The 1,153,433-nt window shown below is 44.0% G+C and overlaps 28 protein-coding genes, 1 long non-coding RNA gene, 1 other non-coding gene and 4 pseudogenes across 84 annotated transcripts; 17 read left to right on the forward strand and 17 right to left on the reverse strand.

The window, feature by feature from the left end:
• Positions 1-24,872: 24,872 nt before the first annotated feature.
• On the reverse strand, positions 24,873-25,826 carry LOC103012752 (olfactory receptor 51H1-like). The gene has a single exon (XM_007173627.2). The coding sequence runs from the start codon at positions 25,824-25,826 to the stop codon at positions 24,873-24,875; it is 954 nt and encodes a 317-aa protein (XP_007173689.2).
• A 14,568-nt stretch (positions 25,827-40,394) lies between these two features.
• TRIM21 (tripartite motif containing 21) lies at positions 40,395-48,918 on the forward strand. The gene is made up of 7 exons (XM_007173628.2): positions 40,395-40,465; positions 41,576-42,030; positions 42,531-42,626; positions 43,706-43,936; positions 46,985-47,007; positions 47,690-47,790; positions 48,086-48,918. Exons 2-7 carry the CDS (start codon positions 41,623-41,625, stop codon positions 48,634-48,636), a joined length of 1,410 nt encoding a protein of 469 aa, XP_007173690.1. The 5' UTR covers positions 40,395-40,465; positions 41,576-41,622; the 3' UTR covers positions 48,637-48,918.
• A 2,772-nt stretch (positions 48,919-51,690) lies between these two features.
• Positions 51,691-53,404, reverse strand: LOC103013520 (olfactory receptor 52B4-like; annotated as a pseudogene).
• An 18,821-nt stretch (positions 53,405-72,225) lies between these two features.
• LOC103019630 (olfactory receptor 52B4-like) lies at positions 72,226-75,304 on the reverse strand. The gene is made up of 3 exons (XM_007173750.2): positions 75,198-75,304; positions 74,997-75,019; positions 72,226-73,199 (listed from the first exon to the last, which is right to left on the reverse strand). Exons 1-3 carry the CDS (start codon positions 75,302-75,304, stop codon positions 72,226-72,228), a joined length of 1,104 nt encoding a protein of 367 aa, XP_007173812.2.
• Positions 75,305-79,018: 3,714 nt separating this feature from the next.
• LOC103013790 (RNA polymerase II subunit A C-terminal domain phosphatase SSU72 like protein 6-like) lies at positions 79,019-80,594 on the reverse strand (annotated as a pseudogene).
• Positions 80,590-82,737, reverse strand: LOC103014062 (RNA polymerase II subunit A C-terminal domain phosphatase SSU72 like protein 3-like). The gene is made up of 2 exons (XM_057553125.1): positions 81,934-82,737; positions 80,590-81,831 (listed from the first exon to the last, which is right to left on the reverse strand). Exon 1 carries the CDS (start codon positions 82,546-82,548, stop codon positions 81,964-81,966), a length of 585 nt encoding a protein of 194 aa, XP_057409108.1. The 5' UTR covers positions 82,549-82,737; the 3' UTR covers positions 80,590-81,831; positions 81,934-81,963.
• Positions 82,738-134,097: 51,360 nt separating this feature from the next.
• On the forward strand, positions 134,098-135,117 carry LOC103019915 (olfactory receptor 52L1-like; annotated as a pseudogene).
• A 4,742-nt stretch (positions 135,118-139,859) lies between these two features.
• Positions 139,860-182,261, reverse strand: RRM1 (ribonucleotide reductase catalytic subunit M1). 3 transcript variants are annotated; one of them, XM_057552929.1, is made up of 19 exons: positions 182,034-182,261; positions 176,687-176,775; positions 173,126-173,303; positions 164,600-164,700; positions 162,795-162,854; positions 161,901-161,940; positions 161,477-161,639; positions 156,872-157,013; positions 154,413-154,496; positions 152,843-153,004; positions 152,386-152,465; positions 151,522-151,723; positions 148,912-149,061; positions 148,484-148,705; positions 146,673-146,749; positions 144,166-144,301; positions 143,237-143,332; positions 141,930-142,118; positions 139,860-140,902 (listed from the first exon to the last, which is right to left on the reverse strand). In XM_057552929.1, the coding sequence occupies exons 1-19, from the start codon at positions 182,050-182,052 to the stop codon at positions 140,717-140,719; spliced, it is 2,376 nt and encodes a 791-aa protein (XP_057408912.1). In that variant the 5' UTR covers positions 182,053-182,261; the 3' UTR covers positions 139,860-140,716. The 3 variants fall into 3 exon arrangements, with proteins under 3 accessions (XP_057408912.1, XP_057408913.1, XP_057408914.1); XM_057552930.1 differs by lacking the exon at positions 182,034-182,261 and adding an exon at positions 178,737-178,816; XM_057552931.1 differs by lacking the exon at positions 154,413-154,496.
• A 1,827-nt stretch (positions 182,262-184,088) lies between these two features.
• On the reverse strand, positions 184,089-381,575 carry STIM1 (stromal interaction molecule 1). 8 transcript variants are annotated; one of them, XR_003622552.2, is made up of 15 exons: positions 380,833-381,571; positions 271,538-271,668; positions 238,565-238,679; positions 218,875-218,986; positions 215,487-215,602; positions 205,149-205,326; positions 199,638-199,815; positions 194,802-194,969; positions 194,189-194,289; positions 193,679-193,914; positions 192,388-192,480; positions 190,497-190,566; positions 188,311-188,347; positions 186,774-186,899; positions 185,891-186,009 (listed from the first exon to the last, which is right to left on the reverse strand). XR_003622552.2 is itself a non-coding variant. In XM_028164370.2 (15 exons), the coding sequence occupies exons 1-14, from the start codon at positions 380,969-380,971 to the stop codon at positions 188,056-188,058; spliced, it is 1,794 nt and encodes a 597-aa protein (XP_028020171.1). In that variant the 5' UTR covers positions 380,972-381,572; the 3' UTR covers positions 185,952-186,009; positions 188,013-188,055. The 8 variants fall into 8 exon arrangements, 7 of the variants coding, with proteins under 7 accessions (XP_007173696.1, XP_007173695.1, XP_007173697.1 ...); XM_028164370.2 differs by lacking the exon at positions 186,774-186,899 and adding an exon at positions 188,013-188,175 and having other exon boundaries at positions 185,952-186,009; positions 380,833-381,572; XM_028164372.2 differs by lacking the exon at positions 186,774-186,899 and having other exon boundaries at positions 185,814-186,009; positions 380,833-381,570.
• Positions 319,139-319,268, forward strand: LOC114236682 (small nucleolar RNA SNORA11). The gene has a single exon (XR_003622556.1). It is a non-coding gene; the product is annotated as a small nucleolar RNA SNORA11 (small nucleolar RNA).
• Positions 381,576-390,721: 9,146 nt separating the features above from the next.
• RHOG (ras homolog family member G) lies at positions 390,722-403,329 on the forward strand. 3 transcript variants are annotated; one of them, XM_057553869.1, is made up of 3 exons: positions 390,725-391,054; positions 391,418-391,470; positions 402,098-403,329. In XM_057553869.1, exon 3 carries the CDS (start codon positions 402,166-402,168, stop codon positions 402,739-402,741), a length of 576 nt encoding a protein of 191 aa, XP_057409852.1. In that variant the 5' UTR covers positions 390,725-391,054; positions 391,418-391,470; positions 402,098-402,165; the 3' UTR covers positions 402,742-403,329. The 3 variants fall into 3 exon arrangements, with proteins under 3 accessions (XP_057409853.1, XP_057409852.1, XP_007173706.1); XM_057553870.1 differs by lacking the exon at positions 391,418-391,470 and having other exon boundaries at positions 390,722-391,054; XM_007173644.2 differs by lacking the exons at positions 390,725-391,054; positions 391,418-391,470 and adding an exon at positions 401,125-401,272.
• Positions 391,047-396,425, reverse strand: LOC130708960 (uncharacterized). The gene is made up of 3 exons (XR_009009363.1): positions 396,299-396,425; positions 395,751-395,875; positions 391,047-392,121 (listed from the first exon to the last, which is right to left on the reverse strand). It is a non-coding gene; the product is annotated as an uncharacterized LOC130708960 (long non-coding RNA).
• Positions 403,330-403,989: 660 nt separating the features above from the next.
• On the reverse strand, positions 403,990-425,120 carry PGAP2 (post-GPI attachment to proteins 2). 6 transcript variants are annotated; one of them, XM_028164402.2, is made up of 7 exons: positions 425,060-425,120; positions 417,886-417,906; positions 414,788-414,962; positions 406,188-406,440; positions 405,935-406,041; positions 405,212-405,320; positions 403,990-404,998 (listed from the first exon to the last, which is right to left on the reverse strand). In XM_028164402.2, exons 3-7 carry the CDS (start codon positions 414,950-414,952, stop codon positions 404,868-404,870), a joined length of 765 nt encoding a protein of 254 aa, XP_028020203.1. In that variant the 5' UTR covers positions 414,953-414,962; positions 417,886-417,906; positions 425,060-425,120; the 3' UTR covers positions 403,990-404,867. The 6 variants fall into 6 exon arrangements, with proteins under 6 accessions (XP_028020203.1, XP_057409952.1, XP_028020204.1 ...); XM_057553969.1 differs by lacking the exons at positions 417,886-417,906; positions 425,060-425,120 and adding an exon at positions 417,980-418,120; XM_028164403.2 differs by lacking the exon at positions 425,060-425,120 and having other exon boundaries at positions 405,947-406,041; positions 417,886-417,904.
• Positions 425,121-425,472: 352 nt separating this feature from the next.
• On the forward strand, positions 425,473-526,410 carry NUP98 (nucleoporin 98 and 96 precursor). Of its 9 annotated transcripts, none has more exons than XM_007173645.2 (33): positions 425,473-425,650; positions 439,528-439,622; positions 442,355-442,456; positions 442,564-442,740; positions 444,289-444,428; positions 445,871-445,978; positions 447,025-447,205; positions 449,296-449,459; positions 452,363-452,500; positions 454,430-454,568; positions 460,783-460,875; positions 464,995-465,135; positions 471,944-472,077; positions 474,818-475,005; positions 488,433-488,549; positions 489,775-490,073; positions 492,128-492,241; positions 492,962-493,100; positions 498,495-498,672; positions 499,455-499,619; positions 505,288-505,470; positions 506,204-506,360; positions 507,938-508,367; positions 510,034-510,263; positions 511,603-511,869; positions 513,241-513,398; positions 514,188-514,331; positions 515,109-515,251; positions 520,221-520,442; positions 522,719-522,960; positions 523,424-523,578; positions 524,746-524,857; positions 524,970-526,410. In XM_007173645.2, exons 2-33 carry the CDS (start codon positions 439,547-439,549, stop codon positions 525,185-525,187), a joined length of 5,454 nt encoding a protein of 1,817 aa, XP_007173707.2. In that variant the 5' UTR covers positions 425,473-425,650; positions 439,528-439,546; the 3' UTR covers positions 525,188-526,410. The 9 variants fall into 9 exon arrangements, with proteins under 9 accessions (XP_007173707.2, XP_057408365.1, XP_007173709.2 ...); XM_057552382.1 differs by having other exon boundaries at positions 507,941-508,367; XM_007173647.2 differs by having other exon boundaries at positions 507,989-508,367.
• An 8,343-nt stretch (positions 526,411-534,753) lies between these two features.
• On the forward strand, positions 534,754-539,907 carry CHRNA10 (cholinergic receptor nicotinic alpha 10 subunit). The gene is made up of 5 exons (XM_057553265.1): positions 534,754-534,835; positions 536,565-536,710; positions 537,129-537,283; positions 538,075-538,607; positions 539,294-539,907. The coding sequence occupies exons 1-5, from the start codon at positions 534,754-534,756 to the stop codon at positions 539,749-539,751; spliced, it is 1,374 nt and encodes a 457-aa protein (XP_057409248.1). The 3' UTR covers positions 539,752-539,907.
• A 205-nt stretch (positions 539,908-540,112) lies between these two features.
• ART1 (ADP-ribosyltransferase 1) lies at positions 540,113-551,013 on the reverse strand. Of its 5 annotated transcripts, none has more exons than XM_007173652.3 (6): positions 550,961-551,013; positions 549,712-549,815; positions 544,840-544,966; positions 543,796-544,573; positions 542,675-542,716; positions 540,113-541,135 (listed from the first exon to the last, which is right to left on the reverse strand). In XM_007173652.3, the coding sequence occupies exons 3-6, from the start codon at positions 544,900-544,902 to the stop codon at positions 541,038-541,040; spliced, it is 981 nt and encodes a 326-aa protein (XP_007173714.1). In that variant the 5' UTR covers positions 544,903-544,966; positions 549,712-549,815; positions 550,961-551,013; the 3' UTR covers positions 540,113-541,037. The 5 variants fall into 5 exon arrangements, with proteins under 5 accessions (XP_007173714.1, XP_007173713.1, XP_007173712.1 ...); XM_007173651.3 differs by having other exon boundaries at positions 544,840-544,951; positions 549,704-549,815; XM_007173650.3 differs by having other exon boundaries at positions 549,704-549,815.
• Positions 551,014-552,476: 1,463 nt separating this feature from the next.
• ART5 (ADP-ribosyltransferase 5) lies at positions 552,477-555,522 on the forward strand. 3 transcript variants are annotated; one of them, XM_028164384.2, is made up of 4 exons: positions 552,478-552,744; positions 553,720-554,449; positions 555,037-555,069; positions 555,158-555,522. In XM_028164384.2, exons 1-4 carry the CDS (start codon positions 552,664-552,666, stop codon positions 555,229-555,231), a joined length of 918 nt encoding a protein of 305 aa, XP_028020185.1. In that variant the 5' UTR covers positions 552,478-552,663; the 3' UTR covers positions 555,232-555,522. The 3 variants fall into 3 exon arrangements, with proteins under 3 accessions (XP_028020186.1, XP_028020185.1, XP_028020184.1); XM_028164383.2 differs by having other exon boundaries at positions 552,480-552,744; positions 555,155-555,522; XM_028164385.2 differs by lacking the exon at positions 555,037-555,069 and having other exon boundaries at positions 552,477-552,744; positions 555,155-555,522.
• A 614-nt stretch (positions 555,523-556,136) lies between these two features.
• Positions 556,137-593,741, reverse strand: XNDC1N (XRCC1 N-terminal domain containing 1, N-terminal like). The gene is given in 28 exon segments (XM_057552486.1): positions 556,137-556,528; positions 557,430-557,559; positions 560,106-560,184; positions 560,307-560,434; positions 560,997-561,186; positions 564,344-564,436; positions 565,462-565,552; positions 565,555-565,605; positions 565,698-565,889; positions 568,490-568,664; positions 569,826-569,894; positions 569,896-569,991; positions 570,956-571,168; positions 572,850-573,188; positions 573,191-573,491; positions 573,493-573,560; positions 575,523-575,549; positions 575,551-575,592; positions 576,480-576,592; positions 577,298-577,425; positions 578,880-578,952; positions 580,749-580,921; positions 581,164-581,249; positions 584,771-584,949; positions 586,041-586,196; positions 587,138-587,279; positions 589,723-589,896; positions 593,681-593,741. Coding segments are annotated over 27 exon segments (3,771 nt in total). The 5' UTR covers positions 589,768-589,896; positions 593,681-593,741.
• Positions 593,742-594,304: 563 nt separating this feature from the next.
• On the forward strand, positions 594,305-679,113 carry RNF121 (ring finger protein 121). Of its 3 annotated transcripts, XM_057552488.1 has the most exons (10): positions 594,404-594,420; positions 595,334-595,509; positions 628,878-628,915; positions 631,794-631,935; positions 656,162-656,316; positions 659,400-659,507; positions 662,307-662,427; positions 676,323-676,456; positions 677,094-677,195; positions 678,768-679,113. In XM_057552488.1, the coding sequence occupies exons 3-10, from the start codon at positions 628,884-628,886 to the stop codon at positions 678,886-678,888; spliced, it is 915 nt and encodes a 304-aa protein (XP_057408471.1). In that variant the 5' UTR covers positions 594,404-594,420; positions 595,334-595,509; positions 628,878-628,883; the 3' UTR covers positions 678,889-679,113. The 3 variants fall into 3 exon arrangements, with proteins under 3 accessions (XP_057408470.1, XP_057408472.1, XP_057408471.1); XM_057552487.1 differs by lacking the exon at positions 595,334-595,509 and having other exon boundaries at positions 594,305-594,420; XM_057552489.1 differs by lacking the exons at positions 595,334-595,509; positions 628,878-628,915 and having other exon boundaries at positions 594,368-594,420.
• On the reverse strand, positions 603,920-604,482 carry LOC130708818 (eukaryotic translation initiation factor 1-like). Its single transcript, XM_057552490.1, has one exon. The coding sequence runs from the start codon at positions 604,448-604,450 to the stop codon at positions 604,109-604,111; it is 342 nt and encodes a 113-aa protein (XP_057408473.1). The 5' UTR covers positions 604,451-604,482; the 3' UTR covers positions 603,920-604,108.
• Positions 679,114-680,270: 1,157 nt separating the features above from the next.
• IL18BP (interleukin 18 binding protein) lies at positions 680,271-684,601 on the forward strand. 2 transcript variants are annotated; one of them, XM_007173657.3, is made up of 7 exons: positions 680,271-681,640; positions 681,972-682,017; positions 682,381-682,466; positions 682,842-683,048; positions 683,712-683,835; positions 683,919-684,066; positions 684,299-684,601. In XM_007173657.3, exons 3-7 carry the CDS (start codon positions 682,445-682,447, stop codon positions 684,374-684,376), a joined length of 579 nt encoding a protein of 192 aa, XP_007173719.1. In that variant the 5' UTR covers positions 680,271-681,640; positions 681,972-682,017; positions 682,381-682,444; the 3' UTR covers positions 684,377-684,601. The 2 variants fall into 2 exon arrangements, with proteins under 2 accessions (XP_007173719.1, XP_007173720.1); XM_007173658.2 differs by having other exon boundaries at positions 680,271-682,466; positions 683,746-683,835.
• Positions 684,602-684,944: 343 nt separating this feature from the next.
• Positions 684,945-760,770, reverse strand: NUMA1 (nuclear mitotic apparatus protein 1). Of its 8 annotated transcripts, XM_057552171.1 has the most exons (27): positions 760,564-760,770; positions 750,135-750,199; positions 716,333-716,406; positions 710,998-711,083; positions 705,969-706,048; positions 704,605-704,687; positions 703,934-704,014; positions 702,522-702,609; positions 701,132-701,252; positions 700,432-700,589; positions 700,024-700,141; positions 699,827-699,944; positions 699,385-699,525; positions 698,297-698,419; positions 694,745-698,143; positions 694,234-694,275; positions 692,678-692,746; positions 691,197-691,307; positions 690,902-691,120; positions 690,626-690,783; positions 689,093-689,339; positions 687,976-688,204; positions 687,162-687,298; positions 686,638-686,850; positions 686,365-686,481; positions 686,006-686,251; positions 684,945-685,669 (listed from the first exon to the last, which is right to left on the reverse strand). In XM_057552171.1, the coding sequence occupies exons 3-27, from the start codon at positions 716,372-716,374 to the stop codon at positions 685,658-685,660; spliced, it is 6,438 nt and encodes a 2,145-aa protein (XP_057408154.1). In that variant the 5' UTR covers positions 716,375-716,406; positions 750,135-750,199; positions 760,564-760,770; the 3' UTR covers positions 684,945-685,657. The 8 variants fall into 8 exon arrangements, with proteins under 8 accessions (XP_057408154.1, XP_028020198.2, XP_028020199.2 ...); XM_028164397.2 differs by lacking the exon at positions 750,135-750,199; XM_028164398.2 differs by lacking the exons at positions 750,135-750,199; positions 760,564-760,770 and adding an exon at positions 722,646-722,759.
• LOC114236676 (myelin protein zero-like protein 2) lies at positions 722,170-732,073 on the forward strand (annotated as a pseudogene).
• Positions 760,771-760,849: 79 nt separating the features above from the next.
• Positions 760,850-779,531, forward strand: LRRC51 (leucine rich repeat containing 51). Of its 7 annotated transcripts, none has more exons than XM_057552182.1 (6): positions 760,850-761,022; positions 769,360-769,443; positions 770,051-770,188; positions 774,629-774,834; positions 775,765-775,913; positions 779,237-779,531. In XM_057552182.1, exons 3-6 carry the CDS (start codon positions 770,107-770,109, stop codon positions 779,334-779,336), a joined length of 537 nt encoding a protein of 178 aa, XP_057408165.1. In that variant the 5' UTR covers positions 760,850-761,022; positions 769,360-769,443; positions 770,051-770,106; the 3' UTR covers positions 779,337-779,531. The 7 variants fall into 7 exon arrangements, with proteins under 7 accessions (XP_057408165.1, XP_057408166.1, XP_057408162.1 ...); XM_057552179.1 differs by lacking the exon at positions 779,237-779,531 and adding an exon at positions 776,196-776,783 and having other exon boundaries at positions 760,852-761,022; XM_057552180.1 differs by lacking the exons at positions 760,850-761,022; positions 779,237-779,531 and adding exons at positions 761,091-761,146; positions 776,196-776,783.
• LAMTOR1 (late endosomal/lysosomal adaptor, MAPK and MTOR activator 1) lies at positions 777,194-784,022 on the reverse strand. Of its 2 annotated transcripts, none has more exons than XM_007173660.3 (5): positions 783,832-784,022; positions 778,975-779,120; positions 778,646-778,723; positions 778,165-778,291; positions 777,194-777,822 (listed from the first exon to the last, which is right to left on the reverse strand). In XM_007173660.3, exons 1-5 carry the CDS (start codon positions 783,871-783,873, stop codon positions 777,730-777,732), a joined length of 486 nt encoding a protein of 161 aa, XP_007173722.1. In that variant the 5' UTR covers positions 783,874-784,022; the 3' UTR covers positions 777,194-777,729. The 2 variants fall into 2 exon arrangements, with proteins under 2 accessions (XP_007173722.1, XP_007173723.1); XM_007173661.3 differs by lacking the exon at positions 783,832-784,022 and adding an exon at positions 783,453-783,565.
• Positions 784,023-786,217: 2,195 nt separating this feature from the next.
• TOMT (transmembrane O-methyltransferase) lies at positions 786,218-788,661 on the forward strand. Its single transcript, XM_057552186.1, has 3 exons — positions 786,218-786,485; positions 787,611-787,807; positions 788,301-788,661. Exons 1-3 carry the CDS (start codon positions 786,227-786,229, stop codon positions 788,619-788,621), a joined length of 777 nt encoding a protein of 258 aa, XP_057408169.1. The 5' UTR covers positions 786,218-786,226; the 3' UTR covers positions 788,622-788,661.
• Positions 788,662-789,282: 621 nt separating this feature from the next.
• On the reverse strand, positions 789,283-861,747 carry ANAPC15 (anaphase promoting complex subunit 15). Of its 3 annotated transcripts, none has more exons than XM_028164378.2 (7): positions 861,340-861,747; positions 844,638-844,808; positions 792,703-792,775; positions 790,848-790,977; positions 790,270-790,329; positions 789,813-789,950; positions 789,283-789,658 (listed from the first exon to the last, which is right to left on the reverse strand). In XM_028164378.2, the coding sequence occupies exons 2-7, from the start codon at positions 844,735-844,737 to the stop codon at positions 789,599-789,601; spliced, it is 561 nt and encodes a 186-aa protein (XP_028020179.1). In that variant the 5' UTR covers positions 844,738-844,808; positions 861,340-861,747; the 3' UTR covers positions 789,283-789,598. The 3 variants fall into 3 exon arrangements, with proteins under 3 accessions (XP_028020179.1, XP_028020180.1, XP_028020181.1); XM_028164379.2 differs by having other exon boundaries at positions 789,283-789,646; positions 861,340-861,737; XM_028164380.2 differs by lacking the exons at positions 792,703-792,775; positions 844,638-844,808; positions 861,340-861,747 and adding an exon at positions 791,115-791,131 and having other exon boundaries at positions 789,283-789,646.
• LOC102997580 (folate receptor alpha) lies at positions 826,487-830,820 on the forward strand. The gene is made up of 5 exons (XM_007173664.2): positions 826,487-826,583; positions 826,670-826,843; positions 829,685-829,873; positions 830,074-830,209; positions 830,361-830,820. Exons 1-5 carry the CDS (start codon positions 826,521-826,523, stop codon positions 830,645-830,647), a joined length of 849 nt encoding a protein of 282 aa, XP_007173726.2. The 5' UTR covers positions 826,487-826,520; the 3' UTR covers positions 830,648-830,820.
• On the forward strand, positions 834,272-841,076 carry LOC114236675 (folate receptor alpha-like). The gene is made up of 5 exons (XM_028164377.2): positions 834,272-834,846; positions 837,838-837,995; positions 839,458-839,646; positions 840,404-840,539; positions 840,691-841,076. The coding sequence occupies exons 2-5, from the start codon at positions 837,846-837,848 to the stop codon at positions 840,969-840,971; spliced, it is 756 nt and encodes a 251-aa protein (XP_028020178.2). The 5' UTR covers positions 834,272-834,846; positions 837,838-837,845; the 3' UTR covers positions 840,972-841,076.
• Positions 856,335-860,480, forward strand: LOC102997287 (folate receptor beta). Its single transcript, XM_007173663.2, has 5 exons — positions 856,335-856,455; positions 858,206-858,367; positions 859,423-859,611; positions 859,725-859,860; positions 860,014-860,480. The coding sequence occupies exons 2-5, from the start codon at positions 858,218-858,220 to the stop codon at positions 860,298-860,300; spliced, it is 762 nt and encodes a 253-aa protein (XP_007173725.2). The 5' UTR covers positions 856,335-856,455; positions 858,206-858,217; the 3' UTR covers positions 860,301-860,480.
• A 642-nt stretch (positions 861,748-862,389) lies between the features above and the next one.
• Positions 862,390-877,735, forward strand: INPPL1 (inositol polyphosphate phosphatase like 1). Of its 4 annotated transcripts, none has more exons than XM_057552178.1 (29): positions 862,390-862,494; positions 863,328-863,742; positions 866,573-866,636; positions 866,729-866,879; positions 867,110-867,230; positions 867,475-867,615; positions 867,858-867,951; positions 868,059-868,148; positions 868,329-868,427; positions 868,541-868,691; positions 868,781-868,887; positions 869,222-869,324; positions 869,408-869,604; positions 869,908-870,025; positions 870,660-870,756; positions 871,058-871,196; positions 871,314-871,413; positions 871,511-871,599; positions 871,835-871,916; positions 872,048-872,137; positions 872,694-872,807; positions 872,942-873,030; positions 873,470-873,557; positions 873,650-873,805; positions 874,051-874,129; positions 874,224-874,364; positions 875,693-876,365; positions 876,618-876,751; positions 876,864-877,735. In XM_057552178.1, the coding sequence occupies exons 2-29, from the start codon at positions 863,546-863,548 to the stop codon at positions 876,952-876,954; spliced, it is 3,795 nt and encodes a 1,264-aa protein (XP_057408161.1). In that variant the 5' UTR covers positions 862,390-862,494; positions 863,328-863,545; the 3' UTR covers positions 876,955-877,735. The 4 variants fall into 4 exon arrangements, with proteins under 4 accessions (XP_057408161.1, XP_057408158.1, XP_057408159.1 ...); XM_057552175.1 differs by having other exon boundaries at positions 862,488-862,628; XM_057552176.1 differs by lacking the exon at positions 876,618-876,751 and having other exon boundaries at positions 862,488-862,628.
• A 51-nt stretch (positions 877,736-877,786) lies between these two features.
• PHOX2A (paired like homeobox 2A) lies at positions 877,787-882,490 on the reverse strand. The gene is made up of 3 exons (XM_057553488.1): positions 882,136-882,490; positions 879,783-879,970; positions 877,787-878,824 (listed from the first exon to the last, which is right to left on the reverse strand). Exons 1-3 carry the CDS (start codon positions 882,350-882,352, stop codon positions 878,372-878,374), a joined length of 858 nt encoding a protein of 285 aa, XP_057409471.1. The 5' UTR covers positions 882,353-882,490; the 3' UTR covers positions 877,787-878,371.
• A 34,256-nt stretch (positions 882,491-916,746) lies between these two features.
• On the reverse strand, positions 916,747-1,063,903 carry CLPB (ClpB family mitochondrial disaggregase). Of its 2 annotated transcripts, none has more exons than XM_007173674.2 (16): positions 1,063,433-1,063,903; positions 1,059,945-1,059,996; positions 1,027,401-1,027,487; positions 1,007,006-1,007,109; positions 986,098-986,226; positions 956,865-956,962; positions 943,593-943,707; positions 932,896-932,973; positions 931,588-931,643; positions 925,285-925,329; positions 924,748-924,909; positions 918,929-919,085; positions 918,072-918,145; positions 917,781-917,900; positions 917,458-917,562; positions 916,747-917,066 (listed from the first exon to the last, which is right to left on the reverse strand). In XM_007173674.2, the coding sequence occupies exons 1-16, from the start codon at positions 1,063,836-1,063,838 to the stop codon at positions 916,818-916,820; spliced, it is 2,037 nt and encodes a 678-aa protein (XP_007173736.1). In that variant the 5' UTR covers positions 1,063,839-1,063,903; the 3' UTR covers positions 916,747-916,817. The 2 variants fall into 2 exon arrangements, with proteins under 2 accessions (XP_007173736.1, XP_057409305.1); XM_057553322.1 differs by having other exon boundaries at positions 917,042-917,179.
• An 81,217-nt stretch (positions 1,063,904-1,145,120) lies between these two features.
• Positions 1,145,121-1,152,753, forward strand: LOC103000152 (T-cell ecto-ADP-ribosyltransferase 1-like). Of its 2 annotated transcripts, none has more exons than XM_007173676.1 (4): positions 1,145,121-1,145,317; positions 1,147,641-1,147,739; positions 1,148,596-1,149,334; positions 1,152,050-1,152,753. In XM_007173676.1, exons 2-4 carry the CDS (start codon positions 1,147,677-1,147,679, stop codon positions 1,152,124-1,152,126), a joined length of 879 nt encoding a protein of 292 aa, XP_007173738.1. In that variant the 5' UTR covers positions 1,145,121-1,145,317; positions 1,147,641-1,147,676; the 3' UTR covers positions 1,152,127-1,152,753. The 2 variants fall into 2 exon arrangements, with proteins under 2 accessions (XP_007173738.1, XP_007173737.1); XM_007173675.1 differs by having other exon boundaries at positions 1,147,659-1,147,739.
• Positions 1,152,754-1,153,433: the final 680 nt, after the last annotated feature.

The raw sequence follows: 1,153,433 nt of genomic DNA on the forward strand, positions 1-1,153,433 counted from the left end.
GGCCAAAATAGATGGGCAGCCAGCAAGGCTTTGCTTACAATATATGAGAACAAGGCAAGAGATTGGAACCAAGATGGCGGAGTAGAAGGACGTGCTCCCACTCCCTCTTGCAAGAACACCAGAATCACAACTAGCTGCTGGACAATCATCGAGAGGGGGACACTGGAACTCACCAAGAAGGATACCCCACATTCAAAGACAAAGGAGAAGCCACAATGAGATGGTAGGAGGGGCGCAATCACAGTAAAATCAAATCCCATAACTGATGGGTGGGTGACTCACAGACTGGAGAACACTTATACCGCAGAAGTCCACTCACTGGAGTGAAGGTTCTGAGCCCCACATGAGGCTCCCCAACCTGAGCTTCCAGCAATGGGAGGAGGAATTCCTGGAGAATCAGACTTTGAAGGCTAGTGGGATTTGATTGCAGGACTTTGACAGGACTGGGGGAAACAGAGACTCCACATTTGGAGGGCACACACAAAGTAGTGTGTGCATCGGGACCCAGGGGAAGGAGCAGTGACCCCAAGGGAGACTGAGCCAGACCTACCTGCTAGTGTTCGAGGGTCTCCTGCAGAGGCAGGGGGTGGCTGTGGCTCACCGTGAGGACAAGGACACTGGCAGCAGAAGTTCCAGGAAGTACTCCTTGGCGTGAGCCCTCCCAGAGTCTGCCATTAGCCCCACCAAAGAGACCAGGTAGGCTCCAGTGTTGGGTTACCTCAGGCCAAACAACCAACAGGGAGGGAACCCAGTCCCACCCATGAGCAGTCAACAAGATTAAAGTTTTACTGAGCTCTGCCCACCAGATAACAGTCAGCTCTACCCACCACCAGTCCCTTCCATCAGGAAACTTGCACAAGCCTCTAGGATAGCCACGTCCACCAGAGCGCAGACAGCAGAAGCAAGAAGAACTACAATCCTGCAGTCTGTGGAACAAAAAACACATTCACAGAAAGATAGACAAGATGAAAAGGCAGAGGGCTATATACCAGATGAAGGAACAAGATAAAACCCCAGAAAAACAACTAAATGAAGTGGAGATAGGCAACCTTCCAGAAAAAGGATTCAGAATAATGATAGTGAAGATGATCCAGGACCTCGGAAAAAGAATGGAGGCAAAGATCGAGAAGATGCAAGAAATGTTTAACAAAGACCTAGAAGAATTAAAGAACAAACAAACAGAAATGAACAATACAATAACTGAAATGAAAACTACACTAGAAGGAATCCATAGCAGAATAACTGAGGCAGAAGAACAGATAAGTGACCTGGAAGACAGAATGGTGGAATTCACTGCCATGGAACAGAATAAAGAAAAAAGAATGAAAAGAAATGAAGACAGCCTAAGAGACCTCTGGGACAACATTAAACGCAACAACATTCGCATTATAGGGGTCCCAGAAGGAGAAGAGAGAGAGAAAGGACCAGAGAAAATATTTGAAGAGATTATAGTCGAAAACTTCCTTACCATGGGAAAGGAAATAGCCACCCAAGTCCAGGAAGTGCAGAGAGTCCCATACAGGATGAACCCAAGGAGAAACACGCCAAGACACATAGTAATCAAACTGGCAAAATTTAAAGGCAAGGGAAAAACGACAAATAACATACAAGGGATCTCCCATAAGGTTAACAGCTGATTTCTTAGCAGAAACTCTACAAGCTAGAAGGGAGTGGCATGATATACTTAAAGTGATGAAAGGGAAGAACCTGCAACCAAGATTACTCTACCCGGCAAGGATCTCATTCAGATTCAATGGAGAAATCAAAAGCTTTACAGACAAGCAAAAGCTAAGAGAATTCAGCACCACCAAACCAGCTCTACAACAAATGCTAAAGGAACTTCTCTAAGTGGGAAACACAAGAGAAGAAAAGGACCTACAAAAACAAATCCAAAACAATTAAGAAAATGGTCATAGGAACATACATATCGATAATTACCTTAAACGTGAATGGATTAAATGCTCCAACCAAAAGACACAGGCTTGCTCAATGGATACAAAAACGAGACCCATATATATGCTGTCTACAAAGACCCACTTCAGACCTAGGGACACATACAGACTGAAAGTGAGGGGATGGAAAAAGATATTCCATGCAAATGGAAATCAAAAGAAAGCTGGAGTAGCAATACTCATATCAGACAAAATAGAAATTAAAATAAAGAATGTTACAAGAGACAAGGAAGGACACTACATAATGATGAAGGGATCAATCCAAGAAGAAGATATAACAATTATGAATATATGTGCACCCAACATAGGAGCACCTCAATACATAAGGCAACTGCTAATAGCTCTAAAAGAGGAAATCGACAGTAACACAATAATAGTGGGGGACTTTAACACCTCACTTACACCAATGGACAGATCATCCAGACAGAAAATTAATAAGGAAACACAAGCTTTAAATGACACAATAGACCAGATAGTTTTAATTGATATTTATAGGACATTCAATCCAAAAACAGCAGATTACACTTTCTTCTCAAGTGTGCATGGAACATTCTCTGGGATAGATCACATCTTGGGTCACAAATCAAGCCTCAGTAAATTTAAGAAAATTGAAATCATATCAAGCATCTTTTCTGACCGGAACACTATGAGATTAGAAATGAATTACAGGGGAAAAAAAATCAAAACCACAAACACATGGAGGCTGAACAATACGTTTCTAAATAATCAAGAAATCACTGAAGAAATCACAGAGGAAACCAAAAAATACCTAGAGACAAATGACAATGAAAACACGACAATCCAAAACCTATCGGATGCAGCAAAAGCAATTCTAAAAGGGAAGATTATAGCTATACAAGCCTACCTCAAGAAAAAAGAAAAATCTCAAATAAACAATCTAACCTTACACCTGAAGGAACTAGAGAAAGAAGAATAAACAAAATCCAAAGTTAGCAGAAGGAAAGATATCATAAACATCAGAGCAGAATAAGTGAAATAGAAACAAAGAAAACAATAACAAAGATCAATAAAACTAAAAGCTGGTTCTTTAAGAAGATAAACAAAATTGATAAACCATTAGCCAGACTCATCAAGAAAAAGAGGGAGAGGACTCAAATCAATAAAATTGGAAATGAAAAAGGAGAAGTTACAACAGACACCGCAGAAATACAAAGCATCCTAAGAGACTACTACAAGCAACTCTATGCCAATAAAATGGACAAACTGGAAGAAATGGACAAATTCTTAAAAAGTTATAACCTTCCAAGACTGACCCAGGAAGAAATATAAAATATGAACAGACCAATCGCAAGCACTGAAATTGAAACTGTGATTAAAAATCTTCCAACAAACAAAAGTCCAGGACCAGATGGCTTCACAGATGAATTCTATCAAACATTTAGAGAAGAGCCAACACGCATCCTTCTCAAACTCTTCCAAAAATTGCAGAGGAAAGAACACTCCCCAACTCATTCTATGAGGCCACCATCACCCTGATACCAAAACCAGACAAAGATACTACAAAAAAAGAAAATTACAGACCAATATCACTGATGAATATAGATGCAAAAATCCTCAACAAAATACTAGCAAACAGAATCCAACAACACATTAAAAGGATCATACACCACGATCAAGTGGGATTTATCCCAGGGATGCAAGGATTCTTCAATATATGCAAATCAATCAATGTGATACACCATATTAACAAATTGAAGAATAAAAACCATATGATCATCTCAATAGATGCAGAAAAAACTTTTGACAAAATTCAACACCTATTTATGATAAAAACTCTCCAGAATGTGGGCACAGAGGGAACCTACCTCAACATAATAAAGGCCATATATGACAAACCCACAGCAAACATCATTCTCAATGGTGAAAAACAGAAAGCATTTCTTCTAAGATCAGGAACAAGACAAGGATGTCCACTCTCACCACTATCATTCAACATAGTTTTGGAAGTCCTAGCCACGGTAATCAGAGAAGAAAAAGAAATAAAAGGAATCCAAATTGGAAAAGAAGTAAAACTGTCACTGTTTGCAGATGACATGATACTATACATAGAGAATCCTAAAGATGCCACCAGAAAACTACTAGAGTTAATCAATGAATTTGGTAAAGTTGCAGGATACAAAATTAATGAGCAGAAATCTCTTGCATTCCTATACAATAATGATGAAAAATCTGAAAGAGAAAGTAAGGAAACACTCCCATTTACCACTGCAACAAAAAGAATAAAATACTTAGGAATAAACCTACCTAGGGAGACAAAAGACCTGTATGCAGAAAACTATAAGACACTGATGAAAGAAATTACAGATGATATCAACAGATGGAGAGATATACCATGTTCTTGGATTGGAAGAATCAATATTGTGAAAATGACTATACTACCCAAAGCAATCTACAGATTCAATGCAATCCCTATCAAATTACCAATGGCATTTTTTACAGAACTATAACAAAAAAAATCTTAAAATGTGTATGGAGACACAAAAAAACCCGAAGAGCCAAAGCTATCTTGAGGGAAAAAAACGGAGCTGGAGGAAACAGACTCCCTGACTACAGACTATACTACAAAGCTTCAGTATTCAAGACAATATGATACTGGCACAAAAACAGAAATATAGATCAATGGAACAAGATAGAAAGCCCAGAGATATACCCATGCACCTATGGTCAACTAATCTATGACAAAGGAGGCAAGGATATACAATGGAGAAAAGACAGTCTCTTCAATAAGTGGTGCTGGGAAAACTGGACAGCTACATGTAAAAGAATGAAATTAGAACACTCCCTAACACCATACACAAAAATAAACTCAACATGGATTAGAGCCCTAAATGTAAGACCGGACACTATAAAACTCTTAGAGGAAAACATAGGAAGAACACTCTTTGACATAAATCACAGCAAGATCTTTTTGATCCACCTCATAGAATAATGGAAACAAAAACAAAAATAAACAAATGAGATCTAATGAAATTTCAAAGCTTTTGCACAGCAAAGGAAACCATAAACAAGATGAAAAGACAACCCTCAGAATGGGAGAAAATATTTGCAAATGAAGCAACTGACAAAGGATGAATCTCCAAAATATATAAACAGCTCATGCAGCTCAATATTAAAGAAACAAACAACCCAATCCAAAAATGGGCAGAGGACCTAAATAGACATTTCTCCAAAGAAGACATACAGATGGCCAAGAAGCACATGAAAAGCTGCTCAACATCACTAATTATTAGAGAAATGCAAATCAAAACTACAATGAGGTATCACCTCACACCAGTTAGAATGGGCGTCATCAGAAAATCTACAAACAAATGATGGAGAGGGTGTAGAGAAAAGGGAACCCTCTTGCACTGCTGGTGGGAATGTAAATTGATACAGCCACTATGGAGAACAATATGGAGGTTCCTTAAAGAACTAAAAATAAAATTACTATATGATCCAACAATCCCACTACTGGGCATATACCCAGAGAAAATCATAATTCAAAAAGACATATGCACCCCAATGTTCATTGCAGCACTATTTACAATAGTCAGGTCATGGAAGCAACCTAAAGGCCCATCAACAGACGAATGGATAAAGAAGATGTGGTCCATATATACAATGGAATATTACTCAGCCATAAAAAGGAACGAAATTGAGTCATTTGTTGAGACGTGGATGGATCTAGCGACTGTCACACAGAGTGAAGTAAGTCAGAAAGAGAAAAACAAATATCGTATATTAACGCATATATGTGGAACCTAGAAAAGTGGTACAGATGAACCGGTTTGCAGGGCAGAAATTGAGACACAGATGTAGAGAACAAAGGTATGGACACCAAGGGGAGAAAGCGGCAGGGGGGTGGGGGTGGGGAGGTGTGATGAATTGGGCGATTGGGATTGACATGTATACACTGATGTGTATAAAATTGATGACTAATAAGAACCTGCTGTACAAAAAAATAAATAAAATTAAATTTAAAAAAAATTTTTAATTAAAAACTTTTAAAAAAAGAACAAGGCAAGAATGGAGTGTTAGAAAGCTGAGGATGTTCACTCCAGTAAAGTCAGTCTCTTGCTCATTTCCCAGACCTGTGTCAATGTTCAGGTCCTGGACTCATTACCTAAAGAGGTACCTGATCCCTAAGTGGAAGAATTACAAAAAGAACAAAAAAAAAAGTATATTATATATCCTGAAGATTTCCTGAGATCTTCCTTAAAGGTACTGGCTACATAGGCAATTTTATACTAAAGAAGAGGGGAATACCAAGACATTGAAGGTTAACAAACAGAGTTTGAGTTGACATTGTTACTCAGAAATCAAAAGCATGGTTATGGTCCCCTCGGTTAGAGCTGGGGCTCTACTCTAGGTAGCAGAGGCCAGTTAGTAAATGGAGTCCTGGAGAAAGCCAGTGCTCAGTCACTTAATGCATATTTAGAATGACTATTCTTGGTAGTTGAAGTAACTACCTGTGTTCCTGGCCTGTGAAGTAAGAGCCAAAGAGTGGGGAAGGCAAAATAGCCTCTAACACTTCTCTCAACCAAGAGAGCAAAAAATGCTTCCCAGGTGCATGGTACAGAATTTGGCAAGTGTGTTGTTTTCCACTCTAGTTATAAAAGATCAGAAGCTGTTTCCATTAACAGGGGATGGGCAATAGTTTTCATACATGGTTTGCCTCAGGGGATGGGCAATAGTTTTCATACATGGTTTGCCTCAGGGGCATGTTAACTCTTTTTTTATGTGCCATAATATAGTTCTAAGAGATGACTGGGCATCCTATGGACCACCACCTTGATCCACCAATGGCATCATGTTGACTGGGCAAAATGAGCTAGAGGTGTTTAGTACAATAGAGGCCTTAGTAAGACACATATGCTCCAGAGGGTAGGAGACAGATCCTAAGAATATTCAGGAACCTAGAACTTAAGTGAATGTTAGGGGTCCAATGGTAAAGAAACATTATCAAGGTAAAAGATCGTCATCTTTTATCTTCTACCAGAAAGAAAGCACAATGCATACCACATTGGATTCTGAAGAGAATGTATTCCTCACTTAGGAATCTTGCTTTAGTCCATATACAAAAAGATATGGAAGTATAGCTTTGAGTGGGCCCAAAGCAAGAATAGACTGTTTCAGGTCCAGACTACGGTCCAAGCATCACTGCTTGTGATGCACTAGCAACAGTAGCAGCAAAGGAGACTATGTGTGGGCCCAGCCATATAGATGCCCAATGACCAAGGTTGACTGCTGCCTTTGAATGCCTGTCAGCAACAGACATCAATGCTGAAACCCAGATACAATAAGATTATTCTTCAAGGAGGCCACTTGGTGGCAAGTCAACCACTCTGGGTCTCTTGCATCCTAGGAAGTACGGTGGTTTGCACTGCCAATGATACATACTTGTTCTTGGTGTAGATTTGCCTTTCTTGCTCACAGAGCCTTGGCCAGCACTTCTCTTTAAGGGCTTCCTGAATGCCGGATTTATAGACAGGACATCCCACATGACATGGTACTCAAAGAAAAGACATTATTCAGGGAAAGATAGGGCTCATGACCATCGGACCCACTGGTAGTATTACATGTCCTCACCAACCAGAAGCAGTTGGCCTCACAGAATGCCAGAGCCATCTTCTAAAACACAGCTAAAAAGCAGTTCAGAAGGCAGCAGTTCACAGAAGTGGAGTGTTGTCCTTTAGGATGCAGTCTATGAACTAAACCAGATCTCTATATGGTGCTAGCTCCCCAACAGGAAGAATACAAGAGGCCAGGATCAAAGGGGTAGAGGGAGGAATATTCCATCTCTCATTCCCAATGATCCACTAGGGGATTTCTGCTTCCTTTCCCTGCAAATGTTAGTCTTGCAGGATTGGAAGTCCTGGTCCTGAAAGGGGGTTCACTCTTGCCAAGGGACACAGCAAGGGTCCAGTTGAGCTACAAGTTACAGCTACCATCAGGCTCCTCCGGACCCCTATGCCCAGGAACAAACAGGTGAGAAGAGGAGTTAACATACTGACAGGAGTAGTAGACCCTGAACTGAGGAGACAGGGCTGCTCTTATACAATAAATGCAGGGAAGAATTTGTAAATAGTGGAGAACTCAGGTGATCCACTGGAGTGATTAATGGTATTCCCTTGCTTCATTGTAACCATGGGTGTACAAATGCAACCATCTTGAAGAGTATGATTATTAAGTTTTCAACCCCCTCAGAAATGAAGGTTTGGGTCACTCCACAGGTAAGCCACCTAGATTCATGGGGTTGAGAGCTGAGGGTGAAGGGAATTCCAAATAGAAGGAGAGGATGAGTAACAGTTGTGGCTCTACGAGGAATTTCAGAAACTGGGGCTGTAGAGCTCATCCTTCCCTCCTTTCAATTTTTCCCTTAGCAAGACAGGCCCATGGGAACTATGGAGGAACTGTTCCTAAAATCCGAAGGAGACCTCTGCAATGCAAGAATGCATTGTGGTGGCCATAAACAATATTCTCTTCAGATCTGACTGCAGGGAGCATATTTGACTGATAGCCTCAGTCATTGTGCTATGGAGTTTATGGCATTGCCTAAGCCCTAGTTATGGGTTGTTTCCAACCAATGGGTGAGCACAGCACTAATAAGATAGGTCTATTGCAGTGCAATACTAATTTCTTCATGAGTTCCATTGACTCAAGACGTACCTGTAGCTTTGCCAAAGTGGTCTTAGAGATACACTAAAGTCTAAGACCTTCCTTCTCTTCTTTCCTCCCTCCCTCCCAGATCAGATTTGCATTGTGATTTCATGGCTCTTCCAGCCTCAGGATCCCTCTTTGTCTTACTTCATGAGCATTTCCTTCATGAGCATTTCCCCTCTGTATACCTCTGACACATCTAATTTAATGTTGGCACCTGCTCCTCAGACGGCCCATTCTAATGCAACTATGGTAACTCCCACTGAAAAATCTTCAACTTGTGTTCACAAGGCAGTCCTGTGGGGAAAGCTAATACTTCTATGACTATAAACCTGATGGAGAAAATGTTCACATATTGAGGTATGGGAAAGTCTTTTTGGCTTATACATGGTTCAGCTTGAATACTGTGTGAACTAAGACACCCTTATTCATGGCCTATTAAACACACAGCACATGCTTTTTAACCATTAAGGTAAAAAACGTCCATTTCAAAGATAAGGATAAATAACTCCCTTCCTATGGTGTTCATGTTAACACTCCTTCAAAGATAAGGTTCCCTTCCCAGACACGAGGGTTCTGCTGTCTCACTGTATAGATACTCAGTCTGTCTCTTTTGAAACTTTGAAGGAATATCCCCCTGTCATGTTGATACCTTATCAGAACAAGGAACATAAGACTATGCGGAAACATGCATCAACTGAGCAGCTTCTCGAAGCTGAGAGGCTGTCTCCTGGGCTACAGTCCTCAGTTTGGCTCAAGAAAGTCTTTCCTATTATAGGTTGTTTATTGGTTATCTCTTTCAACAAGCCCCTTATGAGATCTCTTTTCAAAGACTGCTCTCAGACCTTTGAGAATGAAAGCCATGTAACTGTCACAACCCTCAATACATAGCTTAGCGATGCTCTCTTTTCCTAACCCTGGAACAGAATACATGAGGGTCGTTCTAGTGTAGATAAATCTGAAGGACCTCGTGTCAGAAGTGTCGTCAAGCAATTGAGCTCAAGGTGTAGCCTGAAGGCAGAGCTGGCTTGAAGTTAACAGGCTTTCTCACAATTCATGATGCCTGGTTGAGGGAGATACAGGTACAAGAATAGCCTGAGACTGGTGTATCCTAGCAGATTGAGGAAACTGGGGTGCAATGTCAGTTTTGCCCTGTAGCAGCTTATTTTTAAGTGTTTGGTTATGACTATTGACTTACCACTTAAGTTTTCATTCTAATTTGTCCCTCCCTCTCCCTCCCAACTGTTGTACTCAGAACAGATGGGAAAAGAGTATAAAGGATATATTACCAACTGCTTGGCCCTTGTGAGGACAAAACTTCTAAATAGCTCTGGGTTTTTAAAGGAAGCAGACTAAAATACTCCTGGAGGTACCTCAGCATCTCAGCCACTGGGCTGAATTTTTAGTGGTGTTGACTACCAATCTGAGTTGTTTGGACTTTCTTCCTATGTGGAGGTCCCTTTCTCCATCTGTTCCCTGAGGTTACCCTATCCTCATCTCTACTGAGCCCACTCTTAGAAAATGTCTCTTACTGATTTAATAGTTATTACCTAAAGGGACTTTCTCAGCCCCAAACTATAGCTTTGATATTAGAATATTCATAGCACATAGAATGGTCTTTGCCCACTTTGGTTCACAACTAACCTCAGATAATAGTGTCCCCAACCTTCTAAAGCTCTCAGGACTGACACATTACCCAAGGACATTTCTATTCCCAAATCTGCTTCTCCCTAGTGGACATAGGTTTTTTATTTTGTTTCGTGGGGAGGGGGAAGATTTACTATCTGTATTTGGTGCCTTGGGCTCTTCATCCAAGGACCTCACACACCCTTTCATTGATGCTGGGGATTTCGCAGCACATGCTCATTGTCCTACAGTAGCCAATGTCTCCAGGGGAGGTGAACTCACAGAACAGAACAAATATGTCTGAAAAACAACTGTTTAAGAAAAAAAGACCTCACTGAATTAGAGTCCATCAGAAGGAGAATTATTAGAACAGACAGCTCACTAGCAGCACTGGTCATGTGTTTGGATTATGTGCATAAGACACAATAGGCTTTAATTTGGCATAAAATTGGCTTAGCTTTGTAGAAGTACAGGGGACAGGAAATAGAGCAGTCCTCCATCTTCAGTCCCATTGTGAGGTCCTACAACTATGCAGCCTCTTGGACTCCTCATCCCTGCAGGGATGTGAATGTTTGAGGATAAGAAAGAATGAAAGGATGAGGCTAAAATGAGTTACGTTCCACCTTACACAGAGATCCCTGCATTGATATCCCATTGGAGTCTTGCCTTTTCAATTATATATGTCTAAGACCTATGCCACAGACCCCTAGGTACAGGTACAGTCTCACAGACCAGAAGATCACAGTAAACAGGACAATCATCTCTTTGTAAACAGCATTCCACCTTTATCTTAACTCAGTAAGAACTTATTGAAAGGAAGCCCTGTTCAATTAGTGTAGCTGGAAAAAAATCACTATCCACATGGAAGATCATTAGATCCCAACCTCACTCCATATACAAAAATGAACTCCAGATGAATTCAGAATTTAAACATGAAAGTAACTTTAATTCTTGGTATAGCAATATGGGTGAATATGTTAGGTCTTAGGGTAGGTGAGGATTTAGACATATGTTTCTTCCAAGAAAGCTAGAAAGTTTGACTGAATTTTCAAAAGTGCCTTAAATCAAGACATTCCAAATGGAAAGATTCACATTTATATCTTTATAAATTTTTTGTTTTAACTATCAGAAGTCCTAACACTAAGAGAAAAATTGGATGAGAAAACAATTTCAAATAAAGTCTTTAAACACTCAAGAAGAGGGGGGACCTTCAAGATGGCAGAGGAGTAAGACATGGAGATCACCTTCTTCCCCACAAATACATCAAAAATACATCTACATGTGGAACAACTCCAGAGAACACCTACTGAACACTGGCAGAAGACTTCAGACTTCCCAAAAGGCAAGAAACTCCCCCACGTACCTGGGTAGGGCAAAAGAAAAAAGGAAAAACAGAGACAAAAGAATAGGGACGGGTTCTTTTTTCTTTCTTTTTTTTTTTTTTTTTTTTTTTTTGCTGCACGACATGTGATATCTTAGTTCCCCCACCAGGATCGAACCCACGTCCCCTGTACTGGGAGCGCAGTCTTAACCACTGGACCGCCAGGGGAGTCCTTAATTAGTTTCTTAACAATGTGCCTGGTTTGAATTTCAGCTTTGTACAAGCTATTTAACTTCTCTAGACACCATTTTTCTAACCTGTAAAACTGTAAAACTTGATAAGATAATAGTATCTTCCTCATGGAGTAGTTATGATCATCAAAAAAAAAAAAAAAAAGAATAAGGACGGGACCTGCACCACTGGGAGGGAGCTGTGAAAGAGAAAAGGTTTCCACACGCTAGGAAGCCCCTTCACTGGCGGAGACGGTGGGGAGCTTCGGAGCCACAGAGGAGAGCGCAGCAACAGGGGTGCAGAGGACAAAGCGAAGAGATTCCCACACACAGGATCAGTGCTGACCAGCATTCACCAGCCTAAGAGGCTTGGCTGCTCACCCGCCAGGGTGGGTGGGGGCTGTGAGCTGAGGCTTGGGCTTCGGAGGTCAGATCCCAGGGATAGGACTGGGGTTGGCTGCATGAACACAGCCTGAAAGGGGCTAGTGCACCACAGCTAGCCAGGAGGGGGTCCGGGAAAAACTCTGGACCTGCCTAAGAGGCAACAGACCATTGTTTTGGGGTGCACGAGGAGAGGGGATTCCTTCCCTGTCTGCCCACAGAAGGCAGAGGACCACCTAAACAAGCTCCAGAGACAGGCATGAGCCATGGCTATCAGCTCAGACACCAGAGATGGGCATGAAACCCTAAGGCTGCTGCTGCAGCCACCAAGAAACCTGTGTGCAAGCACAGGTCACTATCCACACTCCCCCCCAGGAGCCTGTGCAGCATGACACTGCCAGGGTCCCATGATCCAGGGACAACTTCCCCGGGAGAACACATGGCGTGCCTCAAGATGTTGCAATATCACGCTGGCCTCTGCCACCGCAGGCTCGCCCCACATTCCAATTATAACTACCGTACCCCTCCCTCCCCCTGGCATGAGTGAGGCAGAGCCCCCTAACCAGCCGCTGCTTTAACCCTATCCTGTCTAAGCGGGAACAGAAGCCTGAGGACAACCTACACGCAGATGTGAGGTCAAAACCAAAACTGAACACCAGGAGCTGTGCGAACAAAGAAGAGAAAGGGAAATTTCTCCAAGCAGCCTCAGGAGCAGCAGATTAAATCCCCACAATCAACTTGAGGTATGCTGCATCTGTGGAATACCTGAATAGACAAAAAATCAGCCCAAAATTGAGATGGTGGACCTTGGGAGCAACTCTAGACTTGGGGTTTGCTGTATGTGACTGACTTGTTTCTGATTTTTATGTTTATCTTAGTATAGTTAGTAGTGCTTGTTATCATTGGTGGATTTGTTTATTGGTCTCCTTGCTCTCTTCTGTTTTTTTAATACTTTTTTTTTATTCAATAATTTCTCATTTTTTATTTTAATTATTTTATATTCTTTCTTTAATTTTTTTTTCATTTTTCTCCCTTTTCTTCTGAGCCGTGTGGCTAACAGGGTCTTGGTGCTCCAGCCTGGTGTCAGACCTGAGCCTCTGAGGTGGGAGAGCTGAGTTCAGGACACTGGACCACCAGAGGCATCCAGGCCCCAAGTAATATCAATCAGTGAGAGCTCTCCCAGAGATCTCCGTCTCAACACTAAGACCCAGCTCCACCCAACGGCCAGCAAGCTCCATTGCTGAATGTCCCATGCCGAACAACTAGCAAGATGAGAACACAACCCCACCCATTAGCAGAGAAGCTGCCTAAAATCATAATAAGTTCACAGATACCCCAAAAAACACCATCAGATGCAACCCTGCCCACCAGAAAGACAAGATCCAGCCCCACCCACCAGAACACAGGCACCAGTCCCCTCCACCAGGAAGCCTACACAAGACTGAACCAACCTCATCCACTGGGGGCAGACACGAAAAACAATGGGAACAACGAACCTGCAGCCTGCAAAAAGGAGACCCCCAAAACAGTAGGTTAAGCAAAATGAGAAGACAGAGAAATATGCAGCAGATGAAGGAGCAAGGTAAAAACCCACCAGACCAAACAAATAAAGAGGAAATGGGCAGTAACCTGAAAAACAATTCAGAGTAATAACAGTAAAGATGATCCAAATCTTGTAAATAGAATGGAGAAAATACAAGAAACATTTAACAAGGACCTAGAAGAAAAAAAGAGCAAACAAACAATGATGAACAACACAAAAAAATGAAATTAAAAATTCCCTAGAAGTAAGCAATAGCAGAATAACTGAAGCAGAACAATGGATAAGTGACCAGGAAGATAAAATACTGGAAATAACTACCACAGAGCAGAATAAAGAAAAAAGAATGAAAGGAATTGAGGACAGTCTCAGAGACCTCTGGGACATTAAACACACCAATATTCAAATTATAGGGTTCCCAAAAGAAGAAGAGAAAAAGAAAGGTTTTGAGAAAATATTTGAAGAGATTATAGTTGAAAACATCCCTAATATGGGAAAGAGAATAGTTAATCAAGTCCAGGAAGCACAGAGAGTCCCATACAGGAAAAATCCAAGGAGAAACACGCCAAGACACATATTCATCAAACTATCAAAAATTAATTACAAAGAAAAAATATTAAAAGCAGCAAGGGAAAAGCAACAAATAACATACAAGGGAATCCCCATAAGGTTAACAGCTGATCTGTCAGCAGAAACTCTGCAAGCCAGAAGGGAGTGGCAGGACGTATTTAAAGTGATGAAGGAGAAAAACCTACAGCCAAGATTACTCTAATCAACAAGGATATCACTCAGATTCGACAGAGAAATTAAAATATTTACAGACAAGAAAAGTTAAGAGAATTCAGCACCACCAAACCAGCTTTACAACAAACGCCAAAGGAAATTCTCTAGGCAAGAAACACAAGAAAAGGAAAACACCTACAATAACAAACCCAAAACAATTAAGAAAATGGGAATAGGAGCATACATATCGATAATTACCTTAAATGTAAATGGAATAAATGCTCCAACCAAAAGACATAGACTGGCTGAATGAACACAATTACAAGACCTGAATATATGCTGTCTACAAGAGACCCACTTCAGACCTAGGGACACATACAGACTGAAAGTGAGGGGATGGAAAAAGGTATTCCATGCAAATGGAAATCAAAAGAAAGCCGGAGTAGCAATTCTCATATCACACAAAATAGACTTTAAAACAAAGACTATTACAAGAGACAAAGTGGGACACTACATAATGATCAAGGGACCAATCCAAGAAGAAGATATAACAATTATGAATATATGTGCACCCAACATAGGAGAACCTCAATACATAAGGCAAACACTAACAGCAATAAAAGGGGAAATCGACAGTAACACAATCATAGTAGGGGACTTTAACACCCCAGTTTCACCAATGGACAGTTCATCCATAATGAAAATAAGGAAACACAAGCTTTAAATGACACAACAGACCAGACAGATTTAATTGATATTTAAATGACATTCCATCCAAAAACAACAGAATACACTTTCTTCTCAAGCGCTCATGGAACATTCTCCAGGATAGATCACATCTTGGGTCACAAATCAAGCCTTGGTAAATTTAAGAAAATTGAAATCATATCAAGTAGATTTTCTGACCACAATGCTATGAGACTAGATATCAATGACAGGAAAAAAAAAACTATAAAAAATACAAACACATGGAGGCTAAACAATATGCGACTAAATAACCAAGAGATCACTGAAGAAATCGAAGAGGAAATCAAAAAATACCTAGAAACAAATGGCAATGAAAACACGATGACCCAAAGCCTATGGGATGCAGCAAAAGCAGTTCTAAGAGGGAAGTTTATAGCAATACAATTCTACCTCAAAAAACAAGAAACATCTCAAATAAACAACCTAACCTTACACCTAAAGCAGTAGAGAAAGAAGAACAAAAAAAACCCATAGTTAGCAAAAGGAAAGAAATCATAAAGATCAGATAAGAAATAAATGAAAAAGAAATGAAGGAAACAATAGCAAAGATCAATAAAACTAGAAGGTGGTTCTTTGAGAAGATAAACAAAATTGGTAAACCATTAGCCAGACTCATCAAGAAAAAACAGAGAAGACTCAAATCAATAGAATTAGAAATGAAACAGGAGAAGTAACAACTGATACTGTAGAAATACAAAGGATCATGAGAGATTATTAGAAGCAACTCTATGCCAATAAAATTTACAACCTGGAAGAAATGGACAAATTCTTAGAAAAGCACAACCTTCCAAGACTGAACCAGGAAAAAATAAAAATATAATCAGACCAATCACAAACACTGAAATTGAAATTGTGATTAAAAATCTTCCAACAAACAAAAGCCCAGGACCAGAGAGCTTCACAGGCGAATTCTATCAATATTTAGAGAAGAGCTAACACCTATCCTTCTCAAACTCTTCCAAAATATAGCAGAGGGAGGAACACTCCCAAACTCATTCTACGAGGCCACCATCACCCTGATACCAAAACCAGACAAAGATGTCACAAAAAAAGAAAACTACAGACCAATATCACTGATGAACATAGATGCAAAAATCCTCAACAAAATATTAGCAAACAGAATCCAACAGCACAGTAAAAGGATCATACACCATGATCAAGTGGGGATAATCCCATGAATGCAAGGATTCTTCAATATATGCAAATCAATCAATGTGATACACTATATTAACAAAGTGAAGGAGAAAAACCATACGATCATCTCTACAGAAAAGGCTGTAGACAAAATTCAACACCCATTTATGATAAAAAAAAAAAACCTCCAGAAAGTAGGCATAGAGGGAACTTACCTCAACATAATAATGGCCATATATGACAAACCCATAGCCAACATCGTTCTCAATGGTGAAAAACTGAAACCATTTCCACTAATATCAGGAACAAGAAAAGGATGCCCACTCTCACCACTATTATGCAACATCGTTTTGGAAGTGTTAGCCACAGCAATCAGAGAATAAAAAGAAATAAAAGGAATCCAAATTGAAAAAGAAGAAGTAAAGCTGTCACTGTTTACAGATGACATGATACTATACATAGAGAATCCTAAACATGTCACCAGAAAACTACTAGAGTTAATCAATGAATTTGGTAAAGTTGCAGGATACAAAATTAATGCACAGAAATCTCTTGCATTCCTATACACTAATGATTAAAAATCTGAAAGAGAAATTAAGGAAACACTCCCATTTACCATTGCAACAAAATGAATAAAATACCTAGGAATAAACCTACCTAAGGAGACAAAAGACCTATATGCAGTAAACTATAAGACACTAATGAAAGAAATTAAAGATGATACAAACAGATGGAGAGATATACCATGTTCTTGGATTGGAAAAATCAACATTATGAAAATGACTCTACTACTCAAAGCAATCTACAGATTCAATGCAATCCCTATCAAACTACCACTGGCATTTTTCACAGAACTAGAACAAAAAATTTCACAATTTGTATGGAAACATAAAAGACCCTGAATAGCCAAAGCAATCTTGAGAAAGAAAAATGGAGCTGGAGGAATCAGGCTCCCAGACTTCAGACTATACTACAAAGTTACAATAATCAAGACAGTACGGTACTGGCACAAAAACAGAAATATAGATCAGTGGAACAAGACAGAAAGCCCAGATATAAACCCATGCACATATGGTCACCTTATCTTTGATAAAGGAGGCAAGAGTATACAGTGGAGAAAAGGCAACCTCTTCAATAAGTGGTCCTGGGAAAACTGGACAGCTACATGTAAAAGAATGAAATTAGAACACTCCCTAACACCATACACAAAAATTAACTCAAAATGGATTAAAGACCTAAATGTAAGGCCAGACACTATCAAACTCTTAGAGAAAAACATAGGCAGAACACTCTATGACATAAATCACAGCACGATCCTTTTTAACCCACCTCCTAGAGAAAGGGAAATAAAAACAAAAATAAACAAATAGGACCTAATGAAACGTAAAAGCTTTTGCACAACAAAGGAAACCATAAGCAAGACAAAAAGACAACCCTCAGAATGGGTGAAAATATTTGCAAATGAAGCAACTGACAAAGGATTAATCCCCAAAATATACAAGCAGCTCATGCAGCTCAATATCAAAAAAGCAAACAACCCAATCGAAAAATGGGCAGAAGACCTAAATAGACATTTCTCCAAAGAAGATATACTGATTGGCAAGAAACACATGAAAGGATGCTCAACATCACTAATCATTAGAGAAATGCAAATCAAAACCACGATGAGGTATCACCTCACACCAGTCAGAATGGCCATCATCAAAATGTCTACACACAGTAAATGCTGGAAAGGGTGTGGAGAAAAGGGAACTCTCTTGCACTGTTGGTGGGAATGTAAATTGATACAGCTACTATGGAGAACAGTATGGAGGTTCCTTAAAAAACTAAAAATGGAATTACCATACAACCCAGCAATCCCACTCCTGGGCATATACCCTGAGAAAACCATAATTCAAAAAGAGTCATGTACCACAATGTTCACTGCAGCATTATTTACAATAGCCAGGACATGGAAGCAACATAAGTGTCCATTGACAGATGGATGGAAAAAGAAGATGTAGCACATATATACAATGGAATATTACTCAGCCATAAAAAGAAACTGAGTTGTTTGTAGTGAGGTAGATGGACCTAGAGACTGTCATACAGAGTGAAGTAAGTCAGAAAGCGAAAAACAAATACCGTATGCTAACACATATATATGGAATCTAAAAATAATAATAATGGTTCTTAAGAACCTAGGGACAGGACAGGAATAAAGACACAGACATAGACAATGGACTTGAGGACATGGGGAGGGGGAAGGGTAAGCTGGGATGAAGTGAGAGAGTGGCATGGACATATATACACTACCAAATGTAAAATAGATAGCTAGTGGGAAGCAGCCGCATAGCACAGGGAGATCAGCTCAGTGCTTTGTGTCCACCTAAAGGGGTGGGATAGGGAGGGTGGGAGGGAGATGCGAGAGGGAGGAGATATGGGGATGTATGTATATGTATAGCTGATTCACTTTGTTATACAGCAGAAACTAACACACCATTGTAAAGCAATTATACTCCAGTAAATATGTTTAAAAATAAATCTTTGATAAAGGAGGCAAGAATATAAAATGGGAAAAAGACAGTCTCTTCAGTAAGTGGTGCTGGGAAAGTTGGACAGCTGCATGTAAATCAGTGAATTTAGAACACATCCTCACATCATATACAAAAATAAACTCAAACTGGCTTAAAGATTTAAAAAAGGTATGCCACCATAAACTCCTAGGAGACAACATAGGCAAAATATTCTCTGACATAAATCATACCAATGTTTTCTTAGGTCAGTCCCCCAAGGCAAGAGAAATAAAAGCAAAAATAAACAAATGGGACCTAATCAAACTTACAAGATTTGCACAGCAAAGGAAACCATAAACAAAATGAAAAGACAACCTATGGAATGGGAGAAAATATTTTCAAACAGTGCCTCTGACAAGGGCTTAATTTCCAAAATATACAAACAGCTCTTATAACTCAACAACAACAAAACAAACAACCCAAACAACAAAATGGGCAGAAGACCTAAATAGACATTTCTCCAAAGAAGACATACAGATGGTCAATAGGTACATGAAAAGATGCTCATCATCACTAATTATTAGAGAAATGCAAATCAAAACTACAATGAGGTACCACCTCACACCAGTCAGAATGGCCATCATCAAAAATTCTACAAATAACAAATGCTGGAGAGGGTTTGGAGAAAAGGGAACCCTCTTACACTGTTGGCAGGAATGTAAATTGGTGCAGCCACTATGGAAAACAGTATGGAGGTTCCTCAAAAAACTAAAAATAGTGTTGCCAATGACCCAGCAATCCCACTCCTGGACATATACCCAGAGAAAAGTATAATTCGAAAGGGCACATTTACCCCTATGTTCATAGTAGCACTATTTACAATAGCCAAGATATGGAAACAATCTAAATGTCCATCAACAGATGAATGGATAAAGATGATGTGGTATATATACAATGGAATATTACTCAGCCATCAAAAAGAATGAAATAATGCCATTTGCAGCAACATGGATGGACCTAGAGCTTATCATACTAAGTGAAGTAAGTCAGAAAGAGAAAGACAAATATCATATGATATCACTTATATGTGGAATCTAAAATACAATACAAATCAACACGTCTATGAAACAAAAAAAGATTCACAGATATAGAGAACAGACTTGTGGTTGCCGAGGGAGGTGGGGGGGAGGGGAGGGAAGGAATGGGAGTTTGGGATTATCAGAGGCAAACTGTTATATACAGGATGGATAAACAACAAGGTCATACTGTATAGCACAGGGAACTATAGTCAATATTCTCTGACGAACCATAATGGAAAAGAATATGAAAAAGAATATATATATACACACACATATATATATGTATGTATATATGTATGTGTATACATACATATATATGTGTGTGTATAACTGAGCCACTTTACTGTAAAGAAGAAATTAATGCAACATTGTAAATCAACTATACTTCAATAAAAATTTTTTTAAAATGAAAATAAATAAAAACAAAGATTTTAGACCAAAAAATAGAAAAAAATAATCAAACCAAGAGCTGGTTTCTTGAAAGGATAAAGATCAACAAACCTCTGGCCAGGCTCACCAAGAAGAAAAGACAGAGGACCCAAATAAACAAAATAAGAAATGAAAGAGGAGAAATAACAACCACTACCACAGAACTACAAAAAATTATAAGAGAACACCATGAACAATTATATGCCAACAAACCGGACAACCTAGAAGAAATGGACAAGTTTCTAGAAACATGTAGCCCACCAAAACTGAATCAAGAAGAAACAGATAATTTGAAGAGACCAATTGCTAGAGGTAAAATTGAATCTGTAATTTTAGAAGGAAAAAAAAATTCCCTGCAAACAAAAGCCTAAGACTGGATGGTTTCACTGGGGAATTCTACCAAATATACAAAGAAGAACTTAAACCGATCCTGCTCAAACTCTTCCAAAAGACTGAAGAGGAGAGAACACTCCCAAAGTCATTCTATGAAGCCACCATGACCAAAACCAAACAAAGACACTACCAAAAAAAAAGGCCAATATCTTTGATGAATATAGATGCAAAAATTCTCAATAAAATATTAGCAAACTGAGTCCAACAACACATAAAAAGGATCATACACCACAACCAAGTTGGATTCATCCCAGGGTGACAAGGATGGTTCAACATATGCAAATCAATCAATGGGATACATACCACACCAACAAAAGAAAAGACAAAAACCACATGATCATCTCAATTAGATACAGAAAAAGCATTTCATAAAATTTAACATCCATTCATGATAAAAACTCTCACCAAAGTGGGTATAGAAGGAATATACTGCAGCATAACAAAAGCTACTTATAACAAATCCACCACCAACATAATACTCAATGGTGAAATACTGAAAGCCTTCCTTCTAAAATCTGGAACAAGACAAGGATGCCCACTCTCACCACTGTTATTCAACATAGTACTGGAAGACCTAGCCACATCAATCAGACAAGGAAAAGAAGTAAAAGGGATCCAAACTGGAAGGGAAGAGGTGAAATTGTCATTATATGCAGATGACATGATACTATATATAGAAAACCCTGAAGACTCCACACAAAAACTACTAGAACTGACAAACGAATTCAGCAAGGTAGCAGGATGCAAGATTAACAAACAGAAATCTGTCACATTTCTTTACACTAACAATGAAATATCAAAAAGGGAAAGTAAAAAAAATCCCTTTTACAATCACACCAAAAAAAAAATATGTAGGAATAAACCTGACCAAGGAGGTTAAAGATTTGTATGCTAGGAACTAAAAAACATTGATAAAAGAAATTGAAGGTGATTTTTTAAATGGAAAGATATCCCATGTTCTTGTATTGGAAGAATTAATATTGTTAAAATGGCCCTACTACCCAAAGCAATCTATAGATTTAATGTGATCCCCATCAAATTACCCATGACATTTTTCACCAAACTAGAGCAAATAATCCTAAAATTTATGTGAAACCATAAAAGACCCAGACTTACCAAAGCAATCCTGAGGGAAAAGAACAAAGCTGGAGGCATAACCCTCTCAGACTTCAGACAATACCACAAAGCAACAGTAAACAAAACAGTGTGGTACTGGCACAAAAATAGACATATGGATCAATGGAACAGAACAGAGAGCCAACACACCTATGGTCAATTAATCTTCAACAAAGGAGCAAGAATATACAGTGGAGAAAAGATAGTCTCTTCTGCAAGTGGTGTTGGGAAAGCTGGACAGCTACATGCAAATCAATGCAGTTCAGAACACTAACTCACACCATACACAAAAATAAACTCAAAATGACTTAAAGACTTAAATATAAGACATGACACCATAAAACTCCTAGAAGAGAATATAGGCAAAACTTTCTCTGAAATAAATTGTAGCAATGTTTTCTTCAGTCAGTCTCCCAAGGCAATAGAAATAAAAGTAAAAATAAACAAATGAAACCTAATCAAATTTATGAGCTTTTGCACAGCAAAGGAAACCATAAAGAAAACAGAAAGACAGTCTATGGAATGGGAGAAGGTATATGCAAACAATGTGACGAAAAATGGCTTAATTTCCAAAATAAACAAATAGCTCATACAGCTCAATATCAAAAAAAACCCAAACAACCCAATCAAAAAAATGGGCAGAAGACATAAACAGACATCTCTCCAAAGAATATGTGTGGCCAATAATAGGCACATGAAAAAATGCTCAACATAGCTAATTATTAGAGAAATGAAATCAAAACTACAATGAGGTGTCACCTCACACCAGTCAGAATGGCCATCACCAAAAAGTCTACAAATGTTATATGCTGGAGAGGATGTAGAGAAAAAGGAACCCTCCTACACTGTTGGTGGGAATATAAATTGGTATAACCACTATGGGGAATGGTACAAACATTCCTTAAAAATCTAAAAATTTGCGATATGATCCAGCAATCCCACTCCTGGGCATATACCCAGACAAAAGTATAATTCAAAAAGGTATACGTACCCCTATGCTCATAGTAGCACTATTTACAATAGCCAAGATATAGAATCAACCTAAATGTCCATTGACAGATGAATGAATAAAGATGTAATATACAGATACACACACACACACACACACACACACACACACAATGGAATACTATTCAGCCATTAAAAGGAATGAAATAATGTCATTTGCAGCAATATGAATGGACCTAGAAATTATCATACTAAGTGAAGTAATTCAAACAAAGATAAATATCATATGATATCACTTATATGTGTAACCTAAAAATATGATACAAATGAACTTATTTACAAAAGAGAAACAGACTCACAGACATAGCAAACAAGCTTATGGCTACCAAAGGGGAATGGGAGGAGGGATAAATTAGGAGTTTGGGATTAGCAGATACAAACTACTATATATAAAATAGATTTTTTTTAAAGTCCTACTATATAGAACATGGAACTATATTCAATATCTTGTGATAAACTTTAATGGAAAAGAATATGAAATAGAATATGTATGTGTGTGTGTGTATAACTGAATCACTTTGCTGTACACAAGAAACAAACACAACATTGTAAATCAACTATATTTCAATTTAATAAATAAATAAAGGCAAATGGCTAAAGTGCACATTGCTGCAAACCTACCCAGCCTCCTGTGATATAAGTGTTCAGTCAGAATGATAGGGTTCACATCTCAAAAATATCAAGTGGATGACACCAATAAAATTAAGGGCTCTGTGAAACTATCACCCCAATCTATGCCATAAACATATCCATCATCTCCAAAAGTTTCCTCTTGCCTTTTTTATTTATTATTATTTTTTTATTTGATAGGAACACAAGATCTACCCTCTTAGAAAATTTTTAAGATACAATACAGTATTGTTAACAACAGGGACTATGCTATACAGTAGACCTCTTCTCTCCAAACCCATCAAGTTGTACACACTAAATATGCACAGCTTTTAATATGCCAATCATACCTCAATAAACTGGCTTTTTTAAAAAAATGAATCAATAAAAAGAACTTCCCTCAGGAAGGAAGAAAAAATAATAATAAAGACCTGAAAAATAGGAGCTGTTAAGGCTGAAGGAATTCTTTTCATTGTCTCATGCATGGGAACGGCTCACCCATCATGCAGTTACTAAGTAGTGACATCAGAATGTGAAAATTAATATTTAAATCCTTACTAATCATACCTGATAGGGTTGGCAGTTTTAGAGATAGACATTTTGTAATGTCTAGGTGAAATGCTTTCTCAAAAAAACGATGGAATCTAGCCACAAATGTGGACTTTTTCCTCATGTGGGCTCTAATGCAGGCTCAGAAAGTGGACCTAACCATAATTTCAAATATCAATACTTAATCATAAGAAAATCTAAATGGACGGTGAGCAGCTTTCCTGGGCTTGGCAACACCAAACTTTCTCTCTAGCTCAAAGCAGAGACACACATGAAGACAACCAAGAGAAAACTGCCACTCCCTAAGGTGTAAATAGGTGATACATGAACTCAGCAGGTACAGTATTATCCTACGTGTGTCCCACCAACCACTCCCCTTTTCTATTTCTTGGTATATGAGCTGGTTAACATTAAATGTGGGAGAAGAGGGCTAGTATTAAGGTGAATATAGCTTACTTACACATAATATTCTTATTATACATAATAGAACAGAAATATAGTTCTTCCTTAGGTTTGAAATAAAATGGGTCGGGGGTAGAATCCAGTGGGGAAAAGGATAGAAGTGCCTGCACGAATAGACATGCACACACATCATCTCAGTGAGTCCCCTAGGCAAGGAGATGTTACAGTATATATGAGTATGAAATAGTTCAACTCTGATCAGAGCAACAAGAGGATTACCAAGATGATACTTCTATATGCTTTCCAATGATCTCAGTCCCCCAAAACTGTAATTATAGAAGCTGGTGCTGCCTCACAAAAGGCTCAGTGGTAAGATCTGAAACATTCAGAAACCTCAAAAGTTAACTCCACCACTAATCGTCCCCCAAGATCCAGGTTGACCCACAGGGGTTGTGTGCCACTGTGTCCTTCAATTGCTCTACAAGACATCAACCCTTTTCTGCTGGAAGCGCTTTAGGAGGCCCTGAAGGATCTGCTTAGACTTGGTGCAGTAGACAATGGGGTTCATGAAGGGCGGAACCAAGAAGCGCAGGTTGGCCGTAAGCACTGCCAGAGCAGGGTAGCTGTGCTTCTCTACTCGGTGCAACTCAGACAGCCCCAGTTTGGGCAAGTAAAAGATGAGAACAATGCAGAGGTGTGAGACACACGTGTTGAGTGCCTTTAGTCGTTTCCCAGGTGATGCAATGCTCAGCACGGTCCATAGGATTAGGGCATAGGAGAGTATGATGAGGGAAGAGTCAAAGCCCAAAGAGAGGAGGATGGAGACCAGGCACACCAGGCTGTTGACCTGAGTTTCTGAGCAGGCCAAACCCACAGGGTCACAGTGCAGGCAGTAACAGTGAGAGAGTACACTGATCTGGAGAAAGAGCAGACACCACAGGAGGATGGGTCCTGGGAGATTGAGCAGGACGGCCCTCACCAGGATGGCAGGCCCCACTTTGGCCATGGCTGAGTGGGTAAGAACTGAGGCATAGTGCAGAGGGTCCCGGATGGCAACAAAGTGATCAAAGGCCATGGCCAGCAGCACACCAGATTCCACATAGGTGAAGGCGTGGATGAAGAACATCTGTGCCGCACAAAGATTGAAGGGCAGCTCACAAACACCCAGCCAGAAGAGCTGCACCATGGTGGGGAAGGTGGAGGCACAGAGGCCCAGATCAGAGGCTGCCAGCGTGGACAGGAAGATGTACATGGGTTCGTGTAAGGCTGGATCTGTGCGGATCAGAAAGAGGATGATACCCTTACCCAGGACGGAAACCACACAGATGAGGTTGATGGGGATGGAAACCCAATGATGAGAAGCTCCCAGACCTGGAAAGCCAGTGAGGAGGAAGGTAGAATGACCAGAAGTGCTGGTGTTGCAGGAAAACATAGTGATTCCAGGAGGGAGCTGTCCACCCTATATGTAAGAAGCATTCATTCATTTGATCATCACTTATAAAGTCCCTACCAAGTACTAAGGGCTGGAAAGGAAGAGCTGCCCCATCACACTTTCTCAGGCCATGAGAGAAAACTCATTCCTCTGAGGAGCTCCATTCCCTCCATTTTCTGTATAATTTAATCTTCTCCTTGAATAAAGTGATATTGAATAAATTTTATGAGCTAATCTCTGCTTATTGCTTTAGACTCTCAGCATCTATTCTCTCTTTGGCCTAAACAACCTCCTTTCTCACTTAAGCTATACACAAAAGCCTCTCTCCAGACAGTATTCTCAAAATAAACAATGAAGAAGGGAGAATAATTTTCTATTTAAATTTAGTATGATGTTAGGAACAAGCAGTTTAGACTCCATTTCTATTTATTCTTAGAGAAAGGTTTTCCATAGTGTGACCTACCTGTTAACAAAAGAGACACATTCAAACAAATGATGTATTTTCAAAACCACCCTCTGAGGAGGCTGGTAATTTTTTCCTCTGGTGCTGTTAAAGAACCAACATTTTCTGTGTTTCTTTTCTGGAAATGCCTTTGGAGCGCAAAGGTTCTTTCCAATGTGCTCAACAGTGACAAATTTCTCTCCCGTGAAGGTGGGTTGGCCTAGAGGAAGTATTCAAGAGTTCTTTGAAGCTAAATCTGGTAAACAAGACGGGAACTGAGATGAATTCACTTTTGTTAAACTCCTTCTTACCCAATCCCACCTCCACCTCACTGGCTGCTTAAACTTGTACATTTTCTTCTGACCTTGACTTTGAGACAGTCCTATGGCCATGGGCTTAATTAGAAGGCACTTTTCTCTTAAATATCTTTTTTTTCATCCCTCTTATCATAAAAGCTGTTACGACAGCACCAAGTGCTTTGAAGCTCTCCAGAGCTGAGGGCTGGAGGGTGAGGCTGACAGGTCTTGAGGGGCAGCACCTACAGAGCCAGGCAGAGAATCAGGAGATTCCAGAACCCCAGGGTTAATAACATTTAGCAAGGAGCCCAGAGTGTAGTGTGCAAGCTCATATATTCCCATTACTTCACATAACACTTTTGGGCTGCAAAGCCTCCCCCACTTCTTTCCTCTGCAATGGGAAAGTTTGTCTCCATTTGTCTATTAAGCACCTTCACACTGGTGTGCATTGGTGTACATTGTAAATTGAACGTCCAGCAGAACCACAAATTATAATTCCCCTTTCCCCCGAGTTCACCCTCTAAGACCTGTTGGGCCTTCCTCCCTTTCCTGTTATCCATGAAAACTCCAGGAAAAAAAAAAAAAACCAAACTAGAATCTCTTTTCACTCTGTAATACGTTCCCCAAGTCAACTTTGAACTATCCCCTCCTTTCAGATCCCAATGAAAATAATCTAGCCAACATCACCATCATTTCCCCTGATATTATAACAGCCTCCTAACTATCCCACTTTCTTCAGTCTTTCTGTATTCTGATTCACCTTCTAAATTTCCATTCTAATCATGATCAGAACACTGAAGAAAAGGCAAGCGTGGACATTGAAATGAGTATGCGCCTGGGGAGGAAACACAGTGATCATATTTGTTTCAGGAATATATCTCCTACCATGACTTTATTTAATGATCCTCAATGGTCCCTGATGCTGCAGGATCAGGTCTAAGCAAGATCTTTATACTGGGTCCAGAAGGGGAAGGACCTTGTTCATCTGTCATCTGTAGCCTATACAGTCAACCTCTCCCCTAAGCCTTATAAATGCTACTCATAAGCTATCATTCTACTCATCAAACTTATCATATTTGATAATTCTTAAAATGTCTTTTTTGTTGAAATATAAAATACACATAGAAAAGCCTACATCTCCTAAATGTAAAACTTGATGAATTTCCTCAAAGTGAGCACACCCGTGTAACAAGCACCCAGATCAAGAAACAGAATATTGTCAGCCTCCCAGAATTCCCTTGTTACCCCTTCCAGTCACTCCATCCTCTCAATGATAACCACTATCCTGATTTTGCCTGTACATATCTTGCAGTATCTATATATATACTCTTTTCTGTCTGCCTCCCTCCACTCAACTTTATGTCTATTTATTGAAGGAATGAATAGATGGTTTGATTTATGTTTTACAATCACCGTCTTACTAAACTGACTTCCCATTATGTGTCAAGAACTGTGCCAGGAAACAGCATATAGCAATGAAAGCTCACGTAAAGCAGGAGTCCACTAAAGGAATGTGTTTATTGGTTCCAATATGAGCATGTGCGATTCCACCAACTGGTTTCTGATAATGATTATTCACAATGATAGTAAGAGTAATTGCTATCATCTATTGACTATGTTCAGACACTGAGTAAGGATGTTCCCTACCATCTTCTCAGTAAGGAGCCAAGTCTCAGGCTGAATAACTTGCTGTAAGGCAAAGTGAATGATCCTGATCTCAGCTCAGCCCTGATTCTCAAGGCCACGTGCCATCAGAAAGCTCTGAAACATTTCCCAAACTGTCAGGCAAGACATACATTATCTGATAGGCCAGAGCCCAAACGGAAAGGCTTTTTCTCCAGATGCAACTTAACCCATACAAAAATAGCAGCTTGAGGCCCACCTGAGAGCAATGTTTTCATGGACTGTCATTCCATATGGCATCATATAGTTTTGCACAAAGCTTCTGTCCACAGCAGAGTAAAATAACAACCAAGTGCCCACAATCCCACCTGAAAAACAGAATGGCCTTCTCAAGCATTTGGACCTTCTCAAGCAACTTGGACATGCTCTTTCTCTGTGGTCCCTAGAGATCCCTGCATTACTGTGCTGGAGTTAAATCCACCTTGCCTTACCCTATTTTTTCCCCTTTTTGCCAGGTCCCTTGGTTTCTGACACTTCTTCAGGGTCCTAAGTTTATCTTTTTTTACTAAATAATAGTAAGAGTCAGAAAACAACACATTTGTCTTTTATAAATGCTCTCTACACATATGCTTACTTAATCCTCTGACCCTGTGGGATATTTTCCCATTTTCTGATGAAGAAATTGGGTCTCAGAGAGGCTAAGTAACTTTCCCAAGGTCATGATGTTAGGTGATAGATCCAGGATTTAAATCCAAGCTGGCCTAAAAACAAAGGCTATTTGCTTAACTGCTTCATATAAGAAAAAGCAATTCTGGCACTTTGTGGCCTTTGTCCTCCGGGTAATTTAAAGGCCAGTTTTTCTGTCCCCTCCCTCCAACCCCATCTCCCTTTAAAGCAGATGCAGAGGTTTGAGACCAGAGTGAAGTCATAAGCTAAGAGAAGTGGCCTTCAAACCAGTCCAGCCAGGCCTCTCTGCTTCCATCACTCCCAGTTCTTCCAACTTTTCCACACAGGTTGTGGCTCATCGTCTGAATGCAATGACCAATTTACCTTGCACAGCCCACCTGCACCCAAGAATTCGGCAGTGTGTGATACAAGGGAGGCTGCATCCTCCTCCCCCGTTCTAATGCTGCAGGGTGACAAGGAGTCCACCAAAAAGTTGTGCCCTCATCATGTAAAAAAAAAAAAAAAAAGAACAATAACACTGACTTCACAGAGTGGTCATGAACGTGGGAAAGACTATAAACTGTTTAGCACACGGTAGGCATTTATTAAAATGTAACAATAAGCAGAGACACCTAGGATTTTCACACCCCTTATCTCATGATGTCCACCTCCTTCCAAAGCCTGTGAGTGGCATCATCCCCTTTCCGTAGATGAGGAAATAGAGCCTCAGAGATGAGGAAACCTGGCAGTGACCCCATTAAGAGGAAGCAGAAGAGACTGGCTTCAAGAACATCCCATTTGACTCCAAAGCTCATGCATCTGTCCATCCCTCAGCACTCTCCTCTCTAAAATCTTTGAAAATAATATTTGTCTCTTGAAATCAATATAGAGATTGAGAATACATGCAAAGCACTTAGCATAGTGCCTGGCACATAATAAGCACTTAAAAATAATAATGCTTGATATTTATCAAGTATTTACTGCCTTATGAGGTAGGAATCATTTCCATTCCCATTCTGCATATAGGAAAACTGAGGCACCAAGTGGCTGAATAACTTGCCTAAGATCATGAAGTAAGAAAGTGGATGAGCCAGGGTTTAAATCTAAGCAGTCAGATTCCAGATCCCACATTCTTTTTTTTCCCTCTAATTTCTATTTATTTTAATTTTTATTTTATATTGGAATGTAGTTGATTTACAATGCTGTGTTAGTTTCAGGTGTACAGCAAAGTGATTCAGTTATACATGTACATATACTATTCCTTTTCAAATTCTTTTCCCATTTAGGTTATTACAGGATATTGAGTCAAGTTCCCTGTGCTGTATTTCCAAGCCTACATTCTTAAGCACTGTGTTATGCTGCCTGTCTGCTAGCTATGATGGTTATTAATATTATGAAAGCTGCAAATTCTCATCCCCAAAGAAGAAGAAATAGGATTACAGATTTATAAGATCTCATTTACCACTCCTACCTCCTCCCTGACTGCTTATATGCATCAATCCTTGAAGTTCTAAGACTATAAGGGGCCCACGTGCTTATTGACAATTTCTGTATTGCACACTGCATGAGTTTAGTTATGGGCTTATGGCTTAGGAAGAAGAATATTCTCCTCAAAGAAGTAATCTCCTGAGAGAGCAAAAGAAAAACGTGATAAAACTATATGCGGAAGGAAACAATGAAAGAAAGAAAGAGATGGAGAGAGAGAATCAATGCTTAGCAGAGCCTTTCAAGGATGAGTGAAAAAAATTAAACTACACTCTCTGCCCCTCCACCATTTTACTCATCCAGGTTCCAGAAGACCAGGAATAGTGCAAAGATTATATTTATCTAATCAAGGAAGTCTGTCCCCAGATGGCTCAAGGCCAAATTATGAGCCACCAAAAAGAAATGACCCAGCTTAGAGAAAGTTAGAGACCCTCTTCCCACAAGAAGATTCCTATGGCAACTAATGCCCAAGGGGATGTAAGGCTTTAAGCCTCTGGATTTGCCAGCTGAGTCCTGGGACTGAAGAAGCCCCAGGCCTAGGGCCAAAAGGGAGGTTACAGAAAAATAGGCCCTGACACTGCAGTCCTAGCCTAGCAAAAACTATCGGGAGATGGGGATCCAAGTTTTCCCCAAGCCCTTGATTCTGTTGTGCTTTAGCCAAAATTAGCTCTAATACTTCTCTGCTCGGCAATAAGCTTAGCACAAACCTGTCTAGGTCGGGTACCTGTAACTGGGAAGCCACTACCTGTCTGCAGGGGTTCCAGCTCCTCAGAAACAACTCAGACCCCCTCCATCTCCTGCTGCTTTCTAGAAGTTTGAAGCTTTATTATGTTCTAGGGCTGAAGAAGGAATGTGTGGAGAGATGTCCACCCCACACTACATATAAACTAAGAGATGCTCAGAGGCCACTACTTTAATACAAGACTTAAATCCTGAAAGCTATCAATGAAATTACTGTGAAATCTGAGTAAAGGAATAAAATTGGAATTCCTCTAAAAGTCTTAGTTTGTTTATAGATTTGGGATCCATATAGAAAAAAAATCATGATTATTAAATAAATCTGATCCCATCAGTCTTTTAAAAATTCTTTTCTTTACTTGATCTCTTTAAATGTTTTTAAACAGGAGACCCCCTTCAAATCTGACTATATAAGTGTTGCCTCATTTCAAAAGCTGTCAACCAAAATCCTTGATTAGACTTAACTGGTGAAGCCTGGTTATTTAGGAAGAGATGCCAGGGTCTGGAATGGACCAAGAATGTCTCTAGTACTGAATAATATTTAAGTTAAAATGATAGCTAGGTAGATAGGTAAGTAGGTAGACAGGTAGAATCAATCTGGTTTAGAGGCCTGTTTGTGTAAATCACCAGTACCTGTGAAGACGCTGTAACACAGCCTTCTATGATTCTCCCTCCAGGATTAACAAAGATAAATCTGCTAAGGATGTCTGATATGTCTGTAAATGTGATATTTCTTTAACTTCCTTGAATGTCTTAAATAGCATGAATAATGGATGTTCTATTAAAATCGTGAGTCTCCTCACATTAGCATTTCAGAGGTTGGGATAGGTTGGCATCTTACATATATCTTATCCAGGGTAGGCAGTACAGAGTAGAAGTATGTGCTCCAGACCCAGACTGCCTGAGTTTAAATCCTGGCTTTACTACTGATTAACTATATGACCATGGGCAAATTTCTTAACACTTCTCTGTCCTAACGTTCTCACCTGTAAAAGGGAAATTTCTCGCACTGAGTCGCGCTGAGGTTAAATAAGGTCACCAAGAATTCCTAATCCCTTAATGAGCGTTAACTCTGATCAGCTGTTACAGAGCTACCAGCCTTCTCACCCTGAGTTAGCTGAGGATGAGCTAGAAAGTGAGCCTTCTATGCCTGCCACAACTTGTCAGAATATGCTGCCTAAGGGGAGGTTTGCTCACGCAGCTGGACCCCAAATTAAGGCAGAGTCTATCCTTTATGACTGTCTTTGCCCCATAGTCAGAAGCCCCACAGTAGGCTGCAGGAAACCTGCCAGTTTCAGCCTGTGCAAGGAGCAACCCCTGCAGGGGAATCTGGGGAATCTGGAGCTTGTTGTGTCAGTTTGGCTAGTTGGTTGAAGACTGAGAAGGGTCAGTGTTTCCTTTTATCATGAGGTGACCATGTTTCTCAGCAAGGAACTGTCAAGCTCAGAAAGGACGTTGATGTGATAAGAACTCATTACTGATGCCCACCCCAGCCCATTATGTTATAAGAAGGAGGATCGGCAAAGGCCTTGAGGTAACTCTCACCTCTCAGGTTATGGGAAGACCTGGAGGGTAGTTGCCTGCCCTGAGCAGAGACCATTTAGTGCTGCCCAGAGGCAGAAATGCTGGTGTAGGGCAGTGGTGCAAGGCCTCCAGGCTCAGTGCCCTCACCCCAGGCCCCAGCTCTGACACCCCAGTCCCCAGCTCTGACACCCCGGTCCCGGCACTCACCATGGCTCCAGAGCGTGCGTCTCCTCTCATCTGAACCGGTGTTTGTGAAAAGCATTTTCTGCTGTGTCAATAAAGACCAGTACTTTATAATCCTCCTGATGGAGGGAGGGAAATAACAGGTCTGCTGAGATCTGCGTGCAAATCCAAGAGATTTTCATAGTTGAACTTCCTGAACCCCCTGAGTGCTGGGCCAGGCAGCCATGGGACTTGGAAGGAAGTAGCAAGCACTACCTCCTGATGATTTCTCCCAGGGGCCGCCAGAAGGAGACTAAAGTGCGCCTGCTCCTTCCCAAAGAGCCAGCCCCTGAATAGCCCAGCGATAAACGGAGGCAGGTGAGGACTAAGCGGATGGTTCAGAGACAGGCTGGAACCTGGGGCCCTTTGCTGCAGTGCTGCAGTGCTTGCACCTGGACACACCTCTCCTCAAGCAACAAAATACAAAGAAACTGTACGGGACTAAAAATAACTGCGTGCATGCCCAGATGGGGCAAATTCTGGACCCAAAAGTTACAAAGAGACCAAAAAAACCCAATTGCCACTTTTGAAGAGCCTGGAGCAAAAACAGGGGGTCGGGAGCAAAAGCAGGGTACTGAGCATGCCCCCTGCACACACCACCTAAGCAGTGGGCAAAACACCTAAGCCACCCCTCTGGCGTGACCCCTGGACACACCCCTACCCTCACCCCATATAAGGAACAAACGTGCCCCCCCCTTCAGGGAGCAAGCAAGGGAACCTGTTGTTTGTTCTCACTCCCCCCTGCTGCAGCAGGGGCCCCAGTAAAGCCTTGCTTGAATTTCTTGTCTGGCTTCTAGTCAATTTCTATTGATTGGGGAAGGCCAAGAACCCTGGTCGGTAATAGTTAGAGACTGGGATGTAGTCTGTCCTCCTGGGGCAACAGAGGCTGCAAGGAATTTCCATTTCTAGAGAGAATGAGAAATCAGGCATGTAACCAAAGAGACATGTGTAAGTGCTTTAAACATGGAGAGTGTGTTGGAAAGGAGAAAAGTTTTCTATCTAACTTTATGCCTGTACCTAGGGAATGAAGGTGGTTGAAAACAGTTATAATGATGAAACAATACCTCTCACCTGTTAATACCCTCAGGGATCATACATCAAGCATGATGTAGAAAAGCTGTGATCTATTTCTGGCTCTGTCACTCATCAGCTGTGTGATAATGAGCAAATGACTTTAACTCCTTGAACCTTTCATGGTTCACTTGTAAACCGGGAATAATGATTATTTCATGGGATCGTGGTTAGAATTATATTACAATAGAAAGGCACTCAGAAAGGAACTTGACACATCATATAAGCTCCATACATACTCCCTTTTCCTTTCCAATAGGAAATTGAGAACAGGCTTCAGTAATCTGCTTGGACTCTTCTGCATTGTCCATCCATATGCCACACTTCCTCCACCACTCAGAGTCAGAGTTTTGGCTCTTTTAAAATAAACTTTTTCTTGGGATAAATTTAGATTTATGGAAAAGTTAAAAAGATAGTGTAGAGAATTTCTGTATACCCTTCACCCAGTGTTCTTAATGTTAACATAATACATAAACATGGTACATTTGTCAAAACTAAGGGACTAATATTGGTACATTACTATCAACTAAAGTTCAGATTTTATTTGGATTTCACCAGTTTTCTCACTAGTGTCTGTTTTCTGTCTGTTCCAGGATTCAATGTAGGTACTATATCCCAATTAGTCATCATGTCTCCTTAGTCTCTTCTGGTCTGTGATGGTTTCTCAATTTTTCCTTGGTTTTCATGACCTTGAGAGTCTTGAGAAAGTTGGTCAGTTATTTTGTAGAAAAGCCATCCTCTCTTCCTTTCTCTCTAGCATGAAAAGAAGACAATGTAGAGATGTCAGGCTACACTGCAGGATGTCCTGACGCCTCTTTTTTTTAATTTATTTTCATTTTTATTTCTTATACAATTTTTAAAGGTGACTTTCCATTTACAGTTATTACGAAATATTGTCTATATTCCCTGTGTTGTACAATACATTCTTGAGGCTGTCTTACACCCGATAGTTTGCAAGCTCCACCCCCCCACCCCTATATTTCCCCTCCATGCCCACTGGTAACCACTGTTTGTTCTCTATATCTGTGAGTCCTAACTCCTCTTTATTCCACTCCAGATTCCAGTGTTTCCTGCAGATTAGGGAACAGGATATTTCCAGGTTCTGTCTGCTTGAGGCTATTAGCAGTTCCTGGGGTTTTCCAGGTGGTTCTTTCGACCAGGAGACCAATCTCTCTGTCCTCCATGGGCCACACCCCAATATAAGCCTTCCTATACCTATTACACACCATTTTTTCATTCATTGAAATTTTAGAAATTTTGGAGTTTCTTATATTTCAGTTTCTAGGGATAAAGAGATCATTTTTTAATGAATTCTTAACTGTTTGTTGAAGTACTGACATCTCTCTGATGCAATATTTTCTTTAGCTTTTCCAGCACCTAATTCTAGGATGTTTTCTTTGCCTTACAAGTAATAAATATGGCTAATGCAAGGGTCAGCTCTCAAATCAGGGATGGGATAAAGAATGATAAATGGAAGTAGGCAGGTGAAACTTAAGTGTAATTCTATCTTCTTATGAGAGACTGCTCCCCATTCTACTCATTCTAAAATCTAAATTATCCAATATTATTTGAAATGGTTCACAAATTTGGGGTCCCTTTATTCACTGTGCTTTACCCAGAGATTAGAAAGGCATCAATCCTATCCTCTAGTAGCTTATGCCTCAAAAAAAGAGTAAATGTGTGTAAAAACTAAACTGGTATATTACTTTCTCCTTTAGTAGACAAGGAGGAATAGGGAAGGTTTTATATAAAAGAGGATGGTGTCTGAGTTGAGACTTTAAGGATACGTTTGCCTTAAATACATAAAAACAAAAGACTTGCCTGGATTATAGTTAAGATCATTGTATATTGCATCAAGCAGAACTTAAACTCCTGACTTTTAAACTAGGTACCCTGTGCCAGGTACCTAGACTCTAAATGCATCAGCATCCACTCTATAAAACTGAGATGATAAGACTATCTAGAGAGTTATAAATAAGATGATATGTATAAAACACCGAGCCAGTCATTTGCATGTTTGCTCTCAAATATATCCCTTCTCCCTCTTTATTGCAAGAGGTTAATTCCTGAATGCTGGGTTTCCCAGGCTCCTTTGTGATCTGGTTTCTAACTGGGTTTAGGCATTGCAAATATTGGAGGAAGATTGACCAGATCCTCTAGATGAACCTGAGGTATGATTAAACTAGTGACCTTTATTCAGCAGGCAGTGAGGGTAAGAAAAAAGAGAACCAGGACAATCAGCCTTGGGGGAAAGGGAAGTGAGGCAAGGAAAAAATGCAAAACAATGCAATTCAATGCATTATCGCACTGGATAATGATTCATAATGAGTTTCAAAAAAGACCTGACAAGCTCCTTGGCCAGTGGGTTTGCTCATCAGAACGGCAACAAGGAGCCTCATCTAGAAGTAGTCCACGGGAGAGAAAGGAAGGGAATTTATCAGTCCCACTCTCTCTATCTCTCCTATCAACGTTCACCTCATGGAGAACTAACTCCCTGCACTTTTTGCTTGTGGCATTTGCCTATAACCGCTGCTCAGAAATCTGGATCCCATGCCCTGCAGCGTGATGTCTCATCCAAATCCGAAAGTGTGTGTATGGAGTGGTAACCCAGCACTGGTAGGGTGCTAAGAGAATAAGAGGGGGTTCAAGAGAATCTGATATGGTGCACAAGATTAGTGTCCAATACATATCATCCTGCAAGACAATGGTGAAGGAAAATCTTCCCAATGGACAGAACTTGAAGCAGGGGGTTGTCTGCTTTGCTTGAAAAAAAAAAAGATGAATTGATGTAGATGATGTATATATACCACCTTGACTGTGTCTTACAGGTTGGCCTGTGGTCCAGGGCTGAAAAAGAAAAAGATTCAAAGATTGATAACAAAGAGTTATGGATAGAAGTATGCATTGAACGTCTAGGAAAGGGTCCAGAGAGAAAATATTTTTGTCCCATGTGAATACACACCAGAGGACATACAACACAGAGAAGGCACTCAATAATCAGGTAAATAAGATGACCCATCCTGTGGATGTTGATCAGCCTCTTCCCAGTCACATGTTGCTTATTCAGTGGGCTCTTATACAAGTGTCTTTATCAGTAGTGGTAAACAGATAGCTTGAGGAGAAACCCATGCTCAGGCAGAGATTATATCCCTGCTGCTACCGACACTTGCACCTAAAAGGCCAACTCTGAAGCCTGATTTTTCCCTATTTCTAAGAGAATCTAGACAGTCTTCTAGTGGAATGTTAATTACATTGAACCGACAGCAATTTGTCCTCACAAAGTAGGTACTGTTCCAGAGACAGATTCATTTTCCATCTTACATTGCTTCTGCCAGCACCACCATTTTTAGACTTACACCATCTGTGTATCCAACAATATCACCTGCAACCAAGGAACTGATTTTACAGTCCAAGAATTCTGATAATGGGATTGCCCTGTGGAATGCAGTGGTCTGACAATGTACACCATCAGCCAGAAAAAGTTGGCCCAATAAAACTCTGGGATGTACTGCTGAAGGCTCAGGTATGGCAGCAATTTGGAAACCCCACCCTATGATATAGGAAGATTGTCCCATAAATTCTGGTACATGCTTAAAATCAACAACTAATATGTGATGGCATTTTTTTATATCCATTATAAACACACTCTTCAGAGAATCAAGAAGGGAGGTGGATGTGGCCCCTATTACCATCAAACTAGTAATATTTACAGAACATTTTCTCTCCACACCCCGCCCCACCAACATAGGGCTCAGCACTGTTCGAAGGGTCTAGTAAAGAAAGGAGAAGCTCTTCCACCAGAGTAAGAAAATCTGTTCTAATAACTAGGAATTTGCCACTATCCCCTGGCTCTTTGGGGCTTCTTCAGCCACTGAAGAAATAGAGGGTGGGGTTTCTATACTAGCTGGAATGACTCATCCCTATTACCAAGACAACTTGAGTTGCTGGTACATAATGGGGGCAAGGAGGACTATGCCTAAAACCTAAAATATGCATTGGAGAGATTCCTAGTTACCATTGTCCAGTAACAACGGCCAATGCCTTAAAGACAGGAGCATTGATATTGAACCTTCGGGAATGAAGGTTTGGGTCACCTTACTAGGAAAAGAACACTGAAGTACTAAAGTGCTGGCAGTGAATAAGGAGAATTTGGAATGAGTGGCAACTTTGGTCTTATAGCCAATTGCCAAGGTGGGAACTGCTGCAGCTATGTATGCATTATGTTAATTGATCCGTGTGCATAGTATTGAACATTTGCCAAAGCAACCCTGTGGCGTATGTATTAACATCCTCATATAATAGATGAGGAAACTGATGCTGAGAGAAATGGCATGTCACTAGTAAATAGCAAGGCTAGCACTGAAGCCAGTCTGCCCTATCATGAGACCTGTGCTCTTTTCTACAGTTCTCCCCCCAACAGTTACTTATACTTCGTGCCTGCTGGAAACCACAAAGGGTCTGCAGTGATGTGAAGCAGAGTCATTTTCTGAGTGTTTTCAAACTCACATACAAGTCTCTTCTTCCTTTCTTTTTTTTTTTTTTTTGTTTGTTTGTTTGTTGTTTAACTCTGTTTCCAACTTTGCTTTCTGGGACTATGTTCCTGGAATTAAGTCTGGGTACAGTGGCACAATTTGGACATTGGATATCACCTGAGAGCCTTTCACTGAGCAAATTCTCTTAAAAACAGAATTGGAAATTTCAAAGAAGCATGAACTGTCTTTAGGTTTCCAAAATCTATAGAAAATATTAAGTGAAGTTCAACGGATGCTTTTACCTTAAGTTATACAGGGACCAAAAAAAAAAAAAGAATGAGTAAGAAGGAATTGAGAATTCTTCTAGCCTTACCATCCTTCCTCTTTTCTCCTTCCTCCTCTACAGCCACATTTCTATCAGCTGCCCCTGCAGCCTCTGCCTGAACTATCAGGGCAGCCTGTTATCTCCTGGCTGTCCCTAAAATGAGGATTTTCCCTGGAACTTTAACTCTCATGCACCTATGCCTACTGCGTCACTTAAAGCAAGTCACCTCACTCCATTCAGCCTCTGTGTCCGTTCCTGTAATATGAGTAATAAACCCTGAATTGCTAAGTTGTTGTGTGACTTAAATAATATAACCTCACTTAGTAGTATTATTCACAATAGCCAAAAGATGGAATCCACCCAAGCATCCATTGACAGATGAATGGATAATCAAAATGTATACCCAGGGGCTTCCCTGGTGGCGCAGTGGTTGAGAATCTGCTTGCTGATGCAGGGGACACGGGTTCGAGCTCTGGTCTGGGAGGATCCCACATGCCACAGAGCAACTAGGCCCATGAGCCACAACTACTGAGCCTGTGCGTCTGGAGCCTGTGCTCCACAACAAGAGAGGCTGCGATAGTGAGAGGCCCGCACACCGCGATGAAGAGTGGCCCCCGCTTGCCGCAACTGGAGAAAGCCCTCGTACAGAAACGAAGACCCAACACAGCCAAAAATAAATTAATTAATTAATTAATAAAAAAATAGAGCTCCCTATTAAAAAAAACGAAAACAGATAATGAAAAAAAAAAACCAAACCCAAATATCAAACAAAGCCCAATTATTTAAAAAAAAAAAAAATGTATACCCAGACACTGGAATATTATTCAGCCTTAAAGAGGAAGGAAATCCTGTTACATGCTACAACATGGATGAACCTTGAGGACATTACGTTAAGTAAAAGAAACCAGTCACGAAGGGACAAATACTGTATGATTCCACTTACAATGAGGCACCTAAAATAGTCAAACTCACAGAAACAGAAAACAGAACAGTGGTTGCCAGGGTCTGAGGGGAGGGAATGGGAAATTATTGTTTGGCAAGATGAAGAAAGTTCTGTGCATGGGTGGTGGTAATGGTTGTACAACACTGTGAATGTACTGAATGCCACTGAACTATACACTTAAAATTGGTTAAGATGGTAAATGTTATGTGTATTTTCCCACAACTTTAATAATAATAATAATAAAAATAATAAAACAGCCAGAGAAAATCCCTAGCTCAGTGATTAGTGCACAGTTGCTGCTGAATAAATGTCAAGTCCCTTCTTACCACTCACTGATGTGATGCCACCTTGGGGTAATGCGAAAAAAATCTCTCTCCCCCTGATATTAAAAGAATATCAAGTCTCCTGAAAAGGAATTGTTTTGGGAAGTAGGAAACAGAAGGTGGTCTTTCCTGTCCATCCAAACCTCCTTAAGAGCCGCTCCTGCACGCGGGCACACCACGTAGGCGTGGGGTGACGACCAGTGTCAGATAAAGCAGCATGACTCCTCCACGTAGCAGACAACTATATTTTACTCTATTAGACAATGGGGACACGGGAGGGAGCTCAAAGCAAGGACTAAATGCTGCGGAGCTTTCACTCAGTCCCAGCCTCCAAAAAGCCCCAGCCCACGGCTCGCGTCTCAGGCCGCACCTCAACCCGTCCTCCTTCCTCCTCCCTTTGCCCCTCCCACTCTCCTCCTGCTCCGCCCCCTCCCTTTCAGACTGGCCTTTGACAGGAAATCGAAAGTGAAACAGGGAGCCGGCCAGTATCTGCTAAGTGCCTTGAAAAGGTGAGTGAATTTGGCTAGACCGAGGTACCCCAGCCCTGCCTTGGGGACCTCTCCCCCTTCCCCAGATCTGAAGAGCCCCTTCCTAAGCAGTCCCCACCCCTAGAGCCTTAGATCTCAGTTTTCCCTTCGCAACAGGTCTCCCTCAACCCTAACCCAGCAGTTCTTCCCCTGCTGCCTGGGTGGAGGCTGGGCTGTGAACCTGACTTCCAAGAAGGAGCTCGGGCTGCCCTGCTGCCGGCACCTGAGCTGGGATGAAGGACCCAGGGAAACTGGGAGAACTAGGATGGCAACCTAGCTCGGAGGGTGGTCCAGGGGAGCCCGGTGTGGGGTGGGTCTGCAATCCTTGAGACTCCCATCCCCAAAAGGCCCCCTCTGGAGGTGAGAGGGACAGGGTTGCTTCGAGTGTTAGAAACGTATGGGTCTATGCCCTGGAAGAAACGAAGACAGGTGCCAGGTTCAGAGTAGCTGAGAGAAGAGCCCAGGGAGTGCTCAATCAACCACACATTCGTGTGTATGTGTGTGTGTGTGTGTACACATATGTATATACATATACACATATACATACGTGCACATACAGATATACATATATACTTATGAGAATATATAAGAATAAATATTCTTATATATATTCATATTACAGATAGATAGATATAGATAGTTCCTGCCATTATTGCAAAAATTAATGAAGATCTACGTGAAGTATGTAGCACCTGGCACATGGAAGGTGCATGGTAAATGGTCGCTACTATTAGGATTAGCTCTCAACAGAGTCGAAGACCAGTGGCCTGAGATGGAAGATGGACAGGTAAAGCCTGAGCACTGAGAGCTTAAGAAGAGATGGACATGATGAAAGTTGAATTGTAAGCAGCTGTATCTCAGGTTCTCAACAATTTTTGCTCTCTCTTTTGGGGACTCAGTTTCCCCTTCTGTCTGACTGGATAAGTGAACCAGACCGTGGAGGAGAAGCTCTTGTTATTCAGGTTGAGTTCCTTTTCTTTTCTTGTTTTCACCCCCTCCAACTCACTCTCCCTGGTGGTTTCCTTTGAATTGTCTTGCTTTTCTCACACAGCTCTTCTCGTCTCCTCCTTTCCTCTTCTTCCCTCCCACTAGGCCACTGGAAGATCTCCCCAGTGCTGCTGAATAGGAACATTACCCCTATGGCCTCAGCAGTGCCCTTGGCAATGATGTGGGAGGAGGTCACGTGCGCTATCTGCCTGGATCCCATGGTGGAGCCCGTGAGCATCGAATGTGGTCACAGCTTCTGCCAGGAATGCATCTCTGAGGTTGGGAAAGATGGGGGCAGCGTCTGTCCTGTGTGCCGGCACCACTTCCTGCTCCGGAACCTCCGGCCCAATCGACAGGTGGCCAACATGGTGGAGAATCTCAGAAAAATCAGCCAGGATGCCAAGGAGGGCACACAAGGCGAGCTGTGTGTGGTGCACAGAGAGAAACTTCACCTATTTTGTAAGAAAGATGGGAAGGCGCTTTGCTGGGTGTGTTCGCAGTCCCAGAAACACCGTGACCACCCCATGGTCCCCATTGAGGAGGCTGCTCAGGAGTACCAGGTGAGGCCTTAGCATGGAGGCGCGAACAGGTAGAAAGGGGATAGGGCCTTGATGACTGCTTTGTTCCCCAGGGCTGGGAATGGGAGAGAGTCACCTGTGGAGTTGAGGGGATGGGGAAAGGATGGGGGTCTCCTGCCTTCTGTGTCTAATTTAAGGGGAGAATTGCAAGCTCAGCACAATTTTCTCATTCCCCAGGAGCAGGGTATATGCAGTGGGAAAATGCTGCATGGATCATGTTTCCTTGTGGCCTCCTGGTTAATTAAGAATGAGTAGTGCCCCCATCCCTACTACCCCAACAGTGTGGCTCTATTTTGTAAGAAACATCAGGCTTTTTCCAAAGTCTTCCCATCCACAGAATTCCTACCCCAAACAGACTCTAGTTCTTGCTCATCCTCTGCGCTCAGACTTTTTTAAGAACCAGTATGATCTTCCCCCACCTCATGCCACCGCATCTTACTTCTTGATCTGAGTGGACATTAACCTGCTATCTTTCTCTGCAGGAGAAGCTCCAGGTGGCACTACAGAAACTAAGGAACAAGCAGGAGTTGGCTGAGAAGTTGGAAGTGGATGTTGCAATGAAGAAAGCAGCCTGGAAGGCAAGAGTCATGTCCTGAAGGGAATCTTAGATCAGAAGCCTGGGGAGGGTCCAGGGTCCTGGACTCAAGAAAGCCCTAACCATAGCTACGCCAGTCCCTATATCTCACTCCCCAAGAACCAACTGTCCCCTAGGTCTCCTGATGGAGGGGAATAAAAAAGGGTGGAGCTCAAAGAGAGCTCCCAATCAGATGGAGAGTCTTAAGAGAAGGTGCTGAGGGACAAGACATACCCTGAAGCTCCTGCTGCTTGAGCCCAGTCTCTGGAGATGACAGCACAGAGCCTCAGTGTCTGGGACAGAGGAATCCCAGGAGAGATGCCAATGGCTTGGCCTGTCAGGAAACGACAAGGGCTGTGAGGAACAGACTTAAGGGAACCATCAAGGTCTAAGGTAGGAAAAACAGTCTGACCAGTTGGTTGCTTGACCATGTCCAGATCACTGGTCCAAAGTGTAATGGAGAGCTACAGCTTGTTCTGCACCAGGAATTAGGAGGTGGGGCATGTCAGGGACTAGGAGGGAGCGGAAGGAACTCATGGCCAAGAGATCCCAGAAGAGGAAGATCTGGGACCGGGGAAGGGTGAGTCAGGCTGTGGTGGCAAAAGGGGTCACCCTGTGTCATCGAGTGACCCTCCAGTTACAAGCAGGAGAGAGCAAGCCAAGAATATCCCAAAGACTCCTTTCCCCCAGAACTTAGGAACGGGGTTGTGAGCCTGTCTTTGCGAGGGTGTTGGCGGTGGGGCCAGGTGTTCCTCCCTCAGTTACTCACTGAGATATGAAGACCAAGGGGCATGTTTGGGTGGTGATTTGAAGGAGGTTGAGGAAATCTCCGATACCATAGGCAGATGCAGCTGTGGTTGGAGGGCAGCTGTGGTGCGCTCCCACCGGTCCCATTCCCCTCTTAGTCCCAGGAGCCTCAGCCCCCTACCTCCCCAGCAAAACTGTATACGTGTGTGTTTATCCCCAGACAGAGCCAGAGTGGTGAGTCTTCGAGGAATAGAAATAGATATGGGCACTTCCAGTCCCAAAGCTTAGGAGACTGTGATTAAAAAACCACCTCTTTTCTTTCCATTGACACCAAAGGGGAAGGTTGAGGCACACAAATTGAGGGTTCACGAAGAATTTGTAAGACAGAAAAACTTCCTGGCTGAAGAGGAGCAGAGGCAACTGCAGAAGCTGGAGGCGGATGAGAGGGAAGAGCTGAGAGTCCTGGGGGCCACAGAGGCCGGGCTGGCCCAGCAGAGCCAGGCCCTGCAGGAGCTGATCGCAGAGCTAGAGAGGAGGAGTCGGGGCTCAGCGCTGGAACTGCTGCAGGTGAGGCCTGAGGACGGGCTCCCCTCTGAGATGCAAGGAGTAATTGAAAAAAGCCAGAGCTCTTCGGGGCTACCTTCAGAGCACACAGAGACTTGGTCCCTGGAGTTTTCTTAAATAAAACAAACTGGAATTCAGACCCATGAGTGGTTTGCATTCAAGGCATGGAAAGGTACAAATTTAGGTGGGAATATTCCATGCAGCAATTAAAAGAAACGGACATCTCTGGTAAGTGCCTGCTCTAATACATACCAGATTCATGACCTTGAGAAAGTACCTTAATCTTTCTGAGGATTAGGTTTCTCATATGTTAAATGGATATTATAGTATTACATATCTCCAAGAGACAGTAGCCCAGCCCCAGCCCTGCCACCAGTTCTCTCTGTTACCCTAAGTTGTCATTTTCCTTTCCTAGACCTAATTTCTCCATTTGTGAAACAACGGGGAGGGAGTGGTCTAAATAACAGGGGTTCCCCAGGATTTATTCATAAGTTTATCGTCTTTACACATTCTGCTACTTCTGTGAACTACCCAAATGATTTGAGCATGTTACTTTTTTCTTTAAATTGTCTCACTCTTTTACCTGAATAAATTTAGTTTAAAAGGAAATTTGTCCTCACAGACAAATATCATGATATCACTTATATGTGGAATCTAAAAAAATAATACAAAAGAACTTATTTTACAAAGCAGAAACAGACTCACAGACATAAAAAACAGACTTATGGTTACCAAGGGGGAAAGGGGGTGGGAGATAAATTAGAGATTTGGGACTAACAGATATACACTACTGGATATAAAATAGATAAATAACAAGGACCTACTGAATAGCACAGGGAACTGTATTCAATATCTTGCAATAATCTATAATGGAAAAGAATCTGAAAAAGAATAGATATGTATATATATGTGTAACTGAATCACTTTGCCGTACACCTGAAACATTAACTGTACTTCAATTGAAATCAACTATACTTCAATTTAAAAAATAAGAAAAAAAGAGACAGGGGGCAAAAACAGGGTCCGCTCTTGGGAAAGCCGCACAGGGTCCTGCTCGGTTTCAGTACGTATAAAATGCTTAGAACAGTACCTGGAATACAGTATGTGGTTGCATAAATGTTAGTTAATTTTATTATCATTTATATTATGAAATACCTACTGAACATAAAAACAGTAGATTGGAAATGAGGAAATAAAGCTAAAAGTAAAATAACAGAAAATAAAATTAAACCCTGTGAGCATAATTTTGTCCTCCCAGGAAAATCAGGACCAGGAAATGAGAATTTTAGAGAAATATTAAAATGTAACTTTTTTTTTAACAAGTTATTTTTTAATTATTATTATTTATTTATTTTTATTTATTTATTTGGCTGTGTTGGGTCTTCGTTTTTTGGGTTTTTTTTTCTGTGCGAGGGCTTTCTCTAGTTGCAGCAAGCGGGGGCCACTCTTCATTGCGGTGCGCGGGCCTCTCACTGTCACGGCCTCTCGTTGGGGAGCACAGGCTCCAGACGCGCAGGCTCAGTAGTTGTGGCTCACGGGCCTAGTTGCTCCGCGGCATGTGGGATCCTCCCAGACCAGGGCTCGAACCCGCGTCCCCTGCATTGGCTGGCAGATTCTCAACCACTGCGCCACCAGGGAAGCCCTAAAATGTAACTTTGTTTCTCCCTTATTTGGCCTAAGCCAGTGTTCTCATTTGGTAATATAGCTTAGATGTATATGCTAATTGCATGAATTATTGAGTTATATGGCTATCCTTGTAACTTTGCTTGTTCTATGCCTGTTTCCTAATCTGTAAATGGAATATAAATAACAGTACTTACCTAATAGGAGTTTAGTAACAATTAAACAAGTTATACAAAAAAAAGAAAAAGAAATTTGTCCTAAGCAATAGTAGCCATGTGTTATGTTACTGATACCTTTTCTAATGTATTTCATAACAATAATATTAATAACTGCAAATTCTTAAATAGCACATAAAACATGCCAGGTGTTTAGTCCCTCATGACAATGCAATGAGGTGGATGCTACTGTTATCCCCATTTCATAGATGAGAAAACTAAGGTGCAGAGATGTGAAGAGATTTAGTGAGAGACTAAAGCTAAATAGCTTAACCAAGTTCACCTGAACAGTAAGAGGTATTAAGTAGAACACACATTAATGAATTTTTTAAACTATTTTTTATAAATTCATTGATGTGTGTTCTACTTAAAGTCATCTCTTATCCACCAATGATATGCTTGCCTCACTTTGGGAACCTTTGGACTAGATGGTCTCAAAAGTCCCTCTGCTGTAACATTCTATGGTTCCTCTTTTCCCCGCACCTTTTCACTGTCTCGGGGTCAGATATGGTCATGAAGCCATTTCTGGTTTGTGCAAAAAAGCCCACAGGATTGATTTGACTTGGCAGGCTGTCTTCTTCCCATTATCTAAGTCTTGCTTCTGCCCAGCATTGAGCAGAGCTTTCTAAGGCACTTTTGCCTGGGCCTAGGAGCCTGCCGGTTCCCAGGTAAGGACCCCAACCCCTGCCACAGAATATTCTCAGATGTTTTGGTTTCACATACGTGACAGGGGCTATGTTAACTACAGCAGAGGACAGAGCTCTAACTAGCCAGCCCTTCCTCCCCAAATAGTGCAAGCCCACAAATAAGAGCAGTTTCTGTGCATTCTGTGCATGCTGACTTGGCCATTCTTTCTCTGTGACTGTCTCTGGGCCTCAGCCAGGCTGGCTATTTGCCCCTTTTTTCTCTCCCACCCACCCCCACCAAGAATCTGGTCTTTTTAATTTGTTTTCTGAGTCAGAGTTTGTAAGCTGCTCTTCCTTCCCCTAACTGTAAGTCACACCCGTGCTTGGTTTCTGCTTCCCCCACAAGCACCCACACATGCCTTTTGTTCCAAGCTTGTCGGAAGCATCTTTTGGGCCTTGGCCCAGAGGGATGGGGCAGAGAGCAGTGTCCTGTGGACCTCAGGGTGGCATCGCGTCACCCACAGGACTGAAGTCTCAGTCCTAAACCAATGACTCCAGATCTTACTCTCTGTCTCTTTTCTCCTCAGGAGGTGAAAAGTGTCCTGGAAAGGTAAGGAGAGGTTTTCTTTGTTAGAGGATGGGGCAGCAGGAGGCATATATACCTGTGAAAAATGGTTTTGAGTTAGAAAATGTGCATTGAAGTTATCCCCATCTTCTTCCCTATTCTCAAAGACCCAATCCTCCATAAAATATTTTCTGGTCTCAGAAGGCTAATTAATGGGCATCTCAGTTGGTGAGTTGCCCAAAGTAATTGGACTGTGACGTCTTCACAAAGTGAAGTTATGACCAGCAGGGAAGTTCTGAGTCTACAGCCTGCTGGGACTCCTTCTTTAAAAAGAATCTAACCAGTTTCAAACCTCCCAGAAAGAGCCATGGGTAAGACCCACGATAGGGGTGGGACTCCTTAGGTTCCTCATGGAAGTGATTCAGCCTATATCAGACACCTTGATGTAAAATGAAACAGAATGTGCTTGCGTGGTGACCTCAGGCTCGGAGTGGAGATACAGACTGTCCAGGTGCTGCAGAGGCCCACTGTAGCCAGCAAGGCTTGGATAGAAACTAAATCCTACCTCCTTTTGCCCTTCACCCTCAGGAATCCTAACACAGGAGGTGTTTTTGCAAATTTGCATTATATTAAATTATCAGTCATCCCCAAAGGCGATTATAGCAACAGGATTTGGGAAGGGTGAGGTAGGAGTTGGAGTCAGGGTCTCTAACTCTTTTTCCCCCAGGAGTGAGTCCTGGAACCTGAAGGAGCTGGACATCACCTCCCCAGACCTGAGGAATGTGTGCTACGTGCCCGGGGTTAAGAAGATGCTGAGGACATGTGGAGGTGAGGCCAGTACCAGGGTTGTGGGGTTGGCCTGCAGGGAGTGAAAGGGGATAAGGAGGATGCACAGTGCATCCCAGGGTTGGGGAGAGATGGCAGGTCAGAGTAGGCGGGGCAGGGGCAGAAATAGGGAAGGTGGTTGCCTCAAAGGTCAGGGCAAGGGTCGGAGTTGGCTAGGGCGTCATTTCCTCACCCAGTGAGGCTCAGGGTCACCCTTTCATCCACATCCCCCCACCACAGGCACAGGGTCACTGACTCCCCACACTCTCCTGGCCTGACTGTGGTCTTCTCTCTGCAGTACACATCACTCTGGATCCACATACAGCCAATCCGTGGCTCATCCTTTCAAACAATCGGAGACAAGTGAGGCTTGGAAACACCCAGAAGGAAGTGCCTGAAAATGAGGAGAGATTTGATACCTACCCCATGGTCCTGGGTGCCCAGCGCTTTGACTCTGGAAAAGTTTACTGGGAGGTAGATGTGACGGAAAAGGAGGCCTGGGACCTGGGGGTTTGTAGAGACTCCGTGCAGAGGAAGGGGCAGTTTTTGCTCAGCCCCAACAATGGCTTCTGGACAATTTGGCTATGGAACAAACAAAACTACGAGGCTGGCACCTGCCCCCATACCCCCCTCCTCCTTCAGGTGCCTCCACGCCGAGTTGGGATCTTCCTAGACTATGAGGCCAGCACTGTTTCCTTCTACAACATCACTGACCATGGTTCCCTCATCTACACCTTCTCTGAATGTGCCTTCAATGGACCTCTGCGGCCCTTCTTCAATCCTGGTTTCAATGACGGAGGAAGAAATGCAGCCCCTCTGATCCTCTGTCCACTGACGATGGGCTGGTAGGGATCCAGATGGGTCTCTCTGGACACCAGCACCTCTCTGTCGGTTCCCCTTCTCAGCCACTGGCCCTGTCTCCTTTGCCCATGAACTCCAAACCACCTTTGTCTCTGCAGAGGTGTCAGGATGCCAGCAGGCAAACTTTGGCAAGGAGGTCACCAGAGGTCTATGTCAAATGACCTGCAACACCAATATTCCTGCCCTGCATTGCTTTGTGATTCCCTCCATGAAACAAGCTACTTGTATTTGGCCCCCAAACTCATCTGGATCAACTAAAACATGTTTCTGCCTTCCTTATGTGATTCGAGTTTTGTTTTCTCCTCTCCATCTCTAGGCCTTTGGTCAGATCCCTACTACGTATCTTGCAAAGGGCTTCCTAAATAAATTGGGCCCCAGTCTATCCCATCATTCCTGTCTCATACACATCTAGGATTATCTTTCCAACATACACGCATCAGATCATGAGTGGCTCCCCACTGCCTATAGAAAAACAGCCATTAGCAGCCACACTTTTAAAATAAAGGCTGAGGTAATTCCCTGGTGGCCCAGTGGTTAGGACTCCATGCTTTCACTGCTGAGGGTGAGGGTTCAATCCCTGGTCAGGGAACTAAGATCCGCAAGCCCCGTGGTGCAGCCAAAAAAAAAAAAAAGGTAAAATAAAGGCTGAATTTCATAGTATCTCAACTTTTATCTCCACCAATAACTACTAACAAGTGATGCAAGTACACACCTGCATGTCACACACAAGATTATCATAGTAAGCCAAAGACAAGTATCATATGATATCATTTATATGTGGACTCTTAAAAGAAAATGATACAAATGAACTCATATACAAAACAGAAACAGACCCACAGACATAGAAAATGAATTTATGCTTACCAAAGTTCAATTTTTTTGGATTGTACATATAAGAGAAATCATACTGTTTTTGTCTTTCTGTGTCTGGCTTATTTCATTTAGTATAAGGTACTCCAGGTTTATTCATGTTGTCACAAATAGCAGGATTTCCTTTTTTATGATTGAATAATATTCCATTGTGTATATGTACCACATTTGTCTTTTTTTCTCCCAGCTTTATTGAGATATAACATTTTGTAAGTTTAAGGTACTCAATGTAATGATTTAATATACATATATATGCAAAATAATTACAACAATAAGGTTAGTTAACACATCTGTCATCTCACATAGTTATATTTGTGTATGTGTGTGGTGAGAACTTTTAAGATCTACTCTCTTAGGAACTTTCAAATATACAATACAGTATTGTTAGCTATAGCCATCATGCTGTGCATTACATCCTTATAACATATTCATCTTACAACTGGAAGTTTGTACCCTTGACCACCTTTACCCATTTCTCCTACTCCCAACCCCTCACCTCTGGCAACTACCAATCTGTTCCCTGTTTCTATGAGATTGGTTTTTTTTTTTTAGATTCCACTTATAAATGAGATCATACAGTATTTATCTTTAACTTATTTCATTTAGTGTAATGTTTTCAAGGTTCATTCATGTTGTAACAAATGGCAAGATTTCCTTTCTATGTCTGAATAACATAAATGTATATATATGTGTATGTACATATATATATATATTTATATCACATTTTATTTATCCATTCATTTGTCAGTGGACACTTAGGTTGTTTCCATGTCTTGGTTATTGTAAATAATGCTGCAATGAACATGGGGGTGCATATAACTCTTTGAGATACTGATATCATTGTTTTCAGATATATACCCAGAAGTGGAATTTCTGAATCATATGATAGTTCTATTTTTACTTTTTTGAGGAACATCCATACTGTTTTTCATAATGGCTCCACAAATTTACATTCCCACCAACAGTGCACAAGTGTTCCCCTTTCTCCATATCCTTGTCGGCATTTGTTATCTCTTGTTTGTTTGTTTGTTTGTTTTTTTGATAATAGCCATTCTAACAGGTTTCAGGTGATATCTCATTGTGGTTTTTTTTTTTTTTTTTTTTTTTTTTTTGACTCACATTTCCCTGGTAATTAGTGATGTTGAGGATCTCTTCATGTTCCTATTGGTTATTTGTATGTCTTTGAAAAAGTTCTAATCAGGTCTTTTGCTCATTTTTTTAGTCATGTTATTTGTTTTTTGTTTTTTGTGGGGTTTTTGCTATTGAGTTTTGCTACTGAGTTTCATGGGTTCCTTATATATTTAGATATTAACCCCTTATCAGATGTACGATTTGCAAATATTTTCTCCCATTCCATAGCTGCCTTTTCATTTTACTGATTGTTTGCTTTGCTGTGCAGAAGCTTTTTAGTTTGATGTAGTCCCACATCTTTATTTTGCTTTTGTTGCCTGTACTTTTGGTGTGATATCAAGAAAATCATTGCCAAGACCAATATCAAGAAGTGTTTCTCTGTATTTTCTTCCAAGATTTTTACAGTTTCAGGATTTACATTTAAGTCTTTAATCCACTTCAAGTTAACTTTTGTGTATGGTGTAAGATAAGGGCCCAATTTCAATCTTTTGCATGTGAATATCCAGTTTTCCTAACATCATTTATTAAGAGACTGTCCTTTCCTCATTGAGAATTCTTGACACCCTTATCAAAGATTAATTGACCTTATATGCAAGTGTTTATTTCTGGGCTCTTTATTTTGTTCCATTGGTCCCTTTTCTAATTCAGAATAAAATTTTATAGATATAAATATAGATATCTCAAATGTATATATTATTAAATTAATATAATTCTGCCTATAGGTTTTAATTTCAATGTCCTAGACAAGTTCATTGTAGAAAATAATTCTCATTGTTTAATATGATTTAGTTTAGTTTTGATATTTCTATTTTTCTGGAACCCTATGCATGCGCTAAGAGTCTCTAAGAGAGTAAGTAACTTCCTCTAGGTCAAACACATCACCTTTGGTGAACCCAGGACTCAAAGCTACTTCTTTTTTTTTTTTTAAATATTTATTTATTTATTTATTTATTTATTTATTTATTTATTTATGGCTGTGTTGGGTCTTCGTTTCTGTGCGAGGGCTTTCTCTAGTTGTGGCAAGCGGGGGCCACTCTTCATCGCGGTGCGCGGGCCTCTCACTATCGTGGCCTCTCTTGTTGCGGAGCACAGGCTCCAGATGCGCAGGCTCAGTAATTGTGGCTCATGGGCCTAGTTGCTCCACGGCATGTGGGATCCTCCCAGACCAGGGCTCGAACCCGTGTCCCCTGCATTGGCAGGCGGATTCTCAACCACTGCGCCACCAGGGAAGCCCTCAAAGCTACTTCTGATCCGACAACTTGTGCTCTTTCCTAAACACCACCCTTATCAAGATAACATGGCATTCTGTCTTTAAAAGCCATGACAAATCACTTTGTTCACAGTCAGTACCACACTTTGTTCATAAATCTCTACAACGTAGGCAAAGGAAATGTGAGGTCCTATGTTGATAAACATATCACCTGTCACACAAACTCAGCAGTGTTCCCACTGTGAAGACAAAGTACTAACCACACACTCTCGAATCTGCCTGGTCTTGACCCCATAAATGATGGGGTTTAGCATAGGAGGGGCTAACATGCAGATGTTTGCCAGCAGAATGTGGGCATAAGGAGGAACATGACGCCCAAACTGCTGGGCAATTATGGTAAAAATGCCAGTCAGTAGAACATGGAAATGACCCCAAGATGGGAGCCACATGTGCCTAGGGCCTTTTGCCAAGCTCCTCAGGAAGGGAGGCGGAAGACTGCATTGAGGATGAAGGTATAGGAAACCAAGATGTGCAAGGCATCTATCACTACAGTCGAGAGCAGAGCAGACAAGCCATACCAGACAGTGACACGAATGTCAGCACAAGCAAATTTAGCAACAGCCGTGTGCTCACAGTAGGTATGTGGTAGCACATTGCTATGGCAGAAAGGTAGTCTCTTCACCAGGAGCACATCCGGGAGTATACAGAGAAGCCCCTCAGGAGCACAGCCAGACCAACCCTTATGATTACTTCACGACTGAGCGCTGTGGCATTGCACAGTGGGTCACAGATGGCCACATAGCAGTCAAATGCCATGGCCAACAGAATTCCTGATTCAGCAATAAAGGTGGCATGGATGAAGAAGATTTGGGTGACACAGCCATCAAGGGAAATCTCTCCAGCATGGAACCAGAATATGGCCAGGGTTTTGGGCACAGTGGTAGTGGACAAGATGAGGTCAGCCACAGCCAGCATGCAGAGGAAGAAGTACATGGGTTCATGGAGGCTGCATTCAGTGACAATGATGAAAACAAGGAGGCTATTCCCAAGGACAGCAACAAGGTAAGAAATAAAGAAGGGGCGAGAGATCCATATGTGCTGGTCTTCCGGGCCAGGGATCCCCAGCAGAATGAAGAGTGAATGGCTGGTACCAGTGTGGTTGGGGGTTGCCATGCCTGGGATGAGTCATTTGGATGTTGTATATGGGATTTGGCAGTCATCTCTTTTCTCTTTCCAAAAAGGTGAATGGGGATGGAGTGGGGGAGGTGGAAACAGATCATTTTTCACTGAATGAGAAGTAGAAAGGGACCTGGTCAGGAAATCAGGAAACATGGGTTAAAACTCCTTGCCATTCTATTCACCAGCTATGTGATCTCAGTAAAATTACTTCCCTGCTCTGGGATTCTCTTTTATCACTTTAAAACTAAAGTTGAACTAGATATCTGTAAGAGAGTTGTTCCAGCTCTAGAATGCCATAGGATCTTAGCATCAGATTGTTACAAACAGTTGAGAGCTGTGAATAACACTGCAGTTTCCACTTTGACCATCAGAATGGGATATGCATCTCAAAAGGCAAATCGTAACTGAGTTAATTGTCAATTTAACAAACCTTACTGAACACCCTGAGCAGGTACAATGGCTCCTGGAGGACCTACTTGAGGGGAGACAGACAATTAAACAAAATAGCTATACAATACAGATAGTGTAGAAGAATGTTAAACACAGGGGCTGTGGAAACATGGAAAGTTTTCTAGGAGTTCAGAAAAGTTTTTCTAAAGGTGCCACCCTGAGTTGAACCTTGAAAAATAAGTAAGAGTTTGCCAAGTAAAGTCATGAGGGGAGGGGAGAACACAAAGTCACAGAGATCTGAAAGGACATGCAGTTTGGAGGAAAATTATCATGATTCAGGGTTACCATAGCCTGGAGGACATGGCACGAAATGATAGGAAATAATGTCAGGCAGTGAAGTAGGGGCCACGTCACTGAGGACTCTTGGTACAAGTGTAAGGAGTTTAGGATTTATGTTGAAGCAGTTGGAGCCACTGAAGGGTTTGTAGTGAGAGAATGGCATGATGCAGTTTGCATTTTGGGTCGCTCTTTCTCTGGCAGTACTGTGTAAGAAGGGTGGGGAAGGGAAGAGGCAGGTTGGAGAACTGAGACTGAGATCGGTTAGGAGCAGCTCTGCACTAAGGGCTGCACATGCATTATCTCAATCACCACCATGTGAGATAACTGTACTCGTTTTCCCATTTTACCAATGGAGAGCAAAGAGAGCTTAGAGAGTTCATCATCCCCCCACCCAAGGTCACCTGGCTGGTAAATGGTGGAGCTAGAATTTGGCTACCCACACCATGCTTTGAATCACATCACGTCTACCTTACTCCACCTTGGTCCCCTTCATCAGGTGCTTGTGATTTCCTGACTCCTGAGCCAAGGGAAAAAACAAAAGTCACCTGTTGTTAATTCCCTTAACCACCTTCATTCTGCCACCTACAAATTTATATTTGAATTGTCTTTTCCCTCTCGCTCCCATTCAAGGCTCAGCCCTCCATTTGTGCACTGGACCCCAACCTTCTCTCCATTAATCTGTCACTCTGGTAATTTCAAACTCTCCCTCTCTGCTGGCCCCTTCTCCTTAGTGTGTCTCTTTCCCCGTTCACCTCGGTTTTACAAAAGGAGGGATGTGCACTCTCTTCATCTATCCTCTTACCACCCTTGTAATCTTTACCCAATGCCATTTGACTTATAACACCAATATGCCACTAAAGCTTCCTTTTCTGAAACAATCTATCATATCATAGTTGCCAAATCTAATATTACATTTCATTTCTGATTACTAGTAATCTCCAATTTCTATCATTAATACTTCTTTATTTGATGATAGCAACCATTAAATATCTACTGTTAGATATATGTATTATTTCTAATTATTGCACCAAATGTATGAAATTGAAAGTATCACTAGTTCGTGCGTGAAGAAACTAATCTCATATAGGCAACTGCCCAAAGTCAAACAACCTGTTAGAGGCTAAGCTGATATCTGAATCCGAGATTATTAGAGCCAAAGTTTCCATTAGTTTTGAAACGTCCACTTTTGTTTGCTGATTACCTAACCACCTTTCTTTGGCTTCCTCTCCACTCCCTTCTCATTCTTTTATTTTTCCAGAATGTCTGAGACATGTAAGACAATGTAATAGAGGAAAAATCATATGGGCTTTAGACCTACCTGAGTTCAATTCCAGCTCTGCCTGCTTCAAATCCACAAACACACAAACTTCCATTCATATTACCATATTATCATACACATTCATTTATACAGTCACAACACACATTTACTCACACAAATTTTGATGATTTACACACTAACACACATTTTCCCTATTCACACAAATGGCCCTTCCCCATGAACACGCGCACACACACACACACACACACAGTTTTAAACTTTCCTTCATGTAGATACCCACCGAAATTCGCACAGTCATTACCCAGTCAAACTCACTCTCACTTATCTAAGTCATAACTTTGCCTATCTCCATTCAGCACGCTGGCTTTCCTCCCATTAAATCAGTTTCCTCAGGGAGGTGGAGATTCCAAATGTTATTCAACTCTCACCTCTGTCTCCAGCCTGACAGTCCTCTAACATATGCCAGAACAAATAACTGTCTCTGGGAATGCAATTCACAAGACAACCCCCCACCCTGCTTCACCAGTTCCACCCTGGAATTGCCCAAACATGAATCAGAGATGTAAAATATCAATGCTGGTTGACACTTTATACCAGCGGTCGTCAAACAGCTGTCTGTGGGCCAAATCCTGCCCACCACCTTCTTTTATAAATAAAATCTTATTGGAACACAACCATGCCCAGTTATTTACGTATTGTCTATGACTGCTTTCGTGGGACAGATTGAATAGTTGCAGCAGAGACCACATTCGAAACAAAATATTTGCTGTTGCCCTTTACAAAAAACTTTTGGCAACCCCTGCTTTAGAATAATCTTGTTGTATGATTTATTATTTACAAAAGCCACAGAAGGAAAGGCAATTTTCCCAAAGCCACAGAGGAAGTGAGTTAAGATTTCTTGCCTATCATGTCACTGTTTCCACCATGCCACAAAGCTTCTGCAGACACATTTTGGTCTGTCCTCTCTAACTCTGCTCTCAGGGGATGGAGAATTCCAAATACAGCCTCTAGTGGGTGATCAAATGATGAAGACAATTCATTATTGTTTCTCACCTCCTTTATCCCCACCATTCCTGCCCATAGGCAGAAGGACCCAAAGAGGCACCAGCCCACCCTGGTCAGTACCAACCTACATCTCTCCTCACCCCAAACTGTCTATCACAGCCATCAGGAATCACAGACTGGAGCCATGCCCCTGCCTAGATGGCAGGGTATTCCGATAACCAGCAGACTGTGTTCAATGGCCAGGGGACCAAGCCGGAGGAGGAACTGCAGGGCAAATTATTTTTTCTCTGAGCATCTTTGGGGACCATGGGCTTACTCATGTGACTCTCTTCTCCCCTAGGATCTCCTCTACTGAGGATCTCCTTAGTGATGTAACTGTAAAGCCCTTATCCCTTCTTGTCTGAGTGCCAGAAGCCTCATGTGAAAAGAATGCCGGAGAGGTTATATGAGCTTAAGAGAGAAAAGGAGGTGGGAGAGAAGTTTTGGAATGAGAGGTCAGGGCAAAGGATGGGAATGTGGTTAGGGCCTTGGTCAAGTCCCCGGAACTTATTCCAGTGCATCTTCATCAACCCTGACTTCCAGAAGGCATAGAAACACTTCAGGAACTGGAGTCTTATAGAGCAGCGGTCCCCAACATTTTTGGCACCAGGGACCGGTTTCGTGGAAGACAATTTTTCCACAGACAGTGGGGGCGGAGGGGGGGGAGGGCAGGTTTCAGGATGATTCAAGTGCATTACATTTATTGTGCACTTTATTTCAATTATTATTACATTGTAATATATAATGAAATAATGATACAACTCACCATAATGCAGAATCACTGGGAGCCCTGAGCTTGTTCTCACTTGCCACTCACTGATAGGGTTTTGATATGAGTCTGCAAGCAATTGATTTACTATGGTCTCTGTGAAGTCAAACCTCTCTGCTAATGATAATCTGTATTTGCAGCCACTCCCCAGTGCTAGCATCACTGTCTCAGCTCCACCTCAGATCATCAGGCATTAGATTCTCATAAGGAGCTTCCAACCTAGATCCCTCGCATGCGCAGTTCACAGTAGGGTTCCCGCTCCTATGAGAATCTAATGCCTCAGCTGATCTGACAGGAGGCGGAGCTCAGGCAGTAATGCGAGCAATGGGAAGCAGCTGTAAATACAGCTCGCTTGCCCACCACTTATCTCCTGCTGTGCAGCCCGGTTCCTAACAGGCCATGGATCCCTGCTATAGAGTCTCTCAAACATTCATGTATTCATTAACCACTCATTCAAGCCAATGTGTATTAAGTGCTAACTATGTTAATGGCACCCTAATAAAATGTTGAATAAAATCAAATCCACTTAAAATTTAATTATATTGTTTTGTATTTAGACTAATGCTTTGATTCTTTCATTGAAGGATTTTCTTTTTTTAATTATTTATTTATTTTCATCGAAGTAGAGTTGATGTACAATACTATGTTACAAGTGTACAATATAGTAATTCACAATATTTAAAGGTTATATTCCATTTACAGTTATTATAAAATATTAGTTATGTTCCTTGTGTGTACAATATATCCCTGTAGCTTATTTTATACATAATAGTTTGTACCTCTGCAGCTTCTACATCAGCACTTGCTGCTTCATCTTGCACTTTTATGTTGTATGATGGCTTCTTTTCTTAAACCTCATGAACCAACCTCTGCTACATTCAAACTTTTCTTCTGCAACTTCCTCAGTTCTCTCAGTCTTCATAGAATTTAAGAGAGTTTGGGGCTTGCTCTGGATTAGACTTTGGCTTAAGGGAATGTTGTGGCTTGTTGGATCTTCTATCCAGACCACTAACTTTCTCCATATCAGTAATAAGGCTGTTTGACTTTCTCATAATTCACTGGAGTGGCACTTTTAATTTCCTTCAGGAACTTCCTTTGCATTTCCAACTTGGCTAACTGTTTAGCACAAGAGTCCTAGCTTTTGGGCTATCTTGGCTTTCAACATGTCTTCCCCAATAAGTTTAATCATTTTTAGCTTTTGATTTAAAGTGAGAAATGTGTGACTCTTCCCTCACTTGAACACAAGAAGGCCATTGTAGGGTTATTAATTGACCTAATTTCAATATTGTTGCATCTCAGGCAATAGAGAGGCTTAAGGAGAGGGAGAGAGATGAGCAGTCAAAACACACACATTTATCATCAAGTTTTCTCTATCTTACGTGCAAACAGTTCTTGCCACCCCAAAACAATTACAATAGTAAGATCAAAGATCACTGATCACAGTTCACTATAATAAATATAATAATAATGAAAAGGTTTGAAATACTGAGAGAAATATCAAAATGTGACAAAGAGGCACGAAGTGAACAAATGCTGCTGGAAAAATTGTGCTGATAGACTTGCTCGATGCAGGGTTGCCACAGACCTTCAATTTGTAAACAAAAATGCAATATCTGCAAAGTGCAATAAAGCAAAGCACAGTAAAATGATGTATGCCTGTACTCTGTAAGTATTTCTTGAAAAAATATGTAACTAAATATTCCACCTTGGTGATGTACTACAATATGTTTAACCTATCCACTAATATTAAATATTTATATAGCTTCCATTTTCCTCTGTTAAATATATTCTATGATAACTGATGAAAGAAATCAAAGATGATACAAACAGATGGAAAGATATACCATGTTCTTGGATTGGAAGAATCAACATTGTGAAAATGACTCTACTACCCAAAGCAATCTACAGATTCAGTGCAACCCCTATCAAATTACCAATGGCATTTTTCACAGAACTAGAACCAAAAAAATTTACAATTTGTATGGAAACATAGAAGACCCAGAATGGCCAAAGCAATCTTGAGAAAGAAAAATGGAGCTGGAGGAATCAGGCTCCCTGACTTCAGACTATACTACAAAGCAACAGTAATCAAGACAGTATGGTACTGGCACAAAAACAGAAATATAGATAAATGGAACAGGATAGAAAGCCCAGAGATAAACCCACCCACATATGGTCACCTTATCTTTGACAAAGGAGGCAAGAATATACAATGGAGAAAAGACAGTCTCTTCAATAAGTGGTGCTGGGAAAACTGGACAGCTACATGTAAAAGAATGAAATTAGAACACTTCCTAACACCATACACAAAAGTAAACTTAAAATGGATTAAAGACCTAAATGTAAGGCCAGACACTATAAAACTCCTAGAGGAAAACATAGGCAGAACACTCTGTGACATAAATCACAGCAAGATCCTTTTTCATCTACCTCCTAGAGAAATGGAAATAAAAACAAAAATAAACAAATGGGACCTAATGAAACTTAAAAGCTTTTGCACAGAAAAGGAAACCATAAACAAGAGGAAAAGACAACCCTCAGAATGGGTGAAAATATTTGCAAACGAAGCAACTGACAAAGGATTAATCTCCAAAATATACAAGCAGCTCATGCAGCTCAATATCAAAAAAACAAACAACCTAATCCCAAAATGGGCAGAAGACTGAAATAGACATTTCTCCAAAGAAGACATACAGATTGCCAACAAACACATGAAAAGATGTTCAACATCACTAATCATTAGAGAAATGCAAATCAAAACCACAATGAGGTATCAGCTCACACCGGTCAGAATGGCCATTATCAAAAAATCTACAAACAATAAATGCTGGAGAAGGTGTGGAAAAAAGGGAACCCTTCTGCACTGTTGGTGGGAATGTAAATTGATACAGTCACTATAGAGCACAGTATGGAGGTTCCTTAAAACCTAAAAATAGAACTACCATATGACCCAGCAATCCCATTACTGGGCATACACCCTGAGAAAACCATAATTCAAAAAGAGACATGGACATATATACACTACCAAATGTAAAATAGATAGCTAGTGCGAAGCAGCCGCATAGCACAGGGAGATCAGCTCGGTGCTTTGTGACCACCTAGAGGGGTGGGATGGAGAGGGTGGGAGGGAGGGAGATGCAAGAGGGAAGAGATATGGGAACATATGTATATGTATAACTGATTCACTTTGTTATAAAGCAGAAACTAACACACCATTGTAAAGCAATTATACTTCAATAAAGATGTTTATAAAAAAAAAAAAGAGAGACATGTACCACAATTTTCACTGTAGCACTATTTACAATAGCCAGGACATGGAAGCAACCTAAATGTCCATCGACAGATGAATGGATAAAGAAGATGTGGCAAATATATACAATGGAATATTACTCAGCCATAAAAAGAAATGAAATTGAGTAATTTGTAATGAGGTGGATGGACCTAGAGTCTGTCATACAGAGTGAAGTAAGTCAGAAAGAGAAAAACAAATACTGTATGCTAATGTACATATATGGAATCTAAAAAAAAACGGTACTGATGAACCTAGTGGCAGTGAAGGAATAAAGATGCAGATGTAGAGAATGGACTTGAGGACACGGTGGGGAAGGGGAAGCTGGAACGAAGTGAGAGAGTAGCACTGATATATATATATACTACCAGATGTAAAATGTATGGCTAGTGGGAAGCTGCTGCATAGCACAGGGAGATCAGCTTGATGCTTTGTGATGACCTAGAGGAGTGGGATAGGGAGGGTGGGAGGGAGGCTCAAGAGAGAGGGGATGTAGCAATACATATATACATATAGCTGATTCACTTTGTTGTACAGCAGAAACTAACACAACATTGTAAAGCAATTATACTCCAATAAAGACATTAAAAAAATATATTCTGTGACGAAACATAGAAAACAAACTTATGTATACCAAAAGGGAAAGAGGGGGGATAAATTAGGAGTATATACACACCATTATATATAAAATAGGTAAGCAACAGGATTTACTGTGTAACACAGGGGGAAATATTCAATATCTTGTAAAAACTTATAATGAAAAATTATCTGAAAAAATTATATATGTATATATATATAACTGAATCACTTTGAGGTACATCTGAAACTAACAGAATATTATAAACCAACTATACTTCACTAAAAAAATTCTGTGATGAGTATATTTATAGATAAACTTCCGTCTGTTTTCCAGATTATTTTATTTAAATATTCAATATTCAAAAGAAGGAAATTATTATGGCAATGTTCCTATTTCCATGTAGTTTTTATTGATGTAATTTTTTCATACTTTAATAATTATTTATAGTTCTTTTTTTGTGACGAAGTTAAATTTTTTCACTGGCAACCTACTCTGTGCCAGGCACTTTGCAATACAAGAGTGAACAACACAGGTGCCTTTGTGGAATTTATGGTACAGAGACAAAAAGCAAAATCCTCCAGTTAAGTATTTTTGTTCATTAGTACTTTGCTGCCATATATTTAGAACTTGTGGGAGCTCTTGATATTTTAAAGTTATAAACCGATTTGGGGGCCATTTTTACTTCCAAATATTTCCCAGGTTTTGTTCCAAAATAATGCTCATTCACTATCTTATAGACTAATGCTGCTTTGAGACTCATGCTATCTCCCTTCTACTCTTCAATGCTGTCTTAAGTTCTTTTCAATTCCCTCATAAACAAATGCATGCAAGTCATTACATTAGTATTAGAGTGACTTCGGTGTCCATGTGGAAAGCTAATTCTTCATCCTGTGCTCTTGATTCCATTTCCTCCTAATCTGAGTTGTCTTTCCCTTCACCCTACTGTAGTTATGCACTCCCATAACCACCTCCTTTCTCCTCTTCCAAATTCACTAATTCAAACATCCCACTGTCCAGCCACGAGTACTTAAGCCCAAGTATGTCTTAACTATGCCTGTTTTTTAAGCCTCACAAAAACTGCTAATCTATTAACACTACAATTTTCTTTCCAAACCACCAACCCACTCTGTGTGATTCTTAAGTTTAGATTCCATGCTCTTCATTATAGTAAATCTCTTCTAAGTATTCTCAAATCCTTTAAATCTTTTTCTCCATTCTTTCTGGCCCATCCCAAAATTATTATACACCGAATCAAGAACTAGATTTGGGTAGTCACCCAGAGAACAGAACAGTGCCATTAAATGATTACCAACCTAGACTACCAACAGAGCCCAGCAAGTCTACACACTTGCTCACGTCAGCTCATTCTCCCACTCCACCTAATTAATGCTTCGTGTATACACCCTATTCAAACCTCCAACCTTGATTCAAGAACCCACCTCTCTACTTTGGCAGAAAAGGTAGCCTACTAAATCAGAACTGATCAGTGAGAAACCCACACAAATTCAAGACACTAAATCTTAAAATACAACTACACCTGCTCCTACCCTCTCTTCGTTCCTTCTTGCTGGAGAACTGTCTCTCCTGTCAAGTAACAATCCCTCTATTTTTTTCTCTCGACACCAATAAGAAAGGTTAGCCTGAGCATTCATAGTCATGAACCTGCAAAGCATTATTTGGGCTAAAACAGTGATTGTATAGTCTGGGGAGGAAAATGTTGATAGCTGTCCTGGTAAGGAGGGTCCAATGAGATGTCAAATAAGCACATGAAAAAATACCCAATATCATCATACTTCATTAAGGAAATGCAAATTAAAACAACAATGAGATACCACTACACACCTATTAGAATGGCTAAAATCCAATACACTAACAATACCAAATGCTGGTAAGAATGTGGATCAATAGGACTCTTATTCATTGCTGGTAGAAATGCAAAATGGTAAAGACACTTTAGAAAACTGTTCTGCAGTTTCCTACAAAGCTAAACATACTCTTACCACATGATCCAGCAATCACACTTCTTAGTATTTACCCAAAGGAGCTGAAAATTTATGCCTACACAAAAACCTGCACACAGACATTTACAGAATCTTTATGCATAATTGCCAAATTTTGGAAGCAACCAAAATGCCTTTGAACAGGTGAATGGATGAACAAACTCAGGTACATCCGAACAATGGAAAATTATTCAGCAATATAAAGAAGTGAGATAAGACAAAAAGACATGGAGGAATTTTAAAAGCGTTATACTCAGCAAAATAAGGTGCTCTGTAAAGGTTACGTGCTGTATGATACCAACCTTATGACATTCTGGAAAAAGGCAAAACTATGGAGACAGTAAAAAAAAATCCATGGCTTTCAGGAATTTTGAGAGAGCAGGAGAGGGATAAATAGGGGCATACAGGGATTTTTAGGGCATTGAAAATATTCTGAATAGTACTATAATGGTGGATACATGTCATTATACATTTTTCAAAACCCATAAACTATACAACACAAAGAGTGTACCCTAATATAAGCTACAGTCTTTCATTAATAATAATGTATCAGTATTGGTTCATTAACTGTAACAAATGTGCCACACTAATGCAAGACGCTAAAAATAGGGGAAACTCTCTGATCAAAGGAGGAGGAAGGGGGTAGGGTGTATATGGGAACTCTCTCTACTTTCTACTCCATTTTTCTATAAACCTAAAACTACTCTTAAAAAATAATATCTATTAATTTTTTAATGCAATCCTTGAAATTAAAAAAATTAAAACAATGGATTGGTTAAACAGCTTATTAGATAGACCTAAGGAGATCATTAGAAACTTATAGATCAGAAAAATGTGTCCCAATGTGACACAAAGAATTAAAGAGTTACAAAATAATAAAGAGAGGTTAAATTACTTGTAGGATAAAGATGGACAATAGAACATTTAAAAAGAATATCTTTCCCATATTAGGGAAGTTTTCAACTATAATCTCTTCAAATATTTTCTCAGTCCCTTAATTTTTCTCTTCTTCTTCTGGTACCCCTATAATTCGAATGTTGGTGCATTTAGTGTTGTCCCAGAGGTCTCTGAGACTGTCCTCAGTTCTTTTCATTCTTTTATCTTTATTCTGCTCTGCAGCAGTTATTTCCACTATTTTATCTTCCAGGTCAGTTATCCGTTCTTCTGACTCAGTTATTCTGCTATTGATTCCTTCTAGAGAATTTTTAATTTCATTTCTTGTGTTGTTCATCACTGTTTGTTTGCTCTTTAGTTCTTCTAGGTCCTTGTTAAACGTTTCTTGTATTTTCTCCATTCTATTTCCAAGATTTTGGATCACCTTTACTATCATTAATCTGAATTCTTTTTCAGGTAGACCGCCTATTTCCTCTTCATTTGTTAGGTCTGGTGGGGTTTTGCCTTGCTCCTTCATCTGCTGTGTGTTTCTCTGTCTTCTCATTTTGCTTAACTTACTGTGTTTGGGGTCTCCTTTTCACAGGCTGCAGGTTCGTAGTTTCCGTTGTTTTGGGTGTCTGTCCCCAGTGGCTAAGTTTGGTTCAGTGGGTTGTGTAGGCTTCCTGGTGGAGGGGACCGTGCCTGTGTTCTGGTGGATGAGGCTGGATCTTGTCTTTCTGGTGGGCAAGTCCACGTCTTGTGGTGTGTTTTGGGGTGTCTGTGGCCTTATTATGATTTTAGGCAGCCTCTGTGCTAATGGATGGGGCTGTGTTCCTGTCTTGCTAATTGTTTGGCGTATGGTGTCCAGCACCGTAGCTTGCTGGTCGTTGAGTAGAGCTGGGTCTTGGCGTTGAGATGGAGATCTCTGGGAGATTTCCGCCGTTTGATATTACGTGGAGCTGGGAGGTCTCTTGTGGACCAGTGTCCTGAACTTGGCTCTCCCACCTCAGAGGCACAGCCCTGATGCCTGGCTGGAGCACCTAGAGCCTGTCATCCACACGGCTCAGAATAAAAAGGAGAAAGAAAAGGAAGAAAGAAAGAAAGAAGGAGATAAAATAAAATAAAATAAAGTTATTAAAATTAAAAATAATTATTAAGAAAATTTTTTTAAAGTAATTTTTAAAAAAAAGGACAGAACCCTAGGACAAATGGTAAAAGCAAAGCTATACAGACAAAATAACACACAGAAGCATATACATACACACTCACAAAAAGAGAAAAAGGGAAAAATATGTATATATCGTTGCTCCCAAAGTCCACCTCCTCAATTTGGGATGATTCGTTGTCTATTCAGGTATTCCACAGTTGCAGGGTACATAAGTTGATTGTGGAGGTTTAATCCGCTGCTCCTGAGGCTGCTGGGAGAAATTTCCCTTTCTCTTATTTGTTCGCACAGCTCCCGGGGTTCAGCTTTGGATTTGGACCCGCCTCTGCGTGTAGGTCGCCTGAGGGCGTCTGTTCCCCGCCCAGACAGAACAGGGTTAAAGGAGCAGCTGCTTCGGGGGCTCTGGCTCACTCAGGCGGCGGGGGGGGGGGGGGGGGGGTGTACGGAGTGCGGGGCGAGCCTGCGGCGGCTGAGGCCAGCGTGACGTTGCAGCAGCCTGAGGCGCGCTGTGCGTTCTCCCGGGAAAGTTGTCCCCGGATCACGGGACCCTGGCAATGGCGGGCTGCACAGGCTCCCGGGAGGGGCGGTGTGGAGAGTGACCTGTGCTCGCACACAGGCTTCTTGGTGGCGGCAGCAGCAGCCTTAGCGTCTCCTGCCCGTCTCTGGGGTCCGCGCTGATAGCCGCGGCTCGCGCCCGTGTCTGGAGCTCCTTTAAGCAGCGCTCTTAATCCCCTCTCCTAGCGCACTAGGAAACAAAGAGGCAAGAAAAAGTCTCTTGTCTCTTTGGCAGCTGCAGACTTTTTCCCGGACTCCCTCCCGGCTAGCTGTGGTGCACTAGCCCCTTCAGGCTGTGTTCACGCCGCCAGCCCCAGTCCTCTCCCTGGGATCCGACCGAAGCCCGAGCCTCAGCTCCCAGCCCCCGCCCGCCCCAGCGCCGAGCCTCTGTGCGGGAATCTCTCCGCTTTACCCTCCGCACCCCCGTTGCTGCGCTCTCCTCTGTGGCTCCGAAGCTTCCTCCCTCCGCCACCCGCAGTCTCCACCCGCAAAGGGGCTTCCTAGTGTGTGGAAACCTTTCCTCCTTCACAGCTCCCTCCCACTGGTGCGGGTCCCGTCCCTATTCTTTTGTCTCTGTTATTTCTTTTTTCTTTTGCCCTACCCAGGTACGTGGGGAGTTTCTTACCTTTTGGGAGGTCTGAGGTCTTCTGCCAGCATTCAGCAGGTGTTCTGTAGGAGTTGTTCCACACGCAGATGTATTTCTGATGTATTTGTGGGGAGGAAGGTGATCTCCGCGTCTTACTCTTCCGCCATCTTGAAGCTCCTCCCAAAACTGATACAACTATAAGGAAAAACAGACAAATCTACATTTATAATTGGGGATTTAATAGCCCATCCTCACTAGTTGATACAACTACTAGACAATAAATCTGCAAAGATAGAGAAGGCCTGAATAACACCACTAACAAATTCTAATGGACACGTATAAATCAGTCCATCCATCAACAGCAGAATATATTTTTTCAAGATTCTGGAGATCATGCAACAAAATAAACCACATCCTGGGTCACAAAACAAACATCAAAAATATTAAACATGCACAGCAAAGAAAGCCATCAATGAAATGAAAAGACAACCTACAGAATGGGAGAAAATACCTGCAAACAGTACAACCAACAGAAGCTTACTTTACGAAGTATACAAACAGCTCATATAACTCAATAACAAAAAAACAAACAACCCATCAAAAGATGGGCAGAAGACCTAAATAGACATTTCTCCAAAGAAGACATACAGATGGCCAATAAGCACATAAGAAGATGCTCAACATCACTAATTAGAGAAATATAAATCAAAACTACAATGAGGTATCACTTCACACCAGTCAGAATGGCCATCATTAAAATGTTTAAAAATAACAAATGCTGGAGAAGGTGGGCAGAAAAGGGAACCCTCCTACACTGTGGGTGGGAATGTAAATTGGTGCAGCAACTATGGAAAACCGTATGGAGGTTCCTCAAAAAAACTGAAAATAGAGTTGCCACATGATCCAGCAATTCCATTCCTGGGCCTATATTTGGAGGAAACTCTAATTTGAAAAGATACATGCACCCCCAATGTTCATTGTAGCTCTATTTATAATAGCCAGACATGGAAGCAACCTAAACGTCCATTGACAGAAGAATGGATTAGGAGGATGTGGTACTTATATGCAATGGAATATTACTCAACCATAAAAAGAACGAAATAATGACATTTGCAGCAACATGGATGGACCCAGAGATTATCATACTAAGTGAAGTAAGTCAGAAAGAGAGACAAATAACATATGATACCACTTATATGTGGAATCTAAAATATAACAAAAATTAACTCATTTACAAAACAGAAACAGTCTCACAGCCATAGAAAACAAGCTTATGGTTACCAAAGGGGAAAGGGGGTGGAGGAGGGATAAATTAGGAGTTTAGGATTAGCAGATACAAACTACTATATAGAAAATAGATAAACAACAGGGGACTACGTTCAATATCTTCTAATAATTTTGATGACAAATAAAATGAAAAGATTATATATGTGGTGTGTGTATATATATATACACACACACACATATATATATATATATCTGAATCACTATGCTGCACACCAGAAACTAACACAATATTGTAATTTCACTATACATCAGTTTTTTAAAATAATAATTTAAAAATAAAAAATAAAATAGATAAACAACAAAGTTCTACTTTATACCACAGGGAACTATATTCAATATCCTGTCATAAACCATAATGGAAATGAATATGAAAAAGAATATATATATACATATACACTTATAACTGAGTCACTTTGCTATGCACTGGAAACTAACCCATTGTAAATCAATAAAATAAATAAATAAATAAAACTTCAATGAAACAAAAAAGAATGAACATAATCATAATGACAGCAAATATATATATAAAACCTCTAAGTCTATAGATGCTTTTCCAAGTACTTTACGTATAATATCCCATGTAATCCTCACTCAGATTCTTTGTTGTTTAAATAATCTTTCATTTTTAAGTTTTAAAAACTAAAATATAGAAATTGATGTAAACAACATTCAAATCATAGCTTAAGAATTTTCAAACATTAAACAATGAAAAAGACAAAGTATATTTCACAAATATAGCTATTAATGTTTGTCTTTTTTTTAACTAATGGAGTATTACTTTGCCATTAAAGAGAATGAAATAATGCCATTTGCAGCAACATAGATGGACCTAGAGATTATCATACTAAGTGAAGCAAATCAGACAGAGAAAGAGAAATGTTGTATGATATCGCTTGTATGTGGAATCTAAAAAGAAATGATACAGATGAATTTATTTACAAAATGGAAACAGACTCACAGGTTTAGAGAACAAACTTATGGTTACTGGGGGGAAGGGTGGGGGAAGGGATAGTTAGGGAGTTCGTGATTGACATGTACACACTGCTATATTTAAAATGGATAACCAACAAGGACCTACTGTATAACACATGGAACTCTGCTCAATGTTATGTGGCAGCCTGGATGGGAGGGGAGTTTCTGGGAGAATGGATACATGTATATGTATGACTGAGTCGCTTTGCTGTGTACCTGAAATTATCAGAACTTTATTAATCAGCTATACTCCAATATAAAATAAAAAGTTTTAAAAAATACTGCACAAATAGTTAAACTAAATATAATAGAGAAAATATAATTATTGTTTTTTTTTTAAAAATGAAAATAGAAAAGAACAACATAGAGCTTTCAAGAGTTAAATGAGCAAAGACAGGAAGAGCCAGATCATTTACAAGTTAAAGGACCCAAGAGAACAGACTTTAAAAATAAAACAGAAGTTGGTTTGTCCCTACCTCTTCCATTGATCTTGGCAGAGTTTCAGTTTCCTTGGTATCATGCTTGTTGCATGGAGCTGCAATTTGCTAATCACTAAACAAATGATAGCTATCTTTAACTCACAAGAAGAAATAAGACTAACCAACAAATATTCAAACTCAGTAGTAATCAAAAAACTGTTAGCAAAAAAAACAAATTCAGCTAACTTGCAGGATACAAATCAATACACAAAAATCAGTTCTGTATCTATACACTAATGACAAACAATCCAAAAGAGAAATTAATACACAATTCCATTTACAATTGCATAAAATGAATAAACTACCTAGGAATAAATTTAACCAAAGAGACGAAAGACCTGTACCCTAAAAACTATAAAACATTGGTGGAAGAAATTGAAGAAGACACAAACAAATGGAAAACTATTTTGTGGTCATGGATTGGAAGAACTCATATTGTTGAAAGAACCATACTACCCAAAGCAATCTACAAATACAATGCAACCCCTATAAAAATTCCAATGGCATTTTTCAGAGATATAGAAAAACAATACTAAAATTTGTATGGCGCCACAAAAACCCCAAATAACCAAACCAATCTTGAGAAAGAACAAGCTAGAAGCATCACGCTTCCTGAGTTCACACTATATCACAAAGTCATGGTAATCAAACAGTATGGTATTGGCATAAACACAGACATATAGATCAATGGAACAGAAAAGAGAGCCAAGTAATCAACCCATCCATATAAAGTTACTTGATTTACAACAAAGAAGACAAGCATATACAATAGGGAAAGGACAGTCTCTTCAACAAATGGTCCTGGGAAAACTCAACAGCCACATGCAAAAGAGTGAAACTGGACCCCTCTCTTATACCATTCATAAAAATCAATTCAAAATGGATTAAAGACTTGAACAGAAGACCTGAAACTGTAAAACGCCTAGAAGGAAACATAGGCAGTAAGCCATGTGACATTGGTCTTGGTGATAATTTCTTGAAACTGACACCAAAAGCAAAAGTAAAATAAACAAGTGAGATTACATCAAACTAAAAAGCCTCTGAACAGCAAAGGAAACCATCAACAAAATGGAAAGGCAACCTACCAACTGGGAAAAAAAATATTTGCAAATCGTATATCTGTTAATGAAATAAAATGTATATTTTAAGGCAGGACAAGAACATTTAAACATAAGATTCTTCTCCCTGTCTGTCTGGGCTTCCTCCTTCCCTCCCTAATGTGCAATGTGCATCTGCCTTACACATTAAACAGATCTCCTCAAAGGGAGAAATGTTTCTCAGTCACAAAGAGCAATGTGTTTCTTCCTTTCTTCTGAAGCTAACACTGTAACTTCTTAAAATATCAGCCTTCTTTCCAACTCTGTAGGGGGTCATGGTGACTTGCTGTTCACTTTGTACCTGCTTACCTGGACTATGTATATTTGGTGAACTTTATGTAAAATGTCAGTGTGTCATTTGATGTATGATCCTTTGTCTCAAAAATGTACATGACTCTGCCTTCGACTTCTAAGAGACAGAACAGTTCTCAGAGATTCCGAGGGTCTGTCTCCTGGGTAATAATCCTCAATTTGGCTCGAAAAAAATTCTTTTTTTCTTCTCAATTTGATTGTTAATTGAATTTTTCAACAATGGTAAGGGCTTAATATCCAAAATATATGAAGAACTCATACAGCTCAATAGGAAAAACTGAAACAATCTAATTTTAAAATGAGCAGAGGGTCTGAATGAACATTTTTCCAAAGAAGACATACAGATGGCCAACAGGTACATGAAAAGGAGCTCAGCATCATTAATCATCAGAGAAATACAAATCAAAACCACAAGGAGATGTCATCTCACACCTTTGCAATGGATATTATCAAAAAGACAAGAAATAACAAGTGTCAGTGAGGATGTGAAGAAAAGGGAACCACTGTGCACTGTTGGGGGGAATGTAAATTGTTGCAGCACTACAGAAAAGAGTATGGAAGTTCCTCAAAAAATTAAAAATATAGCTACCATGTGATCCTCAAATTGCACTTCTGGGTATTTATCTGAAGGAAAAGAAAATACTGACTCAAAAATCATCTGCACCCCCAGGTTTATTATTGCAGCATTATTTACAATAGCTAAGGCATGGCAACAACCTAAGTGTACATGGATGCATGGATAGATAAAGAAAATGCAGCATATATATCATGAAATATTATTCCAGATTAAAAAAGAAATAAATCCTGCCATTTGTGATAACATAGATGGAACTTGACGGCATTATGTCAAGTGAAATAGGTTAGACAGAGAAAAAATAAATACTGTGTGATATCACTTGTATGTGGAATCTAAAAAAGTTGAGCTCAGAGAGATTGGTAATAGAATGGTGGTTGCCAGAGTCTGGGGGTAGGGGAAAGGAGGAGATGTTGGTCAAAGGGTACAAACTACCAGTTAGAAGAGGACTAAGTTCTCAGGATAATAACAGCATGGTGATTAGAGTGAACAACACTGTGTCATATACTTGAAAGTCGATAACACTGTACATCTTAGATGTTCTCACCACAAAAAAAGGAAATGATAGTTTTGTTCGATGATGTAGGCATTAACTAATGCTACTGTGGTAATCACGCTGTAAAAAACTAAGTGTGTAGGAACAACAAGATATACACCTTAAATTACACAATGTTGTCTGGCAATTATATCTCAATAAACCTGGGAGAAAATATTTTCTACAAGTCAAGAGATGTTATCCCAAGACAAAGCACGGATATATTTGGAGTATGGTATGAATTGGGAAAGGTAAAGATTTAATGAGCAGGTGGGTCAATGGAAGTGCAGATTCCTTGGAAATTGATCTAGGAAGTACTGCATTAAAGGAGGCCAAAAAAGAGTCCTTGACTGCCCAGCTGATGAGATCACTGAAGATCATGGTCTGATGTGAATATTGAGGGACTTCCCGTTCTTCAACATTCTCCTGGTACATAGCACCCATCAAATACCACATTAGCATTTTCCCATTACACAAGGGATCAGCCTCAGTCTCCCAAAGGGTTTTGAAAATGTGATTCAAGCAATTCATTTACATTCCTGTACTCTGACATATATGTGATAGGATATAAATTATAGTATAATAAAAATACCTGAAACCCTAAGAATCACTGATTCTAAGAAAGTCTCTTAGCTACATAGAAAGACATAAAGGAATTCAGGTTTATATGTGATAGTTCAGGGATGTCACAAGATGTCTCAATGGATGAGAAACTCAGTGACGAATAATTGAAAAAATGTGAAACCAGAGCATTGTTCTCATTTCTTCTGTTACCAAAGATCAGGTTAGTGATATGTAAGATGTAAGACTTCGGGAAGTCCTATTTCTAGCCATATACTCTGGGCAGGATGGAGCTTACTCAGTCAAACACGACACTGCTCACTGTACTGCTTTGACAGTAGAAACTGGAAGTTCAGTACCTACCTGGTGAACATTCTACAGAAACAATTCACTAAACTATTACCTAGTGTGTCAGTTTACCACGAGCATTTATATCCACCAGTTCCATAGTTCACATCATGGATAGCTAGAGATGCTGAAAACACTGTTCCTCCTCCAAAGTTATTTCTGCATTGGAAAAAATATGTGAGCTACCTGCTCTCGAATTTGCTTGCTCTTGATCCCATAAGTGATGGGATTCAGCATAGGTGGAGCCAGAATGCAAACATTATCCAACAAGATGTGGATATGAGGTGGAACCTGGCTTCCAAACTGCTGAGTAAGCGTTGTGATGATCGCAGCCCCATAAAAGAGGAGGATGATGCAGACATGAGAGCCACACGTGTTGAGAGCCTTGTGACAAGCATCTTGGGGAGGCACGTGGAAGACAGCATGGAGAATCAGCGTGTAGGAAACAAAAATTAATAGGACATCTAAGACCACTGTTGACATTATGACAAAGAGTCCATACCAGATGTTTACTCGTATGTCATTACAAGCATATTTGGCCAAGCCAATGTGTTCACAACAGGTGCGTGGAATTATATTACTTTGGCGGAAAGTCAATCTTTTCAGAAGAAATATCATGGGGAAAATCATACAATAACTTCTCAGAATGATGGTAACACCAATTTTCCCAATCAGTGTGTGTGTAAGAATAGTGGTGTATCTCAGTGGGTAGAAGCATATGGCAATGTAGCAGTCAAATGCCACCACTAGCAAGGTCCCTGACTCAGACATGAAAGTGCTGTGTGTAATGAAGAACTGTGTGATGCAACGATTCAAGGAGATCTCCCCAGCACAGAACCAGAAGATGGCCAAGGCCTGAGGTACTACACATGTGGAGAGGACAAAGTCTGCCCCAGCCAGCATGCAGAGGAAGAGGTACATGGGTTCGTGGAGGCTGTGCTTTGTCACAATAATGAAGATGAGAAGGCTGTTCCCAGATAGGGCAATGACATACGAAAAGAAGAAAGGGATGGAAATCCACATGTGCTGGTCCTCTAGGCCAGGGATGCCCAGCAAGTGGAAGACTGTGTAACTGACACCAGTGTGGTTTAAGGAAACATACCCATGGAGACCACCAGAGACATCACCTCATACTCACAGAGATGAAAATCCAGATTTTCCTGGAATATTCTTTTGGCATATCTCACACTCTCCATCTTCTTTGAACATGCAAATAATAAGAAACATAAAAAGTCAATAGAAAAAAAAAAAGTCAATAGGGTATGTTCTCTGCTTCAATGAGTGACAGTCTAATTAAAAGTTATGCATATCTCCAGATAATCAAACAAAACATATCATTGTATATATTTCTCCTACCAACAGAGGCTTATGAATATTCAAAGGAAATCATTATATGTACCTGTGAAGGCTGTAACAAGAGGTTTCTTGAATATAAACTTGAACTTCACCTTGTGGTGGATGGTTTATCATAAAGAGAATGAAAAGAGAACGAAGTAATATGGAAAACGTAGGTATTCAAATTGAAGTATACCATTTATGAACAGTGTTCGTTCAGATCCAGGCGGCTATGCACAGGGAATACTGAAGAAAGCAGCGTGTGGGGTCATACAGGCAGATTTGGCCTAACTGATGGAAATGAGATTTAAAATCTCTCTGAATTCACCACACACAATTTGCACACTTGTGAAGGGATTCAGTAGACAAAGGTTAAGGAATAACACTGACAGGGCCTGTGTGCCTGGGGTGACACACTGCTCATGCTCACATCTTAGGAACTACGTTTAGAAATGACTGAAATTGGAAAATAAGGTGTTAGTGCTGGGAGGGAATGGGGATGACATTTGGAAGATTTTTCTGCAGGCGGAAATATTGTCATTTGGTTCTTAGTGTACATTCATTCACTCATTAATCCAGATGCAGAAAAAAATGGGAAACTTCCAGGATCCTAGGGGCGTAAGTCTGAGAGTGAAGCAAACTTTAAGCAAGTGGTTTTAGAAAATTGGAGACAAATGTTGATTCTTTCTGTTGACGGGTATCTCAGAATATCTGTCTCAGTATAAGTTATGTCTTAGGCTCATTAACAGTTTATCTTCCATCCCAGGTTACCTCTCTCGGTGCCTCTGTTTTTTCTTTGAGGGGAGGAAAATCAGCTCCTATAACCATCCTCCCAGTGATGGAAGAAACTCTTCTACAATTAGAGTTACTGGTCAGGAGAGTCTAGTCACTGGCCTTGATACAGGGAACTGTCTCTGGAGAGCATAGGGCTGCTCTGTGAGAAGGAAAAAGCCAGAAAGACACAATTCAACACAGAGAGGGGCTTGAGAAGGGAGGAGATGATAGAAGCTGAGGATGGGTGTGTGTTTGGAGAAAAGGAGTAAAAGGGAAGTGCTGTTTGTTTTTTTGGTTTTGTTTCACTGAAAAATGGAAGCCAGGGAACTCAGGGGTATTTGCCTGTTTGGTCTCCTGATAGAGCAACTTTGGTGTAATACATGTTCATCCTAGAAATCCCCTTTCAAATGTCTCCTGTCTCATGTTTTCTTCTCACATCTGCCTAAGAGGGCCTGGAGGTCTCCTCTTTCCACACCCTGCTTTAGGAACCCCAGCACAGATCCCAGACATTCTCAGGGCTCCTCTCATATTTGCCAAGACATATCTGCAGTCTAAGTCAGTATCTCCATCTTCTAATGCCCGGTCCACTTATTGGGCACCAGTTATTTTTTGGATGATGACTCTTTATTTACTAACTTTCAGGAACATCAGATGGACCATGTATTCTCACCTCCCTCCCCAGACCTCACCCTCCACTTCTGCTAGAACCAACCAGATTTGTGTCTCTGGTCACTATCATTCCACACATATTAACAGCCTCCAAGTGTCCTGTACCCTCTGGCCTGTCTGGGACATAACACCTGCCCAGCACTTACCTTCGGCCTTGAACCAACCCCATCTGCAGGTGTATAATTCATTTATCAGCCTTAGACTGAGTCTTCAGGAACAGCTGTTCAATTGGAGATGAAATATACCTTGTTGCAGGATTTGGGCTCTTTATCCTCTGTCACGACAGCCCTTGAGGGAAAGCACTTACACCAGGGCTCCAGGGACAGAACTGTCTCCAAGAGCCTCACCTTCTTCTTAAATGGGCTGGGTCTCTACGACCACTCCACATCTTCCTCACTTCCTCCCGCTCCTTTTCTCTCTTTTTCATCTCCAGATAATCTGACACATAAATCATCTACCATGTAAACCAGCCTTGCTTCAGGCCTATTGTAATGCAACAGGAATATAAATACTTACAATTAATATGGACTCATGGTTTTTAAAGTTTTATCTTCATGAAAACAATTAATGAAATTCACATGAGTTTCAAATTCCAGAGTCATGAATACTGATGTTTACCTCTGTTGTCTAAGGGTATATAATTGTATGAGCTTAGCAGTTAGTAGGAGACGTGTGAGTCTTGATGCCTTGGACATGTCTATTTCATTTGCCTAACTAACTCCTTTAACTGCATTCAAGATTGTTCACTTTATCTTAATTTTCATTTTGATCTGCAGAGGCCTACACATAGCTTTCTTTGTTTTTAAAGTCCTTGAAATTCTCAGAGATTTTCGAATCTGTAAATTTATTGTTTTTACCACATTTTGATATATTCAGCAATTATTTCCTACAAGACATTTTTCTGCCCCCTTCTCTCATTTCATTTCGACATCCCAACAACAACACATATGTTAGACCTTTTGACATTGTTGCATCACTATTTGAAAGTCTCTTGATTTTTCTGTATTTTCTGTCTCTTCTCCAGTTGGATAATTCTATTGAAAGATCTGATGGTCTATTTCCACAAGTAGGGTTACCTTGGTCAATGGGTAAATGCATTTGTAGTTTTGTCCTATATGGATAGATTCCCTTTGAGAGGCTACACTATCTTTCATTACTAACAGCAATGTATGAAAGTAACTTTTTCCTCACAAACTTGCCTGTAGACTATATTGTCAAGTCATTGAACATTTGTCAATCTGATAGTGTGTCGAGTGGGACTATCTGCACAAATGGATGGCAATAATTCTTCCCTCTGCTGTCCACACAAGACAACTCCTCCATCATGAGCTACAGTCTATTATCCACTCCCTTGCATCTGTGATGGCATCATGACTTGCTTTGGCCAATGGAGTGAGTTGGAAGTATTATATCCTCTGCCCAGTGGATTTAGAGTGAAGTGAAAGCAGGAACAACAGTCAGAAGGTGAATATATAATCAAGAAGCAACATCGGGGTAGATTGGACTTGGGAAGTGAGGGATTTGAAATAAAATAATTACAAATGAAGCTACTGACACACTTATATTGTGAGGTTATTGCTTCTTGGATTATAAAGTATTTCTATCATTTTTGGACTTTTAAAAATTGTAATTGTAAACATACACACAAATACAGAAAACAAAACAAAACAAATGAATGGCCTAACAAATTCTTATAAGGCAAACATCACCCAGGTCAAGAAATAAAACTTGATCAGACACACCTGCAGCTATGTCCATGTGCCCAGTCCCAGTCACAAAGCCATTCTTGGCATACCTAACCTTTCTAGTTACATGTATATTCATATCTTACAGCAATTTGCATCTAAATGCTGCCATTTCATCTTCAACAACCTTCTAAATATTCCATTTGCCTCTGTGTCTTAACTGGAACCATGTCTGTCTACTCAAGAAACTGCTGTATTTCCAGCAGCACATCTAAATCTTTATTTCCCATTCCTCATGGTTAGACAGAACGATATTATTGTTAGCTACAATTACAACTTACAAACATAACTTCTCCCTTTAGCAAAACTACCAACACCAGTGGTGTTCAGACCACATGGCAACTATTCTCCCACCATATTTAACTAACACCTGATCTAGCCCCATCCTCCCCACCCAATGATTTTTTTTAATGTAGCACCCAGAGGACCACAGAGAATTTAGCAGCTTTCTGGTCCAAATTCTGACTCAATTTTGGTGGATCTGAAGCTGGAAAGAACTTGCCACAACGAAGAGCATCCTAAGATACTGGTAAAAGGACTGTCCAATGATGAAGATCAGGACTCGGCATCCTGGGACTGCACTCACCACGAGTAAGACCCGAAGATACCTTTGGAATGCTGCCAGCAGTTTGCAGTCCTGGCTAAACACTGTGGGTAACATCTACAGCTCCACGTAAATGATCTCTGGGTTCCAATCACCCCTTCTAATCTGTCTCCAACTCTCTGCACAAGGAAGCCCCAGGTGCTGCAGAGGTTTGGGAGGAAATATGGGCCCAGGCAGCCTCCCAGGTGACCTTTAACTCACCTTCTGCTCTCATTCTTAGCAACGCCAGCAACCAAAAGTTTACCCACTCGATGCCCGCGATGTTCAGGGTTTTGACGTCTTCCTCAACTGTATCTTTTTTTTAAAGATTTTTGTGATGTGGACCATTTTTTTAAAAGTCTTTACTGAATTGGTTACAATATTGTTTTTGTTTTATTTTTTGGCTTTTTTCCTGCAAGGCATGTGGGATCTTAGCTCCCTGGCCAGGGATCGAACCCCCACCCCCTACCTTGGAAGGTGAAGTCCCAACCACTGGACTACCTGGGAAGTCCCTCAACTGCATTTTTCTAACTCTACAAGAGACACCAACTTCTACAGTTCCATCAAGAACTCTACCACTAGATCAAAATCGAAACAGTAAATTCACCAACATTAAAGTTCTAACTTTCCAATCTCTTTTATATGTTTATGACCTATAAGGACTCTTAGACAATGTTCCACCATCTATTTAATCCAGTCCCATTCCTTTTCATTTATTTACATACACTTTATATTTTGTTTTTTAAGTAAATATATAATATTATTTTTAATTTTTATTAGACTATAGTTGATTTACAATGTTGTATTAGTTTCTACTGTACAGCAAAGTGAATCAGTTATACATATATATATCCACTCTTTTTTAGATTCTTTTCCCATATAGCTCATTACAGAGTTGAAAAGAGTTCCTTGTGCTATAGAGTAGGTCCTTATTAGTTATCTATTTTATATACACGTTATATTTTGTAATTCATCACTGTAATCACTCCATTTTAGCACCTGCAACATTTTACTCATCTGTCATATTTTCCTTGACTTGCCCAAACAGATAGGAACTCAATTAGCAACATATTAAATTTCCCTCAAAATGGATTTTCCAGCAAAAATAATATCAACTGGACAAAACATTTCTATCTTCAGAATACCCAAAACTACCGAAAAATCTACTTTAATTTGGTGTTCCCATCACATGAAATGATAGCCTCAATGGATTATCCCCTCCTGGCTCCACTCTTATCCTCAGGAATTACTGTACAAGCCAGTCCCAACAGGTCCAACCTTGCTCCAATCTGCCTACACTCTGTAAAGAAAGTCGACATCTACTTTGTGACATAGCAAGTAACCTAATTCAACCAACCCAACTACCTCTCCTTTATTTTCTCCTGCAAGTCACACAGGACTTGGTGCCACTGCTGATTAGAACCAAGAGTGTTTTACTTCCCAATAGTAAGGATCCACTTTCAGAGGAGCACAAAACTCAAAATGATGAATGTTTTAAGCATAAAGAAAATTCTCCTTAGGAAAGAAAGCTTTTCTCCATTGAATTCAAATGGCTTGAACAATAAGAAACCAAGGGGATCCGTTTGTAATATGCATCCCCTACCACAAATGAAAAGACACCTTTTCTTTAAATTAGAGGTTTTATTTCATTTAATGAGCTATTTAATTGAACAGATCATACCAGGATTTTAGTAATAAATGCCACCCATTATGTACCCTGAGTTTCTAATACAGTTGGCATTAGTAAAAGACATACAATCTAAAAATAAAAATATTTCAAAGTTCAAACATTTAATATAATCCTATCTCACGAAAAAAAAAAAATTAACATACACCTCGCCAAAAGGGCAAAAGGAAATTGATAAAAATGGATGGAATACACAATGTTTTTTTTTTTTTTTCCAGAGAATCCTTCAACACATCACTTGTCCAGCACTCGATTATAAGCCGTGGTTTGTTCATCGGGAAAACAGAGTCCTCGAGGTTAACTTCCTTGCAGAGCCGTGTGAGCACTGAATTCTTTCTTCTCAGTCAAGTACCCACACCATTGTCCCTCAAATTGGAAGGGTTTGGATGCCGACTGGCGGTCCATGTTCCATTTCCCATGAAATATATTCTCCTCCACTTCCTTCCCTGGGTTGAAAAAAAGAGTACCTGAAAGAAATCATAGAGACAGCCTTTAATGGAAAGGGTTTTGAGGACTCTTCTCACAGAAAATACCGGCTAGCCCAAAAGTCCAGGCACAAGTTCTTACCTGCAAAGGAGCTGAAATCAGCCAAGATCTTCAGTAGAAGCAGACCGTGTGAAGAAAGTTCCTTCCTGTTTTCTCCTTCTCTGCCTGGAGCAACACAGCCAGACTGCCTTCCATGTCTTCTGCCGTCTGGAGACCTTGGCAGAGCTCACAGATGCTCAGAGATCCAAGGATGGATAATTCCAGGGTGTCCTCTATGTCCACGTTGATCACGTGCACAGGCTGACAGGTCTCCTGATCTCTGGCACACATATCTGCCACCACCCTGTCATAGACGTTCTCCACACAGGTGAAGATGACATCGAAGGGATCTCTGCACTCTTGAAATCTTTCCGGGTGAGGCTTGATTCTCTCATTTCTTCCCAAGATGTGTAAGACTCCATTCCCTTTGTAGTATTTTCAGTCTTTACAGGAAAGGTCCTTGCGCATCATCTTATATGAAGTTGAAAAATCATAAGCCACTGGTTCCTTGGGTGCCAGTCTTGGGAACCTCACGAGGGATCCCATTCCAAAAGACCTGGTGCTGAAACTTTTCTTCCTGAGGATGCTGAGGGCTTCCATGCTCCTGTTCATGTTACTCATACAGACCACAGCCACCCTGAGCGGAGAGGAGGGCATGATGGCGGCTCCTTGGGACTCCCAGCCAGACGAGTGGACTTCAGGGGCCGAGGGGACTCTGAAGCCAGGAGGATGACTGGCTGGGTCCAGCTCTCCCAACCTGGGTTAGTGTCAAAGAACGGAAACCGGATTTATATGGAGTCACCTCCCCACAGTGGGAGGAGAATTCTTGATTGATGATTGGCTTAACTCTTGAGTGATTGGGTTTGGATAGTGGGCTCTGACCAGAGAACCCAATCCAGTCATCAGAACCATCCGGTCGTTAAATCACCTGAACGTCTAAATCTCCACAAGGGTATGGCTACCCCGTGGGCGTGTCTTGAAATCTCCACTTAGCCCTATTGGTGCACCTGTGGATGGGGCTACGATTGATATTAGGCAAATTACCTAGACTCCTCCAAAACGTGTCACCAGCCCCTCCAGTGACTTGAGAACATGCCTGTGAAAAACGTGTTTGAAACTTCCAAGCTCACACTTAAGTCAATTTTACATAAAATTACAAGGGTTGTTTCATATTCCTTTCATCAGCTGATACTCTAGAAGTGTAATTGTGTCAAATCTCAGGAGGATTCCTATAGTTTTGCCCATAAAGTAATAAAATGATTCACCAGTGTAAAAAGCGACTCCTGGAAAACATCCCTGCTGACAGTGTTTCAGTAGTTACAAGAACACTACACATCCTCTAATTGATTTTCTTGAATTCATGATGTTTCTCCAGGGACTGGAGCGGCCTCCACTGGCTCTCCCATGTCTTCAAGTACGGCTCTGTTGGACCATTCTATACTGAAATAGTCATTTTTAGCTCCATTCCTTTTGTTAGTTTGCACAGTTGACTGAGCAAAGGACATAGAGGTAAAACTCATGAACGGGACACCAAACAGGAAGGAGAGAGAGTCCTGTCACTTCAAAATGGTACAGGAGGAACATCCATTTAGAAAGCCACAGATTTTATGTCCCTGTGCCTCTGTCAATTATAGTGATTGTCACATTGCAAAGAGTCCTACCTCGGTAAACACACTCGGTCTTCTCAAAGCGTGAATCCAAGACCCAGGGCTTTAACATCAACCCGGAACGTGAGACAAAGGCAAATTTGGACCCCAGACCACCAAATTAGAAACTCTGGGAGTCGAGCCTGGAGATCTGGGATGTACGAAGCCCTTCAGATGATTGTGATGTGCACCAAAGCATGAGATCAGCTGTCTCAAAGCAGAGGGTCCTGAGCCTTGGCTGGACCTTGGAAGTCCCTGGGAATTCATTCCAAGCAGGGCTTCAAGAGCACAAGGGAAGCAGGATGTTCATAAGAGAAAAGTCATGGTAGGAAAAAACAGGCATAAATTAAAATGTACTCAGAACTTAGATATAGCGTGAAATTTTTTCTGTTAGCATCAGTGACCCAGACCTGAAACATTCTAACACACGTCGAAGAGCAAGATCTTGGGCTCAAACTATAATCAAGACCAGAGGGGAGCACCATGTTTCAGAAGAATTGAGAAATACTTCTTTAAGCCAACCCTTGAAGACTAGTACACAAACTGGTGCCATATTATGTGACGAAGGTGAAGGGGGGAGACTCGGAGGATCGGCCATGGTTTGCTCATCTGGAAGTGGAGTTCCTGGATGTTCACTTCCTCACGGAACAATGTGAGCACTGAATTGTCTCTTCCAAGGAAAGTACCTCGAATGCTGTCCCCAGTGTTGGAAGGGTTTTATGCCTAGTGGTAGTCCGTGTTCCATTTCCCATAAAATGCTTTTCTCCTCCACTTCCTTCCCTGGCTGGGGTGTCTCTGAAAAAAAGATCATACACATGTCTTTTAGCGGAAAGAGTTTTGAAGACGCTTCTCACAGAAAATACCGACTAGCCCAAAAGTCCAGGCACAAGTTCTTACCGACGAAGGGGTTCAAACCAGCCAAGATCTTCAGTAGAAGCAGACCGTGTGCAGAAAACTCCTTCCTGTTTTCCCCTCTGCTGCCAGGAGAAGCTCAGCCAGACTGCTTTCCATGTCATCCGCCTGCTGGAGACCTTGGCAGAGCTCACAGATGATCAGAGATCCAAGAGTGGCGTCCTCCAGGGTGTCGTCTATGTCCACGTTGATCACGTGCACAGGCTGACAGGTCTCCTGCTCTCGGGCGCACAGATCTGCCACCACCCTGTCATAGACGTTCTCCACACAGGTGAAGATGACATCAAAGGGATCCCTGCACTCTTGAAATCTTTCCGGGTGAGGCTTGATTCTCTCGTTTCTTCCCAAGATGTGTAAGACGCCATTGCTTCTATAACATTCTCCATCTTTGTGGAGAAGGTCCTTGCACATCTGCTCATACTTGGTGGAAAAATCATAAACCACGGGGAGGTTGCTTGCACGTCCTGGGAGCCTCACACAGGATCCGGCTCCAAAAGACTTGACACTGAACCCTTTCTTCATGAGGATGCTGTGGGCTTCCATGCTCCTGTTCATGTTACTCATACAGACCACAGCCACCCTGAGCGGAGAGGAGGGCATGATGGCGGCTCCTTGGGACTCCCAGCCAGACGAGTGGACTTCAGGGGCCGAGGGGACTCTGAAGCCAGGAGGATGACTGGCTGGGTCCAGCTCTCCCAACCTGGGTTAGTGTCAAAGAACGGAAACCGGATTTATATGGAGTCACCTCCCCACAGTGGGAGGAGAATTCTTGATTGATGATTGGCTTAACTCTTGAGTGATTGGGTTTGGATAGTGGGCTCTGACCAGAGAACCCAATCCAGTCATCAGAACCATCCGGTCGTTAAATCACCTGAACGTCTAAATCTCCACAAGGGTATGGCTACCCCGTGGGCGTGTCTTGAAATCTCCACTTAGCCCTATTGGTGCACCTGTGGATGGGGCTACGATTGATATTAGGCAAATTACCTAGACTCCTCCAAAACGTGTCACCAGCCCCTCCAGTGACTTGAGAACATGCCTGTGAAAAACGTGTTTGAAACTTCCAAGCTCACACTTAAGTCAATTTTACATAAAATTACAAGGGTTGTTTCATATTCCTTTCATCAGCTGATACTCTAGAAGTGTAATTGTGTCAAATCTCAGGAGGATTCCTATAGTTTTGCCCATAAAATAATAAAATGATTCGCCAGTGTAAAAAGCGACTCCTGGAAAACATCTCTTTTGACAGTGTTTCAGGAGTTACAAGAACACTACACATCCTCCGATTGATTTTCTTGAATTCATGATGTTTCTCCAGGGACTGGAGCGGCCTCCACCGGCTCTCCCATGTCTTCAAGTACGGCTCTGTTGGACCATTCTATACTGAAATAGTCAATTTTAGCTCCATTCCTTTTGTTAGTTTGCACAGTTGACTGAGCAAAGGACATAGAGGTTGCCTGTGGGTCCTGGGAGCCTCACATGGGATCCAGCTCTAAAACACTTGACACTGAACCCTTTCTTCATGAGGATGCTGTGGGCTTCCATGCTCCTGTTCATGTTACTCATACAGACCACAGCCACCCAGAGCAAGGAGGAGGGCATGGTGGTCGCCACTTGGGACTCCAGCCAGGCGGCTGGAGATTGAGGGGACTCTGAAGCCACGGAGAAGGCTGCCTCTGTACAGCTCTTCCAACTAGTGTACTGTCAAAGAACAGAGACCAGGCTTATATTAAGTCACCACCCACCCTTGGTGCCTGGAGAACTCTTGATTGATTGATTGATTGGGTTAACTCTTGACTGACTGGGTTTGGATAGTGGGCTCTGACCAGAGAACTCAATCCAGTCATCAGAACAATCCGGTGATTAAATCAACTGAAAATCTAATTCTTCGAAAGGGTATGGTTACCCACTGGGAGCGTTTTGAAATCTCTAGTTAGCCCTGTTTGTTCACCTGTGTATGGGGCTACTATTGATATTAGACAAAATACCTAGACTATTCCCAAGCTTGTCACTGGCCACTCCAGTGACCTGAGAACACGCATGTGGAAAATGTGTTTGAAATTTCCATGCTTACACTTAATTCACTTACACGTAAAATTAAAAGTGTTTTTGCGTATTTCTTTCATACAATTGATACTTTACAAATGTAACTGTGTTAAATCAGAGGAAGGCACACATAGTTTTGTCCATAAAATCATAAAATGATTCACCAGTGTAAAAAGTGACTTCTGGAAAACATCCCTGCTGATAGTGTTTCAGGAGTTACAAGAAAACCACACATCCTCCTTTTGATTTTCTTAAATTCATGATAATTCTCGAAAGACTCCAGTGGCCTCCACTGGCTTTCTGATGTCTTTGAGTACAGCTGTGTCTGAGCATTCTATATTGAAATATGATAATTTTAAGTACTTTGCTTTTATTAGCTTGCATAATTTATTAAGTAAATTATATATACTTAAAAATTGTGAACAGAATACCAAACAGTAAGAAGAGATAGTCATGTCACTTCTAAATGTTGCAGGAGAAATATCTGTTATAAAGCCACAGATTTTATGTCCCTGTGCCTCTGTCAGTTACAGTGGTTGTCACATTGCAAAGAGTATACGTCAGTAAATACACTCAGTCTCATAGTGGAATCCCCAAACCAGAAGTATCAACATCAACTGGGAATGTGTTAATGCAAATTTCACAAATTTTGACCCCAGATCACCCAATCAGTATCTCTGGGAGTGGAGCCCATAGATCTGTGTTTTTTAGAAACACTCATATGATTGTGTACTACACCAAGGCTTAAGAGCACCTGCCTCGAAGAAGAGGTTTCTGCAACTTGACTGGACCTTGGAAGTCCCTGGGAAGTTGTAAAAAGCACTGTTTCAAGAATAGAAGAGAAGCAGGAAGATCTTAAAAGTCCTGTTAGAGAAAAGGCATAAATGAAAATGTTGTCAGAGCTTACATAAGTTGTGAAAATTTTTTCTTAGAGTCAGTGACCGAGACGTAAAACATTTTTAAAAAATGAGACCTACTGTATAGCACAGGGAACTATTCTCATAATTTTGTAATAACCTATAAGGGAAAAGAATGTGAGAAAGAATATATATGTGTGTATATATATGTGTGTATATATATGTATGTGTATATATATACACACATATATACACCTGAATCACTGTGCTGTACAACTGAAACTAACACAACATCATAAATCAACTATACTTCAATTAAATATATATATATAAAGAGGCACAAACTACTAGGTATAAAATAGATAAGCAACAAGGATACAGCACAGGGAAATACAGCCATTATCTTTTTTTTTTTTTTTTTTTTTTTAATGAGGATCTTGAATCAGATGCGTATGTTTGATTGATTGATTGATTGATTGATTTTGGCTGTGTTGGGTCTTCGTTTCTGTGCGAGGGCTTTCTCCAGTTGTGGCAAGCGGGGGCCACTCTTCATCGCGATGCGCGGGCCTCTCTCGTTGCGGAGCACAGGCTCCAGACGCGCAGGCTCAGCAGTTGTGGCTCACGGGCCCAGCCGCTCTGCGGCATGTGGGATCTTCCCAGGCCAGGGCTCGAACCCGTGTCCCCTGCATTAGCAGGCAGATTCTCAACCACTGCGCCACCAGGGAAGCCCCAGCCATTATCTTGTAATAACTTTAAATGGAGTATAATCTATAAAATTTTGAATTACCTTGCTGTACCCCTTAAACTAATGTAATACTGTATATCAACTATACTTCAATTAAACAGTAAAGAATAGTGTAAAAAGATAAAATAAAATAAAATTTTTAAAGGAGAGAATTAAGGTCTCAGAGCCCAAATTATAATCACGACCCAAGGGGAGGACCATGTTTCAAAGGCATTGAGAAGCACTATGCTAAGCCAACCCTTGAAGGCCAGTTCACAAAATGGTGCTGTATAATTTGGACAGAGGTGAAGGAGGAGACTGGGAGGATCAGCCATGGTTTGCTCATCTGGAAAATGGAGTTCCTGGATGGTAACTTCATTGCAGAGTGATGTGATCCCTGAATTGTCTCTTCCAAGGTAAGTACCTTGAGAATCGTCTCCCACATAGGAAGGGATTTTATGACTACTGGTAGTCCATGTTCCAATTTCCATAAAACGCTTTTCCCATCCATTTTCTTCCCTGGGTAGGTGTACCTGAAAAAAATCATACAAAGATATTTTAATGGAAAGGGCATTAAAGACACCTCTCACAGAAAATACAGACTAGTTCAAAGTTCCAGGCACAAGTTCTGATGGCTGAAGAAGCCCAAGATCTTCAGTAGAAGCAGACCATGTGAAGAAAGCTCCTTCCAGTTTTCCCCTCCACTGCCAGGAGCAGCTGGGCCAGATGGTCTTCTAGGTCATCAGCATGCTGGAGGCGTTGGCAGAGCTCACAGATGATCAAAGCTCCAAGGGTGGTGTCCTCCAGGGTGTCATCCGTGTCCACATTGATCACGTGCACAGTCTGACAGGTCTCCTGCTCTCTGGCGCACAGATCTTCCAGAATTCTGTTGAAGATGCTCTCCTCACAGGTGGAATTGACATCAAAGGGATACTTGCAGTCTTGAATCTTCTAAATGGGGCTTGATTCTCTCATTTCTTCCCAAGGTGTGTAAGGTTCCATTCCTGCTCTAGCATTCTTTACCTTTCCTGTTAAGGTTGTGTACGTCTGCTTATATATCTTTGAGAAATGGTAAATCACTGCAAGATCTGCATTTTTGGAGAAAGAACAGTAGCTATAACCTCTGCAGTTTTTCACATACAATGTCTATTATGCAATCACACCCAGTCAAATATTACCAAGAATTTCAAGAAATATTATCAATAACAAAAATCAATGAGAAAAATGTAACAGGCACAGAACTACAAATGAATTAAATATTGGAATTATCAGACAGATATTTTTTAATAAAATGGTTATCTGGATCCTTTTAGAAAATATCAATTGTGTCTTCAAAGTTAAATCATCACCAAAAGAGAAGTCGCCATCTAGGATCTCCAGGACCATAAGTAGTTGCCTATTGCCATCACAGGCTCATCAAGAAGATGCACAGAAACATTTCTACTGAGTGTTGGTCCAACCTTAATTAATGTTATGAACTGAGCTACAAATGTGTGCTATGAGGACTCATCTGTATCTCAGACGTGATGCCTGTATTAAACAGACCTCTGTGACCCTATTCAGAGATTCTGGCCCAGCCTGAGAGACTCCTTTTCTTCCTAGATTAGTTCAAGGAACAGAGATAACCCTGTGACGAGCACACATATGATCCATTAAGACTGAGTGGAGCAGCGAATAATACCTCACCTGCTGAGCAGTTTACTGCAGAGCACTTTGCTTCCCAAAACCTCCCATCACATCACCACTTGACTCAATGACCTGACAAAGCTTTGGCCTTTGGAAGAATTCCCACTGTCTAGAAATCTTGGGCTTCTCTAAGGAGGGCAGGGAGAAGTACTTCTATAAATATTTCAAAGACAAGGACTAAGGCCTGAGAGCTTTGCAATTGACAAAAGACAACAAGATGTGCCTCAAACAGCAGATGAAGGAGAGGGTAGTCTTACCGAACCAAACTTGGGTCCGCTTGCCCAAGCTCAGTAAAGCCAATCTACTGACACCGGGTTTTGGGAAAGGAAAGTGCAGTGTTTATTGCAGGTGCCAAACAAGGAGTCCAGGTGGCAAACACTCAAAAGACCCAAACTCCCCATGGCTTCTAGTGAAAGGTTTTTAAAGACAGCGTGCATTAGAGGGTTGCAGGGTGAGTGATCACCTCATAGACTTTCTTCTGATTGATTGGTGGTGAGGTAATGGGGAGTCAGCATCATCAACCTTCTAGTTCCAACTGGTCTGGGGTCTACGTGCTTGTGATTAGCATGCAGTTAACTTCTTCCACCTGGTGGGGGTTGTAGCATCTGCAAAATCACTCAAAGGATATGGCTCAGCATGTCATCTTACAGCCCTTGAGAAGGAACTTAAGGTCCTTGACTTTGTTTAATGACAAAACTATTATTTTGTCTTATTAACTGTTTGCTTTTGTTTCTGAATTTTCTCACTTCTCTGATTAAATTTATTCTTTGGAACTCAGAGAAGGCCTAGGAGGATAAAGTTTTTCTACAAACAAGAGATAGGCAAAGAACAGGTGGGGGGAGGGTGGGTCAGTCCCCAGAAGGCCCATAGTATCCTGCTTGTTTACAGCAGGAACACACAGCCACTGCTCAGATCACAATCACCTCCTTTGTGCATTATCTCTCCAATTTACTCAGCTTAGGTGACCAGAGACCTAATATTTGAGTACCTGTGTTATCCGGCTACTAAGGGAATCTAAGTACAGAAAATCCTATTTGATAAAGTTGACTTTCAGATGTATGGACTAGATGTATCTGTTTTCTCCCATTTCTTGGATATAAATACGAATGTGTTTCAGAAAGATGGTGACTATGAAAATTGCTGTAGTTTCATCTACTTCAATGTTAGGTTGTTTTGCAGCCAATTTTTACTCCTTGAGAGAATATACAGGAATAGATGATATATCTCTTCCTTTGGAGGTATGAAAAATCTGCTTGAAAGCTTTGAAAGGCACCATCCAAGTTTTCAAACTCAACAATAATTTCTTGTTCAACCTCCTAAGTTGAAGGACAGCCAGAGAGTTGAAGGAGAAGCTCTCGTGTTAAGATGTCACCAGTATATAGCTGGAATACTGCAGTGAGTAGAAGTACAAGAAAATCAATGTTTTCATGCAATAAAAATATTTCCCTACTTGTTTGAGGCCCAAAATGAAAAATTTGTGAAACAAGCTATGGACGTACCGATGGATGCACCAGCGTACCTATATATTAATTTTTTTCTAAATTAAATTTACAGTTTTGCCTTCTATATTAAGTACTGTTATTTTGTACAGGGAATAAATCTAAATTTACAGTGAGTATTCAGAATTATTTTTTTCTCTCTGCTTCCTCCCCAGCTTCCTGGGCTCCAGCTGCTCTTATCCCTGGGAAGGTCCATGAGATGTTCAAGTGGGTTCTAGTCCATGGTTCATATTTCAACCTCAGAAATAAGTCCAGACCTGGCTGGAAGACAGTCTTGGAGTAGAAGAATGAGGAACAGTAGCCACAGTATGTTACTGTTCATGGTCCTTCAGACCTGAATAAGTGACCACCTAACTGAGAAAATAACATCCTTGGGCATGAGGAGGCTTGGGTTTCCCCTGCCTAAAGCTACAGTCCCCAAAGGGGAAAGGGAGGGGGGGGATAAATTAGGAGTATGAGATTAACAGATACAACTACTGTACATAAAATATATAAGCAACAAGGATTTATGGTATAGCACAGGGAACTATATTCAATATCTTATAATAACCCATAATGGAAAATAATCTGGAAATATATATAATATATATATATATACATATATATATATAATTGCATCACTTTGCTGTATACCTAAAAACTAACACAATATTGTAAATCAACCATACCTCAATTTTTTAAAAGATGGTTTTTCCTAGAGTCAGTATTTTTTGAATGTTTTAAATGTCTTTTTTATTATTGCTACTTTATTTCCATTTTTTTAAAGTCTATTCTGAAAAAAAATACCTTGCCCTCAAAGTTCTTATGTCTTTTTGTAATTACCTCTATGAGAAAGTCCACATTCTCCAGACACTTTTTTATGTGAAATCAGTGGACACTCAGTTGTATTTCTGTGGCTGAACACAGTTTGTTTATTTCCAAATTAGTTCAAGAACCCAGGCAACAATTTATGTTTCATGTACTTTAGGACATCAGTGAACTGAAACTTTTTAAAGCTACATTTGTTCATGTGAATTCTTTGAGTTTCTTACAGAAAGCTTTGCAGTGCAATTGTCTGACTTTTTAAAATCAATAGTCAACTCAAGATAAGGGTCCAGGGCTTCCCTGGTGGCGCAGTGGTTGAGAGTCTGCCTGCTAATGCAGGGGACACGGGTTCGAGCCCTGGCCTGGGAAGATCCCACATGCCGCGGAGCGGCTGGGCCCGTGAGCCACAACTGCTGAGCCTGCGCGTCTGGAGCCTGTGCTCCGCGGCGAGAGAGGCCGCGGCGGTGAGAGGCCCGCGCATCGCGATGAAGAGTGGCCCCCGCTTGCCACAACTAGAGAAAGCCCTCACACAGAAACGAAGACCCAACACAGCCAAAATCAATCAATCAATCAATCAATCAAACATACGCATCTGATTCAAGATCCTCATTAAAAAAAAAAAAAAAAAAAAAAAAGATAAGGGTCCAATTTTATTTTTTTGGATGTTGATATCCAGTTTTTCCAAAACTATTTATTGAAGAGAGACTATCCTTTCCCCATTGTGTGTTCTTGGCACACTTGTTAAAGATGAGTTGACAGTACCTGCCAGTTCCATACTGTAGCTTTGTAATATATTTTGAAATCAGGAAGTGTTATGTCTGCAACATCGTTCTTCTCATTCAAAATTGCCTTGGCTATTCAGGGTCTTTTCAGGTTTCATATGAACTTTAGGACTATTTTTTTCTATTTCTATTAAAAATGGCTTTGGAAAGAACTCAAACAAACATCCTAACAATACACCTAAAGCAACTAGAGAAAGAAGGACAAACAAAACCCAAAGTTATTAGAAGGAAAGAAATCATAAAGTTCAGGAGAATAAATAAATGAAAGAGATTAAAAATAAACAATAGAAAAGATCGATGAAACTAAAAGCTGGTTCTTTGAGAAGATAAACAAAACTGAGAAACCTTTAGCCAGACCCATCAAGAGAAAAAGGGAGAGGGCCCAAATCAATAAAATTAGAAACGAAAAAGGAGAAGTTACAACCGACACCACAGAAATACAAAGAAGCATAAGAGACTACTATAAGCAACTATATGCCAATAAAATGGACAACCTAGAAGAAATGGACAAATTCTTAGAAAGGTACAATCTCCCAAGACTGAACCGGGAAGAAATAGAAAATATGAACAGCCCAATTACAAGTACTGAAGTTGAATCTGCAGTTTAAAAACCCCCAACAAACAGAAGTCAAGGACCAGATGGCTTCACAGGCAAATTCTATCAAACACTTAAAGAAGAGTTAACATCTGTCCTTCTGAAACTATTCCAAAAAATTGCAGAGGAAGGAACACTTCCAAACTCATTCTATGAGGCCACCATCACCCTGATACCAAAACCAGACAAAGATACCACACAAAAAAAAAAAAGAAAAGAAAATTACAGGCCAATATCACTGATGAACATAGATGCAAAAATCCTCAACAAAATACTAGTAAATCAAATCCAACAATATATTAAAAGGATCATATACCATGATCAAGTGGGATTTATCCCAGGGAAAAACATAAGCAGAACACTCTTTGACATGAATCGCAGCAATATGTTTTTGGATCCACCTCCTAGAGTAATGAAAATGAAAACAAAAATAAACAAGTGGGGGGCTTCCTTGGTGGCGCAGTGGTCGAGAATCTGCCTGCCAGTGCAGGGGACACGGGTTTGAGCCCTGGTCTGGGAGGATCCCACATGCCACTGAGCAACTGGGCCCGTGAGCCACAATTACTGAGCCTGCGCGTCTGGAGCCTATGCTCCGCAACAAGAGAGGCCGCGATAGTGAGAGGCCCGCGCACTGCGATGAGGAGTGGCCCCCGCTTGCCACAACTAGAGAAAGCCCTCGCACAGAAACGAAGACCCAACACAGCCATAAATAAATAAATAAATAAAACAAAATTAATCACCCTGCTTTGCCTTCTAGAATGATCATTCTTTAAAAAAAATTTAAAAATAAGCAAGTGGGACCTAATTAAGCTTAAAAGCTTCTGCACAGCAAAGGAAACCATAAACAAAACGAAAAGACAACCCACAGAATGGGAGAATATATTTGCAAACGATGTGCCCCACAAGGGATTAATCTCCAAAATATACAAACAGCTCATGCAGCTCAATATCAAGAAAAGAAAACAACCCAATCAAAAAATGGGCAGAAGATCTAAATAGACATTTCTCCAAAGAAGACACACGGATGGCCAAAAGCACATGAAAAGATGCTCAACATCGCTAATTATTAGAGAAATGCAAATCAAAACTACAATGAGGTATCACCTTACATTGGTCAGAATAGCCATCATCAAAAAGTTTACAAACAATAAATGCTGGAGAGGGTGTGGAGAAAAGGGAACCCTCCTACACTGTTGTGTGGTTATGTAAATTGGTACAGCCAATATGGAGAACATTATAGAGGTTCTTTAAGAAACCAACCAAAAATAGAGCTACCTGGGCACATATCCAGAGAAAACTATAATTCAAAAAGATACATGCACCCCAATGTTCAAAGCAGCACTATTTACAACAGCCAAGACATGGAAGCAACCTAAGTGTCCATCAACAGAGGGATAAGTAAGATGTGGTACATATATACAATGGAATATTACCCAGCCATAAAAAAGAACAAAATAATGCCATTTGCAGCAAATGGATGGACCTAGAGATTATCATACTAAGTGAAGTAAGTCAGACAAAGACAAATATCATATGATATTGCTTGTATGTGGAATCTAAAAGAGGGAGGCAAATGAACTTATTTACAAAACAGAAATAGACTCACAGACATAGAAAACAAACTTATGATTACCAAAGTGGGGAGAGGGATAAATTAGGAGTTTGGGATTAAAATATACACACTACTATATATAAAATAGATAAACAACAAGGACTTACGGTATAGCACAGGGAATTATACTCAGTATCTTGTAATAACATATAATGGAAGAGAATGTAAAAAAAAAGGATATTTATATGTATATATATGTATAATTGAATCACTTTACTGTATACCTGAAACTAACACAACATTGTAAATCAATTATATTTCAATTAAAAAAAATTTAATGGCTTTGGGATTTTAATAGGTGTTGCATTGAATCTGTAGGTTTCTTTGAGTAGTATGGACATTTTAACAATATTAATTCTTCCAGTCCATGAACACAAGGTGTCTTTCCACTTATGTGTGTTACTTAACCCTTTCTTTCATTTTTTTTGGTAAGTTTTCAGTGTGTAATTCTTTACATACTAAGAAACCTCATTATTTCTGATATTTTTAAGTTCAATTTACAAAATGTTTCCTTCTATTTACAAGTCTAGATGATGTTAGTAATCATTTTTAAGGGACCAATACAACTTATTTAAATTTCTCTAAAAATTTTAAACTATGTTTATAAACTTCCAAGTTTTGATTTCCCCTTTTAAGTACATAAATTGCTTTTCAATCTGAGTGTCTTACCGAGTTCCTAATAAACAATTACAATCTAATAAAATAAATTTAGAACTATGGTAAATGTGAGGTTCTCTTAAAAATAAGTTTACTGGACTTCCCTGGTGGCACAGTGGTTAAGAATCTGCCTGCCAATGCAGGGGACACAGTTCGAGCCCTAGTCCAGGAAGATCCCACATGCCACACAGCAACTAAGCCAGTGCGCCACAACTACCGAGCCTGCGCTCTAGAGCCCGAGAGCCACAACTACTGAAGCCCGTGCACCTAGAGCCCGTGTTCCGCAACAAGAGAAACCACCACAATGAGAAGCCTGTGCACCGCAACGAAGGGTAGCCCCCTCTAGCCGCAACTAGAGAAAAGCCTGCACGCAGCAACGAAGACCCAACACAGCCATAAATAAATAAATTTTTCTTTTTAAAGTAAGTTTACTGGAATTTTATTATACATTTAAATTTAAAATTATGCTATAGCAGTTATTCATATAGACACTTAAAAGTTGGAATCTATTAAGTACTATGTCTGTCAGTACTCTAGTATGCCAAATTCTCTTACATATTGCAAGACATTAAGTAACAAACATACAGGATTATTCCCATGCTAACCCAAAAATATAAATACAGTGAGTTTGATTTACTTAATTATCTCTCCACTGAGCTTTAAATCTTCCCAGGGATATTTTTAAATGGAGAAGATGAAACACCCACAAAGGAAACAGTTTTATTATTCCAGGAAGTTGAGGTTCCTGGCCTGATGCACCAATAATCCTCATCCACCAGAGAGAGTCCTGGTTGGGATGCAGGATTAGATTCTTCTCTATGATCAAGTTGATGTTTTATTTGCAAAACCCTTGCAAGGAAAAAAAATCTAAATTTAAAAAAGAAAAAATTTTCTCACAAAAAATACAACATGCACGACTTATAGCTAGCCAGATTGATTTTAACAAGCTTAGAGTCATCATAATCAGTGCAAAAAATGTATAACTGAACAAGTTCCTTTCTCTAGTTTATTTTCTCTAACATGTATTTTTAATAAATGTAGTTTCCTACTACAAACATCCATATGAGCTTTGAATCCTGATATGAAGTGTTACATTTCACAACAGATGAGTTTTTTTAATTTAATAAAAATATTACGAGAAAACTTCTTGCAAAAGAATTAATCTGGGAGTCAATTTTATGATAACAAAATAGAGAATATGCATGTATCTAATATAAATAGGACCCTTGTCCCACCTCAATAATGTTGTAGTTGTTCTTATGATAAATAATCTGTAACTCTCTAATTGTCACATCAAAGGATAATCTTTGCCCAGAGGATTACATTTCAAAACTGCTTATGTCTACTACCTCTCCTTTTTAGGCTTCTCATGAAATGTTATTTTATTTTGTATTCTCCATCTTCAATTGAATTTTTGACCGAGGATGTATTAAAGTGCTTGAGGCTTATAAGTTTTCCAGCATCCAGTTGGTGCCTTGAAAGGGAGAAGCTTAAAAGGAATGAAAATAGGAACTGATGTGTGTTGATCTCCCTCTGCGGCCCCTGAAGTGAATGTGAACCTTCCAGACACTGGGAAAGGCTCTACATGCGGCAGGGCCTATGCTTTGGTGAGGCATTGACTGTCACAGCCACGGCACTGGGATCCAGTGCCCAGCAATGGAATAGAATAGGTCCAGAATAGGTCCATGGACGACCTATTCTTTCCAATTCTTCCCCCGCTTCAGGGTGTTCTCATAAACGTTCCTTTGAAGATCACACCCCACAACCACCTCCCTTCTGGGGCTAGAGGACTTCTTGGAGATAGGTCATTCCACGGGGGGCAACACAGGGGCTGCAGAAGTTATCGAAGAGAGGGCGCTAAGGGAAAGATGAAAAGAGCCCTTAGCTGGCGATGGCCTGCGTTAGTCTCTTGCTGTACATGCTCTCTTCACAGCCCAAAGTCCATTCATCTCTAAATCTGAACTGATTTGTGCCACCTAGATGATCTTTCCAAGAATAAGAGGTCCTTTCACCACATAAGATGGATACAGTTTCTAAGTGATATTTATTGGGCCTTTAAAACAGTGGCTTACAGGGACTTCCCTGGTGGTCCAGTGGTTAAGACTTTGCCTTCCAATGCACGGGGTGTGAGTTTGGTCCCTGGTCAGGGAGCTAAGATCCCACATGCCTCACAGCCAAAAAACCAAAGCATAAAACAGAAGCAATATTGTAACATTCACATCAAAAAAAATCTTTAAAAAAATAAAAATAAAACAGTGGCTTACATTGTTCTCATTTAATTTTCTCAATATTGCAATGGTGTATTAGTTCTATTATCCTCATTCTACAGAACAGGAGACTGAAGCTTTAAAAGGTGAGCTAAACTGCCTAAACTGGCCCGTATGGGACCCAGCCAGGTTTCCATACTTAAAATGTCTGTGCTGAAAGCTGATCTCTGGGTCATATTGCCACCTCTTGAGTACTTCATCTCCTCCAGCAGGAAAAGGTTCAGTGTGCCCAGGGGTAGGTCACCTCTTGGGTGAGAAATGTAAATTTTGGTTATAATTCATACTTCTCCTACTTCTGAAAGGTATTTGTGGGGACAGCCCACAAAAGGAAGGTATAGAACAAAAAAGTAACATATAGGCCTGACACCACATATAGGAAGGCAGGAATAGAGGAAATGATTGTTCCTTAACTTAGAAAAGTTGTCTGTCCTGACTTGCACAACATGGAACTCTGAGCTACCATGACAACAGTAGGAATATAAAATGAATCTAGTAGTTTTGCTGCTCGGGAGAAAGAACTTTACCATATAATTCATTCTAAGAGAGATTTGCCATGTGGGTCTATAAGTAAAGTTACGGGGAGAAAAAATGTACACTGTTACTCTCCTAGTGTATCTGATCTTGAGGAGCTAGGCGCACCTGCAGAGGGCTCAAGAGCCTGAGCTTAGAGGCCAAAAGGACAGTTTTCTTACACTATACATTGCATTTGTTTAAGAAACCATTTGATTTCTACCAGCAACTGTTCTAATCACTTTATAAAGGTAATTCATTCAACAAAAATTAATTCAGCCCATAGTATGATCCAAAGACTGCTCTAGGCATTTGGGAGGCATCAGTGAAAATGGGACATTTTGAACAAAGATTCTGCCTTTGTGATGCTTACAGTGTGGAGAGGGGAGAGAGACAATAAACCACATACGCAATAAATAATCAAATTGTGCCATGTGCTAGAAGACAATAAGAGTTATGGAAACAGGAAAACGTAGAGGGTAAGAGGATTGGGGGTGACAGGCAGTGACATTAAATAAGGGTCAGGATCAGTATCCTGAGAATATAAGACGTAAGATAAGACTACAGCGAAAGGAGGGAGCCAGCCAAGCTTGTCCCGGGGAATAGAGCTTCAGGAAGAAAGACCAGTTATAGCAACTGTCTTGGGGAGGGATCACCCCTGTATCATTCAAAAACCAGCAGGGAGGTAGGTATAGCTGTGAGAGTAAGCAAGGGTGAGTGTTACATAATCCTTCTAAATTGCATCTCCGGACCATCCATGGGTGAAACAGTGAAGAGTGCACCCACTGGCTCCATCCCCCATTGGTCAGAGGTTTACTCCACGAGGCATGAATCCGTTGCACCACAGGTTGCTTATGTACAAACACCAAGGGCAGTCCAGCAACAGCCTCGGTGGGGAGGCCCCAAGGTGGGAGCCCAGAGGCTCACAGCACAGGCTGGAGGAGAGGTGCTGTCAGGCTGCACGAAGCTGGACAGAGGTGCTGGCCACAGCAGCAACTGGAAAAAAGAGATGGACGAGGCCAAGAGGATCTGAAGTGGTGCATAAAAGATTTCTGGTTCGGGGGACTTCCCTGGTGGCGCAGAGGTTAGGAATCTGCCCGCCAAGGCAGGGGACATGGGCTCGAGCCCTGGTCTGGGAAGATCCCACATGCCTCAGAGCAACTAAGCCTGTGCGCAACAACTACTGAGCCTGCGCTCTAGAGAGAGCCCGCAAGCTGTAACTACTGAAGCCCGCGTGCCACAACTACTGAAGCCCACGTGCCTAGAGCCCATGCTCCACAACAAGAGAACCTACTGCAATGAGAAGCCCGTGCACCACAACAAAGAGTTGCTCCCACTTGCTGCAACTAGAAAAAGCCCACGCGCAGCAACAAAGACCCAATGCAGCCAAAAATAAAATAAATAAATAAATAAATAAATAAATTTATATTTAAAAAAAAAAGATTTCTGGTTCAGTACTCATGGGTATTGATTTACCCATTCATAAAATTAAATTTCTTGAATAACTACTAGGTAGCAGTCTTCCTAGTTCTTTTATATTTCATGTTGTATACTGACTGATCACTATAAAAGTAATATGTGAAAGTATGCTATTTTTTGAAAAATCAAATCATACAGAAGTAGAAAAATATATTGAAGTCCAAAATATATTGTTAAATTAAAAAAGCAAAGTGTGAAGGAAGTCCTAAAGGGATAGGGATATTTGTATATGTATGGCTGATTCATTTTGCTGTACAGTAGAAACTAATACAACATTGTAAAGCAACTATACTCCAATAAAAATTAATTTTTAAAAAAGCAAAATGTGAGAAAGAATATTTACAGTATGCCACCTTTTATGAAAGGAAGAAAGGTGGAAATAAGAAAATTTATATGTGATCTGCACAAGTGTAGGAAAAAAAAAAACTTAGGAAGGTAACCCAGAAACTAATGAGACTGATTACGTTCAGGGAATGGGTGGAAATGGGGTGAAAAGAATAAGATGGTGGCAACAGAGTAGGAAAGATGGGGGAGAGACACTTAGTAGAGTTTATTGTTTTATGTTTTTAGAGTTTGTGCTAATGTTTCACATACTCAATTTTTTAATGAATAAAAATCAAGGATAAAAGAGAGAAACCCTAACATAGAATACAAATGAAAGCGAGTGAACCTAACTATATTTCCAGTGAATGACATAACACACTGAAGGGGTGAAAAAGTAAGTTTTGAACCAGTATTTAGGCTCTAAACCTTCAGGTTCTAACAAATACTGGACTCCATGCAGTAGATTTGGTTTCCACCACAGAATGAGTTAGCAATTCTGAAACTACATTCTATGTACTCTAGGATTAAGCAAACATGTAAATATATTGTAGATAATGGAAGCCTGGTACTTCACTGTTAGAGGACTGACATATATGGAAAGAGAGGAAGTTCAAATAAATCTTAGCTGTTTGATTGGACCTGGAGGTATTGGGTGGGCCAAAAAGTGCCTTCGGTTTGTAAGTACAAATAAAAGACACATTTTTCATTTTCACCAAGAACTTTGTTGAGCAACGTATTCACTGTTTTGTTCCACTACCTTCTTCCATTTTTCAGGCAACTTCATTATTCCATCTTCCCAAAACTTTTTATCTTTTTGAACAAAGAACTGTTCCAGGTGTCTTTTATAGTCTTCCAGGGAATTGAAATTTTTTCCATTAGAAGAATTCTGTAAAGACTGAAATAAATGGAAATTGGAAGGTGCAATGTCTGATGAGTACAGTGGATGAATCAGAACTTCCCAGCCAATCTGTAACAGTTTTTACCTGGTGGTCAAAGAAACATGCAGTCTTTCGTTATCCTGATGGAAGATTATGCATTTTCTGTTGACTAATTTTGGATGCTTTTCACCAAGTGCAGCTTTCATTTGGTCTAATTGGGAGCAGTGCTTGTTGGAATTAATCGTTTGGTTTTCCAGGAGGTGCTCATAATAGAGGACTCCCTTCCAATCCCACCATGTACACAACATCCCCTTCTCTGGATGAAGAACGGCCTTTGGTGTGGTTGGTGGTGGTTCGTTTCGCTTGCCCCACGATCTCTTCCATTCCACATTGTTGTACAGTATGCACTTTTCATCACCCGTCACAATTTTTTTAAAAACAGAACGTTTTCATTACGTTTCAGTAGAGAATCACGTGCAGAAATAGGGTCAAGAAGGTTTTTTTCGATTAACTTAATGTGGAACCAAAACATCAAAGCGATTAACATAACCAAGCAAATGATTTTCAACGCTTGATTTGGATATTTTGAGTATGTCGGCTATCTCCTGCATGGCATAACACTGATTGTTCTCAATTAATGTCTCATTTTGATCGCTATCAACGTCAACTGGTCTACCTGACGGTGGAGCATCATCCAGCGAGAAATCTCCAGCACTAAACTTCGCAAACCACTTTTGATCAGTCACAGCACCTTCTCCATACACTGCACAAATATTTTTTTTGCATTTCAGTTGCATTTTTACCTTTCTTGAAATAATAAAGCATAATATGCTGAAAATGTTGCTTTTTTCTTCCATCTTCAATATTAAAATGCCTACACGAAAATTCACCAATTTTGATAAGTCTTTTTTTAAGTGCATGCTGATACGACAGCTGTCACAATCCAATCTAACAGAATTGTTTCAAAGGAAGTTAAAGACAACTAAGCACTACTAGAGCCATCTTACGGAAAAACCAAATGAACCTTTTGGCCAACCCATATCAGTACGAAATCCTGGTTGTTAAGATGGATAGATAAGAGATACATAGGGAAAGAGATAAGAAGATGATAGATCAATATGGGTGATTGTGTTTGTGTGTGTATATTTAACTATATATTTGTGGATAGATATAGATATAGATATCGATAGATCACATATACACACATGTATGTATACACACATATGTGTGTGTTTAAAGCATACACATGTATCTTAGCTCAGTCCCCTGACAGAGCCTGGCAACAATGACACCCCAGCGATGAACACACCTATTCCAGGTCTTGGTTTGTTTGTAAACACCATTTTCTACTAAAAAGAAACAGTGTTTCTTAGAAAAACCCCATTACAGAGCTTGGGCAGAGAAAACACAAGATGAGCCTGGAATATCTTGCTGTGCCATAAGATAAGGAAGTGCTTAGAGAAGGAGGGGACGTGACTAAAGGACACAGGAGTCAGCCTGGGGGGCCCTCAGACTCAGGGGTAAGAACTGGGCAGATGGAGAGGGAGGTGGTTCCCAGGAACCCCTTAGAAGGGGCCACAGACCATGACTAGTCAACTGTGACATTTTGAAAAAACAATTATCTTCCCCCATCTCACTTGCCCACTGTTGGGAGACAAACAAATGGAGCCCCGGAGTCCACAGATTGCTCCACTGGAACCCAGTCCCATCGTGGCGGGAGGCCCGGTGGAAGGGGAGGGCCCGAAGCCACAGGGCACACCAGGTTGCAGGGGGAGGACTCCCACCCCGCAAAGCTGTCCTCAGCCCTGGGGCCAGGCAGACCCACGGAAGGATGGGCAGGGCAAGGTCAGGGAGCCAAGGCCATCTCCGAATCGTCTGGTGGAAACGGCCTTGGCGGCAGCCTGCTACAAACCACCAAGAAGGATTAGCGAGTTCAGCAGCTCTTGCAAACTTCAGATTGCCTCCTTCAGTTTGGGGAAATAGCGTTTCCCCAAATTTTGGCACTCAAGATATTGTGCGGACCCAACTGACGGATAGTTAGTCCTTCCCAGCTCCACCCCCATACCCACATCTGTCCCTAGTGAGTGCCCCTCATCAGGTAGCTTCCTGAGCCCACTCCAAGCCCAGAAAGTCTCCATGAGGCCTAAGAACGCAGGAGACCAGCCCACCCACCCTTTCTCACGGCCCCTACAGATCAATCCCAAAGCAGTTGCTCTTGTAAGAGAGCTCCCCTCTTGGTTTCAGATCTGGCCACCACAGCAGCTCCAGACTCTCCTGGCCCCTCTGATGCCTCCCCCAGAAGAAGAGGCCACATGGCCACCTCCAAGAGATAGCCACACACATGCCCCAAGCAAACCCTCAGGACACAGTCTCCCACGAAGTCCTGGCCGAGGGCCCAAAGGCAGAGTTGGAGCAAATCGGTCAGGAAATCTGCCTCGTCCTGGGCCCTCAGCCTCAGGGCACCACTTCCTCTTTGAGGGGCTTCTGAGCATCTGATGAGATAAAATACGAACGTGCTTTGTGCACCGTTAAAACACCCTGCAAACACCAGGAGAGTTTAAGGGGGAATATCCAGGAAAGTGATTGTGTGCTGGACTAGCAAGAGAGGCACTCTGGAGGCTCCCAAGAGAATTCTACAGGGAATGGTGCGACCCAGGAAAGATTCCAGGGAAACGGGGCCAGTGCCAGCAACGGAGGCGGGCTTGCCTGGGAAAGACACCCCACGTGCAGCCTGGTCTGCCAGAGAGGGCTCACTGCCAGGAACGGGCCACGGGGAGATTAGCTGTGGCAGGGACTGGCCAAGGGAAGCAGGGACTCAGTCCTTCAACTGCTCTACCCACAGAGAGTAGAGGAAGAAATGGCCCCCAGCCTTCGGCAGGCACCAGCTCCCAGCAGGACTCAGCTCCCGGGAGCACAGCAGGGGCTCGTGCCAGGGATGGCTAGCAGGAAGGGCAGGTAACTGGGGCTGGGCTGCACCAAACGGATGGCCCTGCCTGTTGGGGGGAGATGCCAGGGTCTGTGGGAACCCCGATGGGCTGGATTGGGCACCCTCAACCCTCTTCACCACAGCTGAGGGAGACCACAAACCCGCCAGGTCTTGCCACCCTGTCCCCACAGTGGAGAGACCAGATGCCAGAACAAAATTCCTCACCCTGCTGTCCCCACCCCTATCCAGCAGTGACTGTCAAAATACTTAACAGTGCATGAAAAGATGCTCAACATCTCTAATCATTAGAGAAATGAAAATCAAAACTACAGTGAGATAGTACCTCACACTGGTCAGAATGGCCATCATCAAAAAATCTACAAACAATAAATGCAGAGAGGGTGTGGAGAAAAGGGAACCCTCTTGCACTGTTGGTGGGAATGTAAATTGATACTATGGAGGACAGTAAAAAACTAAAAGTAGAACTACCATATGACCCAGAAATCCCACTACTGGGCATATATCCGGAGAATACCATAATGCAAAAGGATGCATGCACCCCATTGTTCATTGCAGCACTATTTACAATAGCCAGGACATGGAAGCAACCTAAATGTCCATAAAAGAGGAATGGATAAAGAAGATGTGGTACATATATACAATGGAATATTACTCAGTCATAAAAAAGAATGAAATAGGGACTTCCCTGGCAGCCCAGTGGTTGGGATGCCACGTTTCCACAGCAGGGGGCACAGGTTGATCCCTGGTCAGGGAACTAAGATCCTACATGCTGTGCAGTTCAGCCAAAAAATAGGGAAAAAATTAAAAGAACAAAATAATTCCATTTGCAGCAACATGGATGGACCTGGAGATTATCATACTAAGTGAAGTAAGTCAAACAGAGAAAGACAAATATCATATGTTATCGCTTATATGTGGAATCTAAAAAAAGCGTACAAATGAATGTATCTACAAAACAAAAATAGAGTCACAGATGTAGAAAACAAACTTATGGTTACCAGGGGTTAAAGGCGGTGGGGGGCTAAACTGGGAGATTGGGACTGGCATACACACACCCTATATACAAAATAGATAACAAATAAGGACCTGCTGTATAGCACAGGGAACTCTACTCAGTACTCTGTAATGGCCTATATGGGAAAAGAACCTAAAAAAGAGTGGCTACGTGTATATGTATGACTGATTCACTTTGCTGTACACCTGACACTAACACAACATTGTAAATCAACTATGCTCCAATAAAAATTAAAAAGAAAAAAAAAAAGAATGAGTAGGAATTCTCCAAGGGTAAAATGTGTGCAGAGTAGCATCTTTTACAAACACACACACACACACACACACAACTTTAACAACAGATACACCTCACAGTGGAGGCAGGAGTCCCACAAGCTGCCAAGCAAGAGCGACTCAGGCACCATCCCGCAGCCACAGCCTCAGGGGCCCACGAGTGCATCTGGGAACTCCGGCACCATCCCTGGGGAACTGGTCTTCCCACCAGGGTCCAGGTGCACACCCTGGTCGGTGGACACACAGACACAGGGGTCAGCCCGAGGACAGCAGCACTGATGGTGTGTGAGCCAATGAGCACCAGGTCAACCCCTGACGGGGTCCACACAGGGTTTCTGGGGGCCAAGGTGGCTGGGGGTTCTCAGGGATCTTGCGGCCCCAGCCTTTTCCAAATAGTATCTAGTGTTTCAGTATGGAGGTTCCTTAAAAAACTAAAAATAGAACTACCATACGACCCAGCAATCCCACTACTGGGCATATACCCTGAGAAAACCATAATTCAAAAAGAGTCCTGTACCAAAATGTTAATTGCAGCTCTATTTACAATAGCCAGGACATGGAAGCAACCTAAGTGTCCATCAACAGTTGAATGGATAAGGAAGATGTGGCACATATATACAATGGAATATTACTCAGCCATAAAAAGGAATGAAACTGAGTTATTTGTAGTGAGGTGGATGGACCTAGAGTCTGTCATACAGAGTGAAGTAAGTCAGAAAGAGAAAAACAAATACCGTATGCTAACACATATATATGGAATCTAAAAAAAAAAAAAAAAGAAAAAAAATGGTCAGAAGAAACTAGGGGCAAGATGGGAATAAAGATGCAGACCTACTAGAGAATGGACTTGAGGATACGGGGAGGGGGAATGGTAAGCTGGGACAAGTGAGACAGTGGCATGGACATATATACACTACCAAACGTAAAATAGATAGCTAGTGGGAAGCAGCTGCATAGCACAGGGAGAGCAGCTCGGTGCTTTGTGACCACCTAGAGGGGTGGGATAGGGAGGGTGGGAGGGAGGGAGATGCAAGAGGGAAGGGATATGGGGACATATGTATACATACAACTGATTCACTTTGTTATAAAGCAGAAACTAACACACCATTGTAAAGCAATTATACTCCAATAAAGATGTTTAAAAATAAATAAATATAAAATAAAATGCTGAGATTGAAAAGAAAAAAACATAGTATCTAGTATTTCAAAATTGTAATAACTGGTACTGCCATACTTGGCACAGAGGCTGACTATCCAGCCTGCCCTTCCCCATTTCGAGCTCTTCCTGACACCCTACTACCCATCTCCCATGTGGGGAGCTCCCAGGGCAGAGGACTGGAGCATGAGTCATCCACCCACCCCTGCAACCCGCTTCCCTAGATCCCAAATATTAAAGACATCCTACTACTAGAGAATGGACTTGAGGATATGGGGAGGGGGAGGGGGAGGGGTAAGATGTGACAGGGTGAGAGAGTGGCATGGACATATACACACTACCAAATGTAAAATAGATAGCTAGTGGGAAGCAGCCGCATAGCACAGGGAGATCAGCTCGGTGCTTTGTGACCACCTAGAGGGGGGGGATAGGGAGGGTGGGAGGGAGGGAGATGCAAGAGGGAAGAGATATGGGGACATATGTATATGTATAACTGATTCACTTTGTTATAAAGCAGAAACTAACACACCATTGTAAAGCAATTATACTCCAATAAAGATGTAAAAAAAATAAAAATAAAATAAAAAATTTAAAAAAAAAAAAAAAAAGACATCCTAACCTTGCCCGTGACAAAGCAGGGCCCCGTCCTTGTATTTCTACTCCACTTTACACTTTTCATGGTCACAATTTAATGTGAGCCTTGTGACAAAGAGCCAAGTTTGGTGCCAGACAAGAAGTGAGGGATGGGAAAACTAAGCCCCGGCAAAGGAGGAGCGGCTGCAGCAAACCCCCAGCTCTCACTTCTGTGAAGCCTTAAGAGAACCTGAAGGTTACCTTCCAGCCCAAGAATCATTAACTGTTCATCTCACCCCCGGGTCTTACTCAGCCCTTCTTATCCAACTCCTCCCTCATGCAGGCCCTGCTGTGAAGTACACTATACAATCTGCACCAAGACTTCTTCCCTGTTCCCTCCTGCCTCACCTAGGCCTGGATGTGGAAGGAGACTCAAGAGTTGAAAGATCCCTCAAGGGCTATTCTGTGCAAGATGCTGGTAAGGACAAAGAATTGACTTGTGCAAGGCCCTGGTGAGTGAGAGACTGAGCAGAGAGGTAGAACCATATCTGACTCCTGTCCGGTGTGTTTTTCCTTGTAGCACAGGTGGGAATGTAGCCCTGCAGACCCAGGAGGGACCCTCTTCCCTCTGAGCAGGAAGGAAGTCTCTCTCCTCAGTTCCTGCCAAGACATGGGTCCTGACCAAGCGTTAGGCCAGCTAAAGCCCTTGGGAAACAATACAGGCTAAAGAGAGGATCATCCTGGGCAGAACTGAAAATACAACAGGCTACCTGCAGGGGTTTTGTTTGCTTGCTTTGTTTTATTTTGTTTGTGGGGATGGGGAGGAGTTGTGAGAACAGTACCACCGGGGTGGGTCTCCCCTAGCTTCCTTACAGCAGTCTGCCTCCAGTGCCACCTCTGTACCTTCAGGAACAGAGTAGCCGTGATTGCCACCCAATTTAATTTCATCACAACCAAGTCAAAAGTTACAATGCTGGGGGGCTTCCCTGGTGGTGCAGTAGTTGAGCATCCACCTGCCAATGCAGGGGACACGGGTTCGAGCCCTGGTCTGGGAAGATCCCACATGCCGTGGAGCAACTAAGCCCGTGCGCCACCACTACTTAGCCTGCGCTCTAGAGCCCGTGAGCCACAACTACTGAGCCCGCGCACCACAACTACTGAATCCCGTGCACCTAGAGCCCGTGCTCTGCAACAAGAGAAGCTACTGCAATGAGAAGCCTGCGCACCGCAACAGAGTAGCCCCCGCTCGCCGCAACTAGAGAAAACCCGCGTGCAGCAATGAAGACCCAACACAGCCATAAGTAAATCAATCAATCAATCAATCAATAAAAGTTACAATGCTGGCTGTAACCTTAGAAGCTAGGCCAAGGGCAGAGGGGAACTGAGGACATATAGAACTGCCTCCCCCACTATGCAAACCTCTGCCTGGGCGCCACAACAGTGCTGCCATCCACTTTAGCACACTGCACCCACTCCCTAATTCCAAAATGGCTAGCCTGCTCCCCAAGCCAGGCGTTTCCTAAGAACTGTCCCCTTCAGAGTTCTCACCCTAGTCGCAAGCTCAGAAGAGGTCCTCAAGCAGCCAACTTTGATCTTAGATGATGATGTGGGCATTTTAAAATGTGCTAAAGTTCCTTTGTAATCCATGTAACTCACACCTTAATGTATTTAAATATGTGAAAGGGAATATTTGAAAGGGAAATTTTTTTAATTTTATAAAATATAGCATTTTAAAGAGTCAGAGAGGTAACTTTTGACCAAATTTCATTTTTAGCCAAGACTTGGCTTCTTGACCTTTTCTACATAGCAGCCAAATCTTCCCTATCCCACTCCAGTCAAACATGACCCTAAGAGCAGAGGTCTGGGGGTGGGGAGGAAGAGCGGAGTAATGCATAGTGCGCTGGTTACTATTGTTAGAAAGCCATCTGCAAATAGACATCAGCACGTGCCACTGCAATGTAACAGTGCAGGCAGCAGGCAGCACGGCATAAAGAGTGAGGAGCTATTCGCAGAGGGACAGCATTATAGCTTTCTGGACCAAGGGGATAAGGATACAGCAAAAAGGGAAGACAGGCAGCACTAGGCCCCCACTCAGAACGCCTGAGGCCAAACAGAGCATCACAAGCACAGCCCTTGTCTGTTAAGCGATGGGCACAGGCTCCTGCAAGGCCACCCTGAAGCCCACAGGCTCTGTTCTCCAAGACAGGCTACTTGGAGAGTTGATACACATCCTGAGACCCGGGATACTCTCACCTGCGTGGCTAACAAGTGAAAGTATAGGCTTTAAGATGAGGCTTAGACATCCTGGATTGATTTTGTTATTTTTCCTTTGGTAAGGGGTGGAGAAAATTAACTGGGTTTAAGGCTAGAACAGAAAAAATAGTCGTTGAGAAAAACCAACTACTGCCAGGTAATAAGGTGGAAAAATTAAACTGAGGCATCTACAAATCTTAAAGCCAAGACCTTCTCCTACAGCTCTACCAGCCTCGGACCGTGGTTTCAAGCCTTCAGAGTTGCTCTTAAAATAGCCGAGTGAGCAAGCATAAGGATCGGTGCTGCATCTGGCAGGCAACCCTGTGCCCCAGGTCCCACCCTACTGGCTTCTGCCCACTAAACTGGAAGGTTAGCAAGCGCCTTCCCTGATGGCACCCGCCCCAAGCCCGCCCAGGCCACCGGCAACGGCCCGTCTGGGTCTGGGCGGCGGTGCCACCCTCGGCTCCGGCCGGCTGCCCCGCCCGCGTCATTCCGTGGACTCAGGCGCTTCCGCGCGGCCGCGGGCGGGCGGCGCACCTGCCTCGAGCGCCCTCGGTCCCGACGGCGGGTCCCCGAGGCCTAGTGCTCGCGGGCGCGCCGCCAGCCCGGCGGTTCAAGACGCCGCTAGTCTCCCCCGGGCTTCGTCAGCGCGCGGCGGGTCCGCTGTTTGCGAGGTGGCCTGGCTCCCCGGGGCCGGGGCGGCGGCGGCCGGCCGGGTAGAGCTAACGAGCCCCGCGGGAGCGCGGCAGCCAGAGAAGCTCGGCCTTGGCAACCTGGCTGGGCGAAGCCGCCAGAGGCCGTCTCCTAGCAACGCAGACGCCGGCTGCAGAGCTTCCGCAGCTTCCCACTAGGCGTGTCCATCGCTGCCCCCGGCTGTAGAGCGGGAGCCCTCCCATACCGCCCCCACCCCCGGCTCGGCTGCCACCGAGGACTAGGCTGGGGACCCCGGTGCACTCTCCCTCGCCCCACCAAAACCGATGACCCTAAAAGGGAAAGTCTGTAGCGCCCTCAGCCCTCAGCTGGAGCTGTGTGGGTGCTCTAGCCATACTCATGAAATTGAAGGGGCTCGGGAGCTACTTGCTAACCTCTCTGAGCTCTGCTTATTTGAATGGAGGTAATAGGGTTGCTGTATCGATAATGCGCATACTGCCCATTTACCATTAGCCAGGAATTATGCTGGGTGCATTGTTACGCCAGTTACCTCGTTTAGTCTTCATACCAACGCTGACGGGACCTGTCAGATGTGTACCGTTATTTCCATTTCACAGATAGGAACACTGAGGCCTAGGATCACAATGACTTGACCAGAAGGCACACAGCCAGGAAGTGACTCAAAGCCAAAGTTCTTTACTCCAGTGTTTTCATGTGTCTTCCAGGCCTCACAACCCACACAGATGCTCCTCAGAGCAAGGGATTCCATGGCCCAATAATTTGGAGAAACAATGGATACTGTATCCATCTCCCTCTGCTTTTGTGGAGGCTGACAATGCATTTTAGTGAATTAGAGCCTCTCAGAGAAGAAAACTGTTTGCCTTGGTTTAATTCAGTGTTTTCCAAACTAAGTTGAACAGAAAACCTCTTCTTTAAAAGACACTCTTGGCATCCTGTGGAACTGTGTTGCATGAAATACACTTTGGAACACACTTGCCTCCTTATTCGCCAATGAAAGGATAGATGTGGAAGTTCCTGGAAAGTGACACTGAAAAGTGCTTGTAGAGCTATCAGGGCACGGATTATTATTATTGTTATTGTTATCATCATCATGTGCTTCATTATTTTTTAGGGATCCTGTTCGTGGCCTTCTGGCCACTCTGTAGTGCTGGATAATAATAATAACTAACATTTACTGAGCACGTCCTATGTACCAAGCACTGCTCTAAGTGCTTTGTATGTATTAACTAACTTATACCTTACAATTACCCAGGTGTTATCCCCACCCGGCAGAAAAAAAAGGGGGGCGGGGCATGAGACCATGATGATTAAATAAGTAAGAGATGTAAAATTCTTAGAAGAAAGCACTCGGAATTACTACAAGCATTTGCTATTATCATTATTCCTATTTTACAGAGGAGGAAACTGAGGCACAGAAAAATTAAGTATCTTGCTCTAGGTCACACTGGTAGTGAGTGGATTGAAACCCAGGCAGCCTGGGGGCAGGGCCTATGCTGGTAACCACTATACAGTCTGCCTCTCTGCCAGAGGTGGAGGGGACACCCTGGATCTGGGCCCTCATCAGCAAAGCCAGCATTGCCTGTGACAGCATCTCTTCTCTATCTAGGGCCACATCCCCCATCCTCCCATCCCATCTGCCTGTCATAACCACCACCACAAGCTCCCTCATGGGAGAAGAAAGGGGACAAGACTTGGGGTTAGACAACACTGGATTGGACTCCAGCCTCACCGTTTACTGACTGGGATCTTAGACAAGTAACTTAACCATCAATTTTCTCTTCAGTGAAAAGAGAGCACCATCTGTCATTGCTTATTATTAGAGAAATGCAAATCAAAACTACAATGAGGTACCACCTCACACCAGTCAGAATGGCCATCATTTAAAAGTCTACAAAAAACAAATGCTGGAGAGGGTGTGGAGAAAAGGGTACCCTCCTACACTGTTGGTGGGAATGTAAATTGGTGCAGCCACTATGGAAAACAGTATGGAGGTTCCTCAAAAAACTAAAAACAGAGTTACCACATGACCCAGCAATCCCACTCCTAGGCATATACCCAGAGAAAACTATAATTCAAAAAGATACATGTACCCCAATATTCGTAGCAGCACTATTCATAATAGCCAAGACATGGAAACAACCTAAACGTCCATCAACAGAGGAATGGATAAAGAAGATGTGGTATATATATACAATGGAATACTACTCAGCCATAAAAAAGAATGAAATAATGCCATTTGCAGCAACATGGATGGACCAAGATATTATCATACTAAGTGAAGTAAGTCAGAAAGAGGAAGACAAATACCCTGTATCACTTATATGTGGAATCTAAAACATGACACAAATCAACCTATCTATGAAACAGAAACAGACTCACAGACATAGAGAACAGACTTGTGGTAGGGGAGTGGGGAGAGAATGGATTGGGAGTTTGGGATTAGCAGATACAAACTATTATATACAGAATGGATGAACAACAAGGTCCTACTGTATAGCACAGGGAACTATATTCAATATCCTGTAATAAACCATAATGGAAAAGAATATAAAAAAGAATATACATATATGTGTATAACTGAATCACTTTGCTGTACAGGAGAAATTAACACAACATTGTCAATAAAATAATTTTTTTAAAAAAGAGAGAGCACCATCTACCTCACAGGTTTGTGTGAGGATGGACTGAGATAATGGATATAAAGCACTTAGCACAGGGTCCGACCTAGTCTAAGCACTCAATAAATGATGGCCCCTTCACCTCTTCTGGGAAGACTTCCCTGACTGTGTGTGCCTCTCTCCACCCCCAGGCAGGTCAGGACCTCTCTGCTGTGTCCCTGGCTTATCCCCACCTCAGCCTGCCACACCTCCTGGTCTTGAAATTATGGTTTTATTTCACAAAATTGAGCCCCAAAGGTCAGTCTCATTCACAGCTATATCCCCAGGGCCTAGCACACCAAGCTCAGCACATAGTAGGAGCCCAATTTTTTTATTTTTTATTAATTTTTACTGGAGTATGGTTGCTTTACAATGTTGTGTTAGCCTCCACTGCACAACAAAATGCATCAGCCATACACGCACAGATATCCCCTCCCTTTTGGATTTCCCTCCCATTTAGGTCACCACAGTGCATTAGGTAGAGTTCCCTGTGCTGTACAGTATGTTCCCATCAGTTGTCTATTTTATACATAGTATCAATAATGTATATGTGTCAATCCCAGTCTCCCAATTCCTCCCTCCCCACCCCTTTCCCCCTTGGTATCCATGCATTTGTTCTCTACATCTATGTCTCTATTTCTGCTTTTCAAATAAGATCATATATACCATTTTTCTAGATTTCACATATATGTGTTATTATACGATATTTGCTTTTCTCTTTCTGACTTACTTCACTCTGTATAACACTCTCTAGGTCCATCCACGTCTCTACAAATGACCCAATTTCATTCCTTTTTATGGCTGAGTAATATTCCATTGTATATATGTACCACATCTTCTTTATCCATTCCTCTTTATGGACATTTAGGTTGCTTCCATGTCCTGGCCATTGTAAATAGTGCTGCTATGAACATAGGGGTGCATGTGGTTTTTTTAATTATGGTTTTCTCAGGGTATATGCCCAGTAGTGGGATTGTTGGGTCATATGGTAATTCTATTTTTAGTTTTTTAAGGAACCTCCATAATGTTTTCCATAGTAGCTGTATCAATTTACATTCCCACCAACAGCGTATGAGGTTTCCCTTTTCAGTAGGAACCCAATTAATGTTTGCTGACTTAATGATTGAATTATAACAAGAGATATAGCTAATATTAATTGAGAACCCACTGTGCACTAGGCCCCGTTCCAAATATTTTACAGATTCTAACTCATTTAATACAACAACCATTTGAAGTAAGCACTATTGTTTTCCCATTTGAGGAAACGGACACAGAGATGTGTCTGATAAATGTGGAGATAGAATCTGAACCCAGGACTTCCCTGGTGGCACAGTGGTTAAGAATCTGCCAGCCAATGCAGGGGACACGGGTTGGAGCCCTGGTCCGGGAAGACCCCACATGCCGCGGAGCAACTAAGCCTGTGCGCTACAACTACTGAGCCTGCGCGCCTAGAGCCCGCGCTCTGCAACAAGAGAAGCTACCACAATGAGAAGCCCGCGCACTGCAAGGAAGAGTAGCCCCCTTTGCTGCAACTAGAGAAAGCCCACGCGCAGCAACAAAGACCCAACACAGCCAAAAATAAATTAATTAATTAATTAATTAAAAAAGAAAAAAAAGAATCTGAACCCAGTCAGTCTGGCTTTAGAGCCTGTAAGCTAAACCACAATAAACAAGTGAACAGATGGATGCCTACCTACCCGCATGGTTGCTGAGAAGGCCAAAAGATACTAAAAGCCCTACATGTGCACAGAGGTTTATTGTTATGAGTTCCCAGAAAAGGAAGGAATCCCTGGTTCAAGGCCTGCTCCTCCCAGGCCTCGGTTTCCCCATCTATGAAATAAGGGTTGGACTTATTATATATCAAGGCTCTTACACTCATGATGTTGCTTGTCTGCAGGCCTAGAAGGCAGGGAAGGAGAGCGGGAAAGGGAGGTTGGGCCAAGAGAAACCTAGAAACAGCACAAGAGCTTGGTGGGCCCAGCCTGGAGCAGAGGGCAGGCCAGGGGCCAGCAGAGCAGGGAGGGGCCCCACTGCTGCCTCTGTGAGCACCCAGGTCAGAGGTGGCTTAATTCAGCTAGGAGTAGGGGTCAGGGTCAAGGTCCCAGCCAGGCTACTGTGACCATAATAACTAAGGGCAATAATGACCATTCACAGGTAGCCAGCACTTTACAGTTTCCATTATCTCACCTGGGTCTCAATGCCAACCCTGTGATTATTACCCCTGAGAACTAAGGCCTAGAGAGGACTAGGTCTTGCCCAGGGTCACACAGTGGCTCAGCATCTAGACCTCACATGACCCATCTTGTTGACTGATCAATTTAAACTGCAATAAGCCATATTCCAGAAATTGCTCTGGCTCTTTAAGGAGGGATTGAGCAGGACCCAGGTGGCATGGCTGGATCAGAGTCAAGTGAAAGAAGTAGCCTTTTCCACTCATTAAAAGTTTAGCCAGGCAAGCAAAGTGGGCACGTGTGGGCAGGCAGAGCTCCTTGGGGCTCAGGTCACCGCTGGACCCAGCATCAGGCTCAGGCTGCTGTAACTGGGCCCCACGTGTCCTGCTGAGCCTTTGTCCCACGGGGAGCCTCACAGGCCACCAAGGTCCAGCTCATTATGGCCTAATTGGTGGCAAATCACTCAGCCAACCTCAGGGATGCAGAGTGATGAGCTCAGAGTGAGAAAAGTTTGAGCCGCCAAAACTTTCTCCGCAGTGGCCCAAACCTTCCCAGCCCTTGGGGGCACCGAGGTCCCTGTTGGTGCCCAGGTTTCTCCAAGATGCGCAGGCCCAGGTGCACCACTGATACACTGCTGTCACGCTGGGGCTGGTATAACCCTCAGCTGTAGCCTGGTTGTCTGAGGCACCTCCTGGCTCCCCAGAGCCTCATGGATGCCCTCAGTCTGGGGAGGGTTGCCCTAGCTCTGGTCCTCCACTCGCCCACCCCATCCCAGGACACTTGGTGGGACAGCACACCCTCCACACCCAGGGAGCAAGGTCTGGGCCCTCCCCCGAGCCGAGAACTACATCCCTGACGGGGAAGAGATGTCTGGCAGTCAACATGACCATGGGCCTCCCAACCCCGAGGCAGTTCACAGAGGACCTCCCCCTGTTAGCCCATTTTTCCTCACACCAGCCTCAGGAGAGAGGCAGGAAGGGTGATGTAAAGATGATGACAGTGGCAAACAAAAGGTCACTATCTCAGAGCTAAACATCTTCTACGCATCAGCCCATGTACCCTTCAGATAAGCCCCATGAGGTGGGAATTAGTATCCCTATAACATAGATAAGTAAGCTGAGACTCAGAGATATTAAGTTCACCCACCTCATACAAGCTTTTCCTGTATGGACATACTAGCTTTGAAGTTGAGACTAATTTGGGCTCAAATCCCTGCCATTTAACCAGCTGTGTAAACTTATGTACGTTATCTAACTTCTCTGAGTCTTTGTTTCTTCATCTGTAAATTGGGGAGGTCATATCTGTTTCATGGGATTGTGAGGTTAAAGACAACGTACATAAACTGCCAATCACAGTCCTGGCCCAGGGTAAACATTCATTAAATCACTGATTGCTCGGTGGAATGAAAAATGCACAGGATTTGGAGCCAGCAATTCAAAAAATATGTTTGCCCCCTTGATCCGCGCCAGGCTCTGTCCCAGGCCCTAGAGTTTGCAGTGTCAGAGGCTCTCCCTGCCCTCCCTAAGCTTGATGAGACCAGGAAATAAGTGCACTGGGAGGGGAGGACAGCTCAGCAGTCAGTCTGAGATGTCACTTGGTCTCTCCAAGCCCAGCTTTATCATTTGTTAAATGACATACCTTCCCCGAAGGGTTATCATGAGAGCTGGGTGCCATGACGAAGGTGAGCATGGTCGGTAGATTCTAGAGCCGCATAGAAATATCCCTACTGTTCCACAGATGAGGAAGCTGAGGTCCGGGGACCTCCCATCATTACCCAAGGTCACCCAGCTGGTGGCGGCCAAGCCCAGAACGAATCCCAGGGTTTTTCTACCCAGACAATGCTCGACATCCCGGCAGGAATGGCAGCCTTCCTCAGCCTTCCACCTCCAGACTCCCTGGCCAGCAGGCGAGATGTGTGGGGCAGATCCTACCTCTTCCCAGGGGCTCACAGTTGCGGGTCAGTAAGACAAGCAGGAGATACTCAAAATACATGAGGAAAGTGAACACAGCCTGGGGGCATCCAGAGGGAGTGAGGGCTGACAGCTGCCTCCACTGTCTCTCTCTGCTCAGACATATACCTGTGAGCTCCAGGACCCTCCCTCCTCTGCTTCCTTTGCCCCCAGATAACCCCACAATTTATGCAGAAGCAGAGAGCCTGCTATAGACACACGATTTCAAAACGTGTCCCACAGCCCCCTTCCAATCAGATGGGGGCCCCACAGTCTCTCTGAGAGAGAAAATCTCACACACCCTCCACTCTCTTCCCCTTAGGAAAGGTCTGAGCTCAGTGTGATGGGTCATCACGATGGACCAGGGCTGGGCCTGAATAGCTCTGACCTCTGTTCCCCTGCAGGACTTGATCCTAGGTGAAAGCAGAAGGGAGCTGGGCTTGGGACTTTCTCAGGGCCCTGAATCATTGGTGGCCACAGACTTCCCCTTCCAGAAGAACCAAACCTGCAGGAGAAGTCGGAGACTATGGGGGAGGGAGGAGGCTGAGGATCTGGAAGGGAAGGCCTGAGGAGGTGACCCAGGTTGGTCCCAGGTCCCCTGGGGGAGATTTGGAGAGAGTTGAGGATGTGCGCATGCACGCGCGCGCGCGCACACACACACACACACACACACACACACACACTAAATGTGGAAACAAGCAGCAGTGGGGTTAGAGTCAGACAGCCCAAGTTCAGGTCCCAGCTCTGCCACTTACAGGTTGCATGGCTTTGGACAAGTGTGTGGCCTTTACCGGTTTCCTTCTCTATAAAATGTGGAGGCCAACCACACACGGGTTGTGAGGATTAGAGAGAAAGTCTTAGCCAATATTTATAGAGTCCACACTGTGTTAGTAACTGTGCTGAATAAGTTACAGACGTTACCTCACTTGATCCTTAGAACATCACTGCGAGGCTTTGCTTGTTCACAGCTCTACACTACACCTAGCCTACTGGGTGCTCAATAAATATGTATTGAATGAATGAGTGACTGAAGATGGGATTGGTGTTATTATTATACCCATTTTTCAGGAGAGCACACTGAGGCTCAAAAATAGAGCAGGCAACTTGCTAGGGCCACACAGAGCCAGGTCTCCTGTCCCAGGCCCTGACACCGGTGTGTTCTGACTGACTCAGGCTCACAGGGAGGGGGCTGTGTGCACCAGGAATGTCCAAGGATGAGGCATCTCTAACTAGCCCTGCCAGGCACAGAATACTCTTTCCCCCAGGCACAGACTCTGCAGCACAGGCCTGAAGCGAGGCAGCCTCTGCCTGACATGGTGCTTGGGTGCCACCTTGTGGCTATTGTGGGAAGTGCAGGCTGCACCTGGCCTGGCCAGAAGGCCTCACCGCGCAGAGGAAGGTCAGCCCTGCATGCAGAGAGCTGTCAGTCCACAGATCCTGGGCAAGGTCCCCAGCCCTGACATGGATAGGGAAGGACAGGCTGCTCCAAAAGCTTCTCTCAGAGACCAAAGGGCACCTAGAGCCAAATAATTTGTTTATGGCTAGGTCAGGCAGAGATGGGGGCAGGTGGTGCTCATGTGTCTAGCAGGGGCCTGTGGCCTCTGACTTTCTGGACCACCAACCCCAGATGGCCCCTCACTTGACCGTCTCACAAGCCACACACACAGGGGCCATATCAGGCCACTTGCCAGATTTCCCACTGGCAACAGGCCACAGCCTGAGGTCTTTGGGTCTACAGCCTGGTTTCTTAGGACTGGGGTGCTCAGCCCAAATGACCCTCAGAGTGGAGAGTTCCCTCTCCTTCCTTATGAATATGAGGCCCACAGGGGGATGGGCCCTGGCCAGGTAGGCCCAGAACCCAGGCCTCCAGACTGTCAAACCAGTGGATTCTCAATAAGGACCCCCTTTTCCTACAAATCAAACAGCAGAGCAAGTACTGAGATTCAGGCACACATTCATTCAATCTGAGACCTGCCCTCGTGGACTGACAGTCTACAGAGTGCCTCCTTCCCATTTCCCATTCTTGCAGGAGACGGGGGCTACCACCAGCCTGGGCCAGGTCAGGCACCTTATGGGTCTGGGGATCAGAACCAGTCTTGACTTCAAGTCCCAACTCTGCCACTTACTAATGCCGAGGCTTGGCCAATAGCAACCTCTCTGAGACTCAGTTTCTTCATCTGTAAAATGGGTTTAATGATTACCACCTTGCAAGGGGTTGTTTTAAATGAGATACGACATGTAACACCCCAGGTACGAGACCTGGCCAGGGCAGGAGCTAGTTGAATGAGCTACTCCTTCCCTCTAGCCCCCGGCCAGCCAGGGGAGGGGTCACTGAGAGAGCTTAGAGGAGGCTGAAGCACTCCAGCCACAACTGATTAAAGTAGCCAAAGACAGACCCCAGGCTTAGGCAAATCAGGTCTGACCCTTCAGAGTCAGGCAGCTGGTGTCACATCTTCCTCAGGCCCAGGCATTCTTCCTTTGGGCTCAAAGATGGACCCACAGGTGAGTCTGCTGACAAGGCTGTGCCGGGTATAGGGAACCATCCTGGCTGGAGGTCTGCCCCCACCCCCTGCTCTGCCCCCTACCCTTCTCCAGCCTGCTCCCTGCAGAGGAGAAGATTTAAGAGCTGCCCCATTGGGAAAGGAAGCCCTCTCTCCTAGGCCAAGGCCCACTGACCTGCCACCCTTGGAAGGTTTCCCCCGCCCCTTCCCAAGAGGAGGAGCTATGTGTGGAGAGGCCAGGGGTCTGCCTGAGGGGACAGAGAGCCATCTTCAAGACTGGACACAGCAAGGTGAGCAAGAGGAGGGAAACTGGGCTAGTCCTGGTCCATGCCCATCACACATGGAGAGAAGAAGCTTCCACAACATCCCCAGTACTGAGGGGACCTCCAGCTCCCCAGCAACCAGAGTGGGCTCAGGAGCCAGGAGGAGCCAGGGGACCAGCTCCAGGCCCCGTTCTGTTACCAAGCAGCTGCAAGACTGCTGGCTCCAAGCCTCAGCTCCCTCAGCCATAAAGTGGTGCCTCCTACCACCCAGGTGTGATGGGGAAATCAAATCAGTTGAGGAACATGAAAGAGGGTAGATCTTATGTTAGGTGTTAGGTTACATCACAAAAAATAAATATAAGTAAATAGATAGGCAGGAGGAAACTTTTGGAGGTGATGATATGTTTATGGCATAGATTGTGGTGATGGTGTCATGGGTATATACAATCAACCCTTGAACAACGCAGGCCTTAGAGGTACACACCCTCTGCACAGATGAAAATACATGAAAAACTTACAGTCGGCCCTCTGTACCCACGGTTCTACACCTGTGAGTTCAACTGCAGATTGTGTCATACTGTGGTATTTACTATTGAAAAAAAAAAAATCCACATATAAGCGGACCCATGCAGTTCAAACCTATGTTGTTCAAGGGTCAATTGTATTTATCACCAAATTCATCTGGTTAAATACATTAAATATGTACAGCTTTTTGTATGTCAATCATAACTCCATAAAGAGGTTTAAAAAAAAAAAACAGCTATCTCAATCCTGAGGAAAAAGAACAAATCAGGAGGCATAACCCTCCTGCTGGGGACTTCAGCCAATACTACAAAGATACACTAATCAGAACAGCATGGTATTGGCACAAAAACAGACATATGGATCAATGGAACAGATCAATGGAACAGAGAGCCCAGAAATAAACCCACACACCTATGGTCAATTAATCTTTGACAAAGGAGGCAAGAGCATACAATGAAGAAAAGACAGTCTCTTCAGCAAGTGGTATTGGGAAAGTTGGACAGTCACATATAAATCAATGAAGTTAGAACACACCCTCACACCATACACAAAAATAAACTCAAAATAGTTTAAAGAGGGAATTCCCTGGCGGTCCAGTGGTTAGGACTTGGTGCTTTCACTGCCGAGGGCCCAGGTTCAATCCCTGGTTGGGGAACTAACATCCCACAAGCCGCACAGTGCGGCCAAAAAAAAAAAAAAAAAAGGTTTAAAGACTTAAATATAAGACATGACATCATAAAACTCCTAGAAGAGAACATAGGAAAAACATTCTCTGACGTAAATCGTACCAATGTTTTCTTATGTCAATCTCCCATGGCAATAGAAATAAAAGCAAAAATAAACAAATGGGACCTAATCAAACTTATAAGCTTTCGTACAGCAAAGGAAACCATAAACAAAACGAAAAGACAACCCTCAGAATGGGAGGTAATATTTGCAAATGATGCGACCAACAAGGGCTTAATTTCCAAAAATATACAAACAGCTCAAAAAATTCAATAACAAAAAAACAAACAACCCAATTGAAAAATGAGCAGAAGAACTAAATAGACATTTCTCCAAAAACATACAGATGGCCAACAGACACGTGAAAAGGTGCTCAACATCGCTAATTATTAAAAAAATTCAAATCAAAACTACAATGAGGTACCAGCTCACATCGGTCAGAATGGCCATTATTTCAAAGTCTACAAATAACAAATGCTGGAGAGGGTGTGGAGAAAAGGGAACCCTCCTACACTGTTGGTGAGAATGTAAATTGATGCATCCATTATGGAAAACAGTATGGAGGTTCCCCAAAAAACTAAAAATAGAGTTACCATATGATCCAGCAATCCCACTCCTCGGCATATACCTGGAGAAAAACATGGTTCAAAAGGATACATGTAGGGACTTCCCTGGTGGCACAGTGGTTAAGAATCTGCCTGCCAACTCAGGGGACACGGGTTCAAGCCCTGGTCTGGGAAGACCCCACATGCCGTGGAGCATCTAAGCCCGGTCGCCACAACTACTGAGCCTGTGCTCTAGAGCCTGCATGTCACAACTACTGAAGCCCACATGCCTAGAGCCTATGCTCCACAACAAGAGAAGCCATCACAATGAGAAGCCCACGTACTGCAACAAAGAGTAGCCCCCACTCACTGCAACTAGAGAAAGCCCGCATGCAGCCAAAAAATAAATAAATAAATAAATAAATAAAAGGATACATGCACCCCAATGTTCATTGCAGTGCTGTTTACAATAGCCAAGACATGAAAGCAACCTAAATGTCCATCAACAGATGAATGAATAAAGAAGATGTGGTACATATATACAATAGAATATTAGCCATTAAAAAGAACGAAATAATGCCATTTGCAGCAAACATGGATGGACCTGCAGATTATCATACTAAGTGAAGTAAGTCAGACGGAGAAAGACAAATATCATATGATATCGCTTATATGCTGAATCTTTAAAAAAAAATGATACAAATGAACTTATTTACAAAACAGAAACAGACTCACAGACTTAGAGAGCGAACTTATGGTATCCAAGGGGAAGGGTGAGGGGAGGGATAGATTGGGAGTTTGGGATTGACATGTACACTCTGCTATATTTAAAATAGATAACCAACGAGGACCTACTGTATAGCACAGGGAACTCTGCTCAATATTCTGTAAAAACCTAAATGGGAAAAGAATTTGAAAAAGAATAGATATATGTATATGTATAACTGAATCACTTTGCTGTACACCTGAAACTAACACAACATTGTTAATCAACTATCTCCAATATAAAATAAAATAATTTTTTAATAAAATAATTTTTAATTAAAAAAATGAAAAATAAAATATGACAGGACTTCCCAGGTGGTTCAGTGGGTAAGACTCCACATTCCCAATGCAGGGGGCCCGGATTCGATCCCTGATTGGGGAACTAGATCCCACATGCATGCTGCAACTAAGAGTTCACATGCTGCGACTAAGACACAGAGCAGCGAAAATAAATATATAAATAAATAAATATCTTTAAAAAAAAGAATTCCTAGAAATGTTTATTAAGAAAAAAAAATGACACAAATGAACCTATCTACAAAACACTCACAGACATAGAAAACAGACTTGTGGTTGCCAAGTGGGAGGGGGTGGGGGAGAGTTGGATTGGGAGTTTTGGACTAGCAGATGCAAACCATTATATACAGGATGGATAAAAAACAAGGTCCTACCGTATAGCACAGGGAACTGTATTCAATATCCTGTGATAAACCACAATGGAAAAAATATGAAAAATAATATATATATACATATATATATATATAACTGAATCACTTTGCTGTACAGCAGAAATTAGCACAACATTGTTAATCAACTATACTTGAATAAAACAAATTTTTTTAAAAAAAGATTTCTTTTTTTAAGTAATTAATTTTTAATTGATTTTTTTTGAATTTTTGAATTTTATTTTATTTATTTTTTTATATAACGTGCTCTCCTCTTCACCAGGCCAACTTACATCCCAAGTTTTCCATCAGTTCTCTTTCAAAGTAACAACATGTAATGAGTATAGCAGATATTATTGATGGGGTTGGGGGGATATTTCTTGATTTTTCTTAGGAAGAACATGGGGTGGGGGACACATGAGGAGAATAAACAAGCATGTTTACAATGTCCCTGGGAACAGGAGAGTGCAATAGCACGGAAGTCATCCTTCCCAGGCTTTGAGTGTACAAGGAGAGAAGCACAAAGAGGGCAGCACCAGGGCTGATAGACGAGTTGTGGTCTTCCAAGGATTTTGGAGGGAGCATGTACTCCTCCCTATGGGAGGAAATAGCCCTCACCTTCAGGGCACTCTTGGTCTAAGTATATACTCGGTACTAGCACTCTGCTGTTCCACCACTCTCCTTCTCTAGCAGACAGAAACAGTCAAGTTTCCAAAGAAGCCCAATAGATGTTTCTTGATTAAATTCAGTGACATATCATAACCCTAGAGAAAATACTAGGGAGGCAGAAGCAATTCTCTCCATTCTAAGGTGGCTACTCATTTCTGAGTCAGCCACTGCTCTGTCCCATGACTGTCCAAAGCATCCAGATATGATTTCAAAATACAACAGAATGTCTCCTAATGCTCTCCATAGAGTCCCTCACGTCCTTGCCTTCATCTTCACCACTAGCACCTGAGGACACTGTTCAACATGGAGCAAAGAGCATGGGTGTTAGAGTCCATTAGGTGTCGGTTTAAAACCCAGCTATGCCTGAAGTTTGAGCTGCATGGTAGGCATGATGAACAAAGAACAAATGCAGACCTACAGAAGAAAATATTAGCACAGCAAGCCCTCTCTGAGCCCTGCTTGCAGCTTCACTGTTCTAAAGGTGAGGGGAAGTTTTCACAGAACTAGAAGCCACAAACCAAAATGATCACCTGGGATTTTATCTCACTCTCTCCTAGTTCCACCTTCAGAGTATCAGTTAAATTGCCCTAACATCTTCTCTAAAGAGAAAACCATTCTGAAGATATAAATGGTCCCCTAACAAGTTTTACCAGTCAGGGTCCAGTCAGGAAATCAGAAGCCACACTAGGTATTTCAACAGAGAATTTAATGTAAGGAATTAGACAGGAGGTAGAGACTTGAAAAGGCAAAAAGAAAACCCTGAGGTAACACATGGGTAGCAGGAGCAGCTACCACCCCCAGGGTTCAAGGAACAAAGGGAAGAGGTTGAGATGGTCAGGACCTAGAAACTTGGAGAAGAAGCATCACAGAGCTGAAACTCGGGCTTCTGAGCAGAAGGTGCTGCAAGGACGCTGCTGGTACCTTAGGAACTCATAGGAAGGGCTGTGTACAGCGGGGACACAGATTTATGAGAAGGAGGTGCTTTTTGGCTAGTGTTGTACCTTTGGAGCTCAGAGCCCCATGAGACGGGGATGCAGACCTCTTGGTGGGCTGGGGACTGCCCAGAAGGTGCTGGTACCTCTGAGGGGATACAATGAGGCTGGATCTGGGAGAGCCCAGAGAAGTTATAAACTGAAACCGATTGCAGTTGCCAGAGCAAAGGTCTGTTGGTGGTGATACTGACGGGAATAATAAGCAAACAGGAAGGAGCCAGTCCATTCTGCCTTCCTCCTTCTTTCCAATAACCCTCAAGTATCCATCGTTAGAGTAATACAAACTAATGCCTGCCCAAATAAGAAGTAATTTGCAGAGTCCTAACCCCACCATAACAAAGCTGAGTATAGAAGGTCGAGTTTGGGGTGAGACATGATAGCTTCACAACTTTGAAACTGTTGCAAAAATTTTTCACAGAAAATGAGAATATTGCGTGGGGTTGGCCTGACGTGACCATTTTGCAAGTGAGCCGAGAAGAACTCTGGTCTATTTCTTATATATTTTATACACATTGAAAGGGGACCATGAAAGGCCTCCTTTACATTTTGTTCAGCCAGGAAAATAGGCATACTGTCTAGGATATTCCCACAATAGCTCCTGTAACAGATATTGCAATGACAGCAAGTGACTTTGTTACCAAGGCTGTTGCCCCAGAATCATACCCCTGCCCCTCCCTTGAATGGAAACCAATTACTGTTATCTAAGTTTCGGGAGGAAGCTGCAAAGAGAAAAAACAAGAACGGGTTAGAACCAACTAGGCCCAAGATGGCGGAAGATTCGACTTCCAGGAGATCTTGAGCCTCTATACACTCATTGTAATGCATAAGCTTGCTGAATGACACACCCACCAGCGCTGTGACAGTTGACAATCTCCATGACAACAACAGAAAAAGCCCATACAAGGACGGAAAAGGAGAGTTGTCTCAGTTCCAGGTTCTCCCCTGTTCTCAGATAACTCATGAATATTCCTCCCACTCTTTGCAATTCCCTCCATTTTATCTCAACCTTCCTGTATATTTGGTGTTTCCACCGAATTAGGTTGAGCTGACTTGCAAATTAGGTTCCAGCTTCTCCATTCTTTGCCATTGAATAAAACTTGTGCTGCTCCAGTTAGTGGCTGTGCAAATCCAACTGGAAAAAGAACCTCCCTGGCCGAGACAAGGGGTCTCACATGAGCTAGGACTCCAGCACGGGTCAAGTCAACCAATTCGGTAACAACTTGTCTTGGTGAAAGGGAGATTAGCAGATCTTGACAAAGTGTCTGTTTCTTCTTGCCGTCTTGCACATCTGCCATCCCCAAGAGAACATTCTCAGGTTAATTTGCAAAGGATGAAAAATACATGGAGCAGAGCCGAGTCACCCCAGTTATCCCAGCCAAGGCCAGCCGACAGCCATAACGTGAGCAAGTCCAGTCAAAATCAACAGAGCAGGCTGGTCAACCAACAAGATGGGAGCAATAAATTCTTGCTGATGTCTGTGTGCCACTGAGGGTTCGCAATAGTTTGTTACATGGCAATTTTGTCGCAATAGACAAGTGAAACAGATAGTGGTAGCAGGAGCAGGGTGCTGTATAACGAAAATCTAAATATGTGGCATTGGCCTGAGACTGATCAGAGGACTAAGGCAAGAAAAGCAGAGAGGAAACTCTGATTCTGAGCTAAGCCATGGGATTTTCTTTGGCCACGGGGATGTTAGCAAAGCTGATACAGGCAAAGACTCAAAAAAGTGCCTGGGTATTGACAAAGAATCTTTGCTTGACCAAACTCTGGTCAGGCTCCTGAACCTTCTCCTAGGCCCATCTGTGCACTTCCTTGTAAAATCCAGTTTCAGCAAGAACCCTGCTAAGTCAGTTTAACTAGAATCCTTCACCCTCAATATCCGATCCAGTTCCTCAGTCTCTACCATCCCTCATGTAATGTCTGATCACCTGGCCTGTCCTCGAGCAAAGAATCCTGGTAGGTCACTTTAGCCCAAATCCCCTGACCCTTATTGTTTCCTCTTAGTAATTCTCTATCCATTGACACCCCCTCCTGCTTCTTGTCTATAAATTCCCACTTGACCATGTCGTGTTTATAATTGAGCCTGGTTCTAAACTGAGGTCTCTCTTCTACTGTTGACATAGTTTTGAAGAAAATCTGTTTTTACCTCTTTAACTACTATCCAGCTCTGGTTTTTCTTCTATAGTATTTCTACTTATGCTCTTGCATCTCTGCTGTAACTGTGAGAGCATGCTTGGGCTAGCCTGCTGGCGGAACAAAAGATGCATAGCTGAGTTGCCCCAAACATCCCACCCAATGCTAACCTAGATAAGCTTATAGCCAGCCAACCCCTAGACATGTGAGTAAGCCCAGCCAGTCGCCCGAGCCACCTAGCCGACCACCCCAAGTGTACGAACCATAAATGCTTACAGTAAATACATGCCATTGATTTTCTGTGACTGCTCGTTATGCAGCAATTTTGTGATAAGAGGTAACTGACAAAATGACTAAACAATGGTTTATACATATTATGTCTACAATAAATATTTGTCTTTTTCCCATATCCCACTATAGTAATATATGTTGGATAAATGTCTTTTTAACTGCTTAACAATGTGTTCTATAAAGGTAGAAACTGTATTTTAAAGATATCAGAGTAAGGTAGTAAGAAAACATTATTCTTTTAATAGGAAAGTCATTGTTTGTTAGAGAAAATACATTGACAGTTGCTTGAAGGTAGAAGGTGTTAACAGTGAGGGGATAGTGCCAATAAAAGGAATCAAGGATGCCTGGGGAAATGGTTGATTCAGTGTTGGGGTATGGAAAATAGAAGATGATCTAGATTCTCTTATAGTGCCAGAAAGCAATGGAGAAAACTGCAGTCTCTTAAACAAATGATAGATGTTAACATCACCAGTAATGGCACAAAGTGGTATCATATATCTTCTGAAATGATGTACTAAGAAGGGCACAATACCACTTTTGTGGTATTCTTGCAAAAATATATATATAACTTGAATTAAATCAAGAGGAAACATGAAACAGACCCAAAGTGAGGTATGCTGTACAAAACAACTGTCCAGTACTCTTCAAAAGTATTAAAATCATGAAAGAGAAGGAAAAACTGAAGAACTATTCTAAATAAAGGAGAATATGAAGACATGACAACTAAATGCAAACATGCAATGTTGGATTGGATCCTAGATCAGAAAAGGGACATTAGTGGGACATTTGGCAGAATTTGGATAATGTCTGTAAATTAGATAACAGTATTGTGTTGATATTAGTTTCCTGGTTTTGATAAGTGTACTGCGGTTATGGAAGATGCTAACATTGGTGAATCCGGGTGAAGGGTACACAGGAATTTTCTGTACTGTTGTTGCAACATTTTTTAAGTCTAAAATTATTTCAAAATTGAAAATTTTTTAAACATTTGTAAAAGTGGGTAGAACTATTCTCTGGGAAAAATGAGGGAAATGTTGAGCTCCTAGAGAGAAGGAAAATGAGAAAGAGAAAGGACAATCCAGGACACGACAAAAGTGTGCAGACTCTATAGTGTGATCCTCCTTTAAGCCCCCTCAGTGACGGCTACAAAATCACAAAGCCACACAGAAACCTAAGAGAACAGCAAACGTAAGAGCAAAGACAAAGTGGAAGTGATATGCTAAGCCACAGGAACTTGCTGAAATCATGGTGAGGGCTCTGTATTATCAGAACTCACAAGAGGCTATGCGCACGACATAATATCTATATACATTACACTTCATTATTTATCAGAAGTATTAAAGAAAGGTACATCTAAATGTTAAAGACCAAACCATAAAGCTTTTATAAGATAACAGAGGAATATATCTTCACGACATTGGGGTAATGAAAGTCTTTTTAAATAGGACACAACAAGCACTAACTTTTTTTTACAAAGGAAAGAAAAAGTGATATAAACTTGACTACATTAAAATTCAGAATTTTTGGTAATCAAAAGCAGACCTGCCACTTTTATGTAATACATTATATAGGTAATCTGCACAAAGGCGTCTGACAAAAGCAAGTGAAAGATGAAATTCAGCCCATACTGCACTTACCACACCACACTTACCAAGCCATCAGAAAGGGAGCCTTTTTATAATTTGTACAAGGGTATCTTATGTACTAGACACATCTTCAATCAAAAGATGTCATAAGTAAGTGAAAAAGCATGCCACAGATTTGGGGAAGATATTTACAATACATTTAACCAACAGAGAACTAGTATCCAGAATTTATAAAGAATAACTACAAATCAGGGCTTCCCTGGTGGCGCAGTGGTTGAGAATCTGCCTGCCAATGCAGGGGACACGGGTTCGAGCCCTGGTCTGGGAAGATCCCGCATGCCGCGGAGCAACTAAGCCCGTGAGCCACAACTACTGAGCCTGCGCTCCGCAACGGGAGAGGCCGCGACAGTGAGAGGCCTGCGCACTGCGATGAAGAGTGGCCCCCGCTCTCCGCAACTGGAGAAAGCCCTCGCACAGAAATGAAGACCCAATACAGCCAAAAATAAATAAATAAATAAATAAATAAATTTAAAAAAAAAAAAAAACACGGAAAAACTAAAAATTTAAAAAAAAAAAAAAAAAGAATAACTACAAATCAATAAGAAGACACATAACTTATTTTATAAATAGCTAAAATTGATAAAAGATTTGACAGTCACTTCAGAAAATAAGCATATGAAAAGGTATTTGTCTATACTATTTCAGAATTCAAATGTTAGTCATTTATGATTTAAAGCAGAATGAAATGTCTCACTCTAGCTCACATATTTAAAACAAACTAAATGTATTTCACAGTTTTTAAAAAATTTTAAAAGAAAAAACAAAAATATTTCAGTTAAAGAAACTTGATTTCTTAAGCTAAATTAGAGTCTCCACAGAGAAACTGCAAAAGGACCAAGATAATTTGGCTGAAATTGGCATGGTCGTTATATACCATGGGTGTCATCATTTTCAAAGGCACTAAAGTCACATCACACTGCATTAGATCGGGAACAAAATCATTTTTGTAGACTAAGAACTGTTTCATGTCCACAGCTAGACTTGGAATTTTCCATAGAAGCTGGATAAAAGTAAGCCAGTTGTCCTAGAAAATTAAGTACTTCTACAGCCTCCATCAATACAAGAGCTAATCATTTGCTATACTCCAGCTATTTCCAATGCATTTAATTCCTTCTCCTAATGGGAAAGAACAGTACAAAGTAGGACTAGCCAGTTAGATTGCAGCACAGCAGAGCAGATATGAACACAGGCTTCTGAAGTCAGATGAGTGTGGGGTTTTTTGTTTGTTTGTTAATTTATTTTTTTTAATAAGTAGTATATAGAAATAAATTAACAAAGCAATGTACCATTAGAAAAATAATGGACTAAAAACTTTGTAATGTAAGCTACTTATCTGTCATTCAAAAGCAGGCAAGAGGTCAAGTGTCCAGGAAATGAACATATCACAATTTGGGGAGATCCAGAGTTTCTGTGAAGAGTGACATGATTTTCAGTGGGTCTCAATTGCTTTTGTGTGAATATTGATAACTTTCTAATTATGATTATAAGACCTAGTGATGTGATCTTCTACCCAGTTCTCTCTAGTCTCACCCACAGTTAGATTCCCACATAAATTCTGTCAATCATAAGGTAATTTTTAAGCATCCAGAATATATTCATTATCTTTTTTTGCGCCTCTGGGAATCCTCATGTTCTGTTTCCTCTTTCTAATTTTCAGATTAGAAAATTCTAACCTAATCTAAATCTTTTCTAAATTTCAGATTTTCTCCAGCCTGAATCACTACCGTTTATTCTTATGACATCCTTCAACATTTACCCCCAATGCCACATCAGTGAAGCCCTCACTGATTAGCTTAGACCTTGAAAAGAGTTAATATTTTATCTTAGAGGTCATAGAACCTTATACTTGTTTCTTTTATTGTAGCCTAAGTACTTTTTTTTTCTTACTCCTGTTGTAATCTAACCAGAACTCTCTTGAAATAAGGGACAATTCTATGAGACTTGTGTAGACATTTTTTGTTGTTGTTGCTCTTCAATTCACTCATTCAACAGCTACTTACTGAGAGAGTTCTAGGTGCAAGAATTATTTTAGATGCTAAGAGGCATAATAGTGAACAAAACCAACAAAACTCATTGCCCTTATGGATTTCACATTTCAGTTGTTGCAAATACGTACATACCAAGGCAAACCAGTGCTAACACAAATTGGGGAATTCTAAAATGAAGGTGCTAAGTCACCAAAAGATCGGAGTGCAGCTTGACCTGAAGAAATTTCTGGAAATAACAAACAACTATAAAAATGACTAAGATTCTCTGTTTTCCTTTGCTCATCTATCCTCTAAGAGTGTGATTTATGTTTTCTACAATCTCTCTCTCTAAAAACTGGATTTTTGCGTGCCCTATATATAACCACCTACATGATACAAAAATTTAATCTCTTTATTCCTCATTCTGGGAGAAAGTTCTCTGATTACACTAGCTCGGTCAACATTTGACTTATGGTTTATCAACTGTGACTGGGGCTGGTGGCATGACTAAATTGTATAAAATGGTACAAAATGGTTGCCACTACTATAATCTCATGAATGGGAGAAGATTTAAAAAAAGTGGTGAAACTTCAGAGCTCAGATCTCTTGGTTGACCTCAGAATGTCCTTATGGATGTAGGTTTTTGGGTATAAGTATTATGTCTATTCTGGCTCCCACTGAAAAAAAAAGAAGAAAGAAAAAAAGAGAAAAGGTATTTGATCTCCAGCCTCTCATATACAGATGTTCAGGTTGTGCACTATACAACCTCACAACATCTATTGTGTAGACATAGTAGATTTGTATATGTATTCAAACAATTTCTCAGCAGATGGCAATGGAAATTCTCATGCACTACTACTGAGGTTATAGATTGGTACAACCACTTTGGAAGACAGTTTGCCATTTTCTAGTAAAATCGAAGATATATATGCATACCCTTCTATCCCGGAAATCTCCTCAGGCACGTGGGCATCAAAATACATGTACAAGAATATTCATATTGGCATTATTCTTAATTGTGGAAAACCAGAAACAACATAAATGTCCCTCAGCAATAGAATATGTAAAATAGATTATGGTACATTTATACACTGGATGCTAGCAATAAAGTAAGCTACAGTCACATAAAAACATGAATGAATTTTGCAAACAAATATTAATTTTTCCTTATTTTTGTAAATCTTTTTAGAATACAATAGACTGTATAAAGCCAAAAATATACAAATGTATTGTGGGGTTTATAATTTATGCATAAATAAAGCCTATGTCAACAATAACACAAACAATGGAAGAGGGGAAACAGAAGAATCCTGTTGTAAGGATCTCATATTCTTTGTTGGAGTGGCATAATATTACTTAAAAGTAGATTATGGTAAGTTAAAGATGTGTACTACAAATCCTAAAGCAACCACTAAGAGACACAGCTTATAAGCCAACAAAGAAGATAAAATGAAATCATGAAAATAGTTAACCCAAAGAAGGCAGAAAAAGAGGAAAAGAGTTTTTCAGTCCCACTGCTCTCAAATTCCAGAGGACAAACAAATGCCTCTCTGGAAGAGCCAGCCCCTGTCCCTGTGAGTCCTGGCTGTTCACAGTACAACCCACACCAAAGTCATCTCCTTCCCAAGCTCCTAAGCTGCCTATTCTGGGGAAGTAGATGCCTCATGAATCTCAGCGTGTGCATACATGATCAGGCACTCAGGCACATGCATGCGCACACACACACCACACCTGAATCATGTCCTTGTCTCCACCACAGGGCTCTCACTGTCACCCAAGTGCCCTTTCCTGCCTTTGGGTGACCCCAAATTGCAGGAGCCCCTTCCCCTCAGCTGAGCCCCAGGTCATCCCCAGCTTCTGCCTGCTAGTGCCCCTGAAATGGAAGCTGCCCTGAACCCTGACTTGCTCTCTCTAATGGCTCATCTGTAAAGTAGGGAAACCCCTCAGCAGATGTGACTGCTCTGTGAGAAAAAACAAGAGCCATAGAAATTAAAATGTTAGTATACTGTCATCTCCACCCAGCCTCTATCCCTGGGGTTCTCCCTAAGTTCTTCTGGATTTCTCATTGTTTCCTCCTTTGAGTCCCTGGAAATGCCTCCCCACTGGGTATCGCATCCTCCACTGGGAATCCCCTGGAGCCACAGGTCTACTTATCCATCCCTCCTCTCAGCCTCATAGAGCAGTGCCTTGGAGCTGGGCACTGACCTCAGGCCTTACCTTTTCAGAGGTGAAACCAAAGCCACAGAAGGCTACGATCCAGCGGGAGTCCTCTACAGGCTACCACGGTGAGGTTGGGGATGAAAAGACAAGAGATTTATGGGGGATTTGAGGTGGGTAAACATGAGATTGGAATTGAACTCCACATTTACCATTGACAAACCTACATTCACATCCCAGCTATCATTTAACATTTATGACACTTTAATTAGTTATCTTCTTTAAGCCTCAGTATTTTCATCTGTAAACTGGGTTAATAAATAGTATTCGTCTCTTAGGGTTCCTGTGAATATTAGAGATACTCTATGGAAAAACCTTTGGAACCATGCCTGGCATGTAGTAAGTACTCAATAAATGCTAACTTGTAGTACTGTTGCTGAGACTAAGACTGCTTGGAGCCTCTCCGATGCTGCCTTGTGTGTGGGGTGTGAGGGAGAAAACGGTGGTGTAGACAGAAGAGTCCAAGAAGACCTAGATTTGAGGCCAGGCTCTTCTTGCTAGGTGAGACTAAACAAGTCACTTAGACTCTCCTAGCCTTGATGGGGTTAGTTTTTCATTCATTCATTCATTCATTCAACTTCAAAGAGCTACTCTAAGTTAGCTGCAAATGAAAATGTTTATTAAAATCCCTTGGTGCATTCATGTATTCCTTCAACACAACACTTACTGAGCACGTACGTACTCTGCAGTGGGCTCTGTGCCGGGCACTGGGACAGAGATGAGTAAGACATGGTCTCCCCACCAGCAACACTTTCAGTCCAGCGGGGAGCTAGATCAGCAAGCCAGCAATTATGGCATGATAAAGACATGTCCAGGGCCTTGGCTTTAATGGTGAGGAGAAAGACTGGAAGCTTGAGGACTGAATGAAGTGAAGGATGAGTTTATTTTCACCAATGACAGACTAGAACTCCATATGCTGAGGGTAAGAGGGGAGAAGTGGAAGATATCCTGAGGACAAAAGAGAGGAAAGACATCTCTTTCACTGGGACTAGAAGGAAGAGAGAAAGATGAGCACAGTAGCCAGTTTGTGGGGATGGGGAAGTTAAAGGAGCTCTTGTCTGTGGTGCTGACATTTACAGGGGAGGAGCTGTGTCTCTTTCTGCAGAGAGCACATGACGTCTGGCCTCTTCATCTCAGCCCTCCTATCTGTCCCCCTCCTCTGCTACTCAGAACATTAAGCCTTGCAGGGTGATTTAGTTGTGTTGGTCTTTCGCCTCTACTAGTCTGTAAATTCTTTACCTTGAAGGCTCCAGAGCAGCAGAACCTCTCTTTCTCTGGTTTCCAGAATCCCATTTGCTCCTGGTTCTCATTCCACCCCTCTTCCCTCTTTTTCTGTCTCCTTCACTGACACCTGTTATGTTACTCTGTCGGCCCCTTAAGATTCTATCCATGCCCTCAATAACATTATAATCCCCATCTCCAGCTTTTATCCTTCATCTGAGCACTCCACCCTTATTTCCAGTTGTTGACTGGACATCTCTTCATTTGTGAGTTTTCACGACATACAAATGGGTTTATTAAGTGTACCTGCCAGCACTCCAAAACTGTTCCTCCTTCCTCAGGTTTTAGCAGTCATCATAGCTGAAAAACAAAAGCAAAAAAAAACCTTGAAGTTATTGTTGATTCCTCTGTCTCTCTCCACTTCCAGTTAGTTCTTAAGTCTGATTGATCTGTCTCTAGAAACATCTATTCATCTCTCTTGAGACCTTCCTTAGCCAGTAAACTGATCTCCTCATCTTTTACAGTCCTTTTCATTCCTTCTGCCCTGCCTTGAGGAGCTTATTATTCTACATTTCCTTTACTGACTGCTTTGGAGCCCAGTGTCAAAGAAGCTCCTTTAGGAGTTTACCTAAGTAACCCTAAGATACGAAACAGGAGAGCAAATTACAGTTCACGTGACGGAGACAGACCAACCTTGCCCAAGTTAAGAGGTTCGTGGGCAGCCCATGCCAGCTTTTTCTCCCCCTTAAGGATGACCACCCTGTGGTATTTGGGAAGGAGTGGGGGTCCCTAAATGTCTTCTTGGCCACTGCTCCTCCGTGTTGCATTTTCCTCCACGCCCCTTTATTCTATCACAGATCACCTCTCACCTCACTCACTCTCAGCTCCTCAATTCCACTCCCCCACCCCCGGAAAGTCTTCAACAGACCTCCCCTAAGAGTTCTTACCACCTCCCCGCAAGTGCTGTCTGGTCTTTGCCCAATCACAACGAAAGTACATTTCCCAAAATCTGAGTTATTCTGACTAAAATAATGCTCTAAGAGTTCCAGAAACACATTCCAGGGTGGTCTTTGGAATTCCAAATCCACTTCCTTTTGAGGTCTCTCTGTGAACTTAGAGATGTTCCTCTTTACTCTTCTGAGTATTCAGAGGGTGGCTATAGTAACACCAATATAGACATTGATTTTCAGAGACAATACATTTAAACCTATAAGAAGGAAGAATATTTCTTCCTAGTTGCTCCACAATTCATAAGGTTTCTCTAACCTTCAATGTAATTAGTAGTAATAGTAAAATGATCAACTGCCTCATTTGCCTGAAAGGTTTCCTGGGACACCAGATGTTCAGGTCTAACACCAGGTAAGTCTCAGGCAAGCCAGGACTAGTTGGCCATCCTGAAGTTAAGAGCATGCACTCTGGAGTCTGTCTGGGTTCAAATCCAGCTCCGCCATTTACCAGCTGTATGATCTTGAACTAGACTTAATCTCTCTGTGCCTCACTTTCTTCCTCAGTAAAATTAAGAAGATTTTAAAAAGTTAATACATGAAAGCATTTAGAACACTGCCTGACATATGGTAAATGTCCAATAGGCATCAGCTACTTTTATGCATATCAGTGTTAATTCCTCTAATCACCACACCTACCACCACCAAATGGTGCTCCCTAAGAATCTGGATAAGATGTGAGTCCAGTACTGAATCACACATCTTTAATCTTAATATCTGCTCTCTTAATTATACAAAAACCTGGCCAAAGCTTTGAAATTACTGCTCTCAGAGCCCAGTTAACTGTTCAGCTTCTTACCATCTTCTCCCTGTTCCTCATTCACCTTACCCGACAAGCAATGCTCGAGCACTTCCTGTGTGTTTATGGTGGCTCTGTGCTTGTTGCTTCAGAGAACACAATAGAAGTATGCTGTTACCCCTGTTCTCCTGGAACTCACATTCTGAAAGCAATGCAAGCATCATCCATGACACTGATGACAAGGCCAGGCAGGAGGCCCCACATCCAGTCTAGAGGGTCTTAGGAAGGGAGAAGTCTCTGTGGCCCATTGTTTGTGTCCAGGAAGACCAGAAGTACTCCTCAGCAACTTTCCTCTGCCCTTGCCACACAGTGTACCCGAGGCACAAAAGTGAGGCCATCATTCCTGACTTGTTCCTCTCTCCTGATAAGCCCCACTTGGTTCTTCCCAGGCTTCTTGGACCAAAGATTCCTCATATACTCTTTTTTCCTCCTAATCAAGGATCTTCTTCATCCTTTCTATTGCCTCTGGCCCATCACTCTTTTTTCTCTCCTATACCACACCTACTTTCCTCCTAATCTTTTACTCAGCAATCAAATACCTGGAGTATCACAGATAAACAGCATCTTGTAAGTTTACATTTCACATACAAAAGCCAAGAGCTCCCTAAGGACAAGGAATGTCTTGTTCATCTCTGTAGCTCCCATTACACCTGACATAGTACATGTCTGTGCCCCAAAAGAGTAGACATGCATACACGAAGAGGTGGATCTTCATCACAAACCCCTTCATCACAAACCCCTTCATCACAAAATAAAAATAGGTTTTCTTCCATTGACCATTTTGTTCTAACAGTCTCTGATCCCCACTCCTGGGGCCAGCTCAGGGCCAAAGCCAATGGGTAAGGATGGAAATAGCAGCACCTTCAACATCTCCTACACCAACTTCTTCCTGGGGGGCTTTCCTGGATTGCGAGAGTGGAGGCGCCTCCTGGTCCTGCCTCTTACTTTTCCCTATGTGACCATCGTCTCTGCCAATGCCCTCATCGTCCACACGGTGACAGCCCAGCAGAGCCTGCATCAGCCCATGTACATGCTCATTGCCCTGCTCCTGGCTGTCAACCTTTGTGCTGCTACAGCAGTGATACCCAAAATGCTGGAGGGCTTTGAGCATTATGTTAACCCCATATCACTGCATGGCTGCCTGGCCCAGATGTTCTTCATCTACTTCACTCTCCTTCTGGACTACAACCTCCTGCTGGCCATGGCCCTAGACTGCTTGGTGGCCATCTGCCACCCACACTGCTATAGCGACCTGATGACCTCCCATCTGCTAGGCGTGCTGGCCTTTTTTGCCCTGACACGGAGCCTGGGAGTGGCACTACCCTTGGTAGTGCTAACCTCACAAGCTTGATTCTGCCAGACAGCAGTGATCTGACACTTTCCCTGTGAGTACATAGCACTGCTGAGCATAGCTTGTGGAGACTTGACCTTCAACAACCGGTTGGGGCTGGCCATGCGGTTGGTCACTGTGACCTTTGATCTAGCCCTGCTGGGGACCTCCTACACCCGCATCATCTATGCTGCCTTCTGGATATCTCCTGGGGGAGCCCGAACCAAGGCCTTGCACACGTGTGGCTCCCACCTATTGGTCATCCTCACCATCTACCTCTCTAGTCTCTCCACTTCCATCGTTTTCTGAGTAGCCAAGACTGTGTCTCAGGATGTCCAGAACCTGCTCAGTGCCATCTATCTGCTGCTCCCAGGAGCCTTGAATCCTGTCATTTAGGGGGTGAGGATCAGAGAGATCAGGCAACGTGTAGAAAAGATGCTCTGTGGAAAGGAATTAGCCCAGGAGGTTAGGGAGAAGCCAGAGAGGCTGCAAAATATGAGAGTGAAGGAGAAACTGCCAGGGTGAGAGAACTTCATCAACTTGGGAAATTGGGGCTGTGACCTCTGGCAACAAGAGATAAGCAGGCAGTACTGAGGGACAGGCTGGAATTTTCTGAGATTATGGACTCAACAGCAGGTTCATTGTTGGTAAACTATTCCTTTTTGAATTCTTAGAATGCTGTTTTCACTCCAATAATAAAATTGCTTTTCCCTATTTATCCTTGTTAGTTTAGTTTCTCTGTCCTCTTCTCCCTGACTCCTGAGAAAGCCCCCAATTAATATCTGGATATATGGAGCTCCACTGGAAGTTGTGTAGAGCAAGTTGCACAGACCACGACTTGCCCTGAACACCCAGTCTGAAACAAATAAACAGGCCAGGCTCTTCTCTGGTGCCCAGTCTCTCCCAGATACAGAGTAAGACTTGACATGAAGCCCAGTCTCACCGAATATACAGGTCAGTCTTGATGCCACCAGTCTAATGCAAGCACACGTTAGCTTCTAGAGTCCAATCAGTTCCAAACACAGGTGAGGCTCTGCCTGATATTCCCAGTCTGATATCCCCAGGCACACAGATCAGGCCTACCCCAGGGGTCCAGTCTAGCCCAAACAGGTCAAGTCCAGCCAGGGAGCCCTCCAGTCTGACAGACACCCAAGCCAGGTCTTCTCCTTGGGACCCAAATTCATCCAAAGACCAGACTAGGCCCTTATCTGTACTTGAGCTTGACCCAAACCCATAGGTCATGCCACTCTTTCCCATGGTAGCCAGTGTGATTTATCTAAGTCACCCCTACTTGAAAGACCTCCATAGCTGTCATCTATAGAATGGAGTATCTATCCTTCAGGGATGTCCCAGAAAGAGGCTATGGTGTCCCATACTGTGCAGGACCATCTGTAAACCACCCAAGTTTTCTCTTCCTCTATCACTTGATCATATGGAATGTCCCATGAGGCCATGGGTGCAGGCTGGGAGAGAGGTGTAGCAGGAGTGAGAACCATGGGCATTTGGGCCAATTCTTCAGTAGATTAGTTGTGCTTTCAGGGCCTGCTTGAGCCCAGTCTTGTATATACCACTTCCATTTGATGATGGAATGCTACTATGCATGCCCAACTTTAGGCTTAGGGGGTCAGACAACACCCAGTTCATGACAGGCAGCTCAGGTTGCATGGTAACTTGGTGGTCTTTGGTTAGGCAGTCTCCAAGGCCCAGTAGCAGCCAAAAGCTGTCTCTCACAAGGTAAGTATTTATCAAGAGAGGATGGCAGGGCCTGCCAAAGGCTTCCAACAGCATCCCTATCTGCCACTGATACTTGAGCAGCTTGCATGGCAGACTGGACCTGTTGCAGAGCCAGGTTTGTTCTTTGTCCTGGGCCCCACTCAAAACTAGTAGCTTTTAGGGTCACATGGTAAATGGGCCAGAGTAGCACATCCAAGTGAGGAATATGTTGCCATGTCGCCTCCAAAATCCAAAGAGGCCCACTAGGCCTTATGCCCCTCTTTTGGTTGTAAGAGGAGCCAGATAGAAGAATTTATCCCTCATCATAGAAGGAATAGCCCAACATGCCTTATACCATTGGACCCCAAGAAATTTCACTGAGGTAGAAGGTCCCTGAATTTTTGTCCGATTTATTTCTCATTCTCTGACACACAAACGTCTTACCAGTAAGTCTAGAGTAGCTGCCACTTCCTGCTAGGTCCAATCCGCATCTCAACGTAATGGAGCACTGTGATGTACTGTGGAAAGGAAAAGTGATCAAGATGAACTAAATTATGACACTGGGCTAGAGAGCTGATAACTGATACACCCCTGAGGCAGAACATATACATGGTCACCCAGACCCTTGCCTCTTTGTTTGATTAGGAGTATCCAGTGATGGTATTCTGCATCTCTCTATTGCCACATCACCCCCATGGACTATCAGAGCTCTCTTTACTACTGAAAAGTCATGCTTAAATCTCATCAAATTAGAGAACCAACTCAGAAAACTCATCCTTAGGATTCCATTCCTCTAGAACCATTTCCAGTATCAGAACCTATATTAGTCAGTGTTCTCGTTCTCCAGAGAAACAGAACCAATAAGGTGTGTATACACACACACACACACATAAACACACAATCTTATCTATATATTCAGTTGACCCTTGAACAATGCAGGGATTAGTTGCAGGACACACAGAGGATACAAAAATCCACGGATGCTCAAGTTCCATACAGTGTCTATATCCACGGGTCCACATCCACAGATTCAACCAACCACAGACTGTGTAGTACTGTAGTACTTATTGAAAAATTCCAAGTGTAAGTGGACCCGTGCAGTTCAAACTCATGTTGTTCAAGGGTCAACCGTATACATCTCTCTCTCTCTCTCTCTCTCTCTATATATATATATATACACACACACACATATATATAAAGTAATGCGGGGGACTTCCCTGGTGGTACAGTGGTTAAGAATCCGCCTGCCAATGCAGGGGACACAGGTCCAAGCCCTGGTCCGGGAAGATCCCACATGCCGTGGAGCAACTAAGCCCGTGTGCTACAGCTACCCAGCCTGCACTCTACAGCCCGCGAACCACAACTACTGAGCCTGCATGCTGCAACTACTAAAGCCCACGCACCTAGAGCCCATGCTCCGCAACAAGCGAAGCCACAGCAATGAGAAGCCCGTTCACTGCAATGAAGAGTAGCCCCCGCTCACCACAACTAGAGAAAGCCCGTGCGCAGCAATGAAGACCCAATGCAGCCATCAATAAATAAATAAAGATAGATAGATAGATAGATAGATAGATAGATAGATAGATAGATAGATAAATAAATAAATAAAGTAATGGGCTCACAATTGTGGAACTGGCAAATCCAAAACTGGCAGAGTAGGCTTCCCGGATGGAAACCCACAGAACAGCTGATACTGCAGCTCACGTCCAATGGCAGTCTGTAGGCAGAAGTCCTTCTTTCTCAGAGGACCTCAGCATTTTTCCTCTTAAGGACTTCAACTGATTGGATGAGGTCACCCGCATTATGGAGGATAATCTGATTTACTCAAAGTATATGAATTTAAATGCTAATTTCATCTAAAAAAATACCTTCACAGCTCTATCCAGTGTTTGATCAAATATCTGGATACTATGGTCTAGCCAGTTGACACATAAAATTAACCATCACATTGCCTAGGCTTAGAGCAAGCCTAACCAAGTATGGGAGTGTCCTAGCACAGAGCCAATCTGCAAAGACCAAGGAAAGCTGTCAAAACATTAACTGAACATACTCTGCAGAAGAGACTTCACTGCAAAAACAGTTTAGTCTCAGAATATTTCAACAACAAAAAAATCACAGGCATTATAAAGAAACAGGAAAACAGACCATTCAAAGGAAAAAGATAAACTGACAGAAACCACCCCTGAGCAAGCTCAGCCGTCAGACTTTCTAGACAGACATTAAAACAATTGTCTTAAATATGATTGAAGAGCTAAAGGAAAACAAGTAAAGGAAATCAGGAAAACAATGTATTAACAAAATCAGACTATCAACAAAGATGTAGAAACAATTAAAAGGAACCAAACAGAAAGTCTAGAGCTGGAAAGAGCGATAACTGAAATGAAAATTTCACTAGAGGGGCTCGACAGCAAAGCTGAGCAAGAAGAAGAAAGAATAAATGAACTTGAAGATAAGGCAATTGAAACTACTGAGTCTAAGGAGCAGAAATAGGATGAAGAAAAGTGAACTAAGCCTAAGGGACCTGTTGTGACATTGATAAGTGGACCAATAGATGCAACATTGGACCTCCAGAAGGAAAAGAGGGAAAGGGCCAAAAGGGATTACCTGGGCTTCTCTGGTGGCACAGTGGTTAAGAATCCGCCTGCCAATGCAGGGGACACGGGTTCGAGCCCTGGTCCGGGAAGATCCCACATGCCACGGAGCAACTAAGCCCGTGCACCACAACTACTCAGCCTGTACTCTAGACCCCACAAGCCACAACTACTGAAGCCCACGTGCCTAGAGCCTGTGCTCCACAACAAGAGAGGCCAACACAATGAGAAGCCTGCGCAGCATAAGGAAGAGTTGCCCCTGCTCGCTGCAACTAGAGAAAGCCCGCACTCAGCAACGAAGACCTGACAGCCAAAAATTAATTAATTAATTAATGAAATTTTTTTAAAAAAGGGATTACCTGAAGAAATAATGGCTGAAAACTTCCCAAATTTAACAAAAGATGTGAATATATCAATCCAAGCAGCTCAACAAACCCCAATTAGGATAAATTCAGAGACCCACACCAAGATACATTATAATCAAACTGTCAAAAGCCATTAGGATGGTTATTATCAAAAATACAAAATATTAACAAGTATTGGCAAAGATGTGGAGTAACTGGAACTCTCGTGTACTGTTGGTAGAAATGTAAAATGGTGCACTTGCTGTAGAAGACAGTTCGGTAATTCCTCAAAAAGTTAAATACAAGATTACCATCTAGTCCAATAATTCCACTTCTAGGTACACACCCAAAAGAACGGAAAGCAGGAATTCAAACAGATACTTGTGCATCAATGTTCACAGCAGCATTATTCACAATAGCCAAAAGGTGGAAATAACCCAAATGTCTATATATATATCTATATATATGTATACATAGATATATATATATATATATATACACACACATATAAAGAGATATTACTCAGCCTTAAAAAAGGAATGAAATTCTGACACATGATACATAAATAAACCTTGAAAACATTATGCTAAGTGAAATAAGCCAGACAGAAAAGGACACATATTGTATGATCCCTTTTATTTGAGATACCTAGAATAAGCAAATTCAGAGTCAGAAAGTAGAACAGAGGTTACCAGGGAATAACGGGAGAAGGGAATGGGGAATTATTGTTTTATATATAGACTTTCTGTTTGGGATGATGAAAAAGTTCTGAAAATAGAGAGTGTTGATGGTTGTACATTGTACATGTACTTAATGCCACTAAATTGTATGCTTTAAAATGGGTAAAATGGTAACATTTATGTTATGTATATTTTACCACAATTTTTTTAAAAAGAGGAAAAAGACATACATTAAAATCAGAATTCTATATGGTGTCTAAGTAATTTGTCTTAAAATTTCTTCCCTGAACTCTCAAATAACAAAAAATGCTTTTTCAAATTTGACCTTTGTATGAAAATGAATGACAAAATTAGTCTCACACAATCATTTAGAAATGTTTATCTTTATTTCAGAATGACCTATTAGGACCTTATCCAGATAAAGGTCCTGTCAGCACTTCTCACGTGTTATGACTCAGTTTTGCTTCTATGGACACACCAGTCAAAGTCTCCTTACCAACACTGAAGTCACCAGAAAAGGGGTGCCAGATGGGTGATGAAACCCTACTTAATCACTCCCTATTTACGAGATGACTTCTTTTGCATTCCTAAAACATCTACTTTGATTCCCAATATATCAATTTTAAAAAATCATTACTTTCACACTTATATAGAAACAGTACTTTAAATCAATTGATCCTTTTGCTACAATAAGGTCCAGCAAAGCCTTATCACTTCAAACAAACCTACTACACCTATCTATGCTCAAGAAGTAGTTTGGCTAATAAAGAACGGTTGGCCTCTTTTAAGCCTTTCCTCAGGATCCACACATCAGACATTCATCTCTATTTTCCAAAGAGCACACCATGGCTGCTGTGTTCCTCTCCTTCTCTTCTTCTTTTGATACCTTTTCCTTATCTTTCAGCTTTTCTTTATTTAGAGTGAACTGGATCGGATTAGCTGCTGGTCTTGTCCTTAAATAATACATCCCAGTCTTCAAACCCTAAAAGGGAAGTAAATACAACTAATTAGGAGAAGCTGTGAGAACACTAGACATTCAAGACCAATGTTTAAAATACATTTCCACAAACCAGGTCAAATTGCTTTCTAAACTTAGAATTATATCTCCTCTAGGAAGCCCTCTCAAAAATGCTTAAAGAAAGAGATGGTCAGACAGTATGCTCTGTCCTTTTCACCCCTAAAACAAGCTTACCTCTTTGAAAATGTCAAAAATTTTTGTTCTCTAGTCTTTTTGTTTGTTTGTTTTTATGTGTATGACTTCCAAGTGTGCCTAAGAAAACATGTCTGCCTTAGATTATAACTATTTAGAGGTCTAGACTGTATCTCTGTATAAGAACAGATTATGACTACTTCAAGGATAAGAATCACCATCCTCTATTCAGTATCCCCAGTCCTGGAACACAGTATAAGTTCAATAAAAGTTTGTTAAATAAAAACATAAATTCATAATTCTACATAAACACCTAGAATATTGCTAGGGAATAAGAATACATTATAGACTCACAGGCCTTTACAGTTGGCAATGACTAGCTAAGTGACTGGCTTTTATCCTGTAGATAGATAAAGTGGGGAAACAATGGATATTTTTGAATAGTGGGTTGACATGTGTAAAGTTTTATTTTAGGAGTGGTAGCAGTACACAAGATGGCCTAGAGTAGAGATACCAGAAGAAAAGAGATCAGTTAAGAATAATAGCAGTGGAACAGAAAGTAAGACATTCAAGAAATAGTACAAAGGAACAACTGACACCACATGGTGAATGACTGCATGGAGAGTAAAGGAAGGATCATAGGTATCTCCAAGGTTTCAAGCTTAGAATAAAATAATACTACAAGAAATAAGAAAATCCAAAGTGAGAGCTTAATCTGGTATAAAACCCATCGGTTGGTTCTAACATACTGGACTTAAAGTGAAAGAACTTCCAGGTGGCATTACTTAATATGTAGCTAGAATATAAAACTCGGTTCCAATTCTAAAATATCCCAAGTTGGTTGACTTCCTCCACTAACCTGTTTCCAGCCGTAGAAGTGCATACTAGTGAGTTTGCCATAGTTAGGCTCAGCAATATGTATGTTCAAAGACTGGCTTTGATCAATGAAAGCTCCTCTCTCAGCTGCCATCTTGAGTACGGTTTTCTGAGAGATTTCCCACACAGTCTTATAAAGTTGCTTCAGGTCATCAGGAATTTCTGGTATGCTCTGAAGAAGGGAAATCAAATGTTTATTGCACTCTGGTTGAAGAAAGCAGTATGATTAACAGAATGGTGACCCCCAGGGTCTGGCCTTGGTTCTACTTCCAGCCAGATCTGACCCTACCAGTCCATTTAATACAGTATGATCCTTATTAAGTTTCCTAAGACTACTCACTTCTGGCTTACGAAGTCAAACAAAACCCCATCTAAACAACAAAATATCAATCTGGTGATAGTTATTTAAGATTCATCTTTAATTGGTTAATGGCCAAAACATTCACTGAAAAGTCAGAGCTAAGCAACAATAAATGACCCTTGAGTTTTGCAGAAAATACAAAAACTCAGGGCTGTAATTCACAGGGACATGACCCAAGGAAGCAATGAGGCAAAACCCTTTAAATAAGCTAGGACTCCACAAACTCCATTTGGAGTCAACAGAAATAAGGCTTTCCTATTTCTTAGGTCTAGGGTTAGCTTGCATCAAAACACAGACTGGCTAATGCTACAGTTTCCATCAGCAAATATAGAAATGTTACAAGAATCTTTATCTGTGTTGCCAAGCAGACAAATATTTAGCCAGAGACCTCTATCTACAAATAAATAAATGCTTCTTGATTCTCAGTTGCAAATATTTCACTGTTAAACACTATTTCTGGCTCTGTCTTTTGGACTATCAGTCTTCAATTCTCCATCATACTTTTTAATTAAGTTTGACTCTAATTTCAGGCTTTATATCACTGGTCCCCAAACTCTGACTCACTTGGCAATTATCTAGGGAGTCTTTAAAAAATACTGATGCCTGGCTCTCACTCCCAGACATTTAATTGGTATGGGGTACAACCTAAGCTTCAGGATTTTAAAAGCTCTTCAATGTGTTCTAATGTGCAGAGAAGTTGGGAACCACTACTTTATATTGCTGCACAAAAAACAGGGTAAGGCCTAGCTATGTGGAGATGTATTTAATCCTAGCACAGCAATGCAGAGTTGAACAGAGCTACAAAAGCCTATATGACCACAGTGAATAGCCATTCTTTCTCTACATTGCCTGGGATAAGTGAGAAGTTACCAGTGTAACTACCAACTTAGCAACTCCTGAAGAGAACACTTTTTTTTTTCATTCTGTACCTGGATAGAGCCATTGCATGCAATAATCTGATTTTTCATCTCTTCATTCCACAAGCCCCGCTCAGTAAGATCTTTCAGTAAGTGAGGATTTACAATCTGAAACGGAAAGGAGAAAGATGTGAAGGAATAAACAACAATGACAGGGCCTAAACAGGATCACAGACTAGGAGCTTAAAGTAAATAAGATCACTGAAGAACACTAGATTGCTTGGTAAATTCTATTTTTTATAAAACTGAGAGACCTATCCCACCACATGAAAGCTATATTCCTCTAAAATCTTGATATCTGTTATTCAAAACATAACATATGGTATTTGCAAAAGTGAAAAGAGCTAATGCTGCCTAAGCTGGGTATGTAGAATGATTCTTTTTTCTTTTTAAGTAAGGACACAATAAATACTTAAGAAAATTAGAAACATACCCACCCCAAACCTTACAGAAATTTATTTCAGAGTATCTGCAAATTCACAAATAAGTATCTTTTAAATTAGTGGTTCTCAACCTGCACATGAGAATTACCTGGGAACCTTAAAAAAAACACTGGTCCTGCCCATCAGAAATTCTAATTTGTAACCAAGGCTGAGAACCACCATCTTAAAGGATACTTCTATACACCTTGAGTATCATCAACTTAAGCATATGCGGTTATAGTATATGTCACTATGATTACAAAATGGTTAAACATAATGTGAACTCTAATATCAAGTTGCTTTCATACTCAACCCTCAATCCTTCATTCTTTTGACAGATATTTATTAAATGTCTATTATATGCTGAAATAACATAAACAATATTAGAGATGATAACTCACTTTATCAAAACTTTGCACCGACACTAAAATAAAGAGGCATACTAAATATGAGTAGAATTTACTCCCAGTATCAGGCTTTTAAAAGATTTTCCTGTAAGTCTGATTGTGATCTTCTCACCTGAAATTCTCCTGACAAGACTCTGCGAGTGTAGATGTTACTGGTATAAGGTTCAATTGACTCATTATTTCCCAATATCTGAGCAGTTGAAGCAGTAGGCATCGGGGCAATGAGTAAACTGTTTCTTATACCATACCTAAAGAAAAGGAGATTATTAGGTGCTGGTCCTGAAGCTACAATCTGTCAGGAAGACAGCTACTTTAAGTCATTGTAGTAAATGCAGTTGCTGCGAGTAATACCATACATCCATTAGACTCACATGTTGACTTCTGCATTTAACCCTTACAGGGATGCAACTCCACAGTATGGGTGGTATAACTTGGCCCTCTCCTAAAAGCCTGATTCCTAAACAGAATTAGCACCATTTTTACTGCTGGTAATCCTTATCGTGCCATGACTTATGCCAGTTAGGAATCACAGCACTTGGTACACTATCTTGCCCAAGGAAACACTCACATGGTTATTGGAGAGTCCCCACCTGTATCAGGGTACACTCATTCAACCCTTACTCTTTTCTAAGTGCCTATGTGATCACTGTGCTAGGCCCTTTAAGGAAACATAATGATGTGAAAGTGGTCAGAACCAGACCTCTATCACCACAATGCTCCATTATCCCGAATAGGATAATGAATAGAGAAAATTATGCTCCAAGTATATTCCTGACTTCCTCTATCACCTCTTTAATTAAATTTCCTAGAAGAATGCTAACATCTTTTGACTCTATTCAGTGCCAAAGAGAGTGCTTAAAAATATAGTATCTGAACTCTGAGAAATCTTCAAACTGTCCTAAGCACATCCTTCAAAGCTCAACCTAAGAGATACCTACTCTAGAACATCTTTCCTGACCAGGCAGACAACACTAAATACAACTATCAAATACAAATATTTGCATTGCAAATATTTTCTGTGACCTGTACCTTTACGTATATTTTATTTGTATTACATGTCTTACCTTACTTAGTTTTAAGTTTCTCAAGCACAAAGAGTCCATCTTTCCTACATTCCATACCTCTGGATTCATACAGCACTTAGCATAGAGCCTCACATCCTAATGGAGTCTGTACAACTGGACTTTCAACCTCTCTATGTCACTTTCTAGTTGTGAGGCATCAAGCAAATCACCAACTATCTCCATGTCTTTACTCCCTCAGTAGAGTGGACAGTGGTTTCCTGTCCAGAGACAGGAAAATGCTTTGAAAAGTCATATATATATGATATATCCAAGCTATGGAATTGTCTGTAATCACTAAAAACATTAGGTAAATCTGCATGTACTAAAAGAGAAACATCTCCAAAATAAATCACTAAATAAAGTCTCAGAACATGTCAAGTTTGATCTCATTTATATAATAAAACTGTGTGTGCGTATCTGCAAATGTACTGCAAAAGGTCTAGAAAAATATACACCATTCACAATGGTTATCGCTGAGAAAAGGAGTAAGTTGGTTTTTTTGTTTGTTTTGTGGGACAAAATGGTTGGCAGAAGAGGTATAAAGAAGGGCTTTTACTTTCTATTTTATTTCCATATTTGAACTTTATTAACAATGAATGTGTATTCATGTATTAATTTTGAAATTTAAAAAGTTATACATAAAAAATATTTAAACTACATTATTTTGAGAAAAAACAAAATAATAAATAGAGTACAGGTCCATTTTTGTAAAAATTGAATTTGCATGTAAATATACACATATACACACATTCAGAAGAAAGTCTGAGGATGACAGACAAAAAGATACAAACAGGTTTTTTTGGGGGGTGATGGTATTGGGATAATTTTCATTTTATTCCCTTTCCACATGTATGTTTTCTAAATTATCTAACATGTATTATTTGAGTAACAAAACAATTTTAAGGTAAATAGATATTTTAAAGAGCATTTTAAAGCTACTGCTTCCTTCTGCAAACATTAAACACTTTGTATATGCATTAACCTAGACATGACAAACATTCAGCAAAACATTCTGCCTGCACTCAAATCTCTTATGTTTATTAGTTGGAAAGGTCTACATTTTTCAATTTTTACATTTTTCTTTCACACAGTTTAACACATTAAACCCTCCAAAAGCTCTTCCAAAATCCGTAATGAAGTCCTATGACAATCAATTCATTGAAAGTCATTTATGTGCCCAATGTGGTTAAGCAATAAATAAAAGTGAAGAACATTTAAAAAGCAAACACACTTAGAAATATGAAGGTTTAAGGGAAAAAGAATTACCTAATCTTGGTAGTTAAGCCCCTAAAACAAGATCAACTAATAATAATAATACCTACCAGGTATTAAAATGCTTTCATTGTGCCAAGCAATTTGCAGGTTACTATACATATAAAATATATTGTCCTAGGAAGCATTTTTTAAAAAATAGTTCTATGGATAGGTCATTTTAGTCCCATTTAAAAGAGAAAAAATGAATTTCAGAAGCTAAAATAACATACCTAAGTTCAAAAGAGCCAGGCTGAAAACCCGAACCTTCCTCACTTCAAAGCCACTTTACATCTCTACTTACTTTGCAATCTTCTCCTTGAGAAGTTTCCAGTCCCACAGGTTTGTAGGAGTAACATTCCACATATCATACTGAAGAATCTAAGGAATAAACAACCCAAATTTATGATAAATCATTATATGACAATTTAAAACTATGACAAAAACCAAACAAATAACTAACTGCCATGCCCCTACATCCCAACAAATGCTGTCTTTTGGTAAAGCTGTGTAAGAAATACAAGGACCAGAGACTTTCCTGGACAAATTTCTATGTAGTCATATTGATTAGAAGCGGGCTAAGAAAACTGATTAAGGCTTACCTCTTCCCCATGTCCCTGCTGAGTCCTCTCAGAGGACCCCTATCATATCTACAAACCAGGAAATTCTAACATTTATGAAAGCATGTTGTTTTTGTACAGTAAAAGAATTACTCTAGCCTCATCTTTTTTAACTGCCTTGATCTACCTCTCAATCTATCTATTTAGCTAATAAACTTATTTTCAAATATAGAGTTCCTAAATATCAGCAGGAACTGTGAGAACTAAAAATAACATCTTATTTTACAGGGAGGAGAATCATACTACCCATGATGAAGGCAGTGTGGATGGCGGAATTCTAGGACAGCTCCCAGATTCCCACCCCCTCTAGGGTATAGGCCATTATATTCTCCTCCCCTTCAGTGTATACAGGACCTGGAAATATGATGGATGCTACTCACATAACTATGACAAATGTGAAGGGTTTCTGCAGGTGCAATTAAGGGTGAAAATCAGTTAATTTTTTAGTTAAAAGTGAGATTATCCTGGGTGGCCCTGACCTAACAAATGAAAACCCTCAAAAGGGCGACTGGACTGGGCTCTTCTTGAAATGAGGGACTCTCCCTCCTACTGGCTTTGAAGAAGCAAGATGCCAAGAGTTCTAGAGTTACAAGGAAATGAACAACCAGGTGAGCTTGGAGGAGGACCCTGAGCCTCAGATGAGACCACAGCCTCTACCAACATCCTGACTGTAGCTTTGAGAGATCCAGAGATTAAGACTCAGCTAACCCAAGTCTGCACTCATGACCCATGGAAACTGATACTGAATGTATGTTGTTTTAATCCACTAAGTTTAGTAATAGAAAACTAATACTTGGGAGTTCCCTGGTAGTCTAGTGGTTAGGATTCAATGCTTTCACTGCTGTGGGCCCTGGTTCGAACCCTGGTCGGAGAACTAAGATCCTGCAAGCTGCGCATGGTGCGGCCAAAAAAGAAAAAAAAAAACTAATACAGTTAGCATTCTTCTTACATCATTTTAGCAATGATTAGTTTTAAATAGAGTATCCTTTTTACTCCAGAGGACAAAAGGACCATATGAGTTTACTCTGTCTGGTGTAACAAATTACCACAAATTTAGTGGCTTAAAATAACAAAAATTTATTCTCTCATAGTTCTAGAGGCCAGAAGCCCGAACTCAATACGTTGGGAAGGCCTCACTCCCTCCACAGGCTGGAGGAGATTCTGTTCTTTGCCTCTCCAGCTTCCAGTGGCTCTCAGTAGTCCTGGGTTGCGGCTGCATCACTCCGATCTCTGCCTCCATGGTTGTGTTGCCTCCTCTTCTTCTCTGTGTCTCTTGTAAGGACAACTGTCACTGGATTTAGGGCCCACCTGGATAATCCAGGACAATCTCCTCACCTCAAAATCCTTAACTACATCTGCAAAGACCCTTTTTAAACCAAATAAGGTAACGGTCATAGGTTCCAGGCATTAGGATGTGAACATATCTTTTTGAAGGCTACCATTCAGCCTACCATAGGAACTCACAGGCAAAAAGAAACTTCATCCATATACTTACTCCTTTGCTGACTGGAGAGCCCTCATAGGTTTCATATGGGCCATACTCCTTGGCCAGTTCACAGCTGGCTTCCAAGGCTCCATAATAAATGGTTTCAAAGATCTGCTTATTCAATAACTGGGCCTCCGGACTCTCAAAAGGGTACCTCATCAGAATAAAAGCATCTGCCAGACCTTGTACCCCAATTCCAATGGGGCGATGGCATCTATTTGATACGCTTGCCTTCGTGCCAACAGATTTAGAGAAGAGATAACATTAATGAACAGTAAAAGCAACATTCTGTAACAAATGACACACTCTCTCTCTTTATCTCAGTTTTCTCACACCATTCCAATGATAACCATTTAGATGATGACTAGAAGACTGTGATAAACTCCTTCCACCTCGGATTTCAATAATTACCAATAAGCAGAGAAATCTATTCATACCTCTGGGACAGGGTAGTAGTTAATATCAATAATTTTATTCAGATTTCGGACAATGACTTTGGTGACTTCAGCCAACTTCATAAAGTCATATGTGTGTTCCGATGTGACATACATATTCAGGGCCAGGGAAGCCAAGTTACAAACTGCAACCTGGAATTCGAAGAAAAAGGGTCAAGAGTCACACGATTTTTATTTCTTCCACTGTGTCAATGACACTACTCTGTAAGCCTCTAACACTTGCTGACATTAAAATTTTAAATTTCTATCTTGACTCCTCTCTCTTCATCATTCACCAGTTCATTTCTAAATCCCAAAACCTATTCATATATGTGAACTGTAACATGCACCAGTGAAATAGGTAAGATGGGGAAAGAACCATATGCTTCATAGTACATGGCTCTACTATCAGACGTATGCCACATTGTGCTATAATTTTTTATATATATCTGTCAGTAGATGTGCACTGTCCAATACAGCAGCCACTAGATTAAAACTAAATGAAATTTAAAATTCAGTTTCTCAATTGCACTAGTCACATTTCATGTGCTCAGTAGCCACCCAACACAGAACATTTCTATCACTGCATAAAGTTCTTCCAAACTGCACATCTACTTCACCCTCACTGAGACTCTGACAGCCCTTAACTCCTCTCACCTAGACTCCCTCATGCCCTTCACACCTACTCAATTCTACACATGTTGCCAAAGTACCCATTTTTAAAACATAGCTTGAATCACATAAGCCTGATAAATGCTAGGGAGAAAAATAAGGCAGGAAAAGAAAACAGAGTCTTGGGGCTAAGGATGGAAGGAGTGCCATTTTTAAACAGAGTTGTCAAGGAAGACCTCACTGAGAATGGGATATATGAAGAAAGAACTGAAGAAGTTAGAAAGCAAGCCACGTGGCTACCTGGGGAGAAGAGCATTTTAACGGTCAAAAATCCTGAGACAGGAGTATGCTTGATATGTTTGAGAAATAGCAATAAAATTAGTAGAGCTGGAGCACAGTGAGGAAGGGGGAAAGTAAGAGCAGATGAGGTGGGATACTCAGTTGTGTAGGATCTCACAGGGCATTATAAGGACAGAAACGAGGTACTGATACATGCTACAGCATGGACAACTGACACAAAAGACCAAATATCATAGGATTCCATTTATATGGAATACCTACAATAGACAAATCCAGAGACAGAAAATAGGTTAGCGGTGCCAGGGCCTGGGTGAAGAGGGGAACAGGGAGTGACTGCTAAAGGGTACAAGGTTTCTTTCTGGGGTGATGAAAATGTTCTGGAATTAGTTATCAGTGATGGTTGCACAACCTTGTGAATGTACTAAAAAAACACTGAATTGTATACTTTAGAAGGGTGAAATTTATGGTATGTGAATTATATCTCAATTTAAAAAAAAGGATGAACGAACTCTGGATGGGTTGGAAAATCAAAGATGAGTATTGTGCAGAGGAATGATATGATCTGATTTTTGTTTTAAAAAGGGTCATTTTATTCTTTATAATATAATCTATCTTGAATAACAGTCATGAGTATATGTCAATTTCCTCCAACTAAATTGTAAGTTTCCAGAGGGCAGGGGCTGAGCCACATTCATTTATATCAGAGAGCACTTAGTATAGTGTCTTACACATGGCTGGTGCTCAGTAAACTTTGTTAAATTAAACTGCAACCTTAGCAGTATGTTCAACTCACTCACCATTTTCTTTCTGACTTTTCATTTGTCATGTTTTTTTTAGGTCCTAGAATTTGGGATCTGCTCCTTCTTCCTCATTTTCATAGTTTACATCTAATATCCAAGCTGCCTGTCATCTGACTAACGCAACAATCTCCTTAAACTAACCTCCAGCCTCTTCTCACACTAAGCCATTCTATAACCAGAAGCAAGAGCCATCCTTCCCATCCTAGGGATGCTATTTTCCTTTCAGAAATCTACAAGGGCTTTCCTGTGTCTGAGACATGCCATCTTTCACGTACTATCTCCCTTCCCCCAGTTGCAGCCATCTCTCCATACACCAAACCTTAATGTATTTGCTCCATCAAAACAAACTTACTTTTACACTCACTGCACAAAACCTATCCCTGTCTCTGATCTGTCATACAGGCAGTTCTTCCCGAATGGAAAGCTTTTCCATAAATTTCTTGTTAAAATATCCAAATCTATGTCTCATTTCTAGCCTTGCCTCTTCTGTGAATCACCTTAAAGATCTGAGATGAGAACTCCGTCTCACCATTCACTGAAAGGACTCTCTCATGCTTACATACTTTAAACTGAATGAGCACCCTAACACGTTACTGTGTTTGTCCTAACCCTAACCTAAATAACTATATATTGCCATTTTTCTCAAGTAAAGGTTATTACAACAATGTGTGTGAAATAAAAAATTGACAGTCTTTTCCACATGGCTCAGACTAAAAGATATTTAAGAGCACACATCACACCTCTTCCTTTATAATCTCTATTTTAGTGCCCTTCTGCTTACAGCAAGCTATGAAAACTCCCTTCACCCAACTCAAGGGAAAACATGTGAGGGATTCACAAATAATTCACAAACTCCTAAGATTCTTCTCTCAGTACCTGAGGCAGAAGTTTTTCTACCTACCTCATCTTTGCTGGTATACTCTACTATTTCTGTGCACAGGTTGCTGCATTTGATCGTTCCTAGGTTCTGCTGGTTGCTCTTCCGATTACAGGAATCTTTGTAGAGCATGTACGGGGTACCTGTCTCTGTCTGAGACTCAATGATGGCATACCAAAGCTGCTGAGCTTTTACAACTTTGCGGACACGACCCTCTTTCTCATAACTGAAAGGCAAAGCTAGTATTATTTTAATATTCCCTAAGGAAAATCTTTATTGCAGATAACATGAAGAGAAACACCAAAATATAAAATATTGAAAACTCTTATATTTCTTACTAAGTTTTGCTGAGAGAAAGAAATTAGGAATATGATATTTATTTTACTATGGCTCAAGCCAATCCCACTGAATCAACAAAACCTTCCATAATAAAAAGGAACAAAACCTGAAGTACTCAAATCGTGCTATTGTGCTAAAGCAGTACTGTTGTGCTATAATTTAATGAACTATTGACATGTGTGTCCCAGTTGCCCTTGATTCCTGTGTACTATACAAAGCATAACTTGTTCTGTCAAATGTACTTTATGACAAAGCAAATTAATAACCCTGCTAAATAACTCTTTGCATTAATTTTTTAAAGGATCAATTAAAAAAACCTGAACACCTATTTACATGTCCCAAAGTTTTAAGAAAGAAGACAAACCAAAATTTTGGTGAAGATTCAGGAAGAAAACATGACCAAAATAAAATTATTAGTCACATTCTCTTCCAGATGCTTCTCAAGATACCTAGAAACTGGCTAATGACTGACGTAGTTTTAAAATTTAGATCCTGTAAATAAAAGAAACACACGGTTAAAACATTATTATTCTCATATTTTTCCCATACCTTTCATATAGCTTCTCAAATTCTTCTCCCCAGACCTCATCCAGACCAGGACACTCATTTGGACACATCAAAGACCAGTCCTACAAAGGGAAGAAGAGTACCAACCATAAGAAACTTCAAATAACCAACCACACGTAGTCCATTAGGAACACTGCAAGGGATATTGTGGCTTCCATAGACTGTCTTAAAAATTTGCTTTAGAAATAATAATTTTAGGCTCAGGCCCAAACATCTAGTTTTGCATGTTTGTTCATGACCCTTCAACCATTTAGGTCAGATAGCATCTACTTTAGAGAATAAAAATCCAAGAAGGCAAGAATGACATCTCTTAACTTGTTCAGCATGCCTTTCCATTGCATAACATATAGGTGGACTCTTCCTAAGCATGATTTAAGATGACTGAGGAGAAAACTTATATGAATCCAGTTGTTATTACTAACAAGTACCTATCTCTCACCTGATTAGTCTCCACTCGTTTCATGAAGAGATCCGGAATCCAAAGGGCAAAGAAAAGGTCCCTGGCACGCTGCTCTTCCTTTCCTGTGTTCTTCTTTAAATCAAGGAACTCAAAGATGTCTAAATGCCAAGGCTCCAGGTAAATAGCAAATGCCCCAGGTCGCTAATGGTAAACAAATCATCATTCTTTTCAGAATCAGAATGAAACAAAGAAACTTCATATTTTCCAAAGCACTTCAATAATATCTCCTTGGATCTTCACTACAATTAATGAATTAAATGAGATAATACAAATACAAGTACTATAAAAATATAAAGTAGTAGTAGTTTTCTTACAATTCTAGCAGTAAAAAAGAACATTTAACATAAAGAAAGTGTGGAACAATAAAGACTAAATAGGACTTCCCTGGTGGCACAGTGGTTGAGAATCCACCTGCCAATGTAGGGAACAAGGGTTCAAGCCCTGGTCTGGGAAGATCCCACATGCCACAGAGCAACTAAGCCCGTGAGCCACAACTACTGAGGCTGCGCTCTAGAGCACGCGAGCCACAACTGCTGAAGCCTGCGTGCCTAGAGCCCGTGCTCCGCAACAAGAGAAGCCACCGCAATGAGAAGCCCGCGCACCTCAACAAAGAGTAGCCCCCACTCGCCACAACTAGAGAAAGCCCGCGTGCAGCAACAAAGACCCAACTCAGCCAAAAATAAATAAATAAATTTATTTTTAAAATACAAGAAAAATAAAAGAAAGACTAAATAATTTATCCAAAATGACACAGTGAACTAGGGATGGAGCTTCCACTTCAGCTGTCGTCCAGCTCACTTTACACTATGTGACATGTATGTAAAGCCCAAAGAAAATCACTTTAACTTTGACAATAATGTTGTGCTCAAAAGGTCAAAAAGGTGGTATGTCTTATCAAGGTCCCCATAGATTTTTTTTTAAGTGCATTAGAAGGAAATTCATAAACTAATAGGTGATTACTATGCCTACATATCCATAAGAGACAGGCTAGATAGTTGCAAACTACCCTGCTGATAACATTGGGTAAATGATCAAATACTCTCAACTTTACTTTTCCCTCTATAAAATAGACAGTTTTGTTTTCTGTTTTTGTTTTCTTTTTTTAAAGAAAAACCTAGAAAACATATTACAACCCTTTTTCAAGGTTAGGTATCAATATGAATCACAACTTTAGAAATTCCTTGCAAATAAACTGTCATGTAAGACAGCTGACTCAATCACTGGCTGCCTGGAGCCAGGGATAAAGTATGTATGGGTGGGAGTGATGGGTGATTAATACAAAGGTGCATGAGGAAACATGTTGGGGTTATGAAAATGTTCTATGTCTTGACTGGTGTGATTACACAAGTATATACATCTGTCAAAATCATCAAAATGTATACTTCAAGTGTATACACTTAGAAGTAAAAATTATACTCATTAAATTGATCATAAAAGTGGAAAAAAAGCAAAGTTGTTAGAAACATACACAATGAGCCATCTTATTATAAGCATATATGAGAAAAGATTTTCAGTTCTGGTTTCTAGGACTTTCAGTAACAGAGCATACCTTGTTTCCACCTTGATCCACATATCGAGCTGTGTTGTTATATACTCTCAACATTGGTACAAGACCATTGGAATTGCCATTAGTCTGAAAGAGAAACTGAGGATAAAGGCATCTGGAGGAGAAATAGGGGGCTCAGCAAGGAAAAGAACAAAATGGTTCAACAGTGGACAAATCACTCTCTCCCAGTCTACAGTTTCATCTGCTCCCCATCTCTTCCTCTGCTTTTAAAACATAATGCCCAACATAAAATAAAATTTTGCTGAATAAATCACAATTATGTACGAAGTTATTTCATGGCATCTCTAATTTACAATGAGAAATAACAACTACAAGTCAAAAGAATCCAAAATCAGGATAGCTAAATTTAAACCCCACACCTTCAAAAGGTCATTATATAAAGAAATACTTTGGGTAGAGTAAAAATGCTACTACAGTATCTTTTTCCCAAAAGAATTCAAGGCAATTTACAATAAGAATTATATGCAATGGATAAATCAAGACAATAAGGTAAATGGAGATTCTCAGCAATAAATGGATTCTAGAATGAAGATGAAAAAAAATACATAAACTCCTAAGACTAGAAGATACCTCATCAAATTTTTAAAATAATCCTTCTAACCTCAAGGCAAGCCTTTAAACAGCCTAGAAAGATAAGTGAGCAATGTCTCACCCTACTATTATATAATGAACACCACATAATGGAATGGTTTTCTTCTGGACTCTAACTTTATTCTATAGGGTTAGATATTTTCACCTTACAGAGGAGGAAATAAACTCAGAGATGTAAAATAACTTGCACTAGGCCACACTACTAGTAATTAGTGAAGATAGGATTTAAATCCAGGACTTACCCAAAACCACTACTTTTTCCTTTTTTTTTCCTAATTGAAGTATGGTTGATTTACAATAGTTAGTTTCAGGTGTACAGCACAGTGATTCAGCATTTTTGCATATTATACTCCATTATAGGTTATTACAATATAATGGGTATAATTCCCTGTGCTATACAGTAGATCCTGGTTGCTTATACATTTTACACTTTGTGTTTTTTTTTTTTTTTAATTTTATAGCTACTTTATTTATTTATTTATTTATTTTTGGCTGTGTTGGGTCTTCGGTTCGTGCGAGGGCTTTCTCTGGTTACGGCAAGTGGGGGCCACTCTTCATCGCGGTGCGGGGACCGCTCTTCATCGCGGTGCGCAGGCCTTTCACTATCGTGGCCCCTCCCGTTGCGGGGCACAGGCTCCAGACGCGCAGGCTCAGTAGTTGTGGCTCACGGGCCCAGCCGCCCCGCGGCATGTGGGATCTTCCCAGACCAGGGCTCGAACCCGTGTCCCCTGCACTAGCAGGCAGATTCTCAACCACTGCGCCACCAGGGAAGCCCCTATACATTTTAATATATAGCAGTTTGTATCTGTTAATCCCATGCCCCTAATTTGTCCCTCCCCCCTTCTTGCTCCCCTTCAGTAACCACAAGTTTGTTTTCTTTATCTGTGAGTCTGTTTCTGTTTTGCATATGCATCCATTTGTATTATTTTTTAGATTCAACTCGAAATCATGATCTTGACTCCCAGTGAACAGTGAACTAGAAGAGATGAAATTTACCTCATAAAGCGACAATGTTTAAAGCTTGAATCTTGGCTCTATCACATATTAAGTGACTAATCTCTGTAAGTAATTTAACTTTCTAAGCTTCAGCTTCCTCACTTATCAAATGAAGACTTTGTGGCTATACTCACAAAGTTACTGTAAGGAATAAAGTTTACTGTGTCTGTAATGATATCTATCTCATAAGGCTGCAGTAAGGGTTAAATGTGTAATTCACATAAAAATTTATAACAGATTCAGCATGTAGTGAGCAATGAATAATAATAATGCTATCATTATTGCTAAAATAAATCAGGATTCCAAAATCTGACCCTAGAGACCATCTAATCAACCTCTAATAAGACAGATGAAAATGAGACCAGAAGTAGTGAAATTACTCAGTCTAAGTCACACAGCCAGTAAGTAATTAACAGAAATCCAGGTCTCCCAAGCCCCAGCAAATGCCCTCTCAATCACAAGCCTGGTTGCTTATGGACTTGAATCTCTCTAAGCCTATACATTTTTATTTATTTTTTTTTAATTTATTTATCTATTTATTTATTTTTGGCTGTGTTGGGTCTTCGTTTCTGTGCGAGGGCTTTCTCTAGTTGCGGCAAGCGGCAAGCGGGGGCCACTCTTCATCGCGGTGCACGGGCCTCTCACTATCGCGGCCTCTCTTGCTGTGGAGCACAGGCTCCAGACGCGCAGGCTCAGTAGTTGTGGCACACGGGCTTCGTTGCTCCGCGGCATGTGGGATCTTCCCAGACCAGGGCTCGAACCCGTGTCCCCTGCATTGGCAGGCAGATTCTCAACCACTGCGCCACCAGGGAAGCCCAAGCCTATACATTTTTAGTCACACAACAGAGGCTTACCCCAGCAATGTAGCTGCCAGTAGCTCGAATACAACTCACAGCAACACCAATTCCCCCAGCCGACTTGGATATCAATGCACACTGCTTTAGAGTGTCATAAATGCCTTCAATGCTATCATCTTTCATACTCAGAAGGAAACAGCTACAGGGGGAAAAAGTCACAACTCAGCAAGGAACCGAAGCAAAGCAGAATCAAAAAATGACTATATAATCCAAAGACAGTAAGTTAGGCAAATAAACAATTTGAAGCTTACAAAATTCCTAGGGGTTTTTAGAAGGAAAAAAAACAAAACTTTTTACTGGATATGACACAATAAGATATATCAACATATATTGTTTTAAAATCACCTTGCTGCCTACCCTAGAAGCCTTCCTGGAAGGAAGGCTTAGAGATAAGTCTAAAAATATTAGCTTCCATGTTCACCAGACTGCAAATGTGCCATTATAACATTTTCTCATGTAAATTCCTAAGCATACGTAACACCTTTTCAACCTATTAGTAAACCAAGAAAAATTAAACATTTATGAAAAAAACCCCACCTATCCAATATTGAACCAAATTTGGTATGTCCATCAAAATTTAGCTTCCTTACAGTCTTTTTGAAGACAACTGTTGTACCTGTGCTTTGGATCTTATCCTCCTACCGCAGGAACCTTAGTCTTCCAATGATCCCTTCACTAACTTAAATATTCAACCAATCAGATGGACTCTGTTGACTTTTTCTATTAAATATTCAGATGTTCAGAAAGGTATAGAGAAAAATATAACATATACTTTGTATTTACCACCTACCTCAAGAAATAAGATACTACAAATATAACCTAATTACAATCATATACCATTTCCATGCCTTTCTACGTTCTTTTAGCATTGACATATGTTCCACATTTTTTTAAATTTCTGGTTCCATATTAATTTATCTTTCTGTAACCCGCTTTTATTTAACTCAATACTGTTAGAGATTCATTCCTACTGATACATATAGGACTAGTTTATTTTCACTGCTGTAAGGTATTCCATTGTATGAATATACCAATATATTTGTCCATTTGCCTGCTGGTGGACATTTGGATTATTTCCAATTTGTTTGCTATTCTAAACAATGCTGCTGTGAAAGTTCTTAAACATATCTCCTTGTGCTTATGTCTAAGGATTTCTATAGGGTATAAACCTAGGAGAGGAATTTCTGGGTCAAAAGATATGCATGTGTTCCCATTCTCCAAAGTGAATGGGTAAGTATACTCCATCTAGCAATGCATGAGAGTTCCCTATGTTCCACATTCTTACCAATACTTACTATTATCAGCCTTTTAATTTGTATCAATCTGTTGGGTATGAAATATCTCATTATGATGTTAACTTTCATTTTCTTAATCACCAGCAAAGTTTATCATCATCTCACGTGTTTATTAGCCAATCAGTTTCTTCCACAAATTAGCCCATGTTTCTATTTGGTTTTGTGTCTTTCTTATAATCCTTCAACAGTTAACATACATTGCAAATATCTTCTCCCAGTCTGAAACTTTTTTCACGGTATTTGGTTCACAGAAGTTTTAAATTTTAGTGTAGTCAAATTTTCCTTTATATTGTTTGCTTATTATATCTATTTTAAGAAATCCTTCACTACTCTGAGGTCATATATAATCTACCAAGATGTAAGTTGATAGTCATGTCTGCAGCTCACTTTCAAATGACTCAGCCAAAAAAAATTTTTTTTTAATTTTAAAGATAAAAAATACATATATATGGCAAAATGTTAGTTTTTTTTTTTTTATTTACTTATTTTTGACTGTGTTGGGTCTTCGTTTCTGTGCGAGGGCTTTCTCTAATTGCGGCAAGCGGGGGCCACTCTTCATCGCGGTGCGCGGGCCTCTCACTATCACGGCCTCTCTTGTTGCGGAGCACAGGCTCCAGACGCGCAGACTCAGTAGTTGTGGCTCACGGGCCCAGTTGCTCCATGGCATGTGGGATCTTCCCAGACCAGGGCTCGAACCCGTGTCCCCTGCATTGGCAGGCAGATTCTCAACCACTGCGCCACTAGGGAAGCCCCAGTAATTTTCTTTATCTAGGCAGAAGTGAGTGTATGGGTGGAGTTCACTGTCCTTTTCTTTAAATTTTCTGAATGTTTGAAATTCATATTAAAAAGTTGGGGAGGAAAATATTTATTTTCTCTATATGTTCTTCTAAAAGATTTTACTTTCACATTCTCTTGAATTTATTTCTATATGTGGCATGAAGAAGGGAAATCTAATTATACTTTTCCCCATAGGATAACCAATTTCCTTAGCATTGTTTTCCCAATGAAATGCAATGACACCCTGTTATTCATCAAGTTCCCATATAAGCCTGAATCTCTTTTTGAGCTCTCTGTTATGTTCCAGTGGCCAGAGCAAATACTACACTATCCCAGAGTAAATATCATAAAGTATGGTATTTACTCTGGGATAGACAAACCATGCGTTTATAGTGGTCTTGAAATCTGGTAGGACTTTTTCTTCAAAACTATCTTGCTATTTATATTAGTTTCCTGTAGCTGTCCTAACAAATACCACTAACTCAGTGGCTTAATATAGAAATTTATTCTCTCACAGTTCAGCAGGTCAGAAGTTCAACATCAGTTTCACTGGGTCAAAATCAAGGACATTCCTCCAGAGGCTCTAGGGGAGGATATATTCCTTGCCTCTTCCAGTTTCTGGTGGCTCCTTTGCTTGTAGCCCCATCACTCCAATTTCTGCCTCTATCTACACACTGTCTTCTTTTCTTCTGTATGTATCATATTTCCCTCAACCTCTCTCTTATAAGGATATTTTTACTGGATTCAGGGCCCACCTGAATAATTCAGGATAATCTCCCTATGTCAAGATCTTTCTTAATCATAACTGCAAAGACTGGTTTCCTTATAAAGTAACATTTACAGGTTCCAGGGATTAGGACCTGATATCTTTGAGCAGCACTAGATTATTCTTAGCCTTTTGCTCTTCCATATAAATTTTAGAATCAGCATGTTGAAATTGTGACTGGAATTACACTGAAACTATAGATTAACTTGGGAAAAACTGACATTGTTACAATATTAAATCCGTTTATGAATGTAAGATCACTCTCCATTTATTTGTTTTTTAACGTCCTTCAATTACATTTTAGAATTTTTTCCTTAAAAGCCTTACACACCTTTCATTAGATTTATTCTTGGGTACCTTCCAGTATTATGATATGTTTTAAACTTAAATCTTCTAACAGCTAAAGTACAGAAACTCAACTGATTAATTTATGTTGAATTTACATCCAGATATTCTGCTGAAATCTTTTTAATTCTAATAATTTGTCTGTAGATGCTCTTCAGGAATCATTACAGTTTCGTTCCCTCATTTCCAATCTTTTTTTTTCTTATCTTACAATGCTGGCTCAGGCCTCCACTACAATGCTGAAAACAGAGGTCCAATAGATCTAAGTTTTTAGTGGATTATCTTTTACCAAATAAAGGAAGTTATTTTCTATATCTATTTTGCTAGTTTTTTTTATTATGAAAGTATTAAATGATATAAAATGTTAGTGCAATGAATTACATTAATACACTTTTTTTTAAATATAAATTTATTTATTTTATTTATTTATTTTTGGCTGCATTGGGTCTTTGTTCCTGCACGCGGGCTTTCTCTAGTTGCAGCTAGCAGGGGCTACTCTTCATTGTGGTGCACGGGCTTCTCATTGCAGTGGCTTCTCTTGTTGCGGAGCACGGGCTCCGGTAGTTGTGGCGTGCAGGCTCAGTAGTTGTGGCACATGGACTCAGTAGTGGCAGCACATGGGCTTAGTTGCTCCACAGCATGTGGGATCTTCCCGGACCAGGGCTCGAACCCGTGTCCCCTGCATTGGCAGGCAGATTCTCAACCACTGCGCCACCAGGGAAGCCCTAATACACTTTTTGATGTTCACATATCCTTGAGTTTCTTGGATAAACAAACTTGCTTAGGGTGTATTAGTCTTTTTTTTTTTTTTTTTTTTTTTTTTACAAATTACCAGACTCCATTCCAGTGTTTCCTTTCTCAGAAAATGGCACCATAATAAATCCTGTTACTCTACCCATAAACTCAGGAACCACTCTTGACTCATCTCCAAATCATCAAATTCTATCAATTTTACCTCCCAAATCTCCTGAATTTGTCTATTTCTCTCAATCTCTACTTTCACCTCCCTAACCCAAAATACCATCATCTCTCATACAGACTACGATTAGAGTCTTCTAATTACTGTCAGTATCTACTTAAAAAAAAAAAAAAGCTTTATTGAGATATAATTCACACACCATGCAACTCCCCATTTAAAGTGTACAATTAATGGTTTTTAGTATATTCACAGAGTCGTACAACCATCACCACAATCATGTTTAAAATTTCATTATCGGCATTTGTCTCTCTTCAATTCATTTACCACATTGCAGTAAGAGAGCTTTCCAGAAAGTAAATCTCATTTAATCAGGACAGGAGTGATTAAATGTATATCAAATTAATTTTTATGTGAGGAACTGCCTAGTTTCTTCAGGTCAAGGTTTATTTCCCTAGCAAAAGCATTTCAGAACCTTAAAAGCGACTGTAGATGACGCGTACCTAGAAAGCTGTGGGCGGTTGGTGCCAGCATTGAAGAGAGTGGGAGAGGCATGGGTAAACCACTTCTCAGAAAGAAGGTTGTATGTTTCAATAGCAGCATCAATATCTTCTTTGTGAATGCCCACAGATACCCTCATCAACATATGCTGTGGTCTTTCAGCCACTAAAAACAAAAGAGGAATTTTCACATAATGGGACATGTCAGAAAAACTCGGCTGAGATATGTCCTTGAGTCAAAAAAAGGAACACCAAAAGGCAATTTTAAAAATTTTACACCAATAAGCAGCAAAATTATTCATAAACTAAACCTAAAGTTTAAAATGTTATTTAGAGTTTAAATAGAAGTGTTAAGGCTAATAGCTCAAAGCTCTATTTTCAATATAATGAATAGAAGATGTAACACACAAACACATTCACGTCTCACCTTTTCCACTGATCTTCAACAAATAGGATCGCTCCAGCGTCTAGAAAAAGCAAAACAACAAAAAACTTCCAGAGCATAGTTTTTAAAGACATAGTAGATATATCATTCACAATAAGGCAATCTATTTAAATCTTCTCCGTTTTTAATATAATCTTAAATGACAAGAATAGCATATTTCGTTTTACTAGCTTTAGCTTGGAACATTATCAATTGGCTATTTGTTTTGGAAAAGACTGCCTGAAAATTTCTGGAAAAAGCCAGCTCTATATTAATACGTATAATGTTAATAGCAGAAGTTGTAGTATTCATCACCACATCATAATGGTTAACATTTATGAAGTGCTTATAACAGGCTAGGCACTGATCAAAGCAACACACACACTCACTTACTCCTCAAGAGAATTTGCTGTTGAAATTTTATTATTATCCCCATTCTAAAGGTGAGGAAACTGAGGACAGAGAGATTAAGTATCTTGCTAATAAGAAATGGAGCAGAGATTTGAACCCAGGTGGTCTGACACCTACATTCATGTTCTCAATCACTACATAATACTGTTTATCAACACAAAAGTACCTAGAAAAGCACTTGGCACCTAGTAGGAATTCAATAAACAGTTGTTGCATAAACAGTAGAATATGGAATCATTCTGGTAAATTATCTGCATAACTCCAAAGGTATCCAGAAGTAATATTTGGAAAATTTGAAAATTGCAAATGAATAAGCTATCTTTCTGTAATTCAAACAACCACCACCAACCTAACCCCACTAATCCCACAGGTCCCCCAACTCCCAACAAATTACTACCTCTATAATTGTATCTCTAAAACATAAACAAAAACCTGTATTTCCCGATTCAAGGAGGAATTCCCACTTATTTGAAACCCATTATTTACCTTAAAGCCAAAGTAATTATAAGAGAAATCTCGGTCATAGATAATGGCAGAATTCAGGCGCTGGTGAAGGTAAAAAAAAAAAAAAACCCATAATTAAGATAATTAGACTTATTTTCACAAACTCTGGTATCTTTCAGCCCTGACTGCAGAACTAAAATTGACATAGAATATAAAAGAGATAACACTAAGTATTACTGTTGTAGAATAGAAATCCATACCTGATGTCAAGAAAAAAAAAATTATATAAATTGAGTATCCTAATTAGGTTTAAAAACATGTACATTAAAAGACCAGAAGAAAACATGTAAGTATAAGTTGTATATAAGTAAAAATATATATGTGACTTTCCAAACTTTCCCTATTATGTTTACAGTACATCTCTAAAGAGGGAAAGAACATGAGCATAAAAGGGACTATATTATCACCCTTAAACATGTTTTTAGATTAGCTATTACTCCAAAAGTATTGGAGCCATATAATTACTAATATGTATTTTTATCTTCCATTTTAAACTGCACATAACAATATATAAGATAAATAATTACATTAATTCTAAGGCTCATCAAATCCATGGTCCTTTAACAGGTTTTAAACAAACTACTGCTGTGACAGTAATATTTTAAAGCAGAACTGGCCATTGTTACAAGCTTTTGTAGGCTATAGAGCCATTTAAAGAAAACAAAAGCAATTAGGTACAAATAATCATCTTGGATGGAGAAATGTGGAGCCAGTCTTTCAAAATACTATCAGTGTTTCCATATAAGGATCCATGTCCAAGGACTTGAAAAATCTATACAAAACTCTTCCCTTCCTCTTAAATTTTTAAGGGCATCTTTGCTGCCAAAGACAGGTAGGGGCCTTACATGAATAATGGAGAACTGAAATACTTGATTATCAATATTTATTTTTTAGATACAGGTTTTTGCTGTTGTCGTTTTATTTTTGTTTTTCACCTGTCTTCAAGATTATACATATGAACAACACACAACTCAGTTTTCTCTCAGTCTCTTTAACATCAGATACCTATTTAGAGACAGCCGACTAATCATTCTATTACCTACAGTTAAAAGTGGTTTCTAATCTGTGCAGATATCGATGGTAAATAAATCCTGTGTGCAAAGGGGCTGGCTGGACCTACCCATCTTTTCCCTTCTGTTCTCTGGGTTGTAGTTAAGAAAGGGGTTGAAACACAAATAGATAATTTTTAAGCTGCTGAGCAAGAAGATCTTTCAAAATTTTACCTGAACCACCTTTTTGGATGTCAGTTTGGCAATGTCTACTAAAATTTTAAATGTACATACTCTTTGGCTCAGCAATTCCACTTAAGGGATTTACCTTACCGATACACTCATCTACGAGTAAAGCACTACCATACAAGGATATTCACTGCAGTGAAAAATGGAAAACAAATATTCATCACTAGAGCAATTCTTACATATATGTATAATGATGATACAGCTATAGAATGGAATTCTACGCAGGTAATTCATAAATGCTAATAAAGAACTATCTCTAAGATATACTTGCAAGTGAAAAAGTAACAGAAAGAATAGTATGCACAGTACACTACCACTAAAAGGAAAAATAAAGGTACACATACATGTATTATAGAACAGCTCTGGAAAAATACATTTTAAAATGACAAAATGTTGTTGTTTCTAGAGAGGAAAACAAGGATTCAGAGAAGCAGAAAGAATTACTTTTTATCTCTATCTCTTGTAGTGTTTAAATTTCTAAAAATGTCCTTATTGTCTTAAAAAAAAGAATCTATAAAAAATTTTTCACCAGAAAAGCATTATACATACATCTTTATTGGCCAAAACAATATCCACTGTTGACTTGGCCACCATGGGAGAGTGTTTGCCATTATGTGGATTTATGTAGCTGAAGAGGTCTTCCATTACATCTAAAAACAAAACAACAGAAAATTAAAATATCAAAATCACTTAACAGCTAATTCAATCTTCAGGTAACAGTTTAAAACAGTGGTTCTCAACCGTTTTTCATCCCAACCCACCTTAGTACCTAGCACAGAAAGTGCTCAATGAACATACACACGTTTAATAAACATATAAGGAAATTTATATATTTATAAGCTAAATAAGGAAACAATCTTCCAGAGTTAGAGTGAGCATAGGCTCCTGTAGTTTGAAAAAGACTGCCAAATGATTCTGACATATAACCCCATTGAGAATTACTGGTTGAAAATAAAGAAAAACAGAAATTATAACCTCTTCTCAAGTTTTTTTTTATCCTAACAAAACAGAAACTCAACTTAAAATTCAAAACCTGGGGGTCTGGGCAAGATGGCGGAAGAGTAAGACGCGGAGATCACCTTCCTTCCCACAGATAACATTAGAAATACATCTACACGTGGAACTGCTCCTACAGAACACCCACTGAACGCTGGCAGAAGACGGCAGACCTCCCAAAAGGCAAGAAACTCCCCACGTACCTGGGTAGGGCAAAAGAAAAAAGAAATAACAGAGACAAAAGAATAGGGACAGGACCTGCACCAGTGGGAGGGAGTGGTGAAGGAGGAAAGGTTTCCACACACTAGGAAGCCCCTTCGCGGGCGGAGACTGCTGGTGGCGGAGGGGGGAAACTTCGGAGCCACAGAGGAGAGCGCAGCCACAGGCGTGCGGAGGGCAAAGCGGAGAGATTCCCGCACAGAGGCTCGGCGCCGAGCAGCACTCACCAGCCCGAGAGGCTTGTCTGCTCCCCCGCCGGGGCGGGCGGGGGCTGGGAGCTGAGGCTCGGGCTTCGGTCGGATCCCAGGGAGAGGACTGGGGTTGGCGGTGTGAACACAGCCTGAAGGGGTTAGCGCACCACAGCTAGCCGGGAGGGAGTCCGGGAAAAAGTCTGCAGCTGCCAAGAGGAAAGAGACATTTTCCTGCCTCTTTGTTTCGAGGTGCGCAAGGAGAGGGGATTCAGAGCGCCGCCTAAACGAGCTCCACAGACAGGCGTGAGCCGCGGCTATCAGCACGGACCCCAGAGACGGGCATGAGACGCTAAGGCTGCTGCTGCTGCCACCAAGAAGCCTGTGTGCGAGCACAGGTCACTCTCCACACCTCCCCTCCCGGGAGCCTGTGCAGCCCGCCATGGCCAGGCTCCCGTGATCCAGGGACAACTTCCCTGGGAGAACGCAGAGCGCGCCTCAAGCTGCTGCAACGTCACGCCGGCCTCTGCTGCCGCAGGCACGCCCCGCCTCCGTACCCCTCCCTCCCCCCCGCCTGAGTGAGCCAGAGCCCCCGAAGCAGCTGCTCCTTTAACCCCGTTCTGTGTGAGCGAAGAACAGACGCCCTCAGGCGACCTACACGCAGAGGCGGGGCCAAATCCAAAGCTGAACCCCGGGAGCTGTATGAACAAAGAAGAGAAACGGAAATCTCTCCCAGCAGCCTCAGAAGCAGCGGATTAAAGCTTCACAAACAACTTGATGTACCTGCATCTGTGGAATACCTGAATAGACAACGAATCATCCCAAATTCAGGAGGTGGACTTTGGGAGCAGGATATATTAATTTTTCCCCTTTTCCTTTTTTTGTGAGTGTATATGTGTATGCTTCTGGGTGCGATTTTGTCTGCATAGCTTTGCTTTCACCATTTGTCCTAGGGTTCGGTCTGTCCATTTTTTTTTTTTTGTACTTAAAAAATTTTTTTTCTTAATAAATGTTTTCTTAATAATTTTTTCCTTATTTTCTATTTTTAAAAATTAAAAAAAATTTTTTTCGTAATAGGTTTTTCATATTTTTTATTTTAAAAAATTAAAAAATTTTTTTCTTCATAAATTTGTTACTTAATTTTTTTCTTATTTATTATAAAAATTAATATTTATTTTAAAAATTTAAAATAATTTTTTCTTAATAAATTTTTTCTTAATAATTTTTTTTCTTATTTTTTATTATAATAGCTTTATTTTATTTTATCCTCTTTCTTTCTTTCTTTCTATTTTTTCTCCCTTTTATTCTGAGCCATGTGGATGAAAGGCTCTTGGTGCTCCAGCCAGGCATCAGGGCTGTGCCTCTGAGGTGGGAGAGCCAAGTTCAGGACACTGGTCCACAAGAGACCTCCCAGCTCCACGTAATATCAAACGGCGGAAATCTCCCAGAGATCTCCATCTCAACGCCAAGACCCAGCTCTACTCAACGACCAGCAAGCTACAGTGCTGGACACCCTACGCCAAACAACTAGCAAGACAGGAACACAGCCCCATCCATTAGCACAGAGGCTGCCTAAAATCATAATAAGGCCACAGACACCCCAAAACACACCACCAGACGTGGACGTGCCCACCAGAAAGACAGGATCCAGCCTCATCCACCAGAACACAGGCACTAGTCCCCTCCACCAGGAAGCCTACACAACCCACTGAACCAACCTTAGCCACTGAGGACAAATATCAAAAACAACGGGAACTACAAACCTGCAGCCTGTGAAAAGGAGACCCCAAACACAGTAAGATAAGCAAAATGAGAAGACAGAAAAACACACAGCAGATGAAGGAGCAGGGTCAAAACACACCAGACCTAACAAATGAAGAGGAAATAGGCAGTCTACCTGAAAAAGAATTCAGAATAATGATAGTAAAGATGATCCAAAATCTTGGAAATAGAATAGACAAAATGCAAGAAACATTTAACAAGGACGTAGAAGAACTAAAGAGGAACCAAGAAACAATGAAAAACACAATAAATGAAATTAAAAATACTCTAGACGGGATCAATAGCAGAATAACTGAGGCAGAAGAACGGATAAGTGACCTGGAAGATAAAATAGTGGAAATAACTACTGCAGAGCAGAATAAAGAAAAAAGAATGAAAAGAACTGAGGACAGTCTCAGAGACCTCTGGGACAACATTAAATGCACCAACATTCGAATTATAGGGGTCCCAGAAGAAGAGAAAAATTAAGGGACTGAGAAAATATTTGAAGAGATTATAGTTGAAAACTTCCCTAATATGGGAAAGGAAATAGTTAATCAAGTCCTGGAAGCACAGAGTCCCATACAGGATAAACCCAAGGAGAAACATGCCAAGACACATATTAATCAAACTGTCAAAAATTAAATATAAAGAAAACATATTAAAAGCAGCAAGGGAAAAACAACAAATAACACACAAGGGAATCCCCATAAGGTTAACATCTGATCTTTCAGCAGAAACTCTGCAAGCCAGAAGGGAGTGGCAGGATATACTTAAAGTGATGAAGGAGAAAAACCTACAACCAAGATTACTCTACCCAGCAAGGATCTCATTCAGATGTGACGGAGAAATTAAAACCTTTACAGACAAGCAAAAACAGAGAGTTCAGCACCACCAAACCAGCTTTACAACAAATGCTAAAGGAACTTCTCTAGGCAAGAAACACAAGAGAAGGAAAACACCTACAATAACAAACCCAAAACATTTAAGAAAATGGGAATAGGAACATACATATCAATAATTACCTTAAATGTAAATGGATTAAATGCTCCCACCAAAAGACAGAGACTGGCTGAATGGATACAAAAACAAGACCCGTATATATGCTGTCTACAAGAGACTCACTTCAGACCTAAGGACACATACACACTGAAAGTGAGGGGATGGAAAAAAGATATTCCATGCAAATGGAAATCAAAAGAAAGCTGGAGTAGCAATTCTCATATCAGACAAAATAGAGTTTAAAATAAAGACTATTACAAGAGACAAAGAAGGACACTACATAATGATCAAGGGATTGATCCAAGAAGAAAATATAACAATTGTAAATATTTATGCACCCAACATAGGAGCAACTGAATACATAAGGCAAACACTAACAGACATAAAAGGGGAAATCAACAGGAACACAATCATAGTAGGGGACTTTAACACCCCACTTTCACCAATGGACAGATCATCCAAAATGAAAATAAATAAGGAAACACAGCTTTAAATGATACATTAAACAAGATGGACTTAATTGATATTTATAGGACATTCCACCCAAAAACAACAGAATACACATTTTTCTCAAGTGCTCATGGAACATTCTCCAGGATAGATCATATCTTGGGTCACAAATCAAGCCTTGGTAAATTTAAGAAAATTGAAATCGTATCAAGTATCTTTTCTGACCACAACGCTATGAGACTAGATATCAATTACAGGAAAAGATCTTTAAAAAATACAAACACATGGAGGCTACACAATACACTACTTAATAACGAAGTGATCACTGAAGAAATCAAAGGGGAAATCAAAAAATACCTAGAAACAAATGACAATGGAGACACGACGACTCAAAACCTATGGGATGCAGCAAAAGCAGTTCTAAGAGGGAAGTTTATAGCAATACAAGCCTACATCAAGAAACAGGGAACATCTCGAATAAACAACCTAACCTTGCACCTAAAGCAATTAGAGAAAGAAGAACAAAAAAACCCCAAAGCTAGCAGAAGGAAAGAAATCATAAAGATCAGATCAGAAATAAATGAAAAAGAAATGAAGGAAACAATAGCAAAGGTCAACAGAACTAAAAGCTGGTTCTTTGAGAAGATAAACAAAATTGACAAACCATTAGCCAGACTCATCCAGAGAAAAAGGGAGAAGACTCAAATCAATAGAATTAGAAATGAAAAAGGAGAAGTAACCACTGACACTGCAGAAATACGAACGATCATGAGAGATTACTACAAGCAACTCTATGCCAATAAAATGGACAACCTGGAAGAAATGGATTCTTAGAAATGCACAACCTGCCGAGACTGAACCAGGAATAAATAGAAAATATGAACAGACCAATCACAAGCACTGAAATTGAAACTGTGATTAATAATCTTCCAACAAACAAAAGCCCAGGACCAGATGGATTCACAGGCGAATTCTATCAAACATTTAGAGAAGAGCTAACACCTATCCTTCTCAAACTCTTCCACAATATTGCAGAGGGAGGAACACTCCCCAACTCATTCTATGAGGCCACCATCACCCTGATACCAAAACCAGACAAAGATGTCACAAAGAAAGAAAACTACAGGCCAATATCACTGATGAACATAGATGCAAAAATCCTCAACAAAATACTAGCAAACAGAATCCAACAGCACATTAAAAGGATCATACACCATGATCAAGTGGGGTTTATCCCAGGAATTCAAGGATTCTTCAATATACGCAAATCAATCAACGTGATACATCATATTAACAAATTGAAGGAGAAAAACCATATGATCATCTCAATAGATGCAGAGAAAGCTTTCGACAAAATTCAACACCCATTTATGATAAAAGCCCTGCAGAAAGTAGGCATAGAGGGAACTTTCCTCAACATCATAAAGGCCATACATGACAAACCCACAGCCAACATTGTCCTCAATGGTGAAAAACTGAAACCATTTCCACTAAGATCAGGAACAAGACAAGGTTGCCCACTCTCATCACTATTATTCAACATAGTTTTGGAAGTGTTAGCCACAGCAATCAGAGAAGAAAAAGAAATAAAAGGAATCCAAATCGGAAAAGAAGAAGTAAAGCTGTCACTGTTTGCAGATGACATGATACTATACATAGAGAATCCTAAAGATGCTACCAGAAAATTACTAGAGCTAATCAATGAACTTGGTAAAGTAGCAGGATACAAAATTAATGCACAGAAATCTCTTGCATTCCTATACACTAATGATGAAAAATCTGAAACTGAAATTAAGAAAACACTCCCGTTTACCATTGCAACAAAAAGAATAAAATATCTAGGAATAAACCTACCTAAGGAGACAAAAGACCTGTATGCAGAAAATTATAAGACACTGATGAAAGAAATCAAAGAGGATACAAATAGATGGAGAGATATACCATGTTCTTGGATTGGAAGAATCAACATTGTGAAAATGACTCTACTACCCAAAGCAATCTACAGATTCAATGCAATCCCTATCAAACTACCACTGGCATTTTTCACAGAACTAGAACAAAAAATTTCACAATTTGTATGGAAACACAAAAGACCCCGAATAGCCAAAGCAATCTTGAGAACGAAAAATGGAGCTGGAGGAATCAGGCTCCCTGACTTCAGACTATATTACAAAGCTACAGTAATCAAGACAGTTTGGTACTGGCACAAAAACAGAAACATAGATCAATGGAACAGGATAGAAAGCCCAGAGATAAACCCACGCACATATGGTCACCTTATCTTTGATAAAGGAGGCAAGCATATACAGTGGAGAAAAGACAGACTCTTCAATAAGTGGTGCTGGGAAAACTGGACAGGTACATGTAAAAGTATGAAATTAGAACACTCCCTGACACCATACACAAAAATAAACTCAAAATGGATTAAAGACCTAAGTGTAAGGCCAGACACTATCAAACTCTTAGAGGAAAACATAGGCAGAACACTCTATGACATAAATCACAGCAAGATCCTTTTTGACCCAGCTCCTAGAGAAATGGAAATAAAAACAAAAATAAACAAATGGGACCTAATGAAACTTAAAAGCTTTTGCACAGCAAGGGAAACCATGAACAAGATGAAAAGACAACCCTCAGAATGGGAGAAAATATTTGCAAATGAAGCAACTGACAAAGGATTAATCTCCAAGACTTACAAGCAGCTCATGCAGCTCAATAACAAAAAAACAAACAACCCAATCCAAAAATGGGCAGAAGACCTAAATAGACATTTCTCCAAAGAAGATATACAGATTGCCAACAGACACATGAAAGAATGCTCAACATCATTAATCGTTAGAGAAATGCAAATCAAAACTACAATGAGATATCATCTCACACCAGTCAGAATGGCCATCATCAAAAAATCTACAAACAATAAATGCTGGAGAGGGTGTGGAGAAAAGGGAACCCTCCTGCACTGTTGGTGGGAATGTAAATTGATACAGCCACTATGGAGAACAGTATGGAGGTTCCTTCAAAAACTAAAAACAGAACTACCATACGACCCAGCAATCCCACTACTGGACATATACCCTGAGAAATCCATAATTCAAAAAGAGTCACGTACCAAAATGTTCATTGCAGCTCTATTTACAATAGCCAGGACATGGAAGCAACCTAAGTGTCCATCATCGGATGAATGGATAAAGAAGATGTGGCACATATATACAATGGAATATTACTCAGCCATAAAAAGAAATGAAATGGAGGTATTTGTAGTGAGGTGGATGGAGTTAGAGTCTGTCATACAGAGTGAAGTAAGTCAGAAAGAGAAAAACAAATACAGTATGCTAACACATATATATGGAATCTAAGGAAAAAAAAAAAAAAAGGTCATGGAGAACCTAGTGGTAAGATGGGAATAAAGACACAGACCTACTAGAGAATGGACTTGGGGATATGGGGAGGGGGAAGGGTAAGATGCAACAGGGTGACAGAGTGGCATGGACATATATACACTACTAAATGTAAAATAGATAGCTAGTGGGAAGCAGCCGCATAGCACAGGGAGATCAGCTCGGTGCTTTGTGACCACCTAGAGGGGTGGGATAGGGAGGGTGGGAGGGAGGGACGCAAGAGGGAAGAGATATGGGAATTTATGTATATGTATAACTGATTCACTTTGTTATAAAGCAGAAACTAACACACCATTGTAAAGCAGTTATACTCCAATAAAGATGTTTTTAAAAAAATTTAAAAATTCAAAACCTATCATCCCAGGCATTTTACTTCTATAAATGCACATTTAGTAATAAGCCCTCTCTCTTCCAGACATCATAGCAGTACTTAGTCCTCTACATTTATACATATGATACACATACACGCAAAGCTGGCATTCTGACTGAATTTGACTCGAATCCATAGTCAATTTTGGAAGAACTGATATCTTTACAATAAATCTACTGAAGAGGGAGATAAAATGTTTAAGTCCCCATATAACAGATCTGGAATTGAAAGCTGAAAGATTTCTACTCTCAGTCTACCAGCTGACTTCTTATATACCACTTTTTATATACCTAACAAATTATTTAACCTTCCTTTGCCCACATTCCCTGAGCTATAAAATGGGAGTGCTAATGGTGACAAAAGACTGACTGTAACACTTTGTTTAACCCAGAAACTATCAATAAATATTATTCTTTTTTCCAACCACACCACCACCAAGCATCTAAAGATGGGCTTCAAAAAAAAAAGAAAAAAGAAACAAAAAGATAAAAGTATCCATTGACCCTTCCATGCAGCAGGTCAGCAGCATGGAGAAATAGGAAGTTCTAGTCTCCCTCTGCCACTAACCTGCACACTTTGCTTTTTTAAACAAGATGGAACTTCTCTTTTTGACACTCAAGGTTTCATTCTAGTACCCTTATAAATTTTCTGAGAATACTAAATTTTTTCTAACTTTTTCCTCTAGACTCACCACTGAATACTTTCTTTGTTTCTTTGTGCAAGTTAGAGACGGCGATCCTTGCTGCCAGGATGGCATAGTCAGGGTGCTTAGTAGTCAAGGTCGCAGCTGTTTCAGCAGCCAGAGTATCTAGTTCCACAGTAGTGACCCCACTGTATAAGCCTTGGATTACTTTCATGGTGATCTGAGCCTATAAAAGCAAAGCCAAGAATTACTTGTGCTTTCCCAAGAACCAACAGCTTCCTTAAGAGAGCAATGAAGAAAACAATCAATTTATATCAAAATAAATCTACTTTTTTTTAAATTTTTATTTATTTATTTATGGCTGTGTTGGGTCTTTGTTTCTGTGCGAGGGCTTTTCTCTACTTGCGGCAAGTGGGGGCCACTCTTCATCGTGGTGCGAGGGCCTCTCACTATCGCGGCCTCTCTTGTTGCAGAGCACAGGCTCCAGACGCGCAGGCTCAGTAATTGTGGCTCACGGGCCTAGTTGTTCCGCGGCATGTGGGATCTTCCCAGACCAGGGCTCGAACCCGTGTCCCCTGCATTGGCAGGCAGATTCTCAACCACTGCGCCACCAGGGAAGCCCCTATATCAAAATAAAAGACAACTTCCTTTTATGAAAAATTATCTTTCAGAATGGTGGGCTGTGGAAAATTTAGTAATGAGAATTCATAAGCCAATAGAGCTGCTAGAAAATGTATACTACATATACAATGAAGAAGTGTGGAAAGAAAGAAAGAGAGAAAGAGAAAGAAAGAAAGGGGGGAAGGGGGGGAGGAAGGGAGGAAGGAAGGAAGTTAGTTTTAAAATCTAAGTAGAGCTGTTACAAAGATTAACAGTCACACAGGGAAACAGCTGAAAACAGACCAATGATTCCATAATTATTTTCCCATCTTTCATTCAAATTCTCTCTATATAATCAGGGTTCACGCTACATACTTACCCATTTTGCCCCAATTCTACCTAAGGACAAGTACAGGAAAGCAAATGAATCAAACTTTAATCATTCCAATGAAAGGAGATGAAGATATAAGTTAGAGTTGGGGCTGAGTCATCAAATAATTTAATGGCTACTCTTTCTTTAACATTTCACAAATTACAAAATATCTCAACTTTCATGATCTTCTCTGACATTTCACAATTACCTGTGAGATGGGTATATAACTATCACCACTTTACATGAGGAACCAGGTTACTGGGACTTGCCCAAGCTTTACTGTCTAAGTCTTCTGGCTCCACATCCCATTCAACCTCAATGCATTTCACTGTTTTCAAGACCGTACTGTAAGAGATACCCCTCTTTAAAACACACAATGCTAACACATATATATGGAATCTAAAAAAAAAAAATGTTTATGAAGAACCTAGGGTCAGGACGGGAATAAAGACGCAGACCCACTAGAGAATGGACTTGAGGACATGGGGAGGGGGAAGGGTAAGCTGGGACAAAGTGAGAGAGTGGCATGGACATATATACACTACCAAATGTAAAGTCAATAACTAGTGGGAAGCAGCCCATAGCACAGGGAGATCAGCTTGGTGCTTTGTGACCACCTAGAGGGGTGGGATAGGGAGGGTGGGAGGGAGGGAGACACAAGAGGGAAGAGATATGGGGATATATGTATATGTATAGCTGATTCACTTTGTTATAAAGCAGAAACAAACACACCATTGTAAAGCAATTATACTCCAATAAAGATGTTAAAAAATAAATAAATAGATAGATAAATAAAACACACAATGCATAAGTCAAGAAAGACAAATTCTAAGTTGTATATATGTATGTGTTTACTGAATCTTTAAAAAAAAAAATAGATTAGGAAATTCCCCAGTGGTCCGGTGGCTGTGTCTCCAAGCTTCCACTGCAGGGGCCATGGGTTCAATCCCTGGTTGGGGAACTAAGATCCCACAAGCCATGCAGCCGAAAAAAAAAAAACAAAACAAAAAAAAGATTAATCCAACAGAAAATGAATGCCATTTCCCAGTTGACGAAAGCATGCCCCCTCAAAAAAAAGTGTGTAATTACTAGTTTAAAATCTATTCCAATTAAATTTCAGACCTAAGCTCAAGTTGCTCCTGATCATGTTCTTCTCAGATCCAACAATTAAGTCATGTTCAGTAAAAGAGTAGTGAAGTCTTCTAAATGATTTCTGGTGCTACATGGCAAGTAATCAGAACTCAGAATAAAATAACGTCTGTGTGCTAATAACCATGCCAGATCTAAAAACACGTCGACTTTTTCAACTAAATCTACCCTAGAAAGCTCGAGTCAGCTCTAGCACACCTGCACTCTGAAATGTGTGCATGAGGCAACAGAACATCTACGAGTCAAGATACCTAGGTTCTTCTTCCTACACTCCCTCTCACTTGAACAAGTCACTCCCCTTCACTTTGGACCTTCCTTATCTATAAAACAAGGAAGATGAAGTAAGATGATCTCTCAGGTTCGTTCCAACTCTAATATTCTACTATTCTAATTATTGTCTAGATTTCTAAATGTAAAAGGGAATTTATAATAGGTATATTCTAAAGCTGTATAAAATTATTTTCTTTTGACCATTTTGGTCAATTCAATATTTATCGAGCATCTAATTATATATGTGTTAAGCATTGTGGATATCACAAGAACAAGATACAGGCCTCCCCAGCAATTCTAGGGGAGGACAGAGACATATAATTTATTTCTATACTAGGTGGTTAATGCTATGAGGCCAGCACAAGTGCTAGAGTAGTACAGATAAAATACCTAAATAAGGATGGGGCAGTATGGGTTTAAAAAAAAGAAGGTTCTTAGAGACTCCACTTAGTAAGATCATTTTGAAAGCCATGTGGAAGATGTATTTGAAGACGGCAAGATGAGAGGAAGACCAGGAGAACACTTCAGAGACCACTACAGATAGCAGTCTAGATAAGGGATGCTGAGGGTCTAGAGTAGAGGAGTTATAGAAAGAGAAAAGCACAGCAACTTGCTTATGAACAGCTGGCTCTCCTTAATTTAAATGCCGGCCATGAAATCTATTTTATATTACTTTTATATTACTTTATATTACTTTAATGTATTCTTTCTACATAGATAACAAAAAAGCAAATTTCCAACCAGTTTCTACCCAAATGACCACAATTCCAAAACAAGTTTTTTCCACTTATGTATAAAATAATTTACTCAAAGAAGTCTCTAATATAAAATGTTAATGTCAAGTTTTCCTCTTTGCTCACTTTTATAGTTCTCTGAAAAGTCAGAACTCACAGCACAAACCAAGATTTAGAAAAAAAGTTTTGTTTTGTTTTGTTTGTCTGTTTGTTTTATTTTTTTTGCCACGCCACACGGCTTGCTGGAATCTTAGTTCCCCGACCAGGGATCAAACCCAGGCCATGGCAGTGAAAGCACCATGTCCTAACCACTGGACCACTAGGGAATTCCCAGGAAAAAAAAAGTTTTAAGCAATAAATTCACATTTTATATCCAAGGCCAAACCAAAATACAGAGCAAGTGAGTGAAGGGCCAGAGATAAGAGACAAGTAAAAAGAAGCACATGAAGCAGGGAACCCAAGATATAAAGCCTATTTACTTACAGGATCAACAAAGTCCATATTGAGTCCATAACAAAGCTTCTGGATTCGAGATGTAATTTTGTCAAACATAACTCGCTCTTGGCGGCCATCTAAAGAATCAAACCATAAATTCATGTTAACACTTATTAAGATAACAATGTCAAAGAATCAAATGTAATCAGCATGTAAACTTTTTAAACTGGCCAACACAAAATGCTATTTCATAGATAAAAGATTCAGACCCCCAACAGTTCAGAGAGATTATTTTTTCATCTTCAAAAAGTAGGGATTCTATACTGAGTTTTCCCTTACATTATACATCAGATGGATTCTTGCAATAAATTTCCCTACCCCACCTTGTCCAAATGACAGGCAGAATTATTCTTTAAAACTTAAGTCAAAATCATATCACTACCCACTGCCGCCCAACAGAGGTTTATCATCTCCTTCAGAATCAAGTCAAAATCATTACAACAGTCCACAGAATCTTACACAACCTGCCTTGTGTGCCCCCTTCCCCAACTTCATCTCCTACTCTCCCACCTTCCTCACTTACCATACCCTGGCAACCCTGGCTCCTTGCTATCTATACCTCTTTTAGGTCTTTGCTCAATGTCACCTTCTCAATAAGGCTTTCCCGGATCATTCTATTTTAAACTGCAATGCCCCAAACACAGCCTTGCTCCTCTTTATCCTCCTTCTATGCTTTATTTTTCTCTATAGCACTTATGGTTATCTGACATACTCTATATTTTACTTACGTATTTGTTTATTGTGTGGCTCTCCCCATCCACTAGAATACAATTTCCAAAAGGAAAAAGATTTTGTCACGGTTTATGTACCAATGTATTCCCCAGTGCCCAGACCAAAGACCAAGGCCTACCACATAGTAGGTACTCAAATATTTATTGAATGCTAAATGATTTATAAACCTGTCTCCATTCTAACAGCTTCATGATAAATTTGGCTTACACACTCTCCTAGAGTAATTAATGATTCTGAATTTACTTCACACCATGTAAAGAAGTACTTCTTTCTATTTGTAACTCAAAACAATCTTCCAGGGGCAACCTCTTCGTGTTTATTTTAGAGGTATGGAAGCATATACATATGGACCTCATCTAGTTAGTCCTTTTATGGTGTTGGACTTAGATCCTATTGCTCTTTGCTCTTCCTAACAAAAAGTCCTGGCTGGCCCAAGGACTTTCTCAAATGTTTGATGAAGAATAAATAAACAATAAGATACCACTAGTAACCCAGCATCAATAGAACAAGTTAGTTTTTCTTAAACACTGATATATTAACTAAGATAGCCCTTCTCTTTCTGATCACCAATGTGATCTCCTTTTCTAACCAGACTCACATATGCAGTGTTTAACTCTGGAATACAGTTAATTAGCTGGCCTACACTGGGACTGAGCCCTCAATGCTCTACCAGCTGATTAGGCAGACAGGTGACCACAAGGCAATATTAGCAAACTGAGAATCTGCAGCTGCCAAATTAATCAGGAAACTGACAGAAAGTACAATGGCAATTGTCTTAATTCACACTGGAAAGTGGAGGCACACTAAGGGGCTAAAGGACCAATGATCCACTGTTCTCTAGCTTATCATTCCTCTTGGTCATTTTTTTTCAACCCACATGTTGACTTTATCATATCACTAATCCCTGCTTACATTATTATCCTCTCAAACAAGGCCTTCCTTAATTTGGTACCACATCTCCTCTACTGTTCCTTGTGAAATAGCCTAAGTCCCAACAGGGCCTCCCATTCCCACATCCATATCACTGTTTATACCTAACTCTGCCTACAAGTCCCTCTTCCACCTTTCCATACGTCTAACTCCTACTCACTATTCAACTCTCACCACATCCATGAAACCTGCCCCAACAGCTGTAACCCACATTGACCTCTTCCTCCTGTGAAATCCTCTAGAACACTAATTGTCTGATTTCCTCTTGGGTGTAAGCTGTCTTTTTTAATTCCTCTCTCTTCAGGAAGACTTTGCTAATACTGTAAGACCAAGGATGTGTCTCTTTTACAAGATATGAACTTTTTATTCCCTCTACCTGCAACGTTCAGCCCACGGATCTTCACATAGCTGGCTCTTAGTATTATTCAGGGCTCAGCTCAAATGTCAGCTCCCTCCCTGAGGATACAAACCAAGATTACTTTCTCATTCATCTTCATCACATTACCCTGTTTTACTACCATCATCTCACTAACCACTATCTGGAATTAACTGGTTCTTACATGATTACTTGTTTCTTATATACACTTAACTACTGTCACTCACTGCAGAATGTAAACTCCAATGAGAAAAGGGATTTAGCTTGTTTTGTTCACTGCTGAATTCCCAGTACCGAAAACAGTTCCTGGCATAAAGAGGTGCTGAATATAGTCAGCCCTCTGTATCCATGTGTTCCACATGAACAGATTCAACCAACCATGGATCATGTACAATTTACGATCCGCAGTTGGTTGGAGCCCTGGATGGGGAACTGGAATTCACAGATGCAAAACCCACAGAGGCCGAGGGACTACTATGGGACTTGAGCATACACGGATTTTGGTATCCACAGCAGGTCCTGGAACCAAATGCCCGTGGATACTGAGGAATGACTGTAAGTATCTTCTGAATAATTGAATGAATGGGCTTCTATAGCCTATACTTTATCTATTAGAATATTGAACATATGTTATTATATTATTGTTCTTGTCTATCTTTCTCAATTGATTGTAAAGATCCTTGAAAACAAGAACTATGTCTGCCTACTCACCACGGTAACCTCAGTGCCCAGCACAGTATCCACACAGATCTGTAAAATATTGTAACACAGTGGGCTGTAAAGGGAATTAGAAAGGATGGGAGGGACGAAGGGAGAAGAGAGGGAGGGATAGACAAAGGATATGGAATAGAAGAGATTATCAGAGTGCAAACAGATGCTTTAAAAGGCATTATTTTGCAAACTTCTGTTTCAGCTTTATGTAGATACTTACATATACATGTGTGTGTACTCAGTCATGATGTAAAATGCAAAGTTTTGAAAACACTATACTAAATTCCAAAGCACACTTTACAACTCAGCTACACTGCATTTGTTCCATTGGTTCTCAACTTTTTTTTTTAACCTTAATCTCCTTGAGTAATACGATACTGTCCCACCAAGAAAAATAGCCCAAGACAGCAGATGAGAAAAACTCATCTACTATTCCCTTCTGTTATCTAACAATTTTCATATGGATTATTCCTGCATCCCTAACAGCCCTAAAATCATGGAAGATGGAGATGCCTTCTCCCTCTATTATTTCCCTCATGGTGCTTAGCAAGATATTAGCACATTCAGTAAGTAATACTTTAGGTAGACTGCTAGTTGACCTCCTGAATAATTACATTAAGATTAACAAAACCTACATGAGTTAGTCTGCTACTATATTATCATGCCAAAAATGGGGGGGGGAATACCCTAAGCAAATTAAAGATCAAAAATAAAATAAAGAAACAAATCTAAGTACAACGTTGTATACTAACAAGCCTTTACAGATGAACCAGTTTGCAAGGCAGAAATAGAGACACAGATATAGGGAATAAACGTATGGACACCAAGGGAGGAAAGTGCTGGGGGGCGGGGGGGGGGGGTGTGAATTGGGAGACTGGGACTGACATATATACATTAATATGTATAAAATAGATAACTAATAAAAATTTTAAAAAAAAGAAAAGAAAAAACAAGCCTGGGAGAGTCTAGCAGCAAACCATCTGGATCACATTATGTTCTCTGAAGGAATGAGAAAAAAAATAAGACCTGCCTTTTAGAGTTTGTTGTAGATAGTACTTTTTAAACCACAGTATTTGAAAGTGGACCCAAAAGGTTAAAAATGCAACACAGAGGTGTTACCCACTCCAGAGATCTATGTCCACAAGTTTTCAATTCATCTGTTACAGATTTATCATAAGGGCTCCTCATACTTACATACCTTTTTCTAAAGGTCTAAAAAACTGAATGCTCCTCTCTCACTCACAGGTATGGACCAATAAAAGTGCACTATGTATTTTGGTCTTTGGTCTCATCAGCTAAAATGGGAGACTAGGGAAATTCAGAGAATGATGTTCTAAAGATACTAATGACAGGAAGGGCCACCACTGTCCACCTCTCCATCTCTCAGCTCTACGCCACCTAGTTACAACCAAATCAACTACCTGCCTACTCACAACACTCATCATATCCTATATTTTAAAATAATTATTCTCATCCACTCATGAATGAGCATCTATTCATGGTAGGTCCTGTGCTAAGTGTGGGCATAAAGTCCCCATCTCTGAAACACTCACAGCCTAGTGGACAAAACAATCGTCAATCAGTGTTTACAAAGTGCCTGCAATTTTGAAATAACTTCTTTGCTTCAACAGAGGCAAGAAGAGTCGACTCAAAACGTGTTCGTACCTGTCCCATATGGTTCTCTGTTAAGAGTATGTTTTGCTCTTGTTTTTCCAACCTGATTAAACCTTTTCCGGAGTCTGTCTCCTCTTATAATTAATTTCACAGAATGAAGCAAAGGACTGACACAAAGGAAGGTACTCAGCAAGCCTAACGGGAAATAAGTGTTGAGGAAGAACACAAGTCCCTGGCTCTTCGCGGTCCCCCACCCTGCCAGAAGATGTCTTGGCCACCCTACTCTAATTCCATATCTCTTCCCATCAAGCGTAAGGCCAGCCAGTCCCGATCCCAAACTCCTCTGGGACCACTCCTGGGGCAAACGGCAACACATCCCTTACGAAGGGCAAACTCCGTGGAGATGTCTGTATCTGAGCCTGACGTTTTTCACCCCACAAAAGAGATCAGGAAGCTGGTAGGTGCCCGTGTAGGGTGCAGAGCCTCTGCTTTACTAGCTCCCCCCGCGCCTAGGACAGGTGACCAAGCCTTTCAAATAAAACTCTGTTGTTCGCTATGGGTTCGAAGCCTGGCCTCACCAGCATCTAACCGGGTGACCGGGCAGTCTCCGCACCTCTCTCTGCGCTTCAGTATCTTCACCCGCGAAGCGGACCCAATAACCCCTACCTCAGGGGCTCCCGGTGAGCAATCAAGCACCGCCTGCAAAGAGCTGTGCGCACACAGCTGCTATTCGCTAAAGGGAAGGTGTTAACTCTTTAGAAATGCGGCCGCAAGGCAGAGCCAAGGGGCGCAGACTAAAGGCCAGAGGGGGGTTGGGGACAGACAGACGAAAGGGCAGGAGGCCGAGCAGGTGACAGGGCGGGAAGCTGCCGCCGGCAGCGCGGGAAGCGGCGGAGGCGGGCGGGCGCGGCTAACTGCTAGGGCGGCGGCAGCCCGCGTACCTCACCCACGGCCTCCTCCCCGGCCTCTCACCTCGCTTGATAACGTGCATCGCAGCTAGTGGCTGAGGCGCCGAGGGATGCGAGACGCGGCTGCAGCTCTGAGGCGCCGGCGGGATCGAGAAGGTGGCAGAGCGCGAAGGGTCAGGCTCGAGGGGTTAGTCGGGTGCAGGACCTGGAGTTAGGGCCAGAGTGCACTTTCCCTCCACTGAGCAGAGCAAGGCAATCTGAATCCTCTTCCCGCGCGCACAGCTACTATTCGCTAAAGGGAAGGTGTTACTCTTTAGAAATGCGGCCGCATGGCAGAGCCAAGGGGCGCAGACTAAAGGCCAGAGGGGGGTTGGGGACAGACAGACGAAAGGGCAGGAGGCCGAGCAGGTGACAGGGCGGGAAGCTGCCGCCGGCAGCGCGGGAAGCGGCGGAGGCGGGCGGGCGCGGCTAACTGCTAGGGCGGCGGCAGCCCGCGTACCTCACCCACGGCCTCCTCCCCGGCCTCTCACCTCGCTTGATAACGTGCATCGCAGCTAGTGGCTGAGGCGCCGAGGGATGCGAGACGCGGCTGCAGCTCTGAGGCGCCGGCGGGATCGAGAAGGTGGCAGAGCGCGGAGGGTCAGGCTCGAGGGGTTACTCGGGTGCAGGGCCTGGAGTTAGGGCCAGAGTGCACTTTCCCTCCACTGAGCAGAGGAAGGCAATCTGAATCCTCTTCCCGCTCCCGCCAGCCGCAACGCAAAAACGGCGCGACAAAGCTCGCGGGATGTTACGCGAAGCTGCCAGCGCCGAGGCCGGTGGGCAGGCCTAGCGTAGCAGAGGGTTGACCTTGCCCCGCAGCCGCCATGTTGAGTGTGGGCAGGGCCCAGGAGATGGCGCCTCTCCCACGGCCGTGTTGGGTGTGGGCGCGCCGGCGTGAGCGCCGCTCTCCGGCCGCCATGTTGGGTGTGGGCAAAGCCCAATTTGGGGCCCCGCGGCCGGACGTAGCGCGCAGAGCCCGCCAGGCGTAGCCCCGCCTCTCTCGCCGGCAGGCTCCGCAGAAGTCAGGGCGGTTCGAGTACTTTTGAAAGAGCAAAATCCCAACCGTCCGCTTTTTCTTGTCTTGAAAACTGTTACATGATGATAACCCAAGACTGCCGTCAGAGCTGAGCTCTAGCTTGAGATCCGCAGCCGGAGGCTGGGAGCCCCAGGCCCTTAGGGCGGCCTGAAATCTCGCACTCAGGTTGGAAGAGAGCCTTGCTAGGCCAAGGGCCTTTGGAGTTTATCTTGACGGAAATGGGAACGAGCCCTGGCAGAGTTTTGAGCAGGGCAGGGCTATGATCCATTTGCTTTTAGAATTATCCAGTGGATGTGGCTCGTGGAGGTAGAATGAGAATGGACAGGACTTGGTTACCGAATGTGGGGAGTCAGAATAGGTGAGACATGACTTCACAAGGCTGGTGTAGAAGCTTCTGATTTGGGCTAGGCAGACTGATTTTTATGATATCTCACGTGGCATCCCCTCCCTAAAACCTTTCACTGGTTCCTTACTGCACTCAAGGTGGTTCCAAGGTTCCTGTGAAGTACAGTAATACCTCAAAGATATTGGTTCCAGACAACTGCAATATAGCGAGTATCACAATAAAGCAAGTCACACAAATTTTTTGGATTCCCGGTGCATATAAAAGTTATATTTACACTATACTGTAGTCTATTAAGTGTGCAATAGCATTATGTCTATTAAAAAAATGTACATACCTTAATAAAAAAAACTTTGTTGCTAAAAAATGTTAACCACCATCTGAGCCTTCAGCAAGTGGTAATCTTTTGGCTGGTGGAGGGTTTGAAATATTGCAAGAACTACCAAATGTGACACAGAGACGTGAAGTAAGCAAATGCTGTTAGAAAATTGGCGCTGATAAGACTTGCTTGCCACAAATCTTCAATCTGTAAAAAACGCAATACTCCTGTATTTCATCTGGTAACCCTACCCAGAGAGCTTTTGGGAATGTGTATGAGAGTTTCACTTTCCCTTGGCAGCAGAGAAATGTCTCTTCATCCTGTCTGCTATGCCACAAAGAGCACAGAGAACACAAGGAGAGTCAGTCAAAGCCAGCAGAGGTTAAAATCTCCTACATGCTTTATTGGACTTCAAAGAGTCTTATGAAATAACACAGAAAAACCCATGTGAGGGTGTCCAGGGGGTACAAGGCAGTCTGCAGCCTAGCACCCTCCCAAGACCAGCCCCAGGTGGCCCCACCCCAGGCCCAAAGTAGGATACCAGAGTAAAGACACGGCAGGGAGTGGGGCAGAGGGAAAATACCTTTACAGCCATTGCAAAAACAGGGAAGGGAGAGAGTTGTCTAGAGGGTGGGAAGGGCGGGGGAGTGGTCACACAGCCACCTTGACCTACACCATCTTCCTTAGCCACCCTCTTCCCTAAACCGGCTGTGTCCTTCGTGAGCCTCTGGCCCAGGCTATGCAGTAACATGAAAATGGGGTCTGACAGGGCAAGTATGCGGTGCAGGCACTTGGGAAATTCAGGAGATTTCATTTTTCAACTTTAAACTGCCTTTTGGTTCAAATGTGACAACATCCTGCCCAACAGCTCCAGGGTCCCATTAGAGCCCTGTATCATAGCTGAGGCTCCCACGGCCACGGGAGCCCACTGTCCTGAGCCTCAGGAGTAATGAGGCTTGGGGAGCATTTGGGCAGCACCTCTTATAGACAAACCCTCCTGCAGGGTGGGGGAGCAGGGATAAGAGAGAAGCAGGTGTGGGTGAGAGAAGAGAGAAAAGGTGACTGCCTTGTAGCCCACATCTCTGGCTTCCACTCATCCTCCAACTAGGAGAAGTCTCTTCCGATCCACCCCCTAGCCTAGCCTCTTTTCAGAACTCTAGTGGCTTGTTCTCTAGGAATTGGTTTCGCTCCCCCATGGACCCCTGGAGGCCTCAGTGAGCTCCAGGCCGAGGTTCCCTCTGGCCCACCACACTCCCAGAGAACAAACCGCAAATATTAGGTCCTAGGCCCCAGTGTGGGGCAAACAGAACCATCGTCGGCGGGGTGGAAGAGATCTGAGGCACAGCTGTCAGAAGTTACTCCCCCTCTCGTCCCCCCTAGCTGCTAGGGGAAGTTGGGGAGTGGTGGGAGGGAGGACCCCGAAAGCAGGAGACAGACAGAAACAAGAAACCAAACCTCAAAACTGGGACAGCAGAGACAGAAGCTGGAGCCCAGAGGCGGACCGGGAGCTGAGGGGACAGCAACTAAGACATGCACTGAAGTGGAGAGGAGTGACAGCAGCAGCCCATGGGTGGGAGGGAGGCAGGGCAGGCAGGCCATGGTGGTCAGTTAATAAATAATGTTGAAGGACCCAAGGATACGGGGGGCAAGTATGTACAGTGCCCAGGCCCCAGGGCCAGCCCCTCCCATGCCCCATGCTGGGGGCCAGATATCTTGGAAGGGAGGGAAGGGGAGGCAGAAGACCAGGTAAGGACAAGCTGTCCCACAACTGCCACCCTCATCCTGCCTACTTCTTAAGAGGCTTCTTAAAGATTTTGAGGGGAAACTTCTTCCGGCCTGGGCTGGAGTCTGTCTCCTCACCAATGGAGCCATTATCCTCCTCAGCCACGGCCTTCTTGCCGGCCAGGTGGGGAATACGTGTATTTCGGCTAGCCTGCAGGGCTCGGCTGTCCCCAGCTGGAGACGGCGTGTCTGGGTCTGGGGAACTGGGGCTGTGAGAACGGGAAGAATCCAAATGTGGAGAACCACTAGGTGGGGCTGGGGAGCTCAGCTCCATCAGGCTGTGGGCCTTGTCCAGCCCGTGGTTCAGTGCCAGCAGTGCCTTCTTGGCCAGGGCAGGGCTGTCAGGCAGTTTCTCCACCAGAGAGATGGGATGGACCCCCTCAATCAGCCGGTGGCTGCCGTTGGAAGTCATGGCACTGAGAGCCTCATCTGCAGCATGGACCGTCTGAGGAGGCTTGAGGACCAGACGCTGGCGGTCACTCATGTGGAGGGAGGACTCCGAATCGGAATGGGTCAAATCCCTGTAAGACAGGTCAGAGAGGAAGAAAGGGACACATAGAGGATGGGGGCAGGGGGGAATTTGAAGAGGAGAGAGGGACCAAGAGAGAAGACAATGGCAGGGTAGGAAAATGGAGATGGAGAGAGGGGCAGGAGAGAGAAAATAGGGTGAATAGCAGGTGGGAAAGAGGGAAGAATGAGAAACAGAGGGAAGTTGAGCAGGCCATAAGCACGGGATAAGAGAGAAGGAAGGAATAGGGAATAAGGATAGATTGGAGAAGAGATAAGGAGAAAAGAGTAAAATTGGGGAGGAAGAAAAGCAAAAGGAGAAGCAGGGAGAAATAAGGAGGACCAAGGGGAGAGAAAAAAAGAAAGAGGGAAAAGTGATGGAGAGAGAAGAGACAGACAAGAGGCAAAAACAAATGTCATTATACCATTATCTTTCTGGCAAAGGGCTTTCTAAGGCCTGCGCCCCACCCCTGATGAATGGCCAGGCCCTAAACCGGTGCAACCATTGGCTTCAATGCCACAGGCATCCTCCTCAATAAAACCTCTGCTTCCATAGCTGGCTAGATTTCTTAGGACTGAACCCTAAGCTAACACAGAACCCATATATTTCTCTGAGTCACCATTTTCCATGCCTTCCTCCCCCACTTATTCCTGTCACACCCTGGGACACATCCAGTCTGGGCCAGGCCCCAAGGAACAGGGCACATGCAATAAGTGAGCCTGACCCAGCCTGGGGAGAAAAAGGTTAGAACAGCCTTGCAAACAATCCCTTACCCACCCCAAAAGGCCAAGATGCTGCCTCTTCCAACCCTCTGTCAGGATTCAAAGGAGGTCACAGAGAAGTGTTTCAGAGTTCAAACCAAAGCTGGCTGACAGCAGGAAGGCTGGGGTCTTTTTCAGAGCTCTGCAGACAGGGAGAATGTAGGGAGGCATAGAAAGACAGGACATTGGCCTTTAAGGAGCAGTGGTTCAGAAGAGCTGCATGCTGGAAGTCCTAAGGTCTAATTCAATTTCCATCTCTGCCTGAGGCTTGCTGCGTGACCTTGGACAAGTCATCTAACCTTGCTGGTCCTCAATTTTGGCCAAATGAAGATAACACCAATTCAATTATCTTGCAAGACTGTTTGGAGGCCCAAATATGTTGGCAAAGCACTTGAAAATGTAGAAAGTATTGTGGGAATGAAGATGATGAGGCCAGTCAAGCAGGAAAACCCTTCCGTGGGCCAGTCACAAGAGGCTTCTTTGCAAGGCTGAGCTACGGGGACACGGCACTGCACACTGGACATGCACACACAGAGGCAGCCCAGGATAGTCGAGACCCTTTAAGGGGCTGGCTGTTCCTAAGAAGACCATGAACTAATTCTGGACGCCACACCTCCTGCCTCTATAGACAAAAGGGTAGATATGGGAGTCCCCTGACAATCCCTTAATCATCCTCCTCCTTTCCCAGAGGCCTGAGAGCCCATGGCAGAGGCAGAGGAGAGGGCTAAGGGAAATGTTTAAACATCCAAGTCAGGAAACCAAAGGGAAAGGGTCATGAGTGGGAGAGAAGAGCACAGCAGGACCCGGAAAGAAGGAGGCTGTGGGTGGAAAAATTAGGGAGGGCACCAGGCTCCAAAAACAGGCAAAAGCAGGAGTTTGGCTAATAGTTATTATAGGTTTAATTCTCAGCAGGAAACAATTAACTTAAGCAGCCATGCTGTGGGCCAGTACCTTCCTGAAGACAGGGGACAGCAGAGGACAATCCCAGCTCCAACTCCCATTCCAAATACTGTTTCAGCCACCTACTCTAGTGTTTTATGAACTGTCTCATATTTGCTTTCATATTTCTGATGGTGTCCTTGCTTCTGTCTAAATGTGTCCTTGTTTCTCTAAGTCCCAAGATGATCCTCTCCGTATCCTGCCTTTCCCACACAGATGTGAACCACTGAGCATGGTGCCAAGGAAATTCTGGGGAGCAGCCACACCGGGATGAGGGGCCCTCTAGGCTGAGGAGGTGAGGATCCTAGGAGCCTACCTTTCTAATGCCAAGGAAGGACGAGAGGTCAAGAGGTTGGGGTCTACCCAGACTCACTCCTCCTGGCCCACTGCCCCATTTGGTCATGATTCCCATCCCTCTGTGCCTCCATCATCAACGAAAGCTGAGACTTCCAAAGCAAGAAAAGCACCTGGGAGGAAGCCTGGGTGGATATAGGAGGGGAAAGGCCCATTGAGGCAAGCTCACCTTCCCTCCCTGAATCTTTGAGACAATTCAGGTCAGGGGTGTCCCTCCCCAAAGGCTGGGCTGCCTTGGGCTCCCACCCCAAGCTACTAACCTTACTAGAGAGCCTGTTTGCCTTTAGAGATGATCCTCTGATGCATGGTGCAAAAGAAAATTCAGTAGTGAACAGGCCAGGCAGACGCACGTACTTCCCACCCTCCCTCCCCGCTGCCCTCAGCCTGGGCCTTGGAGCGTGAGATTCACAGCATCCTCTAGTGCCCCCAACCCACTTCGGTCCTCTCCATCTGTATTGGGAAGGGCAGTCTCCCTGCCTAGGCTTTTGGATGAAAATGAGGATGAGGATGAAGATGAGCAGCTCTGCTTCTAGTAAAGGCTGTCCTTTTGTGAAAGAGAAAGGAACAGCCTTCAAGGATAATTATCCAGAGGTTCGAGGGGCAGAGCTAGAGAGATTGGTATCCAGGGTGAGGCAGGACCAAAAGGAAGCAACAGGGTAAGCCGGCTGCAACCCAGAGGCCAGGATTGAGCCGTGGTCACAGCTTCAGAGATGAGAGGTCCTTCCAGAGGAGAGGGACTTCCTGAGGGTCCTCTAAGCTTGTTCAGGCGAGGTCAAGGCTACTCTCTCTGACCCTAGCCTATCACCTTGAGCTATTAGCAGGGAAAGTCCCTGCAGCTGCCAGCCCAGGCTGTGGGAGAAAGCCTTTCACCAGTTCTTATACAGTTCACTTACTGAGACCTTGTGAAAGGACAAAAATATCCAACAGAGTGTCCTGGAATGGAAAGCCAAGTCCTAGTCTGTGTTCTGCTCCTAATTAGCTTTGGGGCCTGGGGAAAATTACTTAACCTTTCAGAACCTTAACTTCCTTCTCAGACATGAGTGTTTTAATGCCGGCCCGACCTATAAACCTCGCTGTCCAAAACCCCTAAATCTGTTTCCCCCCTTCTGAAGAGTAATTCCATGAAGGGTACTACATCCATTCAGTCACCCAAGCTAGAAACCTGGGCATCACCCTACACTCCTTCCTCTCCTCCACCCCTCAAAGCCAGTTACCAAATTAATCCTCTCGTTTCTATACCAAGACCTTGTTACCTCCCCTGATGGCCTACTGCAATGACTTCCAAATTCCTGTAGTCTCCCCATTCTTTCCTTTATACAGGCCACTAAAATGTTATTTCTAAAATGCAAATATGACCAATTCACTTTCTTCTAAAAACCCCTTTGCAGTTCTCTGTCTCCTAAAGGGTAATGGCCAAAGCCCGTGGCCTTTCGGAACCCCTCATCATTCTAGCCTCACCTACTACCCCTTCCCACCAACACATAGCCAATGTTCTAAACACATAGATCAGATTCTCTTGACACTCTATGCCTGTGCATGTGTTTCCTCTGCCTAGAATACACCTTCTCCTTTGCCTGCACACAGGGTGCCAGCACAAATGTCATCTCTCTTGTGAAGCATTCCACCCAGGTTCACACTGTTAGCCATTCCTTCTTCAACACCCCCTTAGCACTTATCAAACTGTTCCAGAATCATTTATGTACCTCTCCCAGACCAGACTGCAATTCTTGATGGCTGGGACTGTATCTTATCATCTACGAATCCCCATGCCCAGCAGAGCCTGGCAGAGTAGGTATCAATAAATGTTCGCTGAGGGAGTGAAGGAAGTGAGGGCTCCATTGAGATAACAGATGTGAAAGTTTAGGCCAAGGTGCTATAGGACCGTGAGGGAGGGGGGTTGTTACTCATTTTTAGAGTCAGCAAACCCCAAACAGAGAAGGGAAGAAAGGCTTAGGGAGTTAGGCTGACCTTAAGGAGGAGTCGCAGGCTGGGAAAGGATAGGACAAGGAGAAGGTGCCCCACCGCACACCCCCCGCAGCTGACCAAGCAGCAGCCGGCAGGCAAAGGCCAAGGTAAAGGCAGCAGAGAGGCAAGGAAGGGAGAAAGGAAAGAGAAGAGAGACAGCTGGTACCCCAAGCTCTCTGAATGCCAAGGCATCACAGCGGTGCTGTAAGAAGGGGGTGGGTCAGGGTAGGGCTTCATCTGGAGGAAATAGGAAGTGCTGTGGTGGTAATAAACAGGGTGGATGTGGACGGTGGTGGTGGTGGTGATGGTGCTGGAGGTGGTGGCAGTGGTGGTGGTGGTAGAGGAGCAGGAAGAAGCAGAGGCAGATGGAGCGCTGGTCCCGAGGCCTTCAGAACTGAAAGACTGTCCAGATGAAAGGCTGCGCATTCGCCGCAGAGAGACCCGGCTTGTCAAGAAGTGGCCAGCCTCGCCCTCTACCAACCTCTGAGATCCCAGGCCGTGCTGTGGTTCCGTCAGGCGCTGCCGGACGCTGCTGCTCTGCAGGCTGGGGGCTGCAAGGAGAGTGAGGAAAGCGTGAGGAAGGGCCAGCCTACTTTGGGCTGGTGGGAAGCAGGTTTGCCCATGGAGAAATGCTTACTGGAGACCACTCTGGGCCTTCAGTGGCCAGTCTGGAGAATGGGGCACCTCCTCCCCGAAACCTCCCACCAGGGGTCCTAAAAGGAAGGGGAAGTTGAAAAGGAGGTACCCAGGTCAGTTTTAATGGCAATTCCAAAGGAAGGAGACCTAGGGCCAACATTACTATGAAGGGAGACGGTAAGGCAGTTAGTGGGAGGGCACAGGCAGGACGGGGTAGGATAGGGGTTTGGGACAAGGTCCGGGAGGGCACTAAGAACCAGCCTTTTTAGAAAGCCAAACTCAGGAAATAATTCACAACTCAGACAAGGATTTATACACAAACATGTTCATCACATCATTATTAATAATTGTATGAAAGTAAAAATAAAGGTGGAACAACAGGAAAATGATAACACATCCAACTGCTGGAAGGTTACACAGCGATTAAAAATGATGCTTATGGGAATTCCCTGGTGGTCCAGTGGTTAGGACTCAGTGCTTTCACTGCCAGGGCCTGGGTTTGATCCCTGGTTGGGGAACTGAGATTCTGCAAGCCACGTTGCACAGCCAAATAAAAAAAGCTGCTTATGAGAAGATTTTTAAAACACAGAAAAATGTCTATTAAAATGCTCAGGGAAAACAAAAGGATACCAAATCTCATGTAAAAGGAATACCTTGAGCTATAGAATACACAAGACAGGAATTTGAAACAAGGCCTTTCTGTTTCTAGCTGTGACCTTGAGTAACTTACTTCCCTATTTTAATTCCTAATTTATAAAATCCTTCAGGGTTGTCATGCGGCTTCAAGATAATATTTTTAAAGTACCTGACACAGTTCATGGCACTCAGTAAATGGTAGTGGTTATCATTATCTTGACCACATAAAAAAATTATTTAAAATTCACAAACAAAAGACTGAAAGAGAAGGTACTCAAATATGATGGGATTACAGATGCCTTTTTATGCCCATATTTACTCTTTTTACTATCCAAATTTCTTCTAATAAGCATGTACACAACAAAGAACCAGCTCTTGGATCAATGCTGCAAATCAGGCTCTTGGAAGATGAGGGCCACCATGCCCAGAGAAGGGGTATGTGGGTACCAGATAACTTAGAGATGTGCTAGAACATCCCTCTTGGGCTCATTCCCAGCTCCAGTTGAAAACAGAATTCACACCCTTGTTTTTTTCTCCTCTACCCTGATATATGGGCATCCTTGCCTTCTCCCTAAAGATGGGAGAAAGGACACAGTTACATGGATGGCAGAAGCATTGGAAGGGCCACCAGGAAGAGAGCACAGTTCCATGGTGATGGAGAGCTAGGGAGGCAGGGCTTCTATGGCTGCTGGCTTTCGAGACATGAAAGGGAGGCTTAAGGGGAAGAGGAAGCATGGAATAGGGACGGGGAAAGAGAGACAGAAGGGGAAAACAGAAAGAGAAAAGAGGAAGAGGATCTTTCCTTCCCTCTTTCATCTCAGCCCAGCTAGCTGAAGGGCCACCAGGACATCTTTCTAGCTGGGCTGAAAGGAGAAGCCTAAGCCTTCCATCACCATGGCTGTTCTCTCTCAAGCCCTCAGCTGAGCAGGCTGATTCTTCTCACCTCCGAACCCTTCCCTGAAGTTAGTAGGGACTGTGGTGAGGGAATAGCAGGAGCAGGCAGGGGAGTGACGCAGGCAGGAGAAGGGGCCCGTGGGATAGGAGTGTTGGTTTAGTCCCAAAAGTTGGAAAAATAAAAGCCCCAAAGGGGCTCCTCAAACCCGGGTATTTCCAGAGGGACTGATCATCCGAGCCGGCGGATGTTGAGCAGAGAGAGCGGTCACTGAACCTACGCCCCATCAGCCAGGCAGCATCTAGGGTCCAACAGCCAGGCCAAAAGGAGAAGAGAATCTGATTTACAGAGGGCTTCACCCTGCCCCTCAATGGGATAAGGGAAGGGCCAGGGGGCAAGGGGTGGGTGGCTCAGAGCTAATGAAGGTCCCTCCCAACCCGGAGAACATGGGAGCCTTTAGATCAATACGTCAAGATCAAGCTCTACCTGTTAGTGATCCTAACCTTGCTGGGCCTTTGACTAAAGCCCTGCCAAGTTAACAGCCCAGGGAAAGAAGAGGCTTGCCCAGAGGCAAACTATCGTTGAAGAAACTTACAAATAAATCCTGTCTAGAGCTGGAATCCAGCCTGATTAAAGAATCTGACTTTCTGAAAGTGAGCCCCTAACCCAGCCCAGCTTTCTGCCATCCCCTCTGCACTCATGGGATAGTGGCCCAGCACAAGAGCTTTTCCATAAAAGTCTATTCTATTTATCTAAAATAGCCTCTGATCCAGAGAAAAATTCAACAGGGTCAGTAAGGGGTATGTCCCTTCCTTCACTGAAGAATTCCCACAGAGTGCTGCCTCCTTCAATTCTGCTCTACTCAGCTCTTACCCCTCGCAGGGGAGAAAAGGAAGAGGGAAGACCCAGGACAGAGGGTGGGGATGGCCGAGAGTTCAGGTGGAAAGACAGATATGCTTGTCCAGGAGATCCCTCCTGGACAAGAATGTCTTTCTGGCTTGGAGGATTTAGGGCTCTTTCACTGTAAGGGACTATTGCTTCCTGGGGCCTCACACGAAAAAACAAAAAGAAAGAGACATCATTCCATTCAACTACTTTAGCAATTAAAAGTAAGGAATATAAAATTAAAACAAATTAGAGGAATAAGTAGTCAAAATGAATGCCATTTTTATATTATGAACCACTAAAGGAGATTATTTTTATAAAGATAGGAGGGGGGGAAAAAGAGAATAAAGGGATTAAAAAAAAACACAAAGAGTGAAGGGAGACACACTTAACACAACAGACCCATAGGGCAAACAGAACATATAGCAAGGGAAAACCACCAAAAGGACAACTATAAAGGGGTATCTTGATGCGGATTGTGCTTTACTAACCAAGGTCATGAGTTAAACCATCTTGGTTTCTGCCCCATATGTTGCTTAAGCACAGCAGAGGCCAACTTCTCAATCTGCACATCAAAGGCTCCTTCCCTCATCCCCACCCAAGAGGTCACCTACACTGCATGGACAAGGGTGACACAATCTCCTCATCCATGTCATCCACGTCGTCAGTCATGATGAAGTGGGCAGGGTTGGGGCGTGTACTACCCATCCAGCTGGGATCTATGTTGAGGGCAGCCACCAGTGAGTGGATGCCAGGATTATTGACAATCTGGAAGCCACAGAGGATCTCAATCTGTTGCCAGCGGTGCAGGCGCTCCCGCAGTGCTGCCGTCACCTCGCTCAGAGCTTGCCTGAAGAGGGATGAAAGAAAATGGCAGGCATGGGCTGGGTGTGAGCCCCAATAGAAATGAGGTTTCTTCTCAGAGGAACAAGTTGGGGGGATATGTGTAAATAAGAAACACAATTAAATCAGAAACTTAAGAGCAAGGTGGGAAATAGCCAGGGGCTGGGGCAGGAGACCAGAGCTGTACCTCTACCAGTGAAGAAGCAGAGTTAGGGCTGGAGGCCCTGGACAACCTCAAACTCTGTGGACATCGCCAGAGCTGGGCAACAGGTGCTACTTACTTAGCTGTTAAGATTTTGTGATCCACATCATCCAGGGAAGAGCTGTGGGCCACGTGGAAGGTGCCAAAGAGTGTGTTTCTCTTCTTTTTTATCTTCTCAGCCTGCAAAGATGAGGTCCTCAGCTTAAAAAGAGCAGGGATAGAAGCTGGAGAAATGAGAAATGCTATCCTGTGGCTGGTTCCCCCTCCTCCTAGCACAGCTTAGGCTGCACAAGAAGAAGGAAGGCAAGAAGAGAAAGGAAAACAGAAGGCAACAGGAGAGAAAAGGGTAGGGGAAGAAAGAAAATAGAGGCAATGAGACAAGCCAAGGGATCCTGGCCCCAGGAGGATTCTGTCCCCATGTCAGTCTGGGGCCAGCAGAGACGTCCCTCTACCTGCCTCCACTTGCTTCATCTTTCCCAGAAGGCAGGTGGGAGTAGCCCCACACCCTCATTCCCTCCTCCAGAAGCCTGAAGACATTATTAGAAACTGTATTATCAGGAAAAGAAACAAAACCCAACACCAGGATGTCTCTTTGTCCAACAGGAGAGATATAGAGAGGCAGAGAGGAGGAAGAAGGGCAGGTGAAAGAGAGGTGGGGGAAGAGAAGAGGGCAGCAGGAGGGCAGGTCTCACCCCCTCCTTGGCCACCAGCAGCTGCTTCTCGGCATTTTGCTTCTTGATGTTGTAGTACTGTACCTCCACCTCGTGTGTCAGCTGCAGCCACTTCTGAAGGGCCTCTGGAGCATACCATGAGCTATGTGATTCCAGCTCCTTCTCTGCTTTCCTCAAGGCCTCCCGGACCTGTGTAGCCAAGAGGATGTGAGTCCTTACTACTACCAAGACCCTCTCCAATGCCTCTGTATGATATTTCAGAGTTCTTTCCTTCTATCTCACCTAAGCTTCACAACTCTCCCAAGAGGGAGAAAGGGCAAGGATTATTCTCTGTATTTTATGTACAAGAAACCAAGCTTGGAGAAGGAAAGTAACCTCCTCAAGGTCACACAGTCAGTAGTGTCAACCAGAACTCAAATGGAGATTTTTTTATTTTTTTGCTGCCAGACTAGAGCATTCTTTTCTCAAATACTTGTTGCCTCTCCTCGTCATATAGCCAATCTCAGCAATCTTCCCTGCTCTCATAAGGTACAGGTTATCTCAATAAATCCTCTTCTTTCTGACAGTTGGGTCTGTTCTTGGACTCAAGACATCACAATGTGGCAGGAAAGCATTTGGTTGGGAGTCTGGAAATATGATCTGGTCCCTGGTCTGTCATTCAACTGGCTGTGTGACCATGTGTTTCCTAAAGCAGATCTCAATCAGTGTAAGGCTTTCTGCCATGCAAATCCAAACTGTAAGCGAAGGGGTGATCTCAGGAGAGCATAAGCTCACCGTCATGAGAGGTATGTAAAGAGCTCATGTCAGAAAGACCTTCAAAATGATTGCTAATCCAGAAGGGGACTGGCCTGAATACTCTCCAAAGTCTCCTCCAGCCCAGAGACTTTGTCTGTGATTCTCCCATTGAGATGGGTGGGTAGGCTGTAATGGGCACTCTCTACAAGGCAAGAAAACAACAAGCAAGCTTACACCTAACATGGGCATTGCCAACAGAGGCCAAGATATGGAAGGACCAATGTGTAAGCAGACATCTCCTCACTGACTTCTCAGCAAGGAGCATAAAATGAAGCATATGGTCACAAAGCACTCAAGCATGAAAGGTCTGAAATTATATACAGAATCCATTATATTCACTGAATTCCTTCTATCTCACCCAGGCTACCAGTATAAATGACCCCCAACTCCCCCATCTGAACACTGACTTTTAGCTGGTCGGAATCCCAGCAGTCTCACGCCCAACTTCAGCCACTGGGGAAGTATCCCACAGCAGGCCTGAGGTCCTCCCCTGAGCCTAATATAGACCAGGAGGGCCTTAGCTAAGGACAGAACACCTTCATTCCTCTGAAAGCCAATGACAAGATCAAGCGTCATTTGGTTTTTGCTCCTTGAAAAGGAAACTATAAAATGGCCCACTCCTGGCTTTATAGATTTAAAATGAGGAACAGATACCTTAGAGGCTGATACACCGAGTCTGGAAATGTAGGATCAAGTTCTACATTAAAAGCAGTTTAACGTAGCTGCAAAACTTTGAAGCTCTGAGGAGCAGGAGGACAAAGAGATAACTTAAAAACCTCCAAGTGGCAGAAAGGAATCTCTCATCATCTTTCAGGGCTGAGGAGAAAGAAATCCACCAGATCTCAATCACAAGTCAGGAAGGGGCGTACCTGAGAAACTGGGACAAATGAGCCTTAGGCCAAGTCTTATTAAACTACAACCCAGTTCCAACATATGTCAGTCTCTCATTGGCTTGAGGTGATCAGAGCCTCACCCAACATACCTAACAGAACCCTATATCTGATGGAAGATAAAAATCACCTGCAGCCTCTATTATTCTTTATGCACACCGTCCAGTATTTAATAAAAATAAATTACTAGACATGAGAAGAGGCAGGAAAATATAAGCAATAATCAAGAGGAAAAATAAGCAGTCCCATAAATGATCCAGATGTTAAGAGTTACCAGTCAAGGACTTTAAAACAACTATGATTGAAATGTTAAAGAAAATATGGGAAAAGATGGACAGGAAACATGAAAACATGGAGATTCTGGACAGGGAATGAGAACCTATAAAAGAGCATTCTAGAAAATGCTCTATGAAAGGGCATTCTAGAAAAATACATTATCTGAGAGTAGGATTCCACTGGATGGGCTAAATAGCACAATTCTTGGCAGAATACAAGATTAGGGAACTCAAAGACAGATCAATATAAAATAACCAAACCAAAGCACAGAGAGAAATAAAGAACAGAACTAAGCATAATACACACTACAGAGAATGTGTATTCTGCAGTTGTTGGGTAAAATGCTCTATATACATCAATGAGGTGAAATTGATTAACCATGTTTAAATTTTTTATATCCTTACTGATATTTTTGGCTGCTTATTACTGAGAGATAGATGCTAAAATCTCTAACTTTTTTTTTTTTTAAATCTCTAACTTTGATTATGAATTTGTCCTTTTAGTTTTTTTAACTTTTGCTTTACATATGTATTTTAACTATATTATTAGGTATATCAAATTAAGGGTTGTTATATATATTACTGTCTAATTCACACATATCATAAGTGAAATGTCCATTTTTGTCTCTAGTAATACTTCTTTCTCTGAAGTCTACTTTGTCTGATATTAATATAGCTACCGCTGCTTTATTTTGCTTAGTGTTTATCCTAGTGTTCTCATCCTTTTACTTTTAACCATTTTGTATCCTTATTTCTAAAGCTTGCCTCTTGTAAACAGCATATAGTTGGGTTTTGTTTTTTATCCAGTCTGACACTTTGCCTTTCAATCGTTTTGTGTAGTCTGTTTACATCAACCAAGTCTCAACACATTTGAAAGGACTAAAACCCTACGGCACACACTATTTGACCACAGCAAAATTAAACTGGAAATCAATGAGAAAGATAAATAGGAAAGTACCCAAGTGTTTGAAAATTAGGCAACACACTTCTAAATAACCACAGGCCAAAAAAGAAATCACAATGGAAATTAGATAATATTTTGAGGTGAATGATAATGAAAATATGAAATATCAAAACTTAGTAAATGCAGCTAAAGCAGCGCAGAAATGGGAATTTATAGCTCTAAATGCATGTATTAGAAAAGATTAAAGGTTTAAAATCTATAACCTAATCTTCCATCTCAAGCAGCTAAAAAAATAAGAACAAGTTTAAAAAATTTTAAGTGCAAGACTTCTACACTGAAAACTACAAAACACTGTTGAGAGAAATTTTTAAAGACCTAAATAGGTGACAGGATAACCAATGCTCATGAATTAGAATAATTATTTGGTTAAAATGTCAGTTTTCCCCCACATTAATCTATAGATTCAATGTAAAAACAAATAACAATCCCAGCAGAGCACACTGTAACGGAATGACAAGCCAACATGGAAATGCAAAGTACCTAGAATAGCCAAGGCCATGTTGCAGGAGGACAAAGCTGGAGAACCTAACACTGCCAGATATCAAGACTTGTTGTAAGACAATGTGGGATAAGGATAGACATATAGACCACAGAACAGAGTATCTACCTGGGAAAAAACCTTGATCCCCTACCTCATCTTATACACAAAAATTAGTTTGAAATAAGCCATATCCCTAAATGTGAAAAGTAAAACAATAAAGCTTCTAGAGGAAAATATCTTGGAGTTAGGGAAAGATTTCTTAAACAGGCCACAAAAAGCATCAACCATTTAAAAAAACAAAGATTGAGTAATTGGTCTTCATTAAAGTCAGGAACATCTGTTCATTAAAAGACAATATTAAGAGAGCAAAAAAGCAAGCCACAGTCTGGGAGAAAATATTTGCAATATGTATGTATATATATAGACAAAAAGACTTACATCCAGAATATATTTTAAAACTCTTACAAATCAATTAAGAAAAAATACAACCCAATTTTTTAAATTAGAAGAGATTCCCAAATAAAATGGTCGATAAGCTTATGGAAAGGTATTCAATATTATTGGTCAATAGGAAAATAAAAATTAAAATCACAATGAGATACCATTACATCCATATCAGAATGTATAAAATGAAAATGCCTAAAAATACCAAGGTTGTAGCTCAACTAGAACTCTCACACTATTGCTGATGGCAGTATAGATTGGTACAACCATTTTGGAAAACTGTCAGTTTCTGATAAAGCTAAATATATAAATGCCCTACTGCATATCCAACAGAAATAATTGATGCCCACCAAGAAGGTTCATAAACAATGTTATTGATAAACTGCAAAAAAAAAAAAAATCTGCAAACAACCCAAAAGTCTATCAACAGGAGAATGGATAAATAATTTACAGTATATTCATACAATGGATTAATACTCAGCAATGGAAATAAATCAATTATCACTACATGCAACATGGATGACTCTCACAGACATAATGCTGAGTGAAAGAAACCGAGCACAAAAGAATACATACTGTATAATGCTATTTATATGATGTTCAAAAGCAGGTGAAACTAATCTGGTTTAGAGATTAAGACTGTAGTTACCTTTTGGGTGGAATATCGACAGGGAGAAAGGGGAGACAAAAGTGAGCCTTCTGAGTGCTTAAGAGAGTCTGTATCTTGATCTGGATGGTGGTTACACAAGTACATGCATATGTAAAAGTGTGCCAGCTGTATACTTATGATTTGTATACTTTATGTAAATACCTCAATTAAAAAGGAACAAAATAACTGTTACCACCTGTTATTCACTGTTCTTTGACAACCACAGTGACCACTTTTTGCAACTTTCCGACTACTCTTTTTTTTTTTTTTTTTTTTCGACTACTCTTAGCCAGACCTTTGGCCCCTGTCCTTTTACCCCACCCCCTTGGGGTGTCCAAGAATTTGCAGATTTCCCCTACCTGCTCCAACTCCTCCTCAGCATATTTTTGGCGGCTCCGTTCATTCTCAGTACCCTCCCGCAGCTCCTTCAGCCGCTGGGCTTCCTGCTTGGCAAGGCTGATCTCATCACGCAGCTTCTTCTCCAGGTGTACCTTCTCCACTTCCACTGTGCGGTGCTCCTCCTGGGCTTTGTGCAGCCTGGGGGGCGAAGCAGGGAGCTGGAGAAGGCCAGGCAAGCAGGCGCCAGCCAACACGCCATGAGGCATGGCATCCAAGAGGAAAATGAGGGCTCCAGCACTCTGAACATATTCTCCCTACTCTGCTGCCTGCCTGGCTCTGAGGTAGCTCAGGTCACAACAGAAACCACGGTCACTACCATAATTCTTATGTGGGCCATCATTTTGCTGCCAGTAATAAAGGCTGTGAAGCTACGTTCCCGGGTACCTGAATCCTTCCTTCTAAGGTGTCTCACATACTCAGATTGTAACAACTATTAATTTACAAGGTATTTCACATTTGTTCTCCCTGCAGATAATGATATATTGTATCATTATAAGCCTGGGACAGATATGGACATGAAGGCTTAGAGACGGGAATTAACTGCATGTAGAACTGAGACCAGAATTCCAATCTGTATGTCTTCAAATCCCACAGTTACTACCTTATACCAAGGCATCTGGAAGGTGCAATAAATGTAGAACACCCTGCAAGCTAGACCAAAGACCCAGAGAAAGCCTGATGGTGAGATGTGATGGGGGTGGTGGTAGTGGGGAGATTTAAGGAAGATGAGAGGGGAACTATTGAGCTGTACCTCTTGGACTCCTGAGTACCTGTTCCCAGAAGCACCGAAAAATGAAATTCATGCCAAAGGGGCTGGACAAGATTTGGGAGAGCCCCTGCTGCCCCCAGCCCTGAGTTCCCTTCCTAAGTATCTTCCATGGTGGGTAAGATCTCAAGGGCATCAGTTATAATGAAAATATGCCCTTGTACCCACCCACACATTCCCTCTGTTTACTGACAAAACCCTTCATCCATCCAACCAAGCTTCCTTCCTTCCTCCCTTCTTTCTGCCACATATCTATGTTCATTCCTTCATTCATTCATCCATCCATTCATTCACCAAGTACTTTAAGGCATCTACTAAATGCCAAGCCCTGTGCTGAGCCCTAGATATATTGAAATGAGTGAGAAAACTGTCTCTGCCACTGAGGTACTCATAATCTAGTCCAATATAAACAAGTAAACAGATAGGTGCACACAGGGTGATAAGTTCTATGATAGAGAGATATACAAGGTGTTGGGTAGGCGCCAAGGATGGGGTGATCAACTCTGCCTGAAAGGAGTCAGGGAAGGTGAGGCCTGGGGCTAGACCCAGAAGAAAGAGTAACAGTTGGCTAGTCCCTCTGGAAGAGGGAAAGGACTTGGCCACTGTCAGGTCTTCCGACCTTAGTAGGAACCACCAAGTTACCGGGGAACCAGGATAAGAGGGGGAAAGGATGAGGAAGAAGACAAGTGATATATGGCTTAGACTTGAGGTACAGAGAGGAAGGATAGGCTACAGAACAAGTAGGGCCCACAGAGAAGAGCACTGACCACTGAGTTTAATTAAGTAGGTGAAACAGAAGAGGCAGAAACAGAACTCAGCCTATAAATAATCCCAAGTCCAGATTTGTCAGTGACTGAAGCCTCAAAAGATGTGGTGACAAGTAAGGAGGGAAGAGGAAAAATGTCTAGGCTGCAAGCTTCCTGCTGACAAACTGTAGCCTTCTGTCTACTTTGTTCCTGGAGTAAAAGGGAGTTGAACCTCCTTAAGGTATACAGCAGGTGGCGCTATACGCACAGCTAAAAACAAATCAGAGGCGCCATTTCCAGCCCCATCCCCTTCCCCTTGCTGAATGTCCTCCTTTATTGTATTCTTCCATGACCCCACTGCTTGAAATTACACCACTAGGGATTCGATTCTTCACTGAAATATTATCCTCTCTGGAAGCAGCCTCTTCTGAAAAGCCTGTGATATGCCTGTCTTCTCTATACAATAGGGAGCTCCATTTAAAGTAGAATCAAAACTGACCCACTTTCATAGTCCTAACAGCATCTAATAGAGATGAAGATCAATAAATACCACTGGGTACAGAAATGAGAAAATAAATGTACAATCAAGCCTTGTCCCACTCCGTCTCCTCCACAGAAGACTGAGCATCTTGAAGGCAGCAATCAGTTACCATTACAAGCAAGAAAATTAGGCAGCCTGACTGCAAGCCCTGGCTCTAAGCAGCTGTATGACTATGGACAAGTCTGTTCCCTGGACTAGGCCTGTTTCTTCCTTTTTAAGTGGGAATCAAAATTCCTGCCTGCCTCAAAGAATTATCTTGAAACCCAATGAAATCCTAACTGGAATGCACATGTAGCATTACATTTATTCACCCAAAATATCAGGAACTCTGTAAAAAAGCTCTTTGGTGGCTGGCAGTGTAGGCCTGCCAAAGTGAGGAGGGACAAGGAGGCACATGGGCTCTGGACGCTGTCAGAGGAGGATATGTGTGTGCACAGGTGCAAGCCTGTCTTTGGGGACAGTGTGCATCCGTTTTTCCAAGGGCCGCAGTGGTCATTTAGCTCTGGAGGCCATGCGGAGCAGGGAGGGCTGGGAGCTTAGTTTTATCCCCAAACTTGGAATGTCTCCTGCCTAGATTCTTTGCCTTTGGAATGAAAACAGTACATGTTTTTCAGACAAATGAAGAATGGGGACTGCCCACATAGCAGCATTTCGCCCCCATTTGGAAAAGGGCCCAGGAACAAGGGGGTCCAGCAAAGTAGCCAGGAATCGGCTCAAAGATAAAACTCCTCTTGCCTCCTAAAAGTCCAGCCCATGGAAATGAATCTGCTAAGGCTGCCTTTATTGAGGCAGCACCCTGTGGGTGTCGAAATTCCTAGCTTACTACTTTCTGACACTCACCCTCTCTGAGGCTTCATTTCTTCAACTCGAAAATTGGGATAACAATACCTACCTAACAGGGTTGTGGTGATTAAAAACAATAATACATTTATGTACTTAACAATACCTAGCTCTTAAGAAACCCTTTCCCCATCCCTCCAAAGAAAATTATATCTATCATTTTAAAATAACAGAAAAGAGCCAGACTTCATTCCTTTTTACATGGATTCCTGCAAAGACTTCTCAACTGGAGCCCCTAGGCTGTTGGAATAATTTTCTAAAAGACAGTCCTGAAGTAGGCCTCTCCTTTTCTCAAAACCAAAACAAAGCAAAAAAGCCAAATACCTACGTTGACTCTCTATTGCCTTTTGCATCCTACTAAATTTCTCCATGTGAGTCTGTAGGTGCCAGGGATCTGGCCTCACTCTACACATTCAACCAGAACTACCAGGTTACATCTTTCCTACCCATCTTTCAAGGCCACCTCCTCAGACTCCACATCCACTCATCTCCTACCTCTGTGCCCTTCCAGTCCTTGGAGCTCTCGTCCCATAAGCTGGCACTGATTCACTGCTCCTTCTTAAGTGTGAGCTTTGTGGCCCCAGGAGCAGCGACTTCCTTACAATTCCCTGCACAGACCTGGTTCCTAGACTTCAGGAAGTATTGGGTTGGCCAAAAAGTTCGTTTGGTTTTTCTCTGTAAGATGGTTCCAGTAGCGATTAGTTGTCCTTAACTTCATTTGAAACAATTTTGTTAGATTGTATTGTGACAGCTGTCATATCAGCATGCATTTAAAAAAAAAAACTTATCAAAATTGGTGAATTTTTGTGTAGCCATTTTAATATTGAAGATGGAAGAAAAAAGCAACATTTTCAGCTTATTATGCTTTATTATTTCAAGAAAGATAAAAACACAAATGAAACACAAAAAAAAGACTTGTGCAGTGTATGGAGAAGGTGCTGTGACTGATTGAACAGGTCAAAAGTGGTTTGCGAAGTTTCGTGCTCGCTGGACGATGCTCCACGGTCAGGTAGATCAGTTGAAGTTGATAGCGATAAAATCAAGACATTAACTGAGAATAATCAACATTATACCACGCGGGAGATAGCCGACATACTCAAAATATCCAAATCAAACGTTGAAAATCATTTGTACCAGCTTGGTTCTGTGAATCGCTTTGATGTTTGCGTTTCACATAAGTTAAGCAAAAAAACCTTCTTGACCGTATTTCCACATGCGATTCTCTACTTAAATGTAACAAAAATGTTCTGTCTGTAAAACAAATTGTGACAGGCGATGAAAAGTGGATACTGTACAACAATGTGGAATGGAAGAGATCGCAGGGCAAGTGAAATAAACTACCACCAACCACACCAAACACCGGTCTTCATCCAAAGAAGGTGATGTTGTGTATATGGTAGGATTGGAAGGGAGTCCTCTATTACGAGCTTTTTCCGGAAAACTGAAAGATTAATTCCAACAAGTATTGCTCCCACTTAGACCAAATGAAAGCAGCACTCGAAGAAAAGCGTCTAGAATTAGTCAACAGAAAACGCGTAATCTTTGATCGGGACGACGCAAAACCGCATGTTTCTTTGATGACCAGGCAAAAACTGTTACAGCTTGGCTGGGAAGTTCTGATTCACCCGCCATATTCACCAGATATTGCACCTTCGGATTTCCATTTATTTCGGTCTTTACAAAATTCTCTTAATGGAAAAAATTTCAATTCCCTGGAAGACTGTAAAAGGCACCTAGAACAGTTCTTTGCTCAAAAAGATTAAAAGTTTTGGGAAGATGGAACTACGAAGCTGTCTGAAAAATGGCAGAAGGTAGTGGAACAAAACGGTGAATACACTGTTCAATAAAGTTCTTGGTGAAAATGAAAAATGTGTCTTTTACTTTTACTTTAAAAACCGAAGGAAACTTTTGGCCAACCCAGTACTTAGGTCGGCTGACTGACTGGCACCTTCTCTTCACAGCTAGATCTTCTACAATAGTTTCTAAGCCATGTTTTATTTAAACAGAATCCCAGACTATCAGAGCTAGAAGGCCCTGGTATTCTCCTAGTTCAATGCCTTTACATTACTGATGAGGAAATAAGTCCTAGAAAGGAAAGGGATTTACCCAAAGTCATACAACAAGTGAGTCTCATGAGATTTAGATGCTGTACAAGAAAGCATGAAAGGTATTAGGAAGACAGATTTGTGAGGTTTCTTTGGGAAACAGTGAAGAACAGTTAATTATGTGTACTTCTATGGGAAGGGAAGCAGTCCAGAGGTGGGACGGAGGATAGAATGACCCCTAACAAGTCATCCAACCAGGGAAGCTCAAGACCTCTGACAGCTCCACACTTCTCCCTCTGAAGCTCCGAGGGAGAAAAGATAGAAATAAGCTTCTGCCCTGGGGAGGAATACTTGCCTGTGCGAATGGAATGGCAGGAACCTAGGCTCTGATGCAGGTTTGGAAGGATGACACAGCCTGGGCCTCTATGTCGTCAGCAGGGTCTCAGGAGCCAGAAGGCCCACAACGCAGGTGGAAACTGGAGGCTCCCAAGAGATGGCAGCACCGGGGCCGTGGGGAAGGGACAGGGCCTTACCTTTCCTGAAGGTCATGCAGACTCTGCTCAGCTCGGTGTAAGCCCTCCAGATCCTTCATCATCTTCTTCATGTGCTCCTTGGAGTAACGGTTCTGGATATAAGCAAACCAGCAGCCGCCCACACCAATAACGATAGACACCACAAGCATGAAGTCCTTGAGGTGATTATGGCGGGTCACTGCCAGAGAAGAAGGGCACAGTGAGTCAGGGTGCCCACTACACACTTAGCCTTGCAGACTCTGCTGCACCCCCTCCTCCACAAAGCCTTCCCACTCAGGAGGAATTCGTTTCTCTTCTTAGACACACACTGGCCACACCCTGTGCCTATTTCTCTACTAAGTCAAGGCTTAGTTTGGAAAGCATGAGAGGCCTTAGAGCAATACAGGAAGCTTACTGGATCATACTCTCCTAATATGCAGTGAAGAGAACTAGTGCCTTCTGAATACATCCCAGCCATTCTGGGCTGCGATGAGCCCATGTGCCCAGAGGCAGTGGCTTCCACCCTACAGGGTAAGCAAGGCTACAGTGCTACAGTAGGTAGAAGGGGATGGCTGGTAAGGGTACAAAGCAATGTCACTAGAGCCTGAGGACTGGCTGTGGGACTGCGGTTACTGCAGGAGCTGGGTTTCCTGGACTACGAGGCTATTCTAGGTACAAGGTACAAAGCCCAGAGCAGGTAAAGGTCTGCAAGTCTCATCTACAGAGAGCATTTCTAGGCTGCGGCTCAGCCCAGAGACCAGGTAGAACAGGAGTAGCATCAAGAGATTGGTACACATTAAGACGTTACGTGTGCCAGGAAGAGAGAATACCTCCAGGGAAGGCCTGGCAGCAATTTGGTGAAGTGCGAGGGCCCTGGCCGCCAGCTGGGGTTCAAAGCAATGCTCAGTCTCCAGAGCAAAACTGAAAAGCTGGACAAGGAATAACATCAGAAGATAAGAGTAAAAACCATGTCCCAAGAACTGAGCCAGCCAGAAGAGGGGCAGTCCTGGAGCCTGAGATTGGTCCTGGTGTGTCAGACCTGGGCTCTCGGCCACAGCACAGGAGACTGAAAGAGACACCAGGAGGGAAAGAGGCTGCTCCTGTAGGCCCTGCCTGCATTGTACTCCACTTGAGATAGAGCAGCTATGGCCCAGAGGAGCCCCAGACGAGGGAAAAGAGGTAATGACATCCTGTGCACAGTGGGTCACCTGGTGCTGGGGAGGGGGGAGGCAGGACTGACGGGATTTCCGTGCCCAGTAAGGACAAGGGCCTGAGGGGAATCCAAAAGGATCCAGTGGAGCCACCAAGTTGAGGCAGGGTCTAGACAGCAGGAAAAGACACATGTAGCTGAAATCCCACTGCATGAAGCTGAGGCCCAGTTTGACAAAAAGGGTTACATTCATAGCTCCTCATTGAAAGGCTGAGCAATAGGACCTGGGGATGGTGTGGGATCAAGGACAGATTAGCACATTCTATTTCCATCCAAGGGAGGAGAGTTACTAGGTCCAGGGTGTAGCCGAGTCCTTTACGTGTTTATGCCAGACTCTAACAGAGAAAACTGAGGGTCCTCTAGCGGCCATTCTCTAGCTTCCTGGCAGGTCTATACTTCCAGCCATTCTCAAGTCCCCACTCTCCCGGCCTTCAGGTCCCAAGAAGGGATATTTCTGCAGCACAGTGAGCTGCCTTCCTTTCTGGAACACACCTGCCTCCTATCCAGCCTCTACCAAAGGCTGGGGTATTGTATGTCTCCCCTGTTTATTAAAGACTTTTCATCTTGGCTTCCCAGGGTTTCTCTCCATCAACATCCCCTTTACATTCCTACTAAAAGTCAAAGGTACTCTGTTCAAACAAGACTCTATGCGACCAGCACCCTCCCCCTATTATCTCCAACCCTTCAAAGTTCTTAAGGTGGGCATACAGATTGGGCGCCGATCTATTCTATTCAGTCCCTTATTCTACCTTCTCTAGATTGATTTGAAACAAGATCCTATTTTTTCCAGCTTCATATTCTCATCCAACTCATAAATAAAAATACTGAATGACCAGGGGCAAGGATAGGCTCCATCAGTCACCCCCTGGGTCTCTTCAGCCAGTTTTCACTCCACTTAAATATACAAGCATCCATCCCATATATCCCTCTGCCTTGTCAAATGCATAGCTGAAGCTCAAATATACTGCCTGTCACATCCCATGGGCTACCAAGCTTGGTGGGAAGAAAATAAGTCTAATCTGGCTGATTTACTCTGTGGCCCCTACTGATCATCACTTGTCTGTAGGCCAGTGCCCAGCACAGCACTGACCAGCACACAGCAGGTATTCAATAAATATTAGTGGGATTGAATCTTCACTGATAAGCCTCAAGTGTGATATCTCCCTCTCTTTAATCCACATAAGGAAAGAAGGGAAATAGAGAAAATATAAAATGGAGTAGGCATTTATATTCATTTCAAATTCTTACAACTATTCTATAAGGTAGAGTCTTCTCATTCTGTAGACCAGAAAACTGAGGCTCCAGAGAGGCACTGACTTGCCAGAGTCCATAAAAAGTGACAGAGCTTGGATTCAAATCCAGATTTGCCTGACTGCACGGTCTTTCTGCTACACCCCACTTTCTCATACTCATGCAGCAGGTATTGTTTCTGTTTTATTACATGCAAACATCTCTCACCATGGAGATGCCTATAAACCCTGATCTAGCCTGAGTTCAACTCTAAGGATTCCAAGGCCTGAGTTTTCCCCCGAAACAACATGCTGGGAGCTGACTGTGGCATTGCCATCAGGACAGTGAAGATCCAAAGGCTGAATGGCCAGGCCTTTGAGGTTACACATAAGGCCTCACGTAGAGAAATTTTTGTTTCATCAAAGGAAGCATCTTACACTGAGTATGAGGAAGTCTGGGTTCTACGCTTGCCTCTGCCCCAATTTGTCATGAAATTCATTTTCCCCACCTGGGTCTCAGCTTCCTCAACTGTAAGATGCATTATCACAGAATTACTAAAAGATCAAATGCATAGTTGTAAATGTAAGTGCTTTGAGGTGTTTGGAGACATTTAGATGGGCATATCCCATAGGTAATAAAGAATGTAGATGTGGGATTTGAGGAAGAGGTAGGAGTTGGAAAAGTAGATGTGAGAATTGTCAGTTCCCTTCAGTGGGGCCCCGGGCTGAACCCCACAGTCCTAAGGGAATCTGTGATGGTTAACTTTATGTGTCACCTTGACTGGGCTAAGGGATGTCCAAATAGCTGGTAAAGCATTATTTCTGGGTGTGTCTGTGGAGCTGTCTTCATAAGAGATTAGTATTTGCATCGGTAGACTAAGTAAAGAAGGTCATCTTCACTAATGCGACTGGACATCATCCAATCGTCCACATGCCACTAAGGGCCTGAACAGAACCAAAAGGCAGAGGTAGGGCCAATATGCTCTCTCCGCTTGAGCTGAGACATCCATCTTCCCCTGCCCTCTTACATCAGCTCCCCTGGCTCTCAATCTTCAGACTCAGACAAGGACTCACACCATCAGCTCCCCCGGTTCTCAGCCTTCAGACTCAGACTGCATTATACCACTGGCTTTCCTGGGGTCCCAGCTTGCAGATGGAAGATTGTGGAGCTTCTTGGCCTCCATAATAGCATGAATCAATTCTCATAATACATCTCCTCATATATATATACCTATATACATATCCTATTGGTTCTGTTTCTCTGGAGAACCCTGACAAATACAGAATCTATAAAATATTGTGGCAGGAAAAAAAAGAGGGGAAAATAGGGAATTTAAGAGTCTAGTCTGTGCCTTATTAGTGATGTACTTCTTCCTACCATAATCCCAGTCCCATTCTTCAATTCCTACCACCTTCCCAGCCTACCACAGTTCACAGAGACCTGCCCATTCCTTCTCCCCTGAACTAGGATTCCCTGACCAACCCACTCTTTGGACAGCTAAAAACATGTATTATCTCAAGGTTCTGCCCTGTGTGTTTTTCAGCTTTCATGGCAGTCACCTTCTGGTAGTCTGTGAGCTCCGCAGGACCTGGGCACAAGACTTACTTATCTCTGTAGCCTCATTCTTAGCATAGAGGCTGACCAGAGCAGGTACTCAGCAAAGGTGGAAAGGAGAGAAAAAGGGAAGAAGAAAGGGAGGTTTTAGCAGGAAAGGGGAGGTACACTATAAAGTGCATGTGGAAGGCAAATAAATACCAGTTCCTAGGATCAAAAAAAATATGGCAAGCTGCCGTCACAGCCCCGACAGGAGCTCAGCTCTCAGAATCCACCTCATACCAGGGAACACAGCCACAGAGAAACCATGGAGGTTTCATGAGAGCAGAGGTGGCTGGCTAGGTGAACAGAGCGAACCCAGGGAAGCTGGTTCGGACCTGGGGAGCCAGAGGGTGGCAGAATTCCCAGCCTGAGTGCTGCAAACAGATTTTAGCAAAATTAGGTCAACTGTTAACACAATCAGGCCTGAGGCAAGGGAGGAGGGTGTAAACAAATGAGATGCTTACATGTGAACACAGTCAGGGGTGATGGTGAGAATTTTCAGGGTGCCAGTTAGCACTGAGAACGTGAGCCTCCAATAATTATCACTTTCTGGAATCCCCTCTCCCAATCTATTCTCTCCACCGCTCTACTGCCCACAGTACCCCAGGCCTGGCAGATACAGATACTCACCCCTTACTGCTAAAGTATGTGCTAGGAATTTCTCTTGTCATTTACACAGGCTTCCATGCTGAGGTACCTGTTTAACCTGTAAGAACTATTTCTGGGCCCTCCTCCCTTCTGGTTGTAACCAAAAACTGCCTTAGCTGCCTCACCTATGCACAGACACTACATAGGGAGCGGTTCTCCCCTCAACTAAGCTGGGCCGGACTCTTCTCCCACCTCCCCCAGCCTCCTTCTGTGTAACTTCTAGCATTCATCTCCTGGCACTTCTTCCTTGCCGGGCCTTACACTGAGTGCTGATGACACATGAACAAGGCTGTATCTACCCTCAAGGAGTTTCCAGTTTAAAGAGTAACAGACAGGAAAACAGATTGTTATACAGAAAGCAGGTACAATTACTTTGCTGTGCACCTGAAACTAACACGATATTGTAAATCAACTATACTTCCAAAAAAAAAAGGCAAATCTGAAATAACAAACAAACAAACAAAAAAGCAGGTACAAAGGGCTGTGAATCCCCAGAGGAAAGTAAGAGGGAAGGGTTGAGCATGCCCGGGAAGAGGCTGGAAAGGCATCCTAAAGAAGGCTTGAAGGGTGAGTTAGAACATAACAAAAAGGAGAAAGAGGGTAAGAACAGAGCTGACAGAGACCAGAGCAAGCTGTGCCAGAGAGGCAGCTACTCCTGCTTACTGAGGACTTTTCCCTATTACCTGAGCCACTGAGGAAGGAAGACAAGGTGCAGTCTTGTCTTTTCCTCTTCACAACTCCCCCAGCCCTCGCAATTACTGGGCAGGCTTCTCTCTGCACCCTTCTCTTTGTGCTAAGAGCACAAAGGGCACACAAGCCCTTAGCCCAAGACCAACCACAGTAGGCATTACACTAAAAACAGTAGCTACCATTTCCTTAGGGGAAACTGGGACACAGAGAACCTTAGGAATGTGCCCAAGGTCACAAAGCGACTGAGTGATCGAGCCAGTTTGCTTGATTTCAAAGCTGAAACTCTTATATCTTGTTTCCTCTAACACAAGTAGAGGGTGGGATAATACAGTAGAAAAGAGCACTGAAATGTAAGTTAAAGACCTAGGTTTGAGTCATGGCTCTGCTATTTAAAAGCTGAACGAGCTCTAAAAACTCACCTCATCTGAGCCTCAATTTCTCCCTCAGTGAATCATTTGCTGCCCTAATGAGACATCAACTTAGGCCCCAAACTGAACATTGCCCTTGGGCCTCTATGTCTCAGGGCACACCTAACACCTGACCACCGGCACTGCCAGGAGAGCCCCAGACGGGCCAGCCGGGAGCCAACTCTGCAGGTGGAAAAGACGGGAGAGCACCTGCGCTGCTCTGTGGCCACAAGGGGAGGACTGAGCTGTCTGCCACTGTCAGGGCTCTGGGCTGAGCCAGTCTGATCCCTCTTCCCCCTTCCCAAGCTCTGAGGCTGCTGTGGGCAGACGGATCCCGCCCACTCAGCAGACACCCCCAGCTACCGTAAACAAAATTTTGATTTGCGATTTCTCAAACCTCAGACCGAAGGTGGGATTTTCGTTAAGACTGGGCGAGGTAGCCATGACTGGCAACTGAAGTCGGCCCAGGTGCTCTGGGGGTGTTTACTACAAGCCTGTGGTGAGGCCTGAGAACTACAGCCTTAAGAGCTCACCCTGGACGTAGAACCCAGGTCAGAGCCAGCACAGGCCATCACTCTTAAGTCCTACGTGAGTGCTGGACAGGGAAGAACACTGACCTAGGGATTTTAGTCCATGCGCAAATGGGAAAACAAGAGCTTAGAGGGACACAGATCAGGGGATTCTTTGCAGATACCCACCAGGCATGGCCCCGCCCTTGCAGAAGTCTCCTGGCAAAGAGCTTCCTAGTATCTTCCTCAGGTTCCAGCTGGCAATTTTCAAAATTTTTCTTTAAGAAGCATCAGCAGGAAAGTATAAAAACAATCTCTGCCATCAGGACAGCTGCTGGATTCCAAAATCTTAGCTCCCAGGAGTACACCAACTCTATCTGAGTCCTTGAATGAGAGAGCCAGTAAGAGCCTTAACGACCAAGCCCATTTTACAGATGAGGGAAGCTAAATCTAGGCAGGAGAACTAAATTGCCAAAGGTCACTTGATAAGGCAAGGGCCAAATACAGAAATCCTAAAAGTACAGGATACAGGATACAGGAGGAAAGAACAGACCTCCTCCTGTCTTTTACACAGAACCCTTATCAACCAAAGGGTTTTTCCCCAAAATCATGGAATGTACAGCTGAAAGGAATAAGGATCCTTTAGTTCAGTTTTTTCATGATCCAAATCAGCAAACACATACTGAGAAAAGTGACCTACACAAGGTCACACAGTGAGTGGCAATTCTGAAGAGACCAAGGTGCTTTCCTAAACTTTATAAGAAGTTCTCTAAATGGAAGTCCAGGAGTTATAAAACATCAAGTTGTATATAATGATGATGATGATGATGATGATGGAGATATAATCCACATACCCTAAAGTTCACTCTTTTAAATTGTACAATTCAGTGCTTTTAGCATATTCACAAGGTTGTGTAACCATCAGCACAATTAATGTTAGAACCTTATCATTACCTCAAAAAGAAATCCCATACCCATTACCAGTCACTTCCCATTTCCCACTCCCTCCAGCCCCTGCCAGCCACCAATCTGCATTTGGTCCCTATGGATTTATCTATTCTGAATATTTCATGTAAATGGAATCATACAATATGTGTCCTTTTTTATGTCTGGCTTCTTTCACTCCCTCAGTTCTTTCACTTCTTTCACTTTTTTAGGCCACTTTTTTCCAGGTTCATCCATGTTGTAGCATGTATCAGAACTTCATTCTTTTTTATGGCTGAGTAATATTTCATTGTATTTATATACCACAACTATTTATCCATTCATCCATTGATGGATATATGGGTTGCTTCCACTTTTCAGCTATTGTGAATAATGCTGCTATTTATATATACTTGTTTCAGTACTGTTTTCAGTTCTGTGGGTACATTCCTAGGCGTGGAATCGCTGAGTTATATGATAACTATGTTTAATTTTTTGAGGAACACTATTTTCTACAGTAGCTGAACCTTTTTACATAATCACTAGAAATGTACAAGGGTTCTAATTTCTCCACACCCCTGCCAACACTTACTTTCTGTTTTTTGTTTGTTTTCGCTTTTATTGTAGCTATCCTAGTGGGTGTGAAGTATCTTCTTGGCTCTAGTACCCCTGCTCTGCCAATCTCAGAAACAGTTTTCCGCTGACCTCTGACCTCCCTTAGATTAGGTCATATGCTACCTATAGGCTATATGAAATGAGTCTAGGAGAAGATACTCCTGTCCTGGTATCAGTCTAACCTGCTTCACCAAGGCTCCTCTTGCTGGCTCTGACCTCTGGGACCCAGTACCATGTATGTACCCAGGATTCTGGTTCCTATGCTCTCCAGCCCTAGATAATTTTTCCATATACAATCCTTGCTGACTTTAACCTGCAGTTTCTAATGTACCCTTTCAGATATGGTAAATCCTATTTTGATACAGAACATGTAACAGTCTGTTAATATGTCTCAGAAGACTAAGGAAGACTTTCAGGCTGCAGGAGGCCTCCCCTAACTTAGGTGTGACAGGGGAGAGCCTCTGCAAAGATAGCCTAGCTTTCACTGCTGGGTTTGATTCTTCTGGCAGAAGTGTTCTTGCTGGTGTATACAAAGAGAGGGGAATAGGCTGTTAACGGAGAGAGTTTAATAAAGCCACTTCCCATTTTTCAAGAGTCAACTCAAGAGGGATCCTCTCCATAAAGCTTCTTGGTCTGCAATTGAAAACTCCTCCCTACTTTGTGCTCCCACCTGAACTATGGAATGACTTACACGACAGTTATACCACTGTATTTGTTGACCATTTATTCAATTTGTTGACATGCCAATCTCCATTTAGACGGAAATTCTTGAGAGCAGGGACCCTGTCATGCATAGTGGTACACAGTAGGTGCTCAATAAATGTTAGTGAATGAATGAAAGGCCATTGCTCAGTACACAGGGTGGGCCTCATATAAAGAGTAGTGCCTTTGTTGTGTCATGTATTCAAAACTTATAAATGAATGACAAGAAAAAATGTGTCCTAGGGCCAAAAACAGGGCAACAAAGGAGATGGAAATGGTCTTCTCCCATGTTGCTCTGTTTCACGCTTTCAAAAGATATAGACCTTCTGGAAAAGGCAAAACTATGGAGAAGTAAAAAATCAGTGATTGCCAGGGGTTGAGGAGGAGAGCGGGATAAATAGGTGGAGCACAGAGGATCTTTAGGGCAGTGAAACCATTCTGTATGACACCACACAGATGGATACACATCATTACACATTTGTCGAAATCCACAGACTGCACAACACCAAGAGCGAACCTTAATGTAAACTACGGACTCTGGGTGATAACGCTGTGTCAGTGCAGGTTCAGCAGTTGTTACAGTGTACCACTGTGGTGAGGATGCTGATAATGGGGGAGGCTGGGCATGTATGCGGGCAGGAGGTATATGGAAAATCTCTGTAGCTTCCACTTAGTTCTGATGTAAACCTAAAGCTACTCTAAAAAATAAAGTCTAGGGACTTCCCTGGTGGTCTAGTGGTTAAGACTCCGCGCTTCCACTGCAGGGGGCACAGGTTCAATCCCTGGTCGGGGAACTAGGAGGCTGTGCAGTGTGGCTAAAAAAAAAAAATTTTTTTTAATTAAAAAAATGAAAATAGGGAATTCCCTGGTGGTCCGGTGGTTGGGACTCGGGCTTTCACTGCTGTGGGTCTGGGTTCGATCCCTGGTTGGGGAACTAAGATCCCACAAGCCGCGTGGCCAAATAAATAAAGTCTATTAAAATTTTTTTAAACCACAGAAAGTACAGACCCATCCACCTCTATTGAGACATCAGCTTGGGCACTTGTCAAGCCAAATGCACGGACAGGGAAATGTTATACTGCCCCTGACCCTGCCTGCCAGCTGCTTCTCTGGACTAGTTCTTGGCTGTATAGCATTCTGCTGCTGGCATCCTCAATTGATGTCAACAGCTCCCGAAGAGCAGGGAGTAGGCCCTAAGAGCCTGTTTGGTCAAGACTAATTTTCTAAGAAATCTTACTATTTCTGTGTTGAGTTCACTTAGAATAAAAAAGGTTGGCAAGGTTGGCCATTCCCACCTTGCAGATCTTCAGGAGTTGAAGCACCTAATACCCTCAACTAACCCTGGGTTGAAGGGACCAAACTTCCTTAGTCTGAGTGTGTCTCTATTGATTCAGTGGAAGCCTGCTTAATCCCGTTTGTTTGTCCAAGGACACAAAATGTTCAGCAATCAGTTCATACCCTCTGCATATCCACAGCGAGAGCAGGAACAGCTAATGGCACTCAGCCCCTTTTGGGTTACTTTGTATACCTGAGCATGCCATTCATATTTTAGTGTTTGTATCCTTGCTCAGGTTGTTTCCTCCACCTAGAATGCCCTCTCCTGCCACCTCCATGGAATAAAACCCTATCCATCTTTAAAGGCAGAGGTCACACGCCACCTCTTCTATAGGATGCCTTCTTTATCCCTCCCCTGGATCTCAGTAGCACTGTGTACCTCTCTAGAACATTCATTTTATCCCTTTAGGGCAGACCCAGGACCTCAACCCAGCCACTCCAACTGCCTTCGGGTCCATGGTACATCAGCAGCCCTTCTTGCCACAGGACTCACAGAGAGGAGGCCCAAAGAGCACTGTGTCCAGGGCCTTCAGCTGCAGCTTCTGCCGATGGCTCCGGTCTGTCATCTTTAGCACAGTCCCTGTCATGGTGGTGTTGGTTACCGCGAGCCTGTTGGGACAAAGAGTAGGGGCTCAGTTCCCTGTCGGCAAAGCAGGAAGGATCCTGGTAGGACTACCCACCTCGCCCAGGAACACTTCCATGACTTCTAGCTCCTGGTGATTGCTCCCCTCGGCACTCTAGTACACAGAGTCTGTACGAGTGGATCTCAGCAAGCAGTAAACGGGACACATAACATTCACCAAGAATTTGTTCACCCTTCTGCCCATGTCCACCATCTCCTGAATATCCTACTCTCAAAGGATTAACCATCCGTGACCATTCCCACACCCAACTGTACATTTTCTGTTGTACTTCTCCTTCCAGGGAGTATCCACTACATACCTGTCCCCATACTCCCACCATTTGTAAACACATTCGCCTGTCCAGCCCAGGTCAAAATGTTATGCCACGTGACCCAGTGATTCTAGGGACCTCTGAATTATCCTAATCCTAACACATTGTCATTAAATATAAATCTGCTGACAACAAGCATTGCCTTAGTCTTGTTATCTTGTATTTGAGTAACAGTAATTTACTCCCAGTCAGATTACTATAATTTCTTATGTTCTTTAATCATACTGTTAATAATAATTTAATAAGAGAGGACCTATAAACAAGGAAATGATGTAGGAAAAACGGGACTTTGTTTCTCTTTTGCTGGAACATAGTAGATTCAGAAGGAGAGGGGTATAAGATATGAAAGGTTGAAAAACCACTGATCTGGGTCCCACAAGTGAGCCTTACCTACTGTACTAAGGTTAGTGCTCTTTTCTGATTCATAGCTTTGTTTCCCTAGGTAGAAAAGAAGCTTCTGACATCAGTGTGTCATTTATACTCCTGCCTGGGCATGCAGGCGTAGCTACTTCTTTCTCTAGCCCTGGGAAGTGATCAAGCCCACCCACAAGAGAGGCAGTGAGACACTGTGATGGGGGTGGGGGTGGAGGTGGTCAGGAGAACGAGTTTCTGGTCCCAGCTCCATCAGTGACTCACTTGTCTGACCATAAGCAGCTTGGTCTCTCCCCTGGGGCCTCAATTTCCTTCTTTTACTTATGTAAATCACATGCTTCCTACAAAACTGGGAGTTCTTGGGGCTCCTGTTTAGAGCACTTCTACCAGGTGTACTGGCCCCTTCATCTAACTGATCAAAATAAGTGTCATCTTTTCTACATTCTGTTTGTCAAAGAAACCTATGAACTTCTAAGCAATGAGAAATGAGAAAGGAGCTAACATTTAATAAGCAGCTGTGTATATCTCATACTGTTCTGACACTTTACATACAATACCTCATTTAGTCCTCACACTTTAAGAACCCAGTTCTATTATTAGCTCCACTTTACAGATAAGAAAAACGAGACTTAGAGGTAAGTAGCTTGCCCAAAGTCACACAGCAAGTAAGTGGCAAAGGCAGGATACAATGCAAATCTGCTAGATCGGTCCCATTATACCACACTGCCTAAGGATGGGCCTAGAAGCGCCCACACTCTACCCCACACCCTATGCTCTGAATGCTCTATGCTTCCTGCTGTCACTAAGGTACCACAGCTTGTTTACCTCTACCCCTATGCCCAGCCTGGCTGGGTCTGGTCTTGGATCTAATCCTAGTCACAGAATGGCCAAGTGAGCGCACTGCCTGAGAACTAACTTCTTACCCTATATTTTACAGTTTTAATCGAAGCCATAGCCGTTCTTCAAGATGGAATAGGCCAGGGATCCACAAGGCAATACTGCTATTTCCATGGGAAAGAAACCTAAATCCTGGAGCTTCATGGTCAATCATCTGTTTAATTGTCTGTCTTTTCCACGGAACATGGAGTTCCTCAAGGCCAATGTGAGGTCTAATGCATTTCTTTGTCCTCAGGGCCCAGGAGAGAGCATGGCACATGGTAAGTGCTTGGTAAAGTTTTGTTAAATAGAACTAAACTGAGTATTTCCAGGAAGCCTGTTTTCAAACTACATGGGGCAAGAGGAAGATGCAGTGAAAAAAGCAGGGCACTTAGAACCAGGCAGACCTGAGTTCAAATCCCAGCTCTGCCACTTACCAGCTTTGAAAAATCATAAAATATTTGAAGTTCAGTTTGCTTGCCCAAAAGTTGGGATAATAATTCCTTCCTCCCAGAATTGTGAGAATCAACTGAAATAATAGGTAGGAAAGTACTCTATAAAGGGATGTACAAACATGAAGATTATTACGCTCTCCAGAGTAGGGAGAAGCTGTGAATAAGAGGTTGCAGGCAGCAGAGGAGGGACCAGCCAGCTCAGCTAGGCCCGGACAGCAGTGCCCGGTAGCCCTGCGGCTGGAGGCTGCAATGTGTGGGCATTCCAACAGCTTCACCTTCCCCTCTCCCCTTTGCTGAAGCTCATAACCAGATGCACCTACATAATAAGATGACAGATTATACATAATCAGAACTTACCAGACAGTAAGCCCTTTGAGGGCAAGGGCAGGTTGTTGTCATCTTTATCCCCAGCACCCAGCACAAGTGCTTGGCACAGAGCAGGTACCCAGTAAATACTGGGTGAATGAATAAGTGAATGGATTAATGACTGAATGACATATGGCGCTAGTTTGACATAACAAGAAGTCCAAGCAGTATTCCATCCCCTCCCCACACCCACCCCAAGTCCTAGTACATTGTGCCTGAAAGGGAGGCAGAGCTAGGGCATAACAGCTGTTGGAAGAGTCATTCCAGAGAGGAGACTGGGGCCAATGGTAGTCAGCCCCCACCTCTGCACTGGTTCTTTAGAGCAGATAAACTGCAGATGGATAGTTCCGAGGAGGTTAAAAGAGCCCTGAGTCCCCTGGGCAATGAAAGAGGCAACTGCTGGGGGGACAGCAAAAGAAAAGAGAAAAACACAGGCTTTGACGTCTACCCAGATCTAGGTTCAAATCGCAGTTTTGCCTCTAACTAGCCATGTGACCTTGGAAAAGTTACTAGGCCAGGTTCATCATCTAGATACAATAATACCTACCTTACAGGATTGATGTAAGAATTAAATGAGATACTGTACATAAAGTGTTGAGTAGAGTGGCTGGCATATACTAAGCACTCAATAAATGGTAGCTATTAGTACTAGTCCCAGGATTGATAGAAATGTTAAATAAGAGAATAGATGTGAAGTGTCCATATGCTTTCTAGCAAGTGCACAGTAAATGTGAGAAGTCTACAGATTCTGCCCTGAAAGGGGTGAAACTTCAGTTAACAGGTGAGAGCAACATGAGGGCAAGCCGACCCCAGCCCATTCCCCGCACCCCCAGTGAGAGAACCCAGTCCCTTCCTGACCTCGGCATGGCATGGCCACTGAGCTGCAGCTTCCGGAAGGTCTCCTCATACTGAGGCAGCTCCACATATGTGATCAGCCACTGCACCACCTCATCCACGGTCCAGTTGTATACTGCGGGAAGAGATAAGCAAAGCCATGACTCCAGAATGCAAGCACTGCTTGTTCTTACTGTCACAATCTCAACGACCTTAACATTCATCACATGTCTACGTGTTTAACAGATCTCTCTCCCATAAAATCCCAAGTATGAAAGGAATACATACAGTACTTTTTGTTTGACCTATAGGGGATGGACTTGTTCTTCCACTATTCAGGTATCTGGGATAAAATAATCCTTAATTATTATATAATACACTATATTATATATAGTATTATATTATATATTATTGTAATATAATAATAACAAATTATATTAATAGAAGCCATCATTTACATAGCACTTACTATATAACAGGTACTGTGCTAAGCACTTCACATATATTACCTCACTAATCTTTGCAACTACCATGTGAAGGATATGTTCCACTTTATCCCTATTTTACAGATGAAGAAACTGACGCACAAAAAGGTCATGTAACTTTCCCAAAATTATCCAGCCAGGAATTGGTAAAGCCAATTTTGGACTCAAGCAGTCTGGCGTCATAGCCCTTGCCCTAGCCATTATGTCATAAATATCATACGTATATAACATTTTAAAGTTTATATAAATAATATATATAAAGGATATATATATAGAGAGAGACACACACACACATACACACATACGTATATCCTCCCTGACACTGCTGGAAAGCTTCATACAAAGGCAAATCTGAGCCAAGTGATGGATCCAGATGACATCACTTAAGCCCTGAATGAGATCACACCTGTAGACAGCCTTATTCATACATTTTTCAGTTTTGTGCAAAAAGTAAATTTCCCCTTTTGCTTATATCAGATTGAAAAGATTTTCTGTCACAGCAGGAGCCAATTCTAACTGAAACAATTACTGAGTGATCATTCACAACATGGCAAATCATGTCATTACCATACATGGATCACTGTACCTAATCATTTCCTCAATACTATAAGACTGTGATTTTTTAAATGGACAACCATAAAAATAATCCTTGTAAAATAATTTTAATATTTGTGTGGTATTTAGCCACATATATAACAAAGTTATCTCCATACTTTATCAAGAATCAACAATAAAAGAACAGAAGAGGACTTAACATGCAAGGAATATGTTCAAGCCAAGTAAAAGTCAAATGATGTCATGATGTATTATATAAATCAAAGTTTCATAGGAGCTTGAATAGAGAAAAATGGTGGGAGGACTGAGTCACCACATAGCACCCAGTAATACAGCTATGCTGAACTTAAAGAGCCTTGGATGGGAGCAACTGGGTTCCAGCAAAAACGTGTCATTTCATTGGATTTGAAATTTGCTTTTATTTAATGTATCAGTGTGTTTTTGTTTATATTTGTACACAAATTTTATATAGCAACTTAAACCTCATTTTATGTTTCTACATATTTAAATACCATTAAATAAACCAGCTTTGCAGGCCCAAGATAAATGATTTCCCTTAAAAGGAATTTGTACATTCCTCAAGTTGAACACTACTGCTGTGAGCAGCAAGAAGCCAAAGAAGTTTTGAAGCAGAATAAAATGGTGAGATTTATCACCCTACTCTCTAAAGATACATACCTTTCCCCAAAACTGTACTTCATCAGAATGCTTTCTAATTTCCCCTTAATAGTCAGGAGACATTGAAGGCAGGGACCACATCCTATTCATTTTAGCTCACCCCTTTGTCGCTAAAATAGTGCCTCTTATACAGTGGCATCAGTAAGAATTTACTGAAAGAGTAACTACCCTAAATGAGAAGTTCCAGAAATGTTCTGAATGTGGGCCTCCAGACAGCAGCCACAATCTTCCTAGACAAATATACAGCTCAGGTGGAGGTTAACTTCTGAAATGCTTGCCCAAAAATCAGCATTCCTCTGGTAGGCACACCTCAGATCTTAGGTTGTTTCTGTCACTCTCATATAAACTAGAGAAGTTGGAAGGCTGGGCCCTGACCCTTCATCCTTCTACCTCCCATAGGGGAGCCCGGCACACGGTACAAAGCAGACACTCAGAAAGACATTCTGAATGAAACAATAGAAGACAAAAATGCTCTAATCTCTCCACGTCCCCAAGAAGCTGCTGGAGCTCAGGAGGAAAGTTCTGAAGCCAAGAGACTTTGAAGGTAGATTAGACCATTTGCAGAGGCACAGGAAAGGTTCCAGGAGAGGAAATGAGGCAGGTCTAGTGCACTCAGATTGATTGTGTCCTAGAAGACAAGATCCCGGAGGCTTAGGCGGTGAGTGCTTAGTCATTGCCTGGTTGAATATCTAATTTCCAGACTAGAATACATCGGAGGGAAGAGAAAGATTAATTTCCAAGAGATATGCTCAAATCCTAAGGCTTAGGAAAGGAGGGATGACAGAACTGGGGTTAAAGAAGTGTTGAGGAAAGTAGAATAGACAGGCCTTTTGTTCCTGAAAATGAATATATCTCCACATACATTATAAACATGATCACTTGCTACGGTCCAGAGTGTTAGGTAATGAAGGCCTAGCAGAGTGGCACAAGATGTGAGGCAGACAGACAAGTGCTAGCCTGCAAAGTGCAGAGAACACATTCCTGCCGCTACTGTCAAGGGAGCTCAGCCTCACCCAGCGTGGCATATGGAGTAGAAAGGCCACGTCACGTATTGTTGCTTGAAAGGCTTGAGGCCAGCGGTGCCACAAGGGTCTTTTGTCTACGGGGAAGACAACCTGATACAAGCCTGAGCATAAACGCTTGGCATGCAGGAACTCCTCCACTTGTGCCCTACACTGCAGTGGAGACAGTCAGGAGTCACTCTAGACTGGGGTTTCTCAGTCTCTGCAGCACTGACCTTTTGGACAGGTTAATTCTTTGTTGTTGGGGGCTGTCCTATGCATTGTAAGATGTTTAACAATAGCCCTGGCATCTACCCACCAGATGCCAGTAGCATGCTGCCAGTCATAACAATCAAAAATGTCTCCAGATACTGCCAAACGCTCCCTGGGGAACAAAACTGCCCCCCACTGAGAACTACTGCTCTAAACACTACACTAAGTGAGGCAGAGGATCTGTAAGGGGACCACTACACTCCAATAAGGATGGACTCTGAACATAGTCCCTACAGAACTAAGCTTTGCGGAAAAGGATGATGACTTTAGCATGTCAGGACAAACCTCAAGGCACTTGTTTTCTGGGTTTTGTGCTCCACATATTATTCTGTTACCTGGCAGAGGCCCTACCTAGGTAAGGCTTGGCAGTATGGTGTTGCCCGCTCAGAGTCACTGCAGTCTGAACAAAGTAAGCCAGGACGAGCTGCATCCTTGTCAGACAGCAATCCTGTGTCCCAGCATGAAGATCTCACTCAACAGTCAAGGTGAGATATTAGGGCCCCTTGTTCCTAAGGTTCAAGTACCTAAAAGTTAAAAATCTTGTTCTGCTTTCTCATTCCAAAAGAGAAAATGGGAAGAATCCCTGAGCCAAAGTAAGGAAGAAGGTAACAGCAAGTACAGAGAGCTGTGGCTGACAGTAAAAGGAGACAGAATTTGGCCAGGGGAGCTTAGTACAGATAGAGACTCCAAATGACTCACACGACCAAACCCCAGGAGGACATGCAAGCAAGAGAGAGTTTTCTAAGGTCATGATTCTCTCATCCCCCTAAGCCTGTCCATTTGGCTCCTAGAGACATCAAAGACTACATCTCTGGGCAAAATGACAAACAATACTACACAGAATCGGAGAGAGCCAACCTCTGGAGTTTTCCACAACAAATAGTCCTTTATAAAAGAAACGCACAAGGTGACTGACTATGTAGCCTCCAAGCTTTCTAATGACATAATCTACATGTAAAAAAAAATTTGAGGACACATTGCCAATATATGAATGTCTGTTTATAAATTAGATATATGTACTAACATTAGGTATATTGTAAAACATACATAAAAATTAAATGAGATAAAAATAAATGCAATATAAATACAAGCTACTATATTCTCTTGGGGCACCCCAGTTGATTGTCTTGTACAGTTGGAAACCATTGACCCAAACTTCACAGCTTTACCCTACATGATGCCTCTGTTATAGCTTTTAGCTTCTCAGTCTTCTTCTAGAATCAGTATCTTGCACTATTTACTTATTTATCCTTGAACATTGCTCTCAGACTTCTAGGTCTTGTTGTTTCTGGAAAAGCTCTCTTCCCTCTTCCTGGCCTGATAAACACCAGCTAACCCTTAAAAACCCAGCTCTACCTCTTCACTTATTGAAACTCTTTGGAGCCCATTTTAAAATCATGAGCAAAGACACAGAACTATAAAGTGTGGGGCCTGTTCAGAGAACTCTGACTCCCGTTTGCCAGGAGTCCAAGGGTTATACATAGGGACAAGGAGGGTGAGGCACTGCTGAGGCCAAATGATAAAAGGCCTTGAAAGCAGTTGGTCCAAAACTCCAAAATCATTTATTCATTGGGGGGAAATTTTTATTGAGTACCTACTACTTACCAGGCACCGCTCTAGAAGCTAGGAATGTAACAGTGCACAAAAGAGTCGCAGATTCCTAGTGTTTATATTCTGGTGGAGAGAGACAAACTAAAACACTATAACAAATAATTGTATGTTGGGTAGTGATAAATACAAGAAGAAAAATCAAGCAGGGAAAGAGGATAAAGAGTAGTGCTATATCAGACCAGATCAAGGAAGGCCTCTTTGACGAGATGACATTGGAGGAGAAAATAAAATGAAGTCATGAGCCATGTGGCTACTTGGGGGAAGGGCATTCCAGGCAGATGGAACAGTATTACTCCTAGCACATGCGCTATAGTGATACCTCCAGGGATATGCCAGAACAGATCCTTGGCCTTGGCCAATCCTTCTTCTTGTCAGAGAAAGAATAAGCAGTAAGAAATGGGCTCCTGAATCAGTAGGTCTTTCCCCTAATGGACCGGTGGTGCCTCCAAAAAAAGCCCTCACTTTTGTAGTTTCAAACTCACATCCCAAAAGAACTATGTCTGGCAGAAAAGTTACCAGTACCTTCTTTGCCTCTCTTTCACACAGCTGTTAGTCAATTAGTTGGTCACTTGGTCAGCCTTTGGTCAGTCTTTTGGTCAGCCAGTCAGATATAGCACAATGGTTAAGAATTTGGACTTTGGAACCAAGTGACTTGGATTGAATTCAAGAGTTGCTACTTACTAGATGTAAGATCATAGACAAGTTACCTAACCTTTCTGTGCCTCGTTCTGTCACCTAATGGTGAGAATCAGAGTTCTCACATCATAAGAGTGTAATGAAGATATGAGAAGTTCCTAGCATACAGTAAGTGCTAAACAAATATTATCCATTATTATCACCATTCATTCATTCCTTCATTCACTAAGCTTTCACTGGCTTCTACTCTAGTAGATCTTTGGTTGGTTACAGAGATCAATCTGGATGATCTCCATCATCAAGGGCTCTTTTCTAGAGAAGGAGACATATAGGAAATTAAATGAGTATAATACAGTGTGATAAGTGCTAGGTAAGAGGGATGTATGGGGTGATGTGAGGGCACAGAGAAACGAGTGACTGATTGCCAGAGTGAGTCAGAAAATGCATCACAAAGCCTAGCTTCTTATCTGACTACTATGGAGAGAGAGCATTCCAAGACACCTACAGAATCTTACCAAAGTGGCCCTCCCTAAAGATAGTTTGCAGCCTAGACCTGTGGTTTTTCTCTGAATGGTTTCCCTCTGGCTCTCACTAGCAGTTTGTCATCTGAGCCTAGAGTGAGGCAGATACTATGTTAGTTTTCTAACATAGTATCAATACCAAGCCCTAAACCATTACTGCAAAAAGAATCTGGCCCTTTTACTTAGGCCTCATGTGATAGGCCCACTAGGCTACCTGGCAAAAACCAAGTCTGCCAGAGCCCAAAAGGACATACTAGTGAACACCACCTATAAAGAAGCTACATGGCTAGCAGAGACCAGATTAGAGAAAGACTAGCATCATGGCTGCAGAGTAGTAAGGGAACCTAGACTTTGGAATGTTGAATGAGCCAAACAACTTGTATAACATCACACAATGGCAGACCCAAGGACAAACTCCTGTCTTCCACATCCCTGCTCTGGGCCAGGTCCTGGGCTATGTGTTAAGATATGGAATCATATAAGATAATGCCCTCAAGCAGTCTGGTGGGGAAATAAAAAGGCAGGGGAACAGATAGTTGCAATTAGTGTGCTAAGTGCTGTAATGAGATAAATGTAAAGAGGCTGTGGGAACACAGAAGGCACCTAACCTAGCCTGTAGTTTTCAGGGAAGATTTCCTAAAGAAGGGTATACTTAAATTGAGTCTTAATTATCAAGTAGGATTTAACCAGATCAACAAAGGAAAACAGAGGGTACAGTATATGAGAAAGCATCAAGGGATGAAAGAGAATGGCATATCGTAATAACTGCAGATAAATCAGTGCAGGTACAGAGAAGGAGGTGTGATAAACAGTGGTAGAAAATATGAAAATAAGTGGAGCACAGAAATGAGCCTGAGCCTGGTATGCTAAAGTAATCTGGCACAATGCCTGGTATGTAGAAAGTACTCAGTTAATTTTGTTTGTTTGTTTTTTGCAGGCATGTTTGCACAAATTGGAAGAGAGAAACAGTACCTACTGAGGCCAATACTACAGAGGTGAGTAAGGAATGGCACCATGAAAATATTAAGAAATTCTCAGAATATAAGAGAAGACAACCAGATTTTTACATATATGTACATATTGATCTTTTTTTCCTAATTGAGGTAATTCATTTTGAGATTACAAGTGGGCATTTAATGTCAATGCATCTGACTAACATCTCATAGATAAACATGAAAAAATCAGTGGCATTTTCTGTAATAATTAATCTTTTAAAATAAATTTATGTATTTTATTTTAGGCTGCGTTGGATCTTCGTTGCTGCGAGCGGGCTTTCTCTAGTTGTGGTAAGCAGGGGCTACTCTTCATTGCAGTGCGTGGGCTTCTTATTGCGATGGCTTCTCTTGTCACGGAGCACGGGCTCCTGGCACGCCGGCTTCAGCAGTTGCAGCACACGGGCTCAGCAGTTGCAGCACACGGGCTCAGCAGTTGTGGCTCACGGGCTCTAGAGCGCAGACTCAGTAGTTGTGGCTCACGGGCTTAGTTGCTCTGCGGCATGTGGGATCTTCCCGGACCAGGGCTTGAACCCGTGTCCCCTGCATTGGCAGGCGGATTCTTGACCACTGCGCCACCAGGGAAGCCCTGTAATAATTAATTTTGTCAACAACTACTGAGCTTTCAATATTTTATTGAGTTCCAAATGAGACAGCAGTTGTGATTTAAATTAAAAGCTAGTTCTATACAAATTGTTACCTGACCAATAGAAAAATCAATATTTATCTTTTCAAAATAATATATGGTTACTATATATGATTATGTAGGAATTTACTTGTAAAATTTTTAGCAATACCTTTATTTCTCCAGGTTCCATTTAGTAATATTTACTCCACACGGAAATTTGGTGTCTTAGCATGTTTGTTTCATTATTTAAAAAAAAGAAATGGGGAGCCACTGAAAAGCAGAGACCTGGTCAGATATTTATTTTAGAAAGATCTCTCTGGAACCAACTAAAGTACAAACTGCAGTAGATTTAGACTGGGCCAAGAAGAATAGTATGAAAACATTCAAGCAAAGCAAAAGATGATTAAACTAAGACTTCTGCTTCAGGCCAAGATGAAGTAACAGGGATGGAATTCACCTTGCCTCATGAAACAACCAAAAAAAAAAAAAGACAAAACATATGAAACAATGGTTTTCAAGACACTGGACATCAGCCTACAATGGACAGTGATCTTGAGAGCTGGTAAACAAATGAGGCAAATCATACAACTGCCCCAGCTTATGGCTGTGAGAAAATTTCCAGGCCACTGTGCAGAGAGTGAAATTAAGGTTGAGAGGGCAGAAATGGAAATACACTGTTGGGAGGTTCTTATACTATATGTGGCAAGAGGTACTATTATCTCTTGAAAATAGACTGTGATAAGTTAAAGATGTATATTTTATCTCCTAAAACAACCACTAAAATAACAAAGCAAAAAGTTAAGCCAACAAAGAAGATAAACTGGAATTATAAAAAATACTCATTAATCCAAAAGAGGGTAGAAAATAAGGAAGAGCGAACAAAGAACAGATGGGAAAAACAGGAAATGAACAGCAAGATAATGGACTCAGATCTAACCATATTAATAAACATATTCAATGTAAATGGTTTAAACACCCCAATTAAAAGGCAAAGACTGTCTTATTGCAAAAAAAAAAATCGGGCTCAACCATATGCTGTCTATAAGAAATGCACTTTAAATAGAAAAGCACAAATAGGTTAAAAATAAATAGATGGAAAAAGAAACACCAAACTAACAATTCTCAAAAGAAAGCTATATTAATATCAAAGTAGATTTCAAGGCAAAGAATATTACCAGGGATAAAGAAGGTCATTTCATAATAATAAAGAGGTCAGCTAATCAAGAAGACATAATAATCCTAAATCTGTATGCACCTAGTTAACAGACTTTCAAAAGACATGAAGCAAAAACTCACAGAATTAATTGCAAGGAGAAATAGGTAAATCCACAATTATAGTTGGAAATTTAAATACTCCTCTCTCGTTAATTGATAGAACAAGTAGGCAGAAAATCAGCAAAGATATAGTAGACTTGAACAACCATAAACCAACATGGCCAGACTGAATTTTATAGAACACTCTACCCAACAAATGCCAAAGGCACATGGAACATTTACCAAGATAGATCATGTTCAGGTATATTTTTTTAAAAATCTTAAAATATTTTTTAAATATTAAATATAAAGTATGTCCTCAGACCCCAATGGATTTGAAATGCAAATCAATAACAGAAAAATCTCTAAAAAAATCCCCAATATTTGAAAACTAAATAACTTGCTTCTCAATAATTCATGAATCAAAGAAGATATCAAAAAGGAAACAAAGTATTTTAAGCTGAATGAAAATAAAAACAAAACACATCATCTAAGATAGTGAAGAACCAATACTAAGATATAAGATAGATTTCAGAGGTATGCATTTCTAGGGCAAAAATAATCCCTCAAGTTGGAACACATTAAGGGATGCTAAGTTATTAAAGACTGTATCAGGCCCCCCAAAAAGGTGAAAATAAGCATTTACCATCAGTTGTGTTTTCATTTTAGATATTTTCACTCTGTCTATGCTATGAATAAATCAGTTGGAAAAAAGCAAAAAACCACAACACACTAGAATTTGTGAAATGCTGCTAAAGCAGGGTCTAGAGGAAATTTATAGCACTAAACGCCTATATTAGAAAAAAAAAGAAAGGTCTTGAATCAATATCCTTAGCTTCCACCTTAACGAAGTAGAAAAAAAGAGCAAATTAAACCCTAAGTAAGCAGAAGAAATAAAGTTCAAAGTAAAAGTCAATGAAATAAACAACAATAGAGAAAATCCTTGAAACCAAATACTGATTCTTTGAGAAGATCAATAAAATTAATAAAATCTAACAAGATTAGTAGAAAAAAGAGAGAAGACACAAATTACCAACATCAGGAATGAGACATCATTACAGATTTAAGGCATATTAAAAGAATAATAAGGGAATGTTATGAGCAAATGTATGCCAGTAAATTTGACAACTTAATGTAATGGACAAATTCCTTGAAGACACAAACTAGGAAAGCTCACTAGAGAAGAAGTAAATAACCTATACCTATTAAAGAAATTGATACTGTAGGAAAAAAAAAAAAAAAAAACCCCGTCCCACAAGGAAAACACCAGGCTCAAATGGCTTTACTGGTGAATTCTCCCAAATATTCAAGGAAAAATATAACAATTCTGTATGAAATCTTCTGAAAAAATTGAAGAGGAATACTTCCCAATGCATTCTATGAGGCCAGCATTATCCTGATACCAAAAACAAAGATATTTCAAGAAAAGAAAATGACAAACCAATATCCTTCACTAACAAAGGTGCACAAGTTTGAAACAAAGTTTTAGCAAATAGGAAATATAGAAAACAAACTAGTGGTTACCAAATGGAAGAGGGAAGGGGAGAAAGGGGAAAATTAGGGATGTGGGATTAAGAGATACAAACTACTATGTATAAAATAGATAAGCAACAAGGATATATTGTATAGCTCAGGGAATCATAGCCATTACCTTGTAATAACTTTTAATGGAGTACAATCTGTAAAAAACACTAAATCACTATGCTGTACACCTGAAACTAATATAATACTGTAAATCAACTATACTTCCATTTAAACATTTTAATAGAAAAATAAAAAATAAAATTTTTAAAAAGTAAAATCCAACCATATATTAAGAAGATGACAAAGTGGGGTTTATCCCAAGAATGCAGTTAGTTTAACATGGAAAAATCAGTCAATATAATTTATCACATTAGCAAACAAAAATATAAAAACCAGGCAATCATCTCAAAAGACACAGAAAACTCATTTGATAAAATCCAACATGCATTTCTGATCAAAGCGCTCAGAAAACTAGGAATAGAAGGTAGCTTCCTTGATCTAACAAAGACCTTTTACAAAAACAAACAAAAAAACCCCACAGCGAATGTTATATATATATATATATTTTTTTTTAATATTTATATATTTATTTGGCTGCACCGGGTCTTAGTTGCAGTATGCGAGCCCTTTAAGTTGTGGCATGTGGGATCTAGTTCCCTGACCATGGGTCGAACCCTGGCCCCCCCTGCACTGGGAGCGCAGAGTCTCATCCACTGGGCCACCAGGAAAGTCCCGCGAATGTTATATTTAATGGTGAAAGACTGAATGCTTTCCCTTTAATATCAGAAATAAGACGAAGATGTCTGCTCTTACCACTTCTCTTCAACACTGTACTGGTGATACTAACTAGGGCAATCAAATAAGAAAAAGATTTTTTAAAGGCATCCAGGTTGGAAAAGAAAAAGTTAAACTTTCTTTACCAGCAGACATGATTGTCTAATTTGAAAATCTGATGGCATCCTACTGATAAGTGAGTTTAGCAACGTTGCAGAATACAAGATCAATATATAAAATCAATTATATTTCTATATAAAGAAACAATCAGGAATTAAATTTTTAATACCATTTAATAGTAAAATTTATGTTATGCATATTTTACTACAATTTTAAAAATACTATTTACAATAGGAACAAAACCTATGAAATGCTTAGAAATAAATATGACAAAATATATGAAAGACCTGTATCCTGAAAACTACAAAACATTGCTGAGAGAAAGTGTTATCTCCTGAATAAATGGAGAGATATACTTTGTCCATAGGTCAGAAAACTAAATATTGTTAAGATGTCAGCTCTCTCAAACTAATCTATAGATCTGATGCAATCTCAGTCAAAATCCCAGTAGGGTTTTTTGTAGAAATTGACAAGCGGGTTCAAGGACAAACAGCCAAAAGAACTTTGAAAAGAAAAACAAAGTTGGAGGGCTAATACTATCTGACTGAAAGAATAACTATAAGGCTATTGTAATCAAAATAGCATGGCATTGACATAAAGACAGACAAATAGATCAGTAGATCAGAATAGAGAGTTCAGGGGGCTTCCCTGGTGGCGCAGTGGTTGAGAATCTGCCTGCCAATGCAGGGGACATGGGTTCGAGCCCTGGTCTGGGAAGATCCCACATGCCGCGGAACAATTAGGCCCGTGAGCCACAGTTACTGAGCCTGCGCGTCTGGAGCCTGTGCTCCGCAACAAGAGAGGCCGCGATAGTGAGAGGCCAGCGCACCGCGATGAAGAGTGGCCCCCACTTGCCGCAACTAGAGAAAGCCCTCGCACAGAAACGAAGACCCAACACAGCCATTAAAAAAAAAAAAAAAAGAATAGAGAGTTCATAAATAAACCCATGTTTATATGGACAACTGATTTTTGACAAAAGGTGCAAGGCAATGCAGTGGAGAAAGGATAGAATTTTCAACAAATGGTTCCAGAACAATTGGGACATCCACAAGCACAAAAAAGAACTAAAATCCATACTTAACACCATATACAAAAATTAATACAAAACAGATCATAGGCCTAAATGTAAAACCTAAAACTATAAAACTTCTAGAAGGAAAGGTAGGAGAAAATGTTTGTGTAAGCTTGGGTTAGGCAAAGATTCCTTATACATGATACCAAAAGCATGATCCATAAAAGAACAAATTGATAAACTGGACTTCAGAAAAATTAAAACTTTCTGTTCTTTAAAAGACACTGTAAAGAGGATGATAAGCCACAGACTGAGAGAAAATCTTTGCAAAGCATACATCTCATAAAGGATTTATATCCAGAATACATAAAGGACTCTCAAAACTCAACAATAAGAAAACAAACAACCCAATTTTTAAAAAGACATAAGATTTGGACAGATAATCCACCAAAAAAGATATATGAATGGCAATTAAAGCACATGAAAAGATGCCCAACATCATTAGTCATCAGGTAAATGCAAAATAAAACCACTATGTGATAACACTACACTATTAGAATAGCTAAAATTTAGAAGACTGACCATACCAAGTGCTGGTGAGGATGTGGAAGCACTGAAAGTCATACACTGCTGCTGGGAATGTAAAATGATACAACTACTTTGAAGACAGTCCAACAGTTTTTTAAAAATATATACCTACCATGTGATCTAGCCATTCCATTACTAGATATTTACCTAAGAGAAAAGAAAATATGTGCCCATAGAAAGACTTGTACATGAATGTTCATTGAAGCTTTATTTGTAATAACCAAAAACTGGAAATAACTCAAATGTCTATCAGCAGGTGATGGATAAACAAATTGTGGTATATTTAGACAATGGACTACTACTCAGCAATAAAAATAAATAAAATATTTATATATGCAACAATATGAATAAATCTCAAAATAATTATGCTAAGTGAAAGAAGCCAATTTTTTAAGTATATATTATATGATTCCATGTATATAAAATTCTACAAAATGCAAACACGCCTATAGCAGCTGAAAGATCAGTAGTTGTCTGAGAGGTAGGAGGGGAGAGATCACAAAAGGCTGTGAGAAAAATTGTAGGGGTGATGAATATATTCACTATCTTGATTGTAGTGGTGGTTTCACAGTTGTATACATGTGTCAGAACTTTGAAAATTGTACACTTTAAATATTTATACCTTATTTTATTGTCAATTACAACTCAATAAATATCTTTCAAAAGAGGAAGTTGAGGGCTTCCCCAGTGGTGCAGTGGTTGAGAATCCGCCTGCCAATGCAGGGGACACGGGTTCGATCCCTGGTCCGGGAAAATCCCACACGCCGCAGAGCAACTAAGCTCGTGTGCCACAACTACTGAGCCTGTGCTCTAGAGCCTGTGTGCCGCAACTACTGAAGCCCGTGCGCCTAGAGCCCGTGCTCCACAATAAGAGAAGCCACTGCAATGAGGAAGCCCACACACCGCAACGAAGAGTAGCCCCCGCTTGCCGCAACTAGAGAAAGCCCGCGTGCAGCAACGAAGACCCAACACAGCCAAAAATAAATAAATAAATAAATAAAAATTAAAAAAAAAAAAGAGGAAGTTGAGCTAAAACAGTATCATAGGAGATGCACATAAAATATATTAAAGAGGTAGAATCCTCAGGACTTGGGAACAGAAATAGGTAAGAGATGCTCAGTTTCCTTTATTAAATGTGGATACAAGTAAGACACTTTACCCTCAAATAGCTATGTACTATAAATAGAAAATGACTGTGATAAGTTCATTTTCTTCAGATAACAAAAAGCAACCAGCGTTGATGTAATGATTTAACACATCATGGTCATTTTGTATTTATACCTGAAAGAATGTAAGAGAAAGAAAAAGCCAGTTGTACCTTTTCCCCAAAAAATATAGCAACAAACAACTGTGGTTGAGGAATTTAACTAAATGACTTGATGATTCACTTAGCAAAGTAATTTTTAAATAGCTAAAGAACAGAATAAATAGATCTCTCGTCAGGTTTATGTAAAAGCAAAAAGGGGATGCCAACTCTTTTATATTGATCTGACTTTTGAAATGGTTTATGCAAAAGTCCAATGCCACCTGGTCCCCTGTGTTATGTCAACAGAGAGGACAGTTCTGCTGAGTTTTCTCCCTAAAACCCTCCTGGTTCTCCAGTACTGCTTTACTGCTCCTACGAAAAATCCTGTCCTACAAACGAACAGACAGGAGATCTGTCAGCTTATTTTCTTATTTCCAAAAGCCTAGTAGAAAACAAACATCTTCTCGGGAGTCCCCTGGTGATGCAGTGGTTAAGAACCCGCCTGCCAATGCAGGGGACACGGGTTCGATCCCTGGTCTGGGAAGGTCCCACATGCCGCGGAGCAACTAAGCCTGTGTGCCACAAGTACTGAGCCCATGTGCCTAGAGCCCATGCTCCACAACAAGAGAAGCCACTGCAGTGAGAAGCCTGCACACTGCAACGAAGAGTAGCCCCTGCTCACCGCAACTAGAGAAAGCCCGTGTGCAGCAACAAAGACCCAATGCAGCCAGAAATAAAGAAAGAAAGAAATTTATTTTTAAAAAAACCAAAAACATCTCAACACAAAGTTCAGAGTGACACTAGAATACCAGGTTATTTTGCTTTTAGCTGGAATCATACTCTTTAGTTAGAATCAAAATTGATGGTTAAGGTGCCTTTGATCCATAAAAATGGGTAAAGAAATTATTAAGAAATATGCTTTGTTTGGCAGACAACATCTTTTTAAATCTCATGTCCACGAAAAGGGAGAAGAAATAGTAATACTGCACTTTGTTTAGAAGAATGGAAGCCATGCTTTAGAAGGGAATCCTCTTAGGTCAATGCCTCCCACCACCCCTCACTACAAAGGGCATAGTTACCGTTTCCATTGGCTCAAACATACAAACAACAATTCTACTGCTCAAAGATTCTACAAAATTCACCTGGCATCTCTTCTGTTAAAGAACTGCTACTCTCCCTACCTCAAGGATCTTAGAGAGATTGGAATTTGCAGCACCCTCCAACTCTTCCCACACACACATACTCTCTTCTCTCACTGTTACTACCCTACATAAGTCTGTGATCCAAACTATGCCAATCTGATTCTCCCTCCACTGTATCTGACTCTTGAGCAAAGACACTTAGAGATGAAGAATGAATGTAGCCGAGACATATGAGAGTTACTAATTAGAAGAGGCCAATCCCCCAGTTCCTGCTGCTGGGATCCCCGGAGTTGCCCTTGTTCTCAACTCTTCCTCAGCTCTACTAGTTCAGCTCTTCCTTACTTAATGACTTAATTTTGTATAATAAAGAATTTGGCTGGTTTTGTCTTTAGGTGAATTTCCCTGATTATAGGAGTATCTTTGTTATTCTTGGTGGGCCCTTGGGTCACCCTTGAGTCCATGCTAATGAGATGATTCTGGATGGGGGCTGGTCACCAGAAAGATCAACCATGTGACTAGAGGACTGGGGCTTTGAGCCAGGTGATATCAGCCTGGCCTTTGGGGAGGAATAGAAGGCTGGCCATTGAGTTCAATCATGTGGTCAATCAATCATGCCTAAGTTATGGGAAACCCCAATAAAAACTCTGGACAATGAGGCTCAGTTGAACTTCATGGTTGCATTGATGACTGATGTGCCAGGAGGGCACTGTGTCCTGATTCCATGGGGAGAGGACACAGAAGCTCCACATTCAGGACCCTACAACACTTTGCCATATGGGTGTCTTCTTTTTGCTGGTCCTAATTTTTATCCTTTATAATGAAATTGTAATCATAAGCATAGCACTTCCCTGAATCCTGAGAGTTATTTAGTAAATTATTAAACCTGAGGGGATTGTGGGAACCCCTGATTTTGTAGCCAGTTGGTCAGAGCACAGGTGGTCTGGGAACACCCAGAGCTTATGGCTAGTTTGGTGTCTGAAGTGACAGTATTCTTGTTAGGTATTGTGCCTTTTTCTTATGAAGTCTGCACTAACCCTGGATAGTTAATGACAAAATTGCATTACATTATTTCACTTAATTACTCTATTTCTGCTTCATCTTCCTCATCTGTAAATGGAGACAATCGTAATATTTATACTTCATAAGCTTTTTGTAAGAAATAAGAGTTAATATTTGTAAAGCACTCAGAATACTGCCTAGCACATATTAAATACGATATAAACACTAGAGTAGTTTTGTAGTTGTTGTTGTTGTTTTTATTTTTATTTTTTTAATTTTATTTATTTATTTATTTATTTATGGCTGTGTTGGGTCTTCGTTTCTGTGTGAGGGCTTTCTCTAGTTGCAGCAAGTGGGGACCACTCTTCATCGCGGTGCGCGGGCCTCTCACTATCGTGGCCTCTCCCGTTGCGGAGCACAGGCTCCAGACGCACAGGCTCAGCAATTGTGGCTCACGGGTTTAGTCGCTCCGCGGCATGTGGGATCTTCCCAGACCAGGGCTCGAACCCGTGTCCCATGCATTGGCAGGCAGATTCTCAACCACTGCGCCACCAGGGAAGCCCTGTTTTTATTATTAAAGTCCAGAGCTGGCTAATGTAGAGATTATCAGGCTTTTCTGCTTAAATCTAAATAACACAGAGAAAAAACTGGCCCCAACATTAGTCAGACAATGTTAACAACATTAATCACATAGTGGTACTGGCATTAGTCAGCTAATGTTCTGAATACAAATGACCACTGCTGATATCTACATCATCTAGAAAAACTCAGGCCAGACAGTTTGAGCCAGTGACAGAATAGTACATGCTTTTTGTAGCTCTGGAGATCATAACTCCAGAGAGATTAGGGGCCTTACTTGGAATAATGAAACAAACTGTTGGGAGAAATAGTACACAAGAAGATTCTCACTTTTAGTATGTCAAACCATCAGGCATGACACATGGTGAGCAAATCCTAAAATGGTACATATATATCACTTCTAGCTTAGCTGTGAGCTACATCACTGTGCATTGAAATGTTTTTCTCTGCTCATCAGTAATGGGTACCAACTCTGCAAAACTCACTCCATTGTCTCCCATCTTCCTGTCATTTAGAACATGCTTGGAAATGTTCCAATTAGTTGCTGAGTCCAGAAATAAAGTTCTTACCAGAAAATTGTCTTGAGCTGTTTTCTAATACTATGATTTAATCCCTCTGTTTCTGCCCTCTCTTGGTCACTTTCCCTTCCCAGCTACTTCTCTTTGGCTTTCAGAGAAGGCCAGGAATGCTCTCCCTGCCATCTTTCATTCTAAGTTCCTACTTTTGACACCCACTCTTAAAACCCAGGCGCCATGGCCTCAAGTTATTACAGAAAAAGAAGAAAACTAAAATTAAATGGTACTGTTAGAAGATTTTTCCTGGCAGTGCTGGTATCATTCCAAAGATCATTTCTGTGCTTGATCTCTCATCAGTAGACAGCCTGAGTTGCTCAGGAGCTATTAAACAAAAGCCCCCACAAGGATAACAATTTCCAGAAAGCTATCTATATAGCTAAATTATGCTTCTTCTAAATTGACAAAAACAGAGTTAACAAGCATCAGCCTGTCCATCATACAACCAGGATTAGAATCCAGGTCTTCCTGGGACTTCCTTGGTGGTCCACTGATTAGGACTCCATGCTCCCAGTGCAGGGGGGACAGGTTCGATCCCTGGTCAGAGAACTAGATCCCGCATGCTGCAACTAAAAGATCCTGCATGCCTCAACTAAAGAGCCCATATGCCACAATGAAGATCCCACAAGCAGCAACAAAGATCCCGCATACCACAACAAGACCCAGAGCAGCCAAATAAATAAATAAAATATTAAAGAAAAAAAATCCAGGTCTTCCTGTTTAAATCTAATGTTCTCCATCTATATTATAGATGATCCCTTCCAGAAATGAAATTCCATAATCCTAGGTAAGAATTTTCTTTTAAAATTTATTTAATTTATTTATTTTTGGCTGCATTGGGTCTTCGTTCCTGCACGCGGGCTTTCTCTAGTTGCGGCAAGCAGGGGCTACTCTTCCTTGCGGGGTTCGGGCTTCTCATTGTGGTGGCTTCTCTTGTTGTGGAGCACGGGCTCTAGGCACACGGGCTTCAGTAGTTGTGGCACGCAGGCTCAGTAGTTGTGGCGCACAGGCTTAATTGCTCCGCAGCATGTGGGATCTTCCCGGACCAGGGCTCGAACCTGTGTCCCCTGCACTGGCAGGCAGATTCTTAACCACTATGCCACCAAGGAAGCCCCCTAGGTAAGAATTTAAACAAAAATAGAAACTGCCTCATTCCTACCAAAACTGGTCTTCTCTACAACCAGACCAGTGCTTTCAACCAAGGTGGTATGGAAAAGCATTGGCCTAGAGAGCAGAAGGTCCAGGTCTAAGTCCTGGCTCCACTATTTACTAAATACAATGACCAGGTAACTTTATAAATTTAGGCCTGAGGGAGGAGATATGGAGATATATGTATATGTATAGCTGATTCACTTTGTTATAAAGCAGAAACTAACACACCATTGTAAAGCAATTATACTCCAATAAAGATGTTAAAAAAAATTTTTTTAATAAAATAAATAAATAAATTTAGGCCTAAGGCTCCTCATCCGAAAAACCAGGAATGCTGGTGGTCACTTATTTTTAACTCTTCTTTTAGCATCAAGACATACCCTAAGAGACCCATGGGAGAGATTGCTTCCATTCTTATTGGTATCAAAGGAAGCTCTAGCCATAGACACAAATGGAAAGGAGGCTAAGGCACTGTTTTTTCCTTCCCTGTCAAGCCTCATACAATTAGACATGCTCTTTCACTCAGAATTCTGAAGCAAATGCTCTAGGAGAAAAAAAAAAGGTAATCATGGTTTAGCAGTCTCACACATGAAAAAGATCTAAAGAGCTAAAGTTTTAATTTAATAAGTTCAACATGAGTCAGCAGAGTGATTTGACTGCTGAAGGTACCAGTATCTAATCAGACTGCATTAACAGACACACAGAGTCCAGAACTGAGAAGCGGATGATCCTGCTCAGCTCTGTGCTGATCAAACCACACCTGGGGGTCTGCGTCCAACTGTAGGAGCCATGATCTAAGAAAGACATTAACGAAAGTGTCCACACACAGGAGACCAAGATGAAGAGGCGGCTGGAAAAAAATGTTTTCTTCAAAGAACCAGGGCTATTTAACCTGGAAGAGAAGACTTGGGAGAGAGTTCAACTGTACTTCGACCCAACCTTTGAATCATCTAGGACTCAGCAGAGCCAAGACCAAGTGGGGAGCTTCAGAAGAAAGGGGCTGCCTCAGAAGGCAAGCAAGCTCCCTGTCTCTGGAGATGAAGCAGCCAAAGCTGTGAGATTCCTTTGGGGGATGGGGGCAGCTGGTAAGGAGAGGTGTAGGGATAGGATAGAATTCAATAAGAATTCTAATGAGAACAACTCCAACTCTGTTTGGAGCATCTTCCCCCATTCTCAGCACAGTGACTCTCTTCAGTCTTATTCAGTCTCTATACAGTCTCTATTCAGTGACTGTATGTAGAACCATTTCAGTAATTTGCTCTTTACTAAGCATTGTATACTCATGTCCTTTAAAGGCCAAATTGCTACCCATCTTCTTCTCTCTTCTCTAAACCTTCCGGCAACTAGGATTGACAACCAGGCTGCCTATTACCTTCTGAAGACTTCCATGCCTTCCACAAGTCCTCTACGCTGATGAGCTTATCCTCACCATGGAAGGTGCTGTGTTTCACCGTTGGGTCGTGGTAATTGAGGTCTTCCCTCAGGAACTGCAAGGGAAAGCACACAAGTCACAAGAGATACCTGGGAGCCAGCCCACTAAGATCTCCTCACAGGTCACCTAGCTACCCACAGCACATCCCACCTGCCGGATGTACAAGTGTATCACATCATCCATGTATTCTTCCATGTGAATATGTCCGACTTACTAACTAGACTGCCTTTTCTTCTTTGTTATATGTTTGGCTTGAGAAAAAAATAAACGTAAGAAATTCCTTCCTCATATTTTTTTAATTATGGAAAAGGAAGAATTAACAACTTCTGAGCATTCATTTACACACTAAGCAACATTCCAAGAGCTTCTATTTTCTCATCTAATCTTCACAACTAATGAATTATCACACTTATTTTACAAATGAGAACAGTAACAGTCTTTATTTATTTATTTATTTAGGCTGCATTGGGTCTTCGCTGCTGCTCGCAGGCTTTTCTTTAGTTGCGGCGAGCAGGGGCTACTCTTTGTTGAGGTGTGCGGGTTTCTCATTGCGGTGGCTTCTCTTGTGGCGGAGCACGGGCTCTAGGCGTGAGGGCTTCAGTAGTTGTAGCACGCAAGCTCAGTAGTTGTGGCTCATGAGCTCTAGAGCAAGGCTCAGTAGTTGTGGTGCATGGGCTTAGTTGCTCTGCAGCATGTGGGATCTTCCTGGACCAGGGCTCGAACCCATGTCCCCTGCACTGGCAGGCAGATTCTTAACCACTGAGCCACCAGGGAAGTCCAAGAACAGTAATAGTCTTAAAGAACACAGTTTGCCCCAAATTCTCAAAACATTAAGTTTAAAGAGATTAAATTACTTGCTGTGACAATTTTAAAATATGTCCACAATTCTTTGACAATCCTTCCATAAAAGTTGAATTCCTCTGCCCTTGAATATAGGCTGACATTAATGACTCATCTTCTAACAAACAGAATGTGGCAGTAATGATGTCAAATGACTTCCCAGGCTAGGTTAGAAAAGGCAATATAGATTCCACCTGGCTCACTCCCTTTGGGGACACATGCCTTGGGAGCTCTGAGCCACCATGTAAGAAGCCTGGCTACCCTGAGGCTATCATTCTGGAGAGATCATGTGTAAAGACTATTTAGAGCTAGCAATGTCTGAGCAGCCCAAGCCATCTGAGTCTTCCAGCCCAGGAGTCAGACATGTGAGTGACTGCGACTTCAGGTGATTCTAGCCCCTAGATTTTGAGTTACTTCACCTGATGCCAAGTGGACACACAGGAGCTGTCCCTGATAAGCCAAGCCAAGATTGCAGAAACATGATAAAATAAATGTTTTTGTTGTTTGGAACCTCTACGTTTGGGGGAAGTTTGTTATGCAGCATTAGATAACTGAAACATCTGCCCAAAGTTACAGCTGATAAGTGATAGAGTTAGTATTCCAATCCAAGGTATCTGACTTTATAGTCTAAACTTTTCCCCTGTACTGCATATGCTGTCCTTTAGTTACGTGGATTTTTTTTCACACTACACTTTTACAAGAAAAAAGAAAAGCAAAAGAAATCAAAGCTTTTAGAAATTTAACTGGTAATTAATTTCACAGATACTCATTCAGCCCAATCCTTAACCACATTAGTATGTATAAGATTGAACAGTGATCACTGCTTTCCACAGAGTCTCAAACATCAAAGAAATATGCAACGCTGATCACTACTCTCACAAGAACACATTTTAGTAGAATTTTCAGGAAATGTCTCTTATCCACCTTTCATTATCCCCAGGGTCCAAGAAAGGAAAGGGTCTGACCCAGAGTAATGTCAGTAAATGTTGTTGACTAAATGAATAGATGATTGAAAGAATGGTCCCAGATTCCTTAAACCCATAATCAAGGGATGATTTTCTCCCCTGGGTTTTTCAGACATAAGACATCTGGGCTTAAAGACTCAGGAGAGAAGTTTGAAGAGAGACCACACTGGAGTACTCTCAACCTAGTCAGGGTATAGGCTGCTGAGCACAAGGAGCTTGACAATGTCCACAACTATAACGTAGCACTGTCCAATACAACTTTCTGCAATAATGGAAAGGTTCAATGTCTGTCCTGTCCAAACAACTGTCACTAGGCACAGGCAGCTATTGAGCACTCATAATGTGGCTAGTATGACTAAAGAACTGAAATTTTTTAAAAATTAATTTACATTTAAGTTTAAATGGCCACATATGGCTAATAGCTACATACTGGAGTGCAGCTCTAGAGCAGTCTACTACCTGGGGTATAGGTACGGCCTAGCTACATTCCCATGGAGGCTAGAATCCTGAAGGGAAGTCAAGACCTCCGGCGAGATGAGGAGTGAAGAGCAGTGCCTAAGTTTAACAGTTCTCTGTGTCCTCCGCCCACAACTAAACTCAGGTTCCTTCTGACATGTGTGGGTTAGGTTCTCCAGCTCCCCAATGTCTCATTTGAAATTGGCGAGAGAATCTACTTTTTAATAAGAATTAGGTAAGTGACATGGTGAAGGGCCCAGAGCAAGGAGATTTTGTCAATTCTTGGAAAGGTTAGCTGACTGAAGTATTTAACGTGTTTGGATTTTTTAATAGTCAGTCCTTTAGACCACCTAACATCCAATGTATTGTATGCAATAAATTGTGACTCTTTAACATTTTTTTCCCAAATTGCTACCAGTATCCCAACTCCATTTATTAAATTATCTGTCTTTCCATGGAAGCAACCTAAATGTCCATTGACAGATGAATGGATAAAGAAGATGTGGTATATATACACAATGGAATATTACTCAGCCATAAGAAAAGAATGAAATAATGCCATTTGCAGCAATGGATGGACCTAGAGATTATCATACTAAGTGAAGTAAGTCAGAGAAAGACAAATATCATATGATATCACCTATATGTGGAATCTAAAAAACTGATACAAACAAACTTATTTACAAAACAGAAACAGACTCACAGACATAGAAAACAAACTTACGGTTACCAAAGGAGAAATTGGGGTGGGGGGGATAAATTAGGAGTTTGGGATTAGCAGATAAAAACTACTATATATAAAATAGATAAAGAACAAGGTCCAACTGTATAGCACAGGGAACTATATTCAAAACCTTGTAAAAACCTATAATGGAAAAAACTATGAAAAAGAATATATATATATACACATATATACATATATATACACACACACATATATACACATAAATATATCAATATATAAAAAACTGAATCGGGCTTCCCTGGTGGCGCAGTGGTTAAGAATCTGCCTGCCAATGCAGGGGACACGGGTTCGAGCCCTGGTCTGGGAAGATCCCACATGCCGCGGAGCAACTGGGCCCGTGAGCCACAACTGCTGAGCCTGCGCGTCTGGAGCCTGTGCTCCGCAACAGGAGAGGCCGCGACAGTGAGAGGCCCGCGCACCGCGATGAGGAGTGGCCCCCGCTTGCCGCAACTAGAGAAAGCCCTCGCACAGAAACGAAGATCCAACACACCCAAAAAAATGAATAAATAAATAAATTTTAAAAAAAACTGAATCACTTTGCTGTATACCAGAAACTAGCACAACATTGTAAATCAACTATACTTCAATAAAATAAATAAATAAATAAATAAATGCCTTAGACCTTAAAAAAAATTATCTGTCTTTTATTCCTTTTTTGGAAAAATGCTATTTAATAAGAAGTAATTATAAAGTAATAACAACTACATATAGTTGGGTATATTTCTAGCCTCTCCATTCTTTTGCACTAAACCATATTTTCGTGCTAGCACTTGACTATTTTATTATACTTTTTATTTTAATTCAATTTAATTTTATTTTATGCTTTTAAAATTTTTCTAATGTCTTGACCCCCTCTTTCCATGGCTCTTTTATTTCAGAACATTTCTTATCAATCTCAGTTACTTATTTTTCAAAATGAATTTTAAAACAATTTTGTTAATTTTATTGAGAGTCTGATTACTCTCACTGGGGACCTAAGTGATGAGATCACTGGACCTTAAACACCAGACCCTAGGACATATCAGGGAAGACACAGTTACAAGCAGTCTGAGACAGTCAGTCTGGAGGCAGAAATTCATTCATTCATTTATTCAACAAATATAAGATTTCTATGTTCCGGGCACTAGAAATGCAGTAAATAGTAAACAAAACAGACAAAAATCTTTGTCCTCATTGAGCTAACAACCAATTTGGGTGAGAGAGACAATAATTTGTATAAAGCAGGGAAGGTCAAGAGGGAAGGCCAAGAGTAGTGGTATTAGTGATTTATCATCTTCACTAGAGGTGTCAAGGAAAGTCTCATTAAGAAAGTGACTTTTAAGCAAATATCTGAAGGAGATGTTGGAGAAAGGCAAGCAGGATAACTGCAAGAGTATCCCAAGAACAGAAAATGGCAAATGCAAAGGCCCTGAGCCAAGAACAAGTATGTTCAAGGAATAGCAAGGAGGTCAGTGTGGCCAAAGAGAAACAAGTGAGGTGGTAACTAGTAGGCGATGAACTCAGGGAAGCAACAGGGGTCCAGATCATAAAGACCTTTGTAGGTCATCATAAGGACTTTGACTTTTACTCTGAGATGGAAGCTGTTGGAGGAGTTTGAAGAGATATGTGACACAATCGCATTTACATTTTTAAAAGCATTTCTCTGAACGCTGTGTTGAGAAGCAGACTATAGGAGGACAAGGGCAGATGCGGGGAAACCAGGTGGCAATTGCAATAATCAAGATGTGAGCTAATGGTGGCTTGAAACAAAGTAGTAATGTGGATATAATGAGAAGTTGTCAGGTTTTGCATAAAATTCACAGAGATCAAATTTCTCATCTTCATAATTTTTCTTAGTTTTGATTCATCAGGCGTCCTTTAAGGTATACCCTACTTTAGTCCTCCTAGGCTCTAACCCAGACCCTCTTAATCTAAGACTAGAGAAACACTTGTCACATGCAGGCCTTAGGAGCAGAAATGCCAAAATCTCCAAGGAAGAGGATTTTCCACCATTAGCAGCTAACTTCAGGAAACCATGTGATGAGACATACCAGCTACTTTTAGGGAGCCAACAAGAAATAGACTGCTTTTTATAGCCAAGTCTGGTCATTGAGGTGTACGGAGAGCAGAGAAGCTCATGGGAAGAAAGTGCAAGGAGTATCTGCACAGGGGCTCACATCAGGCTCTGCTGGGGCCACAAAGCACGCAAAGAAAGAGTACGGTCAGAAAACAAGGCCAGCAAGAAGGTGGTGCCAAACGAGGAGTGTGGGCTGACAGAAGCTATACCTGAAGGAAGGGCCAGATGCCGGGTGGAACCTCTTTAGAGAACAAGGAAGTGCGGCTGCAACAAGCAGGCTTTTTTTCTTTTTTAACGTCTTTATTGGAGTATAATTGCTTTACAATGGTGTGTTAGTTTCTGCTGTATAACAAAGTGAATCAGCTATACGTATACATATATCCCCATATCTCCTCCCTCTTGCGTCTCCCTCCCACCCTCCCTATCCCACCCCTCTAGGTGGTCACAAAGCACCGAGCTGAGGCTTTAAGGGGAGGAAAGGTGGTGTACTGTAAATATAAAGAGTTCAGAACCTTTAGAAACAGACCACTTCCTATGTGACTTTTGGGCAAGCTACTTAGCATCTCTGAGCCTGTTATTCCCCTCAAAATAAGGGCTAATTATCCCTCTCATTTGAGTGTGATAAGGATTAAATGAGTCATGTTTGCACAAGTCATAAACTACCTTTGCACATGTCTTTTAATGGCCCACAGAGCATTTTATAAATTGAAACTATATTTAAAAATCAAATTTCAGGGACTTCCCTGGTGGTCCAGTGGTTAAGACTCCACACTCCCAACGCAGGGGGCCTGGGTTCGATCCCTGGTCAAGGAACTAGATCCCATGTCTCAACTAAAAAGATCCTGCATGCCGCAATGAAGATCCCGCGTGCCACAACTAAGACCCAGCGCAGCCAAATAAATAAATAAATAAATATTTTTTAAAAAAATCAAATTTCACCCCAAAAGTCCAGCTCTCTTTAAAAAAACAATTTAAAGGTCTAGGAACACTGAGCTCCAGTAACAACTCTGGAATTTTATTTGGGAGAGGCTTAAGGGCTACAATTTGATTGGAAGGGAGGGTGGTGGCTAAGGGACTTGTCATGAGGTTGTGTTTGCAAAGCAAGCACATTGTTTTTATGTAGATCGTTCATTACAAATTAATTTTATAATGCAACATTTTATGAAGATGTTTTTGTTTACATTTTACTTAAAATTAAGAAAAAATTAATTGCCCGTATCAAACAGTATTATACATATGTCGCAATCTGGGGCAGCTTAGAGGTGGGGCAGTTGGTCCTGAGGAAGATAATGAGGGCTTCTTTTTTTTTTTCTTAATTTTTTTAAAAATTTTAATCTTATTTATTTATTTTTGGCTGCATTGGGTCTTCATTGCTGTGCGCGGGCTTCCTCTAGTTGCGGCAAGCGGGGGCTACTCTTCGTTGCGGTGCGCGGGCTTCTCACTGCAGTGGCTTCCCTTGTTGCGGAACACGGGCTCTAGGCACATGGGCTTCAGCAGTTGCAGCACGCGGGCTCAGCAGTTGTGGCTCACAGGCTCTAGAGCGCAGGCTCAGTAGTTGTGGCGCATGGGCTTAGTTGCTCCGTGGCATATGGGATCTTCCCGGACCAGGGCTCGAACCCGTGTCCCCTGCATTGGCAGGCGGATTCTTAACCGCTGCGCCACCAGGGAAGCCCAACGAGGGCTTCTTGATCACAGATGATTATTCTGTGCTCCCATGGTCCCTGTGTATATCCTAATCAGTCTTGTTATGCGTCTATCTCCCCTACCAAACCATATACCCTCTGATAGACGGTCCCAGTTACCCCGCCATAAACATAGCATACAAGAAAGTTGTACAGAACTAGAACTTTGATGTCCAATATACTTGAGGTAGGCATTATCACATATTGCTCTGAACACTGTCCCACATCCAGCTAATGGCTAATGTCTGATTTAAGACAAAGTTTAAAAGCAACAAAAAGCAAAACCGAAACAAAACCAAAGAGGCAACTTTTGGCTCCCACAACAAGGATTTACTATTTCGGACTCAGAACAAGCAGCTCTTCTCTCAGGAAGGTCTAAGGAGGCTCCCTGAAAGTCCTGCCTTACCAGGGGGAATACAGCATTGGCTAGAGCTGCAGCTCAACAGCTCTCTGAAGAGCCAAGGGACCAGTTCTTACTAGGTATATTTAGTTCTATGAGCTCAGAAAAGTGATCTCCCTGGCAGTGGCACAAAGCATTCCACCCCATCCCAAGTGAAGCAGTAGTGAAGGGGTGTGGGTGAGAGCAGACAGGAGGGGAGACATCTGTCTAAAATTCCCAACAAAATAGGCCCAGCCAGCTTCATCAGGGAACAGAATTCACTGAGGTAAAGTTGGAAGAGGAGCAGCACATCTTTGGGTGCGGGAATCAGGCAGGTCTCCTGGGTTCTTCCCTGGAAGCAATTACTCCTCCTTCCCCTTTCCACCCTTGTTCCCCACTGCTCACGCTCCATGTCTCCCAAACCACACCACAACACCACCACTCCCACTTCCCCACACGTACAATGCTTAGAACCCACAACACACATGCCCCAGATCTGAGAAGCTTCCCAACTCTTGTTCACCACGTGAACATCTAGCAAGGACCCAGATTTTAGCTACAACAGCTCTGAATGTCATTGGTACAGAATGCTGGGACATGGATATCTCAGGGGTGAAAAATCTGCCCTCAGTGAGACCAGAAGCTATTGCTCAAGGTCAGGGAGAGGACAGTCATTTCTCACTCGCCTTTGTACATCTAGTCTCACTCCTGCCAGTCCATCTACCACACTAGTCACCAGAATGACCTTTGTAAAGTATAAATCTAACGATACCAACGTACCTACTTAAAATCTCATGACTCCCCATTACCAATAGGATAAAGCCCTAGCCTCTTGGCCTTACATTCAAGGCCTTTTACAATCTGGCCCATAGACTAACTTTCCAGTCAGCTTCCTGGCCATTCTCCCTCCCTATCAGACATCTACACTCCAGGCCAGGGGTCAGGAAACTACGGCCATGGGCCAAATCCAGCTTGCTGCTTGTTTTTGTAAATAAAGTTTTATTGGAACTCAGCCACATTCATTCATTTATGCACTGTCTATAGCTGCTTTCATGCTTCAAAGGCAGACTTGAGTCGTTGTGACAGAGACTGTGTGGCCAGAAAAGCCTAAAATATTGACTATCTGGCCCTTTATAGAAAAAGTTTGCCAACATTTGCTCTAGATACATCAAGCCACTTCAGGCTCCTTGAACAAATTAGACCATGCTCTTTTTCCTTTACACAAGGTGCTCCGTTTAAAATGTTTCTCCTTCTCTTTATCTGCTGAAGAAAAAGTCACTGCCTCTGTGAAGTTTTCCAGACCTCTCCCAAGCAAATTAATTGCTCTATCCTATTTGTTCTCTTAGTCCTCAGGGTGTATACCTATGACAGTATTTATCCCATTATACCATAATTCCTATTGAATTACCCCCTTTTACTCCCCTTAAGCAACTCAAATATAGAAACTGTGTTTTATTTGTGTTTTCTAGCTCTGTAAGCCAATCTCCAAGCATAGAGCCTGGCACAGAGCAAGGTATGTGGTTATTAAATAACTGAGTGAGTATCTCTCACTTGAGCTTGCCCTAGAACACACAGAAGAATGCTTAGCTTACAGTAGGTAGTCAATGCATATTATGTCTACTATACAGAAGAAAGAAAAAGGTCCCCACAATGCCAGCCAATCTAAAACAAAGATATCCAGCTAGGCGCCAGAGGGTTACACTCGCTTGGGTTCAGTGTAACATGATGGTTTAGAGCTTGATTCTAGAGCCAGGCTGCCTGGGTTTGAATCCTGGTTCTACCACTCACTTTCATTGTATTAGTCACATCATTTGTAAAATGGACATAATAGTACAAACTTCATAATACTCTTATATTGAGGGTATTATAAATGGATTAATTCACATAAAGGACTTAGAATAGTACCTGGCACAAAATAAGCTCTCCTATGTATGAATTGAGCTCTCCTAAATATTAATACATTTAATATACTATAAGAGGAATATAAAGATACTAAGAATGTGCAATCCCGGAGCCCACTATTACAATGATGCTGATCTCTCATATGTAAAGGAGACACACAGAGGAGGTAGAAGACAGATATTTCCTAAGTGCTTGCTACATGAAGACCATGTGCCAAGCGATCAGCAATAGACAAGGCACTGTAATCTACTGACCTCTAAGGCCCTTTCCATTCTACTCTATGATTCTTACTTTGAAAGCTTTAACTCCATTTAAAACAGAAATTTCACAACCTTGGCAAGACCCTCCCTGCCTTCTTTGCCACATCAACTGTCATTTCCTCCCAACCCCAATGATGATGAAATACTTGAAGTTCTCTGAAAGTACCAGGCTCTTGACCAGTCTCATGTCTTTGCACATACTGTTCCCTTAGCTAAAACACTCTCCTTCTCCCATCATCTCTTCGGACCCAAATGACGTATCAGCAACTCTGTACATGGGTAAAACTAACTTAGGTCTTCCTCTTCCGTGACTCCATCACAGTATCCACTTATCCTACTGCAGTATCCTCATCTGTTTACATGGCTATTTCCACAACTAGAGGAATTTCTTCTAAGGCAGCAACTTCACCTTTCCTTTTACTCCTATATATCTAGTACCCAGCACACATGCAGGTACAGAGAATCTCTCTGAGGTCAATGATAAAGCTTAGTCCTTGTCATGGAATCATCTTTGATGTCCTCAGGCCATGACATTGGTCACATGACACAGATCAAATCCTAGAGGCAGCATCTGAAGTTGCAACTTGCTAGGTACCTGGCCAGAATGGCAAAGACTAAGAAATTTTGACATCTCCAGTCTTGCAAACTATCGGGACCAAAGTATCCAAGCTAGCCAAGGACTACTGCCGGGGAAATCTTATGAAAGGGGGATAGAAATGGATCACTAATTTAAAAATATTTCCCCAAACAGAAAGGATTATCTTCTTGGGGTCAATACTGCTACATTTACATAGGATGAATACACAGCACTGGATAGAATGTGTTATGGGTAAAAATGTTTTTAAAAACTGATGAGTTAGAGGGGACTTCTGGCTTGACAGTGTGAGAAGCTCCATAGACCCACTCTCCAGTGAAAGTGGCAAAAGTTATTTTTTAAAAACAATCATTCATTATGTGACATATAACAAAAAGCTAAAGATCCTTAATATAAAAGCACCTAGAAACCAAACAAAAGATGAACAAAAGATATAAAAATATTTTTATAAAGAAGAAATATAAACAAACATGTATAAACTTTCAACTTCATAAGCAGTCAAAAATTAAAATGAATACCATTTTCCCATCCCTTGAAAAGGCAGCTATGAAAGGATTGGTAATAACTAGTGCTGGAGATAATGAGCACTCTGTCATTGTTGGAGAAAGTATAAATCCATGTAACTTTTCAGGTGGACAATTTGGCACTGTATATCAATACTTAAAAGGTGTCTATCCTCTGATGTAACAGCTCTGACTGTAGGCATCCAACCTGAAGAAATCTTCACGCAAGTCCTAGGAGTCAGGTATAAGTATGTGTATCGAAGCATTTTTTGAAATAACAAAAAATTTGAAGCAGCATGATTGTACATAAATGAAGAAATTGTTGAAGTAATACATACCAACTCCTACCAGGCAATACTCTGCAGCAGATAAAAAGAGCTCTATAGTGTGGACATGAAAATATTTCTAAGACATAGTGATATGAAAAACAAGTTGCACAATAATACTGAATCGCACACTCCTGTTTACGTTTATATGGTTATGGACCTGTTTACATATATATGGCATGTGTGTGTCTGTGCATGCCTAGAAAAAAGTCTGTAATAATGCATATCAAGACATTGATGGTTTCCTCTGCCCAAGGCACTAGGATTGGGAGAGGAAGAATGAAAGGGGGCTTTACGTAATTTACTTCATTTACTTCTAGGTTATTTGGGTTTTTTTAATAAGCATGTTTTTATGGATGACAAGTAATTTTCATTATCACAGAAAACTTGGAAAATGCAAATATATAATCTCTGATACCGTAAAAAAAAAAAAAAAGCAATCATTCAAAGTCTCTAGAAATTGTCCTAGGGCATACAGCAAATGAAGAAACATTTGCTCAAGAAGATCTACTAAAACTCAGTAAGAACAGTGAGAGTCTAGTGTTTTAATTAACACCTGCTCCCTCTCTCTCTCCTCACTTACAAATCAGTAAGACAGAAACTCCATTCCAGACTGATGCAGCCAAGAACACAGGGCTCCCTCGTCCCCAAGCTCCCAGTTGGAAGGCTATGTCTCCTCCTTCTTCCAGTTACCTGTTGCTAAAGCTAAGTTCTAGGTGAATCCAGCAAAGAAGTGGGCCTCCCTACTTCCACCCAGCCCCCACTCATGGGGCAGGGACTTCACCTTGGATGCAGAGCCACTGAGCATACTGGGGACCTGACTTCCATTTCCCTAGCTTAAAAGACAGCAATTATACTCTGGGAGAGGCAAGCCAAGAAGGCACGAGGCTACTGTCATCCCTCCACCAAGTGCTCAGCTCCTAAACTGGGGGTGTCACTCAAAGAGAAGAAGATCATCGTCCCCACCTCCAACTCCAGAACCATAGCTCAGAGTTCTTGCCTGGTAGGAGAAGCAGGCTTTAGAGAGTTTTGAACCTCTCCCCAAAGGAAATTATTTTATTTGCAACAGAATGTGAAGAAGTTTAAGACTAAGGGCTCTGTGAAAAACAGTGAAAGTTCTGGTGAAAGGCAATTGGGAGGAGAGGGGTGGATTTATTGGAGATATAGGCTAAACTGTAGGCTAAAGAATTTGCTGATGAGAACTGGGAACAGAGACAGCTGGGAGGAGCCCTCCTCTTGTAAGAACAAATCTCAAACACTGATCTCAGGAACTATCCTTTCAAAGGAGCCCTAATATGAGTGGATCAGTCTGTGGAGAAAATTTATGCCCCAGGGCATTGTTGAAAACAATAGAGTCATCAGATGGCAACTAACAGAGCTTAACAGCTGAGTGGGGCCAGGAAAAGACAGAGTCAAAGAGAGCCCTGCCAAAACCACTGTCATCCAAAGGTGACTGTGGGCATATCCAAAGCTGCACCCTCTGAGAAGCAACATCAGAGGCTTCACACTGTCAGGAGGTGGTGGGAACAGACCACTGAAATAATCTTTCCAGTCACCAAACAAACAAGTAAATAATAACAAGCCCCAGAGGGGTTGGACCAGGAGCCAGAATTGCTCCAGTATATGATCAAAAACATCCAGTTTCTAACAATACATATGTTGTTTCATATATATATATATGGCATGCAAATTAACAGGAGAGTATGATCCATACACCAGAAAAAAAGCAGGCAACAGAAACTGTCTGTGAGAGCAACCAAATTTCAAATTTAACAGAAAAAGGCTCCAAAGTAGCCATTATAAATATGTTCAAAGACTAAAGGAAACCATGATTAAAGAAGTAAGGGAATGTGTGATGACAATGTCACATCAAATAAAGGATATCAATACACAGAAATTACAAAAAAGAACCAAAGGTATGTTGTGGAGTTGAAAAGTACAGTAACTAAGAGAGGAGCTCAACAGCAGCTCTGAACCAGCAAAAGACAGAAATAGCAAACTTGAAGATAGGCTGAAGTAGATTACACAATCCAAAAAACAGAGAGAAAAAAAGAATGAGAAAAAATGAACAGTTTCAGAGAAATGTGGAACACCATTTTGCTCATATGCATAATGGAAGGATCAAAAGGCAAGGATGGGGAGTTCCTTGGTGGCCCAGTGGTCAGGATTCCGGGCTTTCATTGCCGTGGGCCGGGTTCAATCCCTGGTCGGGGAACTGAGATCCCACAAGTCACGTGGCATGGCCAAAAAAAATTAAAAATAAAAATAAATAAAAGGAGAAGATGAAGAGAAAGGAGCAGAAAAAATATATATAGAAAGAAATAATGTCTGGGAATTTCCCAAGTTTATTGAAAAGCATTAATCTACCCATCCAGAAAGTTCAACAAACTTCAAAGAGGATAGGATAAATGCAAAGAGATCCACAAACAGACACATCACAGAAAAAGCTAAAAGCCAAAGGCAAGGAGAAAATCTTAAAAGCAGCAAAAGAAAAATAATTCATTACACATAAAGGAAGCCAAATAAAAATAACAGCCTACTTCTCATCAAAAACAATGGATGTGGGACTTCCCTGGTGGTGCAGTGGTTAAGAATCCGCCTGCCGATGCAGGGGACATGGGTTCCAGCTCTGGTCCGAGAAGATCTCACATGCTGCGGAGCAACTAAGCCCGTGCGCCACAACTACTGAGCCTGCGCTCTAGAGCCTGCAAGCCACAACTACTGAAGCCCGCACACCTAGAACCCAGACACCACAATGAGAAGCCACCTCAATGAGAGGCCCAAGCACCACAATGAAGAGTAGCCCCCACTCGCCACAGCTAGAGAAAGCACTCGCGCAGCAACGATGACCCAGTGCAGCCAAAAATTAATTTAAAAATTAAAAAAAGTGAAGGCAAAGTAAACACTGAAAAAATTCTTTGCTAGCTGACACACCTGATACTGATAAAAAGCACTAAAGGACATTCTTAAGGTTAGTAAGGGACCCCAGATAGTAATTTGAATCCATGTAAAAAAATAAATCTGTTCCTTTTTAAATAAATTCATTCATTCACTTAACAATATTTATAGAGTATCAACACTGAGCACTATTCTAGGTACCAGGGATTTAGCAATGAACAAAACAGATCCCTTGCCCTTATGGATTAAATGATAGAATCCAGAAGGTGATTAAATCCTTAAAAATAAAAAACAAGCCAAAAAAACAAACAACAAAAAGAAGAAGTGATGTGTAATGAGGATGTAGGTGCCAGAAATGCAGTAGGCTTGCAGATTTCATTATTACATAGGGTAGTCTAGGAAGGTCTCATTGATAAGGAGAAGTATGAGAAAAGACAAAATATTTGGAAACATGAGGGAGTTATCAAAGTGGATATATGGGGGAAGAATATTCCAGACAGAGGTAAGAGCTAGAACAAAGGCCCTAAGACAGGAAAAACAAGGAGTGTTTGAGAAACAGCATGGAGTGTGGCTGAAGTGAAAGACCAAAGGAGATAGATGAAGAGGAGGAGATCCTAATGATAAGTGGAAGCCAGGTCACATAGGACCTTACTGACTTTTTTTTTTTTTTTGGCTGTGTTGGGTCTTCATTGCTGTGCGCGGGCTTTCTCTAGTTGCGGCGAGTGGGGGCTACTCTTCGCTGAGGTGCACAGGCTTCTCATTGCGGTGGCTTCTCTTGCTGTGGAGCACAGGCTCTAGGCGCATGGGCTTCAGTAGTTGCAGCATGCAGGCTCAGTAGTTGTGGCTCACGGGCTCCAGAGCACAGGCTCAGTAGTTGTGGCGCACGGGCTTAGTTGCTCTGCGGCATGTGGGATCTTCCCGGACCAGGGATCGAACCTGTGTCCCCTGTATTGGCAGGCGGATTCTCAACCACTGTGCCACTAGGGAAGCCCTGGACTTTGCTGACTCTAGTGTTAACTTTGGCTTTCACACTAAACGAGAAATGGAGCTAAAACAGGGTTTTGAGCAGAGGAGTGAAATGATCTGGTTTACATTTTTTAAAGCTCTCTGGTTGCTACACTGAGAATAGACTGTAGACATGGTGATCTGTTACAAGGCTGTTGAGTCTCAGTACCTGCAGTGGAGTAGGGGTGAGAAATGATTAAATTTTGGACATATTTTGAAGGTAGAACCCACTGGATTTACCAATGGATATGGGGCATGAGAGGAATTATGGATGATTCAGAGTATTTTTTGGTCCAGGCAATGGAAATAATGGAGTTGCCTTCAACTGAGATGACAAAGGCTGTGGAAGAGAAGGTTTTGGATGAGGTGACATTTAGAACCCAGTTTGGGTCATGGTAAGTTTCAGATCCCTTTCAAATTCTTAGAAGGGGACTTTGGGAGTTTGGGATGGACATGTATACACTGCTGTACTTAAAATAGATAACCAACAAGGACCTACTGTATAGCACAAGGAATGCTGCTCAATATTATATAATAACCTAAAGGGGAAAAGAATTTGAAAAAGAATAGATACATGTATATGTATAACTGAATCACTTTGCTGTATACCTGAAACTAACACAACATTGTTAATCAACTATGCTCCAATATAAAATAATTTTTTTTAAAATTTCTCAAAACAAGATATACAAATGATGAATAGGCACATGAAAAGATGTTTGGCAAAATTAATCAACAGGGAAATGCAAATCAAAACCATAATGAGATATTATTTCACATCCACTAAGATAGCTATAATTTTAAAAATTAGACAATAACAAGTGTTAGGATATGAAGAAATTAGAACCCATGCTCTGCTGACATGAATGTAAAATGGTTCAGCCACTTTGGAAAACAGTATGGCAGTTCCTCAAAGGGTAAACATAGTCACCGTATGACCCAGCAATTCCACTCCTAAGTATACACCCAAGAGAAATAAAAACATCTGTCCACTGGGAATCCCCTGACAGTCCAGTGGTTAGGACTCCGAGCTTTCACTGCCATGGCCCGGGTTCAATCTCTGGTTGGGAAACTAAGATCCCACAAGCCATGCAGTGTGGTCAGAATAATAACAATAAAAAATTTTTTTTAATTATTTAAATAAAAAATAAAATAAAATAAAAAAATCTATCCACAAAAACCTGTACCATAGCAGCATTATTCATAACAGCCAAAAGGTAGAAACAACCCAAATATCCATCAACTGATGGGTGAATAAGCAAAATGCAGAGTGTCCATACAATAGAATATTATTCAGCCATAAAAAGGAATGAAGTTCTGATACATGCTACAACATGGATGAACTTGGAAAACATTATATTAAGTGAAATAAGCCAGTCACAAAGGACCACATATTATATGATTCCAATATGAAATGTCTAGAATAAGCAAATCTTTAGAGACAGAAAGTAGATTAGGGCTAGGGGGAATAGGAAGACAGGGGGACAATAGCTAATGTGTATTGGTTTTCCCTCTGAGGTGACAAAAATGTTCTAAAACGGACTCCAGGGATGGTTGCACATATCTGTGAATATAGTAATAACCATTAAATTGTACATTTTAAATGGGTACATTATATGGTATGTGAATTATATCCCAATAAAGCTACTACAAAGCAGTGTAGAGTAGAGGTTAAGAACCCAGATGTTGGAACCAATAAAGCTATTTTTTAAAAACTGGTGGGTTCGACCAGGGCCAGGCAAACTTTTTCTGTAAAGGGCCAGACAGTAAATATTTTAGGCTTGGTGAGCCATACAGTCTGTTACAACTACTCGACTCAACTCTGCTCTTCTGTGAAAGCAGCCATGGACAAGATGTAGATGAATAAGAGTGGCTCTGTGCCAATGAATCTTTACTTATGGACACTGAAATTTGAATTTCATACAGATTTTGCATGTCACAAAATTCTTCTTTGGATTCTTCTCCCAGCTATTTAAAAATGTAAAAGCTATTCTTGGGAGATTGGGACTGACATATATACACTAATACGTATAAAATAGATAACTAATAAGAACCTGCTGTATAAAAAAATAAATAAAATTAAATTAAAAATAAAAAAAAATAAAATAAAAGCTATTCTTAGTTTTATGGACTCTATAAAAAACAGGAAGGGGGTCATATTTTGCTGACCCCGGACTAAATGCACCTAATCCTCCCTCCATTATGGCTTCAAGTACTAAGGAAATCTCTCTCCCTTACAATCCCCATGAACAAGAGTCAGTTTTGATTCCCCTTTCAGTTTTTCTCCCACACTCACTACCATTCCTATGCATGGCTTTCCAACACCCTGGGAAATACAAACCCAGCCAAGCACTCAACAGCAGGAAAACCTCCTGGACTCCATTTCCAAAATAGAACATCAACTTTATACCAACTTGGTAAGAGTTGAGGGCTCACCATGTGTTCCTTATAAATGCCACTCACCTTTGGGCACTGAGTGAATAGAGGAAAAGGCTTGGGAACAGAGAATATAAGAGAGTAAGGCAAACTCATGCCTCCTCTTTAAGAACATTCTGGCTCCTAATCAACTCTAAGAAGGAGAATTTAGGCTTATGTGTCAATGAGCAATATAAAAAAAAAAATCCTTAAGAACAAAATCTCATTTTAGAGCATGATGGTACCACAAGAGAAGGCAGAAGGGATGAGTGAAGACATGAAGCCTCTATTAAGAGGCATTTGTTCATTCATTTGCCCAACCAGCATCTTCTGAGTAGTGACTATGTGGCATGTCCTATGCTGGGATCTGAGGACACAGATTAATCAGACATATTGAAAACACCTGGGTGAGTCAGATATATGGAGGAAAGTCAGTCCTTGAAGGCAAGAACCACTGTCCTATGTGGAGGAAAGGGCTATGGCTCAATCCCAAAGACAGAGCCCAGAAACACTTTCTCCAATCCTCTCAACCCCACACTGCCTGAGACTTCACAGAGTTTTCCACTCTGAACTAATCAGGGAACTTGCTCACCACCCAGAGATATCAGAAGACTTGTGAAGGGACATACAGGAAAAAATCTCACCGATACAGACTCGGATCCCATCTCTGCCACTTACTCACCACATCTCCTTAAGCCTGTAAAATGCAGACTACCTCACAGTTAAAATGTGGAGACAATGAGATCATGTAAGGCACAGTCCCTCACAGTACCTGTATGTAGAAGGTGCTTCAGGAATGTTTGACTATTCTGAACCTGGGTCGCTTGGCAAGAGGGGTCACACTGTGGAAAATGATGTATCCTAAGTGAACCAGCTCTGAGTCCCAGCAGCTTCTAAGCCCCTCCTCCTCAAGATGCAGGGCTGCTAGGTGAAAGAGGGCCTGGTTCTTACCCGATCATGCCATGCTGCTGAGGTGCACGCCTACCTGACCTACACCCGGGAGGGCCTGATGCTGCTGGGCACTGAGGGCAGAAGAGGACAAGCTGGGTAACAGCTGCTACTATTGAAATGTTCACACAGCATTATGGTTTATAAAGGCTTCTTTACATCCATTATCTTATTTGAGCCTTACACCAGCCGTCAAAGGGATGTATTACCGGTATCGCTATCTCGTAGATGAAGAAACTATTCTCTAGACATCTCCCTACTTGATGTCTCCCAAACTTGCCCTTTTCTTTTTTTTGCCTCCTGCCTTTACTCATAAAGTTCATCTTTCCTGGAATGCTCCTCCTTCTTTCTTCATTGGTAAACCCTGCTCCCCTTTGAAAACCAAGTTCCAGTTTTACCTGCTTGGCAAGGCCTGCTCCTGACATACCTTGAGTCAGAACTAGAGCCATCTCTGTTTAAAATCCTTCTAGCTCATCATCTTTGGGATAAAATCCAAGTTTCTCAGTATGGCAAGAATCTGGCTTATGCCTGCCTCTCCAACCTCATTTCCAACCTCTCCCTCCCTGCCCCACCATTACCTTCTATGCTCAAAGTAAAACAACCACTGACTCACAGATCCCAAAGGGACATCATACTCATTCCTCCACTTGCTGTACCTTTCTCGTCCCAAGGTTAACTCCTATTCATCTCAGGCACCACCTCTTCTGTGTCATCTTTCCTGGCATCCTAGGATGGGTTAAATTCCCTCTTCTGTACTTACAGAGCATGCAATGCTCATCTCTCATCACAATACCTATTAGGATTGAACACGTGTGTCTTTCTGCCTCACTAATACGTGAGCTCTTTACAGGCAGAAAATTTGTCTTCCTTATTAGTCTTTGCATACCCAACATCCAGCACAGACCAGACACTAAATATGTTTAGAGAAGGAAGACAGAAATAAGGGGATGGGGAACACGAGGACAAATAAGGGGTGGTGGTGGTCATGGATCCTCAAGTGAATCAGACATTGCACTGGAAACCAATTGCTTCTAATGCCATTAAGTACACTGAAAGTGATGCACATGCAGATACAGACATGCACTGAGAGACTGGCATAAATATAGATACATACAGACAAACAAACACAAACACCAGTGAGGTCTGAAGACAAGCAGGACCTTGGGAGCCAGTGGCTGATTCTTCCTTAGACAGGAAGATCCAGAAGCTTACTTAATACCTGAAGCAGATCTTTTCTCTCTCTGCTGGCTTGACCATTTCTGGCCGTAGATGACCCTTGCATTCTGCCTACCACTTTGTAGGGCCCAGATCCTGCCTAGACTAACAGCAGCTTTGGATTCCTGATTATACTTCCTGGCTCTGTTTTTGCCCCCAGGTCCTGCACACTGTACTGCACTGTAACCTTTCGCTCCTAATCTTCTCCTCGATCTCTGACCTGGCTCATGGGCCTTCTCTCAGCTCCTACTTCCTTGGCTCAGTGTTCCTCCCCTCCTCTACTTCTTATGCGCACAGACACATCTAAATACAGAAAGGCACAAAATGATGTATACACACACACAAAGAAACAAACACAAAGGCACATATAGACATATACACATATATAGACACACACACACACAGAAGCCTTACAAGTACAACTAATCCCTGCCATTAACAGGATTGCCATCCAGAACAGACAAAGCAGACTCACCAACAAAGAGGGGAGGAAGGAAAACAACAGTCTGCTTAGTGAGAAAGAATTTCCCTATCTGTCAAAGCAAACCACCGTCTGGGTTTTCCTGGAAACATGAGTGGAACCATCTGGGGGAGCTGCTGCTTCACCCTGTATCTGGCTAAGGCACTAGGACAGATTGCAAACGATGCTTACTCCCTCTGACGTGTAGCTCAGTTTGTCTAGCAACCGGTACCCTTCCCTGAGTGCTGGCTGACAATGTGTCTTTTGCTACACCAGCACATGTTAGATTACCTCGCCCCTATTCCTCTTGAAACTCCCACAGTCTCCTGTGCACACCACTATTACAGCCCTGAAGATGGGCCGTTGTCATTGCCAGTTTACATATCTGCCTCTCTCACTAGCCTAAGGGCTTATGAATGCCAAAGTGTGTCTTATTTTCATCTCTATTCTATTCTACGGATAAGGAAAGTGAGCCTCCAAAATACTTGGCCTTATAGCTAGTACACTGCTGAGCTTGCATCTGAACTCAGGTCAGACTCCAAAGCTCATGCTTAGACTTTTTTTTTTATTTTATTTTTTTTTTAATTTTTAGCTGTGTTGGGTCTTCGTTTCTGTGCGAGGGCTTTCTCTAGTTGCGGCGAGCGGGGGCCACTCTTCATCGCGGTGCGCAGGCCTCTCACTATCGCGGCCTCTCTTGTTGAGGAGCACAGGCTCCAGATGCACAGGCTCAGTAGTTGTGGCTCACGGGCCTAGTTGCTCCGCAGCATGTGGGATCTTCCCAGACCAGGGCTCGAACCCGTGTCCCCTGCATTGGCAGGCAGACTCTCAACCACTGCGCCGCCAGGGAAGCCCCATGCTTAGACTTTTAAAAGTCAATTTCCAGATACTTTATTCTAAGAAACTCACAGAATGCCAGGAAGCCCTCCTAGAAGTTAGGGCTGAATGCCTGAGGAAGGCCACAGAACTTGGACTCACTGGGGTTGCAGCCTGGAAGCTGACTATGAGGCACCCCTGGTGAGTGAATGCTACAGCCATCCATAATTAAGTATTTACAAGGAAAAATGGGGATAGGTCATTTCCCTAGCCTACAGAGCACGTTTTACCTGAAGGATGATCTCTCATGGTATCAGTCATCTCTGTTCTGTCCAAAGGGTCTGAGCAGACTTCAATCTGTGTTTTGTCTGAATTAAGGGCAGGGGGTCAGAATGTTCCATAAGGCAGGAGATAAGATGGTGACTGCACCAGGAGATAGGCAGGGAGCTAGAAGGCCAAAAACAGCGGAGTGCCTCCAAACTGTAACAGTCCTTTCGGTCAAAGAAGAGTTACTGCAGCAGCAGAAATGTATACATCAAAACCCATGCTGAGGTTATTCGAATAATTGTGTGCAAGTTTTTTCTGCCCTACTTTTCATATAGTAAGCTTAAAAAAGCAAAACAAAACAAAGCAAAAAAAACTCTAGGCTGTCAAAGCTGTTCAAAGAGGAAACAAGGAAACTCTATGTTCAGGGACCAAGGGGAGAACTCTGCTTCTGAGGGGCCAGCATGGTAGCAGCACTAGATATCAGAGGAAGGCCCTGAGCACAAGGCAAACCCAGGAAAAATAAAACTGGGGCTAATCAGCCAGCTGCCTTTGATATCTCCCCTCATGGAGCTCCATATGACAAGGGTCAAGAATTGGATTCAGGTCCCTGGTGTGTGGGTGAGAGAGAATTACCACCTGGCTCTCCCTTAGCTTCCCCAGAAGTGACAACTATAAAAAAAGAGAAAGAAGGGAGGGAGGGAGGGGGGAAGAAAGGAAGGGAGGGAGGGAGGAAGGGAGGGAGGGAGGAAGGAAGGGAGGGAGGATGGAAGGGAGGGAGGGAGGAAGGAAGGGAGGGAGAGAGGGAGGAAGAAAGGAAGGAAGGGAGGGAGGGAGGGAGGGAGGGAGGGAGGGAGGAGAAAGAAATTCTCCCAAAGGCTGTTCCGTCTGGTGTCCTCAAAAGCCATCTACACCTGCCCAGAAACAGAGGGAACCTAGCTGTCAGCTAGCTAACCAGGGATCTCTGCTTCCAGAAACCATGGTAATTCAGACTTGGAAGCACCTCTTCATATCTGTCAAAGTAAGGAGTGGGGGAAATGGAGATAGAAGTCAATATGGTTTTCAATGTGTTTTCTACAAAGCACTAGGGATTCTTATGGATTGGGCTACAGAAAGGCAAGTGGAAGGTGATCACTACTCCAACCAATGTAGTGACACTTTTATTTTTTTAACATCTTCATTGAGATATAATGCACATACCATCTTAGTGTACAACTCAAGGGTTTTTAGCATAATCACAGAGGTGTACAATCACCACAAGTCTGAAACATTTTCATCAGCCTGAGGCAGATGTGAGTTGCAATAACCCAAAAAAATGGATAACTGTGAGCTAATTCAGTCTCAGTTTCCGTATCAGTTACATGGAAAAATTACTATGTACCCCACAGTAGACGTTTCTTGTAAAGATGACATGAGCGATTTTATGTAGAAGCACCCAGCACAGGCCTAGCACATTACAGGTGGGTAGGAGTAGAAGTAGTAAGTAATACTACTACTGGGAACTAAGCCACAGGCTGGGGACTCTCTATGCACAAGTTCATTTCATCTGTGCCATAACCTTTCAAGGTAAGGATTACTGTCCCCATTCGACAGTGAGGAAACAAAGCTCACAGAGTTTAACAAACTTCCCAAGGTCATACAACTATTAACTGTACACCTAAAACCCTCGTCTTTCTTACTCCAATGCCTGTGCATGCTTTGCTCAGTCACACAGCCTTTCAGCAGTCTCAGCGTCTTTTCCTTTCTTCAACACCCCTCTTGTATGTTTTTCTCTGTCTTTCCTAGTATTTTAACTATAGTGATTTTACCTCCATCCAGATTCTGTATATGATTCATAGCACAGGGCAGAGGGATAGGGAAGCGGTCACAGAGGAGGTCAGACACACACATCATACACAAACGTCTGGAGCCCAGACCCTAGCAACTTCTAGAAACAGCCCACCATTGACTCAGCTGCTATCCTGGCCAGGAACTCACAAGTCAAAAGCACCCTGTCCCCCATACCATTGACCAGCCAACTCTATACTCTTGCTCTGCCCTAGTGAAACAATTTAAGGAGCACACAGAGATAAGATAGGATCTTTGCTTTCAAATTCAAAAAAATGTAACACATCACCTTTGTGTGCAAGGCCCTGCAACAAGCACTGTGGGAGAAGCAGTGATGAATGAGACCTGGTTCCTGCTCCGGGGAGGCACTCACAGTCTGGTAGGACAGACAAGGATGAACCCAACTAATTACAATACGGAGCAAAGCAATATGCCAGATGAGGGCTTCATGCCAAGTACTCTGGAACATGGGAGAGGAAGGATTACTTCCCACTGTAGGGGAACAAACAAGATTTCTTGGAGGCAACATTTAATCTAGGGCCAGTAGTTCTCAACCAGGAGCAATTCTATTCCCCAGGGTGACTGACAATTGGCAATAAAAAATTTTTGGTTGTCACAGCTTGGGTGGGGTGGGGCGTGGGGTGGCTGCTATTAGCATCTAGTGTATAAAGGCTATAGGGATGGTGCTAAACATCCTACAATCTGGCCCAAAGCGTCAACAGTGCTGAGGTTGAGAATCCCTGATTAGGCCTTGGAGGACAAGCAGAATTTTTACAGGCAAAAATGGGAAACAGAGCGATGCCAGGATGAGTGTTTATCTGGAGCAAAGGCACAGTGATGAGATATTAAGAGCATGTTTGAGATGGCTGCAGCATAGAGTAAGGGAATGCAGGGTAACAAGAACTAGTCAGGTGAGCTAAAGTCAGACTGCAGGAACCCTGATGGGCAGGTCAGAGTTTAGATTAGTTTAGTTAGTGAAGGTAAGCCACTCTTACAGTTTCATCATCTCTAAAACAGAGTTAATAACACCGAGTTCATAGAGTGGTTGAGAAGTAAATGAAACTGCATATATACTCAGCTGGCACAGGACTTGTTACATGGTAGGAATGTTACTTTTCCACCGCACTCCCTTTACAAGGTAGGACTAACGATCAGAGTCGTGCTTTAGCAATTCCAGTATTAGTGCAAAAAGACAAACTTATAGGCAACAATACAATCAAAATCATTGGGGTACAAAGCAAGACATTCTAAGTGCTAAACAAGTGATGTAGACTGTGCTACAGGAGTTAGTACTGAGATGAGAGAGATCAGTGGGGGAAGAAAGCCAGGGAAGGTTCATGAAAAGTGAAGCTGGGGCATTCCAGAGGACACCTAAGACCGATACAGACAGAACCAGGGGTTGGAGGGAGGGATATAAAAAGTTAATTCCCAGAAAGGAGAACTATCTGAGCAAAGAAGGGCACCTGGAATAAACATGGAATGACTATGACCCAAAGAAGGACAAGAGTCAGATCAGAGTGGTAGGAGGTATGTCTAGAGAGACTTACAGGCTAAGGCCAGGGAATTCCCTGGTGGTCCAGTGGTTAGGACTTGGCACTTTCACTGCCATGGCCCGGCTTCAATCCCTGGTCAAGGAACTAAGATCCCACAGGTCGCACAGCATGGCCAAAGGGGAAAAAAAAAAAAAAAAAAGGCTAAGGCCAGATTTGAAGGGACGGCGTGCCAGGCACAGGAAGTCAGATGGAATAAGAAAAGGAAATTAAAATGTAACTTAGGAAGATCACTGGCAGCATGTACATGCACTGGTGAAGGAGAAACTAGAGGCAAGGGAATACTGAGGGGTGTCTACAGCTATCTGGATACAAAGAAATGAAGCCACAAGCCTCAGGAGGGAATAACAATCATTATTAGTCATGATGATAACTTCTGAGCATAATGCAGCTACTTATCTTCGTCCAAATTAACCCTTGCTGGCCACAGCACTGGCTAAGTGTGAGAAGCTCTTAGGGCCCTATATACTGCCCCTCCAGCCCAATTCCTACTGGCCCTCTGGCTATTGCAAGTGGAACTGCCGGCTACTCCCCTTAGGGTTGTTTCCCCAGCCCTGATTCCACCTGGTGCCAGAGTCCATGCTTCCTCAACCCTCACAGCCTCCCAGGACCTAGCATGCTTCTTGGTGGAACAATTTTAAAAAGGTAACAAACAAGTCAACTTTCACCATGCTAAAGTCAAGCACATCTGACAACACTACTACAGCATGGCCTTGTTCAAAACCCTCTAGCCTTCCAGATGGGTAGGGGAAAATCAGAAGCTTTCACCTAGACCTTTTTCAAAATAAAGGCATAGGCAGGAGGCTGAGTGAGCTAACAGAGAAGTTGTGGCCCCTAGAAACGTGTGACCCTGCTCTATCACGCGCCACTTCCCTTAACATCAGCTACTCGGGTGAAGACAGAACTACCTCCTGCAGGGTCCTGGCCCCAGCCGTGTCAGCCAAGCTGCTGGGGGTGGCTCCCAGAGCTGAACACTGTGGTGCCCTGGGATGATGAGAGAGCTGATTTGGAATTCTTGCGATACAAGCCAGCCCTCACTATCTGTACCATCACGCTGAGGAAGGAAAAAACATAAATTTAGAACCTATCATGTGCCAGCCCTTGTGCTTGGGGCTTTGAATACATTAAATTCTTACAACAACCCTGCAAAGAGTTACCCTCCTCAAACAGCTGAATAATTGAGGCTCAGAGAGGTGAAGTTATTTGCCTATATGTCACATAGCCAGTAAGTGGCAAAGCCAGGTTTTGAACACAGGCTTATCTCTATGAAAATGTAGGTTCTTTCTGATGATAACAATAATTACAACAAAAACTAACTTTTATTGAGCCTGTTCTATATGCCAGGCATTGTACTAAGTGCTTTATATGCATTACTTCATTTAATCTTCACAACAACTTCATGAGGTACCTACTATTATCACTCCACTTTTTTTTTTTTTAACATCTTTACTGGAGTATAACTGCTTTACAATGGTGTGTTAGTTTCTGCTGTATAACAAAGTGAGTCAGCTATATATATATATACATATATCCCCATATCCCCTCCCTCTTGTGTCTCCCTCCCACCCTCCCTATCCCACCCCTCTAGGTGGTCACAAAGCACAAGCTGATCTCCCTGTGCTATGCGGCTGCTTCCCACTAGCTATCTATTTTACATTAGGTAGTGTATATATGTCAATGCCACTCTCTCACTTCTTCCCAGCTTACACTTCCCCCTCCCCGTGTCCTCAAGTCCATTCTCTATGTCTGTGTCTTTATTCCTATCCTGCCTCTAGGTTCTTCAGAACCATGTTTTTCTTTTTTTAGATTCCATATATATGTGTTAGCATACGGTATTTGTTTTTCTCTTTCTGACTTACTTCACTCTGTATGACAGACTCTAGGTCCATCCACCTCACTACGAATAACTCAATTTCATTTCTTTTTATGGCTGAGTAATATTCCATTATATATATGTGCCACATCGTCTTTATCCATTCATCTGTCGATGGACACTTAGGTTGCTTCCATGACCTGGCTACTGTAAATAGAGCTACAATGAACATTGTGGTGCATGACTCTTTTTGAATTATGGTTTTCTCAGGGTATAGGCCCAGTAGTGGGATTGCTGGGTCACATGGTAGTTCTATTTTTAGTTTTTTAAGGAACCTCCATACTGTTCTCCATAGTGGCTGTATCAATTTACATTCCCACCAACAGTGCAAGAGGGTTCCCTTTTCTCCACACCCTCTCCAGCATTTAGTGTTTGTAGATTTTTTGATGATGGCCATTCTGACTGGTGTGAGGTGATACCTCATTGTAGTTTTGATGTGCATTTCTCTAATGATTAGTGATGTTGAGCATCCTTTCATGTGTTTCTTGGCAATCTGTATATCTTCTTTGGAGAAATGTCTATCTCAGTCTTCTGCCCATTTTTGGATTGGGTTGTTTGTTTTTTTGATATTGAGCTGCATGAGCTGCTTGTATATTTTGGAGATTAATCCTTTGTCAGTTGCTTCGTTTACAAATATTTTCTCCCATTCTGAGGGTTGTCTTTTCATCTTGTTTATGGTTTCCTTTGCTGTGCAAAAGATTTTAAGTTTCATTAGGTCCCATTTATTTATTTTTGTTTTTATTTCCATTTCTCTAGGAGGTGGGTCAAAATGGATCTTGCTGTGATTTATGTCATAGAGTGTTCTGCCTATGTTTTCCTCTAAGAGTTTGATAGTGTCTGGCCTTACATTTAGGTCTTTAATCCATTTTGAGTTTAATTTTGTGTATGGTATTAGGGAGTGTTCTAGTTTCATTCTTTTACATGTAGCTGCCCAGTTTTCCCAGCACCTCTTAGTGAAGAGGCTCTTTTCTCCATTGTATATTCTTGCCTCCTTTATCAAAAATAAGTTGACCATATGTGTGTGGGTTTATCTCTGGGCTTTCTATCCTGTTCCATTGATCTATATGTCTGTTTTTGTGCCAGTACCATACTGTCTTGATGACTGTAGCTTTGTACTATAGTCTGAAGTATAGTACATATAGAAGTATGTACTATAGTCTGATTCCTCCAGCCCCATTTTTCTTTCACAAGATTGCTTTGGCTATTCGGGGTCTTTTGTGTTTCCATACAAATTGTGAAATTTTTTGTTCTAGTTCTGTGAAAAATGCCAGTGGTAGTTTGATAGGGATTGCATTGAATCTGTAGATTGCTTTGGGTAGTATAGTCATTTTCACAATGTTGATTCTTCCAATCCTAGAACATGGTATAGCTCTCCATCTGTTTGTATCACCTTTAATTTATTTCATTAGTGTCTTACAGTTTTCTGCATACAGGTCTTATGTCTCCTTAGGTAGGTTTATTCCCAGGTATTTTATTCTTTTTGTTGCAATGGTAAATGGGTATCACTCCACTTCTAATGAGGAAACTGAGGCTTAAAGAGATTAAGTAACTTCTCAAAGTTTCCACAGCTGGTAAAGGGAGAGCCAGGTTTAAACCTGGGTCTGTGTGACTCTGCAGAACAAGCTTTTAACCCTGTGCTATATTCTACACCAGACACCACAGACACTAACAGAAGGTTAAGTATATTTTGCAGCTTCCCAGGCTCATACTAACGTACCCATCTCCACGCCGCAAAATGTGTGATCACACCCTTGCATAAGACTCCCATCTCAGCCTGACAACATGCTTGCTACAGTGATATTGGTCAGTCATTCCACACATGAACATTAAAATACAATTGTCAGGGACTTCCCTGGTGGCTCAGTGGTTAAGAATCTGCCTGCCAGCACAGGGTACATGGGTTCGAGCCCTGGTCCGGGAAGATCCCACAGACCGCGGAGCAGCTAAGTCCATATGCCACAACTACTGAGCCTGCACTCGAGAGCCCATGAGCCACAACTACTGAAGCCCGTGTGCCTACAGCCTGTGCTCTGCAACAAGAGAAGCCACCACAATGAGAAGCCCACGCACCACAACGAAGAGTAGCCCCCGCTTGCCACAACTAGAGAAAGCCCGTGTGCAGCAATGAAGACCCAATGCAGCCAAAAATAAATAAATTAATTAAAATATATATATACAATCATCAGATGTAGGTAGCTTTCCTGGAAATACAGAGGAAACAGAAAGGTGTCAATAATTAGCATTCACTGAGCCTGAACTGTGTGTCAATGCTATGCTGGGAACATTTTTCTTAATTAACATATGATGAAATTAACTGTGGTGGAGGGCACAGGGGGAATATGGGCCTATGAATTTTAGTACCTATGTAGATTCTTATAACTGCTCCACAATCCAGACATGGGACAGTTCCATTACCAAAAAAAACTCCCTCATGCTGCCCCTTTGTAATCAAACCCTCCCCACACCCCTAACCCCTGGTAACCACTGATCTGGCCTCCATCCCTATAGATTTGCCTTTCTTAGAATGTCATTAGATGTTATCATATAGTATGTAACTATCTGAGATGGTTTCCTTCACTCAGAATAACGCCTTTGAGATTCATCTATGCTGTGTACATCAATAGTTCATTCCTCTTATTGCTGAGTAGTTTTCCATAGTTTGTTTTATCCATTCACACACTGAAGGACATCTGATTTGTGTCCAGTTTTTGGTGACAATGAGTAAAGCTGCTATAAACATTTGTGTACAGGTTTTAGTACGAATATAAATTTTCATTTATCTATAGGGGTAAATACCTAGAAGTAGAACTGCTGAGATATGTATTAAATTGTGTTCAGCTTTATAAGAAACTCTGTAAGAGTTCTAGTGGCTCTTCCTCCTCACATGGTACTTGGTTTTGACTACTTTTTAATTTTACCCATCCAAATAGATGTATAGTGATATCTCATTGTGGGTTGGTTTTTTTTTGGCTACACCGGGTCTTAGTTGCAGCATGCGGGATCTTTAGTTGTGGCATGCAAACTTTTAGTTGAGGCATGCATGAGGGATCTAGTTCCCCAGCCAGGATCGAACCCAGGCCCCCTGCATTGGGAGCACAGAGTCTTACCCACTGGACCACCAAGGAAGTCCCTCAATGTGGTTTTAATTTGTACGTCCCTAATAGCTAATGATATTGAGCATTTTTTCATATGCTTATTTGCCATGCATATATCTTCTCTGATGAAGTGTCTGCTCAAATCTTGTCTCATTTTTTACTGAGTTGCTTGGTTTCTATTGATGAGTTTTGAGAGTTCTTTATTTGGACTGGGAACTTTTAACAGCACTTTTCTCACTTAATCCTGATAGCAACACTGCAAGGGTAGGAATCATTAACCACCATTTTACCCTGAGAAAACCAAAGGGAAATCACTAAACTACTATAACCTGATCACAGTTCTGCCTAATTTCCAAGTTTACTTTTCACTTAATCACCTATGACATACGTATTACTAGAATGCAAGCTCTATTAAAGCAGGGATCTTATCTGCTTTGTTCATCATGGAATCTACAGCCCTACAACAGTGCCTCACACGTAACAGGTATTCAACAAGAATTTGTTCAATGGCTGAACAAATGTCCTTTATTTTCCACGTAGGCTCCACAGAAGAAAATAAAACTGCTCTCAAACTGTCTCGTCCAGTCAAGGGGACAGTGGTTTTAGGAAGGCTCTTGTCTGCCCACCTCAGACTATCAGGACAGGCTGAAGTGCCATCCCACTGCTGCAAATCCTTTGCCCAGAGGCAGTATCCCTACCAGAGGTCTCAGCAGAACACAGGTCATGAATTCCCACACCGCCAGGCTGGTAGAACTCCCTGTCAGCTTTGCAAGGAGGACACCAGCACCAATAGTGCCACCTTGCTCATCTGAAGGGCCCACAATCCATAGCCTCTGCTACCTAGGACAAAAGCAAGCAAAGATGACACTTGAGAAGTCAAATTGGCTTCCCCCCACACAAATGACTATATATTTTCTATAAAATGGCTGCTGAGTCTCAGTTTACCAAAAGTCTAATTTCATAGCTTACAGCAGAGATAGAACTATCAGAAATGAGAATGAACCAAAGAAGAGACAGAAAACTATAAAGAGAAATCACAACAATGCATACAGGAATGTAGGCACTGGGGTAACAGTGCAAGAGGCCCTGAAGACATGCTTTGAATAATCCAAAGAAAATAACAGTCTGGTCACAGTAATCTGTAAGAAGGAAAACTTACTTCGAAAATGGCTAACATTTTAAAATATCTAGAAATGAGGTTATAGTTCAGTTATCTGAAAAACTTACTGATATGAGGCTGAATAAATGAGGCCTTAATAGCATATCCCAGCAGACTTCTACTAGGGTCCTTGGGTAATCAGCAGTTCTTTTAAGTGGGACATAAAAATCTCAGGTCCTTGATGGCCAGCACAACCAGGGTTTCATCTCTGGTGTCTCAGCATCCATAATCCAATATTCCAAGCTCTGAGCTGCCCACCCAATGGTCTAGTTAGATCATGAACTCCATATATGTTGAGACTGACTTAAACACACACACTTTGCTACCATGACTTTCTCTTTCAAAGAGAAAGTAGCTTGTGAATGATCGTGAGACCCCAGACTGGCAGGCCCCTCTGCCCAACAGAGGCCTGAGACTGTAGGGAGAGCAGCTGAAGCCAAGGCAGGCAGAAGCTACACTGAAAAAGAACATCTCACCACTGGCACAGGGAAAAGCAGGGTGACAGCTTTTGTGTTATTTTAGAACAGTTTGTGCTGATGAGCTTTTTGTTGTGGTACATTCCTCTAAAAAGAACATTTTCTTCCTCCCCTCATTGACAAAGTAATTCGGCAGAAAGTGAAAAAAGAAGGAGGAGCGGATGACAAAGATATCCAGGAATTTGTGGATCTTGGATCGTGTCACCTTCTTGACTGTGGTGGCACGCATCTCCCAGTCCTGTGGTCAGGAAACCTCTAGGCCTCCCTCGCCACCAGGAACATGGCTCTATTCCCAGCACAGACAAATAAACTGTGGGTCCTTTGAGGGCCAGTGACACATCCAGATGTGACCAAAAGTTCGGATACTTTCATCATGGCTGTTGGCCTTGCTTAAGAGCCTACAGCTGCCAGGTTCAGCAAGTATACATATCTCAGCCTGGTTGCCTGGGCCCCCTTTCCCTGCCAGGCTTTTGTCCTGCAGTTTTCTCCCACAGTCACTCTGTGCGACTAAACCTACCCTCCACGCTTCTTACTACCTCCACATCTTTGCTCACACTGCTTCCTGCTGCTCAGGCTGCCCCACCCCTTCCACTCTCTCCCAATTCTACATTTCCTCCAGGAAGTCTATTTTTCTCCTCTTATAAGTTCCTTAGACATTATCTAGTTCAACCTGATACAAGGATCCCCTCTGCTGACCAATCAGTGGAGTGCTGTGTTCTACCTTCCCATCTTCAGTGACAGGGAGTTCACTACCTACCTACCAAGGAAGCCTCTTCTATGAGGAGATAGCGCTGTGAGGTGATTCTTTATTCCAGAAGAATATGCCTATATTTTACTTTCCCCACAGTGGTCCTGGTTCTGCCCTTAGCATAAGAGAAACAATACTGCAGTACTTAACAGCATAGGCTTTGAAATCAGACCTGTTCTCCTACCCAGCGTGTCCTTGAACAAAATGCTTAACCTTTCCAAAGTTCCACTCCTCGATGGTAATACCAACTTCCTAAGGCTATTAACAAAGTTAAAAAAGTAACTATGCAAAGAGCTTAACACTGTGCCTGGCACAGAGTAAGGATTTCATTGTTATCATCATCATCATTTAAGTCTGATTCCTCTACTTCTGTTGCATTTGAAGACAGAAATTGTATTATCTGAATCTTTTCTTTTCCAGGCTAAAGTCTCTTCACTAGACTGTAAATTATATGAGGACAGATGTATCTCTATGTAATTATGTGTATTTGCTGCCACATCCCCACGTCTAGAACAGTGCCTGGCACACATATAATAGACAGTTATAAACACTGAATTGTATTGAATGCTGTCTGTTTCAGAGTTTCCATACCCTTCAACATTCATGTCACTCCTCTCTTTCACTGTTTCAAATGTTTTTGGCAACGTGAAATCCAAAGTTGAATTCACAACTTAAAGGTGGGCTAACCAGAGGAGGAGAGACTAGATTAGCCCCTCCCTCAGGATATACACCATATCGCTACTAAAGGCTGGCATAACTTGCCAGCTTCACCCCACTGCTGGCTCAAGTGGAGCTTGAAAACAACTGAAACTTTTCAATCTTTTCACACATGATGACTTTGTGCTCTGGGCTCTGTGGAATTGGAGCTGCAGTCATGCCAAACGGTGAAACAATAACAGAGCTTTTTCCATCTAGAGATTCCTCTCGCTCTTACTATCTGGACCACTCAACTGGCTCCCAGCAACTGCAGCCTGGAATTCAGAATGATCTTTCTAGGAACCTTTGTTTCTTCCTCACAAATAGAGTATACACTTCCAAAGGGCAAGATCTGACTGTCTTGCCTTCTCTTCCACATGCCAGCACAGGGCTGAGCACAGAGTAAGGACAGATGGATGCCCTCCATCTACAGCAGGATTACAGTAAGGATTCAGGGAAACTGTACAGACGAGCCTCAGGGCTCCCTCCCCTCTCAAACAGCACAGCTCGGTCGGTGTTGTGCTTCTAGCCGGTAGGCAAACAGGAGCCAGTCCAGGCACAGACACAGATGTAAGGCCTGCACTCTGGCAGGCCGGCTCCTAGAGGCTGCTCTGCTGAGAATCACCTTCCCTGATAGGGATGCACTCCTAGAGGACAAGCCAATATCAAGAACACCTCTCCTCAGGGAACAGCCTGTCCAGACAGCTTCAGGGACTGTTCTCACGGGAAGAGGAGAGAGCCACGCAGGGTGAGGGAGCTCACCTCATCACTTTCTTCCACATCCACGTCACCATTGGCATCATCATCCATCAGCTTGTGGATGCTGCGGACTGCATCAAAGCTGAGCTTCTCATCCTCACTGTGGCACAGGGGCTTGTCAATCCGGCAAAACTCTGTACAGGAAAAGCAAGAGACAACATTACGGGGGGCTGCCACCCAGCTCTATTACCTACCTGTCTCACAGTCCCTGGCTTCTAGCACCTGACTCCTCACGTAGCCACTCAACAGACTATTTGTACAGTGATAAAAGTATTTCATATTAACTGTCTTCCCTATTTAGGGTCAATGCTTTATTATCCTAATAGTTCCTTGGCAGGGAAGTCAAGCATAGGGCTAGGAATACACTGGGATCTGCACAAAGAACATGAATAAATAACTCACAAGGAAAAAAAATACAAGTGAGAGAAAATACGAATAGCTGATGAACACAGGAAAAGGTCTCACTAGTAATCAAAGAAATACATATTCAAATGAAACATCATTTGTAGTCAATAAATAAATGTGAATTAATACAATCTTTCTAGAAATAGGAAAACAGGCCATTTGTTCCAAGGCCAGAGTACTACGTAGTTTTCCTTTTTGTTCACTTTGTCACTGCCTGTACATATAATGCCAGCCACAGGCTAACTGAGGAAACCCTTCACATCTTATGCCTCCTCCAGGACAGCTACATTCAGCAAGTATCTGCTAGACATCTAAGGTCCTGAGCACATCTGACACAACAGCATGGAGGTCTGGAGTGAAACTTCCTCCACCCACCACCATACAGTCATACAGCAATAAAACCAGCACAAGAGCCTAGCCCACCCAGTCTCTTTCATGACACCTAATCCTCTCTTACGAACCTGGAAAACACCTAGCCTGATCGAGGCACATAGCAGAAAGAGCCTGGAATCTAGTCGTAGCTCTACTATGTGGCTCTAAGGAGGTCACTTCCCTTCTTCAGGCTTCAAGTTCACTATTTGAAAAAGACATTTTAACTAAAGTTTCTGGCATTTCTTCCAATTCCTAGAGTATAAAATTCCTCTTTCCTTTCGACTCTGATCTAGGCAAAATACTCTTCAGATCACCCCCAAAGAAGACAGAAGAAAAACCGTGACCTCCCAGATAACGGAAGCAGTCACAGAAGAGAAAGCAAGGACAGGGTGAAGAAGCTGTGGCTGTGAAGCCTTCTAGAAGGCCCTGATCAGAGACCGGAAACACTCTAATCCATCTAATCATTTACTTGTCTGCTGGTCAGAAACAGAGACAGGATTGGACAGGTCACCTCTCTATCGCTTGCTAGTTGCTCAAATCCTTTTCGAAATGAGGAGGGTTATAAATATTAAATTTTTTAAGTCCCAGATGTGACTCAATAAAAATATGTTGGATATTGAAGCTCACAGATGTTAACGGATGTGCCCAAAGTCAAAGGCCGCTGAAGAGGCACAGCAAGAGCCCAGGTCTGCTGACTCGCAGGCCAGCACTTCACCTGACTGCCTTTATGCCAAGGTAACCAGACAGCTTTAGTTTCATCTTCTGGAAGCCACGGACAGTAATGCTAGTAGGGAGCACACTGAAGAAATGGCTTTATAAAAGAAAAAAGTAGATAAATAGTATGCATACAAAAGAAATAAGTACCTCCATGGAACCTTATGTTCCTCTACCTTTGTCCTGGCAAGGTGGAGTGGAAAATGGAGGGTGGGGTAAAGGGGTGGTGGGTACTGAGGAAAAGAGTAGAAAATAGCCAAAAATTAAGGCATTGTTTCTCAGTTTCCTCACCAACGAGAGCTCTTGGCATGATTGCTTCATTCATGGACTCCTATCCACAAACTACCTATCCCCAAAAAATTGCAGTAACAACTAGTTCATAGATAAAGCACACAGCACTGAGATTAGCATAACCAACATAACACTTTCCTTCCCTTATTCCTGTGTTTATATTATTCAAAGGTATATATAATTGCCTATAAGAGCTTTTTGATCAGCATATGACATGCCCATTTAAACAACATTTATTGAGTACTCTTCAAATGTCAGGGTCTATAATCAGCACAGGGTATAAAGAGATGAATCAGACCTCATCTCTGCTCTCAAGGAGCTCAATTATAAAAGTGGGGGAGATAAGCAATTAAAACACTATGTTCTAAGTTCCATAATAGAAAGAATTGAGGTTATGCTAGGGGTCAGCAACTTCTGTAAAAAGCCAGACAGTAAACATTCAGGATTTATGGGCCATATAGTCTCTGTTGCAGCTACTTAACTATGTCATTGAGCACAAAAGCAGCCACAGACAAAACATGAGTGAGAGAACTGAGCTGTGTTCCAACAAAATTTTATTTACAAAAACAGGTGGTGGGTTGGATTTGGCCCTTGGACCATACTTTGCTGACCCCTTTTCTAGAGCTCCATAGGTAGCACACCTGAAGCACATCAGATCGACAGATTTCTGACCCAAAACAAAGAAACCTAATCTTTTCATTAGCCTGTATCCACCCACAGGATGAACCTAAGTAAAGTACTTCTATTAGGCTTTTAAAAAATAATGGGAATAGTTTACCACGCTCTAGGGACTGGGGTCTCCAGGCTGGGCACAATTGGCCTACAGCAGGTCCAAGAAATTTGGGCTTCAAGCATCAGGCTCTAGTTTGTAACCTGATCAGACAGACAGGTTACCTTTGCTGCTGGCATCATCTGGCACAGAGAAGGATTAAAGGGATTGAGGATAAGGGAAGGGAGTACAAAATCTTGATGTCCCATATGGCCATAGAATCCTGTCCAGAAAAATCATGTCAGCCAAAATTCACAAATAATTCCTTCAATGAAGCATTTTCTAGGCTGTCTCTCTCTCCTTCCTGAGACCTTTTCTACCTTCTCTTAATACATTCCAATCTGGCAAGGTTTCCCAGACCCATCCGGAAATTACCTTAAAAGATCCACCCATTTTAGCAACACATTATTACCACAATGAAAGAGCCCTGCACTTGAAGTCAGAACACATGTGTCAAAATCCCAGCTTCATCAGTTACAACCATATGATATTGGACAAGTTGTTTAACTTCTCTGAGCCTCCAATATCTCATTTGCAAAATAAGGATAATTAACTCTGCTGCATAGGGTTTTTGTGAGAGTTAAGCAAGACCACATTTGTTAAAACACCTAGCATAGGGCCTGCATGAAGCTGACATTTAATACATTTGTAGTCTCCTTTTTTCCTCCCAGAGCAGCAAGTGAACAGTTTCCATCTTTTGCTAACTTCAGCCACTTTCCCCCTAAGACCATAAAGAATCAAACACAGGCGGTACAGTCCAATCACATTGCTCAGACGAATGTTCTAGGTGAGCTGGCAAGCAACTCTGACAATAGCCTGTCTTCCCACAGCATTTATATGTCTATCACTGGTAACATTTATCATACTGTGTTGTAGTTGTCTATTTAATTTGTCTTCCCCATAAGGGCTTGGGACTATGTACCCAGCAACAAGAAAAGGCCAGGTTCTTGGTAGATGTTCAGTAAATGTTTTTTGAATGAATAACTAAATACCAGCTCTACAATTATGTATGGGATTTCTGTAGGCAGAAAAGAGAAGAATTTTAGGTAGAGAGAATAGCATAGGACCAAGTTTTAATTTTTTTGGTCTCAGGACTCCTTTTTACACTTAAAAATTGAAAATCCCAAAACTGTTTGATATTTACTATATTAGAAATCAAAACATAAATTCTAATATTTAGTAATTAATTCATTTTAAAATAATAAAATCTCACATACATTAATATAAACATGTTTTTATGAAAAATAATTGTTTTCTGCAAAAGAATTCATGAGGAGAGTGGTATTGTTACACATTTTTGTAAATCTCTTTAATGTCTGGCTTGATAGAAAACAGCTGTTACAGCCTTATATCTGTTTCCACATTCAAGGTGTTGTTTTGATTGAAGATCAAAACATAGATATGCAGTCGGAAAATGCAGGAGTATTTTAATAACCTTTCAGATAATTGTGGTCATTCTTCTCTGATACTTCACCAAAACTCAACAAGTAGTAAGTTTATTAAAGGTTAGTTACAATGTGAAATCTGAAACTATACAGATGAACTTTTTGTACTCTATTACAATAAAATCCATTGGTCTATCTTGCACTTTGAATGGATCTTTTAACCATAGGTGATTTTTCTTTTTTTTTTTTTGGTCGCACAGCACGCGGGATCAGATCTTAGTTCCCTGACAAGGGATTGAACCCACGCCCCCTGCAGTGGAAGCATGGAGTCTTAACCACTGGACTACCAGGTAAGTCCCTACCCATGGGTGATTTTGAAACATGATACACTAATCATTTGGAAACTAGTGATTCGATGAGTTAGGCAGAGCTTCCAAATTTGACACAGTTCATTTATACAATATCAAAATAATCACAATTATTGATATCATCACTGATTTCATCAGAAAAGCTGTAAATTTGGAGAAGCTGTCAAGCTCACAGGGACAGATACAAGTTTTCCCAAACTCTTATTTTCAATTAAAAGCTGGAATTTTATCATTGGCAACAAATACTATCAGTTTTTCTCCTTAAAGTAGCAGACTCACTTCATTCATTTTCAAGAAGATGTCTGCCAAAAACATAAGTCTGAGTAATTGCAATTTGTCAGTTATTCTTTCAAGTAAAACTAGTGTTCCCCGAGAAAAGGAGATAGTTCAGCTTGCAACTCAATCACAAAAATGCATTTCCTTGAGATAAACATCAGGCTTCTACATGCAGTAAAAGTGCTTTATGCATACTTCCTGTTTTATCACACAGAATACTAAAGAGACATGTATTCATGGGATACAATTTAATAAAATTAATAAATAAAGGCTTAAAAAAAACTGAGAGGGCATGGAGGTGAGGAATGCAATGATTACTGGCACAACTTTGTGCCACTCTTTTGACTCCTGTTAAGGTGCCAGCAGTTTTACCTACTAATTTCTTCTGCACCAACACTGCAAATGTACACACGATGGAAAAAGCAAATAGCATCTTAGTATTATTATTAAAATGGCTTTGACCTTCTGGATCCCCACAAAGATCTTGGTGACCTCCAGTGGTCTGCAGACCACACTTTGTTAACCACTGGCGGACAAAACCGCAAAGGCTTTTCCCTCATGTCCAAATCTCCTCTCCTTTCTCAAGGCAGAGCTAATCATTCACTGTTCTATGCTCCAAAGCACTGTGTACAACTCTGTTACATTAATTCTCATGCTCTGAGTTGTTTGCATGCCACATCCAGAAAAGGGCAAGGACTGAATCTGACTCACTCTATCCCCCAGGGCCCAGTATGGCACCATCACTAACATCCACCTTGTCAAGTATGAAATCAGTAAGTGCTGGCTGAACGAATGAATGCATGAGTGAACGGATTCATAACAAACCATCTCCCCAAAAGGCAACAGAATTCTTGAGTGCAACCCACCAATTCCCACCACCAATATCCACCACCCACCTAATGCCTCTCCTCTCCCAGCACTACCGTGCAGAGCCGCTACAGTTGAGCTGGACAATGGATTATGTGATGTGAGACACAAGCCCAGAGGGAAAGAAGTGAGAGAAGCAGCAGTCAAGGAAGAAGGTAGAGAGAAGGAGGAGAGAAGGGCACTGGTCAGACTGTTCCTCAGCGCTTGGCTGGAACCTGAGGGAAATCTGGATGGAAATGGCTAAATTTTACCAACAGGGGCCTCATCTCTGAAAATAATTTCTCCCCCTTCACCCTCCACCCCCCAGCCAGGACTGGCAGGCTTTGCAGTGACTCTGAGGGGATCAGAATCCACCCTTACCCTTAGAAAGGGCTCAAAAGACTGTAAGACTGAGAGCATGAGCCCTGGGAAGACTTTCAGATTTGACCAAGGACCATGAGGTCCCAGAGATAAAACAGCCTGGAACCTAGAATGAGGATGGGGCTGGGGAGGAGGGCAGGGGACCCTCTAGACAAAAATGTAAAGGCTGAGAAGGGGAACTGGCAAGAAAAGGTCCCCCCTGGAATACAGCACGTAGCAGGCCTAGCCACAGAGGAAAGAGAAGTCAGATTCCTGGGCTGTGTAAAATCCAGCCTACCTGAGGGATGTTCCCTCCCCTGTTAGAACATCACGTCCTCATATCCAAGAAGAGGCCCAGCTCTTCTCAGCAGGCGGCAGGAATTGAGAAGTGCTTTCCTTCTGGACAAAGCTGGCACTGGTTTCAGCTACCCAAGCAGCCCTGACCCAAAAGACTTCTGACCATGCTCACTTCTCCTCAGAGGGAGAATACATAAAAAATAACCCATAGAGTACCAAGAGAGAACCCTAAGGTAAACCATGGGCTTTGGGTGACTACGACGTGTCGATGTAAGTTCATCCTTGGTTAAAAAAAAGAAGCACCATTCTGGTGAGAAATGTTGATAACAGGGCTGGCTATGCACGGGTGGAGGCAGGACCTATATGGGAAATCTCTGTACCTGCCTCTCAATTCTGCTGTAATCATAAAACTGCTCTAAAAAATAAAGTCTTAAAAAAAAGCATAGCCTGTAATATGTGTGTGATTGGTAGAGATTTTGTTCAATTCTTGTTAGCCTGCTTTTAAAAATATTACATATGTTGATTATAATGTGAGATAATTATATTCTCACTCTAACCTGAGATCTGAATACTCCAGTAACAGTTATTTTATTTTTTTCATTTTCTTTTTTTTAATTAATTTTTATTGGAATATAGTTGCTTTACAATGTTGTGTTAGTTTCCACTGTACAGCAAAGTGAATCTGCTATACGTATACATATATCCCCTCTTTTTTGGATTTCATTCCCATTTAGGTCACCACAGAGCAGAGTAGAGTCCCCTGAGCTATGCAGTAGGTTCTCATTAGTTACCTATTTTATACATAGTATCAATAGTGTATATGTGTCAGTCCCAATCTCCCAATTCATCCCACCCCGCTCCTTTCCCCCCCTTGGTTTCCATATGTTTGTTCTCTACATCTGTGTCTCTATTTCTATTTTGCAAATAAGATCACGTACCATTTTTCTAGATTCCACATATATGCATTAATATACGATATTGGTTTTTCTCTTCCTGACTTACTTCACTCTGTATGACAGTCTCTAGGTCCATCCACGTCTCTACAAATGACCCAATTTCGTCCCTTGTTACGGCTGAGTAATATTACATTGTATATATGTACCACGTCTTCTTTAACAGTTGTTTAATTTATATTAAACATAATTAAAGAAAGTCATCAGTGGAAAAAAGATAATCCATAGCATCAGCTATGTATAAAGCTCCAATAAGCAACATAATGAGATATACCTCCGAGTTCCACCAGCATTTCTGACTTTGTACCTCATGTAGGCTTACCACAGTCAGCTTACAGCTGCAGTTATCTGAGGGTATCTGAGGGCAGAGCTATGTCTTTTTCATTTTTTCATAGCACCTACTACCACCTCACACATGATATATTTGTTCATTTATTTGTTTATTGTCTGTCTCCCTCCAACAGATGTAAGGTTCACAAGCAGGGACTTTTTTTGTTTACTGCAGTATCCCCAGGGACTCATACAGTGCCTGGCACATAGTAGGTATTCAATATAGATTTGTTGAATGAATGAATAAATCTTTGTCTTCCCTAATGTGCAGAGCAGACTTCTCCTCTCTACCTGACTTTTAAATGTTGGACTTTCAAAGAATTCGGGCTCAGTCCTAGGCTGTAATCTTACCTCTCCTCATAGCTTCAACTACCACTTAAAGAAACTACTAGCTATTACCAACTCCCAAAAAACAATATGATGTTTCTGGTTCAAGTTTCACTTTTGGCCTACAGAAATCCACAGACTCCAACTACCTACTAAACATCTCCATGTGGATGTGTAACAGGCACCTCAACTCATAATGTCTAAATCTAAACTCATCACCTTTCCCCCAAACTTCCTACTTCACCAGTTGTTTGTGTCAGAAACCTTGACATCTCACTCTCCCTCACTCCCCACATTTAATCAATCACCAATCCTAGTTCAAGACTCTTAACTGTTCCAGATCTCATTCTCCACACAGCATGTCACTCTCAGCAGAGATATTCTAAATACTTAATGAGCAATCAGCAGGAGTGCTGACTATAGGCAGTGCTGGTGCATACCACCTGCATATCTGTCCAAGGCCTCTCCCTTCTTAAAACCCTTCAAAAGTTTCTCATTATTCTCAAGATAAAGTTCAGGACTTCCCTGGTGGCCCAGTGGTTAAGAATCTGCCTGCCATGCAGTGGTTGAGAATCCGCCTGTCAATGCAGGGGACACGGGTTCGAGCCCTGGTCTGGGAAGATCCCACATGCCACGGAGCAACTGGGCCCGTGAGCCACTACTGAGCCTGCGCGTCTGGAGCCTGTGCTCCGCAACAAGAGAGGACGCAATAGTGAGAGGCCCACACACCGCGATGAAGAGTGGCCCCCGCTCGCCGCAACTAGAGAAAGCCCTCGCGCAGAAACAAAGACCCAACACAGCCAAAAATAAATAAATAAATTTATAAAAAAAAAAAAAAAAAGAATCTGCCTGCCTATGCAGGGGACACGGGTTCGAGCCCTGGCCCGGGAAGATCCCACATGCCGCGGAGCAACAAAGCCCATGCGCCACAACTACTGAGCCTGCTCTCTAGAGCCCGCAAGCCACAACTACTGAAGCCCACGTGCCTAGAGCCCATGCTCCGCAACAAGAGAAGCCACCGCAATGAGAAGCCTGCACACCACAACGAAGAGTAGCCCCCGCTCGCCGCAACTAGAGAAAGCCTGCACACAGCAACAAAGACCCAACGCAGCCAAAAATAAATAAATAAAATACATAAATTTATTTTTAAAAAAAAGTTCAAAGTCCCTACTGTGGCCTGCCAGGCCCAGAACGATCTGCCACCTGCCACCTTTCTGGTCTCATGTTCAGCAACTCCTCCTGCTTCGTGTGACCCTTCTTTGATGTGCCAAGTTTCTTCCCTCCTTTCCACACAGCGCAGTGGTTCTCGGCTCTGGCAGCACATTAGAATCACCTAAGGAGCTCTTAAGCTGCTGACACGCAGGCCCCAGTATCTCTATGGGTGAGACCTAGGTATGGGTTTGGGTTTCGGGTTTTTTTTTTTTTCTTTAATTGAGTAATAACACACATACAGTAAAGTACACAAATAAACACAAGGATCAATTAAAATATATATATTTATATATATAAATATATATATATATATATATATATATATATATATATATATATCCATGTAACTTTCACCAAAATCCAGATACAGAACATTCCTAACACTCCAGGAAGACTCCCTCCCCTTGCCCCTCTCCAATCACTACTACCACGACCCCACAGTGGTAACCACTATTCTGGCTTTCATCACCATAGATAAGTTTCGCCTTTTTTTCCGACATTTATTAAAATGGAGCATGGATATTTTTAGGGTACAGTTGCACACAATAAAATGCCCCCATTCTAAGTGTACAGTTCAATGTGTTTGACAAACATATGCATTCATGTGACCACCACCCTGATTAAGATCTAGAACACTTCCATGGTCTCAAAATGCTCCCACTTGGCTCTTCAGTGCCAACCTCATCCCCATCCCCACACAACCAATGATCTGATTTCTAGCATTAGAAATTAGTTTTGCCTCTTCTAGAACTTCAAATAAATACAATCATAGCTCTGTGCTCTTTTGTGTCTGGCTGCTTTTGTTCAGCATGATTTGAGATTCAACCATGCTGTCACATGAATCAGTAGTTTGCTCCAATTTATTGCTGAGTAGTATTCCATTGAATGGATATACAATTTGTTTATCCATTAACCAATTTCTAGCTGTTACAAATAAAGGTTATGAACGTTAGTGTATAAGTCTATATGTGGACACATGTTTTCATTTTTCTTGAGTGAAAATGAGTTTTTTATTCCTTGAGTTCCACTAGGGGTGGAACTGCTGGGTTATATGACAGGGGTATGCTTAACTTTTTAAGTAAATGCCAAACTGTTTTCCAAAGCAGTTGTATCACTTTATACTCCTACCAGTAAGCACCAGTATGAAGCACCAGTCCTGTTGCTTCATATACTCTCTTATACCTGGTGATGATGCTAATGTGAAGCCCAGGTTGAGAACCACCCAGAATTCCTTTTATATGAAAGGCTCTTCCCGTTCTTAACCTGCAACTCTGACTCATACTGCTGGTCTCAGCTTAAATACTTTTTCTCCAAAGAATCTTCTTTGATTCATCTTCTTTCCCAAACTAGTTTAAGCCCAAATTATATTTTCTCCAAAGTACCCTATATTTTTCATTTATAACACTTTTCACAATTGTAATTATTTGTGTGATACTTTGCTTAATATCTGTCTTCTCCACTAAACTGTAAGCTCCATAGCAGCAGGAATCATGGCTATCTTCTTCATGGCTGAATCCTAGCTTCTAGCCAAACTCTAGCACCTAGCAAAGTCCCTAGCACAACAGTTGGGCTTCAATAAACATTTGTTGAATAAACAAATGAATGCCCAAAAGAACCTGTTGCATGAAGGAGCAAATTCAGAGATGAACAAATACAGTCCTTGCTCACAAAAAGTACTAGGATGAGCATAGTACATGAGTTACAAAGACACAAAGTAGAATATGGTAAAGGGTCAAGAGACCAGAGCAACAGGAGACGGCACAGTCTGAACAACAGGTAGAAGGCAGTGGGGGCAGAAGGGAAGGCTACCTAAGCACAGCAGCCCAAGAGCAAGGAGCACAGCATCTCACACAGTTTGATTTATTAAAAGAGTCAAAGTCAGAACTTCCCTGGTGGTCCAGTGGTAAGACTCCACGCCCCCAATGCAGGGGGCCCGGCTTCGATCTCTGGTTGGGGAACTAGATCCCGCGTGCGTGCCGCAACTAAGAGTTCGCATGCTGTAACTAAGAAGTCTGCAGGCCACAACTAAAGATCCCGCATGCTGCAACTAAGATCTGGTGCAGCCTAAATAAATAAATAAATAAACAAATAGGCCAAAGTCAAAGGGTTCTTTTTGCCAATCTTGCAAAAGCTCCTGGCATAGAATGGGAGTAACGGATAGTGGGATCCCTCACCATACTCAAACTCTAAATGGCAGAGTTGGAGGAGCTTTGGAGGGCATTAAGGGCCACTGCTCACTTTACAACTAGAGAAGGAAACTGAGGCCATGAAATGGGGTTGTTTTGCTGTAGGTGGGCTGGCAAAATAGTGTTAGAACCAGATTAGAAGCCTCACTAACTTTTTTTAAATTTATTTTATTGAAGTATAGTTGATTTACAATGTTGTGTTGATTTCTACTGTGCAGCAAAGTAATTCAGTTATACATATATATAACATTTTTTCATATTCTTTTCCATTATGGTTTATCACAGGATACTGAATATGGTTCCCTGTGCTATACTGTAGGACCTTGTTGTTTATCCATTCTATATGTAATAGTTTGTATCTGCTAATCCCAAACTCCCAGTCCATCCCTCCCCCACCCCCCCCTCCTCCTTGGCACATACAAGTCTGTTCTCTATGTCTGTGAGTCTGTTTCTGTTTTATAGATAAGTTCACTTGTGTCATATTTTAGATTCCACATATAAGTGGTATCATATGGTATTTGTCTTTCTCTTTCTGACTTACTTCACTTAGTATGATAACCTCTAGGTCCATCCATGTTGCTGCAAATGGCATTATTTCATTTTTTTATGGCTGAGTAGTAGTCCATTGTACATGTACACCACATCTTCTTTATCCTTTCCTCTGTCAATGGACATCTAGGTTGTTTCCATGTCTTGGCTATTGTGAATAGTGCTGCTATGAACATAGGGGTGCATGTATCTTTTCATATTATAGCTTTTTTCTAGATATATGCCCAGGAGTGTGATTGCTGGATCACATGGTAGCTCTATTTTTAGTTTTTTGAGGACCCTCCGAACTGTTCTCCATAGTGGCTGCACCAACTTACATTCCCAACAACAGTGCAGGAGGGTTCCCTTTTCTCCACACCCTCTTCAGCATTTGTTATTTGTAGTCTTTTTTTTTTTTTTTTTTTTTTAAATTAATTTATTTATTTATTTATTTATTTTTTTTTTTGGCTGTGTTGGGTCTTCGTTTCTGTGCGAGGGCTTTCTCTAGTTGTGGCAAGCGGGGGCCGCTCTTCATCGCGGTGCGCGGGCCTCTCACTATCGTGGCCTCTCTTGTTGCGGAGCACAGGCTCCAGACGCGCAGGCTCAGTAGTTGTGGCTCACGGGCCTAGTTGCTTCGCGGCATGTGGGATCTTCCCAGACCAGGGCTCGAACCCGTGTCCCCTGCATCGGCAGGCAGACTCTCAACCACTGCGCCACCAGGGAAGCCCTGTAGTCTTTTTAATGATGGCCATTCTGACTGGTGAGAAGCCTCACCATCTTCTTATGCCATGTCTTGTGGCAAGACTATGGTTGGGAGATCCAGATGAGCCTGTGCAACAGGGCTTCTTAGAACTCCTAATTCTTACTCTCCAAGGCCAACAAACGGGGGTGGCGGGGAACGGGTTCCATTAGGTTCTATTTGTCTATTAAGGGCAAACACAGAAGCCCTAACTGAGCTTGTGCCATTCCCCAGGCAGGGTAAAACAGAACTTCCCGGTTTTGCCTTAACTTCTTCAGTGTCCAGCACTAGCCGAAGGCCCCTTCTTCACTAGGACTTAGAAACAAAGTTAAAAAGACACTAGAGGGGCACTCAGTCACCCCTTTGTGTCCCATTTCTACCATCTTCCTCCTCTCAGCATTCTTTTCTTCAAATTTTGATCTCACAAGAAGCCTCCTTCCAGAAGAAGATGGCTAATCCTTAAAGTTAGTCCCCACCAAGCAGGCCATGCCCTCAATAACTTGGGCTTCTGGTGCAGGGGCCTTCTGGCTGTTCTGACTCCTGGTGCCTACTTCTGGGTCTCCTGCAGGGCTTCGGACTCTTGCCCATCTGCTTAACAGCCTTTTGCCTGCCTTTTTTTTTTTTTTTTTAATAAATTTATTTATTTATTTTTGGCTGCGTTGGGTCTTCGTTTCTGTGCGAGGGCTTTCTCTAGTTGCGGCGAGCGGGGGCCACTCTTCATCGTGGTGCGCAGGCCTCTCACTATCGTGGCCTCTCTTGTTGCAGAGCACAGGCTCCAGACGCGCAGGCTCAGTAGTTGTGGCTCACGGGCCCAGTTGCTCCGCAGCATGTTTGATCTTCCCAGACCAGGGCTCGAACCCGTGTCCCCTGCATTGGCAGGCGGATTCTCAACCACTGCACCACCAGGGAAGCCCTGCCTGCCCTTTTAAACCTATAACCTTTCTGACTGAATTAGAAGTGTCTGACCCCGAGTTCAGTGTTCACATGCTGGCATTTTAACACTCATTTTTGACTTTCAAACAGCTATTTGATGAAATAGCTAGCTAAAGGCAGTGGCAGTACAAAGAGAAGTAAGACACACTTTTCTGGCCTCCAGGGTCCCCTCCATTCCTACCCCCCAATTATTAAAATATATACTGAATTACATAAGTGGTAGATGTAGGTCTTTGAATCTAACTTTCTTATACCCTGACTACTCCTAAGGATTAATTTTCTTATCTGAAAAATCAGTAAAGTTCTTTAAAAACAGTAAACCCCTATAAAAATGTCAGTCGTTCATTTGTCAGTTCTCTATTCTTTGCTTTACCTGTGAGTCTGATGCTCCCAACTACAGCAGGAGGAGTCTGATTTTTCCTGTATCCCTTGTGTCTGGCCCTGGGCTGGGCAACACAGTACCTGGTCTAGTGACAAATGAAAGGTGCGTACATGTTTGGAAGATTCACTTTCTCAGCTCTGGGGTCCCACACACCACAGGTCTTTACATTCTTTACATTCTAAAGGCGTCTGTGCCAAGAAGTGTGACTGTCCCAGAGAAATTCAACACACTCTCATTCAAAAGCCACCCCAAATTCTCTGATCTGGCGCTTGACCCAAACATTCCTGTGTCCTGGCCAGTACTTGTCAGGGTCTGAGATGGCCAAAAAAATAATTACCAACAACTCAAAACAGCTTTCTGCTAGGAAGAGTTTTCTAACAGTGCTGGGGTGGCCATCCAAGGACCAGCCCAGATAGGGACTTTGCACAATGCCCTGGGGAGATGTCCAACCTATTAGTGGACCCTCTAGGATTATACCCTCTGGGTTCAGAAGTGGGGCTGGCTCCCAATAATCAGTGCTTATCACAGCAGCCCCAAGAGCACAGTGATAAAGGCCTTGAAGATATAAACACTGAGGAGCCAGGCACACCACTGCATGGGGTAAAAACAATGTGGATTGCAGTTTCCATAGCAACAAAAGGTTTGTCCTCAAGCCTCCCAGGCCCACTGCTGGCTGGCTTACCAGAGAACACATTCCTAGGCTCCAAAAGAGACCAAGACTAGGACAGAACTTCTCACCATCTTTCTGCCCCATATAAGCCTCCACTCAAACAATACAAGGAAGCTTACTGGGCCCCCTTCTTATTTTCTGGAGAGAAGATAACCAAGAACACCTACTGAAAAACCTGGCAGTCAGGATGATCATTCTAAGAACTAGGTTCGCAGCCCTTCCTCACCCGACGCAGTTCTCAGTCAGCTATGGTAGCAGAGCAATTCCCCTGAACAGGGACTATTAGGAATGAAGTATGCCTGAGCCTCCTTACAGCCCAGGCTCCCTGACCCTGCTCCCTCATCTGCACAAGCCTGATGCGATTTCTGAGGAAAGGCCTCTCTGGCAAAGCACATTCCAGCTCACAGAGAACTGAGTTCAGGTCTCAGTGTCTCTTTTTTTTTTTTTTTTTTTTTAAATAATTATTTATTTATTTATTTATTTATTTTTGGCTGTGTTGGGTCTTCGTTTCTGTGCGAGGGCTTTCTTCAGTTGTGGCGAGCGGGGGCCACTCTTCATCACGGTGCGCGTGTCTCTCACTATCGCGGCCTCTCTTGTTGCGGAGCACAGGCTCCAGACGCGCAGGCTCAGTAATTGTGGCTCACTGGCCCAGCTGCTCTGCGGCATGTGGGATCTTCCCAGACCAGGGCTCGAACCCGTGTCCCCTGCATTGGCAGGCAGATTCTCAACCACTGCGCCACCCGGGAAGCCCCTCAATGTCTCTTGCCTGGGTTACTACAGTAGCTTCCTCACTGATCTCCCTGTCTCTGCTCTAGTCTCTCTTAAACTCATCCTCTACCAAAGCAGTCAGTATAATTTTTCTAAAATTCAAATCTGACTAGACCACGGTCCTGAATAAAATCCTTTCCAGGTTCCCATAAAAACCTGTACACAAATGTTCATAGAAGTTTTATGTGTAATAGCCAAAAAATGGAATCAGTCTATATGTCCTTCAACAGGTGAATGGTTACACTCTAGTACGTACATACTACTCAGCAATAAACAGGAATGAAGTAATGATTCACATACCTTCCCTGGGTGAAGTCCCAGGGAATTATGCTGCGCAAAAAAAGCCAATTCAAAAAGGTTACAAACTCCACAATTCTATTTATATAACATTTTTTAAAGGACAGAATTTTAGAAATGGAGGATAGAGGGGTTAGGGACACAGAAGGGCATGGGAGGGAAGGGTGTGATTACAGAAGGACAACATGAGGGAATTCCCTGGCGGTCCAGTGGTTAGGACTTGGCGCTTTCACTGCCAAGGGCCTGGGTCGATCCCTGGTCGGGGAACTAAGAACCCCACAAGCCACTCGGCCAGCTGAAAAAGAAAAAAAAAAAAATAGAAGGATAACATGAATGATCCTTACGGTGTTGGAACAGAACTTGGTACACACACACACACACACAAAGTACATGTAAAAGTGAGGAAATCTGAACAAGATCAGTGGATTGTGTTAATGTCAATATTCTGAATGTGATACTACAGTTTTTCAAAATGTTACTGTGGGGGAAACTACACAAAGTTTCCCAGTGATCTCTCTATATTATTTCTTAAAACTGCAGATAAATCTATATCTCAATAAAAATTCTAATTTAAAAACAAAATCCTTTGCAGGGCTCCCAAATTCCTACTACAGTGATTCCTAACTTTTTTCAATGAGTAATTCAAAAAAGCTCCATATAATAATGGTTGTACTTTTAGTATCCACCAACTGAAAAATGATTGTGGAAATAATATGGATTCATGAGACACCCCTCAAGGACTCTTTTCAGGGCTTCAGATCCCCAAGATTGGAAACCCCTGGCCCACATAATGAATATAAATTAACAAAGCATACAAGGCTTTTCAAGAGGTGGTCCCTTCTGAGTTCTCTAGCCTTACCCCATGCCACCCACTCACACATACCCCACGCTCCCACCGCACTAAACCACCTGCAATTTCATAAATACACAAGATTCACTTTGCGGCTTTGTACATGATGTACCCTCTGCCTGCAATATCCCTGCCCCATTCTATGCCTGACTAACTCCTACTCAAGTTTCAAGATTCTACTCAGGCTTTTTCTAATTCCTCCAAGAAGTCTTCTCTGCACCGAAACTCCTAGGGTTAGATTAGGAGCCCCTCTTCTGTGCTCTCATATTCCCTGTGCTTCCCTCTATCACACTTAGACCAATTACTTAACCTCTTGATGCCCCGATTCATTTTTTTTTTTTTTTTTTTTTTTATTTATTTATTTTTGGCCATGCCTCACAGCTTCTGGGATCCTAGTTCCCCAACCAGGGATCAAACCCAGGCCCCCTGGAAGCGCAGAGTCCTAACCACTGGACTGCCAGTGAAGTCCCCTCATTTCGTTATCTTAAAATAAATAGAAAATAGTATGTACCTATCTCATAAAGTTGTGCAAATTAAATGAGCTAATACATCTAAAGTACTTCAAATAGAGCATGGCACACAGTAAGCGTTCGATTACTACCAAGTTGTTTTTGTTCTAATTGTCTGTCTAACCGCTACAGTAAAAGATACAAGCAGGAATCAGTATTTGCGTCCATCTCTAGGTATATGGTAGGTGCCTGATCAATATTTGGGAAAAGAATTAAGGGATCTAAGTTTGAGGCAAGGAGGTAGAATTTAAGTCAATGGTAGCACGGGGGATCTAGAAAATTGGGAATTACTACTAAGAGCAAGAGGTAAGTATAGGGTGCAAGCAAGGAATAAGATAGCCATCTCAGAAAGATAAGCACCATTACACATTACTGAGAACTTGGGTGAATAAACACAACTGAGAACTGCTAAATTATACATATCTCCTAACCTGGCTTTGGCTGTACTCAATTATTATGAAGAACTCCTTTGATTTGTCATTGTAACTTGTTAACACTGAGCTGAAAAAGTTGCTTAACCTTTTGGAGGCACTGTTTCCTCATCTGTAAAATGTGGCATGATAACACAATTTTCTAAGTATTTAAGATTATGCAAGAAAACTACCTAGCCCATTGATTAAAGTAACACTAGTTTGGTCTGGATAAACGTTATGTCTTCCCCTTGACTCAAAATTTTTTTTCTCTTAAAAATTTGAAAATATATCCCTTGAATAATAACTACCTAGCTGATGGGAGAAGGAGGAGATGTATGTGGAACTGACCTATACAAAGTGCCAGCTTGACAAAGGGTGTAGATGGGTACCTAGAATTACTCTCCCCTCAGCTCCTCATGTTTAATTAAGACTTGCTGGCCCTTCAAGGCCCAGGGAAAGTCCATCTCCACCAGGAAACCTTCTTGAACCACTCCAGGCCCTATGAGTCTCCCCTTCTGAGGTCAGAGCACTGAACCCAGTCTGGTCCAGGCACCACCTCATAAGGTTTCTTCTAATCATAATTGAATTATGTCCCCCACGTGGCCTGTTAGCTCCTCTGGAGTGGGACTTGACTGTCTTGCTGCTATCTCCACAAGAACAGAATTAAGGACATTCTAACTGCCTAAGGGAGAAAGGGAGGATGAACGTGACAAGAACTATGCAGCAACTTCTACATACGGTGTCTCTTTACAACTCTGTAAAGTTGGTACCTTAATTATCCCCAATATAAGATGAGGAAACTGAGGCCCAGATATACTACATGACTTACTCAAGTCACATAAATGGTGAAAGTAGGGCTGGAACTGGGATACTATCTATCTCCAGAGTCTTGATAATAATAAATGCATATTGGCATCTGCCTGGTTACCAACCATACAGCTGATTTGTTAGGCAATTCGGTCACACCAGCCTCCCATCTCAACTCCTCTTTACTGCCAATTTGGGCCCGAGATAGTTGTTTGACTTTCTTTCTTCCTCTTATTTTGTCCCACATAGGAAATGGGAAGGGAGCTCCCCTGGGTCCCTTCCAGGTTGGAGTATGTGGAAGAAACAGGCTAAACAAAGGGCCCTTCAGGGGGAATAAAAAGGGAGGCAAATATTCATATCCTATAATATCAGAGCCAGAAAGACTCACTAGTTAAATTCTCTGGTTTTACAGATGAGGATATTGAACCCTAAAAGGCAAGGTCATTTGCCTAAGGTCACACAGCTGAATGGGGACTGAAACCCTGTCTCCCAACTCCCAAATTAGCGCTCATTTTGGTCTACCCTGCACCAGGCCATGGAGACAGAACTGGAGTATGAACTGTCAGGCCTGTCACTAAGCAAAAAACCCAAACACTGTAAACACAGGAAATGGGCTGGGGTGAGGTTCAGAGGGAGTAGCAACCTTTGCCAAGTTAGAAGTGTTCAAGGTTTTCCTGTCCACAGCTGTTAACTGTCACAGAAATGCTCCAGAAAGTAATACAAGGCAGAAAAAAAGAAAAAGACTGAGGCTTAGAATTGACTATAAATTATTCAGGCCAACCCACTTAGTTTTACAGATGAGGAAGCTAAGACCCCCCAAAAAAGAAAAATGACTTGTCCAAACTCACACCGTAGAATTTAAGGACCCTTAGAAACCACTTACGTGGTTCAAATCTTTCACTTTAATGATGAGCTGTCTGAGACCCAGAGAGGGAAAGAGGCTTGCCCAAGGTCACACAGCTAGACTGTGTCACAGCCAGCACTGGAACTCGGGTCTTCTACCTCACAGGCCAGTGTGCTTCCCACTAGTTAGAGTGAACAAGAGAAAGGGGTTTGCCTCAGATGATTTGAGTGCTGTTTTGGTCTTGGAAAAAATACAACATGTCAGGAAATGGAAAATAAGCAGAATATACTAACAGCTAATGAAGAATGACAAGGACCATACAGAGCAAGCTTAGAGGAGCCAAAACCGAAGTGGTCTGGTTGCTTAAGACACTTTGGGAAACTAAGAGGCAGAAAAATATTCCGGCTATTCTAGGAACTTAAAATCCAAATAAGAACAAGTAGGGAAGGCAGACAGAAAAGGCCGGAAACACTAAGGGAAATCCCAAGGTACTGCTCTCTTCTTCCGTCCTAGGCCAAAATATCCAGAAAACATCACCGCAGGAGCAACCCTGGGTTCAGCAGGCCACTATGGGGTACTATAGTAATCAGCAGATTCCCGGGCCCCACGTGCCACACAGCTGGCAGATGTGGTGGGGAACTACATTTACACAACTCCTGGCAGTTCATATATATTCAATCCTCACATCAGCCCTGCATGACAAGGATAATGATTGCCATTTTTTAAAATAAATTTATTTATTTATTTTTTGGCTGCGTTGGGTCTTCATTGCTGCGCGTGGGCTTTCTCTAGTTGTGGCGAGCGGGGGCTACTCTTCGTTGCGGTGCGCGGGCTTCTCATTGCAGTGGCTTCTTTTGCTGCGGAGCACGGGCTCTAGGCACGCAGGCTTCAGTAGTTGTGTTGCACAGGCTTCAGTAGTTGTGGTACAAGGGCTCAGTAGTTGTGGCACACAGGCTTAGTTGCTCCGCAGCATGTGGGATCTTTCCAGACCAGGGATTGAACCTGTGTCCCCTGCATTGGCAGGCGGATTCTTAACCACTGCTCCACCAGGGAAGTCCCATGATTGCCATTTAACAGATGTGGAAACTAGGGTTTAGAGAAGACAAGTCTCTCGTTCACAGTCATAAAGTTAGTATTGTATATGGCAAATCCAGTATTCAAACATAAACTCTCATTCCAGAAATTCTTAGCAAATGCTGTTCCAATCCTGTGGAACAGGGCTAGGGATACAGTGAGGAAATAGATATAGCCCCCGGCTTACAGGAGTTCCAATCAGGGATTAGAGAGTTAAGTAATAATTATTATAACAATACAGAACATTTTTGAATGCTTACCATATGCCAGGTGCTATTCTAAGCTCTCCACATATACTGCTGCATTTAATTCTCACAGTAATTTAGTGAGGTAGTTACTTTTCTTTTTTTTTTTTTTTTTTTTGGCTACACCACGTGGCTGGTAGGATTTTAGCTCCCCAACCAGGGATTACACCCAGGCCACAGTAGTGAAAGCGCCGAGTCCTAACCACCAGACCACCAGGGAATCCCAAGGTAGTTACTATTATTCTCCTCATGTACAGGTAGGAAACTAAGGCACAGAGAGATTAAGTAACTTGCTCAAGAGCACACAGCAGGTTATAAAAGTAAGGATTCAAACCCAGGCAGCTTGACTCTAGAGCCTATACTCTTTTCTTTTTTTTTTTTAATTTACACAGGTATAGTTTACTTACAATGTTGCATTAATTTTACTTTACAGCTAAGTGATTCAGTTATATATACATTCTTTTTCACATTCTTTTCAATTATGGTTTATCACAGGATATTGAATATAGTTCCCTGTGCTATACAGTAGGACCTTGTTGTTTATCCACATAATAGTTTGCATCTGCTAATCCCAAACTTCCAAGCCATCCCTCTCCCACACCCCCCACCGCTTGGCAACCACAAGTCTATTCTCTATGTCTGTGAGTCTGTTTTGTATATAAGTTCACTTGTGTCATATTTTAGATTCCACATATAAGTGATATCATATGATATTTGTCTTTCTCTTTCTGACTTACCTCACTTAGTATGATAATCTCTAGGTCCATCAATGTTGTCGTAAATGGCGTTATTTCATTCTTTTTTATGGCTGAGTAGTATTCCATTGTATATATGTACCACATCTTCTTTATCCATTCATCTTTTGATGGACATTTAGGTTGTTTCCATGTCTTGGCTATCGTGCATACTGCTGCTATGAACATAGGGGTGCGTGTATTTTTTGAATTATAGTTTTATCTGGATATATTCCCAGGAGTGAGATTGCTGGATCATATGGCAACTCTATTTTTAGTTTTTTAAGGAACCTCCATACTGTTTTTCATAGTGGCTGCACCAATTTACATTTCCACCAACAGTGTAGGAGGGTTCCCTCTTTAGAGCTTATACTTTTTAAAAAAATATTTTATTTATTTATTTATTTATCTATCTATTTATTTGGCTGTGTCGGGTCTTAGTTGCGGCACACGGGATCTTCATTGAGGCATGCGGGATCTTTCATTGCTACATGCGGGCTCTTCATTATGGTGTGCGGGCTTCTCTCTAGTTGTGGCGTGCGGGTTTTCTCTTCAGTTGTGGTGCGTGGGCTTAAGTGCGTGGGCTCTATAGTTTTGCGGCACGTGGGCTCTCTAGTTGAGGCCTGCAAGCTCAGTAATTGTGGCACGCGGGCTTAGTTGCCCCTCGGCATGTGGGATCTTAGTTCCCCGACCAGGGATCGAACCCGTGTCCCCTGCATTGGAAGGCGGATTCTTTACCACTGGACCACCAGGGAAGCCCCAGAGCCTATACTCTTAATAGCCACTTCCAAACAGGCAACAGCAAGACACCCTGGTGAGGGCTCTGATAGAGGGAGGCCAGAGGCAATGGAGGGCCTTGCTGGGACAACTGTAATGAAGAATGACTATCTAGAGGCTAGAAAGCACAGAAAGGTCAGAGGAACCTGAGCATCGAGGACTGGGCTACAATAGTTGATTCCTCCAGAGACAGGAAGTCTCTGGTGAGAAAAGATGGAATGGTGACCAGAGTCATTTTACTCTTCTCCTGCTCTGATCAGGGCACCATTACCTCTGTTCTGCAGAGCTTTCTCATCCAACGTTTCACCAATCCTCACTACAATCAAGGGAATCAGGCAGGGCAGAGATTCCCAATTCCCACTTGACAAATGAGAAAATGAGACCAACAGAGCAGCAGTGATTTGTCCTAGATATGAGGTGGCGGCAGAAGAAAGTCAAGTCTCTTGACTTCTGCTCTTTCTACTAACCTACTCTGACTCTAGATCACAAAAAGGAAAATTCAAAACATGGTATTTAGGAAGAGTTTAAAACTCTAGATTTCTCTGACCATTCTCTTTTCATTTTACCATCTCTCCCACCACTCCACCCCCTCCACCCTTCACCGTACATGCATGCACACAGAGTTCTTATACTCTGCTTACATATACCCATGCTCCCTCCCTTGATGCCTGAAAGTCAGTGATTCAATCAGTGAGTTAATGAACCACAAAGCCTTGGCTGCTATTAGACACCATGTCCTCAGGGAAACATTCCCCTCCACCAGCTCATCCTCAGCATACAGATCTTTAAATGGCAATTAAAGAAAAGAGAGGAATGCTGAAAAAGGAAAGGCCAGGGAGAAACACCCTATGAGGGGAGAACATTTCAAACGATTCTTAAGTCTGCACAGAGACATCATATTTAGCCCCAGCCTGAGGTCCACCCACAAAATCAACTCAGTTGGGATCTTGAATTTTTAATATGGAAAAGTACTAAAACTCCACCATTAAATCATTCATTCATTCTTCATGATTGACGTTTACCTTGCATACAACTTAGGTGCTAGAGCCACACACACTCACACACACACAACCTCTGCCTTCAAAAAGCTTAACTTTTAGTTTATGCTCCATTGTTGTAGATGAAGCCATTTTTTTACTAATTCATTTGCTTCTATCACTTATGTGAGTTTTATATATACAAATGATAATTTATGTTTTTCAAGTCTTAGTAATATGACTATGGGAGTTACACGGAGAGGAAGAATGAAGGAAAGGTGTGTTTGCTCTTTGATATATTTTTTCATCTATTCCGGAAGATTTTCTTTTTAGAAACTTGAGTTGGCCTGAGGCTCTTTTGGAAAGAGCTATGTTCAGCAGTAAATAATCTTTTTTTTTTAAATTAATTAATTAATTAATTATTTGGCTGCATTGGGTCTTCGTTGTTGCGAGCGGGCTTTCTCTAGTTGCGGCGAGCGGGGGCTACTCTTTGTTGCAGTGAGAGGGCTTCTCATTGCGGAGGCTTCTCTTGTTGCGGAGCACGGGCTCTATGCGCATGGGCTTCAGTAGTTGTGGCACGCGGGCTCAGTAGTTGTGGCTTGTGGGCTCTAGAGCACAGGCTCAGTAGTTGTGGTACACAGGCTTAGTTGCTCCATGGCATGTGGGATCTTCCCGGACCAGAGCTCAAACCCGTGTCCCCTGCATTGGCAGGCGGATTCTTAACCACTGCGCCACCAGGGAAGTCCCAATAATCTTTTTTTATTAAAAAAAAAAAAAAAATCAATAGCTTTACCAGAAAAACAAAAACAAAACCTTACCTTCTAGTGGAGAAGGCAGGCAATCAGGATACAAGGAAAGAGCTACAATCAAGGGATATACCACGTTCTGTGGAAGCAAGATGACTAATTCTCCTTTAAGGGTCAGGGAAAGACTTCCCAGAGAAGATTGGCTTGGCCACTGGCTTGGCCTTAGAGAATATGGAACATTTCGATGTTAGAATGCTGAGCCTGCACAGACAGGGCAGGAGAGGTCTCTAAGGGCAGACTAAACAGCCCTAGGTTGGGAATTTTCTGGCAGTGGTTAGGACTCTGCGCTTCCACTGCTGAGGGCCCGCATTCGATCCCCTGTCTGGGAACTAAGATCCCGCAAGCTGCTCGGCACGGCCATAAAAAAAAAAAAAGAGTAGTCCTAGGTTCCTAGCAGAGGAGTTGCCTTGGGATAAAAGAAATATGCCATAGCCCCGGTTGTTCCAAAAATTATATTACCCCTCTGGGGCATCTGCTCCAGGTCAAGTTCATCAAACTCTGTAATGGACCAAACTCTACCCTGCACTCAAACAGACCCAAAGCTCTGAGCATAAGCTTGAGACTCTACAAGAGACTTCTCTATCTTGCCCTCACACACTTCTTCCTGTCTTGCACACAGCCTCCCACAGCAACAAGAGCCACCTTATCTCACAAAGAGCTCTGCTGGTGGATACCACCATTAATGGTCTTAAGACTTAAAGCCAGCCAAAATGAGAAACAGTTCAGTTCAAATGCAACCATTAGTGGTTTAACCTTGAGCGAGCCAAAGATGAAGACAAAAGTCCTTTTAATGCACGAACACAGAGCAAAGTAAACAGCTCATACCAAACTACAGTCCATTCAGTGGAAGCTCCAAATTCGGTAGTCCCTGCCACCCGACCCACCTGTCACCAAACCCATGTTCCAGCTAGGCCCAGTCTAGGCACACAGCACAAGCAGCACTGGAAAGAAGGGGAGGGGGGCAGGTGCTCAGACCCTTACCTGAAACACTATCCAAATGGAAGAGAGCAGCTGCACCCTTCCCATGCCCCACCCCGACCCCACAGAATGCCAGCTCAGCCTGGCCCCTGTGGGACTTGAAAATCCGCAAAGAAGCTGGCAATGTGCCACCTGAGCACCACAGACCACACTTCTCAGGAAATGCGGGCTACTTTTGCAGCCCACATGACAAGACTGCCACACACAGTGTAGATACTAATGGCTATTTAAGGAGTGCTGCTCTGAAATAGAGAAACTGGGTTGAAGTTTGGTGACCAACTTGATCATATTCTACACCCATTCTCACCTCCATGCAGTCCCCAATAATCAAATCCTACCATACCTTCAAGCCCAATCCACATACTGCTTCCTCTGAGGACAGCTTCCAGCCTCCTGCAGTCCTCAATGATCACCCTATTTTATTCAGACAACATTTATTCACTCAGACAGTATGTAGCAATGCTTTTTTCTATGGCAGCACTCTTTGCTGTGGTACTGCTGCATTCCCCTCACCGGAACTCAAGTTCTTTGACAAGGCTGCCCAAGTCCTACACTTCTACTGCCTAACCCCACCAAGAATTGCCTCTGCATGCAACAAATCTATTATACTAGATGATTTAACGTGCACATATCCTACCTCAAGAGCCCACTGCCAATTCTCCTCCCTCTAATTCAGCCTGCAGCTCCCGATCAGATCTTGTTTACCACCACTTTATGCAGGCTCACCACGGTGATGACGCTTCACTACCTAGAGCAGAGGTCTTCAAAGTACAGATGACAATCCCTCAGTTAATAGATCAGCTTTTTTAAAAATTCATCAGAGTCCATCAGTAAGGGCATACACTGTTTTATGGAAGTTTTATTTCATTTAAAGAATAATAACAATAATTATAGCAGCTAACATTTATGTAGTACTATGTGTCAGGCACTATTCGAGCACTTTCTATTTGTTATCTCATTTGTCCTCACAACAACCTTACAAGGTATCATTATTATCATCTCCATTTTTCAGATCAAGAAACTAAGGCACAGAGAAATAAACTAAGTGGTGGCATTTAGAGACAGGTAGTCTGGCTCCAGAGTCCAAGCCCCTAGCTACTATACTACACAATAGAGTATCAAAAGGGCTTTTATATACATATATATACACCAGTATACAGAGCTCAAAAAAAACCTTCCCATGATAACATCTCTTTTATTCTTTTTATTTTTAAAAAATATTTATTTATTTATTTTGGCCGCGCCGGGTCTTAGTTGCGGCATGCGGATCTTTTTAGTTGCAGCATGCGGACTCTTAGTTGTGGCATGCACACGGGATCTAGTTCCCTGACCAGGGATCGAACCCGGGCCCCCTGAATTAGAAGCATGGAGTCTTACCCACTGGACCACCAGGGAAGTCCCCAACCTCTCTTTTAAATAAAGCCTAAACTTCCGTCTCTTTAGCTTTACTTCTCACTACTTCTTCCATGTGCCTTCCACTCCCACCAGACTGACATACTCATGGGACCTGAACCTTCCCATCCCCCCTCTTCCCATCACCCTTCTTCCACTCTTCCCTTCCCCCAAATCCTAATCAACCTTTCAGGTTTAGCTCCTCTAGGAAGGCTCCTGGAAAAGGGGAGGAGGGAATTACCACTGGTTTTATGCCCACCATGCATCAGACACTATGCGGGTGCCTTAGACGCATTACCCTCATTCGATCTTCACAACCCTGTAAGGCTGCTATCACTATGCCTGTTTCACAGAAAAGAAAAAAATAGTTCAGAGGGTTAACTTGTCAATGGCCCACAATACTAAAGCACACACTCTTTCCACTATACCTTCTAAGCCCCTTATGACTTTTTCCCCATGTTTAAATAATTACACGTATACTATTTGATTTTGCATTTTATTAAAAACTGTCTCATATTATTTTCCTATTTATATATGCGCCTTATCTCTCCAGCTGAACTCTGAGCCTCTCACCCCAAGGACTTCCCCTACTGCACCTAACACATAGCTAAGCACACAATGGCTACAGAATTTTACCAAACCAAAGCAACATGTCTGGCCTTAGCTAGAAGAGAGAACTCTTGTGCTCTGGGTAAAGCTGCTGAACACCTGTGCCTTAACCACACATAACTGTTAATTAATTTGTTCTAGAGCTAAGGAAAAAGTTCTCTTAACCAAGAAAATCACATAGTGAAGTCTATGAGTCACTCCTGTCAGCAATAACATGAAGATCCCAGAAAACAAGTAACAAAAAAAGAATTACAGTGGGTGGAGTGTTTTTTCCCTTCCCACTTTGTAGGGAACACAATTGGGATGATGCTCTCTAACGGGTGCACACAGCTTCAGCTATGGAATGAGGGAATCCCAAAGGAAAGGGCAGCAAAACCCAACCAATCCTCAAGTTGCTCACAGAAAGCCCCCAGAGGGCTCAGAAGAATATAGTAGCAAACTACTGGCCAAGGAAGCAGAGAATGCGGGCTCCAGTTCTGGTTCATTCATTTATTCAACAACACTTATTGAAAGTACTGAGGATACCAGTCAATCTAGTGTGTAATCCAGACAAGTAAGTTACTTAACTCTTCTGGACCTCTAAAAAGAGCTTAATAAGCACTTTCTTGCCCATTTCACAAGCTGCTGAGAGGGTCAAATGAGAAAAGGACAGATCAACATCATGGACAAAGTATAAGCCTGTGGGATTTTTTAAATCATGGTAAAGCACACATAACATAAGTGGCTCTATTTTATATCTGTATTTCTCTGGCCTAAGGGCAGAGCAGAGGTGGGCAGAAATGCAGAAATGAGATCAGCGGTAACCTCAACTTCGTCACAGTCACCCACTCTCCTGAGCCCTTGTTGGGCCTGTAAGATTTCCAGGAATCACTGCACAAAGTCAGTTCTAGAATTTTCAGGAATGGAAAGGCCTAGAAGACTCATAGAATCTCAGAGCTAGAAGGGCCTTTTGGATGAAACTCATCCTAACCCACATCCATGTCTCATCTTTCTACCAGCTTATCACCAGATAACTGTGATGGCACTGCCTATCTTCTGAGAGCCTCAGATATCAAACAGCATTTTATAAGCCAGGTTATCTAGTTTCTATATTTATTGTCCTATTGCCATGTCTGAGTCTTTAGAAAATTCTTGTCTAAACATTCTGTGTAGGGAGATTGGTTCAAGATGGCGGAGTAGAAGGACATACGCTCACTCCCTCTGTGAGAACACTAGAATCACAACCAACTGCTGAACTATCATCGACAGGAAGGCACTGGAACTCACCAAAAAAGATACCCCACATCCAAAGACAAAGGAGAAGCTGCAATGAGATGGTAGGAGGGTCGCAATCACAATAAAATCAAATCCCATAACTTCTGGGTGGGTAACTCACAAACTAGAGAACACTTATACCACAGAAGTCCACCCACTGGAAGGAAGGTTCTGAGCCCCACGTCAGGCTTCCCAACCTGGGGGTCTGGCAATGGGAGGAGGAATTCCCAGAGAATCAGACTTTGAAGGCTAGCAGGACTTGACTGCAGGACTTCGACAGGACAGGGGGAAACAGAGACTCCACTCTTGGAGGGCACACACAAAGTAGTGTGTGCATCAGGACCCAGGGGAAGGAGCAGTGACCCCATAGGAGACTGAACCAGACCTACCTGCTAGTATTGGAGGGTCTCCTGCAGAGGTGGGGGTGGCTGTGGCTCACCATGGGGACAAAGACACTGGCAGCAGAAGTTCTGGGAAGTACTCCTTGGCGTGAGTCCTCCCAGAGTCTGCCATCAGCCCCACCAAAGAGGCAGGTAGCCTCCAGTGCTGGGTCGCCTCAGGCCAAACAACCAACAGGGAGGGAACCCAGCCCCACCCATCAGCAGACAAGTGGATTAAAGTTTTATTGAGTTCTGCCCACCAGAGCAACACACAGCTCCACCCACCACCAGAGGCTTGCACAAGCCTCTTAGATATCCTCATCCACCAGAGGGCAGACAGAAGAAGCAAGAAGAACTACAATCCTGCAGCCTGTGGAAGGAAAACCACTTTCACAGAAAGATAGACAACATGAAAAGGCAGAGGACTTTGTACCAGATGAAGGAGCAAGATAAAACCCCAGAAAAACAACTAAATGAAGTAGAGATAGGCAACCTTCCAGAAAAAAAATTCAGAATAATAATGATAGTGAAGTTGATCCAGGACCTCAGACAAAGAATGGAGGCAAAGATCGAGAAGACACAAGAAATGTTTAACAAAGACCTAGAAGAATTAAAGAACAAACACCTAGAAGAATGAAAGAACAAACAAACAGAGAGGAACAATACAATAACTGAAATGAAAAATACACTAGAAGGAATCAGTAACAGAATAACTGAAGCAGAAGAATGGATAAGTGACCTGGAAGACAGAATGGTGGAATTCACTGCCATGGAACAGAATAAAGAAAAAAGAATGAAAAGAAATGAAGACCACCTAAGAGACCTCTGGAACAACATTAAACACACAACATTCGCATTATAGCAGTCCCAGAAGGAGAAGAGAGAGAGAAAGGACCCGAGAAAATATTTGAAGAGATTACAGTTGAAAACTTCCCTAACACGGGAAAGGGAATAGCCACCCAAGTCCAGGAAGCACAGAGAGTCCCAGGCAGGAGAAACACAAGGAGAAACACACCAAGACACATAGTAATCAAATTGACAAAAATTAAAGACAAAGAAAAACTATTGAAAGCAACAAGGGAAAAATGACAAATAACATACAAGGGAACTCCCATCAGGTTAACAGCTTATTTCTCAGCAGAAACTCTACAAGCCAGAAGGGAGTGGCATGACATATTTAAAGTGATGAAAGGGAAGAACCTACAACCAAGATTACTCTACCCGGCAAGGATCTCATTCAGATTCGATGGAGAAATCAAAAGCTTTACAGACAAGCAAAAGCTAAGAGAATTCAGCATCACCAAACCAGCTCTACAACAAATGCTAAAGGAACTTCTCTAAGTGGGAAACACAAGAGAAGAAAAGGACCTACAAAAACAAACCCATAACAATTTAGAAAATGTTAATAGGAACATACATATCAATAATTACCTTAAACGTGAATCGATTAAATACTCCAACCAAAAGACACAGGCTCGCTGAATGGATACAAAAACAAGACCCACATATATGCTGTCTACAAGAGACCCACTTCAGGGCTTCCCTGGTGGCGCAGTGGTTGAGAATCCGCCTGCCAATGCAGGGGACACGGGTTCGAGCCCTGGTCTGGGAAGATCCCACATGCCGCGGAGCAAGTGGGCCCATGAGCCACAACTACTGAGCCTGCGCCTGCGCGCCTGGAGCCTGTGCTCCGCAACAAGAGAGGCCGCGATAGTGAGAGGCCCACGCACCGCGATGAAGAGTGGCCCCCGCTCGCCGCAACTAGAGAAAGCCCTCGCACAGAAATGAAGATCCAACACAGCCAAAAATAAATAAATAAATAAATAAATAAATAAACTTAAAATTACCTTTCTCTTCTTTAAAAAAAAAAAAAAAAAAAAAAGAGACCCACTTCAGACCTAGGGACACATACAGACTGAAAGTGAGGGGATGGAAAAACATATTCCATCCAAATGGAAATAAAAAGAAAGCCAGAGTAGCAATTCTCATAATAGACAAAATCGACTTTAAAATAAAGACTACTACAAAAGACAAAGAAGGACACTATATAATGATCAAGGGATCAATCCAAGAAGAAGATATAACAATTATAAATATATATGCACCCAACATAGGAGCACCTCAATACATAAGGCAACTGTTAACAGCTATTAAAGAGGAATTCAACAGTAACACAATAATAGTGGGGGACTTTAACACCTCACTTACACCAATGGACAGATCATCCAGACAGAAAATTAAAAAGGAAACACAAGCTCTAAATGACACAATAGAACAGATAGATTTAATTGATATTAATAGGACATTCCTTCCAAAAAGGGCAGATTACACTTTCTTCTCAAGTGCACACGGAACATTCTCCAGGATAGATCACATCTTGGGTCACAAATCAAGCCTCAGTAAATTTAAGAAACTTGAAATCGTGTCAAGCATCTTTTCCGACCACAACGCTATGGAAATCAATTCCAGGGTAAAATACGTAAAAAAACACAAACACATGGAGGCTAAACAATACGTTACTAAATAACCAAGAGGTCACTGAAGAAATCAAAGAGGAAATCAAAAAATACCTAGAGACAAATGACAATGAAAACATGATGATCCAAAACCTATGGGATGCAGCAAAAGCAGTTCTAAGAGGGAAGTTTATAGCAATACAAGCCTACCTCAAGAAACAAGAAAAATCTCAAATAAACATTCTAACCTTACACCTAAAGGAACTAGAGGAAGAAGAACAAACAAAACCCAAAGTTAATAGAAGGAAAGAAATCATAAAAATCAGAGCAGAAATATATGAAATAGAAACAAAGAAAACAAAAGCAAAGATCAATAAAACTAAAAGCTGGTTCTTTGAGAAGATAAACAAAATTGATAAACCTTCAGCCAGATTCATCAAGAAAAAGAGGGAGAAGATTCAAATCAATAAATTTAGAAATGAAAAAGGAGAAGTTACAATGGACACCGCAGAAATACAAAGCATCATAAGAGACTACTACAAGCAACTCTATGCCAATAAAATGGACAACCTGGAAGAAATGGATAAATTCTTAGCAAGGCATAACCTTCCAAGATTGAAACAGGAAGAAATAGAAAATATGAACATACCAATCACAAGTAATGAAATTGAAACTGTGATTAAAAATCTTCCAACAAACAAAAGTCCAGGACCAGATGGCTTCACAGGTGAATTCTATCAAACATTTAGAGAAGACCTAACAGCCATCCTTCTCAAACTCTTCCAACAATTTGCAGAGGAAGGAACACTCCCAAACTCATTCTATGAGGCCACCATGACTTGGATACCAAAAGATACTTCAAAAAAAGAAAATTACGGGGCTTCCCTGGTGGCACAGTGGTTGAGTATCTGCCTGCCAATGCAGGGGACACGGGTTCGAGCCCTGGTCTGGGAAGATCCCACGTGCCGCGGAGTAGCTGGGCCCGTGAGCCACAGTTACTGAGCCTGCGCGTCTGGAGCCTGTGCTCTGCAACAAGAGAGGCCGCGATAGTGAGAGGCCCGCTCACCGCAATGAAGAGTGGCCCCTGCTTGCCACAACTAGAGAAAGCCCTCACACAGAAATGAAGACCCAAAACAGCCAAACATTAAATAAATAAATAAATAAATAAATAAATTTATTAAAAAGAAAATTACAGATCAATATCACTGATGAATATAGATGCAAAAATCCTCAACAAAATACCAGCAAACAGAACCCAACAACACATTAAAAGGATCATACACCATGATCAAGTGGCATTTATTTATCCCAGGGATGCAAGGATTCTTCAATATATGCAAATCAATCAATGTGATACACCATATTAACAAACTGAAGAAGAAAAACCATATGATCATTTCAATAGATGCAGAAAAAGCTTTTGACAAAATTCAACACCCATTTATGATAAAAACTCTCCAGAAAGTGGGCATAGAGGGAACCTACCTCAAGATAATAAAGGCCACATACAACAGACCCACAGCAAACATCATTCTCAATGGTGAAAAACTGAAACCATTTCCTCTAAGATCAGGAACAAGACAAGGTTGTCCACTCTCACCACTATTTTTCAACATAGTTTTGGCAGTCCTAGCCATGGCAGTCAGAGAAGAAAAAGAAATAAAAGGAATACAAATTGGAAAAGAAGAAGTAAAACTGTCACTGTTTGCAGATGACATGATACCATACATAGAGAATCCTAAAGATGCCACCAGAAAACTACTAGAGCTAATCAGTGAATTTGGTAAAGTTGTAGGATATACAATTAATGCACAGAAATCTCTTGCATTCCTATACACTAACAACGAAAGATCAGAAAGAGAAATTAAGGAAACAATCTCATTCACCATTGCAACAAAAAGAATAAAATACCTAGGAATAAGCCTACCTAAGGAGGTAAAAGACCTGTACTCGGAAAACTATAAGACACTGATGAAAGAAATCAAAGATGACACAAACAGATGGAGAGATATACCATATTCTTGGATTGGAAGAATCAACATTGTGAAAATGACTATATTACCCACAGCAATCTACAGATTCAATGCAATCCCTATCAAACTACCAATGGCATTTTTTACAGAACTAGAACAAAAAATCTTAAAATTTGTATGGCGACACAAAAGACCCCAAATAGCCAAAGCAGTCTTGAGGGAGAAAAATGGAGCTGGAGGAATCAGACTCCCTGACATCAGACTATACTACAAAGCTACAGTAATCAAGACAATATGGTACTGGCACAAAAACAGAAATACAGATCAATGAAACAGGATAGAAAGCCCAGAGATAAACCCACGCACCTATGTTCAACTAATCTATGACAAAGGAGGCAAGGATATACAATGGAGAAAAGACAGTCTCTTCAATAAGCAGTGCTGGGAAAACTGGACAGCTACATGTAAAAGAATGAAATTAGAAACCTCCCTAACACCATACACACACAAAAAAACTCAACATGGATTAGAGACCTAAATGTAACACCGGACACTATAAAACTCTTAGAGGAAAACATAGGCAGAACACTCTTTGACATAAATCACAGCAAGATTTTTTTGATCCCCCTCCAAGAGTAATGGAAATAAAAACAAAAATAAATAAATGGGACCTAATGAAACTTCAAAGCTTTTACAAAGCAAAGGAAACTACAAACAAGACGAAAAGACAACCCTCAGAATGGGAGAAAATATTTGCAAACGAATCAACGGACAAAGGATTAATCTCCAAAATATATAAACAGCTCATGCAGCTCAATATTAAGAAAACAAACAACCCAATCAGAAAATGGGCAGAAGACCTAAATAGACATTTCTGCAAAGAAGACATACAGATGGCCAAGAAGCACATGAAAGGATGCTCAACATCACTAATTATTAGAGAAATGCAAATCAAAACTACAATAAGGTATCACCTCTCACCAGTTAGAATGGGCATCATCAGAAAATCTACAAACAGTAAATGCTGGAAAGAGTGTGGAGAAAAGGGAACCCTCTTGCACTGTTGGTGGGAATGTAAATTGATACAGCCACTATGGAGAACAGTATGGAGAGTCCTTAAAAAACTAAAAATAGAACTACCATACGACCCAGCAATCCCACTACTGGGCATATACCCTGAGAAAACCATAATTCAAAAAGAGTCATGTACCAAAATGTTCATTGCAGCTCTATTTACAATAGCCAGGACATGGAAGCAACCTAAGTGTCCATCATCGGATGAATGGATAAAGAAGATGTGGCACATATAGACAATGGAATATTACTCAGCCATAAAAAGAAATGAAATGGAGGTATTTGTAGTGAGGTGGATGAAGTTAGAGTCTGTCATACAGAGTGAAGTAAGTCAGAAAGAGAAAAACAAATACAGTATGCTAACACATATATATGGAATCTAAGGAAAAAAAAAAGGTCATGAAGAACCTAGTGGCAAGATGGGAATAAAGACACAGACCTACTAGAGAATGGACTTGAGGATATGGGGAGGGGGAGGGGTAAGATGTGACAGGGTGAGAGAGTGGCATGGACATATATACACTACCAAACGTAAAATAGATAGCTAGTGGGAAGCAGCCGCATAGCACAGGGAGATCAGCTCGGTGCTTTGTGACCACCTAGAGGGGTGGGATGGGGAGGGTGGGAGGGAGGGAGATGCAAGAGGGAAGAGAAATGGGAACATATTGTATATGTATAACTGATTCACTTTGTTATAAAGCAGAAGCTAACACACTATTGTAAGGCAATTATACTTCAATAAAGATGTTTAAAAAAAAAAAAAGATAGAAAAAAAAAAAGACACAGACCTACTAGAGAATGGACTTGAGGATATGGGGAGGGGGAGGGGTAAGATGTGACAGGGTGAGAGAGTGGCATGGACATATATACACTACCAAATGTAAAATAGATAGCTAGTGGGAAGCAGCCGCATAGCACAGGGAGATCAGCTTGGTGCTTTGTGACCACCTAGAGGGGTGGGATAGGGAGGGTGGGAGGGAGGGAGATGTAAGAGGGAAGAGACATGGGAACATATGTATATGTATAACTGATTCAGTTTGTTATAAAGCAGAAACTAACACACCATTGTAAAGCAATTATACTCCAATAAAGATGTTTAAAAAAAAAAAAAAAGAACAATCACGTAACTTAAAAAAAAAAAAAAAAAAAAAGACACATGCACCCCAATGTTCATTGCAGCACTATTTACAATAGCCAGGTCATGGAAGCAACCTAAATGCCCATCGACAGACGAATGGATAAAGAAGACATGGTACATATATACAATGGAATATTAGCCATAAAACGGAACGAAATTGGGTCATTTGTAGAGATGTGGATGGACCTAGAGACTGTCATACAGAGAGAAGTAAGTCAGAAAGAGAAAAACAAATATCGTATATTAACGCATATATGTGGAACCTAGAAAAATGGTACAGATGAACCAGTTTGCAGGGCAGAAATAGAGACACAGATGTAGAGAACAAACGTATGGACACCAAGGGGGGAAAGTGGCAGGGGGTGGGGGTTGGGGGGAGTGGTGTGATGAATTGGGAGATTGGGATTGACATGTATACACTGATGTGTATAAAATAGATAACTAATAGGAACCTGCTGTATACAAAATAAATAAAATTCAAAAAAAAAGAAAAAGAAATAAAGGAAAATAGTCAAGCAAGACCAAACAACAACAACAACAACATTCTGTGTAGGACCCAGTTACATGACAGTGAAAAAAAAAGCTCCTGTACCCAACTTGGACCCAAACATAAAAGGAAAGCAGTACCTTCCAGAAGCTAGTATGGTGGTAGTACAGATATTTAGTAAGAATCAGTCCCTCAATGAAGGAAAGGGTTTCAAGATCCAGGTTCAGATGACATGGTCCAGTTGCCCCTTCTCACATCTTCTAATGCCAACCTTAGTCATCCTGGATGGTGGTCTTATTAAGAAATTCAGCATTTCCTCCCAGTGGCCCTAGGCAGCTAGTCTCTGTTTAACAGTTGTAAATTCAAAGCACTCCTATCTCTGCATGGCCCACTCCAATGACAGGGAATTACAGTAGTTTGGAAAATCTTCCTTGTTTATTAGCAGGGGACCAGATTAAACAACAATCCAAACTACTTTAGTTAGAGAAAAACTGCCATTTTAAAAGTTGTCAGCCCCGCTCTGTCTTAGAAACATCAAGTCATCTTGGTGCAGACTATTGTTCTTAAGGGGTTTTTTAACCCCCCTTTAATTATATAAATATAAAGCAAGCAGGCACACATTATCCCTGGGGAAAAGGATACAACATGATCTTCTGTGACTTGGCAAAGACTGTTCCCAATACTCCTTGGGATGTAAAGCTGGGAAAAATGAATACAAATATACACAGGGTCCAAAGCTCTCCCAGGACCAAAGACTGAAACCTTGACCACCTTTCTTTTGAGGTTCTATACTATTAGAATTTCTCGGACTGACTGAGATTTTAAGTCAAGTTAAAGGTAGGAAGGGACAGTAAGAGCCTACAGTAAGCACTCACACTGAGGAAAGAGAAAGTATGAATGGGTGTTCCAAGCTCAGTACCATAACCAAAATGATCATGGAAGAATGCTGGCTATGCAAACACTTCTAGACCCAGACAACTAGAGATTGAAGAGGTTCCCTTCTCCAGTGGATGAGCATATATAGACATGACTTGGAGAGGTCAAACACAGTAAAGCCTAGGCCAAGTGTGACATTCAAGGAGCACTATATCATCCTCCCTCAAAGAACCACTGTCAGTTGTGCAGAACCAAGTCCTCACAGCTACACTAAATAAGGAAACAACATACTGTGAGTAGTCCGTTTTTAAAAGCCACACTGTGTTATCATCAACAGAAGCTAAAATACGGGGCCCGCAACCAGACCAATAAGATTCTCTAGCCCTCTATTTGGAACTAAGCCTGACCCCTTAGAGTTCTTAATACTTCAGAAAGAGAAAGAGGGAGGAGGAAAAACCCCAAGAGAAACATACTAAATTTCCTGATAATTTTATAGTCATTCAAGAGATTAACCTTAATATTGGAAAGACATCTGACCTTATTTGTACTTCAAACAAATGACAAGCTAATGAGGCATTTCATATCCACTGCACTTTAATTTTTCCAAAATATGCTATACTGGCCCACCCATAGGGCTCTAATTATGCCTTCTGAAGCCACACAGAAAAACAAGTTGATTTTCTCTTCCAAAGAACAGCCTTTCAGGGATAGGAAGACAATGATTACATTTTCTCTTCAGGGCTTCCAAACCTGGCTCCTTCAACTCCTCTCCAAAGCACTAGGTTTCAAGGCCCCTCTCCATCTTGCCTCCTTTACATATGCTCTGGCCTGTCCATGTTGCCCTTATAGCGCCTAGCCCAGAACTGGCTGCAGCCTACCACAGAGAGCAGTCTCAGAGCATATGAGACTACCGTGTCCTATCATCCCTATTTCTATATCTTGTTCTGTGAGCCTAGGAGCCAGTCCCTTTTTCAGACACTACATTATACCCTGTTAGCAGGCTCCCTAGTCCACCCCATTCTTCACAGGCCTGGAGAGGCAAAGGCTGGGCATAAGGCAAGTAGTTCTGCCTACTTTGGTCCTGAGATTCTAGGGGTACTGATAGCTGTTTCATCCCTCTCCACCACCTACCTCTGGGCCTCTTGCTCCTCAAGACCCCTTTAGTGCTTAGACTTTTAAGCCTATGTCATCTTACTCTTTAATGCACTTGTCCACCAGGGCAAGACAGGCAATGGCTGGACCACAAAAGAAGAGATGGAAGGCAGAATAGCACAGTAGTTAAGAACATGGGCTCTGGAGTCAGACAGCCTGGGTTCAAATCCTGGTTCTATCACTTATTAGCCATGAGACCTTGAACAAATCACTTAATTCCTCTGTACCTCAGTGTTCTCCCTGTAGAATGAAGATAATAATAGTACCCACTGATGGAAATGTTCTATACCTTGATTGCAGGGGGAGATTGCAGGGGAGAGGTTACAGAGGTGTATATATTTGTCAAAACTCAAACTGAACACTTAAAATGAGTGCATTTTACTACATGTAAATTACATCTCAATAAAATCGATTTGAAAGGTTAAAAAGAATTATAGTAACTACTCATGGAGGATTGTGAGGATTAAAAGAATTTTGAAATACCTAAAATAGTTCCAGAAATCATAGTAAGCACTGAAGCAATGTTATCTATTTGTAATGGAGTTAGCAATGATGCGCCCAATCTCTATGTCCTGTGATTGCTGCTGGCGAGCAAGGGAGGGGTCTGAAAACCCAAAGGGATCTTCAGTTAGCTGAGATGTGGTATTTTCCCAGAACTTTCATTACAGACCTGGCTTTCACCAGATAAAACACCAGTATCACAAACCACACCTCGTCCATGCTCCAGCCAAGGTTGCGTTTAACACTAGCAAAGCCAAACCACAAGAATCATCACCAAAATCAAAGATGTTCCAGTGAAACTGGGAGGGATCTGTTTTCTTTAGTCTTCCTCTGGCTTAGCCCATGAGATCTTCCTGGGCCAACTTAGGTTTCTATTCAGTCCTTCACCAAGTCTTCCCTGAACGTCTTCTCTGCCTAGCCTAGGCAGGAGGAGGGGGTGACAGAAGGAAAAGATATCAAGTTTCCTGGCTCCCTCACCCTCACCAAGTTCACAACCTACAGGAATTACAAATAGAAAGAGGAAACTGATATCAGAGGCAACAAGGCAGAGTGAAGAGACCACTCTGCAGGGAGCTGGAAGACCGGTGTCTAGCCTCAGCTAGACCATGACCATGAGCTAGTCCCATGGCACTGTGAACTTCAGTTTCCTCCCCTATAAAAATGAAGGGAGAAGAATAAATGATCTCACAGTCTGTGGCCCGACAATGGTAGAAAAACAAGTGTAATAGGACTTGTTTCAGGATCTCAGTCCTGTGAGAAACTCAGAGTGAGCCAAGTGAGCTAATTTAGAAGAACTGATTGTCTTAGACCCAGAATACAGTAAGGGGAGTGCCTCGTGGCTATGGCTGCTGCAGCAACAGTGATGGCAGTCATAATTTGGAGGCGACCAGTTCAGCTGCTATTACAGGGAACAGGTTCATTTCCATTTTCTCACCTTGCACTGCCCCACAGGACCAAACCTGCAAATTAAGGATTCAGGATACCAAGCGTGGCTCATTTCTGGCATTTCCTCCCTATTCATTCCCTGGATCAGGCCCAGGGGCCCAGAAGAGCACTGTGAGGCGAAGGGCAAAGCAGGCAAAGATAACATCTGTAGAGCACGACACTGCTCTCTCTGGAAGTCAGCTACCGCCATGCATGTTTGAAGGACTATGGGACCTAGAAGATAACACAATACAGTGAATTATGCAAGAGAATCCTTTTTTAGTTTATGGAGGTACACAAGATAGTTGTACAGCCATCTAGTTCAGGCATCAGTGTAGTTCAGTTCAAATTTCTTGATACTCTAGTCTCCTTCAGGTCCTGTGCCTGCTAAAGAAAGATGAAACCGACTCAGTCTCTTGCTCTTAAGGGGCTCAAGATGTGGACAGCGAAGCAGAGAGTTAAGTGAGTAAACATGGTACAACAAAGGCCTGTACAGAGTGCCTACCTCCACAGAAAGAAGGGATCAAAGGCAATGTCACTAAAAAGGTAACATCTAAACTGAGTCTTGAAAGGATGAGGAGGTATCCAGGGGGCAGAGAAGATGGAAAGGACATCTTCCCTCTTCTCTAGGGATGGAAAGGACAGAGGGAACAGAATGTACAAAGACCTGAGATATGAAATAGCCTGTCATGCTTCAGGACCTGCAAGCAGTCTGGGGTAGCTGGAGCACAAGCTAGGTGAGTGCAGAGGCCTTCTGTTATTTAAATCCTACTTCTCAAATGGGACTGCAAAACTGTCAAGAGAAAGGAAGGGAAGAAAGAGTACTGAAAAGCAGGTGAGGCAGTGAATACACACCCCACCTCTCCTCTCGCCTTCCCCCAGACTCTGCCTGACACAGCCCTCTCCCATACCAAACACAGCCCTGACAACTCCAGGAAGGAAAAACCCTCCCCACTCTAAGGTCAGTAGCTCCAGAATCCCCAGTTGAAGAGGCAGGTCCTCTACTAAAAGGGAGAAACGAGAACCACAGGTCCCTGGAAAAGGAACATTAAGTACTAATTTGCAAAGATCCAACCAACCCTAGCAGCCATGCAACTTAGAAATGCTGAGGGAATCTCATCCCATCAGCCAAGCCCAGATCCAATGCCTTTTTCACCCAAACTCATCTCCAGTGAGCCATCCCCAGCTTCTATCCTACTGAGAACGCTGTGGGAGCTGCAGTAAGAAAGGCAGCCCAGCAAATCCAGAGCTGACTTACCCTTTAAAATGACTTTAGCTACAGTTATATTGTTGCCTCCTGCTAAACACAAAAATAATTTTAGATGGAAAAAAAAATGACTCTAGAGTATCTCCCAAGCAGGACACATTCCTGAGCCTCAGCCATGCTGAGAATCCTTAGGTTACTGACACAGGGCGGCCAGGCAGATAAGTCAAAATAGACAAGGCCAAGGAAGCCATGGAAACAAGATGACACACAAGACCTGAAGTCTGTGACCGCATTGGGAAACAGCTGGGAGTGGGAGAGAAGCATGAACTTCAATCAGACCCGAGCTCTAATCCCAAGGCACTACTCACTAGCTTCACCAAACCTTCAGTCTTCTCATCTGTAAATAAGCATAACAATAGTATTTACCTCAGAGCATTGTTCAGATTATTAAATGAAATAGAGAATATAAACCACTAGCCTGAGGCACACAGTCAGTGTTTAAATAACTTCCTTTCCCTTTAACCAGAGCCACAAGGATGCACTGTTGCACAGTTAGGGAGGGGTGGGTCCATTCACAACACAGTCTATGTGAACAGCGCACCCTGGAGTTAGGCAACTGCACAGTCCAAGGCAGCCAGCCACTGAGCCTTCTGTCTATTATAAGCGGTACCAGAACTCAGAAAAACAGAACTAAAATACCACCATAGGTGTATTCAAGACAATGGGTGGGTCTGAGACCACACAATCAATCCAACTAACAAATACGAGGCACCAGGGACACAGCTCTGACAACCATGGCAACTCCATCTTAGCCAGAAAGCCTCTTCTATGCTCCTGCTGAGGTAAAAGCCAATTTCTTGACCTCCATCAACCTCAAGTCTGTAGATGAACCCCATCAACCAAGGATCTGGCGAGTGTGAAGCCAGGGATGAAAGCAAATGCTACAAGTTTCCAGCTGTGGTCCACATCCTCTCTGCTTGACAGGTGGGCCAAATACTCAAGGGCAGGCAGTGTCTCTGAAGGTGTTAAGTCTTGTCACATGGGAGCCAGGAGATTGAATCCAAGACCTAGGATGACTTTAGCACCCTGGTTACCAAGCAGTAAAGCCACTGCTCCTAACTGAGCATCTCCAGGGCAGGTAGGGACCATGTCTGATTGTTTTGTATGTCCCCAGACCCTAGCACAGTGCATGACATAACCCACCAGCTGTAAATGGTTGCTTAATAAATTAACCAACATGGAAGTGGTCTTATCCCTATCACCTGGACTTTAGGCCTCTGCATATACTCTATCTGCTGCCTAGAATTTACCTTTCTTAACCCCATTTACTTAGTTATTTTTTCTCAATTCTCAGGTCTCAACTTAAACGTCATCTATTAAGGTAGTGTTGAGGTCTTTCCTAACACCCTAAACAATATTAAGTTTCTCAGCCATAAGTACCCTCTCATCACAACCCTTATTTCCACCTCATAAGTCATCAGACTTCATTGTGATTATCTGTTTTATTTTTGCCTTCCTTGCTACACTGTAAGCTCTAGGAGAGCAGGAACCATATCTGTCTTGCTCATTATACTGATTCCCAGGGCCTAGTACAGTACCTGGCACAGAGAGAGTGCCCAATATGTTAGAATAACTGAATACATGAGTGAAGGAATGAAGGAATGAGAAAGCTTCAGTCCAAAATGGCTCTGGAGTGACTGGGGATTCAAAACTGTCTGCTCAGCCCTAAGCTGTCAATGGTTACTTTTTTTTTTTTTTAATAAATTTATTTATTAATTTATTTTTATTTTTAGCTGTGTTGGGTCTTCGTTTCTGTGCGAGGGCTTTCTCCAGTTGCAGCAAGCGGGGGCCACTCTTCATCGCGGTGCGCGGGCCTCTCACTATAGCGGCCTCTCTTGTTGCGGAGCACAGGCTCCAGACGCGCAGGCTCAGCAGTTGTGGCTCACAGGCTCTAGAGCCCAGGCTCAGCAGTTGTGGCTCACGGGCCCAGTTGCTCTGCGGCATGTGGTATCCTCCCAGACCAGGGCTCGAACCCATGTCCCCCACATTGGCAGGCAGATTCTTAACCACTGCACCACCAGGGAAGCCCCAATAGTTACTTTTTGATTCAAATCTTAATAGAGCCTACAAATGCCCATGCATGGAAGATGACAGCAGATTTGATAAACAATAGAACAAAGAACAGTCTGTGTGACAGGAAGTAAGAAGAGACAGAATAGGAGTTATGAAGCAGAAACCCCACCTCTGAGTGCCTTGAATGCCATGCTAAGGAATATGGTTTATTAGCCTGCAGGACAGCCACTATCTGACCTGAGTTCACTAAGGGCACACAGGCCTATGAAAGGTACCATCCTGCTATAGCCATCCACTGAATTCCCTTTGATTGCCCACAGACTGATAGGCCTTCTTCCCCTCCCTTCAGGTTCACCCCCATTTCTCTGAGCTATGTGTAATCAATTCAATAACACAGGTGCCCCCAATGATAATTTGTCCAAATTACCCTAGCCCAATTTTACTAAAGAAAGTTGTAAACAGGGAAGCTGTCATTTAGGAAAAACAAGATCAGAGGGCCTGGATTCAAGTGTTGTTTAGCCGTGTAACAGTAGGTTACTTAGTCAATCTTTCTGAGTTTTAATAATCTCTATAAAATAAGAATAATACCTATCTCACAAGGTTGTAGAGAAGGTTGAGATAACACATTCAAAGGGCCTAGTTCAGTGTCTTTCAGATAGTGAGGGTCCAACATAGATTTATTAAAAAAAAAAAAAAATCCCACCTAGGGCACAGGGCTATTATTTCTTCCTAAATGCTAAGCGCTTTCATTTGACCTGATACAGCACAGAGACCCACAAGGCCAGAGGTTACTCATACAGACTTGGGCCTGTCTTACCTCCTAAAAGGGGATGGGCAGACTGCCCTGTTTCCATCCTCTGTCTAGCTATCTGAGCACTGAGGAAATTACCAGCAGGCAGGCTGCTGGGAGTGGGGAAGTGGGGGAAGAGCTGAGACTCTCCCAGAACTTCAGATCTATTAATAGCCTGGTCACGTGTCTACAGAGGCACAGGATTGTTGTCTGTAAACTTGGTAACCCATGGCCCAAGACAGGCAATTTAGGACTGGGCTGTGTTCCAGACCAAAGACTGCAGACTGGGATCCACTCTAAACAATGAAGCATGGTAGCAAACTAGAGCAACCAGAAGTAAGGTGTTGACTCTTCATAAGATGTAAGGAAGGAAACTACAGAATAAATCCCTCACCCTTCCCAGTCCTGCTAGCTTTATGTTGCAGGAGGCCTCAGATGGGGCTCAGTGTTTATAGGATTTCAGTTTGCCCTTGGAAATATATTTAGATACTCACTCTAGCCCTGACCAACTGCATCACTGTGGACAAGTCACTACCCTCTAGGCTTGTTTCTTTATCTGAAACTCAAGAAGGGAAGGCCAGATGATCCTACCTCTTGATGAGCTTGTTCACAAATCTTCATCTCAAAGTCCCAGCCCTGATTTATGAGAACAAGAAGTCTAAAACACTGTGTTCTAGAGATGGAGAGAGAGGGATCTCCGGTATACTGCCCTCTGCCCCCAGCCTCAGCCACTCCACCAGGAAGAGAGGCAAGGAACATAAGGAACTGGGAACAAGCCACCTCGACCTCTCAAATCCCAGCACCTCCAGCCTCAGAAGGCCATCATCCTATGGCACCCAGGAAGGGGCTCAGTAAATATAAGCAAATGACCAGAATATGGGTGTAAATTGCCAGTTCCCATATAGTTTCTTAAAGGGAAGACCTGGAACAGAGGAAAAAGAAAAGAGGAGATAAGGGGCCTGTATTTTCTGTCTTTCCCAATCTCAGCATCACCATCAGGGGAAAAGCAAGACATCTGTAGGAAACTTAACTACATAAAGTCATAAAGTTATTAGATTTCAATACAGTTCTCTGTGTGTGTGCGTGTGCATGCACATGCGTGTGCACGCGTGTATGGAACTGTCTGTGGGTGTATGGTCTTTTCTTTATTCCACCAACAAGCCTCATGAGGAAGACTCAAGAAGTGATGGCTTCCAGAATGCCAAGAAAGCTCTGACACCAGGAAGGGATTTAAGTCCTTGTCAGCACTCTGGGGCTCTGTGAAGTGCCCCTCTACACACACACACACACACACACACACAAAAATCACAGACAATCATACACCCCAGGGCTAAACTAAAACGCCCACAGAGCACAGATAAGCCAAATGAGTTTAAAAGACAAAACAGTTCCTAAACCAACAAAATGTAACTGTTATATAGGATTACATATGTATTAACACACCTAAAGAAAAAAATCTGTACTTCATCCGGAAGTTTTGGACAGCCCCAGAAGCTGAGAAAAAGCAATCACAGATACACATATTGGCAGACAAACAATTGGGTTCATTGGCAGAATGAACCCATCACTCATTCATTCTACAGAGGTTTACTGAGCACCTACTATATACCAGGCACAATTCTAGGCCCTGGGAATACAGTGACCCTAACACTCTCAAAAGAGAGGGAGCCAATGAACTTCAAACATTCCAGCTGAATTCCCATGACCTTTCCATCCCTACTGTGAGACGAATGCATCAGGCTACTGTAGCGTCCGTATCAGCCAGAGTCCTTAGTCGCAAGAACAACTTAGTTTGTAAGTTCAGCAACTAAAACTGATTATAGATAGTCTAAGCAGAAAAAAACAAACAAACAAAAAAAACCACCTTATTTTAAGAGCAGCTCAGACTCACCTGGAGAAGTGGAAAACCCAGGGATGGATGTCAAGAACAACACCTAAAATCTGGCAGTAGAACTAGTCTGGTCAGGACACCTCTGCTTCCACAGCCAACCTCCACTATCCCCAGCCACTGTGATCCAGCCACTGCAATACGACTACCACTGCTGCTCTGGACACTCAATGTTGCCACGTGCACCATCACCACTGCAGCCCCTGCTTGCCTGCATCACCAGCTCTTCAGAGTCAAAGTCCGTGAAAGCGGATCAGACCAAAAGAACCTACGGCAAGCTGCAACAGAGGCTGAAAGTAGATGTCTGGCATTTTAAGTGGAGAAATTCTTAAATACAGGAAAAGGTAATAAATATTCATTTTGGCTACTTTGGTATTATACACAAAACACTGGATTCATCTAACTAATGGCCCTAATTCAAATTTCATGTTCACCATAACCTTTCTGATTAGGATTTGGTGTTCCACATTGCCACCCAAAGGCAAAAAAGCACTGGTCATACCAACACAGTATTCTTGAGGTTTTTATATATCAGCTTCGTGAACTTGGTTAAGAGATTCTGCTTGAAGAGACAAATATTCTCAGTGTACCGACAAAATCTGAACCTTCAAAAAGTGAAATGCTAACAAACATTCACTGAGCACTTCATATGTGCCAGATACTATCCTAAGCACTGTATATGGATTAACTAATTTTTCGTAACAACCTTATAAATTGGATACCATTCTCCCCATTTAACATAAAAGGAAACTGTGACACAGAGAGTTTAAAGTAAACTTGCCTAAGAATACACAACTAATAAAGCGAGAAGTCCAGAATTTGAACCCAGGTAGTGTGACTCCATATTTTTGTCAACTCCCCAAAGTAAGTCCCCACCTAATGAAGCTTATTAGGTAGTGTCTTGCTCATTGCCGTGTTTCTGGTGGCTTACAGAATGGCAGGAAGACACTGTCCTGTACCCTCCATTCTAAGGTTCTATTCTTGATTTAATTAGCTGCAGATACAAAATCTTATTGGAAGAGAGATGGCTATCCACAGAGGACAAGAACAGATGAAGCACCTAAGTGAGGCTTTGTTTGGCCTCCAGATTCTCTAACCATAGTTGCTGATAGTACTATTCACACAAGAGAGTCTTTGCCGGACTTCGAGCTCAATTCTTATTATGCTACAACCTTTTATTTATATTCAGGGATTATGCTTACATTCAGAAAGAATTTACACAAACAGTATATATTAAGAGAGTCATCTCCTAACTGGAATGCACAAGACTTTCCAATGAAAGTACAGAAACATTAAAACTCTTATTTTATCCTGTTTTTAATCTTAAAATATAAGAATTACACTTAACCAGTATTAAATGTACGACTAACAATGATGCCCTCTCTGAATCTGTCAAATGTTTCCATATCATTTATTACATATAAGGTGTCCTGAGAATAGAATGGAAGTTCCACAGTGTTCGAGGGAGAACAACAGTGTCTGTCTGCAGTTACTCATGTGCTTTCAGGATACCATGACATACTGTACTGCAATTAATACATGTCTGACTAAATAAACTTACAAATTATGGTTTCTATTTTTTTCCCAACTAAACCAACCCCCACCACATAGATAAATGATTTTAAAGGATTCTTGCAAATAAGTAAACAAAAATAAAAAACAATCCCCATTGGTTGAAGATAATATTAAAATTACACACAAAAATAAATAACAAGAAAATGACAGAGCTGACCTTTCTATTCCTAATTCTATTCCTAAACTCTCTATCAGCTACATTACAGGGTAAAAACAATCTAACTGGTTCAAATAATAAGTTGGCTAAAAAGTTTGAAAACTATCAAAAAAACTTCTGGAAAGATGGATTTACATTTCTCATTAACAGTGAACTTCATCCTTAGTGTATACTGTGTCTTGATACGTTACACTAAATCAGGGGTCAGCAAACATTTTCTATAAAGGGCCAGACAGCAAATATTTCAGGCTCACAGGCCAAACATCCTCTATTCTATTGTAACTAAATAACTCTGCCATTAGTGCAAAGGTAGCCACAGATAATATACAAAAAAAAAAAATATGGATTTATTTGTAGAAGTAAGTGTAGTTTGCCAATCCTTGTATTTAATAATGATGAAATAAAGCTATCATGATTAAAAATACATCTAAAAATTAAATCTAAAGATAAAACTCTACAAATTTTCTGTGATGTTTAAAGTCTGAAGATATTCAATCTAGTTAAGAAGTCTCTTTATAGGTTTCCTGCTTAATAGTGAAAAATAAAAGGCACATATCAATGGTGAAACACTATTTCCTTCTTGCTGCAGTGAAAAATGGGATTAAATAGGACATGAAAAGCAATATTTTGTAAATTGCATTAATTTGCCAGCAAACGTGATTTGAACAATATATACAAAATATTTCTTCAGATTAAAAAGAATAGGGCTTCTCTGGTGGCACAGTGGTTAAGAATCCGCCTGCCAGTGCAGGCGACACAGGTTCGAGTCCTGGTCCAGGAAGATCCCACATGCCGCGGAGCAACTAAGCCCGTGCGCCACAACTACTAAGCCTGCGCACTACAGCCCGTAAGCCACAACTACTGAAGCCCGCGTGCCACAACTACAGAAGCCCGCACGCCTAGAGCCCGTGCTCTGCAACGAGAGAAGCCACCGCAATGAGAAGCCCACGCACCGCAACGAAGAGTAGCCCTTGCTCACCGCAACTAGAGAAAGCCCGCGTGCAGCAACAAAGACGCAATGCAGCCAAAAATTAATTAATTAATTAATTTTAAAATAATAATAATAAACTATAAAAAACGTAGATTTAAAACAAAAAATAAATAAAAATTACAAACTATGGAGCTCGGGAGATTGCTAGACTGTAGAATGTAAGTTTCCCTTCATGTGCCAGTTAAATGTATTTGCTACATTCTGTTAAATACTGAAATACAAAATGAACTGCTTTTTAAGGGCCACTAAAGGAAAAATGTACAAAAAAAGAAATATCCCCTATATGGGGTGTGCTCAGAGCAGGCGGCCTGAAGAAATGGTTCCTCTGTTTACAACACACCCAACAGGAATCTGGGTACATTGTGACAAGGGACACAAAACTTGTGGCCTTCCTATGAACAAATACCTGACACATGTCCCCCTGCACCTCCACGTGGCTGCTGGGTCAGAGCTCAATACTGGTAGAAAAGCTACAGTATTTATGTGGGGAGTTTGCCACCTAGAGCCTGTCCAGTCCACACGTGGGTGGGCCATGAGTGGTCCTATAGACATAAAGGCTTTGAACCTCTCTTTTCAAGGAAAAAAAAGAAAAAGAAAAATGGATTCCAATTCTGGAAAAGGCAAAACTATGGAGACAATAAAAAGATCAATGGTTGCCACGTGTGTGGGGGGAGAGAGGAGATGAATACACAGAGTACAGAAGTTTTTATGAGCAGTGGAAATACTTTGAATGACATTATAACGATGGATATATGTCATCATACTTTTGTGCAAACCCATAGAATGTGCAACACTCTTTACTTCATTAAAGTGAACCCTAAGGGTGAAATGAGAAGCCCACGCACCACAACGAAGAGTAGCCCCCACTCGCTGCAACTAGAGAAAGCCCGTGCGCAGCAACGAAGACCTAATGCAGCCAAAAATAAAAAAATTTATCCAAAAAAAAACCTATTGTAATAATAATTAAGACAGTGTTGTATCAATGCAAGGATACAAAAATAGCCAATAGAATAGAATGGAGTCCAGAAACACAGCCACACATAACAGTCACCTGACATAACAAAGGTGACACTACAGTACAGAAGGGAAAGAATGACCTTTTCAATAAATAGTATTAGATCAAATGGATATCCATATGGGGGGGAAATATACCTTGACTCACTACCTCACACCATCAAAAAAAAATTAATTTCAAATGGACAGCAGATCTAACATGAAAGGTAAAACAATAAAGCTTTTAAATGAGAAAATAGGAGAACATATTCATGATCTTGGAGTAGGCAAAGTTTTCTTGAACAGGACACCAAAAGGCCTAAACATGAAGGAAAAAGTTGATAAACTGAGAAAAGATATTCACAATACATATAAGACAAAGGACTTGGATCCAGAATACATGAACTCCTACAAACCAACTAGAAAATGGCAAGCAACCCAAAGAAAAGTTGGCAAAAAACTTGAACGCTTTACAAAATAATAAATCCAGACTATGTGTGTGTGTGTATATGTATGTGTGTATGTATGTATGTATGTATATACAGACAGTATTTGTATATATCTATATACCTGTATATAGATATATATGAATGAAAAGATGCTCTACTTCATAGTCATTGGGGAATCACAAATTAAAACCACAGCGTGAGAACACTATACACCAACCAGAATGGCTAAAATGACAAAAATAGGGAAATATTAGATGTTGAAAAGGATGTCAAAAAACTAGTACACACACACAGCTTGTGGGACTGTGTATTAGTATCGCTTGTTGTATAATAACTACCCTAAAACTAAGTTGCTTAAAACAATAAACATTTATTATCACACGCAGTTTCTGAGGGTCAGGGACAAAGAGTGGCTTAACTGGGGGGTTCTGGCTCAGATCTCACATAAGGTTCATAAAGGGCTAGGGCCACTAGAGACCTGACTGGGGCTGGAGGATCTGCTTCCAAGATGGTTCACTCACACTCCTAGCAAGTCAGTGCTGGGTGGGTCAGGAAGCCTCAGTTCTTCTCCATGTGGGCTGTTCCATAGCCTGCTTGAGTGTCCTCACAGTATGTAGGCGGGCTTCCAACAGAGTGAGTGATCCAAGAGACAGTGAGACAGACAAACAGTAGTACCTTTTATGACCTAGTTGCTGAAGTCATATACCATCACTTTCATTTTATTCTATTTGTTAGAATTGAGTTACTAGGGTCTAGCTGAGTCAAAGTGAGGGGAATTAGGTTCCACCTCTTGATGGGAGGGGTATCAAATAATTTGTGGACATATTTAAAAACAAATACACTTACTTTGGCAAAGAATGTGGCAGTACCCACTGTGGAGCACATGTATCTTACCAAGGCCTCCATGTGCTAACCTCCTCTTGTTCATGCTGTCTGATTAGCATGATGTCATCAATGTAACAGATCAAAGTGATGTTCTATGAGATGGCCAGATGGTCCAAGTCTCTTGTGACTATATTATGACAAAGAGTAGAAGAGTGGAAGTGTTTATATAGCCCTCGGCAAAACTATGGAGGTGTAATGATACCTGTTCCACAAGAATGCAAACTGTTTTTGGCCTTTTTTTCTGATTGAGATAGAAAGAACACATTCACCAAACCAATGCCCACATACCATATTAATTTGCTCTAGCAGAGATACCATATCCATCACAGTATCCATAATTGGGGCTACTAAATTAAACTTGCTGAGGTCTACGTTCTCCAGAATCCATCCAGTTTTGCAGAAGAGGGCAGACTAGTGAATTAAATGTAGACATAATAGGGACCACCACCCCTGCATTCTTAAGATACTTAAGGATAGCACTATTTCCACCATCCCTCACAGAATATGATATTAGTTTTGATTCACTATCTTGGCCAGAGGAAAATGCAACAGTTTCAAAAGCTTCCACTTGGCCTTCTCCACTATGATAGCTCTTATGTGACAGGTCAAGGATCTGATGTGGGTGCTACTCCAACTGTTGAGTATGTGCATCCCAATTATACATTTGAGGATAGGTCTGTGGGATAATTCTAAAAAGTATCATAAGAAAGTAATTAGATAAATACATGTTAACATTACACTAAGTTAAAGAAGCCAGACATGATTCCATTTATATGAAATGTCTAAAATAGGCAAATCCACACAGATGGAAAGTAGATTAGTGGTCGCCAAGGACTAGAGAATAGGGAGCGACTGCTTAATGGGTAACAAGGTTCCTTTTGGGGGTGATGAAAATTCTGCAATTAGATAGTGGAGATGTTGCACAAAATTGTTAGAAACCACTGAATTGTATATTTTTAAATGGCAAATTTTATGTTACGTGAATTTTATCACATTAAAAAAACAAAAATAGAAAAATAAAGACAGCTGTTGGCTGCCTTATGCAGCTGGCTGATGTATGAGGGCTGCTTTCACCCTCACTCAATTTACAATACAGAATCCAGTTCATGGCGCTATACATTCTAGCATACTGAGCCCTTGCAAAATGCTTAGGATACAAATATATTTCATCATTCACATCAACCAGTACATTGTAAAGTCATTTCTTCCTGTTCTCTAGGAGTCCCTATTTAAATTTGAAAGGCTCATGGCTTAAAAAAAAAAAAAGGCAGTTTGGTGTCCAGGCTAAGCAAGGTCCTTGGCATCTTCAACCCCAGGCAACAGCTGGCTCTGCTACTTACCTCACTGTCCCAGATTTGAAGGAAAATACAATCTCTTCTACATAAAGCCAGAAAGGCAGGAAGAAAGGATTCAGTGACTATCATATCGCAAACAAATATTTATTGGACAAACTGTCTAGCAGTTTTCAAATTATGCTCTGCAGATCTCTCCTCCCACTCAGGTTCCTTGGCAATATCTACTACTTCAAGCAGAGCAGCTCTACTTTGTTGAGTTTTAAATATTGGAAGCACACTTAAAAAAAAAAAAGAAATTAAAATGGCTCAATTATGTAGCAGACATCTATGAATTTTGCTGGTTTAACAATCTCCCCACCTCCCAAGCCCTCTTTAAGTACATGTACCTTGATCTTCCCTGAGGGAACCATCCCTCCCCTGCTCTCGGTCCACATGATTCCAGGGTAGCTGACCATGATCCCTGGGTTCCACGAGTAGAATATAACTGTTGGCCAATGAAAGTCCAGCATTCTTCCAGTCACAGTGATACTTTAGGGTGGGCAAATGACCCAAGCCAAAATCATACCCACGACTGCCAGCACCATCATGAAAGAGGTATTATCTTTCCAATAGTGGTTGCTTAGCTGGTAGATTACACACCCAAAGCTGACAACTACCTTTGCCACTACATGGGTGGAGGCTGCCTAACACCAAAACAAAGAAAAGCGGAGCCAAGAGGAGAGAGATTAGGTCCAAATGACATGATTCAAGTCCCTGGATCTTGCCGTGTCTAAAGGTAAATCTCCTTCTAGGCTTTTTAGTTACTTCAGTCATAAGTGCCTCTCATAAGTCAGTCTGACCTGTATTTCTGTCACTTGCAAAAGAGTCACAACAAATGTAAAATTATTTGGAAAAAAAATTGAAAAACATCCATCTGGTCAATAAACCTCAAATCTTTACTGTAAATCACAGTTGGGGAAAGAATATTAAAAAAAAAAAAAGAAAAAGAAAAAGAAAAAAGCTCCCAGGAGAATTAGTCTTCTCCTTGACTCCTCATTACATTCCCAAAAATTCATGGTATGGGCTTCCCTGGTGGCGCAGTGGTTAAGAATCCACCTGCCAGAGGGAGGAACACTCCCAAACTCATTCTACAAGACCACCATCACCCTGATACCAAAACCAGACAAAGATGTCACAAAGAAAGAAAACTACAGGCCAATATCACTGATGAACATAGACGCAAAAATCCTCAACAAAATACTAGCAAACAGAATCCAACAGCACATTAAAATGATCATATACCATGATCAAGTGGGGTTTATCCCAGAAATGCAAGGATTCCTCAATATACGCAAATCAATCAATGGGATACACCACATTAACAAATTGAAGGATAAAAACCATACAATCATCTCAATAGATGCAGAAAAAGCTTTTGACAAAATTCAACACCCATTTATGATAAAAACCCTTCAGAAAGTATTCATAGAGGGAACTTACCTCAACGTAATAAAGGCCATATATGACAAACCCACAGACAACATCGTTCTCAATGGTGAAAAACTGAAACCATGTCCACTAAGATAGGAACAAGACAAGGTTGTCCACTCTCACCACTATTATTCAACATAGTTTTGGAAGTTTTAGCCACAGCAATCAGAGAAGAAAAAGAAATAAAAGGAATCCAAATCAGAAAAGAAGAAGTAAAGCTGTCACTGTTTGCAGATGGCATGATACTACTATATATAGAGAATCCTAAAGATGCTACCAGAAAACTACTAGAACTAATCAATGAATGTGGTAAAGTTGCAGGATAAAAAATTACTGCACAGATATCTCTTGCATTCCTACAAACTAATGATGAAAAACCTGAAAGAGAAATTAAGGAAACACTCCCATTTACCATTGCAACAAAAAGAATAAAATACCTAGGAATAAACCTACCTAAGGAGACAAAAGACCTGTATGTATGCAGAAAACTAGAAGACACTGAGGAAAGAAATTAAAGATGATACAAACAGATGGAGAGATATACCATGTTCTTGGATTGGAAGAATCAACACTGTGAAAATGACTGTACTACCCAAAGCAATCTACAGATTCAATGCAATCCCTATCAAACTACCAATGGCATTTTTCACAGAAATAGAACAAAAAATTTCACAATTTGTATGGAAACACAAAAGACCCCGAATAGCTAAAGCAATCTTGAGAAAGAAAAACGGAGCTGGAGGAATCAGACTCCCTGACATCAGACTGTACTACAAAGCTACAGTCATCAAGACAGTATGGTACTGGCACAAAAACAGAAATATAGATCAATGGAACAGGATAGAAAGCCCAGAGATAAACCTACCCACATATGGTCACCTTATTTTTGAGAAAGGAGGCAAGAATATACATGGAGAAAAGACAGCCTCTTCAATAAGTGGTGCTGGGAAAACTGGACAGCTATATGTAAAAGAATGAAATTAGAACACTCCCTAACACCATACAAAAAATAAACTCAAAATGGATTAAAGGCCTAAATGTAAGGCCAGACACTATCAAACTCTTAGAGGAAAACATAGGCAGAACACTCTATGACATAAATCACAGCAAGATCCTTTTTAACCCACCTCCTAGAGAAATAGAAATAAAAACAAAAATAAACAAGTGGGACCTAATGAAACGTAAAAGCTTTTGCACAGCAAAGGAAACCATAAACAAGACGAAAAGACAACCCTCAGAATGGGAGAAAATATTAGCAAACGAAGCAACTGACAAAGGATTCATCTCCAAGATTTACAAGCAGCTCATGCAGCTCAATAACAAAAAAACAAACAACCTAATCCAAAAATGGGCAGAAGACCTAAATAGACATTTCTCCAAAGAAGATATACAGACTGCCAACAAACACGTGAAAGGATGCTCAACATCACTAATCATTAGAGAAATGCAAATCAAAACTACAATGAGGTATCACCTCACACCACTCAGAATGACCATCATCAAAAAATCTACAAACAATAAATGCTGGAGAGGGCGTGGAGAAAAGGGAACCTTCCTACACTGTTGGTGGGAATGTAAATTGATACAGCCACTATGGAGAACAATATGGAGGTTCCTTAAAAAACTAAAAATAGAAGTACCATACGACCCAGCAATCCCACTACTGGGCATATACCCTGAGAAAACCATAATTCAAGAAGAGTCATGTACCACAATGTTCATTGCAGCTCTATTTACAATAGCCAGGATACGGAACCAACCTAAGTGTCCAACGACAGATGAATGGTTAAAGAAGATGTAGCACATTTATACAGTGGAATATTACTCAGCCATAAAAAGAAATGAAATTGAGTTATTTGTAGTGAGGTGGATGGACCTAGAGTCTGTCATACAGAGTGAAGTAAGTCAGAAAGAGAAAAACAAATACCGTATGCTAACACATATATATGGAATCTAAAAAAAAAAAAAAAAAACATGGTTCTGAAGAACCTAGGGGCAGGACAGGAATAAAGACGCAGATGTAGAGAATGGACTTGAGGACAGTGGCAGTGGGAAGGGTAAGCTGGGACGAAGTGAGAGAGTGGCATGGACTTATATATACTACCAAATGTAAAACAGATAGCTAGTAGGAAGCAGCCGCATAGCACAGGGAGATCAACTCAGTGCTTTGTCACCACCTAGAGGGGTGGATTAGGGAGGGTGGGAGGGAGACACAAGAGGGAGGCGATATGGGGATATATGTATATGTATAGCTGACTCACTTTGTTATAAAGCAGAAACTAACACACCATTGTAAAGCAATTATACTCCAATAAACATGTTTAAAAAATAAATAAATAAATAATTTTTAAAATTAAAAACAATTAATTAATTAATTTTTTAAAAAAAGAATCTGCCTGCCAATGCAGGGAACACGGGTTCGAGCCCTGGTCCGGGAAGATCCCACATGCCATGGAGCGACTAAGCCCATGCGCCACAACTACTAAGCCTGCGCTCTAGAGCCCACAAGCCATAACTACTGAGCCCGTGCTCTGCAACAAGAGAAGCCGCCACAATGAGAAGCCCGCATGCCACAACAAAGAGTAGCCCCCGCTCACCACAACTAGAGAAAGCCCGCGCACAGCAACGAAGACCCAACGCAGCCAAAAATAAATTAAATAAAATAAATAATTTTTTTTAAAAAAAGAAAGAAAATGCATGGTATTTTACAGTTTCCATTGATAATCTCTCCTGATCTCCAAAAACAAAACAACCCTGTGAGGTCAGCATTCACACTGTATATTTGAAGACATTGAGGCTCAGAGAGAAGTGACTAACCTGAAGTCATCCAATTTGAAATCAAGGTTTCTGTCTCCAAATTATACCTTTTTACTATTCATTACTGCTTTGCATGGTTCTCAGCAAGCCATGCACAAGTCTGGGAACCTGCCTGGGCTCAGTACAGACTTGCTACCTGACAGCATTGTTCCCCTGACCCCTGGCAGCTTTGCCTTGTTTCAAACAGGCCTCGCCCTGCTCCCTTCCACATGGCTGGAGATAAAGACAAGCTCATAGCACAGCATCCCACTGCCTGCACATAAGGGTGTGTCACTCAACTGACTGGCAACACTGAAAGTCAGTAGCCTTACTCTCAAAGTAGCCCTAGAACTATCAAATGCACATCAATAGATAGGATCTGAGGAGGAAGAAATGACTTCTAAGATGCACCTATGATGAGAAGCTGCAAGTCAGCTAACAGAAACTAATACAACTTCTGTAACTATTGGAATCTGAAGATCCAAAAATCATTACTGACTGGAAAAACTCCAACAGCATACATTCAAGGGTTTAAAAATACATTAGGCTCATGCTATATACAAAAATTAACTGAAAATGGATCAACAACCCAAGAGCTAAAACCATAAAACTCTTAGAAGAAAACAAAGGGATAATCTTAACTACCTTAGATTTGGCAGTGGATTCTTAGATATGACACAAAAGGCATGAGTAACAAAAGAAAAAATAGATAAATGTGACTCCATAAAAATTAAAAACTACTGTGCATCAAAGAACATTATCAAGAAAGTGAAAAATCACCCTACAGAATGGGAAGGAATATTTGCAAACCATATATCTGATAAGGATCTGGTATCCAAAATATATAAAGAATTCTAACAATTCAACAACAAAAAGACAAACAACCTAATTTTAAACAAAAAAAGGACCTGAACAGACATTGCTCCAAAGAAGAAATATACATGGCCAACAAGTACATGGAAAGATACTCAACATCATTAGCATTAGGGAAATGCAAATCAAAACCACAATAAGAGGTCACTTCACACCCACGAGGATAGCTGTAATTAAAACAAACAAACCAAAAAATAACAAGTGTTGGCAAAGATGTAGAGAAATGGAACCCTTACATATTGCTGTTGGGAATGTAAAATGGTGCAGCTGCTGTGGAAAACAGTTTGGCAGTCCCTCAAAAAGTTAAACACAGGGCTTCCCTGGTGGCGCAGTGGTTGAGAATCTGCCTGCTAATGCAGGGGACACGGGTTCGAGCCCTGGTCTGGGAAGATCCCACATGCCACGGAGCAGCTGGGCCCGTGAGCCACAACTACTGAGCCTGCGCGTCTGGAGCCTGTGCCCCGCAACGGGAGGGGCCGCGATAGTGAAAGGCCCGCGCACCGCGATGAAGAGCGGTCCCCGCACCGCGATGAAGAGTGGCCCCCACTTGCCGCAACTAGAGAAAGCCCTCGCACGAACCGAAGACCCAACACAGCCAAAAATAAATAAATAAATAAATAAAGTAGCTATACAATTAAAAAAAAAAAAAAAAAAAAAAAAAAGTTAAACACAGAATTACCATATAACCCCACAATTCCACTCCTAGGTATACAGCCAAAAGAATTGAAAACTGGTACTCAAACAAGTACATGTACACACATGTCCATAGCAGCACTATTCACAATAGCCACAAAGTAGAAACAGCCAAAGCGTCTATAACCAGAAAACGGATAAACAAATAGTGGTATTTTCCAGCCATAAAAAGGAACGAAGTTTTCTGGTACATACTACAACATGGATGAACCTTATAAACATTATGCTTAGTGAAATAAGCCAGACTCAAAAGGACAAATATTGTATGACTCCACTTACATGAAATATCTAGAATAGACAAATTCATGGAGACAGAACAGATTAGAGTTTAACAGGATCTAGGAGGAAGGGGAAATGGGGAGTTATTGCTTAATGGGTAGAGAGTTTCTGTCAGGGATGATGAAAAAGTTTTGGAAATAGATAGTGGTAACGGTTGCACAATGGTGTGAATGTAATTATTGCCACAGAATTATACACTTAAAAATGGTTAAAATGGCTAATTTTATGCTATACGTTTTACCACAACAACAATTTAAAAAAAAAAAAACAGAATGATGTACTGACACATGCTACAAAATATTATGCTAAGTTAAAGAAGCCAGACACAAAAGGTCACATATTGTATGACTCCATTTATATAAAATATCCAGAACAGGTAAATCCACAGAGACAGAATGCAGATTGATGGCTGCCAGTGGGAGGGAGAAATGAGGAGAAACTGCTTAATCGGTAAATCGAAACTGTGGAGTAATGAAAATGTTTTGGAACTAGAGAGAGGTGATGGTTGTACAACATTGTAAATGTTTCAAATGCCACTGAATTGTTCAATTTAAAATGGTTGATTTTATGTTATGTGACTTTCACATTAATAAATGCTTTAAAAGTACATGAGAGAACTCAAGCAATCATCTGGGAAGCAGGAATTAGGGCTAAGTGGCAAGGCAAGGCAAAAATTGTCAGGAACCCAGTAAATAGTCTGACGTAAGAGATGTCTGGGAACAGCAGCAAGAAGCCACTTGATGCTGCAGCACCTGGAAGCCTCCCTACATTGGTGAGGGTACAGGCAAACCTGCTAAAACTAAGAGACCCCTGAGCAGAGTAGATTAAACCAAAGAGAAGTTTCTTTCTCTCTCGTATAATAGTTTGGTAGGGAGCAGTCTGGGGCTGAGTGGAAATTTGCCATCCTCACTCAACATTACGCTTCCATCTCTGGGACCAAAAAGAGTGCTGTACTCTCACAATCTCCCAGCTAGCAGGAAGGAGAAAGGGGGCAAGAGAAGTACTTACCCACTCTGTTCAAGCACCTGGCCCCAGAAGTGGTAGATGCACCACTTCCACTTTAGATCCCACTGGTTAGAACTTAGACATGTGGCCACACGTGGTTGCAAAAGAGGGTGGGGGACTATGTGCCTTGTTAAAACTCAGGCATTCTATCATTAAAAAAAGAATGAGAGGGAATTCCCTGGCGGTCCAGTGGTTAGGACTCCGAACTTCCACTGCAGGGGGCACAGGTTCAATCCCTGGTCGAGGAACTAATATCCTGCATGTCGAGCGGAGCAGCCAAAAAAAAAAAACGAATGAGAGAGTCAATATTGGCAAAGACAATTAACAGTCTCTGCCATACTCACTTCAAATATTCTTTATTTTTTTATTATTTGTCTGATTAAACAAAGAACTTATTCCAAAGCCCAGCTACCCGGAGGTCTGCAGTTATTATTCAGTGGAACCTCCTGGCTAGGGTGGAAAGACAAGAAAAGGAGTGCAAGGCAGTTATGGACTGATGTCCCCTGTTAGCCTCACTGCAATGACCAATGCCAACATAGCCTATTATTTGCCTTTTGTCACTGGAAACTTACAGTGTAGAAATAAACGCTTCTTAAAAAAAAAAAAGAAAGAAAGAAACAGTAAGAGCTGTCTATGTGCAATACTGGGGCAGGGGTACAGAAAAAAACCTGTAGGGCACCTGTCTTTGAAAAACTCCCAATCTGTGTGGCAACCACACACAAAGCGATCACAATGCAGTGAGTTAATTAACAGAGAGACAAATAAAATTGAATGGAAGAATAACATTGGAATGGACTGTCTGCCTATGGGCAGGGAGAACCAAGAAAGCTTCAAAAAAGTGGTAACACTGGAGCTGAGTATAGAAGGATGAGTTTACCAGATAGAAAAGGTAGGAAGATATTCAAGCAAGATGTAAAGCATGAATAAAAACATGCAAGATGTTTACTGAAAAGACAATATGCAGGAGCCAGATCATGGAATGCCATGAAACCAGATTCAATCAAAAGCTTGGATTTTACAATGTAGGGAATGGGAAAGCAACAGAGACTTCTTAGCAGGGAAGGGCCATGGTTAGATTGACCTGTTAGAAAGATGACTATGGCAGCCTATAGGAAGGATGGACAAAAAGAGAACATGCATTGGGCTCACGTCCCTGCTGCTACGCCTAGTCCCGTCCTTGACTCCCCAGTACCGCCACCGATAAGCCAAGTCCTTGCAGAAGAAAAGCAGTAACAGAACCCCAGGCCAAGTCCTACAAAGACCGAGGCAGGATGAGGTTCTTAGTTTTGTTTGCTTTGAAGTTTTTCTATTGAGGTGAAATTCACATAACACAGTATTAATCATTTTTAAATGAACAGTTCAGTGGCATTTAGTATATTCCCAATGTTGCGCAACCACCAAAGTTCTTAGTTTTTGACAAGGTCCAGGAAAGCCTCTGTGATTTCACTGAGGTCAGGCTCCACCCACTCCTCAGGTGTCTCTGCTCAGACAGATATGCCAGATGACTGTGGCTTTCAGCAAACATCTGTCTACAGTCCTGCGGCTGCCATCCTCTCTCCTAGCCTTTCCTGACCTCACCTCCCTTGGGAACACAGGGCATAGTGACCAGAAGCAAATTTGACCATGTCTATCTCTTATTTAAAATTTTTCAGTGGCTCTGCTTTGCCCAAAGAATGAAGTTTCAAATTCTTAACATGACATACAAGACTCTCTGCAACCTGGCATCTGCTTGTTCCCTACCCTCATCTCCTAAACATGTTGCCCTAAAATTCTTTCCTCTCATTATGTTTCCCTTGCTACTTGAGACTGCTCCAACATCTATTTTCTTTGTCTCACCCTGGGAATGGTGTTGTCACCCCCATACACTTTTCCCCCAGGCTTATCTTACCCTGGGGAAAGTTCTCATCCTATTTTCATTATTCCCTGGGAACAGCTCTGATCCCAGTCTCATTTTACCCTGGAGACCACTCTGATCCACGCTTCACTATTCACTGTTCTCTGGATACGTCACTGACCACATCATACCATAGAATGACTTTTTTCCACCTCCTCCTCTTCTACTTCTGTCATGTTACTGAGAAGAGCTTTACCCTGAATAATCAGCTTCTGCTCCCTCCTCTCTGGGCCTCCTATAAGCCCAGGGCTTCACCAGGTCTCCCAACCCAAAGTTGGTATGTGGGTTTTAGAGTACATAGTCAAAATCGTAGAGACAGAAAGCAGAATGGTGGCTGCCGGGGGCTGGGGAGAAGCGGGAATGGGGAATTACTGTTTAAATGCGTACAGAGTTTCTGTTTTACAAGATGAAAAGAGTTATGGAGATGGATGATGGCGGTGACTGCACATTAAGAATGTATTTAATACCTCTAAACTATACACTTTAAAAACGATTAAGATGGTAAATTTCATGTTATGTGTTATATTACCACAATTTTTTTTAATTTGGGAAAAAATTTATGGGTACCTGAGACCTAGGAGAGAGATATAACTATATCCCAGCCAGCTGAGGGACTGGCTCCTGGTCTCATTCTCCCTGACCTTCGTTTCTGAAAGATATACCTTTTTTCTCTAAAAAATTTATTTATTTTATTTTATTATTTATTTTTGGCTGTGTTGGGTCTTCGTTGCTGTGTGCGGGCTTTCTCTAGTTGCGACGAGCGGGGGCTACTCTTCGTTTCAGTGAGCGGGCTTCTCATTGCAGTGGCTTCTCTTGTTGCGGAGCACGGGCTCTAGGTGCACGGGCTTCAGTAGTTGTGGCACATGGACTCAGTAGTTGTGGCTCTCGGACTCTAGAGCATAGGCTCAGTAGTTGTGGCGCATGGGCTTAGTTGCTCCACGGCATGTTGGATCTTCCCGGACCAGGGCTCGAACCCGTGTCCCCTGCATTGGCAGGCGGATTCTTAACCACTGTGCCACCAGGGAAGCCCAAGAATGATGTACCTTTATTTGGATGGCATTTGAACCCAGCCCCATTTTACCCTGGAGATATCTCTGACTCCAGCCTCATCTTACTCTGGGAATAGCTCTGATCTAGGCCTTCCCAATCACCGCACCATAAAGAAAGTCATGCTACAGAATACTCTGAAGATGGTTTGCACTCTGACCTTGGGTGACATTAAACCTCAGGAAAGGAAAGAGATGTGAAGCAATTGGCCCAAAGTAACCTTAGTGTTATTCCAAAGTAGGGAAAGAAGGTTTTTCCTGGGGAGTGGGGGAGAAAATTTTTTCAAATTATCACATAACTCTTCTGACTTTCTGTATATACAAGCCAAAGTTGTGTCAAATGGTGCACAGGAAGATCTCACGCAAAGGCCTTTTTCCAGGTATTTTAGGCTTCTAACTGCAGCAGCGTCACAAATATCAGTGTGTTTCCATGCGAGTGAATGAACAATGCCCAATTTGGGCATTCGGACTTTGCCTTTCTTCTGGTTTCTAGGCCTGTGGTTTAAACACTCCATTCAGAAACAAAGAAATAATATTTAGACTCCATCCTTCTAAAATATTTTATTTGACTTTGGTAATGTTTTAAGTAGAACAGACCTAGGCTTTACAAACTTCTAGTCAAGCAATCCTAGGCACATAACTTTCCTCATTTGTAAAATGGGAATATCTTGCAGGGTTGTTGTGAAGAAAACTAAACAGATATATATATAAGGCATCTACCAGTGTACCTGGCCCAAAATATTTCACTCAACAAATATCTACTAAGCATATGTTATGTGCCAGTCAGTGTTCTAGGCACTGAGGATTCAGCAATGAACAAAAATCACTGCTCTTATGGAACTAACAGGGAGTAGGGGGCAAAGTAAAGGGCCGGACAAATAAATATGTCAGACGATGATAAATGCTATGGAGAAAAATTAAGTAGAGAACATGCTACCGGGGAGGGTTTGTTATTTTTAAATAGAATGATTGAAGAAGGCCTCACTGAGAATATGACATTTGAACAAAGGATCTGAAGGAAATGAGATAATAAGCCATGCAGAGGAGAAAGAGGGAAGAACAAATGCAAAGGAGGCAAGAGCATATTTACCTTGTTCAAAGGAGAGTGAGGAAGCCAATGGGGCAGGGTGAGCAGGTGGAGAGGAGATAAGGATAAGCCAGGTAGCTGGGAGCCAAGTCACTCTAAGGACTTTGCCTTGTTCTCTGAGGGATATGGGAAGCCACTAAAGGATTGTGATCTATATGACTGGATTAACGTTTTGAAAGGATTGCTCTGGCAGCTCTGTTTAGAACAATGGTAGGCAGGCAAGGGCAGAAGCAGGGAAACCAATCAAGAGGCTATTATTTCTCCAGGCAAGAAACAATGGTAGCTCGGATCAAGGTGGTAGGAGCAGAGGCAATGAAAAGTGTCTAAATTGTTGATGTGTTTTAAAGGTAGAACCAATAGGATCTGCTGACAGAGTGAATGGTAAGTGTGAACTTGTTTAAATTAAAATGCCAGTTAGACATCCAAAATGTCAATTAAGGGGTTGGATATACAAGGCTAAAGTTCAGAGGAGCCTCTGAGCTAGACACACAGATTGGAGAGTTGTCAATTAACAGATGATAATTAAAACCATTAAAGTGGCTTTTAAATGCTATTTATTTATTACTCAATAAATGAATTACCCAGTGAATAGTAACTGCTATTATAACCCCTTTGTTTTTGTTTTTTGGGTTTTTTTAAATTTATTTTTGGCTGCGTTGGGTCTTTGTTGCTGCACACAAGCTTTCTCTAGTTGCACTGAGCGAGGGCTACTCTTTGTTGCAGTGCACGGGCTTCTCATTGCGGTGGCTTCTCTTGTTGCGGAGCATGGGCTCTAGGCGCACGGGCTTCAGTAGTTGTGGCACACAGGTTCAGTAGTTGTGGCTCACGGGCTCTAGAACGCAGGCTCAGTAGTTGTGGTACACAGGCTTAGTTGCTCTGCGGCATGTGGGATCTTCCCGGACCAGGGCTCGAACCCATGTCCCCTGCATTGGCAGGCGGTTTCTTAACCACTGCGCCACCAGGAAAGCCCCCCTTTGTTTTCTTAAGGTGCTAGAAATACTTGCCAACTCTTACCATGAATACTTAAACTTCAGTGCCCAACCTCCAACCCCATCCCCAATCCCTCAACTCCCTTCCTTCCTTTCAAATTCTCAATTAAAACACTAGATAAGTGGAGGCATTGTGGTGTTAAGTGGTAAAGGCACCAATTTTAGAGTTAGACAGAATTGGGTTTGAATCCTCCATCTTAGCCACTTACTAGTTCTATGACCTTTGAACCTCAATTTTCTTATCTGTAAGATGGGGCTAATAGTACCTATGTTATAGGATTGTTGTAACAATAAGGTATCTATTCATTCATTTGTTCAATAAATATTTACTGAGTATTCATCACATGCCCAGGACTGTGTTTAGCACTAGAGTTACAGTAGTAAACAGGCACAGGGCTTCCCTGGTGGCGCAGTGGTTGAGAATCTGCCTGCTAATGCAGGAGACACGGGTTCGAGCCCTGGTCTGGGAAGATCCCACATGCCACGGAGCAGCTGGGCCCGTGAGCCACAGCTGCTGAGCCTGCGCGTCTGGAGCCTGTGCCCCGCAACGGGAGGGGCCGCGATAGTGAAAGGCCCGCGCACCGCGATGAAGAGCGGTCCCCGCACCGCGATGAAGAGTGGCCCCCACTTGCCGCAACTAGAGAAAGCCCTCGCACGAACCGAAGACCCAGCACAGCCAAAAATAAATAAATAAATAAATAAATAAAATAAATTTAAAAAAAAAAAACAGGCACAGATACTGTCCTCACGGAGCTTATTGCCCAAGGGACCATAATACTTCTAAAGGACCAGACGAAAGTTTCAACTTAAAAAAATCATCTAAATAAAATAAATATGTAAAGAGCCTCACACAGTGCCTGGGCAAAAAGTAGGTGCTAAATATATGACAGTACTTATTATTTTATAACTAAAGCATATAAATCTTCATAGAACAATACACTTAGAATTGGAATGACTTTTAGAAATCAAAAGGTCCAATTCCCTCATTTAACAGATAAGCAAATTAACTTACTCCATAATAAACTTACTCAGGACACCTCTTCAGTCAGGCCATGTGCCAGGTAGGTGGGATACAGGGATGAGTAAAACAGTCCCTACCTTATGTCAAGTAAATACACAAGGGGGAAGTGACTTGCCCAAGGTAACCTGAGCAATCACTTAGGCTGGAAATCATGTCTTCTAATTTTCAGTGTTTTGCTCCTTCCACGGATCCAAAATTATTCATTTCAAATAGAAATACTTATGAGGAAGAAGCCTACCATATGGCCTGTGCCAAAAAGAGTGCCATCCTACAGCTCAGCAATTCCTTGCAGGTAGCTTGTCAGAAGGGGTAAGCTCTTTGGGCTTAGAGGTGGATCCTTTTTTCTCTATAGGCCATCAATAACAGGCAGCAGCTAGGACCTCAGAGGCCCTGGTCAGAAGCTACAGAAAGATGGAGAAAAACAAAGTGAAAGCCTGCAGTCACCAAAGCCACTGGCTAAGCAGAGAGAAGGCTGGGCAAGGCCAGACCAAGACCTTTCTCCTTCATCCCAAAGATTAAGTCATGTTCCCTCCAGGCTAGGACCATCTTCAGAGCTCTACCTTTGTCCCTCTGGCCCATCCATCCCTACTCTCCCTTCCAGACCTCTTTATAGTCTCAAAATTGAGCTCCGAATGGAAAAGACAGCACGGTGGAGTAGAAAGAGCACACCTTGCAGTTTCACGGACCTGGGCTGAAACTTTGGCTCCACCACTAACTAGCTGTATGCTTCTTAACTTGTCTGTTTCCACATCCGGAAAATGGTGACAATACTTAATTCTGGGAGTTGTGGTGAGTGTTAGAATTGCATCTAACGTTTAGATGTATCTAGAAAAGTTCCTGGCATACAGAGGTTACTCAATACATGGTGCTGTCATTAATTATTATGAATGTCAAGGTCTCTCTTGTCTACCCCACACTCTTTCTAGTGACTGCAGGCTTCAGCACAGCACCACGGTTTAGGGCCCCCACATTAATATGGAGTATTCAGAAAGCCATGGCACCTTTACTTGGCCACCTTTCTCTATCTCTTGTCCCTCAACCTATACCAGCTCAGGTCTCCATTCCATTCCCCAACGTTGAAAAAACAAAATCTTTGAACCTGCATCCCCTGGTTCCTCTTCAAAATATTACCCTCTTTCCTTCCTTCCCGTAACACCATATTTCTCAAAAGAGAAGTCTGTACTTGCTGCCTCTAGGCCCTCACCTCACACTCACTCCCTAAGCCACAGCAGTCTAGCTTCTGTCTCCACCCCTCCACTGAAACTGCCTTCACCACATCACCAATGACTCAGTAGCCCCACTTCAGGGCTCACCCTACTTGTTCTCAGCTCCAACAAACATTTGCCTCCTTTTACAAACTCTTCTCATTCCTGACTTCCCAGACAGCACTTTCTCCTGCCTCTCCGATTGCTCCTCCTCAGATGCCTTCCCTAACTTTTCTGGCTACACATATCGGAGTTCATCTGAGCTCTATCCTCAGCCTCCTTCCGTTCCCCATTTTTTGGATTTTACTCAGGCAATTTCATCTATTCCTATGGTTTCCACTCTCACTTAGAAGTCATCATTCCTACATCTATGATCAATCCTACCTCTCTCAGGACTCCAAAACTCATATCTTCTCCCCCAAGTACCAGATATTTTCTCCTGAATGTCACCCATAAGCATCTCAAAACCAATATTAACTTCCCCAAACCAGCCTTTCCAGCCTGTATTCCATGTGTTAATAGCATCATAGTAATAGCCAGACACCTAACATTTCTTCCCTCTTCCTTTAGTCACACAATTTAAATCAACAACCATGATCACTGCCCTGGATCCAGCCTCATCATTTGCTACTGCAACAGTCTTCTGGCTGGCTTCCCTGCCTCTAGTTTACTCAATCCATTCCAATCCTCCTAAGCACAGGCATCAAAGAGATCTTCTAAAACACCACTCTGATAGGATTTAAGGTCTTCACCATTCAGAATCCCTCCCAAGCAGCCCAACAGTCCAGCACGATGAACAGCTCACCATCCCCTGAATATGCCATGCACTCCACACTCACAATGCCTGGAATGCATCCCAGGGCCCTCTCTGCCTGGCATACTTCTGGGCATCCTTAAAGATCCAGCTTGAACATCTCTGAAGCCTTCCTTGACTCTCTCTTGCTAAGCATTTAGACCCTCCTTCCTTTCTCTCTCAGTCTATTTTTCTATGTTCCTCTACTGTAGCACTTGTGACATTATATTGAGTGTACTTGCTTATGTGCTTATCTTCTCAGTAATTCGTGGATTGCTCAAAGACAAGGATCATATCACATCTCTATACCCCAGCCCACTTGCCCAGTCTCTCAAAGTGAGCAACCAGGTTCACTATCAGTTATGACAAGGGATACTCCCCCATATCAGGAGAGCAAACTCTAATGGCAACAGGAAGTCTTAATAGGTTCAGCTTCCCCTCTTTTTTTTTTTTTTAAATTTTATTTATTTATTTATTTATTTATTTATGGCTGTGTTGGGTCTTTGTTGCTGGGTGTGGGCTTTCTCTAGTTGCAGTGGGCGGGGGCTACTCTTCCTTGCGGTGCGCAGGCTTCTCACTGTGGTGGCTTCTCTTGTTGTGGAGCACAGGCTCTAGGCATGCGGGCTTCAGTAGTTGTGGCACTTGGGCTCAGTAGTTGTGGCTCGCGGGCTCTAGAGCACTGTGTCAGTAGTTGCGGTGTATGGGCTCAGTAGCTGTGGTGCACGGGCTTAGTTGCTCCGCAGCATGTGGGATCTTCCCGGACCAGGGCTCGAACCCATGTCCCCTGTGTTGGCAGGCGGATTCTTAACCACTGTGCCACGAGGGAAGCCCTCAGTTTCCCCTCTTGCAAATGCTTCCAGATGCTGCTTGGACTCTGACCCCACAGGAGGTATTCCTGACCTGATTCCTGGGGCCACTCTGCCTAGAACAGGCAGGGGATAGGAGAGTTTCCTATAGATTAAAATTCTTTGGAAAATGATTTCTAAAATGGGCCAAGAATACAGGTACGACTGGCAACTACCAGGGCCACCTCAGGAAGTCATTTGTGAAATAACTTCAAGATCTTTCTACACCTTCAAAAGCAACTGAGATGATTACTATGACAATCTGTGGCGAGTCTTCTTGCCTTCAATTCCACCACCCTGCCTTGGGAAATTGCCCTGTACCATGCTACTTGCGATAAGTTGATTCACTAGCCAGAAATCTATGGTGGCTTCTCACTGTATGATGTATGATGGCCTAAAACTACATAACATGGTGATTTAGAGCAAGGATTCTGGAAAAATATCACCCAGGCATGAATCCTGACTTCAACATTTATTAACCATACGAGTTTGAGCAAGTCTCTGTGCTTCAATTCTCTCACCTTTAAAATAGGAAAATAATAGTACCTACCCTCTTAGACCTGGTATAAAGATTAAATATACTAATAATAAGAAGTAAATAATGAAAAAAGAATTAAATAAGCTTAGCATTAAAAATGCTAACAACAGTGCCTAGCACATGGAAAGAACTTCGTATATTATACAAAACACATTCAGGTTTCAAGTCCTCTATCTTCATAGCCTGAGACATGAACTGTTACCTTGACCCATTTCACATTCTTCAACTCACCAGTTCCCATCCTTTTAACTTCTGACTTCATCACTTATGATTCTTTCCCCCTACCCATAATACCAATCCCCATCTGCCCAGCCCCTCCCTCTGTCCTTAGCTGCAAATTCTCTCTGGCAGTGCAACCTTCAACTGCCCTGGAAATAAGCCCCCTCAGCAGAGTGCCCATAGGAGATGCCATGGCTAAGAGCAGTGCAGGATACCACCTTCTTCTGAGCATTTGATATTCACTCCTACCTGCACTACAGTCATCTGCATAATCCAAATGCTTCCCTGAACTTCTGAAGTATAAAAACCTTACAGTTTTAGAGACTAAGTCACACCATCTCCAGGAAGCCTGCCAGACTACAGCGACTCATACAAATGTATGCCTTCCCTCAACTACTAAAATCTTAATCTATAACACACACTTCCATACTCACATAATCTAATCATCTCTACTAGATTAAGTTCCTGAGGCAGTGTCTGGTTTTCCATCACTATATTCCCGTTATCCTAGAACAGTGACTGGATCATAGTAAATGTTTAATAAATATTTATTGAATGTAATCAATCTAACACAACTTCTGCATCTTTAAATAAGAAAATCAAGGTTGAGAAAGTAGAAGTACCTAACTTAATGCAAAGTGAGACTGGAACCCAGAACTCCCTAAGACTGAAATATTGAATGCAATCCCCCCTACCCAACCCACTTCTTGGCCAGCTGCAAATAACAAGAGAGCAAATAGATAGTTCTCTGATTGAACTGAGTATTATTCCCTCAAAGCCAAACATTTACCTCCCCTTCCAGAAGTAGCAAACAAGGCCAACTATAGAGGCTCGATTAGCTAAATCTCCTACCATTGAGTCTGGGACATAACCGGGGACTGGTGGATTAACCAAGATCTCTACCTTTCTATAACAACCCCCCAGTCTGTGAAAAGAAGGGGAGTCCTGGAGGTACTTTGCCAACCAAAGGACAGTTTGCCATTCTACTTCTTCAAATCCAACTAACAGAAAATCAGGAGCCACTTTATGCTCATTTTACCTAATTGTGTCTCATGGAACACTGGTATTTTATGAAATATCAGTAGATGGGTTGTTGGTTTTTTGTTTTTTTTGGGGGGGGCGGAATTCCATGATCAAAATATGTAGAATCATCTATACTTCAATTTAAAAAAAAATGTAGGGACTTCCCTGGCAGTCCAGTGTCCAAGACTCCATGCTTCCAAGGCAGGGAGAGTGGGTTCGATCCCTGGTCAGGGAACTAAGATCCTACATGCCGTGCAGCGCAGCCAAAAAAATTTTTTAAATAATAATAATAAATTAAAAAAAATTTTTTTTGATGTAGAAAACCCTGCATATTTTTCCTTACCATATTAAAGACTCACAGCTTTTCCAAACTTGATCTCAAAGGTCTTTTACAGACTAATATCTATTATCTTTTCATATGATAGTGATGTTCTAAAGAACACTTATTTTAAAAGAGTGCACTGTAGAATATATAAAGGTACTGTTACTCCACGGTTACACAAAATGGACAGGACCCTAAAGTAGGAGAGAATGCCTGGACCACTTGGACTACTAAAATTACATTACTTTCTCCAACACAATAAACTTGTGGGAAGGTTAACCTAAATTCAGATCTAAGTCTGTTTGACTTTAAAGCCTGTGTCGTTCCATCATTATATTATATTCCCTGACAGTTGTTCATTCTAAAAAATCTTTATTGAGTTGCAGATGAAATACAGCAAGGGATACGAGGAAGCATAAGATTTAGTAATCTCTGCCTTCATGGAACTCATAATTTGCTGATGCTCACAGCTGTGATAGAGGGAATAGGGAAATAGGGATAGAGAGAGGGATGGGGGCAATGGGAGCTCAGGGGGGCCCCTAATCACTGTGGCAGGGGAAGTTGTTAGGAAAGGCTTCCCAGAGAAGTTGGTACCTCAGCTAGTCTAGTGATGAAGAACATCAGCTCTAAGGGAAAAGACCAGTTTCTACAGGAAGCCAGCTTCCAGACTATCCAGTGAAGAGACAGCAAAGAAAAGAGGGGTCTTTATCAGATATAGCATTTCTGGGGTCCAACCAGAGATGGCTTTAGGGAGCACAAACAGGTTGCGTTGCTGCCAGACACAAAGTTACTTGCCAGTTGCCCTCCTGGAAACAACCTGGCAGTTTTTACTTTGACAGAATCTTGGGCCTGAAAGGAATACTTTGAAATCACTTAAAGAAACCCCCACTTCACTTAAAGAAACCCCCACTTCACTGATGATAAGAGGTCCTAAGACAGCCTGGCTTCATCTGTCCCCACGAGCTGAATATGGGAGAACCACACATTAGACAATGATAATTATAATGGTTGACAATTAATGAGAGTTTATTATGTGTCAGGCAATCTGCTAAGTGCTTAAAATGGATTATCTCATCTTAATCTTCATAACAGCCCTATCAGGTGGATAAGATGATTATCTCCCTGTTAGAGATCAGGAAGTAGGCTCAGAGAGGTTAAGTAACTTGCCCAAAGTATTACTAGCAAGTGATGGCACCCAGGCAGGCCAACCCCAGGGCTCATGTCCTTCATCCTTAAACTAGCTAAGGTACCAACTTCTCCAGGAAGCCTCCCTTGACAACCTCCTCTCCTACCAAAAATTAGGGGGCCCCTGGCTCCCATCGCCCCCCCATTCCTCTCTCTACCCCTTTGTCCCCATTCCCCCTATCACAGCAGTGAGCATCACCAAATTATGAATTCCATGAAGGCAGAGATTACTAAATCTTATGCTTCCTTATATCCCTCATACCTAGCATTGCATTTGCAGCTCAGTAACGATTTTTTAGAATAAACAACTGTCAAGGAATATAGTTTAATGATAGAAATACACAGACTTCAAGGTCAAACAGACTTAGATCCTTCCAGGCACAGCCCTTCTTAGCTATATGATCTTAGCTGTCACTTAATCACTCTGGGACTCAGAGTGGTAACACTTTTTACCATGTAACTTTCTGAGAAAACTAAGCCAAGCACCTTATATAGCTCCTCGCACATAAAAGTCAGTCAATTTCATTTACCATCCTCCTCCTTTCCCCTTGTCCTACATATATTGGTAGAAAGAACACTAGTCTGGGAATCCAGAATCTAATTAGCTATAATCTTAGTTACTTCTCCTTTCTGGGCTTCAATTTCCTCATCCACAAAACACAGAACTGTTGGTTCGGAACAAATGAAATAAAATGTGCTTCAATGGTTAAAAAGCACTGCACAGATGGAAGGAATTTTTGTCATACCACCTATCTGGCTTTTAATCAGCCTTGAACCACACTGCATACGAGTGTCTTGAAGCTCACAGAAGAGTGATCTCTCAGAGACCAAAAACTAAAAAAGGAGGGTGTATTTGCACTGTCACTAGAGGAAGGAGCCTGTCCCACTGAGGAGCTGATGTAAGACACTGCCAAATGGCTTTGCCCCAGCAGTCCCTAACTAATTAAGGCTTCACTCCCCTGCCCTGTCTGCCTGTGACCTCTGCAAAGGCTACAGAACACCAAGTGCTCCACAGAAGCTCTTCTTTTGGCCAGAGTGACAAGGTATTGCTGGCTAAGGATTAGCCAAAGCTTTTGCTAAGAGGTTCTTGCCCTTGGCCTTCCTCAGAACAGAGCCAAAACAAGGAGCCCTCGGGCTGTCCTGAGGTTATCAGTTTAGGATTCCTAAGAGTCAGCCCTAAACACAGCTACCAGGACCCTGGGTCTGGAACATGTCAGATGTGACACAACTGAAGCCCAACCAGCCAGGCCCTCTGGACAGACTAGGGAGTCCCCTTAAGGGGTAAGGATAAGGGCTTGGTCTTCCCATTCTCAGCTAGTAGTATTTTGTCTTAGATGCTCCCAAGGCCATTTTTCAAGCTCGTCAGGCTGCATAGTCCCCAGGGACTTAACCACTTCCTTTGCTTGTTAAATCAGAACAGAACTCTCACTCTGCCCCTTAGGGTTCCCTCCCCCAAACCTAGATCTAGGGTTAAACTGTCAGTCTGTTCATCTCACCCTTCAAAAGTTAAAACGTATGGGCCCTTTCTGTTATAAGGGTTTAACTGTTGGGTTGGGAAAGACTATAGGCCAAAACAACACCCATGAGGAAGTAACGAAGTTTAAAAAGTCTTGCAAGTTAGCTTCAGCCACTGTCCCCACTTCACAGTTCCTGGTTCCTGTCATAACCGGTGCTCTTAGAGAACAGCTACAATCCAATAGTTTTCAAAGTTTATTTTTAAACAATGTAACCCTCTTTTTCAAACGCAGTTCAAATTAAACCTAATTAGTAGTCTCAATATCTAATTAGGTCTCTAATGAAATAATGGATCTAGGCAGTAAACATCAGTGGCTCCTAAAATCATTAGACAAAAAGCTGATGGGAAATATTTTAATGAATAGATCAAGTTAACAACATCTGAACCCATTCCTCGATGTTAACATTACAAAAAGACAGAAAGTCAGATGTGGTTAAACATATTTTCAAAAAAATGAAAGAGAGAGGAAGGAAGGGAGGAAGGGAGGAAGGAAAGGAAATGATTCTGTATCTGATTCTGTATCTGATCAAGCCTTAAGATCCAACTACCAATTTATAGAAAATACAGAGGACGTAGGAACATGTTAAATGCCATCACAGGGAGATAATCAGCAAAACCCAGAAATTGGGAAACTCTTCAGGACAAATGACCCAGCTTCTTCAATATAAAATTTCAAAGAAAAGAAAAGAAAGAAGGCGGAAGCTATGGATTAGATGAGACTCAAGATTTAGATGAATGAATGTGTAGACCTTCTTCGGATACTGATATGAATAAAGCAACTTAAAAAATTTTTTTGAGTCATTATGAGAAATTAAACACTAACTGTTGATGATATTAAGGGATTACTGTTATATTTTTAAGCATGATAATGATATTTCGGTTATGTTTTCAAATACAGTTCTTTTAGAAATATATACCAGGGGCTTCCCTGGTGGCGCAGTGGTTGAGAACCCGCCTGCCAATGAAGGGGACACGGGTTCGATCCCTGGTCTGGGAAGATCCCACATGCCACGGAGCAACTAAGCCCGTGCACCACAACTACTGAGCCCGCGTGCTGCAACTACTGAAGCCAGTGCGCCTAGAGCCCATGCTCCACTATGAGAGAAGCCACGGCAATGAGAAGCCCATGCACTGCAACGAAGAGTAGCCCCCGCTCGCCACAACTAGAGAAAGCCCACGTGCAGCAACGAAGACCCAACACAGCCAAAAATAAATAAATAAAATAAATAAATTTATTTTTTTAAAAAAGAAATATATACTAAAATGTTTGTGAATGAAATGATATGTCTGGAATTTGCTTCAAAATAATCCAAGGGGGTGGGAGGATAAAGATGAAACAAGATTGATAAAATTAGCCATGAGTATGTAATTGTATATGGGGAGTAATGGGCACATAGGGGTTCATTATACTGCCCTCTCTAGTTTTAAATATGTTTAAAATTTTCCATAATAGAAAAGGTTTTTTTGTGGCATGGACATATATACACTACCAAATGTAAAATAGATAGCTAGTGGGAAGCAGCCGCATAGCACAGAGAGATCAGCTCGGTGCTCTGTGTCCACCTAGAGGGGTGGGATAGGGAGGGGGGAGGGAGATGCAGGAGGGAGGAGATATGGGAACATATGTATATGTATAGCTGATTCACTTTGTTATACAGCAGAAACACACCATTGTAAAGGAATTATACTCCAATAAAGATGTTAAAATAATAATAATAAGCTGAGTGTACAGGAGTTACGGTTGTGACATATGAGAAAAGTCTAGAGCTCTTCCCATGACTCACCTCTCCCACGGCGATTCCTGAGGCACTCTGAGAAGCCCTAGGACACCTAGAAACAGTTTGAAAACCACTCCTGCATTACAAGGAACACAGATACCTGAGTAAGAGAACCTGGTTTCAAATCTTGGCTCTGCTGCCTTAATAGCAGCGTGACACCTTAAAGAAGGTACCCTCTGAGCTTCGTCTTACTCTTGTGCAAATAGGACTATCTCCCAGGATAGCAATGAGGGTCAAAGAAAATAAGGGATTGAAATTGTTATATTCTCTTTTTTTAAAAAAAATATTCACTTATCTATTATTTGGCTGCGTCGGGTCTTAGCTGCGGCACACGGGATCTTTCGTTCCGGTGCATGGGCTTCTCTCTAGCTGTGGCGTGGACCCCAGAGTGCATGGGCTCATTAGTTGCAGCATGCAGGCTCTCCGGTTGCAGCCTGCAGGCTCAGTAGTTGCGGCGCACAGGCTTAGTTGCCCTGTGGCATGTGGGATCTTAGTTCCCCGACCAGGGATCAAACCGGCATCCCCTGCATTGCAAGACCGATTCTTAACCACTGGACCACCAGGGAAGTCCCCCCTTTTTTTAAAAAAAGAGGCACCGCTGTAGTTCTTTTTTTTTTTTAATATTTATTTATCTATTTATTTATTTGGCTGCATCAGGTCTTAGTTGCAGCGTGCAGGCTCTTCATTGTGGCGCGTGGGTTTCTCTCTAGTTGCGGCGCACGGGCTTAGCTGCCCCACGGCACGTGCGATCTTAGTTCCCTGACCAGGGATCGGACTCACGTCCCCTGCATTGGAAGGTGGAAAATCCTTTATATTCTTATCTATATGTTCATTATTATTAGGACCATTAGGGAGAGAATTTGCCTTTTTTTCTTGACAGTAAAGTTACTCAACCCCCACCCCACCCTAATCTTCATGCCAATCCCTTCCAATCCTCAGCAAATATATGTAAATTCTGTTAAGACATGAGAGGAAGCAGGAAATAAGAGTCACTCAGTGGGCAACCCCTGTGTGCCTGGCCAGCTTTAGTGTGTATGTGTTTGGGGGGTGGGGGGAGGACACGTAGTGGGAAAGTGCCCTAGAGATTACTGAAAATTTACCCTCAGACTAGGATCTAGGTCTCTAAACTACAAGTCCCAAATGAAAAAAATAAGTAAAAAGTACTTGTGATGAAGGCCAACCATTAGGGGAAAAATTTTAGTGTTAATGACAGAGTTTAGCTGCCTATTTCTGACTCAGAAATAATAGGACCTATCCTTTTTATCAACTCTTTGATTATTTTCCTTTCACAGCTCCTCACTGTTTGAATGATTTTGTCTATAAACAAAGTACATTTATTGAGAAATAATTCAACATTCTCAGCTGTGTTTATTATCACGACTTTTTCTTTTCAAAATGCTGGTCCAGATTTTAACCAACCATATACAGTTATCAGAACTCCATAACCATATTGTGAAATCACACACCTCTCCATCCTGGCTTTGACGCTAAATGAGCGAGAAAGTGAAAGTAAACATGTAGACATTCAAGCACTGGGCCCTGCTACCAGTTGCTTATTTTGGCTCTGTACTTGTGTCCAAGGTCATTCACTCACTGGACAAGTTTATGTCCTATGATGCCATCAACTGCCAGTCAAATCACCAATCAGCATGAGCAAACTAGTATTACCACACAGCACTGGCATAATTGAAACCAGAAGCAAAGACACTTGAATTGTATGTAAATATACAATTTTCATTAGGCTTACTGAAATACTGAAAGCAACTTAAATTAATTTATTCATTCAAAAACAAATATTTACTAAGCATCTCTGTCTAAGACCTTACGCTAGCTAGGCGCTAAGCACAAAATGAATAAGACATAGTCCACGGCCTCAAGGGACTATGAGGGATTCACACAAATAAATTCCTTTAATCTCTAAATTTCCACACACCATAGGGCACCAAAATTGTGCTGGAAGGAATGACATTTTTATTCCCTTATAAATATGAACAACCTGTGAAAAGGCAACCTGCTTCAAGAAGTACCTCTCAATCTGCCTGCTAATGCAGGGGACACGGGTTCGAGCCCTGGTCTGGGAAGATCCCACATGCCACGGAGAAGCTGGGCCCGTGAGCCACAATTGCTGAGCCTGCGCGTCTGGAGCCTGTGCCCCGCGACGGGAGGGGCCGCGATAGAGAAAGGCCCGCGCACCGCGATGAAGAGCGGTCCCCGCACCGCGATGAAGAGTGGCCCCCACTTGCCGCAACTGGAGAAAGCCCTCGCACGAACCGAAGACCCAACACAGCCAAAAATAGATAAATAAATAAATAAATAAATAAATAAAAAAGAAAAAAAAAATCCTTTAAAAAAAAAAAAAAAAAGATATATAAAATGTTATAAAAAAAAAAAAAAAAAAAAAAAAAAAAGAAGTACCTCTCAAAAACACAGCCCTGCTCTGGAGATACAAGCTGGTCCACTACCGGAAAATCAAGAAAAGGGTTTCTGAGAGCAAGGTCTTTGTCTACAATTCAACAGATTTGTGCTAGATAAGAGATCAGCAACTTGGCCCTCAGGCCAAATCCAGCCCAACACCTGTTTTTGCAAATAAAATTGTACTGGAACACAGCCATGCATGATCATTTGCATATTGTCTATGACTGCTTTCCTGCAACAACTTGCCACTTCAACAAAAACCATATGGCCCTAAAATATTTGCTATCTGCTACTTTACAGAAAATGTTTGCCAACCTCTATGCTAAACTCTGAAGATGCAGAAGCGTATCTGTATCTTGATCTGGGTGGTAGTTACACGGGTATACACATATGTAAAAATTCATTTTATTGTATGTATGCCATAACTCACTTTTTTTTTTTTTAATTATTAGCACCTTTAATTATTATTTATTTATTTATTTATTTGGCTGTGTTGGGTCTTCGTTCCCATGCGAGGGCTTTCCCTAGCCGCGGCAAGTGGGGGCCACTCTTCATCGCGGTGCGCGGGCCTCTCACCATCGCGGCCTCTCCTGTTGCGGAGCACAGGCTCCAGACGCGCAGAATCAGCAGCTGTGGCCCACGGGCCCAGCCGCTCCCCGGCACGTGGGATCCTCCCAGACCAGGGCCCGAACCCGCGTCCTCCGCACTGGCAGGCAGACCCTCAACCACTGCGCCACCAGGGAAGCCCCATAACTCACTTTTTTTAATGAAATAAAGAATACTTGGTCCCTGCCCTCTAGCAACTCAAAATCTGGTATAGGCCATAAAAGTAAACAACTGCAGTACAATGGTGATAAGAATCATAATGAAGAACTATACTAATTACAATAATGGTACAAAAGAGAAAATGAAAACCTAGCCAGGAATGCAAGGCCAAGTCTTCGTAGGGAAGATAACTGAAGTATATCTTGAAGAATGAGTAGGCATATACCAGGAGGGCAGTGGTAGAGAAAGAAAAATGGAGGTGAAAGGGAGAGGTCATTCCAGGCAGAGGGGACAGCATATGCAAAGGCTCAGAACTGAAGAAAAAGGAAAAAAAAAAAAAAAAAAAGGCATGCCTTTCATAAATGACAAGTAACTCACAGAAACATTTAGATAAGGTGCTAGCAGAGCAATGTCAAAAGATGAGACTGGAGCAATATGAAGGGGTCAGATCATGGAAAGCCTCATATGAGGGGTGGCCACATAATTTATAGTCTAAACAGGGTCATTTCTGAGAGTAAAAGAGAGTCAGAAAAATAGTTGTAAACAAAGACTATCCCAGGAAAATATCATCACCCTATAATGTGCCATATTAAAGAACTTGGACTTTGACCTACAAGATAGGACAAGTTAATAAAGGGTTTTTTACAAAAGAATACCAAGATTTATGCTTTAAAAAGGATAAATGCATAAAAACATCTATTTATTTAATATATACACAGAGTACTCATGTGCCAAGCACTGCCCTAAGCACTTTGCAAATATTACTTATTAATCCTCATAACTACCTTGTGAGATAGATACTATTATTTTCCTCATTATTCAGGTAAAAGGCATAGGCTTATTAAGCAACTTGCCCAAAGTAGCACAGCTAATAAATGGCAGAGCCCGCATTTGAACGCAGGCAGTTAAGCCCCAGAGTTTGTGCCATTCCCCTACCTATGACTCAGAGAATCCTAAGCCCCAGGTCGTTGTTAAGACCCTCTATACAGAAACCCACCACACTCTACATTTCTCCATAGCACGCAGCATATTTCTAATCATAAGTTTAAAAATCTATCTTCCTCACTAGATTATAAACTCTTTAAGGACAGGGTTGAGATTATCTTGTTTACCACTGTATTCCCACAGCCTGGTACATTTATTAGCCCTCAATTTAGAAATCATATTAATAATAGCTAACATTTGGGCTTCCCTGGTGGCGCAGTGGTTGAGAATCTGCCTGCTAATGCAGGGGACACGGGTTCGAGCCCTGGTCTGGGAAGATCCCACATGCCGTGGAGCAACTAAGCCCGTGAGCCACAACTACTGAGCCTGTGCGTCTGGAGCCTGTGCTCCGCAACAAGAGAGGCCGCGATAGTGAGAGGCCCGCGCACCGCGATGAAGAGTGGCCCCCGCTGGCCACAACTAGAGAAAGCCCTCGCACAGAAACAAAGACCCAACACAGCCAAAAATAAATTAATTAATTTTAAAAAATAAATAATAATAATAATAGCTAACATTTATTGACCACTTACTCTGTGCCAGGCACTGTTTGAAGAGCTTTAAACATACTAATCAATTTAAAATAAGTTGAATAACTTGTCCAAGGTCACAAAGTTAGTAAGAAGTGGAGCCAGGATTCTGGATCTAGCTCAGTGCTCTTAACTTTATGCTATTATTACCTTTTTATTGAAAAAATATATGAATTAATAAACTTAGTACCCCTGGTATACAAACAGTGCCTGCCACTCAGCAGGCATTCCAAAAATAAATGACTCAGGTGCTAAGGAAGAGACAGCCTGTAACTACATCTCCTTCCTCCCAAAGAGGCAGCCTAGCCCATATTAGGTCGAGTCCCACTTCCACCAATTACTAGATATGTGACCTTAGACTCCTCATTTATAAAATGAGAATGACAACATCTATCTCATTGGCCGTTGTGTGGATTAAATAAGGTAAATGCAGAATTGTACCTAACACATACATACTCAATATACCTTTGTCTTTTATCATAACAATTAACAGGATTATTTTTATTATTATTATTTTATTTTATTTTTATTTTTACTAACTGTTTGATTAGTGGTGGGTGGACTTAGCTATCACTCAGAGTTCCTGTGACTTCTCCCTAAGTCCCTTGAGACCCCCTCCATGACCCTCCCCAAGTCTTACCAAAGTTGAGTATTTTACAAGCTTAGAGCTCACGTGGGTATTGTACACAGACAGAGTGTTTCAAGGAGCTTTAGACTTCTGGCCCTAAGCCTGGAGAGGTGAAAGTCCTAAGGGTGGGGTCCCAATCCCCATTGCCTAAGCCATGACTTCCAGAAGCAAAATCAGAAAACCACTACCTCTAGCTGACCTAGATGATAATGAAGGAAACCACACTAGAAAACACATTTAAATACAATATCCCCTTGAGCTTAAAACCTAAGTCAAATCTTAACTGCCGGGCTAGAAAGGTTGACTCAGTCCAAAAGAGAAGCCAAGAGCTTCTGCCAGTGCTGCTGAGTCTAACAGGAGAAAAGCTTTAGACTTTTGAGGTGCCATAGAACACTCTCAGCAATCTCTGTGACAAACTTAACTCAAAGCCTGCTGGATGCCCAGTCCTACATCAGGATCAGAAGGGTAAGATCACAGAAATCATAGCATTGGGAGAAGTAGGTGGATCTCCAGAGATTACCTCCTGGATCGGCCCCTGCTTTCAGACTGTAACACACCTATCTATCATTAGCCTCATTTTACAGAGAAGCAACTGAGGTCCAGAGACGGTAAGTGAGATAGCCCAAGTCAGATATCTAAGAAGCGGCAAGAAAAAAAAAAAAAAAAAAGCACCTAGTCTCAAGGACTGACAATCTTGATGACAAGGTAAGACTCATAAAACTGTTCAAACACATTATCAGGTGGTAAGGGAGATTCCTATGAGGAGCTACAGGTATGAAAAGGAAGAACAAGAAACCAGGTACAGAAGGCCTCAGAGTAGAAGTCCCTGCTCACCACATCCCTCACAAAGTAAAAGGGTCCCTCCTTGCTTTTACGGCTCCTTTAATACCTACTACCCTGTAATATCTGTTTACCTATCTCCCCCATTAGATGGTAGTTCCTCAAGGTTATACACATTTTATTATCTTTACCTATATTATCAACACCCAGCCTAAGCATATAGCTGCACCTCCTGCTGACTTAGAAAAGACTCAGACTAGCCCCACTCACCCCCACAATACTAAAAACAAGGCACATGTATCCTACTAGGCATCTGCCAGGGCAAGAGGCCAGACCCTCAAGAAAGAGGCTAAGAGAAAGTTAGTTTGGCCTAGTAATTTAACCTCTTAACTGTTCATCTGTAAGATACTAATAACAATAGTCATCTCAGAAGACTGTATGAAAAAGTAAGTGTCCGTGAAAGCACTTAACACAGTAGCTGAACATAGCAGTCACTCAATGACTGCTAGCTCCCTTAACACAGTACTCCTGAGGGTACTGTGTTAAGCCTCAGGAGTAAGACGATGATCTTATCTGAGGCTTCTCTGGTGGAACCTCAGCATCTAGCATAGTGCCCATCACAGCTGCCTGGACCCAGTAAGCACTCACTAAATAGGGAACTCCCGAGAAGACTACTGGACACGGACCACTGATGGGTCGCTTGCCAGTACAGCAAGACCAAGCCATCTGCTCTGCTAGCCCTGGAGACATGCAAACACGGAAGAGATCAAGTCCCTGGCCAGCAGCAGGTCTACACGTGTACAGAGCCCCTCCCATAGTAGAGCCTGGCCATTGAGGTGACCAGAAAAATACAAGAAGGATCCAGATGAGTTCCTCAAAACTGCCTGAGAGACCATATGGCAATGTTCCAAACTCCCTACATCTCCATTTAGGACCTGAGTTGGAATATTAAACTGCACACCCACCGTCACATTTCCTACACTCCCTACTGAGAAGGAAGGAAAGGCTCCTTCCTTTTAGCGCTGCTTGTTTAGAAAAGCTAATCTCCTGGGAAATGGCTGGGCCCATATCCTGGCAAATAGGATCTGGCAAAAGCTTGAACCCCACAAAAGCATCTCAGTCATTCCACCTTGCTGGGCTCCAGGGCTGAAAATAGCCCCAGATGAAAAACAAGTTGTGTGGACTACTTATCCAGTTTCATTGCAAAGGCAGGCCTTAAGCTGGCTGGAGAGGACAAGCCCCTTACTCCTGAGCTCAGGCAGGGCTGGAAGCCTCACCTGTTTCCGGCCCTATAGCAACTGGCATAGCTCTGGCACCTCTCAGGCTTCATGTTTCCAAAACAGCAATGGAACAAGTGCAGAACAGACAAGGGTCTTCTGCAGTCAGCCCAGCACTGCTTGAAGGGGTGGCAGGGAGAGAGAGCTATTCCTGGACACAGATCCGCTATTCTTTCATCAAATCTAAGGGCAAAAAGAAAGACACCCAAAGCAGCCCACACCCAAAAAAAAGAACCATTCTGTAACTCTGCTTCATCTTTTTGGCAATGACCGTAAGAGGCTTCTCTATCAAGGCCCTAACTCAATGCCTATTTAAGGGCAGATTTACCTAATCCCAAATCAGAGTCAATCAGTCTTCAGTCTTACACACCAAGTCCATCCCTGTCTATTACACACCCTGATCCACGCCATTAGAGTCAACTGTTTCCAGGTCTGTCTCCTCCAACACCCTAAGCACTTCTAGAGACAGGGCCCAGGTCTCATAATGTCTGTGTCTCCAGTTTTGCCCAGCACAGGGGCATGCTTAGATTAGGAGCACAAAGGCCTGTTTGTTGTAGAGTGAAAGTGAGCAGGTACAGAAACAGGACAGGAAGTGTAAGGACAAGAACGTATCTTGCCTTACTCCCCCTGGAGTCCCCACCCAATACATGCTGCCCGCTGGCCCTAGGCTCAGGCTCCCTCTCATCACCAAGCTCACAGCCATCTCTCCCTCCTTTGGCTGTGCACAATCCTATCTGAAGCATTACCTAGATGGTTCTTGACATATTAGATGTCTGTTTCATCTCCTGGGTGTGTTTGGGAACTCCTTGAGCACAAAGCCCATGGACCAGCCACAGGGTAATCCACCAATAATTGTTTACAGAGGAAGAAAAAGAAAATCAACTGCCCTTGAGCTTTCAATTGCTCATCTGTGAAAAGGTGAAAAGAATATCTGCACCAGCATCCCTCACCTGGTTTTACCTGGTTGCTCCCACAGGCTTAGATTATCTCTCTTTCTCCATGTCCTCAGCTGGTTCCCAGGGAATTCTCCATAAAGAATTCAGGCCAAATGGTTCAGCACCTATATTTGTCCTACAATTGTGTGATACTCAAGATGTCATCAGAACAGAGATGGCAGCTCATTCTCCACATCCCACATCCCTCACACTACAGGGGGTGACTCATCTATGCCGATCCCAGCCAAAGGCAGGAAAAGTTCCCTTGAACCAAAGCAGGACAATGCTGCATCCTCCACCTACCCACTAGTGAGCCCGTGCCAAAGATCATGTTCAGGCTCACGTCTCTAACTGGGAATGGGCCCCTAAGTCCTCACCTTTGTGGGCTGAAGTCCTGGGGGAAGACTTCCAATCAGAAAAGAAAATAAATTATAACTTCCTACAGCTGTGTTAAAACCAATAGTTTTTTGGGGGTTTTCTAATAAATTTATTTATTTATTTATTTATTTTTGGCTGTGTTGTGTCTTCGTTGCTGTGCGTGGGCTTTCTCTAGTTGCGGTGAGCGGGGGCTACTCTTCGTTGCGGTGCGCGGGCTTCTCATTGTCGTGGCTTCTCTTGTTGCGGAGCACGGGCTCTAGGCACACCGGCTTCAGTAGTTGTGGCATGTGGGCTCAGTAGTTGTGGCTTGCGGGCTCTAGAGCTCAGGCTCAGTAGTTGTGGTGCAGAGGATTAGTTGCTCCGTGGCATGTGGGATCTTCGCGGACCAGGGATCAAACCCGTGTCCCCTGCATTGGCAAGCGGATTCTTAACCACTGCGCCACCAGGGAAGCCCAAAACCAATAGTTTTTAGCAGACTCAAATTATCTTTGTTTTTATTTAGATACAATTCACCCATTTAAAGTACATAATTCAATGGTTTTCAGTATACTCACGAAGTTGTGCAGCCATCACCACAATCTAATTTCAGAACATTTTTATCACCCCAAAAAGAAACCCCATAACCATTAGCAGTCACTCCCCATTATGCCCACCCTCTAGCCCATGACAACCACTAATCTGCTTTCTTTCTCTATAGATTTGCCTATTCTGGGCATTTCATGTAAATGGAATCATATAATATGCGGCCTTTCCACCTAGAGTAATGTTTTCAAGGTTCATCCACGTTGTAGCACGTATCTGTACTTCATTCCATTTTATGGTTGAAAAATATTCAATTATATGGGTATATCACATTTTGTTTATTTATTCCTCAGTTGATGAACATCTGGGTTGTCTCCACTTTTTAGCTATTACGAATAATGCTACTGTGAACACTCGTGTACAAGTTTTTGTATGAAAGTGTTTTCAATTCTCACCAGTATATACCTATAAGGGGAATTGCTAGGTCACATAGTAACTCTATGTTTAACTTAGAGGTGAAATTACCTTTTAAAACACTTTAACTCATTCCTCTGCCTTCCTCTCTGTCAAGACTTTCCATGGTCAGCCCCACTCTCCAACACACCTAAAGAAGCCCAGTGGCGACCATATTAGCTAGTGGCTACTATATTGGACAGCACGGATATAGAACATTCCCATCATTAAAGAAAGTTCTATTGGACTGTGCTGATCTAGAAGGATAAGATAATTAGAACAATTATAGCTAACATTTAATGGATGTTTACAATGGGTCAGACACTGCACCAAGACCTGTACAGGGATTCTCTCTTTTAATCATCATAACAACCTCATGTAAGTATCATTCCCATTTTATAGATGGGAAAATCAAGGCTTTTAGGAGTTAAGTAACTTGCCTAAAGTCACACAGCTAGTAAATAGAGCCATGATTTAAACCCACAAAGTCTGACTCCAAAGTCTGTCTTTTTAACCACTATATTACACACAAATGATTATAATAAGGCAAGATGTGCTGATGGCACAAATGAAGTCCAGATAAAGAGCTAACGGACTTCAAAAGAGTAGAAGTCATATCAGGATATTAAAAAAAAAAAATGACTTCATTAAAGAAGCATGAAAAAGAACCACTAATCTAATCTATTCATCCTATACTCAAGGCCCCTTCAAGCACCATCTCCTTCAGAAAGTCTTCTTGGATTACTCCAGTCCACACTATTCTCTCCTTCTATGTTTTACATTTATTTAACCGCTCTCTAACTAGTTAAGAAATTACCTGATTTGTAAGTTCCCCAAAGACAAGAATAGAGACCATGTTTTAGTCTCTTCTACGGCCCACAGTGCAGCAAAAGCAGAACTCAGAGCAAGAGGTTAATCTAAATGTTTCTGGAGGATGGCTGACTATTATTACTCCCTTTTGTTGGATTCAGACATAGCAGGAAACAAGGCCAAAATGAGAGAGAGCAAGAGCAAGAGAGAGAGACAGAGAGAGAGAGAGAACGCGAGCACCGCACAGGAGAGTATAGTAATCACTTCTTCCTCTTGGAGGCTGAGCTAAATAGGCTCCAAATTCCCCAGGCTATTCCCTTTGGCCAATTTACATAGAGCCTCACTTGGAGCATGGGTTTCGCTCCCAGCCCCTGAATAAGGGCTGCATCAGTCAGTGTTCTGAATAAGGTGCCACAGCAGTTTATTCCCTTTTGCCAATTAACATAGAGCCCCACTTGGAGCATGGGTTTCACTCTTAGCCCCTGAATCAGGGCTGCATCAGTCAGTGTTCTGAATAAGGTGTCACGCAGTTTCTAGTGTAAACCAGTTCCTTGGTCTTCAAGGTGCTGAAAACATCTGGCTGGCTCCCACACTACTCACTCATCCTCTTGACTTCAGAAAGGAAGAGCCAAGCATCATGCTATCACCATTTAAGAAAGCACTTTCAATGTCCATTAACTCACTGAATCTTTACAATACTCCCTAGAATCTCAAGGCAAGGATTCCTGCCCACATTTTATACACAAAGAAACTCCAAACTTGAATTTAAGTAGCTTTGCTAAGTCACAAAGGTATAGAGACAGATGAAGATCTGTCTTCTGATTCTTGGTCAGGACCCTGGTGAGTTGACTTAAAGAGCCATCCAATGAGAGGTTTTCTCTGACCACCCTAAAACAGTACCCTCATCACTCTAACCCTCTGTCCTGATTTATTTTGTTTTCTAGAACTTATTACTACCTGAAATTATATTGTATGTCTACTTGTTTATTGCCTATCTTCCTACTTGAATATAAGACAACAGGGGCTATTATTATCTTATTATCTATTGTATATCAAGTGCCTAGCAGAGTTCCTGGCACACAGTAAGGCCTTAATATTTATTATATGAATGAATAAATCTCAAGCAGCCCCAAATGATCACCTCTACACCATTTCTGCCAAGTAAGCCTACAGTCTACACTCAAAATTCCAGTCTATGTTCATTTTGTTCAGCATTTATTAACATCTACTATATGCCAGGACATATGGTAGATGATAAGGACAGAAAGGAATAAGAATACAATCCCTGACTCTAGAAATACAACCTAATGGTTTGAGGCAGACAATGAAAAAGTGTAGCATTATAGCGATGTTCATAGAATGGGGCATCTAACTACTGGAAGAAGGAGAAAGGGGCTGAGAGAGCTTCGCAGGAGAGGTGACATTTGACCTGAGCCTGGAAGAACAAATCATTTCAGCCACCAGAGAAGAAGAGGGATATTCCAGGAAAAACACAAGTATAGGATGAAAGACATGAAAGATCAAGGAATACTGAAAGATCAGTGAGTGTTTTTGTTTTTTTTTTTACTGAAGTATAGTTGATTTACAATGTTTCAGGTGTACAACAAATTGATTCAGTTCCATATATATATATATATATATATATATTCTTTTTCAGATTCTTCTTCATTATAGGTTATTACAAGATACTGAATGTAGTTCCCTGTGCTATACAGTAGGTCCTTGTTATTTATCTCTTTTATGTATAGTAGTGTGTATCTGTTAATCCCAAATTCCCAATTTAACTTTCCCCCCTGCCTTTCCCCTTTGGTAACTATAAGTTTGTTTTCTATGTCTGTGATTAGTGAGTGATTTTTAAGTCAAGGAAGGTTTGCCCCAAAATTATGTTTTTATAAAAGATCTAGTAGGAAAATATATAAAGAACACTTAAAATTTTGTATTAGAGTTCTCCAGAGAAACAGAACCAATAGGATATGTATATAAGTAGATATATATAAAAGAGGAAATTTATTATGGGAATTAGCTCACACAATTATGGAGGCCAAAAAGTCCCACGATCTGCCATCTGCATGCAATCTTGAGAACCAGGAAAGCTGGTAGTGTAATTCAGACCAAGTCTAAAGGCCTGAGAGTGGGGGTGGGGCTGCGGGAGTGTGAGCAGTGATGGTATAAGTCCCAGTCTGAGTCCAAAAGCCCAAGAACCAGGGGCTCTGACGTATGAGCGCAGGAGAATATGGATGTCTCAGCTCAAACAGTGAGAACAAATTTGCCCTCCTCCCCTCTTTGTTCTATTCAGAACTGGATGATGCCCACCAGCATTGGTGAGGATGATCTTCTTTAATCAGTCTACTGATTCAAATGCTCATATCTTCCAAAGATACCCTCACAGATATACCCAGAAATAATGTTTTATCAGTTATCTAGGCATCCCTTAGCCCAATCAAGCTGACACATAAAATTAACCATCACACAATTCAATAACAAAACGACAAAACCCATTTTAAGAATGGACAAAAGACTTGAATAGATATTTCTCCATAGATGATATACAAATGGACAAAAAGTACTGGAAAAGATGCTCATCATCATTAGTCATCAGGGAAATGCAAATCAAACTCACAATGAGATAACATTTCATACCCACTAGGATGGCTATAATCAAAAAACCAGAAAATAACAAATGTCGGTGAGAATGCAGAAAAATCAGACCCCATGTATTTTGCTGATAGGAGTATAAAGTGGTTCAGCCACAATGGAAAATAGTTTGGCAGTTCCTCAAAAACTTAAACACAGAATTACCATACTACCATACCAGCAATTCTACTCCTAGTGTATACCCAAAAGAATTGAAAACAGGTACTCAAACAAGTACACGTACACACATGTTCACAGCAGCACTACTGCCAATAGCCGAAAGGCGGAAACAGCCCAAATGTCCATCAACGGATGAGTGAATAAATAAATGAAAAAAGATGAAATGAAAAAATGAAGCTACGAATATTAGCTTCATTCTACATGCTAGATGCTACAACATGGATGGACCTCCAAGATATTAGTGTAAGTAAAAGAAGCCAAACACAAAAAGTCACAAATATGATTCCATTCATATGAAATATCCAGAATAGGTAAATCCATAGAGACAGAATGCAGACTGGTGGCTGCAAGGGAAGGGGAGAGGGGGAAATGGGAGCAACTGCTTAATGGGTATGGGTTTCCTTTGGGGTAATGAACATGGTTCGGAACCAGATAGAGAGGGTGGTTATAAAACACTGTGAATGTACTAAATACCACTGAATTATGTATGTGAATGGTTAATTTTGTTACGTTATGTGAATTTCACCTCAATTTTAAGAAAACGATGAATGGCTCATGGCATCATATTCTAAAAGGAAAAACTCAGAAGCAACTGTTTCCGTATCCAACTGCTCCTTCCTGCCGTTTCAGGATGTTTGCCCTCCCATCCTACAGACATCCAAACCTGCCATTTTAGCAATGAGTTATGTTTCCCTTGTTCTCATTTTCTAGTCATTCCCTGTGTCAAGCCGTCTAAAGTCCCCAGTCAGAAAGCAAGCTTCCTTTTTTTTTTTTAATATAAATTTAATTTTTAACTGTGTTGGGTCTTTGTTGCTGCGCATGGGCTTTCTCTAGTTGCGGCGAGCGGGGGCTACTCTTCGCTGTCGTGCGTGGGCTTCTCATTGCGGAGGCTTCGCCTGTTGCGGAGCACAGGCTCTAGGCGCACGGGCTTCAGTAGCTGTGGCGCACGGGCTCAGTAGTGTGGCTCGCGGGCTCTAGAGGACAGGCTCAGTAGTTGTGGTGCACTGGCTTAGTTGCTCCGCAGCATGTGAGATCTTCCCGGACCAGGGATCAAACCCCTGTCCCCTGCATTGGCAGGTGGATTCTTAACCACTGCGCCACCAGGGAAGTCCCAAGCTTCCTTTTAAATAGGGTCCACGTGTACCTGTTCTGTTTCCCCTACAGCACAGACCAGGTCATGGGTGGAGAGCAGGGGAAAAGGGTCTGAATGACCTCTCTTGAAGCAGCAGTTTGGAGTGGTGCTGTCTCTGAGAAGGGAGCTAGAGGCTGGGTGGCCAGGGAGACCAAAGATACAATCATCACACAACGGCATGAATTTGGTTTATTTTCTTTGGCGTGGGGCGGGGTTCAAGAAGAATTGAGAAGTATTTAACAAACAACTTTGTAGCAATATCTGGTTTCAGAAATAACAAAAATCTCTCAGTTACAACTGGGTTCTTGACTTTTCCAAAGCAACAATTCTAATGCCAAAGTCTTTCAAAAAAGCAACAAAGATTTTACTCCCAAAGTTTGACCCTGAAGCCATCTCCCAGCTGTCCACAAGCTGTTTTCATTGCCCTCAGGAGGCATTGGAGACCCAGAGGCTGGAGACTTTGGGCACAGCATTCAAGCTCAGCCCTATCCGCCAAAAGGCTCCAGCGCAGCAGGCATGTCATCACTGAAGCCTGGAACTCAAGCCATAACGAGTAACCTACAAGGGTCACAGGCACATCTTCCCCAGGCTCCTCATGCTTTATATTTATAGTAACATTGACAATAAAAACCACCAACAAATACTTCCTTTTTTAAGGGCCATTATGTGGCCTTTAAATACATTCTCACAACAGCCCTAAGGCTCATACAGCTTAATGATTTGCCCAGGGTCATGAGGCTAATAAACAATGGCAAAGTCAGATTTCAAACTCTGGTCTGCATGCTTCCAAAGTTCATGCCATTGCCACAACACAAAACTGGCCAGCACCACACATCCTGCCCCAACTATTTCCTGGTTGTCCATGAGAAAATGCTCTGACCACTCAAAATATAAATGCTTCTCAGTTTAACATAATCCTAGTAGCTCAAGGACAGAACCTCTCTCAGGCAGTAGCAACCCAGAGCACTGACACCACTGAGAAGTACCTGAGATTGCTATCCGGGCTACTCCACCATTCCCCAGGTCACCAATCAAGCCTCCTGAAAACCCAAACACAGATGTTCTGCCTTGAAGGTAGGAGGAGAAATGCCAGAGAGAAACACAAATGTGGAAGGCATGGCAAAGAAAACACCAAGCCAGAAATCAGTAGACCTGAGACCTAGTCTCAGTTCTGCCCCAATTAGTTATATGACTTTGGGAAGTCACCTGCCTTCTTTGCACTTGTTTTTTCTGCTATAATATGGAAGTAACAGTTCCCTCCCATCATATTTCACAGGTTTACTATGGACATGACAAGCAAAAAGACAGGTCTTGAATAGAAGAGTGCTTTGAAAAGTGTGAAGCACAAATTAATCTGAGGGGTCATTATGATATGACTACCACAAGCTGGCTGGAGAGAAGATTAATGCCCATGAAACAATTAGAAGGTGAAACAGTAGTTAATTAGGTGCCGAATTATATGGCACAGACTGAGAAGATTATACTCTGGATAGGGGTATTCTCAGGGATTAGTCAGAGAAACTGCATAGAAAAGAACAGACAGGATTGAAGAGGGATGGAGAGCAATAGTGGCAGCAAAAGTATGTAGGCAGGGAAAAGAGTGGTGAAGAAGCAAGAGAGGAACAGAGCTGGATCATACGCTGTGTGTTGGGAGCTCTGGGAGGCCACAATGGGAGGTGGGGTAAGGCCAGACTGTGGAGAGAAGACAGTCAGGCCAAGGAGCTGGGGCAGGATGCAGTCAGCAACAGGGGACAATGGGGGAGAGCAGAGCTGGATTTCACAGCAAACATTTATTGAGCACTAATAATGCGGTAGGCGCTATCTCAGATTATAAGGATACAGAGATGGAATAAGACATGAACCTTGCGCTCGTGACTCTGTGTCTGAATCCTACTCTTCTACCTTCAGTGACATGTACATCAAAGAACAAGCTTCACAATCACAGAATTCTGGATTCAAGTCCTTTTGCCACCATTGCTAGATGAGTGACCTTCATCAAGTAACCAAAGCTCTCTAATTCCCAGTTTCCTTATTTGCAATGCAGAAGTAATAATAATCTTTCATAGGATGGTGGTGAGTACTAGATATAAAGCACTTAAAAAAAGAAACTTGGTATGTGCCTTCTCGACATACAACAAATGATAACTATTATTATCATTCACTAGCTTTGTGACCTTGGGAAAGTTGCTTAACTTCTCTGGGCTTCAGTTTCATCATCTGTAAACTTCACGAGGTTGTTGTAAATATTAAAGGAAATAATTGGTCTAAAGCACCTAGCATAACAACAGCTCAGCAAAATTCCTTTTCTTCCCTCTGTCTCCTTTCCTCAAGCCCATATTTGAGATCTCCCTTGTAGCAATGCTCAGCTCCCAAAGGAGGGCACTGAGGACACAGCCAGAGCACCTACTGTCTCTACTTCTAGAAGATACCAGGTCCACTTAACCCTTAAACTAACCCTAACTTACCCAGTGCCTGACTACCCCCATCCAGGAATATGTTCTTTAGCTGCTTCTGACCAAGTGGCTTCAATTCAATTGTCTGATGGCCAGACAATTCCTCCCTGCTTACTCATCCTCCAAGAAACTAAACCAGAAGAGAAAGCTCTGAAGTCTAAATGTTGATAAAAGAAAGGAGAGTGGTATGTCCAGTGTCTTAAGACCACAGGATAGAAAGGAGAGGCACTGAGCACCCCTGCTGAAGGGCAAATAGATCCCACTGGTCTTGTGCACATATGACAAGGGCAGGCAAACCTGCTGCAACTTCCAACAGTTCCAGGAATGTCTCAGAAAAAGGCCCTCAGCCTGCTGGAGTCACCCAGGCATGAGGGAAAATTAGGTTTTCACTAGCAAAGGTCAACTCATGAATACCTGATTAACTCATGCAAACACGCTCTGCTCCATGTGCTGTGAGAATTTACAACTGATCCGGAACAGAAGTCAAGCTGAGGACACCTTTCAAAGCTATAACTAACAATAATTGGCGTAAGGAGGGGCAGTGATGCCTGGCTATGAAAGCCTAATCCAAATCAGGTGAGTCCAGACTCTCCAGGGGAAGCTGCTCTTTCTGGGAACAACCTCTGCACAAACCTGCAGGGCAAACATTACCTTGCCTTGAAAGACAAGAGCCAGACCCTCCCACCAAGACCACGGCAAACACAGAGGCAAAGAAAGCATATATATTCCAACACTCCTGCTCGATCCCAGGGACTTCTGTTTGTGAGGAAATAATACCAATAATTCTAATCTCACACATTAGAAAGACGTGGTCAGATCAAACCTATGAAGCCATTGGCTAGGCTCCCCGAGCAGATCTGCTTCGTCCTCGACGCTTCCATCCCACTTTGCAAACCAGGAAGGGAAAACAGAAGGAACCATCTTTCATTGAGCACTTACTAGGACTTGTACAAAAGTTTTAAAACCTTTACGTTTTAAAAAAATCCCCCCAATAGTCCTCTGTAATAGCTAATCCTAGTCCCATTTTATAAATGACGTAACTGAGCATCAGAGAGATTAAGCAGCTTGCTCAGGAAAGGGGCTGGTGAAGGGCAGAGCCCAAATATGAACCCAGTCTGTCTGATTCCAAAACTTAGCCTTTCTTTCCACAAATATTTATCAAGAGCCTACCATGTGCCAAGTACCACTCTTGGGTGAAAACACAGCAGTGTAAAAGACAGACAAAAACTCCTGTCTTTATGGAGCTTTCATTCCTAAACCAAGAATCCTCCATACTTCGCATACCATACATTTAATAGGTAGACATCTGTATTTCTTTCTCCTCCACCCGACAGGACTCAACAGATACGGAATGAAGGGATGAATGTGGCTCTTTCCCTCACCTCACAGGAATTCCTCTCAGCTGCTGCCCAAACAGCATTCAAGGGTTTACTCATCAACTCAGCATTCTTCTTCCCACCCATGTCATAGGTTTAAGCCACATCTTTTTGTTGTTGCTGTTTTGGCTGCGCCAGGCAGCATGCAGGATCTTAGTTCCCCAACCACCAGGGATCAAACCTATACCCCCTGCATTGGGAGTGCAGGGTCTTAACCACTGGACCACCAGGGAAGTCCCTAAGGCATATCTTAAACCAAAAGCCTTCTGCAGTGCTAGCAAATTGGCTCCAGTCACCCACTGAGTATGACAATAGTACTTCAGAGTTTACAAAACACTTTACATACACTGTCTTATTTAATCCTCATAAAATTAAACAGGGTAGGTATTGCTTTCATTTAACATGGAAACAGACACCCAGAAAGGTAGTTACTAGTTACTTGTGTCCTTAAACACAAATGAGTAGTTGGAACTACACAGTTCTAGTCCCAGAATGCATTCTTCTCCCCTTCGCCTAAGGACATCTCCTAATCTATTGCTAATACTGGAGAAATCAAAACGGTGTCATGTCACTATCTAGATCATTCTGCTGATTATGCTATTCCAGATTTCCCATTGTATCCAAACAGAACAAACAAACAAAAAACACTGTGTTTCAGCCTACCTATTTTGGAATTTATTTTGATTGTCATTAATATTTTATTATTTTTCCTGTTAAAGGTGTTTTAACTGTATTTTGTTATGTTCTAATTTGCCATTTATTCCCAAAGGAACAAACTTTTGATGTTAAACACTAAGCATATATGCTATGCATAGAAAAAGGCATGAAAATACTTTTATAATTTTTTTCAAGTCAGTGAGAAAGATAATTCAACTTTTAAAAATGCCTTCACAGGCTTGCCTTCTTCAGGAAAGCCTTTATCCTGTGAAGTGAGGCACACCAGTAGGCAGAGGCTGCAGAAAACGTAAGACTCAAATGCAGGGTTAATAACTTAGCATGCTCTTTGCAAAAATAACCCAAGTACCCACAGTCAGCAGGAATATTCCAGCAACCAAGGCCAGGCCGAGGGCTTTGTCATAGTACTTTACTCCAGGTGGCACTGATCTAACTCTTTTTTTTTTTTTTTTAATTTTATTTATTTATTTATTTATTTATGGCTGTCTTGGGTCTTCGTTTCTGTGCGAGGGCCTTCTCCAATTGTGGCAAGTGGGGACCACTCTTCATCGCAGTGCGCAGGCCTCTCACTATCGCGGCCTCTCTTGTCGCAGAGCACAGGCTCCAGACGCGCAGGCTCAGTAACTGTGGCTCACGGGCCCAGCCGCTCCGCGGCACGTGGGATCTTCCCAGACCAGGGCTCGAACCCGTGTCCCCTGCATTGGCAGGCGGACTCTCAACCACTGCGCCACCAGGGAAGCCCTGATCTAACTCTTAATCAAAGGAAGACTACAAGAAAGAAACTGTAAAGCCAGATGCCAAGGAAAATGACCTGAGGGAAAAGATGCCTGCTCCTTGGGAACCCAAAAGGCATGCTGCCTAGAAGGCCCTACTGCCTCCAGAACAACACAGTACACTCCCGCAAACCAAGAAGACCCAGGCCTGGCTTCGTGCAGGGAACTAGCCGAGACTATGCCCAAAACCTCTCTCCTAACCAGTCTGTCATGATGCCTGAAATTTCAACACTACAGCTTCCTTTGGGTCTTCGGTGAACTACATCCTGAGTACCACAGCTTGCAGGAGTGGGAGCAGTCAAATGAGGGAGGTAGATCCATGCCTCACTGGATATCAGCCAGAATAGAGAGAAGGGCAGAGTGCTCTGGAAAGGCAGGTCAAGAAAATAATTCTGGCTGTAGGAATCGGAGGCAGGAAATTTGCTCAGCTTAGAAAGATAAGAGGATACGAAATTGTTTGTGCTGCCTTAGGAAGGTAACCAGAGGCTTTGGGAGAGACCTGGATTTGAATTCTGGTTCAGTTGCTTACAGGCTATAATGACTATCAGGCAAATTATTTTCCTTTTATGAGTATTTTCTCATCTATAAATTGGGCATTATGAAAAGATGTGGCCATATCTCAAAAGACAGCTGTGTGAAACACTAGCCCTGACCAGGCACATGGCAGGACTTAATAAATATCCCTTTTTCTGGAACAGGAACACACATCAAGGAAGGATACCCCAGGGCAATGGAAATTACTTGCCAGCTGACAGAGCAAAGCCCTTTGGGAGCTAACAGAACAGACAATCGACCTGAAAGGGCACCTCGGGAGTCTGGAGAGTACCAAATCCAGGCATATCTGGATCCAGGGCTCAGCCTACATCTCTCTCCACCATGAAATGTGTAGCCGCCCATTCTGGACAGAAATTATTACATCACCATGCATTTAGTTAGATGAGGAAATGGAAACCCACTCCTCAGTTCCCCGGGAGAGACAGCCCCATGCCAACTCCTGGTACTCCAGGAGTCTGGAGCAGGACCTAGTGCAAGGAAAGTATTGAGTCCAGCTGCCAACATTTTAATTAGTCCAACCTGAAAAGTCTATAACCACAGGAGATTACAAGGAGCCCCCAGGGAAAGCCTCTGCCCTTCACTCAGTTCAGCCAATTAGATCTGTTCAAGTGCCCTAATTTTTATCACTGAATTCCTGGGGGAATCAGGCTTCACCAAGCTCTGACTTCTGGCTGACAGTACAGGTACGTGCTCAGCTCAGGAAGAGAAGTTGGGTGTGGGCTACAAGAGAGGCAGCATCAAGTATGCCCTGAGGCCCTGACACCCTTCCTGCATCAGTAAACTAAGAATTGCCCTCTTGCCAGCCTCCATCCCCCACCCCAGTGTCCTACTGTGACCTATTCCCCCAGTGGCTATACCCTAACCTAATCCGCACTAGCAAAGGCTAGTTCTGATTCTCAGTTCAAGTGTGCCCTCAACCCAGTAATGCTTGTATTTCAAAGGAGAGTCTCCAGAATGAAAATGACTTCAAGGCTCACAAGAATCAAGCTGCGTGGTACACCGGGGGCAAATGTGAAAATTGAAGTGCAGAGCGGTAAAGAGTCTCGTTCAAGTTAATGACAAGATATTACACTCAAAAGCTAACAAACATCACTTTTCCTAAGGCTCAGCCCTCTGTCTTACAACTGTACCAGGTGTGGCCACACTTTTCCAGTTGTCATCAAGAGTTAAAAAGAAAGGTTACAAGGAAAAGTGAGAACCTAGGAGACATAAAGTAGTAAAAAGAGGGGAAGAACCAGGGAACAGTATAGATGATCAGACAATTCAGAAAAGGAGAACTAATAACAAATTACTCACATCTGTATAAGACTAAATACTTGTCACATTATCTCATAAAATCTGCATGCATCAACCTTGTGAGATAGGTTCAAAATACCTGGCATGGGGAAGCTCAGGCCCAGAAAAGTCAATAGTATCACAACCGCAGCTAATTCCTAGTCTACTGTTCTTTTTTATTAAACTAGATTTTTCATAAAGAAAGCTATGAAGACTCAAGAGAACCAGAGTCTCTTGACTCTAGCTAGAAAGAGGGAAGAAAAACAAAAAAGGGTTCAAGAGAAACAGTGGAAAAAAACACGCTTTAAGACAGAAGCTACAGGGACTTCCCTGGTGGCGCAGTGGGTAAGACTCCGTGCTCCCAGTGCAGGGGGCCCAGGTTTGATCCCTGGTCAGGGAACTAAATCCCACATGCATGCCACAACTAAGAGTCTGCATGCCACAACTAAGGGGCCCGCCTGCCACAACTAAGACCCAATGCAACTAAATAAATAAATAAATAAGTAAATAAAAAAGAATCAGGCCCTCTTTAAAAAAAAAATGGCTACAAAACAGTAAACAGCTATTTTATTAATCAGAAAATCTTCTTGCAATCCCCCTTCGGCCCTCTCAGCGGGTGTGTGACAAGACATCAGACAAGATGGCCAGTTTCAGGCCTGCTCCCATAACAATGAGCTGACACAACCACAGACCTGCTACCTGACAATACCTGAGCAGCCTCCTCCCCCTCTCAAGACGACACAGGAACATGTGTGCTAAACCAAACAGATGACTACAAGAGGACTCCAGGTACTAGTTTTGATCAGCAGCTGCACCCTGGCACCTCTGTCCCCAGCCAGGGCTTACTCTAGTCCAGCAGGAGCTTCCCCTCAAAGCATAGCCTAAATTCAGCTAGCATTCTGCCCTCCAACCTTGAGCCGGCTGAAGGTTGGTAGAAGACCCTGGGGAAAAGGGATAGTAATCATCTTCTCTCAGGCCAAGAACTCCTGACAGGGTATGATGGCTTAGTGTTCCTTCTGCAACTCCATTTCACGCTAGAAAATTAGAGATGTGTGACTGTGGAAAACTCAGCATGTTCCCATACCTGAAAGCCCCAACTGCAGGTGAGTGAGTAGCCTAGGAAGCCTAAAGTGAAAGAAGACCTTCCATGAGAAACTGTGAGTTTGTCTGCTCTCAATGGGCCAAAATACTCACTGTATATATGGCTCCAACCCATGCCAAAATCCTGGAATAACACCCTCACATAGCACTTGAAGGTTTCACGAAGTGCCTTATCTTCCATTGCCTCCATGAGGTAGAGATTAATATTCCTTTTATTGCAAATTTGGAAACTAAGGCTCAGAGAAGAAAATCAACCTGTTCAAGATGTCACAAATGGAAAATGGCAAAGCCTGGAGTTGAACCAGGTATTCCTATCTGCAAGAGTCTCTGATTTTCCTGCAGTGAAGGCCCAGCTTTGTTAGGAAGCTTAATAGCTAAAAACAAGAGACCTGTATTCTCAGACTTGGAATCCACCAAGCAGTTCCTGTATGACCTTTGGCAAATCCCTTCACATCTTTGGGCATCAGAAAACTCATCTGTAAAATGAAGTGATATAAAACAAGCATAGAGAGAAGACAATTCTTTGGTTCCTAGAGTACTGTGAAGTGTAGTCCTTGCCTAGCACTTCAAAAAAAGTCAACTACCCCCCTAGTCATCACAGTCTAGCACTGGCCCCCTCCTTCAGACTGCCATATATTTTCTGTTACTGGCACCACCAGGCACCTCATTACCCACATGCAAAACATGGCTACACCTTTGCCTCATTCCTTCCCTCCCTACACTTAAACGCTGAGTCCTACTGATTCTACCTCCACAGTGCACACCCTGATCTCTGCTCATGAACAACTGCAAAGTCTCCTATCTAGACTCCCTGCCTCCAACCTCATCCCACCAATGCATTGTGCGTGTTCTGTGAGATTAATCTGCCTAAAGCAAAACTCAGGTCATGTCTCTCCGCTGCTCAAAACCTGCATGGACTACTTACTGCCTACACCGTAAAGTCTGAACTCTTTAGCCAAACATTGAGGTCCTCCATTATCTTTCCTCAATTAATCTTTTTTTGCCTTATTTTATAGTACTCTCCTTCATAGATGCCACTCTCCAGCCAACCTGGACTAACCAATGTCCCCTAAAGACTCTTTACTTTTTCTCACTCCATGCCTTTATTCATGACATTTCCTTTGGCTGGAATGCTTCCCAGCCAGAGGAAACCTTACATTTCTGCCTGAAGTACCTGAAGACCTACTAAGCTGCTACCTCCTCCATAAAGCTTCCCTGATCTCTCCAGGCAGAGGTGATCCCATTTTCCAATAGAATCATAGGTATTATTCATAGGTCACTGAAACTAGATTGCCTTGCACAATAAACTGTAAAATGGGAAACCCATTGTGAGGATTAAACAAGATTACGTATGTGAAAGTATCTAACCCAGTCCTGGTATAGAATACGTGCTCAATAAATAGGAGCTCTTATTATGATAAAGAAAAATGTTCGTACACGTCTTAACTTCCCTATTATACTCAATCCTTTTACCGGGCAAAGTATAACATACATGTTGAATGTTAGCTGAAGAGGTAAACACTACATAGATACAGACCCTATCCCAAAGCTTATATCCACAAGAGCTCAACCATAATGCTGTTTTTGGAGGATACAAACTGAATACACAGCACTCTGTAGCTATACACTTCACCAGTGTGATACTCCCATTCAGAATTTATTAAGTGGATACACTTGCTCATTCCCTCCCCCATCCCCTACAAATTCTAATCCCAGTTTATTCCAGGCCACTTAGGTGATAGAACAAACTAATGCCACTAACAGTCTGATAAATTGTACACTTTTTAATCCAAACACACATCTCTACTTAAATTCATATAGCTGTTTCCTTCCCTTCCACAGTTATTAAACAAAAATAGAAACAGCACTGGCCTTTGGGTCAGATAAACCTAAATTCAAATCCTGGCTTAGTCACCTTGGGAAAATTACTTAAATTCTCAGAGTTACAGTTTCCCCATCTATAAAATGAGAAAAATATCCACCTTTAAGGGTTGTTATACCGCTGTAAAGTACCTAGCCCAGTGCCTAGAAGACAACAGGTGCTCAATAAATAGTAGCTATCATCATCATTCTTATCATTGAAGTTATTTGAGTTGTCTCAATTACATACTTATCTCTTTAGCAATACACAATATGAGTTTCAGTGAACTTTGCCCTTGTCGGCAAAAGTGTCTTGAAATAAGACCTCCACAAGTCTGAGTACCCAGGTACACACACAGACACAAGCTGCTTTCTAACCTGTGTATGTGTTACGCCTGAAGGGCACCCAGCTCCCCTGGTCCCTACATTCTAGATGCTGACTCTAGGAACTTGGAAAACACAAACACATTTGCTTTAATACACACACTGTAGTGATGAGAGTTCTGAGAGCTTCCTGAGAGCCCTGAGATAACCCAGAGAGGCCAATCAGGAGCAGAGCTACTGAATCTCACTGGAGAAAATTAGAGGCATATGAGACTTGGAAGCCTGCCTGCCTGCCTGCCTGCCAGTGAGATTTCTGGTCATTACTTAGGCCAGAATTCAACACAAGGCAGCCAGGAGCTCTGCAAAATGGCTAACAGGAAAAGGGACAGGTTTGGCCCAGCGGGGCCATGCTGACAGCACAGCTGACTCTCTTATGCCTTCGCCTCCTTTACCAAGTTTCCCTAAAGGCCCCTCCCCAATGCCTTGAAGGAAAGCTGGTGTGATGTCTGCTCAGGCTGGAGTCCTCTGAGGCCCAGGGAGTTCGCAGAATCAGAGATAACCTTTTAAAACACCAGTGATCTTCACTGGACTATCCTACCTCCCTGCTGCACAAGCCCAGCATGAAAGAAGGCTCCCTTCTCCATCCCACCAGCCAGGCTAAGGAAAGTAGTTCTGTTCCTTCAGCTGCCTCACATTTGCCCTGTGGTAAACCCATGTGGGCCATGGAGCCAAAGACAGGGAGCAGCAGGAGCCAAGGAAGCCCTGCCCACAAGACTCACATCAGGCCTCCAGGAGCACAGCCCCGCTCCACTCCTACCACAGCCACCTGCTCAGGGCAGCCAGCGCTGGGGCAAACGGAAAAGGCCAGCCAGAGTCAAGGGCCGAACCATCCCCCAGTGCGACTGATAACTGTCGCCTAGTGCAGCTTCAGGAGGTACTCAGTAAACAAGGATGAAGTACCAGGCAGCAGAAAAATAGTGAGTGCCCACAGAACACCTCAGAAATCCCCCACGTGAACTCTACCCCTAATCTCAGGGCACTCTTGTCGATGCCCTTCACTCGGCACTCTCCCTCCATGACTACTCAATCCACAGATCAACTCGTTATTATTTATCCATTTATTCAACAAATATCTATTGGGCACATACCCTATGACCTGTACTGTGATAGATACTAAGGATGGGTGCTATGGTCAGAAAAACTAGACACGGCTCTTGCCCTCAAGAGAGAGGAAAATATGCAAAAAAAAAAAAAAAAAAAAAAAAGGCTTTAAAAGCTATACAACTACTTCATACAAATTTTAATCCCATTTTCAAGTGAGGAAACTGCAGTTTGGGTCATACTGTCAGTAAGGACTCAAGTCAGTGCCCAGTGCTCTTGATTCCCACATCGGGCTATCTCTTGCTTTAAGAGGCATAAGCAGGGTGTGAAGGGCACAGAGAGTACTGTAGATAGCAAGTGCTACCGGAGTTTGGAAATGAGAGGGAGTTTGTGGCTAGCATTAATGTCAGGGATCACTTCACAGAGGACTCAGAGGTTAGGTAGGAAGGAAGGAGGAGAGGGGAGGACATTCTGGGAGGCAGTAAAATGGCATACATAAGTAAAGGCAAAAGAGAAGCAGTAAAAGGTGTGCTCTGCAGACCAGGACAAAGAAAAAAGCCTGGCTGGGCCAAAATGTAGAGAGGGGAACAGAGGAACGTGAAGTGGGCAAAGTGGTCTGGGGCCAGAACCCTGGGTCAGGAAGGAAACTACCACCCATAGAGGGATTTTAGAGCTTACACCATCTTTATTCCAAGCTCCCCATTAGAAAACAAAAGTACAGTGCTGTTGGCTCATTTCAGGTTTTTCCCTGCAGGTCTCTCACTGAAATAAATCTGCTCCACTCTGATCAACATGACAGGGCCATAGCCATCCCTACTCAAGTCTCGCCTGCCTTAGCAAGCTGTGCCAACACAGGCAAGGCTTTGTCAAATTCTCAGTGCCCAGAAAGCTCCCCCCTGGCACTTTCTAGGTGGCCACAAGTAACCCCACAGGGCTTTAGATACATTTACCCTGCCTGTGGAGGCCCCAAATCTATACATAAAGCAACCAGCTGAGCCAAACAATGGTGAGATATGCAGTACGACACTCTGACCCACCTCCTTCAGGAAATCTGCTCTGTACATCAAAACAAACAGATCTCTCCTTGCTTGAATTGAGATTGCCAGGGGAGTACAGAATGCAGATATTAGTCACCATATGCCACAGATATTACTGGGCTTCTTTTTCTGCGCATCATACAAAAGCTCCCTAGCTGGGCGGGGAAGCTCCTCAGAAGCAGCGCTGACCTTGCATGCCCCCAATTCTGCCCAGCACAATTTCTGTGAACACAATACAGTATTGTGAACTGCTTTCTGGTTTTCCTCTGTGTAGGTCTCAGACCCCCTAACAACCCAAACTGGCTGCGTTAGGGTAAAGAAGCTCCACAACAGAATGGGAACAGCATGTGAATAATAATCAGACAAAATTAGATTCTGGCCCCAACTGAGACCTTGGGCAAATTTGTTCCTGTCATATGTAGACTGAGGAGTTTAGTTGAGATGGTACTTAAAAGCCCTTCCAACTTTGACACACTAGGATGTGAAGTCCTAGCACCCCACATCAACAGCCCTAAAGGTCAGAGTAAGTTTTTCAGCTGTCAGTGTGTAAGTCCCAGTTCAATGCCACTTATAAGTCTAGCTCTCAGAAGCCAAGTTGGGGCAGTAAAGCCTCAAAGGTCAGTGGCTGTACAATGGGCTCCAGAACTAAAGGTACCAAACAAGGAGTTGGGAGGCATGACTAGAACCTAGGATAAAAATCTAGTTTAGAATTGGGTTTAAAACAGGGGAGGAATACAGGTGGAAGGGCCATGTCAACTCTACATGTCAAAGCAATGAAGTCATGCATGAATCAAAAGGACCAAAGGGAGTATAGAAAGACTCCACAAGACTCTAGGAGGCAATAATACCAAAGGGAGTATAGAAAGACTCCACAAGACTCTAGGAGGCAAGCAAAGGAAGTCAGAGAAAAACTAAGAGGACTCAGCACCCAGAAGCCATTGTTCCCAAGATCATGGCCCTAGAATGATGTCACAGGCATCCTCTATGGTGGCCCCCAGTGATCCCTACCCTCCTGGTATCCGTGCCATTGTATAACCCCTTCACCTTGACTTGTTTCTAACAAATAGAATATGGCAGGAGTTGTGGCACATCAATTGCAAGACGAGGCAATAAAAAGATTGCAGCTTCCATCCTGGGCGCTCCCTCTTGGATCACTTGTCCTGGGGGAAGCCAACTGTCAGGTCATGAGGCAGCCCAGTGCAGAGGCCCATGTGGCAAAGGACCAAGGCCTACCAACAACCACATAAATGAGCTTGAAAGTAAATACTCTCCCCCCAGTTGAGCCTTCAGCCCCAGCCCAACAGCTTGACTACAACCTTATGAGAGACCTTGAGCCAAGGCACCCAGCTAAGCAGCACCCAGATTCCTAACCCACAGAAACTGAAAATAATAAATGTTTACTATTTTAAGCCTCTGCATTTGAGGATAATTTGTTATGTACCAATACAGGTAGGGACTAGGCCCATCTGGTCAGCCATTTCAAGTCTGCAGGTAGGGCTAGGGAAGTGGTTACACCCAGTAAAAGGAAGGGGGTATAGGCCGGAAATCAAGTGAAATACTAGCACCCAGACTTTATCAACAGCTTCCCTATGCCCTAGAGTAAGCTTTGAGTAAAAGCCTAATTTGGCCACACCCAGGGTTCATATAAGTCTGGTGGGTACACCTGAAGTTAAACAATGGCACTACAGCAGGTTCAGAGAAGCAACTTCCATTAGGAGGCACCACCATAAGAAGACACTCAGATTCTGACTGAGGCTTTTCCAGGCCCATAAAAGCAGAGGTTGCGAGGACCCAACTATCCCGAATTGTGTAGTACTTTAGAGTTTATAAAGCCCTTTCACCACATAAGCTATCTCATTTGATCCTCACTACAAATCTATTCATTAAGGTTATGCTCTTTCTACAAATGAAAAAACTAAGGCTGAGAGAGGTGAAGTGACTTACCCTCTACAAGGCCCACAGACAGTAAGAAAAAAAGCTGGAACTCTGAAGCTCCCCTAAATCCAGATATTTATGTCTGTTGGCTGTGGCCAACTCAGACCCTTTTGCCAAGCCAATCATCTCATCTGAGCTTCTACCCAGCCCCACCCACTCATTTCCCAACTCTCTCCTCCCCGCTACACATAGGTCCTTTGTGGAACTAGACAGTTTCCCAGCTACTCCCAACCGCATTCTTGTAGTAAGGCCTGCAACAATAAGAGTCTGGTTTCTTTAAAATCCTAGACAAACTTCTTCCACACAAAATGAGGCCACTGGACTCAGACTGATCTGGATGACTTTTTTAACAAAAGCAAAAAACAAGAAATTCTGTTTTTTGTTTGTTTGTTTGTTTTGCCTCACCACATGGCTTGCAGGATCTTAGTTCCCCGACCAAGGATCGAACCCGGACCCCAGCAGTGAAAGCACAAGAGTCCTAATTACTGGACCACCAGGGAAGTCCCAAAAAATGAGAAATTCTAAAACAGTGAACTTTCTAAATAAGTGAAGCTTATTTCTTCGACTTTACCTAACCCTTTCAAAGTAAAACTTCTTCAACTTCCAACCTAGTAAACTATAGTTGAAACAGAACCAGACAATAAATCCCCTTCAATTCAGTTTTACAAACTCTACAGTATGTAAAGTATACCATGTGCCAAGGCTTGTGCTAGGAGCTTCCTGTCCTAACCCTTGAGGAGTTTTTATCAAGGAAAGCCGGCACATACACAGATAACTCCAACAGGGCAGCATGATTGATAAGATTATAGACTCCACCATCCTCCAGAGCAGCACTTTGTGATAGGTGACTAGACTATTCAAACACCTTTGTTAACACAGCTATGGCCAGACCATTGAGGCTAAGTCTCTGCATGCCAGATTTGCGAGGGACACACTGACAGGTAATGTGTTTTGATAAAAACAACAAGGGCTTGATACACAGATCCCCAGAGTTACGGTTCTGATCCTGCCACTTTTTAGTTATGTGACAAAGAACACAAATTTCTCAGCTATGAATTCTTCACCTTTAAAATGGGCATAATGGGAATTCCTAGTGGTCCAGTGGTTAGGACTCCATGCTTCCACTGCACGGCACAGGGGTTCAATCCCTGGTCGGGGAAGTAAGATCCTGCATGCCACGTGGCATGGCCAAAAAAAAATGGGCATAATGATAAAAACAGGTATACCTACTTCCAAAGTTGAGGATAAAATAAAATAATACATTGAAAAGGGATAAACAGATCTGAGCTTGGATGAAAATACAAAGTGCCCTGGGTGAGCAACACCATGAAGGGCTGCTGAAAAGCCCAGAATGTGTACTAAGATATATGAGAAGGTATGAAAGGAAGAGAGAAAATTTGATCCATTCAAACAGGCCCTGATTTCAGCTTTTCCAACAAACTTTAACAGAGGTTTTAGGCTGGGCACAATAAAAACAGAGATAAATAAAATACAACCCCTCCTCCTTTCTTCCACAAAGAGTTTACACTTGTAAGAGAGCAAATATATGTACAATGTGCTGTGTTAAATTAGAAGTTTATACAAAGTATCCAGGGGGTAATAAAGAAAGCTCTGTACTGTTATTACTTGATTTCTTATCTTACACTGTGTTATGGGCACAGGCATATTCAATGTATTATTCTTTATACTTAGTTGTATATCTTAATAGTTCATAATTTTTTTTTTTTTGATCAGCAGTAACAAAAAAAGAAAGCTCTGTTGGAGACCCAGTTTGGTATCTTTCTCTCTCCCAAAAAATTTGATAGCCAGAACTGCTGGGTTTCCTGGAGAATCATTTCTCACAAAAAGCAGTGTACCACAGCATGCCCATGAAGTCACTCAGCACTGTATCTCAAAGCCACTCAGCAGGAAATGAGGGGCCCCCTGGGGCTCAAACTCAAGTCCTGTGAAGACCTAGGAAACCCTCCCATCAAGACCTCATCCCTTCCTTGTCAGAGAACAGGAGTTCTTAGCATGAAGGCTCCACATTCCTAAGGAGCCCATGAGAAGAATTGGGGGGGGGGGGTGAATTTGTATGGAAAAGAAATTACATCTTTATTTTCAACCTTCTCTTATTGAAAGTTAGCATTTACTTCAATTATACGTAATAACCAACCATAATATTATTAGCACTACCTATGATTTTGTCACCAACAGAAAGTACAGACATTTTCATGTCACATTACATTGGTACAGATATCTCCAAATATTATTCATAATCATCATTACTTCAAAATTACAGTAGTTATCAGACCTGCCACAGACCACACGTGACTGCAATCTTCCTGTCTACCAGCCCTCGTGCGAGGTAGTTGGCCAACTATGAAGCAACTCTGCCCAGTTATTGTTCAGCCGCCAGTGAGACCCCATGTGCTCACACTGGTGATCCAGACCTTTACAATGTCCCCTTCCCTCCAACAATCCCCAAGTCAGACCACTCCCCACCCCATTCTCTTATGCCTCCACCCAACCCCTCCTTCCAGGAAGCCCTCCCCAGCCACCTTAGCCTAGCTCAGCCCACGCAGAGCTCTTGTAATCCTTAGCCTACACTGTCTACCCTGCTTGGTTTTGTGCTTCATTAAGCCTGTGCATTATGTTGTATTTAATATTCTCTAAATATATATCCCCACCCCCACCCCCAAACTAGACTTCTTTGGTGGCCCTAAGTTCCTTCCATAGTACAAAGCAAGCAGTAAGCACTCATTACAGACTTGTGGAGTGAATAACTGATTAAGCCAGGGTCCCTGACTCAAATGCCTTAGTCTGGTTCTACTAATAACCCATTGTGGAATTTCTATGTGACGCCGCTCTGGACATCAGTTTCCTCATATGTAAAAATAAATAAGTTGAACTAACTGATGTTTCCACCTCTTAACTTTTGAATTAGGCAACCACTTTTTATCTCCCCAAGATCTGAGAAAAATTATGGAGGAAACTGAGAAGCCTCCCCCAGCTCTCCCAGGCAGGGTTAGTCACTTGCTCCTCTGGGCTTCCCACAGCCTTTTGTATGTATATATCATACCTCTACTACAGCGCTTATCACAAAGTTCTGAAAGAGTGTATAACCTAGTGGCTGAGGCGGAGGTGGGGAGAAGAGTCAGACTGCCTGGGTTCAAATTCTGGCTCTATTCCCTACTATCCGTATAACCTTGGGTAAGTTACTTGACTTCTCTATGATTTCATTTCCTCACTTACAAAACAGGGATAATACCAAGCACACAGGATGGCTGTAAGAATTAAAAAGAATAAAATGTTTGGAATAGTGCCTGCCACACAGTAGGCACTAAAAAATGTCAGTTGCTATTATTGTTGATGTTACTGATGTTATTAATGTCTTGCTAGGCACTGGGTTCCTACTTCAGCTGGAGCTCTGTCCTCTTCCCGTTCTCCATCACAGCACTCTGTTTATGTTTTCTTCCACAAAAATTACCACAAGACACTATATTTATTTATGTATTTATTTTCTATCTCCCCACTAGACTGTAAACTCCATGAAGGCAGAGAACATGTCTGTTTTGTTCATCCTTAAATTCCCAACACCAAACACAGTGCCTGGCCCAGAGCAGGCACTCAAATATTAGCTGAATACACAGCACATGAGCTGACACTGTTCAATGTTTGCTGAATAAATTAACCTGGTTAAGGATGATTGTCAAAGCTGAGGCGTGGGTGCAGATGATGTCCTAGCTGCCCCAGGATTAGTGTGACCCTCTGCCCATCCCCCAATATTAGCCTCAGCCAAGCCGCACCCACCTGCCCTTGGCTCCAATCCAGTTCCGGGAGCCACCCTCAGCTAAAATTAGCATAGCCACCAAGATGGCCAGGCCATTTATAGCCTTGGAGGCAGCAGCAACTAGCTGGGTGGGCAGGCAGGACTCTGGCCTCCCACTCCATTAGGGGTTGATTGAGACGCCAACCTGCACTCCATAAACTGCCTAGATGCCTATCCTCCAAAGCCCAGTTCTAGTTATACTGAGTAGAACCACAGTTCCTGAGTAGAGGTCCTCAACCAACACTGGCAGTCACAACTCCAGACTCACGTGGGACCCCTCACACACATTCTGCAGGAAACATTTTGAGTTTCTGGAGGCAATGAGTCCAGAGTCTAAGGGAGGTTCCAAGCATCAATTCCAGGCAGTTTCAGAAGTGCAGGCTTCAGAGCAGCACAGTCAAGCACAGATCTTTAGCTGAGAAAGTAACTTAGCACAACTGGTATACAGGCATCAAAGAGCCAGAAGGTGACAGGAATGGCCTCTCCCAATGAGAAGGCCTTCTAGCAGAGCACCTGCCTTCCCTGGAGGGGCAGACCTTTAAGATAGCCGTGTACATCCAACAAGAGAAAAAATGCAATTTTCTGGCCCCTGCAGAAGACCCTCCAGAGGAGAAAAAGACAGCCCTTTTTTGGATCTCTGCTACAGAGTCACTAGGGGCTACCTAACTAACTCACCAAGAGGAAAGTAACATTCTCTTGGCCTTACCTAGTGCTCCTTTAAGAGGGCAGGGCCTGAGAAGACGGAAGAAGTCTAGGACTTAAGAATCAGAAAACTTGGGACTTCCCTGGTGGTCCAGTGGTTAAGACTTCGCCTTCCAATGCAGAGGGTGAGGGTTCAATCCCTGGTCGGGGAGCTAAGATCCCACATGCCTCGCAGCCAAAAAACCAAAACAGAAACAGAAGTAATATTGTAACAAATTCAATAAAGACTTTAAAAGTCCACATCAAAAAAAATCTTTAAAAAAAAATCAGAAAACTGAGCATAGGACTCAATTTCTTCAACAATAAAAATGGGGATAATACCACCTGCCCTGCATTCTAATAGAGCAATTGCGAGACTTTGTGGGAAAAACAGCTGTGTAAAATACAAACTTTAGAGAACATACAAATTGACTAGATATGTTGAATCTGATTTAGAAAAGTGGCAGCTTTAAGGGTAAGGAAAACTCCTGTGTTCTGAGGATACAGAGGGACTGGAAAGGCTACAAGAGCTCCTGGCTGTGTAGACAGCCCCGCACCAAATCCTTTAGAAGAGCCCAGTCCATGAGCCCAGTCCACCTCTTTGCAAAAATGATTTCCTATCTGAGTCAAAGTCCCAGACAGGCCCAAGGTGACAACCTACCAGAACAACAGTGCTGGGGCCTCCAGGTTACCACAAACCATAGCCATTCCCAGCACCTAGGGTCTCTGAGATTTCCTCCCTGGGCTTCAATATTACTGTGACAATAGAAACTGATTTCTGAACTGAGAGAAAGAAAAGACCAAAAGAGAAGCCTAAGTAGTATAATCAACACAGCCAAGCCTCTAAAATATGTTGTGTGGAGGGCTGTCTCCATAAGCTCAAGCCACGGGCTGGTTACAAGGGATGCTGGAATGCCTCTTACCTATGGCATGTACAAACACACAAATCTTCCTGACAGCTAGCTAATGCCTAAATTCAAAACTTCATCTCTTTTAGCACTGTGCCTAAAATAAAGAACACTTCCTTCCCCCCAAAAGAAAATTCATTTTACGTCAGGCACCCATATTTTAGGGTGAAAAAGGGACATATTATCAGTTACAAACAGGGATGTCACTGGGACAGCAGAGATGCTCCTCAGGTCTTCTGCACAGTTTGACCTACATCTGCCTTCATAGCCCAATGAGAACCAAGCTTTGAGCGAGGGTTCAGGGGCCAAGGAGACACTGTATGGAGAAACAGGATTAATATGCAAGAAGGACCTATCTTCAAAGCAACAGCCTAGGTGCCATGCTTGCACGTAGGGCAACCCTGGCCTCACTTGGAAGCCAACCCTTGGGGTATCTGCAGTCACACCCAGCCCAGTCAAAGAATTTAAAAGGGGGTTTCCTAAGAAAGGGTCTAGCACCAAAGCCAGCCTCTGGATCCATCCATGAAACTTCCTGGCCACCATGACTTACGCTTCCTTTTCTTCCTTGTATCAACAGGTATTCACTGAGGTGTCCCCTCACTTGAGCTTGCCCCGCCGTAGAAAGAACCCAGCTATAAACTCTCCTCACTCTGCATCTCACTGCTTTGGGCAGATCACAGTGACCGGGAGAGAGAAATGGGGATAAAAAACTGAATACCTTCTAAGCCTTGTGTAAAACAACTGAATTTTAAAAGTGGCTCTTTCTTCTGCAACAATACCAGGGCTCCTACTGTTTGACAAGGCTCCATAAGTGCACAGGAAAAACCAGGACAGATCAAAAATATTGTAGAATTCCCACCCTCATCAGTCAGAAAAAATAGAATAAGTCAACAAGTGGTCCCAGGAATTATATCATGCCCATGTCAACAAAAGGCCATTTAACTCCCTGGTGGTAAATAGGATTCCATCTAAGGAACTGCCTTGATATTTCAAATGGGCACAGCTAGAAGACAGCAGATTACCTAAGGGAAGGGAGAGAATAGGGTCCCCACGCTCACTGGAATAGAAAGGCACACCTCAACACTAAGTTAGAGAGTAATAGAGTTGGCCCAGTCCTGACTTTCCCTACCCAACCCAAGTAGCCTCAGCCTCCCCTGTGCTGCCAAGTGCTGAAACTGGCCAAGAGCAACAGACTTATCATCGCCCAGGGCATCAGTCCAGACAAGTAGTCATGAGAAGGGGTCTTGACTTGCGGATCTGAAAGGCCAAGGTGCCCCAAAAGCAAACCTCTTTTCACTGCCAACAAAAGACATCCTGAGGAGGGATGAGGAAAGTTGTTCAAGAGAGACAAAGACATTAGAAGGGAAAGAACTCTTTGGACTACTAAGAACAGGCAGTGCCATGTGTGGGTCTGCCATCAATCGCAGGTGTAGAAACCTAGGGTTCGACTTCCCCACTTGGGCAACTCAGTTCTTGTCCGTGGCCAAGGCCTTACCTGCTGCAGTGGACTCCTCAGAACTGGCCCCCGAGCCGGTTCCTGTCGTCTTCTCGCTGTGGCTTTGGCTGAGGCTCTGGCCGTGATGCAGGAGAAGCCCCCAGAGGAGCCACAGGGCAAGACGGGCGCACACATCCATGACTCCAGGTCTCAGTCAACATGCGCCTGATGTAGACACCTCAGGATCCCAGAGGCAAAGCCGGGAGCCTGGGAGTGCAGCTGACGGTCCTGGAACCTCAGGCAAGATGCCCTCGAGGTGCCGCAGCTGTCCAGCCACCCGCGAGTCTGCCTCCGACAGCCAAAGGTCAAGTGCTCCAAGTTTGGGCGCGGGAGGAGGGCCGGCGCCTCGGGTCCAACAGTGGGTCCGCCGGAGTTGCGACGGCCTGAGTACCCGGTCGGCTCGGGCCGCTTCCGGAGAGTTTGGACAGGGTGGCCGCGGAGCCGGTGTCAGCTCCGCAGCCGGCTACACCCCTACCGGAGAGGGCGGGCGGGCGGGCCCTCCAGCGGGCACCGGAGTGGGGGAGGGAAAGAAGGGAGGGGAAGAGGGGGGCACCTGGCCTCGCACCGCCGAGGATCGGCGAGGGGCACAGGTTCGGGAAGGGCGTGCGACTTCCAGGCCCCCGCGGGCGCGGGCGGCTCGGGGATCCCAGGCCTCCTAGGCCGAGGTCAGAGCTCCCGCCCAGTCCCGTGCCCAGGCGGCCGGCGGTGCCCGGGTTCAGCAGGCGGACGCGCACGGGCCAGGCCCGGGACAGAGGCTCCCCGGCGAGCGGGCGGGAGGCGCGGGGCGGGCCCGGGGCGGGCGGGGGCGTGCTCTCCCGCAGGCCCGCCCCGCGCCGCCCGGCCCCCAGCGAAGCCCGAGCCCGCCCCAGCGCCCGGCTTACCCCGGAATAACCTGTTAGAGGCAGCCGCCCGGCACCCCCAGACCCCGGCGGGCTCTCTCCGCTCTCGGCCCGCTCTAGTCTCCGCCAGGACCCCTCTCCCCAGCCAAGGGTCGGGTCCCGGCCTCCCTTTCCCCCACGAGAGCCTCTCTCGCACTAACCGCCCGCGAAAGAGCGGGCGTGCCCCTGACACGCAGTCGCTCAGGTAACCCAGGCCTGCGGCGGCAGCGGCAGCGATGACAGTAGCTGCCCTGCCCGGATCTCCGGGCCTCGGTGCTGCTCCACTCGCCCAAGCTCTAGAGCCGGCCAGGGCAAAGACCCTCGGCACCACGACTGCCGCCCGGGGCTGCCTGAGGCGACAACGGACCAGCCCGGTTCGGCCGGGGGGCCCGTTGCCAGCCCCCTACTCCAGGCCGGTACCCCAGGCTCCGCCCTCCCCGCCGCGCCTCGCAACCAATCCGCTTCCGCCTCTCTGCAGCTTAGGCACCCTCGCGCTTCGTCACCCGTGTGCAGCGGCCCCTGGCGGGCAAATCTGGGCGCTGCGAACAGGGCCCGAGCTCTTTGGGAAGCCCTGCCCCTTTGCAGAGGGTTGGGGAATAGAGCTAGGACCCGCCCCGGGGGAGGCCCATTAGGGCCTGCTAGTGGTTTCGGAGGAAATGATGCCAGGAAACACACGAAGCCTTCCAAACCACTGTAGGTAAAATTGCCCTACACATACCGTAAGTCTTAGCTAAATGGCCCCATCTGCCTTCCTGACGCCGCCTCCCCGCCTCATCCAAGCTAAGTCGGATGCCCTCCCTTAACTCTCACCGCCCATTTTCCTACCCACCCCCTCCAAATCCCCTCCCCTCTGAGGTTTTTGCGGGTAGGGCCTGTGGCTGGTTCCTCCCTGCATCTCACTCTCCCAGCTCTCTGTGTGGCTTGGGGGTGTTAGCGACTTGAGAATGAGTGCCCCCATAAAGAGGGAGTTGCGCCTGGGCCTCCTTCAACAGAGCCTGCACTTCCTGTTCTCAAGTGTGCTGTCAGCAAATCTTTACAGAAACCTGCTCTGTGCCCTACCCTGTCCTTGGCACCGGAGGCAGGGGAAGGGATTAGGCCCCGTCCCCCCTCTGACAGTGCTAAGCCAGCTACCTGTTCTGAGCAAGGCTTCTGAAGACCGGGAACACGGATTTGCCCAATAGCTGCCTGGCTTAAGGGTTAGGCTGTCGATATAAAAACACACGTCTGACGTCATCTACTACCACTCTTCCCACTCTCTTATTAAACTTCAGTCGCACTGGCCTTCTTTAAGTTCCTCAAACACATGGAACATCAGCCACCTCCCGGCCCTTGTATCTGCTGTTGCTTCTACCTGAAACACTCCCCCCTCCTGGCCTCCCCATCAACTCCCTCTTATGGCTGGCCTCTCATTCTTCCAGATACAGTTCAAGATCTTCTCAGAAACTCCTACTCTGACTGCCACCTCAGGTCCACAATTGGACCATACTCATATCTGCCTTCCCCCACCCCATAGGATTGTGGCTTTTCAGAGGTCAGGGGCTGTGCCTTATTCATCTCTGGGAAATGGCCATCCGGCCATAGGCTCTGTACATAGTAAGTGCTCAATGAAAGCTGGTTGACATGAGTTAATTCATTTGATCATGCACATATTTATTGAGTAACAACTGTGTGCTGGGAAATTGGCCCTAACAGAAGATGAGCCTCTGATCTGGGTTCTACTAGACCTACACTCGGAACCAGGAGTCTTAAACTCAAACGGAAAATGGGAAAATAGCTAATATTATTGAGAGAAGTAGGTGCGAGTAATAGGGAGTGGTAGGGACTGGGGCACACTGGTGAGCAGGCAGGAAGGTAAACTCAGTATTGCTGGATCATCTTTAAGAGAAGATGGGAATCTGGACTTTTAAATGATGTAGCCCCTTTATCAACATGAACCTACTGTATAGCACAGGGAACTCAATATTCTATAATAACCTATATGGGGAAAGAATCTGAAAAATAATGGATATATGTATATGTATAACTGAACCACTTTGCTGTACACCTGAAACTAACACAACATTGTAAATCAGCTATACCCTAATATAAAATAAAAATTAAATTAAATTTAAAAAATAAAAAATAAATTTTAAAAAATCAAAAAGGTAGGAAAAAAATGACATAGCCCTTTGAAAATGATATAGCCCTACATCTGTAGCATAAGTTGATCACTCAGACTACAAGTTTATAATTTCTGCCTAAGCCAACCCACCTGCCTGTGTACTCATTTGTCAAAGAGAACACACAAGAAAAAAGAAAAGTAAATCACGCTTAATACAACCTCCTTTAAACTCAAGTGCATCATTCTCTTAGCTACCACGTGAGTTCTTTGGGGGTATGGGTGCAAAACCCATGTGGTACAAAGAGCCTGGGTCTTGGAGGCAGGAAGCAAGGGTCTATTACCAATTCACACCAAGACCTTGAAACTCTCAGAGCCTGCTGCATTTCCTGTGAGGCTAAAATGGTGTCCAGGAATTAAAAACAGAATTACCATATGCTGCAACAATTCCACTTCTGGGCATATGCCCAAAAAAATTGAAAGCAGGGTCTCAAAGAGATATCTGTACACCCATGTTCAAAACAACACTATTCACAATAGCCAAAAGGGGGGAGCAACCCAATAAGTGTCCATGGATGGATGACTATATAAACAAACTGTGACAAATATATATATATATGCAATGGAATATTATTCGGCCTTTAAAAGGAAGGAAATTCTACATGCTACCATGAATGAACCTTAAGGACATTACGCTAAGTGAAATAAGCTGGTCACAAAAGGACAAATACTATATGATTCCACTTATATAAGGATCCTAGAGTAATGAAATTCATAGAGACAGAAAGCAGGATAGTGGTCACCAGGGGCTGAGGGGAGAGGAGGATAGGGAATTGTTTAGTGGATATGGTTTCCATTTCGCAAGATGAAAAGAGTTCTGGAAACTGGTTGCAAAACAATGTGAATGTACTTAATACACTTAAAATGTAAATTTTATGTTATGTGTATTTTACCACAGTTAAAAATAAAAGTAAAAATAAATGGTGTCTGGGAGCAAAAGCCATGGCCTGGACAATAGGAGAAACATTCTTGTCTCATCTCTGCCTCCAAGATCATGATGTGACATCAGAAAAGCCAGTGCCCCTCTGGATCTCAGTCTCCCCAACTATAGGATGGGTAGGGACCAGATTATTGATCCAGTTCAGCTTTAATATTCTATAAGGTAGGAAAATCCTGAGACCTCGTAGATCTTCCTGGATCAGAAGCTGTGACTCTCACCTCAGTAGACCCTAGGTTGGGTCCTCATGTAAGTGTAGCCTCTGCAAGAAACCCTCACCACATTGTGTCTCAGGAAGAAGTCGAGAGCTTGGTTTTGTTTTGTTTTTTTCATCTCTGTGTCTTTTTGAAACCTATACACCAAGCCTTTACCGTGTGCCAGGAATATCTCCCTTGCATCACTCTTAGGGCCTTGCTCTTAATAGATATTCTGCAGATGTTGGTTAAATCAAACTGGATTAACAATTCTTATGCCTCTATTCTACTATTTGCAAGAGTTTTCACATCTATTATCTTATCTCTCCCTCACAAAACCTGCTAGATAAGTAGAGACTATACTCATTTTACAGATGAGGAAACTGAGCCTAAGAAGATGAAGTGGCAACCACATCAAGTTCTCTTTCTCCTCTGGGATTTCCTCCCTATCCTTCAAGTCTCAGTTCAAGTGATATAAAGCAGCCATGCCTTGATCACTGATGACAGCATAGCATGAACCAAAAATTATGATTAGTCAAAAAAAAAAAAAAAAGAGCCAGCTCAAAAGTCACCTTCCTTCCTTTCCCACCTTCCCTGACTTACCCTGTCTCTCCAGTCTCCTGCTATACCTTAGAGTACTTATATAACTGAATTATGATTATCCAATAAGTATCTATCTTCCCCATTAGCTCCTAAGCTTATCAAGGACTTCATTTCTTTTTTTTCGGTTTTTTTAATTTTTTTTTATTTTTTGGCCCCATGGCACGGCATGTGGAATCTTAGTTCTCCAACCAGGGATCAAACCCACACCCCCTGCATTGGAAGCGTGGGGTCTTAACCGCTGGACCACCAGAGAAGTGCCAGGACTTCTTTTCATTTATCTTTGTATTCTCCCAAGCTAGGACTGTACCCAGTACAGAGCTGGTACTCAATAAAAGTAAACGAATGAACGATGTGTGTTCTGTACAGCAGCTTAGCTGTCCTTTCTCTACACCACAGGGTTTCTGATTACCAACAGCTTTCATTTGGAAAGTGAGAGAATCTTCAAGAGAATCTTCAGTAGAAGTGTACTAAAAGAGTCCAAAATCTCCTGCTCAGAAAAGTTTAGGAATCTGTGAGTTTAGGCTGTGTTATCAGTGGTGCTCCCTGGTGTCCAAAAATGGCAAGTACAGCTATCACTAAGAGTCTGGCTGTGTACAGAATGAGGAGAGAAATCTTGGCTTGTAACAACTCTTTCCAGGCTATCTTCACAAAGAGAATCATCTCCCTTTCCAGAATCAGTTCTAGAATCTTACTGCCAATGTTCGTTCATTCAACATCTACCAAGCCCCTGTTTGTAACAACCCAGTTCCTACCCTCAAAGAGCTCGGTTTTTCGGGGGAATATATAGATGAAGAGTAATTAGAACTTGTTGATAATGTCTTGAGAGAAATTGGTACAGGGACAAGTGAAGGAGCACAGAGGAGGAACAAGTAACTGCCTAAAGCAGTCAGAGAGGCTGTGCACACGGATTGGGGGAGGAGGAGGGGTTCTGAAATTATACTGCCTAGATTCACATCGTGGCTCTGCTGTGTGACTCTGGGCAAACCAAGTTGCTCCTGGAATGTGCCAGGGCTGAAGAAAGAGGAATTTCCCAGAGGGGAGTATGCCAGATGACCTGGGTACCACCCAGTTTGGAGAAGCTCAAAGAGGCAAAGGTGTCCTGGAGGCAAACAGGACAACTACTGTTCTGCCTGTCTGGGAGGAGGGACTCTCCAGAAGGATTGGGCATGTGCTTGGTCCCCCCTCCCCCCATCCAGTTATTTCCTCAGGGGGAATCAGGAACAATTGGTCTGAGGATGCGACTCTAGAACTTTGTTTCAGTTGTCACTTCTCCTGTTTGTTCTTTCTGCTATCTCCTGTATTACCCATCACCTCATTTCATGAAATGAGACATTGGGCTTATCTTTGGTGGTAGCAATAAGGGGAATAATGAGCAGGAGACTCGTATTTCCGCTCAGGCAGGCTGAAAGAGGGAAGACCAGGGAATCAAGAGGAGAACCAAGACAGCTGAGTCCCTGGAGCCACATGAGAGAAAAAGAAGAACTCAGATTTAGGGTTAGCTTGAAGAGGCTGGGACTGGGAGTGAGCAGAAAACCCTGCGGGCCACTGGTGAGCCATAGGAGCTGGAGCTCAGTGAGGACCAGGCTGGGAAGACCCATTTGGAAAACACCAGGGCAGGGGTAAGATCAGTTCAGGGCCTTTCTCCTCCCCACCTCTGTCTTCATCCTGCTGTTTTAGGGGAACTGAGTCAGCTTTAGCATTTGACTTTGAGAAAGAGGGAAGAATTATCAGGGAGAAAAACTTGAAAACAACATGAGTATATGCAGAAATTAATGTTTATTAATTGTACGCTGGGCAATCTGCTAGACACTCAGCTTGCTTACCTCACTGAATCCTCACAATCCCACAAAGCGCACAGTATTGTCATTCTGATTTTAATGAAACTAAATGCCTCTGTTGTATGCTCTTATAGCACTCTGTACTTTTGTATCATTACCTGTTTAAGACTTATCTCCCTTGCTAGTTACATCAGGATAGGGGCTTGTCTTTGTTTTCACCACTGCCTCATTGGCATGTGACACTATGCTTGGCCCAGAGGTTTTCAATAAACATGTGTTTAAGGAATGAATAAGAGAGGTCATGTGACTTGTCAAAAGCCACAGTGTAAGTGGTAGGACCAGGATTTGAATCCTGGACCATCTGGCTCCAGAACCTGTCTCTGATCTCTCTATTTTACCCCCACCAAGTGCTTTCATATATTCTCTCATTTCTAAATGTCCTAGCTCAGTGACCTTTTCTCTCAGCTGCTTGTGAACACAAATGTACACTGCCTACCAAGAACTCACCTATTCAGGGAAAACAAGTGAGAGAAACAGTCCATCTGGAGTTGTGCCCTCTTCCTACCCTCTTCATCTCACCATCTTCTTCCTCCAAGAAGCCTTTGCAGAAAGCCCCACCTGTCTACCTGTCTTCTTCTCCTCTGGCTTTATTGGCCCTTCCTATGTCTGTGCCATAAAAGTAGCTCCAAGTCACCTGGTCTCTGATGCTTCCATATATATTAGTGCTTTATTAAGGCCATTTTATTCTGCAAATATACTGAAGGCAAGTATATTCTGCAATATACTGAAGGCCTGCCTGTGCCAGGCCCAGTGGTTGGACACAGAGATGAATCAGACACAACCTCAAAGGACTTAACACTTAGTGGAGAAGGCAGACATTAGGCACAGATACAATTAACTGGAGCACAAAGCAAGATTACCTGAACGGTATTAAAGAACTATGAGCAATATGTTACATGCATAAACCTTAATTATTTAATGATTATTTTAAAGTGTGTATCATAGAAGGTCACAGCTCAAAAGTATCATCTGGTTCAACTCCTTGCTTTCCGGTGGAGGAGTCTGAGACCCAGAGAAAGGCAAGGCCTCGACTAAAGTCTCACAAGCCAGTCTGGCTGAGCCAAGACTAGACTTCAGGTCTTCTGAAGCCCAGCCCAGGGCCCTTTCCTCCTCTGCTAGTAGCTTCATATGCAGCAGTCCCATATCCCATCAGACCATGACATCCTCAAGGCCAAGTCAGGTTCTCCCACCTAAGCAAGCTGAACCAGGGTCAGGCATGCCCAAGACCAAGGCATCAGGAAATGCAGTCACCCCAGGCTGCCAATCCAGCCTTTTGGTCTACTGCACCTATTTTTACCACTATGCTTCTAAAAATGATTTTCAAATATTTTTGCAGAAAACTTTTTTTTTTTAATGAGCCCTTTACCCAGAACACTAGTATATAAATCAGATAAAAGTGAACCAATTCCAGTTGAAGGAAAGGAAGGCCAGAGCCCCACTATTTTCCCACCCTCAAGTCCTGGGAAGGGAACTTTAGGAACACAGTTCAAAAACCTTTGTTCTGAGACACAATTTTTTTTTTAACATCTTTATTGGAGTATAATTACTTTACAGTGGTGTGTTAGTTTCTGCTGTATAACAAAGTGAATCAGCTATACATATACATATATCCCCATATCTCCTCCCTCCTGCGTCTCCCTCCCCCCTCCCTATCCCACCCCTCTAGGTGGTCACAAAGCACTGAGCTGATCTCCCTGTGCCATGCGGCTGCTTCCCACTAGCTATCTATTTTACATTTGGTAGTGTATATATGTCCATGCCACTCTCTCACTTCGTGGGACACAATTTTTAATGGCTTCATAGAAGCCATTTTAGTATGTGGTCCTCCACTGAACCCTGTCTTTAATGGAAACTCACAATCCTTTCTTCATCATCAAATGGCAAACACCAGCCATGTGCTCCCACTAGAGTATGGAGGGGAATCAGATTTTCCCCTTGTCTTTCCTGGTTTCCTCTTCTCCACACAGAGGAGTATGTCCCAAGTGCTGTGGGGAGGGAGGAGAGAGACCCAAACTCTGCCTGGAGGATCTGGGGAAGCTTGAGCAGAAGGATCATGGAGAATGAATTCATCTACTCAATCATTTACCAGCCTGAATCTGATAGAGACTTTAATATTCTGTTCCATACCATACCCACTAGCTACATGAACCATCAAGCATTTGAAATGTGTCTAGTCAAAATTCAGATGTACTCTAAGTGTAAAACATACACCAGATTTCAGACTTAGTACAAAAAAAGAATGTAGACTATTCTATTCATTTTTATAATCAATAATTTTATACAGATTACATGCTGAAGTTGAATGATAATATTTTGCATATGTTGGGCTAAGTAAAATATATTATTAAATTTTACCTGTTTCTTTTTATTTATTTATTTATTTATTTATTCACTGCACGGCTGTGGGACCTTAGTTCCCCAACCAGTGATGGAACCCGTGGCCCCTGCAATGGAAGGGTGGAGTCCTAACCACTGGATCGCCAGGGAAATCCTTCGTTTTACTTAAAAAAAAAAAAAGTCATCACTAGAAAAATTTTAAGTTGCATATGTGGCTTACATTATATTTCCACTAGACAGCACTAGGAGACTACCAAGTGCATGGCAGAGGTGGTGTATGTGCATGCACGTGTGCGCGCGTGCGAGTGTCGTTGGAGGCAGTGGTCCATCACCGCCAGATTGTGAAAGACTGAGTCGATTTCGCCTGGCAGTCAATACAGGAAAGAGGCGGAAAGAATAGAATGCACAAAGACCCAAAGATGTGGGCTGGCACATTGTGTTTTGGGAACTCATTCTTATAGTAGTATGATTTTTAAAAAGAAGAGGAAAAGAAGCATTTGTTGAGTGTTTACTTTGAACCAGGCATTGGCAGCAGGCCTTTTACAGCCATTCTCATCTTCACAACTACAGGATGAAGGAGAAGTTATTCTATTTTGCCAGAGACAGAATGGAGGCTCAGAAAGGTTGGACTATTTATTCTTGGAGTTGTTCTTCCTCTTTATCTGGAAAGCCTCTTGGAGACAGGCAGCCTTTCGTTAATGCCTGTTCTCCTCCACAGCACCTAGCACGCAGCTCTGCACGTGGTAGGCACTCAGAAAGTTTGTGATGAACGAAGGATATTCTTTCTCAAGTCAGAGCTCCACGCGCAAGGTCAGGGAGCAGAAGCACCAGAGGGCGCCCACGAGTCCGCCCACCCGCCGGTCCCCAGAGCCCGGCAAGATTCAGGACTGGGTGCGGCCCTTCTGTCCCAAGCAGTTGAGCGCCCCAGCGAGAGGAGGGTGCGAGGGGAGCCCCACGCCCTGGCTCCGCCCCGCCCCCTCCCCAGAGCCCAGGCGCGCGGAGCCGCCGGGTGCGGAACGACGACACGACATCCTGTTTTTGGGGCCCGCGGCTCCGCCTGCGCCTCTGCTGATCTTGTCTTTCCCCGGGTGCTGACGCCAGCTCTCCTTCCCCCAGTCTCCGCACCCTTCCCAGGGGTCTGGGGCCTTCCCACTGCTGAATCACCACCACCCCGCACTCCCCCGGGGCTCGGGGCAGAGGTGGGGACTTCCCCAGCCGGACCTATTCTGGCCAACCCCCAGCCTGGGCCATCGCTCGATCCCTGGGCTTGACTGAAGGTACCAGGCCTAGGGGCGCCTGTTCACAGCATCTTACCGCGGGGGTTGGTGGGGGCGAGATACGGGGAGGGGGGACAAAAGCCAAGCGCCTAGGCTAGGGCCTCTGCTGGGGTGGAGGTGGCAAGAAGGGGACTGGGAGGACTGACCTTAAGGGCCTCAGAGGTGAAGGGCTGGGGTGGGGGAGCCCAGTACCCGACCGAGGACCCACCCGGTGGGGGCGACCAGGGCGGGGAGGGAACCGGCCGGCGGACTTCCTTGTCGAGCCCAGCCCCGCCCCGCCCCGCCCCCGCGCCCCGCCCCGCCCCGCCGGCCGGCCCGCCCCCCCCACTTCCTCCGGCCTCCAGCTCTCACTTCCTTCTCCAGCCCCGAGCCGCTGCCACCGCCCCCCAGCTCCCCCACGGCGGGGAGGGCACCAGGTGAGGCCTGGCTCCGGCCGGCAGGCTGGGGGTCCGTGGGAGGGGAGCCCGGCCGGCCCCGGACTGGACGCGGCCGCGGGCCCGGGAAGTTTGGCTGCGGGAGGCCGCGGCGGGAGGTGCTCGGCTCGCTTCAAGTTGGGCGGGCGCGGCCGGCCGGGCAGGGCGGGGACGGGCCACTGCGAGCCGGCGGCGGTTCGGGGACGGTGGGTTCCTGTACCAAGGGCGGCGGTAGCGGCCCCCGAGAGCCGCGAGGGACTCCTGGGGTCGGAGGGTCTCCCGCTCCGAGAGAAAAATTTCTGAGTGGAAGTGCTTAGGGCTGGGAGATGGGACTCAGAGGTAGGGTGCCCCCAGGAGTTGCAGGGGGCTGTTACGAAGTGTGTTGAGAGGAAGGGGCCTCTGGGCTAGAGAAGGCGCTCTCTCTGCTTTGGCAGTTGTGACACTTGTGAGGTAGAGAGAGAGGCTGTCTGTTGCCTCTGAAGCCCGAGGCTGCGGAGAAAGAGCTCCTTCCCTGGAAGATCGAGGCCGGTCCAGACCCACAGCCGCAGCCTGCAACCTAAGGGTCCTCTGCGCTCAGGCGGAGGGTGGGGGAGCCCCCCAACCCCAGTCCTTCTCCCTTTATGTCTGTTTTTCTGAGGCCCAACTTCTCCATCCCTGGAACAGAGCAACAGGTATTTTAGTGAGCAGACATCGGCTGTGCCTAGCTGCCTGGTGCCTGGCTTTGTCTTTGCTGGGTAAACTGAGGAAGGAAGGGACCTGGTCTTGCCCTGTGACTAGAGGTGAAAGGACTCTTATTCAGAGGTACTGGTAATCCTTGAGGAGATGGCATCAGGAGAGCAGGACTTGAGGAGAGCAGGACTGGTTTCAGGAGATGGAGAGAACAGGGCTTCTGGGAGGCAGCACGAGGCTCTAGCCTTGGAAGATGATCAGGAGCCATCTCCTGGTCTTCCCCCCGTCCCCTTTATTAGTCCCTGAATTCTCCATGTTCTCATTCTGTCTTCCTCCATTCCTTCTTCAGATTCCGTCAGACTTCAGACACGAACCCTCCGTCACCCTCTTCTTGCGTCCTCTTCAGTCCCTTTTCCCCCCCACAGTCATGCCTGGGCCCTGACCTCTCACCTACCCTGCTTCTCTGTCCACCTCGGTCCTCTCGCAGTGGCCTTCCCCCTCCCTTCCGTGCCCAGCTTCTGGCTCCTGCACACATATCCACCCTCTGTTTCTTCTATCTCCCCTCATTCCTCTGGATCCCTCTCTGTCTCCTTTCCTTTCTGCCACTTATCTCCAGCTTTGGGGAGCCTTTTCAGACCTCCCTAGTTCAGAGAGGCAGGTTGCAGCCTCCCCTTGATAGAGGTGATGAAAAGGCTGGAAAACCTCTGTATATGTGTATGTGCATGCAAGTGTCTTCATGTCCACATCTTTATCTTTTGGAGACAAAATAACTGCCCTCAGCCTAGTGAGGGCTCAGAGCAGGGGAAGCCAGCAGAATGAAGGGAACCTGCAGTGGGTGAGGTTGTGGTTAGGTAGGAGGAAGCAGTCTGTAGCAGTCAGGGTATCAGGGTAGAGTGACACAGGAATAGGACTGGTGAGAGAGGCCGTGGGAAATCAAAATCCCCCAGACCCTTGGGTGCTTGATCAAGAGGCCAGGCCTGGAGGCTGGGGGACAGCCTAAAGGTCCCTGACTCCAGTGCTCACTGGTTCCAGCACCACCTGGCGGGGACAATGGGACCAGGTCAGCTAGGTGTGATGGAAGGAAAGGGAGGAGTAAAGGCAGGATTCTGGAGGGAAGACTATAGCTGGTCTAACTTCAGTCTTAACTGTGGTACTTCCAATTCAGGAAAAAAAGAAGGGTATGAGGCAAAGGTGTCTGCCCCCTCTTTCCTGCTGCCTTCCAAGGCCTGCCCAGGCCAGGTTCCCACGTGCCCAGGGCTGCATCAAGGCCTCGGTGACCAGGAAGCTCTCTGGAGTTCTGCTCACCCCTCTGCCTTCACGCATCCTTAATATTCCCCCCTCACCTAGGACCCTATTCCCTCTCTTTCAGGAATTTCTTCCAAGGCTAACTGCAGTCCAGACTGGCTCTATAAGCTCTTGCTGTTCCCATTCTAGAGCTCCTTCTTTAAGCCTTTGGGATGCATGCTGAGAGATCCTGCTTCTCTCTACCTCCTCAAGTCTACTCTATTCATTTCTGTCCACTAGAAGAAAAGAGAAGTGGAGGGGAGCAAGTGCTATTTTTTATGGGATTCCCAAGCACAGCTAGATTTAAGGACTATCCCTGTTCCCCATTCTGTCCTCTTCCCTTCTCACCGTTGTCCCTCTCCCATGGATTGTCCCTTCCTCTACACTCCTGTCTCTGCTACTCTGATTCTGGGAGGTACAGGGGGGTTTGGTCCCAGCAGGAAATCCCAGGGACCTACATAAAAATCCCAGCTCAGGGAAGGATATGTATGCAAGGCACTTTCCCAGCATCAGGGCTCAGTAAAAAACCACCCAGGAGTCCTGACTCCCCACCTGCCAAACCAGTACTTATTTTAGATAACTGAGCAACCCATAGGACTCTAAGGGTGAAGACAGGATGGATGAGACAGGGGTTCTCCCAGGCAAGATCTGGCCCCACTGGAGGTTTGAGCTAATTGCATGAAATTCACTGCTGGAAAAATATAACCAGGGTGGGAGGAATCTAAGTGGGGAAATATTTTGTGGGGGGATGGGGGTGGGGGATATGTGCCTGCTCTATCCCTCAAGGGAGGCTGCCCTTGAGGTCTTGGCTAAAGAAATATGGTCAAGGTCTTGACATGAACAGAAGTGGCTGATACAAGATTGTCACAGATCCTGGTTGAGAATACGGAGAGTTGTTTCTGGCAAAATGTTAAGGCAGATGAGGTGGCTGGTGTGAGCTTTTAGGGGGTAGTAAGCAGGAAGATTTGAGAGGTTGTGGCTGTAGCGAGACAGTTGGGAAGATATAAGAATGAGGGTAGCTGGGCAACTGGGAAGAAGATGTGGTCCCAGACTGAAGACCTCTCTCCATACAGAGTATAGACCCATTAGTGGTGAGGCTTGTAGGGTTCTGTGAGGAGGGAAACCAAAGACAAAGCCTGGGCCGCCTCCCCAGAACAGATCGGTTTTCCTGTCCAGGGTCCAGCTTCCTCTTTTGTCCTCATGTCATGGGGGGAGGGCATCTCCCCAGGAGCTGAGCCTAGAGGAGGCTCTCCTCGGCTAGTTCAGGGTGGCTGTCTGTCCAGTAATGTCAGTTCTAAATCATGGATGCCCCGGCATGGGCTAGGCATGAGGCCCTGGAAGCAAAACGGGCTCAGACGCCAACCTGGCCCCTTTGGCCCATTTCCTGAAGGGATAAACCATGGTAGGGTCATCCTGAATGAGGTCAGAGAGATGGGCCCATTCCCAGGCTGGAGGTCAGGAGACCCAGGTCCTTGTCCTGGATTTGCTTGCAACCCTCTGTATAACCCTAGTCAGCTTTGTCTCTTGTGGCTCAGCTTCAAGATGAAGAAGTTGCCTATCAATACTTCCAAAGAGCATACAGAATACCGATAGCTCTGACTCTCTTTCCCTCAAGAGGCTACTCATAGCTGTGCCCCTGACTCTGGGCCCAGCCTTGAACAGGTCTAAGTATCTGTCTGGGACAAGTACTGTGGCCCCTTTCCCCAAAGCACAAGAGAAGAGGGCAGAGAGTGTCAAGGATTTTGCCAGGGCGCAGCAATGTGGGGGGGTACCCGGTGCTCTGCTCCAGCTCTGCCCCAACTGACAGTGGAAAATAGATGCCGGAGTTTCCTCCCTGATGTTTTTTTCCCTTGTGGAAACCCCCTCAGATCTGGGGCGGGGTTGAAGGGACTGGGCAGCCCTGGGTCTCTCTGTGGGTATTTTCAGGTGGGGGAGGCAGGATTGGGAGGATGGCACTTCTGCACAGCCTCGTGTGAAATGAGCTAAGGCAAAGGAAGTGCCACTTCACGGGCCTTTCATGGGGCCCCAGGACTGCTGAGCTGCTGTTAGGTGGCGAGGAGGAAGGCAGGAGGAAGCAAGTGTTCAGCCTTCCTCTGTGCTGCCTGGTGGGGGAGGGGCAGCCTCCTTAGCTCCCCCAGCCAGAGCTGCCCTAACCTTGGGACTTACTGTGTGTGGAGCATCCCAGGTGCTGGGATACCGAGAGAAGAAGGAAGGGAACTGGGACTGAGTGAAAGGGTCCCAGCCTCCCACAGCCCTCCCAGCTATAGCTGTCTTGTTTCCCCCTCCTCTCCAGTCCCTAGTGGGTAAAGTCAACTCTCTCCGTCTCTTACCCTATCCGTGGAGTGCAGGATCCTCTGCAGGGGCTGAAGGGTGGAGAATGGCAAGAGGTGGAGAATTCTCCAGTGTGAATTTTTTTTTAAGGCTGGGAACTAGGCTGTCTTGGGTTCTGTCCCTGCTGATGGGAGAAGGGGAAGAAAAAGACTCAGCCCTTGGCCTGGTCCCAGCCCCACACTGACCTCATGTGTCCCCCAGCTTCCTCCTCCTAGCCCAGCTGCAGCCCCTTTGAGCCTCTTCGTACCATCTCTCCTCCACTCCTCCCTTCAAAACAAACAGACGGACTGGCAGAGCTTCTGCAGCTGTTTCTAACACTGACCATGACCATGACCCTGACCCTGGCCTCATCCTTGACCAATCCTGGTCTTCAGATATTCCCAATCCTTAGCCTCATCAGGACCACTTTTCCTACGCATCTTCCTCATCACCACTGGGCTAGAGCTATGCCTGCTCCGCCCCTCTTACCCTTCCAGTTGAGGACAAGGCAATCTAGCATGTGTTCATTACTCTAAATTGTACTCCTCAGGGGGAGGAAGTTAGTTACCTTTGTCTGGTGTCTCCTGGGCATGGAGGCTCTTCCTTGTTCCCAGAATCAAAATCTGAATTGATGAGAGAGGAGATGTGTGTCAGTCTGCAGCTTTTGCTCAGCCCTCTGCTGGGCTTCTGGAAGTAAGCAGGACAGATTTCCCTCCTCATGAGGCATCCTGTTAAGTTCAGCACAGTGAACCATAATAACAGTGCTGGGGAAGGTAGGGCAGAAGAAGCGGTGGCTGTGGTGTCCTGGAGAAGCTGGGGTATGGAGCTGGGCCCTGAAGGACTGGGAGGCTGTGGGGTAGGGTGGGGGGTGCAGGAAGCAGAATTCCAGGAAGAGGAGCTCCCATGTGCAAAGACATGAAGGACAGATAGAGTTCATTCAGCTTTTTACTGACAGCCACTGTGTGCTGTGCTCAGCTTGGGGAGACAGATCAGCCAGGACCTTGCCCTCTAGGCCCTCCCAGTCTAGTGACAAGAGAGAAGATTCAGATCAGCTTCCACGTGACTAAGATAATGCACCTGTGAGAAAATGGGACCAGACCTTGGATGGGATAAGTCATTTGTGACTTGGGTGATTTACAAAACTTCCCTGAAGGAGGTGGCAATGGTGCTTGGCTCTGGAGGACCAATTGGCGGATCCTTTGAGGCAACTGGAGTCTTCTGAGCTGCTGGGTGGGGGGTTGAAGGAAGGAAATGGGGGAGAAATACTGGATTCCCACGGGGACAGTGAATATGGCTGCTTGATGTGTTTTGGGAAAGAGAATGTAGAGGCTGCTTGTAGAGAGGATCAGGGTGATGTGGCCAGAGCTTAGGATCAGAATACCCAGAGTAATGGATTATAGTCAGAATGAGTTTCAGGGAGGGCTGCAGAAGGGGATCCCCCATGTCAGGGAGGCAGATTAGAAGGCTGTAGTAAGTTCCCATTGCCTCCACACTCCCCCATCTCTTAGGGCCTATTCCTCCCCTCCTCCACTCCCAGTTGGGACACTTCCCCTGCTATTACGGCCACAGAGATCTGGCAATCAGGAGATCTGGCAATCAGGCAATCCGCTGCTTCCTTTTCCTCCCCCATTCTGGGCCTGCCTGGGCCACACCCCAAGACCAGGCCCCACTGGGTACAAGCTGGGCTCTGGGGACTACACTCAGACAGGGTGAGCCCCATGGGCTGTGCTCCCTGCGGGAGCCAGGTCCAGCTGCTACTGGGAGGAAAGATTTTCCTATCCCAGTCAAAGCTTTTGGCTGTCATTGCTGTGCAAAAAGATTCAGCATTGCAGTTTTGACTGGGGCGGTATCAGTCCATTTCTGGGCTTCTGACCTGTCTATCCACATCTCAGTAACACAGACAGAAGCAAGCAGGTCAGAAGCTCTCTACTCAGCTTTTCTGTGGGGGAGTCGAGAAGCTCAAGCTTCAGTATTGGTTGGGGGCGGGGGGAGCATCCACAAGCTAAGGAACTGATGTATGACTACTGGAGAAGGAGAGTCGCACAGAGCCAAAGAAGTGTTTAAAGGGTGGCCATACTGTGGAAGTCCAAAGAAAGGAGAATTCAGTAGCCTCGTGGGACCATGAGACTTAAGCTAGGCCTTGAGTCAGGAAGATTTGAGAGGGGAGAAGGAATGGCAGCAGAGAGAACAGCAAGAGTAAAAGTTCAGAGGCCAGAATGATCTGGCTTGTTTACATAGGACAATGTAGACCCCTCTGGAGCAGGGAACTCACATTGCCAAGTACCTGCTTTATATATATATACATTGTGCATTAACGTACTTCATCCGTATAACAACCTCATAAGGTTGGTACTATTACCTAGCTTATCGTGGCAGAACTAGGCTTTAAACCCAGGTCTGTCTGACTCCAAAACCCCTGCCAGATTATGAAGAATTCTGAATGCCAAGATGAAGGACCAGGTATGATCTGAATTAAGCTGGGAATAGAAAGCCAGAACAAATCATTGTAATATGGTTAATACTATACTAATCTGCAAATATTATTTATTTACTAAACAAAAGTTCTTTTCTTTAAAAAAAAAAAAAAAAAAGTGACTTGGTGAATAAGCCACAGTCGATCCCCAACCCCAGACAAGCCACTCTCCTTGTGTGGCCTCCTGCAGCATTGACCGTCCCTTTTTCCTACGTGGTACAGGCTAGACCCTACCTTTTAGCATGTGCCCTCCTTAAATGAGCTGTGGGAACTTACTTGACCCAGTTCAGGCCATAGTATTTCAGAGAAAAGAGTTGTCCTGGGAGAGAGGATAAGGGTCTGAACTAGACCTGAAGAGGGAGAATTGGGCTGCCGCCACCACTCAGACACCTGCATACTCAATGATTCCTGCCTCTTGATATGAAAGACTTTTCTTTTGCCACCTTCTCTGTGCACCCCACTTCCGAATTTATAAAGCACATTCATTCCTGTGCCCAGGATCCTCACTGCTGTCCTTTGAGACAGGGAGGGCGAGTTTTATCATGCCTGTTGTACAGATGAAGAAACTGAGGTTCCAGGAAGGGAAGTGACTTACTTGCTTAAGGTCACAAAGTCAGCCACTAAGGGGTAACTTGGAGGCTGTGTGACACATTGAGGAAAACATAGGACTTTGGATTGCAAAACTGGGGCCTGTGTTAAAAAACTGGCATCTGTGTTAGCTCCCGTGCTGACTAGCTGTGTGACGTTGGGTTATTTTAACTGCTCTGGGTTTGTTTCCTCACCTGTAAATAGGAATAGTACCAATGAGTTGTTATAAGGATCAAAAAAAAATGTAATATGATCTATATTGTGATCTATAAAGGATTGTACCGTGTGAGGGCTTTTAATCAAGGGGCAGAGTGGGCAGGTGAACCCAGGAGGTCAGATTCAGATGCCAGCGCTCTTGGCCCTATACTATACTGCCTCTGCCCTGCTTGTTTCTGGACACTACCTCACTCGTGATCCTTTTCCGGTGTCAGTCCCTGTTCCCTTGCCAGCCCGGAAGCTTCCCTCTCCCTCCTTGCTCCTTTGAGGGCTGATTTACTGATTGCTGGTTGATAACCCCTCCCTAGAAAGCTGCCTGGAGCCAGCTGTACTTTTAGTCTCTTGGGCCTTGTGACTGCCGGCCAGAGTCCCCTCCTTGCCTTCCTGCCTGCACCAGCCCAATGCTGGGCTTGAGGGGGAAGAGTTCCCAGTCACACTGCCATGCCCACTCCCCTGCTTTGTGTGGAACTGAGGATTTACAGGCCTAGGAGTTGTGCTTTCGAGATGCTGGGGTCTCCTAGAAAATCCAGTGGACACAAGTAATGGCACCAACACCCGCCACCCCAAGATGCTGTCTCTTCTCCCCCAAGGAAGAAGCCATAGAATCCTGAGATGAATGTGCCCTGACTTGCCCCCATGTGCCGAGGTCTTATGCATTTGCTGACTGATCAGCCCTCCCACCCCTATCCCATGCTCCTGGGGGCCTTTCCTATCCCCATCATCCTATCTCCTGCTCCCAGATTCCTTAATGTCTCATCTCATCCACTTAGTACCCTTGCACAGGCTTTTTTCTCTCCAGTTCATGGATTGGGAAACTGAGTCTCAGAGAGGGTAAGTGCCTCATGCTTGGTTACAGTGAGTCAGCAGCAGAGCAGAGCTGGGGCTAGGACTTAGGTTAGTTCTCTTGACTCCCAATCCCAAATTCTCTACTGCCCTAGAGGGTCCTTATTTTCTTCCTGGATCCATACCCCAAGGCTCTCTATCCTCTCTCCTGAGGTTGAACACACACACTTATTCATGCAAATGAGATGGAAGTATTTTTAATGTGAACCAGAGAGGCAACCTCATAGAATGAACTCATTTCCCTCCCAGCTGGTCCCAGGGGAAGCTGGGGCCTGGGAGGGAGCTGGGACCAAGCCCTGGATCCTATGCAGGTTCCACACCATGGAGTTCCTTTTCCACTTCCCAGTGGTGGATTCCCCCTCCCCCTCCCAATGTGATTTTTGAGGCTTTGGAACCAGTGGTTGAGAGGTCAGGCTGGGGGGTAAGGAGTTGTCAGACCAGGGTGCAGTCTTGCTGTGTATAAAGTGAAATGGAGAAAATGGGCCAGTGGTGAAGGTGCTTGGGTGGAGCGGGGGATACTTGAGAGATCTGGGTGTGTCTAAAACAGGACTGTCCCCTCCCAGGGAGCAGGGGCCTGGTCATGAGAGAGCAGCAGGGAAAGGAAGTCACATACTAGCTAGAAAAAGTCCCCCATGGCTGAGAGGAAGTAGCCAATTAGAGGAGGACCCTTGCCACAGCAGTATAAATAATCACAGGGTTTCCGGAAGCTCTGTTCTTTTCCAGAACTCAGAAGAGCAGTTCCTCACCTGAAGGCCCTGTGAGCTGCCCAGGTGACCAGGGTGATGGCTGGAGCTAGGATTCCTCTGAAACTCACCCCACTGATAATTACAGCAGCTTATTTATTTGGCACTTCCTGTGTGCCACGCCTCATGCCAAACACTTTCTACATGTTAGCTCATTTCATACTCTGACCGACTCTAACCCAATAGGCAAGATTATCCCCATCTTACAGATGAGAAAATTTGAGGCTCAGGAAACTTAAATATGTTGCCCGAGATCATACATGACTAGTTGGTGGAGCTGTGATTAGAATCCCTGACCAGTCTGATTCCAGCATGCCTTCTCAGTGATAGTGCTTTAATGGCACTGTGTTCTCTACCCAAGAGTCTGGAAGCCCCTCAAGTTCTTCAGAGGCACAGCCCATGGTCTCAGGAAAGGGACAGAAGATTAAGGGGAAAATCAAGTTTTTGTCTTACTCTTCTGTTCATCCCTTTTGGCCGGGCTTGGAGGATCTGCCTCACCCTACCTTGAGAGAAGATGCAGACGTCTGGGAGCCACAGCCTCTGCCTCATTCATCATTACACACACAGATTCCAGACCAAATTCCAGCCCTGGCTCGATCTCCAGTGTTCTCCTACACTGAGTTGCCAGCCTGTGTATGTGTGGCCAGATAGGGTTTCCCATGCTTCCAAGAATGATGGGGTAAGCTCTCCCTCCTTTTCCCCATCCCCAGGGCACCCTGGATTGAGACAGGGCAACTGTCTAGAGAATTGTGCCCCTACTCAGCAGGTTTCTCATTGCACCTTTTGGTTTGCGTTCAGTAGCCAAGATGTCCGGTTTGCAGTTGAAGCATCAGTGCACTAGGAAGGGTGGGCCCTGAGTTGGGAGAGGCTCCGCCCATGGCTGCATCTCAGAGTGACCTGGGACAGCTGCCTTGTGCCAGAAGCCCTCTCCAGTCTACTCGGTGGGAGGGGTCCATATCTGAGAGAGGATCTGGTAGATCCCTACACATGCGCACTCTCCTTTTGTGTCTCTACTTCCTGGAGGAAAAATAAAAGTAGCTAATACTTATTGAATGCTTATTATGACCAGGCACTGTTCTAAATGCTTTTCATGAGTTAACTCATATAATCCTCACAACAACCCAATGAAGTAGGTATTATTTTATCCCCATTTTACAGATTAGAAAAATGAGACATAGAGAGGTTAAGTAATTTGTCCAGGGTCATACATCTAGGAGATAGCAGAACCAGATTTTGACCTTTGTCAGTCTGGCATCAGAATGTATGTGCTTCACATAATATATTACACATTAGTGCCAGCCTCTTTATCCCTGAGCATCTTTGCATGGTCTCAGGGCCTCTCTCCCATTTCGTGTCTGTCTCTCTGAGGTCTGTCTTGATGGGATTGCAGGATGGTGTTCAGGTTAAAAGAACTGGAGCTGGTTTCCCTCTGTATGCCCCCATCCTTTCTTCCCAGTGCATACAGTCCTCCCTAACCAAGAGTATCCCTCTCATCCGTCCATAGGTCACTGCATCCAGAGGGGCCCAGAAGAGGAAGGAGGCATAGCCTCCACTGCAGCAGCTGCACCCGCCATGCAGAGCATCAAGTGTGTGGTGGTAGGCGATGGGGCTGTGGGCAAGACGTGCCTGCTCATCTGCTACACAACCAACGCCTTTCCCAAGGAGTACATCCCCACAGTGTTCGACAATTATAGCGCCCAGAGTGCAGTTGACGGGCGCACGGTGAACCTGAACCTGTGGGACACAGCGGGCCAGGAGGAGTACGACCGCCTCCGCACACTCTCCTACCCTCAGACCAACGTGTTTGTCATCTGTTTCTCCATTGCCAGTCCGCCCTCTTATGAGAATGTGCGGCACAAGTGGCATCCAGAGGTGTGCCACCACTGCCCCGACGTGCCCATCCTCCTGGTGGGCACCAAGAAGGACCTGAGAGCCCAGCCTGACACCCTACGGCGCCTGAAGGAGCAGGGCCAGGCACCCATCACACCGCAGCAGGGCCAGGCGCTGGCCAAGCAGATCCACGCTGTGCGCTACCTCGAGTGCTCAGCCCTGCAGCAGGACGGCGTCAAGGAAGTGTTTGCTGAGGCTGTCCGGGCCGTGCTCAACCCCACGCCCGTCAAACGTGGGCGGTCCTGCGTCCTCTTGTGACCCTGGCACTCAGCTTGGAGGCTGCCCCTGCCCTGCCACCAGTTGTGCCTTTGTGCCTTGGCGCCTTGTCTGCCCCCAGCTGTGCCTTAAGGACTAATTCTGGCACCCCTTGCCAAGGGGGCACCCGAATGCCTTTTTCTCCTTAAGGAGGCCCACGGGGAAAGGGGCTTTGGGCCCTGCCCCACTCTGCTTGGGAACACCAGGTATGCTCAAGAGCTCACCCAGGCCAAGGTTGGACCCCTCCCCAAGAAGCCAACCCAGTGCCTCCTCCCAACTTTCCCCTACTGACCAGTTGATCCAGCTTTCCACACAGATGTTGCTGCCTATTGTGGTGCCTTCTCTCAGGTTAGGAGCTCTCAGCCATCCCTAACCTCTCCCTCGCTGCTCTTCAAATTGCCCCCCCACCCCAAGATGCTCTCTCCCTTCCCCAGAGGAGGAGCCACAGACTCCTAAGAAGATGAATGTGCCCTAACCTACCCCCATGTGCCCAGGCCTTACGCATCTGCTGACTGACTCAGCCCCACCCCCACCCCCTCTGGGCTCCTGGGGGCCCCTCCTACCCCCATCAGCATCAATAAAACCTCCTGTCTCCAGTGGTGCTGGCTCCTCCCTGTGTGCTGGGCATGGGGGGTTGGGCCGGGCATGGGCTAGGGCTCCCCAGAGACTGGGAGCCTTTTGTTTCCTGTAAGAGGGGACAGGGGACAATAGGCTTCATTGTGGTCCCCCCACCCCCCAATTTCCCTAACAAAGCTCTGGGCTCCCTTGGAGGGGCCAGTCTTGTTCTGGGGCCCAGCCACATATTCTGTAGTAGACGGGATGCAAAGCATGAGGAAAAACTTCCTGATCTAGGACTCAGAAGAAAGGGAGAGGTTGAGAGCCATCAGCCTGCAGGTAGGTGCTCTCACAGTCATGCATCTGAGAGCTGTCCCCTTATACGCTCAAGGGGACAAATCTTTACTGACAGAGTTGGGGCTGGAACTCAGGCCATCGCCTCAACCCAAGACTCTCCCAGGTAGCCCAGCTTCCAGACCTGGAGTCATTACAGGGATAACTCAGTCACTCCTGCTCGTCAAATCAAGGCTTGGACCAGCCTTAGGAGACTCCAGGCCTAAGGGGGTGGGGGGGAATGCCACATGGAATCATACCCTACCATGGACTTATTCCCTCCATCCTGGAGCCTGTCCCTCCCCTCAGTTCCATTAAAGAGACAAGCCCCCGAACAAGCAAGCCTAGCCCAGACTGTTCGCAAAAAAAAAAAAAAAATTTATTTTCCTTTGAAATAAGATGTACAACCAAAAGAGCACAGGGCCTGAGGCAGTAGGGAGGATGCGGGGGACACCAGAGAGCCCGTTTTGGGGTAGGAATCTGTGCCTCTGTCCCCTCTACCTGGCACCTTTTGCCAAGGAGGAAGAGTCTAAACCAGAGATTCCAGAAGGGAAAGGAAATACATGCTGTGCCAGTGCTTTTTCTGTATCCTTTGGGTACAGAACACCACCTCCACAGGGAGAAGCACAGACTGGCAGAGCCCTTGGAAATCATATAGCCTCCTACCCCTCACCCCCATCATCCACACGGACACAAGGAGGCTCAGATAGGGAAGGTCACACACCAAATCAGAGGTGAAGTCAGGACTGGGACACCTGGGCAAACTCAGCAGGGGACCGTGGTCACAGGCCTAAATGTGCAGAGTAGATCATTAGACACATGAGTCAAGTGAATGACCCCATGGGGAAAAATGGCTGTGGTTTTCTGGTAGCAGCCACTGCTCAGTGGTCCCTGACCTCAGCGAGAGGTGGCTATGTAAAGGCCAAGAAGCAGATGGTGGTTATGAACCTCAGGACTTTTTTTAGCACCAGATGGTGGAGCTCTCCTGCCAGCTCAGCTTCTTGGGGCTTCTCAGGTACGGGTGGTGCTGCTTGAAGGAGCCTGTGCCTTCACGTGGGGTGGGGGGAAGGAGAAGCCAGTAGGGCTGGGTAAAGCCTTGTCCTGTGCCCTTCGTCCCTTCTTCCCCTCTAACCCAGCTTCAGTAGGGCTCAGAGAGGACGCAGGGGGTGAGGGAAGGCCAGAGTGGTATCTTGTTCCTAGTTTCTGGGCAGTGGGCCCCCTCCCCAGCAGGAGAGAAGGGTTTAGAACCGTTTTTCCTCAGGCTGGGTGGTAATGAGCAGCTCCTTGTTCCCGAAGTCCCACCAGGCCGTCATGTGGAACGCCATGTTGGTTAGGACAACAGTATACTCCAGGATGGCAAAAATGGTGTATACTGTGGTAAGGACACAAGGAACAGGGCGTGATAAGCCTCCTTCACTACCCCCCAGGGGCCTCTTGATAGATCACCACCACTGCATCACTACGCAAAGAACACAATGGCAGGCAGTCCCCAAGACCACAGCCACTGCCATATTGCACATTACAGAAAACATCACAACTGTCCCATAGCCACTGTGACCACCTACGGATCCTCGCCTGGCCTCACCTCCAGCCTCACAATACATGTTGTGCCGAAAGTACGCAGCCAGCGCCGTGAAGAAGGAGACGAAGTTGATGATGAAGAGCCGCTGTTTCCAGTTGTAGGACTTGCGATCCTAGGGGATGGGCTGTCTGATCACTCTGCAGTTTGTTAGATATGTGCGGACAGTCTCCCCTCTTGGCCCCAACTCATAAGAGCTGAGTCTTACCTCCTTTGGTCGTGGAAGGGGGCAGAGGCAGGGGCAGCAGGAATGATGGGCATTTCATACCCCTGCATTTAGTGTAATGAGGCCAAGGCACAGTGGGGTCACTGTCCCTCCCATTTCAGGGGGACAGAGTATGAAAGTTACTTGGAGTTACCCACCAACCCAACACCTCCAGATGCTGTGGGGAAAAGAAAAGTATGGGGGGCGGGGGGCAGGGCCGGGGGGAGGCACCAGAGTTATTACAGACCACAGACCCCTGACGCAGTGTTCCTGCTGCAGCCTGGGTGCTGCCCCTCATTCTACTCCCACTTGGAGGCACCACCTCTTCTATTCTCCATTTTCCCATGCTACCCAAACACAGCCCCAGATTCTGATCAATCACCCTCCACTTGTCCCCAAGCCCAGCCCCAGCCCCAGTTCGCAAAAAAATTCCATTTCCCACCTCACCGTTACCCGCATCCTGAGGACGAGTGTCCTTCATTTTCCTCTGGGCCACCTGGAGCCCCACTAGGCGTAGACCGTACCTCTTGACTTACTGTGTGCTTCTTGGTCAGCCGCCAGAGAATGCAGGTGAGGAGCATGTGACTGAGGGATGAGGCGATGAACACAATGAAAGCATTTTCATGGATGGCTGGAGGGAGACAGGAGGGTTGGGAGCATGCACCGCAGGGAGCACCCAAAGCCCTGCGCCATAAGGTCGGGGGGCGGGGGTGGGGGGCAGGGACATCCCCTCCCGGAACCCTTCCCCGCTCCTCCTTCCCTTGTCTGGGCACCCACTGAAGTCCTCGGAAGAGGAGACATAGGTGAGCACTAGCAGCGCAAGGTTCTCCACGATGTTGAGGCCGAAATTGAGGCGGCAAAGCTGGCGGTAGCCGGGACACGGGGAGGCACAGCTGAGGTAGTGGTTCCAGTAGGCGAAGGCCACCAAGAAGCGGGGTGCTGAGTGTAGGCCAATGCAGAAGCGCCATACGTAGCGCTGGGGCACCTCTCCGCCGATGGCCGAGCTCACTGACGGCAGGTAATTGGGCACCTAGAGAGTTGTGAACCATCTGGGCACCGGCCCCCTGCCGGCCCCACCCACCCTGAGATCTTTCTCTCTGTGTAATCACCTTGACACTCAGAAGGCTCTGCTCCAGTCCCCTCCCTCCAGGATGTCCTCCTTCAGAGCCCCAGAGCTCTCCAGGGAGACCTCCCCTTCCAGGTCCTGGGCCCCCAGTATGCCTGGTTCTCATTCCCTAGCCAGCCTGGGGTTTGTGCTGGGGCAGAGTGGAACCGCCTCCGTCTCCCTCCACGTGGCTGGGAAAGCTATAGGCAGGTTCAGATGCTCTCTGAGCCCACAGCACAGGGCTGTGACCTGGATAAGGTCCTGTGGGAGGGTCTATGAGCCCAGCAACCCAGATTCAGTCCTGAGGACAGAAACGAGTCACAGAGCATCTGAGCTTCCTCGGCACAGCGCTGGATTCACCGCCCAGCTAAGCTGTTCCTGACTGCTCCCAGCCTCACTTGTTCTTCTGGTCAGGCGTACCAAGGTAGTAGAGGGTGCTGTGAGATCCTAGGGGAGCTGGGTCAGAAGATACCTTCACTCTGGTCATGTTTAAGAAAACGGGTGCTCCTAACCTGGGGTAGTCTAAGAAAATGACCCTGTTCTTATGCATCTCTCTCATCCATCTTCCTCAAAGGCTGGAATTCCCTCATTCCTTAAGGAACTGGAGTGTCATTCTTTAAAGCTGAGGAAGGAGGAGATAATATCACACAGCTGCAAGGACTGGTGTGTTGCTTATTTTGGAGGGTGAGAGAATGGGGGATGGATGAACAGTAGTTTCGATGGGAACAGGAAGGCCAGGAATAGGAAGAGGATCTCTTAGACTCGGGGGCCTAGAGCAGTACGTCTCAAACTTTAATATGCATACGAGTCACCTGGAATTGTGCGGGAATGCAGAAGGTCTGGAATCTGAGAATCTGCATTTCTAAAAGATTCCATGACTGCGGAAGCTACCAGTCTGTTGCCCACACTTTCCGTGGACTTTTTCAGACCTTCAACAGGAGCCAGAGCAGTGCCAGAGCCCAGAAACCCGGAGAGGGAATGACCCTGCTGTGACTATGGCAGGACAAGTCTTCAGAGATGGAGTTCTGGAAGACCCCTTCCTTTCTCCCAGTGGGGATGCTGAATGGGTCTCCAGAGTGGCTGGGAAGGCAGGCAATGTTGGAGGCAGCTCACAGGGCAGGGGTGGGCCTGGGACAGGACCAGCCAGGGCCTTCACGAGCCTTCACAGAAACGGAGATGGATTCCCCCCAGCACTGTCAGAGGAAGCTAAGTGCAGAGCTCTCAGAGAGAGGGTGATGCTATCGAGGCCATGGCTTGAGATACCATAGCTTGAGACCAGGCTCAGATATTCACTCTGAGTAATCAGTGAAGGGCAACATGGAGGCTTTGGAGCCACACAAACCTGGGTCTACATCCCAGCTCTGCCTTTATTAGCTGGCTGACCTTGAGCAAGTCACTTCACCTCTCTGAGTTTTGACTTCCTCGTTGGCAAAATAGGGATGACATCACCTACCTTGCAGGGGATGGTAAATACTAAATATAATGTATGCAAGGCATCTGCAGTGTCTGGCACACAGTGAGTACAAGCGATGGCTTTCAGAAGGCAAACTTTCCTGAAAAGCCTGCAAACTGGCTGTGATCTATGTGGCTACTGAACACGGGAAGGCCGACTTATGAGTGAAAGGTGGGAATCATATCTTGACTGGACACTTCTGAGACCTCCAAGCCTCCTTACTTGACTTTTCTGCCTCTCTGGGTAGGTCCCCTGAGTAGGGTTAGTGGGAGTGTTGCCTCCACTTCCTAGAATATTCATTCTGAAAACTCCTGCCCCAATCTCAGCTACTTTAAGGGGAACAGTACCAACATCTAAGGCTTGGCTGGGAGAGCCCAGAGTATTCAAGGGCCCAGAGCCCTGACTGATGCTGGGAAAGAGGTAAAGGGTAGAGATGGCACGGAGTTAGGGGGATGCCTCAGGAGGAGGAGGATTAGGGCCCTGTGGCTGCTCGTCCCATCCTCACTAGCTCCTCTCAAATTAAGGGTGGGGGCAGGATTCTAAGAGCAGGGATTGCCTCCCTCATCACACACACACACACACACACACACACACACACACACACACACACACACACGCTTAATCAGGTATAGATACTCATATACTCCCCCGCCATTCCGAGTACACAAGTTCCCCACTCACCAACTATGCCAACAACAAGCAGCATGAGGAGCTATCAGAGCCCAGGTACACAGCTCACCGCACACCTCCCCAAAAGCCCAGAGCTAAGGGTACTGAGAAATGCGAACATAAGCTCTTTCTCCAAGAATAGAAACCCTTTGGCCTGGAAGATATGGCTCAGTGGATCTATGGCAGGGCAGTAGATCAGAAATTCACATGGTATAAAGGGAGAGGGTCCAAAAACTTCCTTATCATAGAACCTCATGTTTCACCATTAGAGGTTCATTCCTCTGGCCTCAGATAAAAGTCCCCTGAAATTATGGATGACTTTTCTTTATACCTTACCACCCTTCCCCCTCCCCACCAACTGGACAAAAACTCCCATTCCTGTCAATCCTACTTGCTACTCTTCTCTGGACTCCATCCCCTCTTCTCTAACCTCATAGTCCCCCATCTTAGCTCTGGAATCCCCTGTACCATGAGCTATTGCACTAGCTTCCTCACTGGTCTCCCTACTCTTGCCCCCTGCCCTTGAATCTGTTCTCCACTCAGGAGCCAGAATGGTCTTCTAAAGCTCAAATCTGATCGTGTCCCTTCCCTGCTTAAAATCTTTCCAAAGCTCCCCATTGCCCTCTGGATAAAATCAAAAGTTGTCCGCCTAGCACTCACAAAGGTCCTTCTTCACCCCACAGCAACAATTCCCCCGCCTCCAGGAAGGAAGTCTCCAACATCCAAGCCGGTTTAAGTGCTTCTCCTGGGCCCAGCATCCCTGTGCTCCCTTTTATCACAGAAGGGATCTCATCTCACAGTGTTGTGACTGTCTGTGCCTAGGTCTGTCTCTTGGAGGAAAAAGATGCTAAGGGCAAGTCCATGTTCAATTCCATGCCCCTGACACAGAACCTCCACCCCTGGGCCCTCAAGAAAGGCTTGATGGACTGCTCTTGGAGGCAGGAACTCCTTCTAGGTTTCTAGCTGGCAAAGCTCTGAGTGGATATAGGTTGTGGGGCCTGAGACTGCCAGAGGAGAAACAAAGCTAGAAGAAGCCAGGACAGGGGTGGGCGTCTTCTCAGGTCAGGCCCCTAGTCTGGGCTAAAGCCACCTGTTACTTCTCCTGGCTCCTGGCCTCATCTTACCTCCTCAGTCCTGGCTTCCTTTCCAGTCTGGTCTTTCTTCAGCCCCCTTCTCCCTCTCACAATCTCTCCGGCCTATTCCCACTCTCTTCCCTTCCCCCAGGCCCCCTCTGCTCCCCTGTACCCGCTACAATCCTCTTCTACTCTTGGAGGACTGTGACTCTACTTTCCCTGAGTCTCTCTCCCCAAATTCCCCCCACCTCTGACTTTCCCCCCACCATCCTTTTATCCCTCTCCCCTCTCTCTGTCCCTCCGCCTTCTCTCCTACTGTCTGACTCCACCCTTATCACCATCTCCTGACCTGGCCCTGACCCAGGTGCTGGGGAGCCTGGCACTCACCCCACAGTCAGTGGCCACTGTGTACTCAAAGTGGAACACCAGGGACCAGATGATGCAGAAGAAGAAGCCAAACACGGGGAAAGTGATGACCCACCAGACCATGGCCGTGAAGCGGAGTCGGAACACGGTCCCATCGGGGTCCAAGGGCTGGGAGGCCGCAGAGAACATCCTGTAGGGAGTGGTGCCCAGGCAGGGCAAGGGATACAACTTGGGGCCTGGTGGGGTTACCTGGGCCTAGGAAGGTGGGGCCTTTTCCAGAGCTGGCTTTTCAGAGTACAGGGAAGAGCCAGAGTATAAAGAGTAGGAAGGGCATAAACGAAAAAGGAAAGCAGTGCAGAAGAGGAGGTACAGAGGGAGATGGGGCAGGAACAGCAGAGAGACAGGGTCAGCTCACAGGAATCCCCTTGGCACACTGGTCCTATACGTTCACCTCTTGAAGAGTATGGAGAATAGAGGCTCCCAGTGGCCTGGACATGGGAGCTCTGATGGCCCACCTCATTCCCATGACCCTCATACCCACTCAGGAGAAGGGTCAGAGGTGGAAGGGTTATTATTCCCATTCCACAGAAGGGAAGACCAAGGCCCAGAACTATGCTAGGACCAAACATTAGGACTAAGGCCTCTTGCCACTTGATAGCTTAAGGCTCCAAGTCAAGGTTTTCTTCAGGCCAAGTAACCTAGATAAAGGACCTTGGCTCAGACTGGCCCAAGCCCTCCCACTGACCCTGTCTGACCACATTCCTGCTCTTCACCCAAGTTCAACTAGGAACAGTGGGAGGGCCCCATAACCTATTTCAATGGGACCACAGGCTACCAGCCAACCCACCCCCAGGCTCAGAATGATCCAAGCCTCAGGCCAGCAGCACCCTAACCCCGAGATACCAGAGTCCCTCCAGAGGCCCAGACCTCTATCTCCTTCCTCTCTGAGAAGACCATGTCACCCGATCCAAGATTTTCGGGAACTGAGGGTCATAGGAACCTTCTCCGCTCAGGTTGAGTCTCCTGTGCTGGGCCAGACCCAGGAAGGACAGACCCAGACTGAGGCGGCTGGGCTTCTTCTGCTCCCTCTCCCTCTGGGCAGAGAACTCCCTCCCCCACCCCCACTGCACCGACCACCATGACCCTTCACGCTGGGCTTCCTTCTGGAGGGCAGATTTGTATTAAAAGGCCTAGGACCAAATCTCCCCTGGGGACTCAGACCTCCCTCCATTAAGGGAACCCTAGTCTACTAGTCCAGCTCAGCATCAGGGAATCAGGGTGGGGGTAAGCACACTAAGCAACACTCACACTGGGTGCTGAAGGATCCGGGGCTTGGGTTGAGGGCTCTAGCCAGACTGAGACGGCTCTAAGACTGGAGGGTCCCACCCCCAGTTCCTGAGGGCCTGCCTCCCGCCCACAGAGCCCGGATCTCCACGCCTTCCCCGGGCACACAGCTTTGCCACGACCAACAAGGCCATGTCATAAATCCCAGAACACTCTGCAAAGGTAAGAATGATAGTGGCCAAGGTTGGCCCACAGCAGATCCCTTTGCCAGACACGGGGGTGGGGACCTTTCTGAGGGTTGGGTCCAGGCATGTAGGCAGGTTTCTGGGAAGGGAAAGGGAGAAAGCAGAATAGGATTTAGCCCCTTTCTGTTGGAGCAGGACTGAATATGTTTGTTGGGCCCCATCAGAGAGCTAGCTAATCTTAAACATTAGATTCGCGGTCCAAAAGAGATCTAGACAGGCCTGAATATGAGGTATCAGTGTCCAGCCTGTACCTGTGCAGAAACAGCTAGTGGCAGCTCAGGCTGCATTAACAGAGGTCTAACAGCCAGTAATAGGAATAGAACAGTCCTGATTTGGGCTGTACTTCCCAGGCCATATGAAGTCCTATGCCCAGATCAGGGCCTAGGAGAGAACAGTGATCAACTGGGCCAAGTCCAGGGGCACATGTCTTGTAAGGATTGCCTGAAGGAACTGGAGCTATGCTACCTGAGAAGAGTAAACTCAGGGGACCCTCCTCCCCCGCCATTACTGCCTTCCCATCTCTGCAGGGCTGGCTGGAAGCCAGGTGGAAAAAGTAGCTCCAAGGGGCTTCCCTGGTGGCGCAGTGGTTGAGAATCTGCCTGCCAAGGCAGGGGACACGGGTTCGAGCCCTGGTCTGGGAAGATCCCACATGCCGCGGAGCGACTAGGCCCGTGAGCCACAATTACTGAGCCTGCGCGTCTGGAGCCTGTGCTCCGCAACAAGAGAGGCCGCGATAGTGAGAGGCCCGCGCACCGCGATGAAGAGTGGCCCCCACTTGCCACAACTAGAGAAAGCCCTCACACAGAAACGAAGACCCAACACAGCCATAAATAAATAAGTAAATAAATAAAATTAAAAAAAAAAAAAAAAAAAAAAAAAAGTAGCTCCAAGGGTTCCAAAGCAGAGCCAAAGCCAGGACAGAGATTCACCAGAAAGAGGGTGTATGCTCACTATAAAAAAGAGCCTTCTAATTGTTAGTTACTAAGTCTCCTTGGAATCAGCTGCCTGGGAAGGAAAGAAGCTCCCCATCACTGGGGATGTGCAAGCAGAGGCAATGTCATCTATTGGTAATTATAGACTAAGGCTACTTCTTTCATTCCTCAGTTGGCCATTCCTGGGATACTCTGGGTGAGAAATTCAGAGTATACGTGAAAATTCCCAGGTGTATCCATCACAGTAGTCCCAGGGAGTAAGGACAAAATACCCCTGGGGTCACTAGGCCTAGTCTTGCCCCAGAGAGGCCAGGTACCCCTCCAGCAGCTACCTATGCCTTAGCTCCCTATCTAGTATGTTGAGAATGGGTTATAAGTATGCTGAGGTTATTGATCCCATTATCATTTGGAGCCAGCCACGAGGACCAGAGCAAACAGCCTACTCCGTCTAACTCCATATGCCATACAAATATTATAATTCTCTGTATGGACAATGACTGCATTATATCATGCCTTCCTTTTCCCAGGGCATTGAGCTGGTGTGTGTGTGTGTGTGTGTGTGTGTGTGTGTCGGGGGGTCCTATCCATTTATTCAACAAAAACTTTTTTTTTTCCTGGCCGCGCTGCGTGGCATGCGGGATCTTAGTTCCTCAACCAGGGATCAAACCCGTGCCCCCTGCAGTGGAAGTACAAAGTCTTAACCACTGGACCACCAGGGAAGTCCCTCAACAAACACTTTCTGATTCAGATGCAGTGCCCATCTTCAAGGAGCTCCCAGCCTAGTAGGGAAGAGAGACACAAATATAATGTGATAGAACTATATCAGAGAGAACACCTGGAACTATGGGCACCCAGAGGAGGGAGTGATTAAGCTTGCCCCATGGAGCCTGCAGAAAGCTTTTTGGAGGAGGAGACACATGAGAAGGGTTTTGCAGGATGAAGAGGAGTTGGCCAGGGTAATAGAACATTTGATGCATTATCTAAGGTGAGAACTAGGTCAGGAGAGGCTGTTGGATGGATCCTTTCTGATCTTCCCCCTCAGATCACCTGGTCACCCCCTTTTCTTCCAGTCCTGTTCTTTCTGATAGCTCCCAGCCCTGAGTCTCACCAGGCTGGTTGCCCACAACTCAAGGCCCACATCTACCCACTGACAAATCAAGAAGAGGGAAAACTTGAAGTCATATGAACAAAAGAAGTGGGCCCCAATGCCTGCCAGCCAGATCCCACTCCTGGTTGTACCCCTTTTTTCTCAAGAAAATGCTCTTTATAGGAAGGTGGAAGCTCAGCTGATTGGGGGCCTTCTGAGCTCTCTGTGAGGCTAGTTCAAGGGTCCATGTCCAGGCTCTGCCTCTTTCCCACCTAGAGACCCTTGGCTAACTTCCTCTCCTGCCCTGTCTTCCAACTTGACAATCTCCTTTCCCTCTTCCTCCTTCTGCTCCTCCCCCTTCACATTTCCCAAACCACTTTCCTATTTCCTCCACCTGGAGCTCTACACTAACCCTGAGAAGGAGGAGGACAGGAATTAGCAACCCTGATAGACATGGGGAAACTGAGGCTCAGTCTCTGAATTTCAGGTAATATACAGAGTCAGTGGATGAACTATGAGGATAACAAAGGTCCACACAGGTCTCACCCCATTTACACCCGTAACATACAGGGAAAGAACTCTCACAACTTTCTTCGTGGCCCAGCACCCTATATCCCTGTCCAAGAAGGTGTATGGCCACCTATGGAACCTCAGAGGTCATGGGACCTACCCCGGAAAACACATGTACACACACATAATCAGGTCCCCAACCAGACAGACACAGATATAGTCTCTCTCACACACATACCCCACTCAAAGCCATTATAGTCATGTCCCTCACAGTTAACACATGCACATATACATAATCACATTCCCGTAGAGACAGGCACAGCCCACAGTGCCACACTAAAAAGCCCCAAATGCCCTCTAGCCCAGTTTTTTTTCTCTGTCCCCCAGAAAACCCTGGGGCTGCTGAATCTGCCCCTCTATGAAGTAAGGATTGGGTTCGGGGTTCTGGGGCTGCCCAACTTCAGGGACCCTGGCCCCCAACGACCTCCGTGGAAGGTGGAGGGAGACTAGTCCTTGGGACCTCAATTTGCAGGCATCCCCCCAGCAGCCCAGTATGTTTGATGGCTAATCCTGTTACAATAGAATCAGGATCCAAAATAGATCTGATTGGGCCTGAATATGAGGTATCAGTGCGCCCCCCCCACAAGCCCTACCCCACAGTGTGTGGCCGTAGTCTCCTTGAAGTGGAAGAGCAGGGACCAGAGGACGCAGAAGAGGAAGGCGACAAGTGGACAGCAGACCGTGACCAGGGCCACCAGGGTGAAGCGGAGCCGGACCAGGGTCCCATCCCGGTCCAGCGGCAGTGGGACCTGGTACATCTTGTCAGACCTGGGGATGGAGTGGCGTGCTGTCAGGGCCCAAGGTAGTGAGGCTGGGACTCAGTGGTGAAGCTAGCCCTTGTGCTCAGTCCTCAGCTTAGCTATGCTGTGGGGTAGAGAGTCTGAGAAGGAAGCCACCTAGCCCCTAAACTTGGACAGCTACTGCCCTGGATAAGGAAGATGGACTCAGAATCCCATGAGAACATTCAGCCTCAATTTCAGAGGAAAGACAATGAATCAAATCTGTGCTAAGATGAAGCCTGAATAGATTGGGAAAACTCCTCCTCATCCCTATGCCTGGCTTGACAGGCCTAGTACTACAGGAGCTGGTTGAACTAGTCTCTCTTGTTTCAGGAACCAATCCTAAAACCTCCCAGTGAACAGAATGGCCCATCTCCTCCCTCAGGCCTTGGAACCTCCATGTTTCAGGGCTTCCTATCAGCTCTCACTGCTTCACCCACCGGCCCAGGGTGCTACTGGACTACCACCGCAGTCCACAGCAGCAAGGACTCCATGGAAGCCAGCAGAACCTCAACCCCCTGCCTGTCCCCACCCGCTGCCTCACGTGTTCTGAGGGTGAAAGGCTTTGCAGAATCAGGCCTGGTGCTAGCCTGGGCTTGCTGTTTGCTAGAGAGAGCTGCCTGGTCAGCTTCTGGAGGCTTCCCAGTGCCCAGGGGCCTATCTGCTCCCCTCTGGAGACTAGGTAAGGGCTCCTGAGGACTGGGCTCCTCCCCACCCCACTCCCCCACTCAGATGAAGATATCTAGGGTCATGCACCACTATACTACTAGCCAAGTATATACCAGCAATCCTAGCCCGGACCCCCTCAGTGTATAGAAGGGGAAGTTGAGGCCAAGAGAGGGGCAGGACCCTGCTCAGGGTCACATAGCAAATAGAAGGAAGAGCCAGCAGTGGGGAGATGTGGGGCTCACAGTGTCACAAACTGTAGCTCTGGCCTTCCTTGACCCTTTGCTCTCTGGGCCAGAGCTCTGGGCAGAGAGGTCAGGTTAGGTCAGGTTAGGAGGGAAAAGTGAAGGGGTACCTGTACATAGGAGGAAAAAAACTAAAAAACCAAATCTTATATAGATGAGTTCCCACATTAAAGACAGAGGAACCAAGACACAGAGAGAGGAAGGTCTTTCCTCAAAGCCATATGCTGAACCTGAGGGAAAGCCATCCTCAGAATTTAGGCTTCTAGTTGCCAAACTAGGGCTGGCTCCAGATACATAAAGAACCTGCTCTTCTGGACTCCAGGACCTTGCCTGGAGATCAAGTCCTAGCTCTTCCTGGCCCCGCCCTCAGGACTCTCTCCTAGTCCCGCCCTCAGGAAGAACCCTGACCTCCAGGAGGCTGGCCTCATGGCATCCGGAACAAGCCAGGTGGATACGCCTCTCATCCATCTTCCTCCACCCACCTCTCTGCCAGGCTCCATCAGGCAGCCTGCCCCAACTGCTCAACCTCCTTTCTCCTTCTGCGGGCCGGGGGTTTCCCAGGAGCGGTGGAAGTGGCTCTGGTGGCCCTCCCAAATCAAGCACATTCCTACAGTCCTTGGATCATCCCCAAAGACCTTCCCCACCCAGCCCAAACCCAGATTCTGTGGTTGTAATGGTACTAGTCCCCCCTTCCAACATCCCTTCCTGAAGCCAGCTGCTCTGGATCCCTCAGGAATCACTGGGACCCCCAAACCAAAGACCAGATCCTCAGGGAATGACTAGGCAGTGCCCAAGGCAGGGGTTGATAAGAAGGTTTGAGGAACAGTCTGTTCCACTTGTTGGAGGTATGCCTAACCTCCCTTTTAGCTGTGTGACCTTGGGCAAGTCACCTAACCACTCTGGGCCTGTTTTCACAGTTGTACAACATGGGGATCATGTGGTTTGGATGACTAATAAGGCCATACCAACTAGGTTATTCTACTCTCCCAGGCTTCAGGACAGGGAGCTCACTATCTGAAGGGCAGCTGTCCAGCCCCAGTCAACTCTAACTTCCACACAGGTGCCACTTAACTGAAAACTGCTTTCTTAGGAGTATCCCTACCTTATTTCCAAAGATCCTTAAAGATCTTCTCAGCCTCCAGGTCAAATCCACACTTACTGGGTGCCTTCTGAGCACTAGGCACCCTGCTTAGCACTAGATATACATTGTTTCTTTTAATCCTCACTACAACTCTATGAGGTAGGCGCTATAGCCTGTATATTCCATTTTACAGAAGAGGCAAGTGAGGCTCAGGGAGGTTAACATTTGCTCAAGGTCACAGGCTAATAGCTGGCAGAGTTGGGATTTGAAACTAATCTAAAGGGTTGCAAAGTCCCCCGCACCTCTCTCCTGGGGCACCTAAGGAAGAATCTGGACCAGGAGTGCCTGCGGGGTGAAGAAGGGAGGGCTCACTCTGGAACATCGGGCCCCTGTCAGGGAGCAGAGGGGAAAGGGGTCAGCTACCCCAGCGGACACAGCAGCAGTTCCTGGACAGACACCAGGATCCCCACAGCCTGGGGCCGGGCCCTGCGGAGGCCAGACCGTGGCCGAGCTCCCCCAAGTGGGGCTGCCCGGCAGTCCAGCACACCCATCTCCATACTCACCCAGGCACTGGCGGCGAGGAGGCCGCGCCGGCGCAGGCCGGGAGCAGGGAGCACCCGGGGGAAGCCCAGGCCGGGCCCGGGGGGCGAGCGGTGGGGGGCGGGCCGGAGCTGGAACGGCGGGGGCGGGGCCGGCGCGCTTGGGGCGGAACTTGGGGAGGAAACAGCACCCAGATCCTCTGCTGGCCCCTCCCCGCTTCTGCGGCCCGGGACCCCGGGCTGTCCCCCTTAATCTGGCGTCCCCTCATGCTATGCCGATCCAGCACTGGTCTGCCCCACTAATTCCGGCTGCATGGGGGCAGCCGGAAGAGCACTGGACACCTGGGTCTGACACGTTGGATCAGCCACCTTGTCACTTACCTCTCGGCTGCGTTCCATCACCTGTTGAAAGAACATAAAATTAACTCAACAGGACCTCGAATTCTCTCATTTCCTGACCCCAGTCTCTACTCACCTCCCACCCCAATCTAGACGAAATTATCCAGTTTCGCACTTCTGAAACATTAAACCAGTTTGGCCCCAGCGTCGGCACCCCTTCCCCAAACTTTGCTCCCCAGAGCCCAATCGGGGCATTTCAGCAAAGGGAAGAGCGCCTCACAGGGAGCGAGATCCCGTGGGTCCCACCCGAGAAACTCTGGGCCACAGCTATTCCCACCTTTTATCAGGAGAGGGCGCCCTGTCCCGCCTGTCGAAATGCAGAGAGCGGATCCCCTGCCCCCCAACCCCACCCCAGTCCTGGTCTCTCTTCACCATGAGAGGGCTGTTCCCCAGAAACCAGCCCCCAGCCAGGGTTCCTTCCCCACCCTGACTGACCCCCTACAGGAATCTGAGGGGGACTCTTGGCTACCTTTGTAAAGACCATCCTACCTCAACGGGGAAAAAGAATGAAGGGACGAGTAATCCCTCCTACAGTTACAATGTGGGATTGTCAGAGCACCTGCAGCAGGTGGAGGACATCTGACCTAGACACCGTTATCATCACATTTTTCCCATTTAAATCCCCACAGTAATAATTAGTGCACTTTGAGCACCCCCGGTGTCCCAAGCACTTTTCTACTTTTTTATGTTATCCCATTTAATCCTGATAAAAGCCCTATGAGGTAGATACTATTAATATCTCCATTTCACCAATGGAAAACAGAGAAGATAAGTTACCTACTCATACAGCTAGTAAGTGTCAGAAACCAGGATTCAAGTCTGGCACCTGAGGTCATTCCCTTAATCACTACATACTGTTAATTCCCGGAAACAAAGGCCCAAATTTGATTAACTTGCCAGAGCCCTTTTGCATGCATCCACTCTTGCTCATTTACTCAGCCTAGGCCCCTCTGTGACAGGCCCTGGGTTGGGCAATGGTGGGGGACCCAGAGATATCTTGCTCACTCCTGGGGGTCCAAGTCTACAGGGAAGGTGTCTTATTGTAAAAAAATAGTTTTCTTGACTTGAATTTTGCCACACCACCTCACCCCACCCCAGCTTTTAAAGTCCCAGGGCAAATGAACAATTAGTAAAATGTTACTGAAAGAACCACTCCCATTTAGTTTTGATAACTGGATTTAGGTTTTCTTCCTTGGGGCTTCACTCGATGCTCTTTGTCTAACTCCAGCCCACACATGCCTGCTCCTGGCCCTTGTTGCCGGTCTTAACCCCTTGTCTGTTCCTTTGGCTCTAAGTACCATTCCCTGAGGCTGGGTCTCTTCTCCCTGCCTCTAGGCTACGCCACAGTGCCTGAAACTTGAGGTACTCTAACTGGCCTTTAATTCTCTGGTGATTTGGGCACTTCCCCACCATACAGTCCTGAGTCTGTTTCCTCATCTGTAAAATGGTTTTAGGAATATCCACATTATAGTGTTGTTGTGAGAATTAGATGAGGTAATAGAGCAGTGCGCCAGGTTGATGACAACTAGATGTGTCAGCAACAGTCTGAATTTGTCCTGATTGAGCCTTTTCTGAACTGTCTGACCTCAGCTGTCACTGACCCTCTCTGAATCTGTTTCCTCCACTGTCAGTTTGAAAGACTATCACCTACTTGATTTATATGAGGAAAAGTGGAAGAAAAAGATGAGTTCTTACTACGTGCCAGGGACTATATATGCATTCTCTTATTTGATCCTCTTAATAATCTGATGAGGTAGGTTTGATGAAAGACATTTTACAGATAAAAAAATTGAACAAGCATCTAAGCATCTAGGCTCGACCTTATTCAGGACGCTCTCAGTGTTTGCTGAACTGGCATTTGTCCATTGTCCAAGTAGCTGCTGCTGCTATTGAAGCCTTTCAGTGTCTCCTCCCTCCTGGTTGGCTTGCCTGATGCCTGGACATACCCTAGAGAGGCCTGTGCCTGAAACAGCACCACCACCTTCAAGCTTTAGCCACGATCACTGCTCCACTTCCCTTTCCACATACACATACCAGATATCCCAAGCTGACTGAGCATTTGTTTTCAGGGATGTTCCAGCCCCCAGGAGCATAGGGCGGTATAGAAATGGGGGGCAGAAGAGGGGAAGTGAATGTGGGATATAGTTGTCAAGGAAAGCTTCCGGTAGGAGATCTCCACTCCTTCACTGCCCTCCTATCTCTCCATCATTCTCCCCATTAGCCACATTGGCTCTTCTTACGACACAGATCTGATCATGTCCCGCCCTTGTGGCAAAGTAGTAAATCTTCATGGCTTTTAGCATCAAGGGCAAATTCCTTAGTGTGGTGTTCAATATCTTTCATAATGTGGCCATCCTCCACTCCAGCAACCACTTGTTTTACTTCTAACTACACTCATCTCTTCCACGGAGCTTTGTTTAACTTCCTCCTTATCTCTCCCTACCCGCCATGATCTGCCCACCTCCCCACTCCGCAGGCAGCCTTGGATGGCCTTCCATCACACCCTTATTAGGGCTCTAACCACAATGAAGCAAAATAACCTGTTGCCTGTTTCCCCGACCTTCCTGGGAGCTCATTTAAGGACAGAACCTCCACCTGTTCCGTTTATTTCTCAATCTCTCAGTTTAGCCCAGGCATGGGCATACAGTAAGAGTCCAGAAAATATTTCCTAGATTGATTTAATTGAACTGGATTTTGAAGGATGGGTAGGATTTAGATATATCAAGAAGAGATTTAGGAACTGCAAGAAAGGCCTTTGAAGAATGACTGCTGGGAATAGAGGGTGGAGGCAGAGGGTGCATGGCTCGGGGTGGGGGTGGGAGGTAGGTAAAGTGACAGAGACAGAAACAGTGCTAAAAGCATCCAACTTCAGGCCAAACGCTGCCCTGCCTCCTGGGCAGCCTTAGGAAAGTCTTCCTGGGTTGAGGAGGAATGTTCTTTTTTTCTTCCCAGAGATCTTTTTCATGGCAAAGACATCCTTCTTGGATGGCTTTAAACTACTTACCCTAGGCTCGCCCATCTAGCTCTAGCTCCATTCTGCCTCAAATAGTAATTACATCTTCATTGTTCTATAGAACATTCTTTAGCTTCCCTATCACTTCATTTATTTATTTATTTATTTATTTATTTTTGGCCGTGTTGGGTCTTCGTTGCTGAGAGCGGGCTTTCTCTAGTTGCGGCGACTAGGCTTCTCAGTGCAGTGGCTTCTCTTGTTGCGGAGCACGGGCTCTAGGCGCGCGGGCTTCAGTAGTTGTGGCTCACGGGCTCTAGAGCGCAGGCTCGGTAGTGGTGGCACACGGGCTTAGTTGCTCTGTGGCACATGGGATCTTCCCGGACCAGGACTCGAACCCGTGTCCCCTGCATTGGCAGGCGGATTCTTAACTACTGCGCCACCAGTAAAGCCCCTCCCCTATCACTTCTAGGATGAAGTCCCAGTTTGCACCCATGGATACACTGAGTTCTTTCCTGGTCCCACATCTCTGTTCTGCCTGTTCATCTGGCATGGAATGCATCTTTTCCTTGTCTCAGCAAACTCTACCCTTCCTATAAAGGTATAGATTAGCATGACACTTTAGTAAGTTAGGCATGCATGTAGTAATTTCTACTAGGGCTATCACTAAAATAATAGAAAAAGAATTTAATTTCCAAACTGATGCAGGAATAAAAATGAAATAATCCAAAAGAATGCAAGAAAGGAGATTTAAATGGCCAATAAACATGTGAAAAGATGGTCAACATCATTAGTCACCGGGGAAACATATAAAAAAAAACCACAGTGAGATGCCACTTCACACCCCCTAGCATGGCTATAATTAAAAAAGAAAGAAAAAAGAAAATAACAAGTGTTGGCAAAGATGTGGCTGGCAGGAATGTAAAATGGTACAGCCACTTTGGAAAACAGTTTGGCAGTTCCTCAAGAAGTTAAATATAGAGTTACTATATGACCCTGCAAATCCACTCCTAGGTAAAAACACAAGAGAACTGAAAACACATGTCCACAAAAAACTTGTACATGAATGTCCATAGCAGTACTATTCATAGTGGAATAATGGAATAATCATTATTCATGACAAAACAACTCAAATGCCATCCAATTCATGACCGTATAAACAAAATATGGTATATTCATAAAATGGAATATTATTCTCCTATAAAAATGGGTGAAACTGAAACATTATGCTAAGTGAAAGAAGTCAGACACAAAGGCCACGTATTTTATGATTCCATTTATATGAAATGTCCAGAATAGGCAAAGCCGTTGAGACAGAAAGTGTAGTAGTAAATTGCCAGGAGCTGGGGGGAAGGGGGAGATGCGGAATGATTGCTAATGGGTCTGGGGTTTCTTTTGGGATTATGAAAATGTTCTGGAATTATATAGTGGTGGTAGTTGCACAACCTTGTGAATATACTAAAAACCTCTGAATTGTACACTTCAAATGGGTGAATGTTATATTATGCAAATTATATCTCAATTTTTTAAAAAAAATCTGGCAAAGAGCTGGGCCTCAATAAATGGCAGTTACTTTTACCAAAAAAAAAACAAAAATTTTTTTAAAAAGCACAGAAACAGAACATCTGGGGCAAATAGAAAGTCTAAAATGTTAGATAAAATCCTAAATATACCAGTAAACTCGTTAAATGCAATTGACTAAATGCTCTAGTTAAAAGTCAGATATTCACACAAGATTTATATAAATCTAATTATATGCCATTTATAAACATCACCCTTCCTTATCAAGTTATAGGAAAAAAAGAAGGAAATAAACATTTACTGCATGCTTATCATGTGCCAAACAGGGGCCCAGTCCTTTGCAAATTCCATGATCTTATTTGACCTTCACAAGCACCTTATGAAACAGAAATTATTGTGCCCACTTTATAGACAATGAAACTGGGGCACAGAACAATTAAATAATTTGTGCAAGGTCTAAAAAGTAGCAGATCTAGGACTTGAACTTAGATCTGTTTGAATCTAACTCTGCTGCTCTTTCCAATGTACCCTATAAGAAATTTAGAATCATCTCTCTGGAAGGAAGTCTCTTGTTCTTTTATAATTCTGCAGTCCTTACAGGTCTCTATCCTCCCTGGGCATCAATCCTTCAGAGCTGCATAGAGTGAGTTCTCAGGGAATGTGTGAGAGAGACTGGAAGCTTCCAGGACAGAAATGGACTTTACTTAGCTCTGTCTCTCTTGGCCAGGGCAGAGTGTTGAGCGGTGGACATCTCTGGGCTCCTGATGCCCAGGACAGAGCTTGGCTCAGCAAGCTTTTGAGAACATGCACCAAATTCCTTGGCTTTAGAGGGGAAGAAGGCAGATGATGACAATCAAAAGGGGTGTTATGAGAATTAGGCAGAGTAAGAGTATGTGGGCCTAGGAAGCCCTGGTCCACAAAGAAGTCCTTCCTGGGGCAAAAGTCCCTGGGAATGATGAGCTTGTAGGCCACATGCCTACCAGAGTACCTAACAAGAGGTCCTTCTACTTAGAAATCACCATGATCACAGGAAATTCCTCCCTGGAGCACTCCTTGTCCAGTGTCTCTCCCTCCAGTCTTCCAATAAGTATACACTACTTAAGGGACCCAGCTCCTGCACACCTGCTAGTACTCCGGACTGAATACACTCACTCACACAAGACATATTTCTGAGCTCCTTTTCTGTGTCAGAATCCATGTCTTAGAATATTTAGAATGGAATTCCTTAACATTTTTAAAGAATACAAATAATATCTATCATTTATTGAGGGTACCTGTGTAACAGTTACCATATGCCTCAGCTCACTTAATTCTCACAACTCTGTGAGGCAAGTACAATTATTATCCCCATTTTAAAGACAAGGAAACTCAGGTTCAGAGGGGTTAAGAAATTTGCCCAAAGTTCATACAGTTAATACATGGTTGGGCTCAGATTTAATCCCAGGGTTCTCTGACTCAAAACTCCCATACTTCTTTTCCATTTAAGAAAATAATTCACTCATTCATGCATCAAACATTTAATGTACACCTGTGCTGTGTGCCTGGCCTTAGGGACATCAGAATAAATAAGCAGAGGAGAGGCTTAAACAGAGCTGGGTTTGAGGATTGGAAGGTGAGAAATCAAAGGTTCAGGAGGGCAGTGAGGAAGCTACTGTAAGTCTCCAGGGAGACCTAATGACTTTCTGATGCTGAGCATAGGCAAGGGAGGGTGGAGGGAAAGGAGTGATGTTTGGATGGAGGAGTTGGGGAAAGGTGTCTGGAGTCAGATGTTTAGCTTTACTATTTGACCATCCATATATCTATTTTTTTCTTCCTTCAAGCATCTACTGAACATCTACAATGCACTAGGTTTCTTCCATCCATTATCTTATTTTACCTTTACTACCAGATCACTCCACTTTTTGACTAAGTATCTCTAATCCCTTGCCACCACTGAAAACCCAGAGCGATTTAAGTTTATCTATGTTTTGGGCAGGGCCCATTTCAATATTGTAGATATGTCCCAGGAGGAGGGGGTGGTGGAGCGGTAATCCTAATAGGTTTTGCTTTCTGAACACAGTCCCTGCTATTTTGTGTGGGACCCACAGTCACTAGATCTAGTTTCTAGAACATGCTCAACCCACCCCCTTGAGCTATCAGGCTTCTGCTCTGGGCTAGGCCTTGAGGGAAAGGAACACCAACTTGAAAATGAAGCTCTGGCCTCCAAGAGCCCGGCACAGAAGATAGGAAAGTAAATAACAGAATACAAAGTAACAAGGCTGTAACAGAGGCCTGCCCAAGCATTACTCCAACTAGCTGTGAGAGATCCCAGAGAAGCGGGAACATTTCAACTAGACTTTAAGAATAAGTAGGGGTTCCTGAAGTGCAGGTAGGAAAGAAGTTCCAAGAATTGTCATTTGTACCAAACTCTAAGCTGAGCCATTCCCTTAAGGCACCTCTAATGTTCCTAACGTCCATTCTAGGGATTCAGAGAGGGAAAGGTTGTGTCGGGGCTGGCATGGGTCAGGAGACAAGGAGGCCAGGTTTTGGGGCCTCGGAGCAGCTACAGGCGAGCTACGCAGATAGACCTCCTAGGAGGTCCCTCCAGCTCCGCACGTGGTCTGGCCAGGAAGTAAGGGCAAGACGACGGGGTAGCTTTCCCATCACAGCCCGCGGACTGGGGCAAAGGAAGGGTAGAATAGTTACCATGCCATCCTGGAGCCTTCACTCTGATTGGCCCGAGCATCAGCAACCCGAGTCTCTCCGCTCCAAAGAAGGGGGCGGAGCCTCAGCAAAGCGTCATTACTCTTCTCCCACCCCCGACCGATGTAGCCACTCACCAGCCTACCTCTAGGGGACATTGTGACGTCACGACTCTCTCCCAGCCAACCGCGGCGGCGAGGGGCGGTACTTCATGTCCCTCCCACTGCCCCTCCCGCTTCCTCCCCCTAATTCCTTCCGTCCCTCCTCTTCCCCCTCTCCCGTCTCCCAAAGACAGCCCTCACGTTCGGTTTCAAAAGACTCTAGGTCCAATGAATAACAGGGCGGGCCTAGAGTGGCGGCGGTGTTTGCCAATGCGCAGACAGCGAGGGCGGAGCGCCCGCAGCGAGCCTCTGACTGCAGGCGGCGTGTGACGCAGTCGGGCCCTCTGCGCGCTGCGCCCGAAGCGGCGGTCGGTAGCGGTGGTGGTGGAGGCGGCGACGGTTTCGTGGCGGCCGCGCGCTGCTCTCTGAGCGGCGGGTAGCGGACGGGCCTAGGCCCTCACTCTTGACACTTCCCGTCCCCCACCGCATCGCGGTAAGTCGGGAGCCGGGGTGGTGGCGGCCGGGGACCGGCAGGCTCCTCCTCCCCTCAGGGCGGGCGGGTTCGCGGGGAGTCCCAGGCCCTCTCCGCGCCCGAGTCCCGCGCCGGGGCGCGCACCTTCTGCCCTGAGGGAGGGGGCGGGGCCCGCGACCCTGCGGCCCCGAGGCCCAGCTCTTCGGGCTCTGGGAAGGAGTCGCTATCGGTGGGATCAGGGCCCGGGGGTCTCGCGTTGCAGCCTACGTTGAGGGGCGTCCCTCTAGCTGGTTGTACTCATTCATTTGCCCGGCGGTAGTTAGGTGGGCCGGCCCTTTGCGGGGGCAGCGCCCTGAGACCCTGAGTACGGTTTTCTCAGTACTTCTCTGACTGTCGTGCGGGATGGGCTTTATTTGCCTTCGTTTCTCCAAGGGGGAATTTGCAGCCCCAGGGGAGGGTGAGTGGGTCGGGAGTTTCTTACCTTTTTAAAACAGTATCTGAGAATTAAGGTCGGTTTAATGGAGTGAAAGCTTATTTTCTGTTCTCCCGCGTGTTCTACGTAAAGCTAGACGAGGTGAGGTTTTTGGATTACTGTCGCCATAAGGACCTTAGAAATTAAGCCAATCCTCCTACTCTACATTAAATGCAAGTTTTATAGGTGGAGAACCCGAGGCCCAGAGAAGAAACAGGATTAGCCAATGCTACATCTGACTCAGTGTAGAAATTTTTCTACTACACTGCCCTCCCTGGGTGTTCCAGCCTCCCATTACTGAGGATTCCCTTTGGAAGAGTGGAGGGGTTAAGGTAGGGACATTGGATAGTTAGGAGCAGACCTAGTCTTCAGTAGCGTTTCCGATTTAGTTACTACCAGCTCTGTTCGTGGTAAGGCAGACGCTTCATTAGTTCACCTAGACCTTGAGAACTAAACTTACAAGTTGGTTAAAGAATGTTAGTTATGTATTGGAAATGAATCGATAAAACTACATGTCATTGGCTAGTTTCCTGTCCCAGGTCTGAAATTTTTATTTGTGGCAGCTGCTGGGGACTCAGAAGAAAGAGTCCAGTTAATGAACTACAGCAATATTGGAATAGAAAACCAGAAATATGGACAAGACTTAGAAAGGTACACAGCAGTCATTTTGTATTTCTTGTACCTCGGAACTCATAGCTCCTCTCTTACTGAATTCGAACATTGTAGTAGAATGAAATGAGAAAATTAAACTATTTTGGGAGAAGAAGCTAACTGGAAGAAGGAAAGAAAAGAGCAGTGATCGTCCCCTGTGACACTCTTATAAATTCAGAAGGAAACACTTGTTGACTGAGTGACAGATGGTGTGTTTGGAACTTGGTCGAAGAAGTTAGGATATTTAAAAAACAAACCAGAAGTTGGACAGGAAGGAGGTACTGGGAAATACTTTGATAAGGTTATTTTTTGACTCTTCATTGAGATTTGATGAAGGCCACTTTGGTCTGTTCACATAAGTCAGATTGTCACTTTCCTCTTGTTTAGATGACGAAGCAAAAACTGAAAAATGTAGTGTGTAAGAGCAGAAGAGAACTGTAGTCTTAATACTAAGAGGTGAACAGGGTATGTTTTCTGTGACATGTTCTCTTCTGGGAAGCCTTTCCTGGCATTCTTTCCCCTGCAAGCTTCCATAACACTTATTTGATACTTCTATTTATAGCACAAATTATTTTGTATTTTAGCTGTGTCTTTTTATTAGACTGGTAAAAAAATTTTTGACTTTGTATTCAGTTTGCTTGGCACAGAGTAGGCCCGCAGTAAGTGTGCTTGCCTGAATGGATAAACAAATATGGAGGAGTTAAACCTAAAAATAGTCTATAAAGAGGCTGGGTATTTGTGTACTCCTGAAATACGGGGCCCAGATAAGAGGACCCATACCATTCGTGTGATACACGGTACTTTGGTACCTGACTTTATTCATGTCTACTTGCTCTTGGATAGCTAAGAACAAGCACAACTTTTAGGGAACCAAGTTCATAGTTTGGAAAAAATCAGTAATATTACTTTATTGTGATTTTTTTATAGTAGCAATTAACCTTAGGAAGAAAGGGGTGGTAGTACTGATATTTAATTTCCAGTAAATAAAGAGCACATCTGTAATTATGCAATTTGTCCAAAGCTTAGGAGATTAAGAAATTTAGAGATTTAACAGTAGGTATTAGAGACAGAGTATGTAAACAATGTTTCTTAAGAACTTGGTGCATTCTGTGTGTTTGGAATTGAACCTAAGTATTTGGCATTTGTGTATTGTAGTATTTTACCCATAAGGTACTCATAACACCCCCTCCCTAAGTTGTAACAACCAAGAATATCTCCAAACATTGTCACATGTTACCTGGGAGGCAAAACTGCCCCTGAGTGAGACCACTGCTCTAGAGAAAACGTTCCCAGTATTTCAGTATAAAAATCTTACCTTTATCGTGTCTGGTCTATGCTTGTAGAGTCAGCTAATAAATTGCATCTGGTTAAAATTGTTCTCAAAAATGCTTAAATTGTCAGAATCTGGTATGGGAAGCTGAAAAGCTAAGAGTCCTAGAGTCACTTTCTTTAGTTTCTCCTTTCATTTCTGTGGTAACTTCCTTTTCTCTGGGATAGGAGAAATCAAAGTCCTGTTTGAAAGGAGATAGGTCGTTGGGTAAATAGAGCAATATTTATTGGTTTTTGTGGAAGAGGGCAAAAAAGAACTTGTAGTTGAATTGATATAATTAAATGTGATGCTCTGTGATTCCATTATCTTTCCATTTCACTGATACACGACATGCCACATGAATCGGAGGTCTTGTCCCGTTGTACTGACTCTGAGAATTTAATAAACACTGAGAATTATTTGCCACATTTTAAGAGTTTGTACTTAATTCAGCGTAATGCGAAACAATTGTAATTTTTTAGTAGAGAAATAAAAATGATTTCTTAAAGTATAGGTCTGATTAGCTAAGTCTGGTACTAAGCGTTTAAGCTGGGAGGTAGTAGGGTAGATTGGAAGGTGTGAAACTGGAGTCAGACGATTAGAAGGAGGCTCTAGCAATGGTCTAGCAGTTCTCAAAGTTTGAGGTCTTGGGACTCCTTTATGCTTTTAAGAATCATTGCAGACTCCGAACAGCTAGAAACTGAAACTAATATTTAAAAGATTTATTGATTTAAAAAATACTCTTATGAAAAGTTACTAAAAAATTTAGTGACAACAGTGGCATTGTTTTACATTTTTGCAAATCTTTTTTTTTTAAATTATTTATTTATTATTTATTTATTATTTTAATTTTTGGCTGTGTTGGGGCTTTGTTTCTGTGTGAGGGCTTTCTCCAGTTGCGGCGAGTGGGGGCCACTCTTCATCGCGGTGCGCGGGCCTCTCACTATCGCGGCCTCTCTTGTTGAGGAGCAGAGGCTCCAGACGCTCAGGCTCAGTAGTTGTGGCTCACGGGCCCAGTTGCTCCGCGGCATGTGGGATCTTCCCAGACCAGGGCTCGAACCCGTGTCCCCTGCATTGGCAGGCAGATTCTCAACCACTGCGCCACCAGGGAAGCCCATTTTTGCAAATCTTTTTAATGTCTAGCTTAATAGAAGACCACTGAATTTGCGGATCTTTTGCATTCAGATGGTTGGTATGTTGTTTTAGTTGAAGTATGTGAAGAAAATCCAGCCTCATACAGATATATAGTATTTGGAAAAAGTGTTGTAATAACCTCTTCAAATAATTGTAGATTTCTCCTTTGACAGTACACTCAAACCTTTTTAAAGGTTTGTTGCAACATGGAATCTGAAACCATATCATTGAACTTTTGTACAATGTTACATTAAAATTCATTGGTCTGTCTTGCACTTTGAATGGGTGTTTGTTTACCTTCGCATGATTTTATGACATTATATACTGGTCACTAGGAATCATTGGTGCACTGAGTTACGCAGCTCTTCCAAATGTTGACAAATTTACAGTTGCTAATATTTCCACCCATTTCATCAGATAAATCTTTTAAGAATTGGGAAGTTGACAAGCTCATAGTGGTGTACACAAGTTTTCAAGATTCCAATTTTTGCTTCAAATCTAAGTAACCATAGTTTGTCATTTATTCTTTGAAATAAAAATGGTGTTCCATTAAAAAAAACAGTTGGTTCAGCTTTCTACCTCAAAAGTAATCACCCAAGTGTTTTTCCTTGGGACAGCCATTGTACTTCAATATGTAGACGTGCTTTTGAGTACTTCCCACTTCATCCCCCAAAATAATCACACAGAGTATTGAAAAGATGTGTACTGAAATGTCGAGAGTTAATACAATCAATAATTTTTACTGCTCCATCAAGGACATTTAAGTGAAAGTGGATTTTTGTGTGTGCTATAAGTGGGTGGCAGTGAAGAATCCAGTGACTATACAGTTTGGGGCCATTGTCTTGTTTCATGCTCAGGTTCTAGGTGTAGAGGTCAGCACTTTTTTTTAAAAAGGCAAATAATGTCTTAGGATTATTATGAAAATAGTTGACTTCTTGGGCCTTTGGACCACACTTTGAGAACCACTAATCTAGGGCAATGATTTTTCACACTGGTTCATACAGCTGTAAGCTTCTTTGAAAGGATCAGCTGATGGGGTTCTACTGTGCCCCCACCCCTCTTTACTTCAGCCAGGGCAGCTTTTGTGCTTATGTCTGTTTTATGGACTGGGTTCCATAGCTAACAATATTTGAAAACCACTGATAAAGGGAAAAATAATCGAATGCCTGAATTAATCTGTTCAGGAAGGGAACAGTTCATCCTCCTTGAATACGTGTTGGAGTCACTCATCATCACACCTTTGTTTAGACTTCCATGTGCTTCTTTTACACAAAGATTACTAGTATCTGCCCACCCCTAACCCTTCTTGCTGGAATAAGCTTCTTAAGAAATAGGCATATAGTTTTGTAAATTAAAAAGGTGAGTAGTTGGGAATGAGGCTAGAGATGTGAAATGAGCAGAAGTGAATGAATGATCCAGAGTGACAGTATATTGTGTGGGGAGGTAGTTGTTTTCATTGTTTGCAGTGGTGCTTTACAGTTGTGTTAAGTGGTCAGTAGATGACACTGAATTATTGGGAAATAAATCATATTATGTATGGAGTTCTAGCTAGGCATTGATCAATCAAGGTTTAGAGTGGGGGGAAATTATTACATTTTTCTAATTAAAAATATTGTAAAACTAAACACAAACCTGCTTTTGAGGAACTCTAGTTTGAGGCAACTTTGTCCTCCTAACAGTCCTTTGATGTAGGCTGTATAATCCCTATTGTTCAGATGTATCAACAGAAATTGAGGTCTGAGGTTGAATATCATGACTTAACTACAATTACACAGTAGCAAGTAGCAGCGGTTTTTTATTCCTCTTTTACCTTTTTATTTTGAATTTTAGATTTACAGAGAACTGCAAACATACTAAGTGGCAGAGAGTTTTTAATATAGATTTGTCTCTAAAGCTAACGTATTCTTCACTACTTCAGTTTGTAAAATGAGTGTTATGTTAAGGGGATGAAAAAATGCTACTCAGCACTATGAGGAAGGAGCTGTATTAGACACTGTGGATTATTTCAAGTTAATTTTACACACGAATGGGAGAAATGAAGCAAAATCAAGATGCTTTTTACCAGGGCAGCAAACAACTCATACACGCAAGTGGCAGGTATAACAACAAATATATTGCATAACTAAAAACAGCTGGGAGGCATTAGTTTATGTAATAGAGGTTGGAAAGGGGGAGGGGGAGGGGAAGGGGAAGTATTTTTATACTGATAAGAGTCTGAAGGGTCTAATCTGGGACAGTCATGTGAAGCAGGTGAGGCTTGAGCAGCAATTTTTAGAAAGAAAAGGGAACATAGTATTTAGAGAGAAGAATGAATGTTCTAACAAAGGGAATGGCTTGATCTGGGGATCAATCATAGGAAGGATATTGTAAAAACAAGTGGATAGTTTTGCTGGGCTATATTATTAGGTGATTAAGATTAGGCCAATCTCTTTTACCTGGAATTCTCCCCACTCCCATCCCTCCTCTCATCCAAGGCAAAAATTAGTATTTTTCTATTCAGTTTATCTGTGATGATAATTCCTGTCTTTTTAAGTACTTTTGTGATGATTAGATGAGAGACTATATGAAAAAGTACTTTGTAAACTGGAAAGTACTATACTAGTCCATTTGTCTAACAGATATTTAGTGTTTTTGCTCTTTACTGAGTTTGATACAAAGGAAGTCAGTGAAGTGGAAAGAAAAAATTACTGCCCATTTGTGTAACTTTCTGTTGTCAGAGAGCAGCACCCTTGCTTAGTCATTCAGATAGCACTTAAAGTTGGCAATTACAGTGGAGGATTACTGGACTGAATGTCAATATTATGACATAGTATGAGTGTGTTTCATGTTTGGTAATTGCAATCATTGTTGCTTTTGTTGTGGTCATCCATGTACAATGCTTGGTGTCAGTCTATTTATCTCTTGTAAAAATAAAATACAGTGTGTGTGTGTGGAAAAAAAATATTTCAGAGATAAATGAAGAGAAAGAAGATATCCATAAAGTTGTCTTTCTAGGCTATATAATAGCTATTCTTATATTTTTCCTAGGAGAAATTATTTAAAATCATATAATTGGGTTATTCTAATAGATGATACAGTTGTTTATTTCAATCATTCTTTTTTAAAAATTTACTTTTTTGAAGTATAGTTGATTTACAATGTTGTGTTTAAAAAAAAAAAAAAAAAGTTGGCAATTGACTGGGTGTTACCATGTTTCAGAGTTTGTCCACCACTTTTCTGGAAGAAAACAGTTTTGTCATTGTGCCCAGAGTTCACAAAGCTCACGAAAATTGGACGTCAGTTTATTGAGCTTTAGTTGGGACAGTGGGAGAATACTGGACTACTGTTAACCTGTTATTAAGGCTACCTCTTTCTTATATCTGACAGTCTGAATTATTAATTAGAAGATTGAGCATAGAGAACAGTAAATTTAAGGACATTGTCTCTTTCTGTATAGCACTATTTCATTCTTATTTTTTCTTTCTAAATATGTCTTTTTTTAATTTTAAGGGGAAATTGAATAAATTGAAATGGTTGAAAGACACTTTTTTGGGGCTTCATTGGGTCTTTGTTGCTGTGCGTGGGCTTTCTCTAGTTGCGGCGAGTGGGGGCTGCTCTTCGTTAAGGTGCACGGGCTTCTCATTGAGGTGGCCTCTCGTTGCAAAGCACGGGCTCTAGGTGTGTGGGCTTCAGTAGTTGTGGTGCGCAGGCTCAGTAGTTGTGGTACATGGGCTTAGTTGCTCCGCGGCATGCGGGGTCTTCCCAGACCAGGACTCGAACCTGTGTCCCCTGCATTGGCAGGTGGATTCTTAACTACTGCGCCACCAGGGACGTCCCTCTAAATATGTCTTATACCAAAAAAAAATTGCAACGAGTGTAAGTCAGTCCATCCGTAGAGGAAGTGGTTAATCTTTGTAGGAAAGTTCATAGAGGCCATGGTGATAACCTTATAAATTGTTAGTCCATAAGAGAGATTACCTTCCTGGTGACTAGAACTCCCATGTTTGCCAGAGAAGTGTCTCTTTCTCCTGATAGTGCTAGATCAATACTGCCAAATTTTGGTCGTATAGGTTTCCTATTTGTAATGAATGTAAAGTCATTTCCCTTTAGTTGTCAGTGTTCTTTCTTAAGGAGGACTGGACTCTAGACTCTAGGAGCATAGCTTCTGGAGTAAATAATAGCTCTGTGATCTTGGGCAAGTTATTTCTGTCTCAATTTTCCCCATTTTTAAAATAGGGATAAGAATAACTACACTGGATTTTTGGGAGGTTTATAAGAGAATTCATTAAAAAGCACTTAGGACTTCCCTGGTGGCGCAGTGATTAAGAATCCGCCTGCCAGAATAAAGACGCAGACATAGAGAATGAACTTGAGGACACTGGGAGAGGGAAGGGTAAGCGGGGACGAAGTGAGAGAGTGGCATGAACATATATACACTACCAAATGTAAAATAGATAGCTAGTGGGAAGCAGCCGCATAGCACAGGGAGATCAGCTTGGTGCTTTGTGTCCACCTAGAAGGGTGGGATAGGGAGGGTGGGAGGGAGACGCAAGAGGGAGGAGATATGGGGATATATGTATACGTATAGCTGATTCACTTTGTTATACAGCAGAAACTAACACACCATTGTAAAGCAGTTATATTCCAATAAAGATGTTAATTTAAAAAAGGGAAAAAAAGAATATGCCTGCCAATGCAGGGGGCAGGGGTTTAAGCCCTGGTCTGGGAAGATCCCACATGCCGCAGAGCAACTAAGCCCGTGCACACAACTACTGAGCCTGCACTCTAGAGCCTGCGAGCCCCAAGTACTGAGTCCGCGTGCCTAGAGCCTGTGCTCTGCAACAAGAGAAGCCACTGCAATGAGAAGCCCGTGCACCTCAACGAAGAGTAGCCCCTGCTCGCCACAGCTAGAGGAAGCCCGTACGCAGCAACGAAGACCCAACGCAGCCAAAAATAAATGAATAAAATTTTTTTAAAAAAGCACTTAGAACAGCGCTTGGGACACAGTAGGAACTCAAATGTTAGCTAGTATTACTCTAGGAGGGTTTCAGTTTGGGCCAGGTTAATGTATTTGAAAGGATAAAGACTTGAATATGTGCTATTCCTTTAAACTTGAATGAATTTAGAAGTTCCACACATTTCAGTCTCTAGGATTACTTTTTTCTCTGTTTTGAATAGATTTTTTAATGGAAATAGAGAGTTAGTGCAAATATCTGCATCCTCTAGATCTTTTGTTATTGTTAATAGAGAAAGTAAACATTACAGAAAAGTTTGGATCCTCTGGATCTCTGCCCTATGCCTCATTTCCCTTTGTCTCTCCAGAGTCAACCACCTTCATCTATTTTACTAACTAGTCTCCCTCTTTTACGTTTACTATGTATATATGTATCCATAAATAACAGTGTATTATCTTTTCTATTTTACAGAAAGAATCTGCCAAATGTATCTTTTTCAACTTCCTTTTTTTCATTAAACATCTTTTACTTGAAATAATTCTCATAGGGTAACTTTGTTCAAATGTTCTGGTGGTGCCTTACTCTTGATACACCGTATTCTGGGTACATACTTAGCAGAATGCTCTGATTCACTCCTTTAATTGGGTAATTTAATGTTGAGGACATCAGTACATAATAAACTGTTAAGTACAATTATTATATGTTTATCATATGAGGGAAACTGGGCTTGGTGTTGAGATACAAGGCCAGATAGGAGAGGTACACAAATAACCCATTCTTACCTGTGTACCTTTCTTATGCTTTCCCTCTCTTCTCTTTCTAATCCTTTAAGGCCTAGTTCACATTCTAAATCCTTAGGAATTTTTCCTCACATTTCTCGCCCGTTTTCCGACCTAATTTTGACTTCTTATTTCTTGGCACTTACATGCTCTTTGAGTTCTTAATTTTTATTTATTTGTTTATTTATTTATGGCTTGTGTTGGGTCTTCGTTTCTGTGCGAGGGCTTTCTCTAGTTGCGGCAAGCGGGGGCCACTCTTCATCGCGGTGCGCGGGCCTCTCACTATCGCCGCCTCTGTTGTTGCGGAGCACAGGCTCCAGACGCGCAGGCTCAGTAATTGTGGCTCATGGGCCTAGCTGCTCCGCGGCGTGTGGGATCTTCCCAGACCAGGGCTCGAACCCGTGTCCCCTGCATTGGCAGGCAGATTCTCAACCACTTCGCCACCAGGGAAGCCCGCTCTTTGAGTTCTTAATGTGTGGGTTCTTTCTCTGATTATATCAGAAGTTACAAACTCAAAACCTGTTGGGGCCAGGCAGCTGATGGAGATGAATGATACTGGGTGGGTATTGTGGCACCTTGGAGAGTATGGCTATGACCAAAAGAGACAGTTCCTACTAAGCTCCAGACTCTTAACTGCCATGAAGTGATTATAGTCCTAGTCTGCTTAATCATTTTTCTGACATATCCCTATTTTAAATGTTATCAGCTAGACTGACAATATATATATACATAAACATTTCAAAGTACATATGTATGTGTATATTATACCATATATATGTGTGTGTGTGTGTGTGTGTGTGTGTGTGTGTGTGTGTGTGTGTGTGTGTGTGTGTGTTTGTATGTATATATAACAGGCCAAAGAAGTGTCTGCTCTTTGTATCCAGCCATTTTGTGATCTCTTCCCTTTAGCAACCTCTGAATTAAATGATAAATTCTACCAAGAATCTTTCCTTTCATGGCTTCCTTTTGTTGTGAGAATTAATCTAGCATAATTTTAAGTTAGAAGGTACTTCTAAAGTAACTTGATCATGGGACTTCCCTGGTGGTCCAGCAGTTAAGACTCCACGCTCCCAGTGCAGGGGGTCCCCAGTTCGATCCCTAGTCAAAGAGCTAGATCCTGCATGCTGCAACTAAGACCCGGTGCAGCCAAATAAATAAATATTTTTTTAAAAAAATAAAGTAACTTGATCATTTAGACTGTGTTTTAAAGGCACATTCATGATGATTATCATTAATTTAGAAAATGAGTACATCTATGTTTCAGACCCATTGTTAGGTTTGGGGATAGTAAACAAACGGTACTATTCCTATCTTAGAGGAGTTCATTACGTATTGAGGGGATCGTTGGGGGAGGTTGAGAGGTTGACTTCCTTGGGAAGCAGACACTGACTTGGAGATATCCTTCATGAGTTTTATTAGAGAGTGAGCTTGGGATCACCACCTGTAGGAGAAAAGGAAGCAGAAATGAGCTGAGGAAGAAATTGAATTGTGATAGTATCTTAATGAAGGCCTCAGCCAATCCATGGAGAGTATGAAGCTAGGATCACCCTTCAGAGTTACCCTAAGGTGGAGCAAAGGTGCCTGGCTTTTGGATATGGTCTATCCTCCGGAGATGATCTGACCTTGGGTGAGGCAGCTCTCAGCAGGGACAGTTCTGAAGAGGGCCGACAGCTGAGGGCAATCTTTTGGTAGTACTTCTCAGCAGCTGGGACAACAAATCCTTGAGTCCCAAAGGGAGATCTGTGTAGTTGGTGTTATCACGGGTCCACTATAGAGTCAAGATAGATATGTGTAAACAAATCATAATGTGCCATGTAAGCCCAAAGGAATGACTAATTGCTAAAGGGAGTTCGAGAAGGCTTATAGAAGAGATGTCATTTGAACTAGGTTTTGAAGAATGAATTAGTACGTTGTTTGGTAGGGGCGGGGGGAGGCATTTTTCATGAGTCACTGACATTTCATAGCATATTCAGGAAATTGATTTGTTTGAAGAGCAAACAGTTTAATGTATTAGCCATTCTTTAATTTCTAACAATCATGATAAAAATAATGAGGCTGTTTCCAAATTCTTGGTTTGCTTCCATGGTGATAGTTTTTTAAAAAACACTTAGAATCCCAGTGTGATCAGGCTTGAGGCTAAACCAGGCTCATTCTTGCCAGAACCAAAAAGATAGGCTGAGCTTGAGTGAGAAGCTTTTTTTCCAGGAGTCTAAATTAGATTTGGTCCCTGTATTGTCCTTGTTCTTGGGTCTGGAACAGATGAATTTCCTTAACATACGGAACATGTTCTTGCTTGTTTCTTAGTATCTTCCATCCTAGGATTGAGGGTGTCCATGGGAGGTCAGAGGTTAAACTGGGAATCTACCACTTATCACTTCTTTGACCTTGGGGAAACTTGCTGAACACCTGATCCTGTTTCCTCAACTGTAAAATACAGGTGGTGATGCATAATACCATACTTTTAGGGTTGTTGAGATAAATAAGGGCTTGTAAACTGTGAAGTGTTTCTCAGGATATTTTATTACTACTTAAAATCCTTTGTGGAATATATGTGTGATACTAGGTTTTTATGTTAGGATAAGACTATTTAAAATCAATTTTTGATTGTTAGAAGTTGTGGATTTGGTCTGTAGAACCTAGTGCCACTGAAACCCTAATTAACACTAAAATCTTCTATATGAGGACAAATTTCATAGAGAAAAACTATTAACTAGGCTTTTGAATCCTGACATGTCAGCTGTATGGAAGATGTCAGATTTACACGAATAGATTGCTATTTGTGGGGTCGAATAAGAAAACAAATGGCAGATTTAGCATAACAATATTACAACTCAGTTTTTACCTTACTGGTGACGGGTCAAAAAATTTAGTCAGCAGATAAAGTGGACTTAGTAGGGGCTGTGACCCAAGACTGCAGTGTGAGAGAGAGTGCAATCAAAATGAGTTGGTCCAGACATCTGACCCGTAGCATAACTGTCAATTCTGAATGAACTGTTGAAAAGCAAAACTGTAGTACTTCCAAGAATATTTCCCCTGGAAGGGAGAGTCACCAGTTAATATGGTAAAGGTCCAATCTGTGACTTTTTGACACCTGATAAATTGGGAAGGCAGGAAACTTCAAGCAGATCTCGTTACTGAAAGAGAAATGATGATTACCTGAAATATAACCTCCAGTTCCAAGGGAATGCATTAGAGTCACTTGAGGAGCCTTTCAAAATGCAAATGTCTACATCCCAATCCTGGACATTTTGGTTTCTGACTTCTGGAATGGGGCCTAGAGGCTTGTACTTTGAAAAGCTTGCCATCTAATTCTGATGTGGCCCTCTTGAACCACTGGATTCAGTGAGCTTTGTTTAATTGAAGGAGTTATTAAATTCCTGGATGTTAAGATAAAGAACTAAGTGCTGGAATTTTTTTTCTAGAGGAACACAGGGGGCAGAATGTTGCTTTCTATAAAAAGCATTTCTTATTTCATCTTTTTCCCAGTGTTGCACAAAATGTTTTGGGTGTTAGAATACCAAAGTGCTAATGGGACCCTGGAACATTGTGGGGCACACCTCAACATGTTATTGATATGTTTAATTCTATTATATGAATGAGGCATCTGATTTTACTAGAAGAAAAAAACTACTTCATTATGTGTAAATAATAAAAAAGCTATCATGCCTGTTGTAAAATCCAAACAAGCATGATTGACTATTTTCTGAGTTTTCATTTTTAAAGTAGTTTACTCATTATTTTCTTGTCTGCTGGCAGGTAAGTGGTAGCAGATGTCCTAAGTTTAAGGAAAATTTATAGAGGGGGAAAGTGTTTACTTTTTTAGTAAACTATACCTTTGCCTTGTTTTCATTCAGATCTAGGTGGGGGAAATCAAACTTCATTTTTGTACTTGTTGGAACTTTGGTCCAATTCATTAAGTGTGACTGGGTGTATAGTTTGGATACTGGAGGGGACTCATTCATATGCAGTGGGGGTTTTGACCAAAGGTTTTCTGTAATATTCCCAGAAGAAGTAGAAGATAGATAAGCAGGGGACCATAGAGAGTACTGTTAAGAAGTAATCTCAAAAAGAATGTCAGGGCACCAGAATCTCTGGGATTTAGAGATGGGAGGAGGAGGTGTGTAGTTTGAAGAACAATATTACATCATTTTATATACAAACAAATGGGGGAAAAACTTTTTACAATGCAAACTGTTGAAACTAAAGCCTGGCAAAAATTTTAGCTTCTCAGGTGGTTGGGATAAGAGAATATCCTTGTACTTTTTAATGCGTATTCTGCATAACTTACTACGTGGGACATACCAAAATCTGGTACAGTAGACCTGAAATCTTTATTAAAGGGGGGCTTAGGTTTTTTTAAAAGGTCGAAAAACATTGTTTTAAAGGGATGGTTGTTGGTGGGATATGAAGTTTAACTTCACATTATGGTACTAATTCAATTCAGCTCAATTTTACGAAGTCTGTTTTATCATATAGAGTTTTAGGATATTGAATGAGAGTGAACGTTATGCTATAGTTTGAATAGGCCTAATAAATTTGTAGAATGATACATTTTTCTGAAAAAAATTCCATTGCACTCTGTGGTCTTTAAAAAGTGATAATTTTTTTCTTCTTTCCAGCTTTCTGAAGATTTCGAAGATGTTTAATAAGTCATTTGGAACACCCTTTGGGGGTGGCACTGGTGGCTTTGGCACAGCTTCAACATTTGGGCAGAGTAAGTTTTAAAAAATAACAAATGAGGGAGAAAAATCTTAAGCTATTATTAAGAATAAATCCACTCCAGTAGTTTTAGATAGGAATTAATTTATGCTTTGGTCTTTATAATAACTTTGAAAAATGACCAGGATACGATCTTGTTAAAATTTTCTAAAAAGAAATAAGTTCTGAGTTTTCATGGTTTTCTGATCATCAGTAGAAGGTATTTAAAGTATTGTTATTAATTGGCTTTGGCAGAAATTTATAATTTGTTACTAATTTTCAGACCAGGAAATCCTTTTTTAAATTTTGAAGTCTAAAATGCAATTATTGGGACATCCCTGGTGGCCCAGTGGTAAAGAATCCGCCTTACAATGCAGGGGACTCGGGTTCGATCCCTGGTCAAGGAACAAAGATCCCACATGCCGCGGGGCAACTAAGCCCGCGTGCCACAACTACTGAGCTTGCACGCCTCAACTAGAGAGACTGTGTGCCACAAGCTACAGAGCCCACATGCTCTGGAACCCACACGCCACAACTAGAGAGAAGTCCGTGCGCCGCAATGAAGAGCCCACGAGCTGCAGCGATGATCCCGCGTGCCGCAACTAAGACCCAACACAGCCAAAAATAAATAAATAAATAAATGAATCTTTAAAAAAATAAAAGGCAACCATTGAGGGACGTCCCTGGCAGTCCAGTGGTTAAGATGCCCTGCTTCCACTGCAAGGGGCCCGGGTTGGATCCCTGGTCGGGGAACTAAGATCCCTCATGCTGCGTGGCCAAAAAAATAAAATAAAATAAAATGCAGTTACTGAATAACTGCTCTGAGATTTGCTCTGTGAATAAGAAACAACGGTTAAAATGTCAAAGTCCCTAATTCCCACCAGCCCTCCTGAGATCCATTTCCCCTTCCACCCCACATGGCACTAGTTGCCTATAGCAACCCTTATTCACTCACTTATAAACTTTTTGTTAAAAATTTATACTTAAAAACAGAAGGAATGGTATAACGAACTCTCATGTACTTATTTCCCAGCTTCAGCTATCAGCATTTTCCCAATCTTGTTTTTATCCCTCTCTTTTTAAGTGGAGCATCTGAACAGTTTTTTAATGTAAATCCCAGGAACTTTAATTCATGAAGGTTTTTAAAAAGCATAACTACCAAACCTCAATCATTCCTAACAAAAATATTAGAGAAAATTTTTACAAGTGTCTCCTGACCTTTTCTTAAACTATTTTATATATCTAGGTCCTTGATTTTTAACCAAGAGTGCCCACTAGGCGGATTCTTAACCACTGGACCACCAGGGAAGTCCAGAATCACTATTTTTTTAAAAATTTATTTATTTAATTTATTTATTTTTGGCTAAGTTGGGTCTTCGTAGCTGCGCGTGGGCTTTCTCTAGTAGCGGTGAGCGGGGGCTACTCTTCGTTGCCGTGAGCGGGCTTCTCAATGCGGTGGCTTCTCTTGTTGCGGAGCACGGGCTCTAGGCGCGCGGGCTTCAGTAGTTGTGGCACACAGGCTCAGTAGTTGTGGCTCATGGGCTCTAGAGCGCAGCCTCCATAGTTGTGGCGCACGGGCTTAGTTGCTCTGCGGCATGTGGGATCTTCCCAGACCAGGGATTGAACCCGTGTCTCCTGAATTGGCAGGCGGATTCTCAACCATTGCGCCACCAGGGAATCCCCCAGAGTCACTTAAAAAAAAAATTTTTTTTTATTGAAATATACTCGATTTACAATGTTGTGTTAGTTTCTGGTGTACAGCAGCGTGATTCAGTTATACATACATATATTTTTTCAGATTCTTTTCCATTATAGTTTATTTTATAAGATATTGACTAAATTAATAGTTCCCTGTGCTATACAGTAGGACCTTGTTGTTTATCTCAGAGTCACTTTTGGAGGTTTTTTCCCAAAATACATATATCCCATCATAGAACTATGGAATTAGAATCTCTGGGATTGGAAGTTGAACATGTGTATTTTGAAAACTTCCCAGGTCATTCTGATGTGCTCCTCTAATTAAGGACCATTCATCCCAGAGACTGTGGAGTGTACAGTGTCTGGAGAAAATTTTAACAGTTTTTTGTTTCTTTTGTTTTTATTTTGTTTTTTGGCTGCGTTGGGTCTTCGTTGCTGTGCGTGGGCTTTCTCTAGTTGCGGTGAGCGGGAGCTACTCTTTGTTGCAGTGCGCAGGCTTCTCATTGCGGTGGCTTCTCTTGTTGCAGATCATGGGCTCTAGGCACATGGGCTTCCGTAGTTGTGACTCGCGGGCTCTAGAGTGCAGGCTCAGTAGTTGTAGCGCACGGGCTTAGTTGCTCGGCAGCATGTGGGATCTTCCTGGACCAGGGCTCGAACCTGTGTCCCCTGCATTGGCAGGCAGATTCTTAACCACTGTGCCACCAGGAAACCCAAATTTTGATTATTTTTGTCTGTAGTTGCTTTTTGTCTGTAGTTACTTTTGTCTGTAGTAGCTTGGCACTCTTTTTTTTTAAACCTATCAACATCTTTAACTTATTGAAAAGTTACAACCTTTTTAACTTTAAGTTTCCTTACTTTACCCAGGACAATGAATAAAGTGTAGCTTAATATCAGCTCTGTTATAAGTAGTCTGATGGAATTTTGAAAAAATAGTTTTGGGATTAGACCAGTGGTCCTGTTCAAATGCAGAATGTTAAGAAATATTAAAATCCTCTTTCATTGGGCCACCTGGTTTAGATTTTATTCTGACCCTGGATTTTGCTTTATCAGATACTGGTTTTGGCACTACTAGTGGAGGGGCATTTGGAACATCTGCATTTGGTTCTAGCACCAATACCGGAGGCCTGTTTGGAAATTCACAGACCAAACCAGGTAGGGGCTTTATTTGGAATACAGTTGGTTTATTCATAGCTGGTATAGGGCTTCACTTAGTGACTCCAGTCTGTTTAACCCTTTTTTTCCCCTCTCTATCTCTCCAGGAGGCTTATTTGGTACCAATTCATTTAGCCAGCCAGCTACCTCCACAAGCAGTGGCTTTGGGTTTGGCACATCGACAGGTACATCAAACAGCTTGTTTGGAACTGCAAGCACAGGGACCAGTCTCTTCTCATCCCAAAACAATGCCTTTGCACAAAATAAACCAACAGGCTTTGGGAGTAAGTAGTAAATCATTGGATTTCTGCATCTAACAATTTGATTTGCTTATTGAATGTGTTCTCTCTTCTCCTTTTCCCTGTGTTCACCCACCTCCTTTTCTCACCACATAGCAAAAACATGGGGAGAGGAAAACTTCAAAATGGTATTGAAAAGTTTAATAGGCTGGAAAGGAAGGGGTACATCTCTTCAAGAATGGAAGTCTGAGGGGCACTGGTATTTAAGGAATATGCAGAGGAAGAGGTACCTGATATAGAATGACCAGAGAATAAGATGAAAAGCCAGGTCAGAGTACTGTCATAGGTGTCAAGAAGGGAGAATTTCAAGGAGAAATATGTATAGTTAACTGTAGTATACTGCAGGGGCACCTTCCTGCCTTTGTTTCGCTTTTGGTTTGAAGAGACTAAAGCAGGAATGGTAAGTACTGGATGTGACATGGTTACTCCTCCAGTCCTTCGCCATAGCAGGTGTTTTTAATTGATGGCTTCTTTCTCTTTAAGTCTAAATGTGGCCCAGGGATACTTCACCACACAGTTTTTTGAGGCAGAAACACTGCTAGTTGCACAGGTGTGCCCTGTGAGTTGATGCCATTCCCAGCACTAGTATGGTAGAATAAGTAAGTTAGCCAGCTATCAGTATTTTACAAAGGGAAAGTTGTTTGAGGGGATGTTGAAATATTTAACCATGACAATATAAAATGCAATCTAAAATACTAATTCAAAAGAGAGATGCTTTTTTACTTTATATATTAGGACATGTTTTTAGAAAAGAAATAGTTTGACTGCCAGTGAGAAATCACATTCCTCTTAACTTGATATTAGGACGTCACTTAATATTAAATATTGGCAAATAACTTTGTATTGCTTACTGCTATTTCTGGTACCATATGTGTAATTTCTTTAGAAGTATCTTATATTTTGAAAAATACATACCTTAGATAACAGTTAAATTCTCTGTTATGTAATTTTTTTAAACTCAGCTATTTGGAAAAGTAGATTTATTTCTATAAATGACCAACATGCCTACTAATTTTTCTAAATTATTTTTCTGGGTGAAATTTTATATAACCTATGTGTGGTTACCCTAATGGGACCATTTGTTTGTTTTAAACTTTTTGGTTATATGTGGGTGTTTGTAATAATATATATAAATAAAATATACTGTGACTCTTGTTCAGGTCTGTTGTGGTAAGGCATTGTCAGAAAGACAAGTTCATTGAGCATCTGGTCTTACCGAGAGAAATAAGATAAAATATTTAATGAAACAGAATACTGTTTCTTCTAACTTGTTGTCTAAGTATGCCCAAGGACTTTACAGACACTTAGCTGACTAAAGATTCAGATTTTGTTTCACTTCAAAGTTGTGAGCCTAGAACTGTGTGTGTCTGTATGAAATATCTGTTTGAAGGTACTTGCTAGGGAGATTTGAAAGATAGAAAACTTGAGGATTTGGAAATAATGCTGCTCTAATGCCACAGGCCAATTCCAAGATAGCTTACAGATTCTTAAATTCCTTACTGTTACCATCCCATTTTTCTTTCTAATTTATAGATTTTGGAACAAGTACCAGCAGCGGGGGACTTTTTGGAACTACAAATACCACCTCTAATCCTTTTGGTAGCACATCTGGCTCCCTCTTTGGGCCAAGTAGTTTTACAGCTGCTCCTACTGGGACTACTATTAAGTTTAACGTAAGTATTGTCTTTCGATCTTTGTGGAATATTTTTGTCTCCTGTATGTTTTTTTGCAGGAGGAATCATAAAATTTCTTCTCTTTCCAGTTATGCATAGCTTAGTCTCACTCTTCCTGAAATATGTGTTAAGAACAATATCTGGGAATAGTTGTATAGTAGACAGGAAGAGTCATGAAACATAAATCTAGATTATAATTTATGTTTGAATTATGCTCAAACCAATTAAATTTGTATTCACAAGGTTGATTATAGTAGTAGTTGATTACAGTTCCCTTATGGCTTAGTGGTTAGGATTCCAGGCTTTCACTGTCGTGGCCCGGGTTCAGTCCCTGGTCAGGGAACTGAGATTCCACAAGCCTTGCGGTGCAGCCAGAAAAAAAGAAGTATCGGGTTGAGCTTGTATTTACTGTGTTCATAATTGGCCTCTGAATCGTCGACCATTCTTTACAGAAGTAAAGAAGGAATGATGGGGCAAACTGTAAAAATCATTGAAAATAGGGCCTCCTTAAGGAGCTGTATGGAATAACTCATCAGTTTTTGTGTGCCAGTTAGAAATAAAACTTTTGTTGGTGAAATGGCAAAATGAAGCAAATGAGTTTTGTGTTTTCTTCAGCTTTTTTGAGAGAAGTTGGATAGAGGGTTAGAATGAAAGATTTTGTTTATGAAAATACATGGAATACCACTTGATGTAAGATACTACTTGATGTGATTGTTTTGGAGATACTTAGGATAGGCTGGCAGTGCAGTTAGTCTAATGGAAATCTCTGGCAAAAATAGGGATTGGCAAAACTTGTTAAAATTCTTCCAGAAAATGAAGAATTTCTTAGGCAGGGTGGTGAATTCATAATACTGAATTTAGAATCCTGAATTTAAAATAAAGTTAAATATAAATGATAGAGAAAAATACTGTGTGTTGTCTCTTGGAAAGTACGGTAATTGAGAAAACTAACAATATAAGTAGGAATCTTTAGTTACTAGTGCCTTTTGTCTCATAAGCTTATAGGGGGAAAAACCAGGCTTCCATATTTCGTAAATGCAACAACAGTCACAAAGCAGACACTTCAGAGCAGAGTAGGAATTAGAACTCAGAAATAGAGGTTTAAATGTATATATTGGGTAAATTGGATAAAGCTTCCCTTATGCATATATTATTAAGTGTATTTTAGTAGATAATTGAATGGCTTGGTTATGGGATTAATCTCTGGGTTTTTGATAACTGTTACTGAGATTGACTTATGCAGATAACCTTGATACAGGGAGAGATCAGGATGCAATGTATTTAATCAAGCACTCTTAAAACTGTCTTGTTAAGTAAAGAACCTAGGGGACTAGTTATAGAGTTCAGTCGTTGAAGATTTGTGTCTGGGAGAGTAGGGTTACAAAGCTTGAACTTAAACGTTTTCTTTAGACTTTCAGATTTGCCTTTATCTTCCTTTGCAGCCTCCAACTGGTGCAGATACTATGGTTAAAGCTGGAGTTAGCACTAACATCAGTACCAAGCACCAGTGTATTACTGCTATGAAAGAATATGAAAGCAAGTCCCTAGAGGTCAGTAAAATGCATTACAGAGTATCACCCTAACCTTTTGATTCTATTGGGAAGCAGCTTTTTTAAATGTTTTTGATTATTTTTTAGGATTTATGTAAAAAAATTAAGATTAACCAAATTATTTTTTTTAATTAATATATTATTTATAGATATCTCTTGTTTTAGGCAAGGATGATATTCAGCTTGTATGTACGGGTATAGTTTTACTAATAGTCTATTCTGATTGGCTGTTGCTCATACTACACTGGACAGTGTGTGCACATGCATGTGTTTTTAGTAAACTCATGCAAAGTCATAAGTGTGCAACACAGTAAGTAAATTATTATCAGCATCCCTGATGTCCCCTTTGGGCCTTGCCCCCAAAGTCACAATCCTCCCCTTCCAAAGGTAACCACTATCCTGACTGCCCATGTTTTGCCCATTTTTGAATTTTACATAGATGGGATCTTATATTACGTACTCTTAAATCTGTCTTTCAACATTGTGATGTTTATCCATGTTGTGTGAAGTTATAGGTTGTTCATTATCATTGCTGTGTGATAGTTCATTGTACATTTTGACTGTCATCTCTGGTTGTTGCTGTTGCTTCTTTTACGTCCCAAACTGTGCTTGCTTCTTTGGAGTATACAGAAACACGCTTACTTGTGAGACAAAACTGTTAAACTTTATCTCTTTTCCTAAGTTTTCTGAATTCCTCAGACTCGTCCATCTTTTAATCAGCTAATCTTTACATTTGGGGTGGGAGTAGACAAGATTATTGTCTAAATGAAAGTATTATTGTCTATAGAAGAAAATTGAAATTAAGATGTGGTTGGTCCTTTGGCCTGTAGTTTTATGGTAATTATGGTATGGATTTTAATGTCCATTATACACTGTTGAAAATGTTTTTCTATAATGATAGTAAGTTAATCATTCCATAGTTTTCTGTTTTTTTAATCATGGTTCCTATGTGAACATAGAAATTGAATACTAAATTCAAGTATTTAGCCTCCTAAATAATTTTTTTGGCTGCATATTAATTTGGAATATGTTTTCACTTACTCTAGGAACTTCGTTTAGAGGATTATCAGGCCAACCGGAAAGGCCCGCAGAACCAGGTGGGAGCAGGTACCACGACTGGCTTGTTTGGGTCTTCTCCAGCCACCTCCAGTGCAACAGGACTCTTCAGTTCTTCCACTACGAATTCAGGCTTTGCCTATGGTCAGAACAAAACAGGCTTTGGAACTAGTAAGCACTTGACATCATATTGGGCCATATTGAGGAGGGACAGACAACTGAAAGTAAAACATAATTGTCATTTTTGTGCTTAAGTGCTATGGAGAAAAATGATTCAGGGCTGCTAGAGGAATAGGAAATGCCTGGTATGTTTGTGGGGGGTGGGGAGAAATATAGTATTAAGTGTAGATGATTAAGAAGGGCTTCAGTGATAGGTGGTGTTTGATCAGTGACCTATCTGAAGAAGGTGAAGCATAAAGCTATACAGATTTCTGGGGGGAGAATATTCCAGCTGGAGGAAACTAGAAGTCTAGAAATCCTGAGTTTTTGCCAAAGGGGAGAGGACAAGGGGAAGTACTGGAGGATATAGGGGAATATATTTTATAGGCCTTTGTGGGCCAGTGTCAAGATCTGAATTTTTATTTGAGTCAGGAAGCCATTAGAAGGTTTAGATAAGTCATGTGATTATGAATAAAGGATCATTCTGAAGGCTGCTGTATTAAGAGTAGATTGTAGGGCTTCCCTGGTGGCGCAGTGGTTGAGAATCTGCCTGCTAATGCAGGGGACACGGGTTCGAGCCCTGGTCTGGGAAGATCCCACATGCCACGGAGCAGCTGGGCCCGTGAGCCACGATTGCTGAGCCTGCGCGTCTGGAGCCTGTGCCCCGCAACGGGAGGGGCCGCGATAGTGAAAGGCCCGCGCACCGCGATGAAGAGCGGTCCCCGCACCGCGATGAAGAGTGGCCCCCACTTGCCGTAACCAGAGAAAGCCCTCGCACGAACCGAAGACCCAACACAGCCAAAAATAAATAAATAAATAAATAAAGTAGCTATAAAAAAAAAAAGATGATTCATTTAAAAAAAAAAAAAAAAAAAAAGAGTAGATTGTATGGGGGCAAGGGTGGAAACAAATCAGTTAGAAAAGCTGTTGCCCTATCCACATGAGAGATGATGTGGCTTGCAGAGAATGGTGCTATGGTATGGTAAAAATGTCAGATTCTGGAACCAGTTTGAATATAGAACCGATGGGATTTATTGATGGATTGATTTATGTGGGATGTGAAAGAGGGGAGTCTAGGATGATTACTAAATTACTTTATATAAGTGTTACTTTTGCAAAAGTAATATACATATATAATTTAAAGTTCATGAGATACAAAAACGTACATATCCAAAGGTCTTTTCTTCTCCCTCCCCCCCCCCCCCACCCCAGCCACCAGTTTGCTTCTGTAGAAACAAGCAAAAGTTACATTTTTGGGGGTAGCCTTCTGTAGAGTCACATACACAAATACACAAACGAATACACGTTTAAGTGGCATTTACATTCTTTTCAGTTTTGGTATTCTGTGATTTAGTTTAGCCATTATTATTTTTTTTTTTTTTTAGATTTATTTTTTTATTGATTAATTGATTGATTGATTGATTGCTATGTTGGGTCTTCGTTTCTGTGCTAGGGCTTTCTCTAGTTGTGGCAAGCGGGGGCCACTCTTCATCACGGTGCGCGGGCCTCTCACTGTCACGGCCTCTCTTGTTGCGGAGCACAGGCTCCAGACGCGCAGGCTCAGTAATTGTGGCTCACGGGCCCAGCCGCTCTGCGGCATGTGGGATCTTCCCAGACCAGGGCTCGAACCCGTGTCCCCTGCATTAGCAGGCAGATTCTCAACCACTGCGCCACCAGGGAAGCCCTAGCCATTATTAAGTATTGTTATTGTGTCACACCCTATGCTAGATATATTGCTATAAAGAGAAAGCCCCTGTTCTGAAGAAAAACTTAGTCCAACAAGGTTAAAAATACACACATAGACTTTAAGTGTAGTGTGTTATCTTGTAAAATAGACAAAAAGCTATGGGGTCACAAAGGAAGATTACTTAGCCCAGCCCAGGTTCTTGGGGTCAGAGTATTTTTGTAGAAAGTAGAGTCTGAACCAAATCTGGAGTTATGTGAAGAAAGGTGGAAAATGAAGTGGTTATCCAGTTTGAGTAATGAATGAATGTAGGGTAATTTAGATATATAATCAATAACATAGACTATTGAAGTAACTAGATAATGTGAGGTTTGGCATTTCCCCCCGCCGTTTATTTTTCCTTTTCTTTTCCTGAAAGGTACGACTGGATTTGGAACAAATCCAGGTGGTCTTTTTGGCCAACAGAATCAGCAGGCTACCAGCCTCTTCAGCAAACCATTTGCCCAGGCCATAACCACCCAGACCACTGGCTTTTCCTTTGGTAATACCAACACACTAGGACAGCCAAGCACCAACACCATGGTAAGGAAACAGGTCTTATTTGTAGAGCTAAGTAATGAGGCTTCTGATCATGTCAAATTAACAAGTTCTATCTCTGCTGCAGTTCTTAAGGGTTGACGGTATGTGTAGTAAAGGGAAGAGAGCAAAATCTTTGAGTAATTAAGACATAGATTCTAGTCCAGGCTCTACTCTGTATTTAATGAGAGGCTATTGAACAAGTCACTTATCCTTTCTGGGCATATTTTCTCATCACTAATCACTGCTTAGTGTGCTAGAATTGGCCGTCCTGAAGCTATACCTTAGGACATTGACTCCAGCCATTCTATAGAGTATAGGAGAAAATATTTATAAACTACTGGCTCTATTTCAGAAGGTTCTTTCAGCTCATTCCCTTAAGTGGAGTCAGGCAAAGAAGTTTAGTTCATTAAAATAAGTAAGAGAGAACTAAAACTTAGAGCCATGTTGGATAATTGCTACTTCTGTCCAGATAGTAGAAGAGAAAGTCCTCATAGTCATTAGCAGTTTATTTCTAGGGACTCTTTTATGGAAGTATAAAATTAAAGGTTAATTTGAGGTATGATTTACTGATTAGAATCCTTGGAATATACCTGGTTTTAAAATTAGAGATAACTTTGCCTGATTAAAAAAAAAAAAGTACAGGTAGACGTAAAAATCTTCAAAATACTGGCAAACTGAATTCAACAACATATAAAAAGGATTATACACTGTGACCAAGTGGGATTTATCCTAGGAAGGTTGGTTCAACATATTTTCATATTAATGTAATAAACCGTAAAGTAGAATAAAGTACAAAAGCCATATTGTCACCTCAGTAGGTAGAGAAAAGACATTTGACAACCTTTCATAATAAAAACACTCAAAAAGGAATAGAAGGGAACTCAGAATAGCCAAAACAGTCTTGAAAGAAAAGAAAGCTGGAGTGATGAAGTGATGAAGACAGTGTAATACTGGCATAAGGCTAGACGTATAAATCAGGGGACTAGAATTGAGAGTCCAGAAACAAGTCCTCATGGTTAATTGATTTTCAGCAATAGTACTAAAACAGTTCACTACAGAAAGAATCTTTAAACAAAGAGTGCTGGGATAATGATTTTCCACATGCAAAAGCACGAGGTTGGACCTTTTCTTTATACAGTTGTGGTAACTATAAAAGTTAGCTTAAAGTGGATCAAATGTAAGAGCTAAAACTATAAAACTCATAGGAGAAAGGGAGTTAGGCAATGATCTGTTAGATAGTACACCAAAAGCAAAAGCAGCAAAAGGGAAAAATAGATTGGGCTTCTTCAAAGTTAAAAACTTTGGTGGGTCAAAGGGGATACCATCAAGAAAGCAGAAGGAATACCTGCAAATGGGAGAAAATATTTTCAAGTCATGTATCTCACAAAGGACTTGTGTCCAAACAATTAAGAACTCTTATAATTCAATAATAAGACAGCCCATTAAAAAATGGACCAAAGACTTGAATAGACATTTTTCCAAAGAAGATAAATGACTAGTAAGCACATGAAAAGGTACTCAATATCAGTAGGCATCAGGGAAACTGCATTTCAAAACCACAGTGAGATATCACTTCATATCCACATAGGAAGGCTATAAACAAAAAGACAATGATAATGAATGTTTTCAAGAATTTGGAGAAATTGGAACCCTCATGCATTGCTGTTTGGAATATAAAATAGTGCAGCCACTTTGGAAAAATTTGGCGATGCCTCAAAATGTTAAATGTAGAGTTAGCATATGACCCAGCAGTTGCACACCTTGGTATTTCCCCCAAGAGAAATAAAAACACAAGAACTTGTATACAACTGATCATAATAACTAAAAGGTGGAAACAACCCAAATGTCCATCAGTGATGAAGGGATAAACAAATGTGGTATATACATACAGTGGACTATTATTCAGCCATTAAAATGGAATGAAGTACTGATACATGCTACAACATGGATGCACCTTTAAAACATGCTAAGTGAAAGAGCCATTCACAAAAGACCACGTTTTGTATGATTCCATTCATATGAAGTGTTCAGAATGGACAAATCTATGGAAACAGAAAGTAGATTAGTGGTTGGTTGCCTAGGAATGGAGAGTGACTGCTAATGGGTCCAGGGTTTCTTTTTAGAGTGTTCAAAATTTTCTGAATTTAGAGTGGGGGTGGTTGCATAGCACTGAACATAGAAAAAACCCACTGAATAGTCCACTTTAAATAGGTAAACTTTATGGTATGTGAATTATATCTCAGTAAAGCTGTTTAAAACACTACGTTGAGTTCTCAATTCAGCTATAGCCCATTAATGCAATATTCTTCTTTTGTTGACTAATGCATAAAAAAATCTTTAAACATTGGATGATACAAACTTTGCTTATTTGAAATTGTGTAGTTTCTCATAACAAATGAAGATTTAACATTACACTACTGCCTCTGTCCAGATTAATTTGATTATTTTCAGCTGATTATTTTCAGTTATTTGATTGAAAGTCCATTCTCCAGCTCAGTATCAATACGTTCTTTTGGCGTAAGTCTGAAAATGAAGCACCCTGTCATGGCATTTTCTTTTCAGTGTGGCAACCCAGTTATCTCTTAGAGCACAAGAGTTAGTATAAAGTCTTTATAGCTATCCAGGACTGTGGTGCTCATCAGGCTTAGATACAGATACGAATTTCTGGTCCTGCCACTTAGGGGCTGTGACATCTTGGGCAAGTTTTTAACTCCTCTGAGCCTTATTTTCTTTCGGAAAATGGCCCTGCTTTTCAGGGTTGTTGTGAAGAAAAGAAATGTTCTATGTATTTAGCATAATGTCTGTCACATAAACTTGAAAAAATGGCAACTATTATTAATAATCTAAGACTTTTAAAGACAATTGACTATCGTAGGTTTTCTTGTAATCTAGATTACCTTTTACAGGGTTTATTTGGAGTAACCCAAGCCTCACAGCCGGGAGGTCTTTTTGGGACAGCTACAAACACCAGCACTGGGACAGCATTTGGAACAGGAACAGGTCTCTTTGGGCAGACCAGTACTGGATTTGGTGCTGTTGGTTCGGTAGGTTTTTGCAGTTGACTATAACTTGAAGATGTGTATAAATCTGTTAAAGGAATTTCTAAGAAAAATCTGTCTTTTGGGAATTCCCTGGTGGTCCAGTGGTTAATACTCAGTGCTTTCAGTGCCATGGGCCTGGGTTCAATCCCTGGTCGAGGAACTAAGATCCTACAAGCCACGCAACACAGCCAAAAAAATAAATAAATTTTTTAAAAATGGAAAAAAAAGAATGCTGAATTTAAAAAAAAAAAAGAAAGAAAGAAAAGTCTGTCTTCAAGTATTTTTTTGGGTTATAGTGTATGATTTCATACTGATAGTAACTGAAAGCTATTTGGTAACTTATAATAGGTTTATTTTCAAAAAGTAAGTTCTTTTTAAAACTTGTTTGTTTCAATACTTGTGTGGAGTTTACTTCTGATAGTAAAATTTCACTCCCGTTGGTTAAATTGTTGAGTTTAAGTTGAGGTGCTTTTGCTCTTAAAATCAGGTTTGTTTTTTTTTTTTTTCTTTTTTAAATAAATAAATAAATAAATGAATGAATGTATGTATGTATGGCTGCGTTGGGTTTTCACCGCTGTGCGCGGGCTTTCTCTAGTTGCGAGGAGAGGGGGCTACTCTTTGTTGTGGTGCGCGAGCTTCTCATTGTGGTGGCTTCTCTTGTTGCGGAGCACGGGCTCTAGGCACGCGGGCTTCAGTAGTTGTGGCTCGTGGGGTCTAGAGCGCAGGCTCAGTAGTTGTGGCGCACGGGCTTTGTTGCTTCGCGGCATGTGGGATCTTCCCGGCCCAGGGCTCAAACCCAGGCCCCCTGCAATGGCAGGCAGATTCTTAACCACTGCGCCACCAGGGTAGCCCAAAATCAGGTAATTTTAAATTCCTATTTCCAATTTCTATTTTGGGTGATAAGTTGGTATCGTATTTGTTAATTAAATATTTTTGGTGGTGATCAAGTTGTTAAAATTGTTGGTATTCTCAAGGTCTTCATGCCACTGGAGGCTTAACTGAATTTTTTTCCTTGTTAAGTCATTTAAGTAAAAAATTACTATATAGGAATACACTTGACCTAAAAAACGATAGTAAATATCACTTAAAGAAACTACATGTCTGTATTATGTACCCATTGTAACAAGCTTTGAACTGCAGTTTTAAAAAAAAAAGTCCCCAAATCATGTGGTTGTTTTCATGGAGATTGAAATCTATTATTTCTTATTTGAGGTGAGAAATTGAGAAAATTATCTAATGCTTCAGAAAGTTATTTTTTAACAACTTTATTGGGATATAATCCATTTGCCATGCAATTCACCCTTTTAAAGTTTAAAATTCAGTGGTTTTTAGCATATTCACAGATTGTGCAGCTATCACCATAGTCAATTTTAGAACATATTTGTCACCCTAAAAAGAAACGTCATCTCCATTAGTAGTCACTTCTCATTTCCCCCCAAGTCACTTCAGGCCTGCTCTGGATTTACCTATTCTGGACATTTCATATAAATGGAGTCACATCGTTTGTGACTGACTTCTTTTACTTAGCATAATGTTTTGAAGTTTCATCCATGTTGTAGCATGTTTAAACTTTTTACTGTAACTCTTTCTACTGGCACATTTTAAATACATGATAACGTTTCTGTTACAAGGTAAAAAATATTTGATTGCCTTGTTGTTGTTTTTTTTTTCTTTGTCTCACTGAAGTATTATGTTTGATGAGGGGTTACCATTAACTTCTCAAGCCAGGAGCATTCTGTCTTGTTAATCTTGCTCAGATTAGTATGTTTTTCTGATAGTTATTCATCCTTCTTTATACCTTTTTTATAAAAATTATGACATCTTCTCTCCCTTACCACACACCCAATCCAGTGTACCTAAGGTAACCTCTGTTTCCTGTTTGGAGTGTATCTTTATACTACTTAATATTTTCCTGTGTTGTGTTCTTTTTAGACCCTGTTTGGCAATAACAAGCTTACTACATTTGGAACCAGCACAACCAGTGCTCCTTCGTTTGGTACAACCAGTGGCGGGCTCTTTGGTAACAAACCAACCCTGACTTTAGGAACCAATACAAACACTTCCAATTTTGGTACATATAAAAAGCAGGTTTGACTCTCTTAAAGTTATACTGACTATACCACACATTCTCCTGATTCATATTATTGGGAATATTTTAAAATTCTCAGGTAAGCTGTGGCTTGATATGAGGTACTAGAGGGAAAGGTTTAAAATCAAGGACTTGGGTTGAGATGCCTGGAAGAGATGTAAATTGCCTTAACTAATTTATATTCTCTGACTCCCTGCTTTGAATAAAATGGGGCATTCAGCACATGCAGTAGCAGTACTGTGCAGAATGTTGGTTCTCTAATGGAGGTAGATTTTTTTCAAAATAAGGAATCATTTTCTTTGGATTACCTCACCAATAATTGAGAAACAATAAGTGAAACACATTTGGTTGAGATAACACATTCTGTTAGGCCAGGTTTCAAGCAGGGAAGTAGTAAACAGATGAGATTAGATGATTCCTTTTTTTAACTTTCTGTTGTTGTTTTGTGTTTTGTTGTTTTTTTGAGATTTAATGATTCTCATTGGAAGTTGAAGCCTCTCTGATTTGGGGGATTGTTCAGTAGTTTTCCTATAGCTGTGTGTATTTTTGAATACATGTTCATTGGAAGAAATTTGGAAAATATATGTAAGATTGAATAACAGAAAAACAAACCTTATACTACTTTTCAGAGATATGCTGGAAAATTTTAAATTCGTTTAATAGAAACATTATTTCTATTATTTTAACTGTCTTTTATAACTACCTAATTAAGTTTTCAAACAAATTCAACATATTTTGAGATAAATCATATATGAAAAGTTCATTTCATTACCAAGGGAAATAGTGGTTGAAATATTTGTTTTAAGGATTTCATGTGCCAGGTGCAACATTAGGCTCTGGATATCTAGTGGGAGATGAGTACAAACATATGGTCATTTGCCATAAGTCAGCAGTTACAGTTTTTCAGTGAGTTTTTTAAAAAAAATGAATTTATTTATTTATTTAATTTATTTTTGGCTGAGTTGGGTCTTTGTTGCTGCACACGGGCTTTCTCTAGTTGTGGCGAGCAGGGGCTACTCTTCCTTGCGGTGCGTGGGCTTCTCGTTGTGGTGGGCTTCTCTTGTTGTGGAGCATGGTCTCTAGGCGTGCGGGCTTCAGTAGTTGAGGCTCACAGGCTCTAGGGCACAGACTCAGTAGTTGTGGCCCACGGGCTTAGTTGCTCCGTGGCATGTGGGATCTTCCTGGACCAGGGCTCGAACCCGTGTCCCCTGCATTGGCAGGCGGATTCTTAACTGCTGCGCCACCAGGGAAGCCCTTCAGTGAGTTTTTTAATGATTGTGTACTGGAGAAAGAGGCTACATTAAGCATCCATTGGAAAGTTATATGTGTTCATGGAAATATGAACTATGTGAAGGAGATAGATAGGTCCTTGTCAGGTACCAATTCCTAAATGTTTTGATTTGAGTTTTATAACCCCTTTTGTTGGGTTGTTCATTCACTCCTAGTAATGATTATCATTCTACCTATAATTCTTTTTGGTTGTACTCGATGAAAGAATTGTTTTGAGGCAGTGGACTTGGTTAACATGGATATCAAATTTTGTGTATTTGTTTCTTATCAATGAAGTAAGATGGGAAAGATACTTAAGGGTTAAATCAGTGTTTTTCAGACTTTTTTTTTTTTTTAAATCCCTGTCACTCCCTCTTCCCCAGAGAGACTTTGTAGACCTTTTTCCTCTTAAAAATTATCTTCTCACCCCATGAGATTTTAATACCACATATATACTGTGTTTGTTTATGTACTGTGGACCTTTGGAAGGCCATAAACCATCTTATATCTATTATTTCTGCCCCTTAAGAAGTAATTTTGCTCCCTTTGAAAATGCATGTTTTTTGATAGCATACTTCATGTTCAGAATTAAATATATTTTTTATCTGACAAGGTGTTTGTGTAGGCTATTGATTTGAAAATGAAAACTCTCATCTTTATTTGATATGCCTCACTACTTATGTGCTGAATTTGAATTGTCCTTTTTTTTTTTTTAAATCCTTAATGTTGACCTAGTACCTGGCATAGACTAGGTGCTCACTAAAAGTTTATTAATGAATAAGTGGGGCCCTGAGAGGAAAGATTCCCTATACAAGTAAGGGTTGCAGGGTGGCAAGTTTTGTTTTACTCCTGGGTGAACTTGTCATTCCATTACCACCCCAGAGGGATCCAGATCTAAGTAAGACTTTCTTTGATGTTCCTATTGTCTTGGGAAGCTATCAACTTTGGTGTTGTGGGCAGAGGTGAGCTTCTGATTTGGAAATAAGTCATATAACAAATCTGGAAATGGAATAAGGTTACACAAAGATTTGTCGTATCATATCATTGTTGGTTGCACGTTACCCAGTATGGGATTGTTTCATTATGATGGTGATTAATCCACAGAGTGAAAAGATTCATCTACAATTGATGTTGCCACATCCTTAAGTCATTCCTTAGAGTCATCAGTTCATTTTCTTAGTAATTATTCCTAACAGGGACTAGTTTAAGGTTAAGTGAATGAATAGAATTGTTTCAGGAGAGAAATTACAAGCAGGATGTCAACACTTGTGAGCAACAGTTTAAAGAGGCTGAAGATCTTTTGGGTATTGATAAGATGGTACTTGGTAATAAATTATTGGTTCCTCATGCTACATGGTTAAGGGGACAGTTGAGCTCTTTGTGTACATAGACATCTGATATTTTAAGCATTGGTTTTTTTAAAATTGAGATATAGTTGACATGTAACATTACATTTCAGATGTATTGGGTGGGCCAGAAAGCTCGTTTTTCGTAAGATGGCTCTAATAGCACTTAATTGTCTTTAACTTCATTTGAAACAATTTTGTTAGATTGTATGTGACAGCATGCATTTGAAAAAAGACTTATCAAAATTGGTGAATTTTTGTATAGCCATTTTAATATTGAAGATGGAAGAAAAAAGCAACATTTTCAGCATATTATGCTTTGTTATTTCAAGAAAGGTGAAAACACAACTGAAACGCACAAAAAGATTTGTGCAGTGTATGGAGAAGGTGCTGTGACTCATCAGATGTGTCAAAAGTGGTTCGCGAAGTTTCATGCTGGAGATTTCTCACTGGACAATGCTCCACAGTTGGGTAGACCAGTTGAAGTTGATAGCAATCAAATTGAAACAATAATTGAGAACAGTCATGAAGAACCTAGTGGCAAGACGGGAATAAAGACACAGACCTACTGGAGAATGGACTTGAGGATATGGGGAGGGGGAGGGGTAAGATGTGACAGGGTGAGAGAGTGGCATGGACATATATACACTACCAAATGTAAAATAGATAGCTAGTGGGAAGCAGCCACATAGCACAGGGAGATCCGCTCGGTGCTTTGTGACCACCTAGAGGGGTGGGATAGGGAGGGTGGGAGGGAGGGAGACACAAGAGGGAAGGGATATGGGAACATATGTATATGTATAACTGATTTACTTTGTTATAAAGCAGAAACTAACACACCATTGTAAAGCAATTATACTCCAATAAAGATGTTTTAAAAAAAAAAATTGAGAACAGTAAACGTTAAACCACGCGGGAGATAGCCGACATACTCAAAATACCCAAATCGAGCTTTGAAAATCACTTGCACCAGCTTGGTTATGTTCATCGCTTTGATGTTTGAGTTCCACATAAGTTAAACGAAAAAAACCTTCTTGACCGAATTTCCACATGCGATTCTCTACTGAAACGTAATGAAAACATTGCGTTTTTAAAACAAATTGTGACGGGCAATGAAAAGTGGATACTGTACAACAATGTGGAAGAGATTGTGGGGCAAGCGAAATGAAGCACCACCAGCCACACCAAAGGCCGGCCTTCATCCAGAGAAGGTGATGTTGTATATATGGTGGGATTGGAAGGGAGTTCTCTATTATGAGCTTCTTCCGGAAAACCAAACAATTAATTCCAATAAGCACAGCTCCCAGTTAGACCAACTGAAAGCGGCACTTGATGAAAAGCCTCCAGAATTAGTCAACAGAAAATGCATAATCTTCCATCAGGATAACGCGAGACCACATGTTTCTTTGATGACCAAGCAAAAACTGTTAAAGCTTGGCTGGGAAGTTTTGATTCATCCGCCGTATTCACCAGACATTGTACCTTCAGATTTCCATTTATTTCGGTCTTTACAAAATTCTCTTAATGGAAAAAAATTTCAATTCCCTGGAAGACTGTAAAAGGCACCTGGAACAGTTCTTTGCTCAAAAAGATAAAAAGTTTTGGGAAGATAGAATTATGAAGTTGGCTGAAAAATGTCAGAAGGCAGTGGAACAAAAGGGTGAATATGTTGTTCAGTAAAGTTGGTGGTAAAAATGAAAAATGTGTCTTTTATTTTTACTTAAAAAACTGAAGGCACTTTTTGGCCTACCCAATACAATGTAATTGTCCAATATTTGTATATATTGTGAAATGCTTACCACAATAAGTCTAGGTAACATCTGTCATCATATATAGATAGAAATTTTTTTTTCGCTTACCCCTATGTTTCCTTCTAGGAGTTTTATGATTTCAGATCTTATATTCAAGTCTTTAATCCATTTTGTTTATGTTGTAAGATAATGGTCCAGTTTTATTCTTTTACATGTGGTTGTCCAGTTTTCCCAACACCATTTATTGAAGAGACTGTCCATTCTCCATTGTATATTCTTGGCTCCTTTGTCATAAATTAATTGACTGTTAATCAATTAATTGTTCTTAATTTTACTTTAAAGTTGTTTTGAAATAACAGAGTTGATAAACTTCTGTCAGTAAGAATCTGTGGAAATGTGTGGTATAAACAGTGTAAGCTGGGACTTACTTCCCTCCTGTGGGTTTGAGGTAGTTCACTAGTATCTTGTTTTCTGCTGTTTATGGGGTTGGAAGATCCTTTTTGGTTAAACTTTAACTCAGAAAGACAACATCTCCAAGTACATTTTCTGGGTTTCTTGTTTTTTGGGTTTTTTTTCTTTAAAGAAAATTGATTGTGCTTGAGTGGGCAGTACTCCATTTTTGTGGCATAGCTGTTAGGAGAATTGAAGGAAAGACTTAATGAATGCATGAATTAAATGCATTGAAAGTAAGTCAGGTTACTTGCTTGGATTTTTAAATGATGTTAGAAATATGTTTTCAAACTGTTTAATTCTTTAACTTTTGTTCTTGATATTTTTCATTCAGATATAAATTCAAATATTGGCATGACAAAGTATAATCTTAGTTGGTGACACTGACATATATTCCAAGACACTTTCTTTATTCTGTTATGTTGAACTTGTTCACCTCCATGATAACTTTTAAAAAGACTTCAGGTGTACCACAAACAGGATTTGCTGACCAGTGATTGGTTTTTTTTTCCTCCTATCAAAAGAGATTAATGATATGTTCATTATTATTTGTTGATATTTAGCTCCAAAAGAAGTACAGAAACTGTGCACACATCTGAACAAAAGAGAAATAATAGCAGTAATGTGATGTGTAGGTGTCTTTGTGGGGAAACTTGTGGATTTTAGAGGGGAATCACAGGATTTTCTCTAAATGTTGGGTCATAGTGAAAGAGGATGGTTTGTTCAACTCTCCATCATCTCTGATAATGAAACAATTCAATTCAAGAAAGGTTATTCATAGATTATCTTCTCTTTTTAACGTCAGCTAGCTGAGTCCTCGAATGCTCCTATGAGCTGATTGAGTCTGACTCCATTAAAGCTCCTCATGTGTGATCAGCCACACGTTACTATTCATACAGGGTCCATCTGTTCAAAACAAAAGCTGCTGTAGAGATTTTTATAGGTAATCTTCTCTTAGCAAGAACCTTTAGGTTCAGTGAAGTGTCTTTGTTGACTCTTATTTTTTAGTGAAAGTTTGGGGGAATTAATTTTTCTTCTACTAATTAAACATGAAACATAGAATGGAGGCTTTGAGTCTTAAGAAGGGAATGTTCCCCAAGCTCAAGCACAATCACTTTGCTTTAATATTGGGTATTATCCTATATTGAATTGATATTTCAAGTCTAAAATGTAATTAAGTAAATAGGAAGACTGTGGGATCTGTTTATACTTACTTAAATTAAACTTAAAAATTAAATTAGCCTACCATTTAGGATTTCTAAATATCAAAAAATGAAGGGATGCAAAACTTAGGGTCAGACTGCTTTGTTTTAAACTCCCTTGTACAGGACATTGAGAGTTGTGTTAATGTACAGTCCACTCATTGTTTTGTCCTTCTAGGGTTTGGCACAAATACCAGTGGGAATAGTATTTTTGGAAGTAAACCAGGACCTGGAACTCTGGGAGCCGGGCTTGGTGCAGGATTTGGAACAGGTAAGGAACTGTACCATAAGATTTAGGAAGTGATACAACTAAATCTAATTGCTGGAACTTAAGATCTCTGTTTGATCATATACATGGAAATAAAAGGCCTAGATTTTCATTTGCACAAATGGATTTAGAAAACATTCCCATATGCTTTACCAGATTTTAAAACGCGGGCACATTTATCTTAGAGGCTGTCTGTTCCTTTTGTACAGAATGTTTGTCCTCTGATAGTCCTGGTCTACCTGGGATTTTCAGTACTTACTGTGTTATGTCAGAAGATACACATATTTTGAATTTTGGTCAGTCTTGCCAATTTTTAATTTGCCTTCCAAAAAGAATGCCAGTTTGCGTTTTTGCTCATATTTTATAAAAGTGCTCATTTTTTCATACCCTTTCCGTATTGTTGGGCTTCTTCATCTTTGTGTACCTGATAGTGGAAGTTGGTATGTTCTGATTTACACTTCGCTGATTACCAGTGAAGGATACCCTTGTGTATGTTTACCGGACATTTGAATCTTTGAGCTCTCTATTCATAATATTTGATCATTGTTTATTTTTGAGAATGCTTTATATATTGTGGATATTAACTCTTTTGGGTTGTATGGTAAACTTCTTGAGCTTTTGAGCTTACTCAACTTCTACTACATATATTTTGCAAGAAATAAAAACTAAAAAGCTGTAGTTTTTTGTACAATGTGATCCTTAAACTTAAGCAGAATATAACATCTGACATCACGTTCTCTTCTAATCCCAGAAGGAAAATTAACTTTGGTGTGGTCTTTTTCAAGGTAGTTTGATGCTAGACAGCTTATGAACCATAAACCTAAGCTGGGATAAGATGCTGCTCTAATGTCTGTTACCAGATATTTCCACTCAGTCTTTATCATTTAATTTTGTTTATGATACCTTAATGTACAAGTTTTATTTTTATGTGGTCAAAGTTGTTATTCTCTCCTCTTTGGCTTCTGGGTCTTGCAGATTATGATTAACAATGCTTTATTCTGTAGTGTAAGATTATAAAGTGGTCTATAACTTTTTTCCTGATGCTGTTGTCTTCTGTCCCACAATAATGTAATACCTCAACCTGTTTATTTATTTGAATATATTCGGTTTTCCTTGAACAGTTGTACCTCACAAATGATAAATCTCATTTTCACTGCTGTTATATAATCCTAATTCATGCTTTGCCCATATAAACTAAAAGCCAAATACAATTAATAAAGAATTTTACACCCCCAACCTTAGCAGCAATAGATCATGTAGAGAAACAAGAATTGTGAATCACTGAGTACACACTATTGAAATTCTTTGGCTAAAGCAGACTTTTGGCTCTGAGAGGAATGTGTCTGGAGACTATCAGATATAAATACCCACATTAATGAATTCTGCATTTCATGATATCACAATTAGGATAACATTGTAGCTTTGGACTGTGTTTTAGGGGCACATTAGGTAAGTGGGTATTCCTATGTAGATAGCTTCTTGTTTTGAATGATACAGATTCAAACTCATACCTCAACAGAAGTACATTTTCATGTAACATAGGCCTTTGGGTACTTCATGAGTAGTAGACTATAGAAACCTTAAGTGTACAAATACATAAATTTTTTGTACACCTAGATTTAAGTGACCAATCTTAGTGTAAAATGTTTTATATTATCCTTTGGTGTATGATTAAATCATGGGTGCATCAGTTTCTTGTTTCACACAGGTATTAACTATCATTAGCACTATCAGTAGTATGCCATTTTCTTGGTAGTTATTAGTAACAATACTAAGAAGTTTTAGTTCTTAAAATTTTCCATGAAGTCGTAAGTTTAAGGGTACATCTAGTAAAGTTTGTTACACTAAGATATACACAGAAAAATCTACCCAAAGCTAATAGGTACCATAGATAAAATTAAATTCTAACATTTATTAGAAAATCTCAATGAGGTATAACCATTTTTATTTATTCTTTGAGCATCCTTGGAGTTTTTAGGACCACTGTTACCATGGTGCCACCAGTATATCTTCCTTATGACTCCTACAACTACCTGTAAATATAACACAATTCATAGATTGACATTATTATACATCAGAATGTCCCTCAACTTGTGTAAGTCCTTTCACTAAGTATAAAAAGCCATTTGTGCATAATATAAGACTGATCTGGATAAAATACATATGTTATTATTTTGTAGGTTATTGAAATATAGTGATTTTTAGACTGTTTCATGATTCTTCCTTCAGGGCTAATGCAAATACACACCCATCCAGAACAAATTTTTATCCATTTTATATATTCAGGTTTCATCTAAACCTTTTGTTTAGGGGTAAGGAGGTTTTGTTCTCTAGGGGAAAAAAAAAGAATCCTGAAATTTTTACTGTAAACTATGTCCTTTAAGGGAGTAATATAGGGACTTCCCTGGGGGTCCAGTGGTTAAGAACCTGCCTGCCAACGCAGGGGACACGGGTTCGAGCCCTGGTCCGGGAAGATCCCACATGCCGCGGAGCAACTAAGCCCGTGCGCCACAACTGAGCCTGTGCTCTAAAGCCCACGAGCCACAACTACTGAGCCCGTGCGCCTAGAGCCTGTGCTCCACGACAAGAGGAGCCACTGCAATGAGAAGCCCGCGCACCACAACGAAGAGTAGCCCCCACTTGCCACAACTAGAGAAAGCCCGCATGCAGCAATGAAGACCCAACGCAGCCAAAAATAAATAAACAAATTTTTTTAAAAAGGGAGTAATATAACTTTAGTTTTTCTTGGAGTTTTCACCAGTTTCTAATGGGTTGGAACTTTAAAAGAAGTCTTATTCCCTGTTTCAAAGCTGGGTTTTTTAAGATGAAATAATCCCATTGCTATATTTTTATCTTATTATTATTAGTGAGAGTTGGACAGTTAAGGGATGTTTTGTTCATTTAGGAGTCACCCTCATTAATTTGTATTGTATGCATTCTCTGAGTGTAAACTTCCTATCCTTTTTTTGGGGTTGCAATCTCAAGACAGTTTCCATTCGATATTTTTGACCTCCAAGTATTATATGTTTGAAGTGATTTTCCTGGTAAACCGTATCTCTGTCAAGAAACATTGGTATGTTAAAAAGAACTTCAGATCTTCCAAATTGCCATTAACTTTTTCTTTGGGGTGGGGGGAGGGATGGAAAAATGTTTTTAACTTATGCCAATAACTTATCCTAAAAAAACTAAATTCTTCCCACTTTACACTTTAAAAATCATTGCCAACAACACGGTCCATAAGCAAGATTCCTTAAGCTTTAAAACATTACAGGTTTCTGCAGCGGCCTTCTCCCTGGTGAAAATAAGTTCTTATTCCATCCACAGATTTAGGCTGAAACTTGAATCTGTTTAGTAACCTCATCACAAGGCATTCAGCTTTTTATAAAACAAACAAAAAAATTGTCAGAAATAGTTTTCATGAGACGGCATACTTCAAAGTGTTACTTTTTGCTCTTCAAAGAAGATATATTGGATTTGGTTTTCTATAGCCTGCATGTTAGTCAAAAAGATGACGTTTTACTTGGTTCAGTTGAGTATTTTGATTTGCAGATATTGAAATTAAAGGAGAATTGACAATTTTAAAATTCTTTAGAAATGTGTTTTACTATAGAGTAGCAATTAAGAGCCCTGGTTGTATTGTCAGATGCATCGAGGTGTGAACTCTGGTTTCACCACTTACTACGTTTGTGACATTGAGCTAATTATTAAACCCTCCATTTTCTCTTCTGTGAAATAGGGACAGTAGTTCCTGCTTCAGGCTTGTGAAGGTTAAATGAGATGATAGTAGTTAATATTTAATGAATGTTAGTATCTACCAGACCTCTTCAGTGCTTAATATGTGTTTATTTTAATTGTAGGATAAATATCTAAGCTATGTATTATTATCTCATGTTATAGTTGAGGAAACTGAAGCACAGAGAGGTTAAGTATTTTGCCTATGATATATATGATGTACTCAACACAGTTCTTGGCATATAGTTAGCATTTACTGTATTAGATTTTTTGTTGAAATGAGTGGTTATTATGAAGTTTCCAAATGTATTACATTTTTAAGTAACTGACCTCTGGCGTAACATTCAAAGAATCTACTGTGGCGCTTTTTCTTTCCTCTTGTCTCCATAGCTCTTGGTGCTGGACAGGCATCTTTGTTTGGGAACAACCAACCTAAGATCGGAGGGCCTCTTGGTACAGGAGCCTTTGGGGCCCCTGGATTTAATACTACGACAGCCACTTTGGGCTTCGGAGCCCCCCAGGCCCCAGTAGGTAAGTGTCAGTTACTTTAGAAGCCTTTACTCAGTTTATTTCTTGCTAATACTTAATTTGCTGACTGGATTTTCCACCCCACCCTATCCCATCCCTACCGAAGCGGTATATACACACAGGTCATTAAACAATCATGTAGTGCAGAAGGGCTTATAATAGGTCCTGGCCTTCCCCGCTTCCCCACTCCTAGGTTTACTCCCCCAAAGAAACCACTTTTGTTACAGCTTTTAATTCATCTGGCGTATAAGTAAGTTTATATCTCTAAATGATGTGCTTATATTGCTGTGTTTTGCTTAAGTCTACATAGATCAATATTTAACTTGTTAATGGTAGATGAGAATTTAGCTCAGTTATCACCTCTGTTTTTTATTCACTTCTCCCAATATATCTGTTTACTAAATTCCCTAAGTTTAGGGTTTGTTGTTGTTGTTGTTGTAGCTGGATTTGAGACTTTTTTTAAAAATTAATTATTTATTTGGTTGTGCCAGGTCTTAGTTGTGGCTCGTGGGCTCTTTAGTTGCGTCTGCCAGCTCCTTAGTTGTGGCATGCAAACTCTTAGTTGCAGCATGCATGTGAGATCTAGTTCCCTGACCAGGGATCGAACCCGGACCCCCTGCATTGGGAGCGCAGAGTCTTATCCACTGCGCCACCAGGGAAGTCCCCCACAAGTTTAGTTTTATCTATTAAAGTGTTTTTCATACTTCATTCGTTTGAATACCCCTTCCTAGTTTTTGTGATATCTGCCTGCCACCTTTGTTATTATTTCTAATTTAAAATTAACTTACTTTGTAACTTAAATATCTTTTTTTTTAAAGAAAACTATGTTTTACCAAAAATAAAAAACTGATGTCACCTGGCAGATATAGAGTAACTGAGATGGATGGATGGATGGATGGATGGATGGATGGATGGATGGAAGGAGAGAAGGAAGGAGTGAGTCTCTGTACCATTAAATTCATCTCCTGTACTATCATGATCCATGTTTCACATTTTGAGAAGCCATGCAAATTTCCATGTCCTTACAAACTTTGCAAATTTAAGCCATGTCCTTACATACTTTTTCTTACTCTGTCAACTAGGAGATAGTATTTTTTGAGTCCCCTTGGTCAAGTAAGGCTAATAATGCTCTTCCTTACCCTTCTTTTTCTCTCATTTCTTTGCCCTTTTTATATTTTTGTGTTGATAAAGTACTCTCTCCTAATAATTACTGTCTTCTTTTCTTTGGGGAAAGAATAATTTAAAAGTTTCAAATGAACATAGCATTTTATTATAACTGAAAATATTGCTACTTACCCAAGTAATCTTTTCTCATACAGCGTTTTCTTTCTCCTGGAACTTCTAATTATTTTTTTCCCTTGCATTACATTACCTGCCCTTATCACCTTAACACTAGTCCAAATTCTTAAGGGTGGTATTAGAATTCTTTTACCCTGGATACCTCATTCTTTGATCTCTCTGTCCTCCTGCAGCAGTATGAACTCTGATTACTCCCTAGGCCTTCAGCATTGCTCTAGTATATTCCCTTCAAGTCTACTCAGTGGGGACTGCTGTGTCCTGGATATAGGGTTTTCCTCTTTATCTATTTCCTGAATTTTCTGGAATGTGTCTTCAAGTAACATGGATATGAAAGGTAAACTTTGACTACTTACAGTTCTGAAAACATCTTCATTTGTTCCACACACTTTAATGTTATGGAATTCTGGTCTGAAAATAATTCGCCCTCAGAACTTTGACGATACTTCTTGGATTAACCATTTCTGATAAGAAGTCTAATGCCTTTCTGATTCTTGAGACTTGTTCCCCCCAGGCCCACAGCCATTTAGGATTATCCCTTTGTTCTGAAATTTCAGTGATTTGCTTAGATCTTTTCTTTTTTCTTTTTTGGCCACGCCACGAGGCATGCGGCATCTTAGTTCCCCGACCAGGGATTGACCCTGGGCCCCAGCAGTGAGAGCACCAAGTCCTAACCGCTGGACCACCAGGGAATTCCTAGACCTTTTCTGTCTTAACATTTGATTTTTTTCACCCATGTTTCTACTTTCTAGAAGTTTTTTTTTAATTGTCTTCTGAATCATCCTTCTGGATTTTTTTTTATTGTCTTTCTCATTCTCTGGAAGTTCCTTTTTTTAAGCATCCAGTTCTTAGATGCAGTTTTTTTCTTGAAACTCTGAATTTAATTGGCATTAAAATTTTTTTTAGAATTCTTCTGTTCCTTAAATTTTCAGGATTATTTTTGTTTTGAGCCTATTCTTTAATACTCAGTGATGCTTTCCAGTCATATTTAAGAATAAAATAATAAAAATCTCACTGGCAACTTGTGTATCTGGGTAGAGCTTTTTCATCAGTAGATTTCATTTGATAAGTAGCCCAGGAACCAGCTATTAGCCAAGGGTCCTCTAAATGTTAGAATATCACATTCTTAGCTCTGGGATGATACAGGTCCCCTTGTTGCCCTTGTTAACTTGATTTCATCAGAGGAACTCTCTCTGATATTTTGACTTATCTGTTGAGCATCAGGGATTAGGAGGATGATAGGGTATAGTAGTTGTTCTGTATATATGCTTTGCATTGGGTCTTCTCTCCTTCCACAGTCTCCGTTCATCAAATTTAGTCTTCTTGAATCTCTCAGCTTTCTGTGCTTCAGGCAGATAGTCCCCCCTTTTGGCTGTAATCCCCTTTGAGTGTACTCCAAGGTATGGTTTACTCTCTCCTGCTTGTCCACTTCTTTCTTCTAGGCATTTGTTATATTTTCTCATCTGTTCATTTACTACCTTCCTATTCTTTGTCATTGTGGGCTGTGTAGATATTTTAATTTGTTTTTTCCATAGATTTTAATTAGGTCTTTGGAGCTAGCAGAGGTGAATTAGAACTCTAATTTCTCTGTGAAAATTAGAATCAGTTTTATCATAAAATTATATTCAAATTTTATTTGTTTTCCTTAGTTTTTTTTTTCTTTTTTTTTTTTCTTTTTTTTTCCCTTAGTTTTGATTTTAGTAGGAGGTAGCATAAATACCATAACCTGCTATTTACATAGATAGCTTTTGAATGGTTTTTAATAATCCATCTTTTCCCAAAGCCAATTAAAAGTTCCTGACATGAATTTGATATTACAGTTATATACAGTAGTGTTTCTGCTCATTTAAATATAGTTGTATTGATTTAGAATATACATCTTTGCATCACAGGGTCTTAGTTATAAGGTGCTTTAGAGCTTGTGGGAGTCCATTACTTAAAAGCCTCAGCTATGGTGGCTTCCTTACAGGTTCATCCAGTCCATTGTTTTGTTCAGGTTGTTTAGAAACCAAAACCTGCCTTTATAGAATTTCCACCTGATGGTTCTACTTCTACCTCCTAAAGCCAAGCAAAATCAGTCTCCTACAGTTTCTTTGTGGTAACCTATTGCCTTTCTTTCAGATAAAGTATCAATTTCTTCTGGTCTCAGAAGACTTGATTTTTATACCTTTTTTCTATCTGTTTAATCATTTGGTCATGATATGGTTTTTCAGTATGTTTTCAAATTATTATGACCAGAACTGAATATAACACCAGTAAATGATAGCTTAACTAACGCTTATGCTTGCTTATTCTCTTATTTTTGCTAACTTATCAGCACTCTTTTCTGTATTTTATTTGAAATAATTCAGTTAACAGAGAAGATTTCATATTTAAACATACAGAGATAAAGACATCCTCACACACTTTCCTAATTATGTATGTTTGAATTTGTTGAGGAAGTTTTTATTTGACATACCCAGGAGGGGTGACCTATACTTGTTAAATGGTGGGATCGGCTAGTGCCGGTCAGTGTTTTTTTTTTAATTAATTAATTTATTTTTAAACATTTATTTATTTATTTATTTATTTGGCTATGTTGGGTCTTAGTTGCAGCACACGGGATCTTTCGTTGCTGCGCGTGGGCTTCTCTCTAGTTGTGGGGTGCAGGTTTTTCTCTCTCGAGTTGTAGTGTGTGGGCTCCAGGGCACGTGGGCTCTGTGGTTTGCGGCACGCAGGCTCTCTCATTGAGGCACGCGAGCTCAGTAGTTGTGGCGCGCAGGCTTACTTGCCCTGCGGCATGTGGGATCTTGGTTCCCCGACCAGGGAGCGAACCTGCGTCCCCTGCATTAGAAGGTGGATTCTTTACCACTGGACCACCAGGGAAGTCCCTGATCAGTGTTTTTTTAATGTATAATTGGCTGTCAGGTAACAAACTGACTAGTGAATATTAGAGTTCATTAAAAATATCCAGGGTTTTTTTAGTCTTATTGAATAGTCCACAGAACAACATTATGTTATTGGGTGGCTACTTTTCTGTATTTTTTTCTCACCAGTAGTCTTAAATTGGATTTAGGAACTTTATGAATACAGATGATTTACTATATGATCATTAAATTGACATCTCCTCTGGGTTTCACAATCCTGAGCAAATTTGTACTCTCTCCTAAAATATCAACATACAGTGTTTTAGTATTTAGTGAATACATCCAGTTTTAAGAATGCTTAATTTGACTACGGTGGATCTACCCCTTTTCATTAATTTTATTTTAACTGTCTGTTTTGGGTTTGTTGTTGATGCTGCTATTGTCTCTCCACTCCCCCACCCACCACTCTGCTCCATTGTATTAAATTTTTCAAAATTTTTTGTTGGTGGCACTTCTTTTCTGTGGATTATCTTATTACATGTTGGCTTTAGCCTTATTTTAAATCTTTATAAAGGAAAAAGTATTTTTATTTCTGAAGTAACTTGTGTGATTTGATTTTTTTTTAAGTTTTTTTTTGTTTTGTTTTGTTTTTTTTTTGTCATTTCTACCTATCTATCCATCTATCTATTTATTTATTTATTTTATTATTTATGGCTGTGTTGGGTCTTCGTTTCTGTGCGAGGGCTTTCTCTAGTTGTGGCAAGTGGGGGCCACTCTTCATCGCGGTGCGCGGGCCTCTCACCATCGTGGCCTCTCTCGTTGCCGAGCACAGGCTCCGGATGCGCAAGCTCAGTAATTGTGGCTCACGGGCCCAGCCGCTCCGCGGCATGTGGGATCTTCCCAGACCAGGGCTCGAACCCGTGTCCCCTGCATTGGCAGGCAGACTCTCAACCACTGCGCCACCAGGGAAGCCCTGATTTTTTTATCAGTATTTTTTTTTGAAATATTTGTCTTGCGAAGAGGTTTCTTCATCAATCAGTGTACAGTGCAGATTTTTTTGTTACTGTTTTCTTTTTACTGTGTACAATTGTTCCTGTCTGATGACGTTTGTTCTTACACTTTTTTTTTCCTATTTCTTTATTTTATTTATTTATTTATTTTTTTGGCTGTGTTGGGTCTTTGTTGCTGTGCGCAGGCTTTCTCTGGTTGCAGCAAGCAGGGGCTACTCTTTGGTGCTGTGTGCGGGCTTCTCATTTTGCGGTGGCTTCTCTTGTTGCGGAGCACGGGCTCTAGGCGTGCAGGCTTCAGTAGTCGCAGCACACAGACTCAGTAGTTGTGGCTTGCGGGCTCTAGAGCGCAGGCTCAGCAGTTGTGGCGCACGGGCTCAGTTGCTCAGTGGCATGTGGGATCTTCCCAGACCAGGCCTCAAACCTGTGTCCCTTGCATTGACAGGCGGATTCTTAACCACTGCGCCACCAGGGAAGCCCTGTTCTTACACTTTGAAAGAAAATGGGGTGATCTTTTTTTCCTTTCAATTTGTACTTAAATGTAATATGAATATCAAATGCAAATAGTAAAATAAGGATGCCTTAACAGCCATTTTCATTTTCATTTGCTACCCTCTTCCTCTATATTCTCAGTATACTTAATATTTTTTATTCTGGAATTTTTTACTTATTAAATTAAATCAAAGATACTTTGTTATTTCCACATTGTCATTTTTAACAACTACTTAATCCACCATGTTGATGAATCATGCTTTTTACAACTGTTAATGTTGGACATAGGTTGTTTCCAAGTCTTGACCATTACAGATAACATTCAGTGAACACTTACAAATATGTCTTTATTTTCTTTCTAGTTTAATTAAGTCCTTGGGTTAGATTTTCATGATTAAAATCATTAGGTTAAAAAATATAAAAACAGTACTTGCTCTGTGTACTGTCATATTCTTTTTTTTTTTTTTTTTTTTAGTATATATGCTAGGTATTATTTTTTTTTAAATTTTGTTTATTTATGGCTGTGTTGGGTCTTCGTTTCTGTGCGAGGGCTTTCTCTAGTTGCGGCAAGCGGGGGCCACTCCTCATCGCGGTGCTCAGGCCTCTCACTATCGCGGCCTCTCTTGTTGCGGAGCACAGGCTCCAGACGCGCAGGCTCAGTAACTGTGGCTCACGGGCCTAGTTGCTCCGTGGCATGTGGAATCTTCCCAGACCAGGGCTCGAACCCGTGTCCCCTTCATTGGCAGGCAGATTCTCAACCACTGGGCCACCAGGGAAGCCCCATATTGTTTCTTTTAGACATTTTAAAACCAATTTGCAGTGTTTCTAGAAGTCAGACTGATCTCTTTTTATATAGCTATGCCGTTGATAGATAATGAGGTAGATATAAAATTTCTTCAAGGTTGTTTAGGTTTACGTTTCTTTGATTATTGGCAATAATGAACACCTAAGTAAAATTTTATGTGTGTTGTCTCTTATGAAATGTTCCACATATCTTTGACCTTTTAGATTATTTGATTGTTGATTTTCTTCACAGTTTGCTCCTTTGCTCTCAACCAGTAATGCCACTGAGTGAGTCTGAATATTTTGAAGAGAATCTCAAGTTCTCTTGATTTAAGGCACTGGATCCTTGGACTGACATCTTGCTTTTTCTTTTCTTTTTTTAAAAAGCTTTGACAGATCCAAATGCTTCTGCTGCCCAGCAGGCTGTTCTCCAACAGCACATCAATAGTCTGACATACTCACCTTTTGGAGACTCTCCTCTCTTCCGGAATCCCATGTCAGACCCTAAGAAGAAAGAAGAGGTAAGTTTAAGGATGTTTCTATAAAATCTGTTCTCAGAGTAGGAGAAACTTAGGTGTAATTAAGCTTTTAAGACACATTATTTATGCTTTTCACTAGGCCAGGGGGTAAATTATTTTTGTATCTGGAAGGCAGCATGACAGTGAAATAAGTGTTGAACTGGAAGTAAAGGCTGAGACTCTCCAACAGCCCTGATATGAGGCAGATATTATACTCATTTTATAGTTGAGCAAACTAAGGTTCACAGAGGCTGATTTCTCTAACATCATGATGTCTTAAGTGGCAAATCAAAATTTTTTTCTCCTGATTTCTACATAGCTTTGTCTTAATCTCTTAGGCTCTAGAAATAGTCTTCTGCTCACTGTGTTGTGGCATTAAAAGTAGTCTTTGGTTGGTTTAATCCTTTTTTACCACTTACAGTCTGTGAGATATTGGGCATCTCCTTTTGCCTCTCTGAATGTGTTTCATCTGTAAAATGGGAATAGCAGTTCTGTTCAGTGTTGAGAATTAGAGTAAGTTGCTCAGTATACAGAAATTATTTAGCCATTTATGTCTGACTAGTTATTGTGTTCAGCACTGAGGATACCTAATAAAAGTAAACAAGAATTTATTCTCTAAGAGCTTGCTATCTAGTGAGGAAGATCAGACCTGTACATGCTTAAATTTACTCAGCTTTAGTATAGTATATGCAGTAATAGAGAGATGAGCCCATCAACTGATGAATGGATAAACACAATGTTGTATGTCTATATAATGGAATATCATTCAGCCATAAAAAGGAATGAAGTGATGATACATGCTACAACATGGATGAATCTTGAAAACATGCTAAGTCAAAGAAGCCAAACGCAAAGGCCACATGATTCTATTTATATAAAATGTCTAGAATAGGCAAATCCATAGAGACAGAAAGTACATGCTTGCCAAGAGATAGAGGGGACTTCCCTGGTGGTCCAGCGGCTAAGACTCCGCACTCCCAATGCTGGGGGCCCGGGTTTGATCCCTGGTCAGGGAACTAGATTCCACATGCTGCAACTAAAAAAGTCCCACATGCCACAACTAGGATCCGACACAGCCAAATAAATAAATAATAAAATAAATGAATGTTAAAAAAAAAAAAAGAGAGATAAAGAGAGGAATTGGGAGGCACGGGATTTCTTTTTGTAATGAGGGAAATGTTCTGGAATTTAGTGGTTGGTGGTTGTACAGCCTTGTAAATATACTAAAACTCAACTGAATTATATGCATTAAAATGGTGAATTTTATGTTAGTGAATTTTATCTTAATAAAAATTTAAAAATATCACAGAGGGAAGAGCATAGATTCTTCGGTGAGTTTGATAAAGGTTTTCAGAAGAGGTAAGGTTTAACTTTTTTTGAGAACATATGTAGAAGTTGGTAGATCTAGGTCAAGACATTCCAAGCAAAGGCACAGAGTTGTGAAAGATCACAAAAGAGATTTGGGAAGGTTTGTTGTTACTGAAGTGTAAACAGTCTGCATTGTGAACAGAAGAATAAACTGTGACGGGTTTTATATTTTAGATATTGTTGTTTCAAGTGGTTATATAATCCCATGTATACTGTTTAGGAAAACAAATGTATAACATCCTGAAGATGCTATGGAGACATAGTAAAGGTGCCATCAAAACCAACCTGAAGACTAATTAATTTAGTTGTATGTCTCCTCAACTAAGTTGTAATACCCTCAAATATCAGGGAGAGTAATTGTATTATTATTATTATTTTAAATAAATTTATTTATTTATTTATTTTTGGCTGCATTGGGTCTTCGTTGCTGCACACCGGCTTTCTCTAGTTGCAGCGAGTGGGGGCTACTCTTCATTGTGGTGCGCGGGCTTCTCATTGCGGTGGCTTCTCCTGTTGCGAAGCATGGGCTCTAGGCACATGGGCTTCATTAGTTGTGGCATGTGGGCTCAGTAGTTGTGGCTCGCGGGCTCTAGAGCGCAGGCTCAGTAGTTGTGGCGCACGGGCTTAGTTGCTCTGCGGCATGTGGGATCTTCCTGGGCCAGGGCTCGAACCCATGTCCCCTGCATTGGCAGACGGATTTTTAACCATTACGCCACCAGGGAAGTCCCAATTGTATTATTTTTATTCTTAGTGTTTGACTCATGGTAATTATCAGCGTTTATTAAATGGTGGATAAATGCAAGCTAATATCTATCAATTTTTTCAGATTGATGTAGATTGCATAAAAGTTGAATATTTATGGCTGTGTCTCACTTTTTCTTGAAGGATAAGATTTTTGGTTTAATTGAAAAGTAATTAGGCTTAGAATTATTTTGGTATTATATTTTCTTAAAATTGAATGTAAATATTGTCGTCGTTGTTTTAGAAAGCAAAACAACTGCAGGCTATTCTCTTTTGTAAGATGAAGAGAAGTGCACATGGTATATTAATATATTCTGTTAGTACATTTCGATTTACAAAGCACTTCAGATGCAGTATCTCAATTACATTTTGAAACAAGTCAGACAAACCCATTGAAATGGGGGCTGGGGAGATGAATGAAAATCAATTATAGAGAAATAAAGACAGTTACATTAGCATTCACACTTACATACAAAGTTGGGTGGGAAATCCTTGTGTTTTGGGAGCCAAGACTCCAAGAGGGATCTAGCAGGTGAATGGCAGGGATGAGGTGTGAACTCTGGTCTTCCGATTTTTAAGGCCAATATCATATTTGAGTTAAACTAGAACTTTCCTTGATTTTTTTGTTTTTCAGAGATTGAAACCAACAAATCCAGCAGCCCAGAAGGCTCTCACAACACCTACACATTATAAACTGACACCCCGCCCTGCCACCAGAGTCCGACCGAAGGCTTTACAAACAACAGGCACAGCCAAGTCACATCTCTTTGATGGGCTAGATGACGATGAACCATCCTTAGCCAATGGAGCATTCATGCCCAAGTGAGTTTCTGTTAAATTAGATGTAAAATACTAATATAAACTAAGTGTAAAACTGTTTACTTAAATGTGCTACAAATGTTATACATTTTTTCCTTAATGTGATAAGTATAGAATGTCATGAAGAAGAATAAAAATAACTCGCTCACTCCCAGGGATAATCATAGTTAACATAAACATGTTTTGGTTAACATGCTTCAAGTTTTGCATATATCATGTTATTTGGTTTTGTTTTTGATAAGCTAGTGCTTACATTATTTTAAGCAGAAGACACTGTTTTCTTACAACTCAAATTGGCCAAACTAGTTAAGAAAAAATATATATACGTATACACACATTTGTTTTAATTCCTACACATATAGATATTAAATAATAAAATAATAATAAATAATTACATTGAAAATAAATTCAGGAAAGTATGTAGAAGAGTTGTTGGTAAACACTGAAAATTATACTTAAAGTATGCAAACATGCCTTATTAGAGTGTTAATATATATACATGGAAAAAACTGAAGAAAAATACATACCAAAGTGTCAATAGTAGTTAACTTCTGGAGATATAATTTCAGGGCATTTCATTTCTAAGTTGTTTATTTTTCTAGATGCATTGCTAAACACACACAGAGGCTTTTTTTAAATACCGAATACTTTTCTAATCAGAAAGGAAAGCTTTTTTTTTTTTTTTTTTAAGCTTTGGGGGGGAAAAGTAGGAATTCATCTCTTACAGTTCTTAGTCTATGAATGTTATAAAGTGTAAAAAATTATCACTCCTTTTTTTCTCTTAAAAGTATGGTGGGCAGCTGCTTAAGAAAAGATGGAAAGTCCGATTTTATGCATTTCTTTAGAACATCATTGGATTATTTTGAAGGCAGGGACTGTGTATTATTCATGTTTATGTCCCCAGCATTTAGCAAATTGTTCGGCACAGAGTAAATAAAAAGGGCTTAGAGTCACCCTTTTTAGTCCAGTCATCAGATCAACAACTTTCAGGGCAATTTCACCAGGTCTTAGGATCTACAAATATGATATACAAATAGAGAGGATTGGAGTGGGAAAGCACACGTTTTGCTGTTAATATGGTATCCCCTTCCTGGCTTCTACTTCTGTGGTGTTGCTCTCAACAGTCTTTACTTGATGTATCAGAAGTACACGGTTTACCTGTCACTTTTCCTTGATTTACTTTCCTGGAAATGTGGTTTCCAGGAACCCCTCACTTTCTAGTTTTGTTCCTACCTTACTGGTTGCTCCTTCTGTCTCCCTTGCTGGTTCCTCTTCTTCCTGGCCTCTTAAAATTGGAGTGCCCCTAGGCTCAGTTCTTGATCACATTATCTTTACTCACTCCCAAAGTGATTTAATTTCAAGACTTTTTGATCATCTGTAGTCTAATTCTCAAACGTTTATCTCCAGCCTGGCCCCCTCTCGCAAACTCCAGACTCTTATATCCAATATCCAGCCCTACTCAACATCTCCACTTGCATGTCTAATAGACATTTATTTCAAAATTAATCTGTCCAGAACTGAACTGATCTTCCACCTTAAAGCTATTCCACCCAAAGCCTTTCCTGTTGCAGATAATTTCATTTCTATCACTCTAGTTGTTCAGGCCAAAAATTTTGGAAGCATCATTAACTTTTTTCATACATCCCATATCTAAGCCATCAGCAAATCTTTGTTCTGCCTTTAAAAATTATCCAGAATCTGACCAGTTTTACCACCTTCACTGCTACTAATTACCTTGACCCAAGGCACCATCATCTCTTGACTGAATTACTGCAATATTCTCATAACTGATCTTTTTGCTTTTACCTTTGTTCCTTTGCATTCTGTTCAGAATACAGCTAACAGTGATTCTTTTGAAGTGTAAGTCAGACCGTGTCACTCTCTATCCAAAACTCAATTGTGGTTTGTACTTCACCCAGTAAAAGCTGAATTCCTTACAATGGCATATGAGGCCCTATAAGAACTGACGTTCCATTACCTCTGTAAACACATCTACTACTGTCTTCACTGTTTACTCCACTATAATCTCCTTGCTGCTGTTAGGACAAGAAAGGCATGCTATCGCCTTTGGATCGTTGCTCCAATTGTTCTCTTTGCCTAAAACACTTCTCCCCATAAATCCTAATAGCTAACTCTCTTACTCTTTACTCAAATGTCACATCGGTAAATACTACTCTGGCCACCCTATTTTAAATTTTACCCATCTTTTCTCTTGTCAGAACTCCACATGTTCTTTTATTTATTTATTTTTTCTGCCAGTTATGCCAGCATCATTTGTTAAACAAACTGCACCATTCCCAAGGGAATTTAAATGCTACCCTTGATATATTAAGTCAGATTCTCTATTCAAGTTATATGCTTGTTCGTTTGCATGTGTGTTTATTCTTTATTTTTTTTTAAGTTTTAAATAACTTATTGAAATACAGTTGATTACAGTGTTGTGGGGGTTTTTGTTTTTTTGGCTGCGTTGGGTCTTCATTGCTGCGCGTGGGCTTTTTCTAGTTGCGTCGAGCGGGGGCTACTCTTCGTTGTGGTGCATGGGCTTCTCATTGCGGTTGCTTCTCTTGTTGTGGAGCACAGGCTCTAGGCACGTGGGCTTCAGTAGTTGTGGCTCACGGGCTCAGTAGTTGTGGCACACGGGCTTAGTTGCTGTGAACAAGACACATTCCTCTGTCACAAACTATGGGGGAAGAGAGATGTTGACAAAATAATCACAAGTGAGACAAGTGACAGGAGAAGTAGAGATTGCCACTGTAGGAGAGACTAACAGAATGATGAAGGAAAGCTTCTCTGAGGATGTGTTGTTTAAACTGAAGAGGGATAGGGAGGACTGTCAGGCAGAGGGAGTATTTTGATGTTTCTGGTTTTAAATACACATATATATTTTTTCAAGTGGATATAATTTTATTTTCCAGTTTTTTTTTCAATGTTTGTTTCAAACATGACTTGACCAAATGGTATTCTGTCTTGTATTTACCAAGATAGTCTCTCCCCCCACCGCCCCATTTATATAAAATACTGGAAAGTGCAAGTTGTTGCCTGGACATGAGGGAGAGGTCTTGGAGGGATAGAAAGGAGAGATTACAAGGTGTATGAGGAGACTTCTGGGTGTTTATGGCTATGTTGTTTTTCTTGATTGTGATGATGGTTTCACTGGCGTATACACATGTCAAAACTTAATGAATTGTACAATTTAGTATGTGCTGTTTACTGTATGTCAATTCTGAACTAATAAATAAATTTAGCAAGGTTGTGGGAAACAAGTTCAATACAAGTTCAAACAAGTAACTCTTATTCCTATATCGCTGTATTCCTATAAGCCAAGTGAGGGCAGTGACGTAAATATGGCGAAATATACATGAATCTGTCACTTGTTTTTACTTATGAAATATTTCATTGTTGAAATAAATCTGGTGTTCAAAGTCACAGTTTTGCTTTCACAAATTGTGCAACAATTTTCTGTTCTTTGGCTTCTTGTGTCTGTTCCTTGTACCTGTCTCACCTTGATATTTCTGATTCCAGTCCTCTTCACATTTGCCTGACACTGTTTTTATGTTTCATATTTAGTTCCTTGTCTTTTAGTTGTACGTTCTTAATGTGAAACATTTAATTAAACCATCTTCTCTCCTCCCCCCCACCCCACCCCTGTTGCTGTGTTTCCATCCATTGCAGCTAGTATTTTCTGTGATCACCAGGTTGTTCGCTCTTTGGCCAGAAGGGACCCTTTCACGTTGGCTCCTAAGCCCTTTCCATAGGCCCTGATAGTGTTTGGTAACTTACTTTCTTGTAGAGTTCACCATGTCAAATTTTGTCCAGGATTTTTTTTGCCTTCTGTGTTCCTGATTTAGATTGGCTTGGATGTTCCTGTCTTATAATTTCCTTACCCAGTTTTGGTATAAAAATTAGGCTGACCTCACAAATTGTATCATTTCCTCTATTTTCTGGAAGACTTTGTGTAAGATAGGCCTTTTTCCCCCCCTTCCATTAGATGTTGGATACTGGTGAAGATACAAGTCTGAAGTATTATTTGTAGTAAGGTGTTTTGTTCTAATTATTGACTTTAAAGTTATAGGACATCAGCTTTTTCATTTTTTTGAGTCACTTTTGACAAGTTATGTTCTTATAATATTCATTTCAGCTCATTAAAATTCTAAACTTACTGGCATAAAGTTGTTTAAAAATATCCTTACTGTCTTTTTCATTTCTGTAGAATCTGTGGGGATGTCTGTGTTTTCATTCCTGACATGTGGGTATTTTGTGCCTTCTCATTTTAGCAATGTGGTCAGGGATCTACCAGTTTTATTGACCACTTCAAAGAACTAACTTCTGGCATTATTGTTGCTCTCGAGTCTGATTCCTATTTCATTAATTTTTAATTGTATTTATCATATTTTCACTAATATTTATTTTTAGTCCCTTCCCCCCTCTTTTTAAAAAAATTTTTTTTAATTTATTTTATTTTTGGCTGCATTGGGTCTTTGTTGCTGCACATGGGCTTTTCTCTAGTTGTGGCGAGCAGGGGGCTACTCTTCATTGCGATGCACAGGCTTCTCATTACGGTGGCTTCTCTTGTTGTGGAGCATGGGCTCTAGGTGTGCGGGCTCAGTAGTTGTGGCTCGCGGGCTCTAGAGCTGAGGCTAAGTAGTTGTGGTGCACAGGCTTAGTTGCTCCGCAGCATGTAGGATCTTCACGGACTGGGGCTCGAACCCGTGTCCCCTGCATTGGTGGTTTCTTAACCACTGTGCCACCAAGGAAGTCCATTCCCCCCTCTTTTTATGGTATTTAATTTTCTGTCCTTTGTCTAAATGGATGCTTAGCTTTTATTTTCAACTTTCCTTCTTTTCAAATATTAATATATGCATTTAGAGATGTAAATTTCCCTTTTAGTTCAGCTCTATTTGTACTCTACAAGTTTTGATATGGAGTACTCTTAATGTTCAAAAAATAATTATATGATAAATGTTTTCTGATTTTCATGGGGTTTTTTGAGCCTTGGGTTATTCAAGAATATAAATTCCTAACATGGAGATTTTTAAGTTATCTCTTTGTTACTGATTTCTAGCTTATGTGCAAAAGAAAAAAGTACTTCAGGTGATTTCAGTTCTTTGAAACTTGTGGCTTGCTTTAATAGTCCAACATACAGTTAGTTTTCATAAACATTCCATGTGTATTTGAAAAGAATATTTATTCCATAATTGTTGGGTATGGTGATATTAAATTAAACTAAGCTTGCTAATCATTTAGGTCTTCTACATACATAGTGATTTATTTGGTTTGGATATTTCAGTTACTTTATTTCCTTAACCTCCAGTATCACAAAAACGTATATGAACACATCTGCAGTTTTCCTAAATTTATCTATTTTAATATTTAACAGCTTTTACAAATGTGTGCCTGAATTACTTGTGTTTTTTTACTTACTAATTTTTATTGTGGTAAAATATACATGAAAATGGTTAAAATGGTAAAATTTATGTTATGTACAATTGCAATTCAGTTGTGTTAAGTATATTTACAATATTGTGTAACTATCACCACCAGTATCTCCAGAACTTCATCATCCCAAACAGAAACTCTGTACCTGCCATGCAATAATTCCCTATTTTCTTCTTCCCCCAGAAGAAACCTGTTAACCTGTTAACCTCTGTATTACTTTCTGTCTGTAAGAATTTGCCTATTTTAGATACCTCATATACAGAGAATCATACAGAATTTATTCTTTTTTTCATGTCTGGATTATTTTACTTGGCATAATGTTTTATTTTATTTGTTTAAATTACTTTTATTGGAGTATAGTTGCTTTACAATGTTGTGTTAGTTTCTGCTGTACAGCAAAATGAATCAGCCATACATATACACATATCCTCTCCCTTTTGGACTTCCTTCCCATTCATGTCACCACAGTGCATTAAGTAGAGTTCCCCGTGCTATACAGTATGTTCTCATTAGTTGGCATAATGTTTTAGAGGTTCATTAAGTTGTAGCATGTATCAAAACGTCATTTCTTTTTAAGGCTGAATAATATTCCACTGTATGGTTAACCCACATTTTGTTTATCCATTCCATCTATTGATGGACTTCTGGGTTGTTTCCACCTTTTAGCTATGTGAATAGTGCTGCTATAAATGTTGGTGTACAAGTATCAGAGTCCCGGTTTCAATTCCTTTGAGTATATATCCAGGACTGGAATTGTTTGGTCATACATTGATTCTATACTTAACCTTTTAAGAACTGCCAAACTGTTCGGGCTACCTGAAAAAGAATTCAGAGTAATGATATAGTAAAGGTGATCCAAAACCTTGGAAATAGAATGGAGAAAATACAAGAAACGTTTAACAAGGACGTAGAAGAACTAAAGAGCAAACAATGATGAACAACACAATAAATGAAATTAAAAATTCTCTAGAAGGAATCAGTAGCAGAATAAATGAGGCAGAAGAACAGATAAGTGACCTGGAAGATAAAATAGTGGAAATAACTACCTCAGAGCAAAATAAAGAAAAACGAATGAAAAGAATTGAGGACAGTCTCAGAGACCTCTGGGACAACATTAAACACACCAACGTTTGAATTATAGGGGTCCCAGAAGAGGAAGAGAAAAAGAAAGGGACTGAGAAAATATTTGAAGAGATTATAGTTGAAAACTTCCCTAATATGGGAAAGGAAATAGTTAATCAAGTCCAGGAAGCGCAGAGTCCCATACAGGATAAATCCAAGGAGAAACACGCCAAGACACATATTCATCAAACTATCTATCAAAAATTAAATACAAAGAAAACATACTAAAAGCAGCAAGGGAAAAACAACAAGTAACATACAAGGGAATCCCCATCAGGTTAACAGCTGATCTTTCAGCAGAAACTCTGCAAGCCAGAAGGGAGTGGCAGGACATATTTAAAGTGATGAACGGGAAAAACCTACAACCAAGAATACTCTACTCAGCAGGGATCTCATTCAGACTTGACGGAGAAATTAAAACCTTTACAGACAAGTGAAAGCTAAGAGAATTCAGCACCACCAAACCAGCTTTACAACAAATGCTAAAGGAACTTCTCTAGGCAGGAAACACAAGAGAAGGAAAAGACCTACAATAACAAACCCAAAACAATTAAGAAAATGGTAATAGGTACAAACATATCGATAACTACCTTAAACGTAAATAGATTAAATACTCCAACCAAAAGGCATAGATTGGCTGAATGGATACAAAGACAAGACCTGTATATATGCTGTCTACAAGAGACCCACTTCAGACCTAGGCACACATACAGACTGAAAGTGAGGGGATGGAAAAAGATATTGCATTCAAATGGAAATCAAAAGAAAGCTGGAGTAGCAATTCTCATATCAGACAAAATAGTCTTTAAGATAAAGACTATTACAAGAGACAAAGAAGGACACTACATTAATGATAAATGGATCAATCCAATAAGAAGATATAACATTTGTAAATATCTATGCCCCCAACAGAGAAGCACCTCAATACATAAGGCAAATGCTAACAGCCATAAAAGGGGAAATCAACAGTAACACAATCATAGTAGGGGACTTTAACACCCCACTTTCACCAATGGACAGATCATCCAAAATGAAAATAAATAAGGAAACACAGGCTTTAAATGATACATTAAACAAGATGGACTTAATTGGTATTTATAGGACATTCCATCCAAAAATAACAATATACTTTCTTCTCAAGTGCTCATGGAACATTCTCCAGGATAGATCATATCTTGGGTTACAAATCAAGCCTTGGTAAATTTAAGAAAATTGAAATTGTATCAAGTATCTTTTCCGACCACAACACTATGAGACTACATATCAATTACAGAAAAAAATCTGTAAAAAAAATACAAACACATGGAGGCTAAACAATACACTACTAAATAACCAAGAGATCACTGAAGAAATTAAAGAGGAAATCAAAAATACCTAGAAACAAATGACAATGAAGAAAACACAACAACCCAAAACCTATGAGATGCAGCAAAAGCAGTTCTTAAGATGGAAGTTTATAGCAATACAATCCTGCCTCAGGAAACAAGAAACATCTCAAATAAACAACAGAACCTTATACCTAAAGCAATTAGAGAAAGGAGAACAAAAAACCCCCAAAGTTAGCTGAAGGAAACAAATCATAAAGATCAGATCAGAAATAAATGAAAAAGAAATGAAGGAAACAGTAACAAAGATCAGTAAAACTAAAAGCTGGTTCTTTGAGAAGATAAACAAAATTGATAAACCATTAGCCAGACTCATCAAGAAAAGGAGAAGACTCAAATCAATAGAATTAGAAATGAAAAAGGAGAAATAACAACTAACACTGCAGAAATACAAAGGATCATGAGAGATTACTACAAGCAGTTATATGCCAATAAAATGGACAACCTGGAAGAAATGGACAAATTCTTAGAAAAGCACAACCTTCCGAGCCTGAACCAGGAAGAGAGAGAAAATATAAACAGACCAATGACAAGCACTGAAATTGAGACTGTGATTAAAAATCTTCCAACAAACAAAAGCCCAGGACCAGATGGCTTCACAGGCGAATTCCAGCAAACATTTAGAGAAGAGCTAACACCTGTCCTTCTCAAACTGTTCCAAAATATAGCAGAGGGAGGAACACTCCCAAACTCATTCTATGAGGCCACCATCACCCTGATACCAAAACCGGACAAAGATGTCACAAAGAAAGAAAACTACAGGCCAATATCACTGATGAACATAGATGCAAAATCCTCAACAAAATACTAGCAACCAGAATCCAACAGCACATTAAAAGGGTCATATACCATATCAAGTGGGGTTTATCCCAGGAATGCAGGGATTCTTCAATATATGCAAATCAATCAATGTGATACACCATATTAACAAATTGAAGGAAAAAAACCATATGATCATCTCAATAGATGCAGAAAAAGCTTTCGAAAAAATTCAACACCCATTTATGATTAAAAAAAACCTTCAGAAAGTAGGCATAGAGGGAACTTAACTCAACATAATAAAGGCCATATGTGACAAACCCACAGCCAACGTCGTCCTCAATGGTGAACAACTGAAACCATTTCCGCTAAGATCAGGAACAAGACAAGGTTGTCCACTCTCACCACTATTATTCAACATAGTTTTGGAAGTGTTAGCCACAGCAATCAGAAAAGAAAAAGAAATAAAAGGAATCCAAATCAGAAAAGAAGAAGTAAAGCTGTCACTGTTTGCAGATGACATGATACTATACATAGAGAATCCTAAAGATGCTACCAGAAAACTACTAAAGCTAATCAATGAATTTGGTAAAGTAGCAGTATATAAAATTAATGCACAGAAATCTCTTGCATTCTTATACACTAATGATGAAAAATCTGAAAGAGAAATTAAGGAAACATTCCCATTTACCACTGCAACAAAAAGAGTAAAATACCTAGGAATAAACCTACCTAAGGAGACAAAAGACCTGTATGTATGCAGAAAACTAGAAGACACTGATGAAGGAAATTAAAGATGATACAAACATGTGGAGAGATATACCATGTTCTTGGATTAGCAGAATCAACATTGTGAAAATGACTATGCTACCCAGAGCATCTACAGATTCAATGCAGTCCCTATCCAACTATCAATGGCATTTTTCACAGAACTAGAACAACAAATTTCACAATTTGTATGGAAACACAAAAGACCCCGAAGAGCCAAAGCAATCTTGAGAAAGAAAAATGGAGCTGGAGGAATCAGGCTCCTGGACTTCAGACTATACTACAAAGCTACAGTCATCAAGACAGTATGGTACTGGCACAAAAACAGACATATAGATCAATGGAACAGGATAGAAAGCCCAGAGATAAACCCACCCACATATGGTCACCTTATTTTTGATAAAGGAAGCAAGAATATACAATGGAGAAAAGACAGCCTCTTCAATAAGTGGTGCTGGGAAAACTGGACAGCTAGCTACATGTAAAAGAATGAAATTAGAACACTCCCTAACACCATATACAAAAATAAACTCAAAATGGATTAAAGACCTAAATGTAAGGCCAGACACTATCAAACTCTTAGAGGAAAACATAGGAAGAACACTCTTTGACATAAATCACAGCAAGATCCTTTTTGGCCCACCTCCTAGAGAAATGGAAATAAAAACAAAAACAGGGGGCTTCCCTGGTGGTGCAGTGGTTGAGAATCTGCCTGCCAATGCGGGGGACATGGGTTTGAGCCCTGGTCTGGGAAGATCCCACATGCCGCGGAGCAGGCTAGGCCCGTGAGCCACAATTACTGAGCCTGCGCGTCTGGAGCCTGTGCTCCGCAACAAGAGAGGCCGTGATAAGGAGAGGCCTGCACACCGCAATGAAGAGTGGCCCCCACTTGCCACAACTAGAGAAAGCCCTCGCAGAAACGAAGACCCAACACAGTCATAAATTAATTAATTAATTAATTAATTTAATTTAAAAAAACAAATGGGATCTAATGAAACGTAAAAGCTTTTGCACAGCAAAGGAAACCATAAACAAGCCTAAAAGACAACCCTCAGAATGGGAGAAAATATTTGCAAACAAAGCAACTGGCAAAGGATTAATCTCTAAAATTTACAAGCAGCTCATGCAGCTCAATATCCAAAAAACAAACAACCCAATCCAAAAATGGGCAGAAGACCTAAATAGACATTTCTCCAAAGAAGATATACAGATTGGCAACAAACACATGAAAGGATGCTCAACATCACTAATTATTAGAGAAATGCAAATCAAAACTACAATGAGGTATCACCTCACACTGGTCAGAATGGCCATCATCAAAAAAATCTACAAACAACACTGGAGAGGGTGTGGAGAAAAGGGAACCCTCTTGCACTGTTGGTGGGAATGTAAATTGATACAGCCACTATGGAGAACAGTACAGAGGTTCCTTAAAAAACTAAAAATAGAACTACCATATGACCCAGCAATCCCACTACTGGGCATATACCCTGAGAAAACCATAATTCAAAAAGAGTCATGTACCACAGTGTTCATTGCAGCTCTATTTACAATAGCCAGGACATAGAAGCAACCTAAGTGTCCATCGACAGATGAATGGATAAAGAAGATGTGGCACATATATACAATGGAATATGACTCAGCCATAAAAAGAAACGAAATTGAGTTATTTGTAGTGAGGTGGATGGACCCAGAGTCTGTCATACAGAGTGAAGTAAGTCAGAAAGAGAAAAACAAATACCATATGCTAACACATATATATATGGAATCTAAAAAAAAAAAAAATTGGTTCTGAAGAACCTAGGGGCAGGACAGGAATAAAGACAGATGTAGAGAATGGACTTGAGGACACAGGGAGGGGGCAGCGTAAGCTGGGATGAAGTGAGAGAGTGGCATGGACTACCAAATGTAAAATCGGTAGCTAGTGGGAAGCAGCCACACAGCACAGGGAGATCAGCTCAGTGCTTCATGACTACCTAGAGGGGTGGGATCGGGAGGGTGGGAGGGAGACGCAAGAGGGAGGAGGTGTGGGGATATATGTATATGTATGGCTGATTCACTTTGTTATAAAGCAGAAACTAACACCATTGTAGAGCAATTATACTCCAATAAAGATGTTAAAAAATAAAGGAAAAAAGAAAGAAAGAACTGCCGAACTGTTTTCCATAGCTGCTGCACCATTTTACATTCCCACCAGCAGTGCACAATGTTTTAATGTTCTCCATATCCTTGTCAGCTCTTGTTATTTTCTGGTTTGTCTGTTTGTTTATAACAGCCATTCTAGTGGGAGTGAAGTGGTACCTCTTGCTTGTAATTTGCATTCCCTTTATGACGTTGTGTATCTTATGTGCTTATTGGCCATTTATCTCCTTTGAAGAAAACTGTGGCAGTAACTGGAATTCAAGGATGATGATATTGACCTTCAGAGTTTTTTTTTTTTTTTTTTTTATGACAGTGCTTATTGAGATGAGTCATAGCTGAACTTAGGACCATGTGCTTTTTACTTTTAGTTCTTTCTTAACTCCAGGCGTAGAGACTTTTCAGGTCCCAACACAAAACGAGTGGCATTACTAGTGACCCACCCCCTTGGTGGCTCTAGACTCATCTCTGCCTCCCTGGTCCCACAAGACTGTCAAGTTCACCATCAGCCTCTCAGCCTTCCCTTTGGATCAGAAAGGTCTTCAGGAGAAAAGCAACCCAAAATATCGGACACCTCCCCATACCACTGTCCCCCCAGGTTGCTGGTACAGTCATTTTTTACTATCTTGTTGGCTCTTAATGCCTAGAAAGAGCTCTGAGTTTTCTGGTAATCCTTCCTAGGCGAATTAGTCTCCATTACCTAGTCTACCATTAATAGGAGGGCAAGTTTTATTTTTCATGGAAATAATAATTTTTTATTGTCAAGTGCCTATTTTATTGGCTTAATACTTATTTAATAACATCATTACTATAAGGAGTATAACTAGCATACATAGGTAAGGAACAAACACTAGATGTTTGTTACTATATAACCCAGTTGTTGAGACTAGAATAAATAAGAGAGTGGCCTAACTACTTAATGGTTGGTTTGGGGTGGCGGTGGGGGAGCGGGAAGGCGGGTTGGTTGGTGGGGTTTTTTTTGTTTTCCTTTGTTTTTGTTTTTTTTTGGCTGTACCGCACACCATGCGGGATCTTAGTTCCCCAACCAGGGATCAAACCCACGCAGTAGAAACATGCAGTCCTAACCACTGGACCTCCAGGGAATTCCCAATGGTTGGTTGTTTTAAAAGAGGGAATAGAGTGCATTAGGTAATCCAGTGACTTTTTAAGTGGAGGTTGATTAAGATCTCTTATATGGTTTTTCTACTTAAAGCCTGTATGCTGTAGACGTTGTTGCCTTAAATAAACCTATTGTACACAAACTTGAACTTTTTAGGTATTCATGGTCATTTCCATCATTGGATATCAGGGGATTTTACTCCTCTTTCTTGTCTTTTTTTTAAAGAAACCTATCTCATTTAATCAACAAACATCTATCCTATTTTCCCCTTCAAGGCAGCGTGCCAAGTTCTATGCAGGAGCAGTCATAAATCCTGACTGCCAAAAAAGAAAAAATATTTAATGAGAGAAAAGACATATAGAGAAGTAATTGAAATATATTACAGTGTGATTAGTAAACTAATGTCTGAACAAAATGCTCAGGGAGTTCAGAAAGGGAAGAGTATTTTCTAGGGGATTTCCTACTTGGTTTTTATGTGCTTAGCTTATTCTTCCAAACACCAGAGTGTAATATATTTGAGACCTTGTGTTCTGGTTATGTATTTATGGGATAAGTTGGTGAATTGAACTTGTTAGGTCAATTTTAGATATATATGAATTGAATAAGAGTGCCCCTTTCCACTTAAGGTTTTAAGATAGTCTTTGATGTAATTATGTGTGCCTGAGTTCTTTCTTTTTTTTTCTTTTGGTCTCTGCTTATAGGAAGAGCATTAAGAAGCTGGTTTTGAAAAACCTTAACAATAGCAATCTCTTCTCTCCTGTTAATCGTGATTCAGAAGATCTAGCTTCACCATCTGATTATCCAGAAAATGGAGAGAGGTAAACTGAATTCTCATTTGGGTTACTTCTGGTAGAGGGCCTTGTGCTCATTTAGAAAAGATTCTGAGCTTAGAATTTATTCGTTCTATGAAATTTTATGAAGTTAGAAGTATTGGGTTGGCCAAAAAGTTCGTTTGGATTTTTCCATAACAGCTTATGGAAAAATCCGAACGAACTTTTTGGCCAACCCAATATTACAGCATATGAGCATCTAGAAATTATGTTGTGTTGTTGCTTCTTGAGTACTTTAGACCTTAAAATTATTGTTTTTCTGATTCAGTTCTGCAAAACTATTTTGTTATCCATGTATGTCATTTTGGATGGGGTTGTTAAAGTGATACACAGTCACTGTAACCAAACCAAAAAAATAAAAAAGTATAGAAATATATAAAGGAGGAAGTACAAGTATATACACTAATTCTTAAGAGTTCAGTATGTATTCTTACAGTTTAAAAATTTATTTATAAATATATTCTTATATATTGTAGAGTTTATGCACGAAATAATATTCTGTAACCTGCTTATTTCCATTTACTGTAAACACCTTTCTGTATCAATATGAATAACCTGCCTCCTCTTTTTAAATGAGTCTGTAACCATTATTGTAAATGTAAGGTAATTCAATCAGTTCTCTATTAGAGGACATTTAGATTATTTTGGTATTCCTAAATTCAAAATAATGCTTCAATGAAAAATCCTTGCATATATGTCTTTGCACTCCTGTTTTTTTCTCTTTGGATAAAATTTTAGTTTGAGTTTTCATAAATGAATCATTATCTAATACCTTATTGATTATAATATTAAAAATTAAAAAATTTCAGGTTTTTATTTTGAAATTCACCACTGATTATTTGACCCCACATAGTAGACACCCCTTCCCCCTTTAAACTAAATATTGTGATGCTCAGATTCATTCATTCATGAAAATAGGTCAGTTAAAGCTGTGGAATCTACAGCCAGATTTCCTGGGTTACAGTCCCAACTCTAGCACTTACAGCTTTGTGACCTTGGCAAGTTATTTTTCTGTGTCCGAGTTTTCTGTAAAATACAGAGAATGATAGCTTATCTTACAGGTTTACCGTAAGTATTAAGTGAATTTTTAATGCATGGAATTACCTAGAACAGTGCCAGATGCTAGTAAAAGCCTAGCAATGGTTGATTGTTACCATTTTACTACTGTTTCTACTCAAGGGGCTAAGATAGTATTTATTTTCTCCCTTTTCAGATTCAGTTTTCTGAGCAAACCAGTCGATGAAAACCATCAGCAGGATGGAGATGAAGATTCTCTTGTGTCACATCTTTATACCAACCCTATTGCCAAACCTATTCCTCAAACCCCAGAGAGTGCTGGAAATAAACATAACAGCAGCAACAGTGTGGATGATACCATTGTTGCGTTAAACATGCGTGCTGCCTTGCGAAATGGGCTGGAAGGAAGCAGTGAAGGAACCTCTTTTCATGAGGAGTCACTGCAGGATGACCGAGAAGAAATAGAAAATAATGCTTACCATATGCATCCAGCAGGTCAGATTCAGATTGGCACTTGAGTAATCTCCTACCAGTCATATGAGACCTCTTGTTTGTCACTGATTTTCAACATAATAGAAGTCAGCTATTTGAACTTCTAAATGTTTTTTATTGCATTTAAACACTGCACACTGATGCTTTGGTTGATTTGGAATTCACTTTTTTTTGTACCTTTGGAGTAGTTAAAATTCATTTTATTAATTATCCTGGTATAGTTTAAATATCCCAAATTTTGTAGCCAGAGAGACTATCCTCATAATTTTTCCTAGCTTTATAAACTCACATATTGTTAATTGGTTTTTTAATTAAAATTATAGTAGTGTTATCATATGAGATTTTTGAGATTTGAGTTCGTTTAAGTGTATAGACCATAAATGCCTGACTAGAATAGGCATTCAAATGTTAGTGGTTGCTATGGTTATTATCACCTCAGTTCTGTGCTTTTCTTTTTTGTCCCCAACAATGAACTGATTAGTTTTTCCACACTAATCCATGAAACAGTATAAACTACAAGATTGAAGTATCTTGATGGGATGCTTAAAGTTTGCCTTTTTTCTCTGTTGACTTAACATCTCATTTGGGTTTTGACAAATGTCATTACATTCCCCCTGCCCCCCTTTTAACTGAGGTACAATTTGCATATAGTGAAGTGCACAGATCTTAAGTGTTCATTTCAATGAATTTTGACATATATATACTCAATCAAGAGATAGAACATTTCTTTCACCCTGGAAAGTTCTTTTGTGTCCCCATCTCAAGAAGTCAACCACAGTCTCGTTTCTGTCGCATAGATTAGTTTTGCCTAGTCTTTTTTTTTTTTTTTAATTTATTTTACAGTTTGTCTTGATGTGTCTGTAAACTTGTTCTATATCTAATTATCTTATTGCCTTCATATATATCTTTGGTCACTTGGTGCCCTAAGGAAACAACTTTATACTTTCACATTAAGAATCCTATGTTGTCTATATTTGTGTTTAGACATCTACATGAGTTCATTATAATACTGCATCTTAAATATCCAGTCTAGATTTTTTTTTATTGTTTCTAGTTTTCTCACTGACCTTTTTTGCCGCCTCCCAATTTAAAATTCCATTCTCAAGGACACTTTAACAACCCTCTAAAACTTGCCCATAGAGAAGCAAGTTAAGCATGTGAGTGGGCATTGCTGGAGGCTGGAATTTGATCTTATATTGGCCTTAAACTCTTTCCTCTCAGAGAGCAAGTTAGCCTGATCTCTTCCTATAAATGGAACAAGGAGTGACTAGAATAAGCATACCCATGCTATATTTTCTTTGATTTCTTCAGAAATCTGCCTAGTTAGCACTTTTTAAAATAACATCAATGTAGTCCTTTAAGTTTCCATTTGTCTATGGGACTTTCTCATGTAGGATTTTTCATCTTGATTTTAGCTCTCAATTTGAGGATGTAAATTTGAAAGATACAAGAGGTTTATAGAAGGCAATAACATGTAAAACTAAAAGCATTGGGTTTGGAGTTTTAGCTCCACCTCTAATCCACTGAATTACCGCATAAGCCAAAAACCTGGGTTTGGGCATCTTCCATGTGTAAAATAAAAGAAAAAAATAAGTCTTTCCCAGAATGTATTCTATGGAATGCCTTTCATAGTGCAGTATTAATAGGTGTCATATGAAAAGGAAGTTCTGTGGTTAAATAAGTCTTGGAAACACTGGATTAAGTAAATAGATTTCATTGTTTTGTGAGTTTTCAGAACCTGTAATATACTATCTTGTGCATGTTCTGCAAACTTACTTAACCATGAGGTTTTTTTAAAAAAAACTTGGTTTCTCTTAGGAATAGTGTTTCTTAGAAAAGCAGATTAAAAAAAAAAAAAGAAAGAAAACTAGCTTGGAAAAATGCTTTATTCCTATATATTTTCTCTTTTTATAATATTTACTGATTATTTCAGGTAATTTTTTAAATTATCCATTCTGTAGAAAACTTTTAAAAAGGAAAAAGTGAAATAAATATTACTGAAAATTCCTCTACCTGAGGTCAGTCACAACTAGTGTTTTCTGTTTCTTTTGTCATAGGTATCGTTCTCACTAAGGTTGGCTACTATACTATTCCATCCATGGATGACCTAGCTAAAGTTACCAGTGAAAAAGGAGAGTGCATTGTCTCTGACTTCACTATTGGTCGTAAAGGTGAGTGTGAATTTAAGAGTTAGTAGCGTATAAGCCAGAGATCTTCACTTTATTTTTGTAATTAAGTAAAGGAAGCTCTTGATAGCTAAATCTGTTTTTTGCCTACATTTGGACCCACCTTGGCCTGAATAGACACTTTGATTGAAAAGTAACAAAAAAGACTAGAACTTTGTAACAGTCTTTACAAAGACTGTAAGTATTTGGTAAGTATTTGGCTCATTGCAATTTTCTACAATTAAAATACTGTAAACAGCAAGAAATACTAAGTGAGAAAATTAATAGTTGACAAGAGATGGGTAATATTTAGGTTCAACTTCATATTATTATTACAGATAAAATTTTCTTGGGGAAAAATCTCATCTTGCTGTATTGTATTAAAAGAAGGGCTCAAGTATTTTAATTCATACTACAGGCTAGGTGTTAGGGGTGGTTTATGTAGCAGCCATACAGATATATGGGGAGAGACTTTACAAGGCTATTTTGAGGATAACGTTAAGTGCTGTAAAAACGTACATGTTAAATCAGATAAATGTATTTGATGTCACCTTCTAATACATATTATAGATGAAATAACCCATTCAAGGAATTGCTGGGTGATTTAGAATATTGATTAATGTTTAAAGCTGCTTGCTTCTTCTGATTATATAATCACTAGAAGTATGAAATGGGTATTTGCCCTCTATACAGGATGAGTTTTTAACTGTTTGTTCTGATTTATAGGTTATGGTTCAATCTATTTTGAAGGAGATGTGAATTTGACAAATCTAAATTTAGATGACATTGTGCATATCCGAAGGAAAGAAGTGATTGTCTACTTAGATGATAACCAAAAACCACCTGTGGGTGAAGGGCTAAATAGGTATGAATTTATTTCCATATTTTAAAAATAGTCAGCTAAATCACAATTTTTTTCTGTTAACACAAATGTATTCATATTATATACATTTTTTTGCAACTTGACTCTGACTTACTATAGTGTGTGTGATTATTGTTTCTCTACTTTCATTTAAAAGTATAAGTGATAAAGAAATGCTATAGTATGACTTTTTTGACTTCTTTTCCCTAATATCTTCAGGTCCAATTGGTTAGTTTCCAAAAACTTCTGGAAAACACTTTTTTTTTGGCCACACTGCATACCATGTGGCATCTTAGTTCCCCAACCAGGGATTGAACCCTTGCCCTCTGCAGTGGAAGCACAGATTCTTAACTACTGGACCACCAGGGAAGTCCCAGAAAATGCTTTTTAATAGTATTTTTCTCTTGTTTCTGCTGTGACTGTGCTTAACTCTTTCTCTGTATTTTAGTGTGAGATACTAGCTTCTAATGGTCCAGGTGAAAGGGCCATAATTAAAGTCATTTATGTTCACAACCCACTGAGATTGAATCATGAAGAAATAGAAGCTCTGGGGCTTCCCTGGTGGCGCAGCGGTTAAGAATCTGCCTGCCAGTGCAGGGGACACGGGTTCGAGCCCTGGTCTGGGAAGATCTCACGTGCTAAGCAACTAAGGCTGTGCACCACAACTACTGAGCCTGTGCTCTAGAGTCCGCGAGCCACAACTACCGAGCCTGAGTGCCACAACTACTGGAGCCCGCGTGCCTGGAACGCGTGCTCCACAACAGGAGAAGCCACCTTAATGAGAGGCCCACGCACCACAACGAGGAGTGGCCCCCGCTCGCCACAACTAGAGAAAGCCCACACGCAGCAACGAAGACCCAACACAACCAAAAAATAAATAAATAAATTTATAAATAATAATAAAAACAAAGAAATAGAAGCTCTGAACAGCCTTGTAATCAATAAGGAAATTGAATTAGTAATCAATACCCCCTGCCCTGGTGCCCGCTTCACCCAAGCCCTGGACCAGATGGATTCACGGGTGAATTATACCAAACATTTAAAGAAGAATTTACACCGTGCTCCTCAAACTCTTCCCAAAAATTGAGGAAGGAACACTTTTTAATTCTTTGAGGCAAGCATTACCCTGATTCCAAAGCTAAACAAAGATGCTACAAGAAAAGAAAACTACAGACCAATATCTTTAATAAATATTGATGTAAAGATCCTCAACAAAATACTAGCAGACAGAATTCAACACTGCATCGATTGGATTACACACCATGGCCAAATGGGATTTATTTCTGGAATGCACAGATGGCTTAACATACAAAAATTGATGAATGTAATGCATCACATTTACGAAGGACGAAGGAAGAAAACCACATGATCATCTCAGTGCAGAAAAAGCACTAGACAGAATTCAACACCTTTTCATTATAAAGACACTCAGCAAAATAAAGATAGAAGGAAACTACCTCAGCATAATAAGGCCATATTTGAAAAACCCACAGTGAACATAATACTCAGTAGTGAAAGACCGAGAACTTTTCTTCTAAGATCAGGAACAAGGCAAGGATGCTTGCTTTTGCCACTGCCGGAAGCCCGAGCCAAACCAATTAAACAAGAAAAAGAAATAAAAGGCATTCAAATTGAAAAGAAAGAAGTAACATTATCTCTGTTCACAGATGATGTGATCTTTTTTTAAAAATTTTTACTTACTTATTTTTTTGGCCATGCCGTGCAGCACGTGGGATCTTAGTTTCTTAACCAGGGATCAAACCCATGCCCCCTGCAGTGGAAGTGCGGAGTCTTAACCTCTGGGATGCCAGGGAAGTCCCAGATGATGTGATCTTATATGTAGAAAGCCTAAAGATTCCACAAAAAACTTTACAGCTAATAAACAAATTTAACAAGGTAGCAAGGTACAAAATCAACATGCAAAAAACAGTTGAGTTTCTGTACACTAACAATAATCTGAAAAGGAAGTTAAGACAGTTTCATTTACAGTAGCATCAAGAAGAATAAAATACTTAGGAATAAACTTAACCAAGGAGGCAAAAGACTTGTACACTGAAAACTACAAAACACTGGAGAGAAATTGAAGAAGACATATAAATGAATAGATATCCCATGTTCATGGACTGGAAGACTTAAAATTGTTAAGCTGTCCATACTACCCAAAGCTGTCTACTGATTTAATGCAATCCCTATCAAAATCCCAGCTGCATCTTTTGCAGAAATAGAAAAAATGATCCTAAAACTTACAGAATCTCAAGGGTACCATGAATAGCCAGACTAATCTTGAAAAATAACAGAGCTGGAGGACTCACACTTCCTGACTTGAAAAACAAAGCTACAGGAACCAAAACAGTGTGTTACTGGCATAAAGACAGACATATATAGAGTAATGGAACAGAATAGAGAGCCCACACATACATGGTTAAATGTTGACAGGGTTGCCAAGACCATGCAATGGAGAAAGAACAATCTCTTCAGCAAATGGTTTTGGGAAAACTGGATATCCACAACAGAAGAATGAAGTTGTACCCTTACCTTATGCCATAAATAAAAATGAACTCAAAATTGATCAAAGACCTAAAACATAAGACTTAAAACTATAAAACTCTTAGAATATATTTCACAACATATATGGCAAAGATTTCCTGGGTACGACACTGAATGCATAGGCAACAAATAGTAAAAATAAACAAACTGGACTACATCAAAATTTAAAACTTGTACATCAAAGGGCATAATCAACAGAAGGAAAAGCCAGCAAATCATGTATCTAATAAGGGGTTAATATCCAGAATATGAAGAACTTCTATAGCTCAACCATTTAAAAAAAAAATCTAATTAAAAATGGGCAAAGGACTTGAATACATGATTCTCCAAATATGATAAACAAGTGGCCAACAAGCATATGAAAAGATGCTCAACATTGATAATAATTAGCGAAATGCAAATCAAAACCACAGTGAGTTATCACACCCCTTAGGAGGTTACTTTAAAAGAAAAATAACATGTTTTTGCAAGAGTGTGGAGAAATTAGAACCTTTGTGTATTGGTGGGAATGTAAAATGTGGTGTAGCTGCTATGGGAAAGAGTATGTATGGTGGTTCCTCAAAAAATTAAAAATGAACCAGCAGTTCTACTTCTGAGTATATATCCAAAAGAATTGAAAAATAGTCTTGAAAAAATATGTACACACCCATATTCATAGCAGCACTGTTCATAATAGCCAAGAGGTAGAAGAAACCCAAGTGTCCGTGAATAAACAAAATGTATGTACACACAGTGGAATATTATTTAGCCTTAAAAAGGAAGGAAACTTTGACACACGCTACAGAACGGATGAACCTTCAGGACATTATACTAAGTGAAATAAGCCAGTTGCTTGCAGAAAGACAAATAATGTATGAGTCAACTTATTTGAGGCATGTAGAGAGTCAGATTCATAGAAACAGACAGTAGAATGGTGATGATAACTTTTGTTATACCTTTTTTTTTTTTTACAATTTATTTATTTACTTATTTATTTATTTATGGCTGTGTTGGGTCTTCGTTTCTGTGTGAGGGCTTTCTCTAGTTGTGGCAAGCGGGGGCCACTCTTCATCGCGGTGCGCTGGCCTTTCATTATTGCGGCCTCTCTTGTTGCGGAGCAGAGGCTCCAGACGCGCAGGCTCAGTAGTTGTGGCTCACGGGCCTAGTTGCTCCGCGGCATGTGGGATCTTCCCAGACCAGGGCTCGAACCCGTGTCCCCTGCATTGGCAGGCAGGTTCTCAACCACTGTGACACCAGGGAAGCCCTGTTATACCTTTTTAACCACAGTAAAAATTAATGTTAAAAAAAGTCATCTATTATTATGTGGTAATCACTGTACTAAATGCAAGGCATACTGGATGAATAGGACACAGTCCTTGATCTCAAATATTGCTATTAGAAGGATTACATTACCGTTATTATCATCAATTCACACTCATTATTTAATGGTTAATACTGTGATGTTCCTGATACCTCATTCTGCAGGCATTCGTTAATGGTAGTTGCTGCTATTATTACTGTTGTTGTTATGTATGATAGCACTTTAAGACCTTCACTAAGACTTAGGTCCTTGCACTGGACTATTAACACTGGACTTGGTCGAGGATGCATAGCTTAAGTGTTACTAAAATCAGATTGGGGACCCTGGTGGCGCAGTGGTTAAGAATCTGCCTGCCGCAGTGGTTAAGAATCCGCCTGCCAGTGCAAGGGACACGGGTTCGAGCCCTGGCCCAGGAAGATCCCACATGCCGCGGAGCAACTAAGCCCATGTGCCACAACTACTGAGCCTGCGCTCTAGAGCCCGCGTGCCACAACTACTGAGGCCCGCGCTCCACAGCAAGAGAAGTCACCGCAACGAGAAGCCTGCACACCGCAACGAGAAGCCTGCGCACCACAACAGAGTAGCCCCCACTCGCCGCAACTAGAGAAAGCCCGCGCACAGCAACGAAGACCCAACACAGACAAAAAATAAATTAATTAAATAATTAAATAATTAAAAATAAAAGAGAATCCGCCTGCCAATGTGGGTGACACGGGTTCAGTCCCTGGTCCAGGAACATCCCACATGCCACGGAGCAACTGAGCCCACATGCTGCAACTACTGAAGCCTGTGCGCCTAGAGCCTGTGCTCCGCAGCAGGAGAAGCCACCGCAGCGAAGAGTAGCCCCCACTCACCGCAACTAGAGAAAGCCCCAGCACAGCAACGAAGACCCAATGCAGGGTCCAACCCCTGCCCGCAAAAAAAAAAAAAAATCGGATTGGAGGGGCTTCCCTGGTGGCGCAATGGTTGAGAATCCGCCTGCCAATGCAGGGGACACGGGTTTGAGCTCTGGTCTGGGAAGAGCCCACATGCTGCGGAGCAGCTAAGCCCATGCACCACAACTACTGAACCTGCACTCCAGAGCCCGTGAGCCACAACTACTGAAGCCTGCATGTCTAGAGCCCGTGCTCCGCAACAAGAGAAGCCACCACAATGAGAAGCTCGCGCACCGCAACAAAGAGTAGCCCCCGCTCACCACAACTAGAGAAAAGCCCGTACGCAGCAATGAAGACCCAACGCAGCCCAAAATAAATAAATAAATAAATTTACTAAAAAAAAAAAAATCGGATTGGAAATAATTGATGTACCATGGTAGTTTGAAGTAAGTGGGGTTTGACACTCTTGAACCAGATATTTAGCTAGTTGATGTGGGGGTAATTCCTTACTCTTAAGCCCATCTACCTTAGGAGCCAGGACTCAAGTTTATGAAACACCTGCAGAATAATTCCACAGTAACACAGGTACCTACATGTGCTGTGTATATACATGTTACTTGGCTTTCTGGTCATAAAATATGAAACATTTACACTTTACTTGATTGTACATTACAGGAAGGCTGAAGTTACATTGGATGGAGTTTGGCCAACAGATAAAACATCTCGTTGTTTAATAAAGAGCCCAGATCGACTTGCTGATATCAACTATGAGGGAAGATTGGAAGCAGTTTCAAGGAAACAGGGAGCTCAGTTCAAAGAGTACCGTCCTGAAACTGGTTCTTGGGTATTTAAGGTATAGTCATTTAACCTAGTTCTTATAAACTGTGGTTATAAACTGTGTTAGAAGAGATCCTTTTTTAAATTCTATTTCTACAAATTAGGAAATAGATATAGAGATACATCATAATTTGCTTCAAATTACGCATCTCATTAAACCCCAGAGCAGTAAGGAGCTATTATAAACTTTTTGAGCACATGATTCAAGTTCTACACCCCATCTTATGACCATTTAGATATACTTCTATGGTGTGTTTTTCTAATTTGTGGCATCATTGGGGACATCAGGCAGAATTTTTGTCTCTTGATAGATCACCTCTTCCTAAATAATTTTTATTCTTTTAAAGATTTCTGGGTATGTAGAGGTTGACTTCCTCCCTTCCTTGATAGTTTAGTCCAGTGGATTCTTTCTCTTCTAGACCATTTGGATTATTTAGCTTGTTGAAGGCCCTTGTGTAGGTAGGGAACAACTAGGCAGTACATACACACGCGCACGCACGCGATATATACATATATACCGAAAATAGTAATGACTCTTCTGGATTTGGTTTCCTGTATTAATATAGAAAGTTAGTAATTATATGAGCAACTAGTACACGCACCAAACATCATCTAAATCTTAGAAAAAAACAGTAAAGTGTGATACGTGACATTTCATTGTGCTTTAAGTATTTTGATCTCTCCTTTTTTATTTTTTTTTGAAGCTAATTCTGTAAGATTGCAAGGGCAAGTATAATGGAAGCCCTTCTGAATATAACAGTGTTAAAACTGATTTTGTTGGATTCTTCTCTTCCTTAGGTCTCTCATTTTTCTAAGTATGGCCTTCAGGATTCTGATGAAGAGGAGGAGGAACGGCCATCCAAAACTAGTACAAAGAAGTTGAAGACTGCCCCTTTACCTCCTGCAGGCCAGGCCACCCCATTCCAGATGGCTCTTAATGGCAAACCAGCACCTCCACCCCAGGTAGAGACGGGACAATGAATTTGAATGGAGTCCATGATACAGACGTTGAAAGCAAGTCATTCAGCTAGTACAAAGCTGTTTTATGACCCCGGAACTTTGAAGAGTACAAATGTATTGGCAATCATGTTAAGACAATTACAAGGGAGGGCATGAGGTGGTACTGGCATCTGTTGTTTACTTGAGAGATTCAAAGAATTCTCTTGCTGTTTGGATCATTCCTTCTACAGATTGTCATTCTTAGACACCTCCCTCTCTCCATTTGGACTTGCTGAATTCTCTGCTCAGTGATCAACTTAAGATAGTATTTTGCTTGTGTGGGTTGATGCAAAGTAAACCCGACTTTTGTTGACTACCTGATGTGCAGTTTAATCTTATTCTTTACCTCCATGGTTTTTTTTAAAAGTTCAGTTAGCTTTCTGCAAGGGTTTTTAACTCCATTTTTCTCAAGTTGTTTGCTTATACTTCAGGTAATCTCTTGATATTTGTATTTTGACAATACATAATCTTTATGAAAATACATAAAGCTTTAGAATACAAATGAATTGTTGGCTTGGGGAGAGTAGGGGCTGCATCATTTATTGCAATTACCTGTACCACACTCTTTTTCAGTATTGTTAAGCCAGTATAAACCTTTTGTCCTTGTAAGGAAAGGTTTGTAATTTAAATATCAGGTAGTTTCTTTGCCAACTCAGAGTTTTACTTTCATTTGGATGTTGTTTATATTCAATCAGGTTATAACAATTTTTTTCTGTGCTGCCATACTCATCTCAAAGAAGAGAACTTGATATAAAATGTCTTTGTAAAGCATCCTCTACCTCTCAGCTGCTAAAAGCAGGACCTTTGGAATTTTCCATGCTACAATTCTTATGGCTGCTGAAATGTGCGATTTTTATGATTGATTAAATAATTTCTTGGGAGGCACTTTGGAGACTTTTGTGTATATATGTTCACGTTTGCGCGTACAGGGTAAGGGGGAGGGTATGATATAAGTGGGAAATGGGAAATATGTTGACTTTTATGTTTATAATTTTAGCCTTTAGAATACCCCTCTATTTAGAATACATCTCTTCTGAACTAAAGAAATGCTGTAAATGGACTTGGTTTTCCAGTTACCCACATTCATTTTGTCTGAATCATATGCTTTGTATAACCTCTCTTTCCAATCTTGCAGTATACTGTATATGTATTTCTTTGGATAAGAGTCAGATAGCCTTCTTTTCTGCCAATAAAAGTAATATGTAGGCTCCTTAAAGATACAGCTGAAAAAGAAAAGCTTCATCTTGTGGACAGATAGAGCAAATTTATGTAATGTTGACCATCAGTGGTTTTTAGGCTCTTTAATTTCCAGAATACAAATAGTAAGAGATAACAATAAATTCCTGTGATGGCACTACGGTAGGTGAGAGTTCTTTTGAAAAACTGAGCACCAAGAAATTTCAGGAGAAGGTTCTAGGAAAAGGAGAGGTGGTAAGGATCAAGATGGGCAAAGAGAATATAGTGAATAGTTATCTTATTCAGATATCTCCTTTGATTGAGGAAGTGGGTGGTCTTTGACCTTTTGGATGCAGAAGGGAGAAATGGGTAGACTTGTTTAGATATTTAGGCTAATATGTTAGAACAATAACAGGGGACTTTGGAGAACTCTTCTTTTGTAATGCCCAGTGACCTAAGTGAGGTTAGGGGAAATGCCAGTGGTTGCACAGTTTTTGAGTTATTAGCAGCAGGACCTACATTTTACTTGGCATGAGGAAAATACTTGAGCCATCTGAATAAACTGGAAACAGCACAGTCCTCTCATCCCAGTGTCAAGATGACTGTCTTCACATTGTCACCTGGCTCCCTGGAGGGGTTGATTTCCGTGATGCGGTGTTCCTTCAGTCTGCTGTAGCTTTCTTTCCTCCCCTGTACACAATCTCAGGTTCTCTGACTTTAGTGGGAGGGCGGGTGGGGGGGGTGTCCTTAAGGCATTAGGAAGATATATAGTTTTGTTTAATGGTTACATTTATTCTACTATCTTTTGTATAATATCCTCAGTCCCTTCTTTGCAGTTCGTTCTTAAACCTTGCTTTGCTCCTAAAAAAGCAAGTGAATCTAAGCAACCAGAAAACAGAAAGGTAACTATATTTTTATGTAATCTTCTCCTCTATGCCTTTTTTTTTGGCTGCGCTGCACGGCTTGTGGGATCACAGTTCCCCGACCAGGGATTGAACCCCGGCCACAGCAGTGCAAGCACCAAATCCTAACCACTAGGCCACCAAGGAACTCCCTCTCTGTGCCTTTTAAGTTAGAGAAAATGGTGGCAGAAAACCCTTCATCACAGGTGAATTAGGGCAGTTGCAGAAACATTTGTTTGGTAGTTAGAACATTTGTTCTAAAATGCTGATCTAAGACCCAGTTTTCAGCCAACTGCATCAATACCTTGGAGAGCTTTGATTCCATGTATCTGGCATTGGGGCTCAGGCATATTTATATTTTAAATGCTTTCCCCCAGGTGATTGAGATATGTAGCCTCGTTTCGAAACTGTCGAAAGACTTCAGACCTTTAGCAGTGAGGTAGAGAGACATGTAGCTTTTTCCTAAGCCTTATACTGAAATGTAACTTGTGTTCAGTACCATCAAGACACATTAGTTGACTTGCTCAGAAACTTAGCATTGTTTACTCGGTGAGTACATTCAAATAACTTTAAAAGTTTTTTAAAGGAAAAAAGTGATTAGAATTTAGAAGAAAATTCCATTTTATCTTGTGTTTACTTGTTTTAAAAAATAAAGTGGCAGGTATCTAAATTTAGCCAGTGAATCAATATATATTTTAATTTATATTTTATGTAATTTATACATATTATATATCAAATAATTCTATAGCCACAAGCCTTTTTCAGATATTCATGTTATTGAATCCTATGCCTCCTGCAGTAATATCCGTGAATGTATGTGTAGAAACATGCACACTTTGATGGGCCCTTGTAACCCTGACATGGGATTGCTCTTGAACACAGTATTGTTGACAGGGCTGATTTTCCAGCAAAATGAATATAAAACGTTCTTTGCTGTTAGAAAATGAGTTGTTTTGGAGGCAGGCAATAGTAGTAGTTATATATTGGATTAGGCTATTTGGCTGGGAGAACAATATGAATTATTTAAACATGGGTTTGACCTTGGATTGGATATTTACCCTTCGTTGAATAAAGGTATCTTGATTTAACTTCATTGCATTACTTTATCTATTGGATTAAGAGATGCTTTATCTTTACGGTATTGTTTGCATGAGGAAGATTCTTTTGAGCTGGAGAGTGGAGGTTTCTAAAAACATTAAAGGTTTCAGTCGTGAAACATCACCCTCCATATATCTAAAGAGAGTCATTTTGTAGATCTTGTCTGTTTACTTAGTATTTGATGGGCTTCTTTTTTTTTTACCCCCTTCTTTCCTTCTGTGTCACCAATTTTTTTTATTGTCTACTTTTCTTTCTAGTACTGGCTTTGAGGAAGCACCTGATCTCCCAAGATTTCTCTGAAAATAACATCTTTTGGGGTAGTTTGTTGCAATTACTTAGATATACTTAAATGAGATTCACACATGGGGTTTCTAGGAGTTTACCAGGTCCTCATAGTTTCAAATTCACTTCCCCCTGTCCACTTATTAGGTGACAGTAGCTTTGAAGTCTATGCATGAGGAGGAAGCAAATAGAACCTTGATCCTTAGCTTTCTTAAAGATAGGCTGAGTCCCTTAGGTCTCTAATCTAGTTACTTGATGAAATCCTGCCACTTTGCCTAAAAGTGTTCTAAGTGAGCATCTCTTGCGGTTACTGTTATTCCTTTGTTGAATAGTATAGTAAATTGAAACCCTCCTCCTCCTCCTCCCTTTCCTCGCACCTATACTCCTTATCTTTCATAGGTATTAGCTTTTTCTACCGTGTGGCAGGCACTGCATTAGCCAGTAGAAATAACAAAGTGTTTTGGTGAATTTAACAATGTGCTTGGTGTTAGATACAGAAAATAGTAGGCTATAATCTCTACTTTCAAGCCTTCACAATATGGTGGGTCAAATATATATGTGTGTGTGTGTGTGTGTGTGTGTGTGTGTGTGTGTGTGTGTGTATACACACACACAAGGAATTATACCATGATACAGTGTATAAAATAGGTATAGACAAGGTGTTATGGGAGCCCAGCAGAAAAGGGTATCCTGACAGGTTGACAGAGGATGGGGAATTTCAGAACTATTCCTAAAAGTGAATTGGTTAAAAGTTAACAGACCAGGGGGCATTGGAGTGTTCCCGTAATTCATGTAATTATAATGGGAGGATCACCATCAGGTCTGCTTTTAATTTTTTTTCCAGAATTTTAAAACGTAAAAGTAGTTAGACCTGCCTGTAGCCTCCCCAGTAGGTAAAAAATAGTATCATTTTTGTCTTTTAACCATTATCTAGCCTCCAGTTTGTTAGAGCAGTCCTTGGGGATTGTTCACAACTTAAGTGGCAATTCACCACGTTTCCAACACCTCAACTTTTCTACAGTTATAGGTGGAAATAGTCATTCTTTTAGTAAGGATATTTGTTAAAGGAATTCAGGGGAGTAATAGATAATATACCATTGAAAATAAAGTTTAAAGTTTAAAAAGATATGCTAATGGTTGTTTCTTGGTTCAAAGAAATCATGAAACTTTTTTTTTAGCCACCTATTATTGTACAATAGCATCCATTTGAAGTTTAGCATGAAATAGGCCACTCATGAAAGGTGAGCCAAAAATTGTGGAAGGTTATTAATCTACAGATGATATTATGGAAGAAAACTAATTGGAAGAACTTTTAGATTTGAGAATGTTTCATAAATTGGCTAGCCGCTTGTTAACATTTTACTAGGTCATATGCAAGTTTAGGACATATTTAATGAATTTGCACTGAGCCAATTTTACAGTGTGTTTCAGCTTTATGAATGTTTACCTTTTCAAACCATAGACTGTTAATCATGGCTATGTCTTTAAAACTGCTTAATAAATGTAAATCTAACTCTTGACACATTTAAACATAAAGGAATTATTCCCAGATAAAAATTGTTCCTAATAGAACTTTGTTTTTTCTTTTGGGAAATTAGAGTGCACGTTCGTCATCTGATATGATACTGCACAGGTAGAGCCCAGCTAATCTTAGGATTCAGTCTCCTGAAAGATAAATTCCAGGCCCAAAATTGTGTTTGTGATAACTAGAAATTTATATCTAAATGTTTTCTTTAAGAAAATGCAGAGTTACTGGAGACTTTGATATTTGTATCTTTTATTCTCTTTTCCCAATGGCTTCTGACTGCAAGGCAATGTGAGGGCAGGGTAACCCTGGTAAATCAATAGTTGCTAACTAAATCAAGTAAGGCATAATCTTTGTCTCAAGAAGACCATATGTTCAGTATGGGTGCTGGCTTAGGTTCCAGGCTCCAGACCATAATATTACAAAAGGGTGATTCCATGAATCCTCATTTGGATCCCAAGTACTAATAGAGGAATTTTGGGGTAATTTTTCAATCCTGTTTAGCAAATATGCTACCTCACATTATGATGGAACGGGCAGAATCTAATATTGTTGTATCATATTTTGAATAAAGTAAATATGGTCTAGAAGCTCTGTGTCTATTTGGTGTCGTTTAATGCTGCTTCCCTGATCTTTCTGCTGTCTACAGAGCCAGAGCCCAGAGGTGGAGCAGTTAGGGAGGGTTGTGGAACTGGACAGTGACATGGTAGATATCACCCAGGAGCCAGTTTTGGATTCCATGTTAGAAGAGAGCGTGCCTGAGGATCAGGAACCTGTGTCTGCCTCAACACACATTGCGTCTTCACTGGGAATTAATCCACATGTCTTACAGGTGAAGTGCTAACCCACCCTTACTACAACAGGAATCCAAACTAATATTTATCTTCCATTCATAACATCAGGCTTTTTCTTGCATTAATCACTTAAGAGCATTGAGTGGTCGCTGGAATGAGAAAAACCAGGAATATGGCCCATGTTTAGGCATCATTTTCCCATTCGTGGGAGGAAGGCTATAGTGAGATTCAGAAGACCTGGATTCTAACCCCAGTTTTGTAACTGTCACTGTGTGACTTTAGGCAAGTCATTTAACGTGAGCACTATAAAATATTAATTTCATTTACTTTACAGAGAGGTTTTGAAGCTCTGGAAAGTGCTCCACAGGAGTTTTGTTTGTTCGTTTGTTTATTTTTTGTTTTTTTTAAATTGTAGTTACAAGTTTCTTTAAGCTCTGTCTCAACTTCCCCCTGCCTGTGCCTTTTGTCATATTATGAATTTAGCCTTTGACTTATATTTGACTTTGAAATTAATTCATTCAGCAGACATGTGAGCAACTGCTGTGCGCCAGCCTCTGGTGAGACTGTATATACAAAGCAGAGGAGTTTTATATAACTTCTATCCTTCAGGCACATACAGTGGAACAGAGTCAGTCACACAAATATTATACTAGCTCTGGACACAGCCTGAGACAGAGCTTTTTAAAAAATTGGTTGTTGTAAACTGCATTTTTCTTTTATGGCCTTTGGATTTGGGGGAGCACATTCATTCTATAGATATTGCCTTTTTAGATCATGAAAGCATCACTGCTTGCTGATGAAGAAGATGTAGATATGGTCCTGGATCAACGCTTCAGTCGCCTTCCTTCTAAAGCAGATACTTCTCAAGAAATCTGTTCTCCCAGGCTCCCCATTTCAGCAACTCACTCATCAAAATCCCGTTCATTAGGTACTGTAAAAGATGCTCTTTTGCAAGAAAGCTGTAAAATCTGGCTTTTCACATATCTTCTTCTAAGCGGAGTCGACTTCTGTAGCAAACAACTCCCTAAAGGCATATGACATAATGATGCCAAGCAGAAATGTACTCTTATAAATGTACCTGTTAGGTGGGGCCAGTTTTTAAAAAACATGGTCATTGGTGCAGATGCAGAAGTTGTATGGAGAAAAAAAGCATTTGTTTTGTTGGGGGGCATGTTTTTATTTGCTTATGAATGTGGGTTAGACAGTAAGCTCAGATTTCCTCATTTTTATCATACCTTAGAGGAATCAGCAAGTTGTCTTGCTCTGTACTCTTTTTGTGCAGTTCTAACACTATCCTTATTGCTTTCTAGGGGCAAATGTTGCTTCTTATAATGTGCAAAACTTTTCAGATTTCTACCTTTCCCTAAACCTTCCCCAATTCCCAGGACAGCAGTTACCTGTTACATTTTATCTCTCCTAGTGGGCTTATCTCTCCTAGTGGGCTTGTAACTATCTCTCCTAGTGGGCTTATCTTATCCTAGTGGGCTTGTAACTATGTGGGATTGGAGGTAGAGTATTGATATCAACAAAGGAGTTCAGCAGGTGTAATTTCAAAACATTTTGAAAGCCAGAGGAACTACCAGGAAGAGATTTGTTATGTTGCCTTAAAAACTAAATGTTTATTTTTCAATTCTTTTGAGTACCCTAATTAACTTTCCTTTTTAAAAATACTTTAATAAATAAAGCATCAGTTAAACATTTATAGCAAGCTTTTCCGTAATGAACACTACATGAAAATCTCATACTTCAGTAACTAACTCCTTGCTTTAGACAGGAAATACATAAAATTGGAAAACAGGCAAAAATGACAAGAACTATCCTTCTGAAAGGCATATATGCAATCACAAGATGCCTCTGAAAGGCATATATGCAATCACAAGATGGGTTTCTGAAAGGCATATATGCAATCGCAAGATGGGTTTCTGTTTTCTTAAGTCTAACATTGAGCACTGGAGTGGTATGAATTTGAGTTTTGATCTTACCAACTTTTTATATTGACGGAGAAATGTTACATTTGGCATTCTGATAAGGGCATGAGCATTGGTGTCAGACTTAGCTGGGTTTGTCTCTCAGTCCTGCCACTTAGTAGCTTTGTGGATTTGGACAAGTCACTTAACTGAGCCCAGTTTTCCCATCTGTAAAGTGAGGACTGTAATGTTCTTCATTTAAAGTTATTGAAGGATGAAATGAAACAGTGTATATAAATGGCTTATATAGAGTCTGCTGCAGATAAGTGCTAGATAGTTTTTTTAAATAGTAGTAGTAGTAGTAGTAGTAGTTGTGTTATTAATGTTGTTATTGTTGGTGACATCATCATCATTAGAATTCCTGCCTTGATTTCCTGTGTGAAAGAGGAATTTCTGTAGAATCTGATATAAGCTGCTCCTGGTCATCTATATCTGATTTAAGTAGCTTAATAAAACTATAATTTCAGCCTTGATGGTTGTTGTTCAAGTATCAATAGACTGTATTTTCTAATAGTCTTTTTTTTTTCCCTTATTTTAGTAGGTGGGTTACTACAATCAAAATTTGCAAGTGGAACTTTTCTTTCACCAGGTGCCTCTTTACAAGAGTGTCGCACTCCCAGAACATCGTCATTCATGAATATTGCATCCACATCCCCTTGGTCTGTCCCTCCACCCCTGACCTCTGTGTTTACGGTGCCCAGCCCAGCCCCTGAGGTTCAGTTGAAAACAGTGGGTACACGCAGACAACCAGGCCTAGTCCCTCTTGAAAAGTCTGTCACCTATGGAAAGGGGAAACTCCTGATGGACCTGGCCCTATTTATGGGACGCTCATTTCGGGTTGGTTGGGGCCCCAACTGGACTCTTGCTAATAGTGGAGAACAGCTGAGTGGCCCTCAGGAACTGGAAAATCATCAGATTGCTGATTCTGTGGAATATGGATTCCTGCCTAATCCAGTAGCTGTTAAATCGTGAGTCACATATCCTTATGCTTTTTGAGAAGGGCAGCGTGGTAGGTGAGAAAAAGCTTTTCATCACCAAGAGACCCAAGGTCAGGGCCCTGCTTTGTGATCTTTCTAGATATATTCTTAGCACAATTTTATTTGTATAATTAAAAACTAAAATGATTAATAGCTCCATTTGTACCATCAAGGTATGAAGAGTATAGAATAGTTATCTAATGGTTAAACTTTAGTTGGAAAAGTAACAGACTCAAAGCTAATGCTGCAGCATTCCTTGAGTTTTCATCCTTTTTATTGCATTAGTCATTTTTCTATTTTCTCACTTAGATATTGGTAATTTCTTCATAAATAAGGTATATTCTCATTAAAGCACATTCCCTGTATCTTAGACTTAATAAGGTAAATGTATGAACTGTGGATAATCCATAACACAAGTATTTGGAAATAAGATGACATCTGATAATTATACATGTTATATATCTCTACACAGTTCCCACCATTAATATTTACATATGTGTGATTATAGTTCTGTATATACTTTATATACTATATATTGCTGTACTGATTTTATATATATATATATAAATATATATAGTGTTCTAGTAGTTATTACATAGTATGCATACAGTTTTTTGTAAAATTTGTAACCTTTCTCTATTTACTTTTCATAATTGTAACAAACTGCTATCTTTACTACAGATTAAGTGCCTATGATCACCTGTTATTACTAGTTTTTTTGTTTGTTTTTTTTTTTTTAATTATTTATTTATTTTATTTTTTTTGGCTGTGTTGGGTCTTCGTTTCTGTGCGAGGGCTTTCTCTAGTTGTGGCGAGCGGGGGCCACTCTTCATCGCGGTGCGCGGGCCTCTCACTGTCGCGGCCTCTCTTTTTGCGGAGCACAGGCTCCAGACGCGCAGGCTCAGTAATTGTGGCTCACGGGCTTAGTTGCTCCGCGGCATGTGGGATCTTCCCGGACCAGGGCTCGAACCCGTGTCCCCTGCATTGGCAGGCAGATTCTCAACCACTGTGCCACCACGGAAGCCCTATTACTAGTTTTTAAAGTTGATTTTGAAGAAATAAAAAAACAACAGCATCTCTTGTACCTCACAATTAGGAATATTGATCCTAAACCCAGGTTATCCATGATGTCGTGATATTTTAGAGGTTGTTAATGTCAGTCTTAAAAATTGGATCAAGGCTGGTCAACTGTATGCTCATCTTAATTGAGAGTCAGTTCTTTAGTATCTGTAAGCTTAGCCTCATGACTTTTGATACTGATAACTCATAACTTAATGAGTTAAGTATGGTTTGAGAAATGGGTGTCCCACAGTAGCTTTTGACCATTGGATTTCATAGTATCCATATACATGCAGAAGCCATTTCCAGGTCCAATTGTACTGACTTCCATGCTTATTATAATCTGGCCTAAGAAGGCTTGGGATTCTTTTTTTTTTTTTTTAAAGCCTTGGGATTCTGAATGCATGGGTCAGGGGTAATTTGCTCAATATATATCAAATAAGTTCATTATAGTTTGATACTAGGAAACAGATTTTCTTTAAAATCACAGTGGAATGTTTTGTGTCCTATTTTGTAATTATAAAAAGAAACAAAGGTTTCATTGTAGGAAAATTCTACCATCTGTCTTTTCTATCTTATTTGTTATTTTCCCTTGTAGCCTAACTGAATCTCCATTCAAAGTTCATTTGGAAAAACTCAGTTTGAGGCAAAAGAAGCTGGATGAAGACCTGCAATTATACCAGACATCTCTGGAGCTTAAATTAAAACATAGCACTGTCCATGTGGATGAGCTGTGTCCTCTCATTGTCCCCAATCCGGGAGTTGCTGTCATTCATGACTATGCAGATTGGGTTAAGGAAGCATCAGGAGACTTATTGGAACCACAAAGTGAGTATGGACTATACTTCTAACCCTTGATGCCCCAGGAACAGGAGTAGGAGCATATGTTCATAGGAGGACACAATTTCCTTGTGCCAGTGTAGTGGTGGATGCCTGAGCTTGCACTTATTTGTAGTTGAGTTGGGATGAGCAAAATCTCAAGCAGGAAGAAATCACATCATTGTTTATCATTACTCTTATGCCCCTGTTCAAAGGAACTGTAGCCAGTCACATCCCGTGGATTTATAAAATTAGATCCCTTACCCCACCCAGAGAACATAGGGAGAGAGAGATCCTACCTAAGTCCTACCCATTCTTCCATGTCCAACTCAAGTCCCACTTGTTCTTTCCAACAGCTTTGGTGGTTATAACTTCCTGACCTCTCTCACTATTACCTCTCTATAATGATTCTGACCATGTTTTTCTGAACCAATACTTCCATAAAGGGCTTTTCTAATTTGGGCACTTACTATTTCAAGTAGTAGAAAAATTACATGTTTCACACAACATTTCACATCACTTTTATTGAAAAATGGGGACTATTAGAATGTTCCATACCACACGTTTTGGGAATTGTTTGTTCATTTCTTTGTGTTTGCTGTAGTTGTCTTATCTCTTCAAATATATGAGTCATCTTCCCAATGCATACTTGTAAGTAGCTTAAGGTGGTAAACAGTGCTTCCTTTTTGTTTTCCTTTGTGAGGAGCAATATAGCATTAGTGGTTAAGAGTATAGAGTTGGACTCCAGTTACTTGAGTTTGAATCCTGGCTCTGTTACATCTTGCCTGTAACTTTGAGCAAGTCACTTAATGCTCTGTACCTCAGTTTCCTCACCTGTAAAATGAAGATGGTAACTATTGTATAGTTATATTGTGTAGATGAGAGTTGGTTTACTCCTAAGTGCTTTGAACAGTATCATTTAGGCTCACTAAAATGTTAGGCTGTGCCTATAGCAGATAATAATCCCTCACAAGTTTTCAGAGCACTTTATATTTCTTAAAGCATTTTTTTGAACAGAATTTGATCAAATTAGAGGATTTTTCTCTTATCATTTGAGACTATATGTAGCCATAATTAGGCTAGAGGAACCTGTATAAAGGAACCTGGAGTTATATTTGTTATGTAAGTACCATGGATACATGGAGTGAGCAGGCAGTCATACCACACACTTCTGGAGCTTGTAAGACACAGGTGAGTGAGGTAGAGACAGATTCAGGGAAATCAAGTTGAGTTGTTGTTTGGGGTATTTATTAACTTATGTATTTTTAATGCCACATTAAAGTGATCCCCTGTTTGTAGTTATTGTATGGCTTCATGTCATTGCATTATTTTCCTGTCCCTTCCTTAGTTGTGAAGCACTGGAGCCTAACATGGACATTATGTGAAGCTCTGTGGGGCCACCTGAAGGAGCTTGACAGCCAGCTGGATGAGCCCACTGAATACATTCAGATTCTGGAGCGAAGAAGAGCTTTCTCTCGCTGGCTGTCCCATACTGCTGCACCTCAAATTGAGGAGGAAGTCTCCTTAACCCGAAAAGACAACCCTGTGGAGGCTGTCTTCAGCTACCTCACGGGCAAGAGGATCAGTGAGGCCTGCTCCCTGGCCCAGCAGTCAGGTAGGGCATACCGTCCTTCTCTGCACCCCTGCCTACTTCCTACTCACTGTCCCTACCCCTTAATCGTGCGTTTGCCCTTGTCTTCTAACCCGAATATTAAGTATAAACTTCCCAGGAAGATTGCTGGTTCCTCCAGAATAGGTAGGGACTCTGTCTTCCAGTTTTCCTTTTATAACCTTAAACTTTAAATTTTATTTATCTCTCTATTTATTTATTTATTTATTTTGGCTGCGTTGGGTCTTCGTTGCTGTGCGTGGGCCTTCTCTAGTTGCTGTGAGCGGGGGCTACTCTTCGTTGCAGTGCATGGGCTTCTTATTGCGGTGCCTTCTCTTGTTGTGGAGCATGGGCTCTAGGCACGTGGGCTTCAGTAGTTGAGGCTCGTGGGCTCTAGAGCACAGGCTGAGTAGTTGAGGTGCACGGGCTTAGTTGCTCCGCAGCATGTGGGATCTTCCCGGACCAGGGCTCGAACCCACGTCCCCTGCATTGGCAGGCGGATTCTTAACCACTGCGCCACCAGGGAAGTCCCTAGAATTTTTTTATTGCCTCAAGCCTTTGTACTTAAAATTTTTTATTAAAAGAGATACTGGGGCTTCCCTGGTGGCGCAGTGGTTGAGAATCTGCCTGCCAATGCAGGGGACACGGGTTCGAGCCCTGGTCTGGGAAGATCCCACATGCCGCGGAGTAACTAGGCCCGTGAGCCACAGTTACTGAGCCTGCGCGTCTGGAGCCTGTGCTCCGCAACAAGAGAGGCCGCGATAGCGAGAGGCCCACGCACCGCGATGAAAAGTGGCCCCCACTTGCCACAACTAGAGAAAGACCTCGCACAGAAATGAAGACCCAACACAGCCATAAATAAATAAATAAATAAAATAAATAAACCCAAAAGTTTAAAAAAAAAAAAAAAGAGATACTGGACTCTAGAGAGTGAAAGACTCAGCCGTTTTCTTTATATCATACATTTGTTTTTCCTCTAGGTTTGAGTTTGCCATTTCTCAGTGTCATTATATACTGTTTGCTAGTTGGGCATGTTTACAGTTATGTCATCTCAGTTTTCACTATAGACCTTTGAATCAAATGATACTTCCCTCCATTTTACAGATGAGGTGCCTTGTGTAGGGTCACAGAAATAATAGTAGATCTGACACTGAACTCTGTGTACTATACAATCTATATGTAATTAGTTTAAGCTACAATACTTTGAAGATTTTCTACCCAAGCCAAAAACGGTAAGTTCTTGATCAGTATTTTAGCACTACTGCAGAGAGCAGTCAGAGGTGTTTCTTGAGGGCCAGAAGAAATAAAATAATGCCCCCAAGTGTTTTCTCAAGTCTATAAATTCTCAGTATCACCGGAGAACTGTTTCTCTTGTAGGTGATCATCGTCTTGCCCTTCTTTTATCCCAGTTGGTTGGCAGCCAGTCGGTCCGGGAGCTGCTTACTATGCAGCTGGTAGATTGGCATCAGCTCCAGGCTGACTGTTTCATCCAGGAGGAGAGACTGCGCATCTTTGCCCTCTTGGCTGGAAAACCGGTATTTTCCTCTTTTCTCATAAACTTACATAAATTTTCTCATAGATTCAGGATTGCTTGAGGTTAAGGCAAAGAGCTATCTTTGTAAATTGTACACTATTACATATAACTAAGCAACTTGTATTTAACTTTCAGCAGAAATATTTTCAAATTATAAACGTACAACATGTACATTGTGGGGAAGAAGTACTGGTTATATAGAAATTAAAATGTTAGAATTCACCATATCCCATATCATAGTGATAAACAACGTAATTCATTGTCTGTCTTTCTAGACGTATTTTAAGTCTATTTTGACATATATGTGTGCATATTTACACTTGTTATATATTCAAATAAAATGAATTATATATAGCAGTTCTGCAACCTTTTTTTTAACTTACTGAATATGATCATTTTTCATGTTGTGTGGCCTCTCTTTTAATAGCCACTTCTCTTCCATTTTATGAATGATGTATCATAATTACTTTAAGCCAATTTTCTTGCTGCCTACCCATTTTGCTTGCCATCTTAAAGTCAATTTCCAAAAATGAAATCACTGATCAGAATTTATTCACATCTTAAAGTTGGCAGCTGTGGGCAATGAGTGGTTCTCACCTCTTCTCAGCACTTACTGTCTAAGTCCACCCTATCACCTGCCACCAAGGGACTGTGTATTTTATATCTGGATCATTAACACTGCTATTTAAATCATTTAGAATCAACTTGAATAAGTGAGCAACATGCAGGCCTGGCCAGTAACAAGGTAATGTATAATGTAGAGCTGTGATGGTGATTTTGTCTCCTGTAGGTATGGCAGCTCTCAGAGCAGAAGCAAATCAATGTGTGCTCACAGTTGGATTGGAAACGGTCCCTGGCTGTCCATCTTTGGTATTTGCTCCCACCAACAGCCTCCATTTCCAAGGCACTCAGCATGTATGAAGAAGCATTTCAGGTATATGTATCCAGTATAGCCAAGCAAGAGTCCTGGTAGGATTTCTGTTTTTGCCAGAAAAGTACTACAGAGAAAAAAACATCAAATCACATTTCATAATACTTTTTCCTAACTGCTTTTTGAAAAGTACCATAGAATTGAAATGGACACAGGAAATCCGATGGGAAACTTCTTCAAGTTTCTGCTTCTATTTTGTTTAATACGATGAGTTTCCACAATTTATTTTCTTACTGCTGTTTTCCTGCCTCAACATTGGAGGGTTTTTCTTCATTCCTAATGCTGTCTTATTCCTTCAGGAATTCCCTGAGATACAGCCTGACCTCGTGTTTAGTATAGCCCCAAATTAGCAGGTCTGAAATTTGCCTCTAAATATCACTATATTTCATATTCCTTGTCCATTTGGAGGTTAAAGGATTATTAATGTTTTTAATGCCATTATTTGGTTCTTTTCTTACTGTTCATTTTTGTTGTCTTTGATATCATTTGCCAGAATTATCAATATTTGTCAGGAAAAAGAGAACACTAAAAAAAACTGAGTGTAATAAGAATTGTGGCAAGAAAGGTGGTGGGGTTAGTGAGAGCTGTCTGAGGTCTTTGCCAGTCCATTGCAGGCAGGTGGAATATGTCACTGATCAAAATAAGTTTAAAATCCTTGAGACACTCCTTTAGAGGATGTCACACCATTCTTAATACACATCTGAGTTAACTGAGACACAGTAGAATCTAGTGAAACATACTAGCAGCTGATGTATTGTTTTATCAAATTCTTAACTTCAGAATACCTCTGAGGGTGACAGATATGCCTGCTGCCCACTTCCCTCATACCTGGAGGACTCTGGCTTTGTGGTAGAGGAGGAGCAAGACTCACAGAGACCTCTTCAAGATGTCTGCTTTCACCTTCTAAAACTCTATAGTGACAGGTAAATCAGAGCCATATGTTACAGTCACTCGAGGGTTCCATGAGCCCTAGGGAGTCCTTTCCCTTTTATATGTGGTCAAATTGCCGTAAGTCTATATAAATTACCAAAATATAACTTACAGTAATTGAGTGCAAAGAGCATGGGAACTGGAATTAGAAATCTAAACATTCACATTTTAAATCAACTATACTTAAATGAAATTGTTTTTTAAAAATCTAAAAATTATTTTAATCAACTTTAATGAGATACAGTTTTACACATAATGAAGTGTGTGGTTTGATATGTTTTAATGTAATCTAACTACCATCACTATCAAGGTAACATTTACATTACCCTCAAAAAGTTACCTCATGTCCCTTTGCAATCAGTCCACACCACAGACAGCTACTGACTGACTTTTCATTACTGTAGATTAGTTTTGCTGTTATAGAATTTTATGTAATTGGGATCATTCTGTATGTTATCATTTGTGCCTGGCTTCTTTTTCTCAGCATAGTGATTTTGAGATTTATCCATGTTAATATGTATATCAGAAATGTATTTATTTATTCATTTGTTAATGGACAGTTTTCTTGTTTTGGGCTATTAAGAATAAAGCTGCTATGAACATTTGTATCTAAAAATGTTTGTATCATTTTGCATTCCCACCAAGATCTGTAATTAATTGCTCCATATCCTCTTCAAAACTTGGTATTGTCAGCTTTTAAAATTTTACCATTTTAGTGGGCACACAGTGGTGTGTCATTTTTGTGTGCTTAATAATAAATTAATATAATGTATTAACATGCTATTATATCTAATCAGATAATCAAAACTATCCCAGAGCTATCTTTTTACCTTATCAGAAACACTGAGTGGTTTTCTCCAGTCAAAAGTATTAGCTCACATCTCATTTCATTTCTTTAAATACTTTCTTTTAAATTAACTATATTAATTACAGAATAATACAGTCTTTTATTGTGGTAAAATACACATAATTAAAATTGTGTTTTAATTTGCATTTCCCTAATGCCTAATGGTGGCAGGCATTTTTTCATGTGCTTATTTACCATCTATCTATATAACTTCCTTGTTGAAATCTATTTGAAATCTTTTGCCCCCCTTTTTTTAATAGGGTCGCCTAATAATTCTTTATTGTGTTGTAATAGTTCTTTATATATTTAGGATGCAAGTCCTTTATTATAAATGTGTTTTTGCGATTATTATCTCCCAATACACAGGCACAGAAGTTTTACATTTTTATAAAGTCCAATTTATTGAAGTTTTTAAACTATAAAATCAGTTTCTTTAATAGATACAGAGCTGTCGAGGTTTTCTATTTATTCTTGAGTCAGTTTTGTTCATTTGTTTTTCCTAAGGAATTTGTCTGCTTCACCAAAGTCACCAAATTTATTAGCATAAAGTTCTTTATAACATTTCCATATTATTTTATTTATTCATTCATTCATTCATTCATTTTTGACTGCGTTGAGTCTTCGTTGCTGCACGCGGGCTTTCTCTAGTTGCGGCGAGCAGGGGCTATTCTTCGTTGTGGTGCGCGGGCTTCTCATTGTGGTGGCTTCTCTTGTTGCAGAGCCACGGGTTCTAGGCACGCGGGCTTCAGTAGTTGTGGCACACGGACTTAGTTGCTTCATGGCATGTGGGATCTTCCCAGACCAGGGGTCGAACCCGTGTCCGCTGCATTAGCAGGCAGATTCTAACCACTGAGCCACCAGGGAAGTCCCTCCTTATTCTTTTTTAATGTCTGTAGGATGTGTGGCTGTGTCTCTTTCTTCCCTGATATTGGTATTTGTGTCTTCTCTCTTTTTCTCCTGATTAGTCTATCTCCAGCTTTTGGTTTCATTGGTTATCTCTATTAGTCATCTAGCTCAAAATGAATCATAAACCTAAATGTCAAACTTAAAACAATAACCTCTTAGAAGAAAATCTTTGCAACTGTGGGTTAGGCAAAGATTTCTCAGATACCAAACACATAATCCATAAAACAAAAAATTGATAAATTGGACTTTAACAAAATTAAAAACTACTACTCATTAGACAGACTGTTAAGAGAATGAAAAGATGAGCCACAGATTAGGAGAAGATACTTGCAATTCATATATCTGATAAAGGACTTTTATCCAGAACATGTAAAGAACTCTCTGAGCTCAATAATAAGAAAACAAACAATCCAGTTTAAAAATTGGGAAAAATATTTAAAGGGATGCTTCACCAAAGAAGACCTACATATAAAGCCCATGAAAAGTTTTTATCAATAGACATCAGGGACATGCAAATTAAAGCCATCATGGGATGCCACTACCCATCTATTAGAATGGCTAAAAATTAAGACACCTGTACCAAATGTCATCATGGAAGCGGAGCAATTGGAATTCTCAACACTGCTGAGGAAAAATGTAAAATAATACTGGCACTTGGAAGAACAGTTTGGTGGCTTAAAAGTTAAACATACGGCTACATACATTCCACTCCTAGTATTTACCCAAGAGGAATGAAAACATATGTCTATTTATATGTTGATAGCAGCTTTATTTGTAAAGGTCCAAAATGGGAAACAACCCAAATTTCCATCAACAGGTGATTAGATAAGCAAATTGTGGTACATCCGTACAATGGAATACTATCTCAGCTGTAAGAAAGAATGAACTGTTGATAACGTGCAACAGCATGGTGAATCACAAAATACTTTTACTTATTTTTGAAGCGGTGAGAAAAAAAAAATACTCCCAAAAATGTACCTACTGGTTGATTCCAATTTATGTAAAACTCTGGAAAATGCAAACTAATCTATAATGATAGAAAGATCAGTGGTTGCCTGGGAAGGGTAGGTGTAGGGAGGGGCAGGAGAGAGGGATCACAGAGGGACTTAAGGAAACTTTTGGAGGTGATGGGTATGCTTGTTATCTTGACCTTGGTGGTAGTTTCACAGGTGTATATATATGTTTAAACTTATGAAAATTGTACATTCTAAATACGTAGTTTATTGTATGTCAGTTTTTTAATGTCAAAAAAAAGAAAAAAGGAAGAGGAAGAAAAGCATATATCTCAAAGTGCCAGAAATAGAGAAACCAAAGCCTGAATGAGATAATAAAGCGTTCTTCTCATGTAAGGTAGAACTGCTATGACTAAAACCCTTACATAAACTGTAAGGAACTGCACTGTATAATGGCCGCTATTCTCATAAGACTACTTTAAATTAATTTTTAAATTTAATTACTCATTCACACTAGCCATATTTCAAGTGTTTAATAGCCGTATGTGGCTAGTGGCTATCTTATTGGTCAAGGCAGATTATAGAACATTTCCATCATCACACAGAGTTCAGTTAGACAGCACCAGTCAAGAAAAACTACTCATTACTTGGGGAGGTGTTAGGAACTTGTAAAATGTCTGGGATCTTAGGTGAAAGGGAAAGGTTTTGGTTGGTAATCAAAGCCCAGATCTTTAAAACTTGTTGCTGCTGTGGGATCTTAGTTCTTACTGTTCTTATGGTCTGGGACTTGGAAGCTAAGAACATAACACATAAACTGGTCCAGAATCTTTGAAGTCCCTGGGCTCTCTCAGCAGAAAAAAAAGTGAAAGTCTGTAGGGAGACTTTCAAACCTGTATTTCTATATGAAGAATAATATCTGCTGTAGACAAAATCAAAAGTAAGATTTACAAGCCATAGAAGAAAATAACCATCATTAAGACTGGTTAGCTATTGGGACTTCCCTAATGGTACAGTGGTTAAGACTCCACACTCCTGACGCAGGGGGCCCGGGTTCAGTCCCTGGTCAGAGAACTAAGATCCCACCTGCCACTGGGCAACTAAGCCCGTGCGCCACAACGAAGACCCAGCGCAGCCAAAATAAATGAATAAATAAATCGGAATTTAAAAAATTAAAACAACAACAAAAAAGACTAGTTAACTGTTCAAACAAACAGGTGAAGTAGCATTCCAGCAACTTCAGATAGTAAAACAACCTAAAAGATACTAAATAACTTCTATATATATATTTTTTGATATATCTTTATTGGAGTCTAATGGCTTCACAATACTGTGTTAGTTTCTGTTGTACAACAAAGTGAATCAGCCATATGCATACATATGTCCCCATATCCCTTCCCTCTTGAGCCTCCCTCCCATCCTCCCTATCCCACACCTCTAGGTCATCGCAAAGCACCGAGCTGATCTCCCTGTGCTATGCGGCTGCTTCCCACTAGCTAACTATTTTACATTCAGTAGTATATATATGTCGATGCTACTCTCACTTCGCCCCAGCTTCCCCCTTCCACCCCGTGTCCTCAAGTCTGTTCTCTATGTCTGCATCTTTATTCTTGCCCTGCAACTAGGTTCATCAGTACCTTTTTTTTTTTTTTTTAGATTCCATATATATGCGTTAGCATATGGTATTTGTTTTTCTCTTTCTGACTTCCTTCACTCTGTATCACAGACGCTAGGTCCATCCACCTCACTACAAATAACTCAGTTTCATTTCTTTTTATGGCTGAGTCATATTCCATTGTATATATGTGCCACATCTTCTTTATCCATTCATCTGTTGATGGATACTTAGGTTGCTTCCATGTCCTGGCTATTTTAAATAGAGCTGCAATGAACATTGTGGTACATGACTCTTTTTGAATTAACGTGTATTTTTAAAATGGTTAAGAAAAGTAATTGATACTACAGTGAAAGAATGGAAGGGAGAGAGTTGTGAAGACTCCCTGTACCAGGATGGTAAAAATAGACCAAACAAATACCAGCAAACCTGGTAGAAGAGCCACTGAAGAGAAGGTGTCTTGGTTTTTGGTAGATCGGTAATGTGGCTGAACCTAGAGGAGGAAGACTATAAGGCTTATGATGCTTCTGCTCCCGGGTGCCTGCCTTTATTGTTTTGTAAGCTGTAGCTGAGACAGTTGACTCGTCCAGTACAGGTGGTCTGCTGGCTGGGTTTGGTAACTCTCAGCACATTCTCCTTTGCAGACATTATGATCTCAACCAGCTGCTGGAGCCTCGAAGCGTCACAGCAGATCCTTTGGACTACCGCCTAAGCTGGCACTTGTGGGAGGTGCTGCGGGCTCTTAACTACACCCATCTCTCAGAGCAGTGTGAGGGTGTGCTGCAGGCCAGTTATGCTGGCCAGCTGGAAAGTGAGGGGCTCTGGGAGTGGGCCATCTTTGTCCTCCTGCACATTGACAACTCAAGGTGAGTGAGAAGCCATCAAACACACTGGTTGCATCCAGCGCTACAGGGCAATGCCAAAGGAATCAGTCTCTTAGGGTTCAGTTCAGCAAGTAAGTGTTTAGAATGTATTTTTGGGTCCAGCCTTGTGATAAACCTTAAGACAGTTCAACCTGCAGCCCAGACTGTCTCTGTATTCATGTGGACACGTTAGAAAGAAGATTGCCTTTGATTAAGTGCCAAATTGTGCTATTTATCATAAGGCCTCCCAGTAGTCTGAGAAGGGAGAAGAGATCTCTGTGAACTGCAGAATCTCTGAGTCTCTCTAGAGGTAAGATTCAAAGTACGTGTAAAATTGGTATAGCAAATAATTAAGTGGGAAGGAAAGATATGCCTGGGTGGGGAAACCCCATTAACTAGGCACAAATTCCTTGAATGTGGCATGTTTAGAATTATGCAGAAATAGTGCTGTCTGAGTTGGATCTGTGGAGTAATGGTTGGCAGGGAGGGCCCCTGCTTTTTCTTTGCTGGCCCTTCCCTTTCCATCCACCCACCCCTATCCCTCAAGTTTGATAGTGTTGTATTTACCTATTTACCAATACAGTCTTGCTTAGATGTGTAATGTTTTGGTTCTTTGTCCTGAACAAAAACCAGAGAAACACCTTTGCTCCGTGCTTTGAATGAGGTGAAGTTGGAGGTTTTTTCTTAATGGTAGCAGCATGGCATAACACTAAGAACAAAAACATTTATATAATACTTTGTTATATAATGCTTTTATATATCTTTATACGCTGTTGCAAGTACTTTAAATATATTAACTCGTTGAATGCTCATAATGAACCTATGAGACACTCTTACTGTCTATTTTATAAATGAGCAACCCAAGGGATAGAGAGATGAGGTAACTTTTGTTCAAGGTCACATAGCTACTAAATGGCAGAGTGAGCCTTTCAACTCAAGACACCCAGAGTCTGTGCTCTTAATCGTTGTACTATACTATCTGTCATGTCGTAGGGCATGGAAAGAAGTTGTTTTGTAGTCAGAGCTTTCTAAATTCTGGCTCCACCATGTACTCACTTTGACCTAAGGTAGAGCTTACTTCACTTTTGACTTTGAGTAAAGACACTCTCTAGACCTCAGTTTTTAAAATATTAATCTCTATTCAAAGGTGACTGTGGAATTAAAAGTGTAAAGCATCCAGCACAACCTTACTTTTAAGGAATTTCTCTTTCCTCTTGCTCCTTACCAGGAAACAAAATGATCCCAGAATTTTCCTCTGAGTTTATTTAAACACACTCATGGAGAATTTCACGTGGTAAAAGGCTGGCTGATGGGATGATTGATGATTGGCTGTGGGAAAGCAGATCCTCTTTCCTAAAGGGGAGGAAAAAAGGAGGCAGTTGTCAGGAGATTGGGAGTCCTTTGAAAAACCTAGGAGTTGAGAAAAGAATCTAAGATGAGGAGAATAGCTTAGATCTGAAATTAAAATGACTGATCCTTTGGCCCAGACAAAGAAGGACTCTATTTAAGTGGCCTTGAGAGCAGAAAGATTGAGTTTAGCCTAAGTCTAGCAGTAAAGAGAAAATGAATTAGGAAGGCTGATGACTTCTAAGGGAAAAAACGACCTGAAAGAGACCTTACGTTTAAAAACTACTTTGTTTTCTTGCATTGACCACGTGAGAGAGAGGGCAGGGAGGAGGTTAGGAATAAACTGCAGAGTGCTCGGTGGATCTAGAATTCCCCTATCCCAGTCCTTCATCTCCTGTTAGAGAAAGGAAACAAAGAAATGAGCCTACTGGGATGAACACACCCACACTACTATGTATAAGATAGATAACCAACAAGGACCTGCTGTAGAGCACAGGGAACTCTACTCAATATTCTGTGATACCTATATGAGAAAAAAATCTAAAGAAGAATGAATATATGTACATGTATAACTGAATCACTTTGCTGTACACCTGAAACTAACACAACATTGTAAATCAACTATACTCCAATAAAATTTTTAAAAAGAAAAGAAATGAGCCGATTCAGGAGAAAACCTGTTCAGGGTAGTGGGCAACTTTCCCGAGTATTCGTTTTCAGACTTTTTTGACCATGAAAATATAATGTGCTTCTATTCTGTTTCATTTTAAAAATTCTGGTGTGATAGCTTTTTAAGTGAAGTTTGAGGTGATCCACTAAGGGTCAGGACCTGCAGTTTAAGAGACTGCCTCACGGGCCACTGTGAGCTGTCTGAGGCAGCCTTCTCCATCAATGAGAATGAGATTTATCCCAACTGACCTTTCCTCCTATAGCATGCGTGAGAAGGCTGTTCGAGAGCTGCTTACGCGGCACTGCCAACTGTTGGAGACCCCTGAATCTTGGGCTAAGGAGATTTTCCTGACCGAGAAGCTTTGTGTGCCTGCTGAGTGGATTCATGAGGCCAAAGCAGTGCGAGCACACATGGAATCCGACAGGCACTTGGAGGCCCTCTATTTATTTAAAGCGGGGCACTGGAACCGCTGCCACAAACTCGTCATCCGACACTTAGCTTCTGGTGAGTGCTTCAGACTAGGGCCTGTGTCTCCTGGAATTACCCCCAATTCTTCCAATCTCTGAGCCCATGATGAGTCAGGCCAGAAATGATGATCAGAACAGGATATGGCAGACTTGAATCAGATCACACTTTGTAAAAGCTCTCTGTGCAGAAGATGCTTGGTAAGGGTGAGGGGCGGGGGTCAACAGCAATATTGTTACATTCCCATTTGCCAGGAATATTCTTGATATTCACTAATTATGTTAAGCTCTTTGTTTATTTAGGGAGTTTTATTCAGCAACACCAGAAATATCTGTTTGGGAAACTGAAGCCAGAAATTCTTCACGGTTTTCTTAAGAGAATTTCAAAATATCTACTGTAATTCTCAAGTCTGACCCAACATAATTTTCCCTTTCTTCCTGTCTTAGATCTTTCTGCCATGTCCCTCCTCTGTGCACTTTTGGTCAATATTTTGTTTCTTCAGATGCCATTATTAACGAGAACTATGACTACCTGAAGGGGTTCTTGGAAGACCTGGCACCCCCGGAGCGCAGCAGCCTAATCCACGACTGGGAAACATCTGGGCTTGTTTACCTGGACTACATTCGGGTCATTGAAATGCTCCATCATATACAGCAGGTACCTGAGTTCCTTAAACCATGGCCTAGTTTCCCCTTTCCCTGGCCCACAGAGCCATAGCGACCTCCAAAGGCTTGAGCAACGACTTGAAAAACTCATTGGCAGAGATAGCACTGTCAGTGCACGAGGGATATTTTGATGAAGCTAATTTGATGTAGCTACTATGACAGCTCTATCAAAACTTTAAAACGGGGCTTCCCTGGTGGCGCAGTGGTTGAGAGTCTGCCTGCCAATGCAGGGGACACGGGTTCGAGCCCTGGTCTGGGAAGATCCCACATGCCGCGGAGCAACTGGGCCCGTGAGCCACAATTGCTGAGCCTGCGCGTCTGGAGCCTGTGCTCTGCAACAAGAGAGGCCGCGATAGTGAGAGGCCCGCGCACCACGATGAAGAGTGGCTCCCACTTGCCACAACTAGAGAAAGCCCTCGCACAGAAACGAAGACCCAAGACAGCCATAAATAAATTAATTAATTAATTTAAAAAAAATCTCCTAAAAAAAAAAAAAAAACTTTAAAACGTTTTTTGGTGCTTATTGCCAAGTAGTGTGTACGATGGACATTCCTAAGGCTTGTCCATAGTCAGTCTCCTCCCCTTGTTCTCCCCTTTTCCCCTAGTTTTAAATGAGAAGCTTAGGGTTGAGAGATAAAGTAAGGTCAGAGATTTGGTGAGGATGTTTCACATAACATTTGGCTTGAAAGTAATTGATTTCTGTTGATAACAAAGCCACAGTTCCTGTTAATATCTGCGTAATTAAATGCTGATTCTTAGTTGGAGTCAGGAGACTTAAATTAAGTGCAGGTTTGGGCTCCACCTCTCACTGTGTGCTCTTAAGAAGTCAATACCATGTTTGTGAACCCAGATTTATGTAGATTTTTGGTGCTGTGTTAAAGCTTGCTAGTTACGTGGTTCACGAATGGTGATTTCAAGACTTGCCCAATCCTAGGCCCTGTACACTATATTGCCTTCCTGTTGTGTATAATTGCTAAGGTCTTGTCTTATCCTCAGCGACTAGGCTGGATGGTGGTGACATGGCACTGCCGGCCAGCTTCTTGGGTTTTCCCCTTCCTCACCTCACTCTTGTTTCAGAGTGTTGCATAGTCGGTCTATGGGTAGGATTGGAGTGATGGGAGCTCCTCTTGGCCTAATTGGTTTCTCTGCTTCTTTGTAGGTGGATTGCTCAGGTTATGAGCTAGAGCAGTTACATACCAAAGTGACCTCACTGTGCAACCGGATAGAGCAGATCCAGTGTTACAATGCCAAGGATCGCCTGGCTCAGTCAGGTAAGCCTCTCGCCTCCTCCCCCTTCCTGCCTGCTCATTGCCTGTCTTTATGATTATTATACCCACACCTCACCCCCAGTCCTTTGGTGCTTACTCTGCTCTTTTTCTCCAGACATGGCCAAACGTGTAGCCAACCTGCTGCGGGTGGTACTGAGCCTTCAGCATGCCCCTGATGCAACCTCCGATTCAACGCCAGACCCTCAGCGAGTCCCTTTGCGCCTGTTGGCCCCCCACATTGGCCGGCTCCCCATGCCTGAGGACTATGCCTTGGAGGAACTGCGCAGTCTCACACAGTCCTACCTGAGGGAACTGACTGTTGGGAGCCAGTGAGCCCCAGGCTCCCCGCACCACACTCACATGCCGATTCACACTCACTACACAGAGGTCCCCTACATTGCGTTGATTGGCACCATTTGCCATTCTTTGGGTTGGCCATGGAATCCACCCTCCCTTCCTGCTGCCCAAGCAGCAACCTCCAGTTGTTCACGGCTTTCTTAATACTAAACACAGCATAAGGGCTTTTGGAACCCCCAAAAAAGGATCCAAGTCTCTTTTTTACCATCCTCAAGACTATTCTTTTTTTTTTTTTTCCTTTCTTTTTTTAAATGGTCAGTAAAGCATCGGTAAAGCACCTTTGGCAGAGTTCCCCCACCCCCTAAGAACCAGGGAATGCTTTTCCTCCCTCAGCCATTCTGGATCTTGTGACTCTCGATGCCAAACTGCTACCCTACTCCTACTCCTGCCCTTTTATACTAGGACTCTTTAGAAGGAGTGGGACAGGTGATGGGACAAATGCGTTGACCTAGGACTGTCCTCCCTTAACAAGTGAATTCTCCACAGAAGGAAGGAGAATCTGTCTCTGAAGTAGGTTGTTGATTAACACTGACTTTTGGAGTCAGAAGAGGGTTGGACTGAATTAGGAAGCAGAACAGGGTCTTTCTGACCCATTTAGGGTAGAAGTGAGTGCCTGCCATGGAGGGATGGGGCTTCAAGGCTTGATTGTTCTTCCTGCCTTGAATGTTCTGTGAACACCAAACCTTCCCTGTGCAGGAGCTCTTGGTCACAGATCACACATCTCTGGGAAACTCCCAGAACTCAGTTTGGTGCCTGGTTTTCAGTCATCTTGCTCGGCCTCCTGTCTGGATTTGCCTGAAGAGTTTGGATGAAACATGGCAGGTTGGGTAGCCCTCCCTGTCCCTCCCACTCTAGCCCAGAGCATTTCCCACCCTCCATTTTCAGTCCCAGAAGGTGAAACCATCACTGAGGCAGGCAAGGATCTGGGCTTCAGGGGGAGGCAGGGGGCTTTTGCTACACTGCTGCCAACAGCTGTGGGGAGCCCCAGGTAACGGTCTGAGACTGCTGGTGTGAGGGCTGCCACAGACAACATGGCCATGCCTCCCTGGGTCTTTATGCATGAAGATTATGGAAAGGGTTTTATTAAAAAGTATATATATATATACATATATATATATATATATATATAAAAACTAGATTATTTTCCTCTTTTTCTGAAGCTACTTTCTTAAAATAAATAAAATGAAATGTTTATAGCATTCCTGGTATTGGCTTTGCTTTTGTGGTTTTGAGCCTTCTTGTCCCAAGGAGCTTTATGGTGGCCTTGTTAAATTTGCAGTCTAAAGAGAGACTGGCCGTGGGTTAATGAGAGAATAGTTGCAGACTAGATCAAAGGCTAGGTTTATAAGGGTCAATTTTGGGGTGAGGGGGTTGAGATTATTGATGGATCCTGACTGCTGTACATTTATTTTTATGTGCTTAGATTCCTAGTGGGGAATGGGGCAGGGTCTCAAATTGCCCAGTGGTATATACTTAGTATTCAAAGCCTCTCTGCTCTGGGGTTTTTGTTTTTAATTTAATTTTATTTTTATTTTTGGCTGTGTTGGGTCTTCATTTCTGTGCGAGGGCTTTCTCCAGTTGCGGCAAGCGGGGGCCACTCTTCATCGCGGTGCGCGGGCCTCTCACTATCGAGGCCTCTCTTTGTTGCGGAGCACAGGCTCCAGACGCGCAGGCTCAGCAGCTGTGGCTCACGGGCCCAGTCGCTCCGCAGCATGTGGGATCCTCCCAGACCAGGGCCCGAACCCGCGTCCACCGCATTGGCAGGCAGACTCCCAACCACTGCGCCACCAGGGAAGCCCGGGGTTTTTGTTTTTAAACCTTGGCACTTCACCTTTCAGTTTCCATTGTGTAAAAGAGATAATGATGCCTGATGTTGCTGCTTCACAGAGCTGTACTTGAGAGGGATCAAATGAGGCTGATGAGTAGGTTGGTTGGTTGGTTGGTTGGTTGTGTTAAATTGAAGATAGCAATTTCCAATGAGGATTAGGCCAAAGATTTCTGGGACATCAATGAGATGAGCAAGCAGAGTGGGTCTTCCCAGTGGCTGGGGCTTCCCTTTAATTTGGGCCCCTAAGGATAAGGGTTACTCAGCTGGGAATCTCCCACCATTTCTGACTGACTGTGAACCTGAGCAAGTGAGTCACGGAGCATTTGCTGGACTTAGAGCAAAGAATTTGTTCTGCGTTCCTCACCAGAGGTGTTTTGTGAAAAGTGAGTGCTTCAGAAGTGGTTTGCCTTTAGAAATGTTAAGCACTGTGAATATGGGCAGTATTTCCTCTTAGGACAGGTATTTCCTTTAAAAACAAAAAACAAAAAACAAAACCTCTAAGTCAAATATTTATAACAGCAGTTATTTGCGTCACAGAGAATAGACTTCCAGTTAAAGTGAACAATAAAGATGATGAGCGGTCTCTTCTATATTTCAAAATCCCATTGAAACATATTTTTAAAAATTTAAGTTTCTCAAAAATATAAAAATAAGAACCAGTTGTCTCAAAACTCAACAGAGCTGTGGAATCCACAACCTCATACAATGTTCAAAGTAAGTATTTCCTCAGCAGAATGCTGGAATAATGCCAAAATCAAAGTTGATAGAGGTCTGGAGATTAAATGTTGGATTAGCAGAGCCAAGATCTGCAGGCGTAGCTGCTCTTTTTTTTAGATGTTTGACTCATTTTGTTACTTTGTATTTCCAGGAAATTATTTCAGAATTTTTTTATTTGTTGTCTTTCAAAGAACCAGCTCTCAGACTTAACAGTTTTATTGGAGTTTTGTATTGTAATATACTCATTTCTGCTTTAAACATTCATTTCTTATGCTTTCCTAAGGGTTTTTAAAAATCTTTTATTGGGCTTCCCTGGTGGCGCAGTGGTTAGGAATCCGCCTGCCAATGCAGGGGACACGGGTTCAAGCCCTGGTCTGGGAGGATCCCACATGCCGCGGAGCAACTAGGCCCGTGAGCCACAATTACTGAGCCTGCGCGTCTGGAGCCTGTGCTCCGCAACGGGAGAGGCCGCGACAGTGAGAGGCCCGCGCACTGCGATGAAGAGTGGCCCCTGCTCGCTGCAACTGGAGAAAGCCCTTGCACAGAAACGAAGACCCAACACAGCCAAAAATAAAAAGTAAAGATTGATGAGATAAAATTAAAGAAGTAAAGTTAGAATTAAAAAAAAAAAAAATCTTTTATTGTAGTTTTCACCCATGCAAAAATAAAATGTCTCAGTTTTTCAATCTTATTTAATCTTTACCCCCATTCTTATTCCTACCCACGCACCCACCATGGTATTTCTTTCTTTTTTTTTTTAATTTATTTTTGACTGCATTGGGTCTTCGTTGCTGTGCGTGGGCTTTCTCTAGTTGCAGCGAGCGGGGGCTACTCTTCATTGCGGTGTGTGGGCTTCTCATTGCGGTGGCTTTTCTTGCTGCGGAGCGCAGGCTCTAGGCACGTGGGCTGCAGTAGTTGTGGCGCACAGGCTTAGTTGTTCCACGGCATGTGGGATCTTCCTGGACCAGGGCTCGCACCCGTGTCCCCTGCATTGACAGGCAGATTCTTAACCACTGTGCCACCAGGGAAGTCCCTCACCATGGTATTTCTAAGGGAGATCATCATTTCATCAATACCTAAGCATTTCTAAGATAAATTTTTATAAATATAATCACAATACCATTGTCATACCTAACAAAATTAACAATAATTCCAAAATATTCACTAATAACTCTCTGCATTTTCGAATTCCCCAGTTGTCTCAAAAGTAAAATCTTACTACAGTTGATTTGTTTAAATTAAATCAGGATCTAAACAGGGTCCACACTTTGCATTTGGCTGATAAATCTCTTAAATCTCTTTTAATCTATTAACAGTTCTCCTTTTTTAAATGCCCTTTATTTGATGAAGTACCTGGGCCATTCGTCCTTTAGCATAGAGGGCCAGGGGCTTCTAGATTTGGCTGATTGTGCCTCTACCTCCCTTACTTGCTATATACCACTGGTTAGATCTAGACTAGATTAGATTCAGGGTCCTTCTCATAGGTGGTGCTGTGTTTCATCACTGCGGAAGACACTGTCTCACTGTTCCACTGTTAGTGATGTTAAGATTGTTGATTCAGGTGTTGTCAGCCTGATTCACCCTTTCTAAAGCTTCCATCAACCTTCCACCTAATAATAATCATGACCAAGATTCACTGTTTCATCATCGCACATTCCTTATCTTTTTATATGTGATGATTCAGTATTTTCAAAATAGAGACTTAAATCAGTTGTTGTTCAGGTACTTTTTTCTTTTTTTTTTTCCAAAATGGCTTTTTAAAAATAACCCACCAACTTTTAGAATTATTTTTTTCAAATTAACATTTTTACCCTAAAACACACTAAATACGTTATAAGAAATATTTCAACATTTTTTCAGGTAAACATACCAATTTTTCTGTAACTCTTCAGTCTGTTCTATGTATGTGCTATTTCCATGTGTTTCGAAGCACTCTTGAATTTAGCCTTTATTTTGGCCTAAAGGTATTTTGCAAAATGTTGCTTTTAAATGTAATTTGAGGGTAAGACAACCTTGTGCCCCCAAAAGATTGAATAACTGCTGAAGAAAATGGTACAGAAAGAAAAATGCATCTTTTACCCCGACACCCATCCGTACAACATCTGCCACTCACTTTTTTTTTTTTTTAATAAATTTATTTATTTTATTTTTGGCTGTGTTGGGTCTTTGTTGCTGCGCGTGGGCTTTCTCTAGTTGCAGGGGCGGGCACTCTTGGTTGCAGTGTGCAGGCTTCTCATTGTGGTGGCTTCTCGTTGCAGAGCATGGGCTCTAGGTGCGCGGGCTTCAGTAGTTGTGGCTCGCGGGCTCTAGAGCTCAGTCTCAGTAGTTGTGGCACACGGGCTTAGTTGCTCTGTGGCATGTGGGATCTTCCTGCACCAGGGCTCGAACCCGTGTCCCCTGCATTGGCAGGTGGATTCCCAACCACGGCACCACCAGGGAAGCCCTGCCACTCACTCTTAAGTCTTGTCTTCCTCCTTTGTTTTTGTTTTGTTTTTTTTGGTTTTGGTTTGGTTTTTTGGCTGCGCCGCGTGGCTTGCGGGATCTTTAGTTGCGGCATGAGAACTCTTAGTTGCAGCCTGTGGCATCTAGTTCACTGACCAGGGATCAAACCTGGCTGCCTGCACTGGGAGCGCAGAGACTTAGCCACTGGACCAGCAGGGAAAAGTCCCTACCTACTCATTCTTTTTTTTTTTTTTTTTTTTAATATTTATTTATTTATTTATTTATTTATTTATTTATTTATTTATTTATTTATTTATGGCTGTGTTGGGTCTTCCGTTTCTGTGCGAGGGCTTTCTCCAGTTGTGGCGAGCGGGGGCCACTCTTCATCGCGGTGCACGGGGCTCTCACCATCGCGGCCTCTCTTGTTGTGGAGCACAGGCTCCAGACGCGCAGGCTCAGCAGTTGTGGCTCACGGGCCTGGTCGCTCCGCGACATGTGGGATCCTCCCAGACCAGGGCTCGAACCCGTGTCCCCTGCATTGGCAGGCGGATTCTCAACCACTGCACCACCAGGGAAGCCCCCCTACCTACTCATTCTTGATAGTCCTCATGTTCTTTCATTTTTCAGTCCTTATTTATTTCTTAAATCATATTACATATACTTCTATGTTGTTTTTAAAAGAGGCAGTATAATTGTAGTATAGTGTAGTGTAGGGATGGACTCTTTACCCCAATTATGTTCAAATCCTGGGTCCACTGGAATATGCTATGGAATCTTGGCTAAGTTATTTCCTGTGCCTCAGTTACCTCATTTGTAAAATGGAATCAATAATAGTATTTACTTCATAGGGTGTTGTGAGAATTATGGATTAATATATGTTAAAGTGCTTAGAGCACTGCCCAAAATATATTAACTACTCAAATTATCATTATTATGTCCAATATCTGTGCTCTCTTGCTTGTTTCTATGAGTGTTTTTGTTTCGGCTAACTCATTCATGATGGATTATGATTTTTTTAATATTTATTAATTTATTTGGTTGTGCAGGGTCTTAGCTGAGGCACAAGGGATCCTTAGTTGCAGCATGTGGGATCCAGTTCCCCAACCAGGGATCAAACCCAGGCCCCCCGCACTGGGATCTCAGAGTCCTAACCACTGGACCATCAGGAAAGTCCCAATATTTTTGATAACAGCTTTATTGAGATAGAATTCACATACCATACAATTACCCATTTAATGCGTACAATTAGTTTAGCTATATTCACAGAGTTGTGCAGCCATCACCACACAATCAATTTTAGAACATTTTCATCCTCCCAAAAAGAAACCCCATAGCTTTCAGCCATCATTCCCCAACTTCCCCAGACCTACACAACCACTAATCTACTTCCTATCTCTATAGATTTGTCTAATCTGGACATTTCATATAAATGGAATCACACAATATGTGACCTTTTGTAACTGGATTCTTTCCCTTAGCATAATACTTTCAAGGTTCATCCATGTTGTAGCATACATCAGTACTTCATGCCATCTTATGGCCATATAATACTTGATTGTATGGACATACCACACCACCTTCTATTTATATATTTCATCAGAATCTAACACCATATACAAAAATTAAGTCAAAATAGATCAAAGACTTAAATGTAAGACCTAAAATTATAAAACTCTTAGGGACTCCCCTGGTGGTCCAGTGGTTAAGACTCCACACTCCCAATGCAGGGGGCCTGGTTTCAATCCCTGGTCAGGGAACTAGATTCCACATGCTGCAACTACAGGAGCCCACATACTGCAACTAGAGGAGCCCACAAACCGCAACTAAAAGATCCTGCATGCAGCAGCGAAGATCCCACATGCCACAACTAAGACCCGGCACAGCCAAATAAATAAATAAATATTTAAACAAATAAATAAAATTATAAAACTCTCAGAAGAAAATAGAGGATAAAATCTTAACAACATTGGATTTGGTAATGATTTCTTGGATATGACACCAAACGCACAGCAACAAAAGAAAAAAATAGACAAAATGAACTACATGAAGAATTTTTAATTTTGTTCATTCTAAAGACACTGAGTAAAAAGGCAACCTAGAGAATGGGAGAAACATTTGCAAATTATTTATCTGATAAGGGATTAATATCCAGAATATATAGAGGACTCATAGAACTCAACAACATAAAGAGAAAAAAAAAACAATTTAAAAATGAACAAAGGACTTGAACGCACATTTCTCCAACGAGGATATACAAGTGGCCAATAAGCACATAAAAAGATGCTCAACATCACTAATCATTAGGGAGATACAAATCAAAACTATGAACCAGATACCATCTCATATCCATTAGGATGGCCATTATCAAAATAACAAAGTAACAAATGTTGGTGAGGATGTGGAGAGATTGGAAGCCTTGTGCATTGTTGGTGGGAATGTATTCAATAAAAAGGTATGTCCGCTGTGGAAAACAGTATGGCAATTCTTCAAAAAATTAAAAACAATTACCATATGATCCAGCAATTCCACTTCTGGGTATATATCCAAAAGAACTGAAAGCAGAATCTTGAAAGGATATTTGTACATCCATGTTCATAGCAGTATTATTCACAATAAATGAAATGTGAAAGCAACCCAAGTGCCCATCAAGAGATGAATGGATAAGCAAAATGTGGTATATACATACAATAGAATGTTATTCAGCCTTAAAAAGGAAGGAAATTCTGACATATACTACAACATGGATGAAACTTTAGGACATTATATGAAGTGAAATAAGCCAGGCACAAAAAGACAAATACTGGGATTTCCCTGGCGGTCCAGTGGTTAGGACTCTGCGCTTCCACTGCAGTGGGCACGGGTTCAGTGATCCCTGGTCAGGGAACTAAGATCCCGCGGGCTGCGCGGCACAGCCAAAAAAAAAGACAAATACTGACATGACTTCATAGAGACAGAAAGAAGAATGGTATTTGCCAGGGGCTGGGGCTTATGAATCTAAGTGTGTGTTTCTGAAGATATCTTGACTAACTCACTAGGACCATAGTGCAAATAATGTTGATTGCTGTGCATTTGTCAATGTACTAGGTAGTTGCCTTGCATTATCAGGTACTTTCATTGTCTCATTTAATTCTTACAACTATTTAGGTGAGGACTGTTAATCCCACTAACCTGTTTGATAAAACTGAAACCCAGAGAGTTTCAGTATCTTACCCAGGTCAGACAGCTCATAGGACAGAGCTGAAAGTAACACTAAAGGCTGTGTTTTCAGGGAGATCAGCTCGGTGCTTTGTGACCACCTAGAGGGGTGGGATAGGGAGGGTGGGAGGGAGACGCAAGAGGGAAGAGATATGGGGATATATGTATATGTATAGCTGATTCACTTTGTTATAAAGCAGAAACTAACACACCATTGTAAAGCAATTATACTCCAATAAAGATGGTAAAAAATAAATAAATAAAGGCTGTGTTTTCTCTGCGGCCCAATACCACCCGTGATGTTTAAGCATAGGGAGAATACTGAGGCTCAGACTGGGATGGTTGTGGGATGGCGAGGATGTGGGCTGCATCTCCTGCTTTGTGGGGCCACCTGGAGCAGCCTGAGGCTTGGCACCCCTCTCACCAGGAGGGGAGCGCTTGCTTGGCACAAATCACCCAGCCTAGACAGATGTGTTCAGTCCCTAACTGAGGGCACAGCTGACAGACGAAAGGGAGCCTCAAGAATTCAGTAATGATGACAGAGCTGGGAGGACAGTTACCATCCACTGGCCCTGTCCCCTCACATCTTTAAGCCCCAGTCTCTTGCAGATCCTGACCTGGCATCTCTGTACCCTCCAATCCCCCAAGCTGGGCCTGACCTGAGCGTGGGTGCTACCTTACAGAATTTGAATAATTCAGGTCCCAGTGACCTGAGGTGTCAGTTTCAGTTGCTCTGTTCCCATGGACACAGGTGTCCCAACTCTGTAATTAAGCTAATGAAAGGAAAAGGGGGCGGGGCCTGCTGTCCTGTGCCTCAGAAGGCTCAGGGCTGATGGAGTCCCTGTCCCTGTCCTGCTGAGAATGCGCCAGGCTCCCCCAGAGTCAGGTGTGGGGAAGGCCTTGAGGAAGTCAACGGGGCTGAAATAGAGGCAGGAGAAAGGAAGAGAGAGTGGAAAGAGGAAGACCAGAGTCAGGGAGGCAGAGACCAAGAAAGAGTTACAGAGGGACAGATAGCAGGAAATCGAGACAGAGAGGCTGAGTGAGAGGTAAAGGGGGTGGGGGGCGAAGAACAGGGCAAAGACAGAGGCCAGAAGAGGCAAAGACCAGCAGAGAAGGAGAAACAGTAGATGCCAAGGCCCAAGTACTAAAATCCCAGGGCAGGTACACATAGCAGGGTCAGGTAACTGGTAGGGCTGCAGGACTCCCTGGAGGGTAGTTGGACTCAACAGAGATCCCAGTCTTCCTTCTGACGTGCAGGGATTGTCCACACCATCCTTGCCAGCAGGGCCTGACGCTGCCGTAGGTCAGGCCAGGAGGCTCATACCCAGAGACCCGCCCTTCCTCTGGCTGCGGCAAGGCCATGGGGCCCGGGAGCCACCGCCTCAGCCTCAGCTTCTCTGTCTCCAGTCTGGGCCTCCTGCTCCTGCTCCCACTCCTGCCAGGTATGAAGCTCAGTAGACCAGCCCTGGCCCCTCTGGGCGTTGCTACTGTTCCCATCCTCCCCAAACCTCTCTCCACGTGCTCTCTCTTCATTTCTGTGCTGGGAGCAAGTGCTATCTGCGGAGTGTGGAGGAGGGGGAGCTGAAGAGGGCAAGAGGGGGCTTGCCTGACTGGGGCGGGAGCAGTTGACGGGGCAGCTCCCAGGGATAGGGCTGGAAAAGCCAGGGGGACCAGATCACGAAGGGTGAGCTTGGGCTTTATCTAGCAGGCCTGGGGAGCCGTTGAACAGGTTTAAGCAGCTACTGGTCTAGTCAGATTCATTTGTTTAAAAGCTTGATCTCTCAGAAGTGTGGCAGGTAGTTAGAGAGGTGAGCCTGAGGTGGGAGAGCAGGAAGGAGGCTGTTGCTGCCGTGGTGGTCCGTATGCAGGGAGGATGGGCCCAAGCTGGAGAGGTGATGAAGCATTCAAGAGCATTCAGCAGTATGACTGACAGGATGCGGGCACAGAGTGGTTTGCAGAGAGAAGGGCCAGAAGGGAGAGACAAATTACCAGATTTCCAGCTGAGGGCACCGGGGAGTGCTGTTTGCTGAGACGGGGAACACAGGACAAGGAACAGGTTTCAGAACACGGAGGGAGGAGGGACTTCCCTGGTGGTCTAGCAGTTAAGACTCCACGCTCCCAATGCAGGGGGCCCGGGTTCAATCCCTGATCAGGGAACTAGATCCCACAGGCCGCAACTAAGAGCCCACATGCCACAACTAAGAGCCTGCATGCCGCAACTAAAGATTCCGCACGCCACAAGTGAAAAGATCCCGCACGCTACAACGAAGATCCCGTGTGCTGCAACTAAGACCCAGCACAGCCAAATAAATAATAAATTAAAAAAAAAAAAAACATGGTGGGAGGAAACAGGTTCATATTTGGCCCTACACAGTTTAAAGTGCCTACAGGACATTAAGGACATTCAGGTCTGGAGCGCAGGAGAAAAATCTGGGCTGAAGAAAAAAGGAGACGAGGGCAAAGGAAGGGATTCTGGGGAACAATACCTAAATCAAGGACTGAGAAAAAAAAAAGGACTGAGGACAATGGGATGTGTCACAAAACCCGGGGAAGAGTGTGTTTTCAGGAAGGAGGGGCCCATAGTGTCAGAAGCTTTGAAGACATCAACTGAAGTGCAGCTAGAGAAGCAGAGACAGGCTGGAGAGACTGGAAGGGGCAGGGCAAGAGGGTTTCGGATGCCTGGTTGAGAACTGGGACTCTTGCGGTCTGTTTGGGCCCCTCCAGCATTTGTTTTTTTGTTTGTTTTGTTTTGGCCACATCACGCACCATGCAGGATCTTAGTTCTCCAACCAGGGATCGAACCCATGCCCCCTGCAGTGGAAGCGCAGACTCTTAACCACTGGACTGCCAGGGAATTCCCAGCCCCTCCAGCATTTGTGGTGGGGCAAGCAGAATCCAGGTCCTTGGGAAGGGAATGGTGGGGAAGAAACCCATCAGCCTTGCTTCAGAAGATAGTACCTACTCACACTATGGCCTTCACCTCATCTATCCTTGAGGCAGGCCAGGGAGGAACTAGAGCCACAGGTAGAGAGACAGAGAACAGGGACAGTTAGACAGCTGTAAGACAGTGGAGCAGCTGACAGGGCCTCAGTCTTGTGGAGGGTACAGGTTGTGAGCCGAGGTCCCTGGACTAGGGTCTCAGATGGACACCCTTTCTTACTGGTCCCCCAGAGTGCTTCGGAGCCGAGGGCAGGCTGGCACACAAGCTGTTCCGAGACCTCTTTGCCAACTACACAAGTGCCCTGAGACCTGTGGCAGACACAGACCAGGCTCTGAACGTGACCCTGGAAGTGACGTTGTCCCAGATCATCGACATGGTGAGTTGGTTGTTGTACAGTCGTGGAGTGTGCTGGTGACAGTGTCAAGGAATGGGGGAATGGGAGACTGGGATTAATCTCCAATCAATTCTTTCCTGTAAACATTAGCATTAGCAACAGTAACAGCTACCAACTGTTGGATCCTAACTGTTGGGTGCTCACAGTGTGCCCAATACTTTGCACACTTGAATCCATGCCTAGCAGAGATTACCACCCATGTAACTTCTGAGGAAACTCAGGCCCAGAGAAGAGAAGGACCTGGTAAGGTCACATAGCAAGGTTGGGTGGGAACTGAACTGTGTGGGCAAGTCAGGTTTGCGGGTGCTGACCAGAGCTCTGTAGGTGAGTGTGCACACACAGGGCAGGGTATTGCGCAGACGTCTGTCCACACCTATGCCCACTCTCTGCCCCCAACTAGGATGAGCGGAACCAGGTGCTGACCCTGTACCTGTGGATCCGACAGGAGTGGACAGATGCCTACCTACGATGGGACCCTGACGCCTATGGTGGCCTGGATGCCATCCGCATCCCCAGCAGTCTCGTGTGGCGGCCGGACATCATACTCTATAACAAGTACTGCCTGCCTTGGCCCCTCCCTTCTCCTACCCCTCCCTAGAGATGCCCTTGGCTCTGGGGATGCACTTGTCCCCCATCCTCCACATCAAACCCGGCTGCTATGGTGCCCTGGAAGCTTTCCCCCAGGACCCTTCTAAGCTGCCAGGAAGGTGTTGGCAATTGTGGCTGCACGGTGCAGTAGGGCTTCCTGACCACACACACACACACACACAGCGGCTCATGGCAAGGGCCTACTGGAGGGACCTCACAGCCCCTTGATGGCACCTCCACTTTACGCTGTCTCAAGCCAACCCAGGCTGAATGTCTCCTAGGAATCCTCCGTGTGGTCCAGGGCCAATTCTGTATCTCTCGCAGAGAGGGTTCTGGGACACAAGTGCCTCTTTATGGCACTCTCCACCCTTTTCTCAGGGCACCCCAGGGCCTGCCTAGGGATTTCCTTCAGGGCTTAGCCCTCTGGAGTAGTCCTTTATGCCGCCTAAGCCAGTTCTGTGCTTCCCAGACAACACATAGCTCAGCATATTTTCCTCAGGGCCCCTCTAGGAGCTTTGCAGATGACACTCAAGGAAAGTCACCGTGCGCCCCGCGCCAACTTTTGAGCTAGGTCTGTGTCTCGTTCTGGGCCCTTCAGGCGCTGGCCCCGCTAGGCCTCCAAAGGCACAGAGGGCCCTCTCTACTGCTCCCTTTGCCCTCTGTGCCACCCCCAGCAAGCCCGATGCGCACCGCCTTCAAGGGGCAGCCCTGACCTCCAAGGCCGCGGCGCCTCAGGGAGCCCCACCCCCTGCCCGCAGGGCGGACGCGCAGGCGCCAGCCTCAGCCAGCACCAACGTGGTCCTGCGGCACGACGGCGCCGTGCGTTGGGACGCGCCGGCCATCACGCGCAGCTCGTGCCGCGTGGATGTGTCGGCCTTCCCATTCGACGCGCAGCGCTGCGGCCTGACGTTCGGCTCGTGGACGCACAGCGGGCACCAGCTGGACGTACAGCCGCGCGGCGCCGCTGCCAGCCTGGCCGACTTTGTGGAGAACGTGGAGTGGCGCGTGCTGGGCATGCCGGCCCGGCGGCGCGTGCTCACCTACGGCTGCTGCTCCGAGCCCTACCCGGACGTGACCTTCACGCTGCTGCTGCGCCGCCGCGCCGCCGCCTACGTGTGCAACCTGCTGCTGCCCTGCGTGCTCATTTCGCTGCTGGCGCCTCTGGCCTTCCACCTGCCCGCCGACTCGGGCGAGAAGGTGTCGCTCGGCGTCACCGTGCTGCTGGCGCTCACCGTCTTCCAGCTGCTCCTGGCCGAGAGCATGCCGCCGGCCGAGAGCGTGCCGCTCATCGGTGAGCTCTGAGGGCCCGGGGTGGCGGGGGAGGGGGCCGGGAGAGGACGCCCGCAACCCAGGGCTGAAGTGCGCGGGTGTCCGCAGGTGCAGGAGTGGGAGCCGGACCGGCCTGGGTCAGCGGAGGGGCCCCGCTGAGTGTCTTGGGGTCCGGCCTCGTTCTGAGATTGAGGGGGAAGAGGTCGGCCCCTTCCAGGGAGAAGGGGCAGAGGAAGGAGTCGGTCTTTCCTCAGGGACTTGATGGAGGAAGGTCGACATCCCCAGTGTTATAATCACAGGCAAAACATACTAAGTACTCACTGCGTGTCAGGCAGTCTCTTAAACACTTGACGTTTATTAACTCAAGGAAGCAGCACCACACACCTGTGAGGAAGGTTCTATTATAACTTGCTTCAGATCATGCTGGATCTATTTAAGAGCGTGACTTTCACGGGATTGTGGGTGAGTCCAGCCTCCAGCAGTGAGGGGAACAATTAGGGAGCAGGTAGCTTCTGAGAACCTGACGGGGGAATGCGGGAGAGGGAGCCCTTGGCCCTTACCTCCTTCCCGCTTCCATCCGTTGGGCTTGGAGGGTCCTGCGAGCCTTATGGGGGGATGAGCTCATTCCTCCTTGTGCTCAGGCAGTTGGGGAGCTCAGGCCCCCTGAGTTCTTGTTTGGGGCCTCAGTTCCCTTTCCCTCTCCTGCAGGAAAGTACTACATGGCCACCATGACCATGGTCACCTTCTCCACAGCGCTCACCATCCTTATCATGAACCTGCATTACTGTGGTCCCAGTGCCCGCCCAGTGCCAGCCTGGGCTCGGGCCCTCCTGCTGGGACGCCTGGCGCGGGGCCTGTGTGTGCGGGAACGAGGGGAGTCCTGTGGGCAGTCTAGACCTCCTGAGTCAGCCCCCAGCCCCCAGCCTCCTGACAGAGAAGCTGGCCCACCAGCAGGCCCTTGCCGTGAGCCTCGGTGTCTGTGCCACCAGGAAGCCCTGCTGCGCCATGTAGCCACCATCACCAACACCTTCCACAGACACAGGGCTGCCCAGCGCTGCCATGAGGACTGGAAGCGCCTGGCCCGTGTCATGGACCGTTTCTTCCTGGGCATCTTCTTCTCCATGGCCCTGGTGATGAGCCTTCTCGTGCTGGTGCAGGCCCTGTGAGTCCCAGGGGTCTGCTGCAGCCGCAGCACCTCCAGACGGGGATGGAATGGCCAGGCCAGGTGGTGGTTGGCCCTCAGGCCACTCAGTCTCTCTCCACTGGGCCTCAGAGCCTGGGACATCCTCTCTTCAGCGCTGCTGACTTCACACACCAGAGGGAGTACTCGTTGTCTCTGTACCCTAACCTCTAAGGGGAAATCCAGAGCTTGCCGCTCCCCTGATTCCTGCAGAGGAGGAACTCTAAGAAGGGTCAAGGTCAAAGGGCAGTCCTGGAGGGACAGAACTGAACTCCGGTGCTGAGTGTTCGTGCTTTCAGTGAGGAGAGTGCAGGTAGTACAAACAGAACGGCCACATTTCCTGTCTTCTCTTCCTTCCTCTGTGGCTGCTGTTACAGGGACTTGGTCTTGCCTGTCCCTACCTGGGGGCTCAGGGGAGGCAACTGGGAATTCAGAATTCCTGGTCCAGTTTCCAGAGCAGGAGGCCACACAAGGATTTGGCCCCAAAGCCCCGACTGATAATAAAGTGTGTGCCTATCACTTCCTCCATGTCCTCTCTTACCCTTAGGGCCCGTGGTGGTGGAACTTGGGGATCCAGCCTCTTAGGGACCTTAGGACTCATGGATCAGAGCAGAAATTACATCTTTGATGACAAGAAAATGAGAACCAGTCCACCCCGTTCCCACACAGTGACATCCGGAGAGCTTGAAGGTGCCCAAAGCAGGGGCAGTACAGGAACCAGCTACTCACAAGGTACTTGTTCCTTTCTGACTTCCACACATTTTCTGGCACCACCTCTGTGCCTCGGATGCAGTCCCTGCCTTCATAAGCTCACAGTTGGACGTGGAAGACCAGGGCCCTTTGGGAGCACAGAGGCAGGGCCCCTAACCCAGCAGGGTGGAGAGGCCAGAGAAGGCATCCTGGAGGAGCGAACAGGAGCAGTCCAGGTGTACATGGGAAGCATTTGAGTAATATCAGCAAGTACCATGGCCAAGTACTTTTCTCCCCAATCACCCCCCCTCCAAACTACTTTAATCTTCTATCTCCAAGTGAGTGGTTACCTGTCCTGCAGTCCCCCCACCTCTATTCACCGTCTTACTCCTAGACCCCTGGGTGAGGCCCAGTCCCTACATTTTCCTCTTCCTGCTAGCAAGCCTGGCAGCTGCCAGAGAAGATCCCAGAGTTCCCTACAGATGGAGTAACCACAGATCTTGGCCACACTTAAAGCATACATGTGGCTGACATCCTCATGTTGGGCAGAGGTGACGGCAGAGCTGTTCAGTGGCTGATGGATTAGAGGAGTCCTGGACTCTCTGGAAAGGCTTCTCCAACAAGGAACCAGAGCAGCAGTAGAAGGGACCAGACTGCAGAAAGGGGGCCCTGACCCACGGCTGCAGGGAAAACAGAGGCACAGAGATTTAAGGGCAACGTGAGATACACAAAGAAACAAGATGAAAAGAAATGAGCAGAGTGAGCTGACTGATATACAACATGCAATGGGAGTCAAAGATGAGGAGAAAGAATTTAGGGAGGAAGGTAGAGATGAGACCAAGGAGAGCCCCAATTCCCCTTCCAGAGGTCATTAGGTCTATCCCCCAGTCTCCTACTGACACAACTGAGGCACTGCAGGGTGGGATGAAAAGGTGTAGAGATCTGAGTGGGATCTGGTGAGGCTGATCTTTGCTCCTCTGGTCAAACACTGGTGGGAGAGTTGCTGGTGCACTGGGATGGGGAATGGGGAGGGGTGCGGGAATCCTAAACTTTCCCAGTGCTTGAAATTACATTATCAGACCTCAAAGAAGCCGAGTTGGCGTCTGGAGACCTGGCTGGTCTTGACTCTGCCACTCACTCACTCTCACCTGGAGCAAGTCACTTCTGTCTCTGAGTCTCACTTTACTGTATAATGAGGGTAATACTCCCTGTCCCACCTCCTTCCAGTCGATTATTGTGCAGTAAGGGTAAAATGAGATGGTGTCTGAGGAGGTGGGGGCCAGCCTGGTATGGTGGTTCCAAGTTCAGCTCTAGGACCAGGCTGTTTGGACCGAACACTTTTCTAGTTTTGTGTGTGGGGCTGGTTGCTTCATCTCTCTGTGCCTTCCTTCTCTCATCTGTGGAACAGGGGTGATGACATTACCTGCATCATTGCATCATGGTGAGGATTCATGGAACCCTGAGTGGTACTGTGTCATGGAGAAGGGTGGGAACAAAAAGGAGGCTGGGGCTCCTTCCTATCCGCTGTTCTCAGAGCCCTGAGGGAGGAGGCGGGACCCGAGGCGTAGGGGTGGCTGTGATTTCTTCCCTGAGAATGGCCTGTTCCCACCTAGAGAAGTGGCTGAGGCAGGACCTGGCACAGCAGGTGTTCAAGGGAAGAGAAGAGTCATAGCCAAAGGGAACCTGGGGACCATCTAGTCCGATATGCTTACTATGCAGATAGGGAAACTGAGGCCCAGAGAGGGATGTTTGGTCACAGAGAGAGTTAGGGCAGAGCCTGGGCTAGAGCCCAGGTCTCCAGCAGCCAAGACCTGACCTTGACCTTGGGAGGTGGTCTGAGAGAGCTCTGAAGGCAGTAACAGAGCGCTCTGCAGCAGAAGGAGGAGAAGGCCCAGGGGGACTTTGTGGAGCGGCCCTTCCCTCCGTCGCGTCAGTGCAGGCTGGAGCTCTCTGGGGTCTGGTCAGTGGGCTCCTGGGAAGGCGGGGACGGCCCCAGGCTGGGGGGGCAGGTGTGTCGGCTCGGCAGCCATCTCCCACATATACATTCAGTGGGGAAGGTTAGCAACCCCCCACAGGTGTCTGCTTAAGGGAGTCTACTTTTTTTGATTAGAAGGGGGTTGTTTTTATTTTATGGGGGGTATCCATCCAGGAGAGGGGCCCAGACCCAGGATAGCCAGCTCAGCCCCAAACGGAGCCCCACAGATGCCTGCAGCCCTCACCTGAGTTATCCAGACGGCAGGGCCCTGACTTGCACTGCTTGTCTGTAGGGAAGAAACAGTAAAGAATCAAAGGCTCAGTAGCTCTAAGTATGGAAAGGGACTCCAGAGCCCCGTGGTCCATCCCTGACTTGCTCTAGGAGAAGCTGGTGTGTTTTCTCCTAATTCTGCTTCCTTACAGTGGGACCTCCCTTGCCTGGGTTTGACTTGACCCGTGAATAGCAGGGCCAGAAAGGCGCCAGCCCTTGAAGCCAGGGTCATCTGGGCACTCCTCCTGCTCCCTTGGCCTGTAACTTTGCCTCCATGCCACACCCGCCTCTCCCTCTCCCATGTCTTGTCCCAGCCAAGGAGGGGCTAGTTTATGTTTTTTGTGTGTCTCCCTCACCTTCCATCAACTTGTGCACACTCGTGAAGCTGTCCCGGGTGGTAACTGAAGCCGCGCTGGACCTTATCCCACTTTAGATGTGGTCCACGGTTCCAGCCAACAGCCTGCCTCTAACTATTGATATGAAAAGTGGGCCTCACAGGCCCCTGGGCATCCCTCAACTAGGACCAGCAGCCCACAGCCCCTTCAGAGATTAAGGACCTGGGCCCATCGTCATGATTACTCCTGTGGATGGTCCAGGGAGGATGGACAGGAAAGCATCCGAGACCTGCCAGAGCCCAGACTGGAATTTAGGGGTTTGGCACCTGACGGCTGGCTCACCACCTCACCCCACACCCGCCAGCACACATGACTTCTGTTCAGTCAAATAAACGTGCTCTTCTCAGAAAACTGGGGTAGGCCACTTACTCACTTCTGGCAGCGGCTTCCAGCTGGGAGGAAAGCCTGACACCACGTCTGTTTGGCCCTGAGATGGCCAAAGACACCTGCGTTGGTCAGGAAACCCTCTTCAGCCTCCCCGCAGGCAAGTGGCCAGCTCTGGCTTAGACACCTCCAGGGTGGAGAAGCAAGTGTACTACTTAAGAAGGTTATGTCTCTCCTTGGATGGAAGGGGTGGAGGGGTTGGGGGACAGGACTCGGTCCTTCTCACTGTTTTTAATATCTCTGTATGTATCCTCTGAAAACGGGTCGGGCAAGGCCACCTTCCGCCCAGCTGCTGGCTGGCACATGCCCTGCTCACCTTTGATGTACTCGCAGTTGTATGTGCTGCGCTTGCCCAGGGCCCGGAGGTAGATGCGGGCGGGGCCCTGGGCTGGTCTGCTGGCATTGATCACCTGGAAGGTCTCGAAGGGAGGGATCAGCACCTCCTCCTCCCCAGGGAAGAAGGAGTAGCCCTTGATAGGGGCCCCGAGGCAGGTCCAGATGCCAAAGAAGGTGTCTTCCCCAAACTGCTGGGCTGCAACATTCTGCAGGGATGCAGAGGCAAAGCCCCCCAGCCTGACGGTGGCCCCGGGCCCTGCTGGCCGGAAGCGCAGGCCCTGCACCCCTCGGAACACCTGGCGGCACTGGGGTGGACGCTGGCCCTTGCCCAGCAGCTGCAGGGCCTCGGTCAGCAGAAAGTGGAGGGTCTTGAAGGAGAAGTGGTGGAGGTAGTGGGCCCGGGAGCGGCCAGCCTCGCGCACGGCCACGTTGAATTCTTTGTGCAGGGGGCTATTAGCTGTGTAGGCCAGGAGGGCCACCCCATGCTCTTCTCGGAAGCCCGTGGGCGGGGGCAGACGGGTAGGGCTGAGGCCCCACTTGAGCCCCCAGGCCTGGCGCTCCTGCCACTGGCTGCTTGCCTGAGCCCAGACATCGGCGTACACTTTGTTGGCCTGGAACTCCGTGCGGTTGAGATCCGGGAGAGCCGCCGCCATGGCTGCGGCACAGCCAGCATACTGGTCGTCAAAGGAGGCCAGGGCCATGTCCAGGGGCATTTCTCGAGAGAAGAGGTCTCGTCGTGTGATGGGGTGGCTCTGGGCCTGAGGCAGGGGGAGCAGCAAGGACTGAGAGGTTAGGCCCTAGGAGAATGGGAGCCCTGTTACCCAGCTTCCCCCTCCACTGAGCTGAGAAAGAGTAAGGGCCCCAAACACACCTGGAGGGGAAGGGGATTGGGAACTACTAGCTACAGATCCCCGAGACCAGGCTCTGGGGTGGTCCCCTCGGGCTGAGCGATCTCCAAGCAAAGCATCCAGCAGAGTTCAGAAGCCAGCAGCTGGGGGATGGGGTCAGCGGAGGATGACTGTACCTGAAGTGCTTCCATGAGGCCCATGGACACGAGCAGCAGAGACATCATGGCAGGGGTCTGCATGTTGGAGGTGACCCTGGGCAAGTTACTCTTTGGGTCTCAGTTTCCTCATCTGGAAAATGGGAATCTGCACAGTTTAATAAATTGTGATGAATTGACACCTAGTCTGGGCCCCTTCCGGTGCTTGACACAGAGTCACAACATAGAAACGGAGGCTCAGAAGAGAGAGGGGACCCTTCTTGCCGGAAGGAACATGGGAGACTTCCTGGAGGAGGTGACATGTGAACAGGGTCTTATGGGACAAATAGAATAAGGCTTCAGTCAGTGGAGGTAGGAGAGAAAATATTGGAGTTGAGGGTGGGAAAGGAGTTTGGGACAGCAGGAATGGGAAGAGCAGAGGTATTAGAGGTAGGAACTCTCAGGATGTAAAGATGAAAGACGTTCTGGCTAGTGTGGCAGTTGCAGTGTTGGAAAGCCTGGGGCCAGTCCTGAAGGTGCTTGACTGCCACAGTGAGAGGTCCAGGCTTCCCCTCAGGGGGACATGAGGCCGGAACAGGGCAGATCCAGGAGTCGTCAGCTGGTGGGGCCACAGCAGGACTCCAGGGTCAGGCTTAGAGCAGGGCTTGGGGATCCAGAGGGTCCTCCTGTGTCCCTGCAATCCTGCTGCCAACTGAACCCTCACCCTAAGCCCTCGGCTGATGCCAGGCAGGGACCCCCAGGTGGTGCGGGAAGAGGGGCTGGGTGGGGGAGAGTACAGAGGGTACTGCTTCCCCCAGGGAAGCCTCCTGCATCCTCTGGGTGGGCACGCTGAGGGCCCAAAGTGGCTCCAAGAAGGTGTCCCAGCTTTGGGTCAAGATTGGAACAGACAGTTTCTAAGTTGGTGCTGCTGCTTTTTTTGTTTATTTTATTACCAAGTAATGCATGCTTATTGTGTACGAATTAATCACAAAGCCCAAGTCCCCCTTTTCTTGCTTTCCCTCCATGTCCCCCTTCTCACTGTTACCCTTGCCTGCTGTTTCCATGGTAATGGTACCCTTCAGGACCTTTTTCGATGCACACACAATATATTTAAATATACATACACACATAGTTTTCTGTATACAGCCTATTTTGGGGTTTTTTATTGTCACTATTTTCAAAAAGAAAAACGAAGTGTGCTTACACGTACGTGTTCTACAACCTTTTCCCAGTTAACAATGTACCATGGACTTCCATGTCACACATGCATATCTACCTTGTTCATTATGATGGCAGCATGGAATTTCATATATAGTTAATCCATAATTTATTTAACCATTTCCTTATTGAGGGACACTTAGGGTTTTTTCCTAATTTTTTGTTATTACACGTGATATTGCAGTGAACATCCATGTATATAAATCCTTGTCCTCTTGTCTGCATATTTTTATAGGAAAGATATCAAGAAGGTGATATTTAAAGGATCTGAATAGTGTTCATTTAGATAGCCAGTGCGCCACTGCCAGGTTGCCATCCAAAAGGTCCCACTTCACCCTCCCACCAACAATGGACAAAAGTGCCCTTTTCTCCATGTCTTTGCCAACACTGGGCATTATTAATCTCTCTTAATTTTCATTTAACTGGTGGTACAAATGGTATCTAGTTTTTAATTTATGTCTCTGGTCACTTAACAGGATCAATCATAACTTTAATTTTTTTTTTTTTGGCTGCGATGCGTGGCAGGCGGCCTCTCGGTTCCCAGCCTGGGATCGAACCTGGGCCCTCAGCAGTGAAAGCTGGAGTCCTAACCACTGGATTGCCAGGAAATCCCCATAACTTTAATTTTTAATTTTTTAAAGTTTTAACTTAATAAAAGGTAGTACATTTTCATTATTCAAAATTTATAGTCCACGAAGCATGCAGTGAAACGTCTTTCTCTCACTGATCCCCCAACCCCAACCTGCTCTCCCCAGAGCTAACCAATGTTCCCATTTCCTGTATATCCTTCCAGAGATACTCTAGACGCATACCAGCAACTTCTCAGGTATTTCTCTTTTCCTTCTTTTATACAGACTGTAATACAGTTAGTGGTTTTTTATCTTTGGAAATCTGATGAAAGCTGAAACTGCTCCTCAGAAAATGGATATATGCGCCTTCACACAGACGTTACACAAATTTCAGGGTGGTTATGCATCTGCCCCAGTCTCACTCAGGTTAAGCATCCCTGCTCCCGAATCTCCTCTGGCTTCTGGTGGGGCCTAAGTTTTGATAGTTCAGTGACCCTAAGACGCTGGGATGTTATGTGGCTATAATTTTGTGAGTCTCCAAATCTAAGATCCTCTGATTGCCAGTATACAGTTTAAACTGAGGTGTGAGTTTCTCTGGGCAGTGGAGTTAACAGCCAGCAGAGTTTATCAAATTCAACGTGTCCCAAACTGAACTTATCTTCCCTCCCTCAAAACCTGCTTACTCATTTATTCAGAAAATTCTTGAGCATCTGTAATGTGTCAGGCACTGAGGATAAAATTATGAACAGAGACAACAAAACCCACATCCCTGCTTCTTTAAGCTCTTTTAAGGTGGAGATGGAGTTGGAGTGAGGAATTTCAAGTAGCATGTCACAAGAACCCAAAGAGCCTGATGGAAACACATTTGTACAAGGAGTGGGTTTAAGTGAGGGGCTGACCAGAGGAGATTCGGAGTAGGTAGAATTTAAAATGGCATCACAGTGGGGTGTAAACCTGAGATACCGCTCCCTAATTCCAGGATAGAATGCTAATGGGCAGAGAATGCAGCAGCAAAAAACTACTTGAACTCTTGTGGTCTCTTGGAATCCACCCAAAAAGCCTGAGCTTCTATAATAGATCTTCTCTTTGTGGAGAAACTAGTCCGTGGGTTCAAGTGGGGCTTTGCTCACTCTGTACCCCCATGAGGGGAATACATGACCCCAAACTGGTGCTCTAATGCCCTGGCCATTGTGATTGGCTCAAGGATGGACACATAACCCAAGTAAGACTACTCAGAGTCTTTCCTGAGATTTGATAGATGGGTGCTGCGTAAAAGAGAGTGTGCCAGACACTGTTGATTCCCCAACCCCTATCCCCTCAGCTCATCTTCAAGTTCAACACGGGTGCAATGGATAGTTCTCAAGCATCTGACAGCTTCCCACCCTTAGTGTTCTGTATATTTCTGTGTCCAAGGCTTTCTCCATCACCCTGGGAGCTTGCTCAGGGCAACCCCAAAGTGCAGGAGATTTAATGTTCCCAAGGACAGCTGTCACCCAGTAAGGGCAGTCAGATTCTCTATTCCACAGAGGGTCCCCAATGGGACATAGTTGACCACAGTGGTCGCACAGTTTTTGCGGGGGAGCTTTTCTCTCTTCTTCAACTCACTTTGCCACTCCTTCACTGGTACTTCCTGGGATCACCTTTCAAATAAGCTGACTACACCCAATCCTTGTCTCGGGGTTGGCTTTTGGGGGAACCCAAACCAAGAGAGAAGGTCTTCTCTTTGGGTCATAAACCATCAGAACATGGCCCAGAACTGTTCCTTCAGCCTGGACCCAGTGGAGCAGACCTGGGCCCAGCCCACAATAGGGAGGTGCCCAGCTGAGGCAGACTGACAGCCTGAAGCAGAGCTGCCCATCCAAGCTCACTTTAGCCAATCTACAGCCAACGTGAAGACCCAGGAGTATGAGAATAAATGTTTGCATGCCACTGAGATCTTGTGGCACACAGCAAAATGGTCATGCAGTGAAAACATGAGGCCAACTATGTCTCTCACTGCTTCTCCACTATCCTGTTTCTGTCCCCGTCTCTGCCCCGCAGAAACACAGCAATAAAAGGTACCAGAGGCTTGTGATAGGGCAGGAGAACTGTGACGTCAGACATTGAATCATGTGGCCAGACTAAGGTATTGGCAGTGAGGGTGGGCCCAGCATTACTAGGTAGAATTTACTAGACTTGGTGTCTGATGGGATTTAGGGGATGAGACGGGGGAAATCAAGGCTCACAACTCTGGTTCCCATGCTCTAGGTTGGAAATACAGAGGAGAAGCAGAGGAAACTTTAAAAGCTCATCCCAGCACATAGTAGGTGCTCAATAAAAAAAATGTATTGAATAAATGATCAGGTTAGGAGGGGAACTGGTGAGTTCAGTTTGGCACATGTGGACTCTCTAGGGGCAGATGTCCAAGATGGAGCAGAATGGACAATAAAAGACATTTGAGAGTCATAGGTGTATTGAGGTCAGGAAAGAGGTAAGATCCCCAGGGAAAGAGGCAGGGAGGGCTGAGGAAAAAAGAGAGCAGCTTGAAGCCAAGGCACAGGCAGAGCAAGACACTTCCTTGGGTTTCTAGGGACTCTTCACTTCTGGCCTTTGGGTCCCGTTAGATACCCTGGGATCCTTGTGATTAATTCCTCTTTGGGCTTCATCCAGCTCAGGGTGGTTCCCGTGAACTTGCCAGAAGAGTCTCGCGTAATCTACCATCCTTATTATTCATCCAGTCACCCAAGATGGTTACTTGGGTTTCCATTCATTCAGCCATTCATCAAACACTAAATTAGTTGCCAACTAATGCTGGGCACAGTATGGGTCCATCCTCGATGCTCCTTCCCTTTCCCCATCCCCACATGCCCTGCCATGGCTCCAGTCAGCCCCTGCCTTCTCCCTGATCTCCCTACCTCCGCTGTCACCCCTGCTAATCCACACTGCTGCTGCTCCACGGAGTAGGGAGAAAAATGTTTCTAAAGCACAGCTGGTCATGTTCCTTACCTGCTTGAAAACCCTCTGTGGCAAACCTGACTGGAAGAAATATCTCAAAATGCAGAGATGACAATTATGAGGCAAGGGATGAGAAGACATCCAGAAAGGGAAAAAAAACAACAAGAGATCAAAACAAAACTTACCTCCTTACCCTCAGGACAGAGTCCAGCCTCCAGGCACTGGCATCTGAAGCACTCTGTGACCTTGCCCGCCATAACCTCTTCAGCCTCGTGCCCCACCACCCCTGCTTGACTTCTACAGTACAGAACAAAGTTCCAGGTGAGGCGCTGCTGCTTCCCTCCATGTGCTGGGGATGCCCTTCTCCTGCTACCCACTCTTCAAGGCTTCGCTCAGGAGCCACCTCCTCCAGGAAGCCCTCTGACTCCTCTGGCTTCCTAAATCACCCTGTGCTTTCCCCTGTCACTGTCCTAATCATACTGTGCTGCCCTTCAGTGTCTGCCTCCCCCCTGGCCTGTGAATTCCCTGAGGGCAGGGACCAGGTATGACCCATTCTGTGTCCCCAGAGCTCAGCCCAAGGCCAGGCACAAGTGAGCCCTCCTGGAATGTTTGCTGCAAGTCTGAGAGGCTTTCTGGGTGCAGCTAGCAATGTAGAGCACTGCGGAACAGGTGCAGTGATGACTTAGTGACCAGTTTTGCAGGGAATGGTGTGGAGGCCAAAGTGGTGGGGAGGGCCTGAGAGGCCAGGAAGTGGAGGCACTGGGCAACCCCTTTTCCTATCCCAGCTGCCCTTCTGTCCTTCCTCTCATCCTGCTCAGGGCACTTCTCGTCAGTTTCCCCTCATCCAGACCCATGATGAACATTCCCTACTGGGGATGTGACTCCAAATCCCTCCCCAGAAATCCCCAAATTTCCCAATGGCCTCAAACCTCCCTAGGTATCCCAAACCTCTCCATCAGAGGTACAATGGTCTGAATATTTGTGTCTCCCCAAAATTCATATGTTGAAACCCTAATGCCTGATGTGATGGTATTAGAACGGGGGGGCTTTGGGAGATAATTAGTTCATTAGTTCATGAACCCTCATGACTGGGATTGCTGTTCTTATAAAAGAGACCCCACGGACTTCCCTAGCACCTTCAACCATGTGAGAACACAGTGGGAAGGTACTGGCTATGAACCAGGAAAAGGGCCCTCATCCGACCTGGCTGGCACGCTGATCTCAGACTTTCAGCCTCCAGAACTATGAGAAATGTTTGTTTGTTTTTGATAAGTTACCAGTCTGTGGTATTTTGTTATAGCAGTCTGAACAGACTAAGATATAAGGTTCGCTGAAACTCTTCCTAATGATTCCTGTAACTCTACCATTAATACCTCATATTTCCCCTTTAAAAAAACCGCTCTTCATGCCCAGTGCCCAGGAACAGGTGGTGTGCCCCTTACCTAGACTTTCTCCGGCATAGGGAAGCTGGTATTGGTCTCCAGCGATGGCCACCAGGGGAGGGGGAGGGCAGATTTCTCTTTTATACCGTCTGTCCCCCACCCCTTGTACCTCTCCCACACAGCTGCTCAGAAATGTGACACTCCCCTGTCTATTTCTGGACTAGCCTCTGCCCAGTCTGCTCTGGGCCAGAGCACGTCCCATGAAAAGGGAACCCCTGAAGCTAGAGGGAAATCAAGGATCCAGGCTAGAACAACTGCCTCCCCACTGGGTTTGGTCCTGCATTCAGCACCCCTGGCCTCAGGGAGTATCTCCTTATTGTTCCTTTCATGTGAGCATGGAGACTCACCTAAGGTGCAAGGCGAGATTCCCAAAAAGCCTGGGTCCCAACTCTAGCACTCATTGGCCATGTGATCTTGGAGGACTTTCTGCGTCACTCAAGACCACTGTTCAATGACTAGATTTGACTCCATCTCTTGGGGTCTTTCTTGAGGTTCCAGACCTCGGGATGGGAGAAGCAATTCCCCAAAGCCAGAGGGTAGAGAGAAGACAAAGCCATGATACCGGAGGTTCAGGCTGCCAGAAAGCTCTTCCCAGAGCTGCTGATTCCTCAGCTGGCCCCTTCTCCCATTACCTCCCAGTGGGCATCTAAGACTCAGAGCCAGGTTATTTATAGGCAAGCCCAGGGAGATGAGGGGAAAGGCTAGTGTTGATAAACATGGGGTCACCTGAGTCTGAGAGGTCAGGGGAGAGAGGGTCTAGGGAGGGGCGGGGCTGGACCCTGAGGATGTGAGAGAGCTCTGCATCTGGGCCAGGCTTGCTGAAGGGAAGGGGCATAAAGAGAAGGGAGTGGGGTGGGGGCCGCTAAGATGCTGGACCACACGTGACCAACGTGTTCGCCATATGCAAATTGTATGCAAATGAACGAGTGCACAAGTGGTGACCTCTCGGCTGTCTGGACCCTCTTGGTCTCTTCGGCCTAACAGTTGTCTGGAGCCCGGGCCGTGGCGGTCAGGGGCTGCCCGAGGGAGAGACCACGTCTCATAATTCCCCTCCTCTAGCACTGGTTTTGCTCGGAGAAAAGGGCCCTGGAGAAAGACCTCGCAGTCCTTGGGAAGAAGAGTTAAGTACGGCCCTCAGCCCCGCCCCCGAACCCCAGTGTTTGTCGTTGGGGAAGAGAGATGTCGGGTTACCGCCAGTGGGTCTATAATTAGCCGCGGGACTTCGTTGATCCGCGGGACTCCGGGGACAGGGGGCAGCGCGGCGCCCCCGCAGACTTCAGTCCCCGCCGCCCGGAACATTCAGTGCTCCTTCCCGCTCTCCGCCTCCGCCACCTCCAGGTGGGTCCCCGGCCCCCAGTCCCCTCCCTTCTCCAAGCGGAGCCAAATTACCGCTCTCCCTTTATCATTCCCGAGGAGAAGGCGCTGAGCACCCGGGCAGCTGGGAGGTGGGGGAGCTGAGACTGGGGTTGTGCTGGGGTGGAGGCGGGGATGGGGTGGAGGATAAAATCCAAGCCCCGCCCACACACTTAGGGCTGCTCTGGGCACCGCCCGCGCCCCGCCGGGCCAAGTCCTAGACCAGGGACTCCTCACACCGTAGAAGAAACTCTCCAACTCTCTGTCCCCCAGCCCATCGAAGCCAAGACTCCACCGTCGCTGGTCCCACCCTCATCGGGATCTCATTCTCCACGTCTCCCAGAGGAATAATGTTGGTGGCTCTGTTGATCGCCCTTAGCTGCCTTGGCATCCACACCCTCAGCGGCATGCGCATTTACGCCCCCTGGCAGGTAACTGGGGGGAACCATTTGCTGCCACAAAGGGAACAGTTGGGGTGGACCCGGGGCTTGACTCCTCAAAGAGCCTTCGCAGGGACGCTTCTCTAGGATGCCATTCCTTTTAATCCTCTTCCTCTCAGGAACCTCCATCCCTATAGGGAGCCCCAACTTCCCATTCCATCTCCCAGAACCCGACCTCCACCCACCGGTCCTGCTGTGATCCTCCTTCCTTCTATGGTCCTCCCTTGGGATTGCCTGCATCTTTCTCCCCTCACTTCCCATCTCCCACCACAGGCCCAGCCTAACAAACTCCTTTGGGCTACCTGTGTACTGCCCTCCCACAGCCCCTCCCAGACCAGGGCTTGACCTCCTCCCAATCCCCACCCCCAGGTTTGAGGATGAGGGCTTCTAGAGCAGGAGAGGACTCAGAGTCTCAGAGCTGACAGTGACTTGCTGTGGTGTCTAGCACCTGTGTGAGGGGGAAAGAGTCTGAGGATGGGGATGGGGTCAGGTAATTGGAGACTGGCCGTACGTTTGTATGTCACCTGCATACTGAGTCTTAGAGCCAGAACGGTGCTTGGAAGTCTTCCAGCCCCACGTCCCACTGAGTGCAGGAACCTCTCTAATGATAAATGACCCCTCTTAGTTAGTACACAAGTGAGGATCTATATGCTATCCTTACAATAACCCTGTGAGGTTGGAAGTATCCTCAGTTTATAGGTGGAGAACCTGAGGTCCAGAAAAGTTAAGAGACTCACCCAAGATCTCATAGCCTGTAGGTGGTGAAGCCAGGATTTGAACCCATGTCTGTCTGGCTCCAGTGCCTGTTATTTAAGCCCTTGAGCTCTTGCCAAATTTCACACCCCAGATATTTGGGCATAGAAATGAGATTCTGTGTTTCTGAACTGATCTGCCACCAGGATCTCTGCCCAGTACCCTGAACTTACACCCTTTCCTGTGTGGCTCCTCTCTTCCTTACCTCTATAGGCCCAGAATGTTTCCATCCAGAACCTGAGCCTGGCTCCAAACACCTTCGATGATGCCTATGTGGGCTGCTCGGAGGAGATGGAGGAGAAGGCAGTCCATCTGCTAGCGGAGGAGATGGCTAACCATACCAGGCTGCGGGAGTCCTGGGAGACAGCCCAGAAGGCCTGGGAGCAAAGGTGGCCAGGGCTCAGCCTGCCTCCTGGCTTCAAAACCCAGCACGGAATCGCCGTCATGGTCTACACCAACTCATCCAACCCTTTATACCGGGAGCTGAACCAGGCTGTGCGGACAGGCGGTGACTCCAGGGAGTTCTACATACAGCACTTCCCCTTCAAGGCCCTGCATTTCTACCTGACCCGGGCCCTGCAGCTGCTGCGGGGCAGTAGGGACTGCAGCAGGGAACCTGGGCAGGTGGTGTTCCGAGGCATGGGCGCCATTCGATTTGAACCCAAGGAGCTGGGGGGCTCTGTCCGCTTAGGCCAGTTTGCCTCCAGCTCCCTGGATGAGGCAGTGGCCCGCAGATTTGGTAATGCCACCTTCTTCTCTATAAGTACTTGCTTTGGGGTCCCGATCCAGGCCCTGTCTGTCTTTCCCAAGGAGCGTGAGGTGCTGATCCCCCCGCATGAAGTCTTCTTGGTCACCAGTTTCTCCCAGGATGGAGCCCGGAACCTGGTGACTCTCTCCAGCAATAATCAGATGTGCAGCCACTTTAACTGCGCCTATCTGGGTGGTGAGCCATGCATGAGGGAAGCAGGACTGGCAGGATGTCCCTGGTTTATTTCAGTCCCCAGGGCCTTCAGGAGGCCCACGTGATTAATGGGGAAGTTGAGGGCTAGAAGTTAGCTGGAGTTATTTTTCTCTGTGACTCAGGTTTTGCCAGCTCAGAGAAGGCCCTATAAGTGTTTTCTGGATCTGTGAATATTCTCAGATGATTCTATAAAGGTCCTTGAAAGTTTCCTTCTGCTGTACAGTCTAAAAGACCAAAAGAACCTGGTTAAGGGGGGCAATAAGCAGAGGAAAGTGACAAGAGTGCTGCTTCAGATCTCAGGAGGCCCTGGGCGTAATAGTGTAACACATGCACTATTCCCAAGTGCTGAGGCAGGGACAGAGTGGGGCCAGGATGGTAGCAGGGATGGAAAGGCAATCTGGGAAGATTTCCTGGAAGAAGAAGGAGGAAGGGAAGTCAGAAGTTTTGTATTTAGCACAAGGGAAAGCTAGATTGAGACTGGGAATGGCCGTGCCAGGGCCTGGTGAGAAGGGAAGTTTGGGGTGTGAGGGTCTGTCTGCATGGAGGCCTCACTGTGCTGTCTGTTGCAGCGAAGAAGAGGCCGAGCTGTGAGTCTGTGCCAAGTGAGTCACCCTCCTGCCCCTCCCTCAGCTGCTTTGACTCCCCCTGGCCCTGCTGACCCTTCACCACCTTTTCTTCTCTCTCCAGCAGGAGGACAGGCCGACTCACTCTCCAAGGGGGCCTTCTCTCTGCTCTCCTGGAAGACCCTGCCCTTGGCCTCTTAGGGGCTCCAGCTCTTAGGAGCTGGGCTCTGAAAGTTCAGTGCCTGCCACGTAGGAGTCCTGGGAAATGATGACATCCATATGAAGATGGGAGGCTTTGAAGAGCCTGGAGAAGCCAGAACATGGTTTCGGACCCAGACCTTGCAGCCATCTCCCCGGCCAGGATGTTGGAGGATCTGAGGCCATGGTAGGGTGGAGGGATCCCCGCTATGTGGTAGGGACTCCAGGGGACAAGCAAGGGTAGTGCTGTGACAGCCACTGGATTAAACAGTGTTGCAGTGTGGTGACCTCAAATTTCATGATTGGTTTGTTCCATGAGACTAGACCGTCTGCCCTGCTCTGGCCATATGGGACTCAGGGACTGAGGGGCTAAAAAGAATGACTTTTTGATCACTTTTAGACATGGTATCAGTGCAGACCCTTGTCACACACTGTAACCTGCAAACCCAGACGCTTTAATAGACAGAGGTTCCTCACAACAGCCCTGAAGGCAGGAAGGGGGACAGATGGCTTCCTAGGTCATTTGTCAGATGAGGAATGCAGAGCCAAGGAAGGAAGCAACTTGCTGAAGGTCAGAGAGGTAGTGCTGAAACCAGGACCCTTACCTCCTAGTCCAGAACCCTTTCCACCAAACATCTGAAGGAACTCAAAGTAGGATCCTAAGCCCCAGATATCTGGGACCCCAGAGCAAGCCATTTCTCTCTGCCCTGCTCCCACAAGGGTTCATTTTGGGCTTGGGGATCTCAAAACATCAAGAGACAGAGATTCTCACACACTCTGGAGGCATCTGACATCCAGAACAGAGGCTTTATTGAGGCAAGGAAAGCAGCACGGGCTCCTACTGAGCCCCACCCTCACCCATCTAGGCTGTTCTACTCAGCAACAGAAGACGGGACCCTCCCACTGCATCAGGACCCCTCCTTGGTTCCCAGGTCTTCCTCCTGGGGCACGTCCCCAGCGCCCTCTGATTCTTGCTCCCTGTGCCCTAGCACGTGAGCTGGGGAGGAGGGGCCAGACTCTCCAGATGCTGGAGTCCTGGCCCTGCCTACGTCCTGAAGCCCAGTTTCTGAAGACACCTGGGTCCCCACAATCCCTGGCACTGTCAGCTCTGGGGTCTCAGGGATGGGAGCGCCCAGGTTCTGGAAGCTGTTGCACACTCGGGTGATGGAGCGACGGAGGATGCTGGCACCTTCCGGTGGCCGGCGCCGCCTTCCCTTCACCAGAGTCCGCTGCACACCGGCTACCTCACTTTGCAGTCGAGATACTGTCTTGGTCAGCTCTGTCAGTCTGTTGCCCAGGTCTTGGGGAAGGGTGGGGCGTGGCAGTAGTGATGGGGAGGTAACTCAGAAGATGAGCCTGCCCTGGACCACTTCTACCCTCAGCACAACCCCAGGGGACATTTATGCCGGGGGTCCTAGGCAGGAGAACTGGAGGAAGTGAGGGACTGGCTTATGGCATGTGGGTCAGGTGGGCAGGCCGAGTCAGGCGCAGATGCATCAGCAGGGCTGGGGTGGTGGGGAGTTTAGAAGATACCAAGAAGGAAAGTCTTATGGACCAGAGAAGGGGTCAGGAGTCATAAGGATGGGAAATTTGCTAATGGGTAGAGATTTGTACATCTGCCCCCTCTGCCTTCTTCCCCATCTACACCTGTCCAGCTCATAACCACCCTCAGAGCCCAGTTCTGATTCCACCTCTTCTTTCTCCAGCTTCTGGTACTCTATCCTTCTACCTTCCCACGAGCCTCTCAAAATGATAGACTCTTTCTCTTCTTTGGGCTCCCACTGCAATTTGTGTCTCTTTTTCTAAGCACTTTCTGCCTAGTGAGATGGTTTCTCTTCCTCACCAGACTGAAAGCTTCCTATGTGTCCCTGCTGGGAACAGAGGGGACATAGGAATGAACCCTGGTTGAATGATGAATAAGGTGAATGAGTGAATGGGTAAGGGAGTGAATGAGAGAATAAATGAACACAAGAATGAAGGCGGGAATGAAGGATTAAATCAAGTGAGTGTAATAAATGTCTGAACAGGTACGAGGGTAATTGAGTGCAAGGGCCCACACAATCTGGGCAGGTTGTGGCTTCCAAGGGTGGGTTGGAGGGGGGCCACATAGAGAACTGCAGGCTGGTTGGAGGGGTGTGAGGCTGGGTGTTCCAGCTGAGCAAGGGACAGGAATGGGGAAGGCCTGGAGGGGAGCAACTAACCTTTCCGACGGGTCTCCTCAAACTCCCGCCGCGCAGTCTCTATGTAGTGCTGTACCAGAGCCTTGATGACATGAAGCCAGTAGGATCCACGCTCTTCCTCCCCAGGCCCTGCCCCTGCCCCAGGATTGGCCTGGGATGGGAAGACAGGAGGGCGAGAGTCTTCACCCCCAGCTTTTCTCTAGTCACTGCATCCTCCCCCAGGCAATAAAGGTGGAGGCAAAGTCTGTGCAGACTTTTCTATCCCTGAAGGCCACACATCTAGACCCTCATGCAGACCTGGAAGGTAGTCTGGATGGAGGCCAGAAGGGGTGGAATGGCTGAGTGCAAGAGAACCAGGGTGGGAGGTGGGTGAGGGTTAGGAGGAGAAGCAGAGTGTGGGTGGAGAGAAATGCTGAGCAAGGCAGAGTTGAGCTGTCTCCTGCCACCAACCCAACCTTGGTTTTCTTGAGTTGAGTTAGTGCAGGTTAACACTGTCCTTCAAATTCCGCAGAGGGGAGACTAGGGGATGTGGGGAGGCATCTCCTTGGACCAGCTCATGCATATGAGATGGAAATCATCATGCAAATTAGAATGATTAGTTCTGGGTCCAGTTTTAGGCCTCAGGACAGTACCAGGATGGCAAGTCGGGCATCTGGGGCAGATAAAGGACAGAGAGAGCAGAGGTGAAGTAGGCAAAGTGCTGGACTCAGAAGACAGGCTCAAATCCCAGCTCGGTCACTTCGCCACTGTGTGCCTCGAGCAAGCTACTCAACTTCTTCAGGCTGAAGGTCTCCAGATTTAAAGTGGAGATGGTGATAACGCCTACTTCCCAGGCTGGTACTTCCCTGGCATGGAGTAGAGGATCTCTAAATGCTTAGGAAATAATTATTTTTATTTATCTGTATTTATTTAGCTCTCTAAATATTTTATGGTTAGCCTATTTACTTTTTTTTTTTTTCTTCTTCTATTTTTTGGCCTCACCGTGTGGCCTGCGGGATCTTACTTCCCTGGCCAGGGATCAAAACGACATCCTCTGCAGTGGAAGTGCAGAGTCTTAACCACTGGACCACCAGGGAAGTCCCTAGCCTATTTACTTTTATAATGTAAAAAAGCAAAGCCTTTTCTTAAATATTTTAAAAGGAGAGACAGGATTGACAGAGATGGTACAGCAGAATCATGAGAGAGAATGATGGGTCCTTTCAGCTGCAGAGTATATAAAGCATGTTTCTTGTATGAAATAAGGAATAAGAGCTTTGGAGAAGCCATTTCCTAAGGTGCAGGGTAGGTGGGAGGAGACACCTGATGGAGTCACCAAAGAGCAGGCTACTGAGGTGGGGGGCAGCTGGAGGAGGGGTGGGACCTCATTGGGGGTTCAGTGGAGGGTGGGGGAGACCCCCAGCTGGCTGGTACAGTGGGATCCATCAGGACTCAGTGACTCCCAGCACAGGCCCAGAGAATTGAATACAACTTCAGGTGAAGATGCTGAGTTGCGCCCTAGAGGGGAAGCAGCCCTGACGTGGGGTCTGCAAATATACATCACCTGGCAGCCTGGACAGGGCCAGGAAGTGGTCAGGGGGAAAGGGTGATAATTCCAGAATGTGGAGTTTGAGATCCATTAGGGTGTAAGAGGTACCATGCAGGATAGCCTGGAGCCAGGATGGTGGGAACTGGGAACCTTTGGCATTTAGTTTCTTGTAAATGTCATGTTTTCTCCATGCTTTTGCACATGCTATTTCCTGTGCCTAGAACTCCCTTCTCCACCGTACCTGCCCATCAACCTCCTGTTTATCCTTCAGGATTCTACTCTGCCCTCAAGGTCTCTGGGAAGCTCCCTGACTCCTGAGGCTGGGTCTGGGGCCTCTCCTCTCTGCTCCAATAGCCCCCTGTGCTTCTTTCTATCATAAGTTTGTCATCATGCACAATTACAGTCCATTTCCTTCTGATGCTCTAGACTGTCAGCACCTCAAAGGACCACCGTTCTGCATATCTTTATTTCCAGAATTGGTGTGCTTTGATAAGTGTTTGTTAAACAAACTGTTGACCAATCAGATAAGGGAAGGCCTTCCTCACCTGGGGATCCAGGGGCCTCAGAGCTTCAGAGTTGGCCTGTGGCCTCGCAGAGCTGACCTGGAGGGCCTGTCTTAGAGAGACCCTCAGGTAACATGTTTTAAGGGGAACAGATAGGACCCCCTACAGACCTGGCAGTAATGCTATCTGAATTAGCAGGGGGTCCCATGCCAAGCCAGACTGAGTTAGGGAGCAGATAATGAGAGGTAAGTTAGTGCCTTGGAGGCCTGCCCTCCTCTCTCAGGCCTCAGCCACCTTCTAATTTCCAGTTTGTGGGGCATTCTTCCCTTGGCTTAACACGTTACTTTGAAAAACGTTCAACAATATCTTGACCCTGTTTAGGGCAAAAAGTTTTGCCTAAAGCTTATGGGGTATTGGCGGCTTGGGAGGAGGGTGGCATGAACTTCTGTTCGAGCTGGGTGACACAGGATTGGAAATTTAGGAAATGGCCAGAGCCAGGAAGAGGGAAAGGCAAGCCATACGAGAGAGCAGGAATTGGGAGCAGGCTTTCTGGGAGACATACCAGGAAAGACAGACAAGCCAGGGGTGTTCAGACAAATGGATGGTATAGGCAATACAGCTGAAGACCCGGTGTGAGGAAGACCCACAGCAGGCAGAGGAGATACTCACAAAGGTGGGGGTTGGGGGAGAGTCTGGCTTCTTGGTTTTGCAGCAGGAGCAGCAACAGCAAATGAAAAGGAAAATTCTCCTGAGAAATTGAGATGGAGGGAAGGGGTTAGTTAGAGGACAGGGTCTAGGCTAATGGGGCAGGAGCTGGGGTAGGGGTGCTGAGTGCTGGGGGGTTGGGAGTGAGAGCTCTGAGGTTATCACCTGAGAAGATAGAAGGCAGCCTTGGGGGAGGGCAGGATGTTGAAGGGCACGGGCAGCGTCAGGCCTTCTCGGAAGTAGGACAGGTAGAGCTTGGAGCAAGCAAACTTCCACTCCACGTCAGCAGTGTCCTGGGGCCCAGGAGGCAGGGGCTCTACAAGGACCACTTTGGTGCATAGCCCTCCTGCCCACTCAGTCTGCCCCATTTCCCCCCAGCCCTCATGTCTCTTCTTCTCCAACCTCTTTCTTCTCCCCATTCTTATCTGCACCTCCACCTATCACCCACATTTCCCCTGCCTGTACGCCCCTTCCCCTCTTCCTCCCCACCATCTTTCATGCTTCTGACATCCAGTTCCATCCAGCCTATTCTCCAGCCACAAACCCTAATCCATCCATCTCCTTCCCTCTCCCTTCTCACGTTCCCACCTACGTTTCCACAACACATCCTTCCTCCCCAGCATAAGGTGGAAAGAGCACTAGACTTGTATCTGGAGAAAATAATAACATCATTAAGACCGTCAATCTACAGATGAGGAAAATGAGGCCTAGAGAGGAAAACTTGTCCCCAGTCACAAAACAAGGCAGTAGTGGAGGCAGAGCAGGAACCCAAATGTCTCCACTCCTTGCATCCTATTCCTCTCCATTCCTTTCTCTCTTCTTCCCTCTGGCCTGAGCCACCCTCAGTTCACGCACAATCTTCTGGAAGGAGTTGGCGATCATGGCAATGAGCATGTTGAGCAGCACAATGACCGTGACGATGGTAAAGATACCGTAGAGGGCCCGGCCCACAAATTCTGGCGCCAGAAACTGGGGCATGTCAACCACACTGTGCTCCTCTATGCCAAACATGGTCCAGAACAGAAACTGGAAGGTCTCGTTGAAACTGGCATGGGGGGGCCGAAGAGTAGGATGTGAGGGGTGGGAGATGAGCCAGAACGCCACCCAGACCCACTCCTCCTCACCCTCAGGACCCAGGCAAAGGCGCTGTGCTTCCACGAAGCCCGTTGGACCACTTGTCATTTCTGATCTCCCGCCAGAATTTACTGAGCATATAGCAGTGCCAGGAACAGGTGCTAAGGATACAGCCGTGAACAAGACAAGCCCAGTCCGTGTCTTCAAGGACAGTATGTTCTGGGTGGGGATCGGGGGCGAGATGGACACTAACTCTACAAACATTCCTAAATTGTGGCAAGTGCTATGACGCGGCAGCACAGGATGTTATGGCCTAGTCTGGGAGCTGGGGAAAACTTGCTTGAAAAACATTCAGGCTGAGCTCTGAAGGTTGTGGGAATCAACCAGGGGGAAGGGAAGGAGATGTGAAGTGTGCCCAAGGTAGCGGAGTCTGGGGGGCATTTGAGGAACTGAGAGATGGCCAGCATAGCTCGTCTCAGAGGGCAAAGGAGAGAGAGGCTCATGAGAGGGAAGCAGGGACCAACCAGGTCATGCAGGGCCCTGTAGGATAAAAACAAAGATCCTCACTATGGCCTAGGAGCCTTAGGAAGCTATGAAGAATTCTAAGCAGAGGGGTGACCCCTGAATTACTTTTGATAAGATCACACTGGCTGCTGTGAGGAGAGTGGAAGAGAAGCAGATGAGAGAGTGGGGGCACGGAGACCAGTCAAGAAGCTGTTGCCATGGTCTGGGTGAGAGAGGATGGTGGTTGGACCACAGAAGCAGCCACCCATGCTGCTCCAGTTCAAGCCTAGATGACTGCAACAGTCTCCACAGCGGGTCTCTGGCCCCAGTCCCTCTCTTGTCCTTCCATCCTCCACACTGCACTGAAGGTGTTCTTTCTAAATGCTGATCTGATGTGCGGTACTTCTGCTTGTCAAACTTTAAGTGCTCCTAACTACTCTCAGTCCAAATGCCCACCATGCAACGTACCTGAGGTTTTTAGCAAAAATACTTTTGACTTAATTAGCTGTCTCCCATAAATGAGAAGGAGGGCTCAGCCTGCCTGTGCTACTGTGGAATGACACCAGGACCCATGAAGCAGGCTGGAAGAACTAGTTCCTGTCCCTGGCACTAAGATTCATGATTTAAACTGTGTCAGCAGACTTCCTCAATATCTTGAAGCCAGGATGTGAACAAGGATTCTTGGTAAGAGGATTGGTCTGAATAAAGCCTCCATTTACTTTGGAACCATGAGAAAGACTTGACCAACATCCACAGGCCCAACCATGGGTCCTTCAGGTTCAACAATAAAACCATCATGTAGTTGCACTCAGGAAGAATTCATGATTGAACGATTGCTTGGGAGGCCATCCGGAGCTCCCTGGTCTGCTGGGCAAGCCAGGCTTCTCAGCAGGACCTTCATGAGCTCTGTGACCTGGCCCCTCTACCCTCTCCAGCCTCTCCTCTCAAAATCCCCTCCATGCACCAACCATGGAGGAAGTCTTGCTATTCTCCAAACATATCTCCTTGCCTTGGTATGTGCCCCCTTCTGCCCAGAATGCCCTGTACCTTCTCTGAAGTTCACAACCTTTGTAGGTGGAATCCAGAGTTCCCTTCTCTATGAAGTCTTCCCTGATCATCAAGACAGAGGAAGGGGCTTTCCCTTCTGGTTACCCTCAACATAAGCCCTCCTTCCTCACAGCACTCATCATCTCAAACTGAGCTTATTTGTGCACGTGGCTATCTTCTCCAGGAGACTGGGTCTGGTTCACTTCTGTCTGTGCTTCCAGTGCCAGGGACAGGACCTACTACAAAGAAGGTGTCATAAATGGGTGTGAACTCAAACAGCAATGAATGAATGACTAAGAAAGTGAATGAATTTAAAAAGTGAGTGAATGAATGAATGAATGAACAATGAATGAGTGAGTGAATGAACAAGGAATTAGTTATTGGCCATATTTAGGGAAAATTGAGTATCAAAAAGAATAATGGGGCTTCCCTGGTGGCGCAGTGGTTAAGAATCCGCCTGCCAACGCAGGGGACATGGGTTCGAACCCTGGCCTGGGAAGATCCCACATGCCGCGGAGCAACTAAGCCCATGCACCACAACTACTGAGCCTGTGCTCCAGAGCCCGTGAGCCACAACTACTGAGCCTGCATGCCACAACTATTGAAGCCCACACTCCTAGAGCCTGTGCTCTGCAACAAGAGAAGCCACGACAATGAGAGGTCCACACACTGCAACAAAGAGTAGCCCCCAGTCACCGCAACTAGGGAAAGTCCACGCACAGCAATGAAGACCCAACACAGCCAAATATAAAACCAAATAAATTAATTAATTTCAAAAAAAGAATAATGACTGTAATGGATTATTATATTTTTTAAAAATCTTTGAATCCATAGTGATATTCAAAAAGAGTGGAGAAGGAAGCACTTCTTTATGGAACAATGCCAACAAAGAAATGTACGGGGAATGGCAGCAATAGAAAATCAGCATCTTGAAGCCACTGTTATAATAACTGATGCAGGTAAAAATCATCTGTAGAGGAACTTCCCTGGTGGCACAGTGGTTAAGAGTCCGTCTGCCAGTGCAGGGCACATGGGTTCGATTCCTGGTCCAGGAAGATCCCACATGCCGCAGAGCAACTAAGCCTGTGTGCCACAACTACTGAGCCTGCGCTTTAGAGCCTGCGAGCCACAACTACTGAAGCCCGCGTGCCTAGAGCCTGAGCCCTGCAACAAGAGAAGCCACCGCAATGAGAAGCCTGCGCGCCACAATGAAGACCCAACGCAGGCAAAAATTAATTAATTAATTAAACAAAAATCACCTGTGGATGCTAAATCTACTCAGAGCAAAGTTGCAAGAAAGTGGTCTAGTCACACAGTCTCAATATCTCTCTTCGTTACCACAAGGGTATCTCCTTTTCAATGGAGAGGTTTGCTAGACCAATGGGCCTCACCAATGGGCTAAACTGACATTGTGAGCCTCCTGATGGGATATGATGGAAAGTACACATCATCAATTAGGTTGCGTTCTTGCCAAAATTGCTTAAGTTGAATCTGATCATGAGGAAGAGGTGATTACTAAGCTCCAAGTTCACGGTCCCAGAATCCCACCTGCCCATCCTGTCTCTGCCCCTGAGTACTTGCCCAGCCGCTCTGTCTCCTGGTAAGGCACGTAGACGTTGTTGAGGCCGCAGAGGAAGGCGGTCAGGATAATCGTGAGGATGAACATGAACCTGGCAGGGGGTGGGATGGGGGAGGGTCAGAGCAGGTCTCTTCCCTGGGAGAAGTCAGGCTCTGGGAAGAGAGATGGGGGTGATGGCTCCCAGTCTCAGCCTCTACTTGACAAGGATTCAGTGTGGTTATTATTAAGAAGAGAGAAATTAGGGGGTGGGAAATGAGAAGAGATTTAAAGGGTGCTGAAGCAGAAGCTCTGCCTCCAGAATAAAGGATTCTGGGTTGAAACAGTCAAAGCTGGGGATGGGCCAGGCTCCCAGGGAGGGACCGAGATGCTGAGATGTGGTACAGGGATGAGGGAGAGCCACAGAGTCCTACTGGACAGGATTTATCACCAGTGGAGTTAAAGCCACATGTGAGTTGAGCTGGCTGGCAACACGGAAGGCTAGCAGAGTCTCAGGGGTGGGATGGCAAGTTCTCCAGGCTGAGCTGAGCTGAAGACGTTCACAGATGTAACCAGGGCTTTTCCCATCAAGGGCACCCACACCCATCCCACCTCAGGCAGGGCTTTCCCAGGGAAGCGGGCACGAACAATGAGCTCTGATTAGGGTGAAAGGCCAGGTAGGCTGTAAATGATTAGATGATAATTACCAGGAAGACCAGATAATTCCATGAGTTCCAAGAGGAGTTGTACAGTGGAAACCATCCAAAGGGACCCCTGAGTCCAGTGCCTCACCACAAAGATGGGAAAACGGAGCCCCAGAGAGAGGGCCATGGAGACAGCAAAGGAACTGGGACTGGAATGCCAGCCAAGGGCTCTTTCTGCTATTGGTGGTTCCTGATCTTTGGAGTCATGGGCCTCTTTGAGAATTAGATGAAAGTTATAGACCCTCTCTGCAGAGAAATGTACCTTTACATTTACAGCTGAAAATTTGCCTGTAGTTTCAGGGTTTCCGAGGTCTCTGGAGCCTGTACAAGCAACCCAGGATAGAATCCCTGTGCTAACTAGAGCTGGGGAGCTTCAGAAGGAGGTCAGGTGGGGTCCATCGGAGGGGAGGATGCTCTGAGCAGGGGCAGTACGCACCGGATCATGTCATCGATCATCCTGCCAATGGAAATCTACAGGGTGCCCAGCGACTCGTGGGCCGGCAGGATGTAGGCCAGGCGGGTGAAGCAAAGAGCACCTCAGCGAGGAACTGGTGGTCCTGCGTGCGCCACTCGCTCCGCTCTGTGCAGGTGGAACGGGGTTGGGGGGCTGAGGCTGAGAACCAAGGAAGAGAGGGTACTGGGGGACTCAGGGCTGAGCTGGGAGGCACTCACCAGCCGAGGTGAAGTAGCGGCAGGCAGCCCCGTCTGGGGCATCCTGGCAGTGCCTGTGGGCCAGCCCGGCCAGGAGCGCGAAGGCCGCCAGGTACAGGGACAAGGCGACCGTGTCCAGGATGTTCCACCAGTCCGGGAGGTAACTGCACAGGCCCTCGATCCACACTTCCTTACACTCAAACCACAGGAAGCCTGAAGGAGGTGGTAGGGAGCCAGGACAGGGTGAGGCACCTCCTCCGTCCAGGTCAGAGCTGGGCTGCAGGTATTGTTGGTGGGGGGAAACTATCCATGGGGTGGGAGAACTGAAATATCAAAGGCATGAAATGGATAAAATGTAGACGTTTAGTCTGCTTAAGTACAGAGATCTTACGTGAAAATAAAAAGAACTCCTGGCTGATGCAGACTCAGCTGCCACGGAGCCTGTGCCACTGATCCCAGTTGGCTGATAAACTCAGAAAGTGAGTAACACCTTAAGAAGCTGGTTATTGGGAGGGAATGATTGAAATCTGCTTCTCCCTTCCCTCCACCAAATATATATTGGACAACTATTTAAAGAATATTGATTTGAAGGGGCTCCAAATTATCAACCTGCTCATTATCAGCCCAGGGCCCAGGGCCTGACCTGGGGATGGAGGGTCTTGGGAGCTGGACCCCATTAGCCAGGTGACCCTGCCACGTCGTACCCTTCTCCGTTCCCTGGGTACAAGCAAGTGCTTTCTCACTCATGGTTCTGTCCACCTAGAAAGCCCTTCCACACCCTTTTGAAGGCAAGCTCACCTTCTGGCCCAGGACAAATCTTACCTCCTCTGTGAAGCCTTCCCTAACCGGGGGAGTGAGTTCTCACAGCTCTCTTCAGACCTCTGTGATACCATCGCCATGGGGCATGGCAGGATATCTCTTCCTGGGTCTGCCCCCGTCCCCTCCCCTGAACTTTGAACCCCTCAAGGGCAGGGACCATGGCCTATTCACCTCCTTGCCCCCGGTGCCCAGAACAAGGCCCAGTAGTTACTACTGAATAAAAACTGATTAAGCTCCTACCATGTGCCAGTGGGATCCTGTGGTGAATAAGACAAATACAGTCCCTGGTCTCCCCGGGTTCATAATCTAGTGAGGGAGGCGGGCACGTAGCCAAGTCGTTACAAGCCAGTGCGGTAACTGCTAAGGTGGAAAACGGGGGAACAGAGGCTGTTGTGAGAATGTTTAGGAACAGATCCTCACCCTGATTTGGGGACCAGGGAAAGCTTCACTTCTCCCAGAAAGTGACGATTGAGCTGAGACCTGACGGAGGAGTAGGAGCCCGCCAGGTGAAGGGGCAGCATGGACGGGGAGAGGGCTGTGGGGAAAGAGAACGTGCGCGGGCCTGGAGACAAGCAGTGCAGGGCGAAGTGAGAACTGCATCCGTTCCCATGGCAGCAGAGGGTGGATGTTTATTTATATACGTTGAATGTGTAGAAAGAACCCTATTTAGTTTATCTGTGTGTTCTCAGGGCTTCACTCACAGTAGGGCAGCAGCAAGTGTTTATTGCATGAAGAAACGAGGAGTGTTGTTTCTTAAGACTTCCTCCCCCGTGGGCAGGAACTGTATTGGTTTCATCTGCACCCAATACAGGTCAATAATGTTTAGTAAATAACTGGATGAGAAACTTTTCCTCTTACATGGCTCTTGTTTTCTTCCCCAGAATTTCTTGGCCAAATATTCTTTCAGGCCTTACCGACTGCCTTGGTACAGGGTGGAGTAGTGGACTTAGTCTACTGGTGTCTTGGGAGTTTGCTAACCAAGCTAGAGATAAGTAAAGGGAAGACAGATGAGGAAGGGACCTCCAGTCCAGCTGCTGAGCTGACCAGCCAAATGCTCGGTAGAGCTCTGGAGGTTACTGTCAACTGCATTTGCTGAATTGTTTGAGAATATTCAATTCTGCTATAGAAGCAAAGAACACCAATGGAATGGCTGGAACTTATGCATTACGCATATATAAGTTAGTTTTCCGGGTGACATGTTGGACAAATAAAGCAAGTAGAGCATATGTGTGTGAACATATGTAGAATATTTAGGGTAGACACTAAATATTAATGATACACTGAATATACACGAGGCAGATGAGGCCCTTAGGATTCATCAGATCTTAAATCAGCTACCCACTGGTGATACCCATTCTGGCCTCACATGTCCTCTGCCCAAAAATTGCGAAGAAAAGTCACAGCTGTTCACCAGGATGGTTAGTAAGCTACAGCTGTGGTCAGACATACTTGCCCCTGTGTTTCTCCTACCAATCAAGTGTTGGGGCCAGGCTGCTTCCGGCTGTTGTATCCTCTGCTCAAACCTCAACTCTGGTCCTCGAAACACCACCATCATAAGTACACCATTTATGGGTTTAATAAACTGTATGATTCAAGCATCTTAATTTGGTCTGTGAGCCTTTCTGTTCCATGACCTTCGGGATAGATTGCCTGGTGGTGTACTTGCTGGCTACCATTACACCAAGGTAATCTCCCACCGGACACAGTGGACCAGTGTCTTATTTGTGAGAGGATATGAACATCCAGAATGGGTAGCGACTGGTGCCAGGGTAGGGGAAGAATGGGGTCCTTGCTCAGGGGGTCTATCACAGGGCTAGGTCCCCTGATTAGAGATGAAGGGGAAACCCTTGGTGGACTAGAGCCCGGAGGGGTCTGGTTATATGTTCAGGGGGCATCTACAGGGGCAGCCCCCCTCCATGGGGGTGCTTACTGTGAAGAAAAGTGAGGGGGCCCCCAAGGGGGTCTGCCACAAATAAAAGGCCCCACACATGTACCTGCAACCCAAACCATGTGTAGTGAAGTCTCTCAGACACTCTGGCTGCGGCCTCGGAAGGTACTCAGCTGCGTCTCCATGACCAGGGACTCTCCCAGCAGGAAGATGCGGAACCACAGATAGGAGGCCGAGTGCAGCAGGAACTTCAGCACCGGGATCTTCATCAGGCGGCCCAGCTCGGGGGAAGGAAGGAGAACAGGGCTCTCAGAGCCCTGTTCAAATCTCTCCCCACCCTGGATAACTTCCAGGATGCTCAGCCCCCACGTGTCTCCTCCTCTCATTCACTCACTGATTCAGACATTTATCAAGAATGTACTGTATATTAGGCCTTCCCCTTTCATATCTATTTTTTCCCTCACAACCGTATGAGGTGGGTATCGTTATTCCCATTTTTTAGCTAAGGAACTGAGGATCACAGAGAGAAAGTAACTTTCCCTGGAGGGTTCCACAGGCTCTTCAATCACAACCATGTTAAAAATAAATCCATCACTTTTGATCCCAAACTTGTTCCTTCTCCTCTTCCTCCTGTTTCCCCATCTTAGAAAACGTCCCGGCCACCCAGACCAGGAAGCTTAAAGGAATCTCTACATCCTCTCTCTCATACACTCTGACAGTCTCCCTAACTCCCGCCCCTCCCCCAATCCATCCTTTACACCACTAGGAGAGAGAGCTTTCTAAAACACAAAACTAATAGGATCTCTCACCTCATTACAGTCTTCCAGTGGCTCCCATCATTGCATAAGGCTCTGTGGGACCCGGGCCCCTGCTTACTTCCCACCACTCGCCATTTGCACTTAATGCTTTAGCTGCACAGAATTCCTCTCAGTCTCTCTAATAGTTTGCATTCTCCCTCCCTGGGCCGTTGATGGACATGCTGTTCCTGCTTCCTGGAGCACTGCTCACCCTATTCCTCACTTGATTTACAGGTACCTGGCTTGCTCTTTATTATATCCCCAGCACCAAGCACGATGCCTGGTTCATAGTAGGGTCTCAAGGAAATATTTGTTGGGTGAAGGAATAGAAATATCTGGGTCCACAAGGGCTCCCAAAGAATTTGTAGGTTGGGGCAGAGTCTCTTTAGGAGATTATAGGGCTGTATATAGGACTCAGGCTTTGGAGGCAGAGAGACCTCAGTTTTAATCCTGACTCTGCTATTTACTGTGGACAAAAGAGCATTCTGTTCCTTGTGTCTCCACTGTAAAATCCAGGTGCAATGCCTACCTTCCAGGACCACCTCAAATTACCTAATGGGAACATTCCCAAAGTGCCCGGCCCAGGGCCTGGCATAAAACAAGTGCTCAATAAGTGACAGTTATCATTACTTCTATTCTTAGTACCCGGGACTTGGGCGCCAGCCAGTGGCCAAGGCAGAGGAAGGGCGTGGTGAGGAAGATGAGGAAGGCGACCAAAGAGCTTCCAGGTAGTGGTGCTTCCACGCCAGCCAGCCAGGTTCCCACGCCAGATGGAGGACAGGACCTGCTGGCAGGTGGGGGGTGCTACGAACTAAGCAGAGATGGGAGTGAGGAGAGGGGGTGGCCACCAGCCAGGGAGGAGGAAGGGGAGCCAGTTGGGTGCACTGACTTCCCTGCCATAGAGATTGAACCATGTTTTATTTCTTCCCAGGCCAGTCAGCTCAGAAGAGAGGCAACCCACTTGCCACGTGACCTTGGGAAGACCCCCCACCCCTCTTTGGGACTTGGTTTCCTAGTCTATGAAGAAGTTGAATTCAAAGATTTTCCTGGACTCTCCAGATCCTGCATTCTTGAATCTAAGTCAGGCAGTGGTGGGTGCAACTGGGTACACAGTCCCAGAACCCTCAGGATTCCTTGTCTTCTTAGAGATGTGAGGCACCAGCCTGCATGGTCTTGAGGAGGGAGGAGCAGGGAAAGTGGGCTTTGGTGTCTTGGGGAGCCATTGTGAAGGAAGGTTTTTGGTTAAGCTCCTGGTGGGTTAGGATATCTAGGGTAGGTGAGAGGGAGGAGTAAGGGGTGGGGGAGGCTAGAAGAAGAGCATGTCTTAGGCTTAGGGGGCAGGCATCTAATGCAATGGGGAACCATGGAATCACTTGACACTTAAGCCCTGAGAGATGTAGTCTAATCTTGCTGAATAGAGTGAGATACTGAAGTCTAACAACAGAAAAAGACCACACCAAACCTACTCAGCAGGCCAGAGGCTGAGCTGAGGGTAAGACCCAGAAGTCTGTTCTGAAGGTGGGGTCTGGGTGGGTAATGGGACTTCCAAGGGCTGGGGAGAGGTTAGGGACTTAGACTGAAGGTAAGAAGGGCGGGTGGGAGACCCACAGGATCAAGGGCCTAGATAGAAGGGTGCTCAGAGTGAAGATCTAAGAGGGGTCCTGAGGGCAGGGAAAGGACTTGCTTAGGGTTGGAGCAGGGACTACGCAGAGGTGGCGGGGCAAGGGGGTCAGGGCAGGGCGGGGGGAGGAGGGGGTGGGTAGGGCCCAGCTGACCCGCTTCTGGTTGTAGGTGATGGCCAGTCGCAGCCTCGCCAGGTCGGGGATGCCTTCCTCAAAGGCCTGGCCCAGACCCTCGGCCTCGGGCTCAGTCTTGCTGTCCTTGCCCAGGTCATTGAGCACCGCAGTGACCTCGCTCTGGTGCCGGCACATGCCCAGCAGTTCAAAGCTGTAGTCCTGGCTCAGCGACTCCAGGGCAATGTACTCGGGCTGTAGGGAGAAGTCCGTGTGTGCTTGCCACCCTGGGGGCCCAGCCCCATTAGGTCAGCCCCCACCCTCCCAAAAGTGGGTCCAGGACTCTGTCCTACCTCGGCCGTCACTTCCCCACAGCTGGTGTCACCCTGAGTCTTCTATTCCTTTCTTCCCTTCCACCCCACCTGTCCTCTTGGCTATAACAAGGCACTTCTTGGGTCAACTTTGCTTCTCTGTTGCTGCATCTACCTCATTGCTGAGTCATTTCAACTCAGACCCCTCCGTCACCTTTGTCCACCCCTTGTACTTCCTCTTCCCTATTCCTTTCCCACTTCTGCTCCTATTCTTCATGCCTTCTTGGGTTCATTGAATTACTTTTGTTGAGCACCTACCTTATATGAGAGCCCGTGCTGGCAGTTTTAGGAGCTGCAGACACGAGTGGGCAGTTCTTGTTTCCACTTTACCTGTCCTAGCCTCAGTTTTACTTGGGGCCCTAACGCCAGAGAGAATCCAGGCTAGGATTTTAGGAGGCTAGGTCTGAGGCCCAGCATGGTCCCTCAGGTGGTGTCACACTGGGTAAGGTATTTCCCGTATCCAAGCCGCAGCCCCCTTGCCTGGAAAGTGGGGATGATCATTCCTGCTGCCTCCTTCTGTGGGCTGCTACGAGGATGAGGGACGGTCCTTTGGAAAGGGCTGCTCTTCCCTGCTACCCGTGAAGTGGAGGCTCTTCATTCCCTGATCCTTCTACGACTCTGGAGAAGCAGCATGCTCTTCCCTGAGCTCGTCTGGCACAGGTCACATCCTGCCCTAGGACTCTGTTAATATCCTTGTTTGTTTCCCCACCTAATGGTAATCTTGACCATGGGGACCAAGTCTGCCTGGCACAGAGGGGATGTCAGTGGATGAGTGATGGATGGAACTGGACTGGTGAATTCAAAGCCCCTGACCAGTCCCTGCCTCCAGGCCTCCCTGGCTCCTCTTCACGCATTCTGTCTGCACAGGGTTCCTGCACTCATCCCACGTCTACTTTTACTAGCCGAGAGTCTTTGCTTGGACTGAATTCCTACCTCAAATATCCTCCCTACTCCTCTTCACTTGTGCTAAACCACCTGGTTGTGTAGCCAAGATTAATCCCACTTCTTCCAAGGAGTCTGCCCTGCACACAACATCTGTAGCTTCCTGACCTCTTTTCTGCTCCTTAGAAGCCCTCTGGTACCATCCACAGAGACCCTGAATGAAGCTGAGCATCCTGGGAGTCTTGTCCACCTCTCTCTGCCCTCTCTCTCCCTGCTGTGATCACAAGCATGAGGCCCCAGCACACAATGCTCTAGGGGGGACCACACAGTAGGTATTCAGAAAGGACAGGTTCTACTGAATGTCATCTCTAAGTCTGTCCAGCTGCCTTCCAATCTATGTTCTCTCTTCTCCCTCAGACAGACCCAGGAGACACCTAGGATAGGGTCTGTTCCACCCCCATGAGACTAGGTGCCCCTAGAGTGACATCCAGTCTGCAATTAGAATGAGATCCCCCTCAGGGCGGAATTCTGCAGCTCCCCATCAGAATGGAGGTTTCCTGAGAACATCTTTCTGTTGTTTCCCTCTTCCCAGAACACCCACCACAGGCCCGACCATGCCCCGGTGGAAGGACAGAAGGACAGATACGGGGCACTGAGGGCAGGGGAAGGGAGCAGAAACTAACCTTAAACTCAGGCTCCTTGTGGGCAAGGCGCCTGAGCTTGCAGCTGAGCTGGAAGGCAGCCAGCATGGCGTCCTCGCTGGCCAGTGAGAGGTGGGCGCAGCTGGCAATGCCACGGCAGGTGTTGATGCGGGACAGGGAGAACTGGAGCAGATCATAGCAGCATGTGTTGCTGCACTCGAGGCAGGCACAGGAGACGGGGTGGGGCCGGGCGATGGTGTGGCCCTGGTCCATGAGCAGCCGGGCGATCTCATACAGGTCCTTCTGGCAGGCCAGGGTGAGGGGGGTGACACCAGGGGCAAAGTGGGGGCCATCGATTTATGAGTCAAAGAAGGCCAGTGAGAAAGACCAGACCTGGTGTCCACCTTGCGGCCCTTCTCCCGTTCCAGCCAGGCCAGCAGGCGGCGCACCACTGCCAGCTGGTTTGTGTCCACAGCCACCAGCAGGGCCTCGTGGATCTGCCGGAAGTCGAACTTGACACTGGCCAACAGCACATCAGTGATGGCCTCGTGGCCCAGGCGGATGGCCAGATTGAGGGCCCCCCTCCAGGAGCGGTCCTCAGCCTCCTCCACATTCTGCAGGGGCCCGCCTGGCCCGCTGTCTGTGGCCTCAACCCGCAACTCCAGCAGCTGCTACACCAGGTCCAATGGCACCCAGCAGCGGAGGTGGGAACTTCAGCTTTCTGTTCATGATCTTGGTCCACTTAGGCTGAGGCTGGATGAAGGAGTAGAGGGTGGGACCCCGAGTCTCCAACCTCCTTTGCTTTGGGGCCTCCCTCACCCTTCCACCTTCAAGCCCTTAACCCTCTATACCCAGGCAACATTATAGCCTTCCTATCCCAAACACACAATAACACAAATTTCCATTTTTGTTTTAGGTAACACTTATGTAGTGCTTAAGTACAGGTAGTTTTCAAAACCCTTCCTAGGTAAGTAACTCATTCAATTCTTAAATATCCCTGTAAGGTAGGAGCTGTCATTCCCTCTTTAACAGGAGAAGAAGCTGACGTACAGACATGCCAAACCACTTAGACGAGGTGGGCAGCCAGGCAGTCTGGCTGAGGAGGTGGTATTGCTAATTACTCTTCCATGCTACTTCTCAACTCAAAGAGGAATTATTAGTAGTAGCTTTGGGATTTCTGGAATCTCTACTTCTTCAAAAGCCCCCAAATGTGGGATATGAGAATGTAGGTAAGTAAATACTTTCCCTCCTTTAAGGAAAATAACAATGCTACCACTTTTATCTGTTTTACTCTGAAATTAAATTCCACATTAAATGTTATATACTCTAGTATATATGGTTTATATAATGTGATCATCTTGTATAATGACAATACAAATGTCCCCCCACCCCAATTATGTCTGTATAGGGAATACATCTCATTTCCGTATTTTCCAGGAATCAATCATTTTAGAAATACCCTTTCATACCGTAATAATAGCTTCTTGTATATTTTTGTTAAGCTGTTAGTAAATAATATCCTATTTACTGGTATGAAATGTTGATGATAATATTTAGAAAATTGGTCTTGGTTGAAAAATGCATTTTTTTCTTTTTAAAAAAAATTTAGTGGCTTAAAACCACAAACATTTATTCTCTTATGGTTCTAGAAGTCAGAACTAAATCATATCATTGGGCTAATGTCAAGGTTAGCAGGGCAGGGCAGGGTTGGCAGGGCAGGGTGGCTCTAGGGGAGTATTCTTTTTCGGCTTCTAGAGCTATACTCCCTGCATTCCTTAGTTTATGGCCACTTCCTCCATCTTTAAAAGCCCGCGGCATAGACTCTCCACACCTCCTGAAGATTTGAAGATCAAAGATTAAAAGAATTTTTTTAGTCACCATTTTATTGTGTGGATTCTCATTTTAGGAGAGTGCCAGAGCTGGGTCTGACTGGGGGCCCCTCCCTCAGAACAACTTCCATCCTCACAGGAACCCACACACACAGTGGGTTCCAAACATGGGCAGCCCGAGGAGGAGTAGGCTGAAGCAGGACAGGGCTGTGCTGGGAGCCTAACCCCGTGCAGGCACACAGATCTGCCCAGGACCAGCTTCCATCTTGTTGACATCCTCTCCCAACTGCTCCTCCCTCGGGAAGTCCTAGAGCTCCCGAAGGACAGGTCCAGACACGTCTACACAGGAGGGTCTTTGAACTGGGCTCTTCCCAAGCCCCTAGGCTCTGATCAGGCCTCGTAGCAGGATCCTACCAGGCTCTCCTCCACCAACCTGCCAGCTCTGCCCTTTCCTGCTTTGGGTGGCATTTCTCCCCCCACCCCAGTGCTGCCTTGTCCCTCTCTCCCACCAGGCCCCAGCCCATCCTCACTGCTCTTCTCTTCTGGGCCCAGGCTTGAGCCTCCAATGGCTCTCCTCCCACCTGCGGTGTGATGTCCACCGCCTGCATGGCAGCTAGCATGTCCCTCCCGCCCTTCTGGGTCAATCTATTGTTTTAATCACAGCCAGAAATGGGACCAGGATAGGGGAAGGCAGGGGAGCTGAAGGCCTCTTACCATGAGGTGGTCCAAGGCTGCATCCACCTACACTGGCAGGGATGGAAGGATGGATCTCCTGCTCCTCTGTCTGCTCCCCTGACTGTGCCCAACTTCCTCTTTCCTACCCTTTCAAAACCCCGCCTGGGGCCCTCTCTCTGCCAGGACCAGCTGCTCCCCCTCTGCCCTGTACCCTGGAGACCAAGGGAACTGGTGTTAAGTGCCACACAATGAAATCTGGGAAAGGGGAGAGGACATAGTTGCTCAAAGAAGGTGGGAATACAATTTAGAAAAACATAGGTGGAAGGGAGCTTAGTGACCCCCTGGTCCAAATGCCCCATTGTACTGATGGGGACTGGGATTTGCCCAAGGTTCCACAGCCAAGCTGAGACCTATTCCTTAGTCATTAGCCCATCTGATTCCCATAAAACTCTGAACAGGAGGATGGGATTTTTTCTCTGTTACTGAGGGTTGACTCTGGGCCCAAGATAAATAACGTGCTTAAAGTCACACAGCAACACTGTTACCTGATTATCCTAGAGAGAGAAGCCCCAAAGGATTCTGAGAGTTCAGCTCAGGGGACGCTGGAGGTCAGTCTCATGCTCAAAAATCACTCTCACCTTCCCAGGACACCACAGGATTTTATCTGTCGGGCAGTGCTTTTCTTCTCACGGGGCCTCAGTTTTCCTCTCAGGAAAATGGGCACGAGGATGCACACCACTCACTGAGGGGAAGACGTTCTGGACTGTGTCCCAAAGCCCTCGAGAGATCACCAATTCTACCCCAGAAGTCCAAAGAAGAGAAAGACGGAGCTGTCCTTGGGAGAGTAGGGTGCCATGGTGACAGAAGCCTTGACAACTGGGAGTGGGGAGCTCAGAGGTGACCTCAGGTAGAGTCCTAAGGGAATGAGTGGAGGGGAGGAGAGAGGGTGGCTTGGCCTCATCAGCCCCTCTCAGCTGTCAAGAGACCCACTGCCCAGTTTCAGTCACAGAGGGCGGCAGGGGCCAAAACCACAGGACTTCATGGCTCATGCCTGAAGGACCTCCCCACACATGCTGGCATGTTCTTCTATTTCTCCTGCTGAGAATAGCAACTGGCAGATAGGGCACTGGACCCAGGAAATGGGTGGTGAGCTCTCAGGGGAGGACACCCATAGTACAGACGGTGATGAAGATGGTGACGAGGAGGGAGAGGCCTGGGGAGGCGGGGAGGTCTCTCCACAAGTGGCAGCATGCTGGGGAAGCATCACAATGCTGAAGGAGCCTGAGGGGGAGAGGAGAGAAGGAGGTGAGAAAACTGGGCCTCCTCCCAGGCAGGAGGCCACCCCAAGTGGCCTGAAGGGAACGTCTGCTGTCAAAATGCAGCTGTTTTTGCAGGAAATTTACTGGGGTTGAGTATTTTATGCCTGAGAGATACTATCCAGTCATGAATCCACCACACATTTGTTGAGTGTCTACTATGTGCCTGACACTGTGTTAGGAGCTGAGGGGCGTAAGCCCAGGCCTATCCTCATGGCCTATGACGTCTAGGGGACCACAAATAACTGTGACACAAAGCAGAGGGTGAGAAGTGCTAAGCCCAAGGGAACCAGAATGCTGCAGGAGCTCAGCTGGGAGACATTCTCTGAGATCAGAGAAGACTTGGCAAATAAGTACCATTTGAACTGAGACTTAGAGAGGAAGCAGAATGTGGTCATGGAGGAAGAAGTTATGAATGAAATTCCAGGCCCTCTCTGATAGTGTTTTATTTTGCTGTGTTTCATGTTTCTCCGAGGACAGGGCCGATGTCCCTTCCTCGGCTTGGTGGACACAGTGTGAATAGGTATTCAATACAGATTTGTACATAACTGCAGATGACAGAGGCCAGGTGTCCAAGTTCACGTTTCCTGGCAGCATTCCCAGATCTCCCATTCCTCCCTCAAGGGATGCCTAGTGCTCCCCCAACCAGCCCTGTGCCCGAGCAGCTTACCTGCACAAATGGGGCACTGTCTGCTATCCTGGACACCACTGCTTCGGGCCTGGGGTTGCTGGTGTTCTCTTTGGCCTGCCTTTGCTAGCCCCCTCTGTTTTGGCCGAGAGTTTGAGTTGAATACAGGCCTGTGAGAAAGAATAGTTAAAGACCAGCTGTTAGCAAGAGGCCCTCAGGGCTGAAGGAGCCTCAAACCAGGGTGAAAATGTAGATTAGTTGATGTGGAGCCAGCAGCCCTGGGTTGGGGTCCTGGTTTGCTCACTTGATGTGTCAGACTTGAGGGAAGTCATTTAACCTTTGAACATCTGAGAAGAGAGCTTCTATCACTGTCCTCAGGTTTCTTGTTATTATTTTTTTATCAAGACATAATGCATATCCCATAAAATTCATCCTTTTAAAATATATTATTCAATGGTTTTAGGATATTCACAATGTAACCACTACAACTATCTAATTCCAGAACATTTTTTATCACCCCAAAAAGAGACCCTGAACCCATTCGTAGTCACTCCCCACTCCTCTATCCCCACATACTCTGGCAACCACTAATCTACGTTCTGTCTCTGTGGATTTGTCTATTCTGGAATCATATAACATGTGGTCTTTTGTGACTAACTTATTTCACTTAGCATATTTTCAAGGTTCATCCATGTTGTACCATCAGTACTTCATTCCTTTTTCATGGCTGAATAATATTCCACCACAGATGTACACACATTTTGTTTATTCATCAGTTGATAGACATTTGGGTGGTTTCCACTTTTTGGCTATTATGAATAATGCTGCTATGAGCATTTGTCTATACATTTTTGTGTGAAGATCTGTTAGCAATTATTTGGGGGTATATTCCTAGGAGTGGGATTGCTGGGTTATATGGTAACTCTATGTTTAGCTTTTTGAGGAACTGCCGAACTGTTTGCCAAGATGGCTGCACCATTTTACATTCTCAGCAGCAACATATGGGGGTTCCAATTTCTCCCATCTTTGCCAATGCTTGTTATTGTCTTTTTTGATTACAGCCATCCCAGTGGGTGTGAAGTGATCACTGTGGTTTTGGTTTGCATTTCTCTGATGGTTAATGATAGGGAGCATCTTTTCATGTGCTTATGGGCCATGTGTATATCTTCTTTGGAGAAGTCTATTCAGATCCTTTGTTCATTTAAAAAATTAGGTTATCTTTTTATGATTGAGTTCTAAGGGATCCTTATATATTCTAGATAGAAGCCCCTTGTTGAATATATGATATGCAAATATTTTCTCCCATATTCTGTGAGTTGTCTTTTTATTTTCTCAATGCTGTCCTTTGAAGCAGAAAACGATTTAAATTTTAATGAAGCCCATGAGATACAGTGTACTTGTCTTTAGATCCTGGTTCACTCCAGGACCACGCCTAGCTCCATGCCTGACACCATGTGGGCAAGGACATCTTTTCTCTGCTACCTTCTAGGTCCAGACCATGAGATCAACACCCAGGCACCAGGGTGCTCTCTGGTATAACTGAAACATGAGTGGGGGAAGGACAGGTGCAGAAGGGCAGTAGGTTGGGGGAGGTGATCTGGGTCTTTCAGGTTGACCTATTTACCTTTGGGCTTGCACTTTAGGCCTCTTCGTCCTGCCCACATCTTTCTCTGTGTTTTGTTCGTCTGTTCTGGGCTCTGTGTTAGAAATGCTCATTAAATCTAGCTCACTAACAAAAGGACCTTCACATATGATATTCCTTATTTTGAGAATATTCTTTCTATCCCCCTTCCCTGGTCAATTCTTTCTTGTTCTTCAAGTCTTAGATGAAAAATTCCCATGAGGCAGGATTCTCTCATCTACATCTTGTCATCCTGTTATGCTTTGCCTTTGAAGTGCTTACCACAGTTTTAAGTTTTAGATTTCCTTGTGTGACATGGACGAGTATCTCTCCATTAGGGTAGGAGCATTGAAATTTTATTTACTGTGGTATCCCTGGCACCTAGCCCAGGGCCTTGCACATAGAGACGTGCAATTAATATCTGTCAAATGAACGGTAACAAAAGCTAGCAACAACCATCTGTCTAGTTATTCAGAACTTATAAAGCACTATGTATAGCATTTACTATATTTTAAAGTGCTTTTGTAGCTCCAGCACCCAGCCTGTAGGGTGCCCCCTACAGGTTTAGTTAGTTCCCTCCCCAGTCTCTGTCTTTTAAAATGATAACCTACATCCTTCCTTATGTGGTAGGTAGCTTCCAAAATGACTCCCATTGGTTCCTGCCTCCTGATATTCATGCTTCTCCCTTAAGTGTGGACAGGACTTAGTAATTTGCTTCTAATGAACAGAATATGGCAAAAGTGATGGGATGTCACTTCTGTGATTAGGTTACTGACCCCTTTCTTGCTAGCACTCTCTCTCTGGCCCTCTAGCTGGCACACTCTGATGAAGCAAGCTGCCATGTTATGAGATGCTCTATGGAGAGGCTCTCACGGCAAAGGAACTGAGGAAAGCCTCAATCCAACAGCTCTCGAGGAACTGAATCCTACCAACAACCATGGGAGTGAGCTAGGGAGCAGATCCTTCCCAGTTGAGCCTTGAGATGACTGCAGCCTGTGACAGATCCAGAGCCAGAGGACCCAGTTAAGTCACACCTGGATTCCTAACCATGAGAAACTGTGAGATAATATTGTTTTCAGCCACTAAGTTTTGGGGTAGTTTGTTATACAACAATAGATAACAAATGTACCTTATTTCTGCAATGAAATAATACACTCATGATTTCACTAATTCGTTCAGTTCTTTGAAATGACAAATAAACTACTCCTTTTAAAAAAATTATCCCAATGAAGCAATGAGTGAAACCAAGGGTTTTCACTGAGATTGCTACTTGTTTCCTCTCTCTTGTTGTCTAGAATAATGAAAAGGACAAGAACTCTGGGGTTCAAATCCTGGCTCTGCCACTTATTAGCTGTGTGACTCAGTATGTAACCTCTCTGAACCTCAGATTCTTTTGTAAAATGAGTTTGTTGTGAACATTAAATAGATAAAGTTAGTAAAAGTGCCTGGCAATGTCTGGTGCAAAGTAGGAACTCCAAAATGTTTAATCCTTTCTTCCTCTGTGATGAAACCACATTACTCTCCTACTTTATTTCTCCAATAAGCTCCACATAACACTGCTCCAACTTAATTGCCCTTCTGAGGTGATCACAGAACATTGATACTGCAAGAGGCCTAAATACTATTTGGTTTAATTCTTTCACTTTGAAGATGAGAGATTTGAGGCCCAAAGAGATAAGGACTCTTGGTTCCTTGCTCTTTCAATTACTATACAGTATTTGATTTTTCTTCTGGTAACAAGACACTGACAACTGTCTTTTCTCCCATTTGAATTCCCATTTGTGAGCCGTCCTTGTGTAGCAACGATGGATTCAGGGAGGAAGCAGGGTGCTGGGGGAAGTAAGGAGCCAGAGGTAGGTCATGGGGCCTCGCCTGTGCTGTCCCGATGACCGGGACCTGGTTCTGCATGGTTGTGTTTTGGGCTTACCACACGGGCTGGAGGTGCCTTGGGGGCAGCTGAAAGCACCATGCAGGCTGAACACCCCGAAGTCCCTGGCTGCAGCTGCTTTAGGATATTCCTGAGCTCTGAAATTTCCTTGGTGGTCCTGCAGGGAAACAGGGAGTACTTGGCTTCATTCAGAACACAGACTCCATTCTGCTCACCCAGGTCAGTGGCATCTAACCAAGAAAGCCAGTTTGATATACAGATGGGGTTAGGCCTAGAATATGTAATTAATTGGAGAACCCAGGCAGGGCCTGTATGCCTGTGAGTGACTTGGAAGCCTTTCTCTTCCAGGAGAAAGAACTGAGAAGTGGCAGAGAGATCTCCATTCTGGCAGCTACGTACGTTTGGGGATCTGGGAAGAATGTCCTCCAGGTGGAAGGATTAGCCAGCCAGGGGTTGGGACCAGACTTCTGAGCATCAGAAGAGCCCTGAGGAGAAGAAAATGGAGAAATATGAAGTACAGACATTCACCACCAGGGGACACTGCCTCCTAGTGCCAGGGATACTCCCAAAGTCAGGACTTCAGCTTAGTTAATGAGTAGTGTATCTGCTATAACTTGTACGAGGCACCTTGGCTTGTGTGTGTACACTCTCTTCCAGCTCTAAGATGTGAGAGTTGGTGATTTTGTGTACTTAGTTCCCCAATGCTAAGGGTTTTGTCGTGATCCTGAAAGACCCCGAGACAAAAGAACACAAGCTATTGGGAAAAACAGGGCTATGGGACTGATATCATGTGCAAATTTTTGAAAGCATATATATATATATATATATATATATATATATATATATATATATATATATATACTGACACACACATACACATATTTTTAAAAATTTGTACATATGTAAATTGTACATGTATAAAATTGATTCACATAGGTACGAAACTCAAATCACTCATCCTTATACACCTTAGTGAGAGAAGCAAATTATACACACATACATATTTCTTTATGTTTAAAAATAGTTCTATTTTGAACTTTTGGGGATATTTTAGTCATTTTTCTCTTTTCATATTGTTTAAATTCCAGTAGGATTTATTTTGTGAACAATTTTGTCCACCTGCAACTAAAATCCTACCAATTTTAGCCACCACTTCTAGCCATCTATAAAAAGATGTGCATATAGATATCACGTCTCTTTCTAGCATCAGTCACTTTATCTATCACAGGCATTTTTATAAACTTTCTGCTTCTAACTCCAGAAATGTCTGTGAGCAATAATCATGCACTAGATCATTTCTACATAGATTTTATTCATGTGGTATGCTACAGTTTCTTAATTCTTTGTCAAAATTCAATTTATCTGTGTCAGTTCATCAGTGGCTTTTTCCTTTTTTATTTTTCCAAATTTCCTTTTTTCCCTTGAATTCAAAAAATTAAAATTTTTTCCTTTATTTTTCAGCTCTGCTTCTATCACAGATTCTTTTATTTATTTTATTATTACTATTATTATTTTTGGCCGCACCGCGCAGCTTGCGGGATCTTAGTTCCCAACCAGGGATCGAACCCGGGCTTTGGCAGTGAAACTGCAGAGTCCTAACCACTGGACCCCCAGGGAATTCCCTCACATATTCTTTTATAGGTAAATGTTTTTCTTGTAAAGCATGACTTTGATCTCATTTTGCAAGTTTGAGAAGTAGTATTTTTATTCACATTCACAGTTTACAATTTTCTAATATACCATTACAATCTCATCTTGGGCTTAACATTAATTTTAAAATATTTTATTTAATTTTCCAGGGTTTTTTTTTTTTTTTTTTTACCTAGTCTCATAAATTTCAGAGTGAATACTAATAGAAAGGATAACTAGATGGGTGTGTAAAGATGGTTTATTTAATCTTAACTATAAATGAGACTAAGCATCAGGAATTGAGCTTCTGAGCACAGGCTAAGTGGAGTCAGGTGGCCTGGGTTCAAATCCAGTCCAAGACTTATTTGGCAGTGACATGGGACACCCACTACATTTCTCTGTGCTTCTGTTTCCTAACTGAAAAATCAATGATCATGAAAGACCTTACCTCACAGGGTTATAAGCCTTATGTTATGCTTTCACTATAATATACCATTAGAATGACACATTAGAAAAAAGCCTATGGCATTTTATACATCTTAAATTATAAAACTGAGTGCCATCAATTCACTTCCATGTATGAATCCTCTCTTGTAGAAATGTTTCAGGATCTCCTCTCCCTGTGGTTTCAGTGAGGTACCTGCAATGTGTGTCATTCTGCTCTTGCTGTTCAATGCCTGACATTATGGCTCTGGAGTTGCTGACTTCCTTCCTGCTTGATCCCACCATGGTCCTAAAGGTGCAGGGTAATTTAGATGGCCAGAATGGAAAGACTCTAGGAAGCCTTTATTTAGCCTATAATTAAGGAGACTAATGTCCTAGTTTGCCCAGGACATCCTGCTTTAGGTCTGTTGTCTTGGTATAATTATTAATAGCACTCTTTTTTGCTCTCGAAGTATCTCAGTTTGGATGATAAATTTTATGGTGACCCTATCTACCACTCCCCTCTAAAGGTCATTTATATAATAAACATTTATATTAGAAAGCCTACTTGTTCTAAGCACTGTCCTAGCTGCCAGGAATGCCTATGGAACAAGACAAACAGGTCCCTAATCTCACAGAGTTTCCACTTTACTGAACAGCCAGGGCCACAAAGCTCCGGAACACACTGGGACAGTATCAGAACCTGGCAGAGCACGAAGAACTGCCTCCTTTGATCCTTTTGCATTTTCAGCCCTTCCCATGACGGAAGAGTGAATCTCAGACTAAGAGTAAATCTCAGGCTTTACTTTGTCTCGGCGCTCTGGGTCTCTCCCACGGCTGTGCTACGAAAGCATCTCCTCCTCCTCTGCTCCAACTCCATTTTCTCTTCCCAAAGCTCGGTCTCTTGTTTGTTTCAGTAACCTCAACAGAAGTGACACCTGTGAGGTTCACTCTTGGGAATCAAAATTCTTTTGGTTCTGTCAAGTGTTTGAAGCTTCTGAAAAATGTACTGTGTGCACAGGAAGCGCTGTGGTGTAATGGCAGGAGGGCAGGAGGGCTGGTTCCAGTCCTTACGCTGCTCTGACTCACTGACTCACTGCTCAGTCCTTACGCTGCTCTGACTCACTGTGTCAATTAAAATATGTACATTTCCCTATCTGAGATATAAAATGAGGTGCTTGGGGCTTGATGATCTCTAAGTATTTTTTCATCTCTAGAACTCTATGACTCTAGCCTTGTGTGACTACATCTTCAGATTTGTTTGTGAGTGAATTATGGTGGAGCGTACTGGCTTGGAAAGATGAATGGAGACATAAGTGACAAGAAAGCAGGAGGAGTCAGAATAGGCTTAGGAAGAAGAAAAAATAACTAGAAAACTGGCTAAGAAAAGAGGAGGCCAATTCACCAGATACCTATCCATCTATACCTATACACAGTCAGAAACCCACACATCTTCTCTTAGGAGGATATGTGTATTGTACAGGGAGAGAAAGCAGGGGAACAAATGAAATTGCAGAGCACATATCTAAGAATGCAGCCGGCTGTGCTAGCCAGGTGGGCCAGGGGACAACAATGACAGAGGGACTGTAAGTGAGCCCTGGGGCTTTCAGGTGCTGGAAGGAAAAGTCTGATGAAAGCTATAGTCCCCAGGAACCTAGAAATAAAGTAGGAGATGACGTTTGAATCCCAAAAGAATTTCATTAGGGCTACAGAACAAATGGTCCAACAGCTTTGTGTACACGGTATCGAAGGCTCACTTACTTGACTCTTCCATGTGTGAAAGAGAAGAAGAGTTCACGCCTACCTGTAAGAAAGGGCAGCAAGCCCATTTATGTTCGTATTTGAATGTATGTGTGTGGATGTGTGTCTATCCCTCAATCAAGCACCAGCTTCCTAACCAGAAACTGAAAAGGGTGGGAAAATGTTAAGTCCTTGCTCCACCAATGGTACATACCTGGCTCAGCCCCAAGCTCACAGGGGCTGAGGGACCCACCACAGGGTCATCTAAGGTGTCCAGAGAGGAACACACCCACAGGAAGGCCAGGCCAAAGGACTGATGATGTGTGAAGGGTTGGGAGCAGGTCAGGTGAAGTTGATCCCATGACTCACCTGAGGCTGGAGCCAGGACGTCATCTCAAGGAGAAAAGAGAAAGAAAATGAGGGAGAAAGGAAACACATGAATGGGAAGGAGAGATGACGAGGTCAATACTGAGGAGAGGAAAGAAAGGACTGGGACTACATAGAGTAAACTCCACCCCAAGGAAGAATGGAGGCCATTCCTCCCCCAGGCCTGGGTGCTCAGGGTTTGGCAGTGCCACGCAGGCCAGTCAGGGCCCTCTCAGACCCAGTGCCTTGCCTTCCTACCATCACTCCTCTGTCAGGGTTCCACACTGTTCCCAGCGTGAGTGCTTCCTCAGTCTACACCTCGCCAGGGACCTTATCAATATCTTGTTTTAACAGGGGGTATCTGTAGGTTGGGGTTTGGGGTGACCACTTGCCCAGTGGATTAGCTGAGCTACATCTACCCTTCCTGGACCAAGAGACCTCAACCTCCCTCACAGCACTACACGCCCTACACAATGGCTCACAGGATCACATACTGGTACTACAAACCCTTCTCATCTTCAATTCCCAGCACTCTCTAGTAGTACCTCATCTCTCCCACCTCGTATCCCACATCACTCCTCTTTCACAACACTACAAATGCCTCCAATTTAAACTCAGACAAATCTTTACTAGACTCTAGTCCCTAGAGGCCAGGAATCAGATCTTATGTTTCTTGTACTATGCCCAGTGAACACAGAGATCTGCATAGAACAGGACTCAAGAAACACTGTACGCTACATAACTATAACCATCATATAGCCTTCCCACTTACAGAAACATTTATCCTTCTCTCACACTTATACACATTTATACAAACACAGTAACCACAAATGTGGGTTCTACATCTGGCTTCATTGAATCACATGTTATGTGTAAATATAAATCATAGCTCATAAATGTCACCAACTGTCATGTATTGTCATCACAGGGAACTCACACACAGACATACCACACAGTGGTTCACTCATTCACTACACTATCCCTCCCACAGATGTAAGTAAGCCCCTGCATAGGCTCTCTCCCACAATATACACCTTCCAGCTTGTACAGCCCCCTATAGTGCTGCATCTCTCTTTCTCATCATCACTCTCTCCCCTTCCTGCTTTTGCCCTCCTTACCATCTTTAAACATGCGGTTCCCTGAGCAGTTTTTTCCCTGCTTTGAATCAGCCAGGGACATTAGCATGGCTGCAGGGAGCAGGGTAATGAAAGGTCTGTCCAGGGACCAGGAAGAACGACCCACATCAATTTGCGGGAAAGCACGGCCACAGTTACCTGGGGACAAAAGGTTGTGAGAAAATTAAGGGTGATGGGATGACAGGGGATCCCCTGACTGCACACAAGGGAATTGGTGGGAAGAGGACACTCCTCCATTCTAGAGCTAGATGGAAGCCCAGAGAGGTCGAGCAACACGGTGAGCCAGTAACTGAAGTGGGACGAGACCTCAGCCCAAGTGAAGGCTCACCGTGTTCCTCCCAGCCAGAAACCTTCCCCTGACCCAAGAGACTCGCTGCTTCCCTGTCCTCTGGCTCTGGTGGGCAGTGCTAAACTCTGTCTCTCTTAAATCCTTGCTAGGGAGCCTGACATGTCTCTGTCCTAATGGAGCTGAGACCAATGGTCTTTGTCAGTTCTCTATTCCAGAGAATTCTAAGGCCAACCTTCTCAACACATAAACTCCTATGGAGCCTTCCTGGATGAGCCTGCACAGTTCATCCCCAAGCAGCCTCCTGACACTGATATCTATTTATTTATTTTAAATTTAATTTTATCTTTTTACTGGCTGTGCCACAAGGCATGTGGGATCTCAGTTCCCCGACCAGGGATCGAACCCATGCCCCCTGCAGTGGAAGCATGGGGTCTTAACCACTGGACTGCCAGGGAAGTCCCCTGACACTGATAGTTAAAGGTATATACAGATTCTATTTGTTGACATTTTAATTTATGTTTGTTAATGTTCTAAGGCTTCACCAAGACCACTCAGATCAAAGCAAGGCAGGTATGTTGTGTAATTAAAGGAGTGGCATTCATAGGGTTCGCCAACACCACATACCTGCCCCAAGGGCAAGGGCCACACCTCCCCTTCACACCAGGTAGGGCTTGTTCCATGAAGGCTGCTCAACAAGACTGAATTGAGACACGTTGCTGTAGCATTTGGAAGGGAATGGTACTCCTGTGTTCTCCCACAGAGATTCCTAGGCCCTGGAGAACTCACTCGCCCACATCAACGTAGCCAATGGGCACTGCCCTCTCCACCTGTAGCTCTACTTTCAGTTGCCCACTCTTGTCCTGAGGGCAGCTGAGCCAAGGTCGCCTCTGACTGGCTGCGTTCAGCAAGTTCTCCACTGGATATTTGGGATCCTAAGTCAGAGAGAGGAGAAAATCAAGAACCTCACTGAGCCCAAGGAAAAAAGGATGCCCATGAATGAGGGATCCCTACACTCCTAAACCTTTCCAGGATCCTAATGTGATAGAAAAGGCACTAGACAGGAGTCCATCTATCACATACCAAGGGATTTACAGACATTGTTTACTTCTCCTTCAATTTCTACACTACCTCATTTAATCCTCATAACAACTTTAGGTGGTTACTATTATTGCTTCTTAGTTAACAGATCAACAAACAGAAGCTTAGGTTCAGAAACTTACCCAAGGCCACAAGACCAAATAACCAACCAAAGTCGGAACTCCCAGGTGTCTGAATTCAGAGCTCTTAAGCACCACTGGTTGGTTCCAGACTGGTTCCAGAACCCCCCTGTATGTCAAGATCCGTGGATGCTCAAGTCTCTTACATAAAATGGCTTAGTATTTGCATAAAACCTATGCACATCTTCCCATATACTTTAATCATCTCTAGATTACTTATAATACCTACTACAACGTAAATGCTATGTTGTAAATATAGCATAGTTGTAAATACGGTATAAACACTATGTAAATAGTTGCCAACATGCGGTAAATTCAAGTTTTGCTTTTTGGAACTTTCTGGAATTTTTTTTTCCCTTGAATATTTTTGATTTGTGGTTGGTTGAATCTGGGGATTTGGAACCCATACATTTGGAGGGCTGACTGTATTTCTTTTCATTTATAAGGTGCTTTCGCAGATATTTATCTTCAAAGTAACCCTATGAGATAAGAAAGGCAAAGATTTTTTACAACTGATGGTTAGAAAGTAATTTGTTCAAAGACAACAATATCGAAACTGAGATAAAAATTCCCAGTTCCAACCCAAAGTCAGGTGTTGTTTGGTGGAAAGCCCTGAGCAAACTACTTTCTCACTCTGGATCTAAATTTCTTCATAATTAAAGGGGGGAGACTAGACTCATGGTTTTCAATCTTATTTTTTGTTTTAGCAGTAAAACCCTTCCTTTTAACTGAAATCTTACACTAAAGATTGTTTATTTTTTCAAAAATAAATATTTTCAATAATATTTTGAAAATAATTATTGACATTATTATTATCAAATAATTTAAAAATTTTTCAAAAATAAAAGCAGAGGGCTTCCCTGGTGGCGCAGTGGTTAAGAATCCACCTGCCAATGCAGGGGACACAGGTTCAAGCCCTGGTCCGGGAAGATCCTACATGCTGCAGAGCAATGAAGCCCGTGCACCACAACTACTGAGCCTGCACTCTAGAGCCCAAGAGCCACAACTACTGAAGCCCGTGCGCCTAGAGCCTGTGCTCTGCAACAAGAGAAGCCGCTGCAATGAGAAGCCCGCACACCCCAACGAAGAGTAGCCCCCGCTCGCCACAACTAGAGAAAGCCCACGCACAGCAACGAAGATCCGACGCAGCCAAAAATAAATAAATTAAATAAAAGCAGAGCTCTGGTTAAAGCACAGGTTGGGAGGCCTGGAGACATAACTGTGACCCCTCCCTTCAACTTCTGGAAATGGATCCCCGAGAGTATAGTTTGAAAACCACAATCTTAGAAGATAGCTAATGTCCTCTAGCATTTTATAAGGCCGAGTCCATGAAGAAAACCATTTAGGCTGACCATGTAGGTAAGGAGGATAACAATAATTTTTATTTTACTTCACTTAGGAGTTGACATAGTAGTTCCTAAAGACTCTCTAAGGGTCTTTCTGAGATGTGTGGGGATGTTTTTGACGGTCATAATGACTAGGAAGCATTGTTGCCATTAGGGTCTGCAGGCCATGGATGCTAAATATCCCACCATGCATATGATATTGCTATAAAATGCAGACTTCTACCCAAAATGTCAACGGCACCCCTTGAGAAAGACTAGGGTAACAGAAGAGGAAGTGTGGGGAGAAGGGGGAGATGGATAGAGAGATGACAGTGGAGGAAAGGGTGGGATCAGTCCTGGGCCCAGGGCCCAGCATCTAGCACTAACCAGGATAATCGAGATTTCCTGAAAGTGGACTTTTAGGGAGGAGGCCGAGATCACCTTTGATGGTGGTGATGTTACTCTCATAGGTCACGGATGACCTTGAGTATCCTCCTCTCAATGACAGAGTGACTAAATTGCCCTTCTGGGGTCCCTGGTATAGACTTTGGGCCAATAGCTTTGCCAGCTGCCTCCAAACAAGGGTGGAATCCTGAGGTTGTTTCCTTCTTTACCTTTAATTCCTGGGAACACTTCTTTTATGCATCCTGCATTGCTCTGGGAACAACCTAAAGGCAAGAGCTGTGTTTCACTCCTTTGACTTTGAACTCCCAAAGAAGGGACAATGTCTCTTCTGTTGGATTGGGAGTTTTCTGAAAGTGGAGCCAGGTCTCCTATTTTTTTTCAATCTTTTCAGTCACCAAGAAGAAAATCATGCCTGCTAATTAATATACCCGAGAGGAAAATGATACCACATGGCTAATCGTCACAGGAGCCATGGTGGACCCAGCAGCTGTCCAAGTACAAGGCAAAATGCTTTCTCCTGAGATTTCTTCTGTCACCACTTTGGCGCTGCCTATGTTTTGGTCCCGTCAGCTTCCAGAAGAGAAGGAATCCTCATGTTACTCCTAAAGAAGAGAACAAAAGGAAAATAAACAAGCCGTGGCTCTTTCTCTGGTAATAGGAGTTATTTACATCAGTCAGTCACTATTTCTGATGACCATGATGGGGCTAGTGGGGTGGGGATCAGGGAGCAGATCTGGACCAGCTGATGAGATTCCAACAAACGTGAAACAACTGGAAGGTGATAGAGCAGCAAGTACAAGAAAAAAATATATTAACATGTTGATGTTGGATTTATATGTAGATGAGCTCCCAAGAGCATGAACTGTGCCTTAAATCATTCATCTTTATATCCCTAGAGTCCAGCACATAGTAAAGATGTGCAACACGTGTTCAACTAAATATGGGACACAAGTCTCTTGGTTTTTTTCTTCTCATAAAATGAATCTTCCTAAACTAGCTTTTCATTAAGTTACTCCTCTACTACAAATCTTCAATGGCTTGCTGACATATGAAAATCCCTTGCTACATGGCAGGTACTTAATAAATATTAATTCAGCTTGGCCCCTCAAAGCAACTACAACATAGATCTGTCCATTTCCTGCTTCATCTCGTATTATTCCTTTCATCAGAGGATGTGTTTTACCCATCACTGTTTTGTTTATTTATTTAATCTTAAAAGTTCATGTGGGAATTTGTATTTTGTCTTTTGCTAAACTTTTTATGGAAAATTTAAAATATATGCAAAAACATATATATATTAGTATAATGAGCTCTCATGCATCCATCACCTAGCTTCAACAATTCCTTGGGGTTTTAAAGCCGTCTGAATGTCTTTAGGTGGGATCTCTCTCCAAACATTTATACTGTGCCCTTTTCACTCATGTTTATTACTCACTTGGTCCCTGAAAATGAGTCCATGACCCCCGATATACTCCTGGCCATAATGGTCTTGTCTCCTTCCTGCCAAAAAAATTTTTTCCCACCTCCAAGACATTGTTCATGCCATTGCCTCTGCTTGGCATACTCTTTCCCTCTCCCACTGTCAAATCTAATGCATCTTTGATGCTCAAATGTCACCTCTACTCTGCTCAGCGCTCAAAGTGATAGCTCCATCCTCTCAATTCTGTATTACAATGATTTGCGTCTTTTGTCCCTTTACCAACTGTAAGCTCTTTGAGGACAGGTTTCATGTTTGATTTATTTCTGTATCCTCAGTGTAAGAGGGAGAAACATAGAATTCCAGATTAACAAATGTCCATAAATGACATTTATGAACATGAATGAATGACCATAAAAATTAAGCTCCAAAAGGTCAGCCATCTTGGAATGCTCAGAGTGAGGTAGACTGCTGTGACAGCAGTAACCAAAATCTGAGTGAACACCATCTAAAGGTCACAGGTTATATTCAAGATGGTGCCAAGGCTTCAAAGAGAGAAGATGGCAGGGTGAGTCCTGAGTCACCTCCTAGGCCTCTAGATGAATTAGAGCTGATTATTCCCACTATAGGAACTCACTGAACATTCAACAATTTTTCCTACTCTCTCCCAGATATTGGAGATACTCCACAATCTCTCATAACTAACGTACAGATGTCTGACTTAGCCAGCCCCAAAACTACACTCTAGGCTTGGGGACCCTGAAGCTGTCAATCTTGGATATTTCATTTAGTTAATATTTGGAGGAGGGGTGTCTAGTAGGTACCAGGCACTGTACTAAGTTACATAGTGGTGAATAAGACATACACAATCTTTTTCATGAAGATGACTTCATGAAACTGCTTGTTGTTCTCCAAGGATTAAGTGCTTTCTGACCTCCCTGCCCTTGTATATGCTGTTGTTCTTGTGTTTTTTGGCAATAGCTTATTTACCCTGTGTGTCTCCCCGCTAAGTAGTGAGCTCTTTGAGGATATGGATTTTTGTCATGCTCATCATCTCCCACACCTCGGAGAGATGCTGGAACACAGTAGGCATAAATAAATAGCCATTGAAAAGAGTAGTTTAGGGGCTTCCCTGGCTCAGTGGTTAAGAATCCGCCTGCCAATGCAGAGGACACGGGTTCGAGCCCTGGTCCGGGAAGATCCCACATGCCACGGAGCAACTAAGCCCATGCACCACAACTACTGAGCCTGCGCTCTAGAGCCCACGAGCCACAACTACTGAGCCTGTGTGCCACAACTACTGAAGCCCGCGCGCCTAGAGCCCGTGCTCCACAACAAGAGAAGCCACCGCAGTGAGAAGCCTGCGCACAGCAACGAAGAGTAGCCCCCGCTCGCTGCAACTAGAGAAAGCCCACGCAGCAACGAAGACCCAATGCAGCCAAAAATAAATAAAATAAATTAAAAAGAAAAAAGAAAAGAGTAGTTTATTAAGTCAACATAATTCTAATCAGAATTCCAGCAGAAGTTGCTGGCAATCACGACAAAGTCATCAACCAATAAAGGGCCACGAATTGCTAAGACAATTCTAAAAAGACAGATCAAAGAGGTGGAGACCAACTATGAAAAGAATTACAAAATCACAGTATTTCAACATATGGCCTATAGAAACAAGCAAATAGATTCCAGAAACAGACTCATATAAATGGGAATTTACAACCTGTTAAGTTGATTGTAAGATAGAGCACGATTTTGCCAGAAAAAGATGAAGTAATAAATGGTGTTCAGAAAACTGGTTCACACCTAGAGGGATGGGATAGGGAGGGTAGGAGGGAGCCTCAAGAGGGAGGGGATATGGGGATATATGTATACATATAGCTGATTCACTTTGCTATACAGCAGAAACTAACACAACATTGCAAAGCAGTTATACACCAATAAAGATGTAAAAAAAAAAAGAAAAAAAGAAAACCGGTTCACAATGTGAAGAAAAGTAAAAGCAGATCCCTACCTCATAACATATTTTTAAAATTTTACTCAAATGGATCAAAGATGGAAATATGAAAAATAAGGTAACACAAACAAGGTTAAAATACAAACGAATGACTGAAAGATATTTGTAACACATATAAACTTGGATAGTATTCAGAAGTACTTTTATTTTATTTTATTTTTGTAAAGAGGATTTGGGGACTTCCCTGGTGGCACAGTGGTTAAGAATCTGCCTTCCAATGCAGGGGACACGGGTTCCATCCCTGGTCAGGGAACTAGATCCCACACACATGCTGCAACTAAGAGTTCACATGCCACAACTAAGGAGTCCGTGAGCTGCAAACAAGGAGCCTGCCTGCTGCAACTAAGACCCAGAGCAACCTAAGAAAATAAAAAATTTTTTAAATTAAAAAAAGATGAAAATAAAGAGGATTCAATAAAATAATTTATGTAAATACAAAGGACAGTGCCTGACACTTAGTAAGCTCTACTAAATATCTGTGACTAACCTTACCTTATAGATAATATTATTAGGAATGCTTTGATAATATGGAATTAGCTGAGTTGAACTGGGGAAAGGAGTTGTGAGAATGTTCCCTGAAGCTCAAAAGTTGACAGTCCTGGTTAGGAGGCAGCGGGTTGGAAATGAGTTAGGAAGCTGTAAGTCGGGCTGCAGCACAGTGAATAAGGTGTACAGGACGAGGGTAAAGGTAGGAGCTGGGGACGCAGAGTGTGGGCATAGGAAAGAGTACGGAGCTGTGTGAAGTGGATGCTGAGGCGTGAGAGCCTAAGAAGCAGTTTGGGGGCCGTGCAAGTCCCGCAAGGCTCTTCAGCTCTCAGCTTCGGGAGCCTAAGCCGCTACTTCCACGGCTCCTCGGAATGCGCTGTTCTGTCCACTTCCTTGATGGTCACCCTTCCTCCCTTTCGTCCATTCCCCGCCCCATCGACAACCCCAACGACCCTCATCCGGGATAATGGACCTCGAAGAGCCACCGCTGCCTCAAATCCTGGGCCACAAACCCATTCTCCCGCCAATTCTGCTCTCTGACCTCCGCCTTCTGACCCGAAGCGCCACTCTTCCGCCTCCCGAAGTCCGTGAATTCGTTTTGGGGCCTCAAGAAGCCGCTGTTTCCGGAAAATGACTCCCACCGAGGTAAGAAGGTATGTGCTATTGCCAGGAAAATACATTCGGGTGGTTTATGTATATTTCACTCGTTCCAATCTCCTCTAGAGAGAACGGAATTTAAACTTCCGGGTCAGCTTCCATGCGTTCTAGGAAATGTAGTTCTTAGTCTCCACGCTGCACTCCTGTTGCCCAGAGTGAGGGAGCGTCGCGAAAGTAGACGGTTTAGGGACCCTTCTCTTTGGCTCTCCAAAGGGGGAAATTGGTGAAATATTTGCACTGAAAATAATACAAGGCCGATTTCTCATTTTCCAAAACGCTCCCCCGCGGAATGTTAGAAGTGTACGGAATCCGTCCCTCCTTGACCTTTAAGTGAGTAGCAGGTAGATGGTCTCTTAGTTCGCCTCAGGTCTCCGCCTATCTTGGTGTCCCGCCCCCTCTGCCGGAGCCCGCACCGCCGATTGGCTAGGAGCACTTGAGCGGCGGAAGCAGCTGGCTCGCGCGGGGCCTGCGGGGAGGGGGAGAACTGTGAAGATGGCGGCGGTGGTGGAGGTGGAGGTTGGAGCAGGTGCTGCCGGGGAACGGGAGTTGGATGAGGTAAGAAGAGTTGAGAGTCGAGGAGAGGAGAGACCCAACCTGAAACTGAAGGGAAGGGAGGGGAGGTATCGGAAGTGGGGGTCCTAGGAGAGATGGAATCCTGAGAGGGAAGGAGCCAACGGGGGACGGGTGCGGGGAGGGGGAAATCTGAGGCACCCTGGACTCCAGGACTCAGGGACTCGGAGGCGGTCGTGGGGCAGAAGACTTGCAGTAACCTCAAGGGTGGAGATGGAGGACAGGGAGAGAAGCCAGAGGGGTTGGGGTGTTAAGATTTGGGATTATTAGGTGGGGGTCCTGGGAGGATTAGAGGGCCGCCAGGTAGCTTGAGTTGGAGGGGCGTGGGCTCCTGCAAGGGAAAGCCGGGTTTTGCTGAGGGAAGAGACTGTCTAGGTTTGCAGTGGGGCTGGGGACGCGGACCGCGGAAGAGTGCTATCTACTAGTATTAGAGCTTCGGGTTATGTTTACGTAAGAGCTCTTTACATTCTAGAACTTTGTACATAATGTGGGCTCAGTAAAGTTTTGGTCATCGAATGATAGAACGAATGGATGAATGGACAACTGTATACCGGAATTCATCCATTCACTCACTTAACAAACATCAAGTATCCCCTTTGTGCCGAGTCCTGGGCTAAGTGCTAGGGACCTTCCCATTGAAGAGCCCACAGTATGGTGGTGGGAGACGCACAAGAAGACTAGTCATTGCATCAGAGGTATAATGGTGGCACTGAGAAGAGGGGACCAATTCAGTTTGGGCTAGGGAAGGCTTCCCAGAGGAGATGAGTCTTAACGGATAAGTGATTCTCTCTCCCTCTCTCTCTCTCTCTCTCTTTCTCTCTTTCTCCCTCTCTCCCCCCCTCCTTCAACCTCTCCCTCCCCTCTCCTCCCACCCTCCTCCCTCCTTCCCTCCTTCTAGACTTAGAAGTTCTTTGAGAGTGAGCTCTTGAGGGTATATGTCCCCTTTACCTACATAACAGGCATTTAACAACTGGTGTATTCAATTACCAGTGGTCCTTGAAGGAAATCACTAGGAGGAAGGAGACATTGAGTTTGAAGGAATGAAGGGACAGCGCTGAGAAGCAGAGAGAGAAGGTGAGAAAGGAAAGGGAAAAGATTCTGAGGCCAAAGGTACATTCATGGCTAGGGGTGCTTGTGGTTTTGCCCATGACAGCATGTGGACAGCAGGGAGAAATAGGAGAAAGGAGATTGATTGTTGCGGATGGAACCAGTGGGATCTCTGAGGGATCAGAATCTTAGAGGCCCTGGCTGTGTGTTGGGGGTGAGGATTGGGGATGAGGCCCAGAGAAAGGGAGTAGAAGTGGACTTGAGAAGCAAAGACTGTTGTTTGGTGGTGGGATGACTTGGAGGTTTTGGTTTACCTGTTTGGGAACATTAAGGTGGAGGGGAGGAGACTGAGAAACTGGCAGGTGGTCAGAGCAGGGAGAGATTTTTAAAGAAACATTTTAGACCCCTATCTTTCAGTCACTAAAGACTAGGGATGTTTGGATACCACTCGGTTGGTGAGGTGGGGTAGTCGTGGAAATGACTTCCAAGACCCCTTTCAGCTTTAAGTTTCTGTGATTATGGTTGGTTGTAGTTCAATGAGATATATTTGAAAGTGCCTTGAAAAAGTAAGTACTGTATTTAAGTTATTATACATGGTTTGTTAGTCATGGGCTCTCCTTTGAGGGGGGCCAGATTTCAGTTACATATATCAGGGTTCATTGAGATAAAGAGCAAAAGTTTTGGCAAAGGAGAAAAGAACTGAAAGTTTTGATGTTAGACATTTTTGATTTTTGCTTCTTAGCTTTTCTCCCCTTATTGTTTTAAGAACTTAAGAGCTTCTAGTATCTTAATTATACTTCCAGAGAGTCATGTCTAGAGGTCAATTTTATATGTAACCACTAGCATTCATCCCAGAAACTTCTGTTCCTTGTTTCATTTACTGAGAAATAATATAATCTGTTGTCTGGAAATTCTGTGTGGATGGTTCTATCCTTTTCCTTGTGTGTTTAAAAAAGTAACTCTGAGAAGCAGGAACAGACATCCCTTCAAGCTCAAAAAAAAGGAGGGGCGGGCAGGGGTATGGTCTGGCAGACCTTAGTTTGTGAGTTTCTTTTGATACTTGTATCTCCCCAGCTGTTTCTTAGTAGCCTTAACTAGTGAAGGAGAAGATGAAATCCATCCTTTAATTTGTAATTATGGGGGTCTACTGTGTTTTATGCACTGGGAATCCAAAGATGAGTAGGACAGGATCTTTACCAATTTATAGTGTAGAGAAGAGACATGCAAATGGCCCACTGCAATACTAGATAATTGCTGTAATGGAAGTGTGTAACAGATTCAGTGGGGCACAGGAGACAAGCACTCAAGTCTGCTGGGGGATTCAGTGAAGTCTTTATGATGGAGATGGGTTTGAGCTGAAAAATTAAAGGTTAGGTTTATAAAGAAGCATATGGCATCAGAGTTGCTCTCCTACAGTACCTTCTGCTTGGTAGAGAGACTACTGTGGAGCTCAGATTATAAAAGAGTAATGGATAGCCTAGCTAAGATGCAGTAGGTACTCCTTGCCACTTCTTTGGAAAGATTGCATGCTCTGATCTGTTCTTTAGGATATCGGGGCCTATGTTTTCCAATATCAGATGCCGTTAGCATGATAAGTAGTCTGGAATAGCAGCCATCAGTTTATTTATGTTCCTTTCCTTTTCTTTTGTCCGTTTCATTATTACTTTCTATAGTATTTAGTTAAGGTAATTTAGGCTTTGCTCACTGCTTCTCCTGTTTTTGAGAGGTGAATAGAAAAGAGGGCTTAGGAAAAGAGCTACCAATAGAAAAGGCTGCTGTTTATTGAGCCCTTACCATAAACCAGCCCCTGTTTAAAGCCTGCATTATCTCATTACTAACAGCAGCCCTGTGAATTAGTTGGTGTTTACCACATTTTATAAATGAGACTGAGGCAAGAGAGGTTAAGTAGCATTCCTCGGATTCCACAGTTTGTGAGGGGAAGTGCAGATTCCATCCCAGGTCTGTCTGTGCTATACTGAACTAAGTTTTACACTGCCATGCTATACTGAACGCCTCGGTTCCATTTCTCACGCCAGACTCATCTTACCAAAGTAAACTACCCTTTTCTTAATATACAAAAGTCGCATCTCCAAAATGTGAAGCAGCATTTCATTCCTGAGAGATTCAAAGTGGAGGTTAACTAAAGGAATATTGGTTTTTCTATACAGGTCCTTTAATTTACCTATAACTTGATTCTGCTGAACCCCTGGTCATGGGGAGTGATGAGCCCAGTGGCAATTAGGGAGATGAGAGATGGGTCTAGCCAGCTCAGGCTAGGGCTAGGTATTAAACGCTATGATGACTGGCTAAGTTTTTCAACTTGCTAAACCACAGGGTGCTTGAGAATGTTAGGGAGGATAAAGCATGGGTACCAGCTTGGAGGCCCAGAAGCAGACCTATTCCTGGAGCCAGTGAGTTCCTTCTTGAAGTGGGAGCTGGCCAACCATGAGAAGAATTGGAGGCATCATCTTGGCACAGAGAGCTGGTTTGGGACCTAAAGTGAAAAAGCACTTCTACATCCAGTCAGGGCCAGCCTGCCTGCCTGGCTAGTGCCTATGAATTCCAAATGTGTCTACTCCCAGTAGTTGTTCATCTGCCAAAATGATGTGATATCATGCAGATTAGTGAGTAGTTTCCAGCTCAAGTTCAAAGCAGGTATCTCACCCGACAGCTAACTTGAGCTGTTATTGCCTTTAGTGCGTAATTTGCCTCTTCTGGGCCTTGTTTTATTCTTGTTAAAAGAGGAGATTGGACTAGATTGGTGGTTTTTAAACCTTTAGTTGTGAAACCCTTTATTCAAAAAAAAAAATCTCACTTTGAAGACTTGTGGTCCTTGAAGGGACTCAGAACCCCTTGAGTATCTCAAGCCACACTTTGAAAATCAGGGAGCTTTCTCTTACTGCCAACTGATTGGGTGACCCTACTTTATGTTCCTTCAGCCCCCCTGTACTTCCTCTAACCCAGCTGTAGCAAACATTATTTTAACTGTCTGTCTTCCCCACTAGACTCTTAGCTACATGAGAGCGGAGTCCAAGTCTGTCTTGCTCATTGTTGCAGTCCCTTCACTCAGTATGGTGCCTGGCATAAAGGTGATTATTATTTTTGAGTAGTGGTAATAAGCTCCTCTCCTTAGTAGTATGTGCTTTTTTTTTTTTTTTTTAACTTTATTTCCCTTTTTTTTTGGGTTTTTAAATTATTTATTTATTTATTTCTGGCTGTGTTGGGTCCCTGCCTCTGCGCGAGGGCTCTCTCTAGTTGTGGCAAGCGGGGGCCACTCCTCATTGCGGTGCGCTGGCCTCTCACTACTGCGGCCTCTCCCGTTGCGGAGAACAGGCTCCAGACGCGCAGGCTCAGCAATTGTGGCTCATGGGTCCAGTTGCTCCGCGGCATGTGGGATCCTCCCAGACCAGGGCTCGAACCCATGTCCCCTGCATTGGCAGGCGGACTCTCAACCACTGCGCCACCATGGAAGCCCAGTATGTGCTTTTTTATTGAATGTTTACAGCATCCCTATGAGATTTGAACTATTGGACTAAGTCATGACTAAAGCTCTAACATACTGTGTACCATGTTTCTGATTACCGCCAGGTCTTTGTTCATGCTGTCCTGTCTTCCTAGAGTACCTTTCCTTTCCTCCGTGTCTTTCCAAATCCCACCTGTACTTTAAGGTTCTAGCCCAAGGCTCTCTTGCTTTGTAGAACTATTCTGATTTACAATGATATCTTCTTTCCTTGTGTTTCATAATTTTCTCTGTGTTCATTTATCAGTTCATCAAACTTTTTGGAAGCACCTTCTGTGTGCTAGGTACTGTGCTATGCTTGATCATACCAAGATGGATAATGTGTGATAACTGCCTTCAAGGAGTTCACAGACTAGCCTGGGTGGAGAGAAAGTGATAAATAAGTACAAAAATGTGTCAGGTGCTGTGTCAGTGGAATATGTGTGGTGGGTACATCAAGGAGGAAGTAGCAGTCTATGTTATATCTTCTCTTCCCAGGGAGGCTGTAGAAGTTCCCATCCCTTGCTTCTTCAAAGTAGTAATCTTGGACTGTTTTGTTTTGTTTTTTGTTTTTCCTCCTGTGGGTCTCTCCCTGTAGACATTTGATAAATGTTCCTTGTTTCCAGGGATTTTTTTCTCTATGAATTCTTGGTTAAAGCCAAGATCTTATTGAGGGATTGACGCATGTGTGACTGAAGTTTAATCTTGGACATCTGACCATATATCTTTGGATTTTTTTTTTAAGACGTGTAAAATGAGTAGTAGCATAATGTAGTGGGGGAAAAAACTAGAGTAGTAAACAATAGACCTAGATTCTAGACTAGAAATAGCAGATTTTGTTTTATCGCAGAGACAGCCAAATGATAACAGATGCTTAGAAGGTTGTATTGAGAAGGATTCTGAGGCCAGGGCTCAGCAGGAAAGTGCTAAAGGTGAAATGATATAGAGTACTTACTCTGTGCCAGGTCCTGGTGCCAAGTATTTTATATGCATTATCTAATTTCATACCACAACCTTACAAGGTAGGTATTATTATGGTTTTCTTCATTCTGCAGATATGGAAACTGAGGCATAGAGAGTTTAAGTAACTTGCCCACTGTCACATAGCTAGGTAAGTGACAGAGGTAGGGTTCAAATCCAAGATGACTCCTACATCTGTGCTTTTAACCACTCTGGGCAGTGTGAGTACTATATGCTTCCCATACTGTCTTATGTTAGACATTTCTACTATGTAAGTGTAGGACTTCATTTACAGAGGTGATTTGACTGGGGTAACGCTATTTGTCAGTCTCTCCCATGAGACTGAGTTCTCCTTGAAAGCCCTATCCATCCTTATATCCCTGGTGCCTGGCATAGAGTATGATTCAATAAATGTTTGAAGATGCCAACTCATGAAAGATTCCATACCTTAATTCTTCATCTGTGAAATGATAGATTTGGACTAGATGACCTTCTAGAGGTTTCCCGCAGCTTTGAAAGTCTTGGATCCCAGGATTTTACTGTGCCTAGTGTTTCCTACAATTTCTGTTGGGTACTCGGTAGATACTAGGGAATGACCAAATGAGGGTATAATTATTATTAATAATCTGTGCAAATAATCTTGGGATGAGAGAAGAAAAAAATGGTGATAGGGAAGTTATACACAAAAAGGCCTACATGTAACCTCCAATTCCGTAACCTTTGTCTTTTTGTGCAGTCAGAGTCTCATACTCTGGCAGACACCCTATTTACAGACAGTCTTTCCTTCCCATTTGGCTTCCCATTATAAACCTCCCATCCCCAGCTCTTTTTTTTTGGCTGTGCCACAGAGCATATGGGATCTTAGTTCCCCGGACCAGGGATCGAACCCACATCCCCTGCATTGGAAGCTTGGAGTCTTAACTACCGGACCGCCAGAGGAGTCCCTCACTCTTACTTTTTGCAGTCATTTGTTTGGTTAACCCGTTACTTAATAACTCATCTACTTCCAGAAGGAAATTAAGGTGTCCTCCGGTCAATAAAGGAGGGTAGGAGAGAGGAAGAAAAAATGAAGAGGAATGTTCTAACTTCTTGAGTGCAGGGACTATCTTTCTCATCTCTCTACAGTCCTCAGTTCTTGGCGCATAGCAGACATTTGTTGAATAAATGAGAATGTTTGTAGATATGGATTCTACTCAGGTTTAAGGAAGTGTTGACTAAATTGCAAAGGTTAACTGATGAACTCTGTTCCAGCAATAACACAGTAGTGCCTGACAGTACTGTTTGCTTATAAACTGCTTATGAAGCATTTTTGTTTTTAATTAGTGCCATATTGCTCCTTACCAGTGAGTCATAGGCACAGTATCTGAGGACCTGCTTTCCGCCCCAACAGCACTCTGTATAGACATCTATCAACACTTACCATGTTGTTTTGTTTGTCTCCCCCACCGCACAATGAACTCCTTGAGGGGACAGAACCATACCATTTTTCATCTCTGTGTTCCCAGCACCTAATCTCTCTCAGTGGCTAGCACAGAGTAGATATTCAGATGCTTATTGAACTTGAATCTTTTTTTTTAAAATAAATTTGTTTTATTTAATTATTTTTTGGCTGCGTTGGGTCTTCGTTGCTGCGCGTGGGTTTTCTCTAGTTGTGACGAGCGGGGACTGCTCTTTGTTGCCATGCGCAGGCTTCTCATTGCAGTGGCTTCTCTTGTTGCAGAGCATGAGCTCTAGGCGCGTGGGCTTCAGTAATTGTGGCACTCAGGCTCCGTAGTTGTGGCTTGCAGGCTCTAGAGCACAGGCTGAGTAGTTGTGGCACACGGGCTTAGTTGCTCCATGGCATGTGGGATCTTCCCAGACCAGGGATCGAACCCGTGTCCCCTGCCTTGGCAGGCGGATTCTTAAGCACTGCACCACCAGGGAAGCCCTGAACTTGAATCTTAAATCTAGTCCATCCACGCATGTTGAACACTCCCAGCAAGTGATCACCTCATCTGTGTTTAAATCCCTCTAATGATAGGGAGCTTATCATTCTATCGTCAGCCTGTTCCCTCTTTGAATTCCCCTGTTGCAATGTTCTTCATACTGGGCTAGAATTCTTATTTCTATAGCTTCATCTTTTTAGCCCTTCTTTTCCAGATCCTGCTTCTTTGCATCTTTGACCCATGGAGGCACATGCACTGACAGAGAATGCCTCTGAGGAGTTTAGTCTCAGTCCACTTGGGGCTATTTGGCCTAAAAGCTTACTCCGTGAAAGCCAACCCAGGATAATCCATCCAGCGTCATTCCTCTTCTCTATTTTATTTTTGTGTTTTCCCTTCTTGAAGTCATTTGTTATCTCTCTGCTCCTCAGAGGAAAATCTGTAGGTAAACATAAACTCATTAGTTCCCTCTAAAGTGCAACTTTCCCAGGAGGATGCTGAGTTATGACCATGGGGCTTTTGGCCCTGAGCAACTAGGGAGAACCAGTGGGGAAAGGGGAAGCTGGAGGCAGAGAGCGTAGCCCTGCCAAGGTTTGTGTTCCCTCTGCCCTCCTTCCCCCTTCCCAATAGGATATTCTCAATAACTGAATGTGTCTGTTACTAAGGAGATCTCCAGTGGCATTTTATTCCCCATTGCCCATAGGATTGAACCTAACCTCTTCTTGAGCCTGTCATTTAGCACCTTGCAGAAGCAGACTTTTCTCCTTCTATTCTAATGATAACAAATAATAGCTAACTTTTTTAGTGCATACTGGTATAATGCCAGGCATTATACCAAGCATTTTACATACATTAACTCTTTTAATTATATTTTAATACTATTATTGTCTTCACCTTCCGGATGAGTGAAAACTGAGGCACTGCCAAGTAATTTATTAAGGTTGGATAGCTTGTAAGTAGACTTGGGATTTGAACCTGGTGATGTGACTCCATGATATCTATTGCTGGTGTACTCTATAACATGGATTTACTGTTTTCAAAATTCACCATATATTTATTGGGCATTTAATTTTGCCAGATACTTTATTTGGTCTTGGTAATTCATAAATGGTTAAAGAGACTATCTGTGCTCCAAAAGAGTTTATGGTCTAGTGGGGAGAGGGACCCATCAAGTGATAATGACGATGTAGTGTGATGAGTAGAGCTATATACAGGTATCACAGGTGCATGGGAGGAGTGTGAAAGTGTATTTGGGAGAGTTAGAGGAGACTTCAGAGATGATATGTCATTGGGCTGATTCTTAAAGGAGGGGTAAAGTTTATCATATGGCTAGGAGGCCAGTTTACGCCAAGCTAAAAGCACATACATGAAGGAGTGGAAGCATGATATCTTTAAGCATACTATTAAACGTACTATTCTCCACTAATAAAACATTTAGTGATACCTGCTTGCTTTGTGCAAGCTACCATGTTAGGTACTTAGGTTGAGAGGAAAGATGCTAATTCATGTTTCATACCTTCAAGGAGCTTACACAGTTCAGTTAGAAAAATAGTACATGTAGTCCAGTTGGAAAGGCTATAATTATAAAATAAGCTCTAAATACCTTATCAATTGAAAAAAATAGTGCTATTTGGGAAGTAAATCTCATTGGAGGGGTTAGGGAAGACTTCATGGAGAAGGAGCCACCCGATGATTTAAATTTCACTATAGAGAGCATCAGGAATAAAGGCCCCAAGTAAATGTGAGAAAGAAGGATGCATTTGGGGAATCAGCAAGTAAGAGAGGATTAAGTACTAAATCTAGAAACATGGGTTGGAGCCAATATGAGGTTGACTTTATTTTATTTTAAATATTTATTTATTTATTTTATTTTTTTGGCTGCTTTGGGTCTTAGTTGCGGCACGAGGGATCTTTCGTTGCGGCGCGTGGGCTCCAGAGCATGTGGGCTCTGTAGTTGCGGCACGTGGGCTCTCAAGTTATGCTGCATCCTGCAGCACGTGGGATCTTAGTTCCCTGACCAGGGATGGAACTGGCGTCCCCTGCATTACAAGATGGATTCTTTTTTTTTTTTTTGGTTCTTTTCAGTTTATTGCATGAAGGAGTTACACTAGTCCAAGTTAAAAGCAGACCCCAAATGGTTACATTACACAAGCTGTGAGGTTTTTAAACTTGTGACAAGGGACAGAAGGAAAATTCTACTCATTGCAAGGAAATCCTCACTTAAGCTTCAGTGAGCCAGAAGCACTTAAAACCTATGAACCTTCAGCTGATCGTCCTTAGCCAGTCCAATCTCTACGAGGAACTGGCATATGTTCTTGCGCTGGTCACCCTGTAGCTGAATTACTTCTCCATATTCTGGATGCTCAATTACAGTACCATTGCAGGCAAATTTCTTCTTAAATGCCTTCACTAGTTTCTTTTTATCGTAATCATCAGCGATCCCTTGGACAGTAGTAAGGCTCTTCCTGCCGTTTCTCTGTTGAATTCTTATATGGATATAATCCTCAGTGCCAGCAGGAAGCAGATCGTCACCCTTACTTGCATCAGCAAAGGGGTCGAAAGAGTGGAGGTTCTGGATAGCGGACATACGATACCATTCCTTTTCCTCGGTGGAAACGGCCTTCGGAAGGCCTTCGGAAGGCGGTGGCTGGAGAAGGCGGGTGGGGGGGGGGCGGAGCGTCAGGAAGCGAGGGGGCTCGAGGGGGAGGCTGCTGAGTCCTCGGCGGCGGCTCAGTGACTGGGCAACAAGACGGATTCTTAATCACTGGACCACCAGGGAAGTCCCGAGGTTGACTTTAAACACCAGGTTGAGGAGTTAAGATCTATCCATTCATTCCTTCAGTCAGCAATTATTGAGTGCTTGAATATGCCAGATACGGTGCTGGGGACACAAACATGGAGACATGGCTCCTGCTTTCAGGGGGCTAATAGTCACATAGGGAAAGACGGACATGGAAACAAATGATGGTAGTATATTATAAGTATGTGTTATGTACTGTGGTGACAAAGGAGGGAGTGATTAACTCTGCTTGGGGGAATCATTAAAGAAAGACTTAACAGAGAAGATGCTTGAGATGGTTCTTGAGGAGTAAGTTTGAGTTCAGTAGGTAGTCAAAAGTCTTTGAGGTATGGAAGAGTGGTCCAGCAAAATGAAAAGATATGCAAAGGCTTGGAGGCATTAAACAGCCTGGAATATTCTGGGAACTGTAAGAATGCCTGCATTACTGGAGTATAGGTTAAATGTAGGGGGGTAGCAGTGAGTGATAAGGTTGGTGAGGCCTTTCTAACAACATAATAAGAAGCTTGGGCTTATAACATGTTCAGATCTATGTCTCAGAATGATTAAGTCTGGTAGAAGTGTGGAAGTTATTTTTGGAGGGCTCAGCTTGGGGAAAGGAGAAGAAATTAGTTGGGAGTACTGCAGTTGTCTAAGAGATGGTGGGGATCTGAGCAAGAGCAAAGGCAGTGAGGGTGGAGAAAAGTGAGTGGCTATAAAAATATTAAATAACAGTGCTTCCACTTTTTTTTTCCCTTTCCATTCCACTCCGTAATTCATTCACTCACACATTCATCAAGCATTTATTAAGTATGTAATCTGTATTGTTTATTCATTCTTCCCTTCTTCAAATACTTGTGACTTCAGGATATCAGGAATATTCCTAGGTCCAGTAATTCAGCAGTGAACAGGACAACCAAGGTCCTTGCTCTTGTGAAGTTTACTTTCTAATGGGGGAAACGCAAGTAATGAATAAGTAACAAGCACGATAACTCCAAATGGTGATAGGTGCTCTGAGAAAAGTAGGGTGATGGGATAGAGAACGACTAGAGGAGAGGTGCTACTTTCAATACGGTGGTTTATGGAATGCCTCTGAGGAGGTGATATTTGAACTAAGACCTGAATGAAGAAGACTTAGCAATTTGAAGATTTGGAAGCATACGTGTGTCAAGTGGAGGGAGAAGCAAGTATAAATCGGTGGGAACGAGTTAGGCATGTCTTGGGACCAAAAAAGAAGGCCAATGGGACTGAATTATAGTGAGCAAGAGAAAAATAGTACCATATGAAGTCAAGGAGTTTAGCAGAGTCAGATCTGTAAGACCTTGTAGGTACTGCTAAATTTGTTTAATTTTTTTGAGAGTACAGTGAAGATTTTGGATGGTGTTAAAAATAGGAGTGAGGTGAGCTGATTTGCATTTTTCAAAAAGATCTTTCTGGCTGCTTTGAGGAGAACGGATTGTAGGGAGGCTTTCGAGGAGGGCAGTTAAGAGACTATTGCAGTAGTCTGGGTGAGAAATGATAGTTTTGGAGTTGGGGGCGGGGCGGGTAGGGTGGCAGAGATGGAGAAAAGTGGATGAAATTAGAATATGTTTTGAAGTAGAGCCTACAAGACTTGCTGGTGGATTGGATATGGGACGTAAGGGAAAGAAATAATCAAGCTTGACTTTCAGGTTTTATGAATTTGTTTTGCTTTGACTTGAGTAGTTGGCAACACCATGGCTGATGTTATTGTGTAGTGAAACAGGACGGACTGGGAGAAATTTTTGTTGGGCGGTGGGGAGGAAATGCAGAAAAATTTTGGCCATGTTAAGTTTGAGATGGCTATGTAAACATCTAAGTGGTGGTGTTAATTAGGCAGTTGGAAATATGAGCTTAGAGTCAGGGGAGAGGTCTGGACATTGGTCTGGGTCTCTGAAGATCTGGCTTTTTATACTAGCTCTACCACACAGTTGTTACGTGAGACAAGTCAGTACGACACTCTGAGTTGCAATGTTGTCGGCTTAAAGTAATAATAAAGTTATTTGTTATGCCAGCTTTATGTATATGGTGGGAAAATCCTTTTCATTCATTTATCCATTCATCAAGTATACCCTGAGCATTTACAAAGGCACTGTCTTAGCTGTGAAGGATAATGAAGACATAGGCCCTACTCTCAGGCTGCTCATAGTCCAGTGGAACAGTTAGTGAAATAAGCAGATGTAATAACTGCTGTAATACAGAGAAGCACAGAGCTCTCTGGGAGCACAGAAAATGGTGGGAAAGGGATCAGGAGAGGCTCCCCAGAGAAGTGGCACTTTAGCTGATGTGGAAAATGACTAGAAATTAACCAGCCAAGGAGAGAGGCGGAGGGCCCTCTAAGCAGGAGGAGCAACATGTGCAAGGTGGGAGGTGAGAGGGAGAGAACAGCACTGACAGGTCACTGTATAAGGTATAGTATTATTGGAGCATCCAAGTAGAAGGTGGGGCGTAATGAGGAAGTAGGAAGACTGGAAAGGGAAGCAGGTGTGAGATCATGTAAGGCCTTATATGCTATGCTAAGGAGTTTGGATTTTATGTGTAGTGGCTGATTAACTGTGGAAGAACTTTAAGCACTTAGGTGAGTGACTGGATCAGATTTGAATTCTAGAAAGATCACTCGGGGGACAGAAATGGAGAAGGGATTAAAGAGGCAGGGAATGGTGGCTCAGTGGTTAAGAATCCGCCTGCTAATGCAGGGGACACGGGTTCGAACCCTGGTCAGGGAAGATCCCACATGCTGCGGAGCAGCTAAGCCCGTGCACCACAACTACTGAGCCTGCACTCTAGAGCCCACGAGCCACAACTACTGAGCCTGTGTGCTGCAACTACTGAAGCCCACACTCCTAGAGCCCGTACTCTACAACAAGAGAAGCCACCGCAATGAGAAGCCTGTGCACTGCAACAAAGAGTAGCCCCCACTTGCTGCAACTAGAGAAAGCCTGTGCGCAGCAACAAAGATCCAACGCAGCAAATAAATAAATAAATAAATAAATAAACAAACAAATAAATAAATAAAAATAATAATAAAGAGGCAGGGAAGACATACCTTAATCCAGGCAAGTAGGGCTTCCAGACTTATCTAATTCCAAAGTGCATGTGCTTTCCGGTGTATTATACATAGTGCAGGGGAGCATATGTTAAGTGCCAGGCAGACTGGAGTCAGATCATGGCCTTGTGTGGTTACAGGAGAGGTTACTCTCAATGCTGTCATGGAGGGCACTGTGTGGCCTACTGAGGAGTTCTTCCTTTCTCTTATAGGCAGCATTGGCAAACCAGAAGATTTTGAATTTGAGTGACACAGTGACTAGCAGGAAGGGCATGAAGTTGAAGGGCCTAGATTATGTTTGTAGCTTGAATAATATTATAGAAAGGAAGAGATGTTAGAGACATTTCCTGCCCCACTGACCTAGGCCTTCTGGTGCAACAAGCCATGTTCTTCAGTTTTTCCTTCTCCCCAAAGCTTCCTTCAGTCCTATTTGTATTCTGTGTTAAGTTTGGAAAGTATTTACTGTTGGCTATTAATGATCACGAAGGATTTCATGTTAGTGCTTAAGAGGAAGAGTCACTTTCTAACTTAGAAACCACAAAGGATGGAGCACCTTTGCCAGCTCTACATCTCTGATGTGGTCCAGATACCAGCCTGTCTCTTTAGATCAAGTTTGAGCTCCTTAAGGAGAAGAAAGGGCACTTCAGGCAAAGCCAGCATGTCAGTTAGTGCTGTCATGTGCTTAATATCTCCCACTGGCTAAGGGAATGGAGGGAGGGGACCAGTTTTCTAAGTAATAGAGCATTTTGATGACTACTTCTGAGTGTGGGCCACTGCAAGAATGGCTTATATAGAAGTTGCTTCTTATTCTCAGAGAGCAGCAGCTGTCTCAGGGGTAACTGGTAGTAGCCAATATAAACAGGTAAGTTCTGTTGGTTTCAGATGGCTTTCCAAGTTCCCTGGATTCTTTTGCAACATCATCCCCACTGTCTGTTCAAGTGAGAGTTACTCAGTCTCTGTGTATTTCCAAGGTGTGTGCTTTGTGTCTAGTGCTAGGTGTGAAGTGTGAGGGAGATGCTGAATGAGTAAGGCATTATTCTTTTTTTAAAATATAAATTTATTTATTTATTTTTGGCTGTGTTGGGTCTTCGTTGCTGTGCGCAGGCTTTCTCTAGTTGCGGAGAGCCGGGGCTGCTCTTCGTTGCAGTGCGCGTGCTTCTCAGTGCAGTGGCTTCTCTTGTTGCGGTGGCCTCTCGTTGTGGAGCATGGGCTCTAGGCGCGCGGGCTTCAGTAGTTGCGGCTCGTGGGCTCAGTAGTAAGAGCTTTCTTACCCTGCTTTCTTTTCTTCATAACACTGCTACCAGAAATTATTTCATATATATAAATATATGCTTATTTTGTATATTGATTGTCTGTCTTCTTCATTAGATGGTAAGTTTTATAAGGGAAGAGGCTTTGTTTTATGCCTGTCTTGTGATCGAATGAACAGATACTGTGCCAGAAACTGTGGCTCACAGGCTCTAGAACGCAGGCTCAGTAGTTGTGGCACATGGGCTTAGTTGCTCCACGGCATGTGGGATCTTCCCAGACCAGGGCTCGAACCCGTGTTCCCTGCATTGGCAGGCGGATTCTTAACCACTGCACCACCAGGGAAGTCCCTAAGGCATTATTCTTGTCTTCAAAGCAGTTAATGTTATGTAACATCCATTTAACATTTATTGAACACATACAGTGTGCCAGATTACGTGCTAGTTCTTTGAAATGCAAAAATTAGTAAGAATCAGATGATCCTCAGACCACTTAGGATTGCTAAATGGGAGAAAATATTTGCAAACCATATATCTGATGAGGGACTTGTGTTTGGGATATGTAATGAACTCTTAAACTCAACAAGAAAAAGATAAATAATCCAATAAAAAATGAACAAACGATCTGAATAGACCTGTCTCCAAAGAAAATATATAAATGGCCAATAAGCACATGAAAAGATGTTGAACATCATTAGCCATCTGAGAAATGCAAATCAAAACTACAGTGAGATACCACTTCATACCCACTATGATGCTATAATCAAAAAGACATAATAACAAGTGTTGTGGATGTGGAAAAATTGGAATCCTCATGCACTGCTAGTGGAAATGTAAAGTGGTGCAGCTGCTGTGGAAAACAGTTTGGCAATTCCTCAAAAGGTTAAGCGTAGAGTTACCATATGACCCAGTAATTCCACTCCAGATATTTACTTGAGAAATAAAAACATATGTCCCCATAAAAGCTTATACACAAATGTTCATAGCAGTATTATAATAGCCAAAAAGTAGAAACAACTCAAGTGTGTATCAGCTGGTAAATGGATAAATAAAATGTATATCCATACAGTGGAAGATTACTTGTCAAGAAAAAGGAGTGAACTGCTGATACATGCTGTAATATGGATGATCTTTGAAGAACATTATGCTACATGAAAGAAGCCAGTCAAGGGACTTCCCTGGTGGCGCAATGGTTAAGAATCTGCCTGCCAGTGCAGGGGACACAGTTTCGATCCCTGGTCCAGGAAGATCCCACATGCCACAGAGCAACTAAGTCCTGCACTCTAGAGCCTGTGAACCACAACTGCTGAGCCCGCGTGCCACAACTACTGAAGCCCACGCACCTAGAGCCCGTGCTCCGCAACAAGAGAAGCCACAGCAATGAGAAGCCCACGCATCGCAACTAAGAGTAGCCCCTGCTCACCACAACTAGAGAAAGTCTGCGTGGAGCAATGAAGACCGAACACAGCCAATCAATCAATCAATCAATAAACAAACAAATAAAAATAAATTTATTTTTTTAAAAAAAGAAGCCAGTCAAAAAAGACAGCATATTGTATGACTTCATTTACATGAAAGGTCCAGAATAGACAGATCTATAGAGATATAAAGTAGATTAGTGGTTGCTTAGGTCTAGGGATAGGAATAGGGAGTTGGCCAGTGGGCTTGAGCTTTCTTTTTAGTGTGATGGAAATGATTTAAAATAAGATGGCTGTACAACTCTATAAATATATGAACAGTCATTGAACTGTCCACCTGATATGGATGCTATACCTCAACAAAGCCTTAAAAATAAGAAAAGATCCTTGGCCTCAAGATGATTAGAGTCTAGTGAGGGAAACAGAAACAAGTATAAAAAGTAATAAATGTGAGCTTAGAGGTTTGTGCAAATTGTAAATTTCTGCAGGAGACCAGAGGAGGAAAGGAATTACTCCACCTGAGGAGATCTACTAGACTCTAAGCTCCATGAGAGTGAGAGCTGTTATTTATTGTATCCCCTGTCTAGAGCTTAACATATGATCAGTTAACAGTTGTTGAATGGGTGTGTGAATGAATAAAGTTGGAGAATGTGTCACAAAGGAGGTGATATTTGAGCTACATCTTAAAGAAGGAATAGAAATGAACTAGACAGTGAAGGTGAGGAAAGAATTCTAAGGAGAGAAGACAGCAGCAGCCAAAGCACTGAGGGCTAAAAGGGAAGAGCACCTTAGAGTGGTAGGTGGTTTAGTGTGGCTGGAGTAAAAGCCGTTTGTTGGAGGTGGTGAGATAAGTAGCTGGTTATATACCACATTATGAAACACCTTGTGTGTCATACAAAGGAGTTTGGACTTTAATCCAAAGGCAGTAGAAAGTTATTAAAGTTTGTCAAAGTAGGGGGCTGATGCAGTCAGATGTGTGTCTAATAAAGATTACTGTGGCTGCTCCTGTTATGAATCTGTACTGGCAAGATTTGCATCAGGGAGATCACTTGGAAGTCACTGCAGGTCTAGGAGAGAGCACGAGATAAAGTCTGAACCACGAAGGTGTGGCAATGAAAAATTGGAGGGAGATTTCATAGGTGGGTAGATGTGATCAGCACATGGATAGTCCAGATTTAGGGCTTTAGGAGTTTCATAGAAAGCTGTAGAAAGTTCTGTTCTGGAAGGGCTCTGTAAGAGGTGACATCTGGGTTGGATCTTTAAGGATGGGTAGAAAAGTATAGAGTGTATTAGAGGCTGGAGTGCATATGGGAAAGAGTAAGAGAGGAGGGTCAGGTGGGGAGGAAGCCAGTCTGAGAAATATGAATTTTATGGGGTAGGAATTGAAGAACCAAAGAAGTGTACATTAGGTGCCCCCAAATTTGATAATTGTTGAATGGGAGAGAGGTCATTAAACTATTCCTTCCACTTTTGTATAAATTTTAAGAGTTTCTTTAAAAAAGCTTTCCAATTCAGCTGGCCTGGAGGATGTGCTTTTCTGGTGATGGTAGGAGGGGTAGGAGTGGAGGGCAGACAGCAGCCATAGCAGTTATTTTCAGCCAGCATCTACTCTGACTCCACTGCCTACAGTGTGCTGTCCATGTCAGGCTTTTCAGTTAGGTTAAGCATAACCAATGTCTGCATGATCCCCAGCTGACTTATGAGGTCTGAAAAGTGAGGTAGTTCCACTTTAATTTATTGGCCTGGAATTCTTGCCAGGGCTAAGGGGTTGGAGAAGAATGTGAGTGAGAGGGGAATAAGGAGTTACAAATAGGGGTAGCCTGTGAAACTTTGGACTTCACTTGTAATCCTAATCACTCAGCACACCATAGTATCTGTCCCCACGAGATAGAGGCAGCCAGCCTGGTGGTTTTGCTGTACCAGGTTCAGGAACTAACTAATCTCTCCTTTCTCTGGGCTTACACAGCATTTTGTTTATATGTCAGTGGTTATCCTTATCATATTATGTTTAACCTGTCTCACCCCTACCCCCTGGACTGTGACTACCTCAAGGGCAAAGGTTGGGCTTATTCATCTCTAATGTTTTGTGAAAGAGTGAAGTCTCTAGCTGCATGATTGATCATTCTGTAACTTGACAGGATCAGCTGAGACCTTTGAAGTTCCTGGTTACCCTGGTAGATGGGGTTCCAGAGTTTAGGGCCCTTTGCAGTTAGAAGGTACTTGAAGCCAAGGCAAGAGGCCATCCCCCAAATGATGGATATTCCTGATGCATGCTTATGGTAGTCACTTGGTAAATTTTCATTGATTTAATTTGGTAGCATCCTGTTAAATCACACCTCACTACACTAAAGGCATTTTGCTTTCACTTCTGTGGTAACTAAGGTAACTGTGGCAGTTTGGAAAGCCAAAGTATTATAGCTGACTCCAGAGCTTTGGAGTTAGACAGATTTGGCAGATTTGGTATGAATTATTATAGCATTTTAGCTTTAAGGGACCTTGAAAGTCACTTAAGCCAATTTCCTCATTTTATATATGGGGAAATAGGCATAGAGAGAAGTGCCCTGTTCATTGACATATAGCAAGTAAATAGCTATGCCAGATTAGGACCTACAACTCTTTTTCTTGTCACTGAGAAAGGTGGTTGTTGCCCTGAAGCCATTTCTTGGGGTGAAAAGTGGGAATGAGATAAAACCCAAGGAAATAAGACATACTACATGGGCTAGTTTCACTATTCAGCCTGCCCAGCAAGTTCTCCTGTTATTGGAAGTCTTTTTGGGGAAACCAAACCAGAGTGTCTACATGTAGCCACATAATGCACTCCTTTTTCATTCTTTCTGCTCTTACCCTGCTTTCTTTTTCTTCATAACACTACCAGAAATTATTTCATATATATAAATATATGTTTATTTTGTATATTTATTGTTTTCTTCATTAGATGGTAAGTTTTATAAGGAAGAGACTTTGTTTTATGCCTGTCTTGTGATTGAATGAACAGATATTTATTGGCTGTCTTCAAGATGCCAGGCACATGCTTCCTATGACTGGTGTTTGTAGGTCATGACATGTCTGTTTCTTTGGGTTTGATCATTCATGAATGTATCTAAACCTTCCTTGAACACAGAATACACATTATTGGCAAATGATTGCCCAATAACTGTATAGTCCTTATAGGAGTAGAGTGAGGTTACCTTTTCTGTGTGGATTTAGGCAGTGTGAGATTTAATGTGAACCTAAACCTCATGCCACTTGATCAGGCCCGGTAGAGAACAGAATCTCAGAAGCAGCAGAGCTATGTGATTTGGCAGCTGGGGAGAGAATTCTTGGTGCATAGCTGTGGGGAGACAGCAGGACTCAGGGCTGACTTATCCAACAGGCACAGTACCCAGGGGCCCATAAAAATGTCTTAATTTCTTTTAATCAGAAGAAAACATGAATATAATTCATCTTGGATTATATTATATCAATGCAGTCATAAAATATATTTTTAAATATTTTTCTAATAGAGAAAGGGTTCCACAAAGGCAAAAGTACCTAGGGCCCATGAAAGTCATAATGTGGCACTAGCAGGACCTTGTGACTAGTCATTGGCCTGGCCATTTGTGGCCCTAAGCCCTGACTCTGATTCCTCCCTTAAGGTCTGTGATCCTCTCCCCATCACTCCTATCCCTATGCCCCATAACGGTGATCTTCAGTGAGTCATTTTTCTCCTTTATATCTCATTTGTGCCTTCTGTAAAATGGAAACAATTGTGCTCCCTCTGCTGAGTAAATTCATGCTTTTAAAACAACCTAATTATTTTATTTTTAAATCTGTCTTCTCAAGGGCAGGAAAAAAAGTCTGGTTCATCTTTGTATCTCCATGCCTAGCCCAGAACCTACACATTTAGAACAGAAGTACCTTAAATGAGAGTTGAGTAAATGAATAAATGTATCAAACCTCACAGATAGCTTCAGAGGCTTTCTTTAGGCTTTTTCTTTCTCTATGGTATGATTTACATATGTTGTTTATGGTATTGGATATATGGTATTATATATCTCCAGCTACCTTTTTAGTCTTTCTGAGGTTCTGTCAGCAAAATTTATAGAGCTATGTGGACACTTAAGAAAATGATGTGGAAAACAAGAGTGTTGCACCATCTTAGAGAGTTAAGAGCCAATGTGAACAATCAGGTACACATGGGGAATGAATAGTCTTTTCAACAAATGACGCTGAAACAACTAGATAGCCACATGCTAGTAGGACTCCTGCCTCACACCATATACAAACATTGACTCAAAACAGACCAATGACCTAAATGTAATAACTAAAACTATAAAACTCTTAGAAGAAAACAGTTATAAATCACTACCAAATTAGGTAACGGTTTCTTAGATATGACACCAAAAACACAAGCAATAAAAGAAAAAGTAAATTGGGTTTCATCACAATGAAAAACTTTTGTATTGCAAAGGATACCACCAAGAAAGTAAAAAGACAACCCACAGAATGGGAGACTTGCAAGTCATATATCAGATAAGGGATTTTGTATCCAGAATATATAAAAAACTTTTACAACTCAGTAATAAAAATATAAATAACTTAATTTTAAAAATGGGCAAAAGAGTTCCAATAGGCATGTAAGAAGCTTGGAAATCACCATTCTGTCCTAAGAACAAGTAAAAAGCTGAACAAACTGAAAAATTAACAATTCTTAGATTTTTAAGAGAAGTAAGGTCATAGGGCAAAGGCAAATTGCTGCCCCCCAAATTGGAGAGACAAACAGGTGAATATAGAGAATCACAACTTACAGAAGCAGAAACCTCTGTGGGAACCAGTGCTGGAGAAGGGAAACATGGATTGTAATTGATGAATTGCTGGAGGCTCAGTGTGGACAACTCAGAGTTAAAAAACTCCAGGGGGACTCAGTCATTGAGGGCCCCCCACAATGACTTCTTGGATATCTATCAGGTTCTTACACTGAGTATTGAGAAAAACCCTTTTGTGCTTTGGCAGGGGTGGGGGAAAGGAGCCATTTAAAAATACTACAGAAAAAAAAAATACTACAGAGAATTCTGTTCTTCTTAAGGTCTGCCATCAGGGGAAACTTTAACCAGAGCCTAACCTGTTGGGGTTTTATCAGAGCCTAACTGACCCAGGGGAAAGGAAATACCCATCTCTAGTCAGCTCTAGCCTTTCATCTTGGAGAAGGGAAATACCCAACTCCAGTCCACTCACACCATCATGTCCCACCTAAGAGGGGTGGGTGAGGCACTGAGAAGCACTTGTGAAGTTCACATTCCAGAGGCACAGACTCACTAAAAGACTGAAACCCAATCATAGGACTATTGAATGCTTCCCCTCCCTCAACATACCACCACATTACTAAAGGTCTATTTATAGCAGTTCCTTTTACCTGGTATATCATGCCCAGCTATCAAGAAAAAATTACAAGGTATACTAAAAAGCAAAAAACATACTTTGAAGAGACATACCAGGTATCAGAATTAGACCCATCTATGGCAGGGATCTTGGAATTATTAGACAGGGAATTTAAAATAAGTATGATTACCATGCTAAGGCTCGAATGGGTAAAGTAGATGACATGCAAGAACAACTGGGCATTGTAAACAGAGAGATGGAAATTCTAAGAAAGAACCCAAAAGAAGTGTTTAGAGATCAAAAACACTATAACAGAAATGAAGAATACCTTTAATGGGCTTATCAGTAGACTAGACATGGCTGAGGAAAGAATCTCTGAGCTTGAGGATATTTGAGTAGAAACCTATAAAAGGAAAAAGAAAAAAGACTAGAAAAAACAAAATAACCAAGAACTGTGGGACAACTACAAAAGTAATGTATGCTGCTGTGGTCTGAATGTTTGTGTTCCCCCCAAATTCATATGTTAAACTCCTAATCCTCAAGGTGATGGTATTAGGAGGTGGGGCCTTTGGGAGGTGGTTAGGTCATGGGGGCAGAGCCCTCATAATTGGGATTTGTGCACTTATAAAAGAGGCCCCACAGAGTTTCCTAGCCCCTTGCACCATGTGAGGACATAGCAAAAAGTCAGCTGTCTATGAACCAGGAAGCCCTCACCAGACACAGAATCTGCTTATGCTGTGATCCCGGACTTCCCACACTCCAGAAATGTGAGAAGTAAATGTTTGTTGTTTATAAGCCACCCGGTCAATGGTATTTTATTATAGCAGCCTGAACAGACTAAGACAGATGCATCATGAGAATACCAGGAGAAGAAGGAGAGAAACAGAATATTTGAAACCATAATGACTGAGAATTTTCCCAAATTAATGTCAGACACCAAACCACTGATCCAGGAAGTTCAGAAAACACCAAGCAGGATAAATGCCAGAAACCCCCAGTAAATCTAGGCATATCATTTTTCAAATGATAGAAAATCAAAGACAAAGAATCCTGAAAGAAGCCAGAGGAGACAACACCTTAACCTACAGAGGAGCAAAGATAAGAATTACATCCAGTTTATCCTCAGAAACCAGGCAAGCAAGAAGAGAGTAGAATGAAATGTTTATAGTGTTGAAAAAAACAAAAACCCCACCAGCCTAGAATTCGGTATCCCATGAAATTAGCCTTCAAAAGAGGAGAAATAAAGACAGACAAAAATAGAGCAAATTTATTGCCAGTAGGTCTGCCTTGCAAGAAGTGTTAAAAGAAGTTCTTTAGAGAGAGGAAAATAATAGAAGTCAGAGCCTCAGATCTACATAAAGAAAGGAAGAGCATTGGAGAGGGAATAAGTGAAGGTAGAATAAAAACATTTATTTTACTAATTCTTTTTTTAATGAGCGATTGTAAGTTTTATTGTATCTTAAATGTCATTTTCCATATGTTCATTGCTAATATATAGAAATACAATTTTTGTGTGTATGTTTATATTGTATTCTGCCACCTCATTGAACTCACTTATAAGTTCTAGCCTTTTTTTTTTTTTTTTTTTTGGTAGATTCTTTGGGATATTCTATGTAGGCCATGATGTCATCTGCAAATAAGGGGCAGTTTTATTTCTTTCTAATCTGTACCTTTTATTGCCTTATTTTGCTGGCTAGAAACTTCAGTATTATGTTGAATAGTAGTGGTGAGGGTGGACATCCTGACATTTCTGATCTTAGGGGGAAAGCATTCAATCTTTCACCATTAAATATAATGTAAGCTATAGGATATTTGTAGATGCTCTTTTATTTTATATATATATATATATATTTTTTTTTTTTTTTTTTTTTTTTGCTGCACCACACAGCTTATAGGATTTTTTTTTTTTTTTATAAATTTATTTATTTATTTATTTATTTTTGGCTGTGTTGGGTCTTTGTTTCTGTGCGAGGGCTTTCTCCAGCTGTGGCGAGCGGGGGCCACTCTTCATTGCAGTGCGCGGGCCTCTCACTGTCGCGGCCTCTCCCGTTGCAGAGCACAGGCTCCAGATGCGCAGGCTCAGTAGTTGTGGCTCACGGGCTTAGTTGCTCCGCGGCATGTGGGATCTTCCCAGACCAGGGCTCGAACCCGTGTCCCCTGCATTGGCAGGCAGATTCTTAAACACTGCGCCACCAGGGAAGCCCAGCTTATAGGATTTTAGTTTCTCGACCAGGGATCGAACCTGGGCCCTTGGCAGTGAGAGCATGGAGTCCTAACCACTGGACCACCAGAGAATTCCCTATTTTACATATTGTTGATTGATCTAACAGAATAGTTTTTTCAAAGTAATAATACCAACACTATATTTGACTATGTATGTTTGTGTGTGTGTATTTATGGATAAGTGAAATGAGTGACAGCAATGATACAAGGGATGAAAGGGAGGAATTAGGATTATTTTGTTGTTATAAGGTACTCAAACTATCTGTAAGGTGGTATAGTATTATTTGAAAGTGGGTTTTATTATTTGTAAATGTATACTACAAACTCTAGAGCAACTACTAAAAGAAGTAAAAATAAAAGCATAGGGAATTCCCTGGCAGTCCAGTACACTTTCACTGCCGAGGGCCTGGTTTCCATCCCTGGTCTGGGAACTAAGATCCCACAAGCTGCACAGTTAGGCCAAAAAATATTAATAATAATAAATTTTTTAAAAAAGTATAACTGATAAGCTAAGAAAGGAAAGAGAATGTAATCATATAATATTCTCAGTTAAAGCTACAAAAGGCAGAAAAAGATTGGAAGACAAAAATAGAAACAAAGAATAAGGGCAACAAATAGAAAACAGTAACAAATGTAGTAGATGCTAATCCAACTATATTAATAATCACTTTGAACATTAATGATCTAAATGCATCAGTTAAAAAACAGAGATTGTCAGAGTGGATAAAAAATACAAGACCCAACTATATATCTAAAAGAACCCCATTTTAAATAAAAGGACACATATAGATTAAAAGTAAAGGAATGGGGAAAGATATATCAGGCTGACAATCAAAAGAAAGCAGGAGTAGCTATATTAATTTCAGATAGAGCAGACTTCAGAGCACAGAAAGTTATCAGGGATCAAGAGGAGCATTACAGGGCTTCCCTGGTGGTGCAGTGGTTAAGAATCTGCCTGCCAGTGCAGGGGACACGGGTTCGAGCCCTGGTCCAGGAAGATCCCACATGCTGCGGAGTAACCAAGCCCGTGTGCCACAACTACTGAAGTCCGCATGCCTAGAGCCTGTGCTCCGCAACAAGAGAAGCCACCACAATGAGAAGCCTGTGCATCGCAATGAAGAGTAGCCCCCGCTCGCTGCAACTAGAGAAAGCCTGCGTGCAACAACGAAGACCCAACGCAGCCAAAAATAAATAAATAAATAAATAAATAAATTTTAAAAAAGAGGGGCATTACATAATGATAAAGGAGTCAGTTCTCCAAGAAGACATAACAGTGTCTTAATGTGTGTATACCTAACAATAGGGTGTGAAAATACATAAGGCAAAAAATGATAGTACTGCAAGGAGAAATAGATGAATCCACTGTTATAGTTGGAGAATTCAACACTCCTGTGTCACAAAGGGGCAGATCTAGCAAGCAGAAAATTCATGAAGGCAAGGCTGAACTCAATGACACCATCAATTAACTGAATATAATGGATATTTATAGACTACTTCATCCAGCAACAGCAGAATAGACTAGACAGTCTTCTCAAGTTCTCATGGAGCATTCACCAGGATAGACCACATTGTGGGCCATAAAATATACCTTAACAAATTTAAAAGAATAAAAATCATATATTTTCTGCTCTCAGTGTACAATGGAATTAAATCAGAAATCAGTAACAGGAAGATAGCTGGAAAAATCCACAAATACTTGGGAGATTAAACAACATGCTGCTTAAATAACACATGGATCAAAAAAGAAATCTCAAGAGAAATTTAAATATGTTTGAACTAAATGAATATGAAAACGTATCAAAATTTGTGGATACAGCAAAAGCAGAGCTTAGAGGGAAATGTATAGCACTGAATGCACATATTAGAAAAAAAGGAAAGATCTAAAATCAGTCATCCAAACTTCCACCTTTGGAAACCATAAAAAGAGCAAATTAAATCCAAGATAAGCAGAAGAAAAGAAATAATAAAAATTAGAGCAGAAATCAATGAAATTGAAAACAGGAAATCTAGAAAAAATCAACAAAATCAAAAGTTGGTTCTTTGAAAAGATTAATAAAGTTGATAAACCTGTAGCCAGGCTAACTAAGAAAAAATAGAGGATACAAATTCCTAACATCAGAAATGAAAGAGGGGACATCACTACAGAGCCAATGGACACTAAAAGGATAATAAAGGAATACTATGAACAACTCTATGACCACAAATTTGATAACCTAGATGAAATGGACCAATTCCTTCAAAGACACAGTCGGTCAGAACTCACACAAGAAGACAGACAATCAGAATTGGCCTATGTCTATTAAAGAAATTCATTGAATAATTAATAACCTTCCAAAGCAGAAAGTACCAGGCCCAGATGGGTTCACTGGTGAATTCTACCAAACATTTAAGGAAGAAATTATAGCAATTCTCTACAGTCTCTTTCAGAAGATAGAAGCAGAGTGAATACTTCCTAACTCATTCTATGAGGTCAGCATTACCCTAATACCAAAACCAGACAAAGATATTATAAGACAACTATAGACCAATGTCTCTCATGAACATAGATGTAAAAATCATTAACAAAACATTAACAAATTGAATCCAGCAGTGTATAAAAAGGATCATACACCATGACCAGGTGGAATTTATCCTAGGTATGCAAACCTGGTTCAATATTTGAAAAATTAATTAATGTAATCTATCACATCAACAGATTAAAGAAGAAAAATTACATGAACATATCTATATATGCAGAAAAATCATTTGACAAAATCTAACACCCATTCAAGATAAAAATTTCTCATTAAACTAGGAATATAGGGGAACTTCCTCAACTTGATAAAGAATATCTACCCAAAACTTACAGCTAACATACTTACCTGGTGAGAAGCATGAAGTTTTCCACTAAGATCAGGAACAAGGCAAGGTTGTTCCCTCTGACCACTGCTTTTCAGCATCATACTGGAAGTCCTAGCTAACACAATAAGGCAAGAAAAGGAAATAAAATGAATATAGATGTGAAAGGAAGAAATAAAACCATCTTTGTTCACAGATGAAATGGTCATCTATAGAAAGGATCAACCAAAAACCTCCTAGTACTAATAAGCTATTATAGCAGGGTTGCAGGATATGCAGTTAATATACCAAAGTCAACTGCTTTCCTGTGTACCAAGAATGAACAAATGGAATTTGCAATTAAAAGCACAATACCAGGGACTTCCCTGGTGTTACAGTCGTTAGAATTCACCTTCCAGTGCAGCGGGTGTGGGTTCGATCCCTGGTTGGGGAGCTGAGATCCTACGTGACTCGCAGCCAAAAAACCAAAACATAAAACAGAAGCAGTATGGCAACAAATTCAGTAAAGACTTTAAAAATGGTCCACATGAAAAAAAATCTTTTAAGAAACCCCACAATACCATTTACTTTAGCACAAATAAAAATAACATATGTAGATATAAATATAGCAAAATATGTACAAGACCTATATGAGGAAAACTGTAAAACTGATGAAAGATATCAAAGAACTAAATGGAGAGATATTCCATGTCCATGTAAAGGAAGACTCAATGTTGTCAGGATGTCAGTTCTTCCCAACTTGATCTATAGATTCATTGCAATCCCAATCAAAATCCCAGCAAGGTATTTTATAGCTATCAATAAACTGATTCTAAAGTTTATATGGAGAAGCAAAATACCTAGAATACCCAATACAGTATTGAAGGAGAAGAACAAAATTGGAGGACTACTTACCCAACTTCAAAACTTACTATAAAGTTATAGTAATCAAGACACTGTGGTACTGGTACTGGTGAAAGAATAGACAAATAGATCAGTGGAACAGAATGGAGAGCTCAGAGATAGACCTACGTAAATTTATTCAATTGATCTTTGACAAAGGGGTAAAGGCAATACAATGGAGCAAAGAGAGTCTGTCAACAAATGGTGCTAGAGCAATCAAGACATCCACAAGTAAAAAAAAAAAAGGTTCTAGACACAGGCTTTATATCCATCACAAAAGGTAACTTAAAATGGACCACAAACCTCAATGAGATCATAAAGCAAAACTATAAAACTCTTAGAAGATAACATAGGAGAAAATCTAGGTGACCTTGGATTTGGCAATGACTTCTTAGATACAACATCAGGCATGATCCCTGAAAGAAAGAACTGATAAGCTAGACTTAATTAAAATTAAAAGGTCTGCTCTGCAAAAGAAACTGTCAGGAGAATGAAAGCACAAGCCACAAACTGGGAGAATATATTTGCAAAAGACCTATCAGATAAAGGATTGTTATCCAAAATATACAAAGAACTCTTTAAACTCACTAATAAGAAAACAACCTGATTAAAAGTGGGCTAGAGGGCTTCCCTGGTGGCGCAGTGGTTGAGAATCTGCCTGCCAATGCAGGGGACACGGGTTCAAGCCCTGGTCTGGGAAGATCCCACATGCCGTGGAGCAACTGGGCCCGTGAGCCACAATTACTGAGCCTGCGCGTCTGGAGCCTGTGCTCTGCAACAAGAGAGGCTGCGATAGTGAGAGGCCCGTGCACCACGATGAAGAGTGGCCCCTGCTTGCCACAACTAGAGAAAGCCCTCGCACAGAAACGAAGACCCAACACAGCCATAAATAAATAAATTAATTATTTTTTTTTAAAAAGTGGGCTAGAGGGACTTGCCTGGTGGCGCAATGGTTAAGAATCCACGTGCCAGTGCAGGGGACATGGGTTTGATCCCTGGTCTGGGAAGATCTCACATGCCGTGGAGGAACTAAGCCCAAGCACCACAGCTACTGAGCCTGTCCTCTAGAGCCCAAGAGCCACAACTACTGAAGCCTGTGCACCTAGAGCCCGTGGTCCACAACACGAGAAGCCACTGCAGTGAGAAGCCCACACACTGCAACGAAGAGTAGCCCCTGCTCGCCGCAACTAGAGAAAGCCCGCACACAGCAACGAAGACCCGACAAATAAATAAATAAATAAATACGGGAAAAAAAGTGGGCTAGAGACCTTAACATATAGCCCACCAAAGAAGATATATAGATGGCATATAAGTATATGGAAAGATGCCCCACATCATACGTAGTCAGGGAAATTCAAATTAAAATGAGATACCACTACACACCTATTAGAATGATCAAAATCTGAGACACTGACAATACCAAATGCTAGCAAGGATGTGGAGCAACAAGAACTCTCATTCATTGCTGGTGGGAATGCAAAATAATACAGCCACTTTGGAAGATAGTTTGGTGGTTTCTTGCAAAACTAAATATACTGTTACCAAATCCAGCAATTGTGCTCCTTAATATTTCCCCAAAGGAGCTGAAAACTTATGTCTACACAGAAACCTGCACACAGATGTTTATAGCAGCTTTATTCATAATTGCCAAAATTTGGAAGCCACCAAGATGCCTTTCAGTAGGTGAATGGATAAATAAACTGTGGTACATCCAGAGAATGGAATATTATTCAGTACTAAAAAGAAGTGAGCTATCAAGCCATAAAAAGAGATGGAGGAATATTAAATGCATATTACTAAGTGAAAGAAGCCAATGTGGAAAGGCTACATACTATATGATTTCAACTATATGACGTTCTGGAAGAGGCAATACTATGGAGACAGTAAAAAGATCAGTGGTTGCTAGGGATTGGGGGGATGGAGAGATGAATAAGCAGGGCACAGAGAATTCTTAAGTCAGTGAAACTACTCTGTATGATACTCTAATGATGGATATGTGTCCATGAGGACATTGTATGTTTGTCCAAATCCATAGAATGTACATCAATAGTGAACTCTCAGGTAAACTATGGACTTTGGGTGATGGTATGTCAATGTAGTTTCTTCAGTTGGAACAAAGGTACTGCTCTGATGGGGATGTCAGTAATGAGGGAGGCTATGCATATTTGGGAGCAGGGTGCATATGGGAAATCTCTGTGCTTTCCACTCAATTTTGTTGTGAATCTAAAACTGCTGTAAAAAACAAAAAAGTCTATTTTTTAAAAGTGAACAAAAAGGACAAAGGATCTGAATAAACTTTTCTCCAAAGAAGATATGTGAATGGCTAATAAGCATATGAAAAGGTGTTCAACATCATTATGCATCAGGGAAATTCAAAATCATATTGATCTGCCATTTCACACCCATTAGGATGCTTTTTACCAAAAAGACAATAAGTGTTGTTGAAGATGTGGAGAAATTGGAACTCTCATACACTGCTGGTGGGAATGTAAAATGGTGCAGCTGCTGTGGAAAACAGTTTGGCAGTTCCTCAAAAGGTTAAGCATAGAATTACATATGACTAGACAGTTCCACTACTAGATACATGCTCAAGAGAAATGAAAGCATGTCTACATGAAAACTTGTAAATGAATGTTCATAACAGCATTATTTGTAATAGCTCAAAACTCTAAAACAACCCAATTGTCCATCAACTGATGGATGGACAAAGAAAATGTCGTATATCCATACAATACAATATTATTTGGTAATAGAAAGGAATGAACTACAATACCTGCTGCAACACTGAAAACATGCTAAGTGAAAGAAGCCATTCACAAAAGACCACATATTGTATGATCTCGTTTATATGAAATGTCAAGAATAGGCAAATCTATAGATAGAGATCAAAAGTAAATCAGTGGTTCCTTGGGCTGGGGGGAGATTGGAGAGTGATGGCTGACTGGTATGTGGTTTCTTTTTGGGGTGGTAAAAATGTTCTAAATTTAAATAGTGGTGATGGTGGCACAACTCTGAATATACTAAAAGCACTGAATAGTACATTTTAAGTGGGTGAATTTTACGGTATGTGAATTAGATCTCAGTAAAGCTGTTGTTAAAAACAATTCAGGTGTATAGAGGTATATGACTGTAGGACAAATTGTGAATGTGAGTGCTGGGATGCAATAGCAATTTTTTTTATGATAATCCTTTTATTTTATTTTATTTTTTAATATTTTATTTATTTATTTATTTATTTATGGCTGTGTTGGGTCTTCGTTTCTGTGCGAGGGCTTTCTCCAGTTGTGGCAAGTGGGGGCCATTCTTCATCGCAGTGCGCGGGCCTCTCACTATCGCGGCCTCTCTTGTTGCAGAGCACAGGCTCCAGACGCGCAGGCTCAGCAATTGTGGCTCACGGGCCCAGTCGCTCCGCGGCATGTGGGATCCTCCCAGACCAGGGCTCGAACCCGTGTCCCCTGCATTGGCAGGCAGATTCTCAACCACTGCGCCACCAGGGTAGCCCTATTTTATTTTTTTAACTTTTTATTTTATATTGGAGTATAGGTGATTACCAGTGTTGTATTTCAGGTGTACAGCAAGGTGATTGCAATAGCAATGCTTTTATGTGCATATGAATTACCTAGGTATCTTATTAAATGCAGATTCTGATTCAGGAGGTCTGGGATGGATTCTGAAGCATCTATTTCTTAAGCTCTCAGGGTGCTGATGCTTCTGGGCTGTGGATCATGCTCATCCAGGCAGTAAAGGATTTTTTTGTTTTTTTTTTTCCAGTGAATGGGGTCAGTCTAAAGAGCCTTTCTGGATCCAGGAGGATTTGTCTAGCATTTTGCATGAAAGCAGAATGTGGTTTGGTGGAAGAGAGGGGCTGAGGGGACAAAGTAACCAGCCTGTGTAATGACTCAGAGACCACAGAGTATCAGTATTTGTGGGGGATAGGAGGCCTGTTTGTGGTATTACACTGGTGGACCATGAGTCTTTCACACCTGAGAAAATATCAGTCAACCGCAGATCATTTTCCATTTTTGTAAAGTTTTCCCTTGCCCTCTGCCTGACATTTTTGGTCTAACTTCTTTCAAATCTGGATCTAGGTAGATTGACATGACTAGAGACCTTGCAACATCCTAGGAGGGGAGTGATTGGTTGGCAAAAAGACATTCTGTGTATGGGTCTTATGAGTGGGAAATGGGCCCATCAATCAGTAATCTTGCCCTGAGAGCCTACCTAATTAGCTACCTGAGTTCTGGACAGGTCACGTTTGGACTGACTGGCTTCTTGGCCCCAGATGAATAAACTCATTAATGAGGGAGCAAATAAAGATGTATTTCCAGATGGTACAGGTTAATTATAGGTATAGCTTATAGCTTTCCTTGTTTTTCCATCTGAGCTATGGATGTAATTTTAAAAATCTTTTCGTTCAGCATGCAAATATTAAAGCCAAATCATGTCTTTACTCAGCATTACTCCACTCTGGTGCTCGTACTACTCCACGAAGTGCTAAATGGTCCTCTAAGCACCAGGTCTAGTCTCAGCCTTAGTGCTTGCCCTTCTGAGCTGTTCCCTGAGCTCTGAAAGCATTACTGCCCTGTGCTTCACCAACATTCAGTTCCCTGGCCTCTCTGAGTACTTTTTAAAGTACACTCACTCTCCTAGGAAGAAAGGCAATGAAATCACTTGGTCACTTGGAATATACTTACCCTCACAGCGCCACAATGAAGTCAGAAGACTTATTCTCTATTTTCCAGCGGGAGAAACAAAGGCACAGACAGTAGCATGCTTGACCACTATCTCATGGAGAGGCGTCCCCATGCCTGGTCCGGTTCTCTGGATCTTCCTTGTTTTCTCTTCAATGGACTTACCTTGCTTCTTTGAACATATAGTTGTGTTGTTTTGTTTTGTTTTGACGTGTAGTTTTTTAAACATGATTTTCTGGGTGCCTCCAGAAAATGAATACTTCTTTCTCAGATGCTTATTAGGTATTTTTCAAGTGTTTGTTTACACTCCCACTTAAGCATCTCCAGGTGGGGTGCTGGTTTGTCAGCATACTTATTACCCTGTTGGAGGGAATTCTGTTCAAATTCACAAGTACTCATTGAGTGCTTAACATACACTCAGCTCTGCTATTCTCCTTGAAAGACGAAAAAGCAGTGTATTCTCCTCGGCTCTGTGGGATCTTCTAGGATGGGAGCAACATAGACATAAGCAGGACTTGGACTAGGGTGAAGCAAACAAGGCGCTGGGCGCAAACTTGAAGGAGGCACTCACTCTCAAGGTCATGCAAGTGCAGTGTCAGTACCTGAAAATGTGTGCCTTCTTAAATTTTGAGCTCTAGGTCCCTTGCTTGCACCACCCTGGTCCTGGCCCTGGATTTAAGAAGCAGTTAGGTCACTTGGAAAACATGTCTAAGATAACATAAGATTGTGGTCCTTAATTGTCTGCTCAGGTACCACCCAGCTGGGCCTTTCCATTTCCTGCATCTACTTGTCTCCTCTTGGAGGGGACCTCTGTCCTTCTGGGGAGATGAAGGACTGAGTCAGGTCACATGAATAAATTCTGTGAGGCAGTGTGAAGTAGGACAAGGAGGGTGGTTGACTTCATTACCCTGATTGGCTGGGGGAAGCCTTGGGATATTGTTTCTTCCCTCCCCTCCCCTGCCCTCTGTCTTCCCCTCTCCTTCCCTCTCCTCTCTTTGCCTCTTCTCCCCTCCCCTCTTTTCCTCCTCTACCCTCCTCTTTTCCTTCCCTCCCTCCCTCCCTCCTTCTCTCTCTCTTTCTTTCCCTCCCTCCCTCCCTCCCTTCCTTCCTTCCTTCCTTCCTTCCTTCCTTCCTTCCTTTCCTTTCCTTCCTTCCTCAGCTGGGACATGTAGAAACCAGAAAGCCCTCTCTAAGCAATGGTGGACATTCCCAGTACACACACATAAAGGATGCATGGTAAATATGTACTGATTTTACTCAGTAGTAGTATGGAGTTCTGCCCATTTTACTTCAAACATCCCACTTAAGGTACTTTTCTGAAGTTATCAGAGGAACAGTGGGAAACTGGGCCTTGAACTTCATAAGTACTAAAGGAATATTTGTTGATTGATTCCTTTGTGTGATTATGAGGGCCTTTCTTCTGTATATCAAGGAGCATTTTCAGCTCAGTTCAGTATAAGAATGTATCGAGTGACTTATGTACTGAGGCTTTGGGTATGCTTCTGTATGGCTACAAGGAAGTAGAAGACTTGAGCTGTGATCTCAAAGAACTTAGTAGTATTCTAGAGCAGTGGTTTTTCAGCTGGGACAATTTTTGTCCCCCAAGGGACATTTGATAATGTCTGTAGACTTTTTTGGTTTTATCTGTGGAGATGCTGCTGGCATCTAGTGGGTAGAGGCTAGGGATGTTGCTAAACATCCTACAGTGTACAGATCCCCACCCCCCCGAAAAAAACAACCCAGAGAATCAGCCAACCCAGAATATCACTAGTGCCAAGGTTTAAGAAATCCTGCTCTAAAAGGATAAGACTAACAAATAGAACTGGAACTTTGAGGTTGGAAGGCCACACTGCTACTATTTTTTTTTTTTAACATCTTTATTGGAGTATAATTGCTTTACAATGGTGTGTTAGTTTCTGGTTTATAACAAAGTGAATCAGCTATACATATACATATATCTCCATATCTCTGCCCTCTTGCGTCTCCCTCCCATCCTCCCTATCCCACCCCTCTAGGTGGTCACAAAGAACTGAGCTGATCTCCCTGTACTAGGCGGCTGCTTCCCACTAGCTATCTGTTTTACATTTGGTAGTGTATATATGTCCATGCCACTCTCTCACTTCTTCCCAGCTTACCCTTCCCCCTCCCCGTGTCCTCAAGTCCATTCTCTACGTCTGCGTCTTTATTCCTGTCCTGTCCCTAGGTTCTTCAGAACCATTTTTGTTTGTTTGTGTGTTTTTAGATTCCATATATATTACACTGCTACTTAATAGCAGAGCAAGGACTTGGACTAGGGTGAAGCAAACAAGGCGCTGGGCGCAAGCTTAAGCTTAGTTCACCCTAGTCCAATGGGGCCATTTAGAGTCAAATGGTATTATATGACAGAATATTTTATCTAGCTTCATGTCCCACAAATCCTAATTCATACTTTTAGCTCTAGCAGTGTGTGATCCTTGTATGTTGGGCAGGGACAGTTCTAAGACAGTAATGGATTTTTACGGTGGTGTCTTTCTACAGGTTGATATGTCAGACCTCTCTCCAGAGGAGCAATGGAGGTAAGTGTGACAGTGTGGGCCCCTCATGGTGGGAACTATAGATTAATCCTACTAATAGAGTTGTATATCTACCCTTTTTGCTTCCTTTTCTGTGGCAGGCAGTGACCTATGACCAGCAGGACAGGTCATTTGAGATCTTTCCCAGTACTTGGGTCACTCCTGGGTAGCTCCCTCAGTCCTTGGGAATAAATAGATTATTGCACCAAACCATCCATCTGGGTTTTGAATACTAGTTCTGCCATTTCCTAGCGTTGTGATCTTGGGCAAGTTACTTAACTTCACACTACCTTAGTTTTCCCAATTTGTAAAATGAGGATCATAACAGTTGTTGTGAAGATTAACAACACATTGTGTTGTGAAATTCTTAGAACAGTACCTGGCATGTGGTAAACTTCCAGTAAGTGTTACCTGCTTTAAGGATGATTATCATCATTAACATCATCATTATCCATGAAACAGGGCAGAGAGCTCTGTTTGAGAAAATGGGAGATGTGTCTTCTGATCTCAACTCTGCTACTAACTTGCTATGTAACCAGAGTGAGTCAACAAATATTTTATTGTCATTATTTCTCATTGGTAGAGGAGTTTCAAAAGTGCTTGCCCCACAAACTTTATAAGGTAGCTGACCAGTGAGCTGAAATCAACCAAGTAAAGTTTAATAGTGAGAAAAAAACACCTCGTTTAGATTAAAACTATTGATTATAAAAAATGTAGAATGGCAAAGATATCGACTCATACGACAGGCCCAGCAAGATTTTAGGTGACTTTCAGCTTAATATGCATCAGTTGTGTACCTGAGCTACCAAAATATTCTACAGTTTGAGAAGATGTTCATTGAAAATATACTACCTGCCTTAAGGGAAGTGACAGTGCTACTGTGTTCTGCTTTGCTGAGTCCACATTGATTTTGTTGTAAACACTGCGTATGAAGAAGATCTTTAGCTAGATATGTCTAGAAGAAAGCAATCAGGATTAATGGTCTTCACATTATGTTATATGCATCTTGTATAAAGATCTAGAACTGTTAACCTAAAAGGGCCCAGAAAAATGATGGTAGAAACAGGATTGGTTTTGTTTTTTTAAATAATATTATGATAAATATTTGAAGGGGCAGCGTTGGGAAAGAGAGAGTGGATATGTTCCAGAGTGTAGGATTAGGTCCAAAGGATTGAAGCTGTAGTAAGATAATTTTGTCTCATTATCAGAAACATTGTTAATAATCGTGGTATATTGTGAGGCACAGAGCTTCCTGCTTCTTAAAGCTTTGGAATTTTATTCCTTCATAAGCACATATGAGTTCCTACAATGTGTCAGACACTGCTGGTTCTAGAATAGATTATTTTAAGAGGCATGTATTCTCAGCCAGTGGAGGTATTCAAACAAAGGATTGCAAAAATAATTTTTGCGTTGAGTGGTAACTTGAGCTAGGTGACTTCTGGTTTTTTCTCAGTCCTTTCTTTGATTTGTTGTTGTACACATCTATTCAGTTATATACTGTCTGAGAACAAGAAACTTATCTCTTATTACCTTTATAACTCCCCACAATCCTTGGGATTTTAAAATATCCTTTGCCCTTTTAGTTTAGCTTATCCTCACAACCCTATGAGGGAGGCAGAAAAGATAAGGACTCTTTTTGATGGATGAAGAAATTGTGATGTAGAGATGTAAATTTTCTTGGCTAAGACCACATAGGTTGTGTCTGAACCTAAGTTTCTGACTCCTACCCCTATTATATTTTGTCAGATTCTGTCACCTAGGATAAAGTTTTATGTAAGATGAACCCTTAGGTGCTGTGACTGCCAGGCTGACTGACATTTGGCTGCCCACCAAGTTTCCTCCCTCCTAACATTTTATTATGAAAAATCTCAAATATACAGAAAAGTTGAAAGAATTGTGCAGTGAACACCCTTGTACCCACCACCTAGATTCTACAACTAAGTTTTTGCTATATTTTATGATTTATCTATCCATAATGCATCCCACTGGGTTCTTCTTGCTTAGTCTCTCATTGCCCTTGGGAATTCCATGAAGATACCATTTATGTTGTCCTTTCCCTTTCTCCCTAATACCCCTGGGTATGGAGAACTTGCACAAAAGCTCCTGACTACGGGTTACATTTGTATTTAGTTTCCTAATTCCTTCTTTATTCCTCTCCCTTGGCTGTAGGAGTGACTTTTCTTTCCTGTTCTCAGAGGAAGCTTTTTGCCTGTACTGGCCAAGGGAATCACTTGCTGCCAATCCTCAGGACCAGAGAATGCCAGCATTTAAACTCTTAGATTAAATAAGAGTTTCCAGTTGTACTCTCCTTGAGCCCTTGAAGAGTCTATTTACCTGGGGATACTGATAATGAAGTCACTGTTGGAATAGTGTAAAATTGAAGCACTACTGAAGTTCAGATTTTTCAGGCTTTAGTCTTTAGGATCTCTGGTCCTGGCAGAGGTGGGTAGGACAAATAAAGCAAGACTTTAACCCTGGAATTAGCACATATTTGCAGTATTACTCCTTTATTGGTGTCATAAATATCATTGAATAAGAGTATGAGCCTTTATGGCTGTGACCTCTCTGGGTTACTTTCTTCTTCCAGTGACAGGTTGAAATAGGACTGAAATGGAAAGGTATCAGCTGTTTTTAACATTGGGGGTGGGCAGCAGACCACCCACCTTTAACCCCAATACCTAACCTTGGAGACTAGGGCCCATAGAACCCCTGTTCTATCCCAAAATGCCTGTCCTCTAGGGCATGTGTGTTTCTAGCCCCTATTTCGTACAGTACAAGAGTGTGTTCTACGCTATGGACCAGTGAGATATCCCTGGAAAGCACTGCTCCTTTACCGCCACACCATCCCTGACCTAGCTCACCCCATCTGTTTGGCTTTCAGGGTCGAGCACGCACGCATGCATGCCAAGCACCGCGGCCACGAAGCCATGCACGCTGAAATGGTCCTCATCCTCATCGCTACCTTGGTGGTGGCCCAGCTGCTCCTGGTACAGTGGAAACAGAGGCACCCCCGCTCCTACAATGTAAGCCACTTTGCTCATTTTTTTGTTTGCCAGTCATCAAGAGACCCTTCTTAAGTATTCTAGGGTCCAGCCTAACCCAGGCCACATGTAGGCAAGGAATAGATAATAATACTAAACTGTATGTGTGAATGGTGAATAGTGTATGTTGGGTGTGTGTTTAAGGGACAGGCGATTCAGATTGTGAAAACTGGGAAAGAACCTGAACGTACTTTCATGGCCAGAAAAGGTAGATCCTTCCTTTTAACATTTTGGGATAGATTCATGAAGGAGCTGTTCATTAGGAACTATTCAGATAGAGGGAGAGATGATCACTTGATTGGGAAGACCAAGCCTCCAATGAATCTTTAGATTAATATTTTGAAAATGCAGTAATAAAGAGGAGGCAATGTAGCAGGTGGTAAGAAGGCAGGGTCAGAGTTAGAGAGACCTAAAAAGGCAGTTATAGAGGAAATAAGGAACAAAAACATATAAAATGTACAGAAAACATACAGCTAAATGGCAGAAGTAAATCCTTCCTTATTAGTAATTATTTAAATGTAAATGGATTAAATTCTCCTATTAAAAAGCAGAGATTGTTAGATTGTTTTAAAAAACCACATTATCCATGTTTATTCTGTCTATAAGATACTCACTTTAGATATAAAGAAACAAGAGATAAAAGTAAAAGGATGGGGCTTCGCTGGTGGCGCAGTGGTTAAGAATCTGCCTGCCAATGCAGGGGACGTGGGTTTGATCCCTGGTCTGGGAAGATCCCACTAAGCCCATGCGCCCCAACTACTGAGCCTGCGCTCTGGAGCCCGTGAGCCAACTACTGAGCCTGCGATCCACAACTACTGAAGCCCGCACGCCTAGAGCCCATGCTCCGCAACAAGAGAAGCCACCACAACGAAGAGTAGCCCCGCTCGCTGCAAATAGAGAAAGCCCGCAAACAGCAACAAAGACCCAATGCAACCAAAGATAGATAAATAAATAAATATTAAAAAAAAAAAAAAAAGTAAAAGGATGGAAAAAGATATTTCAGGCAAATGATAACCAAGAAAGAGCTGGTGGCTCTTAAATGTCAGACAAAATAGCCTTTAAATCAAAAAAGGTTACAAGAGATAAAGAAGGACATTACATATTGATAAAAGGTTCACTGCAGCCAGAAGATATAACAGTTATAAACATATATGTACCTAACAAAGGAACCCCCAAATCTGTGAAGCAAAAATTGACAAAATTGAAGGAAGAAACAGATGGTTCTACAATAATAGTTGGAGAGTTCAGTACCCCACTTTCAATAATGGATAGAATAACCAGGTAGATCAACAGGTAAAAGAGGACTTGAACAACATTATAAACCAATTAGACGTAACAGATATATACAGCATACTCCACCCAACAACAGCAGAATACATGTTCTTCTCAAGTGTACATGGCCCATTCTCCAGGATAGACTATATGTTGGACCACAAAATAATCTTCAGTAAATTAAAAAACATTGAAATCATAGATGCAACTACTCTGGCTTAGGACACGGCAGGTAGTATACTGGATTCTTTTACAACTGTTATCTTAGAAGTATTTAACCTTTTCAAGTATAACCGTTCTTTAACATAAAAAACTTGGCAAACATCCATGTGATAATAGTTGTACTTTGAAAGAATACATAAACACATATAGTAGTAACAATAGCTAACATTTATTGAATTTTTACTATGCCAGTCACTGTTCTAAGCACTTTACATATATAACTCATTTAATCCTCACAGTAACCCAGTAAATACTGTTTTCTCCAATTATACATGAGGAACTGAGGCAGAAAGGCTAAGTAACTTGCTCCACTGGTAAAATCATTATTTGAACCAAGACAATTTTACTCCAGGGCTTTTAGTCTTAATCCCTAAATGATTCTTTTTCTCTAGTATGTGCTTCTTCAGACCTCTTGTAATAGGGCCAAAGATGCCCAGAGGTCTGTAGCCCACAGGATGGGAACTGCTACACTATCTCATTTAACCCTCCTAATAGCCCATGAGGTAAGTACTATGAACAAACTGAGGCCCAGAGAGTTCAGGCATGAAGGGGATACTAATAGAGCCAGGATTTGAACCCAAGTCTTCTGTTTCATATTTCATAATTTCTACTATACCATATGGTGCTTCTGGAAAGGATTTTCCATCAAGGGAACCAAGGGATAATATGGAGCATAGGCAGAAGAGAGACTAATCTTTGCCCTTGAGCTGGCACTTGTTCCAGACATTACTGGCCTATAGCCACCTCATGTGTTGTCATGCACCGCAAGTAGAGACATCTGTACCTTCAGGTCATAGTGCATGGAATGACCACATGGCACCAAGGCTTTTTGAACTAGGCACCATCCAGCAGGCTGAGCCATCTGGGGTGGGGCTTCATATCTGGACCCTGCTCGTGCTTCACCCTGCCATCTGAGATAAGTCACTTGTTTTTCAGTGTATGCTTATAGTACCTGTTCTATAAAATGGGGATTTATCAGGATGGTTTAATTGAGCATGGAGAATACAAAAAATCATAAACCAAATGTAGAGAGCCCCCTTGGAATTTCTGTGCTTGAATTTAGAAGTAATTATATGTTGTTGGCTAATCTGCAGAGATTTCTGAAAACCTCTGAAGAAGTGAGGATGCATAATGTACTGCAGTGGTTTTCAGTATGTACTTTTTAAAAAGGCTGTGGAGTCCTTTCTTCAAACAGTATCTTAAGGAAAAACCCAGTGTAGAAAATAAGAGGATGCTCTTCTTGGGCTGGTAACCCTGACCCCTCCGCTTTCTCAGGAACATCTATAGGACACAACAGAGTGTTAGAAAACCACTGATGTGTCATTCATTCATTAAACTTTAATAGGAATGTGATTGTGACTTAATGAGGCCAGTTGTTGTAAGGAACACACACAGTCGTCTCATTACTTTATTGCCACACCCTGTAAACATTATGCTGAACTACATTGGTGAGAGGACATGCTAACATTATAGCATATCTTACACTGAGAAACTTAAACTCATATCTTTAGAAAATTGGAAGAAGAAATCTGTAGTGTCCTGCTTTATGCTGCTCTTATACAATAATGATCTATATTGCTTTTGTTAAAACTTTTATTAACTTGGGTACAATGAATGTTTTTACTGCTTTGATTAAAGTACTAACTTTGGAGGAAGAAAAATTGCCCAAGATGCCTGTACATAATGGCATCTCCTGTCCTTTTTCAAGCTTATCAGAGTTGGAGCTGTTTGCCTTGCAGCAGTAAATACAGTGGAGTTAGACCATCTGGCTTGATTAGCCTGCTCTCATGCTTCCTGGCTATATGACTTTATACCTCTCTGAGCCTCAGTTCTTCTTATCTCTAAATTGGGGTGATAATATCTATCTCCTGTTGTGAAGATTATATAAAATTGCATGACAGAGTGTTTTGTAAACTCTAAAATTAACGTTAGTGACTTTGTTGCTCCTACTCCTAAGAGAAAAGTCTCAAGACATAAAAATATCTTCACGTACTATTTTATGTGGAAGTGGAATAGATTTTATTTTTATTGAGGACAATTTCACATAACAAAATTCACAGTTTTAACTGTTTTAAAGTGTATAATTCACTGGCTTTTAGCACATCCACGTTGTTGTGCAACCATGGCCACTATTTAGTTCTAGAATGTTTTTGTTACGCCAAAGGAAACCCCATACCCATTAAGCAATCACTTCCCATTTCCCCCTCCCAGCACACCCTGGCAACCACTAATCTGCTTTCTGTGTATTTGCCTATTCTGTATATTCATATAAATAGAATTATATAATATGTGGCCTTTTGTGCTTGGCTTCTTTCACTTAGCATAATGTTTCCAAAGTTCTTTCATATTGTATCTACCAGTATTTCATTCCTTTTATGGTTGTATAATATTCCATTGTGTGGATATGCTACATTTTGTTTATCCATTCATTAGTTGATGGACACTTGAGTTGTTTCCACCTTTGGGCTGTTTTGTTTTGTTTTTTACTTATTAATTAATTTTATTTATTTTTGGCTGCATTGGGTCTTCGTTGCTACGCACGGGCTTTCTCTAGTTGCGGTGAGCGAGGGCTGCTCTTCGTTGTGGTGTACAGGCTTCTCATTGCAGTGGCTTCTCTCGTTGCAGAGCACGGGCTCCAGGGCGCGTGGGCTTCAGTAGTTGTGGCACATGGGCTCAGTAGTTGTGGCTCGCGGGCCCTAGAGCGCAGGCTCAGTAGTTGTGGCGCACGGGCTTAGTTGCTCCGCGGCATGTGGGATCTTCCCGGACCAGGGATAGAACCCGTGTCCCCTGCATTGGCAGGTGGATTCTTAACCACTGTGCCACCAGGGAAACCCTGGGCTATTTTGAATAGTGTTGCTATGAACATTCATTGTAAGTTTTTATTTGAACACCTACTTTCAGTTCTTGGGTATATCCTGGAGTGGATTTGCTGAGTCATATGTAACTCTGTGTTTAACTTTTTTGAGGAACTGCCAAATGATTTTCTATAGCAGCTGCAGGATTTTACATTCTAACTCACAATATACTGGGTTCCAATTTCTCCACATTCTCACCAACACTTGTTATTTTTCTTTTTCTTTTCCTTCCTTCCTTCCTTCCTTCCTTTTTTTTTTTTTTTTTTGTATGGTAGCCACCCTAGTGGGCATAAAAGTGGGATTTCATTGTGGTTTGATTTGTATTTCCCTAATGGTGTTGAGCATCTTTTGATGTTTTGAGGGTTTTTTTGTTGGTGGTGATTTGTTGTTGTTGTTGTTATTGTTGTTATTGTTGTTGTTGTTGTTGTTGTTTTTGGCCACACTGCAGCATGTGGGATCTTAGCTCCCTGACCAGGGATTGAACCTATACCCCCTGCAGTGGAACCACGGAGTCTTACCACTGGACTGTCAGGAAGTCCTCTTTTGATGTTTTTATTGGCTATGTGTATATCTTTTTTGGAGAAATGTCTATTCAAGTTCTTTACCCATTTTTTAATTGGATTTTTGTCTTTTTTTTGAATGTTCTGTGCAGCTTTCGGGATCTTAGTTCCCTGACTAGGGATTGAACCGGGGCCACGACAGTGAAAGTGCCAAATCCTAACCACTGGATCACCAGGGAACTCCCAGATTTTTGACTTTTTGTTGTTGAATTGTAGAAGTTCTTTATATAGTCTGGATACTACACCATCATTAGATAATGATTTATGAATATTTTCTCCCATTCTGTGGGTTGCCTTTTCACTTTCTTGATAGTATCCTTTCATGCATAAACATTTTTAAGTTTGATGAATCCAATTTTTTTTTAATATATTTGACATATAACGTGTAAATTTAAGGTGTGTAACGTTAATTTGCTACATTTATATATTATAGCATGATTGCCATTGTAGTGATATTTAGCACCTCTATCACATTACATAATTATTCTTTCTTTTTAGTGTGGTTGGAATAACTAAGTTCTAGTCTTTTAGCAAGTTTGATCATTAAAGTTCAATATCATTGTCCATATTCATTATTCTGTGCATTAGATCTCTATGGCTTATTTACTACTATGGCTTATTTACTACTAGTTGCAAGTTTGTACCCTTAAACCTATTTTTTTCTTTTGTTGCTTATGCTTTTAATGTCATGTCTAAGAATCCATTGACAAATCCAAGATTATTAAGATTTACCCCTGTGTTTTCTTTGAAGAGTTTTATACTTTTAGCTCTTAGGATTTAGGTCTTTGATCCATTTTGAGTTAATTTTTTGTAAGTGGTGTGAGATAAGGATCTAACTTTATTTTTTTGCGTGTGGATATCCAGTTGTCCTAGCACCATTTATTGAAGAGACTTCTTCCTCCATTTAATGGTCTTATTAGCACTTTTGTCAAAAATCAATTGACCATAGATGTATGCACTTATTTTTGTACTTTCAGTTATATTCCATTGAACTATAGATCTATACTAATGCCAATATCACACTTTTGATTACCATAGCAATGTAGTAAGTTCTGAAATTAGGAAGCATAAGTCTTCCATACTTGTTCCTTTTCAAGATTGCTTTGGCTATTCTAGATCCCTTGCAATTCCATATTAATTTTAAGATCAGTTTTTCCATTTCTGCAAAAAAAGGCAGTTGTGATTTTGATAAGGATTGCTCTGAATCTGTAGATCATTTGAGGGAGTATTACCATGTTAGCAATATCAATCTTCCCATTCCATGAACTTTCATGAGCATTAATTGTCTTTCCATTTATTTCAGTCTTCTTTAATTTCTTTCATTAATGTTTTGTAGTTTCCAATGTACAAGTCCCATACCTCCTTGGTCAAATTTATTCCTCAGTATTTTATTCTTTTTGATGTTATTGTGAATGGAATTATTTTCTTAATTTCCTTTTTGGATTGTTCATTGTTAATATACAGAAATAAAACTGATTTTTGTGTATTGATTTTGTGTTTTGCAACTTTGCTGAATTTGTTTATTAACCAATAGTTTTTTTGTGTGGATTCTTTAGGATTTAACTTTATATAAGTCATGTCCTCTGTTTTGCTTCTTTTTTTCCGATTGGATGCCTTTTATTTCCTTTTCTTGCATAATTGCTCTGGCTAAAACTTCCAGTACAATGTTAAATAATAGTAATGAGATTGGGCATCCTTGTCTTTTTCCTGATCTTAGGGGAGAAGCTTTCAGTCTTTAATCTTTAAGTATGTTAGCTGTGGATATTTCATAAATGCCCTTTATCATGTTGAGGAAATTCCCTTCTATTCCTAGTTTCTGTGTTTATCATTGAATGGGTGTTGGATTTCTCAAATGCTTTTTCTACATCAATTGAGGTGATCATGTGGTGCATCCCTGGGATAAATCTCACTTGGTCGCAGTGTGTAATCCTTTTAATATGCTGCTAGATTCGGTTTGCTAGTATTTTGTTGAGGATTTTTGCCTCTGCATTCATAACAGGGATTGGTTTGTACTTTTCTCGTCATGTATTTGTCTTGCTTTGGTATCAGGATAATGGGGCCTCATAGATGAGTTAGGAAGTGTTACCTTCTTTTCTGTTTTTTGAGGAATGGAATTTTGGTGTAGTATAAAAAGGCTTGAAGAGGGAGTCACTTGATCTAAGATCTATTTCTAGCATCACTGCTAATTAGCAACGGACCTTGGGCAAATTACTTATTCCCTCTTAGCCTCGCCTCATTCTCATGTTTCATCTTTAAAGTGAGGGTTTAAGACTAGATGATTGCTAATGTCTCTTCAAACTTTAAAATAGTTTTTCATTACTGTTATTCTGTTTAACTCCAAAGGCCCAAATTAAAGCTAAGGAATGAGAGTTTTAAGAATGTAGATTTTGGCTAAGTATTATATAGAAATTTTCAACAGTGAGGGCTGTTCCACAGTGGAATGAACTGTCTTAGAAGGGAATGCTCTTCCCATTACAACTATGTTTTATTAGGGGCTAGACAACCCCGTCAGGGATGCTGTGGAGCAGATTTTTGTGAGTTTTACGGAATGGTTGGCTGGACTTCTTCTAAGTACTCCCTCTAAGCTCTAAAATCTGTATCATCGAATTACCAAGAGAGGCGAAGGCCTGTCTCATTCTTAGAGGACAAAGCTGACCTGTCGAGAGACAGGATGAGGCTTCGTTCTGTTTTTGTTTTGTTTTTGTTCTCATTACAAATGTTATACATGTTTGTTATAAAAAATTCAGAAGTGCCCAGAGAGAATCACTGTTAAACATTTGTTAACATTTGCAGATTTTTTTCTATGAATATGTTAATATTTATAAAAATTTAGATATTTATGACATCCATTAGGCTCTGCAACATTTTCCACCTAATATAGGCATACCTCAGAGATACCATGGGTTTGGTTCCAGACCATTGCAATTAAGTGAATATGCAATAAAGTAAGTCACACAAAATTTTTGGTTTCTCAGGGCATATAAAAGTTATATTTACACTGTACTGTAGTCTGTTAAGTATGCAGTAGTGTTATGTCTAAAAAAACAATGTGCATACCTTAATTTAAAAATACTTTATTGCTGAAAAATGCTATCATCTGAGCCTTCATTGAGTCAATCTTTTTGTTGGTGGAGGGTCTTGCCTAGATGCTGATGGCTGCTGACTGATCAGGCTGGTGGTTGCTGAAGTTTGGAATAGCTGTGGCAATTTCTTAAAATAAGACAACAGTGAAGTTTGTTTCAATCGTCCTTTTACAAATGATTTCTCTGTAGCACCCAGTGCTGTTTGATAGCATTTTGCTCACAGTAGAACTTCTTTCAAAATTGGAGTCAATCCTCTCAAACCCTGCCTTAGCAACTTAAGTTTATGTATTATTCTAAATCCTTTGTTGTCATTTCAACAGTATTCACAGCATCTTTACCAGGAGTAGATTCCATCTCAGGAAACTACTTTCTTTGCTCATGTGTAAGAAGCAGCTCTTAAGCTGTTAAAGTTTTATCATGAGATTGTAGCAATTCAGTCACATATTCAGACTCTACTTCTAATTCTAGTTCTCTTGCTATTTCTACCACTTCTGCAGTTACTTCCTCCACTAAAGTCTTTAACCCCTCAAATTCATCCACAAGGGTTGGAATACATTTCTTCCAAATTCCTGTTCATGTTGCTATTCTGACTTCTTTCCAATGAATTGTAAATGTTCTTAATAGCATCTAGTATGGTGAATCCTTTCCAGAAGGTTTTCAGTTTTCTTTGCCCATATCCAAACAAGGAATCAATATCTATGGCAGCTGTAGTTTTACAAAATGTATTTCTTAAATAACAGGACTTGAAAGTTGAAGTTACTTCTTGATGCATGGGCTGCAGAATGGATGTTCTGTTAGCTGGCATGAAAACAACATTAATCTCATTGTACATTTCCACCAGAGCTCTTGGTTGATCAGGTGCATTGTCAGTGAGCAGTAATATTTTGAAAGGACTCTTTTTTTTTTTTTCTGAGCAGTAGGACTCAATAGTGGGCTTAAAATATTCAGTAAACCATGTTGTAAACTGATGGGCTGTCATCCAGGCTTTGTTGTTCCACTTATAGAGCACAGGCAGAGTAGATTTAAAATAATTTTTAAGGGCCCTAGGATTTTGGGAATGGTAAATGAGCATTGGCGTCAACTTAAAGTCACCAGGTGCATTATCCCCTAAAGAGAGAGCCAGTTTGTCCTTTGAAGCTTTGAAGCCAGACACTGACTTCTCCTGTCTGTGAAAGTCATAGATGGCATCTGCTTGAAAATCTGTTGTTTAGTGTAGCTACTTTCATTCATCATCTTAGCTAGATCTTCTGGGTAACTTGCTGCAGCTTCTTCATCCTCATTTGTTGCTTCACCTTGCAATTTTATGTTGTGGAGATGGCTTCTTTCCTTAAACCTTATGAACCAACTTCTGCTAGCTTTAAACTTTTCTTCTGCAGCTTCCTCACCTCTCTCAGCCTTCAGAGAATTGCTCTGGATTAGGTTTTGGCTTAAGGGAAAGTTGTGGCTGGTTTGATCTTTTATCTAACCGCTGAAACTTTCTTCATATCAGCAGTCAGGCTGTTTTGCTTTCTTATCATTCATGTGTTCACTGGAGTAACACTTTTAATTTCCTTCAAGAACTTTTCCTTTGCATTCACAACATGGGTTAACTGGCACAAGACGCCTAGCTTTTGGCCTGTCTCAGCTTTCAGCATGCCTACTCACTGAGCTTAATCATTTCTAGCTTTTGATTTAAAATGAGAGATGTGTGACTCTTCCTTTAACTTGAACACTTAGAGGTCATTGTAGGGTTATTAATTGGTCTAATTTCAATATTGTGTGTCACAGGGAATAGGGAAGCCCAGGGAAAGGGAGAGAGATAGGGAACAGCTGGTCAGTGGAGCAGTCAGAACATACACAACGTTTGTTAGGTTTGTTGTCTTATATGGCCTAGTTTGTGGTGCCCCAAAACAATTACAATAGTGACATCAAAGATCACTGATCACCGATCACCATAACAAATATAATAATAATGAAAAAGTTTGAAATATTGTGAGAATTACCAAAATGTGACACAGAGACATGAACTGTTGGAAAAATGGCGCTGATAGACATGTTCAACTCAGGGTTGCCACAAGCCTTCAGTATGTAAAAAACTGCAGTATCTGCAAAGCGCAATAAAGCAAAATATAATAAAACAAGGTATGCCTGTACTGGCTCTCAGATATACAAGCCATATTAGTTTGTATGTCTATCCGTATTAGTATGTGTGCCATCCTTTTAAACTACTAAAGCATAGTATTCTTTTAAATTGTTTTTTTTAATTTAACTTATGTCTATTAATAGATGTGTTAATTAACAGTTTATCTCAGTTGCAACAATGGTTCAGTAAACTTTTCACATATGTAATTTGCATAGCTGGGCCGGCGTTTCTGGAGAATGAATTCCTAGAAATGGAATTGCCTGGTCAAGTGGAATTGCCATTTAATCATTAATGGATCTTGTCAAATTGCCCTTCAAAAAAGTTATAGCAGTTTATAATCCCACCAAGAGATGTTAAACAGTGCTATTACCCAGTGTTAAAGAGAGTATAGAGAATCCTCAGTATTTTTAATCTTTGTCAATCTAATAGGGTGAAAATACCTAATTTAAAAATCAAGTAGGGCTTCCCTGGTGGCGCAGTGGTTGGGAGTCCACCTACCAATGCAGGGGACACGGGTTCGAGCCCTGGTCCAGGAGGATCCCACATGCAGCGGAGCAGCTGGGCCTATGCGCCATAGCTGCTGAGCCTGCGCTCTAGAGCCCGCGAGCCATAACTGCTGAGGCCTGTGTGCCTGGAGCCCGTGCTCCGCATTGGGAGAAGCCATCTCAGTGAGAGGCCTGGGCACCGCAACAAAGAGTAGTCCCCCTCGCTGCAACTAGAGAAAGCCCGTGCACAGTGGGGAAGACTCAACGCAGCCAAACCAAAAATAATAAATAAATTAAATAAATAAATAATTTTAAAAATAATAAAAAAAAGTCAAGTAGTTCTGGCACTTTCCTGGCAGTCCAGTGGTTAGGACCCACACTTCCACTGCGGGGGGCACGGATTCGATCTCTGGTTGGGGAACTAAGGTCCCACAAGCTGCAGCATGGCCAAAACAAACAAACAAAACAAAACAAAAAAGTCAAGAAGTTCTGTAAGGTTTAAAAAGCAGAACACATCAGTCCTCTGCCTATCTCTATCCATCCCTGATTATTATTTCAGTGGCAACCACTTTAAACATTTTTAGTTGTTTTCTGATCCTGACCTCTATATTTTTAAATAACATGATTACACATATACTCACACACACATACATATATACACACACACATATATATATATAATTTTCCTTTTGACTTTCTACCATGGAAGGTGGTAATTATCTTATACTGCTACACTATACCCATCACATACACACTTTTCCTCCCAGTTTTTAGTTAAATAAATATTCCCTATTTACATTATTGTGACATATAAATGTTATTCACAGTTGAACCACTTGGTGTATTTGGTCATATTTTCTTTCCTTGCTTAAGATTCTTTTGGAATGTTTCTTACTGATTTATAACAGCTCTTTGTGTATTATGAATAAACCTTTTGTCATACATGTTGCAGGTATCTTTCCTCAGATTGCTATCTGATTTTATTTGTAGAATTGGTACAGAAATTTTTGTAGACTAGATTTATGAACCGCCCTGTGGGCTGAGGATTCTGTTATTTGCTGTTCTGTTTGGATGGCCCATTTGGTATTCCTTGTTTTCCATCCTGGTGCATCTGAAGGTCTTCTCCCTGCCTAAACAGATTTTAGGTACTTGCTGTAACTGCAAGTTTGTAGTTCTTTTTTTTTTATAGTTCTTGAGGGACCCCCTCACCTTGAAATTCAGATCTGCTCTAGGCTGAAGATGGGCTTCAGGGAGGAGAAGCAGAGCAGAAATATAGTTGGGCCATCACTAAAGTATGAACTTCACTATTACATAAACATAATTAATAACACCAGCTACCGTTTATTGAGTACTTCATAATGTGCCAAGTATTTTGCTCTGCGGTGGGTAATTTTATTTTTTGCCATTGTATGGATCTAGAAACTAAAGCTCAAAGAGATTACTGAGCTCCACTCAACCAACGATTAGCAGAGTCAGGATTCACGTCCAGTCCCTCTGACTCCTATGCTCTCCTTCACTCTTCCCTGATGTCTGTCTGTTTGTTTGTTCAATTAGCAAATATTCTTTGATCCTTTTTAGCCCCGTGCTAGGGCAGTAGTCAGTTAATATTGTTTCATGGAGAAATCACTTTGAAAAAGAGTTTATAAAGTTGGATATTCATATTCCCTATGATCCAAGAGTTTAATTCCTCGATATATGCCAAGAGAAGAGTTTGCACATGCATCCCAGGAGGGAGGATGTACCAGAATTTTCCTATCAGCGCTATTTGTAATAGTAAAAACTTGAAAATGACCTGATACCCATATATAGGTGAGTGGATAGGTTAGTTGTGATATATTTTCACAATGGATATAACTTATAAAATAATACATATATAAATATATGGAATAACACAAAAATAATTAACTGTAGTTACAAATCATGGTAAGGATGAATCTTAACAATATAATATTGAGTGAAAAAAGTCCCAGAAGAGTACTTATAACTTTATACCTTTTATAGAAAGCTAAAAACAATGAAAACTAAACAATGTTTTAGAAATATGTGAGTGATAAGATCATATTTTAAAAAGCAAGGGAATGATAAAATCAAGATTCAGGATAAGGCTGATGTTGGATGGAGAACTGGAGGATAGGCTAGAGAAGAAGAGGACGTAGCTAAATATAAGTAAATTTAGGTGTTCCAGTTCTTATGTTGGATGGTGGGTTCAGTATTTGTTATATTATTAAAAAATAATTAACTTGAAACGGAAAGAAATCCTGTCACTGCTTCACATAAATGAACCTTTGGGACATTATGCTAAGTGAAATAAGCCAGTCATAAAAACACAAATACTTCCACTTATATGAGGTACCTAGAGTAGTCAGATTCATACAGAGAGAACGTAGAATGGTGGTTGCCAAGGGCTGGGGGTGGGTGGGATTGGGAAGTTGTTGTTTAATGGGTACAGAGTTTCAGATTTGGCAAGATGAAAAAGTTCTGGAGATCTGTTGCACAGCAGTGTGAATGTACTTACCGCTACTGAACTCTACACTTTTAAAAATGGTTAAGATGGTAAATTTTATGTGGTTTTTTTTTAACCATAATTAAATTTTTTTTGGCCATGTTGCACAGCTTGTGGGATCTTAGTTCCCCAACCAGGGATTGAACCCAGGCCACGGCAGTTAAAGCGCTGAGTCCTAACCACTGGACCACCAGGGAACTCCCAAAAATAATTTTTAAAAATTAAAACAGGGGGCTTCCCTGGTGGCGCAGTGGTTGAGAATCTGCCTGCCAATGCAGGGGACACGGGTTTGAGCCCTGGTCTGGGAAGATCCCACATGCCGCGGAGCAGCTAGGCCCGTGAGCCACAATTACTGAGCCTGCGCGTCTGGAGCCTGTGCTCCGCAACAAGAGAGGCCGCGATAGTGAGAGGCCCGCGCACCGCGATGAAGAGTGGCCCCCACTTGCCGCAACTAGAAAAAGCCCTCGCACAGATACGAAGACCCATCACAGCCATAAAGAAAGAATACTGGGGCTTCCCTGGTGGCGCAGTGGTTGAGAATCTGCCTGCTAATGCAGGGAACACGGGTTCGAGCCCTGGTCTGGGAAGATCCCACATGCCACGGAGCAGCTGGGCCCGTGAGCCGCAATTGCTGAGCCTGCGCGTCTGGAGCCTGTGCCCCGCGACGGGAGGGGCCGCGATAGAGAAAGGCCCGCGCACCGCGATGAAGAGCGGTCCCCGCACCGCGATGAAGAGTGGCCCCCGCTTGCCGCAACTGGAGAAAGCCCTCGCACGAACCGAAGACCCAACACAGCCAAAAATAAATAAATAAATAAATAAATAAGAAAATCCTTTAAAAAAAAAATAAATAAAAAGTTTCTATTTAAAAAGAAAGAAAGAATACTGGTCCAAAAAAAAAAAAAACTCATTAAAAAAAAAATTAAAACAAAAGTGATCTATGAATAGACTAACAAGAATATTCATTAACCAGAGATTCTGATTAATCTTTTTTCTCTACTAGAAGTTCAAAAATAAAGGCAAGAAAGAAAGCAGTTCCCAAGACAGGGATTTACCTTACCAGATATTAAGACATACTATAAAGAATAGACAAATAGGGCTTCCCTGGTGGCGCAGTGGTTAAGAGTCTGCCTGCCAATGCAGGGGACACGGGTTTGAGCCCTGGTCTGGGAGGATCCCACATGCCGCGGAGCAACTGGGCCCGTGAGCCACAATTACTGAGCCTGCGCGTCTGGAGCCTGTGCTCCGCAACAAGAGAGGTGGCGATAGAGGCCCGCGCACCGCGATGAAGAGTGGCCCCCGCTTGCCGCAACTAGAGAAAGCCCTCGCACAGAAACGAAGACCCAACACAGCCATAAGTAAATAAATAAATAAATTAAAAAAAAAAAAAAAAGAATAGACAAATAGACCAATGGAAGAGAGTGAAGATCTCAGAGATAAATCCTTGTATAATGGGAACTTAATATACACTAAAGATGTAATCACCAATCAGTGAAGAAAATAATCATTGTTAAGTAGATTGTGTTGAGAAAACTGGCTCACCATATGGAGAAAAATTAAAACTAAATTCCTATATAACACTGCATACAAAAAGGAACTAAAGATAGATTAAAGATCTAATTATGAAAGGCAAAATTATGAAGTTAATGAAAAGTGTATAAGATAATAAGATAAAGATTTGAGGGACTTCCCTGGTGGCGCAGTGGTTAAGAATCTGCCTGCCAATGCGGGGAACACAGGTTCAAGCCCTGGTCCGGGAAGATCCCACATGCCGCGGAGCAACTAAGCCCGTGAGCCACAACTACTGAAGCCCGCGTGCCTGGAGCCCATGCACCACAAGAGAAACCACTGCAATGAGAGGCCCAAGCACCACAACGAAGAGTAGCCCCCGCTCACCGCAACTAGAGAAAGCCCGCGCCCAGCAACAAAGACCCAATGCAGCCAAAAATAAATAAATAAATTTATAAAAAAAAAAAAAAAAGATTTGATAAATTTGATTATATTAAGATTAAGGATTTTTGTTGGATAAAGGATACTATAGGCAAAGTTAGCTGATAATAGAATGAGAGATTAATAATGATTAAAAGTGACAATAGATTAGTATCTAGACTATATGAAGTAACTCCTACAAATCAACAAAGGAAAGACAGAAGCTCCAATAGAAAAATGAGCAAAGAATATGAACGGGCAGTTTACAGGAGAGGAAATCCAAAAGTCCATCAAGCCTGAGAAGGGATGCTCAAAGTCATTAGTAGTTAGAGAAATGAACATTGAAACAGCAATGAATTATCAATTTATTCGATTGGCTAGAAACTAGAAAGCCAGATATTTCCAAGTATTGGCATGGATCAGAGGCTGTAGGAACCCCCATGCATTCTTTGTGGGTGTGAAGCCTGTTGCAGGCATTGTGGAGAGCAGCATGGCACTATTCAATCAGATGGAATATATACATGTCTTGTGGCATATCCTAACAGGATATATGAGAGGGTGTTCATTTAAATGTTAAGTTTGGCAGTTAATTGAAGAGTTGCAGGCAATCTAGATACCTATCTCTGGGTAAATAGGCAAAATGTGGTGGATGCATATCATGACACTGTGTACCTATAACAACTTGTGGACCTTAAAAGCATAGTACGGAGTGGAAAAAGTAACAAACTGAAAGATACACAACACAGTGCCGATTAATAAATCAAAAATATACATATTAAACATATTTAAAATATACATATTAAACACACTCCACTCTGTGGAGTGAGGAATGGGAATAAAAAAGAACCAAAACAAAACAACTCCCACAAGAATGTTGTGTAAAGGAGAGGCACTGGGTTTGTTGTTGAGTAGTAGAAATATGAGCTGTTTGAGATTAGCTGTCAGAGCTTTCCAAAAAATGCTTCTTATGGCATGCCAAGGAATGATGGAATTAATTGATAAGGCTCTGTTTCTCTCAAACTGAATGAGATTTTCTGTTCTTCACTAGTGCTGGTTGGTGGCCCAGCTTTCCATTGGGCACCCATGACCACTAAGTAGAAAAACACTAGCTCTGTTCTCCTAGACCAGGTTTCTCAGTAGGGAGACTATTAACATATTGGCCAAATGATTCTTTATTTTTTCGGGGGTCTATCCTGTACATTGTAGGACGTTTAGCAGTAGCCGCAGCCCTGGCCTCTACCCACCAGATGACTGGTAACACCCCTCCCCCAATTGTGACAAGCAAAAATGTCCCCAGACATTGCCAGATGTCCCCTGGGGAGAAAATTCACTCCCAGTGAGAAACACTGTCCTAGACTCTAGGACCTAGAGCAGCATGGATGTTGCCGGCCATGAGATTGATTATGAGCAAGTATGCCAACCTACTGGTTTCACTGTGAAAAGTATCAAACTTCTCTCTGTAATTTAGGAGTTCAAAGAAAAGAAACTTCACTTTAAAAGAAGAGAAACTTAGTCTAAATTAACTGCTGTTGGGAACAAGCGATCTTACGGTTTTGTGTATTTAAATTTCAGGTACTGTTCTTTTCAGCAACAATAGTAATAATACCTTAAACTGCTTAGAGTTTTGAATTTGTTGATTTAAAAAAAAACACTTTTCTCATCTGTTCTCTCTTTGGAACCTCACAACAAATAGCTTTATAAGATAGGATAGGGATTTGTCTCAATTTTTCAGATGAGTAAACCAAAGTGCAGAATCCTGAAGTGATTTATCAGGAGCACATGACCTTTAAATTTACATCTGGAGAGCCAGATGTAAAATCTGGTTCTTGGTTAAGTGCCCTTTTCCATACCGTACTCAACCATTTTTTGAGGTTTCCAAAAGCTTCAGGAAATTATTGTCAGTTCTGCCATGGTGATATCTGTTTTTAACTCCCCTGATTTTTCCTTTAATAATTTTTGCCCAAGTCCTTTTCTTGGATTTCAGGTAGTTTCACAACCACCTCCCTTTGCTCTACATTGTCTTGCCTCCTCAGGGTTTCCCCCCAGCTTAGTGACTGATGCTGGGAGGCAGAACTTGGGAGACAGAAGATCTGGATTGGCAGCCTAGCCCAGGCCACACTTGCTGTTTGGCTTCTCTGTAGCTCATTTTTCATCATCTATTCAGAGAATCTAATCTTACTTGCTCCTTAGCTCCCTCAGGGATGTTAGGGGAAGGAGTAAGTTTATGCCTGGAAAGTATCCTATTTTTAAAGATCTCCAAGGAGAAGCTTTCATCATGTCTGTCTGTTACCAAATATAGTATCTTTTCAGACTCCTATCCCCTGAACTGCTGTTTCCTCCTGGAATGGATGAGTGGCAAAATCTCCTACCTGGAAATCTTTAAAGTTCTATAGATTTTTCTCAGACCAAGACATTAAGAGGGTTACTAGAATGTGGCTAGAGAATGCTAGGATGGTAAAGGGTTGTAATCCACTTCTTATGAGAAAGAAAAACTTTTCTCCTCAGAATATAATAAAAACTCCTAAGTGTGATCAGCCTCCTCTGAGCCTTGCCTACCTCTTTAGGCTCATTTCTCACACCTCCCTCGGGTACTAGTTGTACTCTCTCAGGTATACCATGTCCCTGCATCATGATACCTTTCTCCACCTGCACCTATTGGACCATCAGGACAGAGATGGTAGGTTGCCTTCTTCAGGAAGCCTTCCTTGATTCCTCCACGTTGAGTGAAGCACCTCTACTCTACTTTCTTGGCCACCAGGGCCTACTCCATTATAGCACTTATCATTCTGGATTATAGTTATTTGTTTCTCCTCAGTAGACTTCTCCTTCTTGAGGCGGTTTTGTATTTTATCTTTGAATTCCCCAGTCCTTAGCCTGGTGTCCAGTAAATGTTTATTAAATGACTGCTTGAGTGACTCTTTTGCCTGGAGAGGAGAAGACCTGGGAAAAAAAGACATAAAATTAGGAGAGTAAGCATAAGAAATAGGGAGTAAATTTACTCTGTGCTTCTCTGAAGGACAAGAGTTTGACCCAGAGGCAGAAGGGGGAGGCAAAGGCAGATTTTTTTCAGGTCAGCATCAGGAAAGAACAATCTAGCGCATTTGTTATCATTGGAATGCCTGCTTCATGTGGTAAGGTTGACCATTAGCCAGGGGTGTGGTAGGAGGTAATTGCCAACCAAGTTTCTGCCCTGTAGAATATTCCAGCAATACGTGGGGTCTTACCAGGTCACAGAAACTGTGCTACTACATCTGCTTGCTCAGCCTCTGGATGATCTTCAGATAATAACCATGGCTTCCTGTAGTTTTGTCCAGGCCTCATACGCCAGTGCCTTCAGCTCTTCCTTACGTGATTTGGTTTCCAGACCCTTTGTAATCCTGGCTGCTCCGTTGTGGTCATGCTTATTCATCACTGTTCTTTCTACATTGTGGTCCTAAGACCTGATCTCAGGGCCCAAGTTTGCTTCGACAGCAGAGAGTGGTAGAGCTGCTGCCTCCTTCATTCTGGGTTTATTCTTAGTTAAACAGCGTAGTGTTGCCTTGGCTTTTTTGGTAATGGCCCTGTTGGCGTATATTCTCTGGCAGTTTGTGGTCAGGTGAAACCCCTAGATCTGTTTCACATGAGCTGCTGTTAAGCCACTCCTTCCCCAACCTATACTTGGGTAGTTGGTGAGGTTTCATCGTAAGGTTTTGGTTCTTCATTTCAGCTTATCAGGTCACAGCATGTTAGAGCTAGAAGAACTCTAGGAATGAGCTTTATTCATTTTGGATCTTGTTTCTGTTTCCCATGTTCACTGCCTTGCTCCTCTCTCCTTCCCAAGCTTTGTACTATTCACAGTGTGGTAAGCAGATCCTTTGTATTTTCATCCAAATCATTCATGAAAATATTGACCAGAGCTGTAGAGCATATCCCAGACACCTTCTTCCAATTGATCTCTGTCCATTTATCAGCATTTTTTTCATGCTGATTCAAGCTGTGAGTCTCTGACTTTGTTCAGCTACCTGGGCTTGTCGTTTTCATTTCACCCTCAGTATTCCTCTTCAGCCAAGCACGGCGGGTGGCCCTGCCCCCATAATGTAGGAAGATACAGAAGTGATGAGAATGGCAGAAGTCGGAAGTGCCAAGCATCAGCACACTAACAGGGGAGCTGGTGCCCAGAGAAGGATGTGATCTGGGAGCTCTTTTTTTTGACTTTTCGTGAATTACCATTTCTGAGATGAAAGAAATCTAAAACAAAGACAGTCCATTTAAATTGGGCTAGCTCTTACTGTTAGCATCTAACATCATCAACTCAACTGTGTAGCCTTGTGGAGAGAGAAGTGGGATGTTGTTATTCTTATCTTCCAGATCAGAGAAGCTGGGATTGTTCCTCAGCAAATGTTTGCTGAATGAATCAGTGAGTGAGTTTCAGGCTAGTCTTCACTTCAGCTTCATATTTTCAGATTCAGGGAGAGAAGGATGAATGGCTTTCACACACACACGCACGCGCACATGCACGCGCACACGCCATAATGAAGCCTCCTTCAGAACCAGAGCTCTGCCATTTCCAGTCAGTCTCGCCTTGACAGCTCCTGACCACACTGCTACATCTCTCCTCTGAACTCCCATAGCAGTGCTTGATGCTTTGCATGGCTGCCCAATTCATGAATTTATGTCTCATCACCCCAAATTCTGGAAGAGAAGTTAGGGCCACGGCTTCCCATTATTTTGTGCCTTTCACAGCATCAAGTACAGGCACTTGGTTGAGCAAACTATCAAACCACATGTGTCGCCACCAGATGGCACCAGAGTCCCTGCTATTGTTCTGAGACTCTTGAGTAACTTTCAGCCATTTATTGCCAAGCTAGCCATTAAAAATGCCTTCCCTAATGAGGAAGCTTCAATTTATTTAGTAAGCAAAATGCCAATAATACTACAGTAGACACAAGTAAATTAACCAGGCAAAATTGTAACTTACCATTTTCCCCATGGTAGACTGTTGTGTTCACCCAGCCCCTCTGCCTGCTGCTTGTCAGGCACTGAGCTCTCACCCCAGCAGCTGCTTTCCAGGCCTTGAAGAGAATCTGGCTTTCAAGCCTCCCTGGCACAGAGTGTCTCAATACCTGAAAGTGGCTTCAAATCCTTGGTTTGGGTTTTTGGATCATTTATTTTTCCTGGAAAGGACAAATTAAACATTATAAAGAAATTGCTATAACCTCACCCCCTTTAATATGTTGATTATTTTGGTTATCTCATTGCAGTCTTTGCTCCCTTATATATGTGGCTTTATTAATTTTTGATCATGTGAAGCCATAATAAGAGCTCTCATTTACTTAATGCTTACTATGCAACTATGCTTGTTGTTTTATATACATTGCTGCCATTGAAATATAAGAGCTATTATATTGAATCCTTACATTATATTTATTACATTACTTACATTGAATGCTTGCCTTGTTGGGTACTGTTCTAAAAGTTTTCCATGCATTAACTCACATGACCTATACAGCCTGATGAGAGTAGGTACTGTTTACCTCATTTACAGTTCAGAAAACAGGCTGTCAGAGTTAAGTGACTTGCCTAAGGTAACACAGTAAATAGCCATATTGGGATTCATATCTAGAACTCTTTAATTCTAAAATCACTGTTCATTTCACTATATTATAGCATTCTGCTTTGTTCATTTGCTCTTTAATGATTTCTATTTGTACTTCTTCTTTAGAAAGGGTGTAAGGATTTGTAGAATCGTTAAAATATGGGTTTGATCTATGTTATTCTCCTGCTGCTAGACTGTTAGCTCCTTGAGGACAGGGACTAGAGGTCATGTTTATTTATTTCTGCATTCCTCTTCTCATGAAATGCAAAGTTAGTACTTGGATGAATGAGTGAATTCTGCCTTCACTCTCCCAGGGAGTCTGAGATACAAGGCTGCCTAACAGAACCTTAGCGTGCTAGAGCTTGAAGGAGTTTGAAAATCAAGTCAAACCCTTCCTTTAAGGAGGAAGGCCCTCCTTAGGGTGACCTACTGAGTTGGAGGCAGAACAGAACTAGAATCCAGGTTTGCTGGGCTTCTACTGGGCCATCTGGTTTCAAAAAGCCGAATCCTGTCCCTAAATCTCCTTCCTTCCTTCCTTTTCCTACCCACCCCCGCTCCTCTCTTATCTTTCATGATGTGTAAGTAGAGTAGCTTTACACCCTTAAAGTTTCAAGCCTGAACATTACAAAATGAGGCAAGATTTTCCATTCCTTTTACACCAATGTGGCTTACTCTTAATTATGTCTTTGTTCAATGCAGAATAGAATCCAGGTCCTCTGCCTCTCACACCCAAAATATGCAGAGCTGCAGCTCACGTAGGGAAAATTATCTCTACTGGATTCCCCCACAAGAACATGCTGTTGGTGACTGATGGGGAGTGGGAAAGAGGCTATTAGGGCAGGCTGGTGGTTTTTATGTAACAGCCAAGTTTTTGGAAAAGCTCAAAGGAGATAGGAATTCCTGTTCTTTCTCAGAGCGGACACATGTGACCAGGCCACGTGATTTAATTCTTCTCTAGTTTCTGGGCCTACTGTTTTGTAAACACCCCCATGAGCCTGTTAAAGCAAACAATGTGAAGGCTAAAGACCCTGTAGCCCTTCTTTCCACAACCACCTTCATCCACCCCCCTTTTAGTGTCACGATTCTGGTTGCCTTATCCCCTAGTTTAAATAATCTGCAGTTGTTTGTTGTGATGTATTTTCCTGGTCTCCAAGTATCTCCTAGAATGTCACCTGGAACATTATTTGGGTAGCCGTTTGTTAGTACATCCTGGTGCTTTTCACACTTTTTTTTGTAAGGCCGGAATACTTTAGAATGCTTCATTCAGAGTCAACTGCACGTTCCTATACAGTGGAATTGGTACTGAGGCTACATTGTTCACTGACCAGTGGGCACACAGGGCTGGAAGCTCTAAAGCAAAGTGGCTGCTCACCATTCTCTTCCACTGTCTCTCTTTTTTTTTTTAATATGTAAAATCACGCTAACAAACTAACGCTTTTTCTTGCCACAGAGCAGTCTATGAGAGAGTAGTAGCTACAGACAGCTTAACACTAAAAAGATGCTTTAAGCTGCACTATCCAGTGTTGTAACCACAGTCCCATGTGGCAGCTGAACACTTGAAATGTGACTGGTCTCTTTTGAGATACACTGTAAATATAAAATAAACATCGGATTTTAAAGCCGTAGTACAAGAAAAAGTAAAATATTTCATAGATAGTTTTATATTGACTACATGTTGAAACGGTAATATTTTAGATATATTGGGTTAAATAAAATGTATTTTAAAATTAAGATCATCTTTCTTTTTACTTTTTTTTTTAACATAGCTACTAGAAAACTTACTTATTTTTTTTTATAGTGGCTTTACCAGTTTATATTCCCACCAACAGTGTAGGAGGGTTCTCTTTTCTCCACACCCTCTCCATCATTTATTTCTTTTTTAACTTTATTTATTTATTTATTTTTATACAGCAGGTTCTTATTAGTTATCTATTTTATACATATTAGTGTATATATGTCAACCTCCCAATTCATCCCACCATGACCCCCAGCCCCCTCCCTGCTTTCCCCCCTAGAAAACTTAAACTTACATATGAGACTCACATTATATTTGGACTGGGCAGCGCTAGTCTAGAAATTCCCAAGAGTAAATAGTTTCTCAAAAGTTTTCTCTTCTATGGAACTTTAGGAAACTAGCTAATATTTTCCTCTCTATAGCCACCCCCCTTTTTTTAAAAAAAATATTCTTTCATTTCATTTAATGATACCAAGAAGAAAGCCTCTATTAAGTGCTAATTATCTGTTTTTACACCTGCTACTCACCTGAGAAGAGTAAAAATTGGGTGGTTGGGGGAGGGAGTTAGGAGACATTGGGGAGCAGGAGACTCATGATTGGTCCAAACTTCTGACTTAGAATTGTTTTATACATTTGGAACTCTGTAGCTGACAAGTCTGAGGTAAAGATATGAAGGAGGGAAAGTAAAATAGATACTCTTTTTTTTTTAAATTAATAAATTAATTTATTTATTTATGGCTGTGTTGGGTCTTCGTTTCTGTGCGAGGGCTTTCTCCAGTTGCGGCAAGCAGGGGCCACTCTTCATCGCGGTGCGCGGGCCTCTCACTGTCGCGGCCTCGTTGCGGAGCACAAGCTCCAGACGCGCAGGCTCAGTGATTGTGGCTCACGGGCCCAGTTGCTCCGTGGCATGTGGGATCTTCCCAGACCAGGGCTCGAACCCGTGTCCCCTGCATTGGCAGGCAGATTCTCAACCACTGCGCCGCCAGGGAAGCCCCAAAATAGATACTCTTTAAAACAAATGTGCTTCCCTCTTAGGGTTCTAGTCTTGCTTTCCCCTCATTTGTCTAAATTCACTGAGGATCTGTCATGGGCCAGCCAGTTTCCTGGCACAGAGGAATCAGATGAGTATGGCCTTGTCACTGCTCTCAAGGAGGTTACAGTAAGCTAGAGAACGAATTTGAATCCAGTCTCATACTCTAGGTAAGCACTGTAATGATGGTAGAAAAGAAAATGCGTTTGGAGCAGTAGGAAGTCATGACTTATTCTGCCTAGAAGGGAGACTGAAGGCTTTGTGTGTCTTGGATGTGATACTCTCAGGCCGAAAGGCAGGTGGGAAGGATGTTTTAGCCTGAGGGGAACAACCTGACTACAGGCATGGGGAATGGTAGAAGGTGGTCCTTGAAATAGTAGTTTGGGGCTCCATTGTGGGGGATTTGACTGCCTGTCTAAGGATGTTGGGTCTAAGGATGTTGAATCTTATCCTGTAGACTGGGGACCCTTAGAGGGTTCCAAGCAGGGGGATGACATACTTCAAGACTGTGTGCTCCTGGGAAGGATAAATTGGAGGGGAGACACTAAATGCAAGGAGACTTAACAAAGAGGTCATAGTCAGCCAGGTAAGGGGTAGCAAGGGCTCAAATGTAAAGGAAAGAATATGTACAATAAACAGTCGGATGTGGGGGGGGTAAAAGGTTGGTGTCAAGCACGGTCCCAGATTTCTAACTTGGGTCACTAGGAGGTGCCTTTATCCAAAATTGGAAATGTAGGAGAGGATCAGGCTAAAATGGAACACACAAGATGCGCTCTGGATTTGCAGATAGAGCTGCAGAGGGAGCTGGCTAGAGCTGAAGTGCTTGTGTTTGTGTTTCAGATGGTGACCCTCTTTCAGATGTGGGTTGTTCCCCTCTATTTCACAGTGAAGCTGCACTGGTGGAGGTTCCTAGTGATCTGGATCTTGTTCTCTGCCGTCACAGCCTTTGTCACCTTCCGAGCCACCCGAAAACCACTAGTACAGACAACCCCAAGGTGAGAATTTAGGTAGTGGGTAGTGGGAAGGAGCTAGGCTTCCTGAACTAACGGGTTGGGATGCATGAGAGGTAGGTGGGTTAGACTGAAAAAATCGCAGTTTTTGTCTGCCAAGATTACTTGGCACAAAGCCCCACCAAAACGAGCTGATTGGGAGACCTCCTGCCCCATTCACAGGATAAAAACCTCCAAGTCTTTCCCTATAGCTTACCTTACAGTTTACATCAAGGTCTGTTTATATTAAAAGCTAACAAAGTAAGTAAGCAAATCCTGGTCATTGTGGTCTCATTATAACTGTCATTTTCTTCTGTAACCTCTTCTCTGATCTCTAAATTAGATTTTCTGTCACATTCTCTCCTAGTGCCCTGTAGTTTTCCTTCATAGAACTTATCGTAGTTTATAACTAAATATTATTTTGAGTGTCTGTCTCCCCCACTAAACTAACTATGAGATCAGGAATCACATCCATGTTGTTTGTCACTGTATACCCAGGCCCTACCACAGGATCTGGCACATAGTAGCCTATTCTCTGAATTTTTGTTGAATGAATGAATCTCAGCAAATTTACAATTTTCCAGCAAACAATACTTCCTTCTTTGGTCACAAAGCAGCCCCTGCCTGTATACATCTTTTTTCTTTTTTAATTAATTAATTAATTTATTTATTTATTTTTGGCTGCATTGGGTCTTCGCTGCTGCACGCAGGCTTTCTCTGGTTGCAGCGAGCGGGGGCTACTCTTCGTTGCGGTGCACAGGCTTCTCATTGCGTTGGCTTCTCTTGTTGCAGAGCACGGGCTCTAGGCACGCGGGCTTCAGTAGTTGTGGCGCGCGGGCTCTAAGGCGCAAGCTCAGTAGTTGTGACGCACGGGCTTAGTTGCTCAGCGGCATGTGGGATCTTCCCGGACCAGGGCTGAAACGCATGTCCCCTGCATTGGCAGGCAGATGCTTAACCACTGCGCCACCAGGGAAGTCCCCTGTATAATTCTTTGTATTTCCAAATGCATTTCTCATTTGATCCTCCCAACCAGCTTGAGAGGTCATTTAATATCTATACTTGACAGGAAAAAAAAGAGATTTTCTCATTTTTTCATTCATTCATTCAACAAGTACGTGCTATGTGTCAGGCCCTGTGCTGAGCACTGGGGATACAGAGCTGGAAGAGACATGGTCCCTGCCCTCAAGGAGTACTTGGTTTAATGGAGGAAATGGGCAAGAAAGCAGCTGTTTTAGTGCAGTTGGTAAGTACTGTGAGACACGTGTGTACAGGTTCAGGAGAGCCTAAGAGAAGAACCGGCCAGCCTCAAGAGTTGTGACTATCCGATCCGATCCAAAGTTTTCCAAGTTGCAACTTGCTCTTTTTCCCACGCCTCTTATGTTCCACTTTACTACAAGCCTTTCTTTGGCCTTCTGAGTTTAATTCTACAAAGTAAAATTTATCTGCAAGGTGAGGTCAGTGATCCAGAAGCCCCTCTCTGGCTGTGGTAGTTTACGTTAAAAGCCAGTATAGAATATACAGGCTCTGGAGCCAGATGGATATGGATTGGAAACCCCAGCCCTGCCAGTTGTTAATTATATGACCCCTATGACTGCACATTTCTCAGCGTTGAATTCTTTATCCCTAAAAATGTGATAATAGTTGTTACCTCTGATAATAATTGCTACCTCATACAGGGTAATATGAAGAAAAATTGTAATAAAGCATGTTAAGAGTCATCAAGTAACATTTTCAACATCTAGCTAAAATGACTGAAAATGTGTCTATAACATGGGAGGTTTTTGATAACGGTAACAACTAGCATTCGATAGTGCTTTACAATTTCAAAGTACTTTCATAAACACCCACATTTATTCATGCAGCATTTATTGAGCATATATTATATACACCAGGAAATTATATACACTGTGTAGAATCCAGTGAGAAAGGTAGCAGGGGGTTCCTGTTTTAGAAATAAGTAAACTTGTCTCAGGTTGATATGACTTACCTGGGGTTACCCAGCTACTAAACCTCACTTAATCCAGGTTCAACCTAAAATGCCACATCCTTTCCACTGTGTCTCAGTCCCATCTGATCAGTACAAACCCTGGATAATGGAGCTGTCTGTGGTCTTTGAGGGCAGACACTGCAAGGTGTTTGGGTCCCTCCGCCAGCCTGAGAAGCCATTGCCCCTGGTTTAGCCACAGCAGGGAGGCCCAGGCAGGGACCTTGAGCATTCTCCCTGAGGCCCAGCAGGGTTGGCAGTAACCTACTCAGCTCTCAGGAGCCAGGCAGATTGCTAAGTTACTCCTTAGCTCTCCTCACAGGTAGAACAGTGGCCCCTGATATCAGGGACCTACTTCCATAGCATTTAAAAGGCTCTGGTACATTCTGGGAACTATCTTACCTCTCTGATCCTAGTTGCAGTCAATCAACCAGATTCCACACTGCTTTTCATTGGATCCTAGGGAGCATGGCTCCTCCTTCAGGAGCATCACACAGCCCCATTCTACTGCACCCCACCCCCATCACGCACACACATCCAATTCAAGGGTATTCGTTGAGTGCCTCCTTCCTTATCCCTTCTCCTCCAGGAAAAAAAATAAATTCAGAAACAAACTCATTAGATATAATTCATTTTGTTATTAGCCTATGGGTAGGAGTGAAGCAGTATTCACATTAACCATGCGCAGTTACAAAAGCCTGTAGCTAATTCTACCTCTTATTCATCTTCCCTTGAATCCTCTTTCCTGATAAGAATACCTGTTTCCTTCTGAGCATAGCTATAGTTACTAATTTTCACTTCCTCATCCAACTAACCTGAATTTGAGATGACATACTCGTCTGAGGTCAGCTGTGTACTTTCTTTGTTTGAGGTTGAAACTTCTCTTTTCTTCCCTTGGTCTGAGACCAGGAAAATACAAAGCACTAGCTCCCTGGTATGTGGAGGTGTTTCTGCAATTGAGGGAGTGACCAGCCTTGCTCAGTAAAAGTCCTAAGCAAAGAGCCTGATGTCCCCATTGATGTGAGAGTAAGGGATTCTGGTGGTCCAGAGGCTCTTAGGCCAGTGTTTCTGTGTCAGCTGTACTAATTTTTTCTCCTTTCTCCAGGTTGGTTTATAAGTGGTTCCTGCTGATCTATAAAATCAGCTATGCCACTGGCATCATTGGCTACATGGCTGTCATGTTTACCCTCTTTGGTCTTAACTTGTTATTCAAGTGAGTACCCTTTGCTTTTGTTTTTGCTAGTGTTTGGGGAGGAGGGACTGGTGAGATGTACCTTTGTTCCTGGGACAGGTCCTGAGTATGAACAAGGGGAACGTGGTGCCTAGGATAGGAGACTTGGGCTTTGGAGGATAGGAGGATGGGTGGGCCTTCCATGATTTGTGCTGGCAAAGAGAAAGGAATGTCTGGATGATACAGAGTTAGAGTCTCAAATCATTGGTTGTACTTTCCAAGAATTTATATTTTAGTGGAAAAGTATAATAACAAAAGTAAGCATAATAATGATTATAGCCAGTTACTCATAACTCCATCACCCCAACAGAACCATTTTCCTTTTCCATGTGTGTATTGTTTACTGTAACATCCACTCTACCTGAGTGGTCTTATGTTCAAGGAGAGTAGGAGTTGGCAAACTACATCCTGTGGGCCAAGTTGGCCTACCTTCTGTTTTTATAAAATAAAAATATTTTACTGGAACACTCATATTCATTTGTTTACGCATTGTCTATGGCTGTTTTTGCAGTAAAACAGCAGAGTTGGATAATTGTGGCAGCGACTATATGGGCCACAAAACCTAAAATACTTACAATCTGGACCTTTACAGAAAAAGTTTGCTGACCCCAGACTAGACAGTTGAGCTCATGGGACACAGCTGGCCACACCTGGCAACAGATCCACCTAGAAAGATACAAAACAGGAAATAGGTCAGCGTCTGCAGGAGTCCTCACAATAGTCCCAGGGCTGAGATATGAGGGAATGAGACCACACAGATGAGTGTGGGAGCCAGCCAGGCCCAGAAGCCCCACTTCTCCAAGGAACACATCAGGTTTAAAACTCTCCCAGTCCAGATGCAGTGTTCTAATCGCAGGTCAGGTTTAACATATAAGCATTGCTGCTTTGTGACACAGCTGACATTCCACCTTTAAGAGATTTCTCAGGAAACAGTTAACCTGTGGACTTTTAAGTCCTGCTCCATTGTTGGTCACGTAGGTTGTTTTTTCAGTGCAGCGCTGTCACAGATAACATTGCTGAGTGGCTTCCTAAGGGTACATGACCAGGAGTGGGATTCTGGCTGTTGCTTCATATTGTCATAAGCTTTCCAAAATATCTGTATCAGCATACAGGTTTCCTCCACCTCCCGTTAAGGCAGAAGCCAAGTAATCCTGGACTCTGGGACTGGAGGGTACAGTGAGTAAGCAGGGCAGAAAAGGGTAGAAATGTGGTTTCCACAGCTGCAGGCTGTGGATTGTGAGGAATCTTAAGCCTGGGACAGTGCATTGAAGCTAGAGATTTAGGATTCAAATTTCAATTCATGACCACTGGCCTCTTCCCCAAACCAAGTATACTGTAGGCAGGAGTCTCTGAAACTGAAAGGAATAAGTCCTGCTTTATATAGTGAGAGGACACCCATGGAATTCTTTCTTCCAGGGGTAGTACAGGCTGAAAGAATAAACAGGCTCCACAAATATTTACAGGAATTTATCAGAGTCAACACATCTCATCAAAGAAAACCAGGGTACTTCCAGATATCTTCCTAACCCGTATGGTTAAAAAAAGTAAAAACCAAGATTCTCCATTATGTTTTAAATGTATTTATTCTAGAGTTATAGTTTCTTTTTACTTTGATAAACTGTATAAGGAGGGAAACATAATTGAGAATCTTGACCAATTTTATGCTACTAATCAGGTTAATTGGTGTAAGATCATGATGTCTAGTTAGTAGGTTAAATATTATAAGATTGGTGGGCAAATTCAACTTTCTAAGCTACGTGTAATTTACAACTTTAAGTGAACACGTACAGTTCTTGGTACAAATGTTTTAACAAAGGTAGTTTTCTATAATAAACATTTAAAGACTCAAGATTGCAAACTGTTGGTCCCTGGGATTACTAAAACAAACTTCCTAATATTATAGGTCTATTGTCCTTAGTAAGGAGACTTGGACCAAAATTTAACTTTGATGACATGATACAGAATATGTATAGATGCAAGTTAAAATTTTATGGTAACTGGTATGTGTATATTTACTAACTTTATCTTTCTTTTCTAAAGCTGTGGTTGGCAAACTTTTTTGTAAAGGGCCAAATAATAAATATTTTAGGCTTTGTGGGACAAAAGGCAAACTCTAGGATGGTGTATAGGTACTTATATAACAAGAGAGAAAACTCCTCCCTTGCTCCACCCTGTTTGCCTGGGTGGCCTGTCTCAGATGGTGGACATACTTTGTGCCCACTTGCCATCATATGAAACGTTCTCAGAAGGAGGGGCCTGATGGGGGCGGGTGACCCCTGGGATCATTTTCACTCTCTGCTCCAGTGACACCCAGATCCTGCTGTGCCCTTCCCTCCTTTTGGAGGGCTCAGCCATTTCAACTTGGGCAACTGGCTGGAGGTGAGGCAATTCAGTAGTGAGTTGCTAACTTCCGGACTGAAAATTCCACTGCTTAGTGTGTAGCAGTTGCCAGTAGTGGAGTCCCCAACGTATAGGTGCCAACTAGGCAGCTGCAAGCATGGTCATCAGTCAGAGGAGGCAGGCACTGGAAACAGAGTGGGGAGGTGAGCAGAAAGGGATACCCTGGCTTGGTCTTCACAGCTCCCAGTCCTAGGCTGTTCAGGTGGTGCCCACAGGTCATATACAGACAGGCAACAGGCTGGATTTGGTTTTAGTTTGCCAACACTTGCTCCAGCTATTAAAGCTTCTAGCTTTAGATGCTGCCATATGTGTCCCAGAGTAGTAATCCAAAGCAGTTGCATCTCAGGGCAGGCCTTACAGGCCATGCTGCTTCCCTTACAGGATCAAACCAGAAGACGCCATGGACTTTGGCATTTCTCTCCTCTTCTATGGCCTCTACTATGGTGTTCTTGAGCGGGACTTTGCAGAAATGTGTGCAGACTACATGGCGTCTACCATAGGGGTGAGTTCACTTGGGCTCTTTAATACTGCCTCCTGCCACCTCCAAAGAGTTCAGGATAGCGTCACTTGTTTGATGGAAGAGATAAGCCATACAAAATCCTTCAGGATGTGAGTGGTATGTATGGAGATTCCTTCCTTAAAATTTGGAAAACCGATCTTAGATGCACCCTGGAATTTTTAACTATAAGCCATTATAAGAATCACTTTACCCCTCAGGAAGTTAACAGTCACTCAACAGATACTTATTTAATGCCTCTGTCTAGTGACAGAGATGGGTATTAAAGTAATAAAAACACAAATAAATTATATATGATACTTTATGATATTATATTATTAAAATTATAAGTTTAATAAATATTATGAAGGGGAGGTTCGTGATACTATGAACAAATATAGTCGTGGCATTTGACCTAGTCTTGGGGCTCAAAGATGGCTTCCCTGAAGATGTAACTATTGAGCTGACCTGAACAATGAGTAGAGTTAACCAGATGAAGTGAAAAGTGAAATGTATACCAGGTAGAGGAAATAGCATGTGTAAGAGGCCTGTAGTGGGAGAAAGGGTGAGCATTTTAAGGAACTAGGCTAATGTGGTTGTAGGGCTGAATTATAGTAGAAGTGTCTGGAGAAATAATCAAAGGCTAGGCTAGAAAAAGCCGTAGAGGCCAAATGAAAGATTGTGATTTTTATACTAAAAACACTAGGGGGCTAAGATAGAAAATGACATCATCAGATTTGCACTTTGAAAAGATCATTCTGGCTGCTTGGGTAGAGAACAGATTGGAGAGGGGTCCACAGATCAGAGTGACCCACTTAGTCTTTAAGAGACAATTGCAGTAGTCTGGGCAAGATGAAGGTAGCTTGGATTAGGGTAGAGATGGTGAAAAGTGAGAGAAACGGACTATTGGAGAGGTATTTTGGAGGTAAGGTTGACAGGACTTGGATATAGATTGGTTCTGGAGACTGAAGGAAAAAACATGAAGGAAAGAAAGGTAGGTATTGGGCTTCCCTGGTGGCGCAGTGGTTGAGAATCTGCCTGCTAATGCAGGGGACACGGGTTCGAGCCCTGGTCTGGGAAGATCCCACATGCCGCGGAGCAACTAGGCCCGTGAGCCACAACTACTGAGCCTGCGCGTTTGGAGCCTGCGCGTTTGGAGCCCGTGCTCCACAACAACAGAGGCCGTGATAGTGAGAGGCCCGCGCACCGTGATGAAGAGTGGCCCCCACTTGCCACAACTAGAGAAAGCCCTTGCACAGAAACGAAGACCCAACACAGCCAAAAAATAAAAATAAATAAATAAATAAATAAATAAATAAATAAATAAATAAATAAAAAAGAAAGGTAGGTATCAAAGCTGACATTTCTAACTCAAGCAACTCCTTGGATCCTTCACTGAGATAGGAAATGCTGCAAGAGGACCAAGTGGAGACCATGCAGAGATTCTTCAAGCTTAAAATATAGGTAAAGTAACAGCCAGTCTAAGAAACCCAACTCAATATCCTTATTTCTTTTTTTTCAAAATGTCTGTTGTTTTGCTGTTCGTAAAAGTAATACATTCTTTTTGTAATTGTGTGAACAACACAGAAGTGCTTCCCATCTGAGTATCATCCTATTAGACCGCGCCACAAGAAGGAATATTTCCAAGTTTAATAGACATTTCTCCAGTTCTGTGCTGAAATAAGCATGGTTCTGTCTGATGAGTGGGGACTGAAAGGCATTCAGAAGTTCTTGCTACTTCTGAGGTAGCAAGAGGTTTGGCAGGTTGGAGAGAAACCCTAGGAGAATATCAGGGAAGCAGGTTCTCTTGGAGCGTCCAGATACCAGTCCTAGCTTTTAGGCAGCAGATATCAGTGGAGACCAGTTGAGAAGTACAAGAAAGCTTGGCACTGACTTCATATGAGGCACCTCAGGGACTCTTGCTGAGTTTGAGGCAGTTTTGCAGGTGGGGGCCTATTGGCTGTACAAATTTGTATGTCACTGCTACTGTGATCTCATTTGTGCCACGGGCTGGTAGGCTTAGGGCAATTCACGTTAAGCAGAAGACTCAGCTATTATCTTGGGTAACATTAATCAAGTACAGTTTTAGGTCTAGGACTTTGTTTCTCAGTATCCTGGGACTATTTTTATTTTTCCTGTAATGGATCAAATTGAAAACAAAGTGTATTGGGTCACTTTATAGACAGCCTATTAGATTCTTTTCTGAACAGCTGTCTTACGTTTTAGCAACATTTCACTGTCTCATCTATTTGTGTAGACTTCAGCTCTTCCTTTAACCAGTTCACTCCCCGAAGAGATTTCCAGACCCTAGATTGTCTAATTACTAACTTCGCTCTCAACAGCAGAGATTGTCTAATTACTAACATCACTTTCAACAGCAGAGATTGTCTAATTACTAACTTCACTTTCAACAGCAGCTGTTCTCTGAGACTGCTTCTTTGGCACAGCCAGCTTTTCAGAGAATCCTGTCCTTTACCCTCTAGTGATTTCTTTTTCTTCTCATTCTATTTTTACAGGACCAATTCTCTGATTTTCCCAGGTTGTTGCCAACTTTATCTCAAGGTTATTATCAGCTGCCAGTTTAAGCATAGCCTTTATTCCCTCAGGTGGGTCCCTAATAACCAATCTACAGAATCCCTTTTCTGTCCAAATGGAACTGAGCTCAGAATTGATCCACAAGTTAGCTTCTCCTCTGGGAGATAGAATTATTAAATTGGCCTCCCTAAGATGCAGTTTGAGCTGGGCCACTTTCTGTGCTCTTGGGAAGAATTATTGGGTGCTGCAGTGATTATAAGTGATAATCCCTTATAAGATAATTCCCTAATAATGATAAATTCCAGCTTCACCAAGAGACCTGGTGGGAGAATTTCTCGTTAGGGTGAAGAGTGCCTCAAACACCAGCTCCTGACCCCTCATACTCTCCTTCCTTTTATGGGATCTCACTAGTTACCCCCACCACTCCATGGTAACAGTCTGTCCCAAGGATAAACCCACATACCTCCCTGTACCTCTTAGCACAGAACGTAAGAATCAAACAGTCACATCGGACTTTATTAAAGGGTTGAGGATGAATAACAGGAAAATAAACTGTGAGTATTTGAATGAGGTTGATCTGAGTTATCAGGCTGCCTGCTTTCCAGGGTTTTCAGACCTGCTTCATCTAACTCTCAGCCTACCTCTGTATACTGGGTGTCATCTTAGCACCCACCACCTAGAATCCACATCTGGACAACTATAATCCTCCAGAGGCCTAGACCTAGAGCCTGTGTTCCTGACAAAAATAATGCTGCCCCTCCCCTATACCACAGGGTATCTTACATGAGGATCTACCTCTTCCGTAGGTAATTGACATTGAGAATGGCTTTCCTTTTCAGAGGAGCCACTCTATCCAACTGTCTCTTTCAGAGGAGTCACTCTGAAAACTGTCCAACAGAATGTGACCTTGCTGATCCTGACTATAGACAAGCAGTTTGCAGTTTCCCCAGGTTCCCGTCTTGGGGGGTCATAGGAAGACTAGGATGGCTTGTGATAGTACTGGGTGAGTCACCAGGAGTTAACGCATTTGTTGTTTTCTAATACGCTTAGCAAATATTGCTGAGACTTAGTGACAGGCCTTCTGCTAGGACTCAGGATGCCAAGAGATTAGACCAGGCAGGAATATGGGAGAAGAGACTCCAACATGGGATAAAGGGATAGATTGCACTACCTTGGAGTGCTTTCCAACCCTGAGAAATCCAAGACTCTGTTATTTCTGCCCATGTCTTTGGTCAAGTGGGCCTTGGTTTGCTCAGGAACACCTGGGCCCCTGAGCCACAACAACCTGAATTTAAAGAATATTGCTGGCCTAGAAGCCAAAATCTGATCAGTGCTTTGGGGATGGCAATTTGAGGAAGCCAGGAGACTCCAGCTTTCCACGCATTCATTGGCCAACTCATTCATTTATTTATTAAAGCAACAGTTATTTATCAACCATCTACAATGTACAGAGTGTGACTGAGTGCAGCCCTTACTAGCACCACAGCCCACTTCCAGTAGCAGCCCTAGTTGTTTTTTTTTTTTTTTGTGGTAAAATACACATAACATACCATCTTAACCATTTTAAAGTGTACAGTTCAGTAGCGTTAATACATTTACATTGTTCTTCAACTGTCACCATCATCCATCCATAGAACTCTTCATTTTGCAAAACTGAAGCTTTATACCCATTAAACAATAATTCCCCAATCCCCGCTCTCCCAGCCCTGGCAACAGTCATTCTACTTTCTGTCTCTATGAATTTGACCACTCTAGATGCCTCATATAAGTGGACTCATATGCAGTATTTGTCTTTTGTAACTGGCTTATTTCACTTAGCGTAATGTCTTCAGGGTTTACCTATGTGTCATGTGTCAGAATTTCCTTCCTTTTTAAGGCTAAATAATATTCCATTGTGTGTATATACCACATTTTCAGTCCTGGTTATTTTTCCTAGTCTTTTGTATGTTCTGTGATCACAGCTTCTATCCCAGAGAGTCAAAGTTGATTTTGGAGCTGTTACCAGGTCAGGAACTAGGTCTGATTCATCTCTTGGTCCACCTCTGGGAGTAGTTTGACCTAAAAAGATCTGTAATTAATTAATTTCACAATTCCTAGAAATAAAACCATGATGTTTTATAATTGTATTAACAAGCATTCTCAATTCCTTTTAGACTATTCTGCACTACTCTTTTTAGAGTAGAATAGCTGTTTGTTTTGCCTCACTTGGAGAAATTTGTAACTGTTTTGTTGAGTCAGGTCGATTCAAGGGAATCACGGATGGTGTGTGTGTTTTCCAGCTGGTTACTCTGAGGTCATAAGCTTGTGACAGCCAGTCAGTCTAGTTTCCATTCACACCCAAAAGTCATGTTGGGGTGGGGTTGGGTGGGGTAGAGGTGGTGGAGTGGGGGATTGTGAAATAAGCTTATTTCTGGGGCTTCCTCCTCTGCGAGAGTGATTGGGCAGGCAGGGTGGTAACACATTGTTTGTGTTGCATTGGGCCAGGTGTCCTGCCTCACATTTCTATCTCCTGAGCAAATTGCTGTGCCCCAGATTTACTGCTTCCTGGATCCTCAGCAGCCCCAGATAATGTGAGGACAGGACTATCTCCTCATTCATCTGACTTGAAGTAGTAGAAAGATCCAGGAGGTTAGAATCAGACAGACCTGGTTTCAAATTCTCCTCCACTTCTAATTATCTGTATACTCTTGAGCAAGTTGCTTTACCACTCTGATCTTGTTTTCTTAGCTGTAATAATATTGCCAGCCTTATAGAATTGTGGTAAGGAACAAATGGGTTAATGTCAAGCACTTTGCAGAATAGCCTGGCCCATGGCAAACACTCACATGATGATGATGATGATGATGATGATGATGATGATGATGATGATGATAGCTACCATTTATTAAGTACCTACTATACAGTCCTGCTGTGCTGTACGACCACGTATTTTATGTCTGTAATCACCTGGAGCACAGGGTCCTTGTAGAATTTGTCTTTGTATCTTCATCATACTCAACACACAAAGCAAGACATAGACAAATCATCAACCATTAGTAATTGCCAGTTCTCTCTTAACACCATCTATTGTCTGAAGCCATCTTAGACCACTCTGTGATATGGAATCTCCTCCACTATAATCCTGGAAATGGGTATTTTATTCAGTTTTTCAACAGGTATTTCTGAAATCATCTACTTGAACTGACTGGGAGCCAGCTCAGCCCTGCCACCAGCTCTCTCTGGCCTCAAGTGAGGCTTTCCTCCTTGGGCATTAGTCTCCTTACTAGTCAAGGGGGTGGCCCAGAAGAGCCCACTAGGCTTTCATGGCACACATTTCCTGTGATGGTCAGTGGTGTGGATTAGAACTCACACATCCTGAGCACCTACTACATGCAAGCTCCTGTGCTGGGGTTTTGTGTGTTTTCTCAGTGTGTCTTCCTAATACCATGTGAGGCCGGGGGTAGTGTTCCTGTCCTACAAAGGAGAAATCTGACTCTGTTCATCTGAAGAGCTTATTACTCTCCCACTTTGAGTAACCTGTTTCAAACCTTCTCCACTCTCAAACCTCTCACACCCCTTCCTTCTGTCGCTTCATTCTCAGCAGATGACCTCGCCTCCTGAGCAACTAGAAACCAAACAGGAATCCCCACAATTCCTGACACCGTATCTACAGATCTACTCCTGTTTGCACCCATCTTCTCCTTCCCTCCAGTAACAGTGGAATAAGTGTTCTTTCTCCCATCAGAGGCCAGCCCTCCCTGTGCTCTGGATTCCACACCTCCTGCCTGCTCAGGGACCCGATATGCTGTTGACTTCCTTTCTCACCCATGACTTCACCTTCTCCCTCTACTGGGCTCTTCCCATTAACCTTTTAAGTGTTCTTTTTCAAAAATACCCTTTTTTTGACCCACTTTCACTTCTAGCTACTGAGCCATTTCCTGTCACTCACAGCTAAAGTTGTAGAAAGTTCCTGTTTCCTTTTTTATCACCTTTCACTTATCCTTGGCCCATTCTAACTGGCCTCGGCTCATGCCCTTCTTCTGAAGTGACTCTTACTCAGGTCACCGGTGACTCTGTGTCACTCATTCTGGTGGATTGATTCTGATCTCAGCAGTCATCAGCACAGTTGACTCAGCACTGCTTCCTTCTTAAAAAGGTTTTCCCCCCTTGGATTTTGTGACATTACACTGTCCTGGTTTTCTTTCTGTCTCTCTGGTATTTTCTGTCTCCTCTGCTAACTTTCCATCCCCTTAAATGTTATTGTTCCTCTGAGCTCAAGGCTAAACCATCTCTGCTCTTCGCCTAGGTATTTCCCTTTTCTTCTTCCACGGCTTCCAGATCTCAAATCCAAAACTCTCTTCTGAACTCCAGACCTTTACTATTCAGCTGTCTCTTTGGTATCAACAGTCTGTCCACTTCTCTCAATTTTTACTGCCATCAAATTAGCCCAAGACATCACCTTAGCTCGGACCCCCATACAGCATTTAAAGAATTGTAACTGTCTCTTAGCTGGTCTCTCTGAATCCATTTTGGCCTCATCTCCAATCCATTTTTCACACAGAAGACAGAGTGCTCTTTTAAAATATGAGTCTGATCATGTTACTCCATACTTAAATAAAGCCTTTAGATGACTTCTCATTTCAAGTCCAAGATCCTCCATGCAGCCATAAGAGTATTAGGTTCCTTTCAGTTTCTCAAGTGCACCAGGTCCTTCCTGCCCCAGGGCCTCCTCTTGTCACTTCTGCCTCTCTTCATCTTACTAACTCCCACCTGTCCTTTACCTCTCAGCCTAAAATGCCACTCCCTTGAGGAAGCCTCCTCAGATGACCTAGGTTTAGTTAGGAAACCCCTTCATTGCAGTGTTCTTTGATAGCCCTTTTAATGCCTTTTAAATAATTCTTATTTTAGCCTTTTAAATAATTAGTTCTCATTTTATATAAATTAAAAAAATTTTTTTGAAGTATAGTTGACTTACAATGTTGTGTTAATTTCTTCTGTACAGCAAAGTGACTCAGTTTTTTCATATTCTTTTCCACTGTGGTTTGTCACAGGAAATTGAATATAGTTCCCCGTGCTATACGTAGGACCTTGTTGTTTATCCTTGTTTTTTATCCATCCTATATATAATATTTTGCCTCTTCTAATCCCAAACTCCCGTTCCTTCCTTCCCCTATCCCCCCTACCCCTTGGCAACCACAAGTTTGTTCTCTATACCTGTGAGTGAGTCTGTTTTTGTTTCATAGATACATTGATTTGTATTGTATTTTAGATTCCACATATAAGTGATACCACGTGGTGTTTGTCTTTCTCTTTCTGACTTATTTTGCTTAGTATGATAATCTCTAGATCCATCCATGTTGCTGCAAATGGCATTATTTCATTCTTTTTGATGGCCGAGTAATAGTCCATTGTATATGTATGTACCACATCTTCTTTGTCCATTCATCGGTTGATGGACATTTAGGTTGTTTCCATGTCTTGGCTGTTGTAAATAGTGCTGCTGTGGACATAAGGGGTGCATGTATCTTTTCGAATTATAGTTTTGTCTGGATATATGCCCAGGAGTGGGATTGCTGGATCATGTGACAACTCTAATTTTAGTTTTTTGAGGAACCTCCATACTGTTTTCCATAGTGGCTGCACCAATTTACATTCCCACAACAGTGGAAGAGGGTTCCCTTTTCTCCACACCAGCACTTATTGTTTGTAGATTTTTTGATGATGACCATTCTGACCAATGTGAGGTGGTACCTCATTGTAGTTTTTGTTTGTTTTGTTTTGTTTTTTGTTTTTTTTATAAAGAAGAATCACACAGGAAGAGGCACTGGAGATGTTTCTTTTTTTTTTAAATTAATTTGTTTATTTATTTTTGGCTGCTCTGGGTCTTTGTTGCTGCACGTGGGCTTTCCCTAGTTGTGGCGAGCGGTGGCTACTCTTCGTTGTGGTGTGCAGGCTTCTCATTGCGGTGGCTTCTCTTGTTGCGGAGCACGGGCTCTAGGGCACACAGGCTTCAGTAGTTGTGGCGCACGGGTTTAGTTGTTCCGTGGCATGTGGGATCTTCCTGGACCAGGGCTCAAAGCCATGTCCCCTGCATTGGCAGGCAGATTCTTAACCACTGCACCACCAGGGAAGCCCACCTCATTGTATTTTTGATTTGCATTTCTCTAAGAATTAACAATGTTGAGCACCTTTTCATGTACCTATTGGCCATCTGTATATCTTTTTTTTTAAATAAATTTATTTATTTTATTTATTTATTTTTGGCTGCGTTGGGTCTTTGTTGCTGCACGTGGGCTTTCCCTAGTTGCAGCGAGCGGTGACTACTCTTCGTTGCGGTGCGTGGGTTTCTCATTGCGGTGGCTCCTCTTGTTGTGGAGCACAGGCTTCAGTAGTTGTGGCACATGGGCTCAGTAGTTGTGGAGCATGGGCTTAGTTGCTCCGTGGCATGTAGGATCCTCCCGGATCAGGGATCGAACCTGTGTCCCCTGCATTGGCAAGCGGATTCTTAACCACTGTGCCACCAAGGAAGTCCTGATCTGTATGTCTTCTTTGGAGAAATGTCTATTTAGGTCTTCTGCCCATTTTTCCATTGGGTTGTTTGTTTTTTTGTTGTTGAGTTGTACAAGCTGTTTGTATTTTTTGGAAATCAAGCCCTTGTCGGTTGCATTGTTTGCAAATATTTTCTCCCATTCTGTAGGTTGTCTTTTTGGGTTTTTTTAAATGGTTTCCTTTGCTGTGCAAAAGCTCGTAAGTTTGATTAGGTTGCATTTGTTTATTTTTGTTTTTATTTCTATTGCCTTGGGAGACTGACCTAAGAAAAACATTGGTATGATTTATGTCAGAGAATATTTTGCCTATGATCTCTTCTAGGAGTTTTATGGTGTCATATCTTATGTTTAAGTCTTTAAGCCATTTTGAGTTTATTTTTGTGCATGGTGTGAGGGAGTGTTCTAACTTCATTGATTTACATGCAGCTGTCCAACTTTCCCAGCACCAATTGCTGAAGAGATTGACTTTTTCCCATTTTATATTATTGCCTCCTTTGTCGAAGATTAATTGACCATAGGTATGTGGGTTTTTTCTGGGCTCTCTATTCTGTTTCACTAATCTGTATGTCTGTTTTTGTGCTAGTACCACACTGTTTTGATTATGTAGCTTTGTAGTATTGTCTGAAGTCTGAGAGGGTTATGATTCCTGCTTTGTTCTTTTTCCTCTTTTTCCTCAAATACTTATTTTTTTTAATGTCAGTCTCCCCTAGCTGTAGGTTTCATGAGGACAGAGGCCAAGTCTGTGTTTTTCTAGCATTCTAGCCCAAGGACCCAGTCCAGTGGCTGGTACTTAGTAGGTGCCCAATATATTCTGATGGAAGGAAAGAAGAGTTTGGGTGGCTTGCTCAAGGTCATCAAGATAGTAAGTGACAGAGGATGGAAATGCAGTGTGTCTAATCCTGACAAATTATGTGGCCCCTTGAGCCCTTTCCACACTGAGGCATCTTGAGGTTAAACTGAAATCTGCCTCCCTGTACTTTACCCTACTCAGCCTCAGTGCCTCCTGATACAGTCTCTGTGGGGTTGCTGGGCCCTTCCTGACTTGACAGGTTTACCTGATAACTTTGTTGAAACTTTGTGGGATTTGACCCTGCCAGGCTGTTGCCACATTAGCTTGCGGGGAGAACTCCAGAAGCTAGGGGCCTAATAGACATTTTCCTGGGCGTCCCTCCTACTCTCATTACCTCATCCAAGTTCTCTTGCACCTGTATCCCTTGCCCCAGTGTCTTGGGGCAGAACTCAGGGATGATTTGAGGTAAAGCTCTTCCTCAGAACTCTCACCCATCCCCTGAGTTGAGGCGTTCCCACTTATTTCACTGCCAACGCTGTGGGCCAGAGTGAGTGGCCATGTTCCTGTGCTGCATGATTGTGCAGGGACTCAGTGCCAGAGCTGGACCCAGACTTCTTGGCCTCTTTTCTCTCTGTTCAGTTGATGTGCCTAGAAATTCTAAGCCAGACATATTTCAGAGCCATAAGCCTCTTGAGCACTGGAGAAGTGTTTCTCAGAGGTCCCCTCAACACTTACATTCAGATTCCAGCTTTGGAGAGTTGCAGTTAGTGGGCTCCCACAGGTTTGGCTCTGCCCTAACTCTTGCTTATCCTTTTGCACTCTCGATAAACATATCAGAACCTTTTGAGTTACTGGCCCTCAGTGAGCTAAGTAGCTGATCTTTCTGCAGCGTTCAGCAGATGTTAATGGACATCTTGGGTAGAACTTGGGTTAGGAGTCAGAGGGGCTGGGTTCTCGTCACAGCTAGTTTCTTTCCTTTCTGGGCTTTGGTTTCCCCAGGGACGGTGCTGCTCTGGTGTTCTGTGATAGTAACGAGCTCACCTTGAGCCACTTCAGACAGTTTTGTAAGACGGTGAGGTGGGGGTGAAGGCAGGAAGCTCTCTATTCATGGATTCTTGGGGTGGTGTGGCTCTACCTTCTACACTTGAGGACTCTTGGGAGTCAAGAGAGGCCATTTCTCTCTTGGAGAAGGGCAGCTTGGAGTCAGAGATGCCCCCATGTTGAGCAGAGGTTCTGGCAGGTGTAGCTGTGTCTGATCTGGCTGTCACCGTCCTCCCTACTCCCTATCCCAGCACCTGTATGCCCACCCCTCCTCCACTGCTATCCCTCACCCAGCTTCAGGGCTGTGGCTTTTTCAGAAGACAGTTGCTTGGAAATAAAAAACAGAGCAAACTCAAGTTAAGAAAATACAGAAAGGCTAAGTATAATCTACTTCCCTTATAGGTACAGATAAAATTGTAATAATAAATGCAGACTCCTTTCTAAAAATTCATTTTACAGTTTTGCAAGATGTGAAAGTTCTGGAGATTAGCTGCACAGCAATGTGAATATACTTATTAACATTACCGAACTGTATATTTTAAAATAGTTAAGATGGTATATTCTGTGTTATGTGTGTTTTACCATAATTTTTAGGACAGTGCAAAGAAAAAAACACAATAGGTCTTAGACTATTTCAACAAATAAAATTCAAGTCTTTTCTCCTTGGGGTGAAGGGGAAATGCTCTGTAGCTATTTAACAATAAACCACAAGGAAAGTATGCAAAATTTGGAATTTCTTTTTGGAGCATGGAATTGGTTATCCATTGTGATTAACCATGGTAATACATAATCTTTTAAAGTATGGGCATACCTCGTTTTATTGTGCTTTCCTTTATTGCGCTTCGCAGATAATTGTGTTTGTTTTGTTTTGTTTACAAATTGAGGGTTTGTGACAGCCCTGCATCAAGCAAGTCTATCAGCACCATTTTCCAACAGCATTTGCTCACTTTGTGTCTCTGTGTCACATTGTGGTGATTCTTACAATATTTTGAACTTTTTCATTATTATTATATTTGTATGATGACCTGTGATCTTTGATGTTATTATTGTAATTGGTTTTTTAGACATAATGCTGTTGCACACTTAATAGACTACAGTAAGTATAAACATAACGTTTAAATACACTGGGAAACCAAAAAAATCTACGTGACTTGCTTTGTTGTGGTGTTCTGGAACCGAGCCCTCAATATCTCTGAGGTTTGCCTGTAATATATGTTCATTAAGGAAAATTTGAGTACAGAAAAATAAGCAAAAGAAAAAAAAATCACATATAATCCTACTACCAAGACATCACTGGTGTGAATATTCTCATACATTTCCTTCTGATCTTTTGATAGGTTTGGATTGTCTTTACATATATATGTACCAATAATACTGTGCCTCCAATTTTGTACCCTGCTTTCGACACTCAGTGTTATATCTCAAGCTTCAGTTGACCCACCACCTCTCTAGTCCCTTGAGTATAATTTATTGAGGCATTCTTCTATTGTTGGTCATTTATGGTTATTTCCATTTCTTTGCTTGTTTTTGTTTTTGTTTTTTTACTATTTTTTAAATAAAATATATGTAATGTAAAATTCACCATTTTAGCCATCCTTAAGTGTACTGTCTACTTCCAAAATTTTTCATCACTCCAAACAGAAACTGTGCCCATTAAGCAGTAACTCCCCATTTCCTCCTCCCACCGCTGGTTACCTCTAATCTATTTTCTGTCTATGAATTTGCCTATTGTAGATATTTTATATAAATGGAATCACATACAATGTTTATCCTTTTGTGTCTGACTTATTTTACTTAGTGTAATATTTCCAAGGTGCCTGCACGTTGTAGCATGTATCAGAACTTCATTACTCTTATGACTGAATAACATTTCATTGGAGGGATAGACCCCATTTTGTTTATCCATGCTTCTGTTTCCGGACACTTGGGTTGTTTACACCTTTTGGCTATTTGTGAATAATGCTGCTATGAGCATTGGTATACAAGTGTGTGGTTAGTCTCTGTTTTTATTCTTTAGGAGTATGTACCTAAGAATGGAATTGCTGTGTCATATGGTAATTCCACATTTAACTTTTTGAGGGATTGCCAAACTCTTTGCTTCTTTAATTATAAATAACACTTAAATGAGTGTCTGTATGCATGAAGCTTTTTTTTTTTTTAACTTTGGGTTTATTTATTTATTTATTTATTTATTTTTATTTATGGCTGTGTTGGGTCTTCGTTTTTGTACGAGGGCTTTCTCTAGTTGCGGCAAGTGGGGGCCACTCTTCATCGCGGTGCGCGGGCCTCTCATTATCGCGGTCTCTCTTGTTGCGGAGCACAGGCTCCAGATGCGCAGGCTCAGTAATTGTGGCTCACGGGCCTAGTTGCTCCGCGGCATGTGGGATCTTCCCAGACCAGGGCTCGAACCCGTGTCCCCTGCATTGGCAGGCAGATTCTCAACCACTGCGCCACCAGGGAAGCCCTGCATGAAGCTTTTTTGATATTTTTACTCCTTCTTTAAATTCCTTAAGGTGAAATTAATGGGTTAAATTGTGTGACAGTTAGAGACATCATGCCAAATGCTGTCCAGAAGGGTTGAACCTCTTTTGCTGCTGCCACAAGTGTCTGAGAATGCCCTTGTCACCAAACCAGCATTGCACCAGATGTTTCACTGTTTTGAATCTTGGAGAAGAGATGTTTCCCATCTCTGATGGAACCATAATCTGGCTGCAGAGTGGCTTCGCTGATGTAGCTCCCAGTCACCAGCCCTGAGCCCTTCTTTTTCCCATTCTCCTTGTCCCTGATGCCGACCCTCCCAGTATTCAGGTCCTATCAGATCTGACTTCCTTTCACCCCATCTGCCCAGCAAAGATGAGGGCTATCTGGTGTATGAGATATTCTCTAGCTCTGGGACTCACCCTGCCATGTCGCCTCCTCTATAGAAGACCTAAGGCCTCTGTGGTACCTTCCCACTTTGGCTGATTCTCACGTCTTTTCTGTCTTTTCCTCCTGCTCTTCTCTCCCAGTTCTACAGTGAGTCGGGCATGCCCACCAAACACCTGTCGGACAGTGTGTGTGCCGTGTGTGGGCAGCAGATCTTTGTGGATGTCAGTGAAGAGGGCATCATCGAGAACACGTATAGGCTGTCTTGCAATCATGTGTATCCTGCCTGGAGCTCCTGGGCCACGTCTCTCTTGCCACGTGCACACTCCAGTCAGGGAGGGAAGGGGGTGGTCATGACCCTGGGCGTGCTGTCCAGAACTTTGAGGGTAGGGGAGTCACAAGAAGCAGACATTTGGGTGATGTCCTCTGCTAGGGAAGCCGACCCCCAGGAGTAGAAACGGCTGCCTCCTTTGCTCCTTCTCACAGACGGGAGCCACTCTTACACGTAGCCTGGCTGGATCAGAAAGGAGCCTGCAGCTGCACTAGCTGCCCCGAGACTGGGTCAGTCACAGGGGAGGAACATCCTCTAACTGGCTCCCTCAGTTTCAGAATCAAATCTGCCTGAATAGCACTTGTGACGTTTACCATGTCCTTACTCAGCTCCCATTCAATGCCATGTGTTATCTCCGTTTTGCCCCATAACAGCCCTGTAAGGCAGAGTTCATTATCCTCACTTCACGTATGACGAAGCAGGGTCAGAGAGAAGGGACTTGCCCAAGAGTATACAACTGATAAGAGGTGAAGCCAGGATTTGAACCTTCTTCCAGAGCTAGGGCCTGGGCACCTTGAAGACTGGCATGGGGCTGGAGTGCCATCCTGGCCGCCCACCGTTTCCCTTGACCAGTGGTGCTCAGATTCCACGAGTTCTGCATCCGCGGCTGGTGCATTGTAGGAAAGAAGCAGACGTGTCCCTACTGCAAAGAGAAGGTAGACCTCAAGAGGATGTTCAGCAACCCGTATCCTTTGTTTGGGTTCTTTTTGGGAGTGGGCAGTGGTAAGAAAGTACTGGCCTGCAGTTGGGTGGGTCTTGGGGCCCTCTGTCCTGCCCCCAGCCTGGCTGCTGCCCACCAGTCCATGCGGCTTGTGGTCTCGGGAAGTGGGTGGGATGTGGGGCAGGACCAGCAGCTCAGCTTCTCCTCTTGGTTCAGGATTCCTCAAGGGTAAATCGGTGGTGATAGCAGCTACCATTTACTGCTTGCTTACTATGTGCCTGGCACTGTGCTAAGTGCTTTACTTGTATTAGCTCACTTGATTCTCTAGAGCTTTATGACCTGGGTAATATTATCCTCATTTTACCAGTGAAACCGTTTAAAGATTGAATAATTTGTTCAAGGTGATATAGCTAATGGGTAGTGCCTTACCTGTGACAGGCAGGGCTGGAGACCAGCTCTGTGCCTGTGCAGGGCCTGCAAGGTACAGGGATGGCAGGGGCCCCTGTCCCCATCCACCTGAACACAGGACCTGTGCTCCTCTGAGCTGCCCCTCCCTACCTGACCAGCCCTCCCCACTTTGCCTTCAGCCCCCGCTTCCTCCCCGCAGCCTGTCTGTCAGAAAGTGCCCAGCCACTTCTTCGGCCACCCCCACCCACCGCCCCCATTTCCCCTGGGATCCAGAGACTTCTCCCAGCTGCCCTTCCTCTCTGCGCCAGGGTTCCCTGTCCCCTGGACACTAGCTGGGCCGTGCGGGGCCACTGTGTTCCCCTTTAAGGTTCCTTGCTTGGTTCTTCCAGGGTCTAGTTCAGGAACAGTTTAGTAACTCCATGGTCAAGCTGAGGGTTGGGGCTTCCCTTAGTTCTCAGGACTGGGCCCGGCTGTGCTTTCTGATGCCTTCAGAGGGATTCCCCATAGTCTCATGAGGTCCAACCTGTGCTTTCCCGGAGCTGGTTTCCCAGGCTCCCTCTCCATGTCTTGCCCGGCAGCTAGCTGTCAAGTGAAAGGAAGGGACTTATCTCCAGGGGCCGCTTGGCCTCAGTAGGGCCTGGTGCTCAGTGCCCTTGGGTGGGGATGCCTTAGAGCCTTTGCCTGGGGTTATCCCCTATGACCAGCCTCTTGCTCTGCCCCCTCATGCCTCTGTCCCGAGACTCAATCCCTTCCTTGACCTAGAAAACCTCCCATTTTGGACATTGCAAGAACCTTTGGGTTACCTTATCCCACTCCTCGCCTCCCTGAAGCCATCATCACCCATAATCTACAGCAGTCTCGGGCATACTGGCGGTCCAATCTTAGAAGGTTGTGCGGAGCCCTGTCTGCATGTTGGTCATGGAGAGCTTAGTTTCACCCCTCCACCCTCTCCCGCATCTGTCCGATCTTCTGCACTGGTCCCCTCTGCCCTCCTGCCCCCATTCTCTGGGTTTAACCCTGCATTCCAACATAGAGGGGCTGGGTGGGGCTTTCTAGAAAGCAGCTTCCTTTCTTTGTAGGCCCATTTCTGTGGAGCATCTGGAAAGTGTAGGCAGACCCTCTCACCCATCCCCTAGACCAACCTTAGCAACTCGAACACGTAACCTCTTTTCTTTGACGCCATGACAGCTGGGAGAGGCCTCATGTCATGTACGGGCAACTGCTGGACTGGCTTCGATACTTGGTAGCCTGGCAGCCTGTCATCATTGGCCTGGTGCAAGGCATCAACTATATCCTGGGCCTGGAATAGTCAGGAAGAAGAGCATCCACCCACCATGGACCTCAGGGCACTCTCCTCCCTGCCCTCCAAGACCTCCTGGGTGGGAAAGACTCAAAGGGGCACTCGGGCCACTCAGGACCCTTCCGGCTGTGTCCGGGCTGGGGAGGGATATGATGGAGAGCCAGCAGGTGGGGTTGTCAGCAGTGGGGGGCTTTTTAAAAGAAAACTATTTTGATGAATATATTTAAAAACCTTTTTTATTGTGGAGCATAGGAATTGCCCCAATTCCTCCAGGCCTCAGCCTCCCTGCTTGAGCAGGGCAGGAGCAGAGCCACAACATTTTTGATGTAAAGGAGCCACCTCTTCTCTGGCTGAGAGCCCCAGCCCACCTCCTTCCATATGTGGGGCTTGAGCCTGGTACACTCAGTGTGGAAGAGCCAGGGAGCTCCGGCCAGTGCCACTGATGAGCACTGAGGGGTGAGGTGCCCTCCGTCCTCCCTGGCTAAGGCCACAGGTGGGCGTTGTCTGACTCCATCTTCCCTGTTGGGGGCCGTAGGCTGGTGGAGACAAGTGGAACCTTGTCATAACTTTTGCAGCAAGGGAAGCTCTAGGACCTCGGAATTCACCGGGGATTTGTGTGGGGGTGACCAGAGCTGTAGCAGCTTGGGGAACCTGCCACTAAACGGGGCTGTACTCAGCCAAGAACAGAGACCATCTATACATAGTTGGGCCACAGGAGTTACTGCTGGCAGCGGTGATTGAGGGCCGCTTGTGCAAGCTGATCCTCTGCCCAGAAGTGGTGACACGCGCTGAAGGCCACTGCCACATTACTTCCTTCCCTGAAAGCCGGAGTGAGAGCGTGCGCGTGTGTGTGTGCGTGCGTGCATGTGTGTGTGCGGTAGAAGAACTATGACAGATGTGAGACTTCTTCCTGTGGTCAGACATTGTTCCCTTGAAGCTGCCAGGGGATTCCCAGCCCAAGGAATATCCTCATGTCAGCCTTGTCATCCATGAGTCCTGCCTGGGCCTGGCAACACTAGTGGTGAGGTTGGGTGGGAAGAGGGTCAGGCCCAGGTAAGTATGGGTTCTGAAAAGGGGTTCCAGGTAGGCCCCAGCTCTGGTCCTAGGAGTTTTGAAGGAAGTGGGAGGGCAAACGTGGGCCTTCCATGCTGGGTTCCTAGGGAATATGGCCCTTCAAGTGCAGTAAGAACCAAGCAGGATCTTGTCATCCATTCTGAATAAAGCTCCGTGAGCTGGGTTGGAAAGCTGAACATCCATCTTGCTTTTCTTCATCCCACCTCTTTCCCTGCAGTCCCCAGGGGTGCCTGGCCCTTGCTGCCTCTTGCTCTTCCCTTTTGAGAGCCGTGGCCTGGGGGTGGTTGGCCCTGCCCAACATCCCTGAGCAAGGTGGAATGCCAGGCTTTCTTCCTGTAGCAGAAGGTGCCCTGCGCCATCGCTGGGTGACTGTCCTCACCACCTGAGGTCAGTGCCCTGCCACCACCACCCCTCTCGCGGGTCACTCTCAGCTTTGGCTTCTCTTACCCAGCTGTGGCTTCCGAGGTCCCCATGCCAGTGGGCTCATCCTCAGAGAGTGAAATGGCGACAGGGAGCATCCTTTCACTTTTGTTCCCCCTACCCCTGCATCAGGCTCATGTGAGAACCGAGGCCAGGCTGTCCAAGGCTGTCTCTTCATACTTCAACAGTCCTGAGTCCCATGACCTCCCAGCAGCCCGCCTCTGGCCTTGGTTACACTCACAGGTAGAGTCCTGCCTCCTCTCCCTCGCATCCCCACCCCCTTCCCCAAAGGACTGTGTCTCTGAAGTCCTGGGCAGCCTTGCCTCCTGACCTAACTGCTGGAGACACTGGTGTTCCTAAGGAGGAGTTTCTCTGCATCTAACAGCACAGAAGCTCCTGGAGCAGGCGGTGGGGGAGGAACTGAGAAGATGAAAATGTCAGCTAGAGCCCTGGAGAAGAGGAGTTGACTTTTAGTCTCCACGTCTAATTGGGAATGAGTCTGGTTTTTATACATACACAGGTACACGCACACGACACGCACACAAAACCCTTGGGATTACAGCAGTGTTCTGACACATCTTCCAAACCTAATTTCACCTCCTGGCCTCCCTGGCTCTGTCCCTAGCCTCCCATCCTCCTGATCCCAGACACTTAGGTCTGGTCCTTCACAGTTGCTCGAGCCAGTGCTGGGTACGCTCCCTCTTACCCTGGGAAGTGCGCTCTCCTCCCCTTAGGTCCAGCACTCCAGCTTGTGTTCCAAGTGCTCGGCTTGTCTGAGAGGTTCCTGCCCACGAGGCCTGGAGGTGCTCTCAGTGTAGCTCCCATGGTGTGGCTCACGTGGGGCCAGACGCAGCTGAGCTGAGCTGTGGAGCTCCGAAAAGGGGGGATTCCGGAAAGGAGGGTTTTTCAGGGCTTCCTGCGAGCCAGGTAGGGGGAATCTAGACTTCCTGGTGAACTTAGATCTGTAGCTCTGGCCAAGGGGCTGGGAGGACAGAAGTGAGAAGGATTCATGGGAGTGATGGGTGGTTGTTGGGTTGGTGGTTGAAGGGAGGTGGGGAGCCTGAGAACGGCCAGGATGTGGATGGGCTGGTGTGACATTGAGTCTGAAATAGTCAGAGCGATCCAGCTTGGGGTCTCCAGTGACTAGGAGAGTTGTCCTTTTGAATATGGTGTGGCTGTGAAGGAAGAAGCAGGAAGCGTGTTCACGTAGAAGAGCGAAGGTGGACACCAAAGTCCTGACCGTTGGCTGGGATGGAAGAATTCATGTGTGAGAGACTCCTTCGTTGGTTCATGCCCTGTGTGCCCCTGGGAGGGTGGGCCTGAGGAAGGTTAAAGACCCCAGGCTGATACCATCTGGAGAGCGGGGGGCCTGGGAGCTAGCAAGAAGGTTCCTGGCCACTGTGAACTCCAGCTCAGGAAGAGGCGCAGTGTGCAGGAACCTTAAGGACTGGGCTCAGACTGCTGTCATGTATGTGTGCCTTCTCTTGGTAGCCAGAGCCTGCTCTAGATTTCCTGGTTAAATAAAAATGAAAGTGAAGTAGAAGGGAGAGGGCAGTGCTTTCCCAGAAGGATTTCATTATATGTCCTGCCCTTCCCAGAACCAGCTCTGGCAGAGGAGAGAACTTTACCTCCCTTTGTGACTAGGTAAGTCCCTGGTCCTCTTTGGGCGTCAGTTTCCATGCCTGTAATGAAGGGGTTAGATTGGACTAGTAACCAGTATAATGTTGATGGTAATAAGAGCTGGGGTGGGGATCCCCGGCTTTGTTTCTAGGGGCTGGAAGAGCTGTATCCTATGCCCGATGCCAGTCCTCCAGTAGTTGTCAGTTGGGACAGGTGGACAGGACAGAGTAAATAGCAGTGCCTGGCAGCCCACTGAAAAATCAGAGGTAGGGAGGGGCTGTGCAGTCCACAGGAAGAAGGCCACACGTATGCCTGGGATCTAAGCAAGCCACTCAGAAGACGTGGGAGAAGCAGTTTTCACCATCTCCTCCCCCGCCTCCCCCACAGAGGAGGAAGTTGTCACAGATATATAGATCCAGGCGCGCCAGCTCCTGACACACGCATCACGACCATGAGACAGAACTGGATTCCAGGTGGGACCTGGGGCTGTGCATGTGCGGGTGGAGGGGTGGGGTGCAGCCTGAGACCAGAGTGGAGCCATGTGGCTGGCCCTGAGCCTTACCCCCAGGTGGGCTCCCCTCAGCTGCTGTGCTGTTGCTTTCGGCCTCTGCCCGGATGCTGTGGCTCTGGCTCCAGTCCAAGGTCTCCCTGTGCTCCATTCAAAAAGGGCTAAGAGGTGGGGCTTGAGGGGTCCTTCTGCCTCTCCCGTTCCCTGGGCAGAGCCCAAGAATCTCTGCCAGACTTACATCCTGGCAGCAACTCCCTCTCTAGCCAAGATCCGAGCTAGGATGCTGAGCAATCCCCAGAGGTCAGACAGCTGCTGACCTCTGTGACTGTCCTTTCTTCAGACCCCAGCCCTCTTTGGGCCCTGCTCCTCTGTGCGCACATCGTCTCCCACCTGGCCAGAGCCACACCTGTGCCTCAGGCCACTACAGCTGCCACTGCCTCAGCTGGGATCGTAAAGGACACCTGCCCCTCCCGGCCCCCAGCACTCCCGACAGCTAAGCAGTGCCCAGCATTGGAGGTGACCTGGCCGGAAGTGGAAGTCTCACTGAGTAAGGAGCCATTCTGATGGGAGCCCAGGAGGGCACGGTGGTCAGAGGGCGGGCTGAGGGCACGGAGGCACCAAGGGTGGGGCTGGCTTCTGAGCACCTGTCCCCCAACCTTCTGTCATGTAGCCCACCACCAACCAGGTCAGCTTGGCTGAGCACTGACTTCTCCCTCTTCCCGTCAGCATCACCAGTGTGGCGTGGCACAGGGCTCAGTTCGCAGCTCCCATGATGCTCCCTGTCAAAGGGGGCGGAGAGGATTCAGACAGAAGAAACAGTCAGTGGACTCCCAGAGCCTTGACTGCAGTGGCTGCAAGCCCAGCCTCTCCTCCCAGAGCCCACTTGCCCTCTGGCCTCCTCAGAGGAGCGGTGGCCTACTGGTGCTGTCTCCTCAGCCAGGGCTTCTAGAGTCACTGGAGCTGGGTGCTAGAAAGGGTCATTCTGAAGAAGAAAGCTCAGGAGTCAAGGACCTAGACCAAGGACCCGTCCCCAAATTCCTCTTACTCAGCCGGGGTCCCCTGGTAGATGACCACACTTCGCCTTAACAGATTCTCCACTCCAGGTTCCTGAATCATGGCAGCTGGGAAGCTGGGCAGGGTGGGCAGGCCACAGCATGGCAGAGGGGAGGGTCTGCTGTACAGATGGGTTAACAGCCACACGTGTCCCTAGATGGAACGCTGACCTTGTCCTGTACCGCCTGCAGCCGCTTCCCCCACTTCAGCATCCTTTACTGGCTGGGCAACAGCTCCTTCATCGAGCACCTCCCGGGCCGGCTGCGGGAGGGCAGCACCAGGTGAGGGGTGCGGCAGTGAGGCCGGCGGGAGGGAGGCCTCCTCCTACGGTCCTCTCATGGCGGTTCCTTCTCTTCTGCTCCAGGCGGGAGCACAGGGGCACGAGGACCCAGCTGTGGAGGGCCTTGGTGCTGGAGGAGCTCAGCCCAGCCCTGCGAGACACCAACTTCTCCTGTGTTTTCTCGGATCCTGGGCAGACTGCCCAGCGTCACCTCGTCCTGGCCCAGCTCTGGGTGAGGAACCCGAGGGAGGGACTCCAGGGACAGGAGGAGCTCTGCTCTGGCATGGGGAGGAAAGGGTGGGCTCTGTCCACAGCAGCCTCCAGCTAATGCCCACCAATTTCCCGAGCCTGAGGCGGAAACTAAAAGGAACAGGATTCAGGCAGGGGAGGCATGGCCTGGAGGAAAGTGACAAGGGATGTCACTCCCACCTTGGCCCTGATCCTTGTTTGCTTCATTCCCCCAGGCTGGGCTGAAGATAAGCGTTTCCCCCGACACAAGAAGCCCCATCCTCCAGCAAGTCCCCTCAGCCTCGCCAACCTGATAATGAACCCCAAGCTCCAAAGCCTGGTTGAAATGCCACCTCTTCATTGAGGTATACATGCTCTCAGCCCAGGCCACATTCTGCATCGACTTGTATTTGTTTCCTTTAATGGACTGTCCCAGGGAAGGTATGCGGGGAGAGGCTGCTTCTGACCCATAGCTGTATCTCTGTCACCCCAGCAAGACCCACAACGGGTGCTCATAAATGATCTTCAGTGGTGGCGTTCTGATGTGTGCCCAGTCATTTATCCTTTAGGCCATCATTCTACTCACAGAACGTGGCCTGAAGAGGGAGTGTGGGAAGAGGAGAGAGAATGCCACTCAGAAGGTAAAGACAAAACCAGATTCAGGGGGCGCAGGCCCTCAGAAGACAAGAGGCCGGCCCATAATGTTCCTCAGGAGCAGAGGCCAGAAATGGAGTGTGGGAAGATCCTGTGGCCTGAGAAAGGCCAGGAGAAGGGATTTGAGAGAAGGTATGTGGGCCTGGAGTCTCCACAGGGACAAAGGTACGCTGCTCTAAAAAGCCCACGTTTCCCTGCTTTTCCCACACAGATCAAGGCATCTCAGCATTCAAGGGAGAAAAATAGACTTTATTTACAAGTAATAACATTTAGAAAAGATCCATCCCTGGCCCTTAAAAACCTTCCCATCACTCCAAATCCCACCCAGTGAAATCTGGGGAAGGAAGGGGATGAGCTGCCACTGAAGGCTGCCCCCCCCCGTCCCCCACCGAGGCACAGGGCCCATTTCTCCTGGAAAAGAGCATCCTTTGGGCAACTGTGCCCTTGGGTGGATGGGAGCACCTGGGGGGTGGGGCGCTCCCACTAGGTCAATGCCCAGTCCTGGACTTCAAAAGCAAGGGCCCTTGCTCGGCCCAGCCACCGGGAGCAGCAGGGACCAGGGCCTGCTCCTCCAATGGTCCCTTCTAGATCCAGAGGCTGAGAGGAGGACTGACTGGGCCCAAGGACCCAGCCACTCAAAGCCAGCCCCAAATCTGGTTGTGATGGTGATGGAGAAGTGACTGCTCTAAGAAAACATCAGGAGGCGAGGCAGGGAGAGGGCCCAGACTATCCAGGCTCCGGGCCAACTCTTGAGGACACACCTGTTCACCTGGCGAAGGTCCGGGTACCAGGCCGGGGTGTGGGCAGGCGTCACTGTCTATAGGGGTTTGGCCACTGTTGGCCTGGGAGCTGAGAGAAGGCACTGAAAGGGACAGAAAAAGAAGGACCAGGCGAGGGCAGCATCAAGGACACAGGTGGGGCCACTCACTGGTACCGGCTCTTTAGTGCTTTGCCTGGAAGAGAGAGAGAGAGAGAGTCACTCAGTGGAGGAGACTCGGTGCCAGGCTGCACCAGTGGGCTGGGGAAACCCCCCTGCCCCCCAGCACCCAGACTAGGGTCCCCTCCTTGGTGTGGCCCTGGACCCATCTACCTTCAGGTTACCAGTGGCTGGCTGTGCCTGAGCAGCTCTGGGTGCTCTCTGGAGAAATGGAGTCGTGTCCTCTCCTCGGTAAGGAGCAGCTAACCAGGCCAGGAGCACCTGCTCTCAGCCCCCACCCTCCAGCGGCCTAGCTCAGCCCTGCCTGGAAGCAGCCCCCGGGGTGGCTGGCGGGAGGTGCCCATGCTCCTACCAGGTTCCTAAGAGCTGAACCCTCTCCCTTCCCTGTCAGTGCCTCCACCTTGCCCTTGGCCCGAGAGGTGGCAGTGGCGGCACTGGCTGTGGTGGTGGCGATGCGAGGAGAGCGGCGGGTCCCACTGCGGGGGTTGGGGGAGGCCTTGGATGGGGCTTTCTTCGAGGCTGCCCTCCGCAGAAGGCTATTCCCGAGCTTCTTGGGTGTGTTGAGGATGCTGAAGGCCATCGACTGGCGGCGGTCAGCCTGTAGGGAGGGGCTGTCAAACTGGGGGCGCCACTGGCCTCCCAGGCCAACCTGCTGCTCCAGGGCTCTGCCAGCAAGGCCCCTCCAGGGTCTCCCTTCAGCCCCTGACTAACCTGTTTAACAACAGCTGGAGCTGCTTTCTTCTGGGCCTCGGTAGTGCTCTGTCTGCGCCCTTCATGTCGGTCCCGGGGAGTCATGGGGCGTGGGAAACAGGTGGTGGCCTTTTTAGACTATGGGGAAGAAGACAGTTAAGCTGACAGCTCAAGAGGACAAGTGGACCGTGTCCAACCAGCACCCGTCCCCCTTCTGAGCCGGGAGCCTCCCGGCTAATCAACTTTGCAAACGTGGTGGCTGCTGGAAAAGACAAGGGAGCCGACGTCACCCACCTCGGGGGTGCCAGGGCCCTGATGGGGCTCTGAGGAGACCCGTTTGCGCTGCTGCCGGGTGGTGATGCCAGCACCCTCAGCTATCTGGGTTGGCTGCATGCTGGCTCGGCGCAGGGTCTCCCGGGGGTCACCGGTTTTTATCTCCTCATCTGTGATGGTAGGCAGGCTCAGGGAAGGCTGCGTGGGGTAGAGGAAGTGTTCGGTGGAGCCAAGCTGTTTGGAGATGGAGCAGGACCGCCCCAGAACTCTCTTCACTGGCCTAGCAGGTGGAGCAGCTAAAGCCTTCCTATCGCAAAAAGCTCCCCGCCTACGCCCTGCACGATGGCCACAAAGAGCAGTCCCAAGAGATCTCTCCAAGCTCCTGCCCACCCACAGGACCTTCACCCCTGAGCTCCCTCCCTGCCAACTATTTGACTGGAAGCAGGTCACCCTCCTCGGCAGGCCAGGGCACTGGGGTGGGATGACAAGGGAGGAAGAGGTGAGCCGGCACAGGCAGGTCCATGGCAGGGGACCCCAAAGCTCACCCTAGACTCCAGGGGGTAGCAGGTCTTTAAGTGCGGGGGGCACACTCGATTGCGCTGCTGCAACTCTGCAATGCGGTTCCAGTCATCCAGCTGCTCAGGTTCATCCTGGCAAGTGCCCATGTAGAAGCTGTTCCTGCCTGTGGAGGGTGAGGAAATTGGAGCAAGTGGGGCTGGAAGGCCAGGAGGAGAGGGTGGAGGTAGCATCCCACCAGCCTTTGCTGCCACCACTCCCATCCACCTAGCCCTTGGACTTCAAGCCTAGCACCGCAGAGTCCTGCTCTGCTCTGTGCTGCAGATACAGGCTCGGGGCTCACAGACCATCTCTACCCTGGGGACTGGCTCACTGCTTCCTCCCTGGGGTCATCATATGCAGAGGCTGTGACACCAAGAGAAACTAATGGAGGGCCAGGAATCAACACCCAGCATGGTCCCTGAAGGCAAGAGCCTCCGAAAAGAATCTGAGGGTAGCTCCCAGGCCAGTCTGGCCTCTCTGGCAGCCCCTTCCCACCTGAGAAGGGGCCTGGAGGACTCCTGACAGCAGCTGGGCAGCACTTGTGTGCTGGGAATCCCAGGCCCGTCGTGTGTGTGTTTCTGGTTTACAGCCTGGTTGAGAATGACATCAGTGTTACTGCCCAGCACAGCCCCTTGATGAACAACAGGCAAAGCCCTCAGACTGCAGGGAGGAGAGGCAGGTGAGGTGCTAGGCGGCGGCCAGGAAGCCAGCCTTGGGTTTCTAAAAGCTTGTCCCTTCCCTGTGCCAGGATCTGCTTCCAGTCTAATCTTTGGGTGTGTTAAGTCCCCACAGTCCCCTCACCTGGAGGGGCCCCACTGGACACCCCAGCCTGGGAGCGGCGAGCAGAGCTGCGAGTGGTGGGCCGGTAGCCAGGCAGGCTTAGCAGAGCTGAGTTGCCGTCGTCGGGAGAGCCCAGGCGGGCCAGAGACTGGGTGGAGGAGGCAGCTCTCGGGCCGGCCTGGGAAGCAGGGGCAGACTGTGTGCTATAGAAGGAGGAGTTGGCGCTGTCTGGCTCCTCCACATCTAGCTTCTGGAAGAGAGGATGCACCCGTTGTAGTAGGGATGGGGGCCCTGACACCCCATCAAGAAGCCTCCCGTTCCCCTTCCCAAAGCGCCTCAGACCCCGCGGCTGCACGTGTCCACGCTGCTTTGCATAGGGTCCTTAGCTGCACTTCTGCAAGAAATGGGCCTTGTGGCCAGAATCCCACACAAGGTGCTGAGGCTGTCAAGACTCTTTTCTGCCCATTTTTCCATTGAGTCTATTAACAGTGCTTTGAGGGAGGGAAGGCAGAATGCACCAGACCATTTTAGAAGTGAGGTGCAAAGGAATGAAGTGACTGACCCAAAGGGCACAAAGAAAGGAAGCGGCAGAGCTGGGGCTGGAACCCACGTCTCCTGAGCTTGTCGGGCTCATCCCACAGTGTCCTTCTGCCCAAGCGTGCCAGGGCCCTGACCATCTTTTAGAACTTCTCCAGCTTCTCCCCAGCAGAAGTGCCCCCCTCCTCTCCTCCCCAACCTCCTAGTGCTATGGAAACAAGGACCAGAGCCCCCAGCCAGGCAGGCAGCCCACTGGGCAACCACAATGCATCTCGGCTACCCAAGGGTGTACCCAGGGGTGTGCGGGGAGGCACGGGCTGGACTGCAACTTCTCCACATTGTCTCCCTTGAGCCTACACGGGGTCACTACTGTACACGGAGAGGACGGCAGCCTTAGAGTCAGTGGACAGGCAGCCGAGTCCAGCCCTGCCCCTTTCTACAAGAGGCCTAAGCAAGTCACCGCCCTTAAGCTTTCCCATCTGTGGGTATGGACTGGTCAGCCCTGCCTGCTGCTTGAGGCTGTTCTGAGGACCCGACGGAAAAATGCCCTTGAGAGGAAGCAAGCATTGCTACCCTGCAGCCCCACTCGCAGCAGCCTGACCTTGGTCATGGTGATGTTGATGATTTGCGTGGTGCGCCGACGAGAGGAGCGGGTCTTCCGGCCTGAGTCCAGGAAGACATCCCCCAAGGAGTCCAGGCTGCTCTCCAGGGGGGGCTGACCCCGAGCGGGGATGGGGGTGAAGTAGAGACTCTCCAGGGATTCTACCTTGGGGGGCAGACGCTGGGAGATGGGCGAGGCTGGCTCTCCAGGGATGCTGGTGCCATCTGGCTGGGTACGAGGCAACTTGCTGTGGAGAAAACATCTGCTGAGGTGCCACTCCTGGGGCTACAAGGCATTTTGTCCATCCCTTTGCTCCAAAGCAACCAGGTCCTACATTTGTTATTACAAGAAGACCAGGTCAAGCACCCCACCCTCTCTGATTTCTCAGAGGTATCAAGGAGAGTCCTTGACCTTGGCCTTCCATCCGTTCTCCATCCCTGGTGAGCCTATCCACTCCATGGCTCTCTGAACTCAATACTGGCAATTCCCAAACCCTGCTCCCCAGACCCATAATATCCACAGCCCCAGACCTCCCCCCTGTGGATTCCACAACGAACATGTCCCAAACCAAGTCCATTGTCCGTTCCTCCTCCTGTATCTCCTATTTCAGCAAATAGGAGCTGGGAGGGGCAGCCTCCACCCAAGCCCCCAGCCACGAACACAGGCACAATCCTACCTCTTCCCTCTCCTGCCAAACCCAATCCACGAGTCTCCTGATAGCTCTCCTAACCACACCGTACTCCACTCTCACGCCCCTCCCTGCCTGCCTCGTCCCCTCTCACCTACACTTACAACAGCCTCTGAGAGACACAGAGTGGGGACAAGCAAGGACTCGAGCCAGGCTGCCCAGGTTCAAGCCTAGCCATGCCATTGTGGCACCTTGGGCAAGTGACCGCCCCTCTGCCCCAGTTTCATCTGTGAAAGGAGATAATCATAGACTCTTCCTCAGAGTTGTTAAGGGATAAATGAATTAATATTTTTCAGGTGTTTATAACAGTGTCTGACACACCTAAGTGTTTAACATTTATAAAAACACATTTATTGTTTTTATTAAAGTCTCAGTTTTCCCCTATCAGGATAGGCTTTCTAAGATGCAAACCTGACCATGTGCTCCTCAACACATGTGCTCACTCCCCACTCAGTGGGGAGTCCAGCCGGTCCTCGGGGACTTGGGCCCGAGCCCTTCCAACTTCATGTTCCAGCCCATCCAGGCTCTTTCTCGGCCTCTGCTCTCACCACTCTCCTCCGTCCATCAGACACACCCCTACGGCTTCTTTCAAGACTCAGAGCAGGAGTGACAGCCTCCATGAAGCCTTTTCTGACCACTCATTTTTATTTACTCCCACTGTGCTATATACAAACATCTGGCCTAATACCTCTAATACTTTCTTCATTCTTCTCTAAGAATAAGCTTCCAGAGGGCAAAGGGTTCACGTCTTATTTATCTCACAGCCCCAGTGCCCAGGATACAGCCTGATAGAACAGTGGGCGCTCAACGGACAACAGACAGCAGGAGGAAGGGTGCCTCCTGACCTGGTGATAGTGAGTGGGGTCCCCTCCTCGCAGCTCAGATCCAGGCTGTCAATGCTCAAGTCCAGCTGAGGCTTAGCCTGGGGCTCCCGGCTCTTTAAGGCGTCAGTCGCCACCTGGAACTTGCCCAGGTCCCGAAGCTGCTGGTCAGCATGGGCAACCTGGGAAGGAGAGGGCCGAGGGAGAGTGAAGGGAGGCCTAAGCAGGGGTGGCTGAGGAGAGGAGAGCACGGGGCCCAGCATGACAGAGGTGAGGGTGTCAGTGCAGCCAGAGCCCTACCTGTGCCTCCAGGCTGCACACCTGGGCGGTGAGGTGACGGCAGGTCTGCTCGGCCTCCCTGGTCTTCAGCCCAGCCTGCTGCAGCTCCCGGCCCAGCCGATCCGCTTCAGCCCGCAGCTCCTTGTTCTCTGTCTGCAGCTGCTCCAGGCCCCGCAGCTGCTCCTGCAGCTCTTGGTTCTGCTGCTTCTTGGCATCATAATGAGTCTTGGCCTTCTCCATCTGGGTGGGCAGAAGGGCAGGTGGGTGGGTGGGGCTGGAGTGCGGTGGGCCAGGTGGGCAGGACCAGGCTCCTCACCTGCAGCTTGTAGTGCTCAGCCGCCTGCTCCTTCTGGCTCAGCTGGGCCTGCAGCTCGTTCAGCTGGGCCTGGAGGCGCTGGGCCTCTTGCTGGCTCTCACCTCCCTGGGCCTGGAAAGCATGAGAAAGGCTGATCAGGGCTGCTGGTCTGTTTGCTCCACCCGAATCCATAGCCTCCTGGGCTCCATGGATGTTTTCAGACTCCTGCCTATCCTCTCAGGACACACAAAAAGACCTTTTACCCCCTCCCAACTCCAGCCTACCAAAACACCACACACCCCTCGAAGTGCACCTTCTCTAGGAGCTTTTCCTATCCAGCTAATGCCATTTCTCGAAGAGTTCTGGCAGCCTGCGTTTGCCTTCTTTGAGACCAGGCACAAACCATCTCACTCTCTCCATGAGTAGTCTCCCCGAGGAGGAAGGGCACGGATCCCCAGGAACACCAGGGTGCAGAGCATGGAGCTGGGCACACAGCATGTGTGCTCTCTGAGGACACATGAATTCATTTCTCCTCAAAACCACTCTGGGAACTAACTATCTCCACTTCAGAGATGAAGAAACTGAGCTCAGAGCTTGAAAGCAAATTGACCAGGATCACAGTAACTAAACAGCAGAGTTAAGACTTGAACCTTGGTCCACCTGACTCCAAAGCCTGTGTGGGTTCATTTATGATGCCGGCACTGCCTCCTATCCAGACCATAGACTCCTTGGGAGCAGGGCCTGTGGCAGATTCTCTGTCCACCTACAACACCAGCAAATACTACGTCTGTAGCAGGCACTGGACAGGGCCATCCAGCCTTACCTCTCCACATCTCCCAGCACCAGGAAGGCCCCTAAGAAGAGTATAATAAGCATCTGTTTATCACGTAATTGTGACATGGTGTGGAGTACATGGCAGTGAGCTGGGGAAACAAAGCTCTGACCTCCCACCAACTCCTGTGACCCTCCCAGGGCCACTGGTGCCAAACTCCTTTGCCCCTAACTAAAAGCTGTGAAGCCTAGAGCTGCAAAAAAGCAAATATTAAACCAAAGAAGGTGACATCACTGAAAGCATTAAGAATATTAAATTGCATTGTAATATTAAACGTTACTGACGCTCCTCCCTGAGATTTAGCAGTGCAACCCAATTGAACTTTCTGCAATGATGGAAATGTTCTGATTTGCCCTGTCCAGTATGGCAGCCACTAGCCACACACGGCTACTGAGCAGCGGAATTGTGGCTAGTGCAACTGAGAAACTGAATTTTTTTTTAAATTTAATTTCAATTTAAATAACCACACATGGCTAGTGGCTACTGTAGCAGACAGTGAAGGTCTTCGGGCTGGGAGCCACTCTGGTCCTCCCTCGAGAGCTCCCAGAGGCAGAGGCAGGGCTCCTGAGGCTGCCAGGCTCCAGGGTGCCCCAACCCAGGGGCTTAGCACCTTGCCTCCCCGCTCGACCTGAGGCCAGCAGAGGGCAGGCCCATCCCCAAGCTGTCCCACCTTCAGCTTCTGCTGCTGCACCTTGCTGGCTTGGTCATGGTCAGCTAGCTTCTTACTCAGTTCTTCCACCTGGGGCAGGGAGAGAAAAGGAGAAGACAAGACTCAGGAGGCCTTCCCCTAATGTCCAGACAAATTACGGGGTTCTCCCCACACCAGTCCCCAGTGTTCCTGGAAGAAGAAACTCAGGTCCTTTCTCTGGCCTCTAATTAGGGAACGGCCTGCTGCCCAGGCTGGTCAGCAGGACGTGAGTGGTGTGACCCAACTCAAGTGCTGCCAGAGCCACCTGCCTGTGCTCGCCTCCAACCTCTGCCTGCAGAGACAGAGACAGCAGAGCCGATTGGGGAGCTGACACCTCACCATGCCCTACTGCCGCTGCCGTTCCCAGGCCCAACCTTCTCGGGTGGGACAGGACCAGGGGACCCAGTCTACCACTCCAGCAGACGTACTCAATGAATACCCATCCCCGCTCCTCCCAGAAACGGCCAGAGCAAAATGCAGATGCTCAGACCTCTTCCCAATATCCACAAGCCGTTAGGGTTGGCGCTAGCGGTGTGGCTGCTGTGATTAGCACTGGGGGTCAGGCTGCTGGAATAGGAGAGCAGGGGCGGCACACGTACTCCAAGCCCACCCCACTCCCACAGAGAGGAAGAGCGAAGGGAGGGAGGGGACGAGAGGGAGCATAACAGCCACAAACACTCCTGGCTCTCCCAGGCATTCCAGGAGCTCCAGCGTGATCAGCAAAGGCGAGAGAGGCAAGGGCTCCATTGCTAACTGTTTGCTATTCGGTTTGACCTTCCCCATAATCTCAGGCTCCTCGGAGGAGGTGATGGGAGGAGAGAAGGGCCAACTCAGCAGGCCCGAGGCGACAGGGTAGGAGGAGTGGTGGAAAGGGTGCTCCCACTAAATACCAGTTCGATAGCTTTGACGTCTAGGGCAGCACAGAGATCCTTGTGAGGGCGAGGCAACCAGACCTCACCTCCTCTGTCTTGTGGAAGCCCCTCCGGCTCCTCTCAATCTTGGCCTTCCTGCTCCCAGACATCTCTATTTCATGCTCGGGGTTAAAACCCCAGAAAGTGATGGGCAGGCGTCCTGAGCTCACAACCCCCCTAATCTGTGGGGACCTCCTGCACATCATCTTTCTGGTTTCTGTGGGAAAGAAGAGGCCTGTGTTAAACAAGGCCCGTGGGCATCCTGCGAGTCCCCACAGTTGAGTACCCAAACTCGGAGCAGGACTTGGAGGTTTGGGAATCCCAAGAGCAGTCTGTCACTGGATCTGGTATGGGAAAGATGAAGCCTACCCTACCCCTCATCCCTGACAAGCGATGAAAGCACGGAAAAGTGGAGAGGCCGACCTGGGATGTGTGCGATGAGGCCTGAGAGAGACCCTAGCACACCGCACTCTGGGGCGGCCTGGGCCTGGGTTCCACGGCTTGACCCTGCCCCCTTCACAAACAGTTCACAACAGGAGCCAGCGGAGGCAAGCTGCAGCCGGGGTCATGCACCGAGACCAGTCACCGCTTAAGGAGCCAGCATTTAGCGAGGACCTCAGGCATTACCTGCTTAGTTTGCTCTCTCTGAAATAACTCTAGCTGCTCCACCTGTGCATGGGAAGGAGCAACGGAGACAGCGTGAGATAGGGGCCAAAGAGGCACCGGCCCTGGTGCCAGGCTGACCTCACCGAGGCTCGAATCTTCCTCCCATGGAACTAGACGTCTAAAAATTTTTGTAAATGCTAGCTTGGCTCATTCTAGTTGCCGGTGGTTCTCGGGGCCTCCACTGCAAGTGCGCCTCCTCACAACAGTGTGCCTCAATGGGCTGATGGCCTTTGCAGTCTGACTCTCCAGGGACAGAGGCTTCGGAGAAAAAGAGGCTATTGGTATTTTCTGTAGGCCAACGGGGGCAACAGACTTGTACTCTACCAGCCACCTCTCTTCCTCTGCCACCCAGTGAGTGTTGGGAGACAAGACACTCTAATCAGTGGGAGCCGGAGGCCCAGGAGTGCAGAGGGACAATGTCCCCCTCTCGCAAGTCTGCTCTCTGGGGGCGTGCTTGAGCTGGGTGCCTCACCTGGGCAGTGAGTTTCTGCCTCTCCTCCTGGAAACGCTGCCTCTCCTCCAGGACCTTGACCTTGGCACCCTCGTACTTGGCAGTCATCACCTCCAGCTCCCGGGCAGTACTCTGTGCTTCCCGCTGCATCTCGGCCAGACGGGTCTCAGCCTCAGCACGCACAGCTGCCAGCTCTTGGCCGTACTTCTCCCGGGCCTGGTCCAGCTCCACTTCCAGAAACTGCCGGCCGAGGTTGGCCCGCTCGCCCAACCCCCGGTTCTCCTCCGCCAGCAGGCCATGAGCCTTCTTCAGCATGCTCAGCTGCTCTGCGTAGCTGGCCTTCTCTGCCCGCAGCTGCTGGGCTGCTCGCTCCTGCTCCGCCACCTTCTGCCGCAGGGGCACCAGCTCCGCGAGCTCGCGCTGGGCCCGCAGCAGCTCCGCCCGCAGCCCACCAGCTGCCTGCTTGCTCTGCTCCAGCTCCTCTCGATGGCGTTTCTCAGTGGCTGCCTGCTCAGCCTGCAGCTGCTGGCACAGGTGCTTAGCGGGCAGCAGCTCGCTCACCAGGGCCTGCGTGCTAGTGTGCTCAAGCTGCAGGGAAGAGAGGGCCTGCTCCTTCTGGAAGAACTTCTCCTGCCAGGCCTTCAACTCTTGGCCCAGCTCTTCCGCTCGCTCTGCCTGCGAGGCCAGCTCCTGCCTCAGGCTCTCGGAAGCCACCCGCTGCTTCTCCGCCTCCTCCCGGAGGGTCTGGACCTCCTCCCGCAGAGCAGAACTGCGTTCTGCAGCCCTGGCGCTGCTGCTGGCCATCTCTGCCTGGAGCAGACGCAGTCTCTCTTCCACCTTCTGGCTCTTCTCTGACTCGGCAATAACCAGCCGCTTCAACTCCTTGCTCTCGCCTTCCTTCTCCAGCACCTGGCGGTTCAGGATGGACACCTCCTCCTCCAAGCTGCTGATGAGGCTGTTTTTCCTCTCAGCCTCCTGCTGACTCCGGGCCACCTGTGCCTTCCACCCATCCTCAGCCTTGCTGTGCTCTTGGACCTTGGTGCGGAGGGTGGCCAGCTCCCTCTGGGCTGAGGCTAAGGTGTCCTGACCGCTCCCCAGCTCCTGGGCCTTCTGCTCTAACTGGCCCCGCAAAGTCTCCAGAGCACCGGCCCGCTCCGCGTGGGAGGCGCGCTCAGCCTCGAGGCTGCGCTCCAGGCTGGAGGCCTTCTCCTGGTACTCGCGGACCTGCTGCTCCAGCCTGCTCACCTCTGCCCGCAGAGCCTCCAGCTCCGGGCCTTTTTGCTCTGTCTTTCCAGTAGCCTCAGACTGGGCTCCCGACCCGGAAGCGTCTTCTCGGCTGGCCATCCCTAGAGACTGTGGGCACTCCTCCTCCTTCCTGGCCAGCTGTTCCTTCAGTCGCTCCACGGTTTGCTGAAGCTCCTTCAGCTCTGCCCCCTGGGCTGCCTCCTGCCCACGAAGCTTGGCCAGCTCCTGATCCTTCCCCTCCTTTTCCATCAGGGCGTGGGCCAGTGCCTCCTGCAAGGCGGCAAACTCCACACGCTGCTCATTGAGGGCATTCTGCAGCCGCATCTCAAGCTCTGCCTTGGCGGCCTTCTCCAAGGCAAGGTCGGCTTGGGCCCGGCCCCGCTCCTGGGTCAGCCGCGCCACCTCCCTCTCCTGCTGCCCACGCTCCTCCTGCTGCTGCCCCTGGCTCTCCATCAGCGCGGCCCGCAGCCTCTCCAGCTCACTGCCCATTTGCTCTGCCTCACGCTCCATGGCCTGCAGTGCAGCCTGCGTGCTGCAGAACGGGCGTCCCTGATGCTCTTTCAGCCACTCCGACTCTCTGTCTCCTGCCCTGGGCGGCTCCTTGAGTAGCTCCTGGGAGGCCGTCTCCTGCTGCTCACCCGCCTTGCGCACCAAGGCCTCCAGGCGGGCCACCTCCTTGCTGGTAGCAGCCATCTTCTCCTGCAGAGCAGATAGGTCGTCTGCGAGCTTCTGGGCCCTGACCTCCTTCTCCTGGACCTGCTGCAGGGCCCTGGCCAGGCTGGCGTGAAGCTGAGCAAGCTCACTCTGCTGCCGGCCGATCTGGAGCTCGCTGTGGGCCTCTATCCCTGCCACCTTCTCCTTTGCCTCCTGCAGCTCCTGGCGGGCCTTCTCGCATTCCTCCTTCAGGGTCATCAGCTGTTCCTGGAATATGGCGCCGTACTGCGCCTCCTCTTGCTGGCTGTCCTCGTACCGCTCACGCCAGGTGGCCACCTCCTTGGCAAGCTGCTCACACTCACTCTCGGCCTCGCGCTGGGAGGCTATGGCCTCGGCCAGCTCCTGCCGCAGGGCTTCTGTCTTGGCCTGATGGGCCTCCCCGAGCTGCTGTAATCGGGCCTCCAGCCCCCTGCGCCCAGCCTTCTCTTCTTCCAGCTCCTTCTGTTCCTGCCTGTGCTGCTCCACCAGGCTCCGGGTCTCTGCCTCCAGCCTGGAGATGCATCGCTGCTGCTCTGCCAGGATGTCTGCAGCCCTGCGCTTCTCCTCTTCCAGGCTGCCCTTGGTGACCTTCAAGGACTCCTCAAGGGCCCGGACCTGCTCCTGGAGCTGGGCCTTCTCCTGGGCCACCGTTTCTCTCTCGGTTGCTTTTTGCTGCTCAGACCTCAGCTGGGCCTTCAGCTCTACCACTTGGGCTTGCACCTCACACCGCTCCTGGTGAGCTGCCTCAACATGGGCATGGAGTTCCTCCACCTTCTGGCTCAGCTCTGCCTTCTCCCGCCGGGCCTGTATCACCGAGGTCTGGGCACTGTCCCGGGCTTCACTAGCAGCCTGAAGCTGCTGTTGCAGGACCTCCAGCTTGGCGGCCTTCTCCTTCTCCAACGCCTCCAGCTGCTGGAGGGCTACATCTCTCTCCCGTAAAGAGGCCTCCCGCTCCTCAGCCGCAGTGGCCAGTTGCTGGGTGTAGTCTCGCCGGGTGGCCTTCTGCTCCTTGGCGGCCTCTTCCAACTGCTGTTCCTTCTGCTTCAGGCTGCTGCTCAGCTGCTCCACCTGCTGGCGGAGGCTCTGGGAGGCCTGTTCCTGCTGCTGGAGGGTCTGCGCGAGCTGCGCCTGCTCTGTTTGGGCCTGCTGCTTTAGGCCAGCCAGTTCTTGATCCCGCTGCTGGACGGTGGCATTGAGGGTGGTGAGCTCGGAGGTCATCGTGGCCACCTGGGCAGACAGCCGGGCCCCCTGAGCCTGAGAGGCCTGCTCCAGCTCTTCCTTGGCCTGGCCAAGGTGGGACAGGGAGCCCTGCAGCTCGGCAATCAGGCTGGCCAACTGCTGCTTTTCTTCTTCAAAGTGGCTCCGCTCGGCAAGCAGCTTGGCTTCCCGCTGGCCAAGCTCAGTCTCCAGCACCTCCACTCTGGCTTGGAGCTGGGTGTTGTCTGCACCGAGAGTGGCTGCCTCTTGCTTGAGAGTTTCCAGCTGGTGAGATAAAGAGACAAACGGGGCTCAGCACGACTCCTCGGTCCCCCTGGCCCCTCTGGGGACTGAGGACCACCAGGAACCTGAACATGGCGAACATGGGTCTGCAGCAATCCCAGCACACAGGTCTCACCCCTGCCCCTGAGATCCTACCTGCAAGACGTCACCCAGCACCTCGCCCTTCTCCCGGGGTGGGTTCTCCCGCAGCTGGGCCAAATGTTCTTCCAGCTGTGAAAGTTTTCCCTGAAGGATTTCATTCTTCTCTTCAAGGCATTTCTGAGAGTAAACAAGAGGCCCATGTTTACAGAAGTGGAACAGGCACCGGATTACCACACAAACCCTTTTGAACATCAACAAAACATAAGACCTTATTACCTTATTACCAACATCTCCTTTTGCCCTGACCTAGGGGAAAACTTGCAGAAACCAAGGACCTGGGACCATGAGAGACCTGACTTTCTAGCCCTAGTACCAGGGCTCAGTTAAGTCAAGTGACCTGCTCATTTCTTCTCCAAGGCTGCCGAGTTTACTCCAGATTTCCTCACTGTATTGCCCTTCCTCAGTCATGTCTTGGCTCTCAGATAATCCAAAAACCCACCAGCTTAAAAATATCCCAACAGTCTTAGCATCAACAGCAGCAGCATCCCCTGGTCCCCTGCCCCACTTTACGCCGCTGTTCACTAAGTACCTACAATGGGCCAGGCACTGTGCTGGGTACCTCTCTGAATTTCTAACCTACCCAACAGATCTGGGAGGTAGCTACTACCATCCCTTTTTTTTTTTTTTTTTTTTTACAGAGTAAGAATCTGAAGCTCAGAAGTTAAGTGCCTTGCCCCCGGGCTACATGGTTATTAATAAGTGGCAGAGCTGGATTCTTAGTAGCAATAATAGTAACAGCAACTAATTCACTGAGAGCTCACTTAGCACCAGACAATGTGTGTTCAGTGCTCTATATGCATTATCTTACAACGGATGATGAGGCAGCTACCCATTCTTTTTCCCATTTTAGGAAAAGGATGCCTAGAAAGAAGTCAAGTAACTTGTCCAACAGCCACACCTTGTAAACAGCAGAGACAGGATTCATAGGTGTACTGGCCTGAAGCCCATTACAGCACACTATTAAGCCTTGAAAAGTAGTCAGCATAATTCCCAAAGGCCCCAAAGACTAGAACGGTAAACGGAATTCAGCTTTGAGTGTGTGGTCAAGACTGTGGCCCTGACTTCCCGAAGCAGAGGGTTACCTTGTCCTGCAGGGCTGTGCCGAGCTCCTTCTCCAGATGGGTCTGCTTCTCCACCCACTCCCGAGTGGCCTGGCTGTGCTCTTCTGTCAGTTCATTGAGGGCCCCCTGTAGTTGCTGCAGGTGACTGGCAAACTCCCGCAGCTGAGACAGACAAGAGGGAACGCCCATCACCCAGGGTCAAAACTGCCAACACCACTGCTATCTGTCCCCTGAGCCCAGGCCCTGGACGGCTCCCATTATCCTTCCACCCTTCCTCAAACCAATCCCAACTATTCACGTCTCTGACTCAGGACTACAAATCAAAACTTAAGGCCACCAGCCGGTCCCTGGCAGCAGCCAATTACAGAATGAGGACATTCTCCTCAACCCTTTTTGGGGGAATTTTCCAGACCAATTCAAGCCAAGGGGCTTCCAGGTGGGGGCCAGAAACCTCAACACTCACCTTAAAGGAAAGGTCCCCATTCTCTTCAGAAAGCTGGTTAATTTTGCGATCCATCTGGCTCTTCTCTGTCTTCAGGTCCTGGCACTGCCTCAGAGTTTCGTGGAGCCGTATGGTGAGGCTGCAAGGGAGGGGAGCAGTGAGGAAAGAGCATATCTCCCCTGCCCCGGGTGTGGGAAGGACGGTAGGGAGCACTGTACCTCTCATTCTTGCCACGGAGCTCCTCAAGCTCCCTGGGCTCCAGTGGACTGGCCGCCTGCTTCTCGTTCAGCAGAGCCAGGCGGTCGATGCGCTGCTGCATCATGGCTATCTGCGCATCTGCCCCAGAGCAGGGGAGAAAAGAGGAGAGTTAGCACAGGACTAAGGGCAGGAGGGGGAGGAAGGAGGCGGCGTCCAATCCCAGGGAAAGGAAGGAGGGTGGCAAGGACAGAACCAGCTTCCAGGAGGTCAGCCTGACAGGCCCAGGGCTGAGCTCTAAGCTCCCGGGCCAGCAGAGGGGACAACATGGAAGACAGAGGGGCCACGCCTCAGACAAGCCCAGCACTTCCCCGGATGATAATCCTAAATGCTGCCCGTTAACACACATCTACCAGCGGCCAGCCACCTACCCTTCTCTGTGAGGAGCTTGCGGTTCTCAGCCAACTCCAGCTCCAGCTCGTCTCGATTATTTCTCTCATCTGCAAGCTGCTTCTTCAGCCGCCTCATCTGGAATTGTGGGGTCTGCAGAATGTCACCCATGGGGGAGGCTGGAGAACCTGAGAGGAAGCTGAGGAAGGAGATGGTCCAGATGCCATGGTCAGAAACCAACGTGAGGGCTAAAGCTACCGACTACAGGCAGGGCTGGGGGAGCCGGGCCCTATGGTTGTGAGCACCGGCTGTGGGGCCCAAACACCTGGGTTCCGTCTGCAGTGCTACCTCGTGCCTTATGACATGACCCTGAGAAAGCTTTTCTTCTCCTTCCTCCAAGCCTTAATTTCTCTATGCCCTCCCCCACCTCCACCGCTGCAAAAGGGGAGTGCATTCCCTTTGCCTCTACAGAGCTGCACTAGGAGAACGGACTTTAGCAGTCTCCAGGGAAGCAAGAAATTCCATAAACAGAGAACAGCCTTTGAGAGGCCTTCTGCCAAGGACAGATCCCAACCAATTCCCCCATTAGTACTGGGGCAGGGGAGGGCATCCCAGATCTACAAGATACTCCAAGCACTCTTGATGACGTAAGGGGCTGGTCAACAGCTTAGCCTCTAGGATGCAGGGATCTGAGGACTGGATGTTGAGGCCCCATCCCGGGAGAAGAGGCCCAGCACATACTTGTTCCCACTGGAAGAGGCGACTTTCTGTAGCTCTAGGAAGCGAACCTCCCTCTTGGCCTGGTGGCTGGGTGGGGAGAGCTCTTCAGAGATGGTGCTGGAACAGGGGGAAGGGACAGGAGCTAGAGGAGAAGGAGCAAACAAGCCACAGAGAGGTTAGTAAGAGGGTGGACAGATTTGCATCTTTATGCAATTTGAGAACTCGCCTTAGTGGGAGTGAATCCAGACACTTATAGGTAAGCTGCAGAGGGAGGCGCTTGGGCAGAACTTGAAGCCTGGTGTCTGGGTTATCCAGAGGTCAGTGCCCTAAGCCAAATCAAGCAAGGGGCTTCCGTTTCCACAGATCACCAGCACTCAAAGAGCGCAGTGGAGTGATTGTGTCCCCCGTGCTCAGAGACTGGACCAAGTGCTCACGCTTTTCCCTCAAGCCAACCCTGAGCAGATCTCCTCTCAGCCCCAATAACCTCTCGAGTCAGAGCCCCCAGCCTGCTTGCTGAAGCCCTCCATTCTGAAATCGTGCACTGCCAGCATGACTTCTTTCTCAAAATCTCCTCTTCCCTTGGTTCCCATGGTGACCTTCGCATGGCCCTCCTACTTCTAACACTGGGTCTCTGTCTCCTGCACCTGCTCCTCCCTCTCCCACCTGCCCTCCAAGCCCCAGAGCTCTGATGGGGCCCGTGTGCTCTGCCCACGGTGCCCAAGGCTTCAATGGCCATCCATACACAGACTTGCAAGCCCACAGCCTGGCCCGGAGCCCTCTCCTGCATTCTAGACTCACATCTGCAACATCTCCACCTGAAGGGCTCACGAGGAACCTGAACACAAGGAACATCAAATTCAGTGGCTGGATGAACATGCCTAGACCCACACCTTACACCCTGTTGTCGTTAGATGGCTCTCCCAAACAGGCAGCACTCTCACTCTTTCTGATGTACTTCCAGCAAGACACTTGGGAGATTCAATACCTCCCTGTTCTAGCACTTATTCCTTATCATACATTCTGGTTTATGTATCTGCCTTCCCACCTAGAACACGGGCATTATGTAGGAAAAACAATTTTCTAAGACTGCGTACTCCCTGCTTATAAGCCTAGAGTAATGACTGTTTAAACTATAAAAAAACAAAAAAAAGAAGTGTGTGGGGGCGGGGGCGGGTAATCAACGAGAACCCACAGCAGACATGATCACTTATAAATGTTCTGCTTAGCTGCTGCCAGGCGCAAGAAGGAGCTCTGTGGGAACTGGGATGATGGCAACATGGCCCAGAAATCAACTTACCCCCTTACACACGTTTGTGTTGGGGCAAATCCCCACTGCACTTCCTGACAACTCGGGATCCTAGCAGTCCCCAGCTCAGAAAAGAGAGCATCCTTGGGAGTGATCCCAACTTACCTTTCTGTAAGAAGTTCTCTAAGTCCTCATTCAGGTTTAGCCCATCCTCATGGTCCAGCACAAATTTGAGAATGACAGCTAACTCAGCCTGGACCACAGACAGAGAAAGAGCATCACTTAGGTGTTCGGGAGGCCCAAAGGGATGGAGGGCACCATCCTAGCCATGCCAGCCCTAGGAGCCTGCTGGAGCCCATTCTTCCTCTCAGACCTGAAGCCCCATGGTCCAGCCAAGAACACTCCAACAGAGACATGTTCACCCTACTTGTCCCCAGCCCCTCTTCTCCCCTAAAGATGCACCCAGGGTGAGACAGAGGTCCAAACTGACTTCGCTCCTGACCATGAGATGAGAATGGGCAAGCAAAGTAATGCAGTCAGAAAGCTTTTATACATAACCCTGCTGGCCTCTTCCAGGTGACCTCACTGTTGTTCTTTGTCTGATTGAGAACACCTCCAGGGCTCATCCAAAGCTTAGCCACCAGCAGGTAAAATCTTGCCTTTTCTGTCTGAATTCCAAAGCTACAGAGTTGATCTGATTTTCCTGGCCATCTCTGTAGTTCCTTATTCCTTTAGAATTTGTTTCTACCAGGTCTATGATCAGCTTGGAGCAGAGAAAAGGTTAAAGAAAGGAAGGAGCCACCCACGCCTCCCACACCACTACAACCCCCAACCCCAGAGACGAGCCATGAGCTAAGTGAGTACGAAATGGGATGACTCAACATTTCTACCACCACATGAAAGGCCACAGCTCTCTGGACACTGCCCCACCAGTCACCTACATTACCCACTGTGGCATCCCAGCTGCTTCTGCTCTGGAAAATAAAGGACAGCTGCTCATACAGGAAGCAAGGACAACATCAGGACCCATATGGCAGGTAGTTCCTGGAAACCAGGTCAATTCCCTCTCTAATGAAGCAGACGCACCAACTCCTCTTCACTTAGGGACCATGCAGAGGAGGGGCAAGGACGTAAGTAACCGCTCTGAGCTAGACTGTCATGGCGGACAAAGACAGTCTCACTAATCCTTCCTACTAGAGGAAAGGAGGAAGAAATGGAGTGACAGTTTGTGTAAAACACACACACATACATAAGGGAACACATATATGAAGAAAGAATAATTTCTATGTATTATCCAAACAGTTCAGGTATGGGTACAGTTAAATTTATGTACATGAAAAGGACTTGGAAGTATATCCTTTAGAAGTTAGCAGTTACTGCTGACAATGAGATTACTGGCAACTGTTATTTCCTTCTTTGTGCTTTTCAATATCTTCCAGACTTTCTATAATGAATGGCTATAACTACTATAACATAATTTTTAAAAAGAACAACATATGTTGTTTAAAGAAAAACAACTGGAATGAGGTGAAACACAGGCAAGACCTGCTGGGTGGGGTGGAGGCACAAGGGCTTACCTGAATCTTGTATTCAAATTGTTCCCAGTCCCTGGGACTTTTGGAGCTCATGGAAGAGTGGTACAAGAGCAGCATGGTCATCTAGAAGCCAAACAGGAAGCAATCACTGAGCAGGGCTCTCTTCTCGGTCCCAACCCCTGCCCCACTCTGGGGACTCTGAGCTATTCTGAGACCCTTCCAAAGCGCCTAGAATTCAGCAGCCCCAGGCCGCTGCCCTTAACTGCATCAGGAATCACTTGATTTGAGGACTCAGTGCTCACTGTGCAAAAAGCCAGGTGCCAGAATTCCTGCGTAACTAAATTCCTGGACTCATGGAACCCTGGGTATGAAGCTTAAGGCATCCTCTATAGGCCAGCACCCAGAAACAGAAGAGGGAATGAAGTGGACTGAGCTAAAAAGAAAAGTGTGACGACAGCTGGGTGAGGCCGGATTCCCGCCAGGTGTCCACTGAGGCCACAGTAATGATCTAGTCAACCTCTCTGTCATAAAGGTGGGCTCCTAAAATCCTTGGCTGAATCAGCCTCTACCTCGCTAGGTAGCTGCCTGGACCTACTGCCAACCTCCACAAGGCCCAGAAATAAAGCCCCACCACTTCTGGGTTAAGAGAAGGCCCCTCTGCAGGCCCCTCTGGTGCCACCCTCCCCCACAGCAGTCTGGTATTCCGCAGGTACCTTGGCAAGTTCCAGCTCTGATCCCTCCATCACCTTTTGCACTGACACCAGGCATTCTGGAGAAGAGGGATGTTTTCGGTTTTCTGTAATGACAACAATGTAGAAAGCCAGGTGAATTTCCTGGGGACCATCCCTGAGATCATGAGAACACCTCACAGTCAGAGGAGCAGAATGGCTGGTGGGGCCAGGAGACGCAGGGCTCCTTATTCCTAGGTCCCCTCTCGCCCAACATACACGTTTCCACCTGACGTTAGTTCTATCCTGGATTGGTCCAAGGACTACAGGGATAGTTCAAGAAAAAAGCAAGCGGGAATTCACAGCAGTTCTGGGGCCTGACACTGCACTCACCTACCCACGCACCAACTCCCACTCAGCACCACAGAGGAGGAGCCCAGAGATTCCAGGTCACTCAAGAGTCTCATTCCAACTGCAGGTGCAGAGGAAGCCTGCCTGCAGCTGAGTCAGACCAGGGCTGGGACACCTGGTTCTTATCCTGCCAGAGGGGCAGGGCTCAATTACTAACACCCTGCTTTACCTAAATCCATTATCACCTTTCTTATAATTCTCTTGAGGTGGGGATGGTAGATAGCTCCCGTGTCAAAGATGAGGACTCTGTCCGCAGCTATATGAGGGAGGGGAATTGACAAGTGCTGTGCTAGAAGCTTTGCATGTGTTATTTTTTTTAATATTCATTCACGCATTCATTTATTTATTTGGCTGCACTGGGTCTTAGTTGCGGCATGCGGGATCTAGTTCCCTGACCAGGGATCGAACCCAGGCCCCCTGCATTGGGAGCACGCAGTCCTAACCACCGGACCACCAAGGAAGTCCCACATGTGTTCTTATTTACTCTATCCATCAAGCTTAAGAGCAATTACTATGATCTTCATTTTAAAGACAGGGAACCCATGTCCAGAAAGGTCACACAAGCAGTAGAGAAGAAGGGCCAACATTTCAACCTTAACCTGCCTGTGCCCCTATACCTATCACCTAAGCAATTAATTCAATGTTATCAGGGGAAAATGTTTTTCTTGCAAGGGGAAGAGGGTAACATGGATCCTTCTGTCTCCTTGCAGTGGGAGGAATGGGAGCCCAAGGTGATGAGTCCCCAAAACCGACCCTCTGGCTCTACCTGGATCCCGAAATGGGCTCTAGGACTGCAGGGACACTCTTCCCCCACTGGTGCAGGCATCACCAGGCCCAGGGAAGCCGCCCCAGTTGTACTCATCTTGGTGGTACAGAGTGGGCAGCCTCGAGCCTTTGCTCCCCCAGATACCTGGGACCTGGTTCTTCCAGGTCCAGATACCCAAGTCCCAGGAGCTGAGGAAGCAGCTCCTTCCCAGCTATGTAAGAAAGGTGCTTACTCTGCAGAAAACTGCACACAAATTCCAGTCTCTCTGGCACCGGCTGCTGCAGGATTTGCTGCCCTTCGTCAGTGCCATGGCTAGAAAAAGAGCAAGTATTAGAACCAGAGTACTTAGCAATCCTTCCCTCCTTGCTACTGCATTACATACCACCTTCCCATCCCTTCAGGTTGGATCTGTGCTGGATCTGGGGGAGAACCAGACCAGACGCTGGAGGCAGGGGAGAAGATACCGAGACACCATTTAGCCAGAAGGAACTGTGTCGTGGGTGAGAAGTGGGGACTTGAGGCATGAGGTCCTCCTGGAAAAGACGGCATTTGTGAATATCAAAAAGCTCTGTGGGAAGGGGGTCGAGAGGCAATTGAGGCAGCACAGATGACTGGCAAGCTAGGACTGATAGCCTGCAACGGCTCAAGTGTAAAACGTCAGGATGCCTGCGAATGTGGCTAGAGTACGAGTCAGAGAGGACTATGGAAAGGGAAAAACAGATCTAAAAACTGAAAGAACAGGAGGGAACAAGGCTCTGAAGTGACAGGGCAAAGTTCAACACACACTGAAGGCTGAGGTGGCCTCCAAGAGGCCAGGCCAAGGGACAATCACTCTCGATCTGTGGCCTTTGCGATGCTTGTGTTTGTTTAAGTGGAAAGGCAAGCAAAGTGTGGAGAGCAATGAGGGCAGGGAGGCAGCAGGGGGAGCTCTCACACTGCCCTGGCCCCTTGCCCCGGCCCCTCAGGCTAAGTGAAGTTTCATTTTCGGAAGGGACTACCCTTACTTCAAGTTAGAAAGCTGACTTTTCTATCTAGGCTACGGCTGAAGATACTGACTGAAAAGCCTCCTGTTCTTCAGAACCCGAAGTTTCAATCAACTTTCTGGAGGGCAGGGCAGACTCTAGAATCCTCCAGTGCCAGACATCCTGCAAAGCACAAGAAGCATCCTAGGCAAGACCATGAGAGTAGCTCCCTCCAGCTCCCACGGGATTACAAAGGCTTCTTCCAAGTGAACCCCCCACAGGAAGCACTTTGGGTAGCTGGTCTGTGATTAGGGACACCTACAAAGTCTTTTAGAGATGCTAATCTCCTCACAGACTCCTGAAAGAGCCATCTTCCCTACCCACCCACAATCTGGACTGTTGTGACTCTCTTTGCCCTCAGCACAGAGTAGTAATTTACCCAAGTGTATTCCATTGGATAAAAATAAACAGGGTTCTTGGGCTAAATGTTTGAGAAATACTGGGTTAAACCAAACTGAACATTTTCTAAAGAAGGTATAACACGCATTATTTCCTAAACCTATCTGACCACAAACCTCTTCTTCTCCCCACTGAGCCCCTGAGATAAGTACAGGTGCATGGAACATGCTTTGGAAAACACTAGTGGAAAACACTAGTCCTGGGGAAATCCAGCCCATCCTTTAAGACCTTCAAGTCTCATCTCTGGCAGGAAGCCAAGCAGAACCGCTGCTAGTCACGTTTCCCCTCTCCTTCTCAGGAATTCCTACAGTATTCACGGATACAGGTGCATCATTTATAACTGACCGCTCTGTGTGAGCTGAAAGCTAAGAATATAGCAGGTGCTGAGTACATATGGGCTGACTGACAGATGAGGAATGCTTTTTACTGGGAAGAGCAGAGGTCAACGTCAGTAAGACAAATGTCAGGGCTTTAAGTTTTCTGGAAAAATGCCTCCACTAAACTTTGCTATGCAAGCCTCATAGATATCAAAGAGATGGGACAGCCTTTTTGCTTCAGGCTATTCACGCACAGGAAAACAGAAAGGGAAACTTATCAGAGGGGTGGAGCCCAAAGAATTCTCCCAGAGAGAAGGCCAAGTGGCCAAGGAACAAACTTTTGTTCGATTCCCACAGCTTCTATCTGCCACCAACCCTGCCATCCTCCACTGCCTTCCCCTGACATCAGAACTAGGTGTCTGGTTTCAGTTAGCAACAGTAGGAGCATCACAAATGAATCAGCCAGAACACGTTCACCAAGAATGTCTGTTTTCCCAAAGGAAGTTGGTCTGAATCGTCCTGGATTTGAGACAGAAATCAGGGTTAACCTGGGATTTCAACAGCCCCTCCATCCAACACACACACACATTCTCTCTCTCTCCCCCCCCACCCCTCCCCCAACACGTCTCTTCTAGTCTAAAGCTCAGGCAGCACCTTAGAAAACAACTTGGAAAATGGGCATCTTGAATTTTTGACCCTCCTTATGAAAATTTCCCACAGGGTCACAAACCCACAATGGCTAAACCAAGGACATACATCCTCACCCCTGGACACATCTACTGCTCTTGTCATCAGGCCAAGGAAATTTATCTCCTCAAAAGCAAAAGCTCCTTGATCCATTCTTTTTTTTTTTTTTTTTTTATAATTATCAGTGAATAGTTTTTTTTTTCTTTAAATTATTGCAAAGACACTGCTTTTTTTTTTTTTAATTTTATTTATTTATGGCTGTGTTGGGTCTTCGTTTCTGTGCGAGGGCTTTCTCTAGTTGCGGCAAGTGGGGGCCACTCTTCATCGCAGTGCGCGGGCCTCTCACTATCGCGGCCTCTCTGGTTGCAGAGCACAGGCTCCAGACGCGCAGGCTCAGTAATTGTGGCTCACGGGCCTAGTTGCTCCGCGGCATGTGGGACCTTCCCAGACCAGGGCTCGAACCCGTGTCCCCTGCATTGGCAGGCAGACTCTCAACCACTGCGCCACCAGGGAAGCCCCTGATCCATTCTTAAGTCCAAAAAAAGCATGCTGCACCTTACTGTGTGTTACAACGAGGCATATCACACCTGGCTGCCTCTCCTTTAGTGATGTTAAATTGTAGCTTAGGTATTGCCAGCCTAACAGTTTTACTGGCCACTGATGTTAGTTGCCTAGATCTACTACTTTCATTAGGGTTTGCAAAATGATGATTTTCATTAGGAGTGGCAAAATGATGATTTATAGGTAGTGCACAACTCCATCTATGAAGTATCCTTGAAAAAAAATCTTATGCTAATTAAGTTTAGATCTAATTACCAGTTTATAGGCAACAAGGGGAAGAACAAGTTAAGTAGTACCATAAAGACGCAATTAACAAAAGTCAGAATTTAGGAAATTCTACAGGATCAAAAAAAAAAAGGAGTGGGGTATGGAGGTAGAAATAGGTAGGAAACAAGATTGGGAGGGCCCCTGATGAAAGCTCTGAATACCAAGCTGCAGATTTTAGATTTCAACCTCCTGGCAAGGAAGAGTCGCTGAGGCCCATCAGCTGTGGAGCATCACAATGAAAGCCCTGAGATCACATGCACAGGAATACCCTGGAATAAGGACAGTTTAGAGAAGAACGAAGTCTCGAGGCCCTGGTATCGAGAATGAGGCAGAGAAAGGGATGTGAGAAATCTTCTAAAGGACACACTGAGAGGATGGTGACCGATTAGAAATCAGAGCCCAGGTGAAGGAGGAATTCAAGATGATGTTGAAATGGCCTGTCTCGGCAACTGGGAAAGAAAATGGGAGTGTCCAGGAATTCCCTGGCGGTCCAGTGGTTAGGACTCGGCACTTTCACTGCCAGGGCCCGGATTCTATCCTTGGTCAGGGAACTAAGAACCCTTAAGCTGCGCAGTGCGGCAGGAAAAAAAAAAAGAAAGAAAAGAGAAGAAAGTGGTAGTGTCTGTACCAAAATAAGAATACAGTGACTTCTTTCACTAAGGTAGGTGGGCTGGTTAGAGCCACAGGGACTTCTAAGAAATCATACTGGACGCCCCATTATCAATATAAATCTCAAAAGATTAAAAAAAAAACCACTCTAGCAAACCCATCTGTCATGGGGGCACTCAGCTCCACTAGACTTTGCTGATAGAGAATTATCAACTACATTTTCATTCACTCATTTTCACCAACAAACATTAATTAAAACCTAATCACTGCACTGTCCTAAGCTAGGTATGGAGGACCCGAAGATCAATTAGACCCAGATCCTGCCTTTGACGAGCTCAGTTCTACCTTCTTTTCCTGTCAATGAGCTGCTGCCTATGAACCAGTTTCACAGAGATGCTGAATCCCTGACACCAGTTCCTACCTGCTGTGTGTGGAACACAACACCCTCAACACTTCAGATCTTGGTCTGAGGGACCCCCCGTCTATTGTGCTTCCCTTTAAACAGGGAGGGTCAGTCCTCTCCATTGTCCCCCCAGTTCCTTATATCATGGCTGGCCTCTACTTTTGCCCATAGCACAAAGAAGTAAGGAGTTTGTCAGTTTTGCCCTTCATAATTGCTAAAAGTTGAGGATACAGGAAAAAGGGTGAACCATATGAGCTTTAAAAAGATAAATGTAGGTTACAGCTTGACCCGTCTTTGCTGGGTTCCAGAAAGGTAAGATATGAGGAGGCCCCACTCCACTCATTTCCCAGATAACTGTGAAGTTCAAAGGAAATGTGCTAAAGACACGGATATAAAATGAAAAGGCCTGAACTAAAATCCTGGCTACATGACAACAAGTAGCTTATCTAATGCTAATCGACCTCACAAAGCAAGTTAATGAGGCAGGTGAAAACCCCGGGAATGCTATATAATGGGTTAGAGAGGGGCATGTCTGTGCTGTGCTAATAAGTTAGAGATTTTTAGGCGCTGCTTACTTCCCTCAAGTTTAAAAGCTTCCCCTTTCTTCTTCCTGGGCCTACAGGTTGCAAAGAGGGCTTGTGAGATAAGGATGAGTCACGAAAAGAGGGCTGTAGAAGATTCCCATTGAGACAGAAGACGGAGCCCCAGAGCAGGTTCCCGGAACACTGTGAGAACACGGAGACTTGGAGGCTCTTCTGTGAAAGAGTGAGGAAGCCTTAGGATGGGACAAGAGTGAAACCTCTCTCATAAAGACACACAGTGACTGGAGAACGAGGTCAATGTGTTCTTGCCTCTGGGGCCCACACTGGCTTAGACATCCCAGTCCTGCGGTGCTTTCTGGTCACAGCTGTCAACAAGGAAAGGAAACAAATGCAGTCCCCACCCCAGCACGCAGCTTCACGTGAGAGGCTGGAGAGGGATGTGGCACAAACTCACATGCTGTCAATGATCCTGAGGAAGACGCTGCAGTCCTGGAGCTGCAGCACGGCCTCCACGGGGTCAGCCACGTGTAGACTGTTCACCTGCGAGGCAAAGGGAAGAGCCTGGTGAAGCCGTCATAAGTGCAAGAAGCCCCGGTGGGGGGGGGGGGGGCGTTCCACTCCCTTCCCCAGGTGTTAACAATTCTGTTTGTTCCAACTGTCTATAGTTGTAACTAAAGGAATGAGAGAACAGGTGATTCTAGGACTTTTAACTTCCAACTCATCCACTAACAGCCACCTGAATGCCGCCATCAGAGTCTTTCCTTTGGCTTCCACTAAATAAGAGCTTAAATTCTCCCAGAATGTTCCAGCACTTGGAGTGTACTTTAAATATAATTAGGCATAAAATGGTTCTACAAGAGTACTGATAGTCTCTAGAAGAAAATCGTACCACCACTGCCTCTGGAGAGAGGAACTTGATGGCTGGGAGTTGAGGTAGGAAAAAGGCTTTTTATACTATAGCCCTTTGTATCTCTTGAATGGTTACATTAGAAACCTTTGTAGCTCAAATTTTTACATTACAGCCCTTTGTATATCTTGAATTTTATAGCTCTTGAAATTTGAATTTTGCGTCTACTCAAAATTTAAATTATATACTACGTATATTTTATATACTCCCACACAGATATAAAATCTTGTGATTGATGCATTTTAAAATTCTTTCCAGACATGAAACTTCAGCTGAGGCAGGGAGAAATGATGAGGGAACAAGATAATAAGAAGGAGGGAGGAAGGGAAAGAAAAGCTAGGAACCCCAAAGAAAAACTTGTCAATTCTGATCCAACGGCCTCTCCCTTTCCTTGCCTTCAGGCAGACATTCATCTAAATCAGTCTTTCCCACTAGAAAGTTCAGCAGCAGTCACATGCAAATGAATCAGGTACACAGGTTATTCAACAAGCATATATGGTTGACTTCTACAGGAAAACCTCATGAATTCCGCAGGTACCAAGTTCAGAAGCCCGGGCTGAAGTTCACCTTTGTAGTACCTTATTAGGAAGGAAGGGTCTGCTAAGTCAATCAATCACATATGCAAGACTGAGGGAGAAGGGAGACTTATCCTGCTTTACAAGTTATTTTTAAAAACTTCAGCATAGTGGTTATGCACAAATGAGTAGATTCTATTTATAAATGTGCTCTTTATTTTTTTTAATTTAAGTATAGCTGATTTACAATATCCTGTTAGTTTCATAGTGATTCAGTATTTTTGCAGATTATCCTTCATTATAGGTTATTACAAGATAATGGGTATAATTCCCTGTGCTATACCATATACCCTTGTTGCTTATCTATTTATGTGTAGTAGTTTTGTATCTGGTTAATCACTTACCCCTAATGTGTCCCTCCCACTTAAATGTGCTCTTCAACAGGCACTGGGCTGGGGCTCCCAGACAAGGATTTTTGAGTCCAGCTCCTCCACTAACTTGCCAGGAATCTTTGATATCAACTTTGTTTCTTTCTGTGACTGTTTTCTCACTTGTCAAACTTATCTACCTTAAAGGACCAGTGTGTGTTCAAATGGGATTGTGAATGCAAGAACACATTATGAAATAAAAGTACTAAATGCAAAGCACTATTATGGTTATGAAGTAGATCCAGCAACACTTCTACTTCTTAGCAGTTAAATTAGCTGACTGCACTGGAGGATCATGAGGATTAAAAAAAAAAAAAAATCAGTGATTCAGCTACAGAAATGATAGTACTTATTTCCATTTAATAATTTTATATTAGAAAAACTTCTAGATAAATCTAAATTAAAATAGGTTGAGGGACTTCCCTGGTGGCACAGTGGTTAAGAATCCACCTGCCAATGCAGGGGACATGGGTTCGAGCCCTGGTCCGGGAAGATCCCACATGCCGCGGAGCAACTAAGCCTGGGAGCCACAACTACTGAGCCTGCACTCTAGACCTCGCAAGCCATAACTACTAAGCCCGTGCACCTAGAGCCCGTGCTCCGCAACAAGAGAAGCCACCGCAATGAGAAGCCTGCGCACCAGAACGAAGAGTAGCCCCTGCTCACTGCCAACTAGAGAAAGCCTGCGCGCAGCAACGAAGACCCAACACAGCCAAAAATAAATAAATTTACTAAAAATTTTTTTTAAAAATAGGTTGAAAGTAAAAAAAAATTTTAAGTGCAGAATATAAAATACGACCTCTCACTGGACTCTTAAAGATAATAATTTATACCACCTTTGGGGGGGTGCTTAATCTAATTAGAAAAGGCCAGTGTGAATTTTCTAGGAAGACTGAATATTCCAGGCCAAGGTCCCTTTCTACCTGCTGAAAATGAAGAGACTGCACGACTTAAAGCATCCAAAAACCATCTTCTTTTAATATCTGCAATCTAGGTAAAACATTCAAGGGCTGTGAATGCTCGTTCGCTAACAAGATTGAAAAAAATCGTACCAGTTAGCTGATTTAAAGTCACTTAAGGAATCTGGATTCATCTCATACCAATTAAGTAATAATCCAGCGATAGTTTCTTTCATGGATATAAAAATGTATTTTCTTCCTGTGCATTATTTTGCTCTCAAATGATAAATCATTTAAAAGTTGAAGAAGTGAAGAAGCTCCTTTATCTCTAGTCAGGGTATAAAACGTGAGGGAGGACCAAGCTCACTGAAGAACTGCCTGTAAGGCTTTCCGGGTCATTTAAGGTTGCTGAATCTTTTTTTTTTTTTTTAATAAATTTATTTATTTGATTTTGGCTGTGTTGGGTCTTCGTTGCTGCACGCGGGCTTTCTCTAGTTGCGGCGAGCGGGGGCTACTCTTCGTTGCGGTGCGTGGACCATTCATTGCAGTGGCTTCTCTTGTTGCGGAGCATGGGCTCTAGGGCAAGAGCGCTCAATAGCTGTGGCTCGCGGGCTCTAGAGTGCAAGCTCAGGAGTCGTGGCGCACGGGCTTAGTTGCTCTGCGGCATGTGGGATCTTCCCGGACCAGGGCTCAAACCCATGTTCCCTGCATTGGCAGGCGGATTCTTAACCACTTCGCCACCAGGGAAGTCCCAAAGGGTGTTGAATCTTAAAGTTCTCTATATTCCCTATAACAATATACTCATTATAATTGCTGGGTACAGAATAACTTCAAGCCATACTTTAAGTTAAATAAAATATAAATTTATTTTTACATTAGAAAATAAATTACTGAAAATTTGGAAAACAGAAAAACTCCACTCACTAGTATTTTAATACATGCACTTTCAGCATTTTGATATATTTCTTTCTAGTCTTTTTTCCTAAGTCGTTTTTTAAAAAAATCACAGTTGTGATTGTCATATGCGTGTGTTCTATGCCACTTTTCTCGCTACCAAGCATTATTCCATGTTGCTACAGTGTCATAAAATCCACTTTAGCTGCCTAACTTTTGTTTAAACTGAAAGATTATATCTAACTATATTTTAATATATTAATGCATGTTCATTGTGATTTTTGAGAAAAGTATACAAGTATCTGCTGTTAAATAAAACTAGTCTTGTGTCTGTTCTTCTCTGTAAAGGTAGCAGTCACTATAAAAACAAGCCTAGGACCAAAATAAATAAACTGATAAACTTAAAACAATGTGACTAAAGGATCACCTAATATTCAGTTAATCTACTGAACTAGACACAGAGACACAATCCAACCAGCCTTCTCCTGGGGAAGAGATAATGTTTCTAATACAGACATAAAACACTGAAATGTAAATATAAATATAAAACAACCATTTTAAACTGTACAACTAAAGTTTGCATCTATTTCAGAAACTGAAGACTAAGGATGCACATTTTGTACGCTAAATACATACTTCCTGACTACAGATTTGACAGTGATTAAAGACCCTGTTTTATTAAACCCCCACCCTCCTTGGAAATTAAAAATTCATTTCCTTTAAAGATTCTATAATTCTTTCTTTCTTTTTTTTTTTTTTTTTTTAAAAGACCAATGTTTAAGGGACTTTTTTTTTTTTTTTTTTTTTTTTTTTATTTATTTATTTTTGGCTGTGCTGGGTCTTCGGTTCGTGCGAGGGCTTTCTCTAGTTGCGGCAAGTGGGGGCCACTCTTCATCGCGGTGCGGGGACCGCTCTTCATCGCGGTGCGCGGGCCTTTCACTATCGCGGCCCCTCCCGTTGCGGGGCACAGGCTCCAGACGCGCAGGCTCAGCAGCTGTGGCTCACGGGCCCAGCTGCTCCGTGGCATGTGGGATCTTCCCAGACCAGGGCTCGAACCCGTGTCTCCTGCATTAGCAGGCAGATTCTCAACCACTGCGCCACCAGGGAAGCCCTATAATTCTTTCTTGAAGTTGGCTCTTTAATTGGCCCTGATTGGTCAATAGTCAGGGTGACTACTAAAATACCCTTTACCAAATAGCATACCCAGGCAATATTTTATTTATTTATTTATTTATTTATTTATTTTTTGGCTGCTCTGTGCAGCATGCGGAATCTTAGTTCCCCAACCAGGGATCAAACCCGTGCTGCCGGCAGTGGAAGTGCAGAGTCTTAACCACTGCACTGCCCGGGAAGTCCCCCAGGCAATATTTTAATATTTAAGTGCTTTTTACAGACATTATCTTATTATCCTCACAATAATGATTATTTTATTTTTAGAATATATTAAAAAAAATTTTTTTTCTTTCCATTTTAAAAATGAGGTGCTGAGAGACTAAGTAACTTGTCTTGGGTCACACAGGCTAGAGCAATGACTCTAAGCTGGGCTGTCTGACTCTAAGGCCCATGCGTGTCATCGTTACACTCCGTGGCCTCTTCTGTTTCTCTGTAGTTCCCAATGCTCAGCATTATTTTTTCATTTGCCATTGTCTTGGGCAGAAGTATATGAAAAGACCTAGCAGAAGAATTTTGGTGAAGTAATCAAGAAGGCACCAAGAGGACAATGGAAGCTCACAGAAACATGGTAAGGAGAGCCAGGAGAACCTTGCCCTGAGATTAAAGGCCTTTCAAGACCAAAGTCCCTACACGCCACTGAAATTCAGTGTCAACGCTTTTTCAGAAACATGCACAAGGAAATGCACAGAAAATGGGTTTCCATGCTGCTCTGCAGCCACCCTTCCCATGACCAAAAAGGAATAATATACCTCAGAGAAGCCTTTTCTAAGCTACACAAGTTGTGGATCACATGTCAGCAGCAACATCACTGAAAATAATAAAAGTTAAAAACTAAGGGGAAAGGCAAAGGAAAACTGTATTTCCTTTGTCTGGAGAAGACTCTACATAGCCCTGACTCCTAGAAAACTCCTTTCTCACCTCTCCCAAGCCTCCTGGAAAAGTTTGGCATACAAAGGAGAGGAAGACCACTCACCCAAGAGAGGAGTGCAGCTGCCCGGGTGGCATGGAGCGTCATCTTGCTGAAACCAGACGGTCACCCCGATGCACCTGGAACCCAACAGAAGAGGCAGTACAGTTAATTATATCAGATATCCACGATGAAGGAAGAGGGGGGAAGTGGTTTCACTTACCGGCTCTGAACACTTAAATAAGTCACTCTTCACTTGGCACTTAATCTACCAAGGGACCATGGGAGTTTTTAGAAAGCTCAGAGTACACATCAAAATTACTATAAAATTTACCGTGTCACAGCTGACAATAAAGAACCCTGCATTTAATTCAATGTCCACAAGCTCTACACACAATCTCTCTGTCCCTTAGAAAATACAACATTCAAAGCTGGACTTCAACCCTACTCTTTGGGATGTGGTGCCCTTAAAACATGGAACAAACATGGTTTTTCAGACACACCTAGGTGTGAATGTTGATTCCATGTGACCATGGTCTTGTGACCTTGTACAAGTAGCATAACTTCTTTTAGTCTCAGTTTCCTCATCTGCAAAATGGGACCTGCAAAAACCTCTCTGGGTTACTGTGATGCTTCAAGATAAAGCAAACAGCACAGTACCTGGCACACAGTAGGTATTCAATAAATGATCACTGTTCTTAAGCAAAAAGGTTGATTTCTGGCTCTTTCTGCAGGTCCCCAAAGTCTACCTAATAAACAATAACCAAGTCCTTGGGGGAAACCACTTCAAATTCTGGATTTTTATATCTCCCACAAAAATGTCAAAGACGTATTTCAAATGGGAGACTGGATGAAGCCAAATCCAATTCTGGCGGAGATCCCATGGGACATTTAATGAAAGATTAGGTACTGGTCCTGGTATTCTTACGCCAATTTCCCTTCCCAGTGGGAATCAGCCATCTGCCTGCTAACCTGCTCAAGAGACCATGGACATGGTGACTAAATATTCCCCAACACCTCTTAGCAGGCCCCCATAATTCCCACAAATCTTCCAGGGAGTAATCAGCCCCACCACCTGCCTCCTACTGCCACAGGTGTGCTAAGTTTGTCACTACTCCAGTAGAAGAAGGAACAAGAGTGGTAAGAGCTGCATCACCTATAACTCTCCCCACATATCAGCATCTCCAAGATGTGGGTTCTGTGGAACCAACATTTGCTAAGTACTTTCTGAATACAAAGTGCTGGGGATAAGAAAGACACCATTCTTGTCCATAAAGTGCTCACTGTCTAATAGGGGAAAGAGATACATAAATCTAATAATCCACTACCCATCATCTCTTGAGGCCTTCCTATGCAAGTGTACTCTGCTTTATCAACCAACCAAAAAGGTTATTTTCTTAGTCCTTACATATGTTCATCCTGTGCTGGAAGCTTCGTGGGAAATGGGAGACAATGACATGGTCCCTGCTTTGAGGGGCTTACAGCATGGTGAGGAGTAAAGTTAAACATACAAGAAGCGGACTTCCCAGGGCTTCCCTGGTGGTGCAGTGCTTAAGAATCCGCCTGCCAATGCAGGAGGCACGGGTTCAAGCCCTGGTCTGGGAAGATCCCACATGCCGCAGAACAACTAAGACCATGCGCCACAACTACTGAGCCTGCGCTCTAGAGCCCATGAGCCACAACTACTGAGCCCATGTGCCACAACTACTGAAGCCTGCATGCCCAGAGCCCATGCTCCCAACAAGAGAAGCCACCACAATGAGAAGCCTGCACACCACAACGAAGAGTAGCCCCCGCTCGCCACAACAAGAGAAAAGCCTGCGTGCCGCAACGAAGACCCAACGCAGCCAAAAATAAAATAAAATAAATTTATTTAAAAAAAAAAAGAAGCGACTTCCCTGGTGGCGCAGTGGTTAAGAATCCGCCTGCCAATGCAGGGGACACAGGTTCGAGCCCTGGTCTAGGAAGATCCCACATGCCACTGAGCAACTAAGCCCGTGCACCACAACTACTGAGCCTGCACTCTACAGCCTGCAAGCAACAACTACTGAAGCCCGCGCATGTGCCTAGAGCCCGTGCTCCACAACAAGGGAAGCCACTGCAATGAGAAGCCCGCGCACCGCAAGGAAGAGTAGCCCCTGCTCACCGCAGCTAGAAAAAGCCCGTGGGCAGCAACGAAGACCCAATGCAGTCAAAAATAAAATAATGTTAAAAAACATACAAGAAGCATGAAATAATAGAAGAAAATAATTAAATGCTTAATATAACTAAATGCTAATTATAATTAATTGCTTCCTGACCCTGCAAAACCCAACGTGATTCCACCTGTCATACAAACATTACAGTCTTGGAAATGAGCCAATTCACCTAGGCTTTGGCAAAAGCAAGTGAAGTGATTAAGGGAGTTCTCAGGACGGCAGAGAAGCTAAGGGGCCTATGTTTTCCTCAGTTTTGGATGATTTTCATCCAGCATGGCCTATCTGTGGGCACTGACTGCCTTGCTCCCTAGGTAGGATGAAGGCAGATAAGTCTCAACTACTGCACTGCAAAAAGGCTTTTCTGGTGGTTGGCCAACCTAAAGTTAGAAGGACCATGCTTGGCCCTTGGAGTGAGGGCAGAAATGTCCAGATGCTCTACTGGGGCTTCTTTAGGGCGGTGGGGGGGAGAAAAAAGGTCTGAGCAACTCAGGAACAAGGGAAATGAGGCCCAGATCACCTCCCTGTCATCCCCACTGCTGCCTCTAGACTCGCTATCCTTTTGGTGAGGCCCAAAACTTCAGTCAAATTTTATTTGCAACCGGAGGTAGATCTTGCCCCCTCTGAGAGATTCCACAGCTGTGTTGCTAAAAATGACCTGACCAACCTCTTCCCTTTATCTCAGAGGCAAAACATACAACCCTTATGTCCTCCCAGGGGAGCCTGTCTAAAACTGGTGTCAAGGCCAAATGCCTTCTTCTGTGCTCCACAGGCACAGGAACAGGCAGAATCCAATACTCAACATGAGGCAAGACCTTATCAGCTCAAATCCCATAGAGGGGCACTTTCTCAGAGACAGGACACTTTTAGGGCTTTTAGGGCAGCCCAGCCCTTCACTCTTCTCCAGGTAATGAATGACTGAAGCCAGTGGCACAGCTAGTCCTCGGCACTGGGACTACAACTTTAAGCAGGCCTTGGCTTGGAACCTAGGGCGCCCAGCCAGAGCACCATCCTCCACACCCTCCCCCTGAAATCTGAGGCAGGCCCCACCCAGAAGACTGGGTGATGGTGACTGAAAAACAGATCCCCGCAACTGTAGCCTGGAACCATTTCACACAAGGGTCTGCTAAGATTCACCCCCAACTGAAACAGGCAACTCCTCATCCCCACCACCCCTGATCAACAAACAAAATCTCAAAATGCAGGCCCTCTGTGGACATGTTCAGAGTTCCTACCTACCTCTTTCTTTGAAAAGAAGTGCCCCATAAGAGAAGGCACCCTCTCTTTTCTCTGGGCTCAAGAAGGAACCAAGACACAGAAGCAGCTGCCTTATAAACTAAAGGCCTTGCATCCTCTTTACATTTTCAAATCTGACATAATATAACTCCCTCACTCACATCAGGATCAATTCCCACGTTTACAGTAATCCCTCTGTTTCCAGAGAAGATATATCAGGACAAGGAACTTGATACTCAAGAGATACGCTGGCACCTGGCCTGTACCCTCTCTGGGTCTTAAAGAGTTAAAACCTAGTCCTGGTTTCGTACCAGGGCTGAAGCTAATGCAAACCACCTGCTCAGATGCAAGGACCAGGACTGGAGGGTCAGGTTGCTGAGCTCTGGGGTCTGTTCTGGAAAAGCTTCAGTTTTAAGGGCTGACCAAGTGATAGGCCAAAGGCCAGAGGTCTGAGTTGTGGCAGCACTGCTCTCCTTACTCCCCGCCCCTCAACTTGGGTGCCAGCTCCTTTTGAGACCACCTCTTAGCCACTTACTGACCTCCTAAACACCAGCCCTACCCCAAGATAACACCAAAGTAATCTTTGGTCTCAGAGAGCTGTAGAACTATACTGATCACTCAGCCCACGGGCCCTTACCTCCCTCATTCTTTCAGGTGCTAGCTCCCATTCCCAGAATTTCAGGACCCAAAGCCCACACAAACTCTCACCTCAAAGGTTCCTGCCCTAAGACCCACCCCCTCTCTACGGTGGGTTCCAAAGGCTCACAGGCTCACAACTCATAAGGGAAATGGCTTTCCCAATTCTGTGCCCACGTTCAATAGCAAGATTTACCACTGCTTACCCAAACAGCCTGCCTGCCTGTAGCCATAAGTATTCCAAGCTCTGTATACCTTTCTAAAAGGGATACCACCACCATCTGAGAGACCGCCCCATCCAAAGAGTGAACACCCTAACCTTGAGGGCGTTCTCCTCTGACAGGTGAGGAGGCACAGTCAAGCAAGCACTCAGACCTCATCTGGTAGGTTACCCCAGAGCAGCCCAACAAAGGGCAAGCCATGTCATCACTGGCTAACTTGTCATAAGTAACAGGACAGGAAATATCTTGCTGGTACATCCCCTGGCTCCGAGGAGGTAGGGCCCAAGGACCAGCAGCTCCAAGAGAAGCCAAGGAAGGAAAAACACAATCCTTTTCAACCCCTGGGGACCTGGGGAGTTCTGAGCAGGATGTCTTGTGCAAGTCCAAAGAGATTTTCTGCACCCCTGAGGTCAGGGCAAACCAGCTTGCTGGATGTATTCCCTGAGCCCTCTCAGGGGCTCACTGTGGACTCAGGCCTCCCCCTCTTCACACAGACCATCCCCTCTGTGTAGCCTAGAATTTGGCCCAGAGTCCTGGTGAGGAACACGAGAAGAACTGCAAAGGAAACCAAGGTTTCCCTGGTTTCTTCCAAGTGGCTTACTGTTATCGCCCTTCCCCCCATGCTCTGGAGGGTCCAGATCAGAAGGCCGTGGGCACAAGGGCTGCAATCATGAACCAGATCTGGGGCCTAGAGCCACAGACTACACATGCACACCCAAGTTCACTCCAGCAGTTCATCAGCACCTGCCCCACTGCTACACACACACACACACACACACACACGCACACACACACACACACACACACACACCCGTCCCTACCGGCTGACGAAATGAACCTTTTCCACTCCCCACCACTGCGTACACACCCAGGCCTCTCTCGGGAATGGAGAGGCTCCCCCGAGCTGTCTACAGCTCAACGTGCAGGCGCACACGCTTTCCCCCCTCTGAACAAAAACACGCTGACATCTACGCGAGGGGGGAAGAAAGCAACCCTTTGCTCTGAAAGGCGCCAACTCCCGGATGTTGGCAAGCTCTGCTCCCAGCGCCTGTTTCAGACTGTTTACTTGCTCTCCCTCTCCTCTCCCTCCCCTTCAAGGATGGCGCAGGAAAGGGAGGTGAAGAGGGGAGTCCACCGCACCCCCTCCTCCATGTTTGAACAAAAACCCAGAGAAACAGTGAGGGAGAGAAAGTCTCAGCGTGGGGGTGGGGGTGGGGGTGGGGGTGGGGGTGGGGTGGGGGGGTGGCCTTACCAGACTCCCAAAGCCACACGTATCTACAGGTTCTAATCCGCCATTAGCACTTAAATCTTGAAAGGAGAGGAGGAAGGGGGGGGTCTAGTGGAAAGTAACCCCACACACAAAAGAAAAGTTGTTGGTTTTCTTCTCAGCCTGGCAGGAGAGATCTTCCTGGCTGACAGCCAGAAGTGCGTCACAACCAGGAGTCTGCTTTCTTTAAAGGCGCAGCAAGCTTCCGCGATCCGGGAGCGCAGGCGAAGCAGGGAACTCTCAGCGAGGGGGGGAGGGGCGGCAGTCGGGGGCAAGGAGGAGGGGGCCCTGGAGCACTGGAGAGGTGGGGCTGCTAAGGCTTCGCCCGCAAACAAGAGACTAGGGCTCATGGGGGGTGGGGTGCGGGTGGGGGAGGAGCCGGCAGACAAAAGTACTGAACTGAAACAGTGGCGAGAGCCAAAGCAAATTGTGGCGTAAACACACAAAACACACCTCACAGCGGCCTGCCTGACAAACCTGATATCCCCCGGACACTCCCCCTTTGCGCTCTTAAGACAGCAGTGACAGCCTGTCCATCTCTGGCCAGCAGCGGAAGGGTAGGCCACGGGCTGCCCTGATGATTAGATCAGCCCTGCCTGGCGGCGAGCAGGGCAGGGAGGAAGACCCGGGAACAGAGGCTTTGGAGAGCAAGACGCAAGCCCTTTTAAACGGGGGCAGCTTCCTGCCGGCTCCAGGGAGCGCTGCGTCTCTAAGCACACAGGCCCCTCGCACACAAAGCAACGGCCTCCTTACGCGGGCGCCGCCTGCCCTGGGACATGGCCGCCCCCGAGCCCGTTCCCCGAGGGAATTTCTCCAGCCCGTACCTTCTGCGTGGCTTGACCAGGCTGCTGCGCTGCGCCCGCTCCTCCCCCTCGGCCACCCAAACAAGGAGCCCGGGCAGACTGCGGCCCTGGAGCGCAGGCCTGCGCTGTCGTGACTGCGTGCTATTGTCGACTGCGGAATGGCCGCCAAAATCCCAGCTGTGCTGCCAGAACCTAATCCCCTGTTCCGCTGAGCATTTGTGGGGAGGGGCTGAGGGGCCAAGGCACGGGACCTAGTACGGCAGGCACTGGCTGAAGCCCCTTAACACACACAGGCACTGGGAACCAGCGCCGGCGTGGCCGAAAAGAAAAGATGTCTGACTCTTAGAAAACAAAACCACCGCGTTTACACCCATTAAACAGTGACCCCGACCAAGACCGCGAGAGAAGCCCACCAGTCATCAGGAAGCCTCTCGTCTTCCACTTACACCACAAACATTTATTAAGCACCTACTGTACAAAAGGTACTGCTGGAGGACATTTTAGAGAGCATACAAAGGTGAATTAAACCCAGCATCTATGCTAAGGTGGATTATAATTCTAAGAAATGTGACTTGAAATTGTATTTCAAGACAGCATGTGCTAACTCTCACAAAAAGATACAAAAATTCTAACCAGTTGAGAATAGGGAAGGACTAAAAACTAAGTGATATTTTAATCTGGATCTTAAAACACATAGGTAGAACTTGCCCAGATGGAAATGGAGAGAGAAGTAAGGAAGAAGGGAAAGCAGAAAGAAGGTGTGGAAGTAGTGGAGGAACAGACTTGAAGGGGGAATTGGGGTAAGAGTTGGAGAATCTTAAACTTCAAGAAATCGAATTAAAATCTGGACGTTTATTTTGTTGTTTGTTTTTAGCATAGAGATGTGGTGTGATGAGAAGTGTGCTATGAGAAATTATTCTGGTATATAAATGAATGAGACTAGCAGCAGGGAGGTGGGTCACAAGGCTGCCACAACAGGCAGGAGACAGGTGATGAGGACATGGGAGGGTAAGGTAAGAGAAAGTGCAAAGAAGGGGAATGAGAGACACGGTGGAGACAGGATGAAGAGAAGGGAATGACTGGAAGCAGAGGAAGGAATTGTAAAAAAGAAAGTGTGAGGGATGGCGGGGAGGACAGAGAGGCCATATATAGAATTAAAATAAGTGTAAAAATGCTAGGGATCATGTTAGAACAAGAGAGAAAACAAGGTGCAATAAATAGCAGCTAATGCTTACTGAGTACATACTATGTGCCAAGCACTGTTCTGCTGGCCTAATGTGTGTTAACTCATAAATCTGAAAAACTCCCTTCGTAAAGTAGATATTATTATCACTCATCTTTACAGTGAAGAAACTGAGCCACAGAGATAAAATAATTTGCCCAAGATCACACAGCTCATGAATGGCAGGACTCTGATACCACTTGCTGCTCTGTCACCCTGGCAAGTAACCTCTGAGTCTCAGTATTCCTATTTGTAAAACAAGGATAAAGATACTTATTTTATAATATTGTGATGAGGATTAAATAACATCTATAAGATGCCCAACACACTGGCTAGCATATAAGGCACAGGGTGGTACTTAACAAAGTTTAATTCCTACTTAGGCATTTTGGCCCCTTGTCACCAAGGTGTCCAAGCAGAAGTTGGCTCACCATTTGTCAGGGAAGCTAGTGGGGTGCTCCTCCCTGAAAGAGATTAGATCCTCAGGATGCTTGCTTTTCTTCCTTCAGTCTGCCTCTATGGATTTTACTTTAAGGGCAGCTTAAACGTCAGCACCTCAAATATTAACGGATAACGGTGGTTATCTTGGGGAGGAGTTAGATTGTAGGGGACTTTCTACAATATATGTTTCTTTTTGTGTTTGAATTTAATTTTAATAACCATGTATTACATTGGTGATCAGAAAAATGTGTCTATATTCTGCATTTGTCACTTCTACTGATTTAACTGTATATGCAGGGAAGTCTTGTTTTCACATCTAGAATGTAAATTCCTCAAGGGCATAACCAGTTCCATCTCTCTATGATCCCCCATAGTACCTAGCACACTAGGGCTCCTTGAATCTGTTCCATTGAACTACATCTGGATGGAAGGTTTCCAAACTCAGCCTTCTGGCCACCAGAGAACGACCGTGGTGAGTGGTGGAGATACTGTGGAGGGGGTCAGATCAAGGTCCATTGCTGCAGAGACCTCCCATGCCCCCGCTTCTTCCCCCAGGCAGGCCCTGTATCCTATTCCTATGGTATCACTTGCAGTCTGTGGTTAGCTATCGCTATTGGTATTCAAAGATGCACCAGGAAAGTAAAGGCAAAGCAAAAAACAAAGCTTTTATAGAAAAGCAAAGTGGCAAACATAATTTAATGACAGGCACGATCAACACTCCAAAAAAGGTATGAGGTGAAAATAGGAGGCAGGCCTGCTAAAATCACTCTGGCCACATCTGGCACTGTGTCAGCCCTGCCGCTCCCTAGCACGTGAAAGAATTGATACTGTGTCTCAAAAGAATACAAGAGGTTCTCCCCCCACCCTCCCTTGGCTCTAAACTCAAGGCAACAGCTTCCAGCTGTGCAGCCTCAGAGGCTCTGAACTCTCCTCTGGAACCTGTCCACCAGAGTTGCCAAGCTTCTGGGCCTGCTCCTCAGGACAGCCCAAGGAGCCGGTGGGGGGCAGTTTCCCCAGCCTCTCCCTCCCCCACCACAGAGCCACCCCTCCCCGCCCCTCCCCTCCCGTGGCAGCCAGCCTCCGGAACTTCCCCACCCCTCCTCCCAGCCTAGCCAGGCAATAGGCAGGCCACATGGCTCCTGCTGGATTCCACAGCCCCTGCTCACTGTCCAAAAGACTAAAAGGGATAAGAGTGGTAAAACCATTTTTAAAAGAAAGAGAGAGTGAAAGAAAAAGGAAGAAGGGAAAGAAAATGACACATAACACAAAATTTGGAATAGGCTTCAGATAGAGGTTGGAGGGCGTTGGTGATGGGTGCAGAATGCACAGGGTGTTTCAAAGGGCCTGGTAATATTACATCTCCTGAGCTGGGTGGTATATGGTGTATGGGTGTTTTATTATTCTTGTTTAAAATGTAAATGTTATAATTTTTTTTAAGTGTATTACAATTTTTATAAGTTTAAACAGAAGATGGGAAGGGAGAGATTCCCCTGAGACAGCTCTGGAATGGGTGGTTCTTAATACAAATAATTTGCCTGGCATTCAAGGCCCTCTATGACCTGACCCCGGTCTTACCTTCCAGAGTCATTTACTGCCCTTACCCAAACCCTCCACCCTGCCTGACTGGTCTTCTCACTATCTTCTGAAGTCCCTCTGAACCTCCTACCCTCAGCCTACCAGCCTGGAAGGGAAGCTTTCACCGTAGGAAGCTGTAGTCTAAGGGCCAATGAGAGCCTCTCTCTCAGTCCCTACAGGCCCTCCCACGAGGAAAGCTGGCAGGAAAAAATTCTTAGGGATCCATTACCCTATGCAATGCCTTCTAGTCCCTCTTCTGCCACTTGAGGTCCTAGCATAATAAATACATAAAGACTATCATTATTGTTGCTGTTACTGTTATAATTAATAGCTAACATTTAATGAGCACTTGGTATGTGCCAGACACTATACTAAACGCTTCCGAGCTTTATTTCGTTCAATCCTCATAATAACCCACTGACATAATAACCCAAAATACTATGATTATCACTATTTTACCGAAAAGGAAACTGGGAGTTAGAAAGATTACATAACTTGCCTAAGGTCACAAAGAGTAAGTGTTAGAGACAAAATTTGAGCCCACCTTGAGCCCAGATCCCATCCTCTTACACTTACATGGTCATTTCATCTAATTCTCAGGACAATCTATAAGGTGGGTTTTATTTCTAAAGATGAGGAAATCTGAGGCTCAGGAATTAAGTGACTTAGTCACATAAGTAGTGAGTTATCTATCTGGTCTCTGCACTATTGTCTATTGCTCTTGAATAAGCAATCATTGAATAAGTAAAAAAAAAAGGTAGCACATTCTCAGTGGCTCAAAGAAGCCTTGTACCTCTACCTCCTAATAAAAATCAACTGTTTAATCAAAAACATTCAACAGTTCCAATTTCAAAAGTAACCACTAAAGGTTTTTTTCTGAAGATGCAATAGCTTTACAAACATTAAAGGACAAAAACTCCTCTGAAGCAGCAAGCACAGAAGGAGAGTCTTCTACTAGAAGAGATGTTGACATATCTCAAGGGTGAGAAGCCATGGAGAAAGAAGGCTGCAGGAAATGCCATTGGCTGGAGGGAAGGACTAATATTTCAGAACCCTGACCTGGAGCTTATTTACCAGGCCTCATTCTCCCTCTCCAGAGGGTAATGTCAAAGTAATGAAGCAGTGTTGGTAAGCCTGATCTTTCTGGGGAGAAAAGCAGAGGGTAAATCAAAACACAGAGACGATACATTACGACATCCAAGAGGCTCTACTCAGTTCTCCCTCAAGAACGTCTTTCTACAAAACGCCTAAGAACCTGTTCACCCTTTTTCATCGTCACAGAGGAGCAAGTCGCTCTGTCCCTAAAGGCAACATATCTAGCACAGCGTTTGCTCACAAACACAGAACTGATGATAAGAAAGGTAAAAGAAACTAAAGGAACAGTTTTAATGTAAAGATTTGCAACTCCTGGAGACAGCCTTGCTAATGATGGAAAACACACTAGGTTTGCTGTTGGAAGCCCCAGAGGTAAATTCTGTATCAGCCACAGCTGTATTTGTGGCTTTAAGCAAGGCACTTGCCCTACCTTGGGTCTCAGTAAAAGAAGGTGAGGGTCAGATCATATCTAAAGTATTTCCAAAAATTTCCCATGATTCTTTCTCCAGGACACCATTCTCAACAACAAAAATCTTGCAATAGGGCTTCCCTGGTGGCGCAGTGGTTAAGAATCCGCCTGCCAATTCAGGGGACACGGGTTCAAGCCCTGGTCCAGGAAGATCCAACATGCCACGGAGCAACTAAGCCCGTGCGCCACAACGACTGAGCCCGCGCCCTAGAGCCTACGAGCCACAACTACTGAAGCCCGTGTGCCACAACTACGGAAGTTCGCACGCCACAACTACGGAAGTCCACGCACCTAGAGCCCGTGCTCCGCAACAAGAGAAGCCACCGCAATGAGAAGCCCGCGCACTACAACAAAGAGTAGCCTCTGCTCACCGCAACTAGAGAAAGCCTGCACACGGCAACGAAGACCCAACGTAGCCAAAAATAAATAAATTAATTAAAAAAAAAATCTTGCAATAAAATGAATTTCCTCAGAACGTGGTCAAAACCTCACCAGTTAGGGCCTCCTTCCCCCCAAAATTGCAAGTCCACTAGAAACAGGCACTTTGTCATCCTACTGGGTTCCACGCCCAAAGTGAGGCACATGTGGGTGTTTCATTAATCCTGATGAGAGGAGGAGGTCCTTGGAAACTGGAAGTACCAACTTTGCATCGGGTACAATGAAAAGTGACTGAAGCTATACTTGGCATTTAAAAGTTTCACAAATAAAAGTCACAGACAGGACTTCCCTGGTGGCGCAGTGGTTAAGAATCTGCCTGCCAATGCAGGGGACACGGGTTCGAGCCCTGGTCCGGGAAGATCCCACATGCCGTGGAGCAACTAAGCCCGTGAGCCACAACTACTGAGCCTGTGTGCCACAACTACTGAAGCCTGTGCCTAGAGCCTGTGCTCCACAACAAGAGAAGCCACCGCAATGAGAAGGCCACGCACCACAACGAAGAGTAGCCCCCGCTCGCGGCAACTAGAGAAAGCCCACGCACAGCAACGAAGACCCAACGCAGCCAAAAATAAATTTAAAAACAAATAAAATAAAAAATAATTTAAAAAAATAAAATAAAAGCCATAGTGAAAGTGCAATTTATAATTACATTTATCTAAACAGCCTAAAGAAAAGCAGCTTTCTATACCTGGTTAACAAATCACAGAATCTCAAGGATGAAAGAGACCTTAATGGTCTTCTAGTCCCCCCTTACATCCATGCGGGAATACACGTGACAACTTTGCTGAAGATTTCCTATCTTCTGCCTGAGACAGAAATATTTTTTTTTAATTTATTTATTTTTTTGGCTGTGTTGGGTCTTCATTGCTGTGCGCGGGCTTCTCATTGCAGTGGCTTCTCTTATTGTGGAACACGGGCTCTAGGCACGCGGGCTTCAGTAGTTGTGGCATGCGGGCTCAGTAGTTTTGCGGCTCGCGGGCTCTAGAGGGCAGGCTCAGTAGTTGTGGCGCACAGGCTTAGTTGCTCCACGGTGGGATCTTCCTGGACCAAGGCTCGAACCCGTGTGTCCCCTGCATTGGCAGGAGGATTCTTAACCACTGCGCCACCAGGGAAGCCCGAGACAGAAATTTTACAACTTATTTGTATGCCTAAGCAAGGCCTGCCAATTTGAGACAACTTGTGATTTCAGAACATAAGCTTGGAGAACAGGGACCCTGCCCAGGATCTGGTTTGTTTCAAATAGGCTTTAAGTAGCCACAAAACTCAGAGGACATCTCTCTCTTTTCCCTTCTCTCCCTCTCTCCCACTCTCTCTTTCTCTGTCTTCCTCTTCCTCTCTCTATCTTCCGTATCTCCACCTCCTACATAGCACTGAAACCTCTGTTTTTCTGGTTCAAATCCATTTCTCCTTCTACCACACCAGGATGACTTTAACCACTGATAGAAATGAACAAATACAAATATTAATAGGGGTTGGATTTCTGAATAGGATGCCAGATTGACTCAAGAACCAAACTTGTCAATATGTTACCAATAAGTAAAATAAATGGGACTAATGTCTAACATGGTCATGATAAAAAATAAAAAATTTTAAAAATTAAAAAACCCTAACATTTTAACAGAATTCAAGGATTTAAAGAAGGCTATGTCTCACATCTCAATTAGTCCCCCCTAAATTTAGAACACTAAAAGGCAAGCATGTTTATTACAATTTTATAACTAGGAACCTAAGCCTCAAAAAGAAGACAATACCTGCCTCAAGGTCAACCACCAAGGCTGCAGAACCAGAACTCAAGTCTAAATCCATGGCTCTCTCCAGCCTAACTCAGCTACATCCTGGACCTTTCTCATCAGCATAGCCTTTTTTTTTTTTTTTGGATCAAGCCATTTTATTGAGGGGCTTTGGGGGAGGGTCGAAAGGCTGGGAGGACAATGAGATCCAGCGTCCTTCTCCCAGCCAGGACCTTCGCTGCTTCAGTCACTGAAAGAGCATAGCCTTTTATTCATACAAAGCACTTAGGAAATCCTTGTTCAAACTGTTTCTGCTATAGCTCCAGAAATGCGCAAGGCAGGAATCATCTTCTCCATCCCTAAAGATACTAAGTAACTTGAACTGCAGTCGACAAAATAACATCCCATGTCCCTGGCATCACTGAGAAGTACAAAATTCCTCACAAGCAGTTTTCCTAAAAACTTCCTCCCTTTAGGACCAAACCCTTTTTTAAAAAAACTATTTGCAATACAAAGTCTCCAAAATGCATAAGATATGTTACTCTTTACTCGTAGTTAATGAAATTTAATCAGGGACATTCAACTATAAACATGAAACAAACACCTATAAATACTGTGCTGGGGACTCAAAGATGAATTAGACAGGCTCAAGATCCTGTGTAGAAACAAACATACCTATAACTCACCTAAATATGAGCCCAAAGAACCTGGCCTTGGGTAGTGTTGAAAGGAAGGTGAGAGAACATTGGAAAGTCTAGTGGAGACCAGGAGTGACTTACTGAAGAGCACTGCGAGGCGCTGAAGGGTTCTGAGCAGGAGAATGGCATACTTGTATGTGCTTTGGGAAAAGATGAATCTGGCACGACATTGGGTCCAGAGGCAGAACACAGAGTTAGGCGGCAATCGTAGTGGCAGATATAAAACTGCTGTAAAGGGCAGTAGGAACTAAAAAGAAAGGTATATTTAAAAGGCATTGCGGAGGTAGACTCCAAGCTCTTAGGATATGGGAGTGTGGGAAAAGTGGGGAGCAGAAAAAACCTCTAGGATTCTTGCTTTAGTGAAAGACTTCAGAAGAGGAACACAGGAGGAGTTACTGTTTTACAGGAGCTGTGAGGGACTGATTAACCCAGGAGGGATGATGAGGAAAGCTTTACCAAGGAAGTAACATTTAAGCGGAGTACTTAAAGTATGAGTAGGATGAGTAGGGTTTCATCAAAAGAGAAGTTAAAAAAAAAAAAGCATTCTAGCAGGGAGAACAGCATGTGCAAAGACAGAGCTTATTACACTTGAGCAATGGCATGCAGTTTTAGGAAGGTGTAGCAGATGATGAGGCTAAGTAGTACTAAATTGTGAGGTACTTACATCACGCTAAGGAATTCAGATTTTATCCTGTAGGCGATGGGAAAGAACAAAGGTTTCTAAAGGGAAGAAGTAAAGGGGAGTAACATAGATCAGATCTATGTTCCAGTATGTATGAAGTACAGGCTAGAATGGTGAGAAATAAGAGGAAGGCAATACAGCATAATGGCTAAGAGCATGGGGTCTGGAGTTAGACAGCCTCATTAAAATCCTGGCTCTAGAGCTTACTAGCTGTGCAAGCTTGGACTAGTTATTTAGATTCCCTGTGCTCCCAGGTTCCCCATCTGTAAAATGGGAGTAAGAATAATACTTTCAGTTTTTTGGTCTGTGGCAACCCAGCACTGGAGCCTACCCGGCTTTTTGGTGGGGCTGGTGGCGGACTCTGGGAGGGCTCACGCTGGGGAGTGCTTCCCAGAACTTCTGCTGCCAGTGTCCTTGTCCTCATGGTGAGCCACAGCCACCCCCCGCCTCTGCAGGGGACCCTCCAATACTAGCAGGTCCTGTTGAAGTCCTGCAGTCAAATCCCGCTAGCCTTCGAGGTCTGATTCTCTGGGAATTCCTCCTCCCGTTGCCGGACCCCCAGGTTGGGAGCCCTGGTGTGGGGTTGGGAGGCCTGGTGTGGGGCTCGGAGCCTTCGCTCCAGTGGGTGGACTTCTGTGGTATAAGTGTTCTCCAGTTTCTCTTTGGTCAATAGCAGCTGTGGAAATTTACACCCCCCATGTGCTGGAGGCTGTCAATGGGACAGATGTTCAGTTAAAATGCACTTTCTCCAGCTTTGCCCCTGTGGGTGATGCTCTAACAGTGACCTGGAATTTCCGTCTCAAGATGGGGGGTCTAAGCAGTTTGTTTTCCACTACCATGTGGATCCCTTCAGACCCATGAGTGGGCGTTTCAAGGACTGGGTGGTCTGGGATGGGAACCCTGAGTGGTATGATGTCTCCATCCTCCTCTGGAAGCTACAGTTTGATGACAATGGGACATACACCTGCCAGGTGAAGAACCCACCTGATGTTGATGGGCTGATAGGGGAGATCCAGCTCAGCGTCGTGCACACTGAAAAGAAGAAGAAAAGCTCAACCAAGAAAAAAAGGTTTCTGCTTACTTAGAAGACACAGACTAACATTATTAGATGGAAGCTGAAGATTTGCAAGAACAAAAACCCTGACATAAGTTGGAGTTAATGGAAGCTTTTCTTTGGCTTTTCCAGTTGTGACCTGTCTTCCAACCAGCTCTGCAGTATATAACCACCTAGACAAGCAACGTTCCTCTGGAGCCAGCATAGGGCCCTTCTTGAGCAGATACCACCAGACTCACACACACACAGCCCTGTTACTAAGGTTTTATTTAATTTCAGGGTACAAATATTGTATTTTTCCCAAATGCTCATTAGCTTTTATATACTAGGAAGCTACATTTTTGCCCTTAAACGCTCCTTGTGGATTATGACTTGTATACACATATATTGCCATCAAATGGGATAAAAGTCAACTTGTCTATCATAACATTTCCTTTAATATATTAGTTTCCTTAGAGCAGCATTCTTGCTACTAAAGTTAACATGTTTACTGTTTCCTTCTCACACTCTCAAAAGGTGAGCTAATTCTCCCAACTGTTTTTGATTGATCAACAGAAAATTCTAAATTCAAACTGTTAAAGAACAGTTTGATTTTCATGGCTCTCCTTAAGTATGGGACACATCTTATTTTACTGAATTTCTTTCAGTACCCTAGATGGCAGGTTTTTGTTTTTGTTTGTTTTTGGTCAATTGATCCAAGGTTTACAGTAGTACAAGTCTAAACCACAGAGTAACTAGGGAAGGTTACATAAACCTTCCCTAGTAAACTAGGGAAGGTTGCTAATAGATTGACAAATGCCACCTCAAGATGAATTGCTTGTCACCTTTTTTCTGTGCTGTGACAAGCAATCAACAGCTCAGATCTTTCACGAGCAGTGAATGACTGTTCAGCTTACTATAGTTTTTCCCCCAATTCAATTATTTACAACAATAGAGCAAAATCTATGTTCATTTGTAGACTGGAATCATTAAGCAGTTAAATGGAAGGTTTCTGAAGGAGTATATTACAATTTAAAAATTTAGGGCTAGTGAAAAAAATCAACCCTAAATGATAATAATTTTGTATAGTGTTATACAAAGCTCTGAGAACTGGAAGAGATTATTTAAATTTTTTTTTCTTTTTATTTTTTAATTCAGTTGCTTATTTGGGGGGAGGATTTGGTGTGGGGGCAAAGAAATACCAAAACTAACAGAATGAAACCAACTTTATTATTTTTTTTTCTCTTATACTAGTAGATAAAACAAACTTTATAAGTGGGTCATGGAAAGAATAGTGCTTTTAAAAAAGTGTCTAGGGCTTCCCTGGTGGCGCAGTGGTTGAGAGTCTGCCTGCTAATGCGGGGGACACGGGTTCGAGCCCTGGTCTGGGAAGATCCCACATGCCGCGGAGCAGCTGGGCCCGTGAGCCACAATTGCTGAGCCTGCGCGTCTGGAGCCTGTGCCCCGCGACGGGAGGGGCCGCGATGGAGAAAGGCCCGCGCACCGCGATGAAGAGCGGTCCCCGCACCGCGATGAAGAGTGGCCCCCGCTTGCCGCAACTGGAGAAAGCCCTCGCACGAACCGAAGACCCAACACAGCCAAAAATAAATAAATAAATAAATAAATAAATAAGAAAATCCTTAAAAAAAAAAAAAAAAAAAAAGTGTCTAAAAAAAAAAAAAAAGTGTCTAGTCTCCCAGTGTCTTTCCAAACTTAAGCTACTGCAGCACTTATTTGGAGAAGAGAAAACATCTAAACGTTTAGGAACCTCTCCCCCTACCCCCTGCCCTCCCCCCATGTTTACAGCTTGATATTTTCAGTTTTCACCAACTAGGCTGAAGATGTTATTTCTTTTAATAAACTGGAATTTCCAAATAGTTTATCTGTATTTAAAGATGATGAACTTTGATATTTTTTCCAATACTAAAAGAAAACCTGGTATAATTTACATATGGACCTTGATTCTGAAATGCATTCCATACCTGTCATTTTGCCTTTTATACTGTCTAAAAAAGTACAGTTTCAGTACCCAGTTTTGAAACTAAAAATTAGATTTAAAGTCTATATTACCTTTCACATTTTCTATTTTTCTCTATAATTCAACCTTTGAAAATATAGTAACTGGGTATTTCTTCAAACAGATGGCCTGGGTGATGTTCCATAAGTGTAAAGAGGTAGTTAAAAACTCATGGAAGGTGTTTCCAGCAAAACTTGTAGCTTTTGTGTCTTGGCTAAATATTCAAGGGTTAATATAGCCCTGCTGTTCAGTGTCTTTTACTTGAATAGAACTTTTGTATTGTAATTTATTTTTTATTATGCCTTAAACACTATGTAAATAACCTTCAGTAATAAAGTATTACAATTATTAACAAAAAAAAAAGAATAATACTTTCTCAAAGGGTTGATATAAGGAATTTACAAGATAGCATGTGTAAAGAAAGTGCTTAGCACAGTACCTGGTACAGAGATAAATGTAGCTACTATTAGAGGCTGAAAATTCATTAGTAAAAAGTTACTTCCTGGGGCTTCCCTGGTGGCGCAGTGGTTGAGAATCTGCCTGCCAATGCAGGGGACACGGGTTTGAGCCCTGGTCTGGGAAGATCCCACATGCCGCGGACTAACTGGGCCCGTGAGCCACAATTACTGAGCCTGCGCGTCTGGAGCCTGTGCTCCGCAACAAGAGAGGCCGCGATAGTGAGAGGCCCACGCACCGCGATGAAGAGTGGCCCCCACTTGCCACAACTAGAGAAAGCCCTCGCACAGAAACGAAGACCCAACACAGCCATAAATAAATAAATAAATAATTTTTTTAAAAAAACAAACAAAAAAAACAATGTTGTATTAGTTTCAAAAAAAAAAAAAAAGTTACTTCCTCGTGTGGTCTAGTGTTGTCCAGGCTCTTCTTCCTTCCTGAGGCTTTCTCTTCCTACCTATTCACCTGATTAATTCTAACTTATCCTTCATATCTTAGCTCAAATGTTACTTCCCCATGTAAACTCTCCCTAACCATCTAGATTAGGTCAGGTTCCTACTATGCACAGCACCATACCCTTTCCTTCACAGCACTCATAGTCTCTAATTACATCTTTTTATATTTCATTAGTTTCTCTTTTTCCTATTACCATAAGTTCCATGAACTCACATACTGTGCGCTCACCACTGAATTCTTAGAACTGAAAAAACTCCTGGCACACAGAAGGTACCTGATAAGCATTTATTGAATGAATAAAAGGTTTCAAATTATGTCATTAAAGTGAACCCTCTTCAGATGCAATCTTTATACAGAAGGCCAGAAATAGAGATTTGGGTCACATTTCTAACAGTGTGACTATAATCAGAAGCGGGTCTATGGTGGGATCACACTTGCCTCTTAGGCCTGTAAAGGGATGGTGTATTCATTTGCTATTGAAATTGGTTAATCTTAGGCCAAAGCCTCTGCCTTACACAGCTCCAGGAGGCACCAGCCTTAAGAGAGGAAATGAGAGACTTTGGGAGAAATTCCAAATCTTTGGGGATTCCTTTTAGGTCCTCTATGTTATTTCCATTTTGGAGAATTTAACACAAACTAGTGACTACACCAATGTCAACAAAAAAAGGAGATAACACAGGTGGTTAAGAGAATGGATTTGAGGATCAGACAAACTTCTTCATTTTCTCTTCTTACTTGAGGTTCACAACATCTCCTGCTTGGGACTCTACCTCCCTCACCAAAAATGACTAGCAGCTCTGTATGGCTTTTCACCACTGACAGTGTTTTCCATCTACAAAATATTTCACGTGATATCACAACTGCTCTGTGAGGTAGACATTATTGTTTTCATTTTATCAAAAAGAAATGAAGTTCATAAAAGTACCTTACCTAAGGTCACACAACTAAAAAGCAACAGGACCACGATGCAACTCTGATCCTCTGGCTCCAAACCTGGAGCTCTTTCCAGCAGACTCACCCAAGATAATTATGAGCCATCCCGATGTATACTTTCACTGCATTTAAAAAGAAAACAGCACAGGGATAATGACTGGAAGGACATAATGGGATGCTGCTAATGTTCTATTTCTTGATATAGCACTAGTTACACAGGTGTGTTCACTTTCTGTAAAGTCAGGAGCTATATACTTTATGAACTTTTCTGTTTGTATGTTATACTTTCAAAAGCAAATACCAGGCAAAATTATGATAGAAACTAATCAAAATTCAGAAGCATTAAGTTGGATGCCTCAGGGCTACATACATATTTATCTAACTTCTCAAGGAGCAGCTACATATAGGACACCTACCAGTTAAATAACCACAAAATCCTTGCACACTCAAATACCATATCCACCCACTGGGATTAGGAGAAAGGGAACCCCAGGAAGGGGCCAAGAGTATAGTTAATGAAAAAAAAATTGGCACTGAAAAGTAGAACTATCCTATATCATCAATGATAAGATATTTCAATTTCAGAGATAATAAAAATGTGAAAAAATGGCCAATGCCAATTATAAAATGCATTCTAATTTTAGACTGTTAAAATGTAAAAACAACAACAACAAAAGACAGGCTTCCCTGGTGGTGCAGTGGTTAAGAATCTGCCTGCCAATGCAAGGGACACAGGTTTGAGCCCTGGCCGGGGAAGATCCCACATGCCGCGGAGCAACTAAGCTCGTGCTCCACAACTACTGAGCCTGAGCTCTAGAGCCTGCGAGCCACAACTACTGAGCCCAAGTGCCACAGCTACTGAAGCCCGTGCACCTAGAGCCTGTGCTCCGCAACAACAGAAGCCACGACAATGAGAAGCCCACGCACTGCAACAAAGAGTAGCCCCTGCTCACCGCAACTAGAGAAAGCCCACGCACAGCAACAAAGACCCAACACGGCCAAAAATAAATAAATAAATTTATTTATTTATTTAAAAAAAACAACAAAAGGCATTTAAAAATAAATGAAATGTAACGTTCTAAAATCTCAAGAGGTGGTTCAACTGTAGAACTGTAGAACCATAAACCTGTGGAACGTTAGGGCTAGGAAGGACCTTGGAGATCAATGTCTCCTGGTACAAGCTCTTCACTTTAGAGGCCCTTGTTTAACAGTTGTTAAATGATCTTATTAAATTAAAACTCACACATCAGAAAATTTAGAACTACAACTAAAAAGTTGGTTCCCTTACTCCTGGGTTCTCTTTCCACTACCCAGATACCTCCCCTAAACCCAAGAGAAGATTTACATGATAACTCTATTTTTACTTTCATAATTCTTCATCATTAACTCACTAAAAAAAATTAAAGCACCTCTTAAAAATCAATTAAGATGAAAAACTGTTTAGGAAACTTCATTTTTTACTTAGACAAGTTTATCTTCCTTGTTCTCTAAAACCAATGAAGCAATACAAAGTTAGATAAAAAACAAAATTAGTACTCTCTCAGCCTCCAAGTCCTCCCATAAGATATGTTAGCAGATTTTTCCAGGCCCCCAAAAACATAAGCACAAATATATTTTTATATTTAAGAGGATTTTTTTTATTGTTCTCTATTTTTCAAAAACTAGGCTTACATATTAACATTGCTCTGCAACTTATTTTTCTCACTTAATAATTGATCATGAACATCCCCCCCAAGGATCAGTAAATAAAATTCTAACTCATACTTTTAAAAAACTGTATAATAATGGTACATATAAAGGATATACCATAATGTGTTCACATATTTTCCTATTGATGGACATGGCTATTTCCAATGTTAGCATTTCAAACAGTGCTGTAATGAATATCCCTGTACATATTTCTTTTTAAATGAAACAAAAAAACTATTTCTACACACACGCTTTCCTTGTTGTCCCACGTTTTGACTGCTTCTTTTCCTATCATCATCCGTGCCTCGCTTGCTCACAGAATTCTTCTCAGGGCCCCGTGTGATAACGGAGAACAAAGCAATTTGGAGAATGTCAAGATGTGACATGTGATGGTTACTGTTGGTAAATTAGAATTGGCCTGTCTGGCTGCCTCTCCCAGCCACCTGCACACAGTGCCCGCCCACCCCCTCATACATGTGCTCCTTCTTCTGGTCTCAGCAGCTGCTTCCAACTCAACTGACGTGGGCAGAGCTGGCTTGGGGAATTAATCCTACTGTGTCACACTCCTGACCCTGACAAGTGCAGACAAGCCCACCAGCAATCCAAACTAGTGGGAAGGAGAGAGAATACATTATCACTATGAAATAATATAATACAGAAGTACACAGAGTAAAATGCAAAACTCCCCATTCACCAAACTTTAACCCACATTTGCCAATGGCACTCCCCTCCTCAGAGGTACCACTGTTGTAAGTTTGCTGTATAACCTTTCAGACTTTTCCTAAGCATGCACACACACACATACATATATGTATATATACATGTATGTATAGAGATACACGTAGATATGTATACATACATATACGTATGTATACACGTATGTGTGTAGATAGACAAAGAGTGTGTTGTGTGTTTGGTCTACCTACCTGTTGTCATACTGTATACTTTGTTCTGCAACTTGACTTTTTCACTTAAAAATTTTTGACCTGTTTCTTATTAGTATATAATGGATTCCTCATACTTTTAAGAGCTCATGAAAAATGCCACGGTAAGGTTGTGCCACTTTATTTTCTCATTTTGCTATGTTTGAATATTTAGGTTGTTCACAGTGTTTTGTCAGAACAAAGAATGCTACATCGATAATGCTGGTGAACCTGTTTTTACATACAAGCTAATATTTCTCTAGGAGATGTACCAATAATTGGAATTGATGAAGTCTGTGCATGTTAAATGTTGACAGGTACTCTCAAATTAGCATCCAAAAAGGTATACCAATTTATAGTTCCACCAACAGAGCATAAAAATTCCCTTTTAGACACCCTTCCAACAATAGATGTTATTTTCTATTTTATCAATATAAAGGATAGAAAATAATATACTATTGTTTTAGTTTACATTTTCCTGATTTCCAGAAAAGTTAAATATCCATATGTGTAACTAGTCATTCTTATTTTTAATGGAAAGTATTACCATTTTGAATTTAAACAAGAGAACTCAGAGAGGCTAAGGTGACATAGTTAGTAAGTAGCAGACGTCAAAGTTAAATTTTTGAACAACTTCCCATCAAAGCTAGGCCTTCTGACTATCTAAAGTATTTTCCACTACCCAGAGGTCAACAAACTATGGCTTGAGGGCAAGCTGCCCCAATTCTGTAAATCAAGTTTTACTGGAATACAGCCATGCCCATTCATTTATGTATTGTCTATGGCTACTTCAGTTCACCAATGGCAAAGGTGAGTAGTTGCAACTACGCGGCCTGCAAAACGAAAAAGATTTATACCTGGGCCTAAACAAAACAATAACTCACATTTAACACCTAAAGAAAAGTTTCATAATGAGATTAACTGTTGTCCAATTGACTAGAGTGTGGCTATGTTAGACAGTGTGGCTCATTTTAAAATAAATTTATATGCAGTATAGGTCTGGTATATAATATTGAAGAAAAGAATCCAAAACACTCAAAAGAAGTCAAAAGACACTCCTCTACTTCTTGGTTGGGACACTACTCTAAAGAGTTTCCTATGTGCTATTCTTCATCTTCCTTGTCTCTTTAATGTCAACTAATGGGAAACAGATCCGGTTCCTACTGTCCTTCAGTGACTTGGACGAGCAACGTAGCTCCCACTCACACACAATGATAATATGAAAGCAAAGAAAGCCCCACTATTTCTGCTGCTAAACACACCCTCACCACCACATTATAGGGGTCTCTCCTTCCCTTTTGCTTATAGAGAGAAGATTCACCAGGAAGCAGCTAACATTTCCAGTATGTCTAGCCAACTGCTAAGAGCTAGGACCCTGATTTTTGTGGGAAAGGAAAGCCAATTCTCCCTCTCTAGATCCTACCCTTCTGAAGATTCTGGCCACAAAAGTGAGTAATTTCGGGCTTCCCTGGTGGCACAGTGGTTGAGAATCTGCCTGCTAATGCAGGAGACAAGGGTTCGAGCCCTGGTCTGGGAAGATCTCACATGCCGCGGAGCAACTGGGCCCGTGAGCCACAACTACTGAGCCTGCGCGTCTGGAGCCTGTGCCCCGCAACGGGAGGGGCCGCGATAGTGAAAGGCCCGCGCACCGCGATGAAGAGCGGTCCCCGCACCGCGATGAAGAGTGGCCCCCACTTGCCGCAACTAGAGAAAGCCCTCGCACGAACCGAAGACCCAGCACAGCCAAAAATAAATAAATAAATAAATAAATAAAATTTTTTAAAAAAAAAAAAAGTGAGTAATTTCAACTGGGAACTTTAGGCCATTCAGTTCCTGTATGGCAGATGGGGAACCTGCCATCATTCCCATTTTATACATGGGGAATTGAGGGGAACTGACCTTTCATTTCCAAAGGTCATTTTAGCAAATGCGACCTTCATACAATGACAACCCCACCCACCCCACTTGCTCCTTCCATCCTCTCCCAAATGTTGATTTTATATAGTAATGGCAAAGAAGCTATCATAGTTTCCTGGAGAGATAAGTTAATCTAGGGTTTTGATTGAGAAGTTAATGATTAAAGAAGGAACAGTGCATTTTCTCATGTAAGTAAGCAGGCATTCTTTAAGTGGTTCTCTGGAAAGAAATTTGGTAATACATATCAAGAACCTAAAAAATGTCCATATTATGCTAACTGAAATAAACGCTATGCTAAGTGAAATAAACTAGACACAAAGGGACAAAAATTGTATGATCCCATTTATGAGGTACCTGGAATGGGCAAATTCATAGAGACCGAAAGTAGAATAGAGGTTACCAGGGACTGGGGGAGGAAGGAATGGGAGCTATTGTTCAATGGGTACAGAGATTCTGTTTGGGATGATAAAATGTCCTGAAAATGAACAGCAGTGATGACTGCACAACACTGTGAATATACCTAATGCCACTGAATTGCACACTTAATTGTGAATTTAAATTAAATTGTGAATTTAACACTTTAAAATGGTTAAAATGGTAAATTTTGTTATGTATATTTTACCGAAAAATTTTAAAATGAGACTGCTAAAAAAAACAAAGTTTGTGTTCTTTGATCAAATAATTCCATTCACAGAAATAAAAGTTTAGAAAATTATCTGAAATATAAACAAAGATATATATGTATTAATATAATTATTTATCATTATGAAAAATGAGAAAAACTAAGTAACAATAACTCAAGTAAATTATGATATATCCATATGATGACGCCTTATGCAGTCATTAAAAATATTCTAAATAATTTTAATGACATGGGGAAATGTTGAATTTTAAAAGCACGATATATAGTGTTAGTGTGGTATGACCGTTTACTTTTTAAACTACATATACAACTGTGTATGTGATACATACACACCTGCACAATTGTGAGTGTGAATATGCATGTTATATTTATAAGGAAATATATCAAATAATGTTTATTTGTGAGTTGTGGAATTATGGGTCATTCTTACTTCCTCCCTTAAAAACCTTATTTTTCATGTTTTCTAAACTGTACCATGAAGTACAATCAGGAAAAAAAAATTTAATTTCACATCATTTGACCCAGTAATTCACTTGTAGAGATGTATCATAAGAAAATAATGAAAAATACTGATCAAAACTTATGCATAATAATGTTCATGCAAAGATATACCAGAAATTACTAATAAATTATAAATTAATAAAAACTATTAATAAGTAATTGTTACCTCTGCAGAGTAGGATTAGGATAAAGGGTGACGTGCAAGGGACTTACTTATTATATATATTACTTTTATAATTTGTATCTAAGTATTAGAGTATTGTTTAAAATAGAAATATCGCAAGGGCTTCCCTGGTGGTGCAGTGGTTAAGAATCTGCCTGCCAATGCAGGGGACACGGGTTCGAGCCCTGGTCCGGGAAGATCCCACATGCTGTGGAGCAACTAAGCCCGTGCGCCACAACTATTGAGCCTGTGCTCTAGAGCCCGCGAACCACAACTACTGAGCCCGCATGCCACGACTACTGAAGCCTGCGTGCCTAGAGCCTGTGCTCCTCAACAAGAGAAGTCGCCACAATGTGAAGCCCATGCACTGCAACGAAGAGTAGCCCCTGCTCGCCGCAACTAGAGAAAGCCTGTGCGCAGCAACAAAGACCCAATGCAGCCAAAGATAAATAAAATAAATAAATTTATTTAAAAAAAAGAAAAAAAAGAAATATCGCGAATTCCCTGGTGGTCCAGTGATTAGGACTCTGAGCTTTCACTGCAGGGGGCCCAGGTTCAATCAGTAGTCAGGAAACTAAGATGCCACAAGCCGAGAGGCACAACCAAAAAAAAAAAAAAAGGAATATTTGTAAAGAGCTTCAGCAACATTATAAACATATATGCATTTATATAATGAAAACAATGGGAAATGGGAAAAAGCAGAAGACAAAATTGTAGGTAATATATGATCTGGACTATGCCACACAGAAACATGCATAGGTAGAAAACATTGAAAGTAAATACTAAAATGGAAATAAGTGATTTTCTCCAGATGGTGGGGTTATAGATGATTTTACTTTTCTTTATACTTTTCTGTATTTTTCATATTTCCTACAGTGAATATATACTATTTTCAATCAGTTCAAAAAAATGTTTTTGGTTTCCACTGTATATTCAAAAGGATTAGCAGTAGTAAGCAACCCACTAAACAAGACTGTAGGATGTATATGCCTAAGAAAATCTTCATCTTTGGGGAGTGGGGAAAGCTCAGTCTAAAGGGACACTGCTGACTATTTCCTGCCTTCTTGTGTTTGGAGGTGCTTTAGAAAATATAACTAAGGAATCAAGTACATAAACATTAGATGGCTGATAAACTTTATACTTTAAGAACCAAGACCACCACCTTCTCAACCCTGAAATCTAAGACCTTACACTTGAAAAACACTCCAAAACACTCAAGAGCTAACTCCATGAAGAATAAAATCCAAATCCCTTAGCATGACACTTAAATGTTCTTTAAGATCCAACCATCAAACATCTTTTCCAGCCTCATCTCCAGCTCATTCCTCTAAAATATCTTCTATCTCAGGAACACTTTTCCCAGACATGCCAGGCATTTTCCAGGCTCTGTGCCTTTGCCCATGCCGTGACCTCCTCCGTAATGCCCTTTCTAAAAAACGAAAAAAGTAAAAAACATTTTTTTAAAAAAGGGAATTCCCTGGTCGTCCAGTGGTTGGGACTCCGCGCTCTCACTGCCAAGGGCCCGGGTTTGAGCCCTGGTGGGCAAACTAGGATCCCACAAGCCACGTGGCACGGTCAAAAAAAAAAAAAAAAAAAAACGCAAAATGTCCTTTCTTCTGAACTTAAGGAATTCTAATTCACCCTTTACAACCTAGCTCAAATGCTTTCTCCCTTCAGAAGCTCTCCTCGTTCCCCCCAATTCAGGAATAATTGTTGTTTCCTCTATATGCTCCATATTGCTTGTTCCTCTACACACTTTACTTCATTCCTCCTTGGGTCAACGTTAGCTGCATATGCATTTCACTTGACTAATAAGCTCCTGAAGAGCAGAAACCATCTTACTCACCTATCAGCTCCGTTCCAGCACAATGCTTGCACACCGCAGGTGCTAAATAATGCTGCCCAACTGAATGACAGCCAACTGGCCCTAATCTAGAGAATTCTTTCAGTGAGACAGCCAGTGAAGCCAAACTGTCAAAGAGGACAATCCCTCTACTTTAAAGCCACATACCTAGCACGAGTGACCAGCAGAAAATGTCATGGGCCTGCCACTTTAAGGGGACTGGCAAGCTGACTGTGTTTACACAATCCTAATTAAAACTAAAGGGCACTGAGGGAAAGAAGAGAAATAGGGAGATTAAGAGGTGTGGATTCTACAGATCACCTCTTCCTCTGTTTAGAGCCCAAATCTCCCAGCCTAGTACACAGCGAGCTCACCAAGCAGCCTATTCTCTCCTTGCTGTCACTGTAGGATCTAAGTATTGAAAAGCAACTGATTAGGTCTCTCCAGCAACTGGCTCTGCTCTTAGGCATTTAATTTCTATTGTGGTTACATGGGGCTTTTTCTCTAAATGAATCCCACACTGCTCCAATCATTAAGAGAATCCCTTTAAAGAGAGGCTTGAAATTAACAACAGCAGGGAACAAAGTCTCTAACCCTTCTAAATCACAATATCCACACTGTCCATTTTGATGAAATTCACCCCCACCTCCTTCAAACAATAGGTCCTACCAGGGAATGACTACCTCTCTCAAGACCAGCATGTCCTGTGATTGTTTTTCAGGAGAAAGCTCCCAGTGCCTGCTTCTCATTAAATAGCTGCTTCACGTTTGATCACTCAGCTGTGACTGCCAGTATAGGGTATAGTCACTATAATTTAAGGACTAAAAAGGAATTCCACTCCTACCCCCCTAGTCTAATAGTCAAGCAGCTTAGAACAAACAGATAGTTCCCTACCTCAAACTTCCTTTGGCCTACCTGTTTTCAGATCTAGAACTCTTAGTATCTAACTCTTTCAATGAAGAAAAATGAAGGAAACATGGCAGTAAGAAAGAGAATCACAAAGTGACTTAGTGACAGAACCTTTTGATTAGGATGCCTAACACCTTATTTTCTTGACTAGTTATCAACAAGACCACCATTTCCAGGAACAGAGTCCAGGATACTACAGACAGCCTAACTGAAATGCATTCAAGATAGCCCCTCTGCTTTGACCCCCCCACCCATCCCCCACCCATCCCCACCCTTCCTCAAACTCAAACTGCTGACGAAAACAAATAAACAAACAACAGACAACAAACCAAGTAAGTTGATACATCATTTCTCCTACAAAAGACTGGAGCTACCAAATCATCTGCTTCAGCCACGCCACCTGGGAATCATCCTGATGGACTATGGTGTGCTGGTGAGCAGTGGCTGCTGCAGCCTGAGGAACTTGTGGCTGTTGAGTCTTCTGGAGCCGGGACTGCAGTGGCTCCTCAGCTACAATGTCCCATAGCAACATGTTCCAACCCTTTTTGACCCTCAGCACATTGGTGATTTGGGAGGACTACCACGAGAAAGGCTAATTTTCTCCACCCACTATCTTGTCACTTTGACCTAGAAGCAGGCATATGCACAGTGAGTATAAAGGAAGTGACACCCTTTTAAACAAACATTTCCAATCTTGTTGAATCAAGTGAAAACTGTAATTAAAATAGTCTCCTAAGATTTACAAAACACTCCTTTGGGAACTGCCTTTAAAGTCTACTCCATGTGAGACACACACAAAAATTAAATCTTATTATTTTACAGTCCCACCTCATTCTTCACCAAAAAAGATACTGCCTTGCTTGTCTTTGGCTCACAATATCTTCTAGCTGTTTCCAAAAACTGAATCTACCAAGCAAGAGTGAAGATTTGCTACCTCTGAGAATATTCAAAAGATTGGCTTAGGGCTTCCCCGGTGGCGCAGTGGTTGAGAATCCGCCTGCTAATGCAGGGGGACACGGGTTTGATCCCTGGTCCGGGAAGATCCCACATGCTGCGGAGCAACTAAGCTTGTGTGCCACAACTGCTGAGCCTGTGCTCTAGAGCCCGTGAGCCACAACTACTGAGCCCGCGTGCCTAGAGCCCGTGCTCCACAATGAGAGAAGCCACTGCAATGAGAAGCCCGTGCACCGCAACGAAGAGTAGCCCCCGCTCGCCGCAACTAGAGAAAGCCCGCGTGCAGCAACGAAGACCCAACGCAGCCAAAAATAAATAAATAAATAAAATTAAAAAAAAAAAAAAAAAAAAAGATTGGCTTAGAGGTCAAAAATGTTTTGAGCACTGGCAGCATCACCCGAATAAACGTAAAGGCTGAGAACACAATTACTCTGAGGGGCACAAACTTACAAATACTCTAATTGTCCCAAAATTACAATGAAGGGGACAAGGTATGGGCAATATATGTCACGTGTGTTAAAGACAAACTATTATACTAATTTACAGTCACACATATAATCATAAATTTTGGCTCTGGAAGAAATCTTCTAGATCATATAATCTAAACTGCTCATTTTTACATATAAGAAAACTGTAGTCCACTGGGGTTAGGCAGTTTGTCCCTGGTCACACAGCTGGTTAGCAGTAATCAGGACTAGAAACCTAGTCACCCTGCCTCCCAGCATAAGCCACAAACATCCTAATCCATGCACCTCCCCCTTCCTGTTCCTCACTGCTGTCTTTCAAAGGGGAGATAACTCAGGACACTAAAGCACAACAAGAATGGTTTTGAAACCCAGTTGCTGAGAAATGATAGCTTAAGACCAGGACTTCTCTGCAGTGGCTCCTATGAGTATGAGCCATCGTTTAGTGCCTGGTTCACAAGAGTTCTGGGTAATCTACCTCACAACAAGGGTCAGTGAAACCCCCTAGACTCTCCTCCCACAGCTAGAAGAACATGTTTATTAAACATCTCTGCCCACCTCCTGAAGTAACCTGTTTACTTCAAGTAATTGAAAGAAGGTTACTTAGAAGAACCTGGATCAAGGAAAAAGAAAGTAGTAGAGATCCTGTTTGAGAAAAAGCTGACCTATGAAAAAGCAGAGAAAGGGCAGGAACCATCTTGACTTATCTCCTGGTGAACAGCTTTCTCAGGTTCGGACAAAGTGATCCCTGGCAATCTGGCTTATAATTAGCCTCCACCCAAGGAAGGGCAAAAGGGACAGGAATGCTGTTCATTCCCCCATCCCGCTGCCGACTGTTGGTCAGCTCAGCCTCACATCATCCTGGGCAGCCCCAGCATTCTGTAGATCAGACAGCCACCGGAAGGGAAGCCACGCAGCCTAGTTCAACGGGGTGGGTCAGTGGCAGAGCACGAAGAGTCACTGGGGCAGAAAGTCTGGCCTCCTGTGGCAAGACAGCCAAACCACACCCCAACGTGGTCAGCACTGGGAAGGCTCTGCCGTACTAGGGCTCCAGTCTCTAAAGCAGGAAAGGTCCTTCCTCAGGAGGCTCCATACCACTCACATTTCCAAGTGTGTCCCTCCTGCTCAAAAACCTTCCATGGTTTTCTTCCTAAAGCACCATATCTAAATCCCTTGGCTTAACTTTCCAAGCCCTCCATTATATAGCCTCAAGTCATTTATTCAACCTTATTTCCCACTATTACTATTCCACACTGTACACTCTGAACTAATCAAGCCAGTCTTCCCATTTCTCTCTGCATGAGCCAAGCCCTTTCTCATTTCCATGCCTTCAGTTATCCAGCAGTGGTAAATTCAAGCCCCTTCAGGGGTTAGGCAGGTAATAGAAATGAATGTTCCAGTGTGGCACATGGAAAAACTAGGAAGTGTTGCCCCCACCTAAAGGCATTCAAATGTTTTAATTCAAGTATTTATGCAATATTTCACTCTGAGCATCACAATAACATTTTAAAGAGTTACCAATACTCTTTCTAGCTTGCACGTAAGGAAACTTCCCTAAGGTTAGGCAGCTGGCAAAATGCTGAGCACAGTCTCTAGGCCTGTCTGAAACCAAAGCAAGAGCTCTAAACTATTAGGCTTCCCAGCAGTACAAACACCATGAAAGATATAGAACTCTAAACTCTGAAGAGGGAATTCACTTTTCATGATATATAACCTTAGTAGTGGGATGAGAAGTCCAAATAGCAGCTTGTCTAACCATACTCCAACTGACTCAGATTCTGTCCATCTTCCAAACCCCATCTTCCTACTGAAGTCTCTCCTAGTACCTCCAGGTCCTACTGAATTCCCTCTTCTCTCAATTCTGATGGGGCTTACAGATTAGACAACATAACTGAATGCTAAATTATGTACTGTCATGCAAAACTGAATACTGTTTCCATGTGTTTTCTAGCTTCACTATGAAACTACTGTATTAACCTATCCAGTTCTACCAAAAATGTTTAACCTGTATCTAGTCAAGAGGAAATAGTCATACAAATCCAAATTAAGAGACATTCTGCAAAAAACTAACTTGAACTCTAAAGAATGTCAATGCTATGACAGACAAAAAGGCATTCAAGATTAAGGGATTTAAAAACTGTTCAAAGTTAAAGCAGAATAAAGGCTTGACAAAGTCGTGAAAACTAACGCATGCATGATCCTTCAATGGATCCCAAACTGACAAAAAGTCTATGAAAGACATCATTGGAAAAATTAAAGCAATCTGAACAAGTATTGTATACCGGATGTACTGAATTTCTGAGTGTAATTTTATTGTGGTTATGATAGGAAGATATTCTTATTTTTTTAGGAAATACTTGTTGAAATATTTAGGGATGAAGTAACATGATGTTTACATCTAACAGTCAAAAGGTTCAGAAAATGAAGGATAGAGACCAAAAATAGCAAACCGTTAACAATTAGTGAATCTAGGTGAAGAATATACAAGCATTTGTTACATTATTCTTGTAAAGTATCTGTAGGTTTGAACAGTTGGGGAGTAGGGAAATCCTGTATTATAGATACACTTGTTAAATACTCAGCTCTGTGAGAGGTATAATAGGTACTCATTATGATTTGCTCACTGCCTAAGGAAACTGGGCTTTGGGGGTCAGCAACCAGACAGAGTCCACTTTGCAGTAGTTCATGAGGGGTACAGTGGCAAACTCTAAGGGAACAAGGTTTCCCTCAAACTCACATCGTCACGCCATAGGAAAGACAGAAAAGTAGGCAATCAAAGCTATTGTTACCTCATCCCTCACTGAGACCATCCAGAAGTCAGGCACTTGACAATGCCCCCTTACAGGGCAGAATGCAGTTGCTACCCACACACAGGACCAAGACCTCGGGTCACACTGTATTCACCTTGCCACAGGGTACCAAAAACTTGACAGCCTGCAAAGCAAGTGTCTCTGGCCAGTCACCGGAAGGCACCCAGGTGGTCAAATAAATAAGCCTGAAATACATGCACAGTCTTCACTCCTCACCAGACAAACCAGTCCTGAGCTGCAATAAGGCAGAAGAAATATGCAAGGCTGAATCACTGGCATTTCCTGCACTGGCTTCAAAGAAACTGGCCCTTAAAGAGGACAGAAAGGACAGCTGACACAGCTGCCAAGAGAGGCCTCAACCCAGAAGCATGCTGTGCAATATGCCCTCTCTCCCTTCTACAGCCACCAGATCATTTTACTTCTGCCAAGTGGTCCCTTATTAGGGTGACTGACTGCCCAAAGGCCAATCCTTAGCCTTGACTCTCTCCTCCCCTCATTGACAGCCAAGATTCTGCCCTTTCCAGACAGCTCCTCCCCCAATTTAGCAGAAAGAATAGTCAAAACTATTCCCCCCAAACCTCCACCAACTGAAGTAAGATCTCCAGAGGTGTAACATTCAGCTTTCTTCTCAAACCTACCATGTTTAGCATTTTTACCAAAGACAGAATGAAAATATGTAAAGTCTGCTTGTTAGACTTTGGAATTATAAACCGTGAAGAAAAGAAAATACAATGTTTTTAGATTTGATCCAGCAAAAAGATCTTAACAGGTTCAATGATACCAAAAATAGCCAATATATAATTTAACAGGACTAAACATAAAGCCCTGCATTTAGAATAAATGAAATCAACCAAACTAACATGGGATGGTAAGGACCTGGTACAACAGTTCATATTAAAAAGGTTGCCTTTGGGGAGAAAAAAAGGCTGCCTATGGTGGGAAGTGGAGAACAGGCTGTTACTCCATACACTCCCCTGTGAACCATTAATCTGACAGACCTACCCAAAACATCAACGCAGCTCAGGTCACGTTAGTAGAAGATGACTCTGTGCCCCACCTCTGAAAAGCAAAGTCAGAGCACATGCGAGAAAGAATGACAACCACGGTGGTGAAGGGTCTGAAAGTCATGTCGTGGCAAATGTGAGGGGAGTACAGATGTTATGCCAGAGAAAACATGAAAACTTTTTTCAAACATATGCATGCTTGTCATGTAGACAAGGAGAAAGACTTATGTGTCCCCTTGCAATAAGCCAAAACCAGAACTAGTGAGTAGAAGTTAAAGGAGGACAGATTTTGGTTTGATGTAGGGAAGAACTTTCAGCACAATAAAGAAGTTAAGAATGTGCATTATGGAACCCAGAATGCTTGGATTAGAACACCAACTCTACGACACTTACAAACTGTATGGCTTTGGGTAGATTAATTTATAGTAGTAATTATAGTACTTACCTCATAGAACTTTGGGAAGCAGTTCATGTAAAGTGCTTACAACAGTGCTTGGCTCACAGTATATGCTGAAAAAAAAGAAAGTCATCTATCGCTATTACTGACTATTGCTATAATGGACCAGATAACCTGAAAATCTTCCTACTAAATATGCCTGGAAATGCTTAGAAAAATATAATAAAAATCCTTTTAGACTTGCTAGTTATTTTCTCTCAGCTCCACACCTACCCTGTTATGCTCTGCTCTGTGATGCTGGGGCTTGGACTCCACCAATACTATCTCACCTTTGCCAGCGGGCTCCCAGTTAGGTTCTGTCTACAGGGGGTGCTAAAGGGAAAATGGAAGGCAGGAAGAGGCTGCAAGGGACTTCCTTCTTCCTGTGGCTCGCTGTTTCTTGACAACAGCAGTTGATTCTTCCCTGCTTCTTTCTAAACTCCCTCTCAGAGGCACCAGCACCAGCAGGGCAGGGCTCAACCAAACCCGGCTCCTCCAGGGCCCTCCTGTGAGCTCCTGAGAAACCAGCAACACCCTCTCCTCAGAGAATGAGGGTGCATGCAGTTCCATCGGATCCCTCCAGAATTCTAGGTTCTGACAACCCCTACCTTCTTCCCTTTGTTTTTCAGTCCTGGATGAGGCAGCTGCTTAATGCAGTTATTATATCAAAGTTACTTTAAGACTCCCTTTTTGCTCTTTCAGCCCTCCAACAAAGGTTTAAACTAAACCCCTTTACTGAATTCACTCTATTAAAATCTGTGTGTGGTTTCTATTTTCCTGATAGGATCCTAACTGACACTAGATAAACTGAACTCACAAGAAAGTAGGAGAAATCCCAGGAAACAGAAACAAAGAAGCTGAAAATTGGATTAGTGAGGCATAGCTGTCCCAGCAATGTAAGGAATTCGTGACCTCCTCATAGTCCAGGAGATCTTGAGCCCATAAAAAACAACTGAGATCTCTGTATAAAGGCTGGGATCCTCAGTAAAAAAGACAGACTAGGAAAAAAAAAAAAATCTGTCCACAGGGAAATAAGGGAGGTTGCCTTGCTCATCTAGTAAAGTGGGAGGAAAAAAACTTTCTAGGAATTAATAACCATAGGTGCACACAAGAGGTGGATTTGGAGTTAAAAATTTATACTAAGTCTGTGGCCTGGAAATCTACAAGTACAGAAAAATTACAGACGTTTTACTCCCAGGTTGGGAACAGCCTTGAGTTCCCAGCAGGAGCAAATACAAAGTTGCTGCAGGAGATACACAAATGGCCAAAAGATGCTCAACATCATCAGGAAAATGCAAATTAAAACCACAATAACACCACACCTCCATGAGAACGGCTAAAATTAAAAAGACTGACGATACCAAGTGCTGGTAAGAATATAAAGAAACCAGAGCTCTCAGATACTGCAATGGGAATATAAAACAGTACAGCCGCTTTGGAAAACTGGTAATTTCTTAAAAATTTAAAGATAACTTGCCATATGACCCAGCCATATCACTCCAAAGAGTCAAGAAAATACATGTCCACTCAAAGATTTGTACATGAATGCTCACAACAATTTTATCACAATAGCCAAAAACTGGAAACAACCCAAATGTCCATCAACAGTAAATGACAAACAAAATGGTATGATATAGTCATGTAAGAGAATACTACTTAGGAACAGAAAGTAACAAATTACTGATATATGTACTAAATAGATAAATTTCAAATGCATTACACTGCCTGAAAGAAAGCAGACACAAAGGTACACTCTGTATAATTTGACTTAGATAAAATTCTAGAAAATACAAATTAATCTATAGTGGTTCCTGGGGCCAAGGTAAAGGGAAAGATGAACTGTAAAGAGGCATAAGGAAACTTTTGGGAGTGATGGGAATGCTCTGTATCTTGATTGGGGCAGCTTTTTGTAAGTGTATAAATCTGTAAAAACTCTTTTTACTTTAAATAAAGCATATTATAAATACATAAATTACAATTAAGCAAAGCTGATAAAAATAAAAAAGCTGTTCTTGAGAGAACTGACCTCAACTCAAGCTACATAAGGCTATCATAGATGATACTCCTTTGAATATGAGCTCACAATCCAAAATTATAAAATACTTGAGGAAACAATCCATCATGACAAAGAGTCATTAAAACAAACGGCAGGGGCTTCCCTGGTGGCGCAGTGGTTGAGAATCCGCCTGCCAATGCAGGGGACACGGGTTTGAGCCCTGGTCTGGGAGGATCCCACATGCCACGGAGCAACTAGGCCCGTGAGCCACAATTACTGAGCCTGCGCATCTGGAGCCTGTGCTCCGCAACAAGAGAGGCCACGATAGTGAGAGGCCCGTGCACCGCGATGAAGAGTGGCCCCCGCTTGCCACAACTAGAGAAAGCCCTCGCACAGAAACGAAGACCCAACACAGCCATAAATAAATAAATAAATAAATAAATAAATAAATATTAAAAAAAAAAAAAAAAAACAAAGCGGCAGGGGCTTCCCTGGTGGCGCAGTGGTTGAGAATCTGCCTGCTAATGCAGGGGACACGGGTTCGAGCCCTGGTCTGGGAAGATCCCACATGCCACGGAGCAGCTGGGCCCGTGAGCCACAATTGCTGAGCCTGCGCGTCTGGAGCCTGTGCCCCGCAACGGGAGGGGCCGCGATGGAGAGAGGCCCGCGCACTGCGATGAAGAGCGGTCCCCACACCGCAATGAAGAGTGGTCCCCGCTTGCCGCAACTGGAGAAAGCCCTCGCACGAACCGAAGACCCAACACAGCAAAAATAAATAAATAAATAAAGGATAGTCTTCTAATTTAAAAAAAAAAAAAAAAACAAACGGCAGGATTATACCCGAAAAGCTTCAGAAAATTGAACAGACACATTAAGTTAAATTTATTTAAAATTAATATAGATGAATTGAAAACACAAGACAAAAACAAGATACCATGAAAAACAAAGAGGCAGATTTGAAAATAAACCGAAGAGTACCTGAGGAAATGAAAAACTTAGCTAATGAAAATAAGAATTCAAAAAGTAAATTAGGGGCTTCCCTGGTGACACAGTGGTTAAGAATCTGCCTGCCAATGCAGGGGACACGGGTTTGATCCCTGGTCCGGGAAGATCCCACATGCCACGGAGCAACTAAACCCACGCGCCACAACTACTGAGCCTGCACTCTAGAGCCCGCGAGCCACAACTACCGAAGCCCGTGTGCCTAGAGCCCATGCTCCAAAACAAGAGAAGCCACCGCAACGAGAAGCCTGTGCAACGCAACGAAGAGTAGCCCCCACTTGCCGCAACTAGAGAAAGCCCACGGGCAGCAATGCAGCCAAAAATAAATAAATAAATATTTAAATTTATATATTAAAAAAAGTAAATTAGTTCTAGCTTAAGAGTAATTAGTATGCTAGGAGATAGATTTAAGGAAATTATCTAGAGGTAACACAGAAAGATAGAGACAGAAATCATGAAGAAAAGAATAAGAGATGTGGAGGACAGAATTAACAATAGAAGGTTCAAGGTAAGTTAAATATGAGATCAGGGAGAGGCACTATTTAAAGAGGTATATGCCAATAAAATGGACAACCTAAGAGAAATGGACAAATTCTTAGAAATGTACAATCTCCCAAGACTGAATCAGGAAGAAATAGAAAATATAAATAAACCAATTACCAGTAATGAAATTGAATCAGCAATTTAAAAAAACTGCCAATAAACAAAAGTGCAGGACCAGACGACTTCACAGGTGAATTCTACCAAACATTTAAAGAAGAGTTAACACCTATTCTTCTCAAACTATTCCAAAAACATTACAGAGAAAGGAATGCTTCCAAACATTTTCAAGGCCAGCATCACCACAACACCAAAACCAGACAAAGATATCACAAAGAAAGAAAATTACAGGCCAATATCACTTTATAGTTGTGAAAATCCTCAACAAAATATTAGCAAACCAAATTCAACAACACATTAAAAGGATCGTGCACCATGATCAAGTGGGATTTATCCCAGGGATGCAAACATGGTTCAACATCCACAAATCAATCAGTGTGATACACCACATTAACAAACTGAAGAATAAAAATCATCTAAATGAATGCATTAAACGCTTCTGACAAAATTCAACATCCATTTATGATTTTAAAAAAACTATCATCAAAGTGGGTCTAGATGAGACTTCCCTGGTGGCACAGTGGTTAAGAATCCACCTGCCAATGCAGGGGACATAGGTTCAATCCTTGGCCCAGGAATATCCCATGTGCCACGGAGCAACTAAGCCCGTGCGCCACAACTACTGAGCCTGTGCTCTAGAGCCCGTGAGCCACAACTACTGAGCCTGCGTGCCACAACTACTGAAGCTCACGCACCTAGAGCCCGTGCTCCGCAACAAGAGAAGCCACCGAAATGAGAAGCCTGTGCAACGCAACAAAGAGTAGCCCCTGCTCAGCGCAACTAGAAAGTGCATGCATAGCAACAAAGACCCAATGCAGCCAAAAATAAATAATTTTTTTTTAAATGACAAAAAAAAAAGGTGGGTCTAGAGGGAACATATCTCAACAAAATAAAGACCACATATGATAAGCCCACAGCTAACATCATACTCAACAGTAAAAAGCTGAAGGCATTTCCTCTAAGATCAGGAACAAGACAGGATGCCCACTCTCACCACTTTTAGTCAACATAGTATTGGAAGTCTTAGCCACAGCAATCAGGCAAGAAAAAGAAATAAAAAGAATCCAAATTGGGAAGGAAGAAGTAAAACTGTCACTGTTTGCAGATGACATGATACTACAGAAAATCCTAAAGGGGCCACCAAAAAAAATTAGAACTCATCAATGAATTCAGTAAAGTTGCAGAATACAAAATTAATATACAGAAATCTGTTGTGTTTCTATACACTAACAAAGAATTATCAGAAAGAGAAATTAAGAAAGCAGTATTATTTACAAATGCATCAAAAAGAATAAAATATCTAGTAACAAATCTAACTGCGGTAAAAGACCTGTACTAAGAAAAAGACAAGACGCTGATGAAAGAAATTAAAGATGATACTAACAAATGGAAAGATACACCATGCTAATGGATTGAAAGAATTAATACAGTTAAGTCCCCTACATACAAACAAGTTCCCTTCCAAGAGTGTGTTTGTAAGTCCAATTTGTTCCTAAGTCCAAAAAAGTTAGCCTAGATGGCCAACTAACACAATCGGCTATATAGTACTGTACTATAATAGGTTTATAATACTTTTCACACAAATAATACATAAAAAACAAACACAAAAATAAAATCTTAATCTTACAGTACAGTACCTTGAAATGTACAGTAGCACCAGCTACATCACTGCTGCTTTTATGCTTACTTCTGGACATCTTGGGCTTGAAATAAAGATACTGTACTACTGTACTGTACAGAGTACTGTACAGAAAAGTACACAAAAGCAGAACCACTTGTAGAGGATGCATGCACGTGACAATGTACGCCAGACACGTGAACTACCTTATATGATTGGACATTTGACTGCATGTTCGCATCTTTGAAAGTTTGCAACTTGAAGGTTCGTATGTAGAGGACTTACTGTATTGTTAAAATGACCATTCTAGCCTAAGGCATTCTACAAATTTGGTGCAATCCCTATCAAAATACCAAGGGAATTTTTCACAGAACTAGGACAAATAATTCTAAAATTTGTATGGAAACACAAAAGACCCTGAATAGCCAAAACAATCCTGAAGAACAAAACTGAAGGTATCATGCTCCCTGATTTCAAACTATACTACAAAACTATAGTAACCAAAACAGTACACCAAAACAGACACACAGGGTTTCCCTGGTGGCGCAGTGGGTAAGAATCCGTCTGCTAATGCAGTAGACATGGGTTCGAGCCCTGGTCCAGGAAGATCCCACATGCCACGGAGCACCACAACCGTGCGCCACAACTACTGAGCCTGTGCTCTAGAGCCCGTGTGCCACAACTACTGAGCCCGCATGCCTAGAGCCCGTGCTCCGAAACAAAGAGAAGCCTCCGCAATGAGAAGCCCACGCACCACAACAAAGACCCAACGCAGACAAAAATAAATTAATTAAATAAATAAATTAGAAAAAAAAAAGACACACAGATCAATGCAACAGAATAGAGAATGCAGAAATGAACACACACTTACATGATCAATCAATCTACAAAAAAGGAGATGAGACTATACAATGAGCAAAAGTCTCTTCAATAAATAGTATTGGGGGCTTCCCTGGTGGCACAGTGGTTGGGAGTCTGCCTGCTAGTGCAGGGGACGTGGGTTTGAGCCCTGGTCTGGGAGGATCCCACATGCCGCGGAGCAGCTGGGCCCGTGAGCCACAGCTGCTGAGCCTGCGTGTCTGGAGCCTGTGCTCCGCAACAGGAGGGGCCGCGATAGTGAGGGGCCCACGCACCGCAATGAAGGGTGGCCCCCGCTTGCTGCAACTGGAGGGAGCCCTGGCACAGAAACAAAGACCCAACATAGCAATCAATCAATCAATCAATAAATCTTTAAAAATAAATAAATAAATAGTATTGGGAAAACTGTACAGCTACATGCAAAAGATTCAAACTGGACTTTCTCCTTTCTCACACCATATACAAAAATAAATTCCAAATGAATGAAGACTTAAATGTAAGACTTGAAACCATAAACCTCCTAGAAGAAAACTCAAGCAGTGTGCTCTTTGACATCGATCTTAGCAATATTTTTTTGGATATGTCTCTTCAGGCAAGGGAAACAAAAGGAAAAATAAACAAATGGGACTACATCAAACTAAAGAGCTTTTGTATAGCAATGGAAACTAGCACCAAAAAAATGAAAAGAAGACCTACTGTATGGGAGAAGATATTCACAAACAATATATCTGACAAAGGGTTAATATCCAAAATATACAAAGAACTCATATAACTCAACATTAAAAAAAAATAACCAAATTAAAAAATGGGCAGAGGACCTGAACATTTTTTTCAAAGAAGACAAACAGATGGCCAATGGGCACATGAAAAGATGCTCAACATCACTAATCATCAGGGAAATGCAAATTAAAACCACTATAAGATATCACCTCACACCTGTTAGAATGGCTATTATCAAAAAGACAACAAACAACAAGTCCTGGGGAGGATGTGGAGAAAAGGGAACCCTCATGCACTGCTGGCAGAATGTAAATTGGTGCAGCCACTGTGGAACACAGTATGGAAGTTCCTCAAAAAATTAAAACAGAACTACTATATGATCCAGCAATTCCACTCCTGGGTGTTTATCCAAAGAAAACAAAAACGGGGTGAAAAGATATATACACCCCTATGTTCATTGCAGCATTATTTATAATAGCCAAGATATGAAAGCAACCTAATGCCCATGGATAGATGAATGGATAAAGAAGATGTGGTACATATATCTAATGGACTATTACTCAGCTGTAAAAAAGAATGAAATCTTACCATTTGCGACAACATGGATGGACCTAGAGGGTACTAGGTAAGTGAAATAAGTCAGACAGAGAGAGACAAGTACAGTACAATTTCAATTATATGTGAAATCTAAAAAACAAATGAAAAAACATAACAAAACAGAAAGAGTCACAGATACAGAGAACAGGTGGTTGCTAGGGAAGCAGAGTGGGGGGATGAAAAATAGGTGAGGGAGATTAAGAGGTACAAACTTCCAGTTACAAAATAAGTGAGTCACGGGTATGAACTGTACAGTGTGAGGAATATAGTTAATAATGTAATATTTTTGTATAGTGACAGATGGAAAAACATTTTTGGGGTTTTTTTTAAAAATTTATTTTATTTATTTTTGGCTGCGTTGGGTCTTTGTTGCTGCGCGCGGGCTTTCTCTAGTTGCAGCAAGTGGGGGCTTCTCACTGAGGTGGCTTCTCTTGTTGCGGAGCACGAGGCTCTAGGAGCGTGGGCTTCAGTAGTTTTGGCTCGCGGGTTCTAGAATGCAGGCTCAGTAGTTGTGGCGCATGGGCTTAGTTGCTCTGCGGCATGTGGGATCTTCCTGGACCAGGGCTTGAACCCACGTCCCCTGCACTGGCAGGCGGATTCTTAACCACTGTACCACCAGGGAAGCCAGGAAAAACATTTTTTTAAAATAAAGAGGGGAATTTTTACAAAATTGAAAGGTATGAAATCTCAGATTGAGGCATCACTATAAGCCCCCAGTAGGATAAAATTAAATCCACACCATGTAATGAAACTGCAGAACACAAATGACCAAAAAAAGGATCTTAAAAACAACCAGAGAAAAAGGCAGGTTACATACAATGAAATAATAGTTCAATTGTGAGCATAGTTCTCAAGAGTAACAAAAAAAGCCAGAATTTCTGTAAAATGACATTTTCAAAGTGCTGGGAAAAAAAATAATTGGAAGCCTAGTACGCAGCTAAACTATCAATCAAGACTGACAAGGAAATAATGATATTTTCCAACAGAGTATTTACCACTAACAGACCCTCACTAAGAAAACATCTGAAGGGGGAATTCCTCAGTGGTCCAGTGGTTAGGACTCCACACTGCCACTGCAGGGAGCACAGGTTCGATCCCTGGTCAAGGAACTAAGATCCCGTATGCCGCTGGCATGGCCAAAAACAAAAAAACAAAAAAACTGAAGGATGTATTCATCTATTTGACACAAAAAGAAGGGACAAAATGCAAGAAAGAATAATGAAAAAACAAACAGTAAATGTATATGGGTAAAATGAAATAATCAGTGACAGCACAAAACAATTATTATTTATTAGAATTGTTCTAACGTTAAGATGGACTACCTTTGGGAGTGGTCTCATTCTTTGAAATGCTCATTTTGAGTCTGGACAATACGTTTCGATATGTTTAATGTAAACTGGGTAAGAGGCTGAAATAAATGACCCCCGACATACCTGACCATAGGGTTTTATCAATTAGACACAGCTGTCAAAACATTCCCTGATCAGCTCTGTTTATCCATCTGTGGCAGGGCTTTCCCCTATCCTAACAGTTCTAGAACTCAAGTCTTAGTTCAAGGCATTCCTCCCGCTCCCATATTCCATAAATTAAAAAATGAACATTCTAAATAGAAATGTTCCTTATATGAGCTTTTGGTTAAGATCTTCTAGTTTGGGGGAGTATAGTTTTGGGCTTTGGATTAGGATTCAAGCTTTACAATTAGTCATCATTTGCTTGAACTTGGGCCAAGAAGAGAATACTTTGGCAGCTTTTACTAAGAAGTATGTGCCTCTTCCTCTGAAGGAGAAAATACCACACAGGAATAGAGAGGGAGGAACACATACATTCATCCCTGCTGGCTGAAAGCTGCCTTACTTGATGTGAACATTCCCTCTAGGTTCCCATATATTTACAGCAGTAAAGAGCTCCACAATATAGAGCTCCAATTCCCTTCCCATCAAAGGTTTCTGCTCACCACACTTGACTATCCAGAACTTTAGAAACACATGACCAGGCAACATAACCAGGCAACAGACCCCAGAGAAACGGAAGCATGCATTAAAGTCAGTATTATCACATTTTTCGAAGGCAGTGCCCTTCCAGGCAAGAGTACATAGTAAGAGGTTCAAAAGCCACTAAATACAGATGGAAAAGCCAGGCTCCTATCCCATTTCAGCCCAAGTAAGCTCATTCATTTCAAAGCATACGTTAATGACCATGATACATTTCACACCCTGCATAGGCATGAGAATGGAGGTACAAAAGACACCGTCTCTATCTAGTAGGGGAGACAAACACAAATACCAGATGAAAGGCGCTATCTCAGGGGTAAGCAAAAGAGGGCTCCCAGAAGAGGCAGCATCAACCCAGCTGGGCTCTCTTCCATCAACAACCTTCACACAGTCACATCACTTATAGTCAAAAATGTTTACTCTCCAAGATGCTTCCAAGAAACAGCTTACCTGATTTCACCCTCATAACCCCAGGAAAGTAGGTGAGGCAGGTAAATTCGTTGTTTACATCATAAGTGAAAAGTGAGGCTCAAAATAAATTGACTCGTTAGTCCAAGACAACCCGCACCGCCAACACAGCCCCTCCCCCCCACTTAAGCCCAACCCCACAAAAACCCCGGTACAGCCAACCACGCACTATCTATGCAACCCTGGCCAAGCTGAACATAAACCTCAGATGGCCCACCTGTAATAAAGTATAATAATGCTGTTAAGAATATTAAAAAGACGATCCATATAAAGGGTGTGGCACAGTGTCTGAAACGTCGTTGGGGCTCAGAAAATGTTTGTTATTACTACTACCACTACTGTTAACAATAATAGGCGAAGCCTTCCCACTACAGGAACCCTCGGCGACTAGCCTTTCAGGAACCCGCATTACCGGCACTCGCGTCGCCCTCAGACACGATTCCATGGACACGCCCCCAAACAGACCCTCCCCCCAAAGCACGCCCGGCACCTCCCCCTCGGACAAGGCCCTCTCCTCACAAACCTTACCCTAGATAGACTCTCCCCAGTCAGCCTCGGTTACGAAGGAGCCCTTCCGCTCACACCCGCCTCTCCAGCATCTCTTTTGGGCCCGGGCATCTCTGCGGGCGCCCAAACCAAACGCCAGCAGCTGGACCGTGCCGGTTACCTGGCCCCGCTCTCCCGCTCCTACTCTGGCTTTCCCCGGATCGCGCTGGTCGCGGGCTCGCGCCAGCGCCGTAAGCACACAATTAGTTTAAACTATGGCCCCGCCCCCTCGCGCCGCCCTTCAATTGGCCCCTGTCGGCTGGCGTCGCACGCAAGAGCACGCTGGAGGACCCGGGAAAAGGAAGTGTGAGGGCCACTGGAAAGGGAGAAAGGGTGCCACAACTTCCGGACCCCGGCCCTCGGCTTGAGGGCGAAGGCAACTACAAATCCCTGCACCGCCCGCGGCCTTGGAACCCAGTCCCTGACGGACTACAGCTCCCGGTAGGCATCGCGGCAGCGCCTACGGCGCTCAGCTGGGACTTGGTGACATAGGTAGTTACTATGGAGTTGCTCTGAGTAACCCTGAGATAGTGGGACGCAGAGACTGGAGGGGAAGCAACTGCGGGTGAGTTGGGCGGGAAAACAGGAAACCTGCTCTAGGGGACAAGAACTCTATGGAGAGGGGAGGGGCGCACGGAAAGACTAAGAGCTTCCTTTCTCGGGGACCTGAGACCTTCCCCCGTTACCCCTTATCCCTTTTCGCAGTGAACAAGACACAAACCCATATGGGATAGACGGGCGCGGGGAGGGAAGGGAAGGCTGAGACACATACCCAGACAGATTTGGGGGTGCTTAAGAACCTCCCCCATCACAAAGATGGGACCCCCTAATACTACTGTCTCAAATCCCTGACACATCCTGGGAGATCTGAAACGTCCTCAGACATGGGGTTGGTTTTCCTCTGGTCGACTGAGACCCTCTTCAAGACATGGGAGTAAGATTAGAGTAAATCACAGTCCCTAATTCTGGATTTGTAGGAAACTTTCTGGGGCTTGAACTGCCCCTTTCCTTCCAAGCAGGAAGACCCCAGGGTACAGCCTCCTTTTCAGAGAGTCAGCAGGATCTTCCCACACATACTTATTAGGGGTCCTGTCCTTAAATTACCTCTTCTCCCTACACCTCCTCTGTGGTCTGCTTCTCCAAGTTCTGCAGTTAGAGTTTCACTCCTTTTCAGTCTTCATGACAGATCTATTACAACTTACCCAGTGTCTTCACATCCAGTCTTTCTTTTGAGCTTTGTGAGTTCAAGGATATTTATCCCCATTTCACAGATTGGAAAACTGAAACCTAGCGAGGAGCAGTGACTTGGTGGAGGCCACACACCAAGTCAGTGACAGCTAGGACTAGACCCCCGTTTGCCAACTTCCAGCCAAGTCTCTAGCTTGAGCCTACAGCCTCTCTAGCTTAAGGACTTGTTCAAAGTAGTAAGATAAACTGCCCCAGGGAGAAGAAACTTGTATCGCCTACATTGAGTTATTTACATTTCAGCCTGAATGGGTTTCAGATCCTTCCTTGAAAGTTTAAATGGGGAAAGGTAACTAGAGAGACTAAAGACAATGGGAATCAAACAGATTTAACTAAACAAGAAGTAAACAGTCTTGCTAACACAGCACCCATGTCTGATGCTGCCATGATTAGTTAGCTTCTGGCTGGCTCCTAGCTGGCCCTGATTGGTCCACTTACTGTCTTAAAGCTCCCCCATGCTTGGTCCTAGGCCCACTTCCCACCTCACTCTAGATTCTCTTCTTGGATATTCTCGTCCACATCCACAACTTCATTTACCACCTATATGCAGATGTACAGGAGTGTGTATCTCCAACCCCACCCAACCCTCATCTCCAAGCTCCAGATCTGTATAACAAATTGCATCTTCAACATCTCCTTTAGAATATCTCAAAAACATCCAAACTCAACATGTTTGCAGCTGAACTCATAATCCCTATGTACTCCAAGCCTGAATTTCTTCCAGTGTTCTCACCTCTGTCCACCATTATGGAAGTAAAAAGACAAGCGTTATCTTTAATACCTCTTTCATTTCCCATCCATCATAAAATCCTGTCAGCTTTACTTCTAAATATCTTTTCTCTAGTGTAGCTACCATCACATCCTTCCTGCCTTCCCTCCGAGCCATTTTGCATACTGCAACCAGAGTAATCCTTCAAAATGCAAATCTGATATTGTTCACTTTCCCCACAATACCCCCAATTAAAAATATACCTTGGGCTTCCTATTGCTCTTAGCATCAAGCAACATCTCAGCTTGACTCCTGCCCATCTTTCCAGCCTCCAGTCTAACCATACACTTCCCTCCCACTCTCCCTCCAGTTATATGGCCTTCTTTAAGGTCTTCAAAATTTCCAAGTAACCACTTACCATAGAGCCTTTGCACATGCTGTTATTTCTTCCTGGAATGTTCATCTTTTCCCTCTGCCATAGTTAATTTGTACTTATCCTTCAGATTTCTCTCGATCAATTTTTTTTTTTTTTTTGGCCGAGCCGCGTGGCATGTGGGATCTTAGTTCCTCCACCAAGGATGAACCCGCGCGCCCCTGCATTGGAAGCGCAGAGTCTTAACCACTGGACCGCCAGGGAAGTCCCTGTCAATCACTTCTTTAGGACTATCTCCCCTGACTGCCCAGAGCAGCTCAGATCCCTCAATTATAGCAACCTTGTGTCCCTCTCCTTTATAGTGTTATTCACTGTTGCAATGTTTAACATATTGTTAGGTACGTACTACTTGCCTCCACTGTCAGGATACAACCATGAGAAAAACATGGCTTCTGCCCTGGTGGAGTTTATGTACACACAGATAGTAAGGAGATAATCCTAGTGTTACACGAGTGCTACCAAGGGTAAATATAGGGTGTTATGGGAGTCCAGAAGAGAAGTCGCACATCTAGACTTGGGCATGAGGGTAGGCTCCTCAGAAAAAAGAGAAACCGGAGCTGAGTCATTAAAACTTAGCAAGGCAAAAAGAAGAAGAAACTGTACTCCAAGCAGAGAGAGCTGGATGTGCAGAAGCCCAGAGGCAGGTGCAGGGAACTTACTCCAAGTAGTTGCATTTGGCTGGTCTGCAGAATTGGAGGTGAGGATAAGAGATGGGAGTAGAGAGATGGGCAGGAACCAGTTTGAATTTGGGGCCTACCTTTGGCACCTGGAAACATAACTTCCCAGAATACATTAGATTATGTGGAAGACTTTTCATGACAGTCTTTGGTTTTTCTTCCACCTGTAGCCCATAAATAGAAACCCTCACTAGGCCAGGCTGTTGAATCTCCTATCAGATCTCTTCATCTGAATATTCCTCAAAGCTTCCTGGGCCATCATGTTGCTACTTACCTGAGAAAGAGAAGGGACAGGCTATCAACAAATCAAATTCTAATTGTTAGCAATTTCAAAAAACTGAAAACAAATTTCCATGATCAACTTGGGATTGGTTAAATGAAGTTAAATTAAGTAAAGTTTTTTTTAATATAAATTTATTTTATTTTATTTTTGGCTGAGTTGGTTCTTCGTTGCTGCACGCGGGCTTTTTCTAGTTGCGGCGATAGGGGGCTACTCTTTGTTGTGGTGCGTGGGCTTCTCATTGCGGTGGCTTCTCTTGTCGCGGAGCACGGGCTCTAGGTGCGTGGGCTTCAGTAGTTGTGGTTCACGGGCTCTAGAGCGCAGGCTCAGTAGTTGTGGCTCGCGGGCTCTAGAGCGCAGGCTCAGTAGTTGTGGCGTACAGGCTTATTTGCTCCACGGCATGTGGGATCTTCCCGGACCAGGGCTCGAACCCGTGTCCCCTGCATTGGCAGGCGGATTCTTTTTTTTTTTTTCTTCTGACTCCCAAGCCTTAACTTATTTTTTTTAAACAGATCTTTTTTTTTTTTTTTTTTTTTTAAATTTTTGGCTGTGTTGGGTCTTCATTGTGGTGCGTGGGCTTCTCATTGCGGTAGCTTCTCCTATTGCAGAGCACGGGCTCTAGGCTCGTGGGCTTCAGTAGCTGTGGCACACAGGCTCAGCAGTTGTGGCTTGCGGGAGCCAGAGCGCAGGCTCTGTAGTTGTGGCGCACGGGCTTCGTTGCTCCACGGCATGTGGGATCTTCCTGGACCAGGGCTCGAACCCATGTCCCCCGCACTGGCAGGTGGATTCCTAACCACTGCGCCACCAGGGAAGTCCTAAATAGATCTTTATTGGAGTATAATTGCTTCACAATACTGTGTTAGATTCTGTTGCACAACAAAGCGAATCAGCCATATGCATACACATGTCCCCATATCCCCTCCCTCTTGAGCCTCCCTCCCATCCTCCCTATCCCCCCTCTAGGTCATCGCAAAGCACCAAACCTATTTCCCTGTGCTATGCTGCTGCTTCCCACTAGCCAACTATTTTACATCCGGTAGTGTATATGTCGATGCTACTCTCACTTCACCCCAGCTTCCCCCTCCCACTCCAAGTCCTCAAGTCCATTTTCTATGTCTATCTCTTTATTCCTGCCCTGCAACTAGGTTCATCAGTACCACTTTTTTTTTTTAGATTCCATATATATGTGTTAGCATACGGCATTTGTTTTTCTCTTTCTGACTTACTTCACTCTGTATGATAGACTCTAGGTCCATCCACCTCACTACAAATAACTCAATTTCGTTTCTTTTTATGGCTGGGTAATACTCCATTGTATATATGTGCCACAGGCAGGCGGATTCTTAACCACTGCATCAACGGGGGAGCCCAAGTAAAGTTAAAGTAGGGTACACACAAATTCTATGGAACACTCTGCAGCTATTATAAAGGGTAAGAGAGTCTACAACAATTTGAAAAGAAAAAATAGCTTTACAAAAGAACAGACAGTATGTGTTTATTTTAAAATATACATAATTGGGCTTCCCTGGTGGCACAGTGGTTGAGAATCTGCCTGCCAATGCAGGGGACACGGGTTCGAGCCCTGGTCTGGGAAGATCCCACAGGCTGCGGAGCAACTAGGCCCGTGTGCCCCAACTACTGAGCCTGCACGTCTGGAGCTTGTGCTCCGCAACAGGAGAGGCCGCGATAGTGAGAGGCCTGCACACCGCGATGAAGAGTGGCCCCCGCTCGCCGCAACTAGAGAAAGCCCTCGCACAGAAACGAAGACCCAACACAGCCAAAAATAAATGAACAAAAATAAATAAATAATTAAAATATATATACATATATATATATATATGTATTATATATACATAATTTTGTTATATACGTCTTCTAGGAGGTTATATTCCCAAACTGTAAATCATGAGCGTTCTTGGAGAGTGAGATGGAGAGCCACACTTTTAGTTTTCACTTGATGTATCTCTCTATGTTGTTTGACTTTATTCAGCTATAACGTTAACTTTTAAAATTAAAAAAGAAAAACAGTAAACGATATTTCCAATCAGGAGGAAAAAAACTCCAAAACAGAGCAGGTATGCCCCTAACCCTATCATTCATCAATTCAGTCAACGTAGACAAATGAGAAAGGCGCTAGGGTCTGACTAGCTCCTGGTCATGAGGCTGAATAGCAGCTGGGAAAGACTGACTCCAAAAACATAGCCACTGGAGCGAGTAAGGCAACCTCAAGGCTCGTCAGTTCTCCCCAGCAGTCAGGTTCACTATGTGACACCTTGAAGATATCATTCATTCCTTCATTTCTTCTTTCATTTCTCCATTTATCCATCAAGGCTTTAGTGAATACCCAGGCTTGGTGCAGGGTAATGGTGGGAAGAGAGAAAGAAGTCTGACTTCTTTCCCTGTCCTCAAGCTTACAAGGAGGGAACAGGAAGTAGGTTATAAAGAAATGAGTACAGAGAGTACAACTGGTTCAATTTATTGAACACCTGCTACAGGACATACAGCAGCTCTCAAGACAGGGTTTGTCTCCATTTTACAGATAAGGAAACAGGCTGTGATGAAATTTTATTCAAAGTACAGTGGGGGCATATATCAATTAGTTATTGCTGTATAACAAACCATCCAAAAACATGGTGGCTTAAAACAATAAACATTTATTATTGCTTCCAAGTCTCCGAGTCAGCCATGTGTTTCTTCTGGTCTTGACAGGGCTGATTCATGTGTTTGCAGTCACATGTGGGTTGGGTGACTCTCCTGATCTTGCCTTCGGGTAGGCTGGCTATAGGCTAGTCTAGGATGGCCTCACCTGGGATCACTGGCTCTCTTTTTCACGTATCTCACCTACACGTTTCTCATACCCCTCCAGCAGGCTAACCATGTTCTCTTGGCACTGGCAAAGAGCACAGGGCAAGTCCTCTCTTTAAGCTTCTATTTGCTTCATGTTTACCAACATCCTGTTGGCCAAAGCAAGTCGCATGGCTGAACCCAGCATCAGAGTGGATGGAACTACAAGGTTAGAGGGCAAAAGAGATGGATATAGGGGAGACCATGATAGGGTTCATCAAGGGAATCAATCTGATACAGGACACAATGATCAATTTTATCTGGAAAGAAAGTGTTCATCAAAGAGGGTATACTAGAGCTGAGTACTGAAACATGAGAGTATTCACTAAGTAGGCAGCTGTTTCTTAGAACTGGATGCAGGCTGGTTTGCCACAATCAATAGCAACCCAGCAGGATTTCCTGTGCTCTTTACAGACAGGGTTCTATTATTTGTATCTTGGCTTCATTCCTTCTGGTCAAGCATAGGGCAGCAGGCACTCAACAAATGTTTGAAGAATTGAATTAAATATCTTACTGTGAATGAGGTGTGGACTGAAATAGCTGAACCTCGGAGCCAATTGTTAGAAAGTGCAGCTTAGCATCAACACCCCCAAAACAGAAATCCTTGTATTTGGCAGTTTCTCATTCATTCCTCCCACAAACATTTCCTGAGTGCCTGCTGTAAGCCAGGTTCTGTGTTAGATGATGAATAAGACACAATACTAGCTCACAGCCTGGGCTGGTGTTTAAATGGAGAAGACTAATAACCCTTTCCAATGGGCAAATTTGTCCAACTACTTTACATAAATAAATTTATTTATGTATTTATTTATGGCTGCATTGGGTCTTCGTTGCTGCACTCGGGCTTTCTCTAGTTGCATTGAGCAGGGGCTACTCTTTGTTGCAGTGCACAGGCTTCTCATTGTGGAGGTTTCTCTTGTTGCCGAGCACAGGCTCTAGGCGCACGGGCTTCAGTAGTTGTGGCACACAGGCTCAGTAGTTGTGGCTCGTGGGCTGTAGAGCGCAGGCTCAGTAGTTGTGGCACACGGGCTTAGTTGCTCCACGGCATGTGGGATCTTCCCGGACCAGGGCTCAAACCCGTGTCCCCTGCATCGGCAGGCAGATTCTTAACCACTGCGCCACCAGGGAAGCCCCGGGGCTCTATTTTTAATACTAATTCATCCAGAAAAATGCTTCAGGAGCTGGTGCTACACAAAATCAGAAGTCCTTTGGAACTGCACTGAGGTTCTCTGATGGTCAAGGAGATTAATGGTAAAAATACGCCCTTAAATATTTTAAGCTAAAATCCATGTCCTGTAGTGCTGAACTCTGGGGTCCCAACTTGAGAAAAGTACCCAGTCTTGCTCAGAGGCATCAAACTTCTTGTGGGTTCTAGGTGAGAAGCAAGCCAGCTTCCTCTATTTCTACAAAAGAATGTGTTCTTTGTTGTGTCTGGAGATTTGATATCCAAAGATTCAGGTCTCCCCAGTCAACAGCCCATGCCCATCAGGCCAGTCTCACACTTGACAGAGAATTCAGCTGTGAAGTGACTCAAGCCAGCACTTCCCCAAAGCTCAGTTGAGACTGCTGCTTTTTGAGAGGAAGACACTCACTTTCCATTCCTCTAAACCTGTTAAACTCTATCCTTCATATGTTAAGTCACCAAAAAAGGAATTTATCTAGACTGTATTAAGCTTAAGCTGAATTATAAGCTATCAGGTCCATGGTTTCTTAAGAGAAATTCCATTTTAAGAACATTTGTGAATTTCATAGTCTCTGGATACAAATTGTTTCTTTGAATTGAATGATGAGAACCACATATACTAAGGTTTCCACTTTTGCTTTAGCTGCCAGGAATTTCAGGGATAAATAGAGGCATAGTTTCCTAATTCCCTGGTTTCTCTCTCTCTCTTCCTTTATTCTGGCTTCTAATCTTTCTCTTCCATGTTTTCATTTTCTATATCTGTACTGTCCAGTATGGTAGCCTCTAGTCACAAGTGGCTATTAAGCACTTGACAGGTAGCTTGTCCCAGCTGGGATGTGCTGTAAGTGTAAAGTATCTCAAATTTTAATATCAATTATATGTTGAGTGATATTTTGGATATATTGGGTTAAATAAAATATATTATTAAACTTAACCTCACCTGTTTCTTTTGACTTTTCTTTCTACTAGAAAATTTTAAATTACATATGTGGAAAAAGAAACTATACACGTGGCTTACATTTGTGATGTTCATTATATTTCCGTTGGACAGCTCTGTTCTACAAATCATCCTGTTTTATGAGTGTGTTATTACCGTAAAATACCTCAAATCCTTTTGGAAAGCAAGTAAAGTAGTAAATGCAAAGGAGGTGACAGCAGTGGATGAAGTGAGAAGGGGAGGTTGACTGGGACATGTATTTGTCAGTCTATTTGTCTTTTGTTTGTGTCACATACAAAACCCCTTGTAAAGTGTGTCAGCTCTCCTCTTCACAGGTGAGTGGTGTTCTCATGGCTCTGCCCAGTCGAAAAATTCTGAGCTTTATTTGAGCTAACAAATTGGAAAGGATCTGATAAGACAATTCACACCACGTTGTAAATGACTGATAACACTGTGTTCACCCCTCTCAGGGGGTATTTCCATTTTAACAGGGAACAATCCCTGAACCCAAAGGAATGAATCCCTAATGGTGGAGTTTCAGGCATCAGTGACAGGTGAGTGAGTGAGGCAGACTCTGGTTTTATGTGTATGTATGTTTATATATGTATGACTACATTCAGGATGTAGCTGAAAGTAGGGTATCAGATGAAAAGATAATGGGGCTGACAGACAAGGTGAGCAGAGAAGGTAGCAAATCCCCATCTGGGTCAGACTGCAAAGGGCTGTCAGACACCAGATCCAGTGCAGGCCCTCAGGGGTTTGCAATAGAATAGCCCAGTTGATGTCACCAGAGGGTAGGTATCAAGACAGCTTTCATGGCAACTACTATGGAGTAGCAGAAAGGGCCTCAGAGTAGGATTCAGAAGACTAGGATTGCAGTCCACAACTGACTCACTGGCTTAACTTTGGGCAAGTGCTTTCACCCTGGGGCCTCAGTTTCTTTGGAAAGTACAAATGGGTATTATAACTATCAATGAACTCTAAGGAATGTGAAGGTGCTCAGAGAAGTAGGAAGTGCCCTACAAATGCAAGGAATCATGATTGTTATCTTAAAGTAGAAATGCAGCCACGCAAACCTGGAGTAGTGGAGGGTATATAGCAGGGGTGGAGAGCTATGAGGAAACCTGAGGGCCGAACACCAGTCCTTCTCTGTCCTCCCAGGCTGAACCCGGATTCCCAGGGCCCATGCTTACACCTGACAAACGATGGCCTGAGCTATGAACAAACAGGACTATATGAACACTTCGGTGCAAGAGCCCCCTCTTGACTACTCCTTCCGAAGCATCCACGTGACCCAAGGTCAGCCCCCAGAGCACAATATTCCACTCACCATGGCAGCAGGATGGGTGTGGTCCCTAGGGAGAAGCCAGTCTTCTACTTAAAAGCCTAAAGAGATTCTTCCCATAAGCATATGGGATTTTTGTTGTTGCGCTTTTGGGGAGAGTAGTGGGTAGGGAGGTGGGAGTGGAAGAGTTTGGCCTTTTTAAAAATTAACAGCAAATCTGAAAGGAACCAGGGGGCTTTCAGGGTAACTGATGATCTTCAAAAGAAGCCAGGCTACAGCAAGATAGTCAGGTGGAAGAAAACTGGAGAGCCAGTCTATCAGCCAATAGTTTTATTCTCCATTTTTTACCTGGAGAGAAGAGACTAATGAAAGGAAAACACAGGCTGCTACAGAGTCCCAGCCAACAGGCAGAACCCACTCTCCTCTGTCTGAGGACACAAGCCTGTTCTGATCACTGGTAAAACATGCAAGGTCTTGTTATTAACAAACTGGCATGTTTCCAGTCTAAATATTTATTGACAAATTTTATATTCATTCCAGTCATATCCAAGTTTATTCCATTATCACCCACACTTATTACAGGTCCCAGCACTGCCCACACTCATTCCTATTTTATCATTCAGTGTGTTTGTAAATGGGTACCTAGAACCTTTCAGGAGGGGACAGAGGGAGTCTCTCATCAAGATCATATTCTCAAGGGAATATGCTTCTTCCCAGGGAAGTTCTTCTGTCTTTGTTATCTGCTCTCATAAACACATCAGTACATCTGCCTTCACAGAACACAGGCTGGCATCAACATAACCTTATCCCATTATCTGGCTTTGGTCGACTCTCTTAGGCAAGCAGTGGCCACCTTTAAGTTCAGGAAGCACGTGAATAGTTATCAAGGGTACTGGATACTACTTGGGTTTGGGTTTCGGGTACTTACTACTTGGGTTGGCATCAGCTGCAACAGTAACTCCCATTTGTTCTCTCATAGCACACACCCACTTGCCGTGATCCTCCTTTATTATGCACAGCATCACTTCTGATTGATGTAGTCCATGTTTCACAGGGTTTTAGCTGCAATAATGGCTATGTACAAGATAGCTGAGGTGACAGAGGAAGGAGAGAAGTATGGCTCCTACCTACCCTGAGAATTCCTAGCTCTGAGTGGGGAGTGTGGCTTAGCCCTCTATGGTGTCCTCAGAAGGAGGGGAGAGACAAACTACTATGACCAAGGATAACTGCACAGCACAAAACATAATCTGCACAGATGCCCTGTCTTTCATTTAATAGTTAAATCTTGAGCACCCACTACTATTAAGCCTTCTATATATGTCTGTGTAGGTTTGTACACGTATGCCAGGCATAGTGCTCCTTGCTGAGTGGGGAAGGGAGAAGGAGAGGCACATCTAAGCCCCAAAAGGCCAGTCCCCTCAGGTTCCCCAGGGCATTTGCTGCACTGACTTAAAATTGGGGTTAGAGGACAGGGTAGAGTTTGGGGGTACTTGGTACACTATTTCCTGAATTAATCAATATATGGATCATAGAATCTGAAATGTCAGTGACTTTAGAAGGCATCCAGTCTACTACCTCCAACCCATAATGCTCTAACTGCTCACAAACCCCCAGTTAAGGGAGTCCCATACCACACACCTACCAGCCCTTCCATTACAGGGTGACGAATGACACAAGGCAGTTCTTCACATCAAACACATGTTCTCTGGGGACACATGGGAAAAGCTGCATGGCAACCCTTCATAGATATGAAGACAGAATTATGTTTTCCCCAGATCTTCCTGGGGCTAGACAACCCCTAGTTCTCTGAGTGTTGATATCTGTGGTCCAATTTCCAGACCTGCCTTGGCCTACTCTGAACAGGGCAGCTTTGACAGATCCTCAGGCAATGCAGTGCTCTGATGGAGTCAGAGGAGAGCAGCCTGGACACCCTCCTCCACCCATGATCCATGGTAACAGCAACCCCAGGCAGCCTCAAGTTCTAGGGAATACCATCCCCAGTGGCTCCCCCTGAGCTGGGGATCAGCCCATGCTTGCTGGCATTCCCCAAGCTGCTGCCTCATCAGACTGGAGGCTAGTCCGTAGGTGGGTCTTAACTTTTACTCATCTGTCTTTTCATTTCAGGGTTTGCAGTCAGGAGATGTGAGGTTGGGGGTCAGGATTAGGAGTTTATTCACGAGCTGGGGTACTCCGCTCCATGACCCTCCTGCCACCTCCCCCCACCCTCAGGCCCCAACTGTGGGTCTGCTCACTCCAGGACCAAGACAGAGAGCCACCTGGTGGATGCTGCCTGACCTGCAGCTGAGGAGGAGAAGTTTAAGCTGGGTGGGGGTGGAAGAGAAGTGTGTCCAGTAAGAGCTGAGGAGAGGGTGAAGACAAGCGGACCAGTTCAGAAAATACTGCTTCCTTTCTGGGAGGCAGCTTTAGACAAGTAACTAAAGGCACAGAGGCAACAGGAAACATCTAGTCACCTCAGCCAGAGCTGGTGTATGGTTCTGACTCTGCCACTGACAGACTGTGAGCCTCCAGGTTCTCCCTGCCCTGCCCTGGTTCTTAACTTCTTTAATGGATGCCCCCTCCCCCCACCCTCGCTCTGCTTGAAGAATCTCATCTATTTCTCTAACTTGTACTCTATGCTAATGATTCTCAAGTCTATGTCTCCTTCATATCCAACTGCTTATTTGGCTTCTCCTCTTTCCAGTACTATAGGAACCTCAGACATGCCAAGGCGAAGCCTGAACTCATCACCTTCCCAACTGTTTTTTGTTTTTTTAAAATTTTGACTGATTGATTGATTTTTCTTTCTGGCTGCGTCGGGTCTTAGTTGCGGCACGCGGGATCTTCATTGCAGCATGTGGGATCTTTTTGTTGCAGCACACGCGGGCTCTTCGCTGCAGCGTGTGGGCTCCTCTCTAGTTGTGGTGTGCGGGTTTTTCCTCTCTCTAGTTGTGGCATGCGGGCTCTGTAGTTTGCGGCACACGGGCTCCCTAGTTGAGACACGCAGGCTCAGTAGTTGTGGCACGCAGGCTTAGTTGCCCTGCGGCATGTGGGATCTTAGTTCCCTGACCAGGGATCGAACGCACGTCCCCTGCATTGGGAGGCAGATTCTTTACCACTGGACCACCAGGGAAGTCCCTCTTCTCCTTTTCTTAATCCTGTATCAGTTCATAGGACTGGCATCTCACCAGTCATCAAGAAAACTGAGCAACACCCTTGAATTTTTTTTTTTTGGCTGCGCCACACAGCATGTGGGATCTTAGTTCCCAGACCAGGGATCGAACCTGCGCCCCCTGTGTTGGAAGTGCAGAGTCTTAACCACTGGACCGCCAGGGAAGTCCCAACATCCTGGAATATTATTCTACCCTTGCATCTAGTCAACCATCAAGTCATGCCGTTTGTATGTCCCTCTCATCCTTGCTTAGATGACTGAAAGAGGCAAATTGGTCTTCCAGTCCCACCCACTCCCTACAATCCATGCTCCACACTAAACCTTCAGAGTGATCTTTCTGAATTGAGAGAGCTGAATCATCTTCTTTGCTTTCAACCCTCCAGTGGCTTCCCATCTTCTACAGGATAAAGTCTAAGATACTCAGCCTGCTTTTCAAGGCTCCGTGTCTCCTTTTCCCTCCTTGCCCCTTTGTGTAGTACGTGTGTGTGCGCCCACGCCATTCCATACCTCTGTGCCTTTGCTCATGCTCTTCTCACCCTTTCCACCCTTCTTTGCCTGGTTAACGTCTCCTAACACACTGAGATATCCAGCTCAGGCTTCACCTTCCCTGGGAAACTTCCCTAAGTTCCCCAACTGGGTTAGGAGACCCTTTTCCATGCTTCCACCACTTAAATAGCATTTATTATAGTATATTGACCGTCCGTTTTCATCTTTCCCATCTGAGCTCCTCCAAGGCATAAACATCTGCTTCACCCCTGCTCTATTATTCATACAGAGCTTATCTCTCATTTTGTTCACCATTGTATATCCAGTATCTGGCACATAGCAGTTACTCAATACTAATGGAAGAGGGAGAGGACATCAAGAGAGTGTGACATTGAAGTGAATTCTATAGGCTCTACCAGTGGATAATTCTGGATTTTGTGCTTCAGCATCTTGGCTCAAGTCCAACACCTCTGCTTCTTGGTTTCTTCATCTATAAAATCCGCCTCCCTCCAATTCCCACACAGGGGTGGTACACAGAGGACCCAATGATACAATAGACCTGAGAGGAGCACGTGACCCAAACCAAGAGTTTGGGATGGGAAGTGTTTGACCCTTAATCCAAGCTCACTCTGACTGCTGGGGCCTGGGGAACAGTGCATACAGTCGCACTAGACACAAGCATGGGATTCTGGCCCTGCCAGCTCCTCTAGCTACAAGTCCTCCCAGTTCTGTTCCTTTGCCACCCCCCAGAGCCAGAAAAGCAAAGATGACATACCCAAAGTTCACTCTGTCCCCACAGATCTGTTAAGCGAGGAGCCACGGACAGGGCTACGACCACTAAGGCACGCAAAGTCAGGGAAGTCAATGTCTCAGTCCCTGTGGCTGAACAACAATGTCCTCAATGACCTGAGAGACTTCAACCATGTGGTTTCACAGCTTCTGGAGCATCCGGAGAACCTGGCCTGGATTGACCTGTCCTTCAACGACCTGACTTCCATTGACCCTGTGAGTCCAGAGGGTGGACCTGAAGCCACCTTGTCCAGCCCCCAGCCTCTCCACCTCCCACGTATTATCAAGGAAGTAGTGAGGCAGCATGGTGCCCTGCAAAGCACATGGCTGTGGGCTCAGATGGATATAGGTTCAAATACTAGATCTGCCTCTGACTTTGTGACCTTGAGCAAGCTCCTAACCTTTCAAAACCTCAGCCTTGCTGTCTGAAAAATGGGGATAATATGCCAGCATTATAAACATTTTGTGAGGATTAAATGAGAACATATGGAAAAGCAACCGGCACATAGCAAGCCTTCACACAAGAGGCTGAAGTAAAATTGTAGCTTATTATTGGGCACCCACTGTGCTTTGTGCCAAGTTCTTTTGCAGAGGTAGGTACTAAAAGTACAGCAGTTACTTTCCATGAACTCAGGCTAAATTTTAAGAAACAAACAAAACTGGCCCCTTTTCATCCAGGATCTGTGTTAGAGGGGAAAGGAGTTAGAGTATGACTTGGAAACTGTTCCCCAGGTGCAGTGATCTCAATTTAACTACTATTTTAAAAGCTCTTATGTACCTAGCATGATGCTGTCCCCTGTCCCCTGTCCCCTGTCGTGATAGAATCTTAGAACACCAAAGCTGGAATGGTCTTCAGTGAAGGGACAGCTAAGGCTCAAGGAGGAGCAGGAGAGCCCAGGCACCTGGCAAGTCAGTGGTAGTGATAGGACCTAGGCCCATACCTTCTGCCCCTCGGATCACAGTGCTCTGTCAGTGTGGTGCCCCTGTACCCCTTCAAAGGTAAATAAAAGTAGGTTGGAATCAATCTAGTATGGCTCTGGGGGTGACAAATCGTTCCCCAAACTCTTCCTTCTCTGCCCACAAGTCAGTCCTGAGCACAGATACACGGCTCTGTCCAGTCTAGCTTCCGGTTTCCTTCCCCAACAGGTCCTGACAACTTTCTTCAACTTGAGTGTGCTCTACCTCCATGGCAACAGCATCCAGCGCCTTGGAGAGGTGAACAAGCTGGCTGTCCTCCCTCGGCTCCGCAGCCTGACACTCCATGGGAACCCCATAGAGGAAGAGAAGGGGTATAGGTAAGTGCCCTGCCCTGGAGGTGGGCTCCAGCTGGGCTCCCATGAGGGAAAGGAGGAGGGTTAGGGTTAGAAACCTAACACCATCCTTCTGCTATGCTTGGACCAGGGAAGGGAGTAGAGGGCTTTAGGCATTTCTTGATGTCAGTCAGGATAAATTCTGTCTCCCCCACACTCTACTCAAGTCCCTCCATTCCTTGCAGTCAGAGGAGATAGGAGCGACTGGTGGAGGGGGAAAGGGGTTCTAGAAGGGGGCCTGGCCCCCAGCCCAAGTCTTCCCCACAGGCAATATGTGCTGTGCACCCTGCCCCGTATCACCACGTTCGACTTCAGTGGGGTCACCAAGGCAGACCGCACAACAGCTGAAGTGTGGAAACGCATGAACATTAAACCCAAGAAGGTCTGGATCAAGCACAACGCACTCTGAGGTTCCTGGGACCCCAGCAGTCCTAAAGGCCTGGGGATGGTCAGTTTGGTTTGACAATAAATGATTTGAGCTGTTCAGCAGATCAGAAGTCTCTTATACCATGTAAAGATGCCCCCCAACTCAGGCAAGCGCCAGTAGCTCTGGTCTCACTTCACTGAAACAAGGAGGAAGTGGAAGGAAAGGCCTGCTGGCTTGGGATGCAGAAGACCTGGGCTGATTGCATGGCCTTGGGAAACTTATCTAACCTGTCTGGGCCCCTTTGCACTCTTCAGCTCAGATATCCTGAGGTTAGAGTTGCTTCACAGAGCACCAAGGTTCTGTGGAGATGCCTCAGAGGCTTCCATGACAGGAGGCCAATAAGACGGGCTGTAACCTCTGAACCCCTCACTTCAATCAGATGAGAGTAGTTCCACTGTCATGTTTACATGTCATGATTCTACTTAAGATTTCACTTGATAAAAAGAATCTTCTGCTTGAAACTATGTGTCTGCTGACTCTGTACCAGGTGCTGTTGGTCTCCCTGCATACCTCCACCCCCTCACCAGGCTTCCTGGTAATTCCACTGAGCCTGAGGCAATACCCACAACAGTGACAGCTGCCTCAGATTCAAGTTTGTTCAGCTTTGACAGTGTTCCCATCACTGGAGGAGGGACAAGCTGAGTCTTATCCAATCTGAGGTTAGTGCAGGCCAAGTCTCAGCTAAGACCTGGGAACCCTGAACCCTTATCTCCTTGATTCCTTTTAGTGCCCCTAGAAGATGACCCCTCCCCCTCCTCCACCTCGCTGCTCACAGACTTGAGTAGCCAGAAGTAAGTAGTAGGGTGGTGGGCAGGACAGAGGGGCTGGAACCAGCACACAGATGGATACACTTCCTTTATCGAGGGTGACAAACCAAACCAAAACAGAAAAACCCCAAACATGTAAAAACCCAGGGTGCTAGAAATACAAACTCAATTCGTTCAAATTCAAGCTCATCCAGACCCTGGTCACATGCCCTCGTGAGGTGCATGTGAGCACCAAGTCAGGGAGAGGGGGACAGAAGTGAGGCCAAGAAAGGGTGGGCAGGGGGTCCTAAGAGGCCCCCTAGTGATCACCCTCACACCGGCACCTTCCCAGTGACGGTGAAGACCTACCAGGCCCTGTCCCTGTGACCCCCCCACCCCACCCCTGGCCAGGGCTTCGAAGGCCAGTCCCAAATGGTTCTACCCTCCCTTGTTCCATCCTCACTTGCTCAGGCTCCTCGCCTCACTCTTCTCCTCCTCCTCCACTTTCTTCTGTGATTAGTAGCAGGTTAGGATACTGTATAAGCCACAGTGAGGCTGGGGGCCAGGGGAGGCAGGGTGGAGACGGAGTGAAGAGAGGAGAGGAAGAGCTGTCCAGGGGCCCCTCTCTTCATGGAATCCCAAACTGCACAACCAGCTCCTCTTTTGCGTCCACACGGATCTGAGAAAGTGCACTGTAGGCATAAGCAGCTATCCTGGAGACCTGGGACAGAGGGACCGGGAGAGAGAAACAGAGAGACGGGTGAGAAGGGAGATCTGGAAGCCGGGGGAGGGGATGGATGGCCAGAGAGGGGATGATGGCGGACAGGGAGCCAAAGAGAAAGGGATGGGAAAGACAGAAGGGAAGAACAAAGAGTAGCAAAAGAATGAAGGTTTAAGAGAGGGGATGGGGAGGAGAAAGAAACTAAGAGTGAGGTGGGAGTGAGCAGGGCCCACAGGCTACCAGGCTCCCTAACTCCACTTCCCTACCTCCTCTGAGGTGGAGGGGCGAACCCTGTACCTCGCTGCCACCCAGCGGGCAGGGCCGGGGCGAGGGGTGGCTCACCTGCTGCAAGTCGGCGAAGGGGACAGGCTCGCTGGCCAGCACTTGGTGAGGCTGGCTGGTGAGGGACGGCAGCGGCGGCAGCTTCTTCCAATGGGTCAGGCTGCTGCTCAGCACAGCCAGGCGGGTGCTGGCCGAGAGGGAGGGGGAGGGGGAGGGTGGGGACAGGCAGTCAGGCCACAGTCTGCCCAGCCAGCCCAGGCAAGCTTCACTTCCTCAGACCAGAGAAGCAGGTGACAGCAGCCTCAGCTCACCACGAACCCACTCCAGGCCAACCTCCTTTAGTCTCCATACCCTTGAGTGTCATGGGGCAAACTGGGTCAACAGGACCATCTACTGAGACACCCAAGTGACTTGGGGCCACCCTCCGGGCCACACCCAAACGAGAAGCCTGGACTGGGGCGCAGGCTCCAAAGCTGGATCAGAGGGAGGGGAAGGGAGGGGCCCAAGTAGCCTGAGGGATCCAAGCTGGCCAGGGGCTCACCTGTACTGCCTTGCCCGGTCCATGTACTCGTGCTGCTCCATGCCCTGGGAGTCTGCAGCAGACACGTCGATGATGTTGCTTTGGGGAGAAGAGGCAGAGAGGACATAACAGGTGCTTCCGAGACGGACAAACAAGACTCACTGCCAGGTGCCAACTCCAGGGCTATCTGACACCAGTGTCCCTGCCTGCCCACAGGAGCAGGGCTGGGCCCAGAGGCACCTCTTCCCACTGATCTTGTCCCATCCCCCACGTCCTGGGCCTGGCTCTCCATCCCAGTCTTTCATATGGATGGAGGAGGTCTGCGCCAGGCCCGGTCCTGTGATGCCCACCTGGCTGTCTTGGCGAGGATGGAGGAGAGCAGTGCCTGCTCGTCGGTGCGAGCAGAAGGCAGGCTGTGATAGTTGGGCTCGGCTCCATTGAGGGCTTTGGTGGGTGGGCTGCTAGGGTCCAGCAGCAGCTTCCGCTCCTCTCGGTCCTAGGAGAGGCCATGGGGGGAGACGTCAGCCCTGAGGCCCTTAGTCCAACTCACCTTTATTAGGCTCTCTTCTCAGCCCAGCTCTGACCTTTAAGCACCAAAAATATTTTTATTAGGAATATCCCAAGTGGCCCACTGTACGGAATGTCAGCTCTAAGGCTCAGATCCTGCCTGCCCTTGGAAGCTAAGCTAAGCTGGTGGTCTAGGATGAATTAAAGTGGAACCAAGCAGTCTTAGAGGCCCTGAAAAGATGGAGAGAGGCACAAAGCAGGTATTTAGTAACAGCCCTGCAGCTTCAGAAAATGGTCCAGGGCTTCCCTGGTGGCGCAGTGGTTAAGAATCCGCCTGCCAATGCAGAAGACATGCGTTCGAGCCCTGGTCCGGGAAGATCCCACATGCCGTGGAGCAACTAAGCCCGTGTGCCACAACTACTGAGCCTGCGCTCTAGAGCCTGTGAGCCACAACTACTGAGCCCGCGTGCCACAACTACTGAAGCCCGCATGCCTAGAGCCTGTGCTCTGCAACAAGAGAAGCCACCGCAATGAGAAGCCCGCGCGCAGCAACAAAGACCCAACGCAGCCAAAAATAAATAAATTAATTTAAAAAAAAAAAGAAAGAAAATGCTCCAGCCCCCAGCAGAGAAAGGATATTGGAGGCTGGAAGACAGAGGAGGTGGAAAATACCAAAACAGTGGGGTGTAGAGGAGAAACTAATACAAGTCAGGAGCGCAAGAATGGCCCTCCTAATCCCCCAGATCAGATCCTCCCCAGCAAGGCTGTCTCCTCCCAGGATGGAGAGGCCCTGTGAGGCCAGACAAGGCCCTGGGCCCCAAGGAAAAGCAAGTCCAACCTCTCAATGGCCATTCCTCATATTATCTCAGGACAGGAGTCCCAGCTGCAAACTCTGGGTCCCATAGTCCAAGTGTCCCTTCTTTTTCTTTTCTCTTTCTTTAAATAAATTTATTTTATCTTTGGCTGCGTTGGAGCTTCATTGCTGCGCATGGGCTTTCTCTAGTTGTGGCGAGTGGGGGCTACTCTTCGTTGTGGTGCATGGGCTTCTCATCACCATGGCTTCTCCTGTTACCGAGAATGGGCTCTAGGCACGCGGGCTTCAGTAGTTGTGGCACGCAGGCTCAGCAGTTGTGGCTCGCAGGCTCTAGAGTGCAGGCTCAGTAGTTGTAGCACACGGGCTTAGTTGCTCCGCGGCATGTGGGATCTTCTTGGACCAGGGCTTGAACCCATGTCCCCTGCATTGGCAGGTGGATTCTTAACCACTGCGCCGCCAGGGAAGCCCTTTTTTTTTTTTTTAATTATTTATTTATTTTGCTGCACTGGGTCTTAGTTGCAGCGTGCCGGATCTTTAGTTGCAGCATGTGGGAATCTAGTTCCCTGACCAGGGATCAAACCCGGGTCCCCTGCATTTGGAGCATGGAGCCTTAGCCACTGCACCACCAGGGAAATTCCCAAGTGTCCCTTTTTTTTTTTTTTTAAACCTTTATTTATTTATTTTGGCTGCGCCAAGTCTCACTTGCAGCATGCGGACTCCTTAGTTGTGGCATGCAAACTCTTAGTTGCGGCGTGCATGCGGGATCTAGTTGCCTGACCAGGGATCGAACCCAGACCCCCTGCATTGGAAGTGCAGAGTCGTACCCACTGGACCACTAGGGAAGTCCCCAAGTGTCCCTTCTTGAGGGCAGGTCCCTTCTACTCTCAGGTGATCACTCTCCTCTCCTCTGATGCTCTCTTTGTGTGGGACTCCCAGAACCAAACTTGGTGCTCCCGGTGTATCCTTACCTGAAAAGCTGGAGTTGTTCCCTCCCTTGCCAAGCCACCACACCTCTGTGAATGTGGTTTCATTAGTTTCAGCAGCCCTGTTTCTGCTAGCCTGTACTAATCACCACAACCCCTAGAACTGACCTGGGGCCAAACCAAGTCTCCCTGGTCCTGTATAATTCTATGTGTTATTTCTCCTCGTCTTGTTTTAGCCCCTTGTTCTTATCTACTGCAATCTTTCTGAATACAACCCTGCCTTGAGCCCATCAGCTGCAAATCCCTGCTGGCTTTGTGTCAGCTGCAAATTGGATAAGTGGATATGCTGGGTATCTATCCAAAGCATAAAGAACAAGGGTGCCCAGGACAAAACCAGAGACAAGGGGCCATCCTGGCTAAAGCGGACTCACCAGCCCTCAGTGCCAGACCACCAGACTCCTTAGTGTTCCGTTTCAGGCCTATCTCAGTTCCTACCAGACTTTCATACTTGCAGGCTCCCAGCTCCCCTGCCCACAGCTCCACAACTCTGCTTACAGAGGACACTTCCTCCTACCCTGCTTGCCCTGCCCTAGGCAGGGCCAGCCTTTTGACATTACTCTTCTGTCTCAAGCCTAGGTTGCCCATGTCCCCAGTTCCCAACAACATGAGACAGAAGCTATGGGCTTCTGCCTCATCGGCTCCCAACTGCTAGACACCCCGACCCCCTAAAACACAAACTAAGTACTAAAAACAAGATGTTTGCCAAAGATTAAACTATCTCTAAGGAAAGCCAGCTCCATAATGAAGCCAGAGTTTGCTTCTTCTTATATGTCCATCCTTTCCCCAGCCCCACTTCAGACAGATCCTCCTGCAGGATAAGGGGTTCTTCAAGAACAAGGTTGTTTTCCTGAGACCTAGACTCCTGGAAGAGGCCATGCTACCACAATTAGAGTGGACAAATAACATCACCCCATCCCCAAAAGGGTGACTGGAGCATGGGGGAGGTTTTTCACACCAGGGTTTGTCCTGGAGTCAACGTCAACCTGGGATTCAGAGCTTCACTGGCTACTCTAACACAGACACGTATGTGGCCTATCACTAGCCACCTGGTCTGTGGGCACAGCTAGAACACACAGCTCGACCCAACGGATAAAGACATGACTTGGCATCAAAATACCTTGCCTGTGGCACTTCTCAGCTCTGTAACCTTGGCTAAATCACTTAGCCTCTCTGAAGTTCTTCTTCACATTTAAATAGACATAACTGGTACCTATATGACAGACGTTTTGGCAAGAATCAAGTGAGATAACTGTAAAAGGTCTTTGAAAACTGTAACATGTTATACATTTCTCTTTATTATTATAACAAAGGGTCCGATGTGAGAGTGGGAGAGGAGCCTGCCCAAGACCCGAAAGAGGGGACAGTGAATGGCTGTGGCTTGTAGACTAGGTAGTAAGCGGACCTTCGCCATGTGAGGCCTCAAATCACCCAGGACTGATCAAGCACCATCTCTGGGGGTTAGAAACAGAAATGAAAGCCCATCAAGGGGAAGGTGGAGATTCAAGAAAACCGCAATTCCAGCTAGAAGCTGGTATCCTTTCTCATAAAGAGTTAACCCTTGACTCATTCCCTGCAAGAGTCCATATTATGGTTTAAGGGATAATTTCCCATTAAACCATAGCTTTCCCAGTAGGCAGGGATATTGTCTCCTATTTCTAACAGGCTGGAGTAAAGTGTGAGGTACTGGCCGTATGGCATGCCTAACATAAGGCACAGAAATATGAGTGTATGTTCACTGGGCATTTGGAGGCTTAATGAGGCCCAGGGGCCATCCATCCCTCCCATACAAGTGACATTTTCCCCAGTTTAAGTCCTTGACCCAAAATAGATTCACATGAGTCACTGAGGAAAGACCTACTTCCCATTTACCAGTGATATAATCCGTTTCTGTGACCATCTACTCTACCGGACTGTGAGCTACTTGCTGAAACCTTTCTACAGTTTTTGTCTCTGTGTTGAAATGTACAATCCAGGCTTAGAGGTAACCAAAAAGGCAAGTGGCCAACAACTTGAGACTTCATCCTTGAAAAGGTCTTCCCCTCCTCAAAGGAGGTCAGGCAGGCAGGGCAGGGATTAAAGTGTGGCAGGAAGTTAGAATACACCAAGGGGAAGAGACAGAATTTAAAACTGTACAGGCCTTCCCAGCCTAATCCTTTCTGCAAAAGGATCAGATATACAGCCAAATTCCCAGGACAAACACCCTGCTAGCTAGAGGAACCCTGAGGCCCCAGGTAGGGACTGCACTGAGGCAGGCCAAACTGAGCTCCCCAGCCCACCTCTCTTTTCCCCCCAATCTAGCCAAAGCTAAGCCCGATTTGTTGCTTTCCAACTTCCCACACGTCCTGATGTCCTCACTGTGTCTATTAAAACCTTCACTGATCAACTCAAATGACACCAATTTCCAAAGGCCTTCTCTGACCCCAGATCAGCAGTGACCTTCCTTCTTCAACCCCAGGGATTCAGAGTATACACAGATTCCTGATTCATATCGGGACACTCTAACTCAGAGCCTCAGCTTACCCACCTCTACAATGGATTCACAAAGCCCGTTAATGCAAAGCACAGAGAAGGCACAGGAAGCTGGGAAGAAAGTACTTCCCCGAGACCTAGGCTGAGGATCCTTGAAGTTGTAAAGGTCTGAAGGTAAGGAAAGATGGAAGGCGCGGGAGCGAGCGGGATAGGCGGCTGCCTGCACATCCCAACACAGGGGCTGTGCAGAAAGAACTGGGGCTTTAAAGGGGGTAGCAGTCCGGCCCGGCGTCTCCTCTGTAATCTGTCCTCTCCGGGCCCCCGTACTCAGTGAGCCCTGCAGTCCGGCTGACTCTCTTCTGCAGCCTTTTCTCTGGGCCCCATGCCCCAGGATCTCAGCCCTTACTCCCGAGCCCCGCCCGCGGCGGCCGCACCTGGTCCGAGTCCTCGTTCTCGCTGCTGTAGCAGCACCCCATGGCGGGGGTCGGGCCGGGCGCTCAGGCCGCGCCGAGGAGGGACGGCGTCCGTCAGGAGCCCTTCCGGTCACATGACCCGCGCCTGCATCCAGCAAGTAACCACCGCCCCCGCGCCTACCCCTTCGCAGAGGAGCTTAGCCGCTGCGGCTGCCGCCGGAACCCCGGCTTCCGGCCCCGCCCCTACCGCGTGATCTTAGCCAACCAATGGGAAGGCACACGCTGCGTGACAGGCCGTGAGACACGTGATGCAAGGAAAGGGAGGGGCAGATCATATGACTTAAGCCTCTTCCCGGTCTCAGCCGGAGACCTTCACTGACGGCTATAGAAGCCCACGTGTTAAGTGTATTGTGTGTTCCTCTGGCTGCCAGGCTACCTTTGTGGGCCAGTGAGCGAATTTATACCAATTGCCGTCATGAAATACTCTGCTAAATGCCTTTAGAGGGGCGAGGAGGATCCAGGCTTTATGCTCCAAGAGTACACACCAATAGGCCCAGTTGCCTGGCGCCAAGGATGGCTACATACAGAGGGTGTGGCACCCAACCTGGACTGGGGATCTGAGACTTACTGGAAGAAGGGACCTTATACCTTTACAAACCGAAGCAGAGTGGAGCTCAATCCTGGTGGAGGAGATAGAGGCCACCTCAGTGATCTCCTTGCCCTCAGGCATTTCTCTTCAATCCTGCCTTTTTACAGCAGTCACAGTAATCTAACACACAAAGCTCACAATCAGTGCTCTTAGAACCATCCCACATCTTCCCTTGGACTCAACACAAGTCCAAGTCTGTCATACAAGATCTTGCAGAGCCTGACACGCACTCCAAGCCCAGGGTAGTGGAGGAGGGGTTGGGGGAATGCCTCACCGACCACAGGGAAATACTTGGAGTTTCCTGATTGACTTTCTGGACCTTGCACACATGGCCTGGCACACTGTCTCCCCACCTGGTCTGCCTGCCAAAAGTCCCTGTGTTCATGGAGCATGCCTTCTAGTGCTCACATTATATTGTATTCTCTGTTCCTTTGTCAGTCTCTTCTAACAAAGGTGGAGTTCCGGGGGGACAGGGACAGGATCCGACTCTTGTCTGTGACTCAAGCCTTGGCACTTGCTTAGAATTTGGAATTATTGAGTAACTTACAACCTCCCCATCACCTTGGCTCACACCATACCCTATGTCCTGAACCAAGGGATTGGAGGAGAGGTCACCAAACCCAGCAGCTTTATTACCCCTCAAATCAAGACCCTGGAGTTCTGTAAGTTCTTTGAGGGCTCCTGAAGGGTAGGAGGCAGCTCCAGCTTGTCCCTGGGGTTGGTAACTTGAACTGCAGGTCTCAGGTGACAGCAGCAGCCTCAGCATCAATAATTGACAGCAAGTCCAGCCTGCCTCAGGGTTCTTCCCCACCCCAAGGACTCCCCCTCCTGTCCTATGCTCTGATCTTCCCCAAGCAGGAGCCTCCAGCCCAGGTAAGCAGGGCCCTTGAGTGTGGGTTCCCAAGCACACCAATTCAGATTCACCATCACTCACCTACCTATTCACCCCATTCATACACTCGTACTTTAATTTTTAGTCACCACCACCAGTGGCCTCAAAAGGGTCAGACGGTCCAGTGCATGGGAGAAGACAGGGCACTTATCCCAGACGGGGTGGAGGGAATGGGGAGAAGAGGCTGAGTTGGGGGAAAGTGTGTGCTGTGTGTATATGTGAATGTAAATGTGAATGGAATGCTGAGAGAGAAGAGAGGAGGGGAGTGCAGGGGAGGGGAGATAGGACTGGAGAATAAATATACAATCAAGGACTCTTCCCACCCCCAGGGAAATGCTGACAGAGGGAAGAGTCCTGGGGTGGTAAGGATATCTCATCCTAACACACCATGGAGTGTTTTGATTGCCTTTTACTGAGGCAGAACAGTGACAGTGAAGGGGTTCCTGACTGCAAAGTTGTGCTCTTTTGCTACACAGTAATGGGTCAGAGACCAAGCAGGCAGTGGGTAAGGTGGGAGGAGAACTCAGGAAGGAACTGGTGAAAGGGGTCCTGAAGAAGAGTGACTACAGAGATAAGGGAAAACGGGTGGAGGGAGCAAGGTGAAGATGAACCAGGAGTAGGAAGAGATAGTTTGGGGTTGGGTGCTGAACGTAAGACAGTATGTTGTCCTTGAAAGTACATAGGCTTGGAATCAGACCAGCTTGGATTCAAATCCTAGTTCTTCCGTGTGACTCTGGACAGAGGACTTAACCTTTCTGAGCCACGGAGTGTAAAATATAGGGATAACTGCTACTGGTAAGGGCTGCACAAATGACAGGCAAACGACACGTGTGGGTTTCCCTCCCTTCCTCCACCCCAGGGCCCAGGTAGGGACCATGTCCCCCGCCATCGCGCTGGCCTTCCTGCCACTGGTGGTGACATTGCTGGTGAGGTACCGCCACTACTTCCGACTACTGGTACGCACGGTCTTACTCCGGAGCCTCCGAAACTGCCTGTCAGGGATGCGGATTGAGGAGCGGGCCTTCAGCTATGTGCTCACCCACGCCCTGCCTGGGGACCCTGGTCATATCCTCACCACCCTGGACCACTGGAGCAGCCACTGCGAGTACCTGAGCCACATGGGGCCTGCCAAAGGTCAGTGTTCCCTAGCCTTCTGCTCCAGGAAGCACCTCCAAGATGGTGAAGGAAGATCTGGGATCTGCCGCTGCCTTGCTGGGTGAATTAGGCAGGTTCTTGATCTTCTGTGGGTCTCTTTTTTCTCCTCTGGAAATGAGGGGGCTGGGCAAAGTTATACATTCATCCAGTAAAATTTATCACCACCTCTTTTGTACCAGGTGTGTGCTAGGTGCTGGGGGAGGAGGTAGAGGCCAGGGATGAATCAGCCACAAAGGCTGGCCTCAAAGGGGGCATGATACAGGGGAATAACCACCTCAGCACACGACCCATAACCTTGTTTATCTGTGTCTGAGTCTTTCTCCCCCACCATGGAGGCTCCTCCAGCCCATTCAGGGTAGCTGTCTGGCTGGATTTGTCTGAGTCCCAGCTGTCAGCACATGTATTTTTAGAGTCTCATTTAAGAAATTCATCCAATTCAATGGTTAGAAAGATATTCAATAAACAAATCAAGGGAGAATGAAACTAGAAGGTCTAGCAAAGGTCTCTCAGGAGCCTGGACAGTGGTCTCTCAGAAACCTGGTGGTTGTTTCTGCCTGGGCCCTCCTGGAGGAAGCAACATCTGAACCGGGCCTAGAGGGATTGCTTTCGAGTTGGCCAGGTAGTTGAGGATAGAGGTGGGGGAGGACAAAGCCAGCCACATATCTCAATGTGGCATGAAAAAATGAGCCAGCATGGTTGACTCTGGGCACAGTTGTTCGGGATGGCTGTGGTGGGAAGAATTGAGAGCTGAAACTGGAAAGGTAGGATAGGATCAGGTCCAAGAAAGTTCTGACTGTCAGGCTGAGGATCCGATGTTCAATCCCAAAGGCCTTTAGGTTCATAGGAACCAGGGAGCAATAGGGTCAGATTTGTCAGAAAGATTCCTAGTGGTTGGTGTGAAGGAGGCAAGCTGAGAGGGACAGGGAGACCACTGGGTCTGCTAGGACTGTAATCCAAGAAAGAAATGAGACTCCCGCTGGTTGGGGGTTGCAGTGGCAAGTGGGCATTTGAGACCCCTTTCCATGAGGGCCCCTGCATCCATCTCCCATGCCTGCTGCAATAACCATCTCCCATGTCTGCTGCAATAACCATCTCCCCTCATAGGTCAGATCCTGATGTGGCTGGTGGAGGAGAAGGCCCCTGCTTGTGCACTGGAGCTGGGCACCTACTGCGGGTACTCCACACTGCTTATTGCCCGTGCCCTGCCCCCTGGGGGTCGCCTTCTCACTGTGGAGCGGGATCCACGCACAGCAGCAGTGGCTGAAAAACTCATCCGCCTGGCTGGCTTCGATGAGCGCACGGTCAGCCCCCACCTCCCCAACCCTGGTCTCTTTCCTGCCACCCCAAGCCATGCCCTAGCCAGTTTCCCCATGGGGGAATCCCACCTAGGAGAAGGAAACAGCTCCACTTAGGGAACTGTGAACCTGGAGAGTGTATGAGCTCTTGTCCTCCTGTTCCAAGTCATTGGCATGTATTTGCTGCTGGATGACAAAGAAGCAGTTAAGAAGAAAGTCTCTGGAGCCCAGCAAATCTGGGTCCAAACCTTAGTCTGCCTCTTGTTAGCTATGTGATCTTGGGCAAAGCACCTGTCCTCTGAATCTCAGCTTCTTCACTAGCAGAATGAAAATCACAATGCTGATCCTGACTTCTTGGGTTCTGAGGCCAGAGGAAATATGAGAACACACATGGAGACCTAGGCCAGGGCCTGGCACAAAATAAGCCAGATCCCGGTAGGGTCTGGTGTGGGAGAACAATCCCTCCCACCCTCACCTCCAACTCCTCCCACCCCCACAGGTGGAGCTCATCGTGGGTAGATCAGAGGAGGTGATCCCGCGCCTAAGAACCCAGTACCAGATGACTCGGGCTGACCTGGTGCTCCTGGCACACAGGCCCCGATGTTACTTGCGGGACCTGCAACTGCTGGAGGCCCATGCCCTGCTGCCAGCTGGTGCCACAGTGTTAGCTGACCACGTGCTCTTCCCTGGTGCACCCCGCTTCCTGCAGTACGCCAAGAGCTGTGGCCGCTACCGCTGCCGCCTCCACCACACTGGCCTCCCTGACTTCCCTGCCATCAAGGACGGCATAGCCCAGCTTACCTACGCAGGGCCTGGCTGAGGTCCAGGCCCAGGGGTACTTACTGCTGCCTCCCCCCACCCCCCAACCAAGCAAGGACCTCAGAATATCCCCTCCCCTCCCTGCTTGTGGACTGACACGTACTGGGCTCAGGGCTACGGAGGCTCTCCTCCCACCTCTGTCTCCACACTAACCTGAGGCCTCAAGTTCTGTCAGGCTGTTTGATCCCACTGGTCCCCCTCCTTCCAGTCCAGAGTCATGGACTGACAGGCAAGAGACTTCAGCTCACAACACAGCCCTGTCACTGATTTGCTAGGTTACTCCATGGGAGTCCCTGCCCTGCTCTGAGATTTAATCTGTTCTAACACCAAGGAAGTTGACTAGGAGAGCTCCAGGGGCCTCCCAGTTCTGGTGCTCAGAAAGCCTGCCTCCCACCCCCCACCCCACCCCATGCCATTCCAGGTGGGATCAAAGGAAACAGTAAACACTGAGTTAGAGGCCCCGCAGGAATGGCTGGGTACAAGCTGGGCCAGAGGAAATGGCAATGGAGCCTGGGCCCACAGCCAGGGCTACCCTGGCCTTCCCTAGCCCCAGCCGGCGTGGCCAGGTAGATTTGCCTGAAGTCCCTTGAGAACCGTCTCCCCAAAGCTCAAAACAAGATGCTGGACTCCTCTAGGCCCCACCAAGAAATAGGGAATAGACGTGGGGAAAAAAATCAGTCCTGTGTCTTTATTAAAGAGAGTTAGAAAGAGACTAGATCTGGCAACCAAGGGGTGAGGTGCTGGCCAGAAGGGTGGGGTGGGCTCAGGCCCTGTGGATTCAAGGGCAGACTGATGGCCTGGGAGGGGCCAAGGATACCAGGTGCTGGCAGCAGCTAAGGAGGTGCCCGAGGGTGAGCTTTCAGGCACTGGGGCGGGGGGGGGGGGGGGGGGGGGTTGGGTGATCAGCTGGATCCGCAGGGGGTCCAGGATAGGTTGGGTGGGCCTGGAATCTTCCTGAGACCACCCTGCCTTGTCTACCTAGATCATCCACTGGTCCTGATCCTGCTCGTTGCCTTCCATGTCCACCTGGAGAGGAGGCTGGGTGTGGGTGGGGAGGGGCCTCAGCCACCCAGCCAGCCCCAGTCCCAGATCCTGCCCCTGGCTGGATCCAGGGTTTCTGTACCCGCTGGCTGCCAGTGAGGTCAGGGGTAGGGGCCCAGGAGCAGAGGCCCTCCCCCACACCCCTGCCTACCTCATTGACCTCTCCATCATCAGGTGACTCATTGTAGTCATTCATCTCATCCATGTCCTGCATGTCCTCATCATCCTCCGAGTCCTCTTCACTATCCTCGTCGTCATCTTCATCTTCCTCTTCCTCGTCATCATAGTGCTGGTGAGGCAGGGAAGAGCCTGTAGCTTCTACAGGTCTGCCTGGGCCAGTTCAAGGACTGGCCCACTTGGAGCCTCTCTCTGGGGACAACGAATGAGCTCCATTCCCCAGTCCTGTCCCACTTTAATCTAGCAGGCTGGTGCACGTTCTGCAGGACCTTAGTGCTGAGCCCAGTGCCCACCCCCTCTACCTCCTCTTTTCTGTCCTTCACCCAGAGCTGAGGACCACGACTGCTCTGGAGTCAGAGGCCAGACCTTCAGAATTAGAGCAGAGCCTTGGTCCACCTGGGCCCCACGCCCCGCCTGCTGGAGCCACTCACCTCTGAGGCCGGCTTGCCAATAGGTACCAGGTTGTTGTCTTTCTCTGCAATGCTCTGGAGCTGTGGCCACAGGGGGAGAAGAGCAAAGCCAGGGCCCAAGCAGGGCAGTCAGGGGCATGGCACTCACCTGCCCTGCCCCCAGGAAGACCCCCAAGTGTGAAGGAGAAGCTTCCTTCCAGCTCTCAGGAAGATTCAATCCCTTTCTCTCCTGTCATCTGCCACTTACTTATGAACTTGATCCAACTACGTAAACTCTCTAGTCCTTGGTTTCCTCATAAAATTATGGTGAGGATGAAGTGAGACTATCAGCCTAGAACATGACATCTGCTAGATCCTCAATAAACAGTCAAAATTACTACTTCCTATGCTTTAGGGAAAAGAGCCTGGGCTCCAATCTGGCCTAGAGCTCCCACGGTCCCCAGGCAAATTAGCTTAACACAAAGGTGAGAACCTAGGCCCCCAGCTCAGGACAAAAAGCTCCCCCAGGGCAGGTCTCCAGAGTAGGGCTGGGTCAGCGCCAGTGAAGGGTGGCGGGGCACCTGACTGAAGCTCCGCCGCTGTGCTACGTCCTCACTCACCCAGGCCTGATGCTGCTGTTCTTGCTGCTGCAGCTCTGTCTCCTCCACACAGGGTCGATCCAGATTAAACCACAGTGTCTCAGTCACACGAGGGAAAAGTGAGGGAAACAAGGTGGACATGGCTCCTAGACTGAGGAAAAGCGTCAGGTGAATCCAGCTCTCAGATGTGTTTGGTTTTAGTTTTTAGTTGGTTACATTTTGATTTGGGGATTGGGTGGTGTGGAAGGTAGCAGGAAAGTACCCCTTCCCTGTGAGAATCAGACAGACCTGGGTTTGAGTCCTGGCTCCACTGCTTACTAGCTGTTTGACCTTGGCCAAGTCACTTAACCTCACTGAGCCTCAGTTTCCTCATCTGTAAAATGGGGACAATAACAATTATGCCACCCTCATAGTTATTCTGATAATTAAGTAATTTACTTTATGGATAAGTAAAGCTGTTTGTAAGCTGTTCAAGGAGGGAAGAGAATGGAAGCCAAATGTAGAGAGAGGAAACCAGAATGCAGACTAGCCTTACAAAATTAAAGACAGCAGGACTCTACTGAAACTCTCTCTACCTCCTCCAAACACTGAGACCTACTTTCTGCTCCTCCATGCCGCCCACACCATACCCACCCAGTGTCAGAAATTTTGAACCCCGGGACTTCCCTGGTGGCGCAGTGGTTAAGAATCCGCCTGCCAATGCAGGGGACACGGGTTTGAGCCCTGGGCCAGGAAGATCCCACATGCCGCGGAGCAACTAAGCCTGTGCGCCACAACTACTGAGCCTGCGCTCTAGAGCCCATGCTCTGAAACAAGAGAAACCACTGCAATGAGAAGGCCGCGCACCGCTACGAAGAGTAACCCCCGCTCGTGGCAACTAGAGAAAGCCTGCGCTCAGCAACGAAGACCCAGTGCAGCCAAAAATTAATGAATTAATTAAATCTAAAAAAAAAAGAAAAAAAAAAAAAGAAATTTTGAACCCTAACCACCTCTACAATGAACCACAGCCAAACTGGGGGGCAGGGAGGGGAGGTGTTATCACGTGCAAGTATGGCTCAGTAAGACATTCTAAAGGTATGAGTAAATGCATGAGCAGATGAAAGACTAGATGAACTAACATGTAAGAGAACAAGTATTCAGCTCAGATTCAGCAGCTGAGGGAGCTGAACAGGAAGGTCCCAGAGAATCTGAATTAAAACCTTTCAGCTCACAGGAAAACTGAGGCCCAGCGACAGGCAACGACTGGCTCTAGGTGCCACGGTTGACTTGGGCAAAGAACTCTCGCGGGGAAGAGATCCAGGCCAGGCACTAGAGGTGAGCAGGAGAAAAGAATCTACGTCTAATTCTGCTCTTGCCCTAACGCACTTAACCAATCCGGGGCCAGCCGCTGCCCTTCCGTGGAGCTCAGCTGCCCGGCGCGTTTAAGAAGCACAACAAAACCCTCTCTCAACTCCCATAAGCACTGAGGGGCCAGGGCCTGCGGCTCCGAAAGCCCAACCCCTCACCGCAAAGCCACCGCCCATTCTCGGCTTATTATGATAATGACCGTGGAGTTGACCAACAGGAAGAAGGCATGGGCGGGATTCGGGCAGGTATTTGGGGTTGCTAACCGAGAAAGGAGCGGGGCCTGGATAAGGCCAATTAACTGGAAGAACTGCTGGGTGACAGGAAGTAATACCAATGAGTGACGGATCTTGTGCGACGGGGTGGGGCTTAGTTTCGAGGAAGCGGCCAATGAGCTGGAACTCTTTTAATGTTTAAGGGAATGTGAACAGGCAGCTCCTGAGGAGGCGGGTCAAGGGAATGAGGTTTCTCTGGGGACGAGAGGAAAGAATGGGCAAAGAGACAGCAACAGCAGCCTGTCTTATGTACTTACCGCGCCGGGAGGCGGCAGGCGGCGGCGACCCGGAAGCACTTCACTCTGCCTGGGCGGAAGAACCCACCAAAACCTGGGACACACAAAACGCATGCGTCCTTGGTATTCTTTTGTTTCCCGCTCCCGCCCACCGGACTGGAAGTGACGTTACACACGTTAGTCACGTGTTGGGTGGAAATTTGGCGCACCTGCTCTATTGGCCCCGCCTTGAGTCTCAGCCAATCGGTCTCTCCAGCCTGGACCTGCCCCAACGGCCCCATTTAGCCCCGCCTTTCTGTCCCCAGGCGGTATTTGCTTGCCAATCCCTGTTGAAAAACACCTGGCGGCAAGCAGCGTTACTACTAGGACTGTTTGTCCTGCTGCGTCCCAGGAAAATTAGTCTGCTTCTACCCCAGAATCGCTGAGTGATTTTACGCCTCGCCCCTCCTGTTTGTCTTGTCTCCCCCTCAGTTTCCCGTTTGGGCGCATACATTCATTTATGTATTTCTTCGACAGAAATATTTGAGTCCCTTCTATATTCCATATTCCAGGCCCTGCTAGAAGCTGGGGCTAAATCTAGGAACATGGTCCCTGTCCTCAAAGACCTCACAGTCCAGTGGGGAAGCCAGACTCTGTACACCTGCAGTGGACTCACTGGTCTCTTAAGACTGCCTTTCCAGTTCTGCATTCCAGATTTTGTAAGGGCTTAAGTGATTACTCAATCTCAGGCGCAGCATTCTGCTGCTGGGAAATTCAGCTGCCCTCTCCCGGACTGGGCTAAATCCGCTTAGCTGTCAGCCTCCCAGTCCTTTGCTGATGCCTCCGTTTTACTAACCTCTGACTCAGCTTCCCTTTCAGAGATTCTTATGCCTTCTGGCAACGGAAGTCCTTCAAACCCAACCCCCATTGAGCTCCATCACTCACCAGCCCCTTTCAAGGCCAGCAGTCATCCATAGATAGTTCCACTCCTGCCCTGACCAAATGTGTGACCTTTAACAAATCCCTTTTCCATGTCTGGACTCAGTTTCCTTTTCAACCAGCATCATAATCTCTGCCCAGCCTTCTTCGAATCTTGTACTAATGTGAGGATTTGATGAGATAACATATTTAAGAGGTAGTGTACTGTGCATATCGACTGTCATTGTTGCCAAGCAGCTCTGGTTGTTATAAAGTTTTTCATTAAAGAGTAAAATTTGCCCCTTGGAAATGGCCACCTTTTTCTTTCATTCATTCAAGCAATATCTACTGAGTACCTTACATATGCCTGCCACTATTCTAAGTAATGGATACACAATAGAGAACAAAACAGACCAAAAAAAAATCATGAGGAGACTCATGGTGCTTCCATTTTAATAAGAGAGATAAATAAAGAAGATAGGTAAATAAAATATATAGTTTTAAGACTGCAGTAAATATTAAGGAGAAAAAATAAGTCAGAGAAGTGGGAATAAAACGTTGATAGGGGAGATGTTTCCTTTCACTTAGGGGGGCAAGGAAGACCTTACTGGGAAGGTGACCTTTGAGTAAAAAGATCTGAAGAAAAAAGAAAGGGGGCACTATTCTGATATTTAGGGAAGAGCATCAAGGAAAGAACAAGTGCAAAGGGCCTGGAATGGCTGGAGCATAGTGTTCTATGGGGAGAATGGGAGAAGATGAGGATAGAGATAGGAGCCAGAAAGTACAGCTTCGCAGATCACAATAAGGACTGCGGTTTTACCCCATGTTGAGGATCCCGTGAAGGGTTATGAGCAGAGGATCCACACAATCTGATTTAGATTTTAACAGAGTTACTCTGGCTGTTTTATGAAGAAAAATTCAGTGGAGACAGTGGCAGAAGCAGGGAGACCAGTTGGAAAGACAAGGGAGGTGCTGGTTTTGGGGGGAAATATCTGGAGCTCATTTTTGAGTGTGTTGACTTTGAGATGTCCATTAGAGTAGGGATGTTGAGGGAGCAGGAGGGCATATAGGTCTGAAGGTCAAGGCAGAGATCAAGACTGGAAATATCAGTTTGAGAGTCATCAGCACATGGATGGTGTTTAAAGCCATGAGAGTGGATGAGCCCACCAAAGGAGTGAGTGTAGATGGAAAATCGTTTCCTTCAAAATTCAGAATTTGAGGAAACTAGGAGAAGCAGCAAACTAAACTGAGAAGGAGGACCAAAAAGATAAGCAGAAAGCCAGGTAAATTGGGTGGTATCCTGGAAGCCAAGTGAAGAAGGGGTATCAGGAAGGAGGTAGTGCTGCACTACAGTGGAGTTATGCATAAAACTGTTTCTATTTGTTTCCTCAGCAGACCATGAGCTCCTTGAGGGCAGAGACTGAGTGGTTTCTAAGTCCCCAGAACCCACCCTTGACCTCTCCCTTCTCGATCCCTTATCTGCACCTTCAGTGTCCCCATCAGTCACCCCCTCTGGTTCTTTTAGTTATAGGATCCCTACGTCCGGCATCCTTTGCCTCCATCCTTCCTGACAGCTCTGGCCTGATGGAAATCCCCCAGTAACCTAGAGTTTCTTACCTATATCTTCAGCCAGGTTCAACAAGCCATGGTGAGCTTCCCTGGTGGTGCAGTGGTTAAGAATCTGCCTGCCGATGCAGGGGACATGGGTTCGAGCCCTGGTCCGGGAAGATCCCACATGCTGCAGAGCAACTAAGTCCGTGTGCCACAACTACTGAGCCTGCGCTCTAGAGCCCGCAAGCCACAACTACTGAGCCCTCATGCCACAACTACTGAAGCCCGCGCGCCTAGAGCCTGTGCTCCGCGACAAGAGAAGCCACTGCAATGAGAAGCCCACGCACCGCAACGAAGTGTAGCCCCCGCTCACCGCAACTAGAGAAAAGCCTGAGCGCAGCAACGAAGACCCAACACAGCCAAAAATAAAATAAATAAATTAAAAAAAAAAAAAAACAAGCCATGGTGAAGGGGGAAGGGGAAAAGGAAGAGGGAGAAGTGGAAATTTGGGGTGATACCCTATTTTTGGCTCAGGCAACTGAGTCAGTGATGGTGCCACATTCATTATCCACCATTTATCCTTGCCAAGTGCTTGACTTTTCTTTCCTTTCATTTCAAGGATAATAAACTAAGACTCTGAGGGAATTTCCTGGCGGTCCAGTGGTAGGACTCCATGCGTTCACTGCCGAGGGCACGGGTTCAATCCCTGGTTGGGGAACTAAGATCCTGCAAGCTGCATGGAATGGCCAAATAAATAAATAAAGACTCATATTCCTTAAAAATATAAAAATTAAAAAGGTTAAAAATTTGCCTCATATTCCTTCATCTGTTCCACTGTTTGGTCAACATTTATTGAGTGCCAATTGAGTGCCAGACACCTTGATAGGCCCTGGGGACAGAGAGATGTAGCAGAAATAATCCCTATCCTAGAGGAAAATACAGTCTAGTGAGGACTAAGACCGTTATAGACAATTATAGAAGAGGGTAGTAAATATTAAAATCAGTGTATACAGAGAGTGTTATAAGAACACAGAGGAAAGAGAGATGAATGGATTCTGGATAAACTGAGTTTAGACTTTGTTTGAAGGAAGGAAACATTTGAACGGGCCTTGAAGGATGAGTAGGGGTTTACCTAGTAGACAAGTGGGAGAAGGGGATGCACAAAAAGGCGTATTGCATGCAAAGGCACGGAGTTAAAAGCAGATGATGTATTTGGAGAACACTGAGAATCTTTTTGGGCAGAACTAAGTGTCTCGGGGTAGACAGAGAGATGAGAAGGAACGTTAGGGGGACTCTGATGGAGTAGGGCTTTGGTGGCCCTGAGATAGAGTGGATGCGATGAGAGCCAGGCATCCTGGGACTTACCTTGGCTCTATTACTGACTTTCTGGAGACCCGAGGCAGGTCCCTCCCCCTCCCCCAGCTTTCATTTTCTCTGACATAATATCCCAACCATGTCTCCAGCTCTGGTGTGAATCCCTGGAAGGCACTTCCCTGACCTGGCCCTTTCTGTCCTGAGATGTGTTTTACCCAAGCCAGGGCCTGGGCTGAAAGCAGAAGCCAGGATGGGGATGGGGATTTCCCAACAGTCAGAAATAAATCCAAAGCCCATAGGCTGGAGAGAGAAGTCCATGGCTCTGTGCAGAGACTTCTCCAGGATCCAGGAAGGTTTAGACCTGAGCGATGTGAATTCAATGCTAGTGAGGGCTGCTTCCATGGTCCTTGAGGAGTATGGCTGGCCCTGGTAGGGGACAGAGGGAAATGTCAGTCACCATCTCTTATGTATACCTAAGGATATTTGGTCTCCAAAGAGCTCTCACACTTGTCATTTCCTCTTATCCTCACCCCAGTCCTGGAAATCCTGCTCCCAGTTAGCCTATGAGGAATGTGAGGCTCTGGAAAGTGAAGTCGCTTGTCCGAGCTGAAGCTACAACTCAGGAAGGTCAATCTTGCATTCGCTCCACAAAGCTTTCTTATGAGCCAGTCTGTGCTTGGTGATGGGGGACCCACAGAGGAGTCAGATCTGAGTCCTCATCCCCTGGAAGCCCCCAGTCTAGTTTGGGAGGCATCAAGCAAATCATTAGGCCCTTGAGGGCAGGTCTCTGATTCATGTCTATTTCCTTAGCACACAGCACAGTGCCTGGCACAGAGTAGCCACTCAAGAAATGTTTATAAAAGATGGGCTTTTCTTCCCTTCAATCTAATGGAACTGAATTCATTAGACGTGTGTTCGTGTGACAACTGCTACACTAGAGACAGATTCTGAGAAGAGTGGGGGCAGTGAGCAGAGAAGGGTAACATGTGGGTGTGGAGGTGGGGAGGCATCCTCAGGGAGACGAGACTTTGAAGGAGGAGAAGTCAGGAAAGGACAGTCTAGACAAGAGGGGGCTGCATGAGCAAAAGCACTAAGGCCTGAAAGAGTGTGGTACGCCTGGGGCATGGCCATGCTTGCGGGCCTCCTTGTGGCCATCCTGGTGATGGGCACAATGAGAGGAGACAGGATGAAAAAATGGTGCCCTTGTTACCAAGTCCAAGCTTGTACCGCTCACTGCATGACAGGCCAATAAATCGAGAAATGAGTTGCTGAGATAAGGAATAGTGACTTTATTTGGAAAGCCAGCAGACCGAGAAGATGGTGGACTAGTGTCCCAAAGAACCATCTTACCTGAGTTAGAATTCAGGCTTCTTTTATACTAAAAGGGGAGGGGGTGTGGCTTGGTGTAGGAATCCTTTGTTCTTGCAGCTGTCCGTGTAGGTGTGGTCACAGTATTCCCATAAAACTTCAACAAGACAAATGTTATCCTCTGTTCTGCACCTTTTAGTCTCTACATGAATGGAATGACACCTTTAAAGGGTCAGAGCCTTGAGAATGGGCTATCCTGTATATTTCAGGTTATAGGCAACATTCTTTTACAAAAGGGGCAAAGCCAGCATAACTCAGCACAGGCAACAGCACAAAGGTCAGTGCTAAAGGAATAGATTCAATATGGAGTCAGGTTTGTTATTCTCTGTTATACCCTGTCCTCAAAGAATGACACATACCCTTGGAGGAGGACGAGGAGACATTGAGAAGGGCTTCCTTGAGCAGGAGAGACTTCAGCTGTACCTTGAACCATGCTTCAGAGTTAGAGAGTGAGAAAGGAGAAAAGAAGAAACCTTCCTGGTGGGAGGGGACTCCCTGAGCAGGCACTGGGGTGTGTGGTGAATGAGGAGACTGCTTGTCAGGAGAGCATGGCAGGCGTGTGGAGGAGATGCTGTGGGGAGCTGGAGAGCCCCACTGGGTGGGCTGGCTGAGGGAGTACACCTTTGCTTGGGGTACAAGATTCCTCTACCTCAGGGTCATTGTAACGGAGCAAATGGGCTCATTGCCTGCTGCACAATGGAAAGACCAAGTAGCAGGCAACGGTTGTTTGCAGAGAGAAAAGACTTTATCACAGCCAAACCAGGAGACAGGCGGCAGTGTTCAGATGTGTCTGCTCATGGGCTTTTGAGTGGGATATTTATCTTGGAAGCAGGAAGTGGGGGGGGGGCTTGGAAATGATTGGTGGAAAGTGTGTGTAAGTTTCTATGTAAGTTTCAGGAGTTTTCTGCTCAGGCAGGCCTGACTGCTTTTCCTGTCTCTTTGTGGGTGGCATGCGCAAATTGTGTGTATGTGTGTGTGTGTGGGGGTGTCCATATGTAACATGTGGTGGATTTTTTTTTTTTTTTTGGTCTCGCCACTGCACTGCTTGTGGCATTCTAATTCCCCAGTCAGGGATAGAACCTGGGGCCCCCTGCAGTGGACGCATGGAGTCCTAACCACTGCACCACCAGGGAATTCCCCATGAGGTGGGTTTAAAGTTCACTATCAGTCATCATTGTAGTCCTTCAATGCACCTCCCATCCTGATGCTCAGTTGGAGAGATTTCAGCAAGTTGTATCCATATCTGCAGTTTCCCTGATACTCCAAAAAAAACCAAAAGGAAAAACAAAAAACAAAAAAAAACCTTCTGTTCTTGGTGTATTATTTTGTTTCTACTTTATGGGCCTTGTAAATTACATAGCACATTTCAACTCAACACCTCATTTATTTTCTGGTTAGCAAACAGTCATTGAAGTCTCTCCTGGGCCTGACTCTGAGTTTAGGATGGATGCATGAGTTATAAGTGATTGCTGTGGATGCTCTTCCAAGTCCCTAGAGAGCCAGCCCCAGGAGGGGTGCTGTAACAGGGAAGAATAAACCTGACTCCATATTAGATCTGCTTCTTTTACTTTAACCTTTTATTCTATTGCTTTTGCTTTGCCTTAAGAATGTTGCCTTAAATATACAATGGAGAAAAGACAGTCTTTTCAACAAGTGGTGCCGGGAAAACTTGACAGCCACATGAAAAAGAATGAAATTAGAACATTCTCTAACACCATACACAAAAATAAACTCAAAATGGATCAAAGACCTAAATGTAAGGCCGTACACTATAAAACTCTTAGAGGAAAACAGAGAGAGAACACTCTGACATAAATAGCAGCAACATCTTTTTTGATCCACCTCCTAGAGTAATGAAAATAAAAACAAAAATAAACAAATGGATCTAATTAAACTTAAAAGCTTCTGCACAGCAACAGAAACCATAAACAAAATGAAAAGACAACCCACAGAATGGGAGAAAAATATTTGCAAATGAAGCAACCGACAAGGGCTTAATCTCTAAAATATACAAACAGCTCATGCAGCTCTATGTCAAAAAGACAAACAACACACTCAAAAAATGGGCAGAAGATCTAAATAGACATTTCTCCAAAGACTACAGATGGCCAAAAATCACATGAAAAGATGCTCAACATCACTAATTATCAGAGAAATGCAAATCAAAACTATAATGAGGTATCTATCACTGCATACCAGTCAGAATGGCCATTATCAAAAAGTCTACAAACAATAAATACTGGAGAAGGTGTGGAGAAAAGGGAACCCTCCTACACTGTTGGTGGGAATGTAAATTGGTAAACCACTATGGAGAACAGTATGGAGATTCCTTAAAAAACTAAAGATAGAACTACCATATGATCCAGCACTCCCACTCCTGGGCATATATCCGGAGATAACCATAATCTGAAAAGATACATGCACCCCAATGTTCACAGCAGCACTATTTACAATAGCCAAGACATGGAAGCAACTTAAATGTCCATCAACAGAGGAATGGATAAAGAAGATGTGGTACATATATACAATGGAATATTACTCAGCCATCAAAAAGAATGAAATAATGCCATTTGCAGCAACATGGATGGACCTAGAGATGACCATACTAAGTGAAGTAAGTCAGGCAGAGAAAGACAGATATCATATGCTATTACTCATATGTGGAATCTAATTTTTAAAATGATACAAATGAACTTATTTACAAAACAGAAACAGACTTACAGATATTGAAAACAAATTTATGGTTACCAAAGGAGAAATGTGGCGTGGAGGACCTTGGGATGAACATACACACACTACTATGTATAAGACAGATAACCAACAAGTACCTACTACGTAGCACAGGGAACTCTATTCAATATTCTGTGATAACCTATATGAGAAAAGAATCTAAAAAAGAATAAATATATGTATATGTATAACTGAATCACTTTACTGTACAGCAGAAACTAACAGAACACTGTAAATCAAGTGTACTCCAATAAAATTAAAATAAAAAATAAAAATAAATAAAAGGGGAGAGTATATGTAAAATCTAAAAAGAAATTAAAAAAAAAAAAGACTAAGATCCCACAAGCCATGCAGTGCAGCCAAAAAAAAAAGAAGAAGAAAAAACCTGAACTCACAGATAGAAAGAACAGAATGGTGGTAGTCAGAGGCAGGGGGTGAGGGGTGAGTAAAATGGGTGAAGATGGTCAAAAGGTACAAACTTCCACTTATAAGATAAACAAATCATGAGGATGTAATGTGTAATGTAGTCACATAGTGACTACAGTTAATAATACTGTATTGGGGACTTCCTGGTGGCTCAGTGGTTAAGAATCCGCCTGCCAATGAAGGGGACATGGGTTCGAGCCTTGGTCCGCAAAGATCCCAAGTGCCGCGGAGCAGCTAAGCCCGTGCGCCACAACTACTGAGCCCATGCTCTAGAGCCAGCAAGCCACAACTACTGAGCCCATGTGCCACAACTACAGAAGTCCGCGTGCCTAGAGCCCATGATCCGCAACAAGAGAAGCCACTGCAATGAGAAGCCCGTGCACTGCAACAAAGAGTAGCCCCCGCTTGCCACAACTAGAGAAAGCCCACGCGCAGCAACAAAGACCCGATGCAGCCAAAAATAAATAAGATAAATTTTTTAAAAAATACTGTATTGTATATTTGAAAGTTGTTTTTAAAAGTAGATCTTAATGTTCTCATCACAAGAAAAAAAATGTGTATGTTTGGTGATGGAAGTTGACTAGATTTATTGTGGTGATCATTTTGCAATAAATATAAATACTGAATCATTATGTTGTACACCTGGTACAAATGTTATATGCCAATTATACCTCAATTAAAAAAACAAAACAAAACAAAACCAAAACAAAAAGGAATACAACAAAAAAAAGAATGTTGGGGACTGCCCTGGTGGCACAATGGTTAAGAATCTGCCTGCCAATGCAGAGGACACCTGTTCAATCCCTGGTCCGGAAGATCCCACATGCCACAGAGCAACTAAGCCTGTGCGCCACAACTACTGAGCCTGCGCTCTAGAGCCCGTGTGCCGCAACTACTGAGTACATGCACCGCATCTACTGAAGCTCACATGCTTGAGAGCCCATGCTCCACAACCGCAATGAGAAGCCCGCGCACCACAATGAAGAGTAGCCCCCGCTCGCTGCAACTAGAGAAAGCCTGCGCGCAGCAACGAAGATCCAATGCAGCCAAAAAAATAAATTAAAAAAAAAAAAAAGAATGTTGTCTATAGCCTGATATATACAGGATAGGCGATTCTCAAGGCTCTGACCTTTAAGGGTATAACACTCTTCCATTCATAGAGAAATAAAAAGTTGCAGAACAGAGCATAACATTTGTCTTGTTGGAGGTTTACAGAAACATGATGATCTGACCTACATAGACAGCTGCAAGAACAAAGGATTCCTATGCCAAGAAGTCTGCAACAACCAACCACGCCTCTCCCTCACCTTGCCTTTAAACACGCCTTGCTAAATAAATAAAATAAAAATGTCTTGCTGAAAACCTTTGGGGAGTTCAGGGCTTTTGGGGGCATGACCCACCCATTCTCCTTGCATGGCCCTGCAATAAAAACTTTCTCTGCTCCAAACTCCAACATTTCAGTATTGTTTGGCCTCACTGTGCTTCAGGCACAGGAACTTGCGTTCAGTAGCAATTTTAGCTAAGCCTGCCTAGGAGTCTGTGCCCATGGCAGGTCGATCCCGACCAGAGGCAGCCCCTTCCCTGAATCCTCAGCACCTGCCAGAGCTCATTTCCCTCCCGGGATCTTGGAGGGACTTTCCCTGACAGGGGTACAGGAACTTGCTCAGTAACAGTGCTCCAGCTAGGCCTCTACTTGCACGGTGGATTTGCATATATTTGCTTACTGTAGCTAAGGCTTCCTCACTCTTGATCAAAGCAAAAACAAACAAAAAGTGGGAAGAGAGGCCCTCTGTATGGGAGGCAAAGGCCGAGGGGACACAAACCTACACAAACATATACATACAGTCACCATTGAACACTCACAGCACACACAAGGGTGCTAGGCAGAATAAAGGCCCCCGAAAGATGTCCACATCCTAGTCCCAGAACCTGTGAACATGTTATCTTACATGGCAAAAGGGACTTTGCAGATGTGATTAAGTTTAAGGACCTTAAAATGGGGAGGGTAGCCCAGGTTATCAGGTGGGCCCAATCTATTTACACGAATCCTTGAAATTAGAGAATCTTTCCCAAGAGCTTTGGTCAGAAAACAAAATAAAACAATGTGAGAAAGAAAGAAGACACAGGGATCTGTTATGCTGCTAACTTTGGAGATGGAAGAAGGGACCATGAGCCAAGGAATGCAGGCAGCCTCTAGCAGCTGGAAAAGGTAAGGTAATCTTCAGTCTAGAGCCTCTAGAAAGGAAATGTAATAAGGAAGAACAAATCTTTGGATCTGTTTCTTTTACTTTAACCTTTGTATTCCATTGCTTTTGCTGTAAATTAATCACTAAAAGAATTTCGCCTAGAGCCTGAAATATACAGGACAGCCCATTCTCAAGGGTCTGACCTTTAAAGGTACAACACTTTTAGAGATAAAAAGTTGCAGAACAGACAATAACAATTGTCTTGTTGGAGGCTTACAGCAGCATGTGACCAGGATTTGGACAGCTGTAAGAACAAAGGATTCCTGAACCAAGAAGTGTGCAACAACCAGCCACACCTCCTCCCCTTTTAGTATACGAGAAGCCTGAATTCTAACTCAGGTAAGATGGTTCTTTGGGACACTAGTCCACCATCTTCTCAGTCTGCTGGCTTTCCAAATAAAGTCACTATTCCTTGCCCCAACAACTCACCTCTCCATTTTTGGCCTGTCGTGCAGCGAGCAGTATGGGCTTGGACTTGATAACAGGAATACAGCCCTGCTGACACCTTGATGGTAGCCCAGTGAGACCCAAGTTGGACTTTAACTTATAGAACTATAAGATAATACATATGTGTTTTAAGTCACAAAATTTGTGGTAATTTGTTATAGCACCAATAGAAAACTAATACACAGGCAATGCCTATGTCCTCACGCCTAGACAGACACTGAATCACACTGTCATACACACTTGGACAGACCCAGGCAGAGAGACCCAGAGACGTCAGCAGGCTTTCTTTTATTTATTTATTTATTTATTTAACTTTATTTTTGGCTGCGTTGGGTCTTCGTTGCTGCGCATGGGCTTTCTCTAGTTGCGGCGAGCAGGGAGCTACTCTTTGTTGAGATGCAAGGGCTTCTCACTGTGGAGGCTTCTCTTGTTGCGGAGCACGAGTTCCAGGCACACGGGCTTCAGTAGTTGTGGCACGTGGGCTCAGTAGTTGTGGCTTGTGGGCTCTAGAGCGCAGGCTCAGTAGTTGTGGCGCACGGGCTTAGTTGCTCCACGGCATGTGGGATCTTCCTGGACCAGGGCTCGAACCCGTGTCCCCTGCATTGGCAGGCAGATTCTTAACCACTGCACCACCAGGGAAGTCCAGCAGGCTTTCAGTGGAGGTTGGGGAGAAATGAACCTTCAGGGGTGCTCTGTGGGGGTGTGGTGCAGTCTTAGGGCTGCTCCTTGTTTGTTGTGAGAAAGCACAGAGCAAAGGCCCCTCCTGCTGACCACATTCTCACAGCCTCGCCTTTGCTCTGCTCCCTCAGTCCTTATGTATAGTTTTAACAACCTTTATACCAGTTTTTACCTTAAAAGCTGTTGAGAACACAGCATGAATGAACCTCGAGGACATGATGCCAAGTGAAATAAGCCAGTCACAAAAGGACAAAGACTGTATGACTCCACTTATATGAGATCCCTAGAGAAGTCAAATTCATAGAGACAGAAAGTGGAATGGTAGGGCTTCCCTGGTGGTGCAGTGGTTAAGAATCCGCCTGCCAATGCAGGGGACACGGGTTCGAGCCCTGGTCCAGGAAGATCCCACATGCCGCAGAGCAACTAAGCCCGTGCGCCACAGCTACTAAGCCTGCGCTCTAGAGCCCGCGAGCCACAACTGCTGAGCCTGTGAGCCACAACTACTGAAGCCCGTGTGCCTAGAGCCCGTGCTCCGCAACAGGAGAAGCCACCCAATGAGAAGCCTGCACATCGCAACGAAGAGTAGTCCCCGCTTGCCACAACCAGAGAAAGCCCGCGCGCAGCAACGAAGACCCAATGCAGCCAAAAATAAAATTAATTAATTAAAAAAAAAAAAGTGGCATGGTGGTTGCAGGCGTAATAGAGAAGAACAAATCTGACTCCACATTAGATCTGTTTCTTTTACTTTAACCTTTTTATTCTATTGCTTTTGCTTCAAGTTAAGAATGTTGCCTATTGTGTTGGGGGGGAGGGATAAATTGGGAGATCGGGGTTGATATATACACAGTTCTATATATAAAACAGATAAGTAATAAGAACCTACTGTATAGCACAGGGAACTCTACTCAATACTCTGCAATAATGACCTATATGGGAAAAGAATCAAAAAAAGAGCAGATATATGTATATGTATAACGGATTCACTTTGCTGTACAGCAGAAGCTAACACAACACTGTAAATCAACTATATTCCAATAAAAATTAGTTTAAAAAAAGAATGCTGCCTATAGTCTGAAATATACATGATAGTCCATTCTCAAGGCTCTGACCTTTAAAGGTATAACACTTTTCCCTTCATATAGAGATAAAAAGTTGCAGAACAGAGAATAATATTTGTCTTGTTGGAGGTTTACAGGAACATCATGACCTGACTGACCTATGTGGACAGATGCAAGAACAAAGGATTCCTAGTCTCTGGACGTCATGATTGTTCACTAGTGGCTCCGCAGCACTGAGCACAGTGGCCAGGCATCAGCTGATATTCAATAAATATTTGTTGAATGAACGAATGAGAGACCAAAATACTGGACACATGCGGTATCTGTACTGTTCAGGGAAGGGCAGAGGACTTGGATCGGGGATCTAGCTCATTGATTCCTCATTGTGTGCTCTGACCTTGGCCAAGACACTTCACCTCTGAACCTCAGTTTCTCTATGTGTAAAGTAGGGGCTGTCTGCCCCACAGGGTTCTTGTCAAGGTCAAATGAAATACATGTGATAAGGGTTCAGTTACTGTCCCAGGGAGCTGCACAGTGACCCGGAAGCTTTGGCCGAAGCATAGAGGGAGCAAGGAGGCTTTGACTGAGAGAGCTGGACTAACAGGGTTCTAATCCAGTTCCAAGTCCACCATCAATCCCCAGGTGACCATGGATCTGTATTAGTTTCTTATGGCTGCTATAACAGACTACTGAAAACTTTGTGGCTTAAAACAACATGGATTTATTCTCTTACAGTTCTGGAGATCAGAAGTCTAAAATCAAGGTTTCAACGGGACTGCATTCCTTCTGAAGGCTTCAGGAAAGATCCATTTCCTTGTCTTGTCCAGCCTCCAGAGACCACCTGTATGCCTGTGCTGTGGGCCCCTTCCTTGTATCACTCCAACCTCTTACTTCCACCCTTATATCTTCTACTGGACTCTCTGATCTCCTGCCTTCCTCTTATAAGGATCCTTGTGATGATATCAGCCCATTCAGATAATCCAGAATAATCTCCCTATCTCAAGATCTGTACCTTAATCACATCTGCAAAGTCCCTTTTGCCATACAAAGTAACATTCACAGGTTCTGGGGATTAGGACATGGGCACTAGTACCATCCTTCTCCCACTTGGGCATCAATCTCTTCTTCCAGAAAATAATAGCCTCAGTCTGCCCTGCCCTCCCTCCATCCTCCCCCTGGAGGAGTGCTCTCATGGAGCCAGGAATGTTGGATGGAGACCAGGGAGTGAGTTCCCGACTGCTTCACCACCCCAGCTCACAAACTGCCCCAATCTTGTCGTGGGTAGTTACAGCCCCAGGACCTAACTGCCCCCTAACCTGTGCTCTGCCCTTCCCTTCCATTTCCTGGGCTTTTCCAGGCAGGCCAGCCTCCTCCCACCCCAATGACAACCAACCTTTCACAAAAAAACACCCTTTATTACTAAATTGCAAACATTTCCTGCCTGCACCCCCTACCCTGCACTCTAGGAACCTTAATCCAAATATTTCTCCCACATCCAATCCTCACTCACAGCCCCTTAGGGAAGTCATACTTCATTTTACATTTCTATTTTACAGGTGGAGATATTGAGGCTCTACCCCTTCCTCCTCACTCCAGCTCCCGGATCTCCTCTGCCACTGTCCTTTCTGCTCTCAGCCTCCAGGGCCAGGACAGTTTCAACAAGATTCACTGAATCCAAACTGGGGACAGTCTCAAATTAATCAGAGGGGCCCCAGCAATCATCCCAGCTCCTACTCGGCATTCACCATTCATTTAGACTACAAATATTTCCTGAGCACTGACTAGATACTTGGTACTGTTCTAAGTTGGGCACAAAATTGACACAATTCCTTGCTCTCATATGGTTCACTTTGTAGTGGTGGGAGACCATCACATAAACAGGCAGTAATATCAGATGGTGGTAAATGTGGTGAAAAAGAATAAAGCCAGGGAAGGCAACGGAGCACACAGGGGTGAGGATGACAACCATATTCGAGAGAAGGTGGTCAGGAAAAGGTTTGCTAATAAGCAGACATTTAAACAGATTTCCAAAGAAAGGAGGGAGCGAGCAACATGGAAGTGGCGGAATATTCCAGGCTGGAATCAGCATCACTTCCAGCAGCTGCTACCCAGATTTCCTGTTGCAGTACCAGCCAGCACATTTCCCATCTTCTGTCTCAGAAAATGATGCCAACATCTCCCCAGTCCATAAGCCAGAAACCTGATAGTCATTTTTGTCCCTGACCTCTCCCTCTCTCCCCACACCCCAGAAGTCCCCAGGCCCTAGAGATTTTATTCACTAAGTATCTCATGAATCCACTACTTCCCTCAATTCCAAAATTCTTTTTTACCCATCCCCCTCCAGCCCTACTCCACTCATAGCCTTCCTCATCTCAGCAAATGGCCACACACTCTTCCGATTTCTCAGCCCAAAAACCCTTGGAGTCATCCTAATTCCTCCCTTTCTCCCACACCCAGTATCCAATCCATCAGCAAATCTCATTAGCACTGCCTTCAAACTACATCCAGATTCCTACCCTTTCACCGCCCCCTCTGCCACCATTTACCCCCTGCTTCAAGTCATGGTTGCCTTGAGCCTGTGCTGTTCAAAATAGACCTTCATGTCCTTTGCTTGCTTTCCCTTGTCCTTAGAATCTGTTCCTAGATCAGATGCTGAACTGAAAAAAAAAAAAAAAAAAGTTTCCATTGCATTCAGAGTAAAATCCCAAATCCTTACCCAGTCTGACTAATGCAGCCTTCTAGGTTCTGGTCCAGACCGCACACGCCTACCATGCGCCCTGCTCCCTGCTCACCAGTCCCACTGGCTTCCTTGCTGTTTGTTCTGAGAAGGCACTGAGTACATTCCTGCCTCAGGGCCTTTGGACTTACTGTTCCCTCTGCCTGGAACACTTCTCCCTTGTAGTATAAACTGTTAGGTTCTTTTTTTTTTGTAATGAAAGCGCCTGTCTTAAGCTTTGATTACTGAGGCAGCCACATCCAAGGATATCTTGAATGAACAAATCACTAGATAAAGAGCCAGGCTGCCTCCTGGAACTGAGGCTCCTTTGTTTTAGAGGTATTGGTTGATCTCAGTAACTGACCATTTGGGCCACTTGTTTTTTCTCTTCTCACACTTTAAATTCCTGCTCATATGTTTTTTTGTTTTTTAAATAAATTTATTTATTTATTTATTTATTTATTTATTTATTTATTTATGGCTGCGTTGGGTCTTCGTTGCTGCGCGCGGGCTTTCTCTAGTTGCAGCGAGCGGGGCCTACTTTTCATCATGCTGCACCAGCTTCTCATTGTGGTGGCTTCTCTTGTCGTGGAGCATGGGCTGTAGGTGCGCGGGCTTCAGTAATTGTGGCACACAGGCTCAGTAGTTGTGGTGCACGGGCTTAGTTGCTCCGCGGCATGTGGGATTTTCCTGGACCAGGGCTCGAACCCGTGTCCCCTGCATTGGCAGGCGGATTCTTAACCACTGTGCCTCCAGGGAAGCCCATCATATGTTTTAAATTCATCAATGAAGAGTGAGACTGAAACCCTAGGTCACCACCGTCAACGCCAATAAAAGCAGAACCCCAAGCCCACACATTCTTTCTTCCTCTCTCTACGGCAACCTTGCTCTATGGCCACAGGTACGCTGCGTAATTTCCGGGTCCTGTAGACGAACCTTTATTTTTTCAAAGTTTCCTGATGCTTATTGCTGCAGGATATCTTGCAATCATAATAAGAACTTTAAGGGCCAGTCCTGCCATAACATTGCTTATTGACAGGCAGAGACAGGCACAAAACAATTGGCGTAGTGGGCAGGATTGCATGATTGCCCTTGCAATTAAACAAGGGGAGTGCCCTTTTTACCTGTAACTTGCTTACTAACCACGTAACTCAGGTGGGTAACACCATCTGAGAAAGGAGCACCGCTTGCTGGGGGTCTGTTGCGCTACTGTGTGCTTTCACATGTTTCTCAGTGGTGTGTTGCCTGTGGTATCCAACCCAAAAGGTCACAGCTGCCGTAATAATCCAAGGATCTCCCCAGAGTGGTGTGATAAAGACTAAATGGTCTAATGAGAAGATTAGGCCACTAATTATAAAGGGCTTAATTGACTATTGCCTAAGGGTCCTCCATGCCTCAAGGCCAAGGAGAGCTAAGGAGGGTAGATTGAATTGCAAGGCTATTGTCACTACTCAAGGAGAGGCTAAAGGCATGAGAAAAACATTCCCTTAGGGGAAGAGGATAGGAGACCTCTTCCTGCTGTCCATCCAAAAGGCACTAAAACTCCAAGAAGAAAACTTAGATTCTTTCTCTGTCCCTTGAAGATGTAAATCTTATAATGTCTTTGAAATATAAACACCCCAGGAGATTACTTGTCAAGGACAAATACAAATCTTAAAAGTCTTCTCCACAAATATTAGTAAGAAGCTTTAGCCATTGGAGCAGGTAACCTTAAATTGTTCCATCTGCCAACTTGGATTCAACTGTTATTATAAACTAATGAGTTTTATATTGTTGTATGTGATTCATAGCTAAAATTTTGGAACAGAAGCTATAGAGTGTCTGTGTCTGTTTGCACATTTATGTATATCTATGGATACACGTTATATATATGTGATTTTTTTCTTTCTCTACCTCTGGATGGAAATGCCAAAATTAATTTCTAAAAGAGATCTATTTAATTGGTTTAAAAATAAATAGTTATGAATTAAGTATTCCTAAAACTCAGAAATACAGTAACTAACTCAAATGTTTTTCGAGTTCACATGATCTGGCGTAATCTCTGGTAAATAAAAACTGGTTAAATTAAAATAGGTATGTCTTTAGAGTTACCAGCATTAAATAAAATGCAGATTGGGACCTCCCTGGTGGTCCAGTAGTTAAGACTCCACACTTCCACTGCAGGGGGTGAGGGTTCGATCCCTGGTTGGGGAACTAAGATCCCACATGACACACGGTAAGTAAGTTAAGTAAAGTAAGTAAGTAAGTAAATAAATAAATAAATAATAAATATAAAAATACAGAATAAATAAATAAATATAAATAAATAAATAAAATGCAGATAAGCAACTTTTATTCTCCCTGGGCTTACTAGTCAAATAAATTCTTGTTATCTCCATTACAAAATTTGTCAGCAAGAAAGGTAGTTTTGGGGCTTCCCTGGTGGCGCAGTGGTTGAGAATCTGCCTGCCAATGCAGGGGACACGGGTTCGAACCCTGGTCTGGGAAGATCCCACATGCCACGGAGCAGCTGGGCCCGTGAGTCACAATTACTGAGCCTGCGCGTCTGGAGCCTGTGCTCCGCAACAAGAGAGGCCGTGATAGTGAGAGGCCCGCGCACCGCGATGAAGAGTGGCCCCCGCTTGCCACAACTAGAGGAAGCCCTCGTACAGAAACGAAGACCCAACACAGCCATACATACACACATACATACATACATACATAAAATAAATACAGTATAAAGTGTTAAAAATAAATAAATAAATAAATTTAAAAAAAAAAAAAAGTAGTTTTGGATGACGGCTGACTTGTGTCTAATTAAGTTTTTGTGGGTAGTCTAAACATAATTGTTGGAAGATAGATAAATGTAAGTGGGATAACAGTCTTTAGGTGAACTTTACTGCAATAATTATGTGTTATGGTATGTCTACTTAAAAATAGTTTCCCAAATCTTTGGTAACTTCCACCCTGAAAATTTTGCTAAGTTAAATTAAATGATGGGAATTCATTGAATGTCTAGATCATTTCCAAATATGATAAAATACTGAAATAGGAATTGCTCAACAAGTCTAAGTTTACCTAATTTTGACCTCCTATTACAGAGGAAATGGTATTTTCTTCTATTAGTAAGCATGTTCTGTGCCACATTGTAAAACTGTACTATGAAGAAATGTATGTTTCTAGAAATTATGAAATGTATTCATAAATTTGCCAATCTAAAGAATGCTGATTTAACAGACAGCTCAGTTCACAAGTGCTTACTTTTTTTTGGCCGCACCGCACGGCTTGAGGGATCACAGTTCCCCAAGGGCCACAGCAGTGAAAGTGCCAAATCCTAACCACTAGACCACCAGGGAACTCCCCACACATGTGCTTACTTCTTAGTGTTCATTAGAAATTAAGGTTTCTAAAGGTTAAGAATTCTAATTAATATATGTAATTAAAGCTACTAGAAATAATAAGGTAAACAACTCTGTATGCAAGGAAAGTAGGATTTTTTTTTGGCTTAGAGAAGGTATGATGTATGGAGATGCACTTTTGTTAAGGGAAAAGAAAGTAAATTTTTCCTAAAGTAAAACTGGTTATTTCAGAATGGAAAAGAGGAAAATAAAGGATGAAATGGTATAGAAAGTTGGGAAGAAAGAGAAAGGAACAGAGAATTTTACCTTGTGGGGTCAAGCTGGCTAAAATGGAATTGTTACTATAAGGGTTTTTTTTTAAACATAGGCTTTAATATCAGTAGTATGCTTATGTATTTTCTTTCATCTGCTAAAAGGACAAAGTTATCTTGGAGCATTGATCTACTCCTCATAAGAGATTACAAAAGGTTTTTCTTTACCTTTTAAGTAATCTGGCTAGGAATCAAAGATGTTGTGTTTTACCAAAATAATTTCCTCTGCTTCATGTTATCTTAATCAGGTGTTTGATTACTAAGAAAACTGAGTCTTCTGAATATTATGAGAACTCACAACTATGGGACCTTCTGTATTTGCCTTTTAAATCTTTTGTCACTTTGGTTAAGTAGATAATTAAGTATTGTTTCATAATGATCTGTGATGTAATTTAGTTAAGTGTCCAAAACCTTTTGATATTTTGGACAAACTTGCCCAAATCAAATTCTAAGTGAAGTCTTTTTGACCTGGGAGTAACTTTGGGATTTTCTAGAGGTCTAAGGAAAACGGGATTCATAAAACTGCTAACAAAAGATCAAGATCAAGAATTAATTACATAGGGACTTCCCTGGTGGCGCAGTGGTTGAGAATCTGCCTGCTAATGCAGGGCACACGGGTTTGAGCCCTGGTCTGGGAAGATCCCACATGCCGCGGAGCGGCTGGGCCCGTGAGCCACAATTACTGGGCCTGCGCGTCTGGAGCCTGTGCTCCGCAACGAGAGAGGCCGCGATAGTGAGAGGCCCGCGCACCGTGATGAAGAGTGGCCCCCGCTTGCCACAACTAGAGAAAGCCCTAGCACAGAAACGAAGACCCAACATAGCAATCAATCAATCAATCAATCAATTAATCAATAAAAAAATAAATCTTTAAAAAAAAAAAAAAAAAAGAATCCGCCTGCCAATGCAGGGGACACGGGTTTGAGCCCTGGTCCGGGAAGATCCCACATGCCGCAGAGCAACTAAGCCTGTGCGCCACAACTACTGAGCCTGCGCTCTAGAGCCCGCGAGCCACAACTACCGAGCCTGTGTGTCAGAACTACCGAAGCCTGCGTGCCTAGAGCCTGTGCTCCACAACAAGAGAAGCCACCCCAACGAGAAGCCCGCACACTGCAACGAACAGTGGCCCCCACTCGCCACAACTAGAGAAAGCCTGCGTACAGCAACAAAGACCCAATGCAGCCAAATAAATAAATTAATTAATTTTAAAAAAAGAATTACATAGGATTGAATGAACTGCTGAGGATAATTATAATTTTTTAATGCCTTTTGCTTGAAACATTGTTGGTTCTTTAATCTTTTGTTTTCCAGATTTAAGGAAACTTTTTCTCTTAAGCTAACTATGACTTATAGTAATTTGGTAAAGTATATCTTTGTGAACAAAGATGAAACAATTACTTTTCCTTCCTACCTGATCCCTCCAGAATTTGGAAACTCCCATTGAGTATTCTTATTTTCATGGCAATATAGTTATTTGCATAAGGGCAACAAGAATCTGTTCTCCTTGTGACAGGACAAAATTGGAAATGTTGATTATATCACCAAGGTTTTTGACAGGAATATCATATTTGAGAGAGACATACACAGACTCAGGTATGGCCAGATGGCTTTAAGGAAATAAGTTGACTTTATAGAGCCAACAAGCCCCTTGGAAAAATCACCCTGGTACCTTGCTTACAGGGTTTCAGCAGCATTATAAGATCACTTCCTGGAAGGCCCAGGAACCTCAGGATATTTTGGGAACCTCAAGAAGAGAGAGGAATTCACCCAATTTTACAGGTATTGCGGGCAAAGTCTGATGGTAAATTCTAGGCTTGGTTTCCTAGCCTCAAGAGGCATTTAAAAATTCAATCTGGAGATTCCTTATGAAAAGTTCCAGCAAGGCAGACTTAAAAGAGCCTATATGATCAATCACTATTCTTGCTGCACCTGTGTAAATAATCAGGCCACATTTAATGAGACTAGACTTATTTTGCAAACAAATTAGTCTTACTTTGATTATCTCTGATAGAAATGGGAGTGAGTATAGAGAGAAAAAAATTATGTTTCAATGGAAAACTATTGTATACCTTGGAGACATCAGATTCTAGTCCTGTTAATTGTCTTTGGCCTTTTGTTTTGTACCTTTCAACTGGACTGGATGCTGCATTCTTCTTGTTTCCTCCAATATCTGGCTATAACACTCCAGACTAATGTTTCCAATTTTTCTCCCACCCTCTGACTTGGAATCATTAAGAACAAAAACCACCCTTTTCCCAAAGCTATGCAGGCTGAAGTGGGACAACTTGATGTAAACTTCAGAGAGATCTCCACGACAGCTCATGTATGGACAATCTTCATGACTGTTGCTATGTGGGCCACTAAGAAAAATCACCAGAGACATTCAAACTGCAAACCAGGAAAATCTATCAGATTGCCATTGTCTGCCCTCATTCCATCTGAAAATGCCTCAAGCCTGACATCTAGAAATCTTCTTGACTGCTGCCTTCAGAACTCAGAAACTTGGATTATAATATGCTCCAGTCATGAATCTTTTTTGTTTGTTTGTTTCTTCTGTTTCCCTAGAAATGCCTCTTATTTAATACCTGATCCAAGGGAATTCCCTGACAGTCCAGTGGTTAGGACTTGGAGCTTTTACCACAGAGGGCTTGGGTTCAATCCCTGGTCAGGGAACTAAGATCCCACAAGCCGTTGAAGGCAAAAAAAAGTTTAAACAATTAAATAAACAAATACCTGATCCAAATACCTGCATCATGTAGGCCTAACTTGGGGAACCCACCTGCATCACTGCTTCCGAAAATGGGATATAACCCTTTAACTGACCTATCCTCAGGACTAAAAGACTGGTTCAATGAGATATAGAGCAAACTCCCAACTCAGGACAGGTTCAATGCTACTTATACCAGATGGCCCAAGATGTTAAAGTATTCCACAATCTTACCAAATCTTTGAACAGATTCCCAGCCCCCCACCTCCCCCAGAGATAAATGATCTACTTTCAAGACTGGACTTTTCAAGTTTGATACAATGGCTATGGACTGAATTTCAGACTATTGCCTGTATAATTATTATCAGATTTGCTACTATAACCCTATTTAGATGTGCAATTTCTGGTTACAATGTACCCTACCCCGACTTTTAGCCAATCAGTTACCCAGCCAGTTAATGTCCTCACCATTGATTCTGATGCCTCTGCATCACAGGGTAGATTGCATTGTAAACCCTGACAGGTTGTTGGATTTTTTGGGTTTTTTATAATGCAAGTGCCTGACTTAAGTTTTGATTGCCTATGTATCCACTTCAAAGATGACTATCTTTTGGGCAGGGGGAGCAAATAATTTTTAATTTCCTTCCTTCCTTCCTTCCTTTCTTTCCAAATACACCAAAGGATCATGCAATGCTGCTAGCATTGGATGCAATCCTGGGCCACAAGTCTGCACACTCTTTTGCAACTGGTCCTGTGATGGCTGAACCTTTCATCTTGCCTCTACTGTTTACTATGATCCCAGTGTTATCTTCAAAATAAAGAAACATGCCATCTTTTCTCTGGTAAGACTTTTGTTGTCAAATTACCGCTGCTGGATGTACTTTCTTTCTGAACTCTGGTTTGCCTTTCTTTTTTAAATACTTTTTTTTTTTTTTTTGGCCATGCCACGAGGCACGTGGGATCTTAGTTCCCCTACCAGGGATGGAACCCATGCCCCCTGCACTGTAACTGCAGAGTCTTAACCACTGGACCACCAGGGAAGTCTGCTAGTTTGCCTTTCTTGACAGTGGCCCTCACCGTGTCACCCATACCAGCAGTAGAAAGTCTATTCAGTTGTCCCTTGATCCCCTTCACAGAGATGATAAAAAGATTTTGGCTCCTGTGTTCAAAGATGGCTATCTAGAATAAACACATTGCCAGCCACTAGATAAAAAGCCAGGCCGCCTCCCTGCATTGAGGTTCCTTTGTTTTAGCAATGTTGGTTGAATTTGATAACTGTTTGGGCCGCTTGTTTTTTCTCTTTCCATGCTTTAAATTTCTGTCCTTATGTTTTAAATTCACCAATAAAGAGTGAGCGCGCAAAAACCTTGGTCCCCACCCTTGACCCCAATAAAAGCAGAACCCCAGGCTCACACATGCTTTCTCTCTCTCTCCCCATGACCTCGCTGTGTGGCCCCAGGTGCTGTGTGACTTCCAGGTCCTGTAAGTAAAAAACTTTTGTTTTTTCAAAGTTTCCCAATGGCTGTTGCTGAAGGGTGCCTTGCAATCATAATAAGAACCACGAGGGCCAATCCAACCACATCATTGCTTGACAGGCTGAGACCGGCACAAAACACCCCCTCATATCCACAGGGCTCTCCTTTCCTCATTTCACTGTGGTCTCTGCCCAAATATCACCTCCCCTTTCTCTGCTTTAATTTTTTTCATAGCACCATCACCAACTATCTGTTTTCTCTACCCTCCTCTCCTCCTATTAGAATGTCAGCTTCATGAGAGCAGGGATTTTGTCTGGTTCACTGTTGTAGCCCCAACACCTAGAACAGCCCAGCACATAGTAGTCACTCGATTAATCTTGAATTGATTCGTTGAATAAATCCCCACTGCCACCCTGCTGGTCCGAGGCACCATCACCCCAGCCCTGGACTCCTGAAGCAGCTCCCTAACTAGTCCGCCTGGCTCACCCCCATGCCCACACTCAACTCCTTCTGCACACACCAGCCAAGGGGATCTTTCAAAACTGCCAACTGAATTCACTCCCTAGCTTAAACTCTGCAATGATCAAATAATTTGATAATTCCTCGAACTGATGAGATTTTGTGGAAATAGTCACTCTTACTGGTATGAGTGCACACCGGAGGGCAATGTGATAATATCTCTCAAAGTAAATAATATATGTACCTTTTGTCCCAACAATTCCATATCTAGGAATTTATCCTCTAGATAGGTTCTTTTTTTTTCTTCATTGTTTTATAGGATTTAAAAAAATTTGTAAATTGTGGTAAAATATACATAACAAAAAATTTACCATTTCAGCCATATTCATGTGTACAGTTCAGCTGCATTAAGTACATTCATATTTCTGTGAAACAACCACTACCATCCATCTACAGAACCTTTTCATCTTCTCAAACTGAAACTCCATACCCATTCCCCTCTCCCCAGCCTTCTGCCAACTACCATTCTACTTCCTGTCTCTATGAATTTGACTACTCCAGGTACCTCATATAAGTGGAGCCATACGTTATGTGTCCTTTTACAACTGGCTTATTTCACTTAGCATAATGTCTTCAAGTTTCTTCCATGTTGTAGCATGTGTCAGAATTTTCTTCCTTTTTAAGGCTAAATTCCATTTTTTAATTCCATTGTGTGTATAGACCACATTTTGTTTATCTATTCATCTGTTGATGGACCCTTGGGTTGCTTCCACCTCTTGGCTATTGTGGAATAGTGCTGCCATGAAAATGAGCATACAAATATCTATTTGAGTGCCTGCCTTCAATCTTTTGGGTATATGCCCAGAAGTAGAATTGCTGGATCATATGTTACTATATTTAATTTTTTAAGGAACCACCATACTGCTTTCACAGCAGCTGCACCATTTTGAATTCCCACTCCTCTACATAGATTCTTACGTACAAGGATGGATAGATATGCAAGGACACTCACTGCAGCACTGACTGAAATAGTAGAAGCCACTTAAAGTCAATAAAGTTATTTACATTAATAGAATCACATAGCTCTATATACACTGATAAGGAACCATCTGTAGCACATCCTGTTAAATAAACAAAGCAAAGTGCAAGGGAATTGGGGGTAACCTTACTTCTAGGGATTGGTGCAAATGTATCCTGTTGCAAGATTGGTCCATTCACTCTCCACAGTAGGCTGGTCTCCCTAGGGGCTGAGTACACCTAGATGCTGGACTCAGGGCTGACCATCTGTTCTTGGATGTGATGAAAAGGCATTCTGTTCCTGTCATAATCTTTGGTCATCTGCGATAGAAAGCCTTTGAGAGCAGTCATGCATAATGTAGGCTCCAGGTCAAAGCAAAAGGTAAAAAACCAATAGCTATAGTTTTAGGTGTCACAAATCACTGTACCTTTCATCTAGGGGCTGCTGAGAACCAAGAACATTGATAAAAGACATTCAGGAGAATTGGATGAAGGTTGGTCTTGGCATTCACCAGGGACTATAGTAGAGTATTTAGCACCACTGGCAAATCAGTCAGACCTGGCCTTGGCCATGATCATGGAAGCTGGGATTGGAGGGTGTGAATTTCAAAGAAGATATGATTCTACAGGCTCACTGGTTGAGGACACACCACCCTCTCTTTGGACCCTGTGGGTGGGGTGGGGTAGGTCTTAACACTATTTGTAAAAGTACAGAGATGGGAATAACATGACTTTGGTTACTGGAATAATTATGGGGGGTGGGGGAAGACCCCAGATCTGTGATCAGCCTCTATAGAAAAATTTGCTCAGAAACATTGTCAGGATTGAGGAAGCCCTGAGGAGCCAGTATTATCTATGAAATCTCCTGTTCACTACCTCACAAGGACAAATCAGAAAGTAATTGAGGCAGTGATGATTTCTTGAATAATTCTTCAGTCCACTGTCTTAAAAGCATTGTACAGAATATTCAAAGAGGATAAATAGAAATGTTAATATCATAACTACTAAGATTTGTAACTGGTTGGATTTAAAGATTAGTGTGATAATCTGGTTTCCCTCAGAATCTTATTTTAGTAAGAATAACTGGGGAATTCCCTGGTGGTCCAGTGGTTAGGACTCTGCGATTCCACTGCAGGGGGCATGGGTTCGATCCCTGGCCAGGGAGCTAAGACCCCGCAAGCCCCACAGTGTGGCAAAAAAAAAAAAAGAATAACTGCTATGTGACTGTATTAGGGTTATAGTTATAAGCCAAATTATTTGAGACCCTAAAAAAGGCAATACTATCACAGTGTTACCAGTTATCTATTGCTGCATAACAAACCATCTCATAACTATGTGGTTTACTGTTGCAGGCAAAACTGGATGTTAAAATAAGTGGATTAAAGTATGATGAAGATATTTACATTGTGTCAAAGTCTCTTCCCACCAAATACTGATTACTCACAAAGGGAAACTAATAACTGTATGGTAGAAAAACCACCTTAACCAAATGATTACCAGCATCCTGTATAACATCATGTATCCCTTGATATGATGCAGTGCGAAAGGACATTACTCCTCTGATTTTCTTGCCAAAAATATATAATCTCGGGCTTCCCTGGTGGTGCAGTGGTTGAGAATCTGCCTGCCAATGCAGGGGACACGGGTTCGAGCCCTGGTCTGGGAAGATCCCACATGCCGCGGAGCAACTAGGCCCGTGAGCCACAATTACTGAGCCTGCGCGTCTGGAGCCTGTGCTCCGCAACAAGAGAGGCCACGATAGTGAGAGGCCCGCACACCGCGATGAAGAGTGGCCCCCGCTTGCCACAACTAGAGAAAGCCCTCGCACAGAAACGAAGACCCAACACAGCCATAAATAAATAAATAAATTAAAAAATATATATATATATATAATCTCTAACTATGAGAAAATATCAGACAAACCTAAAGTGAGGGACATTCTATAAAATAACTGACCAGTACTCTTCAAAAGTGTCAGTCATAAAAGACAAAGACAGTTTGAGGAACTGTCATAGATTGGAGGAGAATAAAGAGACAGGACAATTAAATGCCATCTGGATTCATAGATTGATTGGATCCTGGACCAGAGAAGGGACGTTGGTGCAAAAACTGGCAAAGATGAAATGAAGTTTATAAATGAATTAATAGAATTGAATCAAAGCCAATTTCCTGATTTCTTATGATTGTACTCTGGTTATATTTCAACATTTGGGGAAACTGGATGAAAAGTATACAGGAACTGTACTACTTCTGCAATTTTTCTGTAAGTCAAAGATTATTACAAAATATAAAGATTAAAAAATAAAATACGCTTAGTGGTTTACAATAATAGCTATTTTATAATATTTCAAGATTTTGTGAGCCAGGAATTTGGGCAAGACTCAGCAGGATAATCCTTCTGCTCCACGTTGCAGTGACTGGGGTCACTTGGTGGTATTCAGCTTGTGTCTGAGCTGGTCCTGAGCATCCAAGATGATTTTGCTCATGTGCTTGGCACTTGGGCAAGAATTGCTGGAAGGCAGGCCTCAACTGAGGCCCCCTCCTCTCTATGTAGTCCCTGGGCTTCTCAATGTGGCCTCTCCTGCAGGGTGATCAGTCTTCTTACATGGTGTCTCTGGGATCTAAGAGCTAGTATTCCAAAATACAGGAAGTAGAAGCTGCCACTCCCTGTCTTGGTCAATTTGGGCTGCTGTAACAGAATACCATAGATTGGGGGGCTTAAACAACCAAAATTTATTTCTCACAGTTCTTATAACAGACAAGAACAAACCTGACTCCATGTCAGATCTCTTCCTTTAGCTCGAACCCTTGTGCTCTATTGCCCATGCTTACTCATGCTGGCTCTGCACCTTTGTAAAGAACGTTGCCTATAGCCTGAAATATACATGATAGCCCATTCTGGAGGCTCTGACCTTTAAAGGTATAACACTTTTCCCTTCATATAGAGATAAAAAGTTGCAGAACAGGGACTTCCCTGGTGGTCCAGTGGTTAAGACTCTGGCACTCCCAATGCAGGGGGCCCGGGTCAGATCCCAGGTCAAGGAACTAGATCCCACATGCCGCAACTCTAGATCCTGGGTGCCACAACAAAGATCTCACACGTGGCGACGAAGATCCCACGTGCCGCAACTAAGACCCGGTGCAGCCAAATAAATAAATAAATATTAAAAAAAAAAAAAAGTTGCAGAACAAAAAATAGCAATTGCTGGTTAGAACTTCATGCTTTCACTGCCAAGGGTGCGGGTTCAATCCCTGGTAGGGGAACTAACATCCTGTAAGCCACATGGTGTGGCAAAAAAATAAATAAATGAATTAATTTAGAAAAGAAAATAACCATTGCCTTGTTGCAGGTTTATAGGAACATTGTGAGCAGACTTTGGACAGCTGCAAGAACTAAGGATTCCTGAACCAAGAAGTCTGCAACAACCTGCCATACCCTCCACCCCCTTTTAGTATAAAAGAAGCCTGAATTCAAACTCGGGTAAGATGGTTCTTTGGGACACTAGTCCACCATCTTAGCCTGCCGGTTTTCCATATAAAGTTGCTACTCCTTGCCCCAAAAACTCGTCTCTCAATTTATTGTCCTGTCATGTGGCAAGCAGTACAAGCTTGGACTTGGTAACATTCCGAAGCCTGGGAGTCTGAGATCAGGGTGCCGGCACAGCCAGTTCTGGTGAGGACCATCTTCTAGGTTGCAGACTGCTGACTTCTTAATGCATCCAGACATGGTAGAGAGCAGAATGAGGCAAGTTCTCTCATGATTCTTATAAGGGCACTAATCCCATCTAATACTAATCACCTCCTCTAACCCTAATCAGGTCCCAAAGGTCCCACCTCCTAATACCATCACATGGGAGATAGACAGTTTCAACATACGAATTTTGGAGAGACACAAACATGCAGTCCATAACAGTCCCTTACGGCCTGGAGCTAGAAACCGGCAGAGTGTCACTTTCACCATATAATATTGGTCAGAGCAGTCACAGAGCCTGTCTACATTCAAGTGAAGGGGACACAGACCTCACTTCTCAATAGTCAAAGAATTTGTTCCTTTTTTTTAACCCATCACACATGGGAAAGAGATTAGATTAATCATAACCCTTGGTTCTTGGCATACTTTTTTTTTTCTTGGCTGCGCCACGTGGCTTGTAAAATCTTAGTTCCCCAACCAGGAATCGAACCTGCACCGTTGGCAGTGAGAGTGCCAAGTCCTAACCACTGGACCACCAGGGAGTTTCTCCAGCATACTCTCATCATTGATGCAGGCATGGACTGCCTTTATATATTTATTTGTGTATTTGCTTAGCTTTTTTCAAAAAGGCAAAGGAAAGCTTATGTTTTTCCTTTTTGTGTCATTTATGATTTGTATACCTGCTTGATAATATGACTAGAAAGAACTTCTAAGCTTATCTCTGGTTGGAATGGGGTGACACGATACTCTTATTTCTAAAATATATTTCCCTTATTTGCATTATTTGGCAAAACTTAGCAGAACTAAAAAAATAACTGTACAGTCTAAGAGGTTTCTGGAGAGAGAGGCTCGAACTCCCCTGGCGGCCCAGTGGTTAAGAGTCTGCGCTTCCACTGCAGGGGCCTGGGTTTGATCCCTGGTCAGGGAACAAAGATCCTGCATGCTGCTCATGGCACGGCCCAAAAAAAAAAAAAAAGAGAGAGAGAGAGAGGCTCTAAAGATTGTTCTAAAAAGTAAACACAGGCTGTGGTTTCTCAGCTAAATTTCCTGTAGGTAAGGTAGGAAAATAAAACATTTGATCTGGAGATGGTATTACAGTGAAAACGCATGGGCTTTGCAATTAAACCCACTTGGGTTGAATCCTGACTCCTCTACTTTCTAGCTGTTTGGGAATTCGGCTAGTTCCCAGAGCCTCAATTTCCTCATCCTTATGCTGGGAATAATGTCAACTTTGCAGGGTGTTGTGAGGATTACAAGATACAACAGTGTAAGTAAAGCATCTATTATTCTAATTGGTATAAAGTAGTTCTCAGTATATGACTACTAGTGTGATTATGTACATTAATGTTTAGTAGGCTACAAATAATACTTTCAAACTACTCCTAAGAGAAGGAAGACAGATAGACATACACGTCCCTATTTAGAAACTGAAGATACGAAGACCAGGAACACACTGAAGATCACAGGCTGGTACAATGGAAGGAGGACCGGGTACTGCTGACTGTGGACCAGCACTCAGCACTGATGGAGCCCTGGGCAGGCAGATGGGGCAAGGTGAGCACCTCATAACAGGACACTGACCTTGTCACCTCAGACTTACCTGCAGCAAGACCATGTACTGAGAACAGGACTGAAACCACAGACCCTGCCCCCTGGAGAGGCATTCTACTAGCTGAGTAAGTGATGACAGGATTTGGAGGTTTTCCCAAATCATAATGGGAAAATATCCATATACATTACTAAAAAAAAACCCAGAGCAGTACCATTTGTCTTCCTAAGTGAGGTAGCAGTTTTACTGTCTGCAATAATGTTTGAGAAATGAAGACTGAGAATCAAGCACTTTTAGCTTGCAAAAGTGAACTTTTCCTTCTTAACTTTTTGTTATAATGGTTAATGAAAGGATTTTTTGCCACAGAGAGCATTTGAATTAATTTCAGACAGTACAAAGCACAAAGAAGTAACTTGAAGGTTATGCTATCAAATGTAACAATAATACTCTAGTGTATAAGTGTGGATAATTTGATTTCACGAGGTTTTTGTTTCTTTTGTGAAAAGCATAAATGTATAGTAAAAGTATCCAAAAGTGGAAAGCATAGAACAGTATGCCATCATTTGTGCATAAAAATGGGATATGTGTGGCAAAAATGCATAGAATTTCTCTGGCAGTATACCCAAGGAACTAGGACTATTGGTAGCCTCATGTTTATACTTTTGTAAACATATGTATAGCATCCATAACTGATATGTAGCATTGTTTACATTGTTAATCATGTTACTCAAATTTACATAAATGGTATCAAATCAGATGCATCATTCTGTATCTTATTTTTCCATTCAACCTTTTGTATATTTATATAAATATACATAAATACATGTATATTTCAATAAGGTATATGTATATTCATATGGTTCAAAAATCAAAACAGCATAGAAAGGTTCACAGAGGAAAGTCTCATCCCTAAGCCGTGCCCTCTCCCCAAGCAACCACTTAAAAAAATTTTTTTTTGTACCTTTCCATAATTCTCTTTCTTTCTTTCTTCCTTTACTTTTTTTTTTTGGCTGTGCTGTGCATCTTGCAGGATCTCAGTTCCCCAACCAGGGACTGAACCCGGGCCATGGCAGTGAAAGCCCAGGATCCTAACCACCAGGCCACGAGGGAACTCCCTCCAAAATTTTCTTATGCAAACACATATATTCTCCCTCCTCCTTTTTTACACAAAAGATTGCATTCTATTGTCACCTTTCTGCACCTTTCTTTTTTTTTAAATTGAAGTATAGTTGATGTACAATATTATATGTTACAGGTGTACAATATAGTGATTCACAATTTTTAAAGGTTATACTCCATTTATAGCTATTATAAAATATTGGCGATACTTCCTATGCCGTACAATATATCCTTGTAGCTTATTTCACACATAAAAGTTTGTACCTCTTAAGCCCCTACCCCAATGTTGCTCCTCCCCCCTTCTCTCTCCTCACTGGTAACCACTAGCTTGTTTTCTATATCTGTGAGTCTGTTTCTTTTTTGTTATATTCACTAGTTTGTTGTATTTTTTATTTTATTTAAAAAAAAATTTTTTTTGGCTGTGCCCTGAGGTATGTGGGATGTGGGATCTTAGTTCCCCAACCAGGGACCGAACCCTTGCCCCCTGCAGTGTAAGCGTGGAGTCTTAACCACTGGACTGCCAGGGAATTCCCTGTTGTATTTTTTAGATTCCACATATAAGTGATATCATACAGTATTTGTCCTTCTCTGACTTATTTCACTCAGCATAATACCCTTCAAGTCCATCCATGTTGTTACAAATGGCAAAATTTCATTCTTTTTTATGGCTGAGTTGTATTCCAGTGTGTGTGTGTGTGTGCATGCGTGTGTGCGTACACATCTTCTTTATCCACTCATTTGTTGATGAACACTGAGGCTGCTTCCATATCTTGGCAATTGTAAACAATGCTGCTATGAACATTGGGGTGCATGTATCTTTTCAAATTAGTGTTTTTGTTTTTTTGGATATACATCCAGGAGTGGAATTGATGGGTCATATGGTAGTTCTATTTTTAGTTTTTTGAGACACATCCATACAGTTTTCCACAGGGGCCACACCAATTTACGTTCCCACCAACAGTGTATGAGGGTTCCCTTTTCACCACATCCTCACCAACGTTTGTTATTTGTGTTCTGTTTGATGATAGCCATCCTGACAAGTGTGAGGTGACATCTCACTGTGGTTCTGATTTGCATCTTCCTGGTGATTAACGATGTTGAGCATCTTTTCATGTGACTGTTGGCCATCTGCATGTTTTCTTTGAAAAAATATCTATTGAGGTCTTTGCCCATTTTTAAGTCGGGTTGTTTGTTGTTTTGGTGTCCAGTTGTAGGAGATGTTTATATATTTTGGGTATTAAATCCTTATCGGCCATATCATTTGCAAATCTCTTCTCCCATTCAGTAGGTTTTTTTTTTTTTTTTTTCTGGTGGCACCACACAGCTTTCGGGATCTTAGTTCCCCAACCAGGGATGGAACTCATGCCCCCTGCAATGGAAGCGCAAAGTCCTAAACCACTGGACCGCCAGGGAATTCCCTCAGTAGGTTATCTTTTCGTTTTGCTGATGGCTTCCGTTGCTGTGAAAAAGCTTTTAAATATAATTAGGTCCCATTTGTTTATTTTTGCTTTTATTTCCTTTGCTTTAGGAGACAGATCCAAAAAAATACTGCTGCGATTTATGTCAGAGTGTTACGCCTATGTTTTCGTCTAGGAATTTTATGGTTTCTAGTCTTACATTTAGGTCTTTAATCCTTTTTGCATTTATTTTTGTATATAGTGTTAGAGAATGTTCTAACTTCATTCTTTTTCATGTAACTGTCCAGTTTTCCCAGCACCACTTATTGAAGAGACTGTCTTTTCTCCATCGTATGCTCTTGACTCCTTTGTTGTAGTTTAATTGACCATAAGTGTACACACCTTTCTTCTTTCACTTAACAATATACTTGGAAAGTTTTCCATATTTGTACATCAAGAGCTTTCTCATTCTTTTTTCACCAGGTTAAATCTCATTGCGTGTATGTACCATCATTTGTTTAACTGGCCCCTAACTGAAAGACCATTGAGCTGTTTCCTAGACAAAGCCTCCAGCCTTCCTTGACAGAGCAGCTGATCAAGCAGTCAGGATGGGCTTATAAAAAAGTGTGGGGAGGTGGGGAGACACTCTACCATCCCAGGTGGACTGAGGGCAGAGGTAAGGGCAGGACAGGGAGGAAAGGCAGGAGGGGAGAGGCAAGGTGGGAGCTCCCCGGTGCCCTGGGAGGCTGGTTTCTCTCAGGCTTTTCCTCTGGTGCCCCACCACCCATTACTCTGTCTCAGTTTCTTCTCCACATTCCCCTTACCTCTTGGCCTTCCCCCAGGTCTAGGCCTGACTCTGCCCGGGGAACTTCCCAAGACCCGTCCGCGAGGGTTGGAGAGGGTTGCCGAGGTGTAAGGACCTGGGGTTTATTTAGCTCTCTGGGCCTGCAGTCTCACTGGCTTTCCACATAGCCCTGCCCCTACTCCCAGCTCCCCTGGCACATGGTCCAGGACCTTAAGCAAGAACTGAATGGCTCAGTGGCCTTCATCTGGCCCCGGGTCAGCTTTCCTGTCTGCCCCACTGGCAATCTCTGGGCACCTAAACCTAGACTGCTTTGGGCTAGTGGGAATGGGCTGAGGAAGCAGAAGCAGAGCCTGTCTGGCGCCCCTCCTCTCACTCCCCAACCCCATCAGCAGATCATGCCCTGTGGTTCCTCTTATGCGGGACCCTCTGATTGTGGGTGAAATACTGGCTGGCAAAATCCGGAAGGGGATGTCTAGAGAGGGGTGGTGGCTCCCTCCACGTCACAGAGCAAGCTAGTGTTAAAATGTCCTCAGGCGGGGGTGGATGCCTACCATCTGGCCCAGACCTCTCCAGGCCGTTCATCGCTTGGCTCATCTGTGCTGTGGGGTAAGCTGGGTGGGGAGGCCAGAAGATCTGGGCTGGCGGGGGAGACAGGAAATCTGACCAAGAGTCTCACGGTGGCTTTCTGGCAGAAGTGGGTGGACATGGCCTGGCGGATGACACAGTTGCTGCTTCTGGCTTTGGTGGCTGCTGCATGGGGTGCCCCGTCCGGGACTCCACAGGCCAGGACAGACCTGCTCAACGTCTGCATGAACGCCAAGCACCACAAGACAAAGCCAGGCCCTGAGGACAAGCTACATGACCAGGTGAGGATGGAGTGGGGTCTGGGGCAGGGGAGAGGGCTGACCCCAAAAAGGGGAGAAGTTAGGGAGATGGGAAGATCAGCTTTGGCAGGTGATGGAGGCAGCAGGGTGGCTGAGGTGATCCTGGTGGACCTCTCGCAGGAGGCCACTAGAATACTGGGGTGACTATTTATCTAGCACCCTCTATGGGCCAAGTGTTTTCCTCACACCTTGTCGTGAATATGTCCAAAAGGCCTCCTTGGTAGGTGGATGGTGGTCTCTACTTATACAAATGAGGAAATAGGCCCACAGAGGGCACAAGTACATGTGGGAACTGAGAAGCCAGTCATTAGCAGGTGCCGGGAGAGGGACTGGTGGAACCTTTCCCAACCTCATTATGTGCGAGCCCACGGAACTCAAAGTCAAGGTAGAAGAGACACATCCCTCATGGTCACGACGTGACAAATAACTACAAACAGGTCAGGTCCCCACCCCCCATTAGGTCCTGAAGAGACAGTGACAAATCAGATATGCTGGGAAGACTTCCAAGTAAAGGGACCATTGGCCTTGGCCTTGGAGGATGAGCAAGAGTTTTCCAGGAAGACAAAGAAGGAAAAGGCAGCCTAGCAGAGGACAGCATGTACACGGGTTGGAGGGTGACAGCACAAGCGGTGGCAAGTCTAGTGTGGCCAGAGCCAAGGATACTGCTGCACACAGAGAAGGGGAGGTGAGGCCTGAGTTCCCATTTCATAGGGAAGGCTCCTGAAGCAGCTCAGAGAATCTGAGCTTGAAGTTGAACTCCAGGCTCATGAGAGATGCCGATATCTCATTCCTTCCGGTCACCCCCTCTGCTCCCTACAAGGCTTCACACTGCTGGAGGGCTGGGGTGTTCCCAGGGAAAGACTGGCATGGACTGCTTCCAGGGGCTCCAGGTGAAAAGAGGGAAGTCCAGCAGCCCATTACCTCTGAGTCATTTCCAACAGTTCATTTGCTCTGTGTGTGTGTGCGTGTGTGTAGTAAAATATCCGTAACATAAATTTGCTGTTTAAGCATTTCTAAGTGTACAGCTCTGTAGCATTAGGTAGATTCACGTTGTTGTGCAAACATCACCACCATCCATCTCCAGAACTTTTTCATCTTCCCAAACTGAAAGTTCATACCCATCATTGCATTTTTAGAACTTTTAAAGTTCTTTTTAGGAATTTTTTTTTTTTTTGCCGCACCGCGCGGCTTGTAGGATCTTAGTTCCCTGACCAGGGATCAAACCTGGGCCCTTGGCAATGAAAGCGCAGGGTCCTAACCACTGGACCGCCAGGGAATTCCCAGAACTTTTTAAGTTCTAAAGGTTGCTTTAAAGAACGCTGAGCAGCACTTCCTCTTTGCCAAGAAATGATGCAGACACAGACCTTGGAGGGAGTCAGGTGATTGTAATTCGGAGGGATGTAGGCTATATGGTAGTGGCTGGTTTTGCTGAGTCTCTACCATAGGCCAGGAAGTGCTTTTCATTATATTTAATTTAGTCAATTAATTTATTTATTGGCCGTGTAGCGCAGCTTGCAGGATCTTAGTTCCCCGACCAGGGATTGAACCTACATCCTTGGCAGTGAAAGCGCGGAGTCCTAACCACTGGACCGCCAGGGAATTCCCCGCTTTTCATTATATTAACTAACTCTTTTGGAGGCAGAAACCCCTGACCCTGGCTGGCAGGTCGGGGATGAGGTGCATGGGGTCTTGCAGGGCGACCAAGAGTTGGGCACCTAAGGAACTGCATGCACGAAGCTGGGGAGGCCTGGAAGCAGGTTCTGCGGCAGCAGCCCCGGGCGTGGGCTGGGTTATTGCAGAGGGGTTGGTTTGGATCCACCCTCAGGGATTTTCCTTAGTTTCTCCTGAATGCCCAGACCTGTCACATCTCCCTTCTCACTTGAGCCTGGATGCTAGAGTTCATCTCAGACATTTTAAGCAATTGGCTCATCATCGCTCAGCTCTTGACTCCCAGCCTCCAGCAATTTCTAAAGAGAAATCTCCACCACTTCTACCATGTTACCTGCCTTGAATTCACCCTTCTAGGATTGCCTCCCATGTTTAGTCAGGCCCATGTTCAGGCCTATGTGTGGTCATCGCCCCTCTGTGCCCCGCTGCTTTTAAGACCTACCAGGAGTCCCCTCGCCTGGGGTTCCAGACCCTGAGAGAGCCAGACTGGCCCCCTTCCCCTCCACGCCTCACCACAGCCCGAGACCAGGCGCCTCCCTCTCCCCTCTGTCCTGAGGTAAAACCTTAACCTTACCATCCACAAGGGGTGCAGCTTACTTAAGCTCTGTAAAAATCGGAGTAACGATCTTTTACTCCATAACTGGGTTACTGAGAAGATAAAGTGCAAAAGCCCCAGGGACTTTGAGTCTGCTATTTTCGGTGCCCCCAGTGTTCTCTGTCTCCACCCCCCCCACCCCTAACTAAAACCATAAGCGCAAGGAGGGCAGAGATTTGATCTCTTTTGTTCATTACAGTATTCGCAGCACCCAGCACAGTGCCTGCACTCAATTCATACTGTCTCAGTGCAAAAAATGAGTAATCTAAATAACCCAGATAACGTGAAATAACTTTGTAAACTGCTTAGAGATGTACAAATAATAATTGCTCCCCCAGACGATGGTTCCCCAGGTCTCCCACATCCCCTGTGTTACTTTCTGTTAAAAGTCAATACTGCTATTGCCTCTGCCCCACCATGAGGGCTCCTCAAGGCCAGGCTTAGAGGCAGCCTCCCCAGTGAGGGCTCCTCTGGGTGACCCACCCGAGGCAGAGGAACCAGAATCTGGAGGAGATGGCCATGGTGGGTCAAGGACTTAGTCCCATGTCTTCCCCTCCCAGTGCAGTCCCTGGAAGAAGAACGCCTGCTGCTCCGTCAACACCAGCCAAGAAGCCCATAAGGATATTTCCTACCTGTACAGATTCAACTGGGATCACTGTGGCAAGATGGAGCCCGCCTGCAAGCGCCACTTTATTCAGGACACCTGCCTCTATGAGTGCTCACCTAACCTGGGGCCCTGGATCCAGGAGGTATGGGCACCATCCCCACAGACATGAACCTCAGCAGAGGGCAGGGCCCACAGGCCACTTGCAGGGAGGGCGCGGTCCAGGAATTCTGGACTGAGGGCGGAAGAGGCACCGCCCCCTCCCCCAGCCCTGGACCCCATCAAGGCTGTAGCAGCTGAGATCCCTGGCTGAATCGAGCCCTCCCTTCCCCCCGCTCCCCCCAGGTGAACCAGAGCTGGCGCAAAGAGCGGGTCCTGAACGTGCCCCTCTGCAAAGAGGACTGTCAGATCTGGTGGGAAGACTGCCGCACCTCCTACACCTGCAAGACCAACTGGCACAAGGGCTGGAACTGGACCTCAGGTGAGGGCCTGGGCGGGGGAGGGGGGGAGGGAGGGGTTTGGAGGTGGAGGGGGGTTGTGGAACGAGTATATGGAGATTTGAGGCTGTGGGGCTGGTGGAACAAGAGATGGTTCTGGACCCAGTGGCTACAGGTCTTCCATCCTCCCCACAGGGTATAACCAGTGCCCAGTGAGAGCTGCCTGCCACCGCTTTGACTTCTACTTCCCCACGCCTGCTGCTCTGTGCAATGAAATCTGGAGTCACTCCTTCAAAGTCAGCAACTATGGCCGGGGCAGCGGCCGCTGCATCCAGATGTGGTTCGACCCGGCCCAGGGCAACCCCAATGAGGGGGTGGCGAAGTTCTATGCTGAGACCACAAATTCTGGGGCCATGCCCCAGGGGATTGGACCTCTCCTGCTCAACCTCACCCAGATACTGCAACGCTGGTTCCTTGGCTAAACTGTTTCCACTGCTGACACCTGGATACCTTCCTTGCCTGCACCCAGCCTCAGCTCAGCCCAGCTCCACTCTCTCAGATGAGGAGGATTCACAATACCCTGGTCATTGGTTCCTGATCCAAGGTCCTGTGGGGATCCTCTGACAGCCTATTCTAATAGATATATCTATGTGTGTCCTGTGCCTTATAAATAATTTGGGGATGAGTGGGTTGGGGGTGGGGGCATGCCTCATTGCTTCATCATTCCTCTTGAGAGGCCCAAAGCGGGACTGGGACTAGCTTGAAGTTCGGCAGCAAGTAGGGGGTAGAAGTTGATCCCTTAGCCTGGGGCTCTTACTTCTGCACCAGCCTTCCCCCTCATGCCCCCTCCTATACCACAAGGGAACAAGGGAATTGGTAGAGGGAAGCTGGGGAGAGATTGGCAGATAAGATACCAGGCTCCTGAAAGTTTCTTTCCCTTTCCTTCCCTTACTAGATGTGGGCTGGGATGGAGATATCAGTGGGCAGATCCCCATGATGAACACTTGCACTGTCTCCATTTTTTAAAAATGACAATTCTACAGTGAAAAATCATGCACATAGTAGAATGCTATAGCATTGAATTCCAGAAGAGGGATTGCTGGGTCAAGGAGTATTTGGATTTATAATTTTGATAGTTACAATTTTACAGGGGTTATATCAATGTGGCCCCCACTAGCCTTGTTTCCCCACAATCTGGTCAACACAGTGTAGCGTTAAACTTTGAATTTCCTGCTAAGCTGATTTTCTTCTAAACTGATAGGTGGGATAAAGGGCATCTCAGTGGAGTTTTCACTTGCCATGTTTCTTACCATGAGAACACAGTTTTTGAGATCTTTCCATATTGATCTACAAAGATCTAATTCATTCTTTTCCATTGCTGGGCAATATTCAGTTCTATGTATAGATCACATTTAATTCAGTCACCTACTGATGGATATCTGAGGCAGGGAGGTTCTTTTATGGCCTTGACATTTTTACAAAGCATGGGCCAGTTATTTTGTAGAATAACTCTCATTTTGGGTTTATCTGTTTCCTCATCAGATTGAGGTTCTGAATTTTTGACACAAGTATCCCAAAAGCAATACTGTGTCCTCTTGGTGCATCATGATGGGGGGGCACATGGTGTTGGGTTTGCCCATTCCTGACGATGTTAACTGATCTTTTGGTTGAGATTGGTTCTGCCAGGTTTCTCCATTACTTTTTCCCCGCTTTGTAATTAATAAGTATGTTGTAGGGAGATATTTTGAGGACTGCAGGTATCCTATTTACCATCACACTTTCACTCTGGAGTTTCACTGTCTGATGGACATTTTTTAAAAAGTGAAAACAAACACTAAAAATGTCTTATTATATGACATCCCCTCTCCAACCCTTTAATGCTCTTCCATGGTGTCTGCTGGAAAAACCAAACTTCAGTGGCCTGGAAGCCCCCCTCCTCCACTTAGATATCGTGTCAAATTAATTCCCCCTCTACACCCCCCATATATAAGCCCCATTCACACTTTTCACTTTGGGGCTTTTACTCCAAATATTCCCTCTCAGGGTTCCTGGGATGCTCTTTTATACTCTGCAGGCTGGCTCCTTGTAGCCACTTAGGTTTCAACCTACAATTAATTCCCCACTAAAATGACTTCTGACCACTCAACCAAAAGAAGTCCTCTTGTACAGATATCCATCCACTGTGTTTACTGTCTGACTTTTCCCTAACAAAACATACACACCTGAAAGCAGGGGCCATGTCTATGACATTTTGTGCCAGATCCCCTGGGCCTGGGTCAGTGCCTAGCACAGAGGAGGTACTTAGGAAGTGAAGGAATCCATGCACTCATTCTGTCAGTCAGCAGATGCCTTCTGAACACCCAATCTGCCGGTGTCGGCCGACAGGAAGGGAATTGAGTACCTTGCGCTGTCTGGTGGGGGCAGACAGATGTGAGAACCAGTAACTCTTAGAACAGTGAGCTGAGGGTTTGCTCCAGGGGAGCACAGAGTGTGGCGTAGTTCCGTGGAAGCCCAGAAAGGTTAGGGAAGGCTTCCAAAGCATAATGTTTACCAAGCAGACTAGGTGGAGGAATGGCATTCCATGGAGAGGGCTCAGGAAGTGCAAAGGCTTGGAGGTGATAGAAGCACAGCAGAATTTCTAGGTGGCTAAGACAGAAGTTAAGAGGGCAAGGGCAGGAAATGAGGCCAGAGAAGAAACACTGGATCTGCAACCCTCAAGACTCTGATGCCCTCACAGTGCTCTCTCCTTTCTTTGTGAAAGAAGCCAGGCTTGGAATCAGACTCAGCTCTAGCCCCTCTTTGCTGCCTGGGAACCGCAGTTTTCGCAGCTGTGAGGATGGGTGATAAGCGACTGCATATGCCATGGGCTGGCACTCAGGAAAAGCCCCAGTTTCTCCCACCCCCCCAGAGCCCCCACCCACGCAGGGCCAAAGACCTTCCTTTCATCTTTGTCAAGTCACAGGGCAGCCTTCAGATCGGGGTCCACAAGGATGCCAATGGCTAACTTGGCTGGTATTAAGCTTCCAGTCCGGGCAGATACTCTCGGGATCGGTTCCACAGTGGATGCTTGACTGTATCCCTCCCTGTTGGCCAGATGGCCTGAGCACTGAGGCTTCAGATTCAGAGCCCGGCACGAGGCTCAACAAGGGCAGGGACTCCTCACAGATTAGAACTCCACCTCCAACTCACTTCCCACTTGCTGGTCGCTTCTTCTGAACCCCTGAGGTCTCAGAGGCCAAACATCACTCCTGCAGTGGAGGAACTATAAAGCCCAGTTTATGATCAGTTCCTGGTGCAGGGGTGGAGGATGGGGGACAGGGGCAAGTCCCATCTAGAAGAGCATCTAGAGGAATGCTTTTGGGCATTCCTAGACACCCGGTCATGCTCCAATTAGGAGAAGGCTGAGCTGGGCTTGTAAAGCTAGGAGGGAGGTCTGGGTGTTCTAGCAGCCCTCTACCTGCTCAGGTCTTCAGAGGGCTTAACCCTCCCAGGTTGTCACAGGAGTCAAGTATGGCTCACTCCGAGGGAGAGGGAAAGCAGGGCACAAGCTAGGGGTCTCCTGGGAGTTGATTTCTCTCCCCCCCCCCCCCACTGGAGTCAATTTCTTTGCAGGCTCTTTAGGGCTTTCCTTCTTGGCTGATGCTCCTCCAGTGATCCAGCTGCCTCCTCTGGCTCCCAGCCCCGCCCCCTGTTCCACGGGCTCAGACCTGTGGCCTTTCCAAGGTTAGTGAGGCACCATATTCCTTAAACTTCTGCTGCCATCATAGGCTGATGGCTCCCACATCCAACCTGGACCCTTTCCCGGGCTTTCACCTCTACCACCACCTCCCCACCGTGTTGCACACAGGCACCTCGACAAAACAGAGCTCAACGTTCCCTCCGGCCCAAATTTGCTCCTCCCCTCTTCCCTTTCCCCACCAGTGGTACCAGCCTGGCCTCAGAGGGTGAAAAAAGAAAGGCTTCTGTCTCTGGCTGGGGTAGGAGTGGTGGGAGGAGTCTACATTAGAGCAGACTCTTAGCTGCTGGAGAAAGGAGACTTGTGTGTGAGTGGGTAGGGGAGTGGGGGAAGGGAGGGGAGCTGGGGCCTTGGAACAACTGAGGCTCTGGTAATCTGAACATCTGTGATTTTATAGCTGGAGGCGGGCAATGCCTGAGGCTGCTGAGGTTGAAGAGTTGGTGGCTCTATAAGTTGGGGATATGGGAGCTCCATACTCTCTACAGCTGCCTGGGAGCTGGGAAGCCCGAGCTCCAGCCCTTGCCCTGCAATGAGCTCTGTCTTGATTCTCTGGGTCTCATTCTCTTTATCGGTATAACAGGATGAGGGTGTTAGAAGTGGAGCAGATTTCTTTAAAGGATCCCAGCAACTCAGGCTGCAAGGTTTTCTCAGACCTGAGTTTAGGGGAGAAAATGGAATAAGTGGGGCTTGGGGACTGGCCTTAGGCCTGCACTATTAATCCAGTCCCTCCTACCCACCACCCTTCCATGGAGGCCTTGCTGGAGCCCACATGCAATAATTAACTCCTGGGTGGCCTTCGCCCTATCCTAAGCACCTCTCCTGGGCCACATTCCCACTGCCCGTCTCCTAGGCCACTAAGCCCCTTCTGTCCCCTAGAGTGAGGCAAGGGGGACTGCAGAGCAGAGCAGAAGCCTGAGCCAGACCGAGAGCCTCCTCTTCTCCCAGGTATGCCACTCTGCACCCCCTCTCAGAGCAACACACCCTAGGGCACTCCCAGCAAGTATTAAAGGCAGAGAATCCAGAAGCAGAGACAGGGCCTGCCCAAGGTTGAACTACAAGTTAGTAGAACCCAGCACTCTTGCCTTTCAGCACAGCACTGAGTTCTCAGAGCTTCAAGTCTGGGACCCTGGGGGAAGGGGTGGCGGTGTTGAGGATGGTGATTGGTGGTGGTGGTGGGGTCTGAGCTGGACCCAAATCTGAAGCTGAGACTAGGAGGGGGGAGGGGCTTGCAGGGTGATGTAGGTGGCATGGAGGGGAAGAGAGCTCTGGCTCTAGAAAGCAGCCACAGCAAGAAAAACCACCGACTGACTGGGATCCAATGGGACCTGGGGAAAGGGTTTTCTCAGCCCTCCCAGTACTCCCCCAGTACTCTGTGTCAGTTACCCCTGTGGGAGCCTCAGCACAGGGAAAGAGCAGGGGACAAAAGCTGAAGGAGCTCTGGACTTGAGGGTCCTGAGTTGGACTTGGGTGGTCCCTACTGTGTGACTTGGGACACGTTCCTCAACCCATGCCCAACTGATTCCTCAATCCGTGCCCAGCTGGCTAGTATTTCTTAGGGTTTTCCCCCCTACATTTAATCCTCAGGTGAGGAAACTAAGCCTCAAGATAATGTGAGTTATTTTCTCCCAAGGTCAAGCAGGAGGGGAAGTATGAGAACTGGGATCATGGACAGGCGGATCTGGAACCCTGTGCTCTAAACTGCTAGACTCTGTTTCCCCAAAGGAGCCTGATCCTGAATCACCTGGCATTTCCAAGAATACAGATTTGTCCTGTGCCTTTGGAGATCAGGGAGTGACAGGATCAATGGAGAGATGATTGGGTCCTGGAATGAATGAATTAGCAAATGAATGAACACTGGAATAAACAGTGTAGCAGGATAATGGACTGTGGAAGGGTGTGAAGTGAGGAGAGCAAGGTGGGAATATAATCCCAGGTTTCCCTGAGTCCTGCTGGGCATTCAGGCCCCATCCAGGAGGCCCAGGCAAGATGCTGGAGTTTTGCAGAAGATGTGGGCAATGTGGTGGCGAGGCAACTTTGTGAGCAGGGAGGATGCATAAGCTTTAGGAGCTGTAAGAAATGAATTCTGAGTGTTTTAGGAGAACCAGGCACCTGGTGACCAGTGGCATGAGGTAACAGGCACCTCCCAAAGCTCAGCATCAGAGGTCAGGGGATTGAGATGCTATGAAGGCCAAGGAGAGGCCAGCTCTGTGGCAGAGGTTCAGGAGCCTCCCTAGGCCCCAGGGGTGGGCTGTTTGGCTGCCCATGTCCACCCCCAAGCCTCTGCCTTGTTACATCCTCCAGGTCACAGGGTCTCTGGGAGAGGCCAAATAATGAGGCTGGAAAGGGCTGGAAGCAGGGCTTTTTTTTTTTTTTTTAAACATTGATCTGCATCTGGAGTTCCAAAACTAAGATAAACTTTTACACAAAGTCATTTGGTGTCAAAATCTGACCTGAGGGCTTCCCTGGTGGCACAGTGGTTGAGAATCCGCCTGCCGGTGCAGGGGACATGGGTTCAAGCCCTGGTCCGGGAAGATCCCACATGCCACAGGGCAGCTAAGCCTGTGCGCCACAACTACTGAGCTTGTGCTCTGGAGCCCGCGAGCCACAACTGCTGAGCCTGCGCGCCTGGAGCCCATGCTCCGCAACAGGGGAGGCCACCGCAATGAGAAGCCCACGTACCGCAGTGAGGAGTGGCCCCCGCTCTCCGCAACTAGAGAAAGCCGTGTACAGCAACAAAGAACCAAAGTAGCCAAAAAAAAAAAAAAAAAAAATCTGGCCTGAAAATTAATGTGAGGTTATTATAGTTTTTATTTATCCCACCAGTATACCTATTTCTTTTTTTTTTTTTTAATTTTTATTTATTTATTTTATTTATTTATGGCTGTGTTGGGTCTTCGTTTCTGTGCGCGGGTTTCCTCTAGTTGTGGCAAGCGGGGGCCACTCTTCATCGCGGTGCGCGGGCCTCTCACTATCGCGGCCTCTCTTGTTGCGGAGCACAGGCTCCAGACGCGCAGGCTCAGTAATTGTGGCTCATGGGCCCAGCCGCTCCGCGGCATGTGGGCAGTATACCTATTTCCTTCCCCACAGAATGTGTGCTTGATCATTGAGTGCATGTAAATTGTATTATCTTATTTTGTATTACCTTAGATAAAACTGCCAACTAAAGAATGTCACTCCACCACCCAGGTTCTATAAGGATTAAGTCATTAGTGACTGCAGTTGCTGACTTTTAACACACACTAAAAGAAATTCAGGGTGGAGATCAGGAACAAGGCACTCTGTGCTCTGGGAAAATTGGCAGAACAGGCCTTTCGGATGGTTAGATATTTTTAGGAAAAAATTTTATGAACACAAATTCTTGCATCTTCTCATATCTAGAAAAGCACTAAAGCCATTAACTAAGATTTCTGTTCCTTGCGACTAGCAGCAACTTTCTACCGAGATGTGTGCTTGACTGCATGTACCCCTGGGCCGAAATCACATATGTACTGATCTCCCCCTTCACCTCTTCAGAACAGTTTTGCAGAGCAGTCTCCTGGGCTATAAACACTGAGTAAACTCAACTCAGAGCTCTTACATTGTAAGTTTTTTTCAGTCAACAAAATCTGAAAAGTTTTAAGCTCCGAAACATTTGCCTCCAAGGATTTCGAACAAGGGATTGGGAACCTATGGCAATCTCCTGGCTATTTCTGCATTTTGCCCAAACTCCATCCCTTAGTTGCACTTGATCCTCATGACCTTGTAAAGAAGCCAGGGAGATCCCAGCCAGGTACTGTCCCAGACCCAACCCTCCCTGAGGCTGGCAAGACTAGGGTGTCAGTCTGATCCGCCCTAGGCTCCACCCACCTAAGACTGTTATTAACACCTTGAGGACCCACCTCTGCATTCCCGCATTCTCACATTCCTTGCTGCCTTTGACCACAGTTATTTCTTCAGGGACAAGCATGGCCTGGAAGACAACGTGGCTACTGTTCCTTGTGGTAGGGGCGGCTGCCGTATGGACAGCCCGGCCCAGGACTGAGCTTCTCAATGTCTGCATGAATGCCAAGCACCATAAGGAAAAGCCAGGTCCCGAGGACAAGCTACATGAGCAGGTGGGCCGAGAAGTGGTCTGGGTCGGGGAAGAGCTGCCTCAGGGAACGTCTGCCTGCCTCCTTGGTGGAGGCAGGGAGGCCGCCTGAGCAGGTCTTCAGTTTGCATTGGTTTATGGGTGACTTTTTAACACATACTGTGTGCCCAGTGTTGTCAGGCAATGCCAAGAACTCAGTTTCTTGGTTGTTGGGTTTCCGTGTTACTAAAATCAGGAAGCAGGCCTGGAGAAGCACCTGGAGAGACCTGTTTGGGGGGTTGATTTTGATTTCTGAGTTTAGACTGGGGCTAACCCCTCCAAGAAGCTGATAGGAGAAAGAGCACACTGCATGTGGCGGCTTCTTTTCTGCCAGCCCCAAACAGCTCAGGAAAAGAGGGTCTCTCACAGTGAGGCTGGGTGCGAGGCAAACATGTCCTCTGGGGCTCTCAACCCTATTGGACCTTCCTTCCTATGACGAGGACTTTGCCACAATCCCTTCAATCTCTTGAACCTATCTAAATGTTAAAAAAAAAAAAAAGTCAATGTGATGTCATAACTGTAAAGAAAAAACCAAAAGGCAAGTCACTTGAACTATGCATTTCAATATGTAAATGTTCATATTTATCTCATCCGCAGATAATGACCACAGTCCTGTTTGTGCTTGTTTTGCATCATCGAGCCCCTAGCTGCCAGTGCAGCCTGACAAGTGGTGGTATTACTTGGATACTTCCAGCAGCCTTGACTTTACCCTCTTCAGCCTATATATATATATATTTTTTTTTTTCAGCCTATATATTTTTTTAAAGTGCACATCTTAATATTGTGCTTTTATACTAAATTCTAGGCCATGGGTTTTCATTCATTCAATAAGAATGTATTGAGTATTTCTGTAATTAGAACTATTCTGGGGTTGCAGTTTATTTAACTTGCTTCCTTACCTCCAGGTCTTTCTCACCTTCTGAAAGAGGCTTAATCTTACCCTTCTAGAAAACAATTTCCCATTCCTCTCCTGCTTTGTTTTTTCCCAAAGCAATTATCCAGTGATAAGTTTTCCTTGTGTTCCCAGTTCCTAGAAAAATGCCTGGGTTAGAATAAGTAGGAGCTCAATAAAGACTTGAATGAATGAATGTTGTGATGACTGCATCTCTGGGTAAGGCTCCCTCCTGGGATTCCACAGTCTTGGAAAGCCTTCTCCCGCAAAGAAGGCCCCCCAGTAGCAAGTGTTTCCCTGAAGACTGTGTTGGGGAATCAAGGACTAAAAGGGGAGAGGCTACGCATGTGAATATTCTGGTTATGCTGGGTGTGAGAGTTAAAAGTCAGTATTATTATTGCCTCTACCCCACCATGAGGGCTCCTCAAGGCCAGGCTTAGAGACAGCCTCTCCAGCGAGGGCTCCTCTGGGTGACCCACCCGAGGCAGAGGAACCAGAATCTGGAGGAGATGGCCATGGTGGGTCAAGGACTTAGTCCCATGTCTTCCCCTCCCAGTGCAGTCCCTGGAAGAAGAAGGCCTGCTGCTCCGTCAACACCAGCCGAGAAGCCCATAAGGATATTTCCTACCTGTACAGATTCAACTGGGATCACTGTGGCAAGATGGAGCCCGCCTGCAAGCGCCACTTTATTCAGGACACCTGCCTCTACGAGTGCTCACCTAACCTGGGGCCCTGGATCCAGGAGGTATGGGCACCATCCCCACAGACATGAACCTCAGCAGAGGGCAGGGCCCACCAACCACTTGCAGGGAGGGCGTGGTCCAGGAACTCTGGACTGAGGGTGGTAGTGAACGCAGCTCTTTTGCCCCTTTCCTGTTTGCCCATTTCTGTTCCCCTCTAACCTTAAAGGAGCCCAATTATAGGAATGAGATCACCAGGCAATTTAACCTAACTCTTGACTTATGCTCTCCTGAATAGACACCATGCCTTGCCTAACCTGTTGGTTCTTTTCCTAGATTAAAAGAAGTAAGAATGAAGAATTAAGTAGTTAAAAAATGACTAGCTCTCTACCTCCAACAGCTCCCTTAGCAATCCTGCAGGCAGATCACTTGGGCAAGATAATATCTGAAGAGAGAGTCAGCCAGTCTGCACACAATGGAGAATGATGCAGAATCCAACCTCCTGCCTTGATGATTCACTGAGATTCTTTCCCCTTTTTCCCTTTAAAAACTGTCATGGCTGAGCAGAATCTTCGGAGTTGGTCTCGGGATATGAGTTCACCTTCTCCCCAGATTGCCGGCTTTTCTGATTAAAGCAACTTTCCTTTCTACTGACACTGGCCTCTCGCCTCTCGATTATGGGCTTTTGAGCAGAGAACAGCGGAACCTGAGTTTGGTAACAGTAGAAGCACCGCCCCCTCCCCCAGCCCTGGACCCCATCAAGGCTGTAGCAGCTGAGATCCCTGGCTGAATCGAGCCCTCCCTTCCCCCCGCTCCCCCCAGGTGAACCAGAGCTGGCGCAAAGAGCGGGTCCTGAACGTGCCCCTCTGCAAAGAGGACTGTCAGATCTGGTGGGAAGACTGCCGCACCTCCTACACCTGCAAGACCAACTGGCACAAGGGCTGGAACTGGACCTCAGGTGAGGGCCTGGGCGGGGGCGGGGGGGAGGGAGGGGTTTGGAGGTGGAGGGGGTGTGTGGAACGAGTATATGGAGATTTGAGGCTGCGGGGCTGGTGGAACAAGAGATGGTTCTGGACCCAGTGGCTACAGGTCTTCCATCCTCCCCATAGGGTATAACCAGTGCCCAGTGAGAACTGCCTGCCACCGCTTTGACTTCTACTTCCCCACGCCTGCTGCTCTGTGCAATGAAATCTGGAGTCACTCCTACAAAGTCAGCAACTATGGCCGGGGCAGCGGCCGCTGCATCCAGATGTGGTTCGACCCGGCCCAGGGCAACCCCAACGAGGAGGTGGCGAGGTTCTATGCTGAGACCATGAGTGGGGCTGGGCTCCGTGAGGTCTGGCCTCTGCGTTTCGGCCTGGTCCTAATGTTGCTCTGGCTGCTCAACTGAGCTCCTTTTATTTTCTGATACCTGGACATCCCTGCCCTGTTAAGACCCACAGCTCCCAATTAGTCAGTTTCTGTTCCTTGGTGGGAACTCTGACTGTTTGAATAAAACCAGACACCCCACGTGTAAGTTATTTGAGTGTGAATGGAAATGTGACTTGTGCTTCCCAGTTCCCACTGATTGAAGCTAGTTAGACTTGGTCAGTTCCCAGCTCTGATACTTGCTATGAACTTGCCAGATAACTTAACTATTCTTCCAAGCTGGGACACAGTCATATCTCTCAATTTCATTTTTCACTACAGCTCTAGTCTAGAGCCAGGCCCAGGATTTTATCATTTGAATTGGACCCAAGCCTCCCAGGGTTAACTGTTCTGCCCTGTGCTCAGCTCTCCAATAGAAGAGAAGGGAATAGGAGTGTCCAGCATGTTCTGGATGGCTGGCTGGGAAGAAGTGAAGGGTAGCCACAGGAGCTCTAACCCCCTAACAGATAATACCCCAAAGCGCTATCTGCCGGGCACCGTCCCAAACACATCTTAAAGGGATAATAGACCCCAGGCCTGACTAGAGGAGCTAAGCCTGAGCTAGTCTGGCAGAGCTCGGGTTGGAACCCAAACCTAGATGCCTAGAGCAGGTCCCAAACCAATGATCTGACAGATTTTTAGGCAGTGTTCCTACATTAAGCATAACTTGTAGAAGTTGTAATAAGCTAGGTTATGTTACAGCAACATCCCTAATATCTCAGTGCCTTAACACAACTAACACTGATTTCTTGGCTCAAGCTATGGTGCTTAATATGGGTTGTCAGGGGGATTCTGTTTGTCACTTAGGGACCCAGGCTGATGGAGGCTCCATCTCATCACACACTTCCACGAGACAGGAATAGGGAACTTGGTGAATTCCATATAGGCTCTTAAAACTTCCACCCATCACTTATTTCATTGGCTAAATCTAGTTATGACCATGACTAACTTCCAGGAGGCCAGGAAAAATACGGTCCTAACATGTGCCTGGAAGGAGAGGGGAATCAGGATATTTGTCAACAGACTTACAGGCTGCTACAAAGACCTTATTATGTTATGGTCAGTTATATTTCTGGCATGGTCATGGTTACAAATTTAATTTTTCAGTTAGATCCTGGCAAGAAGAACCAACTCTTTGAAATTATACATAGAACTATATCAACACAAAAAGTGGAGCAATGCACTGGCCACCACCCTAGGCACTCTTGTGAACACAGCAATTCAATGTATCATTCTCTATAGAGCCAGTGACACTATTTATACATATGACTTGTTTACAGATATATTAGAATTAGTGAAATTTAGGATAAGTACCATCTCAATCCAATATACCTTATCAAAGGCCTATTTTGCTGTTTCTGAACTGTTTCTAAAAATACTTGTTAGAATCCCACTTTCTGTAGCTGTCATCCTCAACTTCTGAGGAGTCATTAGCTTGAGGATGTATTAATAATTTTCCAAATTAAGATTTCCTAGAGCAGCAGTACTGGCATAAGAATAGACATATAGATTAATGAAACAGAATTGAGAGTCCAGAAATAAATCCTTATATTTATAGTTGATTGATTTTTGACAAAGGTGCTAAGGCAATTCATTGGGATAAAGGATAATCGGTTCAATAAATGTGCTAGGACAATTGATTATCCACATACAAAAAGATGAATTTAGACCTTCAACTCATAACATAAACAAAAATAACTCAGAAGGGATCATAAACTTAAATGTAACAGATAAAACAATAAAAACTTTAGAAGAAAACAGGAGAACATCTTCCAGACCCTGTGTTAGGCAAAGATTTCTTATATTAATGCTTCCACCCATCATTTGTTTCTTTTTTGGACCAAAAACACAGTCCATCACTGAAAAAACTGATAAAATGGACATCATCAAAATTCAAAACTTCTGCACTTGAAAAGACATCATTAAGAAAATAAAAGACAAGAAATAGCCAAGAGGAAATATCTGCAAAACACATATCTGATAAAGGACTTGTATCCATAATATACAAAGAATACCGACAACTTAATAAGACAAACAACCAATTAACTAATGGGCTAAAGAAATGAATAGATATCTCATCAAAGAAAGTACATGAAAAGATGCCCAACATCATCAGTCATTAGGAAAATGCAAATTAAAACCAAAATGAGATACCATTTCATATCCACTAGAATAGCTACAATAATAAGACAGGCAATAACAAATGTTCACAAAGATATAGAGAAACTGGAACCCTCCTATACTGCTGATGGGAATATAAAACGGCACCGTCCTTTGGAAAACAGTGTGGCAGTTTCTCAAAAAGTTAACACAAAGCTGTCATACAACCCATCAATTCTACTTCTAAGCATCTACTCAAGAGAAATGAAAATACATATCCATACAAAGACTTGCATGTGAATGTTCATAGCAGCATTAGTCATAATAGCCCCAAACTGAAAATAAGCTCAATGTCCATCAACTGGTGAGAAGACAGACAAAATGTGTCGTATCCGTACAACAGAATACTATTCAGCAATAAAAAGTAATGAACTACTGACATATGCTATGTCATGGGTGAACCTTAAAAACATTATGCTAGGGCTTCCCTGGTGGCGCAGTGGTTGAGAGTCTGCCTGCTAATGCAGGGGACACGGGTTCGAGCCCTGGTCTGGGAAGATCCCACATGCCGCGGAGCAGCTGGGCCCGTGAGCCACAGCTACTGAGCCTGCGCGTCTGGAGCCTGTGCCCCGCAACGGGAGGGGCCGCGATAGTGAAAGGCCCGCGCACCGCGATGAAGAGCGGTCCCCGCACCGCGATGAAGAGTGGCCCCCACTTGCCGTAACCAGAGAAAGCCCTCGCACGAACTGAAGACCCAACACAGCCAAAAATAAATAAATAAATAAAGTAGCTATAAAATTAAAAAAAAAAAAAACATTATGCTAAGTGAAAGTCCATTTGTATGAAAGTTCCAGAAAAGGCAAACTTATAGAGACAGAAAGTACACTAGTGGTTGCCTGAGGCTGGATTTGGGAATAGGGAGTAACTATAAATGGGCATAAGGGGGGATAAAAATGTTCTAAAACTCATTTATGATCAGGTTGCACCACTCCACAAAGTCACTGTAAACGTTAAATGGGTGAATTTTATGATATGTAAAATGAATGAATGAATGAATGAATGAGTGATTGCCTATACAATACTCTCCCTTGCAATGGTAGCATATAAGGAATTTTATATATTTCTGAATTTCTGTGGAGTGTACCCATGAGGGGATGTATTCTAAGGGATTTAGCGTCTGGCTCCATAAAAATCTATCATCTGAGCCAAACTCTATTCCATCATGAACTTTGAGAAACTGGTTGGACCAACGCGGCAGTCAAGGAGGGAGTCAGTTCTTGGTGTAGATGTAAACAATACCAATAGGGATGCTTAGGAGAGTGGCCCACTGCCACGAATTTTTTTAGAGAGAGTGTTTATTGCGGTTGGCACAAGTATGGTCTACTGAATTGAGGGTTAGAGACCACAGCCAGGGGAAACAAAAAGGGCTGCATCATATGACTAATCAAAAAAAGAACATGAAGCACATTACCAAAAATACCAACATAATAACCACAATCATATCGCCTTCATCAACTTCCCTAATTCTTTAAAAATTATTTCTTGTTACCTGTTTGTGGCTTAGCATCTTTCTCCATAGAAGTCTTCTGCTTTTGGGCTGGAATTTTTCTGGAAGTCTCAAGTCCCAGGGCTCTGACAGCTTGAATCATCCAAGCGTTAGTTTACGGTGGTGATGTCAGATCCATGAGTCTATTTTCCTGTCAGTCAATTATGGTAGGATCTTCAGGAAAACAAAAGGAGAGAAGAGAAACTCCTTGTTAGCACAAACGGAAGATCGGTCAATCTATTAATTTCTAATACCAGAATAAAAGAGAGAAGAATTTTCACTGGGGTGTAATACAACAGAGCATGAACTTACGACTCAAGTGCTATATTTCATGAGGTCTCAGTTGATAGCTGTTTTGAGGAGAACATATTATTAGAACCTGGAGAGGGAGAGGTGGACAAGAAGAGTTTGTCTTCTCAATCAATTTAACCAACTTATTTTTTATAATTCCATTTGTCCTCTCTATTTGCCTCAGCTCCAAGGGTGATATGGACAGTGGATGCATTTAGAAATCTTGAGGGCCTTACAGTCTGTTTTGTAAGATGTGCATGAAAATTACTATCAATAATAAAAGGTTATTTTAAAATAAAGGATAAAATCATCCTGGAAATAGATTTGTTGACAGTCGTCATGCAGACTCTTGCTTATTAAAATGGGTGTGCTTTTACTCATGTGGGAAAGTCTGCAATCATTAAACATTTACAGACACAATCCTTTACCTTGTATAAAAATCCTCTAGAAAGGACGAATTCTTCTCTTTGCTCTAACATCTTTCTCCACAATGTGAACACGACGTACAGGGCAGCTCTTATGATACTGATAAGCTGAATTTTAAAACACGGAGCATACCAATTATACCTAACTATTTTTAGCATCCCTCCTTGCCTCCTTCTTTACTTATGAGTACCATGCTGTGAGGGAGCAAATATTTTATGTATTCTAGCAGCTGTCTGGGAAGTGCCAAGATGATTTTGGTGTAAAATATGCCTTGATAGTTTTATTATTCTGAATTTAGGACCTGATCTTGGAGAAGGGAAACAGAAAAAAAAAAAAAAGTGTTGTCAGGAAATAGCCTCAGTCTTGGCTGTGTTATTAATAAGAAAACTATATTTTATAACGACCTTGTCACCAAGAATTTTAACTTCTCTAGGAATGAGGGATCCTATTGTTTCATGTTATATCATGACCCAAGAGCATGATGCAAGTCAGCACGAAGCCCAAAAAATTAACATGCTTTTTGAGAAGTGAAAGTTCAAATTCAGGTTGATAAGGACCTAAACTTTGCTATGAGGGCAAAACACACAGGAAACAAAAAATAACTTTTATTTATTCATGTTAACAGTAGACTGTATACTCAAAGACCATTTTACTTACAAGTGACCAATATTATTTAAAGCTTTATGCTTCTTAAAATAGAAGTAATCTGAAGAAGCACTTCTGGAATGACAGAATAAGGACATATGAAAATCCACTCCTCCATAAAAGCAATAACACTGGCAAAACTTGTCAAAATCAACTTTTCCAGAACTCTGGAAATTAAAGCTTTCAAAAACCTAAGGAGAATTTATTCAAGAAAAATGGCTGAATATCAGTAGAAACAGTGAGCTTTGTGGTACCCATTCTCCTCTCCCCAACTCCACAGTAGTCTCCAAAATCAGCAGCCTCACAACTACAGAAGCTATGAAAACTAGTGGCCTAGCAGCCACTAGAGGGGGCAGAGTGGGTGTGGATCTCCCCAAAAAGCCCTATCCCTAGAGAACTGTCACTACTTGATCTATCTGGAAGCTCTGTTAAGAGCCCCATTCACAGGGCTTCTCTGACTCAGAGCCCACCCAGTGAGAAACCCAATGCCTAGGTGTTTGTCTAAATAATCAGCAGCAAATTATTTGACATCCCAGCTTCCTACCAGTTGTGGCAAACAAGAGGCAGGAAAAAAAACTTAAAAGGAACATCAGGGAATGAGATGCCAAAAGGGAGCTTTGAAAAGCTCTGACATCTACTTGGGGATCTTGAATTCATGTGCATTTGCAGAACTGTGAATATGTCCAGCAAATACCTGAGAAGGCTCCAATCCCTCAGCTCTGGGTTAGGTGATGATCCAAAGGCATGATCCATTAAAGAAAGAACTGATAAGCTAGATTTAATCAAAATTAAAAAATTTTGCACTATTAAAGACAAATTCCCTGGAGGTCCAGTGGTTAGGACTCAGTGCTTTCACTGCCGGGGCCTGAGTTTGATCGCTAGTCGAGGAACTAAGATACTACAAGCCGTGCAGCATGTCAAAAAAAAAAAAAAAAAAAAGGCATTGTCAAGAGAGTGAAAGGTGAAAGGACAAGCTACAGACTGGGAGAACATATTTGCAAAAGATATATCTGGGGCTTCCCTGGTGGCGCAGTGGTTGGGAATCCGCCTGCCGATGCAGGGGACATGGGTTCAAGCCCTGGTCCGGGAGGATCCCACATGCCGCGGAGCGGCTGGGCCCATGTGCCACTACTACAGAAGCCGACACGCCTAGAGCCCATGCTCCGCAACAAGAGAAGCCACGGCAATGAGAAGCCCGCGCACCGCAACAAAGAGTAGCCCCTGCTCGCCTCAACTAGAGAAAGCCCGCGCACAGCAACGAAGACCCACCGCAGCCAAAAATAAATAAATAAATAAATAAATAAATTTATTTAAAAACAACAGCAACAACACAACATGATACCATTACACACCTATTAGAATGGCCAGAATCTGGAACACTGACAACACCAAATACTGGTGAGGATGTGGCGCAAAAGGAACTTTCATTCATTGCTGGTGGGAATGCACAGTAGTATAGCCACTTTGGAAGACAGTTTGATGGTTTCTTAAAAAACTAAACATACTCTTACCACATGATCCAGGACTCATGCTCCTTAGTATTTACCTAAAGGAGTTGAAAAGTTATTTCTACACTAAAACCTGCACATTAATGTCTATAGCAGCTTTATTCATAATTGCTAAACCTTGGAAGCAACCAAGATGTCCTTCAGTAGGTGAGTGGGTAAATAAAACTGTGGTACACCCAGATAATGGAATATTATTCAACACTAAAAAGAAATGAACTATCAAGCCATGAAAAGACATGGGGGAACTGGGGACTACCCTGGTGGTCCAGTGGTTAAGAATCCACCTTCCAATGCAGGGGACGTGGGTTCAATCCTTGGTCGGGGAACTAAGATCCCACATGCCGTGGGGCAACTAAGCTGGTGCGCCACAACTACTGAGCTCGAGCGCCTCAATGAGAGAGTCTGCATGCCGCAAACTACAGAGCCCACGTGTCCTGGAGCCTGCGCACCACAACTAGAGAAAAAAACCCCGCATGCCACAACTAAAAAGAAGCCCATGTGCTACGACGAAGAGCCCGCGTGCCACAACTAAGACCGGATGCAGCCAAAAAAATAAACAAAATAAATAAATTAAATAAATAAATATTTTATAAAAAAGACATGGAGGAACCGTAAATATATATTACTAAGTGGAAGAAGCCAATATGAAAAAGCTACATACTGTATGTTTCTAACTATATGACATTTGGAAAAGGCAAAAGTATAGAGATAGCAAAAGGATCAGTGGTTGCTGGGATTGTGGGGACAGGGGTGTAGGCAGAGCACAGAGGATTTTTAGTGCAGTGAAAATACTCTGTATATTATAATGATGGATACAATTATGCATTTGTCCAAATTCACTGCATGTACAACACCAAGAGTGAACCCTAATGTAAATTATGGACTTTGGCTGATTAAGATGTGTCAATGCAGGTTCATCAGTTGTAACAATGTACCACTCTCATTGGGGATGTTATAATGGAGGAAGCTATGTACGTGTGGGGGCAGGGGATATATAGGAAATTTCTGTACCTTCCCCTCAATTTCATGGTGAACCTTAAGCTGCTCTAAAAAAAGAAAGCCTGAATAGAAGTTTTTTTTATTAGAGGTGCTCAGCAGCAGGTTTGAAGTGGTTTCAGGTTTGAAGAATCTATAAATGTGAAGATGGAAAACAGAAATTGTCCATTCTTAAGAACAAAAAAAAAGAAGAAGGAAAAATGAACACAGCCTCAGGGACTTGTGGTGATAACCATCATGCATACCAAAATATGTACAATGGGAGTTCTATAAGAGGGGGGGAAAGACATAAATATTATAGTATTGGAGAAATCATGGCCTAATCTCAAATTTTATAAAAAACATTAATCTACACATCTAAGAAGCTCAATGACGTCAAGATAATATAAACTCAAAGAAATTCACACTTAAACACATCAGAGTCAAACTACTGGAAGACAAAGAGAGAATCTTACAAGCAGCAATAGAAAAACAACTTATCATGTACAAAGTACCCTCAATAAGAGTAACTGCTAATGTCTCATCAGAAACTATGAAGGCCAGGAGGCAGTGGGATGATATATTCAAAGTGCTGAAATGAAAAAGCTCAATCAAGAATTCTATAACCAAGGGGAATTCCCTGGTGGTCCAGTGGTTAGGACTCCCTGCTTTCACTGCCAAGGGCATGGGTTTAATCCCTGGTCAGGGAACTAAAACCCTGCAAGCTGCATGGTTCAGCCAAAAAAAAAAAAGGAAAAAGAAAAAAAAAGAATTCTATAACCAGAAAATCTATCCTTCAAAAATGAAGGAGAGGGCTTCCCTGGTGGCGCAGTGGTTAAGAATCCGCCTGCCAATGCAGGGGACAAGGGTTCAAGCCCTGGTCTGGGAAGATCCCACATGCCGCAGAGCAACTAAGCCCGTGCGCCACAACTACTGAGCCTACGCTCTAGAGCCCGCGAGCCACAACTACTGAGCCCACGTGCCACAACTACCGAAGCCCGTGCGCCTAGAGCCCGTGCTCCACAACGAGAGAAGCCACCGTAATGAGAAGCCCGCACACTGCAACAAAGAGTAGCCCCCACTCACCACAACCAGAGAAAGCCCGCACACAGCAACGAAGACCCAACGCAGCCAAAAATTAAAAAAAAATAAAATTAAAAAAAATAAAAATGAAGGAGGGGGACTTTCCCTGGTGGCACAGTGGTTGAGACTCCGCGCTCCCAATGCAGGGGGCCCAGGTTCAATCCCTTCTCAGGGAACTAGATCCCACATGCATGCCACAACTAAGAGTTCACATGCCACAACTAAGGAGCCCGTGTGCTGCAATTAAGGAGCCCACGTGCTGCAACTAAGACCCAGTGCAACCAAATAAATAAATAAATATATATATATTAAAAAAAAGGAAGGCGAAATTAAGACATACCCAAATAAACCAAAACTGAGAGAATTTCTTGCTAGCAGACTTTCTTTACAAGAAATACTAAAGGTTGTTCTTCAAGCTGAAATGAAAGGACACCAGAGAGTACATGAATCCCCATGAAGAAATCAAGAGCATAAGTAAAAGTTAATATACAAAGAAATATAAAATATGGTATAAATGTATTTATGTTGTAACACTTATCCTATCTAATGGAAAAAGACAGCTGTGTAAAATAATAATTATTAAAAGTCTGTTGATATGTTCATAATGTGTAAAATTATAATTTGTATGACAATAATAGTACAAAGGAGTGGGGGAGGGAATAAAGCTATATTGGAGCAAAGTTTTGAATACTATTGAAACTCGGTATTAACATCAACTAGATTGTTATAAATTATGATGTTAGTTGTAATCTCAGAGCAACTACTAAGAAAAAACTCAAAAATTATAGTAAAAGAAACAACAAAGGCATTAAAATGGTACACTACAAAATATGAATTAAACACAAAGACAGCAGTAATGGAGAAACAGAGGAACAAAAAAGACAAACAACATATATAAAGCAAATAAAATTAAAGATGTAAAACATATCATTAGAAATTACATTTTATATAAATGGATTAAATACTCCAATAAAAGTGCAGAGATTAGCAGATAAAAAATCATTATCCTACCATATGCTGGCTACATGACTCACACTGTAGATTCATAGACGAAAAGTTGAAATTAAAGGATGGAAAAAGATACATCATGCAAAAAATAACCAAAAGATATCTGGGATGGTTAAAATGATGTCAGACAAATAGAATTTAAGACAAAAATTGTTAAGAGGCAAAGAAAGGCATTTTATAATGTTAAAAGGGTCAATCCATCAGGAACACATAACAATTATAAACATAAATATAGAGTTCGAAAATACATGAAGTAAAAAACTGACAGAATTGAGCACAGAACTACAGAATTCAATAACAACAGTTGGAGATTTCAATACCCCCTACCAAAAATGAATAGAATAGCTCGGCAGAAGATCAACAGGGAAATAGAAGACTTGCACAACAGTATAAACCAGCTAGACCTAGCAGATATCTGTAGAACACATCAACAAACAACAGAATAATATATATTCTTCTGAAGTGCATATGGAACATCATATGTTTGGCCATTTAAAAAAGCATCAATACATTTAAAAGAGTTGAAATAATACAAAGTATGTTCTCTGAACCCAATGGAATGAAACTGGAAATCCAAAAAGAGGAAGATTTAGGAAATTCACAAATATGTGTAAGTTAAATAATACACTCCTAAATTATCAATGAGTAAAAGAATAAATCACAAGAGATATTAGAAAAAACTTTAAGATGAATGAAATGAAAATGAAAAATATCAAAACCTATTGGGGGCTTCCCTGATGGCGCAGTGGTTAAGAATCCACCTGCAAATGCAGGGGACATGGGTTCGAGCCCTGGTCCAGGAAGATCCCACATGCCACAGAGCAACTAAGCCTGTGTGCCACAACTACTGAGCCTGCGCTCTAGAGCCCGCGAGCCCCAACTACTGAAGCCCGTGTGCCACAACTACTGAAGCCCACGCACCTAGAGCCTGTGCTCTGCAACGAGAAGCCAGCACAATGAGAGGCCCACGCACCACAACAAAGAGTAGCCCCCGCTCTCAGCAACTAGAGAAAACCTGCATGCAAGCAAAGACACAATGCAGCAAAAAAAAATTAAATAAAATGAATAAATAAATAAATTTATAAAAAAAACTTATTGGATGCAGCTAAAGCAGTGCTTAGAGGGAAATTTAGAGCTATAAATGCCTATATTAAAAAAGAAGAAAGATTTTAAATCAATAATTAACTTATTACCTTAAAAAAATAAAATAGACAAAGAACAAAATAAACCCAAAGCCAGCAGAAGGAAAGAAATAATGAGTAAAGCAAAAATAAATGGAACAGAGGATAGAAAAACAATAGAGAAAATGAAGAAAACCAAAAGTTGGTTTTATGAAAAGATAAACAAAACTGATAAGTCCTTAGCTACATTGATTTTAAGAAAAGAAGAGAGAAGAATCAAATTATTAAAATCATGAGTAAGAGAGGGGACATCACTATTATCCTTATAGAAATAAAAAGTATTGTAAGAGAATACTATGAACAACTGTAAGTCAATAAATTATATAACATAAATGAAATAGACAAATTCCTAGAAAGACACAAACTACCAAAGATGACACCAGAATAAGTAAAACATTTAAGTATACCTATAACAGGTAAAGAGACTGAATTAGTATTTTTTAAATTTTCTTTACTTATTTATCTATTTATTTTGGCCGCGCTGAGGCATGCGGGATCTTAGTTCCCCCAGCCAGAAGCCATGCCCCCTGCAGTGGAAGCGCAGAGTCTTAACCACTGTATCACCAGGGAAGTCCCTGAATTAGTAATTTTAAAACTTCCTCAAAGAAAAGCTCAGGCCCAGATGGCCTCAGTGATGCATTCTACCAAATGTTTAAAGAATAATTAATACCAATCCTTCACAAATTCTTTCAACAAAGAAGGGGAGAGAACACTCCCCAACTCATTTTATGAGACCAGTGTTACCCTGATATAAAATCAGACAAAGTCATGACAAGAAAAGAAAACTACAGACCAACATCTTTTATGAATAAAGACGTAAATCTTCTCAACAAAACATCAAACTGAACCCAGCAGCATATAAAAAGGATTATACACCATTACAACTGGGGGAATCTAAAGAAAGCAAGTTGGTTTAACATCTCAGAATTAATTAATTTAATACACCATATTACTAGAATAAAATACAAAACCACATGATCATCTCAATGGATGCAGGAACATCATTTGACAAAATCCAAAATCCTTTCATTAAAAAAACAAAATATGCTGGAAAAAACAAAACAAAACAAAACAACAACAACAAAATAAAGCACTGAACAAACAAGGAATAGAAGGGATTTTCCCCAATGTGATAAAGGACATCTATGAAAAACCCACAGCTAACATCCTGTTCTACGCCAAAAGGCCTTACCCCTAAGATCAGCAATAAGACAGGTATATCCACTCTCATCATGTCTACTCAATGCTGTATAAAAGTTGTAGCTAGGGCTATTAGTGAAGAAAAAGAAATAAGACCCACACAAATTGGAAAGCAAGAAGTAAAACTATTTCTATTCACAAATGATGTGACATTCTATATAGAAAATCCTAAGGAATCCTCAAACACATGATTACTAACAAGTGAGTTCAGCAACTTTGTAGGATACCAGATCAATATGCAAAAATCGTTTGTATTTCTATACACTAGCAATGAACAACACAAAAATAAATTTAAGAATACAGTTCCATTCACAATAGCTTGAAAAAGAATCAAATACACAGGAAAAAATTTAACAAACAAAGTAAAAGACTTGTACAGGGGACTTCCCTGGCAGTCCAGTGGTTAAGACTCCGTGCTTCCACTGCAAGGTGCGTGGGTTCAATCCCTGGCCAGGGAAATAAGATCCCACATGCCACATGGCGAGGCCAAATTAAAAAACAACAACAACAAAACAACTTGTACACTGAAAATTACAAAACATTGTTGAAAGAAACATAAAACCTAAATAAATGGAAAGAAATTCCATGTTCATCAATGAGAAGACTTAATATTGTTATGAGGACAATACTCCCCAAACTGATCTACAGATTGAACTCAATTCTTATCAAAATCTCAGCTGGCTATTTTGGAGTAACTGACAACCTGATCCTAAAATCCATATGGACATGAAAGAGACCTACAATAGCCAAAACAATCTTGAAAAAGAACAAAATTAGAGGACTCACACTTCCTGATTTTAAAACTTACTACAAAACTATAAGACAGTGCAGTAGCAGGATAGAGCTGAAGAGTCCAGATTTTTGACAACAATGCTAAGACAATGCAAGAGGGGAAAGAATAATCTTTTCAAAATGTGGTGCACAGACACAACTGAATATTCACATGCAAAAAAATTAAGTTGGACTCTGTTTTACACCACACACAAAAACTAACTCAAAATGGATCAAAGCCCTAACCATAAGAGCTAAAACTATAAAACTGTAAGAAAACGTAGGGGAAGAGCTTCATAACATTACATTAGGCAGTGATTTCTTGGATATGATAGCAAAAGCACAGGTAACAAAAGGAAAAAAAAGACAAATTGGACTACATCAAAATTTAAAACTTCTGTGCAGCAAAAGACAATTAATAGAATGAAAGGCAACATACAGAATGGGAGAAAATATTTGTAAATCATATATCTGATAAGGGGTTAATCCAGAATATATAAAGAACTCCTATAATTCAACAATAACAAAATAACCTGATTAAAAATGGGCAAATAACATGAATAAACATTTCTCCAAAGAAGATATACAAATGACCAACAGGCATATGAAAAAAGGCTCAACATTACTGATCATTAGAGAAATGCAAATCAAAACCACAGTGACATACCACCTCATACCCACTAGGATGGCTACTATTAAAGAAACAAACAAACCAACAGAAAATAACAAGTGTGGCCAGGATGTGGAGAAATTGAAATCCTTGTACACTGCTGGTAGAAATGTAAAATTGTGCAACCATTTTGGAAAACAGTATGACAGTTCCTCAAAAATTAAAAATAGAATTACCGTATGATCCAGCTATTCCACTTCTGGTTATATATCCAAAAGAATTGAAAGCAGGGTCCCAAAGAGATAGTTGTACACCTGTGTTCATAGTAGCATTCTTCACAATAGTCAGAGGTAAAAGCAGCTCAAGTGTCCATGGATGGATGAATGGATAAAATGTGGTATATACACACAATGGAATATTATTCAGCTATAAAAAGGAATGAAATTCTGACACATGGATGAACCTTGAGAACATTATGCTAAGTGAAATAAGCCAGTCACAAAAGGACAAATAATGTATGACCCCAATTATATGAGATATCTAGAGGAGTAAAATTCTTAGAGACAGAGGTTGAATGGTGGTTACTGAGGACTGGGGAGAGGAGGAAATGGGGAGCTGCAGACTAATGGAAATAGAGTTTCAGTTTTACAGGATGAAAATGTCCTACAGGTTTGTTGCACAACAATATGAATATACTTAACACTACTGAATTGTATACTTAAAATGGTTAAGGCAGTAAATTTTATATAGTCTGTATTTTACCACAATTTTTTAAAAGGCTAAAAAATTGTTTAATTATATTTACAGAAATAGTAGATGGTGAGGTATTTTCATTTATCAGATTTGAGACAATTTTTCTCTGTGACCCTGGACTTCTGTACCTCATCTTCTACCTGTGTCCATCTGGCTGCTCATAAATTAATCTGATAGCTGCCATTTAAGCCTACTCAAGCAACCTAAATGTCCACCAATAGATGAATGGATAAAGAAGATGTGTTCATAGTAGCATTCTTCACAGTAGTCAAAAGGTGGAAGCAGCTCAAATGTCCATGGATGGATGAATGGATAAAATGTGGTATATACACACAATGGAATATTACTCAGCCATAAAAATGAATGAAATATTGCCATTTGCAGCATATGAATGGATGTACAGATTATGATACTAAGTGAAATAAGTCAGGCAGAAAAAGACAAATATTATATGATATCATTTATATGTGGAATCTAAAAAAATAATACATTGCCATGTGGTGTGGCCAAAAAATAATAATAATAATACAAATCAACTTATTTACAAAATAGAAACAGAGTCACAGACATAGAAAACAAAAACTTATGTTACCAAATGGGAAAGGGGAGGGAGAAGGATAAATTAGGAGTATGGGATTAACAGATACACACCACTATATATAAAATAGATGAACAAGGATTACTGTATAGCATAGGGAACTATATTCAATATCTTGTAATAACCTATAATGGAAAAGAATCTGAAGCTGTACACCTGAAGCTAACACAATATTATAAATCAACTATAGTTAAATAAAAAAATTTTTAAAGCCTACTCAATGTCAGGCTTTTCTACATATAATTCTCAACAATTTTCTTGTGAGCACACTGAAGCTGAGAAAGATTCAGTGATATTTCCCACAGTTGTGGGAGGGATGGAGCTATCACTGGGTCCCATGACCTGGCCCCAAAGCCTGGGTTCTTTCTCACTAGGTCCCATTCCCCTCAAGTTAGCTTTATTCTAACAACCGCTTGGGGTAAAAAATTCAGATCCCCCTTGGAGATGAGCAATCATCTAGATTTTGATGCATGTTGAATGTGTGGACCCTAGAATGAATAAATTAACAAATAAAGAGATGAATGAAAACAGGAATGGATCATTTGACAGACTAAAGTAATCTTGAAGAGGGTGGGATCCGAAGAGAAGGCAGAGCAGGAGGAGAGCTGAAAGAGGAAATTGTATCTATGCTTAGCAGAGCTCCTAGTCAGTCTATCCGGCGCTGAGGACAGAGAACACAGAGGGCAGTGCCGCGGCTTGCAGCTGCTGCCAGCCTGAAGACAGGCCAATCCAGACAGAGTTGTGTGTGCGCCCAGCAGCAAAGGAGGCTCAGGCAAGTTGCCCTAAGGAGGGGATGGTGACAGGACACTGGGGAGACTTGGCAGGTTGGCGCATAGGGGCGGGGCATATCTCTCTTTAGAAAGTTCACTCTGGCTCCTGTGGGGAAGGTGACTTGAAGGGGAAGAAACTGGAGGAGGGAAGACCTTACCCCAAACACAGAGCCAAGGGAAGTGAATTCCAGAAACGTTTTCGGAGAGACCTTGCCAGGGCTTGGTGATCAACTGCGTGGGGGATGGGGACGGAGAGGAAAGTCTCTATTATCAACTCTTAGGTCCCTCTGTGACAGAGCCTAAAGGAATAGATCTGTCATGGGTGGGGTGAAAGGTGAGAGGCGGTCATGGACAGAGTAGTGGGCTGTCACTTTTGCTGGGGGTCTCCCACGACTCTAAGTGCTTGTCTGGTTAGCAGCTCCAATGCGAGGGACTTTCATGTTGTCCCTCAGGTCCTAGGGTCCTGCATTTGTGTTTTGAGGGATAAGGCAGGGATCTGGTGCATCTGTCCAGAAAGAGCTGAGGAGGCCAGAGTCACGATGTCGGGGGTGGACAGGAGGAAATGGCTCTCAGAGAATAGGGAAGGAAAAAGTCTGAGAAAGCAAAGCTGTTTAAAAACAACCACCCCAGGGGCTTCCCTGGTGGTGCAGTGGTTAAGAATCTGCCTGCCAAGGCAGGCGACATGGGTTCGAGCTGGTCTGGGAAGATCCCACATGCTGCAGAGCAACTAAGCCTGTGTGCCACAACTACTGAGCCTGTGCTCTAGAGCCCACGTGCCACAACTACTGAGCCCGCAGGCTACAACTACTGAAGCCTGTGCACCTAGAGCCTGTGCTCTGCAACGAGAAGCCACCGCAATGAGAAGCCTGCACACTGCAACGCAGAGTAGCCCCCACTAGACACAACTAAAGAAAGCCCTCGTGCAGCAACGAAGACCTAATGCAGCCAAAAATAAATTTAAAAAAAAAAGAAAAGAAAAAAAAAGTAGAGTGCCAGTAGCAACCTAAATGTCCATCAACAGACTGAGTGGATAAAGAAGATGTGGTACATATATACAATGGAATATTACTCAGCCATAAAAAAGAATGAAATGATGCCATTTGCAACAACATGGATGGACCTAGAGATTATCATACTAAGTGAAGTAAACCAGACAGAGAAAGACACGTATCATATGATACTGCCTATATGTCATTTCTGTATCATTTAACCAAACACCATCCTGCGTGTTACCTCACTTGATCCTTGTGCTGATCTGGAGAACTCAGCAGAGCTGGGTCGCTGCCACCCCAGGGCTAACAGGGTTTCTAACCCGGCATGGGAACCCAGGTGATCCAGGGTGTAAAGGCAGAGCACTTGCTGGACACAGGATGAGGGCACTGTGTGCCCCTGGCCCCTTTCAGGAGAGCAGAGCATGGACCTGAATTATTTAGTTACTTTTCTTAGATCAAGTCCAGAGAGAAGGTGAGAGCACAAGGCATCTCCTCCACCTTGGGAAGATTCCCCCAGGGCTCACCCTCTAATCCCAGATCTTCTGAGCCCTTCAAGCCTGAGGTGAGGGAGCCTCCCCTTTTGCCGATCTTCTCTACTTCATTCTCAAGGAGCCTCAGGACCCCAACACTGATGGAACAGGGTCTGACCCCATCCTTCAGTGTGGAGCTGGGGAGACTGAGGCAGGAGGTGAAGGGGGCACCCTGCATGGGACTCTCTCCCCTCAGGCTTTGGTCTCCCTAACCACAGCTGCCTCTGCAGGAAAAGAAAGACATGCCCTGGAAATTGACACCCCTTCTGCTGTTTCTGGCCTGGATGGCCTACAAGTGCAGTGCCCGGGCCAGGACAGACCTGTTCAATGTCTGCATGGATGCCAAGCACCACAAGATAAAGCCAGGCCCTGAGGACAAGCTACATGACCAGGTGAGGATGGAGTGTGGCTCTGGGTGGGGAGGGGGCTTGTTCAGACAAGGAAGAGGAAGTCAGGGTGGTGAGGGAGGGGTCGCGGGGTCAGCCCCTTCACCACACACACACATCCTGAGTTATCACTGTGGGAGAAGATGAAGGTAGGATGCGGGGGAGTGGCTGGCGTGATTCTAGGGGTGGCCTGCTCAGGATGGGATACCGTGTTGGCAATAAGGCGAAATGATCATTTACTGAGCACCTACCAGGTGTCATGTGTTTTCTGTGTGTGATTTCATATTCCCAGGGGCCCTGTAATGTGGGTAGATGATGTTCTCTTCCACATGACACAAATGAGGAAACTGAGGCCCAGAGAAGCACACGGACACACAGAGGAATGGGACAGGACTTGCCCTTGTAGTGGGGTAGGGGTAGGACTGAGGTGGGCAACTCCAGGGGTTTAAAGGGTGAGAGACTTCAGCGTATATTACTGCAGAGCGTATCCCCTTTCCTCCTTTGCTCAAAATGCCACCTTCCAGTGAGGCTGTTCACAACCACCCCATTTAAAATTTCAACAGTCATCCCATACTCCATATTTCCATTCCCTGTTGTAATTTCCTCCATATAACTGATCAGATCCTGATATATATTTTTTCTCTTTTAGTTCTTACTGTCTCCCCTCACCAGAACACATATTTCTGTCTGTTTTGTTCTCTTCTGTATTCCCAGCATCTAGAACAGTAACTGGCATAAATCAAGTACTCAGTAATTATTTTTTACTGAAAAAATAAAATACTTTGTATAAAGTATCAAGCGCTGTATAAATGATAGCTATTGTCTCCCCAAGACAGGGTTTCTCCCAGGCTCTCACCATCCCCACCTCCCCAACACACTGTTGTAACTGAGTCTCTCCCAAGACCGGAGTTTCTGGAGGCCAAGGACAGAGAGGTCCTAACAGTGAGCGTTCCTAGGACAACCTACCTGGGGCAGGAGAGCAAGAGCCAAATGGGAAGAGGCTGGAGGTGGCAGAGCTTGTGGTCTGGGAGGCAGTTAGTCTCATGTCTTCCCCCCTGCAGTGCATCCCCTGGAAGAAGAATGCCTGCTGCTCTGCCAAAGTCAGCCAGGAGCTGCACAGGGACACCTCCTCCCTGTATAACTTTAACTGGGATCACTGTGGCAAAATGGAGCCCGCCTGCAAGCGCCACTTCATTCAGGACAACTGTTTGTACGAGTGCTCACCCAATCTGGGGCCCTGGATCCAGGAGGTATTGGTGTCTCCCTCACCTCACCCCAGCAGGCTGTCGCCCAACTCAGTCAAGGCTGTTCCTATCAACATCTCAGGCTGACTGGAGCCCTCCCTCCCCCCCGCTCCCCCCAGGTGAACCAGAGCTGGCGCAAAGAACGGTTCCTGAACGTGCCCCTGTGCAAAGAGGACTGTCAGAGCTGGTGGGAAGACTGCCGCACCTCCTACACCTGCAAGACCAACTGGCAAAAGGGCTGGAACTGGACCTCAGGTGAGGGCCTGAGGGTGGGGAGATGGAGGTGGAGAATGGAGAAAGGGGGTTTGAGGATTTGGGGTTGGGCAAGGATTTCTAAGGGGGGCCAGAAATGAATAAGCTTTGGGCCCAGGGGCTGAATGTCCGTGCCTACCCTCTCTCCCCCTGCAGGATCTAACAAGTGTCCAACTGGGACCACCTGTGGCACATTTGAGTTCTACTTCCCCACGCCGGCAGCCCTGTGTGAGGGCCTCTGGAGTCACTCCTACAAGCTCAGCAACTACAGCCGGGGCAGTGGCCGCTGCATCCAGATGTGGTTCGACCCCGCCCAGGGCAATCCCAACGAGGAGGTGGCGAGGTTCTATGCCTTGGCCATGAGTGCTGGGGCCATGCCCCAGGGGATTAGACCTCTCCTGCTCTGCCTGGCCCTGATTTTGCCACTCTGGCTCCATGACTGAGTCCAGCCATCCCCAGACAGTCCCCAGGTTTGATGACCAGGCTGGGCTCAGCTCAGCTCCCACAAATGAGGAAGCCGTAAGCATGCTTCCATCCATTACCCATTCCTCTGTCATCTAGGTCCTGCTCCATGGTGGGGCCTGTGATTTATCTCACAGCCAGTTCTAATAAATAGACCAACACATCTGTGTCTGATGAATTATTTCGGTTGTAAGTTTGTGGGTAGTAGAGGGCAGATTCCATAGTTTTTGGATTCCTTCAGACTAGAGAAATGAGACATGGGTTTGAATCCCAGCTCTGCTATGTGAAAGTGAAGCAGTTGCTTGACTGCTCTAAACCATACCTCCTCAATAAAATGAAGATAATAATCCTTCCTTCTCTCATGGTTGTTAAATGTTGCCTAAAAACCATGTGTGCCTAGTGCCTGCACATTAATAGTCCTCAGGGATCCTGTTGCCCTTGTAGCCCCAAATGAGAGCGCCAATTCCAGAACTTAATTATTTATACTGGGCCCCAAATACCCTTCTTTTCCCCCAGGTCTTGTCTGCCTGGCTCTGTGCTCAGCTCTGCTGCTCTGGAAAAGCTGGGGATGGGAGCCAGGGAAGGCTCTGGATTCCCAGGGCAGGGGGTGCAGCGGGTGTGGTGTCAAAATAAATTCACCCCATGTGGACTGAAGGGGCAGAGCTGGGGCTTGGGAGCCTCAGAGGAGGAAGAGAGCAGATTGGGGAGGGCATCTGTGAGGTTCCTGGGGAGGAAATACTCCGGAGCCTTGCACTGGTTCAGCCCTGCTGTGTCCTGGAAGCGTGGCTGGAAAAGCGGCGGAAACCCTTAGGGGCTTCCCAGGGGCAGGAACTTCTCCGGCACCTTTGTCCCCTCCAGGGTTGGTAGATACGCCTCTCCTAGAGGATTGCTCTGTCGTTGCACAGCCGCCAGGAACTGGGCCTGAGTTTATATCTCAGCGTCTCCCGCTTCCCCTTTCCCCCTGGGGAAGCCTTTGTCTCCAAATCCCAACCGCAGTTATCCTCAGAGAGGCGCAGGTACCTGTGTGAGAACGCCAGGCAGGAGGTGTCATCAAGCTAGGACGAGAACCCAGGAGTGAAGACTCGTAGTCCAGGTCTCTCCCGCCGCCTCATACCAAGAGGTGACTGATAGGGGAAGTTGGCCACAGATTGGAGGACGAGTTATTGGGTTGCTGGAGGGGTCTTGAGACGCTGTTTACCGTGTGGGTGAGTCTCAGTCATTACATTTATCTAGTCTGGAAGGCCCCACGGACCCCGCTCCACGTCCCAGGCTTTGCTCCAGCTGGGTGAAGTCAATGCGTATTTGAAACAGCGAAAGGAGTTCGTTGGAACTGACTCAGACACAGGTTCAATTTAACAAAGTGAAAGTTCTCTCGCAGGTTAAAGGGGATCCTCCGACAGCGGCCTAAGAGTTGGCAGCAATGGGAGGCAGGCTGGAGGCCTGCGCCTTTAAGGATCCAGGGGGCGAAGGGGCGGGGCAGGAAGCGGACTCCCAGGAGACGCAGCCACCAGCTAGGTCTTTTTTTGGGGAGGGGCAGGCCAGACCCTCCTAAGGACCCCGCCCCCTTTCCGGGAGGCCCAGGGGCCCTACCGCCCCTTGTGGGAGGGGAAGGGGCCGGGGGTTGTCGGAGTGATCCCGGTCTAGGGCGCTCCTGGCTCCGTGTCCCGCCCACAGAGGCTCAAGTTTGTTGACTTGGAGGGAGTAGCTGGGATGGGGGCGGGTGCTAATAATACCCGTTCGTTCCATTGCCGCGCTTTACAGTTTACACAGCTGTCACCTTCGTTACTCCTTAATTAATAATAAAAATAGCCGCTGTTCGGGAGCGCCCACTGAATGCCAGGCCCCGTGCGGAGAGCTTTACAAGAACAGTCTTATTGAGTCTGCCCTGATAAAGTTATCCCCATTTTACAGAGCCGGAAGGCGAGGCTCTGAGAGGCGCCGTGACTTGCCCGAGGTCAATCGGCAGGTTAGCTGCTCCGGAATCAAGGCACTGGGCCGGGCGAGGCGGGGCGCGGGTTCTACCCCCGGCTCTGCGGAGAGCCGCGGGGGCGGGGCGGCGGGCGGGGCGGAAGGCGAGGTGGGGGGGGTGCAGCGGCAGAGGATGGCCATCTTAAGTGGCCGCTGAGAGTCCAGGGCTGCTTCCCCGGGGAAGGGGGCATCGGAGCAGCCCAGGAGGTGGGGGTCTGAGTACGGCGGCCGGGGCTCTGGGGAGAGGTCGGAAGCCCGGGGGTTTGAGGGAACTTTCTTCTAGATGGGCAAGGAAAGGCCTGACCTCGGACTGCTGAACCCCTCAAGGCCGGGGCCTGCGGGTATGGGGGATGGTGCCAGGGAACTTGGCCGAGAGGGGGGAAGGGCTCTGCCTGGGCTGAGAGGGGCTGCCAGGGACGGTGCATGAGGAGTCGAGGACACTGGACCTCCTCTGGGGGTTTGTGGGGGATCCCCCACGCGGGATTGGGACCCAGTGGAGTTTGGGGGTTCAGATCTAAGTGGGGGCTGGATTTCACGGGAGTTGGGGGTGATGGGGAGAGGGACGGCAGGAGGTTGGTTCATCATGGGATCCTTCGCGGATTTTGGTAACTGGATCCTACGAGTCTGTACGGGGGCCGAATGGAAAGGATTGGGGGGTGGAATCAGACGTTTATGGGAGTTGGGGGTCATATAATTGTGAGTATTGAAAGGAGGGGGAGGGGGTCGGGAATCCCAAAGTGTCGGGGCGCAGGATGGGTTGACTTGGGCTTGGAGGCGGGCGTTAGGAGCTGGATCTCCTCCCGGTGGTGATGGCTGGGCAGGATCGTTGTGGGGTTTGGGAGGCCGGCTTCCCCTGGGGTTTGGGGGGTCCCGGCTCCTTCGGGAATGCAGAGGGCAACTTCCCCGCGGGGAAGAGGGTGAGGGCAGGGGCGGGACGGGCCTTGGGCCGAGCGGTGGGGGTGGGGGCCGGCCGCCCGGCACTGCGCTCCGCTCCTGCCCCTCCCCCGCCGCCTCTGAACAAACTTTTCTTTCTCTTCAAGTTGAGGCCGGCGCTGCTGGCGGCGGCGGCTGCGCGGCAAACCGGGCGGCAAACGCGGCGGAGCACGGAGCCCCGATCCCCGGCTCGGTCCCGCCAGCGGATCATCAGGCCCGGTCCCCAGCCCCGGGCCCCGGGCCCGGTCCCAGCCTCAGCGCCGAGCGTCCCGGGGCGGATGGCGCGGGGCGGTGGGCGCGGGCAGCGCTGAACCCTGCGCTGGCCATGGCCTCGGCGTGCGGGGCGCCGGGCCCAGGGGGCGCCGGGCCTGGGGCCGCTCTGGGCAGCCCGGCCCCCGCCTGGTACCACCGCGACCTGAGCCGCGCCGCCGCCGAGGAGCTGCTGGCCCGGGCAGGCCGCGATGGCAGCTTCCTGGTCCGAGACAGCGAGAGCGTGGCGGGAGCCTTCGCGCTCTGCGTCCTGTGAGTGGGGCCGAGGCTCCCGGCGGGCGGGGGCAGGGCCCGGGCTTCGTTGACTGCTGTGGGGAGGGCCCGGGACAGTAGGACGCCAGCGCCCGCCACAGTGGGGGCCTTGGCTTTCTGCTGGGCCTGAGGAAGGATGCCGGGAGCACTTCCTTCCTGCTGTGTGTCTGGGGGCACTTGCTGCGGCCCTGAGGGCAGAGTATGCGGAGTCTGAGTCTTGCGGCCCAGGGTCGCCGTAATTGGGAAAAGTGTAGGGAGTCTCTGGCAGACCCCCTCAGGCATCCTCCAGGCAGGGGTGAGGATGTGCATCCCACGGTTGTGTGCACTTCTGTTTATGTAGGGATTGGGTGTCTTGAGTGGGAGTTGGGGCCAGAGGAACTAATGGGGTGTGTGGGGATGCCCAGCAGCTTCCTTAGGGGGCCTTTCTGTGCCCCGGGACTGAGGCTGGGGCCTGCCTGGATATGTATGACTGGGGCTGGGGACAGGGTGGTGTTGAGAAGAAGGGGAGTGAGGCTGTATCGCTCCATGTCATTATTTCATTAATCAGTGAGTGAGTGTGTGTGCCCTGGCTCTGGGATCCTGCTGCCCTAGCCCTGAGCCATGGGTGCTGAGCGTGGGGCTAGACTTGGCAGCTCTCTGAGTGGGCCTGGTTTTGTGCTTGTCCCCATCGGCCGTGCATGGCATTGGTGTCGGGTGAGTTGGCACTTTCAGTTTTGGAGTCTTCTTGCTGAGCTGCCCCCCTGAGCCACAGGATCTGACATTGGGTGGGCTCCTGTAGGCCTCTGGAGTGGAGGTGGTGAGTGGGGAGTGGTGGGGCTGCTTTGTTTAGACCTAGTTATGTTCCTCCTCAGGCCCGTGAGCCCTCCCAAGTCCCTATCTCTGTGTCTCTTTCTCCTCTGTTCTCCTCACATCTTTAGGGGTACACTGGCCTAGGCCAGTGGTTCTCAATTGGGGTTGATTTTACCCCTCAGGGGACATTTGGCAATGTCTGGAGACATTTTTGGTTGTCACAACTGGGATCGTACTACTGGCTCCTAGTGGGTAGGAGCCAGGGTTGCTGCTAAACATCCGACAATGCACAGTACTGTCCCTCACAACAAAGAATTATGTAGTCCAAAATGTCAGTGGTGCTGAGGGTTGAACAACCCTGGCCTAGGCAGTGGACCTGAAGAGGAAGGGGTCCCTTAAGTTTCAGCTTATGTCCCACATCTGAGGCCCAATAGGGAACTGAAGAGGGACAGCCTAGGCAGATGAATAACCTAGAGTCCTGCATGCCAACCCTCTCTGAGGCGTACCCCCTAATTAGGGAGGGGAGGGAGGCAGGTGCTAGATCAGCTGTTGAGTGGGAGGGGGACAGCTGGGCCTGTGTCTGGATGGGAACATTATTGTCCCAGGAGGGAAAAGTCCTGGCTCCATTGCCACGGGAGGGGATGGGTGGGGTGAGGGGCTGTCTGTGTGTGAGGGCTTCAGCTTTACCAGCTGACTCTGGTTACTCCCTGCATCTCATGAACCTGGGGGTGGGTGATCAGAAACATACTTGCTTACCTGTATATGCCACCCACGCATACAGGGGAAACATTCAGGACACAGCCCTGCCCCAGCAGGTGCAGTCAATCCAACCAGGAGGCCAGGATACAGGTCCTGGCCTCTGTCCTGATTTTAAATGCCAGCTCTGCCTTTTACTTATCTTTTACTTGCTCTGTGACCTTAGGCAAATCACTTTTCTTCTTTGCGCCTCAGTTTCCTCTTCTGGAGAAGAGGGATAATAATAATATCTGCCTTAAAATGTGAGGATTAAATGAGATCATGTCTGTAGGACGTTGAGTACCTGACTTGTCACAGAGACAGGACTCAGTTAATGGGATGCTATTACTTTTACAAACACAGACCCACAGTCCAAAAACCAACATACCCAGTCACACACAGACAGCCACACAGCTTGTGCCCAGTGGTCAGGAGAGCCCCTGAACGGGGCTCACCTGAGGGGAGAGGATGGCCCTGTGGCCAGGGTGTAGAGTCTCCTCAAATAGGCATTTGGTCCTCTCTAGTAATACCCACCTCCTGCCCAACACACACGGCCCAGGTGACCCCCTTTGCAAGCCTGCCCTGAGGTGCGGCTGCAGAGGGATCCTCCACCCCCACTGAGTGCAGCCTGTACCATCCAGGCCAGGCTCAGCTGTCACCTGCTCAGCTGTTGCTGCCATCTGTCAGCACCCCTCTTGCCCCTCCTTAGCTTGGGGCTCCTAGAGGCCCACCTCTCCCATAGAGGGCCCCCATGGGTCATCCCAATTTCCTGGTGTCTGGGGAAGCAGGGGAGAAAGCCCTAGAATGATATCCTCACACCCCCCAGCAAAACTGCTCCAGACACACCTGACTCCAGCAGAGCCAGACACCAGTGTAAACACAGGCAGCAGGCACACGTGTGATAGCACGTCACCCATGCACACAGACGGGTTACCCAGGCCTCTGAGGACTCTTACTCTGGCGGGGGGCCCAGACTGGTACCATAGCCCAGAGGGTCTGTTTAGACAGCTGTGGAGGCCACAGAAGAGCTGCCTGGTGCTTCCGGGGCCCTGCAGTGGGTGTGGAGCGTATGTATGCCTGGGGGTGGGGGTGGGGGGGGTGGGTCTGGGCATTCCTGCTATGCTTGGCACTAGCAGGATGGAGTGGACTGGCCCCATCATTAACCCTGTGCAGCCCGGGCAAACAGCTTTAAGGAAACCTAGACGAGGGGCCTGGGGGCTGAGCCTGTTGGTAGGAGGAAGGGGGGTCTTGGGACTTAGACCCCAGCCTGGGGGTGACAGATTCTGATCCCCTGCTTTGCTGTCAGGTATCAGAAGCATGTGCACACATATCGAATTCTCCCTGATGGAGAAGATTTCCTGGCCGTGCAGGTAGGAGCTTAGACCCTGACCCCTGACCTTGATTCCAGCCTAAGGTTTGGGACCAGCTGACTGATGCTTCTCCCACTCTTGCTGGCCTGCAGACCTCGCAGGGTGTGCCTGTGCGCCGCTTCCAGACCCTGGGGGAGCTCATCGGCCTGTACGCCCAGCCCAACCAGGGCCTGGTGTGTGCCCTGCTGCTGCCTGTGGAGCGGGAGCGAGAGCCAGACCTGCCGGATGACCGCGATGCCTCAGGTGCTGCCCAGGGTGCAGTGTACAAATGCCTTCCCTGCCCCCATCCCTGGCTGTTACCTGCGACTTCCCACCCCATCTTCTCAGCTTGACTCCCCTGAAGCCCCCTGCCACTCTCCATGGTGCCTGGGCCCTTTACCCCTTTCCACGCAAGTCTCTGACAGCCGTCGTGTCCCCCGTACTTCACTGAGGGCAGGGGGCTCACACCGCTGCCCACTGGCCCCTGTCCACAGATGGGGAGGATGAGAAGCCCCCACTGCCCCCGCGCTCTGGCTCTACCAGCATTTCTGCCCCCCTCGGGCCCAGCAGCCCCCTGCCAGCCCCTGAGACCCCCACGACTCCGGCTGCTGAGAGGTGAGACCCCAACCCCCTCCTGAGCAGGAAGTCCCTTTCCTCTCTGAGAACTGTGTCCTCACCGAAGGTGGGAAGACCTTTAAGCCCCCAGCCCTCCCCAGGGACCCCCACCCCGTCTCAGCCCCAGAGGCGGACACCCTGGTCTGTCGTACTCTGCCACCTGTACCGTCTCCTCTAGGAATGGGGTGGGGGTGCTGGGACAGGGTCAGCGGGGCCTCCACTGACTTCTTAACCCCTCCTGAAGTGCTCCCAATGGGCTGAGCACTGTCTCGCACGAGTACCTGAAGGGTAGCTACGGGCTGGATCTGGAGGCTGTGCGGGGTGGAGCCAGCAACCTGCCGCACCTCACCCGCACCCTCGCCACCTCATGCCGGAGGCTGCACAGGTACCTGGGACATCAGCGCCACGCGCTGCACCCTTACCTCTCACCTGTCCTCTCCCGCTGCCTTGCTACACAAATGCCCTGACCTTTGACCTCTGGCCCTGAACCAGGAACCAGCTATTGCCTCCTGACTTTTCCTCGCCTGAACCCTTGTATTCTCTCGGTGGCGGCTGAAGCTACATACTCAGCCCCTCTTCCCTGTACTTGGGTCGGGGTGGGGAGTTCTGACCTGATGTTTCCCATAGTGAGGTGGACAAGGTCCTGTCGGGCCTGGAGATCCTGTCCAAGGTGTTTGACCAGCAGAGCTCGCCCATGGTGACCCGCCTTTTGCAGCAGCAGGTGGGATTGTGGCGAGACCTCTGGGGAGTGGGTTCATGTTCTGGTGCTGGGTGGGGTGCCTCCTGCTTGGTGGCCTCACGGACGAGCCTCACTCCTTCTCCCCGCAGAACCCACCACAGACTGGGGAGCAGGAACTAGAGAGCCTGGTGCTAAAGCTGTCAGTGCTAAAGGACTTCCTGTCAGGCATCCAGAAGAAGGTGCCCTGACCCCTGACCTCTGATCCCTGACCCACTCACCAGTCCCTGGCCACTTGCGTTGTTTTAACTGATCTGAACCCTGAATCTGTAGTTTAGCACTGAGCCCCACATCAGCCATGTCCCTCCCCGCCCCAGCCCTCGGCAGGGCTCCTGACCTTGCCCTGCCCTTGCCCCCTCCAGGCCCTGAAGGCCCTACAGGACATGAGTTCCACAGCACCCCCGGCCCCGCTGCAGCCATCCACACGTAAGGCCAAGACCATCCCCGTGCAGGCCTTTGAGGTACATGGTGGGGGGTGGGGGGGAACCTCACAGGGCAAAGAGCGGGCGGAGGTGAAGGGGGTGCTGCCTGCCCCCAGGTCTTTTCAGCAGCCCCTCCACCTCCTGGCCTGTAGGTGAAGCTGGATGTGACCCTGGGTGACCTGACCAAGATTGGGAAGTCACAGAAGTTCACGCTGAGTGTGGACGTGGAGGGCGGGCGGCTGGTGCTGCTGCGGAGACAGCGGGACTCGCAGGAGGACTGGACGACCTTCACGCATGACCGCAGTGAGCCAGGGCCCAGCCTGGGATGGGGGGCGGGGTGGGCCCCTGGGCCTCAGGGCACAGGCTGGTGTGACCCATCCTCCATCCCCTAGTCCGCCAGCTCATTAAGTCCCAGCGGGTCCAGAACAAGTTGGGCGTCGTGTTTGAGAAAGAGAAGGACCGGACACAGCGCAAGGACTTCATCTTTGTCAGCGCCCGGGTGAGCAGTGGGTGGGCCAGGCCACTGGGGGCTGCAGGAGTCCCTGCTGGATGGGAAGAGAGGGAACACATGATGTAGGCACGCCACCCCTCGTGGTGGGGGCAGTTCTGACGGAGCAGAGAGTGTGTATACTGAGAGTGGGCGGCCTGAGGGTGGATTCAAATATTCAGTGAACATTTCCTGAGCACCTGTTGTATGCTTGAGGAGTGGGTGTATGGTGGTGAGCCAGAGAGGCATGTCCCTCTCCTCCTGGACCTGCCACCTAGCAGGGTGTCCCCATGGAAGGGGGTTTCCTGGCCACCCACCTGCCCCTGACTGGCTGCTGTCCCCCTAGAAGCGGGAGGCCTTCTGCCAGCTGCTGCAGCTCATGAAGAATAAGCACTCCAAGCAGGACGAGCCCGACATGATCTCCGTCTTCATAGGCACCTGGAACATGGGTCAGGCCCGTGCAGGGGCTGGGGTGGGAGAGACGAAGGGCCCCATGCAGGGGCCTGACCGCCCGCATCCCCTTCCCCTCCAGGAAGTGTGCCGCCTCCAAAAACTGTGACATCTTGGTTCACATCGAAGGGTCTGGGGAAGACCCTGGATGAGGTCACGGTGACCATACCCCATGACATCTATGTTTTTGGGACCCAGGAGAACTCGGTGGGCGACCGCGAGTGGCTGGACCTGCTCCGCGGGAGCCTCAAGGAGCTCACAGATCTGGATTACCGCCCGGTGAGGGTCATCCTCTTGTCCAGCCCGCCTCCTCACACACTGCCCCCAACTATCCTGCTTGACCTCACGCATGACCCTGGAGAGCTCTCTCTCTGGTCCCTGGGCATATCCTTTAGGAAGTCTAATTGGAGTCCTTTATGCTATGGGAAGGGTTCTTTTTCTCTGGTCCCTCAGGAAAAAGGAGTGGCAGCCCTTCCTATTTTGTGACTTCCAGAACAGTCTGTAGTATAGGCTGGGTGGGGTGGGGGAGATGTGGACAGTGGCCCAGCTCGGGGCAGGGGTGACCCCGCACCCCCTCCCCAGATTGCCATGCAGTCACTGTGGAACATCAAGGTGGCTGTGCTGGTCAAGCCAGAGCACGAGAACCGCATCAGCCACGTCAGTACATCCAGCGTGAAGACTGGCATCGCCAATACCCTGGGTGAGTAGGGAGGGTGGGGTCCCTCTGTCCACGCTTTTTTTTTTTTTTTTTGTCCACGCTTCTTGCTTCATCTCCAGCCCAGGGTCCAGGGTCTCCCCCTTTTGGGTAGTCTCAGCTTTCCCATCTATAGAACTGTTTGAACTTTGCAAAGCATGTTCGTATTCTAAATCTCTTCCAGCCCCACCAGGAAGGCAGGGCCAGGATAATTACCTCCATTTCTTAGATGATAAAACTCAGGCCCAGAGTGGTCAAGTGAGCTGTCCAAGGTCACACAGCTAGTACGTGGTAGAGCCCGGCACCTGGCATAGTGCCCAGGTCTCCCTGTTTGCAGTCCAGTGGTCCCTCAGGATAGATTCTGCTCAGAATCTGCAGGTTCTTGCAGCTTCACCATTGGGGTCCCCTGTGATCTCCAGGGGCTCTCTGTTCACACATGCCGACAGACCCAGGCCATCCAGATGGGGCTGCATGTGCCCCGTGTGGACCCCGGGAAGGCGTGGGTGTGTGTGCAGGGGCCTGCCTGCCTCATGGTATGTGGGGAAGTTGGGAGGATCTTCCCACTGCTGCTTAGATAGGCAGAGGGGAGAGTCGGGAGCCCACCGGGGGTGACTCGGGCCTTCTTCTGTTGCCCTGACAGGAAACAAGGGGGCCGTGGGTGTCTCCTTCATGTTCAATGGCACCTCGTTTGGCTTTGTGAATTGCCACCTCACCTCGGGAAATGAGAAGACTGCCCGGTGAGGGGGCACCTTCCCAGCTGTCTCTTTAGTCTCATCCTCTATTCACCAAACACCTATTCCCTCTCCCATATCCTAGTCTATAGTACATCCTACATCCCTGTCCCCCAAGGCCCCCTTCTTCCTTACCTCAACTCAGGACCCCTCTGTCTCTCCCTGACTTTGACCTTGTCCCCAGTTCCTTCCTCTGTCCCCAGGGACCCTGATCCCTGGCCCATCCCTGACCCCAGCCAGAGATGTCTTACCTTCACGCCTGTCCCTGACACCTGACCCTGGAGGCCTCCCCCCACCCCCACTGTAGACGGAACCAGAACTACCTGGACATCCTGCGGCTGCTCTCGCTGGGTGACCGGCAGCTCAGTGCCTTTGACATCTCTCTGCGTTTCACTCACCTCTTCTGGTTTGGGGACCTCAACTACCGCCTTGACATGGATATACAGGTGTGAGCAGGGCCCGGCAGGTGGCTGGTAGGGAGGCTGGGCTGGGGGCCAGGTGGGCTCTCACCTCTGGCTTTGGCTCGAGGGGGAAAGTCTCCAGCCGTGGTGTCCCCACCCCAGGAGATCCTGAACTACATCAGCAGGAAGGAGTTTGAGCCCCTGCTCAGGGTGGACCAGCTCAACCTGGAGCGGGAAAAGCACAAGGTTTTCCTTCGATTCAGTGAGTATGGGCCTGGCGGGGGTCCCTGAGGGCCAGGATCCTTGTGGTATCCCTGGGTCTTCCGGGCCCTGACTCCTCCATCCCCCGCCTTCCCTAGGTGAGGAGGAGATCTCCTTCCCACCCACCTACCGCTATGAGCGGGGTTCCCGGGACACATATGCCTGGCACAAGCAGAAGCCAACTGGGGTGAGTGAAGAGAAGGAGCTGGGCCTGGGGAGACCCCCCAGGGCTGCAGTGAATCAAGAGTGTGTGTGGGGTCAAGGGTCCAGGCCTCTGCACTTACCGCTCCAGCTTCTATGGCCCCTTGGGGCCTCAGGGGTGACCCTGCATGTTGTGAGGCTCCAAGGAAGGAGGTGGGCGCTAGGGCCGCTGTGGTGGGGCCCCAGCTGACCTCTGACCATGCTGCTATCCCCTGCCTCAGGTCCGGACCAACGTGCCTTCATGGTGTGACCGGATTCTCTGGAAGTCCTATCCCGAGACTCACATCATCTGCAATTCCTATGGTCAGAGCCTCCCGGACAGGGTGATGGGTGATCCTGGGTGGTCACTGACCCGACTCTGCCTCAGCTTTGGGAAGTGCAAGCAGAGAATAAGGAGCTTTCCCCTGAGCCCTCATTCCTGCTCCCCTCCCCAGGTTGCACAGATGACATCGTCACCAGCGACCACTCCCCCGTGTTTGGGACATTTGAGGTTGGGGTTACCTCTCAGTTCATCTCCAAGAAAGGTGGCTATTCTGGATGTGCTTGTGGGTGTGGCATCCATCTGGGTGGCTGCAGGTGCTGGCCTGGGGATGTGCATAGGTTTGAATACATCTAAATGTGTGTGTGTGTGTGTGTGTTTGGGTGTTTACATGTATGTGTAGGAATGTTTCTGAATATGTGATGTGTGAGGGTGTCTGGGTTGCCTGGGTCATCACAGGAGGTACATGCCCAAGAGCGTGTGAACGTAAACATGTACGTGTGTCTATCTGCCTGGGGCCACTTGAGTACCCGATTGTGCCTGGTGGTGTGGTGGGTTGTTGGCGGGCATATCCTGCAGGCATTCTGGTCCCTGGCCCCCTCTCAGATGGTCTCTCATCTTGGATTATCTGTTTGTCCCAGTGCCAGGTCTGGACTTTGGGGTCTCGCTACTGGTTGCTTGGGATGGAGGAGGCCCCTCCTGGCCTTCCCTCCTGCTCTGCCAGGGCTGCTGATTCCCTGTCCCAGCACTCAGTCTCTCTGTCCCGTTCCTTCTGCCACGCTCTCAGCCCTCCTGTCTATATTCCTCCCTTTGCCCCTCAGGGCTCTCGAAGACCTCAGACCAGGCCTACATCGAGTTTGAGAGCATTGAGGCCATTGTGAAGACGGCCAGCCGCACCAAGTTCTTCATTGAGTTCTACTCCACCTGCCTGGAGGGTCAGAGGCGGAGCCCAGGGCTGGGTGTGGGCCACAGGGGATGGGAGGCCCGAGGTGCCCAGAGTGGTCAGCCCCCTAGTTAGAAGGGAAGCTGAGAGGTGGCGCTCAGTTGGGTGTCCCCCACCCCCACCCAGAGTACAAGAAGAGCTTCGAAAATGATGCCCAGAGCAGTGACAACATCAACTTCCTCAAGGTGCAGTGGTCCTCACGCCAGCTGCCCACGGTGAGGCTTGTGGGTGAGGACACAGAGAGGGAGGTGCAGCAGAGCGCCACCTGGAGCCTGCCTGGGAGGGCGGGCAGAGCCGGCAGCACGGGCTTGTGTGTGGGGTGGGCGTGAGTGAGGATGAGGGCACGTGCTTTGTTTGGGGGAGTGGGGGGAGCCAAGTTGCAGCTGGTTCATTCATTCGTTCAATGAATAGTTCTTGAGCCTTTGCTAAACATCAGGTCCCGTGTTGGCCATTGCTGATGCAGAAAATTAATTACAGGGCTGTTAAGTGCTCTGAGAGGCCCATGCAGGACTGTGTCTTCTACCTTATGGATTAGGATCTTTCCTAAGAGTGGACGGGAGTGAGCACGGACGAGCTTGAGGGTGGGATGAGTGGTGGTGTGGCAGGAGGGGGTGGGTGGGCCTTTGTTCCTCACTGGGCCTCTCTGCTCCCCAGCTCAAGCCCATTCTGGCTGACATCGAGTACCTGCAGGACCAGCACCTCCTGCTCACAGTCAAGTCCATGGACGGCTACGAATCCTATGGTGAGGGTTGAGGGGGGCCAAGGGGCACAGAAAGCCGGGCAGGGCCCTAGAAAGGCTTGGCAGTCTGCTGGTCTGCTCCATCTGCCCTTCAGGGGAGTGCGTGGTGGCGCTCAAGTCCATGATTGGCAGCACGGCCCAGCAGTTCCTGACCTTCCTGTCCCACCGCGGCGAGGAGACGGGCAACATCCGTGGCTCCATGAAGGTGCGGGTGCCCACAGAGCGCCTGGGCACCCGTGAGCGACTCTATGGTGGGGGCCCCATTGGGAGGGGTGTGGGGCATAAGACGGGGTGGTGTGGGCGGGCCTAGGAGGGCAAGACCAGGGCTGCAGGGAGGGCATGTTGGGATCCCTGGAACATGTGGCAGTTCTGCAGCCAGGTCTGGGGGTGGGCCTGCCCTAAGGAGTAGCTGGGAAGGGGCTAGCAGCCCACTGGGGTGTCTGTGGGATGCAGGACCCCAAGTCTCCTCTGAGTCTCCTTTCCCTTCCTCCCCCAGAGTGGATCAGCATTGATAAGGATGAGGCAGGAGCAAAGAGCAAAGCCCCCTCTGTGTCCCGAGGCAGCCAGGAGCCCAGGTGAGTGGGGCTGTGTGGTGTGCTACGTGAGGGGTGCCCGGGGGCTCTTGGTCAGCCCCTACTTCACCTCTCCTCCCCTGTGCACCCCTGGCAGGTCAGGGAGCCGCAAGCCAGCCTCCGCAGAGGCCTCCTGTCCGCTCTCCAAGTTATTTGAAGAACCAGAGAAACCACCACCAACTGGGAGGCCCCCAGCCCCACCTCGAGCTGCTCCCCGGGAGGAGCCCTTGACCCCCAGGTGAGAGAAGGAAACTGTCACCCCCTGACTTTATCCATCGCTGTGCGTGGCTCTCAGGGCCAGCTTGGGGATCATCTGCTGCTTGGCTGCTCTGCTGCCGCATGGCCGGAGGTGCCAGGGCCCTACGCTTGTGGCCACTGGCCAGCCAGGCCTCCTGAAGGTGTGGCTCTCTGGTCAAAGGGAGCACAGTCAGTCCTTTCCTCTCAATTCTGCCTTAAAAAATAGAATTAGAAATTGTTTCTGCAACAGCTCCCTCTGTGTAAACACTTAACTTGAGCCTTCGTCTCAGCACGGATTTCCCTAGGGGCGTTCTATGGACCACTGTCCTACAAGATGCCCTGCTGGTAACTGGTCTATTGTCAAATGGGTTTGGGAAATGGTTGTTGCTAGATTCTTTTCTTAGGTATTCCCAGTGCACAATAGTATCAGCAAAAGCTCTGAGCATGTGGACAGGAAGGAAATCCTTTTTCAACTCTGTTGAATATAGTTTCCCAAACTTAATGGGCCAGGAAACTTTTCCATGCAATAACTATTAATATCCTGGGGAACTACAGTTGACCCTTGAACATGGCAGGGGTTAGGGGTGTATAACTTATAGTCATCCCTCTGTATCCCCAGTTCTTCCATATCTGCAGTTCCACATCCACGGGTTCAACCATTGTGGATTGTAGATCATGTAGTGCTGCAGTACTGAAAAAAATACGCATATGAGTGGATTCAAGCCCGTGCAGTTCAAGCCCGTGTTGTTCAGTGGTCAACTGTAGTATTCTGTGGATCATACTTTGGGAAAGTGAGGCTTGCTTTTTAATTACATCTAATTGTTACTTGAACGTAAATAAAAACTGCTGGTGTGTTTTCAGTCATCTTCAGCTGTTATCAGTCACCTTGGTTTTATCTCCAGGCTTGAGTAAAACTAACCTGAATCCCTGAGTAAGATTCCCCAGTAGATCGGCCTCAGGTGCCTCCAGAGGCTTTCCGAATCTGGCTGGTCATTCTCATTGAAGGCTTTTATTGTCCTGCTTTCTGGCCTCTGTTTTCACCCATTTACGCTCAGCTTTCACCGTTAAAAAATCAAAAAAGATTGCAGAATCTTAGCGAGTAAGGCAAGGAAGTTTAGGGGTTATCCATTCAACTCCCCTGTTTCCCCAGTTTTAGAGATGAGGACCTCAAGGGACAGAGAGGGAAAGTGATGTGCTCAAGGCCACATGCAAGTCTAGGACCACGGGCTTACGTCTCCTGACTCGCAGTCCGGTTCTCCTTCCACTGCATCCACCGCCTTCCCTTTGGGTTGCTGGGTCCTGATTTAGTTATTCTGCTCCCAAACCCAGGTTGAAGCCAGAGGGCGCTCCAGAGCTGGAAGGGGTGGTGGCACCCTCACCCAAGAACAGCTTCAATAACCCTGCCTACTACGTCCTTGAAGGGGTCCCACACCAGCTGCTGCCCCCGGAGCCACCCTCGCCTGCCAGGGCCCCTGTCCCACCTGCCACCAAGAACAAAGTGGCCATCACAGTGCCTGCTCCGCAGCTTGGGCGCCACCGGCCTCCCCGTGTGGGAGAGGGAAGCTCATCAGATGAAGAGTCTGGGGGCACGCTGCCCCCTCCAGACTTTCCACCCCCACCTCTGCCAGATTCGGCCATCTTCCTGCCCCCCAGCCTGGATCCTTTGCCAGGGCCAGTGATCCGGGGCCGCAGTGCGGGTGAGGCCCGTGGCCCACCACCTCCCAAGGCCCATCCAAGACCCCCACTGCCCCCAGGCCCCTCACCCACCAGCACTTTCCTGGGGGAGGTAGCCAGTGGGGATGATCGCTCCTGCTCAGTGCTGCAGATGGCCAAGACACTGAGTGAGGTGGACTACGCTCCTGCCGCACCTGGCCGCTCCATGCTCCTGCCAGGCCCCCTGGAGCTGCAGCCGCCCCGGGGACTGCCCTCGGACTACGGCCGGCCTCTCAGCTTCCCTCCACCTCGCATCCGAGAGAGCATCCAGGAGGACCTGGCAGAAGAGGTATGGGGACCAGGGGTGGCTGTCGGTGTGTGCTTGCCCATGGGTCGTGGTATCCTTTTACTTCATTCAGCACTCAGTGGTGTTGCCTCTGCCCTGAGCTGGGCACTGGGGAGGAGTTGGAGGTCACATGAATCAGCCCTGCTCCTGGCCTCTCTCCCCACCCCAGAGCACGCGGTAGAATGTGGCTGTGTGCAGGTCCTTCAGTGTGTGAGGCACCCTCCGTGCTCTCTCTGACGTGCCCTATTCCCTCAGGCTCCGTGCCCGCAGGTCGGGCGGTCTGGTGGGCTGGGCGAGGCAGGCATGGGAGCCTGGCTGCGGGCCATCGGCTTGGAGCGCTATGAGGAGGGCCTGGTGCACAATGGCTGGGACGACCTGGAGTTTCTCAGGTGGGGGCGGGGCTGGAGGTGGATCGGGTAGGGGTGGGGCTGGCCTCGGGGGTTAGAGCTACCGGCTCTCTGGACCACCTTGCCCTTCTCCCAGCGTTTTTTACCCCTACAGCGACATCACCGAAGAAGATCTGGAGGAAGCTGGGGTGCAGGACCCGGCTCACAAGCGCCTCCTTCTGGACACCCTGCAGCTCAGCAAGTGATCGCGGTGACACTGCGAAGCTAAGAACTGAGCGCCTCAACCCGCCCTTGAAGGCCCAGCCAGAGCTCCGGAGTTGAAAAGTTACGAGCGGGCGGGGCAGTACTTCTCTGCCTATTTATTGGGGATCTGCGTTCCCTACTGCCCAATCATTTGGAATGCCCTAGTTAGGACATCCTGCCCCTCACCTTTTAGAGTCAGGGCTCGGGAGGTCAGTTGCCGTGGTTACCAAGGATCTTGGTTTTTCTGGTGCTGTCCTCCCTTTCTGGACCCCTCCTCCAGCCCCAGGGAGGCCATGGGGTCCATATGGGTACGTCATGGGCCCCCACTTTCACCGTTGTTCCTGCTGCCCTCCACCTGGCCTGAACCACAGGTGGAGGGGCTCGGCTAGGACCTCTCCCAACCCCCATTCTGGGGGGTGTCCGTCCGGAAATGAAGGAATAGCCCGAGAACTGGGCTGGGGTTTATTTAAGCTTTTCTGTATGGGCTTAGGGAGGGCGGGCACTTTAATGTTATGGGGGCCGGTTTAGGTGGGGGGGGGGAATAATTTTGGCCATAAAGCGCCAGTTTGCTTAGTTTTGTCTCCTGGTCTGTACGCCCTGCCCTGGGGCTGTGTGGCAGCTCGGGGTTCCTCGCTGGTCACAAGGGGAACCAGTCTCTTGCAGGTAGCCTGTCCCCATCTTGGGTACTCAGAAGGGTTGCCGGTGTGCTGTCTTCAATAAATTAAGTTTTATTTGGGTTGAGCAAAACTCACCTCAATAAATTACAAGTTTTTCAAAGGAAAAGAGCAACAACAGCAACAACAACAAAAAAACAGGAAGGAGGAAGCCCCTCTGTCCCGCTGCCCTGGCAGCTCCTCCACTCATCTAACGGGCCTGCCCTCTGTGCCAGACCGCCTGGGGATGGGAGGGGACGCATGAGGGAGAAATTGGTGGTGGGACCCTTCAGGCCACTCGTTATCACAGTGACGAGCAGCCTTTGCACGGGTGGGGTCAGTGTGGGTGGGCCCAAGTGCTGGAGCAGCAGACTGCTCTCCAAGTTGAGTGACCCAGCCAGCTGCAGGGGCAGGGGAGGAAGCCGGGCTGTCCCCGTTTGAGGAGTCACCTTTGAGCACTGTGTTAGGAGCAGGTGTTGTTTGATTCCGGTTCTGAAGAAAACCAGGCTAGAAGGGGTCCTGGGCTCTCCCCGAGGGCATCCCAGTGAAAAGTACCCCCCTCCACGGGGTAGGGGTGGGTGAGGACGAGAGTGGCCCTGACTTGGTCTCCAAAGCTGGGGAGGGCATACATAGGGGTCAGACACGGTGAGGGGGTGGGACAGATGGGGACATCAGGCAGGCGGCCAGGATGAGGAGGGACTCTGTCAGGTCCTAGAGGGGCAGGGGCGTCTCAGGCGGCAGGCCCGGAGCCTCTAGAGGCCGGCAGCTAGAAGAGATTGGTCTTCAGGGAGGGGCCGGGCTTCCGGTGGAAGGAAGACAGAACCCCAGAGAAGGGCCCGGGCCCGGGTTCCGCCGGCTGCCAAGCCTTAAGCAGCTCCGCCGCGCCCGCGCCCGGTCCGCCGCCCCCACCGCCCGCCACGCCAGCCCACAACGGGCCCTTGAGCGGCTGTGGCCCCGGCCCGGCTCCAGGCCCGGAGCCCAGGGCGGCGGGCAGCGGGCTGGGGCTCAGGCGCGGGCTGGCCAGGCCGGGCGCAGGCGGCGGCGGCGGCAGCGACGCGGTGCTGTCGGGCGTGGGGCTACACGTGGACTCCTTGGAGTCGTCGTCCTCGGACGAGCAGCGCGCCTCACCCTTTTTGGCGCCCGCCGCGCCCGCCGCACCCTTGGCGCTGGCCGCACGCTCCTGTTTGCGGAACTTGGCCCGGCGGTTCTGGAACCAGACCTGCGGGCACAGGGGCCGGTGAGCCCGGGGCCGGCAGGCGCGGGTGAGACCTCCTTCCGGAGGGGGCCGGTCAGGATTATAACCAGCCATCGGAGTCTTGACCCCCTCCACCACTCTGCTCGTTGCCCTCCTCGTCTCTCGCCTCCCTCCCCTCCTCATCTCTCGCCTCCCTCCCCTCTTCCACTAGCCCCTTCCTCCAGGTCCTTAGGGTCTTCCCCTTGGGATCTGCTCACCCGCGGATCCCGCCGCCTCCCAGTGTTCTCTGTCTCCTGGAGGGAACTCCGCCTTCGCTCTCCTCATCACCCAAAGCCCTCGCCCCAGTTCCTTCCTACAAGAAGCTCCGGGAGTCCCCCTGGAGCGTCCCACGGCAGTGGAGAGAGGGTTAGGGCACTCGGGAAGCCTTTTGTGCAGGGTCTCCAGTAAAGGCGTGCCAGCTGAACATCTGTACTCAGATTTGTAAGATCGACGAAAGTCCGTCCCGACCCAGCTCCTGCGCCTACCCTGAACCCGGGCTTTCCAGGCTCAGAGGTTTCACAGTTGCAGAGCCGAAGAGGGGACCTGGAGGCGCTGACTGGCTTTCCCCCACTGCTCGGCCTCGTTTGGCCCCGAGGCCACCTGGAGCTGACCCTCTGTCCACTCGGCCTCCGTCCTGGCTTCCCAAGCATCACTCTGCGTGCCCAGCCCTACCCGGGAGACTGAGGAGAAATCGTGGGGCTGAACAGCTCAGTTCTTCCGAAGGCCTCAGGCCCCACCTGGCCCCGCCGCCTCCTGGGGCTGCCGGTCCTCTCCTGCCCAATCACCTCCAGACTGCACCCTGGGCCCTGGTCCTAGTTCACCGCCCCCGGGCTGTACCCGCCCGCTGCCCAAGTGAGGCCCCTCTGTCCCTCGGACCCCCAGGTGTCAGGCACTAAACTCCCGGCCCCGCTCCACGCGCACACACTTCCGCGCAAACACGCACCTGCACGCGAGCCTCGGTAAGGTCGATCTTGAGCGCCAGCTCCTCGCGCGTGTAAATGTCGGGGTAGTGAGTCTCGGCGAAGACGCGTTCCAGCTCCTTCAGCTGCGCGCTGGTAAATGTGGTGCGGATGCGCCGCTGCTTGCGCTTCTCGTGCAGGCCCGACGGCTCCGGGAAGAATTTGTAGGGCACTACGGGTGTGTGCAGGAGGGGGGAAATCAACGAGGGTGAGGATGTGAGGGGCCGAGCCCGGCCCGCTGTGTTCTTCCCCTGAGGGATCGCTCACCGTCCCCCGCCCCTGACCTGGCCCCTCGGCTTGGTCCTCTCAGTACCGATCGGCTTCCCTATCACTGGATGGAGCCGGCAGGGGTGAAAGCGGACGGGGCACGGGGAGGCCTGGGGCGCAAGAGCCGCAGAGAGGGAACCAAAATCTGATCTTCGGATCCAGACTGCTAACCTGTCGTTGGCCCTCCGCAGTGTTCCCTCTATCTCCCGCCAGTCTACCGGACCCGACCCTCAGTGTGTTTCTCCTTCAGTCGGCCTGACTTCAGGTCCTGCTCTATCCACCCTAGCCTTAGCTGTCTGTCAGGTCTCATCAACATCCTGTGTCTCCCCAGTAACCAGTCATGGACCGCGGGTCTACTTTCAGCTCTGCCACAGACTCTCTGACATGTAAAAATGTGGCCGCCTCTACCCTGCATCCCTCTCCTTCCTAGGCCTCATTTCCTCAGCCCGATCTCACAACGCATTCTCTTCCAGGTGTCCCCCTCTCTTTTTCATCTCTCTCCAACCACATCTATCTGCAACTTTCCCCTCCTGGACCATTCTTCTCTTTGTGCCCATTGAGAAGGGTTCTTATTTCTCCCCTCCCAGGTTCCTCCATCTTCTCTTTGCCCTTCTTCTTCCTCCCAGACACCTCTCTCTGTCTCCCAACTCCTCCAAAAACCAGCCCCAACCCTTCCCCTCACTCTTCCCATCCCTGTCTCCCATCTACCCCTTCCCAGTACCCATTGTCCCACAGACAGTTTTTCTGACACTATCTCCCCATCCTTGTCTCCAGCCCCCATTTAGTTCTCCCTGTTCTCCAGGGATCCCCAATATCCTTATCTTTGTCATATCTCCCTAGTTCTCTATCTCCCCTAATCCTTGTGTCCAACACCCCATTCCTATCCCCATCTTTCTCATCTCTGTTTTCAATTTTCCTTGGTCCCCATCTCCCATAATTCCTGTCCCCATCACCTGGTTTTTATCTCCATCTCCCCAACCCTGGTTCCCCATTTCTCCCAAGTACCCCAATCTTCCCATCTCTGCTCACATCTCTCTGTATCTGTCCCCATCTTCTCCATCTCAGACCTCCAACTTTCTAGGGCCCATCTCCGCATTTCCTGTTTCCAGCTCCCCAGTCCCCATCTGCATATGACCCAGAATACCCAATCTCCCCATCCCCGTTCCAGTTTCTGACTCCATCTCCCTGGTTCTCACTTCTCCAAATCCAGGTCTCTCTCACCATCCCTCCCCACCACACAGGTCCCAATCTTCTACTGGGTCCCGGTGGTCTTTCCAGGAAGGAAGAAGATAAGGAGAATGGGTGGGGCAGCTTGAACTCTAACTGGAGCAATGGGGGTGGATAAGAGGCTCCACGAGGCTGAAGGTTCAGATGGGGTCTTGGATCAAGGGGCTTGGGTATTGCATGGGGCTGCTTCTGGGTTCTGCAGTACTCTAGCTGGGAGAATCTCCAGGAGGCATGGGGAAATGAAAGTTGCTTAATGACCTGAGCATCCTTTTCTTCTGGCCACAGAATGGGTTTCAGTAGTGCAAGAGGGTTTGGGCACAGATAGGATGGGTTCAAAACCAGGCAGTAGGGGCTTGATGGTGCTGGGGCTCTGGGAAGGCTCCCAGCTGGGCAGCTCATCTGCCGCAGGGGTCCATGTTGGGGGTCGGGCATGAAGCGGGGTGGGAATGATAAGGATGGGAGGTCTTATTGGCCTGAGCCGAGAGCATTTTCCAAGGATACAGGGCATGGAGAGGTTTAGTGGTCAGTCTTTGCAGATGGGCAGGGGAGGGCCTGGTGAGGAGCCTGGGGCTACACTGGGGATCTATTTCCTTGACCTAAAGAGCACGGGATAGGGATACGGCAGCGAGAAGAGAAACGGGAAGGAGGAGAGGGTGGGGCTCAACTCTGCCTAGGGAACCCCGTCTTACACGAGGGACTGTGGGTCCCGCGGGGAGTTGGAGGGTCTGGCTGGGGCAGAGATTGTGGCGGCTGTGGGGGACAGTCGCAACCACTAGCCGAGTAGGGCAGGGGCTAGGGGTGCCGTAGGATTTGGAAGGAGGGTTGTACCGGGGCTGGGCTCACCTGCCGAGTAGGGCGCAGGCTGATGGTCGCGTAGAGCGCCAAGCGCGCAATTGGAGGAGCCGAGCGCGGGGCAGGGAGGCCCGGCCGCGGGGAAGGCGGGCCGCAGGGGACTGTACTGGAAGCCGCCGGGCTGGCTGCAGGCGCCGAAGTCGCCGTAGGCGGACGCCTCCATGGCCGCCACGCACGAGTCGTACGAATTGAGGTAGGAGTAGTCCATCGGCCCGGGGGGCGGGGGCGGGGGCCGGGCCGGGCCGGGTCGGAGTTGGTGTCCCGGGCCGGGTGGGGGTCAAGATGGGGGTTGGAGCGCCAGGGGCCGAGGACCCGAGGCCGGCTCTGAGCGCTCGTGAGTCCGCCCGCCCCGTCGCGGCCCCGCTCCGCCCTGGTGCAACGCAAGTGCAGCCCAACCCGGCCCGCGCGCCTTTTAACGCGTAGGACCCCGCGGAGGGGGCGGGGCGGGGCGAGCTCGTCGGGGCGGGGCCTGGACGGCCAAGGCCCCGCCCCCAGCCGCCCCCGACCCCCACCCCAAAGGGTCGCCGCCGCCCTCTTAGAGCTCGGGATGTGCAGGGCAGGCTGCGCGGGGCCCCATCCCTAGAGTCCCCCATCCCGCCCCAATCCGGACCAGACCTTCAGTCTATGCATCGTGCCCAGCCGTAGGGTCCCGACCCCTCTCCCTGGCCTCCCCACCTGCGGCCCCGCAGAAGGGAGGGGAAACAGGCCCGGCGGCGCTCGTGTGAAGAAGTTAATTCAATTCGTCCTGATAACCGAGTTATTCCGATCCAGTCCCTCGGCCCCGCCCCCAGCGAGGTCCCATCCCGGAAGGGACTACGGAGATGGCTCAGGAGGGGGAATGAAGACAAGGACGAGGAAGAGACGGGGCCTGAGATGGGGACAGAGGATGTGGATGAAGAGAGGAGACAGAGACGGAGACAGGGAGAGAAAGGGACAGAAACAGTGATGGAGAAAGATGGAGAAAGGGACAAGAGAGATACTGGTACACAGATGGAGATAAGGATGAGACATAGACGAGAGAGATAGATTGGAGACGTGGGCGGTGGGGTGGGGGGCGGCAAGAGGGAGACAGGGACAGAGGTGGCGACAAAGGTGAAACATGTACAAGAGGAAGGAAGGGAAGGAGGTGGGACAAGGCAGAGATAGAGGAGACAAAGATAAGAGAGAGACAGAGAGGGGAACAGAGAAAGCAAGTGAGGCAGGCGTGGAGACAGAAAACACAGGGAAGAGACACGGTTAGAAAGAAGGATTGCGATGGAGATCAAGAGAGAGATGAGACAAAACAGGGCAGTGATAGTGAGACAGACACACACGGAGGGTCAGTCTCAGTGAGACAAGGCCAGGGACAGACACAACAGAGGAACAGAGGCTAAGGGGCAGAGAGAAAAAGCCTTTGGAGAGCCGAGACCCACCAGCTGGAGCGCCCAGCGGGCAGAAGGACTGCAGTGGAGGCGCGGTGTGAAGCTGCGGAGGGGGAGGGTCGCCTCTCTCCTGACTTGTCCTGAAGGCCACACGACCCTGCCCTGCACCTTCAAGGCCCAGCCTGCCTCTCCCCTCCCCCAGGTCCCACAGTTCAGTCCCTCTCCCCGCTGCTGCTGGGTGTGATTCTCTGGTCCCCAGCACCCTCAGCACAGAGTGTGTGTGTGTGTGTGATGAATGTCAAGACTGGGGAGTAACCAAATGACCCCTTCACTCTTTCTCAGCTTCCACCCCCTCCTGCAGAGGCCTTTTTCTTCTGCAGGAAAACCACCTAGACTCAGTCTGGACTTGGCCACGGACACGCTCCATGGACTTAGCCATTGGCCTCCATACTGTGGGGCCACAGGATACAGAATCCTTTCCAGGAGAAGAGAATAGAGAACTCTTCCACCCCCGCAGCTCACCTAAGGAGGATTTAGCAGCTTTCCCACCCAACCCCCCAGCCTCCTGCGCCCAATCTTGGCAAGTCCTGCAGATGGAGAAGTGGAGACCCAGCAAGAAGGCAGGGGGGCCCCCTTGTCACCAGCCAGAGTCCTTGGGGGATGAGAGACGGCTCCTGGAATCCCTCCCCCCAGCTTACCAGCACAGTGGGGAGCATGCCCACCCTCAGGTGATCCACTTCCCTGGCCACTCATTCTTTGCTTAACACAAGGACACCTATCCCCCTTTCTGTAACCACTCCTTTTCAGGGTGTTTCTTTGAGGTATTTTCTCTAATTATTTTTAGGTCTAAACTTTTAAAACTGAGAGCAAAACTGATTCAAAATGTTCTCTCCACTGGTGTGGGAGGTGCACCTCTCCACCTTGATCCAAGGACCCAAGTGATCTCACAATTGGGAAATCAGACAGTGCCACTGCTCTCTTCCTTAGACCTCCCATGGCTCTCCATTGCCCTCAGGATCAAACCCATTCTGGCCCACAATGTCCTCCATGCCAGTGCTCCAGTCTGCTTCCTCCTCACCGTGGTTTTCTTTGCAGCCCTCACACATTGATCTTTTAGTTCAGAGCTGTTCTCTCTGGCTGGAATGTTCATTCCAGTCTCCATCCCACCACACTCCCCCCATCCCCCGCCAAAAAACAAGCCAAAACCTGGTTGACGCTTGTTTGTCCACCGGGTCTCAACTTGGAAGTCACTGCTTCCTGGAAGCCTTCCCTGATACCCCTAGACTAGGTTGGGTGTCCCACAGTACCTCCCTCTCTTTTGGTTACTCACCTTGTTGAAGTATTTGTTGATCATGTTGATCACTTTCTCTGCAGCCCACCCATGATGTCTATCGCATCACTGCACATCATAGGCCTTCCCATATCTGTTTCTTGAATGAATTAATGAAGGCTAGGCTGAACTCTTTGTGTTGGGGAATCCTGCCCTTGTTTCTAGGGAAGGGATCCCCATCCCCAGCCTCCCACTCCCCACTGTCTGAAAAGGGATCATTCTCCCTTCTTCATTCCCTCCGTCCCCCAAAACAGGAAACTTCCTCCATCTGGGCCAACCTTCTGTCTGGGAGAAAGTCCTTCCTCATCTGAGGAATTTTCAAGGAGCCATATCCCTTCCACAGGGACAAAGCTGAAGCAAAGGAGCAACTGAAGCTTTCATGAAGGGACCAGCAGAGATATGAGGCCCTGGTTCCACCTGTCTCTGTTGCCATGAGCCATCCCTGTCATTTCTACAGTTTGGTCATTGAGCCATTAAGTTCCTCGTTCTGTCTAAACTGCTTTAAGTTGGGCTTCTGACACTTAAAACCAAGAGCTCTGACCAATATAACCTGTAAATGCTTGACACCTTTACAGATAATCAAACAAATGGTTGTGATTGGAAGTTTTACGGTAACATGCATGTTTCAGGGTCAGCTGGGCAGGAGCTGCCCTTCCCCTGACTCAGGACTGTGAAGTTCGAGCCTCCTCTCTCTGCAAGGAGCCATTTGTATCTGCTGATTGGCACTGAAACTGAGATGAAGCCCAAGAAAATGCTTTGAACCCCGTCCACTGTTGGGTTCAGGTGTTTCAGATGGTGGAGGTGGGGGAACTTTGGAGGCCAGGCTGCACGCATCTCTGTGTGTGTGTGTGTGTGTGTGTGTGTGTGTGTGTGTGTGTGTGTGATATGCGGACACCCAGGAGGGCTTCCTGAGAACTCACCATAAAAGAAGGAGACAGGCAGAGTGGGTTGGGCTTTGCAAGGGCCTCATACCAGAGAGGCTAGTGGCCGTGATCTGATGTGGGAGCTCATCCTGACTGAGACCCCCTCCCAAATGCGTGCACTCCTGGGGAACTAAAAATGCTCTGACATGAAACACTGTCACAGCAATCCTGCTGTGAAGCCTCCTTGCTAAGCATGTCCTCACTTCCATAACTGATGACAGATTCTGGAGCCTGATTGCTAGGTTCTGGCTCTGACACTGCCACTTCCAAGCTGGATGACTTAGGGTAAGTTATTCAACCTCTCTGTGCCTCACCTTTTTCACCTGTAACCTGGTTTATTTTAATGATTAAGTGAATTAAAATATATGAAGTAGGACTCTCCTGGTGGCACCGTGGTTAAGAATCTGCCTGCCAATGCAGGGGACAAGTGTTCAAGCCCTGGTCCAGGAAGATCCCACATGCCGCGGAGCAACTAAGCCCATGCGCCACAACTACTGAGCCTGTGCTCTAGAGCCTGCGAACCACAATTACTGAGCCTGCGTGCCGCAACTACTGAAGCCCGCGCGCCTAGAGCCCATGCTCTGCAACGAGAGAAGCCACCGCAACGAGAAGCCCGCGCACCGCAACGAAGAGTAGCCCCTGCTCACCGCAACTAGAGAAAGCCCACGCACAGCAGCAAAGACCCAACGCAGCCAACAATAAATAAATTTGTTAAAAAAAAATATATATATATATATGAAGTGTTTGAACTGTGTCTGGCACATAGTAAACATTAAATAAATTAGCTACCACCACCACCCCTTCTCTCTCTCACCAAGTGATTGAGGCCTGTGACTGACAGACCCAGACCACACTCTAGTCAGGCTCCTCTGATCTGTTGCACCTGATACCTGGACATATAATCTGGACATGGACTCCTGTCTTTGCATCACAGCATCACTTCTACCTTTGAGATTTCAGAAGATATCAGGGCCCTGCAGAGTTACCCAGCCTGACCCCTTAATTTTTGCAGATGAAGAAACTGATGCCTAGAGAGGAGTCCTGCAGGAAAAGTGAAAACAGCCAGAGTGTGTCATGGTGGGGGGGATTCCTTCCAGAGAGGAAGCAGCATGCAAAAAGGAACCTGGGGAGAGGGTACAGTGGGGACTGTCCTTTTTCTACTGCTCTGATCCCAACTCTGTGAGCCTGGACAGTGGAATTACCTTGAGAACAGAGGAGAAAGGACCCATGCCTTGGAGAACTCTTGCTGCCTGTGGTCATTTGGAGAATTCCCAGGCTACTTCTAGAGCAGCCACAGATCTTAGCCTCCCTCAGAACTCTGAGCAAGGATCTCCAGGGCTCAGAGTGTGGGCACCAGGCTGATTTACTAATCCAGTGCACTCCTGTCAGTCCTTCTTTCTCTAGGGGGAGAACATAAAGTGATGGCGCCTCCTTACCTTTGAAATGCATCTTCTCACTCTCTGAAGCAATGTCCTCAGTGTCATCACTGTACAACTATGATTAGAAGCCAAGCTTGATTAGACATCCATGTTTACCTTCTAATAAAGGATGGAGCTTATCTATCAGTGAAAAGTTAGCACATTTCTGGTCCTGCTTAAGGACCTTAAAACTCCTTTCACCCCCATTTATCTACCAAGTCCATCAGCAATGTTCTTCCCAATCGCTCTTCTCTCCTGCTATAATTTCTGGTCCAGGGAAGGTTGGAGGCAAATATTTTAACTGTATATTCCCAACCTGTCTATCACAACCTGTAGTCTCTTGTTCATCTCTCTGTTATGGGGACAACCCTTACTGACTATTTTTTTTCTTCCCACCACTACTTTAGGTTACCCGGTCTTCTATTAATTTCCACTTTTATATTTAGCTTCTAGCATTAGGCCTTTCCAGGGATCCTAAACATCCAAAATGTTCAGTTCTCAGAGATCCCTGAAGAATGAGAAGAGATCTTAACTCAGTTCTACAAATATTTTTTGAGTGTCTGATCTATGATGGAATCATGGGGCACTCGACGCATGGGGATGAATTAATCCTGGTTGCTTTCTTTAAGGATCCTCCGATCTGGTGGGCACATAGGCAGTTACTTATGGGGAGGTTCGCCTTAGAATGTTTTAGTTGTCTGGGCAAGGGAATGGTACATAGAAGGTGAGACAGGATGGCTCTTTTTTTTAAAAAGGGAAGGGGGAAAAAAGGGTTTGATCCTACCAAACATGCCATACATTGATAAGCTTATTCAAGCTTTTGTGCATGAGAAAGGACCTGCCTGAGGGCCGCCATAGTGGACATCTGTAGTGTGGTTAGCCCAGCACAACTCTTCTCTTGGGAACTGTCTCCTCCATCCACATGGCTACCCACGGAACCATTGTTCTTACATAATCCTACCCTCAGCCATAACTGGTCCAGGTGTGGGTACCTGTTTGAAGATGGGTCAATAAAACCCTTTCTCATCATTTTTTTCTTATTTGAATTGAGAAACCAGTCATTCTCTTTTGAATGGTGAAAACTATAAATGTAAAGCTCAGGAAATGTTTGCAGCCATGTTCCCCAACATGAAGAGAAGGAAGGTGGTTGGAGTGAAGAAAGAATAAATAAGAAGTTGAGGCAAAAGATATAGAGACTTATGTTAGAATTTAAGAGTCTAGTTCCAGTTATTCCTGAGACATCCTTACTCTTTTTGCAAATTAGTTGTTCAGCCCTTTATTGAATTTTGTTATCCAATACAGTCTTCTTTATGTTTAATCTATTTCAAGTTGGATTTCTGTCACTTCCAAACAAAGAGATTCAAAAAAAAAAATAGGTATAAGGTATGCAGTGATGCAAACAGCAGACCCTAAAAAATGGAACTGGCCTTGTTGATATAGGGTGGGATGCAGTGAGAATCCCTCCATTCTGAGCCTGGAAATGAGATGTCCTTGTTAGGTGATAATGAAGTAACTGGGAAAACTACTGCATGTTGTCTCTTAGAACTTGACCTCACCTTTCCCCATTGCCCTGTGGTTGTAACTGCAGAGGATTAAGTAGAAAAGTGGTAAAATAATTCACATCTGGCAATCTTGGGAAGGGGTTTAAGAGGGGACAAGCAGATGAGGAACAGCATGACAATTTGTAACTCTGGTAAGGAAGCCTCTGCCCGTGGCCAGCAATCTGAGGCTGCTGCAGGAGGATAGCCATGTGATCTGCAGATTGGTTATAGCCAAGTTCTCTGCCACACTCTAGAGTGAATGCATTGATTAGGAAACATTGACTGTTTGACAGGTGAAATGGGAATATTTGGGAAGATCTAGAGAAATTAGGGAAGTGTGATTCTCCCAGTCCTTCTTGGCACCCTGGCCTGAGAGTAGGAAAAAGTTGGCATTTTTTTTGACATCTGGCATCTGAAACCACTTCCTAAGTTAGAGGAATTCCCTACCTAATAGATGCCAGATACTTACTCTCTGAACTTCCCTTAAAACCAGAGTGCAGACACCTGACCTATTCTCAGCCAATCATGTACCTTGATCACAGCCTAAGCTAATGACTCTGTAGCTAAGGAAGTGAGCACTCAGTGACCATAAGAATTCTCTCCAGGGGAAATGGCTTTACAGCAAGATCTAGTTCTAGGTACAGCAGGGCCCCGACATAGCTTGTTTTTGGCAGCATTGAGGGTTCAGTGCCAACCATGCCAGCTGTGCAAGGGGCAGTGGTGATGGGGCTGTCCTCATGGAGACAACAATGCAGCTTAATTTAGGGCATTGTTTCTAGTTGTGTGGCTCTATATTTGGTCCTCCAGTCATTTCAGCAATCCCCTGAGATATGTTTTATAAATGTAATATGTTTAACAAAAAATTTTTTTTTGCTTAAATAAGATGAAGTTAGTTTCTGTTGCTTGTAACTAATGACTGATTGATAAAGAAATTGGTACTAGATTGGCTGAGGGCATCAGACTCTCAGGGAACTATTTGGAATCTGGGAATAGTTGTGTGGCTTGGTTGGGACTAGAGGCAGTGGAAATCCAGAGATGGAGTGGCATTCAGGGGCAAAACAGCTCATCAGTTTATTACTAGTGGCACCTGGAATGAAGTGTCCATTGAGAGCACAGACTTGGGGGACTGTCAGAGATCAGTATAAAGAGAATGAGGAATGCAAGGATTGTGAGGAGGTGTGGAAAGCTTAAAGAGAGATTGAAAAATGTAAAAATCAAACTCAAAGGTTGCTCCTGTGTGAGAATTTGAGTATTGTTTGTTGATAAATGAGAGGATGTGGATGGCTAAGAGAGCCCTGAGTCCTCTACGAGTTAGGGTTATGTTGGGTGCACATAAGGGAAAATCCAAAATAACAATAGTGTAAACAAGATAACAGATTATTTCTTCTTCACTTAAAGTAAGTCTGGAGGTAAGGAGTCCAGTGTTGGTATGGCTGCTGAGTGCACATCAGAGACTCATATTCCTTCTTCCTTTCTGTTTCCTAGAGTATGATTTCTAACCTCAAAGTTACTTCATGTTCTAAGATGGCTGCAGGAGTTCCAGTCATCACATCCACATTCTAGGCAGCAAGAATGAGGAAGAAGTAAAACAAAAGGTACATTTCTCAGGGAGATATCTCCCTATAAGGAACGTTCCAGAAGTTCCATGCAACACTTCTGCTTACTTCTTTTCTGCCTGAACTCAGTCATATGGTCACATCAGACTTAATGAGAGATTAGAAAAGGCATGATTTTAGCTGGGCACGTTAGTATCCCAAATAAAATAGAGTCTCTGTTGCTGAGGAATAAGGAAAGAATGGATATTAGGCAAGTGTATTAGTTATCCATTGCTGCATAACAAATTATCCCAAACTTACTAGCTTAAAACAACACACACTTATAAAGTCACAGTTTCTGTGGGTAAGAAATCTGGGCATGGCTTACCTGAGTCTTCTGCTTCAAGGGCCTCGCCCAAGGATGCAATCGAGGTGCCAGTTCTGCAGTCTCAAATGAAGGCTTGACTAAGGAATGATTTCCCCCAAGCTCACTCACATGGTTGTTGCCAGGACTCAGTTCCTCCAGGGCTGTTAGTCTGAAGGGCTCAGTCCTTATCAGATGTTAGCCAGTGGTTACCCTCATTCCCTTGGCCTATGGGCCTCTCCATCAGGGCAAGCATGTAGGAAGAGCCAGAGAGAATGCCAGCAAGACTGAAGTCAGCCTTTTATAACCTATCCTTGGAAATGACATTCTGTCACTTTTGCCATTTCTATTCCTTAGAAGCAAGTTACTATGTCTTCCTGCTCACACTCAGGGAGAGGGGATTACACAGGGCATGAGCATCAGGAGGCAGGGATCTCTGGGAGTCATGTCAGAAACTGTCTACCACAGCAGGCAATTGGTGATCTCTCTTACAACCCCAACCTACCACTGAAAATAGCCAGAGACTATAGCACCCTCTCCCTGTCCAATGGGGTTGCTTCCCTCTGGTTTGAAGACTATATATAGACTTCCCATGGGGAATTATGTGGCAAGAGGAAGCCAAGTCTCCTCATGCCCCATCCCACTGACTTAATTGTCTCCATACTCATTATCAGAATCAGACCCCAACATGCATCAGGGTCAAATAGGAGCTCAAATTCACAAGAAGGCCTTCCCACTAAAAGAATTAAAAGATTTTTCAAATTTATATCAATAAAATTTGGCAAATATATGTGGGAATGGATTCTGAGGGTTCAGGACTAAGGAGGAGGAACATAATTTAAAATTAGAATGAAATGACCAATATGAGTGCACTTACCAGAGAGCCTGGATTCCATGTGCCGATTTTAAGAGCTGGGAGTTCTTTTTTTTTTTTTTTTTTTTGGGGGGGCAAGGGGCTCATGTTCACCACAGACGGGAGACCAGTTGGGGAGAAGGTGGCAGGTGGCACAGCCACCTTATACAGCATGCCATACTGGTCCACCGTCAGACCAGTGATGGCCTCAGCTCCATCACCCCCCAGGCTGACTCTGGCTCCTGCCTGGCTCTGCCCGGCCACCACCACCCCTCGGGACCATTCAGAGGCATCACTGGAGGGTGTGTGGTTAGTTGAGCAGCTGGTAGTTCTCCCCATATCCTCGCTGGTCACGGGGAGGTCTCGTTTCTTTGGTGGAAGGCATTCCTGACTCCTCTCATGAACAGGTTTCATATTGCTTTGTGGTGTTCCTGGAGCCTGGAAGGGGTCGGCTTGCTCCTTGGGGCATCAGAAGGGGCTTCTTTGTGGCTCCCCTGCACCCCTCTCTGCTGCTGGCTGGGGCGCCCACATCTGAGCTTCCAGTGGTGCTTCTGAGCAGCTGTAATAAGAAGCAGTGTCCTCCCCACTGGCTTGGGAGCCGGCCCATCTCACGGCGCTCCCCGGGCTCCTCCCGCTGGTCCCGGAGCCGCCGCAACGGCGGCCGCCGCCATCCCCGGCCCCGGAGCCGCCCCACACCCAACGCCCCCCCAGACGGGCGCCCGAAGAAGAGCTGGGAGTTCTAATCACCTTTTTTTACAAAAGAGATGAGTTTATTTTTTCTTAGAGTCTAACATCTTATTATATTCACTTGGTCACATATCCACCCATCTATCCATTTTTCTATCTATGTCAATTCATTGTATTTTTTTTCAGATTATTTTTTTAATTAATAGATTTTAGTATTTAGGACAGTTTTGGATTAACATAGAAAATGAACAGATAATAGAGAAAGTTCTCATATACTCCCCTCCCCCACCCTAGTTTCTCCTATTATCAACATCTTACATTAGTGTGGTATACCTGTTACTATTAATGAACCAGTATTGATATATTATTATATATATATATTATTATTATTATTAACTAAAGTCCATAGTTTACATTAAGGTTTACTCTGTGTTATATGTTTCTATAGTTTTTGACAAATACATAATGTCTTTATTCACCATTACAGTGTCATACAGAATAGTTTCACTGCCCCTGTGTTTCAACTATTAATCGCTCTCCCTTTTCCAATACTGTCTCTATATTTTTGCCTTTTCCAGAATAGTCGGAATCACAGAGCATGTAGATTTTTCAGACTGTACTTTTGATGCATTCACAGTAAGTTGCACACATCCATACACTTGGCCCCTAACACTTCAGTGTGCATATCATTAAGTAGAGAAAAATATTAATTTTTCAGGTAAAATTTTCATATAGTGAAATGAATAAAGCTAAGTGTACCATTCAATGAGTTTGACACAGGCATATATCTGTGCAACCCTACCCCTTACCATCACCCCAGAAAGTTCTTTCATGCCTCTTCCCAATCAATCCCAAGCTCGCTCCCTCAGAAGCAACCACCCTTCTGAGTCTTTTCCACTACAGATTAATGTTGCTTTTTCTTGAATTCCTCTGAGTACTCTTTGTGTAAGCCTTCTTTTTTACTCAGCATATTTTTGAGATTCATCCATGTTGTGTGTATCAATAGTTCACTACTTTTTATTGCTGAGTAGTGTTTCATTGAATGAATATACCTGTGTAGGCAGAACTCTAAGATGTCGCCCAAGATCCTGCTTCCTGGTGCACATGGCCTGTACACAAAACATGGATGAATCTGTGAATCCCCAATTCTGTGAATACGATGGGATAGCACTCCCATGATTAGGTTATGTCATATAGCACAGGGGTCCCCAGCCCCCAGGCCACGGACTGGTACTGGTCTGTGGCCTGTTAGCAACTGGGCCACACAGCAGGAGGTGAGAGGCAGGCGAGGGAGCGAAGCTTCATCTGTATTTACAGCCACTCCCCATCACCCGCATTACTGCCTGAGCTCTGCCTTCTGTCAGATCAGTGGTGGCATTAGATCCTCATAGGAGTGCGAACCTTACTGTGAACTGTGCATGCGAGGGATCTAGGTTGTGCACTCCTTATGAGAATCTAATGCTGGATGATCTGAGGTGGAGCTGAGGTGGTGATGCTAGAGCTGGGGAGTGGCTGCAAATACAGATTATTATTAGCAGAGAGGTTTGACTGCACAGAAACCATAATAAATCAATGCGCTTGAATCATCCCCAAACCATCCTCCCTGCCCCCAGTCCGTGGAAAAATTGTCTTCCATGAAACCAGTCCCTGGTGCCAAAAAGTTGGAGACCACTTATATAGCACATTTGACTTTTAAAAAAAAATTTTTTCTATTTTTTAATTAATTTATTTATTTTTTGGCTGCACTGGGTCTTTGTTGCTGGGCATGGGCTTTCTCTAGTTGCGGCGAGCAGGGACTACTCTTCATTGTGGTGCTCAGGCTTCTCACTGTGGTGGCTTCTCTTGTTGCAGAGCACAGGCTCTAGGCACGCGGGCTTCAGTAGTTGTGGCACGTGGGCTCAGTAGTTGTGGCTCACGGGCTCTAGAGCGCAGGCCCGGTAGTTGTGGCACATGGGCTTCGTTGCTCCATGGCATGTGGGATCTTCCCGGACCAGGGCTCCAACCCATGTCCCCTGACTTGGCAGGCGGATTCTTAACCACTGCACCACCAGGGAAGTCCCACACATTTGACTTTTAGAAAGGGGGATTATCTGGGTGCATCTAACCTAATGGCATGAACCGTTTACATTTGGTTCAAGAGGTCTTAAACAGTGAAGTCAGAGAGATGTGAAGCATGAGAGACACTCAACAGGAGGATGATTCTTCATTGCTGGATGGAGAGGCCACATTGCAAAGAATGTGGGTGACCTCTAGGGGTTGAGAGTGATTTCCAGCTGACAGCCAGTAAGAAAACAGGACCTCAGTCCTACAGCCACAAGGATCTGAAGTCAGCTAAGAACCTGAATAAACCTAAGAGTGGATTCTTCCTCAGAGCCCCCAGAAAGGAATGCAGCTCAACTGACACCCTGAGATCCAGAGCAGATGATAGTCCAGCCACGTTCTGAGTAGATGAGAACTGTGCCAGACTTTGAAATACAAACTTGTGAGCTGAAATGAACGTTGTTTTCAGCTGCTAAGTTGTGGGGTTATTTGTTACACAGCAATAACAAACTAATATAATACCGCAGTTTGCTTAGCCATTCTCTTTTGATGGACATATGGGTTATTTCTAGTTTTGTACTATTATCAATCGTGCTGCTATGAACATTTATGTACAAGTCTTTTTTTGTGGTTATATGTTTTCATTTCTCTTGGGTCATAGGGTAGATGTGTATTTAGTTTTCTAAGAAACTGCCAGAGCTCTTCCTAAAGTAGTTGTGCCATTTTACACTCTCACCAATAATGTATGTGAACTCTGGTTGCTCCACATACTCTTGAAAGTCAAATAGTGTCAGTCTTTTTAATATTTTCCATCCTGGTGGGTGTATAATGGATTTAATTGCTTTTTTTTTCAGTTGGTTGACTGACACCTGGATTCACTGATGAAGTTAAATGAAATTGAGAATCCTTTGGTATAATGAAGAAGAAAGAATTAAAACACTTAAGGAGATGAGAATGTTGGTTTAGAAACCTCTCCTTCTAGGTTTATAAGTGTGATTCATCTACACCCAATTCCACCCCCTGAGAGGGCCCAGATGACATTTTCTTCACCAAGGTGTTGAGAAATACATTTGTGAGAGGGTGATGGCATCTTTGGAAAGTGCTGTAGCAACTGGTTTCTGCAGGCCAGTGATGCTGGAGGAAGACACTACAGATGGGACTAAAGAATATGGGTAGTTCACTAATATCCTAATTTGTAAAACCAAAAGTACTCTGGAACTGGTGAACAGAGGGTGAACTTAAGACAAGATAGTTATGATCTTTCACCCAATTTCCAGGCCTGGGTTACTTCACAGACTTCGAGTACCTTGAATGAAGTGAAAGCAAGTACACTAATGGAAGATGTATATAAATATCTGTCTATATATTCCTTATAGATTTCCCTGATGGGACCTGTAGTCATTTCTCAGGGTAAATTATGGGTTGAATTATGTCTCCCAAAAAGATATGTTGAAGTCCTCACCCAGGTACCTTTGGAATAGGTGACCTTATTTGGAAATGTTCTTTACAGATGTAATCAAGTTAAGATGAGGTCATATGGAATTAGTGTGGGCCCTAATCCAATGATTGATGTCCTTATAAGAAGAGGGAATTTTGGACACACACAGAGAGAACACCACGTGAGGATGGAGGCAGAGGTTGGAGTGATGCAACTGCAAGCCGAGGAATGCCAAGGTCTGCTGGTAACCACCAGAAGCTAGGAGAGAGGCATGGAATAGATGCCCCTCAAAGCCTCAGAAGGAACCAGCCGTGGCAACACTTTGACTTTGGACTTCTGTTCTCCAGAACCACGAGAGAATAAACTTCTGTTGTTTTAAGTCACCCAGTTTGTGGTACTTTGTTATGGCAGCCCTAGGAAATGAATAGAATAACTGTGATACTGGGATTGTTGACACTGGCTGTAATGCTAATTGGGGCTGTAGTTGGCACAGTGGTCCACCATTCAGAGTGGAGTCAAGTGATAAACTGACTTGATTCTAATCTACTTCAACATGAGTCCAGTCCTTAAACCCCTTTCCCCATGATTTCTCTAGTTCCAGAGTATATAAACTAGGGATAGTAAGCAGTTGGCAGAATATGTCTCTCTGATACAGGGAATACAGCTATTATGGTTGAAAGGGCTAAGTGGAAGCCCTAGGGCTTCCTTCCTATCAAAATTATAAACAAAAAATAATAACACATCATTGGGGGGAAATGCAAGACTTGGTAACCATCAAAGACCTGAAAATTCAGAGGTGGTGATTCCTGTTACTTACCCTCTTAACTCACCTCTCTGGCTCATGATGAAGTCAGAAGAGCCTTGGAGAATGACAGTGGATTATTGAAAGGTTAAGACAGGTGATGACTCCAATTGTACTGCTGTTCCAGATATGGTTTCTTTACTGGAGCAAAACAATAGAGCCTCTGCCACCTATAATAAAGTTATTAACTTGCGAATGTTTTTTCTTTATTTCAATAGCAAAGAAGGCCAAAAGTAGTTTTGTTTAACCTGTCAAGGGCAGAAGTACATCTTCACCATTTTGCTTCAGGACCATGTTAAGTTTGCCTCTGGGCCACAATTTAGTCCACAGGGACTTTGATCACCTTAGCATCCCATAAGACAACACATCGGTCCACTGTGATTATGACAAAATGCTGATAAAACCTAAATAGCAGGAAGTATCAGGTACCCTGCATGTCTTAGTGAGTTGGTGTTGTCAGTGTTTGGGATTTTAGTCATTCTAGTAAGTGTGTAGTGGTATCTCATCGTTTTACTTTGCAATTCTCTGATAACATATGATGTGGAACATTTTTTCATGTGCTTATTTGATATCTGTATATCATCTTTGGTGAGGTGCTGTTCAGATCTTCTGCCTATTTTAAAATGAGGTGTTTTTTTTTTATTGTTGAGTTTTAAGGGTTCTTTGTGTATGTCGAATACTAGTCAGATATGTGTTTTTCAAATATTTTCTCCCAGGCTGTGGCTTGTTCTTCCATTCTCTTAACAGTGTCTTTTGCAGAACAGAAGTTTCTAATTTTAATAAAGTCCAACTTATCTGTTTTTTCTTTCATGGATCGTGCTTTTGGTGTTATAGCTAAACAGCTATTTGGGAGTTCCCTGGTGGTCCAGTGGTTAGGACTCGGCACTTTCCCTGCTGGGGCCCAGGTTCAATCCCTGGTCAGAAAACTAAGATCCTGCAAGCCCTGCAGCATGGCCAAAAACAGACAAACAGCCATTGCCAAACCCAATATCACCTCAGTTTTCTCCTGTTATCTTCTACGAGTTTTATAGTTTTGCATTTTACATTTAGGTCTATGACCCACTAACGTGTATTTTATTATTATTATTTTTAATTAATTAATTAATTAATTTTTGGCTGTGTTGGGTCTTCGTTGCTGTGTGCGGGCTTTCTCTAGTTGCGGCGAGTGGGGACTACTCTTCGTTGTGGTGCACAGGCTTCTCATTGTGGTGCCTTCTCTTGTTGCGGATCATGGGCTCTAGGCGAGCGGGCTTCAGTAGTTGTGGCTCGCGGGCTTCAGTAGTTGTGGCTCGCGGGCTCAGTAGTCGTGGCTCACAGGCTCTAGAGCGCAGGCTCAGTAGTTGTGGTGCACGGGCTTAGTTGCTCTGCGGCATGTGGGATCTTCCCAGACCAGGACTCGAACCCGTGTCCCCTGCACTGACAGGTGGATTCTTAACCACTGCGCCACCAGGGAAGTCCTTACATGTGTATTTTAAATAATTATTTTATCAAAAAGAAACAAATAAAAAAAGAAAAATTTTAAATCAAATTAAAATACAGAATTAAAAAACAATCAAGACATAATGAAAAACATCAGTCTTCTTCTCTCCCCACTTTTATGCTCAGAACCCAGAACCTACTCTCTAAACCATTCTAGCTGTTTCTTTTGGTATTTATCTCCATACATTTAGATAAATCACAATTTTAGGTAACATTTACAGTGTTAGGCTCTATCCTAAGTGCTTTGCATGCATTGTCTAATCCTTACAATCACCTTATATTGTAGGTACTATTTCTATTCCTATTTTAAATAAATAATTTTTTTTTAAATTTTTTAAATTTATTTATGGCTGTGTTGGGTCTTCGTTTCTGTGCAAGGGCTTTCTCTAGTTGTGGCAAGCGGGGGCCACTCCTCATCGCGGTGCGCGGGCCTCTCACCATCGCGGCCCCTCCCGTTGCGGAGCACAGGCTCCAGACGCGCAGGCTCAGCAATTGCGGCTCACGGGCCCAGCCGCTCCGCGGCATGTGGGATCTTCCCAGACCAGGGCTCGAACCCGTGTCTCCTGCATTGGCAGGCAGACTCTCAACCACTGCGCCACCAGGGAAGCCCTATTCCTATTTTAGAGATGAGAAAAATCGAGTCACAGAGGGATCAAGTAATTATGTAAAGTCACACTGTCAGCAAATGGCAGAGCTGGGATTTAATCTCAGGCAGTGTGTTCTTCCAGTATAATGTTTACTCTGTGATTTCTTGATTGACTGATTTTAGACTCCTGGCTTCCTAGTATGAATAATCATAACTCACACCACCCAAGGCCCCGCCGTGTCTCTCTCTATTATCCCAATATTCCACATTTCATTGAATCTAAGACATCACTGATTGTAAGCCACACCTCTGTATACCACTAAAAAAGAAAAAAATAACCAAAATAACCACAATGCTTTCTTATCCCTTAGCATTTTTATATTTATTGAAAGAGATCCTTTAGACTTTAGATGTATAATTTATTATATACTTTGGTGCTTGCAAGCAATAAAAAGAAAAATATAAGGGACTTCCCTGGCTGTCCAGTGGTTAAGACTCCGTGCTTCCACTGCAAGGGGCACAGGTTCGATCCCTGGTTGGACAGCTAAGATCCCACATGCAGTGCTGAGCGGCCAAAAAATTCAAAAGAAAGAAGAAAAAGAAAAAGAAAAATATAAGCAAATAAATTGGTTTAAGTATTTCTAAAACTTCTTTATATTCAGAGTCCCATTTTTTGAATCATTTTTTGCCTCAAAGATGTCAATGCCCACATTTAATTAATTTAAACACAATATCATACTCTGAAACTTCGAGTATTGGTGATAAAGCATTTTTAAAAAGAGGGATCTGATCTGCAATCATGAATAGAATTTTCTTCCAAACCATTGATATTCATTCTGCAAGATTTGATACTGGCACTTTCTTGATTTTTCCAGAAAGTATAAATGAAAACTTCTTAGACAAAACCTGGACTTATATTCGTTCCTCAAATGACACTTAAATGGTTTGTGGACTGAAATCTCCAGGAGTGGCAGTTATCCAGTCATGCCACTAGAAATAGCAATCATGTTTGCACATGGCAGTTGCATCTATGTCACAACCATTGCCTGGCCGATGATGATTGTGATGGATCTTGATTTCAGATTTTCAGATTCCAGTTCTTTTTTTTTTTTTTTTTTGGCTGTGTTGGGTCTTCATTTTTGCACGTGGGCTTTCTCTAGTTGCGTCGAGTGGGGGCTACTCTTCTTTGCGGTGCACGGGCTTCTCATTGTGGTGGCTTCTCTTGTTGCAGGACATGAGCTCTAGGCGAGCGGGCTTCAGTAGTTGTGGTGCGTGGGCTCAGTAGTTGTGGCTCATGGGCTCTAGAATGCAGGCTCAGTAGTTGTGGCGCAGGGGCTTAGTTGCTCCGTGGCATGTGGGATCTTCCTGGACCAGGGCTTGAACCCGTGTCCCCTGCCTTGCCAGGCGGATTCTTAACCACTGCACCACCAGGGAAGTCCTTGAATTAATTTCCTTGTATGAATTTTCATAGAAGTAATAATTGCCTATTTTTCATTTGCTTAGTTTCCTAAGCCTCTATCACTGTCACTCTCCTAAGGAACTGTAAAATTCTTGGAGATAGTCTTTTCCACACAGTCGGATATATCAAGTCTTCTATCAGTCCCATACTTTTTTTCCTGGAGACATCTTTCCTGGAGCTTTCTGGGGTAGATTGGATTATTGTTCCCAGTGCTTCACTTCTTTCCAGTTAAGAGAATTATACACCCCTGCTTTTTGCCATGTGACTTTGCAGTATCTCTCCCTAGAGTAGGGGGAGTATATTTTCCCGTCCCACTGATGTTGAGCATGGCCCCGTGACCTGCTTTGGCTCAAGAATTTTAACAGACGTGAGAGGAAAAGAGAATTTCAATGTGCTTGTGTAATCTTGCTTCTTGAGCCTCTGCAATCCACCGTGAAAAGGACATGGCTTGGATAGCTGTTGGTTCAAGGAGAACGAGAAAACATGGGGAGAAGACCTGAACCCAAACCTCAGTCTAGAGGCAAGCCCAGCTGAGTGCAGCTGTATTGATTGAACTCTAGCCAGTATGCAGACCCACGAACATGAAAAATATTGTCGTAAGCTCCCGAGGTTTTGAGATTTTCTTTTATTACACAGAAAATACTGACTAATATACCTTCTGTCCTCCTTCATGAATCTGGACTAGCTGTTGCTCTATAGAGCTATTGTCCTGGGATATGCCTTTGCGTATCTATTGGGCCAGATCCCCCATTTATTTAATTCTGTGACTTTCTTTTTCTTGATTTATTTCCTTGTTTTAAAGGAGCACATCCTCAAGTAGCTACCTGAGAATGGGTGCAAGATAGGAATATCTTTTGAGACCCATGCATATCTGAACACATATATTGGGCCATTACATTTGATTAATAATTTGGCTAGGTTTGTATTTCTAGGTTGAAAATAATTTTCTCTCATAATTTCACCATTTTCTTTCAGCTTCCTATGTTGCTTTTGAGGGATATCATTATGACTCCTTATTCTTTGTATGTGACTTTAGTTTTCCTTTGGAAGCTTTTAGAATCTTCTTTATGTCTTGAGGGTTTTGATATTTCAATATGATATGACTGGGTAGGAATCTGCTTTCAACCAATGGGCATTTGGTGGATCCTTTCAGTCTGAAAAATTCATGTCCTTTAGCGATGGAAAATTTCTTCTATACTATTTATTTGATAATATTTTCTACCTCACTTAATCCTTTTTTTTTTTTCTGGCTGCGTGGCTTGCAGGATCTTAGTTCCCTGACCAGGGATTGAACCCGGGCCCTCAGCAGTGAAAGCGTGGAGTCCTAACCACTGGACCACCCAGGGAGTTACCTCTTCTTTCTTTTAAAAACTCCTACTAGGTGGATGTTGGGCATTCTTAATTGCTTTTTCTAACTTTATCTGGTCTCTCACATTTTCCATTTCCTTTTGTTTTACTTCTTGGGAGATTTTCTCAAGTTTATCTTCCAATTATTTTATGGATTAAAAACATTAACTACCATATCTTAAAATTCTAAAAGTTATTCTCTTCTGTTATTTTTTTTATATAAATTTATTTTATTTTATTTATCTTTGGCTGCGTTGGGTCTTCGTTGATGCGTGCGAGCTTTCTCTGGTTGTGGCGAGCGGGGGCTACTTTTCGTTGCGGTGCGCAGGCTTCTCATTGCGGTGGCTTCTCTTGTTGTGGAGCATGGGCTCTAGGCATGTGGGCTCAGTAGTTGTGGCTCGAGGGCTCTAGAGCGCGCAGGCTTCAGTAGTTGTGGCGCACGGGCTGTAGTGCGCAGGCTTAGTGGTTGTGGCGCACGGGCTTACTTGCTCCGCGGCATGTGGGATCTTCCCGGACCAGGGCTCAAACCCATGTCCCCTGCACTGGCAGGCGGATTCTTAACCCCTGCTCCACCAGGGAAGCCCCTCTGTTATTATTTTTAAAAGAAGGATCTTGTTTTTCTTTCATGGCTATATTATTTTCTCTTTTTTCTCTATAGGTATCATAGATTTGGGGGGAAGTTTTCCTGTATTGCTTCTAATTCTTCTAGGGGCCTGCCATTACTGAATCTTTTAATTCTTTGATGAGACTTCCTGGAAGGGGTAAGATTTCAGTGATGCCGTCATTCAAAGGGAATTCAAGTCCTTAAAGAAGGTTTTATAATGACCATGCCAAAGGTTCCCTGGGTCACAGAGAAGAGATCCTACCCAATCAAAGATGCCTTTACCAGTTTGGAACCCATCAGTACAATCTTCTCTTTGGGCCTCCAAAGCTGTGTGGTCCTTTCAAGCGAAAGTGAAAAGCAGTAGGAATTATTGTTCAAACAAGGCCAGGACTTGCCTACAAAAGTCTTCATTTTAACCATTTACGGAGATCTACATTTCTTTATGTAGATACAAGTTTCTCTCTGATATCACATTCCATCTTCCTGAAGAAGTTTCTGTAATATTTCTTGTAATGCAAGTCTGATGAAAATGAATTCTCTCAACTTGTATTTGTCTGAAAAAGTACTTAATTTTTATTTTTGAAACATTTTTATTGGGTTTAGAATGCTGAGTTGACGGTTTCTTCCTTTAGCACTTCAAAGATGTCACTCTACTGTCTTCTAGCTTACAGAGTTTCTGGTGAGAAGTGTGCTTTGTTCCTCTGTATAATGTCTTTTTTCTCTGGCTGCTTTCAAGATTTTCTCTTTGTCTTTGGTTTTTGGAATTCGAATATAAGTCCAGGCGTGTGTAGTAGTTTAAGAATATGCATACAAATTCTTTGATGTTTTAGAAGGTGGAGCTTAATTCCCCTCCTCTTAAGTTTGGGATAGACTTAGAGACTTGCTTCTTTTTTTCCATGTATAAGGTGGAGTTTTTAAAATTTTTGTCTTTTTTTTTTTTTTTTTTTTTGGATTGAGGTTTAATTGACATATAACACTGTATTAGTTTCAGGTGTGCAACATAATGATTCAATTATATGTATTGCAAAAGTGATCAATGTCTCGTTAACTGTCACCATAGTTCCAATTTTTTTTCATATTACATCCCTATGACTTACTTATTTTATAACCTGAACCTTACTTTGTACCTTTTGACCCCCTTAACCCATTTCACCCACCTCCCCACCCGGCCCTGCCTCTGGCAACGGCAACCACCAAATTGTCTTCTATAGCTATAGCTTTTTTTTTTTTTTTTTAAGATTCCACATATAAGTGTGATCCTCAAGGTCCATCCATGTCCCAAATGGCAAGATTTCATTTTTTTAATGGCTGAATAATATTCCAGTGTGTGTTTATATCTCACATTTTCTTTACCCATTCATCCATCAATGGACTCTTAGGTTGTTTCCAAACTTTGGCTATTGTAAATAATGTTGCAATGAACATGGGGATGCATATATCTTTCTGAGTTAGTGTTTTCATTTTCTTTGGATAAATACCCAGAAGTGTAACTGCTGGATCATAAGGTAGTTCCATTTTTAATTTTTTAAGGAAACTCCATATTGTTTTCCATAGGAAACTCACTTCTAATGGAGAGACTATGGTGGGAATAATGGTGTGGTACCTCTGAGACCTAGATCATACAAAACAGTGCTGCTTCTGCCTGACTCTAAGATTGCTCTGGGAATGCTAACTGCCACATTGTGAGGACTTTAAGCTGGTATGCTTTAGTCATCAGGAAATTATCATTATTTTATATATTTAATTGTCAGAAAAAGGCAGCTGGATGAGGAGTTACTGTAATGGGAAGAAACTATCAAAGATAAAATCCCAAATCATGAAATTATGCCATAGAAAGCATATTGAGTGATTTGCTCTTCCAACAAGCACTAGGTAAGCATCTACTCTGTGTCTGAGTATGCCCAGAGAAGCCACAGAAATCAAGCAGAGGAAGACCCTAAGACAGTTTTGTAATTTTAAGCTGTTAAAATATGAACCTTGACTTCTTTGATACAGCTCTATTAAAATGTAGTTTTACTTTTTAAAATTGATAGACTTTGTTTTTTAGAGCAGCTTTAGGTTCACAGCAAAACTGGGTGGAAAATATAGAGTTCCCGTATTTCACACCTGCCCCAAAGTCTCCCCACTATCAACATCAGCATCGGAATGGCACCTTTATTACAACTGATGAACCAATATTGACACATCATTATCAACCGAATTCCACAGTTTACATTAGGGTTCACTCTTGTCCATTCCATGGGTTTTGACAAATGTATAATGTCACATACCCACCATTATCATACAGAATAGTTTCACTGTTCTAAAAATCCCCTGTTCTCTACCTGTTCATCTCTGGCCCCCACTCAAGTTCCTAGCAACCACTGATGTTTTTTACTCTCTCCACAGTTTTGCCTTTTCCAGAATGGAATCATATAGTATGTAGCCTTTGCAGATTGGTTTCTTTCACTTATGGTTTCTCCATGTCTTTTTCTAGCTTGATAGCTTATTTCTTTTTAGTGCTAAGTAATATTCCATTGTCTGGATGTACCAGAGTTTGCTTATGCACTTGCCAATCAAAGAATATCTTGGTTGTTTCCAAGTTTTGGCAACTTGAATATGAATAAAGCTGCTACAAACATTTGTGTATAGGTTTTTGTGTGGACATACATTTTCAACTTCTTTGGGCAAATACCAATGAGTACAATTACAGGATTGCATGGTAAAAGTATATTTAGTTTTTTAAGAAACGGTCAAATTGTCTTCCAAAGTTTGTGCATTCCCACCGGCAATGAATGAAAGTGCCTCTTGCTCTGTGTCAGCATTTCGTGCTGTCAGTGTTCCAGATTTTGGCCATTCTAATAGGTGTGTAGTGGTATCTCGTTTGTTAATTTGCATTTCCCTGATGACTTATGATGTTGAACATCTTTTCATATGCTTATTTGCCATCTGTAGGTCTTCTTTGGAGAAGGTATCTGTTCAGATCTTTTGCCCAGTTTGTAATCTGGTTGTTCATTTTGTTATTGTTGAGTTTTAAGAGTTCTTTGTATATTTTGGATACCAGTCCTTCATCAGATACTATGTTTTGCAAATATTTTCTCTCAGTCTATGGCTTGTCTTCCCATTCTCTTGATATTTAACTTCAATACATTAAAAAAAAACCTTGGGGCTTCCCTGGTGGCGCAGTGGTTGAGAATCTGCCTGCCAATGCAGGGGACACGGGTTCGAGCCCTGGTCTGGGAAAATCCCACTTGCCGCGGAGCAACTGGGCCCGTGAGCCACAACTACTGAGCCTGCGCGTCTGGAGCCTGTGCTCCACAAGAGAGGCTGCGACAGTGAGAGGCCCGCTCACTGCGATGAAGAGTGGCCCCCGCTTGCCGCAACTAGAGAAAGCCCTCGCACAGAAACGAAGACCCAACACAGCCCTAAATAAATAAATAAATAAATTTATTTAAAAAAAAAAACAGCTTATTTTTAAAGAAAATTTTCTTAAATTGAATGTATAATTTTTTGATATAAAAAATTGAGGTAACTCACATCATAAAATTTACCCTTTGAAGTGTACAATTGCGTGACTGCACAAAGTTGTGCAACCGTCACCACTATGTAATTCTGTAACATTTTCATCATTCCAAAAGAAGCCCATTATCAGTTGTTCCCATTCCCCTCTTCCCTCAGCCCCTGGCAACCACTAACCTACTTTCTGTCTCTATTGATTTGCCTATCTAGACATTTCCATATAAACGGAATCATAATATGTATTCTTTTGTAACTGGCTTCTTTCATTTAGCATGTTTTCAAGGTTCATCCATGTTGTAGCATGAGTCATTACTTCATTCTTTTTATGGATAAATAATATTCTATTGTATGGATATACCACATTTTGTTTATTCATTCATTAGTTTGATGGGCATTTGGGTTGTTTCTACTTTCTGAACATTTGTGCAACAAGTTTTTGTGTGGGTGTATGTTTTCATGTCTCTTAGGTATACTTAGGAATGGAATTGCTGGGACATGGAAATGCTATGTTTAATCTTTTTTTTTTTAATTTTTTTTAATGCTATTCTTGTCTGCTTACATTCTTTTTATTTATGTATATATGTATGTATGTATGTATGGCTGTGTTGGGTCTTCATTTCTGTGCGAGGGCTTTCTCTAGTTGTGGCAAGTGGGGGCCACTCTTCATCGCGGTGCGCGGGCCTCTCACTATCGCGGCCTCTCTTGTTGCGGAACACAGGCTCCAGACACGCAGGCTCAGTAATTGTGGCTCACAGGCCGAGTTGCTCCGCGGCATGTGGGATCTTCCCAGACCAGGGCTCGAACCCGCGTCCCCTGCATTGGCAGGCAGATTCTCAACCACCGCACCACCAGGGAAGCCCTATGTTTAATCTTTTAAGGGACTGCTAGACTCTTTTCCAAAGTGGTTGCATCATTTTACATTCCCAATTTCTCAGCATCCTCACCAACACTTGCTATTGTCTATCTTTTTGATTATAGCCATTCTAGTGGGTGTGCAGTTTTGGTTTGCATTTCCCTGAGGGCTAATGATGTGCTTATTGGCCATTTGTGTATCTTCTTTGAAGATATGTTTACTCAGATGCTTTTCCTATTTAAATTGTCTTTTTATTGTTGAGTTGTAAGTTTTTTATTTACTCAGTATACTAGACTAGCCAGAGAAGGATAGGGGTTTTGGAGGAAGTACAGTTATTGCTGATAAAATTTAGATGTGACCATGATACAGGTGACTAAGGTGGGCAGGGGCATAAAAAGGTCACTAAATGTAAGCAAAGTAGGGTATTGGATAAGTCATTCATGGGAAGTTGAAGCCACCAAGAATGATGGCATGTGTTGAGGAAGGGAGAAAGTGATATGGGGCCTAAGATCTTCCTTGTGTGAGGGAAGTTGTTGAGAGATCAGTAGATAGGGCAATGACAGAGGGCTGGAATAGTCAAACTGCTGAATTTAAAAAAGCTAGGAGGAAAGATGAGCAATAATCACAGAGAAGCAGTGGGGGCTCACTTCCTGGGTCTGACAATAAAAGCAGCTTCCACGTAAGAGGACTACAGGGGAAGAAGCATCTTAAGGGACAGCCAGAGTAAATGATACCTTCAGGAGACAGTTAAGGTGAAAAATATTCTCTGACATAAATCATAGCCATGTTTTCTTAGGTCAGTCTCCCAACACAATAGAAATAAAAGCAAGAATAAACAAATGGGACCTAATCAAACTTATAAGCTTTTGCACAGCAAAAGAAACCATAAACAAAATGAAAAGACAACCTATGGACTGGGAGAAAATATTTGCAAATCATGTGACCAACAGGGCTTAACTTCCAAAATATACAAACGGCTCATATAACGCAATAACAAAAAAACAATCAAAAAATGGGCAGAAGACTGAAATAGATATTCTTCCAAAGAAGACATACAGATGGCCAACAAACACATGAAAAGATGTTCAACACTAATTATTAGAGAAAAGCAAATCAAAACTACAATAAGGTATCACCTCACACCAGTCACAATGGCCAACATCAAAAAGTCTACAAATAACAAACGCTGGAGAGGGTGTGGAGAAAAGGGATCCCTCCTACACTGCTGGGGGGAATGTAAATTGGTATAACCACTATGGAGAACAGTATGGAGGTTCCTTAAAAAACTAAAAATAGAACTACCATTTGATCCATCAATCCCACTACTGGGCATATATCCAAAAAAGACGAAAGCTCTAATTCCAAAAGACACATGCACCCCAATGTTCACAGCAGCATTATTTACAATAGCCAAGACATGGAAGAAACCTAAGGGTCCATGAACAGATGAATGGATAAAGATGTGGTATATATACGCAATGGAATATTACTCAACCATAAAAAAGAATGAAGTAATGTCATTTGCAGCAACATGGATGGACCTAGAGATCATCATACTAAGTGAAGTAAGAAAGAGAAAGACAAATATTATATCACTCATATGTGTAATCTAAAAAGCAGTACAAACGAATTTACAAAACAAAAACAGACTCATGGACATAGAAAACAAACTCATGGTTACCAAAAGGTAAGAGGTGGGGAGGGATAAATTGGGGAGTATGTGATTAACAGATGCATACTACCATATATAAAATAAACAACAAGGATTTACTGTATAGCACAGAGAACTATATTCAAAATCTTGTAATAAACTATAATGGAAAAGAATTGGAAAATAAGAATATACACATCTACACATATAACTGGATCACTTTGCTGTACACCTGAAACTAACACAATATTGTAAATCAACTATACTTCAGTAACAGAAAAAAAAAAAGAAAAAAAAGGTGAAGAGATGGAGCAAACATTCCAACAAAATGCTTATACAGAAAAATTTGTTGATTGAAGGAAGAACTGGGGGGCACAGGGAAGTGTTGGGAACACTATGTGATGAGGTGATGGTAGATGACCACTGAGGTTCAGACCTCTTGAAATTACTTTGACAAACCTGTGAGGAATGCTGGGATTAGACTGGAACGACTCTTGGAGGATGGTGGACAAAGAGTTCCAGGATTGTGGTGGCAGGTATATTCCTTATTTCTGCAACTGATCATGGCCCTGGGGGTGGCACACTGGTGACTGCCCTCTTCCCCCAACCCTAGGGGGTATTACCCTTGTCCTAGGTCAGCTCCTTGGAGCCCAGTGGGTGACCCAAATCTTTATCCTTTAAAGAATATGAGTACTTAGTGGTTCTGTTATTTAATACCTAGATCAATTAAGACCACAGTAGAGAAAATTGTTTAGGGGGAAAAAAAAAACATGGAAATAAATCTGAAAAAACCACCTAGAACAAAGGTTCTTTTTTCAAGTTCACCTATTCTTTTTTCATACTGTCCTTTCTTGCCTTATGGTTTCTAGTCCTCCCTTTATTTCTCTGAATATTTTAAACATACTTTATTATGTTTTATTTATTAAAATTTATTTATTTATTTTTGGCTGTGTTGGGTCTTTGTTGCTGCGCGCGGGCTTTCTCTAGTTGTGCCGAGTGGGGGCTACTCTTCCTTGTGGTGCATGGGCTTCTCTTGTTGCACAGCACAGGCTCTAGGCACGTGGGCTTCAGTAGTTTTGGCATGTGGGCTCAGTAGTTGTGGCTCACGGGCTCTAGAGCACAGGCTCAGTAGTTGTGGCGCACAGGCTTACTTGCTCCGCGGCATGTAGGATCCTCCTGGACCAGGGCTCGAACCCATGTTCCCTGCATTGGCAGGCAGATTCTTAACCACTGCACCACCAGGGAAGTCCCTAAACATACTTCTTTTATTTTTTTTATTTTTAATTTTTTAAAAATAAACTTATTTATTTATGGCTGCGTTTGGTTTTCGTTGCTGTGTTTGGGCTTTCTCTAGTTGCGGTGAGTGGGGGCTACTCTTCGTTGCAGTGCGTGGGCTTCTCATTGCAGTGGCTTCTCAGAGCACAGGCTCTAGGTGCACAGGCTTCAGTAGTTGTGGCACATGGGCTCAGTAGTTGTGGCTCGTGGGCTCCAGAGTGCAGGTTCAGTAGTTGTGGCGCATGGGCTTAGTTGCTCCATGGCATGTGGGATCTTCCCGGACCAGGGATCGAACCTGTGTCCCCTGCATTGGCAGGCGGATTCTTAACCACTGCACCACCAGGGACGTCCCAACATACTTCTTTTAAATTCAGATTCTTCTGCTACAATTCTTGGAGTGCAAATTCTCCCACTTGTTGCATCTGCTGAGTTTGCTCTCCTTCATGGTGGTTTGCTTCTTCTTTCATTTTCTCTTCTCCTCCTTTATTTGGGGTAAGTTTTCCTGTAAGCTCATTTCAATAGGACTTGTTTTTCCAAAGGTTCCTTTGTGAAAACTTGGTTACAAGAATATCCTTACAGAACAGTTTTGTGTTTGCTTCTAAGGGATCCTATGGCCCAGGACCAGTTTTTTGTTAGCTTTTCATCTTAACATTCCAGTAACATTTGGGTATTGTGAATTTGGACCATACTCTCACAAACAGCAAATGTCTTAGTTTCTTTGTAGCTGACTCTTTCTACTTACATCTCTGAGTGATGTTAGACTTTTTTGTATTTCCCTACTGATTCCCAGGTTAAGGAGCAGTGTTTTTCTAGTCTTCATTTCACAAGGAAGTAGTCCTTTGAGACTCCTGTTTCAGTGTTGAAGGCCTAGCATTCAGCCATTAGGCCTATATCTGAGTCCCAAGTCTCTATGAACTCTTTGACCTCCACTCTCACAAACCCTCTGACTTTTGGGTTCCCATTCATTTCTGGCACCCTGGGATTTCCCATTGTTAGTTTTAAGTCCAGTTGTGTGTCAAACTTTTTTTTTTTGGCTACATAATATTCAACATTTCTATATTTGAGGTAGGAAGTGAGTTTGCCTGGAACTACTCTGTCTGTTGTATTGATATATTATATTGGTCAGAAGTCACCCCCAAACATTCTGCATATTGCAATCAAAGGGTCTTTTAAAAACACAAATATGGCCATTTCATCCCCTCAGCATGGCATTCAAGGCACTATGAAGTCCGGAAACTCGCCTATCTTCATTTCCCACCACTTTCTCCTCTTCTTCACACTCACATACACTCTCTACACTCCAGTCACAGACACTAATTCTTCTCTTTCTATTCTCTCATAATTTTATTTAGGGTGTACATTGATAGTAGTTACATTTACTTATCCTCTAGTTTGCGTGCTATCAAGATGGAATTGTAGTAACTGACAGCAGTAGTAACTCATTATCTCCCTAACCCAGAAAACAGTAGCTCCATATGGTGAAGCCACTAGACACTTCAGTATAACATGATTTTAATTTTATTAAAGATGTTCGAGTCTAACTATGCTTGCACTGAATTGTATATTAATTAAAGAATTGACACTTTAGGGGCTTCCCTGGTGGCGCAGTGGTTGAGAATCTGCCTGCCAATGCAGGGGACACGGGTTCGAGCCCTGGTCTGGGAAAATCCCACATGCCGCGGAGCAACTGGGCCCGTGAGCCACAACTGCTGAGCCTGCGCGTCTGGAGCCTGTGCTCCGCAAGAGAGGCCGTGACAGTGAGAGGCCCGTGCACCGTGATGAAGACTGGCCCCTGCTCGCCGCAACTAGAGAAAGCCCTCGCACAGAAACAAAGACCCAACACACCCAGAAATAAATAAATAATTTAAAAACAAAAAAACAAAAAACAAAACAAAAAAAAAAAGAATTGACACTTTAATGATATTAAGTCACCCTTCCAAGAACCTGGTATGTCCTTTCATTTGTCAGATCTTGTTCTATGCCCTTCAATATGATTTTTTCTTGTTTATTCTTAGTATTTTATAATTCTGAATAGGTATCACATTAATATGGTTCAAAATTTTAAATTATAAAAATGAATACTGGGCTTCCCTGGTGGCGCAGTGGTTGAGAATCCGCCTGCCAATGCAGGGGACACGGGTTCGAGCCCTGGTCTGGGAGGATCCCACATGCCACGGAGCAACTAGGCCCATGAGCCACAATTACTGAGCCTGCGCATCTGGAGCCTGTGCTCCGCAACAGGAGAGGCCACGATAGTGAGAGGCCCGCACACCGCGATGAAGAGTGGCCCCCGCTTGCCACAACTAGAGAAAGCCCTCGCACAGAAACGAAGACCCAACACAGCCATAAATAAATAAATAAATAAATAAATAAATAAATATTAAAAAAAAAAAAATGAATACAGTGAATTTACCCTTCCATTGCAGTCTTCTCTCTGCCCAATTCTTCTCTCTTCCAGATATTTTATATATAGATGAGCAAATACATACACCTATTTATTTCAATTGTGAATGGAATACTTTTGTTATTGTTTCTAGTTGATTATTGCTGGAATAGAAAAAAGCTATTGATTTTTGTACATTTATCTTTTATTCAGACACTTACCAAATTTCCTTATTAATGCTAATAGGTTTTACTTATAGCCTCTTAGATCTCCTAAAAACACAGTCACATATCAGCAAAACAAGATCATTTATTATTTTCCAATATATACCAATTACTCACTCTTCTTGCCTAATTATTTTCACCTGAATTTTCAAAGCAATGTTGACTCTTGTCTTATTTCAGACTTTAACAGAAGTAGCTTTAGTATTTATAATTAAAATTGTTTGCTATTGGTTTTTGATGAATGGTTTCTTTTACTTGGAGTTTATCAAATCATACTTAAAGCTGTAGTATTTTATCAAATGCTTTTTCAGCATATACTGATAAAATGTTCATCTCCTTTCATTAAAAAAACTTTATTCTGAAATAATTTTAGACTTACAGAAAAGTTGCAAAAACAATACAAAGAGTTCCTGTATACCCTTCACTCAGATTTCCTCCATGTGAATACTTTACTTTTGTTTTATCATTCTGTATGTATACTTTTGTATGTGTGTATACGTATAATTTAGCTTCCTGAAACATTTGCCAACTGTCTTTATCTTTAAATATTTCAATGTATATTTTCTAAAAACAAGGATATTCTCTTACATAATCATAAGAACTATTACCAAAATAAGAAAATATTAATCTACATTTAAATAATCTTCAAGTTCTCGATGTAATGGATTATATTAATAAATTTCCTGATACTGAGGCTTGTATTGCTGAAATAACACTTATGTAATTATGTTATATAATTCAACTTAATTTTATTTGGAAGTTTTGCCTCTATAGTCGTAGATGAGATTAAGCTATGGCATTCTTTTTGGCAGTTTATCGGGTTTGAGTATTAATCTTACGCTGGCCTTTAAAAATCAACTGAGCATCTTTCCATCTTTTCCCATGATCTGAAGCAGTTTATATAGTAATTAAAAATTACCCGGATCTATTTTTTGGGCTGGATGATGGCTACAGTGGTATTCACTTTGTGGATAACTCATTGAATTGTATACTTGTGATTTGTGTACTTTTCCATGTATATGTCAATTTAAAAAGTTAAGTAAAAGAAACAATCTTTTAAAAAGATAAAATTTTAATCACCTTTCCAATCTCTTCTTTTGGTAACTAATTGGCGTATTCAAACCACTGACTTGGGTTAGTGTTTGCTAGGAAATGATCTATCTGCTCTGTTTTCAAAATTGTGGCCACAGACTTCTCCTAAAATTATTTTAAATACTTTCATATATGTGGTTATGTCTGATTTCTCATTCCTAATCTTGGTCTTTTTTTTTTTTTTTTTTGCTTTTTCCCTATATCAGGCTGAGGAGATTTTATCTATTTTATTGGTGTTTTCAAAAAGAATAGTTTTCTTCTTATCCTTTCTCCTTTGTTTTTTGCATTCCTACTTAACTTCAGGTTTTATCTTTAATTGATCCATTTTCTATTTTCCTATGGTTTAAATGTGTTTTTTTTCTAAATTCCTAAAACCATCACTACAGATCTTTGAATTTTTCCTTTTGAATAAAGATATTACATTTTCATCTGCAGGTCCAGCCTCATGTATTTCTGGATACTCAGTAAGTATCTGGGGTCTTACTTTGCCCCATTCACTGAGGGTCTAGCAGGTTCTACTGCCTGGCCACAAACACATGACAAATGTGTGCTCCATTAACATATGATACTGTTCTGTCCTGGGACTCACTATGAAGGTCTATGCTTGCTGCAGGGCCCACCCATCCATCCAAATACCTGGAGCAGCCATCATGTGATGGCTCTGTGCCAGCTTCTATGAATAGGATAGTGAGTGGAATAACTGGGTATCTGCTCTCTTGGATCTTACACTCTATTTGTTCTTACATAGAACAAATAATGCAAGTGAGCTGAGTACTGCCTAGGATGCTATGGTCCAACATCATCTAGGAGGTCTAGCTAAGAATCCCTACAAGTGATACTCAAGTTCCTCAGAATCTGAGGGTCTACCCTGTCCCCTATCCTCTTCTCAGAAAGGTGGCCATTGGGTTTTCTTGTACAAAAATTATCTGGTTTTGAGTTATATGTCTGCTGCTCCTGGCCACAGCTGACTGAACCAAGGGACTGACAGCCAAGCATAAGAACTTTATCCAATAGGAATGGTCCATATAGGATGGTCACCGACTGACTTAATTAGAGCCTCTAAGGGAAGTCTGAACAAAAAACAGAGTGAGAGGAGAAGAAACAGAGATAGCAGGAGAGGAAGAAGCAGAAAAAGAATAGTAAAGTCATAATAATAAGGGCAAATTGCAAACCCTGTGGTATTGGATTAGAACTGTAGGCATCAATATGGACTCATGGTTTTTAATAATATACAGATGAACAGATACAGTAATAAATTCAGTTGTGCGATACATGTGTTAACATACACACATATATTTCCTAGCTTTGTGTGCTGAAAAGGCCTAGAAGCAACAACACTCCAGTAGCAATGAATATACCACCCTGGTTTCTAAGTACCATTCTCAAATAAAAGGAACCAGGAGCTGCTTAGAGAAATGGCTGATGCCAGGGCTGGGACAAGAAAAGTATGAGTGAGCCTGGAACATCCTGTGGTACCAGAAAGTAAGGCAATACTAAAAAAAATGATGGGGCAATGTTGAAACAACACAGGAGCCAATTTAAGAGCTCCCAATGGCCAAATCTAGAACAAATGAGCAAAAAAATAAACTATGTTAGTATTAGGTTATAATCCATAGACTAAAACAAATATACATTAGTTTATACTGATATAAATAAATTACTGAATAAATAAATGGGGGAAAAGAGACAGCTATTCCTTACAGTAGAATACCAATTAATAAATATAGATGGAATAAGAAAAGAGAAAGTCATCATTAAGCAAATACAATATTAATGCTTGTTATAAGTAAGAACCATTGGTGGATGCTAAAAATCAGTGGGCAAAATTCTAAGGATAAATAAGACATCTATACAGCTCCTATCTTTCCATGAGATTCTTATTAATTTCAAAAGGGAAATTAGTATTCTTACAGTCGAGAAACTGGCACACACAACCTCAGCCATGTGCCACCGCTATGAGGCACTAAGAAGGGCACAGCATCACTTGTGGGCTAGTCTTGCCCAAAATGTACACCCTCAATCTAATCATGTGAAAACAGCAGACAAACCCAAATTAAGGGACATTCTACAAATTAACTGATCTGGACATTTCAAAAGTGTCAAGGTCATAAAAGGCAAAGAAAGCCAGAGGAACTGTCACAGGCTGAAGGAGATGAAGAAAACATAACAAAATGCAATGTGGGCTCCTCGATTGTATTCTGGACCAGAAAAAGGACATCAGTGGGGAACATGGCAAAATCTGAATGTCTACAGATTAGTTAATAGTACTGTATCATGTTAATTTCCTGGTTTTACTAATTATACTGTAATCTAATAATTTTTAAAGATGTTAATATTAGGAGAAGCTGGTGAAGGGTGCATGGGAACTCTATTATTTTGGCAACTACCTGTAAGTCTAAAATTATTTCAGAACAAGAAGCAAAAAAAAAAAAAAAAAACCACACAAAAAAGAATGGCATGTGAGCCACAACTACTGAGCCCATGTGCCACAACTACTGAAGCCTGTGCACCTAGAGCCCGTGCTCTGCAACAAGAGAAGCCACTGCAATGAGAAGCCTGCACACCACAATGAAGAGTAGCCTGCGCACCGCAATGAAGAGTAGCCCCCGCTCGCCGCAACTACAGAAAGCCCGTGTGCAGCAACAAAGACCCAACGCAGCCAAAAATAAATAAATAAAATAAATTAAAAAAAAAAAAAGAATGGCAGTCACTGAGGTTAAGAAGCAGCAGACAATTCCTTGAGGGGCTGGACAGTGATTGCTGGAGCATCTGCTGGAGCCCACGTTCTGGCTTCTGACTGCCTCACACCCGCCATGTTGTCACCACCCAAGGGACTTTGATTCCTGCCCCCATTTTCTGCTTCCTGAAAGAGACTTTGTAACACCAAAGGAAGGTTCTAAAATGGCCCTGCAGGGGGAGGGTGATGACATGGTCATCGATGATGGCTATTGCAGATGGTTCCCAAGGATGTACCAAGCCTTGCTGTGCCCTGCTGAGGCTGGAACATGTGTCCGTGGAATGCCTTGGGGGATGGTGTGCAGTCCCTCTGCTTAGTGACTAACATGCAAACTGCACAGGGGAGCTGTTCATTCCAGGTTCACTTAGCTGGGACCATAGTATAGACGGGCCTGAGGCAGGCTCCATGGCCATCTGGGCAGAGCCCGACCCCATGATTCCTCCTGCTGCAGTTCCCCAATGTCTACGTAGTTGGTCTCCTGAAGGAGGCCCTGTAGAGCTGACCTTGCTTGGTCATTTGGTAACTTCTGTCCAGTCTCCATGTAGGGCAGGGTAGTGCCCAGTCAGCCTTCCTCCTAAAGATGCCCTATGCTGGCTTAGTTCCAAGGCTGGAGAGACATGGTCTGGTCTGACCTCTGAACATGGGGTGGGGAGGAACGGTAGCTATGACATGGTAGTGTCCCTGAGAGTCCCTTTCCCTTGGAATTTTAGGGCTTGGGAAAGAGGAAGCTATGGCCTAAATGCAGACCTCTGTGCCTGGGCCTCTGCATTCTTCTCCATTCCCAGTGGAGACATTCTGGGGACTCAGTTGCATGAGAGCCAGCAGAGGGTGGCAAGTCACAGCCTGGTCCCTGTCTTCTTCCAGCCAGATCTGTTCTCAGCTGCCATACTTCTGAGCTTCCAGGAAACCTGATAAAGTTCCAGAAACTCTGGGACATGGGGATCACGCTGAAGGACAGAGATAAGGGACCTCCCTCTTCCCCCTGCCTTGAAGGGGATGGAGAAGCAGCTCCTCTCCCAGAGACCTGTTAGCACATGTGGGGCCTACAAGGAAGGGATCAGGGTAGGGCAAAATTCCTGCTTTTGACTTTGGAGAGGAGTGAGAGGCAGGAGGAGAAGGTAGGTCGGTTACCATGCCACAGCCAAGGGGGCTTTATTAGGTGTTCAGGGCACGTATAGGCAGGTAGGTAGACGCTAGAGGGTGTGGCACACCTTCTCAGGGTTTAGTGGTGCCTGGATGTCCAATCTGTGGGTCTTGCTGTCCTTATCGATGATCTCCAGGCGCAGCTTGGGTGGACGCTTGTCAGCCTGGGGTGAGGGCAGTTCAGGACTCTTGAGTAGCTGCTTATCTGAGTCCTCCACAGTGATGCGCAGAGTGCAGCCCCCTGGCAGCAAGTCCTGCTCGTAGGCGGCCGCCAGCTGGTTCACCACACGGCGCTCCACCTGCAGGTGGTAGGTAAAGTGGTCTTCACTGCCAAAGCCTGGAGGCCCGGCTCTATCACTTACTGTTCAGGCAAGTGCTTACTCAAAGCTTCAGCTTTTTCATCTGCAAAAGGCTAACAACACAAGCTTGCAGGACAGTGCTAACAACACAATAATGTCAGTTTCTGAGGTTCTCAGCCCAGTTTCTCACACCGGTAGGGGTTCAAACTCAGTTACCCTCTAGGATAGGGGTTTTACTTGATTATATTGTTTTTGGTTCTGAAGGGGCATCTGCTCTGGCTAAGAACAATTCCAGCCTGTCTGGACAGGCTGGGAGCCCAGGGAATGGGTCTGGGGGCACAAGGGAGGGAGGTGTGGAGGTGCCTCACTTCTCTCAGGCTCCTGTGCTCACCTCATGCTTAATGGAGCGGGCGCCATAGTGCACGTTGTAGCCGTCAACCAACACGTCCGCCACCTCACGGTCCCAGAGCAGTGTGATGTTGTGCCTTTGCTTGGCCTGGGACAGGTCAGATAGGAACATGCCTGAATGTGGCCCAGGGCTTTCTATCTCTCAGCGCTCTGGCCTGAGGCCCGGGCCTGTGAGAGACCGTGTGCCCTATAGCCACTGGCCCCCTCTGTGCTCCTTCTTCTGGGGGCGACGCTCCCAGCCCAGTGTTCCCTGACTTCCAGTGGGCAAATGTGCCACCCCCACCCACAGGCAGTCCCCGTTCTTACTCTCTTGGCCCAGAAATTCAGCTCCTTGTTGACGAGTTGGATGAGCTCCGAGTGGCAGAAGGGGAGGAAGTAGACGATCTCATTGATTCGTCCCAGAAACTCATCTCTCCTGAAGTGAGCCTGTAGGGCCAGGTTAGGGATGGGGTGAACTCAGTGACCCAGAGGGTATAAAGGAATTACTGGACCCTACTGGGGATGATGGGCGTGGGAGGGTTTCCGTATCTTCACGATGGCTAAGGGGATCCCCCCCCCCAACCCCAGGCTCCAGCAGGAATGACAAAGAACTCTTACTTTTAGGATGGGGCGAATCACATTTTCCTTGAAGTTCTTAGAGATGGTGATCTTGTCACTAGTCTGGACATCCCCTGTAGAGACAGAATCATAAACCCAGGACCTTTGGGAGCTGTGCCTGCTCCTTCGCTCTATCCATGAAAAGAGCCCTGGTCCTGACCCTGACGGTCTGTGTGTTCCTGGTCAAGGTCTCAGGCTGTCTGGGCCTCAGCCTTCTCCTCACCTGCACAATGACAGGACTGGACTGGGTACCTTCTAGGCCCTTCCACTGCTCATGTACTGGTAGGAACTGTATGAAGGAGGGGAGGGGAGAGGAGAAGAGTCAGGACCAAGACTTGAGTCCTGACTTGTAAGTGGGCTGGAGAGTTCAATCCTAAATAGAAAGGTGACAGATGTGGCCTCCTGCCTGACATGCTCCTCCTTTCCACCTATGCAGAAAGGCTCCCTGGCTGAAAAAGGCTGTGCCACCTCCATACGGTTTCTGATCTGCTATGCCCTCAGTGCACCGAAGTGTCTCCATCTGTTGAGTGTGCATCCCTTCAGTCCCCTTAGGCCCTGGCCTCTTCCTGGCCCCACGCCCTGGTGTGGCTCTGTCCATTACTCTGTCTGGAGCCCTCCTGTCACCCAAGAGACTTGGGGCTTTCTTGAGGAAGTAGGGGCACCGTCTGTTTGCCTCCCTCCACGATCTAGTAGGGTGCTTGGTGTCTGGTCAGGGCCAGCTAGGGACAAAGATGCTACCAGGGCCCTCATCTGGCCCCAGGATCCCAATGCCATCCTGCCATCCTTGCCCCCAGGAGATGCGCTGGCGGCCTGGTCACTTGACCAGTTGCCCAGAGAGCTCGGGTCACGTGCTGTACCAAGGTTCTCGGCGATCCGGTTATGGCTTATCTCCAAAGCTTCCTGCCTCAGCTGCAGCGCGTGCTGTGCTATCTCGTCACTGCCCACATTGGAGGTCATGATGAAGATGGCGTCCTTGCAGTCGATGGTCTTCCCTTTTCCATCTGTCAGCCGGCCCTGGGAAGGAACCGTGACTGCATGGTCAGGGAGTGGTGAGGCTGGGCACCTCTCCCAGGAGCTCTCTCCAGAACCCCTGTGCCTCCCCCCTCCTCCGGCAGAGTCAGCACTCCCTCCTCTGGGGTCTCTGAGCACTGTTCTCACACCTCGGCTACAGTGCTCACCTGCTGGGAGTGCCCCAGGCGAGACTGCACCTGCTGTCTGGCATCTCTGAGGGCACCCAGAAGCCAGCCTGACTGTACATGCATCCATCCAACACACTCTCTTGGAAGCCCACTCTGGGCCAGGCTCTGTGTTGGGGCACTGGGGACTCACTGAGCCTCTGACATGCTCCCAGTCTAGAGAAGGAGTGAGGTCAGGAAACAAGCAGTCACAATTCAGTGGTTAAGTGTTATGATAAAGGGAAGGCCAGGCTGCTGTAGGAGGTCAGAGGAGGGTATTCTACAGGGTCATTGTGAGGACCAGATAAATGAACTGAAACAGGTATAATCTCTGCATCTTTGGAGCCATCCTTTGGCCTGGTTAATGTTCCTCCTTTAACCAACTTGGGAAGTTGCCTTGGAATCTTTAGCTTTTTCTAGAGGTGACACAGAAGAAAGCATCTTTACTAGAAACAGATGCACCAAGGAAAAGAAAAGGGGCAACAGTAGAGGGAGGAGACAGAAGAATGAGAAAAGTGGAGCTGTCCAGGGCCATTCAGCTCAAGGGCAAGGAACTCTGCCCACTCAGCAAACCTCAAGGCTAGCATGGTACAACAGCACTTTGCAGTCATTTATAACAAAGCAATAATCAGGACCCCACTGAGAGGAACTGATGGAGTCTGACTTTGATGGGCACATCCACTTCCACTATTGGCACCCTGCTTAGTGCTTTCCGTGCACTGTTGCACTCTGCCCACTAGAAGGTCGCTTTATGAGGGCAGAGGCTGGGTCTTGCTCTCACTGGGTCCTAGAACAGTGTCTGGCATATAGCAGGTGCTCAATACTTGCTTGCTGAATGCTTGAATCTTCACCACCCCTACAAAGAAGCTGAGGCTCAGAGAGGTTAAGTAATTTGTACAAGGTCTCATAGCTAGAATATGGTAGAGCTGAGGCTCTATTGAACTGTCTGACCCCAGAACCCATATCCTTCACTGTACACCAGGCTACTGGGGTCATACCAAAAGTGTGGGATAAAATGAGGCCTTGTGCAATTTTATTTCTCTAAATAAAAATTTCTCAGAATTCTGCCAAATTCAGTTTGCATCCTTTGATCCTGACTGGAAACAAGCTACCGGGACAGGTGTGGGGAGAGGCAGACCTGCCTGGGTACTCATCTGGGTTGCAGGCAAAAGCATAACTCCTGCCAAGTTTGAGAACATGGCTTTGGGGAAAGGTCACTGACCTCAGCCTGTTGGCGCCTGCCCAAGCCAGCGATGCTGGGCCCTGCCCCAGCTTCAGGTAACCAATCCTCCTCAAGTGTTTCCCTTTCCCTGGTGGCGAGGGCCTCACTCAAGGTCAGCCCTTCGTTCTAAAGCCAACGCAAAGGCAGACCAGCCCTGGCCCTCAGAGGTAAAAAAGAAAGGAATGTGCATTAACTGAGCGCCTACTGTGTACTGGGCATGGTACCAAGTGCTTTTCTGCCTCACTTTACATGGGACCTTGGCACAGGCCTCAGAAAGTGTTAGTTCCAAGGGGGTCTATTCAAAAGGGGCCTCGAGATCCAAGTCCTGGTCACTCTCCTGTCCCAGCCTTGGGAGGGACGAGGAGAAGGCAAGGATGCAAGCAGATGTTCCTGAGCTTGGCCATTAGCTTCCTACTTCACCCCCTGCTTATGGGTTACAACACGACAGAATCCACTAAGGGCAACTCTAGTTTTGGGGACCAGGTCTGCATACATGTGTGATGTGCCCAAATGTATGCAGATGACCCCGTGTGTGTTCGCAGAGCTCACCCCTGAGGACTGAGCACACACACTGCTGTTCTGGCCAGAGCAATAACCAGTGGCCATTTCTTTCTGAGAGATCAAAGCTCTGCTCATAACTGGGCCTGAGGATGGGTCCCAGGTGGGTGAGGGGAGCAGGTGCAGTGTATTACTGACCCAAAGGGTGACTTTCACACTGTTCACGTCTCCTTCTCCTCAGAGTCCCTGGCAAGAAAATGTGTCCCAAAGAGGGAGCTGTTGCTGTCCTGCCTCTCCGCAATGACTGGAGTGCACGCACCCTGGGTGGGGCGTGAATGCTCACCTCAGGGTTATAGGGGCTGCTTTCCCCCCGTTTCTGTCCTTGAAGGGAGGAGCAGTGGGTGGGCTTCCTGGGACTTCTGCCCTGTGCTACAGACTCTGGGGTCAACAGAGAAGTGACCTGCATTAGCTCTGCTTGGTGTTTTGGTGACAGCATTAGGGCTTCTGCTTTTCTGGGTCCAAGCTTGGGAGGTCTGGGCTGGGTGGATATGGGGGGGCTTCCCTATTCCCCGAGACTGGATCAGGTGCCCTTATAACTCCTACTTATCCTAGCGCAGCACTCACCACAGTGGCTGGACTGCTTTTTGCTGCCTGTCTTCCCCTCACTCAGAAACACTGAGGCAGGGACTGTCTGTTCTCCCTGTGTCCTCTGCCCTGCACTGAACCACATTCTCCTGGTTTGCCTCTTACTCTCTGGCAATTCTGTCTTGACTCTTTTTGGAGAGGTTGCAAGTGTTCTTACCTCTCTTCTCTGCACACCATATTCTCACTAGGTGAGAGATCTCATCCCTTCCTGTGGCTTCTGGTACTCTCTCTGTGCTGAAGCATTCCTGAGTCTCTACTTCTGGTGCAGGCCTCTCTTACACTCCAGACCGCTCAAACTGATGAGCGACTTCTTGGACATGTCCATCTGGCTGTGGCATCTCATTTTCAACAATTCCAAACCTTAGCTCCTCACCTTCCTCATCAATCTGTTGCTCATCCCCCTGTGTTCCCTGCCGCAGGCTGATGGCAGCAGCACCCATGGGTCACCCAGGCCAGAAATCCTGCCGCTGGTCATCCTTGGTCCCTCCCTCTCTCTCCTCACATCCAATCGCCGAGCCCTGCACAGTTGACTTTCCGGGAGCTCTCCCCATCCCACAGCCCTGCTTGAGAGCAGGCCTCCCAAGCTCTCGCCTGGACTCTTCAACAGTCTCCTCGCTGGTCTCTCTTCTTCCTTCTAGTCCATTTGCTCACTGCTGCCTGCAGGATCTTTATAAAGTGAAAACCTCATCATATTTCTCTCTTGCCTTAAGTCTTTAAAGGCTTCTTACTATTCACCAAAAAAATCCACACTCCTCTGCCTGGCATTCTAAACTGCCCCTGTCTACCTTATCCACCCTATCTCCACCATTCTATTCGCACTTTCCCTCTGTAGTCAATCAATACTGAACAGCTGTAGTTCTCTGCATATACCAGGCTGCCTCATGCCCCTGTGCTTCTGCACACTGGGTGTCTACTGCCGGCCCTTCTCCACTCTGTTCACCTGGCAAATACTTATTCATTCTTGGAAGGTTTGCTGAATTACTACTGAATTAAGTTAGTCAACAGGGCATTTCTCCTGGTGCTGTGGGTTCTGGGAATGGTTGGAGTGAGACAAGGTCTCTGTCCTCAAGAAGCAAACATGCATAAATCTGGCTAAGTAACCTCAGATGGCAGCTTTGGTCAATGGAACCAAGGGCATAAACATCAGAAACTGTAGTAGGTTGTTGAGAGCTGTAGGAAGGAGTTATTATCAACTCCCAAAGGTAGTCAGTGGAGTGACAGCAGCAGGGGAGGGGTGGACAGGGCTTACACACAGGGGTGGTAAGCATTTTCCAGGTGGGGCTGGTTGTGTTTCAGTCAGCAGTTGCCTTCCCTCTTTCTGGACCAGGAACCTCTCCAGGGAAGTGAGAGGCTGAACAGGCTGCTGTGCTCACCTTCCCTAAGCTGGGCTTTCCCTTCCTGTGAATGCTTCACTCCAGATCTACTGTTTGCTTTTGGCCTTGGCTGCATGGTAGTTACTATTTAAGCTGCAGGCTCTGGAACTGGATTGCCTGGGTTCAAATCCTGGATTTCCTCTCCCCAACTGTGTGACCATGGGTGAATTAGTTGTCTCACTTTACTTCAGTTTCTACATTGGTTACATGGAGTCAGTAATAATAACCATCTTCATAGGGTTGTTGGGAGGATTAAAGGAGTTCATACATGCAATAACAGCGCCTTGCACACAAAGTACAAAAATGTCAACTTTATCACATCTCCTTTCTACTGTCTACTAGGCAGGGAGTTCCCAAAGGGCAGGTTTGGGTCTGGTCCACAGCTGTGTACCTGAATCCCATCAAGAGGCTAGAAGGCAGCAGGGGAGGTGGGGGTGGGGGTGGTCTCAGAGCACAGGTGCGGGAAACAGAATATGTGACCTTTGAAGGCTTGGCCTTCATTCCTCAGTGGGGGTGGGGGGTGGGTCTCGAGACAGGGAGCAGATGAGAGCCTAGGAAGACAGCAACAAACTGGGGCAGGGGCAAGGATGCTGGGCCAGGTGGGAAAGGCAGTGGGCAGCTGTGGGGACATTTGGATCTGGTTCTTCCTGGCTTGGTACCTGATGTGCTATTTGGTCCAGGGGTATCCATTCCTGCATCTTGTTAGTGCACTTTGACATGGGAAGCAAACCTCTTTCCATTTTCCCAGGGCTGGAGGGGACTAAGTGGAAAGGTGGGCTGGACTCTATCCGGCCATGTGCTGGCTAATATAGTCCCTGCATGGGAGCAGATGGGAGGCCTCATCCCCAGTTCTGCAGGACCCCTGGAAAAGGTGGATGGCAGCCCCTCCCATGATCGTAAGCTCTCCCTCCCCTGCTCAAGATAAGGACTGGTACAGATGGGGAGAACTGGGGCTCTGGGACCAGATGTATCTGCAGCCCATTTCTGGCTCTTCCACACCGTAGGTCTGTGGCCTTGGGCAAGTCATTTATAACCTCGCTGAACCTCAGTTTCTTCATCTGTAACAAATGATTTATACCTTGCCTGGCTATTGTGATGATTAGCAAGAACGTCTGTAAAATCTTTAGCACAGGCCTATTACATAGACTGTGCTGAAAAAGACAAGTTGTTCTCATTTAGAGCTCATTTCACCAGTTAAGAGGGAGACTGTCCTTGCTTGTGACCAGCCTGGAGCTCCTCAGGAGAAGAGGGTTCCATGAACCAGGGCACCACCATTCCATCATCATGGTCATCAACACAGACAGCAGCAATGTTATTAGCATTTTAAAGAACTGGTGAAAATAATGGTTGACACAGGGAGGAGCAGGAGCTGTCTGAGCCAGAAAGGTTCTTGGAGCTTACTGGATCCAGCCTCCTTGTTTGTCACATGAGGTCCCTGATGCCTAGAGATGGAGCAGAGCTAGAACTAAAAATTCAGATCTCTCTCTCTCCCCTGGCACCTCTGTCCCATTCTGTCTCTTTTGAAGGTAGTCTGGGCAGTCACAACATTTCAACTCTTGGGCAGTGCTGGTCTTCCTTGGGTGCCCAGTCTGGGCCCTGGTCCAGAGAAGGGGTGAAGCCACACCTGCTAAGTGACTGAACGTACACACGAGGAAGCAGCAACTTGAGGAATGATCAATTCTGGGCCCCTGAGTCCTGCTGTTCACAGGATCCCCATACCTACAGGTGTCCCCAACTCCATCCCGGCCCAAGCTGACTTGCACCTCATCAAACAGCTGCAGCATGATGGTGAGCACATCTGGATGGGCTTTGTCCACCTCATCGAAGAGCACCACAGCGTTGGGGCACTGCTTCAGCTTCTTGGTCAGCTGGCCACCCTCTTCATGGCCAATGTAGCCTGGTGGGGACCCAATAAACTTGGCCACCTGGTGGAAGGAAGGAAATAAGTTAGGAAGGCCTTTCTATATTTTTAGTTTTCAATATGGGGCATGCAACGGTAAGATGGCTTTATATACTGTTAAGATTGCCTGTCTCAACAAGGACAATCAGGTTGTCTCTTTGAGTGGAAGGAATCCTGCCGTGATGGGAGAGCAGATTATCTTTTCTGTGTTTATTCTTCAGAGCAAATCGTATGCAAAACAGATCAGTGACCCTGCTGTGTACATATGCCCCCCGCAAAGGACAAATCCCAAGGCTGCTGGAATTATCTCAGACCTAAACGACAAGTCACATCAAAATAGCCAGGCAGAGTCCTGTTGACAGGCTCTCCAAACCACACTTCACCAAGGACTCTCACTCACCTCATGCCGCTCCTGGAACTCAGACATGTCTAGCCTGATGAAACCCTGTGTGGAAACAAGTAGGAGTCCATTTGAAGAAGGCAGGGGGAAGGATTAAGGAGGAGAGATCTCAAATATATTCTGGCTTTTAAGCCACACCAAGCCAAGATTTTCTATCCCATTTTCATGATATAGTTTTTTCTGGCTCCTTGCCTCCTTTTTCTGTCCACTCATCCCCCACGATTCCCTCATGCCCTACCTTAATAAACCCAAGTCGCGTTCCTGCCTTAAATCTGGCTTGGAATGTCTCTTTTTTCAGGCTTCTACTGGGTCTGATCACCACATCATCCACTCATCCCACATTTCCTGAGGGCATCCTGTGTCAAGCACTGGAGCTATGTTTCTGTTCTCCAGAAGCACCCAAGTGGTGCAGGCTGATATGGACAAAGTCAGTCACCATCAGTGTGGGATCATGATGAGATGGAGGGGAGCAACAAGCACCCAGACAGTTCCACGGTGCCCTCAACTTTGCAAGTCTATGTGGGCACATGCCCCTTTTTCTTTTTTTTAAGTATAGTTGATTTACAAAATTGTGTTAGTTTCAGGTGTACAGCAAAGTGATTCAGTTATACATACATACACCCACATATATACATATATATATTCTTTTTCAGATTCTTTTCCATTATAGATTATTGCAAGATATTGAATACAGTTCCCTGTGCTATACAGTAGGTCCCTGTTACTTACCTTTTTTATATATAGTAGTGTGTATCTGTTAATCCCAAACTACTAACTTATCCTCTCCCCCTTCCCCCTTTGGTAACCATGAGTTTGTTTTCTACATCTGAGAGTCTATTTCTGTTTCGTAAATAAGTTCATTTGTATCATTTTTTTAGTGTCCACATATAAGTGATATCATACAATATTTGTCTTTCTCTGTCTGACTTACTTCACTTAGTATGATAATCTCTAGGTCCATCCATGTTGCTGCAAATGGCATTATTTCATTCTTTTTTATGGCTGAGTAGTATTCCATTGTATATATGTACCACATCTTCTTTATCCATTCCTCTGTCGATGGACATTTAGGTTGCTTCCATGTCTTGGCTATTGTAAATAGTGCTGCAGTGATCACTGGGCTGCATGTATCTTTTCGAATTGGAGTTTTCATCTGTTCTGGACATATGCCCAGGAGTGGGATTGCTGCGACATACGGTAACTCTATTTTTAGTTTTTTAAGGAACCCCCATGCTATTCTCCACAGTGGCTGCACCATTTTTATATTATTCATTAAAAAAAATTTTTTTTTAATCACAGTTTTTTTTTTAAATAAATTTATTTTATTTTATTTATTTTTGGCTGCGGTGGGTCTTCGTTGCTGTGCGCAGGCTTTCTCTAGTTGTGGCGAGCAGGGGCTACTCTGTTGCGGTGCGCAGGTTTCTCATTGCGGTGGCTTGTTGTGGAGCATGGGCTCTAGGCGTGTGGGCTTCAGTAGTTGTGGCTCGCGGGCTCTAGAGTGCAGGCTCAGTAGTTGTGGCGCACGGGCTTAGTTGCTCCGTGGCATGTGGGATCTTCCCAGGCCAGGGATCGAACCCGTGTCCCCTGCATTGGCAGGCGGATTCTTAACCACTGCGCCACCAGGGAAGTCCCTACTTTTCTTTTAAACTAATAAATTTTTCTCATTTATTTACATGTTTTCACTTCATTTAAGAGCTATCCAGAATATAGCTTGCAGCCCTTCTCTCTCCATGGTTGGGCCTAGGGCTGATTTCCAGGGAACCGGCCCCCTGGGGTGAGGCCCGACCATAATTAGCCCCAGGGGAAGAGCACACCCTCTGGAGTGGGATTTGCGAGTTAACACAAGCAGAATGCCCACTTCTTTTCATGAAGAATTTAGGGATTTAGGGCATTATAAGGGCATTCAGAGGCCCTGTCTCTCCACCCAGATCAGGGTTCCCCAGAGACTCCTCAGGCTCCTCTCCTACTGGCACATGCTTCCATCTAAGAGAACGCACCCACTGCCTATGCTTCTCCTGAGAGCTGGGGATGAGGGAGGGTGCGCCAAGACCCTGAGAGGGAGGTAGCTATGTCCGAAATCCAGGCCATACTCTAGTTCGGTTGCTGGCCAGAAATTCAGTCTGTGATGTATTCTATTTTTTTCTCTGTCCTGTCACTCTGTACGTGAGGTACAGGGTGGCAGAAAGAGCCCCAGGCTTGGCTTCCAGCCCCAGTTCTCCACTATCTGTGTGGCCTTGGCTGCCTTCCCTTCTGGAGCTGCAGTTTCTTCCTATATACTCAGGCCCTTATGCCCTCTCACTGTTTCTCCTTTATGTTATGGCCTGAGGAGAGGACCTAATCCAAGAGGTGGGAAAGGCCTTGGAGAAGATCTTAAGGTCATGAGGGGGTGATCACTGTTATCAGAGGACATGGAGCATTAGCCAGCAAGCATCTTCAGAGGGACCCAGGCAGCTCGGCCAAGAGAAACACTGGCTTCAGGAAGCGTGGGAAGATAGACATGGGGAAGCTGGGAGTGCTGCCCAGAGGGAGCAATGGGCTGAAAGCCACGAGATGGGTATCTGGATAATAGGTGACACTCACTGGGCGCTTACTATGTGTCTGGCGATGTTCTAAATAAGCAAGCTATAAAGGGCTTAGAATGTGTATAAGTCTATGAGGTAAAAGTACTATTATCATTCCCACCTTACAGATGAGAAAACCGAGCCACAGATTAAAGTAACTTTTCCAAGGTCACTCAAGCTTGACAATCTGGCTCCAAGCCTGTGCTCTTAGCCACTATACTCCCCTGTCTCATATTTCCCACTCCATCAATCAGCTGGGCTCTTAGCATCTTCATTTGAAGGGTTCTGAGCTTTGTGTCCAGAACCAGTGTCAATCAATGTCCCAAGGTAACAGGGAGTATAACTTCAGTGCTCACTTACGCTTATGTCAAATTACCTGGGTTCTTATCCTAGTCCTTCTACTGATTTGCTGAGTAACTCTCAACAAGTCTAAGGGCTTGATTTTCCTGGCTGGAATAATTTTGGTTTTCAAATGATCTTACCTTAGGGTTATCTAGAAGTGAGGCAACAATAATAACAATTATATCTAACATGTACTGATTGCTTACTATGTGCCAAGAATGGTGTTTAGCATTTTACATCATTATCTCACTTAACCTTCATAATAATCCAATGAGACAGGCACCATTATTGAATCCATTTTACAGATGAGAAAACTGATGTAAACAGAGATCTCAGCCAACTCCACAGAGTAGTTTAGTGTTGGACTCAGAGCCCTGCTCTTGATCCCTTCATCATACTGCCACTATAACTGCAGTCTTTAGGGCTTCACCACCCTACTTCAGGATGAAATCACAGAATGCCATTAAGGTTTTTTCTCAAGGATTATTAACCCTAATAATGGGAGTTAACAAAGCTGCTCAATTTGGGAGAAATAGTAGAGGTTAATGAGAGAAAAAAAATAAGCTCACAAGTCTGGTAAAGAAATTATAGGACCTCCTTGGTGGCACAGTGGTTCAGAATCCACCTGCCAAGGCAGGGGACATAGGTTTGAGCCCTGGTCTGGGAAGATCTCACATGCCATGGAGCAACTGAGCCCATATGCCACAACTACTGAGCCTGCAAGCTGCAACTACTGAGCCCGGGTGCCGCAACTACTGAAGCCCGCATGCCTAGAGCCCGTGCTCTGCAACAAGAGAAGCCACTGCAATGAGAAGCCCGCGCACTGCAACGAAGAGTAGCCCCCGCGCACAGCAATGAAGACCCAACACAGCCAAAAATAAATAAATTAATAATAATAAAAAAGAAATTATAAAAATGTGCAAACAAGTCCTTGTGAGGCAGCCAGGTCTGGAGGTACTGTGACTCTTTACAAATGAGGAAACTAAGGATCAGAGAGCCAGAACTCGAATTCAAGTCACCGACTCCCAGGTCAGTGCTCAGTCCTCCCTTACACTGGGCCCTGTACATGACACTTCCCACACATCACTCTGTGGGTCCTGGCGACGTCAGGTACCCTGGTTAGACAGCTTACAGTCCAGAACCCTCAGATTTTGAAGGCACGTCTCAAACATGCCTGTTACATGGCCAGAGAACATCTATGCTAGACATAGATGCTGTAATGAGTTGGTCCTCAGGGCTGGTGAAGGTAGAAGTTTTATAGAAGCAACAACTATGATTTAAAAATAAAATACATGGTTATATTGGGCTTCTCATGCCTCTCATCTCCCTATGTGACATGGGGACAAATGGACAAGTTTATAATCTAGCCTCCTCTTGTGGCCGAGAACAACAGTTTTGAGACAAGTTGAGAGACTGGATTCTGATTTTACTTCTTCCCCTAACAGGTGACTTTGGACCCTTAACGCTGTAGGGTCTCAGTTTTCTCATCTAAAAAGTGGGTCTAATTTAGCATTTATGCTATCTTCCTTAGAGGATCAAATAAGACAATGGATGGGAGTACTGCTGTGGAAAGTACGGCGTGATGAATAAATGTAAGACAAGGGATAAGGCACTTACTGGGTGCTAGAGCCTGTGTTCTCTGTGATTCATAGTATCTCACTTGATGCTCATGACAACCTTAGACACAGGACTGATTAGCTTCACTTTGAGGCAAGAGCTGAAACTTAGAGGGGTAAAGCAACCCATCTAGGACCAGTAGAACCTGAGCCAAGGAATGGCTGACTCCAGAGCCTGGATCACCCAGACCACTGCCTCCAAGCGGTGACGGTGTTAACTCCGTCTCCTAGGTGAGGCATGTACTGAAGGATGCCATCATCAGCTTTCAGGACACCCTGCACTGGTGGAAATCTGTCTCTTGTTTAGATGCTCCAACTGAAAAATGACTTGCATCATCAGTCTTTTATCAAGCCCCTTCTCCTTTCTACACCAGCAAGTCAGCAGATACTTTCCTTCTACTTCTACTGTGTATGAAGACATATTAAGACAGCTTGGATAAGGAGATTATGATTTGTAATTAAATATTAACCTTTCTGACAGTATTAAAATTAAACCACTCGGAATTCTTCATCCCTAATCAGGTGGTTCCTGCCCGTAACTGCATCTTCCCTAATAGTCTTGCTAGTTTATGGCCCTCTCCAGAGTGCTAATTGTTTCAATCGCTGCCAACCTGATGAATTGTCTTAAAAATGCTATTTCGGTTGGAGCATATTAGCATGCCATGCGCTGCTTCTTGCCTGCCTGCCTGCCTGTTGAGTGGGTCTGCTCTAGCTTTTGAGACAGCTCACGGACAGCTACTGGCAGAGTCAGTAGAAGGGTGCTATGAATGCGGCTCAGAAGGACACAGCCTGAGCTACCTTGTTTCTGTGGCTGCCAGGCCCTCAGGGAGGTGGTGAAGGGGGAGCTAGGCAAAAGCAGGATAGGAGGTGGCCAGGACTCGGTTGCTGGCAGTTTGGCTGGCGGAGGCCTGGGCAATTCCTCATCACCTCAGCTGGGGAGGCTTTCCACAGAAAGTAGGCAAGGGCATCCAGGGTCGTGGGCAACCTGCGATGCCTCCACACTGGGAAGGCCAATAGGAAGAAGAATGTGTGGCTTTAAGTTGAAATGTTTCTGCAATCTCCAAGGACTGCTCTGACATTTCTCTCTGTGTGAAAGTATTTCCTGTCAGTCTAGAAAGTCAAACTGAGCAGGCCTTGGAAAGCCAGAGTCTGAACAAGGGGATGGGCACAGCCCTGTCCTATGGAGAATCCAGGCCTCTGGGTCATGGGAAAAAGGGGACTGTGACCACCTCATAGCTTAGGGCATTAAGAAATCATGTTTAAAAGCTCATGTAGAATGGAGAAAAGCAAATCCTCTTATTTCTACTTTTCTCCTACAGGTCTGAGACTCCCTCTAGCATGGCCTTGATGGCACTGGACAGTAGTGATAGGTTTCTAAAGCTGTCTCCCCCTCAAGACTGAGCTCCTCAGGGCAGGGGAGTGTCTTAATGAATGCTGTATTATCAGGATCTAGTACAATACCCGGCACAGAGTAGATGCTTAGAAATGTTGTATAAATGAATCTCACTGGGTTCTTCCAAGTGCCTCAAGAGCCAGGCAGGGCAAGGATTATTCATCCTATTTCACAGATGAAGAAATTGAGGCACAAAGAGGTTGAATAACTTGCCCAAATTCCTGGAGTAATTGGTAGCCAAGTTGGGGCCACAGCTGAGGCCTGCTTCCTGGGCCAGGGCCCATCTTTTTGATTGGCTATTGCCAGATTCAGGGAGCCTAGGATTTTTTGGGCTAGCAGGAGTGGTGAGCTCTCCATGGCCTGCCGATCGGGTGTAGATCCCAGCCCTTACCTTTTTGGCATCTCTGTGCATATATTTGGCTGTCTGCTTGGCCAGTTCTGTTTTTCCTAGTAAGAAGGAAAAGAGAAGTGTTGGGTTAGGACCAGATGACTATCTCCTGTGATAAAAGAATATTAGAAATGCATGGATGCTGGAAATAATGTATGTTATGGCTGGGAATGTTAAGGCTCAGAGAGGGTGAGTGACTCTCTCAAAGTCACGAAGGGAATTAATGGTAAAGCTGGGACCAGAATCTAAGTCTGCATTGCACCTTGATTTTTCTGTGGATGGGGACTGAAGCCTTTTCTCTACAGCAGCATCCTAAGAGTGAGAGGTTGACTCTTACAATCCAGAGCCACCCTGTCCTTTGAAGCCCAGCATAAACCTTGCCTCTCCTAGGAGCACCCTGACTTCCTGGCTCACTGCACTGTATCTCTCTGGACACCCACGGTCTTGCCATCCAGCCAGGCCCTGGAGCCACGGGCCAAATAGAGGCTGGGAGAGGATAAAAAGCACCTCTCCTTGGCTTCACAGCCTTGCTTTGTAACGAAAAGAAGGAATGATAATACCGAAGTGGTGGCTCTGAAGGGCCATTTGGCATGACGGTCAAGCCTTTGGAAGTCACCATCTGGTATGGGTCAAGTTCTATAGTATCATGTGAGGTGATGGTAACCCTTTGGGACCCTACATCTGAGGGAGCACCCATGAAGATGCTGAGAGGGGAAGAGGAGGCAACAGATGCATGAAATTCCCTATCAAGACAATGGGAGAGAAAAAAAAAAAAGACAACGGGAGGTGGTGGTGGTGTGGTGGTGGCAGTGGGAAGTATCTGTGAGGGCAGAGAGTGAGGGGGTGAGAATGCCTCAGATAATCCAGCCCAAATGGCTATAAAAATCCCCAACCCATTTCACCGCAACCAATTATGCACTTAGCACTGTGCTGGCCATCAGGGGCTTTCTTTAGCTTCCTAGAGGGTTATGTCCCAGGCTACACTAGATAAGGCTGGTGCACTGGGCAGTGGAGGTGGTTCAATTCCTAAAGGGCAGCCTCTGGGGTTGCAGAGTGGCTGGACCAGGACTCACAGGACCCCAAGGGCCTGGCCTTCCAGGTGAAGTAGGCCCTGCACCACAGCTTCCAGAGGAAGGGGCATAATTCCAGCTGTTCCTAATGTGACAGATGATCCTCTTGCTGGCTCTGTAATTTGGAGGCAGTTGTTTTGGGAGCTAGATTTGAACGAGAGGTGGGTCGTGTGACTCTGGCCCATAGCAGCTGGGGCTCCCCCAGCTCTCCTTCCCCACAGGCTGATCTACTCCCAGTTACCTATTCCAGATGATCCCAGGAAGAGGAAGACCAGAGGGTGTTCTTCGTCGTACCAGCCATTCTCCTTCCTCCGGATCGCTATGGCCAAACACATAAGAAGGGAGGACAGGGAGGGAGGCAGATAAATCAATGACACAAAAGGCAGGATAATTATCACTAAGTATACAATATGTTTTACTGCTCTGCGCCCACTCAAAGTCCTCACTACCATTAGTGCTGCCTAATCTGATTAGCTGGCAAGGCCCCTAGAGACACCTAATCAGGTTAGCATGGATTTGGAAAGCTGCCCAGAGCAGATTTCGGATAAAGTTTTCCAGGATGAGCACTCAGCGTTGCCAAGGAAACTGAAAGGCGGGTGGATGGTGAATGGAGGTGAAGGGGGTGGGGGGCTGGTGAAGGAGAATTCGAGAGGAACTTTAGCTCTCCACTGGTAACCCATCTACTCACCACTGGTGGGAGTCTGAGCCTGCCCCTATGCAAATGGGAGAGGCAGAAGCCCATGGCAGGCCCTTGGGGATCTGGGGTGTGAGCTCTGAACTCTTTCCCATTTGGGGGAACTAAGGTCTCGTCTGCTGTTAGGAAATACAGTCAAATGAACTTTCTGGAAGCCAGTGAAGGGTAGTGTGGAGCTCAGGGCACGGAAGGGTGAGCCACTTGGTTAGCACCTCCACCAACATGGCCTCCACTGGGCAGAGGTGGGGGAAGGGGAATAAACATGTACTAGGTTCCCCGGGGCTCAGCTCTGCTAGAGTGAGTGCTGACCTCTCCTCTTCAAGGGTTCTATGTGCAAGATGAGGAAATTAAATGCCCAACCACAGAGTGGGAGAGTCAGGCTCAGAAGCATCACTCAAGTATAAGAGTAGGAACAGAATGAGGCAGAACCATCAGAAGAATCATTTATTAAACATGCTATCTGCTAGGCCCAATGGAAAACCGGCCAACATTTTATTACTCAAGACCCATACCCTGAGTGGAAAATATTATTTTCAACTCCATCATACTGAACAGGAAACTGAAACAAGAGATAAAGAGCTCTGCCCAAGTCACACAACTAGTAGATTACCAGCTGACTGGTGGAGATGGTAAGAGTTGCATCTCTAAACCTGTCTTTTTTTTTTGTCACATATGGCTACTTACAAAAGCTAGTATCAATTTGGGTTGTGTTAAATGGAAACATGGCCGTCAGAATAAGGAAGGGGAGAGACCGCTGTGCAATGTCAAGGTCATCCTGCAGATGGAACAGCATATATGGTCTGGTCCCCAGAGTGTTGAGGGGAGATGAGCAAAAGGATATATGTTAGAGGACAAGGCTTGGAAACCAAGTCAATGGAGGAAGAGTTGACAGTCTTAGGGAAGCATCGTCCATTCTTGAGGTGCAAAGATCCTAAATGCTATATATACTGTGTGGTATAATCTGTGTGGTTGGGTTTCAAAGAAGCAGCTAGAGAGATCAGGGAAGGCTTTTGGAAGAAGTGGGACTGATGACAGATCACAGAGACTGGGTGGGGTCTGGAGGGGGCAAAAGCGGCAGCATGACAGAGGTGGAGAGACAGGAATGAACATGAGTACTTGTGGGTGGGATCAGATCAAAGAGGTCTCGAATTCCTGTCTTAGGAGTTCAGGTCCACACTGTGGGCTTTCTCACCTCAATCTCTAATGCTTCTACCTAAGATACTTTCTAGTTCTGGCCTCAGCAGAAACAGAAACTGTGCAACCTCATGGACACCAGACTAGCCACTCTGTCTGCCCGGGAGATACTCCCTGAGACTCCTGAGAGGGGCCTGAGAAAACACTCAGTCTAACCTCTCCCTTGGGCTAGGTCTCAGATCATCTCTAAACTGACTGGCTTGGTCCTCTGGAAGGCCTGGCCATGATGGGAATCCACAGGCCTCATAGGTATCTGAAGGCTGGGGATGAAGATGGAGAAGTCCCAGCCTGGTGAGAGGGAACTCCTAGTGTCCTGACAGAAACAAGACCCCGTGGGTGGGGGTATTTGGGGAGGTGGAGATACTGTAAAATGGCAAAGGCTAGACTTCTGTGAACATTATGTGTGGATGTGTGTTGAGGCCAGGGTGAGAGAAGGGGTCATATGAAAGGAGTCACACTCTTCCAAAAGTTGGCTAAGTTGAGAATCTACGTTGGAAAGAAGCTGAGCAAAAACTGGATTCAGGCTTCATGGGGGTATTTGGGGAGGCAAAAGTATCCAGGCATCACTCAGACAGGTGGCCTGGGGGACCAGGGTTCCCCAGGTGTCATGAACCTGAGGTTCTGATCTTGATTTCTCTTTCAGGAAGCTTCCCAGCCCACCAAGAGCTGCATGCCTCTGGGCTATGCAGTTCAAAAACACCATGGAGAATGCGGAATTGGATTACGCCAGGGGCCATCTTTTCCCCCTTCTTTTCTAATAATGCACCTGGGAGAGGGCTCTTTATAATGCCAAGCAGACTCCACTGCACAGCTGTCCCTGGTCAATTCTGCCAGACCCAGGGCATGAGTCTGGGGTGGGCTTAATCTGGGCTCCCCGTGAAACAGGCAAAATGCCAACCATTAAACAATTACAACTCTGGATATTTCTAATAATATCTGAAGAGAAAAATGGCCAAGCAGATGGCGTCCGACAGAATGAAAAATGGAAGCAGCTAGGAAAGACTGGGGAAGGCGGGCCCTGGGGTGTGTGGTTGGCAGGGTGGCTGAGGACCAAGGCTGGGCGCCTTAGGGTTCTGACAGGCTGGGGCAGAGGCTGGGACAGACAGAGACCTGGATAGGCCCATTTGGGATGTGGCCACAGGTACTGGTGCTCTCACTGTGGACAAGCAGATGCAGCAACTTCCTCTGCTAGCACTTCAGAGTCTGTAAAGAACTTCTGTAGACATAACTTCATTTGAGGCTGGTTATGAACCCATGAGGCTGGCAAGGCAGGTAACTTGATTCCCATTTTACAGACGAGGAAATATATATAAAGAAGTTAGGTGACCTGCTCAAGGTTACACAGGTAAATAAATGAACCTGGGCTTTAACCCTGGCTCTGGCTAGCTCCTGAGCATGAACTGGTGCTTCAGGAGTTTAGAGAAAGGAGTTGGCTCTCCCCTACCACAACATCTCCTCATTCCCTCACCTCACCTGGAAAGCCACCCTGCTGCAGTCTTCCAGTCTGGCTGGCTCAGCCATTCCATACATGGTCTCAGGGGCCCCTGCCCCTGACCATATCCTGACCCCTGCTCTCTGGGCTTGAGATGGTGTCAGGTCCCCTGAGCAGGCAGCTCAGCCCCTTCTCTGGCCAGTCCCATCTCTGAAAGCTCCAACAGGCTTGGCAGCCTCTCCACATGCTGAGCCAGCTCCAGGGCCTCCTTGCTGGGTTCTTCCCCTTACCAGAACGTCTTCTCCTGACCATGTCAACCACTACCAGACCATCCTAAGTCTCACCTGCAACAACTCTTTCCTGTTTACTCCACCACATCACATCTGCTCCATTAACTCCTATGTTCATCTATGGGGCAGTATGGTGGAGAGGGCAGGAGTTACAGGACCTAGTTTGGAGTCCTGGCTCTGCCACTTATTAGTTGATTGACTTTGAGTAAAACACTTACTGATTTAGAGGCTTGGTTTCTTCATCTATAAAATGGGAAGAGCCATACATGCTCAGTCAGCCCCACATGAAGATTAAAATGAGTTAATGGCTATAGTATTTTATAAGTTTCAAAGAATGGAATAATAATAAAAATAATGGTGGTCATAGCAGCAGTAGTGGCAGCTGCCATTAGCTTTGCCATTTTACAGATCTCTCTTTCATCCTTACAATAATTCAGAGAAGTAGACATTACCTCCATTTTACAGAAGAAGAGACTGAGGCTCAAAGAGGGGCAGTGGAACAGGTTTCATCTGTCTGTGCCCTCGTATCAGGGGGAGGTGTGCCCCAATCTGTGTATTCCGTGGGTGCATGTGCTAGACATTCTATTTCCCAAGGGACTCTTGCCCATCACTGGTTTAATGTGTGCTGACTAAATGAATTAATTCTTGGTTTTTCTGGAATCACAAGTGGAAAAGAACAGACACTTCAACTCCTATTTTACAGAGAAGAGTGAGGCCTGGACCCAAGAGTCTCTTATGGCTTCAACTGGTTACTACTACTACTACCCTTGGGTGAATAAGGTTTCTACTCTCTTCTTAACCTCTCTCCAGGGAGCCTTATCCATTTGTTCAGCAAAAAAGCTCTGTGTTGAGTGCTGGGGCACCTACAAAGAAGCCTAAAACAAGGTTTGTGCCTTTTGGTTGAACGCTGCTATAAAAACTGTGGGTTCCAAGTGGGATGGGAGCACTGGGAGAAGTGTGGGAAGAGCCATTTGTGCCTGAAGTATGAGGGGGAGATGGCCAGGCAGTCTGGGTATGAAGGGACATTCCAGGAGGAAAGCCCTGGTGTGTGCAAAACCAAAGTGAGACAAAAGTACTGCCTCCTCCTCCCATGCCAGGCCTTTGCCTCCATCTAGCTCAAGGTTCCGGGGGAGTCTGGGCAGGCTGACTCATCTTTCCTGATAAGTTCTGGTGATGCAGTGGGAGAGATTTTTTTAACCTAACTGGAACATGTTTGTTCCACGCTTGTGCCACCTCCTAGGGAAACCTGTCCTTCAGAGGGACTCCATGGCTGAGTCATCTAAATGTCTATTAGCAATTTCCTATCTAAGCTTACAGGTTCGAGGAGCACAGCTCAAGAAGTGTCTGCTGACTGAGTGGATACTGGTGCCTTGGGTTTGGTGGATGATGAGAGAGAGTTCTCTTCTTAGTCTGTAAGGATTAGTCATTCTGAAGACAAACTATTGCTACTAAGGGGTTACGTATTAAAATTGCAAAAAACAGCTTTTGTTGAGCCCACCCATTATATGTGCCTGTGTGCATGCTGTGAGGTAAGGGATCCCTGAAGGGAAGACTGGCACCCTTCCAGAAAGAGGCTGAGATCAGAATCTGTGCTGAGGAGAGGCAGAACGTCAAGAAGGTCTCAGACTTTGTTCATTTGAGTTCACTTGAGTTCAACCTTTTACACACCTGTGTACCAACCCTGGGGAAACAGACCTGAATGAGAGGTAGTTCCTGACCTTGGGAGGGAGAAAGACATACAAACTGATGCCATGTGGTAAATTCAGTTTAAAAAGATGTCCACAGGAAGCCCAGAGAAAGGGCCCTGCACCCAGGTGGAGGGCTAAGGAAGGCTTCCTGGAGGAGGCCTGGGTGTTGAAGGTCCCGGCAGGTGAGTGGAAGGGCAGGGTAGTCCAGACAATAAGAACAACAGGCGCACAGGAGGGACACCTGGAGTGGTGAGGTGGGGAAGTGGAACTGTAAGAAGTTTTCTAAATCAGTCACTGCCTCTCTACAACTCAGGGATGACCTGGATGTATTTCTCAGATTAGAAACAGGACTCCAAGGGAGGGTCCAGAAAGGTGCAGTGCTTAGGAAGATTACATTTTTGGATTAGTCAAAGAGGGACGTGGAGCACAAGACAGGATGGTGCGCCTACTGTGTGCACATGGCTGATGTTGAGATTCTGAATTCAGGCCAGACCTTGGAAGAGCAGTCAAGGTGGTAGAGCTCCCCGGGGGAGTTCATGGGCTGGAGTCAACTGGGACCAGATGCAATGGGTTCTGAGGACAGGCCCCTGCTCAGAGGGAGCGACAGGGTGTGCAGGATGACCTGCTGCCCAGAAAAAGCTTCTTGGAGCAGGTCTGGGGAAAAGGGGTCAAAGGCTGAGTAGTACGGGTGTTGTAATTAACTATTTTGCTACAGTCACATTCCTAGTATGCTTGTGAACAACTAGAAAGCAGGCTTACAGCTTCTCTTCTTTCCTCAGAGCACATCACAGAGATGGACAAAGGGCCATACCAAAATAATTAATTTGACAAACTTCACTAAGCATCTACTTCGAGCAGAGTGCTGTGCCAGGAACTGGGCAAACAAAAATGATTCAGTCATGGTCTCTGCCCTCAGGAGTCTACAGTCTATTGCTCCTGAACTGAGTTAGGCTAAGTAAAAACCAGCCCGAGTGTGGGAGACGGGCAGGGCTGGGGTGGGGAAGGGGCCAGAAGAAAGGGAATTACAAGCAGAGAGGGCAGCATCAACAAATGCAGGCAGGAGATCAACACAGCACATGCAGAAGCAGCCGTTTTGTGCAGTGCCAAGTGGGGACGGGTGGGGGCAACCGAGGAGTGGGAGCAGCAGGGGTGGGCCTTGTATGCCAGGCTAGGGCAGCCACTCAAAGATCTTAAACAGGTTTTTTTTTTTCCCCCTACACTTTACAAAGCTGACTCTAGCTGGGGAGAAGTGATAATAGGGAAAGAAAAGGAGGCAGAGACACCAGTGAGGAGGCCACTGCTTGGTTCACATGGGAGATACTGAGGTCCTGAGCTGGGGCAGTGGTATCAGGAACAGAGGGGAGAAGAACAGAGAGTTACAATGATAGAACTTGATGGGCTGTGAGGGGTGAGGGGGAGGGAAGGACCAAGGAAACACCTAAGTTTCAATTTAGGAGACCAGGGAACGGTAGTGCCTTTACTGAGCTAGGAACATGGGAGGCGGGTGGGTTGGAGGAGGGGGGCGGAGTTTAGCTCTGAATGGGCTGAATAGACAACTGCTTGCGTTTCTGAGGATGGTGGGGCACAGAGGCTCTGAGCTCCCAGGAGGTCTGCCCAATAGAACAGGCATCCTCCCCTTCCCCATGATCAAGAACGGCTCTGTGGGCTTCCCTGGTGGCGCAGCGGTTAAGAATCTGCCTGCCAGTGCAGGGGACACAGGTTCGAGCCCTGGTCCGGGATGGTCCCACATGCCGCGGAGCAACTGGGCCTGTGCGCCACAACTACTGAGCCTGCGCTCCAGAGCCCGTGCTCCGCAACAAGAGAAGCCACCGCAATGAAGAGTAGCCCCCGCTCTCTGCAACTAGAGAAAGCCCGCCTGCAGCAATAAAGACCCAACGCAGCCAAAATTAAATAAAAATAAAATAAATAAATTTAAAAAAAAAAAAAAAAAAAAGAACGGCTCTGCATTCTGGATGGAGAGCCTCACTTTCAATGTCAGTGCTCTGGCTTGTGGTCTGTAGGTTGGCCCTGCTTTGGCTCCAGTGACCCCAGAAGACCAAAGAGGCCATGGGGGCCTGGGCTGTGGGGCTGGTGCTTTATCTCCTCCATTTGTAAGGCGGTAACTGTGCGCCAGCCTTGCTAGAAGCCCTGCAGCTGGGGATCACACTGATAAATTCACTGTATTACTTTGCACAAATCAATATCCCAGCACTTACCAGGGGTTGATGTGACCGAAATTGGTTTCAGTCAATTCGTGAGGGTAATAAATGGCCATTTATCAAATCAATTCATTCTGCGGCACTTCTCTGCCTGCGCATCCTCGTGGTACCCCTGGGGTGCCAGGCTCCACCCAGCCAGCCCCCAGCACACATCTGACACTAGCCTAGAGGACCCAGGGAGGTCTGGCTTACCCTCTAGATCCGCCTCCCTCTCCTGCACCTACTTCAGTCTTGAGGTCCTGAGGCACTGGCTGCTGCTTACCTGCCACAAATTCCAACCCAGAGTGCCTCATGCTTCACCTGAGTTGGTAGCCGAACACAATCTATTATCAGTGTGATCCCTGGCTGCAGGGCCTCTAGCAAGGTGGGTGCACAGTTACTGCCTTACAAATGGAAGAGAACATACCAACCCTGCAGCCCAGGCCATCCACGGCCTCTGTATCTTTTCCAGCATCACTGGAGCCATAGCAGGGTCAACCTACATACCACAGGACAAAGATCTGCCTCCAGATCTGAGGCAGTTCGGGTGACAGAATGGAGCTTTGGGTAGAAGGAAGCACTCGGGGCAGACATTCTGACAGCTCCTAGGAGGTGGGGAGTGGAATCATCTACTCCTGCTCTGGGCCAAGGGCAGGGACAGACAAGGTGGTGTAGGACCAGGGGAAGAGGCCAGTCTGGGGCTAGGACTAGGGATAAGTCCCAGGTTGAAGGAAATAACTGTGGGCCTGACCTATAGAGCACAGTACCCAACCCTAGGTGGTAAACATCTTGAGGAAGGGGACTAGATTTTATTGAGTGCTATCTGGTACATACTGGAAGGAGCATGTGCTTTACAGTCCGACAGTCCTGGATTTGGTTCCCTGGTACAGAGATGAGGAAACTGACGCTCAAAGAAGCTGAATGATCAGCCTGAGTTGCACAGCTGGTAAGTGGCCCACCTACGATTTGAGCCCTGGTTGATCCTCCCTCTCCCCCCCAACTACTTCTGGGAGCTTCATAGCTTATGGGCTTGAGAAGCTAGTGAGTAGCAGAAGGTAAGAGGAGCAGGCAACCTGCTAGGAAAGGGCTGTGTAAGAAGTGGGGGGAAAATATCATGATGGCAGCTGCAGTTCTGGCCCAAGTGGACATAAGACTCCAGCAGGATATGCTTTCTCAGATCTCTGCTAGGTCATCTGTCTCTCCCATGGGCTCCTCCTCCTTCTCTTCTTCAACTCAAGAGCTCCCAGGTCTCCTTCCCCTCTACCTCAGACACAAAGTGGGGTGTTGCCACCTCCAAGGTGGTGGCTGAGGGTGGCTGTCTGTATCCAGACCCAAAAGGGCAGCCTGGTGTAGTCTGGGCCTGAGTAGCAGGAACTTGTGTATTCATAAAAGCTTTCCCTGGCTTCTGTGTGTGCCTGCAGGCAGCCTTCTGACCTCTAGCTGGTGAGGCAGCTCTGGTCTATGGGCTCCTCTTTTTTTTTTTTTAATTAATTAATTTATTTTGGTTGTACTGGGTCCTCTTAGTTGCGTCAGGTGGGCTCCTTAGTTGCAGCATGTGGGCTCCTTAGTTGTGGCAGGTGTGCTCCTTAGTTGCAGCTCCAGGGCTCCTTACTTGTGACAAGTGCGCACCTTAGTTGTGGCATGTGAATTCTTAGTTGCAGCATGCATGTGGGCTCTAGTTCCCTGACCAGGGATTGAACCTGGGCCCTCTGCACTGGGAGCGCGGAGTCTTACCCACTGCGCCACCAGGGAATTCCCTATGGGCTCCTCTTATTCACTGATAGTCAGGCCCCTGATGAGGGGCTCACGATCCTACTGGTGTGTGAGGCATCTGATGAATACTTGCAAAAACGAAGTTGATGACAGATATAAAGAGAAATTAACAGTCCCACTGGTGTGTGAGGATGATGGAGACTGGCTGGGCTTGGTGTGTCACAGGGGTGACTGCTTTCATTGTTCAATGACTCCTCTAATAGGTTTTCTAGGGCTGACAAGGCCACTCCAGAATGTTCCAGAGGGGCACCACAATTTCAGACTCATATCTCTTTTTACCGGCAAGCAGAATCTGGTGCTGGCGTTGGCAGTCGCTGGGCTGCCTCTGGTGGGACTAGATGCAGCACTAGATGCAACATGTGAGTGGGACTGACCACGACATCATAGGGAAGAGGTTTTTAATTTTCTTTTTTTTTTTTTTGGCCAAGCCACGTGGCACGCGGGATCCCAGTCCCCGACCGGGGACTGAACCTGCACCCTCTGCAGTGGAAGCACAGAGTCCTAACCACTGGACCTCCAGGGAAGTCCCGGGAAGAGGTTTTTAAACTTGAGCTGAGCATCAGATTGCCTGCAGGGCCTGTTAAAACACAGATTTCTGGGGAATTCCCTGGGGGCCCAGTGGTTAGGACTCTGTGCTTTCACTGCCGAGGGCCTGGGTTCAATCCCTGGTCGGAGAACTAAGATCCCATAAGCTGCATGGCGTGGCCAAAAAAATAAATAAATTAAAAAACAAAACCCACAGATTTCTGGGGCCCCCTGCCAGAACTTCTTATTCCATAGGTCTGGGCTGAGGCCTCAGATCTACATTTCTAACAAGTTCCCAGAGGATGCTGGTGCTGCTGGTCCAGAGACCACTTTGAGAACCACTGCCCTGGGGAATACCCCTTGTCTAAGCCAGGCATAGGGTTCCACTGACCTTACCTCACCTGTCTGAGGTCACCCTCAGGGAGTCATGCACCTGAGTAGAGGAACAATAGTGCGGCCAACATCCTGAGCAGAATCTCAGTTTGATATATCTCTCTAGTGGGATCTGCATGGGGAGGAGGGCCATTAGATTAGGAGTTACACCAGCAGGCAGTCTAGCTCCCAGGGGTCAAAGTATCAGACATAAAGAACTTCTGAGGTGGAGAAGAAGGCACTCAAGACTTGTTCAGAATGTTTTCCCCAAAATTGAGCCAGCTGCTGACAAATTATACTGAAGTGTGGCAGAGTCCTGTGCTGGAAGACAGAAGATAAAAGTTCTAGTTCTGGCTCAACTGATACGTTACTAGTGATGGACAAACTCCTGTTCCTCTCTGGGTCTCAGTTTCCCCACCTGAAAAATGGGGGTGGGGTGGGGGCAGTAGACCAGATGAAGGTCAGAGTTAAATTCAAAGCATATGAAAGCAGCCTTGAGCAAATTACTGAAGTGCTCTGTCTCAGCTTCCTCATCTGTAAAAGAGGAATTTAATGGCACCAACCTCATAGGGTTGCTGTAAAGATTAAATGACACAACATATGCAAAGAGCTTAGAACACTGCCTGGAACATAGGAAGTACTCAACAAATGTTATGTTGTAATATTATTAGCCACTTCTCCCCAGCATGGAGACAGCAGGACTACACCTCATTGTGGCAGACCGCGAGCCTCCTCGCCCTTTTTGGTGTGGGCCAGCATCTCGCATACTCACCAGCACCTACTGTGGCGATGGCACTCTCCTGGCCAATGATGTGCTCTTTCAGCCGCTGCTCCAGAGGAAAGCGGCGCCGTTCCTCGGCCTCACGTTTCCGCTGCTTCTCTTGGTACTGTGGGGAGAGAGGGAAGGTGGCTCAGGAGTGCTGGGCCCAGGAGGATCCTAGTTTCATTCTATCCCCCAAGCCAGGGGGGAAAAACACAGGTTTTTTTCTCTGGGGGTCCTGATGCACAGCTCTGGCTCATGACCACTGGAGGCTGGCCCAGTCCTTCCCCTGCCCCTCGACCTAGGCCTCACCTCATCTCCCTACCTCGGGTGGCCACTGCTCAGGGGTCCTGCCTCACCCTGCTAGTAAGTACTGCTAGTAAATTAACCCTTAACTCTGGCGTCTGACAGAAGATTTGGTTCGAATCTCAGCTCTATCACTTACAAGAGGTGCTTATTACCTGGAGCAAGTTACTTTGCCCCAGTTTTCTCCTCTGTAAATTGGGGATTAAATATGATAATGTATATAGAATGTGCCTAGCATCATGGCTGATGTGCACTGAGTGCTTACAAATATAGGTTCCTTTCCTTTTCCACGTATCCTCTTTTTCTTTTTTTATAAATTTATTTATTTATTTATTTTATTTTTGGCTGTGTTGGGTCCTTGTTGCTGCGCGCGGGCTTTCTTTTAGTTGTGGTGAGCGGGGGGCTACTCTTCTTTGCGGTGCATGGGCTTCTCATTGTGGTGGCTTCTCTTGTTGCGGAGCACGGGCTCTAGGCGTGCGGGCTTCAGTAGTTGTGGTCCACGGGCTCTAGAGCGCAGGCTCAGTAGTGGTGGCGCATGGGCTTAGTTGTTCCACGACATGTGGGATCTTCCCAGACCAGGGCTCGAACCTGTGACCCCTGAGTTGGCAGGCGGATTCTTAACCACTGCACCACCAGGGAAGTCTTCCACTTATCCTCTTGAAAACCATTTCGGTTTTTAAACCAGAGCTACGAACACCCTCTACTTCAATGATACTGCATTTCAATTAAACACAACTATTCAGCAATTGCTGTGTGCCTGGCCCTGTGCATGCAATGATGAAAAGGTGGGGCAGGTGGAAGGAGGAGGATTATACCCTGCCCCCTGGGAGGTTTAGATGATGCTGAGTGCCTGGCATGTGTCTGGCCTCCGGCTTGGTCCATTTCAGAAGAGGCAGACGGAGGAGGCCCGAGCTTGGTCCTGCTGCGAGGGAGAAGAGGAGAGCCAGGCCTTGCTCTCAGGGAGCTCAAAGTTGGGCACGGGAGGTGAGGCAGGGTCTGTACACAAATACTACTCAGGCAGAATTAGCCATTTCCCTCATGGTTCCAAAGCATGTGTGCCTATTTCTAGCCTTGTACTTATCACTAAAAAAAAATTACTTGAAAACCAGTTTGTTGCATGTTCATGATTCTGTCTTCCAAATCAATTATGAGCTCCCTGAGGGTAGGCATTGCCTTTTACTCACTGCTATTCCCGGCACGGGTCCTGGCACAGTGGAGGCATCTGGTGAGTATTTGCAAAAGTGAAGTTGATGACAGATATAAAGAGAAATTAACAGCTAGACTGAGTGGTGTAGGAGTACAGAGAAGGGAAGGATACATAAAGCACGGAACAATTCTGGGAGACAGGAGGCTTGAAGGAGCTGGAATACTGGGCTAGGTGGGAGCTGTGGGACTATCTGGAGACTGGGCAAGGAGGGGTGAGTGCGTGGGTCTGATGATAAAGCATTTATGGAGGCCAGGGGATGGAGGGTGGGGGAAGGAAGCAGGTCTTGAAGTGGGATGGAAAGACCTGGGTCTTCAGGAGGCTTCTTTCCCCTAGGGCCCCTGTAATACTGACAACTTTCTAGAAAGCGAGCTGCCAAGGTATGGCCCTGTCACAAAAGTTGTGGCTGCAGATTGCTCTTGCAGGGAGAGTGGATGAAAAATACCTGCTGCTTGGGCAGTGTTTTCCTGTTAAGGTAGTGACCTTGACAGAAGTTAAAAAAAATAAATAGCAAACAATCCAATTTCGGCTGTTGCTATCAGTCTGTAACTGAAAGCTCCCATCAGTTCTGGGGTTTCATATGGAGCAATAATTCGGCGCCGATCCCAGCGGAGCAACACTTGCTGGTTGGAATCCAGCGCGTCATCGTGCAGCTCCCTCAGGCGCCACATACATCACCTGGCTCTGCCGACTCCAACCATATATCTGCCTCCTCCTCCCTGTCCACCCAGCCCCTCTCAGCACTCGAGTCCACTGGGGTGGAAGGCTCTGATGGTGAGATGCACACATACCTGCTGGTACAGCACTGGCCAGCGGCCTGGCCAGCTCACAGTCAGTCTGGCTGCAGAAGGAAGCTGGCCTCCGAGGGTTTGTTAGGTCTGTTTCATCACTTCCCCTCAGGGATGGGTATTCCTGCCTCTGGGCCTTTTGCTCACACTGCTCCCTCAGCACAAAAGTCTTCTCTATTCCCACCTACCTCTAAGTGATCTCAGCTTAAATACCAAATTGTCTAAGGAGACTGTTGCCCTGGCCCCGGGACCTCCAGAGCACTTATTTAACTGACTGTTTATGTCTGCTTACTCCACACATGAGGTCCGTAGTGACAAAGCCCATGTTTTATTCATCGCTATAGCTCCAGCACCTAGCATAGGGCCCTACTCACAGAAGGAGTCAATACATGTTGCCAACCGAATGAGGTAACTACCGTTTGTGGAACAGCTGCTGTGTGCCAGGCACTGTACTCAGCACTTTATATGTAGTGTCTCACTGAATTCTTACAGTAGTCCCCATCTGGAGTTTGACTCCTCTTCTGGCTCACAGTGGGGCACACAGTGTGGCAGAAAGAAGCAGCTTTGCTCCAGAAAGATGTGAATTTAGACCTCACCTAATCCACTTACTAGTTAGCTGACCTTGGGGAAGTTAATTCACCTCTCTGAATGTCAGTTTCCGCATCTCTAATACGGTGATGGTACTCACACCTACCTTGCAGGATCCTTGTGGGAAGCTGGTGAGGATTAAGTGAGGTGATGTATACGAAACAATTGGCATGTCTCTGGCATACAGCAAATGTGTATGTAGAAGTGGCTATGTGAGAGACTCAAGTGGCCAGCATAGTACCTGGCCCGTGGCAGGCCTCTGATAAATGTAACTTCTCCTTTCCTGCATTTTGATAACTGATTATCTAACCCAGTGCCTTTTTTGTTTGTTTGTTTTTGTTTTGGTGCTGGAACCCTTTTAACTAATTTAATCTGCACGGAGCCCACAGATAAGGGGAACAGTTGCTCCGGCTTAAGCAGAAGCCAGAGGCCAAGTCCACTTGGATGCCCCCACTTGCCCCATCGTGGCTCCTGAGGCTTCTCCCCCTAGGAACCCTGGGTCTGCAGGGTACAGTCTCAACACCAACTGAGTTCTCAGGACGCCTCTACTGTCTGGGGTGGCTCAGCTCTGCCTGTCAATTTTCCTTACGCAGTAGAGAACTCCATATCTAGGTACTTTCCATCCATTAGTTTGTGGGGCCTCACAAAACATATCTTTTTTCCTTTGCTACAGGCAAAGCCTAACATGACATTTCCCGCCACTTTGTCGGTTTGGGTACGGCCACCATGGCCTCCTTAAGTCTTCTTCAGGGAAATATTTCTACCTCCTATAACTCGACTTCACTGCCATGATTTTAGGTTATCTTAGTAATCCTGTTATTTTCTTGGGCAATGGGAAAGGGTTCTTGACTTTTATGGGGGTGAGCATGGGGGAAAGGTTGCACTGTGATCTGGCTGGTTTCTCAGGAGCTTTCTAGATGGTACTGGGAAAGATTCAACCTATGGCTTAAATCTGAGCACATCCTGATTCTAGCATACTCCCTCCCAGCCTGAAGCCCTATATATCTCCTCAGAGAAACTTCTGAAACTGGATCAGACTTTTTGATAAAAATGTACAGGACGGGCTTCCCTGGTGGTGCAGTGGTTGGGAGTCTGCCTGCCAATGCAGGGGACACGGGTTCGGGCCCTGGTCTGGGAGGATCCCACATGCCGCGGAGCAACTAGGCCCGTGAGCCACAATTACTGAGCCTGCGCGTCTGGAGCCTGTGCTCCGCAACAAGGGAGGCCGCGATAATGAGGGGCCCGCGCACTGCGATGAGGAGTGGCCCCCACTTGCCGCAACTAGAGAAAGCCCTCGCACAGAAACGAAGACCCAACACAGCCATAAATAGATTTAAAAAAAAAAAAAAAAAGACAATGGATTGAGTTGTACACTTAAAAAAAAAAATGTACAGGACAATGGGATTAAAGCAGGTAGAAGGTTACTGCTTCATGCTCTTTTCCTAATGCTTATTAGCACAGAGTTTATATTAAAAAATATGTTGAATGAATGAATGACTTTTTAAGGCATGAGCTATGAGTTCAGGCTTGTGGAAAACTAACCAGTGGAAGAACCTAGGAAAGGAAAACACTTGGTCTGTATATATTCTATTTGGGGGAGAGGAGAGAGAAGGATGGGAGAAGGCACTTGGTAAGGGTCTATGAATGTGGGCTACTGCTGTTCCCGGCTTTCTGAGGAAATGTGGAGGAAGGCTACAGGGACTGAGGTCAAGGCCCTGCTTTGACAGGATTCCACTGGAGGAGAAGACAGGTTATATGACCCAGCCTGCAAAAGTAGGGGGCACTGGGCTGAGAGGCCCAAGAAGCTACCCAGGAGAGCAAGAGCGGGGGAGTGATCATCTTCTTAATAAAAGCCACATGCAATTAGCTTCAGAAGCCCTCACCTGGAGCCAGCAGCAACCAGCTCCCTATGCTGCATCTCGGCTGGATAATCATGGCCACTGGTTTCTATCATTCTTGATTTAATATGGCACCCCTCCTGGCTCTGAGTGCATTTACAGGAAAGGCCTGGGAGGCCGAGGCGAAGCCTAGCTGGGCTCTCGCTAGGAAGTGGGCGGCTGGGCAGAGTGGCTCTGCGGAGGAGGGTTACAGGGAGAAGGGGTATGGCAGCACACCTACTGTTGGGCATTCCTCAGGAACAGGTCTGATAATAAACCTGGTAGTACGTTCACTGAGAGAGGAGCTAGGGTAGGGGTGGTAGGCAGAATGAGACCCTGGACAAGAACAGGATAAGCATGGAGGAGGGAAGAGAAGAGAGGCCAAGCTGCAGTTTGCCTCTTGTGGGAGGTCAGGGCAGAGCCCACTGGCTGCTCACACACTCAGATATGCCCCACCCTCCTGACTCCCTGATCCAACCCCAACTTATATCATAGTCAAGGCTTCTACCATGCCCTGAAGCTGTGGGGGACGGAGAGGACTGGGCGCAGAGGCCAACAAAGGGGACCATGGGGCAACAGACGAGACTGGGGGGTGTGGGATGATGGAAAGAGTCCTGGGAAGGGGGGTGATGACAAGAGGAGCCCAGGGGTTCCAACAAAGGAGACTGGGAAATACAGAGCAGACAGGAGAGGAGACTGGGGGACAAGAGGGGCACCTAAGGGACTTGAAAGTCTCTTGAACTAGCTCAGAGTCCACATCCTTGTAGAGGAAAGCTGGGTACAGAGCAGGCATCAGTCCCATCAGACTTGAGGACCACTATGTCAGCATCCTAGACTCCATTCTCCTCTCCGCCAGTCGATCCTCCTTTTGCTGCCAGAGCCATATTTTTAACATGTAAATCAGACCATGTCATTCCTTTGCAAATAGCTGGGTTGATCCAGAGACAAGAGTGGCGAGAGAAGGTTAAGAGGTGCAAGGAGTGGCTAAGGTGAGAAAATGGGTTATGTTCTCCTCAGTCCATCACATCAGGAGGCAGGTGATGTTCCTGTACCTGTGGCTGGGGATGTTAATTTTGATCACTTGGTTAAGGTGGTCTGTGCCAAGTTTCTCCATCATTTTTCCCTTTGTAATTAATAAGTACCTTGTGGGGTGGGACTCAGTGACTATGAAAATATCCTGTTACTCCTCAAACTTCCACTCACTAGTTTGAACATGGACTGATGAGTCTTGCTTGATTTGGGACCAACTGTTCTAATTCTCACAGCCCTGTGGAGTTCAGAGGATCTCCTCCCTCACTGTCCAGAGATGAAGTAATTAAAGCAGGGTCCCACTGGTAGCAAGTAATAAAGGCAGAACACTAACCCTTGTAGTCTAACTCCAGTGCCTGCACTTTCCACCCTGGCGATAAGAAAAGACCTGTTCTTGCCTTCAGGAAGTTCAGAGACTATTTAGGAAGATGAGACTTAAAACACAAATTTCATATTCTTACTTTCAGCATGGGGCTACCTAACGAATTTATTGAAAATAAACACCAGAGGGTGTTCTTGCCAGAAATGCATAATCTGAGTTGAATCATAAGGAAACATTAGACAAACCCAAATCGAGGACGGTCTACAAAATAACCAGCTTGTACTCCTTAGAATGTCAAGGTCATGAAAGACAGACTGAGGAACTGTTCCAGATTAAAGGAGACCAGGGCTTCCTTGGTGGCGCAGTTGTTAAGAATCCGCCTGCCACTGCAGGGGACACGGGTTCGAGCACTGGTCCGGGAAGATCCCACATGCTGCGGAGCAACGAAGCCTGTGTGCCACAAGTACTGAGCCTGCGCTCTAGAGCCCGCGAGCCGCAAAACTACTGAGCCCGTGTGCCACAACTACTGTAGCTAGCGCGCCTAGAGCCCGTGCTCCACAACAACAGAAGCCACGGCAATGAGAAGCCCGTGCACGGCAACGAAGAGTAGCCCCTGCTCGCCGCAACTAGAGAAAGCCATGTGCAGCAACAAAGACCCAACACAGCCAAAAAAAAAAAAGAAATTAATTAATTTTAAAAAATAAAAAAATAAAGGAGACCAAAGAGACATGAAAACTGAATCCAGCTTCAGATCCATAATTTTCTTTTCTTGTAAAGAGAATTATTGGGACAACTGGTGAAATCTGAATAACATCTATAGATTAGTTAATATCAATATTAGGGCTTCCCTGGTGGCACAGTGGTTGAGAATCTGCCTGCCAATGCAGGGGACACGGGTTTGAGCCCTGGTCTGGGAAGATCCCACATGCTGCGGAGCAACTAGGCCCGTGAGCCACAACTACTGAGCCTGCGCGTCTGGAGCCTGTGCTCCGCAACAAGAGAGGCCGTGATAATGAGAGGCCCGCGCACCGCGATGAAGAGTGGCCCCCGCTTGCCGCAACTAGAGAAAGCCCTCGCACAGAAACGAAGACCCAACACAGCCATAAATAAATAAATAAATAAATAAACCCAAAGTTTAAAAAAAAAAAAATCAGTATTAATGCTCTGATTTTGAGGATTGTACTGAGGTTATATAAGAAAATGCCCTTTATTTTTTAGGAAATTCATACAAGTATTTAGGGGTAAAGGGGTATCGAGTATATAACTTAACTCTCAAATGGTTCAGAAAAAATTATACATATATCTCTATATTATTTATATATACATAAGTAATAAAGCAAGTGCAATAAAATGTTGACAATTGGTATTAAGGGTGAAGGTTTATGGGAATTCGCTGTACTGTCTTTGAAATTATGTAAAAGTAAAAGTGAAACAAATCAGGACAATGCTTACCCTTAGGGATGGGTAGTGACTGGAAGGGAGTATGATGCAAATGAGTGCTTGTAATAGTCTATTTCTTTCTTTTCTTTTTTTTTAAATTTATTTATTTTTGGCTGTGTTGGGTCTTCGTTTCTGTGCGAGGGCTTTCTCCAGTTGCGGCAAGCGGGGGCCACTCTTCATCGCGGTGCGCGGGCGTCTCACTATCGCGGCCTCTCTTGTTGCGGAGCACAGGCTCCAGACGCGCAGGCTCAGTAGTTGTGGCTCACAGGCCTAGTCGCTCCGCGGCATGTGGGATCTTCCCAGACCAGGGCTCGAACCCGTGTCCCCTGCACTGGCAGGCAGATTCTCAACCACTGCGCCACCAGGGAAGCCCCCAATAGTCTATTTCTTGATCAGGTATATTCAGCTTGTAAAAATACAGTGAGCTGTATACTTATGTGTACTTTATACAAATATGTTTCAACAAAAAGTTTTCGAGCAGTTAAAAGAAGGGACTTCCCTGGTGGCGCAGTTGTTAAGAATCCGCCTGCCAATGCAGGGGACACGGGTTCGAGCCCTGGTCCGGGAAGATCCCACATGCAGCAGAGCAACTAAGCCCCGTGTGCCACAACGTGCGCCTGCGCTCTAGAGCCTGTGAGCCACAACTACTGAGCCCACGTGCCACAACTACTGAAGCCCGTGCACCTAGAGCCTGTGCTCTGCAACAAGAGAAGCCACCGCAATGAGAAGGCCGCGCACCGCAACAAAGAGTAGCCCCTGCTCACTGAAACTAGAGAAAGCCTGCGCGCAGCGACGAAGACCCAACACAGCCAAAAAAAAAAAAAAAAAGAAGTGAAAAGAAAAAGAAAGAAAGCACAAGCCTGTCCCCATAAAGCATGGAGTGCTGTGTTTGGCCCATGGAGAACCTGTAACAAAGGTCAGACGGTGCTGTCTGGGCCGTCTGGGCCAAGCACAGAGCCAGGCATGCAGCACAGTGGCTCTCGAAATGAGATGCGAAGCAGGGAGCAGGTTGGGCAAGGCAGGGAAGGGGTATCTCTTCACCCTAAGCCAGGAGGAACACAACCCTTTTACCCTCCTGTATACCTCACCTGTTCTCTCCTGATAGCTTCCTTCAGATCTGATGGGAGCACCCAGGCTTGAAGCCCAGAATGAGGGGCTCAGGGGAGCACTGCATCCCCAGCTACCCCTGAAGCAAATGAAAAAATACAGAGATAGGAAATGTGCTTGTGATTCTGTCACTGGGATATGCAAATAAAATATATATGATAGGCCTATCTGCCTAACATTCCTGCCAATTCATTCTCTGGATGTGATTAAAATGAGCAATAAATTCCTCGTGAGTCTCAGTGGAGTGAGGATCTGGGAGTGGAGATGCGGGCTGGCACCAGCACGTCCCCCTCAGCTGAATATTCATCATGGAATAGCTCCCTATATTTTTGTTTTATCTGCCATCGTGTGCACAGAGATATATTTCTACCTCTCCTTCGTCTCTTAGTTATGATGTGAAAATGGTCTAAGCTTTAAGTACTAAACTCTCCAGCTAGTGAAATCCTTCAAAGTGAGATCACAGTTATCTTCTCTACGAAGCCTGCCCTGCTCATTCTGCCTGGAGGTGATCCATGCTTTCCTGGGGCCCCCACAAACTCTGTGTGGACCTCTCCTAAGGCACAAGTCAGTCTGTGCGTATCAGAGCTAAGAGCGCCTGCCTCTCCCCATCTTCCTCTCCCAACAGCCAGCTCAGGAGACAGGAGCTGGGCTTCATCCACCTCTGGACCTTCTCAGGGGGCCCAAGGGGGCTTCCGCACACAGAGAATGCTGAGAGGACTGAGCAAACCAGCCATGAGGAGAAAATTATTTAGGCCACCTAAGGTGACAGAGATTCTTAGATAAGTGACACATTTTAAAAGGCAGAAGAAAATTAAAAATTAGGCTTATAGATAATTCTAAAATGAGAAAACCATCAAGAAATAATAAGTGAAAAAGCAGATTCCAAATATGGAACTAGGATCATAACTAACACCTTCAGGACCAAGTAGGAAATACAAATGTCTGACAGGCAAGCACATAATACAATAGGAAATAGGTGTCTGTGGCTGGAGAGTCCACGCTCCAACCTCTAAGGCATTATACTCACATTTAAAAAAAAAAACTGAGTTGGCAAAAGAAAACATGGCTGCCAGTTTGAGACCCCTGGGGTTTAAACAGTAGGCTACTAACCAGGTTAAAAAAAAAAAGACCACTTATATAAATATATATAGATATGGTCCAGAGAAGGCAAATGTAGCATCATAAGAAATCTGATTCCTATCCCAATAGTTACTAATAATAGCTTGATTTTCTAAAGTCACCTGCTTTTTTTCAGCTTCAGATTTCTCATTTGTAAAATGCGGGGAATAATAGCTGCTTCATGGCTTTGTTACAGAATTAGAAAAAATATATATTAGAACACCTGGCAGAGTGCCTAGATGCACTTGATAAATGGTATCTACTATTATTATAAGTAATTAAGAACATTAATAGCAGTTATGTATAGGTAGTCAGGCTATCAGGCTAAAATGTTTTTAACTGAGATTCAGCTCAGTTGACATCTCTTCCAGGAAGCCTTCCTTGATCTCCCAGGCAGGATTAGAAGCCACCTTGGCTTTCCACAGTCCCTGTCCCTGGGCTTCCCTGGGACTGATGACTCAGTGGTGTCATGCTTTACTTGCCTGTCTCCTCACCAGATTGGGACCTCCTTGAGGGTTTCACCCAGCTGTCTTCTTCCCATTTAGCCGAGAGCCTGGCACATAGATGTCATTCATAAATATGTACTGACTTATTTAATTCTCATTTTACTCTCCAAATTTTCCATAATGGGAAAGATGACTTTTATAATTGCAAATTTTCTATAAAGAGCCCATATCTGACTATAGAGGTAGGTGAAGGTGGAAGAGGCTGAGCTGGTGGCACGGGGATGCCGGATGGAAAGCAGGGGAGGAAGATAAGATCAGAGTGGTGGTCATCTGTGTCTAGACAAAGAGCCAGGAGATGAGGTCTCAGGTTGGAGCCTCGGCACCCTCCAGGCCTGAATCATTATGTTACTGACATGGGGCCTGAACTCAGAGAGGAGCAGCTGCTGCTTACTTACTGGCAGAGGGAGACAGAACCCAGTCTAAAGCAGTGTTCTTCCCCTGAAACTCTTCCTCACAATTTTGAAAAGGTAGTTTTTTGCAGCTTGGAGGAAAAAAGCAGAGCAGAAAGAATGGGTGACCATGGAGATGCTGAGCAACTAAGAGAAAGACAACACTGCTGACATCCAGGGAGAGGTGAGGGTGGTTCACATGGGTAGAATCTGAGGGGACTGCAGAGCAATCAAGTGGAGGTGCTCAGCAGACAGGTGAACATTTCGGAAGGAGGAAATCCAGACTGCGTAAAGGGATCAAGTGCAGAGAGGTGACGACAGAGAAAGTCTTCCAGCTGAGAGGTGACAGAACCCCTGGGCTGGCTCTGAGTGGTCTTCTAGCCTCTAAAGGCAGCCTCTGCCCTGGGTCACAGCTCTGTGAGGGAGCTCCTCCTGCAGCAGCCATCCGTTAAGCCTGGCTCTGTCCTAGCCCTAATACTGAATTAATTTCCTCTCCTCCCATCCCCCTCACAGTCGTCCCTGTGTCTACGTGCAGTCTCTCCCTTCCGGGCCAGACGCCCCGTTGCCTTTGGCCTTTTCTCATGGCACAGTTCTGCTTGCCTCCTTACTGCCCCCCTCTGCACAGATTCTAAGAGCTCAGTCTACTCAGAAGGTAGCATGTGCAATTGCCCTCTGTGGTCCAGAAGGATCTGACTGGCACGGAGGACGCAACTGCCACTTATTCACTCGGAACACCAGCTTTGTACTGATGTGGCTGACATCAGGCCATTTCTTGGGCAGCCAAATTTTGTTAAGGGTCCCTCTGCAGCCCTAACCCTTCCACCCCCTCTGGCACTAAGCGGCCTGTTCTCCTGCTTTACATGACTCGACCAGGGCCTGCCCTATTTCACACCACCTGACAAAATATGGGTACTTTTGGCCAAGTGCAGCACTTGCTCTCAGGGGACAGTGGATTGGCCTGAAAAGGGAGATAATGATGGGGATGCAGTCCCTGAGGTAACTTGAAACAGTGCTCAGGGATTTCCTTATGGCATGGGGGAAGCTGACCCAACTATAGGACAGGAACATGGGATTAGTTCTGTCCAGTGAGTTGTGAGTGGAAGTAAAGGGTCCTACTTCCAGGCTGGTCAGTTAGCTGCAGATGCAAGGCCCTTCAGAGCACTCTCTCCTCTCTGTAAGCAAGCAGCAGTATTTCAGAGTGTGGCTGCTCTGCCAGTCAGGTCCCTGAGGACCTAGGATGAGCACGACCCCCCTCTGCTGACCTTCATGTACAGCATGAGGTAAAAATGAATCTTTGCTGTTTTAAGCCTCCGAAATTTTGGGTTGTTACAATAGCATGACCTAGTTTATCCTGACTGCTACACAGACAATGGTATTTTGAATGGAACCTTAGAAACCACTTAGTTACAATGTCTTCATTTCACAAAGGTAAACTGATCTTCAAGAGGGGAAGCGCTCACCCGAGGTCACCCAGTCAGTGAGTCGGGGAGCTGGGATCACAACCCCTGTCTTGTCTGTCTCAGTCCGGTGACCTAAGTGCTCTTACTCAAGACACAGAGAGTATGTGCCACTAGGTGGGACCTGTCACTCTTAATCATCTCAAAGCACTTCGGCCAGTTTGCCAACGAGAGACTCCACGATGCTGGAAAGAGCACAAGACTGAGAGTCAGAAACCAAGCCTTCCAGTTCCAGTCCTGCCAGTGAACCTACTATATGACCTCGTGTCCAAGTCTTAGTTACAGTTTTGACAGTAACTCACTCTGGGACCAAAGGCAAGTCACACCACATCCCTGGGCTCCAGTCTCCCCAGGAGGAAAAGAAGTCATTTGATTTAGGTTTCAGAGATTTAAAATGTGTGCCCACAGCACAGCCTTCAGGGAGGTTACCTTGGGGGTAGGGACAGTCCGGTGGGCGGGGCACTGGGCCACCTCTCCTTCAACGAGAACAGCTCTATTTTCCTCTGACTTATTTGTTTAGACTTTGATAAGATTTCCCATCACTGGACTTGATGACTTCTCAGGTCCCTGCCAGCTCTGAGATTTGTGATTCTAGCTCTTGGATTCTGCCAAGCACTTTCTGAGATATAGTTGGGTGGCTGAGAGGAGCAGAAGGCAGCCTGTTTTTGGAAGGTTCAAAAGTCTGGTTGAGAAGATCAAGTGAAGGTGGAGATTGTTTTGGCTCAGATTCTATACAAGGCTCTCTGGAGTGTGTGTGGAGAGAAGAGGTCAGGGAATAGCTCTAGAAGGAGTGATGATGGGAAAGGATTACTTGATGAGGCTAAAGAATACATGAGGCCTGAGGAAATAGTACTTAGGCTGAGATTTATGTCTTGCTATCCTTCCTCCTATGAAAAGGAGCTGGAAGGTCCATTACCTCAAAAACTGAATTTGAAAGTCCTCAGAAGCCAGAAGTGGCCCAGGCCTCTTCCTGGTCAGGAAGAGGGGCAGCTTCCTATTCTTGATGAGAGGGAGGGTTGGATTTGAATTTAAATAGACAATAATCCCCTAAGGAGAAGTGGCCCTTGGTGTGGAGCCTGACATAATTTAATGAGTGAAAGACCAAATGCAGCGTGGAGTGCCCATAGGCCTTCTCCTTTCTTTGTGACTTACCTTGGCCTCAGAAGTCCTTAAAAGCTTCATCACCTCCCCTTCTCGAGCATAATCCAAGGGTGTGTGTCCCATTTCATTCCTCTGCAGGGGATTAGCTCCTGGCAGGAGGAGAAGGAGAAATAGAGCCTCTATGAGTGATCAGTGGGCTCTCGGCCTTCCCTCAGAGGTGGCTTGTGCCTTGATTTCAGTGTAAGGAAGCCCACAGAAATATGGAGCAACAGAAACCTAAGAGATTGAAATACATGTTAAGCTACTCTGAGAGAGGAGTTCTCAGTCTTCTCTGACACAGAGGTCAGGGTACTGAGGCTCCTACATGGGCATGCACACATGTGCAGAAACACACCACCCACGCAGAGAGGTGCCACCCACACAGATATGCTATACACACACACAGGTGTGCTGTGCATACAAAAATACACACAGCCAAACATGCTAAAAAATACACCAAACACGCACATAGATTAATACACCCCAACACCAATGCATTATTCATTAAAATGCCTGCATTATCAAATTCGTTTGTACACAGATGAATATTCATTCATGAAAAGCATATAAAAATCTAAAGCACAGAATATACCAAATAACAGTGAAAAGGCCCCCTTCTTTCTGCTCTCTGCCTCTCCCTCTCCTTTAATGCTCTCCTTCTCTGGACACTTCCTGCCTACCAGAGTCAGCTGAGTTCTCTGGTCATCATCAGCAACCTGGCTGTGCCAGCCCTCACCGGTGCTACTTGTTGGTGAGTTTGTGCACTCAGGCAGGCATTTCCTCCAATCATTAGTTCCTATGATTTGAAGACAAAGAACTTTAAGTATAACAAAAAGAAAAGGCTTGCTGGGGGCCATGCATCTACCTTCTCTCATTTTTAAGTGCCGGCAGCTGGTGAGCCCTGAATAAAGTGTCCACTTGGTGCAAAGCCTTGTGGACAGGCAGTCATTGAGGAAAGGCTACTCTAACCTCCATGCTATCAGAATCTCCTTCCCAAAGCCTAGGTCTGAGCACCTCACTCTCCTCTTCAAAAACTGTCCATTCCATTCAATTTGCCAAATCTTGAATGAGTGGGGCCTGGGAACATGGAAGACTCAGATCTAAAAGCACTCCTCTCAAGAACTATGTGTTAAATGGAACATTAAGGTAGTGGTCAACTAGTATTCCTTGATCTTCTTTTTTGCTAGGGAAGTGTTGTCTAGAAGTAAAGAAGGGTTAAGACACAGTCCCTGCCACAAGGATATAATAAGTTGGCTGGGGACACTAAATACACAGGTAAGGCCGTGTCACCACGAGGCCTGGCTCGGGGGGACGTCCAGCCACTGTTTGTTGATGGACAGTAAAAATCAGTGTTTCTCAATCCCAGGCTGAGGAAACATTTATATCATGATATAAAATCATTCTTATTGAAACACTCTGCTTCTTAAAGGACTATAAACTTACCGACAATGGCAAACATTCATTAAGCATTTACAAGTGGCTGTCTGCCTGGGCTGCAGAGAAGAGGTGTAGGAGGACGAGGGGAAAGGAACAGAGAGCAGAAAGTATGATCCAGGCCAAGGAAACTTACTGTCAGTAAGAAAAATTAATACTTTTATACATGATCCTATTTTCTAAAGAAATCTGGTACGAAATATTAATATAAATAATCTTTACTATAATATAATTCACATACCATCTAAAGTATACAATTCAAAAAAATAAATATACAATTCAGTGGTTTTAAATGCACTTACAACATCATACATCATCACCACTATCTAATTCCAGATCACTTTCATCATCCTGAAAGGAAACCCCGTCACCATTATCAGAGACACTCTCCTCATTCCCCTCAACCCCAGCAACCATTAGCCTACTTTCTGTTCCTGTATTTGCCTACACTTGACATTTCATATAAATGGCATCATACAACATGTGGTCTTTTCAGTCTGGCTTTTTAAATTTAGCATGTTTTCAAGGTTCATCCATGTTGCAGCACGTGCCATTCATGCTACAACATGAATGTAGGAATATAGCACGTACTTCTTTCTTTTATGGTTGAATAATATTCCATTCTGTGGACATACCCCATTTTGTTTACCTATTCACCAGCTGATGAACATTTGAGTTGTTCCCCCCTTTTGGCTATTATGAATATGCTGCTACGAACATCTGTGTACAAGTCTTTGGATGGACGTATGTTTTCATGTCTCGGCTATATATCTAGACGTGGTGATGATAATAAGAATAATAGCCACTGGTATTTAGTTACTATGTGCTAGGCACGGTGCTCTGTACTTTATATACGTTATATCATTAAATCCTTACAACCATCCTGCGGGGCAGGAATTAAATCCCCATGCTACAGACATGGAAACTGGGCTCAGAGGAGTGAGACAACTAGCCAAGGTCACAAAGTTGGTTATTTGTTTGGAGCAGGAGTCGAACCCTGGTCGACTACAATTCTCCACACTCCCACCAGGGCAGCCATGACACACCACTGGTTGAAAAATCATTCTGTGGTTTTTTACTGCTTACAGGATAAAATACAACCTTCCTAATAAGGAGGGTGCCTGGGTTCTTCCTAACTGGCAGGCAAGTCCTCAGAGGCTCAGTTGGAGCCTCATTTTTTCTTTCAATTCTGTTGGTGCTTACTGGGCTCTGTGTACCAGGGCCCTGTATACAGGAAGATGGGGGACTGCCAAAGCCAATGAAGAGTTTTCTTTTTTACATTTCTTGACCACTCTGTAGCAACTGATACCTTGGCCACTCTCTCCTCTGAATTCTAAAAACCACTTTTCAGGTTTTCCTCACACCCCGTGACCGTTCCTTCTCTCTTCTGCAGGCTCCTCTTCCTGTCTTTAAGATGAGGTCGGGCTTCCCTGGTGGCGTGGTGGATAAGAATCTGCCTGCCAATGCAGGGGACACGGGTTCGATCCCTGGTCCGGGAAGATCCCACATGCTGTGGAGCAACTAAGCCCATGCGCCACAACTACTGAGCCTGCACTCTAAAGCCCGCATGCCACAACTACTGAAGCCCGCATGCCTAGAGCCCGTGCTCCACAACAAGAGAAGACACCGCAATGAGAAGCCCGTGCACCGCAACAAAGAGTAGCCCCCGCTCGCCGCAACTAGAGAAAGCCCGCGCTCAGCAACGAAGACCCAATGCAGCCAAAAATTAAAAAAAAAAAAAAAGATTAGGTGCCACCTAGAGTTTGAGTCTAGGCACAATTCCAGCTCTCCAGAAGCTAACGGGGACCAGAGGTGACCATGCAACTACAACTCAGGCCAAGTGTGATCAGTGTGCCAAAGGAGGGACAGCAGGACTGTGGAGGCTCAGGAAGGAACACAGCGCTAAGGGGCTTGTTCGCCTGGCCCAGTTTTCCCAGCCCAGCCCTGTTCTCTCTGGTGCTCAGCACTGAGGACTCGACGGGCAGTGGCAGACATCATCTTCCCCTTCCCCAAAGCTCCTGGACCACAGCTAGGGAGGGCCGAAAGAGAGCTACGATCATGCAGTGGAAAGGCCTCTCCTTTCTCAGGTAGCCTCAGGGGGAGCTCTGTCACTAAATATGGGCTAGAGTGGAAGGGGGATGAGGGAGAGACCTCTGGAAGGGAAAGAAGAGAAGAACAAAGAGAAAAAGACAAATGGTTAAGAGAGGGAAAAAAAATTGGGAGAGAGAAGGGGAGGGGGAGAGGAAGAGAGGTGAGAGAAGAAGATAGTGGAAGACCAGAGGGTGAGATTAGAAGCTTCAAACAAGTGCTGTCAGTGATCTATATTTGTTTACAGAATGAAAAATGTGTGCCATAAACATTGGCCACTGAGTAATTTCTAGTAGGAGTCGTGTCACTTCTCATAAAGGATGGGATGGGGATAGGTAGGGCATCTCTGCACCGGGGCCAGCCAGCACAGGGATGCCTTTTAAAGCAGGGCTGGGCCTGTCACCAGCCCAGGAGGCTCTCAGCTAGGCCCCACCCCAGCCACCCCGAGCGGGGAAGCCAGCCAGGCTCCCCAAGGTTCTGGAGCCTCAGGGCAGCATGGCTGCTCCCACTTTAGGAAGGCTGAGGCAGGGGCATCATGGATAATGTCCATCTAATATTAGTCCCCCAGCCCCTGCACCCTTGCTCTGATGCTCTGGCTTGACTAATTGCTGTAATAATTGATAGAACCTGACTTCTACAACTGATCGATTTCACCTCCACGACCAACGGCCACAAACCATTACACTCCAATAAATAACCACGTTGGGTCTCACCCGCCTGCCCTCTCCAGGGGCATCAGGATGGCCCATGCCCTGGCCTGACCTCCCCTTGCCTCCCACCCAGGGCCCCTCCGGGCCAAGCAGCTGGTCTAGAGGGTCAGGCTTCTGGGAGTAAGTCAGAGGGCTGGGCGGAGGTGGGGAGTGCTAATCGCAGGCCATCCGTCACCTCCCACTGGCTGTCTGGGGCTCAGGCCAACACCTGGAGCACCCCAGGCAGTATAGTGCAGGACCCCTCCCCTCCTCTCCCTGCTTCAGATTAGTGTGTCCCAGCTTATAATATTTGATAAACAGCAGATTGGCTTCCTGGCAGCACTGCTGCGGCTGCGCCTGCCCCCTACAGCTGTGGAAGGTCACTCATTGGGGAAATATGTTTCTGTCAGTGGTATTGAAAAAAGTTTAGTGGAGTGACAGGCCTCAATTTTTCAAATTTTATTAACTCCATCCTCTTAACCATTTGTCTTGAATTCCTTCAGATTCTGGGGGATCTGTCAATAGGGCTCGGGCCAGGAAAGTAGGATGGGGGTGGATGGTCCTGGACTGGTCCTGGCTGGTGCCAGTGACAGGCTTGGGTCTCAACACCCAGGGCAGGATAAGGCAGTGGAAATGGTACTGACGGGAGAGGAGGCCTGGCCCACGGGGGCTCAGGGAGCCTGCTGATCTTCTCTGGTACAGCACCTGCTTTAGGTTTGACATAATCATAGGCTTTCTGAGTGGAAAAAGACCTTAATGATGAGCTCTTCCAATTCCTTAAGAAGAGACTCCCCTCTACTACATTCGAAACAGGTGGGTCACTCTGGCTTCCCTGAACATGCCCAGAACCCAGTCCCAAGCTCATGGTCTACCAAGGGGTTCCCGCCACTAAACTGAGGGCAGATTCTTTTCGCATGAGCCCCAACCTCTCTCTCCAACCCCACTCCCACCTTGGACTTCCTGTAAACCCCTGTTCATCTTTTAAGACTCAGTTCAGGCTTCTTCTCCAGGAAACCTTGTTTCCCTACCACCCCAGGTTTGGTACCATCCTTTGTGCTCCCACAGGCCCTTCTGCTTCTATCTTACTACATTGATCCCTGTGTTAAAACAGTCTGTCTCCATCCAAGACTGAGAACCCTCAGAAGTCAGGGACCATGGCTGATCCACTGCTATATCCTGACTACCCAGCACAGGGCCCGGCACAGAACAGGTGTTCAATGAGATTTACCAAATGAACGGACTTCTTTCCAGGTGCTATCTTCTGAGGGCACACACAACATGGCTGTTATTCCTGCCCCAGAAAAGCCCTTCTCACAGCAAGTGTGTGACCATGTTCTTTGCTCCTGTGGGCCAAAGCCCCCAGTCTCTTTGCTGGTTCTAGACACCTCTTTGTCTGGGTGACAGATCAGGTCAGGTCAGGCCCCGACACCCTCAATGCTCTGTGGGTGGGAAGTGGGGAGGAAGTGGTTGGAGAGAGAGGCCCACTTGCCCTTCCTGGGGAGAGTGCTAAAATCAGAGTGGGAGATGGGATTCAGATCTTCTCTGTGCTGACAGCAAGCCTAAGGTGGGGAGGGGAGGAGGCATTTTACTCCCTCCTCCCTTGACACCACTCTGTTCTGGCCCTCTGCCACCTCTGTGAATATCAAAGATGATGCGTTTGAGACAGCTTAAAAAGAAAAAACAGTAACTGCCCTGTACAAATGTGTGAGGCTATATTATCAATAATATTGACATGCTCACCCACTCCCTCCCAACCCCCACAGTTCTATCAGCCATCGGGGCTTCTAGTGATCCAGATCTACCACCACTGCAGTTTCCATGATTCACCCCTTCCCCTAACTGCAGCTGGCTCCCTGCCCCCTAAAGGGGCACACGGCCTGGGAGCCAGTGGGGATGGGGGTCACCACTCCTGGGTGTGTGACTGGGGTCCTGCTTCATTTCTCTGGTGGTAATGACTGCTGCCCTGCCTACCTCTAGGGGTTTTGTTTGAATTGAATAAGATAAAAAGCTTGAAAACTATTGGGGGGGAGAAAGATTGTACTGGCTGTACAATGCTCTTTGTAATAACTTTTGCATTTACTCTTCCTTTCCATTTTTACTGCTGGCTCCTTTAGCACCTTCATCCTGATTTTCACTATTTTAACAGTCTGTTTACTATTTCCAATTGGAAGTTTTTGTTGAATATAAGGGAAATCTTTCCCATGATCAGAGACATCAATGTGGAGCCATCCATTCTTTTTGGCTGTGAGCTCCCCATCAAGGAAGCGCTCCAAGAGAGACAGGACGACCACATGAGAGATGCCGTGAACCTGTCCCATCTCCACACTCACCTTCGCTCACCTCCACACTGTTGTCTGGGACACTCCTCATGCCTGGAACCCCACTCCTTGTCTCCCTGACTATCCAGACCCTACCCCTTTTTCAAGGGCCCTTCTCTGGGAAGCCTCCTCACCCTTCCAGCTCTCAATGCTCATCATCTATAGGCTCCTATTATCCTCCCACTCCTCCCTTTTTTGGGAGTCCATCTCTGTTTAATCTTCAGAGCTAGTCTGTGTGTAGCTCCTCAGGTCAGAGATGGACTGATTCTTCTGTGTGTTCCCAGAGGCTGAAGGTGAGAGAGAGGAGCCCTGTCCAGAATGCTGCAGGCAGCACGGCAGCACTGGGAATAGAGCTGAGGTTCCTGAGCTTTTCCCCTAAACCAACCACTGAGCATTCTCAACAGAATCCATACACCCGCGCACATGTGCACCTGCAGATCAGCCTCCCTGGTAACCAAGAACCTTTACTGAGTTCTTATTATGTGCCATACTCTGTGCCAACTACTTCCTTCTATTTAATTCTTAATAAGAATTTGATGAAGAAAGCAGGAGAGGTATAATTTTTTTTCATTTCACAGATAACTGAGTCCAGTGGAAGAGCAAGGTGAAAGGAGACTGGCTAACATTTGTTGGGTGTTACGGCCTTTATATACAGTTATTCATCATACAAAGACTGAGAAAACAGAAGTGGGGAGAGCTGAAATAATCTGCCCACAGTCATGGGACTTATTATACTATTTTCTCTTTTGTATATGTTTGAAATTTTACATAATAAAAAAAATTTTTTTTTAAAGAAGACAGGTCTGGTTTTCCACCACACAGTGCTACCTTCCAAAGACCTGATGACTCAAAAAGAGGTAAAAATCATCTTTCCTCTTCCCTTCCAATGTGCTCAGATGATCCAAAACCAAGATGGGGGTGGGGCGGGTCTCCAGAGGCAGGTTTGGGACAGACAGCTTTGTGGAAGGGTACGAAATGGAACTCCTTTTCCTCCCATTCAGGGCTCCCCTGTCTGGGGTGACAGGGGAGCCCCCAAACAGGTCATTTAGAAGTCCTAGCTGGCCCCCAGAATGTCATTTGGAAGTCCTAATTCTCTGACACACACAGTCTCGGTGGGAACCCTTGCCTTCAGGGAGGTGGATTTCTAAAATTCATGGAACAGAGAGGTACTGCCTCATGGCTCCATCATTAAAATTCACCGAGTACTGACTTTGGGCCAGGAGCTGGGCATGCAGTGGAATCAGACTTGTTCTTGCCCTGGGGAGAACCCAGACTGGTAGGAGACAGACAGGGACAGAAACAATGACAATATAGTGTGGTGTCAGGATGAGAAGAGGATGATGAATCCCTCCCCCCACTCCAAGGGAGCCATACACAGTGTAGCTGGGGGAGATGGAAAAAAAAGTACCAGCTATAGAGCAGAAGGTGCTATAAGAACTAAGGGGAAAAAAGACTGGAGAAAGCCTGGAGAGGGGAAAGTCAGTGCTCAAGGTCATGGAGACTGAGTGGAAGAGTGTAAGCTAGAACCCAGGCCTTCCAGTCCAGGGCTCTTTCTACTTGCCTCGAGCCCTACCCCATGAGCTTTCAGTTCCAGCACTGACCAGAGGGACTGGACTACACTGGGTTTTCACCGTTCTCTTCAGTGTGTCAAACGCCTCTTTGCCTACCACTCAGACCCAACATTCTGCAAAGACCAGCTCCATTTCCCCTGCCTTGAAGCCTTCTCAGACCACTGTAGCCTACGTGGACAACTTCCTCCTCTGAAGCCCTACAGTACTTATCTGATCACACACTTTTCACCCATATGTGTCTTGTCTCCAGAAGCAGATGCATTACTAAAGGGATGCTTTGTGAAGGCCTAGAAAAGGAAATGGTGATGATCCCTAGGCATCAGGATGGGTTCACGGAAACCAAGTCATGCCAGACTAACCTCATTTCCTTTCTTGAACAGGATTACCTGTGTTTGCTTAAGCAGGTACAGTTAGGGCATATGTAGACTTCTTCAGACATATGCTGGGGTGTCTCGGGACAACCCTGAGGACACAATGGAGAAATGTGTGCTCCATGTCACTACAGTGTGGAGGGTTAGTCAGCGATTGGTGGACTAACCAGACCCAAGCGGCAGGGTGGAGTGACTGACAGATCAGAGGTGAAGAAAAAGGAAGTTTCCAATGGCAGCAAAAAGGCTTGGTCCTGGTTCAGCATGTTGACCCCTGACATGGGGATGGCCTGTTCATCATATCTATGGATGTCAGATTAGGGTGGGAAGAGTACCAAATACATGTGTGGAAGATGGACATTAAGAGCTAAAACACATGAGATGAAAATTAATGGAGATAAATCGGAAGTCATGGGTTTTGGATGACAGACAAAATGGAGATTGTTCTGGGAAGAGTGATCAAGATAAGAAAGGGTTTAGAAGCCATGTGAGAAACACGGTTTAAAGAACTGGAGGTTTAGGCTGGAGGAAAGATAGCTCAGGAGAACATGCCTGAATTTTCAGGTATTTGAAGGGCCATCATGTGGAACAGGAATTAGATTTATTCTACATGAACCCAACAGTAAAATTAAGACCCTTGGAAGCAGATTTTGGCTCAATATTAGAAAATTCTAACTATCAGAAAATCCAAAGATAGAATGTGAGCAGCCTCAGGAACAAATGAGTTCCCCAGCACTGGAAGTGTTCAAGCTCTGAATGGGTAACAATGTGGTAGGTCTACTACCTATACATCAGTTTACAGAGGTTTTTTTTTTCAAGATTGTTAATTTGTGTTTATTCATTCATTCAGAGATACCTTTGGAGAGCCTTCTATGCATCTGGCACCATGCCAGGTGCCAGGGACAGAAAGGTGAATAAGAAGACACTGTCCTTGCTCTCAGGGAGCTCCTGATCCTGCTGAAAGCAGATGGACAAGTTTATTTCAATAGTATCTTATGCCTTGATTACAGGCCTCAGGACAGGGAAGGCTGACTTCAGCTCAGGTTAAATCAAAGAGTGCCTATGGAAATTCAAACACACGTTTGGTTACTAAAGGTCATAGTTTAATCAAGGCCAAATCACTTGTGTAAACCAACTACTGGCTGTGGGAACAGAAGTGTACACTGAAGCACAATTTGTGAATTTCTGTGCATGGTGTTTTGCTCTTACAGTCCAAATTGGTCTTTGGCTGGGACTTGTTTATGTATCTACAGATTGTCTTACAAGTGGCTGTGGTGTCAGGGCAAAATGATTTAGCCAGCGGGGCTACCCAACTCTCCATTTCTTACCCACCCTATGGGGACTGCTTCAGCACAGACATAAACATGCTCCTGCTGTTACCTTATTGCACTCATCACATGGGGAGGCTAGAAGGCTTGATTCAGGGATATGATTGGATTTTAAATCCCAGTCTCCCAGGATTTTAATTACTGGTCTGGGGCAGCAGGGCTAGGCACTGGCTGCCTTTGGATGGAGGAGGTCGATACGCCACTCCACAACATATTGAGCCACAATGCCTGCAGACTCTATTTCTCTATTTAATCATCTTTTGCAAAATTTACAGTGGAACAGGAGGGATCAATACTGAATTTATCACATTCTCTTGTAAATATGAGCCAGGAAAGAGTTCCAGGCAGTTTGTTACTGAATGGGAGGGAACACGTCTGTATAGAGCTGGGCATTAGGAAATGAGACAAAATCCATACTTCTTGGCATAAGCTACAGATGCTCAGCCAGCCTCTAAAAGCCTGAAGACAAGTTCAATGGGAAGAACACTGATTCATTCACTCATGTGATCAACCAACCAACATTCCAGAGCACCTGTTTTATGCTGAACCCTGTATAGGCTCCAGGAACACAACTGGAGCTCTGCTCTTGAGATCATAATCACAGAGACCACAGTGGCTCTGCCACTTACTAGTGGTGGAACTTGGGCAAGTTACTTAACAGCCTAATGCCTTTGAGTATGCATATGGAAAATGTAGGTAATAAGAGTATTAAACTTGCAAAGATATTTTAAGTACTGAAAGAGAGAAAAGCCTTAGTCTAGAGCTTGGTACAAAGTAAGAACTCAATAAATGACAGCTATTGTTATTTTTACTACAATTACCATTATTCAGCATTCCTTCCTATAATATTTCTCACTAATGGTATACGTGTAGAGATGGAGGTGTTGAGGAGGGAGCCAGCCACCCCAACTCTTTAGCAGATGGAAGGGAGACTGAGTGGCCTTCCACAGGTTAGAGACCTACTCAGGGCTACTGGCAGCAGAATCAGAGGAACAGAAGGAAGAGGATATATGAGGAGACACATGCTAAGCTGTTTTTTCAAACTTCAGTTGTAATCTTTAAAACGATAAAACAGCTGCCTAGGGAATTCCCTGGTGGTCCAGCAGTAGGGGCTCCACGCTTCCAATGCAGGGGGCAGGGGTTCAATCCCTGGTTGGGGAACTAAGACCCCACATGCCACGCGGCTCGGCCAAAAATAAGCTTCCTAAAATTGCTGTGGGGTAACAGAGTGAGAAGTGATTCACTTCAGGTAGGCAAACCAGGAAAAGTGACAAGAAGAGACATAAATGAGTTGGCTCTTGAAGGCTAAGTAGGGGTTTGATAGGTGGTGAAGTGGGGAAAGGGAATCCCAGGCACAGAAAAGTGAATGAGCAAAGGTTTGGAGGCAGGAAAGACTCCATGCTAGGGAGTGAGTAGTTGAGTGGACCTATGGCAGAGACAGTTCCTGTGTCCCCAGGCCCACCTGGCCGCAGGCATGCCCCTGGTAAGCCTATCAAGCTCTGGTCCCAATCCTGAAGCAAACAACTGTCCCCTGCCCCTCTTGGAGACAGGGTGGTAGAAGATTCCTGGTGGGCTGCAGAGAGACTTGCAGGCTGGGTTAGGCATGTGAGCTTAACTCACAAGCATTAGACATTACTGAAGGTTTCAAAACAGGGGAGTGGTAGGGTTTTGCAGGGTAAAGGTTTGGAAAGGAGCCTAGAGGTAGGGAGACCAACAAGTAGTCTCTTACAATAGTCCAGGTGAGAGTGATGAAGTCTGAACTAGGATAGTGGGGACAGAGGAGAGAGGATAAACTTGAGAGAAAACTCTAAGAAAGATGGGTTCGGTGGAAAGTGAGGGTGAAGTCATCAGACACTTATAAACACTTTCTTGTTTGGGTGACCAGTAATGATGATGCCATTCACCAACTAGGGAATACAGAAGAAAGTATGAGGAGGGCTGGGTTTGGATACATTGAGCATGAGATGTTTACAGAATATGAAGCATCAGCAGAGCTACTAGAGACATGAAAATGCCTGATGTGTTCTAAGGAAGGCAAATATGCAGGCTGGTCTGGTTAGAAAAGAGGTGATACAAAAGCATGGAAATGAACATTCAAATGTATGGAATATTTCACATACAGAGTTAGGTGAGGAAAAGGGCAAAAGCAAAAACTCCTGCCAAAGATTTCTGTTCAAGAAAAACCTAAGGTAGGGGTTTTCTAGATGAGGCATAATGCTCTGAATAGCATGTGACATATGCGTTGGAAGTATGGGGATCCTTAGTTCATTTTCATTTGGGGCAAGTTTCCTATATGTTGTGGGCTTTCAGTAGGCCAGCCCCTGTGCTCCCTACAATCCAGCAGAGACTATGCTCAGAAGCGGCAGCAGGCTCTGTGACCAGAAAGCAGCTGGGAGTAATTGTCAGTAAGGAGGGAGAGACTCTGGATAAAGCAGAGTTCAAAGTGGACTATAATAAGAGCCTGGGTCCCCGGGCTTCAGCACCCCTCCTCCCCTTCCTGCAAATGACAGCTGAGACCAAGGCAGCCAAGCCTGGGGTCTGGGCTGAATTTAGCAGTCATAATTATACTGCTGACGTCTGGGGCAGAGCCACAGTCTCTGCAGAAGACAGCAGCTTTTGTTCATGCACTAAAAACACACCATCTTCAAACATGCTAATCGCATGTCTGCTTCCATCTAACAACACTGAAGGAGGCTGAGGAAAGGGCACACAATGCCCACACATCTGGCTAATTCAGTTATGAGGCCAATCAATCTTGATGGGTTGTCTATAAAATACCAACCACCCCAAAGGACTGAGCTGACCAGATGTTTAAGCTTCTGTTGACCAATCCCAGCCTAAAGTCCATAGCAGGGAAGAGGGGGTTATCAAGAGATGGCTTTTGCTTCCACTCACATGTCTATTCCCAAAGCTAAGTAAAGCCTTCTGCTTGAATGAGAAGTACCAGCACGTCAGAGTGGTGGCTGAGCCAGGCTAACTGGAATGAAGTACACTCAAATATACAGACTTTCACTCTGACCTTAAGGAAGACAGGAGGCCTTATTTACAGTTGGCTTTGAGAACAGCTACAGAAACAGAAACGGATGAAATAGTTTTGCTAACTGCACTTCCCAGAATGGAGAGAATCAGGAATACAGAGGCAAGTATCTTTAACTATGATATTAAATGCCACAGGCTACAGTTCTGGGCACAGGAACTGTTCACCACTGATGTCTGCTTTTCAACCCCCCATCAAGGTTGAAAGGAATTACTCATCTCCCTCATAAAACTGTTGCCAAAAAAACCAACAACAAACAAACAAACAAAAAACCAGGAGCCACTGCCAAACGGGCTCTTCCAGTTAATACTCCTTCCTTCATGCTCAACCACAGTCACCAGGCAATAGTCACTGAAAGTATAAGTGGAAGGGTAGTGAGGAGATTAGGAAAAGGAGAAGACAGGGAATAGATTTGAAATCTATACCAAGAGGACCATTTTCGACCCAGAGCTTCTTGCTGGTGCTAATGATTCCACTGTTTCTCAAAAGTGCTTTTCCTTAATTAATTCTAAGGACTTTACCAAGTCTGTCTCAGAGTTGAAGCTTCATGACAAACCAGATGGACAGACTTGGGTAAAGGAAACCTCCAACTTTTTAGAAAGTGGTGAGAGAAGCACATTAAAAATGAGGGTTTATTGTGATAGCCCATGCCCAGAACAGTACCTGGCACTCAGTAGGAATTTAATAAATATTTGCTGACTGAATAATTATGCCCTAGTTATGATGCAACTGAGCTATGTTCCTTCAGTGTGTTTGTCAGGAGAGGCCTCCCGTAGTCCCTGGTAATAATGCTGAACAAAATCACTCACAGAGATCCGGGGCATCTTCTCTCAGCCTGAACGAGAAGGGATGAAGTGGTATTGGGAGGTAAGGGTATGGACCTCATTACCACCCACACCCAGAAACCTCTTCTTCCTCTGTCCATGGCTGTAGTAACCAATGCTGCTTACCAATCCTGCCTCCTTTGGATTCTTTTCTACCTTGATTTATATGATACACAATACCTAAACCTTTGTCTCCTTTGCAGGTTCCTGTTCATTCTTCTATCCCAAGTCATGGGTGACACCCAAGGCTGAGTCCTCAGCCTCTGTCCCTTTCTCTCTGTATCCATTCTCCTTTAAAAAAAAATAGTTCCAATTTGCACAAACTATCCCAGTGGTTCTCAGTCCTGGCTGTACATTTAGGACTGTATGAGAAGTATTAAAACCGTATCAATCCAAAATGGGAGAAAATATCTGCAATATATATCACAGATAAATAGCTAATATTCTTAACATACAAAGAACTTTTAAAAATCAAGAGGAAAACAAAGACCAAAAGTCCTAGAGAAAAATGGGCAAAAGACATGAATAGGCAATTGACAAAAGGAGATAAAATGGCTCTTAAACATTTGAAATGATGCCCGCTTCAGTCATAATAAGAGAATCAAACTAAAACTATACTAAAATACTGTATCTCACCTATTAGATTGGTAAAAATTCAAAAGCTTGGCAATATACGATGTTGACAAGGCTGTGAGAAAACAGCCACTTTCATACATTACTAGTGCGAATGCAAAATGGCACAACTTCTATGGAGGAGAAATTTGCAATATTAACCAAGGGCATACATTTATCCTTTGACCCAGCAATACCACTTCTAGAACTTTACTGTAGAGACGCACCTCCCACAATCCCCAAATGTACGTGCAAGAGGTTATTCACATAGCATTATTTGTAATTGTAAAATAATGGAAATCAAGCATAGGATATATAGCACATACACACAATGGGTTACTATGCAGCTGTAAAAAATAAGGAAGATTTCTGTGAAATGATATCGAGTGAATTTTAGGAAATATGGTTAAGTAAAAAAAGCAAACTTCAGAAGAGCATATATAGTATGCTTTTATGTAGGAAAAAGGAGAAATAAGAAAACACACATATATTTGCTTATATGAAGAAATACAGGAAGAATAAACCAGAAATCAAAACTGGTTATCTACAAGGGGTCAGGGCTTACTAAGGAGAGCAGAAAAGGGTTGAAAGGGACACAGGAGGGAGTTTTACTTCTCTGAGTATACCTTTTTGTACAGTTTTTAGAAAAACATTAATGTTCTACATATTCAAACAACAAAATTAAAACAAGGAGAGGTAGAGGAGAAAAACCCTAAAACTGAAAGAATATTGAAAAAATTAACCCAACTGTATTTCAAACGAACAACATAAACACCCTGAAGGGAAAAACACCCACCTAAGTAACTGAGGAACCAGTATTTGACTATATACCCTTAGCCTTGGATGGAGTAGCTGGGAGAACTGTAAACAAATTCTGACCTGAACTCTTTTAGTAGTTTGTTTCCTATAGTAGTTTAGCTGAAGTAGGTCTGAAGATTTTTTTAGATGTATTATAGGATTAAGTAAATGAGTACATGTATCAGTGCTGTTTGGAGCCGGAATTCTCACTACAGAAGAAGGGGCATAGAAATATGAAACGTGTGAAGACAAGGAAGAACGCTGTAACAATGGACTGGAATGGGAGGTATCAGTGTTCTCAGGACCTCTAAAATAGGTATGTGCATATGCATATATGTGTGTATATGTATATGCATGTGCGTAGTAAGCACACCTATTATTCATGTTTCAGTCTCTAATACAACTGCCCACTAAAAAGTTGTAGGGCTTTCAGAGAAATGGCTGATTCCAGGGCAATGGCAAGGTGGATCCAAGGTAAGACTGAAACATCTTGCTATGCCAGAAAATACGGAAATTAAAAAAAAAGAAGATGGGGGTATGGCACCCTGGCCAAATCTGAGACAATTTTAGCACCAACGTAACAACTAAGGTCAGTAATTAATTCTAGAACATTAAAGCAATAGTATCCACAAGCACATTTTGACAATAAAGAGATAAGTGGGAGAAAAGGGGTTCTTGTTGACCACAGAATGCCAGGTGCTGACTGGTCAACTGTGGAGTGAGCACTGGAGTTGGGAAAGATATAAAATATTCATTTTGCAACCATCATATAAAGATTTATTCAGGAAAGAACCATCAGTGGATGCTAAGTCGAGGGGGGAAATTTTGATGAAAAGGATAGTTGCATGGCCTTCAAAATGTCTCCCCACAGACTTTATTAATTCCAAGGGAAAAACTAATAATGATACAATGGAGAAACTGGACAATACTTGGGTTAGAGATGGGCTGGGAGTAAGACTTTTCACTGAAAACCCTTTTGAATCTTGTACTGTGTACAAGTTAACTATTCAAAAGTATTAACTATTCAAAAACAGAAAGAAAAATAAAACATTTATAAAATATCTCTGATAGTGTGGTAGGTAAAATAATGGCCCCCAATGATGTCCATGTTCTAATCCCTGGAACCTGTGAATATATAAAGTTAACTTGGCAACGGGGAATTAAGGTTTCTCATCAGTGACTTTGAGATGGAAAGATTATCCTGGATTATCCAGGTGGGCCCAATGTAATCACAAGGGTCCTTTACAAGTAAAAGAGGGAGGCAGAAGAGTCAGTGTCAGTGTGATGAAATGTGAGAAAGACCTGAGGGACTGTTGCTGGCTTGAGGATGGAAGGGGACTGAGACAAGGAACGTGGGCTGCCTCAAGAAGCTGGAAAAGGCAAGAAAACAGATTCTGAGTCTCCAAAAAGGAATGCAACTCTGCTGACACCTTGATTTTTGTCCAGTGAGATTCATTTCAGACTTATCTCCAGAACTATAAGATAATAAATTTGGGTTGTTTTAAGCTGCTAAATTTGTGATAATCTGTTTACAGCAGCAATAAGGAGGATACATAGGAAAAGCTACAGTGGTTGCCTCTGAGGAGGAAGACCAGGCATGTGGAAGGCAGACTTCCTTTTCACTATACATCCTCTGGTACTTCTTGACATTTTCATTTTTTACCTTGTTTTGAAGTAAAAATCACTACAGTTGCTAAACAAGCCAACAATGGACAATCACTTCAGGGGCCCTCTACTGACTTCAATGTTGAGTACAAGTCCTCTGGCTCACCGCCAAGGCCCTCCACACTCAGGCCTCCCTACCCACCATCCACTAGGTGGCCAGTTTCTTCCAGGTCTTGAACATGCAAGGCTCATCTCTGCTCCTCCCACACCTGAAAAGCTTCCCTCCTCCCCCCCCCCGCTGGTTTGAATTCTGCCTGTCCTTCAGGATATGCCTCCAGGCACCCTCCTCCATGAAGCTTTCCACAATGCCAACACTGATCTTTCCCTGCCTCACCTCATTCATTATACTTAGTTTTTTCTGACCTTTGCTTACATTTAATTTAGTCCTGTTACCTACTGTCATGGTGTTTTCAGTGTGCTTTGTGTCTGGGCCTTTTCACCAAACCAGAACTCTACAGGGTGTAGTCTGAAGGAAGGGCCTGTATCTTTTTTTTCTATTCCTGTAATGCCTAGTGCCCATTTATAAATGAACTTAGCAAACATTCAGTGAGCATCTACATGTGCTAAGGATAGTGCAAGGTGCTGGGGATGTAAGCCCTGCAGATCCAGACCCTACCTTGTGTAATGAAGGCGAGATCTATTAATCAGATAACTGAATAGCTACATGCTGTGGTAAGTGAGATAAAGAAATTATACAGGCTGCTTTAAGAGCAGAGGAACCTAGAAGAAGGATGCCAGTGGTCAGCTGCAGGAAAATAATTAATAGTTGCTGAATAAATATGAATACTTAGATTTGTAATTAGATAAATCAAAGAGCAATTATTCATCAGAATCACAAAATTTGAAAATGGAAGGGAGCTTTGAGATCACCAACGAATAAATCACCAACTTAGACCAACTAATTTTATAGATGGGGAAAATGAGGCCCAGTGAGGGGAAAGGGACTTATTCAAGGGCCCACCACAAGGTCAAGTTAGTGCAGGTCACCGGACACCCAGTCAGCACTTCCCACTGCACAGGGTTCATTACTTCAAAGGGAGTTTCTGAAGGATTCCTGAAGTGGCAGGCTCCTTTCTTCTGCTACACTTAAAAGAATTCATTTCCAAAATGATGTTCAGGATGGAGTCTGTGGGATCAACCTACAGAGAGCACCTCTGCTGTGTTCTCCCTGGGACACTTCTAGGCCTCTGTGTAGAGGAAGAGAGCATGTGAATACTAGAAGCAAACTCTTTTTGGGAAGGGAACCTCGGTTCTGACCCATCTGACCCTGGGATGGGCCTCTGTTGCTATTTTGCAGGCTCTGACCTTCAGACTGATGTTCCCCTTCTTAAAACACAGTGCTGCCCTTTCTCTGTGCATTCTGCCCAAGAGCACATTCACTGGAGGGGCACGAGTGGGCTGGCAAAGGGCAGTTGGCCCTGTCTTGGGAAATTGGAATCCTACTCGGATGTTTCCAGGCCCAGTGCAGGTGGAGGAAAGCATAGAACGCAGAACAGACCTGGCCCAACTGATGCTGACCTCTCCCTCACCCAAGGGAGCCTTGGCCTCCAGCTGCCACTGTTGGCGGTGATGAGCTCATGCCGGATACCAGCCAGGCTCATCTGAGGACTGCTTGGAGCCGATTAAAGCCTTGATGAAATGCGGGTGCCTGGATGGCAGGTGGCTCTGGAAAGCTTGCGGCTCTGGTGCCCAGGCGCTCTCATCTCTAACTCAACTATGCAGTGACTCCTCTATGTCCATAGGATCTGGGATACAGAAACACCTTTCCCTGGGGACAGCAAGGACAGTTCATCATTCTGCACTGACTAGGCCAAGGGCAGAGGACAGGACTCAGGGTCACTGAGGGCCCCTTTTAGCCCTGACCTACCATATGAACTGCAGTAACACCACAGAATTCCTCCATTCCCCAAAATGCCCCTGACTGGACTGCTGGGTCCTTCTGGATGACTAATGGCCATCACTCTCCACAGGCTTTTCTCAAGTCAAGTGACAGGCTAGCATCTACACTTCAGGTCTCCATGTATATGCTATTTGCTCAGGGAAGACCTCCCTCACCTTCTTCAGACTAGATTAGGTCTCCATTACACTCTCTTAATACCCTCTACTTTTCATTAATACTACTTCTCTCAGTGGTAATTACCTAATAATTTTGTGATTATTTGCTTAATGTCTATACTCTGCCAGACTTAAAGCTTCATAAGAATGGGGAGTGCAGGAATTCCCTGGCAGTCCAGTGGTTAGGATTCCACGCTTTCACTGCCGAGGGCGCAGGTTCAATCCCTGGTCAGGGAACTAAGATCTCGCAAGCCACATGGAGCGGCCAAAATAAAAGAAAAAAAAAAAAAATGGGGAGTGCTATACTTATTAAGGTAATAACTGGAAATCAATAAAAAGACCAGTATGGGCAAGAGAAAGTTTTACAGGTAAGTTTTTAATAGTATTCTTTAAAAAGAAACTTTTATATACAACAGAGGGGCCCCTCCTATACACCACATTAGCTATGGGACCAACTGGCTTTACAGCCTGCAACCAGTTACCCATCCAAACCAATCTTTTCTGGTTTTGAGTGGCATGGAGGATTTTCTTTCTTTTTGTTTAAAATAGCGTTATATACTATAAAGCTCACCTATTTAAAGTATACAATTTAATGGGGTTTTGTTTTAAGTATATTTACAGAGTTGTGCAACCATCACCGTAATCTGATTTTAGAATACCTTCATCATCCCCAAAAGAAACCTTGCACCCATTAGAAATCACTCCCCAACGCTCCCACAGAAAACTGCTGGCATGGAGGGTTTTTAGCTCTGTGTCCAAACAACCAGAAGAAAGCTTCAGCATCCAATCATCTGACATGATTTCTTCATCATACAGATGAAAAAAGTGATGCCACAGAGGGGCTGTGATCTGCCAGAGGCCCTACAAGGGTGAGATGGTGGCAGAGCTGGGGCAGATCATGGTCCCCAGTGCCTGCATCCTAATGGCATTGCTTTGATCTCTCTGCCATGCAGTGTGTCTGTCTATCCCAAACTGTTTACCCCACTGGACTTTAAGCTACTTGAGGGCAGAGGCTATGTTCTGCTCATTTGTCTTCCCCTCTTGCCCAGGAGTACCATTAGAGCATTGATGCTTAAAGTGTAGTCCACATACTTGTGCTGGTCTGCGAACTTTGTTACCAGTCATCGGTGAGACAAGCACAGTAAGTGAGAGTAAGTGTCTGGAAACTTTTATAGCAACTTAAGAGTAATTTTGCCTGTTGAACCTAATGACAAATTTGGGCCTGTATTTTATATGCTTTTTCAAAATATATTTTTTCTAATAATTTGTTTTCATCATATTTTACAAAAAAGAAAACCTGCAGAAGACAGGTTTTTCAGATAGTTTGAGAAGCACTGCCTTAAAGCAACCCCTTCCCCACTCTCTTCTGCTTCTCCTTTTCCATGTTTCCTTGAATCTCTTGCACTGGCTCCTCTTCTCATGCTCACACCTGAAATGTAGGTTCTCTCAGTTGTGTCCTTGGGCCTCTTTAGCTCTACAACTTTCCATGGACAACTCAGACTAAGCCAGCTTCCACCACCTCCAAGAGACTGACAACTCTCGAGTCTTCACGCCCAACTTACAGTCCTTTCTCTCCTGAGCTTCAGACTCATTGTCCAACTGCCTGCTACACATCTCTACAAGAGTGTCCCACAGGTTCCCCAGCTGGTCAACAGCTACTTATTAGTCACCTACTATATGACAGCTGTGAGGTTTTTTCCTAGGAGCCGTGAATTCGGTAGTGAAATAGAGAGACAAAGTCTCTGTGATTACAAGGCTTACATCCTAGCGGCGGGGAGAGAGAGATGATAAACATGCAAACAAACATGATCATTTTAGGGACTGATAAGTACCATGAAGAAGATAAAATAAGGTAATATGACAGAAAGTGACTGGGGGGCTTCCCTGGTGGTGCAGTGGTTAAGAATCCTCCTGCCAATGCAGGGGACACGGGTTCGAGCCCTGGTCCAGGAAGATCCCACATGCTGCAGAGCAACTAAGCCCGTGCGCCACAACTACTGAGCCTATGTTCCACAACAACTGAAGCCTGGGAGCCTAGAGCCCGTGCTCCGCAACAAGAGAAGCCACCGCAATGAGAAGCCCGCGCACCACAACGAAGAGTAGCCCCCGCTCGCTGCAACTAGAGAAAGCTCGCGCACAGCAACAAAGACCCAACGCAGCCAAAAATAAAATAAATTAATTAAAAAAAAAAAGTGACCGGGGGAGCTATTTTACTAGGGTGGTCAGGGAAGGCCTCTCTGAGAAAGGGACATTTGAGTTGAGACCTGAATTCCCAAGGGGGAGAGTGTTCCCATCACTGGGAGAGGTTGGTACAGAGGCCCCGAGATGGAAAGGAGCTCAGTGTGCCTGAGGGGCGAAAGAAGGTCAGTGTCACTGGGGAACAGTGAACAAGTGGGGTGAGGGAGTGGCTAGAGATGAGGTCACAGAGACAGGCAGGGTCTAGATAACATAGAGCCTTGTAGGCTCTGGTAAAGGATTTGGATTTCATTTTGGTTTCACTGGTATGCCAACAGATGATTTTAAATAGCAGAAAGACAGGGTTTATGTTTTAAAAAGATCCTCCTGGCAGTTATGTGGAGGATGGATTCATGGAGACACAAGTGGAAATGGTGAGACTAGCCAGGAAGCTGTGGCGATCATCCAGGAGAACTGCATCGTGGTCCTGAACTGGGACTAGAGTTTGACTAGAGGCAAAAAAGGGATGGTTCAAGATGTACTTTAGAAGTACAGCTGACAGGACTTACTGAAGGACTTGACAGGCAGTGTAAGGGAGAAAGAGAATTCAAGGATAACTCTAAGATTTGTGGCCCGAAAACTAGGTAAATGATAGTTATCATTTATTGAGATGGAGAAGACTTGGGGGATACCAATTTTGGGAGAAAAATAGAAGTATATTTTGGCCATGATGACATTGAGACTGAGGAAAGAACTGGAGCCGGGGAAGTGCATTAAGTGGTTAGCTATCATTTCTTTTTGAGGACTTTTAACCATGAAGGGATGCAGAGAAATGAGGTGGCAGCTGGTGGTAGATAGGGGGGTCAAGGGAAGTTTTTAGTTTGCTTTGTTGTTTAAGATGGGTGACATTAAGGCATGTTTTTATGCCAATGGGAATGAGCCAGCAGAGAGGAGAAAAAGGATAATGTAGGAAAGACAGGGGATCACCGGAGGAGCAAAGTAATTTGAGAAAGAGAGAGGAAATAGGAGCCTGAGACCAAAAGCAGAGGTGATCTTAGGAACTTCTTCCATTGCAGAGAAGGAAGGCAGCATACAGGAGTATAGGTGCAGGTAGGCTGGTGGAAGTGGTGGTGGGAAGATAAGGTAGTTTCCTTATGACTGCAATTTATTTTCTCTATGAAGGTGAAGTGAGATCATTAGTTTGGGAGTTGGGGAAGGAGAGTGCTAGAGGTTTGAGGAGAAAGAAGGTATATAAAAGTGGTCGTGAGCCAGAACAAGACTGTGATTTTACTCAAGAAGTGTAGCGGGGTGGTGGCAGTATTGAGTGTCTGAAATTCACGGACATAAGTGTAAAGTGAGTCAAGTTAGCATGGTTGTGTGATATTTTTTTCTCCAGCAATATTCAGCTCTTCAGATACAGACATGAAGTAAAAAGAAATTGGGTTTAACTAGGGCTAGTGTTTCATCAGGTGATTACAAAGAAGGGAGAGAGAAGCAAGGGAATAGTTAGAACACTGGACCATGGAATCTAAAAGTGGGAAGGAGGGAGGAAGAAAATGTTCAAAGCAGAACTGGTCATTCCTCTGCACATCCAATCCACCCATACCTCCTTCCAGTATTCCTTACCTCAGTACAAGCACATACCCTCTACTCGGCCATCCAGTCCAGAATCTGGACCTGATCTTGACTACTCCTTCTCTCTCACCATCTGATCCTAATGATTCTACTCCTAAATCTTTCTGGGATCAATCTTTCTCTCCTTTCCCACTGCAACCGCCTTGCTGTAGGTCTCACCTAGACAATTAAAATAGCTTTCAAATGAAATATTTTCCCTTTCTCCAATCATGCCCCTCCTAATATATTTTTCCCCTATTTTCTTTAATCTTTCTTTCAAGTATAACATATATACAAGAAAAGTACAAAAAAGGCATAAGGATACAGCTCAAAGAATTTTCACAAGGTGGATGCATAACCAGCACCTAGATAAAGAAGCAGAACATTATGCACCTCTGAAGCCCTCAGGTGCCCTTCCCCAGTCACTACCTACCCTCTTGAGAGTAACCACCATCCTGACTTCTTACACGTTGGGTGATTTGTCTATTTTGAACTTTATATATCAGTCCAGTCATATAGTTAGTACTCTTCCATGTCTGGCTTGTGTCCAGAAATGCTAAGTTGTTGAGATTCATCCATGTTGTTGCATACAGCAAGAGTTCATTCGTTCGTTTGTTCATTCATTCATTCTATTATTCCATTGCGTGTCCATAATTTATCCATTCAACTACTGATACACATTTTTGAAACTTCTAAACCATCTTTCACATTAAACATAAATCTGATCCTTCCCTACCCTTAATCTTAGTGGTTTCCCACTGGAGGATAAAGTTCTATTTCCTTAGCAGATCTTATGTTACAGGCCTTCATCATTGGTTCCTGCTTTCCATTCTTCAATTCATACCCCATAAATTCAGCTCTTCTGAACTACCTGCCGTGTACTGAATAAAGTATGCTGCTTTCTACTCCATACCTCTGAACATGCTGTTCCCTTTGCCTTTCTTCCTCATCCACCTGGTAAACTCACATGCATCCTTTAAGACTTAGTGTAAACACCATCTCCTATACCATGCTTTCCCTGCTCTCTCCAGAGATTTAAAAGGTCTTTTCTTTGTGATCCATCAGCACCTTCTGTACATCTCCATTAATACATCAGATAGCAATTTTTTTCTAAAATGTCTGATTTCCTCACTGACCTATGAGTTCCTTAAGGGTAAAGAACATGTCTGGATCATCTTTTATTTCCCAGGTGCCTAGGGGGAAGCCTATGACAGGAGAGATGCTCAATAAGTGCTCGAAAAATGAGTGAGAAGACTCACCCAGGGGTTACATAGTACCGTATGCGGGAGCTGGAAGGGGTCCTTGGAATCAGCTACTCTAATTTCTCTATTTTACTGTGGAGGAGAAAGGTTTTGCCTAAAGGAGATAGGGTTTGCTGGTGGCAGAGCCAGAAGGTCTGATCTTTAGCCCAGTGCTCATTCCCCTTCCCTGCATTGCTGGCAAGAATCAGAGGGTGACATTTCCATAAAGGACAGCCTGGGGCAAAACCGATCCCCTCAACATCTGGCAGTGCAGCCAGATGGGCAGACAGTGAAGTGGAACAAGAAATGGAGCTCTAAGTTTCTAGCCCCAACAACAAAATAATAAGCTGTTAAAGGGAAGATATCAGCACTGGAAAGGTTCCTTGCCTCAGGCGGCAATGGTTGGGAATTTAAGGACGGCTGGTTAACACTGACAACTGAGCCCTGTACTTGGACAGAGGGACACGGAAGGGCAAGAAAGTAGGTAGGAAGAGGCTAAGGGAAGCCCTGGGGAAGATGCTATTAGGTTTCATGAAGCCCAGTGTTTCTGAGGTGATGAGCACTGGTGGCTGAAAAGGCAGGGGCACTGTGACTAAAAGAAGGAAGACAGCTTCATACGTGAAGCTCTAAAAAGCCAGATATATTATGACACTCAGAGCAAGTGGGCCAGGAAGCAAAGACACCACATCTCCAGTGGCATCCAAATCTACAGTGGCTCTCGAGATTCTGGCGCATCCAAATATGTACTAAACTATGTGCAGGGCATTGTGGCAAAGGAGGCAGGGAAAGTAAGACATAACCCTCGCCCTCAAATGACCTCAGTCTAGCAGGGGGGACTGGACCCAAATCACAGGGAACAGGGAAGACTTTAGAAGGGAGGTGGCATGAGAGCTGCGGATTGGCTGGTAGAAAGCATTCCACTGGGCCGAGAAACAAAGTCTTGAAGGGAAATGAGAGGCAGAAAGACCTGCATGAGTAAAGGCACTGAGGTAGGAACACAGAAGTGACGTTACGCTGTACCTGGAGTGTTAGGGCAGCAGTGGGAAAAAACAGGTAAGTGAGGGTCAGACTAGAACAACTCTAAAACCAGGTTAACAAATTAGGATGGGTAGGATTCCTTTTTTTAAAAAAATACATGAGCACTGGGTATTTTTCAAGTTAATAACAGATATTATATGTAGAGTGCTTACTCTGTAGAACCTACACATGCCCAGTCCTACAAAACCTTAGATGGTAGGTGGCATGCTCCCATTTCCATATGAGGAAAGAGAACTGCAGAGTGGTCACAGCTTAGCCAGGACACACAGCTATTAAGGGCAGGGTTGTATTCAGATCCTGACTCCACAGTTTATGCTCCCTCCTTGTGGTCTTTCTCACCTGGGGTTTCTCCTTTGAACCACAACTGGGAAATTATTTGAGTAATGATTTTCTCAATTCTCTCAAGAATGGTACATAACTCGTACCACTTTAGATGTCTGGGAGAGAAATTAATTCCTTGTGTGCAACAGACGCCTTAGAACATTACAGCTTAATTTTCCAGAGGAACCCTGGTTGAGAAAGGCTGCATGACAAGAGATATGTTTTAGGAAAATCAATCTGGCAGTGGGATCACATCCCTGGGAGGAAAAAGCTGCAAAAGCACCTAAACAGCCTCGGAACTACTGGGATGAGTCAGCTCCAGGGGCTTGAGGAAGGAGGCCCCCATCTTCTCTAATTACTTGTCTTCTCAGTTGTCCTGCCCTTCCTTCATTCCTCCAACCTTTTCTTGTACTTGGCAGTCAAGTGCTGAAGCAGAGCCTTCCTGCTCATAAGCCAGCAACCCAGGCAGAAGCAGCATCTTCAGAGATGAAAACCACAGAAGCCAGTGCACCCACTTTTCTGTGGAGGCTGGGGATAGAAAACTGGCACTACTGAACTCAGAACTCTTCCACAGAAATCCATCTGGCAAACTCCTATTACTCTCCCTGAAAAGGCTGAAGCACGCCATCCTCTGGGAAGCTTTCTGTAACTGATTCCACCTCCCTGCTCACCAGGCAGAAGCAGGTATTTCCTCCTTGGTATCCCCACAGCCCCTTGTCCAGGACCCTGCTGGAGCACCTGCCTGCTGTCACTGCCTGTTTCCATGTCTGTCTCCTCTACCAGTCTAAGCCTCTCTCAGGGTCAGGGACAGTTTGCCAGATCCATCTTAGGATGCCCTGAGGTCCATGGTCTCAAAGATGGCAACTGGCTTACCCAGAGTCACACTACAGAGCTGAGATCAGACACACTACAGGTCTGTCTGATCCCCAAGACTGTGTTCTTTTCACTATGTTACAGGGTCTCCCGAAGATGAAGAAGGGCCTTTCTGTGCTAAGCACCCAGCCCAACACTGAAGAGTTCAGAGGCGGTGCTATCAGAGTAGACCAGACCACCTGGAGAGGCTTCCTTAGAGGTAGATCCTTGACAAGTCTGAGGATCTAGCTGAGAAGAGAGGGAACACGATGGTGTTTTAGGCAAGGTGGGGAAGTTGTGGGCAGAAACAGAATTAAGAAGCCGTTAGGTAGGAGTACAGGTTTCATGGGGGAGGAATGGGATTACAGCTGCCAGGTGAGAGTTTGATTTCTTTATACAATCGTGGAGCACCTACCTGTACTAGGAGCTTTTATAGATGTCATCACTAATCCTCATGCCCACTAATCACTGTGATATTTCCCAGGTGTTACTTTATAGATAAGAAAACTGAGGCTTAGAGAGTTAAAGTAACACGTCCAAGCCAACAGAGCTAGTAGCTGGGGAAGCTGGGATTCAAACCCAGGTTGGTCTGACTCTGAAGCCTAAAGTCCTTCTTATTACTCCATGCTGCCTCTTAAGAGGTCAGAGAACTTCCCACATTACCAGACTCATGCTGCTGCCTGGACCTCCCCCCAGCTCTCACGTGGGGACTGCTGATCAGAGGGCAAGCACGGCTGCCCCCTCTAGCTCTAACCCTCTAAGATCTGGGGGCCCTAAATCCCTGTGGACTAAGCAATTTCAAGGACAAGGGTTCAGTGTTGACCTCGTGAGTACACGCTGGCCCTGTGTCTAAACCTGCCTTGGATCTCACAGAGAAAGCCTCTAAGGTGCTGCAGCAAAGCCGGTGGCAAATATGGGCTATAAAAGCTGGATGGTCAGGAAGGCAGGGCCTGCCTTCCCTGAAACCTTCTGGAGGAGGTCAGCTGAGGTCAGAAAACTTTGGAAATGTCACTGGCAAGAGCCCCTAGGACAAGGCAGCAGGATCCTGCCTCTCGGTTGGCTGGTCACACACACAGGCAGACCAAGAGAGGTCAAGGGGGGAGGGAGGTCAGAAGTTGGCAAGCCTGCAGGCCCTGAGTGACGGCCACTTGTTCAGGTCAGGAAGGGAGAAATAAGTGGGTTAATGGTTTTGGCCCTTGAGGCTGGGAGGCTAGGGCAGGGGGTGTAAATGGATTCTGGGTAAAAAGGCAGGTGGGTGAGCTGTAAAGGTGGGGGCTAAGGGCATCTGTTCCAAGTCAACAAGCAAGAACCATGCCCCTGGAATGGCTCAAAGGGCCAGCCTTGGCCTGGGGGGTGAGGGTGGAGGGGTGCTTCATAAAAGGCCTGTGTTTCTTCATTTCAAAGGTGTTCGATCTGGAAGGCTGGGGAGAAGGACTCTTTTTAGAGTGAATTCCCTGTCTGCTTAGGGGCTGAGGGGAAGCAGGGAATGTAAACCACTGGACAATAGCTGGGGGTATTGATTGATTTTAAGGCATGGCAGAGAGAAGCTCCATGGTGAACACTCCAATTCCTAGCTACAGATGTCTCGTCGGAGAGCTTTCCAAAGGACAAAGTGAGCAGCATCTTGCTTGGGGACGTTTTCTAAGTCTCTGCTTCTGGGAGCAATGAGTTCTTGCTCCAAAAGCATCAGTCATCCCAGGCGCTGTCACCACATCCATGAGCAGTCCTGCCCCTCACAACGTACATGCCCCAGACCAAGGCACACTCTGGCTGCTCTGGGGCAGGTAGATCCCTTGTAGGCTGGGGATATGGGCCAGGCCTGAGTCTTAAGTGAGTGTGGCTGGGGCTGATATAAAGTGGCAGGATTTGAGGGTTATTGGGAAATTCTTCCAGTCCAATCACATGACAAGGACTAGAAAATGATCTGGGGAGGTTGGGTCAGGGAGGCAAAGGCTCTGGGACTGAAAGAACTTTCTTTCAAGACTGGGTTTTGAAAAAGTGATTGGCTGCAAAGGACAGGTGGCAGAAGATACAGAGAAGAAAATCACACCTCATTTAAAAGAATCTATTTCAACCAGTCAGAGAAGAACTAAAATGGAATGGACTCCTAGGGAAGAAATAGAATTCCCTGAGTCCCTGAGAGAATCCAAGGAAATGCCTGCCAGCCAGCCAGCTATTGGAGAGGTTTCTGCCAGAAGAGAAGTCAGGCAATCAGGGTAACCCAGAGGACTTCTGAGGATCCTTCTAGCTCCCAGGTTCTATGAAGAATGACCACTGACAAGGAATACCCTGGTGTCCAGGCCCAAGAGAGGGTCCCTAAACCTTTAAGAAGTTTAAGTGAGGGCATAAACAGGCAGTCAATGCCATACTCACTCTGGGGCCTGGGCACCACACATCCTGGCAAGATGCTTCCCTCCCTATTCCAAGGAGAGGCTGGAGTGGGATGAGGGAAAGTGACTGCATGGGAGGCATCTGGCAGGGTGGCAGGTAACTCTGTAGCGGGCCTGGACAGGACCAGACTAGCCTGAGTCTGGGGATGGTACGTATTATCCCTCCAATTAAATCAATGCTCTCTAAAGGAAGGGTATTCAATCATTCAACAAAGATTTACTGAGTGCTTACTGTGTGCCAGGTACTTTACCAGGTGCTTGGAATGAATCAGCTATGGTTCTTGCCTTTGCTTTCAGGGAGCTCAGAGTCAGGTTAGAGAAAAGGCTACTGAACACACAAAAACAATTCCAGATTGCAACAAGTGCGATGACAGAAAAGAGTAGGGTACCATGACCCAGAGTAACGGAGGGAGCCTAATTTAGACTAGGGTGGAGGTGGGATCAAGGAAGATATCTTTGAGACTGGGGTTAGTAGAGATTTGAAGGGTCTCCCCCTTGGTCCACCAGCCCTGCTCTAGAGGTCACAGGGGAGAAGAGAGGACACTTTGGGGGAGAGCAACAATCAGGAAAACTCTCAGAGCGTGTGCAGACAGGCAGGATGGCACAGTACATCACACAATCACAGGCAAAGAACGCACTCCCGCCACATGAGGGCAAATCACACATGCACACGGCCACTCTCATGAAGTGCAGGCACCCTCGAGGCATTTCCAGCTCTAAGAGGGTAACGAGGCTCTGGGGAAGCATGGCATTTCCAGGGTAGAGAGGTTGCTAAGTCCTTACTCTCTTTCTCTGCCACCCCCCGCCCCATTCACCCATGATCTCACCTCCATCAAGCAGCTCCTTGACGGTGCGGTAGTCGTCGGCAAGGACAGCATAGTGCAGGGCTGTGCAGCCCTTGAAGCTGGCACGGTTGTTCAGCCGGTTGTTGAAGTCATCCTCTCGGGTGACCAGGACTAGAGGGACAGCAACACAAACCCTTCCATTAGCAACAAATGCCATGAGCTGCCAACCTCGTCTTCTTTCTCTTGGCATTTTAATTCCCTCATTCACACATCTACCTACTTACTAAACAAATAATGGCACCTACTATGTGCCTGGCCATCTGTGCTGCGAAAGAGGAGGTAAAACAGAGCCCATCCACAAATGTTTACTGACATCCGTTATGTTGATAGGATTCACTTGGGGACACGGAAATGAATCAGACATGGTCCCTGACCTAATCTGACAAAGGAGGCAGACAGTAGACAGATGTTTACAGTATTGTTTGAGATAAATGCTATTATAGGTATAACGGGATGATATAGAAAGCCAGAAGGGAGCTTAGCTCAATTTGGGCATGAAGAGAGGATCTCAAAAGATGACAGTCTTGAAAGGTGCAGAGAAGTTATCCGGGTGAAGAAAAGAAGGCTAGGGTAAGACTCGGGACAAGGGACTTCCCTGGTGGCGCAGTGGTTAAGAAGCCGCCTACCAATGCAGGCGACACGGGTTCGAGCCCTGGTCCAGGAAGATCACACATGCCGCAGAGCAGCTGGGCCCGTGCACCGCAACTACTGAGCCCATGGCTCTGGAGCCCGCGAGCCACAAGTACTAAGTCCGCGTGCTGCAACTACTGAAGCCTGCGCGCCTAGAGCCTGTGCTCTGCAACGGGAGAAGCCACTGCAATGAGAAGCCCGTGCACCGCAATGAAGAGTAGCCCCCGCTCACTGCAACTAGAGAAAGCCCACACGCGGCAGCGAAGACCAAACGCAGCCAAAAATAAATAAATTAAAAAAAAAGACATGGGACAAGTCAGGAAAGAGACAGAGGCTGTCCTTAGCAGAACAGTAACATACCTCCTCTGTGCTCTGAAGATGTCTACAATCTAGTGAGTATTTAATATTTTGTAAAGAGCTTTTAAAATTTATAAAAGCCATTAAAAATTTGAAAGTACAAAGAAGAAAAAGCATCATTATCTCTGCAACTTGAGAAACTGCGTTTAGTATTTTGGTATATGTCCTCTGATATCTATATCTATATCTACATCTATATCTATAGGTATAGCTATACCTGCATATATATCCTACAAAACTGGAATTTACTATATTGCAATTTTGTAATCTGCTTTTTTTCCCTTAATAAATGTACTGTGAATATTGTTTTTGAAGGTAGGAAGAATAAGCATTTCATGTGTCAAAGAACCAAAAACCCCCAGGCTCACTCTAGTGCTAATATTAGTGACTCTCTCTCTCCAAATTGATACAAAAGAACCTAAAACCAGTTGCATCACTCTAGGTTAGGTGACCACACATGTCCTTGTTCACCTGGGACAGCCATGACTTATGCTTGTTGTCCTGAATGGTCCCAGTCTGGACAATATTTGGAAGGATACCCAACCTCTGGGCCCTCCGTTGGGAACCGAGCCTCCATGGAACAATATCTATGCTGCTTAGGTGATGGGGTTTCTTTCTGCCTCATGCAGAAATTATTGGAGTTCTTGCCTTATGTTCCCTCCTGAGCTTAGTTCATTGGAGGAGGAATTTGGGTCCTACCTACCTGTACCCACTCCTCCCCGAGGCCATGGCACAGGGCCTGCAGAGGGCAGGCTCCTCCTACCTCCCACTGGATAAAGACGTGTAATTCATAACCTTGCCTATGTAGTCAAAAGCACCAGACAATTCTGAAACCATTCTTTTCCAAGCTGTCTTGGAATGGAGTCTATGCATTTTCCCCTCCTACAAAACTGAACTTGCTATTAAAAGTCCCCAAAGCCAGAAGACTGTCATGCCTCTTCCTAATCCTAATAGATTTCACTTACTGACCTTCCTCAACTCTGTGGCTGACATGGTCATTTCACACAATCTATTTAATTCTCCTAACTACCTTATATAGTAGGTATTGTAATTCCCATTTTATAGATGAAAGCTAAAGCACAGAGATCATAGAGCTAATAAGTGGTTAAGTGAGGATTAGAACCCAGGTTTAATCTGAGTCCTCACCCTTTTTTCCCATCATATCATGCTGTCACTCTCATTTTGCAAATGAGGGAATCAGAGCCCAGAGCCCAGATGTTCTAGTCCCAGCCTTGGCTCCTACTCCCTCTTCTTTCCCTGCTCAAGTGAAGGTGCCAGCACACTCTCTATGGAACTTGCCCTAACAGAGATCAGCCTGAGGTTTGTAGCTAATACCGGATAAGCTTGCTTAGATGGAAGCATTTCAAATGTTTGGTCAAAATGAAGTTGTTGGAGTGTGTAAATGGAGAACAGACCACACTTTCTTGTGGTCTGGTGAATCAATGGTCCATCAGCTCTTCTGTACCAGTCAGAGGCTCTCCTGACTGATGACCCCCACCCCTGGAGTGTTATCTGACCTTTCCTGGAGCAGGGAAAACAGGAAGAAGGCCTCTGATTAGCTAATGTGTAAGTCCGTTGTGCAATGGCATCTGCATTTTTCTCATAAGAGCCCTTTAGGACCTAACTCGGAGATTAACTCTTGGTCACGAACAGTCTCATCAAATCATGGTAAGGGATCTTGTTTCCAGCCCACTGCAGATTAGAAGAAGCAAACTAGAAGGCTAGGGAGAAGTCTTCAGAATCAAGTACGCTGATTACAATCAAGTGCTGACCAGGCAGGGAGGGAAAAGAACAGCACAATATAAAGCTGAAAGACGAAGCCACAGAATACAGTGCCTCAAGAGCCCCTAGGGCACCACTGAATTGCCACATAGGACATTAACTGCTAGATATAATGATGAACCTGAAGAAAATTGATAGCTGGTTCAAGAAAGCAGGAAGGGTATAATCCATTTTACAAAGAAAATATATCATTCATTCAAAATATATCATTAATGAACACCAATGCATGGTGGTAGCTTCTGGAGATATACTAATAAGACACATTTCTTGACTCTTAGAAGTTAACAGTCTAATAATGCAAGAATCAGACCACTGAATGGACAAATTATAACACTGTTTCACGAGTGCAAGATAGAGCTATACACAGGGTGCCTACCATAAAAAAGTAGATGAACTCTAGGGACACAGCTGGGCTATTTGGTTCAGGGACAAACATCAGCAGAGTGGCAGTGTCACAGCCCAGCTAATAAGGAATGTCCATGAAGAGGGTCCCTGCTCCCCTCTGAGGTCTCATCACTTACTATCCCCTTCCTAATGCTCTTTCTTGCCTCTTGGCTTTTGCAAATACTATTCCACAGCCTGGAACATTTCCCCCTCTCCCATGCCTTCAGCTGACTAACTCCAATTCACTTTTAGGCCTCTGATTAGAAGTCACTTCCTCTAGTGATTCTTGCTGAGTTTGAGGTAGTTACTCCTCCCAAGAGCTTCCCTAGCACTTTAGGCATCTCCCAATTATGGTATTTATTACCCACTCCATTGCAATCATATGTTTACTTGACTACGTTCCCCACTAGACCAAAAGCGCGATGAGGACAGGAAGTATGACTGTCTTCCCCACAGTTGTATCCCAGTGCCCAGTACGGTGTCTGACCATAAACATGTGCTTAACAAATACTTGTTGAATCAGCAAATGCATATATAATACATAAATAAGGCCCTAATATTACCTTGTTTTTGGAATAATAATAATAATGCCAGCCAGCAGTATTTAGTAGAGGAAGTAGAGTGCAGCTGTTAAATAAGTGAGCTCTGGAGCCAGACCACTTGTGTTTGGGTCCCCGTTCTGAATTTACTGACTGTGTAATCTTGGGTAACTCACCTAACCTCTCCATGACAAGTTTCTTTTTTTTTTTAAAAGAGGTAATTCTTTTTTTTTAAACTTTGAGTTTATTTATTTATTTATTTATTTATGGCTGTGTTGGGTCTTCGTTTCTGTGCGAGGGCTTTCTCTAGTTGTGGCATGTGGGGGCCACTCTTCATCACGGTGCGTGGGCCTCTCATTATCGCAGCCTCTCGTTGCGGAGCACAGGCTCCAGACGCGCAGACTCAGCAATTGTGGCTCACAGGTCTAGTTGCTCCGCGGCATGTGGGAGCTTCCCAGACCAGGGCTTGAACCCATGTCCCCTGCATTGGCAGGCAGATTCTCAACCACTGCACCACCAGGGAAGCCCCATGCCAAATTTCTTTACCTGTAAGCAGAGATGATAACAGTACCCTCTCATGGGATATTGTAAGGACTGAATGAGACACTGTGAGTAAAGGGGCTTGGAACAGGGCCTAACAGTACCTCTTAGTCAATGTCGGCTATTATCCTTACTGTCTAGTCTTGTGCTTCCAAAAGTGTATTCTCTCTGTGAAAAGAGGTTTGGGGAACCCTGCATGCACTTTTCCCCTCCAAAAGGCACAGTTCTGAGTAAGAACCATCTGTTTAATTTACTCAGCAGTTTTATGTTTGACGGCCTCTTTCCACCCAACCCTTGTTAAAATCCTGCAGTACTGGTGTTCCATGGAACACTCTTTGGAACTGAGTTGTGCATAACAATCTGTAAAGCACTTCATTTACTTATTTATTTCAGAACGACCCTGTGAGGTGGAAGTTCACTCTCCCCATTTTATAGATGGGGAAGCTGAAGTTCAGCAGGGTGCCACAGTCAGTCAGCGGTGGAGCTAGGACCCAGTCCAGGTCAGCTAGGCCCATTTCATGCTCTTAACAGTAAGCTCTTTTCCCCTCATCGCCCAGTTTTAGAAGCCCTGACCCAGGATATCTTGCTGAAACCCCCAGATCATTAGATCTCATACTCTTCTCTATCCAAAAAAAAAAAAAGACTAAAGGTGGAAAGGAGGTGTGTGCAGCATGCACCCTCATGTTCTTACTTGCTCTCACAGAGAAAGCAGAAGCAAACCCACAGGAGCTAAACTGACTCATCCAAGGCTGGCTCACCAGCTGGCCACCATGGTGGTCTTTTGAGGCCCGGTGTTTACAGCTGGTCCTCAGCCAGTGAACCACCCCCTTCCCAAAGACATCTACCAGCCTGTCTCCAGCACAGGGGGAGATGGGCTCAGGCTCCTGCTTCCCCTCCAGGCCAGTCATTCCTGTCCCTTCACCCTTGTGGCCACAGGAAGAATTACAAAGCATTACTTTGTCATCCTTCTGCTCCCACCTCTGCCTTTTTTTTTTTTTTTTTTTTTTAATAGTGAACATGATTATCTTTTTTTTTTTTTTTAAGGATTTTCTTATTTATTTATTTATTTATTCATTTTTGGCTGTGTTGGGTCTTCGGTTCGCGCGAGGGCTTTCTCCAGTTGCGGCAAGCGGGGGCCACTCTTCATCGCGGTGCGGGGACCGCTCTTCATCGCGGTGCACGGGCCTCTCTCTATCGCGGCCCCTCCCGTCGCGGGGCACAGGCTCCAGACGCGCAGGCTCAGCAATTGTGGCTCACGGGCCCAGCTGCTCCGTGGCATGTGGGATCTTCCCAGACCAGGGCTCGAACCCGTGTCCCCTGCATTAGCAGGCAGATTCTCAACCACTGCGCCACCAGGGAAGCCCCCCCACCTCTGCCTTTTGATGTTGCAAAGTCTATGGCACGGTGCCGTGGCCAGGGTCAGTCTGAGTGCCACGGCAGGTGTGCACCTGACGTACACTCTGCAGGATTCCCTGCACTTAGCAGTGCCAAGGAGTTAGCAGAACTGAAAGCTGTCCCCAAAGCCCTTCCTATAGTCTGGCCACTACTCAGCACTGCTGAAACTGCAGAACAAAACTAAACAAAACAAAACAAACCACTGCCTCCCACAATAAGAAACAGTAATTTAAGGTAAAGGAGTCACACAGTCCTGAATCTTAGCTCTGCCACTTACTAAGTTCTTCTATCTGTAAAATGGGCATGACAAGCAATAATTTGAGGAATACTAAATATTAAGTATTATGAGAATAAAATCTGATAATAGATTTTTAAAAACATTACCACAAACATTTAGTAATGCTGTTTTCTCCCCTGGGGTAGGCACTGGGGATGCAGAAGTGAATCAGACATGGCTTCTGTCCTAATATTGCTAAGACTATTGGAGGAGACTGAAAAAAGGCATGTGAGGCAAAATGGGTGGTCTCCAGATAACAAAAGCTTTATTATCATTGCCTTGTGTGGAGGAAAGGTAACCCTAGCTAAAAGTCTCTCCCTCAGGCTCAGCCTCTACCCGCCACACCCAGGAACTTATGCCATCTAATGTCATGGAGTGTCTAGCAGTGCCTTTAAAAACGTGAGCATGTCTCCATGAGAGGGAACCTTTAGGACTAACCTGACAAACACAAGGATAACCTCTTACATTTGTGCAGCACTTTACGGTTTAGACACCGCTTCAATGCAATTGTTTCCTCACCCCAGGTCAACCTAGGACAGATAGGTCAAATATTATTCTATCCAACAGAGGAGGAGACAGAGGTAAAGAGGTTGGATGGCCTGCCCAACTTGGATTGCTAATCGGTGGTGGACCAGGACTAGGTCCTGAGCCCGCTTGGCTCCATCCTCCATATTGCACAGCTTCTGCCAGTGCCCACAGGCTCAAGCCTCACATACCCCAGCATCAGAGGACCTGGCTTGAAGCTCAGGGACTAAGCTAAATTCTTACCAAGAGTCTCCAGGAAGAAGCCTCTGGGCTCACAGCTCCCTCCCCACAAGGTGTTGTGTATCTACCACCTCGTTAAATCCTTACTCCTACTGCCAGCATCGGCAAGCTGCCTCCTCAACTTCTGCGGGCACTGTCGGCTCTGCCTCTTGTGATGGGGCAACAGGGAGACTCCCTGTGCTGGGTCACCAAGAGACCATCTCTGGGGAGGGCAAGGCTCTTCATTTCCTTCCACAGCCTGGAGGACCCTCCTTCCTCTCCAAATCCTAACTGTTCTTTAAAGCCCAATTCAAGGCCTCCTCTTCTAGGAAGTCCTTTCCTCCCTGCTCTGCCCTGGATGCCTATCATGTTGATTGTGTGTATCCATTTACCACTTACTTATTGACTGTCTTATAACAGCTCTTGTAATACTTTCTTCTGTTAAAATTTCCCTTCTGACTCCCTAATTTCCTCATGGATGACAGAAACTAGTTCATAACATTTTCTGTATGTATCTCACCCAGCATCACTTCAGTATTTCATGCAGCTTCAGCAACGAGCACACAGGAGCCTTCATTCACCCCCTGCCCTGGAGCACACCACTACTGAGCACCTCAGCACAGTGAGTGCTATGAAAGGCATGTGCGCAAACGGTCTGATGGCAGCAAAGACAGGGCACATGTCACGTGGCCTGGGGAGGAATCTCCCAGAAAAACTATCTGGAAGATGAGGTGGAGAAGAGTGTTCCAGGAAAGGAAGTGGCGTTTGCAAAGGACAGAGGGTGAAGGCTGCATTACCTGCCCATACAAGAAACTGGGAGTCCTTCAGTAAACTTGGAATGCTGAGTGAAGGCAGGTGGAGCAGTGGGTACGCATGAGGTTGCCCAGGCAGGCAGAGGCCTGATCCTGAGAGGGGTTTGGACTCTATTCTGAAAGCTATGCGCAGGCAGTGGTTTTTGTTGATGAATTAAGCAGCATGGGGAACAGCAAGAACAACAGACCAGGAAAAAATTGAACTGGGTTCAAAAATGGCTTTCACTAAACTTGATATATATGTATCTCAACCCCTCCATGTCCCAGATTCCCTATTTTTAAAGTAGAGGAGTTTTTTCACATCAGTGGCTCTTAAAACTTCAGTGGCAACAGAATCACATGGGTAACTTGCAAGAAAAAAAAAAAACAGTTGATTCTTGGCCCCTCGCTTCAGCAATTTAGATTCAATAGGCAGGGCCTGGAAATGCACAGTTGAAAAAGCCCTTTGTGTTGCTCCTCACAGAAAACTCTGAGCAGCACTGGACTAGTCTCTGAGGGTCCTTCCCATTCTAATCTTGTCATGAACACAAGAAAGATGCAAGGCTGGCCAAACCCATCCCACTTCCAAATGCCTGATCCTGCTCTAGGGAAGCCAAGGATGTCTAGGCACCAGAATGTTCTTCCCAAGGCCCATGTTTAGAAAGTTAGAGCAAAGCCCCCAGGACACCAAGTCTTGGGATACTGGAGACATCCAATATCTCACTCAAACCTCCTCTCCCTGCCAAAATCCAAATGGAATTAGGTCCTTCTATACCATATACCTAGTCTTTTTCCTTGTTTATCCAGCAAAGTATTACGTACTTTCCATGGGCTGGGCCGTGGCAATATGAACAGGCTCTGCTCTCAAGATCTTATAAATGCTGCAAATAACATCAAAAGAATCTATCTTTTACCAAGTATCTCTAAAAGGAAAGAGTTCAGAATATTGAGCTGGAAAGACCTGGATTCTAATCCTGGTGACTCTAGAAAATTATTTCATCCCTCTGAGTTTCAAATTGCTCACTGGTAAAATGGAAGCATTAATATCTTTGAATCGGGTTGTTGTGAAAATTGAAATGATGTGATATAGTAAAGGGCACAGGAAATGGCTGCATCTAGGAAATGGCGATTTTTAAATTAACATGTCCTCCCCTGTCCTGGAACCTGTAATATATCCATATCCCTCTGTTTGACTTTCAGAGGCTCTCCTACCTGGTCCTAATGTCTCCAAATAGACTTCCAACTCCTCCCTTCCTGCTGGAGAGACCCCCTCCATGAGATGACCCTGGGGACCCTACCGTGAATCCTCAGTAGGCAGCACTGTGTATTAGGAAGAGCGTAAAGGTCAGAGCCAGTCAGACTGGTAAGCAAAACTCACTGTATGACTTTGATCAAATTAACATCTCTGAGACTCTGTTTTCTCATCTGCAAGATACATATCATCACCTATCTCACAAGATTCAATGGCAAATCCAATTAAAAAATGGACAAAGAATCTGAGTAGATATTTCTCCAGAGAAGACACACAATGGCCTAAAAGCACATGAAAAGATGCTCAACATCATTAGCCATCAAATGCAAATCAAAACCACAATGAGATACCACTTCACATCCACTAGGATGGCTAAAGTGAAAAAGACAGGCAATAATAAGTGTTGATGAGGATGCAGAGAACCTGGAACCCTCATACATGGCTGGTGGGAATGTAAAATGATGCAGCCTCTTTGGAAAACAGTCTGGTAGTTCCTCAAAAGGTTAAACATAGAGTTACTATATGACCCAACAATTCTATTCCTAGATATAAACCCAAGAAAACTGAAAACATTATGTTCACACAAAAACTTGTACACAAACATTCACAGCGGCATTATTCATGATAGCAAAAGTCGAAACAACCGAAATGACTCTCAATTGATGAACAGATAAACTAAATGTAGTATAGCCATTAATGGAATATTATTCAGCTAAGAAAAAGGAATGAAGTATTGATACATGCTACAACTTGAATGAACCCTGAAAACATGCTAAGTCAAAAAGAATTCAGCCACAAAAGATCACATATTGTATGATTCCATTTATATGAAGTGTCCAGAATGGGCAAACCTATGGAAACAGAAAGTAGATTAGTGGTTGTCTAGAGCTAGGGAGAGTTGAGAGACGTGGAGAATGATTGATAATGGGTATGGGGTTTCTTTACGGGGTGATGAAAATGTTCTAAAATTGATTGTGGTGATGGTGGCACAAATCTTGTGAATATACTATAAACCACTGAATTACGCACTTTAAATGAGTAAACTGTATAGTATGTAAATTAAATCTCAATAAAACTATTACATTAAAAAATGTAAAGAACTGAGCACATTGCCTGGCATGTAGTAAGGATGCAATAAATGGTAATAAATTTATTATTGTGCCCTTTCCTCTTCTTGATGCCACTCTAACCATGGCCAGAATCACCTCTTACACTAACACTGAAGAATATGTCAGGCTCATTGAAGGGAGCCCATTTCATACTCAGTGAAGGGTCACAGGTGAGTTCTGAAGGCTAATATCCCAGGACTAAGAGTCTTACATAAATATATAACTCTTGGGGGACTTCCCTGGGGGTCCAGTGGTTAAGACTCTGTGCTTCTACTTCAGGGGACATGGGTTCGATCCCTGGTTCAGGAACTATGATCTCACATGCCGTGCAGTACAGCAAAAAATTAAAAAATATATTTAAAAAATATATTTATATACATATTAATATAATACATATATATAAATATATATAATATATATTAAAATATATATATATATAAAATATCTATATATATAAAACTCTTGAAGTAATAAGAAAATAATGGCCTCCATTTACTGAGCACTTACTATGTGCCAGGTACTGTGCAAGGAACTTTATAATTATTTTCCTTGAAAGAATCATACGGGGTTGTTATTATTATTATTCTTATTTACTAAATGAAGCAGCTGGCACTTAGAGAGGTTATGTAGCTTGTTTCAGGTCATACTGGTAGTCAATGACTGAGCTAGTCCGTTCAACTCCAAGGCTTTTACTCTCTTCTCTATGTGATATCATGGCTTCACTATTTCTTCCTTTTATTTATCTATGTTTTACCCATTCTTTACAACTCAAGAAGTCTGATTTTCACTGATCTCCCTTTCCTCTCTGCATTCTAGTACTGTCTAGTCCACATCAAATTAGTTAACATTTTCTCTTACATAGTCTTTTGTGTTCTCAGATTGCTTCATGCATACACTCTTGAGCATCGCAGGTGTTCCATAAATAACTTCTTTAGTGAATGGATGTTACGCTTGTCTCTCCAAGCAGAAAACAGGTTCTTGAAGGACAGATACTGTGTCTTATAGATCTCTTTAACCTTCATGTAGAGAACGGTCATCTAGGCTGGCCTATGGCTGGAGGGTTAGACCCTGCTTAAAAATGGTTCTCACAAACACCATGCTCTCTGTCCATAGACTGGAAGGTTTCTCCTTAAGAACAGGACCCTGGCTCACCTTATTATACCTTATCATAGTGTAGTAGGAGCTCAGAAAGGTTTGATGAATTAAAGAGAAGACTGGGCTAGCACTTAACTCTACTGGAGACACATCAAGGGCAGCCTTCCCATTGGGATCCCAAGTCCATCTTCTCTCACTCCAAGAAAGAGAAGTGGAAGAGCAGGAAGGTTGGCCTGGAACCTTAAGACGATAGGTTGTTCACCCTGCCTGTGGCCCTAGACAGTCAGTGTGGCATCCTCTCGGGACCAGGACCCTCCTCTGACCACAGACCCAGGTAGAGCTTTCCAGAGCCCACGTCTCACCTGCACACCATCAAAATCAAAGAGCTGGGCAAACTCTTAAGAATCTATTACCTGTTCTGTTATCTTTTACTCTGTTATCTACAGACCCATCAACACTCTGTTTGAACTTCCACTACTTCCCATCTCTCCTAACTCTCAGGGGAATAACATGCTCACAGGTATCTAGAGTCCCTTTGATCTGTCCTATAATTACCCTGATCTCACCTTCTCCTACTCCCCTGCCCCCACCCTGATCCTAACCAAAGCAGTATTCTTTCAGGTCCAGGGATCCTCTGGGCAGTGCTGGCAACAAGAGGAAGGAGTCTGACCTCTCTGCTTCTCAGCCAGCTATGCTACTTGGTTGGCCAAACTTGGTCCCTCTGTGCTCCCCATCTCTACACCTGCTTGCCTCTCCTCTGCCTTTTCTATAAGATGTTAAAAACCCGCAATAAAAAACAAATACAAAATGCTGTAATTAATAGCCAATTCCAAGCCAACCCAGCATCTCTACTAATAAACCTCAACACTTGCAAAAAGAACAATAAATTCTGCCCCTCTCTGGTTCTGGGGTGGTCTCTTATATATACTCTGTGTGTGTGTATGTATGTGGGTAAGTGTGTCTACATATATATTTATTTTCCTTTATTTCCCATCCAGGGAGGGGCAGAATAATGAACTGCGTGCGTCAGGGAAGATGAATCTGAGATACTAGGGAGCAGTGCAGTAAAAAGATTAAAGTGTTATTATTGTTGGGTTTTTTTCCCCCATGGTCCATTGTGACAGCTCGACCGTCATCTGTAAAAAATGTCTCAGTGAGAGATAATCATCGGAAACTCAATAAAGCGTCAGGGGGAGCCTCAGCCCCCATCAATCACTGGGTGCCTGGAAAATTTCAGCCCTCTGTCTCCCTTCCTGCTATCCATATAAATGTCTCTAATATATTTTGTGTGGTGTGTGGGACCCATCCCTGATTTGGAACTTTTGATGAAAAAATATTTATACACAAAATATGTAAATCAGTTAAAAATCGCAAGACTAGTTCTTTGACACCCCATCCCACTTTTTTATTTTTATAAATGTATCGAATTTATTCTTTTTAATAAAACATGTCAACTAGTCTATCTCCCTCTCCTAGTTAAATGTATATATAGATTTGGAGGGCTAAAAGGATGGAAACAATTAACCTAACTGGCTGCTACACTTAATCTTGAAGTTGGCCAAAAGGCCTGATAGATAGACAGTGCATTGTCCATCCTAGTGACTCTGTAGTGGCTGACACTGCTGAGAAATGACATGTAGAACCACTGGCACTGAAGGTGTGACAAGGCTCTGACAATGATGAGGAAGAGGCAGGGACATTATTAAAAATAATAGCTTGCCCGAACAGCTTTTTGCCTGGCAGATCCCCAAGCCTTCCAAGACTTTGGACAAGTCAGAGGTTCTGAGCTAAGTGTGGGGTACATACAGGCTGATATGGTTGCTGGGTTCCTACAAGGGCAGGAGACAGTTTTGCTGGCATCTGGCATCATCTCTCTGCCTCAGTTTCCTTTAGTGCCTACATCACAGGGTTGCTGTGAGCACACAGTAAGTATCAATAAACATAACCTGCTGCTGTAGCTATCGTCATCATCATCATCTTACTATTATTATTATCATCACTTCCCCCTGCTTCTCTACCCTGGAAGGAATCAGTTCCTGCAGTACCTTCTCCTCTAGGACCTTCAAGACTCCTCTCTGCCTAAAGGATAAGGTCCAAGAATCTTGATTTGCCCCAGCCTACTCTCTTTAAAGCAGCACCTTTACTGCTCATTACCCTCTAAAATGAATCTTCTGCTGTACGGATGCTTCACCCCAACAAGTTTACTTGCTGCCCTGAAATATGTTTTTTCTGTTTTCCACCCCTGAATATTTTGGACATAACATACCCCTTCTCTGATATACCCAATTCACACTTAGTTGCAGGCCCTTCCATAAAACCTTCTTACACTTTGAGGATCAAATACCATTTTACTTCCTGATGTTTCAGCCAGAGATTCTCTTCTCTGAGCTCTGATAGTCCTTGTTATCTGCACCTCTGACTGGACCCTTGTCAAACACTGTCTTGGTCATGTCGTCAATCTTTATTGTTATTAATTATCATTCTTGCTGATACCTTATATGTGCATGATACCTTGTATTTTCTCAAATATTTCATAAGTACTTCAATTTGATCTTTATAATAAGCCTATGGTATAAAAAGTATTATTCTCTACAGATGAGAAAATCAAGGCTTAGAGAGCTAAAGAGAACTGCCCAAGGTCACACAGTTAGGTGATAGCCAAGCCATTCCTTGGACTCTGAGATAATGTTTGGTTCTTTGCAGGTAACAGTTTGCTACCACTGAAAAGCATTTGGAAGGCTGTGACAGAGACTCTGAATGAAGTTTTATAAGAGTATGATGAGGACAAAGATGATATAAAAATAGAAATTTACATTAATGGAATTCCTTCTATGTTCTAGGTTTTAGGCTAGGGATAAATATACTACCCCTAACTCTCCCAATAACCTTTATTTTACAAATAAGGAGATGCAGCCTCTGAGAGGTACAGAAAATTGTTCCAGGTGTCATAGCTACTAAGTGTTCTGTACACCCATAATACCATGGCTTAAGCACACAGACGCTCTAGGAATGAAACTTAAAGTGGCAAAAAAAAAAGGTCTCTTCCAGGGAGGAGAAGGTCCAGATGAGTTTTTTTAAAGCAGTTCAAGCACAAGTAGCCTAGATCATCTACTCAAGAGTGGGAGCCTGTTAGAAATGCAGAAATGCAAAATATCAGGTCTTACCCCAGACACACTGAATCAGAATCTTGGGAGTTGGGGTGTGGCAGGAATCTGTGTTTTAACAAGCTCTCTAGGTGATTCTTAGGTCCTTGGGAGCCTTATTACTCCCATTTGAGTTTGTCTCCAAGGGCACAGATTCTCTCTGCTTTGCCTGGGTAGGTCTGGACATGCAGTGGGTGCTAGGTGTTAACTTATAGTGAACAGATGAGCTAGGGTAAGACTACTCCTTAGCATGTCCTGGGGAGACGGAGAAATTTTATAGAGAGCAGTCCCATTACCGCCGCGGGGACTCCTAGCCATCTCCTGAACTCCAGGGCACTTGTCCACTGGTTTGTGATGTACCAGCTTGCATCGTCCTGTCCCCCATCTGAAGACACAGAGATGGGGAAGTCAGCTGGAGCAGGTCAGGACCTGCAGCCCCTGGAGCTGTGGGAAGAGGGCCACCTGGGCAGGTTCAGCCAGGCAAGCCAGGCCCTCTACCCCCAGAAGGGCCCTGTGCCAACCCAGCTTCTGCACAACTCATCTATATACAGCCGCCACTTGGAGCTGAGAAGAGAAGCTGATTTATAGCCTGCTCTGGCCACGTTTCTGCCGTGTTTTATTGTTTTAATTGTCTATGTGGGAGGCGCTCAGAATGCTCACTTGCATTTCTGACAGCCCCAGACACCCAATGTTTATAACAGTTACTTACAAGCAGCCAGCAGCATCCCTGACTGGGTGACTTGTTTACTGTTACGTCTAATCTACTGCCTCCTCCACCTGAGGATTGGGGCCCACCACCCCATGTGGAACTCTCCTAAAGTGGGCATGGGTGGGGCTCAAGGCACTGAATGGAATGTGGTCAAGATCAGGGAGTGAGTTGGTAGAGAAGCAGCCGTGATCTCTTAAGCTCCCCTCCACATGTCCCCTCTAAGTGCCTTGCTCAAGCTGTGCTCCCTGCTAAGAAAATCTTTTCTTTTTTTTCCCCTCCTCTTCACTCTCCAAAGCCCAGTTCAAATCCTACTTCTTCTAAGTACATCACTTGCTCTGACGATGAGCCTAAAGTTTCTAGAACCTTAGAAATCACATGGCTGACAGGAACCTTGGAGGCTATATAATCTAATGACCCTTTACAAAATCCCTGATGGGCGGACAGCCAGCCTCTGTCAGTGCCCCTTGAGTGGTGAGTTGCTCAGTACCTCCAAGGCAGGTTTCCTGCCTTACACTGATCCAAGACCCAACTCCATACAGAAATTCTTCATCACATGCTACTGTGCTTTACATGTATTTATTTCTAGTCATCCAAACAACCCTTTAAGATGGGTATTGTTATCCCTATGTTACAGATGAGAAAACCTAAATTCAAGGACCTTTAAGCCACTTGCTTAAGATCACACAGCTGGTGACAGAGCTTAGAGGACCCATTACTTCCTGGCACTGAAGACTGACCTTTCTCCAGGATACCGCTGTGCCTCTGAAGATGCCATTCTGAGAACTGGAGAGAATGGACAGAACAGTCAGACCAATAAGGCCAAGCATCCCTACATCACCTGTACCAGCAGACCTGCTCTCTACCCAGAAACACCAACCTTGACAAGAGTTGAAGATACTGTAATGTGCCAGTTGTGCAGGCTTCTTGCTAGAGCAATGCCAAATGTCAAACAGGAGAAGGGTTTCACTAGGAATGGGGCAACCGACAGCCAAGTCTCAGCAAAGAGGTTTCTTTCCTCTCTAGGCTGTGCCCGTTCTGAGCAGGCAGAACGGATACAGAGCCTCTCTGAGAGAAAACCAGGCAACTTCTCTGATACCTTTTGGTCTCCTTGCCTGGATCCTCTTTCCTCCCCACACCTTAAATGCTGGTACCCTGAGTGAAGGACTTGTCCTCCTATCCCTTCCCTTTAACTCCTTTCCTTAGGCAGTTTCAGTCACATTCATTGTTTTAACTACCAAGCAAATGCTGCCAGACTTCTTTGAACTACAGACCCACTCATCTAACAGCTCACCCAAAGCAGAACCCGAGATGACAGATGGGCGCCTCCTTTTCCATCAATTCCCACACTCCACTGAATACTCTACCTCCTCCTAATATTTTTCTAATACCTATTCTCTCCATTCCCAAAGATTTCTTTTAGAAATCCCCAGAAACGAGAAATGCATTTTGAGGGAGAGGAGCATGGCTTCTCATCCACTTCTCCAAGGGATCCATCATCCCCCAAACATCAAAAATCATTGCTAATCTCTCCTCTCCAATTCATCCCCACCCCATCAGAATGGTCCATCTAAAATGCTAATGTAAACTGAGCATTCTCCTACTTAAAATCCTTTGATGACCTTCAGAAAACACTATGAGCTCCCTAGAATTGCCTTTCAGGGTCCTTCCCACATAGAACCCTGCCTCCCTCTCTGGTCTTACTTCTTGCTGTTCTCAGTACTGTGGTAGATGATTCCAGTGGCTGTCACCTATCCCATATCTCTGCATGTGTTATCACTTCTACCTGGAAAGTCCACCCCTCTTAGTCTGCCTGGCAGTCTCTGACTCATCCTTAAAACCCAGTTCAAAGTCACTTACCCTGTGACACTTCCCAGATATCAGTCTGCCTTCAGGTAGAGGGCATCACTACCTATACCAGTGCTACCTATATCCTTTGTACATCTATCAACCTTTGCATTTATCATTCTGCACTGTGGTGCCTGTTCATAGATCTGTCTTCTTACTTGACTGGGAGCAGATCATATATATTGAGGGGCTAGATCATATATATCCATTTTTATTTATTTATTCCCAGCATCTGGCAGAGTGCCTGACACTCAGTAAGCACATGCTCAATTATAAATAAACAAAACTAATAAGCAATTACAACCGTAGAGTACTTTATAATTCACACACCACATACTTTATCTCTTCATCTTCACATAATACTGATAAGGTAGACAAGTGATATATTATGGGGGTTTAGGGAGGTCTTGCCAAAGTCACAAACTACAACTCACTCTTCCCTTCAGTACTGAGCACAGGCTGAGTCCCACAGAAATATCTATTAGAAATTTAGTGAACTTGATGGACTTTGGCACTGACTTTATGCTTTGCTTGTGTTTTGAAGAACTCTGCTGAGCTTGTGACTTTCCTGTGAATTTGCCTAGACACACTCTGGACAAGGAGCTTGTACCTCGTCTTCTACTTAACCTCCTCACACATCCCCAAGTCAGGTAGCTTCCCATGAAAAAGTCAGTCCAATCCAAAGAAAAAAAGAACCACAGGATTCTTTTGTTTCTGTCTACTTCATCAGTGAGAATGATCCCGAGCTGGGTACAGTGACTTGCATACAGTGGGCAATCAATAAATACTGGTTGAGGGGCTTCCCTGGTGGCGCAGTGGTTGAGAATCTGCCTGCCAATGCAGGGGACACAGGTTCGAGCCCTGGTCTGGGAAGATCCCATATACCGCGGAGCAACTAGGCCCATGAGCCACAATTACTGAGCCTGCGCGTCTGGAGCCTGTGCTCCGCAACAAGAGAGGCCGCGATAATGAGAGGCCCACGCACCGCGATGAAGAGTGGCCCCCACTTGCCGCAACTAGAGAAAGCCCTCGCACAGAAACGAAGACCCAACACAGCCATAAATAATAAATAAATAAATAAATAAATAAATAAATAAATAAATAAATAAATAAATACTGGTTGAATGGATAAATGAATGAGGTATCTTTAAATGGAAAAAGGAAAGAAAAATATGTTTAAGAAGGAGTTAAAGGCTTAGACTGGTAAGGAGAGGAGAACCCTGAGACGATTTTAAAGAATTGTCACTCTCCAGGCCCGGAGTCAGAAAGCAGAGGCCATGAAGTCAGAGAGCAGAGTACATCCACACTGATACACCAGGGAAAATCAGATGAGCTGCCAGAAAACTGTGGCCGGCAAAGGTAGTCTGAAATTCAAAAAAGAGAAAAAGCTACAGAGAGAGTTAGATCTCACAAGCCACAGAGCAGTGAGTTTATCAATGATTGTTGATAAAATTTATTATTTCAATCTAGAATTTATTTTTAATGGTTCTGAAACACTTAGGTGATTACTGGGTACCAGTATGGGTTCGCTAAGGATAAGACAAAACCATGGCAGAATAACCTAATATCCTTTTGGGAAAGGATTACTGAGCAACAAATTAAGACAAATGTTAAACATGTTTTTATTTCAGCAATAAACGGAGAAAATCTCTTAAAATTTTGTGGACAGGATGAAGAAATGGAGGCTAGAAAAGAATGAAGTTTGGTGGATCTACAACTGTGACTGTTGAGTAATGCTTCTAAATTGTCCTGATCATGAGCTCCAGGGCTCTGTACTTAACAGAGTCCTGTAAACATTTTAATTCAAGACTAGCACATGAAGTACATGATGGCAGGGATCTTGTCTGTCTAACTCACCAGTACCTAGATCAGTGCCTGCTAGATAGGAATTTGATGAATAAAATTTTGTAAAATTATTGTTGAATAAGTAAATGAATCCATAGAAAGCCTATTTGCTAACTTTGCAAATCATATAAAATAAGAAGAGATAGTTAATATTTTTATCTTTATTTCATGAGAGATATGCTAGCCTATTCCAATATTTTTGTTGTCTACCTATCTACCTACCTAGAATATAGGCTTGCTAGCAAGAGTTAAAAAAAATTCAGAGGAGGTTGATGAAAACAGGCAAAGAAATGGAAAGGAAGCAAGGAAAGGAGGGAAGAAGGAGGGAGGAAGGGAGGGAGGGAGGGAGGAAGGAAGGAAGGAAAGAAAAAAGGAAATATCTTAAACATGGTTGGCAAACTACAGCCTATGGGCCAAATCCAGCCTGCTGCCAATATTTGTAAAGTTTTACTGGAACACATCCACACACACTCATTTGTTTATTGTGTTCTACGCTACAGTGGCCAAGCTGAGTAGTCACAGCTAAGACCAACTGGCCCACAAAGCTTAAAATGTTTACTATCTGGCACTTTCCAGAAGAAGTTTGCTGATCACTGATCTAGAATGTTGAATATGAGCATCAGTCTGGAAAGCTGAACTATTAGAACACAAAGGTACAAAACTTGAAAGGCACAAAACTTGAAAGGCACGGGTGGGGACTGGTGTGACAGCAGAGGTTGGATTAGACGGCTTCACAGTTCTGAGATTCTGTGAAATAAAAAATGCTTACTCTGGACCCTGTTGGGATCCCAAGAACAGATAAGAAGGCACTCAAATAATCCCTTCCCTTCTACCTGGCCCTGCCCTCTCAGCAAATGCTCCTCCTTGCTTTTTGGTGAGAGCACCTGAACAGAAGACAGAGCTGAGGGTGGCAATGCTATGTCTGAGTGAGGAGAGGACAGCCTATAAGTTGAGTCCCCACACACCAGGCTGCAAATATAGGGCAAGTTTGGTACTCATGAAATTCTCCTCTGTTGGAAACAAAGTGAACATGATTCCCCCAGCTCAGTGGGGAATCCAAGGAGGCATAGGTCAAGGCCTGAACATGGAACTGTCAGCTGACGAGGAAAGAAAAGACATATGAGCAGATCAGAGTTCAAATAACCACATAAGGGGCCAAGATGTAGAGAACATTCAAAAGAGCAGCTGAGGGCAGGCTGCAGCAAAGGTTCCATGGAGGATCTAGTCACAGCAAGTGAGCTTGATAAAAGGAGCAGGTTCAGAGAGGTGGAGAGGCAGGGGGAGGGCAACTTCACACTGCAACTGGGTAGCAATGCTCTGATGCTCTTGACATTTCTCTCACGCTACTGATTTGAGAAACCTTGCTGGGGCAGCAATGACACCTCTGCCCTAGGCTACCACACCCACGTCAGTCTGGAAGCCTTGCTGACATCTCTGAGGGCTGAGCACACTGCTTCCCTCTGCTGAACCTTCCCTCAGGTCAATGTTCTGACCCTTAGGCAGTCAGCAAGGCTGTCTGTCCTCCTGGCATTACTGCCAACCCTAAAGTAGCCACTGCTCATCTGCCCTGCTGCTGGGAAGTGAGGGGAATCTCAGCCTGTGTGAGTGATCCAGGATAATGGGCGGGCAGCAGAGCCAATCTGGACAAGCAAAGCTCAAACGTAAAATATTCATCTCTGTCTGCAGTCAAAGCAACCTGCCCTCTTCTCAACCCTACTTGAGAAAAACTACTCACCAGAGGCAGTAACGGACTAACTTGCCCAGGTACCCTTCAACGGACACGTGACCAAGCCCTGGTAGGTACACACCGCCTCTTTCCTCTGAGAAGTCCAAGCAACCACCCACACAACACCCCAGGGAGGCACTGATGACCACCCCATTTTACAAGCACAGACAAGGTCCACTCTTTGTCCTGGGTCATTCAGTAAGTTGAGGGGCCAGTCCAGAGAGAGGACTGTATTTCACACAGAAGAGGGGAAAAAAACAGTTGAGGGACTTCTGAGGCTGAGGAAACCAGTGAGGCTGCTTTCTAGTTCTGGGGCAGAGCTGGGACAGGGTAAGTCTACAGAAAGTAGAGGAAGAATAAATCCACATTCCACACAGTAGCCTTAATTATTTTATGGAAACCTGCTCCACTGTCCACTCATCTGAGACTCCACAGATTGAGGCACTTTTGGGAGAATGCCAGTTAAAAGGTTCTTCTACCCCTCCCCCCCGGTTATGAAATTGGGCCTCTATGTTATTCCCCAAGGCTTGAAGTGACATAAATTATAGAGCCAGAGGGGACTGTGAAGGGCATCTGTTCCAAGCCTTTTGGGCTTTCCATGAGTTCCTAGAGGATGAGGGACTTGCAGGCTCTCACCCTGAGTTGCTGGCAGAGCTGGCACAGAGCACGGCTGCCTGGAAGCCACAGGGAGGAGAGATCTCAGAACAGCAGGGTAGCCCACACTTACCTTCTAAAGAATGGATTCCCTGCTCCTTGGCGGTCTTGTAAACACTGCTGAAATCATCCCCGAGGTTTGGGTCAGCACCAGCTGCAAGCAGGACCTGCACCACACTGGAAGAAATCAAAAAGATACCAAGTGTCGAAAACAGGAAAGGCCCAGGAAGTAGACACTCAGATTCTGAGGCATGTTTGGGGACTGGATCTGCCTCTGCTCATGTGAGTGGTACAGTGGAGAGAACATGAACTTTACGAGCATCAAAGACAAGGGTAGGAAAGTTGGCTCTGAAACTTTACTGGCTGAGAGGCTCTGGACACGTTATCTAACACCTCTCTAAGGCTCAGTGTCCACGACTATAAAATACGAAGTGTTTATTCAACAATTACTTATCAAATGCTTACTATGTTCTGGTCACTGTTGTAGGTGCTAGGGTCCATGCCCTCAAGGAGCTTACAGTCTCTTCTGGGAAGGACAACAATTTAGCATAAAATTACAGCGAAGTGTGATAAAGGCTACGATTGGAGAAGTACCATGTATGGTGGGAAACCAAGGGAGGGGATCAAGAAAGGCCTCCCAGAGGACGTGGTATTTAAGGTATTAAAGACTTGGAAGGCTGAGTAGCCAGATCTGGGTTGGTGAAGTGGGAGGACCCAATGCATTTACAAATCTTGGAGGCAAAAGAGCACGAAGCTTCACCTGAAGAAAGCAGAATTGGGGATTTCCCTGGTGGCACAGTGGTTAAGAATCTGCCTGCCGATGCAGGGGACACAGGTTCCATCCCTGGTCCAGGAAGATCCCACATTCCGCGAAGCAACTAAGCCCGTGCACCAAAACTACTGAGCCTGCGCTCTAGAGCCCGTGAGCCACAACTACTGAGCCCGCACGCCTAGAGCCTGTGCTCTGCAACAAGAGAAGCCACTGCAATAAGAAGCCCGCGCACCGCAACGAAGAGTAGCCCCTGCTTGCCGCAACTAGAGAAAGCCCACACGCAGCAACGAAGACCCAACGCAGCCAAAAAAAATAAAATAAAAAAAAAAAAAAAAAAAAAGAAGGTAGAATTGGAGTAGAGGGTGTAAGGGGGAGAAAAGTGGGGAATGAGATAAGCCACTGAAGGGATTAAAAGGGAAGTGATGTGGCAACACATGCTTTTCCTCCCCACTTCAAGATATATACATTTTAAAAAATGCAAATCATATTGAAATATTAAATTGAAAAATGAAAGTCTTCCCTTATAGCCATCTCCTTAATCTAAATTCTAAGAGTAACCACTATTTATAGTTTGGTGTGTTTCCTTCCAAATCTTTGCTATTAGCAGAATCACTCCTATAGCTGTGTGAGAATGGACTGGAGGGAGTAGGACAAGAGGCAGGAGCCTCCACAGGGAGGTTAAATTAGGTGAATTTATACAGCACCAAGCACAGTGCCTGACCCAGGAATGCTCCATATATGTTAGCTTCCCTTCTACCATGTAATGTTCCTGCTAATACTTTCCTTTTTTTCCCTAATAAAAAAAGGTTCGTGTTCACTATAAAAAAAACTCAGAAGATACAGCTAATCAAAAAGAAAAAAATGTTTTAGAATATATAACATCTTTCCAGTTTTTTCAATGTATGCACATTTTTATTTACCAAAAATGGGATCATATATAAACTCTCCCTAAACACACACATACCTCACCCTTTCCATGTATTAAATATCTGTCTATCACATTGTTTTTAATGACTGCACAGTATTCTACTAAAAGGCTAGTCTATATTTAGCTAATCCGCAATGGTAAAACAATTAAGATTATTTTTAATATTTCAATAACAATCTCTATTTCCTTTGAATAAATTCCTAAGAGATGAATTTCTAGATCAAAAGTATAAGCATTTTTAAGGCTTTTGATAAATGTTACTAAATTACCTTTCAGAAAGATTGTACCGATTTTTATTTTTACTATCAAAGGAAGAAGGATGAGAGTAACCACTGTGCCTTCCTTTCACCAAAGCTTTTTCATTATGTGTTAATCTGGACACAGAAAATGGAATCACACTGCTGTTTCAACTTGCATTTCCTTGATTACTAGTGAGGTTGGACTTAAAAAAAATGTTTAGTAATCAGTTGTTTCTTTTTTCATGAATCACAATTATCAATTTTGTTTTTATTTTCAGGCATAATGTCCTTTCCCTATTTTTCTCTTAGTATGTTCATCTTTTGCTCAATGGCCTTCAAAACTATTAATGCTTTTGAAGGCATAAATGGCAAGCATTTAAAAAAATTACTCTAGGGAATTCGCTGGTGGTCCAGTGGTTAGGACTTGGCACTTTCACTGTCAGGGCCCGGGTTCCATCCCTGGTTGGGGAACTAAGATTCTGGGAGCCTTGTGGCCCAGCCAAAAATAAATAAATTAAAATTTAAAAATTACTCTATCATAAATATTAAAAAGCCAACCTACAGTTTTAGTTTCTCTCCTTTGTTAGTTTTTCAATATCTGTAGCCAGCAGTATTGTTGGTTTTCCCTGTATCAACTGGTTTGAGTTTCATAACCTTCAACAGGCACAGGACCTGCCCAATTATTTGCTGAATGGATGAATGAATTTCAATAACTCCCATGCACACAAACACACAGTCCTCATAGGTAAGTCAAAGAACCAGAATCTATCTCCCACATAGATGAGGTTCTTCTACATCTGATCTAACATGGTCAAGTGAGCCTCCTGTGTCTATTCCCCTTACCTAAAAGGATCTTAAGAATTACCTTTTCCAGGTAATTTATCTAGGATATGAATTATGATCCCAAAGAGAAATAAGAAGGGTCTCTAAGCACCTAAAATCCATGTCTAAAACTCAGATATTTAACTCACAGCAGAGTCTGTCAGGTTTTCACTTGGAGACTATTTGCTCAGAGTTTACACATAATTTGGATTAAGACTGGCATTAGTCTTCCTTCTTGCCAGAAGATTAAAAGTTAAGAGGGTCCAAAAGGCTGTTAGAGATGGGCAAACTAACTGCAGGCAGTGAGAAAAATATCTGATAGAGAGGGATGTAGTATGGTACAGAGGTTAAGAACGCTGGCTTTAAAATCGGAGACAATATGAGCATGAACATGAATAATGACATTAATGGATTATCACCCACTGGGTACACTAAGATTCCAAGAGTCCGTATTGAAAATAAGTGAGTAAGTCAATGGGAGAGAAGGGAAAGCTCTTCTTTACTGTAGAATGACAACTAATAAATGTAGAACAAATGATGAAATTAGAAAATCATTTTGCAATCATAATTATCAGGGATATTAAGAGTATGTAGCTCAGACTTCCCTGGTGGCACAGTGGTTGAGAACCCGCTTGCCAGTGTACGGGACACGGGTTCGAGCCCTGGTCCAGGAAGATCCCACATGCCATGGAGCAACTGGGCCCGTGCACCACAACTACTGAGCCTGTGCTCTGGAGCCCACAAGCCACAACTACTGAAGCCCACACGCCTGGAGCCTGTGCTCCGCAACAAGAGAAGCCACTGCGATGAGAAGCCCGCACGCTGCAACGATGAGTAGCTCCCACTTGCTGCAACTAGAGAAAGCCCGTGCGCAGCAACGGAGACCCAATGCAGCCTGCCCAAATAAATAAATATATACATACATAAGTAAATGCTAACGAGTACTGTGATGCTCCTAAAGAAGGTTATGGTATGCAGCACCCCCAAATTAAAAAAAAAAAAAAGTATCTAGCTCATATGACTCTGTTAGTGTATGTAATGTGCTTTGTACAGTGCCTGACATATAACAAGTGCTCAGCGAACATTAGTTATCATTCATTACTATGTACCTGACCCTGTAGCTGGGCTGTGGGAAAGTCAAGAGAAGTTTGAACTAAGACACAAATTGGGAAGACAGCATGACATTTTATAACAAGTACAGGGAGACCTGGGTTCAAATCAAAGCTCTATCATTTACTGACTGTGATCTTAGACAAGTTACTATACCTCTGGGACTCCACTTCCTTACTGGAATAACAGATAATGATGCCTCCCTTGTAGGTTGTAAGTGTGTAAAACTCCACAGTGCCTGGCACATCAAAGGAGATCCACAAATATGAGCTCTCTTCTCTGTGTCCATATAATCTTAGTGATAATAACATGAATCTGGGCTGAAGTGGGCTCTAGATCTATACCTAATCACCCCCAGGACGCATGTTGGCATAGCCCTGTGTTAAGAAGGCAGCTCTTCTAGTCATGTACCACAATGTTCACTGCAGCACTACTTACAATAGCCAGGACATGGAAACAACCTAAGTGTCCATCATCAGATGAATGGTTAAAGAAGATGTGGCACATATATACAATGGAATATTACTCAGCCATAAAAAGAAACGAAATGGAGGTATTTGTAGTGAGGTGGATGGACCTAGAGTCTGTCATACAGAGTGAAGTAAGTCAGAAAGAGAAAAACAAATTCCGTATGCTAACATATATATATGGAATCTAAAAAAAAAAAAGGGTTCTGAAGAACCTAGGGGCAGGACAGGAATAAAGACGCAGACGTAGAGAATGGACTTGAGGACATGGGGAGGGGGAAGGGTAAACTGGGACGAAGTGAGAGAGTGGCATGGACATATATACACTACCAAATGTAAAACAGATAGCTAGTGGGAAGCAGCTGCATAGCACAGGGAGATCAGCTCAGTGCTTTGTGACCACCTAGAGGGGTGGGATAGGGAGGGTGGGAGGGAGATGCAAGAGTGAGGGGATATGGGGATATATGTATACGTACAGCTGATTCACTTTGTGATACAGCAGAAACTAACACACCATTGTAAAGCAATTATACTCCAATAAAGATGTTAAAAAAAAAAGGGCAGCTATTCTATATCCTGCACAAGTTGGCTTGTTTTAAAATCTAAGCGAGAAGGGTTTGTCGATCTAAACTCAAAGGGACATAATTTGGTTAATCCTCAGCTGCTGTGTCCAATCACCATCCAATCACACCCCCTCCCATGGCAAGCTGTCCCTCCAGGCAGCTAGTGTCACTAACTGTGCTACCTGGGCCTCTCCAGGTTCCTGAGTATTGATTCCATCTGTCCAATTTGCAGGCTGCAAGACGTGTCCAAGCAACCAAGTATGCTGCCCTTCGCCCCAAAGGGCAGACAGTGGTCTGGCAGGATGGGGAGAGGAAAGTGACTAGGCTAAGCCCTGGGGCTGCTAACCCAATCAAAAGGAATGGGCAATTCACTTCACAAACTTGGAGGACAAAGAGGGTGAGCATCCAAGCTAGTGACTCATTCTGCAATCGTGGAGAAGATTCCTTTCACTTTTAATTAACTCAAAGGCAGCAGCCCCACTGTGGGGTATACCTAGGACTAAAGGAACTGTGGCTGCTCAGTGGCCAAGAGTGGCACCAAACACCTTACCAGATAGCTAGTAAGCTTTTTGCCCAAGAGCTATCTCATACTTAAAAAGCATCTAACCCAGAGTTCCACAGGGATCAGGCCCTTTTTGGAGAAGCCAGCCCAGATCAGGCTAAAGGACTACATGACTATGGTTAGCTCTGATGATGAAAAGAACTTCGTCGACCAATGGGATGTAGGAGGGCAGAAACAGGGTAGGAGGCTAGCCAGGTAAGAGAAAGCTAAGGCAAGGCTGGTGAGAACAGGCTTAGCAGCAGGCCAGGCCCAGGGAGTGTCAAGAAGTTCATAGTCAAAACAGAGCCAAGGGCCGGAGACCAGGCAGCAGAGACGTGAGGCAGAGAGTAAAAAGCCAGGTCAGATGTCAAGGACTAGAGGCAGAGGGAAACAGCAGACCACAAAACAAGTAAGCAACCAGAAACCAAGGAACACACTGGTATCAGAGGTCAAGACAAGGCAAAAGAAGCAGACACCAGGGGCAGCAGTGAGGAGACTTCGCAAATGAAGAGATTTCTGCCTCTTTGACATTTTTTGCTGAAGCAGAAACAAATCCCCCAATTCAGAACTGTATCTGGGAGAAGGTGACGTACACAAGATGGTGAGTTGGCCCACCTGGCTGACAAGGGGACTACAGGATCTGACGGCACAAAGGGAGGCAGGTACTGCTATCCGAGGTGATTCACCAAAGAACAACTAGAGCCGCCCCTCTGTTCTGGCGTCGGCATACTGGCTGTCACTTGGGAGGTTTGGGTTCAGGTATCACTATCTTAAATTGGAGTAGCTGGTGCTAAATGGGCAGTGAAGTATATGGGCTAGGCCTTCATGGTCTTAATAGCTGGATTAAAGGGGACAGAGTACACCATCCCACTCACTTATGTTTTTCTATAACACACTCAAAGGAACTATGCTGACTACTCCAGAGGTTCTCTCTGGGCAAAGGCTTACAAACATCAGCAATTCTCCCAGCCACCTCAGGACTTGGCCTCTGGTGGTCTGTGGAAAGATATGCCTACCAATGTCAGTATCAACCTCAAAGGCTAGAGATAATTTCCAGATACCCTACTTCCAATACTAATCTGGAGAGTCAGAGAATGTCTATAGCCCAGGAGGATGGGGGTTTAGAGTTGGCCTTTAGTGACTTGGCTCTGGTAGCAGTACTTGCCTTCCTGCGTGTCCATCAGAATCTACTCTGGTCTTATCTCTGCCCAAGTGAGCTGACTCACCAAAAAGACTGGGCTTTGTGAATACTGAAGGTGAAGGTTGTGAGGGATAGTATCCAGCTGACAGGTTGGCAGAGAAGCAGCAATAGGGCAGAGCTAGCCAGGCCAGGGATGGGGGGCACTGCAGGCCTGGAAATCTGGCTAATCAGAAATGGCCAGGTCTTAAAGATTGGCCTTAGGTAGGGAGCAGAACACAGGTACAGAGCCCGAGACCTTGGTAAGAGTTACACATGTGAGTAGGAGTGGTGAGCTCTGAGCCTAGGCTGAGAGCTGTTTTCTTTCTGCTTACTCTACTGCCTGCTGATACAAGTATCTATTTTCTCAAGGGTACAGTAGGGCTAAGTAGGAGGAAGATAGCAGTCTAATAATGAGCTAGCATTTGTATATACCTCCTACATGCTAGGCACTATTTTAAATACTTTATATATACTAACATCTAATCTTCACAACAACCCTATGAGGGAGGTTAAACAGAAACTGAGGGATAAGTAACTTGTCCAAGGTCACTCAGCTGAAAGGAGCAGAGGTGGGATTCAGCCCAGGGCAGTCTGGCTACCAAGCCCATGTCCTTATCACTCTGCTACATGGCCTCTAACTTCCCTGTGTTGACTCCCAGGTAGCTAACAGTCTGTAGAAGCACTTCACCTCAACTCAAGTTTTAGCAACAAGGCTAGGATTAGGAAGCCCAACAGAAAAATGAGGCAAGGATATGAACAGTTAATGCCCAGAGGAGGAAAAAAACAAACAAACAAGATGATTAAGTATATGAAGAGATCCTCAAGCTTGTATGTGATTACAGAAAGGAAAATTTTTAAAAATGAGATAGCATTTTATTGGGTATTTGGGATTGACATGTACACACTGCTATATTTAAAAGAGATAACCAACAAGGACTTATTGTAAATTAATTAATTAATTTTAAAAAATGAGATAGAACTTCAAGTTAACACACTGGCAAAAAGTGAGAAAGCTGAAAAATGCCCAGTGTTGGTGAAGACATGGGGATCTCAGATTCTTCATGCACTGCCAGGGGACAGACTGGTGCAGCCATTCTGGAAGCCAATCTTGTAATATTTGTCATGTTAAAGTACCTTACCCTATGACCCAGCACTTTGCTCCTGAGGATATGTATCTCAGAGAGATTCTTACACAGGTCTATAGAGGGCAACATGGGAGATGTTCACCACATATTTTGTGGCAGTGGGGAGTTGCAGGCAATCAAGTGTCCATCACTGGGGGAACAGGTACGTTAAATGTGGTAGACACATGCTATGAAACATGATGCAGCAGTCAGAAGCAAGAGGCTGGATACACGTGCAGCAACATGAATAGATGATTTTTAAAAAGGGGTTGATTCCCTGCCACCTACTATTATTCATTAATTGAACTTGACCATCTGTTCTAAAAATTTATTCCTTCAGGGAGTCAATCAATTGCAGAACTCTAATTCCCATGCTGATCTAGTGATCTTGGGGGCTGAAGAACTAAGGACCCAGTGAAAACAATGAACTCCCTGAAGTACACCAAAGGCCATCACATATGCCCCTCCTACTGGTTCAACTGGTTAGTGCTCATTCACCTTCAGGGCTCCTCAGTGACATAGTCACCAACTCAACTGAGGCTTCTCTGACTCCCAGCCCGGATCCACACCCTTCCTCTTTGCACAGAATCCAGTACCTACTCCTGTGGAAGGTGACCCTCACCATGTTATATCGTGATTGCCTGTCTACTTTTACTTGCCTTTCCCAGTAGATCACGGGACAAGAGCCATGTCTCAACCTTCTTTCCCAGCTCCTTGCCCGGTGCCTGGATCACAATAAGTGGTCAATAGATGCTTTCTGAATGACTGTATGAAAAAATGAAGAATGAATAAATGAAATAATTATTTTATTTGGTGAGAAATGGGGGAAAAAGGTGGAAGGCAACTGTCTCAGCCCTGCCCAGCCTTCCCCCACCTGAGGGTCCGAACTGGGCTGCAGGCAGCTTAGCTGTGGAAAACTTCCATCTTCCTCTCCTGAGCACTAGGCCCTTCCTGCCCTCCACCAGGCAGTTCCCAAACAAAGCTGAGGAAAAGAACGGGAGGGTGGTCCCTAAGAAGCAGCTCCTGGGAGTCACAGAACTCCCTTTGGAGCAACAGCCCCACCAGGCAAGTTTTAACTTGCCGATCAGGTTTGTAATTAGATTAGATGTGGGAGCACATGAAGGAAGTTGGCTCACATGGACCTTGATGAGCTCCTGCTTTCAGGACGGTGGGGCGTCACAATGCACAGGAGGACAGTTACATCGATTGGCTTTCTGCTCTCAGTGGCCGGAGGGGCTTTGGGTCATCACATTGTTTAGGAAAGAAGGAGGAAACCTGTGGTGTGAGCTGAGGCCTAAGCTGGGCGAGGCACGTGTCAAAGAAGGCTGGCGAGCAGCTGGAGTTGGTGAAGCAAGAAGGGCAGTGATCCCAGCTCCAGGTCGTCCCCACACAATGTGGAGCTTCAGAAGAAGCTCCTCCGACTCCTCCTCCCCTCTACCCCCCACATCCAAGCACAGGGTCACTGTGTCCCAAGGAAAAGACAAAGAGTTGACCTATTCTCAACCCAGAGCACACCTCGATGAGGGGAGAAAGCAAAGAGGTCACAGGTCAGGAGGTTTGCTGGAAAGTCAAATGAGCTATGGATCATTCAGTCTACTGGTTGGCCTACAGGCGGTTGGGAAAGCAGGGTGGCCCGACCAAAGGCACTGGCCTGTGTTGAATCTAGAGGTCCTGTGGTGTGGAGGCATGAGCTTGGTGGGGGGAAGGATGGGAAGGCAGTTTTCTTTTCTTTTTTGGGGGGTGGGGTGCAGTTTTCTTTTTAAAGCCAGCTTCCTTGGGAAACAAACTAAAGATTAGGGAGGAAGCAAGGTACCTGTGTAGAAAATGTGCCCCAGTTTCCTCGAATGAGGATGTTATTTTGTTTACTTCCCTCAAAAGGTAAAGATCAATAATCATAATAAAGCAGCCACGGTGGGTTGAGCACTTTACATTTACTATTCCAGATCCTTATAACCACTTGCAATGAGGTAGTAGTCAATTTTACAAATGAATAAACTGAGGCTCAGCGAGATAACATGAGTTATCCAAGTATACACATTAAATAAGCACAGGAATCACGATTCAAATCCATGTATCTGTCTGGGGCCAAACCCAGTGCACATTCCCCTAAATCACACTGGTTCTCACCTATCTGACCATCCATTAGTCTGTCATAATATCCCATAGTCGCTGGGCCCTTACTATGTACCAGGGACAGTGATATTTTCAGATGGTCATAACAGCTAGCTGGGATAAGAGGGAGTCTGATTCAGAGGGACAAGGGTCAAAATCAGTAGAGGGCTCAGACCAGGTGAGATAATTTGGGCAAGGCTTAAGGAAGGCATGGCACGTTAAGCAGAGGGCCAAGGAATCAAGATTACCCATCACAGGATTTCCAAGACAATCCCAATTTCATATCCTTAGCCTAGTTCTAAATACACTTCCATATCTTTCAATCTGTGGTTCATAACACATAGTCACCAAACCGATGGGGCAGTGTGGTCAAGCCCTGGTTATTAGGGATTCTTTCCACAGTATAGGTTAGACTAGGCTCTCTCTAGGCAAATGATCCATAAGACCATGTTGGGGCTGGTACATCTCCTAGACGTACTATGCACTAGGCATTGCACTAAGCAGTCTTACATGCATGTTAATCTTTGCAACCACCCTATGCTGAGGCAGATGCTATTATTGTTCCTACTTTGCAGATGAGGAAACAGCTGTTAAGAGGTAGAGCTAGGTTTTAAACTCAGGCCCTCTTTCCACAGCTCTTGTTCCTCACCACTCTGCCACACACAACTAGACTGTGCTCCCCAAAGTAAGGACTGTGCCTGGCCATCTGTTCCCTTGCACATAGGCCGCAGTAACGGGCCAGTAAATATTTGTTGAATCAATTCACTTCTAAGGCCTTAACACTGCGCTGTTGATGCACACATTGAGTTTTCAGTCAGCTCCTGGGCTTTACTTGCTAGTATTGCTAAATTGGGTCTCCTTGGATTTTACAGTTGGTTTTTGGTTTTAATTGTAGACTGAAACACTTGTCCCTATTAATTTTTATCACCACAGATTTAACCATTGCTCTAGCCCACTGAGTTCTTTTTTCATATCCCCGACTCTTTCACCTAACATATCAACTACCTCTAAGCTTCATTTAATCTGCCCATTTGGTTGGCATTTATCAATGGTCTCACTAGAATCAGTGATATGACTAGTGAATAGGACAGACCCCTGTGGCTCACCAGTACAGTCTGCTTTCCAGTCTGATATCCATTCATATATAAACAATGAACCAGATCATTCACCATTCATTAGTTTGACCAAACTATTTGCCACATCATATTTTATTCATGTGGATATCATGAGAGACAGCCAAATACCTTGCTGCAACCCAGACACACCTACCATATTTACTGTATATTCCTGACCCAGCAAGCTGGCATCCCTATTTAAACAAGCACAGAGTGGGTCTGATGTCTTTAAAGAGGAGGTGCAGGAGTGGACCATACCACAGTCCCTAGAAATGGAACACCCTTCCTCAGGCTGCTGAACTGAATGAGCACTGGATGCTCTTTTCATCCCAACTGATCTTCTCCATGAAGACAGCACTGAACACAGAACCCCAGGATGGGATATAGCTCTGGAGAAGGGGGTGGGTACCCTGAGACTGTCAGTTTAGGCAAATAAGCTGACATCACTTTCCAGGGAGCAGTGTCTGGGTGGCCTGAGGTCAAGGCATGTGTCTGCCAAACTAGAAACGGGTGCATGCTGGAATTGGAATATCATTACTACGAAACAGGATTATCTTGAGCAATGATTCTAAATGGGATTAGAAATGACTCTTTGTTACTCAGAGATAATCAACCACAGCAGCGGTGGGAGAGACATCAAGCTCGGCACACTTTTCTGGGGTCATGGTGCTGGCATTCCGGGCACCTGGCCAGCACGCTCACCCGCCCTTTCTTGCTGGGAAATACTGGGAACTGCTCTTCACTAGGCAGCTGCGGCCACCTGGGACGAGAGCAAGCTCCACATCAAAGTGCCCTGCTTTGGGGTCCCATGTTCTAGGCCCAGCTTCTTAGATGAAAAGGAGTGGAAAAAGAATCTCCAAAGCCCTACTGCTTCTGCATCACCCATCAGATACTGGTGAGAGGCAAGTAATACCCCCACCTCCATCAAAGATGGGCTTACCTGAAGGAAATTGACTAACTTCCTGAGGTCACCAATCAGCAGCAGCAGTGTTAGTCATAATAATAATTAAGAGACTACCACTACAGTGTTAGTCATAATAATAATTAAGAGACTACCACTACTACTATACTGCTATTAACTAAAGTAGCAAACTCTTATCAAGTGCTTACTATGTGGCAGGCATTATTCTAAACACTTTACATATATGTACACATTTAAAGTAGCTCAGCTTATTATCTCCATTTTATGGCTGAAGAAACAATCGCAGATAAGTGAAAGAACTTGCCAAGGTAGATGACTGGTAAGAGGAAGAGACAGCCTGGATGTGAATCCAGGTCATCCAGCTCTAGAGCTCACAGCTCTACCACATGCTAGACAGTTACAGCCTGAGAGGACCATGGTCCGTGCTGGATAAGGCCTTTCCTTTACCCTCACTGGTCTCCAGACCCTGCCAGTGCCCCCTACTAACTCTGGTACATCCCTACTTTCTTACTTTAGGAGCCTATGCTCACAGTGGTGCTTATTCCAGAAATGCTGTCTTCCTACTCTCCACCTCTACCAACCAAAATCCTGTCCGTCTTTCAAGGCCCACCTCATGTGAAAGGGCCTCCTTTCATGATTAACCCCCACCCCAGCACCCTAGGCTGGTCTTCTCTGGGTACTGACCACATTCTGCCTCAGTCTACCATTAAAAGGAGGCTTGTTTTATCCTTCTTCTGACAGCTTTTTTGAAGACAAGGAGAGTAGTTTGTCGGTTTTTAGATTTCTCAAAAAATCATCCAGCATATAGTGGTTCATCAAGAAACCCTGCCTGAATTGACTTGACTCCTGGTCTTGGCACCCCCTGATTCATTGCATGGCTTTGCTCCCTGCATCTTCCCTACCCAGGTAGTATAGTCCAGTGGAGAGAATAAGGGTTTGGGGTTCAGAGGGACCTGACTTCAAATCCTGGCTCTCCCTTTCACTTACTGGACAACCTTAGGCATCTCTGAGCTTCATTTTCCCTATCTGTAAAATAGGGATAATAATCCCCCCATTTTAGGATTGCAGTGAGGATTAGGGCCAACATGGGAAGTATTTGACATGGGCCTGGCACACAGAAGACACCCAATCAACCACAGCCATCATCACCACTATAGTCAGGAGATCAGATAGCACAAAGCCAGCCTCCTCGGGCCAAAGGAAGCACCACTCTGCAGCAAGCAGCCAGGCTGAGAACAGGCTGGGGACCTTGGGAAGAGACTGTAGGCCTCCAAAGCAGGATAGACCTCCATGTTGTCAGGCCCCCTGGTACCTACATTAAAGCACAGGTACTGGGGTGCTCTACCTGCTCTGCCTCTGGCCAGCCAGCAAGGAAGAAGAGCCTCCCATGGAGGCTGACCCAGTCCAGCTGCAAGAGAAGCATCAGCTCTTTGCTCTAAGAACACCTGTGGAGCTGTCGGCCACACAGAGAGGCCTGTAAAACCTCTCCTGCAGGGGCTTCCCTCGTGGCGCAGTGGTTGAGAATCTGCCTGCTAATGCAGGGGACACGGGTTCGAGCCCTGGTCTGGGAGGATCCCACATGCCGCGGAGCAACTGGGCCCGTGAGCCACAGCTACTGAGCCTGCGCGTCTGGAGCCTGTGCTCCGCAACAGGAGAGGCCGCAATAGTGAAGGGGCCCGCGCACTGCGATGATGAGTGGCCCCTGCTTGCCGCAACTGGAGAAAGCCCTCCCACAGAAACGAAGACCCGACACAGCCAAAAATAAATATAAAAATAAATAAATAAATAAATAAGACCTGGTGCAACCAAATTAATAAATACAAATATTTAAAAAAAAAAAAAAAAAAAAACCTCTCCTGCAGGTCAGCGATCTGGCTTGGGCTGCTGGGTTCTTAAAGATAGGATTTAATGCCCCCCCTCCCCTTAGTAAGGTGGAGGGAAAATAAGCAAATGCTAAAAATAAATGACTGCTATGAGAGGGAATTAAATGGTCTTCAGCCAAGGATGGCGGCATTTTAAAATTAACAAAGCCCAGGTACCACATCCAGGAAGGCCTTGGCAAATGCGTGTTATCCACTCATTAGCTCAGCTCCTCAGGGACCCCAGCCAAGCAGGGAAGGCAGTGCCGGGAAGCAGTCCTTCCGATGCTGATGAAATGCACTCCGGGAGAAAAAGCAGGAGGGAGGGAGACTCTTGCGGGGAATTTCAAACAGTTCTGCTGGAGCTTCCTTCTCTGCCTGGCAGTCTCACCTTCTCTGAGGCAGGGGCTTTCAAGGCAACCAGCAAGCCCAAGTGGACTCAAATCTGAACCTCCCCCCACCACCCCACTGTTTCAGGATCTTTGGTTCCTGAAGCACCACAATGGCCATACTATTTAGGTGGTCCTCCCTGAGTGGCAGTCCAGGGACAAGGAACCCAAGAATGATGTGGGATGAGAGGCAAGCTCCCAGTCCTGAACCCTGCACCTTCTCCTCACTATAAAGAACCATATGACACTTTGTGAGCCCACTGTATACCACCCATAAGGTGAATTTATCACTATTCATCAGTAACTCTACTTCATGACATCACGAACCGTGTGAATCCACAAATCTTTATTCTCTACTAACAATCAGAATATATAGTACTCCAATGTAAGATACCATCAACTATAAGAATTCAAAACATTCCAGGTGACCATAAACAGTATGAATTCATTTTAACACTACTAACAGGAATTCTCAGTACACCAAAGGTCACAATTAACAGTGAAAATATAGAGAGAGACGGTGGTTTTTTGAAAACTTTTTAAAAGTCTGTTTATTGAAGTATCATTTATGCATAGTAAAATTCATCCTTTTAAGCTGTACAGTTTGATGAGTTCTATGACCACCACTATAATCAACACTTAGATTATTTCCATCACCCCAAAAGTTCCGTTGGGCCCTTCCTCCCACTCCTAAACCCTAGCAGTCACTAACCTGATTTCTGTCCCTATAGTACTGCCTTTTCCAGACTGTCATATAAATGGAATTATATAGCAGGTAGCTTTTCATGTCTGGCTTTAACTTAGCATAAGGCTTTAAAGATTTGACCATGTTGTTACCTGTACAAGAAGTTTGTTCTTTTTTTAGTGCTGAGTAGTCCACTGTATGGATGTACCATAATTTGTCCATTCACCAGATGATGGACATTTGGGTGATTTCAAGTTTTTGGTGATTATGAATAAAGATACTATAAATATTTGCATACAGGTCTTGTTGTAGATGTATGTTTTTATTTCTCATGGACAAACATCTAGGAGTTGGTATTGCTGGGCTGTATGATAAATGTATGTTTTACCTTTATAAGAAACTGCTGAAGTGTTTTCCAAAGTGGCTATACCATTATGCATTCCTATCAGTAGGGATGACAACTGTTCTGCATCCTTATCAGTACTTGGTATTGTCAGTTTAAAAAATTTTGGCCATTGGAATAGGTGTGTAGTGGTATCTCATTGTGATTTTAACTTGCATTCCCCTAAATGCTGAGTATCTTTCATGTGCTTATTTGCCATCAATCTCTTCTTTGGTGAAGTGTCTGCTCGAATCTTTTGCCTATTTTTAAAAAATTGGGCTATTGGGACTTCCCTGGTGGCGCAGTGGTTAAGAATCCGCCTGCCAATGCAAGGGACACGGATTTGATCTCTGGTCTGGGAAGATCCCACATGCCATGGAGCAACTAAGCCCGTGCACCACCACTACTGAGCCTGCGCTCTACCGCCTGTGAGCCACAACTACTGAGCCCGCGTGCCACAACTACTGAAGCCTGTGCGCCTAGAGCCCATGCTCCACAAGAGAAACCACCACAATGAGAAGCCCGCGCACCACAACAAAGAGTAGCCCCCGCTCGCTGCAACTAGAGAAACCTGCGCGCAGCAACGAAGACCCAATGCAGCCAAAAATAAATAAATAAATTTATTTAAAAAAAAAAATTGGGCTACCTTTTTATTACTGATTTGTAAGAGTTCTTTATATCTTCTGGATACTATTCTTTTATCAGACGTGTTTTGACAGCTTCTTTTTTGAGGAATTAGAATTCATACCATTTTTCTTCCAAACCACTATCCCCTGCATATACATGCTGATGAAGAAAACAGGACAGACTTAAACTTTCAATTTACAAATACCTTAGTGTCATTGGACAAAGGGTCAAGCAGTACTTAGCACCTGTTAAAACTCATGAGACTATTTTTACCTCCATGATGAGCGTCCAACCACCATTAGGCTTTAAAGAAAGCTCCATCTGGAGAAATGGCTGTCCTATAAACAGCTTTTGCCCCCCAGGCTCTGCACCTCCCAAAGCCCTGTTCTGGTCCGCCAGGCTCTTGGAATGGTCAACAGTCGTCACACTCCATTGCTGGCCATTGTCCACTGGGAAAGGTAGGAGGCTCCCAACCCACCCCTCAGTGAAAGAGCAAACAGTGGGGCCTGTGGCTGCCTGGACATCAAAGTAGAGCAAACAGGCCTGGCAGGCCCTGCCTCTCCGCCTACACATCCTGCAAATGCCATCTGAAGGAGCATCCCTGAGGGGGTCATGACTTTCAGCTTGTCACAGCACACATCAAAGTTTGCACCACACACGAACTGGGTGCATGGGTTCGAATCAAGTTGCCCAAGAGCGGATACTCAGCCATTGTGTCCAGTTTTAATCCCGTGTTTTCCCAAGTAATTAAGCCTTCTTGCTTATGAACTTGTGACTAAGTAAAGCATCACTGAGAGGTTGTAACATCAAAGTGCCTTCCACCGTCTGTCCATGTTTAGTAAAATTGGATTTCTTTCCCTTCTTAAAGAAAAACTAATTGAATTTAGCTGAAGGCTGGGTGTATTTGCACGAGCCAGTAGAGGCTGTGCTAAGTCACACTGGTCATCCTGGGACCCTGTGGCTTAGCGTTTAGCTGGGCTGGGTCAGAGTGCAACACGGAATGAGGCACCCAGACTCAGGCTAAACAAGTGCCTGTGGCATGAGGCTTATGGAGGGCTCACTGTGGAGAAGGGGCCAGCCCCCGCCAACTACTCCTCAAGTCAACACTACACCCAAGCTGTTACTAGGCTGGCAAAAGGACTGTCCTAGCAGAATGTTGGTAAATCTTTGGCAGGAGGGCTACTGAAGACAATGGCCATCACAGTGCTCGAGTCCTTGATGTCAGCAGTCCAAGTAAGCTTCTTAAGGCAAAGGCTGTGATGCTTACTTAGTATCTGAATCCCCTTTAGCCTAGCATATCAGCACCTGACACAGTCTAGTTTTTAAAAAAGTCTGCTGGATGCATAACATGATAACATAAAGGTATGTCAGCACAAAGTTCCTCTCTCCTGAAGAACCAAAACTCTCTGTATCCCTTTTTTGCCCTACTTGTCAGGAAACTTCAAATTAAATTCATACTCGATTCCACTAATTACCTGATTTACAGTGAGTACAGCCTGGTCCCATTTATGTAAAATTAGACACATAGATATAGATATAGATATCGTGATCAGTCTCTAGGTAGAGGGGATTCAGTTGACGGCTACTTTCTTCTCTATATTTTTTTTACAAAAACAATAAACCTATTTTTGGAAAAGAAAATCTCTAGTTCAATCCTGATAGAATTATCTTTCCTTTTACCAATATGATTTCTGATCTTGACCCAGTTTTAACTCTCCTGTGTACATTTATATTTGTATTTTGATTTAAGTCACCTTAAACCCTTTTTGTAAATAAAAGGAGGTAATAAATTATAAATAAGTTCCCATGGATATTTTTAACATTTTGTTCTATAACACTGTATTTTCTGTTCAAAATTAAACAAAATAGCACTCTCTTTACTATTCAAAATTAAATAAAATAATAAATACATATATAAATAAAGGTTCACAAGAAGATAATCTCCTTAAGTATAGAGACTATTGTGTTCATATCCCCAAGGACTTAACACATTAAGCAGCCAGGCACTAAAGGCAGTTGAGGGTGAAATGACTGGGCTTCGCTCAGGATATCTCCTTTGAGCTTGTGGGCTGCCAACATTCTAAAGGAGGTGAAGGTTCTCTACTTTCAGCCTTGAATCACGGGGTGCTGTCCCTCTACTTGCCCTTGATCCAAATCCATTTAAAAGGTGGTGGCATTTCAGGCCTGGCCAGTATGATTCCAGAAGGGTTTGGTGACTGATGAGATGAGAATCAGCACACTTCTAATACAGAAAAACTTATTGGCAGATTGTGCTGGGATGGACACGATAATCCTTCAAGACCACTCCCATGGCACCTTACCAATGAGGCCTACCCACCCTGAGCAGTGTACTCCTGGCATTCCCTTTTACCAGATTCTACTTTTCCTTTTTTTCCATTAGCACTTCTTACCTTCTAATATATAGTTTACTTATGCATTGTATTTATTGTTTATTGTCTGTCCCTGCCTCTCTCTACCCAGGGACCACCACTTGTACAGAAATAAGCTCTCTGAGGACAGGGATATTTGTCTGTCAAGAACAGTGCCTGGCAAACAGTAGGTGCCAAACAATCTTTGTGATATGAATAAATAAATCCAACCTGAGAGTATGCTATTTTCTATAAAAATCTGTCCTCACTGGGTACCGGAAGGAAGAGGAGGGCACAAAATAGAAGCTTAAAACACCAATAATTAGTCCCAGGAACCGAGTAAATACAAGCCAACACTCTCACTTTGCTCACTGAGCAACACTGATTTGCTAATGGCCCTGGATAAAGACAGAGCAATCAGTTAAACCAACAACTCATTAGATTCGGAGAGAATTGTCCTCAAAGCACATCTACTAGCTATGTGCTCACTGATTGGCAGTACTCTTAAGTATAGTGTTAATTCCTATTCTGTCTCAACGCTGATAAAACCAAACACAGAAGGGCACATACCCCTTCCCTTTTCTCCACCACTGGTTATCTCTTGCAGATGGAGATACCTGCAAGGTGGGAAAGACTGGTGGGTGGGGGTGGAGGCAGGGGAGGGGGGTTATAAGTGGTAGAATAAGCACATGTGTGTTTGTGTGTAGAGAGGTCTAATGCGAGCAGCAGAGAATAACATCTCACCATGTGTAACCTGTAGCACATACATTATCTCATTTGATTCTCACAAGAATATAGTAAGAATCTATCTGCTCTGCTGTGAGATTCAGTCCCCTCAACCCCTCTGCTTTGATAATATCCTGTCCACACTGCTCTGATATCACTGATTACACTATACTCTGTTTCTCTACCTGCCTGTCTTTTCCACATTAGACCACGAGTTCCCAAGGCCTCTGATTCCCCAGTGATTAACACAGAGTCTGGTTCAGAGTAGATATCTACCAAATGTTTGTAGAAATAGTTGATTTCAGGTGAAGAAACAAGGTGTTCAGAGAATTTTGAAATTCAACTAAGGGTCAGAGCCAGGACTGGATTCCAGGCTCTCAATTGTAGAAGCAATTTACATTAATTTTTCTTTTAAAGACTATGTGCTTAGAGCTAAAGAGGCAAATAAGGAGACAGAGTGCTGAGATCAAGTTCACGACAGAGTAGCAGAGAAAAGAGAACTATCTCAGTACAGCTGAGTCTCTCAGCCAGTCTGAGGCAGTGCCACCCCGACATTATAAAATACCTGTTTGGTTGATTTCCACCACATTTATGACCCTCCCAAAGGTGGCCAGTACTGGCAGATAAAATCCTTAAAGATCTGCTTGAAGGGAAAATGAAAATTTGCACCTCCCACTATCAATGTCAGTGGCTGTTACTAAAGCACCCAGTCTGCCTTCTTTGAAAGCATCTCTTTTTGCTCTTCTTCAATCAATTCTTTTGCACAATCACAGCTAGAGACTGCGATGTAATGGCAGCATCCAGCCCAAGCCCGGGATCTGGCAGCGGGAGGCAGCAGTGAGGTACAGTAAAATACACAAACTCTGCAGGCAGTCAGACCAGGTTCTAAATCCTATCTGTGTGACCTTAGACAAATCACCTTACCTCTTTGGGCTTCAGTTTTCTCAGCTGCAAAATGAAAAATAATAATATATATCTTGTGGGTGGTTGTAAGAAGTAGAGATAACTCTATACAAAGTAGACTGTTTCAATCTTTACACAACAGCTGCATGCTGGGGGAATGGGGAAGCGTGTAGGAAAACAGCAGGGCCTCCAATGAGAGGGAAGGAACGCCCCCACCTTCCCTAGTTTCTACCAGAACTTCCAAAGGAACAGCCCAATGGAACTCTTGCTGGGGACAGTGACTGCAGACTGCTCAACATGGATAATGATAACGGAATCATGATGATAACTTGCACATGTACACTTAACCACTTACAACAGGCTTTCAAACATTTTGTTGCTTCAATAAAGCAAATGACTCGCCTAAGGTCACAAAGTCAATGAATGATGGAGCTGTAATCCAGAGCTACATCTTTCCTCTCCACATCTCCTATACTTTCCATTGCACCAGGTGTTGACCAGTACCTTAGGCTAAGTCCATTCCCCTGCCTTTCAAGAAGAGAGCAGGGGGACAGGCAAGGGTGGGAGAGGGTTCAGGATCGTGGTCTGCAGAGCTCTGGCAAAGGGAGCCCCATGTGGAAGGAGATCTCTCACCTGTCGTTTCGGTTGATGGCTGCCACCATGAGTGCTGTCCAGCCAAGTCTGTGCCTTGCATTGACATCAGCACCTTCCGACAACAGCCTAGAAAGAGAGAGAAATATTTTCAGTGTATGGCTTATCATGGACATAAGAGTGGAAGAAATGAAAAATCAATAAACAGGGAGGCTAGATGAATTTGGAAATAGTTATAGGGCTTTGAGAACTAAATACCCATCCCAGCTCCTCTGGCCACTCTCCCTTGACCCCAGGCTTCTCCTACCTCTCTCCCTCTTCCCTTAAATGAGTCTGCCTCTGCTGTCATTCTCCCAACCTACTGAGGAAAGAATGTGCCTTCCCCTCTGTCCAGAATGCTCTCTCCCTGCCTCTCTGCCTATTCTAAACCTACTTTCATACAATGGGATACAACCCTGGCTTGACGACTCTCTCCCAAGTAGGCTTTCCTGACTCATCCAGTCCACAGATCTCTCCTCCTTCCTTAGAATTTCCCCATGCTTAGCACCAAATGCCCAATGACACTTCTCATCTATGTAGCTCCCGGTTTACAGAAGAATCCTACTTCTCAAGTTTATCTGTATGGTCGCTGTTTGGAAATTGGAACTCTGAATGCAAGGGAAGATGGAAAGAATGTTAGAAATGCTAGATTAGGTTTCTAGAAAAGTCCATATGAACCTATTTGACTCTATATGCCAGTGCCTAGCACACAGTAGGAGCTCAGTAGCTGTTAACACAAGTTTTTAAGTATAACACTAAAAGCCTGAATTCTGGGTCCCAGTAGCAGGGAGCCCTATAATGTGGGGGTGGATAGAGAGAAGGAGAGTGAAGAGAACCAACTCTTACTGCGAACCTCCTACAAGCAGGAACTGCCTCAGAACTTTACATACACGCTCTCATTCACTCTTCACACAAGCTTAAGGAGCTGGTATTAATCTCCTCCTTTCATGGATGAGGTAGTAAGTTCAGCGAGGTGAAATGACTCGCTGAAGGTCACAAAGCTAGTTAAGGGGCAGTACAGTGACTGGAACCCAAGTCGATAATGGCTCTGCAGCCTGAATCCTTCTCACCTCACCAACCTTCCTCTACACTGAACCTGACTCCATGTAACATGGAAGAGAAAAGACTAAATGGACTCCAGCAAATCAGCATGACACGTGCTTGGTCCTGTGCTGAATTCTGGGATGGGGGTGTGGAGAAGACATGGGGTTTGCCCTAAGGAATTTAGTTGTGGAGGGAGGACTCAGGATAGCAGGAAACCAAAGGCTGTCGTGTGTGGTTTCCCACCATAAGTGCTGTAGGAGGCCAGGAAACAGGGAGACCAAAAGTCAAGAGTGTTTCACCAACAAGGCAGGAGCTGCTTATGAGGAATGGGCATTAGGGGGAACTGGGAAGCTGTCTACTCTTCAGTGCGTTCTAGACGAAAGGGCACTGGCAGAGTCCAGAGGCTTGGGGTTGAGTCCTAGCACCATTCTTATGCCATAATCTGTAGTAAATGCCCCTCTGGACCAAGCCAAGCCTAACCTCTGTGCTGTTGAAGTAAGCAGGTGATGAAGGCTTGGGAGGATGAAGAGACACATCATGTACTCATTTGTTCACTCAGCCTGTGCTGATGCAGGGAATGAGACAGGCACTGTCAAAGCCTGAGGGGAAGACAGACCAGCAAGCACGTCACTACACATCAGACGAGTGCTAGGAAGGGGGCCTCAAGTTGCAAATGTACAACCAGGGAACCTAACCTAGCCTTAATGACCCAGAAGGCCTCTCAGAGGAAGTGATGATAGACAGTTAGCCAGACAAAAGCGGGCAAGGGAGGGAAGGAGTGTTCCAGGCAGAGGTAAAGCCTCTCATCAGAGTAGAAGGCAGCACTGGGTATGTGAGGCCCTGAAAGAGGTCTGGCACGACTCAGGCACGAAGTGCGAGAGGAAAGTGTTGAGAGAGGAGGTTGGGAAACCCTCTTCTCTCACCTCTAGTTTGAAAGGTTTCTTCTGGTCAAAGTCCTGGGCCTCTTCCTCTTACCACATACTGTTAAGCATCCTTCATGCAGAAACAACTGTCCACAGCCAAAGATGTTAAAGAGGCTAAGAACCCTGGGGATAATTTTCTGAGACAGAAATCTCTCTTTGCACAAAACCTTCCCTTGTTTAGCAGGCCAAGTGGTGCTGTGGAGAGCGCAAGTTTCTGAGAACTGAGAGACTGGAGTCTGATTTTAACTGTGATTCTGGTTGGATGGCTGCACTTCTCTGGCCCTCAGTCTATAAGACTAGAAAATCAGGAAGGGCTGATCAGAGGTTTCTGAGGGAAAAGACTTTAACTATGCCTTGAAGAATAGGAACAATTTAGAGAAGAGGGAGGAAGTGCACGCCAGTCAAGAAAAAAGACACAAGATACTATTCAGAAGCAGGGAAGGGATGAGAAAGTATACTCAGAGACCATCAGGTAGATCCATCTGTGTGACAGTTAGCAGCACAGAAACAGGCAGCTGCCAAGGTAGGCAGGGCCTACCACAGGGCCTCAAAAGCCAAGCTAGGAGGCCAAGGCAGTGGGCATAAACCTTTTTTGAGCCATGGACTCCTCTGAGGATAAATCATCAAAGCTGATGATTCTTTCCAGAAAAGTGCACAGGCACACACACACTCAAAAAAAAAAAAAATCTTTCTTTACATACAATGCCCAGGGGTTCATAGGTCCCCATGAAATCAATAGTGGACCCTAAGTTAAAAACCCAATCTAAAGGGTTGACAAATGCCTGGCATGTGTGTGCTATGGTCCTGCCCTCCTGTATCTCAGTCAGAAATCATGAATCTCTCTCAGCAGCTCTTTCCTATGGAGCCTTTGAAAGAGCCTCAGAATCCTTCTCAACACTGGTTCCAATCAGCTACCACCAATAAGAAGTATTTCTTATTTGCCATTCCTTAGACTCTCACCTGTGTTCCCCTGCCTGAGCCCTGAGAATTCCAGAAGCAGCACTCCTCTGGAGGCAGTGCTGAAGAAAGAAGATTGAGATGCCTCCTCTTCCTGCCCCTTAAGGGCTGAGTGTAGTGTAATAAAAAGAAAAAGATGAATAAAAGCCTCTGGAGCAAGTCAGACCTGGATTCAAATTCTGGTCCAGCTAGATAATGCTGAGCAAATCAATTCTGAGTCTCAGTTTTCTCACCTATCAAATAGGGACAGTAATCTCTAATTTGCAGGGATCCCAGCGCAGTCCCTGGCACATAGCAAGTATTCAGTACAGAGTGGTTTTTGCCTGCCACGCTACCCTGTTTCTATCTCTTTGAAGGAACAAAGCGATCTGGCCTCAAGTTGGTAGTGGCAGGTTGGCAAGTACCCTGGGATTCTAACACAAGGTCACATGGGATGACCTGGGTAGTTCAGCCAGGCTGGCTTCAGGCACTCCTTTGTTCATTTATTCAACAAACATGCACACACTCACTCTGTGCCTGGCTGCACGCTGGCTACTGAGGAGGAGACAAGACTGAAGTTCTCGCTTTCCAGGACCTAAGCCAAGCAGGGTTTTCTTTTTTTTTTCTTTATATATATATATATATATATATATATATATATATATATATATATATATATAGGGTGCATGTAAGTATTTGTTTATTACTTTTTTCACAAATAATTGCATTTTAAAATTATTTATTTATTTTTGGCTGTGTTGGGTCCTCACTGCTGCATGCAGGCTTTCTCTAGTTGCAGCAAGCAAGGGCTACTCTCGGTTGCGGTGCGTGGGCTTCTCATTCAGTGGCTTCTCTTGTTGCAGAGCACGGGCTCTAGGTGTGTGGGCTCAGTAGTTGTGGCTCGTGGGCTCTAGAGCCCGCACGGGCTTAGTTGCTCCATGGCATGTGGGATCTTCCCGGACTAGGGATCGAACCCCTGTCCCCTGCATTGGCAGGTGGATTCTTAACCACTGTACCACCAGGGAAGTCCATAATGCATTTTAAGGTGTGTTTATACTGCTAATTCATACAATAATTCCATTTGTAAGTTGCTACTTAATGCTCTATGGCACATCCACCAGATTTTCCCTCTCTGCTCTCCCAGGGATACCCACCCAGCTAACCTCCATCCCTCGGCCACCAAAAGCAATGCTCAAAGAACATCCACTTACATATACCCTTTTGGACCTGTGTGAGTATTTTCCCAGGGCATGTACTCGGAGTGCAATCCCTGGGTTACAGGGTTTATATCACTTGATCTGACTAAATAGTGCCAGGGTCCTACAGGACAACTGCTCCATCTACCCTCCCACCAGCAGGACAGGGGTGTTCCTGTGTACCACAGACACTTGGCAGTAGCCAACTTCCTAATCACTGCAAGTTCGATAGGTGTAAAGGGATCTCACATTGTTGTTTTAATTTGCATGTCTCTGATTACCAATAATTTTGAGCTACTTATTATATGCATATTAGCATGTTGAGGTTTCCTTTTCTGTACACTGCAGGGTTTTCTTTTTTCTTTCTTTTTTTTTTTTTTCAGGGTTTTCTTTTAAGAGGAGGAACTGCTGGGAGAGAAGGCTTCTCCAAACTTGCTATCCTTTCAATGAACAGTGTAGAAGGAGCACAGGGCAGAAGCAAGAGACCTGTGTTCTAGTTCCAGTTCTGCCACCTCCTACTCTGACACACCACAGAAGATATATTATCTCTCTGAGATTTAGTCTCTTTATAGGTCCATTAGGGTTTTAAGAGGTGACACTGAAATCTGAAAGAAAGGGCTCTGCAAACCTGAAGGGATTATTCCTAGGAGGCAAATCTTAGTGTTTTTTAGTGAGACACCAGCTTTTAAGCCCTGCCCAGCATACTGACTATCATTCTTTGCAGCCTCCTGGGGCTGAGGTGTAAAGGAGAAAGCAATGGCCCTGGAGTCCAAAGGCTGGAGTTCAGATTCTGGCTCTGTCACTTATTAGCCGTGACATGGGAGCTGTTAATCCCTATTGTGCAAGGTAGTTGTAAGGATTAAAAGAGACACCACATGGCAGAATTCCATAAGGAGTGGTGGCACCTAGTAAATCAAGGAAGGACCAGAACAAACAAAAACCACAGTGACCCCAACTCCAAACAACTTTTCCTCTTTCAGAGCTGGGTGGGCCCCTCCCCCACTTCCCCTCTGTGTGCAGAGCAGTCCCAAAAGTTAGGATTTCACTAACCCAGGTCTCCTCCATTTCATTTTGTTGCTTTGCAAGTGAATGCCCAGCGGGCAGTCATTTCAAAGTCCTGGGCCAGCTGGGCGGGTGGATGCCTGCTGAGAGCAGCTGAAAGGGCCTCTGAGGCCTGAGAAAGCCACCCTTGCTCTCCCCTGTGATTTTCACCAATGGACAAAATGCGGCAAGTGAATTAATCTCTTTTAAAAAGAGCAATGCTTGTGACAGAGCACGGTGTCTCCGAAAAGGTTAGGATTCCATCATCCCTGAGATGATGAGTGAAAGGCTTAATGCAGGTTGCCACTCAGGGCAGAGCTGCCTGTGGCCAGGGGCTGAGAAGTGAGGGTGGGCACTGCAGGCCTTTCTGGGCTCACTCCAGACTTGTGGAAGCCCCTTCCCTAATGAACTAGGTCTCCTGCTTGGCAGGGCAGTGGTGGGTGACACTAAACCCAGGGTAGATGATGGAGAGGAGACCACACTAGCAGTCCAGAGTTGAATCCCAGCTCATGTACAACTCTCAGGTAGTAGAGAGGGGCAGGAAAATAAGCGAGAGAGACCTTGGTTCAAATGCAGGCTCTGGCACTTACTGGGTGGGTAGTCATGGACGAACCAGTGACTCAACCTCTCTGAATCTCGCTTGGTCTCCTCACCTGAGTAACAGCTCGTACTCGCTGAGCCTGTTCCAAAACTGTTAAAAAAAGGGAGAGGACTCCACCAGCCCTACTCCATATGTCATTCAGGGGCACCATGAAGAAATGACGAGACAAAATATATAAAAGCACTTGGTATGCAATAAAAGTGCTATACAAATGGAAGAGCCTATTTCATTACTATCATCATTTTCCAATGAGTGTCTACCCCGTTTTAAGGAAGCAACGGAGCAAACTAGGATGATATATCCAAGGTGTACACAGAACTTGGAATATAAGTGCTCCAAATTTTCTGTGGATTGATAAATGGATGGTCTCAAATCCCCAGCCAAGGGCAGTGATAGAATAAGGGTTCTCCAGCCCAAGAGCTGAAGATTTCCACATGAGAGTAACTAATCAAGGGAAGAAAATCTGCTCCCGTCTATCAGGGACCCAGGAGAGTCCTGAAGGCTACGGACCAAACCGGCAGCAGTGGTTACCTCTTTTGGGGAAGCGGGGGTAAGGGATTCAAACTTTCACTTCCTGCTATGAACTCTTCTGTATTGTTTGAAGTTCTGTTGCTGTTTTTTTGTAACAATAAGCATACTATTACTCTTTAAAAAAAAAATTTCTTAGGAAAAGAAAAACTTTGGACCTAGAGCTTGTCATACTGAGTGAAGTCAGTCAGACAGAGAAGGACAAATATCATATGATATCGCTTACATGTGGAATCTAAAAAAAGGTACAAATGAACCAACTGACAAAACAGAAACTGAGTCACAGATGTATAAAACAACTTACAGTTACCAAGGGGGAAAGGCAGTGTGTGGGGGGGTGCGGGGGAGGGATAAACTGGGAGAGTGGGCTTGACAGAGACACACTACTACATATGAAACAGACAACTAATAAGCACCTACTGGACAGCACAGGGAACTCTACTCAATACTCTGTAATGACCTATATGGGAATAGAATCTAAAAAAGAGTGGATATATGTATACATATAACTGATTCACTTTGCTGTACAGCAGAAACTAACACATTGTAAATCAACTATACCCCAATAAAAAAAATTAATAAAAAAAAAACGGAAAAAACCCTTACCCTTTCTTCCTCCCAGAAGCCTTCCCTAAGACAGCCTTGGTGCAGCCATGATGCCCTGTGCTAGCCTGTATCAACAGCTGTCATACAGTTTCCTTGTCCTACTCTCCCAGTAGTCAGCATGGCCTCCTAGAAATGAGGACATGCCTTGTTTCTTGACTCCTGGTGCTGGCACAGCGGCCCACACCAGAGGGCTCAGGGGTTGAACAAATGAATGCCTGTAGCACTTCCCTACACAAATCTCTCACCTATACTCATGTGCCTGTCTTCTTCCAAGAACTTAGGCTTCTGTGTATATGTGTAAGGTGTGGGTGAGGAAGATGTCCTCACTCTCAGGGCTGAGGACGCTTAGACACAGGCCTGGGGCTGGAGGCCATGGGTTCCAGTCATGGCTCTCTCAGTAACTAGCTGTGTGACCTGGATAAATCTGTCTCTCTGGGCCTCACTTTTCTCTGCAGTAAAATAAGGGACCTGAATTAAATGATTTCTCAAGTCCCTGCCAGTTCTAAAATCTTAGGATTCTAAATATGTACAGCATCAAAACAGAAGTGAACTCCTAGCAGACACGGGCACCAGCATGACTTCCAAAGAAAAGACAACTCCTCAGGCTTGCTGTTTATAGGAGGGAGGGAGTCCCAGACAGGGATACAGGAGTTTTGAGTTATTATGGCTAACAGCTCTTCCACTCAGGGGAGGGAGGTACCACTTGGTTTTTCTTCCTTCTTCTTTATGACCAATCAATATAAAGCGGCCACTGAACTTCAATCGTGCATTGTTCCAACTGATTTCCGGACCCTTCACATGAACTGCCCTCAGCTGCAGCTGGGGAGGGGGCTGAAGGGTGGGAGCCCTGTCCCACCTGCATCAGAGGCCTGGAAGCAGTGAGCCATGCAGACTCAATCATAATTGCTATCTGGGCAACAGGGCCCTGGCTGGAGCCTCGCAGAAGGTCCTGTTTACAGTAATAACAGCACCAGGCTCTGCTGTCTGAGCAGAGGCAAGGCGCCTGGGGCTAGAATCCACACACAGCCTCCATCTGTGCCTTATCTACCCGGTGGGTCTGGGCTGGGAGGGGTGGGGCAAGGGAGGAAATGCTGCTCTCAGACCCCAGCCTGGGCCAGCTGACTTCAGGCAGGTCCAGGTGCTCCAACTCCACAGACATGAGGCCTCTCTAGCATCTTTTGCTTTCACTGCTTGGACTGAGCACTCTCATTCAAGGGCCGGCTCAGGGCCCTGCCCCTAGGAATCTCTCCAGATGCTCTCATTCCCAGTGAGGTAGCCCATCCCAGCGCAGCCATATCTGGACTACTCCAAAGGGCAGTGGGTGGGCAGTGAGGGAGGAGGACTGGCACTTAGGCAGCACCAACAACAAATGAGGTGTGCTGTGTAATGTGCCTGCAGGCTTCATAACCAGTTACTTCCTATCATATAAAGTTTTAAAATTTCCAGATGTAAAGAAGGACCCACTGAGATCAATCTGTCCAATCCTTCCTTTTATACATACAGATATGGAGGCTCAGAAAGCACCAGCCTTGGAACAGACTGATGTGGATATAAGCCTGCACCTGTCTCTTCCAGGCTGTGTGACTTTGGGCAGGTCATGTTTACCTCTCTGAACCTCAGCCATCCTACTTTATCAGTCTGCTAGACCTACCTAACAAGGGTGCTGAGATGACCAAAGGAAATAATGTATGCGTAAGCACTTCCAAGTGTTAGATATCATCATTACCATTGTTTTATGTGTTCAAAAGCATACAGCGGAGGGGACTTCCCTGGTGGCACAATGGTTAAGAATCCGCCTGCCAATGCAGGGGACAAGGGTTCAAGGCCTGGTCTGGGAAGATCCCACATGCCGCGGAAAAACTAAGCCCGTGCGCCACAACTACTGAGCCTGCACTCTAGAGCCCGTGAGCCACAACTACTGAGCATGAGTGCTACAACTACTGAAGCCCACACGCCTACAGCCCGTGCTCCGCAATAAGAAGCCCACACACCACAACGAAGAGTAGCCCCCGCTCGCCGCAACTAGAGAAAGCCCACACCGCAGCAACGAAGACCCGACGCAGCAAAAAATAAATAAATAAATTTATTATTAAAAAAAAAAAAAAAAAGGCATACAGCGGAGGAGCTGTATCAGAACTTTACTGAATACTGCTGGATTAAACAGAATAAAAGCCAAGGAAGGGACCATTCTTTGTACCATCTTTCTTACAGTTTCTAGGAGGAACTTGGCACACATTAATGTGCATAGATTATTATTATTTTTAACTTTTTATTTTGAAATGATTTCAAACTTACAGAGCAGTTAAAAAATGGCACACACACACAAAACTCAGGTATATCCTTCACTCAGACTCTCATTACATTTTGCCTCATTTTGCTTTACCACTCCTTTTCTTTCTCTCTTTTTTCCTAGACCATGTGAGAGTTAGTTTTAGACATTATACCCCTTTATTCCCAAATACTTCAGCACATATTTCCTAGTATAAGGACACTCTCTTACATAACCACTAACCAATAATGATTGAATTCAGAACACTTAACATTGATAAAATATTTTTATCTAATATATATCCCATATTCAAATTTCTTCAATTATCCAAATAATATCCTTTATAGCAATCCCCCCTCTGCCCCAGATCCAGCTATAATCCAGGATCAAAACTGGAATCAGGGACTTCCCTGGTGGTGCAGTGATTAAGAATCTGCCTGCCAATGCAGGGGACACAGGTTCGATCCCTGGTCTGGGAGGATCCCACATGCCGTGGAGCAACTAAGCCTGTGCGCCACAACTACTGAGCCTACACTCTAGAGCCCACAAGCCACCACTACTGAAGCCCATGCGTCTAGAGCCCATGCTCCGCAATAAGAGAAGCCACCGCAATGAGCAGCCCATACACCACAACGAAGAGTAGCCCCCGCTCACCACAACTAGAGAAAGCCCGCGTGCAGCAATGAAGACCCAACGCAGCCATAAATAAATAAATAAATAAATTTATTTAAAAAAAAAAACTGGAATCAAGCATTGCATGTGCCTTCAGTTTCCTTTCATCTAGAACAGTTCCTCAACTTTTCTTTGATATATATTCATGATATAGACATTTTTGCAGAGTAAGGCTAGTTTGTAGATTGTCCTTCAATTTGGATAACAATTTTTTTGAGGAACCACGTCCTATTCAACTATTTATTCCACAAACTTTTCATGAAACTGGTTATTATAGGACTCTGAGCAGGATACTGAGGGCACTTTGATGAATTATGCAGTGTTCTTGTCTTCAAGGTGCTCACTGGATGGCTACACACCTGGCAAACAGCTAAAATATAAGCAAGGCACCATGTGAGTGTAGGTCAGAGCAAGAGCCACAGGGACGACTTCTTGGAGGCAGAGGCATGAGCTGTGCCAGAAAGGATGGGAAGAAGCACAGATTCCCTTAATGAACTCCTGGGATCTTCTATGGGAAACATCTGTACTTCCTCAAGCAGTGTGTGCCATGGCTGGGACTCAATAAAACAGAAAAACCGGGCTTCCCTGGTGGCGCAGTGGTTGAGAATCTGCCTGCCAATGCAGGGGACACGGGTTCGAGCCCTGGTCTGGGAAGATCCCACATGCCACGGAGCGACTGGGCCCGTGAGCCACAATTACTGAGCCTGCGCGTCTGGAGCCTGTGCTCCGCAACAAGAGAGGCCACAATAGTGAGAGGCCTGCGCACCGCGATGAAGAATGGCCCCCACTTGCCGCAACTGGAGAAAGCCCTCGCACAGAAACGAAGACCCAACACAGCCATAAATAAATAAATAAATAAAATATTAAAAAAAAAAAACAAAACAGAAAAACCAACAATACAAGGCCAGAAAGGGGAGGGGGTGGTCCAGGGCACTCTCATCTGGGTACCTCACTCTCATCTGGGTACCTCTGGGCTCTAAGCTATGTCCCAGTCAGCAGCTGCCTTGGTGACAAGAAGGCAAAGTCTCTCTAGGCAGTGAAGTGTGGGAAAGGGCCGTGAGCGCCACCTACTGGCACCACGGCAGGCCTCTAGGCTGCCACAGAGGGCAGTAGGGCAGCTGGGCAGCTGGCTGGTTGACAGGAAGCTTGTCATACTATGGCAACGAGACACAGAAGTGGCTCAAATTTCTTAAATTGGGTTGGCACTTGAGCCACTACTCCAGAACCCTACGAGATTTTCAGTAAAGAATGGACTGTGCAAAGCCAACCACGGTACCTGGCCCTCTAGATGGGTAGGGACAAAATTTGGCCTTCATTAATTCAGGTTTGTCCCAGTAACAAAACTTAAGTAGCCCCTTCTCCAGGCCAGGCTCTGTGCTGGGCACTGAGGGTACAGATGAATCAGACATGGATCTTGCCCACAAGGAGCTCCCAGTCTGAACTGGGGGTGGGGAAATGGAACAAGTAAGCACACAAATAAGTGCTTAAAGGATCACAGGTGTTCTGAGAGCTGTTTGTACAGGGTCAGTGAGCACACTGCATGCTTGGCTCTTCCGGTCTTGCAAAGCTCTTGAATGGTGGAGTTCAAAACAGCTCATGTTTCTTGAGCAGCCTACTATGCATCAGGCACTTGACATTTATAATCTCATCTGGTCCTGTGATTAGAGAATAGAGCCTGAGTCATATAGAGAGAGGGTAACTGACTTGCTTAAGATCACATGGTCAGCTAAGTGGCAGCTTGGGACTGGACCCCATGCTCTCTCTACTGAACCACACTGCCTTCCAGGGCACATATCCCATCTTCTTCCCTTTTTTCCCACATTTAGCCTGGGGCCAGCACAAGTATCTGATGGGACTAACCAACTGACAGAAAATGATAAAGAAGGAAAAGCCTTAAGTGAAAAGGAGGTTATCTGAGAGATGGAGATACTCTGATTAGTTCTGCTGTCTAGAACCTTCTCCCTTGGAAGAGACTCCTTCTCTTACACTGAAGATGAGACAGGCCAGATCCATCCCTTCTTCTTCGTGGTAGTCTCCATACTACCACCACCACTTCCACAGCTGCATGGCAATACAATAAAGTGGTCTTGGTTAAAACAAGCTTGGCAAACAAATCTAACTGGTAGGTTATAGAAGTACAGGAAGCCCCAACATCACTAATCATTCGAGAAATGCAAATCAAAACTACAATGAGGTATCCCCTCACACCGGTCAGAATGGCCATCATCAAAAAATCTACAAATAATAAATGCTGGAGAGGGTGTGGAGAAGAGGGAACCCTCCTGCACTGTTGGTGGGAATGTAAATTGATACAGCCACTACAGAGAACAGTATGGAGGTTCCTTAAAAAACTACAAATAGAACTACCATATGACCCAGTAATCCCACTACTGGGCATATACCCTGAGAAAACCATAATTCAAAAAGACACATGCACCCCAATGTTCATTGCAGCACTATTTACAACAGTCAGGACATGGAAGCAACCTAAGTCTCCATCGACAGATGAATGGATAAAGAGGATGTGGCACATGCATACAATGGAATATTACTCAGCCATAAAAAGAAACAAAATTGAGTTATTTGCAGTGAGGTGGATGGACCTAGAGTCTGTCATACAGAGTGAAGTATGTCAGAAAGAGAAAAACAAATACATATGCTAACACATATATATGGAATCTAAAAAAAAAAAAAGGTTCTGAAGAACCTAGGGGAAGGACAGTGATAAAGACGCAGACGTAGAGAATGGACATGAGGACACGGGGAGGGGGAAGGGTAAGCTGGGATGAAGTGAGAGAGTGGCATGGACATATATACAATACCAAATGTAAAATAGATAGCTAGTGGGAAGCAGCCGCATGGCACAGGGAGATCAGCTCAGTGCTTTGTGACCACCTAGAGGGTTGGGATAGGTAGGGTGGAAGGGAGATGCAAGAGGGAGAAGAAATGGGAATATATGTATATGTATAGCTGATTCACTTTGTTATACAGCAGAAACTAACACACCATTGTAAAGCAATTATACTCTAATAAAGATGTTAAAAAAAAAAAAAAGGGCTTCCCTGCTGGCGCAGTGGTTGGGAATCTGCCTGCCAATGCAGGGGACATGGGTTCGAGCCCTGGTCTGGGAGGATCCCACATGCCGCGGAGCAACTAGGCCCGTGAGCCACAATTATTGAGCCTGCGCGTCTGGAGCCTGTGCTCCGCAACAAGAGAGGCCGTGACAGTGAGAGGTCCGCGCACCGCGATGAAGAGTGGCCCCCACTTGCCACAACTAGAGAAAGCCCTCGCACAGAAAAGAAGACCCAACACAGCCATAAATAAATAAACTACATTCTTTAAAAAAAAAAAAAAAAAAAAAGAAGAAGTACAGGAAGCCCTAGTTTTCTGTAGACTGGGCTGACTGCAAGCTTAACAGACTCTAGGAGTATAAATGCAGCTGCCAAGAAAGCTAATGCAAGCTCAGGCCATGTTAATAGATTCTTAAAATCTCTAAAAAGGGGATCACTGCCCTGCTCCTCCCAATAATGGTCATGCCACACTGGAATTCAGAAGGGGCACCAAAAACTTTGTGGCTACTTCATTAGAAAATGACTAGGATGAGGCGAAGACTTGAAATCACAATTGAGAGAACCAAGGGTTATTTGGCTTGGAGTTCTGTCTCTTAATATTTAAAAGTCTGGAACAGGAAAAGGGAGCTGTGTAGTCCTAGAAGACAGAGCAGGGACCAAAGAGGGGAGCAGTAGAGAGCGCTAACTACATAACAGCAGCCCACCATGTGTCAAGTGCTATGCCAGGTGCTTTCACAATATTACCTCAGAATTCACCACGACATAAAATATAATACTTTTCTAATTACAAAGTGCTTAAGCTTACATTACTCCAACTGCCCAGAATGTCTTTCCACCGAGCTCCTTGTATCCAAATACTACCCATCTCCAGGCCCAGACTAAATGCCCCCTTGTCTATGGAGCCTTAACTTTTCGTATGTACTAATTACAATTCTCTCACCAGACTGAAAGTTCTTTGAAAGGCAAAGGGCATGAGGATACATCTTTATGCTCCTTCTCAATGCCAAATGGGGCATACTGCTCATGATGGGCCTTAAGAATGAATAAATGGCAAAGAAAATGTACAAATGGCCAAAAAACTTATTAAAAGATGCTATCAAGGAAATGCAAACCAAAACCACAACGAGATACCACTACACACATACTAAAGATGGCTCTAATGAAAATGACAATAACGAACGTTGGCAAAGATGTGGAGAAATCAGAACCCTCATATTCTATATTGCTGGTGAGAATGTTAAAATGGTGTAGTTACTTTGGAAAATAGTCTGACAGTTCCTCAAAATGTTAAACATAGAGTTACCATATGACCTGGCAGTTCCACTCCTAGGTATAGATATAAAAACACGTTCACACAAAACCTGTACACAAATGTTCATAGTAGTGTTATTCATAATAGCCAAAAAGTGAAAACACAAATATCCATCAACTGATGAATGTATAAATAAAATGCAGTATATCTATACATGGAATATTATTCAGTCATTAAAAGGAACAAAGTACTGATACATGCTACAACAGAGATGAACCTAATTAAAACATATTAAGTGAAAGAAGCCAGTGACAAGAGGCCACATATTGTATGAGTCCATTTATATGAAATACCCATATAGGGAAATCCATGGAGACAGAATGTCAATTAGCAGTTGCCAGGGTCTGGGAGAGGGGGGAATGGGGAGTGACTGCTAATGGGACTGGGTTTTTTGGGGGGAAATGGTGATGAAAATGTTCTGGAATTAGAGAGCGGCGATGGTTGCATAATCTTACAACTATATTAAAAAACCACTGAACTGTATACTTTAAAAGGGTGAATTTTATGATATGCAAATTATATCTCAAAAGGAAAAATAAAATGAATGAGTAAATGTTTGACCAATCAGAGTCTGCTTATCATTCAGGAGGCAGAGTGTGTCTCATACCTAGAGGTGCCCAACTGAGGGCTGGATGTTGCCCATCAGAGAACCTAAAGAGGAGACATGAATACTGGAGAGGAAGTGAGGCTGGAGACAAAAGTGCCTTGGGTCCTAACAGACCCATTCGGGGGCTGTACCTGAGTCCCAATTGGCCCTGGGAAGGATACTGCTCTGCCTGCTGGACTATGAACCCCTGGGAATTTCAGGGGCCTCCTCCAATTGTTTGTGCTTGACATTCAGTCCCTGCACACTATCTGCAAAAGCTGGTCAAATACACAGACTTCCCGGGAGGCCTGGGTGCTATCCTCCCAAACAAAAGGGCATTGAGATGGAAGCCTCAGCTCAGCCTCAGAGAGGGATTCTTATGCAGCCTTCCTGGGCCTCCCATCCACATGAATGGAGGATCCTGGAGACCAGTCAGCCTGCCCAGCTGCTGTACCCTCCTGCTGGGTAGACTCTGGAGAATAAACAAGGTTTTATTCAACCAGTCAATCAACTGGCCAGACTCTATCTGTACTGTGTGCTTTCCGAGTGCCCAGTCAGCCTTGTATGACTAGCTATGGTGAAGGCAGGAGGAGGTGCCATCTACCTGGCTGTGACAGCATGGCCTGGGTGAGGAGACATACGCATGAAGCAACTGAGGAGGAAGACAAGGAGGTGAAAACTAAACATGATACCATTTGGCTCAGACTTTAAGGCTGTGGGAATGTTGATAAGAAAGATCAACATGGGCTGGAACGAGCAGTGAACTGCAGTGAGAAAAGCACATACTTTGCATTCATGTGGTACTCGGTTTAAATCACTGCTCTACTCCTTACAAGCTGTAGGGTAGTAAGCACTAAATCTGTCTGAGCTTAAAGTGGAAAATGATTATAACGCAATCTGTTTTGCAATACTGCAGCAAAGAATGAAGATAATACATATACAGTATCTGGTACTCTGCCTCACATAGAGTGGGTATCTAATAAATGGCAGCTATTATTACTAGAGAGGGTGAGCTTTCTGGAAAAGGAAGGGCTTGAAGGGGGCAATGAACCATGAACAGGATCTAGATAGGGGTGTGAGGAGAACAGGGGTAGAGTTGGAAGTGCTACAAAGGCTCACAGGTAGGAAGAAGTAAGCTGCATGTTTAGGGCTAGAGAAGCCAGTTCTGACTGGAATGGGGGTTCTTGGGACAGAGGGGAGCCGGCTTGGCTGGGAGGAATGCAGGGGTGGGGTGGGGCCTGTCAATGAAGAGCAGAGTTGAGGGCAGGACAGATAAGGGATCTAGATTTGACATTTATCTTCAGGAACCTTATAGACTCCCAGTAAAGCAGACTGAAATGGTTCTCTGTTGAGCTACAAAATATCTCCCTGAGCCTGGAAAAGTGCTGGGAAGAAACTGTGACCCAGGCAAGCTCCATTCTGCTTCGGGCCTCACAGCCTCCTCATCTGTAGAATGAAGCGGTGGGTCACTTCCAAGGGGGTGACTTTGGGTAAATTACTCAAGCAATCCAAATTTCTGTTTCATCATCTATGAAATGGGGCTATACTACTTGCACAGTTGTAAGGATTTAGTGATTTAAGTCTCACATAATGCCTATCTCAAAAAAGGCATTCAATAAACATTGGTCACTATTAGTAATAGTTAATAATGTTATTAAAATATTATTTTATGTGCTTTATAATATACATATATAACGAATATATGTAAAAAATATACAAAAGTATGTTGTCAAAGTAATATGCTATAAACATTAAACAAAACTCTGCATATACATGGGTTCTAAAAAAATGTAGTAAAACTAAGCATGATAGGCTGGGTGTCTTTTTACTCCACCTTAATATCCATTTACCTTGTGTTCATTCGCTGGGGTCTCTGAATGCACACTAGGAGCTTAAGAAAAATGTAGAGGGTAAAAACAGATTATCCAGAAAATCCTATCCATTATCTTAATTTATTTTGCTAGTTCAGGGGCAAACACTCAGTGTAATTAACAACACTCAAAAACAACACCTACTACGTACTGAGCACCTGGTATGTGCTAGGCACAGCACTCGCTGGTTTTTCTCATTTAATTTTCTCATTTAATACTCACAGCAAAGGTGTGAGGTAGGTCAATCATCATCCCACTTTGCAGATGAAAAATTGAAGGCTAGAGAGGTTAGGCTACTTTCCCAAGGTCACAGAGCTAACAAATGGCACAGCTGGGATCCAAACCTTGTTTTCTCAGACTGACAGCTGGGAATCAAACCTTGTTTTCTCAGATTCTGAATTCCTTACTGACAGGATTCCTGCCAGTGATATGAAAACCTCTCCAGCAAAACCCACTGACAGAGTCACAAGAAGAGAACCACTTACGGCCTTAGGAGGACTTTGGGCCTGGGACCACTGCTCCAAAGGGAGGAGAGGGAAGGAAGCAGGATGTAGAAGAACCTTAAAGTTCGAAAGTCAGATTTTCTGAGGAGGCTTTTCAAACAGGACAGAGAGAGCAGAACTGTGAGGCAAACTGCTAAAGTGAATATGGTAAGCCCAGTAACATATTAGTTTGACTATTTTTAAAATTCTTAGATTTCTCTCTGTTCCTCAGTTTCCAGGAAAACTCCACGGCAAAAATTCCAACTGGTTCCAGTCACACTGATAGGATTTGTGTTATGGCCATGATTGAGCTGGGACTTTGGAGAAGAAGCACTTGGGCCATAGCAATGGTGGTGGGGAGATACAGCCTGACAGCTGCCCCTGCTGGGGAGCCCTGGGGGACTGCAGTTTTGTGGTCTCACTGCCTCCGTGGCTAGATCAGTGCCCAAGAAGATGCTGGCACACACAAGCTGGTAGGCACTCAGATTGGTTCCTAATGTTTCTCAGCAATCAGAATGGTTGCTGAAGAGGGCAGACAGCAGAAGCAAGAAGAACTACAGTCCTGCAGCCTGTAGAATGAAAACCACATTCACAGAAAGACAGACAAAATGAAAAGGCAGAGGACTATGTACCAGATGAAGGAACAAGAGAAAACCCCAGAAAAACAACTAAATGAAGTGGAGATAGGCAACCTTCCAGAAAAAGAATTCAGAATAATGATAGTGAAGATGATCCAGGACCTCGGAAAAAGAATGGAGGCAAAGATCGAGAAGATGCAAGAAATGTTTAACAAAGACCTAGAAGAATTAAAGAACAAACACCTAGAAGAATTAAAGAACAAACAGAGATGAACAATACAATAACTGAAAAGAAAAATACACTAGAAAGAATCAATAGCAGAATAACTGAGGCAGAAGAATGGATCAGTGACCTGGAAGACAGAATGGTGGAATTCACTGCCACAGAAAAGAATAAAGAAAAAAGAATGAAAAGAAATGAAGACAGCCTAAGAGACCTCTGGGACAACATTAAACGCACCAACATTTGCATTATAGGGGTCCCTGAAGGAGAAGAGAGCGAGAAAGAACCCAAGAAAATATTTGAAGAGATTATAGTCAAAAACTTCCCTAACATGGCAAAGGAAATGGGCACCTAAGTCCAGGAAGCACAGAGAGTCCCAGGCAGGATAAACCCAAGGAGAAACACACCGAGACACATAGTAAACAAATTGAAAAAAATTAAAGACAAAGAAAAATTATTAAAAGCAACAAGGGAAAAACGACAAATAACATACAAGGGAACTCCCATAAGGTTAACAACTGATTTCTCAGCAGAAACTCTACAAGCCAGATGGGAATGGCATGATATATTTAAAGTGATGAAACAGAAGAACCTACAGCCAAGATTACTCTACCCAGCAAAGATCTCATTCAGATTCGACAGAGAAATCAAAAGCTTTACAGAGAAGCAAAAGCTAAGAGAATTCAGCACCACCAAACCAGCTCTACAACAAATGCTAAAGAAACTTCTCTAAGTGGGAAACACAAGAGAAGAAAAGGACCTACAAAAACAAACCCAAGACAATTAAGAAAACTGTAATAGGAACATACATATCGATAATTACCTTAAATGTGAATGGATTAAATGCTCCAACCAAAAGACAAAGGCTCGCTGAATGGATACAAAAACAAGACTCATAAATATGCTGTGTACAAGAGACCCACTTCAGACCTAGGGACACATACAGACTGAAAGTTAGGGGAAGGAAAAAGATATTCCAGGCAAGTGGAAATCAAAAGAAAGCTTGAGTAGCAATACTCATATCAGATATAATAGACTTTAAAATAAAGACTATTACAAGAGACAAGGAAGGGCACTACATAATGATCAAGGAATCAATCCAAGAAGAAGATACAACAATTATAAATATATATGCACCCAACATAGGAGCACCTCAATACATAAGGCAACTGCTAACAGCTATAAAAGAGGAAACCGACAGTAACACAATAATAGTGGGGGACTTTAACACCTCACTTACACCAATGGACAGATCATCCAAACAGAAAATTAATAAGGAAACACAAGCTTTAAATGACACAATAGACGAGATAGATTTGATATTTATAGGACATTCCATCCAAAACCAGAAGATTACACTTTCTTCTCAAGTGCACATGGAACATTCTCCAGGATAGATCATACCTTGGGTCACAAATCAAGCCTCAGTAAATTTAAGAAATTTGAAATCATATCAAGCATCTTTTCTGACCACAACACTATGAGATTAGAAATTACAGGGAAAAAAACGTAAAAAAAACACAAACACACGGAGGCTAAACAATATGTTACTAAATAACCAAGAGATCACTGAAGAAATCAAAGAGGAAATCAAAAAATACCTAGAGACAAATGACAAAAAAAACATGACGATCCAAAACCTATGGGATGCAGCAAAAGCAGTTCTAAGAGGGAAGTTTATAGCAATACAATCCTACCTCAAGAAACAAGAAAAATCTCAAATAAACAATTTAACCTTACACCTAATGGAACTAGAGAAAGAAGAACAAACAAAACCCAAAGTTAGTAGAAGGAAAGAAATCATAAAGATCAGAGCAGAAATAAATGAAATAGAAACAAAGAAAACAACAGCAAAGATCAATAAAACTAAAAGCTGGTTCTTTGAGAAGATAAACAAAATTGATAAACCTTTAGCCAGACTCATCAAGAAAAAGAGGGAGAGGGCTCAAACCAATAAAATTAGAAAAAGGAGAAGTTACAATGGACACTGCAGAAATACAAAGCATCGTAAGAGACTACCACAAGCAACTTTATGCCAATAAAATGGACAACCTGGAAGAAATGGACAAATTCTTAGAAAGGTATAACCCTCCAAGACTGAACCAGGAAGAAATAGAAAATATGAACAGACCAATCACAAGTAATGAAATTGAAAATGATTAAAAATCTTCCAACAAAAGTCCAGGACCAGATGGCTTCACAGGTGAATTCTACCAAACATTTAGAGAAGAGCTAACACCCATCCTTCTCAAACTCTTCCAAAAATTTGCAGAGGAAGGAACACTCCCAAACTCATTCTATGAGGCCACCATCACCCTGATACCCAAACCAGACAAACATACTACAAAAAAAGAAAATTACAGACCAATATCACTGATGAATATAGATGCAAAAATCCTCAACAAAATACTAGCAAACAGAATCCAACAACACATTAAAAGGATCATACACCACGATCAAGTGGGATTTATGCCAGGGATGCAAGGATTCTTCAGTATACGCAAATCAATCAATGTGATACACCATATTAACAAACTGAAGAATAAAAACCATATGATCGGGCTTCCCTGGTGGCGCAGTGGTTGAGAGTCTGCCTGCTAATGCAGGAGACACGGGTTCGAGCCCTGGTCTGGGAGGATCCCACATGCCACGGAGCGGCTGGGCCCGTGAGCCACAGCTACTGAGCCTGCGCGTCTGGAGCCTGTGCCCCGCAACGGGAGGGGCCGCGATAGTGAGAGGCCCGCGCACCGCGATGAAGAGCGGTCCCCGCACCGCGATGAAGAGTGGCCCCCACTTGCCGCAACTGGAGAAAGCCCTCGCACGAACCGAAGACCCAGCACAGCCAAAAATAAATAAATAAATAAAATAAATAAATTAAAAAAAAAAAAAAAAACCATATGATCATCTCAATAGATGCAGAAAAAGCTTCTGACAAAATTCAACACCCATTTATGATAAAAACTCTCCAGAAAGTGGGCATAGGGGGAACCTACCTCAACATAATAAAGGCCATATATGACAAACCCACAGCAAACATCATTCTCAATGGTGAAAAACTGAAACCATTTCCTCTAAGATCAGGAAAAAGACAAGGTTGTCCACTCTCACCACTATTACTCAACACAGTTTTGGAAGTCCTAGCCACAGCAGTCGGAGAACAAAAAGAAATAAAAGGAATACAAATTGGAAAAGAAGTAAAACTGTCACTGTTTGCAGATGACATGATACTATACATAGAGAATCCTAAAGATGCCACCAGAAAACTACTAGAGCTAATCAATGAATTTGGTAAAGTTGCAAGACACAAAATTAATGCACAGAAATCTCTTGCATTCCTATACACTAACAACGAAAGATCAGAAAGAGAAATTAAGGAAGCAATCCCATTCACCATTGCAACCAACAAGAATAAAATACCTAGGAATTAAAAAAAAAAAAAAAAAGAATGGTTGCTGAGCAGCTGAGCACATCAATCCCCTCTCAACCACCCCTGCCCCGCCCCCAACTCAGCTGTCACTGCTGTTAGAATAAGACAAAGCTCCTTACTATAGACAGCCTCCAATGCCTTGCAAGACCTGCTTATTCTCTAAGCTCCTGGCACCCCCCTCTGAGCTGCAGTCCCATCAGCCTTTTTCAGTCCTTCACACTTGCTGTTGTTCCTCCTGCCACGGGGCCTCTATAAACAAAAGTTCCTTCTGCCAGGAAAGCTCTTTTTATCCTTCTTCACCTAGGTTAATTTTTCCTCTCCTTCACTTCGGACTCAAGCTTCCTCTGGGAAGCTTTCCCTGACCAGAGGAAATCTCTCAGAGGCACTCAGGATTCTCCATACCATTCCTTTGCAGCATTTGTCACAGTTGTAATTTCATATTTGCATGATTAACGTCTGACTAGGCTTTAAGCTTCATGAGGTGAGGTCTGTACATTTTTGGCTTAACCACTGATCCATCAGGGCCTAGCACAGTGCCAGCACACAGTAGGCACTATTTGTTGAATGAATAAATGACTGAACTAATTCACCATTTTAATTTTTTTCCTAAGGGATGTCAGTTCCTCCATTTACAGGTTTCCTCCATTTACAGGTTTATTATGACTGTAAATAACTATTAACGTCTGCCTAACTCTTACCATTCACCAAACACTTTTACAATTCTAAGTATTTGTTAACTGTTTACATGAACAGAGATGAACAACACAGCAATGGTCTCCCACCTCCAAAACTCACAGTACTGTGAGAGAGAGAGAGAGAGAGAGAGAGAGAGAGGGAGAGAGGGAGAGAGAGGGAGGGAGGGGGAGAAGGAAACAGATGACCCATCCCAAAAGAGGGTGATAAGTGCTATCACAGAGGAAGTAGTATACAAGTACCTGGAGGGCTAGGGAAGGCTTCCTGGAAGACGTGACACTGATGACCCAAAGGATGGGTAATTTTCTAGACCACAAGAGTTCACCTGCCTGGAACTCTCACGAGAGCCTGGGAGGGTGGCCTGGCACGTTATCTTCCAGTCGAGGTCACTGAGGAAGTTAAGGGACTGCCAGCTCAAGGCCATACAGCCAAGAAGCAGTGAGGCCAGCACTAGAGGCTCAATCCCAGGGCTGGGCTCCCCTTCAGGGGCATCCCTCCTTCCCCCAAGCCACCCCAGTAAGCCCTGGCTGTTCTCTGCTCCTGGGCTTGGCCAACCACCTGACTCTGCTGGGGTTCTCAGCAGCTCACTGGCTGTTTCCACAACTCACCTACTCTTGAAGTTCATAAAAAGCTGCTAACCCAATCTTCCCCAGTTGCTTTCCATCACCAGGGAGCAAGCAACCAGAGACTCAGTAAGTCCACACCTCAGAAAAGGTGCCAGGCCCTGGACCACTCTGCAAAATTGTTTGTTTGGTGAAGGCCCACTTGAGCAAGCCCTGGCGTTTTAGTGTGTGATTTGGACCCTCCCCAAAGGGCTCAGTTTTTTCTGTAGAGCTTAACCCTGAGAATTATATTTCAAAGTTCTCAGTGGGAAGCCCATTAACAAGATTTGGAAACTAAGATTCAAAAAGGGAGGGTCTATGACCTACTAAGGGTCATAGAGGCAGTTACTGTGACAGAAGTGGAACCCAGGTCTTGTTTTTTTTATTTAATAATCTTCACTTTAATGCCAATTATTTATATAAGAGAACCACTGAGAATTAATTTCTGACAGTGCTATTTTAAATAAAAAATATCATCTTTAGAGTTACGTGACGATGTTAACAGATGAGGTTTGTAATATATTTTAAATACATACTGCTCTTCTCTCTAAAATCCAAGCCAGCTATTTAGTGACAAATTCAGTGGCAAATTTTAATAACTTCAGTCAAACTTTAGTAACTTTTCTATCAGCGACTGATTCTGTCTCCTGAATAATAATGAACTTAGTAATTCCAGGGTAATACAGCGACTAGAACGGTCTAGGTTTAAATCCTGTCTCTGCTGGCCTTCTTCCTGACTCTCTGTTCTTGTTTCCTTATCTATAAAGTGGAGGTAATGATATCTATCTCTTAGGATTGTTATAAGCATATAGTTAAAGAGCTTAGAATTGTGCCTGGCACATTACAAGTATTCAATTACTGCTAGCTGTTATTTTTTTTTAACATATTTATTGGAGTATAATTGCTTTACAATGGTGTGTTAGTTTCTGCTGTATCACAAAGTGAATCAGCTATACGTATACATATATCCCCATATCCCCTCACTCTTGCATCTCCCTCCCACCCTCCCTATCCCACCCCTCTAGGTGGTCACAAAGCACAGAGCTGATCTCCCTGTGCTATGCGGCTGCTTCCCACTAGCTATCTATTTTATATTTGGTAGTGTATCTATATACCTGTCACTCTCTCACTTCGTCCCAGCTTACCCTTCCCCCTCCCCGTGTCCTCAAGTCCATTCTCTACATCTGCGTCTTTATTCCTGTCCTGCCCCTAGGTTCTTCAGAACCTTTTTTTTTTTTTTTGGTAGATTCCATATATATGTGTTAGCATACGGTATTTGTTTTTCTCTTTCTGACTTACTTCACTCTGTATGACAGACTCTAGGTCCATCCACCTCATTACAAATAACTCCATTTCGGGTTTTTTTATGGCTGAGTAATATTCCATTGTATATATGTGCCACATCTTCTTTATCCATTCATCTGTCGATGGATACCTAGGTTGCTTCCATGTCCTGGCTACTGTAAATAGTGCTGCAATGAACAATGTGGTACATGACTCTTTTTGAATTATGGGAACCCAGGTCTTCTAATCCTAAAAACCTTGTATTCTTTCTGTAACATTATGCTGCCTTCCAACATCCCAGAATTCAAAAAAACCTGTGTGGGTTATACCCTAGCATTCAAAAAAACGCTCTCAACAAGCATCAAATTACAAGAGTGATGCCAGTTAGGCCTTGACCTTTGGTCTAGGATAAAGCTTTTGTTTCAGCCTACTGCAAGCCACAAGAACATTTACATATTTACTGGTTAAGAGAGTCAGATGTTTTGGTTGCTCTGATGCCATCATTAATATCTTCCCATCAAGCCAAAATGATACAACAATCAATAGACAGACAGCCTCCCTGAGGCCCCGAGACAGCCAAATGTATTTACCAGCCAGGGTTTTTGTTAATTAGATAAAATCCCTGGATCAATATGCAGAACATTTACCTATACTGTAGCTAAGCACATTCTGGACACCTTAATCCTGGCACATGGACAGCAAGTGCCTCAAGCCCCAAGCTGGGGCATCTGGGGACAAGAACCAAACCAAGCCATCAATGCAGAGCTAGAATAAATGCGTTTAGCCTTCAACAAAACCCAACCCTTTCTTCTTTCCTGTGTTGCAAATCAAACCAGACTTTTTTCCAAAGGTGTCTAGTAAAAAACTTTTAACTGGTATGAAGTACTTTATTGTCTAAAACCATCAAACCAGAAATCAAAACAAAATGTCAAAACAATCTCTAAACCGATCATTGAGGCAGCATGCTATGTATAGCAGGAAGAGTCAGAAAGACCCACTCAACTGCCTAGTTGACCTCTCCACTTGAATATTTCACTGAAACGTTAAACTCAGCATGTTCAAAACTGAACTCATCTTTTTCTTCCAACCCAGTCCTCCTCCAGGATCTTCAACTCAGCGAATGGTAACAGCATCTCCACAGCTGATCAAGCCAGGAAACAGAAATTCATTCTGTTTTTTTTTTTTTTAGAAATTCATTCTTAACACCTTCTCCCTAATCAACCGTATCCAATTCTATTCATTCATTCATTCATTCAAGATTCACATATTGAGTACCTACTACATACCAGGTACTGACACTGTTCTGCACATCACCAAGTCCTGTCTAGCTTACCTCCCCCATCTCTGCTACTGACATCTTACTTCAAGTCACCATCTGCCATCATCCTCTCTGGTCTGGACTACTCCAGTCACTTTCAACCGGTCTTCTGCATCCACCACAGCTCTATCAATCTATTCTCCACAGAGCAGCCAGAGTGATCTTTTAAAATTACAGATCTAGATCATGTCACCATGTATGTGTCTCTCTCTTTCTCTCACATACACACACCTTAAAATTCTTCAATGGCTGCCCACTGTTCTTAGTAAAAATAAAAATCATTAACTTGGCCAGCAGATCCAGTGTGATATGGTCCTTGCTTAACTTTCCAACTTTATTTCACACCCTCTCCCACTTACTCTCTAGAGTCCAGTCATACTGGCCTTCTCTAATTCCTTCACATCTTTGCTTGACTCAGGGTCTTCTACCTACTGTCCTTCTAACACAATGTTCTCGTTTTCTCTTCATCCTTCAGAGTTCACTTCAATCTCACTCAGATGCTTTGTCTTACTGACAACATACCCCCACCCCTAACCCCTCCTATACTCAAGGTTAGATTCCCAAGTGTCTTGTACTTCACTTTTTAAAGAGTTTTATTAAGATATATTTCACAGGACTTCCCTGGCAGTCCAGTGGTTAGGATTCCGTGCTTCTACTGCAGGGGGTACAGGTTCAATCCCTGGTCGGGGATCTAAGATCCCACATGCCATGCGGCACAGCCAAAAAATAAATTAAATAAATAAATATTTTTAAAACTCTTCTCTAAAAAAAAAAAAAAAAAGGAGAAATAAAAAAGATGTAATTCACATACCATAAAATCCATCCATTAAAAGTATACAACTCAATTGTTCTTAGTAGATTCAGAGTTGTGTGATCTTGACTACTAACCTCAGAACATTTTCATTAGCCCAGAAAGAAACTCTGGACCCATTAGCAGTCACCTCCTATTCCCTCCCAACCCCAGCCTCTCCAGTCCTTGGCAATCACCAATCTACTTTGTCTCTATGGATTTGTCTGTTCTGGACATTTTATGTAAATTGAATCATATAATATGTGGTCTTTTGTGTCTGGCTTCTTTCACTTAGCATAATGCTTCCAAGGTTCATTCATGTTGTAGCATATACCTAGCAGTACTTCATTTCTTTGTACTGATAAATAATATTCCACTGTATGGCTATACCATATTTTTATTTATCCATTGATCAGTTAATAGACTTTGGAGTTGTTTCCCTCTTTAGGCTACTATGAATAATGCTGCTGTGAACGTTCATGTACAAGTACATGAATATACATGTTTTCATTTCTCTGCAGTACATACCTAGGAGTAGACTTGCTGGATCATAAGGTAACTCTATGTTTAATATTTTGAAGAACTGCCAACTGTTTTCCAAAGCAGTTACACCATTTCACATTCCCACCAGTAATATATGAGGACTCCAATTTCTCCACATTCTTACCAACACTTGCTATTATGTCTTTCTGATTACAGCCATCCTAATGGGTGAGAAGCGGTATCTCATTGTGGCTTTGATTAGCATCACCCTAATGCTAATGATGTTTGGCATCTTTTCACATGCTTATTGGTCATTTGAAAATCTTTTTCAGAAAAATGTCTATTCAGATCCTTTGTCCATTTTTAAATTGGGTTAACTTTTTTATTGTTGAGTTGTAAGAGTTCTTTACATATTCTGGATGCAAATCCCATATAATTTGCAAATATTTTCTCCTTTTCTGTGGGAGAGTCTTTTCACCTTCTTGAAAGTGTCCTTTGAAAACAAATGTTTTTAATTTCCATGAAGTCCAATTTATCTAATTTTTTCTTTGGTTTCCTATGCTTTTGGTGCCATATCTAAGAAGGCTTTGCCTAGCCCACAGTCACAAAGATTTAATCCTATGTTTTCTTCTAAGAGTTCTATAGTTTTAGCTCTTACATTTAGGTCTATGATTCATTTTGAGTTAATTTTTGTGTATAGGTGAGGTAGGGCTCCAACTGCATTTTTTTGTATGTGGATATCCAGTTGTCCCAGCACCATTTGTTGAAGAGACAAACTGTTCATCACTTTGAAGTACATAATTATACTTGCATAATTCGTCACCTGGCTCCCAGTTAGACTGTAAGTACCAAGAGGGCGGGAACTGTGCCAATCTTGTTCACCACTGTACCTCCAGCACTCAGTCCAATGCCTAGCTCCTAATAAGCACTCATATATATTGGTTGAACTAAGTAATAATTCTATTATTATTAATGAACACTGAACAACTCTGTAAGTTATAGGTATTATATTTCCATGTTACTTAGTCTTATAGAAGTTAGGCAACTTGTGCCTTGTTTTGCTGGTTCTCGATTTTTGACTTATGTGCTCCCTCTTCACCTGAGAAGAGGGTCAATGAGCTCCTCCAGAGCAAGTACTGTTTCCCCTTCCTCATTTTGTTGCCACCAACACAAATTTAGCTCAGGGCTAGGCACAACAGACAGGCCGGACAGGTGAGTGACTGAGGGACAAATGGACAATGCCCTCCATGACCAGGTCCCTTCCTATCTCCAGTCTCTCCTGGCCTCAGGCTGTGATCCAGCAACACCAAACAGTATATAATTTCCCCTCCTCCCACACACTCTAGGCTGTTTCTTGCCTCAGTGCTATCACTTACACTGTTCCCTTTACCTGGAATGCCTTCTCCTTCTATTTGTTAAGCCCTCCTTATATTTTAAGACTCTAATCTTTTTCACTAGGAAATGTCCGAGAGGTGTCATTTCCTCTAGGACATTTTCTCTGGTCCCCCAGGTTGATTAGTGGCATATGCTGGCCTCCTGTCTCAGCAGTGATCACACTGTGTTACCACAGTCTTCCCCAGACTCCTTCACTGAGGGGAGGAATCATGAGTGGTCAGATGTCCCCTGTGCCAAGTATACAACCCAGCATATGACAGGTGCGCAGTAAAATTTTGTCAAATGAACAAATGAATCCTGGAGAGAAAGGGCAGGCAGTCTGCAGTCCAAGAATGACACCATCAGACATCCTTCTTTTAAAAAGCACTTGGGCGGATGGAAACAACTGAGTTAAGCACTCAGCAGAGGGCTTCCCTGGTGGCACAGTGGTTAAGAATCTGCCTGCCAATGCAGGGGACACGGGTTCGAGCCCTGGGCCGGGAAGATCCCACATGCCGCAGAGCAACTAAGCCCGTGCTCCACAACTACTGAGCCTGCGTTCTAGAGCCCGCGAGCCACAACTACTGAAGCCCGTGCGCCTAGAGCCCATGCTCCGCGACAAGAGAAGCCACTGCAATGAGAAGCGCACCGCAACGAAGAGTAGCCCCCGTTCGCGGCAACCAGAGAAAAGCCTGCGCGCAGCAACAAAGACCCAACGCAGCCAAAAATAAAATAAATAAATTTTTAAAAAACCAAAAAAACAACAAAAAAAGCACTCAGCAAAGGTCCAGCTCCCTGCCGGGAGAAGGGAAGTGGGTAGGGGTATAGTCTTTCGCCCAAGTTTGTTCGAAAGGAAATGTGATCTCCACTGGGAGAACAGGAGGCCTCACTTCTGCCAGCCCCGACAGCTCCTCACATGGCTCAGCCCGAGGGTGGACAGATGTGCCTTCACACTGCCCTGTGCCCTAGGTTTCGGGTGAGTGGTTCCTGAGTCCAGAAGCCAGGCTTGGGTTTGGGCTGAGCCCAGGAGCAGGGCTACCTGCTCATGTTGCTGACAGGTGGGACAGGGGCCTCAGGCCTGGGCTTCCACTCCTGAAGAGCCAGACCTGAACTTGCTAACAAGGTGTAAGTGCCTTGGGGGAGGAAGGAAACAGCTGCCACACAGGGAGAAAGGAGGCGAGGACAATGGGAAGAAAAAGGGACCCAGCCTTCCTCTGATATAGCCAATGGGAGTATGGAAATAAGACTCTGGATTGCCTGTTTCAGGTTTGCTGAAAAGTCAGTAAAAAGCAGCTTTCCCGGGGCTTCCCTGGTGGCGCAGTGGTTGAGAATCTGCCTGCTAATGCAGGGGACACGGGTTCGAGCCCTGGTCTGGGAAGATCCCACATGCCGCGGAGCAACTAGGCCCGTGAGCCACAATTGCTGAGCCTGCGCATCTGGAGTCTGTGCTCCGCAACAAGAGAGGCCGCGATAGTGAGAGGCCCACGCACCGCAATGAAGAGTGGCCCCCACTTGCCACAACTAGAGAAAGCCCTAGCACAGAAACGAAGACCCAACACAACCAAAAATAAAATTAATTAATTAATTAAAAACAAAAACAAAAAACCTAAGCCTTTAAGCGCCTCAAGGTTAAGAAATCAAAAAAAAAGAAAAAGCAACTTTCCCCAACTTTCACTGTGCTGGAGAAGAGGATAAGACATGTGGGAAACCAGACCTTGTCCCTGCCCTGGGGAGGCACACAATCCAGTGGTTTAAGGTGAAGTCTAGCCCAAACCTTCTTAATATAAAAGAGTGTGGCGAGTGGCAGAACCTTCCCTGCCCCTTTAGCCAGGCAGGCCTATACCACAAACGGTTAGCCAGCTCTACATAAAACAGGTCAACAGTGCCCACACTTCAGGTGGCTGTCCAGAGCTGTTGGCTTGCTGCATGAGGATTCCTCATCTGTTCCTGATTTGGGCAGCATGGGAACCGCACTGGTTTTCCTGTTCATGGGCTGAGTTCCTCCTCAGTCCTGATGTTCAGCCCTGCTTCTCCCACCTGACCTCCAACCTCTCTTCTAGCAAAGGATTCCTCTCCTGCCATGGCTAACACGGCTCTTCCTAGATGACCCACGTACCTTCCCAGACCAGCAGGCAGGTGTGGGGCAATGGGAAGATCACACTCAGCTGGGAGGAGTCAAGGAAGTCTTCACAAGGGCTGTAGGACTTGAGCTGACGCTGGGAGGCTTTAAGCAGAGGGTAATGAGCACCGTGTACAGAGAGCCATCTGTGTGGAGGGCCCACACCTAGAACCTAGGAACTGCAGATTCCAGAGTATCCTTAAAGAGGATGATGAAATTTCCTGCCTCTGAGCAGGAGAGCTTCAGATTGCTGCCCTTCACTATCCAGAGCTCTCCCAAGGCTCTGGGGCCAGCGGAAGGTAGGGGGCCATCAAGGCAGAGACACACACAGCATAGAATCCAGAGAGGGCAAGGAGGAAAGGAGGGTAGAGGACAATATTATTACCAGGTCTGAGTTTTATTCCAAATACTGATTTAACCACACATCACACACATGGTGACCCAACCACGTATAAACTATAGTAAATATTTTTTTAAAATTGAGAATGGAATTCTATCCTGGTATCAGCAGGTCTGTTGGGCAGAACTAAAGGCCAGGACACACAGAGGAAGAAATTAGGGGTAGCGTTAAGCACCTGTGCAGAGTCTAGGGCGTAAAAAGGCTAAACAAGGACCTGCGGTAGGAATTCAAGAAAGCTTCCTTCTAGCAAGGGTGGTCGGGCTCTCCCCACCCCTACCTGTAGGTCTAGCTCTCTGAGTGGGAAGAACTGTGATTGGTAGGTTACATGTTTGTTTCCTTGAGACCAGGTGGTGGTGGAGGGGGGAGATTGTCAGTTCTGAGGGGCAGGGTCTGTGCCTTGCTCATCTCTGACCCCCTCACGAGGGGTGAAGGGAGATTCTGATTGAGTCATCATGACCAAGAGAGATAGGACAAGAGGAGGCAGGAGAAAGGCAGGTTAGAGACTGGTGACACACAGGAAAGTCCCTACAGACCCTATCCACACAGGCAAGGATGAATGTTCTGAATCACACACACAACATAAATTCAATCACTTCCTGTAATTTTGGGGCAGCGGTTTACCTGCTAATGAGAAAAATGTGTATTTGAAAGAGCTAAATCAATCAACCCTTGGGGGCTCAATGGAACAGGGTAAACTCAGCCTCCCCTAGATAACGGAAAGGTGGATTCACAGCACTGCTGCTCTGTAAATGCACTGCCTATACTGGCTCGCCAGAGGAAAGCAGCAGCCTGGCAGCAGTTACCTCAGCAGTCATCAGGAGGTGATTAAGGGGTCAGCAAAGGCCTTAAAGGACGGGGCACAGCCACTTTCCGCCCCCTCATGCCATCGTACTGCAGCAGAAGGAAACGAGGCTCATCTGTTTCTGGCCACGCACTGCCTGCAGTTATGAATGGCTCTTGTAACAACAAGCTGACATCTGTGCTTGGTTTTAAAGATGCATCATCGCATGTTTATTAAACTATTGCTCCATCATATTTATTTGGCTACGAAACAACTCCCAGCCCATACTTCCAAAAGTGGTTTATTAAAAACTAAGCCTTGAACATTAATACTCAAAAGCACCCTTGAGAATCAATAATAATGCTGCAGATAAAATGAAAGGGAATCAAAGCAGTAAGTCTTGATGGGGGCTGTGACTGCCTTTCAACACTTTCTTGTATGTTCAGGCACCTGGAGTGAGGAAGAGCCCCAACAGGTGTGCAGCGCTGGGTGCAGTGACAGCCTCTCCTAACACCTGACTTCCTGTTTAAAATGTGGACATGGTGGCAGGGAAGGGAGGGTGTCCTATGGCCACCTAGCTCTATACAAAAGGCAAAAAAATGGCCAAAGTTAGGCCTAATGCGGGCCACTAGTTTCACCAAGAATGAAGCCTCTGCCCCTAAACAACAGCCCCATACTGATGCCCTACGTCTGACCATCCGTCCAGAACACAGACTCTGCCCTGCCCTGGGCACCAGGCTGAGGCCCAAGTCAAGTCCTGTCCCTGAGCAAGAACAAGTCTCAGATCTAACTGACCAGTGGTCACTAGGGGAACAGCTGAGCCAGGGAGGCTAGAAATGCAGTCAGCCCCTGGGCAGGGGCCCAGCATGTGCACCCAGCCCTGCAGGCAGGCTGCTCTGGCAGAAAGGTCTCTTCCAGCTCCCTCTCAAATCTCCAAGCCTCTCCACTGGTGCCCACCTGCACCCCATCCAGGCAACAAGCAATTACAAGTGACCAATCCCACAGAGAAACAAGAGCAAACTGGAAGATTCATTGAAGAACCTACAGGATGTACAGGAACTCCAAACCACACCCTTCAAAGAACAAAACAGCCAAAGGATCCGGGGATGTTTGGGGCCAGAAAAAAGACACAGGGACTGATTCTCTACCTTAAAATATCTAAGGGTTGACCTGGGCCAAAGGAGCCCAAGTGACTCGGTGACTACAAGGAAGCCACAGGGTTCAGTTCCCAGCTCACTGTGAGGATTTCCTCCAAGGCAGAGCCACCACCAGAGCAAGGGGCCCATCCCGCTCAGCCCTCCTGCGCGGGAGAGCAAGGCCTGGGATATGACACTCACCTGCTGACTTCTTGGACATTGTTGGCTCGAACAGCTTCCATCAGGGCTGCATCTGAAGAGAGAGGGGGCACTGGTCAAATCCCTGGCCAGGACCTACCCCTCAGGGCTGCTTGGAGGGCCCAGTAAGACAGTGGAAGTGGAGGCACTTCAGAAACATGGGCTTTAGCAAGTGAAAGGATGCCAAGATATACAAAGAGAAAGCTAGTCATCCCCTGCCTACGTGGTAGCCTCTGTTAACAACCTGCCTTCCACATCTTTCTATTAGAGCCCAAACGCTTAACTCTCATCACAAAGGTGATCCAAATAACGTGTTAGTACCACGTGTGGCCTACAGTAATCAGTGTGTGAACTCCTTCACTCTTCATAAGCTATAAAGCTCTGCAGGTTTATGTGATTATCACTGTTGTTATTAATCATCCCCCTACCTTGCCCCACTTTCTCCCCCAACTTCAGTTTCTCAGCCTAGTTTTGAATCTTGATGTCACAGGTCACAAGCCCAGCAAGAGGGACAGGATAGGGAGGAGCAGGCAGGGATGTGGGCCCCTCTGAGAGTGGAGACAGCCTCGACCAGGAGGCCAGGCTCCAATACACTCTGCCCGCTTTTCACCATGTGCTATGGCAGCCCCTCTCCCTCTCAACCCCAGCTTCCCTGACTACAAAGCAGAGACAGTAATCCCTGCCCTGACGGCCTCACAAGGATGCTAAAGAAATACTAAAGAAATGAAATAATGGCTGAAAAATCTGCAAACACCCAAGTGCCAAGCCCAACAAAGGGAGATCCAAAGCAGAGGGTTCCAATCAATCCTTTAGTAATCACCAGGCCTAGCAGAAAGGCAATGTTAAGTCTGGCCTGGCCTGGACAGCCTGTAGGCTGTTGGCACCACCTTGTGGCCAAAAGGAAAAGCTGCCTGGCTCGAAAAAACTCAAAAGTCAGCAGAGGCACAATTCTTTCCTGGGCCGGTGGAACACTGAGCCCAGCTGGTCCTGAGCTCCACTGATGGGCACTGGACAGACTCGTACCCATCCCTGCCTCAAGGAGCTCTCAGTCCAGCCAAGAGAGTCACCCAGTAAAACATGAGAGGAAGCACTGGAGCAGGGTGGAAGGAGCAGACTCAGGCTCCAGTCCTAACTCTGCCACTTACTTTCTGTATGACCTGGCTAACTTACCTAACCTCCTGAGCCTCAGTTTCCTCACGTGTACAATATCCACCTTATCATGCATATACAAATCAGTTCTGTGGTTCAGACCTATGCATATGCCTCCACCTCACCTCCTGGCCTAGACTGCAGGGCCAGGTCTTCCTTGGTTACCTTCCCCAGTTGTTCTCCCAACGCACACCCAGGCATGCTTGGGCAGCCCCTAGCTAGAAGGGAAACAAGCCTTCCTCAGATATTGCTGTATCCACTCTCCCCCTCAGTCTTCAAAAAGAAGTGGCCTCTGCAAGGTCACAGAGGGAGTGAGGAATGAGCTGAGATCAGAACCAGGGCCTCCTGGCTCCTAAAGGGCAGTAATGACTGTGCTGCGCTGAGGGTCTCAGCTTACAACTCAAAGTAAGGAGACAGGGTAACTGGCAGGTCAGAAGGATTGAACTGGTCATGGTTTTGGTCATTATCTATTTTGGTGAACAGACCCTAGTCTCTTTGCTGGGGTTCACACGCCACAAAGTCCAATCTGGAGCCTCCCAAAAGCTCTAAGGCAAGACATTGGACACCTTCCCCCCATCCTTCTAAACATACTGGCCTCGGAACATTCCCTGCTCATCAACTTTCCATTGCCTACAGGAGAATTCCAACCTTTCCAAACCCTTGTGCCTGATATCCAGACCCCACTCCATCTGCTCTCACCTCATTCCAAAGACCCCCTGTCCTCCAACCAGGCTGGACACTCTGCTAGCCTCTATACATGCCAAGCTGACCTGCGACTACTTTATCTTTGTTCCTGGAAACCTCTGCGTAGAATACAAACCATCTCAAGGTACATTTACTAAGTACCTACACTAAATACCAGAGACTATGGTAGACAAACGACGTGAAAGTATTAAGGAAGGGAGCTGGCATCAACCTGAAAATATCAAGATGCACTCGCTGCTCTCATGGAGCTCACAATATTCACTCTCCTTTTCATCTTTGCCTTATCCTTCGGAACTCAAGTTCAAATTCCCCATCCTCCAGGAAGGTCTCCAATCATTCAGGAAGGCTTTCCTGACCCTGTTGGCCTTCTGATCCCCCAACAACACACTGCCAGACCACTCACCAGACCCACAGGTCTAACTGCCTGCACTGTCCCCTTAACTGGCATTGTGTTAGGAGTTCTACATCAAGCTCCAAAGTAGGCACACACAGAGTATTCAGAAAAATATTGGAAGTAATAGAATCATAGCATGCCCAAGCTAGACGAGCCCTTAGGGGTTCTATTTCAACACCCTCATTTTGTAGATGAGAAAACAGAGGACCAGTGAGGAGGAGCAAAACTCCAAAGTCACAATGGGAGTTAGAGGTAGAACCAAAACAAGATCCCAGGTGTCCTTACTCCCCATCCAAGGCCCTTCCTTTATAGCTGGTCACATCTGCTGAATAAACAAATGAATGTCAAGGGAGTCCCTCCACTTGGTCCAAAATCTCAGAGCTTGGGATGCATGGAATCTAGGAACACCATGCCTTAGTCTTCTCCCTTGAGGAAAAGCTGAGAACCTGAGTAGTTGGACCCACGTAGGCCAGAAGTCTAGCTCTCTGCCTGCTCTCCCAGTCCCTGCTCGGCTCCATGCACCCAGGGGGGATGCCAACCTGGGTCAGCCAGCCCCCATGATTGCTCTGGGGCTCTACAGAGCCACTTCCTTGTCTTCCTTCTCCTGCCAACTGCCCCACATAGCAAGATCACCTCATGCCTGAGACCAGGCACAGCAAAACCTTAGGAGTCTCCCTGATGGATACACCCACGCTGCTGAACTCCAAGAAGAGTCAAAATAACAGCACTGTAAGAGTACTGAGAAATCATCCTTCACTGTATAAGTGGGTAAACTGAAGCTAGAGAGGAGCAAGGGGCGAGCAGGGCCAAAGCTGGCGTTGAAACCAAGTCTCCTCTTCCTTTCTTAGGCCACCTTAGGGAGGGCAACTTCTCTAAACCACCTAATGGTTGCCCTTAAAACATGCGCGGTTCCTTGGAGACCTCTTAAAAGAGGAACTGAACCAGGCGATACGGTAGAGAAAATGCTCTCATTGTACAGATGGACAAAGTGATGCTCAAAAAAGGGAGGCTGACCTGTAATAACTGTATTATTATACAATAATAGTTGTACAATTTGGGAAATTATACAACTCTGAGACACTGAACTCTTCGGCCTGCTCTATGACCTGATGATGTCTAGGTCCTACCAGGACTGAGGCTCCGGTGGTCTAAATCTATATGCAACTCCCAACCTCCAAAGATAAGGAGTCAGGACACTCCTCCCGCCTCTCACTTCCACAACCCATACTGTCCCGATAATCACCCTTGTTGGACGGGCTCTTGCTGTAACAGTGTACCACCAGCACCGTCGCCAGCGCCCACACGCCCATTCCGGTCCTGATGAGGACCCCGTTCCAGCTGTCCTGTCCAGGCAGAGTGTCTTCGGGGCCAGGAAGGCGTCCCCACGTGGCGGCTGCGAGGCAGGGGGTCTCGGTACCTCCTCTCTGGCTCCCCCCAGTGGCTGTCCCTCCTCTGGTGAGTAAGGCCGGCGATGTTCCAGGGCGCCCCCCGATGGCTGCCCTCAGCCACTGAGGCTCCCCGCGTCCCCCGGTGGTCACACTCCGGTCGGTGGCACTCCCACGGCTCCGGAGCGATGGGGACCTAAGCAGCTGGAGGAGCAGCCGCGGCGCCGGCGCTGTTCTCCTCAACACCAGGGACCCCAGCATCATGACAGCTGCTCCGGTAACCCCCTGGTGCCGGCCCCTGTGCTGGCCACGTCCAACATGGCTGCCGCGGCGCGTTCGAAGACGCCGCGTAGTGGAATTACGCACTACTTCACGGGAGTGGTAGTCCACAGCCCTAGATCTTGACGCAGAGGAGGAAAAAAGAAACTACACTTCCCAGAAGGCTCTGGAACTTGCGCCGGAATAACTGCCGACTTACGGGAGCCCGAGGCATGTTGGGAAATGGAGATCGGGGGGGGGGGGGGGCGTGGCAAGAAGGGAAACAACCAAGTAGGGGCGCGGCGATCAAGAGTTAAGGTTGGAATTCCAGAGCCGCTTTCCAAGTTTAGTAAAAACGTGCGACGCAATTTCTAACTGTTGTAAAGTAAACAGGAATCTTCAGCGAAGGCCAATTATTAAACTTATGTTTATTTCTTTTAGCCTATATCTCTTTTCAGCCTGGGACTGCTTTTCAAAAAGATATCTAGGTAACAGGTGCACCTGAAATAGGAATTCCTTTTCTTTTACACAGACTTCCTTTCGGTTGAAAAGCTGACGCCTAATCTTGCTTGTCTTATTTTCAAAGGGCTTTCACATGGTCTATCTCATCTCATCCTCATGGTAGCTGCATATGGGAACCTGGGCAAGGACTATAATTCCCGTATACAGGGAAGGAAATTTAGGCTCAAAAGTGAAAGGATTTGTCAGTAAATCAATAAATAAAGCTCAAGTCTTCTGACTCCCTGCACCCCCAACCTGCCCTCTCTTCTCCAGAGTGAACCCACTGGTAGGCAAAGGAGGAAGCTCTTCTTTATGCCAGTTCCAGCTCCTGCACTTACTTCACAGTATCAGAGCCTTCCCAGATGACTCTATTTAAATTAGCAATCTTCCTTCCCCTTTCTTATCCTGCCTACTTTTTCTTCATAGCACTTAACCACCTGACATACTAAATACTTATTTGTTTTGTTTATTGTCTTTCTCCAGTAAATGTGAGACCCACGACACAGGGACTTTATTTTTTCACTTTAACACATCACTAGCACCCAGAACAATGTCTGGAACAAAAAGAGGTACTCAATAAATATTTGTTCAGTGAATGGCTTACTCTCACTTTATTAGTGTGGGGGAATGACTATGAACTTTAGAGTCCAGGCAGACCTGGATTTCAATTATGACTCTTGTATTTACTACATGTGTGACTTTGGACAAATTTCTTTGCCTGATATTTAATTTCCTCATTTTTATCAAAGATAATAATACCTACCTTCAAGACAATCGGTTGTATTAAATGCAATAATATGTAGACCACCACCATCCCTGGCTCACAGTAGGTCTTCAAGAAATGGCAGCTCTTGTATTCCCTGCACTAGGGGTTTATTGGATTCCCTACTCTAAACTTCTTGTGGGCAGAGATGGGGTTTCTCATCTCCCCATCCCTTAGTAAAGGCACTCAGCAAATAGCTGTTTAATGAATGAATGAATGTTTTAAAAGTACAATAGTCAAAGCATTTTGACCTCCCTATTTTAAGAGATTCCCAGGATATCCTGTCTTTTTAGCCACTCTATTCACTGTAGCAGCTTCACCCTCCCTGTTTTCTTAGAGGACTTCTGCCTCCCAAATAGGGTTGGTCACAGCAGGAAGAGCGGTCTCTGAGCTCCCATTACCAGGTGGGTCACAAGATGGAGAGCATCTGAGTGTGCAGAATTCAAACCCCCTGCTGCAGACACTTTCCAGGGCCCTTCAGTATACTTAGAACTGCATAACTTTCCAAGCACATATCCATTGATTCTCTCATTTGATTTTCACAAATAACATCTATGAAGGGAAAAAGAGTGTTGAATAACTATCAGCATTTGGTAGGGAGTACTGAGAGTGTTAAATGATCAATGTTTGGCTGAGTGAGTAGTGAGGGAGCATGGGGGAATCACCCATTAGAATCAGCCAGGACTCAGTGAATTCTAGATCTTCAATAACCAATTCAAACCCCCCTAGGTCTCATTGATAACATTTTAAAAGATCTTCAATTCAGGAAGACTTCCTTTCGGTCTGCTCAGAAAGCAAGGATTTATATCAGGTTCTAGTTACCCTACCTGGGCCCTGAGCTTCTAGCTCTTGGGTTGGGGCACAGAGGACTCCAGTTTCATTTAATCTGTAATGAGGTTAGTAGAGATATTGGAGTGGGGTTTAGGAGGAGGCGGAAAGTGAAGGATCAATGCAGTTGCTGTGGTCACCTACCAATGGAGTAGAGTTGGAGACCATTCTATAGGCTTCTAAAGAAAACACTTTTCCTGAAAAACAACAACACACACACCCATTTTTAAATATATGGTTGATAATGAAAGCTGGATTTTTCACTGTTAGAGAAAGAAGTTATAAGTAAGGAAAGAGAGAAAGCTAAAATGAACCTTGTGGCATTGGATTGGAATTAGGGGTATCAGTATAAACTCATGGTTTTAAAATATATACAAAATAAAATAAAATAACACAAAATATATACAGATAGGGAATTCCCTGACAGTCCAGTGGTTAGGACTCCGCGCTTTTACTGCCGAGAGTGCAGGTTCGATCCTTGGTCAGGGAACTAAGATCCTGCTAGCTGCACGGCTCAGCCAAAAATAAAAAAAAAATAAATAAAATATATACATGACACATCAATACAGAAATATAGATATGTAAGTATGTATGGGTTAGTATAGCCCATATATTCCCTCTCTGTGTCTCCTGAGAAGGTCTAGAAGCAATGACACCTTAAACACTGAATACACCATACCACCCAGATCTAAACACTATCCTCCAATAAAAGGAACCAGTTCTCTTTGGAGAAATAGTTATTTTCATAATTGAGGCAGGGAAAATACAAGATGACCCAGGACTATCTTGTGTGCCAGAAAGTAAGGAAAGAAAAACCAGATACAGGCTTGGCAAAAGAACACAGGAGCCAATGTGAAGGTCCACCCAGGTAGTATCTCTTTTGATAAATCAATGTCAAATGATAAGTAATAGAATCACAGGAGTGATAGTTCATCATATTCATAGGTTCTTCTTTCTCTCAATGTGTGCACAAGGCATGTACACCCAGAGGTGGGAATCTTAGAGGTCACCTTAGAATTCTGACTACTGTGGTACTCTTCAAAAGTGTCAAGGTCATGGGACTTCCCTGGCGATCTAGTGGTTAAGACTCTGTGCTTCCACTGCAGGGGGTACGGGTTAGATCCCTGGTCGGGGAACTAAGATCCCACATGCCACATGGCACAGCCAAAAAAAAAAAAGTCAAGGTCATGAAAGATAAGGAAAGACTGAGGAGCTGCTACAGACTGGAAGAGATGAAAGGAAATGAAAACTAAATACCTTGTGTGATCATGGATAGGATCTGGGGACAAAAAAAGGACATTAGTGGGAATACTGGTGAATTTCAAGTAAATTCTATAGTTAGTAATATTGTACAAATGTTGATTTCCTGTTCTTGATCACTATACTGTGGTTATTTAAGATGTTAACATTGAGAAAGTGGGGTGGGGGATATAAAGACACTCTTTGTACTATTTTTGCAACCTTTCTGTAAGTCTAAAATTAACTCAAAATAAAATGTTTTTAAGGGAAATGTACTTTAGTCTATTTTCTCCCTCAAATCAGTTGGTAGTTGGGATAGGCAGGGGAAATAAGAAACTGACATGTATTAAGGGTCTGCTATTCATTTATTAGTCCTTTCAACAAAATATTTGTTGAGCACCTACTATATGCTGGATACCATGTTAAGTGATTTACTAGAGTCAACTCCTTGAGGATAGGGTCCATGTCTTATTTATGTATCCCAAGCACTTTGCACAGTGGCTGGCACAGAGAAGGCATGTATGTTCTTATTTAATTCTGACAATAACTATGAGGTAGGATTTTGCCCCCATTCTTCAGATGGAGAAACAGGTTCAGTGACTTGTCCATGTCATAAACTAGTGAGTAATGGCTCTAGGATGCCAGTCCAGGCCTGTGTGATTCCAAAGCCTCCTTCCGCCACATCATGCTGCTCTCCATCTTGGATAGGCATCATTCAGTTCAAAGAGCATTCAATGGTATGAATTCAAATACAAAAGTTACATGATTTTTTTGAAGGTAAAATATGTGAGTTCTCAAAGAATCTTCATGCTTGCATGGAAGATGATGGCTAGAGCCCCAGATCCTCTCATGGCATTCCAGTGGAAACCTTTGAAAACAATTTTTTTCTACAAGTTATATGGTCAGTTAACAGAAGCAAAAGATATAATTTTAAAATAAGATATTCTTCCAAATATCAAGAGTGGCTGATAAGTAGTTCATTCTGGTTAGCCTTCATTAGTCAAAGATCTTTTAAAGTATATTTAGTACCATACCTAGAGGTTAATGAATAGGGTCTGGAAACAGAATTCACTTCCTGCGGATCCTGCTGGATACTGTCATACCCCTACCTCGGTGCCTACTCTCCCACAGATCTTTGGAATAAGTGACATGAATGGATTTTTTTAGTAATAATAGAAGCTAAATTTTATTAACTATTTACTATGTTCCAGCCACTGTGCTAAATAACCTACCTGCGTCTATTATTTATATAAATACTCAGATAAGTTTCTCCCAGGTTTTGCTGAATATGTTTTTTTCATGTGATCTCTCTAGTCAATGAAGGTACAATACCCCAACGATAACATGTAAACTACATCTGAGAAATCTTGGAGAAACTTACCTAAGCATCTTACAAAAACAGAAGAAGTTAATAGGTACTGAATGCTGAGATTTATTCTGAGTCAGGCAGTGCTAATAAACACTTTATATGAGCAAACTCTCTTAATTGCCTGCATTAACCCTATGAGTCAGATACTGTTAATATTCCCAGATTTGCCTGACTCAGAGCCCAAACTCTTAGCCATTATACCGTTCAGAGGAAGGAAATGCGGGAGCGTGTTTTTGTGTGTGTTTTCTATCTATGTTTGTAGGGGTGTGTGTGAAAAATATTCTGCATTATGTTTTTCTCAAATACAATACATTGCCCACTTTCCTGTATTAACAAATAGCAGATAGTGAATATAATTCAACCTTTTCCTGATCAAGGTTATTGCTATAACAACAGATTTTTTTTGTACCATGTTGTAAATGTAGAAATCTTGAGCATTAACCCAAACCATGCATGGAAAATATTTTGTAGAATAAATCTCTTATATCACCTCCTTTTCTTCTCATCTGCCTCTTTTCCACAGAATCAAAGTGTAGCATGCGGCCTCTGGGCAGAGTAACATGGCTGCTTTTTACACTAAAGATGAGAATTTTGTTTATGAAAACCTGCAGATGAATTATTTAGTAAATGGTGTTGGGACAACTGGGGAGCCAATTGGAAAAAAATTGGATTTCTATCTTACCTCTTCCACCAAAATAAATGCCTACTGAATCAAAATGTTGAAATGTGAAAAAAGAAACCATAAAAATGCTAGAAAAAGCATAAAGTATTTTTTTTAATGAATTTGAAGTAGAGAAGCTTTCTAAGCATGACACAAAACTCAGAACCCACAAAAGAAAAGACTGATACATTTGACTCTGTAAAATGCAATCCTGATGGAAAAATACCATAAACAGTGAAAAATATAAATGACAGCCTGGGAAAAATATATTTGCACCACAGTGATGAAGGGCTAAGTAATACAAAGAACGCCTACAAGAGATAAATAAATGGACAGGGTCAATGCTTGTGCTAGCTTATACCACACCTTGTGCAAAGTAAAGGCGGGGTCTTCCTGAGGGTGAATTAAGGAAAGGGGTTCAGTGAGCAGTGTGCTGCCAGGTTTCTGCTTCCATTAGTCCTGTTGGCTTAGGCTTTTGAGCAGCACATGAACTGCACATCCAATCATAGCAGCCTGGAACAAAGGACTTGACTGAAGAGTTCACAAGAAAAAAAAATTATATTTAAACATATGAAAATATGCTCAATACCTGTGATAAGAAACATACAAATCAAAACTATAATGATCCACATCCTGTCCCATATACAAAAATGATCTCAAAATGGGTTATAGACCCAAAGGTAAAACCTAAACTCTAAAACCTCTAGAAGAAAACAGAGAGAAAATCTTTGTGATTTTGAGTAAGGCAAAGATTTCTTAGATAAAACACAAAAAACATTCATTTGAAAAAAAGAGATAAATTAGACTTCGTCAAAATTGAGAAATTTTGCTCCTCAAAAGCCACTGTTGAGAGAATGAATAGACAAGTCACAAAAGGAGAGAAAATATTTGAAAATCATATATCAAAGACTGGTACCAGAATATAAAAAGAACTCTCAAGACTCCATAATAAGAAAACAACCCGATTTTAAAATGGTAAAAATATTTGAACAGACACTTCATCAGAGTGAAATGAAAAGACCCTCAACATCATTACTTATTAGGAAAATGAAAATTAAAAACACAATGAATTACCATTACACATCTATTAGAATGTCTAAAATTTAAAAGGCTGACCCCCAAATATGGTGAGAATGTGGAGCAACCAAACACTCATTCACTGCTGATAGGAATACAAGATGGTACAATCACTTTGGAAAACAGTTTGGCAGTTTCTTTTTTTTTTTTTTTTTTTTAAGGATTTTCTTATTTTTTATTTATTTATTTATTTATTTATTTTTGGCTGTGTTGGGTCTTCGGTTCGTGCGAGGGCTTTCTCCAGTTGCGGCAAGCGGGGGCCACTCTTCATCGCGGTGCGGGGACCGCCCTTCATCGCGGTGCGCGGGCCTTTCTCTATCGCGGCCCCTCCCGTCGCGGGGCACAGGCTCCAGACGCGCAGGCTCAGCAATTGTGGCTCACGGGCCCAGCTGCTCCGTGGCATGTGGGATCTTCCCAGACCAGGGCTCGAACCCGTGTCCCCTGCATTAGCAGGCAGATTCTCAACCACTGCGCCACCAGGGAAGCCCGGCAGTTTCTTTAAAAGTTAAACATACACCTACTGTGTGATCCAGCCATTCCACTTCCAGATATTTACCTAAGAGAAACAGAAACATATGGCTTCTAAGTGACTGTCTTATTTGTGATAGTTACAAACTGGAAACAATCTAAATGTCTATCAACACAAGAATGGATAAACAAATTGTGGTGTGTCCATATAACCTAGTACTACTCACTGATAAAAAGGAATGAACTACTGATAGACGCAATGACATGCATGAATTTCAAAATAATTATGCTGAGTGAAAGTAAGATTAAAAAAAAAAGACTGCATAATGTATTACCCTATATATATAAGATTCTAGAAAATAAAAACTATAGTAACACAAAGCACCCCAATGTTTGCATGGGGGAGGGGTGAGGAAGGTTGGTAGGAGGGAGGGATTGCAAAGGAGCACAAGGAAACCTTTGAGGATGATGGAAATGTTTATCATCTTGATTGTGGTGATGGTTTCACATGGGTGAACAGGTCAAAATTGACTAAATTTACGTTTTAAACATGTGCAGCTTACTGTATGTCAATTATACTCCAGTAAAGCGTTTTTTAAAACTGTAATGAGATATGATTCACCTATCAGATTGGCAAATATATTTTTAATATATTTTACAGTATAAATATATATATATACACTTAAGTTATATATTAAGTTTTATATATATAACTATATATATATTATATATATCTGTGGCAAGTTTGTGAAGAAAAAGACACTCATATTGTTGGTGGGAGTGTAAATGTGTACAGTCTCAATGGAGGGCTGACAACATCTCAATATTGGAATTTAAAATATAGATATACTTGCACATATGTAAAATGAGGCCTGTTGTTTGGGGATATTTGTAATAGCAAGAGATTAGTAACAGCCTGAATATCCATAATAGGAGGTTTAGTAAATATGTTAGTACAGCTAAAAATATTATTTTAATATTAATATATAAATAATAATAAGGTATAAATAATTATAATAATAAATAATAAGATATAAATAATATTATCTCTTTTAATATGAAAACTCTGAGGTATTTTAAGTGGAAAAAAACAAGGCACAGAACACTTGTATTGTATACAATCATTGGTGTTATTTAGAAAAAAATACATTTATATGATTACACACTTAGGGTATCTCTGGAAGGATAATAAAAATAGTTGCCCTTGGGGTAGACAAAATGGGGCTGGGGGATCAGGGAAAGAAGTAGGGAGGGAGGGAGAGTTTACTTTCCATGTATACACTTTGAATTTTGTAGCATGGGCATATATTGCTTATTCAATTAAATCAATCTATTATTTCTATACCAATATTCACTTTAAATTAATTTCTGGCATCAGTGAGAGTGTTCTTTATCTCAGACTACTGCATTCTTTTTTCTCAGGTAGAAACACTGACATCTTGTGGACTTTTTTTTTTCCACCTTCTGTTCCATTTTTTTTTTTTTTAATTGGGGTATAGCTGTTTTACAGTGTTGTGTTGACATCTTGTGGACTTTTAAGATAATGCTGCTAAATATCATAATCAGAGTTTTCACCACTCCATTCAACTTCACTCCATCCCACTCTGTTCCCCTCAACAAATATTTGTTGAATGCTTATGGGTAAGCTGACCCAACCAACCAACGCTTTAAAGCTGACACAGTTTCAATAATATTCAACCTCACTTACTGAACAGCTGTGAGGCACCAGGTACTGAAATGGCAGTCAAGGTATGGAACTCTGGACGGCCTGCAGTCAACAGGAAACATCAGTGCAGAATGGTAAGTGCTCTAACAGAGACAACTCAGGTGTCCCTGGGAGCACACAGCAGGCTGAGTAGTGGTCAGGAAGACCTCAAGGAAGTGACACCTAAGCTGAGTTCTGCAGGAACAGCCAGAATTGGCCAGACGAAAGGGAGTACAGCAGCTGGGGTGGGGTGAGGGCACTGGGAGAATGGGTCACTGTAGGTAAAGGGAACGCGATATGCAAATCTGCTGAGACAGTACATTTTTCTTTTGTGCAATGCATGTTTGAGGAACTCGGTGTGGCTGAAGCGTAGAGTAGGAGGGGCTAAGAGGTGAGAAATGTGGGTTAACCAGAGCGGTTAAGCAATTTACTAGGTTCTCTAAGCAAGTACGTAGTGCGCCAAAAATTTGAACCCAGAATTAAATGACTCCAGTGCTTCCTCATTCTCACCATGAAGATTTTGCTCTGCGAGCCTTTCCTGGGCCCTCACCTAATGCTCTGCTCTTCCCAACCGGGCTCAAAGTTGGGTCCCCTCCCTTCTCTCCCTCCCTCCCTCCCTCCCTCTTTCCACACTGCTTGCCTCCTGCTGCCTTGATGCTGGGGAGGAGAGAAGGAAGGCACTTTGGCTGCCAAGTTGCTAACTCCAGTCTCAGAGGAACTGTCGTTGCTCTGGTCATGTTGATAGATAAGCCTAGTCAATGAGAATGACCCCTGCAGCACAGCCTCTCTCCATCCCTCCAGTTACCCTGATGCCCAGGGTAGAGTAGGGCAAGCCTTGAACTTGAAAGCTGTCTCTCAGTGGTAGCCCTATGTCTGTCCCTGTGCAAATGAATGTGTGTATGGGTTTACTGAGTGGTACTATGAGCAAGACTCTATTTTTAGTGCTTATGACATGTTACCTTGCTTAACTCCAACAACCATCTTATGAGGATGATCATGATCTTATCTCCATTTTGCAGATAAGAAAACCAAAGTGTGGAAAGATTAAATAATTTGGTCAGTGTCACCCAGGTTGTAAATGGCAAAACTAGGGCTCTAATGGTCTGAATCCAAAGCGCAGACTCTTAATCACTACAAAATTCTGGCTGGCAGGAAAAAACAGATCTATATGAAGTAGACACTTCTGAAGTTTGCCTGAGGTCTGGAGGAAGAGAATAAACAAAAGATTTGTTATCACAGTGCTGAGTAGATATGATACATTCCGAACTGGGGTATGAGGGTAAACTCCCACATAACTGAACCAATGCCACAAACAATTGAAAGTGAGGAGGGAAAACTCCCTGAGGGAAGGACTTCCCAGATCCTGGCTGCACAGTAGCCTTTCCTTGAGAGCTGGTAGGATGACCACCATCACTGCCTCTCCAAGCTTGAAGGGGCTCTGGTCTCTCTAACTGGACAAGCACAATGCGAACTCCCTTTTCCTCTCATTTATCTGAGATGTTTGACATTTTTCAAATATGACTTTACTAGAAAGATGACAGAAGAAGAAAAATCTTTAAAAGGCAAAGGAACAAAGGAAATTCGAGAGCACATATTTTTGATAGTAAGGAGGGTGAACTCTGGCCACAGATTTGCTTAGCTGGCCCCTCTCCCTGGACACTTAAACTTCTTACTCCTTCTCCCAATCGCATCTCTGTCTTGCTCTTTTGTCTCCTGCCACAGGATGGGTCCTATGGAAGCAGAAGTTGAGATGGAGTTTTGGGTGCAAGATGGTTATTAGGGATTGTTAAAAAGAAGACAACAGGCTCAAAATGGAGTTGCTTATGCTAAGTTCCACATCACCAAACTGAGACTTATCTTAATTACGTTTCAGCTCTCCCGGAAATGGACTCTTAAACCAGCCAATCGGTGATCTCCAGCATTACCTAGGTAATCTGCCTGATAAACCTCCAGCAGCACCTGTAGGGAAAGCGATCTTGCAATAACCAATCTGCTTTTTTGCCTAGTGTGACTTACTTGTTCCTTCTCCCTTCTGCCTGTGAAAGTCTTTCATTTTGTACAGCTCCTTGGAGCTCCTTTCTAATCTGCTAGATTGGACACTGCCTGATTCATGAATTGTTAAATAAAGCCAATAAGATCTTTAAAAGTTACTTAGTTGAATATTGTGTTTAACAGGATCAACACATGTAAAGAGAAGCAGCGGGAGGAGGGAGCAGGATTGAGCAGAGGGAGAAACTGAACTGAAATACTGAGCTGCCCACGCCTTGGCCAGGCCAGAGTTACTCTGGACTATTGCCTGTCCGAGAGTCCTGGGTCAGCTGGAAATGGCCAAGTCTTTATCTCCCCTCCCCTGACCACCACCACCTCACTCCATCACCAGTAAGGGCTGCTTAGGCAGACCCTGAAAGAGCTGATGGCTACAGTCTGTCTGCTGACTACACGCTCTGCATCTGGGTAGCAAATCCTTCCTTGAAGGGGGTCTGAGCAGTACATCTCCATGACTACCAAAACTCATAACAGCATTCATTCTTTCACTGACTATTCAATATGCTATGTGCTAGCTACTGTGTTGAGTGCTGGGGGACAGGAGAGGATACAGGGATGAGGCAGAAGTAGATCCTGTCCTCCAGGTAGTCCAGTGGGGAATCGGATAATTACGGAGCAGGGTAGTGAATTCAGGAGCCAGTGAGATGCCTGGACAAGTGTCACTGCTCTAGCTGGGGCAACTTCTGCTAGGGGCCCCTCTCAGTTGAGCTTTTCAAAAGGGTAGTCCACATCGTATCCCTCAGTTCCCATTCTCTCACCACCCTGGTGCAATCCGTGTCCTACCTTTCTGTTCTACTGAAACTGCTCTTTGTGAGACACCTTCTGTCAATCTCTACCCACGGCGAGTGCTGTCTTGATACCTGAATGTTGTGGTGGATGTGCTCGGTTCTATTATCTCCCTGAGTCAGAAGGTACTAAGAGGAGGTGAAGGGATCAAGTGGCTTCTCTCTCTTGAACTAGACATAAAGAGCCCAGAGATCTAAGAGCACAGATCTGGAGGAAATTTGGAACAGGGAAGGGGGAAGCTGGGTAAGAAGGGTCTCTGAGCTGAGAACAAGCAGCATTTTGGAAATGAGATTTTGAAATAATACTCTGTACAGATCACCTTTTGGTTATCTTCTGGACTCTAGCAAAATTGTGTTTTGGGACTTCCCTGGAGGTCCAGTGATTAAGACTTCACCTTCTAATGCAGGGGGTGCGGGTTCAACTCCTGGTCAGGGAGCTAAGATCCCACATGCCTCGGGCCAAAAAACCAAAACAAAAAACGGAAGCAATGTTGTAACAAATTCAGTAAACACTTTAAAAGGGACTTCCATGGTGGCGCAGTGGTTGATAACCAGCCTGCCAATGCAGGGGACACGGGTTCAAGCCCTGGTCCGGGAAGATCCCACATGCTGCGGAGCAACTAAGCCCGTGCGTCACAACTACTGAGCCTGCGCTCTAGAGCCCGTGAGCCACAACTACTGAAGCCCGCGCGCCTAGAGCCTTGTGCTCTAGAGCCCTGAGCCACAATTACTGAAGCCCGCGCGCCTAGAACCCGTGCTCCGCAATGAGAAGCCACTGCAATGAGAAGCCCGCGCACCGCAACAGAGAGCAGCCCCCGCTCACCGCAATTAGAGAAAGCCCGTTCGCAGCAACAAAGACCCAATGCAGCCAAAAATAACTAAATAAATTTTAAAACATAAATTAAATAAATAAATAAATCAGGCGGGGCGGGGGGAAGACCTTAAAAATTGTCTACATCAAAAAAAATCTTTTAAAAAATTGTGTTTAATATTTCAGCTGTTTACATTCAGATGAGCAAACACAGTTCTTGTCCTTCAGAGGCTCTTAGTTTAATGGAGAAGACAGACAAATAAAGAGACAAGTTTGTAATTTTTTGTGATAAATGCTTGAATGGAAGTAAATTCAGGGGAGCTGTGTGAGTCCAGAGAGGAAAGCAACTAACTATGCCTAGGAGACATAGGGGAAAGCTTCTCAGAGGAGGAAACGTTTAAGGAGGCTTTGGAGAATGAATAGGAGTTTGTGAGGTCAGTCATTTTTGAAGTGTGGTCTGTGGACTGCTGGCGGTTCCCAAGCCTTTGGAGAGAATTTACAAGGTCAAGCTATTTTTGTAATAATACTGATATTATTTGCCTTTTTCACTGTATTGACATTTGCATTGATAGTGCAAAAGTGGGGGTGGGAAGGTGCCAGTACCTCAATATGAATCCGAGCAGTGGCACCAAACTGTCATCTTATTCTTCACTGCCATGCCTTTGCAGTAAACATTTTAAAAGACCAGTTTCCCTTAAGAATATCCTTGATGAAGTTGTAAAAATTATTAATGTCTTTTTTTTCCTCAACCCTCTTAGGAGTATAAATGATTCCTGAGACTAAAATATCTGAGAACTACTGTGTTATGTAAAGAGAGATTGGCATTTCCAATAGAGGCAAGACAGTATACAAAAGCATGAAGTTATGGCATTATTTATTTTTCCTCTGTCAGGGAATCTACCCTTCTGGGCTGTCAAGAACTCATGAATGCATGGGACAGAAGAGACCAAATGGTGGGAGATGAGGCTGAAAGGTAGCTTGGAATTAGCTTTGTGAGAAGCTTTATAAGCAGTGCTAAGGAATTCTAAGTTTATCTACAGTGGAGGTGATACACCCTTCAGATTGCTGGGATGGTGTAGTGGATAGCAGGAAGGTCTTCAGCTCTGGAGATCCGAAAAACAATCCAAATTAGGGGAGAGGAAATGCCCTTGAGGAGCTGGGATAGGGAGAGAGGAGGAGATATGAGAAATTCCTGGGAGTTTGGATACGGGAGCATGAGCATCATTCATCAGTAGCAGGGTCTTTCCGTTGCTGTCATGGGCCTGCACAGGAAAGGGCGGCAAATCCGGGAAACAAAATGTTTAGGTGCTGTGCTGTCTGAAAATTCTTTAACATTCCTCCATCAAGCAGTGGGGTCTGTCTCTTCCCTTGAATCTGGGAAGACTCTGTGACTGCTTGAATAGAATAAGCTCACGTGCCGGCTCAGAACTTAAAAGACACTGGTAGCTTCCATTTCCTGTCTCTTGGAATACTTGTTCTTGGAATCTAGCTGCCATTCTATGAGGAAGTCAAGCGGACCCATAGAGAAGCCCAGATGGGAAGGAACTGAGGCCCTCGGCCTATAGCCCTAGCTGAGCAGCCAGATGCCAGCCAGCACCCACTCGCCAGCCATATGAGTGATTCTCCAGCCCCCGTCAAACCACCCCAGCTAATGCTGTGTGGTGAAGAGATGAACTGTCCCCATCAAACACTGCCCAAATTGCAGATTCACGAGCCAAGTAAATGATTATTGTTGTTTTAAGTCGTTAAGTTTTGGGGTAAGAGTTACTATCTATTATATGTTACACTGTAAAAGATAACCATAACAGGTACTCATGGAGCTTGCAAGGAGTTGAGGAGAAAAGAGAAAGTATTTGCAATAAATATAATTGACAAAAGGCATGCCTTGTTTTATTGAGCTTTGCAAATATTGCATCTGTTTTTACAGATTGAAGGTTGTAGCAACGCTGCATTGTCAGATGACGATTCGCATTTTTTAGCAATTAAGGATTATTTAATTAAGGTATCTACATTGGTTTTGGATATAATGCTATTACACACTTAATAGACTACAATATAGTGTTAACATAACTTTTTCTTTTTTTAATTTTTATTTATTTATGGCTGTGTTGGGTCTTCGTTTCTGTGCAAGGGCTTTCTCCAGTTGTGACAAGCGGGGGCCACTCTTCATCGCGGTGCGCAGGCCTCTCACTATCGCGGCCTCTCTTGTTGCGGAGCACAGGCTCCAGACGCGCAGGCTCAGTAATTGTGGCTCACGGGCCCAGTTGCTCCGCGGCATGTGGGATCCTCCCAGACCAGGGCTCGAACCCATGTCCCCTGCACTGGCAGGCAGATTCTCAACCACTGTGCCACCAGGGAAGCCCAACATAACTTTTATATGCAGTGGGAAACCAACAAATTCGTGACTCGCCTTGTTGTGATATTTACTTTATTGTGGTGGTCTAGAATTGAAGGCACAATATCTCCAAGATATGCTCGTATTCATGTATCAGTTTGCTTGGGCTGCCATAACAAAATACCACAGACTGGGTGGCTTAAACAACAGACAAAACTGGCAGCCTTGTGGATTACTTGGTAAATGGGTTGCAGCAACATGCACCAGTGTAGTACATATACGTTGTCTCCAAATTCCAGATAGGCCTACCAAGCTTTGTGCCTCTTGATTCATGGTGGTCAGTGCAAGGTGAAGCAAGCTGCCTCTCATTTTAAAAGCTAAACTTCAACATGCCCCAGGCAACGGCACCGCTAGAAGCTTCATCTATGTGTCAGGTCCCCAGATTTTCACAGGGTTTCTCTCCCATCCTCTGGCACGCATGCATTTATCAATGAAAAAAATGTTACCTGCCATATCAGTAAACAAAGGATGTGGCAGCCATCAAGTCATCACATTACAGTCAACATTGACAGTGAGCCCTGAGGGAACTCACGATAGAAGCAGGATGCCCGCCATCTAGTGGTCAGCCGCTGCAGCCACACACCCCCACACCCACCCCACCCCATCCACAGTGCACGGTGAGGAGACTCAGGATGAGAAAGCACAGGATACTCGCTCCAGAGAGCTGAGGTGCAGATCAAAGGAATGATTTCATTGAGCCCAGACTCTTGCATCTTCCCATACATAGAAAAGCACGAAATTCCTTAACTTGGTATATCTGGTTTTCTTTAACAGTAATCTTTTGATGTTCCGACTACTGTACCAGTCTTTGTTGCAAAAACTCCTATATATCCTGGCTCCTCCCTTACCTCTTCAGGGCAGTCTCTCAGAGCTGAGAGGCTCTGTCCCGGGCTTAAGTCCGCAATTTTGTCCACCAAATAAAACATAATTCTTGAGTTCCCTGGTGGCCTAGTGGTTAGGATTCTGGACTTTCACTGCCATGGCCTGGGTTCAATCCCTGGTCAGGGAACTGAGATCGCACAAGCTGCGTGGCCAAAAAATAAAAATAAATACATTTTTTAAAAAAACATAATTCTCGGGCTTCCCTGGTGGCGCAGTGGTTGAGAATCTGCCTGCCAATGCAGGGGACACGGGTTCGAGCCCTGGTCTGGGAAGATCCCACATGCCGCGGAGCGACTAGGCCCGTGAGCCACAATTGCTGAGCCTGCGCATCTGGAGCCTGTGCTCCACAACAGGAGAGGCCGCGATAGTGAGAGGCCCGCGCACCGCGATGAAGAGTGGCCCCCACTTGCCGCAACTAGAGAAAGCCCTCACACAGAAACGAAGACCCAACACAGCCATAAATTTAAAAAAACAAAAAAACAAAAAAACAAAAAAACATAATTCTCAATTTTTAGGTTGTGCATTTTTTTTTCAATCGACATGTTCTACCAAAGTATCTGAAAACCTTGCTACTTCCTGCTCAGCTGGTCCAAATAACGTAATATCATCAATGTAATGGACCAGAATGATGTTCTACGGCCTATCAAGATGATCGAGGTCCCCTCTGGCTATACTAAGCCCTGAGAGCAGGAGGTTGACACAGGCCTGAGGAAAAATACTGAAGTAATATAGCTGTCATGCCACCTGAAGAAAGATTGCTTTTGAGTTAAAAAGAAAACATTTTCCAGATGTAGAAGGCTATACTGACTTGCTCCAATAAAGATACCACATCCAGGTTGTGGCTGAAATTGGATTCGCTACCTGATTACATTTATCATAATCCATAATTTTTCTCCAAAATCCATCAAGCTTTTGCATCTGCCAAAAGGACAAATTAAATGGGATTGTGGTAGGAATAAGTACTCTGCATCTTTCAAGCTCTGTAGGTGGTATTCATCTTTGCAATTCCCTCAGGAATGCTTTACTCTTGTGATGCTGGGGAGGAGGAGGATTTTGTCTCCTCAATAGCTAGAAATATGTAGGTCTGGGCAACTCCTAGATGGAAGAAGTAGAATCGTCCCTGATTATTCTCAATGACCCACTTGCAGTATTCATGTTTCCTGTTCTGTAATCTCAGGCCTTGACAAATTCTTCTATGTGTGTGTGTGTGTGTGTGTGTGTGTGTGTCCACCAGGGAACTGGAAGCTGGGACCATGGTTTGGCCACTCTGGGCTCCTCATGTCCAGTGGACTAGCAGACAAAGAAAGATGTTTCTGTACTGGCAGGATAGTTGACCCTGATTCACATGAATAGCAATGGTTGCCATTTCATAATGGATAAAGGAAGAGTATGTCTGGAATTCAGGGGATTCACTGGGCCATCTCTTGATGCTTCTGTGCCTAGTGATAACTCTGAATGGGTAACTGCAGCAACCATGGCCTGACAAGAGCAAGGCAAGAGGACTGAAGGTCTGGATCACTTAACCAGCCAAGTAACCCAGATTAACCAAAGGGCAGACTGAGGGTGAGAGAAACCTAGAATAGTTGGTAGAGCAGGGAAATGATGACTATCAATTATGGCCCTGGTACCAGCTGTAATAAAGGGATGTAACTTGGTTTTATAGCCCCTTTTTAAACAGATGCAACTGGTCATCAGCTTGAAGAATTGGATTTAAACTTCCTCTCTTGGGGAAAAAGTGAGAGCATCATGTTTTTCTAACACAAGATCCAGACATAAATGGGTATAAACAGATCTAGGTGGTATAATGTATAGATGTACACGATCCAGTTTACTTCACCCCAGATGTGCTCAACCTGACTTGCCCACTCCTCCCCCTTGGAACCTAGGCCACTTGCCCTAGGTTTTCTGGCTAGACTGGCCTGAGGGATAGCGTATTTCATTCCAGTGGTCATAGCCCTGGCCACAATATCTCCCAGCTCTGGTCACCACAGCCTCTCCTCAGGGTCCAGGACCAGGCGTCAGCTTCTACCATATCCACTGCCATAGGTGCCACAGCAGCTGCAGCTGACCTGACTGGACCCCTGGGGACTCTGGCTTCCCCAGAGTGGTCAAGTACACAACCTGCAGGTTGTAAGGAATTATTGTCCCACGGGGAGGATTTTGGCCAAAGAGAGACAGAACATGGAAAGGTACTCACAGATAAATGGTTTCCTTTTCCTCCCCTAATAGATTGGTTTTTAGATGCAGTGGTTCCATATGACTCCTCTGGAGCTAGCCGGTGAGAAACCCAGTTGAACATGCTTATGAAGACGGTGCCGGCTCAGTAAAGCACCACCTTGCAGGTGCTCTCCCGACTTCCCTGCCTGACTGCTCCATTTTCCTCACTCTTGCTTCCTTCCCAATAAAGCATCAGCACACATGCATTGCCTCAGGCTGGCTCTGTGTTCTGGAAAATCTGGGTGAGGAAGGAGGTGTGGTCAGAGAATGGAATATCTAAAATTGAAATTATGGTGGGATTGGTTATTGTAATGACAACCTCTAGAAGACAACCCTGGAAGGGAATGGCTGGGATAGAATGGACAACAAGTTCATGGAGAAGATAACATCGAGGAACTGATCTTAGGGCACTGGAATAATCATCAATGAAATGTCCCTATACAGAGCGGTTGTGGAATATAGACTCTTCATGTTATGGAAGAGAGAGCATTTAGGATTAGCAATGGGGAACACAGAGCATGGAACTCACCTCCACGCCCAGTGATACAAGGGCTGGAGGAGAGCAGCAAATACCTCTTGAGAGGAGTGCAAAGAAAGCAGCATCCTCAGATGAGAATTACACTGCAGAGCAAGAGGATGAAGAGAACATTCATTATAGACGGTGAGGATGCAGAATATTCTGCTGATGAATGACCTTGAGCTCCAGGGGCACTGTGGACAGGTTTCAGGAGTTATGGAAGATGGGGTAAGAAAAGGTGATGTACAAGCTGAAAGGGGATTAGAGCTTGGGAATGAGGATGATTTGAGTGACTGCATGTACGGGGCTAAAGTGCCCAGTGAGATTCATCCTGATGGGCCCCAGGCAGAGTGATGGAGCAGCTGCAAGGGTGCAGGAGAGGAGGAGTGTGAGCTCTTGCCCAGAGCATGCACATCTGGGATTCCCACTCAGCCCTGCTGAAGGAGGCGTGGAGTCCTGCAGACATTGGAGACGGGTCCTGCTCTGAATGCACGAGCTCTTCCCTCCTGACTTCTGCTGACAAGGGAGGCCTGGAGGACCGCAGAAGTGTCCTCACTCTAGCTGAGTGAGCACACACTGCCCCCTGCAGGTCTCAATGATAATAGCACTGGCTGCTCTCTTCCCTAGGTGATCTTGCAGATGCTTATGTTAAGCCAATCTGTTTTTTGGTTATGTGTTCTGGCAGGGGACTGTTTTTCTTTGCCAGCACTTGGGATGTGCCTATTATTTCTAAGACATTAAACTTAGACAAACGTTCATATCCTTTTACTTTTCTTGTCCTTCCTTCACATTTTACATAGCTCTTTGCTTCTTTACCTTCTTAAAGAGTCTATTTTAAATTTGTTGACATTTCTCTCATAACCTACTCTTCTTTTTTTGTTGTTATTCTGACTAGTTCTTTTACCTTAACTGACTTTGTACTTTTTTGAATTTGTCCAGCAAGACACAGCTAGTCTAGACACTTTTTTTCCAAGCAATGTGCAAACCTCTCTCCTTCTTTTGGCTGACTTGTAGGAAGGAATTGGTGACCTGTACACAATAACCTGAATTTACTAACTTTGTGCACTTTATTTCTATTAATTCACTTCAATACCTTCCCTTTTTCTAATACAGCAGATTTCCTCTGTTCAGTAGTGCTTGCCTAATATTTCCCCTCCTTTTACTTACATTTTCCCACCTTCTACAGCACTTCTCTCATCTTCTACGAAATTACCTTCAATTTTTACAAATATCCCCTCACCTTCTACAAGCATTCTTCTACCTTTTATAAATACTGCCCATGTTTGATGTGTATCTTTCAAGGATTTTTTTTCTCCTAAGCTGACTCCTATAGTTTTATTCTGGGGTTTGACCAAAATATTCATGTATGACTCATACAGTTTGGGCTGAGCAATATAAAACTTTAAATGAATAAGACTGCAAACCAGTGTACACATTACCACCACCTTTCAGTTCCCTTTGTGAAATCTGCCCCCTAACTGCTGAGGATTACTGTGAGCTCACAGTTCTTTTAATAACAGACTGGGCTAGTTCTGAAACAATGACTGGGGTCATTGTTTCCCTCTCTGGAGTCCATGTGGTTACTCTTTGGCCACTTGAAGCCCTGCTGGTCTTTTGGACCTTGTCTGTTCTGCCCAGGTATCTCTGAATGCATCCTTGCTTTCTTAAATGAATGACAGGATGCTCTACACTCAATCTGAAATGCTTCCTACTTCAAGAGAGGGAATCAGTTTCTTTCCCAGAAGCTTAGCTCTTCTTCCAGGAAGAAAAGTAATTATTAGGGTCAAAATCTGGAAGATAGGGACTTTCCTGGTAGTCCAGCAGTTAAGACTCCACACTCCCAAGGCAGGGGGCCTGGGTTCAATCCCTAGTCGGGGAATTAGATCCCGCATGCCACAACTAAGATCCTGTGTGCTGCAACTAAAGATCCCACATGCCACAACTAAAGATCCCGCATGCCACAACTCTCATACGCCACAATGAAGATCCCGCATGCAGCAACGAAGGTCCCGCGGGCTGCAACTAAGACCTGGAACAGCCAAACAAATAAATAAATATTTTTTAAAAAATCTGGAAGATAGCTGGTACCACTCCTCAGTAAGAGGAAGGCAGGTTGGCACTAGAGTCTTCTCAGGCCACTTTGATGCTATAGAAAGAGTTTTCTTTTCCTTTTGGATTTTAACCCCTTTTTTTGTAAGGAGTTATGAGTATATTATATCATGTTTCAAGTTACCTCTACCTTTAATAAGATTTTTGTTACTTTTCTCTAACGTGAGACATTATTAGTCGACTTCCCCCTTTTCTTTTCTTTTAAATTTAATTTAATTTTTAAATTTTTGGCTGCATTGGGTCTTCACTGGTGCATACGGGCTTTCTCTAGTTGCGGTGAGCAGGGGCTACTTCATTGTGGTGCACGGGTTTCTCATTGCGGTGGCTTCTCTTGTTTAGGAGCACGGGCTCTAGGTACGTGGGCTTCAGTAGTTGTGGCACACGGGCTTAGTTGCTCTGCGGCATGTGGGATCTTCCCGGACCAGGGCTCAAACGCATGTCCCTTGCATTGGCAGGCGGATTCTTAACCACTGAGCCACTAGGGAAGTCCAACATCCCCCCTTTTCTAAGCTGATGATTTTTCCATTTTCGCACCAACATTGATGTACAAAATTGTCAAACGAAATCACATGATTCAATTATATTTTTGTCCCTCCAATCGATGTCTCCATTTTCATTTTCTCTTTTAACCCTCAGCTCAAGCCTACTTGGGCTCCAAAGTGTGCATGTCCAGATGACCTGACTCATAAGCATTACTCACACACCAATCACCGCAAAAGAAAAGAAATCCCAACCTTCCTAGAGCAACTTTCACCTAAGAGTACCAAGCACTTGGTAAATGTAGAATGGAGACAAATACTATTTCTCAAGGTTTCGTTTAAACTTCTTTACTTTTCTCCATCTGAGCCTTACAATTTAAATCTATTTTCTTTCTCCTTTATATTTTCCTTTTTCCTTGGTGCTTAAAAAATTCTGTTGTTTTTTGTTGTCAGTAGTTTTAGAACTGATCTTCATTTTCTCATACATCCTAGGATACATATCTTTTTCATTCCTTCCTAATCATCCCGATATACTTATAACATTGTTTTTGGTTCCTTTATTCATTACATTTGTAACTTCAACTACTAACTTACACCTTTATTTCTGGTACATTTAGACTGTGTCTCTTGACCCTAACTTTTAAAGAAATCAGGGCCCTTATTCTTCATTTACCTTTGCTTGCACCTTCCATCTCTGTTTCTATCCTCTGTACTTTTATTTTTATACTGTCAAGGTTAAAAGTATTTATATTCTCTTCTGTTGCCATAATATACTCTTTTCAATCAAGAAGTTGAAAATTAATAAGCAAATTTATAAACTCTATATAAGTTAAGAGTATTTCTGTTGTCGGGAATTCCCTGGCGGTCCAGTGGTTAGGGCTCTGCGCTTCCACTGCATGGGGCATGAGTTCGATCCCTGGTCAGGGAACTAAGATTCCCATATGCCACGCAGGTGGCCAAAAAAAAAAAAAAAAAGAATATTTCTGTTGTATGTAAGAGAAAACTAAACCTAAACTCACTTAAGCAAACAGTGGGCTTATAGACTCACATAATAGAAAAGTCCCAGAATAAGTTTGGCTACAGGTGTGGCTTAAAGCTAGAGCTCATGAAGTATCATCAGGATGTGGGTCCTCTGCACCTTTGGCTCTGCTCCCCGTTGTGTGTTGGTTTCATTCTCTCTGCCACGTGGTTGCATACGTCTGCCAGTGACTTCTGAGGCTCCGTCATTCCAGGTTTATGTCCTGTAGGAAGCAGTGAAAATATTTGCCTAAACATTTCCAGCTAAAATCCTAAGATAGCCTGTGATTGGACATCTTAGAGCATTTGTTGCCTCTTAACCAATGATGTCACTACTGAGTGCTATGTATCATTTGGTTTAAGCTTGGCTTATATGTTCCATCTTTAGACTTGAGGGCAGAGCCCTAACCAGACCAGGAGAAGGGCCTTGAGCTAGCTGGGCAACAGATATCATGTAATTATTTATTTCTTTGTAATTTCCCTGTCTCTCCTCCAGGTACCAACTTTCCTCAGCCCCAAAGCAAAGCCTATCTCCCCTCCCCTCATGAATATCGATTCTTGTAAAGAGATGCCTAGGAGGGGGTTTCAGGCTTCACACCTCTAAATTCTGAGTAGGCTCTGCTGCGACAGCCAGCTCCTGAGAACCTCCTGGAAAGGATGCCGAGAAGAAGAAAGAATTGTCGGGTAGATTCATCAGGCAGGGATTTTTTTTTTTTTTTAATCTTTTGGCCATGCTGCACAGCATGTGGGATCTTAGTTCCCCAACCAGGGATCGAACCTGAGCCCCCTGCACTGGCAATGCAGAGTCTTAACTGCTGGACCACCAGGGAAGTCCCCAGGCAGGGATTTTGAAGCAATTTTTTTTTTTTTTTAAGAAATGGAAGAGAATGGTTTTCTAGAAATAAACATGGTTTTCATTGCCTCCTTAAGTTTCTCCAAATTCTCAAGGATATCAAATCTCTTGAATCCATGTTTTCTCCAGCTCCACCTTGTCAGAGTCCCTCACCCTCCTGTTCCAATCTATTCCAGTTGCAGAGTTCTCATCCTGGGACCTCCCTTAATTATCTTCCTGGCTTGAGTAGTAAGTCTTCATATCTGTTGGTTTACTCATTTGTTTTATTTGAGCACATCCTCAGTAACTTCTTCATAGGGATACGTTGGAGATAAAGGTTCTGATTCCTTGTTTATCTGAAAACGTTTTTAGTCTGACCTCACACTGGACAGAAAATTTGGTGGGATATAAAATTAAAGATTGAAAACCTTTTCCCTCAGAACTCTAAAGGCACTATTAATTGTCTTCTCGCACTGAGGACTACGCATGAGCAGCCCCATGTGAGTTTAATTTTCAAGTCTAATTTGGAAGTCACCTTTTGTCTTGCATCTTTGAAATCTTTTAGTATGTTCTCTTTATTCATGGAGTTCTGAAATTTCACAATGATTTATCAAAATGTGAGTCTTTTTTCATTCACATGCTTGGAATTTGGTGGACCCTATTAGTCTGGTGATTTGTGTCCTTCAGCTCTCATGAATTCTCCTCTATTATCTCTTTGATAATTTCCCACCCTCTGTAATACCTGTAATATCTATTACTCCAGTGTTGTTATTTTTTCTCACATTTTCTCTCTCTTTATCTTATAATATTTTATTGAATTGTTTATTTTATCAATTACTGTATTATATTTAGTTTCCAGGAGCTCATTCTTGCTTCCTGGTTGTTCTTTTTCATAGTCTTTTGTTCTTATTTTAGTCTGCAAGTCATCTTGCAGACTTTCAAATTTCTGGTAATACTTAGCTGTTTATTTTTAAGAATGAGCCCTAAAGACTAAAAGAATGAGAAAGCTCTTGGTGTATGAATATAGAATAATCTCTAAGTATATTGTTAAGTGAAAGAAGAAAGGTGTATACATTTATGGTCAATTAATCTACAACAAAGAAGGCAAGAGTATACAATGGAGAAAAGGCAATGTCTTCGATAAGTGGTGCTGGGAAAACTGGACAGCTACATGTAAAAGAATGAAATTAAAACATTCTCTAACACCATATATAAAATTAAACTCAAAATGGATTAAAGACTTAAATGTAAGATTGGAAACTATAAAACTCCTAGAAGAAAACATAGGCATAACACTCTTTGACATAAATTGCAGCAATATTTTTTTGGACCTGTCTCCTAAAGCAAAAGAAATAAAAGCAGCAAAAATAACCAAATGGGACCTAATTAAACTTAAAAGCTTTTGCACAACAAAAGAAACCATCGACAAAACAAAAAGACAACTTACTGAATGGGAGAAGATATTTGCAAATGATATGACCAATAAGGGGTTAATATCCAAAATGTATAAATAGCTCATACAACTCAACATCAAAAAAACAAACAACCCGATTAAAAAATGGGCAAAAGACCTCAACAGACATTTTCCCAAAGAAGACATGCAGATGGCCAACAGGAACATGAAAAGATGCTCAGCATCGCTTATCATCAGGGAAATGCAAATCAAAACCACAATGAGACATCACCTTGCATCTGTCAGAATGCGTATCATCAAAAAGAACACAAATAACAAACGTCAGCAAGGATGTGGAGAAAAGGGAAACCTGTACACTGTTGGTGGGAATGTAAATTGGTACAGCCACTGTGGAAAGCTGTATGGAGGTTTCTCAAATCACTGAAAATAGAACTACCATACGACCGAGCAATTTCACTCCTGGGTATATATCCAAAAAAACAAACACTAATTAGAAAAGATACATGCACCTCAATGTTCACAGCAGCATTATTTACAATAGCCAAGAAATGGAAGCAACCTAAGTGTCCATCAACAGATGAAAGGGATAGAGAAAACGTGTTATATACACCTACACACAATGGAATACTATTCAGCCATAAAAAAGAATGAAATTTTGCCATTTGCAACAACATGGATGGACTTAGAGGGTATTATGCTAAGTGAAATACATCAGACAGAGAAAGACAAATACTGTATGATATCACTTATATGTGGAATCTAAAAAATACAACATACTAGTGAATATAACAAAGAAGAAACAGACTCACAGATACAGAGAACAAATTAGTGGTTACCAGTGGGGATAGGGTAGGAGGAGGGGCAATATAGGGATATGTATAAAATATGTAACCTACAAGGATATATTGTACAGCACAGGGAATATACCCAATATTTTATAATAACTATAAATGGAGTATAACCTTTAAAAACTATGAATCACTAAATTGTACACCTGTAGCTTATATAATATTGTACATAAACTATACTTAAAAAAACAAACAAAAAAACCAAAATAAATACATCTTTCTCAGGTTAGGATTCATTCTAGAGACTAGAATAGGACTTGTTTTGCTGTAATGTAAGCAATAAGGAAACAAGGGGGTCGAAGAGATTAAAAAAATAGGGGAAATCTGTTGTTGAAGGTTTGGAAAAGGGGAAGGAGCAGTCATTAGAGTTACCTGCTTCTCAGTTCTATCTGAAGCTGACTCTGGTTCTGAATTCATTTAAAAGGTCATGGTACAGGATGCTTATAGAACATTATTTTTAACAGTAGAAAACCAGAAACCGCGTGAATGTCTAACACTAGAAAACAATAACTGGATAGAATAATAATTGCAGTCTTTAAAAATACACTTTATTTCTAGAACAGTTTTATATTTACAGAAGAATTGAGAAGATAGTACAGCAAGTTCCCATATATCCCATACCCAGTTTCCTGTGTTGTTGATTTCTTACATTACTATGGCATATCTGTTACAATTAATGAATCAATACTGATACCTTATCATTAACTAAAGCCCATACTTTATCCAGATGTCCTTAGGTTTTTGCCTGATGTCCTTTTTCTGTTCCAAAATCTCATCTAGAAAATCACATTACGTTTAGTATTCATGTCTCCTTAGGCTCCTTTTGACTGTGACAGTAGTTATAATTTTTAATGATGAATATGGAAAAAATTATGTAAGTATCTATACTTGGGAATAAAGATTGAAAAGAAACACAAGGAAATAAAAATACTGTGTTGTGGTGCTAAGGTTATGGTTGAAATTTACATAGTTACATTATTTTCTTTTTTTAAATCATATTCTAATGTTGATTCAATTATGAATTTTAAACTCTTTACCTATCTCTCCCTATCACATTCTATACAGTTTTTTTTGTTTTTTTAAAATAAATTTATTTATTTTATTTATTTTTGGCTGCATTGGTTCTTTGCTGTGCGAGGGCTTTTCTCTTGTTGAGGTGAGCGAGGGCTACTCTCTGTTGCGGTTCGCGGTCTACTCATTGCGGTGGCTTCTCTTGTTGAAGAGCACGGGCTCTAGGCAGGCAGGCTCAGTAGTTGTGGCTCGCAGGCTCTAGAGTGCAGGCTCAGTAGTTGTGGTGCACAGGCTTAGTTGCTCTGCGGCATGTGGGATCTTCCCGGACCAGGGCTCAAACCCATGTCCCCTGCATTGGCAGGTGGATTCTTAACCACTGCGCCACCAGGGAAGTCCCTATACAGTTTTTGACTCACAGATAAACAGCCTACAGACATCAAGGGGACTCACAAGCAGGATTCTGGAGCCTCACGTGAGGTTAAGTTAGATGCTCTGAACTGTGCGTACAATGACATTTCTTCTGAATTCTTCGTTTCCTCCTCCGACCCATTATTTTGAGACTGAGGTAAAGTAGGTATTTGGTGCCTCAAGTTTAGACAGAGAAGTTTCTTCTAAATTTTTTTTTTTTTTAAAGAGCAGGCTTAACTTCCGTCTTATTTATTTATTTATTTACTTTTGGCTGCATTGGGTCTTCCTTGCTGCACGTGGGCTTTCTCTAGTTGCGGCGAGCAGGGGCTACTCTTCGTTGTGGTGCACGGTCTTTTCATTGCGGTGGCTTCTTTTGTTGCGGAGCACGGGCTCTGGGTGCGTGGGCTTCGGTAGTTGTGGCTCACAGACTCAGTAGTTGTGGTGCACGGGCTTAGTTGCTCCGCGGCATGTGGGATCTTCCCGGACCAGGGCTCGAACCCGTGTTCCCTGCATTGGCAGGCAGATTCTTAACCACTGTGCCACCAGAGAAGCCCTCTTCTCAATTTCTGAGCCTAGAAGCCTAGTTCTTCAACAGGCTGAGAGGAGAGATTCCTTGATCTAGTTGGGGAATAAGCACCATATGGTTGTTTATTTCCCTATTTTTCTTTTTTCTCTCCCCCAGGCGTCTACATTTTCCCCTTTCTTCAGCAACAAATCACTACTCCCCCCTCCCCAATGTAGGACTAATTCATGTCCCTCATATGCCCAGACTCTGCTTACATTCAGCTGGGACACTCTGCTACCCAGAAGAGTGGAAAGGATGCAGAGAAGACGGGAGAACAGGGTAGACATTTTGGAATTTAAAGTGGGGTTTTTTTGTTTGTTTTTTTAACATCTTTATTGAAGTAGAATTTAACGTGTTTTGAAGCCATTTTGTAGAAGTGGAAGGCCTTAGTGCCAGGGGTGGTCAGATTCTCACCAGCTTCCTGGGAACATATCTGGAGTACATTTCCCAGCCACCCTTACAGGTGGGTGTGGTCACGTGACTGAGTTCTAGCCAGAGGAATCTGGGCGGAGATGATGTATGCCACTTCAAGTTCTGGCCCATAAAATCTTCTCATGTTCACCTAGCCCACCCCTTAGCTGCCCAGCATACACGCCTGTCTTCTCATATATACAATTCCAGATGCCCCAGTGGACATAATCCACATACCACCTCAAACTCACTAGTGGGCGACAGTTTAGTCACATGTAACTTGTGCATCCAGCTCCAAGTCAAGGATCTCTGGGTACAACCTGCATTAAGCCTAGATACTGTTTCTTATGCTCCAACAACTCCTGGGCTAAGTAATGAAGGCTCCCACCTCCACCCAGCAGTTCCAAAATAATTTAAGTCTGTCACTAGCGACATATCATTTCTCTACTGATTTCTATATTATCAGGCCTCTTGGGTGACAGAAATCCAAGGTATTTGGCAAAGTGAAATAATCCTAAGGTCAAAAGAAAATGAAGTTGGTCTCTGTGGGCTGTGGTATCTGTAGCATTTAAATTTGAGATCTGTGTGGCAGTGACAGTGTGCCATGTGGTCTGAGAAATAAAGAAACCTGGACTGCTCAGAAAAATGAATGAAGAGGTCTTGCAGAGTTTATATTTGCAGCTTTCAAATTCTCTGCCTGAGGTCTGACTGCACTTCCTCCTTGGCTTCTATAAGAAACATTTGTGTTTTTATAATAATTTACCCCCTCTTTTTCTTTCCCTAAATCATTTTTGGCTTAATTAGTTTGAATTGGTTTTCATAACTTGCAGTTAAACAATTCTAACTAAATATAATGAAGCAAAGTTTAGAAACAGAAAGGGAAGGGGAGCATCTGCTGATGATTAGAAGGTTTTATCTACTTCTTTGACTCAAAAGAGTGGATTCCAAACTCAGATATTCTAAACTCTTCAATGATTTCCAGTTTTCTTTCCACCAGGGTGTGATAATTGCCTTTTAGAAATTCCCCTAGGGAGATTTATATAGGAATTATAATACATTCCTATTTATATAGGAATCTTTAATTGATTGAAATTGCATTAAATTTAGATATCCCTGCTAGAAAGAAAAATTTTATTAACTCCAAATCAGAGTTTTAGGTTAAAAATCTTCACCATTATTCATTCATAACATCCTCATTCTTGCCTCAAAGGACTCTGCTTCTGGAATATTCATTTTGTAGCAGGTATAGAATGTACTGACAGGGTGGACTCTGGACACTAAGAGACAAATTAAGAAGCAATTGCAATAGTGAAAGGAAAAAAATTTTCCCAGATCATGGTAAAGAAAAAGAGAGAATGTGTTTGGGGGATGTGCAGCAATAAATTGATGAGATTTAACAACTGAGTAGGTGTGAGACATGAAGGAGATGTATGAGTCAATGAGAAGCCAAGACTCCATCTGTAGCATTTCCACTGGGTTAATGTATAATTAAAACTTAGTTGCATCACTTTTTACCCTTCATATTGGCAAAACTCAGAAAGCTAATTAATCCTAAGTGTTGTTGGGGATATAGGAATATAGGAATACTTATACACTGCCAGTGGCAGAACAGACTGCTGCAGCCATTCTGGGCCCCAACCTGGCAATACTAAGTAAAATTAAGATTACTTGTGCCTTATTACCCAATTATTTCCCTCTTATATCCAAGGGATATTCTTATACATGTTCAAAGGTGAGATGTATGAGGGTTCTCATTGTTAAGTTTTTTCTTTAAGAAGTGATGAGTTGGGGACTTCCCTGGTGGTCCAGTGGTAAAGAATCCACCTTGCAATGCACGGGATGTGGGTTTGATCCCTGGTCAGGGAACTAAGTTCCCACACACTGCGGGGCAACTAAGCCTGAGTGCCACAACTATTGAGCTCGCGCGTCTCAACTAGAGCCCGTGTGCCGCAAACTACAGAGCCCACGCGCTCTGGAACCTATGCGCCACAACTACAGAGCCCACGCACCCTGAAGCCCAGGCACCACACTAGAGAAGAGAAAACCTGCATGCCACAACTAGAGAGAAGCCCGTGCGCTGCCACAAAAGATCCCATGTGCCGCAACTAAGACCCAACGCAGACAAAAACAAATAAAATAAATAAATCTTAAAAAAAAAAAAGAGAAGTGATGAGTTGGAGGCAATCTACTGATACTTACCCATAACTGGCGGATTGAATAGGTAAAATGTGGGGGATACACCAAATGGAACACTACGTGTCAGTGAGGAGCAACAAACTAGATATACATCCAGCACCATGGCTAGGTCTTAGAGCCACAGTACATCATAAAAAAGAAATAGTGAGGGTGGGATAAGGAGGGTAGGAGAGAAATGCAAGAGGGAGGGGATATGGGGATATATGTATGCATATAGCTGATTCACTTTGTTATACAGCAGAAACAAACACAACACTGTAAAGCAATTATACTCCAATAAAGATGTTAAAAAAAAAAAGATCTCACGCATTGAGAAGTAAATGAAAAAAAAAAAAAGAAATAGTGAGCTATAGCACAAGACCATTTATATAAATTAAAAATACATTTACTTTCTCAGCTTGGCAAGCCTGTGACGACCTGAGGTGCCAGGGCCATCTGGCCACCAGGAGCCAAAGCAGGTCTGAGGGGGGCATCGAGGTAGCCCTGGAGACACCTCAGTGCTGGGCAAATGATCACTGCCCTTGGCCCCCAAGTTCCTCCTCCCCTACCTGGCCCCCAGCCCCTGCCTGTCCTGTCCTGTGTGGTGCGCTGGCCCATGCTGAGGTGCGCTGTGGGGCAACAAGCTCCTTCAGGTTGTGAAGACCAAGATAAAGGGTCTTGGTGCTCTCGCCAGGTGGCAGGCCTGAGCCTCTGAGGTGGGAGAGCCGAGTCCAGGACATCTGTCCACCAGAGACCTTCTGGCCCCATGTAATATCAAATGGAGAAAGCTCTCCCAGAGACCTCCATCTCAATGCTAAGACCCAGCTCCACTCAATGACCAGCAAGCTACAGTGCTGGACACTCTATGCCAAACAACTAGCAAGACAGGAACACAAACCCACCCATTAGCAGAGAGGCTGCCTAAAATCATAAAAAGTTCACAGACACCCCAAAACATACCACTGGCCGTGGTCCTGCCCACCAGAAAGACAAGATCCAGCCTCATCCACCAGAACACAGGCACCAGTCCCCTCCACCAGGAAGCCTACACAACCCACTGAACCAACCTTACCCACTGGGGGCAGACACCAAAAACAGCGGGAACTATGAACCTGCAGCCTGCGAAACGGAGACCCCAAACACAGTATGTTAAGCAAAATGAGAAGACAGAGAAATACACAGAAGATGAAGGAGCAAGGTAAAAACCCACCAGACCAAACAAATGAAGAGGAAATAGGCAGTCTACCTGAAAAAGAATTCAGAGTATTGATAGTAAAGATGATCCAAAATCTTGGAAATAGAATGGAGAAAATACAAGAAACGTTTAACAAGGACCTAGAAGAACTAAAGGGCAAACAAACAGTGATGAAAAACACAATGAATGAAATTAAAAATTCTCTAGAAGGAATCAATAGCAGAATAACTGAGGCAGAAGTGACCTGGAAGATAAAATAGTGGAAATAACTACCACAGAGCAGAATAAAGAAAAAAGAATGAAAAGAATTGAGGACAATCTCAGAGACCTCTGGGACAACACTAAATGCACCAACATTTGAATTATAGGGATACCAGAAGAAGAAGAGAAATAAAAAGGGACTGAGAAAATATTTGAAGAGATTATAGTTGAAAACTTCCCTCATATGGGTAAGGAAATAGTCAATCAAGTCCAGGAAGCACAGAGAGTCCCATAGAGGATAAATACAAGGAGAAACACGCCAAGACTCATACTAATCAAACTATCAAAAATTAAATACAAAGAAAAAATATTAAAAGCAGCAAAGGAAAAGCAACAATTAACATACAAGGGAATTCCCATATGGTTAACAGCTGATCTTTCAGCAGAAACTCTGCAAGCCAGAAGGGAGTGGTGGGCAGGAAGAAATAGAAAATATAAACAGATCAATCATAAGCACTGAAATTGAGACTGTGATTAAAAATCTTCCAACACACAAAAGCCCAGGACCAGATGGCTTCACAGGCGAATTCTATCAAACATTTAGAGAAGAGCTAACACTATCCTTCTCAAACTCTTCCAAAATATAGCAGAGGGAGGAACATTCCCAAACTCATTCTAGGAGGCCACCATCACCCTGATACCAAAACCAGACAAAAATGTCACAAAGAAAGAAACCTACAGGCCAATATCACTGATGAACATAGATGCAAAAATCCTCAACAAAATACTAGCAAACAGAATCCAACAGCACATTAAAAGGATCATACACCATGATCAAATGGGGTTTATCCCACAAATGCAAGGATTCTTCAATATATGCAAATCAATCAATGTGATAAACCATATTAACAAACTGAAGGAGAAAAACCATATGATCATCTCAACAGATGCAGAAAAAGCTTTCGACAAAATTCAACACCCATTTATGATAAAAACGCTCCAGAAAGTAGGCATAGGGGGAACCTACCTCAACATAATAAAGGACGTATATGACAAATCCAAAGCCAACATCGTTCTCAATGGTGAAAAACTGAAACCATTTCCACTAAGATCAGGAACAAGACAACCACTCTCACCACTATTATTCAACATAGTTTTGGAAGCCTTAGCCACAGCAATCAGAGAAGAAAAAGAAACAAAAGGAATCCAAATCAGAAAAGAAGAAGTAAAACTGTCAGTGTTTGCATATGACATGATACTATACATACAGAATCCTAAAGACGCTACCAGAAAACTACTAGAGCTAATCAATGAATTTGGTAAAGTAGGAGGATACAAAATTAATGCATAGAAATCTCTTGCATTCCTATACACTAGTGATGAAAAATCTTAAAGAGAAATTAAAGAAACACTCCCGGGCTTCCCTGGTGGCGCAGTGGTTGAGAATCTGCCTGCTAATGCAGGGGACATGGGTTCGAGCCCTGGTCTGGGAAGATCCCACATGCCACGGAGCAGCTCGGCCCGTGAGCCACAACTACTGAGCCTGCGCGTCTGGAGCCTGTGCCCCGCAGCGGGAGGGGCCGCGATAGTGAAAGGCCCACGCACCGCGATGAAGAGCGGTCCCCGCACCGCGATGAAGAGTGGCCCCCGCTTGCCGCAACTAGAGAAAGCCCTCGCACGAACCGAAGACCCAACACAGCCAAAAATAGATAAATAAATAAATAAAGTAACTATAAAAAAAAAAAAAGATGCATCCTTGCCTCTAATATTAAAAAAAAAAAAAAAAGAAACACTCCCATTTACCATTGCAACAAAAAAGAATAAAATACCTAGGAATAAACCTACCTAAGGAGACAAAAGACCCGTATGCAGAAAACTATAAGAAACTGATGAAAGAAATTAAAGATGATACAAACCGATGGAGAGATATACCATGTTCTTGGATTGGAAGAACGAACATTGTGAAAAGGACTATACTACCCAAAGCAATCTACAGATTCAATGCAATCCCTATCAAGCTACCAATGGCATTTTTCACAGAACTAGAACAAAAAATTTCACAACTTTTATGGAAACACAAAAGACCCCGAATAGCCAAAGCAATCTTGAGAAAGAAAAACAGAGCTGGAGGAATCAGGCTCCCAGACTCCAGACTATACTACAAAGCTACAGTAATCAAGACAGTATGGTACTGGCACAAAAACAGAAATATAGATCAATGGAACAGGATAGAAAGCCCAGAGATAAACCCACGCACATATGGTCACCTTATTTTTGATAAAGGAGGCAAGAATATACAATGGAGAAAAGACAGCCTCTTCAATAAGTGGTGCTGGGAAAACTGGACAGCTACATGTAAAAGAATGAAATTAGAACACTTCCTAACACCATACACAAAAATAAACTCAAAATGGATTAAAGACCTAAATGTAAGGCCAGACACTATAAAACTCTTAGAGGAAAACATAGGCAGAACACTCTATGACATAAATTACAGCAAGATCCTTTTTGACCCACCTCCTAGAGAAATGGAAATAAAAACAAAAACAAACAAATGGAACCTAATGAAACTTAAAAGCTTTTGCACAGCAAAGGAAACCATAAACAAAACAAAAAGACAACCCTCAGAATGGGAGAAAATATTTGCAAATGAAGCAACTGACAAAGGATTATTCTCCAAAATTTACAAGCAGCTCATGCAGCTCAATATCAAACAAACAAACAACCCAATCAAAAATAGGCAGAAGACCTAAATAGACATTTCTACAAAGAAGATATACAGATTGCCAACAAACACATGAAAGGATGCTCAACATCATTAATCATTAGAGAAATGCAAATCAAAACTACAATGAGGTATCACTTCACACCAGTCAAAATGGCCATCATCAAAAAATCTACAAACAATAAATGCTGGAGAGGGTGTGGAGAAAAGGGAACACTCTTGCACTGTTGGTAGGAATGTAAATTGATACAGCCACCATGGAGAACAGTATGGAGGTTCCTCAAGAAACTAAAAATAGAACTACCATACTACCCAGTGATCCCACTACTGGGCATATACCCTGAGAAAACCATAATCCAAAAAGAGTCATGTACCACAATGTTCACTGCAGCTCTCTTTACTATAGCCAGGACGTGGAAGCAACCTAAGTGTCCATCAACAGATGAATGGATAAAGAAGATGTGGCACATATATACAATGGAATATTACTCGGCCATAAAAAGAAATGAAATTGAGTTATTTGTAGTGAGGTGGATGGACCTAGAGTCTGTCATACAGAGTGAAGTCAGAAAGAGAAAAACAAATACCATATGCTAACACATATATATGGAGTCTACAAAAAAAAATGGTTATGAAAAACCTAGGGGCAGGACAGGAATAAAGACACAGATGTAGAGAATGGACTTGAGGACATGGGGAGGGGGAAGGGTAAGCTGGGATGAAGTGAGAGAGTGGCATGGACATATATACACTACCAAATGTAAAATAGATAGCTAGTGGGAAGCAGCCACACAGCACAGGGAGATCAGCTCAGTGTTTTGTGTCCACCTAGAGGGGTGGGATAGGGAGGAGATAGGGGGATATATGTATGTGTGTAGCTGATTCACTTTGTTATACAGCAGAAACTAACACACCATTGTAAAACAGTTATACTCCAATAAAGATGTTAAAAAAAAGTATATACATCAAATATATTAGAGCGGTTGCCTATTTGGAGAGAAGAATGGGAGTGAAGAATGGGAATAAAAGGGAATAAATAAATAAAAGAAGGGAGAGGCTTCGGGTAGACCAATGATGACATGACAGAGGGCTATGAACTAAGGAGTATGATGGACTCAACCCCAAGGTGAAAAAAGACTTCAGTGAAAAGATAAATATCTCACAGATGTCCCTGAGACTTGAGGAACCCCTAGAGTGGCGCTCTTCCTTGGAAGGTGTGCTCTGATGAAAAGAAACACACATGGCAGAAAGGAAGGCAGAGAAGCCTTGCATATCAACATGTGCCTAACGACGAACATCTGCGAAGCTCAGGTGATGAGATAAGAGTTATTAGGTCAAGCTATAGGAGAGTGGCAGCAGGCATGGTGGGAATAGGATTCAAATTTCCTGGCTGGACAAAGGGAATGAATAATGTGTCCCCTGAAATATACCAAAATGAGCATGTTCATGAGTAAAACTAATTTAAGCGGAGAGGCTTTGGAGGTTAAGGAGAGACAGCAACAGCAAGATGTGGGTGAACCAAAAACTGACCATTGAATTCATCTTGAAAATAAAAGTATATCTTTTCCTCAAGATTATGAAGGATCAGAGCTCCCAAGGAATCAGTTACCTGGAAGCTCTAAACTAAAGAATCTGTGGGGCAGGTGGTGGAGGGAGGGGCTGTCTAGGGACTTCCCTGGTGGTCCAGTGGTTAAGATTGCACTTCTGCTGCAAGGGGCACGGGTTGGATCCCTGGTCAGGGAACTAATATCCCACATGCTGCGTGGTGCAGCCAAAAAATTTAAAAAGAAAGAAAGAAAAAAAAAAGAATTCATGGGATCTATAAATAAGAAACTGGAGTCTAAGAGAAACTAAATCCTCTGAAGATGAGAATTTAGGGGAAGGTGAGGAAGAGTTGAGGGCTGGGTGGGGTATAGTTGGGAGGTGGATGTAGGAGTGAAGAATCAAATTCTGTGCTTGGCAAGAAGTATTCCATGCAGGGATGTAATCTCCCTTTAGAAAGTCTAAAATTTAACCGTATCACATCATTAACCCCTGAAGAGCTCTGCTGGTTACCTGAACCTCAGATTTTCCTTTGTCAAAATGGTGTGACCCAGGGCAGCTGAAGAGCAGGAATACTCTGTTTTCCCACCTTTCTCACATCTCCCATTCAAATTCCCCTGTGTCAACCACCTCCTTCTCCTTTAGTTAGCTTTTTTATTTGAAATACAAACTGTGCAGTCAAGTCATTAAAATAGATGCTTCTGATGAGGAGTAATTTATAGCAGAAGGTCATGGTTCTTATACTTCCCATACGCATTTAGGCTCTGATGAAACATTCTGTTACACTTCCAATGACTAAGTTTTACTGAGTTCAGCATGAGGGGTGTGGGTCTGAAACAGAGCACTCAGAGACTTCAAAATGAGAAAATAATTCAAAGTAGGAATCTATCTCACTCATCTTTGCAATTCCCTGAGCCTGGTCTGGCATCTAGCACATTAAAAGGTGCCAAAGCAGTGACGGCCGTGTCAGTGAGTATTGAGCCAGAAGAGCTTAACTACCTCATGTCTAAGGTCAGGATTCACTCTACTGCCTGGTGTAGGACTAAAAATGCAGGTGGGGTAAGGTTGGTTGTGGAGAGGAGCTGCAGAAGCTAGAAACCAGGAAGGCTTTTCTGGCTGTGGGATGTGGAAGATAGCCAATGATTACTAACTATAGATAAATATCTATAAACAAGATGTTTATAAAAATTTACTTGGGATAGTGAAAAACAAGAAATGGTACTAGAGGTTACTAGAACATTATGTGGCAGTTAAAATAATGACTATGTAAAAACTGCATGTGCATATTAATGAGTGAGGAGAAATAAAAAAGAAAACACAGATATTAGAATAGTTTCTGTATAAAGGGATTTTAGATGAAATTTTAAGTTAATTTTCATAATGTTGCAAATTGTAATTTTAAACATTTAAAAGAAAAAAAGAATCCACTGAACTTTTCACACTGTACCTAGTCAGTGAACAGATATTAAATTGAAAACAGCACCTGGGAACCCACATTCAGGACTGCTACCCATTTTAGGTTTCACCACATGCTCTGAACAATGGGTGAAATATTTCCTCTCTATATTTCGCCTCCTTCTTTTATATCATTTTGAAGATGAAATGAAATGGGCATTTGGCATGTCAAGTTTAGACAGAGATCTTGTTCCAGTGTCTTGGAAGTTAGGTGGAGAATATTTTACAGGTCCCCAGGAAGAGGTATCTAAGGACAACTGGAGCACAAACAATATATCATCTTCAATATATTATTTTCCTCTGTCTCTTCCCCCAGTTGGTTCTGGACCACCTACATTCTCCTTTCCTTTAGTCACACACACACACACACACACATGCACACACAAAACAATTAATACAAATAGATACTTGGGGAACTCCTGCCAAGTTTACACACTCATTATCTGATCAAGCTCCACTGGAAAGCTCTGCTACATGTAAGTTCTGGCTGGTTCTAGAAGAAAGTAATGATCATAGCAGGCAGGGCTGCCATGGTACTGTTGTCTACTTTGCGCACTGCCTAAAAATTCCTGGCTGAGTTGGTGAGCGAGGGTTGAAGTCCAGTTCCCAGTTCACTCCTCCCCCCCACCCAAGCTGTGTACACTTGTAGGAGCTGCTTCAGAAGGAGCACCATTTTCTTTCCAAAGACATTGTCCCCTTGCCAAATCTCTGGCCCCAAGGGGCTGCACATGCTCAGAGGAGGGCACTTAGTCTAACTTGTCTATGTAGGAGTCTCCTTCATTCACTCAAGGCATATACTCTTAGCAGACACCCTGAGAGTGGGTTAGGGTTACTCAGAGAAAGCTTCTTGGGAGAGAAGGATTTCCATACAATTCTGAAGGAAGAAAAGAAGTTGGTTTTTTGGAGAGAAGCTGGGAGTGCACACACTTATTTAGAGCAGGGACGGAATGGCAGACACTCTCAGTGCCCTGCCTGTGTCTCCCTCAGACTGCCATCTCTGTATCCGATGCATCTCTGTACCTGAGGGCTGTTCCAGAACCGCAGGAATCTGTCTTGCTTACCCAAACTCAGTATGCTGGATGTGCTGAGGGGATTAATACTCTCTGAAGCAGCCCTCAGCCAAAGACTGATGAGACTTGGAGTAAAATACCCCATCTCCCCTATCTCTCAGTGAGGTGATTCTGAGGTATGCTTTGTACCCTTTTCCATAATTTTCCTGTGGAATTAACCCCCAGTTGGCCTTTGTGGCAGGTAGCTTAGTAACATACCCTTTACTGGCTGCCTTCCTTTCCCTGTGTCACTTCCCTAACTCCCCTGCACCTGGCCCCTCCTCCTCCCAAATAAACTACCTACACTGGAGTCTTGCAGTCAGCTTCTCAGGGAACCCACAATAAGACACTGTTTGGCTGTCTGGAGCAGAGTCTGCTCTGGGATTAAGGAGAAAGAGGACACATGGGTGAGGTGGCGGGGTTGGGGTGGGGGGCAATGTGTTTGAGGACTTAGATACCAGACTGAGAGTTTAGACTTGATTTAGGAGACCATTTATGCACTGGGTGGTATATGAGTATTTTTCTTACAATTTATTATTTTCACATTTGATGTAGTTAATTCCTAGATTTCTACAAATCTTGCATTTTCCATTGACTTCTGGCTAATAAAATCTTACCTGAAGTCAGAGACTGCAGTCTTCTTATCTGCTCGTTGCCAGTAAAGAAAAATTCTATAGAGAAAATGTTATTAAGGTGTAAGAGACGAAATTCAGAGCTATGAAGCCATTCTCAAGACCTTGTTAGAGAAAGATGAAGGCTGAGAATAGTCACAAGACTATACCTCTCATGAGAGGATTTTTATTTGTGTCCATCCTGTTCCATATTTTATAGCCTTTTAAAAAAATGACTTTGTAAGGTTAGCTGAAAAGTCTCCTTAAAAACATGGGTCTTCAAAAAATTTATTATTATTTTCTCTGGTAGGAAACTTTGAATCTCAATGCACTGCATAATAATTGGTTGTCATGGGAAACTGCACGACTAGTAACTGGTTCCTGTCATTCCTAAAGGTATATAAATAGCCTAAATCCCTTTGTTCTATAGAAGCGTCTCAAAATTCTATATCTGACTCTTCTCATTTAGGCCCAGGATAAAATTAATAAAGCCAGTGACTCTGGCAGACTCTTTGTCCTAAGACAACACATTTGAGAGATTTTTTTAAAATTTTTATTTATTTAATTCATTTATTTTTGGCTGCTTTGGGTCTTCATTGCTGCACACAGGCTTTCTCTAGTTGAGGCGAGCAGGGGCTGCTCTTCGTTGCAGCGCATGGGCTTCTCATTGCGGTGGCTTCTCCTGTTGCAGAGAATGGGTCCTTGGTGCGCGGGGTTCAGTAGTTGTGGCACATGGGCTCTGTAGTTGTGGCTCACGAGCTCTGGAGCGCAGCCTCAGTAGTTGTGGCGCACGGGCTTAGTTGCCCCACAGCATGTGGGATCTTCCCGGACCAGGGCTTGAACCTGTGTCCCCTGCATTGGCAGGTGGATTCTTGACCACTGCGCCACTAGGGAAGCCCTATTTGAGATTTAAATTAGAATCTTGGAAAATCTATCATATTCTCTCTGCCTTGCAGACTTAGAAACCAGGATCAATCTTTCATAGAGGTATTTCCCTCTGTTATGCAAGTTCAGAAACCTAGAATCATCTTCTATATGTGGACTCTTATTAACCAAGCTCACAGAGAATGCCTATTAAAGGAAATGACAGAGTACCAGTTTGTTCATTCACACTGGAACTCTTTCTGCAGAGGGGACAGGATGCTCATATTCTCTGGTCAAAGCACTTTTGCCTTGTAAGTAGGCTACCCAAGGGATCAAATGATAAACAGAAATTTGTTTAGTGTGCACGAAACCAAGACAAACGGAATCTGATCATTTGAGTGGTTAATGGCTTCAGACTAAGTTAGGATGACACTCTCAGCCTGCTCCCAGGACCAGAACATTTGATGGAGTTTTTGGTCCAGAGTCTTCTCTCCAATGGTGATACTTGGATGGACACTGATAGTATGTCTTGTGATTCTCCTTTCTCTATACTCATGCCTAACCAATAAATCTCCTTCTGATGAACACTTTCTTTCTTTAGATATTTTTACTACATTGAACGAGTCCAGGAAGGTATGGGTTCTTAACTATGGGTTTATGAATAGGATAACCAAGGATTCTTGAGCACCTAAAAACTGAATGCATATTTTATGTCCATGTACATTTTATCTAGAGAGGATTTATAGCTTTTATCAGATTTTCAAAGTGATTTGTTATCCAAACAAGGTTAAGAACCAGTGATATAAACAACGTCAAGTCCTACTGGCCTGGATACTACTTCTTAGAATGATTTTTTATGTTTCTGCTCTGATTCATTATGTGCTGTTTTAAAGTACCAACTCTTCTGGGGCTCTTTATTTCCCTTATTTCCATGTTTAAGGGGAAAGAGTTCCTCAATGTAACCATGAAAGTTTTGACAGAGAGAAATGGAAGGATATTCTACAGTACAAAGAGTGATCGATGTGAGCCAAAAGAGAAGTGTCCTGTCCAACAGAAGTTTAGTTGTTTTTTTTTTATCCCAATTTACCCTATATTATTTTGAAAGTTCTAAAATTGATTTCTTTTTGTGGTTAGCCTGTATGTAGGTCAGAATGTGTAGAGACTGTTGCATTAGAGCTGGGAAAGCTGGAAAGCATGGTGGAAGTGGATTCTAAGTACATTAGACTGAAGAGGATGAAATTTAAGTTTGAATAGGCATGAAATTATCAACAGGGGTGTATTTATATGGATTCACACTATAGAATTTAACTTGAGCACCCACAATTGGCTTTAACAGCTTGCTTGGCTAGTTTATTTAAGCCTGGACTCAGTGGTGGCCTACATATAATGAGGTGTCAAAGGGCCAAAATTTCAGGGAGATAAGAATCTTGGAGTGGACTTAAATGTACAATTTTCCCAGTCACTCCCATCCATAACCCTGGGAAGGTCCAGAGGATGCTCCATTTACTACAGAGTAAGATATGCATAGGTGATGAAAGCACCTGTGAAGAGCAATGCCAAAGATGGTAGTGGGAGATCCCAGTTAGAACTAGGCTTTCTGATTTCAGTGGGACTAACAGGATTCTGGATTGGCATAGGCCAGGTGGTAGCTTTTTACTTCAGAGTCAAGATAAGTGAATTAACCATAATAGGCTCCAGGGATAGAAAGACTATTGACAGGCTTAGAGGCCCTTGATTGAAGGGAAGGCTGGGTCCCTTTAAGGAAGGACCCTGCAATATGGCCATAAATGTATGTTATAAACTTTCTTCTAAGCCTCTCCACAGAAAGACCTGCAGCCAATTACTAAAAAGACTATGCATTGGGAAGGAAAATACCCCAAACTTTTGAAAACATTGATACTGATTCTGAGTTGATGCTAATCATTGGAGGTACAAAATGCCACCCTGGTCTACTGATTAAAATGAGGGCTCATGAAAGTCATGTGACAAATGGAGCCTTGGCCTCAGTCCATCTGCTCAGTAGATCCCCAGTTCTTGAATATATAGTTAAAATAGATATATTTAGCAATTGGCTGAATTCCCTCATTGGTTACCTGACCCATTGCTTTATTGTTCCTTCTTCAACCTACCCCTATGGCCTCTTTGACCTCATAAGTAGGATGGTCTGGAGAACAGATATAGAGATGGGCCTCTTGGAATGAGAAGTATGAAGACATTCATGGAACCCTTCCTTTATTGAGAAGAAAAGTGTCCTCATGGGAATAGTTATATTTCCAGATTTTCCTCCCTTTCTCTCAATGCTTCCACCAGAATCATCATTCAAAGATTTACAAAGAATGTTTCTTTACCACCATATCTCATACAACATTTCTTCTAAGAAGCTAATTTTATAATGAAAGGGATGTGGCAATTGGCTCATACCATGGAATTTACTAGTTTTAGGATATACGTTATCACCCAGAAATAGCGGGCCTTAAAAGAACAGTGGCATGAGCTACTGAAGGCTCAGTTATGGTGGCAGCAGGAAGATAGCACTAACAAGTTGGGGATATATCCTCCAGGAGCAGCATATGCTTTAAACCAGAAACCCGTAGAAAATGTTTTTTCCTCCACAGTTGAGACACACATGTATAGGAAAAAAGAGCGTAGAGGTAAAAGTGACCCTTCTCATGAGTACTAATAATCCAGTTGAAGAATATTGTTCTTTCTTGTTCTTCAACAAAGAAAATATAAGAAAATACCAAATAGAAGTCACAGAGCTGAAGAATACAACTGAACTGAAAAATACATGAGATGAGTTCAACAGCAGACTACAAAGCAGAAGAAAGGATTAGTCAACTCAAAGACAAGGCAGTGGAACTCATCCAATCAGAGCAGCAGAAATAAAAAAGAATAAAAAAAACAAAGCTAGCTAAGGAATTTATGGGACAACATCAAACAGACTAATAATTGCATTATAGGGCTCCCAGAAGGAGAAGAGAGAGAGAAAGAGGCAGAAATCTAATTTGAAGAAATAATGGCTGAAAACTTTAACTCAGGGAAGAAAACAGACATCCAGATCCAGGAAGCCCAGAGAGTTAAAAAAAAAAGGAGGGGGGTGGGAATGAACCCAAAGTGACCCACACCAAGACACATTATAATTAAAATGCCAGAAGTTAAAGACAAAGAGAGACTCTTAAAAGCAACAAGAGGAAAACAACTTATTATGTATAAGGGAACACCCATAAAACTATCAGCAGATTTTTCAGCACAAACTTTGCAGGCCAGAAGGGATTGGCATGATATATTCAAAGTGTTGAAAGAAAAACACCTCCAACCAAGAATACACTACTCAGGGACTTCCCTGGTGGTCCAGTGGTTAAGAATCCACCTTCCAATGCAGGGGACATGGGTTCGATCCCTGGTCGGGGGGAACTAAGATCCCACATGCCATGGGGCAACTAAGCCCATGTACCACAACTACTGAGCACTCAAGCCACAACTAGAGAGCCCACGCGCTCTGGAGCCTGCACACTACAACTAGGGAGCCCATGCACCGCAGCTACTGAGCCCGTGTGCCACAACGAGAGAAGCCCGTGTGCCACAACGAAAGATCCCATGTGCTGCAACAAAGATCCCACATGCCACAAATAAGACCCGACGCAGCCAAAAAAAAAAAAAAAGAATACACTACTCAGCAAAGTTATCATTCAGAAGTGAAGGAGAGATGGTTTTCCAGACAAGCAAAAGCTAAAGGAGTTCATCACCACTAAACCAGCCTTATAAGAAATGTTAAAGGGATTTTTTTAAAGCTGAAAACAAAGGGCACTAATTAGTAACAAAAACACATGTGAAAGAATAAATCTCACCGAAAGGCAAATATATAGTAAAGGCAGTGGATTAATCATATATAAAGCTACTATGAAGGTTATAAGACAAAAGTAGCAAAAATAACTATGATTACAATTGTTAGTTAAGGGTTACACAAGATAAAATGATGTAAAATGTGACATCAAAACATAAAACGTGATGAGGGGAGTAAAAATGTTAAGCTCTAGAATGGCAACAAACTTAAGTTGTTATCAACTTAAAATAGACCGTTATAGATATAAGTTGTAATATGTAAGCCTCATGGAAAGGAATAAAAGCCTTTCAAAAGATAAAGGAATATATATCACTCAAAAAGTCATCAAACCACAAAGGAAGAGAGCAAGAGAAGAAAGGAACAGAGAGGAACTACAAAAACACCCAGAAAACAATGAACAAAATGACAATAAGCACATACCTGTCAATAATTACTTTAAATGTAAATGAACTAAATTCTCCAATCAAAAGACATAGAGTGGCTGTATGAATAAAAATTTTTTAAAAACCCATCTATATGCTGCCTATAAGAGACTCATTTTAGATGTAAGGACACACAGAGACTGAAAGTGAAGGGATGGAAAAAGATATTCCATGGAAAAGGAAATCAAAAGAAAGCTGAAGTAGCTATACTTATTATCAGACAAAATAGATGTTAAAACAGACTGTAATAAGAGACAAAGAAGGGTAAAGGGTAAAGACAAAGGGGTCAATCCAACAAGAAGATATAACATTTGTAAATATTTATGCACCCAATATAGGAGTACTTAAATATACAAAGCAAATATTAACAGACCTAACAAGAGAAACAGACAGTAATGAAATAATGGTCAGGGACTTTAATCCTCCTTACATCAATGCATAGATTATCCAGACAAGAAATCAGTAAGACCATGTACAATGCTTGGTGTCAGTCTATTTATCTCTTGTAAAAATAAAATACAGTGTGTGTGTGTGGGAAAAAAAAAAAAACAATGAACAGTAAAAACTGCACTTAAATATAGATACCAAAAAAAAAAAAAAAAAAAGAAATCAGTAAGAAAACACTGGCCTTAAATGACACATTAGATCAGATGGATTTAACAGATATTTATAGTACATTCCATCCAAAAGCAACAGAATACACATTCTTCTCAAGTGCACATGGAATATTTTCCAAGATAGATCGTGTTGGGGCACAAAACAAGTCTCAAATTTAATAGGACTGAAATCATATCAAGCATCTTTTCTGACCACAATGGTATGAAACTAGAAATTGATTACATGAAGAAAACTGGAAAATTCACAAATACATGGAGCTTAAACAACATGCTGCTTAATAACCAATGGGTAAAAGAAGTAATCAAAAATCAAATAAAAAAATACCTTGAGACAAATGAAAATGAAATGTAACATACCAGAATTTATGGGATGCAGCCAAAGCAGTTCTGAAAGGAAAGTTCATAACAATAAATACCTGCCTCAAGAAAAAATAAGTCTCAAATAAACAACTTACCTTTACACCTCAAGCAACTAGAAAAATAACAAATGAAGCCCAAAGTTAGTAGAAGGAAGGAAATAACAAAGATTAGAGCAGAAATAAATTAAATAGAGACTAAAAAGACAATATAAAAGATCAATGAAACCAAGAGCTGATTCTTTGGAAAGATAAACAAAATGACAAAACCTTAGCTAGACTCATCAAGAAAAAAAAGAGAGAGGACTCAAATCCATAAAACCAGATGTGAAAGAGGAGATATTACAACTGATATCACAGAAATACAAAGGATCACAAGAGACTACTATGCACAATTATTCACTAACAAATTGGACAACCTAGAAGAAATAGATAAATTCCTAGAAAATACAACCTAAACCATGATGAAATAAAAAAATCTGAACAGGCTGATTACTAGCAAGGCGACTGAATCAGTAATCAAAAACATCCCAACAAACAAAGTCCAGGATCAGATGGCTTCACTGGTGAATGCTATTACACATTTGAAGAAGAATTAATAGCAATTCTTCTCAAACTCTTCAAAAAAAAAAAAAGAAAAAAGAAAGGGAGGAAATTCTTCCATAAACTCTTCCTTATTTTATGAGGCCAGAATTATCTGATACCAAAACAAGAACACCACAGGAAAAGAAAATTACAGGCTAAATTTTCCTGATAAACATAGATGCAAAAATTCTCAACAAAATATTAGCAAGCCAAATTCAACAATACATTAAAAGGATCATATACCATGATGGAGTGGGATTTATTCCAGGGATGATGGTTGGTTCAACATCTGCAAATCAGTCAATGTGATACACCACATTAAAAAAAATGAAAGATAAAAATCATATGATTCATATGATCATCCCAATAGATACAGATAAAGCATTTAACAAAATTCAACATCCATTTATGATAGAAACGCTCAGCAAAGTGAGTATAGAGAGAATGTACCTCAAAGTAGTAAAGGCCATATATGACAAGCCCACAGCTAACATCATACTCAATAGTGAAAAGCTGAAAGAGTTCCCTCTAAGATCAGGAGCAAGGCCAGGATATGTACTCTTGCCAATTCTATTCAACATAGTACTGGAAGTCGTAGCCACAGCAATTAAGATAAATAAATAAATAAATGAAATAAAAGTTGTACAAATTGAAAAGGAAGAAGTAAAACTTACTATTTGCAGATGACATGATATTATATATAGAAAACTCTAAAGATGCCATCAAAAAACTGTTAGGACTAATAAACAAATTCAGTAAAGTTGCAGTATACAAAATCAATATACAAAAATCTGTTGCATTTCTATGCACTAATAACAAACTATCAGAAAGAGAAATTAAGAAAACAATCCTATTTAAAATTGCATTATGGGCTTCCCTGGTGGCTCAGTGGTTAAGAATCTGCCTGCCAATGCAGGGGACACAGGTTTGAGCCCTGGTCTGGGAAGATCCCACATGCCGCAGAGCAACTTAAGCCTGTGCACCACAACTACTGAGCCTGCACTCTAGAGCCTGTGAGCTACAACTACTGAGCCCACGTGCCACAACTACGAAGCTCGTGCGCCTAGAGCCCCTGCTCTGCAACAAGAGAAGCCACCGCAATGAGTAGCCCGCGCACCGCAAGAAAGAGTAGCCCCCGCTCACCGCAACCAGAGAAAAGCCCGCGCGCAGCAACGAAGACCCAACGCAGCAAAAAATAAAATAAATAAAATTAAAAGAAACAAACAAACAATGAAATCCTGCCATTTGTGACAACGTGGATGGAACTCAACAGCATTATGCTAAATGAAATAAGTCAGAAGAGAGAGACCAATACCATACAATCCCTCTTACATGTGGAATCAAAAAACAAAAACAAAGACAAGGTCATAGATATAAAGAACAGATTGGTGGTTGCCAGGGGTGGGAGGTGAGGGGTGAGAAATTGGTGACCAAACTAATTTTGTTTTGTTTAAATAAATTGAATTTTTATAAAAGATCATAGAGCTATAGTACTGGGGCTGGGACTTGTATGCCACTCTTCTGATCTGCAGTCATCTGCTCATTCTGTTACAGTTAAGCAGTCACTGGGGAAGAGTAGGAGTATAGAGTACTGAAAGGAAATTTTTATAATAATCCACAATTTTGGGGACTTCCCTGGTGGCACAGTGGTTAAGAATCCGCCTGCCAATGCAGGGGACATGGGCTCGATCCCTGGTCCGTGAAGATCCCACATGCCGCGGAGCAACTAAGCCCGTACACCACAACTACTGAGTGTGCGCTCTAGAGCCCACGAGCCACAACTACTGAGCCTGCATGCCACAGTTACTGAAACCCGCATGCCTAGAGCCTGTGCTCCACAACAAGAGAAGCCACTGCAATGAGAAGACCGCACACCACAACGAAAGTAACCCCTACTCGCCACAACTAGAGAAAGCCCATGTGCATCAACGAAGACCCAACACAGCCAAAAATAAAATAAAAAATAAAAAATAAAAAAATCCACAATTTTGGTTCTCTGTGATCCAGTCTTCTTTGAAGCTTAGGTAATACCAGCTATTTTCCCTCGTTTGTTCTTTAGTTGGCCCCTAGAGCACTGGTTCCCAGTACAGCAGCACTGATTCAGGCATTATAGGTCTCCTGAGACAGAGCATAACCTCATCACACACTTGACATTTAGATACGCCCAAAGAGTTCTCTCAACATGCAAACATTAAAATCACTGAGAAATGTCTAAGTTTGCATTGAAAGACTGTCAGTAAAGTCCAATGTACGGATTGGCTAAGTCTCCATTTTCCCTTATTTTACTGCTTTAAAAATAAAAAGAAATCATTAGAGTATGGATCTATATTCTAGGCTCTTAAGAAGACAATACAAGCTGTTTACCGAAACACTGCAATTAGCCAGATTCTTCTCACAGAATCCACAATCTATTTAAACATGTATTTAAGTGAAAAATTAGAAAATATCTTTAGTGACTGTACTTCAGTCTGCTTTTGCAACCAAAGTACATCCGATAAGACTTAGGAAATTCTGTACAAGGGTGAAATTTTAGCATGGGTGGAAGGAGCATTTTCCAAATGAAGACTATTAATATCTCAGTTACTGGGGGAAAAAAGAGGAGAAAACAGTGTCTGGTAAGCTTGGAACAGTGACTGTACTTTGTGGATGACAAGTAAGGAGCTGAGATGGCTAATTATCATCCAGGAGGTGTCATTAAAATATTAGCTCATGAGATGTGATTACAGAGTGCAAGCCTACACAAAACTCGGTATTTTTCTACACATTGACTTGAATAAAAATATTAAAAATATTTAAATATAAATATAAAAATATTTAAAATATTAACCTTGAAATTTTTTTTAAATGACAATAATTTCAGCTGTTTCTCCAATAGCTCAGGAGTCTGAGTTTATGTTCCCGGTGGGAGTGGTGGGGCCATCGCGAAATAAAAGAGTGGGGGCTCCACTATCATAGCCACTAGGGCAGAGAACAATGGGGCCTCCAACCAACTGCAGAAGAAAAAGAGAGGGCTGATATCCTGGAATAGAGAGCAGCTGAGACAGTTTCTAGTCCAGCCAAGCTCCCAACCTTTCTGCTGAGCAGAAGGGTAGAAAGATCTACTTACTAGTCATGAGTCATGGAAAAAAAATGGAATGTGTAGCAATGGAAAGGGTCAGGGGATTTGGAAGAGCTGGTCCAGGCAGAACGGTGTGGCTGCTGCAGTAAGCTGGGAAAATATCCAGGTGCCTGAACAGAGGCAGTAGCTGTGGAGATGGAGGGTGGTTGGGGAGCTGGCATTCTCTATGAGGTTGTAAAAAATTAATAAACAGAATCTCAATTAAGTAGAGTTAGGAGGGCTTCCCTGGTGGCGCAGTGGTTGAGAATCTGCCTGCCAATGCAGGGGACACGGGTTCGAGCCCTGGCCTGGGAAGATCCCACATGCCACGGAGCAACTGGGCCCGTGAGCCACAATTACTGAGCCTGCGCGTCTGGAGCCTGTGCTCCGCAACAAGAGAGGCCGCGATAGTGAGAGGCCCGCGCACCACGATGAAGAGTGGTCCCCACTTGCCGCACTAGAGAAAGCCCTCGCACAGAAACGAAGACCCAACACAGCCATAAATAAATAAATAAATAAAATAATTAAAAAAAAAAAAAAAAAGTAGAGTTAGGAGACCATAAGGGGGAGCTCTCACGCACTGTGACAATAGTAGAGGCCGACAGGAAGGAGAAAGATCCCTCTTCTTTCCTGGCAAGGACTCACTCAATGAAAAGCCATAGACTCTTGTTTATTACAGCCCTCCCAACTGCCTTTCCCCCTCTATAAAAGAGTTCTCCTTCCCTTGCTCTGTGGGAACTTGCACATGGCTTGCCATGGTTGCAGACACCAAATTGCAATTCTCTGCTGATCCCAAACAAACCCATCTTTGCTAGAGAAATATCTGGCAGTCTATTTGTTTTAGGGTCAACAAGGTGTACTAGGAGGAAGAAAGTGAAAGATGGATGGACTAAGTGGTATGGTCAGAAACCAATTTAGTGGACCTTGACATTTCAAAGGTGGAGTGATTTTAAGTTCTGATTAGATTCTAGGATATTTCTAGAGAAGTGTGCTCTGAAATTTCTCTAGAAAATAGAAACATTCTAAAGACAGAAAACAGAAACTCAGGGAGTGATTCCAGGGGAGCTTTGAGCCTTTGCAAGGAGCTTTTATAAGCTTTTAAAATTCACGTCAGGTCTTAATGGAAACAGATAAATAGGGCAGCAAGGAAAGATGCTACCCAATTGGTTGGATGAAATGATTACACCAGACACTGGTAAAGAAGACAGATTTCAACAAGAGTCAGAAAAACAATTAACATGTGAGTAGGACAAATATTTCACAAAGTCTTATTGGGCAGAGAAAGAATTTGTTGCAAATAATAGGATTTCCAGGAGGTCAGAGCCAGAGATACCTTCAGGGGTAAAGAGTGACAAGCGCAGGGGGCCCACACAATGGCCAGAGGTGCTCCAGGACCCACCAGGAAAGGCCTCTCTCACAGGGAGCAGCACCCAGGGTGCCAAAGTGGCTCAGAGATGAGGACTTGCGGCCTGAAACACCAAGACCTAGAAGTGGAAGGGACTAAGTTGCCCATCAGGCTTGATAGCACAACACTTGAGACTTTCTTGGGTTGGAATTTCCAATAGAGAGGACAAGTACTAAAGGACAGTGTACTTGGGATCTTTCTGGGTGTCTCAGAAATTACTGGTAGGTGAGAGGGGATTCCAGCTGGGAGTCTGGAGAAGTGGACTGGAGAGCCCCTCTGCCTGGGTTACTGACTGAAGCATGTTGCTGGAAAAATCTGAGAGGCCAACATTCTAAAACATTTCTCCCCTTTTTTTCCTGGTCTCCTGGTCCTGCTGCTTCCTGCTGAGCAGGAGTCCTCACCTGCTTCCTGATCTTACACTTTCTTCAGTGTACAGCACATATAAAAATAAGAGGCAGGGGGTCTGACTACTTCCTTTGTTTGTTATGGCAAATATTAGGAAACATGAAAAGTGGAATCTTTTCCTTGGTTCATAGTTACTGCTTTTTTTTTTTTTCATGTAGAAATTCAAAGGATCTCCTAGTTGAACTAGAAGATTATGTGATCCTTTCAGAATTTCTAGCTAAACTGATGTATATTCTGTGTTTAAGTCCTTCAGTGTGATTAATAATTGTACATACTGTCAGCACCAGTATTAAAGATATATGTTGGGATCATAAATAGTGTAAGTTGAAGAAATAAATGATCTATAATACTGTTTCCTCTCCTGTGACTTTAGAGAACCCTACAGCCTGTGTTAGGTCCTGGGTAGGGTTTTCCTCAGACTTACCTGATCCTGGAGTTGTACACAGTACTGACAGCTCACGTGGCGGGTTTTTCACAGCTTTTCTTGATGCCCTGAATGCCCTGGTAAGGCTCTGAGAATCATCCTAGACCTGAGTATCTTGACCTCAGCACTACTGACACTTTAGCTTGGGTAATTCTTTATTGTCAGGGGGCTGTCTTGGGCACTGAATTTGGCAGCATCCTTGGTCTCTACTCATTAGATGCAGTAACACTCCCTCTCCAAGTAGTAAACAACCAAAAATGTCTCCAGACATTGCCAAATGTCCTCTGTTGGGCGAAATCGCCCTGGTTAAGTACCACTGCCTTAGACTGGACATTTCCCTTCCTCACTTTACATCTAACTGGTTATAAAGTCCTGTGGACATATCTTCTGGAATTTTCTCTCAAATCTATTCCTTTTGCTCTGTCTCCAGTGTTCCTGGTCTCCTAAGGAAACACCCTGGGGTGTTCTTAAGGTTTGGATGGAACCAGGAAGGAAAACCCTGGAGTAGGGGAAGATCCAAGGCTGAGGCTGCAGTAGCTTATGGAGGCCAGGTGTGGTGTCCAAGAAGCGCCAACTCTGGAACTTAGGAGAGCACCCAGGGCCAGGACTGATCTAGGAGGAACTGGGCAGGACTGGGCCCAGGCCAAGTCAGTAACACTAGGCACCATCTATCTAGGAATACACACTAGATATACACTGCAGATGGTTCTTTACCCATAACAATAATATTCATAGTTTACCATTACTGAGCATTTACTCTATGCCAGACACTGGGTTCTGTGCATTGTGTGAATTATCTCCTTGAATTCTCACAATAATCCCAGCAGATAGATGAGATCTCATGTTATAGATCAGAAAACAGAGGTACAGAGAAGTTAAGAAACTTTTAAAAATTCATTTTAATTCTTCCCAAAATGCTCAATTAATTCATCTAACTACTGAGTACCTACTATGTGTCAGGCACTCTTGTACATGCGAGCTAGTATTATCAACCCAATATTACAGGAGAGAAAGCAGATCTCAGAATGTGAGAGTCATAGTCCAACTTTGCACAGGTTGCTGAGTCAATATTTTAACTCAGGGCTCTCTGTCTGATTCTAGCACCTTCGTTGCATCCACATTAGAACACAGAGAGAGGGATCTCCAGGCTGTGCCCCCTCCTGACCTGTGTGCTCTGCTGGTCTGCTACATGACAAGACTCGCACACACCTACTATGGGTCAGGCATTGTTCTGGGAATCTGAAGGTAAACAAGACAGACCTCCAGTAGAGGGGAAGACGGATGGCAGGGAAGACAGCTGCTTCAAAAACTTATTTCAGAAATCATTAATTAGGGCTTCCCTGGTGGCGCAGTGGTTGAGAATCTGCCTGCCAATGCAGGGGACACGGGTTCGAGCCCTGGTCTGGGAAGCTCCCACATGCCGCGGAGCAACTAAGCCCGTGAGCCACAATTACTGAGCCTGCGCGTCTGGAGCCTGTGCTCCGCAACAAGAGAGGTCACGATAGTGAGAGGCCTGCGCACCGTGATGAAGAGTGGCCCCCACTTGTCGCAACTAGAGAAAGCCCTCGCACAGAAACGAAGACCCAACACAGCCATAAATAAATAAATAAACAAATACTTAAAAAAAAAAAAAATCCGCCTGCCAATGTAGGGGACATGGGTTCAAGCCCTGGTCCAGGGAGATCCCACATGCCACGGAGCAACTAAGCCCATACGCCACAACTACTGAGCCTGTACTCTAGAGCCCACGAGCCACAACTACTGAGCCCACGTGCCGCAACTACTGAAGCCTGCGCACCTAGAGCCTGTGCTCCGCAATGAAGAGTAGCCCCGGCTCGCTGCAACCAGAGAAAAGCCTGTGCGCAGCAATGAAGACCTAACACAGCCAAAAATACAAATAAATTAATTAATTAAAAAACAAAAAAGAAATCATTAAGTATACGCTGAGTGCTGGAGAGGAGAAGCACAGGATAGGAAGTTGTGAAATCTTTGTGGAGGAAGCCAGCCTTGTGTAGGAAGTCAGGGCAGGCTTCATGGGGAAGGAACATTTAAGCTGACACTTAAAGATTGAATAGCAATTAATCAAGCAGTGAGTCATGGAGAAACTGTCTATTGGATTGAAAAGGACTGGAGGCTGAAAAGAACTTGGCCCTAAATGGTCTGAAAAATGCATGGTAGTGAGCAAAGGATAAATAACAAAATCCTAACTTAGAGATGTCAAATAATAGGATCGTGTGTCTCACTCTAACCATTTTTGGTTACTAGCATGGACTCTAGAACCCATCAAACCCTATGGCCTCATCAAACCCTAATTACATCCTGAAGGCCCAATCTCCAAATACCATCACACTGGGTGGGCAGGGGGTTAGAGCTTCAACATACGAATCTGGAGGAGATACACACATTCAGTCCATAACACATACCAAGAACCAGGAATATCTCACACTGATAAAAAAAATCCATAAATGTCAACACTGATATGACAGAGACTTCAAAATTATCTGACAAAGATCTTAAAAGAGCCACCATAAAAATGCTTTAATGAGCAATTATGAACACACTTGAAACAAATGGGAAAAAATAGAATGCTTCAGCAAAGAAATAAAAGACATAGAGAAGAACCAAATAGAAATTCTAAAACTGAAAAGCACAATGATTGAAATAAAAAACACAGCCAGGAGATGGGCTCAACAGCAGAATGGAGAGGACAGAGAAAGAGTCAGTGAACTGGAAAACAGAATATCAGAAATTACCCAATCTGAACAACAGTAAGAAACAGACTGAAGAAAAAAAATAACATGGCCTCAGAGACCTGTGGGGCAAAAGATTTGTGTCATGGAGTCCCATTTGTGTCATGGAGTCCCAGGAAAGGAGAAGGAGGGTGGGGCTAAAAAGCACTTGAAGCCATAACCGATGAAAATTTCCCACAAACCTGCAGAGTCAAAAAACTGAGGAAACCTCAAATAGGGTAAGCTCAAAGAAATCCATACCAAGACATATTAAAGTCAAACTTCTGAAAACTAAAGACAAAGTTCTGAAAGGAGCAGTGACTTTCTTTTTGATAAGAAAGAAATGACATCTTACTTACAGGGGAAAACAATTTGAATGACAGCAGATTTCTCACTGAAACTATGGAGGCTAGAAGAAAGTGGCACAATATTTTTTAAGTGCTGAAAGAAAAGAACTGTCAATCCAGAATCCTATATGCAGTAAAAATATTCTTTGGAAAAAATATATATATATTCTTTGGGAATGAAGGAGAAATCAAGACATTCCTGGATCAAGGAAAATGAAGAGAATTTGTCTCCAGCAGACCTACCTAAAAGAATGACTAAAGGAAGTTCTCTAAACAGAAAGGAAACAATAAAAGAAGGAATTTTGTTACATCAAAAAGGCAGATGAAACATGGTAAGCAAAAACATAAGTAAAATAAAAACTTTCCTTCCCCTCTTAAGTTTTCTAAATTATGTTTGATAGTCATAGCAAAAAGATTGTAACACTGTCTGACATGGTCCTAAATGCATAGAGAAGAAATATATAAGACAATTATAAATGGGAGAGTATAAAGAGATATAAAGGAAGGTAATATTTCTATATGTCAATCAAACTAGAAAAATAATGATACCAGTAGACTGTGATACGGTATGTATAAAAATGTATGTGCTATACAAATGGAACTTCCCTGGCAATCCAGTGGTTAAAACTCTGTGCTTCCACTGCAGGGGGCGCTGGTTCAATCCCTGGTCGGGGAACTAAGATCCTGCATGTGGCACAGCATGACCAAAAATAAATAAGTAAATAAAGGCTATGCAAAGATATACATTCAAAAACACTATAAATAAAAAGAAAAACAACAACAAAAACAAAGAAAAACAGAAAACAGGAAATAAAATGGCAGACTTAAGCCCTAATGTATCAGTAATAAATGGTTTTAAAAACCAATTGAGGGGTTCCCTTGTGGTGCAGTGGTTAAGGATCCACCTGCCAATGCAGGGGACACTGGTTCGAGCCCTGGTCCAGGAAGATCCCACATGCTGCGGAGCAATGAAGCCCATGCGCCACAGCTGATGAGCCTGTGCTCTAGAGCCTGCGAGCCACAACTATTGAGCCTGCATGCTACAACTACTGAAGCCTGCGCGCCTAAAGTCCGTGCTCCACAACAAGAGAAGCCACCGAAATGAGAAGCCCATGCACCGCAATGAAGAGTAGCCCCCGCTCGCCGCAACTAGAGAAAGCCCGCATGCAGCAATGAAGACCCAACGCAGCCAAAAATCATAAATAAATAAATTTATAAACAAAAAAAAATTGAAAGACAGAAATTGGTAGAGTAGTTTTAAAAACATGCTTTAACACTGTCTATAAGAAACTCACTTCAAATATAACAATATAGACAAACTGAAAGTAAAAGGATAGGAAAAGATTTATCGTGAAAACAATCAAAAGAAAGCAGAAATAACTATATTAAAACCAGATAACGTATTCTCAGAGCAAAGAAAATTGCCAGAAACAGAGAAGGACAGGGTCATCCTACAACATAGCTGACCAGTACTCTTCAAAACTATCAAAGTAATCAATAACAAGGACAGTCTGAGAAAGTGTCACAGCCAATGGGATGCGGAGGAGACACAACAACTAAGTATACTGTGGGATCCTAGATGGGATCCTGGAGCAAAAAAAAAAAAAAAAAATGTTCATTAGGTAAAAGTCAGAGAAATCTGAATAAACTACAGACTTTAGTTAACAATAATGTATCCATACTGGTTCATAAATTGTAACAAATGCACCATATTAATGTAAGGTTTTCATAAAAGGAGAAATTTTGTGCAGAGGGTATATGAGAACTCTCTGTACTAACTGCTCGATTTTTCTGTAAATTGAAAATTGTTCTAAAAAATAAAGTCTATTAATTTTTTAAAAAGTAATAAGTGATCTCTTCTATATTAAGAAAAATGATGGAGAACATAAAGGCAATCAATAGAAAATGTCAAAATATTATCATTAGCTCATCAAATTGAATGTTTATGTATCTTAAGACAAAGCAATTATATTCCTAGGTGTTTACCAGGATTCAGGTACAAGAATGTTTATAGCAGCAAAATTCTGGAAGTAAACAGATACCCAATGACAGGAGAATGAACAGTCATGGTATACCAATTAGACAAAGACATTTCAAGAGGGGAGAATTATAAGCCTGTTCCATTCATGAATATGGATGCAAATTTTTTTAATGTTAGCAAAGAGTGTATAAGAAGCAATCACACCATTACTCAGCTGAATTTAACCCAGGTATGCCAAGCTAGTTTAATACTAGAAAATCCACAAATGTGAATATTAACTGATTAAACCAGAAAAAAATATCACGTCAGTTGATTCAGAAAAATCTTTGGATAAAAATCCATTTCTCAGTCATGATAAATACTTAAATCAAATTAATAATAAAAGATAAAATCCTCAATCTAATAAAGAATACTAATTTTTTAAAAACACCAAGAGAGACCTCATCCTAAATGGGGAAACTCTGTAAACATTCCTCTGAAATCAAAAGTACACAAGAATATCCACTATCACCACTTTTATTCAAAATTGTATTGGAGATTCTAACCAATACAAGAAAGAAAAGAGGACATTAAGGTATAAAGACTGGAAAGGAAGACATAAAAATACCATTATTTGAAAATAACATACCCAAATGGATGTACATATAAATTGTTAGAAATTTTTATAGCTATAAATATAAGGCACCAAAGTCACTTGAATTTCTATATACCAGCAGCAAACAACTATAAAATATAATTTAAATTTTTAAAAATACAGTTTTATCAGAGAATATCAAGTCCATAGGAGTAAATATACTGAAAGGTCTTTAAGACCCCTTCAGAGAACATTAAGAGAAGTCAATTCTCCCCAAACTGATCTGCAAATTCAATGTGATTCCAATAAATATCTCAATAGAGTTTTCATGGAACTTGATAAGATGCTTCTAAAATTTATATGGAAGAGTAAAGGGCCAGGATTGACCAGGGCATTTCTGTAGCTGAAAGAAGGGAAAGGTGGTGCCTGGGGGAGAGATAGAAGAAGGAAAACCAAGGATCCAGAGTATCCATTCCAAGTCACCAGAGGAACTTCTGCCCACTGACCAAGCTAGGAGACTTCTGGGTGGAAACCACAAATAGTATTTCCCTTTATGGTGTGGAACCATTAAATAATAATTTCACTTTATTCTAAGAGTGAAGTTGGGGAAAGAGAGGAAGAAGTCAGAAAAAATGTCATTCCACCCACAGTTCAGAGGATGCAGACAAACCTCAAACAAGCCCAAACAACCTGCTTGTGCTTTCCGTCTGCTGTTTTGGAGTTAAGATTTTCTGGCTGTCTGTCAAAAAATTTGCACAAGTGTGGGAGAGAGATAAAGGCTAAGTCTTCAGTATTTGTAACAGAACCAGCTTAGAATGTCATAAAAAAGAAAATAATTTAAATTTCACTCTTAAGGTCAAGTATCCCAACACAGAAATTATTTTTATTTCAAGTTTCTTTATAGTCTTTAGATAAGCATACAGTTTCTTACAGTCATCATTTTAAAGACTACATAATATTCGTCCACTAATGATTCCTCCAGCTTTAGACATTCATGCTGTTTCTGATTTTTTCACTCTTATAAATAATGCTCTATAAACATTTTATGCAGATATATGCTCTATCATTTCAGAACCAAGGTCAGAGAGATTGAGAAGTATGCAGTATTCCCAGTAATTGTCTTTTCTCTCTTCCAAATATTCAGCAAGAGGCTCTACCCATTTTTGAACCTCTATAGATACAATCTCTCTACTATTTACATAATATTATCTGCATAATTAAGTACAACTCCAGTCTCTGAAATGAATCCTGACCATTGAGGTGTTATTTAAGCATCTCCATCCCAATATTCATTGATAAAACAAATATTTATTGAGCATCAACCATGTGATGAGCGAAATACTTAAGAGGGTCCCTCCCAGGCAGATCTCTGAATTACTTAAGGTAGAGAATGTTTCCTAAACTTCTGTCTGTGATTATGTGCATTAAACTAATGATAGACCCTTATCGCTGAAACTAAGTGTTGGGAGAAATAAGCCAAAGACTGATAAGCCACTCTCTCCTGAAGGAATAGCTTTAAGAGAGCAAGACCAAGATAAAGATTCTTCTTCAATGGATAAGCGTAGTGAGAGTGGAAGGTGGTACAAAGGATTCCCCAAAATATCTGAGCCCTGGTCACATGCTGGGCCTCATGTGACTGATGTTACATCTATCCTATTTAAAGAAGTCACTCTTTGATCCAATCCTTCTTCTCTAGCTCTCTCTAGTACAGGGAAGTTGAGGCCAATACAACTGAGCCAGGATCAAGGATAGCCATTAACATGTACTGACTCTAAGGGAAAGATGTCTGCATTTGGCCACATCAAAGTAAAGTGCAGATAGATAAGACTAGTGCATGTATCCAAAGCTCCCAAGTCAGAGCTTTATGGCTTTATTCTTAAATATAAGCAGATAACAAAGATAACCAGACATTTGAAGAAAGCCTGCAAAATAAAACAGAAGGACCAAGATAAAATAATAACAAGGTTTTATTTATTTTTTTAAAGGAACAATCAGAAGCCAACAACGAGCTCTTGGATATTGAAAATATTTGCCAAATCTTTAATGAGTTCAATGGAAGAGTAGAAGATAAATTCGTGTGAATCTCTCAAGAGGTAGAAAAAAGACAAGGAATCATAAAGTATGGGAGAAAGATAATAGAAATAAGAGATTAATCTAGGAGGTACAACCTCTAATAAAAAGAACTCCTTAAAAGAGAAAACCAACAGAAAGAAATCATTGAAGAATAAAGATGAGAAATTTTCCAGGATGTTTAAGACCAAGTTTGCAGACTAAAAAGACTCTCCAAATTCCCAGAAAAAAGAATTAAAAGACCCACCTCTAGACAGATCACTGTGAAATTTCAGAAGCCTAAGGATAAAGACAAGATTCTTAAATCTTCTAGAGGGTAGGGTGAGTAGGAGAAATAGATGCCCTCCAAAGGATGTAAATCAGATTGGTTTCAGGTTTAGATTGCTGGTTAACAGTACTGGAAATTAAAAGAAAACTACATAGTAGTTCCTTCAAAGTTCTGAAGGGAAATTACTTTTAATCCATGATTTTACATCCAGCCAAACAAAATCAAGTGTGGGCTAGAACAGAAATATTTTCAAACATGCAAGAAATTATATCTCTCACACTTCCCCTATTAGAAAATTACTTGAGAATATGCTTAAATGATACAAATAAATTGTCTAGCCTAGGCTTCCTAAAAGCAGAGCTTGAAGCAAAGTTTTATAGACAAGTTTATTTGGGATTGCAATCCCAGGGGGCAGAAGTGAGTGACAGAGAGAGTACAAGAGGGGAAATGGGAAAACCAAAGCAGGGATGCATTATTTATTTATTTTTGTGCCATATAGTTGATTTACAATATTGTGGTAGTTTCTGGTGTACAGCAAAGTGATTCAGATATATATGTGTATGTGTATATATATATATATATACACACATATATATATATTCATATTCTTTTCCATTATGGTTTATTACAGGATATTGAATATTGTTCCCTGTGCTATACAGTAGGACCTTGTTGTTTATCTATTTTATATACATAAATATATAATCCCAAACTCCTAATTTATCCCCCCCTACTCCTTTCCCCTTTCGTAACCATAGTTTATTTTTTATGTCTGTGAACCTGTTTCTGTTTTACAAATAAGTTCATTTGTATCATATTTTAGATTTCCCATATAAGTGATATCGTATGATATTTGCCTTTCTCCGTCTGACTTACTTCACTTAGTATGACAATCTCTAGGTCCATCCATGTTGCTGCAAATGGCAATATTTCATTCTTTTTTATGGCTGAGTAGTATTCCATTATGTGCGTGCGTGTGTGTGTGTGTGTGTGTGTGTATGTATTATTGAGGTGGTAACCACAAGTTACTCTTTCCCGTGTAGAGAAACCTGATGAAATGCAAACAAATTGTAGAAAAAGAAAGAAAGAGAGAGAGAGAGAAGGAAGGAAGGGAGGGAGGGAGGGAAGAAGGAAGGAAAGAAGGAAAGAAAGGAAGGAAGGGAGGAAGGAAGGGAGGGAGGAAGGCAGGAAGGAAGGAAGGAAGGGAGGAAAGAAGGAAAGAAGAAAGAAGGCATTTATCTATTGAGTCCTGTCTTCCATTGGTCAAAAATTCTTCCATGGGGCATTACCTTCCATGCACTTCTGGTTAGCACATTGTGTGAGCATGTGGGTTCACACAGCATGATATCAAGTCAAGCATCAGACAGGAATTCAGAGCATGAGCTGGAGTTGAGGTGCTATCAGCTTTCACCTGCACAAAATCAGTCAAAGTATGCAGCAGAGGCTACAGCAAGAGATGAGGATTAGAATATTGGAAAGAGTGCATAAGATTTCATTGTACACTTCTTGTACAGCACTTTAGATCCTCTCGTACCCTCTGTTAAGCTCAATCCATTACAGGGTCTTTGCAGCCGCCATCTCCACAGAGACAAATTGTAAGAGGATTAGTGAAAGAGCTACAATTCCTGTGCTGTAGGTGGTCCCAGAGCCATAATTAATAATTATCACCTCCCTTTAACAGCCAACAATACAGTGTTGTAACTAGTGCTTTATACAATGTGATTGATGTCTTTTAGAGATGTTTAAAAAGGAGAAAATATAGCTGTATAGTCTTTTATGTTAAGCTACATATTTACCATTTCTGGTACAGGCATACTTCGTTTTATTGTGCTTTTTTAATTGTACTTCGCAGATTATGTGTTTTTTTACAAATTGAAGGTCTGTGGCAACCCTGCACAGAACAAGTCTACTGGCACCATTTTCCCCACAGCATTTGCTCACTTTGTCTCTGTGTCACATTTTGCTAATTCTCACAATATTTCAAACCTTTTCATTATTATTATATTTGTATGGTGATCTGTGACCACTGATATTTGATGTTACTATTGTAATTGTTTTGGGGTGCCACAAACTGCACCCATGTAAGACAGCAAATTTAGCTGATCAATATTATGTGTGTTCCGACCACTCCACTGACCAGCCATTCCCCATCTCTCTCCCTCTCCTGGGGCCTCCCTATTCCTTGAGACACACTACTGAAATTAGGCCAGTTAATAACCCTACACTGGGGCTTCCCTGGTGGCGCAGTGGTTAGGAATCCGCCTGCCAATGCAGGGGACACGGGTTCGTGCCCCGGTCCGGGAAGATCCCACATGCCGCGGAGCGGCTAGGCCCGTGAGCCACAACTACTGAGCCTGCACGTCTGGAGCCTGTGCTCCGCAACAGGAGAGGCCACGACAGTGAGAGGCCCGCGCACCGCGATGAAGAGTGGCCCCCGCTTGCTGCAACTGGAGAAAGCCCTTGCACAGAAACGAAGACCCAACACAGCAAAAATAAATAAATAAATAAATAACCCTACACTGGCCTCTAAGTGTTCAAGTGAAAGGAACAGTTGCACGTCTCTCACTTTAAATCAAAAGCTAGAAATGATTACGCTTAGTGAGGAAGCCACGTCAAAAGCTGAGATAGGCTGAAATCTAGGCCTCTTGAGTCAAATGGTTAGCCATTGTTCATGCAAAGGAAAAGTTCTTGAAGGAAATTAAAAGTGCTACTCCAGTGAATACCTGAATGATAAAAAAGTAAATCAGCCTTATTGCTGATATGGAGAAGGTTTTAGTGGCCTGGACAGAAGACCAAACCAGCCACAACATTCCCTTAAGCCAGAGCCTAATCTAGACCAAGGCCCTAACTCTCTTCAATTCTATGAAGGCTGAGAGAGGTGAAGAAGCTGTGGAAGAAAAGTTTCAAGCTCACATAGGTTGGTTCATGAGGTTTAAGGAAAGAAGTCATCTCTACAACACAAAAGTGCAAGGTGAAGCAGGAAATGCTGATGTAGAAGCTGCAGCAAGTTATCCAGAAGATCTAGCTAAGATAATGAATGAAGGTGGTTACACTAAACAAAAGATTTTCAATGTAGCAGCTTATATTGGAAGAAGATGCCATCTAGGACTTTCATAGCTAAAGAGGAGAAGTCAATGCCTGATTTCAAAGCTTCAAAGGACAGGCTGACTCTCTTGCTAGGTGTTAAAGCTGCTGGTGACTTTAAGTTGAAGCCAGTGCTTATTTACCATTCCAAAAATCCTAGGCCCTTTCAGAATTATGCTAAATCTACTCTGCCTTGCTCTATAAATGGAACAACAAAGCCTGGAAAACAGCACATCTGTTTACAACGTGGTTTACTGAATGTTTTAAGCCCACAGTTGAGATCTACTGCTCAGAAAAAAGATTTCTTTCAAAACATTACTGCTCACTGACAATACACCTGGTCACCCAAGATTTCTGATGGAGATGTACAATGAGATTAATGTTGTTTTCATGCCTGCTAATAAAACATCCATTCTATAGCCCATGGATCAAGGAGTAATTTTGACTTTCTAGTTTTACGATTTAAGAAATACATTTCATAAGGCTATAGCTGCCATAGATAGAGATTCCTCTAATGGATCTGGGCCAATTCAATTGAAAACCTTCTGGAAAGGATTCACCATTCTAGATGCCATTAAGGACATTCTTCATTCATGAGAAGAAGTCAAAATACAACATTAACAGGAGTTTGGAAGAAGTTGATTCCAACCCTCATGGATGACTTTGAGGGATTCAAGACTTTAGCGGAGGAAGTAACTGCAGATGTGGTGGAAATAGCAAGAGAACTAAAAGTAGAAGTGGAGCCTGAAGATGTGACTGAATTGCTGTCATCTCATAATAAAACTTTAACAGATTAAGAGTTGTTTGTTTTGGATGAGTAAAGAAAATGGCTTCTCGAGATGGAATCTACTTCTGGTGAAGAGGCTGTGAAGATTACTGAAATGACAACAATGTGTTTATAAACTTCGTTGATAAGGCAGGGTTTGAGAGAGTTGACTCCAATTTCAAAAGAGGTTCTACTGTGGGTAAAAGGCTATCAAACAGCATAGCAGGCTACAGAGAAATAGTTTGTGAAAGGAAGAGTCTATTAATGCAACAAACTTCATTTCATTTTATTTTAAGAAAATGCCACAGCCACTCCAACCTCCAGCGACCACCAACCTGATCACCCAGCATCCATCAACACTGAGGCAAGACCCTCTACCAGCAAAAAGATTTTGACTCACTAAAGTCTCAGATGGTGGTTAGCATTTTTTAGCAGTAAGGTATTTTTAATTAAGGGATGTACATTGTTTTCTAAGACAAAATGCTATTTCACACTTAATGGACCACAGTATAGTGTGAACATAACTTTTACATGCATTGGAAAACCAAAAAATTCATGTGACTCACTTTATCATGATAGTCACTTTATTGCAGTGTTTTGGAACCAAACCTACAATATCTCCGAGGTATGCCTGTACTCTTTATTTCTTCCTTTGAATTTGAGTTACCATCTAGTGTCATTTCCTTGCTTAAATATAGCTTCATTCCCTACTTTTTCTTTGTGCTATTATTGTTACATGTATCATCTTTTTTATATAAGTTCAACAATTTTTATATTTACTGTTTTATGCAATTGTCTTTTAAATCAGTTAAGAGAATACCAGAGAAAATATATATTTATACTACTTTTTATAGTTATCTATATAATTACCTTTACTGGTGCTCTTTGTTTCTTCATATTACCATCTTCTTCTATCCTCAAAACTTCCTTTAGTATTTCTTGCAAGGCTGGTCTCCTAACAACAAATTATCTCAATCTTTTTTTTTTAACTGATAATTTATTTTTCACTTATTTTCAAAGAATAGTTAGATGGGTATAGGGCTCTTGTTTGACAATTTATTTTTTCCTTTCAGCACTTTGAATATATCATCTCACTGCTTTCTTATCTCCATTGTTTCTGATAAGAAATGAGCCGTTAATCTTATTTTGATTTTGGTTTACTTGTATGTGATGAGTCATTTTTCTCTTATTGCTTTCAAGATATTCTCTTTGTCTTTTAACAGTTTGACTATGTGTTTATGTGTGGTCCTCTTTGTGTTTATCTTACCCACATTTTGCTGAGCTTCTTGGACGTATGGATTAATGGCTTTCATCAAATTTGGGGATTTTTTTCAGCCATTATTTCTTCAAATATTTTTCTGATCTTTTCTCTCTCTCTTTCCTTCTGGAACTTCTGTTATGATGCATATGTTGATATGTTTAATGGCATCCAACAAGTCTTTAAGATTCTGTTCATTTTTCTTCATTGTTTTTCCTTTCTGTTTTTCAGGTAGGATCATCTGTATTGATCCACCTTTAAGGTGACTTATCATTTCTTCTGCCATCCCAAAATCTGCTGTTGAGCACTCTATGGAAACTTTTCTTTCAGTTATTGCATTTTTCAACTCCAGTATATATATGTATATATATATAAAATCTCCAAATGTTATTGTTACATTACATATACATTACATTACAACAATGTGAGACATTGTTCTCGTATTTTCCTTTAGCTCTTTAGGCAGGGTTTCCTTTAGTTCTTTGAACATACTTATAACAGCTGCTTTCAAGTTTTCGTCTGGTAAGTCCAACATCTGTGTGTTCTCAAAGATAGTTACTACTGCCAGCTTTTTCCCCATGTATAGTCACATTTCCTTGTTTCTTTTTGTATAATTTTTGTTGAATCTAGACATTTTAGGTAATATATTGTAGCAACTCTGGGTTTTGATTCCCCTCCTTTGGACTTCTTGCTGTGTATTGTTTGTTTGCTTGCCTGGACTAATTCTGTGGAGTTGGTTCCATCTGCAGTGTGCATCCACTGATGTCACTGTTCAGTTTTTTCCCTCATTCTTATTTTAAAGCCTGGCTTCCTGGAGGTTTCCCCTAGGTCAGCATAACTTAGTGGTCAGCCAATGACTGGTCAGAGATTGTGCTGAAATACTTTGAGCCAGTAAGGATTCTACCCTTTGTAGTTGAATCTGTGTATGGTATATGAAATACTTTCACAATTCAAGGAGTTTACAAGTCTGCTCCATGTTCATCCTGGGACTAGTAGCTTGCAAGGGCCCTTTCTGATCTTTGCTGAGCTAGTGTAGCCTTGCACACGTGCACAGCCTTCTGAATCACCAGGGGTAAGTGTGATTTTAACAGGGTCTCCTGTATCTATCTCCTTCCCTGGATACTTCTGTTAAATTTTTGGCTAATCTGTTGGGTTTTGCTTGTACGAATTAATATCTCTGTGATTTTATCCCTCCTCAATTGTTTGTCACACAAAGCTTTGTTTTTGACAATGCCACCGGGCATAAATTTTTCCATGCTCTGATCCAGATAGAGTCACCCCTTCAGGCAGAGCAGCAGAGCTGCCAGTGATCATGGCCTATCCCTCCCACCCGGGATAGAACTTCTGTACCATGGAGATGGGGTATAGAGAATCAGAGCAGCCACTGGATAAAATGCCACAGACTTCCACTTCCACTATTTTTACCAATATTCAGAGGATTTAAAAAAAATAAATGCTTCTCAATTTGTTGTATGCTCTTTGATCAAGTTAAACAGTTTTTTGCTTGTTTATTATTTTGTCCAGTTTTACCATTGCTTTTTGGGAAGAGGATTTGCACAGCTCCTCACACAGCCATTCCAGAATATGAAAAAATATTTTCATAAAACAAGTAAGGGAATGATGGAAAATAAAGAAGAAATTTTAAAAAGAATCTAAATTTTTATACATTTGATTAAATTTTCAAGTAAGTGCACATAAGGAAAAAACAATTCAAGATGAACAATCCTCTGCAAAATGCAGAACCAAAATCACAAGGTCAGGGGAAAATCAGATAGATCAGCTAAACCCTAAGTAATATCTGCAAAATAAAGTTGAGACATTCTCATCCAGCAATTACTAGTGTTGACCACAGAAGCATAATATGGTGCACCATTATTTAAAACACCTCTCACCAAAGGAATATGATGTTGTCTAGGCCACCAAATTATAATTTATATCATAATAACAGGATATGGAAGGGTCTGAATGATGGACCTAACAGAGTCTGGGGATTGGCCACACTGTTAAGACCATCCAGTGTGAGATACTGGGCAGGAGCTCAGGTGGAACCAAGAGAGAGGACAAAGGAATAAAAATTTGACATTGCGTGGACATGTGTAATTTCAGTTTGTGGGCTTGAGAAATTCTTAGGTATGGGAATGCCTGCCCTTTCTCTCATGGCACAAAACCAACAGTACCAATAAACCAATGTTAAGTAAATTTTTGGTATCTGGTCTATTCTGCATGTCAGCATTATTTCATGGACAGGTCCATGATCCAGAGATGTAAACCCTCATTCTCCCAAAGATTCTCTAAACTGAATTCAGAATATAATGTTCATGAAAGCATCTCTCTGCCTCTTAGTTCTGCCAAGCAGAGGGAGAGGGGTCATGGTTAGTGACCCTAGAGGTTAGTCATGGTTCAGTGGGGAATTGTGACTACAACTAGCCCAGCCTTATCATTATATCCTCCTAAACACAGTAATTTGTTCTTGAGAACACATATCCAAAGAAGAAACAATCACTGTTCTTCAAATTGTGTGAGCAGAGTTCTATTTCTACTTGGGATATTAAGATGTGTCAGTATCATCTGGAGGTGCTGCTACTCATGTTCTAAGATTGCTTGGAAAAAGCTCTTTTGCAGCAGGAGAAAATAAAACCAATATGCAAAATTAAGCAAAACCAAGAGATAGCAAAAAAGTGATGTTTGTAATAGTGATAGCAATGTTTGTGTTTCTGGATCCAGACATTCCTGAAGCCAAATGACCAAAAATCAAGTAAGTACAAATTAAAACAAATATGTTACTTCATTTTTGTGCAGATTTTCTAAATTTAAAAATATCAGAAATACCCAGTACAGGAAAAATGTGAGGAAACTCACACTATAAGGGTCAGATTGGTACAACTTTTGTGGAAAGCAATTTAGCAATATATATCAAAATCTAAATACAAAATAACTTGACCCATCATTTACACTCCTATGAATTTATTCCACTGGAAAAAATTTCTCATAAATGCAAATATACAAGATTTTCATTGAGATATTATCTACAAGAGGAGAATCAGAAGCAACCTGTTTATGAATAGCATAGAAACAAAAGATTACATGCCTCACACTGCACTCATTAAGAAGTCTCTTTCGTCCTTTTCCTTTCCCATACTGTAAGTTTTAAGGTTCTCAGGCCCACCCTTTTCTTTGGGAGCTAACTTGCAATAATAATACTTAGCTCTTTAAAATACTGGCCTTTCTATTAACAATTGCTAGTAAAAACAAATCTCAGAAAAGGGGAAAATGTTCCTTCTTTGTATAAAAAATTAATAAACAGAAACCTCAATAAAAATAGAGTCAGGAGGTCAGAAGGGGGAGCTCTCATGCCCTACAATGATAGCAGAGCCCAACAGGAAGAACAAAAACTTCCTATTCTTTCCTGGCAAGAGCTCAGCCAATGAAGACCTATGGACTCTTTTTTAACTATAGCCCTCCCAACTTCCTTTTTTCCTTTATAAAAGAGTTTTCCTCTCCAGTTTTGCTGGGTACTTGCACATGGCTTGCCATGGTTGCAGACCCCAAGTCGCAATTCTTTGTTGATCCCAAATAAACCAATTTTTGCTAGAGAAATAACTGGCAGTTATTAGTTAACAAATAACTATTTGTTGTAGGTACATGTCTTATGGCTGCAAAAAAGCAGATACTGTTCTACATCATGAAGTCAGTTTTAGGGATAAGGTTGGAAGCATTCATACAACCATCTGTCTTACTCTCCAATCCTGTGAAGAGACTTGTCTTGCAACATTTAACTGAAACCATTCTCTTCTTTTCATTGTTTAACAAATGAGTTTTCTTTTAAGACATATGGATTTAAAAGAGTGACAGTAATTCCAGTGAAATGTAATTTTTAATCCTAAAAGTCTTCAATCCTAATTGCATGTCTTCATGAGTGCTATTTAAAATAATTAGAATCTCAGGAATTCCCTGGCAGTCCAGTGGCTAGGCCTTGGTGCTTTCACTGCCGAGGCCCGGGTTCAATCCCTGGATGGGGAACTAAGATCCTGCAAGCCCCTAAGCTCCTTACATGTGGAACCAGAAACAGGAAGTGAATCAAAACATCTTTAACAATTGGTTTTGCATTTTAACTCTCACCATTTGGATAGGCATAGGTAAAAAGGAAAAATTGGAAGGAATTCTGCCTTTGGAATTGAACTGCAACTCTTCCCTGAGTCTCCAGCCTGCAGGTCTATATTTTGGACTGGCCAACCCTCCACAATCAAGTGAGCCAATGCCTTAAAATAAATCTCAGTCTATGGGCTTCCCTGGTGGCGCAGTGGTTAAGAATCTGCCTGCCAATGCATGGGACACGGGTTCAAGCCCTGGCCCGGGAAGATCCCACATGCCGCGGAGCAACTAAGCCCGTGCACCACGACTACTGAGCCTGCACTCTAGAGCCCATGAGCCACAACTACTGAGCCCATGCACCACAACTACTGAGCCCGTGCTCTAGAGCCCACAAGCCACAACTACTGAGCCCACGTGCCACAACTACTGAAGCCTGCGTGCCTAGAGCCCGTGCTCCACAACGAGAAGCCACCGCAGTGAGAAGCCCACGCACCGCAATGAAGAGTAAGCCCTGCTCACCACAACTATAGAAAGCTGGCGCACAGCAACGACGATCCAACACAGCCAAAAATAAAAACAAACAAATAAATAAGTAAATTTATTTTAAAAATAAAAAAATAAATAAATCTCAGTCTACATATATACACATCCTGGTTGTTCTCTTTCTCTGGAGAACCCTGACTAATCCAGACTGATACTTTATAAAAAAAGCAATAAGAACAAATTTCTAGGAAAATGATGGTATGCTTAATTCCTGTGGAAATATCAAATTGTTATAAAAGTTTCTAAATGCTTGCTTTCAATTTCCATATTTAGCTTATCTGATTGGTAATCCCATGTTTAGCTTGTCTGATTGGTAAATGTACAGGATTGAGTCCTCTGTGGAATGAACACATACACACACACGCACACACACAGGATGGAAGGAATTTTCACATACTGAGGTATGGGGAAGTCATGACTTAACTTAAACTTTATGCTGACTAGAATGGCCTGTTTTGTGGCCTATTAAACATATACTGTACATCTGTTTAAGCGTTAAAGAAAAGGGTGCATTGACCAAAGGTAAAAAATGTTTGTTTTCAAGATAAAGATTAAATGCCTCCCTTCCTGGGACACGTAGTCCTTCAATGATAAGGCTCCCTTCCTAGGTGCCAAGGCCATGCCACCTCACTGTGTATGTGCTGATTTGTCTTTGTTTGAAACCTTGAAGGAATGTACCCCTGTCATGTTTGATGGTCTTTGTTCTAACAAAATGTAAAACTGTGCTGAAAACCATGCCTCTCCAGAACAGTTCCTCAGAGCTATCTGAGAGGCTAGCTCCTGGGTTAGAGTCCTCAGTTTGGCTCAGATAAAACTCTCCTCTATTCTTATTATAGACTGCTAATTGACTATTTCTGTTGACACACACAAAGACAAAATTAGATCTAACATTGTTTCTCAAAAGAAGTTCCAGATGGCTAAGGGATTAGCCCATTAACCTTAGCGCTAAGTGAAACCATACATGTATAGAAGAAAACAAGTGTGAATTCCTCCATAACCTAGGGGTGGATAAAACTTTTCTATGACTCAAAATCTAGAAGCAATAAGCAACAAGGAAAACAAGCCAAAATCATGATATATAAAGTAAAAAGACAGATGACAAACTGAGAGAAATATTTGCAAGTTACATCACACACTTAGGGTTGATTTTCCTAATACATAGAAGGCATTTAAAAATTGAAAAGAAAAAAACCAACAATCCCATAGAAAAACAGGCAATAGATGTACAGCCAATTCACAGAAAAAGAACTACAAGTAGCCCTTTAACACATTAAAAGTTATTTAACCTTGCTATTATTTCTCCCAAACGTTGGCAAAAATCCATCCCAGACGTTGCAGTTTCGGCTCCAGAAGTTCAATTTGGGCCTATTTAATAACGTCCATATTACTATTTAATGTGATCAATCTTTCCTCTAGTGTTTTGAACTTATGAAATATAGTTATAGTAACTATTTTCATGTCTTTATCTGCTAATTCTAATATTTGTTGCTGTTCTGTGTCAGTTCAACTGATTGATTTTTCTCCACATTACGGGACATATTTTCCTGCTTTTTTTCATGCCTATCTTTAATTAGATTCCAGACATTGTGATTTTTTACCTTATTGGATACTAGATATTTTTGTTTTCCTGCATGTATTCTTGAGCTTTGTTCTGGGACACAGTTAAATTATTTGAAAACAGCTTGGTCCTTCTGGGTCTTGTTTTCAGGATTTGTTAGGTGAGACCAAAGTGGCATTTGGACCAGCACTAATTATTTCCCTCTACTGAGACAAGACCTTTCCCTGAGTTTTCTACTGCACTGAGAAGCTGGGGCTAGTGTATTTAATTAAGAATATGCAGATTATGACCTGCTAAATAAGGAGGCACAAGCCACCACACGGGGGCGGGGGGCAGATTGCTCCCTGGACTTACAAGCTCCCACTTTGGGAAAGTGAAAACCCTTTGGCCCTTTTGATTGAAGGTGCAGTTTCAAAACACACAAAGGAAGTGGAGTCACAAGATTTATGACTCTAAACTCAAGTCTTTATCTAGATGTCCAGACTCTGGGTGTGAGCAGGGTTATACTATAAAATGCCTAGGCAGCAACTGAGAAAAACAAGTTGTTTTCCTCAAAAGTTGTTTTTCTCATCACAGTTGACCCCATGATGCCTAGGCATTAATCTTTAAGGAAAATTATACACACCGTCTGGACAGTGGAGATATTTCAAGCCAACTGGCAGGGTTTTGGTCACCGAGGGCATGAAATATTGGAGCAAAGCAAAAATGCCAATCAACAGTATCAATACACAAACGATAGTTTGAAATCCTGTCTGTAACCATTTCCCCATCTGTTGTGGTCCAGCCAAGAAAGTAAATCAAAGTGCTTGGATAAAGTTAAGGTAGGTATTTGATTAAAAACTTAGGTGAGATTACGGTATTCTTGTACCCCTTGGGCCATCTTCTGTACATTTGTCTGAACTTGCCCAGCATTTTTAATATACGTGTGACAGGTTGTGCTCTTTATAGCACACACACCTCCTTCCTTGGCCAGTAAGTAATCTAAAGCTAAACAGTTATCCAAAACCATCTGCGCTGAAGAATCATGTTGGTGCTGCATTAAGGCTGGGCATTGGTGTAACAGCCCAATGTGCTCAGCCGGGGTGACTGCCAGGCTGGTGTTGGCCTTAGCGATTTGATGTTGTGTGTCCAATGAGGCAGCTCCTAGCCTAGTCCCAGTGAGGGTACTGGCAATACAATATAATGAGGATGAATGCCACACACTTTTGATGTGAGGGGGCAGAAAGAGACATGGATCAGGGGTTCTGTTCAGTGATGGGTAAGGGTAGTCTCAGGGAGACTAAGGTACATTGGCGTGAACAGAAAGGACTCCCAGTGCGCAGCACTGAGGCAAATACACTGGAGGGAAAGAGAAGCGCACATATGGAGAATCACTATGTGTGGTGGTCCCAGGGCACTGCACTCACAGTGGACACCAACTGCTTCATCAGGGATAGTGAAATAAGGTGGGATTCCCCCTCAATGGCTGGACCATGAGGCCCAAGACCATGGGGATTGTGCTCATTGGGATGAGGTGTAGATCATATTCGTCATGTGGGGTTGGTGCCTGTGCAGATATGAGGGAACATAAAAAGGGCACGTGGGGGCTCCTGTCAGGTGTCACATACAGTATTGTACAGTGTCCTGCAAGGGAACAGTTGAGCACCGTATAGAGTGGCCGGGTGAGCTGCAGGGATGCATGGGGTGCTTACTGTGGGATAGACAGGGATAGGGTCAATAAATCAGCCCCTTTGGGATTTCCCTGGCGGTCCAGTGGTTAAGACTCCCTGCTTCCACTGCAGGGGCGCAGGTTCAATCCCTGGTCGGGGGAACTAAGATCCCACATGCCGCAAGGTATGGCCCAAAAAAAAAAAAAAAAAAAAAAAAAATCAGTCCCACAGGCCACTAACTCGAGAAACAGTCTTTGTTGAGTCAGGAAACATGCTCAACAATTACAGCGGCCCAAAAAATGAGCCCCATTTCTGCCCATTGTATAAAAGCTACTGAAGGGCTTGAATTGGAGGATTGTGGAGCCCTGAGTGATGATCCTGGGGAAGGATCCCTTTGCGTGGTACAGGGAGGTGACCCTGTGGCTATTGTCCTAGGGGCGGGGGTGGATGCTGTGGTGGTGACAGCATCCACAGCTGGGGAGGGGCTCCAGGGTAAACACATAGTTCACTCTGCAAAATGCCACTCAAAAGTGTCATCAGCAGGGAATTTAGATAAACAAATGTTCAGTTTAGCAATCAAGTCCCAGGCAGTACTCACCACCATCAGTGCTGTGTCTTCCTTGGTGTCATCTCTTCTATCATGGAAGGTTCCAGAGGCAGCATTCGGGGTTGGGCCCACAGGGCAACACCTTGCAAATGATTGGGTTGTGATCTCCTCCAAGATGTAGGTGACTTCCATCCATAAATAGTAAAGGTTGGAAGCACATGTGTAGCCTTCGTTTAGAGAAAATTTAGTTACATGCGCCCAACAATTTAATGTTTGACCCTGTATTGCCAGAGATGAATCAGAATTGCTTAAGCCTAGCAGCCAATTAGGATTGAAATTAGGGCACTGTAATGGCCAGTGGCTGGAGGTCCGGATGTCAGTGATCAGTTGGGCAGGGCTGGTGGCCTTTACACATATGTGCCATTGGTTCCACATAAGATAGAGAGCTTGGGAATTCCTCCGCGCTTTAAATGCAGGGGACGCAGGTTCCATCCCTGGTGGGGGAACTAAGATCCCACATGTCGCAGGGCTGCAGCAAAAAAAAAAAAAAAAAAAAGATAGAGGGCTTGAATCCCCCTGCTAGTATCTGTACCTGGCGGCATTTTGGGGGCGGCCCCTCTACGGCTGACTTCCAACAGGCACCATCCCCCCATCCTGGGGTGCCATGTTGCCCCTGGTAGAGCTGCCTCTGACTCGGGTTACAGCTGGCTCCCCAAGCTCAACACCCCAGTCCCGCCCACGGACACAGTTGACCCAGCAGCCAGACTCCCCTACCAGCACTAATCTAGAGGAACTCTCCTTGGCTCCTAGTGAAACAGTCTGGCACCTGGGATCCTCTGCCAGAGTGCTTGCACCTGGACAAACGTCTCCTTAAGCAAAAGGACACAAAAAGGCCACAGCTACAAGTGATTGAAACAACTGCACGCATGCGCAGTTCAACCTCGAGCATGCGCAACCGGGGCAATTTTGACCTCTCTCCTACCTTCCTGGGGCTGCAATAATGAGCTTATCCACCATGTTTGAGGTGACGGGTGTAGAGGCGAAGGACTGCGCATGACCCTTGCATACGTTCAAGGGCGGATCCTTGCACCCGGCACCCTGAGAGGGCTGAAGAACCCGCCCAGACCACACCTCCAACCCATCTCCCCACCCCTACCCTCACCCCGTTTAAGGGACCAGCTGGCTCTCCGAAAAAATAAGCAAGAACACCTTCTTGTTGCCGCCTCCCTGTGCTGCAGCTTAACCCCCAATAAAACCTTGCCTGAAATTCGCATGTGGACGCTTATCAATTTCTATTTATTTAAAGAGTCCAAGAGCCCAGGTCAGTAATACTAGGACCAGAGCCCTCGCCCTGGTTCCTGCCTGGAGGAAAAAGGCAGAGCCCTTCCATCCCGGTTAGCTCACCTTGGCAAAACATCTGGATTTTTGCATGATTGTAGCCCATCACCTCCAGCACCGACACCGATGGGGGTGGGGTGGGGTGGGGTTTGGGGGGGTGGTCTCCTTTAGAGAATAATGGGAAACACACCCACCTCAGACTGGGGACTGCTCCTGGGTCTCTGCTGGGGAGTCTGACCTTTCACAGCACCAACAAAGGGGATTTAAGGTGGGGATTTCCAGCAACACCGGGCAGCAACAATACTTAGCAGCCACAGACTCCCAGCAAGCATTGGTTCCTTCCCAGAGAGACTGAGTAGTCTGGGAGAGAAAGTTAGTATGCCATTCACAGCTCCAAGGCATTGAATGGGGGTGCAAACTGTGCCCACCATCCTGTTCTCCTTGTCGCCAATTGTGTTGAGAAGCCCAAACTGGTGTATTGAATTAAGAAAATGCAGATTATGACCTGCTCAATAAGGAGGCACAAGCCATCCACACATGGGTGACACGTGGCTCCCTCAGCATCCCACCTTACACTCTGGAGAAGTTAAACCCACGGAGGTTTGTTTTGATTGAAGGCAAAGTTTCAATACACTCACACAAAGAAAGTAGAGTCAGTCAAAAGATTTATTATCACTTAGGATCCCAGAAGTGCTCCCCACCTTCACCCCACTGCCAACCCAGCTATAGGGAGGGTGGAGAGGCAGTCCTCTGTCTTAGGTCATGAGGGAGCCGGAGATAGAGAGCTGGGTAGCAAACACACTTGTAAGGTGGTTGGGGTGGAGGTCACTAACCTTTCCTGAGCTTAACTCTGATTATTTTAAAAGGTGCTGGCACAGCGGGAACTTAGGGAGAGCATCCAAAATTCAAGTCCTTATCTAAATGTCCATTTTCTGAGTGTATCATACTGTAAAATGCCTAGGCAGCAATTGAGAAAAACAAAATTCCTTTCCTCAAAATTTGTTTTTCTCGGGACTTCCCTGGTGGTCCAGTGGTTAAGACTCCGCGCTTCCACTGCAGGGTATGCGAGTTCCATCCCTGGTCGGGGACCTAAGATCCCGCATGCTGCGCGGCGGCGGGCTGAAAAAAAAAGTTGTTTTTCTCATCGCATCTACCCAGGGTGTATTCTGAGGCTACCATAGAAACATCATAGCCCAACTTTTTCCTCTGCTCAGTTCCTCCGTCTTCCTTTCCCTTCCACAGGTGGCTGAACCCGAGAGCGCTCTCTAATTTCCTGCACACTAGTTTTCATCACAGTCTGCTTCCCAAGCAACCTACCTCTTTTTTTAAAATTGAACTATAGTTGATCATTATACTAAGTGAAGTAAGTCAGACAAAGACAAATATCATGATATCCCTTATATGTGAAATTTAAAAAAGAATACAAATGAACTTATTTACAAAACAGAAACAGACTACCTCTTCTATTCAGAGAGGAACTGAAGTTACTTCTGCCTCAGGGAAAGACCAGGCTGAATCACTGTAAATGAAATTCTCAGGTTCCAGTTTTTCTGGTCATTCAAATAGCATAAAGATGTAGCTTTTGCTTTCCAAGTCCTTCATCATCATCTTCTTCTTCTTTTTTTTTTTTTTTTTTAATGCTTCCAAATTCTTGGTGGCAATTTCCTCTCCCTCCCACAGCCCAAAGTTTCGATTTTCCCTCATCTTCACTTAGCACTACAGTCGGCTGATTTTTCTTGTAGTTGGATGGGAGAGGTATGTGACAGGGTATTTCTACTTCACCCTTTACACTGAGGGTGCAGTCCCAGCTTTCTGCAGGGAGGATCTCCTGTCATAGTGCTCACTAGAGGGGGCCCTCACATCTCCTTTACCCCCACGTACCATAAAGTGTGAAAACAGAGGCTCCCATTCACCTGGTCCAGCAAATGCCTTCAGAGTGAAAGCTAGTTCCAGCGCTCCACATACCTATCTGGGTTCCCTAGACTGAGAATTCCTTTCTTTCTTGCCAGATTCCCAGTGCTTGGAATGAAGGTGTTTTTTTGGTTTCTTTAAACATATATTACCCAGGATTTATAGCGGTTGTCAGTGAATGAGTTGATCCAGGTTGTAGTCTGCTGTATTACCAGAAACAGAAGTGCTCATTACACTTTTCAAGAGTAAATGTTTTAGAAAAACAATGAAGAAAAAAAAGATGGTTGGTTCAAAACCTCCTTGTTTGTTTGTTCCAGAACAGGGACTATCCCAATTAGTCAAGGTTTATAGTTGCAACTCAACCATGTTTCTTTGGAAAATGCTTATCCAAACAGACAATTGTTTTTGAAACTCTGAAATCCCTGAACACCATTTGAAATTAAATAACTTTATAATACATTTGTATAAATCATGACACTCCTAATTCTTTTTGAAAGGAAAATACTGTTCATTTGTCAAATTGAGTTGAACAGAGTTGCTTACAATTATGTATCTTTCTAGGAGGGATGGCATGGTATAGGCAGGGGATGAGTATGTGGACTGAGGTGCCAGACTGCATGGGTTCAAATCCCAAAGCTACCATTTATCAGCTGTGTGACTTCGGGGAAATTAACTTAAACTCTGTATCTCAGTTTCTTCATCTCTAAAATGGAGATAATAGTAACGCCTATCCCATAGGATTGTTATGAGGATTGTGGATTTAATGTTTGTAAAGTTATGGGGGTTTTTTTTTGTTTGTTTTTGTTTTTATAAATTTATTTATTTATTTATTTTTGGCTGCATTGGGTCTTGGTTGCTGCGTGCAGGCTTTTCTCTGGTTGTGGCGATTGGGGGCTACTCTTTGTTGTAGCACATGGCCTTCTCATTGCGGTGGCTTCTCTTGTTGTGGAGCACAGGCTCTAGGTGCGTGGGCTTCAGTAGTTGTGACATGTGGGCTTCAGTAGTTGTCGTTCGTGAACTCTAGAGCGCAGGCTCAGTAGTTGTGGCGCACGGGCTTAGCTGCTCCGCGGCATGTGGGATCTTCACGGACCAGGGATCAAACCCGTGCCCCCTGCATCGCAGGCAGACTCTTAACCACTGTGCCACCAGGGAAGCCCTGGGTTTTTTGTTTTTTTGCTTTTGGCCGTGCCACACGGCATGCGGGATCTTAATTCCTCCACCAGGGATCGAACGCTTGGCCCCTGCAGTGGAAGCATGGAGTCAACCACTGGACTGCCAGGGAAGTCCCCTGTAAAGTATTTACAACAGTGTCTGACCCATGATAAGCTCCAAATATGCATATAAAATATCCCCTATATATAAAAACAGACTAGGATTCTTTAAACAAACAATTTCTCCCTCCTTTGGCCTTTTACCTTCTAGACTTACTCTAAGGAAAGAATATCTCCTTTTTGATAAGTTTCTAGTTTAAAATGTCTTACTTTTAAGAGGCAAACAGGGACTTCCCTGGTGGACCAGTTGTTAAGACTCTGCCTTTTCACTGCAGGGGGCACGTGTTCGATCCCTGGCAGGGAAAGTCCCACATGCCATGTGGTATGGCCAAAAAAAAAAAAAAAAAAAAAGAGGCAAACAAAATTCTATTGTTTCTGAATATTCCTTACTACATGCAAAACATGTTTTATTCCTTTTGGACAACCCATCCTCAATACCACATTGATATAAGTATTTCGTGTAGTTGTACACACACACAAAAAGACTACTCTGAAGCTAATTTGCTTAAACAAAAATTATGACAATTATTTTATTATGAACTTTAATAATTCTTTCCTATCCTGAGCTAACCTGTGCAAGGCATGGGTTTCATCAAGGTGTAGACTCCATCAACGTTACTTTTTTCCTAACTAGATATGTGGTTTATATCTTCAAAAGAGAGCAAAAGATAGTGGACTTTCTTTAGGTACAAGCTGATCAGGTCAAAAGATGACAACACTGATAAATATTCTAAATCTATTATGTTTTTTAAAAATTTATTTATTTTATTTATTTATTTTTGGCTGCATTGGATCTCATTGCTGCCCGCGGGCTTTCTCTAGTTGCGGTGAGCGGGGGCTGCTCTTTGATGCGGTGCACGGGCTTCTCATTGTGGTGGCTTCTCCTGGGCATATATCTGGAGAAAACCATAATCCAAAAAGATACGTGCACCCCAATGTTCATAGCAGCATTATTTACAACAGCCAAGACATGGAAGCAACCTAAATGTCCATCAACAGATGAATGGATAAAGAAGACGTCGTATTTATATACACATATAACATATATACAATATTAACATATAACATATAACATATAACATATATACAATATTACTGTAATATTCCACTCAGCCTTAAAAATGAAATAATGCCATTTGCAGCAATATGTATGGACCTAGAGATTATCATACTAAGTGAAGTAAGTCAGACAGAGACAAATACCATATATTGCTTATATGTGGAATCTAAAAAAATCATACAAATGAACTTACAAAACAGAAATAGTATCACAGATGTAGAAAACAAACTTATGGTTACGGGGGGGGAGGGCCGGTGGGGAGGGGAAGGGAGGGATAAATTGGGAGATTGGGATTGACATATACACATTACTGTATATAAAGTAGATAACTAATAGGACCTACTGTATAGCACAGGGAAATTTACTCAATATTCTGTAATGATCTATATGGGAAAAGAATCTAAAAAAGAGTGGATATATGTATATGTATAACTGATTCACTTTGCTGTACAGCAGAAACTAACACAACATTGTAAGTCAACTATACTCCAATAAATTAAAAATAAAAGGATATCATGGGCTTCCCTGGTGGCGCAGTGGTTGAGAATCTGCCTGCCAATGCAGGGGACACGGGTTCGAGCCCTGGTCTGGGAAGATCCCACATGCCACGGAGCAACTGGGCCCGTGAGCCACAATTACTGAGCCTGCGCGTCTGGAGCCTGTGCTCCGCAACAAGAGAGGCCGCGATGGTGAGAGGCCCGCGCACCGCGATGAAGAGTGGTCCCCACTTGCCGCAGCTAGAGAAAGCCCTCGCACAGAAATGAAGACTCAACACAGTCATAAATAAATAAATAAATAAATAAAAGAACGTGAATTTCTAAAAAAAAAAAAAAAAGGATATCATAAAAGGCTTCAGTTTGAGTTCTTTTTATTGAGGTCCTTAATGTAGTTTTTTTTACCTTTCTTAGGTACTTATGTGGGTGGCAGTCAATGATTTGGTCTTTCTTTTGTAAATGAAGGGTAACAGACTATGCTTTCCCAAAATATCCCTCTTTGGCATAAGGATTATTTTGAGCTGATTATTTTTGAGAAACAGCCGGCACAGGAGAAGCTCTGAAAACAGAGTAGAAGTTGTCGTTTTGTCAGGGACAATTAATTTATAAAGGAAATTTCCATTTGCAAGTGTCTCCCTCTCTGTACCAGGAAGACAAGGATGACTCTCAATCATAAGAAACTCTCATCAGTGGAGACGACATCGGCTTAAATCTGCATAACAACCTTACCCTTGCTTACTGTGCTTTTCCTGGTAACCTCCCATAACTGGGCATCCCCTTTCCCTAACATTTTTCTTTTGTCTTTAGCTAAAAATGGTATTTAAGGTTGTGGCTTGGGACATTTCGGGGGAGGGGGGTAGTTTTCCTGGGTATCTCTCATGTATACAGTAGGTATACATGTTATTAAACTTCTGTTTTTTGTTTTCTAGTTAATCTGTCTTTCATTACAGGGGTGGTTCTCAGCCAAAGAATCTAAAAGGATAGAGGGAAAATTAATTTTCCTCCCCTACGTAAGTCTTATTTTCCCACATATACCATTACTCCCTTTGCTAAGTTGCTAAGATGGAGTATTTCAGATTTTCTGATTTTTCAGGAATCATGGTCCCAGGAACTCTGTGATACTCAAATCCTCCAACATCTATGGAGTGTCCAGCAATTCAGCTCAATTCTGACACTATCTACCTGGAGATAGCATCAGATCTCACAAGTTAAAAGGCTCAGTCCCACAGGACTGCCTCCCACTTCAGTTGCCAGTCAAAAGAAGTCCCAGGCCAGACTGACTGGCTACAAATCGGGGGTTTCCACAACCTCCTCCTTAGTTTCAATAATTTTCTAAAGCAGCTCACAGAACTCAGGAAAGCACTTTGTGTTTATCAGTTTATTTTAAAAGATACAAATGAACAGCTGTAAGGGCAAGTTCTTGTGCCCCATGCACAGTGAGGCCAAACAAATGGAAACGTCAGAATTTGCAGCAGAGAAAGGTTTATTGCAGGGCCACGCAAGGAGACGGGTGGCTCAAGCCCTAAAAAGCCCCAAGCTCTCCGAAGGGTTTCAGCAAAGCATTTTTTAAAATTAATTAATTAATTAATTTTTGGCTGCCTTGGGTCTTCCTTGCTGCGCACGGGCTTTCTCTAGTTGCGGCAAGCGGGGGCTACTCTTCATTGCAGTGTGCGGGCTTCTCAGTGCAGTGGCTTCTGTTGTTGTGGAGCACGGGCACTAGGCGCGCAGGCTTCAGTAGTTGTGGCTCGCGGGCTCAGTACATGCGGCTCACAGGCTCTAGAGTGCAGGCTCAGTAGTTGTGGTGCACGGGCTTAGTTGCTCCATGGCATGTGGAATCTTCCCGGACCAGGGCTCAAACCCATATCCCCTGCATTGGCAGGTGGATTCTTAACCACTGCGCCACCAGGGAAGTTCCAGCAGCAAAGCATTTTTAAAAGCTAGGCAAGGGAGTGGGTTCTCAGGGTATGTGATCAGCTCATGCACAATTCTCTGATTGGCTGGTGGTGAGGTAACAGGGTGGTGTCACAGGGGTTAACATTATCAGTCCTTAGGCTCCAGGAGGCCTGGGCTTTTGTGTTCATGGTTATCAAGTAGTTAATATCTTCCATTTGGAGGGTTTTTTTCACATCTGTAAAACAACTCAGGAAATGTGCATCAAATACTGTTATCTGGATACTTCAGAGAGGAGCTAAAGCAGAGGATATGGGGGAAAGGGCTGTCCCGGGAAGGCCCCATAGGGTCCTGCTCGGTTACACAGCCAGATGAAGAGATACATTGGGTGATAAGGTCCAGAGGGTCCCAAGTCTAGGAATTTCTGTCCTGTGGAGTTGGGGTGCACCATCTTCCCAGGACATAGATGCGGTCACCAACCTGGAAGCTCTCCAAATGTCTTTGTTCAGAGATTTTAAACCCAATCTCTACCCCCCACCCCTATCCTATCCTCTCTGGAGGTCAAGGAACAGGGCTGAAAGTTCCAACCCTATAATCAATTAGTCTTTCTGGTGACCAGCCACATCATGAGGGACCTCATCCTTTGTCACCTCATTAGCTTAAACTTAGTTGTGATTGAAAGAGGCTTGTTATGAGTAACAAAGACACTCCTATCACTCAGGAAATTCCAAGGGTTTTAGGAACTCTGGGGGTGGGAAGGTTGGGAAGGAGAAGGGAAGAACAAATATATTTCTTATTTTACAATGAGAAGGAAACCACAGGGCAAATTCTAATTTTGAATCACCAGTTTCATGTTTTATACCAATTCCATTATCTTAAACAAATTTTAAAGACCAGGGACCACAATTGCCTTACATACATTGAGCAGAGTTAAGACTTGTCACCTGAAAGAAAAATGCACAATGTAAGAGTTGTGAGTTTAGTTTTATTCAGGGTCTTACTGAGGACTATAGCCCAGGAGACAGCCTCTCAGTAGCACTGAGAAACTACTCCAAAGGGATGGGGGAGGCTAGCTTATATATGATTTTTGGCTGGGGAATACATGCAGTCAAGTATACATCTTGGTAAAAGATTACTGCTAGTCACAAGGAACAGATATCTCAAGTTAATAATTATAGTGCTTTTCTGTATATGGAAAGATGCAAGAAGCTGGGTTCATTAAAATTCTTCCTGAGATACATCTAATTATCTAAGGGGCCTGCTTGTTCTAAGTACAGAGCATCCTGTTATTTTCTTTCATTTCCTCCAAAGCACAGATTGCTTCATCCTATAACATTGCCTTAATCTCCTCTGTCTGAAGCACAGTTTGTCAGTTACTGTGGTAAATTAATCTCTGTAGAATTGCATGGTGAGCAAAATGCTATTATTTGTTCTTCTTTTGGTTGCAGACTCCTCCCAATGTTTTTATGAGGTTATATAGGAAAGATAAAATGTGGGGAGACTCAGTGTACAATCTCTATGAGAAATGGCAGAGCTCTCCAAAATGAGGGTGAAGAAATAGTCCAAAGAAGGTGGGAGGAACTGAAATTCAGGCAGCAAAAGAGTTGGTGTGTGTGCTTGGTCCTTACATTGCAGACTCCCTCCACGAATCACAGGCTCTGTGTTCTTCCAGATCCAGCCAAGAATATACTCGATTGTTGTGGAAAATAAGATCACAGACAAACGGTGAGAGTTAAAATTTATTATTTGCTAAGAGGGATATGCAGGAAGGAATAAGGTATAGGCTCACCAAGAAGAAGCTGGGTGGCTCTCACTCCTGAAATCTTTGTCTCACCTTGCTAGGTATGTGGTTTGTGTCCTTAAAAAAGAAATAATGGATTTTATTTAGGTGCAGTTAATCACAGGCGGTTTGGGTCTGAGCAAGAGATTACAACATTGAAACATTTTCTGTTGTGTTGACATAAAATCAAAGCCATATATTAACAAATGCTGAGAACTGTTTGTCAGGAAGACTAATAACACATCTTTGAAAGGGTAATGGTATTTTTCTATGGGGAGAAAATGGAAAGGCTCAGTTTTGGATCCCTACTTGAAACAATAAAGCCTTTGGAATCAAAACCAGCTCAGAAACAGAGTTCCCTGTGGCAGTCCTACCCAGTGGAGAGGAGGTAGGACAACTACAGTAGTATCCCCGGCTACCCCTGTCTTTCTTGAGCTCTGGGTTGCTCCAAGTTCTGCCAAGGCCAGGTCACATTACTATGGACAGAAACAAAACATACTCACAATTAGATCTTATCATTTACTAAGAGCTGGGTGGGGGAGGAAAACTTTGCACTTCTTCTCTTCTAGGTTCTTGGGCTGCCTAATAATTAAATTGATAAGACAGATTAACAAGAGAAAAAACAAATTAAATTTTGTATGTAAGGGAGCCCATAAAAATATGAGACTCAAAGAAGTAACCAAAGCAGGATGCTTTTATACATTTTAGACAAAGAAACAGTAAATTTGTGAAGAATTGACAAGACAAAGAAGTTTGGGCTTGGGGTAGTTAATTAGTAAAGGAGTAATAAGGTTTGTTGATACAGCCTTCTTGGCCATAAATTCCCTATCTCTGGTGATAAGGATGTCTCTCTTCTTCCTGGTTTAGGAAGGGTGCCTTTTATTGCTTTCAGGGGGACAAAGGAGGTCAGAGTGTTTTTCTTCACCGGCTATTTCTTAAGTAACGTTCATTCAAAATAATTATTATGCCTAAGTGGCACATTATGGGGTGGCATATTCTGCTCCCCTTCCACTGCATGAAGAAAGGACTGATGACTAACTCATCTTAACTGCTTGACTAGTCTTGTTAAATGTGTCTTTTTTGGGCTTCCCTGGTGGCGCAGTGGTTGAGAGTCTGCCTGCCGATGCAGGGGACACGGGTTCGAGCCCTGGTCTGGGAGGATCCCACATGCTGCGGAGTGGGTGGGCCCGTGAGCCACAACTACTGAGCCTGCGTGTCTGGAGCCTGTGCTCCCAACAAGAGAGGCCGCGATAGTGAGAGGCCCGCGCACCGCGATGGAGAGTGGCCCCCGCTTGCCGCAACTGGAGAAAGCCCTCGCACAGAAACGAAGACCCAACACAGCCAAAAATAAATAAATAAATTTTTAAAAAAAATGTGTCTTTTTTAAAAAAAGTTATTTATTTGTTTGTTTATTTGTTTAGGCTGCATTGGGTCTCCGTTGCTGCACGCAGGCTTTCTCTAGTTGAGGCAAGCAGGGGCTACTCTTCGTTGCGGTGCGCGGGCTTCTCGTTGCGGTGGCTTCTCTTGTTGCGAAGCACGGGCTCTAGGCACATGGGCTTCAGTAGTTGTGGCTCGCAGGCTCTAGAGCACAGGCTCAGTAGTTGTGGCGCACAGGCTTAGTTGCTCCCCAGCATATGGGATCTTGCCGGACCAGGGCTCGAACCCGTGTCCCTTGCATTGGCAGGAGGATTCTTAACCACTGTGCCACCAGGGAATCCCAATGGTCTTTTTTATAACCAGAAGAAGAGAGTGAAAAATAATGCCTTTGCTGTAGATATAATAAGTAATGGGGCAAGCTGGTCATGGTGAAACTCATAACTCTGAGAAATATTGGGGGCCCTAAATTAATCTGAGGCCTGGGCTAGCAAATTTCAATAACTACTTTTAAAAACATTTGATACCGTACTTTTGAAAGGAGTCACAGTATTCATCTAAGGGGAGAAAACATGATGAGGCTTTTGAGGGCCTGTGAGATCTTATCATTTTCTCTAACTGGTAGTGTGCACGAAGAAAGCTGTCTATTTGGGAGGGTCACTTTTTTCATCAGGGGCCCTCTCTCAGGCAGCTCCAAAGCCAGGTTCACCCAATCCCTGTGTGTAAGATTCAGGCAGTGGTTTCTAGGACATCAAGTTTAGTTTTCTAGGATGGAGGGGAGATATAGGAGTCTGGAATATTACATCATAGATTTGAAGTTAGGCTTTGTTAGCACTGAAGGGATGCACTGACATACTTACAATGAAGCTACATTTTCACACTTTACTTTCACAGTCTTATGTTCCTTTCCAGCCCCAACTGACCTTGAGGATGGCATCTGTTCTCAGTGCAGTGGCTCACTTTTTGATCCTAACTTGGTGTCTAAAAGTACAGGTAACATTTCCTGCCCATGAATCCTCACCTCTGCTGATTCCTACTCTCCTCTCACAGCATATGGAGGCAAGAGGCCTCTAAGGGTGGGCTCTGTAAACTGGGCCTGTTAGAAATTGCAAATCTCAAGAATTTTAAAGATACAAATCAAGAAGCTAAATAAAAGCTACAAAGCTTAATTATTTCAGAGTATAATTAGTATGCAGCCGTCATGCACACATGCATGTGTCATTCATGAGATATGTGACCATGTCACGTGACAGGTACATCGTGCTGAGCAAGGAGTACGTAAATGGTTCTATGGTGTGCCAAGTACATGCCAGTTCCTCAGTCAATATGATGAGGGCATGGGGCAGAAAACTTTTCTCTCTCCCCTTCTAGGTTCTCTGGCTGGTCTAAGAATTAAACTGTCATAAGACAGATTAACAGGAGAAAAACACATTTAATTATGTATGTACAGGAGTTGACAAAGACATGAGACTCAAAGGCAAATCACACAATTGGGGCTTATATACCATCCTGAGCTAAGAAATGGGATAGGGACCTGGGGCTTCAAAGGGGAGGAGAGTAATTCACAGGAAGATTAGAAGAGCAGATATTTAGTAATCAAATATTTGCCCTGCAATGTAGAAGTAGTCTTTCAGATAAAAAATGTTATCTCTGGTAATAGTTCCTTCTCTGGTACAGTCTCCCTATCTAAATTCTTTTAGGCAGTTAAGGGAGAGGTAAAAGTTTTTCCTGAGTCTGCCGGTTCTTGATTGCCTTCACCTCAGAATAATTCACATGCCAAAGTGGCACATTTGGGGGTGGCATATTCTGCTCCCCTTCTGTTCTCAAGGACACTGCTCCTTCCTTATAGGTGTCTGACCAGGTTGACCTAGACATGGCTGACGATGCATTTGATGATCAATATATCGGCTGTACTGAAGAAATGGAGGAAATGGCACCCCAGCTGTTAAAAGAAGAACTGGAGGCAAATAAAGAATTTTCAGTCGAATGGAAATGGGCATCAGAGACATGGAACTACATAAAGAACACAAATAATGTTTCAAAGAAACTCAATGATTTTCATGGAACAGCTCTAGTAGCCTCTTCTAGTGGGGACATTGTAAAATTTAATAGAGCCATAAGAGAATTTCGCAGCAATTCAGACAATTTTCAGTTCAAAGCCTTGCATTATTATTTGACAAGAGCTCTTCAACTTCTTAATCAAGGAGATTGTTATACTGTATATAAACGCTCTATCCCCAGGTTTCATTACAATGGGACTGGAAATGTTCGTTTGGGGGGATTTATCGATTCAACTTTGTCTAAGAGAAGAGGTACAAGTCCTTTTATTTTGAAAAAATGGCAGTGGAATGTGTTTAAAATCACCACTTGCTTGGGTGTTCCTATTAAAGAATATTCTTACTATCCACATATAGTGGAAGTAATGATTCCAGGGTATGAAGTATATCAGAAAGTCAACGTCACCGAAAAGGAAAAATACTTTGAAATTACACTTGAGAATCCCAAAAATGATAAGAGCAATTTCAACTGCTTCTATAATAGCTTGAAAAGTAATAGGAGTGTGGACTACTTCTATGAAGTCTCTTCAGGTGAGTCAGGGTCTGTGCTTGAGATGGGAGTGGTGGGGCCATCAGGAAGGGAGTGCTGTTTTACCAGAAGCTACCCAGAGCAGACAACAGGGAGGCTTCCAGTCAACTGAGGAGCATTTGGTCCCTGAGCAGACAGCTAGCGTTCCAGAATAGAAATCAAAGCTCAGACCTAGAGACCCATGGTAATTCCTAGTCTAGCTAAGCTCCCAATCTCCCTGCTGTGCCAAAAGATCAAAAAGATCTGCTGGGCACCAGGAAACACGACTCATGGAAAGTACCAGAATGTGTGGCAATGAAGAGTCAGGGGAGTTGGGAAAGCTGGTTCTAGGCAGAATGGTGTGGCCACTGCAGTAATCCAGGCAAATATGCAGGTACCTGAACTGAGGCAGTGGCTGTGGTGGTGATCAAAGGAGGCCAGGGAATTGGTGTTTCTAGGAGGTGTTCCAGGAGAAAGAGAGTGAGAGCTGGACAGACTGAGGAGTGTGGTCAAAAAAGAGGATGAGGGGCTTCCCTGGTGCGGCAGTGGTTAAGAATTCTCCTGCCAATGCAGGGGACACGGGTTCGGTCACTAGTCTGGGAAGATCCCACATGCCGCGGAGCAACTAAGCCTGTGCACCGTAACTACTGAGACTGCACTCTAGAGCCCGCGAGTCACAACTACCAAGCTGGCAAGCCACAACTACCAAGCCTGGATGCCACAACTACTGAGTCCGTGTGCCAGAACTACTGAAGCCCACGCGCCTAGAGCCCGTGCTCCGCAACAAGAGAAGCCACCACAATGAGAAGCCCACGCACTGAAACGAAGAGTAGCCCCCACTCACCGCCACTAGAGAAAGCCCGCACGCAGCAACAAAGACCCGACGTAGCCAAAAATAAATAAATAAAATAAATAAATTGATTAAAAAAAAAAAAAAAAACAAAGAGGATGAGGATAATGAACCTTGAGATTTCCAGTGTGGATAGTTTGCAGTTCCTGAGTAGGTTAGAAGACATTCTCACCAAAGCAGTTGGCTAGAACGAAGAGTAGGTGAATAGTGTTGGAGCTAAGGAGATCAAAGATCTGAAAGGTTTTGCATGAGTAGGGCCATGTAGGAGACTACACACACTGGGATGATGCCTGGCTTGGTGAAGGTTAGAGATGGGACGACCAGAGGACACAAACCTCTGTGAAGACATACCAGGAATGGCTGGAAATAGCCATGGAGAGCATAGAGAAAGACTGTTATCTCTCCAGCCCCAAGATGGGTGAGAAGTGCCACCAGGAGCAGCCTCCACTTGACCCAACCTTTCCCAAGATGTCCTGGCTCTCAGGTTTCTGTGCATTTACACCCATTGCTCCTTCTGGCCTGAAGTCTTTTTGATTTCATGTCATATTTCATCCAGTCTAAGACAGTATCAATTTAGTAACTGTCTTTTAAGACCTCGCTCAAATATCACTTCCAATGTTGAGCCTTCCTTGGTACTTTCAGGCAAAATTTATGATCCATACCACAGGTCTGAGGTCAGACAACCTCAGTGGTAATTCAGGCTCAGCCACCACTGGCTCTGTGACTTTGGCCAAGTTACCTTAGCAATCTGTGTCTCAATTGCTTCATTTGCAAAATGAGGACAAAATAATAAATAGTAGTGTTTCTGTGAGAATTAAAAGAGAGAAGTTTATAGCTTATTGCCTGGCACATAGATACTGCTTAACAAGTACCGTCTTTTTTCCCATGGAGAACCTTGTACGCATGTCAGCCACGACTCACCATCTCTATGATAACCATTTTTTACAGTCTGGTGATCTTTTTAATGCCAGAGACTTTGTCTCCCTGCTCCATTTGCATCCAGAGCTTGTCCTTAATTCCTGGTTTGAATCAGGGCCCCAGTACATGCTGCTGAAGTAAGTTAAGTTTTGTTGAGATGCCAGGATCCAGCCAGAAGTGGAACTGAGCTGCAAAGGGACAAGGTATCCAACAAGTTTCAACCAAATTAGTCTTTATGCTCTAAAAGGGTCCTGGAAACAAGAGAAATGTTTGGGGGTAGAAATGGGACCACAGAGAGTGATTACTGGGGGACTCCAAGCTTTTACGTGGAGGAATTTTGAATTTGGATCAAGCCTAATGAAAACTTGATAGCCAGGTAAACAATCCAGAAGAGGAAAGCTGGATTTGGGTTAATGTTCATTCAAGCAGGCTGAGAACCCCAGGAGAGGAAGCCAAATCCCACCAAGAGTCAGACTACAGTTAACACTGGTTAGTAGAGAAAGGAATATGTATGTTGGTGCAAAAGATGAACTTCCGTGGAGTCCAGACCAGGAAACATCTTCTTGAGTGGACGAAGACGAACATAGAGGGGGTCCCACAATGGCCATGGAGCTGCAGGCCGCAGGCAGGAAAAACCTCTCTTACCCAGGTACCTGTATCTTAGAGCACAAGGCTGTGGGAGAGGCTGAAGGGCCCATCAGACCTGAGAGCTCAGTCCACTTGGGGTGACCTTAAGTTCAGAGAACCAAAAGGATGTGTCCTTGTATTCCACTCTTTGTCTGGTGTTCCTGAGTACTTCAGGAATCCCTGGAAGGCAAGAGGAGTGTCTCCTTGCTTGCCAAGTATATGGAGCCCCTAGAGCCCACCCTCTTGGTTTTGTGATCATGGTGTAAAGCTCAGAAAGTTTGGGAGGCCCACACCTTGAGCAGCCCCATACAGAAACCTTTCCTTCTCTTCCTCCCATCTGCAGGAATGAGAGAAAGCCCTGTATTCCTTCTGCTGCTGCCTGGCCTCCTCGTCCTGCTGCGCCTCCCTACTGAGCTGTAACCCTCCCCTGCATGATGCCTCGTTCTGCGTGGGGTTTGTGAAGAGGGGTGTGGGAGGGAGGCAAAGCGGCAGGGGGCTGACTGGCTTGCCAGCATCAGCAGTACAGTTGGAGCTTCACATCCACAGATTCAGCCAACCACGGTTTGAAAATACTGGGAAAAAAATTTCAGAAAATTCCAAAAAGCAAAGCTTGAGTCTACCACGCACCCAGCGATTATTTGCATAGAATTTACATGGTATTTATGACTATTTACATAGCATTTACATTGTATTAGGTATTATGAGGAATCTGGAGATGATTTAATGTATACGGGAGGATGTGTATAGGTTAAATGCAAATACTATGCCATTTTATATAAGGGACTTGAGCATCCTTGGATTTCAGTATTTGCAGGGAGTCCTGGACAATTTCCCTGCAAATACTGAGGGATGACTGTATTAGGAAGGGTAGGACACAGGATTATTTTTGTGGCGCATATTAGTGCTCATGTCCCCAAGACATCTGAGGGATCTGCTGGATCTGACTGCAAAAGTGTGTACTCCGTCTTCAAATTTACTACCTGAGATAAGTCTCTAGTCTCTTGACACTTTGCTATGATTAAAAAGCAATGTTTTTATGCACTGTCAGCAGTCTTAAAAATGCAATTTCATTGTGATGAATGTCGGTTTTTAAAAAAATTTATTTATTTTATTTTATTTATTTTTGGCTGTGTTGGGTCTTCGCTGCTGCTCACGGGCTTTCTCTAGCTGCGGTGAGCAGGGGCTACTCTTTGTTGCGGTGCGCGGGCTTCTCATTGCGGTGGCTTCTCTTGTTGCAGAGCACAGGCTCTAGGTGCACGGGCTTCAGTAGTTGCAGCACGCTGGCTCAGTAGTTGTGGCTCACGGGCTCTAGTGCGCAAGCTCAGTAGTTGTGGTGCACGGGCTTAGTTGCTCTGTGGCATGTGGGATCATCCCGGACCAGGGCTCGAACCCGTGTCCCCTGCATTGGCAGGTGGATTCTTAACCACTGTGTCACCAGGGAAGCCCGTGATGAATGTTATAATCGAAAGAAATAAACCGTTTATAATCACACCTTGCTTTTCTGTCACTATATATTTCTACAGGTTGTATTATTTGCTCAAGAAATTCTCCCAAAGGATCATATTTGTTGCTGGCATTTTCACAGTTGAGCAGGTTCATTTCTTATGCTTGTCACAGATAACCCTGCAGCCCTGATTGATTGAGCCAGAAATATAAGAGCTGTCTTAGATTAAATCCCTCTTCTTATACTACCTCCCAGAAAGCCAAGCACTTACCAAGCCCTGTCA

This window comes from Balaenoptera acutorostrata, chromosome 9, assembly GCF_949987535.1.
Source record: "Balaenoptera acutorostrata chromosome 9, mBalAcu1.1, whole genome shotgun sequence".
Classification (NCBI taxonomy): domain Eukaryota; kingdom Metazoa; phylum Chordata; class Mammalia; order Artiodactyla; family Balaenopteridae; genus Balaenoptera; species Balaenoptera acutorostrata.

What these genes read in the sequence shown, in the direction of transcription:
- LRRC51 (XM_057552179.1), top strand. Translation starts at nt 770,107, where the DNA reads ATGAACAAACAGGACTATATGAACACTTCGGTGCAAGAGCCCCCTCTT. An exon ending in AAGCATCCACGTGACCCAAG is followed by an intron (nt 770,189 to 774,628) that starts GTCAGCCCCCAG and finishes CTGTCCCCACAG; the next exon opens with ATCTGTTAAGCGAGGAGCCA. An exon ending in GAGGAAGAGAAGGGGTATAG is followed by an intron (nt 775,914 to 776,195) that starts GTAAGTGCCCTG and finishes TCTTCCCCACAG; the next exon opens with GCAATATGTGCTGTGCACCC.
- CHRNA10 (XM_057553265.1), top strand. Translation starts at nt 534,754, where the DNA reads ATGGGGCCCGGGAGCCACCGCCTCAGCCTCAGCTTCTCTGTCTCCAGT. An exon ending in GACATCATACTCTATAACAA is followed by an intron (nt 537,284 to 538,074) that starts GTACTGCCTGCC and finishes CCCTGCCCGCAG; the next exon opens with GGCGGACGCGCAGGCGCCAG. An exon ending in CGAGAGCGTGCCGCTCATCG is followed by an intron (nt 538,608 to 539,293) that starts GTGAGCTCTGAG and finishes CCTCTCCTGCAG; the next exon opens with GAAAGTACTACATGGCCACC.
- LOC130708818 (XM_057552490.1), bottom strand. Translation starts at nt 604,450, where the DNA reads ATGTCCGCTATCCAGAACCTCCACTCTTTCGACCCCTTTGCTGATGCA.
- INPPL1 (XM_057552175.1), top strand. Translation starts at nt 862,571, where the DNA reads ATGGGCAAGGAAAGGCCTGACCTCGGACTGCTGAACCCCTCAAGGCCG. An exon ending in ACGACTCCGGCTGCTGAGAG is followed by an intron (nt 867,231 to 867,474) that starts GTGAGACCCCAA and finishes CCCCTCCTGAAG; the next exon opens with TGCTCCCAATGGGCTGAGCA. An exon ending in GGAAATGAGAAGACTGCCCG is followed by an intron (nt 870,757 to 871,057) that starts GTGAGGGGGCAC and finishes CCCCCACTGTAG; the next exon opens with ACGGAACCAGAACTACCTGG.
- STIM1 (XM_007173633.2), bottom strand. Translation starts at nt 380,971, where the DNA reads ATGGATGTGTGCGCCCGTCTTGCCCTGTGGCTCCTCTGGGGGCTTCTC. An exon ending in CACAAAATCTTAACAGCTAA is followed by an intron (nt 193,915 to 194,188) that starts GTAAGTAGCACC and finishes ATCCCTCTTCAG; the next exon opens with GCAAGCTCTGAGCGAGGTGA. An exon ending in GTCACCCTTGTCCATGCAGT is followed by an intron (nt 190,567 to 193,678) that starts GTAGGTGACCTC and finishes CTCTCCTTGCAG; the next exon opens with CCCCCAGCCTGCAGAGCAGC.
- LOC102997580 (XM_007173664.2), top strand. Translation starts at nt 826,521, where the DNA reads ATGCCTACCATCTGGCCCAGACCTCTCCAGGCCGTTCATCGCTTGGCT. An exon ending in TGGCTCATCTGTGCTGTGGG is followed by an intron (nt 826,584 to 826,669) that starts GTAAGCTGGGTG and finishes GCTTTCTGGCAG; the next exon opens with AAGTGGGTGGACATGGCCTG. An exon ending in AGGACAAGCTACATGACCAG is followed by an intron (nt 826,844 to 829,684) that starts GTGAGGATGGAG and finishes TTCCCCTCCCAG; the next exon opens with TGCAGTCCCTGGAAGAAGAA.
- LOC103014062 (XM_057553125.1), bottom strand. Translation starts at nt 82,548, where the DNA reads ATGCCCTCCTCTCCGCTCAGGGTGGCTGTGGTCTGTATGAGTAACATG.
- RHOG (XM_057553870.1), top strand. Translation starts at nt 402,166, where the DNA reads ATGCAGAGCATCAAGTGTGTGGTGGTAGGCGATGGGGCTGTGGGCAAG.
- LOC114236675 (XM_028164377.2), top strand. Translation starts at nt 837,846, where the DNA reads ATGGCCTGGAAGACAACGTGGCTACTGTTCCTTGTGGTAGGGGCGGCT. An exon ending in TGGGGCCCTGGATCCAGGAG is followed by an intron (nt 839,647 to 840,403) that starts GTATGGGCACCA and finishes CGCTCCCCCCAG; the next exon opens with GTGAACCAGAGCTGGCGCAA. An exon ending in GGGCTGGAACTGGACCTCAG is followed by an intron (nt 840,540 to 840,690) that starts GTGAGGGCCTGG and finishes TCCTCCCCATAG; the next exon opens with GGTATAACCAGTGCCCAGTG.
- PHOX2A (XM_057553488.1), bottom strand. Translation starts at nt 882,352, where the DNA reads ATGGACTACTCCTACCTCAATTCGTACGACTCGTGCGTGGCGGCCATG. An exon ending in GCCTGCGCCCTACTCGGCAG is followed by an intron (nt 879,971 to 882,135) that starts GTGAGCCCAGCC and finishes ACACACCCGTAG; the next exon opens with TGCCCTACAAATTCTTCCCG. An exon ending in TTACCGAGGCTCGCGTGCAG is followed by an intron (nt 878,825 to 879,782) that starts GTGCGTGTTTGC and finishes CTGTGCCCGCAG; the next exon opens with GTCTGGTTCCAGAACCGCCG.
- CLPB (XM_007173674.2), bottom strand. Translation starts at nt 1,063,838, where the DNA reads ATGATGCTGGGGTCCCTGGTGTTGAGGAGAACAGCGCCGGCGCCGCGG. An exon ending in TGCACAGAGATGCCAAAAAG is followed by an intron (nt 925,330 to 931,587) that starts GTAAGGGCTGGG and finishes GTTTCCACACAG; the next exon opens with GGTTTCATCAGGCTAGACAT. An exon ending in TGATTCGCCCCATCCTAAAA is followed by an intron (nt 917,901 to 918,071) that starts GTAAGAGTTCTT and finishes CTGGCCCTACAG; the next exon opens with GCTCACTTCAGGAGAGATGA.
- TOMT (XM_057552186.1), top strand. Translation starts at nt 786,227, where the DNA reads ATGTCCCCCGCCATCGCGCTGGCCTTCCTGCCACTGGTGGTGACATTG. An exon ending in CCACATGGGGCCTGCCAAAG is followed by an intron (nt 786,486 to 787,610) that starts GTCAGTGTTCCC and finishes CTCCCCTCATAG; the next exon opens with GTCAGATCCTGATGTGGCTG. An exon ending in CTGGCTTCGATGAGCGCACG is followed by an intron (nt 787,808 to 788,300) that starts GTCAGCCCCCAC and finishes CCACCCCCACAG; the next exon opens with GTGGAGCTCATCGTGGGTAG.
- LOC103019630 (XM_007173750.2), bottom strand. Translation starts at nt 75,304, where the DNA reads ATGATTTATGTGTCAGATTATCTGGAGATGAAAAAGAGAGAAAAGGAG. An exon ending in CCAGCCCATTTAAGAAGAAG is followed by an intron (nt 75,020 to 75,197) that starts GTGAGGCTCTTG and finishes ATACACCTGCAG; the next exon opens with ATGGGGTTGGTTCAAGGCCG. An exon ending in GGGTTGGTTCAAGGCCGAAG is followed by an intron (nt 73,200 to 74,996) that starts GTAAGTGCTGGG and finishes TGTGAGTATGAG; the next exon opens with GTGATGTCTCTGGTGGTCTC.
- IL18BP (XM_007173657.3), top strand. Translation starts at nt 682,445, where the DNA reads ATGAGACAGAACTGGATTCCAG. An exon ending in GGAAGTGGAAGTCTCACTGA is followed by an intron (nt 683,049 to 683,711) that starts GTAAGGAGCCAT and finishes ACGTGTCCCTAG; the next exon opens with ATGGAACGCTGACCTTGTCC. An exon ending in TCGTCCTGGCCCAGCTCTGG is followed by an intron (nt 684,067 to 684,298) that starts GTGAGGAACCCG and finishes TCATTCCCCCAG; the next exon opens with GCTGGGCTGAAGATAAGCGT.
- TRIM21 (XM_007173628.2), top strand. Translation starts at nt 41,623, where the DNA reads ATGGCCTCAGCAGTGCCCTTGGCAATGATGTGGGAGGAGGTCACGTGC. An exon ending in TGAAGAAAGCAGCCTGGAAG is followed by an intron (nt 42,627 to 43,705) that starts GCAAGAGTCATG and finishes TTGACACCAAAG; the next exon opens with GGGAAGGTTGAGGCACACAA. An exon ending in CAGCGCTGGAACTGCTGCAG is followed by an intron (nt 43,937 to 46,984) that starts GTGAGGCCTGAG and finishes TTTTCTCCTCAG; the next exon opens with GAGGTGAAAAGTGTCCTGGA.
- LOC103012752 (XM_007173627.2), bottom strand. Translation starts at nt 25,826, where the DNA reads ATGTTTTCCTGCAACACCAGCACTTCTGGTCATTCTACCTTCCTCCTC.
- PGAP2 (XM_007173639.2), bottom strand. Translation starts at nt 417,773, where the DNA reads ATGAGGGGACGCCAGATTAAGGGGGACAGCCCGGGGTCCCGGGCCGCA. An exon ending in CTACGGCCACACACTGTGGG is followed by an intron (nt 406,441 to 414,787) that starts GTAGGGCTTGTG and finishes ACAACTCTCTAG; the next exon opens with GTGCCCAATTACCTGCCGTC. An exon ending in CATGTATTGTGAGGCTGGAG is followed by an intron (nt 404,999 to 405,211) that starts GTGAGGCCAGGC and finishes TCCTTACCACAG; the next exon opens with TATACACCATTTTTGCCATC.
- RNF121 (XM_057552487.1), top strand. Translation starts at nt 594,358, where the DNA reads ATGGCGGCGGTGGTGGAGGTGGAGGTTGGAGCAGGTGCTGCCGGGGAA. An exon ending in GGCACCCCCGCTCCTACAAT is followed by an intron (nt 631,936 to 656,161) that starts GTAAGCCACTTT and finishes TTTGTGTTTCAG; the next exon opens with ATGGTGACCCTCTTTCAGAT. An exon ending in AGGCTGTCTTGCAATCATGT is followed by an intron (nt 676,457 to 677,093) that starts GTATCCTGCCTG and finishes AGTGGTGCTCAG; the next exon opens with ATTCCACGAGTTCTGCATCC.
- ART1 (XM_007173653.3), bottom strand. Translation starts at nt 544,902, where the DNA reads ATGCAGACCCCTGCCATGATGTCTCTGCTGCTCGTGTCCATGGGCCTC. An exon ending in GCCTCATGGAAGCACTTCAG is followed by an intron (nt 544,574 to 544,839) that starts GTACAGTCATCC and finishes CCCCTGCCTCAG; the next exon opens with GCCCAGAGCCACCCCATCAC. An exon ending in CAACTGCGAGTACATCAAAG is followed by an intron (nt 542,717 to 543,795) that starts GTGAGCAGGGCA and finishes TCTTCCCTACAG; the next exon opens with ACAAGCAGTGCAAGTCAGGG.
- ART5 (XM_028164383.2), top strand. Translation starts at nt 552,664, where the DNA reads ATGTTGGTGGCTCTGTTGATCGCCCTTAGCTGCCTTGGCATCCACACC. An exon ending in TAACTGCGCCTATCTGGGTG is followed by an intron (nt 554,450 to 555,036) that starts GTGAGCCATGCA and finishes TGTCTGTTGCAG; the next exon opens with CGAAGAAGAGGCCGAGCTGT. An exon ending in GAGCTGTGAGTCTGTGCCAA is followed by an intron (nt 555,070 to 555,154) that starts GTGAGTCACCCT and finishes TTCTCTCTCCAG; the next exon opens with CAGGAGGACAGGCCGACTCA.
- LOC103000152 (XM_007173676.1), top strand. Translation starts at nt 1,147,677, where the DNA reads ATGGCATCTGTTCTCAGTGCAGTGGCTCACTTTTTGATCCTAACTTGG. An exon ending in CTTGGTGTCTAAAAGTACAG is followed by an intron (nt 1,147,740 to 1,148,595) that starts GTAACATTTCCT and finishes CCTTCCTTATAG; the next exon opens with GTGTCTGACCAGGTTGACCT. An exon ending in CTTCTATGAAGTCTCTTCAG is followed by an intron (nt 1,149,335 to 1,152,049) that starts GTGAGTCAGGGT and finishes TCCCATCTGCAG; the next exon opens with GAATGAGAGAAAGCCCTGTA.
- ANAPC15 (XM_028164378.2), bottom strand. Translation starts at nt 844,737, where the DNA reads ATGATTCAAGCTGTCAGAGCCCTGGGACTTGAGACTTCCAGAAAAATT. An exon ending in TTGGCAAGCCGGCCTCAGAG is followed by an intron (nt 789,951 to 790,269) that starts GTGAGTGGCTCC and finishes CTGCCTCACCAG; the next exon opens with CACTATGATGACGAGGAAGA. An exon ending in ATGATGGAGAGGTCAATGAG is followed by an intron (nt 789,659 to 789,812) that starts GTAGGCAGGGGT and finishes ACCCACACCCAG; the next exon opens with CCTCCTCTCCAGGTGGACAT.
- LAMTOR1 (XM_007173660.3), bottom strand. Translation starts at nt 783,873, where the DNA reads ATGGGGTGCTGCTACAGCAGCGAGAACGAGGACTCGGACCAG. An exon ending in ATCCTCGCCAAGACAGCCAG is followed by an intron (nt 778,724 to 778,974) that starts GTGGGCATCACA and finishes TTCTCCCCAAAG; the next exon opens with CAACATCATCGACGTGTCTG. An exon ending in GACCGGGCAAGGCAGTACAG is followed by an intron (nt 778,292 to 778,645) that starts GTGAGCCCCTGG and finishes CCTCTCGGCCAG; the next exon opens with CACCCGCCTGGCTGTGCTGA.
- NUP98 (XM_007173645.2), top strand. Translation starts at nt 439,547, where the DNA reads ATGTTTAATAAGTCATTTGGAACACCCTTTGGGGGTGGCACTGGTGGC. An exon ending in TAAACCAACAGGCTTTGGGA is followed by an intron (nt 442,741 to 444,288) that starts GTAAGTAGTAAA and finishes TCTAATTTATAG; the next exon opens with ATTTTGGAACAAGTACCAGC. An exon ending in TGGTGCAGGATTTGGAACAG is followed by an intron (nt 460,876 to 464,994) that starts GTAAGGAACTGT and finishes TTGTCTCCATAG; the next exon opens with CTCTTGGTGCTGGACAGGCA.
- LOC102997287 (XM_007173663.2), top strand. Translation starts at nt 858,218, where the DNA reads ATGCCCTGGAAATTGACACCCCTTCTGCTGTTTCTGGCCTGGATGGCC. An exon ending in TGGGGCCCTGGATCCAGGAG is followed by an intron (nt 859,612 to 859,724) that starts GTATTGGTGTCT and finishes CGCTCCCCCCAG; the next exon opens with GTGAACCAGAGCTGGCGCAA. An exon ending in GGGCTGGAACTGGACCTCAG is followed by an intron (nt 859,861 to 860,013) that starts GTGAGGGCCTGA and finishes CTCCCCCTGCAG; the next exon opens with GATCTAACAAGTGTCCAACT.
- NUMA1 (XM_028164397.2), bottom strand. Translation starts at nt 716,374, where the DNA reads ATGACGCTCCATGCCACCCGGGCAGCTGCACTCCTCTCTTGG. An exon ending in CTCAGGATCATTGACAGCAT is followed by an intron (nt 706,049 to 710,997) that starts GTGAGTTTGTGC and finishes CTCTTTTTCTAG; the next exon opens with CCATGGCACTGACGAAGGGC. An exon ending in CTGAGCACTACAAGCTGCAG is followed by an intron (nt 691,121 to 691,196) that starts GTGAGGAGCCTG and finishes CTGCCCACCCAG; the next exon opens with ATGGAGAAGGCCAAGACTCA.
- RRM1 (XM_057552929.1), bottom strand. An exon ending in GTTGAAGATCAGTGGAAAAG is followed by an intron (nt 161,640 to 161,900) that starts GTGAGACGTGAA and finishes TTTTGTTTTTAG; the next exon opens with TGGCTGAAAGACCACAGCAT. An exon ending in AGTATACCAGCAAAGATGAG is followed by an intron (nt 149,062 to 151,521) that starts GTAGGTAGAAAA and finishes TTCGAATTCCAG; the next exon opens with GTTGCAGTTTGTAACTTGGC.